We start from the raw sequence: 1,153,433 nt of genomic DNA, 5'->3' as shown, positions 1-1,153,433 counted from the left end.
GTTCATGCCATTCTCCTGTCTCAGCCTCCCGAGTAGCTGGGACCACAGGCGCCTGCTAGCACACCTGGCTAATTTTTTTGTATTTTTTTTTTTTTTTTAGTAGAGACGGGGTTTTACCGTGTTAGCCAGGATGGTCTCGATCTCCTGACCTCATGATCTGCCCGCCTCGGTCTCCCAGAGTGCTGGGATTACAGGCATGAGCCACCGCACCTGGCCAAGGCAAAGAGTTTCTTAACCAGTCATCATATTCAAGCAATGGTTCTTAAAGTGTACTATAAGGACCAGTAGTTTCAAAGAATATGCATTACTTTTAAACTTGTTAAAATGCAAATTATTGCTGGGCACGGTGGCTCATGCCTGTAATCCCAGCACTTTGGGAGGCCAAGGGGGGAGGATCACTTGAGGTCAGGAGTTTGAAACCAGCCCGGCCAACATGGCCAAACCCCATCTCTACTAAAAATACAAAAATTAGCCAGGTGTGGTGGTGGGCACCTGTAATCCCAGTGACTCGGGAGGCTGAGGCAGGAGAATCGTTTGAACCCAGGAGGGAGAGGTTGCAGTGCAGTCCACTGCACTCCAGCCTGGGCAACAAAGCGAGACTTCGTCTCAAAAAAAAAAAGAAAGCAAATTACTGAGTCCTACCCAAACCTACAAAATTAGAAACTCTGGGCCTACCAATCTGTGTTTTCAGTTCACCTGGCCTCCAGGTAATGTGGTGGGTGTATTGTGAGGTATGACAAACATTATTTTAAAGTGCTGAAGCCTTCTGCCATAGCTCCAGAGTAAAGACATCAAGCAGATCATCATCATCCTGGCTTGCATGGAATCTGGAACCAGGCAGCCCCAGTTGGCCTGCTGTAATCATAGTCACTCCAAGAACCCATTTCCTACCTCAGTTCACAATCTTTGGCAGTCTAAATCCTAAATCCTTGGCTGCTAGTCCCATACCCTTCCCTATCTCTGCTCAGCTTCACCTTAATGCTTCACTTGGTCTTCTTCCCAGTTTGCCCTCACACCACCCACCCCACAGTATTTTCCAGATAATATGTGTAACAGACCAGGCGGATGCAAACTGAAGCACAACACATGTACTTTGTACCCTGCTCCCTTACGCAACCTCAATTTGTCACCAAGCTGGCTGAGCATGAGGAAAACCTGACTCCGCCCTGTGAGCCGAGAACACACCAAGAACACACCAGAAACTCACCAGGAAGCCCCACCTCCCGGGAATAACTGTGGGGCCACCAGCTAGGATGTGTTATCCTGGCTCCCTCAAAACAATGGGAAATCAAAAAAAAATTTTTTTTTTGATGTTTAGTGGCATATAATAGGAGGTTATGAATGTAAATTCCAGGGTGGTTTCAAACTGGAGAGCCAGTAAATTCTTCCGTGAATTTGAGTAATGATTAAAAAGCAAACTAGAAGCTGGGCACGGGGGCTCACATCTGTAATCCCAGCACTTTGGGAAGGAAGCCAAGGTGGGTGGATCCCTTGAGCTCAGGAGTTCAAGACCAGCCTGGGCAACATGGAAAAACCCCATGTCTATAAAAAATTAGCCAGGCATGGCGGTGTGCACCTGTGGTCCCAGCTACTCGGGACAGGTGGGAGAATCACTTGAGCCCAGGAGGTAGAGGTTGCAGTGAGCTGAGATTGCACCACTGTACTCCAGCCTGGGCAACAGAGTGAGACTCTGAAAAGTAAGAAATTAGAAAACCATCAAATGGCACCCTTGACGGAAGATGCAGGCTACATCATCTTACTCACATCTACTCTAGCATTTTCGAAACTGCATTAGCAAAATATTTGAGCTACTATCTCTTAAAACTTCCCTCCAAGCAGTCCTTCAGGCCAATTTTGGGGAGGTGGGAAGTTGAATAGTGGCTCATTTGATTATTGTTGGTTCAAAATGCCATGGCAAAACACACTTTAATAATAAGGAATACAGATTTGTATTTTAACTTGCATATGGCTTCCTATTCTCTACACTAAATATGCAGGAATCCCAGAGGCCTGGGGCAGGAATGTGTAGCTGCCTGTGCACACTCAAATGGCAGACATTCTTTAAATGTTTGTGGACCCTGTCCCTTCCGCCTCTGTCTCCTAGTCTTAAGCTACCCAGTGTCCTAGTTGCTAGGCTTGTCCTGCTCTAACTTTTCAGCCAAAATAGCACAGTATTTTAACAATGCTTTTTTTTTTTTTTTTTTTTTTTTGAGATGGACTCTTGCTCTGTCACCCAGGCTGGAGTGCAGTGGCACAATTTCGACTCACCACACCCTCTGCCTCCTGGGTTCAAGCAATTCTTCTGCCTCAGCTTCCCAAGCAGCTGGGATTACAGGTGCCCACCACCATACTGGCAGTAGAGAGGGGGTTTCACCACATCGGCCAACCAGTGTCAAACTGCTGACCTCAGGTGATCCGCACGCCTCAGCCTCCCGAAGTGCTGAGATTACGGTGTAAGCCACCGTGCCTGGCCAACGATGCTTCTTATACTTAATGTGCATACAGATTCATTTGGAATCTTGCTAAAATGCAGATTTGAATTCAACAGGTCTAAGGGGTGCCCAAGATGCTTCCTTTCTAACAAACTCCCAGAGGTTGCCCCTTGTTCCTGGTCCACAGGCCACACTGAATAGCAAAGCTCTACAGGAGCCAGCAGACTTTTTCTGAAAAGGGACAGATAGTACAAATGTAAGACTTTGTGGGACATAGGGTCTCTGTCCAACTGCACAATTCTGCTGTTGTAGCATGAAAACAGACAGAGAACATGTAAATGATAGGTGTATTACCAGAAAGGGTCCTGATCCAGACCCTTAGAGAGGGTTCTTGGATCTCGAGCAAGAAAGAATTTGAGCTGAATCCATAAAGTGAAAGTAAGTTTATTAAGAAAGTAAAGAAATAAAGAATGGCTCCTCACAGACACAGCAGCAGCATGGGCTGCTGGTTGGCTATTTTATGGTGTTTTTTTATTTTGTTTTTGTTTTTAAGACAGAGTTCTGCTCTTGTCACCCAGCCTGGAGTACAATGGTACGATCTCAGCTCACTGCAACCTCCGCTTCCCCGGTTTAAGCGATTCTCCTGCCTCAGCCTACCCAGTAGCTGGGATTACAGGCACCCGCCACCACGCCTAACTTTTTTGTATTTTTAGTAGAGATGGGGTTTCGCCATGTTAGCCATGCTAGACTCGAACTCCTGACCAAAGTGTTGGGATTACAGGCATGAACCACCACACCCAGCCCACTTTTATGGTTATTTCTTGATTATATGCTAAACAAGGGGTGTCTTATTCATGAGTTTTCCAGGAAAGGGGTGGGCAGTTTCCGGAACTGAGAGCTCCTCCCCTTTTTAGACCATATAGGGTAACTTCCTGACATTGCCATGGCGTTAGTAAACTGTCACGGTTCTGGTAGGAGTATAGCAGTGAGAACAACCAGTGGTCACTCTCGTCGCCATCTTGGTTTTGATGCTTCTTTAGTGCAACCTGTTTTATCAGCAAGGTCTTTATGACCTGTATCTTGTGCTGACCCCGTATCTCATCCTGTGACTTAGACTGTCTGGGAATGCCGCCCAGATGATCTCAGCCTTATTTTACCTAGCCACTATTCAAGATGGAGTTGCTCTGGTTCACACGCCTCTGACATAGGGACCCAAGTGTAGGTCTTAACTCAGCCATTTACTAACTCTATGGCTCAAGTAAGTCGCCTCTTGGATTCTCATTTAACTAAACCGTTACATGGGAGCAAAAATTCTTATCTTAGGGCTGTTTGCCTAGTGCCTGGCACACATCAGGTCTTCAATAGAAGGAAATTAATATTATTGGCATTTCCAGCTAACTTCCTTATACATTATTTCCGCTAATTTAGTCGCCCCATTAAAACCCCTTGTGGCTCCCTGTTTCCCACTGGATCAAGTTTAAACACCTCTGTGTGATCTTCAAGGCCCTCTAGTATCTGACACACCCTTTCCCATTTTATTCTGAGCCTTCCCACTTTCAGGTTAGTCAAGTAGATTTTTCACTGTTCCTAGCCTACTGTGACATATCCCCTTCACTGGAATATTTTTGCTTATCTCCTTTGCTTTCTACAAACTAAGCAATTAGGGCTCAGTTCAGTTCTGTCTCCTCCATAAAAACCGACCTTAGAATTATTATTGTTTTCTATGGTCCATTTCATGCACACAGTTCCTCATACCATATATTATTAAGTTCTTGCTAACAATTACTTGAATAATAGTTGCCTAATATGTCCATGTTATCACTTTTTTTTTTTTTCTGTATTTAAATAGAGACGGAGTCTCACTGTGTTGCCCAGACTGGTCTCAAATTTCTGGGCTCAAGTGACTCTCCCACCTGGGCCTCCCAAAGGCCCATTACAGATGTGAGGTACCACACCCAACCTACGTTGTCCCTTTTTTTTTTTTTTGAGACGGAGTCTGGCTCTATCGCCCAGGCTGGAGTGCAGTGGCGCGATCTCGGCTCACTGCAAACTCCGCCCCCCACGCTTCACGCCATTCTCCTGCCTCAGCCTCCTAAGTAGCTGGGACTACAGGCGCCCGCCACCGCGCCTGGCTGATTTTTTGTATTTTTAGTAGAGACGGGGTTTCACCGTGTTAGGCAGGATGGTCTCGATCTCCTGACCTTGTGATCCGCCCGCCTCGCCTCCCAAAGAGCTGGGATTACAGGCGTGAGCCACCACGCCCGGCCCCCCCTTTTTTTTTAAGACATTATCTAGCCGGGCGCGGGCTCATACCTGTAATCCCGGCACTTTGGGAGGCCGAGGTGGGCGGATTACCTGAGGTCAGGAGTTTGAGAACAGCCTGGCCAACATGGTGAAACCCCGTCTCTACTCAAAATACAAAAAAAAAAAAATTAGCCGGGCGTGGTGGTGGTGGGCGCCTGTAGTCCCAGCTACTTGGGAGGCTGAGGCAGGAGAATGGCGTGAACCCGGGAGGCGGAGCTTGCAGTGAGCCGAGATCATGCCACTGCACTCCAGCCTGGGCGATACAGCCAGACTCCGTCTCAAAAAAAAAAAAAGACATAATCTGGCTCTGTCGCCAGGCTGGAGTGCAGTGGCACGATCTTGGCTCACTGCAACCTGCGCCTCCTGGGTTCAAGCAGTGGTCTCAATCTCCTGATCTCATGATCCACCCACCTCGGCCTCCCAAAGTGCTGGGATTAGAGGCGTGAGCCACCGCGCCCAGCAGGTCACTTTTTACAATAGGAACCATGAGATGGTTTTTGTTTAAATTTCTCCATTGTAATTTAAAGATCATTCACTGGAACATTTATTTGTTTACTCGACAAAAATTTATCTGTTTGTGGTCGGGCGTGGTGGCTCACGCCTGTAATCCCAGCACTTTGGGAGGCCAAGGCGGGCGGATCACAAGGTCAAGAGATCAAGACCTTCCTGGCCAACATGGTGAAACCCCGTCTCTACTAAAAATACAAAAAATCAGCCAGGCGCGGTGGCGGGCGCCTGTAGTCCCAGCTACTTAGGAGGCTGAGGCAGGAGAATGGCGTGAACCCGGGAGACGGAGGTTGCAGTGAGCCAAGATCACGCCATTGCACTCCAGCTTGGGCGACAGAGTGAGACTCCGTCTCAAGAAAAAAAAAATTAAAAAAAAAATTTATCTGTTTGTTATCTAAGAATATTCATTAAAAATCAAATACTGGCTGGGCACGGTGTCTCACTCCTGTAATCCCAGCACTTTGGGAGGCAGAGGCGGGCAGATCACCTGAGGTCAGGAGTTTGAGACCAGCCTGGCCAACATGGTGAAACTCTGTCTCTACTAAAAATACAAAAACTAGCCAGAAGTGGTGGCGAGTGCCTGTAGTCCCAGCTACTCAGGAGGCTGAGGTGGGACAATCGCTTGAACTCAGGAGGCAGAGGTTGCAGCGAGCCGAGATCCTGCCGCTGCATTCCAGCCTGGGCAACATGGCAAGACTCCATCTAAAAAAAAAAAAAAAGGAATCAAACACTGTTTTAGGCTTTCAGGATACAAGGTTAAAAACAAATAAAAAGATCTCAACTGAGATTTACGATTAATAATTCTGTTTTATGATATAACTGTAGTCATACTTCATAGACAAATAAAATAATACCTAATGATTGCACAATCACAGATACGAACTTTAGAGATTGGAGCCTAAATCTCCAAAACTATAACATCCAGGAGCAGAAATCCAAATCATTTCTTACATTATACACCCCCTTAAAGCATAAAAAAAATTAAAAAAGAAAAAAGGCAAATGGGAATGAGATTCCATTCTCTTTGGGGGATAGTCACTAGGCCAATGACAGGAATAGGATGAATTCCTTGCTTATCCATTCCCTAGTTACCTTCTGATAAGGTTAGAAGGTAGTAACCCCTGAATGTACCCATGTAGACCCAAATTGGTTCCTGGTGATACTAGGTATTCATGCACTGTTGGATAAATTCAACTAATCCCTTTGAAAATTTCCAGTGGCAAGTGAACATTATTATTTTCCAAGTCGTTTCCCAATTGCAAAGGGGCCTCTGTCAAATGTCTGGGTCAGTGGTTAAAATGTCAAAGCCTTTTGGTGACTTAGAAAATTCTAAACTTGGCCAGGCACAGTGGCTCACGCCTGTAATCCTAGCACTCTGGGAGGCCGAGGCAGGCAGATCACGAGGTCAGGAGTTTGAGACCAGCTTGGCCAACGTGGCGAAACCCCATCTCTACTAAAAATACAAAAATTAGCTGGGCATGGTGGCGTGTGCCTGTAGTCCCAGCTACTCTGGAGACTGAGGCAGAAGAATCACTTGAACCAGGGAGTTGGAGGTTGCAGTGAGCCAAGATCATGCCACTGCACTCCAGCCTGGGCAACAGAGTGAGACTCTGTCTCAGAAAAAAAAAAAAAAAAGGAAATTCTAAACTTTAGAGATAGAGCTTGAGCTATTAGCACTGACATTTAGTTATCAGTCAGGTATCAAGAAAGCTATGGTAATAGGGCCGGGCACGGTGGCTCACGCCTGTAATCCCAGCACTTTGGGAGGCCGAGGCGGGCGGATCACGAGGTCAGGAGATCGAGACCATCCTGCCTAACACGGTGAAACCCTGTCTCTACTAAAAATACAAAAAATTAGCCGGGCACAGTGGCGGGTGCCTGTAGTCCCAGCTACTTGGGAGGCTGAGGCAGGAGAATGGCGTGAACCCGGGAGACGGAGCTTGCAGTGAGCCGAGATGGCGCCACTGCACTCCAGCCTGGGCAACAGAGTGAGACTCTGTCTCAAAAAAAAAAAAAAAAAAAGAAAGAAAGCTACGGTAATAGAGCGATGGGATTAGGGTGTTTACTGAGATTTTAATTCCTTCCTCTTTGTGTATGCTTTTGTTTGTTTGTTTGTTTGTGTGAGACACAGTCTCACTCTGTCACCCAGGCTGGAGTGCAGTATCCCGATCTTGGCTCACTGCAACGTCCACCCCCCGGCTCCAAGAGGTTCTCCTGCCTCAGCTTCCCAAATAGCTGGGATTACAGGCACCTGCCACCATGTCCAGCTAATTTTTGTATTTTTAGTAGAGACGGGGTTTCACCATGTTGGCCACTGGTCTCGAACTCCTGATCTCAAGTGATCTGCCCGCCTCGGCTTCCAAGGTGCTGGTATTACAGGCGTAAGCCACCGCGCCCAGCCTCTAGCTCTCTGAAGTTAACTTTTTGTTTACCCTAAAATTAGTTTTAACTTTGCATAGGGGATTAATTGTCATACATAAAATCTGACTCTGCCCATTTCAGTGATTAAAATAGGATTAGAAATTGGAAGGAGGGGTTGCGGAATGATTTGTGTCCTAGAAACTGGATTTGGTAAGAAATGTTGAAAGCAGAAGTGAGATTCCTTTGAATTTTTTTTTCTTTTTCATAAGTGACATCTCTATGTCATGTCTAGTTTCTTTTCTTTTTTATTTTTTTCATTGAGGAAGGCCGGGAGACATGTCTAGTTTCTATTATGGTTGTAAGCAGTGGCAATTTGCAATTATTAAGGAAGGAGAGAGGGAGAAAATTCTGGAAACTGTTTACTCTCATTTCACCTTGAGATGCCAGATTTTCTCTATTTCTATTTGCTAGCAAAGCATACCGTCACCCAAAATAGCCACTGAGTTTTCTTGTAAAAATCAAAGCAATTGTCCCTAAATACTTCATTTGTGTTCTTAGATACAAAGGCTTACAAAAGAAGATAAGTATTTCCCCTTCTTTGAGGATAAGATGGTGTGAAAACATAAAGCAAAAGAGGGCAAAAGGTTGAATATTCAAAGGTTAAGTAATTCAAAAAGAGAAACAAACAGATGGATTTTTGTCACACGTACTGTTCTTTGTTGAAAACCCTGGTAGTGGCAGAAATAGTCCAGGGCTAACGACGACCTGCACTGACTCTAGGCGCTGCAGCTTTCTGCTGTGTAAACCTTAGTCACCTCTGTGCCTTAATTCCCTAGTATTTAAAATAGAAAATATCACCAGCTACCTCGGAGTTTTTTAGGCCTTCTGCCAGATTTTTTTTTAAAAAGTGCTTCAAAGCTATTTCATAGGTACTTGTGGGCTTTTCCTGGGTTTTTTCAAGGATGATGTCACAGATCCTATATCAATAAAACATGTATTTCTGTTCATTTGGGGTTTTCTTTTTTCTTTTTTCTTTTTGAGTCAGAGTCTCACTGTTGCCTAGGCTGGAGTGCAGTGGTGCGACCTCAGCTCACTGCAACCTCCGCCTCCCAGGTTCAAGCGATTCTCCTGCCTCAGCCTCCCGAGTAGCTGAGACCACAGGCGCACGCCACCATACCCGGCTAATTTTTGTATTTTTAGTAGAGACAGGGCTTCATTTTGTTGGCCAGGCTGGTCTTGAACTCCTGACCTCAGGTGATCCGCCTGCCTTGGCCTCCCAAAGTGCTGGGATTACAGACGTGAGCCACGGCGCCCGGCCTGTTCATTTTGTTAATGCCAAGAGTCAACAATGGGAAGAACCGGGTTCTAGGTGAAGTTTGTAACCAAACGAGGCAAAAAGGTTCGGTAGCCATTTTGACAAGCACTTAGCCAGGTGTGGTGGCGGGCGCCTGTGATCCCAGCTACTCGGGAGGCTGAGGCAGGAGAATCGTTTGAATCCGGGAGGCAGAGGTTGCAGTGAGCCAAGGTCGCGCCACTGCACTCCAGCCTGGGTGACAGAACGAGACACCATCTCAAAAATAAAAAAATAAATACAATAAAATACACACACACACACACACACACACACACACATGCACACACACACGCTCACTTAGAAAAGAAAGGTGCGAGGCCAGGTGGTGTGACTCACGCCTTTAATCCCAGCAATTTTGGAGGCCAAAGAGGGAGAATCTCTTGAGCTCAGGAGTCCAAAACCAGCCTGGGCAACATGGACAGAACCCCCTATCTCTACAAAAATTAGCCGGATGTGGTGGCACACACCTGTAATCCCAGCTACTCAGGAAGCTGAGGTGGGAGGATTACTTGAGCTCGGGAGTGGGAGGTTGCAGTGGACTAAGATCGTCCCACTGCACCCAGCCTGGGTGACAGAGCAAGATGCTGTCTGGGGGGAGAAAAAGGAAGAAAGGAAAATTTACAAGTATGGAAGTTTCTCTATGAGTAGAGAGAAACAACAGGACCAAGTGCAGCCCTAGACTCTAGAACCTTAACTAACCAAGCCCACCACCTGCAACATTCCTCTAGCTCAGTTTAGAGCCCAAGGCTCTTTGTTATTTTTGTTTAGTGAGAACAAAGGAAGGGGCAAGGTAGGGAATGAGGATGGAGAAAGAACAAAATTTGACCTCTGTAACAGCAGAGGTCATATTAGTGAAGACAGAAAAAACGTGAGGGAAAATCAGCCTGTCTTCAGTGTGGGTGAGCTGTTCCCTAGTAGACCCCAGGTGCTGCTCCCCTTCCTGGAGGATGGGGCTCCTCCCCCTCCCTTTCCCAGCTCTGTAACTGTCCTGGGCAAAGCAAGACAATAAGCTCAGTCCTAGACACCCCCAACCCTGTAAGACATCCCTTTTCTGAGCTGCCCAGAAACCTCATATTTCAAGGTTGAAAGGATGTGGGGGCCTGTTAATACCATACTGAAATACGTATCACTTTCTGTTCACACTTGTCCCCTCCAGTGCCATCAGTCCACCCCCACCTGCCCTCCAGAGGGTGAAGGACCTGACCGACCTGTCTTTTGTGTTTCTGGATCACTAAGGCTACAGCTACTCCTTGGGGCATATTGGGTGAATTAATGTGGTTGAATGACATCAGTAGTCATTCATCACAACACCCACTGGAGTGTTAAAGTTCTTTTAATTGGGAAAAGCATATAGATTACTGTTGATAAGAGAATCTGATTTTAGCTAGGCTTTCTTATGCATAAATGCAGCAAATAGAGAGGTTCCAAATCTTTTTTGCTTTTGGTTTATCTATGTATATTTATACTGGGCAATTCAAGTTAAAATATTCCTTTCAGCTTACAACCCTGATTAAAACTTCCCATTTTCTGTTTCTCCCTGAAGTCTCATCCATTAGCCTACATTTAGTCTCTAATGTAAAAAAGTAACCCAAAATCAAAAGAAAGATGAGAGCAAGATTGGTTGAAGTAGTTTTATAAAGGACAAGTCCCTAACCAACTATAAATGCCCTGACGACTATAAATGTGAATGTACTGCCACAGCCATTTGTGGTGGTGAGAATGCCTTAAACCATTTTCCCATTTTTCTGAAGAGTCAAGGGACTTCTGCCTTTAAGACTATTTAAAATATTTAAGCTGGGCACAGTGGCTCACACCTGTAATCCCAACATTTTGGGAAGCTGAGGGGGAGGATCACTTCAGCCCAGGCGTTCCAGACCAGCCTGGGCAACATAGTGACACCCCCATCTTTACACACATACACACGCACACACAGTCAGGCATGGTACACGCACACACATACACACACAGCCAGGTGTGGTGGTGCATGCCTGTGATCCTTTCTACTCCAGCAGTTTGAGCTGGGAGGATCCCTTGAACCTGGGAGTCCAGGCTGCAGTCATCCCACTGCACTCAAGCCTGGGCCACACAGCGAGACCCTGTCTCAAAAAAAAAGGGGTCGGGGTGGGAGGGATGGTTGATGTCTTCACACTTGGAACACAAACCCAGACTAGAGAACTGGAGATAGCTAAAATAATCCCCATAGCTAAAAGTGAGTGCTGCGTCTGGAGTTAAAATTCGTTTCCTTCTTCACTGAGCAGGGCACAGGCGAGGCAGCTTGCCTTGGGCCTCCTATTCTTGGGTATAATTCTCTGTCTGCAATCCGAGCACCCTGGGCACAGCCACGGCAACAGGGCAGTGCTCAGGGTACCTTCTCCAGGGGCTGACTTACCTTCTTCCTCTGCATTCACTGGACAATTATAGCTCTGTTTCAAATGCAGACTGAAAAATTAACAATTTCCAGAGTAATTGGGGAAGTTATCAAGGCCATATGGCCCAGGGACTGAGAGCCTGGAGCGCCTGCTGGAATATCTTTTGCCTTTGCCGGATGTACTGAGCTATTCATTGTCTGGGGCATTCTTCATTCAGGATTAGAGACCAAAGTTGTGTGATGCTGCTGAGGTTATAAATGATTATAAGATCATTTTCCCAATACAAAGCAATATACATGTGTTTTCCTGATTTCCCTATGGCTTTTTTAATAACTAAGAGGTCTGGATTCTTTAAGAGTATGGAAAGAGGTAATGACCCAAGACCACGTTCTGTGAAGATCTCTCCTGCTCTGTATTATCTGCCCTGGGAAAATGGAGATTCAGAAAACGAGTGACCAGCTCAAAGATGAAGGGACTAGCTTTCTCTTTGCTCTGTGAGGATGTTAAAAATAGCAGTGGAATTATAAAGAGGTATCTCAATCCTCCAGGAGAAAGAGGCTATACATAAATGCAGTGTGGCTTAAACTTAAATAGCAAGACTGGACAGTGGCTCTTTCATTCCAGCAAGTGTCAGCCAGCTGCTTTGCTAATAAAGAATTCTCAGTTGGGAAGGGTAAGAAGATAGGATCAGCAAGAAAAGGAGGAAAATAGAGCAGGAAAAAAAAAAAACTAGAGAAAGTTTTAATTTTTCCTTAACTATTTTCAAAAACTATGTGTAAGTGGTGAAGAAACACAGACATATCACGAGTCTCCCTACTTTCCCTCTTTTTAAGTTAGCCAGTGGTCCCTTCCACAGGGTTCTCCCTTCTCATATACATGTGGCTTTGTTGTTGTTTTTTCAGATGGAGTCTCTCCCTGTTGCCCAGGCTGGAGTGCAGTGGTGCGATCTCAGCTCACTGCAACCTCCGCCTCCTGGGTTCAAGCAGTTCTCCTACCTCAGCCTCCTGAGTAGCTGGGATTATAGGTGCCCACCACTTTGCCCAGCTAATTTTTGTATTTTTAGTAGAGACAGGGTTTCACCATGTTAGCCAGGGTGGTCTTGAACTCCTGACCTCAAGTGATCCACCTGCCTTGGCCTCCCAAAGTGCTGAGATTACAGGCGTGAGCCGCCATGCCCGGCCACATGTTTTTTGTTTTTTGTTTTTTTTTAAGTTTGCTGACTGACTTAACATTGGCAAAGGTGAAAGTACAAAGTGGAGAGGTAAAGAAAATTACCTATCCACAGTCACACTCACTAGAGACAACTACCGTTAACATTTTAGTGTATCACTTTCCAGCATTTTCATACCAGAGAGAGAAAAGAGAAACCACAGGGGAAGAAATAGGAAGGAAAATGAAAGGGGGGGGAGAAGATGGAAAACATTTACATCTTCAATAGCATCAAGTGTTGAAAGCATCATGCTATGTAGGAAGGCCAAGTACATTCGTCTCTCAGAGGAGCCATCTGTAACAATGGAAGGCAACAACTAAGGTGTTGTATCTACTTGCTTTTTTTTTTTTTTGAGATGGAGTCTCCCCTCTATCACTCAGGCTGGAGCGCAGTGGCGCAGTCTCCGCTCACTGCAACCTCTACCTCCCAAGTTAAGCCATTCTCCTGCCTCACCCTCCCAAGTAGCTGGGATTACAGGCGCCCGCCACCACACCCAGTTAATTTTTTGTATTTTTAGTCGAGATGGGGTTTCACCATGTTAGCCAGGCTGGTCTCAAACTCCTGACCTCGTGATCCGCCCACCTCGGCCTCCCAAAGTACTGAGATTACAGGCCTGAGCCACTGCACCCGGCCGTATCTACTTGCTTTTAAAATGTTATCTGTGCTTGAGCCAGGGATTGCAGTGAGCCGAAATCATGCCACTGCACTCCAGCCTGGATGACAGAGTGAGACTCTGTCTCAAATAAATAAAATAAATAAAATAAAATAAAATAAAATAAAATAAAATAAAATAAAATAAGATAAGATAATGAAATAGATCTGTAATTTCTAACTTTTTTTTTTTTTTGAGACGGAGTTTCGCTCTTGTAGCCCAGGCTGAAGTGCAATGGTGCGATGTCAGCTCACCAAAACCTCCACCTCCCTGATTCCCCTGCCTCAACCTCCCTGAGTAGCTGGGATTACAGGTATGTGCCACTATGCCCAGCTAATTTGGTATTTTTAGTAGAGATGGGGTTTCTGCATGTTGGTCAGGCTGGTCTTAAATTCCTGACCTCAGGTGATCCACCTGCCTCGGCCTCCCAAAGTGTTGGGATTACAGGCATGAGTCACCATGCCCTGCCTCTAACTCTTGTTACTGTTATTGTTTACATTTCTAACGCAGAAACGCTTGCTTCCCCCTAACGACCTCGAGATCAAGGCTACCAACAAAGATCCATCCAAGTGAAGTGATTGACTTTGAGAGTTCTTGGCAGCAGCTGTGAGAGGACATGAGTTCAAGAAGTGTGGATCACCCAGTATGGTGGCTTATGCCTATAGTCCCAGCACTTTGGGAGGCCAAGGCAAGCAGATCACTTGAGTCTAGGTGTTCAAGACCAGCTTGGAGAACATGGCAAAACCCATCTCTACAAAAAATACAAAAATTAGCTGAGCATGGTGGCACATGCCAGTAGTCTCAGCTACTTGGAAGGCTGAGGTGGGAGGATCACTTGAGCCCTGGAGGCAGAGGTTGCAGTGAGCCAAGATTGAGCCACTGCACTCCAGCCTGGGTGAAACAGCCAGACCCTGTCTCAAAACAAACAAATGACAACAACAATAACAACAACAAACCCATAGTGTAACTTGAAATAATGTGAAAAAAAGTTATTAAAAAACATAATTTATGGCCGGGCATGGTGACTCATGCCTGTAGTCCTAGCACTTTGGGAGGCTGAGGCAGGAGGATCACTTGAGCTCAGAGCTTCAAAACCACCCTGGGCAACATAGTGAGATTTTGTCTCTATTCTGTTACATTTTTTTTAAAAAGACACACTTTTTTAAAAAATATGGATGAACTGTTGAAAAGTATCACTTTTTTTTTTTTTTTTTTTTTTGAGACAGAGTTTTACTCTGGCACCCAGGCTGGAGTGCAGTGGCATGATCACAGATCATCGTAGCCTGAAACTCCTGGTCTCAAGCAGTCCTCTCACCTCAGCCTCCTGAATAGCTGGGCACACACCACCATGCCCAGCTAATTTTTTAGAAAATATTTTGTAGAGACAGGGGATTGCTGTGTTGCTCAGGCTGGTCTCAAACTCCTGGCCTCAATCAATCTTCCTGCCTCGGCCTCCCAAACTACATGGATTATAGGCATGAGCCACCTCACCCCCTGCCCCACTCTCTTTTCATACTAAATGCATATAAAGCTGGGTGCAGTGGCTCAAGCCTGTAATCCCAGCACTATGGGAGGCTGAGGCGGGTGGATCACCTGAGGTCAGGAGTTCAAGACCAGCCTGACCAACATGGAGAAACCCCATCTCTACTAAAAATACAAAATTAGCCAGGCAAGGTGGCACATGCCTGTAATCCCAGCTACTCGGGAGGCTGAGGCACGAGAATCACTTAAACCCAGGAGGCGGAGGTTTTGGTGAGCTGAGATCGCACCATTGCACTCCAGCGTGGGCAACAAGAGCAAAACTCCATCTCAATAAATGAATAAATCCATATAAATTTACTTGGGACGGCCGGGTGAGGTGGCTCACACTTGTAATCCCAGCACTTTTGGAGGCTGAGGAGCATGAGGTCAGGAGATCAAGACCATCCTGGCCAGCATGGTGAAACCCCATCTCTACTAAAAAAACAAAAAAAAATTAGCTGGGTGTGGTGGTGCATGCCTGTAATCCCAGCTACTCAGGAGGCTGAGGCAGGAGAATCACTTGAAGCCGGGAGGCAAAGATTGCAGTGAGCCGAGATCGTGCCACTGCACTCCAGCCTGTCAACAGAGCAAGACTCTGTCTCAAAAAAAAAAAAAAAAAAAAAAAATCTACTTGGGACAACTGGTTAAATGGGCATATTTCCAGACCCCACCCCAGAGATTGTGGTTCAATTGATCAGAGACTGGGCAGCACCCCAAAATTGGCATTTTTACCCTGTAGCCTGGGTAATTCTGATGTATTTGGCCATAGACCATGCTTTGAAACACTGTATGCATTACAAAATTTTTTTTCTTTTTTTTTTTTTTTTGAGACAGGGTCTCACTCCGCCATCCTGGCTGGAGTGCAATGACATGATCTCGGCTCAGTTCAACCTCCACCTCCAGGGCTCAAGTGATCCTTCCACCTCAGCCTCCCAAGTAGCTGGGACCCCCTGGCATGTGCCACCATGCCCAGCTAATTTTTGTATTTTTATTTTATTTTATTTTATTTTATTTTGAGATGGAATCTTGCTCTGTCACCCAGGCTGGAGTGCAGTGGCACGATCTCAGCTCACTGCAATCTCTGCCGCCTGGGTTCAAGCGATTCTCCTGCCTCAGCCTCCTGAGTAGCTGGGATTACAGGCACACACCACCACGCCTGGCTGATTTTTTTGTATTTTTAGTAGAGACGGAGTTTCAGCATCTTGGCCAGGCTGGTCTTGAACTCCTGACCTCATGATCCACCCGTCTCGGCCTCCCAAAGTGCCGGGATTACAGGCGTGAGCCACTGTGCCCAGCCATTTTTGTATTTTCAGTAGAGACAGGGTTTCACCACTTTGGCCAGGCTGTTCTCAAACTTCTGACCTCAAGTGATCTACCTGTCTCGGCCTCTCAAAATGCTAGGATTACTACCGTGCCAAGCATATGCATTAAATTTAGCAATCACGTAAGTGCGAGGAAGAAAATACCTAAATAAATGGGCGAGAAGTATTACATTCCTTGCTAAACAGTGTAGGGTGGTGGCAAAACACTTTTAAATCTGTCAGATCTACCATCAGAACTTGCCGCCACTTTTTTACTGGCTGGAGATTTTATTTTATTTCATTTTATTTTTGAGACGGAATCTGGCTCTGCCGCCCAGGCTGGAGTGCAGTGGCGCGATCTTGGCTCACTGCAAGCTCCGCCTCCCGGGTTCACACCATTCTCCTGCCTCAGCCTCCCGAGTAGCGGGACTACAGGCGCCGACTGGCTGAAGATCTATAGAAAGTTTTTGTCTCTGATCTTGTTTGCTCCTAGGCAAACTGGTTTTATATTGAAGACATTAGAAAATCTTTACTGTACTATAACTTTATTCCGTTCCTTATTATAATGCCTCAGTTATTTAAAAATGTAAATGGCCTGCCGTGGTGGTTTATGCCTGTAATCCCAGCACTTCGGGAGGCCGAGGCGGGTGGGTCACGAGGTCAAGAGATCCAGACCATCCTGGCCAACATGGTGAAACCTCGTCTACTAAAAATACAAAAATTAGCTGGGTGTGGTGGTGCATGCCTGTAGTCCCAGCTACTCAGGAGGCTAGGGCAGGAGAATCGCTTGAACCTGAGAGGCAGAGGTTGCAGTGAGCTGAGATCGTGCTATTGCACTCCAGCCTGGCGACAGAGCGAGACTCCATCTCAAAAAAAAAAAAAAAAGTAAATAATGTAATGTAACTTTTAATTGTCTATTTTGCAGGTGAACTTGAAAAAGAGTTATTGCACTAACAGTGTAAATAAAATTGAAACAAAAACTAAAATGGATTTCCATGTGAGAACAAATATTGATTATTATTATTATTTTTTTTTTTGAGGCAGAGTTTCCCTCTGTTGCCCAGGCTGGAGTGCAGTGGCACAATCTCAGCTCACCTCAACCTCTGCCTCCTGGGTCCAAGCGAGAACGTCTGGTTAATTTTTCAATTTTTGGTAGAAACAGGGTTTCACCATGTTGGCCAGGCTGGTCTCAAACTCTTGACCTCAAGTGATCCGAACACCTCAGCCTCCTAAAGTGCTGGGATTACAGGTATGAGTCACCATGCCCAGCCTGTTATTTTTATTTAATGCAATTTTTTTTTCTTTTGAGACCAAGTCTCGCTCTGTCACTCAGGCTGGAGTGCAGTAGCACAATCTTGGTTCACTGCAACCTCTGCCTCCCAAATTCAAGCGATTCTCCTCCCTCAGCCTCCCTAGTAGCTGGGACTTCAGGCACCTGTCACCACGACAAGCTAATTTTTGTATTTTTTTAGTAGAGTCCGGGTTTCACCATGTTGAGCAGGCTGGTCTCGAACTCCTGACCTCAAGTGTTCCTCCTGCTTCGGCCTCCCAAAGTGCTGGGATTACAGGCGTGAGTCACCGTGCCCAGCCACAAATACTGATTATTTAAGTTTACATATAGGATAGTTAGCTTCTTAGGGTAACTTCTTAGTGCTTTTACTTCCCATTCTAACAGTAAAAGACTATTAGGATTTCGTGGGTTTCTTGGGGCTTCCAAAATACATTGCTGGGGAAGGGGGGTGCATCCCTCCAACACCCCCGCTTTCCCTACCCTCCACCCCTAACTCCACCGCCAGACTCCTCCGCTCTTTAATCCCATCAAGGAAGTGATAAGATTTTTTCTTCAACTATTTTCTCTAATTATTTTGGAATAATTTGGATTTACAGAAAATTTGCAAAGATAGTTCAGAAAGTTCCCATTATACACTCACACAGGATAAGATTTATTTTTAGAAATAATCCTAAGTACTTTGTTATGTGTAACCGTCAATCACAACATCCTATCATAATCTTGATTAATTGGTTGTTTTGCTGATCATCCTAGGCAAGTTTCCCCCTTACTTTTTTTGTGTCTATGTTATCATTTCCTAATCTCACTGAATCTCTGGACAAAGCTCTTTAGGGGATGCTAATGCTCTCTCCACCTTCCATTCTAAGTCCTAGGAATTTCGGCATATTTTGGCATGGGCCTACATGTTGAATACCCTGGTGGCAGCCTGGCCTTGACCTATTGATGACATTATCAGTGCTGACCAACAGGAACTTTAATTAAATGAGCTACCCCTTTTGCAAATCTAAGTATGAGACATTCTGGTTTCTTCCTAGTCTGCCAGAAACAAACCTTGGAGGCCTGGATGACATGGTCTTCTGGGGACTGACTTAAATGATCTCTGCAAGCATGATAGGCACCAAATCACAATTATATCTACCTTCCTTGGTAGATTCTAGCACTGTAGCTTTACTTTTAAAATAACTTTAGAGTTAAATGCAAAATTTTAAAAATTTAAGTTAAATTTAGATTAAATATTTTAAATTTTAGTTTAAATGTTTTTTCTTTATAGCATTTACACCATGCAAAACATATTCTTATGAATGGTCTGGTATGAGCTTCTTACATCAGCCTGACCTTTTTGCTTAAGCACATTATTCTTGTTACACTGATTTTAACAACAGCCATTGTTATAAATTAGGAAGAAAATAAGTTGCTTTTCCCATGCTAACTCTTTATTTCTTAAATGGAGGAGAGTGGACCAGATAATCTGAGTGGTGGAGGGGGAAAAGAATTTGCTTTGGAGGCCAGGCATGATGGCTCATGCCTGTAGTTCCAGCACTTTGGAAGGCTGAGATGGGAGGATCTCTTGAGGCCAGGAGTTTAAAACAAGCCTGGTCAATATAGCGAGACCCCATCTCTATTTTTTTTTTAATTTATTAAAAAAAAAAGAATTTGCTTTGGATCCAGGCGGTCACTTGTGGGTTGCTATCTTAAGCAAGTTTCTCAATTTTTCAAAGCCTCTGTTCTCTTATCTGTGAAGTGGTTATAATACCTATCTTATTTAATAGCTGTAAGGACTAAATAATTTATAATACAGTGACTTGCAGCAAATGGGAGTTGTCCACTTTATTAATAAATGCATTATAGTTTCGTGTACATTTATTTTGTCTTTCCCACTGAAATGGAAGCTCCTCAAAGATAGTGTGGTTCTTTTTTTTTTGAAACAGAGTCTCGCCCTGTCACCCAGTCTGGCGTGCAATGGTGCAATCTCGGCTCATTGCAACCTCTGCCTCCTGGGTTCAAGCGATTCTCCTACCTCAGCCTCCCGAGTAGCTGGGATTACAGGTGCCTCCCACCATGCCCGGCTAATTTTTTTGTATTTTTAGTAGAGACAGGGTTTCACCATGTTGGCCAAGCTGGTCTTGAATTCCTGACCTCGGGTGATCCATCCACCTCGGCCTCCCAAAGTGCTAGGATTACAGGTGTGAGCCTCCAAACGCGGCCAGTGTGATCCTTTTGTATCCCCTGGGAACTCAGGACAGCACTGAACAGGGAGTAAACTCCAAGTGGCTGTATTATTGCATTGCTGTTTTCCAAGTTAACAACTGGTTTGAATTTTAATGAATGTTACCCCTGAGCTAATATTGACTCGCCAAAACTCTCACAGTTGCAACATGGCCACACAAATTGAGTAATGTTTTAGGTTAAAAAATAAAAATAAAAAATAAAACCCTAGCTATTTCATTAGGTCTTTACAAAACTACTTTTCGTGGACTGGAATAGTTTAATACTGATGAAGGCATAAGTTAAGTTACTGAGAAGGACAAACTATGAATGGATTGGATTTGGGAAGTACAGAGAATGAGATAATGCCTCACATGTGACCAGTAGGGTGAGTAACTTCAAAAAGAGCTTTGGAAAAGAATAGCAAGGCTGTTAATTAAGGTACAGTTTGTAGTTTTATCTTAAAGAATAATAACTTGTTAGCATAAGATCTTATTTTTTTTAATCAGTACTATCACTGTTCAGACACAAATAGGACTTGACACTCTAACGAAATGTTGAAGTGTTCACAACTTGTGAAATTCAGGGGGCCTAAATAAGCTATAAAGACCTCTGTAAAAACAAGTGTATTAATAAAGAGCAGAAGGGCTGGGCTCGGTAGCTCATGTCCGTAATCCCAGCACTCCGGGAGGACAAGGCGTGTGGATCACTTGAGGTCAGGAGTTTGAGACCAGCCTGGCCAACGTGCTGAAACCCCATCTCTACTAAAACTACAAAAATTAACTGGGCCTCGTGGCATGCACCTGTAATCCCAGCTACTCAGAAGACTGAGGCACGAGAGTCACTTGAACCTGGGAGGCAGAGGTTGCCGTGAGCCGAGATAGCGTCACTGCACTCCAGACTGGGTAACAGAGCGAGACTCTGTCTTAAAAAAAAAAAAAAATCAAATATTTAAAACACTCTGGTAGAGGAGAGTCTACCAGGGACTATGGGGAGTGGGAAGGGAGAGGTTTTTGTTTTGTTTTGTTTAATTTCCGCCACCTTGTCTAAGAGAGTTGTTAGTTAATGGGTATAAAGTTTTTGTCAGGGATGATAAAAAATTTTAGGTATAGATAGTGATAATTACACAACATTGTGGATATAGTTTAGCCACTGAATTGTACACTTGTGAGTGGTTCAAATGATGGATATTATGTTATGTATCTTATCGCGATAAACCTTGCCACCTCCCAGGGAGAAAAAAGTTATCAGGCTGGGTGTGGTGGCTCACACCAGTAATTCCAGCACTTTGGGAGGCAGGCAGATCACTTGAGATCAGGCATTCAAGACCAGCCTGGCCAACATGGTGAAACCCCACCTCTACTGCAAATACAAAAATATTAGCTACTCAGGAGGCTGAGGCAGGAGAATCACTTAAACCCATAAGGCAGAGGTGGCAATGAGCCAAGACAGTGCCACTGCACTCCAGCGTGGGTGACAGAGCAAGACTTTTTCTCAAAAAGAAAAAAAAAGTTATCTTTGGGCTATTTCAAAAGTTTGATGATTTTCTACAAGGAATGTACCTGCCCTTGCACTTTGTTTATAGTACAGAAGGAAGAAAAAATATTTGACTTCTTCAAGCTCAATCTTTAGGGTTATTTTTATTCTATCTTGAGTTAGTAATCAATTTCTTTTCAATTCTCAAACTCAAGTTTCACAACCACAAACCACAAAACAAAACAATCAGTACCAGGACAAAAACACACAACAAAACAAAACACCACACAATACATAAATCAGGAACTGGGAGAAATGGAGTAGTGGTGAGAAGAATATGAATGCTATTTCCCTCTTTCTACAGGATTCTAAGAATTTCTTTTCTATTACTGTTGATTCAAAAGAGGCCGTTTCAGCTTTCGGGTCCAAAAACTGGTAATGTGATTTCAAACAATATTGTCTTTTTTTTTTTTTTTTTTTTTTGAGATGGGGATCTCACTCTGTCACCCAAGCTGGAGTGCTGTGGCACGATCTCGGTTCACTGCAACTTCTGCCTCCTGGGCTCAAGCAATCCTCCCACCTCAGCCTCCTGAGTAGCTGGTACTACAGGTATGTGTCACCACATCTGGCTAATTTTTGGGGGTATTTTTAGTAGAGGACAGGGTTTCGCCATGTTGCCCAGGCTGGTATCGCGTTCCTGAGCTCAAGTAATCCACCCACCTTGGCCCTTCAAAGTGCTAGGATTATAGACATTAGCCACTGCACCAGGCCAAATATAGTCATTATATGTCACTAAAACATAACTGGAGGCCCAGTGAGTTCAATTAAATTTTGTGCATATGTGTGGATAGTATGCTTTTATGCACATATAAACACATGGTAACTTAATGACCTGAAGGGCTTTTAGAAAAGAATTTGATTTATTTATTTATTTATTTGAGATGCAGTCATGTTCTATCACCCAGGCTGTAGTGCAATGGCCTGATCTTGACTTACTGCAACCTCCACCTCTTGGGCTCAAGCAATTCTCCTGCTTCAGCCTCCCAAGCAGCTGGGATTACAGGCACCCACCATCATGCCTGGCTAATTTTTGTATTTTTAGTAGAGATGGGGTTTCACCATGTTGGCCAGGCTGGTCTTGAACTCCTGACCTCGTGATCCACCCATCTCAGCCTCCCAAAGTGCTGGGACTACAGGTGTGAGCCACCGCATTTGGCCAAGCATTTGGTATTTTAACAGTATCCTGCCAAAAGAAATAAAATGATTTGGGAAGAGGGATGAGTAGTTGAGACACTTTGATCTTTAAAAATCAACTTATTGAGGTGCAATTTACCTATCATAAAATGCACTCATTTTTTTTTTTCTTGAGACAATGTCTTGCTCTGTTGCCCAGGCTGGAGTGCAGTGGTACAATCACAGCTCACTGCAGTGTCGACATCCCAGGCTCAAGTGATCCTCCCACCTCAGCCTCCCAAGTAGATGGGACTACAGCGTGCCACCCCGCCCAGCTAATTTTTTGTGTGTGTGTGGAGGTGATGTATCACTATGTTGCCCAGGCTGGTTTCCAACCCTTAGGCTCAAACGAGCCTTTTCCCTTGGCCCCGCAAAGTGTTGGGATTACAGGTGTGAACCACTGAGCCTGACCTTCATTGATTGATTGATTGACTTTTTAAGACTCCTGGCCGGGTGTGGTGGTTCACACCTGTAATCCCAGCACTCTGGGAGGTCAAGATGTGTGGATCACCTGAGGTCAGGAGTTCAAGACCAGCCTGGCCAACATGGTGAAACCCCATCTCTACTAAAAATACAAAAATTAGCCTGGGGTGGTGGCACACGCCTATAATCCCACCTACTTGGGAGTCTGAGGCAGGAGAATCGCCTGAACCTGGGAGTCAGAGATTGCAGTGGGCCAAGATCATGCCATTGCACTCCAGCCTAGGCAAAAATAGCGAAACTCCATCTCAAGAAAAAAAAAAAAAAAAAAAAGACTCCCGACTTCAGCAAGAATAGGGATTTTTTTGTAGTCCTAATGTAGTCCTAATGAAACAAGAATAGGGATTTTGTTGAAAAGAGGTGTAGAGGTAGAGAAGGAGATGTAAGAATGTCTGCAAATTGACTCTGGAGGCTGAGGCAGGAGGATTGTTTGAGCCCAGGAGTTCAAGACCAGCCTGGACAACACAGCAAGACCCCATCTCTACAAAAAAAAAAAAAAAAAGAAAGAAAGAAAACAAGCCAGGTGGGGTGGTGTGCATCTGTAGTCCCAGCTTCTCAGGAGGCTGAGGTGGTAGGATCACTTGAGTCTAGGAGGTCAAAGCTGCACAGATCGGTGATCATGCCACTGCCCTCCAGCCTGGGCAACAGAGAGAGACCTTGTCTCAAAAAAAAGAAGAAGAAGAAGAAATAAGAGGAGGAGGAGGAGGAAGGAGGAAGGAGAAGGGAGAAGAAGAGGAAGAGGAAGAAGAAGAGAAAAATTAGCCAGGCATGGTGGTGTGCACCTGTAGTCTCGGCTACTTGGGAGGCTGAGGTGGGAGGCTCACTTGAGCCCAGGAGGCAGAGGGTGCAGTGAGCCAAGATTATACCACTACACTCCAGCCTGGGTGACAGAATGAGACCCTGTCTCAAAAAACAAACAAACAAACAAACAAACAAACAAACAAAAAAACAATGAAGATGAGAGAAGACGAGGAAAAAGAAAGAAGGAGGGGGAGGAGAAAGAAGAAAGGAGAAAGCCAGGTATGGTGGTGCATGCCTGTAGTCCCAGCTTCTTGGGAAGCTGAGGCAGGAGGATCGCTTGAGCCCAGGAGTTTGAGAGCAGCCTGGTCAACATGGCAAGACTCTGTCTAAGAAGAAAAGAAAACCCTCTGTAACAAGCAGACCTGGCTCTAAAAATAGCCACTTATATAACTAATTATGGAATGTCTAGTGTAAAAGAAGCCCAGTATCTATGAGAACGATGCAAACATTTGCCTATTCTCCATGCAGCTCTATCTTCTCCAGTCTTGGGCTGATCATTCCTGTTGATTGCCTTCTAGCCTTCTAGCATTAAGGCAGCCTTCTGTAATAAAACTAGTGTTTTGATTTGTGAAGTGTCAAGTGTTTTCATTTGCTCTCACATGAATCTTTTTTTTTCTTTCTTTTCTTTTTCTCTTACTTTTTTTTTTTTTTTTAGACAGAGTCTCACTCTATTGCCCAGGCTGTTGTGCAATGGCACAATCTCGGCTTACTGCAACCTCCACCTCCCAGGTTCAAGTGATTCTTCTGTCTCAGCCTCCCAAGTAGCTGGGATTACAAGGGTGCACCACCACATCTGGCTAAATTTTGTATTTTTAGTAGAGACTAAAACATAGTTTCACCATGTTGGCCAAGCTAGTCTTGAACTCCTGACCTCATGATCTGCCTGCCTCGGCCTCCCAAAGTGCTGGGATTACAGGTGTCAGCCACCACGCCCAGCCTCTCACACAAATCTTCAAACAGTACACAGGGTCACTTATAAATCCTAAAAAAGACAACATAGGAATAGCCATAACCCAGAACAAAGCAATCACACTTATGTTGAGATCAGTTGTTTCAATGCAGACATTTGCATTTCAATACTCTGGGCTTTAGACAGTATTACAAGGCTGTCTTGACTTCCTACCAACCAGCTATGCATTCTGATTAAAAACTTTCCCCCTTAACTTCTTTTATTTTTCTTTTTAATTTTTTGGGTTTTTTTTTCAGACGGGGTCTCACTATGTTGCCCAGGCTGGTCTCGAACTCTTGGGCTCAAGTGATCTGCTCGCCTCAGCCTCCTAAAGTGCTAGGATTACAGGCTTGAGAGTCACCATGCCTGGCCTCTCCTTAACTTCTAATTGAGCATTATAAAAGAAAAGCTCTGTGACTTTATTAAGAGTTTTAACCTTAAGATGTCCATTTTTTTTAAACAAAATAAGGCAAAAGATTGACTAAAGTAGAAATTAGTGACTGTATCTTAATAGTGTTTTACAATCTCTAATACTGTCCTTTGGAAACTCTTGAGTGATACGCACAGCATTATACCCTCTTTTTTCTTTTTTGCACAAACAGTCCTACTGTAGTTATTCCCTACTCTTGAACTCATCTGCTATTTTCAGCTTGATATTGTGCCTTTTCTATATTAATAGCTGTACATTTTGGTTATTTTATTTTATTTTATTTTGAGACAGGGTCTCGCTGTGTCACCCAGACTGGAATGCACTGGGCACAGTCATGGCTCACTGAAACCTCTGCCCCGAGAGCTCAAGTGATCCTCCCATCTCAGCCTCCCAAGTAGCTGGAACCACAAGTGCTCCCCACCACGTCCAGCTATTATTTTTTTTTTTGTAAAGATGGGGTTTCGTCATGTTGCCCAGGCTGATCTGGAACTCCTGGGCTCAAGTTATCCACTCGCCTCGGCCTCACAGAGTGCTGGGATTACAGGCCGTGAGCCACTGCACCCGGCCTGGTTAATTATTTTTTGATTCAGTAATCTGTTTACTTCTAAAAGGAGTCCCATGCTGTTAACCTCAGAAATTCAAATGTATGCTTAGTAACTACAAGAAATAATTTTATTTTATTTTTTGAGACAAGCTCTCTGTCACCCAGGCTGGAGTGCAGTGTGATCACAGCTCACTGCAGCCTCAACCTCCAGGACTCAAGAAATTCTCCTGCCTCAGCCTCCCAAGTAGCTGGGATCACAGGTGTGACACCATGCCCAGATAATTTATTTTTATATTTTGTAGAGACAGGGTCTCCCTATGTTGTCCAGGCTGAACTTGAACTCCTGAGCTCAAGCAATCCTCTTGCCATGGCCTCCCAAAGTGTTGGGATTATGGGCGTGAGCCACCATGCCCAGTCAAGAAACTAAGAATACTTAATGGCCGGGCGTGGTGGTTCACACCTGTAATCCCAGCACTTTGGCAGGCCAAGGTGGGTGGATCACCTGAGCTCAGGAGTTCAAGACCAGCCTGGCCAACATGGTGAAACCCTGTCTCTACTAAAAACACAAAAATTAGCCAGACATGATGGTGGGTGCCTGCAATCCCAGCTACTCGGCAGGCTGAGGCATGAGAATCACTTGAATCCGGGAGGCAGAGGTTGCAGTGAGCTGAGATCGTGCCATTGCACTACAGCCTAGGTGACAGAGCCAGACTCCGTCTCCAGAAAAAAAAAAAATAAATAAAGCTAAATGTGCAAAGACTTTTTGTTTGTTTCCATTATCCATCCCTGAAATTTAACAGACAATTAAATAGGCTTAAACAGGATAATCAAAGATAATTAAATTGCCTAGAAAATGTAACTGAAAGAATCAAAAGCCAGGCGCAGTGGCTCACGCCTGTAATCCCAGCACTTTGGGAGGCTGAGGCAGGCAGATCATGAGGTCAGAAGATCAAGACCAGCCTGGCTAACACAGTGAAACCCCGTCTCTACTAAAAATACAATAAAAATTAGCAGGGCGTGGGGGCACGCGCCTGTAGTTCCAGCTACTCCAGAGGCTGAGGCAGGAGAATCGCTTTAACCTGGGAGGTGGAGGTTGCAGTGAGCTGAGATCTCGCCACTGCACTCCAGCCTGGGCGACAGAGTGACACTCCATCTCAAAAAAATAAAATTAAAATTAAAAAGATTTTAGCTGGGCGCGGTAGCTCACGCCTGTAATCCCAGTGCTTTGGAAGGCCGAGGCAGGTGGATCACGAGGTCAGGAGGTTGAGACCATCCTGCCTAACACGGTGAAACCCCGTCTCTACTAAAAAAATACAAAAAATTAGCCGGGTGTGGTGGCGGGCGTCTGTAGTCCCAGCTACTTGGGAGGCTGAGGCAGGAGAATGGCGTGCACCCAGGAGGCGGAGCTTGCAGTGAGCCGAGATCACGCCACTGCACTCCAGCCTGGGTGACAGAGCAAGACTCCGTCTCAACAAAAAAAAAAAAAGATTTTAAACAAGAATTAAATATTATTTAAACTGGTGGATTAAGTTTCAAACATGTGCATCCTTACATGAAATAGAAAATGGTCCTTATTAGAGGAAAACCCATTTTTCCCCCCATAGATACAAGGTCTTGCTATGTTGCCCAGGCTGGTCTCAAACTCCTGGGCTCAAGCAGTCCTCTCGCCTCCGCCTCCCAAAGTGCTGGGATCACAGGCGTGAGCCACCCCACCTGGCTGAGCAAAATCCTTTATTTTATTTTATTTTATTTTGAGATGGATCCTCGCTCTGTCACCCAGGCTGGAGTGTAGTGGTGCGATCTTGGCTCACTGCAACCTCTGCCTCCTGGGTTCAAGCGATTCTCTGCCTCAGCCTCTGGAGTAGCTGGGATTACAGCACCACCATGCCCAGCTAATTTTTGTATTTTTAGTCGAGATGGGGTTTCACCATCTTGGCCAGGCTGATCTTGAACTCCTGACCTCGTGATCCACCTGTCTTGGCCTCTTGAAGTGCTGGGATTACAGGCGTGAGCCAATGCGTCTGGCCTGAAAATCATTTTTTTTTAATTAATTTATTTATTTTTGAGACCGAGTGTCGCTTTGTTGCCCAGGTTAGAGTGCAGTGGCACCATCTCAGCTCACTGCAACCTCCACCTCCCAGTTTCAAGCGATTCTCCAGCCTCAGCCTCCCGAGTAGCTGGGACTACAGATGCGCACCACCACATCCAGCTAATTTTTGTATTTTTAGTAGAGACAGGGTTTCACCATGTTGGCCAGGCTAGTCTTGAACTCCTGACCTCAGGTGATCCACCCGGTTGGCCTCCCAAAGTGCTGGTATTACAGGCGTGAGCCACCACACCCAGCCTGAAAATCCTTTTAAAGATGACATATGGCTGGGCACAGTGGCTCACGCCTGTAATCCCAGCACTTTGGGAGGCCGAGGCAGGTGGATCATGAGGTCAGGAGATCGAGACCATCCTGGCTAACATGGTGAAACCCCGTCTCTACTAAAAACACAAAAAAAAATTAGCAGGGCGTGGCAGCGGGTGCCTATAATCCCAGCTACTCGGGAGGCTGAGGCAGGAGAATGGCATGAACCCGGGAAGTGGAGCTTGCAGTGAGCCGAGATTGCGCCACTGCACTCCAGCCTGGGCAACAGACCGAGACTCCATCTCAAAAAAAAAAAAAAAAAAAAGATGACATATGTCTGAAGAGATGGCCTGACTGAAGAGGAAAAGTACTTCCTCTTCCTTTCTGTATCTGATAAAGTTTTCTTCAACATTTGCCCTGAATTTACCATTTAACTGGTTTTTCAAGGCTTAAATTTATTCCACAAGTATTTATTAGTCCTAATCAGTGCTGGAGATTGTAAAACTGGACTTGGAGTCCCATGATAGAGCCTCAAACTCTGTACCTAGCTTTATTTTTTCTAGAGCAGGGTTTCTCGGCCTTGGCACTGTTGACATTTGGGGCTGGATAGTGCCTTGTTGTAGGGGGCTGTTCTGCGCACTGTAAGACATTTAGCAGCATCGTTAGCTGCCACTCATTAGGTGCCAGTAGGATCCCAAAGTCATGACAATAAGAAATGTTCAGGCCAGGCACGGTGGCTCATGCCTGTAATCTCAGCATTTTGGGAGGCCGAGGCAGGCGGATCACCTGAGGTCAGGAATTCGAGACCAGCCTGGCCAACATGGTGAAACCCCGTCTCTACTTAAAACACAAAAAATTAACTGGGCGTGGTGGTACACACCTGTAATCCCAGCTACTCAGGAGGCTGAGGCAGAAGAATCACTTGAATCCAGGAGGTGGATGTTGCCTGTGCACTCTAACCTGGGATGGTGCCACTGCACTCTAACCTGGGTGACAAAGCGACACTCAGTCTCAAAAATAAATTAATTAATTAATTTAAAAAAAAAAAAAAAGGATTTTCAGGCCAGACACGTTGGCTCACGCCTGTAATCCCAGCACTTCAAGAGGCCAAGACAGGTGGATCATGAGGTCAGGAGTTCAAGATCAGCCTGGCCAAGATGGTGAAACCCCATCTCTACTAAAAATACAAAAATTAGGAGTGCAGTGAGCCAAGATCATGCTACTGCACTCCAGCCTGGAGGACAAGAGCAACACTTCATCTCAAAATATAAAAAAATAAAAATACAAAAATTAGCCAGGCGTGGTGGTGCACACCTGTAATCCTAGCTACTTGGGAGGCTGAGGCTGGAGAATCGCTTGAACCTGGGAGGCAGAGGTTGCAGGGAGCTGAGATCCTGCCATTGCACTCCAGACTGGGTGACAAGAGTGAAACTCCATCTCAAAAAAAAAAAAAAAGTTTCCAGACATTGTCAATTGTCCCAGGGGAGGGGGTGGGGACACGGGGAATGAACACTCTTGGTTTGAGAATCACTGTTCTAGAACCACACAGGACTACTCAGTTTTCCTTAAACAAGCCATGAATTCACATCTCTTTTTTTATTTATTTATTTATTTTTTAGGTGGAGTCTCCCTCTTTCACCCAGGCTGAAGTGCAGAGGCATGATCTGGGCTCACTGCAACCTCTGCCTCTCAGGTTCAAGTGATTCTCCTGCCTCAGCCTCCTGAGTGGCTGGGATTACAGGTACTTGCTACCACACCCGGCTAATTTTGTATTTTGTATTTTTAGTAGAGACAGGGTTTCTCCATGTTGGTCAGGCTGGTCTCAAACTCCCGACCTCAGGTGATCCACTTGCCTCAGCCTCCCAAAGTGCTGGGATTACAGGTGTGAGCCACCACGCCCGGCCTCTTGATATCTTTCAAGACCCATATTCTCTATGAGGATTCCCCAGGTGCAATCTAGTGGTGAACCATTATCTGTCTGGTCCTTGCTTTCTTGAGGCCTATGGGTCAAGGGACAAAGGAGATAATTATCTAATATTCACTACAATTCATGTATATTTACAAACTAAGACAAGTGGGCATTGTGGCTTATTCATGCCTGTAATGGGTATGGTGGCCCACGCCTGTAATCCCAGCACTTTGGGAGGCTGAGGTGGGAGGATCGCTGGAACCCAGGAATTCGAGGCTAGCCTGGGCAACACAGTGAGACCCCCATCTCTACAAAAAATAAAAAATTAGCCGGGCATGGTGGTATGCGCCTGTGGTCCCAGGTACGCAGGAGGCTGAGGCAGGAGTATCACTTGAACCCAGGAGTTTCAGGCTGCAGTGAGCTGTGATAGTGTCACTGCACTCCAGCCTGGGCCACAGGGGGAGACTCTTTCTCTAAAAACAAAACAAAAAGTTAATTTTTTAAAAAAGGTACTTTCTGGCCAGGCATGGGGGCTCATGCCTGTAATCTCAGGACTGTGGGAGGTCGAGGTAGTTGGATCATTTAAGGTCGGGAGTTCAAGACCAGCCTGGCCAACATGGTGAAACCCCGCCTCTACTAAAAAATACAACAATTAGCTGGGCGTGGTGGCAGGCACCTGTAGTCCCAGCTACTGTGGAGGCTGAGGCAGGAGAATCGCTTGAACCTGGGAGGCAGAGGTTGCCGTGAGCCAAGATCACAGTACTGCACTCCAGTCTGGGCGACAGAGTAAGACGCTGTCTCAAAAATAAATAAATAAATAGAATAAAAAATAAAGGTACTTTCCATGTGGCAAATGATATGCAAGACATCACAAAGAGTGATGGGAAAGCACAGAGAAGGGCACAGCTCAATGTAGGGAATTCACAAGACCTCCAGAGGCTTCATTACTCTTACTCAGAATTATAGAAACTCAAGCTCATGCACTTTGCCCAAGATCACAGAACTCGTGACGAACAGAGACCTGATTCAGTGCCAAGTCTCTCCAAACCCAATACTGTGTTCTTCCCATTCCCCCAGTGTCCTTCCTGTAGCCACAGCACTTTATTTCTCCTGTTTAGCGCTGACTTCATCTTAAAATGTATAATTTATATGGCAACAACACTTTCCATAATCCTAAAACAGTATATGTAATTTTGCTTAAATACTGTTCTATCATCATTACATTTCAAAAGTGATTTGGAAAATTATCACAGCTTTTTTTTTTTTTTTTAGGTGGAGTCTCACTCTGTTGCCCAGGCTCGAGTGCAGTGGTGCTATCTCGGCTCACTGCAACCTCTGCCTCCCAGGTTCAAGCAATTCTTCTGCCTCAGCCTCTCAAGTAGCTGGGATTACAGGCACCTGTCACCACGCCCTGCTTTTTTTTTTTTTTTTTTTTGTATTTTTAGTAGAGATGGGGTTTCACCATGTTGGCCAGGCTAGTCTTGAACTCCTGACCTTAGGTGATCCACCCACCTTGGCCTCCCAAAGTGCTGGGATTACAGGTGTGAGCCACTACACCAGGCCATAAGTTTTCTCATTTATAAACTGGGGATATTAACAGTATTTACCCTTATAGTAACTGTAAGAATTAAATTAGTTAATATGTATAAAACATGTAGAATGGTTCTTGTCTGGGTCTGAGATCAGTAAACACTATAATTACTGAAAGAGGGGATGGATTAATGGTTGGATGATAAAGAAACAGAGGCATGTCTCTGTTCTCAATGAGTTCCTTCAGCCCTTACCATCCTCTACTTGTCTTTAAGCCAGTCCTAGTTATAAGTGTGACCAACTCTTCTGATTAGGCCACATGAAAACGTCATTCTTTATTTGCTAAGTAGACATCAAGGCAACGATGTTTAAGGATGTTTCCTACCTCTACCAGGTCCTGGGTGAACCCCTCACTCTCACGCAAACTTTAAAAAATCAAGCAAGTAGCTAGGTATGGTGGTGTGGGCCTGTAGTCCCAGCTACTTAGGAGGCTAAGGCAGGCGAATCCCTCGAGCCCAGGAGTTGGAGGTTATAGTGAGCTATGATCATGCTACTGCACTGTAGACTAAGCGACAGAATGAGACCTTTTCTTTGAAAGAAAGAAAGAAAAAATAAAAAAGCTGGGCGAGGTGGTTCCCACCTGTAATCCCAGCACTTTGTGAGGCCAAGGCGGGTGGATCATCTGAGGTCAGGAGTTCGAGACCAGCCTGACCAACATGATGAAACCCCATCTCTACTAAAAATACAAAAATTAGCCAGGCATGGTGGTGCATGCCTGTAATCCCAGCTACTCAGGAGGTTGAGGCAGGAGAATTGCTTGAACCCAGAAGGCGGAGGTTGCAGTGAGCCGAGATTACGCCACTGTACTCCAGCCTGGGCTACAGAGCGAGACTCCGTCTCCACCGTCGTCAAAAAAAAAAAAAAAAAACAAGCAAGAAAACATAGTGCAAGTCCAAACTAGAAAAGAAGAAAGACCAAGGCACATTAGGAAGACGGCTGGAAAACATATGAATTATAGAATGATTTTTAATACCCAAGGGCAGGTTTTCATAGTTAAAACTGAAGACAATGTCAGTGAAATATATGTACTTGAGGAGAAGCAGACTGCATTCCCAGATTCCCTCTCTATGTATTCATTCAACAGATGTCTACTGAACATCTACTATGCACCACACACTGGATACCATGGTTAAAACAAAAAAAGTCAGGAAAGATCTTTGCTTTGGAATTTCAATTCTAGGAGAGGAGACAAAGCTGAAATAATAGTCAAATGAATAAGATAATTACATGTTGTGGTAAGTGTTTAGAAGGAAACAAAGAAGAAGCTATAATGGAAAGTAACAGGGGACCTTCTTTTTTTTTTCAAACGGAGTCTTGCTCTGTCTCCAGGCTGGAGTGCAATGGTGGGATCTCGGCTCACTACAACCTCTGTCTCCCGGGTTCAAGAGATTCTCCTGCCTCAGCCTCCCAAGTAGTTGGGACTACAGGCACCAGCCACCACACCCGGCTAATTTTTGTATTTTTAGTAGAGATGGGGTTTCACCATGTTGTCCAGGCTGGTCTTGAACTCCTGACCTCAGGTGATCTGCCCACTCAGCCTCCCAAAGTGCTGGGATTACAAGCGTGAGTCGCTATGCCCAGCCGTTTTTTTTAATTTTTAAATAGAGATGGGGGTCTTGCTATACTGCCCAGGCTGGTCTCAAATGCCTGGCCTCAAGCAAGCCTCCCACCTTGGGCTTCTGAAGTGCTGGAATTTATAGGCATGAGCCACCACGCCCTGCCCAGCACAAGTACTTTGAAAGTCATTCATGTCTTTGGATTTGTCAATAGTTCATTCGTCGTTATTGCTAAGTAGTTTTCTAGTATATGGATATACCACCATTTGTTTTCCATTCACCTGTTGATGGACATTTGGGTCGTTTCCATGTTTGTGGATAAAATAAAGCTGCTGTGAACATTTTGGCCCAATTCTTTGTTTGGATATATGCTTTCATTTCTCTTGGGTAAACACTTGAAAGTGGAATGGATGGTCATATGGTAGATGTATGTTTAACTTTTTTTAGAAACTGCTAAACTGTTTTCCTAAAAGATTGTACCATTTTACATTCTCACCAGCTGTATAAGACTCCTAATTGCTTGCCAAAAGATGGTATTGTTAGTCTTTCTTTAATTTTAGCTACTTTAGTGGGTGTGTAGTGATATCTCATTGTGATTTTATTGTCTTCATTTGTGAAGGATAGTTTCACTAGATATAGAGTTCTAAGTTGACATATTTTGTTTTTTCCTTCAGTACTTTAAGATGTTGTTCATTTACCTCCTAGCTTCCATGTTCCTAATGAGAAGCAGTCAACCATTGCTTCCATGTATGTAATGTGTCCCTTGTATGTAATGTATTTTTCTCTGAGAACTTTCAGTTTTTTCTTTTTCTTTTCTTTCCCTCCCTCCCCCCCTCCTCCCTTCCTTTCTTCCTTCTTTTTTTAATGTTACAAACCATCTTTATTGGTTGCAATGGAAAGTGGAAGAGGAAGGAATATAACAGTTCCCATTTCTGGGGTGGCATTTACAGACTTGGCCACTGCCCTCCAAAAGGAGTATTTTGTTGTGTCATTTGTTTTTGTTTTTGTTTTTGAAACAGGGTCTTGCTCCGTCACCCAGGCTGGAGTGCAGTGTCGCAATCATGGCTCACTACAGCCTCAACCTCCTGGGCTCAAGTGATCCTCCCACCTTAGCTCCCCAAGCAGCTGGGACCACAAGTGCATACCACCATGCCCAGTTAATTATTTGTAGAGATAAGGTCTCACTTTGTTGCTGAGGCTGGTCTTGAACTCCTGGGCTCAAGCAATCCCTTCTTGCCTCAGCCTCCGAAGGTGCTAGGATTACAGGTATGAGCCACCAAGCCCATCCAAGTTTTTTTCTTAAACTTTAGTTTTCACCAGTCTGACTGATGACTACAACGTGCCTAAACAAAGTCTTACTATCTTGCTTGGTTTTCATTCATTGGGTTGAATCTATCCTTCACTAAATTTGGGAAATGTTCAGCCATATTATTTCTTCATAACATATTAATGTAGATCAAAAATCTTAAAAGTAGTCCTACCTACAATTTTCACTTACCTTCTGCAACTCAAACTAACCTATTGATGTCTGACAGTGAGAACCATCCTTCCACAAAAATATATGTTAAAAAAATTTTTTTAAGTCAACTAGTCAATGATGGCATAGGGAAGCAGCTTACCCTTTATCCATTCAATTATTCATTTAGCAAAGTCATTGTGCAGGTACTGTTTTAGGTCCTGAAGGTAGACTAATGAACAAAACATGATAGCTAATACTTAAACAATGTAAATAATTTAGAATACGTATATTAACTTATTTGTCATAATTTTATAAATGAGGAATATTATCCTCATTTTGCAAATAAAGAAGCTAAGACTTAAAGAGTTTAATATGCCTCAGGTCACATAGCTATTAAATATTAAGAGTTGGGCTTGGAACCCAGCTAGTCTGGCTCTAGAACATACACTTTTAATCCCTACTGCTTTACTCGCTAAAGGCAAAAAATGGAAGTCATAAGGTGGGCGGGCAGGCTTGATCTTTAGCCACATGAGCACTGGGCAAATCGCTCAGTCATTCCCACAGTTTCTCACCTGTAAAATTAGTGGTTTTCAGTACATGGAAATTAAACTGTCTTCCAAAGTGAAGAGTTTATTGTTCTAGATCTTGAGCACAAAGGTTGGTATACGTTAACTGGAATTAATGAAATCAAGTGTGAAAACAATACAGTACTATCCATAAAGGAACAGTAGTAGTTATTTTACAGTGGGTCCCCAGGTGGCAGATATACAAATTAATGGAGAGGCTGGGTGTGGTGGCTCACACCTGTAATCCCAGCACTTTGGGAGACCAAGGCAGGTGTATCACCTGAAGGTCAGGAGTTCGAGACCAGCCTGGCCAACATGGTGAAACCTTGTCTCTACTAAAAATATACAAAATTAGCTGGGTGTGGTGGTGGGCACCTGTAATCACAGCTACTCGGGAGGCTGAGGCAGGAGAATCATTTCAAGCCAGGCGGCAGAGGTTGCAGTGAGCCAAGATCACGCCATTGCACTCCAGCCTGGGCAACGAGAGTAAAAACTTTGACTCAAAACAACAACAACAACAAATTAATGGAGAGAATTGTCAATAGTTTGTATTCACACGATGGCTTCTTCCAGATTCTTTCTTCATTGTGAGAAAAAAAAAAGAAGAAGAAGAAGAAGATGATGATCTAAGAGCTTACCATAGCGGTTTTCTAGTTATTGAGACCTGGTTTTCCCTTTTCATTGATGAGTATGTGACATATGAAATGGTTGGGCGTTTTTTAAAACTAAATCTGCAAAGTTCCTTTTGCAGCAAGAACAGCTTGCCAATAGATATAGCAGAAGCAGATGGTACTAGATAAACAAAGGCAATGACATAGCAACAATTCAAGAGATACTATATTTTAAAAGAAAAAAATTAAAAAGACTAAAGAAGATTTAATCTTAGAAAAGAAATGACAGGATTTTAGAATTAGAAGTGATTGTTTACGCTGCTTTTCATCTTTTAAAAATCCTAGGTTTTTGGCCAGGCACAGTGGCTCATGCCTGTAATCCCAGCACTTTGGGAGGCTGAGGTGGGCAGATCACCTGAGATCAAGAGTTTGAGACCAGCCTGGCCAACATGGCAAAACCCCATCTCTACCAAAAATACAAAAAAAAAAATTAGCCAGGCATGGCTGTGGGCACCTGTAGTCCCAGCTACTTGAGAGGCTTGAGGCAGGAGAATCGCTTGAACCTAGGAGGCAGAGGTTGCATTGAGCCGAGATTGTGCCGCTGTACTCCAGCCTGAGTGACAGAGTGAGACTCCATCTCAAAAAAAAAAAAAATCCTACATGTTTTTTTATTAAACAAACTTGTTTTCCTTAATACATCTAACTCCATAATGTTCATAATAATTTATCTACTTTTACTTTTTTTTTTTTTTTTGAGACATCGTCTCACTCTGTCACCCAGGCTGGAGTGCAATGGTGCAGTCTTGGCTCACCTCAACTTCCGCCTCCCTGGTTGAAGCAATTATCTTGCCTCAGCCTCCCGAGGAGCTGGGATTACAGGCGTGCACCACCGTGCCCAGCTAATTTTTGTATCTTTATTAGAGACGGAGTTTTGCCATGTTGGCCAGGCTGGTATTTTTACATTATATTTTATCTTTTTAGAGGTAGTATCTCACTGTGTTGCCTAGGCTGGAGTGCAATGGTACAATCATAGTTCACTGCAGCCTTGAACTCCTGGGCTCAAGCAAACCTACAGCCTCAGCCTCCTAAGTAGCTGAGATCACACTGTGTGCCACCATGCCCAGCGAATTTTTAAAAGTCTTTTGTAGAGATGCACACTCACTATGTTGTCGAGGCTGGTCTTGAACTCCTGACTTCAAGCAATCCTCCTACCTCGTCCACAATTATTTAAAACATGACATCGTCGGGCGTGGTGGCTCACACCTGTAATCCCAGCACTTTGGGAGGCAGAGGCAGGCGGATCACTTGAGGATGGGAGTTCGAGACCAGCCTGACCAACATGGAGAAACCCTGTCTCTACTGAAAATACAAAATTAGCCAGGCGTGGTGGTGCATGCCTGTAATCCCAGCTACTCGGGAGGCTGAGGCAGGAGAATGGCATGAACCCGGGAAGTGGAGCTTGCAGTGAGCCGAGATTGCGCCACTGCACTCCAGCCTGGGCAACAGACCGAGACTCCATCTCAAAAAAAAAAAAAAAAAAAAGATGACATATGTCTGAAGAGATGGCCTGACTGAAGAGGAAAAGTACTTCCTCTTCCTTTCTGTATCTGATAAAGTTTTCTTCAACATTTGCCCTGAATTTACCATTTAACTGGTTTTTCAAGGCTTAAATTTATTCCACAAGTATTTATTAGTCCTAATCAGTGCTGGAGATTGTAAAACTGGACTTGGAGTCCCATGATAGAGCCTCAAACTCTGTACCTAGCTTTATTTTTTCTAGAGCAGGGTTTCTCGGCCTTGGCACTGTTGACATTTGGGGCTGGATAGTGCCTTGTTGTAGGGGGCTGTTCTGCGCACTGTAAGACATTTAGCAGCATCGTTAGCTGCCACTCATTAGGTGCCAGTAGGATCCCAAAGTCATGACAATAAGAAATGTTCAGGCCAGGCACGGTGGCTCATGCCTGTAATCTCAGCATTTTGGGAGGCCGAGGCAGGCGGATCACCTGAGGTCAGGAATTCGAGACCAGCCTGGCCAACATGGTGAAACCCCGTCTCTACTTAAAACACAAAAAATTAACTGGGCGTGGTGGTACACACCTGTAATCCCAGCTACTCAGGAGGCTGAGGCAGAAGAATCACTTGAATCCAGGAGGTGGATGTTGCCTGTGCACTCTAACCTGGGATGGTGCCACTGCACTCTAACCTGGGTGACAAAGCGACACTCAGTCTCAAAAATAAATTAATTAATTAATTTAAAAAAAAAAAAAAAGGATTTTCAGGCCAGACACGTTGGCTCACGCCTGTAATCCCAGCACTTCAAGAGGCCAAGACAGGTGGATCATGAGGTCAGGAGTTCAAGATCAGCCTGGCCAAGATGGTGAAACCCCATCTCTACTAAAAATACAAAAATTAGGAGTGCAGTGAGCCAAGATCATGCTACTGCACTCCAGCCTGGAGGACAAGAGCAACACTTCATCTCAAAATATAAAAAAATAAAAATACAAAAATTAGCCAGGCGTGGTGGTGCACACCTGTAATCCTAGCTACTTGGGAGGCTGAGGCTGGAGAATCGCTTGAACCTGGGAGGCAGAGGTTGCAGGGAGCTGAGATCCTGCCATTGCACTCCAGACTGGGTGACAAGAGTGAAACTCCATCTCAAAAAAAAAAAAAAAGTTTCCAGACATTGTCAATTGTCCCAGGGGAGGGGGTGGGGACACGGGGAATGAACACTCTTGGTTTGAGAATCACTGTTCTAGAACCACACAGGACTACTCAGTTTTCCTTAAACAAGCCATGAATTCACATCTCTTTTTTTATTTATTTATTTATTTTTTAGGTGGAGTCTCCCTCTTTCACCCAGGCTGAAGTGCAGAGGCATGATCTGGGCTCACTGCAACCTCTGCCTCTCAGGTTCAAGTGATTCTCCTGCCTCAGCCTCCTGAGTGGCTGGGATTACAGGTACTTGCTACCACACCCGGCTAATTTTGTATTTTGTATTTTTAGTAGAGACAGGGTTTCTCCATGTTGGTCAGGCTGGTCTCAAACTCCCGACCTCAGGTGATCCACTTGCCTCAGCCTCCCAAAGTGCTGGGATTACAGGTGTGAGCCACCACGCCCGGCCTCTTGATATCTTTCAAGACCCATATTCTCTATGAGGATTCCCCAGGTGCAATCTAGTGGTGAACCATTATCTGTCTGGTCCTTGCTTTCTTGAGGCCTATGGGTCAAGGGACAAAGGAGATAATTATCTAATATTCACTACAATTCATGTATATTTACAAACTAAGACAAGTGGGCATTGTGGCTTATTCATGCCTGTAATGGGTATGGTGGCCCACGCCTGTAATCCCAGCACTTTGGGAGGCTGAGGTGGGAGGATCGCTGGAACCCAGGAATTCGAGGCTAGCCTGGGCAACACAGTGAGACCCCCATCTCTACAAAAAATAAAAAATTAGCCGGGCATGGTGGTATGCGCCTGTGGTCCCAGGTACGCAGGAGGCTGAGGCAGGAGTATCACTTGAACCCAGGAGTTTCAGGCTGCAGTGAGCTGTGATAGTGTCACTGCACTCCAGCCTGGGCCACAGGGGGAGACTCTTTCTCTAAAAACAAAACAAAAAGTTAATTTTTTAAAAAAGGTACTTTCTGGCCAGGCATGGGGGCTCATGCCTGTAATCTCAGGACTGTGGGAGGTCGAGGTAGTTGGATCATTTAAGGTCGGGAGTTCAAGACCAGCCTGGCCAACATGGTGAAACCCCGCCTCTACTAAAAAATACAACAATTAGCTGGGCGTGGTGGCAGGCACCTGTAGTCCCAGCTACTGTGGAGGCTGAGGCAGGAGAATCGCTTGAACCTGGGAGGCAGAGGTTGCCGTGAGCCAAGATCACAGTACTGCACTCCAGTCTGGGCGACAGAGTAAGACGCTGTCTCAAAAATAAATAAATAAATAGAATAAAAAATAAAGGTACTTTCCATGTGGCAAATGATATGCAAGACATCACAAAGAGTGATGGGAAAGCACAGAGAAGGGCACAGCTCAATGTAGGGAATTCACAAGACCTCCAGAGGCTTCATTACTCTTACTCAGAATTATAGAAACTCAAGCTCATGCACTTTGCCCAAGATCACAGAACTCGTGACGAACAGAGACCTGATTCAGTGCCAAGTCTCTCCAAACCCAATACTGTGTTCTTCCCATTCCCCCAGTGTCCTTCCTGTAGCCACAGCACTTTATTTCTCCTGTTTAGCGCTGACTTCATCTTAAAATGTATAATTTATATGGCAACAACACTTTCCATAATCCTAAAACAGTATATGTAATTTTGCTTAAATACTGTTCTATCATCATTACATTTCAAAAGTGATTTGGAAAATTATCACAGCTTTTTTTTTTTTTTTTAGGTGGAGTCTCACTCTGTTGCCCAGGCTCGAGTGCAGTGGTGCTATCTCGGCTCACTGCAACCTCTGCCTCCCAGGTTCAAGCAATTCTTCTGCCTCAGCCTCTCAAGTAGCTGGGATTACAGGCACCTGTCACCACGCCCTGCTTTTTTTTTTTTTTTTTTTTGTATTTTTAGTAGAGATGGGGTTTCACCATGTTGGCCAGGCTAGTCTTGAACTCCTGACCTTAGGTGATCCACCCACCTTGGCCTCCCAAAGTGCTGGGATTACAGGTGTGAGCCACTACACCAGGCCATAAGTTTTCTCATTTATAAACTGGGGATATTAACAGTATTTACCCTTATAGTAACTGTAAGAATTAAATTAGTTAATATGTATAAAACATGTAGAATGGTTCTTGTCTGGGTCTGAGATCAGTAAACACTATAATTACTGAAAGAGGGGATGGATTAATGGTTGGATGATAAAGAAACAGAGGCATGTCTCTGTTCTCAATGAGTTCCTTCAGCCCTTACCATCCTCTACTTGTCTTTAAGCCAGTCCTAGTTATAAGTGTGACCAACTCTTCTGATTAGGCCACATGAAAACGTCATTCTTTATTTGCTAAGTAGACATCAAGGCAACGATGTTTAAGGATGTTTCCTACCTCTACCAGGTCCTGGGTGAACCCCTCACTCTCACGCAAACTTTAAAAAATCAAGCAAGTAGCTAGGTATGGTGGTGTGGGCCTGTAGTCCCAGCTACTTAGGAGGCTAAGGCAGGCGAATCCCTCGAGCCCAGGAGTTGGAGGTTATAGTGAGCTATGATCATGCTACTGCACTGTAGACTAAGCGACAGAATGAGACCTTTTCTTTGAAAGAAAGAAAGAAAAAATAAAAAAGCTGGGCGAGGTGGTTCCCACCTGTAATCCCAGCACTTTGTGAGGCCAAGGCGGGTGGATCATCTGAGGTCAGGAGTTCGAGACCAGCCTGACCAACATGATGAAACCCCATCTCTACTAAAAATACAAAAATTAGCCAGGCATGGTGGTGCATGCCTGTAATCCCAGCTACTCAGGAGGTTGAGGCAGGAGAATTGCTTGAACCCAGAAGGCGGAGGTTGCAGTGAGCCGAGATTACGCCACTGTACTCCAGCCTGGGCTACAGAGCGAGACTCCGTCTCCACCGTCGTCAAAAAAAAAAAAAAAAAACAAGCAAGAAAACATAGTGCAAGTCCAAACTAGAAAAGAAGAAAGACCAAGGCACATTAGGAAGACGGCTGGAAAACATATGAATTATAGAATGATTTTTAATACCCAAGGGCAGGTTTTCATAGTTAAAACTGAAGACAATGTCAGTGAAATATATGTACTTGAGGAGAAGCAGACTGCATTCCCAGATTCCCTCTCTATGTATTCATTCAACAGATGTCTACTGAACATCTACTATGCACCACACACTGGATACCATGGTTAAAACAAAAAAAGTCAGGAAAGATCTTTGCTTTGGAATTTCAATTCTAGGAGAGGAGACAAAGCTGAAATAATAGTCAAATGAATAAGATAATTACATGTTGTGGTAAGTGTTTAGAAGGAAACAAAGAAGAAGCTATAATGGAAAGTAACAGGGGACCTTCTTTTTTTTTTCAAACGGAGTCTTGCTCTGTCTCCAGGCTGGAGTGCAATGGTGGGATCTCGGCTCACTACAACCTCTGTCTCCCGGGTTCAAGAGATTCTCCTGCCTCAGCCTCCCAAGTAGTTGGGACTACAGGCACCAGCCACCACACCCGGCTAATTTTTGTATTTTTAGTAGAGATGGGGTTTCACCATGTTGTCCAGGCTGGTCTTGAACTCCTGACCTCAGGTGATCTGCCCACTCAGCCTCCCAAAGTGCTGGGATTACAAGCGTGAGTCGCTATGCCCAGCCGTTTTTTTTAATTTTTAAATAGAGATGGGGGTCTTGCTATACTGCCCAGGCTGGTCTCAAATGCCTGGCCTCAAGCAAGCCTCCCACCTTGGGCTTCTGAAGTGCTGGAATTTATAGGCATGAGCCACCACGCCCTGCCCAGCACAAGTACTTTGAAAGTCATTCATGTCTTTGGATTTGTCAATAGTTCATTCGTCGTTATTGCTAAGTAGTTTTCTAGTATATGGATATACCACCATTTGTTTTCCATTCACCTGTTGATGGACATTTGGGTCGTTTCCATGTTTGTGGATAAAATAAAGCTGCTGTGAACATTTTGGCCCAATTCTTTGTTTGGATATATGCTTTCATTTCTCTTGGGTAAACACTTGAAAGTGGAATGGATGGTCATATGGTAGATGTATGTTTAACTTTTTTTAGAAACTGCTAAACTGTTTTCCTAAAAGATTGTACCATTTTACATTCTCACCAGCTGTATAAGACTCCTAATTGCTTGCCAAAAGATGGTATTGTTAGTCTTTCTTTAATTTTAGCTACTTTAGTGGGTGTGTAGTGATATCTCATTGTGATTTTATTGTCTTCATTTGTGAAGGATAGTTTCACTAGATATAGAGTTCTAAGTTGACATATTTTGTTTTTTCCTTCAGTACTTTAAGATGTTGTTCATTTACCTCCTAGCTTCCATGTTCCTAATGAGAAGCAGTCAACCATTGCTTCCATGTATGTAATGTGTCCCTTGTATGTAATGTATTTTTCTCTGAGAACTTTCAGTTTTTTCTTTTTCTTTTCTTTCCCTCCCTCCCCCCCTCCTCCCTTCCTTTCTTCCTTCTTTTTTTAATGTTACAAACCATCTTTATTGGTTGCAATGGAAAGTGGAAGAGGAAGGAATATAACAGTTCCCATTTCTGGGGTGGCATTTACAGACTTGGCCACTGCCCTCCAAAAGGAGTATTTTGTTGTGTCATTTGTTTTTGTTTTTGTTTTTGAAACAGGGTCTTGCTCCGTCACCCAGGCTGGAGTGCAGTGTCGCAATCATGGCTCACTACAGCCTCAACCTCCTGGGCTCAAGTGATCCTCCCACCTTAGCTCCCCAAGCAGCTGGGACCACAAGTGCATACCACCATGCCCAGTTAATTATTTGTAGAGATAAGGTCTCACTTTGTTGCTGAGGCTGGTCTTGAACTCCTGGGCTCAAGCAATCCCTTCTTGCCTCAGCCTCCGAAGGTGCTAGGATTACAGGTATGAGCCACCAAGCCCATCCAAGTTTTTTTCTTAAACTTTAGTTTTCACCAGTCTGACTGATGACTACAACGTGCCTAAACAAAGTCTTACTATCTTGCTTGGTTTTCATTCATTGGGTTGAATCTATCCTTCACTAAATTTGGGAAATGTTCAGCCATATTATTTCTTCATAACATATTAATGTAGATCAAAAATCTTAAAAGTAGTCCTACCTACAATTTTCACTTACCTTCTGCAACTCAAACTAACCTATTGATGTCTGACAGTGAGAACCATCCTTCCACAAAAATATATGTTAAAAAAATTTTTTTAAGTCAACTAGTCAATGATGGCATAGGGAAGCAGCTTACCCTTTATCCATTCAATTATTCATTTAGCAAAGTCATTGTGCAGGTACTGTTTTAGGTCCTGAAGGTAGACTAATGAACAAAACATGATAGCTAATACTTAAACAATGTAAATAATTTAGAATACGTATATTAACTTATTTGTCATAATTTTATAAATGAGGAATATTATCCTCATTTTGCAAATAAAGAAGCTAAGACTTAAAGAGTTTAATATGCCTCAGGTCACATAGCTATTAAATATTAAGAGTTGGGCTTGGAACCCAGCTAGTCTGGCTCTAGAACATACACTTTTAATCCCTACTGCTTTACTCGCTAAAGGCAAAAAATGGAAGTCATAAGGTGGGCGGGCAGGCTTGATCTTTAGCCACATGAGCACTGGGCAAATCGCTCAGTCATTCCCACAGTTTCTCACCTGTAAAATTAGTGGTTTTCAGTACATGGAAATTAAACTGTCTTCCAAAGTGAAGAGTTTATTGTTCTAGATCTTGAGCACAAAGGTTGGTATACGTTAACTGGAATTAATGAAATCAAGTGTGAAAACAATACAGTACTATCCATAAAGGAACAGTAGTAGTTATTTTACAGTGGGTCCCCAGGTGGCAGATATACAAATTAATGGAGAGGCTGGGTGTGGTGGCTCACACCTGTAATCCCAGCACTTTGGGAGACCAAGGCAGGTGTATCACCTGAAGGTCAGGAGTTCGAGACCAGCCTGGCCAACATGGTGAAACCTTGTCTCTACTAAAAATATACAAAATTAGCTGGGTGTGGTGGTGGGCACCTGTAATCACAGCTACTCGGGAGGCTGAGGCAGGAGAATCATTTCAAGCCAGGCGGCAGAGGTTGCAGTGAGCCAAGATCACGCCATTGCACTCCAGCCTGGGCAACGAGAGTAAAAACTTTGACTCAAAACAACAACAACAACAAATTAATGGAGAGAATTGTCAATAGTTTGTATTCACACGATGGCTTCTTCCAGATTCTTTCTTCATTGTGAGAAAAAAAAAAGAAGAAGAAGAAGAAGATGATGATCTAAGAGCTTACCATAGCGGTTTTCTAGTTATTGAGACCTGGTTTTCCCTTTTCATTGATGAGTATGTGACATATGAAATGGTTGGGCGTTTTTTAAAACTAAATCTGCAAAGTTCCTTTTGCAGCAAGAACAGCTTGCCAATAGATATAGCAGAAGCAGATGGTACTAGATAAACAAAGGCAATGACATAGCAACAATTCAAGAGATACTATATTTTAAAAGAAAAAAATTAAAAAGACTAAAGAAGATTTAATCTTAGAAAAGAAATGACAGGATTTTAGAATTAGAAGTGATTGTTTACGCTGCTTTTCATCTTTTAAAAATCCTAGGTTTTTGGCCAGGCACAGTGGCTCATGCCTGTAATCCCAGCACTTTGGGAGGCTGAGGTGGGCAGATCACCTGAGATCAAGAGTTTGAGACCAGCCTGGCCAACATGGCAAAACCCCATCTCTACCAAAAATACAAAAAAAAAAATTAGCCAGGCATGGCTGTGGGCACCTGTAGTCCCAGCTACTTGAGAGGCTTGAGGCAGGAGAATCGCTTGAACCTAGGAGGCAGAGGTTGCATTGAGCCGAGATTGTGCCGCTGTACTCCAGCCTGAGTGACAGAGTGAGACTCCATCTCAAAAAAAAAAAAAATCCTACATGTTTTTTTATTAAACAAACTTGTTTTCCTTAATACATCTAACTCCATAATGTTCATAATAATTTATCTACTTTTACTTTTTTTTTTTTTTTTGAGACATCGTCTCACTCTGTCACCCAGGCTGGAGTGCAATGGTGCAGTCTTGGCTCACCTCAACTTCCGCCTCCCTGGTTGAAGCAATTATCTTGCCTCAGCCTCCCGAGGAGCTGGGATTACAGGCGTGCACCACCGTGCCCAGCTAATTTTTGTATCTTTATTAGAGACGGAGTTTTGCCATGTTGGCCAGGCTGGTATTTTTACATTATATTTTATCTTTTTAGAGGTAGTATCTCACTGTGTTGCCTAGGCTGGAGTGCAATGGTACAATCATAGTTCACTGCAGCCTTGAACTCCTGGGCTCAAGCAAACCTACAGCCTCAGCCTCCTAAGTAGCTGAGATCACACTGTGTGCCACCATGCCCAGCGAATTTTTAAAAGTCTTTTGTAGAGATGCACACTCACTATGTTGTCGAGGCTGGTCTTGAACTCCTGACTTCAAGCAATCCTCCTACCTCGTCCACAATTATTTAAAACATGACATCGTCGGGCGTGGTGGCTCACACCTGTAATCCCAGCACTTTGGGAGGCAGAGGCAGGCGGATCACTTGAGGATGGGAGTTCGAGACCAGCCTGACCAACATGGAGAAACCCTGTCTCTACTGAAAATACAAAATTAGCCAGGCGTGGTGGTGCATGCCTGTAATCCCAGCTACTCGGGAGGCTGAGGCAGAAGAATCACTTGAACTCAGGAGGCAGAGGTTGCGGTGAGCCGAGATTGCGGTGAGCCGAGATCACGGCATTGCACTCCAGCCCGGGCAACAAGAGCGAAACTCCGTCTCAAAAACAAACAAACAAACAACAAAAAACCATGACATCTGGCCAGGCTCTATGGCTCACACCTGTAATCCTAGCACTTTGGGAGGCGGAGGCCAGAGGATAGCTTGAGCCTAGGGGTTTGAGATCAGCCTGGGCAACAGAGGGAGAGCCATCTCCACAAAAAATTTAAAAATTAGCCAGGTGTGTTGGTACACGCCTATAGACACGGCTACTCCGGGGGGCTGAGGTGGGAGGATTGCTTGAAGCTTGGGAGGTCAAGGCTGCAATAAGCTATGATTGTGCCATTGCACTCCAGCCTTGGTGACAGAATGAAACTGTCTCAAAAAAACAAACCAGGGCCGGGCATGGTGGCACGCGCCTGTAGTCCCAGCTACTAGGGAGGCTGAGGCAGGAGAATTGCTTGAATCTAGGAGAGGGAGATTGCAGTGAGCCAAGATCGCCCACTGCACTCCAGCCTGGGCGACAGAGCAAGACTCTGTCTCAAAAACAAAAACAAAAACCATGGCATCTGCTATGGTCTGAATGTTGATGTCCCTCCAAAATTCATAAGTTGAAATGTAATAGGTATGATAGTACTAAGAGGTAGGGCTTTTGGGAAGTGATTAAGTCAGGAGAACTCTATCCTTTAATAAATGCCCGTATTAAAGAAGCCTGAGCCTGAGGGAACTCCCTTGACTTTTCTGCCATGTGGGAATGCAGCTGAAAGGCACAATCTTTGAAGCAGAGAGCAAGCCCTCACCAGACACAGAATCTGCTAGTGCCTTGATCTTAAACTTCCCAGGCTCCGGAACTGTAACAAATTTCTGTTGTTTATAAGTTACCTAGTCTAAGGTATTTTGTAATAACAGCCCAAGTGGACTAAAACAGCATCTTTTTTTTCTTTTTTTTAGAAATAGAATAGGCTGGTGTGGTGGCTCACGTCTATAATCCCAGCACTTTGGGAGGCTGAGGTGGACGGATCACGAGGTCAGGAGATCAAGACCATCCTGGCCAACATGGTGAAACCCCGTCTCTACTAAAAATACAAAAAAATTAGCTGGGCTTGGCAGTGCACGCCTCTAGTCGCAGCTACTTGGGAGGCTGAGGCAGGAGAAATGCTTGAACCCCGGGAGGTAGAGGCTGCAGGGAGCCGAGGTCATGCCACTGCACTCCAGCCTGGGCGACAGAGCGAGATTCCATCTCCAAAAAAAGAAGAAGAAGAAAAAAGAAAGACAGGGTTTCGCCATGTCACCCAGGCTGGTCTTGAACTCCTGGACTCAACTGATCTGACTGCCTCAGCCTCCCAAAATTCTGGGATTAAAGGCATGAGCCACCACGCCCAGCGAACAGCGTCTTTAAGATTCTGAAAATGCAAGTTATAGGAAAATTAATAAGGAAACCTGAAATGCAGGAATATTAAACACAGAGCTCAAGGCAAGGTCATTATGGCATTTTCTTAGTAAAGAAACTTCGTTCTATAATAAGATGCTAGTTAATGAGGAATCCCACATAACAAAAAATTAAATAATGTATCAAAGAACAATTAAAATTTACTGAATGCTTACTACATGTCCAGCACTGGGTGAAGTAGTATTTTATATTGTCTCATTTAATCCTTACCACGAGCCTATGGGGTAGATATTATTTATTATTATCATCACTTTATAGATATGAAAAATGAGGCTCAGTGAAGTTAAATCACTTGCTAAACATTCTACCTCTGGTTGTGGTAGAGCCAACAGAGATATGAGTGAAAATGTTCTAACTTCAGAGCTTCTTTGCTCTTAAAGTAATATGTAATAAACACAATGGATTGAAACAAACAAAAAAGAACAAACGAAAAAGTTTCTGCCAATTGCTATTCTAACTTGGTGCAAATAAATCTTGCTCGGCATTTGAAATACTTTTCTTATCTAATTTTTCACAGCAGTCTTATGGAATAGTTATTATTATCTCCTTTTTACAGACACGGGATCTGAAGCTTAAACAGACCAAATACCTTGCCCAGAGCCACATGTTCAGCAAGTGGTGGACGCGAGACTTGGATCCAGGTTGGTCTGTCTCCAGAGATTCAACGTTCTTCGCAGGCTCCTTGAGGGCCTTGGTGAATGCCCCCAGACAGATCTATCTTGCTATCTGTTACTGTCTTGTAGGAGTAAACTCTTCCTCCCACTTTCTTTCCTAGAGCAGTCAACTCCATAGCCTCCCACCTTCATAGCCTCCTTTCACCGGCTTATGCCCACAGTTCATACCAAACCCAGGTGAGACTTTCTGTCCTTTGAGAAGGTTTCCCTGCTGCTGTCCTCCAAACCCAGGTGAGACTCTCTGCCCTCTGGGAAGCTTTGTGTGCTGCTGTCCTCATCCCCTCCCTGAGTCTGAATCTGTCCTGAATGCTCAAAAGCACCTTAGGCATACTTGGTTCCAGGACTCATGCTCTCCTGGAGTTACCTGTTTACTATTTGTCTTCCTTCCCCTACCTCTCCAGGGCTCTGCCACATATGCTATGCAGCAGAGATTGCTTTTTGTCTCCTAGTGCCTAGCTCAGTGCCTGGCAAAGAACAGATGCTCAATAAATGTTTGATGGATAGATGAATAAAGACTGACTTCAGAAGTCCTGCGCAATTACCATCATCTTTTTTTTCTTTTCAGACATGAGGGTCTCACTCTGTTGCCCAGATGGCAATAATCATATCTCACTGCAGCCTCAAACTCCTGGCCTTAAGTCATCCTCCCACCTCAGCCTCCTGAGTAGCTGGAATTAGTGGCACAAGCTGCCATGCCCAGCACCAACATATATTGAATGTCATAATTCAAAAGTCCTTGCCACTTACAGAACACACACATTGTCACATGTATGTATGACACTTGTATAGATTGGTGAATCTATAATTCTAATACTTAAATGAAATTGACCAAATAGTACTCATTATTAGGATAAATGTTGAGAATTTGTAAATTACTCTACATTTTAAACAGATTTTTGCTTTTTGTGTGTGTGTGTGTCTTTTTTTTTTTTTCTTCCTTTTTGTGGAGAACGGGGTCTCGCTATATTGCCCAGGCAGGTCTAGAACTCCCGGGCTCAAGCTATCCTCCCGCCTCTGCCTCCCTGAGAGCTGGGATTACAGGCATGAGCCACCGCGCCCGGCCAGATTTTTGCTTTTTAAAAGAGCTGGCTGGGCGCGGTGGCTCACGCCTGCAATCCCAGCACTTTGGGAGGCCAAAGCGGGCAGATTTCCTGAGGTCAGGAGTTCGAGAACAGCCTGGCCAACATGGTGAAACTCCATCTCTACTAAAAATACAAAAATTAGCCAGGCGTGGTGGCATGTGCCCATAATCCCAGCTACTCCGGAGGCTGAGGCAGGAGAATTGTTTGAATCTGGGAGGTGGAGGTTGCAGTGAGCCGAGATCATGCCACTGCACTCCAGCCTGGGCAACAGAGCAAGACTCTGTCTCAAAAAAATAAATAAATAAAATAAAAGTGCTAATGATTATTTTCTAAGTACAATGAGCGCTGACATTTGTAAAAATGGTTTGCATCATCTGGTCCATTATCTTATTTAATCCTTATGATCAATTCTATGAATTAGATGTTAGATTATTTTACTATGAAATAATGAGCTCAGGCCAGGCGCAGTGGCTCATGCCTGTAATCCCAGCAATTTGGGAGGCCAAGGAGGGCAGATCATGAGGTCAGGAGTTCAAGACCAGCCTGGCCAACATAGTGAAACCTCGTCTCTACTAAAAATACAAAAAAATTAGCCAGGCATGGTGGTGGGCGCCTGTAATCCCAGCTGCTTGGGAGGTTGAGACAGAAGAATCACTTGAACCCAGGAGGCGGAGGTTGCAGTGACGGGAGATTGCACCACTGCATTTCAGCCTGGGTGACAGTGCGAGACTCCATCTCAAAAAATAAAAATAAAAAAAAGAAATGATGAGCTCAAGTGTGATTTATTCAAGATCACTCTGATAAAGAAATTATGTGGGACTACGAATATATTCCAGCTTGTCTCTTAGTCAAGTGCTCTGTTAACTATATCACCTATGAAGACAAAGAAATACTGAAAATTCATATGATTTATAAAATATGGATTCACAAATGAATACTGAGTGAGGGGGCCCTGCTACTGGGCTTACAACTGCTGGTCTCTGCTCAGGAACTCTAATCTGGTCCAGAGTGAGCAGTATGGTCTCAGCCCAGCGTTTCACGAGTCTTCAAGCCTTCAGGCTTTCTTTTAATCAAGATGAGTGATAAACCCAAACTTGTCAGAAGTGAAGTTTGACAGGTCAAAATTGAAGAAAACTAACACTGGAGAAAAAAATACGCTTTCTTCCAAGGAAACTATCCAGCAGGAGAAATACGGTGTTCAAACATCATATAATGGGGACTGGGCGTGGTGGCTCACGTCTGTAATCTTTGGTAGGCTGAGGTGGGTGGATCACCTGAGGTCAGGAGTTCGAGACCACCCTGGCCAACATGGCTAAGCCCTGTCTCTATTAAAAATACAAAAATTAGCCAGGTGTGGTGGCACGTGTCTGTAGTCACAGCTACTCGGGAGACTAAGGCAGGAGAATCGCTTGAACCCGGGAGGCGGAGGTTGCAGTGAGCTGAGATCGTGACACTGCACTCCAGCCTGGGTGACAGAGTGAGACTCCATCTCAAACAAACAAACAAACAAAGAAAAAAATGAATTAGGCATGGTGGTGTATGCCTGTAATCCCAGCTACATGGAAGTCTCAGGCGGGTGAATCACTTGAACCCGGGAGGCAGAGGTTGTAGTGAGCCAAGATCATGCCACTGTATTCTAGCCTGGGTGACAGAATAAGACTCCGTCTCAAAACAAAACAGAACAAAGCAAAACACCAAAAATCTTCCCATTGGCGCATAAATTCCACATGGCAGATGCTGCCAATAATCTAACCATTGATGACCTGTGTGTGTATAGTGTTTGCACCTCCTACAGGAAAAGCCAATTTTAACCTTCTATGAGTGTCTCCATTGCTTCATAATCTTTATGAAGTTGCATGCCTTTGCAGCTTCTCAGAGTTTATTTTCATTTCTAATGTAGCAATAAAATAATATACTTACTAAAAAAAATAGCGAGGGAAGAAAATCATTTCCTTCATACCAAGTAAGAGAGCACTTATCATGGTAGGCACTGGCTTTGCAATTATGAGACCAGTAGTAGAAGTAGCTTTAGTTTCCTCAATTTTCCTGGAGTATTCTTCAGACTTTCTTTAAACTGCTAAAATGAGAGTAACATTTCATTGTATAACCTCTGTACAATTTCTTACCATGTACATGTATTACCTACGTAAAAATGCTTACAATTACAAAGATACCAATGAGTTTATTATCTCTACTGACTCAAGTTGGTGTCACAGGCATACCAATTAAGGACAGGCATTCTCCAAAAAGCATGTAGAAACACTGTCTTTTGTACTAATAAAGAGCCCCCATGTCTTTTCATGTCATTGCATATTAGAATTGTGACATAGGTGTTAAGTAGGAACAAAGAGGCAACCCATTTCACAGATGTACTCAGAACTGCTGGGCTGTCATAGGTCTAAGCAGAAGAGCGAGGATTAAATCCCTAATTTTCTGACACCGATGCCACTGATATTTTCATTATATCAGGCTGCCTCGACCTGCTGGTAAGGGTTAGGACTAGCTCTCTGACAGATTACCCTGGTTCCAATCCTGCTCTGCTGGGCCCTAAGGTATCCATGAAAAAAGATCACCAAGCTGTATTAGGTGAAAAAAGCAAGGTGGCATATTGTATTTTACCATTTTGTGCAAAAAAAGGTAAAACTTTAAAAAAGAATATATGTCTATATGTGCTTATTACGCATAAACTGCCTGTTGCCCATTGCTGCTCCATCTATACAATGTGGGTGGTAGGATTACAATAAATGTTGCAAATATTAGAACAGTGCCTGTCACACTAAAGTGTCATTTTATTTGGATTCTCGGCTGGGCGTGGTGGCTCATGCCTGTACTCCTAGCACTTTGGGAGGCCGAGTTGGGCAGATCACGAGGTCAGGAGATCGAGACCATCCTGGCTAATATGGTGAAACCCCCATCTCTACTAAAAAAAATACAAAAAATTAGTTGGGTGTGGTGGCTGGCGCCTGTAGTCCCAGCTACTCGGGAGGCTGAGGCAGAATGGCATGAACCCAGGAGGCGGAGCTTGCAGTGAGCCGAGATCGTGCCACTGCACTCCAGCCTGGGGGACAGAGTGAGACTCCATCTCAAAAAAAAAAAAAAAAAATTTGGATTCTCAGTCCAAATAGTTCCTTGGCTTAATCATATTCTAAAATACCCCTTAAAAAAAAAAAATATATATATATATGTAGTTTTTTCTGAGATGCTGTCTCACTTTGTTACCCAGGCTGGAGTGCAGTGGCACGATTTCTGCTCACTGCAACCTCCTCCTCCCGGGTTCAAGCAATTCTCCTGCCTCAGCCTCCCAAGTAGCTGTGATTACAGGTGCACACCACCACGCCTGGCTAATTTTTATATCTTTAGTAGAGACGGGAGTCTCACCATGTTGGCCAGGCTGGTCTCGAACTCTTACCTCAGGTGATCCGCCTGACTCGGCCTCCCAAAGTGCTGGGATTACAGGCGTGAGCCAACGCACCAGGCCATCATCTTTTCTTCAGAGGTAGCTACAGCAGATGAAAAGATTTAAAAATCATTTTCACGTGGCAAGCCATGGTAAAATGTAACTATTTAAGGCTGCTTTAAATTAGACTAATAGCAGAGTGGTTAGACTATACTGAAAGCTTGGTGAATCACAATTATGTACCTCAAAGAACTATTCTTGTTTGCCTTATTCCTATGTAAATAACTGAAATCTTTGTTTTTCTTCCTAAAAGGGGTCATGTTGATTTTACTTACAATGTATTTTAAGTTTGTCACTCTAAATGGTTATGAGCAAGTTTAAGAAAAATCTTCAGCAAATACTACCTTAGATTATGACCCCAAAACACATTTACGAGCCTCAACATCGTTACTGTTACCGCTTTAACATTTAAGGCAGTAAAAAGCATACTGGATCTCTGTAAAGGCGTAGGGGTGCGGGGAATCCGTTATGATTATGTTGAAAACATAGGGTCTGGGGGAAAAGGGATTTAAAATAAGAAGAAAAAGAAGACTTGGGACTTAAAAAGTCTTTTAGAGGCCAGCTCACGGTGACGAAAACCGACCCTCACCCCGAGCCACGTGAGGTTTTCTGCTTCCTCCCAGGCCCTTCCTTCCGCAGTCAGAAGGCGGAAGAAAAAGGTGGGGCGAGTGGCAGGGCGGACCCTGGCGACCTGTTGCTGGGGAGGCTCAAGCGGCGTATCCATACCACCCAGCTGTTCGCCGCGGGAACCCGCCGGCCCGCAGGTGACCCAGCGCTGGAGAAACGCCAGCGACGTGGTCTGGCGAGCTGGCGCGGGGCAAGGACCACCCGCGCCCGCCTTGCCGCCCCAGCCTCCCTCCCTAGGAAGCAGGGTGCGCCCAGGTGCGCGCGGGGCTTCCCCGGACCGGCGTTCCAGTCCCTCTCCGGCTTCCGGCCCACCCCGGCCCCACTGAGAGCAGAAATGTGATCTCTGCCCTGAGAAAATGCTCGTGGCCAGTGACTACCCCTAACGCACAATAATGTGGCTCCGATGGGCTCAAAGGTATTGGTTTTTTGTTTTGTTTTGAGGCAAGGTCTCACTCGGTCGCCCAGGCTGGAGTGCAATTGCGTGATCTTGACTCACTGCAACCTCCGCTTCCCGGGCTCAAGCGATTCTCCTGCCTCAGCCTCCCAAGTAGCTGGGATTACAGGCATGCGCCACCACGCCCGGCTAATTTTGTATTTTTAGTAGACAGGGTTTCACCATGTTGGCCAGGCTGGTCTCGAACTCCTGGCCTCAAGTTATACGTCCGCCTCGGCCTCCCAAGGTGCTGGTATTATAGGCGTGAGCCACCGCGCCCGGTCCAGTGTTGGTTCTTAAACGCGAGAATTGAGATCTCCCTTCACCTAATGAAAGTCTCGGCCACTATCGCAACATTCAGAACACCCAGTCTGTGTTGCACAATATGTTACTTAGGTATAAATCAAGGATTCATGTAATTTTGTCATTCCTTGCGTGATATTTTAGAAAACATTCTGTGTAAGGTATTTATAAAGCGTTTACTATTATCCGCAATCACAGGGGCTTGAGGAAAAACTTTGACTGTGGCCGGGCACTGTGGCTCACGCCTGTAATCCCAGCACTTTGGGAGACCGAGCCGGGTGGATCACTTGAGGTCAGCAGTTCGAGACCAGCCTGGCCAACATGGTGAAACCCCCGTCTCTTCTAAAAATACAAAATTTTGTGGGGCGCGCTTGTAGTCCCAGCTACTTGGGAGGCTGAGGCAGTTGGAATCCCTTGAACTCGGGAGGCAGAGCTTGCAGTGAGCCGAGATCGCGCCACTGCACTCCAGCCTGGGCAACAAAGTAGAACTCCTGTCTCAAAAAAAAAAAAAAAAAAAGAAAGAAAAAAAAAGTGGACTGTGAAAACTGAAAGGACTAGAAAAACTACACTACAAAGATACAGAAACCAAGAAAGCACCATACGCTTTTGCCTTCAACTGCTTCCCAACTTGTTTTCCTCTTCCAATTTGATTGTGGTTTCCTCTCCAGAAGGAACTCCACAGTACTTAGTGTTGGCCACATAGTAGGTTCTCAAATACTTGTTAATAAATAAGTTTGTTCGAGAAGCTGGGCAATGATATTCTACAGCTGGAAGAAGAAACATAATGATCTAGTAATTAGCTCATTAAAAATAAACGTTCTTCTTTCCTCAGAGGAGCATTTCCCAAGGCCTGCCTTGATAGCCATCCAAAAAGGCCAAGCTCATCCAATCTTGCCCTAGATTTATGCTAAAATGCAGTTACAATCTATAGGATGACAGAAAACGACAGCACTTATTTAAATATAATAGGCACTTATTTAAATAGGAGAAGCTGTGACTTCATAGCAAGTGTTGGGGTTAGGAAACTGGGTGGATAAACTTGCTGATGCTGTAGATCTTAGTCTCTACATGAGATCATGTGGAAAATCTGAAAGCATTTTAGGTTCCTTATGTTTGCAATCAAATGACTGTACACCTTTTAATTTAAAAAGTACCATGAGGCACACACACACACTCGCAGGAACTTTTTGGCGTAACAAAACTAGAATTAGATCTAAAGCTAACTGTAGGACTGAGTCTATTCTAAACTGAAAGCCTGGACATCTGGAGTACCAGGGGGAGATGACGTGTTACGGGCTTCCATAAAAGCAGCTGGCTTTGAATGGAAGGAGCCAAGAGGCCAGCACAGGAGCGGATTCGTCGCTTTCACGGCCATCGAGCCGAACCTCTCGCAAGTCCGTGAGCCGTTAAGGAGGCCCCCAGTCCCGACCCTTCGCCCCAAGGCCCTCGGGGTCCCCGGGCCTGGTACTCCTTGCCACACGGGAGGGGCGCGGAAGCCGGGGCGGAGGAGGAGCCAACCCCGGGCTGGGCTGAGACCCGCAGAGGAAGACGCTCTAGGGATTTGTCCCGGACTAGCGAGATGGCAAGGCTGAGGACAGGAGGCTGATTGAGAGGCGAAGGTACACCCTAATCTCAATACAACCTTTGGAGCTAAGCCAGCAATGGTAGAGGGAAAATTCTGCACGTCCCTTCCAGGCGGTCTCCCTGTCACCACCACCCCCCCCACCCGCCCCGACCGGAGCTGAGAGTAATTCATACAAAAGGACTCGCCCCTGCCTTGGGGAATCCCAGGGACCGTCGTTAAACTCCCACTAACGTAGAACCCAGAGATCGCTGCGTTCCCGCCCCCCTCACCCGCCCGCTCTCGTCATCACTGAGGTGGAGAAGAGCATGCGTGAGGCTCCGGTGCCCGTCAGTGGGCAGAGCGCACATCGCCCACAGTCCCCGAGAAGTTGGGGGGAGGGGTCGGCAATTGAACCGGTGCCTAGAGAAGGTGGCGCGGGGTAAACTGGGAAAGTGATGTCGTGTACTGGCTCCGCCTTTTTCCCGAGGGTGGGGGAGAACCGTATATAAGTGCAGTAGTCGCCGTGAACGTTCTTTTTCGCAACGGGTTTGCCGCCAGAACACAGGTAAGTGCCGTGTGTGGTTCCCGCGGGCCTGGCCTCTTTACGGGTTATGGCCCTTGCGTGCCTTGAATTACTTCCACGCACCTGGCTGCAGTACGTGATTCTTGATCCCGAGCTTCGGGTTGGAAGTGGGTGGGAGAGTTCGAGGCCTTGGGCTTAAGGAGCCCCTTCGCCTCGTGCTTGAGTTGAGGCCTGGCTTGGGCGCTGGGGCCGCCGCGTGCGAATCTGGTGGCACCTTCGCGCCTGTCTCGCTGCTTTCGCTAAGTCTCTAGCCATTTAAAATTTTTGATGACCAGCTGCGACGCTTTTTTTCTGGCGAGATAGTCTGGTAAATGCGGGCCAAGATCTGCACACTGGTATTTCGGTTTTGGGGGCCGCGGGCGGCGACGGGGCCCGTGCGTCCCAGCGCACATGTTCGGCGAGGCGGGGCCTGCGAGCGCGGCCACCGAGAATCGGACGGGGGTGGTCTCAAGCTGGCCGGCTGCTCTGGTGCCTGGCCTCGCGCCGCCGTGTATCGCCCCGCCCTGGGCGGCAAGGCTGGCCCGGTCGGCACCAGTTGCGTGAGCGGAAAGATGGCCGCTTCCCGGCCCTGCTGCAGGGAGCTCAAAATGGAGGACGCGGCGCCCGGGAGAGCGGGCGGGTGAGTCACCCACACAAAGGAAAAGGGCCTTTCCTTCCTCAGCCGTCGCTTCATGTGACTCTACGGAGTACCGGGCGCCGTCCAGGCACCTCGATTAGTTCTCGAGCTTTTGGAGTACGTCGTCTTTAGGTTGGGGGGAGGGGTTTTATGCGATGGAGTTTCCCCACACTGAGTGGGTGGAGACTGAAGAGTTAGGCCAGCTTGGCACTTGATGTAATTCTCCTTGGAATTTGCCCTTTTTGAGTTTGGATCTTGGCTCATTCTCAAGCCTCAGACAGTGGTTCAAAGTTTTTTTCTTCCATTTCAGGTGTCGTGAAAACTACCCCTAAAAGCCAAAATGGGAAAGGAAAAGACTCATATCAATATTGTCGTCATTGGACACGTAGATTCGGGCAAGTCCACCACTACTGGCCATCTGATCTATAAATGCGGTGGCATCGACAAAAGAACCATTGAAAAATTTGAGAAGGAGGCTGCTGAGGTATGTTTAATACCAGAAAGGAAAAGATCAACTAAAATGAGTTTTACCAGTAGAATCATTAGGTGATTTCCCCAGAACTAGTGAGTGGTTTAGATCTGAATGCTAATAGTTAAGACCTTACTTATGAAATAATTTTGCTTTTGGTGACTTCTGTAATCGTGTTGCTAGTGAGTAGATTTGGATGTTAATAGTTAAGATCCTACTTATAAAAGTTTGCTTTTTGGTTGCTTCTGTAACCCAAAGTGACTAAAATCACTGGACTTGCAGTTGTAAAGTGGAAACTGCCAATTAAGGGCTGCGGACAAGGAAATTGAAGCTGGAGTTTGTGTTTTAGTAACCAAGTAACGACTCTTAATCCTTACAGATGGGAAAGGGCTCCTTCAAGTATGCCTGGGTCTTGGATAAACTGAAAGCTGAGCGTGAACGTGGTATCACCATTGATATCTCCTTGTGGAAATTTGAGACCAGCAAGTACTATGTGACTATCATTGATGCCCCAGGACACAGAGACTTCATCAAAAACATGATTACAGGGACATCTCAGGTTGGTGGGATTAATAATTCTAGGTTTCTTTATCCCGAAAGGCTTGCTTTGTACACTGGTTTTGTCCTTTGGAGAGTTGACAGGGATATGTCTTTGTTTTCTTTAAAGGCTGACTGTGCTGTCCTGATTGTTGCTGCTGGTGTTGGTGAATTTGAAGCTGGTATCTCCAAGAATGGGCAGACCCGAGAGCATGCCCTTCTGGCTTACACACTGGGTGTGAAACAACTAATTGTCGGTGTTAACAAAATGGATTCCACCGAGCCACCCTACAGCCAGAAGAGATATGAGGAAATTGTTAAGGAAGTCAGCACTTACATTAAGAAAATTGGCTACAACCCCGACACAGTAGCATTTGTGCCAATTTCTGGTTGGAATGGTGACAACATGCTGGAGCCAAGTGCTAACGTAAGTGGCTTTCAAGACCATTGTTAAAAAGCTCTGGGAATGGCGATTTCATGCTTACACAAATTGGCATGCTTGTGTTTCAGATGCCTTGGTTCAAGGGATGGAAAGTCACCCGTAAGGATGGCAATGCCAGTGGAACCACGCTGCTTGAGGCTCTGGACTGCATCCTACCACCAACTCGTCCAACTGACAAGCCCTTGCGCCTGCCTCTCCAGGATGTCTACAAAATTGGTGGTAAGTTGGCTGTAAACAAAGTTGAATTTGAGTTGATAGGGTACTGTCTGCCTTCATAGGTATTTAGTATGCTGTAAATATTTTTAGGTATTGGTACTGTTCCTGTTGGCCGAGTGGAGACTGGTGTTCTCAAACCCGGTATGGTGGTCACCTTTGCTCCAGTCAACGTTACAACGGAAGTAAAATCTGTCGAAATGCACCATGAAGCTTTGAGTGAAGCTCTTCCTGGGGACAATGTGGGCTTCAATGTCAAGAATGTGTCTGTCAAGGATGTTCGTCGTGGCAACGTTGCTGGTGACAGCAAAAATGACCCACCAATGGAAGCAGCTGGCTTCACTGCTCAGGTAACAATTTAAAGTAACATTAACTTATTGCAGAGGCTAAAGTCATTTGAGACTTTGGATTTGCACTGAACGCAAATCTTTTTTCCAAGGTGATTATCCTGAACCATCCAGGCCAAATAAGCGCCGGCTATGCCCCTGTATTGGATTGCCACACAGCTCACATTGCATGCAAGTTTGCTGAGCTGAAGGAAAAGATTGATCGCCGTTCTGGTAAAAAGCTGGAAGATGGCCCTAAATTCTTGAAGTCTGGTGATGCTGCCATTGTTGATATGGTTCCTGGCAAGCCCATGTGTGTTGAGAGCTTCTCAGACTATCCACCTTTGGGTAAGGATGACTACTTAAATGTAAAAAAGTTGTGTTAAAGATGAAAAATACAACTGAACAGTACTTTTGGTAATAATTAACTTTTTTTAATAGGTCGCTTTGCTGTTCGTGATATGAGACAGACAGTTGCGGTGGGTGTCATCAAAGCAGTGGACAAGAAGGCTGCTGGAGCTGGCAAGGTCACCAAGTCTGCCCAGAAAGCTCAGAAGGCTAAATGAATATTATCCCTAATACCTGCCACCCCACTCTTAATCAGTGGTGGAAGAACGGTCTCAGAACTGTTTGTTTCAATTGGCCATTTAAGTTTAGTAGTAAAAGACTGGTTAATGATAACAATGCATCGTAAAACCTTCAGAAGGAAAGGAGAATGTTTTGTGGACCACTTTGGTTTTCTTTTTTGCGTGTGGCAGTTTTAAGTTATTAGTTTTTAAAATCAGTACTTTTTAATGGAAACAACTTGACCAAAAATTTGTCACAGAATTTTGAGACCCATTAAAAAAGTTAAATGAGAAACCTGTGTGTTCCTTTGGTCAACACCGAGACATTTAGGTGAAAGACATCTAATTCTGGTTTTACGAATCTGTGGAAACTTCTTGAAAATGTAATTCTTGAGTTAACACTTCTGGGTGGAGAATAGGGTTGTTTTCCCCCCACATAATTGGAAGGGGAAGGAATATCATTTTAAGCTATGGGAGGGTTGCTTTGGTTACAACACTGGAGAGAAATGCAGCATGTTGCTGATTGCCTGTCACTAAAGCAGGCCAAAAACTGAGTCCTTGTGTTGCATAGAAAGCTTCATGTTGCTAAACCAATATTAAGTGAATCTTTGGAAACAAAATGTTTCCAAATTACTGGGATGTGCATGTTGAAACATAGGTTAAAATGACTGGGCAGTGAAAGTTGACTATTTGCCATGACATAAATAAGTGTAGTGGCTAGTGTACACCCTATGAGTGGAAGGATCCATTTTGAAGTCAGTGGAGTAAGCTTTATGCCAGTTTGATGGTTTCACAAGTTCTATTGAGTGCTATTCAGAATAGGAACAAGGGTCTAATAGAAAAAGATGGCAATTTGAAGCAGCTATAAAATTAGCCTAATCTACATTTCTTTTCTCTTGCAGAGTCTAATACCTTTTATGCTTTGATAATTAGCAGTTTGTCTATTTGGTCACTAGGAATGAAACTACATGGTAATAGGCTTAACAGGTGTAATAGCCCACTTACTCCTGAATCTTTAAGCATTTGTGCATTTGAAAAATGCTTTTCGTGATCTTCCTGCTGGGATTACAGGCATGAGCCACTGTGCCTGACCTCCCATATGTAAAAGTGTCTAAAGGTTTTTTTTTTTTTTGGTTATAAAAGGAAAATTTTTGCTTAAGTTTGAAGGATAGGTAAAATTAAAGGACATGCTTTCTGTTTGTGTGATGGTTTTTAAAATTTTTTTTTTAAGATGGAGTTCTTGTTGCCCAGGCTAGAATGCAATGGCAAAATCTCACTGCAATCTCCTCCTCCTGGGTTCAAGCAATTCTCCTACTTCAGCCTCCCAAGTAGCTGGGATTACAGGCATGTGCTAATTTGGTGTTTTTAATAGAGATGAGGTTTTTCCATGTTGGTCAGGCTGGTCTCAAACTCCTGACCTTAGGTGATCGCCTCGGCCTCCTAAAGTGCTGGAATTACAGGCATGAGCCACCATGCCTGGCCAGGACATGTGTTCTTAAGGACATGCTAAGCAGGAGTTAAAGCAGCCCAAGAGATAAGGCCTCTTAAAGTGACTGGCAATGTGTGTTGCTCAAGATTCAAAGGTACTTGAATTGGCCATAGACAAGTTTGTAATGAAGTGTTATCGTTTTCCCTCATCTGAGTCTGAATTAGATAAAATGCCGTCCCATCAGCCAGTGCTCTGAGGTATCAAGTCTAAATTGAACTAATTTTTGTCCTTAGTTTCTTTGCTATCTAATGTTTACACAAGTAAATTGTCTAAGATTTGCTGGATGACAGTGGAAAAAACAGGTAAGGCCTTTAATAGATGGCCAATAGATGCCCTGATAATGAAAGTTGACACCTGTAAGATTTACCAGTAGAGAATTCTTGACATGCAAGGAAGCAAGATTTAACTGAAAAATTGTTCCCACTGGAAGCAGGAATGAGTCAGTTTACTTGCATACTGAGATTGAGATTAACTTCCTGTGAAACCCAGTGTCTTAGACAACTGTGGCTTGAGCACCACCTGCTGGTATTCATTACAAACTTGCTCACTACAATAAATGAATTTTAAGCTTTAAGATGAAGTGGCATTTCTTTTAACAGTTACTATGTTGGAATTGGTTACAAATTTTGGAGTGGATTTCAAAAGTGAGAACTAACTTCAGTTGATTTCAAGGTAGTGCTTGGCTTTTTTTGTTTAGACAGGGTTTTACTCCTGCCCTGGTTGGAGTGGAAGTTAACGGCTAACTGCAGTCCTGACTTCTGGGCTTAAGTGATCTTACCTGAATAGCAGGGACCACAGGTTTTTGCCACCACGCCTGGCTAATTTTTGTATTTTGCCATGTTGCCAAGGCTGGTCAACTCCTGGGCTCAAGTGATCTGCCTGTACTGTATCTTTCCCAGTTAATCTGATACTTATCTTCCAAATCTCAGATGTGCCAGGGCCTCGGCAGTGACTCAAGGAAGAACCCATGTGCTCTTAGTGGGACGCGATTTGTTCAGACCTACTAACCTCAACCCAGTTTCAGTTCTTTATAGTGGAGAATGTTGACAGTTTACATTGACAGGCCACATTTTAGCATTGCGTTATCTTCATGGTTTTTTTTTTTTTTGAGACGGAGTTCCAAACTTAGTAACTTACCGTTTGCTTTTTAGTGTAATTCTAAAAGATTTCAGCTAGAACTACTCTGATATTTAACTGTCCTTTTTCTCTTACCTAATTATTGGCAATTAAACATTTTTGTCATTAGGGACTGTTTTTAGCAGGCCCATGGATCTCAAGGTTTAGTTTTGTGGGTTCTATGGGAGACAATGACAATAAAGATAAACGTTAATGTTGCAATAATTCTAAGCAAGGGATATTAGAAAATGGAGCAGGCCAGGTGGTGGCTCACGCCTGTAATTCCACCATTTTGGGAGGCTGAGGTGGGGAGATCACAAGGTCAGGAGTTCAGACCAGCCTTGATAATATGCTGAAACCCCATCTCTACTGAAAATACAAAATTAGCTGGGTGTGGTGGCAGGTGCCTATAGTTAGGAGGCTGAGCCAAGATCACACCATTGCACTCCAGCCTGGGCGACAGAGAAAGACTCCATCTCAAAAAAAAAGCAAAAGGCTGGGCGCAGTGCCTCGAATCCTAGCACTTTGGGAGGCTGAGGCGAGAAGATCTGCTAAAAATACAAAAGAAAAGCAAGGTGTGGTAGCGCATGCCTATTAGTCCCAACTGAGGCTGAGGCAGGAGAATTCCTTTAGCTTGGAAGGTGGGGGTTGCGGTGAGCCAAGATCTTGCCAGGGCACTCCAGCCTGGGTGACAGGGCAAGACTGTCTCAAAAAATAAAGATGCCGGGTGCGGTGGCTCACGCCTGTAATCCCAGCACTTTGGGAGGCCGAGGTGGGCGGATCACAAGGTCAGGAGATCGAGACCATCCTGGCTAAAACGGTGAAGCCCCCGTTTCTACTAAAAATAAAAAAAAATTAGCCGGGCGTGGTGGCCGGCGCCTGTAGTCCCAGCTACTCGGGAGGCTGAGGCAGGAGAACAGCATCAACCCGGGAGGCGGAGCTTGCAGTGAGCCGAGATTGCGCCACTGCACTCCAGCCTGGACGACAAAGTGCGACTTCGTCTCAAAAAAGTATATATATAATAATAAAAATTAGCTGGGCATGGTCGTACACACCTGTAGTCCCAAGCTACTCTGGGGGGTTCAAGCAGGAGGATCGCTTCATCCTGGGAGGCTGAGGCTGCAGTGAGCTATGATGGTGCTACTGTACTCCAGCCTGGGCAACAGTGAGACCCCGTCTCCTAGGTTCAAGCAATTCTGCCTCAGCCTCCTGAGTAGCTAGGACCACAGGTGCCCACCACCACACCTGCCTAATTTTTGTATTTTCAGTAGAGACAGGGTTTTACCATGTTGGTCAGGCTGGTCTCCAACTCCTGACCTCAGGTGGTCTGCCCGTCTTGGCCTCCCAAAGTGCTAGGGTTACAGGCGTGAGCCACAGCCGAGTCTGGCCTCTTTAACTTAGCATGATGCGTTTGAGATGCATTCATTTTGCATATATCAGTAATCTCTTCCTCTTTAATGGGTGTATGACAGTTTGTGTATTCATTCCCAGCTGAGGGGCATTTAGTTGTTTCCAGTTTGGGGCAATTATTAATAAAGCTACTATAAATGTCCACATATAGTTTTGTATGTAATAATGTTTTTATTTTACTTGTGTAAATAGCTAAGAAAGTGATTACTGGGCTAAGTGGCAAAGCGTATGCTTTTTAAGAAACTGCCAAGCTGTTTCCAAAGTGGTTGAACCATTTAGTAATTAAGAGATCAACTTTTTTGAGGAAGACAAATAGACTACCTGAGTGTTAAACTGATATTTTGCAGGTCAGTGAAGTAATTTGTTTATAAAATATTGTGCTTACTATGTTCTAGGCACCGTTCTAGGCACTGGGGATAGAGCTATGAACAAAATGGACATGGTTATTGACCTTTGAGTTTATAGTTAGTGGGGGAGATAGAGATTCAATAAATAAAATTAGCTAATTTTGAGTTGTGATGGTACTATGAAGGAAAAGAGAAATATACCATGAGGGAGAAGAGTAAATGAAAGGGACATAATTGAGACTGGCCAGAGAAGGTATTTGCCAGGAATAGCTGAGACCTGAAGGATAAGTAGGAGTTAGGGGAGAATATGACAACATTGTGTGTGTAATATATATATGCATACACACACACAATGTTGTCATATTCTCCCCAACTCCTACATATAATATATATAATTATATATATGCATACACACACACACATACATATATATTTATTTTCTTGAGACAGAGTCTCGCTCTGTCACCAGGCTGGAGTGCAGTGGCTTGATCTTGCCACACTGCAACCTCTGCCTCCTAGGTTCAAGCTATTCTCCTGCCTCAGCCTCCCAAGTAGCTGAGACTACAGGCACATGCCACCATGCCCAGCTAATTTTTGTGTTTTTAGTAGAGATGGGGTTTCACCATGTTGGCCAGGATGGTCTTGATCTCTTGACCTCATGACCCACCTGACTTCGCCTCCCAAAGTGCTGGGATTACAGGCATGAGCCACCACACCCGGCCCTATATATTTTTATTTTATTTATTGTTTTGACACTTTTTTTTTTTTTCAGACAAGAGTCTCACTCTGTTGCCCAGGCTGGCATGCAATGATGCTATATCAGCTCACTGCAACCTCCACCTCCCCAGTTCAAGCGTTTCTTGTGCCTCGGGTTCCCAAGTAGCTGGGACTACAGGCATGCACCACCACACCCAGCTAATTTTTGTATTTTTAGTAGAGAAGGGGTTTTACCATGTTGGCCATGCTGGTCTCGAACTCCTGACCTCAAGTGATCCACCTGCTTCGGCCTCCCAAAGTGCTTCTATTACAGGCATGAGCCACTGCACCCGGCTTGTATTACTTTTTAGAAATGTCAGTATTTAAGGCTTAATTTGGCCTCAGGACAATCACATAGAATCAGAAAATCTGAGAAGAAAACTTAAAAACCTTTGAATCTAACCTACTCAAATAAACTTTGAATATATTTATTGAAATACTTAATTTGTTTATTTTTTATTTTTTTATTTTAGAGACAAGGTCTCACTAAAGTGCAGGCTAGAGTGCAGTGACACAATCATGGCTATGGCTCACTGCAACCTCAAACTCCTGGGCTCAAGCGATTCTGTTGCCTTAGGTTCGCCAGGAGCTGGCACTACAGGTGCCACCACACCTGGCTTTTTTGTTTTGTTTTTTTTGGGTAGAGAAGGGGATTTGCCATGTTGCTTAGGCTGATCTTGAACTCCTAGCCTCACGCAATCCTGCTTCGGCTTTCCAAAATGTTGGGATTATAGGCATGAGCCATGCGCCTGACCTTGATTACCTCGATGATGTGTATGTCATACATTGGAGGGCAAAGACATCTCTGAATTCCTCACAACAGCCATGGCAGGGGGCAGGTACCCATGTTACAGATGACAGACTGATGCATAGAGAAGTTAAGTCGTGGGGAGTTTACCTTCTCCTAAATTGTCCTGTTACTAGATGAATTTGTTTTTGTTTCATTTTGTTTTGTTTTTGAGACAGAGTCTCATGTTGTCACCCAGACTGGAGTGCAGTGGCTCCATCTCGGCTTACTATAGCCTCCGCCTCCTGAGTTCAAGTGATTCTCCTGCCTCAGCCTCCCAAGTAGCTAGATGCATGCCACCACGCCTGGCTAATTTTTGTATTTTTAGTATAGATGGGGTTTCACCATGTTGGCCAGACTGGTCTCGAACTCCTGACCTCAAGTGATCCACCCCGCACTTAGCCTCCCAAAGTGCTGGGATTATAGGCGTGAGCCACCACACCAGGCCATGAATTTGTTTTCAATATTTATTTATTTTGTATTTTCTATTTTTGAGATGGAATCTCGCTCTGCTGTCCAGGCTAGAGTGCAGTGGTGTGATCTTGGCTCACTGTAGCCTCCACCTCCTGAGTTCAAGTGATTCTCCTGCCTTAGCCTCCCGAGTAGCTGGGATTACAGGCGCCCACCATCACACCCGGCTAATTTTTGTATTTTTAGTAGAGATGGGGTTTCACCATGTTGGCCAGGTTGGTCTCAAACTGACCTCAATTGGTCCACCCACCTTGGCCTCCCAAAGTGCTGGGATTACAGACCTGAGCCACAGCGCCCAGCCCTTCAATATTTATTTAAATTTGCCTGCTGGCTAACTTCTCATTGCACCTAGACTCTAGTGTAATTAAATTACTTCATTCTCTCTTTTTAAAACTTTTTACTTTTTTTTTGTGTGTGTTTTTCATGCTCTTATCTACGAGAGCCACAATACTTGAAGACACCAATTGATACCCCTTAGTCACATCTGAGCTAAACACTTTCAGTTCCTACAGCTGTTTCTTAATCTTAGGTCACATGGTTTCTTCCCATGCTGTTCTTCCCAGACAGCATTTTTTTTTTTTTTTTTTTTTTTGAGAGTCTCACTCTGTTGCCCAGGCTGGAGTGCAGTAGCACGATCTCAGTTTACTGCAACCTCTGCCTTCCAGGTTCAGGCGATTCTCCTGCTTCAGCCTCCTGAGTAGCTGGGACTACAGGAGCGTGCCACCACGCCCGTCTAATTTTTGTATTTTTAGTAGAGACAGGGTTTCACCATGTTGGCCAGGCTGGTCTTGAACTCCTGACCTAAAGTGATCTGCCCATATATGGTCTTTTCCTTACATTTGTTTCATTTTATTTTATTTTATTTTATTTATTTTATTTTATTTATTTTATTTATTTTATTTTAATTTTATTTTAATTTATTTTATTTTATTTATTTTATTTTATTTATTTTATTTTATTTATTTTATTTTATATTTTATTTTATTTTATTTGAGATGATGTCTTGCCCTGTCACCCAGGTTGGAGTGCAATGGTGTGATCTCAGCTCACTGCAACCTCCACCTCACAGGTTCAAGCTATTCCCCTGCCTCAGCCTCCCACGTAGCTGGGATTACAGGCATGCACCACCAAACCCAGCTAATTTTTCATTGTAGGGACGGGGTTTCACCATGTTGGCCAGGCTGGTCTCGAACTCCTTACCTTGTGATCTGCCTGCCTCGGCCTCCCAAAGTGGTGGGATTACAGGTGTGAGCCACCACGCCTGGTTCTTACATTTATTTTGGAATAAATTTAGATACACAGAAAAGTTGCAAAGATAAGAGTTTCCATATAACCCTCACCCAGTTTGCCTGCCCTAATGTTAACATCTTACATTATCATGGTACATTTGTCAAAACTAAGACACTTTTTTTCTAATAAAAATAATAGAGATGAGGTCTCACTATATTGTCCAGGCTGGTCTCAAACTTTGAGCTCAAGCAGTCCTCCCACCTCCACCTCCCAAAGTGCTGGGATTACAGGCATGAACCACCACACCCAGCCTACATTGTTATGTTACTACTCTCCAGACTATTCAGATTTCACCAATTTTTCTATCCATAGCCTTTTTTTCTGTTTCAGGATCCAATTCAGGACACCATACCACTGTATGGTTAATTTTAAAAACTCAAATGTTGGGAGTTTGCTTTATCACCCCTGTATCTTATCATCTCGTTAGATAATTTTGTATCTGGAGCCTGCTCTCTAGCGTGAATAAGTAAAAATGTGGACTTTGTGATTTACAGATCTGATATTTATGTTTTTGTGTTTTTACTTTAAGTACTAGACAAAGTAAATCTAAGGACAGAGGTCTGTGGTACTGCACTAGAGAATTGTTATTTGATTATGGTGGGCCAAGTGGTTGAAAATTTACCTAACAATGCTATAACATAGGCCATATTTCATAATTTTAATCACAAGGCAATTGTGAAAATTTTATCAAATGTTTAATAAAAGCAAGGTGAAGAAGGTGATAGCTTTAAATTTACTTGCCATTTTTGGGCACACAAAAGTAATTTGCTCTGCCACTTAGAGTTATAAGGTCAAAGTGGGAGTAAATAATCTTTGTATTAGGAATTAAAAGTTTCTATTTTAGCCAGTCATGGTTTCCCTAAAAGAGTTCATGTAGTTTTGCTTTTGTCAAACTTTACATTTAAAGCTAACTCAAAACAGATAAAAGCACAATATGCAGCCTGGATTTTCCTTTAACACAATCTCTTTTGAGACATTGTCCGAAATATGGGTTATTGCTCGTATAAAGCCAAATAGACCTAAGTCAAAAGTAAGCAGTTTCATTTATTCCCGTGAAAAAAGCGTATAGAAGATTGTGTGGTTTTCAGAGGTTAAATGCCAGATGGCTAATACCAAATGAAAAACATAAATAAAACTTGGTTATATTTTCAGTACAATCATGTGATTGAGGGAATATCCTAGTTGGTGTTGGGATAAACCAAGTTACCATGTAAGCAATTTGAGTTTGACTTCTAGTGCTGTCTGGAGGCATGCAAACTGAGGAAATGGTTCTCAGCCTTCTGGTGAGGGCATCTGCAACATTTTCTGAGGCCTGGATTGTAACCATATGGGTATAACAGTGCAGCTATATTGGTGCAACAAAAGAAGAACCTCGTGGAGCATTGACCTACAGTCCCCATCTTTAGCCATTATCATACCTTCTTGATTGACTCTTTGGACTTCCCTGTTGAGCCTCTTGCAGGATTCTATATATAACTAGCAACTCAGTAAACATCTGATGAGAAATGAGGTGATTTTTATTCATTTATGGTTGGGTACAAAGAATGTTTTCTCATAGCTATCTTTATGTTGAAGTTAGGGATGCATTTCTTAGAACTCAATTTCTCATTTTGTATAACTGCTCATCAGTATTTTTCTTCAGAGCTATAATACCTCTGAATTTTCAGTTAAACTGCCCTCCTTGAGGTTGTTTCTTGTGAAACTGGAAATACAGAAAATTCCAACAGTTTTCTTAAATTACTTGAAACACCACATACACATAGCACAGTCTGGTCTTGTGTCAAAATACAGTATATTCTAGAAGTGTTTCCTTTTAAATTTAGCCAGTGTTTTTTTTTTATGTATCTTAATTTACTGTTATAAATTTGGATTGCCCATGTTTTAAAAGGATGTAGACCAACTCTAAAAGAGAATTCTAAAAGCAACCAACATAATTAAAGACTAAAAATGACTTAATTACAAGCCACTGGACTAAAAAATAGTTGTTTAGCCTAGCAAATTCTAAGAAATTATTATTGTCTTCAGATATAGGAGGAATATTTTAAGTCGGCAGAGGGTGCTGTTCAAGTGAAATTCACACTCTGAATTCCCCTACAGCCTCCAAATTCTGGGATAACCTTTGAAATAGAGTGAGTGCCATAATGGCTAATTAAGCATGGCACCTCCATAAATGCTTAACCTGAAATAGGTTACAAAGGATTGGAATGGGAACTGAAGGTTAAGAGAAACAGACTTCCAGATTGTTCAAAAGGGATGGAGAATTTCTTTTTTTTTTTTTTTTTTTTTGAGACAGAGTCTCGCTTTGTCGCCCAGGCTAGAGTGCAGTGGCGCGATCTCGGCTCACTGCCAGCTCCGCCTCCCGGCTTCACGCCATTCTCCTGCCTCAGCCTCCCGAGTAGCTGGGACTACAGGCGCCCGCCACCACGCCCGGCTAATTTTTCGTATTTTTAGTGGACACGGGGTTTCACCATGTTAGCCAGGGTGGTCTTGATTTCCTGACCTCGTGATCCGCCCGCCTTGGCCTCCCAAAGTGTTGGGATTACAGGCGTGAGCCACCGCACCCTGCCGGGATGGAGAAACTTTTAATCCAGTAGAGGACCTCTGGTCCCTAGGAGGGAAAAATCCACTGAAAGTGGCAGAAAGGTGTTGTGAAGTCAGAAGACCTGAGATCTATGCTCAACAGCAACTTGAAGTTAGACTTTAATTATATCACCTCGCAAGGCTAAGTTATATCTATAAAATTGGAGCATAGGAAGAGATCAGTAAGACTAAGTTTTTAAAAACTTTTTAGAAAAATTCTTACTCTGAGGAATACACAGATCCTAACCTGTTGGGGTTTTCCTGTCAGAAAGTAGTGCTGTTCAAACAGATTGTGTTTTTTCAAACTTTTGACTGTGATCCACAATAAGAAACATTTTCATTTATTTTTTAGAGACTGGGTCTTGCTCTGTTGCCTAGGCTGGAGTACAGTGGTATGATCAGAGCTCACTGCAGCCTTGAACTCCTGGGCTCAAGTGATCCTCCCACTTTGGCCTTCCAAAGTGCTGGGATTACAGGTGTGAACCACCATACCTGGCCTGAAATACATTTTATATTGCAGCACAATACAAACACACACACTGTATTTCACTGCATCTAAGATGTTTTTCAGTCACAAATGCTGCCAGTTATAACTGTCAGATGCCATTAATTGTAAGACATACTCCAACTTAGAGATACTAAAATATGGAAAGATGTGCATCTTAAAATTGGTGAATATAGACCGAGCGCGGTGGCGCACGCCTGTAATCCCAGAGGTCATCCACCCACTTTGGGAAGCCAAGGTGGGTGGATCACCTGAGGTCAGAAGTTCGAGACCAGCCTGGCCAACTTTGTGAAACCCCGTCTCTACTAAAAATACAAAAATTACCCGGGCATGGTGGATTACAGCCGTGCGCCTGTAATCCCACCTACTCAGGAGGCTGAGGCAGAATTGCTTGAACCTGGGAGGCTGAGGTTGCAGTGAGCTAAGACCGCAACACTGTACTCCAGCCTGGGTGATAGAGCAAGACGCCATCTCAAAAAAAAAAAAAAAATTGGTGAATATAATTCGCGTGTGAGTTACTGAAACAAGCTGGCCATGGTGGCTCATGCCTGTAATCCCATCGCTTTGGGAGGCTGAGTGGGAGGATTGCTTCAGGCCAGGAGTTCAAGGTTACAGTGGGCTATGATCATGCCACTGTGCTCCAACCTGGGTGACAGACCAAGACCCTGTCTCAAAGAGGAAAATAATAATAATAATAATGCAACAAAAATTTCCAAGGATAGTATTTACTACCCATGACAAAAAATTTCATGACTTACTAATGAATTGCAGCCAGCAGTTTGGAAAATGTTGATTTTGGTCAGTGACAGTCAAAATGAAGTCCTAGGTCAAAATAATTACATGCTTTCTCTTTGGCATAAAAGCATAGGGTATTGCCGGGTGCGGTGGCTCACATCTATAATCCCAGTCTGTAATCCCAGCACTTTGGGAGGCCGAGGCAGGTGGATCACCTGAGGTCAGGAGTTCAAGACTAGCCTGGCCAACATGGTGAAACTCTGTCTCTACTAAAAATACAAAAATTAGCCGGGCGTGGTGGCACAAGCCTGTAATCCCAGCTACTCAGGAGGCTGAGGCAAGAGAATTGCTTGAACCCGGGAGGCAGAGTTTGCAGTGACTTGATGTTGCGCCATTGCACTCCAGCCTGGGCAACAAGAGCGAAACTCCATCTCGGAAAAAAAAAAAAAAAGTGATAAAACTCTGTATTAGTTCATTTTCATGCTGCTGATAAAGACATACCTGAAACTTTAATTGGAACTTTAAGTCCAATTAAACCTCTTTTCGTCCCCAAAGTTCCACATGGCTGAGGAAGCCTCAGAATCTTGGCGGGAGGCGAAAGGCACTTCTTACATGGGAGTGGCAAGAGAAAATGAGGAAGAAGCAAAATCGGAAACCCCTGATAAACCCATCAGATCTTGTGAGACTTATTCACTATCACAAGAAAGCATGGTAAAAACCGGCCCTTGTGATTCAATTACCTCCCTGTGGGTCCCTCCCACAACATGTGGGAATTCTGAGAGATACAGTTCAAGTTGAGATTTGGGTGGGGACACAGCCAAACCATATCAAACAAAGAACATAAAAATTTCCATCTTGGCTGTGCGCGGTGGCTCATGCCTGTAATCCCAGCACTTTGAGAGGCTGAGGGAGGTGGATCACGAGGTCAGGAGATCGAGACCATCTGGCTAACATGGTGAAACCCTGTCTCCACTAAAAATAGAAAAAATTAGCTGGGCGTCGTCGCACGCGCCTGTAGTCTCAGCTACTCGGGAGGCTGAGGCAAGAGAATCACTTTAACCCAGCAGGCGGAGGTTGCAGTGAGCCGAGATAGCGCCACTGCACTCTAGCCTGAGTGACAGAGCGAGACTCCGTCTCAAGAAAAAAAAAAGAAAAAGAAAAATTCCATCGTAACCATTTGTAAATGAACAGTTCATTGGCATTTAAAATATTCAAATTGTTGTGCAACCATCACCATCAACCATCTCCAGAACTCTTTTCATCTTGCAAAACTTGAAATTCTGGACTGGGCATGGTGGCTCACCCTGTAATCCCAGCACTTTGGGAGGTCGAGGTGGGCGGATCATGAGGTCAGGAGTTCGAGACTAGCCTGGCCAACATGTGAAACCCTGTCTCTATTAAAAATACAAAAATTAGCTGGGCATGATGGCAGGCGCCTGTAATCCCAGACTCAGGAGACTGAGGCAGAAGAATCATTTGAACCTAGGAGGCAGAGGTTGCAGTGAACCAAGATCACACCATTGCACTCCAGCCTGGGTGACAGTGTGAGGCTCCATCTCAAAAACAAAAACAAAAAACAAAAAAACTGAAATTCTGTACTCACTAAAGAATAGTTTCCTGTTTCTCCCTCCCCCGTCCCCTGGTAACCATCATTTTACTGTCTCTATGAATTTGAGTGCTCCAGGTAACTTTTATAAAGGGAATCATACAGTATTTGTCTTTTTGTGACTGGCTGATTTCAGTTAGCATAACTTTTTCAAGGTTTATCCATGCTGTAGCATGTATATGAATTTCCTTCCTTTTTAAGGCTGTATAATATTCCATTGTATGTATATGCCACATTTTGTTTATCTTTTCATTCATTGGTGGATACTTGGGCTACTTCCAGCTTTTGGCTATTGTGAATTAATGCTACTTTGAACATGAGTGTACAAATTTTATTTTTTTGAGACAGTCTTGCTCTGTCGCCCAGGCTGGAGTGCAGTGGCTTGATCTCAGCTCATTGCAACTTCCATCTCCCAGGTTCAAGTGATTCTTGTGCCTCAGCCACCTGAGTAGCTCGGATTACAGGCGCACGCCACCACGCCCAGCTAATTTTTGTATTTTAATAAGAGATGGGGTTTCAACATGTTGGTCAGGCTGGTCTCAAACTCCTATCCTCAAGTGATCTGCTTGCGCTGGCAGATTTGTAATCCCAAAATGCTGGGATTACAGATGTGAGCCACCACACCTGGGCTTTTTTTCAGGCAGGGTCTCACTCTGTTGCCCAGGCTGGAGTGTGGTGGCATGCTATCAACTCACTGCAGCCTCAAACTCCCCGGCTCAAGTGATTCTCCTGCCTCAGCCCCCAAGTTGCTGGAACAACAGGTACGTGCCACCATGCTTGGCTTATTTTTGTATTTTTGGTAAAGACGAAGTTTCGCCATGTTGCCCAGGCTGGTCTTGAACTGCTGAGCTCAAGTGATCCGCCTGGCCTCCCAAAGTGCTGGAATTACAGGCGTGAGCCACCGTGCCTGGCCTGTCACAAATATTTTGATCTCATTTAATTATTCACTTGAGTTTTAGTAATACCATTTCTTGCCTTTAGTAGTATTCATTAATCTATTTAAAAAGCACGAGTATCTACAACTGTGATATTGCTTATATTTACAAGGCTTATATCTTCTTAAGGTAGACAGATATTAACATTAAGGTAGGGCCAGGCACATGGTGGCTCATGCCTGTACTATCACCTACACAGGAGGCTGAAGAGGGAGGATTAATTGAGCCCAGGACTTTGAGACCAGCCTGGGCAACATAGTAAGACCCCATATCTACAAAAACTTAAAAATTAGCCGTGCATGGTGGTGCACACCTGTAGTCCCAGCTACTTGGAGGGCTGAGATGGGAGAATAGCTAGAGCCAGGGAGGTTGAGGCTGCAGTGAGCTGTAATCATGCCACTGCACTCCAGCCAGGGTGGCAGAGTGAGATCTTGTCTCTAAATAAAAACATTAAGGTAGAATGAAGTAAGTGTAATAATAGAAGTATTGTGGAGAGGGAGTGTAAGAGGAACAATTAATTTTCACTGTGTGCATTCCAGTGTTAAGTGGCTCTTCCAGATCAGAATAAACCCCTAGTCTCTGCTGGTGGCTTTCCTGATACTCCTGACCACTTCTTCTGGACAGGGCATTCTTCTAGGAGTTGAAATTTTTGAAGTAGAAAAGCCGTGGCTATTCCAATCTAGGTTGAAACTAAAAAATGACAAAATACTTTTAAAACCATCAGTAACAAAATTTAAGCTTTTGGCTATAAAGGAACTTCATTTTCAAGGCCATAATCGTTTAATTTAGCATAGGTTCGTATCTTCATCCTTCCTCCCCCAGTAATTTTACAAATGCTTAGTGTTTCTTAGTCATTTCTTATTTTTTGGTGTTCCTGTTGAATTGAATTGAAAAAATACCTGGCTTTTTCAACTGGTAGGCAGTCTGTTCTGTGGTGAATAGAGGAAGTCACAAGTATGGCCAGCTTTCGTTGGCAGCTGATTATTGTCAGTGATGGGATTTCTATGAAGTAACTACATTGAGTAAGGTTACATTTTTAGCTGATTTCTTCCTAGGGCATCATATTCTGTAGTACTTCTGCATAGCAGCACCAGAGGGTAGGCTGTTTTGACATATTAAGTGACGTAATTTTGTTTAAGTTAACATACAAACATTGTGGATTTAAAGAGGTTTCAGGCCACGTGTGGTGGCTCATGCCTGTAATCTGAGCACTTTGGGAGGCCAAGGCAAGAGGATCATTTGAGGCCAGAAGTTCAAGACCAGCCTGGGCAACATAGTGAGACTTCATTCCTACAAAAAATTTTTTTAAAACTTAGCCAGGCATGGTGGCATGTGCCTGTAGTCCCAGCTACTTGGGAGGCTGAGGCATAAGGATCACTTGAGCCCAGGAGATCAAGGCTGCAGTGAGCTATGATTGTACCACTGCACTACAGCCTGGGCAACAGAGTGAGACCCTATCTCTAAAAAATAAAGAAGTTCACATCCTAAAGCAAATCATAGAATCTAAAATATGTATTTTCCATGAAACATTTTTCAGTGAGACAGTTACTATTGTAATGGAATAGCATTACAAACCTTCATTACTAAGAAACTTTAAAGTTTCTTTATATGTGTGTAGTGTCACTAGCCCCAAATTGTAGCTGTCAAGAACCTCCCAAAATACTTGAACTTCCTGTTTCTTTTTTTTTTTTTGAGACAGAGTCTCACTCTGTTGCCAGGCTGGAGTGCAGTGGCATGATCTTGGCTCACTGCAACCTCTGCCTCCTGAGTTCAAGTGATTCTCTTGCCCCAGCCTCCTGAGTAGTTGGGACTACAGGCGCGTGCCAACACACCTAGCTAATTTTTGTATTTTTAGTAGAGATGGGGTTTCACCATGTTGGGCAGGATGGTCTCGATCTCCTGACCTCGTGATCCACCTGCCTCAGCCTCCCAAAGTGCTGGGATTACAGGCGTGAGCCACTGTGCCAGGTTACTTCCCGTTTCTTTAAGATAAATTTTTGTTATATTCTATTCAAAAGGCACTCCATTCACTTTTTTTACTCTTGTATTTAATCAGAAAAAAAAGTTTAGAAACAATGAATTTCATTATTTTGCTGAACAGGTAGGACAAAAACACAAAACACCTTCTTTTCTTTTTCTTTTTTTTGAAACAGTCTCACTCTGTCCCCCAGGCTGGAGTGCAGTGGCACAATCTCAGCTCACTGCAACCTCTGCCTCCTGGGTTCAAGCGATTCTCCTGCCTCAGCCTCCTGAGTAGCTGGGACTACAGGCTTGCTCCACCACGCCTGGCTAATTTTGGTATTTTTAGTGGAGATGGGGTTTTGCCATGTTGGCCAGGCTGGTCTTGAACTCCTGACTTCAGGTTATCCACCCGCCTCAGCCTCCCAAAGTGCTGGGATTACAGGCGTGAGCTGCTGCAACCAGCCTCTTTTCAAAATATATACACGATGTGGTATTGTAATTAATATTGTCTCTGTAAGAAGAATTTTGCCCAGGAGTAGCTATGACTAAAAGTTACGACCTTTTGAAATCACTGAATCAAGTATTAAAAAATATTCATCATTCCTAAATTATCCAGCACTACAAATACTTTTTACTTGCTACTAATCTTACTGCTTTCTGGAAAGACTAAAATTAGATAAAATAAACCCATGAAAACTAAGCTACCTCCAAGTGGCCATATGCAATTATAGTAACAAGATACTTGGTTGCCTCACACCCATAATCAGGCTTAACATACACATCTGGAGCCAAAGTGACTTTGGGGCCCTTAGAACTCTCCTGAGTACCTGCTTTGGCCCGAAGGTGACACGGGAGCTTCTCCCTAGGCTGACACCAGAGATCTGGGTTGGAATTCCAGAGACAAGCAGGGCTGTCTGGCCCATTTGGCTGTATTCATCCCTTAGTCTATTTAGAATGGTTGAGGTATCTGAGGTATCTGAGTCAAAAGGCCCAGCTGATTATCCCACTCTAACCCCTGTGAAGACATACCATTGAAGTACTGGAGAGGAAGAGGGGTACTACCACTATTCTGTTTTTTCTGTCATTCTGACTTAAAAACAGGGAAACACCACTCACCAGTTACTATGGACCTGTCTTCATTGTTAAGAAATGATGGCCATGACAATTTCTTAAGAAAATATTTTTATGGTATGATATAAAATAACTAACGTTACTCAATTCTCCCATAACTAGGTCACCAAATAAGTATCCATCCACACTGTGGATAATAGGAAACAATGGTGATTTCCAATCTTTCTATTTTATAGGGCTTTCATTAATGTTCAAAACAATTACCAGTGAGGATTTCCTGAAGAAGTACAGATTTCTGTCAACTTTCACCCTACATACTATATTCCAATAGTATTAGCTGAATGATTCTGGATAATTTTATATAATCTCAAGTCTTTAGTCTTGAGAATTTAAGGGCTTTGATATTGCTTCCTAGCCTAGTATAACCAAGCAAAAGATTATTAACTCTCAAAACACGCTGAATGATAAGACTTTTAATTTGGTAGACTTAATAGGCAAAGTCCCTATGAGTAGGCAAATCTGCATGTTGAGTTTTATTCCAGGTTCAGTTTTAGGTTCACTGTCTCTCTCTTTGATGAACACTGCACAAAGTTATTTGTATTACAGCTCCTTAAAGAAAGAGTACAAATTGTTTACGACTAGTTTTTTCATATACACGAAAAAGCACAATTATAATTTCTGTCCCACTCAGAAATTAATGGCAAACCCATAGTAACCTAATAAAGCTATTTTAACATGTGCTAAATAATTCTTTTATCTATACTGTTGTATTGATCAAATTATTTATATGCTCTTTAAAAATCTTTTATGAATTGAAAGCTATAACTCTCTCTCTTGAAGTCTGTCTGCATCACATAAGTATTTATCAGTCTTGGATGATTCATTCATAGCCGCTTGTCTTCGTTGAGTGGTCTTCACAAATCTCAGCAGATTGATGATGGCAGCAGGTGTTACTCCGGGTATGCGACTAGCAGCCCCGATCTAAGAATCAATACCACAAGAGAAACTAAGTGAGCTATGCTATGTCAAATCAAATCTATTTTCCTCCAAATAACAATCTGTATAGTATAGTTTATACAATATTTTCTTAATTATTATTTTGATGTATTATCTTAACATATTTCCTTGTAAAGTAGATAAAGGAAATATTATTTATGTCTTCATTTTACAAATGGGAAACTGAGGCACAGAAATGTTAAAATAGCTTGTGCAAGATTACATAACTAATAGATGTTAGAGTATCTACTTTTTTGTCCCATTAAACTAAGAAAAACTGTAATCAAGTTCCTTTCTTCAAATATAGGTCCACAGTCCCTTATTTGAAATTCTTGAGGCCAGCCTGGGCAAAATAGTGGGACTCTGTCTCTACAGAAAATAAACAAAAATTAGCTTAGGATGGTGGTGCACACTTGTAGTACTAGCCTCTCAGAAAACAAAGGTGGGAGGATCACTTGAGCCTGGGAGGTCGAGAATGCAGTGAGCTGTGATTATGCCACTGCACTCCAGCCTGGGTGACAGAGTAAGCCCCTCTCTCAAAAAAATAAAATGAAATGAAATCCTTGAAGCCATATGTTTTTGTAATAAGATATATCTAATCCTTGAGGCGGTACCTAATGTAACAGCCTCAGCAGTGTGTGGGGCAGCGCCCCACATTTTTAATCCTATTAATATTTCTTACAGTGAAATGTATGAATATTCACTCTGAACAGTATAAAGACCATATAGCCTCTTCTGAGCTGAGCTCAGTTTTGCTACCAAATGAGCTTGTGGCAAACTTCTGCCAGAGCCTTTTGTATTATGGAATTGTGGGCAAGGAGTTCTGAACTCCTATGACCAGTGCTGTCCAACTGAACTTTCTATGATGATGGAAATCTTCTATAACATGTGCACTGCAATAATGCAGTGTCCAATATGGTAGCCACTAGTCATATGTGGCTACTGGGCACTTGAAATGTGGCTAGTAAGACTGAGGAGCTGAATTTTACATTTTATTTAATTTTTTTCTTTTTCTTTCTTTCTTTTTTTTTTTTTTTTTTGAGACAGGGTCTCACTCTGTCACCCAGGCTGGGATGTAGTGGTACAATCATGACTTGCTGCAGCCTCTACCTCCTGGGCTCAAGCGATCCTCCCACCTCAGCCTCCCAAGTAGCTGGGACTATAGGTGCGTGCCACTGCACCTGGCCTATTTAATTTTAATTAATGTAAATAACCACAATTGGCGAGTGGCTATCATGTTGGACAGTGTGGCAGTGTAGCCTATGATTATCCATACAAACATAACCTGAAATCAATAGGAAGGGACAAAGTCATAAAATTTAAGGCTTATTTTCCTGGTTTCCATGATGACTGTTGCTAAGAATACCATCTTATATTAATGAAATTACTCCTCCCTGTAAAAATAGTTTTTTTCAAATTTTTCTACAGTCTATATTTTTGTAATATGCCCCTTTATTTTATGAAACACTACTAAAAAAAAAAATGTCCATTAAACTGTGACACACCATCAATTTTTGAGATAGTAAAGATGCAACTGGCCAGGCACGGTGGCTCACGCCTGTAATCCCAGGACTTTGGGAGGCCAAGGCGGGCAGATCATGAGGTCAGGAGATCGAGACCATCCCAGCCAACATGGTGAAACCCTGTCTCTGCTAAAAGTACAAAAAAAAATTAGCCGAGTGTGGTGGCATGCGCCTGTAGTCCCAGCTACTTGGGAGGCTGAGGTAGGGGAATTGCTTGAACCCAGGAGGCAGAGGTTGCAGTGAGCCGAGATCGTTCCACTGCACTCCAGCCTGGTGACAGAGTGAGACTCCATTTCAAAAAAAAAAGATGCAATTTTAGAGATGTTAAAATGTGGAGAAAAGTGTATTTCAGAATCAGTAAGTACAGTTTATCAGTCTTTAAACATTTATTAGAAGCCCAATACTAATTATTATACAGTAAATTAAAAGTTTATTTGTTTACACAAAGGAACATGCATATACCCTCTCACAATTAGTCTGAAGCACGTGGTGGTGGCATTTTTTGGCTCCCCTCTTTCTCCCATTAGTTCCCAAGGCAACACTATGGAACTCCTAGGGAGGACTCCAAGTAGTGACTTGAAAATCACAAATATGAGTTATATTTTAACCTAGTATGGTTTCCTTTAAGCCATACACGTGTACTATCTTGCATAGTTTGCCCTGATGCTTTATCACATGGTTGGGACTAGAGAATAGTTCCAATCAAACCAATTCTTGACTTCCAGTTATTTAGTTAAAGTTAAGCTTTATCATCTCTCATACAAACATACCAACATCTGTCTTAGAAACACAAGAAAAAAATCTGAGGTCAAGTTTCTTTTTTTTTTGAGACAGGGTCTCACTCTGTTGCCCAGGCTGGAGTGCAGTCGTGCAATCATGGCTCACTGCAGCCTCAGTGTCTTGGGCTCAGGTATCTGCCACCTCAGCCTCCCGAGTAGCTGGCGCTGCAGGTGCATGCCACCATGCCCAGCTAATTTTTGTATTTTTGTAGAGATGGGGTCTTGCTGTGTTGCCCATGCTGGAAGTTTCTTATTACTAAATAAAACATTAGTTATATGGCCATTATAACCCCAGGTTTAAAAAATTAAAGCACTGTATCTTTATCTATAACTTGTTTCTATTCTCCTGCCTATTTTCTTACCGTCTGTGGACGACTAAAATGTAGTTTCTCTCGAACTTCATGGGACAAAGACACATCCCTGATAGTCAAATAATCTAGGTCTTTTGGCAGTTGGAGAGCTTCATCTTGCTGAACTCCCTTTATTTCTTGTAGTTGATGGAACAACACTGATTCATAAGTGGCTGGTCAACAAAATCAGAATCATGTTATAATACCCAGATTATATTATACTAACAACTTACATTTATGTAGCCTCTTACAATTTACAAAAAGCTTTTGTGTATATCATCTCATTCAACACTCATTTCATGAGATGGGTTGGGTAGGTGTTCCCTTTTACATAGGAGGAAACTGAAGCTAAGACAAATGGAGTGTCTTGCATATTAACTACAACATTCTGTCTAGTAGTTTAGTGCATGTCCTTTTCAAATATCTGGAAAATTAAAAGTAAAAAAAGAATTTGTGGCCAGGCATGGTGGCTCATGCCTGTAATACTAACACTTTGGGAGGCCAAGGCGGGTGGATAGTCTGAGCTCAGGAGTTCAAGACCAGCATGGGGAACATGGTGAAATGCCATCTCTACTAAAAATATAAAAAATTAGCCAGGCGTGGTGGCATCCACCTGTAATCCCAGCTACTCGGGAGGCTGAGACAGGAGAATTGCTTGAACCCCGGAGGTGGAGGTTGCAGTGAGCCAATATAGCGCCATTGCACTCCAGCCTGGGCGACAGAGCGAGACTCTGTCTCAAAAAAAAAAAAAAAAAAAAAAAAAAAAGAATTTGCTTCCACTGTCAGTGCAAATCTTGGCTGGAACATTTTTCTCAACAGGCTGTGAGGTTGAATTTTATGTCCTAGAGATAAGCTATTTCTCTCTTTTTTTGAGACGGAGTCTTGCTTGTTGCCTAGGCTGGAATGCAGTGGCGCGATCTCGGCTCGCCGCAACCTCCACGTCCCAGGTTCAAGCAATTTCTCCTGCCTCAGCCTCCTAAGTAGCTGGGATTATAGACGCAAGCCACCACACCCGGCTAATCTTTGTATTTTTAGTAGAGATGGGTTTTCACCATGTTAGCCAGGCTGGTCTCGAACTCCTGACCTCATGATCCGCCCACCCTGGCCTCCCAAAGTGCTGGGATTATAGGCATGAGCCACCATGCCCGGCCGAGATAAGCTACTTCTCTAAGAAAATGGTTTTTTGAACCAAACACTGCATGTTCTCACTCATAGATGGGAATTGAACAATGAGAACACATGGACACAGGAAGGGGAACATCACACTCTGGGGACTGTTGTGGGGTGGGGGTAGGGGGTAGGGATAGCATTAGGAGATCTAATGCTAAATGATGAGTTAATGGGTGCAGCACACCAGCATGGCACATGGATACATATGTAACTAACCTGCACATTGTGCACATGTACCCTAAAATTTAAAGTATAATAATAATAATTAAAAAAAAGAAAAAAAAAAGAAAATGGTTTTTTAAATTATCTTCATATAGAGCTATAAATTTTAAAAGTAAAGCTTCTTAGTTGACAAAACATAATTTAAATAATTTAGTTAAGGGATTGTTCAAAAGTGATGTTAGGAAGATAATTCAGCAATTATTTTGTTTAAAGCATTCTGCTCTTAGAAAATTAAAAACCTGTTTTAAAACCTAAATTGAGGTGCTTATTCTGTCCTGTTCAAGAAAGGGAGTCCTCTGAGGTTTTGGTAGCATCTTTTTCCATCACTTAACTGGCAGCCAGAACATCTCATCTCTGTGTCTGACTCCAACAATGAATTACCCTCTGACTATGCGTACATCATCATCATTTTGGGACTTAGCTTCTTTTTCTAGAAATTGCAAGGGCTGGCCCAGATGACTTCTGAGGGTCTTTATGGCAACAAAGAATAGTTGTGAAGTACACAGGATTTGCAATCAGACAAGGTAGGTTCCAGTCCCAGCTGTGCCACTCACCAACTGTGTGATCTTGGGCAATTACCACTTATCTGTAAAACTGGGACAACAATGCTAATATCTGTCCTTCACAGGGCAGTTCTAAGTATCAAATGAAATAATGCATGTAAATAGCTTATATAATATTGTAATATAATAAATTAGTACAGCAAATTGTAATATAATGTTATGACTCAAGAATAGACTCTTCAAGGTATCATGAAATATATGAGGTAATGCATATGCTAAAGGTATATAAGGGTATAATGTTATATGTATTCACATATAACAAAACAAGAGAGAGAATACAAAGAAGAATCTCACACTGATTTATGCCCTCAAGAAATGTTTTGTCTAGTGGAGGGATTCAGGTAGCAATCTGAAAACCACTGACATGTGTTATATTTCAATCTAGTATAGTTTTTTTTTTTTAAGCCATGATAGTTATGAGAGTCTTTATATATGCCAGAGTCTTTAAAGAACAAGTAAAAACAGTAGCTATTCAATGTCTGAAGTCAGGGCTTTCTATAAACAAGTTAATGATAATTTTTCTGGATTATCCTAACCTGAACCTGACAATTTATTGAACAAAGTTAAACTGCAAACCAAGTTTAAAATATATAATCACTCTTCCCCAGAGCTAACAGCCCTAAGTGTTTAATAAAGAAATTTTTACTCAACAGAGAAATTGTGATGGTAAAATAACAGGTCAACGATCCTTCTTCTACCTTAATATATTGCTAGTGTTTAATCATTTGGAAGAATAATTCTAGAGTTTCTGATGAGTTTCCTTTTGTTGCTAGACTTTTGTAAACTTGTGTGGTGGAATGGTAGGTAGCACTTGGGTCATCCTACACAGACATCCAAAGCATTGCAAGGTGATAGGCCTTTGTGGAACTGAAAAAAAATGCTGGCTGGGTATGGTGGCTCACGCTTGTAATCCCAACAACTTTGGGAGGCCGAAGTGGGCAGATCATCTGAGGTCAGGTGTTTGAGACCAGCCTGGCCAACATGGTGAAACACTGTCTCTACTAAAAAAAATACAAAAATTAGCCAGGTGTGGTGGTGCGCGCCTATAGTCCCAGCTACCTGAGAGGCTGAGGCAGGAGAACGGCTTGAACCCAGGAGGCCGAGGTTGCAGTGAATTCAGATTGCATCACTGCACTCCAGCCTGGGCGACAGGGTGACAGAGTAAGACTCTATCTCAAAAAAAAAAAAAAAAAAAAAAAAAAAGGCCAGGAGCAGTGGCTCATGCCTGTAATCCCAGCACTTTGGGAGGCCAAGGCGGGTGGATCACCTGAAGTCAGGAGTTCAAGACCAGCCTGGCCAAATAGTGAAACCCCGTCTCTACTAAAAATAAAAAAATTAGCCAGGTGTGGTGGTGCATGCCTGTACTCACAGCTACTCAGGAGGCTGAGGCAGGAGAATTGTTTGAACCCAGGAGGTGGAGGTTGCAGTGAGCCAAAATTGCGCCACTGGAATCCAGCCTGGGCGACAAAGCAAGACTCCGTCTCAAAAAAAAAAAAAAAGAAAAGAAAAGAAAATGCCACTGCTAGAAGGAATGCAGCATGATCACCATTCTGGCTGGTTCCCAAAGAGCATAGTCTTTTCCTGTTTGAACAGCACACCATCATCCAACTTTGTCTTCCCTTCTCACCATGTTATCCTGTTCCCTGCTTTTTTCACTACATCATTTTCCACCCATGAAAAAACACCTTCTATCAAAATGCAGAAGCCAATATTATTCTCAGTATTTTCTTTTCTTTTTTTTTTAAGATGAAGTCTCGCTCTTGTCGCTCAGGCTGGAGTGCAATGGTGCGATCTCGGCTCACTGCAACCTCCGTCTCCTGGGTGCAAGCAATTCTCCTGCTTCAGCCTCCCGAGTAGCTGGGATTATAGGTGCCTGCCACCATGCTCAGCTAATTTTTTTGTATTTTTAGTAGAGATGGGGTTTCACCATGTTGGCCAGGCTGGTCTCGAACTTCTGACCTCAGGTGATCTGCCCACCTCAGCCTCCCAAAGCGCTGGGATTACAGGCGTGAGCCACTACGTCCAGCTTCAGTATTTTCATAATAAAAATTTTCATTATGAAAAACTTAAAAAAATGCAGAGCAACTACCAGAGACAGCTGTGGCTTTGATGGTCTATAAACTGACCAAGAGTATTGATACAAAGTAAGTATTTGTCAATGGTAGAGTATTTCAGTATACTGTCAAAGCCAAAGATAGTATTATTTTTCTCATTATTAAAACATTAGGTCGGGAGAGTATAAAAAGAAAGTTCAGGGTTAAAAAAATATATAAAGATATATATATATGCTGGGTGCAGTGGCTCACACCTGTAATCCCAGCACTTTGGGAGGCCAAGGCGGGCGGATCACCTGAGGTCAGGAGTTTGAGACCAGCCTGGCCAATGTGATGAAACCCTGTCTCTACTAAAAATACAAAAATTTGCCGGGCCTTGTGGCGGGGCCCTGTAACCCCAGCTACTTGGGAGGCTGAGGCAGGAGAATTGCATGAACCTGGGAGGTGTAGGTTGCACTGAGCCAAGATTGCACCATTGCACTCCAGCCTGGGCAACAAGAGTGAAACTCCATCTCAAAAAAGAAAAAACCAAAACAGACACACACACACACATGCACATTTCAAATAAGTGGTACTGTGGTGCCCTCCTATAAAAAATATTTATTTTTGGCCAGGTGCAGTGGCTCACGCCTGTAATCCCTGCACTTTGGGAGGCCGAGGCAGGCAGATCACCTGAGGCCAGGAGTTCGTGACCAGCCTGGCCAACATGGTGAAACCCCGTGAACACTAAAAATACAAAAAATTAGCCAGGCGTGGCGGTGCATGCCTGTAATCCCAGCTATTCAGGAGGCTGAGGCAGGAGAATCACTTGAACCCGGGAGGGAGAGGTTGCAGTGAACCGAGATCATGCCACTGCACCCCAGCCTGGGCAAGAAGAAGGAAACTCCTCCTCAAAAAAAAAAAAAAAAAAAAGAAATACACACACACACACACACACACACACACACATATATTATATATATATATTTATTTATAGGAGGACTCTGCAGTACCACTTATTTGAAATGTGCATGTAAATCACCTGAAAAGCATGTTTAAATATAGATTCTCAGTGGGTCTGAGGTGAAGCCTGAGAGTCTGTATTTCCTTTTTTTAATTTTTTTTTTTTTTTAGATGTCATCTTGCTCTGTCACCCAGGCTGGAGTACAGCGATCTTGGCTCACTGCAACCTCCACCTCCCAGCCTCAAGCAATCCTCCCACCTCTGTCTCCATAGTAGTTGGCACTACAGGCATGTACCTTCACATCCAGCTAATTTTTTGTATTTTTTTTGTAGAGACAGGGTTTTGCCATATTGGCCAGGCTGGTCCGGAATGCCCAGGCTCAAGAAATCAGCCCACCTCAGCCTCCCAAAGTGCTGGGATTATAGGCATGAGCCACTGCGCCCAGCCAAGATTCTGTATTTCTAACAAGCTTGTAGGTGTTGCAATGCTGTTAGCTGAGGACCACACTTTTGAAAAGCACAGAAGCTAACACTGTGCTGGTCCAACAGTAATAATGGATCTGTTGTCTATTCATAATTTGCACAAATGATAAAGGTATGTTAAGTCAAAAATTATTTTCTACCTTCTATTTTCAGTCTTTCAGCCAGCTCTCTACATTTAGTATACTTCTTCAAGGGCTCTGGAACAGCCTTGGCTAATGAATCCATGTCAACTTCCTCATACTTCAGAACATCGAGAGCTCTGCAGATATATGAAAGTTTCATTAACATAAGGATCTATCTCATATAAGGCAGATCAAAAACAAGATTCTTTGAAATAATATCAGATCTCGGAATAAATACCAAAAGATTATTTCTTTTTTTTTTTTTTTTGAGATGGAGTCTCGCTCTGTCGCCCATCAACTGTAGTGCAGTGGTACAATCTTGGCTCACTGCAATCCCCACCTGCTGGGTTCAAGCAATTCTCCTGCCTCAGACTCCCTAGTAGCTGGGACTACAGGCATGCGCCACCATGCCCGGCTAATTTTTTATATTTTTAGTAGAGACGGGGTTTCACCATGCTGGCCAGGCTGGTCTCGAACTCCTGACCTCGTGATCCGCTAAACTGCTGGGATTACAGGCATAAGCCACTGCGCCCGGCCCCAAAAGATTATTTCTAAGTATAGTGAGCAAATGCAGCAGCATCTGCTAAACAGTAGCACCTCAATAAGATGTATTATTTGATTCTCCCCAACTCCTTATCTGGAGAATTAAGTTGCTGGTAAGGGTGGCATGGCTGTAATCCATTTGTCTTTCCTTTCATATAGAATATCATCTCATAACAAGGGTTTCACTGAATTCCCTAAGCACTGGAATGTACTTTACATCTAAGCCATGTTAAGTCCTACAGTCCTGTGAATTAGTCATCCTTTTGCATGCTAGGAACCATGACAGTGATCTCCTGCTTTCTTTTACTGAACTCCCTAAGGAAGAACAAGAGGCCATTATAAGCATGTTTTAAGTCTCTGCAAAACAAACTGATAAAAATGATATAGGGGTTCATAAGTCTTTTTCTTCTTCTTCTTCTTTTTTTTTTTTGTAGAGACAGGGTTTTGTCATGTTGCCCAGGTGATCTGCGTACCTCGGCCTCCCAAAGTGCCAGGATTACATGAGTGAGCTACTGTGCCCGGCTGGTTCATAAATATTCTGTCTGATTTTTTTTTTTTTCCTAATTTGGTATAATCTACATGTCAACTTTTACCACATGGAAATTTTTGATAGTCACTTCTCAATTCTGCTTCTACTACCCACTCTGGATGGGCTAAAGCCTCCATGGCCAATGCCTTACCTTTCCTTGGGAGAGGAGAGCAATGTATGCAGATAGCAGGGACAATTACTAAAATTCCCAGGCAACTTACCTAGGCCAACAAAAGAACATGCCTAAGTATTAATGCACATAGATCCAGTGAGATTTCCAATAACTTAATTCATTGGCACTTGTTGAGATCAAACTAGTGAGCAAAACTTCAGCTGTGTTTAGCCTTCAGAAGTGCTGGAGCTCCTATGACCACTTTAATCCCTTTTATACTGATCTCAGGTCTCCCCTCTTGATATTACAAAGCCCCCACCCCCAACTTGACCCAGACCTTCTCCTAAAATGGACCTAGCTAGGTCACTTGTTGCTCTGTTAATTATTACTTACTTCATTTACATATACCTTTATTTTGTTGTAATTTACTTAGAAGGTTATTGCCATGGCTTTTTTTTTTTTAGAAATAGAAAATTTCATCTTAAAATTTGTATGGAATCACAAGGAACCCCAAATAATCAAAACAATTTTGAAAAAAGAACACGGTTAGAGGCCTTATACTTCCTGATTTCAAACATATTACAAAGCTACAGTAATCAAAACAGCATGGTACTGGCACAAAGACAGATACATAGACCAGTGTAATAGAAAACCTAGAAATAGAAAACTGGCTAGCCATATGTAGAAAGCTGAAACTGGATCCCTTCCTTACACCTTATACAAAAATTAATTCAAGATGGATTAAAGACTTAAATATTAGACCTAAAACCATAAAAAACCCTAGAAGAAAACCTAGGCAACACCATTTAGGACATAGGCATGGGCAAGGACTTCATGAATAAAACACCAAAAGCAATGGCAACAAATGCCAAAATTGACAAATGGGATCTAATTAAACTAAAGAGCTCATACACAGCAAAAGAAACTACCATCAGAGTCAACAGGCAACCTACAGAACGGGAGAAAATTTTTACAATCCACCCATCTGACAAAGGGCTAATATCCAGAATCTATAAAGAACTTAAACAAATTTACAAGAAAAAATCAAACAACCCCATCAAAAAGTGGGCAAAGGATATGAACACACACTTCTCAAAAGAAGACATTTATGCAGCCAACAGGCACACGAAAAAATGCTCATCATCACTGGCCATCAGAGAAATGCAAATCAAAACCACAATGAGATACCATCTCACACCAGTTAGAATGGTGATCATTAAAAAATCAGGAAACAACAGGTGCTGGAGAGGATGTGGAGAAATAGGAACACTTTTACACTGTTGGTGGAACTGTAAACTAGTTTAACCATTGTGGAAGGCAGTGTGGTGATTCCTAAGGATCTAGAACTAGAAATACCATTTGACCCAGCCATTCCATTACTGGGTATATACACAAAGGATTATAAATCATGCTTTATAATTAAAAGACACATGCACATGTATGTTTATTGTGGCACTATTCACAATAGCAAAGCCTTGGAACCAACCCAAATGTCCATCAATGATAGACTGGATTAAGAAAATGTGCCACATATACACCATGGAATACTATACAGCCATAAAAAAAGATGAGTTCATGTCCTTTGTAGGGACATGGATGAAGCTGGAAACCATCATTCTGAGCAAACTATCACAAGGACAGAAAACCAAACATTGCATGTTCTCACTCATAGGTCAGAATTGAACAATGAGAACACTTGGACACAGGGTGGGGAACATCACACGCCGGGGCCTGTTGTGGGGTGGGGGGAGGGGTGAGGGATAGCATTAGGAGATATACCTAATGTAAATGTCGAGTTAACAGGTGCAGCACACCAACATGGTACATGTATATATATGTAACAAACCTGCACGTTGTGCACATGTACCCTAGAACTTAAAAGTATAATAATATACAAAAAAAAAAAAGAAAAAAAGAAAACCCAGAAATAAACCCTCACTATATAATCAAATGATTTTGACAAGCATACCAAGACCACCCAGTGGGGGTCTCTTCAACAAATAATGTTGAGAAAGCTGGATATCCAAATAGCAAAAGAATGAAGTTGGACCCTTACCTTATGTCATATACAAAAATCAACACAATATGTATTAAAGACCTAAGGAAAGGCCTTAAGGTATAAAATTTCTAGAAGAAAACATACAGGAAAAGCTTCATGACATTAGCTTTGCCAGTGATTTCTTGGCTGACACCAAAAGCACAAGAAACAAAAGCAAAAGTAGACAAATGGAACTAGATCCATTTTGTTGTTGTTGTTGTTGTTTTTTTTTAGACGGAGTCTTGCTCTGTCATCCAGGCAGAGTGCAGTGGCATGATCTGTGCTCACTGCAACCTCCATCTCCCGGGTTCAAGCAATTCTCGTGCTTCAGCCCGCTCAGTAGCTGGGACTACAGACATGTGCCACCATGCGTGGCTAATTTTTTTTTTTTTGTATTTTTGGTAGAGATGGGGTTTTGCCACACTGGCCAGGCTCGTCTTGAACTCCTGACCTCAGGTAATCTGCTTGCCTCAGCCTCCCAAGTGCTGAAATTACAGGCACAAGCTACCATGCCCAGCCTACATTAAATTTTTTTAAAATGTACATCAAAGGATACAAACAACAGAGTGAAAACACAATCCACAGAATGGGAGAAAATATTTGTAAATCATATATCTGAAATGGGGTTAATATCCAGAATACATAAAGAACTACAATTCAACAATAAAAAAATCTGGCGAGGCATGGTGACTACGTCTGTAATCCTAGTGCTTTGGGAGACCAAGGTGGGAGAGTTAATTGTGGCCAGGAGTTCAAGACCAACCTTGGCAACACAGCAAGATCCTGTCTCTACAAGAAATAAAAATCTAGCTGGATGTGGTGGTGTGCACCTGTGGTCCTAGCTACTTGGGAGTCTGAGGTGGGAGGATCACCTGAGTCATGGAGCTTGAGGCTGCAGTGAGCTATGATTGTACCACTGCACTCCACCCTGGGTGACAGAGGGAGACCCTGTCTCTGGAAAAAAAACCTAAACAACTGATTTAAAAAATGGGCAAAGAATTTGAATAGATACTTCTCCAACGATATAAAAATAGCTAACAAGCACATGAAAAGATGCTCAACATCCACTAATCATCAGAGAAATAAAATCAAAGCCACAATGAGATATCACCTCACATCCACTAGGATGGCTACTATCAAAAAACAGAAGATGACAACTGTTGGTGAGTATGTGGAGAAATGGGAAATCTTGTGCACTGTTGAAGGGATTGTAAAATGATGCGATCACGATAGAAAACAGTTCCTCAAAAAATTAAAATTAGAACTACTGCCAGGTGTGGTGGTGCGAGCATGTAGTCTCAGCTACTCGGGAGGCTGAGGCGGGAGGATCGCTTGAGCCCAGGAGTTCTGGACTGTAGTGCGCTACGCTGATTGGGTCTCCACGCTAAGTTCAGCATCAATATGGTGACCTCCCAGGAGTGGGGGATTACCAGGTTGCCTAAGAAGGCGTGAGCCAGCCCAGGTCAGCCAAAACTCCTGTGCTGATCAATAGTGGGATCTGTGCCTGTGAAAAGCCACTGCACTCCAGCCTGGGAAACATAGCGAGATCCTGTCTCTAAAAAAAAAAACTAAGAAAAAAAAAAAAAAACCCACAAAGACCTACAACTACCACATGATGCTGCAATTCCACTTCTGGGTATACACTCAAAAAAATTGAAAGCAGGGGCCAGGTGTGGTGGGTCATGCCTGTAATCCCAGCATTTTGGGAGGCCGAGGCAGGTGGTCAGGAGTTCGAGACTAGCCTAGCCAACATGGTGAAACCCCATCTCTACTAAAAATACAAAAAGTAGCTGGGATTACTGGTGGGTGCCTGTAATCCCAGCTACTTGGGAGGCTGAGGCACAAGAATAGCTGGAACCAGGGGGCGAAGGTTGCAGTGAGCAGAAATCGTGCCACTCCAATCTGAGTGACAGAGTGAGACGGTCTCAAAAAAAAAAAAAAAAATTGAAAGCAGGGTCTTGAAGATATCTTTGTATACCCATGTTCATAGCAGCACTAACATGTACATTAACATTTACATTTACAATAAGGTGAAAGCAACTCAAGTGTCCATCAACAGATGAATAGATAAACACAATGTGGTATATACATAAAATGGAGTATCATTCAACCTTAAAAAGGAATAAAATCCTGTTACATGTTACAAGGTAGATGAACCCTGAGGACATTTATTATTATTATTATAGAGAATGGGTCTTGCTCTGTCACCCCGGCTGGAGGGCAGTGGCACAAATGCAGCTTATTGCAGCCTCGACCTCCTGGGTTCAAAGGATCCTCCCACCTTAGCCTCCCAAAGTGCTGGGATTCCAGGCATGAGCCACCATTCCTGGTCGTGAGGACATTATGTTACATGAAATAAGCCAGTCACAAAAACACATACTGTATGAGTCTTTTCTTTTTTTTTGAGAGAAGTCTCACTCTTGTCCCTCAGGTTTGGGTGCAATGGCTTGATCTCGGCTCACTGCAACCTCCGCTTCCCAGGTTCAAACGATTCTCCTGCCTCTGCCTCCCAAGTAGCTGGGATTAAGATGTCTGCCACCACGCCTGGAAAATTTTTGTATTTTTTAGTAGAGACGAGGTTTCACCATGTTGGCCAGGCTGGTTTCGAACTCCTGACCTCAGGTGATCCGCCTGCCTCGGCTTCCCAAAGTGCTGGGATTACAGGCGTGAGCCACCGTGCCTGGCCACATACTGTATGATTCTAGTCAAATCCATAGAAACAGAGTAGAATGGGGTTACCAGGGGCTGGGGGAAGGAGAGAAAGGGGGAGTTACTGTCTAATGGGTATAGTGTTTGAGTTTTGCAAGATGAAAAAGTCCTGGAGATCTATTTTGCAACCATATGAATATACTTAAACTACTGAAATGTACACTTACAAATAGTTAAGATGGTAATTATGTTCTTTTTTGGGGGGATTATGTCTGTAATCCCAGCACTTTGGGAGGCAGAGGTAGGAGGATCACCTGAGCACCAGAATTCGAGATAGTTTTAAAATAATCTGTTCACAAGGCTTTGAGCTATTCTCAACTCCAAACTTCAAGACCTGCTTTGAATCAAGCCTAAGCCTCAGAGTACAGAGCTCTGGCAAAGAATGGATAAGTTAGCATACTTCAACAAAGCCAGGAGGGAATTTCTGAGCTACCTAACACATCAATACATTTCTCTGTAATCCTGACAGAAAATGTGTGTGTGTGTGTATGTGTTATGCATAGGTGCACATGTACATGCATTTGTGTATCTCTTCTGTTAAATGCCTGTTCAGAGTCAGGTTCAACTGGTCAGCGCTTACTACATAGTCTGGCATGTATGCAGCAAGTGTATTTTTAACCAGATTTTAAAATCTTTTTAGCTTTATATGTCTGGGCATTGATCAAGTGAGTTCGCTAAGAAAGGCTAAGGCCGGGCACAGTGACTCATGCCTGTAATCCCAGCACTTTGGGAGGCCAAGGCAGGCAGATCTCGAGGTAAGGAGATTGAGACCATCCTGGCTAACACGGTGAAACCCTGTCTCTACTAAAAATACAAACAAAAATTAGCCAGGCATGGTGGCAAGCGCCTGTAGGCCCAGCTACTCAGAAGGCTGAGGCAGGAGAATCATTTGAACCCAGGAGGCGGAGGTTGCAGTGAGCCAAGATTGTGCCATTGCACTCCAGCCTGGGTGACAGAGTGAGACTCCGTCTCAAAAAAAAAAAAAAAAAAAGAAAGAAAGGCTAAGTGGTAGACTGCAAATATTCTCAAATCAAATATGTAGACTGATTCCTCCTGAAGGGAAATACGCCTGAATTAAAAAGGAATCTGGCCAAATTACCTTTTTAAACTGACCTTTTTTAAAAAAAATCCATCTAAACAAAATGGCTACTCCTGGGACTGTTATGGTAAAAACATAGCTGATAAGTTTTCATTGTTCATTTGTTCATCTTTTTATTCATCAGTTAGCATCTGAGACTGTTGAAAACGATCACTTCCCACACTCTCAATATTCGTCAATACACATCAGTCACATTCAATGCAAGTTCCTATTACATGAATTAGTGTGATATTTGTTATAAAAGAAAGCATAGTGTTATATAAATTCTTTTTTTTTTTTTTTTTTTGATACAGAGACTTGCTGTGTCATGCAGGCTGGAGTGCAGTGGTGTGATTTCGGCTCACTGCAACTTCTGCCTTCCAGGTTCAAGTGATTCTCCTCCCTCAGCCTCTTGAATAGCTGGGATTACAGGTTTGCTCCACCATGCCTGGCTAATTTTTGTATTTTTAGTAGAGACAGGGTTTTGCCATGTCTGGTCTTGACTTCTGGCCTCAAGTGATCTGCCCACCTCAGCCTCCCAAAACGATGGGATTACAGGCATGAGCCACTATGCCTGGCCTGTGTTATAAATTATTTGTCCAACTTTTGAAATAATGTGAACCCTCCTAAATTTAAACAAATGAATAAACAGCTGGAGAAATGAATCAATTTTAAACTGCTTACACTACAACCATTTCCTGGTGCCAGTTAGCTAGTAAACAAATATATCCACTGCTATAGTCTGAATGTTGGTAGTATCCCCCACTTAAATTCTTATGTTGGAATCTAATGCTCAATATGACAGTTTTTAGAGGTGGGGCCCTTAGGAGGTGATTAGGGCATGAGGGTTCTGGCGCTCATAAGTGGGATTAGTGCCCCAATAAAAGAGGGTTGGGGAGCTTTTTGCCCTTTTGCTATGTGAGAACACAGCAAGAAGGCACCATCTTGGAAGCAAACAGCAAGCCCTCACCAGACACCTAATCTGCTGGTGCCTTGATCTTGGACTTCAGTCTCCAAAACTGTCAGCAATAAATTACTGTTGTTTATAAATTATCCAGTCTAAGGTGTTTTGTTATAGCAGTCTGAATGGACAAAGATATCCACCATCCTTATTTGTGAATAAGGCTGTCATTTCTATGAATGAGATCCCCTGATATGAAAGATGATTACGCAAATTCTTTAAAACCTGCTGTTACTATTATTAAAAATCTGTTCATTGCTGGTGCTAGTGCTTTGGGAAACCCTCATGAAAATAAAAACTTGGGCCAGGCATGGTGGCTCATCCCTGTAATCCCAGCACTTTGAGAGGCCAAGGCAGGTGGATCACTTAAGGTCAAGAGTTCGAGCACAGCCTGGCCAACTTGGCGAAACCCTGTCTCTACTAAAAATACAAAAATTAGCCGGGTGTGGTGGTGCATGCCTGTAATCCTAGCTACTCAGGAGGCTGAGGCAGGAGAATTGCTTGAACCCGGGAGGCAGAGGTTGCAGTGAGCCGAGATCATGCCATTGCACTCCTGACAGAGTGAGACTCCATCTCAAAAAAAAAAAAAAAAAAAAAATTAACCAAGTGTGGTGGCAGGCGCCTGTAATCCCAACTACTTGGGAGGCTGAGGCAGGAGAATCACATGAACCTGGGAGGCAGAGGTTGCAGTGAGCCGAGATCGTGCCACTGCACTCCAGCCTGGGTGACAGAGCGAGACTCCATCTCAAAAAAAAAAAAAAAGACACTGAAAACTCAGGAACAGAAGTTAGAAAAGATAAAACATCCTGATGAAACAAAATCCAAACAAGGACATATGCCAGATTGCAATTAAGGAAGGAACACTTGGAAAGATTAGAGAGAATGAAGAACATTAAAATGGTTATATCTTTAAGTTGAAAAAAAATCATAAGGAAAATGGGGATTTAAAAAGGGGGAAAATATACTGGAGACACAGCCCCATGATCAATGCCACCATAATGTGCATAATGTACTTCTAAGCTACAATCATTGCAGATTTATGCCTTCTGGGGATCTTCTCTCATTCTAATTAGTTTAAATTTTTTCAGATAGGAAAAATCAAGGGTAAAATATATAGATTTTGAATTATGTAAGATCCTTAGGAATATATCTCTGGAGCAAAAATGCTCTATATTAATGTATTTTAGACTCAGAGGCCATATAACTAGAATGATGGACAGAAAAGGACAAAAACCCTAAGATGTAGCAAGGGACTCTTCAAGTAAGTCCAGAGAATTTATAACACTCTGCTTTATTTATCAAAGGAGTTTCCGCCGCACGCGGTGGCTGACACCTATAATCCCAGCACTTTGGGAGGCCGAGGCAGGGGGATCACCTGAGGTTGGGAGTTCATGATCAGCCTGACCAACATGGAGAAACCCCATCTCTACTAAAAATACAAAATTAGCCAAGCATGGTGGCACATGCCTATAATCCCAGCTACTTGGGAGGCTGAGGCAGGAGAATCACTTGAACCCAGAAGCTGGGAGGTTGCGATGAGCCGAGATCGCACCATTGCACTCTAGCCTGAGCAAGGAGAGTGAAACTCCATCTCAAAAAAATTAAAAACAAAGGAGTTTCCTTGCTATAGCTCATGGACAAGATAAGATCATTCCACATTGCTCCAAGCCTAGAAAAGAAAGCAGATAACTACTTTTCTTGGTTTGAGCCTTCTAAATCTTATGAAAGCCAAAAGAACTCAATGGGAGCAACAGAGAAATCATATAAAAAATAAGAATAATAATTTAGAATATATATATATGTGATTTTTTCTTTTCTTTGAGACAGGGTCTCACTCTCACCCAGGCTGGAGTGCAGAGGCGTGATCTTGGCTCACTGCAACCTCTGCCTCCTAGGTTCAAGTGATTCTCCTGCCTCAACCTCCCGAGTAGCTGGGATTACAGGTGTGCACTACCACGCCTGGCTAATTTTTGTATTTTTAGTAGAGATGGGATTTTGCCACATTGGCCAGGCAGGTCTCAAACTCCTGAACTCAAGTGATCCGACTGCCTTGGCCTCCCAAAATTCTGGGATTATAGGTGTGAGCCACTGCATCCAGCCATATATTTTTTAATACTTAGAAAACAGATGAGTTAGGCCGGGTGCAGTGGCTCACGCCTGTAATCCCAGCACTTTGGGAGGCCGAGGCGGGCGGATCACGAGATCAGGAGATCGAGACCATCCTGGCTAACACGGTGAAACCCCATCTCTACTAAAAAATACAAAAAATTAGCCGGGCGCGGTGGCAGGCACCTGTAGTCCCAGCTACTCGGGGGGCTGAGGCAGGAGAATGGCGCGAACCCGGGAGGCGGAGCTTGCAGTAAGCCGAGATCGCACCACTGCAGTCTGGCCTGGGTGAAAGACCGAGACTCTGTCTCAAAAAAAAAAAAAAAAGAAAGAAAAAAGATGAGTTACAGCTAAAGGATTTTGAAAAGAAGCCAAAAACAGCTACATTCATTTGAAATGTGTAGGTAGGAACACATAGGTAATGTCTCTATGAAATGATCTTATGATCTTATTTTTCTATAAAAAGTGAGAAAGGTCTATATTAAAAATGCATACCTGACAGGCAAACTTCTACTAGTACTTATAGAAGCCTCTGGGATTAATTTTTTCCATTTAGAGCTCAAAAACTCAATAGATTTCAACACAGAAATGCCTTCTTCTAAAGAAGACTTCATCCAACAAGCTCTTTCATATCGTTGTTGGGACACACAGCCAGCGTCTTTATACCCTAGGGAAGGGAGAAAGAGAATATAATGACAAGTGTGGTTTTTAAAGCAAATTTTTTTGTAGAGACAGGGTCTCACTATGTTGCCCAGGCTAGTCCTAAACTCCTGGCCTCAAGTGATCCTCTTGCCTTGGTCTCTCAAATTGCTTGGATTATAGGTGTGAGCCACCATGCCTGGCTGGATTGCAGGACTCAGGAAAGAGTTACCTCGCAGTGTGAGCCGGCTGTCAGCATTATCAGGGCGCAGTGACAAACGGAACTCTACTCGGCTGGTAAACATGCGGTATGGTTCACTGGTGCCCAGAGTAGTGAGGTCATCAATCAAGACTCCTATGTAACCTTCTGTTCGGCTAACCACAAAGGGAGGCTTGCGACTGACCCGAAGACTGGCGTTGATTCCAGCTATCACACCCTACAAGAGCACTGAAATGTTTAAAAGGCCATTATGAACTAAACAAACAGCTATCCCATTCAGAACACTACTCAGAAACAATGGCATGGGACAGGAAGAAAGCAAGTATTGCCCCTAAGGGATATAATAGAGGTAGAAAATGTGATCCATATTCAGAAATAGAATATGGGTAACATATCACTTTAGAAGGCTATGATTCATTGTTTTCAGAGATATCTATCTAATCTTCCTGATAAGCTGCACTCTGCGGGGACTAATCTTTTTTTAAATCCGGAGACAGGGTCTTCCCCTGTTACCTAGGCTGGGGTGTAATGGCATAATCTTGGCTCACTGCAGCCTCGACTTCCTGAGTTTAAGCAATCCTCCCACCTCATCCCCCCAAATAGCTGGGACTATAGGCACATGCCATCACACCTGGCTAATTTTTACATATTTTTGTAGAGATGGGGGTCTCACTACATCACTCAGGCTGGTCTCAAACTCCTGGCTCAAGCAATTCTCTCTCCTCAGCCTCCCAGAGTGCTGGGATTACAGGTGTGACCCACCATGCCCAGCCGGTTAATCTTTTTTTAAAACCCACCTGTGAAACTTCTCTAGCCTTTTCCCACTTGCAAATAAAAATAAAATAATTTCTGACTTACAAGGAATAATAATATAATAATTTCTAATGAAGTATATTAAAATAAATTTTAAACTTCACAAGTAATACATCTAATCAAAATATGATATCACACAGGAGCTCAGAAAAGAGTAATAAAGTCATAGTGTTTTAATAATCCTATTATTGGCTGGGCAAGGTGGTTCACACCTGTAATCCCAGCACTTTGGGAAGCCAAGGCAGGTGGATCACCTGAGGTCAGGAGTTTGAGACCAGCCTGGCCAACACAGTGAAACCATATCTCTACTAAAAATGCAAAAATTACCTGGGTGTTGTGGTGCATGCCTGCAGTCCCAGCTATTAGGGAGGGCTGAGGCAGGAGGATCGCTTGAACCTGGGAGATCATATCACTGCACTCCAGCCTGGCAACAGAGCAACACTCTGTCTCAAAAAAAAAAAAAAAAAAAAAAAATCCTATTATCTACAAAAGCCATCTCCAAACACCCTGAAACATAAATTGTCTTCTATTAGTATGAATTGTATCTAAGATCTACATAGTTAACACAACAGACATTAAAAGGAGAAATACCAGTTAAATAGTCCCTTTCAGTTTACATTAATATCTTAACTTCTTACTTGAGCTGCAGCTTCCTCATAACCAGTGGTGCCATTGATCTGTCCAGCAAAGAAGAGTCGTTGAACCAAATGAGTCTCCAGGGAAGGAGTGATCTGACGGGGATCTAAGTAATCATACTGAACACCGTAGCCTGACCAAAGAACAAAGACATTAAATAAGTAAATACAGAGCTGGATTTGCTCAAGGTAGAGATGCAAGCATTACCCTTAAATGCCCTTTAAAAACAGACTATTTAGGTCAGGAGCAGTGGCTCACACCTGTAATCTCAGCACTTTGGGGGGCCAAGGTGGGTGGATCACCTGAGGTCGGGAGTTTGAGACCAGCCTGACCAACATGGAGAAACCCTGTCTCTACTAAAAATACAAAATTAGCCGGGCATGGTGATGCATGCCTGTAATCCCAGTTACTCAGGAGGCTGAGGCAGAAGAATCATGAACCTGACAGGGGGAGGTTGTGGTGAGCCGAGATCGCACCATTGCACTCCATCCTGGGCAACAAGAGCAAAACTCCGTCTCAAAACAAACAAACAAACAAACAAACAAAAAACAGACTATTTAAAATGTATAGGTGTTGGGCTTCATCTTCTGAGGCTCTGAACAACAATGACTGTAGCTAAGGCCTCCTCACTGACCATTAAAACAATGCTGACCTTATACTGAAGGGCACTTGTGATCCTCTTTACCTGGCTGAATCACTTTAGCTTTCTCCAAGCCTCGGATGCATGTGATCATTTTCTCTTGTAACTCAGCTGGTAGCGTCATAGATAACCCCTGTGGGTAGATAAGGTCAGAATCCATTCCTTCAGGTTCCAACCAAACCTGATGTAGACGGTTTGGAAAACGCAAAACTTTTGATTCAATGGAGGGACAGTATCTAGAATAGAACATTTAAATAAACTTGAAATGAACAAAAGAGGATTGACATCATTCCTTAAAGTAACTGAGCACTGACATTTTGTCCTTACCGAGGTCCTCTTGTCGTTTCTTTAACATGACTATTAAGGTGAAGGTTCTTAAGGACAATCTCATCCACTCTAGGGTTGGTGTGAGTCAAGTAACATGGCAGCTGATCTTCTGGCTAAAAAACAGTAACCAGATGCAATACTGATTTGCTTATCTACTAGTTTCTCTCTTATCCAAATAAATTCCACATGATACGTACTGACTTTAATAGACATTAAACTTGTGCATAATGCCTAGTATTACTTATGAAGTATTCTTGCCAAAAATAAACATCCCAAAAGATGAAGTTAAATTTAAGCAAAACTCTAAATCTAACTAGCAGTTTAATTTTTTTTTAATGTTTTTATTTTTTGAGACGGAGTCTCACTCTGTTGCCCAGGCTGGAGGGCAGTAGCGCGATCTCAGCTCACTCCAACCTCCATGTCCCGGGTTCAAGCGATTCTCCTGCCTCAGCCTCCCAAGTAGCTGGGATCACAGGCATGCACCACTACGTTCGGCTAATTTTTGTATTTTTGGTAGAGACAGAGTTTCACCATGTTGGCCAAGCTGGTTTCAAACTCCTGACCTCAGGTGATCCACCTACCTCTGCCTCCCAAAGTGCTGGGATTACAGGTATGAGTCACCACGCCCGGCCGTAACCAGTAGTTTAAAAGAAATAGTTTAGAGGAACATAATTAAGTCATCAGAGGGATACAATCAGGCAAATGAAGAATGAGGGAAGTTTTAGAGAACAAATGACTCAATTTCTTCCATATGTAATGCTTAAAAGAGAAAAAAAAGGAGGGAAGCTGTTACAAAACTAACGCAGGATAGGTAGTCAAAGAAGTAACCATGTTCTCGGGAGGCAGGAACCATGGTGACCATACAATTAGCACAGTAAACCTCAATATTCACATTGTAATTGAGCTCATTCAAGCAATGCTATCTTCAGTAGGGACTTCGCCTTGTAGAGAAAGCATGTGCACTTTGATTTTACTTGTCCTCAAACTGACCCTTTACTCATTTTAATAGTAAAAGACACACCCGTGGGTGGAGGTTTAAGATGCTAATGAGACATGCGATATATGAACAAGCATGTACGGCTACTTACTACACTTGTGCACCCAGAAGACCACCTAGAACATGCTTACAAGTAACAACTCTTTCTACCTCCTATTAATAAGCATGTAAAACTCCCATACAGGGAGTCTCCTTAGTGCCAGTATTTGCTTTCTCATTCTTAATGAGCAGTGCACCCTGAATTCTCCCTCTCAGGGTGTACTGTCTATTATAAAACTAACTTTTAAAATATTATTTTTCTTTTGCAATAGATTACTCTATGCCGCACTTTTTTTGCTGTGTGTTTCCTGTTTAAACTCTTTTAAACTAAGAAAACCAGAACTGAGGTATCGCAACAGTCATCAACAAAACATATCACCAATAAGGTTCCTGGTTCAAATAACTGTAAAAAACATTTTTGAGGCAAATAGAGAAAACTGAATACTGAGTGCAAGATGATGTTAGGAAATTATGTTGTTTTTGTTCTTTTTTTTTTAGAAACAAGGGCTCATTCTGTCACCCAGACTGGAGTGCAGTGGCTTGATCATAGCTCATTGCAGCATTCAATTTCTGGACTCAAGCAATCCCCGTACCTCAGCCTCCCCAGTAGCTGGGACAACAAGTGAAAGCCACCATGCCCAGCTAATTTTTAAATTTTTTGTAGAGACAGGGTCTTACTATGTTACCTAGGCTGGTCTCAATCTCCTGGCCTCAAGCGATCCTCCCAACTTGGCCTCCCAAAGTGCTGACAGCCACTGTGAGCCACTGCGCCCAGCCCAGAAATTTTGTTTTGCTGGGTATAATAACAGTCTTGTGGTTACTTTCTTTTTTTTTTTTTTTTTTGAGACGGAGTCTTACCCCATCACCCAGGCTGGAGTGCAATGGTGCAATCTCAGCTCACTGTAACCTCCACTCTCCCGGGTTTAAGCGATTCTGCCTGCCTCAGCCTCCTGAGTAGCTGGGATTACAGGTTCACACCACTACACCCCACTAATTTTCGTATTTTCAGTAGAGATGGGGTTTTACTATGTTGGCCAGGCTGGTCTCGAACTCTTGACCTCAGGCGATCCACCTGCCTCAGCCTCCCAAAGTGCTGGGATTACAGGTGTGAGCCACCATGCCTGGCCATGGTTACTTTTTTAAAAAAGTTATTGCCAAGCGCAAGTGGCTCACACCTGTAATACTAACACTTTGGGAGGCCAAGGCAGGTGGAGCACGAGGTCAGAAGTTTGAGACCAGCCTGGCCAACATGGTGAAATCCTGTCTCTACTAAAAAGACAAAAATTAGCTGGGCATGGTGGCAGGTGCCTGTAATCCCAGCTACTCAGGAGGCTGAGGCATGAGAATCACTTGAACCTGGGAGGCGGAGGTTGCAGTGAGCCGAGATTGCACCATTGCACTCCAGCCTGGATGACAGGGCGAGATTCCGTCTCAAAAAAAAAAAAAGAAAAAAAAAAGTGTTTTTGTGCCCACCCAGGGACTCCTTGCTTTGTTTGGGCTGGGGGCCGTGGCTCACGCCTGTAATCCCAGCACTTTGGGAGGCGTGTGGATCACCTGAGGTCAGGAGTTTGAGAACAGCCTGGTCAACATGGTAAAACTCTGTCTCTACTAAAAAAATCCAAAAAATTGGCCAGGCATGGTGGCAGGTGCCTGTAATCCCAGCTACCTGGGAGGCTCAGGCAGGAGAATCGCTTGAACTCAGGGGGTGGAGGTTGCAGTGGGCCAAGCTTGCGCCATTACCATTGCACTCCAGCCTGGGCAAGACTCTGTCTCAAAAAAGAAGAAAGGGTTATCATAATTTGCATACTACCAAAGCAAATATATAAAAGTATCTTGCTCAAGGTAACAGAATATTTGAAGCCATACATCAGGATAACACTCACTGGAAACTAGGACCATCAATTCTTTTTTTTTTGTACAGGCAGGGTCTCATTATGTTGCCCAGGCTGGTCTTGAACTCCTAGGCTTAAGTGATCCTCCTACCTTGGCCTCCCAAAGTGCTGGTATTACAGGTGAGAGTCACTGTGCCTGGCCAATTCTTCATCCTCAATCTTAAACACATACAATATACTTCTTTTTTTTTTTTTTGAGACAGAGTCTTGCTCTGTCGCCAGGCTGAAGTGCAGTGGCATCATCTCTGCTCACTGCAACCTCTGCCTCCCGGGTTCAAGCAATTCTGCCTCAGCCTCCCAAGTAGCTGGGACTACAGGGGCATGCCACCATTCCCAGCTAATTTTTGTATTTTTAGTAGAGACAGGGTTTCACCATGTTGGCCAGGATGGTCTCAATCTTTTGACCTTGTGATCCACCTGCCTTGGCCTCCCAAAGTGCTGGGATTACAGGCGTGAGCCACCATGCCAAGCCACATTTTTTTAAAACTCGAGAGATAGGTAAAAGTGGCCTCTACACTTCAAAAATGTCGGCATCATTAAAGATTGACAAACTGTTCCAGATAAAAGACTTTAAAGAGAAATGACAATTAAACGCAATGCATGACCCTTGATTGGGAATAAAAAGGTTGTTTTGGGCTAGGCTTGGTGGCTCATACTTGTAATCCCCGCACTTTGGGGGCCCAAGGCAGGCAGATCCCTTTGGTCCATGAGTTTGAGACCAGCCTGGGTGACACTGCAAAAACTCATCTCTACAAAAAATACAAAAAGTAGCCAGGCATGGTGGTGAGCACCTGTGGTCGCAGCTACTTGGGAGGCTGAGGTAGAAGGATCATCCCAGCCTGGGAGGCGGAGGTTACAGTGAGCTGAGATTGCACCACTGCACTCCAGCCTGGGCAACACAGTGAGATCCTATCTCAAAAAAAAAAAAAAAAAGCTGCTTTGGACAGTATTTACCAATTAGCAAAATGTGACTACAGACTTTATGTTAGATAATAGCACTGTATCAGTGTTAAATTCTCTGAAATTTTTTTTTTTTTTTTGAGACATAGTCTTGCTGTTGCCCAGGCTGCAGTGCAGTGGCACAATCTCAGCTCACTGCAACCTCCCCATCCCTGGTTCAAGCGATTCTCATGCCTTAGCCTCCTGAGTAGCTGGGATTACAGGCGCATGCCACCACGCCCAGCTAATTTTCGTATTTTTAGTAGAGGTGAGGTTTCACCATATTGGCCAGGCTGGTCTTGAACTCCTGACCTCAAGTGATCCACCTGCCTTGGCCTCCCAAAGTGCTAGGATTATAGGCATGAGCCACTGCGCCTGGACTCTTTTCTGTCTTTAAAAAAATTTTTTGGTCAGGCGCAGTGGCTCATGCCTGTAATCCTAACACTTTGGGAGGCCAAGGTGGGCAGATCATTTGAGAACAGCAGTTCAAAACCAGCCGGCCCAACATGGTGAAACCCTGTCTCCACTAAAACTACAAAAATTAGGCGTGTTGGCGGGTGCCTGTAATCCCGGCTACTGAGGAGGCTGAGGCATGAGAACTGACTGAACTCAGAAGGCGAGACTGCAGTAAACCGAGATTGCACCACTGCACTCCAGCCTGGGGGATAGTGTGAGACTCTGTCTCAAAAAAAAAAAAAAAAATTAAATTTTATTGTCCCTGCATCGTACTCTGAATTTTGTCATTGCATAAGGGTTATATAAAAGGATGTCTCTGTGCTTAGTTGAGATATAGGCTTAAGGTAAGAGCTCATCATCTCTGCAATTTACTCCCAAATATTCCAGAAAAAAAAGAGTAAGAATAAATGTGTATATTACCGTCTTACACAGTAAATATGGACATAAATTGATATATCTATAGCGATAAATATGGTAAAATATTAACAGTGAGTGACGTTCAATGGTTTGTAGGAGTTTGTTGTGAAAAAACTCTTACGTTGAGAAAAGTCTTACAACTTTTTCTCCATGTTGCTTACTTTTTCTTTTTCTCCGTCTTTTTAAAATAAAATTATATGTGTTGAGGGTTAACTTTCTTTTCTTTTTTTTTTTTTTTTTTTTGAGATGGAGTCTTGCTGTTGCCCAGGCCGGAGGCTGGAGTGCAGTGGCACAATCACAGCTAACTGCAACCTCTGCCTCCCAGGTTCAAGCAATTTTCCTGCCTCAGCCTCCCGAGTAGCTGGGATTACAGGCATGAGCCACCATGCCTGGCTAATTTATTTATTTATTTTTTATTTTTAGTAGGGATGGAGTTTCACCATGTTGGCCAGACTGGTCTTGAACTCCTGACCTCAAGTGATCCACCCGCCTCAGCCTCCCAAACTGTTGGGATTACAGGCATGAGCCACCATGCCCAGCTGAGGGTTAACTTTCAATAGATCACAGCGCGGTAGTTGCTCTGCTATGTCTGAAACCCCACCCCAGAAGCAGGTCAACTAAGAATGGTTCAGTGTCAGGTTCTCCACAAAAATGCATTGTGTGATGGGCAAGGGGGCGGCTGCCTTTCCAGCAGCACCACCTGATATTGTTTCAAAAGCTTAATTTAGGCCGGGCATGGTGGCTTATGCCTGTAATCCCAGCATTTTGGGAGGCCGAAGGTTGATCACCTGAGGTCAAGAGTTTGAGACCAGTTGGGTGCGGTGGCTCACGCCTGTAATCCCAACACTTTGGGAGGCCGAGGCTGGCGGATCACCTGAGGTAGGGAGTTCGTGACCAGCCTGACCAACATGGAGAAACCCCATCTACTAAAAATACAAAATTAGCCAGGTGTGGTGACACATGCCTGTAATCCCAGCTACTCAAGAGACTGAGGCAGGAGAATTGCTCGAACCCGTGAGGTGGATGTTGCAGTGAGCCGAGATCGTGCTGTTGCACTCCAGCCTGGGCAACAAGAGTGAAATGCCATCTCAAAAAAAAAAAAAAACAAAGAGTTCAAGACCAGCCTGACCAACATGGTGAAACCCTGTCTCTACTAAAAATACAAAAACAAATTAGCTGGGCATGGCGGTGGGCACCTGTAATTCCAGCTACTAGGGAGGCTGAGACAGGAGAATTGCTTGAACCCAGGGGGCGGAGGCTGCAGTGAGCTGAGATCGTGCCATTGCACCACAGGCTGGGCAACAAGACTGAATCTCCATCTCAAAAAGCAAAACAAAACAAAACAAAAAACGCCTATTTGACCAGGCGCGGTGGCTCATGCCTGTAATCCCAGCACTTTGAGAGGCTGAGGTGGGCGGATGGCTTGAGCTCAGGAGTACGAGACCAGCCTGGGCAATATGGCGAGACCCTGTCTCTATTAAAAATAATAATAAATGAAAAAATTTTTTAAAATAAAAGCTTAATTTACAAAATATGTAAGGTTATAAAAGTAATGAAATTTAAGATTTGCCAGGCACGGTGGCTCACGCCTGTAATGCTAGCACTTTGGGAGGCTGAGGAGGGTGGATTACCTAAGGTAAGGAGTTTGAGACCAGCCCGGCCAACATGGCAAAACACCGTCTCTATTAAAAATACAAAAATTAGCCAGTGTGGCGGCAGGAGCCTGTAATCCCAGCTACTCAGGAGGCTGAGGCAGGAGAATTGCTTGAACCCGGGAGGCGGAGGTTGCAGTAAGCCGAGATTGCACCACTGCACTCCAGCCTGGGCAACAATGGCGAAACTCCGTCTCAAAAAAAGAAAAAAAAAAAAAAAGTCGGGTGCAGTGGCTCACATCTGTAATCCCAGCACCAGCACTTTGGGAGGTTGAGGCAGTCGGATCACCTAAGGTCAGGAGTTCAAAACCAGCCTGGCCAACATGGTGAAACCCCATCTCTACAAAACTATAAAAATTAGCCAGGCATGATGGCGGGTACTTGCAATCCCAGCTACTAGGGAGGCTGAGGTGGGAGAATCGCTTGAACCCAGGATGCAGAAGTTGCAGTGCACCAAGATTTCACCATTGTGCTCCAGCAGGGCGACAGACTGAGACTGTCTCAAAAAAACAAAAAAAAGAAATTTACGATTTATGGGAAAATACCCAATTAGCCAAGTTAGCTAATCCCTTTTAGAGATTACTTCTTTAGGCTGAGTGCAGTGGCTGACGCCTATAATCCCAGCACTTTGAGAGGCTGAAATGGGTGGATCACGAGGTCAGGAGTTCGAGACCAGCCTGGCCAATATGGTGAAACACTGTCTCTATTAAAAATATAAAAATTAGCCGGGTGTGGTGGCGCGTGCCTGTATACTTGGGAGGCTGAGGCAGAAGAACTGCTTGAACCCAGGAGGCAGACGTTGCAGTGAGCTGAGATCGTGCCACTGCTCTCCAGTCTGGGTGACAGAGCAAGTCTCCACCTCAAAAAAAAAAAAAAGGATAACTTCTTTGGCTGGGTTCGGTGGTTTACACCTGCCATCCCAGCACTTTGGGAGGCCAACGGGGGTGGATCCTTTGAGCCCAGGAGTTCGAGACCAGCCTGGGCAACATAGTGAAACCCCATTTCTCAAAAAAATTTTAAAAAGCCAGGCACAATGGCTCATGCCTATGGTCTCAGCTACTCAAGGGGGTTGAGGTGGGAGGATCACTTGAGCCCAGGAGGTCAAGGCTGTAGTGACCCATAATTGTACCACTGCACTCCAGCCTGGGTGACAAGGTGAGACCTTATCTCAAAAAAAAAAAAAAAAATCATTTCTTTGCACTATAAGCAATAGTGCTATAAAGTGAACTGCTGCCAAAAAAAAAAAAAAAAGTTACAGTACTTCCTGCTGTGAATAGCCAATACCAGCTGTAAGCCAGGTTTTCATAAAGTATCTTACCTTAATCCATACTGTCTCATTGGTAAAGCTGAATGGTACGGATGGATTGTCCGGTATATGCTTGTTTAGAATACTGAAATTAATGGACTCTTTGGCAATTCGGGGTGGAGTCCCAGTCTTCAACCTTCCCACCACAAACCCTAACTTCTCCAGTGTCTGAGCCAATCCTATAGAAGGCTGATCCCCTAAACGTCCTGCTGGATGTGTCTCCAATCCAATTACAATCATGCCTCTCAGAAATGTCCCAGTAGTCAGAATCACACTCTCTGCATATACTGTGCTTCCATCCACTAAATAACAAGAAAAAAGAATAAAGTCATTATCTATGTATCTATGTATCTATGTGTCTATGTATTTATCTATCTATCTATCTATCTATCTATCTATCTGAGATGAAGTCTCACTCTATCGCCAGGCTGGAGGGCAGTGGTGCAATCTCCGCTCACTGCAACCTCCGCCTCCCGGGTTCAAGCAATTCTCTTGCCTCAGCCTCCCGAGTAGCTGAGATTACAGGCATGCGCCACCACGCTCAGCTAGTTTTATATTTTTAGTAGAGATGGGGTTTCTCCATGTTGGTCAGGCTGGTCTCGAATTGCCGACCTCAGGTGATCCACCCACCTCTGCCTCCCAAAGCGCTGGGATTACTTACAGGCGTGAGCCACCGCGCCCAGCCTAAAGTCATTTTTTAAATTGTTACCATGGATCAAAATGGAATGTGACTATTTTACATTACAACTACAGAAAAACTATCAGTCTTTAGAAACTTGAGAATCTTTTTTAATATTTTTGTTTTTTCAAGCCTTATCGACATATAACAGACATATAAAAAACTGTATATATTTAAAGTATGCAACATGGTGTTTTGATACAAGTATACCTTCTGTGATGATACCCACAATCAAGCTAATTAATATAACCATCACCTCACATAGTTACACGTTTTGTTTGTGTGGTGAGAACACTTACGATCTACTCCCTTAGCAAATTTCAAGTATATCATACGTTATTATTAACTACAGTTACCATACTGCTCACTAGATTGCTAGAACTTATTCAACTTACAGCTGAAAATGTATAACCTTTGAGCAATATCTTCCCATTTCCCCTACCCCAGACAAAGAATTTTAAATGAGTAAGAAGGCTAATATGTTATCAATCTCAATCTAAGCAATCTAGGAGAGAGAATACAATGTGTTATCACCAATTCACATGTACCTAAAATCATATCAGCACTAAAAAGTTAGTCTCAATTAATTTAAAAAATTAATTAATTTTAGACTTCAGGATAAATATGGCATACAACCTCACATTTCTTCTCCCTTCTAAAACTCAAAGAAAATTAAATAGGGGAATAAAAAAGGTATAAAACCAAAAGGACAAGTAATGAAAAAGAACCAGTCAGAAGATGAGAAATTTCAATATATTTTTGAAAGATAGAAAGTGGTTGGAAGAATGGTAACTCATCTAGCAGAGGGGAGATAGCTATAACTTAAGTATTAATATCTGAAGAGAAGATATATCAATGAGAATGAACTAATTTGCCCTGCAAAGGCTCAGAAATTAGAGAACTGAGAATAAGAACTGAGGAGGAATGTAGAAATGAAACTTGGAACAGAAAATGAAAGAAACAGCTGAAATTTACACATTAAGGTTTTGTCCTCAGATAGCTCTACCTTACAGTAAAATGGAGGCTTATTCTTCAGGTAATGGGGACTTTTTGTTTAATGGGTACAGAATTTTAATTTGGGATGATGAAAATGTTCAAGAGACCGTTGGTGGTGATGGGTGCACAACACTGTCAATGTACTTAATAGCACTGAATTGTACACTTAAAAATGGTTAAAATGGTACATTTTATGGTTTGTATATTTTACCACAAAAAAATTGTTATTGTTGGGCCTATAATATATGGACAGGATCACAAAATAGCATTTAAAGATATTAAATTAAATCGGCCAGGCTCAGTGGCTCATGACTATAATATGAACACTTTGAGAGACTGGGGCAGGAAGATCACTGGAGCCCTGGGGTTCAAGACCAGTCCTGGCAACATAGTGAGACCCCCATCTCTACAAAAAAAAATAATAAATTAGCCAGGGGTGGTGACACATGCCTGTGGTCCCAGTTACACAGGAGGCTGAGGCAGGAAGATCACTTGGGTCCAGGTGGTCGAGGCTACAGCGAGCTGTGATCAAGCCACTGCACTCCAGCCTAAGAAAGAGGGCAAGAACTTGTCTCAAAAATAAAAAAATAAACAATTTAAGGGTATAAACATAAATACTAATAAAAACAATATAACCATTAAATCTGGAAAATAAAGAAAGTCGGGGGAGACAAGGAAATGAAAGTAAAACTAATTTAGTAATTGTTACTTGAGGGAAGTCAGTGAGCATATTATATTATATATAAAATCATAGCTTTTAAGGTAACCATCGGAACCCACAAACTTAAAAAAAAAAAGCATGGCCTCCAAAAGCAAAGCAAACACAGATTAAGTTTTTTTTTTTTTTAAAAAAAGGTACAGAGGAACAGTGTGTATAATATGCTACGATTTTGTGAAAACAACAAAAAATACATATGCATGAAGACATGTACATATGCCTAGGTAGAAAGACCACACAACAGATTAACAAAGCAAATGCTCCTGAGAAAGAAAACTGGCTGGTTGAGGAGACAAAGTGAAGGAGACAGACTATCTTTTTTTTTCTACTGAGACAGACTCTTGCTGTCTCACCCAGGCTGGAGTGCAGTAGCAAGATCTCGGCTCACTGCAACCTCCATCTCCCAGGTTCAAGTGATACTCCTGCCTTAGCCTCCTGAGTAGCAGGGACTACAGGCGTGAGCCATCATGCCTGGCTAATTTTTGTATTTTTAGTAGAGACGAGTTTCGCCACGTTGGCCAGACTGGTCTCAAACTCCCGACCTCAGGTGATCCACCTGCCTCGGCCTCCCAAACTGCTGGGATTACAGGTGTGAGCCATAATCACATAATGCCCATAATGCCCAGCTAAGACAGACTATCTTTTCACTCTATATGCTTTTTGTAGCCTTTAAGTTGTTGGCCTAAGTATGTATTTCCCAATCAAGAAAATTAATAAATCTACAATAAAAATGAAAATGGGAATTAAGATATGTATTTTAAATGACACTCCTGGGCCACGCGCGGTGGCTCATGCCTGTAATCCCAGCACTTTGGGAGGCCGAGGTGGGCGGACCACAAGGTCAGGAGATCGAGACCATCCTGGCCAACACAGTGAAACCCCATCTCTACTAAAAATACAAAAAAGTAGCCGGGCATGGTGGCACGTGCCTGTAGTCCCAGCTACTCGAGAGGCTGAGGCAGGAGAATCGCTTGAACCTGGGGGGCAGAGGTTGCAGTAAGCCAAGATCATGCCATTGCACTCCAGCCTGGGCTACACAGTGAGACTCTGTCTCAAAAATAAATAAAAAGAAAAAAAATAAATAAATAAATAAATAAAATAAAATAAAAGATGACACTCCCTGGCACAGCCTCTCTTACCATTTTGTTCCCAGAATGCTAGTGGGCAGCCATATTATTCTCTTAGGTGGAAAACTGATTCTTCTGAGAACTAACAGACATTGATATTTGAGAATTCACCAAACCAAAAGGCTGGTTCAAATCTTTTCTTTTTTTTTGAGACGGAGTTTTGCTCATTATCAGGCTGGAGTGCAGTGGCACTATCACGGCTTACCACAACCCGCACCTCCAGGGTTCAAGTGGTTCTCCTGCCTCAGCCTCCCGAGTGGCTAGGATTACAGGCATGTGCCACCACACCTGGGTAATTTTGTATTTTTAGTAGAGACGGGGTTTCTCCATGTTGGTCAGGCTGGTCTTGAACTCCCAACCTCAGGTGATCCACCCACCTCGGCCTCCTAAAGTGCTGGGATTACAGGCGTGAGCCACCGCGTCCAGCAGTTCAAGTCTTAATCACCACCAGAATCAGCCAGGCAATAAAATTAACTGTGCACACACAAATCTTCCAGTGTTTTAGTGCCTTATTTATTTATTTAGAGACGGAGTCTCACTCTTGTTGCCCAGGCTGGAGTGCAGTGGCACGATCTCGGCTCACTGCAACCTCCGCCTCCTGGGTTCAAGCGATTCTCTTGCCTCAGCCTCCTGAGTAGCTGGGATTACAGGTGCATGCCACCACGCCCAGCTAATTTTTTTATTTTTAGTAGAGACAGGTTCACCACGTTGGCCAGGCTAGTCTCAAACTCCTGACCTCAGTGATCCGCCCGCCTCAGCCTCCCAAAGTGCTGGGATTACAGGCGTGAGCCACCATGCCCAACCTAGTGCCTCATTTAAAAATGTAACAGGCTGGGCATGGCAGCTCATGCCTGTAATCCCAACACTTTGGGTGGCTGAGGTGGGAGGATCACTTGAGCCTAGGAGTTCAAGACCAGTCTAGGCAACACAGGGAAGCAACATAGGGAGATCCCACGTCTCCAAAAAAATTGAAAATAAGCTGGGTGTGGTGGTGTACACCTATAGTCCCAGCTACTTGGGAGGTTGAGGTGGGAGGATCACCTCTGGGAGGTGGAGGCTACAGTGAGCGATTATAGTGCCACTGCACTCCATCCTGGGTGACAGAGTAAGACCCTGTCTCCAAAACCAAAAACGCAAAGAAGTCAATAGAAAACCAAAGTTCGCTAGATACTTAAAGGAAGTTGTGTACATGAAAGAGAGCAGCCCAAACACATAAACAGAACTAAAAAATCTGGAGAAGGCCAGGTGTGGTGGCTCACGCCTATAATACCAGCACTTTGGGAGGTGGAGGTAGGCGGATCACTTGAGGTCAGGAGTTCAAGACCAGCCTGGCCAACATGGTAAAACCCTGTCTCCACTAAAAACACAAAAATTAGCTGGGCATGGTTGCTGCTGTCTGTAATCCCAGCTACTCGGGAGGCTGAGGCAGGAGAATTGCTTGAACCTGGGAGATGGAGGTTGCAGTAAGCCAAGATCGTACCACTGCACTCTAGCCTGGGTGACAGAGTGAGACTCTGTCTCAAAATAAATAAATAAAATAAAGCAATTATTAACTCAAGGCAAAACCAAGTATATGAAAGGGACAAACATAATACACTTCCATGCAGTAAACAATACTTAGTCAATAATGTAAATACTATCAACCAAAAATTACGGCATAATTATATCAGAAGGAGAGAGGGAAGGAAAATTGGACATTGAAGAGAATTACCATAATAATAAGTTAATAGGCTGGGCACAGTGCTCATGCCTGTAATCCCAGCATTTTCAGACGCTGAGGTGGGCAGATCGCTTGAGGTCAGGAGTTCAAGACCAGCCTGACCAACATGGTGAAACTCTGTCTCTACTAAAAATACAAAAAATTAGCCGGGCATGGTGGCAGTCGCCTGTAATCCCAGCTACTTGGGAGGCTGAGGCAGGAGAATTGCTTGAACCTGGGAGGGAAACGTTGCAGTGAGCCAAGATGGTACCACTGCACTCCAGACTAGGCAACAGAGCCAGACTCTGTCTCAAAAAATGTTAATAGATGGCTGGGTGCGGTGGCTCACAGCTGTAATCCCAGCACTCTGGGAGGGTGAGGCGGGTGGATCACAAGGTCAGGAGAAGACCATCCTGGCCAACGTGGTGAAACCCCATCTCTACTAAAAATACAAAAATTAGCTGGGCATGGTGGTACGTGCCCGTAGTCCCAGCTACTCAGGAGGCTGAGGCAGGAGAATCGCTTGAACCCGGGAGGCGCAGGTTGCGGTGAGCCGATATCGCACCACTGCATTCCAGCCTGGCACAGAGTGAGACTCCGTCTCAAAAAAAAAAAAAAAAAAAAAAGTTAATAGATAATGTCTAGAACTGTAAATTAGGAAGTAAAAAGATAAGCCTGCTATTTAGAAATATGGAAGTATATACAATAAGTGACAACTAAAAAAGCTGAAGTGTCTGTCTCCAGGGAAGGAGATGGTTGTTTTCCCACATAAATTTCTAAATTTATTTTATTTTTATTTATTTATTTATTTATTTATTTATTTTGAGACAGAGTTTCGCTCTTGTTGCCCAGGCTGGAGAGCAATGGTGTGATCTCGGCTCACTGCAACCTCCACCTCCTGGGTTCAAGTGATTGTCTGGCCTCAGCCTCCTGAGTAGCTGGGATTTCAAGCATGCGCCACCACACCTGGCTAATTTTGTATTTTTAGTAGAGATGTGTTTCTCCATGTTGTTCAGGCTGGTCTTGAACTCCCAACCTCAGGCGATCTGCCTGCCTTGGCCTCCCAAAGTGTTGGGATGACAGGTGTGAGCCACTACACCCAAACTTATTATTTATTTATTTTGACACAGGGTCTCACTCTGTTGCCCAGGCTGGAGTGCAGTGGCATAATCACAGCTCACTGAAGTCTCAACCTCCTGGGCTCAAGCAATCCTCCCACTTCAGCTACTTGAGTAGCTGAAACTACAGGCACCTGCTACCACACCGGCTAATTTTGTATTTTTTTGTAGACATGAGGTTTTGCCATCTTGCTGAGGCTGGTCTCAAACTCTGGGGCTCAAGCAATCCACCTACCTCGGCCTCCCAAAGTGCTAGGATTACGGGCATGAGCCACCATGCTCAGACCCTTTTAATGTTTAAAGAAAAAATTGTATGCATGAGTTATTTTGATAAAAAACATACATAACTCTTTTACATAAAAATATATATAAGCTGTTAAAATATGAATTTTTAAAAAAATTAAAGTCAGAACCAGAAAAAACAGAAATTACAATAGAAAGATGGGGAGAGAGGGAGACATAAATATGCAGATTATAAAGTTCTACACTAAGATGGAACATGGTACTGATGAGCCTAGAATTTGACTGAGCATCATAAATGCCAAGATGAAAAGAGAAACGTATTTATTTATATAGTTTTCCTCATCCAGGTAGAGAAAATGCAACAAGTTCCTTGAATAAGCAACATATCTCCACACTTTGCTCTAAAATAAATTTCTCACATGGAATTTGATATGCTGTTATCATACACCATCTATAACCAATACGTACCCAAAACAACCCCACTGACACGGCATTTCCCAGTGTGTTCAGGCTCTGGTTCTGTAAGAATAAGATCTTCTACAGCTCCCTCCTGAACAGTAAGCAGTGGTGTATTCAAGATTTCTTTCTGTCAAAAGAAAATGCCAGTTGAAACATGGTAATTAAACAATCACTATAATCTTTCCTGTGCTCATGCCCTATTCTTACCTGCATGTTCTGTTTATAGAGTTTCCTATCAATCTGAGCTCTCAGACCCCACACAGCTGGTCCCTTACGCCGGTTTAATACTTTATAATGTACACCAGACTGGTCACAGATGCGAGAACACAGGCCATCCAAGGCATCTACTTCCCTCATTAAATGTCCCTTTCCGATGCCGCCAAAGGAAGGATTACATGACATCTGACCTAAAGAGAATAGACATAAACAAAATAAATATATGAGCACCTTGCACATAGTGACTACTTAATAAGGAAATATTTATACAGGTGACTATAATCATCTCATATGATAAAAAATAGAAAACGTGAAAGATATACTACAAAGAAAATCCCAAAGACCCAATGGGATGCAAAAGTGTCCAGGGCAACCTGGATGACAAACCACTTCCTGAACTTCCTTTTGTTTTTTTTAAGATGGAGTCTCACTCTGTCACCCAGGCTGGAATGCAGTGGTACAATCTCGGCTCACTGCAACCTCTGCCTCCTGGGTTCAAGCGATTCTCCTGCCTCAGCATCCCGAGTAGCTGGGATTACAGGTGTCCGGCACCACGCCTGGCTAATTTTTGTATTTTTGGTAGAGACGGGTTTCACCATGTCGACCAGGCTGGTCTCAAACTCCTGACCTCAGGTGATCTGCCCACCTCGGCCTCCCAGAGTGCTGGGATTACAGCCGTAAGCCACCGCGCCCGGCCTGAACTTTCTTTTGAATCTCTTCCTTGATGCATATTTTTACTGTTTCACTAGGTTGCCTTTTCCTTTCAAACATGTAATCCTTACCCCATGAAACCTTTCTAAACCAAGTATACTTGGTTTTTAAATTTATCTGTTCTTTTTTGATACAGCACCAGAGGAATCTACCAAATCAAGCACACTTGTAAGAAGTCCCTGGTCCTTCAACATAAATAAAGACAAAAATAAATAAATAAATAAAAAACAGGGCCGGGTGTGGTGGCTCACGCCTGTAATCCTAGCACTTTGGGAGGCCAAAGAGGGTGGATTGCTGGAGCTCAGGAGTTTGAGACCACCCTGGGCGACACAGTGAAACCCCGTCTCTACTAAAATACAAAAAAATAGCCAGGCATGGCAGTTTGCACCTGTAATCCCAGCTACTTGGGAGGCTGAGGCAAAAGAATCGCTTGAACCTGGGAGGCTGAGGTTGCAGTGAGCCGAGATGGCACCATCGCACTCCACCCTGGGTGACAACAGTGACTCCATCTCAAAAAAAAAAAAAAAAGAAACAAGAAAAAACAAAGAAGCCCCTTGGCACTGGTTCAGTTACAACCAATTATGTCTTCCATAAATGCCATCTGATATCTTCTTTTTGCACTTACTTTGCAGAATTAAATATGATTAAATTACAAATTTCTTGTGAGTGAAGACCATATTTTATACCTTTCCCTTACATTTACCCAGTCTTACCTGGAGGTCTAAACCCGTGTGGTTACCTCAAAAGTTTTTGTGGGAGGTGGAGGGATGGGCAAGTTATGTCAAAATCCACATATCCACTGCCACCACATCAAGAATCAAGACCTCCAAAAGTTGTTTTTTTTTTTTTTTTTTTGAGACAGAGTTTCGCTCTTGTCGCCCAGGCTGGAGTGCAATGGCACGATCTCAGCTCACTGCAACCTCCACCTCCCGAGTTCAAGTGATTCTCCTGCCTCAGCCTCCCGAGTAGCTGGGATTACAGGCATACGCCACCACACCTGGCTAATTTTCTTTTTTTTTTTTTTTTAGTATTTATTGATCATTCTTGGGTGTTTAATTTTCTATTTTTAATAGAGACAGGGTTCCTCCATGTTGGTCAGGCTGGTCTCGAACTCCCGACATCAGGTGATTTGCCCGCCTTTGCCTCCCAAACTGCTGGGATTACAGGCATGAGCCACCGTGCCCAGCCAAGATCTCCACAAGTTTTAATGGTCTCCACAGGGAGACTGGATAGCACTGTGATTATGAGCATGAAGTGTCATTATGAGGAGTGTGTGTGAAAGAGATATCTGGCTCAATTTCTAGACCTACCACTTATGAGCTCTGTGATCATGGCAAGTTACCTAACATACCTTAGACTCTATACTGTAAAAACAGGAATGACAGCTGTGGTAGATTATTTTCCTCCTTCTTCCTTTGAAATAGAAGACTCCTGGGCTCCCCAAATGCTGGGATTACAAGCGTGAGTAATCACCCCTGGCCTAGGTCTTTATTTTATTATTATTTTTTAAAAATATGGAACACTTCACAAATTTGTGCATCATCCTTGTGCAGGGGCTATGCTAATCCCTATATCATTCCAACTTTAGTTTATGTTGTTGCCAAAGCAAGCACTAGGTCTTTATTTTTTAAAAATATAAACAACAGGCCAGGTGTGGTGGCTCACACCTGTAATCCCAGCACTTTGGGAGGCTGACACGGGTGGATCACCTGAAGTCAGGAGTTGGAGACCAGCCTGGCCAACATGATGAAACCCCATCTCTACTAAAAATACAAAAAATTAGCTGGGCGTGGTGGCGGACTCCTCTAATCCCAGCCACTTGGGAGGCTGAGGCAGGAAATCGCTTGAACCCGGGAGGTGGAGGTTGCAGTGAGCCAAGATCGCGCCACTGCATTCTAGCCTGGTCAACAACAGCAAAACTCTGTCTCAAAAATGAAAGAAAAGAAAAGAAAAAACCCACTTGAATGTATGATGAGAAAAGTATAATCTTTTAGGAAATCATATAGCCTCCTCTCCCCCACCCACAAAACCGCAGTTAATAGTATATATTTCTTCACAGTTATGAGCTGAATGGTTATTTTAAAGAAGAATTTCAGGAATAAATAAGTGATTTATTCACAACTTTTACAAAACAAGTAAATATTCTAATTACTGCTCGCTCCTAAGCAAAAGGAAGGAGGAAAGACAAAAGTATACGTAATTTACAAGTTGATGTTTTAGCTAGTATCTATCATGATGCTACAGAACGGCCATCCAACCATTACCCATTAGAGCAAAAAAAGTACTGTCCAGTACTAAACACAAAATCCAGGGACGACAACCCAGAAGGAATATAGGATGCAAAAGGTAGCATGGCGCTGGGCACGGTGGCTCATGCCTGTAATCCCAGCATTTTGGGAGGCCGAGGCGGGCGGATCACAAGGTCAGGAGATCGAGACCATCCTGGCTAACATGGTGAAACCCCGACTCTACTAAAAATACAAAGAAAAAAAAAATTAGCCGGGCGTGGTGGTGGGTGCCTGTAATCCCAGCTACTCGGGAGGCTGAGGCAGGAGAATGGCATTAACCCGGAAGGCGGAGCTTGCAGTGAGCCGAGATGGCGCCACTGCACTTGAGCCTGGGTGACAGTGCAAGACTCTGTCTCAAAAAAAAAAAAAAAAAAAAGGTAGCATGGTTCTTCCAAAGGGCATCACAAAATCTTGACAGAAACACAAAGATCAGGCTGGGCAGAGTACTGAGCACCTGCAATCCCAGCTACTGGTTAGGCAGAGGCAGGAAAAGTTCTTGAGCCCAGAAAGCGGAGCCTGTAATGTGCAACGATCGTGCCTATGAGTAGTCACTGCACTCCAGCCTGGGCAACATGGCGAGACCCTGTCTCTAAAAAAAGTTTTTAAATAAAAACACAAGAACCGTTAGTAAAGGATTTTTTAATTTTATTAATATTATCATTATTTTGAGACGGAGTTTTGCTCTTTTGCCCAGGCTGGAGTGAAGTGGCGCAATCTCGGCTCACTGAAACCTCTGCCCCCGGGTTCAAGAGATTCTCCTGCCTCAGACTCCCGAGTAGCTGGGATTATAGGCGCCCGCCACCATGCCCGGCTAATTTTTGTATTTTTAGTAGAGACGGGCTTTTGCCGTGTTGGCCAAGCTGGTCTCAAACTCCTGACCTCAGGTGATCCACCTGCCTTGGCATCCCAAAGTGCTGGGATTAAAGAAGTGAGCCACTGCACCTGGCCATAAACCATTGTTAATAATGTTAATTCACCCTTTATCTGGAGTAACATAGTAGAAGGTAAACGCAGCAATGAACTAAGAAGCTACCAGCGAGTATTCTTGAAGTCTCTCCCTTTCCCAAGGCACTGACCCCGAACCCCAACCTCCTACAACGGACGACTGTCAGCAGCAGCATAATCTATGGTTCGCAGAATAGACTAATATAGAGTTCTGGCCTGGCCCGCCTGATCCTTGCGAGACACTGCTTGAGGCTAAAACCACAGAAGGTAGGATTCTCACTAGCTTTGAGGAAGGGAAGAGGTCCCCCGCTTCAGACCGGGGGAGGCGGGAAGGAAGCAGCCTGCGTCCTACGCCAAGTTCCACAGCACCCGCGCTCCTCACCGATCGTGTCCACGCGGTGAGTGAGGAGCAGAGTCCGAGAGCCGCACCGAGCGGCGGCGGTGGCTGCCTCAGTCCCGGCATGTCCTCCACCAATGACTATCACGTCGAAGTGCGGAGTCCGGGGCGCCGCGCTGTCACTGCTCAACCGTGCCAACGGAAATTGCTGCTTGGTGAAGGAAGCCGCGACCCAACGGCCACAGCCTCGGAAGTAGAACATGCTGGGAGAAAAATCTATCTGACTTTGAAGCTGACACGAGTGACGGTCAAAAAAACTTACGCAACAAGAGACAATCTGCAGGGCGCGGCCATCTTGCTTTAATATCACGGCGTAGGACGTCTACGTCCAGCGTCGCCGCTGATTGGCGGTTTGGAGCTACTTTCCTGGTGAGGGAGATGGGTGATCGCACGGATGGCCGGTTGTGTATTTTCTTTCCTAGTTCGTGCGGGCTTTTTTTTTTATTTATTTATTTTTATTTATTTATTTATTTATTTTTGAGACAGAGTCTCGCTCTGTTGCCCAGGCTGGAATGCAGTGGCGCGATTTCGGCTCACTGCAAGCTCCGCCTCCCTGGTTCGCGCCATTCTCCTGCCTTAGCCTCCGAGTAGCTGGGGCTACAGGCGCCCGCCACTACGCCCGGCTAATTTTTTGTATTTTTAGTAGAGACTGGGTTTCACCGTATTAGCCAGGATGTTCTCGATTTCCTGACCTCGTGATCCGCCCGTGCGGGCTTTTTTTGATTTCCTGTGGTTCTGGGTTGGGAGCTCCTACTAAAGGTCATCTTTTGTACTTTCTTAGGCCCTGCAGTCCTTATCGCCAGGTGGCCACCTACGATCAATGAATTTGATCACTTTGCCTTATCAGATCTTTGTGATCTGACAATCTGATACACTGTCACCTTCTGTTTGTCTATAAAAACTAAGGGCTGAAAATAAGAATAGATGCGGGCCGGGCGCGGTGGCTCACGCCTGTATTCCCAGCACTCTGGGAGGCCGAAGCAGGTGGATCACAAGGTCAGGAGATGGAGACCATCCTGGCCAACATGGTGAAACCCCATCGCTACTAAAAAAAAAAAAAAAAAAAAAAAAAAAATTAGCCGGGAGTGGTGGCATGCACCTGTAATCCCAGCTACTCAGGAGACTGAGGCAGGAGAATCGCTTGAACCTGGGAGGCCGAGGTTGCAGTGAGCCAAGATTGTGCCACTGCACTCCAGCCTGGGCGACAGAGCAAGACTCCGTCTCAAAAAAAAAGAAAAAGAAAGAAAAGAAAAAGAATAGATTCGAAAGGAGTTCAAATATATTTGTGGACTGAAAGATTCATGATGGTGCCTGGGCATGGTGGATCACGCCTGTAATCCTAGCACTTTGGGAGGCCGAGGGGGGCAGATTGCCTGAGCTCAGGAGTTCGAGACCAATCTGGGCAACATGGTGAAACCCCGTCTGTACTAAAATACAAAAAAAAATTAGCCAGGTGTGGTGGTATGCACGTGTAGTCCCAGCTACTTGGGCGGCTGAGGCAGGAGAATTGCTTGAACCCGTAGGCAGAGGTTGCAGTGAGCCGAGATCGTGCCACTGCACTCCAGCCTGGCGACAAGAGTGAGACTCTGTCTCAAAAAAAAAAAAAAAAAAAAAAAGAGAGATTCATGATGGCTAATTGGTTAATTAGAAGAATCGGTTGGTTGGAGGTTAAATGTCCAGCCTTTTGGAATTCACAGCCTTTCTCAATTCACAGCCTTTCTCAATTCACAGCCTTTCTCAGAAAGGAAACGTTTGACTGGAGAATAAAACAAGTGTGGTATTGCAGGATCTGGCCAGCAGCCCACAATGCAATGGGGCTCTTTCTTTGTTCCCAGGCGGATTGGCAGGTCGAGAAATAATAGACACACAGAAGATATTGAAAGCTGGGTCCAGGGGAGTCACTGCCTTCTGGTCCTGCGATGCTGCTAATACACTGGATATACCAGCATTTATTATTAAGTTTAGTGAGGGCAGGGGTAGGTTAGTGAGGGATTTAGGGTCATTTGATTATGAGGTGAGATGGTCACATGGGGATGAAGTAATTCTTTAACATAACATCTGTATGCAGAAGTACAGTATACAGAGATAAGAATTTACAATATAGTGTGTGCATCAGTAATTTCTAACAGAGCCTTAAAACAGAAACAGTCTTTCCATAACCTATGATTAGCAAGATATTAATCAGCAGTAACAGTTGCAGCAAAAGCTGGTTACAAACAATCCATAGAAACAGGATGTGAAGCTAGACAATCAGTTAGACCAGAAATTCTCAGAAGGGAGTATGCCTTAACCCTAAAAAGGCCTAGAAGAGCCGTGGCAAGATGAGGGTATTTATAGCCCTATCTTACCCATAGGGACAGGCGCCCCTCATGCGTCCGTTTAGAGGCTTTCCACAAGGGTTGCATTCCATTCCCAGAGCTATGAACATCTGCTTTTCTGGGATAGGAATCTTGGTGATGCACGTCCGTTCATAGGCTCTCTGCAGGGGGAAGCACATCACCCGCTGTTGGCTCATTCTGGCAGTCCAACCTGGCATTCTCTTTACACAATCCTGCATGCAACTTTGTATTTACAATAATCAGGAGCATTTCATCTTTTATTCCGTAGCAATAGTTTCAGGGGTCTCCCTACAGTGTGGCAGTTTTATTGTTCTAATTATAAAAAGTATTAAATACATAGGCCGGGAGTGGTGGCTCACACCTGTAATCCCAACACTTTGGGAGGCCAAGGTGGCGGATCACTTGAGTCCACCAGGAGTTTGAGACCAGCCTGGCCAATATGGCGAAACTCTATCTCTACTAAAAATAGAAAAATTAACCTGGCATGGTGCTGCGTGCCTGTAGTCCCAGCTACTCAGGAGGCTGAGGCAGGAGAATTGCTTGAACCCAGGAGGCACAGGTTGCAGTGAGCCCAGATGGTGCCATTGCACTCAAGCCTGGGTGACTGAGACCCTGTCTCAAAAATACAAAACAAATACCCTTAAAACAAAAAACAGTAAACATTATTTCTTTTCTTTATTTTTTTTTAATAGGATCTCCTTCTGTTGCCCAGGCTGGAGTGCAGTGGCGCTATCATGGCTCACTGCAACCTCCGCCTCCTGGGCTCAAGTGATCCTCCCACCTCCATCTCCCAAATAGCTGGGACCACAGATGTGGGTGGACACTAGGCCTGGCTAATTTGGTTTCTTTGTTGTTGTTTTTTGTTTGTTCGTTTGTAGACATGGGGTTGAGGGAGGGAGTGTCTCACTATGTTGCCCAGGTTGGTCTTGAACTCCTGGCCTAAAGCCTCCCAAAGTGCTGGGATTACAGGTGTGAGCCCTGCTCCCAGCCTATTTTTGGTATTTTTTTCTTTAAATTTTTTTTTTCGCTTTCTGCAACTTCGGTTAAATATTTTTTAATAAAAATTAGATCATAGTGTGTGCATTGTTTTGTAATCTATTCTTTCCTTAATAATCATGAACACTTTTCTATCCAAAAAAAATAACAATAAGACATAAGGAAACTCTAGATGATACCTTAGGGATGAGGGAAAGTATCCAAAAATTAAAGTGGGAAGGCGTTCATATCTCAAGTACAGAAAGCCTTTAGAAAGCATGTGCAGTGCAAAGTGGGGGGTTTACAGAGGAAGAAGCAGCTCTGTGTAGACCTCCTGGGCCACAGGTGGGCTTCACAGAGGGGCTTGCAAAAGGATCACCTTCTGGGGTATGATTCTCTGGCCCAGGCAGCTGTATGCAGGCAAGGTGGGAATTTTAGTTTCTGTGTCTAGAAGGCTGTGGACAGGTTATAGATAGGTCAAGGCTCCAAAGTCACAGGGAGATCACTTTCTGGGCTTATGACTGAGGTAGGCTCTACCAGATGTTCTCATACCCAAGGCTGACTAGAGATAAACATGAGGCATACAGAGTAAGATGTAATCCCAGCATTTTGGGAAGCCAGTGTGGGCATATCACTTGAAGCCAGGAGTTCAAGACCAGCCTGGACAGCATGGTGAAACCTCATCTCTACTAAAAATACAAAAATTAGCCAGGGTGGTGGCGTGTGCCTGTAATCCCAGCTACTTGGGAGGCTGAGGTACGAATTGCTGCAATGAGCTGACATTGCACTGCTGCACTCCAGTTTGGGTGGCAGAGTGAGACGCTGTCTCAGAAAAAAAAAAAAAAAAGAAGTGGTAAAGTCAACTAGATAAAATATATACCCACAAATAAATTTCCTGGGGTTTCCTACTAGATAAAATCCAAGTTCCACATCAAGACTCAACTAAACAGTCATTTTCTCTGTGATTTGGACACTGATTGCTGCAGAAAGGTTGAATAAAGAATGAGTTCTCCTCCTTTGGTAGGCCAATAGTAGAGATATTTGATCTGGCCCAGTGGATTGTTGCTTGCAGCTTCTGGTTAAAGAAACCACCAGTGACTTAAGGGGACTTTAGAAACTGATGGAAGAGAGCATTTATTTTATTTTATTTTATTTTATTTTATTTTTTTTGAGACGAAGTCTCGCTCTGTCTCCCAGTCTGGAGTGCAGTGGCGTGATCTCGGCTCACTGCAACCTCCACCTCCCAGGTTCAAGCAATTCTCCTGCCTCAGCCTCCCATGTAGCTGGGACTATGGGTGCCGGCCACCACGCAAGGCTAATTTTTGTATTTTTAGTAGAGACGGGGTTTCACCATATTGGTCAGGCTGGTCTCAAACTCCTGACCTCAGGTGATCCACCCACCTTAGCCTCCCAAAGTGCTGGGATTACAGGCATGAGCCACCGTGCCCGGATGAGAGCATTTATTTTTATGTATTTTTTTTTTTTGAGATGGAGTCTTGCTCTGTTGCCCAGGCTGGAGTGCAATGGCGCCATCTTGGCTCACTGCAACCTCCACCTCCCAGGTTCAATCAATCCTCCTGCCTCAGCCTCCGGAGTAGCTGGGATTACAGGGGCCCACAACCACGCCCATCTAATTTTTGTATTTTTAGTAGAGACAGGTTTCACCATCTCGCCCAGGCTGGTCTCGAACTCCTGACCTTGAGATCTGCCCGCCTCAGCCTCCCAAAGTGCTGGGATTACAGGAGTGAGCCACTGCACCCAGCCCGGAAGAGAGCACTAAACTAACTGTAGAGTCATTTACAGGATTTCATGACAAGCAGCTGAAGTTCTTGGAGAAAACAAACAGAACCATAGAGCAGAGGCCCTCAGAATGTGGTAGTTACCCCTGAACATCCTGGAAGACTATCCAGATGCACTTGTAGTTTCTTTTTTTTTTTTCTTTTTTCTTTTTTTTTTTTTTTTTTTTTTGGCGACGGAGTCTCACTCTGTCGTCTAGGCTGGAGTGCAGTGGCATGATCTCAGATCACTGCCACCTCTGCCTCCTGGGTTCAAGCGATTCTCCTGCCTCAGCCTCCCAAGTAGCTGGGATTACAGGCATGCACCACCACACCTGGCTAATTTTTGTGCTTTTAGTAGAGATGGGGTTTCACCATGTTGGCCAGGCTGGTCTTGAACTCCTGACCTCAGGTGATCTGCCTGTGTGGATCTGCCAAACTGCTGGGATTACAGGCATGAGCCACCACACCTGGACAGCTCTTGCAGTTTCAAGGAAATGGATTTCCACATTTCAGCTTCCATTTTACTCTTCCCTGAAATTGGCTGGCTTGGGAACAAGTCTGACTATGCAATGGTCCTCCTTCTATTCCTCCTCCTTATATATTTCACAAGAGAAAAATATACCTTTCTGGCATCCTAATTCAAACTACGGCTCATTGCTCCAGGGTGGTAAAAATCTCTTTGAACTTAAGAGAAGGATACATAAAAATACTTGTTTCAGGGAAATCTTTTTAGAAAGTAAGGCATTTTTGTCCTCTGACAGGTGAATGGATAAACAAAATGTGATATATACATACAAAGCAATATTATTCAGCCCTAAAACGGAAGGAAATTCTTGCAACATAGATGAACATTGGCTAAGAGTGATAAGCCAGTAACAAAAAGACAAACGTTGCATCATTTCACTGACATAAAGTACTTAGAGCAGTCAAAATCACAGTCAGAAAGTATAATGGTGGTTGCCCAGGGCTAGAGAGAGGAGAGAAGGATGAGTCATTGTTTATGGGTACAGAGTTTCAGTTTTGCAAGATGAAGAGTTTTGAAGACAGATGATAGTGATGGTTGCATAGGAATGTGAACATACTTAATATCATTGAATTATACACCCCCCAAAAATGGTTCAAATAGTACAAAGAAAAAAAAATAGTCAAGGCTTTCTAAACCCAAGAGGTTCTTGTCTAATATGCATTTCTTTTATTATTATTATTATTTTTTTTTTTAGACAGAGTCTCATTCTGTTGCCCAGGCTGGAATGCAGTGGCAGGATCTCACTCACTGCAACCTCTGCCTCCTGGGTTCAAGCTATTCTCCTGCCTCAGCCTCCCGAGTAACTGGGATCACAGACATGTGCCATCACACCCGGCTAATTTTTTGTATTTTTATTAGAGACAAAGTTTCATCATGTAGGCCAGGCTGGTCTTGAACTCCTGATCTCACAAGATCTAGGGCTCCTAAAGTGCTGGGATTATAGGCATGAGCCACTGCGCCTGACCTCTAATATGCATTTCTATCAGGGGCTTTAGAAATAGATACTTGAAGGCCAGGCAAGGTGGCTCACGCCTGTAATCCCAACACTTTGGGAGGACAAAGGGGGCAGATCACCTGAGGTCAGGAGTTCGAGACCAGCCTGGCCAACATGGTGAAACCCCGTCTCTACTAAAAAGGTAAAAAAATTAGCTGGGTGTGGTGGCAGGCGCCTATAATCCCAGCTACTCAGGAGGTTGAGGCAGGAGAATCGCTTGAACCCAGGAAGCGGAGGTTACAGAGAGCCGAGATAGCACCATTGCACTCCAGCCTGGACAACAAAAGTGAAACTCCATCTCGAAAAAAAAAAAAAGATATTTGAAAGCCTGTATTGAGATACTCTAGAATCACAACAGCTGAAGCAGTATGAATGATTTAAAATGTAAATGCCAGGTCGGGTGCAGTGGCTCATGCCAGTAACAGCACTTTGGGAGGCTGAGGCGGGCAGATAGCTTGTTGGGGACCAGCCTGGGCAACATGGTGAAACCACATTTCTACAAAACCATACAAAAATTAGCTGGGCATGGTGGGGCACGCCTGTAGTCCCAGCTGCGCAAGAGGCTGAGTCAGGAGAATCTCTTGAACCCGGGAGGCAGAGGGTGTGGTGAGCTGAGATTGTGCCATTGCACTCCAGCCTGGGCAACAAGAGCAAAACTCCGTCTCAAAAATGAATAAAATAAAATAAAATAAAAAGAGAGAACTTTACACAACTTTTTTTCCCCCTGAGACAGAGTCATTTGCCCTGTCGCCCAGGATGGAGTGCAGTGGTCTGATCTCAGCTCATTACCACCTCCGCTTTCCCGATTCAAGCAATTCTCCCGTCTCAGCCTCCCCAGTAGCTGGGTTTACAAGCATGGCCCACCACACCTGGCTAATTTTTGTATTTTTAGTAGAGATGGGTTTTCACCATGCTGGACAGGCTGGTCTTGAACTCCTGACCTCAAGTGATCCACCCACCTTGGCCTTCCAAAGTGCTGGGATTATAGGCGTGAGTCACCGCACCAGGCAGAAACTTTACACAACATTTTAAAGATTTTCTGTGCTTTTTAAAAAATGTCAAATAGAAGTATTTACTCCAATTGCAGTCAATCTTTGTTTCATTCCATCTTGTAAAAGTTGAATATTTTCTTTCTTATTTTTTTCTTTTTTCAAAGTATTTTTCATTTGTTATTAATTTTTTTCTTTTTAAAAATTATTATTTTATTTCTTATTGATTTTTAAAAACCCCTATTTAAATTTACATTGAAAAAGTTGGCCGGGCGCTGTGGCTCATGCCCGTAATCCCAACAGTTTGGGAGGCCGAGGCAGGTGGATCAGGAGATAAGGAGTCCCAGACCAGCCTGGCCAATATGGTGAAACTCCTTTCTACTAAAAATACAAAAATTAGCCGGGCATGGCGGCGCACACCTGTAGTCCCAGCTACTTCGGAGGCGGAGGCAGGAGAATCGCTTGAATCCGGGAGGCAGAGGTTACAGTGAGCCGAGATCGTGCCACTGCACTCCAGCCTAGGGGACAGAATGAGACTCCATCTCAGAAAAAAAAAAAAAAGGGAAAAGTTTCTGGCCAGGCGCCGTGGCTCACGCCTGTAATCGCAGCACTTTGGGAGGCCGAGGCGGGTGGATCACTTGAGGTCAGCAGTTTGAGAGCAGCCTGGCCAACATAGCGAAACCCCGTCTCTACTAAAAATACGAAAAATTAGCCGGGCGTGGTGGCGGGCGTCTGTAATCCCAGCTACCCGGGAGGCTGAGGTAGGAGAATTGCTTGAACCCAGGAGGCGGAGGTTGCAGCGAGCCAAGATCGCACCGTTGCACTTCGGCCTGGGTGACAAGAGCGAAATTCCGTCTCAAAAAAAAAAAAAAAAAAAAAAAAAAGAAGGAAAGAAAGAAAGAAGAAAAAGAAAAAAAAGAAAAGAAAAAGTTTCTGTGGCAGGGCACAGTGGCTCATGCCTACAATCCCAACACTTTGGGAGGTTGAGGAGGGAGAATCGCTTGAGTCTAGGAGTTCGAGACCTGCCTGGGCAACATAGTAAGACCTCCCCATGTATACAAAAAAATTAAAAAGAAAAGAAAAAGCTGGGCATGGTGTCCGCACCTGTAGTAACAGCTACTCAGGATGCTGAGGTGGGAGGATCGCTTGAGCCCTGGTGGCTGAGGTTGCAGTGAGCCGAGATTGCGCCCCCCTAACTCAAACCAAAATTAAATTTAAAAAAACTTTCACTTGAAAGAGAAAAGTTTCTCTGTCAATGTTTTTGTTTTGTTTTGTTTTGTTTTGTTTTGTTTTGTGATGGACTCTTTTTCTGTTGCCCAGGCTGGAGTGCAGTGGCGCGATCTCGGCTCACTGCAACCTCTGCCTCCCGGGTTCAAGCAGTTCTCTGTCTCGGCCTCCCGAGTAGATGGGACTACAGGCGCCACCAAGTCCGGCTAATTTTTTGTATTTTTAGTAGATACGGGGTTTCACCATGTTGGCCAGGAAGGTCTCGATGTCTTGGCCTCGTGATCCGCCCGCCTCGGCCTCCCAAACTGCTGAGATTACAGGCGTGAGCCACCACGCCTGGCCTCTTTTTCTTTTTTGAGACAGAGTCTCGCTCTGTCGCCCAGGCTGGAGTGAAGTGGCACGTCTCGGCTCACTGCAACCTCCGCCTCCCGGGTTCAAGTGATTCTCCAGCCTCAGCCTCCCGAGTAGCTGGGATTACAGGTGCCCGCCACCACGCCCAGCTAATATTTGTATTTTTTAGTAGAGACGGGGTTTCTTTCGCCTTGTTGGCCAGGCTGGTCTTGAACTCCTGACCTCAGGTGATCCGCCCACCTCGGTCTCCCAGATTGCTGGGATTACAGGCGTGAGTCACTGTGCCCAGGCAACACACACACACACACACACACACACACACACACACATATATTTAATTATAAGAAAGACCAGGTCTTGCTGGGTTGCCCAGGCTGGTCTCAAACTCCTGAGCTCAAGCGACCCGCCTGCCTCGGCCTCTCGGATGCTGAGGTTACAGGCGTGAGCCACCGCGCCCAGCCCTACCTCATCTTCTTAAGACAGGGGCACGGATTGCCTGGAGAGTTAGAAACTTCGAGACTTTTGTAGCCTCAGGAAAGGCCGCGGCCAGCCTCTTCGCGGCATGGGCGTGGCTCCCAGCGACTTCCCAGCCTGGGGTTCCCCTTCGGGTCACAGACTCTGTGTGCCCGCCAGTAGTGGTTGGTTTCCAACAGCTGCTGCTGGCTCTTCCTCTTGCGGCCTTTTCCTGAAACGGATTCTTCTTTCGGGGAACAGAAAGCGCCAGCCATGCAGCCTTGGCACGGAAAGGCCATGCAGACAGCTTCCGAGGCCGGAGCCACTGCCCCCAAGGCTTCCGCGCGGAATGCCAGGGGCGCCCCGACGGATCCCAACGAGTCTCCGGCTGCCCCCGAGGCCGCCCTGCCTAAGGCGGGAAAGTTCGGCCCCGCCAGGAAGTCGGGATCCCGGCAGAAAAAGAGCGCCCCGGACACCCAGGAGAGGCCGCCCGTCCGCGCAACTGGGGCCCGCGCCAAAAAGGCTCCTCAGCGCGCCCAGGACACGCAGCCGTCTGACGCCACCAGCGCCCCTGGGGCAGAGGGGCTGGAGCCTCCTGCGGCTCGGGAGCCGGCTCTTTCCAGGGCTGGTTCTTGCCGCCAGAGGGGCGCGCGCTGCTCTACGAAGCCAAGACCCCCGCCCGGGCCCTGGGACGTGCCCAGCCCCGGCCTGCCGGTCTCGGCCCCCATTCTCGTACGGAGAGATGCGGCGCCTGGGGCCTCGAAGCTACGGGCGGTTTTGGAGAAGTTGAAGCTCAGCCGCGATGATATCTCCACGGCGGCGGGGATGGTGAAAGGGGTTGTGGACCACCTGCTGCTCAGACTGAAGTGCGACTCCGCGTTCAGAGGCGTCGGGCTGCTGAACACCGGGAGCTACTATGAGCACGTGAAGGTGAGCTGCTTGGCGCCCTCCCGCCGAGCCCCGCTGCTCGGCCTTCCGCAATCCGCAGTCCCTACCTTCCCCGGGTCGCGCCCCTCACTTCCCTTCGGAAGTAACTTAGACTTTTGCATGTTTTTCGGTAGCCTAGTCTAAGTAAAACGACAAACCGTTCGTTTATTCATCTACACATCCAACGATCAGACAACCAACCGGTACTGATTGCTGGCTAATTTCAAGACACTGCTCCCGGGGGAATTCAAATGTATGGGTTCATTCATGCAAGCCGACATGTATCGAGTTTCCGTAACAGGGCAGTGTTTGATGGTGTGGACCTGAGGTCCCAAGTCAGATATTGACTTGGATAATTTGAAGTGGTCTGTTAAAAATTCCACGTAGACTTTTTCCTATGAGGAAGACCTCTTACTCCATAGAAAAAAGATCTTCAGTTTCTCTCCCCCTCTTCCTCCCTGCCCCCTCTCCTGCTATCCCGTCTGACCCCAATTTCTTTTTTTTCTTTTTTCTTTTCTTTTCTTTTCTTTTTTTTTTTTTTGAGGCGGAGTCTCGCTGCGTCCCCCAGGCTGGAGTGCAGTGACGCGATCTCGGCTCACTGCAAGCTCCGCCTCCCGGGTTCACGCCATTCTCCTGCCTCAGCTTCCCGAGTAGCTGGGACTACAGGGGCCCGCCACCATGCCCGGCTAATTTTTTTTGTATTTTTAGTAGAGACGATGTTTCACCGTGTTAGCCAGGATGGTCTCGATCTCCTGACCTCGTGATTCGCTCGTCTCGGCCTCCCAAAGTGCTGGGATTACAGGCGTGAGCTACCGCGCCCGGCCGTCTGTCCCCAATTTCTTACACAGAAATCATGGGAAGCTTACAGTATAATGTTAAACAAACAAATAAGAATATCTCCTACAGATACTAAAACGCTTTCTAGATACACATTCCGTATAATTGCTTCGATGTGTGTATTACACAGCTCCATTTGCTTGTGGGTGATTGAGTCATTAATCATTCCTGTGTAAATTGAAAGTTTAGAAGCAGGTTCCTGACTGGAGCGTGTTTCTTGCCCAGCAAGAGATTTGTTTCGTTTTCTTTTTCTTTCTTTTTTTTTTTTTTTTTTAAGACGGAGTTTCGCTCTTTTTACCCAGGCTGGAGTGCAATGGCGCGATCTCGGCTCACCTCAACCTCCGCCTCCCAGGTTCAAGCGATTCTCCTGTCTCAGCCTCCTGAGTAGATGGGATTACAAGCATGAGCCTCCACCCTGGCTAATTTTGTATTTTTAGTAGAGACAGGCTTTCACCATGTTGGTCAGGCTGGTCTAGAACTCCCGACCTCAGATGATCTGCCAGCCTCAGCCTCCCAAAGTGCTGGGATTACAGGTGTGAGCCACCGCGCCCGGCTTCTTTTCTCTTCTTTTTTCTCTTCTCTTCTCTTTTCTTCTCTCTGTCTCTCTGTCTCTCTCTTTTTCTCCCTCCCTCCCTCCCTCTTTTCCTCCCTCCCTCCCTCCCTCTTTTCCTCTCTCTCTCTCTCTATTTCGTTCTTTCTTTCTTTTCTTTCTTCTTTCTTCTTTTTTTGATGGAGTTTCACTCTTGTTGCCCAGGCTGTAGTGCAGTGGTGCCATCTAGGTTTCACTGCAACCTCCGGCTTCCAGGTTCAAGCGATTCTCCTGCTTCAGCCTTCCAAATAGCAGGGATTACAGGTGCCTGCCCCCACTCCCGGCTAATTTATGTATTTTTAGTAGAGACGGGGTTTCACCATGTTGGCCAGGCTGGTCTCGAACTCTGACCTCAGATGATCCACCTGCCTCGGCCTCCCTAAGTGCTGGGATTACAGGCTTGAGCCACGGCACCCAGCCCAGACTGTGTCTTGAGCATGATTCTTTTTAATTAACTAATTTACTTTTCAGCATCAGATACGTCTCTGATTGAGCATGATTCTTATTACGTAAGTATCAATTCAGTTCAATTACTATATATGGCGGGTCCAAAGGAAAAAGAAAGTTACTAGTTAGAATTAGAGAACAAGACATTCAGAAGACAGTCTCCATTCAGAACCACTTTGTGTGTGTGTGTGTGTGTGTGTGTGTGTGTGTGTGTGTGTGTGTGTGTGTGTGTGTGTGTTTGAGACAGAGTCTCATTCTGTCACCCAGGCTGGAGTGCAGTGGCGCGATCTCGGCTCACTGCAATCCCTGCCTACTGGGTTCACACCATTCTCCTGCCTCAGCCTCCCAAGTAGCTGGGACTACAGGTGCCCGCCACCATGCCCAGCTAATTTTTGTATTTTTAGTAGAGACGGGGTTTCACCGTGTTAGCCAGGCTGGTCTCTGTCTCCTGACCTCATGATCTTCCCGCCTTGGCCTCCCAAAGTGCTGGGATTACAGGTGGGAGCCACCATGCCCAGCCCAGAACCACTTTGTTTTTAAAAATTATGCCAATGAAAAGAAATCCAGTGAAATTTGTTTTATCTAAAACTTTTTCTTTTTTTCTTTTTCTTTTTTCTTTTTTTTTGGGGATGGAGTCTTGCTCTGTCACCCAGGGTGGAGTGCAGTGATGTGATCTTGGCTCACTGTAACCTCCGCCTCCCGGGTTCAAGTGAGTCTCCTGCCTCAGCCTCCAGAGTAACTGGGATTATAGGTGGGCGTCACTTCACCTGGCTAATTTTGTATTTTTAGTAGAGATAAGGTTTCAGCATGTTGGCCAGGCTGGTCTCGAACTCCTGACCTCAAGTGATCCACCTGCATCAGCCTTTCAAAGAGCTGGGATTACAGGCGTGAGCCACTACACCCAGCCTAAAACTTTTTCTATTGCTGATTATGAGATATATGTGGGCCAGGTACAGTGGACTCATGCCTGTGATCCTAGCACCATGGGAGGCTGAGGCGGGAGTTTGAGTCCAGCCTGGACAACATAGTGAGACCCCAGCTCTACCAAAAATAAGTTAAAAATTAACTGGATGTGGTGGCACACACAGGTAGTCCCAGCTACCTGGGACTACAAATTCTAGGTAAAAAAAAATCTTGAAAATACGTGGGAAGTTTCTTGTAGAAATTCCTTGTAGAATTGTCAGTCCATATGTTCTTTTCATTCTGAGTGTTAATGTACTTTACTATTTATATAGTTTGGACTCAGTGAAAAGGTTACATAGAAATCAATTAATTGTAGTTTTTTTTGTTTGTTTGTTTTTGTTTTGTTTTGTTTTGAGACAGAGTTTCACTCTTGTTGCCTGGGCTGGAGTACAATGGCGTGGGTGGCCTCAGCTCACTGCAACCTCTGCCTCCCAGGTTCAAGCGATTCTCCTGCCTCAGTCTCCCGAGTAGCTGGGATTACAGGAATGCACCACCATGCCTGGCTAATTTTTTGTGTTTTTAGTAGAGATGGGGTTTCTCCATGTTGGTAAGGCTGGTCTCAAACTCCTGACCTCAGGTGATCCACCCGTCTCAGCCTCCCAAAGTACTGGGATTACGGGCGTGAGCCACCGTGCCCGGCCAGTGGTTTTAAGTAATGGTATATTAACTGGTAAAGAAAAGGAACAAACTACAGCAACATGAACAGTGAAAATGAATTACATAAATAATGTTGAACAACAACAAAAAGAACGTAAAGGAATACATACAGCTGATGCAGCAAGACAAGGAAAATAAAGGCATAAGATGGGAAAAAAAGTGATGAAATCGTTATGTGTAGATGACTTGATTGGCTTCATATATAAACTGTTGGAAATAATTAGTAAATTAGCAAAATTGCTGGTTGCAAAGTCAATAAACAAAAATAAAAATATTTCAATATACTAACAAGATTAAAAACAAAATGAAAATACCATTTAGAATATCATCAAAAATATCAAAGCTAGGTCCATTGGTGCATTCTGATAGTCCCAGCTATTTGGGAGGCCGAGGTGGGAGAATCACATCAAGTCAGGAGTTTGAGGCTGCAGTGCACTATGATCTATCTGTGAGTAGCCACTGTACTCCAGCCTAGAGACCCCATCTCTAAAAAATAAAAATTGAAAACTTTGGCCAGGCATGGTGGCTCACGCCTATAATCCCAGCACTTTGGGAGGTAGAGGCAGGTAGATCACTTGAGGTCAGGAGTTTGAGACCAGCCTGGTCAACATGGCAAAACCCTGTCTCTACTAAAAATACAAAAATTAGCTGGGCGTGTTGGTGCGCGCCTGTATTCCCAGCTACTTGGGAGGCTGAGGCAGGAGAATTGCTTGAGCCCAGGAAGCTGAGGCTGCAGTGAGCCAAGCTTGCTCCATTGCACTCCAGCCTCAGTGACAAGCGTGAAACTCTGTCTCAAAAAAAACAAAAAACTGAAAACTTGAAAAACAATTTAAAAATCAAATATTTACGAATAAATATCACTAAAGATATTCAAAACTTAAAAACATAACTGGGTAAATTTGAAGAGGAAGTAATTGACAACTATGTCGTGTTCATTTTTCCTCAAATTGTTCTAGATTTAATGCAATCAGTTGAAATATGATCAGTTTTTTAAATTAAATTGACAAACTGATTAAAATATGTATTCATTTATTTTTTGAGACGGAGTCTCGCACTGTCGCCCAGGCTGGAGTGCAGTGGTACGATCTCGGCTCACTGCAACCTCCGCCTCCCGGGTTCAAGCAAGTCTCCTGCCTCAGCTTCCTGAGTAGCTGGAACTACAGGTGCATGCCACCACACCTAGCTAATTTTCATATTTTTAATAGAGACGAGGTTCCACCATGTTGGCCAGGATGGTCTTGATCTCTTGACCTTGTGATTCGCCTGCCTCGTCCTCCCAAAGTACTGGGATTACAAGCGTGAGCCACCGCGCCTGGCCGAAAGGACGATTTTTTTTTTCAATAAATAATGCTGGGTCAATTGGATATCTATGTAGGAAAAACATGAACCTTGATTCCCTACCACATATCATACACAAATTTTTTTTTTTTTTTGAGATGGAGTCTTGCTCTGTTGCCCAGGCTGGAGTACAGTGACACTATTTTGGCTCACTGCAATATCTGCCTTCCAGGTTCAAGCAATTCTCCTGCTTCAGCCTCCTGAGTAGCTGGGATTACAGGCGCATGCCACTATGCCCGGCTAATTTTTGTATTTTTAGTAGAGACGGGGTTTCACCATGTTGGACCAGGCTGGTCTTGAACACCTGACCTCAGGTGAATCGCCCGCCTCGGCCTCCCAAAGTGCTGGGATTACAGGCATGAGCCACTGCACCTGGCCCCACAAAATTTAATTATAGGTGTGAGCCACTGCACTTGGCCTAAAATCATTTTTAGTTATAAAAATAATACTAGGTCATGATAAAAAAAATTAATTGAGTGTAGAACCTACAAAATGAAACTGGTAATACTCTTCCACCTCCTGCCAGCTCCACTAGTCCCACTCCCAGAGGGTATATATAGACATTATGAATCTTGCTTTTTAAAGTAAAGTTTTAAGTGGAAATTTTTTAAAAAGTTCCAGTCACTTGGAAAATATTCATAAGCAAATATTTCAGTGCTATTTTTACTGTTTCTTAGATTTCTGCACCTAATGAATTTGATGTCATGTTTAAACTGGAAGTCCCCAGAATTCAACTAGAAGAATATTCCAACACTCGTGCATATTACTTTGTGAAATTTAAAAGAAATCCGAAAGAAAATCCTCTGAGTCAGTTTTTAGAAGGTGAAATATTATCAGCTTCTAAGATGCTGTCAAAGTTTAGGAAAATCATTAAGGAAGAAATTAACAACATTAAAGGTAAGACTTTTGCCTTTTGATTCTTAAAGGTTTAATTATACCTAGTAATTGCCAATGTACACTCCCATTCTCATGTTTCTTGACCTCTCTGCAGTAAGAAAAAGTGCAGTAGAGAGGTCAAGAAACATCAGTAGAGGAGTGTACATTGGCAATTACTTATAATATGATTACAAGATTATAAAGTACAGAAGGGTAGAGGTCTTTATCTATTTGTTCTCTAATGAATCCTAAATAACTAGAACACCTACACATTAGATAATCAATGAATATTGATTAAATTAAATGATTAAATTAGATAAGATAATCAATGAATATTGATTAAATTGATGGATAAATGAAACTACACTCTCTGCCTAGGTATTTCATCCATTCCCAATGCCACCTATATGATGATGACTCCCAAATGTTTACTTGCAGCCCAAATGTATCCTTTGCACTCCAAACCTATATCCAGCTACATACTTAACATATCCACTTTGATGTTGATGTACCACAGGAATCTATAACCAAACATATCCAAAGCGAATAAACATAACTTAATTCATATACCAAACTATGTTTTGCCTCAGTCCTTCCCATCTCAGCAAATGGCACAATCAATCCACCCAGACGCACCATCCAGAAACCTGGGAACCATCTTAATTTAATCCTCTCTGTTACCCCCTACGCTTAATCCAGATGCAAGTGCTGCTACAGCTTGGACCTGTCTGCTGCTTCAATCCCAGCACCCTACTCCCACCCCACCTAAGCTGCCACCATCTTTTACCTGAACTATTACATCATTTTCCTTTCTAATCTCCCTATTTGCCTTCTTATAATATCTGTCCTTAGAAGCCAGAGTAAATGTTTTAAAATACAAAGCCAGTCATTACTCTCTGATGAAAACCTGGCTTCTCAATGATCAGATAATAAAATCTGGTGCCAGGCGCAGTGGCTCACACCTGTAATCCCAGCACTTTGGGAGGCTGAGGTGTGTGGATCACCTGAGCTCAGGAGTTTGAGACCAGCCTGGCCAACATGGAGAAACCCCATCTCTACTAAAAATACAAAAATTAGCCGGGTGTGGTGGCACATGTCTGTAATCCCAGCTACTTGGGAGGCTGAGGCAGGAGAATTGCTTCAACCTGGGAGGCAGAGGTTGCAGTAAGCCGAGATCGGGCCATTGCACTCCAGCCTGAGTGACAAGAGCGAAACTCCATCTCAAAATAAAATAAAATAAAATTAAAATCTGGCCAGGCGCAGTGGCTCACACGTGTAATCCCAGCACTTTGGGAAGCTGAGGTAGGTGTATCACGAGGTCAGGAGTTCAAGACCAGCCTGGCTAAGATGGTGAAACCCCATCTATACTAAAAATACAAAAATTAGCCAGGCGTGGTGGTGGATGCCTGTAATCCCAGCTACTTGGGAGGCTGAGGCAGGAGAATCGCTTGAACCCGGGAGGTGGAGGTTGCAGTGAGCCGAGATCGTGCCACTGCACTCCAGCCTGGGCGACAGAGCAAGACTCTGTCTCAAAAATAAAATGAAATCTAAACTCCTTTTCAGGGTCTACAAGTCAGTACAGAATCTGGTCCCTGGCTGCCTCTTCAGCTTCATTTCATATAACTTCATCTTTTCCGCAAGAGCCTCTTTTTGTTCCTAGATCTTTCCAAGCTCTTTTTTTCTGCCTCAGGGCTTGGCTCCACCACCCCATTCCACCCTAATTGCTATCACTTTTCCCAGTTTATTCCCTTCAGAGCACTCACTGCAATTTGTGTTGTATGTTATTACGCTACTAGATTAAGAGCTTTATCTTGCAAGCACAGACGTACAATTAATAACAAATGGAAAAAATGATTATCTTGTATACTAGAAAGTAGTAAGTGCTGTTGTGAAGAAGCATAGCAAAGTGAGAGGGATCAGGAATGTGGGAGATGGAGGTGGGGGGGAAGTTGCAATGTTAAGTAGAGTGGTAAGAAGAGAATTCCATTAGAGTTTGGGAAGAGCCAGGCGCCGTGGCTCACGCCTGTAATCCCAACACTTTGGGAGGCTGAGGCGGGTGGATCACGAGGTCAGGAGTTCAAGACCAGCCTGGCCAAGATGGTGAAACCCCGTCTCGACTAAAAATACAAAAAACTAGCCGGGCGTGGTGGCGGGTGCCTGTAATCCCAGCTACTTGGGAGGCTGAGGCAGAGAATTGCTTGAACCCAGAAGGCGGAGGTTGCAGTGAGCTGAGACCGCGCCACTGAACTCCAGCCTGGGCGACAGAGTGAGACCCTGTCTCAGAAAAAAAAAAAAAAAAAAAGAGTTTGAGAAGAAGAGAATGAGCAAAAGGAGACTATGAGTGTTTTGTAGAAGGAGCGGTCAGTGTTTGGAATGCTACTGACATCCAGAAATCCAATGGATTTGTTCTTTGGTCTTGTGGGGTTGACAAGAGAAATGTCAGTGGGGTGATGGACACAGAGTGAAAAGGCAGGGTTGCAGTGGAGATAACATGTGTAGGCCACTCTAGAAAGTTCTGTCTGGGCTAACTGTGGTGTCTCAGCACTTTGGGAGGCCAAGGCAGAAGGATTGCTTGAGCCCAGGAGTTCAAGACCAGCCTGGCCAACAAAGTGAGAGTCCATCTCTACAAAAAAAAATTTTAGGCCGGGTATGGTGGCTCATGCCTGTAATCCCAGCACTTTGGGAGGCCAAGGTGGGCGGATCACAAGGTCAGGAGTTCAAGACCAGCCTGGCCAAAATGATGAAACCCCGTCTGTACTAAAAATACAAAAATTAGCCAGGCGTGGTGGCAGACGCCTATAATCATAGCTACTCAGGAAGTTGAGGCAAAAGAATTGCTTGAGCCTGGGAGACAGAGGTTGCAGTGAGCTGAGATTGCGCCACTGCACTCCAGCCTGGGCGACAGAGCAAGACTGTCTCAGAAAAAAAAAAAAAAAGAAAGAAAAAAGAAAAAAACATTTTTTTAATTAGCCAGGAGTGGTGGCATGTGCCTGTGGTCCCAGCTACATACGATGCTGAGGCAAGAGGATTGCGTGAACCCAGGAGGCTGAGGCTGCAGTGAGCCATGTTGACGCTACTGCACTCCAGCCTGGGTGACAGAACGGGACCCTGTCTCAAAAAAAAAAAAAAAAAAAAAAAAAAGTTTGGGCTGGAAGGAAGCAGAAAGATGGGTGAGTATGGAGAGGAGGAAGATGTAGGGTGAAAGGAGAGGTATACCCTATAACCCTTTGTATGAATTTCAGAATAATCTAGCAGGGAGGGAGAGATGGCTGATGTAGGAGAGGAAATAGTTGAAGAGCATTGTACTTGAGAAGTTGAGAAGGAAGGGATCCAGAGACTATGGGCAGAGGTGGCCTTTGAAAGGTAGATGGAGGGCCAGGCACAGTGGCTCACACTTGTAACCCTAGCACTTTGGGAGGCCAAGGTAGGCAGATCATTTGAGCTCAAGAGTTCAAGACCAGCCTGGCCAACATGGTGAAACCCTGTCTCTACTAAAAATACAAAAATTAGCCAGGTGTGGTGGTGCATGCCTATAATCCCAGCGACTCAGGAGGTTGAGGCAGGAGAATCACTTGAAGCTGGGAGGTGGAGTTTGCAGTGAGCTGATATCACACCACTGCACTGCATCCAGCCTGGGCTACAGAGCAAGACTTTGTCTCAAAAAAAGTAAGGTAGATGGACACTTACTTCCTCAGTGGTAACAGGAGAGGTGGCCAGGTTTGGGTAACAGGTGGCCAGGTTTGCAGATTTTTCTAGCATTTTCTCCTTTGTGCTCTACTTCGTCACTGTGGAAGTCTTATCTGACAGTAGTAGTCTTTACTGCTTATAAACCCCCAACTCCCAAAGCCATCTAAATTTCTGACCATAGCCACCCACCCAGCAGCCATCTCCACTTGAGTGTCCCACAGGTGTCTAGAGCTCATTGTATCTCATGAAGTTCAGCTTGGCCCAATCTTTCTTCTTCCTGCTTATTCTATTTTGAGGAATGGAACCAACATCAGCCATTAGGCCTAGGAAGGCCAAGATCCTGGGATGGCATCCCAAGGCTCCTACTTTCCTCCTCACATCGTAGCCTCAACTCATGACCACTTATGTTGATTTGGACTTCTTTAGTTGCTCTCACTTCTTCCCCGTGTCTTGATGCTCACTACCTCTGTGCTGCCATGGCACCCAGCCTCTGTGCCAGGCTGTTGCTGTGGTCTTTTTGCTGCCTGTCTCTTCCCTCTTGCCCATCTGGCCTCTTCTCTAGGCTTCCCTCCATTCTGCCATCTATAATTTGTAATGAAAATTTAACCAGGCACAGTGGCACATGCCTGTAATCCCAGCTACTCAGGAAGCTGAGGCAGAAGGATCAATTGAACCCGGGAGGCAGAAGTTGCAGTGAGCCGAGATCGTGCCACTGCACTCCAGCCTGGGCAACAAGACAACAAGAGTGAAACTCTGTCTCAAAAAAAAAAAAAAAAAAGAAAAAGAAAAAGAAAAAAGAAAAGAAAAAGAAGAAAATTTAATCACAGCACTCTTAAACCTCAAAGTCTACAGAGACCCCTTCATCATATATGCCCCACACCATCTTGACAATGCCTCCCAATGGGAGATATCAGTAATTATTGTGTTTTTTGTTTTTTTTTTTTTTTTTTTTGAGACAGAGTCTTAATCTGTCACCCAGGCTGGAGTGCAATCATGTGATCTCGGCTCACTGCAACCTCCGCCTCCTGGGTTCAAGCGATTCTCATGCCTCAGCCTCCCGAGTAGCTGGGATTACAGGTATTCGCCACCATGCCCGGCTAATTTTTGTATTTTTAGTAGAGATGGGGTTCCACTATGTTGGCCAGGCTGGTCTCGAACTCCTGACCTCCAGTGATCCACCTGTCTCGGCCTCCCAAAGTGCTGCGATTACAGGCATGAGCCATCATGCCCAGCCAATATTGGTTTAGTAAAACACTTTGCCTTTTAGAGCCAGTTTCTGTTTTACCACTAATGTTTACTTCATACTTAGCACACCAGAGATCTTCAATTATAGTTACATTATTTCCCCTGTATTTCCAGAGAAAATTGGATTAATAAATACTTTCTTTTCTTTTATATGTTCAACCAGATACAGATGTCATCATGAAGAGGAAAAGAGGAGGGAGCCCTGCTGTAACACTTCTTATTAGTGAAAAAATATCTGTGGATATAACCCTGGCTTTGGAATCAAAAAGTAGCTGGCCTGCTAGCACCCAAGAAGGCCTGCGCATTCAAAACTGGCTTTCAGCAAAAGTTAGGAGGCAACTAAGACTAAAGCCATTTTACCTTGTACCCAAGCATGCAAAGGAAGGAAATGGTTTCCAAGGTATTTTAAATATTAAAGTTAACTTAAAGACGTAAAAGAGTTGTTAATGTTATATGTTCAGGCAGTATAAGATCAACAGCCAACCAATGCTGTTGTCATTTCAAGAGCCATCAGGCAAAATAGGTTATAAGATGGGAGTCTGGTGACAGACAGAATTGAAAAGGGCAAAGTTGTAGTATTAATATCAAATTCTCAGCTTTAAAATGTCTAGCAATCCATATTTGAATTTTATTTTATTTTTTTTCGGTAAAGAAAAGCAGTATTGGCCTTGGAGTCAGACTGCCCTGGTTCTGAATCCTGAGGCTCCTTCTACTAGTTGTGTGAATTCGAGCTAGTTATGATGCTTTCTAAACCCATTTGCTCATCTGTACACTGTGTTAACCAAAAGTACTTGAAAAATTCTGGAAAGATAAAATGTGCATGCAGTTCTGTGGCCAATTCTGTTCATGCCAGTTATACGTTATTACATATTAATATTATCATTAGAGTCTAGACTCTCATTCTCAGCCCTGGTTCTCTCTTTCCTTCATCTTCCCATTCCACTGCTCCTATGCAGCGTGTCTCAGCCTCACAGATCAGGACAGGTTTTCAGGCTGTGCTCTTGGGTAAAATTCAACTTCCAAGAACCAGACTGAGTTGGTCTACAGCTAAAACTTTATAATGGTGATATTTTTGAAGGTAGAAGGAAGTAACTTTTTTTTTCTTTCTTTCTTTTTTTTTTTTTCTGAGACAGAGTTTTGCTCTTGTTGCCCAGGCTGAAGTGCAGTGGCACAATCTCAGCTTGCTGCAACCTCTGCCTCCCGGGTTAAAGCGATTCTCCTGCCCCATCCTCCCGAGTAGCTGGGACTACAGGTGCCCGCTACCATGCCTGGCTAATTTTTTGTATTTTTAGTAGAGACGGGGTTTCACCATGTTGGCCAGGCTGGTCTCAAACTCCTGGGAAGTAGCTTTTTTCCTTGTGATTTAGTCTAAAAAAAAAAAGAAAGTAGCTGATTATTTTCATTTTCTCCCATAGATTTATATAGGACTTTTGGCACCTACTACTATTGGATTCCAGGGAAATTGAAGGAGACCATAAAACAAATGAACCAAGTTATAAATGAGTATTGCTGAAAAAAGCCCAGAAATAGTCAATCATGCTTAGTTTGATGGTTTGTGTTTTTGTGGACACACATCATAACTTCATATATTGCATACATAGAGGAATCATTTTCTGTAAGAAAAATAGTCTATGAAGGGTACTTACATATATCATTATTCATGTTTTTACAAAATGAATTATAGCTTTCTGCAAAGAGGTTGTTCTGCAAACTGAACAATTTTTAGAATAGCTGCCCCAGGAAACCCTCACTGTAAGTGATACAAAAATTGCAACAGGACCCCATACCATCTCTTACTGACCCCATACTGTCCTGAGGAACACTGGAAGATAAATCACCTTAGAGATGAAGAAGAGTCCTTTGGTGGCCCTGTGGCCTATGTGGTTAGGCAGTTCTTTTTTTTTTTTTTTTTGAGACGGATTCTTGCTTTGTTGCCCAGGCTGGAGTGCAGTGGTGTGATCTTGGCTCACTGCAACCTCTGCCTCCCGGCTCAAGCGATTCTCCTGCCTCAGCCTCGTGAGTAGCTGGGACTACAGGCGCGTGCCACCACGCGAGGCTAATTTTTGTATTTTTAGTAGAGACAGGGTTTCATTATGTTGGCCAGGATGGTCTCCATCTCTTGACCTCGTGATCCACCCGCCTCAGCCTCCCAAAGTGCTGGGATTACAGGCGTGAGCCACTGCACCTAGCCATGGTTAGGGAGTTCTTTTCATTCTTCCATTAAAATGAAAGAAAGTGAAGGCTGGTGCTGGATGCTTAGCTTCACCTCTGCTTTCTGTTACCCTTGGCTGTTCTGCATCTGCCATCATTCCAGATTATGTATAATTAGACAAAACTCTGCTTCTGTGTACGTGTGTGAGTGTATGTGAACAGAGGGACTTAACAGTGAAAATACTTGTACTAGATTGGAGACACTTATAACACCTGCTATATCTTTTCTTTCTCTAAACATTCTACTAGAAATTCCCTGGTCTCACAAGCTATATTTTTAAAAATATTATGTTTTTCTTTTTATTTATTTTTATTTGTTTATTTTTTGAGACAGAGTCTCACTGTGTCGCCCAGGCTGGAGTGCAGTGGTGCAATCTTGGCTCACTGCAACCTCCACCTCCTGGGTTCAAAAGATTCTCCCACTTCAGCATCTCGAGTAGCTGGGACTACAGGTGCGTGCCGCCATGCCCAGCTAATTTTTTGTATTTTTAGTAGAGACTGGGTTTCACCATATTAGCCAGGCTGATCTCGAACTCCCAACTTCAGGTGATCCACCCATCTCCATCTCCCAAAGATTACAGGCATGAGCCACTGTGCCTGGCCTTGTTTTTATTGATTTTTGATTAAAAATTTTAAATTTTAAAAATCTACCTGTTGCAAAATAATACCAGTTTTATTACCAAGGATATAATTTATTTAAAGAACAGTTTATGATTTACTTGCAGTTTTTTTGTTCTTAAGATAAAAGGACAGTCAAAATATGAGGTTTTTAACCCACTCAAAAAAATGTTCAGCCAGGCGCAGTGGCCCATGCCTATAGTCTCAGCTACTCAGGAAGTTGAGGCGGGAGGATTGCTTGAGCCCAGGGCTTCAGGGCTGTAGTGAGCTATGATCATGCCACTGCACTCCATCCTGGGTAACATAGCAAGAAGTCCTCTATACCCTGCCTGCCAAAAAAAAAGTCTCTGGACAGTTTAACTCAACATAGGTAAATTAACTTGTTTCATTATGTTATCTGTTTTTAGATACTGGTTTTTAAATTTTGATTTAATTTGTTTCATAAATTTATAAAGCATATACGTGGTTCCAAAGTCAAAGCTATGGAAAAAGGTACAGTTAGAGAAACATCTTCTGTTCATGTCCTCTCCACACTCTTCTCTCCTTCCCTGATTAGAAACCTTTTTAATTGTTTTTAGTTTACCCTTCCATGTTTTATTTTTTATTTTATTTATTTATTTATTTTTGAGACAGAGTCTCGCTCTGTTGCCCAGGCTGGAGCGCAGTGGGGCAATCTTGGCTCACTGCAGCCTTCGCCTCCCAGGTTCAAGTGATTCTCCTGCCTCAGCCTCCAGGAGTAGATGGGATTACAGGTGTGCGCCACCACGCCTGGCTAATTTTTGTGTTTTTAGTAGAGATGAGGTTTCACCACGCTGCCCAGGCTGCTCTTGAACTCCCAACCTCAGGTGGTCCACCCACCTTGGCCTCCCAAAGTACTGGGATTACAGGCGTGAGCCACCGTGCCTGGCCTTCCGTGTTTTAAAAGTATAAGTAAATATATTCTCTCTCTCTCTCTCTCACTCATGTAATGGCTCAAACCTATAATCCCAGTACTTTGGGAGGCTGAAGTGGGTGGATCATTTGAGCTCAGGAGTTCGAGACCAGCGTGGGCAACATGGTGAAAGCCTGTCTCTACTAAAAATACAAAAATTAGCCAGGCGTGGTGGTGCAAGCCTGTAGTCCCAACTATTCAAGAGGCTGATGTCAGGGGATCACTTGAGCCCTGGAGGTTGAGGCTGCAGTGAGCCAAGATGGTGCCACTGCACTCTAGCCTGGGTAACAGAGTGAGACCCTGTCTCAAAAACAAAGAAAAAGGTGTCCCTTTTATTTTAAAAAGGGGATGGCATATAAATGTGTATATAGTATATAATATAAATTATATACAATGTTTTATATTATATGACATATTACATATAAATTATACATAATATATTACATGTAAATACTTATGTAAACATATTCATATAAATACTTATATTTAATATATATTTTTAAGATAAAGAAGTCAGGTAAAAACTAAGGAAATCTGGATAAAGTATAGACTTTAGTTAACAATAATGTATCAATATTGGTTTATTGTACCAATGTATTTTATGAATATGGGATGTTAATAATAGGGAAATGGGGGTGCAGTGGCATGTGCTTATAGTCCTAGTTTCCTCAGCCTTCGGGAGGCTGAGGCAGGAGGATCATTGAGCCCAGGAGTTAGGGTTGTTCTTCTTGGAGCTGAACTCCTGGGTTCAAGTGATCCTCCCGTCTCAGTCTCCCACCTCCCAAGTAGCTGAGATTACAGGTGCACGACACTGTAATCAGTGGACATGTTTTCCAGTGGGTTTAAAACTTGGTATTTTGACTGTCCTTTTATCTTAAGGACAAAAAACTGCAAAAAAATTATAAGCTGTTTTTTATAAGTGTATTATTGGTAATAATACTGGTATTACTTTGAAAAAGGTAGATTAAACATAAATATTAGATAATACACTAATTTATATACATATAAAATATATTTGTATGCTACCCCCTTTTTAAATAAAAGGTACACATTTTTTTTTTTTTTATTTAAAGTAGACACAGGGTCTTGCTATGTTGCCCAGGCTGGTCTCAAACTCCTGGCCTAAAGCAGTCCTCCCACTTTGGCCTCCTAAAGTGCTGGGATTATAGGCATGAGCCATCATGGCCAGGACATATGTTTTTCTTTTTAATTTTATTAATTTGGTTTATTTTTTAATTTTATAGAAGCCCTGCTCTCAGATATAACACTTTTTTTCTTTTAATTTAACAAGATATTTTCGATCTCACTCCATACCTCTATATAGAGAAAACATCCATTCCTTTTTAAAGTCTATTTTTACAGCTGGTCAAAGAGTAAATCGTTATGTAATATTGCTAGGCATTTCCCAGATCTCCATAGGCATCATTCCAATTTGCTTTTCCACAGCAGTGTATCAGAGTACCTGTTTCACTCTCAACCTCACTGACTTGTTAAACTTTTTGCCAATTGAAATTCTTGCCAGTGAGAAAATGATATCTCAAAAAGTTAAGAAATGATATCTCAGTGTAGTTTATTTAAAAATAAACTTTTTGTTTTAGCATAGTTTTATATTTACAGAAAAATTGTGAAAATAGTACAGAGAGTTCCCGTATAACCCCATACCCATTCCCCTGGGGTTTTTTCTGGGGGAGGTAGTGGGGCAGAGTTTCACTATGTTGCCCATGCTGGTCTCGAACTGAGCTCAATGATCCTCCCACCTCACCTTATCAAGTAACTGGGACTACAGACACGTGCCACTGCAGCACCCCCATTTTCCTATTATTAATATCTCACATTAATACAATACATTTAATAATTAATAAACCAATATTGATATATTATTGTTAGCTAAGGGCTATATCTGCTGGGCACAGTGGGTCTTGCCTGTAATCCCAGCACTTTGCGAGGCCGAGGTGGGCAGATCACCTGAAATCAAGAGTTCGAAACCACCCTGGCCAACATGGCAAAACCCCGTCTCTGCTAAAAAAATACAAAAATTAGCCAGGCGTGGTGGCATGTGACTTAGTCCCAGCTACTCGGGAGGCCGAGACAGGAGAATCACTTGAACTTGGTGGGTGGAGTTGCAGTGAGCCAAGATCATGCCACTGCACTCCAGTCTAGGAGACACAGCGAGACTCCATTAAAAAAAAAATTATATACTTTATCCAGATTTCCTTAGTTTTTCTTAATGTCCTTTTACTGTTCCAAGATCCCATTTAGGATACCATATTGCATTTAGTTGTCATGTCTCCTTAAGCTGCTCTTGACTGTGACAGTTTTTTGGTTTTAACAGTTTTGAGGAGTACTAGTTAGGTATTTTGTAGAATGTCCTTTACTTGAGATTTCTTTATTATGTTTCTTATGATTAGATCAGAGTTATTGGTTTGGGGGAGGAAGGTCACAGAGGCAAAGTGCCATCCTTATCAAATTTTATCAACGGTTCGTGCCACCTTTCTTTACAGTCATGTACAGTTGACCCTCAGGATTGGCTCCAGGGTACCCTGCAGACACCGAAGTCCACAGATGCTCAAATCCCTTACATAAAATGATATAATACAGTTGGCCCTCCATATCTGTGGGTTTCAATTCACGATTGGTTGAATTCTCAGATGTGAAACCCTCAGATACAGAGGGCCAACCGTATTGTGTAGCTATCCCTGAACTCTTTATTCTGTCCCATTAAAATCTTTGTCTATCTTTGTACCATGTTGTTGTACATAATGTAGCTTTATAATTAGTCTCAATATCTTTTAGGGCAAGTTCTACCACTTTGTTTTTCTCCAAGGGTGTCTGAGAGAGTCTTGACCCTTTGAATTCTCATATAAATTTTGAAATCAGCTTTTCAGATTCCACAAAATACTTTTTGGAATTTCGATTGAGATAATGTTGAATCTATAGATAAATTTGGGGCCAGGAATGATGACTTATGCCTGTAATTCCAGCACTTCAGAAGGCTGAGGAAGGAGAGTTGCTTTAGGTGAGGGGTTCAAGACCATCTTGGACAACACTGTGTAAAAACTCTAGCCAGGCGTGGTGGCTCACGCCTGTAATCCCAGCACTTTGGAAGGCCAAGGTGGGTGGATTACGAGGTCAAGAGATCGAGACCATCCTGGCCAACATGGTAAAACCCCATCTCTACTAAAAATACAAAAATTAGCTGGGCATGGTGGCACGTGTCTGTAGTCCTAGCTACTCGGGAGGCTGAGGCAGGAGAATCGCTTGAACCCAGGAGGCAGAGGTTGAAGTGAGCCAAGATCACGCCATTGCACTCCAGCCTGGTGACAGAGAGAGACTCCGTCTCAAAAAAAAATTAAAAAAAAAAAAACTCTCTATAAAAGTTTTTATGGAGAGTTGTGAGTCTTCATCTCTATAAAAACTTTTTAAAAAATTAGCCAGGCATGGTGGTGTGCACTTGTAGCTTGTAGTCTTAGTTACGCAAGAGAATCACTTAAGCTCAGGAGTTCGAGGTTACAGTGAGCTATGATCTTGCCACTGCACTCCAGCCTGGGCAACGTAACAAGACACTGTCTGTATTAAAAAAAAAAAACATGGGAGAGAGTTGATATGTTAACAATATTGAGTCTCCCAATCCACTTATTTACATCTCCTCTAATACTTCCCAGCTTCATTCGTTAGCATTTTCTCTGCAGAGGTTTTGTATATCTTTTGTTAATTTATTCATAGGTAATTGATCTATTTTAAAACTATTTATTTATTTATTTATTTATTTATTTATTTTGAGATGGAGTCTCGCTCTGTCACCCAGGCTGGAGTGCAGTGGTGTGATCTCGGCTCACTGCACCCTCCACCTCCTGGGTTCAAGCGATTCTCCTGCCTCAGCCTCCTGAGTAGCTGGGATTACAGGTGCCCACCACCGTGTCTGGCTAGTTTTTGTATTTTTAGTAGAGATAGGGTTTCACCATGTTGTCCAGGCTGCTCTCAAACTCCTGACCTCAGGTGATCTGCTCACCTCAGCCTCCCAAAGTGCTGGGATGACAGGCGTGAGCCACCGTGCCTGGCCAAAACTTTTTATTATGAAAATTTTAAACCAGTACCAAAGGAGACTGGGCCAGGAGTGTTGGCTCATGCTTGTAATACCAGCATTTTGGGAGGCTGAGGTGGGTGGATCACTTGAGCCCAGGAGTTCAAGCCTGGGCCACGTGACAAAACCCTGTCTCTTCAAAAAATACAAAATAAATTAGCTGGGTGTGGTAATATGCACCTGTTGTCCCAGCTATTTGGGGGGCTGAGGTGGGAGAATCACTTGAGTCTAGGAGGTTGAGGCTTCTGTGAGCCGAGATCATGTCACTGCGCTCCAGCCTGGGTGACAAAGTGAAATCTTGTCTTAAAAAAATAATCAATGACTGGGAGCGGTGGCTCACACCTGTAATCCAAGCACTTTGGGAGGCCAAGCCGGGTGGGTCACCTGAGGTCAGGAGTGCGAGACCAGCCTGGCCAACATGGTGAAACCCCATCTCTACTAAAAATACAAAATTAGCTGGGCATGGTGGCGCATGCCTGTAATCCCAGCTACTCAGGAGGCTGAGGCAGGAGAATCACTTGAACCTGGAAGGCAGAGGTTGCAGTGAGCTGAGATGGTGTCACTGCACTCCAGCCTGGGCAACAGAGCGAGACTCAATCTCAAAAAAAAAAATAAATAAATATAAATGCATAAACAAATAATAATTCTCTTATATTAGCTGGGCACAGTGGCTCACAGCTGTAATTCCAGCACTTTGGGAGGTGGGAGGATTGCTGGAGCCCAGGAGTTTGAGATCAGCCTGGGCAAGGTGGAGAGACCCCGTCTCTACAAAAAAATCCAAAAATTAGCCAGCCATGGTGATGTATGCTTCTGGTCCCGCTATTGGAAAGGCTAACATGAGAAGATTGCTTGAGGCTGGGAAGTCGAGGTTTCAGTGAGCTGTGTTCACGCACTCCAGCCTGGGTGATAGAGGGAGATCTTGTCTCAAAAAATGAAAGAAAAAAGTAATAATTCCCTAATATCAAACACCTATTCAGTATTAAAATTTCCGCTTGTCTTGTAAGTGTCATACTTTTTTTGTATGTTTGGATCAGCCTGTTTGGATCAGGATTCAAATAAGGTTCATACATTGTGACTGACCAATATGTCTGTTAAATCTCTTTTAACTCATAACTTCCTCTTTCATAACTTTTTTATCCCTTGAATAAAATTTACTCAATTTACTTCAATTTACTCATTGAAGAAACAGGTTATTTTTCCTGTAGAGTTTCCCAAAGAGAGGATTTTGTAGAGTGCATTCTAGAAGTGTCGTTTAGCATGTTCTGCTTTCATCCATATTTCTTTTTGTTGTTGTTGTTTTGTTTTTTTGAGAGGGAGTTTTGCTCTTGTTGCCCAGTCTGGAGTGCAATCGCCCGATCTTGGCTCACTGCAACCTGCGCCTCCCAGGTTTAAGTGATTCTCCTGCCTTAGCCTCCAGAGTAGCTGGGATTACAGGCTTGTGCCACCATGCCCGGCTAAATGTTTGTATTTTTAGTAGAAATGGGGTTTCACCATGTTGGTCCAGCTGGTCTCGAACTCCTGACCTCAGGTGATCCACCGCCTCAGCCCCCAAAGTGCTGGGATTACAGGAGTGAGCCACTGCGCCTGGCCTCATCCATATTTCATTAGCAGTTAGATCTAGAAGGTAACTGTTGGGTGTTTTTTTTTGTTTGTTTTTTGTTTTTGTTTTTGTTTTTTGAGACTGAGTCTCACTCTGTCATCCAGGCTGGAGTGCAATGGCATGATCTCAGCTCACTGCAACCTCTGCCTCCTGAATTCAAGCAATTCCCCTGCCTCAGCCTCCTGAGTAGCTGGGATTACAACTGTGTGCCACAATGCTTGGCTAATTTTTGCATTTTTAGTAGCGACGGAGTTTCGCCATGTTTGCCAGGCTGCTCTTGAACCCCATATCTCAGGTGATCTGCTCACCTCGGCCTCCCACGGTGCTGGGATTACAGGCATGAGCCACTGCACCTGGCCTAATTGCTAGTTTTTATACTATTGTAAGTAACATCTTTCTCAAAATTTCATTTTTTGTTTATTGCCATATATCAAAATACCTTTGATTTTTGTATCCACAATCTTGGTAACTCTTTTAATTGATTTGGTGAGTTTATTTACATAATTTTTTTTTTCTTTTTTCATTTTCTTTCTTTTTTGAGATGGAGCCTCGCTCTGTTGTCCAGGCTGGAGTGCAGTGGCGTGATCTCGACTCACTGCAACCTCGGCATTCCGGGTTCAAGGGATTCTCCTGCCTCAGCCTCCCAAGTAGCTGGGTCTATATACAAATACATACATACATGTGGTTTGTGTAGGCACACGCCACCACACCGGCTAAGCTAATCTTTCTATTTTTAGTAGATATGGTGTTTCACCATGTTGGCCAGGCTGGTCTCCTGTCTCGGCCTCCTGAAGTGCTGGGATTACAGGCGTGAACCACCATGCCCAGCATTGCAGATTCTTTTGTATTTCCTATATATGCAATTACATCACCTATGAATAATGATGGCTTTGTTTCTCCCTTTCCAGTGTGTAACCCTGTTTTTCCTTCCCTTACTGTGCTTGCTATGACACCCAGTGCATGTTGAACAGAAATAGAGATAGCAGATGTTTTGCCTTCTTTCTGATTTCTCTCTCCAACTTTTTACCTCACATAATGATTGTTGCTATAGTTTTCTAAAATCTACCTTTTATGGAATCAAGTGTCCATCTAGACTTAAATTGCTAAGAGGTGTTTTTTTTAATGATAAACGACTATAGGATTTTAAGAGCTTCATTTTCTTCATCTATTGAGACAATCATGTATTTCTCCTCTATTCTGTTAATGTGACAGATTATATTGATTGATTTTTCTGAAAAATCATTCAGATTATAAACTACTTATACTTTGCTAGTATAAAACCACGAAGTAACAGGGTGGTCAGAGCATAAAAGAGCTAGCCATGGTAAGACTCGGGGAGAAATTTTTTTTTTTGAGACAGAGTCTTGTGCTGTTGCCCAGGCTGGAGTGCAGTGGCGCGATCTCAGCTCACTGCAAGCTCCACCTCCCGGGTTCACGCCATTCTCCTGCCTCAGCCTCCCAAGTAGCTGGGATTACAGGAGCCTGCCACCACGCCCGGCTAATTTTTTGTATTTTTGGTAGAGGCGGGGTTTCACCGTGTTAGCCAGAATGGTCTTGATCTCCCGACCTTGTGATCCGCCCACCTTGGCCTCCCAAAGTGCTGGGATTACAGGCATGAGCCACCTCGCCCAGGTGAAATCATTCTATATTTACACAAACTCTCATAAATAAGAATAAAGGAAATGGTCCTCAATTCATTTTGTATTAATATAAAACCTGTAAGGATGGTACAGAAAAAGTGAATAAATTGATTCAAATTATTATTGAAACAAAATATTTAACAAAGGGAATTTAGCAATATATAAAAGGTAATACATCTTACTATTGCTAACTATATTAAGCTGTGACTTCCTTTTTTTTTTTCAGTTAGGCCCATTTTTTGTCTCAGTGTACTTATTTTTATACGTAATTATTTATCTGTTCACTTCTTTTGATTCACTCCTAAGATTTTTTCAGAATATTTTCTTTTTCTTTCTTTCTTTTTTTTTTTGATGGAGTTTTGCTCTTGTTGCCCAGGCTGGAGTGCAATGGTGCGATCTCGGCTCACTGCAACCTCCACCTCCCAGGTTCAAGTGATTCTCCTTCCTCAGCCTCCCAAGTAGCTGGGATTACAGGCATGTGCCATCATGCCAGGATAACTTTTTTTTGTATTTTTGGTAGAGATGGGGTTTCTCCATGTTGGTCAGGCTGGTCTTGAACTCCCGACCTCAGGTGACCCACCCTCCTCGGCCTCCCAAAGTACTGAGATTACAGGCGTGAGCCCCCATGCCCAGCCCTAGAATATTTTCACGAGGGAAACCACTTGAATATTGTTTAGATATGGATGCTTTGGGTAAAGTGCTTTTTTGTTTTTCCTTTTGAAATTAAGAAGAAACATGGCGGCTATCCTTCTCTCACATCGAAAAGGAAATTTTGAACAATCATGGAAAATCTAAAACGTGCTGTGAAAACAAAGAAGCGAAATGTTGCAGGTAACAGCCTTATTTTGTTAAATGACAGATTATCTATGGTATGCTTAATTATTTGTTGACTCCACACCTCAGACCTGAAGAGATGAGCTGGGTTGGGTCTGGGGGGCAGGGCAGGATTGGGTTGAGCTGGGGAGAGTGTGAGTATGAAACCAGAGAAGCTAGATCCAAAGGGCCAAGGAAATGGTTTTGTTAGAAGGCAAGGCCGGGGAATAGTAGTTCTGAACCCTGGATCAGATGAATGTGTTTTTGTATAGATGTATCAGTAGGACAGAGTGAGAGGGTATGAGCACTAGCCATGACAATTCGATGGGTCTTAGTATTCTGCTTGTTTAAAAGTAATGGATATTAATGCCATATAATTGGAGGAGGCCAAAAGGTCGCTCTTATTAGATACTGGGCTTGCTTTGGGATAGTTGGGTTGTGTTGACGGCTAGGGATTGATTGGCCAAACTGAAAACAACACTAAGTGAGTAATTTTTTTTTTTGAGACAGACTTTCACTCTGTCACCCAGACTGGAGTGCGGTGGCACAATTACGGCTCACCACAGCCTCGATCTCCTGGGCTCAAGCAATCATCCTACCTCAGCCCCCCAAGTAGCTGAGATTACAGGTGCATGCCACCATGCTCGGCTAATTAAAAAAAAAAAAATTTGTAGAGGGCCTGTTGGCTCACACCTGTAATCCCAGCCTAGCAACATGGTGAGACCCCACCTCCATAAAAAATTTAAAAATTAGCCAGGCATGGTGACTGGTGCCTGTGGTCCCAGCTACTTGGAAGGCTGAGGTAGGAGAATGGCTCGAGCCCAGAAAATCAAGGCTGCAGTGAGCCATGATCGTGCCACTGCACTGCAACCTGGGTGACATAGTGACACCCTGTCTCAAAAAAAATTTTTTTTATTGGTAGAGATGGTGGTCTCCCTTTGTTGCCCAGGCAGGCTGGTCACCAACTCCTGGGTTCAAGTAATCTTCCCGCCTTGGCCTCCCAAAGTCTTGGAAGTACGGGGATGAGACACTGCACCCCACCATTTTTTTTTGTGATGGCATACACACCATAAAGAACTAAGATTGAAAAGGAATTGTTCATTTGAGTTTCTAAAGTTGGCCAGTATTGGCCAGGCATGGTGGCTCAAGGCCTGCAATCCCAGCACTTTGGGAGGCTGGGGCAGGTGGATCACCTGAGGTCAGGAATTCGAGACCAGCCTGGCCTACGTGGCGAAACCCCGTCTCTACTAAAAATACAAAAATTAGCTGGGTGCAGTGGCACGTGCCTGTAATCCCTGCTACTCAGGAGGCTGAGGCAAGAGAATCACCTGAACCCGGGAGACTGAGATCATGCCACTGCACTCCAGCCTGGGCAACAGAGCAAGACTCCATCTTAAATAAATAAATAAATAAATAAATAAATAAATAAATAAAGTAAGTAAGTAAGTTGGCCAGTATAAATAAAGATCACAAAAGTTAAAAAGTCAAAACAAAAATGCCCAACATGCAGGCACAGAGGTTCTTTAAGATCTCATATGCAGGCTTTGAAGCAAGCATTAAGAAAACTATATTGTTGGCCAGGCACAGGGGCTCACGCCTGTAATCCCAGCACTTTGGGAGGCCGAGGCAGGTAGATCACCTGAGGTCAGGAGTTCGAGACCAGCCTGGCCAACGTTATGAAACCCCGTCTCTACAAAAATGCAAAAATTAGCCGGGCGAGGTGGCATGCGCCTGTAATCCCAGCTACTTAGGAGGTTGAGGCAGGAGAATCGCTTGAACCCAGTAGGCAGAGGTTGCGGTGAGCTGAGATCACACCACTGCACTCCAGCCTGGGCAACAGAGCGAGACTCCATCTCAAAAAAAAAGGAAAAAGAAAAAAAAGAAAAAGAAATATTGTTGATAAGGCTAAATAGTTTCATAAATAGTACATTTTGTCAACTACTAAATAACTAGATGAGATGGCAGATTATCTATGGTACTCTTAATAATGTAAATCTGTGATACAATCAGTGGATTTTAAAAAAGAAAAAATTTATATTAAATTTGCAGTTCAATAAAGTAAAATAATTTTATAACAAAACAAGATTTTGGATCGCTTGAGGGGGGTGAGGGGAGGGTCAGAGGTTGCAGTGAGCTGAGATTGTATCACTGCATCCCAGCCTGGGTGACAGAGTGAGACCCTGTCTCAAAAAAAGAAAATAGTATAAATATCTGTTAGCTTTATACAGTTGAAGAAATTCATAGAATGTATTTAAGCTAAGAATGGGAAAGAGAGGGAAAAAATGTGTTTTTGAAACTTCAAACCATATATTTGAAAACATAATCAGATTTTAGTGTGACTGTTGTATTTATGTTATTTATTTTATTTTATTTTATTTTATTTTATTTTATTTTATTTTATTTTATTTTATTTTGAGATGGAGTCTCACTTGTTGCCCAGGCTGGAGTGCAGTGGCATGATCTTGGCTCACTACAACCTCCGCCTCCTGGGTTCAAGTGATTCTCCTGCCTCAGCCTCCCGAGTAGCTGGGATTATAGGTGCACGCCACCACACCTGGCTAATTTTTGTATTTTTAGTAGAGATGGGGTTTCAGCATACTGGCCAGGCTGATCTCGAACTCTTGACCTCGTGATCCGCCTGCCTAGGCCTCCCAAAGTGCTGGGATTACAGGCATGAGCCACCGCGCCCGGCTTTTTTGTTTTTGTTTTTGTTTTTTGTGTGTGACAGAGTTTCGTTCTTGTTGCCCAAGCTGGAGTGCAATGACGTGATCTTGGCTCACTGCAACCTCCGCCTCCTGGCTTCAAGCGATTCTCGTGCCTCAGCCTGCAGAGTAGCTGGGATTACAGGCGTGCACCACCACGCCCAGCTAATTTTGTATTTTTAGTAGAGACGGGGTTTCACCATATTAGTCAGGCTGGACTCAAACTCTTGATCTTAGGTGATCCCCGCCTCAGCCTCCCAAAGTGCTGGGATTACAGGCGTTGTGTCACCACGCCCGGCCTATATTTATGTTATTATATATCTTTATTGTTTATATTTTTGCTATGAGATGCCTAAAATCCTTTGTTGAATGTAAATAAGTAAAAATAAGTGTTTTCCTTTTTTATTCAACAGGAAAGATTGTTTAAAACTAATGAAATACCTTTTAGAACAGCTGAAAGAAAGGTTTAAAGACAAAAAACATCTGGATAAATTCTCTTCTTATCATGTGAAAACTGCCTTCTTTCACGTATGTACCCAGAACCCTCAAGACAGTCAGTGGGACCGCAAACAGCTGGGCCTCTGCTTTGATAACTGCGTGACATACTTTCTTCAGTGCCTTAGGACAGAAAGACTTGAGAATTATTTTATTCCTGAATTCAATCTATTCTCTAGGAACTTAATTGACAAAAGAAGTAAAGAATTTCTGACAAAGCAAATTGAGTATGAAAGAAACAATGAGTTTCCAGTTTTTGATGAATTTTGAGATTGTATTTTTAGAAAGATCTAAGAACTAGAGTCACCCTAAATCCTGGAGAATACAAGAAAAATTTGAAAAGGGGCCAGACGCTGTGGCTCACACCTGTAATCCCAGCTCTTTGGAGGCCGAGGCAGGCGGATCACTTGAGGTCAGGAGTTTGAGAACAGCCTGACCAACATGGTGAAACTCCATCTCTACTAAAAATATAAAAATTAGCCGGGCATGGTGATGCATGCCTGTAATCCCAGCTACTCGGGAGGCTTAGACATGAGAATCACTTGAACCCGGGAGGTGGAGGTTGCAGTGAGTCAAGATGGCACCACTGCACTCCATCCTGGGTGACAGAGCAAGACTTCCTCTCAAAAAATAAATAAATAAATAAGAAAAATAAATTAGGAAATTATTAAAATATTTTTTTAGAAAAGCAACAAAATAACAAAAATTAGTGACTGTAATAATTGGAATGTTTGAAATTTGTCACAGCAATAATTGACTAAAATGAATGTAAATAATTATTCAGTTTTCAGTTTGTTGTAATAAACTCTAATCAGTATAAAGGATTGACTATCCTAGGAAAAAGATTAGTCAAGGAATAAGAAGCAAAAGTAGTATTTGAAATCTAAAAACATTACCATGTTTGCTTTATCATGCAGGCAAATAAATAAATGACATTTTCAGGTTGGAATAAAAAAAGATAAAGTACATATTGCCTTAATTAAATTCATCAAGTACTTACTGAAAAACAGCTCTCCACCGTGCCTGGCCAGGAAATACATAATCTTTTTTTTTTTTTTTTTTTTTTTTTGAGATAGAGTCTCGCTCTGTCGCCCAGGCTGGAGTCCAGTGGCATGATCTTGGCTCACTGCAAGCTCTGCTTCCTGGGTTCACGCCATTCTCCTGCCTCAGCCTTCCGAGTAGCTGGGACTACAGGTGCCCACCACCACACCTGGCTAATTTTTTGTATTTTTAGTAAAGATGGGGTTTCACCATGTTAGCCAGGATGGTCTCGATCTCCTTACCTTGTGATTCGCCCGCCTCGGCCTCCCAAAGTGCTGGGATTACAGGCGTGAGCCACCGCGCCTGGCTGAAATACATAATCTTAAAAGAAAACATAAGATACTTTATTTTAATATACGTGACTAAATGTAAAACCTAACTTATTTTCTGTTATCTATTTATTTTTACTTTCAGTAACACTTTTTTTATTTTAGGTAGCATTCAGCCTAGAGGCAACTGCTGTTTGTTAAATTTTTCCTGTTCATATATTCTGCACATTTTCTTATGGGTTAGTTTTCTTCTCATTGTTTTGGGAAGTTCTTAATATATTTGGGGTATTTATCTTTCATTTGTTGTCTGTGTAACAAATAACTTCTGCCATATGGGTTGTCTGCACATTTTTTGGTGTCTTTTAGTAAACAAGGTTTTTTGTTTTGTATTGTTTTGTTTATTGTAAAGATTTTTAAATTTTAATGGAGTTGATTTCTTTTCTCATTCAAGCTTTTGAGAATAAATTGGAGTTGAATTTTTTATGGTTTTTGCTTTATACATCTTGTTTAACAGCCTACTACGTTTGAACATACTAAGAGAAACATTAGACATTTGAAGAGTTTTGGGGACAATTAATGATAAATAAACCACTATGCAAATAAAATAATCTAAGCAATTTTTTTTTTTTTGGGGGGGACAGTCTCACTCTGTCGCCCAGGCTGGAGTGCAGTGGCACGATCTTGGCTCACTGCACCCTCCTCCTCCCGGTTCAAGCAATTCTCCTGCCTCAGCCTCCCAAGTAGCTGGGACTACAGTTGCACGCCACCATGCCTGGCTAATTATTTTTGTATTTTTAGTAGAGACAGAATTTCACCATGTTGGTCAAGCTGGTCTCGAACTCCTGACCTCAGGTGATACACCCATCTCAGCCTCCCAAAGTGCTGAGATTACAGGTGTGAGCCACCGTACCCGGCCAATCTAAGCAATTTTTAACTCCATAAGAAAAATGAATGCGTGAAAGAAAAGTCTGATATAAGAATATTGCTCAGCTGTTTAAGTATTGACAAAGTCATAGTAATGTAACCATTGACTATTAATCTTATTGAAGTTATGGACTGTTGTCGACTTTAAAAAAATTAAAAACCAGGGGCGGTGGCTCACCCCTGTAATTCCAGCACTTTGGGAGGCCGAGGCGGGCAGATCATGAGGTCAGGAGTTCAAGACCAGCCTGGCCAACAAGGTGAAACCTCATCTCTACTAAAAATACAAAAATTAGATGAGTATGGTGGTACGTGCCTGTAATCCCAGCTACTTGGGAGGCTGAGGCAGGAGAATCGCTTGAACCCAGGAGGCAGAGGTTGCAGTGAGCCAAGACGGTGCCGCTGCACTCCAGCCTGGTGACAGAGCGAGATTCCATCTCAAAAAAAAAAAAAAAATTAAAAAAAACTTTTTTAATGTGAAAAGAAAGAAATTATGATTACCCACTCTGTGGTTAGGATAGGACAATAGGCTTAGTTCCTGTATGGTGACAGTGGTAGGGAGATTACATTAGTTTCCTGTGTAACAATTAACCACAACCTTAGAGGCTTAAAACAACACATATTTATTATCTCACATTTTCAGTGGGCCAAAATTCTGGGTGTGGCTCTGCTCAGAGTCTCTCAAGGCTATAATTAAGATGTCAGCCAGCGCTGTAGCCTCATCTGAGGCTTGACTGGAGAAGGATCCATTTTTGTTGGCAGAATTTAGTTCCTTTACATTTGTAGGACTGAGGGCTTCAGTTTCTTGCTGTCAGCCAGAGGTTGCCCTCCGTTCCTAGAAGCTGTCTTCAGTTCCTTACCATGTGAGCCTCCCAACATAGGCAGCCCACAACAGTAGCTCGATTCTTCAAAGCCAGCAAGGGAGGTACTCCAGCAAGAGAAGTGCTACAAACTTGTTTAACACAATTACACACACATAATTATGTACAGTCCGTTGCCTGTACTGTATTCTATTGATTGGAAGCAAGTCAAAGGTCCCACTCATACCCAAGAGGAGAGGAATCACTCAAGGGTGTTCTTGTTGTCTCAGATGCCAGCGATACAGTTAGGGGGAAAACAGTTCCCATAAGACCACCCTCATTTCTGTCAACAATTGCAATTTCAAGGGATTCCTAAAACCACCCTGAGGTTTGATGAAAGACTCACAGAACTCACTGAAACCACTATGCTCATGGTTGCAGTTTATTATATAGTAAACATGCAAGTTTAAATCAGCCAAAGGAAGAAGTGCGTAAGGCAGAGTTTAAGAGAGTAGCAAACACAGCACTTTCTGTTGTCTTTTGGTGGAGTCATGGACATGTTATTCTCTTGGCATCAATGTGTGCCAATACACGCAGAATATTGCCAGCCAGGGAAGCTCACCTGAGCCATGTCCAGAGTTCTTACTGCAGCTCATGGTTGGCTGGCCATATGTCTAACCTCAGTCTCCAGCTCCTCTGGAGGGCAAACAGTATAAGCTGATACCATGACCCAAAGACCCCACCATAAATCACATTGTTGTACTTTCTGGCACATTCCAAGAATTTAGCCATTACCTTTCAGAAGCCAAGGGCAAAGGTGAGACTTTTCTTTGGGTTAGGTTAAATTCTTTACTACATAGATATGAACCTCAGGAGGCGGGGGGCCACAGGACAACCCTGAGGGTCCGACTGTCACAGGTATGCAAAAACTGAATTAATCTTTCTTATAGTGGGAAGTCAGTAAATGTCAAATTTTTAAAACCAAGAAATTGCAGTATAAGCAAGTTATTAATGGCTAAAAGATGAAAAGGTTACATCTTGGGAGTGGAAAATGAAGGGTGGAAGGGTTTGGGACTACTTTTTTTTTTTTAAATAAAATGATTTTATTTAGTTAGTTTGTAAATGTGAATATAGTTGGCAAAAACCAAACCAAAACAGCATAAAACCAAAAAATGACAGTTATATGGTTGATCATGCCCAAGTACAACAGCATTTATTAGTAGAATATAAAAAATAAATTTTATGGCTGGGTGCCATGGCTCATGCCTGTAATCCCAGCACTTTGGGAGGACGAGGCGGGCGGATCACCTGAGGTCAGGAGTTCAAGACCAGCCTGATCAACATGGAGAAACCCCGTCTCTACTAAAAATACAAAATTGGCCGGGTGTGGTGGCGCATGCCTGTAATCCCAGCTACTCAGGAAGGCTGAGGCAGAAGAATTGCTTGAACCTGGGAGGCAGAGGTTGCAGTGAGCCAAGATTGTGCCACTGCAGTCCAGCCTGGGCAACAAGAGCGAAATTCCATCTCTAAATAAATAAATTAAATTTAAAATAATAAAAAATTTTATTATTATTGCTATTTATTTATTTTTTTGAGACGGAGTCTTGCTCTGTCACCCAGGCTGGAGTGCAGTGGCGCGATCTTGGCTCACTGCAACCTCCGCCTCCCGAGTTCAAGCGATTCTCCTGCCTTAGCCTCCCAAGTAGCTGGGATTACAGGCACCCACCACCACGCCCACCTAATTTTTTGTATTTTTAGTAGAGACAGGGTTTCACTATGTTGGCCAGGCTGATCTTGAATGCTTGACCTCATGATCCACCTGCTTTGGCCTTCCAAAGTGCTAAGATTAAGGCGTGAGCCACTGCGCCTGGCCTAAAAATTTTATTATTTTTATGTGCTTTTTTTCCCCCAGCTTTGACTCTCTGGATGCTTTTGAAAGTTTGAGTTCCTAAGAAATTCCACAGCTAGAGGTTCCTACGATGTCACTGAGTGAGGTTAAGGTTCTGCTCTTATAGGGAGCATCTTATCCTTGGGGATTCTGGACAACTGGACCCCTAGGAACTTGAAAAACAGCTGCTTTCATTGGTATTCTTTTGACATGGGGAAAATACAGCCATTGTCCATTAAAACACAATCCAATTTGGGTACAAGTACTCTTCAGGTTTTCTAAGTTCTCCACAAGAATACCAAGACTAGGCTACCATCTTTTCTGACAACAGACTACTTTTTTTTTTTTTTTCTTTTTTATTTTTATTTTTATTTTTATTTTTTATTTTTTATTGATCAATAAAACTCTGGGTGTTTCTTGCAGAGGGGGATTTGGCAGGGTCACAGGACAATAGTGGAGGGAAGGTCAGCAGATAAACAAGTGAAGAAAGTTCTCTGGTTTTCCTAGGCAGAGGACCTTGCGGCCCTCTGCAGTGTTTGTGTCCCTGGGTACTTGAGATTAGGGAGTGGTGATGACTCTTAACGAGCATGCTGTCTTCAAGCATCAGACTACTTTTTAAATAAGCTTTGTAAGTCCAAGATTTCTGGCAGAGAAATGTAAATAAGAAATAAAAACAAAAATAAATAAGTCTTGTAGAACCATTTGTTTCCATACATTACATGTATATTTGACTTTGATAAAAATGAAAACAATTTTTTTTTTTTGAGACAGAATTTCCCTCTTGTTGCCCAGGCTGGAGTGCGATGACCTAATCTTGGCTCACTGCAAACTCCGCCTCCCGGGTTCAAGTGATTCTCTTGCCTCAGCCTCCCGAGTAGCTGGGATTATAAGCGCCCACCACCACATCTGGCTAATTTTGTATTTTTAGTAGAGACCGGGTTTCTCCATGTTGGTCAGGCTGGGCTCGAACTCCTGACCTCTGGTGATGCGCCCGCCTCGTCCTCCCAAAGTGCTGGTATTACAGGCGTGAGCCACAGTGCACGGCCTGAACACATATTATTTTTAAATTTTTTCATTTTGCCGGGCGCAGTGGCCTGAACACATATTACTTTTAAATCTTTTTCATTTTGCCAGGCATGAGGGCGGCTGCCTGTAATCCCAGCTACTTGGGAGGCTGAGGCAGGAGAGTCGCTTGAACCTGGGAGGCGGAGGTTGTGGGTGAACTGAGATTGTGCCATTGCACTCCAGCCTGGGCAACAAAGAGTGAAACTCTGTCTCAAAAAAAAAGTAATATGTGTTCAATGTGAAAAAGTCAGATGTTCACGTTAAAGTGTAAAAAAAAAACCAAACAGTGAAAATACAGAGAAATAGCATTATTAATCTAACATTTTATTACTGGGTAGTGCCACGCAATTCCAGGCTCCTGGTGTCTTGTTTTGTTTGTTCATTTTTGAGACGGAGTCTCACTCTGTCACCCAGGCTGGAGTGCAGTGGCCCGATCACAGCTCACTGCAACCTCTGCCTCCTGGCATCCAGTGGTTCTCCTGCCTCAGCCTCCTGATTGGGACTGCAGGCCTGCGCCACCATGCCTGGCTAATTTTCATATTTTTAGTAGAGACGGGGTTTCACCACGTTGGGCAGGCTGGTCTCGAACTGCTGACCTCCAGTGTTCTGCCTGCCTCGGTCTCCCAAAGTGCTGGGATTACAGACGTGAGCCACCGTGCCTGGCCTGGCACTTGGTGTCTTGAACAAAGACTTGGATGAGACACACACAGATAGTAAATAAAGCAAAGCAGCAAAAGCTTATTAAGCACTCTCACAAAGAGGAGAGCTGACTGACTTCTGTGAGAAGAGATCAGCCTGGTTTGTTACATTTCATGGCCTTTTTTTTCCTCACTTGCTTACCCTCACTTTATTTCTTGTAAGCTAATTGCTCATCCTTGCTTAACCTTACTTTTTTTTTTTTTTTTTGAGACAGGGTCTCACTCTGTCACCCAGACTGGAGTGCAGTAGCGTGATCTCGGCTCACCGCAACCTCTGCCTCCCAGGCTTAAGTGATTCTCCTGCCTCAGCCTCCTGAGTAGCTGGGATTACAGGCATGCCCCACCACCCCTGGGTAATTTTTATATTTTTAGTAGAGATGGAGTTTCACTATGTTGGCCAGGCTAATCTCGAACTCCTGACCTCAAATGATCCACCCGCCTTGGCCCCCCAAAGTGTTAGGATTACAGATGTGAGTCACCGCACCCAGCTGCTCATCTTTACTTTCATTTTTTGTGACCAATTCCTACTGCAAGTCCTTGTGACTTATTTTTTATCCTGTATGTTTTAACTCACTGCTTACTCCCTTATTTCGTATGTTCTGCTTCGGCTATCTTACATGTTTTGTTTTTGCTATCACTTAAGCTAGCCTACATCAAAGGGTCCCCTTTGTCCCTGACTTCCTCTGCTATTCTCCTGCCTCAATTTTTCTCTGACTGATTTTAGGATTTTTGTCTTTGGTATTCTGGAGTTTTATTATGAGATGTCTGTGTATATCTTTATTAAGCAGCTGGGACCACAGCCATGTGCCACCACGCCCAGCTAATTTTTGTATTTTTAGAGACAAGGTTTCATCGTGTTAGCCAGGACGGTCTTGATCTCTTGATGTCGTGATCCTCCCGCCTCGGCCTCCCAAAGTGCTGGGATTATAGGCATGAGCCACCGCGCCCAGCATTGTTCTCATTTTTTAATGTCTCTACATCCTTACAATTCCCCACTCCCAGACTTAACCAGAAACTTATTTGATTGGTCTTACTAAAGAACCTGCTGTTGGTTTTCACTGAACTTTGTTTTCCAATTTATTCATTTCTGCTTTTACCTTTATTTTCTTTCCTCTATTAGGTTCTCTATTTAACCTTATCGCTAATAACAGGAAGCAATTATTGCAGTAATGAAAAATTCACGTGATGAAGGCTTAAACTAATTATACACAAGTATATACTCAAATTCTGAAAGTTAATATAAGTTACCCTCATTTATGGTGGAATACATAACATAAAACTGTAAGGGAAGGATGATGGTAATTTGATCAAAGAAAATTTCATGGAAGTGCAATTTGATTTTCCAAGGGTTTTAGCGTGAAGCCATAGGCTAAAATGAAAAGGTAAACTGTTGTTGCATATTTTGACCTTATGAAATAATTTACTGTTTCATTTCAAAGTGGGTAAAGGATAATTTAAGTATACCCCAATAAAATATTATTTAGCAAACACAAAATTAAAACGCTATACAGAAAGACAAATTATCAACTTGTCTTTTTATCACAGAAACGAACATTTATTAACAGTATTTTTTCAGGTGCTGATTCTTTGTTTGAAAACATCTTTTTCACTGCCATGACAAAATTGAACATTAAATTCTGAAAGACTGGCCTTATGACATACAGCAAAATTACAGGAGACAGTTTAAAAGATTAAAAGAAAAACATTCTAATGCTACACTCCTTAATAAAAATCCAGGAAACAACTTCCAAGTTTAAATACTTCTATTTTTATTAAAGAAAGTATAAAACACTGGATTCTATATTTTCAAACACTATTATTTTAAGAATCAGTCAAATCAGTCCGGTCTCTTCATACTGCCAACATGTCCAATACTTCCGTCTTACTATATTTCTAAAAAATCTTGAATTCTGAAAAATAGAAAAAAAATGTAAATTGCTGACCCCAACATTGTTTTTAAAAAGCTTGTGATTAAATAAACATACCCAAATTTACCATAACCATTTTTAACTGTGCAACTCTGTAGTGTATATTCATTGTTGTGCAGTTAATCTCCAAAACTGGAGACAGCGTCCTGTTGTCCAGGCTGGAGTGCAGAAGCCCGATCTCACCTCACTGCAACCTCCACTTCCCAGATTCAAGCGATTCTCCTGCCTCAGTCTCTCATATAGCTGGGATTACAGGTTGGCGCCACCATGCCTGGCTAATTTTTGTATTTTTAATAGAGACGGGGTTTTGCCACGTTGGCCAGGTTGGTCTCAAACTCCTAACCTCAAGTGATCCGCCTGCCTTTGCCTCCCAAAAAGTGCTGGGATTAAAAGCGTGAGCCACTGTGTATGGCCTCCAAAACTTCCATGCCATGAAAAACTCTCTACCAAACAATTCCCCCTACCCACTTCCCAAGTCCTTGGTAACCACCATTCTACTTTGTCACTGTGAATTGTACTATTCTAAGTACCTCTTACAAGTGTAATAATATAGTATGTCCTTGTAATTGGCTTATTTCTCTAAGCATAATGTCCTCAAGGTTCATCTATATGACTGAGTTTTCTTCCTTTTTAGGGCTGAATGATATTCCATTGTGTTTATCTACTCATTCACTGATGGATGCTTGGGTTGTATACCCTTGACTATTATGAATAGTGCTGCTATAAACATGAGTACAAAAAGACCTGGCTTTCATTCTTTTCCATGTATACCCAGAAGGATTAAGTAATAGATATGAGTAACACCTAATTTATTATGTTAATGACTTAGAGATCATGCTCATTGCAATAAACATTATTAACAAAGCCTAGTTTAAGTAAGCAGGCATTTTAAAGTCCATATGTTATTGAACTTTTACCTCTACCCCACTAGTACAGAAGACATTAATGAAACTTCTTGGGCCTTCCTTGAGGTCTTTCCATTTTTCTTTCCATTTCCCTTTTCTGTTGATGTGCCTTAAATCTCTCAGCCATTGATACAAGCTCCTCTGGAATACTCTGAAATTATTCAACGTGTTGTTATTAGGATTCTGAGTTCTTTTCTACAACACTAAAATGCATCCAAATCATTTCAGATAATCGCACAGCTGGTTACATGACATCTTTAAACAGAAACAGGTATCTCGATTAAACCCTACATCCATCTACAGGCTATAAAATTTGCTGCTTCAGCTGCTTCCAAGTGCCTTTAATGTGCCTTTATATGGTAGCATTTTCTACATATTCTTTCTTACCTCTGAGCCTGAATATGTTCCCCCTGCTGGAACATTTACCCCATCTTCTACAACTCTCCCCACCTCCACTCTACTGATTTCTTCCTCGGTGGGGCTTTCATTGCTCACCCCCATTAGGTTAAGTTTCCCAGTTATATGCTCCCATAGTTTCTTATCACTGCCATGCTAAAGCCCTCAAAACGTGTTGAAAACTTATTTGAAGTTTCCTGATAAATAGCAAGCCATAGTACCCGGCATAACTGACTGAGATACTGATAACAGGTAGATTTCTAATGAATTGCATAGTCTCACCTGATTTGCTCTTTCCAGAATATTAATCAATTCAGAGGCAACCCTCCAATCATTTCTAGTCAAAGTTGTAATGGAAACACCAGTCCTCCTTTAGTGTGGGGGGAAAAAACTCATGTCATCTCATTTATAATATGTATTCATTATTCAGTTAATACAGAATAAGACAAATGAAAACTTTTTCACAGAAGCTGGAATGCATTAAGATTTAGGGTCAAACAGATTTGGAATCTAAATCTGCTGTGGTTTAAACAGCAAAGGGGGTATATGATGGTACCTCTTATTTATTTATTTATTTATTTTTTTTTTTGAGATGGAGTCTTGCACTGTTGCCCAGGCTGGAGTGCAATGGCGCAATCTCGGCTTACTGCAACCTCTGCCTCATGGGTTCAAGTGATTCTCCTGCCTCAGCCTCCCGAGTAGCTGGGACTACAGGCGCCCGCCACCACGCCCAGGTCAATTTTTTGTATTTTTAGTAGAGACGGGGTTTCACCGTGTTAGCCACAATGGTCTCAATCTCCTGACCTCATGATCCACCTGCCTCGGCCTCCCAAAGTGCTAGGATTACAGACGTAAGCCACCGTGCCCGGCCCAGTGGTAGCTCTCTTAAGAGGAAAAAGGTCTTCTCATATCCATACCAATTTGTCAATAACCTTCAGAGTAACCACTGGGTACAGAGCTCAGCGGTGACACTAGATATAAAACACATAGAACCAGATATAAGAAGCTAATCATGGATGGAATCTGGTTGAGTCTGGAACAAGCCAAATGAACAGGGATAAATAAAGTAGCAAGTAGAATCTGGGAAGTAGCTGAAAAATTATAGGTAATAGAATAAAATGGTTTTCTGGGCAAGAAGTTTGTGAGAGGAATAAGGAGAATCTAGAATTGGCCTTCCATGGGTGGACTAAGCTTACTTACCCTGCTCTTCCCGTGCGCCCTATTCGGTGTACGTATTCTTCAATATTCCGTGGAAAGTCAAAATTATAGACATGTGTAACGTCATGGACATCAAGTCCTCTAGAGGCTAGATCAGTTGCAATTAGTATTCTCACTTTGCCTAAAAAGTAAAGCCAAATGAACACTGAACCATTCTGGTATAAACCAACCCAAGATCTAAAAAGAATATTTGCCCTAACTAATTTAATCAATTTTATTTCTTACTGTTTACATTAAAATGCTTACTTTGTGAAAATGGAAAAGTAACTGCCGGCAAGTTACAAGATACCATGGTTCAGCAAATGGGTCCTAAACCCTTCGAACCATGACAGAAAGATACATTTTTCAGATAACTTCAGATATATTTTATGTTGCATATTAATACCTTGATATCCAAGTTTAAAGTCTTGTGTTTATTTAATACTTAAAGGCAGATTAATGTTTAGAGCTCTAATGAGTGTAGTTGTAGGATACAGAAGGTGAGGACAGATCTTAGAAATAAATGGGTTTCATGAAAAGATGTCACTCAGCCAAGCCCAGGTATTGCACTAATTTTAAACTGTATGAAATACTAATTACATAAACATACCTGTTTTAAAGTTCTCTAATGCTTTCTCCCGATCTCTCTGTTCTCTATCTCCATGCAGAGACTCTACTGATATATTTCCAAGTATTAGGTCACTTGATAAGTGATCCGCACTGAAGCAAAAGATAAACTCAGCATTCTTAGGTGCTTATTCTAATGCCACCAGTTTTACTTCTGTTAGCAAAAATCTAAAGTAACATAACAGACTTATCACCCCCATTTGAAATTAGTATACAAATAGAAATGATCCTAATCAATTTAATTAATTATAATGGACACACAAGAAAAAATACCTACACAGCTTTTCGAGAAACAAAGACAATGACTTTGTCTGTGGATGACATATTCTGTAGAAAAGTTTGCATGTGACTCCATTTCTCTTCCTCGGTGGTTACAATTATATTTTGCTTCACTGAACTTACAGCCTAAAGGATTCAAAGAACATAGTTCATCAAGGTCATCATGATTGAGGGTGAGACCGCATACATCAGCTCAAAATGCATCTTCTCTCTCATTGGTTAATGTTTTTAATAAACTGCTAAGCAAAATGGCAGACGTCCTAAAAAAATTACCTGTTTCTACTCAAGATTTGTATCTTAGATGTCACTTAACCTCAAAATACTATTGGTACCATTCCTTCAACCAACTATTTGTCTCTAATCATTTTATTTCATTTATTTATTTTTGAGACAGAGTCTCACTCTGTCGCCAGGGCTGGAGTGCAGTGGCGCAATGTCACTAACCATTTTATAAAACAAACGTTAAATGGATCACCATTTGTAAATCCCTAATGAAATAAGGGGTGTAAGCAATGACCCATTATTATTAATGATTAAGTGAAAGGCCAATTTCATTTATTAATGATTAAGCAAAAAGCCAGAAAGAGAACTTTATATTATAATGGAGGGTTCCCACTGACAACACATGAACCCAATATTCAGTCTTAACTTCATAAAGGGAACAGACTTATATTTATGTATATATGTAGACCTACGTTTAGACCCTGATTCTAACAGGGTTAAAATTAGGTATCAGAAAAATATAAACCCTGACTTTGCTGGGTGCGGTGGCTCACGCCTGTAATCCCAGCACTTTGGGAGGCCAAGGTGGGGAGATCGCCTGAGGTCAGGAGTCTGAGACCAGCCTGGCCAACATGGCAAAACCCTGTCTCTACTAAAATACAAAACTTAGCCAGGAGTGGTAGCCATGTTTGTAACCCCAGTTACTCAGGAGGCTGAGGCACAAGAATCACTTGAACCCAGGAGGCAGAGGTTGCAGTGAGCCGAGATCACCCCACTGCACTCCAGCCTGGGCAATACAGTGAGACTCTGACACAAACACAAACACACACACACACACACACTCACTCTCTCTCTCTCTCTCTCTCTCTCTCTCTCTCTATATATATATATATAGGCCCTGACTAGAGGTTGATGGTATTAGCTGATTATTGAAATTTCAAATGAGATAATGGTATTACAGCTCTATTAAAACTATATGCAAGTGTGATTTGCCCTAAAATTGGGGAGTGGGCAGACTAGGCACACCAAAATTAGCTATCTTCAGAATTTTCATAAGAAATGTTAAACAATAGTAATAAAAAAAAAGCTTACAACTAGATCCAATGTACCAACATAGACAATCATTGGTTCTTTCAAATAAGATTGTGCGAGGCGATGAACTGAATGAGGCCATGTAGCACTGGGAATACAAGTTACAAACATTACAATTTTGTTGTAAAAACATTACTGTGTTTCCTTAAGCATGCTATGAACCAAGTTACTCATGAAAGACAAATTTAGTACTTATTTTTTCAATAAGTAAGGCAAATTTAACAGTTAATTCAGTGATTACTCAACTACTGTAAAGCTATTAGATGAAACAAATATGTTTAATAAATAGGTTTTTGTCTGGGCCCAGTGGCTCACGCCTGTAATCCCAGCACTTTGGGAGGCCAAGGCGGGTGGATCACCTGAGGTCAGGAGTTCAAGACTAGCCTGGCCAACATGATAAAACCACGTCTCTACTGAAAATACAAAAATTAGCTGGGTGTGTTAGCGGGCGCCTGTAATCCCAGCTACTCCGGAGGCTGAGGCAGGAAAATGGCTTGAGCCCAGGAGGCGGAGGTTGCAGTGAGCCGAGATTGTGCCACTGTACTCCAGCCACCGCAACAAAAGCGAAACTCCGTCTCATAAATAAGTAAATAAATACTAGGTTTTTATGAACCAAAGGATTCAACTGTACACCTTCAACTAAATACTAATCTATGAAAAGGTAAGGCCGTGTGTGGTGGCTCATGCCTGTAATCCCAGCACTTTGTGAGGCTGAGGAGAGGCGGATCACTTGAGGTCAGGAGTTCGAGACCAGCCTGGTCAACATGGGGAAAGTCTGTGCCTACTAAAAATACAAAAATAAGTCAGGCGTGGTGGTGCGTGCCTATAATCCCAGCTACTCGGGAGGCTGAGGCAGAAGAATCACTTGAATCTGGGAAGCAGAGGTTGCAGTGAGTGGAGATCACGCCACTGCACTCCAGCCTGGGTGACAGAGTGAGACTCTGTCTCAAAAAAAAAAAAAAAAAAAAAGAAAGAAAAGAAAAAAAGGTACTAAAAGGGATTACTATTAGGTTAATTTTATCTCCTGGCCTTTATAAACGACAAAAAAATTCCCATTTTTCGTAGGGTCAGCAGGCAATACCAAGTATTCAAGCCAAATAAAATTTTTTTTTTTTTTTTTTTTTTTGAGATGGAGTCTTGCTCTGTCACCCAGGCTGGAGTGCAGTGGCGTGATCTCGGCTCACTGCAAGCTCCGCCTCCCAGGTTCACGCCATTCTCCTGCCTCAGGCTCCCGAGTAGCTGGGACTGTAGGTGCCCGCCACCACTCCCGGGTAAATTTAGTAGAGACGGGGTTTCACCGTGTTAGCCAGGATAGTCTCGATCTCCTGACCTCGTGATTCGCTCGTCTCGGCCTCCCAAAGTGCTGGGATTACAGGCGTGAGCCACGGCGCCTGGCCATAAAAATCTTTTAAAAGGTTGTTGGCTCATGCCTGTAATCCCAGCACTTTGGGAGGCTTAGGTGGGTGGATCACTTGAGCTCAGGAGTTCAAGACTAGCATGGGCAACATGATGAAAACCCTGTCTCTACAAAAAATACAAAAATGAGCTGGGTGTGGTGGCATGCACCTGTAGTTCCAGTTACTCAGAAGGCTGAGGTGGGAGAATCGCTTGAGCTGGGAAGGCTGAGACTGCAGTGAGCCAAAATGGTGCCACTGCATTCCATCCTGGGTGACAGAGTGAGACCCTGTCTCAAAACGCAAAACAAAACAAACCTTCAAAATATACTGATCAAAGAATATCTGCATTTAAATGTTTCCTCAACTATATATAAAATAATGAAAGTGACCACTTTTTATACCTTCACAGTAATTCAATAAAATCTAAGTTCTCTTTTCTTGGGCTGGGCATTGTGGCTCAAGCTTGTAATCCCAGCACTTTGGGAGGCCTAGACAGATGAATCACCTGAGGTCAGGAGTTTGAGACCAGCCTGGCCAACATGGCGAAACCCCATCGGTAAAAATACAATAATTAGCTGGGCATGGTGACGTGTGCCTGTAGTCCCAGCTACTCAGGAGGCTGAGACAGGAGAATTGCTTGAACCCGGGAGGCAGAGGTTGCAGTTAGCTGAGATCGCGCTGCTGCACTCCAGCTTGAGTGTCAGCGAGACTTTGTCTCAAAATAAATAAATACATTCACTTTTCTTGAAATAGGAAGGTTATTTGTAACAAAACTATGTGAGGGGATTTTGTATTTTTTAAATTTTATATTATTTATACTAATAAACACAAAGTATATAAGCCTAGGATATATCATTCTTTTTTTTTTTTTTTTGAGACAGATTTTCACTCTTGTTGCCCAGACTGGAGTGCAGTGGCATGATCTTGGCTCAGTGCAACCTCTACCTCCCAGGTTCAAACGATCCTCCTGCCTCAGTCTTCCTAGTAGCTGGGACTACAAGTGTGCGCCACTATGCCCGGCTAAGTTTGTATTTTTAGTAGAGACGAAGTTTCACCATGTTGGCCAGGCTGGCCTCAAACTCCTGACCTCCGGTGATCCACCCACCTCAGCCTCCCAAAGAGCTGGAATTATAGGCATGAGCCAGTTTGCCCAGCCAATGTTGTTATTTATACTAATAAAGACAAAGGATATACTAGGAGATATCATTCTTTATAGATCACTCATTCAAATAATCATTGCTTCCTGTTTTATTGTGAGCAATAAGTATTCAGTAATCAAATGCTTATCTCCTTAGACAAGTGAACCCTTTATTCAAAAGTGAGACCTTACTATGATAAGTAAATATTTGTGTTGAAATCCCTATCTGTAACTTAGGAAACCCAATAGTCATGAATAAGCACTTATTGTTACACTGTTCTACTTCCAATGTTATGAGATCTTTCACCTAAAGATTTCAACACTTCCAAGTAATGCTCAAATATTGTGGGAAAATCCAAACAGAATGAGATTCTATTCCACTGATTTCTATTTTGCACACAGTAATTAGGCATATACCTACCTGGTCATAACTGTCTGCCTATCTGGGCGCACATCTAACAAAATCTTCATTATCTGGGGTTCAAATCCCATGTCCAACATCTTGTCTGCTTCATCTAAAACCTGCATTGACAAAAAAGAATGTGGTTAGATTAGATATGGGAGGCAGGTAATAATACATATGCTTTCTTTATTAGTAGAACACTAAGAAAGGCTTTTCTCATTTCCCCTATTACTTAAGCCACGATTCTAATTTCCCCAGAGGTCAGAATACTAAGCAATTTGTCATTGTACATTGTCTACATGGATTTTTGTTGGCTTTCCAATAGCTTCCAAATCTCCTTAAACAAAATTCTAAGTGTCTAAAATATCCAAGGAGATTTTAATTACTGTGTACCTATTTTCCAAAATTTAAAGTAAACATGCATGATAATTTCAAATAGAAGTCTTAATTCTTTCAACATGCTAAAGAGAATGAGAAATATTCCTATAGCCATTATAAAATCAACAGCCATAGCCTGGCGTGTTGGGTCACGCCTGTCATCCCAGCACTTTGGGAGGCCGAGGCAGGCGGATCACCTGAGGTTAGGAGTTTAAGACCAGCCTGGCCAACATGATGAAACCTCGTCTCTACTAAAAAGAAAAAATTAGCCAGGTGTGGTGGTGGGAGCCTGCAGTCCCAGCTACTTGGAAGGCTGAGGCAGGAGAATCACTTGAACCTGGGAGGCGAAGGTTTCAGTGAGCCAAGATCATGCGACCAGCACTCCAGCCTGGGCAACAAGAGCAAAACTGTGTCTTAAAATAAAAAAATAAAAAATAAAATCGACAGCCATTCTAAAAGAAACTGATACCCAAGCACTTGGGAGTTGATTAAAACTATTAAAAGCTCAAGGGGAGGGAAGAGAAAATAAAATAATAGTTCAGTCATTTTTTATTTTTTGAGATGGAGTTTCGCTCTTGTTGACCAGGCTGGAGTGCAATGGCATGATCTTGGCTCTCTGCAACCTCCGCCTCCCAGGTTCAAGTGATTCTGTCTCAGCCTCCAGAGTAGCTGGGATTACAGGTGCATGCCACCACACCTGGCTAATTTTTGTATTTTTAGTAGAGACAGAGTTTCATCATATTGGTCAGGTTGGTCTCGAACTCCTGACCTTAGGTGATCCACCTGCCTCGGCCTCCCAAAGTGCTCGGATTACAGGCGTGACCCACTGCGCCCGGCCAGTTCAGTTATTTTTGAACCCAGCATCTCAAACCCCTATTTCCACGATTACCAAGTAGGTTATATTCTTCAGATTGACGAAGTTACTCATTTGCAGATCATTCAATCTTCCGGGAGTTGCAATTATGATATCTACACCTTTTTTAAGCTCTTCTATTTGTTCATCTCTATTTCCACCACCATATACACAAACACTTAAAAAGAAAAAATCTAAAGGTTAATGTTTAGGCACAGAATATCTCGTCACAACTTAAAATCCAATAAAAGGGATAAAAATCAATTATCAGGTACCTTTAGGGGTATCTGCCCCTTTCTGAGAATTATGTACACCCATCAATCCATAATGTTGTATCCTAAAGAGCAATATTTGTACCATCACCTGACCCAGGCTCTGACTGATTAGAGTAGTGCTAAATGCCTGACCCATGTTGAGCCATTTGGATTCTCTGAATGTGTGAAAAATGATGGGGAAGATGTGTAAAGCTACAAATGATTAAAATATGATACTGGTGAAGGAATGGGAAAAAAAATTACTTACCTCCGAAGCCCTTTATATGAATATTTGCAACATTCTCCTTCTACTTGAAGTGCTAATTCCCGAGTGGGAGTTAGAACTAACATGCCGGGTCTATTCCTTTGACCTTTAAGGCTTTGGAGAGAAAACAGATTAATATTAAATTACTTGTCTCAGATGCACGGTACATTTATTCAGTGCCATCAAGATTTGTAGCAACAAGCCAGACGTGGTGGCTCACACCTGTAATCCCAGCACTTTGGGAGGCCAAGGCAGTCGGATTACCTGAGGTCACGAGTTTGAGACCAGCCTAGCCAACATAGTGAAACCCCATCTCAACTAAATATACAAAAAATTAGCCAGACATGGCAGCAGGCACCTGTAATCCCAGCTACTTGGGAGGCTGAGGCAGGAGAATCACTTGAACCCAGGAGGCGGAGGTTGCAGTAAGCCAGGATCGCGCCACTGCACTCCAGCCTGGGCAATAAGAGCAAAACTTTGTCTCAAAAAAAAAATTTGTAGCAATGAGTATCAGTTAGACATAGTCAGACTATGCCTTTTTGTGAGAAGGTATATGATTAAAAGTAGTCTCTCTATATATTACAGACTTTGCTAATTATGATCTACGTACCTAAAAAATGGCTGATATTACATAGAATATGCCAAATTCCCCATAATAAAATGTATTATTTTCTCAGATTTAAGATTGCTTTACTGAGAGATTAGTGTTAGTTTCTATGTACTTTTTCTTATTATAAAACCAATACATATTTACCATAAAGTAGGGAACTTTTAAAAAGCCACACACCCTAAAACCCAACTTCCCAATACCAGCCTTTTGTTTAAGACGGTCTTTTCATTAACATCTAAAATGTCAAATATTTTATCATGGAATGGATAAGTGTATTGGACATAGTTTAAACAGTTTCCACTGTTTCACTACTAAGGCTTTTGGTAGATATTACCTATTGCCTCCTAAAAATGTTTTGCCAGTTTATACTTTCACCAGCACAATCTAAGTGTCTAATTCCTTGCATCTTCTCTGAAGCTAGGCATTACCTTTGGATCAAGCAATAGGTAAAGAAACTTTAATTACATTTTTGATATCTAAATCTATTAAACCTCTATAAGAAGAAAACAGCCATAGGAATTCTTACCTGGGTTGAAGGACCAGATGAATAAATCCAGGCATTAAATAACACAATGTCTTTCCTGTTCCAGTCTGGGCTACTCCTATAAGATCTATTCCTTGCAACACAATGGGCCATGCCTGTGACTGAAACGGAATGATAAACATTAACACAAAAAGTACATCTTTTGCTGGGCGCAGTGGCTCACGCCTGTAATCCCAGCACTTTGGGAGGCCGAGACGGGCAAATCTCCTGAGGTCGGGAGTTCGAGACTAGCCTGACCAACATAGAGAAACCCCGTCTCTACTAAAAATACAAAAATTAGCTGGCGTGGTGGCACATGTCTGTAATCCCAGCTACAAGGGAGGCTGAGGCAGGAGACTTGCTTGAACCTGGGAGACAGAGGTTGTGGTGAGCCAAGATTGTACCACTGCATTCCAGCCTGGGCAACAACAGCAAAACTGTCTCAAAAAAAAAAAAAAAAAAGTACATATTTTTTGCCAACTGTTCCTTCTTTCTCAGCTCCAAACTTCTTTCAACAAAGATTTTTTGAACTCTAGGGAGAAGGTGCTGGTGAAATGCTAAAAGACAGTTGCTCCCTGGAGTCTTCTAACAATCAGATATCACTGGTTTCGAAGAAAAACATTGAGTGAAATATTGTAATTAATGAAAGCATACCTGAATAGGTGTTGGCTTTTGAAAACCTGCCTTTTTAATGTTTTCCACAACCTCAGGATAACATTGAAAGGCGTCATCAAATGTGCAGGTAGGATTGGGGATAGGTCGTTTCTCCCCATCCTTCAAGTCATCCCATGTTATATTAAAATTTTCTTTCCTTCAAAGAATAAAAAACATCAGTGGCTTTCCTCACTTTACTCCCCAAGCAAGACATTCTCCAAAATCAGTTCTGGTCTTATCTAGAAATTCAACTGCAACTGATTAAAATGAGACTGTCAGGGAAGTTATAATGAAATGCATAAAGAAATAGAAGCAGGAGTCCATCTGTCTCTTATCTGAGAATAGTTGCAATGTGAAAGTTAAAAACATTATACATTAGTAGGTCAATGAATGTTTCATGGATCAAAGATGAGAAGCCTGAAAATCATGCTTCATAAATTAAAACCAGATTTGGCAAACACTGAGGGCCTACGAGGTTCCACACATATTTCATTAATGCATCCTTAACAATCCTATGTGTTAGGAAGTATTCTCAATTTGACAGGTGATCATACAGTAAGTTACCCTGCTCCTCACCTTAACCATTCTGCTATTCCATGCATCTCTTAGTTTTATCAGACTTTAATAGTAAGAAAAACCATTGCAATTAAAACCTTCCAATTTCAGGTAACAAGGACTGAAGAGTTTAAGAAATTAACAAGATTAGATCTTTTTTTTTTCAATTCAACTATTGGAGAAATAATTCTCTAAAATTGCTGTCCAATATAGTAGGCACTAGCCACACATGGCTATTTCAATTTCATATAAACATTCATTTGCTCAATTACACCAGCCATACTTTAAGTGCCAGTTACTCCATTAGACACAAATATAGACCATTTTCCATCACTGCAGGAAGTTTTACTAGACAACAATGTTCTAAAATATCATGTAAGTTGACACATTTTCATTTGAATATTGAAGGCGTAGCCTTCAAATATCATTTCACATTTGCCCAAAGTGTTAATACCAATAATGTAACTATACAAATACTTACACAACTAGGTAATAAAACTACCCACCTCCAACTATCTGCTTCTACTTTTGACATGGCACTTGTGGCAGTGGACTCTTTATAAAAGTTTTTCTTAATTGGTGGTAAATCTGGGACAAAGGTGAAAATCCACACTTTGATAAATTTTACAGCATCATGAATACTTAGTCAAAGCTACAGAAATCATACTACAATATATTTTATTTACCATACATACCATTTGATAGTTCTACACTTTGCCAACGAGGCTTGCTCCCATCGAAGAGATCTCCCTTTCTGGAGGTTAGGCACAGTAGCTTACACCTCTAATCCCAGCACTTTGAGAGGCTGGCATGGGAGGATCACTTGAGCCTGGGCAAAATAGTGACGCCTGTCTCTACAGAAAATTTTTAAAGATTAGCCTGGTGGCCAGGCACAGTGGCTCACACCTGTAATCTTGGCACTTCAGGAGGCTGAGGCGGGTGGATCACCTGAGGTCAGGAGTTTGAGACGAGCCTAACCAACATGGCGAAACCCGTCTCTACTAAAAACAAAAAAATACAAAAATTCTCCCGGCACAGTGGCGCATGCCTGTAATCCCAGCTACTCAGGAGAGGCAGAGGTTGCAGTGAGCCAAGACAGCGCCATTGCACTCCAGCCTGGGCAACAAAAGTGAAACTCTGTCTCAGAAAAAAAAAAGGGGCTGGGGGCGGCGGCTCACGCCTGTAATTCTAGCACTTTTGGGAGGCCAAGGCTGGTGGATCACCTGAGGTCAGGAGTTCGAGACCATCCTGGCCAACACAGTGAAACCCCATCTGTACTAAAAATACAAAAAATTAGCTGAGCATGGTGGCAGATGCCTGTAATCCTAGCTACTCAGGAGCCTGAAGCAGGAGAATCACTTGAACCCAGGAGGCAGAGGTTGCAGTGTGCTGAGATTGCGCCACTGCACTCCAGCCTGGGCAACAAGAGCGAAACTCCATTAAAAGAAAAAAAAAAATTAGCCTGGCATGGTGGTATGTGCCTGTAGTCCCAACTACTTGAGAGGCTGAGGTGGGAGGATCACTTGAGCCTGGGAGATGGAGGCTGGAATGACCTGTGACTTTGCTACTCCACTCTAGCCTAGGCAACAGAGTGAAACCCTCAAAAAAAATTCAATAAAAATTAAAATGAAGCATGCTTTGTAAGACATCAAACACCACAACTGATAAATATACTCCCACACATAATAGTTTGATTATCTTTTCTTTGAAGGTCCATCCAATTACTTTTTTAGAAATTAAATTTATATCCTTGGTCTACTCTCTTAAGTTACATTTCTTTTCTTTTCTTTTCTTTTTTCTTTTTGAGATGGAGTCTTACTCTGTTGCCCAGGCTGTAGTGCAATGATGCAATCTCGGCTCACTGCAACCTCCACCTCCCGGGGTCAAGTGATTCTCCTGCCTCAGCCTCCTGAGTTGATGGGATTACAGGCATGTGCCACCGTGCCCAGCTAATTTTTGTATTTTTAGTAGAGATGGGGTTTCACCACATTGCCCAGGCTGGTCTTGAACTCCTGACCTCAGGTGATCCACCAGCCTCGGCCTCCCAAAGTGCTGGGATTACAGGCGTGAGCCACTGGGCCCGGCCTAACTACATTTCTTAAAAGCTTATTATACCTCTTCCAAACTTAAATCCTTTCCCTGGTCTCTGATCCCAAATCTTCCCAACACAAACTGTTTAGGCCACACAGGAAACTTAACTTGCAGAGGTCTTGACCAACATAGTAGCAATAACTGTCAATATTTTGGTAACATATTAGTGCTTTTGAATTTTAAATAAAAGATGTATTGCTGCGTCCTCCCGAGAGCCAAGGCTAGTGCTTGAATAATGAAGCATTATCCCCCATATATAATGTTCCACGTGAGAAATCTCATTTAAAATTCAAACAAAAGGGCGGGGTGGGGTGGCTCACGCCTGTAATCCCAGCACTTTGGGAGGCCAAGGCAGATGGATCACTTGAGGCCAGGGGTTTGAGACCAGCCTGGCCAACATGGTGAAACCCCGTCTCTACTAAAAATATAAAAATTATCTGGGCTTGCTGGCACTCATCATAATCCCAGGTACTTGGGAGGCTGAGGCACAGCAATCACTTGAGCCTGGGAGATGGAGGTTGTGGTGAGCCAAGATCACGCCACTGCACTCCAGCCTGGGTGACAGAGCAAGACTCTACCTCAAAAAATAAAATAAAATTCAAACAAGGCTGGGCACAGTGCCTGACATCTGTAATCCCAGCACTTTGGGAGGGTAAGAGGAGAGGATCACTTGAAGCCAGGAGTTCGAGACTAGCCTGGACAGGATAGTGAGATCTCATCTTTAAATTGAAAAATAAAAATCAAAAACAAAATTTAAACAAATAAACAAAATGCTGCCAAGAACTGTAATGCTTCTTATGATTTAATGGCTTTCCCTTTTTTTTTGCTCTTGTCAACCAGGATACTCCAAGATCTATTTTTACTCAATCACAGCAACAATGTTAACTTATGGTTTGCATGTTTACTCCCTTCCTATTTTCCCATTGGGACTGATTTTTTCCTATTTTATTAGCCCTTTGCAGTGAATTACCGCTGACAGACTATAAATAGGTTTAATATTTCCCCTATAGCATAAATGACAGCTGATAACATAGAAACTATCATAACCTAGGGACTAATTGCAGCATTTTAGATTTTACTATTTTCAAATACATTTCATTACCAAAAATAAAGCACAGACATTGTACAGAGGATAAAAACTGCAGTTAACAGAAACAATATATGTAAATATTAGGAAGCAGCACTGACCTGCCCACTTTGTTTTTTGCCATTTCAAACCTTCTTCTCTAATTTGATCCCAATCTATCAATGGCCGATCTCCTGAAACAACATTGTTATCTGTGCTTCCATCTTTTCCAACAGAAGGTTGGAATGCAGTATCTGTTAAAAACATTTGTATCGATTAGTTTTTTTCTTTTTTTTCTTTTTTTTGAGATGGAGTCTCGCTCTGTCCCCCAGGCTGGAGTGCAGTGGCGCGATCTCGGCTCACTGCAAGCTCCACCTCCCGGGTTCACGCCATTCTCTTGCCTCAGCCTCCCCAGCAGCTGGGAGTACAGGCGCACGCCGCCATGCCCGGCTAATTTTTGTATTTTTTAGTAGAGATGGGGTTTCACCGTGTTAGCCAGGATGGTCTCGATCTCCTGACCTTGTGATCCACCCACCTTGGCTTCCCAAAGTGCTGGGATTACAGGCGTGAGCCACCACGCCTGGCCTCTATTTTGTTTTTTAATAACTAGACAATGCTTAAAATATAAAATTTGGGGTTTCTGTACTACATTAACATGACAACCTTGTCATTTGTTATCATTCAACAACTTATAAAAATTTAATTTTATTGGATAAGGTAAGTAAAATAGCACAAGTCTAATGTTTACTAAAATATTGTCATACTCATTACTCAGTCGTTAGAATAATAGTCCTGGGAAGCAGATATTATCTCAGATGAACAGATGAAGAGCCAAGCTTGGTAGCTCACTCCTGTAATACCAGCACTTTGTGAGGCTGGTGTGGAGGATCGCTTGAATTCAGGACTCAAGACTAGCCTAGGCAACGTGGTGAAACCCCATCTCTACTCTACAAAAAATTTAATTAGCTGGGTGTGGTGGCACACACCTGTGGTCCCAGCTACTTGACAGGCTGAGGTGGGAGAATCACTCCCGCCCAGGAGGTCAAGGCTATAATGAGCCATGATCACACCACTGCACTCCAGCCTGGAAAACACAGTGAGAACCTGTCTCAAAACAATTTTAAAAATAAAATAAAAATAAAAATAAATAAATGAGTCAGATACAAAAATAGAATCTTAGACCTTGTCTTTTTCCCCAAGAAACACTAAAAGGCAATGGTGCCTTCTAAACCCAGGTGTCTCTATTCTACTTTCACATTGCATCTAGATATGATTCAGTAATTGTTTTCTCTATTCTAAACAGATCTGAGATTTTTAAAATAACCAAATATTTAAGCAGTTTTCAATGTCAGCCATGAATCTGAAGACAAGACTAGGGTTAGGATCCTGGGACCAATCCTTACTCTACCCACTAACACTAAAGTGTGTGTATTAAAGGGTTATTTCCCTGCTTGCGAGAACTAGATTAATACAAAGACAAAAAATAAATAAATAAAAATAAAGGGTTATTTCATTTTCACTTACCTGTGGCTAAAAGTAAAACTGCTAGGCATGAACATAGAGCTCTGGTATTTTAATTTGAGGAAAAATATTCTGGGCTTTCATTCATAGTAAAAAATCATTAAGACTACATTTATGGCAGCCTAATGCTTTGAATCAGAAAGTGAAATCAGGTATAATGGCTTGTAACACTGAATGAAATTAAAAACTTTTAAAGGGGTTCAGTGGGCGAAAATTACTTACCAACTCCGCATTCTGAATTGTAATTTTCTTCTAGCTTTTTAACAAAACTGTCTATCACTGCTTTTGCTTTCGTTTGCATTGCCTTGCTGCCAAAAATTTTGACTAATGATTCTGGTTGTTCTTGTATTATCTAGGTACAAGGGGAAAAAGAGGTGAGACTTAAAAGTTCCCTAAAAAAAATAAAAAGTTCCCTAAGCCCCTAACCCCTTCCAACAATCACTCAACTTCAAAATCTATTACAGTATAAAGTAAATACAGTATTACCACCAATCAATGTCTAAATTTCTAGTTAGAGAGGAATACTACTTATATTTACTCTGGGATTTACCTCCTGGTCAGATGGAGAGGGGCAGGACAACCTGAACATTTAAAATTGGATAGCTAGGGAATAAACTCAGCAAACAGTGTAGAGAAATAATTAAGGCATTAACCTGACAGGTAATATTACTTTGATTCTGAGGTCTCCAACCTATAAAATGGTATTTGTTTTGCTAATTTTACAGAATTGTAGGGCTGAAATGACATAATCTATGTGCTATATAGAGAGTTTATTGAACTGCCAGGTTACTTAGGTAAATTTTTAACTTGATGGGATTCTATCCTTAACTCATGTATACTGTTAGGGGTTTACGTTTACAAGACTGACACATTTTGTGAATAGAATCTACAAGTAACACCTATCAACATCCATAATTTCAAATAACCTAATGGATTCAATATTTATCTAAAAAATACTATACACCAAATTTTGTCTTAGGTTGGCAATTCAAACAATGTTTATCAACTGCAGTATTTACAGGCACTACAACTCTGTATGAGTGCTGAAACGAGGCCATTATGGGATGCTATGGAAAGGGACAGCTACACAGAATGGCGGCCTTAGACTTCCCTGAAAGGTGAGAAGGAATTATTTATGAGGAAAAAGCTACGGTAGCAGCGTGTGTCAGGAAGTGGGTGGAGTACTCAAGGAATTAGGGGAGAGGACACTGGAGAGAGTGAACAGGCCAGAATCAAGTCAACAACTTTAAGGAGTCTAGACTTACAGGCCTGAGATACTATGAAAGGCTTTCACATAGGAAAGGGACACAAATAATTTGTGTTTTAAAATGATTGTTCTAGCCAAGCGCAGTGGCTCACACCTGTAATCCCAGCACTTTGGGAGGCTGAGGCGGGTGGATTATTTGAGGTCAGGAGTTTGAGACCAGCCTGGCCAACATAGTGAAACCCTGTCTCTACTGAAAGTACAAAAATTAGCCAGGCGAGCTGGAAGGGCACCTGTAATCCCAGCTACTCTGGAAGCTGAGGCAGGAGAATCTCCTGAACCCAGGAGGCAGTGGTTGCAGTGAGCTAAGATCACACCAGTGCACTTCAGCCTGGGTGACAGAGCAAGACTCCGTCTCAAAAAAATATAAAAAAATAAAATTATTGTTCTGACCACAGTGGAGAATGATTAGAGGATACAAATGGAAGCAGGACATACAGTTGGGGGGAAGGCAAATGATGACATTCCCCTTGAGAAGTACAAGAAATAGTCAAGACCTAGCAGTGAATGAGAATAAGGAAATACCAATGGGGATAGTCAGATTACAAATTTGTAAACTCAGTGAATGTTGCTACCATTCACTAAGATTGAGAATACAAGAGCTAGCCAAAGTTTGAGGAAAGGGGTTCTCTCTGGAAGGAAGACCTTTTGGACATGATGAATATTCCAGTGATCTCATTCTTATGCAGATTCTCTCTAACGATTTTTACCTCCGACTGGGCCTGGTGGCTCACGCCTGTAATCCCAGCACTTTGGGAGGCAGAGGTGGGCGGATCACCCGAGGTCAGGAGTTCGAGACTAGCCTGGCCAACATGGTGAAACCCCATTTCTACTAAAAATACAAAAATTAGCCAGATGTGGTGGCGGGGGCCTGTAATCCCAGCTACTCCAGAGGCTGAGGCAGGAGAATTGCTTCAACCCGTGAGGCGGAGGTTGCAGTGACCCAAGATCGTGCCACTGCACTCCAGCCTGGGCAACAGAGCGAGACTCTGTCTCAAAAAAATAAAAAAGATTTTTACCTCCAAGAGTCCCAAAACCTACACCTGGAACAGCTTAAAATTCAGGTGGCTTCTTGAGAATAAGGAGTATGAAGAACTTTGGCAACTTACCTAATTTACCCTAGTATGTTAATAACTCAGCAGAAATTAGAGTTAAGGCCTGGTGCAGTGGCTCATGCCTGTAATCCCAACACTTTGGGAGGCCAAGGCAGGTGGATCACTTGAGGCCAGGAGTTGAGAGCCACCTGGCCAACATGATAAAACCCCGTCTCTACTAAAAATAAAAAAATAAAATAAAATAAATTAGCTGGGCTTGGTGGTGGGAACCTGTAATTCCAGCTACTCAGGAGGCTGAAGCAGGAGAATTGCTTGAACCCAGGAGGCAGAGGTTGTACTGATATCACGTCACTGCACTCCAGCCTGGGAGACAGAATGAGGCTGTCTTAAAAAGAAAAGTAGAGTCAGGTGCTCCCTTAGAAATGCATGATGCTCTCTTAGGGGCCGAAGAACACAGATGGCTTACTTGGATTGTGGTGTTTGTTGTACTTTGTATATTCTTTATTTTTGACCCACCACGACCTGTTTTTAAAAATAAAGGAATATATTGTTATAAGTTGAAATTAGTAAGTTGAAAATTTACCCATTTTCCTCAACAAACATTCTCTAGTTCTTCCCCCCAAATGCTCCTAGGGTTCAACAATCATTTTTTGTTTGGAAAGAGGGAAGTAAGAGGTTCTATTCCAAATTTTGGTGGGTTTTAGGAGACTCTTATCCCAGACAGGTGGAGACTATGGATTCTGTATCAGCTTGCACAAAACTTAATTGGGTCCAAACTGGTGGAGAGGATGTAGAAATTGGAACTCTTTCATACAACTCAACAAATAAGTTTTGAAAAATGGGCAAACACTTGGATAGACATTTCTCCAATGACATACAAATGGCCAACAGGCATGAGATGTTCAACATCACTAATCAGGTCCACGCAAATCGAAACCACAAAATGATTGTCACCTCACATCTGGTAGGATGACCATTATCAAAAACAGAAAAAAAGTGTTGGTAAGAATGTGGAGAAATTGGAACCCCTGTGTACTGTTGGTGGGATTGAAAATGGTGCTGCCACTATGGAAAACAGTATAGATTTCCTAAAAAATTAAAAATAGAATTAACATATGATCCAGCAGTCTCACTTGGGGTATACATCCAAAAGAATTTAAAGCTGAGTCTCAAAGATATATTGCACTCCCATTTTCATAATAACACTACTGAAATCAAAAGGTGGAAGCTACCCATTTATCATAGACTGATTAATAGATAAAGTAAGGTATATACTTAGTAATGGAATATCATTCAGCCTTAGTAAGGAAAAAAATCCTGTCTCATGCTACAAAATGGGTAAGCCTGGAGGATATTATTCTTAGAGAAATGAGCCAATTACAAAGACAATTACTGCATGATTCTACTTATATGGATTATCTAAAGTAATCTAACTCAGAAACAATGTAAATGGTGGGTCCCTGGGATGGGGCAGGAAAAAAATGGGGAGCTGTTCAAGGAGTATACAGTTTTAGTCATGCAAGTTCCAGAGATCTGGGATACAACATTGTGCTTATTGTTAGTATTGTGATATACGTTTAAAAGAGGGTATTTCATTTTTTACAATAAAAAAGATGGATCCAGATCCAACATCAAGTGAGTGCTCTGTAGCACAGTGCCCTTTCATCTGCTAAGTATTAACTTAAGTGATTTTTATTGCAAACCTAGTGGCTTTCTTTCATGGAGCATCATTCTTGAGATCTTGAGCCCAAGCCTTCCGAAAGGCCAATGAGCCTCTGGGTAGTATAGCAATTAGTCTTACAATGCACTATTTTGTAGCAGCCTCCATCTGTTCATTTTTCTCAGGTTTTAAAAAGGGTGAAATACACCTAATAGGTAAAATGTGGCAATTTATACTCGGGCTTAATGGCAATCAATGGGGTAATCATTCTAATCATTTTTAAATGCTTTTCAAAAAAATTCAGAAATGGGCCGGGCTTACGCCTGTAATCTCAGCACTTTGGGAGGCCGAGGTGGGTGGATCCACAGGAGTTCGAGACCATCCTGGGTAATATGGTGAAACCTCATCTTTACTAAAAACACAAAAATTAGCCAGGTGTGGTGGCGCACATCTGTAATTTCAGCTACTAGGGAGGCTGAGGTGCGAGAATCGCTTGAGCCCGGGAGGTGGAAGTTGTAGTGAGCCGAGATCATGCCACACTGCACTCCAGCTGGGGCCACAGAGCTGCCACCCCCCAAAAAAAAAAAAATCAAAAGAAAGAAAAAAATTAAAAATTCAGAATTGAATGTTAACACTCAAGATGTAGCAAGAAAAGTTTTTAACTTTTTAAAAATTAAGGAAACTAAAAGCAAGATACAACTGCTCTAGGCAGCCCTACAATGACCTTATAGCTTTTCTTTGATTTCTGGCTCTAAATGGTACTCACAGAAAGACTGATTAAGTTTTGTTTTTCATTCTGGGGTTAGCTGTCTGTTAAAAGGCCTGTTCTAAGCATCCCTCTTCAGCCCTAAGATTTCATAAGTCTTCTAGGAGTTGCTCTCCCAAATACATTGTCTGTATAAACACCAAAAGGTGGATTAAATTACTTTTTTTTTTTTTTTTAATTGAGACGGAGTCTTGCTCTGTCACCTAGGCTGGAGTGCAGTGGCGCGATCTCAGCTCACTGCCAACTTCTGCCGCCGGGTTCAAGCCATTCTCCTGATTCAGCCTCCGGAGTATCTGGGATTACAGGCGCGCGCCACCACACCCAGCTATTTTTTTAATATATATTTTTTTAGTAGAGACAGGGTTTTGCCATGTTGGCCAAGCTGGTCTCGAATTCCTGACCTGGGGTGATCCGTCCGCCTCGGCCTCCCAAAATACTGGGATTACAGGCGTGAGCCAAAGCGCCCGACCAGATTAAATTATACTCTATCCCCAGGTTTTACAAATAGCTCTGGGAGAGACCTGAACCTCACTAGGTGGCAGCTGATTGGAGGTGAGGCAGTGGGGAGGAAATGCCTTCGCCCAGGCTCCGCCCCTGGCCCCACCTATCCTGCCCTGCCAGCCACTCCCATTCTCACCGATTACCGCGCCAACAAAGTGGCTCTTCAAAGCAAAACACAGCGGCAGTTCCTCGTGACCAGCGGCCACGGCCTCCGGGGGCCTAGAGGGGCCTCTCCAGCGACTACCTCTGCCGACACTATATCCCTCAGGACCTCTTCGATTCAACTCCTCCGCCGGCCTCCTCTCTGGCGCTCGGGACACTGTCGAGCTTCGCCGACTAGCAACGACCCACGTAGAGGCCTTGGGAGCTCCTCCGTGGTGGGACATTGTTCCAAGAAGGGGCGCGTCCGACGTCGTTGCCGTCCAGCTCTGCACCACCTGACCGTGCCGTCGTAAGACTAGCGTGCCAGGGAAGCCACGCAGCCGCTACTTAAGGAGCCCGCACGAGGCTAGCCCCCCCGCCCACGCCCTCTATCCCGCCCACTTCGCACTGATTTCACGCAGCCATTGGCCAGTGAGCGTTGTGGGCGGGACTTTCCCAGTTTTAGCCAATCGGTTTTCTGAACCGTGGGAGTGTACCTTGAAGTAGTCGATGTGCCCCGCCCCCCCACCGTGTATTCCTTTCCAGGCGTGGGACTTTTTCCAAACGCCCACTTTGCTCCCGCCCCTACTGGACACACACCTCGGGTTCCTGGCATCTCAGTGCCTTGGAAACTTTTTTTTTTCTTTTTAAATAGAGACGGGGTGTCGCCATGTTGCCCAGGCAGGTCTTGAACTCTTGGCTTCTGGCTTCAAGTGATCTTCCAGCCTCGGCCTCCCAAAGTGCTGGGATTACAGTCAGCCACTGCACCGGAAATGTTTTCAACCGTGACCCATAAAGGTAAGTCACTGTTACAAGGTGACCCAATCCACACATAAAAAACTTGAAACAACAGATTGACAAAACAGCATTTATCCTCGCTATGTAAGCTGCATTTTGATACATTTACGCTTATTTTAGTTTTTGAAATGGTTGTAATCCACAAAATTAAAAAAAAAAATTTAATAGAGATGGGAGTTCCCAATATGTTGCCCAAGGCTGGTCTTGAACTCCTGGACTCAAGTGATCCTCCCACCTCCACCTCCCATAGTGCTGGGGTTACAGGCCTGAGCCACTGCACTCGGCTCACAAAATGTATTTAATGGCCCACAGCTTAAAGATCACTGACTTGATCCTTTTGTAAGTCATAAGTGTGATTGGGTTTTCATGCTCTTGTGTCAAATGTGCCTCCCTCAAACCTTGTTACGAAGTGGGCACACTACCCGCCTGATGTGAAAAATGAAGAGAAAAAGATCACTGGCTAGAGAGACATTCATTGCTCTACAGTCTTCTGGATGTTTGCTATGTTTTTTTGGTTTGTTTTCTTTTGTTTTGTTTTTGACCTCTGTCGCCTAGGCTGGAGTGCAGTGGTGCGATCACTCACTGCAGATTCGACCTGTTGGACTTAAGTGATACTCCCACCACAGCCTCCCGAATAGTTGGGACTACAGGTGTGCACCACCACGCCAGGCTAATTATTTTGTAAAGACAAGACCTCCCTATGTTGCCCAGGCTGGTATCCAACTCCTCCTGCCTTGGCCTCACACAGTTCAGGGATTACAGGTATGAGCCACAGTGCCTGGCCTGCCATAATTTTAGAGCTAAGGAAAGAAATTGAATAGATTCCTGAAGCATTACCGTCACTGCAGCCTGGCTCTGTGGCTGGACATACTACTACTCCAGGGCTTCAAGCCAGCTGCAAGTGCACTCCTTTGATTAGGATCTTTGAATTATCTGAACAAATTTGAGTTTAGGCCAGCAGGGATAACTCATACCTGTAATCTCAACACTTTAGGAGGCCTAGGCGGAGGATCTCTTGAGCCCCAAGGTTCAACATCAGTCTGGGTAACATAGTGAGACCCTGCCGGGTGTGGTGGTACAGGCTGTAGTCCCAGCTACTCAGGAGGCTGAGGTGGGAGGATCACTGAGCCAGGGAGGTTGAGGCTACAGTGAGCTGAAATGCCGAAATGGTGTCACTGCACTCCAGTCTGGGCAACAGAGCAGAGACCCTGTCTCAAAAAAGAAAATTTTTTTTTTTTTTTCAGTTCAATCATCCACCGAACACAGTGGACACCAGGCCAGGCATGGTGTGGCTCATGCCTGTAATCCCAGCACCTTGGGAAGGTGAGGCAGGCAGATCACTTGAGGTCTGGAGCTCGTGACCAGCCTGGCCAACATGGTGAAACCCTATCTCTAATAAAAATGCAAAAAATATTGGCTGGATGTGGTGGCTCATGCCTGTAATCCCAGCACTTTGGGAGGCAGAGGTGGGTGGATCACAAGGTCAAGAGATCGAGACCATCCTGGCCAACATGGTGAAACCCCATCTCTACTAAAAATACAAAAATTAGCTGGGTGTGGTGGTGTGCGCCTGTAGTCCCAGCTATTTGGGAGGCTGAGGCAGAATAATTGCTTGAACCCGGGAGGCAGAGGTTGCAGTGAGCCAAGATTGTGCCACTGCACTCAGCCTGATGACAGAGCGAGAGACTCCATCTCAAAAAAAAAAAAAAAAAAAAAAAAAGATTACCTAGGAAATAGGCCAGGCGCAGTGGCTCATACCTGTAATCTCAGCACCTTGGGAGGTTGAGGTGGGTAGATCACCTGAGGTCAGGAGTTCAAGACCAGCCTGACCAATGTGGTGAAACCCCATCTCTACTAAATACAAAAAATTAGCCAGGCATGGTGGCGAATGTCTGTAATCCCAGCTACTTGAGAAGCTGAGGTGAGAGAATTGCTTGAACCTGGGAGGCAGAAGTTGGCAGTGAGCCAAGATTGCGCCATTGCACTCCAGCCTGGGCAACAAGAGTGAAATTCCATCTCAAAAAAAAAAAAGATAAAAAACATTAAATAAATGATAGGCATTTAATCTCCATTCTCTAATCTTTAATCTGAAATGGGTAGTATTAACAATCTTTAGAAAGGAATTTTGTTGGATTCAACGTGCTGAGATTTTATTAAGGATTTTTGCATCTATGTTAGCCAGAAATATTGGTCTGTACTTTTCTTGTAATGTCTTTGACTGGTTTTAGTATTAGGGTAATGCTGGCCTCATAGAATCTCTTCCAGAAAGTAGAAGCAGAGGGATACTTCCTAACTCATTCTATGAGGCCAAAATTATTCTAACACTGAGAGTGAACCTTCACGTAAACTAGGAACTTCCAACAGCCAGAAAGGACATACCCATCAAAGACAATAACCATGACTCATAAACAATGGCTTCCAGTGCTTTGAAGAAACCTCAGGTGCTTGTCACTGACCTGTGTTCGTGAACTAAGAAATGGGAATATGTGGGCTAAGAAATAGTTTCTCTTGATAAACAATTAACACTTATAAAAACCTCTCCTTTTCATGGTGCCTCAGAGACAATCAGCTGCTTCAATATGAAGCTGAATGTCTCCTTCCCAGCCTCTGGCTGCCAGAATCTCTTTAAAGTGGATGAGGATTGCAAATGTCATACTTTTTCTGAGAAGCTATAGTCACAGATGTTGATGCTGATGCTCTAGGTGAAGAATAGAAGGGTTATGTGGTCGGAATCAGTGGTGGGGACAACAGACGAGGCTTCCTCATGAAGCAGGGTATTTTGACCCAAGACTGTGTCTGCCTGCTACTGAGTAAGGGGTATTCCTCTCCTCCAAGGAGAACTGAAGAAAGAATGCACAAATCTATTCAAGGTTGTATTGTGGATGCCAATCTGAGTATTCTCAACTCAGTTATTGTTAGAGAGAGAGAGAAGGCTAATCCTGAACTGCCTGATAATATACTGCCTCATCCCCCGGGACCCAAAAGAGCTAGCAGAATCCAAAAACTTCAATTTCTCTAAAAAGATGATGTCCACCAATATGTTATAAGAAAGCTCTTTGTTATAACAAAGATAAGACACACAGGGCCAAAGCACCCAAGACTCAGTGTCTTGTTAATCCTCATGTCCCGCAACACAAACACCTGGCTTATTGCTCTGAAGAAACAACCTACTAAAAAAAATAAGGAAGAGGCCACAGAATTTGCTAAACTTTTGGACAAGAGAATAAAGGAAGCCAAAGAAAAACACCAGGAACAAATTGCCAAGAGACACAGACTGTCCTCTCTGAGAGCTTCTGAGTCCAGCCAAAAATAAGAGTTTTGACTGAGTCCAGTCAAAAATAAGCCCGGCGGATTTAACATTTTGATACCGTGTTCTCACGTGGTGAGGAAAGATATCTAAGAAGGTAATTCCAGGTAACACGAATATTTTTAGTTCTGTATTTTATTTATTTATTTATTTTTATTATTATTATTATTATACTTTAAGTTTAAGGCGCAGTGGCTCACGCCTGTAATCCCAGCACTTTGGGAGGCCAAGGCAGGAGGATTACCTGAGGTCAGGAGTTCGAGACCAGCCTGCCCAACATGGTGATACCCCCCTCTCTACTAAAAATACAAAAAAAAGAAAAAAAAAGAAAAAAAAATTAGCTGGGCATGGTGGTGCATGCTTATAGCTCCAGCTACGTGAGAGGCTGAGGCAGGAGAATCGCCTGAACCTGGGAGGCGGAGGTTGCAGTGACCCGAGATCGCACCATCACACTCCAGGCGACAAGAACGAAACTCCGTCTCAAAAAAAAAAAGAAAAAAAAAGTTTTTGGGTAACAAATAAGATCAAACCTCATAAAAATAAAACAAAAAAAGCAAAATAATAAAGTAGAATAACTATTTACCTAGTATTAGGTATTACAGGTAATCCAGAGATGATTTAAAGTATAAGGGAAGCTCTGCATAGGTTATATGCAAATACTATGCCATTTTACGTAAAGAATTTGAGCAACCCTGGTATTAAGTATCTTTGGAGGTCCTGGGACCAATACCTCCAAAATCCCAAGAGACGACAATACTTGCTCTGAACCTAAAATTGTTCTAAAAGATAAAGTCTAAAAAGGGAATTTTGTGTCTGTCAAGCTTTTCATTTTTGTTTTAATTGGATCAGCTATGTCCTTGAGTTTGGGCAGTGGATTAGTAAATAACTTTTTTTTCTTATTTCTTTTTTTCTTTCCCTGTGGGCCAGGCTGGAGTGCAGTGGCGGGATCTGGGCTCAGCACAACCTCCGCCTCCCGGATTCAAGTGATTCTCCTCCCTCAGCCTCCTGAGCTGCTGGGACCACAGGTGCGCCACACACCTGGCTAATTTTTGTATTTTCAGTAGAGACCGGGTTTCACTATGCCAACCAGGCTTGTCTCTAACTCCTGGCCTCAAGTGATCTGCGCCCGGCGGATTTAACATTTTGATACTGTGTTCTCACGTGGTGAGGAAAGATACCTAAAACGGTAATTCCAGGTAACACGAATATTTTTAGTTCTGTATTTTATTTATTATTATTATACTTTAAGTTTTATGGTACATGTGCACAACGTGCAGGTTACATATGTATACATGTGCCATGTTGGTGTGCTGCACCCATTAACTCGTCATTTAACGTTAGGTATATCTCCTAATGCTATCCCTCCCCCCTCCCCCTTCCCCCACCCCACCACAGTCCCCGGTGTGTGATGTTCCCCTTCCTGTGTCCATGTGTTCTCATTGTTCAGTTCCCACCTATGAGTTCTGTTATTTTAAATGTTTTCACAACATAGAGCAAAATGAGTTGCTTTTTTAGACCTGTGACAGCCTAAGCTTAAGCCTTTTGCGATAAAAAGCGATGGAATCTCTTATCCTAAATCCCAACTTGGTTAGAAAACCATTCGCTAAGCAAGTAGAAATTGGATATGCCTTCGGGCCTTTCAAGTTCGTTCTACCACCTACTTTTCCCCACCAAAAAAAAAAGATAAAAAGGTGGAGTTCACGCCCAATTTTGACCTGAAGGCAGAAAATTTCCACAAGCTTGCATTTTTGCCTCGGGTGTGACCTGAGGGAGCTGACCACCAGTTCCGGAGTAGGGCGGGGACTTCTGCTCCTGGGGTAGAAGCTGAATCAGTCGTCCCAGGTCCTCGGTGCCATTTCCCTCCGGCAAGCCTCAACCTCAGGAGGGAAGCCCTGGCCTTTCTCCTCCGCCTGCCAGGCGGTTTCTTCTGTCCGAAGCCTCTGGCTTCCTCAAAGCTCCCGGGTCTGCATTGGTGCTAAGTGGCCTGCCGTCTCGACGTAGCTCCCCTGGATAGCGACGCGCCAGAGGCACCGCCCCAGGTTCCAGCTCGCGTCGCGGCTTTCCTTCGCATTTGCACCGCTGCGGGATCCCTGAGCGAGTACCCCCAATGTGGGTTTGGCGGAGCTAGGAGAAGGAACGGTCCCTCTACCCTCCGAGAACTTATTCCTCCGACTCCGCCAGGCAAGGAGCCATACTCTCCCACAAGGAGGCAGCAAACACCGCACCCTTGGCTCTCGGAGCAGCAGGCGCTGATTTTGGAAAATCCGCTCCTTAAGTTTTCACTTACCACCTGGACTAGAGGAGGTGGCAATATCTTATACTGGGCACTTACAACCTGCCAGACTCATTTAATTCTTAGAAAACTCCTGTGAGATGGATGTGGGTATCCCCATTTCACGATGAAGAAACCGAAGTCAGAGGAGCCCAGTACTTGGGAACCCAAGTGGAGGTGATGCCAAAGCTGAGCATTTTCTGTTCTGCCACTTTGCCTCTCAGGAACCCATGGGTGCAGTTCCCAGGAGGAAGGGGATTCCAGCCTCCAGCTGCCATCCCTTTTTCAAGAAAAAAGCTACGGTTACTGGCATTAGGATAAATAACTTTGGCTTTAAGATGATTTTAGAATTAACGTGTTCACTGCATACATTTGGAAAAATAAAAATAAAAGTATTACCCAGAGATAAATTTAGTCCTTCTGAGTTTTCTTCTAGGCAAACTTTTGAGATTCTACTATTCAATTTTGCACTCTGACTTTTCCCCTTAAATTTTATAATAAACATTATCCATGTTGTTAGACATATAATTTTTTGTTATACATTCTTCGCTGTTTATAATTTGTATTTTCATTTCACTTTGGGGGAGGGGGAGGCATAAGGATATTTTTTCTCACTAAAAAAAATTTTAATTCCATTGTTGTCAGGCCCAGTGCGGTGGCTCACGCCTGTAATCCCAGCACTTTGGGAGGCCGAGGCGGACGGATCACCTGAGATCAGGAGTTTGGCACCAGCCTGGCCAACATGGCGAAATCTGTCTCTACTAAAAATACAAAAATTAGCTTGGTGTGGTGCCGCATGCCTGTCGTCCCAGGTAATCGGATGACTGAGGCATGAGAATCGCTGGAACACAGGAGGCGGAAGTTGCAGGTCAGCCCAGATTGCGCTACTGCACTCCAGCATGGGCAACAGAGCAAGACCCTGTCTCAGAATAAGTAAAATAAAATTCTAATGTTGTCAGAACTATCATCGTTCCCTTATGGTGGCAGCCTTTGGAGCCATGATTTAGAAGGGTCTGTTTTTACCCTCAAATTATATAAACATTAATACAAAAAATTAGCCGGGCGTGGTGGCACGTACCTGTAGTCCCAGCTACTCGGGAGGCTGAGGCAGGAGAATCATTTGAACCCAGGAGGTGGAGGTTGCAGTGAGCCAACACCACGCCACTACACTCCAGCCTGGGAGACAGAGTGAGACTCCGTCTCAATCAATCAATCAATAGAATAAATAATTATATAAACATGAATACTCACATTAATCCAGCACTGATTTTATTTTTATATTATTTTATTTTGTTTTTGAGATGGAGTTTTGCTCTTGTCACTCAGGCTGGAGTGCAATGGTGCTATCTCGGCTCACTGCAACCTCCGCCTCCCATGTTCAAGCGATTCTCCTGCCTTGGCCTCCCAAGTAGCCGGGATTAAAGGCACCTGCCACCACACGCGGCTAATTTTTTTGTTGTATTTTTGGTAGAGACTGGGTTTCACCATGTTGGCCACGCTGGTCTCAAACTCCTGATCTCAAGTTATCCACCCACCTCGGCCTCCCAAAGTGCTGGGATTACAGGTGTGAGCCACCGTGCCTGGTGGTTATTTTTGCTTTCTTAATACTTCCAAAGTTTTGAATTTTGATGGACTCTGACTTACTAATTTTTAAAACCACTTTTGCATTTTACATTGTTTAAAATATATATATATAAACAAAGATATTTTAAGCCGTGAGCATGAAGGTTTACTTTTCTGTTTTCTGCTAAGAGTTTTGGTTTTAGCCCTTTCATTGAGCTCTGTTGTTCTTTTTTTTTTTTTTTTTTTTTCTGAGACGGAGTTTTGCCCTTCACTCTTGTGGCTCAGGCTGGACTGCAATGGCGCGATCTCGGCTCACTGCAACCTCCGCCTCCCGGGTTCAAGTGATTCTCCTGCCTCAGCATCCCGAGTAGCTGGGATTACAGGCGCCTGCCACCATGCCTGGCTAATTTTTTTGTATTTTTAATAGAGACAGGGTTTCACCACGTTGGCCATGCTGGTCCTGAACTCATGACCTCAGGTGATCCACCCGCCTTGGCCTCCCAAAGTGCTGGGGTTACAGGCCTGAGCCACCGCGCCCGGCTGCAGTTCTTTTTCAAGTTAATTTTTGTGTATGTCATGAGGTAAGGGTCTAAATTCATCTTCTGAGTCTTCTAGTCCATGAATGAAATAACTCTCCATTTATTTACATCTTTAATTCTTTCATCAAGGTTTTGTAGTTTTCAAATTATACACTTAATAAACTTGTATTTAGACTTTGTGTATATTGATTTTGTATTCTGCCACCTTACTGAACTCATTCATTCTATTTGTTTGTTTATTTTTTGGTGGATTCCTTAGGATTTCCTACATAGAAAAGCATGTTGTTGGCCCAGTCTGGTGGCTCATGCCTGTAATCCCAGCACTTTGGGAGGCCAAGGCAGGCAGATCACCTGAGGTTGGGAGTTCGAGAACAGCCTGATCAACATGGATAAACCCCGTCTCTACTAAAAATACAAAACTAGCTGGGCATGGTGGCACATGCCTGTAATCCCCGCTATTCGGGCCGCTGAGGCAGGAGAATCGCTTGAACCCGGGAGGCAGAGGTTGCAGTGAGCCAACATCGCACCATTGCACTCCAGCCTGGGCAACAAGAGCGAAACTCTGTCTCAGGAAAAAAAAAAAAAAAAAAAAAAGAAAAGCATGTTGTTGGTATTCTTTAGTATGCATGCCTTCTATTTCTTGCCTGATTGCACTGGCTAGAACCTCCAGTACAATGTTGAATAAAAGTGAAAGTAGGTATCTTTGCCCTCTTCCTGATCTTTCAGGGGAAGGAATTCAGTCTTTTTACCATTAAGTATCTTATATAATGTTAGCTGTGGGCTTTTTGAAAATAGTTTTTGGCCGGGCACAGTGGCTCACGCCCGTAATCCCAGCACTTTGGGAGGCCGAGGTGGGTGGATCACGAGGTCAGTAGTTCAAGACCAGCCTGGCCAACATGGTGAAACCCGTCTCTACCAAAAATACAAAAAACTAGCCGGGCATGGTGGCAGGCGCCTATAATCCCAGCTACTCAGGAGGCTGAGATAAGAGAATCGCTTGAACTCAGAACGTGGAGGTTGCAGTGAGCCAAGACCACGCCACTGCACTCCAGCCTAGTCAATAGAGCGAGACTCTGAAAAAAAAAAAAAAAAAGAGAGCTTTTATTTAGGCTAGGGAAGAGACTGTGTATTCCTAGTAGTAGGTGTTGATTTTGTAAAATGCATTTGCTGCATCTCTTGAAATGTTCATGTAGCTGTTGTCCTTTATTCTATTAATATGGCATATTAATTGACTTTTGATTTAATCCAGCCTTGCATTCCTGGGATAAATCCCCTTAATCATGGTATATAATTTTTTTTTTAATAATGCTGAATTCCATTTGTCTTTTTTGTTGCTGTTGTTTGAGATGGAGTCTTGCTCTGTCACCCAGGCTGGAGTGCAGTGGTGCGATCTTGGCTCACTGCAAGCTCCTCTCCCGGGTTCACGCCATTTTCCTGCCTCGGCCTCCCAAGTAGCTGGGACTACAGGCACCTGCCACCACACCCGGCTAATTTTTTTGTATTTTTAGTAGAGACGGGGTTTCACCATGTTAGCCAGGATGGTCTCAATCTCCTGACCTAGTGATCTGCCCGCCATGGCCTCCCAAAGTGCTGGGATTACAGGCGTGAGCCACCATGCCCAGCCTCCATTTGCCTTTTTTAAGACAGGTTTGAGGCTGGGTGTGGTGGCTACACCTGTAATCCCAGCACCTTGGGAGGCCGAGGCGAGTGGATCACCTGAGGTCAGGAGTTCGAGACCAGCCTAGCCAACATGATAAAACCCCGTCTCTACTAAAAATACAAAAATTAGCCAGGCGTGGTGTCACGTGCCTGTAATCCCAGCTACTCAGGAGGCTGAGACAGGAGAATCGCTTGAACCCGGGAGGCACAGGTTGCAGTGAGCCGAGATTGTGCCACTGCACTTCAGCCTGGGTGACAGAGTAAGACTCCATCTCAAAAAAAAAAAAAAAAAAAAAAAGGTTTGTTTGTCTTGTTGCCTACGCTGGGAGGTTGAGGCAGGCTGATCACTTGAGCCCAGGACTTCAAGTGATGGAGTGCAGTGGCACAATCATGGCTCAATACCTGGAACTCCTGGGTTCAAGTGATCCTCCCACCTGGGCCTCCTAAATGGCTGAGATTACCAGCATGAGCCACCATGCCCAACCAAGTTTGCTCATTTTTTATTTAAGATTTTTGCATCTTTATTGCTCAGGAATATTGGTCTGTAGTTGTTTCTTTTCTTGTGATGTCTGTGGTTAGGGTATTAAGGTGATGCTGATATAATTAGCTAGGAAGTGTTCTTTCATCTTCTGTTTTTTTGGAAGAGTTTGAAAGATTGACATTAGTTCTCCTTTAAATACTTGTTTGGATTCATCAGTAAAGCCATCTGGGCTTGAGCTTTTCTTTGTCGGAAATGTTGTCATTACTAATTCAATCTCTTATGACAGGTTTATTCAGATTTTCTATTTATTCTGAGTAGTTTATGTTTTTCTAGGAACTTATTCATTCCATCTAGGTTATCTAATTTATGTCATATAGTTGTTCTGTAGTATTACCTTATAATCCTTTTTATATCTGTAAGGCCAATAAGGTGAGTAGTAATGTCCTCCATTCATTCATTTTTTATTTTTATTATATTTATTTATTTAGAGACAGGGTCTCACTCTGTTGCCTGGGCTGGAGGGCACTGTCATGATTTTGGCTCACTGAAGCCTTGACCTCCTTGGCTCAAGTGATCCTCCTGCCTCAGCCTCCGAAGTAGCTGGGATTACAGGCATGTGCCACCACACCTGGCTAATTGTTGTATTTTTTGTAGAGATGGGGTTTCATTATGTTGCCCAGGCTGGTCTTGAATTCCTGGGCTCAAGTGATCTGCCTGCCTCAGCCTCCCAAAGTGTGATTACAGGTGTGACCCACTGCACCAGGCTCTTACATTCATTTCTGATCTTAGTAATTTGAGTCTTTTTTCCTTGGTTATTCTATCTAAAGACTTGTCAGTTTTATCTTTTTAAAGAAGCCAGTTTTGATTTTTCTCTATTTTCTACATAATTTTTACTCTAATCTTTATTACTTCCTTCTTGCACTGATTGCATTGATTTTATTTTATTCTGAGATGGAGTCTTGCTCTGTTACCCAGGCTGGAGTGCAGTGGTGCAATCTCGGCTCACTGCAACCTCCGCCTCCCAGGTTCCAGTTATTCTCCTGCCTCAGCCTTCTGAGCAGCTGAGACTACAGGCATGTGCCACCACACCCAGCTAATTTTGTATTTTTAGTAGAGATGGGGTTTCACCATATTGACCAGGCTGGTCTCAAACTCCTGACCTCAAGTGATCCACCCACCTCGGCCTACCAAAGTGCTGGGATTACAAAGTGCTGGCCACTGTGCCCGGCCCCTGCATTGATTTTAGTTTGTTCTTCCTTCCTGGTCATTTTCCCTGTTGTTAGCCCACACTAAATAAGGAAGGCTATGTCTCCTGGCTCCTGGATGATTTTGCCAACTACTTGATCAAGAAACTAGAATCAGTTTCTACAATTCCCTTAGTGTTACCGGCCCTAAGAAATCTTTTAGGCGAACTGCTTGTATAGATGGTTTCTTCTACTTCAGATTTACAGCCAGGTGTGGTGGCTCACACATGTAATCCCAGCACTTCGGGAGGCCCAGGTGGGCAGATCCCTTGAGGCCAGGAGTTGAGACCAACCTGGCCAACAGGGGGAAACCCCATCTCTATAAAAAAAATACAAAAATTAGACGTGCATGGTGGCGCATGCCTGTAGTTCCAGTTACTTGGAAGGCTGAGCCTGGGAGGTGGAGGCTGCGGTGAGCTGAGATTGTGCCACTGCACCCAACCCTGGGTGACAGAGTCAGACTCTGTCTCAAAAAAAAAAAAAAAAAAAAGTTAAAAACCACTGAGCATATTGGCTCACCACACTTTGGGAGGCTGAGCCAGGAGGATTGCTTGAGGCCAGGAGTTCAAGCCTAGCCTGGGCAACATAGTGAGATCCCATCTCTATAAAAATAAAATTTAAAACTAGCAGGGCATGGTGGTGCATGCCTGTAGTCCTAGCTACAACAAACAAACATAGTAGGCTGGGTGTGGTGACTCATGCCTATAATCCTCACACTTTGGAAGGCTGGGGCAGGAGGATCATTTGAGCCCAGGAGTTTGAGACCAGTCTGGACAACATGGTGAGACCTGCTCTCTACAAAAAATTTAAAAATTAGCCAGGTGTGGCCAGGCACGGTGGCTCATGCTTGTAATCCCAGCACTTTGGGAGGCTGAGGCAGGTGGATCACGAGGTCAGGAGTTCGAGACCAGCCTGGCCAACATAGTGAAACCCCATCTCTACTGAAAATACAAAAATTAGCTGGGCATGGTGGCACGTGCCTGTAATCCCAGCTACTCGGGAGGCTGAGGCAGGAGAATCACTTGAACCCAGGAGGCGGAGGTTGTGGTGAGCTGAGATCACGCCACTACACTCCAGCCTGGGCAACAGAGCAAGACTCCATCTCAAAAAAAAAAAAAAAAAAAAATTAGCCAGGTATGGTAGTACATGCCTGTGGTAGCAGGTACTAGGGAGGCTGAGGCGGGGGGATCACTTGAGCCTGGGAGGTTAAGGCTGCAGTGAGCCATGTTCACACCACTGCACTGCAGCCTGAGTGACAGAGCAAATCCCTATCTCAAAAATAAAACAAACCAAAAAGAAAAACAAAAACAAAAACCCAAAGTTACAATCCTTTGTTTTTCATTTGTTTTGTTTTGTTTTTGAGACAGAGTCTCGCTGTATCACCCAGGCGGGAATACAGTGGCGCAGTCTCAGTTCACTGCAACCTCTGCCTCCCAGGTTCAAGTGATTCTCCAGCCTCAGCCTCCCAAGTAGCTGGGTTTACAGGCACGGTGCCACCACTCCCGGCTAATTTTTGCCTTTTTAGTAGACATGGGTTTCGCCATGTCGGCCAGGCTGGTCTCGAACTCCTGACTTCAAGTGATCCACCCACCTCAGCCTTCCAAAGTGCTAGGATTACAGGTGTGAGCCACCACGCCCAGCCTGGTTTTTTATATTAATTGTCCCCCCACGCCGGCCCACCTCTTTCCCTGGACATTCAGGCTACCAAGAAGAGTGTACTGGCCATCCTGAATTCCTCAGCCCATGCTTACCTTTAGTCCTATGCAAAGTAGTGTCTGTTCCTGCTTTACTGGAACACTGCAGTTTTTGGCAAAGTGAGGACTAACTTTCTCAACCTTTCCTTCCCCACCTAAAACACCTTTTCTTCAACTAGCTTTCAATTTTGAGATCTGCCAACATACGGTCTTGGCCTTCAGCTCTTCCTCCGGGCTACTCTAGGTATCCAGAGTGAAGCTCTCTGGTGCCTGAAGGCATACCTCAAAGACTCAGCCTGAAATCCAAGTAGCCTGAATTCCAAATCTTGTGAGTGAACTTGGGCCTATCCACCTCCCTTCTCATTCACTGCTATTTTTATGTTCTGGAACTTACTCCATCTTCTTCTTCTTCTTCTTCTTCTTTTTTTTTTTAACACTTTTTTGTTTTGTTTCATCTTTTTGATTTTTTCTTCTTTTTGAAATGGAGTTTCACTCTTGTTGTCCAGGCTGGAGTGCAATGGTGCAATCTTGGTCCACTGCAACCTCCACCTCCCGGGTTCAAGCAATTCTCCTGCCTCAGCCTCCAAAGGAGCTGGGATTACAGGTGCCTGCCACCACGCCTAGCTAAATTTTTTTATTATTATTATTTTTAGTAGAGATAGGGTTTAGTCATGTTGGCCAGGCTGGTCTCGAACTCCTAACCCCAAGTGATCCACCCACCTAGACCTCCCAAAGTGCTGGGATTACAAGCGTGAGCCACTGTGCCTGGCCTTGATTGTATTAATCAACATCCAAATGTGACTCAACTTACTTCATCTTCTCTAGCCTCTCTACCATATAGTTTCTAATGTGTAGATAAATCACAATCTGTTGAGACTAATCATATTTGGTGTCTAGATCTCTAAAGTCCTCTTTAAAAACAAAAAACAACTCAAAGTTTAATCTGCCTACTAAAAAGTATATAAATCATTAAGTGTGACGCTCAAGAAAATTTCAAAGTAATAGTGATGTAACCACCCACATCAAACTTGCTTACTTTCTGAACTTTATATAAATGGAATCCTATAGTGTCTTTTAGCTCACTCATGTTGGGAGTAGTTTATTAATTTTCAATGGTATATAACATTTCATTGTATGGATCTGCCGCAATTTATCCATTCTATTATAGACAGACATTTGGTCATTTCTGTTTATTTCCATGTTGAAAAACACTGCTATGAACACTCATTAGCATTGTTATTGGTGCATTTCAATAACTGCTCAGGAGGCTGAGATGAGAGAATCGCTTAAGCCCAGGAGACAGAGGTTGCAGTGAGTGGAGATTGCACCACCACACTCCAGCCTGGGCAACAGAGCGAGACCCTGTCTCAAAAAAAAAAAAAAAAAAGAATTTTGGAAAACTTGTATCACCACTGTCTTGACACCTTCCCAATTATTACATTTTTCTGATGAGATTGGTGGTGGTACTAATCAATGTGATTTTTTATTATACTGTATAATGAAATGAGTCAGTATTTGGAAAATTAAATATTTCAATAAACCAATATTTTCCTAATGACTAATGAGTGATGTTACAAAATCATGCATGAATAAAAAAGCCATTCAAAGTGTAAGAAGCTACCGTTTGCTGAGTGTTGGTATAGTAGAACGAATAGTGTCCACAATTATCTAAATATCTGTGTGAGGCTGGATTTTCTTCAATCAAAACAACATATTGCAACAGATTTAATTTGGAATAGGATATGAGGCTGGGCATGGTGGCTGATGCCTGTAATCCCAGCACTTTCGGAGTTGGAAGTGGGCAGACTGCTTGAGCTCAGAGCTCTGGAGTTTAAGACCAGGTTGGGCAACATAGCAAAACCCTGTCTCAATTTTTAAAAACCATTAAAAAACAAAAAAAGATAGGAGAAACCAGCTGTTGTCTATTAGGCCAGACATTAAACAGATTTACAAACATGTAAAATAAGGCCACTTTTCTTTTCTTTTTTTTTTTTTTTTTTTTTTTTTGAGATAGAGTCTCGCTCTGTTGCCCAGAGTGGAGTGCAGTGGCACAATCTTGACTCACTGCAACCTCCACCTCCTGGGTTCCAGCGATTCTCCTGCCTCAGCCTCCTAACTGGGATTACAGGTGCACACTACCATGCCCGGCTAATTTTGTATTTTTAGTAGAGACTAGGTTTCACCATGTTGGCCAGGTTGGTCTCAAACTTCTAACCTCAAGTGATCCACCCACCTTGGCCTCCAAAGTGCTGGGATTACAGGCGTGAGCCACCATGCCTGGCCAGGCCACTGAATTTGTTTTGAGAAACAAATTATTTTTCAGGCCAGGCATGGTGGCTCACACCTATAATCCTAGCGCTTTGGCTGAGGCAGGAGGGAGGATTGCTCGAGCCCAGGAGTTTGAGACCAGCCTGGACAACATGGTGAAACCCTGTCTCTACAAAAGCATAAAAATTAGCCTGACGTGGTGGCGCACGCCTGTAATCCCAGCTACTCAGGAGGCTGAGGCAGGATAATTGCTTGAACCCTGGAGGTAGAGGTTGCAGTGAGCCGAGATCGTGCCACTGCACTCCAGCCTGGGTGACAGAGACCCTGTCTCAAAAAATCATAATCATAATCATAATCATTTTTCATTAAAAGGTTATCCATGGTAACGTGAGTTATAGTCATTGAATTAGGTTTCTCAAAGTTTGAATTTCTAATATAGTAAATATCAGTATCTATACCTTACAAAACAAAAGCTCTTTAGGGTACTCAATAATTTTTTTTTTTTTCTAGAGACAGTATCTGGCTCTGTTGCCCAGGCTGGCTGGAGTGCAGTGGTGAAATCTCAGCCCACTTTAAACTCCACCTCCTGGGCTCAAGCAATTCTCCTACCTCGGCCTCCCAAGTAGCTGGGACCACAGGCATATGTCACCACGCTCGGCTAATTTTTGGATTTTTTAGTAGAGATGGGGTTTCATCATGTTGGCCAGGCTGGTCTCGAACTCCTGACCTCAAGGGATCCACTTGCCTTGGCCACCCAAAGTGCTGGGATTACAGGCCTGAGCCACTGCGCCCTGCTGGTACTCAACATATATATAGATTTTCTTTCTGAGTTGGAGTTTCATTCTGTCACCTTGGCTGGAGTACAGTGGTGTGATCAGGCATGAGCCACCATGCCTGGCCTCAATGATTTTTAAGAGCAGGGAGACCCAAACATTTGAGAACTGCTGGCTCAGATGATCTTAGAGTTTGTAGCTGGGCCCGGTGGCTCAGGCCTATAATCCCAGCATTTTGGGAGGCTGAGGTGGGTGGATTGCTCGAGCTCAGGAGTTCAAGACCAGTCTGGCCAACATGGAGAAACCCCATCTTTACAACAAAATACAAAAACATTAGCTGGGCATGGTGCACGCACCTGTCATCCCAGCTACTCTAGAGGCTGAGGTGGGAGGATCGCTTGAGCCCTGGAAGTGGAGGTTGTGGTGAGCCAAGATCATGCCACTGCACTCCAGTCTGGGTGTCAGAGTGAGATACTATCTCAAAAAAAAAAAAAAAAAAATAGAAGAAGAAGAAGAATTTGTAACAATAATATATGCAGGCTGGAGCATTTGGCATAAATTAAATAGGGTTACTTGGTGAAAACTCAGGTTTTTAACTTGAAAGCTGCCTGGTACAGCTATAGGTTGTAGGTGCGGTGGTGGCTCACACCCATAATCCTAGCACTTCAGGAAGGCCAAGGTAGAAGGCTCGCTTGCGGCCAAGAGTTCAAGACCAACCTTGGCAACATAGCAAGAACTTGTTTCTACAAAACATAATTTTAAAAAATATTAGCTAGGTGTGGTTGCACTCACCTGTAGTTCCAGCTCCTCAGGAGACTGAGGCAGGAGAATTGCTTGAGTCCAGATAGTCGAGGCTACAGTGAGCTGTGATTATGCCACTGCACTCCCATCTAGGTGACAGAGTAAGACTCTGTCAATGAATGAATGAATCAATACAAGTAAATATAAATAAATACATAAAAGTATTGCTGGCTTTTTACAGTATGTTGTTCAAAACCAGACCCAACAAACTCACTTACATGAGTTAATTTTGAGGCCACAAATACCTATCACATCTTGGGTGATATCAGAGAAACATTTGAGTAGAGAGGAAGTTGCATAGCACAATTCACTCATAAAGTAGAAATGGTATATTCACAAGAACTTGAGAAAGTTCGAGGTGTGGTGACTCTTGCATGCATGAGCAGGTTGTTTATCTACTCCTGAGGCAGATAATAAAGCCGTCCCAGAAACTACTCACCCCTATTTCTTTGTGAGCAGAGCCCTATAGTTCTCTCTCAGCTGAAGCAAAACATGCTGCCTACATTTAAAAGGGGTCTTGAGGTTTTGGCTCCAGTTTCTGTCTCATCTTTACAGTTTTCACAGGATTATATTTTCAGCAAATAGAACAGCTCTAGAAACTTCCTTGGATGTGCCTTTAAAGTTTACACCAAGGCTGGCTTAAGATTGTAGTCAGTTTCTCTCTCCCATGGTAATAAGACCACATATGTCTGGCTAATTGTGTTAACTGGCAATGGCAGAATGAAAGAAAATGGAATTCTAATGGTAAAACACAATTATATAAGGATGTAGCCAAAGAACCATAGGGCATCTCACCAACAATACATTTTTTTACAATTTTAGGGAAGAGAGAAATAAACTCTAAATAAAATCATGGGCTGGGTGCAGTGGCTCACGCCTGTAATCTCAGCACTTTGGGAGGCCAAAGCGGGTGGATCACCTGAGGTCATGAGTTTGAGACCAGCCTGGCCAAAATGGTGAAACCTCTTCTCTACTAAAAATACAAAAATTAGCCAGGCATGGTGGCAGGCACCAGTAATCCCAGCTACTTGGGAGGCTGAGGCAGGCGAATCGCTTGAACCTGGGAGGTGGAGGTTGCGGTGAGCCGAGATCGCACCAGTGCACTCCAGCCTGGGTGACAGAGTGAGACTCCATCTCAAACAAACAAACAAACAAACAAACAAAAACCACAAAAATCAGCCAGGCTTGGTGGTGGACGCCTGTAATCCCAGCTACTCTGGAGGCTGAGGCAGGAGCATTGCTTGAACTCGGGAGGTGGAGGTTGCAGTGAGCAGAGATCGTGCCACTGCACTCCAGCCTAGGCAACAGAGTGAGACTCCATCTCAAAAAAAAAAAAAAAAAAAGGGAGATCATTATGACAATTTACAGCTGCAGCACGTCTTTGGGAGAAACTTAGTTTTGCAGCTGGTTTTATCTGTGTCTGTCTCAACCTGCTATAAATGATGGCAGATTTCTCTTTTCTCTCATGGATATAGTTATATAAAACTTAATTTTATATAAATATATACTGTATATAATGTATAAGTTATATATATTATATATAAGCATATATATGTTTTATATATAAGGAAAAAAGAGAGAGTCCAGGCTGGAGTGCAATGGTGCCATCATAGCTCATTGCAGCCTCTGACTCCTCGACTAAAGGGATCCTCCTGCCTGCAGCTCCCAGAGTAGTTGGGACTACAAGGCATGAGACACCACACCGGGTTAATTTTTAATTTTTTTGTAGAAACAGGGCCTCCTTATGCTGCCCAGGCTGGTCTACAACTCCTGGCCTCAGGCAGTCCTCCTATCTCCCACAGGGCTGGGATTACAGGCCTGAGCCATCCCTCCAGGCTCACTAATCTAATTTTTACTTTCTCTTCTCTTAGCTGGGAAAAGGTTAGTTCTCTTAGTAAAGAGGTGCCTTGGAGGGGATTCTAGAAATGGTTAGAAAGCTCAGCTTCACCTTAAATACAATCAAAGCTACTCAAGTATGTCAGCAAAGAAAGTCTGTTTTTTAAAAGAAGAGTTGGCTGGGTGTGGTGGCTCATCCCTGTAATCCCAGCACTTTGGGAGGCTGAAGTGGGTGGATCACCTGAGGTCAGGAGTTTGAGACCAGCCTGGCCAACACGGCGAAACCCCGTCTCTACTAAAAGTACAAAAATTAGCCGGGCATGGATGGCAGGAGCCTGTAATCCCAGCTACTCAGGAGGCTGTGGCAGGAGAATAGCTTGAACCTGGGAGGTGGAGGTTGCAGTGGGCCAAGATCCCGCCACTGCACTCCAGCCTGGGCGACAAGAGCGAGACTCCGTCTCAAAAATAAATAAATAAATAAGTAAATAAATAGTTAAGTATGAGATCAGTCTCCCTTCCCCCATCAGTAAATCAAAACAACGATTAGGAGACATATTTTAATAGTTCCAGTAAAAACTCCAGGCTAGGCTGGGCACGGCTCATGTCATAATCCCAGCACTTTGGGAGACCAAGGCAGGAGGGTTGCTGGAGCCTAGGAGTTCCAGACCAGCTTGGACAATATGGTGAAACCACATCTCAAAAAACAAAAACAAAAAACTCCAGACTATGATCACATAGGCAAATATACAGAGAAGGTAAGGTGAAAGGAGAAGTATGTGTTTGACTACAATTTCAGGGCTGGGGGCAGGCCTGGAATCTAAGCCTTCTTTACCATCTCTGCAACCATCATCATTTGTTGCTGGTAGGATTGGGGTTGGCTTCAAGTTTTGGTCCTGTAGATCTGATTGGCTCTGTACCACAGAAGTGGAAAGCTGGGCAAACACATGGGAGTGGGTCCTGGAAAGGGCCTAGTCATACTGGGGCCTCTGGGGTTCCACATCACTGGATGAAGGCAGCCAGGCATTACAACTTTCATAGACTCCAGGTACTTTTAATGGAGCCCCTTTCCTCCATTAAAAAAATACATAAAATTGAACGTTATCTTTATTTTATTTTTTTAGAGATGGGGTCTCTGTCACCCAGGCTAGAGAGCAGTGGTACAATCATAGCTCACTGCAGCCTTGACCTTGTGCACTCAGGCTATCCTTCCTCAGCTTCCCGAGTAGCGGGACTACAGGCACGTGTCACCACAACCAGCTAATTATTTTATTTTTTGTAGAGACAGGTCCTCTCTATGTTGCCCAGGGTGGTCTCAAACTCCTAAGCTCAAGTGATCCTCCCGCCTCAGCCTCCCAAAGTGATGGGATTACAGGCATGTATATATATTTTAAAAATATATTTTAAAAATATATTTTTGGCAAGGCGCAGTAGCTCAAGGCTGTAATCTCAGCACTTTGGGAGGCCGAGGTGGGTAGATCACCTGAGGTCAGGAGTTCGAGACCAGCCTGGACAACATGGTGAAACTCCACCTCTAGTAAAAATACAAAATTAGCTGGGTGTGGTGGTGCATGCCTGTAATCCCAGCTACTTGGGAGGCCTAGGCAGGAGAATCACTTGAACCCAGGAGGCGGAGGTTGCAGTGAGCCAAGATTCGCCATTGCACTCCAGCCTGAGCAAAAGAGCAAAACTCCGTCTCTAAATAAATAAATAAATAAAAAACAATTGCATACTTAAAATCTTCTGGCCCTGGCCAGTTGCAGTGGCTCATGCCTGTAGCCCAACATTTTGGGAGGCCAAGGCAGGAGGACTGCTTGAGCCCAGGAGTTCGAGACCAGCCTGGGCAACATAGGGAGACCTCTGTCTCTACAGTGGGTGTGATGGCATGCACCTGCCTCAGCTACCCAGTGAGCTGAGATCGTGCCACTGCACTCCAGCCTGGGTAACAGAGTGAGACCCTGTCTCAAAAAAGAAAACAAAATAAGAGAAGGAAAGAAAAAGAGAAAGTGAGAAAGAATCTTCCAGCCCTTAAAAGCTCTGTGAAACGTCAGTTTGCTCTGGCCGCTTTCCCATTTTGATCTCGGGCTGGCGTCAGGCCCACTGCAGGATCCCTGGCACCCCAAGAAGCTAACCCAGATGGCGGGAGAAGTGTTCTATTAACCCAGCCAAGTTGGCTCAGTGCATCTCTCCACCTCAGTCTCTGGTGTTGGCTTCCATGCACTCGGGAAAACTGGCCACTTGTCCCCAGGCTTCCAAGGAGGCCCACATGACTGTCTGAGCTCCCAAAAGGTTTTCTTGCACAATAGCCCTCCCGTTTTGGCAGGCTCAGGTGCAAAGGCATATCGGTCTCCCCAAAGCTGAGAGGCGCGAAACCAACACTTGCGAATCAGATTCTGGCCTCTCACTGAGCAGGGAGGTTCTTTCCTCAGGGGAGAGCAGTAATCCCACAGGATCATTTCTTCCTGGAGGAAGAAATAACTGAACTAGCCACTGTTGGGCTACACCTGAGACTGAGTTGTGTCTGAGACTAACTGCTTCACGGTGTCCAGCATGCTGGGGATTTATGTGGGGTTTATGGCAGAAGATCCCCACAAGATAATGGGGTGCCATCTTTTCCACACCAGGAAGTGGAATTTGAGAGAAGTTAACTTATTCCTGTGTGGCTCAGATCACCACAGTCCCCCTGAAGAAGCCGTTAAAATTCTATACATGCTGGGTAAAATATTCTTTGTCTACAGTAATGTAAGTGCATCTCATGATTAGATTAAGGCTTTAATTTTTTTAGGTTTATTTTTAGGGTCTCGCTCTGTCACCCAAGCAGGAGTGCAGTGGTGTGATCATGGCTCACTGCACCCTCAAATCCCTTGGCTTAAGCGATCTGCTAGCCTCCACCTCCTAAAGGGCTGGGATTACAGGCACGAGCCACAATATCTGGCCTTGATTAGGTTAAGGGGTTTTTGTTTGTTTGTTTTTTGAGATGGAGTCTCACTCTGTAGCCCAGGCTGGAGTGCAGTGGTGCCATTTTGGCTCACTGCAACCTCTGCCTCTGGGGTTCAAGCAATTCTCCTGCCTCATCCTTTCGAGTAGCTGGGATTGCAGGTAACCACCACACACTGGCCAATTTTTTTTTTTTTTTTTTTTTGAGACAGAGTTTTGCTCTTGTTGTCCAGGCTGGAGTGCAATGGTGTGATCTTGGCTCACAACAACCTCCGCCTCCCGGGTTCAAGCGATTCTCCTGCCTCAGCCTCCTGAGTAGCTGGGATTATAGGCATGCACCACCATGTCCGGCTAAGCTTTTGTATTTTTAGTACAGACTAGGTTTCTCCATGTTGGTCAGGCTGGTCTCGAACTCCCGACCTCAGGTGATCCGCCCGCCTCAGCCTCCCAAAGTGCTGGGATTATAGGCATGAGCGACCGTGTCTGGCCCACACCCATCTAATTTTTGTATTTTTAGTAGAGACGGGTTTTCTCCATGTTGGTCAGGCTGGTCTCAAACTCCTGACCTCAAGTGATCCTCCTGCCCTGGCCTCCCAAAGTGCTGGGATTATAGGCATGAGCCACCTTGCCTGGCCAGGTTAAGGTTTTAAATGTTTATTGCATCAGAGCCATAGCTAAATCTTGTTTTCCTGTAAGTATGCCCTGCACATCTGATAGTCAAGTTTTCTCAGAAACCATTGAGGGTGAGAGGGGGTGGGCTCAGGGGCAGAAAACTGGAACCTCCACACAGTCCTAGATGATCATGTGGAGTCTGGAACATGCTTTCCACTATTTTGAGTTTTTTCTTCTATGCTGGCTGTGGTGGCTCACGCCTGTAATCCCAGCACTTTGGGAGGCCAAAGTGAGAGGACTGCTTGAGCCTAGGAGTTCAAAACCAGCCTGGCAACATAGTGGGACCCTGTCTCTACAAACAGACAAACAACAACAACAACAACAACAACAACAACAACAAAAAGAGCTGGAAAATAGCTGGGTGTGGTGGCAAGCGCCTGTGGTCTCAGCTACTCAGGAGGCTGAGATGGGAGGGTCGCTTAGGCCTGGGAGGTCAAGGCTTCAGTGAACCGAGATCGTGCCACTGCATTCCAGCCTAGGCAAGAGAGTGAGACCTATCTCAGAAAAATAGAAGTTTTAAAACAAACACATAGTTAATTGTAAGAACGAAATAGTATATTCAGCAGATACTATCTATTCTGAAACAACTACCAAACAATATTTCTACAAATATAGTAGAAAATGTGTAAGGACATGCATGGGGATGATATATACACACTAGCTTCAGGATGATTTCCTCTGGAGAGGGAAAGGAAAGATGCTTGAGTAATATCTGTTTTAAAAACAGAGGAGTGAGGCAAATGTGGGGAAATGTCAACATCTGTTAAACTTGGGGAGGGTACATGGCCGTGTTATATTACTTTTTTGGATGTGTGAAACCTTTCATAATTCAAATTTTTAATTAAAATTACAAACATTGGGAAAAAATGTCCATCAATAATGGTTGTCTTAGGATACTGGAAATAAAGGAAAATTGTCTAACTTGCTACATGTTCTATAAGACCACCTCTGACGTGTTGTTTAAAACATGACACACTTGCTTGAATGATTTAAAAATGGTAACCATCCGGAGAGTCAGAAGATAATAACAACAGGGGGCAGAACAGAGAAAACTGACACATTCAACAAGCCTGCCCTGGGTCCGATATACCTATCTTTGGGAGGTAACGATGAAACCTTAACCTAGCCAGCAAAGGTGATTCCCAGTCTATTAATAGAGTCGTCAATTCAAACTCACACTGTTAATCAGCTATAAGGTGGCAGAGGACTTTCAGGCTAAGCATACCTTACGAGCAGAGATGACGAAGGAGAACATTGGAGACCCAACAGGAGGCCAAATGAATACTAGTTCAAGGTCAAAGAGGCAATCCCGGCGATTGAAGCAGCGCAGTAAGTGTCCGATGGTGCCGCTATGCCGGGGCGTCATTGCACCGGCTCACCGCGACGCGGTGCGAGGCGCCGCCGGAAGGGGCGGAGCGGGTCGAATATGGTAAAAGAGAGCCCGAGCTTCGCGCCTGGGTCTGGAGGAGGTCTTGCGAAAGCCGCCTCGAGCGCGCTCCGCGGCTGCTGGTCCCAGTATGGTCGATGATGCTGGTGCCGCTGAGTCCCAGCGGGGCAAACAGACCCCGGCCCACTCCCTGGAGCAGCTGCGTGGGTTACCACTTCCGCCGCCACAGATTCGCATCCGGCCCTGGTGGTTTCCGGTGCAGGAACTGAGAGACCCTTTGGTGTTCTACCTAGAGGCATGGCTGGCAGACGAGCTCTTTGGTGAGCGACCCCAGGTGTGCTAGTGGGCTGTCCACCTCCAGTCTGAGAGAGGCTTGGCAGAGCAGCTCTCTACAGCCTCTTTCCCAGATTCGCAAGCCAGGAGTGTTGCAGTGATGCCCACCTTCCAGTTCTTCCCTTCCCTGGCCAACATTCCCTTCAAATCCAGCTTCTAACCTGCCACCGTGCAGCCCCTCAGAGTTTTTCCTTACTTGTTTAGGCCCAGACCGAGGCATAATTCCAGAAATGGAGTGGACAAGCCAGGCCCTGCTGACAGTGGACATAGTGGACTCAGGCAACCTAGTCGAAATCACCGTTTTCGGGCGGCCCCGTGTACAGAATCGGGTGAAGAGCATGCTCCTGTGCCTGGCATGGTTTCACCGAGAACATCGTGCCCGAGGTGAGGGTCTTTGAGAACCTGCATGTGGAGGAAGCCACGAGTGACCATACTGGCCTTGCTCGGTTTCCTTCCATCCTCCCTTAACCTTCTCAAAATTTCTTGGTTTCCAGACCCCAGGGAGCTAGCTGTACGAAGTTTTTTGGGAGGGGATCCTGGGGTAGGACCTTGGGAAAGTCAGCAGAGATCTGATAGATTCAGACCCATCACTGCCCGAGTCAGCCTCAGCTGGGTTACAGCACTATCGCAGATCTTTCTCTCCTCCCCAACTCCCAGTCACGGAGTAGTTCAAAACAGCGAACACTTGTCTCTGTCCATGGTTAGTATCAACTGCTTCTCTTCCAGCTGAGAAGATGAAACACCTTGAGAAGAACTTGAAGGCCCATGCATCAGACCCCCACTATCCCCAGGATCCTGTTGCTTAAGACAACATAGTTACTGTTGGGAACAACTTAACTTTCTAACTTTTGCTGCTAAAGTTGAAGAGAAGCAAGTATAGCATTCTCAAATCCCTGTATTCCTTTTTCCTGTGTCTTGATGGAATGTGGTTTATTTTGTTGCAAGAGTGAGTTTGAACTATTCTAATAAAGAAATGGCTATTTTGCCAAAAGCATTAAGATCTTCACACACTTATAATAAAGCAAATTTATAAAAGATTGACTCCCACTCATGTTTTGATATGAAGGGTGGGCAGGTGATAGTTTTGTAGGTTTTTTTTTTTTTTTTTTCCTGAATTCCCATCATTTTGAAACTCCTAATCCTTTTTTGATTTTCTGGTCAGAGAGAGGCCCTCACCCACAGGGAGCGGATATGCAGGGGCAGATAACCTCACAAATGGTGATCTGTTTTGTTTTTACATAATTGGTCCTCAAACTTTAAAGCTTGTAAGAAATCACCTTGGGAGCTTGTTAAAACACAATTTCCTAGGCTCCTTCTCCAGAGAATTCTGATTCAGTACTGTTGGGGTGGGGCTTAAAATTTCATTTCTGATGAGCTCACACGTACTACTAAAGCAGCTTATCTGAGGCTCTCACTTTGAAGCTGGTAATTGATCCCCCGAAGGGCACCAGCTGTGCGTTTTCCTGGAGTGGGGCATCCATTGGGCAGAGGATGACGTTGCAAGAAGCAAGCCTGGGCGGTCAGCGTTCATTAATAGTAGTTTTCGATTCACCACGGAAGAGCAGGGTTCCCAGGCACCTTGGCTCGTGGATGGCGCCCTGCCTTGGAGTCGGCTGTCTCCCTTTTTCTACAAGGCGAGGCTGCACAGGTGTCCGGCATGGGCCAGGTTGTTTTTCCGCTACGTGTTGTACTGAAATTACCAATCTCTGCAAAACAGCTCCTATCCTTGCCGCCGCACTTTCTGGAAGTAGAATTTTGGGGGCGAAAGGTGCCAAAAGCCCTGTGGGTTCAAGCACAGTTTGGATTGGTTTGACTCATGGAATTTATTCACTCCTTGGCAATAAAGTATTCTAGCCTTTTGCAAGCGTTTTAAACTCACAAGTCTCTTTAATTGTGCTTTTTTGATTAGAGGTAATGTTGAATATTTTCTTTGTTTCAGTTTTACATTTTTCTTTATTCATTCCTTTTTTTTTTTTTGAGATGGAGTGGCTCTGTCCCCCAGGCTGGAGTGCAGTGGCGCAATCTCGGCTCACTGTAAGCTCCGCCTCCCAGGTTCACCCTATTCTCCTGCCTCAGCCTCCCCAGTAGCTGGGACTGCAGGTGCCCGCCACCACGCCCGGCTAATTTTTTGTATTTTTAGTAGAGACGGCGTTTCACTGTGTTAGCCAGGATGGTTTCGATCTCCTGACCTTGTGATCCGTCCACCTCAGCCTCCCAAAGTGCTGGGATTACAGGCGTGAGCCACCACGCCCGGCGATTCCTTTCTTGACTTCTTTCAACTGGTGAAGATAAGGATTTTTATTTATCTCTATAAGCTTTTGTAACAATGGTCTGTTATTACCAGTATTTTCCACCCTCTTAAATTTTTTTTTGCATGTGAAAGATTTTTATTTTATGTAGTTAATTACTGTTTCCTATGTGTTCTCCCATGTCCCCACCCTTTTAAGTTTAGGAGCTCCTAATTTTCTCCCATAGAAATTTGATGAATGCTTTCAAGTTTTTCCTGGTGAGATTTTTTTTTTTTTTTTTTTTTTTTTTGAGACAGAGTCTCGCTCTGTCGCCCATGCTGGAGTGCAGTGGCACAATCTCGGCTCACTGCAAGCTCCGCCTCCCGGGTTCACGCCATTCTCCTGCCTCAGCTTCCCGAGTAGCTGGGACTACAGGCGCCCGCCACCACGCCCAGCTAATTTTTTTTTGTATTTTAGTAGAGACGGGGTTTCATTGTGTTAGCCAGGATGGTCTCAATCTGCTGACCTCGTGATCCACCCACCTCGGCCTCCCAAAGTGCTGGGATTACAGGCGTGAGCCACCGTGCCCAGCTTTCCTGGTGAGATTTTTATTGTTTATTTTTATTTATTTTTGAGATGGAGTCTCGCTCTGTTACCCAGGCTGGAGTGCAGTGGTGTGATCTCGGCTCACTACAACCTCCGCCTCCCGTATTCAAGCAATTCTTCTGCCTCAGCCTCCCAAGTAGCTGGGATTACTGGCATGTGCCAACACACCTGGCTAATTTTCGTATTTTTAGTAGAGACGGGATTTCACTATGTTGCAAGGGTGGTCTCAAACTCCTGACCTCAGGTGATTCTCCCGCCTTGGCCTCCCAAAGTGCTGGGATTGGAGGCGTGAGCCACTGCACCTGGCCCTGGTGGGATTTTTATTTTTATTTATTTATTTTATTTTATTTTTTGAGACAGAGTCTCGCTTTGTCGCCCAGGCTGGAGTGCAGTTGCACAATCTTGGCTTACTGCAACCTCCGTCTCCCAGGTTCAAACGATTCTCCTGCCTCAGCCTCCTGAGTAGCTGGGATTACAGGTGCGTGCCACCACGCCCAGCTAATGTTTTGTATTTTTAGTAGAGATGGGGTTTCACCATGTTAGCCAGGATGGTCTCGGTTTCCTGACCTCGTGATCCACCTGCCGCAGCCTCCCAAAGTGCTGGTATTACAGGCGTGAGCCACCGTGCCTGACCCCTGGTGGAATTTTTATAAAACCATTGAACATTTTGGGTTTTTGTTGAGACAGTCTCACTCTGTCATCCAGGCTGGAGTGCAATGGTGCAATCTCGGCTCAGCGAAACCTCTGCCTCCCGGGTTCAAGCGATTCTCTTGCCTCAGCCTCCCGAGTAGCTGGGATTACAGGCACCTGCCACCATGCCCGGCTAATTTTTGTATTTTTAGTAGAGAATGGCCAGTCTGGTCTTGAACTCGTGCCCTCAACTGATCCACCTGCCTTGGCCTTCCAAAGTGGTGGGATTACAGGCATAAGCCACTGCACCTGGACCATTAAATATTTTGTTATTGGGGAAAAAGGGGTAAGCTTAAAACTTATTCTAATTTTTCCAAAAATACTGTATGATCCTAAACTCCTTCCATCCTTTGTACACATTAACATATATTGAAGTCCTAATCCCCAGTACCTCAGAATATGACTATATTTGGGCAATATTTGAAATCTTTGACTCTCAAGACTCTTGGCATAGGGCAACCTCTCCTGTTCCTCCATGCTGGGCAGCTGGCTTGGCTTGATGACATCTATAATTCCAGCATGATATAGAGTTTCCATTTACTGGGTGTTTAGAGAAAGAAGCAGCCATATGAATAGGTGAAACTTAAAGTGTCAGTTCCAGGAAAGATGTTCATAGATATTTTGGATATGAGTTGAAAAGGTTGTGAGGGCCGGACATGGTGGCTCAGGCCTGTATTCCCAGCACTTTGGGAGGCTGAGACAGGTGTTGACAAGCCTGGCCAACATGGTGAAACCCAGTCTCTACTACAAATACAAAAATCAGCCAGGTGTGGTGGTGGGCGCCTGTAATTCCAGCTGCTCAGGAGGCTGAGGCAGGAGAACTGCTTAAACCCAGGAGGTGGAGGTTGCAGTGAAATGCCGTTGCATTCCAGCCTGGGTGACAGAGTGAGACTCCATCTCAAAAAAAAAAAAAAAAAAAAAAGAGTAGACTTGCCCTCTTAAATATTAAAACAGTCTATAAAGCTACTTAATTAAAATAGGGGGTAGATATCAGAAAAAGTAGAAAAGTTACACATGAACATAAAATAGATTGGTAACACTGAGTTTGGGCAAGGACAGTGAAAACAGCTTGTAAAGGAGAGAACCTGACATTCTGGTAAGGTGGGTATTACACAGAGAAAGACAACATACACATTAAGTTTTAGCTCTGCTCTGATGTAGCCTCATTTGAAACTGACTTTGTGTTGATTTTGAATTTAAAGTGTTCTAAAGTTCTTCTAAAATTAGTCAACTATTTTAATAAAATGATTAGCGGTTAAAAGTTGCTAATAAGTTATTGTAAATTCAGCTTTATGTGGTAATTCCCTTATTGTAAGATACATGATTATTTTAAACTGGAGTGATAATTAGTGGTGACAAAAAGAGTCTGATAGACATTCACCTGATATTTAAAGTTAGCTTTGAACTTTTAAAAATTACTAGTGATTGGCCGGGCATGGTGGCTCATGCCTGTAATCCCAGCACTTTCAGAGACCCAGGCGGGTGGATCACCTGAAGTCAGATCAGCCTGGCCAACATAGTGAAGCCCCTTCTCTACTAAAAACACAAAAATTAGCTGGGCGTGGTGGCGCGGGCCTGTAGTCCCAGCTACTCGGGAGGCTGAGGCAGGAGAATCGTTTGAACCCAGGAGGCAGAGATTGTGTTGAGGCGAGATCGAGCCGTTGCACTCCAGCCTGGGCCACAGAGCGAGATTCTGTCTCCAAAATAAAATGAAGATTACCAGTGATGCTTGGTTGGTAAAAAAAAAAAAAAAAAAAAATCCTAATTATAGAATTACTGCGTGCTATTGTTTAATCCTAGCACCCAGCTGTTGGCTTGCATCCTTCTAGATTAATTTGGAGGCTCAGGGACCCGCATCCCAGCGACCTGACCAAAGCTGTGACCCTAGGGAAGCCAAAGTGTTCTCTGCTGGGGCTCCTCGCTGCTATAGTAACTGAGGAAAGAGTAGCCGGTGCCTGTATCTTGCTGGTGTCCACGACCTTCGTGGAAGGTGGGTGACCCAAGCAAGACCTGAAGACTGCAACAGTGCAGCCCAAGAGTGCAGCTCGGGTCTCTTCGTTTCCCCCTTCCCCGATGTCATTTTCCCCAGCTGGGAAAGTGTTCTGTGACAGAGTAGCAATACACCCAGGGCCTTCCAAATCCAGCTGGCCCCCAAGCGACCCAGTTTTCTCATCCCAAGTCACCTTGAGTAGAACGACAGCGGGCTTGGAGAGGTTTCCTAGTGGGCCAGAGAGGCTTCTCACCTGTTAAAGCCAGATGCGAGCGGTTAAAGAGTACAAGGGGCACACCGGACCACAGCCGGGGAAGATTGCCACCTCGGGCGGCTAGGAACCACAGGCCCCACCTGCCTCGAGGTAGAGAGCTGCGCAGGGCAGAACTGGGCTGTTGGAGGAATGCGCCTTTCCCTCCCCTCTACCTTCCAAAATACAGACGTTAGGGAAATGCAGTTATTTATTAGAACTCAAGTTTGTGTTGGCAACCATTCAACAGAAGGTGTAAAACAAAAACAATCCACATCATCCTTCCTCGCCACCCCAGCTTCCTGGACTTAAGTGAGGCGGGGGGGAGGCGGGAGGCGGGCTTCCACTTTGCAATTCTTTATTAGAACTCAAGTTTGTGTTTGCAACCATGCAACAGAAAGGGTAAAACAAAAAATCCACATAGTCTCCCCAACCCCAGCTTCTGGGAGGAAATACGGGCTTTCACTTTAACCCCTGACTGGCTCTGGCTCCAGGGCCTGAGATGCCATCATAATCTGGTAACTGGGTCCCGGGCATCCTCGCGAAACCGCTGGGTCACTGCCTTGCTGGCAGCTTCGGGGGATCGCTGGGTCCCCGACTGGTTGGCAGCCTGGAGAGACTGCTGGGTCCCGGCCTCCTGCACCTCCACCGGAGAACCCTGTGTCCCGACCTCCTGGACTTCCACCGAACGCTGGGTCCCGGCCTCCCGGACCTCCACCGAACGCTGCGTCCCGGCCTCCCGGACTTCTATTGAAGACCGCTGGGTCTCGGCCTTCTGAGTGGCGACATCCTGGGCGAGGGCCTTTCCTGAGCCTGGAAGAAGAGCAGTGTGCAGAGGCCACAGCTGTGTCTCTATATCCTCTCCAAAAAAGGACAGTCACCCAAGCGGCCTGCGGGAGTAGGAGCCAGGAATCCCAGAACGAGGGTTCAATTTGGTCTTCTGGATCCGTGGCAGCGAGAACCGCCTCCTCCCCCACCCACCAACCGCGGGCCGACTGGGAGGGCGAGACTGCCGCCCCAGCAGCCAGGAAACCCCAGGATCACTCCTACGGAGCCAGGGTTTGCTCCAGGTAGCCCTATTCCCAGCCCCGTACCTTTCGCCTGGAGCTGGCGGTGATAGTCAGCCAAGTTCATGATCATCTTGATTGTGTCCTCCTGGTAAGAAGGCCTCCCAAATACCAAGATCTCAGCCTCGCCGTTAGGGTCCAATCGATTCACGTGAATCAAGATTTGGGACATCCCCTGGACGTGCGGGATGCGTTCTCCGCCCCGGCCTGCGCGGGTAGCAGAGAGGCTGTGAGGGGCCGGTGGCTCCCGGGGGTCTTGGGAGGGTAAGGTGGAAGGAGGAGACAGCCAGAGGGCATTGGCTACTGGTGAGGATTGCCCTGGAACGCAGCCAGAATATGTGGGGTGTGGGTATGGGTGGCAGAAAGAAGCCGCATGGGGGCTGCCCCTTCTTGGTCCACTCACCGAAGATCTTTTCCACCAGCCAAACCTCAAGGCGAACTACCTTCGGATTCTTCAAGAACTCAGAGTGGAACCAGGAGAACCGCTTAGGGAGGTGACCGAGCACCTCCACTGGCATTGCTTTTGGCTGCATCAGTTGCACGAGCGTCGGAAACCGCCTGGGAGTGTCCATGCTGCGGCCAGTCCTGCAGGAGACAAGAACACCACAGCAAACCCAAAGGCCGAGCTGGAGCTGGGAGACTAGAACCGCGGTTCCGCCTGGGCCTTATTTCAAGGGCTTTTGGCCAGCCCCTCCTCTCTAGCCGCGCCCTTCTTATTGGGTCCCAGGCCTCGCCTCCGCCTCCAGGAGCCCCGGCTTCTTCCGAGGCCGCACAAGTGCACCGGTTCCTGGGCTGCTCTTAGAGTGTCCCTTCTGTCAGGAGCAGCCCTTTTCCCAGCGCACCCGGTAGGAGGAACCGGGCTCTGGGCACCAGGAATCCGCTGGTGCCCAGCGGGAGTCTTAACCATGGACTCAGGAAGGCGTGGGCAAGCCCAGTATCTCTCCCAGAGGAAAGAACTAATACTTGCAGAATGAATACTTCATAGGTCCCTCACACGCTTCTGATCCCTGGCCACTACGTTTCCTCCCTCTGGACCAGGTTTTCAGATTATTCTGTCACTTGCCTGAGACTGCTGAGTACAGAGCAGAATAAGCGCCCGCCTTTTTTCTTTCTTTCTTTTCTTTTTTTTTTTTTTTTTTCTGTTATAGGGTCTGTGTAGTGAGATTTGCATAGTAAAAAAAAAAAATGGATAGAAAAAAAGTTATGGGGCCTGGCTATGTTGCCCAGGTTGGCTTCGAACTCCAGGGCTCAAAAAAATCCTCCCTCTTTAGCCTCCCCAGTAGCGGGACTATAGCACGCTTTTAATTAATGCAGTCATGAACACACCTAACCACAGATAGTTCTCGTGGTTTGGACACAAGATGAGATTCCTTGAAAATTTTTGACATCTCTATTCTCTTTTTTATTTTTAATTTTTAAAATTTGCTGTAGGTTCTCTCTGTGTCACCCAGGCTAGGGGGCAGTGGTGTGATTATAGCTCACTGCAGCCTCCATCTCCTGGGCTCAAGAGATCCTCCCTCCTCAGCTCCCCCAGTAGCTGGGACTACAAGCCCCCGCCACCATGCCCAGTGATGCCTCTGTTCTCTAAATAACACAATTATATTTGTCTCTTTCTTCCTTCCTTTCTTTTTTCCTTTCCCTTTTCCTTTCCTTTCTTTTCCCCTTCCCTTTCTGACAAGGGTTCGTTATGTTGCCCAAGCTGGTCTCAAGCAATCCTTCTGGCCTAGGCAAAATGATAAAACCCTATCCCTACAAAAAATACAAAAATTAGCTGGACTAGGCGGCACGCACCTGTAGTCCCAGCTACTCGGAAGGCTGAGGTGGGACAATCCCTTGATCCCAGAGAGGCTAAGGCTACAGTAAGCAGTGATGGTGCCTCTGCACTCCCCCCTGGGTGACAGAGTGAGACCCTGTCTCAAAAATAATAATAATAATAACTGTTTTAGATGTGTTGCTATAAGATAAATTATAATTTATAATTTATTTTTATTCAGTATTGAAACACTGAAGAGAACTTCAGGTTTGCCACATTAATAGGCCGAATGTATATATTCAGACCACGCCCAGCAGGCTGAATATATTTGATATGTAGGAATGATTTAGTAGTTGGGAAATTCTTACTTGCTAATTGAGATGATTAAAGTACTTTGCAAAACAACAAGAAAAAAAAAAACCATTAAAAATGGGGCAAAGCCGGGCACAGTGGCTCACGCCAGGAGTTCTAGACCAGCCTGGCCAACATGGCGAAATCCTGTCTCTATTAAAAATACAAAAATTAGCCGGGCATGGTGACGGGCACCTGTAATCCCAGCTACTCAGGAAGCTGAGGCATGAGAATCGCTTGAACTCCTGAGGTGGAGGTTGCAATGAGCCGATATCAGGCTGCTGAACTGCAGCCTGCTGGATAGAGCGAGACTGTCTCCACAAAACAAACAAACAATACTGGGCAAGGAGCATGAAGAGATATTTCTCAAAAGAAGAAATACAGGCAGCCTACAAACACATGAAAAAATGCTCAGCATGACTAATCAGAAGAGGAATGCAAATTAAAATCACACCGATATACCATCATACACCAGTCACAATGACTTTTATTAAAAACTCAAAAAACAGGGCGGGCGTGGTGGCTCATGCCTGTAATCCCAGCACTTTGGGAGGCTGAGGCGGGTGGATCACAAGGTCAGGAGTTCAAGACCAGCCTGGCCAACATGGTGAAACCCCATCTGTACTAAAAATACAAAAGTTAGCCGGGCGCAGTGGCAGGTGCCTGTAATCCCAGCTACTTGGGAGACTGAGGCGGGAGAATTGCTTGAACTTAGAGGGTGGAGGTTGCAGTGAGCTGAGATTGAGCCACTGCACTCCAGCCTGGGTGACAGAGTGAGACTCCGTCTCAAAAAAAAAAAAAAAAAAAAAAAAAAAAAAGTCAAAAAACAGGCCGGGCGTGGTGGTTTACACATGTAATCCCAGCAATTTGGGAGGCCAAGGCGGGCGTATCACCTGAGGTTAGGAGTTCAAGACCAGCCTGGCCAACATGGTGAAACCCCATCTCTACTAAAAATACAAAAATTAGCGAGATGTGGTGGCAGGGGCCTGTAATCCCAGCTACTCGGGAGACTGAGGCAGGAGAATTGCTTGAACCCGGGAGGCAGAGGTTGCAGTGAGTCAAGATTGTGCCATTGCACTCCAGCCTGGAGGACAGAGCAAGACTCTGTCTCGGAAAAAAAAAAAAAAAAGAAATAAAAAATGTCAAAAAACGACGGAGAAGGCCGGGCGCAGTGGCTCACACCTATAATCCCAGCACTTTGGGAGGCCGAGGTAGGCGGATCACGAGGTCAGGAGTTTGAGAGCAGCCTGACTAACATGGCGAAATCCCGTTTCTACTAAAAACACAAAAATTAGCTGGGCGTGGTGGCTGGCGCCTGTAATCCCAGGTACTCGACAGGCTGAGGTAGGAGAATCGCTTGAACCTGGGAGGTGGAGGTTGCGATGTGCCCAGATTGCGCCATTGCACTCCATCCTGGGCGCCATTGCACTCCATCCTGGGCGACGGTGCGAGACTCCCTCTCAAAAAAAAAAAAAGAAAAAGAAAAAAGAAAACACACACACACACACACACACACACACACAAACAAACAAAAAACAAAAAACGACGGGGCACGGTGGCTTACGCCTGTAATCCTAGTACTTTGGGAGGCTAGGATTTATATATCTACCACTATCTTTCACCCTCTTCCAACCCAGGTAAGCTGGGACTTAACTATGTGCATCAGACCCAGATCGTCTTAAAACAGAGATATGATTTTGTTAGATCAATATTCAGTGTTTGCACTATTACGACTTTGTAAACTATTCATAGTTGTATATTCTATGATTTCTTTTCTTGACAAAGTTTTGTTTTTCTAGATATTAATAATGGATTTATTTATTTATTTATTTATTTATTTATTTATTTTTGATGAGACAGCATCTCACTCCGTCACCCAGGCTAGCGTGCAGTGACCCATCATAGTTCACAGCAGCCTCCAACTTCTGGGCTCAAGTGATCTTCCCACCTCAGCTTCCTAAGTAGCTAAGATCACGGGCATGTGCCATCACAACTATATTGCTTATTGTTTTAATTTTTTTTTAGGACAGGCTGGTCTTTTTTTGTTTTTGTTTTTGTCTTTTTTTTTTTGAGATGGAGTCTCGCTGTGTCAACAGGCCGGAGTGCAGTGGTGCAATATCGGCTCACTGCAACCTCCACCTCCTGCGTTCAAGCGATTCTCGTGCCTCAGCCTCCCGAGTAGCTGGGATTACAGGCATCCGTCACCACGCCCAGCTAATTTTTGTATTTTTAATAGAGATGGGGTTTCATCATGTCTCAGTGCCTGCAACATGGACACTATATGCCCAGGATGGTCTCGAACTCCTGGGCTCAAGCGATTCTCCCACCTTAGCCTCCCAAAGTGTTGGGATTACAGGCATGAGCCATGGAACCCAGCCTTATTTCTTTAATATGTATTTTTTCCCAATCTTCGTGAATATTTACCTTGTATGGTATCTTTTACTTGTGCTAGTAATGCTATTGAAATCAGTATCCTTCTACATGTCATTTCTTACAAGGGGGAGTATAACTATAGGATGAAATTTCAAATGTAGAATTGCTGAGTCAAAGGATCTGTAAATTTCCAATTGATAAGGTATTGCCAAATGGCGTCCCACCGAGGTCGAACCAACCTATATACTCACCAGCCTTGTTGCTAACATTATAATATGATAAACATTGACATTAATTTTGGATAAAAGCAATGCATATGCTTTTAAGTGTTCCTCCTTTCTAAAAAGTCATTATTTGGAAATGCAAGTACGGATGGGTGGCAAGCAGAGCCCATGCAATGGCCAGGTGTCCTCTAAGACACTTGCTGCAACCCAGACCTACAGCAGAAGTGATCTTTAACATTTGGTTATAAAAATTTTCTCCAGGGCTGGGCGTGGTGGCTCATACCTGTAATCCCAGCACTTTGGGAGGCTGAGGCTGGACGATTGTTTGAGGCTAGGAGTTCTAGACCAGCCTGGGCAACATAGGGAGAGCCTATCTCCATAAAAACTAAAAAATTAGTCATGCATGGTGGCGCATGCCTGTGGTCTCAGCTACTTGGAAGACTGAGGTGGAAGAATCGCTTGAACCAGGGAGGCCAAAGCTGCAGTGAGCCGAGATCACCACACTGTACTCAACCTGGATAACAAAGTGAGACATTGTCTCAAAAACAAATAAATAAATAAATAAATAAAACTTTTTCTTCAAATAATTTGTTGAAATAACTCAAGTCTTCAAGGTTTAACTTTCCAACTGTTGGCTCATAGCTGCACTGAAATTCCGGCCTTCAGTATCCTAGCAAAAATCCCCCTTTCCAAGATGTTGAGGTGTATTGGAGAAACCACCATTTTGAACAACAGAAACCGAGCTCAGATCCAAGTAGACAGAGGGCAAGGCAGGCATTCCTAGGGACCAGGTAGAACCCAACTGGAGAGGAAGATGACACATTCAACATGCTGTGGAGGAGGGAGAGTGGATTTTATCCAGGATCACATGGGATAAATGCAAGGACAGGCTCAAGTTTCCCACATGCAGCATTTCTCAATCTCATTTTCCTTGGCAAGAGTTCTTTCCTTGGCAAGGTTGGGAGTTCGAGAGCAGCCTGACCAACATGGAGAAACCCCATCTCTATTAAAAATATAAAATTTGCTGGGCGTGTGGTGCATGCCTATAATCCCAGCTACTCAGGCAGGAGAATCACTTGAACGCGGGAGGCAGAGGTTGCAGTGAGCTGAGATCGCGCCATTGCACTCCAGCCTGGGCAACAAGAGCGAAACTCTGTCTCAAAAATATAATAAAATAAAAAAAATTAGCTAGGCATGATGAATTATGTACATATAAAAGAGTTTTGGATTAGATACTTAGAAAGTTGTAGGAAACCATCTAGAGCAACACTGTCCAACTGAAATAGAATGAGAGACAAATAATACTAACTTTCTCATAGCCTCGGTAGAAAAAAACATGTGAAATGAATTTGAATATTATATCTTATTTACTTTAATATATCCAAAATATTATCATTTTGGCTGGGCACAGTGGCTTGTGCCTGTAATCCCAGCACTTTGGGAAGCTGAGGTGGGTGGATCCCTTGAGTGCAGGAGTTTGAGCAGGAGTTTGAGACCAGCCTGGGCAACATAACGAGACCCTGTTTTTTTTTGTTTTTTGTTTTTTGTTTTTTTTGAGACAGGATCTCACTCTGTCACCCAGGCTAGAGTGCAATAGTGCAATCTTGTCTCACTGCAACCTCCACCTCCTGGGCTCAAGCAGTTCCTTGTGTCTCAGTCTCCCCATTAGCTAGGACTACAAGCATGCACCCCCACACCTGGCTAATTTTTGTCTTTTTTGTAGATACGGGGTTTCGTCATGTTGCCCAGGCTAGTCTTGAACCCCTGAGGTCAGATGATCCGTCAGCCTTGGCCTCTCAAAGTGCTGGGATTATAGGCATGAGCCACGCCGTCCAGCCAACAAGACCCTGTCTTAACTGAAAAAAAATTTAAGAAAAGGAAAAACCAAAATATTATAATTTTAACATATAATCAGTCTAAAATTGTTAATGAGAATATTTAAATTTTTGGTGTTAATGTCATCAAAATTTTACATGTAGCTTACACTTACAGCATATCTCAAATCAGACTAGACACATTTCCAGTCCTCATGTGACTAGTGACTTTTGTATTGGACAGTGCAGGTCCAGAGTGACTTTTCTTGAAATGCAAAGGAAGGTACCGTGGAATAACATGTTTAGGAATAAGTAAGGTATACAGAAGTAGAAGTGAGGGTTGCTTTTCATAACAGTCTGGGTCACAGGAAAAAGGGAGCTTGGGCTGCAGGTGGAATGGGAGATGGGAAATTGAAAGTTTATTATGACTGGGTGTAGTGACTCACGCCTGTAATCCCAGCACTTTGGGAGGCTGAGGCAGGCAGATCAGGAGGTCAGGAGTTCGAGACCAGCCTGGCCAACATGGTACAACTCCATCTCTACTAAAAATACAAAAATTAGCCAACGTGGTGGTGGGTGCCTGTAATCCCAGCTACTCAGGAAGCTGAGGCAGGAGAATTGTTTGGACCCGGGAGGCAGAGGTTGCAGTGAGCTAAGATTGTGCCCTGTACTCCAGCCTGGGTGACAGAGCAAGACTCCATATATATATATTTGATTATTTGGCCAGGTGTGGTGGCTCATGCCTGTAATCCCAGCAGTTTGGGGGGCCGAGGTGGGCAGATCACTTGAGGTCAGGAGTTCGAGTTCGAGACCAGCCTGGTCAACATGATGAAACCCTGTCTCTACTAAAAATACAAAAATTAGCCGGGCATGGTAGCTGGCACCTGTAATCCCAGCTACTGGGGAGGCTGAAGCAGAACCGCTTGAACCCGGGAGGTGGAGTTTGCAGTGAGCAGAGATCACGCCACTGCACTCCAGCCTGAGCAATAGAGTGAGACTCTGTCTCAAAAAATTTAAATTTAATTTAAAAAATAATAAAAATAAAAACAAAGAAACCCAATTCACTCTACATACTTTAGCATGTTTCTCCTGAGAATAATGACCTTATCTTACATAACTGTAGTACACTTATCCCACTCTAGAAGTTCTAAACTTTAGAAGTTTCTAATACTACTTTGAAATATAGGGCATATTAAAATTTCCATCATTGTCCTGAAATGCATCCCCCATCTTTGATTCAGAATTATTTGAACTATGCACACAGCATTTAGTGTCTCTTTAGTCAATTAATAAAACAGTCCTCTTTTTGTTTTTCAGATATTGAACCAGAAATCCATTTGTCCCATTATTGGTGATGCTAACTTGGGTCAAGGTGGCTTCTTCCAAGTCTCTACTGTAAATGAATGTTTTTTTCTCCTTTGCAATTCATAATCTGTGCCTAGGGCTTCCAAACTTGTGACTATCTAGTTCCTCAACATTCTTCATCTGATAGTTTTAGCTATTGATGATCATTTTCTAAATTAACTACACTGGTGGTTGCAAAAGAACCCATTGTGTGTGTGTGTGTGTGTGTGTGTGTGTGTGTGTGTGTGTGTGAAGAGGTCTGCCTTAAGCAACCCTCAATAATGGACAGCTGAGGGGACATTAGATGTTACCAGGACTGGAAATGCCAGCTTAATCACCATCTGTAAAGCCATAAAACAGTGAAATCACACTCTCATCGAGTGATTCCAGTGCATCGCTCCAAACACTATGTTTAAAAAACGAATAAACCAAATTTATTTACAGAGGAGCCAGAAGCCTGGACCGGTTTTGGCTGGAGTGCGCAGGCAGGGCACAGGTGAGCTTTAAAATCCGGGTAGGTTCAAAGACTCTAGAGCCAGGGGCTTCGAAGAATGCTAATCCCTTCAGGTAAGATAATCAATTTCCGAATTTCGGTTTTCTCTTTTGTTCAATGGCAAGAGTTCCTCCAGAGTTCCCGGGACGTTGTCCGGGTCGCCAGCAAAGTGGAGCCGCGGGTCCTGCTCCTTAAGGCCGAGGGGATACGGACCCTTCTTTGGAACGTGTGAGGCAGGAACTCGATTCGGCAGCTACTGGGTGGTCCTCGCACCCTCAAGCCTGGACGCCCGCTTTCCGAGGTTCAGGTCCCACCGGTTGTTCCCTAGAGGAAGAGGCAAGAGCGCCCTGCCCCCAGCCATTCCCAAGCCCATGGGATTCTGGTGCGAAAGACACAGGTCAATGCAGGTGGAAACCCTAGTTAACTTGGAGACAGCTGGGCCCGGGTGAGGCTCTCCCGAAGTCGCGGGAAGCGGAAGAGATGGCAACCTGCTGGACCGCAGCCAGGGCGGCGGGGCATGGACTCAGGGTCCTGGCCCGGGCCGGGGGCGGGGCCTGGCCGGGGGCGGGGCCATCAGGTGCGAGGCTTTATCACCCCTGAGCCTCGGCCGGCGTGATTAGGCCTGGTTTGCGCTGGAGAGTGGTTTTGGTTGTGAGGGTCATAAGATGGGAACTCTCCCGGCACGTAGACATATCCCGCCGTGGGTGAAAGTTCCCGAAGACCTGAAAGATCCAGAGGTGTTCCAGGTCCAGACGCGGCTGCTGAAAGCCATTTTTGGTGAGTGTGCCCAGTACTGGCGGGCTGCCCCGGCTCGGGAGTCTCAGCCGGCCCGGGGATCTCATCTCTTTTCCCCAACAGGCCCGGACGGATCTCGAATCCCTTACATCGAGCAGGTGAGCAAGGCCATGCTCGAGCTGAAGGCTCTGGAGTCTTCAGACCTCACCGAGGTCGTGGTTTACGGCTCCTATTTGTACAAGCTCCGGACCAAGTGGATGCTCCAGTCCATGGCTGAGTGGCACCGCCAGCGCCAGGAGCGAGGTGAGAGGCCCAGAGACTGGGTACGCGGAACACAGGCTCGCGGGGGCCGCTTCGCGCCTCTCCTCCAGCCCTCTCCTCTTTCTCCTCTCTTGCTCGCTGCCAGCACCATGGGCGTCACCAGGGGTGCCCTTGGCATCTGGGCCTTCCCAAGACCCCTTTGGGAATGGGGACCCCAGAGTGCCGGCCGTCGGTCTTGGAGACCCAGGGGTGAGACTATGGTGAAAGGCGGCTGGTGCTGGACCCACTGGGCAGGGTTATCTGAGCTATCTCAACCGTCTCCCCGTCCCCTTCAGTTTCTTGGAGAATGTTCGAATGGGCCGAGTAGTCTCTGGTTCCAAGGTTCTGGGCCTGACTCTCAGGCCCAGAACGCCAGGATCAGAAGTCCCAGAAACGAACCCTGAAAGAGGCGGAGAACAGTCCGGGCGCTTACTATTTTCCCGCAGACTCACGCCGCTGTTGCTATTTCTGGTGCAGGGATGCTCAAACTTGCCGAAGCCATGAATGCCCTCGAACTAGGCCCTTGGATGAAGTGAACCAGCTTCCAGCCAATGCAGTGAAGCCCGGATGCAGAGATTAGGTTGTGGCCAGAGCTAGAGTGATTCCTTAAGCTTGTTTTAAAATCTGCTCCAGCCTAAAGAGTTAAGGGAAAACCATTTGTTCCCTTAAAGAGTTAAGGGAAAACCATTTGTTCCCTTAAAGAGTTAAGGGAAAACCCTTGGCTCTGAGTCTTGTTGTGAATATTTCTTTGATGGTTGTCAATAAAAAGTGTTTTTTTCCTTCATTTTTTCCCATTTTTAAAAATAACAATAAAGTTTTAAATAAGTTGATAGTTCAGTGTGGTTGATGGATTGTAGGTACTACCTTAAATATCTCTGAAGCACAGCTGAGGTGTGGCCCTGAGCTTAACCCTTAATTGAAATCCTCCAAAGACAAAATGAGGGTCCAAAGGCACACTTGGCTAGTGTCAAAAAGGGTGGAAGAGCCAGGGTCCTGAGATGCAGCACTGAACGAAAAACCTATGGGAGATGTGATGATTGTCTCAAGTGACCTGGACTCACTTGAAAACAACCCTATAATAGGTTGACATTTTGTATATAAGCTGAAAAGCAAATGTGTCCAACAAAAATATGGGAAGTCAGAACCATTGTTAGTGTAGCATGTTTTGTGTGTGTTTTTTGTTTCTTTTCTTTCTTTTTTTTTTTTTTTGGAGACGAGTTTTGCTCTTGTTGCCCAGGCTGGAGTGCAATGGAGCGATCTTGGCTCACTGCAACCTCCTCAACCCCCCTCCCCCGCCCCCACCCCTTTCAAGCAATTCTCCTGCCTCAGCCTCCCAAGTAGCCGGGATTACGGGTGAGTAGCTGGGATTACGGGTGAGTAGCTGGGATTACGGGTGAGTAGCTGGGATTACGGGTGAGTAGCTGGGATTACGGGTGAGTAGCTGGGATTACGGGTGAGTAGCTGGGATTACGGGTGAGTAGCTGGGATTACGGGTGAGTAGCTGGGATTACAGGTGTGAGCCACCGTGACTGGCCAAAATCTCAGATTTTCAAAGGGTTTTGCTCTCTTCTCCCAGGTGGTCCATACTCAGGGGAGATCCTCTCCTCTACAGTCTGCTTAACCTGCTTTATTTTTTCTTTATGGCATTTATAAACTCGACCGATAGTGTTAACTGGTCATTTTCCTCCTCTCTACTCCTAAGATTTAAACTCCAACAAGGCAGGGATATTGATTTTTTTGTTGTCCTTAAGAGGGGCAATATGGTATAGTACATAGTGGTTAAGGATAGTGTTGTAAGAAACGGACAGCAGCTAGAATACCTGGATTTGAATCTTAACTCAGCTACTTATTAGCTGGGGAACCAGACATATGTTAGCCTTTGTGCTTCAGTTCTCCACCTGTAATATGGGGATAATTATATCTACCTTATTGGGTTGCAGTGAGGATTAAATGAGATAAGACTATGTCCTAAATCTGTGAAGTATTAAAACAATGTCTGACACAATGGGCATTATTTCTTGAATGTATGAATAATAGGCTACTCTTCCTCTACTGCAGGACTGGAGTAGATTCCTGTATTACAGGTTCTGAGGGAGGAGGGACTCCAGCTTCCAGTCCTATCCTCTAAGGTTCTCATCATTGAAGACTCAAAGAGGGAAGGCCATGAAAGTCTTGTAAATGCATTGTTTTTCTACCCCCTGGAAGTCCTGGATGCAGTTTCTGGGACCATTAGATGCCATACCACTTGTGGGTCCCTGAGAAGACAAAGGCACATTTGGCATGCTATTGAGGTTTATTTGGAGTGGAGACCAAGGGATCAGTCACGTACCCTATTGGCATCTTGACCCTCCCCCATCCCAGCCCTGAGACCTGTGGCTGGAAGGTCCTAGACCACTCAGCCTGGCTCCTGCTCAAGATTTTGAAGGAAGGCCAGGCGTGGTGGCTCACGCCTGTATTCCCTGCACTTTGGGAGGCTGAGGTGGGTGGATGACGAGGTGAGGAGTTCGAGACAACCTGGCCAACATGATGAAACCCCCGTCTCTACTAAAAATACAAAAATTAGGTAGGCGTTGTGGCGGGTGCTTGTAGTCCCAGCTATGTGCAAGTCTGAGGCAGGAGAATCGCTTGAATCTGGGAGGCTGAGGAAGACCGTGCCACTACACTCCAGCTTGGGTGACAGAGAAACTCCGTCTCAAAAAAAAAAAAAAAAAGAATTATCTGGGCACAGTGGCACATGCTTGTAGGCCTAACTACTCAAGAGGCTGAGGCAGGAGGTTCGCTTGAGTTCAGGAACTTGGGGTTACAGTGAGCTATGATCGCACCAGTGTACTCCACCCTGGGCGAAAGGAAACTGTCTCAAAAAAAAAAATCTAAAATGATAGAAGTCTCGCTCCTATCTCATTTCATATACATTTCCTACTTCCCAAAAATAAGCAATATTTTCTTGAATGTCCATTCAAGAGTTTTTAAAAAATATAAGGAATTATACGTGTAGATTATTTTCTCTCCTTTACAGCTGGGTATTATTCAATTTAATTCTCTACAAAATGACGTGAGTTTATTCCCAATCTTTTGCTTTTACAAAGGTGAGATGAATACGTTGAATAACTTTTTTTTTTTTTGAGACAGTTTTGCTTTTGTCACAGGCTGCAGTGCAATGGCGTGATCTTGGCTCACTGCAACCTCTGCCTCCTGGGTTCAAGTGATTCTCCTGCCTCAGCCATCTGAGTAGGTGGGATCACAGGTGTGGGCCACTACGCCCTGCTAATTTTGTATTTTTAGTAGAGATGGAGTTTCACCATATTGGCCAGACTGGTATCCAACTCCTGACCTTGGGTGATCCACCCGCCTTGGCCTCCCAAAATGCTGGAATTAACGGTGTGAGCCACTGTGCCCAAAACAATACCATTGTTTTGCAAGTCTGCCAGTAGTATGTCTGTAGGTTAAATTCCCAGAGGGAGAATTGCTGGTCCAAAGGGGAAAAACATAATTTTGCTAAATATTATCATAGAGATTGCCTATTTCCCCATTGCCTCACCCTTTTTTGTTGAATCTGGTGAAGTTTCCCTGTCTTTTGTGCTGATAGCTTGAATTTGCTTTATGGACTAACAGTTGGTTGTTAGCACCCTCAGATGACCCTCATCTAGTGCACCCTTCAGAGAATCAGTCGGCCATGAAAGACTCTATGTGGGAATGTAGACCAGATACTTTTGAAACCCCAATTCTGCAGTGTAAATCAAGCACATAAAACTAACGGCCATGTCCTTTAAGTCTAGAATTCTTTCTCTCTCTCTCTCTTTTTTTTTTTTTTTTTTTTTTTTGGAAACAGAGTCTCTGTCACCCAGCTGGAATGCAGTGGCACGATCTCGGCTCACTGCAGCCTCTGCCTCCCAGGTTCAAGTGATTCTCTTGCCTCAGCCTCCCCAGTAGCTGGGATCACAGGCATGCACCACCATGTCCAGCTTTTTTTTTTTTTTTCTTCAGTATTTGTAGTAGACATGGGTTTTCACCATGTTGGCCAGGCTGGTATCGAACTGAATATCTCAAGCGATCCACCTGCTTTGGCTTCCCAAAGCTCTGAGCGTACAGGTATGAGACACCGTGCCTGGTCTAGAGTTCCCTCTTAAAGGCAGAGTTTCTAAATGCAGAAAACTTTAAGTGAGTAGGTATCAATTATGGTAGCAAAAGAGGGAAATTTAAGAATCTGCCATAAATTCCATGCAAGTCCTGGACTGAAAATATTTCAGCTCCCCTCTCCCAACCCCCCAAACCAAAAATAACAGCAATAAAATACTTTAAGAAAATTCATAGGTAAAATTTTGGAAGTAAAAGTCTGAAGGTGAAAAGCAGTGTTTGCCTTGGAGCGGATTTCTTTCTTTGAGTTTGCAGCTGGTGATCAGCTTTCCACCAAGGTTAAGTGCGACAATTACAGGAAACCTCAAGCTTTCTTGTAATGCAGATGAGAGGGGTCTGCCCTAAGGAGGGTCTGACAATGGGATTGAAGAGTTTTGGAGAGGAGATAAAACAAGTGCTTAGTCCAAGAAAGCCTTTAAACAACAAGCGATAAACACCCAATCAAGTGTAATCCTCCGACCCTAAAGTGGCTAGTAATAACAATAGCTAACGCTGATTGAGAGCTTCTAGCTCCGCGGGGCTAGAAGCTGGGCTCTTTTATTAACTGAATTCTCAAAATATTCTCATTGTCCATTTAAGGAAATTGAGATCCCACCAATCACACCATCTCCCAGTATTTATGTCTTACATTTAAATGTATACGTGATTTCTTTGGGGGCCCTATGAAATGTTTTTATTTTTAATTTATTTTTTGCGACGGAGTCTCACTCTGTTGCCAGGCTGTAGTGCAGTGGCACGATCTCGGCTCACTGCAACCTCCAACACCCGGGTTCAAGCGATTCTCTTGCGCAGCCTCCCAGGTAGCTGGGATTACAGGCACGCGCGGGCGTGCCCGGCTAATTTTTGTATTTTGAGTAGAGACCGGGTTTTGCCATGTTGGCTAGGATGGTCTCCAACTCCTAACCTCAGGTGATCCGCCCGCCTCGGCCTCCCAGAATGCTGGGATTACAGGCGCGAGCCACCGCGCCCTTCCGGGCCCTATGAGACTTTTTAGCCTTTGGGTGGGCTGATACAGCGGGAGAGGGGAAGCCGGAGTGGGTGTGGGTGTTCCTCGAAGGGCCCCGCGGGGTCACCTATGCCCAACTCATTCCCAAGTGGGCTCCGAGGCAGGCGCTGTTAGGTCTCCTGGGACTGAAGCCGCCTGCAGGGTGGTCTGGAGCAAGTCTCCCAACCTCTGTAGACAGGCGGGCCCTCCGGGAGCTTCCGGTCTGGTTAGGAGCCACATGGATGTAAAAATCCGAGAAATGAACACCGGTGCTGTGCTGGGAGGCTGAAATGTTGGGGACTAGACCTGGGCAGGGAGGTCAGGGACAGTCCCCCAAAGAAGTCACCTTGGGTGAGATCTGAGTGACCGGCAGCAGTGAGCCAGGCGAGGAGGAAGGGAAGTGCAGCCCTGGGAACAGGATGGTGTCTAGGCCAGAAGGTTGAGTCGGCTGGGGCATGGCCGGAACGGGAGCGAGGCAGTTCCCCCCGGGGCCTCGCAGACCTTGCAGAGAGCAAAGGTAACCCATCCAAAGGTTTTGAGCAGGAGGTGACTATGGAACCACCCGGAACCACTCAGATAAGCTGTTTCCCTGTCCCTGGAAGCTAGGATCCTAGGATCCGTTTGGATCCTGATTCTTCTCTAATGGCTCTGCCCTGTCTCTCCACTGCTCCCATCGACTCATTTGTTGAATGGCATTATTGAAATATTTGTTGAAGGCCGGGCGCGGTGGCTCACGCCTGTAATTCCAGCACTTTGGGAGGCTGAGGTGGGCAGATCACGAGGTCAGGAGTTCGAGACCAGCCTAACCAACATAGTGAAACCCCGTCTCTACTAAAAATAGAAAAAAGCTGGGCGTGGTGGAGGGCGCCTGTAATCCCAGCTACTCGGGAGGCTGAGGCAGGAGAATTGCTTGAACCTAGGAGGCAGAGGTTGTGGTAAGCCAAGATTGTGCCACTGTGCTCTATCTAGCATGGGCGACACAGCTAGACTCCTCAAAAAAAAAAAAAAAAAGAAAAAAAGAAAAATTTATATATATATTTGTTGAGTGTCTGCTTTGCTACATACTCAGGAGTGGTGTTTTAGGAAGAAAACAAAAATGAAAATGTGGCCCACGAACATTTTCAGGATTTCAGAGACTATTTTCAGAAAACAAGTGTCTGGAGTGTTACTTACATGAAAGAAATTTGGAACATTAAATTGTATGGTAACTAATCAGAGGCAGAAATATTTTTTTCAAGGAGTTATCTGTATGGCACTAGAATTCCAGCGTTGGAATTTGTCCAGAGAGGGGCTGCTGCACCAAGTCTTGTAGCCATTTTGCAATCTCTGCTGCAGAAAGGGAAGGACCAGGTTGTCCAAACTTCACTCCAATTGTCAAAAGCTGGTCTTAGTTTCATGGGATTCCTCTTTTCCTTCTAGCTTCAACAGTCTAAATATTGTTGCATTGGGGATAGATAAGATTTACCTTCATGAAAATGCCAAATTAGCTGACCCTGGGATCACTGCCCATGAATTAGCCCTGTTCTGCAAGGAGCAGTACTGTAAAACAAAAGAGCCAAATTAACTACGATCAAACCTTTGTATCCGCTGTTCTGCAACCACAGATTCAACCAACCTCCCATCAAAAATATTCAGAAAGAAAACAATAACAATGCAACAGTAAAGATACAAATAAACCCCAATACAATGTAACTATTTACATAGCATTTGTATTGTTAGTAATCTAGAGATTATTAAAAAGTATAGGGGAGGATGTTTATAGGTTATATGTAAACATGCCATTTTACATTAAGAACTTGAACATCTGTGGATTTTGGTATGGGAGAGGGGGTGCTGAAACAAATCTCTCAGATACGGAGAGATGACTGTAATATTTCATTGTACCACTATAAAAGGAGAAGAAAATGTGCAACATAGGGCTCCTAGCCTAAACTTCTTTCACAGGCATGGGAATTTAATGGGGACAAGTAGGGCAAAAGAAACAGGAGTATTAGGGCAAAAGAAAACAGGGCTTGGGGTCTGTGGGAGGGAAAAGAACTAAAAAGAGGAACAGATAGACAATTTATCTCTTTTTGAAGCTTTAGTAAATTTTGATGAGAAGAGTCCCAGACCCATCTGTCTTTTAAAGAATACAGATAATCAAGTGCTGGGGTCAGGGGCTATCCCATGTTCAGGATGGTGATTTTGTGGGTGGGGTAGGCTGGCAGAGCCTACTGACATCTGGGTGATGAGAAGATGTTGGTTGGTTAGGATGGCACTTCTCACTCAAGCCCTATAACTTGATTTTCCAAGATTAATGATTACTTAGCATTATTTGATTTACCCCCCTACCCCCAGGTTCCTGTTGTAAACTAAAAATAAAATTGTGGCTCACATCTGTAATCTCAGCACTTTGGGAGGCCAAGGTGGAAGGATTGCTTGAGGCCAGGAATTCTAGACCAGCCTGGGCAACATAGCAAGACCCGATCTCTACAAAAATTAAGAAATTAGCTGGGTGTGGTGGAACATGCCTGTAGTACCAGCTGCTCAGGAAAGCTGAGATAGGTGGGAGGATTGCTTGAGCCCGGGAGTTGGAAGCTGGCAGTCAGCTCTGATTGTACCACTGCACTCCAGCCTGGGTGATGGAGCAAGACCCTGTCTCTAAAAAATAAATTAAAAAATAAATTAAAAATGTAAATGTAAGAACTGGTAGAAAAGGCTGGGCGCGGTGGCTCACGCCTGTAATCCCAGCACTTTGGGAGGCCGAGGTGGGCAGATCACAAGGTCAGGAGATCGAGACCATCCTGGCTAACACGGTGAAAGCCCTTCTCTACTAAAAATACAAAAAACTAGCCTGGCGTGGTGGCGGGCACCTACAGTCCCAGCTACTCGGGAGGCTGAGGCAGGAGAATGGCATGAACCCGGGAGGCAGAGCTTGAAGTGAGCTGAGATGGCGCCACTGCACTCCAGCCTGGATGACAATGCGAGACTCTGTCTCAAAAAAAAAAAAAAAAAAAAAACCTGGTAGAAAAAAATATTTAAATAATAAATTATATAATCAGGCTTCTATAAACCCAACATCAAAGGCAGAAATCATAAATCAAAATAATACTAGATCAGGGAGCTAAAAAAATTGGAAAGTCCCATTCTTTTTTTGTATTTTTAATGTTTTTGAGATGGAGTCTCACTCTGCTGCCCAGGCTGGAGGGCAGTGGCACAATCTCAGCTCACAGCAACCTCCACCTCCCAGTTCAAGCGATTCTCCTGCCTCAGCCTCCTGAGTAGCTGGGATTACAGGTGTGTGTCATCACGCCCAGCTAATTTTTGCATTTTTAGTAGTGGGGGCGGTTTCACCATGTTGGCCAGGTTGGTCTCGAACTCCTGACCTCTGGCAATCTGCCTACCTTAGCCTCTCAAAGTGCTGAGATTACAGGTGTAAGCCACCATGCCTGGCCTCTATTCTTTTAAAAAAGTCAAAATGAGGTGGGGTGAGGGGCAAATCAGCAATATAAGGACGAGCAAGTGGCTAATACATGAGTAGTTAAATAATTCTCACAAATCAGTAAGTAGGCCCAGCGAGGTGGCTCACGTCTGTAATCCCCAGCACTTTGGGAGGCTGAGGCAGGTGGATCACCTGAAGTCAGGAGTTCGAGACCAGCCTGACCAACATGGAGAAACCCCCCTCTCTACTAAAAAATACAAAATTAGCCTGGCATGGTGGCGCATGCCTGTAATCCCAGCTACTTGGGAGGCTGAGGCAGGAGAATTGCTTGAACCCAGGAGGCAGAGGTTGCGGTGAGCTGAGATAGCGCCATTGCACTCCAGCCAGGGCAACAAGAGCAAAACTCCATCTCAAAAAAAATCAGTAAGTATATCTTTTTTCTTTTTTTTTTTTTCTTCAGAGTCTTGCTCTGTCATCAGGCTGGAGTGCAGTGGCTCGATCTTGGCTCACTGCAACGTCCCTGTCTTCTGGTTCAAGTGATTCTCCTGCCTTAGTCTCCTGAGTAGCTGAGACTACAGGCACATGTCACCACACCCAACTAATTTTTGTATTTTTAGTAGAGACAGAGTTTTACCATGTTGGCCAGGCTGGTCTCAAATTCCTGACTTCAGCTAATCTGCCCACCTTGGCCTCCCAAAATGTTGGGATTACAGGCGTGAGCCACCGCGCTCATCCTCAGTAAGTATATCATAACAGAACAATCAGCAAATGAAGAAATGCAAATAACCCACATGCTTCTGAGAGAAAGTATTCAGCCTCTAGCTTAGAAATGTACACCGACACAATTAAATGCATTTTTTCACCTGTGAGTTTGGCAGACATTTAAACCGATGCCATTTGGAAAAAGTTCCTGATATTCTGCATCTCAACACTACAATTCAAGATAACTTCTAGGAGACCAAGCACCGTGGTTCATGCCTGTAATCTCAGCACTTTGGGAGGCCGGGGAGAGCAGATCACTTGAGGTCTGGAGTTCAAGACCAGCCTGGCCAATATGGCAAAACCCCGTCTCTATTAAAAATATGAAAAATTAGCCAGGTGTGGTGGTGTATGCCTGTAGTCCCAGCTACTCGGGAGCCTGAGGCAGGAGAATCAGTTGAACCTGGGAAATGGGAGGTTGCAATGAGCTGAGATAATGAAAAAAACAAAAAAAAAAAACAAAGACAAAAACAAAACCCCCCAAAAAACCAACCTTCTAGGAATTGTTTTATAAAGAGTGTCCTTTGCAGCCTTATTTGTAATGGCTATCATATTTTTGTTTGAACATTTGGGAGGCTGAGGGCTAAAGCTAGGACTGGTTCTCAGCTCACATGGTTCTGAAGGTCCCATTTCTAGTTTCTGAAGTGGTTCCTTTTTGTTCAAATACTTGTTGCATGGCCTAGGGGTGCTGCGTGTGAAAGAAAAAAATGTAGTTCACAGATCTTTGGGTTAGAGAGAAGGGCCAGGAGTGTGGGGAACTTTTTGAGGTAATTCTTGTTTCTTTAATTTTTACTCTAAAGAGAAAGTTTTTAGTCTTTTGAATTCAGATATGATTATCTACCAGCAAGTCATTTGGTAATGTAAATAAGATTGAGGGGTCATGTCCTTCATGCAAAACTTCAGTATGTCCTGAAGATGGGAAATTAGTTGTTTTATTTAACTAAAAGCAAGCTTACTAATTTTGAATTATTTTCTTTAACAGTAAGCATAATTTTTTAAGATAACGTCATAAGATGAATGAAGGAGGATTAGGGTGCAGTGAGAGAAGGCATCTGTCTAACATCTTGAAGGCTTTATCATCAACAAAAGATGACTGTGAACTATTCTGTGATATTTTAGAAGGCAAAATAAGTTCTAGTGTTTGGAAGTTTGTGGATGCAGATTCTGGCTCAATGTGGAGAACTTTCTGACACAGCAGTTTAACAAATGTGATCTTGTGTGCAGGATATAAAGGGAGATACCACCTACTTGCATTTTTAAGGGGCTTTAGCTTAAAGGTGCCAAATATAGTTAGTACAAAAATTAGTGCAAACATACAGTGAGTACAAAATTCCTGATGATTAGTCATAGCTAGATATTTCTCTAAAAGTTGAACATGATATGAATTAATTTGCCTGCATTTAATGCCTAGGTTTTGGAATAATATATATCTCCAACAGTCAGCTGTAGTGCCAGACCCCTATTAACTTCAGTAAGGATGGCACCAGGTTCAAGAAATCAAAGAAGAGACCTGGAGCCAGTAGAGGAGACATAGGGTTTTATTAGGGGGAACTTACAGACAGGGACAGTCCAGTGACAGTGGACTGGACAGGAGAACAACAACCATTTGCAAAAAGCATGCAGTTTATATAGCATCTTCATTTAGCACCCACCTGGCAGCAAGTGCTACATGGCAACTTTCATTTCTTAAGTTACTGCTGTCAGGTTTGTCTGCCATACAACATATATCACAGTTATTGCTTTCAGGTGCATCTATCATATATCAGCGCAGTGGGATATTCACACTTTGGGTAGCTGAAAGGAATTCTCGCTGATCTTTGGATCAGTTAAATTTATATACAGTGGGCCAGGTGCGGTGGCTCACACCTGTAATCCCAGCACTTTGGGAGGCCAAGGCGGGCGGATCACCTGAGGTCAGGAGTTCGAGACCAGCCTGCCTAACATGGCAAAACCCCATCTCTACTAAAAATACAAAAAATTAGCCAGGTGTGGTGGCGGGCACCTGTAATCCCAGCTACTCAGGAGGCAGAGGTTGCAGTGAGCTGAGATCATGCCATTCCACTCTAGCCTGGGTGACAAGAGCAAAACTCCATCTCAACAACAACAACAACAACAACAACAACAACAACAATTTGTATACAGTGAAACTCCAGTGTGTGTATGTATGTGTGGGAAACATTCTTATTCTTGGCAAGATACATAAGAAAATTTATTGTATTGGCAGATTGGTTGAGGAGTTAACACGTGAAGATGGTCTTCCCTTCATTCCATATGATATTGAGTCCCTTCTTATGCCCACATATTTGAATATGGATTGCTATGGTAAGGTCTGAAAGATCAAACATCTACACTTACCATAGCACAGCATCAGCTCCCTTCCCTTCCCTTCCCTTCCCTTCCCTTCCCTTCCCTTCCCTTCCCTTCCCTCCCCTTCCCTCCCCTTCCCTCCCCTCCCCTCCCCTTCCCTCTCTTTTCCGTTCTTTCTTGCTTGCTTGCTTGCTTTCTCTCTCTTTCTTTTTCTTTCTTTTTTTTTTTTTTTGACGGAGTTTTGCCCTTTTGCCCAGGCTGGAGTCAAGCGGTGTGATCTTGGCTCACTGCAAGCTCTGCCTCCTGGGTTCAAGTGATCTCCTGCCTCAGTCTCCTGAGTAGCTGGGATTATAGGCACCCACCACCATGCCCGGCTAACTTTTGTATTTTTAGTAGAGATGGGGTTTTACCATGTTGGCCAGGCTGGTCTCGACCTCCTGACCTCAGGTGATACACCCACCTCAGCCTCCCAAAGTGCTAGGATTACAGATGTGAGCCACTGTACCTGGCTTTTTTTTTTTTTTTTTTTTTTGGTGAGACGGAGTCTCACTCTGTCCCCAGGCTGGAGTGCAGTGGCAAGATCTCAGCTCATCGCAACCCCTGCCTCCTGTATTCAAGCGATTCTCCTGCCTCAGCCTCGTGAGTAGTTGGGACTAGGCATAGGCTGCCAGGCCCAGCTAATTTTTGTATTTTTAGTAGAGATGGGGTTTCACCATGCTGGCCAGGCTGGTGTCAAACTCCTTACCTCAAATGATCTGCCTGCTTTGGCCTCCCAAAGTCCTGGGATTACAGGTGTGAGCCTCTGAGTCTGGCCTAGCATTCACTCTTAAAGTCAAATGTGCAATAATAGTAATTGCTAACCACGTTCCTCTATAGCTGTACAATTAACTAAGCACTTCCTCTTCCATGTCTCCATTAATAGACACAACATCACTATTGTTATGCCCATTTTATCAGTGAGAAAACTGAAGTTGAGGAAGTTAAGGGTCCTAATACCATCATTCTCAAAGTGGCCCCTTGACCAGCATCATCTGAGGACTTGTTAGAAACACAGATTCTCAGGCCAGGCATGGTGGCTCACACCTGTAATCCCAGCACTTTGGAAAGACCTCACTTGAGGTTAGGAGTTAGAGACCAGCTTGGTCAACATGGTGAAACCCTGTCTCTACCACAAATAAAAAAATTTGCCAGGCATGGTAGCAGGCACCTATAATCTCAGCTACTCAGGAGGCTGAGGCAGGAGAATTGCTTGAACCTGGGAGGCAGAGGCTGCAGTGAGGCAGATTGCTCCACTTCACTCCAGCCAGGCAACGGAGTGAGACAACGTCTCAAAAAAAAAAAAAAAAAAAAAAAAAAAAATTCAGATTCTCAGGTCCACCTCAGACCTACTGAATCAGAAATTCTTGGGTGGGTCCTAGTAACCCACGGTTTAACAGGTCCTCCAGGTGATTCTGATGCACACTAAAGATTGAGAGCCACTGGCTTAAAAATAAGTGAATTCAGTTAATGTGACTCTTGCCTCCTTTCTACCTTGGAGGTTAAGAGAGCACAAGAAGTGTTCTCCGTTCATCAGCATAGGTCTTGTTTTTTGTTTTTTTTTTGAGACAAGGTCTTACCCTGTCGTCCAGGCTGGAGTGCAGTAGCTTGGTGTCGGCTCACTGCAACCTCTGCCTCCCAGGTTCAAGCGATTCTTCTGCCTCAGCCTCCCTAGTAGCTGGGATTACAGGCACCCACCACCGCGCCCAGCTAAGTTTTGTATTTTTAGTGGAGATGGGGTTTCACCATGTTGGGCAGGCTGGTCTTGAACTCCTGACCTCAGGTGATCCACCTGCCTTGGCCTCCCAAAGTGCTGGGATTATGTGCTTGAGCCACCGCACCTACCCAGGTCTTGTTTAAATGATACAAACATGAATCTAATAAGGAAAATAATTGCTCTGGGTTGTGTTTGTGGAGAAGGGGAGCTTTCTTTGCTTGTTCTATCTACAAGGAAGTGGCTGAGCATTATGAAAACTTAGTAGCTGTATGTCCTTAGATACACTCTTTGTGTTTTTGTTTCTCCATCTGAAAATAAGGGTAATAATTGTAGTACCTCCTGAAGTTGTGAAGATCAAAGGAGTTAATATGTTAAAGACTTAGAAAGGCATCTGGCAGGTGGTTAAGCACTCAAACACAGTCATGCACTGCCGTGTAAGGATGATTCAGTCAATGATGGAATGCATACAATTGCCTACAGTATTCAGTATGATAACATGCTGTAAAGGTTTGTAGACTAGGAGCAATAGGCTACACCCTATAGACTGGGTTGTAGCAGTTTATGCCATCTAAGTTTATGTTAGTATACTCTATGATGTTCACAAAATTACAAAATGGCCTAGTGACACATTAAACAAGTTTTGTTTTTGTATCTAATAGGTATTACCAGTGTAACTAGTTTTTATTGAGTTGGATTTGGCTCAGTGCATGCAAAAAAACAAAACAAAACAAAACAAAACAAATCTCACTATTCACCATTCAATTTGCTCAGTCAAATTACTCTTCCACATCGCCTAAATGAAATCTCAACGAGGTTTCACAGCCTTTTTTTTGTGTGTGTGTGGGGGGTAGGGGGTGGGGGTTCACTTTCAGAAACGAAAATGTCCAGCACAGTTTCATATCAGCCAGGGGATAGAGGGCATCATAAATGACCACTCAATCTGAGGTCTCTTCACTCTTGATGGTAACCTGCTGTTAGAGGGCCCTGGTAGAGGGATCTCTGAAGACCTCCTAAGAGGACTGCAAAAGCTGGAGTGGATGTACTCTCCTTGGAATTCTTTGGGCTGACTTCTTCTCAGGATGACTCATGCTGGCTCTCTTCTCTAGGCCATGCACTTTTGCCCACCGGCATGGGAAGCACCGCCTATTCCACTCTAGTCACCTCCCCTTGTTTGCCACTGGGGCAGCTGGCCAGCCTTTTGCCTGTAGACTATTTCAGGTATCAGCTATTTACTAGACTCTGTGATCCATTAATTCTAGAGGACACAGAAAAAAATATCTTGGTAGTTCTCCTGAAGACCCCTCTCTTAGCTTGGGAGGAGGTTGGGGAAGTATCCCTTGCCTCTCTCATGGGAGTGAACACAATCTTTCTAAAGAAATCCTTACTGTCTCATTAAAATTTTAGCCTTCTGTACATAGACTGGAGTTGGGTGATGGGCTAATGCTGGTAGAGCTGGATTTTTGCCAAGCAACCCCTTTGCAAGCCCTCCATAGATGCTCTAGCTTCCTCTAATAGAATGTGTGGGTATTTGGATCTATTTTTCTTAGATTTGGGGCCTCAGGCTAAACTACAAAGAGCCCTATTTTAACATTCTATTACAGGGCTTTTATAGGAATATTTTTTATTGTTATTTGGTACTGTGTAGATATTACTAAGATCTTTTACTGTCCCAGAGGATTTTGTGTATGGAGAGGAATATTGGCTATTTGTACTTTACTTCATCCCCAATTTACTATTATAAATCCTTTAATTTGTGCCTGCCAGGGGGAGACATGGTAAGTCATCATTTTAAAAATGTTAGCTTTTTTTTTTTTTTTTTTTTTGAGACAGTTTCGCTCTTGTTGCCCAGGCTGGAGTACAATGATGCGATCCCAGCTCACTGCAACCTCTGCCTCCCGGGTTCAAGCGATTGTCCTGCCTCAGCCTCCTAAGTAGCTGGGAATTCAGACATGAGCCACCACACTGGGCTAATTTTGTTTTTTGTTTTTGAGACGAAGTTTCGCTCTGTCACCCAGGCTGGAGTGCAATGGCGTGATGTCGACTCACTGCAACCTCTGCCTCGTGGGTTCAAGCGATTCTCCTGCCTCAGTCTCCTGAGTAGCTGGGATTACAGACACCCGCCACCATGCCTGGCTAATATTTGTATTTTTAGTAGAGATGGGGTTTCACCATGTTTGTCAGGCTGGTCTCAAACTCCTGACCCCAAGTGATCCACCTGCCTCAGCTTCCCAAAGTGCTGGGATTATAGGTGTGAGCCATCGTGGCCAGCCAAAAATGATAGCTTTTCTAACAGATATGTACGGGTATCTAGTTGTTTATTTATTTTGTTTTGCTTTTGAGCATTTTCAACAGATTTACTGAGGTATAATTGATGAAATAAATCACACATATTTAAAGTGTACAATTTGATGAATTTTGACTATCGATATATATACACATATACCCATGAAACCATCACCACGATCAAGAGAATGTGCCCTGGGGCTGGGAGCCGTGGCTCATGCCTGTAATCCCAGCACTTTGGGAGGCCAAGGCGGGCAGATCGCCTGAAGTTGGGAGTTCGAGACCAGCCTGACCAACATGGAGAAACCCTGTCTGTATTAAAAACACAAAAAATTAGCCGGGCGTGGTGGTGCATGCCTGTAATCCCAGCTACTCAAGAGGCTGAGGCAGGAGAATCGCTTGAACCCAGGAGGTGGAGGTTGCGGTGACCTGAGATTGTGCCATGGCACTCAAGCCTGGGCAACAAGAGTGAAACTCCGTCTCAAAAAAAAAAAAAAAAAAAGCACATTCGGCAGCTTTGGAGAAGCCTAGAGGAGACCTTATTAGTTTCCCTCAAGGACATGCCGAAAACTCCTGCCACCATATTGACAAGGACACTACCTATCGGAGAATCACATTTTTGTTTAGGGAATTTTTTTTTTCTTTGGTGATGGGGTTTTTGTTCTTGTTGCCTAGGCTGGAGTGCAATGGCACAATCTCAGCTCACTGCAACCTCCACCTCCTGGGTTCAAATGATTCTCCTGCCTCAGCCTCCTTCCTGAGTAGCTGGGATTGCAAGCGCTCACCAACATACCCATCTAATTTGTTTGTGTTTTTAGTAGAGATGGGGTTTCACTATGTTGGCCAGGCTGGTCTGGAACTCCTTATCTCAGACGATCAGCCTGCCTCAGCCTCCCAAAGTGCTGAGATTACAGGCGTGAGTCACCGTGCCCGACCTGGCCTAGGGGATATTGACTGGGAGGAAAGAGGCACTTGTATAAGACACTTGTTTCTTGTTCAGAGCACCATATATATTTTGATGCCTTCCTATCTTTTTTTGAAAATAAAACACACACACAACACACACACACACACCCCTAGTTATAAGGATCATCCGCACCATCAGAAATCAACAACTTAAAAAACTTGATGCACTTACATATTTGCTTTCCTGTTTATGGGATGATCATTTAATTATTCTTGTAAAGTTGAGTTAATGCAGTATAACACATTTCAAGCAGAACAGAAAAGTATAAAGATGAAGGTAGAAACAGCACCCATCCCATTACTACTAGAAATTGTTACCACTAACGTGAACATTACTGAAATTAGTTTTACTTGAATTTTATAGATGAAAGAAAAACTGGGGTGAAATTGAAGAAAATATTGAACTTCAAATAAGCATTTTTCATCACAAATGATATTAGTTCTTAAATTATTTCTTTAAGGTTAAAAAAAGTTTATAAGAAAGACTAAGCGGATGGTGAGGCAGCTCATGCCTGTAATCCCAGCACTTTGGGAGGCTAAACTGGGAGGATCACTTGAGTTCCTCCTCATTTTTTTTTTTTTTTTTTTGAGATGGAGTCTCGCTCTGTTGCCCAGGCTGGAGTGCAGTGGTGTGATCTCGTCTCACTGCAGCCTCTGCCCCCTGGGTTCAAGTGATTCTCTGCCTCAGCCTCCCAAGTAGCTGGGATTACAGGTGCCCGCCACCACACCCAGCTAATTTAGTCGGGTGGGGTTTCACCATCTTAGCCAGGCTGGTCTTGAACTCCTGACCTTGTGATCCCCCTGACTTGGCCTCCCGAAGTGCTAGGATTACAGGTGTGAGCCACTGCTCATGGCGAGTTCCTCCTCATTTTGAACTCCTGGGCTCAAGCTATCCTTCCACCTTGGCCTCCCAAAGTACTGGGATTATAGGCGTGAGCCACCACGCCCAGCCACCTTCCATATTTTGATGAATTTCTTAGTTTGTTGTGTTTTGATGTCAAAACAATTAAACTTTTTATTTGGAAATAATTCCATACTCACAGATAAAATAATACAAAGAACTTCCATATACCCTTATAAACATTTCACAACATATATTCTCACTCATATTTCTCTTCCTTTCTCTCATACACACACATATGTAATATATTATTATTTTTTGGAACCATCTGAGAGTAGGTTGACTATATTATGTCCATTTATCCCTCAATACTTCAGTATGTATTTTTTTTTTTTTTTTTTTTTTTTTTTTTTTTTTTGAGACGGAGTCTTGCTCTGTCACCCAGGCTGGAGTGCAGTGGCACGATCTCGGCTCACCGCAAGCTCCGCCTCCCAGGTTCATGCCATTCTCCTGCCTCAGCCTCCCGAGTAGCTGGGACTACAGGCCTCCGCCATCATACCCGGCTATTTTTTTTGTATTTTTTAGTAGAGACGGGGTTTCACCGTGTTAGCCAGGATGGTCTCGATCTCCTGACCTAGTGATCTGCCCGCCTCGGCCTCCCAAAGTGCTGGGATTACAGGAGTGAGCCACTGTACCCGGCCTAATACTTCAGTATGTATTTCTTAAGAACAAGGATCATCTCTTACATAAGTATAGCACAGTTACCAGATTCAGGACATTTATTTATGTATTTATTTTTTGAGACGGAGTCTCACGCTGTCACCCAGGCAGGAGTGCAGTGGCACGATCTCAGCTCACTGCAATGTCTGCCTCCTGGGTTCAAGCGATTCTCCTGCCTCAGCCTCCTGAGTAGCTGGGACTACAGGCACGTGCAACCATGCCTGGCTAATTTTTTGTATTTTGTTTTTTTAGTAGAGAAGGGGTTTCACTGTGTTAGCCAGGATGGTCTCGATCTCTTGACCTCGTGATCCACCCACCTCGGCCTCCCATAGTGCTGGGATTACAGGCGTGAGCCACTGCACCCGGCCAGCCTTGTCTAGTTTCTTCACTGTCTAGTTATCTTTTTTTTTTTCTTTTTGAGACAAGGTCTTGCTATGGCATCCAGGCTGGATGCAGTGGTGCAATCCATGGCTTACTGCACCGTTGACCTGCTGGGCTCAAGCAATCCCCTCCTATCTCAGCCTCCCGAGTAGCTGGGACTACAGGTGTGCACCACCATGCCTGACTAAAAAAAATTTTTTTGCAGAGACATGGTCTCACTATGTTGCCCAGGCTGGTCTCAAACTCCTGAGCTCAGGTGATGCGCCCACCTCAGCCTCCCAAAGTTCTGGGATTAGAAGTGTGAGCCACTGTGCCTGGCCCTGTTAAAATATTGTATGGCTCTGTGTATGTATATGATTAACATTTACACAGATGTTACTGTCTTATATATTTAATTCTTTTTTTTTTTTTTTTGAGACGGATTCTTGCTCTGTTGCCCAGGCTGGAGTGCAGTGGCATGATCTCAGCTCATTGCAGCCTCAACCTCCCAGGCTCAAGCGATTCTCCCACCTCAGCCTCCTGGGTGGCTGGGATTACAGGTGTACGCCAGCATACTCAGCTAATTTTTGATATTTTGTAGAGAGGGGATTTCACCATGTTGGCCTGGCTTATCTCAAATGCCTGGGCTCAAATGGTGCTCCAGCTTTGGCCTCCCAAAGTGCTAGGATTACAGGGTGAGCCTCCATGCCTGGCTGATTTAATTCTTTCTTACTTTTAAAATATAATACCACCCCCTTAAGCCCTCTATATATTTCTGTGCATATCTTTATTTCTTCTAATAGCTGCTTTGTGTTCCAAAGCACACATTATATTATTTCTTTCTTTCTTTTTTTATTTGAGATGTAGTCTCACTTTGTCGCCCAGGCTGGAGTGCAGTGGCACAATCTCGGCTCACTGCAAGCTCCGCCTCCCGGGTTCACACCATTCTCCTGCCTCAGCCTCCCAAGTAGCTGGGACTAAAGGCGCCAGCCACCACGCCTGGCTAATTTTTTTGTATTTTTAGTAGAGACGGGGTTTCACCGTGTTAGCCAGGATGGTCTCGATCTCCTGACCTCGTGATCTGCCTGCTTTGGCCTCCCAAAGTGCTGAGATTACAGGCGTGAGCCACTGTGCCTGGAGATTTATTTCTTTATTTTATTTATTTATTTGTTTGAGATGGAGTCTCAATGCGTCGCCCAGGCTGGAGTGCAGTGGCAGGATCTCGGCTCAGTGCAACCTCCGCCTCCCTGGTTCAAGCGATTCTCCTGGCTCAGCCTCCTGAGTACTGGGGCTACAGGCACGCGCCACCATGTCCGGCTAATTTTTGTATTTTTTAGTAAAGACGGGGTTTCGCCATATTGGCCAGGTTGGTCTCGAACTCCTGACCTTGTGGTCCACCTGGCTTGGCCTCCCAAAGTGCTGGGATTACAGGCGTGAGCCACTGGGCCCGGAGTATTTATTTTTTTGAGACAGCCTTGCTCTGTTACCCAGGCTGGAGTGCAGTGGTGTGGTCTTGGCTCACTGCAACATCCAACACCTAGGTTCAAGTGATTCTCTTGCCTCAGCCTCCCAGGTAGCTGGGACTATAGGCACACACCAGCAAGCCTGGCTAATTTTTGTATTTTTTAGTAGAGATGGGTTTTCACCATGTGGACCAGGCAGGTCTTGAACTGCTAACCTCAAGTGATCTACCACTGTTGGCCTCCCAAAGTGCTGTGACTACAGGTGTGAGCCATCATGCCTGGCCAACATTACATATTTTACTGATACTTCACCCTAGTGTTAGATATTTAGATTGCTTTTAGTTCCCTACTTCTACGAACTGCTGTGATGAGTATCCTCTATGGGCACATGGGGAAATTTCTCAGATAATTTTCTCGGAGTGTGCTTTCTGTGATGTAGGATATGTTTATGGTTTTCATACCAAATTTTACTAAATATGAGTACATTGAGCACCAGAATGTCTGTACCAGTCTTCGTTTCTGCCAAAAATGCATTGTGTCAGTTTCTTCCCATTCTCAAAATTTTCATATACCCAGTTTTTTTGGTCAGTCTGTATGAATAAAATAGTATCTTATTTTGTTATTTTTCACTCTTTTTATCACCCGCATTTCCTAAATCAAATCAGTTTTCAGGTCTGCACAGATTTTTCTTGAGTTGCCTTTTCTTTTCCGTATCTACTACCACTTTCTTAGGTCAGGCTCTTAACACTCATTTTGAATTTAGCAATTGATGTTTTGATCTAACTGTTTTCTCTGCCTCCATATTTAGCCCCATCATAACTCTATTTCACATTGCCACCAAATCTGATTGTGAAATCCCCTTAAATCATTCAGTGGCACTGACATCCGAGCCTTACAGGATAAAATCTAACCTCCTCAGCATCGTGCTATATTGAAATTATTTAAATACCCACTTACCTTCCAATGGCTTGAAAGCACAGAGACAGGAACCCTGTCTAATCATTTTTGCAGCCTGGCACATAACATGATTTCTCTCAAAAGCACTCACTTTATCTCTTGAACTGAATCCTTGCTCTTTTTCTTCTTGCCTGCTTTGTGCTTCCACCACATCCACTCTGCTGGCCTGGGCCATCTTGCTGGTGTCCTTTTCAAGACAACAAACGATGGCTCCAATCTGGTCCACAGGAAGCAGCTGCCTTTGCTCCTCTTTTCATGGACGTGTAACCTCTTCTCACTGAAGACACTTCTTGCTTGTGGGAGCTAGGGTAGCTGGCCAGCCTCTTGCCTTAAGACTAGTTAGGCATGGGTCAGTTACCAGCCTCCCCATTCCCAAATTCTAGAGGACACAGGGCAAGCTCTCTGAGTGGTACTTCTGAAGCTCTCTACACTTGTCTTTATCAAATCTCTACCAGTGATCAAGCTTCCCTTTTATACCCACAAGGTGGGCAATGGGCTGAAGCTTGTCTTACCTATCATTTTTTAAAAAATAGATTTTTTTTGTGTGTGTGTGTGGTTTTTTTTTTTTTCAGACTGAGTCTTGCTCCATCGCCCAGGCTGGAGTGCAGTGGTGCGATCTTGGCTCACTGCAACCTCCGCCTCCTGGGTTCAAGCGATTCTCCTGCCTCAGCCCCTTGAGTAGCTGGGATTACAGGCACTCGCCACCACGCCTGGCTAATTTTTATATTTTTAGTAGAGACATACCCAGCCAAGCTTTCATACTAAGTCTTGAAGTGAGATATTGTCAGTCCTCTGACTTTGGTTTTTCTGTGCCTTATTGTTGTAACCTGCATTTCCTAGCAGTTAGGTATATTATCTGATATACTTGTAAGTCATTTATTTTCCCTTTCTGTGAATTACCTAATCATGTTCTTTGGCTATTATTTTATAGGGATTCAGATCCTGTTTTTGTTTATTTGCAAGGATTCCTTTCATTGTTTACATATCAATGTCTTTTAGTTGAGTTGTGTGTGTGTGTGTGTGTGTGTGTATTACAAGTATCTTCTTCAAATCTGTCACCCATTTGTTAACTTTGTGATGTCAATTGTTGAAAGGAAATCCTTAAATATTAGGTATTTGGGAGATACTTATACAATTTAACTGAGCATCTTATATTTTACCTGCCAACCTTAACTATGAGGTTTTCCTTCCATTCCAGATCCTCTTATTTTCATGGGTTTGCTATGAAGGATTGTTTCTGTTGATGTGTTTTTCTACATGTTGTAAATAGCCAACTTTCTTCATTTTTAGTTAGGGACTAAGTCCATGGTAGAGAGATAATCAGCCAATTCTTTTTGGTCATCTTTTTCTTTTCTTTCTTCTTTCTCAAGATGGGGTCTTACTCTGTCACCCAGGCTGGAGTGCAGTGGCACAGTCATAGCTCACTACAACTTTGAACTCCTGAGCAGAAGAGATTCTCTTGCCTCTACCTCCCAATTAGCTGGAACTGTAGGTACATGCCATCTCACTTGACTAATTTTTTATTTTATTTTTATTTTTATGAGAAGGAGTCTCAGTCTGTCACCCAGGCTGGAATGCAGTGGTGCAATCTCAGCTCACTGCAGCCTCCGCCTCCTGGGTTCAAATGATTCTTGTGTCTCAGCCTCCTGAATAGCTGGGAGGCATGTGCCACCATGCCCAGCTAATTTTTTTTTTTTTTTTGTATTTTTAGTAGAGATGAAGTTTTGCCATGTTAGTCAGGCTGGTCTTGAATTCCTGGCCTCAAGCGATCCCCCTGCCTCAGCCTCCCAAAGTGTTGGGATTACAGGTGTGAACCACCACTCCCGGCCAAAGATTGAACATCTGACCACAGGTTTTTTTTGTTGTTGTTTTTTGTTTTTTAATTTTCTAAATCCTTTTAGTTGTTCTGGACAAACCAGTATAAGATAGAAACTTAAGTAGTACACATGAGTTTTATAATTTATCCATCTCTGGCAGATAGCTAAACATAGCACATCAGAGCATAACACGATATGAGGGAAATACAGTGTACAATGACATTTTCTTCTATTCTGGAGCTTACAATTCAACAGAGAAAGAATTACTTGTAGTCATTGTGGTCACAAAAGGTTTCATGGAGGCAGTGAAGATAAAGCTCTACTAATACATAGGTTTTAATTTTAAAAATGTAATCCTTCAAAGAACTAAAGGTAGCAATGTGTGGCAGTCCAAAAATTAAGAGGAAAATGAGTTCCCTTCATGGGTCATATCAGCAATTCTTTTTTTTTTTTTTTTCTGAGATGGAGTCTCGCTCTGTTGTCCGGGCTGGAGTGAAGTGGCACGACCTTGGCTCACTGCAACCTCTGCCTCCCAGATTCAAGTGATTCTCCTACCTCAGCCTCCTGAGTAGCTGGGATTACAGGCACGCACCACCACGCTTGGCTTATTTTTGTATTTTCTTTTCTTTTTTTTTTTTTTTTTTTTTGAGACAGAGTCTCGCTCTGTCACTCAGGCTGGAGTGCAGTGGAGTGATCTCAGCTTACTGCAGCCTCCGCCTCCCGGGTTCAAGTGATTCTCCTCCCTCAGCCTCCTGAGTAGCTGGGACTACAGGTGCCCACCACCATGTCTGGCTAATTTTTTTTTTTTGTATTTTTAATAGAGATAGGGTTTCACCATGTTGGCCAGGATGGTCTCGATCTCTTGACCTTGTGATCTGCCTGCCTCGACCTCCCAAAGTGCTGGGATTACAGGTGTGAGCCACCGCGCCCGGCCTATTTTTGTATTTTCAGTAGAGCTGGGGTTTCACCATGTTGGCCAGGCTGGTCTCGAACTCCTGACCTCAGGTGATCCACCCAACTTGGCCTCCCAAAGTGCTGAGATTACAGGTGTGAGCTACCATGCCCTGCCCACATCAGCAATTCTTAATTTACAAACCATGGATCGGCTTCAGGAGAACCCAAGAACCAATGAAATCTGTTGGTAAATTTTATGTGTGCAATATTCTCCAGACAGAGTCAACAGCATATATATTTTCAAAGAAGTCTGTGATGCAAAATAGTTAAGAGTATATTATGTTAGAAGTCCTTGGGCAATCAACTTGGAAAAGGCTGGATTGAGAATGGGGACTGGTATAGATCAGGATAATGTTGAATTTGATCCTCACTTGAGGCTTTTGTACAGAGGATGAGAAACAGGGTAAACTCAAGGGATAATCAGAAATTAAAATCAATATGACTTGGTGATAGTGAGATGTGAAAGGTCAGAGAAAAACATCAAAGATGAAATCAAGCTTCTGACTTGCAACAGTGAGTATACCGAGAGTTATAGGCTAGATGGAAGATTAATAAAATTGGGAGCACTCTGGTTTTTATGGGAATGGCCATGCGATGTACAGGGAGAAATGGACAGTTGAAAATAAGAATCTAGCCAGGCACAGTGGCTCACTCCTGTAATCCCAGCACTTTGGGAGGCTAAGGTGAGAGAACTACTTGAGTTCAGGAGCAGGAGGCAACCGTTAGCCAGGATTATGCCACTGCACTCCAGCCTGAACGACAGTGAAACCCTGACTCAAAACAAACACCACCAAAAATCAAAAAAGAAACCAAGTCTAGAGGCACATGGCTGGGAATCAGTAATGCTAGTTTTAGCTGAGAGAGTTAAGATCATCCAATCAGTATTAAGGAAGAAACTCAATACTAGAGACCACCAATACTTAAGAAAAACGGGTAAAATCAGAGGAATGATAAAGACTGGCTGAAAAATGTTGGTGTCTAGCTCAAGAAAGGATGGGTTAGGTGGTCATATTTATTAATATGGATCTAGGGAAGCATTCATTCACTAATAAATTTTACTTGTGTTCTCTAATTTAAAATCACCTTTTCATCTTGATTTTCCTGCAGCTAAATTAGAAATTTACAGTTTTCCCCCTAAAAAATGCAACGATGTTCTTTCTCATAAATTACATTATCTGATTTTCTTGTCAGCCAGCTTCAAGGAAATCCATGTGTTCAAAATGCCTGCTTGCAGTTTGCCCCATACCAAATGGTTGTTTAATCCAAATACTGAGCCGCAAACTGACCTAATCCTTCTGGAGAAAGGATGGTTGAACAGCCAAGACCACTAGGTACTCAAAGAGAGACCACACATCCTGAGCTCCCCAGTCTGGTGTGAGGGGAGGACAGCTGATAACTGGATATGCAGTGTTCCTAGACATCACTGGTCCCAAACCATTGCTTCTGCCTGCCACTGCCAAAAGTACAACACAAATGCCATCCCCTTCACATGCAGCTTTAATTTTTAGGGTTTCATTTGGTCCTCTGTGTGTGGATAGTTCACATGGAGTGCCAACATTTCTACAGGCCTTGATGTTTTCACAGTGACCAAGATCAGAAGTAGAGCTCATCAATACTACAACTGTGTACTAACTTTCCAATTTCAAAAGCAACTTGACTCTCTCTGCAACCCACTCAAAGCTTTTCTTTTCTTTTTCTTTTTCTTTTTTTTTTTTGAGATGGGGTCTCACTCTGTCGCCCAGGCTGGAGTGCAGTGATGCGATCTTGGCTCGCTGCAAGCTCTGCCTCCCAGGTTCAAGCGATTCTCCTGCCTCAGCCTCCCAAGTAGCTGGGACTACAGGCGTGCGCCACCTCACCCAGCTAATTTTTGTATTTTTAGTAGAGACAGGGTTTCACCATGTTGGCCAGGCTGCTCTCGAGCTCCTGACCTTGGGTCATCTGCCTGCCTCAGCCTCCCAAAGTGCTGGGATTACAGGCATGAGTCACCGTGCCCGGCCTCAAAGCTTTTCTTTACCATTTGGAGCCCTTCAGGAGTTACTTCTTTGAGCTCCCAGTAAGACTGTTTGTCTTTCTGTTGGCTTCAATCTCGTAATGGCCAGTCTCCAGGAATCATCAGCAAGAACAATTTCTTTGGTGGTTATATCAACACCAAACTCAATCTTCATATCAACCAGGGTATAGTTCTGGGGTAACCAGGATTTCTCCAGTATTTCAAAAATAACCTGTGTAGCATGACTCATGATATCCCCTTCAGTTTGGCCTATAACAAGTCCAATAAAGCAAAATTTTGCAGCAATCAACTGTTCCTCAGATCACTGTGGGTCATTATTGGCATCATCCTTGAAAAACATCTTCACTTTAGATGGATAAAACTTATATCCTTCCTTGACACTGGGATTTATTTCTTTTGAGAAACGAACCAGTTGCTATTCTGCAAACCCATTGAATTGGAACCACTTCACACTAGGGTGTAATGAAAGCTGTCTCCCCACATTTTCTGGTGAAAACAGTTTTAATACCTGCTTCCTGTAACAACTGAAAACCACCGTTCCAGGTGATTTTTTCTAGCTGCATTAACCACTGCAATTGGGTCCTTGGACTTCAGGAGGACTTTTCCTGGACCATCTAACAATCTGTAGACTTCTTTTGTTTTACCTTCATACAGTTTTTGTTTTGTTTTGAGACAGAGTCTCACTCTCATTGCCCAGGCCAGAGTGCAATGCCACAATCTCGGCTCACTGCAACTTCTGCCTCCAGGGTTCCAGTGATTCTCTTGTCTCAGCCTCCCAAGTAGCTGGGACTACAGGTGCCCACCATCTTGCCCAGCTAATTTTTATTTATTTTTTTGAGACAGAGTTTTGCTCTTGTTGCGTAGGCTGGAGTGCAATGGCACAATCTTGGCTAACTGAAGCCTCCACCTTTCGGGTTCAAGTGATTCTCCTGCCTCAGCCTCCTGAGTAGCTGGAATTACAGGCGTCTGCCACCACACTCGGCTAATTTTTGTATTTTTAGTAGAGACAGGGTTTCGCCATGTTGGCCAGGCTGGTCTTGAACTCCTGACCTCAGGTGATCCGCCCAGCTCGGCCTCACAAAGTGCTGGGATTACAGGCGTGAGCCACCACGCCTGGCCTCATACAGTTTTTTTTCATGTTCAGTACCTCAGGTGTCGCCATTATCCTGAGTGGGCTGAGGACTGCGACTGTGCTGGGAAGAGAGCAACCATACATATGTATTTTAACCTAGTGCCTGTCGTTTTAACTTAACATTTGGGTCCCCCTCTATCTCCCTATTTTCTGTTAAGATCTCTCACATTTTTGCAAATTTGGTAAAATTCCCCATTTCAGGGGGGTTAATCCCATTTTTGGCCACTAGGTAGAGCTAGAATCTTATTTATGGTGATTCTTAAGCTTGCTATTTTTCAGTGTCTTATTTAGGAGGCAAAGAAGCCTTTGTCTTAGAATTTTTAGGACACTTTTTCAGAGCAGTCTTCATCATAAACTCCTCCAGAGATCATCAAATACATAAAAGGAAAAGAGAAAAGGGAAGAACTTCCAAGTTCATTTACCAATCATCTTTCAGCATAATAACCATCATTTACATAAGGACAAACTTCATTAACTGTGGGAGTCTGGGTACAGTCAGCCTCCTTCTGCAGTTGGTCTAAGATCCTTTAAGGTACCTTGTAGCCAAAGTCAAGAACACTTCATTTTCTTTACCAGGGCCTAAACTGATTGATTGCATCCTTATTTTATTTTGTTTTGTTTTATTTTATTTTATTTTATTTTGAGATGGAGTCTTGCTCTGTCACCCAGGCTGGAGAGCAATGGCATGATCTCAGTTCATTGCAACATCTGCTTCCTGGGTTCAAGTGATTCTTCCACCTCAGCTTCCCAAATAGCTGGGACTACAGGCAAGTGCCACCACACCCAGCTAATTTTTTGTATTTTTAGTAGAGACGGGGTTTCACCATGCTGGCCAGGCTGGTCTCAAACTCCTGACCTCAAGTAATCCATCCGCCTTGGCTTCCCAAAGCAATGGGATTACAGGCGTGAGCCACCATGCCTGGCCAATTGCATCTTTTAAAATTGCAATGAGTGTAAGACTAGAAGTTTATAAACAAATATTATTCAATTGAGTTTTTTTGGTGAAGGTCCTTTTTTTGCTACTCAAGATGTTATTAAGTAATAATCAGATGTTACTCACATTGGTTTCTCAGTCATCTGCCTTTTGCTAATGTGGTTTTAAAACTTAATTTGAATTGTTTAAGAACTTAAAAAGTTGAAGACCCTGTCACTTCTTTGGAGAGGTAGCTCTGTAGAAAGAGAGGTTGGCTGATCATCATGTTTTAAGGATACAGCCTGGTTGTAAGTCTTTTGAGGATGAGCAGATTGCCTCCCTTTTTCATACCTGAGCTAGTGATAACAAGTTATCTCTTGTTCAGGGCATTAATATACTGCTTTTCTTCATGCTTCAATAGAACATTACCAAGTGGTCAGTAGTATAATGATATAGAACAAGATAAAGTTTTTTTTTCTTTTTTTTTTTTTTGTTTTGAGATGGAGTCTTGCTCTGTCACCCAGGCTGGAGTGCACAGGCATGATCTTGGCTCTCTGCAACCTCCGCCTCCCGGGTTCAAGTGATTCTCCTGCCTCAGCCTCCTGAGTAGCTGGGATTACAGGTGTGCACCACCATTCCCTGCTAATTTTTGTATTTTTAGTAGAGATGGGGTTTCACCATGTTGGTCAGGCTGGTCTCGAACTCCCGACCCCATGATTTGCCTGCCTTGGCCTCCCAAAGTGCTGGGATTACAGGCGTGAGCCACTGCACCTGGCCAGAAGATAAAGATTTTGAAGAACATTTAATTTCCTCATTTCTCCTACCCTCTACCTTGTGGATTGTAAGTTGTAGAAGTTCTTTTTTGGAAGGGAATGGCTCAATACTTGAGTGCCATGCTTTCCTAGTTGTCATTTATCAAATTATTATTCTCATATATAGGAAGAATTGTCACATTTTTTTCTCATATATAGGAAGAACAGCCATGAGTCAGCTTGCTGAGTCTGATTGGTCCAAGGGCTTCCTGGCACACTGAACCCCAGCCATGCGGAACCCCAGCTCTGTAGAAGAGGAGCAGCTATCACAGCAGTTTGAGTAATTGCAGACAAAGGTGAAGCAAGAAGAGAACAATATCAGCAACTAGCAATGATAAAAAAAAAACCTAAATTTACCTGGAACTTTTTTTTCTTTTTTTTTTTCATGGAGTTTCGCTCTCATTGTCCAGGCTGGAGTGCAATGGCACTATCTTGGCTCGCTGTAACCTCCGCCTCCCATGTTCAAGCGATTCTCTTGCCTCAGCCTCCCAAGTAGCTGGGATTATAGGTGCCCACCACCACGCCCGGCTAATTTTTGTATTTTTAGTAGAGATGGGTTTTCGTCATGTTGGCCAGGCTGGTCTCGAACTCCTGACCTCAGGGGATCTGCCTGCCTCAGCCTCCCAAAGTGCTGGGATTACAGGCGTGAGCCACTGTGCGTGGCCTACCTGGCACCTTTATGACCCTGGCAAGTTTTGCAGTTTTATTCTCTGTTAAATGCATATCTGTTGAGCTTTTTCTGTTATTAAAATGTATTCCAAGATTTCTTTTTTTTTTTTTTTTTTTTTTTGAGACGAAGTCTTGCTCTGTCACGCAGGCTGGAGTGCAATGGCGCAATCTCAGTTTACTGCAACCTCTGCCTCCCAGTTCAAGCAATTCTCCTGCCTCAACCTCCTGGGTAAGTGGGATTACAGGTGCCCACCACCATGCCCAGCTAATTTTTTTATTTTTAGTAGAGATGAGGTTTCATCATGTTGGCCAGGCTGGCCTCAAACTCCTGATCTCAGGTAATCCACCCTCCTTGGCCTCCCAAAATGCTTGGATTATAGGCATGAGCCACGGTGCCCAGGCTTAATGCTGTATTTTTTAGTACACACACAGTACAGAAGGATAAAAGATGACAAGTAAAATACCCCTTCTTAACCTACTCTCAAGCTTTTTTCCTTTCCATATCTGGCCATAGAATTTGAACTCATCTTTCTTTTTTTTTTTTTTTGATATGGAGTCTTGCTCTGTCGCCCAGGCTGGAGTGCAGTGACGCAATCTTGGCTCACTGCAAGCTCCACCTCCTGGGTTCACACCATTCTCCTGCCTCAGCCTCCCAAGTAGCTGGGACTACAGGTGCCCGCCACCACGCCCAGCTAATTTTTTTGTGTTTTTAGTAGAGATGAGGTTTCGCCATGTTAGCCAGGATGGTCTTGATCTCCTGACCTCATGATCCGCCTGCCTTGGCCTCCCAAAGTGCTGGGATTACAGGAGTGAGCCACCACGCCCGGCAGAACTCATTCTTTTTTTAAAAAAATTTAATTATTTTTTTTTTTACTTTCTATAACAAAATATTTCAGACAAAGATAGAGGGACCAGTGTAATGAACTTAATTTACCTATTATCTAGCTTCACCTGTTATCAATAATCTTGTTTTTATCATATTTCCCATATCCAGATTGAAGCAAATTCTAGACATCACATCATTTTTTAAAAATTAAAATTATTATTATTATTATTGTTTTTATAGAAGTGAGGGTCTCACTATGTTGCCCAGGCTGGTCCCAAACTCCTGGGCTCAAGTAATCCTATCTTGGCCACCCAAAGTGCTGGGATTATAGGCATGAGCCACTGCATCTGGCCCACATAATTTCATTTGTAAGTATTTTATAATTATTCAATTTTTATTAATAGATTTTAGGTTTTAGAAGTTCTTTTTAAGTTTGTTTACAACAAAATCTTTATTCAAAAGACTGTAAAAGGTTATAATTATTACAGTCGGACAAAGAGCAAATAAAGGCAAATAAAAAGTTCTCAGAATGTAGTTTCCTAAAATATGTAACTGTTTTCTTGGGATTCAATTGCACATTTAAGTGTTTAGCCAGCCTGCTTCCATGCCCAGCAGTTAAGCCAGCACAGAAGGTCAAGTGTGAGCATGGTGGCTCATGCCTGTAATCCCAGCACTGTGGGAGGCTGAGGTGGGAGGATTGCTTGAGTCCAGGAATTTGAGTCCAGGAGTTGCCTGGGCAACTTAGTGGGACCCTATTTCTACACAAACTAAAAAAAAAAAAAAAAAAGCACAGTGTGATAGCATGAGGAAGATCACAGAGATAAAGTACTGTTTTTCTTTTTTTTGAGACAGTCTTGCTGTGTCACCCAGGCTGGAGTGCAGTGGCATGATCTTGCTCACTGCAAGCTTCACCTCCTGGGTTCAAGCGATTCTTGTGTCTTAGCATCCTGAGTAGCTGGGACTACAGTTGTGCACCACCATGCTGGGCTAATTTTTTTTTTTTTTTTTTTTTTTTTGAGACGGAGTCTTGCTCTGTCGCCCAGGCTGGAGTGCAGTGGCGGGATCTCGGCTCACTGCAAGCTCCGCCTCCCGGGTTCACGCCATTCTCCTGCCTCAGCCTCCTGAGTAGCTGGGACTACAGGCGCCGGCAACCACGCCCAGCTAATTTTTTTTGTATTTTTAGTAGAGACGGGATTTCATCGTGTTAGCCAGGATGGTCTCGATCTCCTGACTTCGTGATCCGCCCGCCTCGGCCTCCCAAAGGGCTGGGATTACAGGCGTGAGCCACTGTGCCCGGCCAACTGGGCTAATTTTTGTATTTTTGGTAGAGATGTGGTTTTACCATGTTGGCCAGGATGGTTTCAAACTCCTGGCCTCAAGCAATCTGCCCGTCTCAGTTTCGCAAAGTGCTAAGATTACAGGCGTGAGTCACTGCGCCTGGCCTAAAGTACCATTTTCATCACATCATATCAAGGGTGCACACTATCAGCATGTTGTATGACTGTTCACATTGATCACCTGGCTAAGGTAGCGTTTGTCAGGATTCTCCACTGTAAACTTACTCTTCCCCACACCTTCTCCATTCTGTATTCTTTTGAAGAAAATCAACAGGCACAGCCTACACTTAAGGAGTGAGGAGTTATGCTCTTCCTCTCTTAGGATGAAGTATCTACTTATTTATTTAAAATTTTTCTGCACAGGAGATTCATCTTTTCTTCATATATTAATTTGTGGATTTATTTATACTGATATGAACTTGTGGTTATTCTTTTTTTAAAATGCACCTTCATTCTCAGATCGTTGATACTCATTTTACATTTTTGGTATAATCCAATACTTTATTTTTTAAATTATTCACCAGGCCCGGCACGGTGGCTCATGCCTGTAGTCCCGGCTACTTGGGAGGCTGAGGCAAGAGAATAGCTTGAACCTGGGAGACGGAGGTTGCAGTGAGCTGAGATCGTGTCACTGCACTCCAGCCTGGGTGACAAGGGTGAGACTCCATCTCAAAGAAAAAAAAGAAATATACTTGTGTTTACTAACCTGTGTATATAGAAATATTTTTTTCTTTTTCTTTTTCTTTTTTTTGTTTTTGAGATGGAGTCTCGCTCTGTCACCCAGGCTGGAGTGCAGTGGCGTGATCTTGGCTCAATGCAACCTCCGCCTCCTGGATTCAAGCAGTTCTCCTGCCTCAGCCTCCCGAGTAGCTGGGACTACAGGCTTGTGACACCACACCTGGCTAATTTTTTTGTATTTTAGCAGAGACAGTGTTTCACTGTGTTATTAAATTAAAAATGATTTCTTACTGATATCTCCAACTCTAACCCATGACCACATATATCATTCTATGTGGTATAGATCATAGATCATTGCTTATCTGTAAATTCCCAATCCAACAGTGAGAAACTTGGCTCCCACCATCCACCAACCATTTACTTAATTATTCAATTGCAGTATTTTTGTATAGCAGTACATTATTCCCCCCTTACCTGTGAGGGATACATTCCAATATCCCCAAATGCCTGAAACCACGGATAGTACCCAATTCTATATATACTGTTTTTTCTATACAAACATACATACATACCTGTGGTAAAGTTTCTTCCTCTCCTCTCCTTTCCTTTCCTTTTTTTTTTTTTGGAGATGGAGTCTTGCTCTGTCACCCAGGCTGGAGTGCAGTGGCATGATCTTGGCTCAATGCAACCTCTGCCTCTCGGATTCAAGGAATTCTCCTGCTTCAGCCTCCTGAGTAGCTGGGACTACAGGCTTGTGACACCACGCCTGGCTAATGTTTTTGTATTTTAGTAGAGACAGTGTTTCACTGTGTTGCCCAGTCTAGTCTTGAACTCCTGAGCTCAGGCAATCTGCCCACCTCAGCCTCCCAAAGTCCTAGGATTACAGGCAAGAGCCACTGTGCCCAGCCTATGTAAGATTCATTTATAAATTAGGCACAGTAAAAGATTAACAGTAATGAAATAGAACAATTATAAAATATACTAATATGGTTTGGCTCTGTGTCCCCACCCAAATCTCATCTTGTAGCTCCCATAATTCCTGCTTGTTGTGGGAGGCACCCAGTGGGAGATGATTGAATCCTGGTTTGGGTGGGGTCCTTCCCATGCTGTTCTCATGATAGTGAATTGGTTCCATGAGATCTGATGGTTTTAAAAACAGGAGTTTCCCTGCACAAGCTCCTTTTGTCTGCCACTATCCATGTAAGATGTGACTTGCTGCTTTTTGCCTTCTGCCATAATTGTGAGGTGTCCTCAGCCATGTGGAACTGTAAGTCCATTAAACTTTTTTCTTCCCAGTCTCAGGTATGTCTTTATCTGCAGCATGAAAATGGACTAATACATATACTATAATAAAAGTTACATGAATATGGTCTCTCTCACTCAAAATATCTTATTGTATTGTACATACCTATCTTCTTGTTGACTGTCAGTAACTGAAACTGTGAAAGAGAAACTACAGATGATGAAGGACTACTATATCAGGATTTAACTTTATCAACTAGAGTACAGTTCTTATGTGCAGATTTTTTTTTTTTTTGCTTATAGTCTTACCAACTCCATTCACTTCCAAAGTTACTTATGTCAGCACTTTCACCTTGCCCCTTTAAGTGTGTTGTTTAACGTAACTATAATATAGAGTACCCTGTCAGAGTCTGAATTCTCTTTTTTTTTTTTTGAGACGGAGTCTTGCTCTGTCACTAAGGCTGGAGTGCAGTGATGCGATCTCGGCTCACTGCAACCTCCGCCTCCCGGGTTCAAGCAATTCTCCTGCTTCAGCCTCCTGAGTAGCTGGGAATACAGGCGACTGCTACCATGCCCAGATAATTTTTTGGATTTTTAGTAGAGACAGGGTTTCGCTGTGTTAGCCAGGATGGTCTCGATTTCCTGACCTCAGGATCTGCCTGCCTTAGCCTCCCAAAGTGCTGGGATTACAGGAGTGAGCCACTGTGCCTGGCCAGAGTCTGAATTCTTTTCTGGGTTCTCCCAACCTCCTAAATGATTTCTTTTTAATATGCATACATTGAGGTCCACTTTTTGTGTTATAAAGTTCTATAGTTTGATAAATGCATAATGTCATGTAGCCACCATTAATAGTATGATACAGAATAATTTCACTGCCCTAAAAAATCTTGCACTTCACCTATTCATCCTTCCCCTTTTCCCCAAGCCATAGCAACCACTGATGTTTTTACTATCACTTATGTTAGGTTGTAATAAAGTACTTTTGCATCAACCTAATATTTTTGCCTTTTCCAGAATGTTATATTGTTGGAATCATACAGTATGTTACCTTTACAGACTGGCTTTTTCCACTTAGCAATATAGGTTCCTCCATGCCTTTCTTTGGCTTGATAGCTTAATTCTTTTCATTGCTGAATAATATTATATCGTATGGATGTATCACAGTTTTAGTTCATTTTTTAGTTGCTCTCTAGTATATTGTATGGCTCTATTTAACTCATTTTCTATGATGGACATGCAGGCTGTTTTCTTTAATTCTTCTTTTTTTCCCCCTCTTTGAGGAAGAAGTATATATACTTCTCTCTCCATTTGTTACATAGCCAAGCTTCATATCACAGAAGAATATGTCTTCTCCTCTGCCATAAGACTGGCATGTCCTAGATGGGGCTGCTACATTAGCTGGGTCCAAGAGTAAAGACAGCTTACAGATGAGTAATATAAAAGAAAAAGAGACCTTTGTAATTGTAAGCCATTTTGTGGACCTTTGTAACATGCATAACAAAAGAAAAAGCTAGCAAGTACCTCCCCAATCCTCTTTTTTTTTTCTTTTTTTGGGGGGGGTGGGGCTAGGGCCTCACTCTGTCACCCAGGCTGGAGTTCAGTGGCATGATCTCAGCTCATTGAAGCCTTGAGCTCCCTGGCTCAAGCAATCCTCCTGTCTCAGCCTCCCCCATAGTTGGGACCAAAATCATGTGCCACCATGCTCAACTAATTTTAAAAAAAAATTTTAAATTTTTTTGTAGAGACGGGGTTTCGTCATGTTGCCCAGGTTGGTCTTGAACTCCTGGGCTCAAACCATCTGCCCGCCTCCACCTCTGCTTCCCAAAGTGCTGGGATTACAGGTGTGAGCCACTGTGCCCAGACCCAATCATCATTTTGAACACCATCTCCCCTCATCTTAGCTTTTCTTCTTGTTATTCTTTTGCAAAGCTGGGTCCACAATTCATTCAGTAGGGAGTAATATTGAAAGGATTCCAGTTTCAATTTAATATTTTATTTGGCTTTTGGTTGTCTATTCAAGGTTTATGACAAAATTTGCTAGGTTTTAAATCTGTGCTTACTTTTTGGGGAGATAAGGAAGGTAATGAATTCTTTGGAGTTACACTGTCCAATACATTAGTTACTAGTCATATTTGGCAATTTAAATTTAACTTACTTAAAATTAAATAAAATTAAAAATTCAATTTCTCATAGCACCAGCCACATTTCAGGAGCTCAACAGCCACATGTGGCTAGTGGCTACCGTATTGAACAACACAATTTTATATATATCCCCATCACTGCAGGAACGTCTATTGAACAGCACTGCCTTAGAGAGTATGCTGAAAGCTATATATGCATATTTAACGAACAAGCATAGAGTCCATGAAGCTAGCATGGATCTCGGGGTAAATTCCTTGCTCTAATTAGTATGCCTTATGTTGCCTTAGGGTTAGTGTCTGACCTTGAAATAACTGAAAAAAAAATATGTCTATAAAAATCTGTGACTGCCCTGAACCTTGGATCCTATACCTATTAATCTATGTAACATCAAGCAACAGTGAGAGGAGAAGAGTCTTTAAAAATGTGGTTCAGTGCCTAGAAGTAGCTATTGTAAATGCAAGGTGGCCAGGAAGGTACACTAAGAGGAAAGAGGCTTCCTCTATCCTTCCTTACTCACCATTGAGGGAATAGAATAGATTGTGTGTGTGTGTGTGTGTGTGTGTGTGTGTGTGTGTGTGTGTGTGTGTACAGGGGGCAGTCAGAAAGGAGGCATTTCCAGTGAAACCCTAACATGCAAAATGCCCATACTAGTTTATGCCTAGTAGCACTCAAATACTACCTCCCCACCTCCATTGTTGCAAGGAAAAAATAATTATATTCCTTTTCAAGTTGGAACACCCAGGCTCACATAAGTAAATTGTCCAAGATCACACAACTTGTAAATGGCCAAGTCAGGGCTCTAACCAAGGTCCTCCTGGCACTTACTCTTCCACATACTACCTCCCTATCTGTTCCCACGTCCCCGCTCCTCCTAGCAGCTCTGGCGAATTGTGAAGGAGCCATCCAAATTCAGGGCTGTAAGTCAGGAGCTGCAGTGTCCTGCCACTATCTGTAGCTCAGACTCTTGTCTTACAGGTGCCAATTTATTTACTCCTTTACCTAAATCGGTAAGGCTGGTGGGCCTCGAATAACCTAAGCGCCGGGGAGTTTTAAAGCCACAGGGATTGGGGCTCGCGCTGCGTCCCGCACAGATCCCATTCCACTGCTCTGAGGGTTCCCGCGATCGCCAGGGGATACCCAACACCAGGGGTCGGAGAAGCGAGAGAGGCCTAGGCTATACATTGGCACCAGCACCTGGAGCAGCCGAGGCGCAGAGCAGAGGCGGACGCCTGAGTGTGCTGGGCAGGGAGAGGGTGGCCGGGGAGGAGCCCACCGGCCTCCCAGTGCCCAGCCAAGCCGCTGCCGCCGCGTATCTGCGCTCTGTTCCTCCTGCCCCACGCGGATTCGTGTGTGTAAAATGGAACGCTCGAATGGTGAATCTGCTATGGTAGGGACGGCGCGGACTTAAGAGCCATCCAGCATTGGAGCCAAGTTCAAGTTCCCTCCTCTCCAAACACATCTGTTCTGGTCCCGGGAGCCTCAGTTTTCTCGTCACGAGCTAAGCCGACAGCCCGCGAAGGCGCGTCGCCCACATGAGTCTGAGTCCCGCCGCCGGGCCCAGTACCTGCTCGCAGGTTCCCGAGAAGGGCGGGGGAGCGCGGAGCTGGAGGCAGAGAGAGGCGGCCTGGGAGCTCCCGGGCTTTGAGGATGGATCCTGGCTTCCTCAGAGGAGGCATGGGTTCCATTTTTCCGCCGCCCACACCCCAGCCCCATTTTCTTTTCTTAATTTATTTTTATTTTTATTTTATTATACTTTAAGTTCTAGGGTACATGTGCACAACGTGCAGGTTTGTTACATATGTATACATGTGCCACGTTGGTGTGCTGCAACCATTAACTCGTCATTTACATTAGGTATATCTCCTAATGCTATCCCTCCCCCAGCCCCCCACCCCACAGACAGGCCCTGGTGAGTGATGTTCCCCTTCCTATGTCCAAGTGTTCTCATTGTTCAATTCCCACCTGAGTGAGAACATGCGGTGTTTGGTTTTTTTGTCCTTGCGATAGTTTGCTGAGAATGATGGTTTCCAGCTTCATCCATGTCCCTACAAAGGACATGAGCTCATCATTTTTTATGGCTGCATAGTATTCCATGGTGTCTATGTGCCACATTTTCTTAATCCAGTCTATCATTGATGGACATTTGGGTTGGTTCCAAGTCTTTGCTATTGTGAATAGTGCCACAATAAACATACATGTGCATGTGTCTTTATAGCAGCATGATTTATAATCCTTTGGGTATATACCCAGTAATGGGATGGCTGGGTCAAGTGGTATTTCTAGTTCTAGATCCTTGAGGAATTGCCACACTGTCTTCCACAATGGTTGAACTAGTTTACAGTCCCACCAACAGTGTAAAAGTGTTTCTACTTCTCCACATCCTCTCCAGCACCTGTTATTTCCTGACTTTTTAATGATCACCATTTTAACTGGTGTGAGATGGTATCTCAGTGTGGCTTTGATTTGCATTTCTCTGATGGCCAGTGATGATGAGCATTTATCCATGTGTCTGTTGGCTGCATAAATGTCTTCTTTTGAGAAGTGTCTGTTCGTATCCTTTGCCCACTTGTTGATGGGGTTGTTTGTTTTTTTCTTGTAAGTTTGTTTGAGTTATTTGTAGATTCTGGATATTAGCCCTTTGTCAGATGAGTAGATTGCAAAAATGTTCTCCCATTCTGTAGGCTGCCTGTTCACTCTGATGGTAGTTTATTTCGCTGTGCAGAAGCTCTTTAGTTTAATCAGATCCCATTTGTCAATTTTGGCTTTTGTTGCCATTGCTTTTGGTGTTTTAAACATGAAGTCCTTGCCCATGCCTATGTCCTGAATGGTATTGCCTAGGTTTTCTTCTAGAGTTTTTATGGTTTTAGGTCTAAGATTTAAGTATTTAATCCATCTTGAATTAATTTTTGTATAAGGTGTAAGGAAGGGATCCAGTTTCAGCTTTCTACATATGGCTAGCCAGTTTTCCCAGCACCATTTATTAAATAGGGAATCCCTTCCCCATTTCTTGTTTTTGTCAGGTTTGTCAAAGATCAGATGGTTGTAAATGTGTGGTATTATTTCCAAGGGCTCTATTCTGTTCCATTGGTCTATATCTCTGTTTTGGTACCAGTACCATGCTGTTTTGGTTACTGTAGCCTTGTAGTATAGTTTGAAGTCAGGTAGCATGATGCCTCCAGCTTTGTTCTTTTGGCTTAGGATTGACTTGGCAATGTGGGCTCTTTTTTGGTTCCATATGAACTTTAAAGTAGTTTTTTCCAATTCTGTGAAGAAAGTCAATGGTAGCTTAGTGGGGATGGCATTGAATCTATAAATTACCTTGGGCAGTATGGCCATTTTCACGATATTGATTCTTCCTATCCATGAGCATGGAATGTTCTTCCATTTGTTTGTGTCCTCTTTTATTTTGTTGAGCAGTGGTTTGTAGTTCTCCTTGAAGAGGTCCTTCGCATCCCTTGTAAGTTGGATTCCTAGGTATTTTATTCTTTTTGAAGCAATTGTGAATGGGAGTTCACTCATGATTTGGCTGTTTGTCTAGGAAGAAACTGCATCAACTAACGAGCAAAATAACCAGCTAACATCATAATGACAGGATCAAATTCACACATAATAATATTAACCTTAAATGTAAATGGGCTACATACTCCAATTAAAAGACACAGACTGGCAAATAGGATAAAGAGTCAAGACCCATCAGTGTGCTGTATTCAGGAGACCCATCTCAGGGGCAGAGACACACATAGGCTCAGAATAAAGGGATGGAGGAAGATCTACCAAGCAAATGGAAAACAAAAAAAGGCAGGGGTTGCAATTCTAGTCTCTGATAAAACAGACTTTAAACCAACAAAGATCAAAAGAGACAAAGAAGGCCATTACATAAGGGTAAAGGAATCAATTCAACAAGAAGAGCTAACTATCCTAAATATATATGCACCCAATACAGGAGTACCCAGATTCATAAAGCAAGTCCTTAGAGACCTACAAAGAGACTTAGACTCCCACACAATAATAATGGGAGACTTTAACACCCCACTGTCAACATTAGACAGATCAATGAGACAGAAAGTTAAAAAAGATATCCAGGAATTGAACTCAGCTCTGCACCAAGCCGACCTAACAGACGTCTACAGAACTCTCCACCCCAAATCAACATAATATACATTCTTCTCAGCACCACACCACACTTATTCCAAAATTGACCACATAGTTGGAAGTAAAACACTCCTCAGCAAATGTAAAAGAACAGAAATTATAACAAATTGTCTCTCAGACCACAGTGCAATCAAACTAGAACTCAGGATGAAGAAACTCACTCAAAACCACTCAACGACATGGAAACTGAACAACCTGCTCCTGAATGACTACTGGGTACATAATGAAATGAAGGCAGAAATAAAGATGTTCTTTGAAACCAATGAGAACAAAGACACAACATACCAGAATCTCTGGGGCACATTTAAAGCAGTGTGTAGAGGGAAATTTATAGCACTAAATACCCATAAAAGAAAGCAGGAAAGATCTAAAATTGACACCCTAATATCACAATTAAAAGAACTAGAGAAGCAAGAGCAAACACATTCAAAAGCTAGCAGAAGGCAATAAATAACTAAGATCAGAGCAGAACTGAAGGACATAGAGACACAAAAACCCTTCAAAAAATCAATGAATCCGGGAGCTGGTTTTTTGAAAAGATCAACAAAATTGATAGACAGCTAGCAAGACTAATAAAGAAGAAAAGAGAAGAATCAAATAGACGCAATAAAAAATGATAAAGGGGATATCACCACTGATCCCACAGACATACAAACTACTATCAGAGAATGTTATAAACACCTCTATGCAAATAAACTAGAAAATCGAGAAGAAATGGATAAATTCCTGGACACATACATCCTCCCAAGACTAAACCAGGAAAAAACTGAATCCCTGAATAGACCAATAACAGGCTCTGAAATTGAGCCAATAATTAATAGCCTACCAACCAAAAAAGTCCAGGACCAGAAGGATTCACAGCCGAATTCTACCAGAGGTACAAGGAGGAGCTGGTACTAGTCCTTCTGAAACTATTCCAATCAATAGAAAAAGAGGGAATCCTCCCTAACTCATTTTATGAGGCCAGCATCATCCTGATACCAAAGCCTGGCAGAGACACAACAAAAAAAGAGAATTTTAGACCAATATCCCTGATGAACATCGATGCAAAAATCCTCAATAAAATACTGGCAAACCGAATCCAGCAGCACATCAAAAAGCTTATCCACCATGATCAAGTGGGCTTCATCCCTGGGATGCAAGGCCGGTTCAACATATGCAAATCAATAAACGTAATCCATCATATAAACAGAACCAAAGGAAAAAAACCACATGATTATCTCAATAGATGCAGAAAAGGCCTTTGACAAAATTCAACAGCGCTTCATGCTAAAAACACTCAATAAATTAGGTATTGATGGGACGTATCTAAAAATAATAAGAGCTATTTATGACAAACCCACAGCCAATATCGTATTGAATAGGCAAAAACTGGAAGCATTCCCTTAGAAAACTGGCACAAGACAGGGATGTCCTCTCTCACCACTGCTATTCAACATAGTGTTGGAAGTTCTGGCCAGGGCAATCAGGCAGGAGAAAGAAATAAAGAGTATTCAATTAGGAAAAGAGGAAGTCAAATTGTCCGTTTGCAGATGACATGATTGTATATTTAGAAAACCTCATCGTCTCAGCCCGAAATCTCCTTAAGCTGATAAGCAACTTCAGCAAAGTCTCAGGATACAAAATCAGTGTGCAAAAATCACAAGAATTCTTATACACCCAGCCCCATTTTCGACGCCCTCTACTTGGCAGCCAGTGAGCCCCCGGCCCCTGCGTTTCTGGCTCCAGCCCCAGGTGGCGGCGCTGTAGGCTGGAGCCCCTGGAAAACGCTGGCCTGGCAGCCCTGAGGAGTGTTCCAGGCCCTTGGACCGCAGGGAGGGCAACCAAATGGCAGAGGCGGTAACGGAGAGCATCCCTGAACGGTAAAAAGTCGTCTAAAGGATCGAAGGCACGGAGTGTGAGCGAGTCCGTGGGCGGGACAGTGCCTTCGGGTGCCGGTCAGGGGAGCGAGCGGCGGAAGAGGCGGGTCCAGGGCGGTGTAATTAAGGCGCGGAGCCCAGACCCTCCTGCTACAGTGCCTCGGGCTTTCCTGGAGGCGGGCGGCGGGATGCTGCTCCGTTCTCCGGGTCCTCTCCTCCGGTTCTTGTCGTTTGGTCACGCCCTCAGTTCAGTCGGTTATTGGAGAACGATCAGGGCCCAAAGATGGTTTACGTGGCGTTGTGGATGTTATCACCGTTGTTTGGTGACCGAGCCTGGAGCTTGAGCCCTGGGACGTCTTGCCAGCCGCATGTGGTCCCGTGCCCACCTCTCGCGGTGGCGCGTTAATCCACCTAGACTGTGCATTGGTCCAGTCTGGGTTGACCCCGACCCGAAGTGGCCCTTTCCTTCGCGTCCTGAACTTCGCTTCTCCGTCGGTGTCTGGTCTCTTCCCGCCGGCGGGCTCTGCGGTGCCGGGAGGAGCTGTACTACTCGTGCCTTAGCGCACCCTTCCTTTCCCAGGCCGGAAACGCGAAATGCTGTCGGCCTTCCAGAGGCTGTTCCGAGTCTTATTTGTGATTGAAACAGTCTCAGAATGCGGAGTCCTCATCTTCATTTATGGATGGCCCTTTCTCCAGACCCTTGCGATGCTTCTGATCCGGACAGTGTCTTTCCACCTTCGGACCCGCAGAAATCGAGGTGAGTGGCTTTAGGGGCCCTGGTAGGAAAAGCTTCCTTCACCCAGGTGCCCGGAAAGGCGAGTTTCGCTTCCGGGATCTTTCAGGATCACTCCAGCTCCTTAGTCTGAAGGCCTAGGACAGTTCTGCAAACCACCATGTTAAAAAAAACCCTGGGTGTGCCTCCTGGTTTGTGAGTAGAAAGGGCAAGATGTGGTTGGGAAGGAAGATTGTGGCTAGAAGCAACCAAAGGTGGAAAATCTAGGACATTTGTGCACTGTAGGTTTAGAAGTCCCAGGAATCCCAGGGCAGCTCCTCTAGGGGGCCATCTTCCACTAAATCTCTTTTGCGGGTCTGCCCCGTCACTTAGATACCCTAGGAGAGCTGATTTCAAAGCGGAGTCCCGCGATCAGCAGAATCAGCATCACCTGAGAACTCCTTAAAAATGCAAACTGCCAGGCGCGTTGGCTCACGCCTGTAATCCCTGCACTTTGGGAGGCCAAGGCCGATCACTTGAGGTCAGGAGTTTCAGACCCGCCTGGCCAACATGGTGAAACCCATCTCTACTAAAAATACAAAAATTAGCCTGGCGCGCGTGCCAGTAATCCCAGCTACTAGGGAGGCGGAGGCAGGAGAATCGCTTGATCCTGGGAGAAGGAGGTTGGAGTGAGCCGAGATCGTGCCACTGCTCTCCAGGCTGGGCAACAGAGCGAGACTCCGTCTCAAGAAAAAACAAAAAAACAAAAAACAAACCAACAAAAAACAACAGCAAAAAACTCTACCGGGTGCGGTGGCTGACGCCTGCAATCCCAGTACTTTGGGAGGCCGAGGTGGGAGGATCGCTTGATCCCAGAAGTCACAGCCTGGGCAACATGGTGAAAGAAACCCGTCTCTACAAAAAAATATGAAAAATTAGCTGGGCTATGTGGCACCCACCTGAAGTTCCAGCTACTTGGGAGGATCACCTGAGCCTGGGGAGGTCAAGGCTGCAGTGAGCCAAAATCGTGACACTGCACTCCAGCCTGGGCAATCGGAGTGAGACCCTGTCCAAAAAGAAAAAAAAAAAAAAGCTGGACGCGGTGGTTCACGCCTGTAATCCCAACACTTTGGGAGGCTGAGGCAGGTGGATCACCCGAGGTCAGGAGCTCAAGACCAGCCTGGTCGACATAGTGAAACCCCATCTCTACTAAAAATACAAAAATTGCAGCAGGGCGTGGTGGTTCACGCCTGTAATCCCAGCACTTCGGGAGGCCGAGGAGGGCGGATCATGAGGTCAGGGGATCAAGACCATCCTGGCTAACACGGTGAAACCCTGTCTCTACTAAAAATACAAAAAATTAGCCGGGCGTGGTGGCAGCCACCTGTAGTCCCAGCTACTCGGGAGGCTGAGGCAGGAGAATAGTGTGAACCCAGGAGGCGGAACTTGCAGTGAGCCGTGATCGCGTCACTGCACTCCAGCCCGGGCAACTGAGCCAGACTCCGTCTCAAAAAAAAAAAAAAAAAAAAAATTAGCTGGGCCTGGTGGTGCGGTGCCTGTAATCCCAGCTACTCGGGAGGCTGAGGCAGGAGAATCGCTTGAGCCCGGGAGGCAGAGGTTGCAGTAAGCAGGGATTGCACCATTACTGCACTCCAGCCTGGGCGACAGAGCGAGACTCTGTCTCAAAAACAAACAAACAAACAACAACAACAAACTCTGTCGCCTACCCCACATCCACAGAATCAGAAACTCTGGGGATGAGGCACAGAGACCCGTGTTTTAAGACCTCCAGGTGATGTGGATGCATGCTGCTGAAAAATCAGAGCTCTAGGGTCATCTCCACAAGGCATGCATATGATCAGCTGCTCTCTTTTTAGCCAGAGCACGAGCCAGGCGGTTGCACGGTTCTTCATGGGCCTCTGGGCACTCCGTTTAAGGCTGGGGCCTGAGGGAATCTCAGGCAGGGACGGTGTTGCTTGCGGAAAGCCTGCTGGCCTGGGGATCAAGAGGCCAAGACCCCAGTTCTGTTTGTGCCATGAAAGATGAGGACAGGGAAATGGATGTGTATGTGGGCAATTGTTCTTAAATCTGTAATGGTTTAAGTAATTGCAAACTCCAGCTTTTAAATAATGCTCTAATGATTTTAATTAATTAATTAATTAATTTATTTATTTATTTATTGTGAGACGGAGTCTCGCTCTGTCTCCAGGCTGGAGTGCAGTGGCCTGATCTCGGCTCATTACAACCTCCGCCTCCCGGGTTCAAGCAATTCTCTGCCAGCCTCCCGAGTAGCTGGGATTACAGGCGCCCGGCATCACGCCTGGCTAATTTTTGTATTTTTAATAGAGACGGGGTTTCACCATCTTGTCCAGGCTGGTCTTGAACTCCTAACCTCGTGATCCACCCGCCTCAGCCTCCTGGGTGCTGGGATTACAGGCATGAGCCACCTTGACCGGCTGCTCTAATGGTTATATAATAAATAATTTACATTAGTTTAGTGTTGATCAGTGTTCTTTCCAGGGTAAAAGGAAAAACATTTTCAAAAGGTAGTTGTGTCTTCTCACAGTGTTTGGGGGTTTAAGTGAAAGTTTTCTTTTCTTTCTTTGTTTCTGGTCTGTCACCCAGGCTGGAGTGCAGTGGCGCAATCTCAACTCACTGCAATCTCTGCCTCCTGGGTTCAAGCGATTCTCCTGCCTCAGTCTCCTGAGTAGCTGGGACTACAGGTGTGCGCCACCACACCTGGCTAATTTTTTTGTATTTTTGGTAGAGACGGGGTTTCACCATGTTTGCCAGGATGGTCTCAATCTCTTGACCTCGTGATCTGCCTGCCTCGGCCTCCCAAAGTGTTGGGATTACAGGCATGAGCCACCACACCCAGCTAAGTGAAAATTTTCTAAATAGTCTTCAACTCCCACCCCCACTGCCCCGGGGCACCAACCCCCACCCCAAGCTAGAAGGAGGGTATTATCTATTCTGGGGAATTCTGTCCAGCAGTCCAGTCAATGAGGGCATGAAATAGCTCCTTGGTTTGTGAACCACAGGGCTCACTGCTAGCTTTAGCACAAACAGTTCAGTTGCAAGAGGGAGATTCTTAGAAACCAGGTTGGAGTGAGTTGAAAAATTTAAATGGGGATGCATGTGGAATATGTTTAGTGGACGTTTTTAGTAAGCAGAACTGATGCTCCTGGATGGGAAAAACCTGGATAATTTTTGTTGAGATGGGGAAATAGCTGGGAACGGAGAGGCTGGGGGAAGAGGGAGCTTAATTACTCGGGGTGTCGGGTTAGGGAGGGCAGGGTTGATGCAGTGGGAGGGAGAGTCTAGAGGTAGCAGCCTCCAAGCCCCAGTGAAAGCAGAGGGGTTGTGATTTAGAGCTCTGGTGGAGGGGAGCAGCTTCTGGTAAAAGGAGGAGTATAAGTAGGAGCATGAGGCAGGAAGGGTGAGGATTCAGGGAGCTGTATGGAAAGATTCATTCTGGTTGAAGATAAAGAATACTCGTTTTGTTTAATCCCTGATTACTTAATTTATGACTACTAATTAACATTTCCGCAATAAAAACACTAAGTGCATATGTACCTGCTTTCATAACTAATAACCCAAAACTTACAGACTTAAAAATATAATTTGCTCAATTTAAAAATAATCAGAGGCCAGGCGTGGTGGCTCACACCTGTAATCCCAGCACTTTGGGAGGCCGAGGCAGGTGGATCACAAGGTCAGGAGTTTCAGACCAGCTTGGCCAACATGGTGAAACTCCATCTCTACTAAAAATACAAAAAATCAGCTGGGCGTGGTGGCAGGTACCTGTAATCCCAGCTACTCGGGAGGCTGAGGCAGGAGAGTCGCTTGAACCCAGGAAGCAGAGGTTGCAATGAGCCAAGACCATGCCATAGCACTCCAGCCTGGGCAACAGAGTGAGACTCCATCTCAAAATAATAATAATAATAATAATAATAATAGGATATATTGAATGAAACATGTAAATTTTAATTAAATTGGCCGGGTGTGGTGGCTCGTGCTTGTAATCCCAGCACTTTGGGAGCCTGAGGTGGGTGGATCACCTGAGGTCAGGAGGAGTTCGAGACCAGCCTGGCCAACATGGTGAAACCCCGTCTTCATTAAAAATACAAAAAAATTAGCCGGGCGTGGTCGTGGGCGTCTGTAATCCCAGCTACTCAGGAGGCTGAGGCAGGAGAATTGCTTGAACCTGGGAGGCAGAGGTTGCAGTGAGCCAAGATCGTGCTATTGCACTCCAACCTGGGCAACAAGACTGAGACTCCGTCTCACACACACACAAAAATAAATAAATAAAAAATAAAATAAAAAATTAAATTGGCTGGGCGTGGTGGTTCACGCCTGTAATTCCAGCACTTTGGGAGGCCAAGGTGGGCAGATCACTTGAGGTCAGGAGTTCAAGACCATCCTGGCCAACATGGTGAACCCCATCTCTACTAAAAATACAAAAATTAGCAGGGTGTGGTGGCGGGCTCCTGTAATCCCAGCTACTTGGGAACCTGAGGCAGGAGACTCACTTGAACCCAGGAGGTGGAGGTTGCAGTGAGCCAAGATCGTGCCACTGCACTCCAGCCTGGGTGACAGAGTGAGACTATGTCTCAAGAAATAATAATAATTAAATCAAAATCCAATATATTATATTCTCTTAAATGCTAAAAACTTTTAAAAGTAGCTAGAATATCTTAAAAATTTATTTGTTAACCTTTGAGGGCTTGCTCAAGTGCCAGGTCCTTTCTGTTTTGGATGTGTGCTCTTCTTCAATATTCAAAGAAGCCCATGAGATTGGTTCTCTGATTACTGCCTTGAATTTCAGACACAGAGAAACTAAAAAACTTATCTAAAGTCACTCAACCAGTAAGTGGAAAAGTTGAGATTTGAATCTTGGCTCTTATGCTATGTTGTCTCCTTATGATTGTAGTGAATACAAAATAGATAACAGTTTCATTGGAACCAGTTTAAGAAAGGCGAATTCCATGACTTCAAATTTGTTTCTTTATTATCTCCCTCTATATTTTTTATATTATATATATATTTTTGAGATGGAGTCTTGCTCTGTCACTTAGGCAGGCTGGAGTGCAGTAGCGCAATCTTGGCTCACTGCAACCTCTGCTTCCCAGGTTCAAGCAATTTTCGTGCCTCAGCCTCCTGAGAAGCTGAGATTACAGGAGTCTGCCACCATGCCCAGTTAATTTTTGTATTTTTAGTATAGATGAGGTTTCACCATATTGGCCAGGCTGGTCTTGAACCCCTAACCTCAGGTGATCTGCCCACCTCAGCCTCCCAAAGTGCTTGGATTACAAGTGTGAAACACTGCATCTGGCTTCTATACTTATTTTAATACTGGAATGGGATGCAATTTGTTATATATGTTCCCAGAATTGCAAAAATATTACCAGGATATATCTTGATACTTTGGGTTTTAGTAGTTTTCAAAGACCTCCAAAGAAAACGTATCCTAGACCAGCTATGTTGGTGACTGATAGATTCAGAAAGGAAACTGGACCTTGTTTCACAGTCCAGTTCTGTGAAACCTGAGCCAATTATTAGGCTAAGTCTAGCAATCCACTCATTATGTTGCCAACCTTTTCTTTGATTTTACTTAATTTTTGTTTTAAAATATGTAATATATGTCATTGTAGCAAATTCAGAAGATATAAAAGGGTATGTGAACAAAAGTGGCTGGTGCAGTGGCTCACGCCTGTCATCCTAGTACTTTGGGAGACCAAGGTGGGAGAGATCGCTGGAGCCCAGGAGTTCAAGACCAGCCTGGGCAACATAGTGAGACCCCGCCTCTATTACATATATTTATAAAAATAAAACATGAAAAGCCTCTCCCATTCATGGCTCTCAGTCTTCCAGCTCTACCCAAATAAATTTTATGTAATATATGCATATTTTATATGTATGTATATGTATGTATTTTAATGTGTGGCAGGATATTTTATACATTGTACCTTTACTTTTTTCATTTTTAATTTTGAGATTTTAGACTTTCAAAAGAATTTCAAAAATCACAGTGTTTCAATACACCCACTACACAGCTTCTACTTATGTTAGCATCTTACCTAACCGTAGAACAATTTTTTTTCTTTTTTTTTGAGATGGAGTCTTGCTCTGTCACCTAGGCTGGTGTGCAGTGGCGTGATCTTGGCTCACTGCAACCTCCGCCTCCTGGGTTCAAGCGATTGTCATGCGTCAGCCTCCCGAGCAGCTGGGATTACAGATGCCTGCCAACACGCCTGGCTAAGTTTTGTATTTTTAGTAGAGAAGGGGTTTCCCCATGTTGGCCAGGCTGGTTTCGAGCTCTTGACCTCAGGTGATCCACCCACCTTGGCCTCCCAAAGTTTTAGGATTACAGGTGTAAGCCACCATGCCCAGCCCACAAAATAATTTTCAAAACTAAGAAATTATTTGCATTTCACCATTTTTTTCATGATTTTAGTTTTTCTGTTCTAGGATACAATTCAGAATCCCACATCATGTTTAGTTGTCCTATGTCCTTGGTCTTGTCTCATCTTTCACAGTTTCTTAGTCTATCCTGTCTTTCATGACCTTGGCACTTCTGAAGAATATCAGTTATTTTCTAGAATGCATCTAGTTTGGGTTTGTCTGATGTTTTCTCAGGATTAGACTGAAGCTATACATTATTGAGAAGGATGCTACAAAATGATGTGATCATGTGCCCTTCTCAGTGCATCGTATTTCAGGACAGGTGATGTTAATTTTGATCACTTGGCTAGGAAATCGCTTGTGTTCTTTACTGAAAACTTGTGGTTCTTCCATTTGTATTACTAAATATTGTGGAGGAGATACTTCAGACTATGCAAATATCTTGTTTCTGCTTAAACCATCACCCATGAGTTTTAGCATCAGGGGTCAATTTTGCCTGAGGCAATGATTACTGTGGTCCAGTGGTGATTTTCTCTCTCTCTCTCTCATTCCTTCTGCACTTATCAATGGGAAACCTTCATGGAATAGCTGTTGTTTCTTCACCAACGGCTCCTGAAACCCCCCACCCCCAAATCTCTTGTAACCACCATTTTATTCTCTATGAGTTCAACTTCTGTACATTCCACACATAGGTGAAAGCATGAGATATTTTTCTTTCTGTGCCTGGTTTATTTCACTTAACATAATATCCTCCAAGTTTATCCATGTCACTGAAAATGACAGGATTTCCATCTTTTTATTTTTATTTTTATTTTTGGGGCAGAGTCTCACTCTGTTGCCCAGGCTGGAGTGCAGTGGCACAATGTCGACTCACTGCAACCTCTGCCTCTTGGGTTCAAGCAATTCTTGTGCTTTAGCCTCCAGAGTAGCTGGGATTACAGGCGTGCACCATCACACCCAGCTAATTTTTGTATTTTTAGTAGAGACCCAGGCTGGTCTCAAACTCCTGACCTCATATGATCAGCACACCTCGGCCTCCCAAAGTGCTGGGATTACAGGCATGAGCCACCGCGCCCGGCCAGATTTCCATCTTTTTAGGCTGAATAGTATCTCATATATCTATATCACATAATGACATTTCAGTCAATGATGGGCCTCAAATACAATAGTGGTCCCATCAGACTATAATAGAACTGAAAAATTCCTATAACAGTGGCGTCGTAACCATCAGAATGGTGACAGCACAACACATGAAGTGTTTGGCATGATGCTTGTGTAAACAAACCTATTGCACTGCCAGTCCTATAAAAGGTACAGTACTACCCATTGTATTACAGTTGCCTACAGGATTCAGTTGTATAATATGCCATACAGGTTTGTAGCCTAGGGGTAATAAGCTTTTACCATATAGCTTGGGTGTATAGTAGGCTATACAATATAGGTTTGTGTAAGTACACTCTATAATGTTTGCACAACTATGAAATCTCCTAACAGTGCATTTTTCAGAATGAATCCCTGTTAAATGATGCATGACTGTATTTTGATTCATTTCAGAATTTCTTTTCTTTTCTTTTCTTTATTTATTTTTTTGAGACAGAGTCTCACTCTGTTGCCCAGGCTGGAGTGCAATGGCACGATCTCGGCTCACCACAACCTCCACCTCCTGGCTTCAAGTGATCCTCCTGCCCCAGCCTCCCAAGTAGCTGGGATTATAGGTGTGTGCCACCATGTCCAGTTAATTTTTGTATTTTTTTAGTAGAGACGGGGTTTCACCAGTTGGTCAGGCTGGTCTCGAACTCCTGACCTCATGATCTGCCTGCCTCGGCCTCCCAAAGTGCTGGAATTACAAGTGTGAGCCACTGCACCCGGCCCATTCCAGAATTTTTTTCTAAACATATACATAAATGAATCTATATAGAGTTCTTAAAATGTACATTATATATAGCAGCAGGCAGGGTGCAGTGGCTCATGCCTGTAGTGCCAGCACTTTGGGAGGCTGAGGCAGGACTGCTTGAGCCCAGGAGTTCAAGACTAACCTGGGCAACGTAGTGAGATCCCTCTCTCTTATAAAAAAAAAAAAAGTTAGCTGGACATGGTGGTACATGCCTGTAGTCCCAGCTACTTGGGAGGTGAGGTGGGAGTATCACTTGAGCCTAGGAGGTCGAGGCTGCAGTGAGCTGTGATTGTGCCACTGTACTCCAGACTGGGCAAGAGAGTGAGACACTGTCTCTAAGAAAAAAAAATTTAAAAAACCCTAAGAAACCATTATATATATAGCACAGAATTAAGTATCATATAGTTTTCTGCAACTTGCTCTAAATTTAACAGAATGTTGGTTCACCTTTACAATATCCAGGACAGTATATTATAAGGTATTTCCATACTGCATACACAATTGCGTCGCTAGGAATTCTGTTTACTTATGAAAGGTCCAGACACCTGTGTCCCAGAATGCTCTCGAAATCATTAGTGAAAAATTGGAGCATATGCAAGTGTCATTTAATGGATATAAAGACAGGTGATTTTTAACAGTGAGTTAGAGTTATGCATACTAACTAACAAAATTGTAAATAATATATTGTTGATTTTAAAATGCCTGTTCAAAACTCTGTGTAGATTATGATAGAAATGGGGAATGAAGGGCAAGTTTTTTTTTTTTTTTTTTTTTTTTTTTTTTTTTTAAATGAGACGGAGTCTCGCTCTGTCGCCCAGGCTGGAGTGCAGGGGTGCGATCTCGGCTCACTCACTGCAAGCTCCGCCTCCCGGGTTCACGCCATTCTCCTGCCTCAGCCTCCTGAGTAGCTGGGACTACAGGCGCCCGCCACCACGCCCGGCTAATTTTTTGTATTTTTAGTAGAGACGGGGTTTCACCATGTTAGCCAGGATGGTCTCGATCTCCTGACCTCGTGATCCGCCTGCCTCGGCCTCCCAAAGTGCTGGGATTACAGGTGTGAGCCACCGCGCCCAGCCGAAGGGCAAGGTTTGTGTCTTCTCAAGATTTTGTTTGAATTCATTGGACATGTATGACCCATGCTGAGGACCAGTCAGACAAGCATGGTAAACTGGCAAGTCTGGCGGCACTGGCTTAATTCTAAGGAATACTGGGTTTTCCATTGGCCTAAATGTCCTAGACAACTGCAAACCAAAGAGGTGAAGTTTTTTCCACTTCCAATATTTAGTCAACCCACTGACATTTTACCTGCATACAGGGCTTATGGATGCCACATGGGGGAGTGAATCCTAAGTTGTGTCTAGTCTTTCATTCAACAAATATTTATGGAGCACATTGTATGTGCCAAGCAGTTCTAGGTGAAGCGGGTACAACAGTGGTGGAAGGAAGGAGTCCTTAGGAGTTCATAGTCTAGTGGTGGTGACAGGGGAAACAGGCATTAATAATGTCTGCTAATTAATTAAGCAAGATTAATGAGAATACATAATTGGGTGAGGATATAATTTGGAGAAAAAAAGCAGAGGAGGAGGATGATGTTGTGATTTTAAATTGGGAACCCAGGGAAGGTGTCAGTGGAAACCAGGTAATATTTAATTAACAGACCAGAAGGTGGTGTGGAAAGTGGAAGGGGGAATGAGCTACAAAGCTATGAAGGAAAAGAGAACCGTAAGTGCAAGGGAGAGACAAGGAGAAGGAAGGAGAGAGAAATCTGGAGGAGGACTCCAAGGTTTAGAGCCTGAACATCCTGAAGGGTGACACTGCCTTGAACTGATGTGGAGAACACCTTCCATGTAGCAGGTGTGTGGGACGGAGGTCAGGGCTCTGGTCGGGTCCTTCAAGGTTAGTTCATGGGAAGCGTGAGGGGATGAGTAGGGGAGGCTGCGATTATGGATGTGAATCCAGAGTCTCCAGCAAAGGGATGTTATTTAACGCCGGGAGACTGCAGAGAGTACCAGGAAGTTAGTGGCTCCGATCCTGAGAAGGTGGGGAACCAGCCTAGGGCCTCACCTGCTCACTCAACTACCCCTGTGTACTTTGTCCCTGCGTTCTCCTCAGCCCAGGAAAAGAATCCCCTCCTTACCCCGCCCCCACTTATCCCAGCAGAGTCCCCTCCTCTCATCCCTCCGCCTAGACCACACCGTGGTCTCATTCATTGAAAACCTGATCTGTATCAAACTGGGCCATTCAGGCCAGGTTGGCAGGGTCCTTGTCACCTCCCGTAGGAGCCACAGGGTCGGGAGGCTGGCGTGTCCAACAGCGCGAGGGGTCCTGGCTGGGGGTTCTCAGCTAGGCGTGCAATCCCGAGCCCCCTCCGCCCCTGCATCCTTCCGCCCTTTTAGGCGGCCCCGCCGGCCACACAGGGCCAGTGTGCAGGGCGTGAGGGAGGGACGCGGCCCAGAGGGGCGGCTCCTTGACGCCACCCAGCGCAGCCCGGAAGCAGCTGGAGGTCCCAGCTGGTTAGGGGTGGGGGGACCTTAGATGGCTGGGTTCTGTCACGTCCCCTCCCAGCTCCGCAGTCAGCGGCTCCGTTGGAAGAGAATGTGAACCGCGCTGTCTCCAACAAAGCTGCTCACGGAACAGTGCGTTTAACTTGGCTGCTGGTCGTCGGAGGCGTCAGTCCCTTCAGCATGGGCGGCTGCTGTGCCCACCCCCGGGGCTGTGCGCCAGAGAACGGTCAGACTCCGCCAGGGATTCTTCTCCTGAAAGAAAAGCACCAACTATCTCCCGAGCTAGCTCTCGACCCACGAAGGCCCTTCCCCGTGTTGGTCCAGCTGCGTGCTGTCGGTGGCATCTGGTGGCTCTAGTCTTGGAGGTTTCCGCGTGCTCCCATTTCTTGCCGTTTTTCTCACTAACGCAGAGGGTCTCCCAATAGGTCTGACACCAGCCTCGTGGACCCTGAAAGATGAAGTCAGCCTCAAGTCGGCAATTCCTTGCCGGAATTCCCCCTTCATTCACTTACTCTCTACAAGTTGCATCCTCTCTCTTCGACATCCCACCCTCCTCCTCTTCCTCCCCGTAAGGAGTGTAATAGTATATGTTTACTTAGAAATTTACCAGGCTGTGGCTCCTCCATATAATCCTAGCTACTTGAGAGGCTGAGGCGGGAGGATCGCTTGAGCTAAGTAGTTGGAGGCTGCAGTGAGCTATGATTGTACCACTGCATTCCAGACTGGGTGACAGAGCAGAATCCTGTCTCTAATAACATCTTAAAAGTTTACAGGCCGGGCGTGGTGGCTCACGCCTGTAATCCCACCACTTTGCAAGGCCGAGGCAGGTGGATCACCTGAGGTCAGGTGATCCTGACCCTGACGGACATGGTGAAACCCCGTCTGTACTAAAAATACAAAAATTAGCCGAGTGTGGTGGCGGGTGCCTGTAATCCCAGCTACTCGGGAGGCTGAGGCAGGAGAATTGCTTGAACCCGGGAGGTGGAGGTTGCTGTGAGCCAAGATGGCACCATTGCACTCCAGCCTGGGTGACAGAGCGAGACTCTGTCTCAAAAAAAAAAAAAAAAAATTGCAAAGTATAGAGTCCTTCCAGGGCAACAGCTTAGTCTATATTGCAATAGCCTAGTAATGGGAAGAACTCTTGCCAAGGAAAATGGGATTGAGAAATTCTGCATGTGGGAAACTTGAGCCTGTCCTTGCATTTGTCCCATGTGATCCTGGATAAAACCTACTCTCCCTCCTCCATAGCATGTTGAATTGTGTCATCTTCCTCTCCAGTTGGGTTCTACCTGGTCCCTCGGAATGATTGCCTTGACCTCTACATTTTTTTTTAAGACAGAGTCTTGTTCTGTCGCCTTCACTGCAACCTCTGCCTCCCAGGTTCAAGGATTCTTCTGTCTCAGCCTCCTGAGTAGCTGGGAATACGGGCATGCCCCACCATGCCCGGCTAATTTTAGTATTTTTAGTAGAGACAGGATTTCACCATGTTGGCGAGGCTGGTCTCAAACTCCTGGAGTCATGTGATCTGCGGTTTTGCCAATATATCTTAGCATCTTGCAAAGGGAGATTTTTGCTAGGATACTGTAGGCCAGAATTTCCAGTGCAGGTTTGAGCCAACATTAGGAAAGTTAAACCTTGAAGACTCAAGTTATTTCAACAAATCATTTGGAGAAAATCTTTATAAACAAATGTTGAAGTCATTTCTGCTGTAGGAATTCTGGCCATTGCATGGGCTCTGCTTGCCATGTATTCCTGCTTGCATTTTCCAATAACGATTTTTTAAAAAGAAAGAACACTTAAAAGCATATACATTGATTTTGTTCAAAAATCAATTTTAATGCTTCTTGTGTTATAATGTTAGCAACAAGGCTAGTGAGTATATAAATTGGTTCAACTTCAATGGGAAGACATTTGGCAATACCTTATCAATTGGAAAGGTACACACCCCTTGACACAGCAAATCTACGTTTGGAATTTTATCCTGTATTTATACTCCTACTTGTAAGAATTGACATGTACAAGGATATTGATTGCAATAGCATTACTGACAAAGGCAAAAGATAGCATACAAACTAAATATTAATGAAACATCAGAAAAACACATTTAAAAATAAAAAGCAGTGAAAAGATAAGTGCTCATCATCATGAAATCTATATTTTAGTGGGAGAAAAAATAATTTGTACTAAGATGAAGTGCCAAATGGAACAATCCTCAAGATACATTAAATGAAGAAAAAAAAAGGTGCAAACTGTGTGTACTGTATACAGTGTTAAAAAAATATATATAGTAGGCTGGCAATGATGGCTCATGACTGTAATCCTAGCACTTTGGGAGGCCGAGGTGGGCCTAACACCTGAGGTCAGGGGTTTGAGACCAGTCTGGCCAACGTGGCAAAACCTCATCTCTACTAAAAGTACAAAATTTAGCCAGGCATGGTGGCACATGCCTGTAATCTCAGCTACTTGGAGGCTGAGGCAGGAGAATTGCTTGAACTCAGGAGGCAGAGGTTGCAGTGAGCTGAGATCGCACCGCTGCACTCCGCCTAGGTGACAGAGTGAGACTCTGTCTCAAAACAAAAACAAAAACATATAGTACATATGTCTTTGTGTTTGCATAGAATAGTTTTGAGAAGATATAATTAAGTGAGAGAGGTTGAAAAAGACTTCACTGTATAGTGTTTGTGTAATGCATACTACCTATTCAAAATAATTCGTAAAGGCATATGTGATATGGATTTGCAAACTGGATAGTCTGAAATCAAGTCCTCCCCAACTGTTGGGATCTGATGAGATTATCATAGTGCTAGAAAGAGAACTATCTGAATGTTACATATGCCAGGAGTGTATAATAAAAAAAGTTTGAATCCAAATGTAAATTAAAAAGTATACGTGTATAATAAAATCAGTTTTTGCAACCCACTTATGTATAATGTGATAACCATTCTAGTTGTGATATTCGTCTCATTTTCAGTGTTAGAAGCATTTAAGGATATCTGATACATTAGATTCGTGTATGTGTGTGTTTAATTTTTTTTTGATGGAGTCTCACTCTGTCACCCAGGCTACAGTGCAGTGGCATGATCTTGGCTCACTGCAACCTCTGCCTCCCGGGTTCAAGTGATTCTCCTGCCTCAGCCTCCTGAGTAGTTGGGACTAGATATGTGCCATTATACCTGGCTAATTTTTATATTTTTAGAGGAGACAGGGTATTGCCATGTTGCCCAGGCTGGTCTCGAACTCTTGGCCTCAAATGATTTGCCCACCTCGGCCTCCCAAAGTGCTAGGATTACAGGCGTGAGCCACCGCACCTGGCCGTGTGTGTGTGTGTTTTCTTTTTAGTTTTTTGAAATGCAGTCTCACTCTATCACCCAGGCTGGAGTGCAGTGGCACGATCTCGGCTTACTGCAACCTCCGCCTCCCAGGCTCAAGCGATTCTCCTTCCTCAGCCTCCCGAGTAGCTGGGATTACAGGTGCCTGCCACCATGGCTGGCTAATTTTTGTAGTTTTAGTAGAGATGGGGTTTCACCATGTTGGGCAGGCTGGTCTTGAACTCCTCACCTCAGGTGATCCACCCGCCTCGGCCTCCCAGAGTGCTGGGATAACAGGCGTGAGCCACCGTGTCCTGCCTTTTTTTTCTTTTTGAGATGGAGTATCACTCTGTTGCCCAGGCTGGAGTGCAGTGGCATGATCTCAGCTCACTGTAACCTCTGCCTCTCAGGTTCAAGTGATTCTCCTGCCTCAACCTCCTGAGTAGCTGGGACTACAGGTGTGTGCCACTAGGCCCAGCTAATTTTTGTATCTTTAGTAAAGACGGGGTTTCACCATGTTAGCCAGGCTGGTGTCGAACTCCTGACCTCAGGTAATCCACCCGCCTTGGCCTCCCAAAGTGCTAGGATTACAGGCGTGAGCCACTGCGCCCAGCTGTGTGTGTTTTTAAAGAGACCCCAACATGGAGAGGGTCTTGTTATGTTGCCCGGGCTGGTCTCAAACTCCTGAGTTCAAGTAATCCTCCTGCCTGGGGCCGGCCAAAGTGCTGGGATTACAGGTGTGAGTCACTGTGCCCAACCTAGATTCGTTATTAGTGCATTCTTGCATTGCTGTAAAAAAAATACCTGAGATTGGGTAATTTATAATGAAAAGAGGTCTAATTGGCTCTCGAGTCTGCAGGATGTACAGGAAGCATGATGCTGGCATCTGCTTGGCTCCTGGGGAGGCCTCAGGAAACTTACAATCATGGTGTAAGATGAAGGAGGAGTAGGCACATCACATGGTCAGAGCAGGAGCAAGAAGTTGCAGGGGAGGTGTCAACAGCTTTTTGTTATTGTGGTTGTTTTGAGACAGGGTCTTGCTCTGTCGCCAGACTGGAGTGCAGTGTCTGGGATGTTGGCTCATGGCAACATCCAACTCCCGGTTCAAGTGATCCTCCCACCTCAGCCTCCCAAGTAGCTGGGACCACAGGTGTGTGCCACCACACCCGGTGACTTTTTGTATTTTTCAGAGAGACAGGGTTTTGCTATGTTGACCAGGCTGGTCTCTAACTCCTGGACTCAAGCAATCTGCCCACCTTGGCTTCCCAAAGTGTTGGGGTTACAGGTGTGAGCCATGCCACATGCTTTTAAATGACCAGACACCATGAGAACTCTCTATCATGAGAACAGTACCAAGTGGATGGTGCTAAACCATTCATGAGAAAGCTGCCCCCATGATCCAGTCAACTCCCGTGAGGCCCCACCTCCAACACTGGGGATTACAATTCAACATGAGATTTGGGCAGGTACACATATCCAAACTATATCAGTTACTTTAATGAAAAGTTTATAAAATTAAATAATTTATCACTGTTAATGGATGAGTGGCATGTTGCTAGGTTCCTAAATTCTATTTTAAGAGCTGTGGAAACAATTATTTAATTTTAAAGGAATATTGAGTTATGATTAATACAAATACGTTTGGCACATAACAAAGAATAAATAGATGTCCTCTCCATTCACAAAAGTCCTGTTAATACGGGATGCTACATATCAAATTAGGAAGTAGCTGCTAGTTATGATAGAAATTATTCCACAAATATGTATCAAGTGCTTAATATGTGCAGAAGTGCTGTTCCTTTTTTTTTAAGTCTTCATCTAATAAGTCTAAAGCAGATGCTGTTCTAGGTGCTGTGGATATACTGGTGAACAGAAAACAAAAATTTCTATCTTATGGCACTTCTTTATGCTGTTTATGCTGGGGACACAGCAGGAAACAAGACAGCAAAATCTTCATTCTTGTGAAATTTAAAGTTTTAGAACAGGGAAAGAGACAATAGATCCATATATGTAGTATGTTAGAGTAAAAGTGGGCAGAAGATGCTGACTTTTTGTTTTGTCTTGAGACAGTCTTGCTCTGTTGCCCAGGCAACCTTGAACTTCTGGTTGGTCTCAAGCAATCCTGCCTTGGCTTCCCAAATGGCTGGTGTTTTTTTTTTTTTTTTTGAGGTGGAGTCTCACTCTGTTGCCCAGGCTGGAGTGCAATGGCACGATCTTGGCTCACTGCAACATCTGCCTCCTGGGTTCATGCGATTCTCCTGCCTCAGCCTCCTGAGTAGCTGGGATTACAGGTGCGCACCATCATACCCGGCTAATTTTTGTGTTTTTGTAGAGACGGGGTTTCACCATGTTGGCCAGGCTGGTCTTGAACTCTTGACCTCAGGTGATCCACCCACCTTGGCCTCCCAAAGTGCTGGGATTACAGGTGTGAGCCACTGCACCCAGCCTATGGCTGGGATTACACTTGTAATCCCAGGTCAAGTGATTCTCATGCCTCAGCCTCCCAATAGCTGTAATTACAGGCATGTGCCACCATGCTTTGCTAATTTTTTGTAGAGATGGGGTTTTGCCATGTTGGCCAGGCTAGTCTCAAACTCCTGGTCTCAAGAGATCTGCCTGCCTCGGCCTCCCAAAGTGCTGGGATCACAGGCGTCAGCTACTGCACCTAGCCTCTTTGTAACTTCTTACAAGTACATGTGAATCTACAATTAGCTCAAAAGGATTAAAATTTTTTTGTGAATTAAATTTTTTTGAATCAGTCAATTTTATTCCAGTTCTTCACAATTTACACTCAATATGTTGTTTCCAAAATGTAAGTCACCCTTTATATAATAGTTTTATTATTTCATCTTTCTTTTAGAGTTTTTAAAAAATCTTTTCCTTATGTTTCTTCAGTAGAAGCCAGAATCTTGAGTTGCCCAGTTAGGAGCCTCTGACCTGCTATTCTCATTAGTTTCTTCTCAATATTCATGGCCAAAATCTAGCTTCTAAAAGAAAGGCTTTTGGTCTTTTCAATCACTTGCTGATAGGGTGAGAGTACATTGTTACCATAACCACATGACCTAATTTAGAATCAATCTTGGCATCCAGTCTTGCATTTCTAATCACATTTACAATCCACCTTTCAGTTTCATCTGGAGTCATGTTCAATTTGTCTGCCAACATGTTAATGCTGATACACTGGTGGATGTGACAGAAAGTCTCAAATATGAAGAGATGGGCATTGTCAATGAAATCCTTAAGACAAGCCACCAAGAAGAAGTCATTCACAAGCACTGATTCACATTCTCTCAGCTTTTTCTTAGCCCCATCTAAGTCAAAGTTAATATATAACCATTCAACAAATTCTGTAATTGGGTCTTTATATGTGTAAGACTCCTGTTGAGTAACTTTACCTAGATCTTTTAGCACCTGCCAACGTTTTCAAACATCCTTGTTTGTTATGACTGCTGTAGTCAAATAGTGAAGAATGTGTGGACACATTGAGATACTGTGGCTGGTAAAGGAAGAGATCAACAATATTATCACAACCTTTGGGGTGATTGAAGAAAACAGAGACCAGTGAATGAGCCATGCTCTCTGCTGAAGAGACTGGAGTGGAGAACTCACAGAATTATTATCTATGGTCTCTTTTAACCATGTAAGGTCTTCCATGTCTGCATCCCAATTCTGCTGTAAGATTTCAGAGGCCAGCTTTCCCCAGAGTGAACTTACAGCATTTCTATCTGTTGCTGGAACCAACACTCTGAAAAAATAAAGATATTCTGCTGCTCCTGAGTAATTCCCACATTGATACTGGAATTTTGCATATGTGTAGAATGTATCTAAATACTCCGGCCTAAAACCATGCTTGTCCGCCAGGTAGTCAAAGAGCATCCTACCATCCCTGGTTGACCGCATTTGCCTTGTCGTTTCTGGATCTTCAAACATTTTCACAATTAGTTCTGTTTCTGCCTGAAGCTGTTTCAGTTGTGCAACAACTGTGGTTCTATTCTCTCTCAAAGCATGAGGAATATCATCAGAATAAAGGTTTTTGTATACATCCATAGCAAAGTCTACCATGTTGGCGTCACTAAGAAGGTCCAGTTTACCTTGTAATAATTCCTTTTCTTTATGTATCTCCTTTACAGAGAGAAACTCAAGGAGCGGAAAGACCAGATGCCGATCCAAAAGGTGCGTGATGCGAGTAGTTAAGTCGTACCCCGCCATCTTACCAAAAAAAGGGAGTCTGTGCTAGAGAATTAAATTTTAAAAAATAGATTCAGGAGGTGCATGTGCAGGCTTGTTACATGAATGTATTGTGTAATAGTGAGGTTTGGGCTTCCAGTGTGCCCATCACACAAATATTAATCCAATAGGTACAATGTTTACTTCTTCAACCCTCACCCCCCTCCCAGCCTTCCCCCAAAGATTAATTAAAAATAAAACAAAATCAGAATTTTAAATATTTCAAAATCCACCTTAACGTAGGTCCTGATCTTGGGACCCTTCTTTAGTAACCATACACCACTGCATTCTGTTGATAACAGAAACTGGGTACACCAGGCACGGTGGCACATGCCTATAATCCCAGCACTCTGGGAGGCTGAGGCAGGAGGATTGCTTGAAGTTAGGAAGTCAAGAACAGCCTGGGCAACAAAGCGAAACCTCTACCTCTACGAAGAATTAAAAAAAAAGTGGATAATTTAGACTTAAAGAGATATTTTGGTGCAAAAGAATTAACATTACATGTTCCAACTTAAAAGATCATAATTTCCTGCTTAATAACATTCATGTTAAAGTCTACCAGATGTTATTTAAACATTGCCACTTCAGCTGTTCGTTTTTTCTTGGAAACTGTTGTTTATTTCCATCAGCGTTATTTCTGTCTTGTTTAAGAGCTTGTGGAAGAACAGCTTAAGACCACTCAGTGGTTATTCTTACCCATTCAGTGGTCTGAGCAGTGGAAGTTGCAGACCAGTCATTCATGGTAGGCTGAGTGCTCCAATCTTCAGTAGGGAACTGCTGAATAGGCACAGAGGGCACCTGCATGTCTTTAAATCAGTCTGCAAACTCAGATTGAGTAGCAGTAAACTGGCACTACAGCAGTCCATTCACTTTGAAATTCCTCCTTTTTCAGCTGCAGCCTACTCTTCCTTTTCAATCTCTTCAGGATCTCTATAGAAGTAGAGATCAGGCATGATCATGGGAGATGGTGCAACACATGCACAGAGCTTCCTGGGCCAGCATCCACTACATTAGACTCAGTGATTGAGCTTCCTTGTTGTTGCATGGGATGACAATATCCGCATAGCTCAGAGGAGAATCTGTTACATACAGCAGTGGTAGGTAGGTTACCATAAGAAGCCCCTGAGAGAGGCTGATAGTTAGCCCTAGAATCAGTAACCACCAGAAGATGTGGGTGGCAGAAGATGATTGGATCTGGTTAGCAAAGGTTCCAGAAGTGAAGTGACCAGCAATACATGTGGCTCCAGCGGCAGCAGCAAACTTCAGCACAGCCCACTAGCTAGTATTCCTGCAGGATATGACACATCAGCAGGGTTTTCAATGGCAACAATGGCATGAGCTGCCAGCAGAAGCTTCTCCCAGTTCCTCTTCAGATTTATGATATATTTGTGGACTTTGGATCTTGTTAGAAAAAAAAAAAGATTATGATATAGATGCCATCACCTTCATTTTTAGATGTACTATCGTTCCATTTGGAAATCAAAGTTAGTGTCACCTAAGTGACTTCCTGCTGCAAGAAATTTGAGGACATCAAGGGCTCTAGACATTGTGAAAGTTTCCCTTTAAGTTACAACAGGAATCCAGAACAACACTGTATGGACCCCTCTCTGGGTAGCACAGAAGGCTAGCTTTTTTTCTTTTTCTTTTCTTTTTTTTTTGGGGGATGAAGTCTCGCTCTGTCACCAGGCTGGAGTGCAGTGGCATGATGTCAGCTCACTCCAACCTCTGCCTCCCGGGTTCAAGCGATTTCCCTGCCTCAGCTTCCCGAGTAGCTGGGACTACAGGCATGCAACACCATGCCTGGCTAATTTTTTGTATTTTAGTAGAGATGGGGTTTCACCATGTTGGCCATGATGGTTTCCCTCTTGACCTTGTGGTCCGCCCCACTCAGCCTCCCAAAGTGCTGGAATTACAGGTGTGAGTCACAGTGCCTGGCTGCTTTTTTTCTTTTTTCTGTTGTTTGTTATGAGACAGGGTCTTACTCTGTCACCCAGGATGGAGTGCAGTGGCGTGATCATGGCTCACTGCAACCTCTGCCTCCTTGTTCAAGTGATTCTCATGTGTCAGCCTCTGGAGTAGCTGGGATTACAGGCATGAGCCACCATGGCCTGGCTAATTTTTGTATTTTTAATAGAGACAGGGTTTTGCCATGTTGGACAGGCTGATCTTGAACTCCTGGCCTCCAATGATCCACCCGCCTTGTCCTCCCAAAGTGCTGGGATTACAGGAGCCACTGTAGTTGGCCCAGATTTTATTCTTTTTTTTTTTTTTGAGATGGAGTCTCACTCTGTCGCCCAGGCTGGAGTGCAGTGGTGCAATCTTTGCTTACTGCAACCACCACCTCCCGGGTTCAAGTGATTCTCCCACCTCAGCCTCCTGAGTAGCTGGGACTACAGGCATGCGCCACCATGCCTGTCTAATTTTTGTATTTTTAGCAGAGGTGGGGTTTCGCCATGTTGGCCAGGCTAGTCTTGAACTCCTGGCCTCAAGTGATCTGCCTGCCTTCGCCTCCCAAAGCGCTGATATTACAGGCATGAGCCACTGTGACTGACCTAGATTTTATTCTTATGCCTAATCCATTTGTCTGTCTGTGGCTGAAAAAGGATTATGTCCTTTTGTACTGAGTGTGTCTCTGATATGCAAGAAATGATTGGATATTTTAATCTATTGAGGTTTAATTGGGGCTGAAAACTTTAAGACCGTCTACTAGGCTGTGTTATTAGGCTAGGCTTTTCCATTATCTAAACACTCCCTACCTCTATCACCTGTCAGTAATTACTTTTTTTTTTTTTTTTTTTTTTTTGAGATGGGGGTCTTACTATACTATGTTGTTCAGGCTGGTGTGCAGTGGCTAATTCACATATGCCATCATACCCTTCTACAGCCTTAAACTCCTGGCTTCAAGTGATCCTCTGCCTCTGGCTCCTGAGTAGCTAGGAAAACAGGTGTGTGCCACTGCACCCTGCTCAAAGAAAACTTTTTTTTTTTAAGACGAAGTCTTACTCTGTCACCCAGGCTGGAGTGCAGTGGCATGATCTCAGCTCACCGCAACCTCCGCCTCACAGGTTCAAGTGATTCTCCTGCCTCAGCCTCCTGAGTAGCTGGGACTACAGGCATGCACCAGTATGCTCAGCTAATGTTTATATTTTTAGTAGAGATGGGGTTTAACCATGTTGCCCAGGCTGGTCTTGAACTCCTGACCTCAAGTGATTCACCCACCTTGGCCTCCCAAAGTGCTGGGATTACAAGCGTGAACCACCGTGCCCGGCCCAAGAAAACTGTTTCTGATCTTTTCTGATAGGGATGGAGGAGAATACTTACTTCTCCAGATCAGTGGCTGCATATCTCATATCAAAGGTTGTGTTAATCAGTTTCTAATAAAAACACACCTGGCACAGCAACTGCAATTAGTGCCACCACTTGGTTGAGTCTGCAGCAGTTCACTGCCATCTTCTCGGATCCATCTGATTTTTGTAGGCACCAGAGTGGTGAATTAAATGGAGATATGATGAAGACTAACTCTATCCTTTAGGTCTTTAAGGGTGCCACTAGCTTCTGCCATTCCCCCTGGGATGTAATATTGGATTTGATTTGGTCTTGATCAGGAAGATGGTGGGGGCAGTTTCAGAGGGCTTCATTAGCCCTTCTCCACTCTAATTTCACCCCAGAGGAGTAGTATCAATATTAGGGTTGTGCCAGCTGCCAAGAATCTCCATTCCAAGTATACATTTGGAAGCTGAGAAAATGATCACTAGGTGGGTTATGGACCCAGTGGGCCCACTGTGAGCTAGATCTTAGGACTCCATTTATTACTTGACCCCATATGTCCTCCCTGTAAGAGGAGTGGCAGATGATGCTGAATCTACATGTATCATTGTCAACTGGGACCTTGTGTCCAAGAGTCTATGATGTTTGGCTATTTCTCTTTTCCCAGTGTATATTACCTGAAGTAAATGACTGTAGGTTCCTTTGTGGGAAGGAATAGGGAACCATTACTATGTACTGCCATAGCATTGCCAGGTCCTTCCTCCTGGGGATCTGGCCTCTCCTTCAGTTATTGAGTTTCAGATCTGGAAACTGGCGTATGTCTGGAAGCTGGGCAAGGGAGCATGAGACTACTGCTTCCAGCCTAATCATCTAGCCTTGATTTCTTTGATGTACAGATTGAATAGTACCCTTGTTGGCTGCCCAGATATTTTTCCTTAGTCATTTAATAACCCTCTAGCAGTCAGGTCCCTCTGTGAAGCTGACTTGCCACTTGTTATGATGATTGTGTCTTTCTGGCATCTGAGGGTTAAGTGGCCTTGACTGGCCTTTGGGGGATAGTGGCTATCATCGCAATTGCTATTAGAGACCAGTTTTATCACGGCATCTCCTACTGTAAGTCCCGGCTCTCAGAGAAGAGCCACTACTGAACTTAGCGGTGTTGGTGACATTCTCACTAGAACATTTCTTATTGCTTTGGTAAGTAATGTATTTTCTGGGTCCTCTTGTGGATTTTCCAACTATTTGCAGTATATAGTCTATAGCATACTCACTTTTCCGAGCCTTTTCATTCATCTACCTTTTGCTACAATTTTGGCATTTCTACCTCACTTAGTGTGGGCCACTGTTATTTCCATGCTTCTGGGAGCCATCCTGGTAGTAGGATTGCATTATCTTTCAGGATCCTAGTCAGGGCATTAAATCCTGAAAGCAGTATCTGGTTCTTTTTTTTTTTTTTTTTTTTTTGAGACAGAGTCTCACTCTGTTGCCCGGGCTGGAGTGCAGTGGCATGAACTCAGCTCACTGCAACCTCTGCCTCTCAGGTTCAAGTGATTATCCTGCCTCGGCCTCCCGAGTAACTGAGATTACAGGTGCAAGCTACCATGCCCAGCTAATTTTCACGATTTTTAGTAGAGACGGGGTTTCACCATGTTCGTCAGGCTGGTCTCAAACTCCTGACCTCAAATGATCCTCCTGCCTCAGCCTCCCAAAGTGCTGGGATTGTAGACGTGAGCCACCATGCTCTGCCCTATCTGGTTCTTTAAAATTACATATTGCTCTTTGTCATAACACATTCTGCATGCTCATCTTTGTAATTATTTTTAGAGAATAGAAGAGGTGTGGCTCTCAGTGCTTAGTTGATCAATGAAAAGTTGATTTGTTAGTGATACCATCCATTATCTCAGGTATAAATGAGGGAATCAGGTCTCTTTATCATCAGGTCCCTCTTTTTCTTCAGAGTTCTGAATTTTCATATATTTCAAGAAAAGAAGTCCTCAAGAGCAGTGAATCTGAGAAATTAATATGATTAGTATCTAATTATCACCAATATCATCTTATGTAAACTACATAGAGACTTTTTTGGAGTTCTGAATTTTTCCTTTAATGACTTAAAAAAACCCCACACAAACGAGTGAATCCATTTAGGACCAAGCAAGGAAAAGTAGCTCTTATTCCCTGACACACTGTGGTATGGTTTGGCAGCAGGATAAGGCTGGGAATTGGCGTAGAGTTCTCACTGGCTACCCAGATGGGTTCTAAGTCTTGCCTTGCTGAGTGGACAGTTTTGCTGAATCATGTGGATAGATAAGTTTAATAGTTTTCCCCTTTGTCCTTTCCCTTCCTAAATGTGATTATTTATAGGAAATGTGCTTTGGAAACTAGCATAAAGGTGAAAAAAGGCCTTTCCAGTTTGTCTTTTAAAGAACAAGCTGGGGATGGAGTTAAGATAAGATTGAGCTCCATCTGGTGGCTAACTTTGATCAGTTCTCGGAACTAGGAACTGACCAAAATCTGGAAAGCCTGTTTCTTCTAAAAATAGAAAATGGGCCGGGCGCGGTGACTCAGGCCTGTAATCCCAGCACTTCGGGAGGCCGAGGCAGGCAGATCACCTGACGTCAGGAGTTTGAGACCAGCCTGGCCAACATGGCGAAACCCTGTCTCTACTAAAAAATACAAAAATTAGCTGAGCATGGTGGCAGGTGCCTGTAATCTCAGCTACTTGGGAGGCTGAGGCAGGAGAATTGCTTGAACACGGGAGGCAGAGGTTGCAGTGAGCTGAGATCGTGCCACTGCACTCCAGCCTGGGCTACAGAGCTGGATTCCATCTTAAAAAAAAAAAAAAAAAAAAAAGAAGAGTCATGATAAGCATGAATAAGGCATAGAGGCCAAATCAGCAGAGTCAACCTGCGGTCTCTGGTAGGACTGGTGGGATTTTTGCCCAGACTTTAAAAGATGATGAATAAAAAGTAACATTGTCTTTCTATGGCAAAACAAACTCTATGGAAATGTAAAGAGTGGGATATTTATAATGCAAAGTAACAGACATGCTGGGTGGCTCACACTTGTAATCCCAACACTTTGGGAGGCTGAGGTGGGCAGATCACCTGAGGTCAGCAGTTCGAGACTAGCCTGGCCAACATGGTGAAACCCCATCTCTACTAAAAATACAAAAATTAGCCAAGTGTGGTGGCATGCGCCAGTAATCCTAGCTACTTGGGAGGCTGAGGCAGGAGAATCGCTTGAACCCAGGAGGCAGAGGTTGCAGGGAGCCGAGATTGCGCCACTGCATTCCAGCCTGGGTGACAAGAGCGAAACTCCATCTAAAAAAAAAAGCAAAGTAACAGACACAAAACTTCACAGGCAATCCTTTAATCTTTTCAAGATTCAAAGAAGGTCAGGAAGGGTGGATAAGCCTGATATCCCAAGAGAAAGGGCAGCTTTAAGAGCATACCTGGAGTTTGAGCCCGGCAGATGAGGCTGCTATCAATCCAGCAATGTTGTAATCATCCAACAGGTTCTTCTTGCCTGCTGCACAGGGAAATCCAATTCACTGAGACAGCATTGTGGTAGTAAAGAAATAGTTTAATTAATGCAAGGCCAGCCAAGCAGAGAGACAGGAGTTTAAGATTACTAAAATCTGCCTCCCTGAGAGTTCAGAGGCCAGAGTTTTTATAGATAATTTGGTGGGCAGGGGGCTAGGGAATGGTTGAAGATGAAATCTTAGGGGTGTGGAAAATGGTCCTTGTGCACTAAGCCCACCTCTGGGTGGGGACCGACTACAGGACTGGCTGAGTCAGGAGTCATGGGCCCTGGTAGGGTATGTCAGTTGCCAGAATGCAAAAGTTTGAAAAACAATTCAAAAGATGAATCTTAGGTTTTACAATAGTGATCTTATCTATAAGAGAAACTGAGGAAGTCACAAATCTTGTAACCTATGACCACATACCTTCTGAGCAGTAAGGGATTACAAAAACTATGCCTACATTTTGGCAGAAGTCAGGCCCTCTCATAATCCTAATATTGTGGGTTTTCATTAGTCTTACAAAGGCTGTTTCAGTTCCTGAACGAGGGGATCCGTTTTAGAGAGGAACAATTATCATCCTTGCCTTAAAGTTAAACTAGAAATTAAACTCCTCCCAAGGTTAGTTTGGCCTATGCCCAGGAATGAGTGAGGACAGCCAGCCCGTGAGGCTAGAAGCAAGATGGGGTCAGCCATGCTAGACTTCTCTCGGTGTCATAATCTTTGCAAAGGTGGTTTCAATGTGCTGGAGAGGATGAAGGGTGGAGTGGGAAAATACTGCAATTATCAAAGAGGAAAGAATGGGGCCGAGCACGGTGGTCACGCCTGTAATCCCAGCACTGTGAGGGGCAGAGGCGGGAGGATCACCTGAGGTCAGGAGTTCAAGACCAGCCTGGCCAACACGATGAAACCCTTTCCCTACTAAAAATACAAAAATCTGAACCTGGGGGGCAGAGGTTGCAGTGAGCCAAGATCGCGCCACTGCACTCCAGCCTGGGCGACAGAGAGAGACTCTGTCTCCAAAAAAAAAAAAAAAAAAAAAAAAAAAGAATGAAAACCAGTGAGGTAAAGCTTCAACTCCAAAAATTAAAGAAAACAGAATGATCCTAAAGAAACAAAAACTAAGGGCCGGATGCTTACACTTGTAATCCCAGCACTTTGGGAGGCCTGGGAAGGAGGATCACTTGAGGTCGGGAGTTGAGACTTGCGTGGATCACTTGAGACTAGCCTGGGCAACACTGTGAGACCCTGTCTCTATATAACAAAACACCTAAGGAAATAAAAGATTAAAGCAAAAGCCAATGGAATAAGAAACAAAATAGGATAAACAAAACCACAAGCTGCTTCTTTTTTTAAAAAAAAACTAGTAACACTTGGGCCCATACAGTTAAAAATGAATAATTAAATAAGTGAGGTAGAACAGACAATCTCCCATGCAGAATTTCAAATAATTTATGTAGGTACTCTGTCCTTATGGAGGTGGAGCATAACTCCCGGTTCCTTCATTAAATGTGAGCTATACGTAATGACTTCCTTCAAAAGATTACAATAAGGAAAAGGAAGGGATGAGTAACTTTACAGTGGAGAGGACTGACAGACTACTTCAGCCTGATGATCAAGGTCAACATAAAAAGTGAAGTCATGTTAATAGCATGTACCTCCGGTATGTAACTGCCCAGTGGGTTCACCTTGCCCATTTCCTAGACAGCCAATTTATAAAGACAGGCGAATTGTAATAGAGAAAGAGTAATTCACGTAGAGCCGGCTGTGCAGGAGACCAGAGTTTTATTATTACTCAAATCTGTCTCCCGGAGCATTCGGGGATCAGAGTTTTTAAGGATAATATGGTGGGTGGGGGAAGGACAGTGTGTCGAGTGTTGATTGGTTAGGTCAGAGATAAAAATCATAGGGAATTAAAGCCTCTTGCACGGAGTCAGTTCCTGGGTGGGGGCCACAAGATCAGATGAGCCAGTTTATCGATCTGGGTGGTGGTGCCAGCTGATCCATCAAGTGCAGGGTCTGTAAAGTATCTCAAGCACTGATCTTAAGAGCAGTTTAGGGAGGGTCAGAATCTTGTAGCCTCCAGCTGCATGACTCCTAAACTATAATTTCTAACCTTGTGGCTCCTTTGTTAGTCCTACAAAGGGAGTCTAGTCCCCAGGCAAGAAGGAGGTTTGTTTTGGGAAAGGGCTGTTATCATCTTCGTTTTAACCTATAAACTAAGTTCCTCCTAAAGTTAGTTGAGTCTAAGCCCAGGAATGAAAAAGGACAGTTTGGAGGTTAGAAGCAAGATGGAGTTGGTTAGATCAGCTCTCTTTCACTCTCAGTTATAATTTTGCAATGGCAGTTTCAGGTATAATGTGATGAAAATGGCTCTTACTTTATGGTCTTCCTCCTCAAAACCCCTAATCCCAGTCTAATCACGAGACTTCAGACAAACTCCACTAGAGTGGCATCTTTTTTTTTTTTTTTTTTTTTTCAGACAGAGTCTCACTCTGTCACTTGGGCTGGAGTGCAGTGGTGTAATCTTGGCTCACTACAACCTCCGCCTTCCGAGTACAAGCAATTCTCATGCCTCAGCCTCCTGAGTAGCTGGGACTACAGGCGCATGCCACCTCGCCCGGCTAATTTTTGTATTTTTAGTGGAGATGGGGTTTCACCATGTTGGCCAGGCTGGTCTCGAACTCCCAGCCTCAAGTGATCCACCCACCTTGGCCTCCCAAAGTGCAGGGATTACAGGCATGAGCCACCGCACCCAGCCTAGAGTGGCATCTTAAAATATACTTGACCAGTATGCCTCAAAACTGTCAAGGTCATCAAAAACAAAAAAAGTCTGAGAATCTATCACAGCCAAGAGGAGCCTAAGGAGACATGATGAGTAAATGTAATGTGGTACACTGTTTGGGCTCCTGGGGCAGAAAAAGGACCTTAGGTAAAAACTAAGGAAATCAGAATAAAGTATGGGCTTTAATATAAGATGTTAATAATAGGAAAAACTGAGTGTGGGGTAAATGGACACTCTGTACTATCCTCACAATTCTTCTGTAAATCTAGAACCCATTTTTTTTTTTTTTTTGAGACGAAGTTTCACTCTTACTGCCCAGGCTGGAGTGCAATGGCGCGATCTTGGCTAACTGGAATCTTTGCCTCCTGGGTTCAAGCGATTCTCCCGCCTCAGCCTCCCAAGTAGCTGGGATTAGAGGCGCCCATCACCACGCCTGGCTGATTTTTTATATTTTAAGTAGAGATGGGGTTTCACCATGTTGGCAAGGCTGGTCTTGAACTCCTGACCTTCAGGAAATGCTGGGATTACAGGTGTGACCCACTGCACCCAGGTGGGTTTTTTTTTTTTTTTTTTTTTTTTGAGAGAGTCTCGTTCTGTCACCCAGGCTGGAGTGCAGTGGCATGAGCTTGGCTCACTGCAACCTCTGCCTCCCAGGTTCAAGTGATTCTCCTGCCTCAGCCTCCTGAATAGCTGGGATTACAGGTGTGTGCCACCGCGCCTGGCTAATTTTTCTATTTTTAGTAGAGACAAGGTTTCTCCTTGTTAGGCTGGTCTCAAACTCCTGACCTCAGGTGATCCACCTGCCTTGGCCTCCCAAAGTGCTGGGATTACAGACAGGCACCACCGTGCCAGGCTAATTTTTGTATTTTTAGTAGAGTCAGGGTTTCCCCAGCCTGGCCAACCAGGCTGATCTCAAACTCCTGACCTCAAGTGATTTGCCCTACTTGGCCTCCCAAAGTGTTGGGATTACAGGCGTAAGCCACCACGCCCAGCCAAAACTTCTAAAGGATGTGCTTTAAGAAGAAGATATATGATCACAGAAGGGAGTTCTGGGGAAAACGCAAACTGACAAGATTTAAAAAGCTATTAAAAAAGAAATTAGGTTGGGCATGGTGGCTCACACCTGTAATCCCAGCACTTTGGGAGGCCAAGGTGGACAGCTCACCTGAGGTCTGCAGTTTGAGACCAGCCTGACCAATATGGAGAAACCCCATCTCTACTAAAAATACAAAATTAGCTGTGTGTGGTGGTGCATGCCTGTAATCCCAGCTACTCAGGAGGCTGAGGCAGGAGAATCACTTGAACCTGGGAGGTGGAGGTTGCGGTGAGCCGAGATTATGCCATTGTACTCCAGCCTGGGCAACAAGAGTGAAAAGAAAAAGTCTCAAAAAAAAAAAAAAAAAAAAGAAATTAAAGACCATTGTAATTCACAAATAAATCACATAAAAGGATATGTTTGGCTGGGCATGTTGGGTCATGCCAGTAATCTCAGCACTTTAGGAGGCTGAGGTGGGCTGATTGCTTGAGCCCAGGAGTTCGAGACCAGCCTGGACAACATGGCAAAACCTCATTTCTACAAAATATAAAATACAAACGTTAGCTGAGCACGGTGGTGCATGCCTGTGGTTCCAGCTAATTGGGAGGCTGAGATGGGAGGATCACCTGAGCATGGGTAGGTAGAGGCTGTAGTGAGTTGTGATCGTGCCACTGCACTCCAACCTGGGTGAGAGTGAGACTGTCTCCTCAAAAATAAATAAAACAAAAAAGGATATGTTTAATCTTTATTAATTTTAATTTGAAGGAGGGTAAATATCTGGGTATTATTTCTTCTATTAAGTGTAGGACTGGCTATCACATTTCTCTAAGTATAAAAGTAGAGAAGGGTGGATGTATTAAACTGTGAATAGGCCAAAGGAACGCAGAAAAAGTAGGAACTATACCAAGAACAGGAATGATGAGCAACAATGATGATCACATACAAAATAACAAAATAGAAAGAGGGCCCAACAGTACCTTACAATAATGATGTAATAATACCTCATCTTGGCCGGGCAAGGTGGCTCACGCCTGTAATCCTGGCACTTTGGGAGGCCGAGGTGAGTGGATTGCATAAGCTCAGGAGTTGATCAGCCTGGCAACACAGCAAAACTCTGTCTCTACGAAAAATATAAACATTAGCTGGGTGTGGTGGTGGGTGCCTATAGTCCAAGTTACTTGGGGGACTGAGGCAGGAGGATTGCTTGAGCCTAAGAGGTCAAGGCTGCAGTGAGCCATGTTCACCACTGCACTCCAGCCTGGGTGACAGCGATACCACATCTCTTTAAAAAAAAAAAAAAAAATCCATGGTCCCATGTTATCATTGAGGCAAATGGAGAAAAAAATTTCAATATATTTTCCCAATTATTAATATGCAATTTTCGCAGACTTTTCTTGATACTGTAGAGCATATAGAGAGATTTATATACAGTCAAATGGCCATATAGTTGACTTGGTTTTTTATTTTCATTTTTATTTTTTGAGACAGGCTCGCTCTGTCACCTAGGCTGGAGTGCGATCTCGGCTCACTGCAGCCTCCACCTCCCAGGTTCAAGCAATTCTCCTGCCTCAGGCTCCCAAGTAGCTGGATTACAGCTGTGCGCCACTATGCCTGGCTAAGTTTTTTGTATTTTTAGTAGAGATGGGGTTTCGCCACGTTGGCCAAGGTGGTCTTGAACTCCTGACTGCAAGTGATCTGCGAGCCTTGGCCTCCCAAAGTGCTGGGATTATAGGCATGAGCCACCATGATAGATTGACCTGGTTTTTATTCATTAATACCACATGCATTAATTAAGGCTAACTGGTTGATAAATATGCAATCACTATAACAGTCAATCATCTAGTGTTTAACTGTGTACCTAGGGTCTCAGTAGTAGAAGAGTACAGATTTATCATCCATGCCAAAAAGGAGTTTGTAGCCAAGTGTGAGAGAATGTATTCACAGGAAAAGTGACAAAGAAGCAGGAAAAACATTATTTGATGTTCTCACACTGTCCTCATCTGTAAAATTCGTGTACAATAGTGCCCCCTTATCCTTGGGGGATACGGTCTAAGACCTCCAGTGGATGCCTGAAACCATGAATATAACTGAACTCTATATGTACTGTAATTTTTCCTATGCATACATACCTATGATGAAGTTTAATTTATGTTGGGCACAGTAAGAAATTAACAACAATAAAACAAAAAATTACAACAATATACTGTAATAAAATAAAAATCATAATGCAAAAATTCATAATGAAAAAGTTGAATGGATTTAGTCCCATAAAAACATCAACATTTGTGATACTGAAAAAGTACTATAAATAAAAGTAAAACCAAATGAAAACTGAAATTAAAAATAAAGAGCTAGGGCTAGCCTACAGTGGCTCATGCCTGTAATCCCAGCATTCTGGGAGGCCAAGGCAGGAGAATTGTTTGAGGCCAGGAGTTCAAGACCAGCCTAGGCAATGTAGCGAGACCCTGTCTCTAAAAATAAAAAAATAAAAAGTTGTTGTAGACTAGTAAGAAAAAGAAACACATCAATAGAAATATAGGCAAAGGACATGAGAAGGCATTCTGGCCAGGCGCCATGGCTAATGCCTGTAATCCCAGCATTTTGGGAGGCCGAGGTGGGGGCATCACTTGAGGTCAGGAGTTTGAGATCAGCCTGGCCAATGTGGCGGTGAAACCCCGTTTCTACTAAAAGTAGAAAAAAAAAAAAAAATAACCGGGCGTGGTGGCTTGTGCTTGTAATCCTAGCTACTCAGGAGGCTGAGGCAGGAGAATCGCTTGAACCCGGGAGGCGGAGGTCGCAGTGAGCCGAGATCGCACCACCGCACTCCAGCTGGGTGACAGAGCAAGACTCCATTTCAAAAAAAAAACAAAAAAACACCCGAGAGAGAGAGAGAGAAAGCATCTACAAAAGAAACACAAATGTTTGACAAAGGTATAAAAAGATATTTAACTTCACAAACAATAAAAACCATAAAACCTGACATATACCAAATGCTAATTTAGTGATTTTTTTTTTTTTTTGAGACACGATCTCCATCATACAGACTATAGCACAGTGGCTGGTGTGATCATGGCTCACTGCAGCCTGAATCCAGGCCCAAGCGATCCTCTTGCCTCTGTCCCACCTACTGCTCCCTCGGTAGCTGGGACTATATAGGTACATGCCAACATGCCTGGCTAATTTTTAAGTTTTTTTTTTTATAGAGACAAGGTCTCACTATACCGCCCAGGCTTGTTTTGAACTCCTGGACTCAAGCAATCTTCCTGCCTCAAGCAATCTTCCTGCCTCGGTCTCCCAAAGTGCTGGGATTACAGATATAAGCAATTGCGCTTGGCCCAAGCGATATTTTAAAGTTTTATACTAACTGATAATGTGTTTTGTCATTTAAGCTACTGAAAATCATGATAAAGAAACATGACGGACTTGTTCTGTTTTTTTTGGAGACAGAGTCTTGCTCTGTCACCCAGGCTGGAGTGCAATGGCACAATCTTGGCTCACTGCAACCTCTGCCTCCTGGGTTCAGGCGATTCTCCTGCCTCAGCCTCCTGAGTAGCTGGGATTACAGGCGCATGCCAACATGCCTGGCTAATTTTTGTATTTCTAGTAGAGATGGGGTTTCACCATGTTGGGTAGGCTGGTCTGGAACTCCTGACCTCAGGTGATCCACCTGCCTCCACTTCCCAGTCTTGAATTACAGGTGTGAGCCACCGTGCCCGACCAGACTTGTTCTTTTTAACTAACAGTTAAGGAGAATGGAATCAGTTTGTCAATGTTTCAACACATGAAAACTTAATTTATAGAGCCTATTTTTTCAAAACTAGCATTAATGAAAGAATAAACAGGAATGTTCTTCCTTATTTACAAAAGTTCCCTGGGACATTAATTATCCTAGCTACACCCACTTAACACAACAAAATTGAAAAGCTGAACCAACCTTTTGTAATTCTTCACCTTTTTTCTTCATGTGGGAGCAAGCAAAGAAAGCTTTCTTGTAAATCGATACCAATTGCTAAGGATATTTTACATTTATTTTTTATTATAACTCATTTTGAATCTTTAAAGTGAATATAGAGTACAGAAAACACTTGCTGCCCTTTAGCTACAGGTGCAAAAAAGGAGGATTCAGACAGGGCCTCGGAGGCCAGGCTACTGGACAGTTTTATCCCACGGCACTGAGGTGTGGATCACAGTTTACAAAGTTGTTTTTTTGAGATAGGGTCTCCTTCTGACCCCAGGTTGGAGTGAGGTGGTGCAACCACTGCTCACTGCAGCCTTAACCTCCCAAGCTCAAGTGATCTTCCCACCTCAGCCTTCCAATTAGAAGGGGCAACAGGCACATGCTACAAAGCCTGGCTAGTTTTTTTCATTTTTTTTTAAAATACTTTTCTTTTTTTGAGATGAAGTTTTGCTCTTTCGCCCAGGTTGGAGTGAAGTGGCATGATCTTGGTTCACTGCAACTTCCACACCCTGGGTTCAAGCAATTCTTCTGCCTCAGCCTCCGAAGTAGCTGGGATTACAGGCATGTGCCACCACATCCGGCTAATTTTTGCATTTTTAGTAGAGACGGGGTTTCACCATGTTGGACAGGCTGGTCCTGACCTCTTGACCTCAGGCAGTCCACCTGCCTCAGCCTCCCAAAGTGCTAGGATTACAGGCCTGAGCCACCACACCAGGCCTCTTTTTTTTTTTAGACAGAATCTCACTCAGTCTGCCGCCCAGGCTGGAGAGCAGTGGCACGATCTCTGCTCACTGCAACCTCCTCCTCCCGGTTCAAGCAATTCTCCTGCCTCAGCCTCCCAAGTAGTTGGGACTACAGGTGCGTGCCACCACGCCCAGCTAATTTTTTGTATTTTTAGTAGAGACAGGGTTTCACCATATTGGCCAGGATGGTCTCGAACTCTTGACCTCATGATCCACCCGCCTGGGCCTCCCAAAGTGCTGGGAATACAGGCGTGAGCCACCGTGCCTGGCCTGTCAATCAGCCTTTTGTCACATTTCTGGCACCAGCACCTTCTGGAGATGAGGATCTCAACATTGCCCTCAGAATCTAGCTGTCCCATATGGAGCAGGACCTTGAACTCCTGCTGGAACACCAGGAGGAAGACTCTGCTTGAGCCTGTGTAGAAAGGAAGGCTGAAGTTTTACCAAATGGGGCAAGGCTGGGAGGGGATTGGGGGGAGAGGGGAAAGACGTCACTGGGATGCTGGCCTGCAGGACACTAGATTCTGCCTTAGGTTTCAGGTGGGTGGTTTAGGGTGAGCCAGGGGAGTCAAAAGTATAGTGCAGTGGTAAAGACAACAGGACACTTACCAAATATCTTTTCCAGGTGACCAGCCACCAAGTAAAGCACTGATGGTTTCAGAATGTGCCTAAACCTGCACCAGTGAGGCAAGTATGCAAAAGGAGTCCCTTTCCGGGATAGACACACTTCCCATAGAGCCGTGTCACCCCGCACAGGGTTGCAACCAGGCTGGGTACCGTTGCCTGCAAACAGACTGGAATCTGTTTTTGTTTTTTTGTTGTTTTGTTTTTAAGACAGAGTTTCGCTCTTGTTGCCCAGGCTGGAGCGCAGTGGTGTGATCTTGGCTGACCACAACCTTCACCTCCTGGGTTCAAGTGATCCTCCTGCCTCAGCCTCCCGAGTAGATGGGATTATAGGTATGCGCCACCATGCCCAGCTTTTTGTATTTTTAGTAGGGACGGGGTTTCTCCATGTTGGTCAGGCTGGTCTCAAATTCCCAACCTCAGGTGATCTGCCCGCCTGGGCCTCCCAAAGTGCTGGGATTACAGGCATGAGCCACCGCACCCGGCCTCAGACTGGGATCTGAAATTAGAGAGAATCCCTTGTGGACTGGGGACAGGACAAGACTGCTCTAGATTGGCCCATGGTGCCAGGTTAGTTCCTTCTGTAAGCTCCACCTCCTCCAGGGGCACCCGCTAATTGGCTCCCTCAGATCCTGGCTAGCCAGTACAAGGCCTCAGCAGTGCACAGATCCCATCTCCAGCCAGTCCAGGTGGCGCTCGCATGGTAGGGTGCATGAACCTGGGTTGGAGTACAGGCCTTCTTTGCTCCAGTTGTTTCCCAATAATAAATGTTATAAAATTATCAAAGGCACTGTATTAGTCTGTTATGCTGCTACACGAGACTGGGTACTTTACAAAGAAAAGAGGTTTAATTGACTCACAGTTCCACATTGCTGGGGAGACCTCAGGAAACTTACAATCATGGCGGAAGGCACCTTTTCACAAGGTGGTAGGAGAATGAATGAGCGCCAGTAGGGGAAATGCCAGACGCTTATAAAAGCATCAGATGTCGTGAGAGTCACTCATCATGAGAAAGCATGGGGGAAACCGCCCCCATGATCCAATTACTTCCACATGGTCTTGCCCTTTACATGTGGGGATTATTACAATTCAAGGTGAGATCTGGGTGGCGACACAGAGCCAAACCATATAAGGCACACTGCTCACCAACATTAGGTAGAGTTCATAGATTTCTTTCTCTCAGCAATGGACAATGGATACATTAGAATGAGGATGATTGCTGCAGTGCTAACCAGCTAATAAATAGAAGTGGACTGGGATGAGAGTCCAGGCAATTGCCTAATGAGCCCCGCTATACATATTTGCAAAAATGTAGAATGATGCCATTCTTTTTTGTTTTGGCAAATAGTTATTTTTCATTAAAAATATAATGTTATGTTAATATTGGATAAAAATTGATTTAATAAAAATGTTATAACATGTAGTGGCTATTACTGTCATTTTGTTTTTTTAGAGAAAGAGTCTCACTGTCACCCAGGCTGGTATGCAGTGGCTCCATTGTATTTCACTGTAGCCTCAAACTCCCGAATTCAAGCAATCTTCCCAAGTAGCTGGGACTACAGGCATGTGCCACCACACCTGGTTAACTTTTTATTTTTTATGGAGATGCAGTTTCATTAGGTTGCTCAGGCTGGTCTCCACTCTTGGCTTCAAGTGATCCTCCCACCTTTGCCTCCCAAAGTGTTAGGATTATAGGTGTGAACCATTGTGTCTGGCTTATTTTTTTATTTTTTCTAAGACAGAGTATTGCCCTGTTGCCCAGTCTGGAGGGCAGTGGCGTGATCTCGACTCACTGCAAGCTCCACCTCCCGGGTTCACGCCATTCTCCTGCCTCCTCAGCCTCCCGAGTTGCTGGGACTACAGGCGCCCGCCACCACGCCCGGCTAATTTTTTGTATTTTTAGTAGAGACGGGGTTTCACCGTGTTAGCCAGGATGGTCTCGATCTCCTGACCTCATGATCTGCCTACCTTGGCCTCCCAAAGTGCTGGGACTACAGGCGTGAGCCACTGCGCCCGGCCCGTGCCTGGCTTATTACTATTATTTTAAAATGAATAAATAAAATAACATTTTAAAATGTCAATTTTAGGCTGGGAGCGGTGGCTCGTGCCTATAATTCCAGCACTTTGGGAGGCTGAGGCAGGGGGATCACTTCAGGTCAGAAGTTCGAGACCAGCCTGGCCAACATGGTGAAACCCTATCTCTACTGAAAATACAAAAATTAGCTGGGCGTTGTGGCACGTGCCTGTAATCCCAGCTACTTGGGAGGCTGAGACAGGAGAATTGCTTGAACCCAGGAGGCGAAGGTTGCAGTGAGCCGAGATCATGCCATTGCACTCCAGCCTGGGCAACAGAGAGAGACTCCGTCTCAAAAAAAAACAACAACAACAACAACAAAAGAAACAAACAAAAAAGCTGGGCGCGGTGGCTCACGCCTGTAATCCCAGCACTTTGGGAGGCCGAGGTGGGCGGATCACGAGGTCAGGAGTTCGAGACCAGCCTGGCCAACATGGTGAAACCCCATCTCTACTAAAAATACAAAAATTAGCCAGGCATGGTGGCACGTGCCTGTAATCCCAGCTACTTGGGAGGCTGAGGCAGGAGAATCACTTGAACCTGGGAGGTGGAGGTTGCAGTGAGCCAAGATCACCCCATTGCACTCCAGCCTGGGTGACAGTGAGACTCCATCTCCAAAAAAAAAAAAAAAAAGAAAAGAAAAGAAAAGAAAATTATCCAGCCCAGGCCCTAAAATATAAAGATCTCTCCCTGTTTTTTTTTTTTTCTTTTCCCCCCCGAGATGGAGTCTTGCTCTGTCACCCAGGCTGGAGTGCAGTGGTGCCATCTCGGCTCACTGCAACCTCTGCCTTCTGGGTTCAAGCGATTCTCCTGCCTTAGCCTCCTGAGTAACTGGGATTACAGGCACCCACCACCAAACCTGGCTAATTTTTTTGTATTTTTAGTAGAGACGGGGTCTTACCATGTTGGCTAGGCTGGTCTGGAACTCCTGATCTGAAGTGATCTGCCCACCTCAGCCTCCCAAAGCGCTGGGATTATGGGTGTGAGCCACCACGTCTGGCCTTCTACCTGGCTTTTTCCTTCTGAGATTGTACTAAGGTTCTATCAAGATGGTGTAGGAGGGCTGGGCGCGGTGGCTCACGCCTGTAATCCCAGCACTTTGGGAGGCCAGGGTGGGCGGATCACAAGGTCAGCAGTTCAAGACCAGCCTAGACAACATGGTGAAACCCCGACGTGGTGGCAGGTGCCTGTAGTCCCAGCTACTTGGGAGTCTGAGGCAGGAGAATAGCTTGAACCTGGGAGGCAGAGATTGCAGTGAGCCGAGATTGCTCCATTGCACTCCAGCCTGGGCGACAGAGCAAGACTCCGTCTCAAAAACAAACAAAAATGATGGTGTAGGAATTCTAATAAACTTAGGTTTGCATGATCAAAAGTTTTTTCTGGTGGACCTTTAGAGACAAATTGTGCTTTTCTATGAGTAGTGTTGTCTGGTGTTGACAGTCAACACTACTCATAGAAAAGCACAATTTGTAACCTTTTTTTTTTTTAATGGGATTACACTATAAAGAGTTGATTTTTCAGTCCACATCCATATGTACCAAGGACATCCCCATCTGTCAGTACATACTGATCAACCTCAGTCTTCTTATTTTTTTTTGAGATGGAGTCTCACTCTGTTGCCCAGGCTGGAGTGCAGTGGCACGATCTCAGCTCACTGCAACATCTGCCTCCCAGGTTCAAGCAATCCTCCTGCCTCAGCACCCCCTAGTAGCTGGGATTACAGGCATGCGCCACCATGCCTGGCTAATTCTTGTAGTTTTAGTAGAGAAGGGGTTTCACCATGTTGGCCAGGCTGGTCTTGAACTCCTGATCTCAGGTGATCCACCCGCCTTGGCCTCCCATAGTGCTGAGATTACAGGTGTGAGCCACTGCACCCAGCCTAACCTCAGTCTTCTTAATGGCTATTCATTATTACAAGGTAGGAATGCATCATACATGTTTCTTATGCTTTTTTGACTTAGACTCATAATAAAAAATACATTTTACACCAGGCACGGTGGATTACGCCTGTAATCCCAGCACTTTGGGAGGCCAAGGCAGGTGGATCACGAGGTCAGGAGTTCAAGACCAGCCTGGCAAAGATGGTGAAACCCTGTGTCTACTAAAAATACAAAATTAGCCAGGTGTGGTGGCAGGTGCCTGTAATCCCAGCTACTGAGGAGGCTGAGGCAGAAAATCACTTGGACCCAGAGGGCGGAGGTGGTTGCAGTGAGCTGAGATCGTGCCACTGCACTCCAGCCTGGGCGTCAGAGTGAGATTCTGTCCCCCGCCAACAACAACAAAAAAAACAAAAACCCAAAACATTTTACATCATGTCTATATATTTCAAAAAGAAATTAATAGACTTTGCTACATTCTCTTTTATATTATAAAGGGTATTGATTGTGACCGACTAAGCTAATTTCACCATTCTCTAATGGGTGACAACTTGCAGTCTGAAAAACACTGCCATCATTTACTAATTAACGATTAAAATATTAACAGAATGTACAAAGAAAAAGAGCAACAGGCCGGGCGCGGTGGCTCACGCTTGTAATCCCAGCACTTTGAGAGGCCGATGTGGGTGGATCATGAAGTCAAGAGATCGAGACCAGCCTGGCCAAGATGGTAAAACCCCGTCTCTACTAAAAATACAAAAAATTAGCCAGGCATGGTGGCACTCGCCTGTAGTCCCAGCTACTCGGGAGGCTGAGGCAGGAGAATCACTTGAACCTGGGAGGTGGAGGTTGCAGTGAGCTGAGATCACGCCACTGCACTCCAGCCTGGGCGACAAGAGCAAAACTTGATTTCAGAAAAAAAAAAAAAAGAAAAAATAGAAACAAAAACTTTTCCACTATAGGATCAATTCCTTCAGGACACTAAGTGAAGAGGGTGTTGATATATATTGTCAACTGGGTGTAGTGGGTTAAATTGAATACCTCAAAAAGATATGTCCAAATTCTAATTCCTGATACTTGTGAATGTGGACTTACCTGGAAATAAGGTCTTTGCAGATGTAATTATTATTTTTCTGTTTTTCTTTTTCTTATTTTTTTTGGAATGGAGTCTCGCTCTGTTGCCCAGGTTGGAGTGTAGTGGCAAAATCTCAGCTCACTGCAACCTCTGCCTCCTGGGTTAAACCACGTAAAAATTTTAAAATGATTCCTAAACTACAAGCTCTACAAAACACAGGCATGAAAAAGGCTTAGTCCTATCCGTGTACTAAATAGTACAATACTTCAATAAATAAAAGGCTGCAGTTTTATTAATGCATGAAAAGACCAATCAATGAAATAGAACAGAAAACCAAAAATACACTCACATATATGCATAGAAATTTAATATTTAATAAAGGGGACAATTCAGATTACTGTGGAAAAGGCGGATTACTCAATCAAGGATTGAATTACCATTGGAATAAACAGGTTATAACCTATTAAAAATCCATTTGAGGCCAGGTGCAATAGGTCACACCTGTAATCCCAGCACTTTGGGAGGCCAAGGAGGGAGGATCACTTGAGCCAAGGAGCTTGAGATCAGCCTGGGCAAGATGGTGAGACCTTGTCTCCACAAAAATAAAAACAATTAAAAAATTGGCCAGGCATAGTGGTCCATGCCTGTAGTCCCAGCTGCTCAGGAGACTGAGGTGGGAAGATAACTGGAGCCCAGGAATTTGAGGCTGCTGTGAGCTATGATCACACCACTGCACTCCAGCTTGGGTGGCAGAGTGAGGCTCTGTCTCCAACAACAACAACAAACAGTAAAATTAGACTTAAATAGGTAAAATAATAAAAATAATAAAAATTCATTTGAACTATACCTAACAACCTAAATCGAATCACACCTCAGGAACATCAAACATTTAAATGTAAAAAAGAAAACTCAAACCATACCACAGGAAACCATTAGCAAATATTTTATAGTCATGGAATAAGGAGGGCATTCGTAAGAATGAAACAAAATCCACAAACAATAAACATAAAAAGATTCAGGCTGGGCACAGTGACTCATGCCTGTAATCCCAGCACTTTGGGAGGCCGAGGCGGGCAGATCACGTGAGGTTGGGAGTTTGAGACCAGCCTGACTGAGAGGTGACAGCGTGCTGGCAGTCCTCACAGCCCTCGCTCGCTGTCGGCGCCTCCTCTGCCTGGACTCCCACTTTGGCGGCACTTGAGGAGCTCTTCGGCCCACCGCTGCACTGTGGGAGCCCGTTTCTGGGCTGGCCAAGGCCAGAGACGGCTCCCTCAGCTTGCAGGGAGGTGTGGAGGGAGAGGCGCGAGCGGGAACCGGGGCTGCGCGCGGTGCTTGCAGGCCAGCTGGAGTTCCGCGTGGGCATGGGCTTGGTGGCCCCGTACTCGGAGCAGCCGGCCCAGGCAATGAGGGGCTTAACACCCGGGCCAGCGGCTGCGGAGGGTGTACTGGGTCCCCCAGCAGTGCCAGTCCACCGGCGCTGGGCTCGATTTCTCACCGAGCCTTAGCTGCCTTCCCGCGGGGCAAGGGCTCGGGAACTGCAGCCCTTCATGCCTGAGCCGCCCACCCACTCCACGGGCTCCTGTGCTGCCCGAGCCTCCCCGACGAGCACCACCCCCTGCTCCACAGCACCCAGTCCCATCAACCACCCAAGGGCTGAGGAGTGCGACCGCAGGGTGCGGGACTGGCAGGCAGCTCCACCTGCAGCCCTGGTGCAGGATCCACTAGGCAAAGCCAGCTGGGCTCCTGAGTCTGGTGGGGACGTGGAGAGCCTTTATGTCTAGCTCAGGGATTGTAAATACACCAATCAGCACCTTGTGTATAGCTCAGGGTTTGTGAGTGCACCAATCGACACTCTGTATCTAGCTGCTCTGGTGGGGCCTTGGAGAACCTTTGTATCCACACTCTGTATCTGGTTAATCTAGTGGGGACGGGGAGAACCTTTATGCCTAGCTCAGGGATTGTAAACGCACCAATCAGCGCCCTGTCCAAAACAGACCACTTGGCCCTACCAATCAGCAGGACGTGGGTGGGGCCAGATAAGAATAAAAGCAGGCTTCCTGAGCCAGCAGCGGCAACCGGTTGGGGTCCCCTTCCACACTGTGGAAGCTTTGTTCTTTGCAATAAATCTTGCTGCTGCTTACTCTTTGTGTCCACACTTCTTTTATGAGCTGTACCACTCACCGCGAAAGTCTGCAGCTTCACTCCTGAAGCCAGGGAGACCACGAACCCACCAGAGGGAAGAAACTCCGAACACATCCGAACATAAAAAGGAACAAACTCCAGACATGCCACCTTAAGAGCTGTTAAGACTCACTCTGAGGGTCCGCGTCTTCATTCTCGAAGTCAGTGAGACCAAGAACCCACCAATTCCAGACACATGACCAACATGGAGAAAAACCCCGTCTCTACTAAAAATACAAAATTCGCTGGGCATGGTGGCGTGTGCCTGTAATCCCAGCTACTCGGGGGGTTGAGGCAGGAGAATTGCTTGAACCCAGGAGGCGGAGGTTGCAGTGAGCCGAGATCGTGCCATCGCACTCCAGCCTGCGCAACAAGAACAAAACTCCGTCTCAAAAAAAAAAAAAAAGGCTGAATAATATTCCGTTGTATGTCTAAATCACATTTTGTTTATCCATTCATCTGCTCATCGATTCTTGGGTTGGTTCCACATTTTGGCCACTGTGAATAACGCTATTATAAATACTGGCATCCAAGTATCTGCACTTATTTCAGTCTCTGCTTTCAATTCTTTTGAATATATACCTAAAAATGGAATTGCTGGGTCATAAGGTAATTCTCTAACTTTCTGAGGACACATTAAACTGTCTTCCACAGTGGCTGCACCATTTTATATTCCTACCAGTAATAACAAGGGTTCAAATTTCTCAATATCTTTGCCAACAATTTTGTCTTTTCCATTTTTTCTTTTCTTTTTTCTTTTTTTTGAGATGGAGTCTTCCTCTGTCACCCAGTCTGGAGTGCAGTGGCATGATCTCAGCTCACTCCAACCTCTGTCTCCCAGGTTCAAGCAATTCTCGTGCCTCAGCCTCCCGAGTAGCTGGGACTACAGGCGCCTGCCACCACAACCAGCTAATTTTTGCATTTTTTTTAGTAGAGATGGGGTTTTGCCATGTTGGCCAGGCTGGTCTTGAACTCCTGACCTTAGGTGATCCACCTGCCTTGGCCTCCTAGAGTGCTGGGATTACAGGCGTGAGCCACCGTGCTTGGCCCCATTTTTTTGATAACAGCCATTCTAATGGGTATGAACTGGTATCTCATTGTGGTTTTGATCTGCATTTCCCTAATGACTAGTGATGTTGAACATCTTTTCATGTTCTTATTGGCCATTTGTATATCGTCTTTGGAGAAATGTCTATTTAAGTCCTTTGCTTATAATTTATTGTTTGAGATAGGGCCTTGCAATGTTGCCCACGCTGGTCTCGAACTTCTGGGCTCAGCAATCCTCCTGCCTCAGCCTCCTGAATAGTAGGGACTATAAGTGTGTGCCAATGCACTTGGCTACTTTATGTTTCAATTGGGTTGTTATCCTGTATATTAATCTCTTATCAGATACATGATTTGCAAATATTTTTTTCTCATTCTGTGGGTTGTCTTTTCATTCTTCTTCATGTTCTTTGATGCACAAAAGTTTATAATTTTGATGAAATCCAATTCATCTTTTTTGTTGTTGTTGCATATGCTTTTGGAGTCATATCTGAGAAATCATTGCCAAATCTAACATCATGAAGCTTTTGCCCTGTGTTTTCTTCTAACAGTTTTACATTTAGGTCTTTGATCCACTTTAAGTTCTGTATCTGGTATAAGGTAAGGAGGCCAACAACATTCTTTTGTATGTGGATATCCAGCTTTCCAAGTACCATTTTTTGAAAAGACTGTCCCTCCTCCATCGAATGGTCTTGGCACCCTTGTTGAAACACAGGAGGACTTTAAAGTCAACTCAGATTTCTCAGCTTATTGTCTGGGCTCTTGATAACTGCTTCCTCAGTAAATGACAACATATATCCATGCAGTAGTGCCTATTATATGATAAGGCAAGGACTATTGAGCTAATGAAAGTAAAAAGCTTAGAAGAACACCTGTGGTATGTAGTAAAAAGCTCAACAAATGTTGGTTATTTCATTAAGAGTGACATTAGAGTCCAACATCTCCCTTGTTTTCATTAAAGGTTTTAACATATTGCAGAGTTTGTTATATAAGTCAGGCCAAAAGGTACTATACTCTGATCACAACTAATCTTTGGATTTTCCCCCAAGACAGATCCTCATCTACTCCTTTGCTTCTAAGTTTATTTTGCTTCTTATAACAAGTGTTGCACTCAACACCCAAAGATAAACCTTGATCTTAACATATGGCATGCTTTTTGTCAATGCTTTTTGTATGGATACTAAGACCCTTAGGTTGGATGAGTGTTAGAATGCCATTGCACTGCGCTTTAGCCTGGGTAACAAAGCCAGACCTCGTCTCCCCCCAAAAAAAAGAAAAAGAAAAGGGATCTCGCCATGTTGCCCAGGCTGGTCTCAAACTCCTGGTCTCAAGCAATCCTCCCACCTTTGCCTCCCAAAATGTTAGGATTACAGGTATGAGCCACTGCACCCAACCAAAACTTCCACTTCCACTTCACCAACAAAGTTTCTTTCATTTCAGACTGATTTTCCAAGTGTACTCTAAGAGGGTAACCCTGCCTTTTAGTTGTGTTAATGCCACAACTGTCAGTCTACTTATGAAGTCCAGGATTTAAATGCTAAAGACAAGAGAACCTGAAAAAGGCTTACTCAAACTCCTCTCAGCAAGAGCCCTTAGTCTCCATTCCCACCTTCCTCCAATCCAGCTCACAGTGACCAGTCACCAGTTACCTTTTTTTTTTTTTTTTGAGACGGAGTCTCGCTCAGTTGCCCAGGCCAGAGTGCAATGGCACAGTCTTGGCTCACTGCAACTTCCACCTCCCAGGTTCTAGCAATTCTCCTGCCTCAGCCTCCCGAGTAGCTGGGATTACAGGCACCCACCATCATGCCCGACTAATTTTTGTATTTTTGTAGAGATGGGGTTTCACCATGTTGGCCAGGCTGATCTTGAACTCCTGACCTCAGGCAGTGACCTCTTTTCTGTACACCGAATTCCTTCTTCAGTACAGACAGAGTTACTACTTCATTCTTCTCTCAACATTATAATTGTTTTGCGGTTTCTGGGGAGAATTTATCTTACTTATTTCCTTATCTCAAAGGCCTATGCAGAACAGCTAAATAGGTAACTGATGAGAAATATACTACTAGACAAACTCTAACACTCACTCAACCTAAAGGTCTTAGAAATTTGTTCTGTGACATTTTATTAAAACTACACCCTGCATCCAACCAAGAGTAAGGGCTGAATGACTCCTTTTATCCTAGAGTGCACTAGTCTCTGGGATATACATGCACTCCTCAATCAGTTCTCAGATGATTCTGCCTCTAAGAGCAGCAGAAACTACAGGTAATCATCTCTGGGCTTACTTGAAGTTGTGTGCTCATTCCAAAATCTGCCTTGCTCACTCAAGAGTCCAGGTATCACTGGCCTTCGAGGTCATTAGGCAGCATCCAGTCTTTGAAGCAAACCATTCCAGGTTTTTGACTCTGCTTTCCTGTCAATGTCAGCTAGAGGAACTCTTCTCCCTGCCTTGGCCCTGGCTGGTCCTGGTTCCACTCTGGCTCATTTGCTTCCACACCTGGCCTATGATACCACATGACTAATTCCTTCCTGTGTACCTCTGGCCCAGGCTTGCCAAAGGAATGCACTCAGAGCAGCTCTACCTATTCCTGTCCATCAGTTGCTGGTTGCGCACTGGCACTGCACATACCTGCTCCACAGAATCTTAAACCTTCAGGACTCTACCTGCTCACAGGTCCTGGGTTCCTACAGGCGTTCTTCATCAAGGGTGGGGCCACAGCTTTGCCCCAAGAGGGCAACCTGCCTCCTTGTTCCTGTACTGGCTTGAGACTCCTAGGCTGTGTCTGAACTAGCTGATAGGCCAGAAGCTTTAGGATGAAAAGAATACTGGAGGAGTCCTCAAAGTTAGAACTTTTACTGGTGTCTGTGTCCCCTCACTCATCTTACCTATCTTGACCCTTCCCTACTTACCTTAATGATTTCGTGATTTCAGTGAAAAAGACGCAACCTAGATAAGATTGCAAGGTCCCACACCTTCCTGGGGGCAGAGTTGACCTCAGACAGGGTCTTGCTTTGTTGCCCAGGTTGGAATGCAGTGGCGTGATCTCAGCTCACAGCAGCCTCAAACTCTCGGGCTCAAGCAATCCTCCCACCTCAGCTTCCCATATAGCTTGGGCTACAGGCATGCACCACCATGCCCAGCTAATTTTTAAATTTTTTGTAGAGACAAGTTCTCCCTCTGTTGCCCCAGCTGGTTTCGAACTCCTGGGCTCAAGCGATCCTTGCTCTTTGGCCTCCCAAAGTGTTGGGATTACAGGTGTGAGCCACCATGCCCAGCCCGACCCTTTGTAAATACTCCCATCTAATTGTCCAAACGGACTTGAACAAAAGAATCTTCTTCCCAATACTGCCAGGGAGGGCAAAATTCTTCAAATTCATGTTTGAGGCCATAAACGAACAGGAGTAAAATGGAATCCGCAGGAAGCAATGACAAGAAACCCAAAAACATTCATTTCCCTCCAGCCCAAGTGGCAGATGGGATCTCAAATACACCACGGTGTGATGCGTGACAGGCATCCACTGGGGATGTGGAGCATATGGGATCTCAAATACACCACGGTGTGATGCGTGACAGGCATCCACTGGGGATGTGGAGCATTTTAAGTGCCCTGCAGAGGGTGGGCCTGGGTCACCCCCCCCCCTACCGCGACACCCCTCCCCAGGCAACATTCCTGGGGAGTCTGGACCTCCCTTGGTGGACCGACTCCCGAGGGTCTCTAGGGTTTTTCACCCCATATCGGGGTGAACTGAAGGCATGGGAAGAGGCAGCCCCATAGCCTGGGTCCCCAAAACCCCCTCCGGGCTGAGAGCAAGAGATGCCGCCTGGAGGCCACTCACCAAGCAGCTCCGCTGGCTCAGCAATGGGGGTCGTCCGGGTCTGGGTCATTGCCACTGGCTCGTCCCTCCTCCCACCCTTGCTTCCTGGACTCAAGAGCTGCTGGGCTCTCGGCGCGCCGGCAGTGGGCTCCGCAGGCTGTCTCCTACACAGAGCAGGCGGGAGGACGGCTCTGGGTTGCTTCCCGCGCCGCAGCCGCGCGCTTCCGGCGGGGTCGCCGCCACTTCCGCTCGAGTGCGCCTCGCGCGGCCGCGGCGCGAGCCGGGACCCCTGGAAGGGTCGGGTGCGCGGCCCAGGAGGCACCGCTGTCTCCTCACAATCGGCCAGGCCTGCAGCCGCTGCCGCCGCTGCCGCCGCCGCCGCCGCCGCCGCCGCCGCCCTACTCGGGGAGTGGCCCAGGCCTGCGGCGCGCCACCCTCACCTCCTTCATTCCTACCGTCAGAGCCCAGCCTTGGCTACCTGACCCCCCTGTGGTCTCGAACTCGGTTAGTCCGGTGAAGGGACAGAGAAGCCTGGGTTCCCGGCGGCATCACTGAGATGCTCAGTCCTGAATTCTGCCCTCCGTTAGGATTATCTGCTTTGTGGGATAATTTCCTCACTGGTTGAGTCAGTGAGTTGCGTGTCTGCAAGAGAGCATCCTATCTGGTGGGTCTTCATCTAGATCTTGCACATTTCTTACTAAGTTCATCCTAAGAATATCTTACAGATAAGGAAAGTGAGCTGCAAAGAAGTGTAAAAACAGGGGAAACAGGAGATAGCAGTATAAAGAGAAAAATTAAAACAGCGTGACTTTCCTCTATTGTTAATTGATTTGGGGACATTTTAAACTTATAGAAAGAAAAGAAACACGGGTTTTGTTGACACATCTCAAAACAAAATGGGTGTAACACCTTTAAAATGTAAACTATTGTGCTGGATATGTTTGTATTATTTTGAAGTCATTTAAAGTAATCGCATGAGGTGTTGCCTGCTGTTGGACCAGTAGTTTCTTTTTAGTATTCAAGCAAAGGCATAGTGAGGAAATAGTAAGAAAAAAAGAAGGAATGCTGTAACAGGAAACAAGGGAAAGGAGGAGCAGATGAAAAGGGCAGGAAAGGTTTAACATTTACGTAGCACTTGCTATGCACCAGACACTTTTAAGCTCTTTAAATGTATTAACTCATCTAGTTCTCACCACAGCCCTATGAAATGGGTATACTATTACCACCTCTGGTTTACAAAGAAGGCGAGTGAGGTCAAGAGAGGTTAAGCAACTGGCCCAAGGTTACACCGTAAGTGGCGAAACCTTTGCTTGAGCACATCAATTTGGCCCCAGAGTCTATGCTTTTTTTTTTTTTTTTCGAGAAGGGCCTCTTTCCTGCTGCCTAGGCTGGAGGGCTGTGGCACCATCATGGCTCACTGCAGCCCCAACCTGCCGGGCTCAATGAATTCTCTCACCTCAGCCTCCTGAGTAGCTGAGACCGCAGGCACATACCACCTTGCCCAGCTAGGCTTTTTTTTTTTTTTTTTTGAGATGGAGTCTTGCTCTGTCACCCAGGCTGGAGTGCAGCGGTGCGATCTTGGCTCACTGCAACCTCTATCTCCCGGGTTCAAGCGATTCTCCTGCCTCAGCCTCCCGAGTAGCTGGGATTACAGGTGCCTGCCACCATGCCCAGCTAACTTTTGTATTTTTAGCAGAGATGGGGTTTCACCACCTTGGCCAGGCTGGTTTCAAACTCCTGACCTCGTGATCCACCCGCCTTGGCCTCCCAAAGTGCTGGGATTACAGGCGTGAGCCACCACTCCCAGCCTATTTTTTTTTTTTTGGTACTTTTTTTGTAGTGACAGGGTTTCACCATATTGCCCAGGCCGGTCTCAAATTCCTGGGCTCAAGGGGTCCGCCTGCCTCGACCTCCCAAAGTGTTGGGATTACAGGTGTGAGCCACTGTGCCTCGTCCTAGAGTCTATGCTTATTTTTTTAAAAAAATTTTTATTTATTTATTTATTTTTTGAGACAGAGTCTAGCTCTGTCACCAGGCAGTGGCATGATCTTAGCTCACTGCAATCCCCGCCTTCTGGGTTCAAGCCATTCTTGTGCCTCAGCCTCTCAAGTAGCTGGGATTACAGGCATGCGCCACCATGCCCAGCTAATTTTTGTATTTTTAGTAGAGACGGGGTTTCACCATGTTGGCCAGGCTGGTCTCAAACTCCTGACCTCAGGTAATCTGCTCACCTTGGCCTCCCAAAGTGCTGGGATTACAGGCGTGAGCCACCATGCCTGGCCTATGCTTCTAATCACCACACTATATTTCCTCTAAAGAGAGGGCAAGACTTGAATCAACTGGATTTGATGCTACCGAGTAGGAGTAGACAAGAGAGGTTTGCAAGGTAATTACTCTTCCATGATGTGAGATTATGGGCTAAAATGTTTCATAGAACAAAAATGCCATGAATAAAGTTTAAAAAGAGGAAACATACAGTGCACAAAGAATTAACATCTGGAATAGATAGTGAAAACAAATATATATAAGAAAAAGACAACCCTACAGAGAAATGGGCAAATGTATAAACAGACAATAGATGAAGAAGTAAGAATGAAATAAAACTGACCACATAAAAAAGATGCTTAACTGCACTAGTGATGCTGGCATGCAAAGCAAAACAATAGAGAGATCCATTTTCTCCCACACTGGCTAAAACTGAAATTTGAAAATATCAATTTTGTGGAAAAGTGAATATTCTTAGTAGAAGTATAAATCAGGATAGCCACTGCTAGGGGTGGGGGTAGATTTGGCAGTATTAATTGAAGTTAAAATATTAAAATTAATCTTTGAAGTAATATTGATTATACTGAAGAACATTGATTGCTTCAGACATTCTAATTTAACTTTTTTATTCTACAGATAAACAGGTGTTCAAAAAGAGGTATGCAAAATATTTAACTGGAAACTTTTTGCATAATAGTTTAAAATTAGAAAAATATAATTTCAGCAGGTAAATAAACTATGGTAATAGTTTACTCATTCTCTAAACAAATATTTGTTGATTGCTTATTGCTTACTAGGTATAAGGCATTATTCTGAACATTGAGGATAAATTGACAGTTATCTTTGTGAACTAGAGAAAGATGATAGGGTGGGTTAGGGGCTAATTAACATTCCCCAGCCCAGAGCCTTCCCCTTAATTTTTTGTTACATCTTGATAGAATGATTTCAATTTGTTCTGTAAATCACACTGGACTCCCCTGTAATGATTACAGAAAGAAAAATGTTTTTTATATGGATATATGGGTATACCGCAATTTGAAGGCATAAAGGCACAATAGCGGACTCTAAAGTAGGAATGAGGAAAGCTGGAAAGGAGGGGACTATGCTGATATAGACCATCAAGAAAAGCTTGAAGAGATGTCCCAAATACCCTGATGACTTACTTTTCACTGAAATGCAAAGAAATTGGCATCTTAGATATGCTTCCAAAGAATGTGCCCTACCCCCTGGACAGCTTTTAATGAAGGCAGGACTACAGCAAGAGAAACAGCCAGATAATTGGTTAAAAAGAAAGACTTGCAGGGGCTTGTTTCTTATTATGTTTATATGGTAAATGCCTAGTTAGGACAAAGACAAAGAGCTTGAACATGGTTTGCTCACACTATCCCTGGTGAATAGATTCAATTACAAAAGAGATTGATGTCTCAACCATAGCAAAAACCTTGTCAAGCTCTCAACTGAGACCACAACATGCTTGTTTAAAAGTGTGGAGAAGGGGCCAAGAGAGGAAACAACATGACAAGGAGTTTATAAATCTAAAGGATGACTTTCTTGCTGCATGTAACTAGTATGTGACTGCTTCTGCATTCCCTTCGATCTATCCTTGGCTTTCTCAATGTGAATATTTTTGTTCTAAAAATTGGGGACCAAATCTGGTCCTCTCAAGGAGAAGTAAGAAGAACCCCAATGTCTTTCTTCTTCCAGCTAATTTAAAATAATTGAATTTAGCCAGGTGTGGTAGTGCATGGCTGTAGTCCTAGTTATTCAGGAAGCTAGGGCAGGAGGATGGCTTGAGCCCAGGAACTCCAGGCTAGTGCACTATAACTGCACCTATGAATAGCCACTGCACTCCAGCCTGGGCGACAGAGCGAGACTCCGTTTCAAAACAAACAAACAAAAAGCATATTGGATTTGTCAGCAGAAAGCCTTCCAAAATGAGGAAAGATGGGACCTGGACTTGAGTGCCAACTCTAGAATCACTTTCATAGCCACACGGGAAAGTAAAACACTATCTGAATCTCAAAATATTCTGTCTTAAGCCACCAGGTTCCCTTAAGAGCATGTTGGTCCCAGTATTGCCCTGGTGGGGAGTAGGAAGAAGCAGGGCCCCAGGGAATTTGTGTAAGGCTCCTGAGCAGCAGATTCTATTAAAAATTCTTCCTGCAAGCCCTGCCCTTGCATTTACTGCCATTCCTCTCACCAGTGGGCTCCCGTTGGGTCAGGCCTCTAGCCCTAGCCGCTCAAAGCTTGAGCCCATAGTAGGCAGCCCAGTAGGCCCTTCCAGACAATCTCCATCTGCTGGATGAGCAGCTCACCTGTGTCTTAGGGAAAGGCAGAAGGCTCACAGCCTTGCACTCAGGCACATTAACTTATGTGATCCAGCAACTGCGGGAATTAGGAATGATTAATACCATTTTACAGGTAGGGAAACTGATGCTGAGAGATAGATACCTTTTCTGAGGTCACACAGAAGTGCTTTTTGAATCTAGGTTTCAGAGTTGATCACCCCCTCCACCTTCCGCCTTTGGCCCTTGGATTCTCAGTAAGAAATCGTTTAATCTTGTGGAATGGTCAAATGCATCCTTCCTACTAACAGCATGAGCTGTGATGCAGAGACTCAACGTTCACTTTAACTGGGCTAACACTTATTTGACTCTTTCTTGTAGGTCAAGCAGTAGTAGGAGACCTTTTGCTGATATATTTGCTTATTCTAGATATTTCTTTTTTTTTTTTTTCTTTTTTGAGACAGGGTCTCTCTCTGTCACCTAGGCCAGAGTGCAGTGGCATAATCATGGCTCACTGCAGCCTCAACTTCCCAGGCTCAAGTGATCCTTCCACCTTAGTCTCCCAAGTAGTTGATACTGTAGGTGCGTGCCGCCACACCTGGCTTGCTTAATTACTACTTACTTACTTACTTATTTATTTATTTAGAGATGGAGTCTCGCTCTCTTGCCCAGGCTGGAGTGCAGTGGCACGATCTCAGCTCACTGCAACCTCTACCTCCCGGATTCAAGTGATTCTCCTGCCTCAGCCTCCGGAGTAGCTGGGATTACAGGTGTGCACCACCACGCCCAGCTAATTTTTGTATTTTAGTAGAGACAGAGTTTCACCATGTTGGCCAGGCTGGTCTCGAACTCCTGACCTCAAGTGATCTGCCCACCTTGGGCCTCCCAAAGTGCTGGGATTATAGGCGTGAGCCACTGTGCCTGGCCCAATTTATTTTTATTTTAAAAATTTTTAGTAGAGATGAAGTCTCACTATGTTGCCCAGCCTGATCTTGAACTCCTGGCCTCAAGCAATTCTCTTGTCTTGGCCTCCCAGCATGCTGGGATTACAGGTGTGAGCTACCATGCCTGGCCTAGATATTTCATATATATGAAATCATACTGTTTGTCTGAGGGTCAAAGAGTTTTACTTGGCCATGAATATCAAACAGCACAAGTTGCTCTTAACTATTTAAAGATGAATTATAATCAAGAACCAAAAAGGGCCAGGCACGGTGGCTCACGCCTGTAATCCCAGCACTTTGGGAGGCCGAGGCAGGTGGATCACGAGGTCAGGAGATTGAGACCATCCTGGCCAACATGGTGAAACCCTATCTCTACTAAAAATACAAAAATTAGCCGGGTGTGGTGGCGTGCACCTGTAGTCCCAGCTACTCGGGAGGCTAAGGCAGGAGAATCTCTTGAACCTGGGAGGCGGAGGTTGCAGTGAGCCGAGATCGTGTACTCCAGTCTGGCGAAAGAGTGAGACTTCGTCTCAAAACAAATAAACAAACAAACAAAAATTCCCAACCATGAGCCCAGACACCCTCAATTGGTTGCTATTGTTAGAGAATCCCCAAACCAAATTCCTAAGGAAGGCCATGCCTTGCTTTTTGTTTTTGTTTATTCTTTTGAGACGAACTCTACTCTGTCACCCAGGCTGGATTGCAGTGGTATGATGAAAGCTCACTGAAGCCTTGACCTCCTGGGCTCAAGCAATCTTCCCACCTCAGCCTCTCAAGTAGCTGGGACTATAGGTGCATGCCACCATGCCCAGCTAATTTTTGTATTTTTTGTAGAGATGGGGTTTTGCCATGTTGCCTAGGCTGGTCTCAAACTCTTGGGCTCAAGCTGTCTGCCTGCCTCAGCCTCCCAAAGTGTTAGGATTACAGGTTTGAGCCACCGTGCCCCACTGGCCATGCCTTTTAATATATATTAAGTCAGAACCTTCTTTGGGAAATTTTTTGTAAGGATCAGCTGGTGATTTTAATTATGTTAACTCAGGTGCACCTCTAGATAACTTACTTAAAGCATTTTATTTTATAAACACTAAGCCCATGCCTTAGTAGAATGAATATAAACCTTAGCATGAGGAGAGTTGGGTTCCAGTTCGAACTCCATTTACTAGTTAGACACTATTGAAACTTATCTTAAAAGCAGTTTCCTGATAGTAAAATGGGGATAATGGGAGTGTGAATTATATGAGATGAGACACGTGGAAATGTCTTATAACAACAGGCACCTTTCTCCTACCATGTTGTTATTATTGTCACATATTTGGCTGAGAAGAAAATGTGCAGTGCTAAAGTGTGAAGTCACCAGTTACACCAGCTATGTTTGGCAGATTATGCTTATGTATTGGTAAACTGGCTGTTAATAGTTGTTAGAAGTTTCTATCCTGCTGCTTTTTGTTGACCAAATCTCATTTGTAACGCCAGACCCCCTGACTGGCTTATGTCTAAACCTGGAGCGAGTCTATAAAGCAAATGTTGAAAGAGTTCAGATTGTTCACAGACTGCCAATAAAAATTGTCTACACATAATGGCCATTTTTTAATGGGAGAATAATATTTTCTATAAGTTTATGAATAATATACTCAACAGTTGTTCAATGAAGCTATTTTCTAGAAATGAATTGTTCAATTTTATAATGCCCCTGAGGCCTAGCACAGCACCTGCCGAATAGTAGGCACTAAGTAATTATTTGTTGAATAAATGAATGAAAGTCTTTTTAATGGCTAGCAATTTATTCTAATATTGAATAAAAAAGGACCTGTAAAGGAGTGAAGCACATTCGAAATTACTAGGCCTAAGGAGATAAATGTATATGCCTGACCTTTGGAAAGTAATCCACTTTGATTTTACTAAAACATTCCTAGGGAAGAATCTCATGATTGTCTAAGGTACCACAGTATTTCTAACTCCATTCAGACTTCAGGCTAGACAATCATGGCTCTGCAAGTCTGTATAAACTTCAGTGTAGTTTAAGGAGTCTGACCTCTTTTTTTTTTTTTTTTTTTTGAGACAGGGTCTCACTCTGTCACCCAGGCTGAGGTGCAGTGGCACGATCTCAGCTCACTGCAACCTCCACCTCCCAGGTTCAAGCGATTCTCCAGTCTCAGCCTCGTGAGTAGCTGGGATGAAAGGTGCCCGCCACCGTGCCCAGTTAATTTTTATATTTTTAGTAGAGATGGGGTTTCACTATGTTGGCCAGGCTGGTCTTGAACTCCCGACCTCAGGTGATCTGCCCACCTCGGCCTCCCAAAGTGCTGGGATTACAGGCATGAGCCACCATGTCTGGTCTGACCTGTCACTTTCTAATGACCGCAAGCAATGATCCCACTGAAGGATGCTTGTCTGAAGCATTTTCTTGAGGAAACTAGTTGGAAAAAAAAAAAAGCCAGGTGTGGTGGCTCATGCCTATAATCCCAGCACTTTGGGAGGCCAAGAAGGCGGGTGGATCACCTGAGGTCAGGAGTTCAAGACCAGCCTGGCCAACATGGTGAAACCCTGTCTCTATTAAAAATGCAAAAATTATCTGGGCGTGGTGGCGTGCCGCATAATCCCAGCTACTCAGGAGACTGAGGTGGGAGAATTGCTTGAACCTAGGAGGCAGAAGCTGCAGTGAGCCAAGGTCTCACTACTGCACTCCAGCCTGGGTGACAGCGAGAGACCCCTTCTCAAAAAAAAAAAAAAAAAAAAAAAAAGTTTATTTTTTTTTAGTAAACCAATAATTGAAAAAAATTCAGCTAGGTCATTTTCATTTGAATTTAAATTTTTTTTTGAATATATAATATCTTTATTGAGCTCAAAATTCAAAAAGTGCCTTTAATGAAAAAGATACTCTCCAAGTCCTGTCTGTCAGCTATACAGTATCATTTCTTGTAAGAAACCTGTTTCTTTTTTTTTCTTTTTGAGACGGAGTCTCGCTCTTGTTCCTCAAGCTGGAGTGCAATGGCGCGATCTCCACTCACTGCAAACTCTGCCTCCCGGGGTCACGCCATTCTCCTGCCTCAGCCTCCCGAGTAGCTAGGACTAAAGGCGCCTGACACCGCACCCAGCTAATTTTTTGTATTTTTAGTAGAGACGGGGTTTCACCGTGTTAGCCAGGCTGGTCTCAATCTCCTGACCTCGTGATCCGCCCACCTCGGCCTCCCAAAGTGCCGGGATTACAGGCATGAGCCACCGCTCCTGGCCGTAAGAAACCTGTTTCTAATTTATTGTGTATCCTTAGTTCTCAGATAAATACACATACACAATTTCTTTTCTTCTTTTTTCTGTATAGATAGCATCATACAATACACTCTTTAGCACCTTGCCATTTTTTAATTCAATATATCTTGTGGATAGTTGCATTTTAGAGCAGAAACACTTTCTTGTAATTTCTTATAGCTATGTAGTCTTTTATTTATTTATTTATTTATTTATTTTTATTTTAAGACAGAGTCTCATTCTGTCGCCCAGGCTGGAGTGCAGTGGCCCAGTCTCAGCTCACTGCAACCTCTGCCTCCCTGGCTCAAGCGATTCTCCTGCCTCAGCCTCCTGAGGAGCTGGGATAACAGGCACGCACCACCACGCCTGGTTAATTTTTATATTTTTAGTAGAGATGGGGTTTCTCCATGTTGGCCAGGCTGGTCTTAAACTCCTGACCTCAAGTGATCCCACCCGCCTCGGCCTCCCAAAGGGCTGGGATTACAGGCATGAGCCGCTGTGCCCAGCTTGAATCTTTTTATATTTATTGTCTGTGGATTTTGTTTCATTCTTACGAATGCCCTCCTTAGTCCATGACTATAAAATATTTGCTAATGGTTTCCTGTGGTATGGTTTGAGTTTTCTTTTTTACATTTAAATGTTTGATGTTCCTGAGATGTGATTCAATTTAGGTTGTTAGGTATAGTTCAAATGAATTTTGATTATTTTTATTATTTTACATATATTTAAGTCTAATTTTACTGTTTTTTGTTGTTGTTATTGTTGTTGTTGTTGTTGTTGTTGGAGACAGAGCCTCACTCTGCCACCCAAGCTGGAGTGCAGTGGTGTGATCATAGCTCACAGCAGCCTCAAATTCCTGGGCTCCAGTTATCTTCCCACCTCAGTCTCCTGAGCAGCTGGGACTACAGGCATGGACCACTATGCCTGGCCAATTTTTTAATTGTTTTTATTTTTGTGGAGACAAGGTCTCACCATCTTGCCCAGGCTGATCTCAAGCTCCTTGGCTCAAGTGATCCTCCCTCCTTGGCCTCCCAAAGTGCTGGGATTACAGGTGTGACTTATTGCACCTGGCCTCAAATGGATTTTTAATAGGTTAACCTGTTTATTTTATTTTATTATTTATTTATTTATTTTTTTGAGACGGACTCTCGCTCTTTAGCCCAGGCTGGACTGCAGTGGTGCTATCTCGGCTCACTGCAAGCTCCGCCTCCTGGGTTTACACCATTCTCCTGCCTCAGCCTCCCGAGTAGCTGGGACTACAAGCGCCCGCCATCACACCTGGCTAATTTTTTGTGTTTTTAGTAGAGACGGGGTTTCACCATATTAGCCGGGATGGTTGATCTCCTGACCTTGTGATCCACCCCCCTCGGCCTCCCAAAGTGCTGGGATTACAGGCGTGAGCCACCGTACCCGGCAGGTTAACCTGTTTATTCCAATGATAATTCAATCCTTGATTGAGTAATCCGCCTTTTCCACAGTAATCTGAATTGTCCCCTTTATTAAATATTAAATTTCTATGCATATATGTGGGTGTATTTTTGGTTTTCTGTTCTATTTCACTGATTGGTCTTTTCATGCATTAATAAAACTGCAGCCTTTTATTTATTGAAGTATTGTACTATTTAGTACATAGATAGGACTAAGCCTTTTTCATGCCTGTGTTTTGTAGAGCTTGTAGTTTAGGAATTATTTTAAAATTTTTACATAGTTTAAAAAACCAAAAGGATGATCTTTTATGACATAAAATTATATAAAATTCAATATGTGTTTATAAATAAAGTTTTATTGGGACAGAGCAGTACCCATCATTTATGTATTGCCTCTGACCCCTTTTGCACTGCATTTGATGAGTGGATAATTTTTTTTTTTTTGAGGTAGGGTCTCACTCTGTTGCCCAGGCAGCAGTGCAGTGGCACGATCTCAGCTCACTGCAACCTTTGTTTGCCAGACTCAAGCCATTGTCCAGCCTCAGCCTCCTGAGTAGCTGGGACTACAGGCGTGAGCCACCATGGTTGGCTAATTTTTTTTTTTTTTTATCTTTTGAAGAAATGGGGTTTTGCCATGTTGCCCAGGCTGGTTTCCAACTCCTGAGCTCAAAGTGATCCGCCTGCCTTGGCCTCCCAAAGTGCTGGGATTACAGATGTGAGCCATTGAACCCAGCCTGAGTGAGGCTAGTTTTGACACAGACTTCATGCCACAGAGTATAAAATATTTACTGTCCGGCCCTTTATAGAAAATGTTTGTCTGACAATTGCTCTAAATTACTAGAAGAGCTAATTTACTCTAAATACATTGTGATATCTATAAAAAAATTTTCAACAAAATTATTATTAGGATGTGATTTAGGGCCAGGCACAGTGGCTCACACCTGTAATCCCTCCAGTTTGGGAGGTCGACGAGGGCAGATTGCTTGAGCCCACAAGTTAGAGACCAGCCTGGGCAACATAGGGAGACCCCCATCTCTACAAAAAATGTGAAAATTAGCTGGGTATGGTGGCTCAGGCCTGTAGTCCCTGCTGCTTAGGAGGCTGAGGCATGGGAATTGTTTGAGCCTGGGAGGTAGAGGTTGCAGTGAGCCCTGATTGCACCACTGCACTCCAGCTTGGGTGACAGGGTGAGACCGTGTTTCAAAAAAAAAAAAAAAAAAAAAAAAGATATGATTTAGGCCAAGGCCTGGGCCCTGTGGCTCACGCCTATAACCCCTCTACTCTGGGAGGCTGATATGGGCCAATTGCTTGACCCCAGGAGTTCAAGATCAGCCTGGGCTACTCAGGAGGCTGAAATGGGAGGATCGAATGAGCCTGGGAGGCTGAGGGTGCAGTTAGCTGTGATCTTGCTACTGTACTCCAGCATGGAGGACAGAACGACACCCTGTCTCATAAAAAAAAAGAAAAGAAAAGAAAAGGAAAAAAAAGAATTTTTAAAAAAGGATACGATTTAATTTAAATTATTTTTGTCATCAAACTGTGTACTTCCTTGAGTGCAAAATGGCTGAATCTATGGTTTTAGTACAGTTGCAATTCATTGAAATGTGAGTTTCCTTATGTCCAAAATAGAAGACATTGAAACATTTCTTTTTATGTTTATATTTTCCAGTATACAGACAGTGATACTTAAAAATTAAGATGGGACTGAAACTTTTTATGCATTAGATGTAAATATTTTTCTGGTACATATTTAGGTTAGAGGGCCAGTGATTGGCTTTCTATAGTATTTTTGTTCGCTATAGGTTCTCTGATTCAACATTAAGTCTAGTGTCCTTGAGAATAATTTTTTGACTTTTATTACATTTATTGGACCTATTCCCAGTGTATTTTCTCAGGTTTGATAGAAATATCACTGCAGACTTTCTCACACTAGTTGTATTAATAGGATTTCTGTCCAGTGAGATACACAGTAAGAGAATTCCAACTGAAGGACTTTGATTTTTAATGTATAAATATGACTTTTTCTCTCATTATTTATTTATTTTTCGCTACATGATAAGTGGTAAGGATTTTTTGGTACTCAATAAGGCCAGAACTACTGCATATACATTTTGATTATAAATTATTTGGTGCTAGGCTGGGCACAGTGGCTCAGCCTATAATCCCAGAACTTTGGGAGGCCGAGGCGGGGAGATCGCTTGAGGTCAGGAGTTTGACGATAGCAGCCTGGCCAACATAGCAAAACCTGTCTCTACTAAAAATACAAAAATTAGCATACCTGTAATCCCAGCTACTCGGGAGGCTGAGGCAGGAGAATTCCTTGAACCCGGGAGGTGGAGATTGCAGTGAGCCAAGATTGCGCCACTGCACTGCAGCCTGGGCAACAGAGCGAGACTCCATTTCAAAAAAAAATTATTTGATGCTTAATATTCTGTAACTTGGAAAGTGCTTATGAATGAAAATAATCAAGATATACTTTGTGCTTTTCACTCTTCAGGTTTTATGTGATAAAACATTGCTACCTACAGTTCATTCTCCCTCCTTGGAGAGTGGAACACTGCTGAGCGCAATCAATCAAAATGAGAGTAGTATGTAAAAGGGACCAGAATCATGTAGCATGATTTGAACAGCAACTAACAGGAAACACTGGTCCAGTTGGATGCTAATAAAGCACTGTATTATTGCCAATAGCAGGCATTCCAGGCATATTATGCCAAGGGCTCAAATTCAGTTTCTTGGTTTGCCTCCCTTTCCACCTTGTGTTGGCTTCCTCTTCAGTTTGGTAGCAAAATACTTGTAGCTATTTCCAAAATCATATCCTGCTATAAACACTGTGAGAAGGAAAGAAGAGACAAGTTCTTTTTTGTGTCTCTCTTCAGAAATGAGACAACCTCTGCTGGAAGCCTCTTTAGGTTTTGCTTCATTTCAAAACTGGGACATGTGCCATTTCCTAAAGCAATCACTGGCAAGGGGAATTAGATTATCATGATTAGTCTAAACTAATCACCTGGAATTAAATTGATGTTAGGAGTTAGTGTCCATCAGCACTAAACAGGGTTCTATTTTTCTATATTTTGACATCATCTGGGAGTTGAAAAACAGCAACTGTGAGCCAGAGATTGACAGAGTGATAGAGCCACTGAATAAGAAATGGATTTGTGACCTGGGAACATGAGAAGCCATGCTAAATAAAACCCATACATTTGAAGCTGTCAATTTCTCATAGATTATCATTTGTTCAAGTATAAGGAATCTTGAGAAACTCATGTAGGATGCAAGAGAAACTATATTGTATTTGAGTGCATATTTGTTAACATATTCCTGATTTTTAAGTACTCTACCATCAGGCTGGGTGCAGTGTCTCATGCCTGTAATGCCAGTGCTTTGGGAGGCTGAGTCGGGAGGATCCCTTGAGCCCAGGAGTTTGAGACTGCAGTGAGCTATGATCACGACAGTACTCTCTGGCCTGGGCAATAGGGCAAGACCCTGTTTCTAAAAACAAAACAAAATAATAAAAACAAAAATAAAAACCCCTCTACCATCAGAAAGTTATTCACACTTTCGGTTTCAGATGTGTCCGTCTTTCTGTGAGTCCACATACAGCAGAGACAGGCAAAGCTAAGAGCACCAGGGCTCCTCTCCTTCCTGTGTGTGTGTGCTTCCCATGAATATACGAAATAAAGATGATTACTTACTCCATGTGTTACACTTGCAAACCTTGCCTTTTTTATTGCTCTAAAATATGAGGTTACTAAGATTGTGCATAACTAGCATTAGACAACTCACTGCACACTATCTCTGACTCTGTGTTTGTGGTCCTATATGGTACTTTGGATAATATTATTTTCATAATTATGCATGAATAATTTTTCCAGCGGCACCAGCTGGCCCTAGCTGGCAGCCACCCCTACCCAGTACATAAGTACTTTGTTGTTTTTCAGAGATACTTTTTCAATGTTGAATATAATTTTTTTTTTTTCAAGAGACTGGGTTTCACTCTGTCGCCTCGGCTGGAGTGCAATGGCATGATCATAGCACACCTTGAATTCCTGGGTTCAAGCAATCCTCCTGCCTCAGCTTCCTGTTAGCCACCACACTGGTGAGCTGGATTTTTATTTTTTAAGCTTTAACACAAAAGTTAAATGGTTTCTTTATTTCACTCAAGGGTTAATAATTGAGAAAGTGATTATCAACATGTACACAAAGCTAACTAGAAGATTAGCTTTCTCAGTAGAAATCCAAGTGTCCTGTTAACATTGGTGTCACTTATAAATAAATGTTCTGAAACTTTACCTTTTCTTTCTTTCTTTTTTTTTTTTTTTGACTCCCAACATAAAGGTCATAATAGAAAACCTCAGGAATGTAATAATTTATTTATAATTTTTTTCTTCAAAAAATCCCTTTAAGTTCAGACGTTAACACTGATATGCAATACCAAATAGCTCCACAGGACAGATGGAAACAGGAAAAGTCAGATGGTTGGCACTTAAAAGGAACAGTAATTAAGCAATTGAAAGTGGATTGGATTGTTGGTTAATATTTGTTCATTTGAAAGAATCAAGTGGAAGAGGTAGCCTCTTGGAAGAGGGAGATTAAGTCACACCTGATGCTTCGCCTCACTGACCAAGGGGCTGGGATATCTTGTTAACTCCCTCTTTTCTGTTTAATTGCATTCTGTACTCTAATTTTCTCAGATTGTATATTCTATCTTATTTTTCCCTCTGGGCAAAAAGAAGTCTTTGTTTACTTCACCCTAAGTCTTTCCTCTGAGAAAAGGCAGTCTTCTCTAACAAGGGAAAGAAAACCAGGAGGAGGGAGAGAGGAAGGAGGGGGAAGAAGGGAAGATGAGAGAGAAGAGAGAGGAGAGCGAGACAGACAGATAGAGGAGAGAGAGAGAGAGAGAGACAGAGAGAGAAGTGGAACATCGGATTAAAGTAGAAGACAGAGGAGAGAGGGGAAGGGAAGAGGGAGCAGGAAGGGGGATGCTCCACGCTCTCAATCTCAGGACTGTGCAAAATGATTTTCCAGGAGATGCACATGTGGTCTCATATTTCTCACAATAGTCCACCCAGGCTCCCTCCTCAGGTCTGTCTCCCACTAGCAAAACCCAATATAGCCAGTCTCGATGCCTTACCTGGAGGGAGGACCAGGACCTGGTGCCAGGTCTGGGACTCCACTGCTGTCCCTGAACAGACTTGTTGGAGGCATTCACATTTCTCTCCACTCTGGGGGAAACAGCCTGCAACAGGAAAGGTGTGAGTGGGTGTTAGTGTTTTCCCAGGGCCACCTGGTGGTCCTAGCTTGCTGCACCCTGCTTTTTGACTGAGGGGAAGTAGCAAGTGTGACTGAATCTCCTTCTTGCAAGGGGCTACCACTTCCACTTGATTCTTTTTTTTTTTTTTTTTTTTTGAGACAGAGTCTTGCTCTATTTCCCAAGCTGGAGTGCAGTGGTGCAATGTCCACTCACTGCAACCTCCGCCTCCCAGGTCAAGCCATTCTCCTACCTCAGCCTCCCGAGTAGCTGAGATTACAGATGCGTGCCACTATGCCCGGCTAATTTTTGTATTTTTAGTAGAGACGGGGTTTCACCATGCCGGCCAGGCTGGTCTGTGAACTCCTGACCTCAGGTGATCTGCCTGCCTCAGCCTCCCAAAGTGCTGGGATTACAGGCATGAGCCACCGTGCCCGGCCGTCCACTTGATTGTTTCAAATGGATGTCTGTGGGGCACAGAAAGGGGCTCAGCTGAGGGGGCCTATGGGTATTACCCAGGGAGCAGCCTCAGGTTGGGGTAACTGCTGTTGCTGCTGCCACAGCTGCAGGAGGAAGAGGTGGAAAGGCACTGGGGGAAGTATGGAATCAAATTTTTAAAAACATTTTATTTTGGAGCTACTTGCCCCAAATCTTGAAATCAGAAAGTCCTGAGGGCTCTGTCTTCAAAGTACATCCCAATACATTTCAACTACTACTACTGTATTCTAAAACATGTTGGGCTGGGCGTGTTGGCTCATACCTGTAATCTCAGCACTTTGGGAGGCTGAGGTGGGTGATCACTTGAGGTCAGGAGTTCGAGACCAGCCTGGCCGACATGGTGAAACCCCGTCTCTACTAAAAATACAAAAATTAGCTGGGCATGGTGGTTCATGCCTGTAATCCCAGCTAATCAGGAGGCTGAGGCAGGAGAATTGCTTGAACCCAGGAGGCAGAGGGTACAGTGAGCCGAGATCATGCCATTGCACTCCAGCCTGGGCAACAATAGCAAAACTCTGTCTCAAAAAAAAAAAAAACAGAAAAAAAAAAAGTTGACTTATTTTTTTTTTTCTAAAATTCAAGCCCAATGTGCACAATAATCAAACTATTAGGATGCCGTTTATTTTGGTTTCTTGGAATGACCACTGTTAATAAAAATGTTTGCTCTTCTAATTTATATATAAAAAGGAATATTCAGGTTTGCTTGATGTTCCGCAAATTTTGAGTGACTCAAACATATTATGAGTATTCGTTTGGTTACCAAGCTGAGAGTAACATAAAAAACTGACAAGTCAAAAGAAAAAATTTTTTTTTAGGTTATTTGTAATAAAATGATGTGTACTTCTAAAGTTAAAAAATCTTCTTGTTTATTTTATAGACTGGCATATAACTGTTAAGACCTTGATTATAAAGAAGAAAATGTCTTTGTCATTTATCAATTGGTGACTTTCATAATATACTTTATGGGGTAAAGTCCCTGGGGATTTGTCAGTGCCCTCCTTAATTCTCGTGACAACTCTCCTTCTCTTACTTGAGAAGGGAGTGTTCGTGATCATTTGACCTGTTTTAGGGAACTGTCCATGTGTTTTACAGATATTTTGGAAAGTTCTTTTTAAAATATTAATGTTTCTTGTTAATGATTAATGTTTAAAAACGTAAACTAGAATTTTTCAAGTAGTCTATGCTATCACAATTCTAAATTTACTGTTAGTGTATGACCTTCTCCCAGAAGTTAAATCAGCTCAAGTGGCTGAATAGTTCTTCATTCAGTGAAGGAGAGATTAAAAGAGGTAATATTTCTGAGTGGTGGAGGGGCCTGCTTAAAAAAAACAAACAAACAAATATTTATATAGGCAGTAGATATGTGATGAGTTGCTCCATATCAGAGAACTTTGGAAATTAAGAGGTTTTTCTGACCTCTTGTGAAAGTCTCATTAAAAATGGCAAGAAATTAAAAAACTTTTAGAAGCTTTGCTATTACCCAAGGGGGTAGCCATGTAATAAAATGGAGATTCCATTCAAAGTCCAATAACCCGGAATCCTGAGGAAATAATTTACCACTATGCTAAACAAGTAGCATTAACCAAAGCAGTTGCCATACTGATGGTTTGTAAATACGTTCTAGCCATTGTCTGCTTATCTCCAGAATGGATTGAGGATATTCCTGATAGACAGCGAAGGTTTTGCTGATAAAATTGCCCGACTGTTATTCTGGACTTAAGGAATTCCAACGTATTCTTCAGTGATTGGGTGGTGGGGGGTGTTTCTGGCACACATTTCCCGTGACTGTTGTTAAAAAAACAGCTCCAAAATGCCTTTTAACAATAATAAACACACTTGCTGTACCAAATGAATATTTAGAACAATTAGAAGGAAAAAAATGAATTCTAACACTAAATTTGAGAACGCTCTCCAAGACTTGAACTTCCATGTCTTGGGAATTTCTAATTAGCCTTGATGGCAATAGCAACTCCTCCTGGGATTCATAGGCTACTCCATGCAGTCAGGAATTCACTTCCTGAACCTGTACTCTGCCATATCACAAGCTCACGTTTCTAAATACTACAAAGGATTCATTTGATGCATCTAGCTTTTAATAGGTAACAACAATCTTCCCCAAATATCCATCTAATTAGTCTCTGCATGACTAGAAATCTGAAGATTTAGTCTTTTGGAAAAGACTTCTAAAAATCAAAGGAAGAACTACCCTTGTCCTCAATGGAAAGGAATTCACTGAGGAACCATAAACTGAGGATTCTTAAGTATCTTCCAGAACAATGATCTTTAGAAGAAGACGACCAAATCAACATCTTCAGTTCAAGCTGCTGACACCAAGTAGATACTTTCACCCAAGACAATAAAACAAGATACATGTTCTGGTATCTTTGCCCTCCTTTAAAAATTTTGCTCTCATTATCAAAGTACCTAGTTGTCCCCTAGAGGCCAACCAAAAGTTTTAAGATTGTTTCACAAATTATATTTTATCTTAATCTTCTGTAGTACAGAATTTCCGTGCTACCTAAGGAAAGGCAAAACTTTCTTGTGCTTTTTTCGCAGACTATAGCTATTGTTTTTAAATTTTTATCATATTTTAAGAGACAGGGTCTTGCTCTGTTGCCCAGGCTGTAGTGCTGTGATACTAGCTCACTGCAGGCTTAGACTCCTGTGCTCAAGCAATTTTCCCACCTCAGCCTCCCGAATAGCTGGGACTGCAGGTGCACACCACCTCACCTGGCTATTTTTTTGTTTTTAGTAAAGATGAAGTCTTCCTTTATTGCCTGGTCTGGTCTCAAAATCTTGGCTTATGGAGCCCCCCCCCCCCCCCCACCTCCCCCCAACCCCCTGCCTTGGCGTCCCAAAGTGCTGGGATTACAGGTATGAGTCACCACTCCCCGATTCATTGTTTTAAATCTAACTGACTAAAGCAGTTTTTATCCTCCACCTGATTCCACTAACAAAAATTTAATAGCTATTCAACACTTCAAAAGGCAGATTTTCTTCTACAGGTTTCTTCTGGAATTTGAATTTTCCTGACAGTATTAATTTTTACCTTCAGTTTTATCAATATTGAACACTGACCTCAAACAACAAAGTATGTCTGCTGACATTATTGCATTAATGTATGAATCTGTCCTTGTAGTGTTAGTCCTTAATCTTCAGTGACTCCCCAGCCTTCACTCAAGCAATGTGCACATGTTGAAGAATTAATTTTCCTGCTCTCACTGTGGTAAATGACACTTATACACCCCATACCCCTTTCAGTTTGTGCAAAACTAAGGCACTACTTTTTATGTGGCTATCAGGTCACCTGATCATTATACAAACTTATCTAGCGTAATATGCAGTGAGTTTTAAACTATTTTATTATAATATTTTTCAATATTTTAAACATCTACTTCTATAGGAAATGATGTTTTTCTGAGAAAGGTACTCAGACACCTAAAATGAGGCAAGTATGGACTATTCAGGAGACCTTCCAGGAGAGATGACCGACTCCCTCTTCATCTATACTCTGGGAGCTCCAATTCCAGTAATAGGAATAATATGACTTTTCTACTAGAAAAGGCGGTCCAAAATGTGTCTCTGGTCCTAGCAGAAATCAATAGATGACACTATTTCTTTTCTGGAGGTCCAGCAACCTAGCTTAAATTAAAGTTTCATGGCGTATGAATGGTTTCATAGTTTTTGGTTTCTTCTTCGCCAGCCAAGGACAGCTTTTATTTGATAGCAAACACTGTTTGCAGCACCTCGCTAAAACATTACTGTTCAGGCAGAACAGTTTTGTGGCAAGGTTAAAAGACTACCTGTCTCTCTAGAACAGATTCAGATAGAGTTGGGACATGATTTCATGGCCTGGTTTTGAAATCTAGTTCTTTGTCTTTGCAACCTGTTGCTAGGATTAATAACTATTTTGTTTCCAGGACTTACCTGAATTTGACTACTACATCTTGTTCAGCCTTAAATGCTACTGTAGAGTCATTATATATTCACTGTGTGTATTTTGCAAGAAAATGTACATGAGAGACCAACTGTATGCAGATGTAGAGAACGTTCTCCCGATAAACTTGTGACAAGTGGATTCTGACAATGGTGTAGATCTGAACCCCACAGATGAAATTCCTGATGGCTGACTTTGTCTTTGGTCAAAAGGGGAGGCTGAAGAGTGAAGAAGCACCTAGGAACTCACAGTTGGGAGCTGACAGGCATAGTTGAATCTTCCCTACCAAACATAAACATCTCCTGCTAAATATTTTAACCAGTCAAGGTTGCTCAGTGATTGTCATGCAACAAGGTGTAAAAAGTCCATCTGTAACTATATTTGAAACCAGAGAGAGAGAACGTTCCATAATGAAGACCACATTAATCTCTTTACTTCCCTTCCTAGATAAATTTACCAGGATAATCACCAAATTGCCCCATTTTAGAAAACTGGCCGCTACACCCTAAACACTCCTTAGACTCACCCAGTCAACTCCTACAATTGGCTCCCTACAACATTCTTCTGTTTGTGTAAAGTGTATTTTCCCGTGTTGTTTGCTCTCCCTTGATGCAGCACACCAAACAAACCCCGTCTTGTTGGAATACACTCTGGTCATTGGGTGACTGCCAGCACCTGTGCAAATCTAGGGAGCCCATTTGGAGCCTTCTTGCACCTCCATCCCTCAACCCCTGTCCTGGTTCATACCCAGTAGATCTGCTCCAAAATCCTTTGAATTTAGAATGAAGAAAAAATTTTGATTCCGGGGCATCAGAAAGGCAAGCACTAATCAGATGATTAAGTTTAGCATGAAGGATTAAGCTCAGAACAGATAATTACTTGGAATGAATTATCTTGGGAAGAGATACTGGGATTGTACACTCACCCTAAGGTAGTTCAAGGGGCAGGTTGTTGAGTTCCTATGTTAAGGACAGAGCCTAGGCCCTCCCTCACTTTTCCAAGTCTTTTGCCAACCAGTTGCTTGGACTTGGCCCTATTCTGTATCAGGTCGGAGCAGAGCATGGACATGGGAACGAGTGCTCTCAGCAAGAAGCCGTGGTGGACCCTGCCTCAAAACTTTCATGCACCAATGGTGTTTCACATGGAAGAGGACCAGGAGGAGCTCATCTTCGGTGAGTGGCCCTTGCTAACTTCCCCGCCTTCATCCTTGTCTTCTCAGTTTTCACTCTTCCTCTCCCCTCCCACCTTCATCATTCCTACCCTGAAGGCCACCTCCCCATTCCCTAAGGGCTGGTGCTTGACAGACCCTCCTCTCACCTCTTATGCTCACAGGGCATGGTGACACATACCTTCGCTGCATTGAGGTGCACAGCCACACCCTTATTCAGCTGGAGAGTTGGTTCACAGCTACAGGCCAGACTCGTGTGACTGTAGTCGGACCACATAGGGCAAGGCAGTGGCTCCTGCACATGTTTTGTTGTGTGGGGAGCCAGGACTCCTATCATCATGCTCGAGGTAGGTATCCTTGGCTGAACTGTGGTTCTGGACTTGGTGGTGGAGTTCTGGCTAAGTTGTGTAGCATCTTGGATTCTTGAAGAATCCCTTGTGTGGCTGGGGAATCCAAGTGCTTCCCAGAGTCCATTGGGAAGAAAAGTGCTCATCTTTTTTTGTGACATGAGATTGCTTAAGGTGGAGCGGTAGCTAGGAGGTGTAAATGGGCTACCTTGGAAGGTCTGGGCTGGGGTGACATCCTCCCTGCAGCCTCCCTGATGGAGTCCAGGCCTGCCAATGGGCCCCAGTTATGGGCCCTGGTTCATTAGCCCTGGGCACTTATTTTGCAGGCCTGGAGATGCTGGAACGTGTCCGAAGCCAGCCTCTGACCAACGATGACCTGGTCACCTCCATTAGTGTGCCACCGTACACTGGAGACCTGTCCTTGGCTCCCAGGATAAGTGGAACCGTGTGTCTTAGCGTTCCTCAGCCTTCCCCTTACCAAGTGATTGGTTGTTCGGGTTTCCATTTGAGTTCACTGTATCCGTAATTAAGGACTGATCTCCCCTGGGAAGTGGGGATGAGAGGAGAAGTCTTGGCTTCACTTTTGGTGAGAAAGACATGAAAGACACTGAGGAAAGTTTGAACTTGTGGCCGGGACCTGTCCCTCTCAGGTCTTCTAGACATGTGTCTGAGGGAAGTCTCTTGAATGTAAGAAAGTGTTATTGGCAAAGCAATCCAATAAAATAAGCTACCTATGATGCAAAGCCTTCGATGTGCTGTTCTTTTTCCTTAGGATGAAATTATTCACCCCAGAGTTTTCTTGGACCTTAAAGTGCAGACAAATGGGGAGAATGGAAAGGTGGGAGGAAGGGTCCAGACAGAGATGGAAGGTGTTCCCACCACAACTGCCTGGTGGAGTAGGCAGCCAGGGAACCTGGTGAACATGAGGTAGCCGGCCTTGTCCCTGGTCGCCCAAGTTTGTGGGTGGGGGTGGGGGTAGGGGTGGAGGGGGTGGTTTTCAGGGAGCAATGGATTCTGAAGTCCCTCATGCCATGAATTAAATCAAATACGAAGGCTTCCTGAATCTCCATTGAAGAACGTTCTCCGATTGCCAAGTCTATATTTGGATCTGTCTAGGCAAGATTATGGCAAGCTAAACCTGTCCTCAGTTGAACTCTTCCTCTTCAAATTTGCCCCTTCTCCAGCAGCCTGCTTCTTATAATGAGGCAATTGCAGTACTCTAGGAGAGTGACGATGGTGACTTGGACCAGAGTGGAGTGGTTGAAGTGTTAGGAAATGGTTGAATTTGGAAAATAATTTGAAGCCAGCAAGATTTGCTAATTACATGGTTTTCAGAAGGCCAATTACCAAATAAAGGTTAAAAGATCATATTCACAGTAGAAAAACACTTAGAGAAAATGTCGAAAGAATTCAGGTTATAGTAGTCAAGTGCTGTGGCTCATGCCTGTAATCCTAGCACTTTGGGAGGCTGAGAAGGGCTTAGGTGTTGGAGACCATGGTAACATGGTGAAACCCTGTCTCATCCAAGAATACAAAAATTAGCCTGGTGTGGTGGCACACACCTGTCATCCCAGCTGCTTAAGGTGGGCACTGGGGTTGCAGCATTGCTTGAGCCCAGGAGGCGGAGGTTGCAGTAAGCCAAGATCACACCGCCACACTCCAGCATAGGTGACAGAGTGAGACTCTGTCTCAAAAAAAAAAAAAAAAAAAAAACAACTCAGGTTGTTTACGGACTGTCATACAGACTGCCAAAATAAATTGTCTACACAAAATGGCCACTTTTTTCTTTCTAGAATTGAATTGTTCAGTTAGTCCTGAGGCCTAGCCCAGTGCCTTAATAATTATTTCTTGAAAAGTGAATGAACATCTTTTTATTTTATTTTATTTTATTTTTGAGATGGAGTCTCGCTCTGTCACCCAGGCTGGAGTGCAGTGGCGTGATCTCGGTTCACTGCAAGCTCTGTCTCCTGGGTTCACGCCATTCTCCTGCCTCAGCCTCCTGAGTAGCTGGGACTACAGGTGCCTGCCACCACGCCCAGCTAATTTTTTGTATTTTTAGTAGATACGGGGCTTCACCGTGTTAGCCAGGATGGTCTCGATCTCCTGACCTTGTGATCCACCTGCCTCAGCCTCCCAAAGTGCTGGGATTACAGGCGTGAGCCACTGCACCCAGCCATGAAATTCTTTTTAATGGCTAGGAATGTATTCTAATATTGAAATAAAAATAACCTGTAAAGGAGTGAAGCACATTCTAATTTGCTAGGCATACAAAGATAAATGTATATCCCTGACCTTTGGGCAATAATCAACATTGCTTTTACTAAAAATTTCCTAGGGAAAAAGTCTCATGATTGTCAAAGGTACCATAGTATTTCTAACTCCAATCAAACTTCTGGCAAAGGTCTGTGTATACCTTAGTACAGTTTAAGGAGTCTGAGCTGTCATTTTCTTTCTGTCTTTCTTTTTTCTTTTTTTGAGATGGAATCTTGGTCTGTCACCCAGGCTAGAGTGCAGTGGCGTGATCTCGGCTCACTGCAACCCCTGTCTCCCAGGTTCAAGCGAGTCTGGTGCATCAGTCTCCCTGGGATTATAGGAATGCCACCACGCCTGGCTAATTTATTGTAGTTTTAGTAGAGATGGGGTTTTGCCATGTTGGCCAGGCTGGTCTCGAGCTATTGGCCTCAAGTGGTCCACCTGCCTCAACCTCCCAAAGTGCTGGGATTACAGACATAAGCCACTGCGCCCGGCCGAGCTGTCATTTTCTAATGACCTGTAAGCAATGATCCCACTGAAGGATCCCTGTCTGAAGTATTTTCATGGGGAAGCTGGAAAAAAAAAAAAAAGAGAAAACAACAGGCTGGGTGCGATGGCTCAAACATGTAATCCTAGCACTTTGGGAGGTGAGGCAGGCAGATCACTTGAGGTCAGGAGTTCAAGACCACCCTGGCCAACATGGTAAAACCCTGTCTCTATGAAAAATACAAAAATTAGCTGGGTGTGGTGGCGGATGCCTGTAATCTTAGCTGTTTAGGAGGCTGAGGCATGAGAAACAGTTGAACCTGGGAAGCAGAGGTTGCAGTGAGCCAAGATCATGCTACTGCACTTCAGCCTGGGCGATACAGTGAGACTTCATCTCAAAAACAAACAAAACAAAGCAAAAAAACACCAAAAAACCAAGAATGATGCTAAATGGATTTGTGTGTGTGTGTGTTTTGCTACCATATTTCCTGTTCAATAGGGTCAATATTTATTTTCCCATAGAGAATGTCCTCTGAAGCCTTAAGATATGTTCCGTATGTGGAACTACTCTTTATTATACTGAACCAATAATTGAATATCAGCTATGTCATTTTCATTTAAACATAAAATTTTGTTTTTTGAATAGATAATTTCTTTATTGGGTTCAAAATTCAAAAAATGCTTTTAGTGAAAAGGATACCCTCCAAGTCCTGTCCTTCAGCTATACAGTATCATTTCTTGCAGGAAATCTGTTTCTAATTCCTTGTATACCCTTGGTTCTCAGATAAATACACATATACAATGTCTTCTTTTTTATATTCAGATTGCATCATACAATATACTCTTTAGTACCTTGCCTTTTTAAAAACTTAACAATAGGTCTGGCAGAGGGTTGCATTTTAGAGCAGAAACACTTTCTCATAATTTCTTATAGCTATATAGTGTTCCATTGTATGGATATAGCATGGATATAGCATTCAACCCATTCCATATTGATGGACTTTTAGGTTATTTCCAACCTTATGTTGTAACAAACAATACTGCAGTACTGCAATGTGTATATGTCATTTTGCACATGTGTGAATATATTTGTGGTATAAATTGCTAAAAGTGCATTAATGGATATAGCCAAGTTTCCTTCCTAATTGTTGACAGTTTATACTTCTACCACATGTGTATGAGTATCTGTTTCCTTACACTCTCACCAATAATGAGTATCAAATATTTTTAATTTTTGTCAGTCTTATTGATAGATGAAAAATGGTTTCCTAGTGCTGTTTTAATTTGCATTTATCTTATTACAAGTGGCACTGAATATCTTCTTATTGGATTCCCATATGTGTTTTCCAATGCCTTTTCATTCATATGTATACACAATTTATATTGCACTTTCTGTGACCTGTCTATTTAGGCTGTTGTCCATTAGGTTGTTATTGATTTGTAGTACCTCTTCATATATTATAAATATTAGTGCGTTGTTTGTAAAATAAGCCACAAATACTTCTTTCCAGTGTGTCCTTTGTTTTTTACATTGTTTGGGTGGTATTTGCTATGTAGATATTTTTAATGTCTATGAGGTGAATTCATGAATCTTTTTATGTTTATTGCCTCTGGATTTTGTTTAGTTCTTAGGAATGCCCTTCTTACCCCATGACTATAAAATATTTGGTAATGGTTTCCTCTGGCATGGTTTGGGTTTTCTTTTTTACATTTAAATAATATTATTTAAATGTATTCCTGAGATGTGATTTGATTTAGGTTGTTAGGTATGGGTCAAATGGGTTTTTATTATTTTTATTATGTATATATTTTAATGTAATTTAATTTTTTTTTTGGAGACAGACCCTCTGTCACCCAGGCTGGAGTGCGGTGGTATGATCATAGCTCACAGCAGCCTCAAACTCTTGGGCTGCAGTTATCCTCCCACCTCAGCCTCCTGAGTAGTTGGGATTACAGTTGCACACCACCATGTGTATAATTTTTGTAGACAAGGGGTTTCACCATGTTGGCCAGGCTGGTCTTAAACTCCTGAGCTCAAGTGATCTGCCCCCCTTGGCCTCCCAAAGTGCTGGGATTACATGTGTGAACCACTGTGCCTGGCCTGCAGGGATATTTCTGTCAAACCTGAGAAATACACTGGGGAGAAATCCAATACATATAATAAAATAAAAAATTATGATCAAGGACACTAGACTTAATGTTGAATCAGAGAACCTATAGTAGAGAAAAATACTATAGGTAATATATAAGGCCAATCATTGGCCCACTAGATGGAAAGCTTTTATAGCTAGCCCATGTGAAGTTTCAGTCCTGTCTTAATTTATTAAGTATCACTGAATGTACACTGGAAAATATAAACGTATCAATCAGAAATGTTTTAATGTCTTTTCATTCTATTTTGGACTTGAGGAAATCACTTTTTAGTGAGTTGCAACTATACTAAAGTCATAGATTCAGCTATTTTGCACTGAAGGAAGTACACAGTTTTATGACAAAAAAAATTTAAATTAAATTGTATCCGCTGGGCAAGGTGGCTCACACCTGTAATCCTAGCACTTTGGGAGGCCAAGGCAGATTGATCACCTGAGGTCAGGAGTTTGACACAAGCCTGGCCAACATGGTGAAACCTTGTCTCTACTAAAAATACAAAAATTTGCTGGGTGTGGTGTAATCCCAGCTACTCAAGAGGCTGAGGCAGGAGAATTGCTTGATCCCAGGAGGTGGAGGTGGAGGTTGCAGTGAGCTGACATTGCGCCATTGCACTCCAGCCTGGGCAACAGAGCAAAATTCTTTCTCAAAAAAAAAAAAAGAAAGAAAAAAAATTGTATCCTTAAGTGATGATTTTGTTGGAAATTTTTTTTATAGATATCATAGTGTATTCAAAGTAAATTAGCTCTTCCTGGTGATTCAGAGCAACAGTCAGGCAAGCTTTTTCTATAAAGTGCCAGATAGTAAATATTTTATGTTCTGTGGCATGCAGTCTCTGTCAAAACTACTCACTCAGTGATTACAGTGCAAAATTAGTCAGAGGGAATACATAACTGAATGGTACTGCACTGTCCCAATATAACTTTATTTATAAACACAAAATGAATTGTACATAATTTTATGTGTAAGAAAAAATAATTTGTTTTTTGATTTTTTAGAGCCATGTAAAAATGATTCCTGGCTGGGCGCAGTAGCTCACACCTGTAATCCCAGCACTGTGGGAGGCCAAGGTGGTTTGATCACCTGAGGTGAGGAGTTTGAGACCAGCCTGGCCAACACGGTGAAACCCCGTTTCTACTAAAAATACAAAAATTAGCTGGGTGTGGTGGTGTACGTCTGTAATCCCAGCTACTCGGGAGGCTGAGGTAAGAGAATTGCTTGAACCCGGGAGGCAGAGGTTGTAGTGAGCCGAGATCGCGCCAGTGTACTCCAGCCTGGGCAACAAGTGTGACAGTCCATCTCAAAAAAAAAAAAAAAAAAAAAAAAAAATTTCTAAACCACAACCTATACAAAAAACAGGCATGAGAAATTGTGGAAGACAGTGTGGTGATTCCTCAAGGATCTAGAGCCAGAAATACCATTTGACCCAGCAATCCCATTACTGGGTATATACCCAAAGGATTATAAATCATTCTATTATAAAGACACATGCACACATGTATTTATTGCAGCACTATTTACAATAGCAAAGACTTGGAACTAACCCAAATGCCCATCAATGATAGACTGGATAAAGAAAATGTGGTACATATACACCATGGAATACTATGCAGCCATAAAAAAGAAGGAATTCCTGTCCTTTGTAGGGACATGGATGAAGCTGGGAGCCATTATTCTCAGCAAACTAACACAGGAACAGAACCAAACACTGCATGTTCTCACTGATAAGTGGGAGTTGAACAGTGAGAACACATAGACACAGGGAGGTGAGCATCACACACCTGGGCCTGCCGGGGGTGATGAGCAAGGGGAGGGAGAGCATCAGCACAAATACTGAATGTATACAGGGCTTAAAACCTAGATAAGGGGTTTATGGGTGCAGCAAACCACTATGGCACATGTATACTATGTAACAAACCGGCACATTCTGCACATGTAGCCCAGAATTTTAAGTAAAATTTAAAAAAAAGAAAAAAAAGGAAAAGCATTAGTCCTATCTATGTCCTAAATAGTACAAAACTTCAGTAAATAAAAGGCTGTGTTTTATTAATGCATGAATGGAAAGACAAATCAATGGAATAGAATAGAAAACCAAATATACACCCACATATATGCATAAAAATTTAATATTTGATAAGATGATTCAGATTAATGTGGAAAGGCAGATTACTCAATCAGTGAATGAGTAATCATTGTGATAAACAAGGAAACCATTTAAAAATCCATTTGAGGTCAGGCAAAGTGGCTCACATGTGTAATCCCAGCAATTTGGGAGGCACAGGAAGGAGGATTGCTTGAGCCTGGGAGTTTGAGATCAGCCTGAGAAGATGGTGAGATCTTGTCTCTACAAAAATAAAAAATATAAAATTAGCCGAGTGTGGTGGTTGCACCTGTAGCCCTGGCTACTCGGGAGGCTGAGCTGGGAGAATAACTTGAGCCCAGGAGTTTGAGGCTGCTGTGAGCTATGATCACACCACTGCACTCCAGCCTGAGAGCAAGATACACAGCAAGATAATTCCAACTGAAGGGCTTTGATTTTTAAAGTATAAATAGGAATTCTTCTCTTCTTATTTATTTATTGTTGGCTGCCAGATGGAGCGGTAAGGATTTTTCTATAGTATTAGTATTTTGGTACTCAATAGAGCATATACATTTTTATTATAAATTCTTTGATGCTTAATATTATATGACTTGGAAAGTGCTATAAATGAAAATAATAAAGACATACTTTGTGTTTTTCAATCTTGAGGTTTTATGTGATAAAACATTGGTTACCTACAGTTCATTCTCCCTCCTTGGAAAGTGGAACATTGCTGGGCTCAATCAATCAAAATGAGAGAAGTATGTAAAAGGGACCAGAATCATGTAGCATGCTTTGAACAGCACATAACAGGAAACACTGGTCCAGTTGGATGCTAATAAAGCACTGTATTAGTGCCAATAGCAGACATTCCAGGCATATTATGCCAAGGGCTCCCTTCCACCTGTGTTGGCTTCCTCTTCGGGTTGGTAGCAAAAATACTTGTAGCCGTTTCCAAAATCATATCCTGTTATAAACACCAGGAGAAAGAAAGAAGATATGAGTCCTTTTTTGTGTCTCTTTTCAGAAATGAGACAACCTCTGCTGGAAGCCTCCTTTAGGTTTTACTTCATTTCAAAATTGGGACATGTGCCATTTCCTAAAGCAATCACTGGCAAGGGGAATGAGATTATCACGATTAGTCTAAACTAATCACCTGGAGTTAAATTGATGTTAGAAGTTAACGTCCATCAGCACTAAACAGGGTTCTATTCTTCTATATTTTGACATCATCTGGGAGTTGAAAAACTGCAACTGTGAGCCAGAGATTGACAGAGTGATAGAGCCACTGAATAAGAAATAGATTTATGACTTGGGAAGTGGAGAAGCCATGCTAAATGAAACCTATAAATTTGAAGCTGCCAATTTCTCATAGATTATCTATTTGTTCAAGTATAAGGAATCTTGAGAAACTCATGTAGGATGCAATAGAACCTATATTTCATTTGAGTGCATATTCATTAACATTTTCCTGCTTTTTAAAAACTCTACAGTCAGGCAGGGTGCAGTGTCTCATGCCCATAATCCCAGTGCTTTGGAGGCTGAGCCGGGAGGATCTCTTGAGCCCAGGAGTTTGAGACCTGCCTGGGCAACATAGAAAACCCTGTCTCTACAAAAAACCAAACCAAACCAAAACAAAAATGCAACAAATTAGCTGGTTGGCGTGGTGCACTTTTGTAGTCCTAGCTACTTGGGAGGCTGAGGCAGGAGGATTGCTTGAATTCGGGAGTTTGAGACTGCAGTGAGCTATGATTGCGCCACTACTCTCTGGCCTGGGCAATAGGGCAAGACTCTGTCTCTAAAAACAAACCAAATAAGAAAAACAAAACCAGAAAACCCTCTATCATCAGAAAATTATCGACACTTTTGGTTTCAGATGTTCCCGTCTTGCTGTGAGTCCACATACAGCAGGGACAGGCAAAGCTAAGAGCACCAGGGCTCTTCTCCTTCCTGTGTGCATGCACCTTCCCATGAATATAATAAATAAAGATGATTACTTACTCCATGTGTTACACTTGCAAACCTTGCCTTTTTTATTGCTGTAAAATATGAGGTAACCAAGATTGTGCATAACTAGCATTAGACAACTCACTGCACACTGTTTCTAACTGTGTTTGTGGTCCTATGTGGTACTTTGGATAATGTTATTTTCATAATTATGCACGAATAATTTTTCCAGGGCCACCAGCTGGTCCTAGCTGGTTGCCTTCTCCTCCACCCCTGCTGACTACATAAGTGGTTTGTTATTTTCCAAAGATAATTTTCTTAAAACGCTTATGCTTGGGGGTATGCGTGAAAGTTGGTTACATACGTAGACTAGTGTCATGGGGGTTTGTAGTACAGATTATTTCATCACCCAGGTATTAAGCCCATTAGTCACTATTTATCTTTTCGGCTCCTCTCCCTTTTCTTACCCTCCACCCTCAAGTAGACCGCAGTGTCTATTGTTTCCTTCTTTGCGTTCATGAGTTCTCATCATTTAGCTCCCATTTGTAAGTGATAACAAGTGGTATTTGGTTTTCTCTTGCTGCATTAGTTTGCTAAATATAATGGCCTCCAGCTCCATCCATGTTCCCACAAAATACATGATCTCATTCTTTTTGTTATGGCTGCATAGTGTTCCATGGTGTATATGTACCACATATTCTTTATCCAATCTGTCATTGATGGATATTTAGGTTGATCCTATGTGCTTGCTATTGTGAATCATGCTGCAATGAACATTCATGTGCATGTGTCATTATGGTAGAATGATTTATATTCTTCTGGGTATATACCCAGTAAGGGGATTGCTGGGTCGAATGGTACTTCTGCTTTTAGCAGCTTGAGGAATCACTATACTGCTTTCCACAATGGCTAAACTAATTTACACTCCCACCAACAGTGTATGTGTTCCCTTTTTTTCTGCAACCTCACCAGCATCTGTTATTTTTTGACTTTTTTAAATAATAGCCATTCTAACTTGTGTGAGTTGGCATCTCATTGTGGTTTTGATTTGCATTTCTCTAATGATCAGTGAAACTGAGCTTTTATTAATATGCTTGTTGGCCGCATGTATGTCTTTTGAAATTGTTTGCTCATACCCTTTGCCCACATTTTAAGAGGCTGTTTGTTTTTCTCTTGTAAATTTGTTTAAGTTCATTATAGATCCTGGATATTAGACCTTTGTCAGATGCATAGTTTGCAAGTATTTTCTTTAGGCTCTCTGTTTATTCCGTGGATAGTTTCTTTTGCTGTGCAGAAGCTATGTGATGGGCAACAAGAGTGAAACTTTGTCTCAAAAAAAAAATTTTTTTTGCTTTTTTTTTTTTTTTTTGAGACCGAGTCTCACTCTGTCGCCAGGCTGGAGTGCAGTGGTGCGATCTCAGCTCAGTGCAACCTCCGACTCCCCGGTTCAAGCCAAAATTCGCTCTTTTAATTTACATATAAAAAGGAATATTCAGGTTTGCTTGATGTTCTGCAAATTTTGAGTGACTCAAACATATTATGAGTGTTCTTTTGGTTACCAAACTTAGAATAACATAAAAAAACTGTCAGAAGAAAACTTTTTTTTTAAAGGTTATTTCTAATAAAATGATATGTACTTTTTTCTAAAGTTAAAAAACCTTCTTGTTTACTATATAGACTGACATGTAACTGTTAAAACCTTGATTTTAAAAATGAAACTGTCTTTGTTGATTATGAATTAGTGACATTCATAATATACTTATGGGGTAAATTAAAGTCCCTGGGTATTTGTTAGTGGCGTCCTTAACTCTCATGACAACTCTCCTTCTCTTACTTGAGAAGGGAGTGTTCGTGATTATTTGACCGTTTTATGGAACTATCTATGCTTTGTACAGATATTTTGGAAAGTTTTTTTTTTTTTTTTTAATATTAATGTTTCCTGGCTGTGCGCAGTGGCTCACGCCTGTAATCCCAGCACTTTAGGAGGCCGAGGCTGGCGGATCATCTGAGGTCGCGAATTCGAGATCAGCCTGACCAACATGGATAAACCCCGTCTCTACTAAAAAAAAAAATTAGCCGGGTGTGGTGGCACGCGTCTGTAATCCCAGCTAGTCTGGAGGCTGAGGCAGGAGAATCTGTTGAACCCGGGAGGAGGAGGTTGCAGTGAGCCGGGATCGCGCCATTGTACTGCATCCTGGGCAACAAGAGTGAAACTCCGTCTAAAAAAAAAAAAAAAAAAAAATTCATGTTTCTTGTTAATGGTTAATGTTTAAAAATGTAAAGTAGATTTTTTGAAGTATTCTATGCTATCATGATTCTAAATTTACCTTTAGCGTATAGTCTTCTCCCAGAAGTTAAAATCCGCTCAAGTGGCTGAATTGTTCTCCTTCATTCAGCGAAGGAGAGATTAAAAGAGGAACAGTTTCTGAGTGATGGAGGGTCCTGCTAAAAATGAATAAATAAAATAAATAAAAGCAAATATTTATATAGGCAGTAGATATGTGACTGAGTTGGTCCATATCAGAAAATTTAGAAATTGAGAGGTTTTCTGACCTCTTGTGGAAGTCTCATTAAAAATGGCAAGAAATTGGCCGGGCAAAGTGGCTCATGCCTGTAATCCCTGCACTTCGGGAGGCCGAGGCGGGCGGATAACTCGAGGTCAGGAGTTGGAGACCAGCATGGCTACATGGCAAAACCCCGTCTCTGCTAAAAATACAAAAATAAACTGAGCGCGGTGGTTTGCGCGTGTAATCCCAGCTACTCGAGAGGCTGAGGCAGGAGAATGGCTTGCACCTGGGAGATGGAGGCTGTAGAGGGCTGAGATCGCACCAGGCACTCCAGCCAGGGAGACAGAGTCAGACTCTGTCTCAAAAAAAAAAAAAAAAACAAAAACCAAACCAAACCAAAACAAAACCCAAAAAGGCAAGAAATTAAAGAACTTTTAGAAGCTTTGCCATTACCTAAGGGAGTAGCCATATAATAAAATGGAGACTAATTTAAAGGGCAATAACCCAGAATCCTGAGGAAATAATTTGCCACTATGCTAAACAAGTAGTATTAACCAAAGCAGTTGCCATACTGATGGTTTATAAATATGTTCTAGTCATAGTCTGTTTATCTCCAGAATGGATTGAGGATATTCCTGATAGACAGACAAGATTTTGATGATAAAATTGCTTGACTGTTATTCTGGACTTCAGGAATTCTAGTGTATTCTTCAGTGATTGGGGGGAGGGGTTGTGGTACACAAGAGAACAGCTCCAAATGTTTTTTAGTATGAATAAACAATCTTGCTGTACCAAATGAATATTTAGAACAATTAGAAAGAAGGAGGGGCATGGTGGCTCACACCTGTAATCCCAGCACTTTGGGAGGCCGAGGCGGGTGGATCACCTGAGTTCAGCAGTTTGAGACCAGCCTGGCCAACATGGTAGAACCCCGTCTTTACTAAAATACAAAAAAATTAGCCAGGTGTGGTGGCTCATGCCTGTAATCCCAGCTACTCGGGAGGCTGAGGCAGAAGAATTGCTTGAACCTGGGAGGTGGAGGTTGCAGGGAGCCGAGACCACCGCACCATTGCAATCCTGCCTGGGCAACAAGAACTAAATCCGGTCTCAAAAAAAAAAAAAAAAAAAGAACAATTAGAAAAAAATGAATTCTATAAAACTAAGTTTGAGAATGTTCTCCAACACTCAAACTTCCATGGCTTGGGAATTGCTATTAGCCTTGAAGACAATGACATCAACTCCTCCTGGAATCCATAGGCTTCTCCATACATTTAGGAATTCACTTCTGAACCTGTACTCTGCCATATCACAAGCTCACATTTCTAAATACTACAAAGGATTCATTTGATGTGTCTAGCTTTTAATAGACAACAATAATCTTCCCCCAAATATCCACCTAATGGCTCTACATGACTAGAAATCTGAAGATTTGTCTTTTGGAAAAGACTAAACATCTCAAAATCAGAGGAAAAACTACCGTTGGCCTTAATAAATTAAGGACATCGTCAAGAAACCATAAACTGAGAATTCTTAAGTATCTTCCAGAACAACGATTTTTGGAAGAAGATGACCAAACCAATGTCTTCAGATCAAGATTTGATGACCCCGAGTAGTTACCTCCACCGAAGACAGTAAAACAAGATACATGTTCTGGTATCTTTGCCCTCTTTTTAAATTTTTGCTGTACTTATCATTGTGCTTAAGCATTCCCTGGAGGGCAACCAAAAGTTTTTAAGATTCTTTCACAAACTCGGCCTGGCAAGGTGGCTCATGCCTGTAATCCTAGCACTTTGGGAGAACCAGGCAGGCAGAATACTTGAAGCCCTGAGTCTGAGACCAGACTGGCCATCATGGTGAAACCCTGTCTCTACTAAAAATACAAAAATGCAGAAATTAGCTGGGCATGGTGTCACCCGCCTGTCATCTCAACTACTTAGCAGGCTGAGGCAGTGAGATGAGATTGGACCACTGCACTCCAGCCTGGGCAACAGAGTGAGACTCTGTCTCAAAGAAAAGGATTCTTTCACAAACGACGAATGACAGTTTATCTTGAACTTTTTTTTTTTTTTGGCAAAGTTTTTTTTGCTCTTGTCACCCAAAATGGAGTGCAGTGGCACAACATCAGCTCACTGCAACCTCTGTCTCCCTGGTTCAAGTGATTCTCCTGCCTCAGCCCCTCAAGTAGCTGGGATTACATGCTTATGTCACCATGCCTGGCTAACTTTTGTATTTTTAGTGGAGACAGGGTTTCACCATGTTGGCCAGGCTAGTCTCAAACTCCTGACCTCAAGTGATCCACCTGCCTCAGCATCCAAAGTGCTGGGATTACAGGTGTGAGTCACCATGTCTGGCCTCAATTTTCTATATTAGAGAATTTTTCCTGCCACCTAAGGAAAAGGAAAACTTTCTTATTTTTTTGTCAACTATAGCTATTGTTTTTTAAATTTTTATTTAGCTTAAAATTTTTCTCTTGAAAGACAGAATCTTGCTGTGTCACCCAGCCTGGAGTGTGGTTGTATGATTCTAGCTGAAACTCCTGGGCTCAAGTGATCCACCCACCTCAGCCTCTGGATAAGCTAGAATTGCAGGTGCGCATCACCTCACTTGGTTATTTTTTTCAGTTTTTAGTAAAGACAAAGTCTCACTTTGTTGTTTGGGCTGGTAGTGAAATCCTGGCTCACAGGATGATCTCAAACAACAAAGTATGTCCGCTGACATTATTGCAATAATGTATTGAGTCTCTCCTTGCAGTGTTAGTCCTTAATCTTCAGTGACTCCTCAGCCTCCACTCAAGCAGTGTTCACATGTTGAACTAGTTGTCCTACTCTCACTGTGATAAATGACATTTATACACCCCATATCCCTTTCAGTGTGTGCAACACTAAGGCACTACTTTTTTTGTGGATATCAGGTCACCTGATCATTATACAAACTTGTGTAATATGGAGTGAGTTTTAAACTATTTTATTAATAATATTTTTCAATATTTTAAACATGTACTCCTATAGGAAATGATGTTTCTCTGAGAAAAGTATGGACTATTCAGGAGACCTTCCAGGAGAGATGACCGACTCCCTCTTCATCTATACTCTGGGAGCTCCAATTCCAGTAATAGGAATAATATGACTAGAAAAGGTGGTCCAAAATATGTCTCTGGTCCTAGCAGAAATCAATAGATGACACTAACTTCTTTTCTGGAGGTCCAGCAACCTAGCTTAAATTAAAGTTTCATGGTGGTTATGAATGATTTCATAGTTTTTGGTTTCTTCTTGGCCAGCCAAGGACAGCTTTTATTTGATAGCAAACACTGTTTGCAGCACCTCCGTAAAACACTACTGCTGAGGCAGAAGAGTTTTGTGGCAAGGTTAAAAGACTACCTGTCTCTCTAGAACAGATTCATATGGAGTTGGGACATGATTTCATGGTCTGGTTTTGAAATCGGCCTTTGTCTTTGCAACCTATTACTAGGACTAATAATCATTTTGTTCCTAGTAATTACCTGCATTTGACTAGTACATCCTGTTCAGTCTTTCTTTTTCTTTTTCTTTTTTTTTTTTTTTTGAGACGGAGTTTCGCTCTTGCCCCCAAGGCTGGACTGCAATGGCATGATCTCGGCTCATTGCAACCTGTGCCTCCTGGGTTCAAGCGATTCTCTTGCCTCAGCCTCCTAAGTAGCTGGCATTACAGGCGCCCACAACCACGCCCAGGTAATTTGTGTATCTTTAGTAGAGATGAGGTTTCACCATGTTGGCCAGGCTGGCCATGAACTGCTGACCTCTGGTGGTCCACGTGCCTCGGCCTCCCAAAGGGCTAGGATTACAGGCGTGAGCCACAGCGCCTGGCCTCCTGTTCAGTCTTAAATGCTACTGTGCAGTCATTATATTTTCACTTGTATATTTTGTACTAAACGTATATGAGAGACCAAATGTATGTGGATGCAGAGAACATTCTCCCGATAACCTTGTGATCTGTGGACTCCGACAGTGGTGTAGATCTGAACCTCACAGATGAAAGTCCTGATGGCTGACTTTGTCTTTGGTCAAAAGAGGAGGATGAAAACTGAAAAATCACCCAGGAACTTGCAGTGGGAAGCTGACAGGCCAAGCTGAATCTTCCCTACCACACACAAACATCTCCTGCAAAAATTTTTTTTTTTTTGAGACGGGGTCTCGCTCTGTCGCCCAGGCTGGAGTGCAGTGGCGCGACCTCGGCTCACTGCAACCTCTGCCTCCCGGCTTCAAGCGATTCTCCTGCTGCAGCCTCCTGAGTAGCTGGAATTACAGGCGTGCACCACCACACTCTGGCTAATGTATTTGTATTTTTAGTAGAGACAGGGTTTGAGCATGTTGGTCAGGCTGGTCTCGAACTCCTGCCCTCCTGATCCGCCCACCTCAGCCTCCCAAAGTGCTGGGATTACAGGCATGAGCCACTGCACCCGGCCGAAAAATATTTTAAGCAGTCAAGTTTGCTCAGTGATTGTGATGCAACAAGATATAGAAAGTCTATTCTGTAACTATATTTGAAACCAGAGAGAGACAACATTCTGCAGTGAAGACCACATTAGTCTCTCAACTTCCTAGATAAATTTACCAGAATAATCATCAAATTGCACCATTTTAGAGAACTGGCTCCTACTCCTTAAACACACCTTAGACTGCCCTAGTCAACTCCTACAATGGGCTCCCTATGACACTATCCTATCAAGTTTATTTTCCTGTGTTGTTTGCTCTCCCTTGACGCAACACACCAAATAAACCCAGTCGTGTTGGAATACACTGTGTGGTCACTGGGTGGCTGCCGACACCTGTGCAAATCTAGGGAGCCCATTTGGAGCCTTCCTGCACCTCCATACCCTCAACCCCCTGCTCCAAAATTCTTTGAATTTAGAGTGAAGAAAAATTTCTGATTCCAGGACATCAGAAAGCCAAGCACTTATCAGATGATTAAGTCTGACTTGAAAGAATTAAGCTCAGAGCAGATAATTACTTGGAATGAATTATCTTGGGAAGACCTCCGGGGATTGGACATCCACCCTAAGGTGGATCAAGGGGCGGGTTGTTTGGATTCCAACAACCCTTATTAAGGACAGAGCCTAGGCCCTTCCTCGCTTTTCCAAGTCTTTTGCCAACCAGTTTGTTAGACTTTCCCCTATTTTGAATCAGGTGGGAGCAGAGCATGGCCGTGGGAACGAGTGCTCTCAGCAAGGAGCCGTGGTGGACCCTGCCCGAAAACTTTCATTCCCCAATGGTGTTCCACATGGAAGAGGACCAGGAGGAGCTCATCTTCGGTGAGTGGCCTTTGCCCACGTCCCCTCCTTCATCTGTTTTTTATTTTTATTTTTTTGAGACAGATTCTCGCTCGTGATCTTGGCTCACTGCAACGTCTGCCTTTTGGGTTCAAGTGATTCTCCTGCTTCAGCCTGCAGGGTACCTGGGATTACAGGCGCCTGCCACCACGCCTAACTAGTTTTTGTACTTTTTTTTTTTTTTTTTTTTTTTTTGAGACTCGAGACGGAGTCTTGCTCTGCCGCCCAGGCTGGAGTGCAGTGGTGCGATCTCGGCTCACTGCAAGCTCTGCCTCCCGGGTTCACGCCATTCTCTCACCTCAGCCTCCAGAGTAGCTGGGACTACAGGCGCCAGCCACCACGCCCGGCTAATTTTTTGTATTTTTAGTGGAGATGGGGTTTCACCGTGTTAGCCAGGATGTTCTCGATTTCCTGACCTCGTGATCTGCCGGCCTCGGCCTCCCAAACTGCTGGGAATACAAGCGTGAGCCACTGCGCCCGGCCTCGTGTTTTTTTTTGTTTTTGTTTTTGTTTTGATATGGAATCTCTGTCGCCCAGGCTGGAGTGTAGTGGCGCAGTCTCGGCTCACTGCAAGCTCCGCCTCCCGGATTCACGCCATTCTCCTGCCGCAGCCTCCCGAGGAGCTGGGACTACAGGCGCCCGCCACCACGCCCGGCTAATTTTTCGTATTTTCAGTAGAGACGGGGTTTCACCATGTTAGCCAGGCGTGTGTGGAACTCCTGACCTCAACTGATCTACCTGCCTCGGCCTCCCAAATTGCTGGGATTACAGGCGTGAGTCACTGCGCTAGGCCGGCCTCCTTCATCCCCTTCTCGATTTTCAATCTTCCCCTCTCCTCCCACCTTCATGAGTCACACATCCCTACCCTCAAGGCCACCTCCTCACTCCCCAAGGACTGGTGGCTGACAGTTTCTCTTCTCACTTCTTGTGCTTACAGGACTTGATGACACATACCTTCGCTGCATTGAGCTGCACAGCCACACCCTTATTCAGCTGGAGAAGTGTTTCACAGCTACAGGCCAGACTCGTGTGACTGTAGTCGGACCACCAATGGCAAAGCAGTGGCTGCTGCTCATGTTCCATTGCGTGGGGAGCCAGTACTCCAAGTGTCACGCTCAAGGTAGGTATCCTTGGCTGAACTGTGGAGGTGGAGGGCTTGATGGTTTAGTTCTGGGTGTGTTGTGTGGCATCTTGGATCTGTGAAGAATCCCTTGTGTGGCTGGGGAATCCAGGTGCTTCCCAGAGTCCACTGGGCAGGGAAGGGCTCATTTTTGTGGCATGCGATTGCTCAGGGAGGAGAGGGTAGCAGGGAGGAGTAAATGGGTTACCTTGGAAGACCTGGGCTGGGGTAACATCCTCTCTGGAACCTTCCTGGTGGAGTCTGGGCCTACTAAGGGCCCCAGTAATGGGACTCTGGTTCTTCAGCTCCAGGCAATTCTTTTGCAGGTCTGAAGATGCTAGAGCGTGTCCGAAGCCAGCCCCTGACCAATGATGACCTGGTCACCTCCGTTAGCCTGCCACCGTACACCGCAGACTGATCTCCCCTGGGAAGAGGGGATGAGAGGAGAAGTCTTGGCTTCGCTTTTGGTGAGAAAGACATGAAAAACACTGAAGAAAGTTTGAATTGGTGGCCAGACCTGCCCCTCTCAGGCCTTCTAGGCATGTGTCTGAGGGAAGTCTCCTGAGTGTAAGAAGTGTTATTGGCAAAGCAATCCAATAAAATAAGCTACCTGTGATGCAAAGCCTTCGATGTGCTGTCCTCTTTCCTTAGGATGAAATTATTCAGCCCTGAAGGGGATTCTCTGGGCAAGTGCTGAGGTCTGGGGAGGCCCAGCCCAGGGAAGGAGCCAGGCACACAAGTCGGTGCTTTCAGGAACTGCTCCTCTCAGGCCTGGAGCCTGGTTAGGCTGCTCTGAGTTGAGTGAAAATGGGGGCTTCTGAAAAGGGACCCTCCTAGGAGCCCCAGAGTTTTCCTGGACCTTGAAGTGCAGACAAATGGGGAGAATGGAAAGGTGGGAGGAAGGCTCCAGATAGAGATGGAAAGTTCCCACCCCAACTGCCTGGTGAAGTAGGCAGCCAGGGAATCTGGTGAATATGAGGTAGCCAGCCTTGTCCCTGATTGCCCAAGTTTGTGGGTGGGGGTGAGAGTGGAGGGGGTGGTTTTCAGGGAGCAAAGGATTCTGAAGTCCCTCAAGCCGTGAATTAAATTGACTAGGAAGGCTTCCTGGATCTCCATTGAAGAACTTTCTCCGATTGCGGAATCTACATGTTTCTGTAGCCAAGATTATCGCAAGCTAAACCTGTCCTCAGTTGAACTCTTCCTCTTCAAATTTGCCTTTTCTCCAGCATTTTGTATCTATAATGAGGCAATTGCAGTACTCTAGGAGAGTGACGATGGTGACTTGTACCAGAGTGGAATGGTAGATGTGTTAGGAAATGGTTGAATTTGGGACCTATTTTGAAGCCAGCAAGATTTGCTAATTTCATGGCTTTTACAAGGCCAGTTACCAAATATAAGTTAGAAAGGTCGGCCAGGCGCAGTGGCTCACACCTGTAATCCCACGACTTTGGGAGGCTGAGGTGGGTGGATCACCTGAGGTTGGGAATTTGAGACCAGACTGACCAGCACAGAGAAACCCAATCTCTACAAAACATACAAAAGTAGCCGGGCATGGTGGCGCATATGCCTGTAATCCCAGCTACTCAGGAGGCTGAGGCAGGAGAATCCCTTGAACCCGGGTGGCGGAGGTTGCGTTGAGCCGAGATCATGCCATTGTACTCCTGCTGGGGTAACAAGAGTAAAGCTATGTCTCAAAAAAAAAATTAAAAAAAAGACAACAAAAAACACATAAGTTAGAAAGGTCATATTCAGAGTGGAAAAACAAGTAGAGAAAATGTTGAAAGAAATCAAATTGTAGTGGCTGGGCACTGTGGCTCATCCTTGTAATTCCAACACTTTGGGAGGCCAAGGGGGGCTCAGGAGTTTGAGACCAGCCTGGACAACTTGGTGAAACCCTGTTTCTCCCAAAAACATAAAAAAATTAGCCAGGTTTCGTGGTGGGCAACTGTCATCCCAGCTGTTGGGAGAGGGGTTTGGGGTGGGAGGATCGCTTGAGCAGGGGAGGCGGAGGTTGCAGTGAGTGGAGCTCGCGCCACTGCACTCCAGCCTGGGTGACAGGGAGACCCTGCCTCAAACAACAAAACAAGACAAACAAAATCCTGTAAAGGAGTCAAGCACATTCTACAATACTAGGCATAAGAATGGCTGGGCGTGGTGGCTCATGCCAGTAATTCCAGCACTTTGGGAGGCCAAGGCGGGTGGATCACCTAGGTCAAGTGTTTTGAGACCAGCCTGGCCAATATAGTCAAACCCCGTCTCTACTAAAAACACAAAAATTAGCCAGGCATGGTGGTGGGCACCTGTAATCCCAGCTACCTGGGAGGCTGAAGCAGGAGAATCGCTTGAACCCGGGAGGCAGAGGTTGCAGTGAGCCGAGATTGCACCACTGCACTCCAGCCTGGATGACAAGAGCAAATCTGTCTCAAAACAAAAACAAAACCCAGATATTTTAAATTGTCAGTCTGATAGATGAAAAATGTTTCTTAGTGATGTTTAAAATTGCATGTATCTTATTCCAAGTGGCACTGAATATCTCCTTATTGGATTCTCCTATGTCTTTCCTGATACCTTTTCATTCATATGTATAAAGACAATTTATATTGCACTTTCTGTGACCTGTCTATTTAGGCTGTTGTCCATTAGGTTGTTATTGACTTGTAGTACCTCTTGATATATTATGAAAATTAGTGCTTTGCTTGTAAAATGAGCCACAAATACTTCTTTCCAGTGTGTCCTTTGTTTTTTACATTGTTTTGGTGGAATTTGCCATGTAGATATTTTTAATATCTATGAGATGAATTCATGAATCTTTTTATATTTATTGTCTCTGGATTTTGTTTCATTCTTAGAAATGCCCTCCTTATTCCATGGTTATAAAATATTTGGTAGTGGTTTCCTCTGGTATGGTTTGGGCTTGTTTTTTAACATTTAAATATTTGATATTCCTGAGATGTGTTTTGATTTTGGTTGTTAGGTCTTGTTCAAACAGATTTTTAATATTTTATACATATATACTTTTACATCTATTCTTACTGTTTTATTTTTTGGAGACAGGGTCCCACTCTGTCACCGAGGCTGGAGTGCAGTGGTGTGATCATAGCTCACAGCAGCCTCAAACTTCTGGGCTCAAGTTATTTTCCCACCTCAGCCTCCCAAGTAGCTGGGACTACAGGTGCACGTAACTTCTCCTGTCTAATTTTTTAATTTATTTCATTTTTGTAGAGAAAATATTTCACCATCTTGCCCAGGCTGATCTCAATCTCCTGGGCTCAAGTGATCCTTGTGCCTCAGCCTCCCAAAGTGTTGGGATTACATGTGTGAACCACTGAGCCTGGTCTCAATTGGATTTTTAATAGGTGAATCTGTTTATCCCAATGATTACTCAATCATTGAATGAGTAATCCACCTTTTCCACACTAATCTGAATTGTCTCCTTTATCAAATATTAAATTTCTATGCATATATGTGGGGTTTTTTTGGTTTTCTATTCTATTTCATTAATTTGCCTTTCTGTTCATGCATCAATAAAACACAGCCTTGTATTTATTGAAGTTTTGTACTACTTGGTACATGGTAGGACTAATCTGTCTTTTTGTCTACTTTTTGTACAGCTTGTGGTTTAGGAATCATGGATCACATGGCTTACATGGTTTAAAAAATTAAAAGAAGGTTAATATTTGATTATGCATTAAATTATATAAAATTCAATGTGTGCTTATAAATAGAGTTTTTTGAGATAGACCGGTACCTATCATTTATTTATGTATTGCTTCTGACCAGTTTTGCACTGCAATTGCTGAGTGAGTAGTTTTGACAGAGACTGCATGACATAAAACATAAAATATTTACTCTCTGGCCTTTATAGAAAAAGTTTGCCTGACAATTGCTCTAAATCACCAGGAAGAGCTAATTTACTTTGAATGTGTTGTGATACTTGTAAAAACCTTTCCAACAAAATCATTACTTAAGGATATGATTTAGGTGGGGCTGGGTGGCTCACACATGTAAGCCCAGGACTTTGGGAGGCTCTGGTAGGATGATTGCTTGACCTCAGGAGGTCAAGACCAGCCAGGGCAACATGAGAAACCCCATCTCTACAAAAACTACAAAGAAACTGGCTGAGTATGGTGGGGCATGCCTGTAGTAGTCCCAGCTACTAAGAAGGCTGAGACGTGAGGATCAAATGAGCCTGAGAGGTTGAGGGTACAGTAAGCTGTGATGGTACCACTGCCCTCCAGCCTGGAGGAGTGAAGCAGACCCTGTCTAAAAAAAAAAATTTTTTAAAGGATATGATTTACTTTACATTATTTTTGTCGTTGAATTGTGTACTTCCTTGAGGGCAAAATAGCTGAATCTATGACTTTAGTATAGTTGCAATTCATTACAATGTGAGTTTTCTCATGACCAGAATAAGATGAAAAGACATTGAAACATTTCTCATTGCTTATGTTATTTTCCAGTGTACATTCAGTGGTACTTAAAAATTAAGATGGGACTGAAACTTTCTATGGGTTAGATGTAAATTTTTTTCTGATACATGTTTAGGTTAGCAGGCCAATGATTGGCTTTCTATATTATCGATAATATTTTTCTCCACCTAAAGGTTCCCTGATTCAACATTAAGTCTAATATCCTTTAGAATAAATGTTTGATTTTTGTTACATTTATTGGACTTGTCCCAGTGTATTTCTTCAGGTTTGATACAAATATCACTGCAGACTTTCTCATACTAGTTGTATTAATAGGATTTCTCTTCAGCAAGATACACAGTAAGATAATTCCAAATGAAGGGCTTTGACATTTAATGTAGAAATAGTATTTTTCTTTTTTCTCTGTTTATTTATTTATATATTTTTGGCTACAAGATGAAGTGGTAAGGATTTTTCTATAGTATTAGTTTTTTGGTACTCAATAGGGCCTGAATTACTGCATATACATTTTGATTATAAATTCGTTGATGCTTAATATGACTTGGAAATTGCTTATTAATGAAAATAATCAAGACATACTTTGTGCTTTTCATTCTTGAGGTTTTATGTGATAAAACACTTGTTACCTGCAGTTCATTCTCCCTCCTTGGAAAGTGGAACATTGCTGAGCTCAATCAATCAAAATGAGAGAAGTATGTAAAAGGGACCAGAATCATGTAGCATGCTTTGAACAGCAAATAATAGGAAACACTGGTCCAGTTGGATGCTAATAAAGCACTGTATTAGTGCCAATAGCAGACATTCCAGGCATATTATGCCAAGGGCTCCCTTCTACCTTGTGTTGGCTTCCTCTTCAGTTTGGTAGCAAAATACCTGTAGCCATTTCCAAAATCATATCCCGTCATAAACACCAGGAGAAAGAAAGAAGATATGAGTCCTTTTTTGTGTCTCTTTTCAGAAATGAGACAACCTCTGCTGGAAGCCTCCTTTAGGTTTTACTTCATTTCAAAATTGGGACATGTGCCACTTCCTAAAGCAATCACTGGCAAGGGGAATGAGATTATCACGATTAGTCTAAACTAATCACCTGGAGTTAAATTGATGTTAGAAGTTAATGTCCATCAGCACTAAACAGGATTCTATTTTTCTATGTTTTGACGTCATCTGGGAGTTGAAAAACTGCAACTGTGAGCCAGAGATTGACAGAGTGATAGAGCCACTGAATAAGACATGGATTTATGACCTGGGAACTTGAGAAGCCATGCTAAATGAAACCCACACATTTGAAGCTGCCAAATTCTCATAGAATATCTATTTGTTCAAGTATAAGGAATCTTGAGAAACTCATGTAGGATGCAATAGAAACTATATTTCATTTGAGTGCGTATTTGTTAGCATAGTCCTGCTTTTTAAATGCTGTATTACCAGGCATGGTGGCTCACGCCTGTAATCTCAGCACTTTGAGAGGCTGTGGATCACTTGAGGCCAGGAGTTTGAGACCAGCATAGACAACATGGTGGATCCAGTATCTACTAAAAATACAAAAGTTAGCTGGGTGTGGTGGTGCGTGCCTGTAGTCCCAGCTACTCAGGAGGCTGAGACAGGAGAATCACTTGAACCTGGGAGGTGCAGGTTGCAGTGAGCTGAGATCGCGCCTCTGCACTCCAGCCTGGGCGACAGAATGAGACCCTGTCTTAAATAAATAAATAAATAAATAAATAAATAAATAAATAAATACTCTACAATGAGGCTGGGTGCAGTGCCTCATGCCTGTCCTGGTGCTTTGGGAGGCTGAGGCAGGAGGATCACTTGAGTACAGGAGTTTGAGACATCAGTGAGCTATGATTGCATCACTACTCTGACCTGGGCAATAGGTCAAGACCCTGTCTCTAAAATCAAAACAAAAGAAGAAAAACAAAACCAAAAAAATGCTCTACCATCAGAAAATTATTGACACTTTTGGTTTCAGATGTGCCCATCTTGCTGTGAGTCCACATCCAGCAGGGACAGGCAAAGCTAAGAGTATCAGGACTCCTCTCCTTGCTGTGTGTGTGCACCTTCCCATGAATATACGAAATAAAGATGATTACTTACTCCATGTGTTACACTTGCAAACCTTGCCTTTTTTATTGCTCTAAAATATGAGGTAACCAAGATTGTGCATAACTAGTATTAGACAACTCACTGCACACCATCTCTGACTCTGTGTTTGTTGCCCTATGTGGTACTTAGGATAATATTATTTCCATATTTGTGCATGAATAATTTTTCCAGGGCCACCAGCTGGTCCTAGCTGGCTGCCTTCTCCTCCATCCCTGCTGACTATATAAGTGGTTTGTTATTTTTCAAAGATAATTTTTGTAAAACTTGTATTTTAGATTTTGGGACACATGTGAAGGTTTGTTACATAGGTAAGCTTGTGTCATGGGAGTTTGTTGTACAGATTATTTCATTACCCAGGTATTAAGCCATTACCCACTATTTATCTTTCCTGCTTCTTTCCCTTTTCTTACCCTCCACCCTCAAGTAGAACTTAATGTCTGTTGTTTACTTCTTTGTATTCATGAGTTCTTATCATTTGGCTCCCACTGGTAAGTGAGAACATACAATATTTGGTTTTCTCTTCCTGTGTTAGTTTGCTAAGGATAATGGCCTTCAGCCCCATCCATGTTCCTGCAAAAGATATTATCTTGTTCTTTTTTATGGCTGCATAGTATTCCATGGTGTATATGTACTAAATTTTCTTTATCCAGTCTGTCATTGATGGACATTTAGGTTGATTCTACGTCTTTGCTATCATGAATAGAGCTGTAATGAACATTCATGTGCATATATTTTTATGGTAGAATGATTTATATTCTTCTGGATAGATACTCAGTAATGGGCTTGCTGGATCAAATGGTACTTCTGCTTTTAGTGGTTTGAGGAATCACCATACTGCTTTCCCAACGGTTGAACTAATTTACGCTCCCACCAACAGTGTATAAAACAGTGTATAAGTGTTCTGTTTTTTTCTGCAATCTCGCCGGCATCAGTTATTTTTTGTTTGTTTGTTTGTTTCTTTTTTTTTTTTTGAGATGGAGTCTTACTCTGTCGCCCAGGCTGGAGTACAATGGTGCGAACTCAGCCACCTGGTACCTCTGCCTCCTGGATTCAAGCAATTCTCTGCCTCAGCCTACCAAGTAGCTGGGATTGCAGGTGCCCGCCATCAGGCCTGGCCAATTTTTTTGTATTTTTAATAGAGATGGGGTTTCACCATCTTGTCCAGGCTGGTCTTGAACTACTGACCTCGTGATCCATCTGTCTCGGCCTCCCAAGGTGCTGGGATTACAGGCATGAGCCACCGTGCCCAGCCTTTTGACTTTTTTAATAGCCATTCTGATAGATGTGTGAGATGGCATCTCATTGTGGTTTTTATTTGCATTTCTCTAACTATCAGTGATATTGAAATTTTTTTTTTCTTTGAGATGGAGTCTCACTCTGTCACCAGGCTGCACTGCAGTGGTGTGATCTTGGCTCACTGCAACTTCTGCCTCTCGGGTTCAAGCGATTCTCCTGCCTCAGCCTCCTGAGTAGCTGGGACTACAGGCATGTGCCATCACGCCCAGCTAATTTTTGTATTTTTAGTAGAGATGGAGTTTCACTATGTTGGCCAGGATGGTCTTGATCTCCTGACCTCGTGATTCTCCTGCATCGTTCTCCCAAAGTGCTGGGATTACAGGCATGAGCCACTGAGCCTGGCCTGATATTGAGCTTTTGTTCATATGCTTTTTGGCTGCATGTATGTCTGTTTTATTTTTTTGAGACGAAGTCTTGCTCTGTCACCCAGGCTGGAGTGCAGTGGCGCCATCTTGGGTCACTGCAACCTCTGCCTCCTGGGTTCAAGTGATTCTCCTGCGTCTGCCTTCTGAGTAGCTGGGATTACAGGCACCTGCCACCAAGCCCAATTTATTTTTGCATTTTTGTTAGAGATGGGGTTTCCCCATGTTGGCCAGCCTTTTCTCAAACTCCTGACCTCGGGTGATCTGCCCGCCTTGGCCTCCCTAAGTGTTGCCATTATAGGTGTGAGCTACCATGCCTGGTCACATGTATGTCTTTTGAAAAGTGTCTACTCATGTCCTTTGTTCACTTTTTAATGGAGTTTTTTTTCTCTTGTAAATTTGTTTAAGTTCCTTATTGGTACTGAATATTAGACCTTTGTCAGATGCTGTGATAGTCAATATTAAGTGTCAACTTGATTGGATTTAAGGATGCAAAGTATTGTTTCTAGGTGTGTCTGTGAGGGTGTTGCCAAAGGAGATAACATTTGAGTCAGTGGACTGGGAAAGGCAGACCCACCCTCAATCTGGGTGGACAACATCTAATCAGCTGCCAGTGCGGCCAGAATAAAAGCAGGCAGAAGAATGTTGAAAGAGTAGATTAGTCTTCTGGCCTACAACTTTCTCCCGTGCTGGATGCTTCCTGCCCTTGAACATCAGACTCCAAGTTCTTCAGCTTTGGGAGTCGGACTGGCTTCCTTGCTCCTCAGCTTGCAGACGGCCTATTGTGGGACCTCACCTTGTGATCCTGTGAGTCAAGACTCCTTAATAAACTCCCCTTTATATATACATCTATCCTATAGTTCTGTCTCCCCAGAGAACCCTGACAAATATAGATGCATAGTTTGCAAATATTTTCTGTAGGCTGTCTGTTTACTCTGTTGATAGTTTCTTTTGCTGTGCAGAAGCTCTTAAGTTTAATTAGATCCCACTTGTCAATTTTTGCTTTTGTTGCCATTACTTTGGTGTCTTGGTCAAGAAATCTTTGCCCTTTCCTATGTCCAGGATGGTATTCTTAGGTTGTCTTCCAGGGTTTTTATAGTTTTGAGTTTTATATTTAAGTCTTTGATCCATCAAAGATAATTTTCGATGTTGAATCTGATTTTTCTCTTTAAGAGACTGGGTCTCTTTCCCTGGTCGCCCAGGCTGGAGTGCAGTAGCATGATTATAGCTACTGTAACCTTGAACTTCTAGGTTCAAGCAATCCTCCTGCCCCAGCCTCCTGAGTAGCTGGAATTGCAGGTGAGAGCCACCAAGTTGGTGAATCTGATTTTCCCTTAATGCAAGTCGATGAATCTGATTTTTCCTTAACGCTTTAGCACAGAAGTTAAATGGTTGCTTAATTTTACCAAAAAGGTAATATTTGAGAATGTGATTATCAACATGTACACAAAGCTGCCTAGAAGATTAGCTTTCTTAGTAGAAATCCAAGCACCCTGACAATACTGGTGTCACTTATGAACAAATGTTTTGAAACTTAACTTTTTTTTTTTTGCCTCCCAACATAAAGTCATACAAGGAAACTTCAGGAAATTAATAATTTATTTATAATTTTTTTCTTCAAAAAACCCTTCAAAGTTCAGACACTAACACTGATGTGTAATACCAAATAGCTCCACAGGACAGATGGAAACAGGAAAAGTCAGATGATTAGCACTCAAAAGCAACAGTAATTAAGCAGTTGAAAGAGGATTGGATTGTTGGTTAATATTTGTGCATTTGAAAGAATCAAGTTGGTGATGTAACTTCTTGCAAGAAGGAGATTAAGTCACACTTGATGCTTCCCCTCACTGACCAAGGGACTTGGCTATCTTGTTAACTCTCTCTTTTCAGTTTAATTGCCTTCTGTACTCTAATTTTCTCAGAGTGTACACGTACACATGCACACACACGTATACATATATAATATATACATATATAATATATACATATATAATATATACATATACATACATTTATATTATATATAGTGTGTGTGTGTGTGTGTGTGTATTATATATATATATATTCTTTTTTTTTTGAGATGGAGTCTCACTTTGTTGCCCAGGCTGGAGTGCATGGACAACAAGCCCAGGCTGGAGTGGCATGATCTCAGGTCACTGCAACCTCTGCCTCCTAGGTCCCAGCAATTCTCCTGCCTCAGCCTCCAGAGTAGCTGGGATTATAGGCGTGTGCCACCACTCCTGGCAACTTTTTTGTATTTTTAGTAGAGACAGTGTTTCACCACATTGGCCAGGCTGGTCTTGAACTCCTGACCTCAGGGGATCCACCCAGCTCGGCCTCACAAAGTGCTGGGATTACAGGCGTGAGCCACCATGCTCGGTCTCAGAGCATATATTCTGTCTTATTTTCCCCCTGGACAGAAGAAAATCTGTTTATTTCACCCCACTTCTTTCCTCTAAGAAAAGACAATTCTCTCTAGGAGGAAAAAGAAAATCAGGAAGAAGGAGAGAGGAAGGAGGGGGTATAAGGGAAGATGAGAGAGAGAGAGAGAGACCGCAAAGTGGAACATCAGATTAAAGTAGAAGACAGAGGAGAGAGGGGAAGGAAAGAGGGAGCCAGAAGGGGGATGCTGCAAGCTCTCAATCTCAGGACTGTGCAAAATGATTTTCCAGGAGATGCACATGTGGTCTCATATTTCTCACAATAGTCCACCCAGGCTCCCTCCTCAGGTGGTCTGTCTCCCACTAGCAAAACCCAATATAGCCAGTCTCGCTGCCTTACCTGGAGGGAGGACCAGGACTTGGTGCCAGGTCTGGGTCTCTACTGCTGTCCCTGCACAGACTCATTTGAGGCTTTCACGTTTCTCTCCTCTCTTGGGGGAACGGCCTGCAACAGGAAAGGAGTGTGTGGTGTGAGTGTTTTTCCAGGGCCACCAGTTGGTCCTAGCTGGCTGCACTGCCCTCCCTGACTACAAACACTTCTTTGAGGCAGAGAGCTCCTCTCTCAGCTGAGGGGCCTATGGGTATTACTCAGGAAGCAGCCTCAGGTTGGGCGAACTGCTGTTGCTGCTGCCATAGCTGCAGGAGGAAGAGGTGGAAAGACACTGGAGGGGTACTCAGTCTGGAATCTGATTTGTTTTTGTTTTTAGCTTTTTGTTTTTTTAGACAGGGTCTTACTTCGTCACCCAGGCTGGCCCGCAGTAGTGCGATCTCAGCTCACTGCAACATTTGCTTCCTGGGTTCAAGCGATTCTCACCTCAGCCTCCAGAGTAGGTGGGACTATAGGCGTGGGCCATCATGCCCAGCTACTTTTTGTATTTTTGGTAGAGATGAGGTTTTGCCATGCTACCCAGGGTGGTCTCAAACTCAGCTCAAGGAGGTCAGCTGCCTCGGCCTTCCTAAGTGCTGGGATAACAGGTGTGAACCATCTTGCCTGGCTAGAATTTGATTTTTAAAAACTTTTTTTTTGAGGCCGGGCACCGTGGCTCACGCCTGTAATCCCAGCACTTTGGGAGGCTAAGGCGGGCAGATCACCTGAGGTCGGGAGTTTGAGACCAGCCTGGCCAACATGATGAAACCCTGTCTCTACGGAAAATACAAAATTAGCCGGGCTTGGTGGCACACACCTGTAATCTCAGCTACTCAGGAGGCTGAGGCAGAATTGCTTGAACCCAGGAGGCAGAGGTTGTGGTAAGCTGAGATCACACCATTGCACTTGAGCCTGGGCAACAAGAGCAAAACTGCATCTCAAAAAAAACCAACAAAAAAAAACCCACCAAAAAAAATTTTTTTTGACACTTGCCCAAAATCTTAAAATAAAAAATCCTGATGGCTCTGTCTTCAAAATAAATCCCAAATTCATGCATTTCAACTGCTAGTACTCTCGTCTAAAACCTATTTTCTTAATTCTTTTTTCAAAAATTCAGGCCCAGGCCGGGTGCGTTGGCTGGTGTATGTAATTCCAACACTTTGGGAGTCCGAGGCGGGTGCATCACGTGATGTCAGGAGTTCGAGACCAGCCTGGCCAACATGGTAAACCCCCATCTTTACTAAAAATACAAAAATTGGCTGGGCACGGTGGCTCACGCCTGTAATCCCAGCACTTTGGGAGGCTGAAACGGGTGGATCACCTGAGGTCAGGAGTTCAAGACCAGCCTGGCCAACATGGCGAAACCTCGTCTCTACTAAAAATACAAAAATTAGCTGGGCGTGGTGGCGTGATCCTGTAATCCCAGCTACTCGGAGGCTGAGGCAGGGGAATCGCTTGAACCTGGGAGGTGGAGGTTGCAGTGAGCCAAGATCAGGACATTGCACTCCAGCCTGAGCCACAAGAGTGAAACTCCGTCCCCCCGACCAAAAAAAAAGAAAAAAAGAAAAAATACAAAAAGTAGCCAAGTATGCGCACCTGTAGTCCCAGCTACTTGGAAGGCTGAGGTGCAAGAATTACTTGAGCCCAGGCAGTTGAGGGTACCATGAGCCGAGATCTTGCACTCCAACTTGGGCAACAGAGCGACTCTGTCTCCAAGAAATTAAAAAAGAAATTAATAAATAAATAAAAATAAAATAAATAAGTAAATTATTAGATGAAATTCAGGCCCAAAGTCCAAAATGTTCAAACTATTAAGATGTTTTTTACTGAATTTTTTGCCGTGACCACTGTTAATAAAAATATTTGCACTTTGAATTTTATTAAAGGAAAAATTAAAGGAATATTCAGTTTTGCTTGATATTCTCTAAACTTTGAGTACTCAAACATACTATGAGTTTTCTTTTGGTTACCAAACTAAGAATAACATAGAAAACTGAGAAGTCAAAATCAAAGTTGGGTTTTCCTAGGTTAATTGTAATAAAATGTGTACTTCTTTTTTTTAGATGAAGTCTCACTCTGTCACCCAGGCTGGAGTGCAGTGGCATGATCTCTGCTCGCTGCAACCTCTGCCTTGTGGGTTCAAGCAATTCTCCTGCCTCAGCCTCCGGAGTGGCTGGGATTACAGACATGCACCACGTGCCTGTCTAATTTTTGTATTTTTAGTGGAGATGGGGTTTCTCCATGTTGGTCAGGCTGGTCTTGAACTCCTGACCTCAAGTGATCCACCCACCTTGGTCTCTCAAGGTGTTGGGATTACAGGTATGAGATACCGCACCTGGCAAATGACATGTACTTCTAAAGTTAAAAAACCCTCTTGTTTATTGTACAGTGATATATAACTATTAACACATTGATTTTAAAAAAGAAAATTAACCAGCTGGGTGCAGTCGCTTACGCCTGTAATCCCAGCACTTTGGGAGGCCGAGGCGGGTGGATCACAAGGTCAGGAGTTCAAGACCAGCTTGGCCAAGATGGTGAAACCCGTCTCTACTAAAAATACAAAAATTAGCCGGGCACGGTGGTGGGCGCCTGTAATCCCAGCTACTCGGGAGGCTGAGGCAGGAGAATTGCTTGAACCCAGGAAGCTGAGGTTGCAGTGAGCCAAGATAGTGCCACTGCACTCCAGCCTGGGCAACAGAGTGAGACTCTGTCTAAAAAACAAAACAAAACAAAACAAAAAACTAACCTTTTTCAATTATTAATTAGTGACATTCATAATGTACTTTATGGGGTAAAGTCCGTGGGTATTTGTCAGCGGCTTCCTTAACTCTCATGACAACTCTCCTTCTCTTACTTGAGTAGGGTGTGTTTGTGATTATTTGAGCTATTTTAGGGAACTATTCATGCTTTGTACAGATATTTTGGAATCTCCTTTTTATAATGTTAATGCTTCTTGTTAACGATTCAGGTTTAAAAATATGAAGTAGAATTTTTCAAGTATTCTATGCCAGCACAAAATCTAAATTTACCGTTAGTGTATGACCTTCTCCCAAAAGGGTCAGGCTAGGCCCAGTGGCTCATGCCTGTAATCCCAGCACTTTGGGAGGCCGAAGTGGGTGGATCACGAGGTCAGGAGTTCGAGACCAGCCTAAACAACATGGTGAAACCCCGTCTCTACTAAAAATACAAAAATTAGCCCGGCATGGTGGTGCATGTCTGTAATCCCAGCTACTCAGGAGGCTGAGGCAGAAGAATCGCTTGAACTTGAGATGCAGAGGTTGCCATTAGCCGAGATCATGTCATTGCACTCCAGCCTGGGTAACAGAGTGAGACTCTGTCTCAAGAAAAAAAAAAAAAAAAAAAAAAAAAATTAAATCAGCTCAAGTGGCTGAATTGATTATTCTCCTTCACTCAGCAAATAGGAGATTAAAAATGAAATATTTCTGTGTGATGGAGGGGCCTGGCAAAAATAAAAAGCAAATATTTATATAGGCGGTAGATAGGTGATTGAATTGTTCCACATCGGAGAACTTTGGAAATGGGGAGGTTTTCTGGCCTCTTCTGGAAGTCTCAAATCCACCTGGCTCTCTAGATCAGATTTACATGGATTTGGGACATGATTTCATGGCCTGGTTTTGAAATCTAGGCCTCTGTCTTTGCAGCCTATTAATAGTATTAATAGTCATTTTTTTCTAGTAATTACTGGTATTGTATTTGACTAGTGCATCCTGTACAGTCTGAAATGCTACTGTGTGGTCATTATATTTTCACTATTATATTTTGCAACAAAATGTACATGAGAGACCAACTGTATGCAGATGCAGACAATGTTGTCTCGATAAACTTGTGATCAGTGGATTCTGGCAATGGTGTAGATCTGAACCCCACAGATGAAAGTCCTGATGGCTGAGTTTGTCTTTGGTCAAAAGGGGAGGATGATAAGTGAAAAAGTACCTAGGAACTTGCAGCTGGGAGCTGACAGGCAAGTTCGAATCTTCCCTACCAAACATAAACATCTCTTGCAAAATATTTTAACCAGTCAAGATTGCTTAGTGATTGCCATGCAACAAGATGTAGAAAGTCCACTCTATGTTTGAAACGAGAGATTTGACACTCTGTAATCAAGACCACATTAATCCTCCTACCTCCCAGATAAAGTTACCAGGATAATCACCAAATTGCCCCATTTTCAAAAACTGGTCCCTACTCCCTAAACACTCCTTAGACTCCCCTAGACAACTCCTATAATTGGCTCCCCATGACACGCTTATTTTCCTGTGTTGTTTGCTCTCCCTTGATGCAGCACACCAAACAAACCCAGTCTTGTTGGAATATACTATGTGGTCACTCGGTGGCTGCCAGCACCTGTGCAAATCTAGGGAGCCCATCTGGAGCCTTCTTGCATCTCCATCCTTCAACCCTTGCCCTGCCTCCTCATTTATCTCAGCATCCCTTGATGATCTCTGCCTGAATCAGTTCTTACACTGCTGATTGCAAAATAGTAACTTCACTCCAAAATTCAGAGTGAAGAAAATTTTTGATTCCGGGGCATCAGAAAAGCAAGCACTAGTCAGATGATTAAGTTTGGCGTGAAAGGATTAAGCTCAGAGCAGATAATTACTTGGAATGAATTATCTTGGGAAGACCTCCCAGGATTGAACACCCACCCTAAGGTGGTTCAAGGGGCGGGTTGTTTTGGGTACTTATATTAAGGACAGAGCCTAGGCCCTTCCTCACTTTTTTCAAGTCCTTTACCAACCAGTTGCTTGGACTTGCCCCTCTTCTGAATCAGGTCAGAGCAGAGCATGGCCATGGGAACAAGTGCCCTCAGCAAGAAGCCGTGGTAGACCCTGCCTGAAAACTTTCATGCTCCAATGGTGTTCCACATGGAAGAGGACCAGGAGGAGCTCATCTTTGGTGAGTGGCCTTTGCCCACATCCCCTCCTTCATCCTTGTCTTCTCCATTTTCAATTTTTCCCTTCTCTCCTACCTTCATCAGTCACACATCGGTTCCCCCAAGGCCACCTCCCCACTCCCCAAGGGCTGGTGCTTGATAGACCCTCCTCTCGCCTCTTATGCTCACAGGGCATGGTGACACATACCTTCGCTGCATTGAGGTGCACAGCCACACCCTTATTCAGCTGGAGAGTTGGTTCACAGCTACAGGCCAGACTCGTGTGACTGTAGTTGGACCACACAGGGCAAGGCAGTGGCTGCTGCACATGTTCTATTATGTGGGGAGCCAGGACTCCTGTCGTCACAATCAAGGTAGGTATCCTTGGCTGAACTGTGGTGGTGGAGGGTTTGATGGTGGAGTTCTGGCTGAGTTGTGTGGCACCTTGGATTCTTGAAGGATCCCTTGTGTGGCTGGGGAATCCAGGTGGTTCCTAGAGTTCACTGGGAAGGGAAGGGCTCACTTTTGTGGCATCCAATTTTCAGGGAGTAGAGGGTAGTGGGGAGGTATAAATGGATTACGTTGGAAGGCCTGGCTGGGGTGACATCCTCCCTGCGATGTCCCTGGTGGAGTCCAGGCCTGCCAAGGGCCCCAGTAATGGGCTCTACTTCACCAGCCCTGGGCACTTCTTCTGCAGGCCTCGAGATGCTGGAGCTTGTCCGGAGCCAGCCCCTGACCAACCATGATCTGGTCGCCTCCATTAGTGTGCCACCATACACCAGAGACCTGTCTTTGGCCTCCAGGATAAGTGGAACCGTCTGTCTTAGCGTACCTCAGCCTTTCCCTTACCAAGTGATTGGTCGTTAGGTATTCTATTTGAGTTCACTCTATTCGTAATTAAGGGCTGATCTCCCCTGGGAAGTGGGGATGAGAGGAGAAGTCTTGGCTTCACTTTTGGTGAGAAAGACATGAAAGACACTGAAGAAAGTTTGAACTTGTGGCCGGGACCTGTCCCTCTCAGGCATTCTAGGCACGTGTCTGAGGGAAGTCTCCTGAGTGTAAGAAGTGTTATTGGCAAAGCAATCCAATAAAATAAGCTACCTGTGATGCAAAGCCTTCGATGTGCTGTCCTCTTTCCTTAGGATGAACTTATCCAGCCCTGAAGGGGATTCTTTGGGCAAGTGCTGAGGTCTGGGGAGGCCCATCCCAGGGAAGGAGCCAGGCACACAAGTCGGCACTTTCAGGAACTGCTCCTCTCAGGCCTGGAGCCTGGTTAGGCTGCTCTGAGTTGAGTGAAAACCAGGATTTCTAGAAAGGGACCCTCCTAGAAGCCCCAGGGTTTTCCTGGACCTTGAAGTGCAGACAAATGGGGAGAATGGAAAGGTGGGAGGAAGGCTCCAGATGGAGATTCTGAAGTCCCTCAAGCTGTGAATTAATCCATTCCAGAACTTTCTCCCAATGCCAAATCTACATTTGGATCTCTCTAGCCAAGATTATGGCAAGCTAAACGTGTCCTCAGTTGAACTCTTCCCATTCAAATTTCTTCTTTCTCTAGCAGTCTGTATATCTTATAGTGAGTGAGGCAATTGCAGTCTCTATTACAGAGCAACAATGGTGACTTGGACTAGAGTAGAATGGTAGAAGTGTTAGGAAATGGTTGAATATGCAATCTATTTTGAAGCCAACAAGATTTGCTAATTACACGGTTTTTACATGGCCAGTTACCAAATAAAAGTTAGAAAGATCATATTCAAAGTATAAAAACACTTATGAATTTGCTCGAGGAAGAATATAACTACACTATTCTCAAGGAGAATATCATGTTTACTTTTAAATCTATAATATAATAATTGATGGCTCATAAACTAGAGAAAAAACTTATTTTGTAAAAGACCTGCAAAAAGAGTATTTTCTCAAGTTTCATACCACAAATGATGAAATTAATATTTTATATTTTAAGGCTATAATTCTCATCTCTAAATCCCAGTCACCAAAGGTTTCTGTGTGGGTACAGCTTAGGTATCATAATGGAGGAGTGAATATCTCAAACACTGGCGTGAGATTACAAGCACTTACATAGCAGCTCTATCAGCAGATGGCTTTATGATCTTCAGCAAGTCACTGATTTCTTAGTGCATTGGTTTTCCCACACAAAATTGAGATAATACTGACTACCTCAGGTGAGTAACAGTCTTTTGCCTGGATTCTTTCACCACCTTTCTTCTAATAAAACTATTGTTTCGTAAAAGCGTACCCTATCTCCCTAGCTCCAAAAGGGGAATGGTGGTTGACATAATCAAATCAGGCCTTACATACTGTGATTCACTGGTCCAGAAATGAGCATGTGACCTGTATTAACCTAACCAGGTGTTAGGAAAAGATTTATACTCTGCACTTGAGTGGAGGGTTTCCTGCCTCCTCCTGTCTCTGGTTAGATGTGATTAAGGAGGTGTGTGGCATTAGTTGCCACTGTTGTCATCTTGTAGACAATAAGAGGAGCCACCAATAATATACAGCTGAAAAGGAGGACAGCAGAGACAGAAATAATCTGGAACTTTGATGATGTCATTGAACAAATTGTGTTCTGCCTGGAGTTAGCCCTACCTCTGTTCTTCCAGTTAGATAAAAATGTCCTTCTATCGAAGGTTGTTTCTTGTGGTAATGTGGTAAGGATTATAATTGATGGTAACTGGGAAGCATTTTTTGACACAATATTGGCAGTCACTAAGCCTGAGTTGTTATTCTAAGGCTTGGGATCCAAAGACTGTGTAGGCTGGGCTCTGGCTATGGGTGTGGCATTGGTAGGAAAGAGTAAAGAGAAGTGGGGAGCAGAAATATGGTGTTACAGGGCACAAGGACAGGGGAAGAGTAGATAGTCCTCCTTTTTTCTTTGGGGTCTATGGTGAGGTTTGACAGAAGGCAGTCTTTCTGATGAGCGGTCAAAGTCTAGGCATGGGTGTCATCTATGGGGTCTGACTCAGTTGTTTTGGGGTATGGGGAGGAATACAGACCAAGAATGTGAGGTCTGAGTGGGATGGGAGTGGGGGTTTTTAGGTCCTAGTCTTGTAGAGACAGGATTACTGGTTATGTGGCATTGATTTCTTCATGGGCCCCTTTGGAAAGGTAACAGATTATACAGTAAAGACCTTTGGGAAAAGTAACAGATTAAATTTGTGACACAGTGTGAGTAAGTCTTGATGATTGCACTTTTCTCTTGACTGCAGAGCCTCTGAAATTAGGGGTTGGAAGTTGTTGAAAGCCAAATAAAAGTCCCGGGGTGAACAAAACACTTTTGTTCATTAACATATTGAGTCCCTACTACATAGTACTGTGTGAGAAGCTAGAGGTATAATGTGAGTGAGATATCCCCGCCCTTAAGTTGTTTTAATCTGGGGCATTTGTGGTAACTTTGGGCCCTAGGGAAGATGTTCAGAAGGGACATCTGGGCTGGAGATACGTGATTGGGTGGGATCATTCTGCATTAGTAGTTGAAATCATAAGTGAGACCACCTGGGGAGAGCATGGAGCTCGAGGGAGTAAAGGGAAGAGGCTGATGGAATCCATGGGAACACCCACAGTTAAGAAATGTAGCTCTCGCTCTCCCTCTCCCTCTCCCTCTCCCTCTCCCTCGCCCTCGCCCTCTCCCTCGCCCTCTCCCTCTCCCCATGGTCTCCCTCTCCCTCTCCCCACAGTCTCCCTCTCCCTCTCTGTCCACGGTCTCCCTCTGATGCCGAGCCGAAGCTGGACGGTACTGCTGCCATCTCTGCTCACCGCAACCTCCCTGCCTGATTCTCCTGCCTCAGCCTGCCCAGTGCCTGCGATTGCAGGTGCGCGCCGCCACGCCTGACTGGTTTTCGTATTTTTTTGGTGGAGACGGGGTTTCGCTGTGTTGGCCGGGCTGGTCTCCAGCTCCTAACCGCGAGTGATCTGCCAGCCTCCGCCTCCCGAGGTGCTGGGATTGCAGACGGAGTCTCGTTCACTCAGCGCTCAATGTTGCCCAGGCTGGAGTGCAGTGGCGTGATCTCGGCTCGCTACAACCTCCACCTCCCAGCCGCCTGCCTTGGCCTTCCAAAGTGCCGAGATTGCAGCCTCTGCCCGGCCGCCACCCCGTCTGGGAGGTGAGGAGCGTCTCTGCCTGGCCGCCCATCGTCTGGGATGTGAGGAGCCCCTCTGCCCTGCTGCCCAGTCTGGAAAGTGAGGAGCGTCTCTGCCTGGCCGCCCATCGTCTGGGATGTGAGGAGCCCCTCTGCCCGGCTGCCCAGTCTACGAAGTGAGGAGCGCCTCTTCCCGGCCGCCATCCCGTCTAGGAAGTGAGGAGCGTCTCTGCCCGGCCGCCCATCATCTGAGCTGTGAGGAGCGCCTCTGCCCCGCCACCCCGTCTGGGATGTGAGGAGCGCCTCTGCCCGGCCGCGACCCTGTCTGGGAGGTGAGGAGCGTCTCTGCCCGGCCGCCCCATCTGAGAAGTGAGGAGCCCCTCCGCCCGGCAGCCGCCTCGTCCGGGAAGTGAGGAGCGTCTCCGCCCAGCAACCGCCCCGTCCGGGAGGTGGGGGGCAGCCCCCGCCAGGCCAGCCGCCCCGTCCGGGAGGGAGGCGGGGGGCGCCTCTGCCCAGCCGCCCCTTCTGGAAAGTGAGGAGCCCCTCTGCCCGGCCGCCACCCCGTCTGAGAGGTGTACCCAACAGCTCATTGAGAATGGGCCAGGATGACGATGGCGCTTTTGTCGAATAGAAAAGGGGGAAATGTGGGGAAAAGATAGAGAAATCAGATTGTTGCTGTGTCTGTGTAGAACGAAGTAGACATAGGAGACTCCATTTTGTTCTGTACTAAGAAAAATTCTTCTGCCTTGGGATGCTGTTGATCTATGACCTTACCCCCAGCCCGGTGCTATCTGAAACATGTGCTGTGTCCACTCAGGGTTAAATGGATTAAGGGCGGTGCAAGATGTGCTTTGTTAAACAGATGCTTGAAGGCAGCATGCTCGTTAAGAGTCATCACCACTCCCTAATCTCAAGTACCCAGGGACACAAACACTGCGGAAGGCCGCAGGGTCCTCTGCCTAGGAAAACCAGAGACCTTTGTTCACTTGTTTATCTGCTGACCTTCCCTCCACTATTGTCCTATGACCCTGCCAAATCCCCCTCTGCGAGAAACACCCAAGAATGATCAATTAAAAAAAAAAAAAAAAAAAAAAGAAATGCAAAACAGGCCAGGCGCTGAGGCTCATACCTGTAATCCTAGCACTTTGGAAAGCCATGGTTGGCAGATCATGAGGTCAGAATTTCGAGACTAGCCTGGCCAACATGGTGAAACCCCGTCTCTACTAAAAATACAAAAATTAGCTGGGTGTGGTGGCACATGCCTGTAATCCTAGCTACTCGGGAGGCAGAGGCAGAAGAATCGCTTGAACCTGGGAGGCGGAGGTTGCAGTGAGCTGAGATCATGCCACGGCACTCCAGCCTGGGTGACAGAGCGAGACTCTGTCTCAAAAAAAAAAAAAAAAAATCAGCTCAAGTGGCTGAATTGATTGTTCTCCTTCACTCAGCAAATAGATTAAAAAATGAAATGTTTCTGTGTGATGGAGGGGCCTGGCAAAAATAAAAAGCAAATTAAAAAAAAAGAAAAAGAAATGAGAAACAATAGGAGCTTGGAGAAGTCTATAAAGATGACCAAGTCAGAGAGGTAGGACTGTGGCAGTGTGAAATATGTACAGTATTTGGTCTTAGTCCTGTTTCCTGACATACAGATCCTAAAACCTTTGGAATCTGCAAATTGATGAGTGCCTTTAGTATGCTAATGAGACGACTTGTGGCTGGGAGCCCCTGGGTAGCTTCAGGACAGGGACTGGTCACAGGAAAGGTCAAGATGTGAATAGAGGGTTGGAACTTTTCAGCCCCACCTCTAACTCTGGGAAGGGGAGAGGGGCTGAAAGTTGAGCTAATCACCAATGGCTAATGATTTAATCCATCGCGTCTATGTAATGAAGCTTCCATAAAACCATAAAAGGACTGGGTTTGTGGAGATCCTGGATACCTTAACACCTGGAGGTTCCTGGAGGGTGGCATGCCTGGGAAGGAGATAGAAGCTCTGCACTCCTTCCCTGATAACCTTGCCCTATGCATGTCTTCATCCATATCCTTTGAAATATTCTTTATAATAAACCAGTAAATGTGTTTCCCTGAGTTCTGTGAGCTGCTCTAGCAAATGAGTCCGATCCTAGGAATGGTTTGTAGGAATCTCGATTTATCCCTAGTTGGTCAGAAGCCCAGGTAAAACAACCTGGGGCTTGTGATTGGCATCCGAAGTGGAGGGCAGTCTTGTGGGACTGAGTCATGAACATGTGGGATCTAATGCTACCTCCAGGTAGATAATTCAGAATTGATTTTTTTTTTCTTTTTTGGGACAGGGCCCAGCTCTGTAGCCCAGGCTGGAGTGCAGTGGCATGATCTCAGCTCACTGCAACCTCCGCCTCCTGGGCTGAGGTGATTCTCCTGCCTCAGCCTCCTGAGAAGCTGGGACTACAGGTGCCCGCCACCATGCCTGGCTAATGTTTGTATTTTTAGTAGAGACGGGGTTTTACCATGTTGTCCAGGCTGGTCTCGAATGCCTGAGCACCAGGGATCTGCCCACCTCCACCTCCCAAAGTGCTGGGATTACAGGTGTTAGCCACCAAGCCCAGCCCAGAACTGAATTTAATTAGAAGACACTCAGCTGTGTCCACTGCAGAACTGATTGTTTGGCTGTTGGTGGTGTTAAAGGAAATTTATAGGAGCCCATTGATTTGGATTGAACTACTACTGCCAGGCCCAACAGACCAAACCACAGTTGAATCACTTATGCTAAACTTACACATCACCAAGCCAAAACTAAGTTGTTCGACCTTTCAAGAAATCAAGAGAGATAGAGACAATAACTAAATTTCCAAACAGGCCAGTTTTAGCCAACATGCTAAGGAAGTTCCCTTTGCTTTAACTTTTATGAGGAAATTAACTGAAACCAATCTGCATTTTGTTTACTGTTTCTGACCTTCTCAGCTCTTGTCAGTTTATAAAACCAGCCTCCTCTGCTTGACTCACTGTAACATTCATTCAATTGTATAGAAGGAGGTGTTGCACAATTTTAAAATTGCAAACAAAAACCAATTAAGATCTTCAAACTAAATTGTGTTGTAATTTTGTCTTTTGACAGTGGAGAGAAATCCCCATACAACGTCTTGGTGACCAGAGGTCACAGAAGTCTTCTGCGTCGATTGTTGAGTGAGAGTTTAGAAAAAATACTTTGGTTTTTTTCTCCATAACTTACAAACTGGAAGGGGGTGGCGTTCTAAAAGATGAGAAATTTTAAGAGAAAGAAAGAGTGATTGCAGTGTCCACTATTAAAGAAAAGCCAAAAGGGATGCTGGTTGAAGGTGTCCCTTGAATTAGCTTTTTTTTTTTTTTTGAGACGGAGTCTCGCTGTCGCCCAGGCTGGAGTGCAGTGGCGCGATCTCGGCTCACTGCAGGCTCCGCCCCGCGGGGTTCACGCCATTCTCCTGCCTCAGCCTCCCGCCTAGCTGGGACTACAGACGCCCGCCACCTCGCCCGGCTAATTTTTTGTATTTTTAGTAGAGACGGGGTTTCACTGTGTTAGCCAGGATGGTCTCGATCTCCTGACCTCGTGATCTACCCGCCTCCGCCTCCCAAAGTGCTGGGATTACAGGCGTGAGCCACTGTGCCCGGCCGAATTAGCTTCTAAGAGGTCACAGATGAACTTCTAGTGCAGCTTTTCTGTGCTGCTGGGTGGTCGTGAGTCTGACTGTCATGTGCTGGTTAGTGGGGTGGATGCTGTGGAAATGGAAGTACTTTATATAATTTATTTTATAAGATGCAGTTTGTTTCTAAAGTCAAGGTGGTGTATAGAGTAAAAAAGAGGAAGGGACGGCCGGGCGTGGTGGCTCACGCCTGTAATCCCAGCACTTTGGGAGGCCGAGGCGGGAGGATCAGGAGGTCAGGAGATGGAGACCATCCTAGCTAACACAGTGAAACCCCGTCTCTACTAAAAATATAAAAAATTAGCCGGGCGTGGTGGCGGGCGCCTGTGGTCCCAGCTACTGGGGAGGCTGAGGCAGGAGAATGGCGTGAACCCGGGAGGCGGAGCTTGCAGTGAGCCGAGATCGCACCACTGCACTCCAGCCTGGCGGCAGAGCCAGACTCCGTCTCAAAAAAAAAAAAAAAAGGAGGAAGGGAGGGTACTGGAAAGTTGTTGGTAACATGGGAGAGGCTTAAGCATACTTATGAGGGGAAAGGGTGAGATGCTGTAGATATGGGGAAGGGGAGGGGCAGCAGGTGACAACCAAGGGCTTGGGAACCCAGAGTGGAAGAGTTAGTTTACCCTAAAGGCAAGGAGTGGCCAGGCGTGGTGGCTCATGCCTGTAATCCCAGCACTTTGGGAGGCTGAGGTGGGCGGATCACCTGAGGTCAGGAGTTCAAGACCAGACTGACCAACATGGTAAAACCCCATCTCTATTAAAAATACAAAAATTAGGCCGGGCGTGGTGGCTAACGCCTGTAATCCCAACACTTTGGGAGGCGGGGGAGGGTGGATGACCTGAGGTCAGGAGTTTAAGACCAGCCTGGCTAACATGGTGAAACCCCGTCTCTACTAAAAATGCAAAAATTAGGTGGGCATGGTGTTGCATGCCTGTAATCCCAGCTACTCCGGAGGCTGAGGCAGGAGAATTGCTTGAACCCAAGAGGTGGAGGTTGCAGTGAGCTGAGATTGCACCATTGTACTCCAGCCTGGGCAACAAGACCAAAACTCCATCTCGGAAAAATAAAACAACAACAACAACAAATAAAACCCCAAAATTAGCCAGGCGTGGTGGCACACACCTGTTATCCCAGCTACTAGGGAGGCTGAGGCAGGAAAATTTCTTGAACCCGAGAGGTTGAGGTTGCAGTGAGCCGAGATCGCGCCACAGCACCCCAGCCTGTCTCAAAAAAAAAAAAAAAAAAAAAAAAAAAAGAGAGCAAGGAGCTCCCATCCTGGAGTGGGGTTTGCCTCCTCTCCCACGAAGCAAGCAGAGGGATTTCTGGTAGCGGGGGTAGAACTGGGCATTGCAGCATTGGCCAGAGGGCTCAGATGAGGAGCGCCAGTGCCAGCACTTCTGAAAACATCTATGTGTTGCGGGTGTGCATGGTGTGATGTCCTCATGGCTTATCTGAGGGTGAGTAGCACCCTGAGCTGCAGCAAGGGGAGGGTGTGAGTACCTAGTTACTTGGGGGGCACAGGAATGGATAGGGATTGGTGATACAGGAAGTGAGTCACAGCAATGCAGGCAAAGGAACAGAGAAGGAAGAAGCAGCAAGTAATGGAAAGAGATGAGTGTCACCAAAGATAAAAAAAGCGGCTGTGCACGGTGGCTCATGCCTGTAAATCTTAGCACTTTTAGAGACCAAGGCGAGTGGATCCTCTGAGCTCAGGAGTTTGACACCAGCCTGGGCAACATGGTGAAACCTTGTCTCTGCTAAAACACAAAAAATTAGCCGGGCGTCGTGGTGTACACCTGTAATCCCAGCTACTCAGGAAGCTGAGGCACGAGAAGTGCTTGAACCTGGGAGGTAGAGGTTGCGGTGAACTGAGATTGCACCACTGCACTCCAGCCTGGGTGACAGAGAGAGAGACTGTGTCCAAAAACAGTCAAACAAAATAAACAAACAAACAAAACAAAAAAACCTAAAAAAGCATACAAGTGAAAAGTTCTAAAAGTAGGTGCAGGTGTTATGACAGTGTATGGAAACCCTAGAACCCTGATATCTATCCTAGAGCATACTGGACTTAAAATAGTCGCCAACATCGTGACAGAAAAGAAGTAAATCATGTGACTAGGCAAAGAGTAATATATCATATCAATGTACCTTTGACCTTCCTATTTATTTGAACAGGAAAGTTTTGCCATTCACCAGTTTTTGTGGTGCTGTGATTTCCAGAGCAGTGCCTAAATCGATAGTTTGTGCATAATGTATCTGCTACGTTTCTGTTTTGAAATGTAGTAAAAACTTCAGTAATTTGGAATTAGGTGGGCTAGAGGGAGAAGTCTTGTCGCAGTTAATGAAAATTTGTTTTATTTAATTAATTAGTTTATTTATTTATTGAGACGGAGTCTCACTCTGTTGCCCAGGCTGGAGTGCAGTGGTGTGATCTCTGCAGTCTTGGCTCACTGCAACCTCTGCCTCTTGGGTTCAAGCAATTCTCCTGTCTTAGCCTCCTGAGTAGCTGGGACTATAGGTGCACACCACCATGCCTGGCTAATTTCTGTACTTTTAGTAGAGGTGGGGTTTCACCATATTGGTCAGGCTGGTCTTGAATTCCTGACCTCAGGGGATCCAACTATCTCGGCCTCCCAAAGGGCTGGGATTACAGGCGTGAGCCACTGTGCTCAGCTTATTTTTATTTTAAAAACATTTTTAGATTTCTATTTTGTTTTCAAATCTCAGAGCTGTGTGAGATAAAATTTAAGTTTTTTCAAAGAAACAATTTTTACTTGTACCAGATTCTCAAAGCAGTTGAATCTAGACTGATACAGGTTGTCATTTGAAGATCTGGCAGCCCATTTTCATGAATGGTTAGGATAGAATAACTGTTGTAAGTATATTTTGCTTTAAATGGTAGAAGTGGGAAGTACTGCTAAAGTATTTCCAAAAATGTTTGGAAGCGGTTTAACATTTTTAAGTTGGTCAAGCAAGCATATACCATACACAGTTTTCTTTTCCCTCATCTAGAAGTTGATAGAACAGGCACATAATTATTTGATCTCTAGAGCCGTAGTGGGAAGCCCTTTCTTCCCTCTAGGATAACACTCTGTAATTCTTCCTCCTGTCTAAAACATCTCTATTGGGCTTTGTTGCTTTGTATTCCAGAGTTTTAACATTCTGTATCTCTTTGAAAATAATTCCACTGGGATTAACCCTTGGCACTTAGTGCAAAATTGCTAGTGAAATAGAAAAAATGGGATTTTTTTAGGGAAGAAGAAAAAAAGGTCCTTTTGGAGCAGAAGCCCTTCCCTGATGAGGCAGAGCTGGGTAGGTGCTTAAAATGGTAGTTCTGAGTAGCCAGAGGCTGCAACATTTGGGCACCCACCTGGGCCCCATTTCTTAACATCGTTTAGCAAATCCCTTTATTATAGATAACACAAAACTCACATGCGTGGTATCTGAGTTACAATCAATTTCAAATTAATATTTCTCACAAAAACCCCAGGAGCATATGCAAATCTCCCCCCTTCCCAAAATACCAAAGACTTCTTCTGTAACACTGCAAAAAGATAATTTTTATATTTCAGTCCAAAATCTGTATACAGTCAGTTTGGTTGACTTGGTCCAGTCAGTTCAGAACCAACTAGTTAGTTCCAGATAAAAATAGTCACACTAGCTGTTTATAGACATCTTTTTAATGTTTTACTTTAAAACAAATAATCCCAGTAAAAGAGAGCAAAGGAAATTACACTTTAATGATAGCTTGAAATGGATATGGTGTTCCCGATTTATTTGTTTTCAGGAAACAGACAATTGCATTGTCATACATGACTTAGAACTGCTTACTTAAATGCACATTATTAGATTAGATTAAGTTTCTCTTACAAAAACACAACCATGTCATTTAAGGCGAAAAATATCAGCTTCTAGGGAGACAAGTTAATATTTATGATATTTCCTCTATCTGATTTAGTGAAATGATCCATTAATTTAGTTAGCCAGGTTTCATCATCCTTACAGTTTTGCTTTGCAAATGGCATGAGAATTGGTCACTTTGTGCCTGATTTCCTCCTCTCTAGTAGACTTATTTTACTTGCAAATTAAGAACTTCAGAATCACTGAATCAATGGGAGGTGAGAAAGGCACCTTAGAACAGATCAGGACTTAAAAACTCAATAAAGTTATTTTAAACAAAACTTGCAATCTACAAATATTAATTTAGTTGAACAAAATGCAAACATGTAGATCAGACATAGCAAAATTTTTTTAGTTAACCTCATACAAGGGATATTTGCAATTAAGTATTAGCTTGATCAACCCTACATGTTGAAGAAGGCAGACACACTTGTACTCAGAAAGCATATGGCTACTCAGTGCTCAGCTAAATTGTGCTTCAAGACATCATTAAAATTGACCAATGGAAATTTGCTTAGTGTAAATGGGAGACCCCTCTCATTTCCACAGAGAGTAACATGACAGACAGAACCTTATAGCTTCCACACAACTATCTTTTAACATCCCCCAATTTTTGTGCTAGAGTAAGATAGACACAAAATGGTCATGGCTTCAATGTATAAAAGTTTTTCACAACATGGTTTATCACATTTTGCTATGATTAAGACCTCAGTGCTGTGCGTAGGTTTTGTTTCTGAATCTTCAGTCTTCAGCAATGCTGGGTGAGCTGTACTGTGTTTGAGACTTAACGAGGCCTAAGGAGGGGTCCCCAATACATTCAGAATTCCTGCTGCCAGTGGGGTTCGACCCAGGACAGAGTATGTCCAAGAATCAGTGCTACCTGAAAGTTGCTGCCTCCCTCCTCTTCCTCTGTTAATAATGGGAGAGAGCCTGCCCAGTCATGGCAGGTTCTGGCTTTAGGTCAGTGGAGGGGTGTGTGTGTGTGTGTGTATGTGTGTGTGTATGCAACGTTCTTGCGAGGGGGAATCACAACTTCAGGTTGAATGAAGATGAAAAATTGATTTTCATAATTTACTAACATTCTGTATTTTGAAAATGAAAACAATTGCTTAAAAGGATTGACAATGTCTTAACTGAAGTGTAAAATTTAGCCTCTATCTTCTATATGTTTCCAGCAGCCAAAAAGATTCTAAATGATTCTAATTGTCTTAGAATCCAAGTGGGATGCGAAGAGGAAGCTTTAAAAATTTCCGTGTTTATCAAAAGGGACAAGGTTCTAAAAGGTTGAGAAGGACATTTTAGGTAAAGCGGAGAACTGGTTGACCTGGGGATGGAGGCTGGTTAAGGCCTGGTGAAGTTCAGAAGCAAAATACTGGCAGGGAATGAATAAGGAGTTAATGAAGAAGAAAAGCAGGGGAGAGTCAATGATGGAGAAAGCCTGTTGGGGAGGGCTGGGGAGGATTGGTGGAGTTCAGGGCCTCCTTCTTCCTTTGAACATCCACTTGATAACCCTGCTCATTCTGCTTGGCTGCTGGAGAAGTACTTCTGGAGGCAGCATTAATGTCTGCCAAGGAAACAACTTCCTTTCTTGAGTCCTCCTGTGAAGTACTTCTGGAGGCAGCATTAATGTCTGCCAAGGAAACAACTTCCTTTCTTGAGTCCTCCTGTGGCTAGGGTTTAATTGAATTGAAATGCTATCTCTTATGTCCTTTTTTTTTGAATGTCATTACGTTGGCTGAAGTTCTGATGACCTAAGATAGCTAGATGGGTTTCTAACAAGCAGTCAGCATTGCTTGCTTTCTGATAAATACATTTGTCATTTTGTTTCCCTTGGTGTTTTTGCTGCCATGATATATTTAAGTGTTGTGATTTGCAGACCCTGCCAGTACTATCTAGCTTCTAATTGTAAATGTTTATATAAGGAAATTGAACCAGTAATTTCAGATTTGGGACAACATTCTTGGGAAGAATAGAAAATTTTCACTACAGTATAAAAAGTAAAGGAAGTTTCGTTTTAGACTTTCATATGCAAAATGTACACATAATAGCAAAAGACATTCAGGGCATATTAAAAAATAAATACCTTGCAAAAATTCTCTGCTTATATATAAGAATAAGGGAAGATTAGGTAGTTGAATTCCCTAGCAATACTCATTTTCTAAAAAGTCTAGTTCTTCTATTTTGGTTTGTTTCTCTCCCTCTCATTGCCCTTTGAGGGGGAAGTCATTTTCTTTTACTTTGCCAACTTCCTGGTGGTGTTTCTGGGTTCTTTTCAAGCCTTTCCTATCTCAGTCCCACTCAAATGTCCCATCCCCCATAGTCCTACCTGTATGTCAGCGAAATGAGAATAGCTTCTCACACTTGCCCTTTACATAGGCAGTATTGGCAAGCCTGGGGTTGGCGCCATTGCAGAGAAACCAGTCCAATCACAATGGCTGTTCTACTGACCAGTATTTCATACGCTTGTGTAGAAGTTGACCACTTATAAAGTTGATTCTGCCATCAGGCAATATATTTTCATAAAGTCAAATATGTCAGATAGTCTATTTGCCCCACTGGCCCTGAATTTCATTATTTGCACATTTTCTAATTGAAGAACATTCTTGTCATAAAGAACAACATGAAAATGATGTGCAAAATTGCTTGCCACAGCGCTAAATCACCAAAAGCACACAAATTGACATTCAAATTACATTAATAATAAAATGACTGAATAGGAATGGGTTGGCAAATATATCTTGAAATAAGCAGCCATTTCTATTATTCCCCAATTCTGCTTTAGTTGATACCTTATTAGCAGCTGTTGATAGCCATTGTGTTTAAATATACATTATGGCCTAATCTTGAAAATGTAGTTTGTATTTAGTCACAAAGCAGAAATGCCTGAAATTTGAAGGTGTTTACTCCCATAATTTCAAAATACAGTGTCAAATCTTCTAAATGACCTAAACTTGACATATTCATACACCCCATAGCATTAGCTGTGTTTGGTTTCTCAGGCTTTTTAACTCAAGGTACATTACTAAATGAGTGGGTTAATGTCGATGCACCTTGGAATTTTAGCCATCCCTAAACATGCATTTTCATGCAATTAAAAGGTAACGGGCTTATAAACTGCCTTTCATGTTCTTCCCGATTCTTGCAATTTCAACTTTTTAGAAGGGCTTTCGAAATAGTTCATGCAATGACATGTATGGCTAAAGGAACTGCTATGCCTGGAAAGAAAATGAAGAACTTATTTCAGTTTGACATGAGGCAAGCTGAGGGCATCTGTACTTTCTCCTGCCTTACAAATGCTCTGAGATGATCGTGACCTTCCAGTCCTTAGAGAGTCTGATGCAAAGGCAGCTTCCCTGGCAGGCTGCGGTGCGGCATCAAAAGTGTCTGTCTCTGTCTCTTCTGGACCCACCTCTTCATCAGTTATAAACAATTTGGATTCCCTCCATTTGGGGTAAAAATCTTGGCTGCCTCTGGAGCCACTTGACTCACTCCCTGAAAGTTGTATATTCAGTTCCTCGGTCGACCTGATCAGGTTTTGCACAGACAAAGATTTGCCCAAGTCCTTCGGCACCATGGGACAGACAGACAACAGAGTTTCTCCTCCCATGTCAAAGCTTTTCCTCATAGAACGGTCCTTGGTGAGATTTGACTGTGCAACCTGAACATTTTCCTTGGAGGCAACAAGGCAGGTGGTGACGTCAGAAATGCTTTCCTGTAAGCCTGCAGGGTTAGGGTGCAGAGTTTCTGGCCTGGGCAGATGCTTGATGACTGGGAGAGGAGGTGGGATCTGTAAAGTTGTTGGGGCTGCTGGCTTGGGTGCCGTATTTATTTGGTTTGCAATGGTGTTGGTGGCTGCCACTGCTGAGCCATCGCTTTGACTAATTGGCACCTGTGTTGCTTGACTGTGCATAGTAGGGCTAAGCGCGTAGAAAGTCTGGGCACTGAACTCATTTGGCGTCAGAATGAACTGCAGGCCTCTCGAGATGTTGGCACTAGTTGATCTGGATAAGCAGCCACTGTTTTGTGCAGAACCCGAAAGATCTTTGCTATCCACAGGGCTTTGATAGTCAGATGTCTGTTCACATTCAAAAGGTGGGATCTGGAATGAAGCCAAAGCGAGGGCTGAGGCAGAGCCTTTCCGAAGGACCTGTTGATAGATGTCTAGTAGGCAGTCCAGCTTGGACTCTATGGACTGTACCTAGAAGTGAGGAAAATGGTTACACATGAGTATAATCTGTTATTAAGAATGGACTTCATTTTTTAATTTTAAAAAATGAAGTCAAGGTATGCCAACGCGTTTAAAGAAATATTGAATATAAAGCACGATGCAGTCTTGACCCTTAGTGAATGTAGCATTTAGCAATGATGGGGCCAGAGGAGGACTTAGGAAGAGAGGGACACTTTGGCTTCTATACAGTCTTTATTAGCATCTCTCCCCCACCACTTCTTTAAATAGTGCCTCTTAAAAGTCATATAAGCACTATAAAAATGCAAATTTAAGACTTTCCATTCCAGGCTGGGTGCAGTGGCTCATGCCTGTAATGCCAGCACTTTGGGAAACTGAGGCAGGAGAATTGAGCCCAGGAGTTTGAGACCAGCCTGGGCAACATGGCGAGACCTCGTCTCTACCAAAAATAATACAAAAATCAGCCGGGTATGGTGGTGCATGCCCATAGTCCCAGCTGCTAGGAAGGCTGAGTTGGGAGGATTGACTGAGCCCAGGAGGTAGAGGCTGCAGTGAGCCATGATTGTGCCACTGCACTCCAGCCTGGGTGACAGAGAAGTCCCTGTCTGAAAAAAAAAAAAAAAAAAAAAAAGACTTCCCATTCCAGTCAGATTGTCTTTCCTAAGTCTCCTCTATGAAGACATTCTGAAATTCTACAGAAATCTAGTAAGGAACTTATTCTATAATGAAACCAATACCCTAAGCATCAATCTAGGTGATTCTGAATTTAAAGTTACATTAAAAAAATAAAGGTACAAAATGCTCCGGAATTAATATATGAAGTATTTTTTATTAAATTGGGGGAGCCAATTGATTTCTGGAAAATTGTCTTTGTATATGAAGATGCAACAGACTTGAGGTTAACAAACATTCAATGTGTCATCAGAATTATAATAAAGTTTTATTTTTATTTATTTTATGTTTTATTTTATTTTATTTTATTTTTAGTAGAGACGGGGTTTCACCATGTTGGTCAGGTTGGTCTTGAACTCCTGACCTTGTGATCTGCCCGCCTCGGCCTCCAAAAGTGTTGGGACTACAGGCATGAGCCACCACACCCGGCCTTGTTTTACTTTTAAAAGGAGTGACCTGCAGAGTGCTATGGCTCACGCCTGTAATCCCAGCACTTTGGGAGGCCAAGGCAAGTGGATCACTTGAGGTCAGGAGTTTGAGACAAGCCTGGCCAACATGGTGAAACCTGTCTCTACTAAAAATACAAAAATTTGCCGGTCTTGGTGGCGCATGCCTGTAATCCCATCTACTTGGGAGGCTGAGGCACGAGAATCACTTGAACCCAGGAGGCGGAGGTTGCAGTGAGCTGGGAGCATGCCACTACACTCCAGCCTGGGCAATAGAGTGAGACTCTGTCTCAAAAAAAAAAAAAATTAATGACCTAAAAAAGAAACAATAAAAACAACTGAAACACAAATGAAGAATAGATCTTTGTTATTTTTAAACGATTTTCAACTATTGGAAATCTATAGTTGTTTCCAATTAACTGTTAATTGATGAGATGAAATTTTCTATTCCTTAAAGGGAAATCCAGAGTGTTTCAGAGAGCACTGTCTACACACAAAGAAAATTTAATTTTATTCACTCTTTTTGTGATTTTATTTATTTTAAAATAATCACTGGAATACATACAATTGCCTATAATAAATTTTGATTAAAAAAATTCTGGCTAAAAAGATACCCAGCGTAGTTGAGTTTTACCTGTTTTTCAACCTTGACCACCCGACCGAGCATACTGAGATCGTCTGTGGTCTCATGTTCTGCTGTTATTTTCTCTCGGCTCTTCTTATCTGATGTGATTTGCCCTTTTCCAAGAATTTGATCAACGCTATCAGAGAAAGAGGAGATCTGATTATGAGGGCTGAAGGTGGAGATTGCCCTAGGTCAGAATGAAGAGTTTTGGAAAAAAAAATTAAATACAGTTATCTTCAATTTATGTAAGATGAAATAAGAAAGAACTTGTTCCAGTTGATATGCTTATTTGAACATGAGATTACACATGAAATTAATTTTCTCATTATTCTGGTCCAAGATAAAATCACTTATGGGTGATCTTCTGGAAGTAAAAGTGTCCTAAACTACAAAGTAATATGTATCTACCTCTGATCAGGCAGTTCCTGAATTTAACCATTTCAAAATATGACAAAAATCATAACTATAGTGATCTTACATTAATAGAACAGATTATTCTATGAGCATCTATTGTACATGTGTGAAAGATAAGCAGATAAGAAAGCCATGGTCTTTTTCTTTCGGAGTTCAAGTTGGAGAAGATACATGAGCTAGAAACCCAAGATTGGTTCTATAAATACTGTAGCAGTTCAACTTTATAAAACCTTGGGAGCTGTAGACAGTTTTATTAAAGAACTTAGAAGGCCGTGGCCATCTAGGCAGAGATTGCAATATGACCACAATCTCTGGTCATGTTACAGATGTTACTGAATGAATTAAAGCAATTTCCAAGAGAACTTGACCAGCCTAAATGAGAATCACTTTCTTCTTTTTTTTGTACGTGTTTAGAATTGAATTATCAAGAGTATTGACAACTTTCCAGTTTACTTTGTCTGAAGAGAAACATAGGCAGTACTCACTTCCTGCCATGACATCTAATTTACTAAACTGCAAACTCTACAAGGTCTGGGTCATTATTTTATCAATCCCTGGATGTCCACAGGTCCTGGCACACATGATGGGCTCAATAATTACCTGCTAAATGAATTAACAAATTGTTATTTCTATAACAATTGATGAACAGGTATTTTACTAAGGGCCCATTATATGCCTCACACTGGGCTAAGTGTGCTGGGGGGCATTAAAAAAAGTTCAAGTCTCAGTCCTTGCATTTTGGGCACTATATAATCACAAATGCTGGTAATTTGTGCTGGTGATAAAGCAAGGCTCTTAAAAAACTGAATTTACTGAATATTTTGGCTTTGAGATAATCACAATCAACCATATGTGGTTGGAATTAACATGTGGAATTCATTTCTTTTAATCACTCAATAAGATGCTACTAGGAGGATAGTATATTTGTAGAACCGTACAGGACATGAACGAAGGACCTCAGTCTTAGTCCAGAGCAAGGTGAACACACTTGCAACCAGGAAACAACACAAGGGCCAAGTCTCAACTTTGGCCCAGCACACCGAGAGTCTGAGTGCTCTTGTGCTCTGCAGTAGACTCTGCTACTGTATAAAGGTCAGAGAAAGGCCCGTCTTCACAGGTTGGATGGTTGGATGAAACTTAATGAAGGAGAAATAGTACGTTATTCCCAAAGGATGATTAGAATTTAGATAATAAATGGAATTTAGATAATTTAGGATCAGCAGCAGTAATAATTCAAACATCAGCAACAACCATTGATGTTTATTAGACACAGTACCAGGCCTGTTACATGTTATGAATTACATGCATTAACTCGTTCAATCCTCATGACAACCCTATAAGGCAAGAACTAACTTTCTTCCCATTTTTACAGATAAGGAAAATGAGACAGTTGGATGCTTTGAATGCCTGAGTTATATTTATGTTAAAAGCAAAATAAAATCAATGTTAAAAGCAAATTCCATTTGCCCACTAAAAGTGAATGAAAAATATGGAGTTCAGAGGTTTACTCTACTAAAGAGAAGTTCTTCCTAGATAGGTTCTATGCCCATTCCTTTACAAGGAATGACATTTCCATTGCTTACCGTGTTTGAAGGCTTTTAATTCTACACAACATGTCCAGATGACCAGCAGAATATTGTTCAATGACATCTTTTACATCATATGGACGTAACGTTTCCTTAAACTTCCGTTTTGCAACATGAAATTTCATAATTCTGTATGAGAACATATTACATATTAATCTTTATAACTCTGTTAATATAAGTTACCAAAATAGTTTACCAGTAAATATAATAAGAAACTCTGGGGGGAAAAGTCATGCATCGAATTATTTTTGGCTTCTGCAGATGTGTAATATAAAAGCCTGAGATTACAGTGGACAATTTAAGAACATCTCATGTGAGACAACACCTTAAGAATAGAAAAACACACTAAAAAAGAGGCTGAACACTAAGTGTTTTGCCTTTTTAATGTCCGTTGAAACCCTGAATGTAAGTTAAAGTCAAAATGCAATTCTAACTTTTCCATGCAATCTCCAGAAGTCCAAGATACAACACCTAGTAATAGCATCCCTTAAAAAATATAAAGGCTGTTAAAATGGTCTTTTATGGAACTACATGCATTTTTGAGATACAAATGTGTTTGCAAAACACTCTATTCTCTCTAGAGAAATGTACATTAATATGGAAATTTGTGTTTTTTTTCCCATAAATTATTCCTGCAGAATACTGCTGGATTAGCTAGCCAAGTTCTTTTTGTTTTAAACATAATACACTTTTTTTTTTTTTGAGATGAGGTCTCACTATGTTGCCCAGGCTCTAACTCTTGGGCTCAAGCAATCCTCCTGCCTCAGCCTCCCCAAGTGCTGGGACTACAGGCATGAGCCACTGGGTCCTGCCATAACACATTTCTTAACTAAGCTTGGGAGCCTAAGCTTTTCAGAACCAGAGACCTCTTATAACAATGCCTCCTGCAACATGGGCCCCATCTTTTACAATGATATTTCATCAACAAATTCCATGATGCCATCAATAGCTAATCTGCCTAAGATAACTAGTTCCTGCAATAACTTGATGCAATTTCTGATGAAAGCAGAGAAACATAACATTTGAATTAGTTTGTGTAGCCTTATTGCAGGTAAATTTAAATCTGTTGGTGTTTTTCAGTTATTAAATGGCCCATAGACTTCCATTATCACACTTGTAGATTCCAGGCTGGGAATCAGTCACTAAGAGACAAAATTTGTTGTCACTTGGTGGAAAGTGGGAAGATTAGGAACAAATGTAAAGTTGAAAAAGAAAACATCCATTGTCTATCTTAGGTGACAGCTGATTTCAAGGAATCCAAATTGTTTTATAGGTTAAAAAGCCTAAACCCTACCTTGCAATTGTATTATTAACTTTCAATTAATTATATCCTAATTATTCCTGAATCATTTATCTGTAATATTCTTACTCCCTTTCTCTAACCACATATTTTTCACCAATCTCTTCTTTATTCAGTATAGGTTTCGTATTTTCCCCCCAAAACCATTTAAGCAAAATTATTCAGCAGAAAGTAAAGAAAATTAGTGTTTTAATTTAACCTCTTAGTATTGAGCTTTGGTTCCAAATTGGTTTACCAGCATTTAGGTTTCATAGAGTCTTAGTGTCCTGTATCAAAAAAACTGAGAAAAATAACAAAATATGTTACATGTGAAATTTCTGGTCCTGAGCAATTATGTAAATATCTGTTTCCATATACCAGACTGTATATTAGGTAAAGGCAGACATAGATGTCTTTTTTTTTTTTTTTTTTTTTTGAGACGGAGTCTCGCCCTTTCACCCAGGCTGGAGTGCAATGGCATGATCTCAGCTCGTAGTAATTTCTGCCTCCCAGGTTCAAGCGATTCTCCTGCCTCAGCCTCCCGAGTAGCTGGGATTACAGGCACGTGCCACCACACCTGCTAATTTTTTGTATCTTTAGTAGAGATGGGGTTTCACCATATTGGCCAGGCTGGTCTCGAACTTCTGACCTTGTGATCTGCCCGCCTCAGCCTCCCAAAATGCTGGGATTACAGGCGTGAGCCACCGCGCCCGGCCTAGATGTCTTTTGTTCAACAGTCAGTGCTTAATAAAAGTTAGCTATTGTTGTTACTTCTACTATGACATTGTGTGCTTAGAGCTTCGCACAGTTTCTGACACAGTAAAAAATATTTGTTGAATAAGAGGAGGAAGGAAAGAAAGAGATAAAGAGAAGATTCTCTAACCTGAGTCATATTAAGAATAAAACCAGAAGAGCTAATCTAACAGCCTAGAACCCTTCTTTGCTGTCTTCAAAGTAGCTAATGATGCCTGGGTGGGCAGGAAAAAAGGAAAATCATCTTCATACATCCCAAGGTGGTTTTGCTGTTGTTGTGTGGTTGTTTGTGTTTTCATAACATCTGTCTACCACTTGTTATGTGAAGTACTTTGTATGTCTTCAATAGCACTTGATAAGATATTCCTTTCTCCTATTTATATTTTGGGAAACTGAGGTTCAAAGAACTTAAGTAACTTGCCCCCCAAAACAAGCAACTGGTATTAGGCAAAATCAGGATTCCACCCAGATCTGTCTGGTTTCCACTGCCACATTACCTCCTGGTTTTCCCATGGCATCAATTCTGGAGAATTGAGAAGTCTGAGTGGGATCTTTGGCAGTTCTTTCTTTCCTATGGTGGTAGAAGAGGGGCAAGCTACAGCATAAGTCAGTGTGTTCTCTCTGGCTGTAGCTCACACATTTGTGGTTTGGGACGCATCTGCCCAGATGTGAACCTACATACTTCCAACTGCCTTTTTTGCCCTAATGGGGATCTGCCATTGTTTCTTGGTGGGATGTTATGTGAGCTCTTTCAGATAATTCATCAAAAGTTGCTTGTTGCTTTTCTCTCTTCCTTTCAGAGATGTTTTAATAGAAAGTACATTTTGAAGGCATTTGATAGATAATATTGCACTCTAGCACTCATGCAGTCATAGTTCATGCAAACCTTAAATAATTTCATTTTTACTTACATAATTTACTATTTATGAGCTAGCTAGCTAAAGTTAAAATTAAAATCCATGGTTTATAATTGTGATCAATACTAAAAATGAAACTGATTATCTTTTATGTTATTTCAATATACTCACATAATGATAAGTATGCAAAACAGAGTAGATTTTAAAACTCTTAATAGGTTTATCATTTATTTTTATACATCATACCACTCCTCAGGTGGTATTGCCTTTTTTCCAGTGCTTTACTTACAGATTTTCCTACTTTATGTATGAGAATTAAATAGTGAAAATTGGATTAATAAATATCATTTCAATTATTTAGAAAAGAGGAGTATGTGCAGTGGTGCCTGGAGCAACCTTGCATTGACTCCCAACCACTGACTACTTTTAAGAATTTTGGTGGTTATTAGGCTGGGCGTGGTGGCTCACGCCTGTAATCCTAGCACTTTGGGAGGCCGAGGCGGGTGGATCACGAGGACAGGAAATCGAGACCATCCTGGCTAACACGGTGAAACCCCATCTCTACTAAAAATACAAAAAATTAGCCGGGCGTGGTGACGGGCGCCGGTAGTCCCAGCTACTTGGGAGGCTGAGGCAGGAGAATGGCATGAACCCGGGAGGCAAAGCTTGCAGTGAGCCGAGATCACGCCACTGCACTCCAGCCTGGGTGACAGAGCAAGACTCCGTCTCAAAAAAAAAAAAAAAAAAAAAAGAATTTTGGTGGTTATTAAACACCACATATTCTCACTCATAGGTGGGAATTGAACAATGAGAACACTTGGACACAGGGCGGGGAACATCACTTCCCAGGGCCTGTCATGGGGTAGGGAGCAGGGGGAGGGATAGCATTAGGAGAAATACCTAATGTAAATGACGAGTTAATGGGTGCAGCACACCAACACGGCACATGTATACCTATGTAACAAACCTGTACATTGTGCACATGTACCGTAGAACTTAAAGTATTTAAAAAAAAGAATTTGGGTGGTTATTAAATACAGCTGTTACTAAAAATTAAATTACATAGACCTACAATCAAGTACATTATATTAAAAATAAAGGTAATATGTACTCAAACCTCACCATTTCCTAATTATTTTACTGTATGTTACTCTCTAGGCTCTTGAGTTGTTCACATCTATTGTGTCCGTACCATGGAAATTCTATCTAATAATGTAATATTGCTCGTCTTCTCAATTCCTGCTCAGTGATGTCACATTGGTAGTTTGAAAACAGCTATGACAGGAGTATTTACACTACAGAAATTGGCAAACAATACAAATCAGGATTTCCTTCTCCTGAAGAGCTGGTTGTTCAGCATTTACCAGTGCATTACTGATGCTAAAAATATCTTACTTATTAAGGATTAAGTTTTTGAAGATGGAGATCAAATAGATTTTCTCAACTGGCTGTGTTGTGGGTTGAAAACAAAAACATTGAAGAGATTCAAAGTGAGATATGAAAGTTCTAAATCAGGTTCTATGGTTTATAAGTATGGAGGGAATGTTTAAAAGCATAGACTGTCTTTCTTTTTTTCTTTTTTTTTTTTTGAGACAAGGTCTCACTCTGTCACGCCAGGTGGAGTGCAGTGGCACAATCATGGCTCATTGCAGCCTTGACCTCCCAGATCTGCCAATCCTCCCATCTCAGCCTCCCAAGTAGCTGGGCCTACAAGGATATACCCCCACACCGGTTAATTTTTATATTTTTTGCAGAGATGGGGGGTCTCCCTATGTTGCCCAGGCTGGTCTCAAACTCCTGAGCTCAAGTGATCTGTCTGCCTTGGCCTTCCAAAGGGCTGGGATTACAGGCATGAACCACTGCACTTGGCCCATAGATACTTTTGAAATCAATGATTTATATAAAGAACGATGACCCTGTCATTATACTTTTGTTAAAAGAAGACTAGGCATGTCCTAATAGCTCTCAAAGCTGTCCCCTCATTTGCATCTCCACTGCTATAGGCTTAGAAAGAACAAACCTTTCAAAATGCAAGTAAGGGCATATTACCCCCCTTCTAAAGTCCTTCATTGGTTTTCCATGGCCTGTAGGATAAACATCAAACTCCTAGAAGCACATCCTATATGGCTGTTTATAAACTGTCCTCTACCTCTCTTGCCTCATCACCTTCCACTTTAGGTTCCAGCAACAATAAAGTATGTGTAGGTCCACAAAAACCCTAGCCAATCAATTATATACTTCAATTACTTCCATTTGCTATTTCTTTTTCCTGAAATCCTGCTGTGTTTTCAAAACTCTGCTTTAAAGTCACTTCTTTTGGCCAGGTGTGGTGGCTTACACATGTAATCACAGCACTTTGGGAGGCTGAGGAGGGAGGATTGCTTGAGCCTAGGAGTTTGAGACCAGCCTGGGCAACATAGTGAGACCCCTGTCTCTACAAAGAATAAAAAATTAACCATGCATGATGGCACATGCCTATGCTCCCAGCTACTTGGGAGGCTGCGGTGGGAGGATCACTTTAGCCCAGGAGGTCGAGGCTACAGTGAGCCTTGACAGTCTTGCCACTGCACTCCAGCCTGGGTAACAGAGTGGGACCTTGTCTCAAAAAAAGCTCACTTCTTTCATAGAAATTTTTATGATTCCAACAAAACAGTTAATCACTTCTCTGTTAACCTCTAGCTTAGTACCTAACACACCACACTGTAATTATTTACTCATATACTAGCTTCCTCCACCAGACTGTGTGAGACCCTTGAATGCAGGGATTATGTCTTCTACTCTTGATATCCCAAAACTTGGCCCAGAGTTTAATGAACATGGGAGGTTTATTTGTTTAGAAGCTCTACTGTGGAGACTTTGGGCAACTCTAGAAGGAAGAGTGTAGTCAATGGTGAGAATTCCCCCCTTCTCTCTCCAAATACTCATCTCTAGTCATTCCTCTGCATGCTGCCTGCTCTCCAGCCCATCTGGATTTTCCTGTCACCAAAGTGCCCATTCATCAGGATTCTGTCTCTTTGCACTCTACCTAAAATGCTAATTGTTCCAGATTCAGCTCAAGCACCAAGTGCTCTAGGAAATCTTTCCTAACCACCCTCACTGGGGTAGATGGTCTTTCTCTGTGCTTTCAAATGCACTGTGATGTAACTAAATCTGTGGCAGTGTGTCTCACCCACTGGAGTTTATTCATGCCGGGAACTGTGCTCTTTACTTCAGCATCTGCATAATCCCTGGCAAGTATTAGGGGGTTCATTAAATGCTAGCTGAAGAAATAAATGAGGATTTGCTATTCCATAGTTCAAAGATGTTTGTGTTCTGTGACAAGGCAGACTCTTGTACAGATCTTCTAAAAAGAATGCCTCAGAATAGATTGAAGTTCTTCAGGCACATTTCAGAAAGATCATAAGCCTCTGAGTTTCCTCCATGAATAAAAAAAACTTTCTAAAGTAAAAGAAATGTTCACTCATTCAATAGTTAGGACCATGTGTGGTTCAGAAAAGTCATTTAAATAGAACTGCTACTGAAAATCATGAAAACATAATGTTCTTTTTCCTTAGATTGCTAACGTAATTAGGATCACACAAAGCAACTGCATTGCAAGCAACCAGATATCATTTTGAGGAAATAAGGAGAAAGACAAGAACAGTGGAAGTCAAGAAATATGTAATACTACAACATGATAAGAAGCAAAAGTAAAGAAAGACCTAATAGCAAAACAAAACTGTCTGGGGAAAAGAGAGGGAAGAACCTGCTGGGATGGAATTATATTGGTTGAATGAAATTTATGGTATTATAAGACCATCAAGAAAACAGTGGAAAACATGTGGCTCGAGTCTAAAAAGAATACAACCTCAGTTTTTCATTCCTAGGAGATTGCTATCAGTGCTTCCAAAAATCACGTGTGTCCGTCTTGCTCTAAGCAGGACCAGGTGTGAGGGATGCTCTCTGGGGCTCCTAACTGTTTTAGCCATCATACTCTGTGAATGAAGATGCCTGGTCAGTGGGGTCACATAACTTGACATGTTTACATTATTCAATTATCTCAGCCTCCCTCTTTCCACCCAATCCCCTCTCACTTCTTCCAGGACAGTACACGATTTTCATGATCAAAATAGAAGGTAGAGAGAGGAAAATTTGTGTCCAAGCTAAGTTTGAGAAAGCATCTCTGAGTATTTAGTATTGTCCTCCTTGCCCCCTGCAGCATTTTCTTATTTCTCTGGTCATCACTGGAATGCCTGGAACTGCCTCTGTCTCTATGATGCAATGAACTTAACCTGGGCACCCACTATCCATCTGCTGGAAACAGAGCTGGATGGCGGGGATACAAAGGTGAGCAAGACATAGATCTTGCTCTTTTCAACTTAGTGTTGAGTGGGTCTCCAAGAGTTGTGCTTGGCTGGATGGCTGGTGCAGTGCTAAGTACTTTACTTGCATTCTGTCAACTTAAAACTCTAAGAATTTTCCACCTTTGACATTTGGGTCAAGTAAAGCTCAAGAGGTTGAGTTACCTGTTCAAGGTCACAGAACTAGTAAGAACAAGGTTACTGCAGATGCCAAGGCTCACATTTTTACCATTCCACTCACAGTGCTGCAACACAGAGTGAATCCCAGGCAGGCAACCTTGTAAACATTAAGGAGAATGTTTAGGCTGTCTATGGATCTGACCTCCTACTCTGCCTTGTATGCTCTGACATTCTCACACAAATGAATCCAAGGCCACATTAGTCATTTATTCATCTCTATCCTTGTCTTTCCAGAGGGGATCCCATACTTGGAATACATCTGCCTTTCAACCTGGCCACCTGCATTCTCTCATAAGGTCCCTTCTGGGAATCAGTCCATGGCTAATATGGGTTACCTACCTCCAATAATTGTAATGTTTTCCCTTTTATCACAAATTTTAGGGGCTGTCTGCTTACTTTACCTCATTTGTAGGATATATACATCAGTCTCATTGGAGTCTGTTAGTTTTGCTTTACAGGGTATATTTTCCAGCAAATATATGTAATATATTCCCAACGTATATCATGAGCAAAAAGCTACCCAATTAGCCTTTGATAAGAGGAGAGAGTAGGCCATTATCTCGTTACTTGCAGGGAGCAAGGAAGCTCAGAGTTCAATAATTCTAGACACCAGGAAAAATATGTGGGTGCTGAAAATTGAGGAAAATGTCCCAAAGTAGGTATCAAACTATGAATTCAAAAGGTCTTTCAATTCTTCAATTTTTTTTCTAAGACTTGCATTTCATATACTAAGGGCTTTAACTACAGGATGAGGGGGTGGAGGGGAGACCAGGGGAGTAGGGGAGTCCTTATTGGCAGGTAGAAGAGTGAAATCTGGTTTCACGCTTAGTTCTCACATAGGCTAGCCCAGACCTTCTGTGTCTTACTCTCTAAACACAGCTGGGAGCAAGTCCAGAGCGACTCAGAGTCTAGACAAGGGCCAGAAACTTCTTCTATAAAAGGCCAGGTAGTAAATATCTTATGCTTTGTGGGTTGTATGGTCTCTGCTGAAACTACTCAAGTCAGCCACTGTAGCATGCGAGCAGCCATAGGACAATAAATAAATGAATGAGTGTAACTACATTTCAATAAAACTTTATTTATAAAAACAAGCCCCTTGGGTTAGATTTTGATCCCCTGGCTATAGTTTGCTGACCCCTGGTTTAGATAAGAAGAGCTAAGAGAAAATGCCCTGAAGCCAGGAATAAATGAAAGCCCATGAACTGGCCTGGGGAAGAAGCAGAAGACCTTGGTGGCCTCTTACATGCTTACAAAAAAAGTTTGATAGGACTTGTGTATTTCCTACTAGAAAGGAATGTCTGGGCAAATCATTCTAGAGTTAAATTAGGACCTTTAAGATACATTTAATGATTAAAATGATAATAATATTAGATAGCACTTTATAGTATAATCCTATGATAAGGGTACTATTGCCATCCCTGTTTTGCAGATAAACTGAGGGACAGAGAGGTTAAGTAACTTGCCTGATGTTAAACATCCAGTAATTGTGGAATTAGGACGTGAACCAGTTTGGCTCCAGCTTTGAGCTCTTAATCATAAGGTTCCTCTATTGTCTTAACATTAAGATCTTCATACTTTAACACAAAATAACAACAATGAAAAAGACACTTTGATATGATATGATTGTTTTTACTCACATGTGCCTGGCACATAGTAAGTGTTCAATACACTTTTGCTAAGTGAATGTCCTGTTTTTACTATGTCTCTCCTTCTTTGAGAGAGGTCTAAAGTTTCATGCAAGAAGTAGTTAAGAAGTTCTACTAATTTTTCAAAGGATTACCTTAGAAGAGAAAGTGACTGATTCATCCATTCTTTCGTGAATATTCATTAAGTACCTATGACGAGCCCTTTGGAGGACCAGCAAAAGGCTGAGGAATAAGTTACATACTCATCTGCTTCTTTTCTTCGTGAGGGTAGATTGCATCACTGGGACTAATACAGCAGCAAAGAACAAAAGATCTCTAAGGTTAGTCTCCTTTGATGCTGTTGGTTATGAAGAGACAAGGAGTCTAATAAACCTATTGCACAAAACTGACATGCCCCAGCAGTACCACTAGAGGGTGTAAAAGATTCATCACAAACCTAAACTGGTACCTCCTCTTGAAACTGAAGTCTGCTCATACAATTTTCTGAGCATGAAGAAATAACTAAAGCAAAGTGAAACTCTGGGTAGACGACATCTATATATACACACGAACACATGTGCACTTATAAGGAAATGTAGGTGCATTTGTTGTGCTGCCATGAGTTCTAAAATCTTACAAAAGTCTTATTCCAATCCTCTAAATTAGGGTAAAAATATTGCATATGAATATGCAGAGATAAGAACGATGAGAAAACAGAAGCAGCAGTGACTGCTGCCACCACCAAACAGATGGACGGACCCAGCCAGCAGCCAAACCATGTGCAGGGCGGAGAGGGCTCAGCCAACTGTGAACTGAAGAGGCAGTTTGATTGACTGTCAAGACAGCAGTACTTCCCAAGCTTGGCTGCTCTTTGGAATCACCTAGGGAGCTTTAAAAAATGCCTGGGTCCTACCTCCAGAAATTCTGTTTTAATTGTTCCAGGGCATGGTCCAAAGATTTTATAAAACTTTTCAGGTGATGCTAATGTGTGGCCAAGGTTGAGAGCCACTGGAGTAGAGACAGGATTGGGGTGACGGTGGCATGTGGTGGTGGAGTGTGTTGGGGGTGGAACAATCCCTGCTCTCATGCAAAGAAGTGATCATGATTCATGCCAGCTTGCAAAATCTTCTAAGTCGCACATGTCAGACCCATTGACATGGCATTAGAGTGCCTTGGTGTCAGACCTCTAATCAGAACCGAAATGCTTCCCCGTCCTTGAGTGAGGTCTGAAGTTTCATGCAAGAAGTAGTTAAGAAGTTCCATTAATTTTTCAAAGGATTACCTTGGAAGGGGAAGGAAGTGCTAAAGTGACTGATTCATTCATTCTTTCAATGAATATTCATTGAGTACCTATGACGTTGTGCTGAGTATTGTGTTAGGCTCCGAACTGTTAACTGCTGGGAGCTGGCAGAGTTAAAGAAGCCTCCTACGTGATGACAATGATCATTTGGTCCTCAGTCTCTTCCTCTCTACAAGCATGGTGCAAGACAATGGTTGCTGCGACTGTGAGCTCTGATAGGATTTGAGAGTTTCATTTGTCCAGAGCTTGGAGCTCTCTAGATAAGCTCCATGTGGCTGCCTCCCCTAGTGATGCCTGATGAGTGGGACTCGAGAATTTGTCCATTCATTAATTCATCAAACATTTATTGAGTGCCTATTATATGCCAGCTTCTGTGCTAGATGCCAGGGATACAGCAATGAAGAAACAAATCCTATTGCTTGGGCACTTTCAGTCTAGTAGGGCAGACAGACAAGTAGGCAGACAGTTAAAATTCACTTTGTGATGTGCAAGGTGGTGGGAAGCCCAGGTTGATATGGGAATGCAGAAGAGGGGTGTTTAACCCAGGCTGGTAGAGGTGATCAGAAATGATTTCTGCAGGAGATGACAGTGCTTTACCTACTCTGCACCCTCATTTCTGGGGATATTACTAAGTTTCTGAAGGTTGCTGAATGGCCCCCTTGTGATTGCAGATCTTATGTTTGTAGGGTGGATGTGGGTTTCTCCCCCTTAACCCCTCACTTTATGTTGGTTATTTGGGTTAATTTACACTACCGACATGCATTCCACATCCCTCTGTTATGGTTTGAATGCCCCCTCCGAAATTCATGTTGAAATTTTATGCCCAATGTGGCAGTATTGAGGGGTGGAACTTTTAAGAGGTGATTAGATCATGAGGGCTCTGGCTGTATGAATAAATTATGGATTAATGGGTTAATGGATTAATGAGTTATCATGAGAGAGGAACTGGTGGTTTCATAAGAAGTGGAAGAGAGACCTAGGTTAGCACTTAGCATGCTCACTCTGCTTGCTATGTGATGCCCTGTGCTGCCTCAGGGTGCCACAGAGAGTCCCCACCAACAAGAAGGCCCTCACCAGATACACCTCCCCACCTTGGACCTCCCAACCTCCATAACTGTAAGAAATAAATTCATCCTTATAAATTACTCAGTTTCAGATATTGTTATAAACATCAGAAAACAGACTGAAATACTCCCTCTTCCAGTTTGGAAAATTCTATCTTCTGATTTCTGACTCTCCATGAGAAATACAGCATCTATCTGTCTTAAAAGCACGGACCCCAAGGCTCATCCTTCAGGTGACCCAGAGCCTTTTGATCACAGAATTTCCCCTGAGGCAGCCCTCACTCGAAATTGATCACGGGACAAATCCAGCAGACAACTAGGGCTGCAGAGCTTGATAATTTGGGTCACTATTGAAGGCATATGTGTTAGTTATTTAGAATACTTTTTAATGTTGTTTTCTTGTTAATACATAAACATAATTCAACAATATAGATTTGTATTTGTGTTTACAGTATTTAAACTCTGACAGTTTTATAATCTGCAAAGCAAGTTATAAAATTATATATCTAAGATTCCTCTACTCTTCTTTCATCTTAGATCGGGTTACTAGACAAGACCAAGGAACCCCAGGAGTCCCCGGATGCACTGATCTGTCTCATTTTCTTGGTTTTAACTCTTGATAGAGAAATGTAAATTAGCTCCACGTGTGTACAGTCTGTCTGATATTCTCACTGTAGGGGCAAGCAGATATTCCATTTGGCTCACTTAGGACATTCAGACATTCTGTGGCCACACTGTTTCCACCACTGAGAGTAGACTTATTCTCCTAATGCTTGCCATTATTGTCCTTTATATGCAGGATCTAGTAGGCTGTCCTGCAGAGTTTTTGTTTTTTTTTAATGTTTGTAGAGATGGGTCTTGCTATGTTTCCCAGGCTGGTTTCAAACTCCTGGGCTCAAGCCATCCTCCCAGCTGAGCCTCCCAAAGTGTTGAAATTATAGGCATGAGCCACTGCACCTGGCCCCTCCTGTAGATTTTTGTTGGATTTTCTTTTAAGGGTATAAGAGTAGTAAAACCCAAGCAAGAACTTCCAGATCTGGAGAAGTCTTTCCTGCCAGGAATTTGTAAGCATTGATATGGCGACTAAATTTGGGGATTTTGTGTTCCTGGGAGTGTAAAATCTTGCATAAATTTTAAAGTGTAAAAAAAAAAAACAAATAATAAAGTGTGAAATGAATAAGTAAATAAATAAATTGACTATACATGACTCCTTTAAAATATTTTTAACATAGAATAGGAGATTCTATATTTTTAGCAAATAATAGAAAACTCAGTTTAAATTATAGCCAAAGAAAAGGTTTAATATCTCACATGCTACAAAGTAAGTGCATCTTCAGTGAAAACACTACTTTAACACAGCCTCGGAGCAAACGTAGCCACAAGTAATTACCTTCAAAACAAAAACAAGCAAAAACAACATTCCAGGGAGTATATTAGCTGATTTTAAAGATATGTGCTAAATGATCCATAAAATGTTCTTTTAGCAGCGTCCTTTACTGTAACATGTCATAGATTGGCTGTCAAGAATGTCTTAATAGTGACTTGCAAAGAAAGACTCATCACCTCTGCTAAAATAGCAGAGATGCCATCAGCAAAATTAAGAACTGGTGATGATTAAACAGCTTGTAGATTTAACAAAACCCGCAATGGCAAACACGTGCCTCTTCTTTACTTGCGGAGTATTCTTGCCTGAAATATGAAATGAGATGTAAGAAGGATTCACAGCTGAGATTGCATTTTAGGGATGGTCAAGATAATGGTCCCATACATGCCTTTCAGAACAGGAATAACACAGGGGCAAGAAAACTGAAAAACTTTATCACCCAACCCAGGGTAACAGTGAGGCCTGATTTGCATATCCACCTCAGGAACTCTGAAATGTCATTAGTGGTTCTTCAGTTCACTGATCAGATCTGAGCTATTTTAGAAGAGTTGATGAGCCTTTGCTAGTTACAAAGAAATTCTTGACACTTCATCTATGTTCATATTAGAGTGAAAGATTCTGGTAATTTAAAAAAGTGTTCTATTTACCATCTGGCTTCAAACCCTTTTCCTTCTACTGAATTTTTCTCCGAAGTCACAGATGACCTCCTTGTTGCCACTTTCAAAGGACCTTCTCACTCTTTATCTTCTTTGACCTCTCAGCAGCATTTAACAGCGTTGACATCTGCCTCCTACTTGAAACACTTTCTTCCTCTGGCTTCTCTTCTGTCACACTCTCCTGGTTTTCCATCTGTCTGGCTGTTTGAATCTATCTCCTTCAGAGCATTCTTACTTTTGCAGCTCCTGTTTGTGAGCCTTAGACTTCTGTGTTGACCATCTTCTCTTTTTACTCCCTGGGGTGAGACTTCCACAAACCATTTATCTCTGTGCTGACAGCTACCAAATTTGTCCATATTCCAGACTGCTCTCCTGGGTGTCAGATCCAGAGATCCACCTACCTGCTGAGCCCTACTGTGACTGCTTGAACTCAACACTCAATAATGCACCATCTCCCCTCAAGCCAGCCTGTCTCACCATCCTCCAGATATGCCATCCTTGATTCCTCCTGTTCTTTCCCTCCATCCTCTCCAATCAGTAAATATCCAAATCCTATCTGAAATCCATCCTTGACTATTCTCCATCATGACTGCCCAGCTCAGGCCCCAGCAGATCCAGGTATTGTAATAATAGTTCTCTCTTTCCAACACATTCCTTACATTGCAATCAGAGTCATCTTTCCAAGTTTTCAAATGAAGCACTGCGTTAGTCCGTTCTTGCACTGCTGTAAAGAAATACCCGAGACTGAAAAACTTATAAATAAAAGAGGTTTCATTGGCTCATGGTTCTGCAGGCTGTGCAGGAAGCACGACTGGGGAGGCATCAGGGAACTTAAAATCATGGCGGAAGGCAAAAGGGAAGCAGGCTTCTTATGTGGCCGGAGCAGCAGGAAGAAAGAGAGAAGCGGGAGGGAGGTGCTACACACGTTTAAACCACCAATCTCATGAGAACTCACTTGCTATTATGAGAACAGCAAGGGGGAAATCCGCCCCCATGATCCAATCACCTCCCACCAGGCTCCTCCTCTGACATTGGGGATTACAGTTCGACATGAGATTTGGGCAAGGACACAGATCCAAACCATATCATGCACTGATCTGATAAATTCATTTCTGTACTTAGAATCCCCCACATTCCTGCTCATTCTTATGGTTCCTGCTCTTCTCTTCAGCCTTACTCTCCCCATCCTTGTCCTCCACCTTCAACCATCACCCTTGCTTTCTAATGCCACCTTCACTTCTGCTTCTTTGCAATTGCAGTTCTCTCTGCCCAGCCTCTACATTCTCCTTAGTAACTGGCTAGTTCCTACATATCTACCAGATTTCTTCTTTTCTTTCTTTTAGAGTCTTCCCAAATGCCACCTTCCCCAAAAGTGCCGATATAGGTTGGCCCAAACCGTCCTGGACTTCTGTCACTGTAGTAATATGCTGCTCTGCATTGTAATTGACTCTACTTTTCTGGTAGTTCCTCACAACTCTAAGCAGGGATCCATCTTTTTTGTTAACGTTTATCTCTGTGCCTGGTGCACAGTTGAAGCTCAAGACCTATTTTTCAAATGCGTGCACTGAACTCTGGGAAGAGCTTTAAAGAGTCTACAGTCAGGCTTCGACAAGGGTCAGGGAGGGAGAGGGAAGAGCTAACTTCTCCCTTTCATTATCCTGTTGCTTCTTCAGAGGGTGCCCGGGAAGGCAGCAAGCTCACCCTGAGGAGAAAAGAGGTGAGATTTACTTGGAACATTGGCTGATGATTGCTCTTCATAGGTGAAAAAATTGCTCTTCTAGGTCAGGCGCAGTGACTCATGTCTGTAATCCCAGCACTTTGGGAAGCCAAGGGGGGGGAGGCAGATCACCTGAGGTTGAGAGTTCGAGACCAGCCTGACCAACATGGAGAAAACCTGTCTCTACTAAAAATACAAAATTAGCCAGTCATGGTGGTGCATGTCTGTAATCCCAGCTACTCAGGAGGCTGAGGCAGTAGAATCCTTGAACCTGGGAGGTGGAGGTTGCAGTGAGCCAAGATCGCACCGTTGCACTCCAGCCTGGGCAACAAGAGTGAAACTCTGTTTCAAAAAAAAAAAAAAAAATGCTCTTCCAGCTCTGAGTAGTTTCTCAGTCCAGGTGGTGCGAAGGTAACTTCAAGGGGAAAATGGCAAGTGCTTCCAGGTGAAGGAGATGCAAGCAGGTGAGGCTGTGTATGTTTTGGAAGATGGGAGCACCCTTCAGAAGACAGAACAAAGTGCTCCTCTCGTGTGACTCATCATGGAAGCGGGTGGAGCTCAGAACGGAAAAGGCTGACCCAGATCAGAGGATGGGCAGTGGAGGCAGCATGCTGGAAGGCATAAGGAGTCCAGACAACTCAAGGGTAATAATATTAGCATTTACATAGTGCTGACCGTGTATACCGTTCTAAGTGCTTTGTAAATGTTTATTCATTTATTCATTCCTTACTACAACCCTATGAGGTCAATACCATTACCATCCCCAGTTTGCCAATGAGGAAACAGAGGCTTGAAGAGGGAATATGAGTTGCTCAAGGGTGTACAGAGGCTGTCCTGTTTCTTGGACTACCTCTCCCTAGCAGCTTCAGGGAGGGTGGGAGGAGGGGATAGAATCAGCCAATGGTACCAGTGTAAAGTCGTTTGTCAGCTTCAACTAAAGACTTCTTCGAGTTTTCACCCTGGACCTTATTCATGTATTCATTTGATTCTCTAAAAGGCTAGTCTGGGCTGGGAAAGAAAAGGTTTCATAAAGTGAAACATAGCAGGCATGACCATTATTGCATGGAGATAGTAAGAGACGGTAAGAGCAAGACACAATCGATAGCTTCTTGGTCATTTCTCTTCAGAATAATGAATAATCTGCATCAGTGGTTTTGTTGATATTCACAAAAAGAACAGGTTTCACAGTATTTTGATTCAGTTCTTGACAACTGACATAAAACATGGTTGTATAAAACAAACGGACAGGAAAACAACTGTCACTGAGGATCTTATTAAGAGTGGCCTTAAAAGTGTGATCTGAGGACCAGAGCTGCTTCACCAACTCTTGGGTACCAATCCATGAAGAGATTAGTGCTTAGAAACTTTTAATAGCAATTTGACAGGATAATTTTATATCTGTCGAAATAGTTTTAAAAATTGAAAAAAAAAAAAAAAGAGTAGCCTTGATCCTAGATGTAGTAATTCATTGAAAACAATACTGGTAAGAAGCAGGTAAACTTTGCATTGCACTGTTTTAACAAAGCTCTTTCCCCAAATGGTGAATCCTTTACACAGTACTTATACGTTGCATTGGTGTGCATATCTGATAAATTACCTGCCTGTTCAGTACATAAATACAATTTCTGTTATATTTTAAAAAGTTATTATTCTGGGGCTCTTCCATAAATATGCAGTTGTATATGACTTTCAAATATTTGTTATTCTAGTGTCATTCTTTTTTTTTTTTCCTTTAGAGACAGGGTTTCACCGTGTTGCCCAGGCTGGTCTTGAATTCCTGAGCTAAAGTGATCTGCCCAACTCAGCCTCCCAAACTGCTGGGTTTACAGGTATAAGCCACCATGCCTGGCCTGTTATTTTAAATTTAAACAGCATATATTAATTTTTGTGTAAAACTTTGCCCAAGATTCATATATATATATGTAATGACTACAAAGCCAAGTACTAGCATGAAAGGTAATAGTCTGTTACCTTCAGATAGTCCCAATTAGCCAGATGCTTGACCTTTTGAAGGAACATATCTAGGTAATTTATGGGCTATATTTTTAAGACAGTGATAGAAAAACGGGTGATCCACTACGAAATAGGTATATGTGAGTGTGTAGAATCCTCTAGAGTCTATCCATTTGTTTGTTTACTTTCCTGCTAATTTTATCTTTCCATTTAGGAACTAATTTCTATGAGTGGATAAAAAGAAACTTAACATTGTTTGAACTGAATCACTAAAATATGGGGCTTTTGTTAAAAATAAGTACAATCTTCACTCCTAAAGGTGAGTTTGAAAACACATTTCCAGCACATTTTTGCATTTCCCTGAAATAATATTTTGAGAAAAATCTATGATAATTCTGGAAGAAATATACAAAACTAAGTTTTCTTCTGAGTAAAAGACATATTTGGGAAATAGTCTAAGAATAGTCATTCTTTACTATGTACCATGAACAGTGACATTATTTATTTTTTAAAAAGTGTCAGAGTGCATTTGGATAATAGAATCCAGACAAATTCAGAGAGTGTCCTTAATCATCTCTAGAAAATGGCAGATGTTTAATAAATATTGATAACTGAAAATAAGAACTCTTACTTTGCTCTTTGTGAAGGTAGTAATATTATTTTCCATACTGTCATCCTTGCAGTAGAATACATATTTTTTGTTACACATTTTAATTTGGCTGCTAGGAAAAACTACTATTGCAAGAGTTACTGAAATACAAAAGGCATATTTAAATATTCATGTTAAATATTCTAACAATTAAAAAATAACAAGAAAAATACCCAAAGTTACTATTTTGAGATGAATAATAGATGTTTCACACCTGCAATCTGTAATATACGTATACATACTGCTTCAGGGGAGCTGCAAGAGGTGGGCATGTTCTGGCAAAAACCCTCCGGCAACTGATGTTGAACTTACGAACATAATTAAACACCTTAGAAAAAGAACCCTTCTGCATAAGATTTAGGACTTATACCTGCAAACTTCTTTTTAGAGCTGCTAATTGTATTAGTTGGTTTTTAAATTATGTGTCTTTAGAAATTAAGTACACCATGAGTAAAATATTTTCAATTAGGTTATTAAGCTATTGAGTGTATCTATTAGGTTTTTACAGAATCTGTTAATTTAATTGTATTCTCTTTATTTTTATTTTTATTTTTGAGACAGAGTCTTGTTCTGTTGCCCAGGGTGAAGTGCAGTGGCACAATCTCGGCTCACCGCAGCCTCTGCCTCCTGGGTTCAAGCGACACAATCTGTTAATTCGAAATGGAATTTAGAAGTGATGAAAAACCACTAAGCAGAATCAGGATATGGAGGAGAAAAACATCCCCCTCAGGTACCACAATGCAGCAAGCAGAAAATGTCAGGAATCCACAAAAAGATAGACATGTAAATAGTAAAGTTCCATTAAAAATAAGAACCAAGAAAGAATTCTGAAAAGCAAGGGAATTCTGCAAAGACTTCACAAAAATCAGTCAAGTTTCAAGAAGAATAACAAAGTAAATCTTAAGCTGTTGCTAAAGTGCTTAGCTAGCAGAATAAACCTATTTCATTTTCTTTCTTGCAGCTCACAATCCTTTTTATAGGTTGTAAAGCAAAAGCAGAAAGCTTCAGAAGGTCTTGGGAAATGACATAAACTGGGTTAAGTATGACTTTTAGGAAGCCTAATCTGCTCTCACTAGATAAGATTTTCCATACTTGTTGCAAGTCAGATTAATTCGTGGACTGAATTGTCCTACCTTTACTTTAGGGTCTTTTATGGATATACTCAACATGTGAAAAATTTCAAGGTGACTTCTAGACCAGTAATGTTCAATAAAATTTTCTGTGACATGGGAAGTCTTTGGTTTCTTTGTCTAATGAAGTAGCCACTGGCCACCTGTGGCTATCGAACAGTTGAAATATGAATGGTGCGACTGATCAACTAAATTTTAAAATGTATTTCATTTTAATTAATTCAAATTTAAATAGCCTCAGTAGCCTCAAGTAGCCAGTGGTTATCATATTGGACAGTGCAGTTCTAAATCCTCTATCCCTTTAACTGAAGGCTTCAGACATCATTTCACTACATATTCTGGGTTATCTGGGCTTATACATCACCCAAGGCTTCTAGGTTCACTAGAGATAGGGTGACCATATAATTGATTGTCCAAACTGGGATACTTTGAGAAAGATGGGAGCATTATTAACACTTATGATGAGACTAGAGGCATAATCTGGGACTGTCCAGGCCAGATAGGAAGGTATAATCTCTCCACCCATAGGGTTTGTGACTTGAGGGTTCCATTGAGAAGTAACTGAACTTTTTTTTTTTTAGGCTGCTGCTACAGATAGTGTTTAAACATCTTCTGGAGTTTCATCACACCATGATTTTCTTTGCCCCCACAAACATTTATGAAAATCTTTAGAACTCATTTCTGCTTTCCCAGTGACTCTCAGCTATAGGGCAAATCAATGTCTAACATGATGCCAAATGACCAACTAAAAACAGAAGTAAGTAATCAATCATGCTAACATTCAAGATTAGACCAAACATGTGAATAGCTAAATTGGTTTGGATATTTTATTTTATTTTATTTTATTTTTTGGAGACAGAATCTCATTCTGTTGCCCAGGCTGGAGTGCAGTGGCATGATTTCAGCTCACTGCAACCTCCATCTCCCGGGCTCAAGAGATTCTCCTGCCTCAGCCTCCCAAGTATCTGGGATTACAGGTGCCCGCCACCACACCCAGCTAATTTTTGTATTTTTAGTAGAGACAGGATTTCGTCAAGTTGGCCAGGCTTATCTTGAACTCCTGACCTCAAGTGATCCGCTCCCCTCAGCCTCCGAAAGTGCTGGGATTACAGGCATGAGGCACTGCAACTGGCCTGGTTTGGATATTTTTAACTTTCTTCTAGTTTTTCACCAACAGGCAGAGGTATTTCTTTTTTTTTTCTTTTTTTTTTTGCAATATAGTTACTCAGCATTCCCTGACAGATACAAATTCTCCCAAAAGGGTTAAACTGGGCCAGCTGAGCATGCAGCAGTTCATCTAGTCCAGATCTTGATTGCGTGTGTGTGTGTGTGTGTGTGGTGGGAAAGGTCATGGAAAAGGTAAATTTAAGTTGCTAGGTATACTCTCTTAGCTCTCTGCCATCAGTAGAGGAAGCAAATTAAGATCAGCCTTTAACAATTACATTTCAGATAATAAGACTAAGTCACTGCAAAATACTTTAGGTTTCCATTTTCAGAACTCAACCCATTTTGAAATAACCTACAAGGCCTTTTCTTTGATATACAATTCTGTACAGAATACAGATTGGAGCAAGTCATAAAAATAATTAAAAAATCCAATTGCATCAATAAACTAAATGTCCTTAAAGTAGCAAATACACATGGCAAGCCAAGAGTCATGTAATCTCTCTAATATGACCTGGCTTTTCAAATCCCACCCACGTTTTATAACTCTTTGTGTTGAACACAGCAGAATTTTGTATTAAGAAGCAAATATTTCACAATTCAATAGGCATATGGATGAATAGGAAAGGGAAAGTGGTTATTCCAGGATATTTACCTGCAGAAAAAGAACTTAGCAACATAGTAATTCAATTAATCATAAGTATGTCTCTGAATCACGTTGTTCAAGATTTTCACCAACCTGATAGCTCGAATGACAGTTTTAAGTGGTGGGGTGAGGTCTTCCACTGATACATCACACTGGCATCCTTTTTCATCATATACATCATCAGTGCCAAGGGCTGTGTCAGCTGCAAGAGAATATTGCCAGTTAAATAACACCACCATCCGCAATTTGAAACATGTTGCTGAATTTTTCTCACGTGGAAATGGCGGGATACTCACAGAGTAAGCTGATAAACCAAGATATAAGGTCAGCCAATTGTCTTGCCAATATTATTCTTTCTTCTTTTTCTACAGCCTCCCCAGTTTTAAATATGAATACTTTTCTGAACTGTTTTCTACGGGCAGGATGAAGCTATCAACACATTATCTTTCCAGTACTGGTGATGGATTTGTGTTGATCCACCTATGCTCTTTTGCCCAGTTCCTTGGAAACTAACAGCCAGCTTTTAAGTGACAGCTGTCTGGAGTTACAGAAATAGTTTTTGGACTTGTAACTAACTGGCCTGTATATATCAAGCTCATATCCCGTGACATTGACCCCATTAGCCTTATGTCCTGAACAAGTAAGCTAAGTAGCTGGAGCCAAGAATGCTGACTACTTATTAGTTACTGGATACAGGCAGCCAGGAAAGAGCTTGCTTCAGATCATACAGCCAAAGCTGAGGGCAGATTTTCAGACTGGATAAAAAATCAGTTTTTCGTAAACCAAGGAAATTTACTTTTGGGTTAATTGCAAATGTTTGGGGAAGGCAGCAGGGTTATAATAAATGCCAAATTATTATGAATTTGTAAAGCAAATAAGGAATAAGCTCATTTCATTGCATTTCTGTTTTCAGTAACAAAATATTAGAATGAAGTTAAAATTCCTGTGATGGAGGATAGGTCAAATGGATATTGGTAGGTTTATATAATGGAATATTAGACAACTTTAAAAAATGATGTTGAAGACTAATGACTGGGAAAGTGTCACAGTATATTGTTAAAGAAAAAAAACTCTCTGCATATCTGAAATTAAGAATGATTTTATTGTTTTTGCTTGCCTGTATTTTCTAACATTTCTCCAATGAACATGTATTACTTTGGCAATACAAAGTAAAGTAATAAAAATGCTCTCATGAAAGAGGAGTTATGTGGCCTCCAAATACCTTTTTTTTTTTTTTTGAGAAAAAGTCTTGTTTTGTCACCCAGGCTGGAGTGCAGTGGTGCGATCTTGGCTCACTGTAACCCTGTAACCACCACCCCTATTGGGTTCAAGCAATTCTCATGCCTCAGCCCCGCAAGTAGCTGGGATTACAGGACCGCACCACCACACTCAGCCAATTTTTGTATTTTTAGTAGAGACGGGGTTTCACCATGTTGGCCAGGCTGGTCTCAAACTACTGGCCTCAAGTGAGCCGTCTGCCTTGGCCTCCCTAAGTGCTGGGATTACAGGGGTGAGCCATTGCTTCTGGCCTCCAAATACCATTTTTATATGGTCCAAGCCTCTCTAAATGTTGACATACACTAGAGGACTAATACTACTTTGTGTTGCCTTTGCTCTGTGCAGTGTTCATTTGCTAAGTCATGAAAGGAAAAGACTTTGCCATGGGCTGTCCTGGTTGGGCTCCAAATTTTGAAAGGCTATTGGAGGTTCATTCATTGAGGCAGTGCTTATATTTGTAATGCAGTTTGTGTGTCATTTACATCAATGAATATTTACTGTGTGTTTATGCAGTTTACTTTTGTGCTGTAATGCAGGTGGTGGTGCGGGAAGAGATGATGAGATACATGTAGACACATGGATCTTTACAGCTCTTCTTCAAGGTCCCTTTGGCTTTCTTGCCTTTAAGCCTAGTAGGGGAGAGATGAAACTACTACCTCACAATAATGATAATAATAGTGTTATTTTTTGAAATTTGTCTTCCTGTATTCATATGTTGAAACTTAATCACCAGTGTGATAGTATTAAGATGTGGGAACTTTAGGAGGTGATTCATTTATGAGGGTGGAGCCCTCATGAATGGGATTAGCGACCTTATAGAAGGGCTGGAGTGAACTAGGTAGGCCCTCCTACCCTCTGGTCTTTCTACCATGTGAGGACATAGCATTTGTCTCTTCTGGGAGACTCAGTAGCAAGGTGCCATCTTGAACTTCCAACCTCCAGAACTGTGAGAAACAAATTTCTAGTCTTTATTGGTTATCCAGTCTCAGGCGTTTTTTATAGTAGTGCAAATAGACTAAGACAAATAGCAACTGCTCATTGAAATTTACACCGGGTACTTAGGTGCAACTTCTGCATATACTAATTTTCATACTTAGAGCAACTTTACAAGTTGTTAGTGGTATTATGACCAATTTTCAGATGCAGAAATTAAGGCTTGGAGAGGGTAAGTACCTCATTTGAGGCCATGAAGGTGGCAAGTGGAGCTAGTAAGTTGCAGAGGATGACATTAGAATCCAGTTCCCTGAGGCTCCAAAGCCCATGCCCTTTGCATTGCATTACTCAGTATCAGAACGAGTTTGGGGTTAAATTGTGACCACAATATGTCAGGAGAGACAGGGCAAAGAGCTCACTACACGTTGTGTGTTGCCTGATGTGTACAGCCTGCTCCTGTCAGATACATGTTTTCTCCAGAGAAGTTTGCCCCAGTTGGAATGAGAGTACGTTGATTAACTCTGTGTTTGACAGTTGGTTCTGACTCAGTGGTGACCTTCAGAGTAGCCAGTTTGCTGGATTGAACACCCACACAGCACAGTCTTTTTAGCCCATAAACATTGTGCCCATGGTTTGACGACATTCTTTCCAGGAATTGTTCATAGTTTCTCTGATTTTATTGTAACCTGCTCTTAGTTGCTGTAGTAGGATGAATAGAGTCACCCCAAGATTTATGTCCACGTGGAACATCGGAATATGACCTTAGTTGGAATAAAGGTCTTGCAGATGTAATTATGTAAGGTTCAAAATGAGATCACACTGGATTGGGGGGGACCCTAAATGCAGCAAAAATGTCTTTATGAAACAGAAAAGGCAAAGACATAGGGACACAGAGAAGATGGAAGCAGAGACTGGAGTGATGCATCTACAAGCTAAGGAACACCAGGGATTGTTGGCCACCACCAGTTGTTAGGAGAGAGGCAGGGGATGGTTTCTCCCACAGAGCTTCCAGAAGGAAGCAACCATAATGATCCCATGATTTCAGACTTCTGGACTCCCGTACTGTGAGATAATACACTTCTGTGCTTTCAAGCCACCTGATTTGTGGTAATTTGGGATGGCAGTCCAAGAAATGAATACAGCTGGGAAAACTTTCCCTAATGGCTTCCAATTCTTTACTCCAGGACAATAATGATGATGATAGTAATAAGAGTTTTTTTTTTTTTAGAGAAATCTAATTATGTGCCAAGAACTTTAATTAATTGTAACCCCATGAAGTGGTTTTTTTTTTTTTTTTGAGACAGAGTCTCGCTCTGTCACCCAGGCTCAAGTGCAGTGGCATGATCTCGGCTCACTGCAAGCTCCGCCTCCCAGGTTCACGCCATTCTCCTGCCTCAGCCTCCCAAGTAGCTGGGACTACAGGTGCCCGCCACCACGCCCAGCTACTTTTTTTGTATTTTTTTTAGTAGAGTTGGGGTTTCACCATGTTAGCCAGGATGGTCTCGATCTCCTGACCTCGTGATCCATCTGCCTTGGCCTCCCAAAGCGCTGGGATTACAGGCGTGAGCCACCACACCCGACCTGAGTGTGTTTTACCATTACCTCTTGTTTTATAGGTTGTGAAAGTGAGGAACAGAAGGCTAAGAAACTTGCCGAGCGACACCTGGAGAATAAATGACAGAATGAGAACTTTAACCCCAGCAGTTGGGTTCTGGAGCTGTCTGACCCTGAGCCTCACCTCTGATGGCTTCCAGATTTGCCCTTCTTGTATTTCTGTCTCTCTTTTTTTTTTGAGACGGAGTCACCCAGGCTTAAGTGTAGTAGCACAATCTCGGCTCACTGCAACCTCCGCCTCCCGGGTTCAAGCAATTCTCCTGCCCCAGCCTCCCGAGTAGCTGGGATTATAGGTGCCCACCACCACACCTGGCTAATTTTTAAATATTTAGTAGAGACGGGGAATCACCATGTTGGCCAGGCTGGTCTTGAACTCCTGACCTCAGGTGATCTGCCCGCCTCAGCCTCCCAAAGCGCTGGGATTACAGGCGTGAACCACCACATGGGGTTGCCCTTCTTGTATCTCTTATTGGTATCTGAGTTCCCATCTCCTGCATTACATTTTTCTTCACAGGGCTGGTGCACTTGGCATGGTGTGGACCCTATATCAAATCCAGAGGAGATTTGATTTTGAGCAATGTGGTCACCATGGCCGTGTGCTGGGCCAGACCACACCCAAAGGAGCCTTGGAAATATACAGACCCTGGAAATTCAAGGGGGGTGTGTAAGGGATGGGGAAAGGTCAGGTGGAATAGAGGACTCATATACAGGCTGGGTGGCTGACAAAACTGAAGCCACCAGCCATCATTATAGAGCCCTGGGAGATGCCCAGATGTTAGCTCCCCAAAGGAAATATTGAATAACAAACTTTATCAAGAGTCCCAGTACAGCTGGGCATGGTGGTTCATTCCTTTAATCCCAGCACTTTGGGAGGCTGGGGCAGGAGGATTGCTTAAGGCCAGGAGTTTGATATGAGCCTGGGCAACTCTGTCTCTACAAATAATAATATTAATAAAAATAAAAAAAGCCAGGCATGGTGGTGTGTATGCCTGTAGTCATTCAAGCTACTCAGGAGGCTGAAGAGGGAGAATAGCTTCAGCCCAGGAGTTCGACGGTGCAGTTAGCTATGATTGTACTACTTCACTCCAGCCTGGGCAACAGAGTGAGACACAGTCTCTTAAAAAAAAAAAGATTCCCAGTACAGAATTCACAAGAGCGTTTTATGCTGTCCTTCAAAACAGAGGCATATGACTGCTTTACCTCATCTGAAACTGAATGAGAGGTACTTCTATCTTAGTCTCTTCTCATATCTCAGAAAGTTGGGGAACACTGGAGTGGTTACAAGACAGATCCTGCAAGCCTATATTAATAATTTCTGTATTTGAAAACACTATATAACCAGCCATAATATGATAATGCAGGTCCAAATAATGAAATAGCATAAAATATAGAGTCCTTTAAATTTGAGGTTAATGGAAAACTTTCTTTCAGCAGATGTTTACTGTCACAATAAGCACAAAAGTAAAGATAGTGAAACTATATTGTTCACACATAAATGAACCTGTGAACATCCCAAATGATTACAAGACATTACTTCCCAGCCTAATGTTGCACTCCCCATCAACATCCTGTACCCCAATAAGAGACTCATCCTGTTTAGGAACAGGGCTGGACAGAGGATGAGAGTCGGTCATCAATTACATTATACTCAAATGCATCTGATTGTGCAGTTTTATACAGCACTTTATAACTTGATTGTTTAAGCCATAAATTAAACACTCAATCCTGCTTTTTTTTGGGTAGGTGTAGTTAGAGCAAATGAATAGGAAATATATCTTTGCTGGCATGTGTTGAGGCAGGAGTGAATTAGGGAATTTTTTTTCTTGCTTCAAAGCTACAAAAATGAGCAAGATGCTGTCTTTCTGCTTCATAAGTACACCAAGTCCTCACTTAATGTCTTCGGTAGGTTCTTGGAAATTGTGACTTTAAGTGAAATCACATATAATGAAAATGATTTTACCATAGCTATTTGATCTAAAGAAGAGTTAAAGTCCTATGGCATATTTCTGGTCACAAAAACGTCACCAAATTTCTACATAAAGACACAAAACACAATATTAAACACTGAAACAAATGTGAGCTACATATACACTTAAGAAAGATTAATAAAAACAAGTAAGATAATTATTTACCTAATTTTTGGTTAATCAGTGAGTGACAGTGGTCATAATGGCGGGAGGTTAAATCAAAGAATAAATGATTGCATAGCGAAAATTAGAAGGGGCACCTCCTACCACTATACAGTTAAAAAAACAAGAGCAAATATTGGTGGGCTTGCTGAGTGCTTTCCTACTGCATCAGTTGTTGTGTATTTGTTTGATTATCATAGGCTATTTATTTACTTATTTATTTATTTTATTTTTGAGACAGAGTCTTGCTCTTTAGCCCAGGCTGGAGTGAAGTGGTGCGATCTTGGCTCACTGCAACCTCCGCCCCCTCGGTTCAAGCGATTCTCCTGCCTCAGCTTCCCAAGTAGCTGGGATTACAGGTGCCTGCCACCATGCCCAGCTAATTTTTTGTATTTTTAGTAGAGACGGGGTTTCACCATGTTGGCCAGGCTGGCCTTGAACTCCTGACCTCAGGTGATCCACCGGCCTCAACCTCCCAAAGTGTTAGGATTACAGGTGTGAGCCACCATGCCCGGCCTATTTAGTTATTTTTAACCAAACTCATTTTACTGCCAGATGTATGGTTATTGATTATTATATATTTTTTGAGACAGCGTCTCCCTCTGTTGCCTAGGCTAGAGTGCAGTGGTGTGATCATAGGTAACTGCAACTTCAACCTCCTGGGCTCAAGTTATCCTCCCTCCTTAGCCTCCCTAGTAGCTAGGACTACAGGCACAGGTCACCATGTCTGGCTAGTTTTTATTTTTATTTTTTAATTCTTTGCAGAGATGGAGAGGTCTTGTTATGTTGCCCAGGCTGGTCTTGAACTCCTGATCTCAAATGATCCTCCCACTTAGGCCTCCCAAAGTGTGGAATTACAGGTGTGAGCCACTGAGTCTGGTCTGACACATTTTGATTTTACAATAATTTGTATTCATTCATTCATTCATTCATTCATTCATTCATTCATTTATTTTCCAACCCACTTATTCCAGTTCAGGGTCGAGGGTGGCTGGAGCCCATCCTGGCAGCGGAGGGCACAAGGCAGCTAACAGCCATGGACAGGGCACATCTCAGAGCAGAGCATGCTCACACACACCCCCACACTCACTCAGATGAGGATCATTTAGACATGTCAATGAACTTCAGTGCACAGCTTTGGGATATGGGAGGAAACCAAAGAACCTGCAGAAAACCCATGCAGGCCTGAGGAGGTTGTGCTAACTCCACACAGACAGTGGTCCAGCCAAGAACCAATTTTTTTTTCCTCATCCATCTAACAAAACGATGTTGAAGGAAACAATTTTATTTGTGGACCTGCTATATCTTGAGTTGTCAATTTTATTTCCAGTGAAGTTAATAACACATTAAATGTCTTTCTTATTACTCCTAGGGGCTTAAACCCCTCTGAATGCTAAGGTACCTAGGAGGGGCTATATTTCCAGCTGAGGCTGGCCCTCTGTTCTCCAACTACACATTTGCCTCTCTGTCCTGGTATTTTGGGAGATGTAGGTTATGGGACCGTGAACTCTTGTGAGCACCTAGTCAAAACCTACTCAGAAAAGGGCAAAATGCCAATGGAATAAGGTCCTCCCCAAAGTCCTGCTCTCTGTGAGGGATCCTCTTGGGATCCTCTCTGGCAGAGCTAGCCCCATGAATGATCCATGCTTGGCATTAGGGAGAAAAATAAATATAAAATACAACTGTTTATCTTCCCCAAGCCTTTCCTGTTTCCTATTGATTAGCAGCGTTCAGGATTTGCTTTCAAGTACTCTGTTCCCTGACATTTAAAAATATCTAAGCTGGCCGGGTGCGGTGGCTCACGCCTGTAATCCCAACACTTTCAGAGGCTGAGGCAGGTGGATCACCTGAGATCAGGAGTTCGAGACTAGCCTGGCCAACATGGTGAAACCCCATCTCTACTAAAAATAAAAAAAATAAAAAAAATTAGCTGGGCATGGTGGTAGGCACCTGTGATCCCAGCTACTTGGGAGGCTGAGGCAGGAGAATTGCTTGAAAGTGGGAGAAGGAGGTGGCAGTGACCCAAGATCGCACCATTGCACTCTAGTCTGGGTGACAAGAGTGAAACTCCATCTCTAAATAAATAAATAAATAAAAATAAAATAAAAAGATCTAAGCCAAATTTTGAATTTTGAAAAACTACTAATTGCTACTTTCTATACTGTTTGGAAAGGACCACTTGGACTTTAGATGATGAAGAGAGAGGATGGTAAAGAAGACCATTTTGGAAACTTCTGCTATGTCCAAAAACCATATTTCTATTTCCACTATGAAATTTTACCATCAAGTTGAAGGTATTCATGGAAGAAGGACAGGTAGTTTCTAGTTCTTTTTCTTAGTCACCTTCTTTTACGGATTAGATTCTTTCTGCATTTCTTTTTAAAAATCATTCTATTTTTCATTGATACATAGATGTACATTTTCTTGGAGTACATGTGATAATTTATTACATTCATAAAACCTGTAAAGATCAAGTCAGTGTACTTGGGCTATCCATCATCTTAAATATCTGTCTTTTCTTTATGCTAGAAACATTTGAATTATTCTTTTCTAGCTATTTGAGCTATTTGAAATATACAACAGATTATTGTAAACTATAGTCACCCTACTGACCTATCAAACGCTAGGACTGATTTCTTCTATCAAACTGTAGCCATTCATTAACCTCTCTTCATTCCCATTCTTCCAATTCCCAACTTCTCTTCCCAGCCTCTGGTAACCACCAGTCTAAGCTCTGTCTTTATGAGATCCACTTTTTTCGGTCCCACATATGAATGAGCACATATGATCTATTTCTTTCTGTGCCTGGCCCATTTCACTTAACATAATGGCCTCCAGTCCTATCTATGTTGCTGCAAATGACAGGAATTCATTCTTTTTAATGGATGAATAATATTTCACTGTGTATCTATACCACATTTTCTTTATTCATTCACTGACGGGCACTTAGGTTAAGTCCATATTTTGGATATTGTGAATAGTGTTGCAATAAACATGGGAGTACAGATATCTCTTCAATATATTGACTTCTTTTCTTTTGGATATCTTCTTTGCATTTCTTGATGAAATGATTACAGTGGGTTTCAACCTTGGCTGCACATTAAAATCATTTGGGGAGTGTTAAAAAAAATCCCAATAATGAGGATGCTCTCAAGACCACTAACATTAGAAACCAAAGGCTAGGACCCAGGTGTTGGAGTTCCCAGCTCTCTGGAAGAATGCGATGTATGGCCAAGGGCAAAGACTACTGGTTGTAGGTAGAAAAATGACATCTCCTGGTCTCCTTCAGCCAGAGCTGAGCAGTGTGTTTGGCTAATCCGCCATCCTGTGTTCCTTGGTGCTGCTGATATATTTTGCAGAGGAGCAATTTGGGACAACATACGTGCCTCACAAGACAGCAGTAAATGACTACATCATAAAAAACAGAAAAACACTTTAAAAATCCTTTGATGAACTGGTGATATAGGAGCAAGGTTTTGTCCTATCACAACATTCTAGTCATCTTTAATTGAGCTTGAAGGCCTCAGCCTGCTGAATTCCAGTCATTGTCTTCTACCCGCAGCCATCAAAAAACCCCTCTTCTCAGGCTTTGGCCCTCTTTCTCTTTTAAAGAAATCACTACTGCTTTTAAACGCAAGCAGCTTACACAGTCACAGACAAAAATAAAACCCAATTGTCAAAAACATAGCAGAAACACTTGTTTTGTCTGTGGAGGAATAATAACGTCCTCACATTTGGGGCAATAGAAGAAATTATAAAGGAGAGAGCTGGCAGCTTTGATCATGAAGACAGACCATGTTGCTACCCACAATAACTAAATTACAATGCCAAAAATTCTTCATTAGGGAAGAATTCCAAAATATAAAAAAGGCTTAATATCCACAATGTGTAAGGAACTTATCTGAATGAATCACAATCCAAAATATATATGTACAAATAAGTCAGTCAGGAAAGACTAGCAAAAAATAACTGAAAATTATTCAGCCTTACTAGAAATTTAAAAATTGTAAATTAAAAGCATGAACTTATACCAATTTAATTTGCAAAAGAATAATAACTAATAAAAATTGAGATGAATTTGGTACACTTTGACATTGCTGGTGACAATATAAATTGGATTAAATTTTTATGACAATAAAATACTTAAAGTATAATCAGCAATCTTTTTATTTTTATTTTTGATTTTTAAACTTTTAAGTTCAGGGGTACATGAGAAGGTTTATTATATCGGTAAACTCAGGTTTGTTGTACAGATTATTTAATCACCCAGGAACTATCCAACAGTTACTTTTTCTGATCCTCTCTCTCCTCCCACCATCCACCCTCAAGTAGGCCTCAGTGTGTGTTGTTCCCCTCTTTGTGTCCATGTGTTCTCCTCATTTAGCTCCCACTTAAAAGTGAGAACATGTGGTATTTGGTTTTTTGTTCCTGTGTTAGTTTGGTGAGGATAATGGCCTCCAGCTCCATTCGTGTTCCTGCAAAGGACATGATCTCATTCTGTTTTATGACTGCATAGTATCCATGGTGTGTATGTACCACATTTTCTTTATCAAATCTGTCACTGATGGGCACTTAGATTGATTCTATGTCTTTGCTATATAATCAGCAATCTTACAATTTTATACAAGGTAAGTTTCCTTTGTAAAATAAGTTCAAAAAGAATAGAAATGTAGCTTAATGCAATAATGCAAATATGTTTATCATATAAGTTTCAATGCCCTAAAGTAGAAAACTGCAAATTATAGTAAATTATAGCATTTGATCATGCAGGTGTAGTACACAGCTCTGAAAAAGGCAATTATGAATAGTATGTAATAACATGAAAATATTTAAAAATGTGCAATGAAATTAAAATATGAAACTACTTATGTTGATTATAACTATGTACAATAGTATGTGAAAAGAAAAGTAGCTAGAAGAGAATATGTAAAAATAAAATTAGCTGTACTAGTGCATGAGATTATAAATTATTTATACTTCATTTAAAGTTTCCTAAGGAATTTAAGAATTTTTCCATCACAAAAATAATGTATACTTTTTGATATGAAGTATTTGAAAAATAGGAAAACAGAATGAAGAAAAAAAATCTTCCAGGCCGGGTGCGGTGGCTCATGTCTGTAATCCTAGCACTTTGGGAGGCTGAGGCGCGCGGATCACCTGAGGTCAGGAGTTCGAGACCAGCCTGGCCAACATGGTGAAACCCCGTCTCTACTAAAAAGACAAAAATTAGCCAGGCGTGGTGGCGGGCGCCTGTAGTCCCAGCTACTCGGGAAGCCGAGGCAGGAGAATCGTTCGAACCCGGGAGGCGGAGGTTGCGTGAACCGAGATCGCGCCATTGCACCCCAGCCTGGCGACAGAGGGAGACTCCGTCTCCACAAAAAAAAAAAAAAAAAAAAAAAAAAAAAAAAAATCTTCCAAAGTTCCAGGACTTAAAGGCAACCATGCCCACTCAACGCTGAGGCCGGCGCCGCCGCCGTGCTCGCCCGGACGTTCCCTTCCCGCCGCCCCGCCCCGTCCCCCGCACCAGAAGCAACCTGTAGCGGGAGGGCGAGCGCGGCCGCAGCACCCGCACTGGCTCCAGCGCGGGTTCCGGCGGCGTCCTGGAAGAGGAGGCCCGGACACTATCAGCGGCCTCCCCATGGACATTAAACCCAGAGAACCCTACTTGATCTTCCGGCCGTTCAAGGGGTATGAAGAGTCCCTACTCAAGCTCACCGCGAGACAGCCTGTTTTGTGATCTTTGACAGCGGGGCAGGAGCAGAAGCGGCCAAAAATGCGCTGAACGATATTCGCTTAGATCCCGAAAACCCACAGATCATGAGGCTAGAGTTTGCCAAAGCCAACACCAAGATGGCCAAGAGCAAGCTAATGGCAACTCCAAATCCCACCAACATGCACCCCACCTAGGAGCACACTTACTTCATCGCTCGGGACCCCTATGACCTGATGGGGGCTGCTCTGATGCCTGCATCCCCAGAGGCCTGGGCCCTTATCCTTTGTACACCACAGAGCTGACCCCAGCCATCACCCATGCTGCGTTCACCTACCCAGCTGCCACTACCGTTGCCGCCGCCCTCCATGCCAGGTGCGCTGGTTCCCTTCCTCTGACACCACCCAGCAAGGATGGAAGTATCGTCAGTTCTGTTAGTTCTTCAGTCTGGTCACCGGGGAGTTGGTTCTGGGAATCTGTGGTGGTGCCGGGACAGGCGCCCTGAGCTCCCACCGCCACAGCCCCCGGGCGGCCTGTGCAGAGCTGCCGCTGCCCCCCAGAAATTGTGAATCCTAAGCCTGACTCAGAGGACTCCTTCCTGTTTCCCCTTCCTCCTCTTCCTCAGCCCTTTTCTGCATACTCAAGCCTTTCTCCAACGCCTCCCAGGAGGATTTGGGGACCTTCTCGCTGAGGCGCTCAGATCCAGCTCGGAGGATCACTTGGACCCTGCAAGGCCTGACCTCCCACCCAACTTTGCTTCGGTAGCTCCCGCTCGAGGAAACGAGGCGTTTAATTTTGCATGTTTCCTGGCACGAATGAAGACGCTTACGCTTGTGTATATGTGAGTGTACAGTTTGTTTTCACGCTGTCACCATAGCAACAGGTCCTGGCCCCCGGTGGTTCATCCTGCCTGGCCTCTCTCTGCTCGCCTCGCCCCTGCACCCACCACGCTTCAGGGAGGCCCGAGCCCCCAGCCCCGTGGCCCCACACGCTTCCAGACACAGCGCCTGCCTCCACCCAACAGATAGATGGCGTTTGCCTTTTCCTTTCAAATTGGGCTTCTCTGCTCCTATCTTCTCGGATGCGCCAACAGTCATAGGAATGCCCTCTCTGCCGTACTGTTCACCTCTCCACAGTCACTCTGCCTGCCGCTGCTCCTCATTCTTTCCAAACCTTGAAATCAACCAAAACGTGAAAAATATTTTTGTACTCTGTAACAAAATATTTATGCATCATCATAAAAAAGGCAACCATTATTGTGATATGTTACTTACAGTGAAAGTGTGAGGGCTAGAAGTTCACAATTCATTTTTGTTTTTGTTTTCGTTTTTTTTGAATGGAGTCTCATTCTGTTGCCCAGCTGGAGTGCAGTGGTGTGATCTCGGCTCACGCCAACCTCTGCCTCCCGGGTTCAAGCTATTCTCCTGCCTCAGCCTCCAGAGTAGCTAGGACTACAGGTGCGCACCACCACGCCTGGCTATTTTTAGTAGAGATGGGGTTTCACCATGTTGGCCAGACTGGTCTCGATCTCCTGACCTCAGGTGATCTGCGTGCCTTAGCCTCCCACAGTGCTGGGATTACAGGCATGAGTCACTGCGCCCAACCTCACAATTCATTTTTATTTTAGGAATTTAAATAAAGTATGTGATGATTCTATTTCATTATGCTATGGGGAACACATATTAAAATGGCTACTATTAATGGTGGTGATAACTAATTTATTACATCCCGTAATGAATTATAATTTACTTTCCAAGGGTTCCTTCTTTCTGCTGCTGGTTGTATTTAAATTACTCACCCCCTGCCACCCTCTGCTATCATTTCTCAAAACCTTAAATATCATCCTAGATTTAGAGTTACCATTTTAGACATGTGCTAGTCCAAAGACAATTCCTTTAATCCAACTAGAGTTTAGAGTAACTGCTTGGGCCCTGATGCAGTAGCACAATTTCATTTCACTAAGTCCTTGGCTAAGGACTTTTCTTCCTGTTCCATGTTAGATGCTGCTAAGTAACCAAGAGACAAACTAGGTCCTCAAGGCATGAATAAGGAACCCAGAAAAATACTCTGGATAATGTATTTTTTACTCTAGATGTTTTTCCTTTCAAATAGTTTTTATTTTCACTTTGTTTTTCTCTCATTATAATAGTAATACATGTGCATTGTAGAAACCTTGAAAATTTGAATTTTAAATTAAATCACAAAGAAAGAAAAAAAATTCACCTGTGGTTTTAACACTCTAAGACAAATCCTATCAAGTTTTGGTATATTCCCTTCCAATCTCTTCCTGTACATCAATTGATGTTTAATGTCAAAGTCAATTTCTCATCATAGATGGAAACTTAAACATCTCTGGTTGCCTTGGGAAGGAAGTTGGTTTTGATGGCCCAGAAGCTCCCATTCAGCCTCATCTTCTGATGGCCTTTCCATCCCATTCTCCAGCCACACCAAATTCCAACTGCTTTTCTAGGTGTTGTTCAAGCGTCATCATCATTGGACATTCTCCCAAGGGGTATCGTCTACACACCCTCATCCATCCTCGTTGCTTTTCTTATTTGTTTGGCTGGTAATTTCTAGGTGCTGAATTTGTGATGCGCAGATTATAATATGCATGGGGCACCAACAATAGCAAGGGACACTCACAATGTGGAGAACATCAGAACAATTAGAACACACCATTTTAATTTCAGCCTACATGTAACTTTTGTGGCACTTTGAAAACCATAACTTTATTTTGCAGTCTAGCAATTTCTTTTATTTTGAGAGGTCCTAAGCACAGAGGATGAAGTGTGCAGGGTGGCGTGATGGAGTTTAGAGCCTCGGGCTTAGCTCTGGAATGACAAGCCTTTCAAGAGTCTACCACCTCTGAAGGAAGACTGATGCAGTCCTTCCTTTACTATGTATGCCTCTGTCTTCTCAGTTATTACACTGTATTATATTTCATTGTTTACAAGCCCCTTTCCTTGTTAGACAGTGAGCTCCATGAGGGCAGGACCATGCCTTGTCATTCATGGGATTTTGGCCTTATTATTTTCTGTTGTACTATGGTTAATTTTTTTGTTTTGTTTTTGTGATCATTCATGACTAGGTATACTTCAAAATCCTACTGTGAAAAAAACCCAAAATTTCCACATAATGTTTACTTTTTATAAACATTTTAAATAGAATCTTCCCCTATTAGCCCATGAAAATATTTAAGAGGCAAAAGAAGTTTAAAGTAAAAGAATGAGTAACTTTTATAGTAGAACTTGGGAAATATTTGTTGAATAAATATAGTATGCTGCATGTTTATTTTTAGGTGGAAATGCAATCTGTAAGCCCACTTTAAATTCTTGGATCTATATATTTATAATTAGTAAATAATAGAAGAATGTTCACATTGGTACAAAAGGAAGAGGGATCTCTCTCTCTCTCTCACTGTATCATCCATATTAATATAAAAAAGAAGGCAATCCAGACTTAGTTTTTCTCTTCAGGAACAATGTAACACTAATGGAAATCTAAATACTTTACAGCAAGATAGCATTACTTCACATGTCACTTTTGGATATTTCACACCTATCACCTTTTCCAAACTGACATTTATCCCAATACTTTATATTGCTGGTACTGTAGCAACAAATAGTAAAATCTCAATCATGTGACCATTGTTTACTCAATTCTGAATCTTAGGAGATTTGGAGTAATAGCTTACAAGTGAGTTTTTTAAAATTAAGAGTTAGAAAATCATCTCACTGAGTTCCCATAGAAATAAAAGATAATGCTATAATAAAAATTTTGATGCATCTGTGAACACACTCTCATTACATTTTTTCTAGGCTGTAGAAATGATACAATATTTGAAAAAAATTCTGAAAATTAGTTTTTATTGAAAAAAAAAGCCTCTAGGTATCCATATCTGCAGCACATATTGGTTTCAAAGTTAAATATCCTTTTGAGCTTTAAAAGCAATATTCTAGTTAAAGAGCTAATTTTAATATTTTGAACAGGTAATTGCATTTTCCATGCATTTTTGCCAAAGTAGACGCAATTTGGAGAGCAAACTTTTTTTTTTTTTTTTTAGTGGAATTGAAGATTACAGATTGATACAGATTGCATAACTTAGTGCTGGGATTACTTGTTATTTTTATTATTTTTTATTTTACTTATTTAGTATTATGACATTCTTGACATAAAAATTTGGGACCTAGAATAAATAATCCTAGTACTCAAAACAGAAATGAAGGATACATTCAAATGCAGTATTACAGGAAGTGTAGCTTACCTTTTTTTTTCTAAAGAGATAGACTTAGAGCTTCCTATGTATACCACATTCTGAAAAAATGTCCTCATATGTCTTCAAAACTCTCACAGCTCTATGGGAGGCTTTCATAGCAAAGAGAAAATATGACTAGCCTTTGACTGAACTTGATTACTTTTTGTTGGCCTGGACTAACTGACTTTTTTGGCTTTCATCCACAATAAGGATTATAGTTTATGCTGTGATTCAGCACACACACATACAAAGATGCACACATACACATATAATTAAGATAGAAGTTCCTTTCTGGGTTAAGATGGTAGATTGAACATATACAGCTAATCTTGCTCCTTTTGAAAAACCCACTAAAACTATAGTGATGAAATACTTTAAAAAAAGACATAAACCCATAAAAGAAGAGAAAAGGAAAGGAGATGACAACAACATAATTTTGGAAGTGGGAAAGCAGATGGACAAGTTAGGTAACTGACTAGCTGACACCAGAGAGAAAACCCTATGCCAACACTGAGAAAAGCTAAGAACAACAAGATTTACACTTTGGAAAACTCAAAAGGCTCAGGAATTGGCAACATTAGGTACTTCTTGATCCAAGCATAAAGAGGGGATAACTAAGATAAGGAAGGTTGCGTGCAATCTCTCCCAGACTCCTGGGCATATGGTCCTCTCCTATTCCAGCAGAAGATAGAAATCTTTAGATGAGAGTTCACCCCTTCATCCAAAGATACGTCCAACACAGTCAAAGGACAGGTATTAAACCAAAAGCTGGGATATTAAGTGATCATACACAGATTGAATGTTGAGGATCCACCACAACCTGCTCGCTATCATAATAATGGTAGTAAGACCTTTTCCCTCTAGGAGTTTGAGTAGCTACTCTCTGGGGAATCTGATCAGTGCAAGAAAAAAGAGCTAAAGATACTGTTGCCAGGAATTCCCCCAAAAGTGGTTGACTCAGGTCAACCTATGGTGAAGATCAAAGTTAATCAGCTCTAATACACTCAGAAACTCCAGTCACCCTTCTAGTCTCCAACATTTTATTATGAGAAAACATTCAATTTACTATGTAGCTAAGGAAATCTTCCAACACAAAAATGGAGATCAAAAGCAACTAGAAGGTAACAGAAACTAAGGAAATGAAAATTTCAAAACATTGTCATTAATATCTTCACAGATATAAGGCAAAATACTCTATCCATGCAACAAAAATAGGATACTAAAATAAATGAACCCTTAGTCAAAAACAACAAAAACAAAGGACCTTAGAAATGATAGCAGAAATGAAAATCTTAGTAAGAGGTTTGGATGATAATATTAGCTAAAACTCCTAGAAAGTAGGACAAAAAGACAAAGAGGTAGAAAATGAAAGAGGAAGGATAAGAAAATCGGGGCCAGTATGCAAGTCCAACTTTCAAATAACAGATTTTCGTATCTTTATTATGAGAAATATCTTCATATTTTCGCTCTTCTTTCAGAGAAAATGAAGGGAGAAAAAAAAACCCAATAAGATATTCTAGAATGGATACGAACTATTTCCAGACATACAAGCTCTTAAAAATTTTGCCTTCCAGACAGTCTTCTCAGGAATGTATGATAGGATGTACTTCATCAAAATGGCAAAGTAAACCAAGAGAGTGGGAGACACAGCCACAGAACAGGGTGACACAGAGAAACGCAACAGGAGTCAGCAGGGTGACAGTGAAGGAAAATTCCCGTGTGAAAGCAGTGTGTCAGGTGGAGAGGGAAATTGGTCCAGATAGGACTAGTGTGAATTGAGGGACAGACACATTGACAGCTGTCATCATCATGCCTTCTGTCATCATGTCATCTTTTTATGTAAAAAAAATTGGATTTTTACTGTGTGAAATAATGGAGTGAATCAAGAAAGACAAAAACACGAGATCCTGAAAGCTGAGAATCCAATCTAGAAGAAAATAAAAGGGAATTCAAAAGATAATGGCTGTGCAGTAGGCTTAGAGAGCAGCCAGCTCAAGTAAAAGGAGAATGGAGGTTTCCAGAATGTGTTCTCAAAGAAAAGTCACAATGGGACCGATTGGTTACCTGACGCAATTTACCTTGTGGAAAATATTACTGAGAGATTATTGAAGATGTGGGAAGAATTATGAAAACAGCAACAATGAACAAGGTATTTATTTACTACAGGAAAAGCAAAAGGTAAGAAACAACCATAGTGCAGTGTAATATGTATACATAATGTAGACGCTGAATTTTGACTTCTCAAAAAACTATAGTGACTTACATTGAAAGGTTGGGAGGGTCTGCAGAAGGAAGAGTGAAAAAAGAGTGAAATCTTCATTTACCAGAATAGAAAGTAAACAGTATTCAAAATGAATTAATCAGAAGTTAGCAGTACACTCATATTATTGGAAAAATATGGAGATATGTAAATATCAAGAGAAATAGCTAAAATAAATAGAAAATGGCTGCTCTTGGAAAGGTGGTCTAGGGATAGAGTGGGAGAGTTGAGGAAGAAAATCATTATATTCTGTAGCAAAGGGCTTATATCATTTGACTTTTATTATTTTAAATTGAACTTTCAATTTTGAGGTAATTGTAGATTCACATGTAATTTGTAAGACATAATACAGAGATTCTGTGTGCCCTCTATTCAGTTTCCTACAATGGTAACATCTTGCAAAACTATAGTGCAATATCACTGCCAGAATATTAACACTGATCCAGTCAGGATATAGACATTTCCATCACCACAAGGAGTCCTCATGTTGTCCTTTTAGAGCCACACCTCCTCCCTCCCAGCTCCCACCATGATTACTGGCAACCACTAATATGATATGCATTCCTATAATTTCAAGAATGTTACATAAATGGATACACACACACACACACACATATATATGTATACACTTCCCACACTACATTAATGTATATCAGTAATACTTAATAATTAATGATATGTGATCTTTTGGGATTGGTATATTTTCACTTGACATAATTCTCACAAGATTCAGCTGCATTGTTGTGTGTATCAATACTTCATTCATCTTTACTGCTGAGTAGTATTCCATAGCATGTATGTGCCACGATATGTTTAACCTTTTGCCTATTGGTTAAACTTTTCAATAGACAAAAGGTTAAACAAATTGTGGCACATACATGCTATGGAATATTATTCAGTTGTATTTTAAATATATATAGTACATATATAATATTATATGCAATATATTAATATATTATATGTAATATAATAATATATGTAATATATAATAAAATATATATTATATATATTAATATTACTCTGGGTTGTTTCTAGTTTTGGGTCATTACAAAGAAAGCTACTATGACCATGCATATATAGGATTTATGGGAACATAACAATTTCTCTGGGCTAAATACCCAAGAATAAAATTATTTGGTCAGATAGTAACTAACTGAATAGTTTTAAGAAACTACTAAACTGTTTTCCCACCAGCAATGTGTAAGTGATCCGGCTTCTTTGCATCTCCCCCAGCATTTTGTGTCGTCCCTGGTTTTTTTGTTTCAGCCATTCTGGCAGGTGTGTAGTGATATCTCCTGTAGTTTTAACTGGACTTTCCCCATGGGGCTAATGATATTAAACATCTTTTCTTGCACTTGTTTGCCATGTTTATATGCTCTTTGGTGAAATGTTCTTCACGTTTTCTGCCTATTTTCTTATTCAACTGGTGTTTTTTTTCCCCCTGTGGTGTTTTGAGGGTTCTTTATATATTCTAATCAGATATGTCATTTGTACATATTTTCTCTCAGTTTGCAGCTTGTTTTTTCATCCCCTTAGTCTCATTTGCAGAGCAAAGGTTTTTAATTCAATGAGGTCCATTCTATCAGCTTGCCTTCCTTCCTTCCTTCCTTCCTTCCTTCCTTCCTTCCTCCTTCCCTCCCTCCCTCCCTTCCTTCCTTCCTCCCTTCCTCTCTCTCTCTCTTTTTTTTTTTTTCGGAGTCTCCCACTGTCGCCCATGCTGGAGTACAGCAGCGCAATCTTGGCTCACTGCAGCCTCCGCCTGCCAGGTTCAAACAATTCTTCTGCCTACCTCCTGAGTAGCGGGGATTACAGGCAACTGCCACATTGCCCAGCTAATTTTTTGTATTTTTAGTAGAGACAGGGTTTCACCATGTTGGCCAGGCTGGTCTTGAACTCCTGACCTCGTGATTTGCCTGCCTCAGCCTCCCAAAGTGCTGGGATTACAGGCATGAGCCACCACACCCAGCCTGTCAGTTTTCTTTTTATGGGTAGTGCCTTTGTTGTCAAGCCTAAGAACTTTCTGCTGAGTTCTGGATCCCAAAGATCTTCTCTTACTTTTTTTCTAAAAGTTTTATGCTTTATATTTAAATCTGTGATTCATTTTGTGTTAATCTTTATTACTTGAGCTTTAAAACCAGGTATACATATACCACTTTGGTAAAACCAAAAATCTTTGAGTAAAACCTAAAAGGCTCAAGAAACGACACTGGCTCTTATTACTTGTGATGCATTCTATAATATGTATTTCCTATTCTGTCCTATCCTATCCCATTTTACAACAGATATGCCCATCTCATTCCATAACTTCTCATCCCATCTTGTTTCATTTCACTAAAAGAATGCTGATCATAACCCATTCATTTGATTTCATGACACTCTACCATAGCTTGAAAAGCATGGTAGATACAGTATTTTCTACCTGGTTCACATCCCTCAATTTTACTTTTCAGTATGTCTTCTTTCCTAACTTTTCTTTATCACCAATTCTATCTCAGATGTTTAAAAAAATCACCCACTGCTCTTTGACACAAAAAGTAAAAAACTATTTTTCCTGAGGTTTATTCCTTGCTCCCTTCTCAGTGCTTCCCTAGGAGGTGACCAGAACTGCACACAGTCTGCATTTCTACTTAACATGAGTCCTAAGAGAGCAAGGGCAGGCTCAACAGCCAGTTGAAATAAATTCTGGGAAAATGAGAGGCACTGTTGTTATTTTCTCACTTAAGTTCTATGCCTTTTTACAGTCACATCATAAATAGAACATCATCTCCTTATTCCTCACAAAACTAGATTCTCAGTGACTTTCTGAAATACTTTTTGATCTCAACAGTCATTACAAACTTTTAGTATATGGTTGATTATACCTATGGCAGGTAAAACATACTGTGCACAGGGCCTGCAACCACAGTAAACTAGGTTGCTGGGAGATTCAATCAAAATAATTATTGACCCATGTTTACCAAATACGCTAACCAGTACTTTTTTTGTGATTTGGTAAACTTGATTTTTCATTGTGTTTGTTCCCAGGCTTGCTAATTAGCAACATTCAGAAACACTAATTCACACTAATGAGGAAATCTATTCTGTAAGATACCACTGCACTTGAGTATTTCTCTTCACAATCAAAGACCCCATTTACACTGAGTAGGTAATTCATGCATCCTCAGCATCTTAAATTACATTAATTATGATATGAATGTCTCTAAGATTCTCTCTTAAAGATTGTCAATTAACCTTACTTACTGGCTAGCAGAAATGCTGGCAAAATTTCTTGGAATACTTCCTGACATTTAATTAAAAGGAATTTCTCTGTTTTGAGTGACAGTGTGAAGCACTAGAGAGTTTTCAAAAACAATTAATAAGGTCTCTACTGCTAAAATTGCTGATCATTCATCTAGTAACTGCCCATAAGGTGAAAAGAAAAACACATTAAAATTTGTTTTCTTTCTTCTTTTTAATTGCATATGTTATATATACTATCTTTATTCAAATGGAAACACTAGAATATGTTTTTATATGTTCCTTAAAAATTATTGCAACTGTAAAACAGTGGAGGAGTTTCATTATCTTCTTAGAGTCACTCAAATACTCACTTATTTGAATGCCTCAAACACTTGCTTATTGCTGAACTGTGATTCAGCAATAACGATTTTAATAATGTCATACCCTTTGCCTCTGTGATGCATCTCATTTGTGTGTGGGCTTTTTAAAACCCCCAAACAATTTTTATTAATAAAGCTTAATTGATTCCTGAATAATTAAATAGTAAACCATTTATTTGTTCACAATGTGTTCATTATTCATTCATTCAAAATAAATATTTTCCATACTTCTATTATTTGCCATGCACTGTGCTGTCATATAGCAAACCAATGTCTCTCTCTCTCAGAGTAACTGAAGTACTTCTGACAAAGGCAGTATTTCCACTGCCTTTATCTTTAATAAAGGAAGCAGTCCCTGATACATAGTATTATTTCTGTGATTACATGAATTATTCAACATGAGGACTCTTAAAACTCACTCCAAGGAATAAAGGACTAAAGTTTGTATAAGCATATAACTTTTAACCTTCCATTTACCACAGGTAGAAATTGCCATCAAGTACTGGAAGAAGGGAAGACAAATACATGCAAATTAAGCAAGTCCAGGATTTCAATTAGTCAAAAGTAATGCAGAAATCAGCATTAATTAATTAATAAATAATAACAATATATTTAATATATTGAGCACCTATTCTGTGCTGGGCATTGTACAAGAATTTTACACACATTATATCTTATTATTACTCACATAACCTTATTAGGTAGGTATCACTTCTACTACCCTAAAGAGAGAGAACAAATTAAAGTGGCAGTGAGGTTAAGTCGTTTGTCTCATCTCACCCAACCTAGTGGGGGAACTAGGATTTAAAACAAGTTCTGTTTTACTCCAAAACCATGCACTGTGTCTGATTAATTCAATTTTCATAAGAATTTCCTTGAGAACATACTATAGTCATAACACTATTAGTCTCCCAATAGAAAACAAAGACATAAAACTCACAGCCTGGTGAAAACAATTTTTTAAAACTCACATACAAAAACCAATTTTTATAGATTTTTATAGTTTCAATAGTATATCACTGAAGTGTTTGTAGCAAAAGTGAGGTAAACTCATAGACTAGAATGACTGCCTTTATTAGAACCAAACAGTGAGATAATCCTGGTAAAGCCAAGTGGTCAATCGCATTCAGATCACTGGGATAGTCACTGCTCCACACCTGACATCATCTCAGATAGCCTTCTCACATGTATAATTGAACTAGTCAAACTAGATGAGATCAATGAATTGCTTTTTGTTTTGAGACAGGGACTTGTTCTGTTGCCCAGGATGGAGTGCAGTGATGCAATCATGGCTCACTGCAGCCTCAACCTCCTGGGCTCAAAAGATCCCCCCATTTCTCAGCCTCCCAAGTGGCTGGGGCTATAGGCCTGTGCCACCATGCTCAGCTAATTTTTACATTTTTTGTAGAGATGGGGCCTTGCCATGTTGCCTAGGCTAGTCTCTAACTCCTGGGCTCAAGTGATCCACTGGCCTGGGCCTCCCAAAGTGTGGGGATCACAGGTGTGAGCCACTGTGCCTGGTGATGAATTGCTCTTACCATTCTAAGCTAAAACAGTACTTCATCTTAGGGAGAAACATTCTGAATCAATGGCAAAATGACTGAGAGGGAGTTATGTAATCCTATCTCCACAAGGACGAGATCTGTTTCCTTTGAACCATATTCAGAGATATCTGATTGCAATCAAGGCAGCCATGTTTTATAATGACCCTACAAATTGCAGAATCACAAATCTATATTATTAATCAAATCTGCTGGAGAATTCTAAATAGATCTTGATATGGTTTCGCTCTGTATCCTCACCCAAATCTCATGTTGAGTTGTTATTCCCAATGTTGGGGGAGGGACTGGGTGGGAGGTGAATGGATCATGGGGGCAGATTATGGTTTAAAAGTGTGGCACTTCCCCCTTCACTCTCACTCTCTCATTCTCTCTGTCTCTTTCTCTTCTGCTACCATGTAAAGACACGCTTCCTTCCCCTTCGCCCTTCTGACATGACTGTAAGTTTCTTGAGGCATCCCAGGAGTGCTTCCTGTACAGGTTGTGGAACTGTGAGTGAATTAAACTTTTCTTCATAAATCACCCAGTCTCAGGTAGTTCTTTATAGCAGTGTGCGAAAAAACTAATACAGATCTGGTAAATTTTTCCCCAACTTTCAACTCTTATTCAGCTAGCAGTAATAGTGCCAGGAAATGCCAACATGTTAACCCCAAAATCATCTGGACTAACTTGTCTAGAGATGGTAACATAAGCATTGTTTAAAAAAAATGGAAATTACTGTTGCATACCTTAATTGACATGTGAAGGTATAGGGAGATAATATTTGTAGTGTATGCAATGATAAAGGGAATAAATTGAGCAGACTTGCCATATTTACTGAAAAAGAAGACAATAAATCATTTCACTAGCAGTTAACATACAGCTGGTTTATACTGTTTCATTAACAGCATGAATTATATGAAAGAAAACATGCTAAGCAGCAAGCATGGTAGAACATAAAAAGCTTTGAACTTAGACCTAAGTGCAACTTCAAACCCCAATTTTGGCATTTAGACTGAATTATGTGGGCAAGTTATTTACATTTTCTGAGTCTCAATTTCCTTATCTGCAAAATGACTATGTGTGTATTAAATGAGCCAATTCATAGAAAATGTCTAGCCAATGCCTCGATACATGAGGTGCTAACAATGCTATTTTCCTTTTCTTTCTTAGACTCTGTGAGTGAAGGATACTACGGGGAGAAATAAAAAAGTCAATTAGACACTGACACTGTCTTCATAGAACCAACAGGATGTTGAAAATACTAAAAGCAAATAAGCTTTAAATAGCTGGGATGGTAGATTGCAATACTGGCCACGACACTTGCAGCTTCTCACATGAAGAGGTGGAATCTCTTTCTCTGTCTCTTGCATGTGGGCTGTCCTGGTCATTTGCTTTGACCAACAGGACATAGTGGACATTATACTGTGATAGGTTGAGGCTGAACTTCAAGAGGCCTTTCAAGTATCAATGTGCTGCTCTTGGGAACCCACCACCACCATGTGAACCAGCCCAGCCTGCTGGAGGATGAGAGACCACATGAGCAAAGAGCAGTAATCCTAACTGAGGCCACCTTAGTCCAGTCAGCACCAGCCAATACAGCAGCTGAACACAGAGTATGAGTCAGCTCACTTAAGACCAGAAGAACTGCCTAACAGAACTGTGGGCTAAACAAATGGTTGCTGTTTTAAGCCACCAAATCTGAGGCAGAGGGGTTAGCTATGCAACAGATAACATACAAATGTAAAGAGATATAGGGTCATGACACTTTTCAATCAAAACACAAAATTATGGGAACAATAGTTTCAAAAGAGTTTTGGGAATGATTAGTCATCAATTCCAATAGAATGATGTGGTATAAGAATTGCTACTGCATTAGATTAATGAAAGATGCAAATCTCAGGGTTTCATGTGCAAATGATTCTCTTGGTAGCCGGAGGTAGAGAGATTAATTTTTCCCAGGTAATGTTGTTCTGAGGTTTCTATGCTTTTGGAGTTCAGAAATTGTTGTTATGCATTATACATGGCAAAAGAAGAAAAAGATGGCAAGGGAAGAAAAGCTGAACAAAATTAGATGTTGAAAATAAAATACCTGTAAAGGAATTTGGGACAATGTCAGGGAGTTTTATAGTGCAGGTAGCAAAAAGCAAAGCCTGGGTAACTCATCTCTTTCCCATGTCAGTCATCCATTGCAGAAAAAGGATCCTGGCCTTTACTTAACCTTTTTCCCCCCTTCTTTACCAAGTAGAGCACACCATGAAAGCGATTAAATATAATTTTAAAATTGTGTCATATTGGTTTCTGTTTATGCAGCAGACAACTAAGTGTGCCTTTGAAGGAAATAATTTGAGATATATGAAGGAAAAATCACCATGCAGTTGAAAAGTGCTTCTCTTAAATATGGGCAAAATTCTGTGATTTGTGTAATGGTTAACTTTGTGCTTATTTTGTGCGAATTTTGGACGTCACCCACAGGTTATTTCTGAAAACTGTGAAGTCTGAAGAATGAGGAAGATGCCTTTTGTTCCCCTCAGTGCCAATCAATACTGTAACTGAGGTGGGCTGGGGTGGTAAAACTTACAGACAAACAGTAAGTTCTTTGGGGTGACAGTTGTCACGCCTCCTCCCTGCCTTCTAAATGCCCAGAAACATGCTAGCTCTGAGTAGCAGCCCTCAAATACCTTCTGATTTGAATTGAAATCCAGTGGAGGGCTTATTCAAGTTCTAAGAATGAGCCGCTATGGAGCACACACATAAACCTCACAATGGTGGGTGGGACACACCTGATACACTTCTTAGGACAGAAAGGACTATGGCTGACAGTGAAAGCGGAAGAGAAAGAGTGGGAGGAATGAGAGGCAAGAAGCAGCGGGTAGCACTTTTCTCTGTATCAAAGAGACATGAAACTAGGGTAAGGACAGAAAACTCACTCCTGGCATTCCTCAGCCAATCCTTGCTTTCCTCTTCTATTTCTTAGTATAGAATTGCTAGTGAGGATACGAGTTAATGGCTAAGGAAGATACTTTGCATTGGTCCAGAAGAGCAGATTATAGAAACTCAGATTTGGAAGAAAATTTCTTAGAGGTTGTCTGGTTTGATCTCCTTAAGCTTCCAGAAATTCCTGACTGTTGATCATCCAACTTTGATTTGAATGCTTCCAATTATGGAATCCACTCAATAGCTGTGGAGTCTCTAAGTGCTAAGCTGCCATTATATTGAACTAAATATTGGTATCACACACCTTTTAGTTCTGCTTCTGCCCTTTGAAGCAACCAAGAACATATCTTCAACCTCTTGAAAAGCTGAAGAGGGGCCATACATTGTACGAGAAAGAGAGCTGGGTTAGAAGTTATGACACTTTGGTTTTGCAACTGACTAGTTCATGTCCTGCTCCCTCAATTTATTTATTTATTTATTTTCGAGATGGAGTCTTGCTCTTGTCGCCCAGGCTGGAGTGCAAGGGTGCAATCTCGGCTCACTGCAACCTCCTCTTCCTGGATTCAAGTGATTCTCCTGCCTCAGCCTCCTGAGTAGCTGGGATTACAGGTGCCCGCCACCACGCCTGGCTAATTTTTGTATTTTTAGTAGAGACAGGGTTTCACCATGTTGACCAGGCTGGTCTCGAACTCCTGACCTCAGGTGATCCATACCCCTCAGCCTCCCAAAGTGCTGGGATTACAGGCATGAACCACCACGCCTGGCCTCCTCATTTTATTTAACTTGTTGCTGCAGTAATCACATACTCAATATTTTGTTAATATTCCTTTTGAGAGTCTGCACTAAGAGTGGAATATAATTGCGTAGCTATAGGTTGAGGCCAGGATTGTTTTTTTTTTTTTGAGATATAATACAAAGGATACTGGGCATAAAATGGTTAGACCAGAAGTTATAAACCCATGTCGTTAAAGGCAGATAGGTAACGGAGAGGTCGATAGGAATGGGGAATTGGTGGTTTGGGTTCCTGGAAAGACAATAGGGGCTGGTTGAAATCTGCAATTTAAAAGACATAATCTATTTGAAGGCATTTGTGGTAGCCAGACTCTAACATGGTCCCCAGTGGCCCTCATCTCCTGATATTACCCCCCTGTATGGTCCCTGCCTACACTGTACAGGGTTGGTCTTTGTGACCACTTACACACGAAAAAAGCGATGGCATAACACTTCTGAACTTATGTCATAAAAGACTGCAGCTTCTCTCTGCATACTCTCTCAGCTCTCTCTGGCGGAAGCCAGCTGCATGTCATATGGACATTCAGGCAACCTAGGGTGTGAATAATGTGGCAAGGAAATAAAAGGCCTGCTAGCAAATGCTCAGTTGAGCTTGGTAATGGGTCCTCTCCCAGCATCTCCAGCCAAGAGCTTGACTGCAACCTCATATGAGATTTTGAGCCATAACCATTCAGCTAAACTGCTTCTGGATACCTGACCATAGAAACTGTGAGATTATAAGTATGTGTTATTTCAAACCACTAAATTGAGGGTAATTTGCTATGTAACAATAGATAACTAATACAACATTCAGATTCATTTTAAAGTATCAATGTGGACATGCACACACACTTTGCTGATGAAACAAAATATAGGGCTCCAGTTTATAACCCTGGGTTTCTCAATGAAACCTGGATCTACAGAAGCCAAAAGGTATGGTTAAGGCAGCACTCGAAGGTCATTTGGCAGCTCAGTTTCTGCTGGAAGGGAGGAGATGAAATCCATTCAGAGCTCAAGCAGGAAGCTATTTTATCCACCAACAGAAACAGAATATAATTTTCCTTATCACTGTAGAGTAACAACAAACAATGGGACAGAACCTAGAGAAATCTGACAGAAATCCTGTTCTATAATACAAAGAGCACTTGGATTAGAGTAGAAAGCCAGGTGGAACTTCAGTCTTATCAAAATAGAAAAGCATTTCCCCGTCACTAAAAACTAAGAACAAGCATTTCACAAAAAGTAATGGAAGAAGCAACCTGTTATGGTCTGAATGTTTGTGTCCCCCCAGAATTTATATGTTAAATCCCTAACCCTCAAAGTGATAGTATTAAGAGGTGGGGGCTCTGGGAGATGGTTAGGCTATGAGGGCAGAGCCCTAATAAATGGGATTAGTGCCCTCATAAAGAGACCCAAGAGGAACCTCGCCCTTTCCATCACGTGGAAGTGGGCCCTCTCCAGACACAGAATCTGCCAGCACCATGATCTTGGACTTCCAGCCTCCAGAACTGTGAGAAGTAAATATTTGTTGTTTATAGGCCGCCTAGTTTATGGTATGTTTTTTGTAGCAGTCCGAACAAACTAAGACACAACTCTTCTCAGAAATCCAAGAAATAACGTAGTCACTTGGGGTCTGAAACCAGAGATTGAGAGGTCACTCTCCACCCAATAGGAGAAGCAGATCTTAGGGGGACAAGAGTACATACGAAACACAGCAGAGGAGTAGGATATGTCTTTGAATGAAGATGCCTGAGGGACTGAATAAAGAACCTGGATAACTAAAGAAAAAAGACACCTATGGATCAGAATTGAGACAATTTCTTCAGGTAATGGTTTTTATCAATAAGTTAAGGAAGTACTGAAAGTGCGTTTTAGAATCCTACTGAATACCCTTTGTAGGGTTTTGCATAGAATTACTCCAACAATTACGCTGAATATAGAGTTAAATATGAAGAATAAATTTCCAGAGTTTAGATCCAGTCATTCTCAATAAATCCTTTTGTTCTCAACATTAAAGAAAACCCTCAGGTTTTGTTACAAATAGAGGATGACAGGCATGGGTGCCCTACTCAGTCAGAATCCCAGGCCAGAAATCTGCACAAACAGGTTAAGTGGAAGCCCTAATAGGATACTGCTTTAACAAGAATTATTTCTGTCAACACCATGCAGAGTCATTATCAGGCAATTTCAGAAAGTGCCAGGAAGCATCATGTGGAAAATTATAATCAAGGCCTGGCTGAAGTTGGGCCGTCATTATGGAAAGTCAGGAAAAATGCTATGTGCAGCGTGGTGCTTGGCATTTTGTGGAAACACCAAAAATGTCAACTGGGGAGACTGAGAAAAACATGAGGGAGGAAGATGCCATTGGAAAATAAGCATAAAAGAGGATTAGTGTAAGATGAAAGCTCGTGTGCATAAATTAGTCAAATATAAAATACTGATAGTCTGTGATTTATACTGCTTGGAAGAAAATAGGCCATTATGGATACAAGAGACTGTTAGTTCAGGATAGTTGTCAAAACCATTGCATTAAAATGCTGCCTTTTTGTCACTGTTTTCAGTGATCTTGATATTTTCAAACAAGGGTTGTGGTAGACTTGTGGGCCTAGAACCTAGGTAGAAGTTAAGAGAAGAGAGGAAGGGGATGAACTAACTATCTTTAAGAAGACTTGAGGGTTCTGGCACCCCACATGGTGTATTTCTACTTTTTTGCTACTTTTAGGTGAGACTCGGTTAGTTATTAACTTCAGAAGGAAGAAGGAGTCACCAAGAGAAACAGCTTGAGGAGCGAGGTGTCAGGAAGCTGCTGAGGAGGTGGAGAGGAAGGGAACTGTACCAGTTTTCCCTTAGTGGTGGTGGTGATAGAACATTTATGGGCTGACTGTATGTGAGGAAGGATTATATGATTGAAATACTAATTTATTTATTTTTGCTAGTTGTTCCTTTACCCACTTTGCCTTTCATTTGAAATTCAAGGAGACAGTCTAGTCTATGCTTGTTGTTTCATGGAAATGATGTGATGAGAGAAAAGTGAAAAAAATTATAAATCTGGCTTTTATGTTTTTAAAAGCCCAGACATTTAGAGGAACAGAAATGACATATAGACAGAGTATTTGAGAGAAAGCACCATGTTTAAGGACATGCTGACTCCTTACCTTCACCCCAAAGTGGAAGAGGTTTCTTGGCTATATCAAATATTATACTATGGAAAGTTGCTTTCCCCAAATCCAATCCCCAAACCTAAATCTTTAAATTTATCCAGCTACTTCCCCCCACACTTGATCATGTGCTTTAGGGGAGTCTGGCCGAGATCCAGCTGCTGGGTCCTGACTGGTGACAGCCAATGATGGCGGTCCCATCCTCCATGCTGGTGATTGTTTTAGGCATGAGGATTCTGCAAAATAAGATGTGAATGGACAGTTCTCCTCACTTTTGAGAAGAGATACAAACATAAGATGGCCTCTTTCTGCCTCTGAAAGTGTTGCATCTAGAGAAGATATTGCAACTGCTGTAGCCATTTTGCTTCCAGCCTGAGGAGGAGGCAGGCAGACAGATGGAAAAAGTCAAAAGAAGACTCAGAGAATCAGAGAAATGAAGCCAGAGCCCTGAGGCTCTGTGGAGAGCTGTCTTATCTCTGAGCCTCTTTCTATGTGGTATTATAAATTGCATTATAGTTTAAGGTAGTTGAATCTGCTTCTTTTGTGACCTGCTGCTAAATGCATCCTAATTGGTACACTGGCTGAGAGGAGAAAGGAACATGAAGGGTAGCGAAGAGAGAGGAATTACCATCAGTGCCTGGAACAAAGGAACTAGCCTTGAGGGACCCCCACAATCGGAAGATATTCCGCATCTTCATCTCACCCAGATCCCACCCTGGTGAACCCTAAACATCTCCTGAACCCAGGCTGTGCCAGTTTTTCCCATAAACACCTGATGAGGATGTACCTTCCATGGCAGCTAACATGAGCACTGAGGATTGCTCAGCAGGAATGGTAATTTCTCCTTAAGCAGAAACAATGTTAGACTTGTTAAAACATGCATGGTTATACATGTATGTGAGACAGATTTTCAAATCTACTGCCACTTCTGGAACGAACATGCTAATTACTACAGAACGTTGGGTTTAGCTAATATCAAGCACTGTAAGGTGGAGCTCCCTAAAGCTACGTCCTTCTCCTTCACTGTCCAGGTTATTGTACTCTTTGATTGCAATTCTGTAAGGCACTCCCAAATGCAGTGGGGTTCAGTAAGTGTAGGACTCCTTCGTAGCAAACTAGTCACCAGAAATCCGAAGATTTTCTCCTAGCTCTACCTTAGTATCATTCTTGTGGATTTTGGCTGCTTGCTCCATTTCTCACTTGCAATCTGCCACCTTCCACTTGCTTGTCTGTTGGCAACACCTGTGCATCTTCTGACACTATCTTTTGCATCTTGAAACAGGCCTCAGATGACCCTACCATTGGCCTCCCTCCCAGGGAAAATAGACACAGACCAGTATGGCTGTTATCCTGAGTCTCTTCCCAGATACTTGATCAAAACAGAGAACGGTCATTGAAAGGCCATTTCCCCAATTTGCCTAATCTTCTAGCTCTGGCTGCCTTGAGATGATGTAGTTGAGAGGTTTGGCAGCTGAGGCTGGGAGAAAGATGGGATAGTGGTATGGTCATGGTCAAGTGGCTTATATGGGAAGGGGAATCTGACCGATTGAAGTTGGAAGAGCAGAGGCAAGAAGAGGGTGGTGGGGGTTGGGAGAGGAGAAGAAATGAAAGATTCTTTTTTTTTTTTTTTTTTTTGAGACGGAGTCTGGCTCTGTCGCCCAGGCTGGAGTGCAGTGGCGCAATCTCGGCTCACTGCAAGCTCCGCCTCCCGGGTTCACGCCATTCTCCTGCCTCAGCCTCCCACGTAGCTGGGACTACAGGCGCCCGCCACTACACCCGGCTAATTTTTTTGTATTTTTTTTTTAGTAGAGACGGGGTTTCACCGTGTTAGCCAGGATGGTCTCGATCTCCTGACCTCATGATCCGCCCGCCTCGGCCTCCCAAAGTGCTGGGATTACAGGCGTGAGCCACCGCGCCCGGCCAAGAAATGAAAGATTCTTAAAGGGAAATTGATATAATATCTAGGAGAACATCTTAGAATACGTTTGTAGGAGGACCGTGAAATTCAATTGCCTGCATGTGCATTGTGGCTCCTTTACTTATAGTTGCTAGACCTTGGGCAAGTTACTTAGCTTCAACTCTTAGTTTCCTCATCCATAAAATGGGGATAATACCTCAGCTACTCCATAGGGGTATTGACAGAATTAAATAAAATAATAGAGGTAAAGAATTTAGAACAACACATGCCAATGGGAAGAATTCAATACATGTTAGTTTTATCATTATTATTACTCATATACTTGACAAAAATATTTCTATATTACCTAATTTCTAAAATTATATGAAGAGGGTTACATACTATCGACGAATAGAGTATTTCTATCTTTTATTATAGAATTTATCAGCTAAAAATATGATTCATATCATAGCGGTCAAAATAAATTTGGTATGACAACACCACATCAGTCCTTTAGAGTTTACTTTCTTTCGTTTGTCATTTGTGGCTTCAGCATCTGCCTGCTACTTTCTACTTTTCTGGTACACACAAGTATGGAATATTGAGAGACAACTGCGTCCTTTTTAAGTGTAACATATTAATCTTATTAAAAGTTATAGCAAGAGAAAAATGCCATGGATATTTAATAACCTTCTTAAAGAGTCATTAAATTATGAAAACACTACTGTCTGCAGTAAAGAGTATCAGATTTGTCAGGAATTATTAAAATTTAAATTTACAGATTAACCCTAAATATTTTTTGTTTCTCTAGTATACTATCTTTCAATTGCAAGTCTATTATTTTCCAAATATAACTTTTAGTTATTAACTTAAAGGTTGATCTGAGTTTCCATTATTCTTTCTTTTATTTGTCTATTCTCCTGAGCATGTTAATGGGCAATGGAATGCTGAAAATATGTGAGGAGAGCAGAGGAGAAGAAAACAGCCCCAGAAGTGAATGGGCAAATAGACCTGGAATAATTGAAAACTGGCTATAAGTGTTATATATTATTTTCTATGGTAGTAAGTAGATTTTGGAAATACTTAAAACCTAAAGAGGCGCTATAAGTAAAGATGTATAACTGAAGTCTACATTTATTTGACAGCTACTTAATTTTTTTCTTGTAAAAAAAGAACTTCCAGGTTCCCAAGACCCAACATTGAATTCAATCAGAGGTAAAGATTCTGGACTATTGGATTAAATGAGGAGGCAGGAGCTACTATCTCTTGCAGGTGGGTAGCCAACAAAGTAATTTCAACAGAACAGCAATTGGTCCTCTGGTCACTTGGGAAACTCAGAATTAACTGAATGGGCATCAACAAGGGAGAAGCAATTCTTTTGTAAACAAACAAAACTGTACTCGTATGAAATGACCTAGAAAATAGATGACAGGAGACCTCTCCAATTTGTGATTTGGTAGAGAATAGGACTTCTGTTTCTGTACCTCTGAGACATCTTTGCAGATACTGAAAATATTGTGATAGATAGTGGTGACTCTAGAGTCTGAAAAATTCTTTTCCTCTGGCCAAACAGTACAAGTAGAATTTGTTTTCCAAATTAAAAATCCAGATTGTATGAATTTTATATTTAAATACGCTCAGCCAACAGTAAGGACCTTACATTACAAAGTTGAATGCTTTTTGAAGCCCATGTTAGAAGAATATGGATCCATTGCAATATGTAATGTATGATTTCTAATGCAACGTGAAACCAGGGTCGGGGATGAAGATATGGACACATCTCAGCTTTCCAGAGATGCTGTGATGTGGGTGAGCATGAGCTTTGTCTATGGGTGAATTGTGTCCCTCCAAAATTCATATGTTATGGTCCTAACCCCTAGTACCTCTGAATGCGACTGTTTGGAGATAGGGTCTTTAGAGATGTTATTAAATTAAAATGAGGTTATTAGAGTGGCTCCTAATCCAATATGATTGGTATCCTTATAAGTAGAGGAAATTTGCACATGGCTGGGTACAGAGAAAAGTCTATGTAAAGACTCAGGGAGAAGACCATCTAAAGCCAAGAAGAAAGCCTTCAGAAGGAACCAACCCTGCTGACACCTTAAACTTGGCCTTCTAGCCTCTAGACTGTGAGAAAATAAATTTTTGTTGTTTAAGGCATCTGGTACTTTGTTATAGCAGCTTGAGCAAACTAATACAAGTTCCATTTGTAGTAGAAGCTGTTAAACATCATTACATAGTCCATGTCTGCACTCAACGAAGACTTGTTCCCACCATTAAGACAAGCTGCTCCTTCTACCACTTGGGAGGAAATCAGCTTAAGGAGAGGTGTTAGGTGAGTAACAGTCAGGGCAAGGGCCCCTAGAGTAGGGGCAGGAGAGAGGGCAGTGTGTGAAAGGAAGGGCTAATTTTTTTTCTTGAAGGGCTAGTTTTTTTTTTTTTTTCTTTTTTTCCCCCTAACATTTTGTTTTTCTAAACTGAGGGCTTTTTTTTTTTTTAAAGAAAATCCTCTATTGCTTTCTTATTACAAGAGCTTTACCTGTTCATTGTAGAAATATTAGGAAACACAGATTAAAAAAATGAAGAAACAAAATATAACTGTGATCTCACCACTCAAAGGTAACTGTTCACACATTCTTGTAAATCTTTCCAGACTTGTTCCTATAGATACATGAATTTATATAATATATATAAATGGAATGATTTATTTTTTGTTATCATCTTTCTGTGTCAATAATTTTTAATTTAGAGCATCATTTCTAATGCCTGACATTGTTTCATTGTATCTATTATATCCTAGAAATAGAATTGGTAGGTGGGATGTGTCTAGGCTTAGACATATGTAAAGACTTTTAATATATTTTGCCAAATTGCCCTCCAGAAAGGATGTACCCATTTATATTCAGCAAGTCTATTTTGAGTGCAACATAAAGCCCTGTCACTGGTAACTCTTGACTCAGCTGCTCAAGGGCTTTCAGCCAAAATCCTAGGAGGAGAGTGAGGAAACTAGAGGACACTGAAAAGCTGTGCCACAAGTGACTCAGATCCTGCAAGTGGCTCGATGGAGGAGTGTCCTGTGTTGGTGGCGGAGGTTTTTCCTTCCTTAGCACAGGACAGGCTAAGGGGAAGCATGGCAGGATCAGCCGTCTTGCGCCCATATGGGACCTGCAAGCTCCGCCAGGAGGAGCCACGTCAGTGCAGCCACTAGGGGTCGCCCTGAAGAGCATGGCACCCACAGGGGTGTGGCGTGAGGCGTGAAGAGGTGACTTGTGTTGCTCACTTGAGCGTGGAAGAGATATCCCTGAGGACTTTTGAGTAAGCTGAGAGGGACCCGTGGACTGCGGTTCCAGGGACTTCACTGCAGGGATCCTCAGATCATTGTGATTATGACCCCTGGTTGTTAATTTTATTCCTCGAGCTTTCAGGGCCTGGGAAAATACAAGTTATTTAGGAAAAGAGAACAGAAGGACTGATAGCCTTTGCAGTTTTTATGCATTAATGGGAAATGCTATTTGATTTTGCTTCCTTGCCCAGTATAAGAGATCCCAGGGGGCCTAATTAAAAGGAAAGCCAAGCTTATCTTAAATGAAAAATAAAATATTTTATAAACATGAAAATTATGTGGCACTCAATAAAATGTGTTGGCAAGTGAATGTCTGCTACATAATATGATAAATAAAATAGGTTAATTCCTCTTGGGAGAAGAACTTGAATTTTACTTATCATTGGAAGACTTCGAAATAACTTTCAACAGGAACCTCTCTAAGGAAAATAAGCAGTGGTCTCTGATTTGCTGGTAGATGGAGTGTGTGAGAGAGGGAAAGAGCACCTTCATTGTTGACCAGAAATGATCATCCTCCTTACTGTGTTTCAAGATATTCACAGAGCACCTGGTTGTCCCTGGGTCTTGGACCTTTGCTGGTCAGATGTCACAAGTACATCAGAATGACAGTCCCATTGATCTTAATGTGGCCCTTGTCTGAGAAGTAAATTTGTAGATACAAGTGAAGAATTAACAACATTTTGTCGGCTTCTTTGAAATGTAAATTTAGCTGCCAAAGTGGTTTCCAAAAGTAAACTTATGTTCTGTACATTTGCCCAAGGCAATGAATAAACTTCCAATAAAACAAACAAACAATTCTTTCTCTGGGGTTGTTTTCTTCTTTCTTGAAGTGGCACTATGGAGAATTAATTACTTCATAATCTCACTCACTATAGCCTATCAAATTAAAAATGGTTATGGAAAAACAGGGCTTACCATCTATCACTGGTTTTGGCTGAGAACTTTTGAGGCGCAGCGAGGGCCGGAAGCGGGTTCGGTCGTTGAAGCTCCAGCTCTTCTGCACTTTGGTGGGACTGCCCTCGGCTGTGATGTCGGTGCTTGGGGACCTCCTGTCACCTACTGAGGCTTGTCGGCTCTTAATACTCTGGCCCCTGGGGCTAGCCATGCGCACTCGCTCCTTAAAACTTAGCTTCTGACTGTGGAGAACAGAGGCATGATTATTCCATTTCAAGCAATTTCTTCCACTTTGCTTGGGTAAATAATTTGATGAAGCTCATGTGGTCATATATTTCAATAGACAAGATGTTTTCAGCATGTAGGAGCATAGCAATTATTTTTCCCGTATTTAAAATTTGAGCTTTATCTAATCTCTATATTTGCATTCATTTGAGATCAATCTCATTCTACAGGTACATACATCCTTCTTGGATTCATTGTAGAAAAGACTGAGGTCATACAGCATTTTGTACACAATTACACTGTAGATAACTAAGAACTGTTTTGGAATTCACTTGAAAAACAGTTGGGTAATTTTAGCTTTAACCTCAACTTTTGAGATTTAAAAAATTATTTTTTGTTTGGGAGCATATCTCTTTGTAATTTCTAGACATTTCTACAGGTAAACAGGGATGACAGTTACATATATACCTACATTTGGCATGCATTTTATATTCCAGGCAAGATTATGTTATCCATAAATTCATGCAATCTCATAGCAGTTGGTAGCACCACATACATAATATTAAACACACAACACTTAACATTAGATTTCTTTTATGCTTACATTCATTCTTGTGAGATGAAAACCACACAAGATAGAACAGCCCCAACAGATAATGAATGTGATGACTGATGAAGAGAATGAGATGTTATGTTCACTAACACAATTTCCTGCTAGTAAACAGGTTATTGATTTGCTGTGGCAGCTACTGGTAAATTATATTTGTTCAGGCATTCAGTTCTCTGATGCCGGCTAAGATCAAATTGTTGTGGGCTGATAAAAGAAGCATTAACAACAATCATAAAATCCAAAGTGCATCTTCACACTTTCCTAATCAAGAGATATGCTATGATGTGCTAGGAAGGGCAGGCTGGGATTAGACACATGGGAGCTAGGGTCCTCATCTCTAACTTGGAGATAAACGTAGCAACACAGCTAAGGGATTCTTGTGGGAATCAAATTAACTGTAAGAAGCTTTGTGTATCCATTCTGTGTTTTTTTCTTGTTTCCTTTATAGTGAAATTATGCCATTCATTAGAAGGTGATACTGTCATCAATGTGAGAGGCCCAGGACTCTGCAGGGCCTGAAGAAATCCTCGGCAATGAGTCTGAGGGAAGTCTCTCAGAGCAGCTACTCTGAGTCATGCTGCAGCCTTTGTGGGGTATGAAAGCAGCGTTCTCATGGATAAGGCTTATTTGAGACGAAGTGGAGGCCTTGTTTTGTCCACTTACCGCAATGTCCACTGTCCCCAACTGCAGCATGCCAACAGCAAATGTGTTTAGTGGATATGTGTTTTGTAGCTAACAAGAAACAGTAACATTTATTTTTCCATGCCTAGTTGCTTAACAAACGATATTCTAAAAGGGCACCACGTTTTATGTGTGTTTACATGAAAACAAATCAAATCATGAACTGGTGGTCAGGGAGTTCTGGAAACAATAAACAAGTTGACCATGCAACTGACAGCTCCCCTCTGAAATGCAGACACAGCTAAGTCCAGCATGACTCGCTGAAGGCACATGCAAAGAACAGGCGGGGCAGTTTGGTGATGAGGTCAGGTGGGTTCAAGAGTTCTTTACAACAATCCCAGCAGTGGAAGAGTTTATCTGTGCTTGACACGTGTGATTAAATGATAGATTACATTAAACAAGAGCAACAATAACATCATAAACCTGCATCTTTTAATTCTCAGGCTAGGTTTTCCATGTCATCCCAAAGCCTTCAATTATTTAAACAAATCTGTCAAAGGGATGGTGCCCAAAAATGTCTACTTTTCTCAAGCTTTTTTTTTTTTTAAATTGTAAAAGTTTCAAATCTCTTTTTAGTTTCAACACATCTGTTCCATAATTTAAATTTACAATGATCTAGTTCAGGAAGCATATGCTCACTTCTGCACCTTTATTCAGATTAATGAATAGCTCAAGTTGACATAGATATCATTACAATTGGTCCTCACTATATTTGATTTTATCTACTACCTTTTCTGGAACTAACAGATGCTAATTACTATAAAAGGTTGGTTTTAGTTAATATCAAATTATTTTCTCAAACTTTCAAGATATATTTCTTTTCTATGTCAACTAAATAAATAAGAAATGGATAAACCATCATAAAAACATTTAATATGAAAAATTAAAAAAATTCAATTACTAAAAAAGTAAAAACATCCAAAATGAAAGTATTAGCATTGAATCCACCAGTTTGTTTATAATAAAAGTATTTTAAAAATCATACCTATAAAAATATTTTTAAAAATTGCCTCTATGAACCATTTTGACATTACCTGATGAATAAATTGGAAAACGTGAATAATATTCTCTAAATCTTAGTATCACTTAAAGCACTTAAAGTTGACAAAAATAAATTCTAAGTAACATTTCCCTTTTGTCCTTCTCAACTACATGGATATTTGCTAATGTCTATTATTTTAAAGATTCCCAAGAATTATTTTAAAATAAACTCGGCATATTACATGTTAAATTAGAAAAAATGTAATGTTTTCACTTTCTCTTTTGACATAATTATATGAAAGTTAAGAATAAGATTCTAATCAAGAACTTTTTAACCAGGCAAAATTTTCTTTTCCAAGGCAAAGATCTGTTCTTGTGTCCTCTTACAAAAAGCTCACTTTATTATTTTTCTACTTTGTTTCCCTTTGAAAATCAACACAGCGTCTTGATTAGATGACTATTAAGCTGATTAGGTGACTGTTACTGAAAACACACATTGAATTGATTAAAAATATAGACTCTTCACTGGTACACTGAAGTTTTCATTATTTTCCTGCCTTTTTTTTGGTGACATCTATGAATATGATTTTTGAAGATTTATGTAACAGTATTTTTAGGAAGAATGCCAAGGATTATCCCCAAGAGACCAACAAGGAGGTCTTGCTTTGCAGAAAGTAAAAAAAAAATTGCTGTGGTCATTGATCGGAGCATCTCTCTTAGGGTACAGTCCCACATTTACAGCTGAGGACCATGCTCAGCAGAGCCTGCACTGTCACCCTGCAAGAGAGAATTCTCTCGTCTCTAGGAACCAGATGTACAGGTTATTCAAATGGCCTAGCATGCAGTCTACTACCGGCTGTTCTCTGCCAGGCAACTGTGTGGCATCATCATAACCCCACAGTAATCCTCTGGGACTTAGAATGCTGTAGTTATTGTTATACTTAATTAGGGTTTTAGCCCTTCATGGGATAAGCATTCTACAAATTCTCGCCTCAGGCACAATATGGCAACTGAGCCATAACAATCCAGTGCGTGCAGCAGCTCAGCAGTTGTCCAACCACAAGGAGGCGCCAAAGGGCTGACTGCCAGTTCTACGCGGGACGCCGACTATTTGTCCCAGCGGTGGAGAGTATCAAAGCAGGCAACAGGCAACAAGGAAAATTACAAGCGGGTTGAAAACCTCATTCAAGAAGTCCCTAGAAAGAGTGAGTCTCTGAACAGGGCTCAGGTGGGGTGGCGGTGTAACCTGGTCATGCACCTGAGGTTAGTTGGCATTCTCAAATCTCATGTCAATAGCCCGGATGCTGGGTACCTCTGCTTCCGTGAGGTGTACATTCTGAAGAGCTTCTGCTTATTACTACAGAACTTACTAGGAGTGAGGGAAATAGAGCAGCACATTACTAAGCATTTCACGAATAGGAAAGTGCTTAGGGATTCTTTTATAAAAACAAAGCCATTTGGCTTTATTGTTTTTAATATAGAAGTACACAGACTATTTAAGCAGAGAGTACTATGTTGTTTAATTGTGCTGCTTGAAAGATATCCAGTGATCTTAACGGCTAGGTTGAAAAATTGGATTTGAACTAGGCATTACATACAAATGATGATAGTCTCTGTGTTAGCATGTAAGAATAAATACTTTAGAATATAGCTACCCCTGTAATAAATATCAATAACACATAGTATAAATGATTAATAACATACTTTAGAACTTCAAAGAATAATTATTTACAGAAATCAATAAATTCATGACATTGTTGAAATTTGAAAACGTAAGTTCTTGGTTTGTGTGAAACATCTGCATTTATAGTTGATATAGGTAACCAATTGTCAGAATATATGTTCAACAAAACAGAAGAAAAGATTCTAGATTGCTGGTTTGTAAGAAACGAAAGAAAAGTACGTTTCTTATTTTAAGTCCTATGATGTGTTGTTGGAAGACTAAATCCGTTTCCTCTATCAATAAATGTGAACAGAAGGAGAGACCATTTTGGAAAGATTGTTTTTGAAACAATGGAACATTTTGCCAATAAGGACACAAGTTGACTATGTTGGAAAAAAAGCAAAATCTAGTCTTATTGAGTTTAGTTTAACAACACATGCGGATCATTCATTGCACACAGAAGAAAGAAAATTGAAATAACAGAAAATAAACGCAGAAAAAATATAAGAGCACACAGTCTTCCACCAGGGTTCTAGAGTTCTCTCCAAGAGCCACACACAGCTTCAGAACTCCCCCTTCCCCCAGAAGCCAACCACACAGGAGTGGTTCAGAAAAAGCACTCAGTGGCTCACAGCACAAGAGTGTAATGTAATATAAAAATATCATTTTTGCCTTAACGTTTAAGACATGCATCTTTACAACAGTCTCACAGGTACCTGGTAAAGCAACTTTAGTCTACTAAGAAATCTGAAAGGGTTCTAGCAAAGCTTTTAAAATTGCCATTAAGGAAGCTTAAGTATCAAGCAGGCATATAGCCAACCATTGCTGATTAAGAAGACAGAGTAACTAGAAGCAGCAAGATGTATAGATAATCTCAAAACCTCAGATAATATAATCTGTTTTTGTAGCGATAAAACTTAGGTAGATAGAAGGAAAAGCCTTCTTGTATCAATGTGATGACTGACTACTATTTGATAATCTGGTCAAGGAGGAAGGGAGAACCACATAAAACCTCAAGGTGAGAATATTGGCTTATTCTGGACAGATGGATTCACAGGTAAATTCAGTTCTCTGAAAATGACAATTTATATCAAAACAGAAAAAAACTTGTCCCATTTTAAAAATGACTTTTCCAACTAATTTTTTAATAGAAAGAAATCAATAAACACATTTACCACCACATATATGAGATTAGTACTGTTTTAGTGGGAATTCAGAGGAAAAGAAATGAGTGATTAAATGATGCTAAAGAAGTATTTTATGATTGGAGTAGAGGAAAAAACAGCAGGCTCAGTTGAGACTAACAGTAATTTGTACCTGAATGTACCAAAAAGAACTGATGAAACAGTATTTTCACTATTGCTCAGTTGAGCTATATTTAAAGAGCTCTTCTTCAGATTGATGGCTTGTATTTTATTTTATTTTTTATTTTTTGAGATGGAGTCTTGCTCTGTCGTCCAGGCTGGAGTGCAGTGGTGTGATCTCAGCTCACTGCAACCTCTGCTTCCCAGGTTCAAGTGATTCTCCTGCCTCAGCTTCCCAGGTAGCTGGGACTACAGGCATGCAGCACCACGCCCAACTAATTTTTGTATTTTTAAAATAGAGGGGGTTTCACAATATGTTGGCCAGGCTGGTCTCGAACTCCTGACCTCAGGTGATCCACTCTCCTTGGCCTCCCAAAGTGCTGGGATTATAGACGTGAGGCACTGCACTTGGCCATTGTATTTTTAAAGAAAAGTTTTGGATCTGTCATAAATAATGTGACATTTTTCCTTAGCCCAAGACATCGTAGGCAAATTTTGTTTAAACATACCCTAACCTCAGTGTAGAAAGACAAAATCCCTTTTTAACAAGAACATTCCAAAGCCGGGAATGTAGTTAACTAAGGGTTCTATAAATGTGTTCGACATCTTAATCAATGTTGCAGAAAGAAAAGCCTCTCTGTGTATGACCCACTCTACAGTCATGGCTCCGTCCTTTGGTGAGAGTGCCAGGCACCCAGAGGCGGATGTTGGCTGCTGTGTTGAGTTCATGTACACTTGGGTTTCTCTCAGTTTGTAACACAAAGAAAAACAATGAAGAAGGACTTAGGAGATTCCAAGCTCTGAGCTAAAAGGTGGAAATGTTGGCTCCTGCTTGGGCTGAAGCTTGTCTCCTCTGCCTTTCTGACTCACCATCAATAACTCAGTGGTCCCAAAGGCAGTAAATTACTCTGCAGTTGGGTGGTGTTAATTAGTTCCTTTGAAATGGGGTCAAGCATTAATTAACAATACTCTGGACCCAGATCTACTCTTCTCTAAGGAAGACCTCTCATTATAAATGCATTTTACTTTGTGCATATTTTGCTTGGGTAAGGACAACTTTGTTACTTTCTAAGATGGTACTGTTGCTATTGTTATTACAATAGCCTTTCTGCATTCATTATGCAGGATTATAAATTCTGTGTATGGAGCACAACAAGGTGAAAGCTTACGTAATATTAAACAGGAGCTTCAGCTTACTTTCCTTAGATTATTGCAATGTTTTTAATTTTTTATTTCTCCTTTTATATTTCTCCTCTCTTCCCATTTTTTGTTGGTGTTTTATCTCTTCCCACAAACTACTTGAGGTCAGGGCCATTTTATTACTCTATCCAAGAATTATTTATTGAGCACATTCTGTAATAGCTTTACCCAGGGTGATGTGACAGCTAGTTGGAAGATAGGACACCTGAGTGTATGAAATATAAGATATTAAATAAGGAATCTAGGCTAAGTAATAGTGCAGGACTTATTTCAAGGTGGTTTTTGCCAAACGTTCAATGACCACAGAGAAGCAAGAAATTTCCATGTGTGATTCTCTAAGTCATCAACCCACTTCAGTGGTTTTGTACCTATTTAAACCCATGGGTGAGTTATCTTTGACAACCTCAGTCTGCTGCATGCAGAGAGGTAAATATTGTAGATATATGCGACATCATAAATGTGGAAAATTTGGTTGGTAGTTTTTTTGAATTGTGATAACTGAATAGGAAGCTTGTTTTTGGACTGGTGAGCAGAAGCTCAACAGTGACACTTTAATTTTGTCTTTGTTTTCTGCTGTGCTAACATTTAAAAACAGTACAATATCATTGTGCCAGCCCAAGGTGACCCCTCCTTCAGGATTGCCATAGAGTTTACACTTATTCAAGCACCTCTATGTCATTTACAAACTTCTCTTTTAGGTGTTAACAGCTCCATTTTGGAGGATGAAACTAAGATGGGTGATCGCACTCTCAGGTAGCTCTGGAATTTGTGCCAAAGATGGTCTCTGTCCTTTGGATTTGGAGGCAGATCACCCTTTGAGATAATTAGTAAATGGGAAGCTCCTGAGACAATGAAAGCTTTTAAAATATCACCAAAGCAACTATAAGCTAGCTTAAAATGGCTATGATTTATTTTGTGTAACTTTTTTCAAGTAAAATTGTCACAACAGAAGGATGGTGAGCTCTGTATGGAATCTAGAAAATGGACTAAAGGTCTAGAATTGGTCAGCTTGTCTCTTCCAGTGTCTAGGCAAAGACTATTCTGAATCTAATGACTAGAACCTCTCTTTGGTCAAAAATGTTTCTTAGGTGGGGAAGAATGACTTTTTTCTGGAAATATCTCCAAGGAATATCCAATGCCCTTGGCTCCAACTCTATGCTACCAAATAAGAGAAAGAACTTTAATGCCATCCCTTGGTTAGGTTACCTACCCAGAAGATGTGCCTGATGTTGTATATCCTATCGTACCTATCTCCCATCATAGACGAATGCATTTATGTTTTCATTTGTATATCTTTACATATAAACATAATGCAAAAATGGATAATCCAGAGCCTTAATACACCAAGTGAACTTTCAAAACTGGCTTCAGTATTGCATAAGTATATTATTATTAATATAATTATTATAATAGTACTAAGCTAAAAGAACAATCCCTGGGCCCACACTGGCCTCCACTTAGGGACCAACTCTGGGTAGGTGGACGCCTTCATTTCTTTATGGAAACAAAGTGACAATGATAGGAAAAAAAAATGTATCTCTTCTCCTTTCCAGGCACCTGGGATTCTCCTTGCTGGTTCTGCCTCTGCCACTCTTCACATCATTAATACTGGGTTCCACCTGGCTCTGTTTTTCAGGGCTTTGCTCTCAAATCTAGGCACTTCCTGGTACTCATTAACACAGATCAAGAAATTTTTCTTTCACCTCGTATTCCCTCTAGGTTTAATTCTCTGCTGTAATCTGATGACGCATTCCATCTAAGTCATGGGAAACTGATAATAAATTATTTGGGGAATTTTTGGGAGGGCTGTCTTCTTCCTAAAAGATGGGGGTGGGGCTCTTTCTGAGTCTCTTGAGTAGACCTCAGCACTCAATGGGCTGGAGATCTGGCGATGTCACAGAGAGATGGTTTCATCTTGCCAAAAAAAAAGATTATATGTCTATGTATATATACATAGACATATAATGTATGTATATGTATATGATATATATATGTGTATATATATATATATCACTCCAAAAGAAAGACCCTAGTGAAGGGGAGTGTATCCTAGACTGCTGCCTGGACTTTTTACATTCAGAAAAAAAATTTCTTTCTTTCATTCTCTAGATTACCATATTTGAATACTTTGATAAGACTTCTGTCTGGGAAAACAACAGCAAGGACTAATCCAAGATCAGTTCCCCTCCTCCCCCACCTCCAAATGTTCCATGCCCTGCAGATTTTGAAAAAGCAGGGAGTGAGTTAGGGAAAGACACTTTGATACTAAGGGGTGAAATATCAATAAAATAGCAATCTTTGCAGGCAATCTTGTGAAAGGTCACTTTTAATCATCTTGTATTTGTTGATCGATTTTACTCACATGAGATACATTTAAAACACCTGGTAGGTATCAGATTTATAAACAAACATGTAGCAAGAGAGAAATCACAAACCTGCTTGATGCTTCCCCTTGTTCTTTCCTTCAGGTGCGTGCAGGCAGAAGAGAAATGATGATAAACCAGTGAATATATTTATAGCACTTGATAATGGCCAAATTGGAGATTGGGGAATCAAATACCTTAAGTAACTCTTTTCATGCAAGATCCACAAAATCAGTGTTCTTTATAAAAAATGTACTCAACTTGCTAACATATATTCTTTGTGATACAGACCAGAGATAGCACAACATTTACTTGGCAAAGCCAACACTGCCCACATAGAATAAAAAACAATAGACTTTTCATCAGCCAAAGCTATCCATGGCTAAGAAAAAGTGGTTCTGATCTAACCAGCATTAGCAAGGGCTCTTAGAATGTTGCTAGTTACAACATAACTGTTCTCTGTGCATCTGGCAGACTTAGGTTTCTAAACCTGGATTCATTAATGAATTGTATCTCAGTCACTTGCTGAGGCAGATTTTTTTTGTATCGTATAAAATCTAAATTTCCTTGGAGTAAATAAGGTACATAGAATATTTACCAAAACTCTTTTAGCCTATACTGTTGGGTGGCATTTGTAATAACTCATTTTAGCAAATGTAGGTCTAAGCACCATGCATGGTGTAGGGTCTGTACTCTTTGCAAATGAGCTATGTGCCTTTGGGCAGGCACCTTATTTGCTTGCAGGTTTTGGTTTTCTTATGAGTAAATCAAAGGCTTTAGGTTAGATAATCTCCAAATCCCCACTTCTTAAGGTACCACAAGGTGTTTTTGGAGCTTGATAATTCCCCATAGCATCATAAAATATCTGACTCATTCCCTAAATAGCATATTTACCTGTGTTTTGCCCTTTGCAGCTTCACTCTCTTTGAGGAGAAAATCAAGAAAAGTACTTGCTTCTATACATCCTTCTGTTATTAAAACAAAACTTTGAAATAGAACTGCTAAGACCTCTAGAGTGTATGTAAGAGACAAACCAGACCTGAAAAGAGAGAGTAAGGAACTGCTAGTTGTATCCCTGGCAGGTTTGAGTGTCCCTCCTCCCATTTCTCTCTGCCATGCACAGCTGTTTCTTAGACCTCTCTCTCATCCTGTTTAGTGGAATCAAAGCATCCCACTATGTCTTTAAAACTGGGGAACAAGAGCATGGGGCTGGTGTTTTTTAATGATAACAGTAACATTGATGATGATGATGATGATATTGTTGATAAATTGATCTTCTCCCTGGCCACCTATTTGAAATTATAGCCTCTGATGCTCCCTAAATTCCTTCTTTATTTTACTTTTCTCCTTAGCACTTAATGCCATCTAACATATCCTATATTTATTTATTTATATTGTCTATCCCAACATCCCTTGAATACATACTTCCCAAGGCCAGAGATTCTAACTTTTTTTTTTTACTCCAACTGCTTCATTCTCAGTGCCTAGAACTATGCCTTGCACATCATAGGTGCTCAATGAGTAATTGTTGAATGCATACATGACTGAATAAATGATCTTTCCCATCAGAAGTTCTTAGGCTGTATGCTAAAGGAAAATACACAATGTAAATAAAATAGTAATTGTAGTCTGTTTCTTACTACAACACTCTCCATTCGGTAAGCCACTTAAATGTAAAAAGATTCCTCTAAGTCACTGAAAATTATTGTCACTTGATTAAAGCATGTTTGCTTTGTAAAACAAAAGTTTGAACTTGGCTTCAGGGACTCTGTGAATACATTAAAATTGTAGGCAAAGTATTGATTTTCTCGTGCATTGATTATCTTTCTTGGGAAAGACCCCATAATTTCCATCACATTCTCAATGGTTTAACAAAAAACAACAACAAAGTTTAAGAACCTCTGCATTTTGAAGCAATGAAGCATCACTGGAGGTGGAGAGATGTTAGGACATCTAGTTTCCCATGAACTTTACCAGTGACTGCTGTGTCATTCTGGACAAATAACTGTTCTTCATTCAATGGAGCTGAGCCCCATGGTTCATGAGTTTGCAGAAAGGAAAGTGAGGGAAAGGCACAGTGGGACATGAGGAACACAGGTGTTTGCATAAATCCTCCTCCACCTCCACCCCCACTTAAGACAGGGAAAATATCAGAGGAGTAGAAAGAATTTATGTGAATAAAATAATAGTTGATTTACTGGGGAAATTTGACTCATTATTAAACAGTTTTTCCAGGCTTTTAATGACTTTTAATCCAAAAACTGCAGTAAGTGGGAAGCCAAATAATCACATATGATAATAGACCACTCTCCTCTGTCACTTGAGAATTCTCTATCAGTTTTCCTACTCAGATTCCCTTTTTACATTTACCTAGCAAACTTCATGAAGACAAGAAATACAATTTCTATATAATTTTTATTTTTGGTTCATACTCCCAAGGAATAAATGGCACAGGAGTTGTGTTCTATTTTTGGTTTTTTAATATCAAAATGTTGAAAGGGTCTTAAACTCCATAAAAAGTTCAACTAAACTTCAAGATCTAAATGAAAAGAGGATTTTAATCCAAACATGCATTCAACAGCATCCACGCTTCTATCCATGCTAAGGTTCCATCCTCTCTGAAATCCCTGGAGTGCTATGAATATCTCTGTCCTAGGTGCTGACAAGAATTTTAGATACCACCCACCAGGAGGCATTTCCCATTAGAGCTTAGGAATCATCTTGCCCAACTCTTGTCCTTCTCTTTGTGGGTGGGAAAACTGAGGCCAAGGGCAGAACAGGGAAGTAATGTAGTTAATGATGGATCTGGTGCTTCCCAATGGTATGCATTCTGCTGCATCACAAACCTCCATTAAGACAGCACTGCCAGGGAATGTCATGGAGGTTTCCTCAGCTGATATCCCCCAAGATCAGTAAGAACAGGTGTTTTTTTCTGAGTCACAGTAGTTAGGTGTCCTGAATCCCATGAAGCCACTAGGATTAAGGTTTTGTTGGGCTATGAAGAAAAACAGCTGGTGCTCTCAAATGTCGGATGAGCAATTTAATAACTTTTGAACAACCTGAGGAACTGACTACGCTAATCAAGCTGGGTGACTCACAGAAAGCCTTTCTCATGACTTACTGCTTTGGTATTTCAATGAGGACTTCTTTAGTTAGGTGGTGAATAAGATTTAACATTTTCTGTGATAGTTGAACTGGAGTCCAGGTTTCCAAGACTCCAAGACTAAGCCCTTTTTTTTTTAAATTACAGATCTCTGTGGTAATCATTAGGACTGTCCATAATGTCCTTGGTTCTTGCCTCCTTCTAGGCACATGGTAAAAGGTAAAATTGTACTTCCCCATTTTCTTTGAGTTTAGGCATGGCTGGGTGATTTACTTTGGCCAATGAAATGTGAAGAAAAGTAGTCTTACTTTAAAATTGTGAATGCAAATTCCAAATTTTAATCCACTGGGTCCCATTGCCTCATTGTAAACTATAATCCTATTAGGACTCCTATTTTTCTCTTTTTTTTGCCACTGATGTGAGTTTGATCTGCAAGTAAAAGCTTGAGGACCATCCAGAGAGGATCCAGATGAGAAATGGCTTTGAGAGATCTAAACGTACAAAGATGGATTACTCTCTAAGCACTCATCTCTTGGGGTCAGGCGATGGGTGCAAAATAAATAATCCTTGTTTTTCAAGAACTGTGGTGCTTACCTTTAGGATGCTGGTGGGCTTTACGAAATGAGACATTAGAAAATAAGCATGAAATAGTAAAAATAAATCTCTATAAAATTTACATTATTTTAATCTTTAACCCCAGTCTGTGGATTGTGAGGAATGATACTGATTCCATTTAGTTTTGTGCCAGAACTGCTACTAAATAGGTTTGAATCTCTCTAGGAGCAACAGAGAATAAGAGAAGCCAAACATTAACACCTTTTTTTGTGTGTGTGGGTATGGTTTGTTTAACAGACTCGAAAAGACTCAACTACAGTGGCAGCTGTCACACTGATACCTACTTGGTAGGGCTGCAGGTGTGCAAGGCCTTCAAGTGTGGCTTCCAGGTTGCAATGGAAACAGATTTCTCATCAGCTGCGTAACTACGCCAAACACACTGCATGTGGCATAGATGGGGACATGAGAAAGAAAAAAGAGAGCAGGATTTAGAATAAAATAAAAAGAGAAATGATTAAGTTACTACACATGAAGAATCTTTTGCCTCTTATACTTAGCCCTGATAAATACCCAAAGGAGGAAGAAGGCTACTTTGGCATTTTCTGCTGGCTGTTAAACATATTGCACCACATCAGAACTTCTTTTATTTTATTTTATTATATTATTTATTTATTTTGAGATGGACTCTCACTCTGTTGCCCAGGCTGGAGTGCAGTGGTGCGATCTCAGCTCATTGCAATCTCTGCCTTCTGGGTTCAAGTGATTCTTGTGCCTCAGCCTCTAGAGTAGCTGGGACTACAGGTGCCCACCACCATGCCTGGCTATTTTTTTTTTGTACTTTTAGTAGAGATGGAGTTTCACCATGCTGGCCAGGCTGGTCTCAAATTCCTGACCTCAAGTGATCCGCCTGCCTTGGCCTCCCAAAGTGCTGGGATTACAGGTATGAACCACTGCGCCTGGCCAGAACTTCTTTTCAAAACAACACACCAAGAAGCAAAAGGCCCAAAAAGTGTAATATAATGTAATTTTTGAATTGGTAAGGGAAAGATACTATATTATCCAAAACAAAAAGTAATGATTGACTGGTTAAATGCTAATATCCAAGATAGTAGTTAGGTAAGCGACTTGAGCATGAGCATACATTCTAGAGATTGATCTTTAATCAATACTTGATAAGGGAGAAGCAAAGGACTAATGAAAATCCATTATGCAACTAGTAAGCTAACTAGTTAACTAATGAACACCAGGGTATGCTAGTGATTGAATTAATGAAATCCTTGAACTATGTAATACTTCTAATGCTAAAAATGAAGATAGTGATATTAAGAAGCAGAACTAAAACAAGATGGGGAAAATGTACTCTCTAGGTGTACAGCTGCAAAACACCTAGGGATTTATGCCATGATCTAAGAATATGTTTATAGCTCTTTGATGTAAAACATAAACTCTCTCCATTTCATATAATTACACCTGGCATACATAAGACAAAGTATTTTTATGTGATCCTCACAATCAAAGTGTGAATTAAGATTCCTATTTTGTAGGTGAGAAAAAAACGGCTCAGATAAATGAAGAGGTTTATACAAAGTTGGTGGAGTTGAGACAATATCTCAGATTGCCTGGCTCTCAGTCATAGAATCCCTCCACGGAGACTTGCTGACTGCTTGAAGACTGTTGTTGGAAAAGCTTCCATCTGAACTGCTCATTTGAGAGACTGCCCGACCTTACTTTCCCATATAGATTTTGGTAAATTTCTTTTTTTTAATGAGTCTGCAAACATCTCTAATGTCCAGGTATTTACTCCAGTCTCCTCAGAGAAAACTTTTTTATTATAGTAGATTAATCAAAACATTTTATTTTATGTGACAAACCTATTTATTTATTATTTATTTATTTGAGACAGGGTCTCCTTCTGTCCCCCAGGCTGGAGTGCAGTGGTACGATCTTGGCTGTCTGCCACCTCTGCCTTCTGGGTTCAAGCGATGCTCGTGCCTCAGCCTCCTGAGTAGCTGGGACTACAGGCACGCACCACCACATCCAGCTAATTTTTGTATTTTTAGTAGAGACAGCGTTTCACTATGTTGGCCAGGCTGATCTTGAACTCCTCACCTCAAGTGATCTGCCACCTCAGCCTCCCAAAGTGCTCAGATTACAGGCATGAGCCACCATGCCTGGCAGACCAATTCATTTAAATGGGCCATATCCCTAGTACATACCCATCAGTCATGACTGTGAAATCTACAATGAAGAAAATGTGATCTAACAATATTCCTTTTCCTGAGAATATCATTGAATAAATGTATGCTAAATAAAAGTTAAAAATTCACACAACTACTTGGGAAAACTGGAAGTTTCTATGAAAGCTGAACATTTATGTATCCTATGATACAACTACACACTCCTAGGTATATTTTCAACATATATGCTTATATATGTTCATTAAAAGATATGTACTATATGTTGGTTTCTAATAAACTAAAGCTGGAAATGCCAAAATACCCAGAAACAGTAGAATAAACAGAAAATTTGTGATACATTTACACAGTACAATACTATATGGCAATAGTACATATAGCTACACGCAACAATATGGATGAACTTCATGTGAATAACGTTGAGTGAGAAAAAGAAGACACCAAGGAGTACATTTCCATAATGTACAAAAACCAGGGAAAACTATTCTACGCTGTTAGAAGGTAGCACAGTGGTAATCCTTATGGGATAGTGATTGCGAAGGGGTACACAGGAGATCCTGCTGTGTTTATCTGAGTGCTGGTTATGCAGGTGTGCTCAGTTCTCCTAAGATATGTGCTCTTTTCTGCATGCACATTGTACTTCAATGAAATTTCAGAAAGTGATATAAAAAAACTAGAAAAATATAGTGGTAGAAACTGAGGACGTTTTTAGATTTTTGAGGAAGGTTTAAATGATTGAACCAAAGTTCCTTGCCTTCATTACATGGCTCATGCTGATTTAATCTACAAATCTGTGGAAATTTGTGCTAAGTATCTTGACATCTTATATAATGCAACTATTGTTGCATCATGTTGAAATGTTAATCTTTGCAAATATTATACATGCACAATTTATAGAGTGATTTAGAATAATTAAGGAAAACACATGGATTTAGGATTGCAGCTTCTTCTGTAGTAGTGATGCCCAGAGATCCTCTAATGTTGTGATGACACAGACAGCTGCCTTAATTAAACAATTTCCATAGAAGACGTCACACATATATGATTTTTGATACATTGAAAGCAAGACTCCTGTAGAACTAGAAGCATATAGCAGGTCTGCACATTATTAGATACCAGTGAAAAAATCCAAAACAACAGAACAACAAAAGAATGGGACCGAGGCATTGCCTGTGAATGTTATAAAGAACTGGGGGCAAAAGAGGCCACTCTGAGAAAATTAAAGATTTTCTTTACAATGAGACCTGACGTCTTGCTATTTTTCTCTCAAATTGATACCAACAGCTAAGCTCTTGTTCCCTTCATTACTCATCTCCCAAAAATGCCTTTTAAATGAGAGGTATGGAAGGTGCAGGTGGCATCTGTCACATGGCTGATATTCGTTAACAGTAAAAATGAAGGTGGAAAGTGGAACTCTATGCCCTTTACACTCTAATAACTTTATTTTGTTCTTAGGTCTCTCTTAGCAAATTGTTTCTAGTAGCTGAACTTTGAGCCCACATCCCTGTGATCCAGTAGCTGATGTTCCTATATTTAAAGCCAAAATCACACAGTAGTTGGCAAGAGAAAAATAACACTTAGAGGGATTTCCTATGGTTAATTTACATGGTGTATACAATTCAAAGGACAAATCAACAAGAAGCAAAATGAGAGCCAACTTTGCCATTTATCAGGTGATGCTGGTGCTCTAGGCAGTCAAACAGATTTGGACTTTGCTCAATAAGTACAAGGCCAGTATAATTCAGTTTTTTTGGGAGTATTTTGTTTGTCTTGCAAGTATTACCGTTATGGCATGTTTGATCCTTACTGGAAATGGTTTAGAACGTTTCAGCTGACCATCCAAAGGAATAATGAACACAGAGCTTATTTTTTCAAGGTACAGAGTTTAAAATGTGAAAGTCCTGAAAGTTTTAGGCTATTAACCAGCAATCCCTTTCCACATCTTTCTTCACACTACTTTCTGTTCCTCACAGGCAACCCCTTCAATTCTTATAGTTGTTGCTTCTATTTTTAAGAATCCTTAGTTATTATTATTATTATTTTTGAGACAGGGTCATACTCTATCACCCAGCCTGGAGTGCAGTGGTACAATTATAGCTTACAGCAGCTTCAAACTCCCAGGCTCAACCAATCCTCTGGCTTCAGCCTCCTGAGTAGCTACAGGTGTGTGAGGACTACAGGTGTGTGCCATTGCACTTGACTTTTTAAAATTGTTTTGTAGAGGTGGGGTCTCGCTATGTTGCACAGGTTGGTCTTGAACTCCTGGCCTCAAGTGATCCTCCCACCTTAGCCTCTCAAAGTGCGGGGGTTACAGGCATGAGCCACTTGCGTCCAGCCAAGAATGCTTATTTTTAAGGATTATGCTTATAGTTATATTTCTTGATTTTTCAATTTTAGACATTATCAATTAACTTCCTATCCTGAACGATAATGATATTGCCCACTTACATGCCCTCTTCCCCTCCTTTCATCCTATCAACATTTTAATATCACAATTCTTAGCTAAGTTACTATTTAATATTATTATGACAATGTAACTGCTGTTCCCAGTTCAGCAATGTGATGTACTATGGCTGCTCTTTCTTTCTTATACAAGTTTTTGTTTTTTTTTGGAGTTATAATTGCCTTATTTTAATTTCTTGATTTGCATATATGTACCTGTTATGATTACATTCCAGATCTTTCCAACAGAACTATAAAATTCCTCTGGTCAAATGCATCATGAAATCTGAGAATTCCATTCTTTCGCTTCCTTGAAGATCTTTCTCCTGGAGCTCTCAGCCTCCTTCTCATTCTGTTCTCAAGGCCTGCATAGCTGTTGTGTTGGGACTTCCCTTCCCTATCATCATAGAAATCCCCTTTGCTCTTTCCTGTGAGGAATCTCTTGTTTTCTTGACTCCATGTCTCTTTCTCTCTTGGCTTATCCCCTTGTTGTGGAAGAGAAGTTCTATTTACAAAGTTTCTTGAGTAAAGGTAAATGGTAGATTAATTTCTGAGATCTTGCATGCCTAAAAGTGCCTTGGTGCTGCTCTCACACTTGATGGTGGTTTGGCTGGATATAGAGTTCTAGGTTGAAAATAATTTCTATAATTTCGAAAGTATTGTTTCATTGTCTTCTAATTTTTGGGTTACTAATGAGAAATCCTATGTCATCCTTATTCTTGTTCCTTTGGCTCTGTCCTGCTCAGAAAGCATTTAGGATCCCGTTTTCGTAAGTTTTCTGATATTTCACTATGATAATCTTGGCGTGAAGTTTTTGGTTCACAGTGCTGGACACTTGGTGAGCTCTTCTACTGTGGCCACTCCTGTCCTCCTGTTCTGGAGAATCATAATGTTGTATTTCTTTGATAAAATCTTCTTCTTAGTTTCCCTGCACTTGAGCTGAGATATCCTTATTAGCTGGATTTTGGAAGGCCTGGATGGACTCTTCATGTTTCTTATCTTTTTTGCTTTATTTTCAATCTCTGTTTATTCTAGTTTCAGGGAAATTTTCACAACTTTATCTTACCTTCTGTTTTTTTTCCTGCCTTCATGTTTTTCACATCTAAGATTTTTTTTTCTGAGTCTGTTCTTATTTATTTATTTATTTATTAAAGAAATGTGGTCTCACTATATTGCCCAGACTGATCTTGAACTCAAGCAATCCTCCCACCTTGCCCTCTCAAAATGCTGGGATTACGGGCATGAGTCACCACACCTGGCACTGTTTTTATTTATGACTGGAGCACTAAAAAGATGTAAAATCTCTCTATAAGTGGCTTGAGCTTAATGACTAGTGGCTTCACTTTAGGGTAATTGGGTGGAGACTAAGTCATTTTACTAGGGGAAGCCAAAGTTTCAAGACAAATATATATATTTTTCTTTTGGGTCAGTTGGCATCAAAGCAACATCTTCTAATCTATCCCTACCAACATTTATTTCACAAACTTTTACTTAATTCCCTGTTTCTGTTTCTAATAAAGCATATATTTATGAGGATGTAAATGCTGCTTTTTGAAAGGGGTAATGGATTCAGATTCAGACAGCAGGGATTTGAGTCCTAGCTCCTCCTAGGCTTGTCTCGAGGATCAAGTAACATAATGTATTAGAAGCACCCTGCAAACTAAAAAGCACTTCATGAGTCTTAAGCATTATTAATAAAAGTTGTGACATTTGGGCAGGTATTCAAAACATCACTGAGAGCTAATTTCTTTTTCCAGACTGCTCCAGCTTGAAATGAAAAGCAAATTTAAAAGACTCATGCAAAGATATTGACACAGCTAAATTTGCTGCAAGCTTCTGGGGTTTTAAATTTTTTTCCTAAAACCCTGAAATGTTGGTTAATTTAGTTCTCTCACCAACCAAATGATGAAGCAATTTGGGCATCTCAGTTGCCCTTTTAAGAAGATAGTGACTCTGGCCTAAAATAAATGAGACGCTTTTGGGCTTGATGGTTTGTGTGTTCAGCAGACCAAGTCAGGTTTATTGGGTAAGAAAGTGAAAGGATGATTAAATGAAGTTTGCTTTTCAATCTACTACATCCTGAAATATAAATTTCTACAATATATAATCAAGGCTTAAAGCCTTGAATTCTGTCTAAAGACTATAGCAAGGAAGAACAATGAACAAATTAATAATTATATTATTATTTCTATGTGTAATAAATTAATTGCATTTAAATGAAGGAGCACTTGCTTTTAAAATCAGTAGATTCTACTTTGATTAATGAAACTATGATTAGATTTTAAAAGTACTCTTGAATGCTTCAAGCCTTCCATTTTGCATTATTTTTGTTAAGAACAACATTGAAGTTGGAGTTTTAAGTAAAATAAAAACTCATGATTTTACTTCATTGTTACCTGCATTTGTACAAGTTCAATTACTGATCACAATATATGTTACATAACCCAGTTCCATAAAATAAAATTCTAGGCCTCCAAGTAAAACTGTTCAATTAGCCTGTCCTCCACAGGGTTACCTGTGAGGGAGGCCTTGCCTCATTTTGACTGTAGACATATAAATGCCTCTGCTCCAATGATTTGCTGTAGAAATAACAATTTATTTTCAAGTTCAATTGGAAATTATTGTTGCACGGTTTAGTAGTCAATAATGATAAGTTAGATCAGGAGATTTCCTGCAGTTATTCTCTATATTTCTCTTGTATGGTATGGCAGCCGATAGCCACTTGTAGCTATTGAACACTTGAGAAGTGGCTAGTGCCATTGGCAAACTTGGTTTTTAATTTTAATTAATTTAAATGTAAAAAGCTACATGTAGCTAGTGGTTACTGTATTGAGCGGCACAGCTTTGTATCATCACAATTGATATGTGCATGAGAAATTCCTCAAAGGGCTCACTTTCTAACAAAACAGCTGATATTCCAAGAGGTTTTATTGTGTAAAATGTATTATTGGTTCCATATGTAGACAGAGATTGGTGCCCAGACGGATGAAAGGAACCCATGCAATAACTTCTGCACTCACAGGTTGGAAAACATTGTTCTAGAGTGAAGGAAAATTAAAGGATAAGAACAGTAAAGAGAAAAACTTATTAGAAGTATTGGAACATGTGTAACCAGTTAAGGAGTGCTAAAGGATGAAAGCCTATGAATTCTGGACCTTGGGGTATTTTGCGTGTGTCCTAAAGTGTGTGACTCCTCTTTTCATTCTGCTGATTATTGTTTGGCATCAGATCTTAAACTCCAACTTCATATAAGAAAATAGAGTTTACTTTCTCTTTAGTGACCTTTTAAAACCTGTAAAGAATATGTAAAAAAAAATTGTAGAAAATAATGTAAAAAAATAGAGATTCTCAGTGATTTGCACTGGAAGTCATGCCTGATGGTCTACTTTCTTGTCAACAGTTGCAGAATAGCTTGATTTAAAAGTTAATATCCTCATTTAATGATTAGATATAAACAGATCTCCTTCATGATATAACTGAGCCATACTACCCCCTTCTTTCCCCAGCTCCATGTCTGTGGGAGGCACTGCATGTATCACAGCCACAGATAAACACTAAAGGTAGGGGTTGTGGTGGTTATCTCCCACCAACCCACCCACCCAAACCTACAATCTAAATTAAAACAGTGTGCTTGTGGCCGGGCGCGGTGGCTCTTGCCTGTAATCCCAGCACTTTGGGAGGCCGAGGTGGGCGGATCACGAGGTTGAGAGATGGAGACCATCCTGGCTAACACGGTGAAATCCCGTCTCTACTAAAAATACAAAAAATTAGCCGGGCGCGGTGGCGGGTGCCTGTAGTCCCAGCTACTCGGGAGGCTGAGGCAGGAGAATGGCGTGAACCTGGGAGGCGGAGCTTGCAGTGAGCCGAGATCGCGCCACTGCACTCCAGCCTGGGCAACAGAGCGAGACTCTGTCTCAAAAAAACAAAACAAACAAACAAAAAATAAAACAAAACAACAACAACAACAAAACAGTGTGCCCGTTACTGCAGCGTTAAGGCAAGTTTCCTAGGGCCTTGGAGCACCACTTCAAGACCCTCCAGTTTAGAAATTCGGTAGCTTCCACTTCCCTAGCAGGAGGGGAGAAACTTTAGATTGTAGAATTATTTTGTCCATAACTAAATGTCAACTCTACATTATGAATCTAACAAAAAATATATTTTGTGATTCTTAACTTGGATCTAGGATGGAAAATATATGGATGGCAAAAGGAGAAGCATTCCTTTTAGTGCTGAAGCTAATCCTGAGTTACTGAAAAGAAAATGAAATGCTAAATAACAACCTATGTATTAGGAGCTAGCTTCAAATTATATACTTATTGTTTAATATTCTCAAACACTGATGTATTCCATAGTCCCATCAGCTCTCAAAATAGGATAGCTCTTTCCGCTAACTGCCCTAGGTGGCACTAAAAGCAATTTCACAGGTATTAAACCTTGACATTCTAAACAAATAACGTTATTCTTTAAAACAGCAACATACATCTGGCTGGAGAAAGTAATTGTAATGCCGGGAACAATGCCCTGTTCTGCTCCATCACTTAATGATCAATTATGTTTTATCAAGTAATTCATAAGACATATTAGATAATTCCACGAGCCACACAACTGCTAACCTTTGCATGGCCTTGCTGACATGGTTACTTAGTCTGAACAACGCATGGACCATTTGCTAAAAATACATGTGTTTCAGTTTGGGAGAGGAGGAACAAATCCAAGACTGTACATTAAGTTCTGACTTCATTTTATAAAAAGGAACAAAGCAGTAGTTCTACCAAGCAATGAAGCACAGAGATTGGAAAATGACCCATCAAGCACTATGGACACAGATGTTGCCATCTACCTATTACATTGACATTTACCTGAATGAGGTTGGCAGCTGGGTTCCTTCTTTTCTCAAAGTGTTTCTGGCGGTGTTGTTCTTGTACTTTTAATGCAAAACCTGAGCCAAGAATGCCCTGGAACAAAATACAAAAATGGCACTCAAAAATTTCAAAAGCACTGTTAAATAATACAAATATTAAAAAGTCACTAAAATGAGTCTGAGAGAAGACAAATGGTATGTAACCTGTCCATAAACATGTTACTTATTAAAATAAGCAGTATTTATCTCCATTATAATACCAATAGCCAATGGCAAATTGTTGGGCGATACTGCCAGGAGATACAACTTCTGTTCTTTAGTAAGTCAATTAGGCATTGTCATTTATTATCTTTTGTGGTATAGCATAGGCACCATGATTATAAATAAAATCACAATAAAATTTGTGTGGGTGTGTGTGTGGCCTTCTCTGTGACATTTCTTTTTGCCTAAGTTAGATTGAATGGTCTCATCCAGTGATGGAATGTAGAGAACATGAATTTCAACTTGGGACAGAGCTGGATTTTAAATCTGGGGGAGTTAAAGTCTCACTGCTGTGAACATGGGAATACTTCTAACACTTTGATGAGACTCTGAAAGTTAGATTCTCTATCCACGAAATGGAGGAGACAGGACTGTATAAAATCTGTCCCAGCTGTAGTTCTTTATAATGTTATAACTGTACACCTACTGAAAGAAAAGTAAAATGGAGAGCAGGGATACTCAGTTTTGAAGATATACAGTAGAAGGTTTTCTATTTTGCCCATTTGTACAATAGAGACAAGAACATGGATCGTTGCAAAGCACATTCCCATTTTAATTCACACTTTTACCATTCCTTGCCTTTTTTATTTTGGCTCACCTATTCAGTTTTTGGGATTAGTAAGATTAGTATTCCCTTCTAGATTTACATTAGTTTTGGGCCAGTTTGCTTTTCTTCTGCTTATCATCTTGATCTGCCAAAATTCTGGTTCTTTGATGTCCCCCACTCTTTTCAATTTGCTCTGGTCTACTAACATTTGTAAAAACAAGATGCTTTGTCTCAGCCTTGGGTTGGCTTTTGGAGCTTGCTAAATTCAGTCTCTGGGCTTTGTCTTTAACTCTTGAGTTTATTGGCATGGGGCTGGGAGCTCTGCTGCTTTCAAGTCTGTGGATTTTACTTGCTAGCTATAAATTATTAGTTTTTTATTAAACTTCAAGGAGTCTAACCCTTTGGTTAGAGATGGACATTTTATAAGCACTAAGTCAGTATTTGCTACAGGTAAGGAATGGTTGCTTTTCTTTTCTTTTTATTTTTAGAGTAGCTCAAAGATGGTTCAAAGATGCTATAGGCTGCCTGGAGAGGTGGTGGGTTTTTCATTTCTAGAAGGTGTTAAGTCTCAGCTGAATAACAACTTGGCTGAGATATTTTTGGGCTCTAGATAACCTTTAACCTTCCTTCTTATCTTGAGATTCCACAATTCTGAGTACATCTGTGACAATAACCAGACAATAAGTAATGCAATCATGTTTAAAATACGCAGTTGTCTGATAATACTATTTGCTATTTGTGAGCAATGATCTACTCCATTATTAATTAGTATAAATGACTGTAGTATGAAATTAGAAATTACATCATAGGTTCTGTTTTCCATCTCTCCTTTTCAGTGACTGTCTTACGCTGTCTAAGATCTCTATCTCATACAGGTTGTGATTGTACAAACTAAGCTTTATAAAAACCTGGTCTCTGTGATCTGGTTTATAGATTTAAACAACATTTCCCTCCATTTAGGTGTTATAAAAATGCCCCTCCATTTCTAAATCCAGAACAACTTAAGTCATTTGTAACTTCTAATTTTTTTCTGCTATGTAAGATCATTTAGGAAAGATTTCTTTATTTTCCCTTTAATACTACTTTTCATAAAGTGTAGACATGTAAGAGAATATGAAATACCAAAATTTCTGGCATATATTTATAATATGTAGTATATATACATGCATTTATGTGCATATATGTGTATAATCCACTTGTATGGAGCATAATTTAGATTTTGCAGACATTGAATTAACAGCACTAGCTACCATTTTGAGCACTTATGATGTGGATGTGAGGTTCGGAGTTTAATCCCCTTTGGAAAATAAAGACAAGCCCTACATAGCACAAATTTATCATCTGCCAAACAATCTAAAATGTGCTGAAAATCACATTGGCATTGCTCGGAAACATATATTAGTGAATGGTAAATGTTCACTATATATTTCTTGCGCCAGACTGTACATTACAGCAGTTATTAAACCAGGTCTGCTTATTGTCTCATCATGGCTCCTTTCCAATTTTTTTCCACCTCTCTCTTAGTACACAGCTTGGTGCACCTAAACAGAAGTCTGTGAAAATAAGGTCTATTATATTTGTATATACACACATAAAACATGGCTTAAGCTTTGAACATATATGTCATCCCTTCAAATACTGACACCAATAAATGTAAAGAAATTTACCCTTCATTATCTTCTGGATTAAATGAACCTAATTTGTAACCCACACATAGCAAATAGGCAATGCTGAAAGATATCCTATTTTTTTTATTTTTTATTTTTTTTGAGACGGAGTCTTGCTCTGTTGCCCAGGCTGGAGTGCAGTGGAGCGATCTCGGCTCACTGCAAGTTCCGCCTCCTGGGTTTACATCATTCTCCTGCCTCAGCCTCCCGAGTAGCTGGGATTACAGGTGCCCGCCACCACGCCCGGCTGATTTTTTGTATTTTTTAGTAGATACACGGTTTCACCATGTTAGGCAGGATGGTCTCGATCTCCTCACCTTGTGATCCGACCGCCTTGGCCTCCCAAAGTGCTGGGATTACAGGTGTGAATCACCATGCCCAGCAAGATACCCTGTTTTTTTAAACGGTTTTTAACATGTTATTATATGCAATAATTACATTTAGTTAATATTGTTAAGGATTACAGTGGCCAATATTTTTAATGGAATGGTTAATATCTTGAGTCAAACAGCACTAGTTCTTGCACTGAATTTACTAGCTGGAGGTCTCAAGGAATTCAGTCTCTATAAAACTCAATTTCTTCATCAATGAAAATACTCTTAGCAGGAATATCTAGCAGAAGACAAGGGAGCACTCTAAAAAGGAGAAAGACCTGCATATCAGGGTAACACAGGGGAGCTGGGGCTTCTTCTGTGAACTCATTAGCCCAGAGATGGAGCGGGCACCAGGGGAAGTGACCCCACAGTGGCGCATTGGAAGGGTGGCTTGTATGACTCTGTGATGTGCAGGACGGCCCTTCTGCTTTGAGGGTAAGATGGAGATGGAGAAAGGCTCTTTTCTTTCTTGGTTCTCAGGTGTCCTGGGTGGGAGGAACCCTACATAGGGGCAGCCCACAATCCACCTCTAGCTTTCTCAGCAAAATGTCAATGTGTCTTCCTAAATTTCAATCAGACAGCTCTTTTGGTTGGCAGATACACAGGATATAATAAAATCTCTGGCAATCTTGTTTTTTTCTAAAGGTATATATGGACCATTCAGTCTTTCATTTAATAAATAAAGACTCAGAAAATATTGTGAGGTTTCAGTAAAAGATCCTTAGTAGAGATTACTTTTCTTGGGGTTGTTAAGAAATGTAATTTTCTGTGAAAGCAAAATTTTCAGATTTCCAACATAGGTTAATTTAATTTGCATATAAAAATTTCATACTTACTTTATTGGAAACATTTCCAAAAATGACTACTTAGTCTCTGACCTTTAACTCAACCTAGTGACATATTTAACCTCCCTGTGATAGTTTAGAGTTTCATTATGGGGATTGCCTTTTTGCTGTGCTGGGTGCAGCCAACTTCCAGAGGTTTGTTGACCCTAACACTAATTGGCCCTAGATCTTCATACATTTTGTTTTCCCTTTTTATTTTATTTTATTTTTACTGACAGGATACACATTTTGAACACTGATGTCTGCTTGCTATCACAGGTTTCCTTTTCCCTTCCTTGCTGTTAGTCTTTTACCATTTCTTTCTGTTGCAGTGTTTGTTCTATCATCTTCCTCTATATTTGTTGTTTATAATCTTCAAAGAATTGTGAAACCATATAGGTGAGTTTATCAGAATTTTCTCTGAATGAAGACTAGGTTATGAATTAGGTCTCAAGTGGCTCTCCTATGAGGACAGAACATAGCCTGTTGTCTATTTCAACAGCCTAGAGGTTGCCTACCTCCTTGTTCATAGTTTTTCACTGAATCATAGAGGTTGCTCTACATGTGGCCTCAGGATAAATATAAACACAAAAGCTGCAATTATTTTGTGCCATTATTTTGGGAAAAAACCCAAGACTGCGTTGTATTGCTTCCAAAGGTATTTTCCTGTAGGGAATCTGATTATTGAGTGAATCTCTTCTCTGTTCTGAATTGTTGAGATTGCCAGATGAAGTTGCCTTGGATACGTAAGATTTTTTTTTTTTTAATTCTCCTGGATTTCATCATTTTGTTCCAGGAAACATGTATTTCTAGATTCATACAGGCAAAGGGAAGTAACATTTATTGAGAGTTCTCTTCATGACAAGCACTTGACTTACATTATTACATTGGTCCGCACAAAATTTCTCTGGGCTCAATAATTCTTCCTCCATTCTATTAAAAAAGAAACTTATTCAGGGTCACTGTTCAGGCTGAATTGCGTCCTTCCAAAATTCATAAGTTGAAGTCCTAATCCCCATGACCTCAGAATGTGACCTTGTTTGAAAATAGGGTCCTTACAGAGGTAATCAAGTTAAAACGAGGTCATTAGGATGGACCCTAATCCAATATGACTGGTGTTCTTCTAGGAAGTAGAAATTTGGACACAGATGATGTGAAGACACAGGAAGAAGAGCCATCTATAAGCCAAGAAGAGAGGCCTGGAACAGATCTTTCTCTCATGGCTCTCGTGGCTTCTCAATGCTTTGATTTTGGACGTCCAGGCTTGGGAATTGTGAGACAATACCTTTCTATTGTTTAAGTCACCCAGTCTGTGGTACTTGTTAAGGCAGCCCTAGTAAACTAAAGCAGTCATATAGTTAGTATGTGACAAAGATGTATTCAAACTGAGGTCTAGTACCCAAGCATATGTGTGGCCTTTTCAGTCTCTTTTCTGTGATTTTGAGTGTTCTGGGGCAGAACGATCTGGTGAATCTCAAGTTGGGCACTGGTGGGACAAGGGTGTTCTCTGCACTCATTAATAGGCAGAGGAGAAGCCCTACCACCTAAAAGAGCTTTGGAGAGGTGCTCTGGGGTCTCTGGTTGGCACAGCTTGAGCTGTGTCTGGAGAAAGACTGGATCTATTTTCCTTAAGCACTTCTGCTCCCACCGCCTTAACCCTCCTTTTTATTGGCTCCTCCTTCCCTACCCCAGGTGGAGTGAACAAAAGCAAGAACTTGGAAATGGGGGCAAACTGTAATATTTTGAACAGCTGCCTTTAAAGACACAAGAGAATAAAAGTATGAGAAAGGCAGGCTTCATTCACTAAGGAGAAAATAATCAGAAGCTTGGGGGCAGATAAATGTGCCCTTTATTCTGATAAGATACAGAAACTGCTCATTAAAAAAATCAATGATGATGACACAATGAATAAATCATCTGACATGTTTAACACCCTTTAAGGTCATATGCTTTTCACTCAAATGGATCTGAAGAGAAAAATACTCCATTGTGCACATCTGTCTCTTAAGTAGCACACATTATAAACCAAATTGGAAGGATCAGTTTTAAAAGAAGATAGCTTTAAATCTTTGCAAATATTTTAAATGTCTTAGTAGCATGTTGCCTAAAAAGTGAGCCATCTGAATTACTATTTGGTCACAAAGTATGAGCCTATATTAAATAAAGTCTCAGATTAAGTGTCTCCAAGGGAAGACCATATTTTATAAATTATCCAAGTAGATATATTTAGAAAAGTCAACATTATATCGGAAAAATTATATTTGTAAATGATATAGATATGTTCCCAAGCATACGAATTTGTGAGAGCTCACTCTAATAAGTCTCTAAGACCTAATTTAAACTGCTTTATTGGTGCAAAGATACTCACGGCAGGAAGTGCAAAGAAAGAAATGCCAAGGAGTGCAAAGCCTGCAGAAAGCAATCTTCCCAGCCAAGTTAGGGGAGTTTTGTCTCCATAGCCAATAGTTGTCAATGTAATCTAGAAACAAAATAAATAGAATGTGCAGCTTAAGTACTTGAGAGGAAAGTTAGGACCTATGAACAGGAGGCAAGCAACGTTTCCACTAAATCATTATTCAACAAATCTTGTTCGTGCTTTTTATTACTGTGCTTTAATTTTCCATGACGCATGACAGAACTTCTCTTTGTTTAAGGAAAGGAATAACCTACATACTTGTTCCTCCCTTATAACACAGTTTTCCGTCTTTTCTAAGTGTATTCAAAGAAAGGTTATTTAAGTAAGTGGATAACCATCAGTGATACAGAAATGATAGCACCATGGATTTAGGACTGGATCAGTACACAAAATAATAATTTATGTTAATTTAGGCTGTCCCTTCGTTACCTTAGCAGGCATTTCCTGAAGGTCTGGTGTGTGCAAGGTATGTGTTAAGATTTGTAGTGGAACAAAAATGAGGGCATAGTTCTTGTCCTAAGATATTTATGGCCTAATAAGAGAAACATGCCACACATGAATAATTAAAATACAAAACAGGATGAGAGAGATATTATAATGGAGGTACAAATAACCTGCTATGGGAATTCAAGGAAGAGATTAGTTATTATAAGCTTGAGGTGTTGACAGAGCTTTGCTAGGGAGATGTCATCATACCTGGGCTTTGAAAGAGGGGTAACATTTTGAGAAGCAGAAATGATAAAGAAGGTGATCTAGGGAGGAGAAAGAGGTGGCTAGCTGCAGAGCAGTGAGAACACATAGAGTAGATTCTGAAAAGTACGAGTTGTTCAGCTGGACTGGGGCATGGTGGATTTAAAAAGGATTAGTGACTTCTTCAATTTATTTTTTTAATATTTTATAGACTACTGTGTACAGGTCTTTCAGCTCCTTGGTTAAATTTATTCCTAAGTATTTTAATTTTTGTAGCTACTGTAAATGGGATTGCTCTCTTGATTTCTTTTTTGGAAAGTTTGTTGTTAGTGTATAGAAATGCTAGTGATTTTTGTGGTGTTGATTGTGTCTCCTGTAACTGTACTGAATTTATCAGTTCTAGCAGTTTTTTTCTGGAATCTTTAGGGTTTTCTATATATAAGATTATGTTGTCAGCAAACAGCAAAAATTTCCTTTCTTCCTTTCTTATTTGGATGCCTTTTATTTCTTTCTCTTGTCTAACTGCTCTGGCAAGGACTTCCACTACTATATTGAATAGAAGTGGCAAAAGTGAGCATCCTTGTTTTTTTTTAAATCAAACTAATAATGTATTAATAATTTTTAATTTTTGTGGGTACACAGTAGGTATATATATTTATGAGTTATGTGGGATATTTTGATACTGGCATGCGACATGTAATGATGATATCAGGGTAAAAAAGGTATCCATCACCTCAAGCATTTATCCTTTGTGTTACAAATAATCCAATTATACTCTTAATTATTTTAAAATGTACAATTAAATTATTACTGACTATAGTCACACTGTTGTACTTTCAAATACTAGACATTATTCACTCTTTCTGGTTTTTTTTGGTGTCCATTAACCATCTCCGCTTCCCTCTCTGCTCACTCTCTCCACTACCCTTCTCATACTCTGGTACCCATCATTCTATTCTCTATCTTTGTGAGTTTAACTGTTAATTTTTTAAAATTATTATACTTTAAGTTCTAGGGTACATGTGCACAATGTGCAGGTTTGTTATATATGTATACATGTGCCATGTAGGTGTGCTGCACCCATTAACTCATCATCTACATTAGGTATTTCTCCTAATGCTATCCCTCCCCGCTCCCCCACCCCATGACAGGCCCCAGTGTGTGATGTTCCCCATCCTGTGTCCAAGTGTTCTCATTGTTCAATTCCCACCTATGAGTGAGAACATGTGGTGTTTGATTTTCTGTCCTTGCGATAGTTTGCTGAGAATGATGGTTTCCAGCTTCATCCATGTCCCTACAAAGGACATGAACTCATCCTGTTTTATGGCTGCATAGTATTCCATGGTGTATATGTGCCACATTTTCTTAATCCTTAACTGTTAATTCTTAGTTTCCACAAATAAATGAGACCATGTGAAGTTTGTCTTACTGTGCCTGGCTTATTTCACTCAACAAAATGAGCTCTGCTTGCATCCATGTTACTGCAAATGACAGGTTCTCATTCTTTTTAATGGCTGAATAGTACTCCATCGTGTATATATGCCACATTTTCTTTATCTGTCTGTTGATGGATGCTTGGGTTACTTCCAAATCTTGGCCATTGTGAATAGTGCTGCAATAAACATGAGAGTGCAGATATCTCTTTGATATACTGATTTCCTTTCTTTTGGGAATATACCTAGCAGTGGGATTGCTGGATCATATGGTAGCTCTATTTTTAGTTTTATGAGAAACCTCCAAGCTCTTCTCCATAGTGGCTAAATTATACTAATTTACATTCCCACCAACAGTGTACAGTGGTTCCTTTTTCTCCAAATCCTTGCCAGAATTTGTTATTCCCTGTCTTTTTCTCCAAATCCTTGCCAGCATTTGTTATTGCCTGTCTCCAAATCCTTGCCAGCATTTGTTAGTGCCTGTCATTTACTGGAGTGAGATGATATCTCATTGCAGTTTGATTTGCATATCTCTGATGATTAATTATATTGAGCACCTTTTCATATGCCTGTTTGTGGTTTGTAATGTCATCTTTTGAGAAATATCTATTTAGATTTTTTGCCCGTTTTAAAATTGGATTATTTTATTTTTTCTTATACAGTCGTGAGAGCTCCTTATATATTCTGGTTATTAATCTCTTGTCAGATGGATAATTTGCAAATATTTTCTCCCATTCTGTGGGTTGTCTCTTCATTTTGTTGATTGTTTCCTTTGCTGTGCAGAAGCTTTTTCACGTGATGTGATTCCATTTGTTCATTTTTGCCTTGGTTGACTGTGCTTGTGGGATATTACTCAAGAAATCCTTGCCCTGGAGAATTTCCCTCATGTTTTCTTGTAGTCGTTTCATAGATTGAGGTCTTAGATTTAACTTTTTAATCCCATTTTGATTTGATTTTTTTCCATATGGCAAGGGATGGGGGTCTGATTTCATTCTTCTTCATATGGATATCCAGTTTCTCCAGCACATTTTATTGAAGAGACTGTCCTTTCCTCGTTGCATGTTCTTGGTACTTTTGTCGAAAATGAGTTCACTGTGGATGTACGGATTTGTTTCTGGTTTCTCTCTTCAGTCCCATTGGTCTGTATATGTTTTTATGCCAGTACCATTTTGTTTTGGTTACTATATCTCTGTAGTATAATTTGAAGTCAGGTAATGTGATTTCTCCAGTTTTTCTCTTTTTGCTTAGGATAGCTTTGGCTCTTCTGGGTATTTTCTGGTTCCATATAAATTTTAGGACTGTTTTTTCCATTTATGTGAAGAATGTCATTGGTATTTTTGATAGGAATTGCTCTGAATTTGTAGATTGCTTTGAGAAATATGGAAATTTTAACAATAATGATTATTCTAATCCATGAACATGAAATATCTTTCCTTTTTTTGTATCCTCTTTAATATCTTTCATCAGTGTTTCATAGTTTTCTTTGTAGAGATCTTTCACTTCTCTGGTTAATTCCTAGGTATTTAATTTTATTTGTAGCTATTGTAAATGGGATTATTTTCTCAATTTCTTTTTCAGATTGTTTGCAGTTGGCATATAGAAATGCTGCTGATTTTTGTATTTTATTTTGTATTCTGCAACTTGACTGAATTTGTTTATCAGTTCTAATAGTTTTTTGATGGGGACTCTAGGTTTTTCCAAATATAAGATCATATCTTCTGCAAACAAGCATAACTTGACTTCTTCCTTCCCAATTTGGATGCTCTTTATTTCTCTCTTCTCTGATTGCTGTAGCTAGGACTTTCAGTACTATGTTGAATAACAGTGGTGAAAATGAGCATCTTTGTTGTGTTCTAAATATAGGAGGAACCATCCTTGCATCCCTGAGATAAATCTCACTTGGTCATGATGGATGATCTTTTTAATGTGTTGTTGAATTCGGTTTGCTAGTATTTTGTCAAGGATTTTTCCATCAATGCTCATTAGGGATGGTGGCCTGTAGTTTTCTTTTTCAAATGCATTTTTGTCTGGTTTTGGTATTAGGATAACACTGGCCTCATAGAATGAGTTTAGAGGTATTTGTTCCTCCTGTACTTTTTGGAATAGTTTGAGCAGGATTGGTATTAGTTCTTCTTTCATTGTTTGGTAGAATTCAACAGTAAAGCCATCAGGTTTCAGGTTTTTCTTTGCTGGGAGAATTTTTATTATGGCTTCAATCTCATTACTTGTTATTGGTCTGTTCAGGTTTTGGATTTCTTCATGGTTCAATGTTGGTAGGTTGCATGTATATAGGAATTTATCCATTTCTTCTAGGTTTTCCAATTTATTGGTATATAGTTTCTCACAGTAGCCTCTAATGATCCTTTGAATTTCTGTAGTATCAGTTTTAATGTCTCCTTTTTCATCTCTGATTTTATTTATTTGGGTCTTCTCTCCTTTTTTCTTAGTCTGGCTAAGTTTGTCATTTTTGTTTATGTTTTCAAAAAACAACTTTTTCTTTTGTTTATCTTTTTTTTTTTTTTTTTTTTTGAGACAGAGTCTCACTCTGTTGCCCAGGCTGGAGTGCAGTGGTGTGATCTGGGCTCACTGCAAGCTCCGCCTCCCGGGTTCACGCCATTCTCCTGTAAGTATGATTTCTTTAGTTTGAAAGAAAAAAAGGCATTAAGGAAAAATAAAAAACCATCTGAGGGTAGAAAACTCACTGGTAATAGTAAGTACACAGAAAAACACCATATTATAGCACTATAATTGTGCTAATTATTTATATTTTAAGTAGAAAGACAAAAAGATGAACTTATCAAAAATAATAACTACAACAACTTTTCAAGATATACACAGCATAATAAGATAAAGTGGAAACAACAGAAAGTTTAAAAGTGGGATGACAAAGTTAAAATGTAGCATTTTCATTAATTTTCTTTTTGTTTATTTGTTTATGCAATCAGAGTTAAGTTGTCATCAGTTTAAAATAATGGGTTATAACGTATTATTTGCAAGCCTCATAGTAACCTAAAATCAAAAAAGCATACAATGGATACACACAAAAAAATAAAAAGCAAGAAACTAAATCATACCACCAGAGAAAATCACTTTCAATGAAAGGAAGACAAGAAGGAAAGAAAAAAGCAAGAGAAGACCACAAAACAACTAGAAAACAAATAACAAAATGGCAGGAGTAAGTCCTTCCTTATCCATAATAACACTGAATATAAATGGATTAAACTGTCCAATCAAAAGATACAGGATTGAATGGATTCAATGGATTAAAATTAAATTTTAAAAAGCAAGACCCATAGTAGCGGGGACTACAGGCGCCCACCACCAAGCCCAGCTATATTTTTTTGTATTTTTTAGTAGAGACAGGGTTTCATCATGTTAGCCAGGATGGTCTCGGTCTCCTGACCTCATGATCTGCCTGCCTCGGCCTCCCAAAGTGCTGGGATTACAGGCGTGAGCCACAGTGCCTGGCCTTGTTAATCTTTTGTATTTTCTTTGTTTCAATTTCATTTATTTCTGCTCTGATCTTTATTTCCTTTCTCCTACTAACTTTGGGTTTGGTTTGCTCTTGCTCTTGTAGGTTGCATAATAGGTTGTTTATTTGAAGTTTTTCTTCTTTACCGATGTAAGCACTTTTAGTTATAAACTTCCCTTTTAGTACTCCTTTTGCTGTATCCCATTGGTTTTGTTATAGGTTGTGTTTCCATCATCATTTGTTTCAAGACATTTTTCAATTTGCTTCTTAATCTCTTCATTGACCCATTGGTCATTCAGGAGCATATTGTTTAATTTACATGTGTTTGTATAGTTTCCAAATTTTCTCTGGTTACTGATTTTTAGTTTCATTCAATTGTGGTCAGAGAAGATACTTGATATTATTTCAATTTTTTGAATGTCTTAAGACTTGTTTTGTGGCCTAACATGTGGCCTATCCTGATCTATCCTTGAGAATAATCCATGTGTTTAGGAGAAGTGTGTGGAGTATTCTGCAGCTGTTGGGTGAAATGTTCTATAAATATTTATTAGGTCCATTTGGTCTATTGTGCAGATTAAGTTTGATGTTTCTTTGTTGATTTTCTGTCTGGATGATCTGTCCAATGCTGAAAGTTGGGTGTTGACGTTTCCAGCTATTATCGTCTTGGGGTATGTCTCTCTCTTTAGCTCTAATAATATTTGCTTTATATATCTGGGTGCTCCAGTGTTGGGTGCATATATATTTATAGTTGTTATATCCTCTTGCTGAATTGATTCCTTTATCATTATATAATGACCTTCCTTGTCTATTTCAATAGCTTTTGTCTTGAAACCTATTCTGTCTGATGTAAGTGTAGCTACTCCTGCTCTTTTTTGGTTTCCATTTGCATGGGATATCTTTTTTTATCCCTTTATTTTCAATCTATGTGAGTCTTTATAGATGAAGTATGTTTCTTGTAGTCAACAGATCATTGGGTCTTGCTTTTTAAAATTTAATTTTAATCCATTGAATCCATTCAATCCTGTGTCTTTTGATTGGACAGTTTAATCCATTTATATTCAGTGTTATTATGGATAAGGAAGGACTTACTCCTGCCATTTTGTTGTTTGTTTTCTAGTTGTTTTGTGGTCTTCTCTTGCTTTTTTCTTTCCTTCTTGTCTTCCTTTCATTGAAAGTGATTTTCTCTGGTGGTATGATTTAGTTTCTTGCTTTTTATTTTTTTGTGTGTATCCATTGTATGCTTTTTTGATTTTAGGTTACTATGAGGCTTGCAAATAATACGTTATAACCCATTATTTTAAACTGATGACAACTTAACTCTGATTGCATAAACAAATAAACAAAAAGAAAATTAATGAAAATGCTACATTTTAACTTTGTCATCCCACTTTTAAACTTTCTGTTGTTTCCACTTTATCTTATTATGCTGTGTATATCTTGAAAAGTTGTTGTAGTTATTATTTTTGATAAGTTCATCTTTTTGTCTTTCTACTTAAAATATAAATAATTAGCACAATTATAGTGCTATAATATTGTGTTTTTCTGTGTACTTACTATTACCAGTGAGTTTTCTACCCTCAGATGGTTTTTTATTTTTCCTTAATGCCTTTTTTTCTTTCAAACTAAAGAAATCACTTTAGCATTTCTTGTAGGACAGGTCTGGTGTTGATGAAATGCCTCAGTTTTTGTTTGTCTGGGAAAGTCTTTATTTCTCCTTCATGAAGGCTATTTTTGCCAGATATACTATTCAAGGATAAAATATTTTTTCCCTTCCGCACTTTAAATATGCCATGCCACTCTTTCCTGGCCTGTAAGATTTCCACTGAAAAGTCTGCTGCCAGATGTATTGGAGCTCCATTGCACGTTATTTATTTCTCTTCTTTTGCTGCTTCTAAAATCTTTTCTTTTTCCTTGAATTTTGCAAGTTTATTAGTGAATGCTTTGAGGTTAAATCTGTTTGGTGTTCTATAGCCTTCTTTTACTTGAATATTGATATCTTTCTCTAGGTTTGGGAAGTTCTGTTATTATCCCTTTGAATAAACTTTCTCTCTCTCTCCCTACTTTTTAAGGCCGATAACTTAGATTTGCCCCTTTGAAGCTGTTTTATAGATATTTTGGGCATTTCCTTCTTTTTTATTCTTTTATCTTTTGTCTCTGCTGACCATGTATTTTTAAATAGCCTGTCTTCATGCTCACTAGTTCTTTCTTCTGCTTGATCAATTCTGCTATTAAGGGACTCTGATGATTCTTCAGTATGTCAGTTGCATTTTTGACCTCCAGATTTTCTGCTTGATTCTTTTTAATTATTTCAATTTATTTGTTAAATTTATCTGATAAAATTCTTAATTCATTCTTTGTGTTATGTTGAGTGTCTCATGTTTTCCTGGATGATCTTGAGGTTGTGGTGTTTGTCAGTGTCTGGGCATTGAAGAGTTAGGTATTTATTGTAGTCTTTGTAATCTGGGCTTGTTTGTAGCCATCCTCCTTGGGAAGGCTTTCCTGTTATTTGAAGGGACGTCAGTATTATGATCTAAGTTTTTGGTCACTGCAGCCATTTCTGCATTAAGGGGTACCCCAAGCCCAGTAATGCTATGGTTCTTGTAGACTTGTAGAGGTATCACCTTGGTGGTCTTGAATAAGATCTGAAAGAATTCTCTGGATTACTGGGCAAAAACTCTTGTTCTGTTCCTTACATTCTCCCAAACAAACAAGTCTCTCTTTCTCTGTGCTGAGGTGCCTGGAGCTTGGTGAGGGGCGACACAAGCAGCCTTGTGGCCACCATCACTGAGACTGCACTGGGTTAGACCTGAAGCCAGCACAGCACTAGATCTTGCTCAAGTGGGCATACTTATTTTGTTCTGGATCTTAGAGGAAAGGATTTCAGTTTTTCACTGTGGAGTATAATGTTAGCTATTGGCTTATAATATATGCTTTTTATTGTGTTGAGGTACATTCCTTCTGTACCTAATTTGTTGAGGATTTTTATTATGAAATAAAATTTGATCAAATGATGTTTCTGCATCTAATGAGATGATCTGCAATAAGCCAGGCACAGAAAGGTAAATACTGCATGTTTTCACTATATGGGGAATCTGAAACAATGAAACCCATGGTAGAAGAGAGTAGTATGCTGGTTACCAGAGGCTGGGGGTTGGGGGAATGGGGAGATGATGGTCAAAGGACACAAAGCCTCAGTTAAACAGGAACAATAAGTGTACGTGTGTGTGTGTATATATATATATATATATATATATATATGGGATCTATTACACAGTGTGGTGAATACAGTTAGTAATAAGTGTATTGTGCATTTCAAAATTACTAAGACTAAATTTCAAATTCTCTTACCACATTTTTTTTTTCTGAGACTGAGTCACTCTGTCACACAGACTGGAGTGCAGTGGCACGATCTCAGCTTACCGCAAACTGCCTCGCAGGTTCAAGTGATTCTCCTGTTTCAGCCTCTTGAGTAGCTGGGATTACAGGCATGCGCCACCACACCCAGCTAATTTTTGTATTTCTAGTAGAGACGGGGTTTCACCACGTTGGCCAGCTGGTCTCGAACTCTTGACTTCAAATGATCCCCCTGCCTTGGCCTCCCAAAATGCTGGGATTATAGGAGTGAGTCACTGCACCCAGCCACACCATAAAAATTGATATGTATTTGAAGTGGTGGATATGTTAATTAGCATGATGTAATGATTCCACATTGTGTTTGTAAATCATAGCATCACTTTCTACCCCAGAAATATATACAACTATAATTTCTCAATTTACAATGAAAGAAAAGTAAAGGATTAGTAAAGAGAAAGTTAGCTAGATATGCTAAAGCTAGGCCAGGGAATGTCTTTGAATATCATGCTTCTCCTATGATCAGACTGCTCCAGGCATTCCCCACATCTCTTAGAACAAAGTCCCAGCTCCTCTCCATGGCCTGCAGGGTTCTTCATGATTGACCTCAGCTAACTTCTCAGATATGGTCTTCTACCATGCTCTCTCTCATTCTGCTTCTGCCCCTCCTGCCTTGCTATTCATCAGCACACCAAGCTCTTTTTTTTTTTTTTTTTTGCCTAAGGACCTTTGCCCTTGCTTTTCTCTTTCTGAATTTCTGTTACTTCCAGGTTTGCATTCAGGTACCTGCTGAAATGTCAGCTCCACAGAAAACCATCCCAGATCACCTAATTTAAGCCACTTCCCAAGACTGGCTTAGTCTCCCAGCCTACATCTTTCTCCCATCCGGGATGCCTCCTGTCCTTGAACACTGGACTCCAAGTTCTTCAATTTTGGGACTCTTGGATCTTTGACCACAGACTGAAAGCTGCACTGTCGGCTTCCCTACTTTTGGGGTTTTGGGACTCAGACTGGCTTCCTTGCTCCTCAGCCTGCAGACGACCTATTGTGGGACCTCATCTTGTGATCATATGAGGAAACTTGGATTCAGATAATTTAAACAGTTTGCTTATGAGTATACAACTATAAATCGCCCACTAGTGTGTCCTATTACAAAGTCTGCCTTTAAAACGAAAATAGAGAGGACCCACAGACCCCCTGCAGGAAGCAGATTGCTCCTGAAGGACCTGGGAGACACCCTAAATACTGTGCTAGCATTCACGGCTGAGAAACCCACAGATGGTTCACATCACAGGACTCTGTAGACAACCCCCAGTGCCAGCCTGGAGTCTGGAAGACTTGTTGGGTGGCTAGATCCACAAGATAGATAACAATCACTACAGCTCAGCTCTCAGGAAGTCACATCCATAGGAATAGGGGGAGAGTACTACACCAAGGGAACACCCTGTGGTACAAAAGAATCTGAACAACAGCCTTCAGCCCTAGACCTTCCCTCTGACAGAGCCTACCCAAATAAGAAGGAACCAGAAACCGATTCTGTTAATATGACAAAACAAAGTTCTTTACAACTCCCAAAAAATCACACTAGCTCCCCAGCAATGGACCCAAACCAAGAAGAAATCCCTGATTTGCCTGAAAAAGAATTCAGGAGGTTAATTATTAAGCTAATCAGGGAGCACCAGAGACATGTGAAGCCCGATTTAAGGAAATCCAAAAAATGATGCAAGAAGTGAAGGGAGAAATAGTCAAGGAAATAGACAGCATAAATAAAAAGCAGTCAAAACTTCAGTAAACTTTGGACACACTTATAGAAATGCAAAATGCTCTGGAAAGTCTCAGCAATAGAATTGAACAAGTAGAAGAAAGAAGTTCAGAGCTCTAAGACAAGGTCTTTCAGTTAATCCACTCCATAAAGACAAAGAAAAAAGAATAAGAAAATATGAACACAGCCTCCAGGAAGTCTGGGATTATGTTAGATGACCAAAGCTAAGAATAATCAGTGTTCTTGAGGAAGAAGAGAAATCTAAAAGTTTGGAAAACATATTTCAGGGAATAACAGAGGAAAACTTCCCCAGCATTGCTAGAGACCTAGACATCCAAATACAAGAAGCACAAAGAACACCTGGGAAATTCATTGCAAAAAGATCATCACCTAGGCACATTGTCATCAGGTAATCTAAAGTTAAGACAAAGGAAAGAATTTTAAGAGCAGTGAGACAAAAGTACCTGGTAACCTATAAATAAAAACCTATTAGATTAACAGCAGATTTCTCAGCAGAAACCCTGTAAGCTAGAAGGTATTGGGGCCCTGTCTTCGGCCTCCTCAAGCAAAAGAATTACCAGCCAAGAATTTTGTATCCAACAAAACTATGCTTCACATATGAAGGAAAGATACAGTCTTTTTCAGACAAACAAATTCTGAGAGAATTCACCACTACCAAGCCACCACTACAAGAACTGCTAAAAGGAGCTCTAAATCTTGAAACAAATCCTGGAAACACATCAAAACAGAACCTCTTTAAAGCATAAATCTCACAGGACTTATAAAACAAAAATACAGTTTAAAAAACAAAAACAAAAAACAAAAAACCAAGGTATACAGGCAACAAATAGCATAATGAATGGAATGGTACCTCACATCTCAATACTAACGTTGAATGTAAATGGCTTAAATGCTCCACTTAAAAGATATAGAATTGTAGAATTGATAAGAATTCACCAACCAACTACCTGCTGACTTCAAGAGACTCACCTAACACATAAGGAGTCTCACAAACTTAAGGTAAAGGTGTGGAAAAAGACATTTTTGGAATATGGACACCAAAAGCAAGCGGGAGTACCTATTCTTATAACAGACAAAACAAACTTTAAAGCAACAGCAGTTAAAAAAGACAAAGAGGGCATTATATAATGATAAAAGGCCTAGTCCAACAGGAAAACATCACAATCCTAAACGTATATGCACCGAACACTGGAGCTATCAAATTTATAAAACAATTGCTAACAGACCTTAGAAATGAGACAGGTGGCAACATAATAATAGTGGGAGACTTCAATACTCCACTGACAGCACTGGACAGATAATCAAGACTGAAGGTCAACAATGAAACAATGGATTTAAACTATACCTTGGAACAAATGGACTTAACAGATATATACAGAACATTCCATCCAACAACCACAGAATATACATTCTATTCAGCTCATGGAACTTTCTCCAAGGTAGACCATATGACAGGCCACAAAATGAGCCTCAATAAATTTAAGAAAATTGAAATTATATCAAGCACTCTCTCAGACCACAGTGGAATAAAACTGAAAATCAACTCCAAAATGAACTTTCAAAGCCATGCAAATATATGGAAATTAAATAACCTGCTCTTGAATGATCATTGGGCCAAAAATGAAATCAAGATGGAAATTAAAAAATTCTTTGAATTGAATGGCAACAATGACACAACATATCAAGATCTCTGGGACACAGCAAAGGCGATGCTAAGAAGAAAGTTTATAGCCATAAATGCCTACATCAAAAAGTCTGAAAGAGCACAAACAGACAATCTAAGATCACACCTCAAGGAACTAGAGAAGCAAGAACAAACCAAACCCAGACCCAGCAGAAGAAAGGAAATAATCACGATCAGAGCAGAACCAAATGAATTTGAAACAAACAAAATACGAAAGATAAATGAAACAAAAAGCTGGTTCTTTAAAAATGAATACAACTGATAGACCATTAGCAAGATTAACCATAAAAAGAAAAGAGAAAATGCAAATTAGCTCAAGAAGAAATGAAATGGGAGACATTACAACTGACACCACAGAAATACAAAAGATCATTCAAGGCTACTATGAACACTATTACGCACATAAACTGGAAAATCTAGAAGAGATGGATAAATTTCTGGAAAAATACAACCCTCCTAGTTTAAATCAGGAAGAATTAGATAGCCTGAATGACCAATAACAAGCAATGAGATTGAAATGGTAGTTAAAAAATTACCAACAAAAAAAGTCCAGGACCAGATGGATTCACAGCAGAATTCTACTAGACATTCAAAGAAGAGTTGATACCAGTCCTATTGACACTATTCCACAAGATAAAGAAGGAACCCTCCCTAATTCATTCTATGAAGCCAGTATCACCCTAATACCAAAACCAGGAAAGGACATAATCAAAAAAGAAAACTACAGACCAATATCCCTGATGAACATAGATGCTAAAATCGTTAACAAAATACTAGTTAACCGAATCTAACAACATATCAAAAAGATAATCCACCATGATCAAATGGGTTTCATACCAGGGATGCAGGGATAGTTTAACATATGCAAGTCAATAAATGTGATACACCACATAAACAGAATTAAAAACCAAAATCACATGATCATCTCAATAGACGCAGAAAAAGCATTCGACAAAATCTAGCATTCCTTTATCATTAAAACTCTCAACAAAACTGGTACACAAAGGACATCTATGACAATAAAATGTCATAATATAACAATGTAATAAAAGTAATAAAAGTCATCTATGACAAACCCACAGCCAACATAATACTGAATGGGGAAAAGTTGAAAGCATTCCCTCTGAGAACTGGAACAAGATAAGGATGCCCACTCTTATCACTCCTCTTCAACATAATACTGGAAGTCCTTGCCAGAGCAATCAGACAAGAGGAAGAAATAAAGGGCATCCAACTCATTGAAGAGGAAGTCAAACTCTTGCTGTTTGCTGATGATATGAATGTTTACCTAGAAAACCCTAAAGACTCCTCCAGAAAGCTCCTAGAACTTGTAAAAGAATTCAGCAAACTTTCTGGATACAAAATTCACATACACAAATCAGTATATCTTCTATACACCAACAGCGACCAAGCTGAGAATCAAATCAAGAACTCAATCCCCTTTACAATAGCTGCAAAAACAAAAAAACAAAACAAAACGAAACAAAAAAAAAACCAAACAAAAAAAAAATCCACAAAACTTAGGAATATACCTAACCAAGGAAGTGAAAGACCTCTACAAGGAAAACAACTACAAAACACTGCTGAAAGAAATCATAGATGACACAAACAAATGGAAACATATCCAATGCTCATGGATGGGTAGAATCAATATTGTAAAGATGACCATACTTCCAAAAGCAATCTACAAATTCAATGCAATTTCCGTCAAAATACCACCATCATTCTTCACAGAATTAGAAAAAACAATGATAAAATTCACATGGAACCAGGAAAGAGCCCACATAGCCAAAGCAGGACTAAGCCAAAACAGACAAATAAAACAAACAAAAAAACCCAACCAACCAAACAACAACAACAACAACAACAACAAAAACAAAAAAACCCAACCAAACCTGGAGGCATCACATTACCTGATTTCAAACTACAAGGCCATAGTCACCAAGACAGCGTGGTACTGGTATAAAAATATGCACATAGACCAATGGAACAGAATAGAGAATCCAGAAACAAACCAAAGTACTTACAGTCAACTGATCTTGGACAAAGCAAACAAAAACATAAAATGGGGAAAGGACACCCTTTTCTTTTTCTTTTTTTTAAGGCTGAATTTTATCTTTTTTATTATACTTTAAGTTCTGGGGTACATGTGCACAAAGTGCAAGTTTGTTACATAGGTATACATGTGCCATAGTGGTTTGTTGCACACATCAGCTCGTCATTTACATTAGGTATTTCTCCTAATGCTATCCCTCCCCCAGCCCCCTAACCCCTGACAGGCCCTGGTGTGTGATGTTCCCCTCCCTGTGTCCATGTGTTCTCATTGTTCAGCTCCCACTTATGAGTGAAAACATGTGGTGTTTGGTTTTCTCTTCTTGTGTTACTTTGCTGAGAATGATGGTTTCCAGTTTCATCCATGTCCCTGCAAAGGACATGAACTCATCCTTTTTTATGGCTGCATAGTATTCCTTGGTGTATATGTGCCATATTTTCTTTATCCAGTTTATCATTGATGGGCATTTGGGTTGGTTCCAAGACTTTACTACTGTGAAAAGTGCTGCAATAAACATACATGTGCATTTGTCTTGATAGTAGAATGATTTATAATACTTTGGGTATATACCCAGTAATGGGATTGCTGGGTCAAATGGTATGTCTAGTTCTAGATCCTTGAGGAGTTGCCACACTGTCTTGCACAATGGTTGAACTAATTTACACTCCCACCAACAGGTAAAAGTGTTCCTATTTCTCCACATCCTCTCCAGCATCTGTTGTTTCCTGACTCTTTAATGATCGCCATTCTAACTGGCTTGAGATGGTATCTCATTGTGGTTTTGACTTGCATTTCTTTGATGACCAGTGATGATGAGCATTTTTTTTGTAATTTTGTTGGCTGTATAAATGTCTTCTTTTGAGAAGTGAAGGACACCCTTTTCAACAAATGGTGCTGGGATAATTGGCTAGCCATATGTAGGAGAATGAAACTGGATCCTCATTTCTCACCATATACAAGAATCAATTGAAGGTGGATTAAGGACTTAAATATAGAGCCTGAAACTATAAAAACTCTAGAAGATAACATTGGAGAAACCCTTCTATACATTGAGTTAGGCAAGGATTTCAAGACCAAGAACCCAAAAGCAAATGCAATAAAAACAAAGATAAATTGCTGGTACTTAATTAAACTAAAGAGCTTTTGCACGGCAAAAGAAACAGTCAGCAGAGTAAACAGACAACTCACAGAGTGGGAGAAAATCATTATAATCTATACATTTGACAAAGGATGAATATCCAGAATCTACAGTGAACTCAAATCAACAAGAAAAAAACAAACAATCCCATCAAAAAGTGGGCTAACGACATGAATAGACAATTCTCAAAAGATGATATACGAATGGCCAAGACACATGAAAAAATGCTCAACATCGCTAATGATCAGGGAAATGCAAATCAAAACCACAATGTGCTACCACCTTAGTCCTGCAAAAATGGCCATAATAAAAAAGTGGAAAAATAGTAGATGTTGGTGGAGATGCGGTGAACAGGGAACACATCTACACTGCTGGTTGGAATGTAAACTAGCACAACCACTATAGAAAATAGTGTGGAGATTCCTTAAAGAACTAAAAGTAGAACCATTTGATCCAGCAATCTCACTACTGGTTATCTACCCAGAGGAAAAGAAGTCATTATATGAAGAAGACACTTGCACATGCATGTTTATAGCAGCGCAATTCACAATCGCAAAAATGTGGAACCAACCCAAATGCCCATCAATCAATGAGTGGATAAAGAAACTGTGGTATATATATACATGATGGAATACTACTCAGCCATAAAAAGGAATGAATTAATGGCATTTGCAGCCACCTAGATGAGATTGGAGACTATTGTTCTAAGTGAAGTAACTCAGGAATGGAAAACCAAACATCCTATGTTCTCACTCATAGGTGGGAGCTAAACTATGAGGATGCAAAGGCATAAGAATGTCACAATGAACTTTGGAGACTCAAGGTGAAAGGATGGGAAGGAGGCAAGGGATAAAAGACTACAAATAGGGTGCAGTGTATACTGCTTGGGTGATGGGTGCACCAAAATCTCACAAATCACCATGAAAGAACTTACTTATGTAACCAAAAACCACCTGTTCCCCAATAACTTACAGAAAAATAGTCACTGGGGGACACTGTATAATAATAACAGTCATTTTCTCATAAAGACAAAACAAAACCCCATGAAAATCAACAACAACAAAAAAAGCTACTTCCCTACCAACTGTTTCCTAAATCCTTATTCTGTTCATCTTTATTCATAGAATGTATCAATACCTGAAATGATATTGTATATTGATTAAATTGTTTATTGTTTGCCTTCCCAACGAGAAAGTAAATTGTATGTGGGTTGGGACTTTATCTTACTGCTGAATCCAAGCACCTTGCACAGTGATTGGCATACAGTAGTCACTCAATATATATTTACTGAATAAAGGAATGAAAGCCCTATGGGTGGGATAGGATTCTGCTCTCTTGTTTTGCAGCCCAGAAATACTGACGGAAGGTTTTTGTAAGCAAAGTACATAATGTGATCAGAGTGGTGCTTTTAGAAGCTGAAATTATGGCAGTGAATGTACAGGAGAGATTGAAATAGGAAGAAATGAGAGGTGCAGAGACCAGTTAAGACACTATGAGAGTGGAGAGTAAAAAGAAATGTTTAGGAAGTTCAATAGAAATAAATTTATTGATTGAGGTAAAAGGAAAGGCTAAGTTAACAGTGACTTGAAAATTTTAAGTGGGAAGATGGTTGCACCATAAATAAAAGCATTATAATGAAAAAGAGAAGGTTTTGGAGTAAAGGTGAAGAGTTTAGTTTTGCAAATGATGGTTTTTCAAATGTCAGTATGACTAATGCAGAAATGTCTAGCAGGAAACTGAGAATGAGAGCTTGAGTCCTGAGAGAGAAATTTGGTTTGGCGTGAGATTTGGGTTTTAGAATCAGTAACAGGGTGATGTTAAAGCTATGTGCATAACTGAGATTACAAAATGTACACAGAAAGGGTCCAGGGACACCTCAAGAAACACAGACGTTTAAGGAATGGAAGGGAAAGGAAAGTCAGAGAAGAATGTCTTTGGATATCATGTTTTTCAAGTTTTTCAAAAGTAGAACAATTGGGAAAGGGTTATATAAATGGAAACTCAATAGAGAATGGAGAGTTTCACAAAGACCAGGTAATCTCTGATGTCACAGCCTAATAGAAAACAAGGACAGTGAGTCTGGGCACGGTGGCTTATGCCTGTAATCTCAGCACTTTGGGAGGCCAAGGCAGGTGGATCACCTGAGGCCAGGAGTTTGAGACCAGCCTGGCCAACGTGGTGAAACTTCGTCTCCACTAAAAATACAAAACTAGCCAGGTGTGGTGGTGCATGCCTGTAATACCAGCTACTCAGGAGGGTGAGGCAGGGGAATTGATTGAACCTAGGATGTGGAGGTTGCAGTGAGCCAAGATCACACCATTGCACTCCAGCCTGGGCAACAAGAGTGAAACTCCATCTGGAAAAAAAAAAAAAAGAGAGAGAGAGAGAAAAAGAAAACAGGGATAATGAGCATTGAGAAAAGAGACTGAATATGGTGGAGATAGGTGGTCACTGGCAATCACTGAGAAAGTGGTTGCTCTGGTCATGCCACCTTACCTGGGCTTTGAAAGAGGGGGAACAATTCAGAAGCAGAAATGATAAAGAGGGAGACAAATTCTATGATGCCAGACCTTTCAGAAGCATTCAGCTCAGCTGACCACCTCTTTCTAGAAGCACTCTTCTCTTCACTTCCATGGTTTTCTCTTTGTACTCCTTGGTGGCTCTTTTTCTGTGGCTCCTCTTACCCTTTTCAACCTTTGGACACTGGATTTTTAAGGTTTTGTTCTAAGTCTTTTTCTTCTTTTAAAAATTGTATTCTTAGACTTTCCTTTCTTTTCTATCCCCTCTTTTTTCTCTCTTTCCAGGTGATCTTATATGTTCTCATAGATTTAAATGCCACTTTTATGCTAAACACGCCAAATTTATACCTCTAGGCCAGACCACTTTTCTGAGTTCCCAATTCACGTATCTGCAGTTGACAGTTCCATTTAGATGTCACACAGTCATTTAACTTAATGTGTCTAAAACAGAACTCTTATTTCTACCAAATATATTCCTTCCTGTCTTAACCAAGAGCTCCACCAATCTATCCACTTGCTCATGTCAGAAGCCTCAGAATCATCCTAATTATTCATTTCCCTCACTCCCCCCACGGAATCTATCAGCAAGTCCTGTTGATTCGATCTCCTTAGGTTTTTGCAAATTCACCCCCTTTTCTCTGTCTTTGCTGCCACCATGGTAGACCAGGCTGCTATAGTAGCCTCTTAATTGCTCTCTCTGCTTTTGCTTTTGCTTTCCTCTAGTTCCTTCTTCATATACCTGCAAGGGGTATCATTTTCTTATTTCCATCTAAAAATCCTTCAATGGCTAGCTGTTGAATTCAAAATAAATTCTAAGCTACTAATTAAGCCATCTCCGCCTACCTAAGATCATTTTGATTTTACCCTTGCTCACTGCACTTTAATGACAGTGGCCTTTTGGCTCTTCAAACAAGCCAGGATCTTTCTGCCTCAGGGCCTTTGCACAGGCTGTTCCCTCAGCTGGAATTGCCATTTTCCTCACTCTTCCCAGGGCTCCTTTTCATCCTTCAGGTCTTTTCCAAAATACTCCCTCATTGGAGAGGCCTTTTCTACCTATCTTCAGTAGAGTCTCTGATTACTCTCTATTACAGCTCCTTGTTTCGTAATAACATTAACATGAGTGATAGTCTGTTGTATTTTTCTTTGGGTAGGGATTCTTATTTCCTTAACTAGAAAGTGGAACCTCAGCTCGCTCTTTATTTCCCTAACATCTAGCATAATGCTTGCCACAAAGTGAGAGAAACTCCCTAAATATTTAGTAAATAAATGAATAATACTTTGAAGAACATTGGCAACAACTGAAGTGAGATGTAGAGGGCAAGAACTCCCAGGAATCTCTGACTTGAGGGGAGGCTTTCCAGGATGTACTTGTGCATGTTTGTAGAGAGGGTGAGACTGAAGAGGGAAGGGGTGGCGGCTTCCTGATGGGGTAAAGTACCCAAGAAGGAATCGGGTTAAGGGCACAGTTGGAGGGGTTAGCCCAGGCAGTGTGAAAGGACAGCTCTTCCACGGTGGGGGTAAGATGTGGCCTCAGTGTGAGTGGAGGGAAGGATTAGGAATGCTTATGTCTGTCCGTTCAATTATAGACAAGGAGAAGGTGGGATCATGTGTGGGGAGTCAGAGGCTTGGAATAGGCAAAGAGGCTTGGGCTGTGAAGGTCTGAGAAGGGGCCAAGGACAGGTTAATAAGAGGTCTGCTGGTTGGAAGAACTCATCCAATGTCAGAGAGAGGGAATATGTAGTAGAACTTTACAGGAGCCAAATTAATCTAATGTCACCAGCAGTATTAATATGGAATTCTCAAAAGAATTCCTTGAGAATGCAGAAAAAAAATTTCCAGGTCAATTTTATTCTTAATCTTTATATATGTGGGACAGATATTAATCTACTATACTTGTTCTGAAAAATAGCTTAATCCTTTTACGTCGGTTTATTAATAATAATAGACTGAAGAAGAACTTTCATGGTTTGGTCACAGCAAAAATGTTACATTTCATGGTTTCCTTTGCTTTTCATTCCAATAATACATTTGCTCGGCCCAGTGCTCACAGAGTGGGTTTTAAACCACTGACTCTAACTCTGAAGAATGGGACACAGCCAAGTGACATTGTACTCAGTGTTTCATCCTGAGTAGAAAAGAGTGCCTGCTTTCTTTCATTCTGAATTTAGGGTTGCCCCTTTCTCTTACAGGGGTGGTTTGCGGGGGAGAATAGAAGGTTGTGAAATCTGAGAACAGCACTCTGGAGTTCCTCTGGGGGTGAGCAAAGATTCTGCCCACTTTCTCCCTACACTCCGGTTCAGGCTTCTGGGATGATCACATTTCACTGAATGCAAGGGACCTGAATAGCCAGCAACTGAACCCCCAGCCTCAATAACTTTCTCCCCTCTGATTTCAAAGGAGCTAGGGATGTTTCCTGGTTAAAGCAAAGGGGCCTTTTGTTGGCAGCTTAGGCTTGGGAAGGATCTGGCAACAGGGTGGCAGTTTTGTCCCACTCTATGTCAGAGAGGGAGTTGGTGTGGGTTTCCCTTGTTTTTTGCCTGGAGCGTGCATGCATCATTTCCCTTCTGTGGAGGCAAAGAGGACACCTGGGCTTCATGATGTGAACAGAAAGATAGCACCAGACATAAAATTATGAAGTCTTTAAGATGTGCTTACAATAAAAAGATGTTAATTTTTTCCAGGTATTCACCCTGACCCATCTGCTTGATCTGGCTTTGACATTCTAAGTCAAGGACCAGCTGCATTTGATAAACCATCCTTAGATGAGCGCTGCATAGATATTCATTGATTTTTCTGGACTTTCAGGTCAAGCTGCCCTTGAAGTACCAGTGAGTCTCCTTGGAACTGTACAACTACATTATATTTCTTTTCTTTTCCTAGCACTTGGGAGGCCCTGCTAATGTTTATCAGTTGATCCTTTGTACATGAACTGAGTAGCAGGAGCCCTCTTGGTTCTTATTCTCCCATGATTGTGCTAAATAATAAACCTCTTTCTGCCTTCCAAAAATGTTATGAATCTTTTCACTGGTAGAACCCAGTAATGATTAGTTTCATTTAGGTTCAGGGTCAGAGAAAGGGCAGGCCCACACAAGAACCCAAAGGCACCCATTCTTCAGAATAAGTGGGGAGATTCTGGAATAGCAGCATGTTTCAGAGAACCTGGAGAGGCTGCATATGAGATCTTTAGGGGCTTGGGGGAAATCACATCTAGACTTCACAATTGAATTGGGTGATGAGGCAGTCAGTTCGTTTTCTAGAAACATTTCTCACAGATCTTCAAGAACCCAGCAGCATCCTGATGGCATGGCATGGGAAGATGACTTATTCAATTGTATCTCATCATCTCTGTATTGCAGATGCTTACAAACTGCGTACGTCAGTGACTCCCAGGCAGAAGGGCAGGTGGCTATTATTACTTAACAGTATACAATTAACACAGTAATATGGGCCAAATGAAGTTAAAGAGCCAGAGCTGATTTTGGAAAAAATGGATTACTGTTATAAAGAAAAACAAATAAATAACACATTCCCTTTACACTGTCTTTAGGCTGGGAATCCAACATTAAATAAATAATCCCTTTACACTATCTTTAGACTGGGAATCCAACATTAAATAAATAATGTAGTTGTTCCTTTGAAGATACTTCCATCACATCCCGCCCCCTTTGTTGTGTAATTCTCTGCCAGTTCTACATGTGCATATGGCATTAGGGTGCAAGGGTTGAGTCCCATGGGTGATGGTGCTGGAATTAAACCCAGTGACTCTGTTCATCTCGGGTGAACCATGAGGATGCTTCATGACTACATATGGGCTAGGTAGGTGGGGATGACAGGGATTGGGTGGGTTTGGGATGACAGAAAGAACTAAAGTGTGGTCGGTTAATGGGTTCTTTTTGTACTAATATATTTTTGATACTTCCTGAGTCAAAGCATTTAATTCTCTTCTAATATATACAGTGTTAAAAGTGAATCACAATACATCAGACTTTTACTCTGCATAGCAAATGTGCTGCAAGGGAATTAGTAGAACCATAAAGCAGTTGAATCAATGTAAAATAAATGTTCTTATGAGACAGCCTTGTTATTCTCTGTTGGTGAGATAATTTTCTGATATTATATATTAATGCATGAGAATACACAGAGAAGTCTTCTTAATTGAAACTTTTATGATGGCTACTTGGTTGCTTAGTCAGAAATTTGACTAATGCAGATAATCACAAAGAGACTTATATGCTGTATATTTTATTTTAGCCTAAAGCACATAAATGTAATATTCTTGATGAAGAATGTGTTCTGCAATTGGGGTTCTGCCTTATCTTTTTTTGCATAAATCTCACTCATAATGCATCATTTTCCTTAATTTTAATGTTTTTTAAAATTAACATTTTTTTAGTGGTGCATAAACTCAACTTTTGTGGGAGCTATCTGAGAACAGAGTCCTAGATATTTAAGATTTTTTCCCCCACATAGTTGTGTGTTCACCCCTGATTTTAAAGTATTTTTAGTATTTTAGTATATTTAGTATTTTGCATTTATCAAGCTTTTCTAAAGCATTCTATTTTCGTAAACCATCCATCTTTCTTTCTGTACCATATGTCATCAGTTTATGCAATAATATAAAATTAAACCATGCCATTATAATTACAAATACAACTGGCATAAAAAGGTTTGGGAATGGGACGGGCACAGTGGCTCACGCCTGTAATCCCAGCACTTTGGGAGGCCAAGGCAGACAGACTGCTTGAACCCAGGAGTTTGAGACCAGCCTGGGCAACATGGTGAGACCCCTTTTCTTCAAAAAATTAGTAAAAAATTAGCTGGGCATGGTGGCACGTGCCTGGGGTCCCAGCTACTCAGGAGGCTGAGGCGGGAGGGCTGCTCGAACCTGGGAGGTTGAGGCTGCAGCGAGCTATAATTGCACCAATGCACTGCAACCTAAGTGACAGAGTGAGACCCTGTCTCAAAAAAAAAAAAAAAAAAAGGTTTGGTAATGAACATGCTGACTCTTTGCAAGCATTCAAACAATGTTAAGAACAGAATTCTGTGGATACTAAAGAGCATTTTGTGCTCTGCAAGCCTCAGTATGTTTTGTGGGAGTGAGGAGTGTTGGTTAATCTGGCCAGTCAGTGAAGAGGAAATAAGTTCTGAGAGCTTCTACTCTATTCTAAAACAAATACAATATTTACATAAGTGGGCAAGTAAACTAAATAGTGTTTTGTGAGCTTTGATTTCCCACACCCATGTGAGCGTGACATTTTGCTTATATATACGTGTGTGTAAGAGATGAAAAGCAGGAGAATAGGAGAGATGGACCTTTACATCACGATATTGGACATAATTCCATTTTTTTGCCTCATTCCACAGCTTGTTAGAGATATGCTGGTGAACATGCACTGGATAGATTACATTTTTATTACAAAAATCTTCTGTGATTCATACTCGTGACTTTTGAGTATGATCTTTATAATATCATAGGTAAGGTCATGAAGTTTTGAATTTACTTTTTAAAATTAAAAAATACAAGTGACAAAAATGTCCACCATCTCTTTCAGTAAAGTTCTAGGCAGAGTAGTATTCTCCTTAAGTGAGAAGCTGCCATTTCTTGCCACAATTCTTAACCTGAGAAGCTGGCAGCTGCCTTTTCAGCTGCAGGGTAACAAGACGGATGAGGATCTGGGCAGGGATGGCCTGCTTTGCCCTGCTACCTCCCCACAGCTGGCCTCAGGAATCCCTGGTATTTTGTACCATCTCTTCAGCTGGACCATTTACTTGAAGGCGTCTTGCAGATAGAAACAGCTTAGATATATTTTGGCCCTTATGTTTCCTATGCTCAAATACAGTCACACAGGTGAAAGAAAATACATTCTGAAAATCTGTGGGTTGGAAATGTTGGCATAAAGTTGTAATTATGTTAGGAAAATCTGAGGTGGAGTGGGGGCACCTTCGTGTGTTTAGCATTCAGGAATTCTTCCTCAGAAATAATACTGAAAAACAAATGAAAACTCTGGTCCAGACTTTTCTTGATTTTTTTTTTTAAATGAGATGGCTGAGGCTATGGTCAGATTATAATTTAAGACACTGGTTAGGCTAAAGTTTTTTTCTTTTCAATAGCAGAATTAATTCCAAATCAGGAGATATAAATCCTTCCTTCTTTCAGGCAACAAATCAACAAATATTTATTGACCTGATTTTGAAGATACAATTATGTTTTTAGTAAATCTATGTACATTAGTTTATAGCTAATGTGTTCATGTGAACAATATACTGTTGGTAGATTTCCGTGGCACGGTATAATTCTCCCCAAGGAAGTCTTTGAGGCAGGGTCTCACTCAAGCACCCAGGCTGGAGTGCAGGAAAACCTGATCTTAAGTTATTTCAAAATAAATCTAAAGCAGATCAAAAAGAGAAAAATCACTCCCACAAAACAGGAAGGATTTAATAACAGAAAATAACTCCAGGGAAACCCATTCTTAAATTATTTCAGAATAAATCTGGAACAACCAAAAATGAGAAAAATAACAATAGAAAATGATAATAAATGGAGCTCTACCCAACAATCAGAAGATCCCCTTTTCCAGCAGCTCTCAGTGCCTCACCTACTAGAGCTACTTCCCTCTTCCATTTTCTGCCATCAATGCAACTTTAGTTGCCACATCAGAACCCAGGACATCTTTTCATCACAACCTCCAATTCCCAAGCCTCTTCTGTGTTCAAACTGTGGGTCTGCATCAAAACACATAGCTCTTTTTTTGTTCCTTTTGTATTAAAGGTGCTTTCATTTAACTTCCACAGCAACGATGTCTACACCAACAATAGCTCTCGTATTTGATTGGGCACTTGCTATGTTCTTGGTACCAGGTCTTTTATATCTATTTCACTTACTCAATGAGCTAGGTATTGCTATTCACTAATATGAAACTGCTTTCAGGGATCAAAGTTTTTTGAGCAGCACTGATCCCACCATGATATCCCTCCAAAAGTTGATCTAGGGGACAGATCTCACTATCTTAATGGAAGGAGTTCCAGAGTTAGTATTGAAAATTCACTGGCACAGCGTATCTGTGGAACAAAACCTATATTTTGATACTTAATGTTGATACTGTGGGATCTTTTAATATAGGAGATTTCCTTTTTTCATCAAAGTGTAACACTTAGAAATACTCTCATTTAGGATGCTATCATTTCCCTATTTATTCTGGATACTTCCATAGTTATTAAGGTTTCCATTAGGTGCAACATGGGCAATTTTAACTAAGAAATACCCAAGCATAATTTTCACTAAGGTCTTGATTAATGTATAAATAAAAGGTATAATAGTCTAAATTTATTTCATTTCCCACTAGGAATCTAGTATATGTTCTTCTTAAAATGAATAGAAACAATGAGCTCTCTTGTTTGTTTGCTTTTTCTGTCTTTTTAGGATTCAGACAATTTCACTAATGAGTCAGTTAATATCAACAAACCTGCTGCGGACCAATAAGGCCTTAAAAAATTCTTCGAAGTTTGATGTCTTATAAAATTTTTACTCTCATATTCAAGACTAGATTTTTTTTAAAAATAGAAACATAATTAGGCCATTCAGGAACCTGTTAAGTACGGGTTAAATGTCAGTCAAATTAGCACAACTGAAAGGGAAATCAATGAAAATGTTTCTTCCCCCGAAAGTCACAGATATGACCTTTGAAAACCTACTGTGTGGGTTATTCTGGCAAAAGAAACAAACTGATGACTAACTGAGAGGTATATTAAGAGTTTCCCACACACTGTTTAACACACAATACAGCAATTCTTTCTGTGATAAGGAGAAAAGGAAGACTAATAAAAAGAAGGATAATGAGCTCCCAGGCTAAACTCACCAACAACTGCATCTCGGTGGCAAAAGGGGCACCTGGGTGCCTCAGTAAGTCAAATACATTAGAATTATCCAAGAGAAGCAAAATTAAACTTGAATTCAAACCATTGCTTTGAAGGCTGGGATGATAAACTGTCTTCCCCTTGCTGGCAAGAAAAGCCTCCTGTTTTCTCAGTTTACAGTTTATCCCATCATGAGTCACAGATTTTCATTTGCTCTCTACATATAAAAAGTATTTTAAGAATGTCAGATGACTGCTCTCTTTCAAGTTTCCACTCTTTTTCGAAATGCCCATTATTGCTTGTGAATAGTGAAGAGCAGCCGGAAAGCACATTATTAAACCAACAGAATCCTTTGAAACCAATGGCATAATCTTGTAGACATTTACTTAGATAACTTAAGAAAAAAATTCGAATCTTTAGGTGAATGTATTTCTCATTTTTATTCATTTTATTGCCGCTATGCAATCAACAAATACAACAAGTTCTGCTTAATACAGCCCTAACAAATTTTCCTCGTCTCTGACAAATGTTCTGGGTCTTGCTGATGAGCTTTTGATGAGTAGTGGAACAATGCAGCAATTGGTAACTCTGTGCTTCACTAAACAAACAAAAAGCCTATCATTGTTTAAATCACAGCTTAAGAAAATGATATATTTTTATTTTGGCAACAATCTAGAACTCAAGAAATACTAAGGGTGGTTTAAAAGAGAACTTACGGGTTTTTTTGGACCAAAACGATATGGACATTCTTTAGACAAGCATTTATAATCTACCTCCCAGGCTCAAGTGATTCTGCCACCACAGCCTCCCAGGTAGCTGGAGCTACAGGAGCGTGCCACCACACCTGGCTAATTTTTGTATTTTTTGTAGAGATGGGGTCTTGCCATGTTGCCCAGGCTGGTCTCAAATGCCTGAGCTCAAGCAACTGGCCCGCCTTGGCCTCCCAAAGTGCTTGGATTATAGGCGTGAGCCACCATGTTTGGCTATGATTATTTTCATATAACTCCCCTTTGGAATATCTTAAAGGAATAAAATAAAAAGAAATGTAATTTATACATTGCATAAAGCACTCCTATATCCCATGACATTCTTATTAGGGCATAGCTCCAATGACTGTTTCATAAATTCTTTACAATGCAGGGAAAATTTTTGCTTCAGTGGAAAACTATGCGTTGTTCAGAGTACACCCTTCCAGGTTTTTGGATTCTGATTTTATGGGGCTCTGCTCTTTTCATAGCCTTTGAGCTATTTTACAACTCTGTAAGTTGTTGATAACTGGTAGCAATGCAAAATAATTCTTGCCTATGGACATGTAAATAAATTCTGCCTAGTGGAGGTTGAACTGACTTCCCTCCCACACTGTGGAAGGAGCCAGTTTTGCCTCTATTTGCACATTGATTTCAATATTCCTGATCTTTAAATGTTTCTGTCCTTTGGATAGTGCTTTGAACTGGTTTTAACATCTTACTGGTTTCTTCATTAATAATGACTTAAACTTTTAAAATGAGTTAAATGAATGTTTAGCATGTGTTAATTTTCTTTCTATGTAAGAATCATGATTTGACTTTATTTATTTGGAAAATTATTCTTTAATAACAATATAAAGAAAAAGTAGGTTTTAAGAGGAAAGTTTTGAAATTAGGTGACTATAATCTCTGATCTCACAGATGGTTACCAGTCTTCTTTTTCATTTCTTTGTGCTGCAATTTTATTCACAGCTTCCATTCATTTTTTAACCCCAGATAAACTTTTGAAGAGTGGAAAATCAATGCAACAATTGATAATTTAAATCTGTGCTCCACAAAGTTAAAACAAATAAACTATCAATGTTTTAATCACCATTTTAAAAATGATATATATTTATATATTTTATATACTTTTAATTTTGGCAACAATCTAGCACTCAAGAAATATTAATGATGGTTTACAAGACAACTTAGTTGGCCTAAAAAGATGTGGAAAGCCTTTAGACAATAATAACTAGTATTTATTTTCCACATAACTCTCTTTCGCAAGTTAATATTTTTATTGAAGCCATCCATAGGAACCATTACGTTGTATTAAAAAAAACAATTCACAACATCCAATAAATAAAAAACATGTTTTTATACTTACTGTGCCCCACCAGAGAGCATCTGCATATGTAGAAAACTCTTTATTGGCATCCTTTTCCACCAGATAGACAAGGAAAGACGAAAAAATAAGAACCAAAAATCCTATGTACCAAGCTGTGATTAATTCCTAGATATAAAAGGAATGAAAGATTTTTAGAGGTGGGAAATCTTTGAAAAAGGAAAAAAGAATTCTATGATGATTCTATTCACTTTACTACTTCTTGGATGTTTATGATGGCTCTTAAATAATCCATTGTACATCATGTCCCAAAATTGTTTTAACCATTTTCTGCAATGACTAAGTTTTCTTGTGACAGGTTTATTAACTATTACAGCAATCAATGAAAAAGTTTCAAAAATTGTGTTTTTAAATTCAGAGAGCAAATCTTACCTTGCTGTGAGCATAAACCACTGAACCCAGTAATTTCCAAGTGCCTCCCCTTCGGTCCATGCGCACCATGCGGAGGATCTGCAGGAAACGGAGACTTCTGAGTGCAGACGTGGCAAAAATATTACCCTGAGTTTTTGCAGAAACAACTGCTATTGAAGCGATAAGAACAATGGTATCTGAAAGAAACAGGTCGAAATAGCCACAGTTAGCACGACCAGGAATTTTTATTTACCAAAACAATATTTCCAAAAGGTTCACTTTGACCTATTTAAGGTACAGATAAACAGATCTTGATTCCCAGCTGCACCTAGTGCCACTCGGCCTCTGTGGCATTTCCGAAGACTGAAGAATGAAAAGGCAGAGAATGGGACCTACCTATTGCTGTAGTTCTGACCCTTTGGCCATTCTGCGCTTTACCTATGCAATTTTGAACAACGTATTATTTAACCTTCAACAGATTGGACAATGGTGTTCAAAAAACCCAAGGTTTCAGGGAGCCTTAAGACTTTGGGGCAACCTTTCACAATGTCTCTCGTTTCATCCTTTTTCCTGTGGCAAAAGGAGCTCCTGCCTCAGCCCTCAACACCACAGCTTCTGGGTGATGTGACAGAGGCATGTAAATGTGTCCAGCCATGAAAGTGCTGTGAGATATAATCATTTCTCTTGTTTTCCTGCCAAATAAGTTTGCATTTCCTTTCCCCCAAAATTCCCTGATGTGGCACCTGCAACTTTGCATATTGTTTAACAAAGGCCTCAGCTAAGCTGAATACTCTATGCTTCCTGTATAGAGTATTCTTTAGACCTGGTTCACCAATTATGTGTAAGTTTGCTGCATAATTAAATAATATTACATTTGTTATAATAAGGTATGTAAGTATAAACACTGTGCATTGCAAGGGAATGAATACTTAATGTTTGACATATTGACATTAGGCTGAAAAAATCTGCCTTTTCTAAGCAAAAAAGAGAAAAAGAGCATCTGACGAAAGCATAGAAAAGATAAAAGAAAACTTAATCACTCCATAAGTAAACATCTGAGTGATGGGAAGTAGGCTTTGAAGTGGGATAAGTGAAGTGGGGATGAATGGCCTCCTGTGGCAATTTTAATAAAAGTTAGCTTGACTTTAACATCCTCAAATACAATTTCCTTCCTGCTCCAAGTGGGTTGTGCATGACTGGGCTTCCACACTCCAAAGAGGAGTTCCATTTCAAGGGTGTCACATTTGTAATGTTTCTGTCATCCTCTGGATTAACTGCTGTATGAGTGAGTATTCCTCATTCAGCTCATCCTTCTCCCTGCACTGAGAAAGGTCTGGTCTCCTGGTGTGGACTGAGAAGATCTTCTGAGCCTCTCTGCTGGTGCCCCTTTTTTTGGGTCAGTGCTTTGAGAGAGGGGGGTGTCAGTTGTTGGCAGTGCAAGTTTCAGCCAAAGGGCTTCTTCTCCTCTCATCTCCTCTCCTCTCCTCTCCTTTCTTCCCTCTTTCCATCCTTTGACAGTGTCTCACTCTATCACCCAGGCTGGAGTGCAGTGGCATGAGCTCCGCTCACTGCAACCTCTGTGTCGCACCTCAGCCTCCCAAGGAGCTAGGATTGCAGGCATGCACCAACACGCCTGGCTAATTTTTGTATTTTTTTGTAGAGATGGGGTATTGCTATGTTGCCCAGGCTGGTCTCGAACTCCTGAGCTCACATCATCTGCCAGCCTTGGCCTCCCAGAGTTGAGATTATAGGTGTGAGCCACCGGTGCCCGCCCTGAAGGACTTTTTCCACCAGCTCTAAATGCATGTGCTTTTGTGGGTAAGTACCCAGAGAGCCAAAGAGAGTTACCACTCTTGGCAGCTGTTGGAAACAAGAAGGAACTAAATGTGTTGACACTGACACCAAAGACATATTTTAAGTGAATAAAGGCCAGTTGCAAAACAGTATGTACAATGTGATTTTATTTTAATAGAAATATATATTAGTATATGACTAGGAAAAAAATTTGAGACTAGGCTGGGTGCAGTGGCTCACACCTGTAATCCCAGCACTTTGGGAGGCCAAAGTGGGTGGATCATGAGGTCAGGAGATTGAGACCATCCTGGCCAACATGGTGAAACCCTGTCTGTACTAAAAATACAAAAATTAGCTGGGTATGGTGGCACGTGCCTGTAATCCCAGCTACTTGGAAGGCTGAGACATGAGAATCCCTTGAACCCAGGAGGCGGAGGTTGCAGTGAGCCAAGATCGTGCCACTGCACTCCTGCCTAGCGACAGAGCAAGACTGCGTCTCAAAAAAAAAAAAAAAAGTGAGACTATACACTGATTATTACTATTAATTATTTCTAAAGGGAGTGAGCTGAAGTGAATATATGCATAAAGGGGCTTTTCACTTTGTAAGTTATTAATTTCTGTATGTTGGAAGTTTATAACAATGACTATGTCTTTGCAATTAAAAAAACTTTATAAAAAGAGTTATGTGCAAACACATCTCTTGGTTTTCATCATGTTGAGGGATTTACTCCTGAGACTAGTGGTTTACAAACAGATGTTACTTATATGACCCTGTTGGACACACATTTTGCTTTTATTTCATTGTAATCCTGCTTTCTCCCAAGTGTAGAAAGAAAAGAAAAAGATATACTACCTCATTTACTATGCTAAAATATTGGAAATACTAGAAATAAGTACATGGCTAGTAGGGGTGCAGAAAATACTACACTTAAAACTTACTATGTGCTTGGCATTTTCTTTAGTTCTAAGGTTTTTTTTAATAAAAATTACCTTATTTAATCCTTATAATGACTTTATGTGTTAGGTATCCCACAGATCCCATTTTACAGATGAAAAAAGTGAGGCAGAAAAAGCATATATTGTATTCATTTTTTAAAAAACTCAGCTATTGGTTTGTTAGACTACAGCACAAAAAGTATGCTATGAAGTTAGTTCATTAGAGAAAACCTAGAAAAGTAAGAGAAAGATCGTTGATTTGAGACAACTAAAAAAATTATGCACACAGTGAATCACAATCTAAATGTTTGAAGTTCCAAAATATGCAAAGGTAACCACAGATTTGATTTAATACCCTCATTGTAATTCAGATCAGACGAGAAAGTTAGAGTTCAGTAAACTGAAATCATAGATGAGCAACCAAATGGCAAACAGTGAGTGCAGTCACAAAAATGTTTCTGGTTGGGTTACAGTCATCCACTGGAATTTTGCTGTCAGTACCACCTAGACTATTTCCTAGGCTAGTATTTTACAAGTTATGAGTAGTCTTTATTTTTATTTCTATTTATGTATTTACTATTTTTGTGATCTACTATTTCATAGAATGGTGGTTCCACAGTGTTTTATCATTGTTTTGTTCACGATTGTATCCTGAGTACCTAGGACAGTGCCTGAAATATAGTAGGCACTCAATAAATACTTAAATAAGATAAATTAGATTAAAAAACACTTAAAAGTTGGCTGAGCTTTGTTCTCTTACCACATCAATGGCTTGTTGACTGGGATATCAACCTAAAATACTCAGGTTAATCAAAGGATCACTTCAATTTCTAGCACTGAATTCTACAGCAACATAATTGTTATAGCTATCATCCATTAGAGTTTATTTTAAAATCTCCCTATTATTTAAAGTATATGTGTATATATTAAATTGGGGGAGTAGCTTAAGCTGTGCAGTTAGTTAATTGTCTAAATATTTTTTGAAACATAGGAAGCTTATTTTTAGTGAAGATAACACATTTTGGTGTAAGGTAGAAACTATGGACAGCCCTTGAAGCTCACTGGTTTCAGGTTCATTTGTTTATCCATTTATGTATTAAGTAGTTAATTGACTGTCAAGAATTATATTAGACACTTGTATTAAAAATGAATATTCAATCATTCATCTGACCATCCATCCATCACAATTATTGATCAAGTCCCTACTACGTACCAGGCACTGTGCTAAATGTTTTATATACGTCAATGATTCCGAATGGGGACAATTTTGCCTCCCTGGGACATTTAGCAATGTCTGGAGACATTTTGCATTGTCATAGCTGGGAAGGGGGTTGCTACGAGCATCTAGTGGTAGAGACTAGGGTTGCTGCTAACCATCCTACAATGCCCAGGACAGCCTCCAGAACAAAGAATGACTCAGCCCCAAATGTCAATAGTGCCAAGGCTGAGAAACCCTGATGTACATTATTTTATTTAATTCTTCAAGCCAACCTATGTAGTAGATGATATTATAACCTTCTCTTTCTTATAAATGAAGAAATTGAGGCTCATAGTGGTCAAGTCACTAACATGCATAAGTGGTTGAGCTGGCCCTTACTTGACTCCAAAGCTGTGTCCTTAAGAATTATGGTATACCACTCCATCCAGGGTGGGATAGGGATGGAGGAGGAACAGAAAGGGGGAGGCTATGAAAGCAGGTGGATAATAAATCAGGAATAAATTGTTATCGCATAAAGCATTCAGAGAAGAGAAAAGTGCAGGGAGGAGAAAGCAGAAATAAAATGATGCTGAAAAACAGATGGTACTTTTATGGCTGCTTCAAGAGAAAATGGGGCTAGAGAAAGAAATAGAACTGCTAATAAACAAGGAGGAGCTCTAAGTCACATGAAAAAAAAAAGCATGTAATCCAGAACTCTTAAAATCTACCTCTCTCAAAGGAAACAAATTAGAACAAGTTGGGAAGTAGTGAAGAAAGAGCTATTGATTATAAGCAACCCAGTAGAAATGTGAAATATAGGTTTACAAGGTATTAGGAAGTAGGTTCACTAATTTACTGCATCACTTAGAATGATTTACACATGAATTCTTGAAATTTGAGGTGACTGCAAAGATTTGAACAAAATTAATACCATAATGATATTTAAGACACATAAGGACTGTGAAAGAGCTTATTTTTAGATGCCACTGGAACTTTGCTCAAGTATTATTTAGTCAGCAAAATCAATATGAATTGATCACCATGGACCCTGTCTAAAAGGTGTTAGTCACTGAAATACCAAAAAGCCTTCATTATTTACATCCAAAGCTTCCCTATTGTGAACTCAAGGATTGGGTTAGAGCAAGGCCAATTGTACATCTGAACCTGATGGACTGTGTTTTGTTGCTACAATTACACTGCATAATGCATGTATTAGAAAGTATAACATGGCTCAATGTAAAAGCACAATGAAAAGAACTAAATCATCTGGATCAAACAAAGCATGGTTGAACACTTTCAAACTAGTAGTTATAAGGACAGATAAACCCTCTGGAGGTAAGTAAGCCACAAAGAGGGTATATCTTGACTTCTAGAAACTGTCTGGAGACTTCAGGCTTTTAAAATTTTTGTAAATTAAAAGTTATTCTATAGTCTCAGAAAGTTTTCCCTAATAACTAACATAAATCTACCTCTTTCCCTTTAAACTCACTTCATCTTGTTCTCTCTGAGACAATCAGAAGTACGACAAATACAATGTTCTTGATGTTTATATCCCCCTCTCCCACCACATTTTTTTGTTCCAGTTTTTTGAATTATTCTAGTGGCCTCACTATAAGCTAAGTTTTGAATAATTTTAATAAAATATACACTTTGAAGTTATAAAGTAAATTATCAAAACAATACAAATATGTATAAGGTAGGACACTAATTTATTTAATTAACCAATTACTTATGCTATAGTTTGGATATTTGACCTCCAAATGTCATGTTGAAATGTGATCCCCAGTGTTAGAGATGAAGCCTAATGGGAGGTGTTTTGGTCATGGGGGAGGATTGCTCATGAATGGCTTGGTACCATCCTTGAAGTAATGACTGAGTTCTGGCTCTGTAAGTTCCCTTAAGATTTGGTTGTTAAAAAGAAAATGGCACTTATGTCTTGCTTCATCTCTCGCCATGTGATCTCAGCACATATTGGCCCCACTTCACCTTCTGCCATGAGTGGAGGCAGCCTGAGGTTCTCACCAGGAGCAGATGCAGGCACCATGCTTTTTGTACAGCCTGCAGAACTGTGAGCCACATAAACCTACTTTCTTTATGAATACCCAGCTTTGTGTATTCCTTTATCACAACACAAATAGACTAAGACACTTATTAATGAATTTTTAGGTTACTTTTGGTTTTGCTATTAAAATGATGCTGAAATGAATAGTCCTGTACATTTATTTTTAGGATAAGGAATTTAAGGCTAAATTTCTTGAGACTGAATTCTTGGCATATTTTGATTTGTGATTGATATCAAGATGCCTTCAAAATGATGGTACCAATTCTCACTAACAATGTATGGAAACACTTATTTCTCTCTCCTTGCTAATAAAAAGGAATGCTAATAATAATAAAAATAGTACTAGGAAAAGCTAATGTTTACTGTTCACTATGTGATAGACATGGTTCTAGGCACATTCGTTTATTACCTGGGATATTATAAGTCTTCAATCTTTGCAAATACACTGGGAAAAACAAAACCATCCCCCTCCTGTTTTAGACGCCTGGATTTCATGTCATTTTTAAGTCACAGAAGTTAAGTTATCTAGAATGACTTTGTCAAACCAAGATTATAAAAATATTTTCCTATATTTTATTTTGGCACACTTACATGCTTATTTAGTTAATGAATTTATGTTTACTGTTCAGAATAGTCTTTGTGGCAAAGGTGGCTAGCTGTCTACCACAGATATGTGCTTCCTTTCTAAGGTACAGCATTATCTCTGAGAAGTGGTTGCCCATCTAGAGGTCTCATTTCCCGGGGCCCCTTGTTTCTGGGTGAGATGAGGTGACGAATTCTAGTTAATGAAGATGAATGGAAATGATGTATGCCACTTCCCAGTTGAGGGCAAGCACATATGGCTTATCACTTTCTCTTTTTCTATGTCAGTTGCAGTTTGGTACTAAGAATGCCCTTAGAAACCATGTGCCGAAGATGGCAGTGCCTTTGTCAGCCTGGGTTCCTGAATAACTGCGTGGAACAGAGCCTTTACCACATACCCCAACTCCAAACAAAGAACACCTTCATTGGACTATTACACAAGTAAGAAATAAACTTCTATTTTATTTAGTTACTAGAATTTGGAGATTTATATAATAACTAAGCATTACTCTAACTTATACAATCATTAGTTTTAACGGAATTTTTGTTTGTCTCTGTGGTGAAGTAGAGAACTAATCTTACTTTTTATCCCATATGAAAGTCAATTTTCCCAATACCATCTAAATAAAAACTCTGTCATTCTCCGAATGTTTGCATACACTTATTGAGAAGCCTATTTTGGGATTCTATTATGTTTTATTGCCTATTCCTATATTCGTGTGACACAAATGTTATTCTTTTTCAAAATAGTATCAATTATTGTAAACCTATTTATTTTTCCCAAGTGAATTTCAGAATAAATGAATCAAGTTAAACAACAAAATTCTGATACAGACCACATATTAAATTCACAGATTAACATCTCCTTCTTTACTGTCTTCCTCATCTCATATCTACTGAGTGGTTTACTTTTATTGATTCCACTTCCGTAGTATGTTTCACATCTAATTTTCTCTTTCCATTTATCCTGTCTCCTCCTTAGTTCAGGCTACGCTACTTCTCTCTTGGTCATCCCTACAATGTATGGCCTGGTTTTCACTCTCCTGTTTTTCCTTTCTCTAAACCACTTTGTATTCTACTACCACATGAAAATGTTAAGATGATTATATTACCTCTGTGATTTAAAAAAGGGCTTCCAATATGTAGAAGAAAGATCAAATTCTGCTACCTGGCATTCAAAGTGCTCTATAAAATGCTGCTGCTCTGCCTGGAAGGCCCTTCTCCCTTCTTTACCTGGCTAACTTCTGCTTGCTTCTGGAACTCAGCACAGATATCAACCAGTCAAGGCCACTTGTGCCTAGAGGTCTGAGGTATGCTCCTGTCGTAACACTTATTACCCATGATTATACTAGTAGTCTGTTTACTTGCTGGTCTCTTCTATAGTAAACTATAAGAAACCAATGGCGTGAAGACGTGCTTTTTTTTTAGTAACCTCAGTGACTAGCTCTGTATCATGCTGTAGATGTTCAAAACTTATTTGATAGATACTTACTTGATAAGTTATTTGTTTGTAGTAATTAGGAAAGAAATAGAATACAATGTTATAATTTCAAAGGTCTTAAAAACAATATAGTTTAATCTCCCATATTTTGCAGTTGAGAAGTGAAGGCACGAATACACGAAAATTCCATACATTAAAAAAGAACTCTACACAGATTGAAATGCAAAAAACAAACCTGGAAAAAAATGGCAACATATATGATGATGAACAAAAGATTAATATCTTTAATATATAAACATAAAACACTAAGAAAACATGCTAGTGGAAAATTGGACAGAAGGCACATATACGAATTTATCCTAGGAAGAAGAAACAATGACTAATTAATATATAGAAAAGTTCTTTACAGTTTCTAGTTTTGAAATTTAAAATAGTAGAAAGGTACCATTTTATTCTATCAAACTGACAAAGTTTAAAAAAATGAATTGTCAATGTTGGCAAGGCAGAGAAAAAAAGTTATTTGATGAAGATTTTCTGTAAGAATAAATTGGTATGGTATTTTTTGGGGGAGCAATTTGACATTATTTGACAAAACCATTAACAATGTGAATAACTATTATTTCAGGAATTTAAACCGTAGGGATGTATGATAAAATTGTAGATGTTAACAAAAGTTTGCAGCAGCATACTTATTAAACTATTGTTTTTTTCTCCTCCCAGCTCATACCTAACACTATTAGTAACAGTATAAAAAATGAGAACCAATCCAGATTTCTAATGAGGATGGATTAATAAAAAACAACATGGTATATCCCTTCCAGAGCATGGGCTGTGGTGCTCATGTGCCTCAGTTCCAATCCTGGCTCTGCTGCTTAATAGCTGGGTTACATGGTTAAGTGACTGAATCTTTCTGTGCCTCAGTTTCTTTATCTCTAAAATGTAGATAATACAGGTACCTATGTCATAGGGTTGCAAGAATTGAATAAGTTAACTGTGAAACATTTCAGTACAATACTAACATACAATATATTTGAGCTAATTTATTATTACTATTATTATTACCACAAATGCGATACAGCCACAAAACATCATGTCTTAGAAGAATATTGTGAGATAAAATGTTTCTAAACATCATTATTTAAATAACTGATTACATAGCAGGATAGCGGGATTTCAGTTTTGCTCTCCCAAAATATTATGTATTATTATTATTATTTTTTGAGACGGAGTTTCCCTCTTTTTGCCCAGGCTAGAGTGCAATGGTGCAATCTCAGCTCACTGCAACCTCCACCTCTGGGATTCAAGTGTCTCTCCTGCCTCAGCCTCCCCAGTAGCTGGGATTACAGGCATCCGCCACCATGCCCAGCTAATTTTTGTATTTCTAGTAGAGACGATGTTTCACCATGTTGGTCGAGCTGGTATCGAACTCCTGACCTCAAGTGATCCACCAGCCTTGGCCTCCTAAAGTGCCGGGATTACAGGTGTGAGTCATTGCACCTGGCCAGATTATGTATTCTTATAGTACATAGAAAAATAAATAGTATAAATACATACATTTGCATATTAATGGTGATTATCTTTAGGTGGTAAGATTACGTACGAATTTTAGTTTATATATATCTATATCTATATCTATATCTATATATCTTTTGTCCAAATGATCTTTAATAGCCATGTATTGCTTTTGTAATGAGAAAAAAGAGAACCATAATTTATTTAAAAAAGAAGCTATGGCCTAGAAAGGTTAGTACATTGGCCAAGGTAATTTATTTAGTCAGTGGTGGGAAAGCAGAAGAGAAATGGGCAACGTTTATTGAGTACCTCTGATGTATGAGGCTGCGCGGGATCCTCAGTACACAGAATTTATTTCATTGTTTCTCCATAATAGCCCTTCAAGGAGGCACAGAGGTTATGAGTATAAACTTCATGTGCAACAGCCCAGGTATTTCTAGTTCTGTCCTTTCTTAGGTGTGTGACCTTGGGCCTATTAATCTTGCTGAGTCTTGGAGTCCTCACCTGCAAATAGGGAATAGATCCCTTTTTCTCACAGGGCTATTGGGATGATTAAATGAAATAATACATATAAAGCCTTTAGTCTGCCTTAGTGTGCCTGGTATCATGTTAACTCTCAATCTAAAAAAAAATGTTTTATAGATATACCTCTCCCTTCACTTTTCTAGATTAGTAATTTGATACTAAGAAAGTCCAAGAATCTTATCCAAAGTCACTTAGCTGGTAAATGGAGCAAAAAATCAAACTAATTTCTGTTTCCAGAGCACTTATATATTTTTTTCCCATGTTTCTCTTTTGGTAGCTTTTATGTCATAGAAAGCCTAGTAAACAGGGATGTAGAAAGTCAAACAAAGGCTTACATGTGATATTCCAAGAAGTAAAGTATTATCAAGAATAGGGAATATAACTACGTGCAAATAGTTGATATTCAGGTAAAATTTAGCGAAAATATTATAATTAACATGTTTTTTATATTTTAGGTTGTCCCAATGGGACAGCAGATTGAGGCAGAGAGGTCAATCTGCCTTATCAATGTGAGCCCTTTTCTGCAGAAATTTATAATTTTTTTAGTGTCCCATGTATATCATGTGCCAGATGTTTTATTGCCAACAGAGCAGCAAGATAAGAAGGAATGGAAGTGTTCTGGTTCCATTATATTTGCTTATGTATACAGAAGGAACTTTCAAAAGAAACAGAGATGTAAAGCATGGAAGCATAAAGAACATTGAACTATGCCTAGTTTAATTATCTGTTCGCCATTAACTAGCTTTGTCACCACTGATCTCTCAGGGCTGGTTTCCATACCTTTAAAATAGTTGGATTGAACTGGCAAATGTCAAGGATCCTTTCTAACTTTGAATTTCTCAAATTCTAAGTGGTACATTTTTTGTTTTGGATACTGGTTGAACGAGGAAGCATCAGAAGGAGTGTTTTGGATATGACTTTTCTCAAATTAAGTGTTAAGGCAATTTATTCATTCATTCATTAGTTCATTCGACAAATATTTTTTGTTGCATGTCTACTATAAGCCAAGCATGAGGTATAGAGCAGTGAATAAAACAGAAGAGTTTTCTGCCCTCATGGAGCTTATGTTCTCCTGGGGTAGGCTGATGTTAAAGCAATAAGCAAGTACGGAATATAATGTTAGGTAGTGACAAAAACCCTGGGGAAATGCAGAGCAGGATGAGGGTGGAGTCACAGAGGGGCAGGTGTTCTATCTTAATGTGAAGTTCCAAGAAGTAAAGTATTATTAAGAATAGGGAATATAACTACTTGCAAATGGTTGATATTCCGGTAAAATTTAGCAAACATCTTATAATTAACATGTTTTTAATATTTTAGTTTTTATTTTATTTTTGAGACAGTCTCTGTCACCCAGGCTGGAGTGCAATGGCATGATCTCAGCTCACTGCAACCTCCGCCTCTTGGCTTCAAGCGATTTTCCTGCTTCAGCTTCCCAAGTAGCTGGGATTACAGGTGTGCACCACCACTCCAGGCTAATTTTGTATTTTTGGTAGAGATGGGGTTTCACCATGTTGGCCAGGCTGGTCTCGAACTCCTGACCTCAAGTGATCCACCCACCTTGGCCCCCCAAAGTGCTGGGATTATAGGCGTGAGCCACTGAGCCTGGCCGTTTTTAGTATTTTAGGTTGTCTCAATGGGAAAGCATCTCAGAGGAGCCATGACCCAACAAAGTGAAGGGGTGACTGTGATCGTATCTAAGGAAAAATGGTTCCAGGCAAAAAAACATAAAAAGACCTTGAGGTGGAAGTGTGTTCAGTGTGTTCAAGGGAAGGCAAGGAGATCAAGTTAGCTTGAGCGGAGTGAGAGAAGGCTCCAGCCAGATCACGACAGCTTTGGGAATAGCTTTAGATGTCCTTCTAAGTATTATATGATAGCGGCAGGGAAAGGGTTTTTGGCAGAGTGCAGGATCAGATGTGTATTTTACAAGATCATTTTGGTTACCTTTGGGAAACCAACCAGGAGGGGGCTGGATGCCAGAAAGGAAGCCAGATGTCAGAGAGGAAGCTGGAAGGCCAGTTAAGAAGCCACTGCTGTGGTCTGGACAAAGGGTGAGAGCAGCTTTACAAGAGTGAGGTTAAAGTCACGAGGAGCTGTAAAGGAGCTGGATTTGGTGCACACTGTGAAGGTGGAGAGGCCAAGACTTGCTGAAGGACTGACTGTGGGATGAGACAAACGAGGGAGTCTAAGGCTGACTTCAGGGTTTTTGGTCTAAGCAATCAGGTGAATAAAGTGCTATTTACTAAGCTGGGGAAATATCACTGGGGATAGGTGAGAAAGGAGCACTATTTGAAGGGCAGAACTACTTGTTCCGTTATGGCCATGTTAATTTTGAGATGCCTAGTAGGCATTTGGTAGATGGTGAATGGGGCTAGAGTCTGGGGGAAAGGTCAGGGATGCAGAGTCAGGCAGTAGATTTTTTTTTTTTTTTCATGCTACAGGACGAATCCCTTGCAATATCAGTAACCTACTGAAACAAATTGCTTCAAAGTGTGATCACAAACATTTAATTTCAGATGTGGGTTACAAACTGAAGGAGGTAAGGAAGCTGTGTTTCTGTATTTATAAAACAGGAAAGAAGCATTTGTCCCCTGAGAGTCATCATGAATGAGTAGGAGGCACATCCTATTTAAGGCATAGTCTAGTATCTTGAGTAAATTACCTAGTTGTAATTCCATCAGTTTTCAATAAATCGAAGAGATGAAAAGTCATGTGTATTTTCTGATGCTTTAGAACATGGTTTAGGGCAATGATACAGTGGCTTTATATTATGTTCTTTTATATAGAAAGTTTGAGACAGCTTTTAGGAACAGCAATTTTGCACGTTGATATCGTCAGATGTTTAAAATTTTCTTCAGTACCTATTTTCACACATACCAAATGACAAAGCTGCAGTCAGTTTTGATTCCTAAACAGAACCCCATACCAGTATTTGACTGCAGATTAAAAAAAAAAAAAGATTTGGATTCCACCAATGAATAATCAAATTTGAAACATCTGCTGGAAATCCCAACATCCTATGATGAAATTCCATGCTTGGATATCTTATTCAAGGTCATAGCTTGAGTATTGAAACATCAACAGCCAAACAATGGCATTATGGGTTTAAATTTACAGAGCAAAACTACAGTACCTAATTTATAATACTCCCTTTTTGCACTTACTCTAAGCAGTTAAATGATATGGACTCTCTGAAACTTAGCAGCCGGTTATGTTTAGTAGTGTTGGGATATGTAATTTTTCTTTAAGAAACTTGATACTTATTTTCAGATGACATACAGATTCTGATTAATCATCACCTACTGCTAAAAGTTTTTGAAAGGATATCTTCAGGAAGTTCTTTGAATAGACTGTTACTCGGATGTTACAATGGAGATGCCACTTGAGATGAAACGTCACTTAGCAAAGGACATTTATGGATGGGAATTCATTCTAAGTATTATCTGGGAAAATTTAGAATTACCTGGTTCACCTGGCTCTCAACATTTTTCAATGCACAATTTCCTATTTTTGGAAATATGAAATGGATACAGTTTAGGCACTTGGCTAATCCTTAGGGATAAACACTGGGGTGTGAAAATAGACTTTTCCTCCTGTGAAGAATAAAAAGATAGCACTTTAAAGAGTGAATTTGAGTAAATATAAGCCAAGAATAAATACCTGACATTCATTATAATTTTGAAAATCTTGCTTGTTGCCATGTGTAGATCTATTACATCTATCTATCTATCTATCTGTCTATCTATCTATCTATCTATCTATCTATCTATCTATCTATCTATCTATCATCTATCTATCATCTATCTATCTATCTATCTGTATTTCAGTGGGATTATTAACCAAACAGGTCACATATAATTGTGCATCTAACTCCCATCTTTACTTATAAAATCCTTACCAAAATTTTCCCTCACTGGCACTAGATTAGAGCAGTTTTTGGAACTTTCTAATTTCATATTTGCTTTTATGTATTGCTGTTTATGAACACTGCAAAGTGTATTGCTGCTCTTATCTGTGCTTAAAAGGAAAGAAAGAGTGTCCCAGAGAAGCTTGTACAAGATAATGCGATAAATTACTTCCAGAAACAGGATCAGAATTCATGGCAACCAACTCCTGAAGCTGCAGGTCAGGCGGTGAAACACATTGTCTTATAACAAATCCTAAAGCTATGAGGAAAAATCCTGCTTTGGACTCACTTTTCATTATCAATTCCTTTCCTACTGTCATGAGCTTTTTTAATAAGACACGCTCTGTTTAAAGGAGAACAAAAACAAGGTTTATTGAAAACATGTGATACTACAACTTAGGAATCTTTTATAAGGAGACTGGAGATGGCCTAATCGAGTTCAATACCATTCAGGAGCTGGATATTTTCCCATTAACTAAATATGGAAGAGTATAAAGAAAGCATAATTCAAAAATAGTTTCAGATGTGCACATTTTGACACTGTGACCAGTAAATACTCCAGAAAACCACAGAAACTTGATAAGAGATGGATTCTTAAGTCACACAATGGCAAATGTCCTAAGGATTAGCTACAGTACTTTGATCTCCAAATTCCAAGCACAGATTTGGAGTCTGTGGTAGGGGCTAAAATCAAATATTTAAAACATTTTGCAAAAGGCAGAAGTAAAATAATTGAGAAAAAGGCAATATGGGAGTAGACAAGCCTCCTGTAAAAGAACCTACAATTCAAAGCATGCATGCAAATTAAGCACTTTATTAAAAAATATAATCATGTTCCCATGACCAAATAAAATAATTGAAGCAATTAGATTAAAAAATGCAGGCAAAAATATCCTTTTGAAAACCTCTGATAACTGAGGCAAAGGGGCTATTTTTCACCTTGCATTGCTTGAATAATTGCCACATTTTTTTTCTCTATTTGCTCATGTTGACTGTGTTGTTTTTACTTTGTGTGTGTAGGGGTTGTGATGGGGGCCCGGGGGATGACGCTTCTCATGTGACTGTTTACTAGCTTGCAGTTTTCTCAATTTTTTATTCATTCAATACACATTCATTGTGGCCAGAAACTTCTAGGACCTGGGCATATAATATTAAAGGGCATGGCTGGTGTGGACCAGATAGATGCCTTCTGTCTGCACAAGGCTGAAAACATGGTTTGCGTAGAAGACGCTGAATCGAGTAACCACAATCATGAGTGATGAATATTATGACAGAAGAAATACAAGGAGCACATTGCAGGGACAATTAACTTAGTTAAGAGGCCAGGGAAGCCTTCCGGGAGAAACATAGATGAAGCCATAATTAACAACCAGTCTACAAGAAAGCTTCAAAAGCCCTTCTAATTAAACCACATCCTTTAGGTACCATACATACCATTCCTGAAATTATTTATTATATGTAAGGACTCCAGACTCAAAAAGTACCTGTCTTGGTTCTTGCTCCTTCCATTTACCTCTTAAAATAAAATGCATTCTTATTTAAGATACACAGACTCTCAAATTCTAGGAATGCCTTATTGAAGATATTTTGAGGAAAAATAATAAACAAAAACATACAAAGATGGTCTGAGTTGATAATTTTTTTCTGATTGTAGGTATCGATTCTAGGATTGATTAGAGGCTTCACTGAACATATCACTTTTATGATTCTGTTTGCTACCACGAAGAGTTATGGAGTATTGATTAAACACCAGGCATTAAGCTAAGCACTTTACATGTATCATCTCATTGCATCTTCTTGGGCAATCCTTTGAAAAGGTACAACTAAAATTCTAAGTTTAAAATTAAGGAAATATATGAAGAGCAAATTAAGGCAAATAATAAAGCACCTTTTAGAACAGAGTTTTTCGTGAGTTAAAAATACCATTCTATGTTACCTCAGCCTAGAACTGAGGAGGTGCACATGGAAATCCTATGGTAAATTATCTTCGGCATTGTCCCTCTTTGCAATGACAAAAGTGCCTGGAGTGTGAGTAGATTTGGAACAACTGTAAATAATATGAGCCCATTAACCCATCCCAATATTGCTATACAAAAATAATAATAGTCAACATCTAAACTGTACTTCATCTGTGCCAGGCAATAATTCTTTTAATTTAGTTTTTGAATAGTTAACATATTTATATTTTAAACATCAAAATGACATAAAAAGGTAAATGCTGAAAAATCTTACTCCTACCCGTTTGCATTCATGCTGTCCTCTTTCGCTATCCTCAGTTAAACATTTTTATTCTCTTCTTTTTGTAAAAATTATTTCAATGTTTCTTTATACAAACACAAGCAATATGAAAGTCAACTTTTATTTTTCTCCTTTCTTACACAAAAGTAGCACACTATATATGCAGTATTACATTTCATTTTTCTTTTATTTCATATATCTTGGGATTCTTCTGTAACTGTGCAGAAAGGTCTTCCACTGTATTTTATTGTTTGGATTTACAATAGTTTATTCAGCTATAGTGAACATTTACTATAAATTGATGAAATTATTAGGAAGTAGACTTCCTGGGTCAAAGAGTAAATGCTTAAGTAATTTTGGTAGATATTGACACTCTTCCATAAGGGTGATACCCCTTTGCACTCCTGTGGCATGTGAGTGCCTATTTCCTTGCAGTCTCATCAATAAAGTGTGTGGTCAAACTGCAGATTTTTGCCAATCTGATAGGTGAGAGAATGCTTTCATTTGCATTTCTTTTTTATGAGTGAGACTGGGTATGTTTAAGAGGTGTATATGTATTTCTTATTCTGTGACCAGTCTGTTCATATCCATTTTATTTTCTGTTAGGTTGTTGGGTTTTTCTTGATTTCTAGAGCTCCTTATAATTTAAGGTGATTAGTTTCTATTTTTTGGTAGGAGTTGTAAATATTTTTCCACATTTGTCTTTTGACGTTGCTGTTTAGTTTATCATACAGTATTCTTTGATTTTATGTATTCTATCAATATTTTCTTCTATGACTTTTGTATTTTTAGTTATAATTAGAAAATCTTTCCAGATTCCAAGGTTCTAAGAGAGTTTACCAATTTCTTCTGCCCAGTATTTTATGGTCTTATTTAATTTAAATCTTTTATTTGGAGTTTATCTTGGAATCTGGTAAGATAGGTATGGATACAGCTTTATTTTTTTCCAAATGAGTAATTAATTATTCCAGCATTTCTTACAACCAGAGTGAGAATGAAGTTGGGATTCATATATTTTGGCCACACAGGGTTGTTTCTAACTTTGAGAAAATAATGTTTTTGTTGGTTATGGTGGAAGATCCAAGGGGAGACATTTGGCAGAGTCTTGGAGGAAAAGTAGTCTTAGAGAATAGTTTTAAGAATAGGGCAATTTCTGAGAGGTGTTGAATTAAGGAGAACAAATGACTTCTTTTTAGATCACATTAGAACCATGAATATTGGACCCAACTCTCTATAAAGCACCATTGGGTCTTGGTGGCAATTTTAAATATTTTATTCCATTGGAGTAGTACTTTAAGGCTCTAACTAATGTCATTATCTGTATCTTTTAGCAGGAAAGTATAATTAGTATTGGTCTCAGTAAAGTTTGCTTGAACAAGGACTTTCTAAAAATTAAAGTTAGATTTAAATAATGGTCCTTTAGGAATTTGTACAGTGTTGGCTTTTTACATTAATTGGTCTCTTTATACTTCATCTATGTAAACATAATACTTACATTCATTTATCACAGTATGAAGAACTGCTCCTTAATGGGCAATACTTTCATTTGTTTCTTGACCCAAGTGGTAAAATATACATTTCGTTAACTTCTGTTTGTTAAAAAAAATTTCATAGAAAAACAGAAAAAGCAGAAACATGATTTCTATGAAAATAAGATGTCATTTAAGACAGCATGGTCTAATTTAATGCTATGAAACATTCTAGGCATTTCAACATTTTATTTTATGATTTATTTTTAAACTTTTATTTCAGGTTCTGTGGTACATGTGCAGGTTTGTTATATAGGTGAATTGTATATTATGGGGGTTTGATGTTCAGATTATTTCATCATGCAGGTAAAAAGCATAGTACCTGATAGGTAGTTTTTTTATGCTCTCCCTCCTCCCACTTTCCATCCTCAAGTAGGCTCCCGTGTCTGTTGTTCTCTTGTTTGTGACCATATAACTCAATATTTAGCTCTCACTTGTAAGTGAGAACATGTGTATTTGGTTTTCTGTTCCTGTGTCAGTTAGCTTAGGTGAATGGCCTCCAGCCTCATCCATGTTGTTGCAAAAGACATGATCTTGTTCTTTTTTATGGCTGTGTAGTATTTATGGTGTATATGTACCACATTTTCTTTATCCAATCCACCATCAATGGGCATGTAGGTTGATTTCATGTCTTTGCTATTGTGAATAGTACTGTGATGAGTATATGAGTGCATATGTCTTTAAGGTAGAATGAGTTACATTCCTTTGAGAATAAACCCAATAGTGAGATTACTGGGTCAAATGGTAATTCCGTTTTGAGTTCTTTGAGAAATTGCCAAACGGCTTTCCACAAGGGCTGAACTAATTTACATTCCCACCAGCAGTATATAAGCATTCCTTTTTCTCCATAACCTTGCCAGCATCTGTTATTTTTTGACTTTTTAGTAATAGCCATTCTGACTTTTGTGAGATGGTATCTTATTGTGGTTTTGATTTGCATTTCTCTAAAGATTAGTAATGTTGAGCATTTTTTTAAATGCTTTTTGGCCACATATATGTCTTCTTTTAAAAGTGTCCATTCAAGGACTTTGCCCATTTCTTAATGGGGTTGTTTGTTTTTTTGCTTGTAAATTTGTTTAAATTCCTTACAGATTCTGGATAATAGACCTTTGTCAGATGCATAGTTTGCAAATATTTTCTCCTATTCTGTAGGTTGTCTGTTCACTCTGTTGATAGTTTCTTTTGCTGTGCAGAAGCTGTTTAGTTTAATTAGATCCCTTTAGTTTAATTGACAAAATTAGTCAATTTTTGTTTTTGTTGCAATCGCTTTTGTCTTTGTCATAAAATCTTTGCCAGGTCCTATATGTCCAGAGTGGTATTTCCCAGGTCATCTTCCAGGGTTTTTATAGTTTTGGGTTTTTTTTTTTTTTGAGATGGAGTCTCACTGTCGCCCAGGCTGGAGTGCAGTGGCAGCATCTCGGCTCACTGCAGCCTCTGCCCCCCAGGGTTCACGCCATTCTCCTGTCTCAGCCTCCTGAGTAGCTGGGACTACAGGCGCCCGTCACCTCGCCCGGCTAATTTTTTGTAATTTTAGTAGAGATGGCGTTTCACCGTGTTAGCCAGGATGGTCTCGATCTCCTGACCTCGTGATCTGCCCGCCTCGGCCTCCCAAAGTGCTGGGATTACAGGCGTGAGCCACCATGCCCGGCCAGTTTTAGGTTTTATGTTTAAGCCTTTAACCCATCTTGAGTTGATTTTTGTATATGGTATAAACAAGGTGTCCAATTTCAATCTTCTGCATATGGCTAGCCAGTTATCCCAGCACCATTTATGGAATAGAAATTTCTTTTCCCATTGCTTGTTTTTGTTAGGTTTGTTTAAGATCAGATGGTTTGTGTGTGGCATTATTTCTGGGCTATCTCTTCTGTTCCATTGGTCTATGTGTTTTGTACCAGTACCATGCTGTTGTGGTTACTGTAGCCTTGTAATACAGATTGAAGTCACACAATGTGATACTTCTGGCTTTGTTGTTTTTGCTTAGAATTGCCTTGGCTATTCAGGCTTTTTTTTTGGTTTCATACAAATTTTTAAATAATTTTTTTTTCTAATTCTGTGAAGAACTGGTAGTTTGATAGGAATAGCACTGAATCTGTAAATTGCTTTGGGCAATATGGCCATTTTAACAATATTGCTTCTTCCTATCCATGAGCATGGAATGCTTTTCCTTTTATTTATATCATCTTGGATTACTTTGAGCAGTGTTTTATAATGCTTGTTGTAGAGATCTTTCACCTACCTGGTTAGCTGTATTTCTATGTATTTTATTCATTTTATTTTTTAAATTTTTATTTATTTATTTATTTTTTTATTATGCTTTAAGTTCTAGGGTACATGTGCACAATGTGCAGATTTGTTACACATGTATACATGTGCCATGTTGGTGTGCTGCACCCATTAACTTGTCATTTACATTAGTTATATCTCCTAATGCTATCCCTCCCCCCTTCCCCCCACCCCATGACAGGCCCCAGTGTGTGATATTCCCCACCCTGCATCCAAGTGTTCTCATTGCTCAGTTCCCACCTATGAGTGAGAACATGTGGTGTTTGGTTTTCTGTCCTTGTGATAGTTTGCTGAGAATGATGGTTTCCAGCTTCATCCATGTCCCTGCAAAGGACATGAACTCATCCTTTTTTATGGCTGCATAGTATTCCATGGTGTATATGTGCCACATTTTCTTAATCCAGTCTATCACTGATGGACTTTTGGGTTGGTTCTAAGTCTTTGCTATTGTGAATAGTGCTGCAATAAACATACATGTGCATGTGTCTTTATAGCAGTATGATTTATAATCCTTTGAGTATATACCCAGTAATGGGATGGCTGGGTCAAATGGTATTTCTAGTTCTAGATCCTTGAGGAATCACCACACTGTCTTCCACAATGGTTGAACTAGTTTACAGTCCCACCAAGAGTGTAAAAATGTTCCTATTTCTCCACATCCTCTCCAGCACCTGTTGTTTCCTGACTTTTTAATGATCACCATTCTAACTGGTGTGCATGGGATGGCATTCTTTTTTTTTAATTGCACATCACTCCTTTATTATACTGATCTGGAAAAAGGATTTAGTACAGTTATGCTCAAATGAACACTAGACCTATGTGGCAGGGCCAAGCAACTGCAACATGATTCAGAAATCAGTGAAAAACACACTTGGAGAGGACCAAGAGGCATTTCACTGCCATGAAACAAGGCAGGGAGGGATTCTAAAACACACAGCATGAAGCACTCCTGCCCCTCAAAGGTCAAGGAGCTTATCCCATATTGGTATGAGGAATGGCTTATTTTCTGATGACCACATGTGGGACTATTTCAACCACCACGAGAAACCCTTAGAAGGGTTATTGTTTTGTATTATTTATATACACCATACTTTTTTTTTTTTTTTAAATAAGAGTAAATGTAACACATAAACTAAATTCAGGATTGATCCCAACCTTCTAGAGCCAGTTCCTCTGGGGTCAGGGAGGAAACAGTTGTCACATCACCATGCAGGTTACATTCATTTTCCACTGGGATGACTAGAGCCCCCAGGCAGTGGCCTGACTACATACAAGCACAGGACTAGCTCCTGGGGGCAGACAGGCTCTCTTGCTTCTCCTCATTGGTCGTAGCTCAGCATGGTTCCTCCTCACAAGTCCTTAGTAAACAAAGCACTTGCAAAAACCCAAGTCACTACCTTTGAACTCTCTTGGATAAGGGGGGCTTTCCCACAGCTTAGACTGAGAACCTGTGCCCTAGAAGTGCTATTCTGACTAGAATGTATGAAGGGAGTGGGTGCAGAAGACAAAATGGTTAAAATGAAAATGGGAGCCACCGGTCCCCATCTGCAGCTGCAACTCAAGATGTCTACAGATGTGGTCAGTGTGACACGTGCAGGAGGGAGGGGCAGATGGATGCATGGGCAGGGAGGGTGCCTGTTTGCTGGCCTCCATTTCTTGGCTTTGCCCTGGGCAGCCACAACTTCCATGGCTTTGCACATGGTCTCTTCATCCCCCAGGAACTGCGTGGGCTTGATGGGCTTCAAGTTCTTGTCCAATTCATAGACAATGGGAATGCCAGTTGGCAGGTTCAGCTCCATGATAGCCTCTTCAGAGAGACCCTTCAGATGCTTGACAATGCCCCAGAGGCTGTTGCCATGGGCTGCAATCAGTACCCATTTCCCCTCCTTGATCTGGGGAAATATTTCTTCATTCCAGAAGGGCAGAGCTCTGGCAATAGTGTCCTTCAGACTCTCACAGGAGGGTAGGTGATTTTCTGTGAGGTCTGCATACCTGTGATCCTTACTGATGTTGCTGTAGAAAGGATGGTAGGGCTCCATCGGAGGTGGTGGGACATCATAGGAATGCCTGCAGATCTTCACCTGGGCCTCACCATGTTTTGCAGCAGTTTCTGCTTTATTGAGACCGGTTAGAGCCCCATAGTGCTGCTCATTGAGGCGCCAAGTCCTCACTATTGGCAGCTACATCTGATCAATGGCATCTAGCACTGTCCAGAAGGTCGGGATCGCTCTCTTCTGCACTGAGGTGAAGCAGATGTCAAACTCATAGCCAGCATCTCGCAGTGCCTGCTTTGCCGCCTCATGGCTCGCCGGGCTCAGGACGGCGTCGTACCAGCCGCTGAAGTGGTTCTCCAGGTTCCACGCACTCTCGCTGTGCCGGATCTGCACCAGTTTGTAGGTGGCCGTGGTGGCAGGCTTGGGGGATAGCATTCTTGATTTGGCTCTCAGCTTGGATGTTGTTGGTGCATAGGGATTCTACTGATTTTTGTACATTGACTTTGTATCCTGAAGCTTTGCTGAAGTTGTTTATCAAACCAAGGAGCTTTGGAGCAGAGATTATGGGGTTTTCTAGGCATAGAATCATACTGACTGGAATCAGGGACAGTTTGACTTCCCCTCTATTCAGATGGCTTTTATATCTTTCTCTTGCCTGATTGCTCTGGCTAGGACTTCCAGTACTATGTTGAAAAGGACTGGTGAGAGAGGACATCCTTGTTTTGTTCTGGTGTTTAATAAGAATGCTTCCAGCTTTTGCCTATTCACTATGATGTTGGCTGTGGGTTTCTCATAGATTGCTCTTATTATTTTGAAGTATGTTCCTTCAATGCCTAGTTTGTTGAGGGTTTTTAACATGAAGGGATGTTGAACTTTATCAAAAGCCTTTTCTGCATTTATTGAGATGATCATGTGGTTTTTGTTTTTAATTCTGTTTGTGTGATGAATCACATTTATTCATTTGTGTATGTTGAACCAAACTTGTGTCCCAGGGACGAAGCCTCCTTGATAGTGGTGGATTAGCTTTTTCATGTGCTGCTGGATTCATTTCACTAGGATTTTATTGAGAATTTTTGCATCTATGTTCATCAAGGATTTGGCCTGAAGTTTTGTTTTTTGTTGTTGTTGTGTCCCTGCCAGGTTTTGGTATCAGGATGATGCTGGTTTCATAGAATGAGTTAGGGAGGAGTCCCTCCTCCTCCGTTTTTTGGAATAGTTTCAGTAGGAATGGTACCAGCTCTTCTTTATACTTCTTGTAATATTCAGCTGTGAATCCCTCTGGTCCCGGGCTTTTTCTGGTTGGTAGGCTTTTTATTACTGATTCAATTTTGGAACTCATTATTGGTCTCTGTCCAGGATTCAATTTCTTCCTGGTTCAATCTTGGAAGGTTGTATGTTTCAAGGAATTCATCCATTTCTTCTAGGTTTTCTAGCTTGTGTGCATAGAGGTGTTTTTAGTAGTCTCTGAGGGTTTTTTAAATTTTTGTGGGGTAGGTGGTAACATCCCTTTGTCATTTCTGATTGTGTTTATTTTGATCTCTCTTTTTTTCCTTATTAGTCTAGCTAGCATTTTATCTATCTTATTTATTCTTTCGAAGAACCAAGTCCTGGATTCATTGATCTTCTGTACGTTTTTTTGTGTCTCAATTTCCTTCAGTTTAGCACTGATTTTGATTTCTTGTGTTCTACTAGCTTTGGGGTCGATCTGCTCTTGTTTCTCTATTTCCTCTAGGTGTGATGTTCGGTTGTTAACAAGATCTTTCTAACTTTTTGATGTAGGCATTCAGCTCTATAAACTTCCCTCTTAATATTGCTTTAGCTGTGTCCCAGAGATTCTGGTATGTAGTATCTTTGTTCTAATTAGTTTCAAATAATTTCTGGATTTCTGCCTTAATTTCATTGTTTACCCAAAAGTCATTCAGAAGCAGGTTAATTTCCATTACTTTCTATTTTTATTGCACTGTAGTCTGAGAGTGTGGTTGGTATGATTTTTTTTTTATTTGCTAAGGATTGCTTTATGGCTGATTAGTCAATTTTAGATTATGGGCCATGTGCAGATGAGAAGAATATATACACTCTTGTTTTTGGGTGGAGATTTCTGTAGATGTCTATTAGGTCTATTTGGTCAAGTGTCAAATTCAGGTCCTGAATTTCTTTGTTAGTTTTCTGCCTCAATGACCTGCCTAATACTGCCAGTGGGATGTTAAAGTCTCCCACTATTATTGTGTGGTTATCTAAATCTCTTTGTGGGTCTCTAAAAAGTTGCTCTATGAATTTGGGTGCTCCTGTTTTGGATGCATATCTATTTAGGATAGTTAAGTCTGGCCTTTTGAGGTGAACCCTTTACCATTATGTAATGCCTTTCTTTATCTTTTTTGATTTTTGTTGGTTTAAAGTCTGTTTTGTTTGAATGTAGAATAGCAACTCCTGCTTTTTTCTGTTTTCCATTTGCTTGGTAGATTTTTCTCCATCCCTTTAGTTTGATCCTGTGTGTGTCACTGCATGTGAAATGGGTCTATTCAAGACAGCATACGGTTGGGTCTTGCTTCTTTGTCCAACTTGCCACTCTGTGCCTTTTAATTGGGCATTTAGCCCATTTACATTTAAGGTTAATATTGATATGTGTGGATTTGAAGGATCAAATCCTGTTTTGTGTTGTGAATTGGTTATTATGCAGATCTGTTTGTGTGGTTGCTTTTTGGCATCAATGGTGTATGTACTTAAGCACGTTTTTGTAGTTGCCAGTAATAATCTTTCCTTTCCATATTTAACACTCTCTTTAGGACCTCTTATAAGGCAGGTCTGATGGTAATGAATTCCCTTAGCATTTGCTCGCCTGAAAAGAATCTTATTTCTCCTTCATTTATGAAGCTTAGTTTGGCTGGATATGAAATTCTTGTTTGGAATTTCTTTTCTTTAATAATGCTTAATATAAGTCCTCAATCTCTGCTGGCTTATAGAGTTTCTGCTGAAAGGTGTGCTGTTAGCCTGATGGGGTTTCCTTGGGAGGTGGCCTGCCCCTTCTCTTCAGCTGCTGTTAACATTTTTTGTTTTGTTTTGACCTTAGAGAATCTGACAAGTATGTATCTTGGGGATGGTTATCTGTGTAGTATCTCACAAGGGTTCTCTGCATTTTCTCAATTTGAATATTGGCCTCTCTAGTGAAGTTGGGGGAATTTTCATGGATGATATCCTGAAATATGTTCTCCAAGTTGCTTGCTTTCTCTCCCTCTCTTTCAGGGACATCAGTGAGTCATAGATTTGGTGTCTTTACATAATCCCATACTTTGGAGATTTTGTTCATTCTTCTTTAATCTTTTTTTCTTTATTTTTGTCTGACTGAGTTATTTCAGAGAAGCGATATTCAAGCTCTGAGATTCTTTCCTCAGCTTGATCGATTCTGCTGTTATATTTGTGATTGTAATCTGGAATTCTTGAAGTGAGTTTTTCAGCTCTATCAGATCAGTTCCATTCTTTCTTAAAGTGGCCATTTCATCTTTCATCTCCTGTATCACTTTGTTGTATTCCTTAGAATGCCTGGATTAGGTTTTCACTGTCTCCTGAATCTCAGTGATCTCTGTTCCTATCCACATTCTGATTTCTGTTTTTGTCATTTCAGCCTGGTTAAGAACCATTGCTGGGGAACTACTGCAGTTGTTTGGAGGTAAGAAAGCACTCTGACTTTTGAGTTGCCAGAGCTCTTGCACTGGTTCTTTATCATCTGTGTGGGCTGATTTTCCTTCAGTCTTTGAAATTGCTGTCCTTTGGATAGGGTTTTTTTTTTTTTTTTTTTTTTTGCCTCTATCCTCTTTGATGCCCTGGAAGGTTTGAATCTCATATAAGGTGGGTTCAGTTGACTGGCTTCATTTCTGGAAGAATTTAGGGGGCAAGGCTCAGCTCAGAACTTTTGGGCTGTATGCTGTAACTTTGGGAGGCTGTTACTGGATCTCTGACTTTATTCTCTGGCCCCTTGAGGTTAGGAAACTGCTAAAGTGGAGGGGCTAAGGTGTTCCTGCACCTCTGGCCACAATACTCTGATGGGTGGTGCCAGCCAAACCACTTTATTGGGGTGGTGGCAGCAGGATCTGTGCTCATTTGTAAGTGCCAAGAGCAGTGCCAAGAGCAAGTGGTAGTGTGGTGGGGTGAATGCTCATCAACTGGGGCAGAGTGCTGGTGGCCATGGGGCTGCCGGCCTCCATGTGCACGCTCATGCTGGTAGCAGTGTCAGCGCACGGGCAGGCTAGTGGTGAGCGTGGGGCTGCCAGCCTCCATGCATATGTTCACACTGGCAACAGTGGCAGCGTGGGGCAGGGGGTGGGGCTGCTGACCTCCATGCACATGTTCGCATTGGCATTTCTATATTTTAAAAGGAAATAGTTTGGCAGTTTCTGATAAAGGTGAACTAGCACTATATGACCCTAGAGAAATAAAAATTTACATTCATACACAAACCTACACATGAATGTACATAGCTGCCTTATTTGTAATAGCCAAAAACTAGAAGCAGCCCAAATGACCTTGATTAGGTAAATGAATATATAAATTGTGTTACATCTAGATCATGGAATTCTATTAAGCAATAAACAGGAATGCACTATTGATGCACTTGGATGGATCTCAAGAGCATCATACTGTGTAAGAAAAAGCCAATTTCAAAAGATTACTACTTTACAATTTCATTTATATAACATTATAAAAATGACAAAATTATAGTGAAACAGAACAGATATAGTGGTTCCCAGAGGTTAGGATTGAAGAGAGGGAGTACCTGTAAAGGAATAATACAAAGTATATCATTCCAAGTTTATTTAGGGTGATGGAAAAGTTCTGTATTTTGATTGTGGTGGTGGTTAAATGCATATATACATGTGAGAAAATTTTATAGGAGTGTATATAAAAATTGAGCGCATGTAAAAACTGGTGAAATTCAAATAAAGACTATAGTTAATAGTATGTATTCATATCCTGGTTTTGATAATTGCAGTATACGTAGGTAAAATATTTTGGGGTAAGTTAGGTAAAGAGTACATTTGAACATGGAAATTCTGTACTATTTTTGCAACTTCTAAGTAAGTCTAAAGTTATTCCAAAATAAAAAATTGAACATCTTTTACAATAGTTACATCTATTTTCTTTCCTTTCCTTTCTTTCCCTCCCTCCCTCCTTCCTTCCCTCCCTTCCTTCCTTCTTCCCTCCCTCCCTTCCTTCCTTCCTTCTTTTCTTCCTTCCTTCCCTCCTTCCTTCTTTCCTTCCTTCCTTTCTCTTTGTCTCTCTCTCTCTCTCTCTGTCTTACTCTGTTACCCAGGCTGCAGTACAGTGGTGCAATCATAGTTCACTGCAGCCTTGAACTCCTGGGCAGAAGTTACCTTCTCCTATCAGCCTCCTGGGTAGCTGAGACTACCAGTGTGTTCCACCACACCCAGCTATTACAGTTTTTGTTTTTGTTTTTGTTTTTGTTTTGTAGAGATAGGGTCTCATTATGTTGCCCAGGTTGATGATTTTGAACTCCTAGGCTCAAGTGATCCTCCTACCTTGCTCTCCCTTTAAAGTGCTGGGATTACAGGCATGAGCCACTGTGCCTGGTATGTTTTCTTTTAGACTTTAGACAATGGCCCCTAGAAGGAGGGAGATTTGGGGACAGGAATCGAATCATATCACATGGCTTATTAATTTTCAAGTGGAATCCCTTTACTTATGTTTCAAAGTGAGGAAAATAAGAAGTTCTTTGCCAGTTCTGGCCAGTGGAATTAGAATATTTGCTTTCATGGCATCAGATACCATCTAGTACATGCTGAAAATACGGATCTTGAAAAGACAGTTGCTAATCTATGTAATATGGTTTCCACTGATCTGTTAAGAAGCTCATTTTTCCTGCTCCTTCATTATTTCTCCACATGTAGATTAAACGGATTATACTATAATTAAATTTGACTCTAACAAGAGGCAGTGCTTTAGAGCAATGAGCTATTGGGAGGCCAGCATGCTATTCCTAGCTTTACTGCTGATTTATGGGCTAAGGACAAAGCACCCCCACTTCACAGTGCCTCGACTTTTCCGTCTATAGAGTGAAGTAAACAATGTCTCAGAGGGACATGGTGCTGCTTTATAAGCTCTATATTCTAATTGAGCTCCAAATTCCTTTATAGAAAGGTGTTCTTTGAAGAACTAAAGATGTATTTATATTGTTGTTGTGACTCTTAATAGAAATGAAGCTTTAAAATCTAATTTTAAAAGTCTCCTCCTGCACAGTACATTATCCACGTTCTTAAATACTGCAATCAACTATGCACTGAGTTGCTCTGTGATATTTATTAAAAATAAAAAAGGCACCACAAAGACAAACTTGTAGAACATTTTCGAAGCCATGTGCAGGGGTGTAACTGCAGGACTTCCACTGAAGTTAATGGGACTCATACTGGCAAATTGCAGGCACCACTTTGAAAATTTACCCCATAGTGACAGTTTAATGCTTCTTATTGATCATACAGTTTCATATAACATCTCAAGGCAAAAAGGGACAATTTCTCAAAAGAAATAAACAATCTTTAATTAAATAATTCTGCACTGCAATCATCATAACTAAGAGTATAGAATAGAGTCCCTTGGCAAGGAGGATCTTAGGAATTGCTTACTGGTGATACCACTGGGGCTGTAAAAAAGTTTCCATCACATTCTAATTCCAGTTCCTCATAGAAAAATAACATTTTAAAAAACAATGTAAAATTTTACGTTTCTAAGGGCAGAAATATAGAAACAGAAAATTCAGAGGATTATTTCCTTATAAACTTATGTTTATATTTTTTATAAACATAAATGGGTAGTAATTTGTATATTGCTGATATGAAGTTCCAACAGGCATAGATGACTAAAAATCCCAGGGCATTAAACAGCCATACTTTTTGTTGCCTGATTAATGTTGCTGTTCATAACCTGAATAGTATTCATATTAGGCCTGCCAGCAACTCGTAGGACCTTTGCCTGGTGGCCTGTCTTTAGAAGGAACCTTGATTCAGGGTAGCAGAGCCTACATGGCCTTCAGGGTGTGACCTCTGCCTGTCTCCCCTATCACCTTCTGCTATTCTCCCCACTGCTCATTGAGCTCCAGCCACAAGACCTTATGTCTCCACCTTGTACAACCCAAGCTCATCAAGTGTTAATAATCCTTGCAATTACTATTCCCTGGCCTGGAAAGATCTGTGTCTAAACCTTCTCATGGCTGGCTTCTTCTTAATATTCAGGTCAACTCAAGTGTCAACTACTTAGAAAGACTTTCTCAGACCACCCAAGCTAAGGTAGCCTCTACTCTTTCTGTTTTATTTTCTTCATTGTGCTTATCTGTAGCTGACATTATCTTGTTTTTCAAAAACATATTTGTGTATTGTTTTTCTTCGTCCACATGAATATTATCTCTATGAGAAGGAAGACCTTGTCCATTTGGTGCCATACAGCCTCTCCAGCATCCATAAGCATGCTTGGACATGGTAGAAATTGTATAAATGTTCAGTGGATGACTCAAACATAATTTGAAAACCTGGGGGTAGTCCTTTGCTTCTTTGTTTTATACAATCACTCATGATATTCTATAGCCTTCTTTCTAGGACTACTTCAATTTCCATCACCTTTGCTCTGTAACACCATAATTATAGTATACCTCCTTTAAGTTTTGCCATTCTCTAAGGGCACAGGAGATTCTATTCTTACAGGCAGGGACCGTGTTTTAGTCGCTTTTGTATCCTTTATACTTAAGATTGTGTTTGACACATAATAAATACCCTGTCTGTGAATGAATTTTCTTATGTAACATGTGATAGTACAGAATGTTAATACAGTATATCATAGTGCTCTACTAAAGTTTATAGAAAGAGTGGGAAATAACCCTTATTCATTTTCCTCTTCGGAAATACATTTTCTTCATGTGGTCCAACCATATCAGCTAATCAAGCTGCCTTGTAAGTTCAACTTTCAAGTTTGTGTACCAGGTCAACAATTACCTAAATTACCAATAGTTTATTAATGTTAAAAAACATTTGAAGGTAGTCCTGCAAGTAATGTTACTTACTCTCCAGATGTCTCCAATTTGGAAATACATGGGGAGCCTCATGATAACAACAACTCAAGAGTATATGCAAGTTTGATACAGGTAAGTAACTCTATTTTAGGTCCTAATTTCCCATTCAGGTTAGAAAGCAGCAATAGGTAACATAATTTAGTTGATATAATTAAGGCTGATACTGCAATTAATGTTCTATAAAGCCTGGCTTTTCTTTAAAGATCTTGAATTACTAATGATAAGCATAATAGTATCATGTTCTTCTGTTTACAAGTTGATGACAATAGATAAGGTTCAATTAAATTTAATTTTAAAATGCTAATAAACAGTAAAGACAATTTTCCAGTTGAGTATGTATATTTTTCTAGAGTGAAATCACGAGAAATAAATCCAGGTTCTTTCACCTATCATCTTTTTAAGTTTGTCTTACTTCCTCATCTATAAAGTCTTCAGTCTTACTTCCTCATCTATAAAATGGGACATTATAAAGGCCAGGCGTGGTGGCTCACACCTGTAATACCAGCACTTTGGGACGCTGAGGCGGGTGGATCACTTGAGGCCAGGAGTTCAAGACCAGCCTGGCCAACACGGTGAAATCCTATCTCTACTAAAAATGCAAAAATTAGGTGGGTGTAGTGGCGTGTGCCTGTAGTCCCAGCTACTCGGGAGGCTGAGGCATGAGCATGACTTGAACCCAGGAGGCGGAGGTTGTAGTGAGCTGAGACTATGCCACTGGACTCCAACCTGGGTGATAGAGGGAAACTCTCCCTCAAAAAATAAAATAAAATAAAATAAAATAAAATAAAATAAAATAAAATAAAATAAAGTAAAATAAAATAAAATAAATAAGGACATTATAGTACTTACGTAGAATTAAAAAGACCATATTTATAAAGCACTTAAAGTAGTACCTAATATATAGTAGTTCTCAATAAATATCAGCTATTACTAACTAGAGGGATTAAAATTGTTTTAATGTTTTGTGATCAGCCAATCCAACAGGTTTTAATTGTCCTCAGATGGTCCAGTTAATCACATGGAAGGAATCTACATGCACTGAGGGAGTTTGAACACTTAGAAGTAATAAGTTGCAGAAGAGTGTATGAGTAACAGAAAATAAGTGAAATAATATAATTTCTACTAAAGGGGAAAAGGGAGTGGAAGGTATAGAAAATAATGCCATTGAAGAGTAAGTCTCCTAGAACAAAAGATAGAGAAGACAGAGAAACAGAAAAATGATGTCTCAAAATCAATTTAGAACACAGTGGCAGTTTTGGGAGTCTGTGATCTAACTTTTGAACACATCAGCAACTTAAGTTGCCTTTTAATAAGATGAAATCATAGATATATGAGTAGTCTCAGCCATGTGGTTGATTTTAATAAAGGCTTCAATTTTATTTTATCCACGTAGGATAAAATAAAATTTTATTTTATGCCTCTTTTGTCCTCTTGTGGAAATAATTACACTGAAAATAAACTGTTAAAATAACAAGAAGAAATCAACTTACACTTAGCATCAAATACAGATCCAAGACTAACAACAGGCTGGTATTTTCTCACTGAGACTCCCTGCAAGACTGAAAAATATGGCCCTGTTATATCTACCTTTGGAAAGTGTCACCAAGGAATCCAAAAAAAGCCACTGTGAGAAGTAATTTGTTGGCTTCCTGACACATCAGGCTCATTATTGTGATCTGAGTTTCAGCCTTTGGTCTATTTGCAATTTTTGAGTAGGTCAGTAATGAAAGCTAGAAGAAAGAATGACTATGAAATCAGTCTTAGAGGTTATTCACAAATTCTTTATGCCGATGTTATTGGGTGAGTGTTTTGTGTTTTCACATAGAGAAATCATAAAGCAGCTAGTCTGGGTAAATGAAGGGCAGCTTGGGTCGTCATCCCAAAACACACTTGACTATCCACATCAGCAATATAGCAATTAGTGCTCATAGCTACAGAATGTTATTATGACAGAAGAGTCTTAGGGGAGAGATAAAAATTGAACAGATAGATATGAGGAAGAATTTTATGTTCTAGATAAGATTTTACTAATTTTCAAAGCAAATGCTTAAAACCAAGCAGACATAAATCAATATACAGTAGTAATGAAACAAAGTACCTAATTAAAAAAAGTTAAATAGATTTATTTCTTCCCTTATGTTATAATTGTTTAAAATATGTTTCCCAAACACAAATATGTAATGATTTTAGGATTTGTGAAATCAGTGGGCTTTTGAAATGCTCTTGGTTTTGGCTAGAGTGCAGGGGTAAGGAAGATGGGCAGTTCAGAAGGGGACATGCTAAAATCTTCAGTAATTAGCCCATAAAACCTCTATCAATTGGGCCTTTGTCAATAGGGTGCAAAAGTACATGGGGCTTGTTAGCTGACCACTCTAGCAGCTTCAGTGTATTTCCAACTGGAAAGAAAAACATTGGTGTGCTTACAGAAAGCATTTCCCAGGTTGAAGGCGCAGCCAGTCTACCACAATCTTTTCTATGTTCTTTTCTCGAATGCTCAACACTTCTAAAAATATTTGGGTGTGTACTTGGAATGTTCAGAGTAATCAAATCTTACAAATACATGAAGTTTTGGGAGGTTTTAGCTATATTTCCAAACACCCATTCAGAACAGTTATCATGGACAGATAAGAGATGCTATTTCTTTTTTCATTTTGTCACAGTAAATTAGGTTGAACAAGGCGACTACAGTGTTCACTTTAGTATTTTACCAGTTACATCAAGCTTTTTTATGAACCTGTTGAGCAGGCCTAGAAATAGTCTCAACAGTCATCTGGTACAGCTTGCTGCCTTTAGGAAGGTGATGTGTGATTCCTTTGTGTAGGTTAAACTTTACTGACCTCATACTGATAAGCCACATTTGAACATGCTTCACTATAACATCCATTCAGCTGCACCATGGGTCAAACATGTACATTTAATAAAAGACTAAAAAAATTCATAATTATCCTAACTTTAAGTACAAATCTAGACTTTGTTCTAACAGGGATTCATTATATATTTATCCATGAAATTTTCTTCCAAAGCAATTAATTTCCTAGAGGTAAAATATCTAAATAAAGAAAAGGTCTGAAGGGTTAACAAAACTGCAATTATGCCTAAACCATGTCATACTAGTATTTTTTTGAGACAGGGTCTTACTGTTTTTACTCAGGCTGGAGTGTAGTGGCAGGAACATGGCTCACTGCAACCTCAAACTTCTGGGCTCAAGTGATCCTCCAGTCTCAGCCTTCTGAGTAGCTGGGACTACAGGTGTATGCCACCATGCCCAGCTAATTTTTAAATTTTTGTAGAGACAGGTCTTTCCATCCCAGGCTGGTCTTAAACTCCTGGGCTCAAGTGATCTGCCTTCCTCAGCCTTCCAAAGGGCTGGGATTACAGGCAGGAGTGACTGCGCCAGGCATCATACTAAATTTTTAAGGTCACTATTGATACATCCAAAGGCAAGTAAGATTATAGATAACATAACATCATTTTTAGAACTACATATTATATCAAGACCTGCAAGGATCTGAGGCAGGAAGAGAAAGACTAAAGGACTAAAATGTGTTGATGTATCCATAGCTGAAAACAGCTATCAAAAGGCAGCAGACATCTGGGAAAAGGCTTTCTTTTTCGCATGGAGGCCAGAGATACATTGGCATTGCTTCTGAAATTGGAACAAAACCAATTTTTAATTGGTTTTAAAATCTGGAATGAAACATTTTTCCAGTCATCCATGAACTGACCTTATCCTGTAGAAGTTGAGTGAATCTTGGCTAACCATCTGCCTTGTGAATTGTTTTGTTTGGGCCCCTTATGGGACAGAAAGTACTTGTTGTGCAGTAGTTTCACATCAAGTTACAGTCCTTTGTAATGCTGCCTGAGTAGAGAATTCAGAGAGAAAAAAGCATCTCCAGGGAGAAAAATCTAATGCCTTCACTAATATGCCTTGGGGCTTTATGAACCTGCAAGGGTTGGAGTTACCACCTACTTTGCTCCATACCTTAGCATGATGGCTTCCAAAAAGCAGTAAAGCCTATTATTGGAGAAGATAGACAGCTAGACAAACAGACTGCATTCATGAGGGCCAAACAAGGTATTTTAAGATAGATTTAACTGAGAATTCCACTAGATTCACTATTGTAACACCAGTGCCTCACACACAGCCACATTTCCATAAATTCTGGTTTAATAAGTGGAGACTTTTGAGATGTGCATACTATGAAAGAAGTATGGAATAAAGGATTCTTCTTAACAGTGCCCATGGATGGTGATACACTTTCTTCCTTAAATCCACTCTGCCCCCACCATAGGGAACAGGAGTAAGGGAGGAAACTGAGAAGATTACTCAACAATTCCTGACTCCTAAAACAAAACAGAAAACCTGTGGTAGCTGTAGAAGATAGCCTAAACTATTTTGTAAATTAAAAACCTACTTTTTCAGGTTGAAAATAGTTGAAATAAATAAGCCTCATTAAGAATTTTCAGTATTTGGATTTGAATGGCTGCCTAGGAAGTGAGAAAGACAAAAAAGCAAGAGAGCCAAATTTAGCTACTAAATAATAATAGTAATAGCTTTTATATATAGACTTTTCCATTTTATAATACTTCTAAATATTACTGGGAAATGCTAGATCTTAATTCCAGAATGCTCTATGGCATCTTCATTAGGAAGTACAATTTCAAGCTGGAACCCAGGTGAATGATGTCTCTCAGAAACAATGGCAGCTAGGGAGGTGCAGAGATGTGCTATGTATTTGGGTATTTTGGATTGGAGGGTGGGGGATTCATATTTCAGAGTGTAGAGCACTTTGTCCAGGCTACAGTTACCAATGCATTAAGCAAACCATACTTATAATCATTCTTGAAGAATGTTAATTGATATGCATTACCAGTACCAATGTATGGCTATCTATTCCAGCTGATCCAGAGCATAAACTGGTGTCATATTGTAGAGCAAAAAGGGTTTTTTATACTCACTGAAATCAATGTTCCCCTAAATCAGGGCAACACTGGAGAAACATGTATTTCCATATAAGTTAATTGATATAAGTGGGTATTCTAGAGCCAGATTGCCTGGCTAAAATTCCAGCTCTACCACTTAGTAGCTGTATGACATTCAGCAACTAACTCCGTCTCTCTTTGCCTCAAATTCTTCAACTGTAAAATGGGGATAATAAAAATATCTACCTCATAATGCTGTGGAGACAACATCAAATGAGTCAACATTTTCAAAACACAAGAGTGCCCGGTCCATGATAAGTACTCCATGGATGTTAGCTTTTAATATTGATCAAATATTGCAAAACAGGAGATAGAAGACAAGAATGTTGGTGTCATAGTCCAGGTATCTGAGACTCTGATATTCACCTATAACACAGAAGGGCTTTCGAGCAAACCTCAGTCTTCCTTGCCATCCTCTATACCGACAACAGCAACCCGCAGACCAGATTCGAATGATGAACTCCAAACCAAAGACGACAATCATCACGAACTCCTAAAATATCAGATAAGACATATCAGAGAGAAGCATTATGGAGCAAACCACAGTAAGAAGCTCTATGCATATTTTTGAACATTTAGGCACTTTGTCTAAAGGATCTAGTTGTTAATATCTAAAGTTAAGAACATTTCCTTTCTCCAAATCAAACTAAATCTGGACAGCATTTGAACCTCATACTGTCGGCATTTCCTATCATGGAATGCTATTCTTTTTCAAGTCATTAATGCTTCGCAAATTTGGGAGTCAGTTTCAATACTAAATGTGCAGGCTGAATAATGGATCTGTCTCGTCTGGAATTTATAGTGTAGCTGACTTTAGCTACCCAGTAACATGCGAAATATCTGAAATAAAATAGTGATCCTGAAATATAATGGCAAGTTTTACAGAAAATAGTGCTTCATTTTGCTGCAAGGAGTGACATAATCTCTAAATCTTCGAGAGTTGTTCTTAGAGAAAAAGAAGCAAATATTTAGAAGTATACTGAATTCTTTCGTTACAGTGTCAAAATCTCCTTATAAAACAGTAAGTTTCAAAAGCATTACAGTGTGACACACGTATCCTTTGCCAGAAATGAGACCCTGAATCCTCCAGATCTGAAGCTTGTTAATTATTATGCTGCCCTTTGGCAAGAGCTGCCTAGAAAACAACACCTGCTCCAGGAAAACGGCTGAGATTATTTAGGAAGAGTTGTGAGTTAACCCTGGGGAAAGGCCAGCTAGAGTGGCTCATTAAACAGTCGATGATAGAATGAAAAACCAAATGGAATTTGTAAAACGAAAGCATTTCTGGAGCAAGCTTAGCACAGTCACCTTGCTGTCTCTATAGGGACAGGCACTTTATTTATCAAAATTGTTTTTCCTTTAAAAAATAATTCCCTTTCTTGTTTTAAAACGAGGGTTGATTCAACATTTATAATGTAGAACAATATTTATAGATTGTTGTTATAATAGCTTAATTGTAAAAGTAATATATTGTCTTTATTAAAACTTCCAAACATCACAGAAATACAAAGCAGAGGAAGTAAACATTCTAACCTACTCCCCATTCTCCCATTCTTACTCGCAGGATAAAAACTGTTACCAAATTTATAAAAGTGGCATTTTTGTTGCAAATTTCAGGCAAATGTCTGTTTCTTTAATTAGAGCATGTGATGATATGCTGCACTTTTGAAATGCCTAGTAGAGCTATATCATTCTATCCTTCTCTTATTTTGCACTAAGTAATCCACAAATATTTCTCATGATGGGAAATAAATACCCAATATCATCACTGCTTACTCACAGTTATTCAAAATTACTTATAGGATAAACATTCAAAGATGACTTTACGCACAGATAACCAAAATTAGGGTCAACATACATTCATTAATAATCCGAAGGTTTTGTTTGATTTTGGCTTTGTTTTGGTTTTGAATGTATATCTGGGTAGTTGAGTCTGTTCATTTATTAAGGTATCTAAAGTGCCAGATCATTTCTTGTTAATCCAGCACATCTTTCCAAATATGGAAAACATACTCAGGCCCAAAATGCCCATGTAGTTGTGCCTGTGCCCAACCTAGGTTGAATGGCAGATCCACTTTTTAATCCCTGCCCCTAATTCCTGCTTATGCCAGGACATTTGGCACTCCAGTTGTGAGTACTCATATTATAAGGGATCCCAAGAAAATCCCAAATGTGGCCTGAGCTCCCAAACACTACCGTGTAGTAATTTTTCTTTTTCATGGAAACAGATGACACCAATATGTCCATTGTTCTTAACAAATGACAGATATATGCCCATTGTTCTTAGGTATGCCAAGGTCACTGCACTATTCCTATGCTGCAGTAAGGCAGGATAAATTACATTTACAAGTTCTTTATTCGAGCCCTATTGCTCAGAAATATTGTTTGCTGCTTTTTTTTAAGGAGGTGAGGGAAAAATGACAAGACAGTCTCAAAATTCATAAAACAAAACAAATAGGGCTGAAAGGAAAAATAGACAAATGTTAAGTCGTATTTGGGAACTTCATCAACCCACCTTATCCTTGCTCAGAACTATGGGCATAGCACTACTAGAAAGAAAATTAACAAGTATGTGAACTATTTGAACAACACATTCAACCTGCAGGATCTGACTGATATGAGACATTTCACCCAACATCAGCAGAATACACATTTTTAAAAAGCACCCATGCACATTTATTAAGATAGATTATATTCTGGATCATAGACAAATTTCAACAAGTTTAAAAGAATAAAATCAGACAGAATGTGTTCTCAAGCCACAATGGAATAAAACTAGAAATCAATAACAGAAAGACAACAAGCAAATCTCTAAACATGTGGAAATTAAAAAATATTCCCAGTAGTCCATTCGTCAAAGAGAAAGTCTCAAAAAATTAAAAAAAATTGAACTGAATGAAAATTAAAAAATGACATAACAAAATATGTAGGATGCAGTGAAAACAGTGCTGAGAGGAAAATTTATAGCACTAAATCCTTACATTATAGATAAAGAAAGTTCTCATATTAATAATCTGAGTACCTACCTCAAGAAATTGGAAAAAGAAGGGTAAAATAAACCCAAAGGAAGCAGATAGAAGGAAATAATATAGAAAAGAGCAAAAATTAATGAAACTGAAAAGAGGAAAACAATATGGAAAATCCATGAAACAAAAAAGTAGTTCCTTGAGAAAATCAATAAAATTGATAAATCTCTTTCTTGAAAGCTGACAAAAATCCCCAATGTCAGGAATGTAATAGGAATATCAGTACAGATTCTACAGCCACTGAAAAAATGAAGGAGTACTATGGTAACTTTACATGCATACAGTTGATAACTTAGAAGAAATGGACCAAATCCTTTAAAACTACAAGCTACCAAAACTCAACAGAGAAGAAACAGACAATCTAGGTAGCTCTGTAACCTCCAAAGCAATTGAACTCATAGTTTAAAATCTCCCCATAAAGAAATGTCCAGGTCAAATGGTTTCACTGGCAAAATCAACCAGACATTTAAATAAGAATATGTCATTTTCACACAATTTCTCCCAGAAAATAGAGGAGAAAAAACTTTCTTAATCATTTTATGAAGTCAGTATTATCCTGACACCAAAACCAGACAAAGACAATAAAACAAAGCAAAACAAAAACTACATACCCATATTTATCATAAACTTAGACACAAAAATCCTCAGCAAAATATTAGCAAACAGTCAATCAGTCAATATATGGGCAAGTAGGATTTATTCCAGGTATGCAAGGCTAGCTCAATGGTTGAAATCAATCAATATAATGCATTATATAATAAAGCTAAAAAAAAACCATATAAATTGATGAAGAAATAGCATTTGACAAAATCCAACACCCATTTATGATTAAAAAAAACTCTTGGCAAGTTAGGAAAAGAGGTTTAACAGTTTAATTCGATAAATAGCATTTACAACAAACTTAACATCATACTTAATAGTGAAAGACTAAATGCTTTTCCCCAACATTAAGAACAACCAAGATGTATACTTTCATCACTCTTATTCAACGTAGTATTTTAAGTTATATTAATAGTTGCTGCAATAAGCCAAATAAAAGAAAAAAAAAGGCATGCAGTTTGGAAAGGTAAACATAAATGGTCTCTATTTACAAATGGCATGATGGTCTACAGAAAAATCCCAAGGAATCTACGAAGACACTCTTGAAACGAGTGAGTTCACTAAGGCTGCACGATATATGATCAATGTAAAAAATTAATCATATTTCTTTATACTAACAATGATCATGTGGAAACAAAAATTAGAAACACAAAATTATTATTTATAATAATTCCAAATAAAAATAATACTTAAATATCCACTTAGAAAAACACATACGGTTTATGTGCATTGAGATTACGAAATGCAGATAAAGGAAATCAGAGAAGACCTAAATAAGTGAAGAGAAATACCGTGTTTATGAATTGGAAGACTGATCATAGCAAAGATGTCAATTCTTCCCAAATTGATCCACAGGTCTAATAAAATTCCTGTCAAAATCTCAGCAAAGTTTTTTTTGGGGGGTAGATACAAACTTATTTTAAAATTTATATGGAAATGCACAGGACCTGGAATAGCTAAAACAATGCTGACAAAGAAGAATAAAACAAGATCAATCACTTTACCTGATATTAAGGCCTACTATTATAGCTCCAGTAATCAAGACTGTGGATTGGTGGAGGGATAGACATATAGAACATGTAGGCATATAGAACTGTGAACAGAATAGAGAATTCAGAGCTAGACCCACACAAATATGCTCAATTGATTTGTTTTAAAGGTGCAAAAGCATTTCAATGGAGGAAGAAGAGCCCTCAACAAATGATGCTGGAAAAATTGGACATCTATAGGCAAAAAAGTGGACCTTAATCTATACTTCCTATCTTATGATAATCATTTAAAAATGGACCATGGGTGTAAAAATTAAACATAAAATAATAAAACTTTTAGAAAAAAATGGAGACATTTTTGGGATTTGGACTAAGCAAAGAGTTCTTAATCTTGACATCAAAAGCAGAAGTTATAAAAGGAAAAAATGAGAAATTGGACTCCATCAAAAGTAAAAACTTACTCTGTGAGAGCCCAGGTACTAAGGATGAAAAGACAAGCCATAGACTGGGAGAAAATGTTTGTAAACCACATATCTGACAAAGGACTAATTAATATCTAAAATATATAAAGAAACCTTAAAACTCAACAGTAAAAAACCAAAAACTCAATTAGAAAATTGGCAAAGGTATAAACAGGATATTCATAAAAGAGGACATACATAAAAGAAGTTACACATATGGCAAAGAAGCACATGAAAAGTTATTTGACATCATTAGCCATCAGAAAAATGCAAATTAGATCACAACGGTGATGGCTAGCAGAATGGCTAAAATAAAAAATAGTGGCAAAAAGTAGTGACAACACAAAATGCTGGCGAGGATGCAGAGAAGTTGGACCATTCAAACACTGCTGATGGGAATGTAAAACAGTATGGTCCTTCTGAGCATGGTCGTTTCTTATAAAACTGGACATATAGTTACCATATGACTCAGCAATTGTACTCTTGGGCAGTCGTGTCAGAGACATGAAAACTTATGTTTGTACAAAAACCTGTACATGAATGTTCACAGAAGAATTATTCATAATGACCAGACCCCAAAAACAGCCCAGATGTCCTTCACCATGAGGATGGTTAAACAAGCTCTGGTGCCTCCATACCATGGAATGCTACTCAATAATAAAAATGAATGAGCTATTGATACACAGAGTAACATAAATGAATTGCCAGGGAATTATGTTGAGTGCAAGAAAAGTCAGTCTTAAAAAGTTATACACTGTATTATTCCATTTATATAATATTTTTGAAATAAAAACATTTCAGAAATGGAGAACAGATTAGTGGCTGCTGGGGTCAGGCTGGAGAAGGGAAGGGGTGTGCAAGTGCGAAGGAGAAGGTGGATGTGGTTAGCAAGGGGCAACTTGAGAGATCCTTGTGACAATGGAACTGTCCGATATCTTTTTTTTTTTTTTTTTTTTTGAGACAGAGTCTCGCTCTGTTGCCCAGAATGGAGTGCAGTGGTGCGATCTCGGCTCACTGCAAGCTCCACCTCCTGGGTTAATGCCATTCGCCTGCCTCAGCCTCCCGAGTAGCTGGGACTACAGGCGCCCACCACCACGCCCAGCTAATTTTTTGTATTTTTAGTAGAGACGGGGTTTCACCGTGTTAGCCAGGATGGTCTCGACCTCCTGACCTCGTGATCCGCCTGCCTTGGCCTCCCAAAGTGCTGGGATTACAGGAGTGAGCCACCGTGCCCGGCCGGAACTGTCCAATATCTTGATTGTTGTTTTAGATATACTAATCTCTGCATGCGATAAAACTATACAGAGCTAATACACACACACACACACACACACACACACACACACACAGACAAATGTATTCAAGTAAAACTGGAGAAATCTGAATGAGATTTGTGAGCTGTATCAATATTATTATCCTGGCTGTGATATTATACTATCGTTTTACAAAATGTTACCTTTTGCGGAAATTGGGTAAAGTATACACAGGGTATGTCTACTATATCTTACAACTGCATGTGAATCTACAATTATCTCAATAACAATTTAAATTAAAAAAAGCCATTGCCAGCAATCTAGACAATGGGATAGACTCATAAGAGGAAATGTGTTCTTCAAATCCAGATGCTGGGTCTGATCTCACTGTGTTTTGTTTAGAGGTACTCTCTAAATCACCCTTTGGATGAGGTCTCATTGTTTTATTTTCATATGAGTTGAAAATACAAAAATCTGTTACATTCAGTCGAGATGATTTAAATTAGGGATGGTTCTTCTGACCCTTGCTGGGTAAGCCATGAGACAAGTTCTGGTGCCTTTGCTGCTGTACCTCAGGATAAAGCAGTTCATTTTTTCTTGCTTGGTTTTAGTTGAAATAAAATGCTTTCTATTTACTGAAATGGCAGCTAAAGAGATTAGTGAATAATATTCAGAATATTTGACTTGTTTGGAGGAAAGCTGTAGTGGAAACTTGATGTTATTAACAATGGTCCTGTCCTTCCTTATTTAAGCCCCTAGAAGCTTGGCTTGGATAACTCTTTACAAAAGCAAAGACAATAACTGTGTATTATTTTTATCACTCACCTTGCAGGAGTTACAATCGTTCCTCATTTGTCCTCACAGAATTTTGGTAAAACATAGAAGAATTTTCTTATTTTTCTTAAATGATAAGGAAATTAAGAAGCCTAAGAGGCAGTGGTGGCCGGGCGCGGTGGCTCACACCTGTAATCCCAGAGCTTTGGGAAGCCGAGGAGGGTGGATCACGAGGTCAGGAGATCGAGACCATCCTGGCTAATAAGGTGAAACCCTGTCTCTACTAAAAACACAAAAAATTAGCCGGGTGTGGTGGCGGGCGCCTGTAGTCCCAGCTACTAAGGAGGCTGAGGCAGGAGAATGGCGTGAACCCGGGAGGCGGAGCTTGCAGTGAGCCGAGATCATGCCACTGCACTCCAGCCTGGGCAACAGAACGAGACTCTGTCTCAAAAAAAAAAAAAAAAAAAAAAGAGGCAGTGGTAGAGCTAGTCTTGAATTTTATCTACAATATGTATTGAGAATACCAATCCATATTAACCCTCTTTTCCAGGCATTAAAGAAGCCTCTTCATATGTCACACCTGAGAACTGTGATTCAATTTAATTGATACATATAACTCTGCTGTACCATTTGAGGTTTAAATTATGTTCTTGCAGTTATTTTGTTTTTTAGCTACTTAAAATTGTTTTAGGCAGATTGATTTTTTGGGTACAAATTCACAATGCTTAAAAGCTCATGTTCCAGTTGTTTTCTCATTAATTAACAGCACTGTTCATTAAAACACAGTGACCTTTGTCTAATCTACAAGCTGTCTTCTGTGACCATTAGTTTTTTCTGGTTTTATGCCATCAAATAGCATTTTCGTGAAGATGAAATGCCGGCATTATAAACCCTGTGACATTTGCACCAATTCTTGAAGAGCTGTGGCTAATTAGACATACATAATTAGAACTATTGCTTTTATTCAGAATATCAACATAATCAATTCCCAGCTATTTTTGTTCCTTTTTGTGTGTGTGCATATACTTAAAGTAACATAGGGCTAGCAGGTCAACATGCCTCTTTACATAATCCCTGCAGGAAAAGAATTTGTGATGTAAACTGCATCGTAAAATGCAAAAAAAAAAAAGGCATCAGTCAGAAGAGTTGCAGTTATAATTCTATGTAATTTGGAAAATTCTACTAGTATAACACATATTAGGGGAATGAAATTAAGATCTAGAGATGGCTCCAAACTTAAACCAAAATGTGGAAATACACAAAAGTAAATATCTTCCGGAACTGTGTCTCTTTGGAGAGCAGAAAAATATCCTAAAAACATGCTTACTAACTATAACTTATAGAACATCACATACCATCGTCAATCTAGCTAGCTTTCAAGCTTCTCCTTACTTTTTGGGAAGGTATATTAGTGTATTGGAAGAGAATTTGAGGAAATGAATGTTTTTACCAAAGGGACTAATTTGACCTGGAGTTGAGGACACATGGATATTTACAGAATCATTGCTGCACAGAGGTGGTTGTGAGAGCGTGACAGAACTTCACTAAGTTGGCTAGTAGATGCTTCAGGGGGTGGGTATGGGGAAAAGGGGGTCATAGAAGTGGGAGTGGGGTAGAGATAGGGGAAATTAGATTAAGGTGTGAAGGGGTATGGATGCTTCCTGCCTTGGAAAAAAATGACTGAGGTAGTTTTGACAGACAATGTCACTGCGGCTAGTCTCATTGATTGGAAGGCTTAGGAAGATATGATAGATGAATTTGTTTGAGTAGCTCCAGCAAAATCTAGTGTCTTAGTGGGTCTTCCCCCTTGGGATTAGTTGATTCCTGAAATTTCTTTATAAATGATTTATCCATTCAAGTTTTTCACACCGGTTAATATATAAATCTGCTCCTGAAAAGTAATTCATTTAACCATACCTAAATAACAATGTTCATTTATCCCAGAGGTTCTTCAGAAGATCATAGGGAGGCAATAGTTTGAAAATGCCCCATTCCAAATGACTGATTGACACTTTGGTACTAAGGAAGGATCAAGGCTGGTTTTTTTATCAGGTATTGAGGCCATAAATTGAGACCATATGGGCTGGAGGCAGGAAGTGGGTGCCCCCTTCTTGGGGAAAAGAGTTGGGAACAGCAGGACATTCCTGGTTTACCCCTCGCTGCTTACCTGGAGTGGCCCTATGCATCCCAGTTACTAGCTGGGATGCCATGATGAGAGGACTTCCATCCTCTCTTGTAGTGATTTTAGATCCTTAGGGATGGGTTGGCTCTTGTCAGCAGCTATAATGCCTGCCTAGTATGAGCAGCCACCCAGATGATCCCTTCTGCCTTTACGTTTTATGTTCTGTAAGTCACATCTGCATCAGGGAACAGGATGTCTTAGGCTTTCCCCTTCACCTGCCACAGGTGAAGTCTGCCCACGGGACCAAGCTGAAGTGGTGCCCTTTGTGGAGGAGCCTTACTGAGGTTTTTTTTTGTTGTCCATCCTCCCCCATCCTAAACCTATTTATACCTTAATTGGTTTGAGGTTTCTATTTGGGTGTGTCTGCATGCCCAAATGATTCATGTATGAATCATAAACACCAAGCTGGAAACATTGAAAATGGCTTGCTGTACCTTGAACTGGACCCAGATACGTATTCTGTTATGATTTTGTAAAATAATCACAAATTAACCAGTTCAACTTAGAATCGAAGATCAATGTCCTGAATCAGATCAAAATGGAAACACCGAAAGTGTCTCCAAAATGAATGAAATCAAACCAAGTTTTCATTTGATTCAAATTGCTAATTTGTCTACTTCTCACTAATCTATAGGCTTTTCTTCCTCTTAAGAACTACATGAGGCCGGTAGCAGTGGTTCATGCCTGTAATCTCAGCACTTTGGGAGACCTTGGTAAGCAGATCACTTGAGGTCAGGAGTTTGAGACCAGCCTGGTTAACATGGTGAAATCCGGTCTCTACTAAAAATACAAAAATTGGCCAGGCATGGTGACAGGTGCCTGTAATCCCAGCTACTCAGGAGGCTGAGGCAGGAGAATTGCTTGAACCTGGGAGGTGGAGGTTGCAGTGAGCCGAGATCAAAATTAAAATTTAAGATACACAAATTTAAATAAAATTCCTTAAAACAAACAAGTATTTCTATTTAGAGAGCTATCCTGACCTTGAGAAATTAGTACATGTCAGCCAAGTTGACTATAAAACAGATCTTATCTTCTCATATTGGTGATATTTGTCCTGTGGATTGAAGTGGATGCTTGTGTCAAGGTAAGAGATAGTACGGCTTCCATGCTACTGAGAGTGAGAGGCAGGTCAGGGCTGGGCATGTTCTTAGAGAAATTTCAGAATTTTTATCTTTTCTTACGGAGGAGTTATGTCTCTGTTCTTATAGCTGCCCTTCTTTGGACCAAAGGAATTGCTCTTATACTGGGAGGTCCCTTGATTTCCAGAAAATCTGCTTCTTCCTTCTTCCTTGAGGGTATTTACAGAGTTTAGTATAACTAACTTCTCTGCAATGTTGACTTCATTTCTAGATGTTCTGCTTTTCATGAATTCATTTTATAAATGTCTACTGAATACCATAAACATGCAGGATATAAAGATCAGCAATGTGTTCTGTTACCCTCGAGGAGTTTATAATCTATTGGGGGAAGATAAGACACACCACTAGAAAACTCACAAAATCTTGTGCCAGAAATTCTGCTGAGTGGTGGTTTCTAGAGAAATGCCTTACCCATTGTCGTAGCCCCTCTGCTTAGAGCAGGCCCTAGCCAAATGTTTGTTGAAGTTTCCTTCAGTTCACGGCTTCAGGCTCAGCACCACCCAATTAGCATACTGTTTTATTATCTATTAAAATCAAAATTCTCAAAAAGAGCTAGCTGGAGGTGGAAAAATGAGAATAACTTAATTGGCCTATGATTTTCATTTCTGACCTGTCTATTCAGCTTTATGACACTAATTGCAATGAGAGGGTGAATGGCTTCTTACTGCAAGATGTCTTAGTGACAGTGTGGGCTTATTTTGATTAATGTAAGCTGGAGGACAGTAACTACCTAATTTCACTCCTATGGTTTCTACCACTGAATGATTTTATTTTCATTTGTTGTTACCTGATATCTCTTCTCTTTTTACACTTTACTAGCCTGAAAGGATTTTTCACTAATGGTTACACCGTTGTTCTTAAGACAAGCTGTGGGGGAAAGAAAGTGAGAGACAGTTTATCCCTTTTATTTAAGCATATTTTAGGCAGAATCTCCAAATGTCTTAGTCTTGGAGGAAATGGAACTTCAGGGTGGAGCCAGAGTGGCTCCTGAAGGCTAAGCAGAAGTGGCCAGTGTGTTTTATTTACTCAGTAACCAGGAAAGCAAAGGCTGTGTTGATGAAGGGGTAGAACCCCGAAAAACTCAACTGTTGAGCTGTCAGTGGGGAAGACATTCTGCTTGTTGGTAGAATGTGAAAAACCTGGAAGAAATGGAAATCTTTGGGATCATGGCTTTCAGAGGAGAAAAGGCTATCAGCAGGGTAGTGTTGGAGTCCTGTAGAAATCAGATACAATCTTGCTTTGTTTCCCTGCCCCTAGTCTTCTTGTGGACCGCCATGTGCCACTGGGAGAAATCTCCTTGCCTCCTCAGGTCATTTGACCAAATTCCTTCTAGACTTCCTAGCAAAACAGAAAACATTTTGAATCAAAACCTAGTCTTGCCTTCCTCCTCTTCTACCTATGATGATTATTTTCCTTTATAAGCACCAAAGTGCATTTTATTACCTAAGATTATTTATTTTTCCCATTACCAAAGTATGTGTTATTGGTGTAAATGTACTTTGTGGCAATATGAGTAATATCCTTTGGTGAGCTTTGAGAGGTAGGAAAACACATCTTTCTGTGCACATTGCATGCACACTAGTATGCTCACTTGCTTTCAGAACTTGATATTGAAACTCAGTCAGTTAGGCTCATGCAAAAGAACAGGAAAGGCAAAAATCTCAGAATAAAAACTGACAGGAGGCCCTGTTAACAGAACATATCACCACCAATAGAAACTGCATATTAGCTCTCAGTGCAGTTTCTAATAAACATAAAGAAGTTGACTATCCTCAAAGTATATAAATCAATGGCATTGTAACAATATTCCATTAATCACACTTTCAAAATTAAGGAAAATTTAAAGTTTTCTCTGCTTTGAACAACTAGATCACAAAGAAAAATCTAATATATGCAGGCTCTTTTGTTTTAATAATTTCAATGTTATTAACCATGTGAATCTTCACAGTGTATTCTTCATGAAATCTGTCATGATTCTGTGCTATTTATTTATATCTCTAATTGTTTCCAGTCATCCATCAAAATCATTCAAGACCACTCATGCCATAAATCAGGTATACTCTTTTTTTTTTGAGACGGAGTCTGGCTCTGTCGCTGGAGTGCAGTGACGCAATCTCGGCTCACTGCAAGCTCCGCCTCCCAGGTTCACGCCATTCTCCTGCCTCAGCCTCCCGACTAGCTACGCCCAGCTAATTTTTTGTATTTTTAGTAGAGACGGGGTTTCACCGTGTTAGCCAGGATGGTCTCGATCTCCTGACCTCGTGATCCACCTGCCTCGGCCTCCCAAAGTGCTGGGATTACAAGCGTGAGCCACCGCGCCCGGCCAAATCAAGTATACTCTTAAATTGAGTAAGATGAAGGGCCTGATCAGAGATAATCTTGAACTAATTTAATAATCTCTTCTGCTTGTTGTTCAATTGAACCATTAAACAATAGATTAAGAATCAATATGTTTCTATACTGGCTTAAAAAAAAAACTGAGTTGAGGATAAAAACAAGAGAACTACCTGGGCAATTTCCAAGTGTTTTAGAATGCATTTTTTTTAATGCTCCCTAAGCATAACACATAGCACATGGCAAATATTTAGCAGTTAGATTTAATGGTGAATTATCCCGACAGCTGAATCCAGGAATTCATGGGAGTATCCTTTGTTTCTGTCACAATCTGTTTCTCTGTTGTGTTATTTACCAAGCTACATTCTGATTCCCATTTGTTTTTCTAAAGTCTCCCTGCTGGAGAGAAAATGCCTTGCTTGCTAAGTGTAACTTTTATCTCTGATAGAGATGACTCCTACTGTACATAAGCCATCACTCTTATTTGCCCACAGTAGTGTTTGGAATATTATTGCTGTCATACACCTCTGCTCACATCATCAATATGTCTTAATTAATACATCACTGCCTGCTTGCCACCCATTATGCACACACACTTACCAAACAACCTCTGATGGGTGACAGCCTCCATCCACAGCAGGATGAATTGCCATTGCTTGAATTGATTTGGAAAATCACTTAGTATAGGAGGGAACTGATCTGCCACAGTAACTTGAAACCCTCCTCTACTCTCCTGCTCCTTTATTTGGTTGTAGACTTATTCCTACCTGGCAACACGAGACTTGATTTGGAGACCATGGTAGTAGTTTAATGATATATGAGAGGACTGATTCACAATTTTAACTAATAAAGCATCCTGTACACAACTAGTGACCAAAGCCATGGAAATATAGACCCATATATTGAATTTACAGGACATTAACAAGAAATAAGCTCTGGGCAAAAATAACTGTCTATTCAGAACTAAGAGTCTGCCCAGAAAAGAATGTATTGGAGAGAGAAAGTGCACTTCTTACTATTTCCTAAGCAGCATGGCATGCCTGAATAGATGTAAAGTGATACAGCGGTGTCAAGTTGACCTTTTGCAAAATCTAGATAAAAGAAGTCCTGGAGCAACGTGCACAGGAAGTAAATTTACAGCCTGGCTCAGAGTGAACGGGGTGGCTGGGCTGAAGGAAAAAGGAACAAGGAACCCACAGCAGTGGATTCTCCTCTTGAAACAAGGAGAGCTCTGAAAAATTTCCTAAGCTGAAAAGGAAACAACTCTTGCCTCTCTCGTTTGCATCCCCTTTTTCATCCGTGCTTACATTCCAGGCCAGCCATGAAGCCTCGAGGGAGGAAATGCTCTCACACCTCCCTACAGGTAGCCTGACTATGCAGCTGTGTTGTTCACACCGTCTTGCCGTGGTGAAGCCCCAAGAATCTCTCTGCAGGTGTGGGAGCTGGGGAGACTCTGCTGCTCCATATTTTGGCAAGCAGGGAATAGAATTGTATTAAAGCAAGCATTTTCCCCCCATAATAAAGAGTTTCTAAAGTCACTGAAAGTACAGTATCCCCCAGCCCCATATCTTGGCAGGCAGGGAATAGAATTGTATTAAGGCAAGAATTTTTTTCCCCTATAATAAAGAGTATCTAGAGTCACTGAAAGTACAGTATTCAAAGACTAGGTTTATATATCCAAGATTGGTATCTCATCAGAGACTATAAATTGTTTACACTGTTGAAAGTTCCCATTTTTACAACTTCTTCTGTTTTATTACCCTGCTTGTTTGCATAGTAAATATGGATTCAATGGAATCTTATCTTCTTCCAGAACACTAATACAATTCATCACTTCCATTCAGACTCCATTAATTCAGAATTTGTGATTATACCACTAGAGTTTGGTTGATGCTTATTTTTGTATTATTTATTAAAAGAGGATTTACTAGGCAAATTCAGAACAGAAGTGAGAGGACAAGGGGGAAGATTTAGTATAGTTAAGAGGAAACACTTTTCAAGACCCTTAATAGCACTTATTTGCATTTAAACAATTAATGGAATAATTACAATCAAGCCATCTCATTAATTAAAGAAAACCCAGCAGGATCTTTATTTGGCAACAGTTTGTTAGCAGAGATTCTCTAAGTATCGACTCAAAGGAAAATTGATAGGAGATATGCCTCCTCCCAAATGCTAATTACCCCCTTTCAATCATCTTAAATGTTTCCCAAACATTGAAGTAATCATTCCAATAAGCTACAGCTAGCTGTACAAATTACTATGCAAATACGTGTTGGTCTGTCCCACAGGTAAGTTCCAGGTTCCTGCAATCTGTGGAGGCAGCCCTTAGCCTAGCAAAGCATGACAAGCTGGACCAGAAGGAAAGGTCTACTGCTGATCCAAGGGGCTTGAGATTCATTTCCACAGCCCTATCTTCACTAGTTCCTTGATCTGTATTTGCATATTCTGTTTTGATCCTTTTCATACTTCTACTAAAAGGTAGACCTATCCCAGTAGATAAGGCCTACTTGCCTCTTTCTCCTTGATACTGGCTTCTAAATAACTAATAAGCTACAAGTTTTGGGGAAGCAAAGGGCCAGCACACTGACTTCAATGGGTCAGTGTCAAACACTGGGATCATTAATTTGGTCAGAGTGGGACGCTCAGAACAAAGTGCAGAAAAGGTGGTTTCCACTATGTCTCATTCATTCACTCAGCAGAGCCCAGGGGATAGAAGCATGGAGGGGTCTGCCATTTATGGAATGTGTGCAATTTAACTTAACCTCTCTGTGCCTCAGTTTTTTTTTTCTATAAAATTGGAATGAAAAATCCATTCTTAATAGGGTTGTTACCAGACTTTAAATGAATTAATATTTTTACAGTGCTTAGAACAGTGCCTGATACATAGAAATCACTTTAACTCTGTTAAATAAAATAAGTCCGCTCATTAAATATTTGCTGAGCCAGGTGCTCTTCTAAATGCTGGGATACAGAACTGAACAGAGTAAACATATCCATGTCCATTTGATGTTTCTAGTGGAAGCAAGCTGATAATATAATGAACAAGTACATTGGGATACAGAAAGATAGAGCATTGGAAGATAAGTGCTATAGAGAGTGATAAAAGAGGATGAAGGTTCTGGGAAGAGATGGAAGGTTTCCAGCTTTAAATAGGAGCAGGGTAGGCCTTTTGGAGCAAACTCTAAGTTATTAAGGGAGTCAAGCAGATATCTGATGAAAGAAGTTTCGAGACAGAAGGATCAGTTGGTGCAAAAATTCTGAGTGTGAATGAGGAACAAGGAGACCGGGCTGGCTGAAGTAGACTGGGTAAAAGGAGAGGGATAGGAGGTGAGGATATCTGGGAATGGCTGACTAGACTGTGTCCCTACATAGTTTTTAGGTCACTGTAAGAACTTTGGCTTTTACTCTGCAAGAAATGGGGAGTACATTCCAGGACAAAGGCCTTGGGCAGAAGTTTGGATTTGTGCTCTGACCACAGCTGCTCTCATCCCTCACCAGGTTTTGGTAGAGACAGAAGATCCCTCTGAAAGGAACTGGGCACCTGGAGATGATCCGAGGATCAGGGCATGGAAACTGGGACAAGACTCATAAGTGTGTCTATTCTAGGCAAGGGAATAGGAATGAGAATCTAAGCTAAGAACAAGGCATTCCCTGATGCATGCTAAAAGCAGAAGCTTGAAAATATAAATATATCATATCCTCATTAGACGATTTTCCATAATTATGAGAACTTTCAAGTGAATACTATTCTGCTCACTGCCAAGTGCCAACCCACAGCTACTCAGCCCTGGTCCTCAACGTGGCCATGAACGGACAAGTTTCCAAGAATGTCTTTGAGGAGATGAGAAACAATGTGAGATTTGGTATTGTTTACTGGCAATAAAGGAAAGAAAAACAGCAGATATGGGAAGAACCATCTTATATTTGATTTTTATATACTTTCCAAAATACATTTAAATGGGAATTCGGAACACTTGAATTTTTTTTTTTTTTTTTGAGATGGAGTTTTGCTCTTGTCGCCCAGGCTGGAGTGCAGTGGTGCAATCTCGGCTCACTGCAACCTTTGCCTCCTGGCTCAAGTGATTCTCCTGCCTCAGCCTCCTGAGTAGCTGGGATTACAAGTGTGTGCCACCATGCCCAGCTAATTTTTTTGTATTTTTAGTAGAGATGGGGTTTCGCCATGTTAGGCAGGCTGTTTTTGAACTCCTGACTTCAGGTGATCCGCCCTCCTCAGCCTCCCGAAGTTCTGGGATTACAGGCGTGAGCCACCTCTCCCGGCTGAAGTGTTTTTATTTATAAGTTTGTAGAATGCTTGCTTATCTTGTTCAGCTGCTCAATTTCTTCTTGCTGGAAAATCTAGAGCATCAATTATGTTGCAACAGTTTTGGTAAAATTGCCATCCTTTTCTCCAATTTTGACAAATGTCTGGCTCAGATGTCTTTAGAATATGACAATAGAGAGAATTAGATCACTTTTCACTTTTTCTGGCATGTAAGCCAAAGCTGGGGAGTAGAGACTTTGAATTTATCTTATTTTCTGACTTTAGCACTGCGTGTAAAGGAGTGGCCATGAAGTGGGAATATTAATAAGGAAGTTAGGGACATAATACCTGTCTTCCCGTGCCTCTCAATCAAATGTTGAGTGTTCAAAATATTAAGAAAAGCATGTGGCTTATAATTGATACTATTACTTAATTGAAATCTTTGAGTATTGAGGAGAGACACTGTGCTGGTGGGAAGGTGGGCAGTGGGATGACTATTGTCATGCAGAATGCACTGAACATTTATAGGCTAGGGCCTGATTCGTACAACTTGAATGTTGTTATTTGCTTTGGTCACATTTTGTCTGTTGGAAAGTGAATCTCCTTGAATAATGTTTTTGTTCATCTGAAATGTCAGTCTTATAAAAAGCTGCTAGTCACTATAGTGGTTAGAAATTTCCACCTTATAATTAAAACAAAGTTGTTGGCAGTTGAAAGAAACATAAAACTGAATTCTGGTTCTGGCTAGAGTCAAATTATGTGAAGATTTTATTATATTCCTCTATTTCTGAATATTACTAAGTCAAGAGAAAGAGTAATCCCTCATTTCAGATGAATTTTTTTTTCTTGTTGATTTTCCCAAGCAATTAATTCTTCTCTTTTGCCTTCCTGCCCTCATCTGCTGCAAACCCCAAACTTTGAGATCTACCTGTCTATCAACTATCTATCTATCTATCTATCTATCTATCTATCTATCTATCTATCTATCTATCTATCTATCTATCTAATCTATCTATCTATCTATCATCTATCTATCTATCTATCGCTTTCAGTTGATGGCATATCAAGGGAGGTTCACATATGTGGGTAACCTAAGGTTATTTTTTTTTGTTTAATTACCTTGTCCTTTGAAATCATTCTGTCCTAATGATGCAGGTGCTTGTGTCAGTGGTTGAACTCCTATATTGATATTTGCTGCTCAGGTATTTGGCCAGGATTATTTATGCCAGAGGCTTAAGGGTAAGGACTGACTGCTTACAGTTCATAATAGCTTAGGTGTGTGGTTGTCAAGAGCAAGACATTCCCTTTGATGCGTTAGGAGGCAATTATGATTGGTCCAGTAATTATTGGAAAGAGAATTGACATTTGGGGGTGATGCTAGTATCCTGCAAACAATGATATTTATGTAGATAAAAAACCTAAACCTTCCAAGGTGCTCCATTTCTTGGAGAATTCCATCCCTTTGTCCTTCGAAAAAATTGTCAGTAGCAGGTTATTGCAATTACCCTAAAGATTTCTGGTTTTTTATCCTAGATTAGGTTTAAGAATGGTTCCCAGTGAGCTCTTTAAAATAATTAACATCAATAAGTCCTCAATGCAATGTTAATCCATAGCTCTTTCAAAGGAAGAAGACGCCATCCCCAATTTTGCTTCCATCATCCCAGACCACCAGGACTTTGGATGAAGACTGCTGTAAGCTAATACTCTAACAAGTTAAATGCTAGCATTGAAAATGATGCAGGTGTTAGGCCATGTCCTGGGAAGGCATCTGATGAAATGCCTCAAGTCTAAATTTTAACAGAAGCACTGCTTTAAATGAAGGTTCCTAGGGGCTTAATATGAAAATGAAGTGTGTTAATATTGGGTCTCTTTCCAGAGTGTTTTGCTCATCACAATGGTGGCTACTATTTCCTTATCCATTTTTTTTCACTCTCCACCTCACGAGTTCCCTTCATTTTCTCTACATAGCCATGATCTCCAAATCCAGACTCCCGCATCTCCTGGACTATAGATAAATATTTCCAGTACCTTCTGATGGTCCCCAAGTGAATCAAATGTAATATATTTAAAACCAGCCTATCTCTCCTCTGAAATTGTCGAACACCATGTGTTCTTAGTCTTGGCTGATGTCATCACTATCTGACCATGCCCCAAAGTCAGAAAGTACAGAAATCCTCACCTCCAGCCTCTCACCTCAAACACCACCCCTTGATGGCTTGGCCTCAGGAATGTTCTATGAATTCAGTTTTTCTTCTCCATCTTTTCTGCCTCTATTTTAGTCCTGATGCTCATGTAGCTTCTGGGCAATGCAGCAGCCTCCATTCCTTCCTGCCCTCCACTATTCCTTCTCCATTCCAGTTATTCCTCAAGACATAGTCAAAATTATCTTTCTCAAAACCAAATTTGATCAGGTCATTGTGCTACTTAAGGACCTCCTTTCCATTTCCAATCACTTACAACATAAAATTCAAATGACTGTACTCAGAAGAGTAGGTTCTTCTCTGTTTCAATCTTCCTTTGAGCTTCTGTTCATCTACTTGACCCCCATAAAATATAGCCAGACTGACCAAGACCTTTGTGATGCTAGAACCACCTCAAATGTCTCCATCTATGGAAGCTTCCTTCAATTGCCAGTGGAAATGAGTCCCTTCCTCTCTTGTAACCAATTAGGCTTTCATTCTACTTACTTTAGGTCCTCTCATTTAAGCATGAATGAAGTCAGGAATGAGCTAGGGCACTTAAGTTAGAACTAGTGGGCACTCAAGAAATGCTTGGTTAATGCATTTTTTTTTTCAGAGACAGAAACTCATTCTGTCACCCAGGCTGGTGTGCAGTGGCATGATCATAGCTCACTGCAGCCTTGAACTTCTGGGCTCAAGCAATCCTCCCACTTTAGCCTTCTGAGTAGCTAGGACTATAGGCATGTGCTAGATGAGGACTTACTGTGTTGCTCAGGCTGGTCTCGGGCTCTTGGCTTTAAGTGTTCCCCTTTCCTCAGCATTCCAAGTTGCTGGGATTATAGGCATAAGCCACTGTGTCCAGTTTATATTTAAACTGGACACAGTGCTTTAAAAGCAAAATATGTGTTAAAAGTGAAAAACAAAAGTATCATGTGAGGTCTGAGGAGGGATTGATAACTATGTTTTAGTTTGACTAGGCTCAGTTGATCTAAATGTTATAGGAAGCTGTTTGAAGACACTAGTCTTTTTTTTTTTTTTGCATCTAGAGATCACTAGTGAATCATTCGGTTATTATGAAATTAGTTTTTAATTAAAATATGTTAGTGTTGAATAACTGGCTAGGTCTTTGCAGTAATTCTTGTTACATGATCTTATGCATTTTTAATGTTGGCTACAGACTCATGTTATACTATTATTCTTTAATGTGAATGATTATACTGCTTTGATATTAGATAAGCATATTTGCTTTAATAACATAAATGATTGATTAGCCCAGACTCAGAAGGGTAAGTGAATCTCAGAAAAAAATGAGGAAGAGTGAAAAAAAAGAGGCACAAAATGAGCAAATAATCACTTTATTTTAGACTTCGAAACTTGTGTTCCACATTACTTAATTACAGTTGCCTTTATAGATCTTCCAAATGAGTGAAAAATTGTTTTTGGAATTTAATACTGCTAAAATTGCAAGATTAATTGAAACCAGAGTATTTTAATGTCTCCATGGAGGCATTGAACCTATATACTAATTTATTAAAAAGTTTGCTATTAGTACAGGAGAGAAAAACCTGAATCTACTCATTCATTACATGCAGTTGACAGTTTTATCTTGCATCTCTTTTGCTCCAGGCACTGAACACCTATTTTGTTCTAGGCACTGGGGCTAAAGTGATGAACAAAACAATAAGGGTCCACTCTTAGGGAGCTTATGTTCTGATGTATAATAAAACCAATAATGAAAGACAATAACAAATAAGCCAGCAAACATCAAATAGTTATAAATTCTATAAAGACAATAAAACAGGAATACATGTGGAGAATCACTGCTGGCTTCCTTAGATTGAATGGTCAGGTTATTCACATAGGTATTGAGCACCTCTTGTATGATAAGTACTGTGATACATACTAGGAAATACATAGACTACTAACAAATAGTTCCTATTCTTATATAGTTTTCAATCTAACAGAAATAAAAGTATGTATGGAAACCAACAACTGTAGCAGAGTGTGATGAACACCGTTATAGGCCATCCTCTGCTACAGACCATTCCCTCTGAGCTGTGTTGAACCCCAGAACACATGGGTAGGGAATGTAACAACTCCTGGAGAGTCAGGGTAAACTTTCAAGAAGAGAGCGAGCTGAGAATTAATAAATTGATAGGAATTACCAAGATGGTGAAGGGAAGTGGTAGAACTGGGTTTTTCAAATAGAAGGAACATTATTTTTAAAGGCACAGAGACAGTGTGCATGAAAAATATGAATGGTTTAGTATTGCTGGAGTGTAGCACATGACTGTGTGCGTGTGTGTGCATGTGTGGGCACCTTTAAGGGAAATTGGTGCAGCAATTAGCCTAGAGATGTAGGAAAGATCAGGATGTGAGAAGCCTGTGTGTAGCAAGGTGTGATACTGTGAAATACACAGTATATTTGGTCTTCCTCCTTGTTTCCTGGCATACAACTCTTAAAATCCTTAGAATCTTCAAAGTGATAAGTGTCTTTTTGTATGAATTGACTGGTAGCTGGAAACCCCTAGGCAGCTTCAGGATGGAGGCTGGTCACCAGAAAGACCAAGACAGGGTTAGAGGGTTGGGACTTTTAATCCCACCACCCAACCTCCAAGGACGGGAAAGGGGCTGAATGTTAAGTTGATCATCAGTGGACAATGATTTAATCAATCATGTCTATGTAATGGAGCACCCTCCATAAAAATAAAAAAGGACAAGGTTTGAAGAACTTCTGTATAGCTGAACATCTGGAGGTTCCTGAAGGATGGTGTGCCCAGGAAGGACATAGAATCTTGGTACCCCTTCCTACATAACCTTGCCCTATGCATCTCTTCATCTGTATCCTTTGTAATATCCTTTATAATAAGCTGGTAAATGAAATAAGTGTTTCCCTGAGTTCTGTGAGCCATTCCAGCAAATTAATTGAGCCCAAGGAGAAGGTCACGAGAACTCTGATCTATAGTTGATTGGTTGGAAGCATAGGTAAGAAAACAAATCTAAAGCTTGCAATTGGCATCTGAAAGTTGGGGAAGTCTCATGGGACTGAGCCACAAGATCTGTGGGATCTGACTCTATCTCCAGGTAGGTGGTATCAGAACTGAATTGAATTAGAGGACACCCAGCTGGTGTCCACTGTAAAACTGATCGCTTGCTTTGCGTGTAGGGAAAAACCCCCACACAAAATCGGTGTAAGAAGTGTTCTGTATTATGAGTGGACAGATAAAAGACTTTGTTTTTTCCTCTCTGATAAGGTAAAGAATTAAATCTTTTAATTCTAAAAAATATTTGGAATTTTACTCTGGGTTAAAAATAGGAAAAGACAGAATGATCCCAATGTTATAGGTGCTATGCACTGAGAAAATGTCAAAATACATAAATAAGTGAAAAAGAAAGTTTATAATTATTAAATCAGACTGTCTTATATTTTTAACAAAATATTGTTTGTGCTATAGTAATAGCTGTAAAATTTGTTTCTAACTTTAACACCATATAACATTGTTTTTCAATCTAAACTGCCTGATAGTTTCCTTTATTAAAATTTAGGCTAATTTTAGAAATTTGAACTTTTGATAAATAGGTCTGTAAAGCTTAAAGATTTCTTTAATATAGCTGGATAAAGGAGAGTAGAAAAGTTTGATTGGATGAAGAATACTCCAAACCATGTCCTGATGCAGGTTTTATCCTTTTATCCTTTTGATTTATGGGACCTAAGGATGATACCCGCCAAACTTAGTTTGTGTTGTTGATGTCTTTCACTGGAAAGGACTGCATTATCAATCAGAATATAGTGTGCTTTTGAATAGGCAGAATGGGTAAACTCTATCCACTGAAACATGGGCTTTCCTGCCACAATGCCATATATACATTGCTGGAAAACATAGTTTGGGGCAAGATTTCACACTAAAAAGAGCAGGGCTTATGATAAAAATAGAATTCAACCAAACCACTCTAAACCTAGGAAACTTTGTAAACAGAGACCTAACGAAAACAATTCTAATAAGATAGAAGTACAATTAAAAAGGCATGTCAAATTCTAATAAGGAAATGCTGGAGTAATCTTGGCCTTCACTTACATGTAGGTGAAGAGAGCTTGATGGACTGGGATGCTGGTAAATATTCAGGCTGCTGCATTATGGAGATAAGGTCACCCTGTCATATGTCACAGGTAGAGAGAGGTGTTGGCTTTGCATACAATGTGGTGATGCTAATGATGGATTACTTCTGTTCATCATCTATGTTTGTGTCTTCTGCACAAGACTGGGAAGATCTGTCTAAGTAACTTCCAAGGAAGAGTGAGTATCCAAAATAAAGAAGGTAGACATGGCAGTACTGCATTCCTTCAAGCTTGGTGCATTCAGATAGGCCAATGTGTTGTATGCTGAGCTGCTATTATATGAGAAAAATAATCTCTAACTTCTGTGTTACATTGACATCATTACTGTATGTACAATTTCATAAATTGTGGATGAGGTAACTTGCATTAGGGAAACTTAAGGTAGCAGATTGACTGTATTTGCGTAATGCTCCACATTCTCCACCTGATTTAACTAGGAAAATAATTCTAAAGAATCATCACAGACAGGGATGGGGACTATATGAATATCTCAGTGTAAAGCTGTTATATAATGTATGCCATGCCTCTGGCTCACAGCATACCTGGTAGGTCCTTAGTGAATATTTGATGAGTGAATAAATGAATTAATGAATCAATGAACAGCTCAAGATTAAAAAAAAAAAACTGCAGAAGTGACTTAAGGAAACGTTTGTCCTCACAGTGTTGGGGTTTCAAAGGACACAGCTCGACCTCTATCCTAGAGGTCTCCATAGCTCTTTCTTGGACTCTACAAACTGACAAGCTTCCCAACCTCATCACACAGCCCACTTGCCTCACCCATTTGTATGCGCATCCCTGCCTGGCTACAGTGACCCTGGGCATCCAATTCTCCACCGCTGCAGGCTATAGGTCAAGACCAGAAAGTGACTCAGAAAGGAGCCTATGGAAGAGAAACAGATGGGCTAACTGACAGGCAGAGAAACCTCTAGACTTATAGAGGTGTAATTAACTCACAGATTCTCCAGTCATTATTATCATTAAGTCAAAGAGGCAGGAATGCCCCCCGGCCCTTCTCTATTTCTGCATAACACTCCTCCAACATAATATGTTGGGATTTCTCTTTCTTTTGAGGTTGCATTTGATGTTATTCATACCTGATTTCACCTGATTTAAAAAATAACGTTCAGGAGAGTAAGGGGTGGGGAGTGAGAACCAGAGTGAGTCCTCCCTACTGCCCTGCACTCCTAGGGGTGGTCCTCTTTTACTTTCTACCCTTCTGGTCTCCCCTGAGAGCTGTTTTGGTCTGGAGTTTCCATTTCTTTGTTAAGACTCTTCTGCAGTGTTCTTTCAAGAGGGAGGGCTTTCCAGGTTTTCCCATGATGCTGAGACCTTGCGGCACTGAATCTCCCTCAATTAGTCTTCAGTGAGCCAAGGCTGGAGGGCCTGTAACACTTGCACAGTCTCTTTTCTGTTCTCCATTTTCCAGTAATGTTCTGTGTATTCATTGTGATTTATAGCCCTGGAGGAAGCCAGGTCTGCAGCGTTTTCATTGAATCCAGCCTGTAATGTTGTTTGTCAAGCTGCCATTTACAGCTTGGAAAATTTTTCTCTAATCTACTTTGCAGAGGCATGATGTGTCTTCTCACTTTAGTTGTAACCCCTGGTGTGTATGCCTGCATGGGGAACAGTGGGACCTACCCTAATTCTTCCAGCTTTTGGCTTTGTGCAGTACCAAAGCAATATTCAATAAATGGGCATGATCAGTAGTAACCTATATTGAAAATAGTTTTTGATCATCTCATTTGTAATCTCCAAGATAAAAAATGACTTAGAGATAGACCTATTTTCTTGTGTGGATATGTCTTAAAGTGGGAACTTAAAAAATGATGAATTAACCTATTTCTCTCTCATCTTCTAATTTAGTAATTTCACCATGATTTCAAGGTTATTTTCTTCTGGAATCAGTCAGAGGTTGTAGAAAATACCATACTGTGGACAATGAATTCTTCCAGGGCAGGGCGATGCCTTATTCATTTTTGGGACTCCAGACCCCAGCACAGGGGCTAAAATGTAGGAAGCATTTAATATATATTTGAGTTAAAATTGCATGAGTTAAGGGACTGGACCTGGAGAAATTAGAAGAGGAAGTAAGCAGAACCCAGGGAAATATATGAAAATCTATAGAAATCCACAGGATCAGAGACCAAGTGGGAAATCCAGAGTTGGGATATGTAGGCCAGAGCAAGATGGCAGGTCTCAATCAGAGAGGCAGTAAGCAAATGGGAACCACAGACAAAGCAAACCATGTCTGGCAGGAGGCAGGTAACCTGCAGCTATGTAGTAACTGAAGGGGCAGAATACTTCTAATCTGCTGAGGAAAGCCCTCCCAGAAATTTCTGTGAGGCACAAGCCAATTATACAGGACTTACAGTTTTGGTTTAACCTGTAAGTTCTCTATATTGTTCTAGTCCATGCCCTTTCCCTATTCATGCTGCCTCTGTTTGGTTTAGGGCTCTATTGTGTTTTACTTGAATAACTTCACCTGCTTCCTAAATGTCCCCCATCCTATTACTCTCTGCTCTAGTCCATTCTAAAGTCAGGTCCTGCATATTGTCTGAATTTTGGTGCCATATCCATGATTCCATGAACATGTCAATATTAGTGTTATATAATTAAATGGGCCATCTCCTTTCATTTACTGATGATTTGCCACCAACTATTACTGTATTAAGTGGTGTCACTGAATCAGCTTTGGATTCTCTTCTCAGGAAATTTACAGTTCAACTGGTGCCTCATTTTCTCCACTTCTCCCACCCCTGGCTTACCCTCCTTCAGTTGCTCATCTTCTTGCCCTTCCTTGTCTCACCAGGTATGCTCCTATCTGAAGCTTATGTCCTTGAAGCTCTATCTGCCTGGCATGTTCTTTTCCCTAATCTTTGCATGCCTCATCGCCTCATTCCATTCAAGTCTCTGCCACCCGTTTCAGTGGACTTCTCTAAACATACTGTCTAAACATTCCTTCATTACCTATTCCTTTTTCTTGCTTTCCTTTTATTTGTAATATCTAATATATTGATTTTCCTGTTTGTTTATTCTAGGTCTTCCACAAAAACATTAGCTCCATGAGAACAGAGATTTTGGCTGTTTTGTTCATTGCTATCTCCTCAGCTCTTAAAAAAGAATGCCTCATCCATATTGGGTACTGCATACATCTTGTTGAATAAATGAATAATGGAGAAGATACAATGTCAAGTAGACAGGACTGAGGAAAGTTAGAGGAAAGAAAGTTTATTTCAGGAAGGAGGAGGTATTTGGTCCAGGTTTCAAATGATGGAAATGATCACAGCATGGAAAGATAGTAAGGGAAGGGTGTTTTTCCTTCTACTGACAAACATTTTGACTTATTTTCCAGTAACCCTGTAAAATTTATTATACTACCTTCTTTCTCTTTCTCTCTCGGTCAGATATACTTTTGTGAAGCTCAAAAGGGCATAAGAGCTAAACATCAGTGTGGACCTGGTTGAATATGGCTCATTTATAGCTCTAACGATGTCTGCTGGGTAGCCTGTCAAGTCTTGAAACAAAGTGGTACAGAGTTCGGTAGCATAGCCTGGACCACTTGGTTAGACATCAGTGTTTGCATAAAAATATGGAAAATTCTTTCCTTCCTTAATTGTAGATAGAGGCATGGTCTTTTTCAGGCACAATCATTATCTTTAGCTTCAAAAATTCTTTCCTCTAATATCTGAAATACTTTTTATGGGGCAACTTACTATGTTATTATCCCTCTGTTAAGATTCAGTGTAGGTGTTTAACTATTCCTGCTTTTTTCTTTTCAGTCATCGGCAGATTGATGAGGGTCGTTAGTCTCTGTGAATCATTTTAGAGTTTATTTGCATTTTTCCTTGATGAAAGAAAAGCAAAGGAAAATAACTGCAGTTTTCAATGTTCATTGGGATATTCTGAGAGCTTTCTGCAGTAAATTATAGGGATGTGATAAATCTAAAGAAGCATTGCTCATTCCTCACATCTGATTGCTTCATATCTCATACTGCGTTACTGCCTTTACAAACATAAGATTTAATATCCTCAAATGGATTCTTATCCTTATACTCTGTTATCCTCTCTTACAATATTTAATACCAGAAGTTTTAAATGTAAAGACTACTGTCATCTCATTCTGTATCAAACCCTTACAATTTCATGTGCAAACCTTTCTACTTTGCAAGGACCAGTAAATGTGCTTGTGGCTGATTTTTCCCTCCCCCGTTAATACTGGTATATAGGAAGTGGCAACGATGTCTCTAATTCTTCAATACCATGTTATATATATATAGTGAATATTTATATAGCAATTAAAAATGCATGTGCCCGCATTAAAAAGAAAACAAACATATAACAAATTATGTAGCTGTTATTACCTTTCCAAGGGGATGCTTCACTTTACAAAAGAATTCCCTATAGATTTTCTTTAAATAGTAAGCTCCACTAGTACATTTAAGATATAATTAGACCTGCCTAAATTGAGTTTGTACACAATTCAGGAGCAGAGTCACTGTGCAAGGAAACAATAAACCCATGTTTACTTTGCTACCTGAAGCATAAGGAGAAAATATGCATATGTAGAAGCTGTCAAACATCTGGATGTTTGGGAAAGCCTGGATAGAGTACTCATCCAGATGCTGAGCACGATCCATTTGTAGTTTGGAGTCTTTCTAACACAGCAGGAGGGTACAGGAGCAAATATACTGAGACAGGCTCTGTCTTGCTAAAATTGATAGTGGCATTCCTTTTACTGCTTATGGGTGGGCACTTTTAGAAATGATAACCTGCAATAAGAATTTTGCAAATAATATGCATCACTTTCATCAAATGGAGTTCTCTTTTCTCAACATGATGGACAATTTTCATCTAAAAACTTAAAATAAATACTTTAAAATTAATCTGGATGGCAAGAAGTTCTTTAACAGAGAGGAAATGCACTCCAGACAGTATTGTTCTCAAAAAGGTGGGAAATACAATGCTAAAACCTACAACCTTTGGCTAATGAAATCAAAACAAACCAAACAAAACTTACCACAATAGTCTAACCTGGAAACAGGAGAACTCATTTCAACAGCATGATACTCACCCGAGCAAAGTGAACTGGGACTAGAAGATGAACTTTTACACTTGACTATCTACCCCACGAATCAGGCTCTTGAATATTTGCAATTTGCAAAACAGAATTTAGAATTCTCAGTACAAAGAACTTCTAGTGGTCTGAATTGATATACCCATTTGTGATAACTTGGTAAGTGGAACTCTTTATGAAAGCATAGCATCCTCAGTAAAAGTGTTGTAAGCCCTATTTGGCATATATGGAACAAAAAGAAGCCTTAGACATGAGCACTTCACTGGGTACTGGCAAATGCATTTTGGTAGACTTGTCAGCCTTGAAAGAAGCAAGAGAATGAGAGGCAGCGGGATGCTCTGAAGACAGCCCAGTCTTTTCCTCAGCCAGGCCTAAGCTGGAATCTTGGCTATTTTACACTTGGTGTGTTATCTTGCACAACTTATTTAGCTATTTGTGAAAATGGGAGGGGATACTTACATTGCCAGTTTTATTTTTCTAGTAAGAAATCAATGAGCCTAATAAATGAAGGGTACTTAAAAAATGCTGGCTCCCTTTCATTTTTGATGGAATCACCAAATATAGGAAATTAACACCAGCTTTTAACTGTCCCTGGAATGTGGACACACAGTTTCATACACGTTCTTGAGTTCACAAATTTTATCACCAGGGTGATGGCAGAGCAAGCAAGTCCATCAGATCTGGAGTTACTCCTGCCCAATGTTTCACTCAGTAGATGCAGACATCGAGAGAAGAGATATAAAGCCACAAGCACTGTCACCAGACGTATTTACTAAAATGCTTCAACAATTGAAATCAGTTTCATTAGTCACCAGAAATAAGTGGCTATTGTGAACACATGCTGCATGCCGAATGTGTACCACTGAGTCACTTTTAGAGAACATGTTTATGTAGCAAGCTTCCATAATTAACAGTGATTGCGGTGAGAAAACTCTTGCACAGATACTTGTTTTCTATTATAAAATATAATATTTCCTCAAGTGTAGCATTTTCAAATGTTCCACAGTTCACCTGTACTTGTGTCCCTATGAGGTCTCCATTAAACATGGAAGATCCCATGATGATCATATTTGCTATCTTTCCAAGAGTTTTCTTTCTGTTGGGCCCAGTCCTAAGCACTTGAATTTATCTAATTTTCACATCAGCCTTATGAAGTAGGCTATATCATTAACCACTTTTTTTTGAGTTTTAAATTTCATTTAATTTTTTTAAATTTTTAGTTTTATTTTAAGTTCCGGGGTACATGTGCAGGATGTGCAGGTTTGTTACATAGGTAAACGTGTGCCATGGTGGTTTGCTGTATCTATCAACCCATCACTTAGGTATTAAGCCCAGCATGTATTAGCTATTTTTCCTAATGCTCATTTAATCTTTTAAAAGATTTTTCTCAATTTTTTTTATTGTGGTAAAATATATGTAATATAAAATTTACAGCTTAACCATTTTAAAGTATGGTTCAGTGTGGTATTAAATACATTCATAATGTTACAGAACCATCCCCACCACCCATCTCCCTAACTCTTCTCTTCTTGTAATGCTGAAACTCTTCATCTATTAAACAATAACTCACTATTCCCTGATCCCTACAGCCCCTGGCAACAACCATTCCACTTTGTCTCTATACTTTTTTGACTATTCTAGGTATCTCACTCATATAAGTGGAATCATACATTATTTTTCTTTTTGTGGCTGGCTTATTTCACTTGGCATAATGTCCCCAACATTAATCCATGTTGAAGCATGTGTCAAAATTTCCTTCTTTTTAAGGGTGAATACTTTTTTTGTATGTATATGCCATATTTTGCTTATCCACTCACTTGTCAGTATACACTTGGTTCGTTTCCACATTCTGGCTATTGTGAACAATGCTGCTATGAACATGGGTATACACATCTCTTTGAGACCTTGCCGTCAGTGTTTTTGGTATACATCCAGAAGTGGAATTGCTGCATCATGTAATTCTGTTTTTTATTTTTTTGAGGAAAAAAAGCTGTATTGTTTTCCATAGTGGCTATAGCATTTCACAGTCCCACCAATTGTGAACAAGGATTCCATTTTCCCACATCCTCACCAACATTTGTTATTTTCTGTTTCTGTGATAGCAGCCATCCTAACGGGTGTGAGGTGGTACTCAGTGTAGTTTTGATTTGCACTTCCCTAATGATTAATAATGTTGAGCATCTTTTCATGTGCTTATTGGCCATTTGTACCTCTTTTTTTTTTTGAGAAATGTTTATTCAAGTCCTTTGCTCACTTTTTGAATCAGGTTGTTTTTGTTGTTGAGTTTCAGAAATTCTCTACATAGTCCAGATATTAACCCCTTATCAGGTATGTTATTTGCAGATATTTTCTCTCATTCTGTGTGTTGCCTTTTTTCTCTGTTGATACTGTCTTCTGATGCACAAACATTTTAAATTTTTATGAAGTTCAGTTTCTCTGTTTTTTTCTTTTGTTGCCTACGCCTTTGGTGTTATGTCCAAGAAATCACTGACAAATCCAATGTCATGAAGTTTTTGCCTTATGTTTTCTTCTAACAATGTTATAGTTTTAGGTCTTTAAGGCATTTCAGGTTAATTTTTGTGTATTGTCTTAGGTAAGGGTCCAGCTTCATTCTTTCACATGTGGATATCTAATATTTCCATCACTATTTGTTGAAAAGACTGCCCTTTCCCCACTGAATGGTCAAAAATCATTTGACCATATGTGTGTGGGTTTATTTCTGGACTTTCTATTCTATTCCATGGGTCTAAATGTTGGTCTTTATGCCTATATATAACATAAAATTTACAGCTTAATCATTTTAAAGTATAGTTCAGTGTATTAAATACATTCATAATGCTACAGGCAACTACATCATGATTGATTACTGTAGCTTAAATACATTCATAATGTTATAGGAAACTACCTCATGATTGATTACTGTAGCTTTGTGGTAGTAAGTTTTAAAATAAAAAATTATAAGTCCTCCAGCTTTGTTCTTTACTTCCAAAATAGTTTTGGCAATTTGGGGGTCCTTTAAAATTCTATATGAATTCTAGGATGGGTTTTTCTATTTCTGCAAGAAACATCATTGGGATTTTGATAGGAATTGCATTGAATCTGTAGATCACTTCGGACATGTTAACAATATTAAGTTCTCAAAACTATGGACAGGGAATGAGTTTCCATTTATTTATGTCTTATTAATTTATTTCAGCAATGTTATTGTAGTTTTCATTGTCCAAGTTCTTCATCTCCTTGGTTAAGTTAATTCCTAAGTATTTTTTGATATTATTATAAATGGAATTGTTTTCATAGTTTCCTTTCTAAATTCTTCATTGTTGGTAAAATGCAACTCATTTTTGTATATTGACTTTGCATCCTGCTACTTTGCTGAATTCATTTATTATTTCTTACAGTCTTTTTTTTTTTAATCTTCAGGGGTTCCTACATATAAGATCACATCATCTGTATACAGGGATAATTTTACTTACTTTTTCAGTTGGGATGCCTTTTGTTTCTTTTATTTAATAGTTGCCTAATTGCTCTAGCTAGCAATTAGTACAGCCGTCTAGTACTTTGTTGAATAGGGATGGCAAACGCAGACATCCTTGCCTTCTTCCTCATCTTAGAGGAAAAGTTTTAGTCTTTCACCTTTGTGTATGATGTTGGCTGTAGGTTTTTCATATGTGGCTTTTATCATGTTGAGGTAGTTTTCTTCCATTCCTAGTTTGTGGAGTATATATATATATTTTAATCATAGAAGGGTACTGAATTTTTTCAAATGTTTTTTCTGGCTTCAATTGAGATAATTATGTGGCATCTTCCCTTCATTCTGTTAATGTGGCCTATAACACTGATCAATTTTTGTGTGTTGGATTATTCTTTCATTGAAGGACTAAATCCCCTTTGACCAAGGTGTATAATCCTCTTAATATTCTGGTAAATATACGAGCATTTTGTTGATGATTTTTACACTAATGTTCATAAGAAATAATGGTCTATGGTTTTCTTTTTCTTGTGTCTTTGGCATCAAAGTAATGCCTCATAGAATTACTTAGGAAGTGTTGCTTCTTTTTTATTTTTTTGGAATAGTTTCAGAAGGATTGATATTAGTTCTTTAAATGTTTGTTAGAATTCACTAGTGAAGCCATCAGATCCTGGGCTTCTTTGTTGTTGTTGAAAGATTTTTTATTACTGATTCAATCTCCTTACTAGTTATAGCACTATTCGGTTTCTATTTCTTTGTGATTTAGTCTTGGTAGGTTTTGTGTTTTCACGAATTTGTCCATTTCATCTAGATTTCCAATGTGTTGGCATACAATTGTTCATAGTACTCTCTTATGGTCCTTTTTATTTCTGTAGAATCAGTAGCAATATTCCCATTTCCATTTCTGATTCTATTAATTCGAGTATTCTTTTTTCTTAGTTCATCTATCTAAAGGTTTGTCTGTTTTGTCAACCTTTTCTAACAGCCAACTTTTGGTTTCATTGATTTTCTTTATTGTTTTTCTAGTCTTTATTTCATTTATCCATGTTTATTGTTTCCTTTGTTCTGGCTAGCTTGGGTCTAGTGTATTCTTTTTTAGCTCCTTAAGTTGTAAAATGAAGTTGCTGATTTGAGATATTTCTTTTTTTTAATGTAAGCATTTATAGCTATAATTTTTAATCTTAGCACAACTTTCACTGTGTCCCATAGGTTTTGGCAGGTTGCGTTTTGTTTTCATTAATTTCTAAGACTTATTTTTTGACCCATTGGTTGTTTAAAAGTATGCTGTTTAGGCTGGGCACAGTGGCTCACACCTGTAATCCCAGCACTTTGGGAGGCTGAGGCGGGTAGATCACTTGAGGTCAGGAGTTCAAGACCAGCCTGGCTAACATGGTGAAACCCTGCCTCTACTAAAAATGCAAAAATTAGCTGGGAGTGGTGGTGCGTGCCTGTAGTCCCAGCTACTCAGGGGGCTGAGAGGCAGGAGAATCTCTTGAACCTAGGAGGTCGAGGTTGCAATGAGCCAAGATCCCACCACTGTACTCCAGCTTGGGTGACAATGTGAGACTCTGTCTCAAGAAAAAAAAATAAAACAAAGGCATGCTGTTTAATTTTTGAATATTCCAGTTTTACTTCTGTTATTGATATTTAACTTCATCCCATTGTGGTTGGAAAAAATACTTTGTGTGGTATCCATCTTTGTGTGGTATCCATCTTTGTGTGGTATCCATCTTTTAAAATCGTTGAGACTTAACTTGCGGGCTAACATAATGGCATATGAATAACATAAGAATGTTTATGTTATTGTTATTGGGTACAGTGTTCTGTATTATGTCTGTTAGTCCTAGTTGGTTTATTGTGTTAAGTCTTCTGTTTTCTTACTTATCTTCTGTTTGGTTGTTCTATCCATTATTGAGAGTAGGGTATTGAAGTCTTCAACTATTGTTGTAGAACTATCCATTTCTCCCTTTAATTTTGTCAGTTTTTGCTTCATGTATTTTATTACCTGTTATTAGGTGCATAAATGTTTATAATTATTACATCTTCTTGGTGTATTAAACCTTTTATTAATATATAATGCCCTTCTTTATCTCTTATAACTTTTTTGATTTAAAGTCTATTTTGTATGTTATTAGTATAGCCACCTCTGCTCTCTTTTGTTTACTATTTCCATAAAATATCTTTTCCACCCTTTTACTGTCAATGTATTTGTGTCTTTGAATCTAAAGTAAGTCTCTTGTACTAAGCATATACATAGTTGAATGATGTATTTTTATCAATTCTGCCAATCTCTGTCTTTTACTAGAAACTTTTATCCACTTACATTTAAAGTAATTAATGATAAGGAGATGCTTTCATCATTTTGCTCTTTGTTTTATATATACTTCATAGCTTTTTTTGTCTCTCATTTCCTGAATTGCTACCTTCTTTTGTGTTTAGTTCAATTTTTTTTTGTAGTGAAATGTTTGAATTCCTTTCTCACTTCTCCTTGTGTATATTCTATAGCTATTTTCTTTGTGGTTGCCATGGGAATTAAATTAACATCCTAAAGTTATAACACTCTCATTTGAATTTATACCAGTTTAACTTTAATGGCATACAAAAACTCTGCTCCTTTACATCTCTAGCCCTACACCTTTCAGTTATTAATGTCACATAATTACATCTTTATACACTGTATTCCAAAAAAGGAAAAAAGAAAAATGAAGGATGTGGGGAGGATCCTTTTAGTCCCCTAGAAGTCACTTCTGCTGGTGGGGGAGGGGCTTACAGCAATGGGTGAAGGTGCAACAGCAATGGCTGCCACATTTTTTGTCTGCGCCTCTGTGATCAGAAGCAGCAATTAGTGATCCGAGGTCAGATTTCTGATACTTGGAGGACAGGGTTCTTTTTGCCCATCCTGGCTCTTATAAGCTGTGTTCAGGTCCCTCCTGGAACATGTGCACAGCTGCCTGCAATGGGCCTGGGCATAGGGGATGGGTAGCTATCACTGTGCTAAGAGCTGAAATGGACCAAAATTAACTGCAACTTACCATCTAAGCCTTCCTCTGTAAGTTGCAAACATTCAATAGATTCCAGAGTTCCATCCATTGAATTACATCAAATTCTGCCAGTGCAACTGTTGTTTAGGTGGGGAGACAGAATCCTGGTGATTCCTACTCTGTCTTTCTTCTAGAATCCTCCTATTCACTTTTAACAGATAAGACAACTAAGGCACAGTGGAGTGATTTTCCAAGTCGCACAGCTAAAATTGGACAGGAGTGAAATTTGAATTCATGGAGCCCGACTATAGTCTGTATCACATTCTTAAGTCTATGCTCCACTGCTTCTATGGAGAGAAATAAGGAACCTGGTTGTATAGGCTGAAATCTCAGTTCTCACAACTGAAAAGAATAAATGAGCAAATTAACACAGGTATTCATTTGGCTTGTAACCAAGGCAAGTTTGTGAAGTTACAAGTTTACAAGAGCATTGGCAGTGCCATTCTGGATGGAAATGAGGGGAGACTTCCTTTTTGGATGTGGGATGGACAGCTAAAGTCCTTATGGGGGCCCCCAGGAGGCAAGCAAGAGATGTCTAAAGGGATGGCCTGCACCTAACACGCTGGTGCCCTCAAGGGAACAATTAGGTGGAAAAGAGTGAGTGTCAAAGAGGGCTCTGTCTACAAGCCAGGTTTGCCTGTAGTGTGCTCCCTGTCACAAGTGTGGGTGCCTTTCACTTGCACAGAAATAGAATTGTAGGAAATATCTGAACATATTTTAAAATGTTAAAAAACCCAAAAGGGATGGAAGTTATGAAAAAATACACAATCTTGATATAGGATTTATACATAGTTCTAAATGTACACCTCTGGTGTTGTCTTTATACATCAACAGTGTACACGAAAAGTGTACAAATGTGGATTTATTGTACATTTTTGCAAACATTTTATTTTATTTTATTCATATTTGAGATGGAGTCTTGCTCTGTTGCCCAGGCTGGAGTGCAGTGGTGCAATCCCGGTTCACTGCAACCTCCGCCTCCTGGGTTCAAGCTATTCTCTTGCCTCAGCCTCACAAATAGCTGGGATTACAGGTGTATGCCACCACATCTGGATAATTTTTGTGTTTTTTAGTAGAGACGGGCTTTCACTGTGTTGGCCAGGCTGGTATCAAACTCCTGACCTCAAGTGATCTGCCTGTCTCGGCCTCCCAAAGTGCTGGGATTACATGCATGAATCACTGTGCCTGGTCTTGCAAGCATTTTAAAAGCCATTGCTTTTTACTATTTGAATGATAATCCTTCTTCTTCCTTTGGATGGTAATTCCTTCGATATGTCTCATCTTGGGAACTTTACTGCTAATCAGAATCGTGTTCTATGAGTTCTGTGACTTTGAAATCATAGTAACCATCTCAAAAATACATGTTAAAAGGTAATAAATGAGACATTACTTAAATCATTAAGATTTGTCATCTTAATGATTGACTTTTCCAAATCTTCTACAAGTGATTGAATTTTTATAATATACTATGTTAACTCATTGTGAAAAATAATTAAAATATTAATGCTTTCCTAATTTATTCATTGCTAAAGAAAAAGTAAAAGACTGTATTTGAATTTTTTTGTCCAGATAAAAAGATTTTGGAGAAAACATTGGTGAAGAATATCATCAGTGAATCTTAGCTCTGCAATGCAGTCTGCATATTTCTAGGTAGGTTTTGAGAATATACTTTGACAATGTATCACTATAGTACAAAGATAGTAGGATTAACAAACCCTCTCCCTATGGAAAGCCTTGTTGCAACAGGTTTCTGCAAATATCTATCTGTAGCACTAACCACATTGCTCAAAACAAAGGCCTCATCTGCATAGAGGAACTCATTTCCAGCTTGCTAAATCAGAAAGCATTCAAGACTGACAACTACATTTTTATTTTCTACTAAATGCACTCTAGTTACTAAACTCTGATCCATTGTTCACTATTTAACAGGTTTTAAAAGTCAAGATACTAATCAGTTTTAGACTTTGTGATTACATGGGTTTCTTTGGATTATTTAGAAATTCATTAGCAATGACAGAATTCATATTTCAGAGGTTTGGAGGATATAAATCTAACATTTTGGATTTTTGACCTGGCTCTGGAAGAAATCTTTTCATGAGATTCCTAATGATTGATTTATTCCTAATATTGGTCATGCAGTAGATCCAGTTTTTTGTTTCCAAGTTTAAAAATCAGATTTATATTTCCAGTCTAAAATTCCTGGTTGTAGTTCTATATGTGGACCTAAAAGCCAGCTATACCTTAGCCCTTGGGCTCAGATCATTTGTGTTATCAAAAGGGTGGACAAGGTTAAAAGCCTACTTTCTACCCAAAGGGAAAGCTTGCAAATGGAACAGATCTCTGATGTGCTCTTTGGTCTATCTGTTCTCTACCTTGGGCTTTGAAACGGTAACCTTAACATGAGCAATATGCTGCTGGAGCACAATTTGTATGCAAATGAATTGAGAGAGATTTATTACAGATTCAAAATGAGGTCTCCCTGATATTGCACGGAAAGACTTGATGATGTCTTAGCAACCTTGAGTACAAACTAGCCATCTGAAAGCAAAGGTGGGAAAAGCATCTGCCCCCTCTCTCAGGTTATATGAGTTGAAATCTTTCAGTTTCCACCTTCGTGGTAGTAACAATTTTTTCATATTCAATATTTATTGCTGTAACATAACCAACCTCTGCTTATTAGGGCACATAAACCATTCTACCGTTTTCCTCCCCCTGCTTCTGTATACCCCTAGGCTTTACAGAAACAGTAAGCTGTTCCAGTTTGTAGTTCATTCAAATAGCTCTAAGACTGTCAAATCTGATAATTTTGGACAAAGTGAGTGGGTCAAAATAGTTGAAAATTAACCAAACTTTCAATCAGATGTGATTAGAGTGTACAGTGCTATAGTTTAGTTGTAATAGAAAGTATGAGAGCTTAAAAGGCTCAGAATAATTCTGATAAAAATATCTTGGGGTCTTTTTCCATTTTAAAGTGAATTGAGCAATTCTGTGTGGTTGAGGATTGACAGCATAATGGAAACAGAGCAAACTGCAGAATTTATCACCAGGTAACTGCATTAGCAGCAAAACTCATAATGCAGTCTGTTGGTTGAAAAGAGCATGAAGGAGCCTTCTATTTTCTTATGAGGTGCCATATGTTCATAGTTCTTGGCCAATTATATTTAGCTACTGCCAAATTACAGTTATTGGAAAATGTTCTCTACTCTATAGTCTTTCACAATATAATGAGAGGCCTCATAGATACTGATTCTTCTTATATAATTTGTTTATTAGCATAGATAAACATACTTAAAACTGCTTTCTAATATTGCCTTCTATTTATGATATATCTACAACACAAGATATTGCTGTGTAATAGCAATCCTGAATATTTCTATATATTTCTAAGGATTGACTACATGTTAAATTGGTGGGCAAATGTTTCAGTAATCTTTGAAATTTTTATATTTCTCAGTAACTCTTTTTTAGATAGGATTTTTTTGTAGGATAAGATGCATAGTATAAATGTTATAGACAGTTCTTATACAACATTCATGTACGTTCTTGTTCATGTTTCACTTACCAGGATCAAGAGGCAACTTGAGGCCAATTTTGTGTGCTCAGGGATGGTAGAAAACACTGACAAAATCAAGCAACCAAAGACAAGGAGAAAACTGTAAAACAACAAAAAAGAGAAATCTGATAAGAACCTTGCCTTATTATCACAGACTTCATTTCTTGCTTCAAATGAATAAAGCACCAGGCCCATTAAATTAGCACACATTAACTCATAAAAACTCTGGAAGGGACTAGCCATTTTGGATATTAAAATACAATATGATATACTGTGCAAATGGGGCTCCTCTGCAATTTTATTGATGAAAAAAAGGTTGTGTTTGTGGGTTTGTGTGTGTGGCATGCTGCATTTAAATGTTAGCATCTAAGAGTTTGTGAATTTCCCATACAACTTCCTTCCCAAACAACGATCCTGAGAGAGGCCCAGAAAGTATGTTCTTGCTCTCCTATCTGGGGAACCCACGCTGCAGTCACTCGTCGTTCAAAGGAGCCGAGTCTGTCTCCTGTTTGGCAACTTTGCTAAACTATCAAGTGTCCTAATTGGTTGTTACTCAGCCACTGGCTCATTTTCATGGTCTGATATTGCTCATGGATTCTCATTTGCTATTCCTTTATATTATTAATAATAAGATCATATATTAATAATAAGAATAGAAAAGGAAGTGAATGATTTCCTCTGCTACCCATACACTTTCCATTTCCTTCTAGTCAAACTGCTGGATAAATGACTTCTCAGCTCTGTCTATTCATATATAAGGATAAGGAACAGAATTCAGGATCAGGCATTGTCTACCAATTAATCTACAGATATTTTTATTCCTACAAATGTGTAACTTCTAGGATCAAGGCAGGAGCTGAGTTTCCAAGGAAAATGTCTACTAAAAGGGAAGGCTCTGTTTCAAAGTTGAAGTTACTTATTTTGAAAGGCAGTGTTAAAAAAAAACCTGAGCTATTTGCTCTAGGTCATATTTTTTACTTGTGCTCCTCTCTGGGAAATTCATATAGTAAGCTGTCTTAAAATACCAAGTTTTTATGCTCCTCTGGATGATGGTGAAGTTGGTCCCTGACTCCTCCTTGCTTCCCCTGAAAAGTCTTACAAGTCTTACCACCACACTTGATTGGAAATTCCCAAAGGCCAGGGTTTGGGCAGTATAGCCAGAGTTTGCCTAATTATGCCTACAGGACAAATCTGGCTCCTAATGCCTGTTTGTGTAAATAAAATTTTATCAGCACACAGTCACAGTCATTCATTTATATATTGTCTATGGCTGCTTTCATGCTATGATTGCAGAACTGAGTAGTTATAACAGGGTCAGTAAGGCCCACAGAAATGTTTGTTGACCCCTGACTATTCAGGGGTCAATAGATGACCCCACTACATTTATTCCTTGTTTCTTTATATTTATCCCAACATGTTTTCTATGCTGATAATAATGACTAACATTCATAGAGGGGTTCCTACAAGCTGGACACTGTGCTAAGTCCCTTTTAAATGCATTCTCCTCATTCTTACATTATCAATCATCTCTATGTTATCCCCAGAAATTTATGGAATAAAATTATTATAATTCCCATTTTACAGATATGAAAACTGAGAATTAACATTTGTAGCTCTTCCAAGGTTGTGTAGCAGAAAGAGAACCTAAGCACTGTGTAGTCTAAGCCTCTATGCAGTGTGCTGAATAAGCATCAGAGATGAGAATGGTGGTGGTATTCTCGGCTCAGGGAGACACTTCTCTGTCTCCTCAAACTGAGGGGAAAGGGGTTGCCATTCTAAACAGAAGGCTCCAAGAGGAAAGAGCCTGCTAGTGGAAAAAACCTAGTACACGATGTTAATGATTCATCATGCTTTTTTATTTTTCATTTTTATTTTTTTAGAAATAGGGTCTTCCTCTGTTGACCAGGCTAGAGTGCAGTGGTGCATTCATAGCTCATTGTAACTTTAACCTTGAACTCCTAGGGTTCAAGCCATCCTCCCACCTCAGCCTCCTGAGTAGCTGGGACTATAGGGGCAGGCCAGCAGGGCTGGCTAATTTTTTTTAAATTTTTTGTAGAGACAGGGTCTCACCATGTCGCTCAGGCTGGTCTCGAACTCCTGGCCTCAAGGGATCCTCCCACCTCAGCCTCCCAAAGTGTGTCTGGCATCATCCTACTTTTGATTCATGCATCTAATGATTCAGGATACTGTGGATTATATTTTAAGTTGGTCCTAATGGACTAAAATTTGCAAACTAGTGGTCAAAATCCAGTGCACCTACCTGACCCCCAAACTATAAATGAGAAAGTGAAATACAGGGATTACTAAGGTAGTTGGGAGGATGATGTGGCATCAGATGACAGTGATAGATGTTCTCCTCTGGTGAGGAGCCCTTATCTGGATATTCCCTCCCTTTCCCCACCAAGTCCAGGCTTCCCAGAAAACACTTGGAAAAGCGAGCAGGGGATTATTTAATCATTAAGATGCTTTCCCCCTTCAAGAGCATCCCAATGGCAGTTTTATAATCTATGTCTGTGCTCAAAACACATCTTATTGCTAGTTCCTTCTTCATCAATATTTGAATGCTGTTTTAATTTAGCCTTGTACAGCTGGTAGCCTTTGGTACAGTGCCTTCTACAATGGGTACTCAATACATGTTTTCAATTGTATTGAAATAATTCCTATGCCAAAAATGGATTTTCAGGAATGGTCTACAAATTCTTACCACTAGGAATTAAAATCTAGTGAGGTGGGCAAAGTGAACACATTGGATCAGAATGAAAGGCAGAGGCAGATAAGTGCTAAGAAAAATGCTACAGAGGCTGAAAGTGGGGAGGGATTGTATTTAATTGGGAAAGGTGGGAGCACATCAAGAAGTGTTCCAAAAAAAAGATGGTGTTTGAGATGGTCTTTGAAGGAAGAGTAAGGTTTCAACAAGAGAAATTTCTGGAGAAACACATCCTAGAAGGAGGGTACAAAATGTGGAAGGCAGCAAGTCAGAAAATGAATGAGGCAAACTATTTGCCTTTTGTTTCATGGAACGAGAATTATCAAAGTTTGCAGGACAGGATGAAACAGGTGGCTGAATTGGGAGTCTGGAGCTAAGTGGAGGAGAGGCTTGTAGGGCAGAGTCTGCATTTAGTTCAGTAGAAAATGGGGAGCCATTGAAGATTTCTGGACAGGATAAAAGGGTCATCAGAGTTGCCTTCTGGGAAAATTAAGTTGGCAGCAGTGTGTATAGAATGGATCTGAGTAGTGAGAGGCAGGAACAAGGGTAACAGTGAATCTAGGTTAGGCTGTAAATGAACATAGTAGAAATGAGAATGGAATAAACAGGGAGACTGAAGGGATGCTGTAAATTGGGGAGTGGAGTCTGGGAAGCGGGTGTGGTGGCTGGAAAGTCTGAGATGACTGTACAAGTTAGGAGAAGAAAAGTCAAAGTCAGAAGGAGAAACTGGTTTTGGAGAGAAGAGGATAAATCCAGTTTTAGACATCCACGTGGAAATGTGGATTTAAATCTCGGCTATAAATTCTAGCTGGAGATATGGAAGTATTTTTTTCCCCCTAGAAGAAGTAAATGTATGGAACATGTTATCCTGACAGTGCAGACCAAGCATATAAAGTTTTGGTAAATAAGCATAGAGGATATTCTAGAACCATTTCTTTCATTTGGCAAATGACATCATGGAGAACAATGAACACATTCTGCTCTGAATTAGCTCTTGGTATCATTGCCAGAGGCAGACTTTCTGGCTGGAGACAACACTGAACTGACACAGAGTGACCCCTGTAAGGTGACAGTGTTCAGATGTTGGGCTGATTGGCAGTGACATAGTGGGGTTTGTGTGTGGTTTTGCTGACTCTATTGCTTCTGAGGATCCTGTGCACATGTATGCATGCTGCTTACTGACCATGACCCCAACGCACCTCTCTAGTGGTTGAATACAAGTAGAAGCAGTGGCAAGAGTCACTGGGCTCAGGCTATCCTAATGTAGAGTCCACGGTCCTCCAGGGGATCTGTGTGTAAAATTTAGGGGGTAGTGAACATAGAGGGGGGATATTTATGTGTTTATCTTTCGCTAACCATGGCAATAGATCATGATGGTATTAGCCGTACTTGTGAATTTGTTGCTCACAAAAATTACAGATTTTAAAATCTCATTTTACAGTTGTAGATGAAACCATAATTGTTTCATCTTGAATATTGATTTTGCTCATCATTTCAAGATTATGTAGCTATTAGCCCTACTGCTAGGGGTTGTTTTTAATACAGAAGCATATGCATTGCCATATTGCAAATTTGTGTAATGTTTTAATAATAGATTTCATCATAATTTTTCCTTTTGTAGTCACATATATTTGAGGAATGGTTCATAGTTTCCACAAGATTGCTGAAGGGCCCATGGCACACATAAAAATTAAGACATCTGTAATTGAGAATTGGTAAGACGGGGCTGGAAGAGGGCCCAGTTTTGCACCTGTCAGCTTTATGATGAGTTTAAAAAATATGAATGTTTTTCCATGTATACATTAATCCTGAGGTATCATAAGATGGATATTCCTTCAAAATTAGTCTGGAACAGCTATTGGCCTTTATTTTGCCTGAAACAGTCATTTATATTTTGTTTCTGAGGAAATTCATTTTGATCTAGATCTTTTATCCAAAACTTATTTGGAAGGCACTGATTATTGTAAGAGAAAAAGAAGGAAATTTATAAAAAATTTAAATATTACCAACTCAAAGGACTCTATGTTTACTCAAGAAAACTATCATCAGCCTTTCTTGTTGGTTAATTAAGAATCAATTTGTTAGATTTAATTTGACAAAAAGCTTGACTTGGGAATCTCATGGGTGCTTGTATAAAAGATAATGTCTAGCTTCCAGAACTAGTGCATCAAGCACAGATTCATTTAGCAAGAATGAAAATGATGTGAAAATAAAACATTCAGAAAAGCTCTACTGAACGAACCATGGCAAGTTACCCTATTGGCATTCACACAAACACACAATCCCCAGGTACTCACAAACAATTGTGAATGATGCAATGAAGAAAGGAGAAATGGAGCTGAGGTTTAAAGTAGACATCTCCCTGAACTTAGCATGATACAACAGTCAAATCAACAGAGTAGGCTTTGCTGATTGAAGCAACCACACATTTCCACCTAGCAGGTGCTCTCTGCAAGCATTTTGGCAGACTGTAAGTGTTCCATGGCATAATGGCCCATGTAAGTTAGTTATACTCATTAAGAAAGTTTTCAGGGAGGGGAGATCTTAAATTTTTTTTTTTTTTTTTTTTTTGAGATAGAGTCTCACTCTGTCGCCTAGGCTGGAGTGCAGTGGCGTGATCTTGACCTACTGCAAGCTCCTTCTCCCGGGTTCACGCCATTCTTCTGCCTCAGCCTCCCGAGTAGCTGGGACTACAGGCACCCACCACCAAGCCCGGCTAATGCTTTCTGTATTTTTAGTAGAGATGGGGTTTCACTGTGTTAGCCAGGATGGTCTCGATCTCCTGACCTCGTAATCCGCCTGCGTCGGCCTCCCAAAGTGCTGGAATTACAGGCATGAGCCACCGTGCCTGGCCCTTAAATGTTTTAAATGGAATGGAACCATAGGATTGAAATAAAAGATGCTAACAGGAAGAAGATATAGAATATTTTAAGAAAACAATTCTTCAGAAATAACTTCCAAAGGAAATTCAACCCTGCTTCTGACTTTTCATAAATTTTAAAGTATTGCTTTGATGAAGTATGATCTTCAGTGCATTTGACAGGGGACCTTGAGAGCATTTCATGAATTATGATGACTGGAGTATGCCTGCTGACATTAGAGACTATAGCTGACCCCACTGGCTGGCACAGCACTTTGCCTGGAGGACAGGCCACCTAATGAAATCAAAACTTCATCAGCAGAGGGAAGCACTGGAGTCATTTCTTTCTTCCAGCATCCTAAATTTACCTTTCTTTCTAAACTTGGTACTTTGCAAAATATCCTTTATGCATAATGTTTCCATAAGAGAAGTGCATTTGGCACCTGGGATCTACTCAGAGCATGCCTCAGCTTCCATTGCAAAGCAATAAAAATTAAATATGACATTTTTAGTGTCTTTAACGGTGATTTGGAATAATTGATTAGAACACTGCACGATTCTGCTTTTCAAGTGCAATGAACCTTAAATATTAACAAAGACCCTAATCAATAAATACTATCACTGAAATCTCTGTGAAATTTTTTTTTTTTTTTTTTTTGAGACAGAGTCTTGCTCTGTCACCCAGGCTGGAGTGCAGTGATGCAATCTCGGCTCACTGCAAGCTCCGCCTTCCGGATTCACGCCATTCTCCTTTCTCAGCCTCCTGAGTAGCTGGGACTACAGGTGCCCATCACCATGCTTGGCTAATTTTTTTATTTTTTTGTATTTTTAGTAGCGATGGGGTTTCACCACTTTAGCCAGGATGGTCTCGATCTCCTGACCTCGTGATCCGCCCGCCTCTCCCTCCCAAAGTGCTAGGATTACAGGCATGAGCTACCGTGCCCGGCCTGTGAAGTTTTAAAAATATCGTCATCAGCGAACAGTTTTTAAAAAATGAAATGTTGCATTTTACATGTGGGATGTTAAGAGGAAATTGGAGGGTATGGGAAACTGTGGTTTCTGCTTGCTTAGAGTATTTCTTTAGAGGACTATGGCTAATGTAAAAAAGCTAGGAGATGGCAACAGAACCCATAAACAGTTCAAGAGGTTTCCCTCAGAGCAGTCAGTGGACTCTGCGTAGACAGACATGGAGCATGCCTTCTCACCTCAGGATCAGGAAATTCGTGTGGCCAGAAGGATTTCTGATTCAGTCTCCCTTTGAGGACAGGGATTATTTTTGAAACATCACTGATAGACAGTTGTGCAGTCTCTCTCTAAAGCCCTCCAGCATCCAGGACCCTCCCATCATTTTACGGCAGCATAGCCCTGTTACAGACAGCTCTACCGCTGGAAATTGATTTTCTCCTGAGTTCGCTCTCCTTGTCTGGGACCTTTACTCCTTGGTCAGGATCTGGACCACAGAAGACGTGTGCTCCTTCCTCCCTAAGAGAGTTCTTCAGATGTTTGAAGTTGGTTTTATCATGACTTCCCCGTTGGTCTTCAGATTCAATATACCGAGCCCAGTTTGCTGTCTACTTTGCATATGAAATTATGTCCTGACGTGTCATTCTCCTTGTCACTGTTCTTTACGTTTGCCCAGTTTGTTGTTACATCCCTCAAAGTGGGACTGAGACTCATTCTCATTCTTCAGTGTAAGCGAAAGAATTGGCATTTAATCACCAACAGTAAATATCTGCATTGTCCATTCTTGCTGGGGAATACAGATTCAAACTGGATACTGCCCAGCTACAGCAAAAGTTTGGTTTCAAAAAAGACTGTCTCAAGTATATGCAATCACTTAATTTGTTGTACTTTTCCTACCACACCACAGCGCCTGGAGCAAAGCTGACCACTGGCAATCTGTGTACTTGGACCCTACTTCTTCGGTCCCTAAAGGAATTACTTTAACTAGGAGTAAAAAGCATTTAACCAGCTAACTGTATTTTAAGAATTTCTTCCTATTTCACATTGTATTTGCTCAATGAGGCATCCTGTGAGAAATTTCTCTCAGGATTTTATTGCAAGAAAAATCTATTAACACGTTGCTTCTGGCAAAAGGGATGAAGTTTTAGGTTTCGGAGACTGTGATCTTTTAACATATTTGTTTCCTTTCCTTGGCTGCCAAGAGGCTCAAAGGTGAATTTGGGACCCACATTACAAATAGTAATAGTGTCCCAGATCCTTCTGGTATACATTTTTATGGATTAACTTCATTCCCAATTTCTTTGCACTGTTCTATCATTATCTTACTTTCACTGTATTATATCAATCACAAATATTTACAGACATTGTACCAGGAACTGGGAACTCAGGCATAGTCTGTGTCCTCATCAGGGCTTTCAGTTAAATGGGAAGACAAACTTTTGCTTATTTTTATCCACTTGTAACGCATATATTATGTAAGCAGCCACAGATGTTTTCTGCACGTTACAAGGTATTCAGGATATATTTGACCAAGTAACAAAAGCTGTAAAGATGTGTTTTTGTCTATTACTACTCTTTCTTTGAAATGGGAGTATTCAATCTAAAGCTGCATTTTTTTTTTAAAAGAACTAAATGACACCATTGATTCAAATTGAACTTAAATGAAAATGAATAGATTTTGCTCACTTGGATTTCTGGAAAGTCTTTATATTTGTTACATTTACATATTACTATGGTAATCTTGATTCATTTATTCCTAGCATGAACTACCCACTCCCTAAACAAGAACCTCCTAATGTTTTATCCTTATCTTCCGGATTTCTTTACAAACACCATATCTTGACTTTGGAGCACCCCTGTCAGGTACCTCTTCTCCCACGACTATCATCTTACCTGAATTTCTCTTTGTTTCCCTCAAAGACATTATAAAGCACTTATCAGTGCTTTGCTGAAATCAAGACATTTTATCTACTCTATTCCCCTGATGTAGCAATCTGGTTAACCTATCAAAATAAGAAATAAGCATTATTAAGCATTATTTAATGTAATTTTTTTACTCTTGATGAACTTATGTTATTTTCTAGGAATGATAGTTGTTCTTTCCCTTTTTTTTTTTTTTGAGACAGAGTTTCACTCTTGTTGCCTAGGCTGGAGTGCAATGGCGCAATCTCAGCTCACTGCAAAGTCCACCTCCTGGGTTCAAGCGATTCTCCTGCCTCAGCCTCCCAAGTAACTGGGACTCCAGGCATGCACCACCATGCCTGGCTAATTTTGCATTTTTAGTAGAGATGGGGCTTCACCATGTTGGTCAGGCTGGTCTTGAACTCCTGACCTGAAGTGATCCACTCGCCTTGGCTTCCCAAAGTGCTGGGATTACAGGCATGAGCCACTGTGCCTGTCCCTCAAATTTATTATAAATCATTTGCTTAATATTCTATCTAGAATATTTCTAGGAATTGTTATTGAGCTTATCAATATACAAAGCCCAGGGCCTCCTATCTTACTCCTTTTTGGCACTCAGGATATTTTTTCTCTCTCTGGTCCTTTGGCATTCATCACATTTTTTCAAGATTTATTAAAATTTATCATACTCCTGTACATAAATGAAAGCTAAAATATTATGAGAAACTATTAATGAAAGTTCTTCAGTTTCATCTTCAAATACTTTGATACCTTATGATACAAGGCTAGATGCAAAAATATGAACTTATTAATAGCCAACAATTTTCCCATCTCATATTTTCACTGTTTCTTAATCATATTTTTAAAAATCCCTTTTAGTTTAAAAAAAGAAAATCATGCTTTTTTTCCCCAAGTTTTATTTTAGATAGAGGGGGTACATGTACAGATTTGTTACATGGGTATTACACTCTGGTAGTCATCACAGTACCCAGTAGGTAGTTTTTTGACCCACGCCCCTCTCTTTCCCCTCCCCTCTAGTAGTCGCAGTGTCTATTGTTCCCATGTTTACAACCGTGGGTACTCAACATTTAGCATCCACTTATAAGTAAGAACATCTGGTATTTGTTTTTTTATTCCTGTACTAATTTGCTTAGGACTTTGGCCTCCAGTTTCATCCATGTTGGGACAAAGGACATGATTTCATTCTTTTGTTTGTTTGTTTTTAGTGGTTGGGTGATCCCAGGGCATTTTATTACTTTATCCCTGAACTTCGTTTGCCTCATCTATAAGATGCGGATAATAATAGCACTCATTTCATAATTATGAAGATTAAATACATTAAGGAAAACACTAGTATGTGCCTAGCACCTGCTAAACACTCAACAAAGGTCATCTGTACACATTGATGTCTCAAACAGGGACGGAATGTTTAACACAGAAAACAGGAGGTTTTAGCCACTCACTTGTTCTCCTGGCTCCCCAAACATGAGCTGCCTCTCCCCAGTTCATCCAAGCCCATCAAGATAGTTGTCCTTGTCCTTGTCCTTAGTCTCCACAGGTGTTCAATGTGAGCCAATTGTCAGATGGCTTTCATCAGCACAACTGAATAACCCATTTATGCCTAGTGTTCCATTATTGGAACGCTAAGTTTATGGGAGTTATTTATATCCTACTGCTCAAGGTCATCACCAAGATCTGATTTTTCACCAAAAAAAACTTGTAATCTCCAGCATAAATGGGATAATCAAAGCAATTGTGGCAGTTTTGAGGGGACAAAACTCTAGAGTTTAATCTTCCAGCTTGGCTAACTTGGAAGCGTTCCTATGAATATAAAAGATCTTGTTGGGGGCGGTGGAGAAGCAGAGACCGGCTCCATGGCTGTACTTCCAGCTCATGGCCCGGTCACAGTCCTGCTGCAGGTTCTGCTGCAGGCTGTCGGCCGCCTTCTTGCTGAGGGCTATGTTGGACCTTGCAATCGTGCTGGGGGGCGTGGAGGGGGTGGCGGCTGAACGAAGCGGACAGGTTTTTGAAGCCACCCGTAAGTTTGAGAAACTTCAGTTTCTGTTCCTCGTTGTCAAAACCAGCAGTATCCCACTGGCCAAACTAGGTTCCCGTCCACTTCCTGGTTTCAGAAGCTTCCGTTTTGCCTGACTCTCGATCGATCTGTCCTTGCAAGGCCTTTCGCCTCACCTGGTCTATGTGCGCCTCGTCCATGTTGCCTTTCTTTTCCAACACCACCTCTAAGTCCGTGTCTGTTTCCTCCTTCCAAGGGTCTCTTGCTGCCCCACTCTCTTTCCTCTTGTTCTTTTTCTTCCTTTTCAGAGCCGGCTCCTCAATGATTGGCTGCTCTACCTTCTTGGACTTCATCTTTTTCTTCGCGGGGGCCTTAGGGCCATCTCCTTTGGGGATGGATGTATTCCGGAGCCTCAACTTTGGCTTCTTTTTACTTCCTTTCCTAGGGCTGCTCTCCATGGACCTGAAGGGCTTGGAGTGGCCTGGGAGGGCGTCTCCCACCTGGTGGATTTTGTTTTCTTCTTCTTCACCTTCCCACTGTGCTCCCTGGGGCTCTTCTGCTTCCGTTATCGGCCCCAAGGCTGCCTGTTCCTCACCCTTCTTCCCCACTGAGCAAGTGTCCGCAGCATCCCCAGCCTCGCAGAACCAAGGGTTCTGGACTGAGAGGGCTGTGGGGTCCTGGGCTCCCTTTGTTTCCTTCTTGTGTTATTTGAGCTTCTTGCCAACTCTGGTTTCCTCTTCACCCTGTCTGGGATCTGGGGAGGTTTTCACCCCAGAGGCATGGGACATAGCTGGAGGTGACTTCTTTTTCTTCTCCCCACGGAGGAACTCCAAATGGCCAAGCACCTGCTTCCTGGTGTTGGGTGACTTCTCTGGCCGTCTGGCACCCAGCGTGGTGTCAGGTTCTACGTGCTCCTCGCAAAGGGTGCTGACACCCTTCTTTTACTTGTTTTCGTCACTAGAGGCATCTCGGGTGCCTTCCCGTGGACCACACTCTTAGACGGGGGATGTGGCTCTTATAGGAGAAACATTGGCAAAGTAATCATCATTGTTTAAAATTGAGTATTGAGTCTCTGGTTCTTTGACCACTTTCTTCTTCTTCTTTTTCTTCTCTGGGAGCCCAGGGCCCAGGTCTGCTTTGTGTGTCTTGGTGATCATTCTGATGGACCAAACTTCCCCACCTCCACATGACAGCCTGCTCCACTGTGACCCCGATTTCATTCTTTTTTATGGCTGTGTAGTATTCCGTGGTGTGTATGTTCCACGTTTTCTTTCTTTCTTTCTTTTTTTCTTTTGAGATGGAGTCTCACACTGTCACCCAGGCTGGAGTGCAATGGTGCGATCTCGGCTCACTGCAACTTCTGCCTGCCGGGTTCAAGCGATTCTCCTGCCTCAGCCTTCCGAGTAGCTAGGATTACAGGTGTCCATCACAAGGCCCGGCTAATTTTTTGTATTTTTAGTAGAGACGGGGTTTCACCATGTTGGCCAGGCTGGTCTCGAACTCCTGACCTCATGATTCACCTGCCTTGGCCTCCCAAAGTGCTGGGATTACAGGCATGAGCCACCATACCTAGCCTCCACATTTTCTTTATCCGATCCACCATTGATGGGCAGCTAGTTGACTCCATATTTTTGCTGTTGTGAATAGTGCAGCAATGAACGCAGGAGTACATGTGTCTTTTTGGTGTAATGATCTATTTTCCTTTGGGTATATAGCCAGTAATGGTATTGCTGGGTCAAATGGTAGTTTTCTGCTTTAAGTTCTTTAAGAAATCTCTAAACTGCTTTCCAAAGTAGTTGAACTAATTTACCTTCCCACTAACAGTATATAAGTTGTCTGTTTTCTCCACAGCCTCACCAGCATCTGTTGTTTTTTGACTTTTTAATACTAGCCGTTCTGACTAGTGTGAGATGAAATATCATTGTGGTTTTCATTTGCATTCTGTGGTGGAAAATCAGGCTTTTTGATGGAAAATTAGGAAGAGGTTAGGATTTTCATAGCTCTGATCTCTTGGTGTTACTGTAACAATACTGACCACCAACAAGTTGGATTATTTCTTCTCTATTCCTGTAATTTAAAAAAGTCCTTTCTGGGGACAGGGGAATGTTGTGGTTTATCTGGTTTTTAGCTCATCTGAAATTACTCTTGATGACTGTGGTTTTTTAAACTGTTAAAAATATGCTGTTAGTTACATGCCTTCCATTTTCTCAATATTTAAAAACACAGAGTAAAAAATCTGAGTTCTTTGGAGAATTTCTGGGTGAACAAGATTGATTTCTTCCTACGTTCTTTCTTGCTTCTCTTTTTTTTGGTGCATGTGTCACAACATATTGCGCTGCCGCCCACACTGGTGTACAGCGGCCAGATCATAGCTCACTGCAGCCTTGAACATCTGGGCTCACGCAATCCTCCTGCTTCAGCCTCCCAAGTATCTAGGACTACTGGCACATGCCACTATGCCCGGTTAATTTAGACAAAAATTTTTGTAGCAACAGTCTCACTGTGTTGCCCAGGCTGGTCTAACTACTGATCTTCCTGCATTGCCCTTACAAAGTGCTGGGATTACAGGTGTGAGCCACTGTGCCTGACTTCTTGCTTTTCTTACAGGCCCTCTCCAGGGCTTCAAATTTCTTGTTTTTACTGTTATTAAAAAACATTGTTGGGATTGGTTCCAAAATGGCCGAATAGCAACAGCTCTGGTCTGCAGCTCCCAGCGTGATCAACACAGAAGATGGGTGATTTCTGCATTTCCAACTGAGGTACCTAGTTCGTCTCATTGGGACCAGTTGGACAGTGCGTGCAGCCCATGGAGGGTGAGCTGAAGCAGGGTGGGGTATTGCCTCACCCAGGAAGCACAAGGAGTGGGGGGATTTCTGTTTCCTAGCCAAGGGAAGCCGTGACAGACTGTACCTGGAAAATCGGGACACTGCCACCCCAATACTGGGCTTTTCCAATGGTCTTAGCAAACAGCAAACCAGGAGAGTATATCCCATGTCTGGCTCGATGGGTCTCATGCCTATGGAGCCTTGCTCACTGCTAGCACAGCAGTCCAAGATCAAACTGTGAGGCAGCAGCCTGGCTGCGGGAGGGGCATCCACCATTGCTGAGGCTTGAGTAGGTACACAAAGCAGCCTGGAAGCTCAAACTGGGTGGAGCCCACTGCAGCTCAACAAGGCCTGCCTGCCTTTGTAGACTCCACCTCTGGGGGCAGGGCATAGCTGAACAAAAGGCAGCAGAAACCACTGCAGACTTAAACATCCCTGTCTGACAGCTCTGAAGAGAGCAGTGGTTCTTCCAGCATGGTGTTCGAGATCTGAGAATGGACATACTGCCTCCTCAAGTGGGTCCCTGACCCCCATGTAGCCTAACTGGGAGACACCTCCCAGTAGGGGCCGACTGACACCTCATACAGCCAGATGCCCCTCTGGGACGAAGCTTCCAGAGGAAGGGTCAGGCAGCAATATTTGCTAGTCTGCAATATTTGCTGTTCTGCAGCCTCCACTGGTGACACCCAGGAAAACAGGGTCTGGAGTGGACCGCCAGCAAACTCCAATAGATCTGCAGCTGAGGGACCTGACTGTTAGAAGGAAAATTAACAAACAGAAAGGAATAGCATGAACATCTACAAAAAGGACATCAACACCAAAACCCCATCTGTAGATCACCATCATCAAAGACCAAAGGTAGATAAAACCACAAAGATGGGGAGAAACAAGAGCAGAAAAGCTGAAAATTCTAAAAAGCAGAGCGCCTCTTCTCCTCCAAAGGATCGCAGTGCCTCACCAGCAATGGAACAAAACTGGACAGAGAATGACTTTGACGAGTTGGCGGAAGTAGGCTTCAGAAGGTTGGTAATAACAAAATTCTCCGAGCTAAAGGAGGATGTTCGAGCCCATCACAAGGAAGCTAAAAACCTTGAAAAAAGATTAGATGAATGGCTAACTAGAATAAACAGCGTAGAGAAGACCTTAAATGACCTGATGGAGCTGAAAAACATGGCATGAGAACTACGTGATGCATGCACAAGCTTCAACAGCCTTATCGATCAAGTGGAAGAAAGGGTATCAGTGATTGAAGATCAAATTAATGAAATGAAGTGAGAAGAGAAGTTTAGAGAAAAAAGAGTAAAAAGAAATGAACAAAGCCTCCAAGAAATGTGAGACTATGTGAAAAGACAAAATCTACATTTGATTGGTGTACCTGAAAGTGACAGGGCGAATGGAACCAAGTTGGAAAACACTCTTCAGGATATTATCCAGGAGAACTTCCCCAACCTAGCAAGGCAGGCCGACATTCAAACTCAGGAAATACAGAGAACACCACAAAGATATTCCTTGAGAAGAACAACCCCAAGACATATAATTGTCAGATTCACCAAGGTTGAAATGAAGGAAAAAATATTAAGGGCAGCCAGAGAGAAAGGTCTGGTTACCCACAAAGGGAAGCCCATCAGACTAACAGCGGATCTCTCGGCAGAAACTCAACAAGCCAGAAGAGAGTGGGGGCAAATATTCAATATTCTTAAAGAAAAGAATTTTCAACCCAGAATTTCATATCCAGCCAAACCAAGCTTCATAAGTGAAGGAGAAATAAAATCCTTTACAGACAAGCAAATGCTGAGAGATTTTGTTACCACCAGGCCTGCCTGACAAGAGCTCCTAAAGGAAGCACTAAACATGGAAAGCAACAACCGGTACCAGACACTGCAAAAACATGTCAAATTGTAAAGACCATTGATGCTAGGAAGAAACTGCATCAACTAATGGGCAAAATAACCAGCTAACATCATAATGACAGGATCAAATTCACACATAACAATATTAACCTTAAATGTAAATGGGATAAATGCCCCAATTAAAAGACACAGACTGGCAAATAGGATAAAGAGTCAGGACCCATCAGTGTGCTCTATTCAGGAAACCCATCTCACATGCAGAGACACACATAGGCTCAAGATAAAGAGATGGAGGAAGATCTACAAAGCAAATGGAAAGCAAAAAAAAAAAAAAAAAAAAAAAAAAAAAAAAAAAAAAAAAAAAAGCAGGGGTTGCAATCCTAGTCTCTGATAAAACAGACTTTAAACCAACAAAGATCAAAAAAGACAAAGAACAAAAGGCCATTACATAATGGTAAAGGGATCAATTCAACAAGAAGAGCTAACTGTCCTAAATATATGTGCACCCAATACAGGAGCACCCAGATTCATAAAGCAAGTCCTTAGAGACTTACATAGAGACTTAGACTCCCACACAATAATAATGGGAGACTTTAACATCCCACTGTCAATATTAGACAGATCAACGAGACAGAAGGTTAACAAGAATATACAAGACTTGAACTCAGCTCTGCACCAAGCAGACCTAATAGACATCTACAGAACTTTCCACCCCAAATCAACAGAATATACATTCTTCTCAGCACCACATCGCACTTATTCCAAAATTGACCACAGAGTTGGAAGTAAAGCACTCCTCTGCAAATGTAAAAGGACAGAAATCACAACAAACTGTCTCTCAGACCACAGTGCAATCAAATTAGAACTCAGGAATATGAAACTCACTCAAAATCGCATGACTGTGTGGAAACTGAACAACCTGCTCCTGAACAACTACTGGGTAAATAATGAAATGAAGGCAGAAATAAAGATGTTCTTTGAAACCAACGAGAACAAAAACACAACCAGAATCTCTGGGACACATTTAAAGCAGTGTGTAGAGGGAAATTTATAGCACTAAATGCCCACAAGAGAAAGCAGGAAAGATCTAAAATCAACACCTTAACATCACAATTAAAAGAAGTAGAGAAGCAAGAGCAAACACATTCAAAAGCTAGCAGAAGGCAAGGAATAACTAAGATCAGAGCAGAACTGAAGGAGTTAGAGACACAAAAAACCCTTCAAAAAAATCAGTGAATCCAGGAGCTGGCTTTTTGAAAAGATCAACAAAATTGATAGACCACTAGCAAGACTAATAAAGAAGAGAAGAGAGAAGAATCAAATAGATGCAATAAAAAATGATAAAGGGGATATCACCACCGATCCCACAGAAATACAAACTACCATCAGAGAATACTATAAACACCTCTCTGCAAATAAACTAAAAAATCTAGAAGAAATAGATAAATTCCTATACATATACACCCTCCCAAGACTAAACCAGGAAGAAGTTGAATCCCTGAATAGACCAATAACAGGCTCTGAAATTGAGGCAATAATTAATAGCCTACCAACCAAAAAAAGTCCAGGACCAGAAGGATTCACAGCTGAATTCTACCAGCGGTACAAAGAGGAGCTGGTACCATTTCTTCTGAAACTATTCCAATCAATAGAAAAAGAGGGAATCCTCCCTAACTCATTTTATGAGGCCAGCATCATCCTGATACCAAAGCCTGGCAGAGACACAACAAAAAAAAGAGAATTTTAGACCAATATCCCTGATGAACATCGATGAGAAAATCCTCAATAAAATACTGGCAAACCAACTCAGCTGCACATCAAAAAGCTTATCCACCAAGACCAAGTTGGCTTCATCCCTGGGATGCAAGGCTGGTTCAACATATGCAAATCAATAAACGTAATCCATCACATAAACAGAATCAAAGACAAAAACCACTTGATTATCTCAACAGATGCAGAAAAGGGCTTTGACAAAATTCAACAGCCCTCTCAATAAACTATGTATTGATGGAACATATCTCAAAATAATAAGAGCTATTTATGACAAACCCACAACCAATATCATACTGAATGGGCAAAAACTGGAAGCATTCCCTTTGAAAACTGGCACAAGACAGGGATGCCCTCTCTCACCACTCCTATTGAACATAGTGTTGGAAGTTCTGGCCAGAGCAATCAGGTAAGAGAAAGCAATAAAAGGTATTCAATTAGGAAAAGAGGAAGTCAAATTGTCACTGTTTGCAGATGACATGATTGTATATTTAGAAAACCCCATCCTCTCAGCCCAAAATCTCCTTAAGCTAATAAGCAAGTTCAGCAAAGTCTCAGGATACAAATCCATGTGCAAAAATCACAAGCATTCCTATACACCAATAACAGACAAACAGAGCCAAATCATGAGTGAACTCCCATTCAAAATTGCTACAAAGAGAATGAAATACCTAGGAATCCAACTTACAAGGATGTGAAGGACCTTTTCAAGGACAAGTACAAACCACTGCTTAATGAAATAAAAGAGGACACAAACAAATGGAAGAACATTCCATGCTCATGGATAGGAAGAATCAATATTGTGAAAATGGCCATACTGCCCAAGGTAATTTATAGATTCAATGCCATCCCCATTAAGCTATCAGTGACTTTCTTTAGAGAATTGGAAAAAACTACTTTAAAGTTCATATGGAACCAAAAAAAGAGTCCACATTGCCAAGTCAATCCTAAGCAAAAAGAATAAAGCTGGAGGCATGATGCTACCTGACTTGAAACTATACTACAAGGCTACAGTAACCAAAACAGCATGGTACTGGTACCAAAATAGAGATATAGATCAATGGAACAGAACAGAGGCCTCAGAAATAACACCACACATCTACAACCATCTGATCTTTGGCAAACCTGACAAAAACAAGAAATGGGGAAAGAATTCCCTATTTAATAAATGGTGCTGGGAAAACTGGCTAGCCATATGTAGAAAGCTGAAACTGGATCCCTTCCTTACACCTTATACAAAAATTAATTCAAGATGGATCAAAGACTTAAATGTTAGACCTAAAACCATAAAAACCCTAGAAGAAAACCTAGGCAATACCATTCAGGACATAGGCACAGGCAAGGACTTCATGACTAAAACATCAAAAGCAATGGCAACAGAAGCCAAAATTGACAAATGGAATCTAATTAAACTAAGAGCTTCTGCATGGCAAAAGAAACTACCATCAGAGTGAACAGGCAACCTACAGAATGGGAGAAAATTTTTGCAATCTACCCATCTAACAAAGGGCTAATATCCAGAGTCTACAAAGAACTTAAACAAATTTACAAGAAAAAAATCAAACAACCCCATCAAGAAGTGGGCAAAGGATATGAACAGACACTTCTCAAAAGAAGATATTTATGCAGCCAACAGACACATGAAAAAATGCTCATCATCGCTGGTCATCAAAGAAATGCAAATCAAAATCACAATGAGATACCATCTCACACCAGTTAGAATGGAGATCATTAAAAAGTCAGGAAAGAACAGATGCTGGAGAGGATGTGGAGAATAGGAATACTTTTACACTGTTGGTGGGAGTAAATTAGTTCAACCATTGTGGAAGACAGTGTGGCGATTCCACAAGGATCTAGAACTAGACATACCATTTCATCCAGCATTCCCATTACTGGGTATATACCCAAAGGATTATAATCATGCTACTATAAAGACACATACACACGTACGTTTACTGTGGCACTATTCACAATAGCAAAGACTTGGAACCAACCCAAATGTTCATCAATGATAGACTGGATTAAGAAAATGTGGCACATATACACCATGGAATACTATGCTGCCATAAAAAAGGATGAGTTCATATCCTTTGTAGGAACATGGATGAAGCTGGAAACCATCATTCTGAGCAAACTATCACAAGGACAGAAAACCAAACACTGCATGTTCTCACTCATAGGCGGGAACTGAACAATGAGAACACTTGGACGCAGGAAGGGGAACATCACACACTGGGGCGTGTTGTGGGGTCGGGGGATGGGGGAGGGATAGCATTAGGAGAAATACGTAATGTAAATGACGAGTTAATGGGTGCAGCAAACCAATACGGCACATGTATACATATGTAACAAACCTGCACGTTGTGCACATGTACCCTAGAACTCAAAGTATAATAAAAAAATTGTGTTCCTAACTTCTGTGTTTCTTTATCTATGTACTTATTCTGTCCACTTACTTCAGTCTGTGTTTTTTAAAAGGATCACAACTGCCTTGAGAAGAGGCTTTGGAATGGGAAAGTCCAGATTCTTCTTAATTGTTGCCTCATCACTGAGTCCCTATCAGAAGTCTGAGTTTCTTGAAGATACTCATTCAGTGTGGAAAGAACCAAATAGATATTGGCCTGTCAAAATAAATAAAAAGGCTCTCCTTCTTGATAGCAGTTGAAAAGGATGTTTTCCATCATAGTAGATGGGACATGCAGTTCGTGGCTGAATGGAATGGCTGGGAATGATCTTGCTGAATGGAATAAGATCTACAATTTAGATATCTATCACAGTCAGGTTCTTGCTTTTGCAAGCTGTTTCTGTGTCTTTTCCAGGAAAAATAACTGCGATAAAAAACCAGTCTATATTGTTCAGGAATAATGAATTCAAAACTGGAAACAAAAACAGCCTTTTCGACTGTTATATATTCAATGTGTGCAACAGGAGAGCATTTATTTGATATTTGATATTCTTGTTAACTCTGTTATATTTTCCTCTGAGCAAACAGCACCATTTGGAATTACAACTCTGTTTATTTTGGTATCCTCTACTAAAATGTATCCTCCATGAGAGCAGAAAACTTGTGTATCTTATTAACTACTTTATTTCTAGTATCAAGAATAGGACTTGGTACAGGTACTAACCAATTCATTGACGCATTCAACATGTAGTATTCAGGGGCTACTATGTGTCAGGCAGTGTTCTAGGTGCTGAAGGTATAATAGTGAATAAATAGACAAGAATCACTGCCCTTACAGAACTTACATTATAGCGGGAAAGGTGGGCCATAAACAATGTATTATTACATAAAATGCATACTGTGTTTGAAAGTAATAACTGCTAAGGAGAAAAAAACAGCAGAGAAAGAGGATAGGATGCAGAAGCGGGGAGAGTTGAATGTATGGACAAAGTGGTCAGGGAAGGTCTCTCTCACTGAAAAGGTGACATTTACTGAATTTGTAAGTGAAACCCCCAAACCCCTAAAGTCATCAAGCCAAAGCAATGGTGCATTTGGAATTCAGCCTGCATAGGTCTTCTGGTCCCTGCTTTCTATGGAACTGCTTTATCATGCCAATTCCTTGTTTTAAAACTTATGGTTCCTTTCCCTTGCTATCACATCCAGACTCATTCATCTGGCTTTTAAGATCCTCACAAGAACATTAATTCTTCCATTTCTCCAGATAGACCTTCTAGGCAGGTCCGGCTGGTTTCTGTTTCCTGCACAATATCATGCTGTAACATAATAACATGACATAATAATGAAACTTGATGCTTTTGTGTGCTACTTCCCCTGCCTGCAGCCACAGTCTGCAAGTCAGATGTCAGCTGATCCCCAAGCTCATACTCTTTGTGTCCCAGGTACATGGCCTCCTTTCCACATCCTCACTACTTCTCCTCTAGTATTGTTTTGAGAATAAAATGAGATAGCCTCAAAATGAGAATCTGTGTTTTAACATAATAAATAAATAAATACCAAAGACAGTTAAAAATGCCAGTTGACACATAATTGCTACATAATTTTACAAGTTTTCGCTAACATGGATAACAATGATGACAATGAATTATATTGGTTTATTATATAAAATCCCTGCTTAAAATGCAAAACACTTATAAAGGTAAAACATGAAACAATACCCAGCAAAATTTAAGATGCTCAAGTAATCTGGCTTGGTCTAAGCAAACCCATTTGAAGAATGAATGTAAGAGTTGGGTTTGAATGTGTACAGAGAAGTGCTCAGGGTTCACTAGTCATGGAAACTTCTTGACACACAGACCTCTGCATTCAGCCTCTTGTTACTCCAGTTCCTGGGAAACTATTTGAAGCTGCCTAAATAAATGGGTAATATTGTGAAGCTGCTTGGCTGCAGTCAGTACATGGGAATGAGCCTCACTTAAATTGACCAGGCAGGGTTTCCAAGTCATCATTAAAATGACCACTAATGACTCTGCTGACCTGGCTACCATGCTAATGAATTCACAGTGTGCCCATCCACAACCGAGAAAAGGGCTGCCTTACAGGAAGTGCTAATTATAGCCGTGAATGGAATAAAAGTTATTTGTAAGGGTGAGGAAGAGACATTGTAAAATCTATGTGAGTGTTCCTTTTCAAGTTATCTTCTCAAGAAATTAATGTCAATGCTGACACTACGGAAAATAATCCGGTGTAATAGTTTTGATAATATGAATCTATGTGGTTTAAATTTTCCATGCTTTGTTTGGAAGGCTCTGTTTATGCAAGAAAGTGAGCTATGACAAAGGTTGAAAACACATTAAAAGGTGTTTGACAACATTTGTCTGGCCGGAATCATTTTTCCATAAAAAGGTTGTAAATTTATTAGGCAAATAATGACTTAATCATTGCAATTTTCTATGACTATATGATAATAACCATTACATTATCTGAAAATGAAAAATAGAAACTCTGGAGTACATTTATTTAAGTATGATTATTGGGAACTAAAGTAAGAAAGGATAAAAATAAGCTTAAACTTATTTTTCCCTGGAAACAAAAAGCTATTTTTTTGTTAACCATGGGTCATGCAGCATAAAAAGCTATTTCAAAGTACTATATTTGCTAATAAAAATCAATTATGAATTTGGTTACTTTCAACTGATTAGACCTACATAATTCACTTGTTTTAAAAAACTTGGAAAGGCTTTCTGAGCACATTCACATTTCATGGAAAATCTCAGTGCAGCTCTTTGTTACACGTATATACAAGAGGACCCATCACCTCTTGTGTGAGGAGAATGTTTTAAAGCAGTCATAAGAACTTGCAACCAAACTGAGCCAGGTTATGCTACAGGGCCATGGAGTGGGGAATTGCTACTGATTTTCTCCACTCGATTTGGCTTACAGAAATAAAGCAGTGAAGTGACTAAAACAGCAGAAAACAAAATCTTCTTGAGTAAAGTACTCTTGGCAGTAGACTTTATGATGTGGTACAACATCAGGAAAAAATAAACCCAGCAGACAGATGGTCTCCAGAGAGTAATAACCATAAACTCTGAAACTACTACACATGAAAGTACCTGCCCAAGGAATAGAGAAGACAGATGTTTCTCTAGGGATTGACCTACAATGGCACTTGTTGCTCTTGGTGACCAGAGCTAAAAGAAAGCTGAAAGCCAGCATCAGTGTGTGAAGTCACTGAAGTATTTTATAGATCAGAAAAGTTGGCAAGCGATGGACACTAGACAACACAAACTTCCTCTCTCCAAAAATATATTCACAGTCAGCTTTAAAGCTGTAGTCACTCCTCTGGGGTCTGGTAAGTAAAGACAAAAGGTATGTTTTTTTTCTTGCTGCTGCTATATATATAAGCATCAAGCTTTTTTTTTGTGACCAAAAAAAAAATTGAAGTTGATGATTTTATGTAGATAGAAACACATTAGGAGGATAAAAAGAAAGACAAAAATGTGGCTTTACCTAACATATTTTATCCTTCACTGAAAGTTCTAGAGATGTTTACTTAAATTTTGTTATTACTGTTTTAGGTGCATAGTTGAAACTAAAACATATTAAATGGCGCTGGGAGATGTAAAAGTAGAAAGTGTTAGGGTTGGGAGTGGTGGTTCACGCCTGTAATCCTAGCACTTTGGGAGGCCGAGGCGAGTAGATTGCCTGAACTCAGGAGTTTGAGACCAGCCTGGGCAACACAGTGAAACCCTGTCTCTACCAAAATACAAAAAATTAGCCGGGTGTGCTGTGCACCTGTAGTCCCAGCTACTTGGGAGGCTGAGGCACGAGAATTGCTTGAACCCGGGAGGCGGAGGTTGCAGTGAGCTGAGATCGTGCCACTGCACTCCAGCCTGGACGACAGAGCAAGACTCCATCTAAAAAAAAAAAAAAAAAGTAGAAAGTGTTATTAGCATAGATACTTTGGCCTAAATTTTCAGTTTTCGTGGGCACCTGTCCTATTTTTTAAAAGAGAAACATAACTCAGTTTTCTAATTAGTAAGCTGACAGGGATGCACTAAATAAACATGTCCCATATTCAGTTGTTTTAGGATACTCTGATGTCAATGCTTCTATTTAGAGAGTAGTGGGAGGAGGGCTATGCTGTCAAAGAGTCAGAAATGGTTTCTGATTCCTAGGCCCTTGAAAATGCACGAGGCTGGCAGGGACCCAGAAGTATCACCTGCACAATCCAGAAAAAATGCGTTATTTTCCACTTCTTGCCATAAGAGAGTCTAGGCCTTTTTTTTTTTTTTTTGCCACTAGTTATTGCCATCTGTAGGAGAGGAAGGGAAGAGAGAAAGATTTATAGCAGGGGTGGACAAACTTTTTCTGTAAAGGACCAGATAGTAAATATTTTAGATTTTGTGAGCCATATGGTCTCTCTAGGAGCTTCTCAGCACTGCAGTTGTAGTGCAAAAGCAGCTACAAACTGTAAATGAATAGGTGTAATTATGTTCTAATAAAACTTTATTTACAAAAACAAGTGGAAAGCTGGATTTGGTCCATAGGTTACTAACCCTCGGTTTAGAGTATTACAAAGGGCTAAAATGTGATTTTCACTCTCATCTGGCAAGACAATGTTAATTCTCTCCCCGCAAAGTTTTCAGTGTATGTCTCCTCCTACTCAGGTACTCATGATAAAGGGCCCATCATAAATGTACTTTTATGTCAGAACTTATTGTGAATTTAAAGGTTATCATTTAAAAATAAATTTAAAACGTGGGAAAAGTTTATGTACACTGTTGAATGTTTTTGTCTCTTTAAATACAAAAATAACCAAAGGAAAAATAAAGGCAGATAGAGATGTCACATATTTCGTAATTTCTTTGGCAGAACTAAGTTCCCAATACTATTTTGCAAGTGACAGAAAAACTGTTTCTGTTCTTTAATATTTCCTTTTGGTCATTTGTATTAGATAAAATGAACATCAGTCGATCAGAAGAGTGTTTGATCTTTGTCTTTCCTGTTTAATGTTGCTTGATGGAAAACCGTAATTCAAAGAAAAGCAATAGAAAACTAACCGGGTACTATTACCCATAATGGGTATCAGACAACTTTTACATCACTGTAAAATTCTAAGTGCTTGAAAAGTTTTCCAGAGCATCTCTTTTTTGCCACAAAGCCTTGGGAAACAAAGCAATTTAAAGTTCTCAAAGTTCAAAATTATTTTCCATAATAATTCAGCCTTTCAAAGGATTTCTACAAAATCCTTTCCCTCCAGTAAAAAAAAAATTGCAAAATGCTTGACAAAAAAATCCATGGCATCTCTAAAAAAGTATTGTTGACCCATAGTTTTCTTTTGAGTGACTTAGGTTTTTTTAGAGAAGTTTTAGTTTCACAGTAAATTGAGAGGAAGGTGCAAAGATTTCCCATGACTCCCAAATCTTGAAATTTTCTTTTTACTAATGATAAAACATTTATAGGCCTATCAATATGATATGACTATGATAACCTGTAACCTATGACCAATAAATTATTAATTGAGGGCCATTTATTGCAGAAAGTGGGACTCATTTTTCAACCCATTTGGGACATCAGTGAATGTGGCTATGGTTTTCCTCTGTTACCAAAAGTGTTTCCTTTTCAGTTTGATTTAGTGAACCAGGGAGATTTGGTAGAACTATCATTGAATTACACATTAGAAGGCCTAGAGTTTAGTTTAGTTTCACTACTTCCTAGGTTGTAACTGTTGGACAAATCTCTGATGTACTGTTAGCTTCAATTTTATTCATTGGTAAAATGAAGTCTAATACATGCTGTGTGTAGATAGGATTTGATTATGTAGGTGATGAAATAAAAACACTATACAAACACATTGTATTCTTATGAGAGGATTATAGTGCCCCTGAGATTAGGCCTTTATTTTACTCTTTTTAATTTAGTGGAAGAACAATTTATTGAACACCTACTAGGCACTTGTGTTAACCATCAGGCACTTATACAAAGAAGCAGCTCTTAAAAAGGAATGAGATCATGTCCTTTGCAGGGACATGGATGAAGCTGGAAGCCATCATCCTCAGCAAACTAACACAGGAACAGAAAACCAAACACCGTATGTTCTCACTCATAAGTGGGAGTTGAACATTGAGAACACATGAACACAGAGAGGGGAACAGCACACACCAGGGCTTGTTGGGGGGTAGGGGGTGAGGGGAGAAAACTTAGGGGATGGGTCAATAGATGCAGCAAACCACCATGGCACACATATACCTATGTAACAAAACTGCATGTTCTGCACATGTATTCTGTTTGTTTTTTCAGAAGAAATAAAGAAAAAAAAAAGAAGCAGCTCAATGATGTTGACTTGTATTGGTTAATTGCTATATTTAATGGCAAGTAGATATTCATCTATTCACTAGTAAATAGATAATGCAAGTCTTTACAAGACTGTCTATTTCCATATTAGATTTCTGAAAGGGAGATTCTGAAAACTGGCTTTCTGGCATGGCAGATTGCCTTCAGATTGACTGCAGTTTGCAGAGGTAGGGGCTGAGGCACTTGTTGGTTAGGGTTAGAGAATTTCTTTACCAGTAGCTAGAAGGCAATACAGCCTTTGACCCCATCAAGAAGCCATAACAAGATATTGTCCCTGTTTCTACTTAAAAATGTCTGCCACAGAACTCATTAGATCATATTTAGCACCTCTTTTTTTTAAATTATACTTTAAGTTCTAGGGTATATGTGCACAATGTGCAGGTTTGTTACATATGTATACATGTGCCATGTTGGTGTGCTACACCCATTAACTCGTCATTTACATTAGGTATATCTCCTAATGCTATCCCTCCCCTCTCCTCCCACCCCACAACAGGCCCCGGTGTGTGATGTCCCCCTTCCTGTGTCCAAGTGTTCTCATTGTTCGATTCCTACCTATGAGTGAGAACATGTGATGTTTGGTTTTTTGTCCTTGCGATAGTTTGCTGAGAAGGATGGTTTCCAGCTTCATCCATGTCCCTACAAAGGACATGAACTCATCCTTTTTTATGGCTGCAAAGTATTCCATGGTGTATATGTGCCACATTTTCTTAATCCAGTCTATCATTGTTGGGCATTTGAGTTGGTTCCAGGTCTTTGCTATTGTGAATAGTGCCGCAGTAAACATACGTGTGCATGTGTCTTTATAGCAGCATGATTTATAATCCTTTGGGTATATACCCAGCAATGGGATGGCCGGGTCAAATGGTATTTCTAGTTCTAGATCCCTGAGAAATTGCCACACTGTCTTCCACAATGGTTGAACTAGTTTACAGTCTCACCAACAGTGTAAAAGTGTTCCTGTTTTTCCACATCCTCTCCAGCACCTGTTGTTTCCTGACTTTTTAATGATTGCCATTCTAACTGGTGTGAGATGGTATCTCATTGTGGTTTTGATTTGCATTTCTCTGATGGCCAGTGATGATGAGCATTTTTCCATGTGTCTTTTGGCTGCATAAATGTCTTCTTTTGAGAAGTGTCTGTTCATATCCTTCACCCACATGTTGATGGGGTTGTTTTTTTCTTGTAAATTTGTTTGAGTTCTTTGTAGATTCTGGATATTAGCTCTTTGTCAGATGAGTAGATTGCAAAAATTTTCTCCCATTCTGTAGGTTGCCTGTTCACTCTGATGGTAGTTTCTTTTGCTGTGCAGAAGCTCTTTAGTTTAAGTAGATCCCATTTGTCAATTTTGGCTTTTGTTGCCATTGCTTTTGGTGTTTTAGACATGAAGTCCTTGCCCATGCCTATGTCCTGAATGGTATTGCCTAGGTTTTCTTCTAGGGTTTTTGTGGTTTTAGGTCTAACATTTAAGTCTTTAATCCATCTTGAATCAATTTTTGTATAAGGTATAAGGAAGGGATCCAGTTTCAGCTTTCTACATATGGCTAGCCAGTTTTCCCAGCACCATTTGTTAAATAGGGAATCCTTTCCCCATTTCTTGTTTTTGTCAGGTTTGTCAAAGATCAGATAGTTGTAGATGTGTGGTATTATTTCTGAGGGCTCTGTTCTGTTCCATTAGTCTATATCTCTCTTTTGGTACCAGTACCATGCTGTTTTGGTTACTGTAGCCTTGTAGTATAGTTTGAAGTCAGGTAGCATGACGCCTCCAGCTTTGTTCTTTTGGCTTACCTCTTATTAAGCCAAATTCTTCTCAACTGGTAATTAGCTTTGGTACTACTGAAACTGCATATAGAAAACTACTGCAATTTTCTATTTACAGATTATTGTATCAGCATTGAATACATGTGCATATGTAATACACACATGGTAGTAATCAAACTACTGGCCAATCACATCAAGGTTTAGATACTTAATCCACTGAAGCTGGTAGTTATTTTGATCTGTAATCATAGTGAGGGGCAAGGAAGAATAAACTATAGGAATCAAAATAATAATAAGCATGTTTGAATTATGGGGGACTAGTTTCTTTTTTGTCTTTTATTATATTTTTAGAGATGGGGTCTTGCTCTGTCATCCAAGCTAGAGTGCAGTGGTGTGATTACAGCTTACTGCAGCCTTGAACTCCTGGGCTCAAGTGATCCCCTCACCTCAGCCTCTGAAGTAATTGGAACTTCTAGTGCACACCACCATGCCCTGCTAATTTATTTTATTTTTTTAGAGATAGGGTCTTGCTATGTTGCCCAAGCTGGTCTCAAACTCCTGGCCTCAAGGAATCCTCCCACCTCAGCCTCCTGAGTGATTTGGATTAAAGGGATGAGCCACCTGCACCCAATGGGAATATTTTCTTGATAGCATTTGTCCTAGAGCCAATCTTCTATGCAGGCCTTAGGACTCCTGCCAGGAGGTTCAGAAGTTGACATCAGATAACCAGACATTGTTATCCAGACAGTCCTCTTAAGTACCTGAATTCCTGGGAGTGTTTAGATACTCCCAGACAACATCAATGGTAACAGAAATAGGGATAGATAATAGGGAAAGAGCCGCAATAGTTGACTAATTCTGTATACATGATACTGATTTCAACACAGGGATTTTCTTTGACCTTTAAGGTCTGATGTTTGAGAATTTGTTGACCAAAGAAATGAATTAACATATAGGGACTGCTATAAGTAAACAATCTGTCCAGTCATATCTAGGAGAAAAATGACGGAATAGAATAATATAAAAGTAGAGGAGGCAAGATGAAGGGAATTCTGATACAAGTTGGGAATGTTACAAGAGTGAAAATACCATCCCAACACAATTGGCAAACTCTACGTAAGGGAGGAGGCACCACTAACTAATGACTGAGACAAACCATTAGGTTCAACCATATGAAATTGCCATTATTGTAGGTCAGAAACAACTGAATTTCAGCAAGTTTACATGGTCTAACCTTACATGTTATACCTGTATTGTGCTTACATTTTGCTATGTATATATGTGTATACATTTATAAATACCCAACACAAAGTTCATGCATATCTTCTTCCAAGATTCAAAAAATCTTAAGATGAAGGAAAGCTGACAATAATATTTATTATAACACATCTCCTTTGTCTAGAGGGTTATCAGTTCAATTACTTTCAAATTTGGTTGTAAACATATCTTGTGTTTGGGCATAAATGCTTCTTAATTATTAAGTAATACCTGAATTTGCCACTTTTAAAATAAATATACTTTAAAAAATGAATACACTGAAATTGAGGAGCAACCAAACAGTTCTTACAGAAGCCAAACTGTACTTAGGAAACCCAAGTTGGCTATTTTCAGCTTATTCTTCAACTCCTTAGTTTCAGGTATAAAGTCATCACATACCAATTGGATGACTAGTCCAAAGGGAAGCTTAGTAAGAGATCACATTGTTTATTCTCATCCCTGAAGTCAGCCACACTTGAGAGATGAATAAACAACAGGTGCTGCCCAAGATTACAATGTAGGTTGACTTTGATGCTTCAATTATTTTTGGCCGAGATATTATATTTGTACATCTCTATGTTTGTAAATATTGCATATATGTATATATGGATAATTGTGGAAGTAAGAGCTATACACATCGTTAGTTAATCTGATAAATAAACTTTAGTTAGTTTGAGGAGAATATCTCTGGATTACAAGAATAAGCCACTTTGTAAAACATCTGTAAAACTTTGCAAAAACAAGTACATAAACAATATAGAAATGTATAACTTAGAAAGTCAAAGTCCCTAATAATCATTGTCTACACCTTTGCCTTCCTCTTTCAAATAATCAATATCATCAATTTGGGAGATATAATCTGAATTTCCCCCTCCTCATCACATGTTCTGTTTTTTTTTCACTTATTTCTTTAAAAGTCTATCCTCCTTTGAGATTCTTTTCTTCACCCGTCTAGATCATAATGATATTTCTCTTCTCTATACTTTCAGCACTTTGAGTTTGCATGTTAATAACAAAATGTCTCACATGGTTCTCTAATTCAGTATTCCCCAGACTGTTTTCCATAGAACACCACTATCCCAAGAGATTTTTATAGATCTGTCTCAAGAAAAAGTTGCTCTGTCAAAAACACTTAGGGAGTTCTGGGTTCAATGACAATAACTGTATTTCTTTGTTGCAGAACTTCTGAGACACTGTGAGTGTGTGTGTGTTTGTATGTTTGTGTGTGTGTATGTAAGTTTCTATTCACATTTTATATAAATGAAAACATATCTTTGTCACATATATCAGATGTCCAATTTTGAGACTTGGTTGTGTTGGGGTCGCTACGGAGAAGTGGCCCTGCGTATGAGGAAGAGACAGTGAGGGTCAAGAAGGAAGGTCAGAGTAAGGGGGGAAGAATCTAAAGAACACGGTATCCTAAAATCCAAAAGAGTTTTCAGAAGGAGAAAATGGGTCAGGTGCAGTGGCTTAGGCCTGTAACCTCCATACGTTGGGAGGCCAAGGTATAGGGATCTCTTGAGGCCAGAAGTTTGAGACCTGCCTGGACAACATAGTGAGAACCTACTGAGACATCTTTAACTTCTTAGGTGTGAATGGTGAAGTTCCAGGGGAAGATTTTAGTATGCCACATTTCTAAAATTTGCATCCAGGAACATCATCCTATTCACCTTCTGACTGATATCTTAAGTGACCTTAATGGTTTTTAGAACCTTGTGTGGAAAACTCTACATTCTTGAGAGCAGGGACTTTGTTCTTCATTCCTTTTTGAGACTCTTGTAGTGCATAGCATAGATCTGAAAACATCAAAGCACCCAACAAATATCCGTTGATTGCATCATATGAAGGAAATAAAAAGAAAACAATGAAAAATATATTGAAAGATAACTAATATATGCCCAAACTTTTCACCATACATTTTCCTCATTGATTTATTTATCTTGAATTAAATAAAGGGATGCTTTTTGTCTTTAAGATGTACATCTTAAAATTACATAATACCATTATATTTCACTATACTGATCAAAAGTTATTGCATAGGAAGGGTGTGCAGACTGGTTATGAAATCACAGTGAGAATATGAAAAATTTACTGACTAAAATTTTTATAGTGCAAGAAATGTGTTTCTATCCTAAAGAGGGTTATAAAATGGGAGAAATAAAACCCTAAGAGTTGTATCATTAAATTTATGGAAGTTCATTTCCTGTGTGTGAGGAGAGTCTAATGGAAAACTTTACAACCATGGACCTTCTCCTTTGTCACAGCTGAAGGGATCCAACGCTAAAATTCTGCTCCATGTAACAAAAAGTACAGTAGAAGAAAATATTGTATCTTGAGTATATCCCTGTCCTTCTATATCTTCCTCTGACTTCTATAAGATATTTTAAAAACTCAGTCCACATTCCTTAATTCCTCCAACTCCCTCTAGAAACAACAGGTCTTCAAGGTGTAATTGGGTAACTTTTATTGAAATCAGCTGTTGGTAGTCCCTGCCAACCACATGTGCCAGTTATTGAGTCACAGAGGAAGTGCTGGGTTCCTGAACACAGTCTGTATGGAGTAAATTCTCGGAGCATTTGGCCCTATCTCACAATGCCTCTCACTTTGCCCCGCTCATGATCCAGTCATGGATTTTAAATTGAACCCATGTTTCTGTTTCCATAATGAAAGTTAAGTTTTAGCATAAATATTTGAGGGTCACCACAAATTTAAGAGGATACCTTTCAAAATATTGCTTTTCTTTTCTCTCTCTCTCTTTTTCTTTCTTTCTTTCTTTCTTTGATGGAGTTTCACTCTTGTCACCGAGGCTGAAGTGCAGTGTGGTGATCTTGCCTCACTGCAACCTCTGCCTCCCGGGTTCAAGAGATTCTCCTTCCTCAGCCTCCCGAGTAGCTGGGATTACAGGCACCTGCCACCATGCCCAACTTTTTTTTTTTTTTTTGTATTTTTAATAGAGACAGGGTTTCACCATGTTGGCCAGGCTAGTTTCGAACTCCTAACTTCAGGTGATCCGCCCGCTTTGGCCTCCCAAAGTTCTGGGATTACAGGCATGAGCCACCACGCCTAGCCTGCTTTTCTTTTTATAATATAAAAACAAAATAACATTTTTGATTCGAACCTTATTGGGAATATTTGACTGCTAGTCATAAACTGCCTAAACTAATGAATAACAAAGTAATATATTTATGAGATAGCAACAAGAAATTCTTCTTGGGCTCAGGATGATATCTCAAAGTAATAAAAATATATGTTATCTTCTGTATTTGGCTTCAGGACCTCATGGTGGTTGATGGTGGGAAGTGCTCTAACTCGACTGGAGGCAGCACCTCCCCTTCTGCTCCAGCACACAGCCTTGGGCAGGCACTTTAACCTCCCTGGGACTGGCATCTCTCTTCTGTAAAACCAAGAGGTTGATCTGCATAAACACAAATAGCACTTCCACATATGTCCAAATCCATGACAATATTATTCCACGTAAAAATGTGCAGCAGATCCTCTTACACATAGACAAAGTGGGCCATTCTGTTTTACAAATAGCACTTTTCAAGCAATATGACTTTTTTGTGCTTAACCCAGTAATGAGCATTTCCTAAAAATTTAAATGCTAATAAGATAAACCTTAATAGCAACTTGATTGTGGAAGTTTGGATTTAAAAATAAAATAGATAATAACTCTGGAGATGACAGGACCACTTTTCTCCTCTAAATTGTTTGATGCTGTGGGTCAGTGGATAGGAAAACAATAAGAACATCTGCTCAGATGACACACTTCAGATTCCCGATGAGGCCATAATAGTTCACGATGAAATGTTGAGAAAATGGCTTCTAGGAAAGAAAAAAACAGAAGGAGATACAGCCATTTCTCATTATTTGCAGTGGCAGTTATGTTCTGTAAAGTCACTACAAACACTGAATTAGTAAATACCAAGCCATTGCTCGTAGGGATATACAGGACTAAGTCCCCAGGAGCCTCTGGTCTCAACAGTTTTATCAACTTATCAATACATATTATTGTTTTACCTGTGCTTCCATTTAATGATACGTTATTTAATATTGTTGATTCATTAATGTTGAACTCACAGCCAAGAGCACTGTAACTCATGCCTGAAAGAAGCTTATCTAACCAACTGTGTTTTCTCCAAGAGGCTCATCACAGCCTTCTTGTGCTTTGGACAGTAGACAGCACTTCAGCACTACTCTTGGGGCCAATTTTAAGTGGTGAAATTATCAATAAAAAGCACAAAAGGCTGAGCATGCCTGTAACCCCAGCACTTGAGGCCGAGGTGGGAGGATCACTTGAGACCAGAAGTTTGAGACCAGCCTAGGAAACGTAGTGAGACCCAATTTCTACAAAATAAACAAATAGATAAATAAAACATAAACCAAAAAAGAATTGTTTTTTAAAAAAAGCACGAAAATGTGAAAAACAGCAGAAAATAGGTCTTGCAAGGGACACGTGTTTACAGTGTGAGTGCTGAAACAAGAAGACAAAGTGTCAGTTTGTTCAAACTCAGTTGAGAACCCGAATGTTGGGAGACTAAAATTTTTTTGTTGCTCTGTAAATGGCCACAAAGGTGCCATAGGTGTTGATTTCACCACATAAATACATTTTTAGTGGGTTAGCAAATTTGTAAACATGGAATACACTAATAATATTGAGGATCAACTCTGTATAAATTACATATAAATTTCAAAATAGGTAAAATTCTAAGTATCATAACTTTTTTATTTAAAAAGCAAAGAATGGTATTGCTGTTATTAAATTATATAAGAGATGATCTTAAATGAATATTTTCTTGTAATCCCCAAGGATAGGAAATCAATAAGGTATTTATAGTTCATATACAAATAATGTCTTTCTGTACCCTAAGGCATATTTTCACTATGAATAAAGGTGGTTTGTTTTAGAATCAACAAATAAACAGAATCACAACATGAAAACCTATGGAGGCTGCAAATATTCTTAGAAACTTGAGAGTAATGAGGCTTGTTCCTACTATTGATTAATACAAAACATTTGACCAGATCTCTATAATAATCCTCATGTAATTGCAAGGGTCATCCAGAGGAGTAAAGTGAGCAGCTTAAATGATGCCATCATTTTTAATGTTTGATAACTTACATTTAAAAGTCTATCAGGGCACAATTACGTTTACTGAGTACACGGATTGAATAAATACAAACCTGCCAAGAAACTCACTGGCTTGAGAACTAATGTTGTAAAAGTGGTCAAGACAGCATTGCTATGATTCATTTAAGTAAATATTCATTTTTAAAAAATTTTCTCAAGCAAAAGAAAATTGTGAGACCTCAAATAAGGCACTGAAACTCATCATGCCTGACTTCACAAAAAAATATACGAAGCTCACCATCTTAAAAATAAAATCTGTGGACTGAGTGAGTTGGCTCTTGCCTGTAATTGCAGCATTTTGGGAGGCCAAGGCAGGTAGGCCAGGAGTTCAAGACGAGGCTGGTCAACATGGTGAAACCCTTCTCTACTAAAAAATACTAACAATTAGCCAGATGTGGTGGTGTGCGCCTGTGGTCCCAGCTACTCAGGAGGCTGAGGCACGAGAATTGCTTGAATCTGGGAGGCGGAGGTTGCAGTGAGCCAAGATCACACCACTGCACTCCAGTGTGGGCAACAGAGTGAGATTCCATCTCAATAAATAAATAAATAAATAAATAAAATAAAAGCTGTGATTAATAGCTATAGCAATCTAAATGAAGGTTTCCAACTCAGTTTTTAACATGAATGTTTTCTATTATACTATCATTTAAGCAATGTATATTTATTTGCTAAACAATACTCCTTTCCAGATTTTAGGCATTTTCATGTATTAGAAATGCAGATATCAATTGATTTTCTATGGCATTTAGTAAGATAAAATAGTCATAAATTAAAATAAATAATACATTTAATTCCAGTAAGACTAAGGTTTGTTCAGTGAAAAACAGGTGCTAAAATATATTAGTCAAATCATATTTTGACTCGAGCTTAAAATAGACCATTTGCAAGTATGAATTCCATATATGCAGCCCATGTATTGCACTGGCCAAGCAAAGAGGGTTTTTTTCCATCTCCATTGGATAATGTTCTACTTTTTAGCAAGCAAAGCTAAGGAGCCATTTAGAATATTTTACTTTAGACCTGAAGTTTAAACTCTTATCACTGCCTTCAAAGGAAACTCACTCCAAAATGTCTGAAAATACTTGTCACATAAACTCAACCAACTGCAGAATGTTTTTTCTTTTGTAAATGTGTAAATTAACTTAGTGCTTTATTTATTTATTTATTTTTTGAGAAATGAGGCTGTTTCAGCTTATAAACATTAGAACTAGGATTAAACCATTTTTTTCCTCTGAGAAGTATGAGATATAAATCTCATTAATTTAGAGGAAATAAAGAATCAAGAGTGTCTTTAAATGCATCTAAATCCTCAGGTAACAAAATTCTTAAATGAAAGATAGGTGTTGATTGTAGTTGGGCATTGCATAATAGCAAGCATAAGGTCCTTTGCAGAGGGACAGTGTGTGGCCTTGAGAAGCAAGTAAATTGTCTCCATCCAGTCCTGGCTCCAGTGGCCTCACAACTGGACTCTGCCATTGGTTCCCTATTAGTCTCTCTGGCTCCACTTTTTCTCTGCTGCCACACAGTCTACAAATTACTCCTGAATTCCTCCTTATTTCAGTTCGGTTTCCATCTCTAACAACCTTCAGTGATTCTCTATGGCCCTCTGGACTAAACAAAGTTTCAGCTGCCTTTCAAGGCCACCATGCATGACCCAGACATGGCTTCTCTCTCTATTTGTTCTGAGCTTAGTGATTTATTTTACTTATTAATTTTAAAAAATTTCAGTAGCTTTAGGTGTACAGGTGGTTTTCAGTTATATGGATGAATTGTACAGTGGTGAAGTCTGGGATTTTAGTGCACCCATCACTTGAGTAATGTATGTGTGCTCAGTGGATAATTTTTCATCCCTCACTCCTCTCTCTCCTGCATCTGAGTCTCTGATGTCTATGTTATCACCCTGTATGCCTTTGCATACCTATAGCTTAGCTCCCATATATATATATATATATATATATATATATTTAGAGAAACAAGGTCTCACTCTGTCACCCAGGCTAAAGTGCAGTGGCATGATCTTGGCTCACTGCAATCTCTGTCTCCCAGGCTCAAGCGATCCTCCTGCCTCAGCCTCCCAAGTAGCTGGGACTACAGGTGCACACCACCATGCCCAGTTAATTTTTTGTACTTTTTGTTGATATGGGGTTTCACCATGTTGCCCAGGCTGATCTCGAACTCCTGGACTCAAGGGATCTGCCCGCCTTGGCCTCCCAAAGTTCTGGGATTACAAGTGTGAGCCACCCCACCTGGCCTTGGCTCCCACTTACAAGTGAGAACATGTGGTTTTAGGTTTTCCATTCCTGAGTTACTTCATTTACAGATATAATCTCTCTGTTCTCCTCTGTCAATCTCTTTTCTCCACATGCACAATTACCTGAATGGATTTCATCATTTTCAAGCTCATTTGTTCATCCTTTCTGAAGTTCACACCTGAAATGCTTTATCCTCTCGTCTCAGCCCATCCAAATCCCCACCAACCCTGCCTTCCCCAGTCCGCTCCACTTTTTTTTTTTTTTTTTTGAGACGGAGTCTCGCTCTGTCACCCAGGCTGGAGTGCAGTGGCGCGATCTCAGCTCACTGCAAGCTCCGCCTCCCGGGTTCACGCCATTCTCCTGCCTCAGCCTCCAGAGTAGCTGGGACTACAGGCGCCCGCCACCACGCCCGGCTAATTTTTTTTTTCTATTTTTTTAGTAGAGACGGGGTTTCACTGTGTTAGCCAGGATGGTCTCGATCTCCTGACCTCGTGATCCGCCCGCCTTCGGCCTCCCAAAGTGCTGGGATTACAGGCGTGAGCCACTGCACCCGGCCTCCAGTCCACTCCACTTTAACCTGAAATCATTTCCAAAAAATGCTTGTGGTCTTGCCTAGTTTGGCATGTGATTATAAATGTGTATTTTGTGTCATTATCTAATTTTTCTTTTATATCACTCTTATCCACAGTATATAATGAGGGTCCACATCATATTTTATATTTACTTTTCAGTTTCTTAAATTTCATCAGCTTCAGAAGTGAACAAATTATTAACCATTTAGAATAGTAACTTTGGAGACAGGGTCTCACTATGTTGCCCAGGCTGGTCTCAAACTCCTGGGCTCAAGCTATCCTTCTACCTCAGGCTCACTAGTGGAAACTACAGGCACAAGCCCGCCATGCCTTGCTCTAACTGCATTTTTTTTTATAGAGATGAGCTGTTCCTCAGGCTGGAGTGTATTGATATGATCACAGCTCACTGCAGCCTCGAATTCCTGGGCTTAAATGATCCTCCCACCTCTGAAGTATGGTGGCCTGCACCTGTAGTTCCAGCTACTCAGAAGACAAGAGGGTCCTGAGTGGTGGGAACTACAGGCACAGGCCACCATGCCTGGATAGAAGAGTCTTTTTTTGTTTCATTAGATAACAGTTCTGTATAAAAGTAACTTATCTGGGTTGGGCACAGTGGCTCACACCTGTAATCCCAGCACTTTGGGAGACTGAGGCAGGCAGATCACAAGGTCAGGACTTCGAGACCAGCCTGGCCAACATAGTGAAACACGGTCTCTACTAAAAATACAAATTAGCCAGGTATGGTGGCGGGTGCCTGTAATCCCAGCTACTCGGGAGGCCGAGGCAGGAGAATCACTTGAACTCAGGAGGCGGAGGTTGCAGTGAGCCGAGATCGCCCCATTGCACTCCAGCCTGGGTGACAGCGTGAGACTCCATCTCAAAAAATAAAAACAAAACAAAACAACAACAAGAACAAAAAATGTATTTGGGGACACTGAAATAGAAATAGAATATTGAGGGAAACACTTAAATATTTATTAAAAAGTTAAGAAAATAAGGGACTGGAGATGTTTATTTCACAAATAAATATTTTTATAAATTGACATCATGGGCAGTGTAAAGTTTGTTTTAATTAGTTGCTTATTGATAGATCTTGATCATTTGTGCTAGTGATACTGTGATGGAATGGCCATGGGATCATTTGGTCACTTTCTCCCTCTTACTTAGTTTTATGTTAGTAATTCCCATTATTTGAGGGGCTCTGATGTCATAATAATGTCAATAAGGGTGTGTTGTCAGGCTTCTTTCAGTATGATCCTACTCTGTTGGAGATAAAAACTCAGCACACGCAAAATAGCATGTATCAAAGCATTCCTTTCCCTTCTGGCCTACAACTTGGCATGTTTTCAAAAATCCTTAGCAGCATAAAATCTCTCTACATTTATTTGTTTTCAAGTCTTAGATGAAAAGAGCTATTGTTGAAAGCTTAGTTAAGAAATTAAACACACTCAAGACACTTTTCACACTTTTGTGCTTTGGGATATAATTCCTGTAAGTAGGTTTGAATTGTGTCGTGAATCTCCCGGATTCTCAAGTTTATAAAATTTCATTCACCAACAGTTTCAGTTTGAGTTGTCCCCAAAGCAACTTAAAAAGTGATAAAAACTATCATTTTATACCATAAACTCTAAAATGAGACAGTGTGATTTATTTATGGGGAAGAATTCTTGTTTTCCTCAACATTTCTGAATCTCAGGGCTGCCCAGCATATTACATAACCAAAAGAATATTGTTCGCTACTCTTTCAACTCAGATATGCTGTAGTAAATTATGCCTCCTAAAATATTTTCATGGTATCCACAACTGGTAGCATTATTTCTAGAATTAAGGAGGTGTGTTGAATGTCTTTGTAGATAATCAATACATACATGTTTTCTAAAAATATGGAACTCTGAAACCTTTATTAGGAGCTATGTTCCTTAGAGGGTTCCTTGGAGTTCTTTAATTCTAGCAACCATTCTCTCTTCCTTTCCTTGCCCAAATATGAAAGTTGGTATTACTTTGATGCATATAAATGAAATAGCAAATACAAAACAGCAAAAATGAGAGCCCAAAAGGCCCTGGGCAAGATTCCCAGGCACAGCATTTAGAATTCTAGCTCTGATTTGCAGGGTCGTTATTGTCCAGGCCTAGCCTGAAAGCTGAATGCATTTTATTCTGCTTATTGATGCATATTCTGCCTCATAACAAGACCCCAGATTACTAAACTTATTTTCTCCTGCAAAAATATCTGATTTAAAGTTCATATTTTCGAGAGGGAAAGCAAAGAGTACTGGCTGGCTGCTAATATTCTAAGTATTGAGATATAATTCAGAAGTATTCAGGAGAAAAGAGAAAGATAAACACCTCTTCTCTTCACGTTTACTGCCATAAACAGGTAGCATATATATAGGCTTCCATAAAGTTTTGCATTCATTGGTGTTGTTAGTGAAATAGATCCTGGCTGTGGTATAGGAACATTAACATCTCTCCCTAATGTGTTACTATGGATGGTTACCACATTTTTTCCTGTTTTCAGATAATGTATTGCACTTTGAAAATGTAAGAAATTATGTTTCCATTGTACTTATTAGGGCAATTCTTCCATTTATGCCACTGGGATTGTTACCTGATTCTTGACCTTAGTGTAAGGCCTGATAATATTAATTGAACACATATTTATTATGTACCTCATATGTTAGGCCTCATATGGTTTTCATATTCTGTTTTACCTTAATATACCTGCACAAAATAATCTAAATCCAACCATATCAATATAGCAGAAATGTTTGACTTTAATAGCTTACAGATAGACACTTAAAGTGAGAGCCTAGAAAGTGAGCACGTGTTTGATGAAGGGAGTGGCTGTGATTGTGCCCATGGATATGATGGAGGGGTGTGTAGAATGGGTGTCTGGGGCTAGACAGGCAGGATATTAAACCTCACATGAAAAACAATTGTGAAACAGTGTTTATAAATTGAACACAACAGTAAGTTGTGCTTCCACTAACTATATGTTATAAAGAGGTTATGTGAGACAATCCCTATCAAATCAACCACTCATCTTCCCAACTGGTAACCTTGGGATGGGGATGGGGAGGCTATCACATTGACTACCTCTCTACTGCCCATTTGTTTTATATCATGTTCAAACTGTTCTCTTGTAATGGGCAGTTTGAGCTTCATAAGGGAACCCTTTCCATATGAGTCAGAATTTTGAAAGCTTGGATGCCTTTCAATCATAAAAAGAAAAAAAGATGGAGCACCTATTATGTGCCAGGCACTCACTATATTAGGCTCCGGGGACACATAAGTTCATAAGGCACAGCAACTTGCTCTAAGGAATCTAGAAAATAATGTAGTCATTCTGAAGAAGGGCTCAGAATTTTTCTTTTTTATAATTTGTAAGACTTAACATTTAAGAGTGATTTATAGAAAACATTGAAAAGACCTGGAAAAAAAAGATGAGAACAAGAATGAAATCTTTTCCTGGGGAACTCCTTAAGCTACCCACCTTTTTCTCAGGTTTTCTATGAAAAAGGACCATGATGTGATTAAATTCAGTCCATGAATAATATGGACACTAGGAGAGTGACATAAGAATGAACTTTCCTTAAGCTCCCGATGCTATGGAACAGTGGCATTTAAAAATATCCTCATTAGCATTTCGATGAAAACAATCAGTGTAGACATGGAAGGAAACAGGGAGATCACCCTGACCAGTGGCTCTCCATTCTGGCTGCATATTAGAATCATCAGGGGCGTATTTTTAAAATGATCATGTTCAGGCTTGCTCCAAAGATGAAAGTAAATTGGAATCCCTGGGAGCGAGGCCTTGGTATTGGCATTTTAAAAAGCTTCCTACGGCTGGGTGCAGGGACTCATGCCTGTAATACCAGCACTTTGGGAGGCCAAGGCGGGCAGATCATTTGAGCTCAAGAGTTCAAGACCAGCCTGGCCAACATGGTGAAACCCCGTCTCTACTAAAAACACAAAAATTAGCCAAGTGTGGTGGTGCACGCCTGTAATCCCAGCTACTAGGGAGGCTGAGGCTGGATAATTGCTTAAACCTGGGAGGTGGAGGTTGCAATGAGCTGAGATTGTGCCACTGCACTCCAGCCTGGGCAAGGGAGCAAGACCCCATCTCAAAAAAAAAAAAAAAAAGCTTCCTACATATGTACAGCCAGAGGTGAGATCTACTGCTGTAGGTCCAACCTTACTCATTATGAAGCTTAGAAAATCCAGACCCACAAGGCGAAGTGAAGCACTCAAGGCTCTGCTCTAAAGTAGAGGCAAAACCCAGCCTGGCTGCTAGTGTCTGGGCACTGTAATGCAACGGGCCTGAACACCTAGTGCTCTAAACATCTGTTTTCATCCATGCTTACTTTTCAGGAAACTTTAAATAGTCTGTTAACAGTAACTCTATTATACATTCAGATTGCCTAACATAACTTAAACCAGTGGTCCTTCTGAGATGTCAGAAGCCCATCTTGGTGGGAGAGGGGGAAAGCCAGAGTTTCAGGAGTTCAGCTTACCTTGCCCCTTTTCTCCTCCAACAAGAGTATCTCAGTTGTAATCTGTTGAATACATAGGTTTTGCATGTAAGATTTCATGTCAAGAAAAAAGCAAAGGCTGGGTGCGGCAGCTCATGTCTGTAATCTCAACATTTTGGGAGGTGGAGGTGGGAGGATAGCTTCAGGCCAGGAGTTTGAGACCAGCCTGAGCAACATAGCAAGACCCTGTTTCTACCAAAAATAAAAAATAAAAAATAAAAAAATAAAAAAAATAAAAGAAAGAAAGAAAGAAAAAAAGGGTTAAAAAGAAGCTTCAAAAAAAAAAAAAAAGAAAGAAAAAAGAAAAAACCAAATAACAACAAAACCAATTTAAATCTTCCCCCCAGCCCTCAACCTCAAGGGATATAATGGCTTGAGTTTTTGTTTAGCTATTGTTTTAATTACATCTCCTGTCCTGGAAAGAGTATTTAAACACGAGGGAAGGTTAGACATTGAAGTCAATTTTTTTGAGGCTGCTAAATAATTTTGGCTCTGGTTTGAATCTTTTCTTCTTCTGATAACTGACTTGTTGTGTGGCTTTGAGCAACCTCTCTGAGTCTGTTTCTTTCATATGTAAAATAAAGATGTTGTCACTGGGTTGTTGCAGGTATTGCATGAAATGATAAACTTAGTAAAGGGTTTAGCACAAAAAGCAAATGTAAAGCACTAAATGTATCCAACACTAAGCATGTGCTCAGAATTTATTAGTTTTTTTCCCTTTTCTTCCCTTTTTGTTGACAGCAATGGAAAAGTTTCTGTTAAATAGTGATATCAGATTATAGGCTAAATGATTTAGTACCTGGGATATTTTAAGGTTGGCCTTATTTTGAGAATTACTGAGTTTGTTTTGTTTTGTTTTGTTTTGAGATGGAGTCTCACTCTGTGTCACCCAGCCTGGAGTGCAGTTGTGCTATCTCAGCTCACTGCAACTTCCTCCTCCTGGGCTCGAGCATTCCTCCCACCTCTGCCTCCCTAGTAGCTGGGACTACAGGCAAGAATTATTGTTTTTGCATAGTACCTTCAAAAAACATAACCTTAGAAGACCCAGATTTGTGTTACTTTGGTGCATCACAATGTTTTCAAAGTACAAAATGCAAAATAATTCAGTTTCAAGATCTTTAATATTTGAGACACTATTCAAGGACCAAGTCCTAATTCCTTCTATATTAATCTGCAACACTTCCCAAGTAACCCAACAAATATAGAGTGGATTAAATCACCTAGAATATACATCTTCTTTTTAAATTAGAGGCACAAAGTTCCTACTTATAGTTATAACAGATTAGGCTGAGCATGCATTTTGGCAACACTCAAAGCAATTTAAAATGATTTAAAAGGCAAAAGAACAAAATTATCAGAGATGAAATATATCAAAGTAATCTAGTTGTTCAATTTTTTATTTAATCAAAGGCCTCAATTTGACTTTTTGCATTAACTTTAAGCAGGTGAAAACTGAACAATTCAGAAGGCCTTGGATGATTTATTCATGTTTTGCCATGTTTATGTATCCAATTTAAATTTAAATTTCATGGTTATTCAGACTACACAATGATAAGAATGGACAAGCAGGTTCACTTTAGGAACTGTTGTGAGTGATTATGCTAACTGCTAAAATAAAGGGATGAAAAATTGTGGAACAATTGCTTGTGAAAATAACCTAAACTAACGTTTAGATCTGCTCTGGTACTCAACTTGCTGCCAAATTTCCATGATGCTACTGACTTAACTGCCTTTGAAGAACTCTGCCAAGAGACTTCTCCTATCTGGAGGAAGAAAACACAGGGAGACCTTTTCCATAAGCTAAGAACAAATCCCAAGTTAACAGGATCCAGATAAAAAGGTAGTAACAGCTGACAAGACTGGTGAACCGTGTGAGCTGTGAGCTTGTACATACACACGAGGGCCATGGCCCCCAGATTCCATCACGTTCAACAGTGAGGCTTGCCCTTCTTTTTCAAGCATCATGTGCTCATTTTAAACAGATGTCAGACACAATTTTACCACACAGATGGAACCAACCATTTAAACTAACTTATTCTGCCAAGTCTGTTTGGGGAAGGGCTGCATATCTAGAAATGCACATTTTGTAGTCATATCATGCTTTCAACTTAAATTCCTGCCACCCCTGACTACAGAGTGACAGTTTTTCAATAACCAGTGAGATAGATTAGCAAGACATAGCCTATTATTCTAAGTTTACTAGAAGTGAGAGTTTTTATCAACACACACACACACACACACACACACAGAAGAGTCTTGAAAGATCTTCCAAGAATGCAATTATACAGTAAGTTAATTTCTTATCCACAAAAGCATAGCTGTATTAACAACCCTTCCTTAAGTGGATACACTGGAATACTGCCTTAGTTATCTCAAACTGCTTTCCTGCAGTATTTTTTGCACTTACTTTTAGTCATTCTTCTCCATCTACCTTCAACCCTACCAAGCCTCTGGCTCCTCCTCCTGCCTTCCTCCCACGGCACTTACACTTTCCTCTTGAACAGCAGTAAAGGCATACAGGTCTGCATCTGACATGCTTGATTTTTCAGGTGTGGCTCTCTAACACAGACCTATAGTTGGAACCAGAAGCTTGATATGGTTTTAGTGAAACTTGTTCTGTGTCACAGATAAGAAAGCTGTATAAAGAACATGAAGATGAACTCAAAGACATAGACATATTCTTACGTGGTTGTGCTGAGTCTGCCAAAGAAAAACTTTGAAAGATTGCCAAGGAATCTGAACTTAAGTATCAAGAGCCTTTTGTCGACTCAGTTTTGCCTCTGTTCTTTGTTGGTGGTTCGTTAATTGAAATTTCATAAGTCACCCCAGGGAAAATCTGGGGTGCAGAAAGATGAGATAAAGACTAATGATTGTGCGTGAAATATTGGCTGTGCTGTCTCCTCCAGTCACTTCATTTTCTCACCATACTGCCTCTCTTCATTTTCTTCATACTTTTTCTTTTAAGTTTTTGTACATCTCAATCTTTAAAAGTCAAAATTCTGTAACATACATATCTTGAGGAAGTCTCATTCTACTCCTGACTCTGTCTATCCTGCTCCCATCTCCAAAGGCAACTAAAAATGTGAGACCTCTTCATGTTTCCTGAAGTTGGTGCAAACAGTCCAAGATTTCTTAGTTACAGAAGGGATGGGCATGAAGGGATTTTAAAGGGGGCAGCAGGGATTGGTGGGGGCTGCCCTAAGAGAGGAGCTCTTATTCTGTGGGGAGGGAGAGGGACAGAGGTTACAGGTTAGTATGATTCATTGGATTTGAAAAGGAATTTAAGTATAATTGTTGTTTCAGTCATTCAACATTTTACAATTTGTTGATGTCATTTCCTACATTATGAGAAAGCAACTAAAACACACACTGGGTTCAACATAAATGGCTTTATCACATTCAGTGAGGACTGGAAAGAACTTGTGATTCACAATTTGCCAATTTAAATTGTTATTCACAAGAAAGAAATCTTGGTTTGTAGCTAGTTGGCTGCAAGTCAGACTAAAGTCCACCTGAAAAAATGTTAATTAATCACATTTTAAAAACATCTTCACTGGATAAAATGTGTGTCCAGAGAAGTTTCTTGTTATATAGGCTTCATCATGGGGTTGTAAGGTCCACGAGGGCAGGGACCAAGTCTGTTTCACTATGTGGTGTGTATCTAGAGCTACACAGTGTGCTCAACACGCACTAGGTACTTAACAAATAATCACTGAAGGGATGAACGACAGAATCAGATGGAAATAGCCTACTGGAGAGGGTGAGTAAGCATTTATTGCATTCAAGGGCACATTACTGGATCCTCAGGAAAAACAGGAAATGCAGGAAAGAGTTCAATCTCTATTTCTGGAATTTGTAATCTAGATGTAGCATATGAGTTTATTACTTTTGAGTTAAAACAACAAAATTGAGGTAATTATAGCAAAAAGTCCCAGTGAAGAAATTATTTTGGCAGGATGATAAAGAAGGGATGAATGGTAGGGAAGATTCCTGAGAAAGGTCTTCAAGAGCTTTGCTAGTTAGAAAATTACTGAGGAAAGAAGCAGTTACTATCCAAGAAAGGGCACTTCAAAGAAGGTAGAATTTGATCAGTTGGTTCTGAGTGTCACAAGGTCTAAACTCTTCAGCTTAAGCTAGAAAATAATTTACAACATGAAATTAGGTTTAGAATTTAGCATTGGTGTAAAAGGCTAAAATATTTTATAGAGTTTCTGATTTCATTAAGGTAACTTTACACCACTATAAAAATATTTTCTAAAATTTGGGGTGCTTCTTAACACAGTGGCAAGACAGATTCTAGACTACTGTGGTCTAGAAGGAGAAGTTATGAGCTATGTTTATTAAGAAGTGTACAACACAAGGGTCTAAAGTGAATCTAGCATCATGTCTAATAAAATTTATTTTCAAGGATGCAAAACTTGAAGCATATCAAAAAGGAAAAGAAAATCCTAGACCAAGTAGAATGGAAAAGTTGTTAGCACAAATGAAAGGGAGAAACTACCAAGTGTTTGTGTTTGCTTTCTGTGTGTGTGTGTCTGTGTACATGCACAAGTGTGTTTTCTTGGAGAGTTTTCTTTGAAGTCAAACTTTGAAGTTGGCTCTGTTGTGTGACACATCAACTATCCTTATCCAAAAATACTAATCTTACTGAATCCTTCTTTGCTTCCATTTCACCATCCATCCTTCTTACCTTCAACTTTGCAAACTTACAATGGCCATTTTTTTCCCCAAATGCGCAATTGCTCTTAAGTAATGACTTCGGTGTGTCAGGGACAAACGTTTCTGTCTAGCTAGAGTTGTATAAGCCAAACTAATTTCAGAGACATTTCATTTTATTTAGTGAAATGTTGATGACTTTTCCACTCAGTCCCCTCAATCTCTTTTAATTTAATGGATTTGGATAGAAGATGAAGTTCTAGAAGTACATTACACTCTTCAGGAATGAGATCAGCTTTGCCATGTACTAAGAGTTAAACTTTGCCCTTGTTCTAAGTACGTAATACATAATTCTCATCCCTAAGAAAGTATTTGTTCTATAGGATGTTTCGTGGAAAATAGCTGTGGATTAAAATAAAATAAAAACAGCATCATCAAATAAAAACTGAGCACAGGTATATACTTTTATAATTACTGAAAGGTTACGTATCTTAGGGGAGGACATATCTTTTTGTATTATTAATAGAAGGCTAAGGGGTTAGGCCAGGAACAGTGGCTCACACCTGTAATCCCAGCACTTTGGGAGGCCAAGGGGGTGGATCACCTGAGGTCAAGAGTTCAAGACCAACCTGGCCAACAGGGTGAAACCTCTTCTCTACTTAAAAAAAAAAAAAAAAAAAATTGCTGGGTGTGGTGGTGGGTGCCTGTAATCTCAGCTACTCAGGAGGCTGAGGCAGGGAAAACTGGTTGAACCTGGGAGGCAGAGGTTGCAGTGAGCTGAGATTGCACGACTGCACTCCAGCCTGGTCGACAGAGCAAGACTCCATCTCAAACAAACAAACAAAAACCAAAAAACAAACAAACAAAAAATCAACAACAACAAAAGAAGGCTAAGAGCTTAAATTAATTTAACAGAATAATTTTTTGAGGGAAGAGAGGATCTGAGAAGAACAAGAAAGTTGAAAATCCTGATCATTGGGACAATATCCATACTTGTTCCATGTTCAATACTTCCTTTGCATGTGAAAATACTCAAGCTGATTTAGCATTGATTTTTTGGGATTTGGGAAAAGGCAGGAGGAACTAGAAATCAGGCTTAAAGTTTTCAGAAAACAGGGATTCTCAGGTCTAAGCAGCAGTAACAAAAAAGGCCAGAGAAGATTGTTCTGAGGGCTTAGGATCAGATATCTAATCTAATTATTAATAGAAATTTGATTTCACATGACCTTTTGTAGAGCTCAGAAAGTTACATTTGGATGATTAATCCTTATGACATCATGATAGGCAAAAAGCGTCAATATTTGGGTTTCCCCCTTCCATGATATGGCCCTCCTCCAAGTTATGAAAACATATTCTTAGAATTCAAGACAGATCATGCTAGATTGGAATTGTTCTACCGCTCCAGCCCTTGGAATTCACTTCCCCTCCAATGCCCTCTGACACACACACAACTGTGGAAGGACTGCCCATGCCTGAGTGTTCATCACTGCAGCAGGTGTAAGCATCTTTGTCATCACTGTCACCAGGTGAATACAAGGTACAGCAGCAGGCTCATGCCACTGGAGGAAGTGAGACAGCTGAGGGGCTCTGCTGCAACTGATGGTTCCTGTGATTCATGCATGGAAACCATACGGTTAGAATTCTACCAACAAGTTGGCGATAATCAGTGAGGATTTTCTCCCCGGTTTTCAGACGATTTTCATTTTCTATTTGTGAAGCATTAGCTTCATCAACTCCATTCAGTGACTTCAGACTGTGCCTTGATTCCAAACAAGTGAATCACTGTAGAGGATGATGAAACCCTGGGTGACAGATAATCTTTTAATCAGTTTGTTTACCAAGATTGGCTGCTAGTGGCATGTCATGAAGAAATGATACTGAATATGCTACCAGTTATGTTAAAACTGCTATCAAGACAGATTTTTTAAAAAAGCAGCAAGAGATCAAACTTCTAGCAGGCAAAATTCTTAGTTTTTCTTAGCTATTCTTGATTTTTAGTGATGTGGCTTTCCAGGATCCTTGTTGAAAAATAATTCAAGAGAAATTTCTGTGATATTCTTATACTAATTCTGCTCCTGAAGGAACAAAAGCAATTTTTTTATCTCTTTTGGAAATTTGAAAAGGGTAGAGAGTTTTGAATAAAAAGATTGTACAAGAGAGTTTTAAATAAAAAAGTATTTGAGAGGGTATAGCATTTTGAAAAAAAGGGAAGAACTTTTGTTCTTCTTACATGGTTAAATATAGCATTAAATTGATAATCATTAAAAAAAATTTAATTTATTGGGGGAGGGAAAGGGCAAGGGAAATGTTATTCTTGCTTTCCAGTGTAATTTTTGTGGGAGCAGCAGCTAGTTTTATTCCCATAATGATTTATGAAAAAGAATGGAAAGAGTGATTTATTAACTGTTGCAGAAATGTTCATTCATGTGTTCATTCAGTGCAAAATTTTGGCACTTTCAAGCAAAAATGTGAAAATTGAATGTGATCAAATATTGGCTTGAAGTACATGTAAAAATGCGTGTAATATGAAAATGTTTAAAGCTATACTCACCTGGTTAAAAATTTTCTCTACAGTTTATAATATTGGCACTACAATACGCATATGGAGCATAAGCTCAGAAAAATGTTGCATTTATTGATGTTGATGTTTCATAATCTACTTTAAAGAAATGAGAGAGACACAAAAGTATTGCAAGGATATTTACAGCTGTCCTTGTCCACCACTTTACACGGGAGGCTCTGTTTCAACATGGTGGATCTAAGGATCTTGCTCCACTTAACATGGTGGGAAATGCTATTTGCCACATGTAATTCTATTTTGCACCCTTTGGCCTAGACCATGAGAGCCAAAAGCCACAATATCTCCAAAAGAGGAAATAATTTTTCCACTATTTATATTTTCTGTGAGACAGCACAGGCAGATGATTTATATAATGCTGTAGAAAATTAATATTAGTTGCAAGCCAGACTCAACTTTCCAGCCTTCAGCATCCATTTGAGAAAGCCAAAGATGTTGTGTCTGAGTTTTAATTTTAATGAGTTAAAAATAAGTGTTCTTTTCTGCTGTTTCCTGAATGAATATAAAAAAATACGAACATTGCCAATCCAGGAACACTACTTTGATTTTGATCCAAAACAATACTAACCAAAAAAGAGTGAAAAAATAAAAAAAGTGTTTTTCAGAGAGAATGGGGCTCCAATAAGACAGTATATGTGCATTTGTTTGCTGTTTAAAACTTCCTTTGATCCACAAATATGCTTCCCTCCTATCCTAAGAAATTTCAAGGAGATAATATTGTCAACATCAATTAAAGTCATCACATGTAAAATCTTCATCTTCTCTTTATAAAATTCAAGCTCTTTCAGGCTTTCCTTTATTAATCTATTTAAAGAAAATGACAATGAACTCTTGGCTTATGTTAATCTATTAGTACAACAAATAACCTAAATACTGAAATATATAGATAATAACTTAAGGAAAATTTTTTTGAAAATATAAAACATACATTACTTGGGTATAGGTTTAAGTATAGAAAAATACTATAAAATCAATGTCCACTTTCTTTTTTCTTATAATACATACCTTGAGAGGAAAAATTTATACTGACTGTGAATCCATTAAAAAGAAAAAGATTTTTTTTTCTTTTCCTTTCTCTCATGGAACAGAGAGAAAGGAAGCCAAAACTGAATAAAACAGTTTATATGTTAATCACAGAAGATACTCAATGCTCACACTGCTTGGGGAGTCAGCCAGAAGATTCGGAACAAGTTGTTCTCATGATTCTTAACTGTGAAGTATGGTAACGACAGGTCAGTTGGATTTGTAAGCTAGCTGGTTTTAAAAAGATCTTGGCCATTTGTGAAGCCAATATATTTTCCTTTTCTTTCTTAGTCTCATAAGAATGACCTCAAGGAGCCTTAACACATCTCCTTCAAATTTGTGCTATTGTTAATCAAAGTTCACTCCAGCAATTATTTTAAAATTAAGTTTTTGACACAATGAAATTTGACCCTGAGTTGGTAGGAAAAGTTGATAAATTGCTTTTTAAACTGATGTGGTGCTACGTTAATTGATTTTCTTGTTGTTCTGGAAAACTTCAGCATGTTAGTAGTTCTCCACAACATTTTATAAGTGGATCCCTAAGAGTTTCATGAAACTGTTTTTTAAAATGTTTTTTAAAAATATTTTTACCGTATCTAAACTGTACAGAAGCCAACGTTCTAGTTAAAGTATTCTGTAATTGTTTCTAGTAAAACAAAAATGAACTATAAACTCTCTATCTTCATGTCACTTATCTGTATAACTTTCCAAATAGATATGTCCTCTTTGGCTGCAATCATAAGTCTCATCATTTAATATTTGACAGAATAAACATGGCCATTCTTGATAGATATGTTGACTGATGGACTGAGAGATATAGATACATGCCATGAGATCTCTTTATAAGGTAAGTCAACTTTTTTTTCTGCCTTTTGAAATGCACAAAGATAAACAGATAATACTTCTGGATGTGGTGCAGTCAATTATATCTATCAGAATTGAATTTCAAACTAAGAGTAAGAAACCCTTCAACACTTCCATTGGTATTTCATTAGAGATATTCTGCTGAGCTTTAGATAATTCAAACCAGTGGCTAAGAACGGACTTAACACCTCTAAAGTAGTTAAAATGGAAAATGACCTATTAAGTAAGCAGTAAGTCTTGCTTGTATCTCCGTTATGTTTATCAGTCCAAACTCTGCCCCTCTTCTATAAAGTATAGCTTGAATAAATATTTTTTGATGATGATAATAACTTTAGATACTCCAAATTTAGCACGAAAAGAGTAAATTAAAAACTGCCTGACCTCAAATTTGTAGTGTGAAACAATGCCTATTTCATATTCAAAGCTCAGGAGAAATAGCATGTTAAGTGAAGCATATATATTAGTTTCAATGTTAGAAAAATTGTTTACCTTTTCCCCCTGTACATCATCTTATTAAATATTATCCATGAAAGCCTAAATAGAAGGCCCTGTGAGCTCAATGATACAGCTGCGGTTAATACTGAGGTTCAAAGGCTATATGGATGTTAGTCATCTAGGGATATGGTTAAAATAATCACTGGTGGAAAACTAAAAGTGCAAAGGCTAGGAATATGAAGAGTCGTGAGACTGCCAGACTGGAAGACCATCAGACTCAAAAGTCTGGGGACTGGTCATGATTACACAACTCATTGTGAAACTCTCTGTACATTCCCTTGCCGGTCTTTATTATCATAGGAGGAAAAAGAGAAAGGAATCTTCCTCTCCCATATGTTGTAAATGAGATAAATATTTGAGATACTTTAAGATTTCTGAATGCAAGTTGTTCAATAGTCAAGTTACAATTAACAGCAATATCAAGCACTTTACCATTAAACAAATCCATATTTATTTCCTTGTCTCCTAGCTTTTTCAATTAGATTGAATGTTAAGGCAGAGAAGAAATAAATGTGTCTTTGGCTTCTTAGAAGAAATAGTTAAATTCAAAGTTGTACAAAAATTTTTGTAGGCTTTTGATTTTTCTCTATTTTTTTCTACAAATTAATGGAAAGGTTTTCCTAACCATTACATAAAAACATAACACTTCTATAGCAGTCTATGATGTATTAAATAAGCAATACGTCTTGCTTATAACTCAGTTATGTTTTTCAGTCCAAATCCTGCTCTTCTAGGAATTACAGCGTGTAATAAATATTATTTGATGATGATGATGTCTTTAAAAGGTATATCATAAAATGAATGGGGAAAGGTGCTAATCTCATCTATGTCAATTACATTATTTTTATTCCTTTTAATGGAATCATCAAGTAATTTGTTTAAAATGTAACACTTCATCCGAGAGGCATAATTGCTTTAACATTGTTGTGATAGTTTTTTGATGAACTATAGGAACACATATAGATGGTTTTTCATGTTAATATGAATGTGATGTATGTAGCAATTGGTTCTATAAAAGGCTGTTTGGAACTGTTTTCTCTTGAACAGCAGTGGTCTTATGGATATCTGCATGACCTCTGCTGAAGTAAAATACTGTGGTTCGTGAGAAGACGTGACCTTTGGATACAGCTGGTCTAGTCCTGGCTCTGCTGTGTCAGTGAAAGTGGAACAGTTACATGGCTCTCCCGAATCTCTGTTTTCACTTGGTTAAATGAGGGTTACATGTACTTACTTCCAGTGTTGTTATGAGAATTAAATGAGACTAAATGTTAAAATTTCTGAGTGGTCAATATGTGTACTTCTTTTCTCCTCCTCAGTCTCTTAAGAATATTCTACGCCAGTATCGCAGAATAAAGAAACATGGATATGTTAATTTGTTTGATATAATCTTTCCACAATGTATACATATATCAGGTGGGGAACAGTGGCTCATGCCTGTAATCCCAGCACTTTGGGAGGCCGAGGCGGGCAGATCACTTGCGGCCAGAAGTTCGAGACCAGCCTGTCAACATGGCGAAAACCTATCTCTACTAAAAAATTTAAAAATTAGCCAGGTATGGTGGCCTGCACTTGTAGTCCCAGCTACTCAGAAGGCTGAGGCAGGAGAACCACTTGAACCCAGGAGACAGAGGTTGCAGTGAGCCAAGATTGCACTACTGCACTCCAGCATGGGTGACAGAGCAAGACTCTATCTCAAAAAAAACAAACAAACAAAAAAAAAACATGGACACAGGAAGGGGAACATCACACACCGGGGCCTGTCATGGGGTGGGGGGAGGGGGGAGGGATAGCATTTGGAGATATACCTAATGTTAAATGATGAGTTACTGGGTGCAGCACACCAACATGGCACATGTATACATATGTAACTAACCTGCACGTTGCGCACATGTACCCTAAAACTTAAAGTATAATTTAAAAAACAGAAAAGAAAAAGAAAAAAGAAGCACATGCTTTTCCCTTAAATTTGTAGGAAATTATATTTTTTTATAAACTAATTTCCGTTCAAATAATAAAATGACTTAAAAAAGCATCTTGAATGATCATATTGTTATAATAATGAGTTTTTTCCTTGTATGTGCAAAGGACATAATCTGATATGAAAAGCCTTCACTAATATAATTATTTCACATGAGATATCGATAGTAGCAGAATATGAATTTTTTTTTGGAAGGATGAGGGCAAGAGAAAAATAACTTAAGGGAATAAGAATCAAATTCTGTCCTCAGGAATTTGAAAGCCTCAGCATCTATTTTGGAACTTGTGGCTTTCACCACGCAGCAATGAGGAGAATGGGTGACTTGTGAAACATCCACTCATGTTCCAGTGGAGAAAAACATGATCAGTGCATCCTTTTTGAATGGGCTTTATTTATGGATACAGTTCTCAGAGATCCTGGAATGTCTTTGCTCTGTCCTTCAGCTGCTGGTTTGAGGCAGGCTGCCACAGGTTGGTGGCAGGTTTTTCAGAGGTTTTCTCTGAAGCAGTTTTCTTAAGCCCATGAGGAAAGGCCAGTGACACAGAGGGCTGTGGGCTGTGTAAACATCTTCCTGCTAATGTCTCAAGTGTTTAACAGTGGAAGATTTCAGTTTTGGTTATAGCACTATTTCCCAGGATTAAAGGCTCAAGTTTGAATTCAGTTAATGACAAAATGATTCACTAGGAGGTAACTTGTGTGAGAGACAGGCCTTTGTCTTGTTCTCTGCTGAATGCCTTAGAATAGGTCCTGAAATACTATTGGGCATGTAGTAGGTGCTCAGTAAGTATTTGTAGAAAAAAATGAATGAATACTTTTTAAAGAATTGACCTTGATTTGTTTGACACTCTGGTGCATGAAATTATTAGAAACAAAAAATGCGTGATGCCTTTTATTATGTGTTGACCCCAAGATAATCTTACCAAATCTCACAAAATGTGGCAAAAGAGGGTATAAGAAAAAAATCTTAGTGGAAAGTTAAGTATTTAAAGCAATAAAGGAGACAATATACATAAACTAATAACAGTAATGAATGCTCATTGAATATTTACTGGAACCATGCAATGATCTAAGTGGTTTATCTATATCATCTCATTAAATAACAGCCATATGTTGATGTGTGAATCAGGCATTGTAGATTAGTGGTTGAAGACAGACTTTGGGGCTAAAGATTCTGGGTCTAAACTCAGGCTCTGATACTTTCCCTGATACATTCAGGCAAGTTGTTTACCTTCTTGGTTTCTAAATGTCTTTATCTGTAAAAAGGGGGAAATAATACTTTCTGCCTTATACAGCTGTTGTGAAGGTTAAATCCTAGAAGAGTACTAGGCATGTAATATCTATCTGTCATTCTCTCTCTTGCTCATGCACAGTGCCTTGTGCAAAGTAGGAGCTAAATCTTAGCAGTCATTTTGTGTTACTAATATTCCCATTTTACAGATGAGAAAACTGATGCCCAGAGAAGTAACTTCCTCAAGATCATGCAGTTAGTAGCTATTGAAACTAAGGTTGCAATCTAGGTAGTCTAACTGAGTACCTTTTGCTCTTAACCTCTATGCCACTGTGTCTCCTCAGATGAATGTGCTGAGAAAGTATTTAACTCACTCTTAGTAATAAACTACTCCTAGAATTTATTCAATAATTTTCAAATGATAATTTGACACTTCTTGACTGGAATATCATTTTGAAGATTTCTGATGAATAAGTACAGGTGTTTCTGTAGGTTATTAATAAAAATATGCTATTATTAACCCAGTTCCCTGATTAATTTTAAGAGCCAATGCACTAGAAAATGATTGCTATTTTCTGTAATTTAGGCTTCAAAAATTGTTAGTAACTAAAAATAAGCCTCATCACAGAGAGACCAGCTTTGCATTCATTTGACACTAGCAAATTCTTTATGTTCAAGTCCCTATCTGAAGTGGTAGATCCTCAACAATAGCTTGTAGTTTCGGATATATTTATGCAGATTCTGTAAGGCACAAGGAAGGGCACGATCATCTTTCAGCGACAGTATAAGAGGCGGATGCTTCTGAAAAATGGTTGAACCACACATTTAATTTAAAAAAGGGTGAGAAAATAACATGTATTACTAACAGTGCAGGCTACATTTAAGTAGTAAATAAAAAGAAATTGTGTTTGTTTTAATGTTGAATTGCCTTTAGTTGCATCAATGGTATGATCATGAAAAGGATAAAAAAATCGATTATTTAATTTCCAAATCTCCCCTCAGAGCAGTTCAGCTTTGTAAGTTTAAACAGTTTGTGAAATCTAGCCAAGTACGCCAAATACGGCATAAAGTGAAAGACAAACTTCAAAAAGGTGATTTTTCATTAAAAACTACAGCCATTTTTCTTCCTGAAATCAGCCAAATAGGCTTATCCAGGTAGATGCAGGCCAAGGTCAAAGTGAGAAACTTTTTGGCAAATTAAACTGGCCTTGTTAGGTTTAGACACTGCCCCTACCGCAGTCATTCCATATCACCTTAGAGTCCCCATAGCACCACAGTGAACACGGGAGGAAAAACTATTCTAAAGAAACCTGTATTTCTGCTCAGAAGGCTCAGATATTTTTGAAGCTTCACTTCTGTATTCAAATTTTCCCAAAATAATCTGAAAAGTTAAAAGGCAATTAGTATACTGAAAGCAGAATTTCTCTGCCACTGAGGTTATGCTTTCTTTAATTCTTTTACCTGTCAGTCTCTTTAATTTTTTATCTGTAGCATATATTTTTGAGCCTCCTTATGTCTACTTGGCAGGTACGGAGCTAAGGTGTCAAGAATGATTCCACTTCTCAATTTTTACATAGAGTAATCATACAATTCTCGATGCATGTTTGGCTATGTATGGGGGCAATTACTGATAATATTAACATTAATTTATGCAGAATAAGAGAAATAGGTTTAATTTGGATACTCCAGGTCAGTGAATAACATTTAAAATGTGTGATTCTGTAAATGGAAAATAAACTCTTATTTAGAAATAAATCATAAAATACTGTTTGGTTATATATAAGGCAAAGCAACTTTTTGCTAGATATTGTTCTATTTCTCTGAAATCTCTCCAGTAGAGAGCCTTAGCACCTCTGTTACCTGCCTCCCTGAACTTCAGTCACATTCTTAAAATGGCAGCTCTGGCCACAGGTTCTCTGTAGGAGTTACTGCTTTAGCAGAAAATGCCCTTCCCCACTTATGGGTTGGGTAAACTCTCTCACAGCCTCTCACAGGCATGGTGTTTCAGACATATGCCCTTACAAAACAACATCGTGTTTGCTCAGAACACTTATCTAAAGTTGTATTTACACATTCATTAATGAGGTAAACTGATGAATAACTTTTCCCCGCATTAGACTATAAGAGGGTCAGAACAATGTTGGTTTGTTTCCCAACTTTATCCCAAGGAGCCACAGAGTGCCTGGCATGGAGAAGGAAACCAGCAATCAGTAGTTGAGAGAGAAAAGAAAGAAAGAAAGAAAGAGATGGGGAGGGAGGTGCGGGTGGGGAAGGGAGGAGGGAGGGGAGGAAGTCAGGAAGGAAGGAATTAAGGGAGGAAGGAAGGGAGGGAGGGAAGGAGGAAGGAAGGAAGGGAGGGAAGGAGGAAGGAAGGAAGGGAGGGAAGGAGGAAGGAAGGAAGGGAGGGAGGGAAGGAGGAAGGAAGGAAGGGAGGGAAGGAGGAAGGAAGGAAGGGAGGGAGGGAAGGAGGGAGGGAAGGGGGAAGGAAGGGAGGGAAGGAGGAAGGAAGGAAGGGAGGGAAGGAGGAAGGAAGGAAGGGAGGGAGGGAAGGAGGGAGGGAAGGGGGAAGGAAGGAAGGAAGGGAGGGAAGGAGGAAGGAAGGAAGGGAGGGAAGGAGGAAGGAAGGAAGGAAGGGAGAGAGGGAGGGAGGGAGGAAGGGAGGGAGGGAGGAAGGAAGGGAGGGAGAGAAAAAGGAAGGAAAGAAGGGAGGGAGGGAGGGAGGGAAGGAGGGAGGGAAGGGGGAAGGAAGGAAGGAAGGGAGGGAAGGAGGAAGGAAGGAAGGGAGGGAAGGAGGAAGGAAGGAAGGGAGGGAGGGAAGGAGGAAGGAAGGAAGGGAGGGAAGGAGGAAGGAAGGAAGGGAGGGAGGGAAGGAGGGAGGGAAGGGGGAAGGAAGGGAGGGAAGGAGGAAGGAAGGAAGGGAGGGAAGGAGGAAGGAAGGAAGGGAGGGAGGGAAGGAGGGAGGGAAGGGGGAAGGAAGGAAGGAAGGGAGGGAAGGAGGAAGGAAGGAAGGGAGGGAAGGAGGAAGGAAGGAAGGAAGGGAGAGAGGGAGGGAGGGAGGAAGGAAGGGAGGGAGAGAAAAAGGAAGGAAAGAAGGGAGGGAGGGAGGGAAGGAGGGAGGGAAGGGGGAAGGAAGGAAGGAAGGGAGGGAAGGAGGAAGGAAGGAAGGGAGGGAAGGAGGAAGGAAGGAAGGAAGGGAGAGAGGGAGGGAGGGAGGAAGGAAGGGAGGGAGAGAAAAAGGAAGGAAAGAAGGGAGGGAGGGAAGGAGGGAAGGAGGAAGGAAGGAAGGAATGAAGAGAGGGAGGGAAGGAGGAAGGAAAGAAGGGAGGGAGGGAAGGAGGGAAGGAGGAAGGAAGGAAGAGAGGAAGGGAGGGAAGGAGGAAGGAAGGAAGGAGGAAAGAAGGAAGGAAGGAGGAAAGAAGGAAGGAAGGAAGGAAGGAAAGAAGGAAGGAAGGAAGGAAGGAAAGAAGGAAGGAAGGAAGGAAGATGAGCAGGGCTGGGGAGACTCTCCAGACAGATAAGATTCAGGCCAGGTTAGGCAACATCCATCCTATACACGCAGATAGAAGGAAGCAAGGTTAAAAAATAAACAGAAAAATAAATTTAAAAAGAAGGCAAAAGAAATAAAATTGAGGATATTAGACAGGGAAAGGGAATTAATACTCACTGAGATCTATCTTAGTCTAGGTACTTTATAAACATTTCAGTCTGATGACCATCTTATGGAACAGGGATTTCTGAATCTTTGTTTAATAAGACCCCACTTGACACTAATGTCCTTCATATTATGCCGTATTTTTTTCACTCATCTAATTTTTTTCTTTATGACTTAAGTTTAATTTAAATTTTTTTTCCACAGGGAGTTACAGCATACAGATAATTAACGCAGGTTATCATATGCCAGCTATTTCTCTAAATACTTTGCACGTATTACCTTATTTAATCGTTAAAACAACTTTACTGTTATTCCCCCTTTACCAACAAGGAACACTAAGGCTAAGAGTTACAGAGCTAGTATGTGCAGAAGCCATGACTCAAACATAGGTAGACTCAAATTCAGAATCCTTGTGCTTAATTGCTACCTGATACTGCTTCTTTGTAGAGCAAGAAGATTATTAAGCAATCGAAGTGATTTGTCTGAGAGGTCTTTATTATTCTGACTAAAACGGTTTACTAGGACATACACATTAAAGCCATCTCTGTCCCCATCTGGTAGTGTTGACTGACAGCTGGTAGCATCCCAGAATCCTAGTCACACTGGGCCTGTCTTCCTATTGTCCCAGTGATCGCATCACCAGTGACTGGACATGACTGTTGCAGCCCTTGCTGGGGCATGAGTAGGGCTGGGGAGACTCTAAAGTCAGATATGATTCAGACCAGGTTAGGCAACACCTGTCCTGGGCATGAAAACAAGTATCAGAGCCAGGCAAAAAAGTTGCCTGCTGAAATGTTAATAATTTGGCTGAAATAATAACCGTCTCAATAATAATGCATAATGATAATAATGCATAATGATTCAGTTTCCTTTGGTAGACATTGTCAAATTATTAAATCTTCTTTTTGGGAATAGGCAGGCCCTTTCTGGTTCTGCTTCAAATCTGTACCTCTCAATGGGAAATAAAGGGCTGAATTTTGGGTATGATTCAGAACATCAAAGAATGTTCAAGCTTAAAGAGTGCTTGGAGGTTGTGAATACAACAACCTCATTTTATAAGAGACAAAACTAGGGCCCAGAGAGGCATTTTAAGAAGAATGAATATTTCTTTCAAACCTTAAAATGACTCAGAGAGAAAGACACCATGGAGAATAAACGTTTTTTATGTGCTGCCTTCACATTTAGTTACAAAACAGAGAAAACCAGTGGGTAAATGATGGTTGCTATTAATCTTTCTAACCATTTTTACATTTTACTCATCTTCATAGACGTGAAAAGAAAGAAATGCCTACTCTCTGCTAAGGGAACATGTTCTCATGCGGCAGCCAGGGGCCAAATACCAGCTCAGTTGGGAGATGTGTAGGTAGGTTTATGTGGTCTATACCAGAGATACTCTCTGATTTACAGGCTTGCATCAAGTTTAAGTAGATAATAAGGCCTGATAAGTATTTGTTGAGTGAGTGAAAGGCTGCATAAATTAATCAGTGTGGAAGCATACATGAGGCATCTCTCCTCTGAGGTGTATGGAATAGGCTGGAAGAAAACAATATACAATACGTGTTCAGGGAGGCAGGTGCTTAGTGGAGAGGTGTCTCTCCAAGGAGGACCTGTTTGTAAGTTGAAGAAAAAGTTTGGAGGCTTAGGATTTAAACTAGGACAACTTCTGGAAATAAAGGATGCTTGACAGAGTTGGAAATCCAATTTCAAACCCAGAGTAAGGGTGTCCTTTGCATTTCCCTAAAGCGGAAAAGTGTCTCTGGAGAAAGAACGCATGGGCTGGAATTGCAGACTTACTCCGAGTGGAAGGAGAGCCCCCAGCTGTGGTGGGTTGGCAGTCTCCGCTCTGACTACCCCTTCTGTCCTGCTTGCTTTGTGATGATCCGGGAGCCCTGCCAGCTAGTGTCCCTGAGGGACTGGGTTCAAGCAATCAAGTGTGCCAGGGCCCAGACGCTCCTCCTCAACCCAGCTTCCACCCGCTCGCCAAAAGCACTGAGCGTTCTGTAATGCTCAACGAACATCAAATTGACAATATTGGCAACATTTCCAGACAAGGCATGTCAAGGCCTTGTTTCTTAAAATACAGTCTCATATATGACAAGTGTGGTACAGGGTTAATGAGTTTTTGCAAGTTTTAGATGTTGTATGTCTTACAATAGAGCACGAAATCTGTTCTGGGTCTCAAACAGTGTTACTAATGTTAGAAGTATTTAACATTTCTTTTAAAATACTTAAATCCCTTGAAGTTTCAATTATGTATAACTTTAGGCCAACAACAACAACATCCACATTTCTCTAGCATACTGTAGCCTTCTTTTGTTTATATGTCAGTTTTCCCCATTTGACTATAAGCTTCTTGATGGTAGGAACCATGCTTTATTTTTTTAAAAAAGCTTTCTTGAGGTATAATATACATATCATAAAATTCAATGGTTTTAAATGTACAATTTGCTGGGCGTGGTGGCTCATGCCTGTAATCCCAGCACTTCGGGAGGCCAAGGCAGGGAGATTGCTTGAGGTCAGGAGTTTGAGACCAGCCTAACCAACATGGTGAAACCCCATCTCTACTAAAAAAAAATACAAGAATTAGCCGGGTGTGGTGGTGCATGCCTGTAGTCTCAGCTACTTGGGAGGCTGAGGCAGGAAAATTGCTTGAACCCAGGAGTTGGAGGTTGCAGTGGGCCGAGATCATGCCACTGCACTCCAGTCTGGGTGACAGAGCGAGACTCCATCTCAAGAAAAATAAATAAATAAACATACAATTTTATGATATTAGTACATTTACAGAATTGTGCAACTAGTACCACATCTTATGAAATCATTTCTATCACTCCAAATAGAAGTCCCCTGATCATTTGCCTCCACTCCCATTCCTACCTCCCAGGCTTAGGCAACCATGAATCTATTTTTTTGTCCTACTTATTCTTGAAGCCCCAGTGCCTCAGGAAATGCTTTAGTTTATTAAATTAATGTCTTAATTAATGAATTAATTAGTTACTAGGGACACAGTGCTCTCTGCTCAAGAAATCCAACTTTTCATTTGTATGCCAAGTATTTTAATCTGGCATCATCTCATTTCATCAGAACAACCTTGTAAGGTGGTCAGTGCAGGGTGATACTTCTTGAAAATGATAAAAACAGACTTAGAAAGAGTGAGTGATATGCTCACATTTCCCAATTGTAAGTTATAAAGCCTTTTGACTACATAGCCAGTATTAACTCCATCATGGTCAAATTAGGGTGATAGACTATTGAGAAAACTTGGGGTCTACATAAATATATTTGGACCTTTATGTAGAACTTAAATAAAAACTTCCATTATCTTTAACCCTGTATTGATTTTATGTATTAAAATAAAAAAATTTTTACTTTAAAATGAGGTTTACACATGCATAATAACAGAGAACTTAAAAGAGTAACACATTTTTCTCTTGTTAATTGGCAAATTTGAGAGCACGCAGCTTTCTGAGGACTTCTTTGTGTGGCTGATTGTTCAATTTTGTTCTTCATTTTGGGAGAGGATGCACAATCCACCTGCTTTTACATAGCCAAATTGATATAGGAAAGAATTATTAAAAGGCTTATAGAAGAAAACAAAATTACTTTTTATTGAAACATACTTTAACTTGATCAAAATTATATTTATTTTGGTAATGTGTGCTATATTTTACAGACATATGCTTCTGTGGTAGAGGCAAGCATAACTTTCCTTTAAATGTGGTTCTGGTGGGTGCATGCCTGTGAAGCTTTTTTATCCTGTCCCTCAGGGCAGATTCTTGCTGGTTCAAGCAAAGGAAGACATAGTTCTTTGCCTGAAGTAAAATGGACTTCAGTTGGCAGCTGAATTTGTCCAGGACTTACAGAATATCACATAGGAGCAAGTCCTGCTTTCCCTGGAGATCCAAAAAAATTGAGGAGAGAGTGACTATTAAAGAATTTTAAAGCACCTCTGGGTTTGTAAAGCACTAATTCCTTTTTATAGAGCATTATTTGTAAATTACTACAATAAAATTTTACTTTACTCTTTTAAATCCTCAGCTCATATGTGTAATTTATCAATATGAATAGTTGTTTTTATAAGTTAGCTATTTTGTTTGTACTCTCAGCTCTCTGGAGACGCATATAGCTCCAGTTACAGTTACAGCCGCAGTTCTATCTCAATTATGCAAAATACACAAATGAAAATGTGAGGAAATTACAGAGACAAGCAAATCCATGAACAAGAACACATCTGTATGATGATAATGTTAAGACAGAGTCAGAGAATTTGAAAACTGGAAGTCATCAAGCCCAAAGATGAGAAAACCAAGGCTCAGAGAAATTGAATTACATGTGGAAGAGGGAGGCAAGAAACAGATTTTGACAAAAGCCAAGAATTTGTTACAGCATTTATATTTTAATGAGTTAAATAGATTAATTAATTTAAAAAATCAGATAACTGAATTATAGAATACAAAATATAATATTTTCTGTGGTTATAATTTCAGTTGTAAGAGATTGGAAAAATGATACACTTATATATTTAAAACTTTGCATGTGATGCATTTTAATACAACATCTAATTCTATGCTACCTTTCCTCATTTTAGGAAAACCCCTCACTTAGATCTTTGAATTAAATTTGTTAAAGTTGAAGTGTTTAATTTTTCTTTCATTCATTTTCTAATTAATTTTATAATAAATATTTACTGAGTGTTTGCTATGAATCAGGCATCGTATTGTGCTCTGAGACTAAAGCCAGAATAAGTCAGATGAGCTCCTTGTCCTTGCCCCCACAGAGCTTTCATTCTGGTGGGAAAGTAGATCAGGCACAAGAAAATAAAAAAGTGAGTAAAAATTTCTGATAGTGACATGAAGAAAACAAAAATGAATAATGGGATAGAGAATAGGTGGGTAGGTTATTTCAGATGAGATGATTAGGGAAATTATTTCTCTGATTTTTTGGGTGACATCAAGACTCTGGTTGACTCTGTTTTGGCTGTGCCAAGTTTGAGAAGACTCTCAGACAAGTAAGTGGAAATGTCAGAGAGGCTTCTAGTTGGGAGTCTGGAGATCAGAGAAGCAAATAAAAAAGGGCATTACCAGAAGAGATGGGATTTGAAGACATAGCATTGACTGAGACCATTTAAGGGAAATTATTAAGAAGGCTGAGAAGGGTTCTCCTAGGAGGGAAGAGAAAACCTGGAGAGTGTTGAGTCTTAGAATGCAAGAGAAGAAAGTTTCAAGGAGGCTGATCTGGAATGCTGGATCCAAAGCATGGAATACTGCTTTGAGGTAGAGTGAGAGGAGGGCAGATGAGATGCCATTGAATTTGGTACAGTGAGGATTTTGAATTTGGCAAAAACCATTTCACTGAAAAGATGAGAGTGGAACCTCAGTAGGAATTAATTACAGTGAATGGGAGATGAAGGAAGTGGAGACCATCCCTTTGAGAGGTTTTGCTATAAAGAGGAACAGAGAAATAGGTATAAGCTGGATGGGGATAACAGAGCCAAGGTGTTTGTTTTGTTTTTAAAGGGATATATTAGATCATGTCAAAAAGCTGGTGAGAATGATGCAAGATAAAAGAAACAACTAATCATGCAAAGAAGAGAAGATTTGATGCAGCTGCTTCTGAGTGCTGGCAGTACGCTTAGCAGGGGAATGAGGACCCATTTGAGACATATGGTCATAAATTTAAAGGGATACCAGTCAGCATGATTATGTGATTTTCCCAATGTTTAGTTTCTCAGGCACAAGACAAAGATAGGACAACGCTGGCTGGTTGAGGTGGCTCACGCCTGTAATCCCAGCACTTTGGGAGGCCGAGGTGGGTGGATCACCTGAGGTCAGGAGTTTGAGATCAGCCTGGCCAACGTGGTGAAACCCCATCTCTACTAAAAATACAAAAATTAGCTGGGCATGGTGGTGGGCACCTGTAATCTCAGCTACTCGGGAGGCTGAGGCAGGAGAATCGTTTGAACCCGGGAGGTGGAGGTTGCAGCGAGCCAAGATCACGCCATTGCACTCCAGCCTGGGTGACAAGAGCGAAACTCCATCTCAAAAAAAAAAAAAAAAAAAAAAAAGGCCAATATATGGATTCAGTTAAAGTTGGAAGTTTTGTTGAGAAAGGGGATTCATTGTAAGGGAGTGTCATAGTGAAGGTACATGGAATTTGTACTAGTTAAAAGAAGAAAGTGAGTACCTGAGTGAGGTGATGGGTATTGTCAGTGTCACTGTATTCGAGGTTTCAATGGGCCAAAGATTTAGTGGGATTGGGGACACTAAAGTGAGTGTTGCAAGAATAAGAAGTGAGATGCTTAAAACCAAGCTTTCGGAGTTGACTGACATTGTTGATCAGTGGAGTGAAAAAACATAGCTGAGCTATGATAGCCCAGACAAAAGAGAAAGAGCCTCCTGTTACCAAGATGGAGTACTAGGATTCCTTCAGCATAGGATTAGTCCCTATAATTTAGGAAACACTTAAAGATGAATTTTGAAATTAGGGGATTCCTGCAAAGATATGGCAATTATCTAAAGCACTTCTGATATAACAGCCAAAAGGCCAAAGTTCAGATCACCTTTGAAATCTCATTGTCACTAAATAATTTTGTCTAGGGATCTACATAATTTACTAATTGTGTGACCATGGACATTTTATTTAGTTTTATTGAGCTACACTTATAAATGTAGGATATCACCACCACCACCACTGTTATCACACTATCACCACTGTCATCACCACCATCATCACCATTATCATCATTACCACCACCACCGTCATCAACATCATTATCTTCCTTCTTATCATTATCATTGTTGTCATCATCAATCATCATCACCATCATCATTGATATATATAGGTTGCCATAATTAATTTAGGGCCTTTCTATTGGCTCTGCATGGAACACTCTGTCCGTAGATGTATGCTCAGCAGATTATCTGCCTTCGTTTCAAATGTTACCTCCTCAGAGAAACCCCGTAATTCAAACTAAAGTAGGATCTTCATGCCTCTGACATGCCTTTATTCCTTAAACACCCAGTTTTTATCTCTTCTTCTTATTGTTATTTACAGATAGCATCTCCCTTTGTTGCCCAGGCTGGAGTGTAGTAGTATGATCATAGCTCATTGCAGCCTTTAACTCCTGGGCTCAGAGATGGTGTACATTTACTTGTTTACTTGTTTAATTACATTTATTTGCTTGTTTATTGTTTGTATAGCCTCTTTCAAGAAAAAAACTCTATGAGATCAGGGACCTTGCCTAAAACTAGAATAATTATCGGCTTATAGTAATGATAAATCAGTATTTGTGAATGCAAAGGTAAACTGTAAAATCCTCTACCAAATAGCTACTATTATTATTAGGAGGAGACACGTGACCTCAATGTAATCAAATTAAAGAAAGTAACAATTTATAAGACAAAGAAATGCAATTGATTTATACATTGTATTTTTGCAGCATGATTTTTACTTATTTTTTAAGGATCTCAAGATTTAGGTTTATGGAGTGGAAGATAAGTAATGGTCAACTCACTAGAGCTAATTTGAAACAATCAAGTAGAATTAATTACCTGTGACAGATGACAGATCATTAATAAGTACTCACAGCAGAGACTGAGCAAACACGATATGGTTAGAAGCAAGGTGCAAATCTCCAGAAGAAAAAGGGTGCTGCCTCCTAACCTCCCTCATCCCCTCCACCGCCAACAGACTGGGAAGTTCATCCTGTAAGAATTATGGATGGCATCCCGACAGAAGCAAAGGCATAATCCTTCAACAGATGATAGAAACTAATCAGATGCAGAGAGATAAAACATTCCGGCCAGGAAAGGCTAATCTCATGGGTCTCCTTTTGGCTCTTATCTATAGTTATCATAATATCTCTTAAGGTAAATCCTAATGTAATTAAAACTTTTAAATCCTTAACATGGTAAGTTCTGTCCAGAATTTTTTTAATCTCAGCATCTGAAGGTGATTTTAATTTATCATACTCCAAAATATATTGGCTTATTAAAAATTCAGATTTTTCTCCTGTCCTGGTATTTTCTTGAGGGTTATTACTCTAGAATGACATTGAATTTGTTTTTTATGTTCAAACCTGTTTTAAAGCAACATAATTAATGTTTTATAAAAATCATAGTCAATTGGCAGATATATTCTTAGTTGAGAAAGACAATGTTAAATGAATTTTCAAGAAACATTTTTCAGGCATTTTCAGAAACAGTTTTAGTATAAAATACAGCACAGAAAAGCTGACAATGCTAACAAATAAGTCATAAAGTAGATGAGTTTCTTGAAGTGATAATAGTTCAAAAAGCAACATTACAAAAACTCTCTTTAATTTTATACCACATATAATTTATGCAGGATATAGATGCATTTTAAGCTACCGTATATGAGATGATGTAGGACAAGGCGTCCAAAAATGCTAATTCCTAGGCTATGTAGGTCTTAAAATAGCAGATAATCAGGAGGATCTACATGAAAATAAGTTATAAAATAACAAGTATGGGAAATTGATTAAAAAAAGAATAACAGCTTTCTCTTACTCTCTTTAAAGTTTGTTTTTAAAATGAAAACTATGTAAGCATCTATTATAATTTTAAATTAAGTGTTTATTTTTGTCAAAGTGATACATGCATATCATTGAGAGAGGCACATAGTTTCCTGCTCCCAAGTCAACTGCTTTCAGGTCTAACTGATTTAAAAAAGAAAATCTAAATAAGATGCCTATTTGCTGCTTCTCAGTTATTCAGGTTTAGGCCTCATCTATTGTCTTCCTATTAGGAAGATCAGGATGTAGCTCCCTTTCTCCTTATTTCCCTGCCACGCTCATCACACACATGCATACACACATGCACACACACACAAACACACATATTTTCCATGTCCCAGCTCTCACTCACCCGACAGATTTATAATTCATATTCAATGTTTCTATTATTAAGACCTTGTAAACTCCATCCTCAGGTAAGCCAGCTACTGAGAAGAGTAGATGCTAATTGGAAGCTCTGTTAGCTAGATGGGCTTTAGGGCAATCTGGCTGGGTCTTTTCATGAGGAAATCCCCACATCCCCTCTGCCCTTATTTCTATGCAGTCAGGTGTTTATTCTTGGGCTGCAGATTCCTGAGAGAAGGCTCTTCCAGTGCCTGGTGGGTTTTTGGGAGTCAAGTGAGGGAGAGCTTACCTGTAATGTATTAACTTTCATTTTACCTGCCTGTTTTCAGTCCAGTATTCCTCCCTCAACTCTAGCCTTTGGGGACTACAATCTGGAAGCTCTCTCTGGCAGGCCTTCCAGAGAATCGTCCTCCAATTTTTGCCAAAGTGTGAGGCAAAGCGTGAGGCAATTACCTCGCATGCAGAGTTGGGAAGGGGCCCTGGGTGTCTAAATGCCTCTTAAGGAAATTTACAAGAAGGCTTTTGTTTTAGCCTCACTTCGCTTCCACTTCCAGAGGTGCCTGGAGCCACTAGTTCCTCGCCTTTTGGTCTGCAATATAAATCAGGTTTCTTGGCTTTCCCACCTGCTGACTTAGGATTTAACTTTCTAGGTTCTGCTAAGTCTGTTACCACTTGTCCATATGCTTTCCAGGGTTGTTTGTGTTCTCTTTTATTTCTTGTGTCCTAGTGATTTAGGATCTTTAAAAGACCTCTTTATATTCATTTTGATGTGGTTTCAGAAGGGGCTCAGAAGCTAATGTATGTGTTCAACCCACCATCATTAACCAGATATCCTGAAATTTGATTCTTAAAAAAGTGATTCAAATTAATAGTCAAGAAAAATATAAGTTTTCATATGAAGTATTCTAGTAGTAATTTATTATCATACTATATTGGCCAACATGCTACAGATTCAGAGAGACAAATGATGTAATAAAAAAGTAAACCTTAGTTTCAATAAAATATGAATTCTATTATTTTTTAGAAGAAGTTCTGTCTATATAAATCATCTCTTTAAACACAAACTTTAGTATCCAGTTAAAGTGGGCAATAAAATACATCAGGCATGACAGAGTCTGTATGCTTTTATACAAGGACCAGACAAATATCTAATTATATGAAAGTATGGCTCAATTCTGCTGTAATAAAAGTAAACCATAGTCAATGATGGCCCAGTAAACTATAGAAAGCAGAGGTTAGCCAACAAACATAAAAGTTCAATGTCCCTGTTACTTTAAGTATGACTAACAGTGATTAAAATAGGAATTACATGATCATTGATTCCCAAGTGTCTTTTCTAATGTATTAAGACTCATGACAGCTTGAGACAGCAGATTTAATTTAAACAAGTAAACCAATGGTTTACTCGTTCATTTATTGCCTTCAATCACTTCCACAGCTGGTGCGAACATTTGTTAAGTTTTAAATGAACAGAAGCCAAAGTGTGTTGCAGTAATTAACTTATGAAAGCAATTAATGTAAGCAACATATGCATGCACATTATCACGCAGTAGTGCATATGGTTAATTAAAGTTTAACATAAATTAGATCTATTTAACCTTATTTCAAGGACCATTTGCATGGTTTTTTTTTTTTTTTTGGTAAAATGTCCATATGTCTTAACTCAGGTGATTAACTTCATCATGTTAATGACCTTAAAAAATTAGCTAAATCCTCTTGGTTTATTACTTAGTTAACAGCAAACATGGCACAAATGGTCTGTTTGTTTTCAACATGATTTAGAAAGCCAAGACTGGCTAAAATGCACAAAAGCCAAATGAAGGATCAATCTTTCTGGAATTAAGAGGTATGTTTTACATTTAAAGAAAAACTTCCTTTGAAGTTTTAAGATAATAAGACATAGTTGCTCCTTTCAGATGAACTTGCTTTTAAAAAATATTTAATACGTTAGTGGATATCTTTTTCTCTAGGTTTATTTATGAAATCCTTCACCAATGAATTAACAATGTGGCAAATATGTGTTAAGCTCCTACTCCACATAAAGAACACTGTTCAGCTCTATGATGAGACAAAGGCACACTTTTTTTTTTTATTAAATATGACCTCTGCAAAGATGACTTAAGAAAGCTTAAAAAATGGTCATTCATAAAGTGGGACAAACACTAAACTATAACATCAAATGTAAGAAAAGGAGGAGAGCACAAATAGTTACCAGTTACTAGGAATGAGCATCAAATCTTACACTAAGCTTCCTGACAGTTATGGAATAAAGAAAAGTTAAATTACATAAGTTTCATCTAAACAAAAAATAAATAAAATGCAGTCCTTGTTCTTGATATTTCCTGTCATAAGACTGTGTTTAATATTAACAAATATCTACCTAATGGGCTTTTTGATATTCTTTATTAATTTCATCAACAATTATATCTAACAAATTGTATACGTTTTAAATTATCCTGGGTAAAATGAGCATTTTTCATGTTCTGGATTTTGCATGTTCTTATCTTGGACCATTTTCCTCTATCCAATAGTTTAATAAAACTTCTGGTTCAAACTAGAGTACTTTATGTACTCCATTGTACTTTATGTACTTTATGTACATTGTACTTTATGTACATTGTACTTTATGTACTCCATTGTACTTTATGTACTTTATGTATTCCATTGGCACAACTGCAAGCTTATAAATTGACAACTTTGCAGTTTAAAGCCACATGAAACACATGAAGTTGGTTCTGCAATTCCAAAGACAAGGTTCTTAATTAATATATTTAGGATTTTAATGGATAAGAGACTGTGCCAGATATTTCCATGTGCCCAGACAACTGAGAGTGCACTTTTTGGCAGTCACTTTATGTGCCTGTGGGAGGTTTAGGGAGTGGGCAGTTCATTGTCCATTTGGTCTTATTCCACCGAACTTTTATTTTTTTCTGTTGGTTAACTGACAAGCTTTCAACTCCTCTCTTCATCCACATCAACACGGCATTCAATCAGTAGTCACTTTCAGCTCAATCCTACAAATATAAAAGGGATCTTAGTTTCGGTACCACATTTTACAAATCAAACTTCTTAATGCATTGAGAAATTAAAGGACTTGTTTATGGTTTTACAGCTAGTTATGAGGAACCTCTGTTATGGGTCAGCATTTATGAGGTTAGGATTTTAAAATATGGTTTATAGGACTGATTAATTATATAATCATAGTGATCTCTCTATACTTCTATACGGATGACTTAAGGAATTGGAGCTAGCCTTAGGATGCTTTGTGAGTCTTTAAATACAGGGACCAAGTCTTACTTATCTTTATATCTCTAACACCCAGCAGAGTGCCTGGCACAGAATGTTTAATAAATCCTGGGTGGTTGAGTGAAGAATTAATGAATAAAAAATAAAGAGCTTATGGGCACCTGCAGAGTAGAGAACTGTGCTAGGTATATTAGCATTTATTCTAATATCTAATTTCCATAGGAATTAGACTAAGAATTACTTTTCCTCATAGATATACATAGAGACATAATAGAGTCTACTCCATACCTATATCTATATCTCTGTCTACTTCTATCTATCTATGTAGCTAGCTAGCTAGAGATTTGTTTTTCTAAAATAAGGCTTATTTAAAGAAAGAAAAGAAAATTTCCCATGCTACCACAGATACAAAATCTATAGGGCCTTCTGCTTACAATCTCCCATACTAAAATTAATTCAAGTGAATTTTCTTTAAAAACTTATAAAGAGGAGGTAGTTAAAAGGCTAATAGAAAATTATTTAACTCTAAGATTATTCCTATGAAGAAAGGATTTTAGTACAAATGTAACCCAGGTAGCAATTATGAAACACATTGTAAGGAATCTACAAGATTCCTTAGAGTTTTGGCAAAGAGTCCTTCCAACTGCACATAGTTCCTACATCACTGGGCATATTTTAGAACCTTTGTTTTTCTAAATTCAAAGAGTACTCAATAAAATATCTGTCTAGTATAACTGGCTAAAAGCAAAGTCATATTACTGATTTAGCCAGTTAAATTAAGAGTAACAGAAACCAGGAAGTTCAGATCTGTTTTGTACCTAAGGACCTACCCCATGTTAAAGAGATGAACATGAAGGCATGGGTTTCTTCTCAGGTAACCTCACCTGTCTGCTTTTAATAGAGACAACACTTTTGTTGCTTAAAGAGTTCTCAAGCAGTACACATTTCTTAGCATGTAATTTTTCTATTTTCCCTCCTTTTCATGTATTTATTCTCCACAGTAAGTTTTTCAAGGATCACATGTTTTTCTTCCTGTAATGTGCAGAAGGTGTTAGGTATAGGAATGGGAACCAATGTTTCTTGAATACCTGTTATGACCAGGAACAGTGTCTAGAGATCTGTGAGTCCAGAATTATCTATCTTTTGTGAAAACAAGTAAAAAAAAATTTGTATTGGTCACCTATAAATGACTGCAAATTTATACCAATATGCTTAATTAAAACAATATAGACTGGTAAATTCAATAGAATCTTAGAAAATTCAATTAATGGAAGCAATAAAGTATGTAATGTTAAAGAAAAACACAGAGTATGGTTGAGCTGGTATTCATATTACTTATATCATGATCTTCAAATAGTTTATTTTCCAACAGTAGGAAGTTAGATTTTCTTATCTACTTGCCCCATTTTCTCATTTCTCTAGATTGATATGATTCTGTTGTGAGACACTGAATTTATTTAAAATTCTTATTGTGTTCGTCTCATTGTCACCTAGATTAGGCTAAAAGCTGTTGTTTGTAGAAATCTCTAGGATCTCTAAGTCGTAGGAGAACACATGACAAAAACAATTCATCACAAAATAAGAGATGACTTGCTTCTCTGATTTGTAGTATAAACAAATCAAACAGTTTTCCAAAGTGAGATATGAACAAGTCATATTTTCTGAAAAAAATTTGAAGCTTGTCATAGTTGAAATATTTGAGAATCTCAGTGGGACTTAGTCCAAGGATATTTGCCACAAATTAAAACTACAGAATTCGGGTTGTAAAACTTTTAGCATTTCCACATGGCTAATAAAGAATCACTAAGTACTACTGAAACACCTATAAATCCTCCCCCTCATCCCCCAGTGGGCCCAAAGTTAGCCAGTTTTATAAAATTTAATTCCTTGTGTCAATGTTTTGTGAGGCATTTTTATTTTTTAGATGCAGCCTCTAAGTGTTGACTCTGTCTAAACATCTATCAAGTATAAAGGATGATTTGTTGAACTTAAAAGAAGAGAAGTCACCATGGTAATGAGAAACTTGTTGGAGCACATCATTGTTCTTACAGGATTTTCAGCAAACTACAACTCTTATCTTTCCCTTAGAAATATTATATAAAGAGGATTTCAAACCTTCACAATTACAAGTTTTTCTCTTCAAATAATTAAATGAAAAATTCTAAGGAATATTAGTGTTGTTGGTAGCCCTTAGATATTGCTCATTGTCTTTTAATATAATTTGAGGCCTAGGGAGTCATTAGGTACCACTGTTTACATCACCAACTATATGATCAGAAATAATGATCATAGTTAAAAAGTACACCAACTTCTAGAAATTATAATAAAGTGCCAGATAGAGAGAAGGGAAATGGGAAGAAATGAAGCTTTAGCAGACAATTTTCAACAGCTGTTTTCCATAAATAATGTAAGCCTGCTAGTTTTTAATGCAGTATAACTTTTCATGAGCTGATTCCTTGCAGCAGTAATACTAATTAACCTTTTAAAGTCAGTTTTGTGTCCCAAACCAATAAAATTCAGTGGGGGCAGAGCAGTTTATCACCATCTCTGGTAGTTCCTGGGATGAATGAGGGTGGACCCCTGAAGGCAAAGGGGTAAGCAAGCAGACACTCAGCCTCAGCTCTCAATCCCCCACCTCCTGACAGTTGAGGAGAACAATTCTGGATCCACCTGGTGCTGAGATGCAGCCTCTTCTGGCTCTCTGCTATTTTTCTCTCATTCTTACGTCGTTTTCACAAAGGTAGGTAGAGTAATCTTTATGCAACATTAAATGGACTGCATATCTAAGTTCCTAAGTGTAAAACTCTTCTGTAGCTTCTCATTACATTTCATATAAAATGCAAAGCCTTTGTCTTGGCTTACAAAATTCTCTACAATTAATGACTGTCACCTTCAGCAGCAGCTGGCCTTTGCCCACAAGGTTCCCATTGCGTCTCCCTCAGATTCCTAGAACTACTAAGCAAGCTCCTCCCTCACACAAGTTGTTCTTTCTACCCAGAACAATCCTTCACTCCTGCCTGGATGGTGCCTGCCAACCTTTAGATTTCAAAGCCCACTTTGTTTTTTAACCCTGCTGTTGAACATATTTATTTTCTCCCAAAGCCTTTATGAGTTCTGGTTATGTATTTAATGGGTTATTGTTTTCTGTTTTGTATCCCCAGTGTATTATATACTCCTTAAGCCCAGGAGCTGAGGCCATATGTCTTAGAACATGTCTAGAAGAGCAAGTGGCACATACTGGATACTCAATTAAGAAATATTTGAATGCATAAATGAATATTTGTGGATCTATTCTGATGATGTTGGCTTCTTAGGGACATTATTACAAGATGCAAAAGCAACTAGTTGAGATATAAAGCATTTAATTAAGTGATTCAGATGCCTGGCAGCTGTTTTGACTGATTTTTATAAACATCTTTACTGAGTTGACAGATTTGGATTGAAGAGATCCATCTGTAAACTCATCTAGATTTCCAAGACTCCATATATATTATCTTGCCTCTGTTTCCTTCTCACTGATTTACAGGATGCTACATGAGAACATTCTTATCCAGAATGTTGGGTATACTTATTTAGACACCTTTCTGAGAAAAAAATCACTCAATTATTCCCTTTATTAAGAGGTGCTAATGTTTTACTGAGAGAGAATTTTCAACAGTAGGCCCATCTATTTCTGTTACATATTATCAAATAAACATAAACATTTTTATGATTTATAAATCTTAGGACATTTTTCAGAAAATGGCTAATAGATTAAGAAAACTATGCCCTAAAATGATAAATTTTTGAGAAGAACTAATTGAACAGTAAAAGGATCCTCTCTTCCTTGTTTATATGAATAATTTTTTAGGGAACAAAAGGAAAAAAAAGGAATAAGATGAGGAACAGCCAGAGGTCCCTCACTATCTCACCCTCATCACTCCTCACCTATGTGACCCAATGTCCTGGGTTTAGTACCAAAAATTCCATATCCCAAGATATCCTTCAGTTGTAGGCAAACCAAAACAGCAGTTGCTCACCCCATAAGGGAGGTCGAAGTGTTGAAGGTGTGTGTGTGGTATGCGAGTGGAAGGAGGGTGAGAGAGGAGAAGAATACTGCATAGCTCTGGGAAGGGAAGGCAAGGGTCTTCCACCTGCGTGAGAGCTCTGAGCATGAATAGTAGATTTAAAAATAGCACATTGAGCTAATCACAGTGCCAGAGATGTGCTGTTGATGACAATAGGCTGTGGGGTCTGGAAGGACAGGGTGCCCACAACTAGGATGCGGATGGCGACCCACTTAAGAAGGCACTTTTATCTTAGTCTTCAGTGTGAGGTGACGACCTCTAAGTGGGATTTTGGTGACCCTAGTTTTCACTTTCAAATAAAATTACTGACTTGATAGTTCCAATATTAATTTCTGTTCAGAAAAATTGCTATTTCTGCTTCCTAGTTTCCTGTGATTAGTTCAGTGTGTTATTTTGAAATCTGTTCTTCAATCTCAAAAAACTAAAAAAATCTGTCATGAGTTCACATCTCAGCTGCATTGGAAATTGTTGTAAAAATGATGGGTAGATCTCAAGTGAGCATGTTATGGTGTGTAATGATTAGAAGATGAACTATAAGAAAACTTGTTTTGACATTAATATTCTTTAGAAAAAGAAATCAAAATGAACAATACTATAAAAATCTCCCAAGTTGAATGTTATTCATGTAACCCATAAAGTATTAGCAAAATGTTCTCATTTAGTAAACTACGATTGAATTATTTCAATACCTTTTTTCGAGATCATCTTGACCTGAAAAGGAAACCATTGTGTTAAAAAATTATCCCCTAAGACAAAAACTGTTTATGGTTCTCTTTTATTTAAATATTGTATAACTCAAATGACCCACTAGCAAAAAAACAAATAAAAGTGGGCAAAAGAATAATCCTAAGTGAACTAATGCAGGAACAAAAAACCAAATACTGTGTGTTCTCACTTATAAGTGGGAGCTAAACATTGAGCACACATGAACATAAACTTGGGAACAGTAGACACTGCAGACTACTAGGGCAGGGAGAAAGGCAAATTTGGGTTGAAAAACTACCTATTGGGTACTATACTCATTACCTGTGTGCAATATACCCATGTAACAAACCTGCATATGTACCCTCTGTATCTAAAATTTAAGTTGAAATTTTAAAAACTACAACAAATGGGCAAAGGATTAAAAAAATTTCTCAAAAGAAGACACACAAATGACTGGCAGGTATATAAAGAAAGGCTTAGCATCACTAATCATCAGGGAAATGAAAATTAAAACTGTAATGAGACATCACCTCACACCTGTTGAGATAGCTATTACCAAAAAGACAAAAGATAATTAGTACTGGTGAGGATGTGGAGAAAAGGGAGCCCATGTACACTATTGGTGGGAATGTTATTACAGCCATTATGGAAAACAGAATATTCTGTGGCTCCTCAAAAAAATAAACCTAGAACTATCACATGATCTAGCAATTCTACTTCTATTTCTAAAGGAAATGAAATCAGTATGTGGAAGAGATATCTGCACTCTCAAGTTTACTGAAGCATTATTCACAATCACCAAGATACAGAATCAACCTAAGTGTCCATAAACAGGTAAATGGATAAAGAAATGTGTCCTGGCTGGGCGCGGTGGCTCACATCTGTAATCCCAGCACTTTGGGAGGCAGAGGCAGGTGGATTGCTTGAGGTCAGGAGTTTGAGACCAGCCTGGCCAACATGGTGGAACCCCGTCTCTACTAAAAATACAAAAATTATCCAGGAGTGGTGGTGGGTGCCTGTAATCCCAGCTACTTGGGGGGTTGAGGCAGGAGAATCACTTCAACCCAGGAGGCTGAGGTTGCAGTGAGCCAAGATTGAGACACTGCACTCCAGCCTGGGTGACAGAGTGAGATTCCATCTCAAAAAAAAAAAAAAAAAAAGAAAGAAAGAAAGGTGTCCTATATACCCAATGAAATATTATTCAGCCTTAAAAAAAGAAGGAAATCTAGTCATTTGCCAAAACATGGATGAAACTGGAGGACACTATGTTAAGTGAAATAAACCAGGCATAGAAAGCAAATACCGCATGATCTCACTTTTAGATGGAATTTGAAAAAGTTGAGAACATAGAAGCAGAGAGTAGAATTGTGGTTACTAGGGACTGGTGAGAGGGATATGGGGAGATGTTGGTCAGAGCATACAACATTTCAGTTAGACAGGAGGAATAAACTCAGGAGATCTATTGTGGGTAATGGTAACTATGATTAAAAACAATGTACTGCCTACTTGAAAATTACTGAGAGCAGATTTTAAATGTTCTTGCTACAAAAAAACAATATGAGGTAAAGGATATGTTAATTATCTTGATTTAGTCATTTCAAAGTGTATACGTATATTAAAAATCATGTTGTAAACTGTAAGTATATACAATATTATTTCTCAATTGAAAAATAAAATTAAATAACAAAGACTGCATAAAAAGTAGAGCATTATATAACAGATAGCTAAAGCACAGACAGTAAAATAATATTTTTATCTATTGAATAATCCATGAGGATTAACTGAGTGTTTGGTATATGTTTAGATTCCTTAGGATGTTTCTACATAAAATATGTCCACAAATACGAAGTTGGTCTTACAGAACTGGGGATAGTACCTCTGATATCGTTTGAGTGAATTGCTGGTTACATACCACCAAAAGCTGTAAGTAAATGGATTCTCTTGGCTCTGTTCTCTCCCACCCACAACCTTTTTGGAGGAACATTCATTAACTGTATCAAGAATTTCAAGTTGAGGGAGCCACATGTCTTAAATTTTTCTTTACATCTTTAACTGACAAAGTTAATATATTCAGATCATAAAGCCAAGTTGGGTTTAGGTTCAGTGATTCAGTGAGTTATGAATTACTGACACCCAGCTTTGTTTTGGTCCACTGGGAAATTTTCTGTCAAAAATGTCCACTTCAAGACTCTAGGACAAAGATTAGTCAACAAATTTAGAGTACTTATTATGAGTACTTATTAATAAATACTTATTGAGTGTCTACAAAGAACTTAAAATGGTTTAGCTGAGGCAATTATTGCAATAACCTGATGAAGTAGATTCTCTTATTTTTCCTTCCCAATTTTACTGAGGAGGAAACTGAAGCTCAAAGAGAATCTCTCATGCAAGCAAGGTCATACAACTAGTAAGTAGCAGCTCCAGGATTCAAACCCTGATACTCCTGTCTACTCCCCGAAACTCCCCAGTACACCACTATCTTGCTCTTTGCCACTCACTACATCCTTGGGCTTTCCAGAAATGCGCCTGGTCAACTATTTCTTGCTCATCTTCTACTCACGCCAAACATGCTGTTGAGCCCAATCAACCCTCACATTATTTTCTAAACTTGCCATGTGTATTCTTATTTCTGTGTCTTTCTTCATGTATTTTGAACATCTGGTTCTCCTAACTATATTTCCTGCACAGTGGCCTCTAATGAAGCATTTCCTATTTATTTCTAATTGAATCTTACTGCTGTTTCCTTTCAACTCAAGCAGCGTGGCTATACTGATTTTATAACACGTATATTATTCCCCATGTTATGAGATCAATCTTAATATGGAACTTGAGGCTGCTTACTCTAACTCTTGTTTTAGTCTGTCTCCTCCTCTATCCCTTCAGCCCAACTAGACAATAAGCCCCTTTCTGGCAGGGCTTTGTTTCACTATTCTTTGAGATTACTAGGGTTAATATCATAGTGTTTTCTCATGTTTCAGGTGGTCCAATAAATGTCTGTTGAATTGAGTTTAATTAAATAGATAAGGAAGAACATTTAAGGTAATTTTTGTTCCCAGTTGAACGCAACTCAAATGTACAGCCTAAGATTACATCTACTGAAGCCAGATAAGTGCTGTGGTAGCAAGCAGAACCTCTTGACTCCCTAGTTAAAGAAGATGGTTGATCCATCCACATTTTAGTGTGTGGCAAAACCACTGTACTTAGAAAATCAGACAAAATACACATATAAAAAGTATTGGCTGAGATTTAGTAAGAAAAATATTTCTAAAAGACAGACTATTAATATTATTCTGAGCAAAAATGTAGAACATAGAAAAGGAGATTGTCAGGCTTTTTCTTCACTCAAATAAATGTCAGAAAAATGTTAAAGGTTTGAGTTTCCTGATTCTGAAATAACACCTGAGTGGCAGAAGTCTTCAGAAAGAGGCTTTAATGGCCACCTATTAATAATAGAGCAAGCTATGGGGAGTATAAATGATCTGCGTAGGGTCACGGATTATCTTAGATGCGTATTCCAACACTCTGGCTCAGAATACTCTACTATTTTTAAAGGGATCAAACCATTCTTTTGGTTTACCAATAAAGAAGAGAGGTACATCTTATAACACAGATGGACAGACTGACTGGAAGTGAGGAGACAGGCAGAATCCCCCTCCCCCCTTTTTTTGATATAGTGTCCTGCTCTGTTGTCCAGGCTGGAGTTCAGTAGTAATCTTGGCTCACTGCAACCTCAGCCTCCTGGGTTCAAGTGATTCCCCTGCCTCAGCCTCCTGAGTAGCTAGAATCAGAGGCACCTGCTTGGCTACTTTTTGTATTTTTAGTAGAGACAGGGTTTCACCGTGCTGGCCAGGCTGGTCTCAAACTCCTGAACTCAGGTGATCCGCCCACCTTGGCCTCCTAAAGTGCTGGAATTTCAGGCTTGAGCCACTGTGCCTGGCCCCACTCTCTTATATAATGGAGGTAGAGGCAGTGCTGCTGAAGACACTTTTGGTGAGCAGCCAGGCCCCAGCTCTGGATTGTAGTGGACAACTGCTGGGCTTAGGCTCTTGGCTCCAAGCAACAGACAAACAGACAAACTCTAAGTGGAGTAAATTACTAGTGAGCTCTCGAAGAACACATCCATCTTGGGCATGGAACGTCAGAGACAAATGACATGATTGGTCTATAACCAAAGGCAGGCTTCCTTCAATATTGGTTGATACTTCTGAAATGCAAGCCTACCCAGAACAGTTTGCCAAAATCTAGGCATCTACTTTCCTGAAGTTATATTTTTTACATTCTAATTATTATGATTAATTTTTTTTTTTCAGAAAGGGAGCTCAGCAGATTAACTAAGAGCATAGACTGTGAGCCAGATGTGTAGGTTTGAATCCTGGCTACACCATCTATCAGCTGCTTGATTTTGGGAACTGAACTTCAGTCCTCTGTTTCCTCATCTGAAAAATACAACATATAACAATATCTAACCCATAGATTTGTTTTGAGAATAAGATGAGTGTATTACCAAAAAACATTTAGAAAAGTACCTGACATATTTGTTGTTAGCACTCAACCACTCAATAATGCTATTATTATTGTTTTTGTTTATGTGACTACTACTGCTTAAACTATACACAGCATAGGTGGCAATAGCTATGTTTTGAGGTTTCTGTCTCTCCCATGACTTCTTTAAGAGCTGCCTTTGTCCTTACAGCCTGCTGAATGAGTAGTCTAGGTGAACCTCTGGTTTATTTTTTGCCTGCCCCATCTTTCCTTGGCTTCTGATGACTGGACCAGAGGCAAACACCTTGATGCAAGGCCACCTCGTCCATTGGTTGGCCATGAATGATCAAGTCATTTTGGGAAAAAGCCATCTAGAATCAGGGCCAAAGTCAGCTCTAGATCACAACAAAGTCACAAAGTCATGTGCTAACTGAAATTATGAGAACTGAAACCATCAGGAAGATGGCAGGGAAGGGGAGGGAGAGAAAGGAGAACAAAAAGAGAGAAAAGAAGAGGAGAGAAGGCAAGGCAAGAGGGGAGAAGAGAAGGCAACACTTCAGCTCCTGAAATTTTCTCTTTCTAGCTCTAGTCTTTGTAAATCTGGACTTCATGCAACTTTCCTTTTCAATACTTGCTGCTTGTTTACATCAGCTTGTTTGCATGATTTTAGTTCTTTCACCCTAACATATTATAGTATCATAGAAGTATATACAGCATAGGGGCCCCCAATTAGTAGATAGGACCTGAAAATTTTATTTGGTGGCTCTCTAGGCCAAGTATTGCCATTTATCTCCCTCTCATTGTATTGATTGGTTTGGCTTGATTTTCTGGAGGGGAAAGGAAGGTAGGGCCAGCCAGCCCTCAATTTCCTTTGAAGCTCTAATTAGGAACTTTTCTGTCACTTCTATCCTTTTCTCTATCACTCTGACTTTTCCCCAAATTTTCAAGGTCCTGGAGGAATAAAATGTGCCTTTCCTCATATAAAGACCTCTCTCTCATGATCTTGAGACACGTTCACAAAAATGATAACTTTCATGTTCAGAGACTTTTGAGCACATGAACAATTAATATAAACCAAATTGTCCACTATACTAGGCTCTATCAGTCCAAGGCAATCCAGAGTGTTTCAAGGACAAAGAGTTCCACAAAGTACTGATTGACATTAGTGAAAAACAGGGGTCCCATACTTAAATAAATTTGGCATGAGTTTAAACAAAGACAAGCTGGACTTTGAGAGATCCTAATATGCTTCTGTGCAGCAGGAATCTTTAAGAGAGAGGAGAGCATGCACCAGTTCCCAAGAGGCCACTTTTTTATGGGGCATAGTGACACAGGAAACTCAGTTTGGAAAGTTTCATCTAGATCAATCGTTCTCAGCTGGATACAGTTTGTTCTCCCTGGCCCTCACACCTTTCCCAGGAATATTTGGCAATATCTGGAGACATTTTTGGTTGTTACAACTAAGGGGTGCGGGGTGCTATTGCGTCTAGTGGGCAGACAGTAAGGATGCTGCTAAACATCCTACAAGGCACAGGACAGCCCCCCTAGAAAAGAAACACCTGGCCCAAATGTCAATAGTGCTGATGTTGAGAAATCCTGACCCAGGGTATAGTAACTTGAAGGGTTGAGTGGGAGGGAGTGGGCAGCAGGCTTCTTGGGCATGTCCTTCCTTCCCAGGGCAATACACATTATGAAAAGGGAGCTCCTGGCCGCGCATGGTGACTCATGCCTGTAATCTCAGCACTTTGGGAGGCTGAGGCAGGCGGATCATGAGGCCAAGAAATCGAGACCATCCTGGCCAACATGGTGAAACCCAGTCTCTACTAAAAATACAAAAATCAGCTGGGTGTGGTGGCATGTGCCTGTAGTCCCAACTACTCAGGAGGCTGAGGCAGGAGAATCGCTTGAACCCGGGAGGTGGAGGTTGCAGTGAGCTGAGATCATGCCACTGCACTCCAGCCTGTGTGACAGAGCAAGACTCCATCTCAAATAATAAAATAAAATAATATAAAATAAAAATAAAAATAAAAAAATGGTGGGGAGGGGGGCTCCTAAATCCCCCAGAATCTGTTCCAGATTAAGTTCTCTGTAGGTTTTTGATGGTCTCAGTTTAACAAAAAGCTTTTTCATGTCTTACAGTGTTATTACATTCACACTTTTAAAAATATTTCAAATTTACAACAGAAAAGGGAAAGTAAGGGTGAAATAAGTATTGGTATTTTTTTCTGGCTTAATGCTTTCTCAAGATTTATTCAATCTAATTTATTTCTACCACACACCATAGAAGATAAGCAGCAGCAGAGGAAATTTTGAGGACTGTCTGCTCCCTAACTCCTCCCTGCATCAGATCTCCCTTCAGCACCCTGGGCTCCTCTCCAGTTCCCTGGCCTCTCTTCTGGGACGTAGAACTCATTCCTGTGGATGTATAAGAACGCTGATGCCTTATTCCCCCATGGCCAGGGAATATGTTCATGATACAGGAAGAGGACAAGAAAATGAGCATTCATGTGGAAGTATTAGACATCTCTCTAGGCGGGTATTTCAGTACAGGGTCTACCCAGCCCCCTTCAAATCTGCCGTGTAAGTGACTGCAGAAATTGAAACTTCCCATACTTGAGGCTCCATCTTAGAGGCATCATTCCTCATTTGGAAACATCATTGCCAGAGGCAGAAATGGTCCAGCAAGTAAACTTTTTTTTGGGGGTAAATAAAATCAATTATTAAATAAAATATTGCAGAAGACTGTAGTTATATAGGAAAACTTTTTGAATTTACTTAACAATGAGATATGAAAGGGAAGAATTCAATTCTACCCCCGTGGAACTGACAATAGGAAAAATGTTCTCCCTTTCAGACTTGAGAAGGTTTTACTGCTAAGATCTGCGGATGGAATAATCAGGCTGAATACAAACATGCTTTTCTTCTCCGATAGTGCTTAGGAAGCAGTGGTACTTGCACAACTGTTTGTAAGGGGGAGTGAAGTGAGTTGTCATCTCATAGTAATCTGCCTCTCTCTATCATCGGCACAGTTCCTATTTTTTATTCCCCTCTGGTTTGCTTAGATTTTCTTTGGTCTATTCTCCTGAAAAGTCTTAGAGAGCATGAGCTAATATCAACCAAATCTTAAATATTTAAAGGCAGGCACAATATCTGGTAGTTACTGGGTTATGACCATGTAATGCTTGGTGTGAAACCTGAATTGTTTTTACTTTGTATTAGGAATTAATACCTATTACTAAATCTGTATAAATAATAAAGTGGCTGGGAAAAAGACATAAAATGAGAAATTGCTACCATAGAAACTACCAATGTTTCCACACTGTCACTGTGGTATAAAAGAGCTCCGTTTTTAATAATTTACCATTTAAAATGAATTTTCTCCAAAAGACCACTTCTATAGTAATGTCTCAATTCCCCAAGATTACCTATCAGAAAAAAAAAAAAAAAAAAAAAAAAAAACCAAAGCTGCCTAATATCCACAGTCTAGGGAAGAATTCAATTAGCAAATTCATGTGTGAGGCTCTGCTTGCACTAGAAATTCTAGTTTAGGTGAGAATTTTGGTACTGATTATGATTTTTAGTAGCATCTATGTCCCTCATGAATCTTAACATTTCAAGCCAGATTTATTTTTATGTGTTAATATTCAAGTACAAGATCTTACATAAATAACTATACAAGACTGGATGTGAAAACAGACATACAATAAATGCACTTGTCATTTTCTATTGGTTGGAAAATTTTTTTTGACAGTACTTAAAGTTTAGTCAGTGTGTCTGTGTGTGTGTGTGTGATTGTGTGTGATTATGTGTACAGGTGAGGCACACATGACACAGGAAAAAGTCTGCTATGCTTTAAATCTTTAAGTTCTTAGCATAGACAAATACATTTCTCATTAAAAATAACATTTTCTAAAATTTAAATATTTAAGATGGAATCTGCTATTTTCTGGGAGATTTAAGGAATATTTATTTGGGAAAAACTCAGGAAAATTACTCACTATGGAAGCCAATTGATCAATTTTGTTGGATTCTTTGTTGTGATTTTTTTTAAAAGAACAAAAAGCATGAACCTTTTTATTTGGGAGAAAAGAATCAATAGTTATTTAAGCTTTTAAAAATAAGAGGTAAAATATCCTTGAAGTCAGACTGTATAAGCAGTCAAGCTACATACCCTTTATAATTAGAATAGACATCCCTTATAACTGAGAAGTCTTTCCTCATGCCTAATCTAAATATATCTTGTTGCCAACTCTGGCTATTTCTTATTTTGCCTCAGTGGAAAAAAATAGATCTGCATTTTCACTGCAGCATTTTTTATTTTTATTTTTTACTTTTTGCTAAAAAGCCATTATTAAGATGTTCCTTTTGGCATCTCTTCTCTTGACTAAATAACCTCAATCTGTTTATCTTTTTTTAAATTAACAGTTCTATGTTCTGGTTCTTGTATTATTCTTGTAAGTTTCTCTCTATATCTTTTTTGAAAGTGCAGGGCCATAGAAAAGGCAACCTTCTCTACTGAGAGGTGAAGAGAGCCAGACAGCCAGAAGTGTTTATTTGGTCTGGGTTTTGCATGTTTCCTTTGAGTAGGTGACTTGCTGGGTTTGCATTCTTCCAAAGGCTCCCACCTCCACCCCAGGTATAATACATTACTGCCCGAGCCCCCTGGCTTGAGACCCGAATGTAAGGATCCAGCCAACGGCTATTCCATGGCCACCAGTGGCTAGAAAGCCCCCATCAACTTAGCCTTATAAGACAAGCTCCTTAGCAAAGAAACCAAGATCTACTCTTTAGCTCTTTGAGGGCTTGATGCTTCTTTCGTCATAACAATGGGAGTTTTCTTGTTTAATTTGTTCCTTGTTTTAAATTTAAATTTATATTTTCACATCTAAAATGGGCAAGAGAGAACTCTATGGCATGCTAGATGTGTCAGGGGGAAGCTGGAATCTTGAAGCATGAGACCAGTCCTCCTTATTGGTACTGAAGAGGTTGAGTTCACAGGGTGGCCTGCTTGTGAAAGATAGCCCTTTGTTGAAGCTTTGTTATTTCTTCCCTAAAGTACTCCCTTCTGGTAGTTTAATAAATTAAAACATTGGCAGGCTAAAAATCATCTTCCTTCACCAAGAAAATAAGCCCATGTATCCTTCATAGCTTTTCTCTAGTACTGTTATTCTCTTTTATCAAGTTCCTCATTACTTTCTTCCCCAGCTTAAACTGAGTAAGCGCTCCAGATGCTATCTGCATATGCCGTGGTTTCTTTATTCAAAGTTGTTATGCCCATATGAATAAATCCAAGCCTCTGACCTTCAAATACAAGGACTCCATTGGTAGGGGTTCAGGACATTCTACCCCAAAGCATGTCACCTTGGTATTTGACAAAACAGCCTAAGCAGCAAGGTCACTCTTACCTTTCCCTCCCTCGTATCCCCTGAAGCAGATCATAAGTTCCTCATTCCAGAGGTGTCCTCCCTACACCTGGAGGAAAGGAACATCCTTATCTTTGATGACACACAGACCCAGAGAAGAATCTGAACAAACACGCCTTGTTAAGTTCCCCCAGTTTGTTACCATTAGGTCCTTCCCTTTTGTCCTCCAATCATATTTCTCAGGACTGTCCACTCTTTATCAAACCTAAGCATAAAGATACACAACTTTACCTGTTTCATTTCTTTATGAAGGCTCTCATGTCATGAAAACTTACATTAAACGAATCTGTAAGCTTTCCTTGTTAATCTATCTTTTCTTACAGGGGCCTCAGCCATGACTCTAAGATGGGAAGAGAAGATATTTCCTTCCCCTACACTCTTTAAAATGTCTACAGATTTCACATGAGAACAGATAGACTTTACACAACTGTTGGTTAAGAAAACCCATAACAAAACACTACTGAAATGCAGTAATGCCTTGGAATGAATTTGTATTTTTCTAATCACAGTAGTGTCTGTATACTTTTGAAAAGCAGCTGCATACATATGTAGGATACATAATACTGATTTTCTACAGTTAAGAGTGGACCCATGGACTCACACACCCCATGCCACAACTCAAAGTCTCCCATTGGTCCTCAGAATACAAATGGGAACCACTGCTCTAGGGAATAGTTACGTTGATATGGTGCCACTTACTACCGTAAACTCTCATGATGATCTAGTGGCCTTGAAGATGTATTTTAGGTCTGAATTTCTGTAATTTTATCACAAGGGCTAACTTGAGAGTTCCCTAGTCTTGTTTAGCATCAACACTGCCATTGACTAAAATCTTACTGAAATCTACTTGTGGTGAAAAAATAGAAATTGGAAAGATACACCTAAAATTTCGAGCTATTATCCCAAATATTTTGAGTTATTATTTTTATCTAAATTAAATTAGGCTTAATGTATATATCATAATTGAGAATGCAGAAGTATGCACCATTAAAAAAACTTTCATTCTAAGTTCAGGGGTACATGTGCAGGTTTGTTACATAGGTAAATTTGTGTCATGGGGGATTGTTGTACAGATTATTTCATAAACCAAGTATTAAGAGTAGTACCCATTAATTATTTCTCCTGATCCTCTCCCATCTCCCACCTTCCACTCTCTGAAAGGTCCCCATGTCCTTTTAAAGGAAGTTAATGAAGTCTTCCAAGTAATAATATAGAATTCAAATAACACCATTGTGATTATCTCTGAGCATCTATTTAAAAATATTTCTGCCTATCTAATGTTTTTAAATACAACAAAGATAGCATTGGATAACTTTTTTATTTGATACAACGGTCATGAAGATTCATTCCTTTTATGTGTCTAACACTGTGCTAGACTTAAAAGAAAATAAATAATCAAATGAAACTCATCAAGCACTTCTTTGGGATTGTGATTATTATACTAGGAGAATGCCAGATTCAGAAAAATTTGACAATTTGCCCATGGTCACCAAGCTAAAATATCACATGACTTGAATTTAAACCCAAATTAGTATGGTAACAAAGCCTGAGCGTTTTGCATTACAGAAGGCTAGAAACCTCTCTGATAAGTGAACCAAAAAGGAAAACAGTAGTTGTCAGTGCTGGTAAATCACAAACAGCTCTGAAACTAAGCAAGGAGGACCCTGGATTAACAAGAAGGTGAAAAGCTTTATTCTGTAGTGGAAGTATCTATAAATTCAGTAAACAGATCTAATCCATTGATGCTTACTATGAAAAAGTTATGAATTAATATGCCCATTAAGTTTTTTTTTTTATTTACCTATATGTACATAGCCCTGTGCTACCACCACGCATAATGCCCTCCAAGTAATTAACTATTTTCAGTGACAGTGAGTATACTGGATCCTATCCAAGCTTGATCTGTCAATATTTGGGATGACAATGGCATTGATTAAGGGAAACACTCCAATAACTCATCAGGTATGAATCTGCTTGCTCTTGTACTTTTATCCCCCAATCTCTTTGTCTCTTGGTTGTTAGTAACTAGAACACTTATATATTTGAACCTTGCAGTGAAGAATGAGAGCAGAAATGTGCACTGCCAAAGGGGAAATCAGAAAATAAATGGGCAAGCCTCCAGACCACAGAAGCCATCAGCAAAACTGCCAGTTCAGAGGTAATGCAACTTTAGTGGTGAAAGAGTACAATATCTTTAAAGAAGAAAAACTGCTAAAAGGAAAATGTTATCTTGGCAAACAAAATAAAAAACTTTGTCTTTACTCCGGATTTGGACACACCATAAAAACATAGGATGTTCTTAGTTCTGCACACTTGCATTAAACACTTAATCCTAATGCACACTCACTGACAGCTACCATGCTGGCCCCAGTGATGCCTTCTCCTGCCCGGATTTCTCAACAGCATCATAATTGGTTTTTCTGCTGTCATACATACTCAACAGTTATTCATTTGTCATCTCCTATTTGCCAAGCACTATTCTAGGCATTGGTCTTACTACTCAGCCCCTTCCCACTTGTCTTAAGTCAGTTTGGGCTGCTTAACAAAGCACCATAAACTGGTGGCTTGCAAATGATGGAAATTTACTTCTCACAGTTCTAGAGGATGAAAATCTAAGATCAGGGTGTCAGAATGGTGGGGTTCTGGTGAGGCCCCCTTCCGGGTTGCAGACTACCAACTTCTTATTGTATCCTCACATGGCGGAAAGAGAGGCTAGCTAGCTCTCTGGCCTCTTTTCATAAGGACATTAATAACATTCATCAGGGCTCCACCCTAATGGCTTAATTACCTTCCAAAGGCCCAACCTCTTAATACCATCACATTCGGAGTTAGGATTTCAACATAAATTTGGGGTTGGGTGTCATAAACATTCTGTCCTTTGCACCACTCTTTCTCCATTCCGTACATTTAAGCCAGGAGGATTCTTCCAAAACATAAATCTCGTCTTGTCATTTTCTTGCTGTAAAGCCTTCATCGGCTTTCCATTGCCCTTGGGATACAGTTAAAAACTTCTTGGTTAGTATAGCTAACAGAGCTGTTCACAGCCTGACCTTGGCTTCATCTGGAGTCATAGGCACAGGCCCTGTGTGTGAGCTTCTTTGCTCAGGCCTCTCTCTCACTTATCCTCCCTTGCAAGTGTCTAAAACAACATGTATCTTCCATTTATGGCTTCTTGTGGTGGTCAGCTGATATGAAGCTGATAGATCCCTATACCTGTTTCCGTGCTGCTCATAGAGTGAGTACCAAGTCAGATTCATGCTTCCCTCTTTATATATAAATTGATACTTATGTTCACTTTTATCCTCTTTCGGTTTCTTCTTTATGAAGTTATCCAGAGACACAGCAACAAAATTTAGAGTGCAAGCGTATTTGAGTTAGAAGAGAAGGAGGTCCAGGTAAGAAGTGATAAAGTATGGGTAAAGAATAGTACACAGAAGTCAATAATTTATCAGCCACACACACACACACACACACCCCTACCTTTCCACTCTATAAGAGTTACTATAATTGAAAAGGTTTAGGTTTATGAATGTGTACACACTAATGGCTAATCGGGTGAAGAATGATAGGTAAGAGAATGGTCCATAGGCAGCAGTAGAAAAAATGCAATTCTTATAATATTCAATATAAGCATTATACGCACTGGCAAATGTTTCCTTTTCTACCCCTCACTGTGTTAACACTGAACAAATGTAAACTGTATCATTTTATTTCCTCAACTATAAGATGAGAAGGTTAAAAGAATTCAACTTAAAGGTCCTGTCCAGCTCTAAACTTAGTAATTTGGAATTTCCTTGGAAATGTGTGAGAAATAAAATCATAATGAATCCTAGAACTTAATATTATAAATAATAATCAGATTATCATTATGGTTAAATATTATTCCTGCAATTTAGGTGTATTCACAAACTGGTGGTAGTAATGTGTTTGTAACTGTGCAATTCAAGTAAAAAAATATAACTGAGTTGCATTTGATAAAGGGATGCATATATTTTGATAAAGGGATGACTTCATTTTATCAATGGATATATAACTCCACATTAAAGAAAGTCAGTCACATTCAAGAGCAAGGAACAACCTGGAATTGTTCTCACTGATTATCACATTTTGTTTTATCCAGTAAAAGTGGGTTGATGTCTAAATTTTGGCTGAGAGGATGTCCAAAATCTTTAATCTCACTTAATGTAAAATTGCCTGTGATTAACAGTTTGAAACATTTTATTTTCTGCCTTAGATACAGTCAGTCTATTAATTTAGAAATCTCCCAGATATTCCTTAAGGTATCTGCTTTGAATTCTGTCTTCTATATTAGGAAGCTAAGAAACCTCCAAATAGGCACATGATGAGTGAGGGTCTTATCTTTGAACATTGTTGCTTCCAGTCTTTGGGTTTCCATTAGGTTTCAAGAGTTCTAGAAAACATCCTCTTGAACTGCTTAGCTCTCATCATGGTTCTTGAGGCCCCAGCTCTGGACCAGAGCCTCAACGCAGGCTGTCTCCCCACCTAAACCACTACAAACATTACCTTATCCTAGCCTCTATCTATGGAAACAAGCTAATGTTGGTCAAAGATCATTATTCTCACTTTGGAAAAATTTAACGCTTAATTTCCCGTCATATTGATCAAGAAAATAGTTTGGGGACTCTTCACACGTTATCCTCTGATTAAATTTTCTCTTTAATTCTTGTTCTTTCTCTGCTATTACTGCTTCTGTTTTCTTTATTTTTAAAACTTCACTCAGTATCACACCTCATCTCTCTTCTGTCTGCCCTAAAGCTATTTTCTCTAGAGAACACTATCAGTTTTTGTCTATTTCTCACAGCCATTAAATCTTATTACCTATAACTTTTCCCCTTACACCTACATTTTTCTTTCAAGTGAAATAAGATCTTTTATTTGAAAACTTCCCCATTGTTTCAATTTTAAAATATCTGAGGATTTAGAATATCACAAAGATGATCATAAAGTAAGGTCTGTGTTAGGATTTTTCTATTTTAGATATTTGATTTCATAAGAATATTAAATTATATGCATATATTTTTAATTGTAGAGAGTGAGGAATATTTGTAAAATTAGATGCATTTTTTGCAATTTATAAAAAGAAATTTGAACATTGGAGTAAAGCACAGGTGGCATATTCAAATTAGCAGATATCTTTAATTTTAAAAAAGAAGAAAGAAATATTTATAAGAATTTCTTCAATTCATTTGATTATCTTCCAGGCTACCAAATTAAACTATCCTGAATATCATCACATATCAATTTACAGAACTTTGCTTCTACAGCACGAAATTACTTCCTCCATTTCTTTGATATCCTGGTGCTGAATAATTCACTATGGCTTGTTGCTTCCAGCCCTATTCAAAAGTCTTTTCAAGTTCCAAAAAGGTTTTCTTAATTTTAGAAGGTCCATATGTTTAGCTTCTGTTAATAAGTGCTCTCTGGAGACATAGTTAAATGGATATGAAAAATCTGCCTGTGGATGAAGTATATTCTTTGACATATTTTTAAATGTCTGGGGAAAATAAAGATCAAAATTACAAATTACAAATTTTATTGTTTATATTTGAGTTTTACAAAATGATGTTATGGGATACATATAGATAGCAAAAGGGTTACTATAGTGAAGAAGATTAACATATCTATTATCTCGCATAATTACTTTTTTTGTGACAAGAGCAGCTAAATCTATTTGTTTAACAAAAATTCCAAACACAACGCAATTTTATTAACTTTAGTTCTCATGCTGTACATTGGATCTCTAGACTTGTTCATCCTACATATCTGCTATTTTGTATCCTTTGGTGTACATCTCCCCATGTTCTCCCTCTCTCCACCTATGGTAACCACTCTTTCATTTTCTATTTCTGTGTATTTGAGCTCTTTTTAAATGTTCCAAATTTTCAAGGTATATGTCATTGAAAGACTAGTAGAAAGCAATTTAGGAGATCTGTCTAAAAATAGCACTGTGGCAATGTTCCTATATATTAAAATTTCAAGGGTTATGATAATTCTTGTCATGGTTCATTGTATGTGCTAATTTCTTAAGAAAAGAAAAGCCTATATCTCCACTGGTCACAGCATGATAGGTGGTTAGAAATAATTAACAGAAAAAGGCACCACTAAGTTTTTATTCTCTTAATGATGTGGATTTGGAACATTACATCTTTTAAGTGACCTCTTTCTCATTAAAAAAAAGTACCCAAACTCACTTTTATAAAAAGTCTTTAGTGGATTGCTTAGAAACCTCAGCTAACCTATTCTGCAGATGAAGATTGGTCAGAATCTCTTCTCCAAGTAAAGTAAAATCATTTATACTGACTTGTCATAAACTGTGTTGAAAGCTTATTTTTAATAAAAATATAAGGTATAATAGTTAAGATGGTCTGTCATGTCATATGATTGATAGGAATGTCAAGGAAGAAAAGGAGATAGCCTAGGAGGAAATAAACACCAAGCTCCTTTTACGTATAGTAAGATAAATAGCCACAATTATCATAGTAGAGAAAGGAAGGATTAATAAATTGTAGGACAAGTGGCTATTTATAACGAGAAAATAATGTGAAGTCTTTGTATCACAGCATTAACCAAAAATACATTCCATATATATTGGAGCTAGTTGTAAATAATAAACCTCCAAACAGTCTAAATAAAAATATAAATGATTAGTTATAGAAAATCAATTTGAAGATGGACTTTTATTATTTATTTATTTGAATTTTTACCTTAGGTTCAGGGGTACATGTGCAGATTTGTTATATAGGTAAACTTGTGTCATGGGGGTTTGTTTTACTGATTATTTCATCACCCAAGTACTAAGCCTAGTATCCAGCAGTATTTTTTCTGATCCTCTCCCTCCTCTCCGGGGGTAGACTTTTAAAAGCATGCGCAAAATAACACAGTTAAAGTAATAAACGTTTGAAATTCTTACGTGATTCAAAGGAATACACTAAAATCTAAAAGGCACCATATAATCTAGATGGAAAAAAAGCATGGTCACTAATATGACAGTCATTGACTAAAAGATTTCTTATAATCTTTAAGAAAAACATGACCCCAACTAGTAAATAAATAACATAATCAGAAAACTTCAGAAAGAAAATAATCCATCATGGCAAATGAGAGGCAGGACTAGACTGCAGCCCCAACTCTGATGGATGGAGCAGTGTGTGGAGGCTTATATCTTGAATTTGTGCCACAGAACAACTGCAGGAATAAATCAGGAAACTCGAAAGGACCCACAGACCCTCTGAAGGAAGTGGATTGCTCCTGCAGGACCTGGAAGACACCCCAAATACCGTGTGTGCCCAAATGTGGAAGTGGGAAAGGGAGATCCTCCACCCCTGAACACACATCCCCACTGGGGAAACTAAAGGCCTAGTTTACAGGTGAAGATTCTGACCTTACCTGAAGCTGAGTCAATTTAGACAGCCAAGTGAAATACAGGGTTAGAGGAAGCAGCGAGAAAGGCCCTGGGAGCTTGCTGGGTCCCCAAGCAGGCCATCACTGCTTGGCACCATGGGGACCCTTCAGGAAGGTGGCCAGAGGCAGAGGGAAAGCACCACAGGGAAAAGGAAATCTCCAGCTGAAGTTTGTAACAATTTGAACTGGTCAAGAAGCCTCCTGATCAGAACTCAGGGGAGGGTGCAAATCCAGCGTGCAGACTCCACAGGCAGGGGAAGAACTAATGTCCTACTTTCTTTTGCGGCTAGGAGGCAGGTAGCCTGGGGCAAGTTCTCAGCCCTGCTTGCCCGCTGCCTGGAAACAGACTCAGTGCTGCTAGCAGGGGCATGGTGGGATTGAGACCGGCCCTTCAGATTGTGTGGTAGCTGGGTGAGGACTGTGACAGCAGGCTTTCCCCCACTTCCCTGACAACCTGCATGACTCAGCAGAGGCAGCCATAATCCTCCTACCTACATAACTCCATTAACCTGGAAACCTCACCCCCATCCCCCAGAACAGCCACAGTAAGACCTGCCCAAGGAGAGTCTGAACTCAGACATGCTTAGCCCTGCCCCCACCTGATGGTCTTTCCCTACCCACCCAGGTAACTGAACACAAAGGGTATATACTTTTGGGAGTTCTATGGCCCTGTCCACCACTGGTTCCTCTCCATACTGCCACAGATGATGCTCTCTGGAAAGTGCCATCTCCTGGCAGGAGGCCAAGCAGCATAAAGATAGAGCATTAAACCACCAAAGTTAAGAACCAGCATAGAGTCCATTTCACCCCCCTGACACCTCTACTGGAACAGGTGCTGGTATCCATAGTTGAGAGTCCCATAGATGGTTCACATCATAGAACTCCATGCAGACAACCCACAGTACTAGCCTGGAGCCTGTGCCGACAACCCCCAGTACCAGCCAGGAGCGAGGTGACTAGACCCAGAAGAGAGATAACAATCACTACAGCTTGGCTCTCAGGAAGCCACATCCACTGGAAAAGGGGGAGAGTACTACATCAAGGGAACACCCCAAGGGACAAAATAATCATAACAACAACCTTCAGCCCTAGACCTTCCCTCTGACAGAGCCTACCCAAATGAGAAGGAACCAGAAAACCAACACTGGTAATATGACAAAACAAGGCTCTTTAACATGCCCCCGCAAAATCACACTAGCTCACCAGCAATGGATCCGAACCAAGAAGAATCCCTGATTTACCTGTAAAAGAATTCAGGAGGTTATTTATTAAGCTAATCAGGCAGGCACTAGAGACAGGTGAAGCCCAGTGCAAGGAAATCCAACAAATGATATGAGAAGTGAAGGGAGAAATATTCAATGAAATAAATAGCATAAATAAAAAAAAATCAAAACTTCTGGAAGCATCGGATGCACTTATAGAAATGCAAAATGCCCTGGAAAGTCTCAGCAATAGAATTGAACAAGTAGAATAAAGAAATTCAGAGCTTGAAGATAAGGCGTTTGAATTAACCCAATCCAACAAAGACAAAGATAATAGAATAAGAAAATATAAGCAAAGCCTCCAAGAAGTCTGGGATTATGTTAAATGACCAAACCTAAAAATAATTAGCATTCCTGAGGGAGAAGATAAATCTAAACATTTGGAAAACATATTTGGGGGAATAATTGAGGAAAACTTCCCCAGCCTTGCTAGAAAACTAGACATACAAATACAAGAAGCACAAAGAACACCCTGGAAATTCATCACAAAAAGATCATTGCCTAAGCACATTGTCATCAGGTTATCTAAATGAAGATTATTAAAATGAAGGAAAGTATCTTAAAAACTGTGAGACAAAAGCACCAGGTAACCTATAAAGGAAAACCTATTAGATTAACAGCAGATTTCTCAGCAGAAATCCTACAAGCTAGAAGGGATTGGGGCCCAATCTTCAGCTTCTTCAAACAAAACAATTATCAGCCAAGAATTTTGTATCCAGCAAAACTAAGCTTCATATATGAAGGAAAGATCGTCTTTTTCAGACAAACAAATGCTGAGAGAATTCACCACTACTAGCCACCACTACAAGAACTGCTAAAAGGAGCTCTAAATCTTGAAACAAATCCTGGAAACACATCAAAACAGAACCTCTTTAAAGCATAAATCTCAGAGGACCTATAAAACAAAAATACAATTTAAAAAACCAAACAACAAACCAAGGTACACAGGCAACAAATAGCATGATGAATGGAATGGTACCTCACATTTCAATACTAACATTGAATGTAAGTGGCCTAAATGCTCCACTTAAAAGATACAGAACTGCAGCATGGATAAGAATTCACCAACCATCTGCTGCCTTTAAAACACTCATCTAACACATAAGTACCATTACACTTAAAGGAAAGGGGTGGAAAAAGGCATTTCATGCAAATGGACACCAAAAGCAAGCTATTCTTATATCAGACAAAACACATTTAAAGCTATTCTTGTATCAGACAAAACAAACTTTAAAGCAACAGCAGTTAAAAAAGACAAAGAGGGACATTATATAATGGTAAAAGGCCTTGTCCAACAGAAAAATATCACAGTCCTAAACATATATGGACTTAACACTAGAGCTTGCAAATTCATAAAACAATTACTAATAGCCCTAAGAAATGAGATATATAGTAACACAGTAATAGTGGGAGACTTCAATACTCCACTGACAGCACTAGACAGGTCATCAAGAAAGAAAGTCAACAAAGAAATAATGGATTTAAACTATACCTTGGAACAAATGGACTTAACAGATATATACAGAACATTCCATCCAACAACTGCAGAATACACATTCTATTCAACAGTGCATGGAACTTTCTCCAAGATAGACCATATGATAGGCCACAAACAAGCCTCAATAAATTTAAGAACATTGAAATTATATCAAGCACTCTTTCAGACCACAGTGGAATAAAACTGGAAGTCAACTCCAAAAGGAACCTTCAAAACCATGCAAATACATGGAAATCGAATAACCTGGTCCTGAGTGATCACTGGGTCAAAAATGAAATCAAGACGGAAGTTAAAAAAATCTTTGAATTGAACGACAGTAGTGACACAACCTATCAAAACCTCTGGGATACAGCAAAGGCAGTGGTAATAGGAAAGTTCATAGTCCTAAAGGCCTACATCAAAAAGATGGTAAGAGCACAAACTGACAATCTAACATCACACCTCAAGGAACTAGAGAAACAAGAACAAACCAAACCCAACCTTAGCAGAAGAAAGGAAATAACAAAAATCAGAGCAGAACTAAATGAAATTGAAACAAAAAATTACAAAAGATAAATGAAACAAAAAGCTGGTTATTTGAAAAGATAAATCAAATTGATAGACCATTAGCAAGATTAACCAAGAAGAGAAGAGAGAGAATCCAAATAAGCTCAATAAGAAATGAAATGGGAGATATTAAAACTGACACCACAGAAATACGAAAGATCTTTCAAGGTTACTGTAAACACCTTTACGTGCATAAAGTAGAAAACCTAGAAGAGATGGATAAATTCCTGCAAAGATACAACCCTCCTAGCTTAAAGCAGGAAGAATTAGCTACCCTAAACAGACCAATAACAAGCAGTGATATTGAAATAATAATGTAAAAATTACCAACAAAAAAGTCCAGGACCAGATGGATTCACAGCAGATTTCTACCCGACACTCAAATAATTGGTACCAATCCTGTTGACACTATTTCATAAGATAAAGAGGGAATCCTCCCCACATCATTCTATGAAGCCAGTATCACCCTAATACCCAAACCAGGAAAGGACATAACCAAAAAAGAAAACTACAGACCCACATCCCTGATGCACACAGATGCTAAGATCATCAACAAAATACTAGCTAACCGAATCTAACAACATATCAAAAAGATAATCCACCATGATCAAATGGGTTTCATACCAGGGATGCAGGGATAGTTTAACATATGCAAGTCAATAAATGTGATACACCACATAAACAGAATTAAAAACCAAAATCACATGATCATCTCAATAGATGCAGTAAAAGCATTTGACAAATCCAGCACCTCTTTATGATTAAAACTCTCAACAAAACTGGCACATACAGGACATACTTCAATTTAATAAAAGTCATCTATGACAAACCCAGAGCCAACATAATACTGAATGGGGAAAAGTTGAAAGCATTCCCTCTTAGAACTGGAACAAGACAAGGATGCCCACTTTCACCACTCCTCTTCAACATAGTACTGGAAGTCCTAGCCAGAGCGATCAGACAAGAGAAAGAAATAAAGAACATCCAAATCATTAAAGAGGAAGTCAAACTGTCACTGTTTGCTGATGGTATGATTGTTTACCTTAAGAACCCTAAAGACTTCTCCAGAAAGTTCCTAGAACTGATAAAAGAATTCAGCAAAGTTTCCAGATACAAAACTAATGTCCACAAATCAGTAGCTCTTCTGTATACCAACAGCGACCAAGCTGAAAATCAAATCAAGAACACAACCCCTTTTACAATAGCTGCAAAAAAATAGTTATGAATATACCTAACCGAGGAGGTGAAAGACCTCTACAAGGAAAACTACAAAATACTGCTGAAAGGAATCATAGATGATACACACAAATGAAAACATATTCCATGCTCATGGATGGGTAGAATCAATATTGTGAAAACAACCATACTGCTAAAAGCAATCTACAAATTCAATGGAATTTCCATCAAAATACCACTATCATTCTTCACAGAATTGGAAAAAACAGTGATAAAATTCATATGGAACCAGAAAAGAGCCCACATAGCCCAAGCAAGACTAAGCAAAAAGAACAAATCTGGAGGCATCACATTACCTGATTTCAAACTATACTATAAGGCCATAGTCACCAAGACAGCATGGTACTGGTATAAAATAGGCACATAGACCAATGGGACAGAATACAGAATCTAGAAATAAACCCAGATACTTACAGCTAACTGATCTTTGACAAAGCAAACAAAAACATAAAGTGGGGAAAGGACACCCTATTCAACAAATGGTGCTGGGATAATTGGCAAGCCACATGTAGGAGAATGAAATTGGATCCTTATCTCTCACCTTATACAAAAATCAATTCAAGCTGGATTAAGGACTTAAATCTAGGACCTGAAACTCTATAAATTCTAGAAGATAACATTGGAAAACCCCTTCTAGACATTGGCTTAGGCAAGGATTTCATGACCAAGAAGCCAAAAGCAAATGCAATAAAAACAGAGATAAATAGCGGGGACTTAATTAAAAGAGCTTTTGCATGACAAAAGGAACAGTAAGCAGAATAAACTGACAATCCACAGAACGGAAGAAAATCTTCACAATCTATATATGTGACAAAGGACTAATATCCAGAATCTACAACAAACTCAAATAAATCAGCAAGAAAAATAAATCCCATCAAAAAATGGGCTAAGGGAAGGGGAACATCACACACCAGGCCCTGCTGTGGGGTCGGGGGAGGGGGGAGTGGGGAGAGACAGCGTTAGGAGATATACCTAAGGTAAATGATGAGTTAATGGGTGCAGCACACCAACATGGCACACGTATACATATGTAATAAACCTGCACGTTGTGCACATGTACCCTAGAACTTAAAGCATAATTAAAAAAATGGGCTAAGGACATGAATAGATAATTCTCAAAAGAAGATATACAAATGGCCAACAAACATATGAACAAATGCTCAAAATCGCTAACAATCATGGGATGCAAATCGAAACCACCATGTGATACCACCTTATTCCTGCAAGAATGGCCATAAAAAAATAAAAAAACAGTAGGTGTTGGTGTGGATGCAGTGATGAGGGAACACTTCTACACTGCTGGTGAGAATATAGACTAGTACAACACTATGGAAAGCAGTGTGGATATTCCTTAAAGAACTAAAAGCAGAACTACTATTTGATCCAGCAACCCCACTACTGGGTACCTACCCAGTGAGAAAGGAGTCATTATGCGAAAAAGATACTTGCACATGCATGTTTATAGCAGCACAATTCGCAACTGCAAAATTGTGGAACCAACCCAAATGCCCATCAATCAACAGGGAATAAAGAAACTGTGGTATATATAAATATATATATATATGATGGAGTATATATATATGATGGAATATATATAAAACAAATCATATATATGATATATATATCATATATATACCACAGTTTATATATATATATTTCATCATATATATACCACAGTTTCTTTTTATATATATAAAGTTTCTTTATATATATAGGATGAGATATATATATATATATGATGAGATATATATATATATATGTGCTCAGACATAAGAAGGAATGAATTCACGGCATTCACAGTGATCTGGATGAGATTGGAGGATATTATTCTAAGTGAAGTAACTCAGGAATGGAAAACCAATCATCATATGTTCTCACTGATATGTGGGAGCAAAGCTATGAGGACACAAATGCATAAGAATGGTGCAATAGGCCAGGCGCAGTGGCTGACGCCTGTAAGCCCAGCAGTTTGGGAGGCCAAGGTGGGTGGATCACGAGGTCAGGAGTTCGAGACCAGCTTGACCAACATGGTGAAACCCCATCTCTACTAAAAATACAAAAGGTAGCAGGGCGTGGTGGTGCACACCCAGATACTCAGGAGACTGAGGCAGGAGAATCACTTGAACCCGGGAGGCAGAGGTTGCAGTGAGCTGAGATCATGCCACTGCACTCCAGCCTGGGCAACAGAGTGAGACTGTCTCAGAAAAAAAAAAAAAGAGAAAGAATGATACAGTGGACTTTGGGGACTTGGGGTGAAGGGTGGGAAGGGGGTGAGGGATAAAAGACTACACAGAGGGTGAAGTGTATACTGCTCTGGTGATGGGTACACCAAAATCTCAGAAATCACCACTAAAGAACTCATTCATGTAATCAAACACCACCTGTACCCCTATAATCTATGGAAAAATAAAAAAAGAAAAGATGAAAACTTCAAAGAAAGAGAAAATATGGGTAAATATGTTTGACCTAATAAGTAAACCAAAGTAAATTAAGAAAAATAAATATATTTTATTATCAAAATAATTAAATTTGACATAAAAATTTTACACAGTGCAGAATGTGTGTATAAATCTATTTTCAAGTAGTTTGGAAATATGTATCATGCACCTCAAAACTACTCATATTGTTTGACCCCATAATCACACTCTCATAATTCTATCATTAGTAAACGATCTGAGAGAAGGAAAAAGCCAATGCACAGCAATATTTGAGAGAAAAAGAATCTCAAATGTATCAAGAAAGGATGATGGTTGCTGGGAAATATTGGTACATGTACAAGTTGGAATAGTATATGGTTATTAGAAATGACTTTTGAGAAAAACATGGAATATCAGGAGAAAATCTTTTTGTTAAAACGTAAATGAAATATCAGGCCATGAAATTATCTGTTTAATAATGTCTCAGTCTTCTGCAGAGCAAAAGAAACTATCATCAGAGTGTGGGCAAACTACATAATGGGAAAAAATTTTTGCAATCTACCCATCTGACAAAGGTCTAATATACAGAATTTATAAGGAACTTAAACAAATTCACAAGAAAAAAACAAAGAACCCTATCAAAAACTGCGCAAAGGACATGAACAGACACTTCTCAAAAGGAGGCATTTATGCGGCCAACAAACATATGAAAAAAAGCTCAACATCACTGATCATTAGAGAAATGCAGATCACAACCACATGAGATACCATCTCATACCAGTCAGAATGGCGATTATTTAAAAAATCAAGAAACAACAGATGCTGGAGAGGCTGTGGAGAAATAGGAACACTTTTACACTGTTGGTGGGAGTATAAATTAGTTCAACCATTATGGAATACAGTGTGGCAATTCCTCAAGGATCTAGAACCAGAAATAACATTTGACCCAGCAATCCCATTACTGGATATATACCCAAAGAAATATAAATCATTCTATTATAAAGATACATGCACACTTACGTTTATTGCAGCACTATTCACAATAGCTAAGACATGGAACCAGCCCAAATGTTCATCAATTATAGACTGGACAAAGAAATGTGGTACATATATACCATGGAATACTATGCAGCCATAAAAAGGAATGAGATCATGTCCTTTGCAGAGACATGGATGAAGCTGGAAGCCATCATTCTCAGCAAACTAACACAGGAACAGAAAACCAAACACCACATGTTCTCACTCATAAGTGGGAGTTGAACAATGAGAACACAGGGACACAGAGAGGGGAACACACTCTGGGGCCTATAGCCGGGGGTGGGGAGTGGTGAGGGGAGGAAGAGCATCAGGACAAAAAGCTAATGCATGCAGGGCTTAAAACCTCACTGACGGGTTGATAGATGCAGCAAACCACCATGGCACACATATACCTATGTAACAAACCTGAATGTTCTGCACATGTATCCTGGAACTTAAAGTAAAATTTAAAAAAAAATCTCGATTGGAGAGCCAAGATGGCCGAATAGGAACAGCTCCGGTCTACAGCTCCCAGCGTGAGCGACGCAGAAGACGGGTGATTTCTGCATTTCCATCTGAGGTACTGGGTTCATCTCACTAGGGAGTGCCAGACAGTGGGCGCAGGCCAGTGGGTGCAGCGCACCGTGCGCGAGCCAAAGCAGGGCGAGGCATTGCCTCACCTGGGAAGCGCAAGGGGTCAGGGAGTTCCCTTTCTGAGTCAAAGAAAGGGGTGACGGACGCACCTGGAAAATCGGGTCACTCCCACCCGATTATTGCGCTTTTCAGACCGGCTTAAAAAACGGCGCACCACGAGACTATATCCCACACCTGACTCGGAGGGTCCTACGCCCACGGAATCTCGCTGATTGCTAGCACAGCAGTCTGAGATCAAACTGCAAGGCGGCAGCGAGGCTGGGGGAGGGGCGCCCGCCATTGCCCAGGCTTGATTAGGTAAACAAAGCAGCCGGGAAGCTCGAACTGGGTGGAGCCCACCACAGCTCAAGGAGGCTTGCCTGCCTCTGTAGGCTCCACCTCTGGGGGCAGGGCACAGACAAACAAAAAGACAGCAGTAACCTCTGCAGACTTAAATGTCCCTGTCTGACAGCTTTGAAGAGAGCAGTGGTTCTCCCAGCACGCAGCTGGAGATCTGAGAACGGGCAGACTGCCTCCTCAAATGGGTCCCTGACCCCTGACCCCCGAGCAGCCTAACTGGGAGGCACCCCCCAGCAGGGGCACACTGACACCTCACACGGCAGGGTATTCCAACAGACCTGCAGCTGAGGGTCCTGTCTGTTAGAAGGAAAACTAACAAACAGAAAGGACATCCACACTGAAAACCCATCTGTACATCACCATCATCAAAGACCAAAAGTAGATAAAACCACAAAGATGGGGAAAAAACAGAACAGAAAAACTGGAAACTCTAAAACGCAGAGCACCTCTCCTCCTCCAAAGGAACGCAGTCCCTCACCAGCAACGGAACAAAGCTGGATGGAGAATGAGTTTGACGAGCTGAGAGAAGAAGGCTTCAGACGATCAAATTACTCTGAGCTACGGGAGGACATTCAAACCAAAGGCAAAGAAGTTGAAAACTTTGAAAAAAATTTAGAAGAATGTATAACTAGAATAACCAATACAGAGAAGTGCTTAAAGGAGCTGATGGAGCTGAAAACCAAGGCTCGAGAACTACGTGAAGAATGCAGAAGCCTCAGGAGCCGATGCGATCAACTGGAAGAAAGGGTATCAGCAATGGAAGATGAAATGAATGAAACGAAGCGAGAAGGGAAGTCTAGAGAAAAAAGAATAAAAAGAAATGAGCAAAGCCTCCAAGAAATATGGGACTATGTGAAAAGACCAAATCTACGTCTGATTGGTGTACCTGAAAGTGATGCGGAGAATGGAACCAAGTTGGAAAACACTCTGCAGGATATTATCCAGGAGAACTTCCCCAATCTAGCAAGGCAGGCCAACATTCAGATTCAGGAAATACAGAGAACACCACAAAGATACTCCTCGAGAAGAGCAACTCCAAGACACATAATTGTCAGATTCACCAAAGTTGAAATGAAGGAAAAAATGTTAAGGGCAGCCAGAGAGAAAGGTCGGGTTACCCTCAAAGGGAAGCCCATCAGACTAACAGCGGATTTCTCGGCAGAAACCCTACAAGCCAGAAGAGAGTGGGGGCCAATATTCAACATTCTTAAAGAAAAGAATTTTCAACCCAGAATTTCATATCCAGCCAAACTAAGCTTCATAAGTGAAGGAGGAATAAAATACTTTACAGACAAGCAAATGCTGAGAGATTTTGTCACCACCAGGCCTGCCCTAAAAGAGCTCCTGAAGGAAGCGCTAAACATGGAAAGGAACAACCGGTACCAGCCGCTGCAAAATCATGCCGAAATGTAAAGACCATGGAGACTAGGAAGAAACTGCATCAACTAATGAGCAAAATCACCAGCTAACATCATAATGACAGGATCAAATTCACACATAACAATATTAACTTTAAATGTAAATGGACTAAATTCTCCAATTAAAAGACACAGACTGGCAAGTTGGATAAAGAGTCAAGACCCATCAGTATGCTGTATTCAGGAAACCCATCTCACGTGCAGAGACACACATAGGCTCAAAATAAAAGGATGGAGGAAGATCTACCAAGCAAATGGAAAACAAAAAAAGGCAGGGGTTGCAATCCTAGTCTCTGACAAAACAGACTTTAAACCAACAAAGATCAAAAGAGACAAAGAAGGCCATTACATAATGGTAAAGGGATCAATTCAACAAGAGGAGCTAACTATCCTAAATATATATGCACCCAATACAGGAGCACCCAGATTCATAAAGCAAGTCCTGAGTGACCTACAAAGAGACTTAGACTCCCACACATTAATAATGGGAGACTTTAACACCCCACTGTCAACATTAGACAGATCAACGAGACAGAAAGTCAACAAGGATACCCAGGAATTGAACTCAGCTCTGCACCAAGTGGACCTAATAGACATCTACAGAACTCTCCACCCCAAATCAACAGAATATACATTTTTTTCAGCACCACACCACACCTATTCCAAAATTGACCACATAGTTGGAAGTAAAGCTCTCCTCAGCAAATGTAAAAGAACAGAAATTATAACAAACTATCTCTCAGACCACAGTGCAATCAAACTAGAACTCAGGATTAAAAATCTCACTCAAAGCCGCTCAACTACATGGAAACTGAACAACCTGCTCCTGAATGACTACTGGGTACATAACGAAATGAAGGCAGAAATAAAGATGTTCTTTGAAACCAACGAGAACAAAGACACAACATACCAGAATCTCTGGGATGCATTCAAAGCAGTGTGTAGAGGGAAATTTATAGCACTAAATGCCCACAAGAGAAAGCAGGAAAGATCCAAAATTGACACCCTAACATCACAATTAAAAGAACTAGAAAAGCAAGAGCAAACACATTCAAAAGCTAGCAGAAGGCAAGAAATAACTAAAATCAGAGCAGAACTGAAGGAAATAGAGACACAAAAAACCCTTCAAAAAATCAATGAATCCAGGAGCTGGTTTTTTGAAAGGATCAACAAAATTGATAGACCGCTAGCAAGACTAATAAAGAAAAAAAGAGAGAAGAATCAAATAGACACAATAAAAAATGATAAAGGGGATATCACCACCGATCCCACAGAAATACAAACTACCATCAGAGAATACTACAAACACCTCTACGCAAATAAACTAGAAAATCTAGAAGAAATGGATACATTCCTTGACACATACACTCTCCCAAGACTAAACCAGGAAGAAGTTGAATTTCTGAATAGACCAATAACAGGAGCTGAAATTGTGGCAATAATCAATAGTTTACCAACCAAAAAGAGTCCAGGACCAGATGGATTCACAGCCGAATTCTACCAGAGGTACAAGGAGGAACTGGTACCATTCCTTCTGAAACTATTCCAATCAATAGAAAAAGAGGGAATCCTCCCTAACTCATTTTATGAGGCCAGCATCATTCTGATACCAAAGCCGGGCAGAGACACAACCAAAAAAGAGAATTTTAGACCAATATCCTTGATGAACATTGATGCAAAAATCCTCAATAAAATACTGGCAAACCGAATCCAGCAGCACATCAAAAAGCTTATCCACCATGATCAAGTGGGCTTCATCCCCGGGATGCAAGGCTGGTTCAATATACGCAAATCAATAAATGTAATCCAGCATATAAACAGAGCCAAAGACAAAAACCACATGATTATCTCAATAGATGCAGAAAAAGCCTTTGACAAAATTCAACAACCCTTCATGCTAAAAACTCTCAATAAATTAGGTATTGATGGGACGTATTTCAAAATAATAAGAGCTATCTATGACAAACCCACAGCCAATATCATACTGAATGGGCAAAAACTGGAAGCATTCCCTTTGAAAACTGGCACAAGACAGGGATGCCCTCTCTCACCGCTCCTATTCAACATAGTGTTGGAAGTTCTGGCCAGGGCAATCAGGCAGGAGAAGGAAATAAAGGGTATTCAATTAGGAAAAGAGGAAGTCAAATTGTCCCTGTTTGCAGACGACATGATTGTTTATCTAGAAAACCCCATTGTCTCAGCCCAAAATCTCCTTAAGCTGATAAGCAACTTCAGCAAAGTCTCAGGATACAAAATCAATGTACAAAAATCACAAGCATTCTTATACACCAACAACAGACAAACAGAGAGCCAAATCATGAGTGAACTCCCATTCACAATTGCTTCAAAGAGAATAAAATACCTAGGAATCCAACTTACAAGGGATGTGAAGGACCTCTTCAAGGAGAACTACAAACCACTGCTCAAGGAAATAAAAGAGGATACAAACAAATGGAAGAACATTCCATGCTCATGGGTAGGAAGAATCAATATCGTGAAAATGGCCATACTGCCCAAGGTAATTTACAGATTCAATGCCATCCCCATCAAGCTACCAATGACTTTCTTCACAGAATTGGAAAAAACTACTTTAAAGTTCATATGGAACCAAAAAAGAGCCCGCATTGCCAAGTCAATCCTAAGCCAAAAGAACAAAGCTGGAGGCATCACACTACCTGACTTCAAACTATACTACAAGGCTACAGTAACAAAAACAGCATGGTACTGGTACCAAAACAGAGATATAGATCAATGGAACAGAACAGAGCCCTCAGAAATAACGCCGCATACCTACAACTATCTGATCTTTGACAAACCTGAGAAAAACAAACAATGGGGAAAGGATTCCCTATTTAATAAATGGTGCTGGGAAAACTGGCTAGCCATATGTAGAAAGCTGAAACTGGATCCCTTCCTTACACCTTATACAAAAATCAATTCAAGATGGATTAAAGATTTAAACGTTAGACCTAAAACCATAAAAACCCTAGAAGAAAACCTAGGCATTACCATTCAGGACATAGGCGTGGGCAAGGACTTCATGTCCAAAACACCAAAAGCAATGGCAACAAAAGCCAAAATTGACAAATGGGATCTAATTAAACTAAAGAGCTTCTGCACAGCAAAAGAAACTACCATCAGAGTGAACAGGCAACCTACAACATGGGAGAAAATTTTCGCAACCTACTCATCTGACAAAGGGCTAATATCCAGAATCTACAATGAACTCAAACAAATTTACAAGAAAAAAACAAACAACCCCATCAAAAAGTGGGCGAAGGACATGAACAGACACTTCTCAAAAGAAGACATTTATGCAGCCAAAAAACACATGAAAAAATGCTCATCATCACTGGCCATCAGAGAAATGCAAATCAAAACCACTATGAGATATCATCTCACACCAGTTAGAATGGCAATCATTAAAAAGTCAGGAAACAACAGGTGCTGGAGAGGATGTGGAGAAATAGGAACACTTTTACACTGTTGGTGGGACTGTAAACTAGTTCAACCATTGTGGAAGTCAGTGTGGCGATTCCTCAGGGATCTAGAACTAGAAATACCATTTGACCCAGCCATCCCATTACTGGGTATATACCCAAAGGACTATAAATCATGCTGCTATAAAGACACATGCACACGTATGTTTATTGCGGCATTATTCACAATAGCAAAGACTTGGAACCAACCCAAATGTCCAACAATGATAGACTGGATTAAGAAAATGTGGCACATATACACCATGGAATACTATGCAGCCATAAAAAATGATGAGTTCATGTCCTTTGTAGGGACATGGATGAAATTGGAAACCATCATTCTCAGTAAACTATCGCAAGAACAAAAAACCAAACACCGCATATTCTCACTCATAGGTGGGAATTGAACAATGAGATCACATGGACACAGGAAGGGGAATATCACACTCTGGGGACTGTTGTGGGGTGGGGGGAGGGGGGAGGGATAGCATTGGGAGATATACCACCAGCATGGCACGTGTATACATATGTAACTAACCCGCACAATGTGCACATGTACCCTAAAACTTAAAGTATAATAAAAAAAAAAAAAAAAAAAAAAAAATCTCATTATACAAATGTTTCCCCCTCATGTATACAGACATTTTCCCCTCAGGTGTCATTGTTCATTAACAGATAGAAAATGTATTTTGCCTGAATATTAATTAAACAGCAAACTTTTAGTACTTGAACTTCTTCATCTGTCATGGAAGATGAACAAAATATTCAAGAAAACCATTCCTGCCTTGGTCTGTTTTGGTAGTATGAACAGGACTGACAGGATTTGGGAAGTGTAGAGAGAATAGATACTACCTCATTTTTTAGAAGAAGCACAGTATCAATTATAAGACAAAAATATTTTCTAGGGAGTTCACTTACTCTTAAAATTAGTTTCAGAAATATTTCCCTTCCACTGGCCCCCATCCCCAACAAAGCCATGATTTTAGGCTGTGGTCCTCCCTTCCTTACTTCTAGGGCCTGTCCTAATGGAGCCACAGCTTGCGTACTTCCTCTCCTCCTTTTTGCCTTTTCTTTCGCTATTTCTTCTCTTGGTTCTATTTTTGTTTGTTCGTTTGTTTGTTTACCACGTATTTTCATATGTGTTCTCTTAGTTAACCAAGAAAAAGTTAAGAAAAGTTTCATCTCTGAGTGACCCTCATTTTTTTGCTTGTCTTCTTGAGAGGGAGTCTGACTCTGTTGCCCATGCTGGAATGCAGTGGTACAATCTCGGCTCCCCGCAACAGCTGCCTCCCAGGTTCAAGCGATCCTCTTGCTTCAGCCTCCCAAGAAGCTGGGATTACAAGTGTGTGCCACCATGCCCGGCTAATTTTTCTGTACTTTTAGTAGAGGTGGGGTTTCACCATGTTGGCCAGGCTGGTCTCAAACTCCTGACCTCAAGTGATCTACCCGCCTCGGCCCCCCAAAGTGCTGGGATTACAGACGTAAGCCACCTTGCCCTGCTAGACCCTCATTTTTTAATAAATTTTTTTTCCAATAATTTCCATCACAGAAGCCATGTAATTCCAATTTTTTCCCCCATTATCCTGGGCCCCAAAGTGGTCCAATCTGCACTTTTACCTTCTTTCTCCTTCTATGCCTGGAGTACTCTGCTCTTCCCATCGTTACCCAAATACATTCTGTTTTCTATGTTGGGGCTCTTTATTCTTGCTTCTCATGTTGCTCGGAATGACCTCCTAAGATGACTGTAATATGAGAACATGGTAGATAAGAACTTACTAAAAGAAAAAAACAAAAAACCAACCAACCAACCAACCAACCAACAAAAAACCAGGACTCAGAATTCCCTAGTAAGAGAACACCAAAGGAGACCTCTTTTGGAGTGGTTTCAACAATACTTACATTTTCTATGAGTTTTTGAGAGATGGCTCTGTGACCACCACACAGCAAAGGTACCAGTGACTACAGGGTGGCAGGGAGTCCTACCAATTCTAGGAGAGGCACTTTTTCCAACTTGGAAGACTTCAGAGAATTCTGCGTACTCTAAACCTCTGTTGACCATAATTTATCATCCGAATAAGTACACTGAGACTGGGAGTGGGTGTTATTAAAATTTATACTGGGACAAGCAAAAAGCAGTACAGTTATGGACGAATTTTTAGTGCTTCTTACTGTGTATTGTTAGAAATATAAAATTTCCAATATCTGACCTTCTGACTCTGAATCTCCGCAATTACAGCATGGAATCTGCATTTTACATAAACTCTTCAGTTTCTTGGTAATTGAAATTCGAGACCCACTACAAGTAGGTATTTTTTTTTTACAAGTAGATATTACTTTTTGTTTTTCTTCAATAATCTTCCTCTAAACATTTAATGGAGATTATCATTAATACAATTTACTAAGTAAATAATCCACATAGGGTACTTTTAAGGTACAGTCAACATGCAAAGTTAAAACTTGCTTTTTGTCTGCCATTTCCAACGTGCTTTTATATCTACTATGGCTACTCAATTAAAGACTTGGTTTAAACATTGTTAAATAACTATAGAAGTATTATTTTCAAGTATTTTTCAAGGAAAGTATATGACATTTCAACTACATTGTGACCTCCTTTACAAAGTCTCATTGGGTACTTTATTATAATTTGTACATAACTGTTATAATTTAATAGACTTGCTAAGAAATAAACTTTTGGAACTCAATCCATTGTCTATTTTGAGACTATTAAGTTTTGTGACTTAGGCACATTGTTTTAAAATAAAAAAAATCCTTCTACAGTGTCCAACTATCTTATAATTTGTCCAATCCATCTAGTAAAGATCTCACTGAAATTTCTAGTAAGTAACTTCATTTTCTGGAATAGACACAAAGCCTTTCTGATCTGTAATACTTTATAAATCCCTTGAATTTATATTACTTTGGATGTAAGAGAAAAGCCTCTAAAGTCCTTTTTCCATTCTTTAAAAAGCCTAACAGTTTTAATATACATAAACATTAAATAAATGCATTAGGCCTATTATGGGTAAGTTTTATATATATGTTGAATATATATAGTATATATATATAATATATGTTGACTCTAAATAATATATATGTTGAATATATATTATACATATTCCTCAGTGGTTCAACAACTCAGAAATTGAGTTCATTACACTGTACACGGTAATGACTAATTCAAAGTGTTACTTAACGTTCCTCCTAACCCTGGTTCTCCTTGGTTTTGTTTTTTCTTAAAGAATCCATATAACTGCACCCTTTCTTCTTTTCCTTCAAAAAGTCCTATTTTAAAAAATCGTGTTCTCAATGGCATGTTTTTGAATTGTTAATCAGATGTTTTGGGGAGCATTCTTGTCATTTCACAGCCCTTCTGTAGTTGAAGTAGCATATTGGGTAGTGGTTCCTAACTGGGAGGAGCACACGAATCACCTACGGAGTTTTTTTTTTTTTTTTTTTTTTGAGACCGAGTCTTGCTCTGTCACCCAGGCTGGTGTGCAGTGGTGCGATCTCTGCTCACTGCAAGCTCCGCCTCCTGGGTTCACGCCATTCTCCTGCCTCAGCCTACCAAGTAGCTGGGACTACAGGCGCCCGCCACCACGCCCAGCTAATTTTTTTTTTTTTTTTTAGTAGAGATGTGTTTTCACTGTGTTAGCCAGGATGGTCTCGATCTCCTGACCTCGTGATCCGCCCATCTCAGCCTCCCAAAGTGCTGGGATTACTGGGGCTCCACCTTAAACCTACTGAATCAGAATGTGTGGAGCTGAGGCTTGTGTGTGTGTGTGCACACGTGCTCATGGACACTCCCAGCTAATAGTTACTGCACTCAAATCCTTGTCTGACCACATAATAGTTGTGTGGCCATGTTATTTACTTCCTATGAGATCAATTGCTACTCTGAAATATGGGAGTTATCATACAGGACTCAAAAAGTGATTTTTGGTAATCAAAGTAAGACAACCAACATAGAGTGCCAAATTTCCCTCTATGTAAGGCAAATTTTCTTATTTAGCCTCTAAAAGGAATAATTTTATATGAATAATGTTCATTATACAATCTTTTTATGCTAGTTTTCAGTTAATCAGGCAGAGCTGACAGTCTCCATGAGGAATCATAAAAATAATCAACCTTATCCCAGAAGAATTGTCAACCAAGACAAAAGCCAGAGGGAAATTAATTTTCTTCACCTCTTAATATTTGATCTACAAAGAAATTTGTTTTGTGACTTTTCTTGCTTTTAGAATAGAAACTTGAGACATAACCTCTTGGAAAAATTTGCATATTATTTCTAACAAAGATGTTATGACCTTCTATCAGAGCTCAATGCCACTCAAGTTGCCATACAAGAACTAAGTTCCTATAGAGGTACAGTGACAGCTGTTGGGCTGAATGCTGGCAGAGAAACGAGAAAACATCAAGGTACTGGGTAATTCTGTTATTCATGGCTCTTTTCCAGATTACTTCCTCTTTAAATGAACCCACAAGAAGTGTAGAGGTGAGTATAAGCTATGTTTCCCAGGAAACGTTAAAGGTAAAATTTCAAGTGTCAGAATAATTGCTTTGACTCATTTGAGTCAATAGAGATGATAAATGTTAAAAGGGCCCAGAAAAGCTGCTCTTGCAGAATGGTTGTTTAGATTTCAGTGTTTGAGAACGTTTTTAGTTCTACACCAAATTATTTTCATTTTAATGTATAGGACAAACAAACTCTAATCATACTTTTAGGAGTGAGGGTGGTTCACAGTACCCAATTATATACCTAATTATATAGTATTAGAACATCAGAAAGGATGAGAATCCCTGCTAGGAGCTGTGGGTTTAGGGTCCCAGGATGACCTGGGAAAGCTAAGCCTCCCTGGTGTAGTTTCAATAAGCAGGAGCTTGGAGTAGAGGCAATATTTCTATTGTGATTGTACCAAGCACTGTGCCTGGCATAGAGTAGATGCTTAATTAAAGTTTATTAAATAAATGAATGTTCGTGGATTACTCACTTAAACTTAGTGAGCTGGCTTGATAATATCTGCCTGGGCAGCAAAAATGGTGTGGAAAAATAGCTCTAAATTCATTATTATTACCAGGAGAACAAATTCATATACAAAGGATATCATTTTTTCTTACCAAGTCAGTGTTAACCAAGGAAAGAAAACAGTACAATATTTAGCTTAACCAGATTTTAACATGGTGCCTGGCTCTCCCTAAAGCATTGCATTGCAGATTAGGTTGGGGAAGATGTGTGTCAAAATTTTCTCTCACGCTCCCTGCAAAAGCATCTCTTTCATTCTCCTGGTGGTTCCTACTCCCTTTCTGTTGAAGACCGCCAGGCTTCCTGCCCATTGTCACACACTCACAAACTGGCAGAAACATTCTGCGCTCCTCTTTTTGATAGCCTTATTTTACAAAGAAAAAAATATCTAGAATTAGTATTAAAAAAAAAGCACAATAGCCTGATGCATACATCTCAATGCAGCCTGGGACAGAGAAGTCTCCAGTGTATCTATGACTGCTCCTCAGCTTCCCATGTGCTCTGCTGGCCCACACTGCTTGCCAGCAGTCCTTACATCAAAAAGGTTGATTATGCATCCAGCTCTACCCTACTCTTCTGCTGGCAGCATGCTCACAATGCTGTTTTATAATTTTTATTTTCATTTTTGGAGATGCACATGCATGGAAAAATTTTACACAATATGGAATGTTCTGGGGTAGGCAAATGGAAAATGAACATGGCCGCCTCTTCCCCCAGGATGTCCATATGTCTATTTTTTCCTACTATAACTTTACAGGAACTGTATTCATATGGTTCTGCTTTAAGAGCTTATATGACTGATAAACAATATAACTTGTTATGGGCAGTATACTTTTTTCTTGTTTAAACAGGAAAAAAAAAACCCAACTCTGATATTTTAATTCAGAGCAGAAGAGCTTCCGAAAACTGATACTTTCTGCTATGAATGTTCTGTTTCAAAATCTGGAACATCCAGGATATAAGATACATTGTCTTTTTTTTTTTTTTAAGGTAGGTTCCATTCAAAGTACAAACTCATGATAAAAATTGCTGTAGCAGGAGTGTCAGTCTGCAAATTGCTTTTCAGATGAAGGAGCTTTGTTTCCTGTTGAATAATAGCTCCCAGGCATTTCTACTTATGATTGGTGGAAGAAATCCTCCTGTCATAGCACATTAGGGTTTGATACATTTGCTTGAAATCTCCAAATCTGCCAGAGAGGTACATCTGTAGTGAAGCCACCGGCATAGTTTGCTAGAGGGATCTGGGTGAACTTTCATCACAAATGTGAGTTAGCAATGCTCCTCCTCAAAACTAGAGAAGACCTATGTATGTCAAGGGCTCTGACCAATTGAGGCACTACAAATCATCTGATCAAACTTGACCTATTTTAGATCTATTAGAGCAGTCTAAGATAACCTAGAGCAGTAAGAACTTAAGAACAGGAACTTTCAGTTGTGCATAAAGTGATGCTGCTGATGGAGATGAGTTCTGACCTTCCTGAAGGAAGGTTCTATGTTTTAACTAAAGTACTTAGAGATCCTAAAATGATGCTCTTTTAGCAAGCACCCAGTAAATGTTAATGGTTTTCCTTTTTGAGGGGAGAGAGAAATCTTTGTCCATCATTCTGTGATAGTGTATATATAGCTAATGCAAATGAGAGTAGCCTCTTACATGGGGATTAGGCTCTAAATCTAATGAGAAAGACCTACCATTACACACAGTAAAAATGACCCTAAGTTTCCTTTAAATTGACCATAAAGTGTAGTATTCACAGTGTTGTTAACATAGCAATAATTACTATAATCCAAGATCTGAGAGCCTCTGAAAGCCTATATCCAAATGTGTGAACATTCAAGCCTTCCTGCCTAGATTACTATCAGATTTTTGAGGTAAATAGAGAATGGATGATAGGGGATTCTAGAATAGTCTTGCCTGATAATAGCGATTATATTTTTGTTTTAAAATTCAGCATCTAAAATCAGTATATGTTTATATATTTCTTTATTTTAGAAAGGATTAAACAAGATGGTAGAGTTGCACCTTAGGTGGCACTGAATTCTAACATCAGTGCATAAATTATGCAACTCCATTATTTTTGAGGCATTCATTACATGACTGTAGATTATGTAACCATTTTGGGGGGCATATGGAGCAGGCAATTTTAGTTATATGGTGTTTTCTTTAAGTCACTTTAATTTGTCACCTTTTTCTAGGCTTTTTAGCCAAGGTTAATAGTGATAGTAATCAGGTAAGAGTATTAAAATCATAGGTTATCTGGGTATGAAGGATCCTTTATCCACATATCTTCATTCATATATTGATAATTCTCTAGAATATCTGAATTGACACTTTTTGAGTATGTTCATCCAACCATTTACACATCCAACCATTTACACATACTCAAGTGTAGAATTGAATAAATGAACATTTTCTGAAGACTTTCATGTTCGATTTTGTCAACTACTTTACTGAAATCTGAATTTAACTGTGCAATACTAGCGTTATGGACATAGTAAATCTGTCAAACAAGGAATTAAAGTAAGAGTAATGTGATTTGTTATTGGTGAGCACAGACAGGATCCCAAGGACACTTGCTTTTCAAAGTACTCATATACCCACCTATTAAATCCATTCTGGAATATTGCTTTTGATCAATATGAAGCTTGTTGGCTCTTGAAATTGCCTAACATAGTAGAATCAACAATAAAATTTGTCTGTCTCTAGTCTTCCAGCACCTTTCCCATTTCCCAAAATTCTTCCACAACAGTGGACAATAATTTGTTAATCTCATTTAGGAGTTTTGCAGATACTTGGATAGAGTTCATTCCATTCCAATTACTGGAATTCCCTTGGGAGGGCTACATGTTCTCTTTACAAGGGCCAGATGTTTGGTGTCAATCTTGATGTTCACAATTCTTTCTACTGTCTTCTGATATGATGTGCTTATGTGATGTGGGGCTTTTGCAAAGCTTGTCACTGGGACCCCCACTTTACTTTTAGTTAAGACACAAAGGTTTTTATCTGATAATTTATGAAATACAAATCTATTTCGATCAAGAATAAGAACCTTGGCAAGATGGTTTTGATCCTGGTGTGTCCTAGTATTCCATCCATTCTCAAATGGTGCCAGTGGTGGCACAATTCATGACCACTAGGCACACAACCTCCCATAGCAGCAGCCACTGCCACACACCACAACCCCACTGCTATTCTCAATGACTTGTTTTAATGCAACCTAATAACTTCCCCCACAAACAGCTCTTTCATATATAGAGTTGCCACAGAAATGAAAAACCCTATATACAGTTTCAGTCATACCAGATGAGTAAGTTCTAGAGATCTGCTGTACAATATAGTACCTATAGTTAACAATACGGCATCGTACCCTTTAAAGTATGTTAAGAGGATAGAGCTCGTGTTACTTGCTCTTATCACAAAGCAAAACAAAACCACAAAAGAACACAAGGTAATTTTGACAGGTGATGAATATGCTTAGTATGCTGATTATGGTGATGGTATCACAAGTATGTACATATGTCCAAACCCATCAAAATGTATATATTAAATATATGCAATTTTAAATATATCATTATGTTTCAACAGAGCTTTTCTAAAAAGAGAAACAAACAACCCTGCTTCAAAGCTAATCCTGCCCTCCTGGGCAGAGGGCACTGTGACTGCTCGCTGAGGGTAAATAGACATCTTCTTGGGAGGCTGGGCACCTTCCAGGCACCATTCAGCTCTGACTGAATTCAGTTCTTTCTGCCTTGTACCCTACATATTCATGGAGGTTTCTGTATATAGGGCTGCAAACAGCCACAGTGCCCTTAGCAAATGTCCGAGAAGGCTTGGGGGCTTTTAAAAATTTATTATTGATACATAGTGGATGTACATGTATTCTAGGTACATGCAATATTTTGATATATTCATATAATGTCTAATGATCAAATCAGAGTAATTCAGAAATCCATTAACTTAAAAATTTATCTTTTCTTTATGCAGGGAGGACTTATTTAAAAAATTGTAGCTTACCATTTGGTAATTGACTGAAATATTTCTGTGTTCTCTTCTTTGTGCCACTGAAACCTGATAGACTGATTTTGCTGCTGAATTGAGATAAAACTGTAGTTTCTAGCATGGTGCTTGGCACATAGTAGATGCTGAGTCAAGGTGAGTTTGTTTCTCTTACCATGGACTTGGTGGTACTGCTTCATTTTATACCTTCAATAATCAGAGATGGCAAGAAAGGAGGGTGGAAGGTGAAGGGAGAATGTAAGTCTTTACTTGAATACATTTCAGGCTATTCCTAATACACACTATAAATGCATCAGTTATATGCTGTTGAGCAGCTCTCTGATCAAAGCTTCCCAGTGGCTTCCAAGGCTCCAAGGTCCTATCTAATCTGCTTCCCCTCTGCTTCATTCTGTTCCAGCCACAGTGACTTCCTTGATGTTCTTCAACACACCAAGCACAATCACACTCCAGGGTCTTTAACTTTATTGTTGCTGCTGCCTGGAATACTGTTCATTCGATATTTGCATGGTTTTTTCCTTACTGCATTCAAGTCCTAGTTCAGATATTTCCTTAGCAAGTTTCCCTCATGACACCTAAAAATTGTAATCTTTTCTTTGCTCAGGCACTGTCCATCTCCCTTACTCTCTTTTATTTTTCCATAGTATTTACTACTCTTTAATGTCCTATATAACTTACTTATGTGGAATGTTTATTGTCTGTATCTTCCTATACACATACAAACACACAGAGACACGGACACATAGATGTACATACAGACTGTGGGCTCCATGAAGACAGGGAATTTTTTCTTCTGTGCACTGCTGTATCCCCAGTGCCTATAAAAGTATGCTTGGAAGTAGTAGTTTGCACAATAAATATTAAATGAATTAAAAAATGTGAATGAAGGACTACTCAGGAATGCAACATGGCAGAAAAGTAAGACACCCCTATATTTGGCCAAGTGATGGGTATTCACTAACACTTAGTGGAACTGGAAATTTATTATCTGGGCATTACAAAGAGGAGTAAGGCCCAGGTCATGTGGACTGACATTTGGTTTTACAGTCGTTGTCACTACTTTATGGTCCCCCGATTCTGAGACCAGACACATGTATGGTTCATCACAAATGCAGTCTGGATCCCTTCTAAGCCATTATGCTCAGCACCACCAGAATTACTGGTCTCAAAGTAAAATTTGACTATGACTCTTGTCCGCTTAAGGTTCTTCAGTGATTTTCTGCATTTTTCAAGATAAAGTCTAACAGTGCATAAAACTACTTTGCTAGTGCTTCATTTACTCCTCATTATTACCGGCCCTCTGTGCACAGCGTCATATTAAAGTACTTGCAGTTTCTCAAAAATGCTATGTTCTCTGCTTTTGTAAACTTGTTTCCTTTATCAATTCTACCCTATTTATTTTGCCAACTTCCGCATCTTTGAGTCCCAATACAGGTTTCATCATTTCCGAAAAACCTTCCTTGTACTGCCTAGGATGCATTAACTTACCTTCTACTTCTTAGCAGACGGGATCTGCTAGTTTCTTCTTGTAGTTCTGCCAAATTTTAACGTTTTACTTTATGTATTAACCGTCTTTATCTCTGACAATGTTTTTCATGGTCTTAAACATTATTTCATCTGATTTTAAAGCTATATCAGCTCCCTTTGGTTTGTTTTCTTGGTAGTTATTTTTCTCACAATTTTATTTTTAATATTAATGTGTTATATTTTTAAGTGGGCTGCTTATAAACATAATATTGTTAGTTAAAATGTATTATCTCTCATTCTTTGTCTTTTAATTCAAGTATTTACCCAATTTGCACTCACTTGGTTAACAGTATATTTGTGCTTTTAAAAATTTTCTCCTTTTCGTCTTCTCGAGCTAATTAGGTTTTTTTTTTCCTCTTCTTAGTTTTTCTGTCTGCTAGTTTTGGAATTGCAGTGTTGGACTCTATAATTTTAGTGCTTACTCTAATTCCTAATATGCATACATAACTCAATAAAGTTTAAATTTAATCAGTATATTTACCCACTTTTGGAATAATACAAGGACCTCTGAACACAACTTTAATCACCACCACTATCAACAACTGATATGCTGTTGTCTTGCTTTTTAATTGTATTATTTAATGTGCAAATTAAATATTATTTTCAATTATTTGTAGTCAACATTTGTTTAGATTTATCTATTCATCATACTTTCTTGTATCTCAGATCTTCTGATATGGTTTGGCTGTGTCCTCACCCAAATCTCATCTTGAATTGTAACTCCCACAATTCCCATGTGTCATGGTGGGAGGTGATTGAATTATGGGGGTGGGTCTTTCCTGTGCTCTTCTTGTGATGGTGAATAAGTCTCATGAGACCTGATGGTTTTCAAAATGGTGAGTTTCCCTGCACAAGTTCTCTCTTTGCCTGCTGCCATCCAAGTAAGATGTGACTTGCTTCTCCTTGCCATTCACCATGATTGTGAGGCCTTCCCAGCCATGTGGAACTGTAAGTCCACTAAACATCTTTTTCTTTCTAGTCTCAGGTATGTCTTTATCAGCAGCATAAAAATGGACTAATACATCTTCCTTTAAGAAAATTTTCCTTCTTTCTTAGAACATTTTTATTCTGATAATCCTCTTAAAATTTATTTGCAATTGTTTTACAGTAGTTTTTAACACTGTAACAATTAGCTTTTTCCATCTATTTGCTTGTAATTACATAATAATACTCATCATTCTTTTTTGTCTTTAGATAAGACATCCTTTCTGGGGCAATTTGCCTTTTTATTGAAGTAGACCTTTTAGGAAAATACACGTGTGAGGGTTTCTGGGTAATAAATTATTTAGTTCCAGTTTTTAATATTTATTTTTTGGAATGACCAAAAACAAAGTTGTTTTGCTTTTGTGCTTGAAAGACATACAATTACACTTGTCAGTAATTTTTCTCTCAGAACTTTAAAATAATTATTTCAGTCTTCTATATTCCGTTATTGCTAAGAATTGTCAGTCTAATTGTCATTCTTTCTTATGTTGTCTGCTTATTTTGTCTGGCTTCTAATGAGACTATTCTGTGTTCTACAGTTTGTCTATAGTGTGTATGGATTTCTTTTTATTACTCCACTTTGGAATAAATTTGGCTGCTTGAATTGGATAACTGCTGTTTCTCTTCAACTCTGGAAATTTCTTAACAATCATATTCTAAAATATTTCCTCTTCTCTATAATTCTGTATTCTTTCTGGAATTCTGATTAAATGTACCTTTTAACTTCTCTTTCATATTTTTCATCCTTTTCCCCTTTATATTGCATTCTGGGTAATTTCTTCATGTCTATATTTTACTTTACTAGTTCTCTCTTCAGTTGTGTCTAAGATGCTAATGTTTACTACACAGGCACACACACATACATACACATAATAATTTCTATGCATTATATTTATTCTTCTTTCAGGTATGATGCCTGTGTATCTCTAATATTCCCTTTCTCCCCACTCATATTTATGGAATGCTCTTTTATTTATTGAAGATTTTACTTGTCTACTTTACATTCTGAAACTGCCTGACACACTATCTGCAATCTTTGATGGTCTGAGTCTGTCATTTGTTTCTTTTGCTGACCCTCACTCATGTTAGCTCATGCTCTTTGGGTATTCATTTGTTAGAATTCTTGGAGTCTTGGGGTAAAGGTTATTCTCCCAGAGATGATTTTCTTTTGCTTATGTGAGGTGTGAACTTAGGTTTGGGGGAACACACAAATAATGTGAACTCAAGTTGACACTCATATAAGAGCTAGGAGATGTTTTTCCTCCCTCCGATGAGATCCAAGGTTGAAACAGATTAATTTTTTTTAGTCTCTCCCTTTCTGAGGTGGTTCCCTCACCCAATTTTATTATTTATTTGAGGCAATTGTCCTTAAGCAGTTTTTGCTTTACTTGGGACCCTCTTACCAGCTAGAAGGCTCTGCTTCCTTTCCCTTGTGCATGTGTGATCTAAGCTCTCAGCCACTAGGCAATGGCAGAAGCACATGGCAGATGTCAACTATTTTCTCTCTGAATTCAAAATCGCTCTTTAATTTAGGCCTTTAAGGGGCTCTCTTATTTTTTTGTCAGCTCAACTATGTATTTTTGTAAGTGATGTTATAAAAAGGATTTTCAGAGTACATATTCCGTCATATTGTTAGAAAGGTAAGTCCTTCTCATAGTGCTTCAAATTTCCCATTTTATAATATTTAGTACATTCTTTTTAAAAATTTGAAAATTTTTTTAGAGAGAGGGTCTCACTACGTTGCCTAAGCTGGACTTGGAATCCTGGGCTCAAGTGATCCTCCTGCTTCAGCCTACCACAGTACATTCTTTTGTAAATGTCGAATTTTTTATCTTTTTCAGTTGATTGTGTTCATCCTGAGGGCAGGAACAATTTCTTACCATGTCATAATTTATTTAGTCAGGAAATAATAAGTTTCTGTTATTTACTAATGCACTGACGTATGAAGCTGGCTGTATATATAAAGGTAGTCAAAATTGAAATCGTCCCTGCACTTATGAAGCTGACAAATTAAAAATAATACAAGCTAATTTTTGTTGAATCACTTCTTATTTAGCAAATTGTCTAGTTGTTCTGATACTTTATGCTTATTGTCTCATATTAATCTTCATAACTATCCTATGAATTTGCCATTATTAATGTTTCATTTTAAAGATGGGGTAACTGAGGCTGAGAGAAGTGACTTGTGTGTAGGAAGAGTGGAGTATAATAATTATTATGATTAGATAGCCATGACCTACATTTTAAAAATTTAAATTATCTTGCCAGGCAAGGTGGCTCACGCCTGTAATCCCAGCAATTTGGGAGGCCAAGATGGATGAATCGCTTGAGCTCAGGAGTTCAGGACCAGCCTGGGAAACATGGTGAAACCCTGTCTCTACCTAAAATACAAAAAATTAGGCGAGCATGGTGGTGTGCATCTGTGGTCCCAGCTACTCAGGAGGCTGAGGTAAGAGGATTGATTAAGCCCAGGAGGCCGAAGTTGCAGTGAGTCAAGATTGCCTCACCGCTCTCCAGCCTGACTGACAAAGCAAGACTCTGTCTCAAAAAAAAAAAAAAGTATCTTATTCTTTGAATTTTTATAATGATTTCTATTGCTATAGACTCAACACTATACACGGTTTCAGGGATTCACTTGAACACATCAAAAGGAAAGTGAGGATGTATCTCTGAGGACGGGCCCTCTATGCATACAACAATACTCTTTTTCTGATGCTATCTCTCATCTCTCACTGTTGCTTGTGAATGCTCTATTATGATGACTTCTTTCTTTCCCAAGTGTATTTGTTTCATATTGGAGTTTTCCTTCTTTTTTCTTTATATTTCTTTTCCTAAACCCTTTAAAAGGTTTTGGCTCTGAATTTTCAAGAGGAGTCTATAAAATCCAACAATGAATGCTTCAGGGATTTTTAATATAGCATGAGCTGTGAAAAGTAGTTTTTACCAGGATTTGTAGGCTCTGGGTTATATCCTAGATTGACAAGGGAGTATCTTCAGGCAAGAACATCATTCTAATCATGATGTAAAATTTTTTGGTCAAATAATTCAAACCTCAGTTGTTTGATATGTATCAGGTTTTTAAATTGAGTTATATCTTTGAAGATCTACTTGATGTGGCAGAGATTAATCTCATCATATAAATTCTGAGAAACTGAAGAAGACTATTATATATGTCCTTAAGAATATTGATTCTTACAAGCAATAACCATAATGATCACTATGTCATATATAGTTGCATTTAATTGTATTAATGACATCCTTTCAGCAGCAACTTGTACTTATTCAATGGTACTTGTACTTCTTTGGCATTTGAAGTACCACCTCACTCTTCTTAATCTGCCTTATTTTAGGTTCCTACTTTTTGTATTCTTTGTTCTCTCTATTTCCTTATATTTTGTGGCAGCCCAGGTGGCCGCCTGGTCTCCTCTTATTCTTACTCATTGGCTGCTGTGTAATGAGCTTCAGCATAAGATTTTCCGGCAGGTAGCAATGGGAACTTTTCTGTTCAGTTCTTCTGCACCCCTGGCTCCTGTGCATATACAATGCTGTCTTTCTGATGTTATCTCTCACTGTTCCTTGCAAATGCTCTATTTTTTTGACTTCTGTCTTCCTGAGTCAGCTGCATCCCAAGTGTATTTGCTTCATGTTGGACTTTCTCTTCTTTTTATTTCTTTTCTTAAACTTTTTAAAAATTTTTGGCTCTGAATTTTCAAGAGGAATCTATAAAAATCCAACAATGGATGTTTCAGGGATTTTGTTAATAGAGCATGAGCTCAGCAGAAAAAGTAGTCTTATCAGGATTTTTCATGTTATAATTTCTCACTTTGTTTTACAAAGACAGCACACCCAGAAAACAACAACAACAACATTGTTCTTTTGAGAACAGGAGGCATCAACTACTAATCTACAAAGTAATGTTAGTATAAATAAATAGATAGAAACAGTGTAAGAGGGAAAATCACGTTGTTAAACATTTTGAGAGTGCAGAGCATGGGTGCTGTTCTTATTTTCAGTTGCTCTCATCAGACAATGATTACTTGACACCTCTTAAGAGTAAAGCAAGAAGATTGGTGAACATAAGGTTCACAACTACTGGAAATCTCACAGAAGGGTGGGCTTCTGATGGATCTTAGGCCTGTGATTAGTTACAGACCAACAAATGCATGAGTCATAACTTGTTAGTCACATTAAAATTATCTAAATCAAGTTGAAGATAAAATGGGATATCGATCTATTTTTCCCACATGAAAAAAAGTTGCTTCCAAAATTAAAGACCATAAAGCTGTTATGATGATGCACGTGTACACTCTTGTCAAACTTCCATGTATTCTTTGGAAAATCACCTCATAATCAGCACCAACCCAGCAGAATGCAGAGACATGAGTTAAACCATTCCTAGAATGTATATGATGTGTGCTGATCAAAGGGAAGAAAATAAAAGCAATATGTCCATCCATGTGCATAATTACTCCCAAACCCTCAAAAGTGAATTTTAAAATGTTGATTTTTAGAAAAATGAATACCCAAAAGTTAAAGAAAAGCCAAGTAAAAGGACCAAAATTTTGAGCATTTAAATCTGATTCTCTTAACTTTATACAATATCATGTCTTGGACTTTCCCTGAACACATCACCTGCTGATGGATTCTCTCACTCATTCCACTGCATTTAGGGACATTTTTATTTTTATTTTTATGGTATCTTATGTATTCAGAGGAAGTTTCCCCAAGATTTGCTTGTGCAAGTTCAGGCCTTTTGTAAAGAGTATTTCCTAGTTGATGCCCGTACCCTGCTCTGCATTACTAACAATTATGCAAATGAATCTTAGAACCACCCACATCTACTTTTAACATGATGCTCTCTTTGTACAGCAGGACTAAAATTCAGAGATTAAATATATCTGTGATAGCACAGGTCTTTTAAAATTTAAATTGGGATATTTTGGCCTTTGAAGTGGCATCACATATTTTACAAAATTATTACTTAATGGGAAAGTATACTGTCTTTTTGCTTTCTTTATTCTGTTCATTTAAAAAATCAAGTGCATGGGCAAGTGTCCAGATAAATTTACTCATTTCCATCCTTTTATTTTTTTAATCTGTGAACAGACAATCAAAAATCCTAAAAATAATGACTGAATTGGAGAATCACCACTGAAAACAGTCTCAAAAGGTAATCTACATACAGCCAGGTGTGGTGGCTCACGCTTGTAGTAATCCCAGCACTTTGGGAGGTCGAGGCGGGCAGATCACCTGATGTCAGGAGTTTGAGATAAGCTAGCCAGCATGGCGAAACCCCATCTCTACTGAAAATACAAAAATTAGTTGAGCGTGGTGGCATGCGTCTGCAATCCCAGCTACCTGGGAGGCTGAGGCAGGAAAATCACTTGAACCCAGGAGGTGGAGACTGCAGTGAGCCGAGATCATGCCACTGCACTCCAGCCTGGACAACAGAGTGAGACAGTCTCAAAAATAAAATAAAATAAAATAAAAAAGTAATATAATCTATTCCCTGACTTTTATCCAAGGTAGCATTTTGCTTGTACTTTTACTTGTAACACTTTTAAAATTCTGCTTGAAATTATAGTTGGTCACATCCTCATTCATCTGCTTTAGTACACTGAAATCTCTTTGAAGAAATGTTGATAGATAATATCTTTGACTATCTTATCATGCTTGTCACATGATTGGTGTGCAATAATTGTTTATTAAGTGAAATCTAAAAAACATGGGTTTCTATCTGTTTTAAAAAACTCCAGAGAAAATAATCAGAGACATACTTGAAGAAGAAGTGAAAATGGGCTTAAAACCATTCATGCCCAAATTGAAATCCATTACCTCTAATTCTGTTCTTCATAGAGCTAAAGAACTAGTTGACGGTCTACCATTGAGGATTCTAAGGGATTGAACCTGCAGCTTGGATTAGTGCTCTGTGTTCATCAACTGATAGCTGTGTGGCCATGAGCAAGCCACTAAACTTTGCTAGGACTGATTTTCTTATCACTAAGATAGTGATAATAAGAGTTTCCTTCCTCTATGGCTTTCCTAAGGTTTAAGTACAATACAAATATAAAATATTTAGCCCTGTTTCTGAAATGTAGTGACAATCACTCATTAAAAGTTGGCTATCATCATCATTACCATCAGCATATCAGCACTGTCCAGTTGTATACAGAATCTTGTCGACATCTTTAATCCTCTCTGCTCCATCAATCTTGGATCAATCCAACTGTTCATGTTTTTGCTCTTGGTATTTGGCCTTAAGGGCTATCAATCCTACCATTTAACGCTGTACTGGACATTCTAGTAAAAGCAATAAGACAAGAAACTGAGTTTTAGCAGGGTAGAGAAAAAAGTTGACATTATTTATATATAATATCCAAGATAATATAAAACCTAGTAAAGCTAATTAGGTAATTTAGCAAGGTTGCCAGGATATAAGACCAAAACATAAAAATCAGTAGTGTTACTCTGCAGCCACAATAGCAAAGTAGAAAATGAAATAGAATAATAAGACACTATTCACAGGGGCAACAAAAGCTTTAAGATTCTCAGGCATAAATATAACAGATACACACAGATGTCTGTAACCTTCATTGTTACTCACAGAAGACCGGAATTTGGCCACACAAGTGCATGGATAGCAAGTGCTTTGGTCTGAATAATTGTGTCCCCTTCAAATTCATATGTCAAAACCTGAAGTCCCAAGGTAATGATATTTGGAGGTTGGGCCTTTAGGAGGTAATTATGTCATGGAGGTCAAGCCTCATCATTGGAATAGTGCTCTTATAAAAGAGGCACAAGAGAGACCCCTCGCCCCTTCCACCATGTGAGGACATAGCTAGATGGTTTCATCTATGAGCCAGAAAGCAGGCGTTTGCCAGACACTGAATCTGCTGTCACCTTGATCTTGAACTTCCCAGAGTTTAAAACTGTGAGAAATAAATTTCTGTTGTTTATAAGCCACCTAGTTGTATTATTTTGTCATAGCACCTTGAAAAGATGAAGACACAATATTTTTTGGAGATAAGTTCTTTCGAATTTTTCTATAAATTCTGTCATTTTCCAAACAAACCATAAACAGTTTTCCCTGGGGAAAGGGCAGACTGAAAAAGTGATTTGATTATCATATGGAGAGTAAAGATCCAAGATTAGACATAACAATTAAGAAAAAGAAATCAGGAAGTAGACAGTTGTTCTACCAGATGTTATAAATACGTAGTAATCAAGAATATTGGTGGCTACAGGGATAGAAGAAAAGCAGATCTGTGCAAAAGAATATTCAGCCTAGGAGGCTACTCGAGCATATATTGATCTTGGTATTAAAAACCAGCAAAGAAAATAGGAAAATGGACTAAACATGATATTGGAACAGTGGCCACTGGAAAGGAATACAAAATAAATTAGACTTTAAAAAAATCACACACAAAAAAACCCCTCCAAATGATTTAAAGACCTGAATGTGAAAAAAGAACTTGAGACATCTCGAAAATTTAGGAGCATAACCTCATTACATTAGGGCAAGAAAGTATTTTTTCATAAGACACAAAACACAAGACGATTAAACAAACTGTTAAATTGTCTATGTAGACACATACGTCTCTACAATAAAAGGTACCACAATGGTAGAAGTAAAGTGTCTAAGAGAAGATGTATATTAACATACATGGTAAATATTTAGAATATGAAACATCATTTAGGAAAAGAAAAAGACACAAAAACAGAAATGGGCAAGGATATGGACAAGAAATTCATTAAACAGAAATCCTACACAGGAAATAAAAACATGAAAAGATGCTCAATCTCATTTGTAATGAAGGGAGTGAAAAGTAAAACAATGAAGAGGAGTGATTTCTTATCAGAAGTGGCAAAAAATTAAAATATTTGACAGTATCAAGTATTGGTAAGAATAAGGAGAAATTGGAAATCTCATATCTCCCACCACTCTTGGAGGGAGTGCAAATTGTCAGCCCAGTTTGAAAGGTGATTTGTCAATATCTAGTAAAATTAAAAGTGAGCAGAACCTATAACCTAAAAATTATACTTCTAGATTTAGACCCCAGGGAAACTGGCAGATAGTGATAGAGACATACATAAGGATATTTGTTTACAGCATTGTCTCTTATAGTCAAAAATTATATATAACATAGAAAGAAACATAATGTTTCTTGAAAACATAATGCTTATCCAAAATATGACTATATCATTATGATTTATATAAAGAAAAAGACTCAGCGGCAGCTGAGAGGGATACACAATCTTAGAAAATCACATCTAATTATACAGAGGTTAGACATTCTCATAATTTAATCACATAATTTAATATAGCAACTAATAAAATGGCATATTCAGAATGGTGAAAGAACGATAGTCTGAAAGGGAAATAAATGAGAAAAGACATTTTATATTAGAACAAAAAAGTTTTTAACAAGCCTTAATAAAATTTAATTTAAAGGTAAAATGAACTTCAGGAAGTTCACATGAACTTCAAAAAATGTCTCTCCCAGCTCAGTCATTAAGTAGGCTGGGAAAATGTCACCATTTCTTTCTCATGAGTAACAATTTGACCTGCACCCCTAATGCCCAGATTTTGGTCTCTATATTCCATAAAAGTACCCAGCCAGGACTCCTTGAAGAGTAATTGATTCCCTGTCATGGGGTAGAGAAAATAAAGTTGTATTTGAACTATGTAATTGTTACCAGGAAGTGAGAATGCTTTCAAAGATGTCTGGGAATGGTTCTGTAAGGGGGGAAAAAAAGCCTCCTGGGGTTGTGACAATCAGAGTACCAAAAAAGAAAATGATAATCCTGTCAAAGGTCATGAGTTCATAATGTTACACAAGCTGGGACAATGATAGAAGATATATGAAAGCAAAGGCATCTATGGATTTTCTTTTTCTTTTTCTTTTTGAGATGGAGTTTCACTCTTGTTGCCCAGTCTGGAGTGCAGTGGCGCAATCTCGGCTCACTGCAACCTCTGCCTCCCAGGTTCAAGCGATTCTCCTGCCTCAGCCTCCCAAGTAGCTGGGATTACAGGCATATGCCACCATGCCCTACTAATTTTTTGTATTTAGTAGAGACAGGGTTTCACCATGTAGGTCAGGCTGGTCTGGAACTCCCGACCTCAAGTCATCCACCCGCCTCGGCCTCCCAAAGTGCTGGGATCACAGGCATGAGCCACTGTACCCGGCCTATGGATTTTTAATAACATCTACAGAAGATACTTAACTGACTTAACTGAAACTTAACTGTATTGTATTTTATTTGCCTCAGTTCCATTAGAAAAAGTCAGAAGGTAAAAATTCAAGGAGTCTGTGGTAAAAAGTTCTGTATGAGATCTGCGGCCAATGAACATATGAACAAAAGCTCATCATCACTGGCCATTAGAGAAATGCAAATCAAAACAACAAGATACCATCTCATGCCAGTTAGAATGGCAATCATTAAAAAGTCAGGAAACAACAGATGCTGGAGAGGATGTGGAGAAATAGGAACGCTTTTACACTGTTGGTGGGAGTGTAAATTAGTTCAACTATTGTGGAAGACAGTGTGGCAATTCCTTAAGGATCTAGAACCAGAAATAACATTTGACCCAGCAATCCCATGACTGGGTATATACCCAAAGGATTATAAAACATTCTACTATAAAGATACATGCACATGTATGTTTATTGCAGCACTATTTACAATAGCAAAGACATGGAACCAACCCAAATGCCCATCAATGATAGACTGGATAAAAAAAAATGTGGTACATATACACCATGAGATACCATGCAGCCATAAAATAGAGTGAGATCTTGTCCTTTGCAGGGACATGGTTGAAGCTGGAAGCCATTATCCTCAGCAAACTAACACAGGAACAGAAAACCAAACACTACATGTTCTCCTTCATAAGTGGGAGTTGAACAATGAGAACACATGGACACAGGGAAGGGAACAACACACACCAGGGCCTGTCGGAGGGGTCGGGGCAAGGAGAGGGATAGCATTAGGACAAATGCCTAATGCATGCGGGGCTTAAAACCTAGATGACAGGTTGATAGGTGCAGCAAAACACCATGGCACATGTATACCTATGTAACAAACCTGCACATTCTGTACATGTATCCCAGAAATTAAAGTAAAATAAAATTTAAAAAAAATGGGTAAGAGTGATAATTAAGGGATGCGTACGGGATAGACCATGAGAAACCATTTCTTTGCAAAAGACTACTTGACACTGCAGCAGATGGTAGTGTGAGGAAGGTCCCATCCCAATGATCACTGGCTCTGCCATGTAAGAAAGTACACTCAGGTTCCTGTGTTTTAGTCTCAAATCTCTCGCCATAATCCAAATCTGCAAACATACCAAGGTCCTAATTCTGTACTCTGTAAACTTGATCTCTAACTAAACAGCCAGTTTGAGATGGTTATTTTGCTTCTGTGATAAACAATTGTAACTCTGGATAGTATGACACATGACGGAGATGGAAAAAGACATGAAACAAATGCTTAGTATAATACTTTTGTATTAAATCCAAGTGTAGTAATGATTTATATCTTTTTTGTTAATTTTAACTTGTGCTATCTGCTTTTTAAAGAGAGGCATTTAAAGGACTCTGACATAAAAGATGAGATTTTAATTGAAATACTTAAAAAGATTTACCTTAATTTTAAATCAATATTTAGATGCTCAAGGCAATCTGATTTATTAGAACTATCCACTTAGGCTTATTGTTTACAAGCAGTGTTTGAGTGCTTAGGAAGATTTTATTGTTTTTATGAGTATTTGAGAGTGTGCTTCCTGGGTGTTTGAAGTGCTAGAAACAGATATATCCAATTTGTGGTTTTCATTAAAAATGTTTAAGAGAGATTGCTTAATTTTTCTTTAGATATTTTCAAATATATAGGGAATTTTAACCCTATTAAATGCATAAACCAATGGAATATTAATTCAAGAATAATTAAAGCTGATATATTAATTTATCCACAAAATTACTAGTTTTAAATTTGTAAATTTACTCTAAAATCTTATGAAAAACTAGGCTTTATAATTAAAACTCTTTTAAACAGGATAATAATTTAGAGACAAATAACTAACTATAAATGTTGTTTTCTGTATAAAAAAGACACCTCCCCTAAGATACCAAAAAGCCAACTGACTAGGTTAAGTGAAAAAGCAAGTACAGAAAATATTATATCATGTGACATAATTTCTATAAAAAAGAAAAGTAACACAAACAACTCTATACATTATATATATGGGTTACCACGTAAACAGTAATAAAAATATAGAAATGTAAACTGAGGAAGGGAAGATAGCACATGAAATTTTACCTGAAATATTTTTCAAAACACTAAAATAATCATAACAAAAAATTAATATTTGTTTATTGATAGCAGGTACATTAGTGATGATAATATTATTCATTATATGTTAAATTTGTTTCAATTAATATTTCTGATGCAAAAATTCAAATAAAAATACATGAAGAACCCAAGGGACCAATAGAAATAGTGAAATGGACATAGATTTGGGCTACTAAAAAATAGATTTACTGGGAAAATGATGATTGAGTAATTAAAATTATATAACAAAACATTTTCATTTAAAACAAAGCAAGAATGAAAGAAGTTTCTGCCAAGATGTTTCACACATTATGACTGATTAACAAACAGTGACAACTTGACATTTGTTGTGTTCTTTCGACAAAATAATGTGTACCTGAGAAAACTGGTAACTGGTGATGAAATATGTTGTTTCCAATAAAACCTGGAAATAAACAATTAAAGTCTGCACTGGAAACTCCAACATGGAGAAAAGTTTACTTGTGAAAATCTAAGTGAAATGAATGTTGATTTATTCCTGTGATACAAATGACATTCTTGGAGAATTCATATTATTGGATAAAATGCTCAATTAAATTGATTGCTATAGAGGAATAATGATGCATCTGAGAGATTCTGCATAAAACAAAGCCAAGGGATTGTGTGGCTGTGGCTGAGTTCACTGTGATGAGGTTGTCATAATGGACTTTCTGTAAAAGAGTTTTGAGCAATATTGTATTAACTACTTTAATCATCACTTTATGCATAAAACAAGGTTTTAAATGCCTTCAGGCTGCTTTTAAAAATGAAATTAATCTCCCCAGACAAATATCTTCCACCAGTTTAGACAATCAAAGGGAATATGCTGTAGGATTTTCAGGCAATTCCAGAAACACATCCCCAAAGTATTTTCATTAATGGTAACATGATTGGAAAAAATGTGTACAATGTTATTTAAAGAAAATAATAATTGGCTACAATATAAACCCTGCTATATGTTTTTGAGAAATGTGTTTTTCCATTTTGTACAGATGTAATCATTTTACGCTTTTGTGCGTACTTTTAAATAAAAGTATTTCAGAGAAGTGTGTAACTCAATGAAGCACGTGGGCTAGGGACCGAAATCTTGTTCTGCCCTTCAAGTAGAGTGTGACACTCAGTTTCTTGTGTGCTGTGAGGAATGAGGACAATGTTAGGTACCAAGCACAGTGCCAGGTTTGTGGCAGGCACTCAGTAAAATGTAGCTGTTATTATTATTATTTATGGTATCATTATTTATTTGACAAAAGGCCTTTTGGCTCTTTTTCTTCTCATTAATTCTTCCCATTGGATTTGAGGAAGAATAGGTTTTTCTGTTTTGGTCTTAGTTATTTCAGTGATTAAAGTGAAAATAAATTTTCCTGCAAAATCTCATTGTATGATTGTTAAACCATTTGCAATAAATATTTATGTAGATAGACCATCCAGGTCCCAAATTCTATTTATCCCCATTTCTACAACTTTGTTACCTTATCTGATCTAAGAAATTTAGTGCATATTTATCTCTTCTAGGTAGATGAATGAATTCACTTTGTAAAATTTTTCTAAAAAATTATACATACCATGTCTAGCTTATCTAATTAGGTAAAATTATTCATAATGTATTTTCCAGAAAACTAAAACCCTGATATTCCTTTATTTTCCTACTCTCAATATGGCAAAGGACAAAAATATTTGTCCTTTTAGGTTTGAGAAGGGCATTCTCATTTAGCTTAAAAACTATGATTTTTAATGCTTAAAGGATATCATAATTAAAACATTAAATATAATATCAGCTGGATTTTAGAAATATAAATATAAATAAAATACAAGTAAAGATATAAATCTTTACTTATATCTAAGTAAAGTGAGGAGCTTTAATCAAAAATACATTCCAGAGTTTATATATCACTGAGTGTAATGGTTTATACAGCCTTTTCTCAACTCGTAATTATCAACATACTTGCTGACTGTCATTAAAGTTTTGCAAAAGATATATATGTATATATGCACATAAGAGAAGAATTTTAAAATATAAGCATATATATTAAATTATTATCTTAGAATGTTTCTGGTCTGAGAAACTAGCTCATCTCATTTGTCTGGGAAACAAGAAAACAGTTTTTTCTAGATTATTTTTAATGTACGAAAAACACTACTCCTATTGAGATGCTCTGGAAATGTAATTAAATACTAAGATTGCCACTAACATGATTAAGGAGAAAGTACAGTTAGGCTCTTCTAAGCCAGTTAAAGCCATTGTGCCAGTTGCCTTACTCAGTAATAAATCACATCTGATATCTGGAAGCAGAAATATCATGTAAGCATTTCTGTTCTTTTCCTGTCCATAAAAGGTTGGAGGATTGTATTAGAGAAAGATTTTTGATGGGGTCAAATAAAATCTCACCCAGATTGTACAAGTACCTGCAGAACTGCTTTACTTACTGGGATTTGAGGTTGTTTTACAAAATTGATGGTATACTTCAGGAAGGGCACACCATATTGGCGACAGATGTAACACAGAACCTTAAACTATAATAATGGTTTTTAAATTACCAAAGATGAAGAGCATGTCTCATTCCAATAAGTAAATACAAATAAAAACATTAAACTCAAATATCATGTTCAATTGGTACATTTTATTTTAGCTTCAGCAATATTAATAACAGAGAGAAAAGGTGATTAGAAAAATTATCTGAATATAAAGTATTTATAGAGAATGAAAACAAAATTTCATTGATTGAAAAGAAAATGCAAGATATATTAATCCCAGGAAGGGTTAGATTTAAAAGAAAGGAGATTCTCTAAGTGTATAAAATGCTTTAGTGGGCCGCTACAAAAATGCGAGCACTCTCATTTCTGGACACTTAGAGCAGAAAAATCATGCATATCTTTCTGATTTTTAGTAGAAGAGCTATCTGGAAAGTCCACAGGGATTATGTTTAGGTTCTCCAATATCTGTATGAATGAATTCTCTATAAAAATAATTTAATGTAAAATACGGACATCAATTTCAAGGTTTTTTGGTTGACAGTATTCATAATTTGAATACTCTCCAGAGATGGGAGAGTATTGAATGATACCTTTCATTGTATAATGAAGTTGCTTTGAATGTAGATCCCCCTATTTTTGCACAATTTGCGAAATGAAAATTTTTCCTCGTTGTAAATCAGCAAAGTGTAGGCCAGTGCTGGATGGTCTGGGTTCAAATCCTGGCTCTAAGAATTACCAGTTGTGTGACCTTGGCTGAGTTACTTAAGCACATTAGGCTACAAAATAGGAATAACGATACCTGCCTAACAGAGCTTTTGAGAGGTTTAAATGAAATAATCCATGTAAAGATCTTGAAACAATTTCTGGCATTTAGAAATTATTCAGCAAGTACCAGCCAGGATTGCTATTTCAGAGCAGTAGGTCCTAACATTTTGTTTTTTGCTGAGACTCGCAAGACAAACCACGTCCTCATGTGCAACACACCCTTGTTGGTCCATTTTCTACAGAGTAGACCTCCTTATGCTCTTATGACAAATATACTGGAAGGGCAAATTAGCAAAAGTGACATTATAACAGAGATCACCATGATTGATTTAACTTAAAATCAGAATTTAAAAATTTCAGCCCTTTATTTTAATAGCAGGTTAATAACAACACATATTACATTAGGTCATGACTCAGACACATGCTAAAAGCACTTCTTTAGGAAGTAAAGGGAAGGGAGAGAGGTACATGTGAACATGTTTGGATAAAGCTATTACATAAAATCATTTCCTCTTCCATCTATTCATCCATCTGTCCATTTCAAAGACTGAAGAAACTCTGTCAAGAAACATGCATAATTTCCTGGACACCTAGGTTTGTTTATTTGTTTTGCTGCTCTTCCTTTGTTTTTGTTTCTTGTTCTTTAGGGAAGCCTCCTATCCTGGAAGAGGGAGGAAAGAGCAAAATTTTCTCCATTTCTCCCAGTTAGAACATTTATCTTTTCAACGATCTGTCTGAGGAAAAAATATGAGGTTACAGATGAATGCCTGCTCAATCCCAGATTTTGATAGATGGAGAGATGTATCCTTGGACTAATACTCAGAGGGGTGGGAGAAAGTGGGAGAGGTAACTTTATCTACAGAGTCAGAGTACATTACAAGGAACCTGGGGCAGTTTCTTTGATTTTAGTCTGGCTTTTATTATTCTGTAATTAGTGGATCAACATGTTGGCTTTTAGTTTACATTTAGGTTAGATATTGTTCTTTTTAGATTAATATGGCAAGTATAATTTAGAATATTTTGGTTTAAGTTTGCTTGTTACAACTACAAGCGAGTTATTATACTCAAAGTAAAATAAATCTTTAACTTTAGTGAGTAGCTATTTCTTTAGTGATTGATTCCAATGCAGGTTTGTTTATTTAACAGATTAAATGATGAAAGAGTTGGCAGCCATATCATCACAGCATTTACTACATTAATAGGTAAATGCGTTACAAAGAGTGGAAAATAACAAGAGAAGGGAAAAACTAGCAATCTACTTCATTTGTTTCCCAGAATTTCCTACTAGGGTTTTGCAGAATCAAAATCAGAATATGTCACATGGTGAACCAAAAAATTAAAAGTCAAACCATAACAGTGATATATATTTAAATGATCTCTTCTTCCAAACAAAAAAAAATAATTTAATGAAGAAGACCTCTTTTGGTTCAGTCTTCTATAAAATGAGGATGCTTGTTCTTTTCTCAAAAGCTCGTGGTGATAATAGTGATGCAGTGGGCAGAGTACGCAGGACTGGGGCATAGAGGATGCTCAACAGGGTCTATTACTGTATGAAAAGCATCAGTCACTCCAATCCCGGACCTATGTGTGTGTATTCTCAGGGTATCTACCTGGAAGCTAAAAAACCTATTCTTTTCAAGATTTTAGTCCCAAATGGTTAAAACATGAAAGGAAAAATTTAACACAAGAAAACTGAAGCAGCAGAGAAATAACCATCATCCTCTTCTAGTGAATATTTGACTTTTAAAAGCCTATGTACCACATATAGTGTAGTATAAATTATAGTTATCATAATGACGTACATAAGAAATCTGCATTACTGGATTATTAGTACACTGTATAATTAAAATTTCTACCTGGTTACATGTTAGGTATAGGGGCATTCAAATAAATGATATAGACATTCAGATAAGTAATTTTTTAGAACAATCAAATTATAATAAAACAGTTTAAAAAATGAGTGGCTTTAAGTACTTGGATGCTATTTAATAAAGATGATGAATTTATTGTATTTTTTTAGCCAAGATTATAGGGCACATCAGTATGGAAGAGACATAAAATATGCCACCCAGCTGGGTGCAGTGGCTCACACTTATAATTCCAGCACTTTCAGAGGCTGAGGCAGGCCGATCACTTGAGCCCAGGAGTCCGAGAGCAGCCTGGACAACATGGTGAAACCCCATGTCTACAAAAAATACAAAAATTAGCCTCAGCTACTCAAGAGGCTGAGGTGGGAAGATCATCTGAGCCTGGGAGGTTGAGGCTGCAGTGAGCTGCAGATCATGCCACTGCACTCCAACCTAGGTGACAGAGAGAGAGCTTGTCTCCAAAACAAAACAAAACAAAACAAAAAACCCAAAAGACAAAAGACAAATACATCACCCAAGGAGCCAAGGAGCCAAGGAGCAGAGTTATTTATCCTGATGTCATTGCAGTCATGACAATCCAGGTATCTGATTATACAATGTAATAATTATACCATGATTCTAAATTTTAACAACATTTTTAAATAATAGTCAAACAGAATAATAATCAAAACACCAGCACTTCAGAAATAGCTGTACTTTACAGTATGAGCTTGTGCAGGTGAAATTTTGACAGGGCCATTTTAGTGGTGTGGACTTTTCAATGCAGCAATTTTGGCAAGGGAATATTTTGATATGCCTTAAAGAGCAAACCATTATATTTTTAACTTCTTTAAATACCAAGTTCTTTGCACAAAAATTATCCAAATTCTCTTTGACCCTCATCGTACCCTGGCTTTGTGGGCTGCCCTGAAGTTGTGGTGCACCCCATGTCCAGCTTTGACCCGACACTGGGCCTCGCTCCCCCTGTGGGGAATATCCTGAAGGAAGGCATAGGAATGAAAACATCCCTTAGGCACATTACTCGAAAACACCACCCCCATTTTTTTTTGTCATTAAAAAGTACTTCTTTAACAAAGCAAAAGTTTCATCCTTTTCAATGTAAAAACATTTTTACATCTTGACGTGACTGAATATCAAAAAGGCTGTGTCAAAATGTTCTGTCTTTACAAAGGCGATGCTTGTCAAAGATGAGCGAGGAAGCCTACAGGGGAAAAGACACTCATGTATTTAACCAAAGTAAATGGGAAAATGGAAAAACTAAAGTGCAAAAAAGTCCATCTATTACTACAGAATCAGAATATGTAAGGGTTAGAACATACCTAAAGGACCACTTTGTCTAAATGCTAACCTAATATTTTCATTTTCCGAATTGCCTGGTTTCCTGCTCTCAAGTAAGTCAATGACCCTCACTGTAGTGTCAGTCGGCCCCAAGCTCAGATCCCCACATGTCCGGGATAGAAGGAATTCCGGTTTGACAACTGGGGAGACAGCCTCATCACAAATCCTGCACTATAGGTAAGCACTAATTCTTATTGGGTGTTTTTCTCTTATCAGAGACTAAGTCTTGACCAGAAAGTGTCTCTTGACATTGTTTCTTTCTTTTTAATTTTTAACCATTATTATGGGCACATATAATATGTGTATATATTTGTGGGGTACAGGTGATGTTTTGATACAGGCATACAATGTGTAATAATCAAATCAGGGTAATTGGGTATCCATTATCTCAAGCATTTATCATTTCTTTGTATTAGGAACATTACAATCCCACTCTTTTATAATACTTATTTTTAAGTTTACAGTAAATTATTGTTCTGTTGTGCTGTGAAATACTAGACCTTATTCATTCTATCTCTATATTTTTGTACCCATTAACCATCCCCACTTTATCCCCAGTCCCTCAACCTTGTTTCTTGTACTTGAATCCCTATTTTCATTACCTTCCTTAGGAAGTGGGGACTGCCTCACTTTCCGCAGATCTCCTCAGAACACCATCTCGTTATGGGAGCTCAGCTACCATGTAGACTGCCATCCATTTAGCTCTGTCCATAGAGCTTACTGGTTGCTCTCTTTCCCATGATTGTGCTCCACCTGACTGTTATCTTTGCCTGGTTCTTGATGCCAGCTGCAACTGCAGAGTCACCGGTTGCCAATCATAACACTCACTGAATGCAATATGGCAGTCTCCTGAATCCATTTCCTTCCATTGCAGCTAGGTCCACTCTTTGAACAACCACTGCCAGTGCCAGAATTGAGGCGCGGGTCTGGGCCACTCCCAGACTCCCTCTGGTTAATAGGCCTGTGTGTATCATGATTAGAATGAAATTTCTATTAAGTCGTCATCCAATTTCTTGGGGCTTAGAGATCCAAAAGGCCACTAGTTTTTGAGGAAGCTGATTTTATCTCATGAAAAGCAATGACTAATTAGAAATGTTTTAATTCTGTGAACATGAAATCAGAGTCTACATAACACACACAGTGCTTTTGGGCACATTACAAAAAGGCATCTCTTCTAGACAGATCAATTTTTTTAAAAGAAACTCTGCATACCACAGCCTAATCCAAGCCACAGTGCTTGGCCATAGGAGCATGGCAAAATTTCAGCCCACATTTACCTCCTTGTCTGGAAGTCCTTGTGGAGGACTCCCATGAAGTTACATGCAGTCCATGTAACTCTATGTGACTGATGGATTGGCCTTGGTTCTGTTCCTTGGAATCTCAAATAACAGGTCTAAATTGCTTTTCCACCACAAGACTCTCCAATTATTATTATTATTATTATTATTATTATTATTATTATTTTTAGAGATAGAGTCTCACTCTTGCCCAGCCTGGAGTGCAGTGGCTGATCATACCTCTCTGAAGTCTTGTGTGTTGGGGCTCAAGCAATCCTCCTGCCTCGACCTTCCCAGTAGCTAGGACCACAGGCATGTCCCACTGTACTTGGTTAATTTTTTTTTTTTTTAAGAGAAGGGGTTTTGCCATGTTGCTCAGGCTGGTCTTTAACTCCTGTCCTCAAGTGATCCTCCCACCTCAGCCTCCCAAAGTGTTGGGATTACAGGCATGAGCCACCATACTCAGCCAGAATCTCCAATTATTTGGAAACAGCTGCTCTATTTTCTCTGCAATTTCTTTTCTTTGGGTTAAACATCTTGAGTTCCTTCAACTATACCTCTTTGTGAAGTTTTAAAAATCCCTTCTCCTTCTTGTTGGCTCTGTTTGGAATATGCTTCCATTTATCTGTATTTTTCTTCAAGTATGCCCTAAACACACACAGCACTAATGCAGGTTGGTTTCACCAATGTGGATTTATAATTCTCCTTGTTCTACAACATTCTGTGTTTCTTTTAAGGCACCTAAAGACCAAAGAAAGTTGTTAACAGACTGGCAAGAGAGACTCTGAGCTTCAGGTATCAAGTATTCTAACTTAAATAATTCTCAAATGAAACAAAACCAAAGTATTTTCTTACAATTACTTTTTAAAAGAGGAGTATAAAGAAAACTGTGAGAAACTCTGAGAAAGCAAAAGCTAAGCCAATTTTTTGTGATATATTTAGTTAGATTACAATTCAGTAACTTATTTCCTTCCATAGAGCAAATGCTGATTCCCATACATAATTTCAAACTATCTTCCTTCAATTCTATGTATACACATATACTTGTCACTGAACTATTAAACTAATAGGTGAGCCTCTCAAATATCCAATATAAGCCTGTATCAGTTGTGGCAGTGACAGAGCTTAATCAATTAAATTCATAAGGGCTTGACAGAAAAAAAAATTAAATACATTTTGCCAGCAAATAATTTGAGCTCATGCAGATAAAGAGAAGGTGGTTAAAATTAAGAAGTTCATGTAGTTTTCCAAATTAAAGGAGATATTCTAATTACATCTTTAATGGTGTTGAGAATGTTAATGATGGAGGTTATGAGGTTCAAGGTCCTTAGGCAATATGGTTAGATTAGGTCACAGTCTAAATTCTGAAACTGTTTTCATGCTTTTAAATTAACTAATTGTTGATGTGGATGTATAGCAGGGACTGAAATGAACTAAAGGGTTTGACTTAAGTGTGGTTTGGAGACAGATCTATGTGTCTAACTTTAAACGCACAACTGTATCATCTCTTTTAGCTTGTTTGGATAAGCCTAAGATTCTTATAAAGGAGGATAAAGATGGAGATGGCTGGGCCAGATGCAGTGGCTCATGTCTGTAATCAGTACTTTGGGAGGTTGAGGTGAGTGGATTGCTTGAGTTTAGGAGTTTGAGACCAGCCTGGGCAACATTGTGAAATCCCCATCTCTACTAAATACAAAAAATTAGCCAGGCATGGTGGTGTGCATCTGTAGTCCCAACTACTCAGGAAGCTGAGGTCAGAGGATCACCTGAGCCTGGGAGGTTGAGGCTGCAGTGGGCTGAGATCACACCGCTGCACTTCAGCCTGGGCAACCAGAGTGAGACCGTTTCAAAAAAAAAAAAAAAAAAAAAAGGGAGATGGCGGAGGAAACTAGAATAAGCATGATGGGGAAATTCTGAGGGGGCATAATAAAGTTGTAAACATGAAGACTCCAGAATCAGACAAACACGATTTCAACCTTGCCTCTGCTATTTTATATTATGTGACCTCTGGGCAAGTTATCTATTTTACTTAAGTCTTAGTATTCCTGTTTAAAAAATGGGTTTGATAACAGCTCTTTTGAAAGTACTGTGGGATTAATTGAGATTACATAATGTAAAGCTCTCAGGATATAGTGTATGTTCAATAAAATGTTTGCCTGCCTACCAGGCAAGTTGACACAGGCAGTATGGTTCCAGGAAGTGCTTATAAGGTTTAGATCTTTAATGGAGAATCCTTCTCTGCAGAAAAGCACTGCTCCACAATAAAGATTCTGAGGACTTAAAAGCACTCTATAATCAGAGACTTAAATGGCTGCTACACACTGATACAATGACTTGGATTCCTCCTGGATGAGGGGTACACATGAGTAGAAGACATTATTAGTAATCTTCAGTTGTCAGTTGTAAAGTATGCAGTCAGGAACTAAGCAAATGATATGCCCTAATTTCAACACACTGTTGGCTTTGGAATTAGGGCCAAGTTTTCGTGACATGTCTCCAGCTGGTGTCTCAGTGGTGCTGGTTTTCTGGATGGCAAAACATCCTGTTCAGGATCCCTTATGATCAAAAGAGCTCATCCTAGGGATTAGCCTGTCAAAGAGATAATGCACTGAATCTTACAGAGAGAAGAATGGTGACAGGACCATTATATGACCTGAGATAGGTTCGATATTCTGTAGTGAATCCACTAATTCTGCTTAGTTCCTTTAATTATGCTGGATAAAGGAGATTATATCTATGAGGTACTTGGTTTATGAATTTTCTGTATTTTGGCCCAGACTGTCTTTCAATACACATTTTCATGAGGACTTTTAGATATATCCACACTTGAATGAAATAAAGTCTATACGCAGAACATCAACAAGGAGAGTGATAATGCAAGAGTGTGGAAAGAACTTGAGATGCAGACCTGGAGGATTTTGGATTGAGGTCCTGATTTCCACATACAATTTCTAAGTATCATGGTAAAGTCACTTCACTCCTTTAGACTTCAAGTTCCTCATTTTCCAAGTGAGGATTATGATATCTAACTCCAAAGATGCAGTAAGGATTAAATGAAGAAATGTAACTGATGTAATGTAGGCCTTACAGGTAGAAGGTTCTCAACAAGTGTTTCCTGGATGAAAGACATGAACTATATTTAAAGCAATGTACAAATATTGACTCAGATGTGAAGAGCTCTGTAATTCTTACAATGCTAGTTTTTCCATGTCCTCAAAATACATATCAGTTTTTCTGACTGAAAGTAGCAAATGTTTAAACAAAAACAATCAAAACTAAAATTTTATTATTCAAAATTCACAAAAGTAAACAAATGAGAAAGAAGTCTAGTTAAACTTTCAAATTATGTGGAGTTTTTTTTTTTTAAGTTTGTAGCACTTATATTTCTAACTTAGTTAAGCCTAAAATTGTGCTAAGACTTTTAGGACCCTGTGTGTATGTGTATGAAATTAAATTATGTAGTGATGTTATTATTGAGAGAAACTAGTATCTCCAAATAATTCTGCATGGCTTCATAAAATCAAATTCACTCAAGCTTTGGCTACTGCTAACATTTTAATATTTAATAAAAATATCAGAGTGTTTTGCCAATAACCAGCCTAATTCCACAGTGGGGGGAAATGAGATAAAGAAAAAACAAGTGGCTTAACTAAGGCCATGTACTGACCCAGATTTTCTCAGTGAACAAACATTGCTTCTGGGCAAAGAGTTTGCCGTCTTGGAACTGGCATTAAGTTAGGAAGGCTGCTAGGATAGTACTTAGTGATTTATTTTTTGTAAACTCCTTGGCTTTGTGTCTTGAGTAGTACTAATGGCCCATTATTACTTTAATGATAATAAAAAGAAAAGTGGAAGGGTAGAGAGTCAGGTAGCATTGGAGGTAGTGTTCATGGGATATAGGCATGGCTGGCATGCATGCTGCATTTCAGGTAGGTGTAGAGTACAAGGGAAAGGGCATAGGAATAAAAAGCATAAGTAAAAGTAAAGCATATAAAAAATTGATACCTTAAGATACAAGAATTTATGACATGGGCAGCAGGGTACAGACTCAGACAGTTTCGATATTTGGTCATTGAGCTACTTGCCGCGGGGAGGCTGCAATCCCTCTGCAATGCCAATAAGAAGGGGATGGATATGGACTGAGGTACAAACTGCCTCTGCCATGGAGCCATTATTCCCCTGGTAGGGGAAAGGGTTGGTCAAAAGAAAATTCATACTTTTATTGTTTACTTCCAATTGTTTACTTACAATTATTTGTGTAACATAAATTTAAATAATTGATTTTTCAGCTGTAATTTTTTTATTACATTTCAAACAGTTCAAAATACATTTATTTTTTCTGATAAATAAAACACCCTTACACAACTTTTTAAAAAATTCTAAAAAATATCTGCTACAGAAATACCTATATCTAAAGGAAATTAATGCCTTACTTTATTGTCCAGGTAGGAACTGACCAATCTTGTTTGGGTCTACCTACTCCCCATTACCTATCATGAGCTATTTTTAAAAACTAGTTTTTATTATGTTTCAGAATGATTAGCTGACTTTCTTTTCAGCTTAGGGAAATTTTCCTTTCCCTAAGCCCTTTAGAGTCCTTTCAATAAAATGCACTGTTTGTAATGGCAAAAAATATTTCATGCAATCATATGCAAAAACAGGAATCTGAAAATGTAAATCTTAGGAATGAGTTATTAAGAAAAGACATTTGGATCAAAGAAAAACATATTTCTAAAGTGAGCATGATTTATGGTGTTAGGATGGGACATCTTGCCTTCTGAGAAACAGACTTGCTTGACCCAGTTTGTGTTCAGCTATCTGGTGACTTGTTAAAAAGGATTAACATGTAAGGGTCTGGAAAAACTCTAGTCTCTAAGTGGCTATTTAGTATGAGCAGGAAAAGGCTGTTTTTTTCCTAGAAGCCTGGGGCCATACTTTTCCTATGTTCCCATCTAACACATTTAAGGCACACCTGTTGCTGAGAAATGCATCCTCTACACTTTACAGGGTATGTTTATACACACAGTAGCAACTGAGTCATTTAGTCTGCCATAAGCTGCTTCCGGTTTTTAGCCTATTTTCTCTGGAAAATAATACAATTTCTCTTTTTTGGCAACATTCCTATGAATAACAGTGCAAAGAGAAAAACAAACAATTATAAATTTTTAGATATTTAAAAGACATTGGTGGCCCGGTGCAGTGGTTTGTGCCTATAATTCCTGCACTTTGGGATGATGAGGCAGAAGGATTGCTTGAGTCCAGGAGTTCAAGATGAATCTGGGCAACACAGTGAGACCTCGTCTGTACAAAAAATTAAAAACTTAGCCAGGCATGGTGCTGAGTGCCTGTAGTCCCAGTTATTCGGGAGGCTGAGGTGGGAGGATTGCTTGAGCTCAGGAGGTTGAGGCTGCAATGAGCCAATATTGCACCACTGGACTCCAGCCTAGGTGACAGAGCGAGACCCTGTCTCAAAAATAAATAAATAAATAAAAAAGTAGGAAGACATTGGCTAGGTTTTTTCCCCTAGCCTAATGGACTCACTGGACAAAACTTGATTATAAGGGTGGTAGAATACTAGAATGAGCTTATGACATATTCTGTTAATTAGAAAAAATCTTTTGAAAGCAACTTACTGAGGGATTTAAAAAGTACTAAAAAAAGAGACAGCAGGAAAGCAGTGGCTTTGGAACACTACGGGAATCATAATGAGAAAGCAAGTTATTTGCTAGTGCCCCTCCCTCTTCAGCTATTAGTGTATCTTTGGCAGATTGAAAACACTTAGTCAACTTCCTTTTTAAATACAGTAGACATGACATTTATGGCCTCCTCACTTACTCCTCCTTAGAGAATTTCCCCTCTCACTTTCCAAGAAGCAGTTCTATGGGCCCATGACAGGACCCTCCCCAGTTAGCCCAGCTACAGCTGACTGGATCCAGGTGACAACCAGCTTGTGCTAGACAGACAGGTCCCTCTCCAAGGAATTTGGAATTGGGGCAGAAGGACAGGAGTCAGTTAACTTGCCTGTGGGAGTTTGGTTTGAAAGTTCACATAGAGTCTGAGCCAGACTTAGCACCACTGCCAGCCAGAACCACATGTACCAAAGATTTAGTAGGGCCGGGAAGTCATGAGTAGGCTGAGAAAACTGGCAGAGGGCAGGAAAAAGGAGCAGACACAGTGAGAAGGGTAGAAAGAAAAAGCTAGAGACCTCAGGAGAGATGACTTACTCTAGTTGGTTTAAAGGAGTTTTTATACTTGACAGCTGGGGGTGGATCCAGGTTTTATGGGGCCTGAAACATATATCATTTTGGGAGCCTTCTCCAGAAGAAGAATTCAAAATTACAACAGACAATTTGGTACAGGGTCCCACAGAGCTCAAGTGAGGGGCCCTAAAGCTTAAGCTCCATTAATTTCCTTTTCTCTCTGTTTACAATCAAGTCATTTCTGAGGAAGATATCCAGACACACGCTAAGGAGAATCTTTTGCAGAAGGTCAGGAGGAATCTGAACTGAATTTCAAGGAAACTTTTTTCTAGAGACCTTTACTTAGGGACATTCTGGTGAATTCTTTCTTTGGCCATTTCATCTCTGGAAGCCTATGTGCTCCCGGGATTCTGAGGGTCACACTCACAACTCATTCTCTAATTCCCTACACACCCCACTGGTCTTTCTTCTACATATTTCAATTTTGTTACTGTCCCCTAGGAATTTGTTTGTGTGTTTAAATCATCCTTTAAAGGAATCTCTGAGGTTTATTTTCTGTATTTGGAATTTTGCTGCTTGGTCTGCATAGTTACAACCACCTGTTTTCTTCTTGAGTCATTATTAACAAAAAAGAAAATTCATGAGGCACATGCTGTTTCCCTGTTTGGCTGGACTTCTTCATTCTCATCACGTCCTTGAAGGGTTTCAAATTGCCTGGTGGCCACTCTTCTAATCCTATCAGTCTGGGAATATTTTAGAGGACTGGATAGCAATACTTATATTGCTATCTTAAAAAATATGAGCTCTCAACCCTAATATCCACAGAACACTTCAGATAAAGCTTCTAATATTGTATATATAATTACTAATGTCTATGAAATGGACAAAAAATAACAATCAAAGGGAAAACTACTCAGAGTAGAGTCTGACTTCTTTTCTTTTCCCTTCCTCTATTCCCCTAAAACATACACACACACACACACACACACATACACACACACACACACACACACACACACACGCCTTAAAAGGACAGTGATGAGCCAGGAATACATTAATACCAAGAATAAACAGAAATAAAGATCATAGGAGTTACATTCATACCTCAAAGTGTATGAAATACAGTAATGTTTTGGAAGGGGAAAGTATCTCTGGAACAGATTTTTACAAGGAAAATAGATGCTATTGATTAAAGTTCTTGTAGTAGAAAATGAATACATTGATTCTCTAAAAGTCACTGACCTTGATAATTAAAAAAAGAAGAAAAATAATATACACTGTGCTGACTAATTTTTTGTTATGTTACTAAGTGTTTTCCACGAATTGTCTCACAGAATCCTCAGAACATTTCTATATCATTACTCCCATTATTTTACAGATGAGGAAACTGAAGCCTAGGAAAGATTAAGTAAGCCAAAGTCACACACTTAATAAAGGGTGAAGTCACGACTCCAATTCCTGTATTCTAGGGCTTTAAAAACTTTCCCCCACCAAGAAAGACCGAGCATGTTGAAAAGGTCCTGTTGAAATAATCGAATTGGAATAGAGTTTAAGTAGTTCAGAGGGTTAGGTATTTTTTACGGTCTGCTACCTTGCAGGTGAGACTTCAAAAGAAGACAAAATTAATTTAGAGTAGAAACGGAAATAGGGCTGGAGAAGTGTCATCGTGCTTGTGACACTTAGCATCAGGAGCCTCACATCATTTGTATTTTTATTCATACCATTTGTATTTGTTTCATCGTACCTGTCTCTCATCTCTTCACTGAGCCTTGGCTTTTCAGGAGAGGGCATTGTCTTCCCTTTGGGGTCCTGCCTAGTATCTTACATAAAGAAGAGATTAATAATCACTTTTTGAGGATGGAGACAACAAAAGGGGAAAAAGCTTTTTTTTTTTTTTTTGGTGAATAGGATTACATAATAATAAAGAAATGACAAAAGAAGAGGACAATCAGGTATTTAAAAATCAGGAACAGGTCAGGCACAGTGGCTCACACCTGTAATCCTAGCATTTTGGAAGGCCAAGGCAGGCAGATCACTTGAGCCCAGGAGTTAGAGACCAGCCTGAGAAACAGGGCAAAACCCTGTCTCTACTAAAAATACACACATGAAAAAATTATCCGGGAGTGGTGGTGCATGCCTGTAGTCCCAGCTATCTGGGAGGCTGAAATGGAAGGATCACCTGAGCCTGGGGAGGTCGAGGCTGCCATGAGCTGTGATTGCTCCGCTGCACTTCAGCCTGGGCGACAGACAGAGTGAGACCCTGGCTCCAGAAGAAAAAAAAAAGTCAGGAATAAGTGAGGGAGGCAGGCACAAGACACAAGAAAAAATACAGAGTTAAATTTGAGAAAAATAGAGAAATGGCATTTTAGGAGAAGCAAAGATAAAATCATATATTGGAAAAAGTGATGTATGATATAGTCAAATTGAAAAAAATACGAAAAATATGGGGAAAACAAGGGTACATTATTTGTCAACTATTTCTGCACATTGGAAGATGCTTCATTAAATAACTTTTGCCACCCATGCTTAAAAAAATATAATTTCTATCAATAGATGTGTTCAATGCCATTGATTGGAATTTTTTCTCAAGGCATTATGGAATAGGCATATGTAGTTAAAAGGAAAAGTTTATTATTATAGAACTCTATTATAATAAAACTTCAAATATTATAATACGACTCTATTATAATAAAACTGTCTGTGTCATATCAGAGAGCCTTGGAGTTTTTGAAAGAGGAAGTTATATGCTCTTTGAGTATATAAACCCTTTACATTTATATGGCATAAACAGGTCTAATCTGAATAAGGATGAAAACTAGAGAATATTCTTAAAAAACTTTTTATTTTGAAATATGTATAGACTCATAAAAATTGCAAAACTAGCATCGAAAGGTTCTGTGTAGATTTCATCCAGCTTCTTCCATGGCAACATCTTACATAACTATAACACTTCATCAAAACCAAGAAACCAGCATTGACACAACGAAATTAACTAAACTATAGATATTAATTAAATTTCACCTGTTTTTATGCTCTTTTGAATGGGTGTGTATAATTTTATGAAATTTTATTACATGCATAGATTTATAACCACCACCACAATCAAGATACAGAACTGGAGAACATCTTGGAATGGAAGGGTTAGACAACAGAGGATGCTATATATAAGAAAGTTATTCTTAGAAAGACAAATAAACGGCATATAAAACCAGAATGTTTAAAATAAAATAATGGAAAAATTAAACATAAAGAAAAAATGTACTAAACTGAAAATATAAATATGAGGGTTGGAGAGCAACAATGTTAAAAAAATCACATTTTGAAGGTTACTATTTTCAGAAAAATGTTTTCCAATATTTATATTGGAAAAATGTTTTCCAATATTTATATTGGAAAAATGTTTTCCAATATTTATATTGGAAAAATATAAATATATATAAATATGTATACATGTTCCACAAAAAGAAAATAGTCTAACCCTCCAAAAATTTATATGTGTCAGCAAAACAGTCTCTTTTCTTGGAAAAAAGAGTATGAAGTGACAGAAACATAGGAACATCTGATCTTAGCGTGCAAATGCAAACGAACTTTTGAAATAAATTTCTATGGATGTAGAGACATGCCACACATATATTTTCGTAGAAATATAGAAACAATTTTAAAGCATAGCTCGGCATCTGTGAAATTTTTCTCTATATTTATAAATGAATTTTTTCAAAGCAAAAATGTATTTTAAAGTTAAATGCCATGGGAAAAATTTAGAATAAGTTTATTCTAAGGTGTACTCCATATATAGTTCTACTAGCTATGATTCAGCTCAAATTCTGCTTTCTCTAATGACTTCTTGCAACCTCTTAAGCCCTATTTGTTCTCCTTTTTGTTCTACACCATTTTTCACTCAAATATATTTTTCTTACTCACTATTGAGGAATGCAAGTTCTATGAGGCAGAGTTATTTGTGCATTTTGTTTTCTCATGAATACCAAGAGTTTGCCCAATGCCCGGCACATAGTAGGCATTCAAGAAATGTTTACTGTGTAAATTAGTGAACATACTTTTATTCTTCGATTAAACTGTGAACTCTTTGAGAGTAGGGTCCATGCCATGCACTTGTGTCTCCTGTCTTGCATACGTATTGAGCTATCAGTAAATAACTGCTAATAATCAGTATGTGATATCACATCTACTGAGAAAATTTCCAGTATTTCAGGTCACAAATCAACATACTGGGTCAACAAAGCTGCCATTGTTTTGTCTTCCCTGACTTGTAAATATGCAAAAAACACAAATTATTTCACTGGATAGATGCTCACTTACATTCTAAGATCTTTTAGTTTTATGCTTAATCACAAAGACAGAATATCAAGGTCATTACTGAGGCAATTGAAAAGGCTTCATCCTGTAAACTTGTTTTGTATGTAAACTGCCCTTCCTGTAGAATATACCGACATTAGAAGCATATAGTCAGTCTTTGCACAGTAAAATGGGACCATGAAAATGCCTGAAAATTGAAACTGTGCAAAGTGATCTTAATAATCAATGGAAAAAATTATGATTGATCCATGCCGTTTAAAATTTTTTAATATAAACATTAAAAATTCTCTCATTGCCAGTTATAAATGCCTAGGGAAATGAAAAAAAGAATAAAATGAAGATTTGTTTAGTATACTGTAACTTAAAACATTAGAAACCTAGAGAATAAGTGCTTTATTTCTTTGAAAAAAGTTCATTAAGAATAGTTTGAATAGTCCTTTTTTTCTTCTAGTCATATATCTTTCTGCTGGGAAAGGCAGTCATGCACAGATTGTTGGCCCCTGCACGGCCACATGAGTGCTATGGGCCTGTGATATTTCCCTAGTGGGAGTTAAGAGCCTTCACAGCCTGTGCTGGGCTTGCCACTTTGTGACAGAGTATCTTCCCCTATTCTGGGCCTGATATGTACTCTTTGTTCTGCTTAAGCATGTGTGTCCATAACCCTCAGGCATATCCCCAGCATTCTGCATCTCCAGCCCCACGGGGGAGGGGCAGGGTCTGGGGTTCTTCTACTGTAGCACAACCTGGGGTGTGTGCAGCTACATCACCAGAGTTGGCCATGGAGTAGATCTGCTGGACATGGGGACCTGCACAATGCAATGGTCTAGATCCTGGGCACTTTCATCAATCAATTTTAATTAATGCACAAATATTTCTTTGTCATTAGATAATTTTTTAAAGAATTATTAGCCGTATTCAGTATCATATATTCAGATTTAACGTATTTTCTTATTCTGTAACTGTTGACAAATTTCCATCACTAGTCTAATATTTTTATAAGGATCCAGTGGGGCAGAGGAGTCATAAAGGAAAGAGCTCATACCATATTTCCTTTGCCCAACTTGTCTACCCTGCTGGAAAGCATCTTTATTTAAATACACACACAATTGTGTGTGTGTGTGTGTGTGTATATATATGTGTGTGTGTGTGTGTATATATATACATACATATATATTGCTATCAAGGATTTGGTAAAATTATTGGCCTATTTTATTATTAAATTCTTATTAAATTATACATTTTCCAATTATAAAAAAAAATCTTATCTAAGAAACTAAAATTCATGTAGGGAATCTTTGAACCTTTTAAGATAAGAGGCTTATGTCATTGTCAACTTCAAGATTACTGCAATGAAAAAATTGAGCAAAGAAATACATGCCAGGTAGGCTGTAATCTAAACCAGTTTTATGTGTGTTGATTTCTTAGAAGGACTCTTTCCAGAATGCTTGAAGAAAGATGGAAAAAGTTAATGATAGAAACAACAGAATTGCTAACAGAGCCAAAATAGAAATAACATTTGTATGCAGCTGTGCCTAATAAAGATATTTTAAAATGTTCATTCAAAATTTACACAGTAAGAGTGTATACTTTCCTCAATTCATAGGAAACAAAACTTCTCATTTTTGCTTCTTTTGAGAGGTATGGATGTGAATTACAATGGTTTTATACAGGATCCCATATTCAACTTCTTGGTTAATTAAGTCTTAAGATAAATTCAGATATACTGACAAATTTCAGGCAACAATTTTAGTTAAGATTTTCAGAAAATAGGCCTTTAGCTAAAATCTAATTTAAAATCTCTATACCAGAGGGTGAAATCTGCATGGTGAATTTTATGTCTCAGCTGGTAGCACTCATTATTTCTACAGCATAATATGCTTCTGACTCATAGACCATTTACTTCCAAGCCCTTGGTTTCCATAATAGTGCTTTCTCCTCCAAGTCTAATATTAGCCAAAATTTCACGAGTGCCTTTCCAAACTACATTAACCCATATGAACATCATTTCCTTGGTGTCTTGTCAGTATAAATAAAAATACTTGACCAAACAATAAAATTTTTGTATTCTAGCTTTGTCTACAAATATAATGGACTGTGGTGTATAAAATTAAGATCTACTTACTTTTGCTTAAGTTATTTTTTGTGCATGTATGTATGCATACTGATATAGACAAAAACACAAAGTACCTTTCTTTATTTGTATTGCCATTTATTTTAATAATTCCTTCTTTTAACCTAGCATTTTAGTAAAATAATGTATTTAGTGTAACTAGATGATGAACTTTTTTTTTTAAGTATCTAGTTAATTTTAGCCAGGGCTTTCATGTTCCTTACATATAAACGTTTAAATTTCAAATAGTTTTAATTTATCATGTTTAAAATGCTAGAACTGTTAAAAAATTTTGGTCCACCATGGCATAGTTTCTTATCTTCCTATCCAAAGCCTGAACTAAATTTGAATGTTTAATACTGGTGAGGCTTGGTGAGAACATAATAATTTATATTGGGTGAGGCTTGGTGCTGTTTCTTTTCTAATGTGTGATAATTGATGATAAAACAATGGTCATTGATGAGTGAGTGCTTGTATAGCACTTCTTGTTCCACTAAATGAAGGGAAAGTATCATTATCCATGGTACAAAATGTCAATATCAAGAGCCATTTGCTCAGTGAGGCCAGGGACACTAGAAATGATAATTATGTCTTTCCTTCCACAAGGCTATGTAATTAGAATTGGAAAATTGTGAACTCATAAATGACACTTCTCAACCAGCGTTATAAAGTTAATCTGCTTGCTCTAATCTACGCACGCACACACACCACACACAAACCATGGTGTGTGTGTGTGTGTGTACAAAGAAAGAGAGAGGTTGTTACTAACTCCTTAACAAGTCATTTAGATATGATTTTTTCATGTTTTGACATTATAAAAAAGATGAATAGAAAGCACAATGCCTCAAAGGACTGAAGTATAATAAAAGAATCCTTTAACATATCCTCACACTTATTCTCTCTTTTAAGACTTAATGATAGACATCGTAAACTTTTTTGGATTATTTTTAAAAATTTTAGCAGAATTTCATAGTAATATTGAATTTTTTACATAAATGAACACATATTAATAGTAAAAAGAAACTTTTTTTCTAATAAAGCTACATAATCTGTTAACAGTTTTGCGATCACAGATAATACTCTGATCATCCCATATTTAATGCTGTCTAAGTAAAGTGTGATTATAATTATTTTATATGTACCATTAGTTGGCTAATTTGAAAGTTCAATACAACCAAATTTTAAAAAAATTTATTTATATTCATACATCTATTTCCCCCCTTTTCTAATGTTACTACTTTTCTACTAAGCAAACTAAAAGCATGCTTTTCTACTAAGTTGGAAAGATCTGCATTATATTTTCAGAGAAGAACTCATTTAAATCTCAAAGGTAATGTTGCATGCAGGTTCTTAAGCATTCTCATGGTATATCCGTTTATTAGGTCATTGTAACCTCATTGCACAGATACTTCACTACAAAGTAGGGCACTGGCATGATTTGGTCTGTCATGGTCCCTGTTAGAAGTGGTTTACAAAAAATGGCATATTTATTCCACCTAGGAGGTGTGCAGAAAGTCATAAATATACCTTTAAGTTTCAGTGTGCATAATAATAATCCAACTATACATGTCTCTAAATGTTTATAAGAAACATGATAATTTGCTACAAAATAAAAATGAATGGAAATGGAACTGTAAAGACTTGGGCTATTGTTGGAAAGGGCACTACTGATGAATTACTTTGGTGTGTTACATTTATACTGAATCCTCTCCTTCCCCAGGGTTGCTTCACTTCCCTTCAGTGCCTGTTAAGCTTCATTCCTGCTGTTGGATGCAGGACAATCACTCAACATGGCTGCACATCAGCCAGGGCTGCCCCACAGAAGGGTGCAAAACAAAAATTATTTGCTGGCCTACATTCAAAAAGAGGTAGGCAGATTACTTGAGGCCAGGAGTTCGAGACCTGTTTGGCCAATATGGCGAAATCCTGTCTCTAATAACAACACAAAAATTAGCCAGGAGTAGTGGCACGTGCCTGTAGTCCCAGCTTCTCGGGTGGTTGAGACAGGAGAATCGCTTGAAGCTGGGAGGCGACAGTTTCAGTGAGCTGCGATGGCACCACCGCAATCCAGCCTGGGCAACAGAAGGAGACACTGTCTCCCCCGCAGCCTCCCAAAAGGAAAGAAATGTTCAGTATTGTCTAGGATCCCACCTGAAGTTCAAATTTAGAAAGAGGGCTTAGAATCACAAAATCTCAAAGCACTTTTTACAGAATTTAAGAGAAATACATATGTCTTATTCAACTGTCTATTGGATAACTGTTTATTGGAAGAAGGGAACATAAGATGTACTTTCTTCGCTTTGACTAAAATCTATCAGGAGGGAGGGATAAATTGATATAAAGGATCAACATAATTATTTACCTAAGAATTTTGCTAGGATAAATTGGTGGTGTGCTACTAATTGTTTAATGATCAACTCTCCAGGAAAAATAAATGCTAATGCACAGCATTTGCCATTTTCCATGGTATAAATACTTCTGCTATTGTAAGCTTTAAAAAGACATGTCTCTGACTGTGAAGTTGGGAAGAAGTCTGTAATGGTAGCTCTCTATGATATAATATTTCATCATGTAGAGATAATATATAATTCCAAGAACATAGGCAATACAATAATTAGAGAGTGATGAGTCTGGAGTATTTATTGTTTTTAATGTAATTTATTTAATTATGTTTATATAATTGTTTGACGTGTGTGTTTAAAAATGGGCTCATAAAATTCCTAAAAAATTATTTTATCTTTTTTTATTGAGGTAAAGTATACATATAAAATTTAACATCTTTACCATTAAGTGCCATTTTTATATATATATATATATATATTTCCCCTTCATCTCCTCTCCACTGCCCTCTCTGGTCTCTGGTAACTACCAATCTACTCTCTATCTTCACAAGATCCACTTTTTTTTGCTCCGATATATGAGTGAGAGCATGTGATATTTGTCTTTCTGTGGCTGGCTTATTTCACTTAACATAATTGCCTCCAGTTCCATCCATGTTATCGCAAATGACAGGATTTCATTATTTTTATGGCTGAATAATATTCCATTGTGTATATATACCAAATTAAAAAAAATCCATTCATCCATTGATGGGCACATAGGTTGATTCTATATTTTGGCTACTGTGAATAATGCTGCAATAAACATGGGAGAGTAGATATATCTTTGATGTATTGATTTCCTTTCTAAAATCCAGAAAATTTAACATCCAGCTCTCACAAGCTTGTATGAGCAACTTCCAGCACACCACTGGGGTAGGTAGACATTCATGTTTATATAAATATGAAATATGTCCCATTTACTCATACTTAAATTATTGTTTGTGTTCTCTTTAATATTGCTAAAGAGTTCATTTTAAACACTGTTAGGAAGGCCACAGAGAACCCTGATGTTTATTAATTAATTTTACTGAAGAAAAATGAGAAACAGAAAGGATAGTAACTACTAATAGTATGTGTATGTGTATTTACATATGCAGTGAACTACCTCCATCTCTAGCTACCTATTTTTACATTATACGTATCTAGATTAATAAGGTGAAATTTATTGATATCAATCTACATATAACAAATTTATTGATATCTACATATAAAAATCTTATTGTGGAAAAAGCATCTCAATTATTTTCAAGAAAAACAACTCTGTAAAATAAAATTTTACCAAACAAATAATAACTATTCTTAACTTTATTAATAAGTATAGGTAATTTCTTAAAGTATTAATTTGCCCCTAAAGTGTTTACAGAATAACTTAGATTTTATGTAAATGAATGTAGAGGGTGGAGAGAAGTTGACGGGACTCAAATCAGTTGAATATATATCACAGACTGAAAAACTCTAAAATCTACTTTGGGTAAAATTTGTGTTTTGCCTTCTACATGCCTTCTTCAGAAAATGATCTTTTCGGTAAATTGCAAGCCATGACAATAATAGTTTAGGTATTAAAAAAACAAGTGGGAATAAAGCTTTACCCAGAAAACTATGACATTTAGATTGAAGGACCAATAGCTGGGCTTGCTTAGATAATGGGAGTCTTTGCTGAGCTGGTCCCAGATTAACAGCTGGAAATGAGCTCAGTTCCTGACTGATGAGTGCTAATTAATACAGATAACTGTCGACACACATTACAAGAGACACAAAATTGTATTTTGTAGAAAGTGTCGTTGAACTAATAATTTCAGATGTATGTTGACAAGTTAAACTAGTAGGGATTTTCAGCAGCTTACAAAATAAATTTGCAAGATGTTCACTGAGTCCATTAAAAAACCTTCATATGAATAGCTTTCTGTTTGAACTACTTGAAAAGGTTATAACAATACCATCCTTAATCTGATAATACATTGTTTTAATGTGATGATTTCTTAAATTATTTTGAAATTTGATAGAACTTAATTTCTCCCTTTTATTATATGTGAACCAACTTCTAAGCAGACTATTATTTTGAGGGTTTTAATATCCTTGCAAGAATCTTCCTGAACACGAGGAGTATCTGTTAGTCAAAAAGCAAGTTTTCTTTTTCTCTCACTCTTTTTATAAATGTATAATGAATCATCACCAAGATTTGAGGCACTCCATTCAAAAGAAATGAGAGATTAGGAGATATTTAGCCCATGTAAAATATAATTTGGTCATCATATCTTTGTCTTCCACTGGGCCAAGAGTCAGGGATACATATTAATAAAGGACACACCAGCTATCTCAAAATAACAGTCTTAGGCAAGTAGCATCCAACCAGGAAAACCTGGTTGTTTAGAGAAGCTCCAGCTATGGCTGTGACCTGGAAAGGCAGCATTCTTCCATGTTTACATAACAGGTTCATCTGAGGATTTCAAGTACTTCACAAACATTCACTTGTCAATTATCACAGCATCTCCAGGAACTAAGTAAGTGTGAAAGATTATTATTCCCACAGGAGATCCGGGGACAAGAGTCATACCAGAGATGTCTTTTCCAGGAGTTACAATGAAATTGACAGAGTGCTGCTGCTGTGTGTGTAGTAGGCGCTCAATAAAAATAATTTAATAGATCTGAATCTTAGAGCAAGAGCTAAAAAGCCATAGCTCTGCCTCTCTTTTACATAGAAAGCCGACTTTGAGCAACTCTGAAATGAATGCCATTATAGATGGTGCCAACTGTGCAAGCCATCTCAGATAAGTAAACTACTTTAGATTCAAACTCAAGTCCAGACTTTGACTCATATTTCATTTGTACTGGACAGCAATTCTGTTCTCCATGAAATTGGCTGATCTAAGATGGAGCCAGCCTTATATCTATTACCTGACTATGTGCCTTCCTAGAACTCATACAAACTTATTCTTCTAAATAAGCATTTTTTATCTTGGGTAAAAAAAGACCCTAATGTTATAAAATTTCTTGTCTTAAAAATTCATAAATTGACTAAGTGTACAAGGAGGAAACCAGCATAAGTTGAAGTCTTCAAAAAACATTCTCTGTAGACCCAATATATTTAGATAAGGAATATATTTGATGCAGAAAAATGTTGTTAAATAGTAGAATGTTTAAGATTTATTTTGGGGTGTGTATTATAAATTCCAACAAGTTGGTGACTCTGGGAGCCATTTGTGAATTACTAGAAATAAATCCACCACTGAGTGGAGAGAGAAAAGGTTCATGAGTAGAGAGTCAAGACCCGATAGGATCAAGACCTGACAGGATCAATGTTTCAAAGACTCTTTCATTGTTGATGAATCCTCTTGAAGAGGACCTCTCTCTCCATAAACATAGAGGTCTATGTGGAAAGAAACATTGACACATTGTTTAAGTTTTAAATTGCTGGAATTTTTTATTTCTGTCTGCTTGCCCCCTTTTCCCTGAATCTGTCTGATGGGCATGTAGTTCTTGCAGATCATCAAATTTTCACATGACAACATGAAACCACATGGCACCAGTTTATGACTCAACTGGACTTCTCAAACCTACTTAAAAACAGTGCCTTTTGAGGAATCAGAAATATCTTTCTATCATTAAAAATACAAAAAATAACAGATGCTGGCAAGGATGCAGAGAAAAGGGAATGCTTATATACTGTTGGTGGGAATGTAAATTTAGTACAACCTCTATGGAAAACACTATGGAGATTTCTCAAAGAACTAAAAATAGAGCTACCATTCAATCCAGCAATCCCACTACTTGGTATCTACCCAAAGGAAAAGAAATTGTGATAGCAAAAAGATACCTGCACTTGTATGTTTATTGCAACATTATTCACAATAAAATATATGTAATCAATTTAAATGTCCATCAAAGGATGACTGCATAAGGAAAATCTGGTGTGCATGTGCATATGTGTGTGTGTGTGTGTGTGTGTGTGTGTGTGTATGTGTACATACGCTACACAGCCATTAAAAAGAATGAAATCATTTGCCACAACACAGATGGAACTGGAGGCTATTAAGTGAAGCAACTCAGAAACAGAAAGTCAAATATGGCATTGTATTAGTCTGTTCTCATACTGTTAATAAAGACATACCTGAGACTGGGTCATTTATAAAGCAAGCGGGCTTATTTGACTCACAGTTTAGCATGGCTGAGGAGACCTTAAGAAACTTGCAATTATGGCAGAAGGGGAAGCAAACACGTCCTTCTTCACAAGGCGGCAGCAAGGAGAAGTGCTGAGCAAAGCGGGAGAAGCCTTTTATAAGACCATTAGATCTCGTGAGAACTCACTCACTATCACAGAACAGCATGGGGGTAATCGCCCCCACGATTCAATAACCTCCCACCACATGGCTTCATAGTGGAGTGGAGTCATGTGGATATGTTTAATCTCGTCAATCAGATGTCTGAAGGCTGAAGTGATGTTTTTATAAGTTGTCTGTTTGTCATTTTTCTTTTGGGTTAGATAGACTTTTAGGGATGGGTAAAGTTATTTGAGTTACAAAACTAGGTCAGGGTCCCCCTCTCTTCATTCCAAATTGCACAAGAAAACTTTAATTTTAATCTTGTTAACTAAATATATTTGTTATTAATGAACCAGCATTAGTCAGTGTTAATGTTGATCAATGTTACATTCTTGTCATGGGTAAACTTTATCACTATTAAGGGGAACAACACATACCTGGGCCTGTCGGGGGTGGGGGGATGAGGAGAGGGAGAGCATCAGGACAAATAGCTAATGCATGCAGGTCTTAAAACCCAAATGATGGGTTGATAGATGCAGCAAACCACCATGGCACATGTATACCTATGTAACAAACCGGCATGTTCTGCACATGTATCCCGGAACTTAAAGTAAGAAAAAAAAGGCTGTCCTGAGAGTTTATCATAAAGATATTTACATGAGGAGGTCACTGTTGGCTTTTCAAGTGCTTAGGAAATACCACAGCTCTGGTATCCTTGCCTCCTGGGGACATGAACTAGACTAATTTCAGGTATTTCCTTTAAAATTGGATGCTTTTCACTGGGAGTTTTTTTTTTTAGCTTTTCTGGATGGAGATACAATGCCAGAAATTCAAGGGTCTCTTCAGATATTCATGGCTTGTGATATATTATTTTGATTATACCAGTAAATTTAATGTAATCTTCTAAGCTATTTGGCTTTCCCGATCTAAGGAAGGTGCTACCACTCTAAGTGTCAGAGATGGTTTGGTTTGGAAGTCTCCATGAAGAAGAGTGGGTGCAGAGGATAGAAGCTTTCCTCTATGTCTTAGTCTGCTTTTTCCTTCTCTGAAAGTTTCATTGTCTAATGCAAATACAAGTGGTTGGCCATATACATAATGGCAAGCTGCCATTAGCTAGTACTTTTCTGACAGCAAGCATTGAAATACAGGGGATGGGAGGATGATTGGAGGAGGAGCGAAGCTCATTGGGAGAGGAAATAGAGGCTCTGGGGAGATCTAACGGGGTTTCGAAAGACCAAGTTTTGACTTTTAAGCTTTGCCTAAGGCCAATTCTCAATTAAAATCCTTTACTCTTCCACTTCTGGTAAATCGCTGTTGTCCACCCCCAGTCACCACCACAACCATATAAAGACTCTATTGGATGCAGTGGCTCACACCTGTAATCCCAGGACTTTGGGAGACCAAGGTGGACAGATCACCTGAGGCCAGGAGTTCGAGACCAGCCTGAACAACATGGAGAAACCGTCTTTACTAAAAATACAAAATTAGCTGGGCGTGGTGGCACATGCCTGTAATCCAGCTACTCAGGAGGTTGAGGCAGGAGAATTGCTTGAACCCAGGAGGCGGAGACTGCATGAGCTGAAACCGTGCCATTACACTCCAGCCTGGGCAATAAGAGTGAAACTCCATCTCAAAGAAAAAAAGAAAACAACAACTATATTGGAGTGCAAGGGAATTTTTATTTTTTATTTATTTTATTATTATTTTTTTAAGAGACAATGTCAACCTTACAACCTTCTAGGATAAAAAAAGAATCAGTAACTATCCACTTTACTTTCTATTTCAACCCATATATCCCCTAGCACAGAATGTGGAGCAAGGCAGAAGTTTCACACGTGGACTTTAAAGGAATGAGGCCTGTTTTGGGGGTCTTTTTAAATAACTTATTTATCTAAATGAATAGGAACCTCATCAGATCTTCCAGCTTAATGGACTACACATTTATAATAATGCCTTCATTACTCAAAACATTTTGGAATTGATTAAAGTAAATTACAATAGGACTTTTTAACTACTTGGACAATTGGCACATTTTCACCCTTTGAGGATGAATTTGACACTTTTAGCAGTCAAATGTCATTCAGAGCCAAGTTTGGAAAGGAAGGGCAGTCCTTTTTTTTTTTTTTTTTTTTTTAGAAAGAGCCTTGCTCTGTTACCCAAGCTGAAGTGCAGTGGCACAATGGTGGCTCACTACAGCCTTGACCTCCTGGGCTCAAGTGACCCTTCTGCCTCAGCCTCCCAAGTAGCTGGGACTACAGTGCATGTACTACCTTGCTTGGCTAATTTTTTTTTTTCCCCTGTAGAGATGAGGTCTCACTATGTTTCCTAGGCTGGTCTCAAACTCCTGAGATCAAGCAATCCTCCCACCTCAATGTTGGGATTACAGGTCTGAGCCACTGTGTCAGGCCCCACTTCAGTTTTAGAAGAAGAGTGGTGAGACTATGAATCCATTAGGCTACATTGTGTAAGACAGTGGCTTATTAATTGATTCTAAAATCAGTTCCCAAGGATAGCTCCACAACTCTTTGAGAAATGGTGATGCCATTAGTATAGGATGAGAGTGTTCCAGGGGACCTATTCTGAAACTATATATATATGAAACAAATGTGATGTGTTTGTTTAAAACTAAGTCTCATTTTTTGACACTATATTCTGTTGTTTGATGATTTCCTCTAAGCTGGAGTAGTTTGCATTCATTCTTGGGACACTTAACAAGCGTTCACCCATTAACATACTGCTGATGTTAATAGCCAGAGTGGCTGAGTACAAACCCAATTTATGACACTTTGTATTGTGTCACCCTGAACAGGCTTCCTAACCTCTCTGACCCTCAGTCTCCTCATCTGAGTAGAAATGGCTATAACATTAGCAGTGGGGATTCAGTGAGTAAATGCATGCATTACCTGGTGCCCATGATAAGTATTCCATAAATGCAGCTATCAAAAAAGTTTTACTGACAGCCCACTTTGTGCCTCTTAATCTGCTACCAACATTTCTAATTTGGGATTAAACTGAATCAAAATAATAACATAAAGAAATTCAAATAAAAATAATAGTGAGATAAACACCACTTTAATATGCTTATTTATTTAAAATTACATGAATATAAAATCCTCTAAACACCTTCACAGATTTATCAAGGTAACTGCATCAGTGACCATAACATGACTTTGTTATGACAACAGGAGCTAGATGACTGTTATTTTAAATTCATATATGCTTTGACTCTGAACATTCCCATGAATGCAACTGATGTTTTCATCTGAAAGTGTTTAAAATATAATAATCATTACCTTCATATAACAATATCTGATATCTGAGCTGTATAGAAATAGTCTGCATAAAACTCTGCTACCATTCTTTTGAAAATGTGACACATCTATGGAGGTTAAATAGCTTTTGGATCAAGGTATAAGTGAGATCTAAAAAGATCTCTTCTACTGTTTCTGATAGCTGAATCCATGGTGAGAATCCATATCTGACCCATGGGTTGGTGATGCTCTATCTTAGTGTTCACTAGGACAAGACTCTGGAGGTTTATTTTCTAGTGACAAATGACCAATGCTTACGGTCATTCTTTTTGCTAGGATTTGTTTACACACTCACTGTATACATACTCTGCAAATAAACAGTGCACCTGAATTTCTCAGAAAGTGGGCAATATTAGAAGTACCCTTCTATTAAAGAGGGTGTTAAAGAATAATAAAGTCTTTTCATAAGATTTTCCAAACAATAGTTTTAGTTTAAGATTGATCCCATCCAAGGTATGATTTCCCAGTTATTTTGGCAGTTGCAATTATAGTTTCTTGGACTTAACTGCTTAATTAGGAGCCTTTGGAAAGTTTCACGTCAAGCTAAAAATATTTCTAATGTACACTTTCTGCTTACTCAAAGCTGCATGGAGCTATAATTTACAAAGGAAACTTGTTTCCTTAATTGTTGTGTCAGTCAGCAAAAGCACAGGGAGCAGGCACAGAATAATCCGTTTATATTTAGCTGTACCAGTGGCCACGAAATGTCACAACCTTCATGTAATTTAGGGAAAGGTTAGGGATGTCATTCCTATAGGACTGATTACTTTACAATTTGTTTTACTTTTTAAAATTGTGTACTTTGCAGGATTTTAATGGAGGCCTTTTATTTTCATTGGTATAATTTTGCTTTTATGCAATACTTGAAGATGAAGACTTGAGTCAGGTTTACTAGTTGATCCTTATGTTTGGGTATGCATTACAAAATTTAGATTAATAGAAAATAAAGAGTGATATGTACAGTTTGAATTATACAGGTTAGGGGTTTATCTTATAGTAATTCTACTATTTTATACTGTCTTAGGTTACTGAAGAATATGTTTCATTATAGAATGGATCTAGAGAATAACCTGAAGAGAATTGCACATTTTTAAGATGATTCTCCTATTTACCAAAGGTGACTACAGAAAAGGGGAAAAACAAAGAAAAGTAAATAAACAGGAACAATGCCTTGCATCTTTGTAGCACTCTCTGGCTTTCAAAGCTTTTTTACATCTATAACTTGAATCTTTCCAGAGAGAGCTTACAAGGTATGTCCTTATTTGATGAGCTCATTCCCTCCAAAAAGCACTGTGTCTTGCAGTGGTTACTAGCTTAATTTTTTTTCATTATTATACTTTAAGTTCTGGGATATATGTGCAGAACACAGAACATGCAGGTTTGTTACATAGGTATACGTGTGCCGTGGTGGTTTCCTGCACCCATCAAACCGTCATCTACATTAGTTATTCCTCCTAATGCTATCGTTCCCATAGCCCCCAACCCACTGACAGGCCCTGGTGTGTGATGTTCCCCTCCCTGTGTCCATGTGTTCTCATTGTTCAACTCCCACATATGAGTGAGAGCAAGTTTGCTGAGAATGATGGTTTCCAGCTTCATCCATGTCCCTGAAAGGACATGAACTCATTCTTTTTTATGCTGCATAGTATTCCATGGTGTATATGTGCCACATTTTCTTTATCCAGTCTATCATTGATGGGCATTTGGGCTGGTTCCAAGTCTTTGCTATTGTGAACAGTGTTGCATATGTGTGGATGTGTCTTTATAGTAGAATGATTTATAATCCTTTGGGTATATACCCAGTAATGGGATTGCTGGGTCAAATGGTATTTCTGGTTCTAGATCCTTGAGGAATTTCCACACTGTCTTCTACCATGCTCATGGATAGGAAGAATCAATATCGTGAAAATGGCCATACTGCCCAAAGTAATTTATAGATTCAATGCTATCCCCATCAAGCTACCATTGACTTTCTTCACAGAATTGGAAAAAACTACACTAAATTTCATATGGAACCAAAACAGAGCCCATATAGCCAAGACAATCCTAAGCAAAAAGAACAAAGCTGGAGGCATCATGCTACCTGACTTCAAACTACACTACAAGCCTATGGTAACCAAAACAGCATGGTACTGATACCAAAACAGATATATAGACCAACAGAACAGAACAGAGGCCTCAGAAATAATGCCACACATCTACAATCATCTGATCTTTGACAAACCTGACAAAAACAAGAAATGGGGAAAGGATTCCCTATTTAATGAATAGTTTTGGGAAGACTGGCTAGCCATATGCAGAAAACTGAAACTGAACCCCTTCCTTACACCTTATACAAAAATTAACTCAAGATGGATTAAAGACTTAAATATAAGACCTAAAACCATAAAAATCCTAGAGGAAAACCCAGGCAATAGCATTCAGGACATAGGCATGGGCAAAGACTTCATGACTAAAATACCGAAAGCAATGGCAACAAAAGCCAAAATCGACAAATGGGATCTAATTAAAAAGAGCTTCTGCACAGCAAAGAAACTATCATCAGAGCAAACAGGCAACCTACAGAATGGGAGAAAATTTTTGCAATCTATCCATCTAACAAAGGGCTAATATCCAGAATCTACAAATAACTTAAACAAATTTACAAGAAAAACACAAAGAGCCCCATCAAAAAGTGGGCAAAAGATATAAACAGACACTTCTCAAAAGAAGACATTTATACTGCCAACAAACATATGAAAAAAAGGTCAGCATCACTAGTCATTAGAGAAATGCAAATCAAAACCGCAATGAGATACCATCTCATGACAGTTAGAATGGCGATCATTAAAAAGTCAGGAAACAACAGATGCTGGAGAGGATGTGGAGAAATAGAAACACTTTTACACTGTTGGTAGGAGCGTAAATTAGTTCAGCCACTAGCTTAAATTTAAGAGTCAGATGGGTGTGAATTATAATCCCAGTTATGCCACTTCCACCAGTATGATCTTAGATAAACTACATTGTGACCTGAGAATCAGGTTCTTCTTCTGAAAAATGAGGATTATTATAACGGTTTTACAAATTGTCTGGCCAATACAAATGAGCACCATGTATGCACGCAGTATACATTCAATGAATCATAGTTGTCAACTCTTCTTTTTATCATTCCTATTGCTGTCTAGCCCTACAGGCACAGTGAATACTTGCCAGCTATCGTAAAAAGACAGGGGCCAAAGTGCAATGGACAGTGGAGACGTAATGATTTATTAAGAGAGAAAGATGTTTCTCTCTCATTGTGGAAGTCACTTCAACAGATGATGCTTCCACATCCCATCGACTTCCAATGTTTTCATTAGAATTGACCCTCCTCCACCAGAAACTTCTTTAGCCTGATCTCTCCTGAACCCTTGCTTCGTGATGTGTGTGAATGTCCAGTTAATAGAACTTACTAATCCTATTATATTTCTTATTTGTTGTATTCTTGAGTTAGTTTTGATTAAAGTTACTTTTATACTTTATGTGCATTAAGCAAGAGACAACGTGATAGCAATTAAGGACCCCTTGACAACCAAGATTCATAGTCTTCTAAAAGTTATTTAACATCATCATCTTTTTGGTACATGTTTTATGCTATAGTTGATTTGAATGTCAACATTCCTCAAATGTTTCTTAATAATTACAGTAATTAATCTGATATTGGTACAAGTCGACAGATGAGCTCTATATCTTTTAAGAAAATGCTGGGACTTTGTTTAATTAGGATTACATATCCAAATGAGAGAAAGAACATTTTCATGCTTATATGAAATATAAGGAATATATATAGGAATATATAAAGGAATAATCCGGTATAACATTGGCAGAAAAAGGGCTAAGAGATTATGGGGAATAAAAAGAGCATGTAAGAAATATGGCACTATACTCTTCAACAGTTCGTTTTAGGAGGAATATGCATGAGAAAGAATGTAGAAATTTAGAGGTATTTCTTTCAATATCCTAAGCATTTTTTAAAATTTATTTTCTAAATTATCCACTCCAATTGTCATCAATATCCTAAGCATTTTGCAACAAAGGTCTGCATGGAGAGTGACATGCTATACCTATGACGTAATAAGGAAAGGAACAAGTCCATAATTACAGCAGTAAAACAAGTTGGAAGAATGGGATGCATGCAGTTCAAGAAGGTCTTTTCAAGCTAGGTAGAAGTTTTTGATTCAATATGTTAATAGGAGGCACATAGCTTGTCTTCACCATTAAGGGTTCATAGTCGAAACAGTGGTAATGCAAAACGAATAGAAATTATGATAGTTTTACAAGCAGTGAGCAATATGCAGTGTGGTTAGAAAGGGAGACTATGAAGAGGTGTAGGATTTAGCTTGCAGTTGTGGCAGTGACTGAGGCAGTAGATGAGATTTAAGTTGGACTTTCTTGGCAATTCTATATTACGTATTGTAATGAATTACTCAGAACATGATGGTAAAGCTCCGTAGTTACTTGAGAGCAGAATTGATTCTCAATAGTCTGGGTACGTTAGTGCTTTAGGTGAGCATCTCAGTGAAGGTAAGGACCAGGGGCAAATGTAAAACATAACCGTAGACTTTATGTAAAACAACCATCCATAAGCTTAATAGCATCAAAATAACTGTGTGTGCTGGTGCCATAATATGCATACATTATCAGAGCTGCTGCTCACAGAAGACTGTCCACTGCCTAGTCCGTGGATCATAAACTTCATACATTCCTATATTATTGCAAGGTGTTTCTGGCAAAGAGTGAAATGTTTTGCTCTATAAAATCAGTATAGGAGTTTCCATTTGTAATCTGGAAGAGTAAGCTCCTAATTGAACCTCTTGCAAATAACAACTGGTCAAAATACAGAAAAACAACTAGCTGGGGGGCTTGGAGAGTGAACAAAAGTAGGAAGATTTTGAAGGGGAGTCAATACTTGGAGTAAGTGACTGGTATGGGTTGAGTTTCAGATCTTCACAGTTTTATACTGAGGGTAGCTGGAGCAACATGAGGAAAGAGCCACTGGAGAGTGAGCTGGGGAACTTCATAAAGGAGAGAGCCTGAGAAAGAGGACTCCAAGTTTTGTGTATAAATTCCACTCAAGTCTCTTGCTATTCTTTTAAGTATGCAAGCACAGGGCACAATAGAAGCATTATGAAAAACCATTATGGAGGATCTTTAAAATGCTAAAAATAAAATTACCACATGAGCCAGGTATCCTACTTCTGGGTACATATCCAAAGGATTTGAAATCAGTATGTCAAAGAGAGACCTGCACTCCTATGTTCACTGCAGCATTATTCACAATTGTCAAGATATAGAATCAACCTAAGTATCCAGCAGTGAATGAATGGATAAAGAAAATGTGGTATATATACACAATGGAATGCTACTTAGCCTTAAAAAAAGATAATTCTGTTATTTGGATGAGTTAAACAGTCAAACTCATAAAAACAGAGAGTAGATTGGTAGTTACCAGAGGTTGGGAGGGAAGGGAAATAGAGAGACATCGGTCGAAGGGAACAAAGTTTCAGTTAGACAGGAGAAATACATTTTTGGCAGGTGAGAATTCTACCACCGAACCACCCATGCACTGATATGAGAAATAAGTTTTTGAGATCTATGGCACAACATGGTGACTAGAGCTAATAATGTGTTGTATTATATATTTTGAGATTACTGAAAGTAAATTTCAAGTGTTCTCACCATAAAAAATTACGTGAGGTAATAGATATGTTAATTAGCTTACTTAATAATTCCATATTATATACATATATCAAAACATCATGTTGTACCCCATAAATATATACATTTATAATTTGTCAATCAAAAACTTAAAATAAATAAAAAACAAAACAAAAGTACTCTGAATGGTGAACTGAGCTACCAATAACTGCAGGGGAGATGGTTCACAGTTTGAGTCTAACCAAGATAATTGTCTTCTAAAGCAAAAACATCAACAACCTTTAGAGTAATGTAATAGAATCCAGAGTCCCCACAACATAATCCCTTCAGTGTCCAGGATAGAATTCAAAATTATTTGACAAACAGCTAGGAAAACACGATCTACTTTTAAGGGAGAAATAACCAACAGATGCCAATCCAAAGATGACACAAATTTTGGAATTTAAGTCAAATATTTTAAAGCAGCTATTAGAATATGCTCAATATGATAAAACAAAAATGCTTGTAATGTATAAAATGATATGAAATCTCTTCAGAGAAAATAAAAATAATAACACCAGTATACCAAGACAATTTCCAAGCAAATGGAAGTAGTATCTGCAAGAAAGTGTATTTCTAAATAATTTTCACACAAGAACTGTATGTGTTGTTAGTCAAATACACAGTCCAGAAAAATACCTAAAACCTACTGCTCTCGAAAGGCCATAAAATAGTTAAAATTAACCATGAAAAAAATCATTTTATATACTTGGACTCAGTCCTATGTAAAAAGTGAACTAAAACATTATTTGGCAATCCTAGGTGAGAACAAAAATATGCAAATTTCACACTCAGCTCCATATTCTAACAGAATTCTAGAGAATACAATATATAATAACATTTATAAGGAGAATACCAACTATATAAAATGGTGTGAAGTGAAATTTCTCACAAATTTGTGGTCTGTAACTATTTTAAGTATTGGTGTTTCTTTAGGTTATATGATACAAATATATAAACATAATTCATGAAAATTAAAGTGATATAATTTGAGAGCAGTGTTGTTAAGCTATGTTTTTAAGTTATGTTTTATATACATTAGACACAGCAAAGATGGTAGGGAATATTTGTGAGTGATTACTGAATCTCATTTACTGATTTCCTTTTACAAAATATTATTTTTTTCAGGGAGTATGGAGATCTATTTTATTCTACTTTGGGGACAACTTTCCAGCACACTGCCCAAGAAGCAAAGGAAGTATTCAATCAATACTGGTGTCCATAGGAAAAGAGCTACTGAAGTCTCGGACATTGATATCCTATTTAGAGAGTTGGTGACAGAGGGTGGTGTTTGAAGAAACCGTGAAAGAGCTATCAAATAACTTGGTGTCGGGGCCTGTTGTGGGGTGGGGGGAGGGGGGAGGGATAGCATTAGGGGATATACCTAATGTTAAATGAAGAGTTAATGGGTGCAGCACACCAACATGACACATGTATACATATGTAACAAACCTGCACGTTGTGCACATGTACCCTAAAACTTAAAAGTATAATAATAAAAAAAAGGATGAAGAATCCAAAAAAAAAAAATAACTTGGTGTCCATAACATATACTATCAGGTTTCTATTTAGCCAGATTAATTCAATGTATAGTGTACTTTCCAAATATTTAAGGTAAAAAACCTATAACATGTTTAAACATATATAACATGCTTCAACATATATATAACATGTATATATAACATGTTTAAACATATATATGTTTAACATATTACATCTTTAAAAACCATATAACATGACTTCTCTGATCTATTTTGCCATGATATATGAATATCTTATGCTGGCAAAAGGAAGCAGTATAGCAATGGAAACCCAGTATTACTGAGAAGAAAGTCCTTCATGTATGCCTTTTACATTTGATGGATTTTTGAGGCTAAATGAATACATACTCACCGTTTCAGTGTAATCATTACCATGTATATTTTCTCCAATGAGACTGAAAGTTCAATATTCACAACAATATTACAGGTTTCTCTGACATTCCACATAACACCTAGTACAGGTGTTAAACACAAAGGCAAGGTACTAGACAATGAAGAGCTCAGAATTAAGAAACAATTATCTGGATTCAGATCTGGACAAGTAACTTCAACTTTCCAAATAATAGTTTCTTCATATTTTAAATAGGAATAATATTAACAGCTACCTCATGATGTTGTTGTGTGTTTTGTGTAGGATACAGCAAGTAAAGTATGTATATTAGAACCTGGAGCATATTAAGTGTTCAATAAATAGCAGTTGTTATGCTTATAATATTATTTTACTTCATCAAAAATTTGTTGAATGAATGAACAAATGAATAATGACGTAATTTTATTAATTTGAAAATTTGATGTCATAGTGGTCTCCAGGAGGTGCTAAGTGGTTCATTTGAAGGTTTATATAAAAGGTGAACTAGAATATTATTTAGCAATTCTACATGAGAACAGAAATATGCAAATTTTCCACTCAGTTCCATATTCTATCAGACTTGCAGGAAATACAATATATTACATTAAAAAGAGAACACCAGCTATGAATCTTATGGCTAGATGAATTCCAGTTATTTATCAGTATTTACAAATTGCAATGCATTATCAAAAGACAGAGGGTGGGATAGAGAATGGAAATAAAAGGATAAAACAGGCCCAGCTCTGCTCTCAAAATCTCACCACTTTCCTTTAGAAATTGAAACAATAAATTACCTTGTATAGACAGTGATCCCAGACATTGCAGATAGCTGGAGATTATAAAATATATCAAAGTGTTTACATAAAAAATGAATATAAGTTTGAGGCAAAAGGATTGCTGAAGCACAGGAATTCAAGACCAGCTTGGGCAAAACAGTGAGACCCTGTCTCTACAGAAAAAAAAAAAAAAATTAGCAGAGTGTGGTGGCACACATGTGTAGTCCCAGCTACTTGGGAGGCTGAGGTGGGAGAACTGCTTGAGCTCAGGAATTTGAGCCTGCAGTGAGCTATAATCATGCCACTGTATGATGAGCCTGGGTGATTGAGTGACCCTGTCTCAAATATATATATATATACACACACAGAGAGAGAGCACCAAATTTGTAAATTCTTCTCCAGTTTTGCTCTAATAAATACAATAAAAAATTTTATATACTTATCTGAGGGTCACATAATCATCAGTTTATTCTCAGAAACCCCATTTTCTACTTTTCTATCTGCCATCTAATAAATATTTCTGTTCTTAAAATACAGGCTTTTTTGAATAAGTAATTTGCAGCTTGACTAGATAATCTAATGAGGCTCATCATTCTTCTCACTCTCTGATTGGATTCATCCACCAAAATCTTAACTTCTACTCAAAATTATATTATTAGTGAGGAAGCTAATGAGGGTAAAACCAACTGCAAAAATAACAAACAAAAATAACAAGAACACCACCAATGTGGTCAGTGGCATTATGGTAAATGTTTAACAACTGGGTCTCAATAAAACAAAACAAAACCCTAATTTGTAACATTTGCCAACTTCTGTGGCATAAATTCTCTGTCTATGGCTCATTTCAAGCTACCAGTGTGATGTGTGAATGTGGAGCTGAGAAGCAGCACAGTGATATAGTATTATATAGTCATTCCATTATGAAGACACAATAGATGTAAATAAACCAAAGAGTTATAATAGTAAAACGGAGTAAATAATTAGAAAGTGAGTACTGAGTGTAGCGTAATGGTTAAAGAGCTTGGGAGGTATATGGATTTGAAACAGAACTGTGCCACTTTCAGGTTTTACTGGACAAATTCCTTAATCTCTCTACACCTCAGTGTTCTTATCTGTATAATTATAAAACCTACTCCATGAAGTTGTTGCAAAGATAAAATGAGGAAATACATGTATGACACTTGGCACAATGTCTGAAACATAATAATAATTCACTCCATGTATTATAATAAATAACATGGTTGATAAATTTACTCTACTCATGATAAAAATAGTGAGTGAAATTTCATTGATGAAAAAATATATTCCTTATTTTGTGATCTAAGAATCACAAAATTTTAGTCAATTTTGCTTCCTAGACATCTGATGGTACTCTACTATTAGAAACTGAAAGGGAAAAATGGTCTCAACCAATATAATTGATGCAATATTTAATTAGCCAGATTACGAAGCAGAAAGGAATTCCATACATTCTGGAATACATCTGCAGCAAGAGTAAATAGGTTTCTTCTTGGGTATTAATTCAGATTAATTGAGCGTGTAATGTTGACGAAAATCCTGAGGTTGCTTCTGAGATTGGCAGGAAAGACCACTTTAATATATGAGCAATAGCCACTATGGTTAGTGATGGGCAGGAAAGAAACCATTATACACATTGACCATCCTTGAGCTGGATCTATGCTTACAGTGTCTGGAGAAAATTCATGTTGTACCCTGCTCGTAAAGAAAAACAAGTTACCACTTGAACATATTCCTGAGTTTGGGGGTTTCACATACTTGAAATGGAGGTTGACTAAGTAAAACATTTATAAAATTTACTTTATAAATTTACATAACTTATGATCAAATTTAGAGCCAGAAAACAAAACTGGCTCAATTTCAGTTTTGTGGAGGAAGGGCAGCTGGAAAATGAAATAAAGTGCATGGGACCTGGAACCAAAAGAAAATCATTCCTGGCTGTTTTTCTACATTCCATCTGAGAGCCATACAACAAAAATAGCAGTGCTGGAATATTATCTGGGATATGTGTTAATGGAAGTTACACATGCATGTTAAGAAAGATTACAGGCCTTGCTTTGGTTTTCTAAGGAGTATAAGAATTCTATTTCCACGTAAAAGAAGGAAGGCCAACAGAGTCCTGCAGCAAAGGGCCAATCCTAAAGTTTCCTTGAGCAAAAAGGATAGAATTTAACTGTGCTTCAGTCTTCTTATCCAAGGGTAGCTTATGTTCAATAGAACTATTTTGGGTAAACCCTGACAAGTGTCAGACTACCTGTAATCAGGTCTTGCAAATTATAAAAATCAATTCCTATATTTTGTAAGCATCTTTCAGTGTATTCTCTTTAGAGTCTCTACTCAAACAATAAAATCATTTATTCCATATAGGCACATATTTCAGAGTCAGATGAATATCCATAATATCCAACACTAAACCTCTTACTGGAATGGGAATGAGAATTGCTTTTGAGCAGTACAGGTCTTGGCAAATTATCCTAATTTTAGAGTTGTTACTTTGCAGTCAATTCAATTCTTTTTTTCTATATCCAAGCCCAATTTAATGAAAGTCTTTTTCTTCTTTTTTAAGTCTTAAAAATGCAGAAAAGTACAGAGAATAATATAACAAACACTCATGTATCCACCCCCAAAATTCACAAATGTTCACATTTTGTCATTTTGCTTCTTATGTATTCATTTGGATTCATAAAAGAAATACATTTTTCATAAAGATGAGGTCTCCCTTTTCTTCCCCAGCCTATTCTCTACCTTCTTTACCAGATACAATTGCTATCCATAGTCCATTTATAGTATTGCATAATGTCTCTTACTAAATTTACACAAGTAGTATAACTTTATGTATTCTTTTGTATATTGCTTCTTTCATCCAACCTTATATTTTTCAGATCTATAGATATCAACAAATATAAAAATGTCATTGCTTTTCACTGTTGTATAGTTATTCCATCATATAAATATGTCATAATTTTTCTACTTTCCTATGGATGAACTTTCAGGTTTTTCTAAAATAAATACTGAAAAAAACCCATGCAACTTTTATCTTTAAATATTTGTTGTTTTCTCATATTTAATTTAAACATTAACTTAATTCCAGTGAAAACATTTTAGAAATCAACCAAGCAAAGAAGAAGCAAAATTTCTTTGATTTCGCTATTTATAAAGTTAATTAATGTTAAAACTCTATCAATATTTTTGGTCTGGGGGCATTCTAAAGATACCCACACATATTTACAAAATGTCATCCCAGTAAAAATGCTACATTTTTCAGGCTAAGAAATATTTCATGATTATTTTTGTGTCATTGACAAGGGAAGAAATCAGTATATCCATGTGGGGTAATACACGTAACTTCAAAGTATACAATATGATAAAATATGAAGAGTTTGGTTTGGTGAAATGCTAAGCAAGCAATGCTGAATAATGTCGTTATGATGGTTCCAGAACTTTGGGGATGTGGCTAATAATTTAGCTTACTCTACCTCCCGAATAACCCTATGAGATGGGCACGTTATCATCCTCACTTTATGGATGAGGAAACAGAGAAAGAGATGTTCTGGACAGAATAGCACAGAACTTCCTCCCTTAAGCACTGTGCTAAAATGCTGTCACACAGAGAAGTTAAGTGGCCTGTCGAACAGTTCATGAATATTTAGATTCTTTCACACGTACTTATTGTTCCAATTTTATCACAATGAATCAACTAGACATCCCTTAAGGAATGTTGCAAAAATAAAATATTATTTCCAAGTGCAGAAACATTTGGAAACTGTGCAATGAAGTACGAGCACAACACAGCCCATGTAGATCAATGCTGCCCATGGCAAGCAGGAAAGAAGGTTCAAAGGCAGACCTGGGCTGCTCAAGTACATGGGTATGCTGTTTACTTAACATATATGTCTGTGAACATCCAGAAGAGATATGAGCATGTGGGAGCCCTTTCCTGGTTTTCCTCCCAGTGGCTTTTACCATATATGTGTTCAGTTGGAATTACTTGAAAAATAAGATGAGTGTTTGCTTGGTTTTATAAAAAATAATCTGCTCCCAAATTGTCATTCTTGAATATTTAGTCTTTCTTCTATAGAGAAGTGTGCAGGAAGAATTAGAGACCCTTGTGGGAGAGCGTATTTGGTTCTGAAAGGATTTCTGCTTTCCATTTCTTGTAGGAGATAACCAAATTTAGGAGACAGTTTGCTTGACTAAACAAGACACTGAAGGGATTTTCTTTTGGCAAACACAGAGCAGTGTTTCTAACCTTGGCACTGTTGACATTTTGGGCCAGAGAATCCTTTGTTGTGGGGCTGTCCCGTGCATGACACGATGCTTAGTGGCTTCCCTGGCCTCTACCCAGGGATGCCAGTGGTATCACACCCTCTCCTTCTCATACTTAAAAAAAAATTGCCCTCAGTCGAGAACTACTGAGGGTATACAGAGTCAGCTAAAACAGGGAGGACAATAAAAGCCAGGGCTCATCATTAAAATTTAGGTAAAAACAAAAAGGATTCTGCTCTCATTAATTCTCTTTCCTCTCATTCTTCCAAACATCTTATCCATTGCCACATCTCATCATTTCTCTTTCCTCTCACTCTTCCAAACATCTTATCCATTGCCACATCTCATCAATTCTCATCTCTCCATGAGCAATTCTCAGATATGCACCTTTAGTCCAGACTCTTTCCCAAATCCCAATTCTGTCTGTCTTTCCTGCTACCTGCTGGATATTTTCTGTGGACAACTTTTATCACCTGTAGGCAATTAATACTGCCTTCATCCTGATGTTCTGATTCCATTAAATGCTACACTATTCTACCAGACATCTAGGATTGACACCTTAGTTACCTTTGACCCCCTCCCTCTCTGTTAGCCCCCAACATCTCTGCCTTACAATTCATGTTTCCCAGCCTTTACATACTCCCTGAAATCAGGCCCACACACCTCACTAAAGCCCCACTCTAATGTTCTCTGTACTCCAGTTTAACCCTAGTAAAAGAGCTCTGCAACAATGTCCGTCTCTTAAAGACATTCTTTTTTTTTTCTGTTAATTTTATTTTATTTTTTTTAAAAATTATACTTTAAGTTCTAGGGTACATGTGCACAATGTGCAGGTTTGTTACATATGTATACATGTGCCATGTTGGTGTGCTGCACCCACTAACTGGTCATTTACATTAGGTATATCTCCTACTGCTTTCCCTACCCCCTCCCCGCATCCCAAGACAGGCCCCGGTGTGTGATGTTCCCCTCCTGTGTCCAGGTGTTCTCATTGGTCATTTCTCACCTATGAGTGAGAACATGCGATGTTTGTTTTTTTGTCCTTGCGATAGTTTGCTGAGAATGATGGTTTCCAACTTCATCCAGGTCCCCAGAAAGGACATGAACTCATCCTTTTTTTATGGCTGCATAGTATTCCATGGTGTATATGTGCCACATTTTCTTAATCCAGTCTATCATTGATGGACATTTGGGTTGGTTCCAAGTCTTTGCTATTGTGAATAGTGCCGCAATAAACATACGTGTGCATGTGTCTTTATAGCAGCATGATTTATAATCCTTTGGGTATATACCCAGTAATGGGATGGTTGGGTCAAATGGTATTTCTAGTTGTAGATCCTTGAGGAATCGCCACACTGTCTTCCACAATGGTAGAACTAGTTTACAGTCCCACCAACAGTGTAAAAATGTTCCTATTTCTCCACGTCCTCTCCAGCACCTGTTGTTTCCTGACTTTTTAATGATCGCCATTCTAACTGGTGTGAGATGGTATCTCATGGTTTTGATTTGCATTTCTCTGAAGGCCAGTGATGATAAGCATTTTTTTCATGTGTCTGTTGGGTGCATAAATGTCTTCTTTTGAGAAATGTCTGTTCATATCTTTCGCCCACTTTTTGGTGGGGTTGTTTTTTTCTTGTAAATTTGTTTGAGTTCTTTGTAGATTCTGGATATTAGCCCTTTGTCAGATGAGTAGATTGCAAAAATTTTCTCCTATTCTGTAGGTTGCCTGTTGACTCTGATGGTAGTTTCTTTTGCTGTGCAGAAGCTCTTTAGTTTAATTAGATCCCATTTGTCAATTTTTGCTTTTGTTGCCATCGCTTTTGGTGTTTTAGACATGAGATCCTTGCCCATGGCTATGTCCTGAATGTTATTGCCTAGGTTTTCTTCTAGGGTTTTTATGGTTTTAGGTCTAACATTTAAGTCTTTAATCCATCTTGAATTAACTTTTGTATAAGGTGTAAGGAAGGGATCCAGTTTCAGCCTTCTACATATGGCTAGCCAGTTTTCCCAGCACCATTTATTAAATAGGGAATCCTTTCCCCATTTCTTGTTTTTGTCAGGTTTGTCAAAGATCAGATGGTTGTACATGTGTGGTATTATTTCTGAGGACTCTGTTCTGTTCCATTGGTCTATATCTCTGTTTTGGTACCTGTACCATGCTGTTTTGGTTACTGTAGCCTTGTAGTATAGTTTGAAGTTAGGTAGTGTGATGCCTCCAGCTTTGTTCTTTTGGCTTAGGATTGTCTTGGCAATGCAGGCTCTTTTTTGGTTCCATATGAACTTTAAAGTAGTTTTTTCCAATTCTGTGAAGAAAGTCATTGGTAGCTTGATGGGGATGGCATTGAATCTATAAATTACCTTGGGCAGTAAGGCCATTTTCACGATATTGATTCTTCCTATCCATGAGCATGGAATGTCCTTCCGTTTGTTTGTGTCCTCTTTCATTTTGTTGAGCAGTGGTTTGTAGTTCTCCTTGAAGAGGTCCTTCACATCCCTTGTAAGTTGGATTACTAGGTATTTTATTCTCTTTGAAGCAATTGTGAATGGGAATTCACTCATGATTTGGCTCTCTGTTTGTCTGTTATTGGTGTGGCTCTCTTTACCTATCAATACAGAAATCTAAGGCCCCTCAGCCCACATTTGGAATTACCCACAACTTGTTTGCTACAAGTCTTTAGTCCCACTTTCCCACTACTCTCTTAGAAAAACCTTCTTTTTTATGTAAACTTGAAAATTTACTTTGTCTCAAACATCTATTCATTCCACCTTTTGTATGCTTGCCACCTCCTCCCTGAATATTATTCTGATCCTTGGTCCAGAAACATTCCTTCTCCTAGAACCTCTATGACATGTACTGAATTGTCCAAATAATACATGTGGCAAATTAATGCTGTAGCATTTTGGGCACATGTCTTATGAGTGTAAAACATCTTCGAGAGTTATTCGCACTGTGCCTTGCACATAGAATATATTAAGTATATGTTGAATAAATGAATGAAAGAATTGAGAGAGACAGAGAGAGAGACCTTTAATACCATGGTAAAGTCATTTTTAAGCAGGAGAGAGAGAGAGAAGAGAAGAGGAGAGAGAGAGAGACACTTTCAACACTGTGGTAAAGTCATTTGTAAGCTGAACCAAAAATGCTCCTTTACAAGGTGTGAACAAAAATGCCTTGGGCCAAAAATATTTCTCATCTGTCTAATTGCTGCATTAAATTCCACTTTAAAAATAAATTCATTTTCTGTCTTGAGGTTTTCCAGATTTCAAGAACATACAGAAATGAGCACTACCTAGTTGATGAAGAGCATCTCCATAAGCGGTCCTGCTGCAGAACAGGACACATATTGGGGCTCTTGGAGCAGGGTATAAATGAGAGCCTCTCTGGAGAGCCACAGTACTGTGGGAGGAGAAACAGGCAAGCAAAGGTGTGTGGGCCACACCACAGTCAAACTGGTTTATCATGAACGTGTCATATATCTATGCAGATGTATTTAGGTCTATATAAATATAAATATATCTATATATGTATACATACACATTATGTTTAATGTGTGTGTATATATCTAGATACGTACATAAATGTATTTTATTTTGTAGGTTGTATTAAAACAAAGACCACCACAGCTAACATCTTACTGAATGGGGAAAAGCTGAAGGTTTTCCTCTAAGAACTAGAATAGGAAGGCTGCCCACTCTCACCACTTTTATTCAACATAGTACTGGAAGTACTAGGCAGAGCAATTAGACCAGACAAAATAAAGAGGCATCCACATTATAAAGGAGAAAAAGTCATTTTGACAAATAGAGGTAGGTAGTAAAAGGATTTTTTTTAAAGAGGAAAAGAAGAAGTCAGATTGTCTCTGTAGGTGACGTGACCTTATGTAAAGAAAAATTAAAGGCTCTACCAAAAAACTCTTAGTACTGATAAACGAATTCAGTAAAGTTGCAGGATACAGAATTAATATACAAAAATGAGTAGCATTTCTGTACATGAATGAACTAACAAAAAGAAATCAAGAAGGCAATCTCATTTACAATAGCTACAAAAAAAGTAAAATACCTAGTAATAAATTTAACCAAGAAGGTGAAAGACCTCTATAAGGAACACTACAAAACACTAATGAAAGGAATTGAAGAGGATACAAACAAATGGAAAGATCCTGTGGTCATGGATTAGAAGAATTAATATTGTTGAAATGACAATTCTACCCAATGCAATCTACAGATTCAATGCAATTCCTATCAAAATACCAATGACATTATTCACAGAAATAGAAAAAAACACTTAAAATTTGAATAGAACCACAAAGGACTCTGAGTAGCCAAAGCAATCCTGAGCAAAAAGAACAAAGATGGTGGTACCACACTACCAGTCCTCAATATATACTACAAACCCGCAGGAACTACAACAGCATAGTACTAACATAAAAACAGACACACAGAAGAATGGAACAGAATAAAGAACCCAACAATTAATTCACATATCTACAGCCAACTGATTTTTAATAAAGGTGCCTAGAACACTCATTTGAGAAAGGACAGTCTTGTCAATAAATGCTGCTGGGAAAACTGGATATCCGTATGCAGAAGAATAAAACTAGACTTCCACCTCTTACCCTATATAAAAATCCACTCAAAATGGATCAAAGACCTAAATGTAGGACCTGAAATGATAAAATTACTAGGAGAAAACACATGAGAAACAGTTCAGGACATTGGACTGGGAAAATATTTTATGATCAAGACCTCGAAAGCACAGGAAACAAAAGCAAAAATAAACAACTGGGATTATATAAAACTAAAAAGCTTCTGCACAGCAAAGGAAACATCAACAGAGCAAAAAGACAACTTATAGAATGGAAGAAAATATTTGTAAGCTACTCATTCAATAGGGGATTAATATCTAGAATATACTAGGAACTCAAACATATCAACAGCAAAAACCCAAATACTCTGAGTAAAAAATGGTCAAATTATCTGAACAGACATTTATAAAAGGAAGATATACAAATGGCCAACAAATATATTTAAAAATGTTTGACATCACTAATCATCAGGAAAATGCAAATCAAAACCACAATGTGGTATCTTCTTACCCCAGTTAGGATGGCTATTATAAAAAAGTCAAAAAATAACAAATGGTGGTGAGGGTGTGGAGAAAAGTGAACTGTATATTATACCTGTTGTTGGGAACATAAACTAGTACAGCCACTATAGAGAACAGTATGGAGGTTTCTCATAAAACCACAAATAGAATGACTATATAATCCAGCAATGCCACTACTGGGAACTTATCCAAAGGAAAGAAAGTCATTGTATCAAAAAGACATCTGCACCCCCATGTTTATTGCCACACTGTTCACAATAGCCAAGATACAGCATCAACTGAGGTGTACCACAACAGATGAATGGATCAAGAAAATGTGGCATACATACACAATGGAATACTATTCAGCCATAAAAAGAATGAATTCCTATCATTCATAGCAACATAGATGGAACTGGAGGACATTACGTTATGTGAAATAAGCCAGGAACAGAAAGTTAAACACCACATGTTCTCACCCATGTGCAGAAGCTAAAAAAAGTTGATCTCTTGGAAGTATAAAGTAGAACAGAGGAAACTGGAGGCTGGGGAGGGTAGGGGGAAGGGAGGGATAGGGAGAGATTTGTTAAAGGATATAAAAATTATGGCTAAATAGGAGGAATCAGTTATAATGTTTTATACCACTGTAGAAGGACTACAGTTAACAATAATGTATTATATTGTTTCAAATAGCTAGAAGAAATATACTGAATGTTTCTAACACAAGGAAATGATAAATATTAGAGATGATAGATATGCAAATTACCCTGTTCTGATCATTATACATTATATGGATTGAAACATCACTATCTATCACATGAAAATGTATAATTATTATTTGTCAAACAAACATTTTTTTAAAACCCAAGAACAATTAAAAAAAATAAGATCATAGCAGGAACCTATAGGAGACATTAAACATAAGCATGAATATATTTAAGCAGGTAGCCATACAAGGGAGCTGAAATAAAAGCCATTTTTCAATTAGAAATAGTACATATTTCTTTCTATTCATTATTTCTTATGATTTTCCTGTAGCTTTTGATGTGAAAGACTGATAGACACTGACTTTCACTATTTCTAATCCACAAAAAATGACTGTTGTTTCTAAATTTAACTCATTATAATTATCTGTTTTCTCTCCATGGCATTAACAAGGCCTATCATGGGATCTAATGACTAATCTTGCAGGAAGGGTAACTGGTGACTAAAGTATTCCTCATGTCATATATGTGTATATGTATCTTTTGACGGTTAGAGTCAAATGAATTGGTATCTTTACCTTGCAAGTGTGTAGTTTTGCTTTTATACCCTGAATTGCTTTGTGCAAATTACAGTCTCCAGAGCTGAAGCTCCTTGCTGTGGATGAAGGGAAATGGTGGAAAAAGGGCCCCAGAATCAGAATGGCTTTTCCACCAGAGAAGTGTGATTGCTTGCAGGCACAACGCTTAAGGTTGACCCCCATTGAGGCAACTGTGATTGAACAACTGGGTTGGCCTTCTAGATCCCAAATATCCTTCCTATATTTAATCTGATTAAAGTTTTCTCTCTTCATTTAAACATAAAACATTCCATGACATTGATTTACTTCAATATATAAATGACTGGTTTCATTCATTCATCATTCATTCATTTGACAAATACAGTGCCTCCCATGTGCCAGTGTGGGTAGACAAACAGGACTGACTAACAGCTATTGCCAGGTGGCTAAAGAATGGGCTGAGAGACTTCCCTTCCCCAGGCAAGTGAGCCTGCTCCCACGCTCAGCTTCTCCAAGGCCCTCCAAGTTCCACATGTTGCATAGTGTAGGTCCCACCTAAAGCCAAACCGTTATTCTAAGTCATGCTCTCTTCCCCTTGCAAATAAGACTTCTCACTCTCCCCAAGGAAAAGGAGAGAACCTTCCCTGTGGACCACCAGCTAACTGTTCCTGTTCCCAGTTCCAATCTGCACTCAGTGACTCATTCTGGCATTTTCTTATGCCTTCTACCAGTGGCACTGTTCTTGTTGCTGGGGAGATATGTATAAAACAAATAAAAATCCTTACTTTCAAGGATCTTACATTCTAGTGGGGAAGCCAGACAACAAGTACAGTAAGTAAATAAATGAAATACAGTGCAGCACAACCCAAAGTAGTAAGTGCTGTGGAAAAAATAGAAATCAGGGAAGGGGAACAGAAAGTGTTGGGGATGGTGAGTGGATGTTGCTCTCTTTGCAAAGTAGATTTTTAGGGGTGAAGGGGGAAAAGACAGCCCAGTCTCCCAGCCTAAATGTTCGTTTTTTTTGTTGTTGTTGTTTTGTTTTGTTTTTTTTCTCCCTAGCCTTCTTCTAGAGCAAAAGTCATCTGGCAGTTTCAGGACAGATGACATCATTACCCAGAGGTCCTCAAAGACAGTGAAGCTTGAAGAGATTTCTTCATGTGTCATAATGGGAAGATTACTGTCTCTCCTGCCCACTTCTCAGGGTTGTTGTAAAGATCAAAGGAGAGAAGGGCTATAAAGGTGCTTTGAAAACAATGAAAGCTACACACTGAAAAGGCATTATTATCACAGAATTGTGTTAGAAATAAGTGGGATGACTGTTTATGTATCCAAATTTTATAATCTATAGTATAAAGATGAGAGAGAGACACACACACACACACACAGAGAGAGAGACAGAGACAGAGAAAGAAAGAGAGAGAGACTAAATGTAGGTTTTGGCTTGGAATCATATATATCAAGCTGTTAGTTGGCTATATCCAGGTGATATGACACCTTTCTTCCCTATCAAATCTCCATTGCTGGCCAGCACAGCTTCACTCTTCTGACGTTATTTTTCTCCTTATCATTAGACTGCAAAGTACATGATCAATCCTAGGGTGAAAATATTGATTTTACCATAATAAGTACATGTGCAAATTGAAAGGCAGGTTAATTTTGCAGGCTCTTAAATTACTCAGGCAATAGAAAATATCAATAAATGCCAAGTGAAAAACAGAAAAACTGATGAGAAAAAGAAAAAAAAAAGATGAGAAAACTGATGAGCATCAGTTCTTAAAAGAACACATAATGAATGTTAAAATTATCAGATATTTTGATACAAGAAATAAAACCAACGATTTTCTAATTTAGGTATCATTTTTCCTCTTTTTTTTTTTAAATAAATTTTGTTCTTCATTATTTCACAGACCCCACCACCCCCCGAATTTACTACAGATCAAGAACTGGTAAAACTGAAGACCATGTATATTGCTCGATTGCTTCTAAAATAATAGGTATGGCACTTGCAATTAATTTATGATTCAAAATCTTCAAATATTAGTAATTATTTAAAAAGGGAAACTAATTTTCTTAAACAATATGGAAGACAAACCTCTAATGTTTAATTTTATTCTTACTGGAATCTAGTAGTCCTGGATGAAAACAAGAAATATAGGAGAAAACATATAAAATGGTACTTATTAATAGAAACAGTTTGGAAACGTTAAAATGAATCTAACAAAAACACATTAAAATATTTTACATATGTGTTTACTATGAAAGAAGGATAATCTTACACAAATGTAGTGGATGAGGTAGATCAGACTAATAGATTTGAGGTTGGCTAGACTTCACCATATGAAATGTATTTGAATGTGTTGTCTGCACAATTCACACTATCCATATATATTTGGTTTACAAGCATAATTCGGAATTTTTTTTTCACTCCAATGTTCTTTATTTCTGAGCTCCTGGGGTAGCATTTAGCTTGGACCATAAGTGCAACTTTGGGGGTGTCACAGAAGTAGGATGTGCAGGGAAGTGTGAAGCATCTGAAAGACTCAGAAAGGCCTGGGTCAGGAACCCGAGTGAGCCCCAGAGCCTGCCAACAACATGCAGGTCTCCCTTCTGCAGCTGCTATTGGCTTATAGGCTTTTATAGGGAAAAGTGTTTATGTTCAAATACTAACACTGAAAAAACACATAGGCATAGTAAGAAATGGTGTCAATGGGTAGAATTTTTTTCAGAAATGTGACATATTCTTACATGTGAAAATTCTAAGAGTTTCCTACAAATACTTGTATTTTTGTATTGGATGGAGTCTGGCAGTTTTAGGTCTCATCCATTTTTAATGATATATACAATCAATGTAAAGAAGTCAGTAAACCACAATTTGATATCTAGCCACCAAGATGTATTAAGACTATGTGGTAAATATTCTTTCATGAAAATTCCAAGTAACTGCTTGTTGTGATCTTAAAAAACAACTTTCTTGTCTTAATAAAAATATTAACATGTTTATTTTCAATGCAATATGTGAAAAGTATTACACGTAGGTTCAAATTTACAATTAAGTGGGGGTTGGGGAGGTCTCCCAAATAGAATCACATTCTAATCCCTGGAACCTATAAATATGTTGCCTTATATGGCAAAGGGACTTTGGAGAAGTGATTAAGACCCTTGGGGAGGGTTGATTATCCTATATGATCAAGGTGGGCCCAATGTGATCACAATGATCCTCGTAAAAAGGAAGCAGGAGGGTCCAAGTCAGAGGAGACAATGGAAGCAGGGATCTAAGTGACATGGGGTCATGAGTCAAGGAATATAGGTGGTTTGTGGAATGTGGAAAAAGAGGAAATGCATTCTCTCCTATAGCCTCCAGGAGCAATACAGCTCTGCATTCACCTTGATTTTATTCCCTATGACCTATTTTGGATTTCTGGCCTCCAGAACTATAAGATAATACATTTGTGTTGTTTTAAGCCACTAAGTTTGTAGTAATTTGTTTTAGCAGTAGTAGGAAAACTAAAAGAGCTTATAGATTGATTTGCTGTCCTATTCTCCATAAATGCTAGACCCTCAATAATAATGGACAGAAGATAAAACTTATTATTTAAGAAAAAAACAAAGAGACAGAAGCACCCGAAAGTTCCCGAAAGCACTAGGAAAGCATGCTTTATGGAAGCATCTTGTGGATGTCTCTATCTTTATCCTTTGTGGTTTTTAGTCCCGGCTAACCATGTGCAGACCAATCTTATGAATAAAGCTCAGCAGATAACACATAAGGAATAGGGAGTACAAATAGTTCCAAAAAAACATGCACATCATTCTATGATTTTATCAGTTAGTAAATCCGTAAGTGTCTATTTTAAACATCTCTTATGTCTAGAGGTAAGTTTGCAGAACTGCAGTCACCCAAATGACCACATACAGTGGCAGATGCTGACCAAGAAATAATAATATTTCCTCTGAGGAAAATTTAAATTGATGTTGCAGGGTGGGGTGGCCTGGGAGTTGCATTCTTAGGCAGTCATTTCAGGGATTTGATAGTCTCTGCAGCTGGTCACAGAAGGTACTAGAGATCCAGGCCCCTCCTGTTGTATGCCAGAGATATTTTCAAAGATCCCTTGAGGGAAAAGAAAGGGCATTATGGAGCATGCTATGAGCCCTAGGTTATTAGGGAAAACACTGACCAGGAAACTGACAGCCTTTCTGAGAGTCACAGAGAGGATGCATGAAGGATGAGACAGGGCCATTCAGGGGCTGTGATCAGAGGCTAATGCAGAGATCGAACTCCTTGCTCTTGGTTCATTAGGTAATAAGAAGCATGGCCAGGGACCTGGAGAGAAAAACTAGAAATCACTACATAGAGTTCTATGAGGGCAGCTTTGGCAATGACACTAAGACACTGCAGTGAGAGGGTACTACAGACCCAGGCCCCAAGAAATGCAACAGAAGAGGAGTAAAATAGTCCAGGCAAGAAATAATTGTTTTTCAATAAAAGCAGAAGCAAAAGAGATAGAGGTATGATTTGAGAAACTTGTAATGTCAGAAATTACCAGATGTAGAGAAAACTCTAATACATTAAAAAAAAAAAAACCAAACAAAAAATCTTGAAATTTCATGAGCAGTTGGCTAATCTGTCACAAATACTATTCAGAAGGAGAGATAAACGGCTGTAGCATTTCATTTGTGATGGAATATTTAGCCCAAAATGTCTCCCATAGTAACAAGAACTAATACGTGAAATTCAATGAAAGACTATTTGGGAGGTAGACAAGAAAATTTGTTTCTTATTTATATGCATGCTGCAGCTGAGCTCAAGGAAAAAGGTAATATCTATAAGTGTCCACATGTTAGAGAGAAGAGAATTAGAACTCAGGATGGATCTCTTGTATTCCTTCTTTAGAATGACTCCTTAGGGGACAGTTGGAGTGTATGAAATAGGAATTGCATAGAAAGCTTCTTTTGTGGAGAGATTTCAGGTTGCTTAGAACATTAATGTTGGGTGACTAGGCCAAATATTCTACCACCGTTTATAAAATACAGTTGCAACCCTTGACACACCTCTAGCATCTGTCCCTTGTGGTTTACTGCTTTTATGTCTCTTTGTCTCAACATCCCCACATTGTCTTCCTCATTCCACCAGCTCTTGAAGCTACACAGTCGTTGGTGAGACCTATGTCTTTTATTTCTCTGCCCTTGCATCCATGTCACAACATGCTTTGCCATTATCCATGTATCAGCTTCTTTTCTCCAGAAGCCCGGCCAAACTCCAGTGACACAGTTTGTACATGTACTTACAAAATGTTCCAGCAAGTACACGATGAACATACAAAACACTATTTGGAAAATGACAACTCTTATAATACTTCTGTAAAATCCTAAATTCATAAACACCATATGTGTTGTTATGGCTTTGAGGCTTTACTGGTGATCAGAGGCAGGTCCTCACTACAGAGGGAAATGATACATTTCATTAATATCTTGAGGGTTGCCTGTCTTTTTCTGTGAGTCTGTCTTTGATTTGATGCCAAGGAGAGAAAAAAAAATGCTGCCACATTCTCTGAGCCTTTCACCCAGGCTCCCTCTGTCTTCCTGCTTTTACATATTTTATTCTCCTCAGTATAGGAAAATGAGATACTCAAATACACTGCTTATTAAATAACACACCTACTTTTTGGAATTCATAGATAAACTTACAACCTATTAAATCAACTTACAAAAAAAAAAAAAGAAAGAAAGAAAGAAAAAGAAGGGCCCAAGTAAAGGGTGACTAGATTTGTTAGTGTCGTCAATATTTCACCCTGCCTGCTTACCCTCATATTAAGGTAAGTGTTTAGGAGCACACACTTTGTCATCCTGACTCTCTGATCTTGAATCCCAGTTCATAGTCTCACCAGTTGGATGACACATCCGAGTGATTTAACCTCTTTGTCCCTCAGTTTCCCCAAATTTACAGCTGATGGTGATAGTATTTTGGACCTCAAGTTGGAACCATGAGGTCCTCTACTTGTTCAACCTGCAGGTACACACACTATGACAAGAGAAGTTGACATATGTCTACAGAGAAAAATATAAACTGAGACACAATTCTTACTGCAGAGTGGAAGCATCTGTCCTTAATGGGCCTACACTGGTACAATGGATTCTAATGCCCCAGATATGAAGAGGGAGAAAAATGGAGGAGTAGTGTAATACCCAGATGGAAGGGACTTTAAAAGGGGATCTGTAAAGCAAAAGGCAGAGGAAGGAACGGGAGCAGAGAAGACCAGAGAGGAAGCTCAGAAAGTGTCAGGAGCAGAAACCAAATGTAGGGTTCTATTTCCAAGTCAACAGGCTGCCAAGGAAGTGGCAATAGGTGCTGTTGCAATAGGCAGACAAACAGGAAGCTTAGGTTACCTTCGGAGAAGCTCAAGAGGCACTGGGACAAAGCTGAGATGGCAAAACATGATAGGTGAGAAATTACTCCAGTGAGACATACCAAGAGGCATGATGGCTCATGCTAGCCTGTCGGCCAGAGCCCCTGGGACACTGGACTGGAAGCCAGGAGATAGGAGAAAGCAGTTTTTCCTGGAGCAAGGGCACGTATCTATAGGACCCCAACAGTTTTACCAACTATTCACATTAGATATTCCTGACTTGGATTGCTTATGGAATATCAGATAATTCTTACTTTTGAATACTCTTGGAAGAAACACTAAATAGTGCTGATTTTAATAGTGATTTGTACAAAAAGAGCTTTAAATTATGAAATAATATGAATCAAGTTATGTAATATGATTCCATTTTAAATTCCTGGTATTTTCATTCATCGATATGTTGATTTTTTAGTAGCTTTATTGCTGGGCGACTATAGTTAATAATAACTTAATTCTTTATTTTATAATAACTTAAAGAATGTAGTTGGATTGCTTGTAACTCAAAGGATAAATGCTTGAGGGGATGGATACCCCATTCTCCATGATGTGCTTATTTCACATTGCATTCCTGTATCAAAACATCTCACATACACCATAAATTTATACACCTACTATGTACCCACACAAATTTTAAAAAATAATTAAAAAATTAAAATAAATAAAAATAAAATTGTCGAACTGTTAAGAAAACCAAAAAACAAATATTAATTCCCTACATCTAGTGCACATCTTACTAACTTAAGATTTTCAAATCATGAAACAAGATCAATAGTAGTAAGAATTTTCTACCTCAAAATGAATGCATGCACAGTCATTAACTTTTTTTTCAGAGCATGTATCATGTCTAACAAAGCATATGTATGTATCTGACTGAAGCATTACTGTGAAATAGAAAACAATGCCAATTTTATCTTGTTATTAAAAACACTAATTCTTTGTTAAAGAATTAAATAATCAAAGATTATTTAAACAAATACTAAAAATTATTTAAAATATGAAAATGTTTTTAAAACTTAAAAATTTAAATTAAATATTTATTACTTTAAAATAATACATAATTTATAATTCTTTATTAAAGAATCATTTAGTAATACTGTTATTAAAACTTCCAAAATATCTAAAAAATAATTGTTAACACAAGGGTTAATAAAATAACTCATATGGTGTAATATTTATACTTCTGTAAAAGATAAATCAAATAAAACATCTCCAATTTAATTTATATTATATTTTAGTTAAATATTAAGGGCAATGTTTATGTAAATTTCAAATTACCTGATCTTAGCTTTTATAAAACCAATAATTAAGATTGTCACATAGGTACTACAAATACAACTGAAATGTATAGTACTCAGAAAAATACCCTTCCTTGCTGTTTTCTTCTTGGAGTATGCTTATTTTCTGTGAAAAATCGTTTTTAAAAATTCTAACAATTTCTTAACAATACACACAACTGATTAATACAGACTCACAAAATTTATTAAATCAGAGACGTATGGTTATAATCAAGACAGAAAACAAGTTAACTTTTTAAAACCATGATGACATTAACATATGATTTCTCAATGAAATTTCCTTCTTATTAATCAGCCTTTCTTCACATTTAATACAAGTTTAAATAAGTATGTGTGAATGCTTATTCACAATTTTTTCAAATTCTTATGATGTAAAAGGGCTAATTTTATTACTTTTAAGTTAAGGTTCATTCAAACTGAGCTTCGATTTTCTAAAAAATTAACTGATCAATATAAAATCTTTCATAGTGTTATGTATCCTACTGATTTATGGAAGGGATTTTGCTTGATTTCTCTTTAAGCATTCATTTAATGGGGCTCTTGGACACCTTGGGCCTCAGTTTCTTTTTTTCTTTTTTTTGTGTGGGCCTCAGTTTCTTTTTTTCTTTTTTGAGTCAGAGTCTTGCTCTCTCCCCCAGGCTGGAGTGCAATGGTGCAATCATGGCTCACTGCAACCTCTGCTTCCTGGGCTCAAGCGATCCTCCCACCTTAGCCTCCTGAGTAGCTGGGATTACAGGCACGCGCCACCACACCCACCTAATTTTTGTACTTTTAGTAAAGACAGGGTTTCACCATAATGGTCAGGCCTCAAGTGATCCACCCACCTCCGCCTCCCAAAGTGCTGGGATTACAGGCATGAGCAACTGAGCTCAGCCCTCAGTTTCTACAATTATAAAACAAGGCTATCGGGAAACCTTCCATGTCTTGCCCAGCTTTAATTGTGGTTCCATGATTGCACTGAGCAGTACTTTCTCAAGCTCATGTTCAATTTTAATACATTTTTCTGAAGTAGTATTCCTGCTTTTAAAATGCATTTTTGCTGCCTTTGTACTAGTGCTGTAGCATCATGTTTGTTTTACATTTTTAGAATCTAATTGTGAGTAATACACATTAAAATATTTGGTTTAAGGCATTCAAAATGAACAAACCATGCTCAGTTTTCTCATATGAATTGAATCATTGTTGAACTAGGATAAACTTAGCCTTATCTCTACCATTTTTTAATTCAATATATAGTAGCAAGTGTGAAGGTATGTTTATGCCATTTCTACTAGTGTTGATAATAATATTAACAACAATAACTACATTAATTTGTAGCATTTTAATGTGATTTTACTTTCCAGATGAACTCTTCTATATATCCCTTCTTGGTTGTAGAAGTAGGCAAATGTTCATTTTGTCTTCCTCAATATTTTACTCTTAGACAATTCTTACTCACATTGACAATAAATGTAACCTAGCAGTCCCTGGACAACACCCCAAACATCTTTCTGTATTTCTCAGGTCAGTGAAATAGTTGTACCTGACTCCTGTCTTTCATATGCAAGGCACGTTTTAGGAGGACTGTTTCTCCCTACTCTTTGCTGAATGTACTACTGAGAGTCTAGTTTCCTTTTCCACCTTGAGGAGTGCTCTTGTGAAAAGATTACTCAGTCTACTTCTCTGATATTACTAAGACAATGGGAATGGAAAGACAATGAATAAAGAGATAAGGTAATTAATTCACCCTTGGGAAGACAGGCCACATCCATGGGTGACCACATGACTGGATTACAAAATGGCTCATACACTGTTGGAATTCTCGTGGCCATCTCTGAGCTGTTTGGGAGACCATGTTAATTGTTACGTTAATCTAGATATACGATGTGGATTTCATAAAATTGGAACACGTCAATTACATCCTTGATCCCATATTTTCCCACTTGCTTTGTGGTCTTGACCACCCACTGTTATTTTTCAATTTTACTCCCTTATGGGGCACTGGAAACTTTCTTTCAGTTTATAGCCTGTTGTAGTCTCCCCGTTCTTACAAAGTTACTTTAATCTTACTATTCTGTTAAGTTGTCAAGTGAAGTTTGTGACTTTTAAGCAAATAATAAAATTAAGATAATTCTAGGATGTCTTTGCTTTTACTACCAAGCATCTTGAGAAAATCTTCTATGCTCATTGTTTCTACTTGCTCACCACCTATTCACGCCTTAATCTTTCACAGCATGCCTTTGACCCTTACTACTCTTCTACTCTCCTGAAAGGTCACCAGTTTTCTCTTAGTCATCAAATTCAGCATCTCTTCTCAGGTTCCATATTTATTTGCGACAATAAAATTCTTGTCTGGACTTTCCTTTCTGACACCTTCTCCCCCTATGACTTCTGCAGCTTTCCAAAGTGTTCACCTCATTTCTTGCCATTCACTCTTTGTGTGCTCTTGCTCTGCAAGTCGGGGTGTTCCTTAAGGAAATGGCCTTAAGCCTCTGTTCTCAGGCATTTTCTCCTTTGGTAATTCCAAGGCTTCAATTATTTTCTGTACATGAGTGATCTCTCCACTGAAAATCTCTCTCATGAGTTTTGGTTTTGAATGTCCTGCCAGCACCAACAACTTAATGTGCCCCAAGTTAAACCTGTCATCTTTCCATCAAGCCAGATCTTCTTTTGGGGCTGTCTGGCTCTGCTAGTGGCACCATCATCTGTCACTTAGAGGTGCAAAATGAGTCATATCAATTTTATCTTGTAAATAAATCCCTCTTGCACCAGTCTCATTTCTAAACTCACTGCCCAATAGTTAAGCTGTTGATCCATTTTAATGATGTGACTTCCTGACGCTTAAATCTGATCATGCTACTACTCTGATATAAAGTTTTCCTTGGATCCTCATTGCCTGCAGAATCACGTTCAAATATCTAAGCTTAGCTTTGAAAATTCTGATTGGTTTGGAACCAATCTACTTTTCAACTTAATTTCTCTCCACTTCCCTTTCGTCAAACTAAAGTGCTCACAATGTTTCCTGAATCTTCTCACCTTGCTGCCTTTGCTCATGTCTTCTCCACCCACAAAGCCACATATTCTGCACATCTTGGAAGACTCAGTCAAGTGCTTGGTCTTCCACATCTTTCCTTCATCTCTCATTGTTTATACCACATAGAACTTTACACCTCTCTTATGATACTTATAAAAATCTGATTTTAACCTTTTATTACATTTTCTCAATTGCTGTGTTCTAAGGATAAAAAGTGAGTGATTTGCAGTTTCTATGTGCCAGGCGTGTGTTAGGTCTGAGGTTATAAAGTCCCCATCTACATGTTATGTATCACCCACCTGACTCTATAGGCTCCTTGAGAGTAAAAGCTGATTCTCCTTTGCATCTTCTAAAACCCCAAGCACTAGAACTCCATACATTCATATAGGACTTCAAATAAATTATCCCAAACTGAATCCCATATTTCCTGACCATGGTCCACTTCTCCACTCCCTTACCATGCCTCCCCTTGCCTGATATTTGCCCATTGTTTTCTGAATTCAGCTGATAAGATTCTATGCACAAATTCATATAAAATTAAGAATATTACACCAAACCGTTTCCTACTTAAAACTCCAAATAAGCATTATCTCCTGACAAATTGTCTCCTACTTAAAACTCTAAGTAAGGGTATTCTGCTTTAAAGGAAATGCATGCAAAAATAACCAAGAAAAGAATTAATTCTTCTTATGTCACTGTGGCCTGGATTGGTAGTGTCCTCATCAGCTTTGACAATTAACAAGATGATAAAGGGAAAGACTGAGACTATGTCTCTAGGCTTAGGTGCTTGACATGAGTAAACCACTGGATTTGAATTAAAAAATCAATTTACTGCCAAGGATTTGACACAGAAACAAAGAGCATAGCAGATACTAGTGGTAGAAGAAAGCCATACAGAATTTAAAGAGTTTAGTGGTGTGCAGTTGGAGTTGCAAAAGACATATGATGCAAAAATGCTTAATTTCCTGTGTCAGGCATTGCTCTTTACAGGAGTGAGCTAGAGTATTTTATATTTTCTAAGTAATCTTCACAGGAATCTATGAGGTTGGTAATGATTTTATAACCCTCATTTTACAGATGAAGAAACAGGTGCTTGTCGAGCTTGAGTAATCTCCCTAAGGTTACACAATTAGTAAGTACCAGAGTGAGGACTTGAAGCCAGGCAGCCTGGCTGCAGGTTGGATAGTGAGCCATTACATTGCACTGCGGTGGAGGAGCACCACTGAGCATGGCTAATTCATCCTATTCTCAGAGGCAGACACTCATTTTCCCGGGTGGACAGGACCACCACCTTGTCTTCTGCTTCCCACCCTTCCCTTTCCTTCTGTTCCTAGATCCAAAATGTTGTGCATCAGTGGCCTTGGGCCTGGCCCTGCACTGGGCCGTGCTCTTGCTCTGGTAGCAGTCCTGCTTGCCCTCTTTCCTCCTCTGATCCTGCCTGGCCCCATAGGCTCTGGGTGACAGTGACATGAACCAAATCTTTATACAGTCAGCAAGCCCAGAATAACCCACTCATAGTCCAGCCACTGCTCCTAAATGCCTGATCCAAGGAGTACAAAAGGGTACAGTCGACTCTCCATATCCACAGAGTCAACCAACAAGAGGACAAGAATATTTGAAAAAATAAACAATAACATTGCAACAAAAAAGTAATACAAATAAAAAATATAGTAAGACAACTATTTACATAGCAATTACATTATATTAGATATCATAAGTAATCTACAGATGATTTAAAGTATATGAGAGAATGTGCTTTGCCATATACAATACTACACTATTTTATATCGGGGACTTAAGCACCTGCAGATTTTGGTATCCACAGGGGTCCTGAAACCAATCCCTGGGGTCCTGGAATCAATACCTCTTGGACACCTAGGGACAACCGTTTTAAAGCTTTCACTTTAAAAGGTGGTACATGAGGTGGGTGTGAGAGACAGTAATTTCTATTAATTGTGGGACTTAAAGGAAGAGGCCCATTTGGATTAAAAACAATTAAGTTTCTATTCCCAGATATGTGCAACATGCTAACAAACTGATGGAAAGCTTTGTAAACTCAAATTACTCTTACAAAGCAATAAATTATACCTGACTAGGCTTCAAAAGTAAATGTTTCCATTTAACAAAGAATACAGACTTTATGGAAAAAAATAAAAAATAAATGTTTCCCCAAGCGGCCTAACATATTCTTAGGGTATGACTTTCGCTCTGGGAGAATTCTGGAAATAAGCCCCTGAAAAAAAGCTATTTTAAAAGTTTTGTTTGGTTTAAATATATATTTCTCACTGTTCACTTTAGTCATAGGTAAATGATAAAAACAGATACAATGAACACAAAGTCAAACAGATTAAACATCATAGTTCCTTATGAGTGAATAAACAGCATTTCTAGGTGGGGCATAACAAAGAAAAATTAAAACTAATGCATGTTCCCCAGGAAAGCAATCTCACTTGGAATGTTTTCAAGGCAGTGTATACTATATTGTAATAGTATCTTATAAATTAATATCAATAGATTATAAAAATCACTCAGGGAAATACGCATTTTTAATCCACTTAAATTAGAAAAATAGTGTTTCCATTTTAAAATGCCCCTCACTTGACCCAGTAATTGTTATGACAGTAGGTAGTAGGGTAAATCCTGGCTTGCTGCTTATTTTGTAATTTGCTGTCACTTGTTCTTAAAGCCTTTGCAATGTTTCTTTACAGTGAGAAATTTAGCTTGAGTGCACTTAATGTGCCACTTACTGTGGCTTCTAAGTGGAGCTAGCCTTTGGAGCCAGTCTAATCAACCTAGCTCCATTCTACACAAAGTTAATAAGCCTCTCTGACTCCATTTCTGGCCAGGAGTGACATTCCTCATACAAAAGTGGCACTTAGCTCCTTCTCACTGATTTTTATCATGGCAATTCCAAGGTCCCCTGTGTACACAATTTTAGCAGTAAGTCCCATGTCAGTACACAGAGGTTTTGCCATTAAATCCATCCTAAAATTAAACGCTTTTTAGCAGAGTATAAATGATATTCCCTATGGGCTCCCTGTACAATATGATTTCATTCAATAAACATGATTGGAGCACCTACTACAGGTAGAGTGCTGGCCCACGCATTGTAGTGTCAGAGGCATTCAAACCAGAGTGGTTCCCTCTTGAATAAGGACTGCATAAAATGAGGATAAGATTTGCTGGGCTGCATTCCAAGGAGGTCAGGCATTCTTAGTCACAGGATGAGACAGGAGGTCGGCAGGACTGGTATCATAAGATACAGGTCATAAAGACCCTGCGGATAAAACAAGATGTAATAAAGAAGCCAGCCAAAACCCACGAAAACAAAGATGGCAATGAAAGTGACCTTTGGTCATCTTCACTGCTCATTATAAGCTAATTGTAATGCATTGGCATGCTAAAAGACACTCCAGCCCCATGACCGTTTACAAATACCATGGCAACGTCAGGAAGTCACCCTATATGGTTTAAAAAGGGGAGGAAACCTCAGTTCTGGGAATTGCCCACCTCTTTCCCCCGGAAATCTCATGACTACTCCACCCCTTGTTTAGCAGATAATCAAGAAATAACCCTATAAATAGCCAACCAGCAGCCCCTGGGACTGCTCTGCCTATGGAGTAGACATTCTTTTGTTTATTTCTCAAAGAAACTTGCATTCCCTTTACTCTATGGACTCGTCCCAAATTCTTTCTTGTGTGAGATTCAAGAACCCTCTTTAGGGGTCTGAACTGGGACCCTTTCCGGTAACAGAAGTCCAAGAATGAGAGACACCTGGAACTTGGCCTCCACAGGCTCTTAATCTACTGGGGCAGAAAGAATCATCCTTAAATAATTCAATACATGCCAATTGTGACACATGCTGTTACTGTGACAGAGCTATAGGAGTATAGAAGATTCATTCTGAGAAGAGTCTCTTTTACTCTTTTACGAAAACTACTGGTAGAATATAGCATTCTTTTTCAGTAGGAAAGAGATGCCTGCGTATATCATTTATGGTATACTTATCCACCAACAGAAAAATAATTATAATAAATTATGATTCTTTCCTAAGAGGGGAGGTATAGAACTTGGGTAGCAGATGACATTCAAATGAACCTTCATAATTTACTCTCTAGAAGTCAGAATTTATTAGACTTCCTTAGATTCAGGAAGCCTGAGCAGAGTAGTCTGGGAACAGGTAGAAAGAATAAAATCTCTCTCCACTATTTTTCTTTTCTACCAGAAATATGCTTTCAGAACTGACCATCAACACAATTTTCCTTCACTGCAAACCCAGCACAGGGAGTTATGGAAGCTCAGTGCCAGTTAGTGGCAGCTTATTTTGCACGAAGGCTCTGACTCTGGCAACTCCCCACTCTCCTTTCATTTTGGAGCCACCAGGCGAGATCTGTGCTTGAGCAATGCCATGTGCAATGATGCCATGCATGAGATTTAGGCAAGAAGACATTTTCCTGCCTTTTTATAAACACATGGAAATCAACCTCATCGGTTTATACAGCAAATACTCTGTACCAAGGAGAACCAGACACAGGGTATTCTTAGCATCTCCAGGTTAGCCAAAATAAAATGTTACCATGCTGTTTTAGAAAACAGACAGATTAAAAGATACTAACCCTCCATAGTTGTAGCTGGGGAAAATTGTTAATTCTTTATGTCAGAATGAAAAACACGTGTCCATGCTTCAGGTAGTTTTTTTTCTGACTTCAACTTTAACCCCAAAGTAATGACTAAGCACGCCCAAAGAGGCACTTTATTTTTATAGCCATGCTCATGGAAAGCCAAAATGGCACCTGAATGACTTTTCCCCTCCTCTTACTCGCAGCCATAATTTCTAGTATTAACATTATAGTAGCTGGAAGTGTTTTCAAAAGCAAGCATTTCCTTTTTCATTTCCAATCACAGTAGAAGAAATAGAAAGTTTCCCTGCTAATGCTGGAGGGTGAGAAATTTTTATACTCTGACAATGAGAAAGGAGAATAGATTTCTACTCTGGTCAGATAGCAGAAATCCTGGTTCTCCAATCCTCACAGGAAAGCTAGTCCCAGCAACACACCACATGCATTCTATGCAATAAAATGTCCTATTAGCTCTAGTGTTTAGATCTATATTTGTGTCCTTCACTTCTCACTTCTTCTCTCAATAGAATTCCTTTACTCAACATGTAAGAGAAAATTATTGGAAACAGGTGTAGTCTCCTAGAGTGAGTAACAAAGTTTACCAAATAATTCATAAAATTAACCAACATATTTTCCTGAGGAAGCATGCATAAATAATATGACATCATTGTTAAGGAGCATTTAAAGAAATGATAAACATGTTCAAGGGAAAAGCTATTCTCTGGGCGCTGATATAACCGGAACATGGTTTAATAACATGTTAGCTTGAGCCCACTGTGTAGTAAACATTTACTACCCATAGTACATAATGAAGCAGTCGGGAGATGCCTTTTATCAGAGGCTATTTCTTAATCATTCAGGGCCCATTAAAAGTCACAACAGAAGCAAACAGAAACTGTGACATGTGCCTCTAAAAATACTGCTTATTGGCAACTGCTCCCTGGAAGAGGTATTTTGTGTTCATTGGATCCATTGGTGTGTGAGTGAAATTTTCCAGCAGTTCACAAAAATACACAGACCACATCGAGGGCACATCTGTGAACTTTAGAAAAATGTGAAAGTAAAGGGAAGCATTAGAAAGCAGTGCATCTTTGTTATCCAGAATGACTGTCACTAAATGCTCCTTTGTCTTGACATTTTTAGGACTGAATTGTAGAGAAGTGCCCTATGTGCAAATTTCCATCCAACACGGTCAGCATTCAGCCCACATGGATTGTAATTTTTATATGGGTTCTTCTGTGTGCAAGGTTTTACCTAGTCAACATAGACATGACTCAAAAAATGTGGTGTCATTTTTTTTTTTTTTTTTTTGAGACGGAGTCTCACTCCATCACCCAGGCTGGAGTGCAGTGGCATGATCTCAGCTCACTGCAACCTCCACCTCCCTGGTTCAAGCAATTCCCCTGCCTCAGCCTCCTGAGTAGCTGGGATTACAGGCACATGCTACCATGCCTGGCTATTTTTTTTTTTTTTTTGTATTTTTAGTAGAGACTGGGTTTCACTATGTTGGTCAGACTGGTCTCGAACCCCTAACCTCAGGCAATCCTCCCATCTTGGCCTCCCAAGTGCTAGGATTACAGGCATGAGCCACCGCGCCCAGCAGTGGTGTCACTTTTATAGTTATTCTTCATTCACCACCTGGCTTGGGAAAGGCTCCTTGAAAGTGCTGGGGCACTAGACACACAAATAAAAAGTAAAAAGGGCCTTTCTATTTATTTTAAATAGATATGGTGGATTATAAGGATGAGTAACATAAGAAATAGGAGAAAATTAATAGCTAATAAAAACATGATGGGTTTTGATAATGAGTACCTCATACAGTGCTCTGTGCACCCTCTCACACAGAACAACTCCTTGTATTCTGGTTTGGTTGATGTAGACACTTTAACTAAATATTCCATACAAAAATAAATCAACTTAGTCTCTGTTTCTTCATATTGCATCTCTCCATTTTTGCCATTCCCAAAGTGAATACTCCTTTTATGTATCCTCTCTTAAGTGTGCGTTTGATTGTTTGCAAAATATTCAAAATCGTAACGACTTTTTCTTTCTTAGATATTCCTAAGTATCACTCAAATCAGTCCGCTTCTCTCCATTTCCTTTGCCACTAGCCCAGAGAAGGCCACCATTGACTCTCTCCTTCAATTTCTGTCCCCATCCTGCCCCTAGTGAACTCCCCATGCTGCTGCCAGTGAAACACATTTGATCACATCTGTCTCCTCCTAACTCTTCTTTGGCAAGTTAATACTGTCAGGATGAAGTCCAAGTTATTTAACACTACCTACTTTCTTCTCACTTCCCTTTCTATAACATAGCCATACTGGACTTCCAGTTACCCCAAAACCATGTACTTTTGCTCTGTAGGGATTTGCGCTTGCAGCTTCCTCTGCCTGGAACACTTTTCCACATCTTGTGTCAACCTCTTGCACAGAGCAATTGATTATTATTTATTCTTTGGGTCTAGGCCGGTGTGGAGGCTCACACTTTAGGAGGCCTAGGTGGGAGGATTGCTTGAGGTCAGGAGTTTAAGATCAGCCTGGGCAACATATTGAGACCCTGTCTCTACAAAATATTTTTTAAAAAAATTAGCCAGGGATAGTAGTGCATGCCTTTAGTCCTAGTTACTTAGGAGGCTGAGGCAAAAGATCCCTTGAGTTCAGGGGTTTGAGGCTGCAGTGAGCTGTGATTGGATCACCACACTCCAGCCTGGGTGATGGAGCAAAACTCTGTCACTAAAACAAATAATAATGATAATAATCATCAGGACAGGAGAGGTCCTGATACTAAGTAGAGAAATAATTTCTGAACAATAAAAGATGCTGTTGATTTTAGATGATAATTAAATGCATCATTTATAATTTAATAGAATTTAACCCTCTTGAAAGTAAAGATAATTATTGCATAAATCAATCAATTACTTTTGAAATAACTATTATATTGTTATTTTCATAATAAATACTAAGTAAACATGGTGAGGTTAAAAATAAAAATTTATTGAGTATTTACAATTAACTAAGCCCTATGGTATGACTATTATACAGATTAGCAAGATGTAGCTAATAATTTAACCCAGACATGATGCTATCAAAATTCACTGTTGCAATATTATTCTCTTGAACGATTAAATAAGTCAACTAAATTGTAGGGCTTCCTGACATCAAAATAAACAAATGCATAAACACATAAATGCATAAATAAATAAATAAATGGAAGAAAACACCTTACCACAGAGATTAAAAATTCTCATTGACAAATGTCCATGAGAAATGCAACATATACATAATAAATAGTAACAGAGACAAAGGCTGCTTATAAAACTGAATGTTTATTGTTTATAGAAAGAAGTTTTTCAAACTGTAAAGCTGTTTGTCGATCTTATTCTCATATAGGAGAAAAACGAAACTGAAAATTAATAAATAAAATTTGAAAGGAAGGCTTAATGAGCTTCAGTCCAGTGGTTTACCGTGCAAGGAGCAAAAATGGGTTTGGCTTGAGGAAGTAGGAATGGGAACTCAGTACTGCAGTTACAAGCCAAATCAAAATATGGGAAATGCAGAAGACACATTTAATTCCTTAATAATAGGAACACTGGGCCAACATCTTGGAGTCTTGCAATTTTCAGATAATATTTCATTTCTCAGCAGGTCATATCAAAAGAACCTCTTGAGGTTGTGTAAGTATTACGATTCTCTGCTTATTGCCTTACTTCGTCTGTTGCTATTTTTTGTCTCTTCAGGTTTGATCCTTAAGGCTTTTTTTGAACTGACCCTAAGCACTTTATGTTATCTTTTTGAAGAAATATGTCTTCTAGATTTCCCATCTTTTGATTTGGCCTATAACTTCAGTACTGGGTTCCCATTCCTACTTCCTCAAGCCAATCCCATTTTTGCATTACTTAGATGGGGACTGACCCCCTCTTTGGGTAGAGCTTTTGTCACTTTTTGGATTTTTGCTTGTCTTATTTCTTGTGCCAAATGGCTTTAAAAATATTGTCTGGAATGATGCCTCTATTGTCTTCTATGATTATATATATCGTTAAGAAATTAATGCTGTATGGTGAGGATCCCAATCCACCCCAAGTAAAAGAGAAAACATTCTCACAAGCTTCAGTTTCTATCTAAGCACACAGGACTTGTTTAGCATCATGAAAGACCATCAAAGAAAGAGATAAATTCAAAATCCAAGACATTTCTGGGCTCCACTTTCTTCAGGTCTCTGTCACCAGTTGCCTCTCAGCAGATTTCAGGCACCATGAAGTAAAGTACACTATGAAGCACTTTTATATGCCAACAGCAAACAATCTGAAAAAGAAATCATGGAAGTGATCCCATTTACAATGGCTACAAATAAAATAAAATACCTAGGAATTAATCAAAGAATTGAAAGAGTTCTATGATGAAAATTATAAAACACTGATAAAGGAAATTGAAGAGGAAACAATAAAACAGAAAGATATTTCATGTCCATAGGTGGGGAATCAATGCTTTTAAAATATTCATACTACTTAAAGCAGTCTACAGATTCAGTGCAATCCCTATCAAAATACTAATTACATTCTTCACGAAATAGAAAGAACAATTCTAAAATTTATATGGAATCACAAAAGACCCAGAATAGCTGAAGTTATTCCGGGCAAAAAGAACAAAACTGGAGGAATCACATTAGCTGGCTTCAAATTGTACCACAGAGGTATAGTAACCCAAACAGCATGGTAATGGCATAAAAACAGACACATAGATCAATGGAACAGAATAGAGAACCCAGAAACAAATCCATATATCTATATATCTACAGTGAACTCATTTTTCAATAGAAGTGCCAAGAAGATATGTTAGGGAAAGGATAGTCTCTTCAATAAACGGTGCTGGGAAGCTTCCATATGCAGAAGAATGAAAATAGACCCCTGTCTCCTGCTATATGTGAAAATCAAATCAGAATCCATTAAACGCTTAAGTCTAAGACCCCAAACTATGAAACTACTACAAGAAAACATTGGAGAGACTCTCCAGGACATTGAAGTGGGCAAAGATTTCTTCAGTAATATCTTACAAGTACAGGCAACCAAAGCAAAAATGGACAAATGGGATCACATCAAGTTAAAAAGCTTCTGCACACCAAGGGAAACAATCAACAAAGTGAAGAGACAACCCACAGAATGGGAGAAAATATTTTCAAACTATCCATCTGACAAGGGATTAATAATCAGAATATGTAAGAAGCTCAGACAACTCTATAGAAAAAAATCCAATAATCTGATTTTAAAATGGGCAAAAATCTGAATGGACATTTCTCAAAAGAAGACATACAAATTGCAAACAGGTATATGAAAAAGGTGTTCAAATCACTTGGTTATTAGAGAAATGCAAATCAAAACTATAAGGAGATATCAACTCACTCCAGTTAAAATCGCTTTTATCCAAAAGACACGCAATAGCAAATGCTGGTGAGAATGTGGAATAAAGGGAAAAACCCTTGTATACTGTTAGTGGGAATACAAATCAGTACAATCACTATGGAGAACAGTTGGAGGTTCCTCAAAAAACTACAAATAGAGCTACCATATGATTCAGCAATCCCATTGCTGGTATGGACCCAAAAGAAAGGAAATCAGTATACTGAAGAGATATCTGCACTCCCATGTTTATTGCACACTATTCATAACAGCCAAGATTTGGAAGCAATCTGTGTCCATTGTCAGATGAGTGGATAAATAGAACATGGTACACTATAGAGTACTACCGGGCTATAAAGAAGAGTGAGATTCTGTCATTTGCAACAACATAGATGGAACTAGAGTCATTATGTTAAATGAAATGAGCCAGGCACATAAAGACAAACATCACATGTTCTCACTTATTTGTGGGATCTAAAAATCAAAACAATTGAACTTATGGAGATAGAGAGTGGAACAATGGTTATTAGAGGCTAGGGAAGGGCAGTGGAGGGGTGGGGGTAGTGGGGATGGTTAATGGGTACAAACATATAGTTAGATAGAATAAATAAAACCTATTATTTGATAGCACAACAGGGTGACTACAGTCAACAGTAGTTTATTGGATATTTAAAAATAATGAAAGGAGTATAATTGGATTATTTTAACACAATGAATAAATGCTTGAGGTGATGTGATTATCATGCCTTGTATGCCCTATAAATGTAGGAACCTACTATGTACTCACAAAAATTTGACATTAAAAAGTATACTGTAAAGCATTTCTCAAAAAAGTCAGAATGGTGACATGTAAGTTTATATAAATGCACAAGTTTATATCAATCTATATTTATACATTCAAGCTTATATTCAAGAGTCTATGTTTTATAATTTGCTATGCTTTATCTCCTGAAATGCATCTATTTATAGCTACTAAAGTTATTCAAAGGAAGATTATTGGGCTTATATTACTCACAAACAAAAGTATTATTTATAACAGTTTAGAAGAACCTATCTTAGGGGAATCTCTGAAAAGCCACTTCAGGAAAATTAAAAAGATGAGGAAGATCATGATATTAAGTATTTAGTCAAAGAACCAACGAACTAAAAAGTATCTGACAGCAACAAGTAGGTCTAATACTTTCTAGGGTGATGATTTGTGAACATATTAGGAGTATTTTTTCTTTTTCTCAAAACTACATAACAATTAAAGTACTTATACAATGTTGCCAAACCTCCAGAGTTCTGAGAAGAAATCTGATAAAGACTAATTTATAGGACAGATCGAGTGCCTGTAGGGAATATTCTGGTGTGGACACATTGTGCAGAACTAGCTGGTATAAGCTCTACTTTTGGAAATGAAAACCATTAAGCATAAACTTTCAGAAAAGCCTGTGAGGGCTAAGGTCCTTGGAGAAATTTATACGTTTGGCAATTCTCATACAAGACTTTGGGAGGCATGGCTCTTAGTAGTTAGCAATGAGGCAGTAAGGTGACTTTTCTCCCACTATCTGTTCACAGCCCAGATTTTTGTTGAGTCTATTATGCAGGGTTTTATATGCAAAAATTAAAATGGTGAGAATGAACGTGTACGTGGCATTGCATGCCCCTCTTCACTTCTGAAATTGTTTCTTTTAAAACAAGGGGAATCAGTGGGAATATAGGAACAAAGATTGTGTCTAAGACAATTATTGATTGTGGTTGGTCTGAGACTGAACTCCATGGTTGCCTCAAGAAACAAGTAAAGTTCTGCTATTAGAGGCCTGAACAAATGTCCTGGTGCAATCTCTTAGAAAATCTTCCTGATTATCTCAGGAAACTTTAACAGTGATGCAGCCTAGGAGTTGATAGGGCTGTGGAAGAATCATAAGGAAATAGGGACAGTCACGGCAATACAATGATGACGTTATAATTCCTTAAGTTCAATGCAGAGGTGCATGTTTATATGAGCACAGAGTTTACAAGAACAAGTTCTATGAGACTGAGCTCTAGTAAGACCAGAATGCAGTGTAATTGACTGGGCTGCAGTTGGGGTCAGGGCCGGGGGTTCTGAATTCAGGCCTCTGCTCTATTTTCAACTAGTGGTGAGACATGAGTTCTTGGACCTTAAGAGGATTCCTCTATGCAGACTACAGGGCTCTTTTTAAACCAACTACTTTGATTCAGAAATATGCAAAAAGCTCATCTTCAGAATTATGTCTTACAATCTATGTTACTGAAATGAGACTATAACTAACACAAACAGAATTCTTTCTAAGTTAAAGTAACGATATGAGGTTGGGTTTTGCTTTGCCCACATGAGGGACGAGGCTGAGTCAATGGTTAATTTTATCTGCAGATTAAGTAAAAAGAGGATTGTTTATTTTGTTGTAAAAATGTTTGAGTGACCTAAAATTGCTACCATTGTTTTGCTGCATAAAGAAAGAGAGGTCAGTGATGGAAGATGAAATGAATGAAATGAAGCGAGAAGGGAAGTTTAGAGAAAAAAGAATAAAAAGAAATGAACAAAGCCTCCAAGAAATATGGGACTATGTGAAAAGACCAAATCTACGTCTGATTGGTGTACCTGAAAGTGACGGGGAGAATGGAACCAAGTTGGAAAACACTCTGCAGGATATTATCCAGGAGAACTTCCCCAATCTAGCAAGGCAGGCCAACATCCAGATTCAGGAAATACAAAGAACACCACAAAGATACTCCTCGAGAAGAGCAACTCCAAGACACATAACTGTCAGATTCACCAAAGTTGAAATGAAGGAAAAAATGTTAAGGGTAGCCAGAGAGAAAGGTCGGGTTACCCACAAAGGGAAGCCCATAAGACTAAGAGCGGATCTCTTGGCAGAAACTCTACAAGCCAGAAGAGAGTGGGGGCCAATATTCAACATTCTTAAAGAAAAGAATTTTCAACCCAGATTTTTGTATCCAGCCAAACTAAGCTTCATAAGTGAAGGAGAAATAAAATACTTTACAGACAAGCAAATGCTGAGAGATTTTTGTCATCACCAGGCCTGCCCTAAAAGAGCTCCTGAAGGAAGCACTAAACATGGAAAGGAACAACCGGTACCAGCCACTGCAAAACCACGCCAAATTGTAAAGACCATCGAGGCTAGGAAGAAACTGCATCAACTAACGAGCAAAATAACCAGCTAACATCATAATGACAGGATCAAATTCACACATAACAATATTAACTTTAAATGTAAATGGACTAAATGCTCCAATTAAAGGACACAGACTGGCAAATTGGATAAAGAGTCAAGACCCATCAGTGTGCTGCATTCAGGAAACCCATCTCACGCGCAGAGACACACATAGGCTCAAAATAAAAGGATGGAGGAAGATCTACCAAGCACATGGAAAACAAAAAAAGGCAGGGGTTGCAATCCTAGTCTCTGATAAAACAGACTTTAAACCAACAAAGATCAAAAGAGACAAAGAAGGCCATTACATAATGGTAAAGGGATCAATTCAACAAGAAGAGCTAACTATCGTAAATATATATGCACCCAATACAGGAGCACCCAGATTCATAAAGCAAGTCCTGAGTGACCTACAAAGAGACTTAGACTCCCACACAATAATAATGGGAGACTTTAACACCCCACTGTCAACATTAGACAGATCAACGAGACAGGAAGTTAGCAAGGATACCCAGGAATTGAACTCAGCTCTGCACCAAGAGGACCTAATAGACATCTACAGAACTCTCCACCCCAAATCAACAGAATATACATTTTTTTCAGCACCACACCACACCTATCCCAAAATTGACCACATAGTTGGAAGTAAAGCTCTCCTCAGCAAATGTAAAAGAACAGAAATTATAACAAACTGTCTCTCAGACCACAGTGCAATCAAACTAGAACTCAGGATTAAGAAACTCACTCAAAACCACTCAACTACATGGAAACTGAACAACCTGCTCCTGAATGACTACTGGGTAGATAACGAAATGAAGGCAGAAACAAAGATGTTCTTTGAAACCAATGAGAACAAAGATACAACATACCAGAATCTCTGGGACACATTCAAAGCAGTGTGTAGAGAGAAATTTATAGCACTAAATGCCCACAAGAGAAAGCAGGAAAGATCCAAAACTGACACCCTAACATCACAATTAAAAGAACTAGAAAAGCAAGAGCAAACACATTCAAAAGCTAGCAGAAGGCAAGAAATAACTAAAATCAGAGCAGAACTGAAGGAAATAGAGACACAGAAAACCCTTCAAAAAATTAATGAATCCAGGAGCTGGTTTTTTGAAAGGATCAACAAAATTGATAGACCGCTAGCAAGACTAATAAAGAAAAAAAGAGAGAAGAATCAAATAGACGCAATAAGAACTGATAAAGGGGATATCACCACCGATCCCACAGAAATACAAACTACCATCAGAGAATACTACAAACACCTCTACGCAAATAAACTAGAAAATCTAGAAGAAATGGATAAATTCCTCGACACATACACCCTCCCGAGACTAAACCAGGAAGAAGTTGAATCTCTGAATAGACCAATAACAGGCTCTGAAATTGTGGCAATAATCAATAGCTTACCAACCAAAAAGAGTCCAGGACCAGATGGATTCACAGCCGAATTCTACCAGAGGTACAAGGAGGAACTGGTACCATTCCTTCTGAAACTATTCCTATCAATAAAAAGTGTGTGGCATTACCTTTGAAATTCAAATTGTAACTCAGACAGTCTGATATAGGAGTGGGAATAAAGGTAGGCTTTCTCTTATAATTATAAGTCTGGTTATCAAGAGTCAGATTTAAAGTACACAATAAGGTACTAGTAACCAAAGTAAATTTTTTTCCTCTGTCTGAATTATTCTAAATGGCCTTAAAATATAGTAAATAGAACATATGTTATAATAAATAAAATTTAAAATATATTTTTTTCAAAGTAGCTTGATGCTTCTTCAGTATCATCTGGAGGGCTACACATTTAATTCTCTGTTACACTATTTGGAAGAGTTTTATGAGGTTGCTGTGAGAAATAAAGAAAGTGCATAAAAAGCTCTTGGCCCAAGGTCTGGCACGCAGAATGTGCTCAAGGAAGGCTGGTTATCATTCTCATTCAAGAACAGGACTGCAGGCAGTCCCACAGTTAAGGACTATGATGCCAAGAACCCGTTTCAGTGCCTCCATCGTATTCATTTCACATTCAAACTCTGGAACCTCCGTGTTTGATCTCAAAGAAATGTTACTAGACTGGACTGTAGAAAATACAGATTCTTTTTCTTGAGTTGAAACGGTATGCAACCTAAGTCCACAAGTGTATTCTGTTGTTGAAGCTAGGTGTATAGTTTTAAATTAAAATAAAGTTACTTGAAGAAGTGGGGGAAATCTTAAGCAGAACAGGAAACCAGAAGCCATGTATGAGGACAAGTTTTATGTGTCAGTTTGGCTAAATGATAGTACCCAGTAATCAAATAATAATAGAGCTGTTGCAGTGAAGGCATTTTGTAGATGTGGTTAACATCTACAATCAGTTGACTTTAAGCAAAGGAGATTACCTCGACAGTGTGGATGGGCCTCATTCAATTGGCCAAAAGGACTAAAGAGCAAAACCAAGAGTTCCTTTAGAAATTCGGCAGCAGGACTACAGCATCAGCTCCTGCCTGAGTTTCCGGTCTGCTGGCCTGCCCTACAGATTTCAGACTTCCCAGTCCCCACAGTTGTGTAAGCAAGCAAATTCCTTGAAAGCAATCTGTCTCTCTGTCTCTCTTCTCTCTCTCTTTGTCTCTCTATATAAATAAAATATCTTACTGGTTGTTTCTCTGGAGAACCCTGGCTGATACACCACTCTTTGCCATTTATATAAATAATGTTTGTAAATTTAAAAACATATCCCACACACAATTATATGTTTTATATATGTATATAAATATACATATATATGCATTCATAAAAATTTAAAAATGAAGTGAACAGTTCTACATTAAATATACACAAATAGGGAAAATGGGATTGAAAATAGGAGATAGGGTAGACAAATACAATTTTTAAAATGAAGTATTATATAAAAAGGAAGCCAATCTCAGGACTATTAATGTCTGTGTACCATGAACTGGGGGCTTGATCAATCCCATTCTGTGCACCTAACTGAGAATATTCATATTTATAAATTATATTATGTATTCCACTAAGTGAAACCTAATGCTTGAAATGGAAATAACAGCTTAGTCTGTTTTGTGCTTCTGTAACAGAATACCTGAGACTGGGTGGTTTATGAAAAATGGAGATGTATTTCTTACAGTTCTGGAGGCTGGGAAGTCCAAGGGGCCTGTGTCTTGTGAGTGCTTTCTTGCTGCATTGTCCCATGGCAGAAGGCAGAAGAGGAGGAGAGCACATGCAAGTGAGAGAACCAAACTCATTTGAATAACAAACCCACTCTTCTGATGACTAACTCACTTCTGTCATAACAACTTTAAACCATTTAAGAGCAGAGCCTTCATGACTGAATCACCTCATATTAGGCCCTCCCTCCCAACACTGTTGCGTTGGGGATTAACTTTCCAACGCAAAAACTTTGCAGAATACCTTCAAACCATAATACCAGCTTAAAAGATATTTCAAAGAAGTAGAGTAATTACATCCAAGGAAATATTGAGATAAGAAGTATCTGGACATACTCATGAACTTTCAAGCACATGTTACTAATATGAAGTATATTAATCTCTGAAGACCTAGCTACAATCTCATAGTGACTGTGTTCTGTTTTTTAAGTATTAGAGGATTTACACCCCAATTCACTCATGGGTATCACAGAGTGCTTTAAATTGTGTCTTGTTTAGTATTTTATATCTTGCATACATTCTAGGCCATAAATTCCTTAAAAAGGTCAACAATTTTCACATTTATTTGTTTTTCCTCAGTGACTGGTTTAGCATCTTACACATGGTGATATTCATATTTGAGGCATTTAAGAATTAATTCATAACTAATAATGAATATAGAAGATATAATTCTAGTTAAGAATTCATGAGTTTTTAATAATTATAAATAATATCCCAATGATTTAAGATGTTGATTTTTTCCTGCTCAAAATACTGGCCAAAAATTTGATCTTATTTTGTTGTTTATTCACATCATAAGTCTATGTTATAACTCATGCACTAAGCCACTATTCCATAAAAATCTAATAAAGTTTCTTAATTTGTAATGTATCCTACTTACACAATTAAGACCTCAATTGGCTAAACAGTATCACTATAATAACCTATTAAATATAACATTAACTTAATGGCTGAGCTCTGATAGCATGTTAGGGGTATTTGTCAATGTAACTATAACAAGCAGTATTTATACTAAACACTTTTTTTTTTTTTTTTTGGCAGGGTCTTATTCTGTTGCCCAGGCTGGGGTGCAGTGGAGCGATCACTGCTCACTGCAACCTTGACCTCCTGGGCTCAGGTGGTTCTCCCACCTCAGCCTCCTGAATAGCTGGGATGACAGGTGCATGTCAACATTCCCAGTTAATTTTTTCATATGTTTTGTAGAGATGGGTTTTTGCCATGTTGCCCAGGCTGGGCTCAAGCAGTCTGCCTACCTCAGCCTCCCAAAGTGCTGGGACTACAGGCATGAGCCATCACACCTGGCCTATACTTAATATTTTGATAAATTAAAGAATTTTATAGTTCATGGGCATTGTGAGTTTTTATTTGATATGCTGTTCTAACTGGAATAGTGAATAAATTAGCTAGTTCAGATAAATTTAGGATTAAATAAAAATTTATTTATGTTCATGAAGCTTTGCTGATACTTGTCATAGTAATTCGATTTTCCTAAATCAGAATTAATGTGTGTTGACAAAACGTAAAGGCAGTGAGTTCATAGAAGTTGCAATATTATATCTCTGCTCTGCATAGCTTATTTTCTTGTTTAAGCTAGGGACTCATCTGCCTGAGAATAATCTCATTATATTCATTGAACAGATTCACCATTAGATGTTCTTGCCCTTTAATCCCATTATAGTATCTATTTGTATTTCAATTTTGACCTTTGGAATTTTTTATATCAGTATTTCTTGCAAAATTTAATATTACTGTCTTAATATCACAAATATAGCTAATTATGTTGAAACCTTAAATCAGCTTTCATGTGTCAGCAAAGATTCCTACCATTTTATAATTCCCATTTATGATCTGAATAACTCTGGAATGAAGAGTCTGGCCACTAGCACTGGACAGCATGCTATGTAGAGGGCCTTATAATGTTGGAGAGTGTTTTGCATTACTCTGTCCATATCCTTCGAATCTTATTCTCCTTAAGGACAGAGACAGTGCTACGGTCTGCGGCCTCATATCCAGGGAGCTTAGGACATTCACAGAGGTCATAGCCCTGGCCTTGGCCTTGGCCTCATTATCAGCTCTAATGAATTGAGGTAACCAGTTGCAGGCAAAAAAGAGCTCCTTTAGCTCTCTGTGGTCCTGGCTAGTTTGAAATACAACACCTACATCATTGTCCGGGCTTGGGAGTGGGATTCCAGGCAGTCACATAATTTTCAAATGTAAACTCAAACTGACAATGACAAAATCTCAAATAATGGGAGATTATTAGTTTGGGTCAAATTTCTCTTCCTTTGTACAAAGGACTTGGCAATTACTTCAAAATATATTTAATATTTTGTAACTGCTTCCATAAATTATATTTAATAATGACTTGCCTATAATAGGCAAATATGAATATTCATATACTCATTGGTTATTAGAAGCACAAATACATTTCTATTATAAATACTTCTCTACTTAGTGTGAGCTGTTGGAATTTGGATTTAAGTGTGTGACTGTACATTTGGGGTTCACTTTGGATTTCTTTTAAAGGTGTACATTTTCTGAAAGGTGTATATTTATGAAGTGATTGTTCTTTCCTAGTAAACAGGGCACACCAGTTGTCCTTGTTTGTAATAATTAGGAGAAATAGTGAGCAGAGGAACAAATATATATATATATATATATATATATACAAAAAGAAGTTAGAATTACTTTTCAATGAACGTTTTAAACTGAGTAAAAAGTCATGATAATAATAGAGACTTTAGAAGTGATAACATAGCTGGGATGGGGAAAATCAGATTAAAACAATTTTTGTGTAAACTTTTGGTAATAATCCCTGTAGTTCACATCAGTGAGTGACTCCTAAAATATCTTTGGGATATACAACAAATGCTTTTAATACAATTCTGATTCATATGTTATATTACTCCCACCTAGTATTTTGCACTGCTATACAATAACCAGTTTTTGCAATTAGCAAGACTCAATTTAAAGATGAGTGAATTCTCAAAAGATATTTAAATTGATAATGTTCAGCTACATAACTTACAAGATCTTTTTCAGTTTTGAAATTCAGTTATTCTCTAACTATGCATTCTTGCATCTCAAGAGGGATATGTACAAAATTAAAATTTATGTTACTATAATATATGCAATACAAATTTTTGCAGTATCTGACTGCTCCCTCTTGGGTTGGGCCACTAGCAATTGGAGGGTATAGAATCTCATCTCCTGTGGTATCAGTGCATTTGGTTCAGGTTCTGATGGGGCTGACACCTCCCTGCTCCTATCTTAGAGACACATAACCTTGGCCTGGCAATCAGCATAATTCATCCCCCAGCCCACAGTATTTGCTTCATGGGCATGTGACCCAAGTTGGTTCAATAAGACACGCACTCCCCACCTTTTTTTAATTTTTGGAAAAAGAAAGTTTTGTTTTGCTCGGATTAGAATTAATTTAGATATTATGCTTCTGTCCACCAACATGTCGGAAGTGTCTACCTAGACAGAACTCAATTCAGATGAGACAGAGCAGAGTCAAGAGATGGCAAGAGAGATAGACAACTTAACAAAATTCAATTCATTGTATCTAGCTATGCCTGAAGCAAGTAATACCCTTGGACTTCTTAGTCAGGTGACCTAACATTTTGTTTTTTGCTTAAATCAGTTTTATTTGGGTTTCTGCAACTTGCAACCAAATGAAACTTAAGAAAAAGGTTTTCAAAATTCTAGTCATTTTCATTTTATTGCAGCGGTTGCAAAACGCCATCTTTTCAGCACAGGTACTCTCTCCTCTGAACTTGGTCTCTTGCTTTGTTTTATTTCTTCTTACAGGAATATTCGGGTCAATAAAAAAAGAGATGAACAGACACACACCCCTCATTAAGTGCTAACCTTTAGCTTTACCTGGGCATTTTTAAAAGAAAGCAATCCGTCCCTTATCTGAAATTATAATGTTTACATTTGCACCCCTGAAATGTTATATATAGTAAAATTAACCTCAAGGCTTAAAAATGCCATGGCGATGTCTGTGTATCAGAAAGGTCCTCTTTTATCAGTCTTTAAAAATGACAATTAGCCAACACTTGAAAAATGACAATTAGCCAACAAAGAAGTATTAGTAACCAATTCTGACACATTTCATTTTTCATACTGTACTTTAAAAAGTAATTTGGTGCCAGGTTTATGATTGCCATATCTCTCAGTTTTAGGGTTTTTTTTTTCTCTCTCCTCTTTGGTTCACTTTAAAGTTTTAAATTTTTCATACTTTCTAAATGCCTGGGATTTGGCTCAGTGGAGATACCACATTTTGAGACAACCCCATAGCTAAAAGTGGATATAAACATATGTGTAGCATTTCAATGTTCATTTATCACTTTCGGATGTGTCCCGAAAGCTATAAATAGGAAGCATGAATGCACCAACGTGCACTGACATTCATATGCATGTGAATTTGTGTGCGCAGCTACTATGATTTTCTTCGAATTTTATGATAATACTTCTTTGTGAAAATGTCATTAACTACCATAAATCAGGCTCTGAGACTGTCACTTATTTAACACAACTTTTAAATAATTCTAACACTCCAGCAATGTCAAGAATATTCATATACTCCTTTCCTCTCATTCTCTGATCTCCGAATGTCAAGCAGTCAGCTCCCAATGTGGCACTCTGGGGCTACAGGATTCAAAGCACACATGGCATTTCTCAGCACTGTGCACAAAAAATAAGATCATGCATTTGAAAGGCTGGGCACAGGGCCTGACACTCAATAAGAGCTGAAATCAAGGCCAATTCTCCCATCTCCGTTTCCTGCTTCTTTCTTTGCATTGAAGGGCACATGTGTGCGCATGCACCACATCCCCCTTTTTCTTGGAGGAGTGATATATTTCAGAATTGTTCTTGATCTTATCTCACCTAACTCTCCTTTGATAATATAATTAAATGTCCCTCTAGTATTCTGAAAAGAAATTAATGAATAAAATAATTTGCCTAAATACAAAATGCCAACTCCCCCATAATATAAGGGGAAAAATAAGAAGAGGAATTCATGACAAAAATGTATTTCTATAGGTAAAAGTTTGGGCATGATCTGCTTGATTACAAAATATAATTAAATTGTTGGATGGTGGCACCTAAATGCAGAATCCTCGCAACTGCAACTGCTGCAAATGTATAATAATATGGGCATGTTTTATTGGCAACTCAAATGCCACAAGCTGTGCTGCCATCAATGGTGTGATTTTTTTTTGAAATGGTGACCAATTCTTGGTAAAGTTCCGAACAAAACTAACCACAATATTCTCTTCATGTATATGGTAGCTGCATTCCTGCAAAATTCAATGAGTATTAAGATTGTGCAAAAATACTTTGTGTTTATTTGCAAAATGGAGATAAGCTTAAGTTCAGATGATTACAAACAAGCTTTTTACCTACATAACTGTCCAGCAGGATACTCAAGGTGCAAATGCCCTATGCACTGTAGACAGATATTTATCTCCTATGTGCTCTCTTGCCATATAATGCCTGCTCAGATGTTGTAACAATCTGAAAATGTCTCACCCATAAAAAAACTCTCCCAGGAGGTGGGTAATTCTATTACATTCTATTCCCATGGAGACTTTTTTAGAACAACATGTTTAATTTCAAACCACATCTTTAAAATATTTGCAACCCATGATAAAGTATTCCATATTCTTCCAAAAATTCCTCTGGTATTACTGTCTGCTGCAATGAAGACATCACAAGTGTTCCCATGCATCCCTAAATATGTATGGATAGATTCTGGGTTTTGAATTTGCTGAAATAGCCTTGAAATAGAGACATTAATTACGTGCTTAGTTGGAGACAATGTAATAAGGCTCCTTTGCCAAAGTAATTGGAACCCTGTAGCTATGCTTTCCTGGTTATTATACAGTAGCCACAAATTTTAAGGCATATAAAACACCAGAGGCAGGTTGAATTGTAACAGCAACTCAAAGTCAGTTGAAAAAAATTCTAAATTAAGACTGAAAAAACATGACCCATCGTCACTGAAATGCTCTGTTTTATGACTTTGTGATTACCAGAATATAGTCATTTTAAAGTCCAGACTTCCTTAAAGCTCCACTTTATCCAAGAGCTGATTTACCTGTAAAACACCTACGAAAATATTGATTCCAAAATGCTGATACAAGAGGATGTCTCTACTATTGGCTTTATTGTGCTTCGAAGGGCAAGAGAATGGTATAGCAAGATCCTACCAAAGCAGAAAAAACAAGAAGCTTGAATTTAAAACCATGTTGGGAAGGTTCATGAATGGTGATGTCAAGAAATAAATGGGCACGGTAAAAGAGAAAGACTATGAGACACTGAAAAAAGAAGAGGACAAACAAATATTTAAACATTTTTGGAATATATTATGAGACAATGACTTTCTCCATAATTATAGACTCACAAATATGTTTAACAATTTGATTTGCCACCATGGCTATGAAATGAAGCTCAAATCAAGATTTTACACTCATGGCATCCAAAGAAGTTTACTTTGTGGGAGTCTCAATATGTTTTCTTTCCATGAAAATATAGTGGCTGGCTGCTATGGCTTGATTGTGTCCCCCAAAGTTCATGTGTTGAAAACTTAATCTCCAATGCAACAGTGTTGACAGCAGCACCTTAGGAGTTGATTAAGTCATAGGGGCTCTGCCCTCACATGGATTAATGCTGTTATCAGAGAAGTGGCATCCTTATGAAGGATGAGTTTGGCCCCTTCCATCTCTCCTGCAGGCTCTCTTGGTAGGTGATGCCTTCCAACATATTATGACAGAGAAAGAAAGCCCTCACTAGACATGGTCCTTCAATCTTGGGCTTCACAGCTTTCACAACTGTGAAACAATAAATTTCTGTTCTTTATACGTCACCCAGTCTCAAGTATTCTGTGACAGCAGCACAAAACAGGCTTAGACATTTTCTTTTGCTGCACATTAGTCCTTTGAAAACTAGTGGTTTCCAAATAGTTGAATTTACAAAAGTAATCCACCAATCAAGCACAGGCAGGAGTCATCTGATATGACATCCTGAACTAGAGATAAAGATGTAATGTACCTTTCTGGAAGTCAATATTTTTAATGTTTTTCCAAGTTCCATGTGTGTGCTTGGGGTGAGGGGGAGGGCATTGGGGAGGAGAAAAGGGAGTTAGAACACTTCAAAATATGATGTCAAGGGAATTTACCTATCCTGATTTCTGGATACTAGTCTAGCTGATGTTCACATTTTGTCATCATTCAGTGCGCACATGCACACACATGTGTGGATATGCATGTGTGAGTACATGGACATATATTACAGCACACTTTGGCCTCTTTTCTATTGCTCTCATATGCATAGCTGCTGTCTCAGGCATTTAGCTCCTCCTGTGGCTGGCTCTTTCTCAGCTTTCAGATCTTACCTCAAATGCTGCTTCTCCTGAGAGGCCTCGCAGCTTCTCTATGGAAGAAGCCATTCTCATCCACTTTCCAAGACCACATCCTGTTTATTTTCTTCAGAGCACTTACAAAGATGCAATGATCTTGTTTATTGACTTATTGACTGTTTATTGATGATTTCCCCCCATGTGTGCCATTGTTACCTCCAGACCCAGGACAATTTCTGGCACATACTAAAAACAAACAAAACAAAACAAAACAACAAACAATCAAAAACCCTTTGTTGAATAAACAAACACTGAATATAATTCTTTGGACCTAAAAACTCTGTTTTTTTATCTTCAAGTTTAATACCATGTACTTTATTCTTTTAATGTCCTTAATGTTCTAAATGACTTTATTTTTCCCTAATAGAAACATTTATCCAAGTTTTTTCTATATTTATTTATTTAGGGGATATCCATCCCCTTAAGCATTTATTCTGTGTGTTACAAACAATCTGATCATGTTATTTTAGTTATTTTTAAATGTACAATAAAATTATTTTTTACCATAGTCACCCTGTTGCACTAATAAACACTAGGTCTTATTCATTATTTCTAGTGATTTTTTGTACCCATTAACCATCCCCACTTCTCTGTGAAGAACCGCACCCATCACTACCTTTCCAGCCTCTGGTAACTATCCTTTTATTCTCTATCTCCATGAGTACAATTGTTTTAATTTTTAGTCCCTACAAATAAGTGAGAACATGCGAACTTTGTCTTTCTGTGCCTGGCTATTTTTCTATATTTAATCTGTAGCTCAACTTGATGTCAAATTGAATTAGATACTAAATTCATCTTCATTGCATTCTAGCTCAAGTGATGTTGGATGTGGCTTCTCTGGGCTTTACTGACCTTATCATTTATATTGAGGAACTTTCACTACTTTGGGAGCTTATTTTGTGATTACAGTCATTCTATAGAGCACAAAAGAACTGGACCAAGGAAGAATAAAGAAAAACTTGTTAGTATAACTTCTTAAGCATCAACAGCATTGCTTTAAGAAATTGTTAATATTTAAAACAACATTTTAATGAATTCTGGAGAGACATGCCCGTTTTGTCGAACATTTACCTTGACAAGTGGCGTCTAGTTCTAATTTTATTTGGACGCTGCAGGATCCCCTCATCTCAATACTATTCTTCTGTTCTCTCGCACTGGGCCCCATCCAAGTTAATTATAAAATGGTCCTTTGTGAAACGTAAGTGCATTTTGTTCACCACTCCTATCCAAGAGGTCCTTTCCACTCAGCCTCCAAAAGGAAAACAAAACAAAAATTATATTGTACAAATATAGGGTTCTATTTTTAGGAAGGGAAAAGAAAGGTGGGACTAAGTGTCCTATGTTTTGAGTTCCTTTCCTGACTTTGCCACTCACCAGCTGTGTGACCTAATACAAGTCTATTGATCTCTTTGTGTATCAGTTTCCTCATTTAAAATATATGAAATTTATAAATGATAATGTCTACCTCACAAAACAGACCTAATGATGAATAAGTCACCACATCTAATACATGAAGTATACTTAATTCTTCTATCACTGATACTCTTTCTATAACAAGTTATATTTCCTTTCTCTATATAAGTTATATTTAAATTAACTGAAAAATAATCCTTACAGTGAAGTTTTTATATGTATCAAGAAAACTGTATGTCCTAAAATTCTTGGTTTAGGATTAGCCTGAAACACTGGTCTGAGGTAGAACACCTGAGTTTCAGTTTCAGTTAAGCTGAAGGGCTTTGGGCCAATCATTTCACCTCTGTACTTCATTTCATCTCATATGTTAAACATAGAGGATGGATTAGCCAGGTGTGGTGGTGGGCGCCTGCAATCTCAGCTACTCAGGAGGCTGAGGCACAAGAATCCCTTGAACCTAGAGGCGGAGGTTGCAGTGAGCCAAGATTGTGCCACTGCACTCCATCCTAGGCGACAGAGCAAGACTGTCTCAACACACACACACACACACACACACACACACACACACACACACACACACATACACATGAACAAAAACCATGGAGGGTGGGTTTAGATTAGTAGCTCCCAACTTTGGCTACACATTGGTATCATCTGGAAGACTGAAAACAGATAATGTCTTTGGCTCCACCATCAGAAAGTATGGTTTGGACTGGGGCTTGGCATTGGTATTTAAAGGTTAAAAGTATCTCCTCTGGGATTTCTAATGTGAAGCTAGGGTCGAAAACTTTTAACCCTTAAATATCTACAGCTATTCAGAAACCAACAAATAAGAAAGGACAAGGTTTTTAGGATGGCCCATGTTTTTCCTAAGGATATAAAATATAAGACATGGGTTCAAATGAAGTAATATCCTACCTTAAAACTTAAAAAGCCTTTGAAGAAAAAATAAAATTTCATCTTATACAAAAAAAGACATGGACTACAAATGAATAGGTATATGATACTGTTATTGTAAAAATTCCATTATTAGAACCATGGCATCAAACTATAAGGTTAATATAGAATTATAGAATCCAGAATTATTTGAAAAATTGTTATAAACTATTTGTTCAAACAATAAAATATTTTTACCAAGTTCTCTTTAATAATACTGCTATCTGCTGTATAGTATAATAAATAAGACAGCAAACTATTTTTAACTATAAACAATTCAGGCCCTTTTAAGTGTGAAAGGATGCCTTAGCTAAACAGAAGGAAGAAGAATGAAACTTCCTATTTAGAAGCTATTATGAGTCAGGCATTGGAGTAGGTGCTACTGTATTTGATAAGTCATCCCCATACTATTCTGTGAAGTATGTGTAACTCTTTCCATCTTACAGATTTCCAAAGTCTTGTTAATAAAGGCAAAGGGATCTTCCCATGGGGCTTTCCAGGGAAAGTAGCAGAGTCAGGATTTGAATCTGGACATTCTGGTTTGTTAGCACATTTTATAATAAATCATTATTTATAGTCTGTAAGCTCTAGAGCATTAAAATTCATTAAACTCACAATACATAGTCTACAAAATTCCTCCTGTATTTTTTTCCCAACTTTTCTTCCCCACTCATTCATCCGTTCACTTATTCAGCTACCAATGAGCCCATCCACCAAACACTTAAGTGACTAGTTGATGTCAGGCTGGAAATGCAAAGATACTCAAGAAAAGCAGCAATTGGAATGTAAGTTGTCTAAGGCACGGGCACTGAGGCAACCAGGAAACATTTTGGAAAACAACAAAACAGAAAAATCAGATTGGTCTTAAGAAACCTATTAAAGCAGCACATACTGACTCAGAACAGACATAAACAAAATCATGTTAGAGAGACAGATTGGCCCTCAGGCTGATAAGGCAGGATTAACTGGTGAATGCACAGGAAGAATGTGCCAATCAATAGAGGAGCTGGTTAAGTTTGGAAATATAGGAACATCAAGGTCACAGAGGTGAATAGGAACAGGGATGAGCGCTGACTCAGAAGAATGTGCCTTGGCATGCTGACTCAAGTGGCCTGTATGCTGACAGGCATGGACTGGGAGGACGGGTACTCAAGTTACTTTCTTGATTCTCTCTGTTCTGCATCCACGATTTCCACACAACCTTCTGGTTACTTTGGCTTCCTACATAGATTGGCTACAGCATTCGATTTTTTTTTTTTTAAATACTGATACTTAGGCCTCACCAGAGACTAATTAAATCTGAATTACTTGAGGGTAGTGCTGAATAGTTGTACATCTCTAAAGCTCCTCAAGTGATTCACATACATAACATGGGTTTGGCAAACATTTTCTGTAATGGGCAAGATAGTAAATATTTAGGCTTTGTGGGCCATATGGTCTCTGTTGTAACTATTCAACTTTGCTATCGTAGCACAAAAGCAGTTATAGATAATACTTAAATGAATGAGTATGGCTGTGTTCCAGTAAAACCTTATTTATAGACAATGACATTTGAATTTTGTACAATTTTCATCAAAAAATTTTATTCTTCTTTTGACTTCTTTCATTTTAAATGTAAAAATGCAAAAACCACTGTGAGTTTGTGGCTGTACAAAAACAGGTGGGGGGCTGCATTTGTCTCACAGGTCAGGGTAGCCAAACCCTGGTCTGTGGAGATAATACAAATGCACAGACATGTTTCATCACAAATGAACCAGGATTCTCATTTCTAATACACTGGTCTCTCAGAATTCTGTTGTGAGAGGCCAGTATTGCGAAGTAAATAAACTTTAGGACTTTGAATAAATCAAGTTTTTCTAAACCCATGCGGCTGAGATCTAGACTCTGGGTAATGGAGAAATCACTGAGACAAATGACTTCATTTGGAGAACTGACTAGAGAAGCCACTACCTTTCCTCAGTGAGACTGCTTCCCCATTCCCAAATGATGTGAGCTGTATAAATTAGACATTTATTAGGCATAGTTAGCATGTTTATTTATTTATTTATTTATTTATTTATTTTACTTTAAGTTCTGGGGTACATGTGTAGAACATGAAGTTTTGTTACAAATTTTTGCAATCTATCCTTCTGACAAAGGGCTAACATCCAGAATCTACAAAGAATTTAAGCACATTTTATAATAAATCATTATTTATAGTCTGTAAGCTCTAGAGCAACGTCGTCTGACATAGCAGCCACTCACCCATGTGGCTACTGACCACTTGAAATGTGGTTGGTTCAAATTGAGGTGTGCTATGTTAAAATACACACTGGATTTTGGAGGCAGTATGAAAAAAAGAGTATAACATATCTCACTAATAATTTTTATGTGTCATAACAATTGTGTCAAAATAGTAATATTTTGCATATACTGGTTTAAATCAAATCTATTATTAAAATTAATTTTACCTTTTTATTTTTAAATGTAAATAACAGAAAACTTTAAATTACCTATGGGGCTCCTATTATATGTCTCTTGGGTAGTGCTACTCTAGACAGCAGAGGTTGAACTGTCCTAAACCCACGGTTTATGGCAGAATTTGGAACATGGTGGCTTCTAAGTAATTGTTTATTGCGGGAATGGGTGTAACTCTGTGATGTGTGCACCCAGGAGGTACAACAGACTCCAAGCAAGCGGTGATGATTTAGCTTCAACTTGAAGGCTAAATGTTAATCAGGTGCCAGACAAATGAGAAAAATACACAAATTCTGCCCTGCTACTGTTCTTTTCTGTTTGTTTGTTTTGTTTTGTGTTTGTTTGTTTTTGTTTTTTCTTTTTTTGAGATGGAGTTTTGCTCTTGTTGCCCAGGCTGGAGTGCAATGGTGCGATCTTGGCTCACTGCAACCTCCACCTCCCAGGTTTAAGGGATTCTCCTGACTCAGCCTCCCGAGTATCTGGGATTACAGGCGCCCACCATCATGTCCAGCTAATTTTTTGCATTTTTAGTAGAGATGGGGTATCACTATGTTGGACAGGCTGGTCTCAAACTCCTGACCTCAGGCGATCCACCCGCCTCGGCCTCCCAAAGTGCTGGGATTACAGGTATGAGCCACTGTGCCTGACCCCTGCTCCTGTTCTTGACTAACTCCCTATCCTTGTCATGTTTTCCAGTTACAATCCCAGCTCTATGGTGTCTTCAACCTTTGCTACTAGAAGCTTTGCCCCAGACCAAAGGAGCATAGTCACAGTGCCAGGGAGACTCAGGCGGGCATATGTTCCTCTAACATCTCAGGACAAAAAATACTCTGTGTTAATTCTAAAATATTTTTTTTTCTGTTTGTCTTCAACGATATAAGAGAAGAAATACTTCATGAGATGCTAAATGAAAGCCAAGCAAGTCTAAAGCACTTTAGTGTTGGTCAATCACTTTTGGTTGGTGTTACCTTTATTGGCTGATGTTGTTGCCTCTGGCTGCATAATCTTTGATCATTTTTAAACTGCTGTTTAGCTTTTTGTAGTTTGGTGCTTAGATGTATTATTTTCCTTTGATTATGTGATAATTTGGGTTTGACTCATAATGGTTAATCCAGAATCCATTACCATCACTTTCTCTCTTCTGGGGTAATCTCTACCACGGAGGCTAGAATAGTGAATTCCCAAGCTCTGAGTCTCTCCTGCACATAAGGGTTACCACATGACTCAGTTCTGGCCAAAGGGATATGGGTAGGAATTCCTCGAAGAAGATCTTTTCCCATAAAAAGGAAAAGCCTTGCTAGTAGCCTCTTGGTCACTTTGCCACTTGACTGGAATGCAGGTTAGAGGTGCAGCAATCATCTTGTGACCATGAGAGGGCGAACATGAGGATGACACATTGAGAAAAGTAGGCCAGACAGAGCCCCAGTCCTGCAAGACCCTGTGGAGGCCTGACTTCCTTTAGATTTTATATTGTGTGGGGAAAATAAATCCTGACCTCATTAAGCTACTGTTAGTCTAATTTTCTATTACCTGCAGTGAATACAACATTACCTCATAGAGTAACTATTGTTTATAATATTATTATAATAAAAGTCTTCTCCCCTCCACAGCAGAAATCTCCCAATGACCGTGCTTCTCTTACATCTTTCATTCACTTATCTGGTTCTCTCTGCTCTCTCTCTTCTCTTCTCTTCTCTCTATCAGGTCTTGACTCATCAAGTTTGGAATCTAGGGAAGGTTTTATATATAGGAGAAATGCAATGCCCTGAACAGCAGTGGTGGTTTGGAAGCACAGTCAGTAACACATGCAGCTCCTTCACATCTTGATCGTGCTCTCTCCAAAGGAAAGAGTGTCCATCACAGCACTTGGCTGAATGTGTGCCCGACCCTTGGCCAGAAGGGTTGACGATTCGAGGAGGGGTGAGATTGCCACCAGAGGTAATAGAGCCAGGAGAGGTGGTGTGGCAGCTCCTCATGTTGGAATGTGAATGTTACCTCCACATTTGGTAAGCCCTTGGGTATTAGAGAACACATTTCAGTTCTTTTTGGGCTACACGGCCTTTTGTGTTCTGTGGTAAACCCACACAAGCCTTGTCATCTCAGCAAAATCATCAGGCTCTAGTTAGAAAAGCATTCCTCCACACAGATAAGAAAAAGAAGCCTCCAATCCAAAAACAGCCAAGTCAACAAAGGAAAGTTGAAAAGATGCCCAGACTACAGCACAGAGACATATTAACTCAGAAAAAGAAAATGTCTTTTTCCCCTCAAGCTGTTTATTCAGAACTTTTTAATGTAACCAGGTGACATTGGGTAATGTTGATATAACCAGAGTTCCTTACTTTTCTTTCAACACAATGATATGCTCTGCCTTCTTTCTATAATTTCTTTATCTGGCAATATCGAGGATAAAAAAATACCTAGGATATTTTGGGTGAAATAAGCCTCTCTTGTTTCCTATATAAAGCCATGTGGAATCACAGGTAGAGAGAACAGGCAAAGACACATCCCACTGACAGGTAACTTTATCTGAATATTTGCTTGAATATGTGTTGCATATTGTGATTTAGTTACTTCATTTCAAAGTCTACACTATTTTTTTCCCAGCATGTTACTGTATTGCACATCATTACTATATTATAAGGCCATTTTCCATGGAGTTATGTATATACACGCAAATGTAGGATTTCAGAATGAATACTCTTATTGTGAAGCCTCTGAAAATGGTGCTTAGGAATTGGGCAATTTCCTTTACTGAGAGTACAATTTACTTTGTATATTTTATAGGTCAGCTTTGAGAGTGTTCAGCTTACATAACCCCCTCCACCATCTCTCTCTATAGCTGCCTGAAGGACACAACTCTAGGAAATGCCCTTTCATCCTCTCCCACCCATAACTCTTTTGCGCCCAACCTCTGAATGCCTCTTTCCTTTGTCTCTGAAGACTTGAAGCTAACTCCTTCCCGACATTACCAAAGATTTTCTCTCTAGGTCCCCTACCAGAGTCCCTGCTTCTACTGCTCTACTAAAAAACTTGTCTTCAGTTACCTACAGCTTCCACTACTCCTTCTTTCTCTGAATTGTTACTCCTTATAATTCCTGGGATATCTAGCTGTAGTCATTGATTCACTCATTGAAAAACATTTGATTAGCAACAGGAACCATTCTAGGCTCTGTAGATAATGCAGTGATGAGGCACGTAAGAGCCTACTAGTCTAGACAGACAAGAGGACAATGAACACATTAATAAATAAGAAAACCAGGTATTATGGTTTTATCATAACCTGGTGTTATGATGAAATAAAATGGAGGTTAGGAGACACAAAGGGACAAGGGGACTTTCTGAGCAGGAAACATTTCCATTGAAACTTGAATGTTACGAGTTTCTTCATCACTGACCTTATGATCTGCGTTCTGTGTCCTAATATGATTAATTCATCAAAACAACAACCACAAACACTTTTCAGGAAGGAATTTTAAAAGGAAAATGGTGCATGCTTGGTGATACGGCATTTGTGTTTCTGGAGAATGGGATAATCATTTATTTCTTCATGCACATACAACTTACGATACTCTCATTCATGGGGAAGCATGATATGAACTGCGCTGTGTGGGACCACGGTATAGGGTGTGGAGAAGATGCTCTGCATAGAACTGCTCAAGTCATCATGTCTCTCTCTTTATCATCAGGATGTACCTGAAAGCTCTTGTGGGAGAGAGAGAGAGAGAGAGAGAGGGTGCATAAGATTGTCTCTGTGACTGAAGAGTCTGAATAGGTAACCCTAGAAAACCTCAAATGCATTTATGTCCAGCTTTCCTCTATGAAAAATGAATTGTAAGGAGAACCAATCCCAGGAGCATTTGTGAAGTAGGTAACAAATGTAAGTGACATGTCAACAAGAAAATGGTTGGCAGCAAAAGTGAAAAATGATGTAGGGTTAAAGTCAATACTATTGTTTTGGTCAAAATTAAAATGATTTTAACTCCTATTCATTGCATGTCAATTCTATTTGGCTAGCTCTAAAATTTTACAGTTCTATGTTGTCAAAACTCAGGGTTTCAAATAAGATATAAAAAGACTCTCTTTGTGTTCAACTGCTTAACTGGCTTATCATGTACTTTGCAAACAGCTCCTGATATTTCCAGTCTTGAATAAAAGCAGACTCTGTCAACCCCTAGGTCAGTGCAAAAGTCAAGTTGAAAGCAGGCTTGAGCACTTTTATATAATACTTTTTTTCAAGCATAGAAATTGTTTTGGTTATAAAGTAGGTCTTCATGTTACTGCCAGGCTAGGGTTAAAAGATAATTCTGCTTTTGTAACCCAAAATACTTAAGAGTATGGGCAGCAACATCAAGATGAAGATAAAACAAGATTTGCCCCAGGGAATCCAAATGAGATTAATCTATCAGGCAAATGACAGTGAAATGCAATAAAGACAAAGATGGCAGGCCCATGAGATCATCAACTGTGAGTGATTTCTCCCTCAAAATCCACACAGTTATAAACACGTAAGAATGTATCCCTAGCTGGAAATATAACAAGAAAGGTGTATTAGTTTCCTAGGGCTGCCATAACCACCACAAAGTTGGTGGCTTAAGACAACAAATCTATTCTCTCACAATTATGGAGGCTAAAAGCCCCAAATTAAGGTGTCACCAAAGCCATGCTCCCTCTGAAGACTCTAGGGACAAATTCTTCCTAGCCCCTTCCTAGCTTCTGGTGGGTCCTGGCAATCCTTGGCATTCTCTGGCTTGTGGCTGCATCATCCCAATCTCTGTCTTGGCCTTCATGTTCCTTTCTGTGTGTCCCCTCTTCTCACAAGGATACCAGTCATGGGATTTAGGGCCCACTCTCTTAGCAACCTCACTTTAACAACTAATTACATCCACAAAGACTCTATTTCCAAATAAGATCACATTCTGAGATTCTGCATAGACATGAATTTGGGTAGGGACACTATTTGAATGATTATTAGTGTCAGAAGATTTATGTTTAGATATAAACAAGAAAACTATGAAAAATAAGAAAACAGTGGAAAGAACACTGGCCTCAGAGCTAGAAACCTGGGGCTCGTTCTTTCTTTTCTATGATTAAATTGCTGAATCTATGAAAATCACTTACATAGTGCCTGATCCAGAGTAAGTGACAGCTCATAATTATTATAATTATTGATCTCCCTATTCTATATTCCACCCTGCCTGTTACCAACATGATCATGTTTGCAAAACTCAAATCTAATATCATTATTTAAAACCTTACATGTTATCCAGTTGATTACCAGATAAAGTTCTCAGTAGATACAATACCCCTTATTATCTGATCTCATATCTCCCCCCAAGTCTTCCACTCCTCAACCAACAGTCACTCTATGTCCCAGATGCATTGAGCAAAACTGGGTTGCCTTCTCACACCTCCTTGTCCTTGCTCATACAGTCCCCAAGTCTGGGATGCTCCAGACTCCTTGTCCACCTGGTGAATATAAACTCAGACCTAGTCAGTGCTCAGGTGCCAGCCCCCTGAGGCTTCCCTGAAGCTTTCATCAGAATGATGGGCTCCTGTTCTCTGCTCTTTGAGCATATCAATCCCTCACATTTGCTTGTGATTATTTATTGGCATATCTTCTCTTGTGCATTAGGAGTTTTCTCAGGCTAAGCAAAATGTCTTATCAATTCTTAAAGCTCCAACTCTTTGGGAGGAAGTATAACATATGGAAAATAACATATGGTTTGGAGTCGGACAGGCCTCTGTTCTGCCTTTTTACCAGCTGTGCAAACTTGGAGAAGTTACTTAACCTGTAAATTGGGGTAATAAATGTACCTACCTACTGTGGTTTGTGGTAATGTTTGCAATGCATAATGCCAAGAACATAGTAAAGAATACTTCATAAATGCCTTTAACTAAATAGTGGTAGTTGAGTACAACTGAAAAATTATGCAAGACTATAGATTGTTGCTGATCCCAACTAAGAATCTCCCACTCTTGGCTCAGCATGGTGGCTCATGCCTGTAATCCCAGCACTTTGGGATGCCCAGCTGGGAGGACAGCTTGAAACTAGGAGTTTGAGACCAGCCTGGGCAATAGAGGGAGACCCCATCTTTACACACACACACACACACACACACACACACACACACACACACACACACACACACACAGAAAATTAAATTAGCTGGGCATGGTGGCTCGTGCCTGTGGTCCCAGCTACTAGGGAAGCTGAGGCGGTAGTATCCCTTGAGCCTGGGAGGTCCAAGCTGTAGTGAGCCATTCTTGTGCCACTGCACTCCAGCCTGGGTAACAGAATCACACCTCGTCTCAAAACAAAAAACAAAATGCCAAAAGAACCCTCCCGCTTAGTTTAATCTTCTTATTTTTTTCCTCCGTAATTCCTTTGCCTACTGTCCTCAGTCTTCATCCAAATACTCACTGCTCTCCTAGAACTCCACCTAACCTTATTCTCAGCAGATACCTTACCTCTTACTAGGAAAAAAAATGAATAAATAAATAAATAACAGTCAAGTATGAACTCTTTCAACTCCCTTCTGTCCCACCACTCTCTCTGAGAGACATACACACATTCTCACAAACTTGTCTACATATTCATTTATGATGGCTTGCTTCCTTCCTTTCTGGGCCTGAAAAAGAAATATCCCTATCATCCTTTGACTGTTGAATGCCAGCCCCCATTCTGTGTGCCTATGACCCTGGCCTGGGCCTCCCCTTCTTCCTCCAGGACTCTGCCTCATAATGCCCTCTCTTGTCAACACCAGCTTTCTGGGGGGGCTTCCTTCCCTGTAGCCTACAAATATACTAAGCATCTCATCCCAAATCAAACAGACAAGATCAAGAGTCTCCCATGGCTCTGCTCCTAAACGTTTTCTTGCCTTTCTCCTTCCAATTTCATCCACACTTTCAAAGAACAGTGTGGAAAAGCAGTCTCAACTTCTTCACTCACATACTCATCAATCCACCTCACTGCAACTAAAGACAAGCACTACAGTGAAATCACTTCACTAAAGTTACCTTTGTCCTCTTCATTACCAAATTTAATGAATATCTTTACAAAAGCTATTTATAGTGGCACCTCTTCTATATTCAATACAATTGATCACTTTGTTTTGAAAACTATTTGAACTTCTGTGCTCTGGGATACAACTCTCTTCTAGTTTCTCTGATACATTTCTGACTGTGCTGTTGATTTTTTAAAAATTTTTTTCTCCAGTTTTATTCAGGTTGAATTGACAAATATAAATTGTATTTATTTACACTGCACAACATGATGTTTTCATATACATACACATTGTGAAATTATTACCACAATCAAGCTAATTAATATATCTATCATCTCACATAGTTATCTTTTTTTTGTGGTGGGAATATTTAAAATCTATTTTTTTAGCAGTTTTCAAGTATACAGTATATTCTTTTTTTTTTTTTTTTTTTCTGTGACAGGGACTTGCTCTGTCTCCCAGGCTGGAGTGCAGTGGCGTGATCTCTGCTTATTGCAGTCCCCTCCTCTGGGGGTCAAGCGACCCACCGACCTCAGCTTCCCGAGTAGCTGGAACCACAGCTAAGTGCCACCATGCCCGGCTAATTTTTATATTTTTTGGTAGAGATGGGGTTTTGTCATGTTACCCAGGCAGGTCTCAAACTCCTGAGCTCAAGTGATCTGCCCGTCTCCACTTCCCAAAGTACTGGGATTAGAGGCGTGAGCCACTGCGCCTGGCCTGTATACAGTACATGCTTATGTTACTGTAGTCATCATATTATGCAATAGATTTCTAAAACCTATTAATTCTTCATTGAATTTTCTACTGGAGAGCTGTACTTCAAGTGCTGGTGACCCTGTGACCTTCATCTTTGGCCTGACATTCTTTCCACTTTTCCACTTATGCTAGAGACTCTCCTTGAAAAATGGCATCCACGTTCATGTTTTTCTCTTACTGTGACCTTTGACTTTCAAATTGCATGCCTTCCTTGAGTTTCAGAGTTGATTATCCTACTGCCAATTGATTTTCTCTAACTGAATATTCTACAGGCATTTGATGTTTAGCTTTTTTAAAGGTGAACTGATTATATTTTCTCTTGATCCTCTTCATACATTCTCTTTTATAGGCAGCACAATCACCCACAGTCAAGGCCTAATGGAGGGTGTGTCGGGGCAGAGATTCAAGGTGATGGCCTCTATGGGGTATACCTGAAATTTAGGGCAGGCTCTGTAGCCTAGGAGTAAAGACAAAAGCCTTGGAAGCAAATTATCTTGGCTCTTCAAAGAATCACCTTTGTGGTTTCTCTTGATTATATGTGTGTAGGGCAAGAAGGTACCTTTTGACCTAGGATAAGACCAAAAGGATATGAGTTTTGTTGTTGTTGTTTAAATGCTTATTGAAAACTGTTTCACTTGCTGATAATCAGAGCTGCTTCCTAGGGTGGAGGTGGAAAAATGTGTAAATGTAGCTCGGGGCTAATGTGTGCTTCTTGTGATTTGAAGTTCCAAAGATCTGTGGTATAGACTAGGAGTCTAGCTCAAGACTCCTCGGCCAACACCTTCATCCACCCACCCCACTTACCCCACCCCCATCCAACTAATCGCAATCATTTTTCTTAAATATTTATTGACTCCACCTCCCCTGCTGCATATTTATCACCACTTTTCTAAACCAGCTGTTTACCATCCATCCTTTGAGTGCTATAGTAACCTCTTTGATAGGGTTCCTAGTAATGTCTTGTCCTTCTCTAATCTAACTTCCACTAAGCCATCTGAGTGGCCAAACTAAAATTCAAAACATTGCAATAACTTTCTATTTCTTACATGATAAAGACTTAGCTCATTAAATGGCACAAAATCCTCTCCAGGATCTAGCATTTTTGGTTTCATCCATCCCAGCTCCCTGCTTACACTATTCTGCAGTTCCTGGAAGCTGGATGGAGCTCTTCACAACACATTATTTCCCTTTCCCTCTTTTACCTCTGGCTCATGTGATCTGCTTTGCTTGGAATGTCTGTTCCGGCCTCCTCACCAGTGTAAATCCCACCCATCTTCCAAAGGCTCAGGTGATGCCTGAGTTGTATCAAATGAACCTGTTCCTTCATTTCATGGCACCCTGGCCTCATGTCTGCTGGCTTGTTTCTACACTGTACTGTATTCATCTATTTCTTTTTCTGCCTCTCCCTGTCCCTGCCTCCTCCACCTGAAGGATAAATTCTCACTAATTTTTATATCTCTTGCACCTATCACAGTGCTTGAAACATAATAAATACTCTGTAAATGCTCACTCAACTGAATAAGTGAATTCCAGCTCTCCCACAAATTTATTATGACCTTGGGCAAGTCTCAAATTCTCTGGCACTCAGTTATTTCATGTGAAGTTAAGGAGCTGAACTAATCTCTTAAATGTCCCTTTCAGTTCCAACATTCTATGATGCTTCTATTATATTTGTTGAAAGAGTGTAATGGAGTGAAAGTTAATTTTTAATAGTCCATAATTACTAACAAAAAAATTCCCTATTTCATCACTCATCCCTTCTGCGTGAAGTTTGATATATAAAGAGTTGAACTTAAAATATCTCTAAGTAATTGTTCATAAAGCTCCTACCTTAATGTGTTGGAGTAAACAGAAGTAATTCACATTCATAAAGTTTAATGACTAGAAATCTATTTAAATTTGCAGAAAAAACAAAGAATAATTACTACATTATAAATGGCTATTGGGTTATGCAACTATTCCTTGTTTTCTACCTATATATTCTTTTATTGTTAATAACTTAATGTTGGAGAGCACGCTTCCCAGTTGCAGTGTAACACAGTGCCTACTCTATGAATTGTTTATTATTTTAAATACACTTTTAATTTTGGAATAATTTTAGATTTATAGAAAACTTGCAAAGATAGTACAGAAAGTTCTAGTACATCCTGTACTAAGTTTCCCCTATTGCTAACATATCACATTAGTAGGGTACCTGTGTCGTAATTAATGAACCAATATTGATACATTATTAAAGTCCATACTTTATTCAGATTTCCTTAGTTTTTACCTCATATCATTTTTTCTGTTCTAGGATCCCATCCAGGATACTGCACTACATTTAGATTTCGTGTCTGCTAGGATATTCTTGGCTCTGACAAGTTCTCAGGCTTTCCTTGTTTTGGATGACCTTGACAGTTTTGAGGAGTACAGATGAGCTATTTTGTGGAATGTCCCTCAATGTGGGCATGTCTGATGTTACCATGATGGGACTGGGGTTATTCGTTTTGGGGAGGAAGACCACAGATGTAAAGTGCCATTCTCATCACATCATGCCAAGGCTGCATATTGTCAAATGACTTATGAGTGATGATGTCGACCGCAATCACCTGGCTGAGATAACGTTTGCCAGCCTTCTCCACTGTAAAGTTATTTTTCTCCCCTCCTGTCCATATTGTGGAAGTCATTATGTGCAGCCTGCCCTTAAAAGGCAGAGGTATGTTCCAGCTCCATGGGGGTTATCTACGTAAATTATTTGGAGCTCTTCTGCATGGCAAATGTGTCTCTTCTCCTTCATTGATTAATTTATTCAATCACTTATTTGTATCAGTATAGGCTTATGAATTGTGGGTTATTTTTGAAACACCAAATTTACATTAAATAGAAATAAAAGGAGAACAAAATAAACATAAAGCAGGGAAAGGGACAAAGTGTGTTCATTTGCTTCTGGCTTCTTTCACTCAATATTTTTTGGGGGAGGTGGAGGTAAGGTTACATTCATCCATATTGTTGCATATAGTTTTAGATTATTCTTATTGCTGTGTAGTATGAATGCATATTATATAAATATATCACAGTGTCTTTCCATATGTATAGTTGTAGGTCATTCCCACTGAAGTATGCTATTCCTAGTGTGAATATAACACATGTATTTATGTTTCCTTCTGTTGCTGTGCGTTGGATAGTTCCCAGGTTGTGACAATATGAATAGTGCCACTATAGACATTCAGGTATATGTCTTTTCATGAACATATGGACACATTTGTGTTGCTACCAAAGAATGAAATTGTTAGATCAAAGGACACCTATGATCACCTCAAGCAGATAATGCAGTTTTCCAAAGGAGTTGTACCCACTAACACAGTCACCAGCAGGGTACAAGTCCCATTTGTTCTGCATCCTTGACAACATTTGGAATTGCCAATCTTTTTCATCTGTGGATACATAGAAGTATGTCATTGACATTTTATTTTTTATTTTACTGATAACTAATTAAGCCGAGAACCTTTTCATGTTTATTGGCCATTTGATATTATCTTCTGTGAAACTTTCATAATTTCCTATTCTTTTTTGCTGTTGGATTGTCTTTGTTCTTATTAATCTGTAGGGTGTGTGTGTGTGTGTGTGTGTGTGTGTGTTTATATACTGGATATAAATTCTTTGTTGAATATATGTATTTTGAATATCTTCTTTCACTGTGTGGATTGCCTTTTCATAATCTTAACAGTGTCTTTTGATAAACACATTTTTAAATGTTAATGTAATCTAATATAGCACATCTTATTTTTTGGTTACTACCCTTTGTTTTAGTTTAAGAAATCTTTGCTTACTTGAGCTTCAAAAAGATGTTCTAGAAAAGGGATTGGAAAACTATAGCCTGCAATCCAAACCCAGCCTGTCACCTGTTTTTATAAATAAAGTTTTATTGGAGTTCAGACAGGCTAATCTGCTTATATATTGTTTATGACTTATTTTGTGCTACCATGGAAGAGAGTTGAATAATTGCAACAGAGATTGTAGGATATACAAAACCTGAAATATTTAATATTGGGCACTTCAAGAAAAGTTTGCCAACCCCTATTTTAGAAGATTTTGTTTTTAACCTTTACACCTAGATTTGCAATTCACCTAGAATTGATTTTCGTGTATGTTGTGATGAAAGAGTCAAGATTCATTTTTTTTTTTTCCATAAGGCTATCCAATTGACCTTGCAGTTCTTGCTGGGGGAAAAAATTATTTTCCCACTGCACCACAGTGTCATCTTTATCATAAATAAGATGACCAGTAAGCACGGGTCTGCTTCTGGACTCTCTATTCTGTTCCATTGATTTACTGCTATCTAACCTCTCACCAATACTACACTATCTTAAATCCTACAGTTCTATAATAGGTCTTATATTTTGTAATATAAATCCATCTGAAGACATTACCTGTCCTTTACATTTCCATACACACTTTAGAAAGTTTGATATTGATTTTGCCAAATATTTTAATTGTTAGGGAAGCGAAAAAAAGATTTCCATTTAAAAAAATATATTTTTTCAGGTATGAAAAGAATGCTTCAAACTAAATATAAATTTAACTTTTAAAAACATTTAGACAAGTGAATAGCATCTATATAATATTACCTTTGTTTATTTATTTTTTAATTGTACTTTAAGTTCTGGGATACATGTGCAGAACGTGTAGGTTTCTTACACAGGTATACACATGCCATGGTGGTTTGCTGCATCCATCAACCCATCATCTACATTAGGTATTTCTCCTAATGCTATCCCTCCCCTAGCTTCCCACCCCCTGACAGGCCCTGGTGTGTGATATTCCCCTCCCTGTGTCCATGTATTCTCATTGCTCAACTCCCACACATGGGTGAGAACAAGTTTGCTGAGAATGATGGTTTCCAGCTTCATCCATGTCCCTGCACAGGACATGAACTCATCCTTTTTTATGGCTGCGTAGTATTCCATGGTGTATATGTGCCACATTTTCTTTATCCAGTCTATCACTGATGGGCATTTGTGTTGGTTCCATGTCTTTGCTATTGTAAATAGTGCTGCAATAAACATATGTGTGCATGTGTCTTTGTAGTAGAATGATTTATAATCCTTTGGGTATACACCCAATAATTTGACCCAGTAATGGGATTGCTGGGTCCAATGGTATTTCTAGTTCTAGATCCTTTTGTTTATTGATATATTCAATATAGCATTTTACAAGGGGCAACACTGATAAGCTAAAATCTAGATTATCCGTGACATCGAAACAAAAGCTGTCCTTAAAAATATAGTTTAATTTTTAAATTTCCTGTTAGAGATCTATAAAGAACTATTGCAATTCAGGTGTGGTAGGTGTGCAGACATTATCCTTTCAATAAAAGCTCTTTGGTAGCTTCAGAGTTCTTAGGAAAAAGCTGTAGTTGAACATTTCTCAATGCTTGCAAGTGAGAAAGGGTGGTGCTGTTATTTTTTCTGAACATTGCAGTTCAGTGACATGTTTTAAAAGTAATGTTGTTTTCTTATCCAACAAGCAACAATTGACAGGTTGAGCAAGTAGGAATGCTGCACAGCCCTTCAATACATCTTGTGGGATTTAGTGGATTTTGAGTTAGCTTCGGCTGACATGTTAGACGCATAGCACTTTCCCTACATTCTCTCATTAGAACAACCCCAGATGGAGGCTGGTAAAGGATGGCCATTTCACAAGGTTAACACGTGTTAATGTTGTCAAAATACCTGTTTTTATTTTCACTTCTCTGAAGCTATTTATTTTACCAGAATAGAAAATAAATTTCTCTTCTTAGTGTATAAAGCCACTTGACAATTTATAACGAGTTATATATAAATATTATAACCTGCTGTCCACTCTCTAAAACTTGTTCATTACATTCTTTTCAACAATTAGCTTTAAGAGTTTCCTCATGGCACTTTGTCATAAAATAGGCTATTAGAGGCTATTGCAATGGTTGATTATAAGTTCAGGTCTACATTGAAATTTTGTATGTGATCTTTTGCATCGATGTATTCTCTGTGTAAGTATTTTAAAAGATATGTAATATCCTTAAAATTGTAACTGCACTAGAGAAAATGTAAGTCAAGATAGAGAATTTGCTAATTTAGGGCTAAATTTCATAGTGCAGTATTTTTCACAAACTCAAAATAATAAAGATACTCAGTGAAAAGTCGGTATCATAAAATATACAAAGTAAGTTCTTAAGGCAAAAAATCAACTTTTTAGGGTTATGAATCATGTTAGAATTTGCTGAAAACCATAGACTATCTCCCCAGAGAAATAAACAAAAGCATGCTTTTTGCATATAATAGTCTAGGGCTTCACGAGGTCCTTGTTCCCTATACGTAAATACCCCAACCATAGATCCCATCCTCTAGTTCCTTGTATCTATCTCCCTAGCTTTTCAACTCACAAGAGCTACTACATAAATCTCTTACCAAATCACAGAAGTCTTGTTTTAATGAGGCCTGAAAAAAAGTTCCTCCTTAGAAATAACATTACCATCAGAAGCCATTTTTATTGCATATATTTAAGGTATAGAACATGATGTTATACATACATACACACACACACACACACACACACAGTGAAATGGTTACCATATTCAAATGTCTTAACATATCCATCATCTCACATGGTTACCCTTTATTATGTGTGTGGGAAGAGCACCTAAATATGAAAAGGTGCTCTACATCACTAATCAGCAGGGAAATGCAAAGCAAAACCACAACGAACTATAACTTCATATCTGCTGGGATGGCTATTATCAAAAAGACAAGAAATAACAAGTGTTGGTGTGGAGAAAAGGGAATCCTTGTACACTATTGGCTTTTAAATTGCTGAAAAATACTTTGGTTGCCTAATAGGTTGAACATCCTCCCATTCTTCAAGTCCTTTATTCAAAAAATTAAGTTTAAGTCAAGATATATTTATTGTTATTTTCATAAGTTGGAATAAATGGATACCCTCCCATCTTGTCTGAGCCCTAAATGCCTACTTACTTTTTGAGACCTGCTGTTGTCACTGTCTGCCCCACACCCACCCACACCCCTCTGCCTGGCCACAGTTAAATCTGCATGCACACAGCAAACCTGTTTCTCTCACTTTTATCCCCACTCACGCTCCAGAAGGCTGCCCACTCCTTTATCTGCTCCTTCACTATATGTGCAACAACTTCTTTCAGTGCACCAAATTTACTGGCATTCTTTGGTTATAATTCCCCGCCCCCTTCCCCCTTCTAGATTGAGGGTCCCTTGAGGGCTGAGAGAATTTCATATTTCTCTCTAAATGTGAAGGCCAATAGAGAGCTTGACACATTAGTGAGCAGTAAAATTTGTGGATGAATAAATAAATGAAGGAATCTTTTCTGTAGTGGTATATTCACTTTGATAAAACTTGTAGGGGCTAATATTACTAATTTATGATTGTATACACAATGGAATCCTTAGGTAGTTTTAGCTTTTCAGCTACAACTGAAAATGATAAAACTAAAATGATATTCGCATGCAAATACTAAATTAGTATTAATAACAGACTAGGAATTTAAATATTTAAAGTCCACAGGCAATACAGCACTCTAAAAGTATGGAAAATAAAATCGGTACACATATATGAATAACGTTTTCTTTCTCCTTGAAATAATTATTGATTTCATACTAAATATTTTTGATTTATAAATGTGTGATTCAGGTCATCTTACAGACTCTGTTTTTAAAAACAAAACTGACTGTTCTGCAGATTATAATATTTACCATCATTGTATTTTATATCTTTCAAAGATTATAATATTTTGTTTCATTATATTTTATTCTTGTCAAACCCCTGAAATAAATTTACTTGTCAAGCCATCACTGAAACATTTCACAATCATCTACCAATGCTTTATCATCTTTAACACAAAAGCAGAATATGTGAGATGTTTCCCAATGCTTACTGAGGTACCATGTCCATCATTTCAAGAGCTAGACCTACTTAGCCTTTGTCTCTTTCCTCTCTTCCCATTGCTCTCATTTTTGGATTATTGACAACAAAATAATTTCACCTGATATAACTGCCAACATTTTCTAGAATCCATTTCTCCCTAAAATAAATTTCAGTCAAATGAGCCATTAAAATCCATTTTAAAACCATATCTCCCATTTAAGCTTTCTCAACCTGTTGCTTGAGATGGTGTAGAGATGGCTTACTTGCTGTGGACTCTGTTTTTACAGGCTTCTGTTTCTTTTATTGAAAGTTTTAAAACTCAGATCTACTCTAGGCAAGCCCTGTCCAGGAGGGTGTGAGAGAAGGTAAAACACCTGTCAATACACTGCCTAAAAATAGTTCTTAGTCTGGCTGACTTCCCACTTCTATCAAATTAACAGCTGTTGAGTTCTTTGCATCTCCAAAGCCTGATTAACTTTTTATTCTACTTCCCCATCTTGAAACAAACCAAGAGAAAAGCCCAACATTTTAACTTCTTGTCCTTTATACAAAGCTTTGTTTTCAGACAAAGCTATGAAATAAGAAGTTTCAGAAGGTGTAGAATTGCATTTTAGTGGGTTTGTTTTTCCTTCTGTATGTCAGTAGCAGGCAGTCTGCAATGTCCAGAACTCAAGCTTATGAGGCAGTTCTGTGCTTTTCTACAGGAAATTGTCAAAAATCAGCCCAAAGGTTCTCAACCCTGGCTGCACATGGAATCAGCTACAGAGCTTTAAAAAAAAAAAATCTCTGCTCAGGTACCCCTCCAGATATTCTGATTTAATTGATCTGCGGTGGAGCTGAGACATCGATATTTTATTTTAGAAACTCCACCAGATGATTCTAAGGATTGAAAAATACAGATAGCCCTCGTATTTAATGATGTATCTATGATTTTGTATTTGATCATGCTTAGATTTATTTTGATACTTTATTCTATCAAACAATCCAAACATAGCTGTTACCTTAAAAGTATATATTTTTATTATGCATACAGCATTAAACATTATATCACTGATTTTATTCCCATGTTACTTTCAAAAATTCAAAATTCCTTTTGAAAAGATGAACAAAACAATATACACGCATTTGTTCTCTATTCATGTATTGGCATGGCATGATATTTCTGTTTTAGAGCCAAAATTATTTAACTCTGTTCTCTTCTGGAGGCTTATCCTTTTCTGATCATTGCATACGTGGAAATAGGAAAAGCAAAGTATCTGAGGAAAGGAGAGTACTTGAGGACTTCCGGGCTAGGGCCAAAGATTGGGAGACTCACTATTTGCAGAGTGGCTATTTTTCCACATGATGAAATGCTTCCCTCTCCTCCACTGGAAGAATTGTTGGCCAAAGCCTGACAGATCGCTCCAATTGTGAAGTGGGCAGTGAAATATTTTTAAATGTAAACCATGTTGGATGATCCCAGATTGGGACACGATGAAAGGGAAACAAAAATTGGGTTTTACAATGAAAATAAATTTTTTTACAAGGAAAATAAATTTAATACATTAATGCACACGCACACACACACACACACACACACACACAGTGGTTTTAAAAATAAGGTAACTATAAAGAAGCCCATTAATTCTCATGAAGTAGATGGTGATATGATAACTGGGGCCGCTTATTTTTGCCTACTCAGTCTTCCACTTTCCTCCAATTACGTTGAATGAAGGGCCCCATCTCTATCTAAGGTTCATCCGTTTTCCATGTGGACTCATTCTCTCAGAGACTTCAATAATTATCCTCTGTCTCCCATTTGTACCATCAATTTCTCTTTCTGTACTACAACAGTCACATCAAAAAGCAAAACTGCTCTAAAACAAAGAAAATAAATAACAAAAGTCAACTTTAACCCATTTCCTATCCCATCTTCTGTTTGTCTTCAAAGCAAAATTTCTTGAAGAAGCTATCAGAAGTTATCTTCCCTTCCTCACCTTTTCTCTCCTCCATCCATTCCAGTTCGACTTCCCTCCTCAACTCCACCAAGAAAGCTCTCCACCAATTGTTTCCAGGCCACCAAACTCAATAGTCAGTCATCTGGTCTCCTTGTATTCAACATCTTTTTAGGTTTCAGCTGACGGTTCCCTCTGAAAGAAATCCTGTACCTTTTAGTAGTCACTGCCCAATTCCTCTTAACTATCTCTGACACATCCCTGCCTCTCACACCACATTTTATTTACCCATTCATTAGTTGATGGACATTTGGGGCATTTCCACTTTTAGACTATTATGAACAATGCTTCTATGAACATTAATGTTCAACTTTTTGTGTGGACATATGTTTTCATTTCTCTTGGATATATGTCTATTAGTGGAATTGCTGGGTCATATGGTAACATTAAATTTAAGCCTTTGAGAAGCTGCCAGCCTGTTTGACTGTTTTCCAAAATTACTGCACCATTTTACATTCCTACCAGCATGTATGAGGGTTCCAGTATTTCCATATCCTCCTCCACATATCATTATCTGCCTTTTTTACTATAGCCATCCTAGTTGGGGTGAAGTGGTATCTCATTGTGCTTTTGTTTTGCATTTCACTGATGGCTAACAGTATCAAACATCTTTTCATGTATTACTTGCCATCTGTGTATCTTTTTTGGAGAAACATCTACTTAGATCCTTCACTCATTTGTTAAAATGAAATGTCTTTATACTATTGAGTTGTAAGACTTTCTAATATATTCTGGTTATTATAAACTTATCAGATACGCAATTTGCAAATATTTTCTCCCATTCTGTGGGTTCTCTTTTCACTTTCTTTATGGTGTCTTTTGAAGCACAAAAATTTTGTAACTTTGATGAAATCAAATTTATCTAATTTTTTCTTCTATTGCTGGGTTTTTGGTGTTATATTTAATAATTCTTTCTCAAAACCAAGATTATAATGATTTACTCTTGTGTTTTCTTCTAAGAGCTTTACAGTTTCAGCTCTTACATTTAGGTCTTGATCCATTTTGACTTAATTTTTGTGTATAATGTGAGGTAAGGGTCCAATTTCATTCTTTTTCATGTGGCTATCCAGTTACCCTAACACCATTAACTGATTTCACTCTTGATTTTAAATGTCTATTATGCATTAACAAGTTCATTTGCATTTCTAACAGGTACATTAAATTTAACACACCAAAAGACAACTCTTCATTCCTTTCCTACAAACTTATTGTTGCTCCTTCTCCATTCTCTCCCAACTCAGTGAATTATACCTATCCACTCGGTCGTTGAAAACAAATTTAGCTATGATTGTTCCTTACCCTGACCCATCGGCAAGTTGTCTTATCTCTATCTTCAAAGCACATTTTAAATTCATTCTCTTCATCTCCTCTTTTCTACCTACCTTCATTTTCTAGGTGATTTCATTTAGTTACATAGCTTAAATATCATCTTTAGGCTGTGATGACACACATACATATCTCTAAGTTCATCTTGTACTCTAAACTCTAGCTTTATATATACAACTTTCTACTAGCAAACTCCACAATAGGCATCTCTAACTTAACATGCCCAAATGCAAACATTTGATCCCCAACCTTCCCTTATTGCCCCCAACATACCATATTTTTCCCTCTCATCTCCAGCAAATGGTGCCACCATTTGCTCAATTGTTCAGGACAAAAGCCTTGGAATTTTCTTGGCTCTTTACTCTCATATCCAACATAGAAAGTGTTAGCAAATCCTGCAGGCTGTACCTTCAAATTGTATCTGGAAAATGAACAATTCTTACTACTTCCACTGCTACCAATCTAGGCCAATCCACCATCATCTTTTGCCTGGTTTAGTCCAATAGTCTCCAAACAGGTTCTTCTGCTTCCTTTCTAGTACCGCCATATCCATTATCTTTTTTTCCCACAGTAGCCAGAGTGATTATTTTAAAATACAGATCAGATCAAGTCACTTCCTTTTTCAAAGCCTTCCAATGACTTTCAATGAATTTAGAACAAAATTCAAAGGCCGTGCTATGGTCTACCCAGCCTTGCATGATTTAGCTTTTAGCTGGCCTCCAGATCTAAACTCTTGCCTTTTGTCTCCTACCCAACTGTGCTCCAGCCATAGTGCTGTTATCCCAGCTCCTCAAGCACATTCCCATCCTAGGGTCTTCTTGCTATCTCTCTGTCTGAGTCCCTTTTGTCCCAGACAACTGCAATGCTTGCTCCCTCTCTTCATTTAGGTATGAGCAGAAGTCTTCCTGACCATCCTATCTAAAATTAGACCCATCACTCTTAATTCCCCTTGATTGTCTATATCCTCTACTGAATATAAGCCACATAAAGGCAGTTTCTTTGCTTTTGACCCTTGGTGCATGCCTAATGTCTAGAGAGGACTTGGCACACAGTAGATCATTAGTTAATATTTGTTGAAGGCATAAACAGATGAATGAATTAATGTCTTTGTTACTATCATCCTAGTTGAAGCCACCAGGTCTCTTCCGCAATAATCTCCTAGCAGGTCTCCCAGTTTCCACTCTTGTGTCCTACCTACAGTCTAATCACCATAGAGCATTATGTTTTATATACATACAAATCAGATCAAGTCATTCTCCTGCCTAAAACGCCACAGTGGTAACTCATCATGCTTATAATATAATCTAAACAGCTTACCTGTGATATAGGAAGGTTGATATCAGCTGCCTCCTGCCTATTTCTCAGTACATGAATCCACACGTCTGCCTTATTGGTATGTTTCAGCCATACTGATCCTCAAGACCCTCTACATCATTTCTGTCTTAGGATCTTTTTTGATAATATCTGGTCCCTCTTCACAGAACACTCTTATTTCAGTTTTCAAAGTGTTGGCTTATTTTTGATCACGAAGACTTCTGCTTAAATATCACCATGGACTTTCCTGACTACCCAGTGTAAAGCAGACATTGGTCATTTTGACTCGTTGCTCTGTTTTAGCTTTCTGCATGGCCCTTATCTTGATCTGAGATTCTTATTTATTGATTATTGCTTGTATTTCTTCTCCCTCCACCCTGTCCACTGTTCCCCCACAACCAGAATATAAACTCAAGGGATCATGCTGGCAAGAATGTGCAGAAAAGGGAACACTTGCACACTGTTGGTGGGAATGTAAATTAGTACAACCACTATGGAGAACAATTCGAAGGATTCTCAAAAAACTAAAAATTGAGCTACCATATGATCCAGAAATCCCACTGCTAGGTGTATACCCAAATGAAATGAAATAAATATATTGAAGAGATATCTGCATTCCTATGTTGTTGCAGCACTGTTTACAACAGCTAAGATTTGGAAGCAACCTAAGTGTTCATCAACAGATAAATGAATAAAGAAAATGCGGTACATATACACAATACAGTATTATTCAGCCATAAAAATGAATGAGATCCACTCATTTGCAATAACATGGATGGAACTGGAGATCATTATGTGAAGTGAAATAAGCCAGGCACAGAAAGACAAACATTGCATGTTCTCACTCACTTGTTTGGGATCTAAAAATCAAAATAATTGAACTCATGGACATGGAGACTAGAAGGATGGTTACTAGAGGCTTGCAAGGGTAGTGGGGTGCTGGGGGCAGGGGGAAGTAGGAATGGTTAATGGGTAGAAAAAATAGAGAGAATAAATAAGACCTACTATTTGATAGCACAAAAGGATGACTATAGTAAATAATAACAACTGTACATTTTAAAATAACTTTTTAAAGAGTATAACTGGATTGTTTGCAACCCAATGGATAAATGCTTGAGGGGATGGATGTCCCATTCTTCGTGATGTGCTTATTTCACATTGCATGCCTGTATCAAACATCTCATGTACCCCGTAAATATATACACATACTACTTACCCACAAAAATTAAAAATAGAAGAAAAATAAAAAAGGGATCAGGGATTGTGCTTTCCTTGTTCAAAACAGTATCCCTAGCACTTCCCATAGTAGCCAGTACATAGTAGATGCTTAATATTTATTTGTCACACCAAATAGTTTATATTCTTTTGTCACCAATTTCTACCTAGTGGGTTAGGGGAATATATTTTGATGAAGTCTCATAGTTTGTTTGTTGGTTGGTTGGTTTTTATTTTTGTTTTTGTTGTTCCAAATGAGTACAATTTAGAATTGAGCCTAATTTTACAATTAAACTAGCAGAGTGTTTTTTTCATTATTAGATGTCACATACGAACATTTCCCAGCGTTCTAAGTATGACCTTGGCAAATGCAGCCTTTCTAGTGACTTGGCTACGTAGATTTTATTTCCTCATTCTTGGTAGCTATTATCAAAATAATGATTATAAGACCTTATACTTGCACAGTAACTTAGAGGTACTGAATCATTTTACAAAAGAGAGTACTGGATCTGATCAAAAAAAGTTGTTTTCATTAGTGTTCTATATTGAAATGGAGACAAAAGTGAAAAGGGATTACATACTTTCTCAAGGATACAGGACAACAAAATGGTGGCATCAGAATTCAACCCAGGTTTTTTTCTCCCCCAGAAGTCCTGTTTCTTTCCACAACAGCTCATGTTTACCCCTCAAGGGACTACTTGGAAAACATTACTTTGTTCTTTCATGTATCTTCCTCTTTAGGCTTTCCCTTTCCTTACTCGCCAAACCCTTAACTAGAATAATACGGAATTCAGAGAAAGCCCTTGCTGGAGGCCTCCTTTAGGACAGACATTACAATAGAAGCCTCAGTCTTGAAATGAACACCTTTGTACTCATAACATAATGTTTTCAAATACTAAGGTATTAGAATTGTAAGAATTTACATTCTAAGCATTCAGATATTAAGAATCTTAAGACAATAAAGGGCACCAAGCATGACTTGTAATTGACATTTTATACACTTATGTAAAAGAAGGATTTATGGAGAAACACTGGAAATGTGCAAACTTTTGGGAAATAATATGACAGGAGATGAGTATATGTGTGGGAGAAAGACGAAAAATAGGTTCTTGAACCTGTAATTTTAACTCCCACACTGTTTCTTTTAAATGTCTACACAGATAGTGTTTATAATAACTCAGCCCTTTAAGGCCAAAACATCCTGCCTGTGGGGCTATTAAGCCTGTTTAAAAAATAATTAATCTAAGGCTTGTTAATACCATTCAATGTGCTATGGAAGTGACATACCCAGGGCCCAGAGTGCTAGCATTTTTTCAGAAAAATAAATATAAAGATATATCTTTATATGAAAGTGAATTTTTATGTTTGTAATAAATAAGTGATGCATTATATGATTCACAGTTTACCCCTAGGTAAACTAAAATCTACCATTTATGGAACAAATTTTTATTGATAAAAACATCTGATTCTGGATAATAGCTTATCAATATAATTGTATAGGTTTCAGTGTGCATGTGTGTGCTTACTACAAGCATTACTAAAATGGATCAGTGCTGCCCAATTACTATTATATCTTGGGAAGATAAGACTAAATATTTAAATAAGATTTAAGTGACAATGATAGGCCAATTTAGTAAATAAAGAGAAAATCTAACTAAAATTGATGATTGTAATATACTTAAGTAATTCATGAGACACAGCAGTAAATGTTAGTTATTCAAACAGCAGCAAACAATATATAAGTATTACTTACTCATTTAATCACAACACACTATCATCCTCTTCTCATCTGGACAATAGGTTGTGTTTATTCTAGTACCTAGGAAACACTGCCCAAGCTAAATCAGCTTTCTGGCAGATTACAACAGTATCACATTTTTGGCCATACTACACCACCTTTTCGTCGTGTTGTTTTCAAAATCCTTCAGTGTCAAGCATTGTTTAACCATTGTGAAAGCTGATGCCTGGTTAAAATGATACATGATTCACCTCATATAATTAACTCTGCTGTCTTCGATCAAAAAGTGTGTAAGATCTAAACTTAAAACATATTCTATTTTTTTTTTTTAAGTATTCTAAAGTCATTGGCTAGTTGGATGGCGAAGCTGTGTTTAAAACCCAGGCCTGAGTAATTCCCAAACCTACGCTTTTTACACTGGGACCTCCCTCCTCCCTTTTCACCTCCCTTTAGTCTCACAAAACTAAAACCAACAATTTAAAATCTGTAAAGTTAACCACAAAAATGTTATTTCCTGATTGTGATACCCTTTCCTTTCCTTCCCCCCAGATATTTGACGTGATTTTTTGAATTTTTCCTATAAAGAATGGTAGCACATATTTCAGATTTACCTGGCACTTCTACTGGAGTTCCCTCTGGGTATAGTGAATGTCTCTTGCAAGTGGGGCTCAGAGAAGGAAAATGTCTCCTGGATATACCCCTAACCCAGCTCTAGTGATAAGATCGCTGTCTGTGAGACCCACAACTTTTTCTATACAGGCCTCTTAGCCACTACAACAGGAGAAGAAAACCAGATCCTTTCAGCACCAGGCCCTGGATGCTTCCAGATACTATCTAGGAATCTGGGGGACTTCTACTTATCAAAGGTTTGTTTCTAGCCACTACTCCTGCTATCTGGGACTAAGAATATCCTAAAATATAACTCCATGATGTGTTTGGTGAGCTGTAATATTTTAGGGCATTACGTTTCCTCCTCAATCTTTACTTAAAGATGTAAAATACTAAGCAAAAAAATATGCATATTGTAGTTACTGCAAAAACATCTTCTAGAACTATAGGTTAAATGACATTAACCACATGAAGAAATAAAAACAAAATGACATATAAAGGATATTTATATTATTTCATAATTGTAGATTATAAAAATGGTGACTTTATAAACCTTTATGTTTATATTTATGATGATTATGATTTACATGGAAGTGTTTAGTAGGTTATTAAGAACCATGTACATATGTTAATTATTACTTATAATACGGTTTAGAAAATGCATTATTAGAAAGAAGAAAAAGAATAAAATCAAAGAATAAAGCAATCAAAGTTTTTAAAATAACTATCAATTAATCATTTAACTAGTCATAATCTGAATCTACTGAAATATATGGAAAATACCTTTATAATTCTATTGTATTCTTGCTTTTTGTAATCTTTAAAAAGATTTAAGTTCTTCTTATCTCTGTATTTGTAAACTGATAGTGATAACAGCTAATTATTTTGTTAAAATACTTTCCCCAAAGGTGTTATAATTCAAAAGGAAAGAAATAAGTTCATCATTCTTAGCTCTTAATATTTTTTGAAATTTTAATCTTCCATCTGAAAGTGAAGAAAATGAAAATTCCTAAGGGTTAACTTCACAATGTCAAATTCTAGGCTGATCATACATCCTTTAATTCTCGGTGCCTCGGAATTGACACTTACATCCAAATAAGTCACCACCCAAAATGAGAAAATGTAAAAACAGATGACTGTTATCACAGATAAATATATGGGTAAAACTATCATGAAATCTGGCTGTGACCATGGACTCAAAGTAGGAATTTAAAAACTAGATACAGAACATATAAGCACAGAATGTGAAAGAAGGTGGTACTTTTTTTTCTTAACTAACGCATTCCTTGCGAAAATTTTTTATTAAGTACAGACACTACTGTACTTTCTCTCCTTCAGATAAGCAGGTGCCTTTAAGATTTGATTCATCAGTTTTGACAGTAAACACACTCCTACATTATAGAAAATGGGTAGGAGTCTTTTAACCAATAACCAGTGAAAAAATAATACCCGCCCCTTCTAGCCCAGAGGGTTTCCATGGGAATCCTGTCTATATTAGCTTTGGCAGAGACTTATGGCTATTTTTAGAGGTTTTGAAAGCAACTAAAAATGCCTTTCGCTTTTATTCCAAAGCTGAATTGTATCTATGTTCATGAACCCCCTCACCCCATGCACAGGCTACGCACAAACAAGTGCACACGTGCACACACACACACACATACTCCTGAAAAAAACAATTGTATTAGCTTTAACTTGGGTCCAGTTCAAAATCAAAAGCCAAGCCACTGGCTCTCCTTTTCCACATTGTTCAGGTGCTGACAAGCCTGTCTTTTTATTAGCTCTAATTGCTCTTAAAACTTTACCCAGGAGACCTTGCTACACTGTCTGTTAGACCAAAATCTAAAATGCTAATACTGCTCCTCTAACTAGAGCCTTTCTTGGTACAGCATGAATTACCAGACTTGGTTTATTTATAAAAGTTACCAAGTATAGACAAAGTCCAATAGTTGCATACCCTTGCTTTGAAGAGAAAGCCTGTCATCTGGAAAGGGGACCCTTCTCCTTCGTATGAAATTATTTCTGCAGAGGAGCGTGCCATCCTGGGGAAGAAATGCTGAGTGTTTCAGTACATTCTGCTCAGGATTGGCTGCACTTCTCCTTGTCCCTTCACCCTTTTAGTAAGGGTTGTCTCATTTGCACATCTTATGTATTTTCTTCCTTTTCTTCTTATCATACTTTTAAGCCTCACAGGCACTTCCATTTGAAAAATAGGCCAGAGCGTGTGTGTGAATGTGCGTGTGTGCATGCATGTGTATGTGAAGCATTATCCCTTTACTGATATTTGCACTTTTTTTACTTTAGCTATTTTAATGTGACTAGAAAATATTTAAAGTTTACTTTTCATTAATATTTAATACCATCTGAGGGTATTTTAGGTAGCTTTCCTTCTGGGAGGGAGCCATCTCTAAAACAGTGGCTCATTAACAGGGTGGCAATTTATATTTTCATCCAAATCATGGTATTTTGAGAAGAAAGGGGCACAACCTGAGACAGTGCCAGGTAAATTGGGAGGCCTGGTCATCTACCCACAAGGAAACAGTCCTCCATTTACATACAGGCAAAACCTGAGTGATGCCTCTGCCAGATATAATTATTCCAAAACATGCCACAGCATGATCATTATTCTATTGGGAAGCTAAATAAAAATGGAAAGAGGCAGACCATTATCGTATGGCCCTCCTTTAACCTTAGCCAAGATCAGCTTGCACTGACCATTTTTTCTTCTACTGTAATATTTTTTTTCCCTTATAACTGGATGAGGAAAGAGACAGGAAGCCCTGGAGAAAAGGAAATTTGTTTCCTAAGATTCATGTCTTTTGACCTCAGACTTACAGCTCCAAAAATTTATGGATCAGAGTCTTCGAGTTTAGACCCCATCTCTTCACATTCCCAGAGAGGAATCTTAATGAAGTCATTCATCTCCAAAGCTTTTGGATGTAATGCCAACTCTGGATGTTGTGCAGTGGTTGCTCTGTGATAGATAGGCAGCTTCATCTGAAACAAGAAGTATCACGTGGCACCTTTGACTAGCTTTTGACTTTAAGGTTTTTTGTCCAGTAGAAAGTTCTCAAAAACCAAAGATCTTGTTTCCCCTTACTAAATGTGTAGTTTCAGTGGACTCTCTCATAAATATTTATGCTGAAATTTCTGGCCATTCTGGGTGATGTTAATAACCACTTCTTCCTAATATGGCTTTATTCCTTTAATCATATCTTTAAGTCAGCCAAGTTAGTAAGACCTCTGGACAGGGCCTAGCAGGTCATGTCTCCTTCTTACAGACACATAACTTACTGTTTTTGTTTCTACAATGGTAAACTAATGAAAATGTTAATCAACAAATATGCAACACAGAATGCACAGTCTAAATAAATGAGTGTACTCAAAGATGATTATAGGCACTGAATAAATATATTACAATTGCTGTAAATCTCATTTCTACCCCTTTGCTCATTTGTGTGCCTGTTCTCACCCATTTCCTAGTTGGCAGCTGAGAGTATCAAAAGCTTCTTGCTATATTCTGGCTCTTAGCACAGGCTTTACCTCTCTGCTCTCTTGGACTCTAGTTTGACCTAAGCTCTTAGTTAGGAGAACATTTACTCCCGGTCCCCCACTTCTAGCATGAACTCTCCCTTAGATTATCTGCTGCTACAGATTGGTAAATTTATGCTTTTTCACATGAATTACTAAAATCATCTAATAAAAATTTCTTAAAAGCCTGAAAATAAACAGAATAGAAAAAATAGTTCTAACATAGCATAGTGTTAAAGCGCATTAGATGAACAGCAAAATAGAAAGGTAATTATTGAAGGGAGAATGGAGGGCTGGGAAGATTTAAGTTAATTGCATGTGAAACTCCATGTTCTTAAGGAAAATAAGATGAGCTTTGATTTTGAGGCCATATGATCTTATGATATGTGTCATGTGGATGAGAAGAAGGGATTCTTTCTTATCTTCTGCTTGCAATGCCGTCCTCCTCCAATGATCTCCATCTTCAGTGTTCCCCTTCCCTGGCTGCCTGGGGGACCTCTGGGCATTCTGAATCCTGTCCATGCCTCCTGCAGCACTTAGACTGAGGCTCTGTGTATCCCTTTACCAGACTGGAAACCACTTGGGAGCAGATACTATGCTACTGCAGCCACTGAAGTCTCTGCTTCGTGCTTGGCAAATAAATATCTCTCACATCACTCTGACTCAAATACTAAACTCAAATTCCAAAAAGAGCTCATTGATATGTTTTGTAACTTCATAATTAATATCTTTAATTTTCTTCTGTTCTTAGAAATGAATTTAAATCCAGTACTATTTTCCCAACTACATTAATTTCATCACAGCGAGAAATTCTGAAAAGTAAAATAATAAAATCTTATATATGAAGGACATAGAGATGGTCCCTGACTTAACCAGGGTTAGGCTATGATTTTTTGACTTTATGACACCATGAAAATAATAAGCACACAGTAGAAACCATACTTCAAGTACCCATACGGCCATTCTGCTTTTCACTTTCAGTACGGCATTCAATAAATTCCATGAGATATTTAACATTTTATTGTAAAATAGGCTTTGTGTTAGATAATTTTGCCCAACTGTAGGTTAATGTTAAGTGTCTGAGCACTTTTAAGGTAGGCTAGGCTAAGCTATGATGTTTGGGAAGTTAAGTGTTTTAAATTCATTTTTGATTAATGATATTTTCAACTTACAATGACTTTATCTGGACATAACCCCATCATAAATGGAGGAGCATCTGTATACATTTTCCTTTAAAGATGCCTTAGATATACACTGATTAGGCAATGTTATATGAATAGCATTTTCCTGGGGTGCCTTGCCTTAGCTGGCAAACTGCATTATCACTCACTGCTGCTATGATTAGATCTGATTCACATTTCTTAAAGGTCTAACATATGACCACACTACATGAAAAACTTAATTTGAATGCTCAATTACAGCCCATCGCATTTGTCTTTATATTAATCCATAGATAATGTTAAATTTCTTCACAATATTTGATCCTAGATAAATGAAGATGAAATTATTTCGTGGGCATCAACATTTCCTTTTATATTTGAAATGTTATATTACATTTCATTCATTTGGAAGGCAGCTTTCAATATGTAGATGATCACCTTAATTCTGATTTAATTATACTTAAGAATTTGTAGAGAATCCTAAAACTATGTCGTTTGTATGTAGTACAGATTCAAAGGAATTAAAGATGATTGTTTTTAATGCATTTACTTTGATCAAGTATGTGTATTTCATTTGTATATATATAAATAGGGAATGACAAATATGTTCCAGTGACAAATGTTCCATAAGTTGACTATCAATCTTATATATATTATTTATAGGAATAAAAACAAGTAAAAATGTAATAAATAGGAATTTAGGCTGATCACAAGGTTAATATCAGCAGATACCATCACCCCCAAATATCTCCCAACCTTTAGCCATGAAATTTATAGCAGCTTTTTCTATTGCTGCTTTTTGAAAAATGATTTCAATACTTACGTAGAAATAGACCCTTTGGGGTTACAACAAATAATGTCTAAAAACAAAAACTCTACAAGTTACTAATAGATGACACATATCCTTCCAAGTAATTAACAATTAAGATCATATAAGATACCACAGAACTATAGAAGCTTCATTTTAAAATATATGTAAAATAGAGTTCCCAAATGCTTTGAGCCATTTCAAATCCAAAATTTGTTTAAGATGCTGAAAAGAGGAGTTCCACTTTGGTAAATGTTGTAGAGAGATACAAGAGAACGTTGTTCCTGCTAACAGTGACCAAAAGCCAGAAGATGTACAAAATTACTACTTTCCTTGAGCCCATTAGAGAGCTGAGGTTCAAGGCAGCCAAGTAAACTAAGTTCAAAGAGTGATATGCCCCTCAAGAGGGACATACAAAGTATTTAATCTTTGGCAAAGCATGGGAAAAATAGGTGGCCTCCCTACAAATGTGAGTAGGAAAAAATTAGCTAAAATTTTCACAAATTTCTAAAAGACAAGTATGAACTATTATTAGTTTGAAATACCTAGGAACTCCACACACAGGGAAGCCCACACTTATTTATAAACTTTTCCACAGGCCTACGTGAGGTGCTTATGAGAAAGACTGGGAGCAGGAAATGAGAGAGAGGTCCCTGCTGTGGCAGAGGCATGCAGGAGGTGACTGCCTGCTGCTGGAGGACAGGCATGAAGCCAGCAGACCTATGCTATAAGAAAAGTTAAAGGAAGTCCTTAAGACAGAATGCATATGGTACCGGATGGAAATTGTGGGCTATGTAAAGAAATAAATAGCACTGAAAATGATAGAAATAAAGGTACATATAAAGGATATTTTTAAAAATTATTTTTAACTACTTTTAAAGATAATTGACCATCTAAATCAAGCATAGTTACAATGTATTGTGAGGCTTATAAGTAGAAGTAAAATGTATGATAATAACACAAAGAATGGAAAGGAGTAAATGGAATATGTGCTGTGAGGTCCTGATACTACAGGAGAAATGATATAAATTACTTGAAGATAGACTGTGATAGCTTAAAGATATTTACTGTAAATACCAGAACAACTACTAAAAATATTTGAAAAGAGGAACAACTTATAGATCAGTAATGTAGATAAAAATGGAATCATAAAAATATTTAGTTAATCCACAGGTAGGAAAAGAAGGAAAAGGAACAAAGAACATATTAAATCAATAGTAAACAACTAGCAATATGGTAAACTTAAGTTTACCATATTGATAATCACATTAAATGTAAATGCTCTAAAATATCAATAGACAGAAATTGTCAAATTAAATTAAAGAAAGTCCCAACTCTATAAATAAATGCACTTTATATGTGTTATAAATAAACACACTTTAAATATAAAGGCATAGGTTAAAAATTAAAGGATGAAAAAATATAACACACAAATGCTAATCAAAAGAAAGCTGGAGTGACTGTATTACTATCAGAAAAAGTAGACTTCAGAACAAGAAATATTACCAGGAATAGAGAGACATTACATAATAATAAAGAGGTCAATTCTTTAATAATATGTAAAAACCTGAATATATTTAACAACAGAACTTCATAATACAAGAAGCAAAAAACTAACAGACATGAATAAAATAAAATGTAAAAAAAAGTAAAAAACTGAGAAAACTAAAAAAAAAGTGACAAACTCACAATTATAGTTGGAAATTTCAACACTTTTCTTCCAGTAATCTATAGAATAAGTAGGTATAAAATTCAGTAAAGATATACAAAATTTGAACAACACTGTCAACCAACTTGACCTAATTGACATTTATACAACATTCTTCCCTATGTTAAAAGGATAAACATTGTTTTCATGTGTACATTGAACATTCACCAAGATATTCATATTCTGGGTCATAAAATAATAAATCTGAACAAATTTAAAATTTTTGAGATCCCATACAGCAACATTTCTTGAACTTGCACTATCAACATTGGGGCCTGATAATTCTTTGTTGTGGGGTGCTTTCCTATGCAATTTAGGATATTTGGCAGCATCCTTGGTCCCTGTCTGCTAGATGCTAGTAGAAAATCCTCTCTCTTCCCTCAAATGTGGCAACTGAATATTTCTCCAGACACTTCCCAATGTCGTTTGGGGAGCAAAACTGTCCCTAGTTGAGAAGCGCTGATATAAAATATGCTCTCAAACCACAACAAAACTTTAGTAAATCAAATCTAATGATACACAAAAAAGATGATACATCATGACCAAGTGAGCTTATCCCAGAAATGCAAGTTTGGGTCAATATTCAGCATATTAACAACAACTATTACACAAATAAAAATCAACATCTCAATAGATATAAAAATAGCATTTGACAAAATTTAGCATCCAGTAATGATAAAAACCCTCAGCAAACTTGGAATAGAAAGGAACTTCCTCAACCTGAAAAAAGGCACCTAAAGTTAACCTATAAGTAACATCACACTTAATGGTGAAAGAATGAGTGTTTTTACCTAAGACCAGGAATATGGCAAGAATGCTCTCATTATTCCTATTTAACATCATAATGAAGGTTCTAACCAACGTAATAAAGTACCAAAAAGAAATCAAAATTATACATATTAGAAAGGAATAAATAAGACTGCCTTTTATTTGCAGACCACATGATTGTTTATGTAGAAAATCTCAAAGAATCTACACAAGTTTAAAAAGTACTACATACTAACAAAATTAAAAGGCAAGTCATAGACTTAGAGAAAATATATGTAAAACACCCATCTCATTAAATATAACTTCCATCCTGAATTCATAAAGAGCTCTTACAATTCAATAATGAAAAGCAAACAACCCATTTTTCTTTTAGAATTGGTCAAAATATTTTAAAAGGTACATCACTTGAGATATGAGTGGCAAACATCATGTGAAAAGATGTTCACCATCATTATTACAAAAATGCAAATTAGATTAAAACTATAAGATACTATTAGATGCCAAGTAGAATGGCTAAAATTTATAAACAATCACCAGCAAGTGTTGGTTTTGATGTTGAACTGAAACTCACGCATTACTGAAGAGAATGTAAAATGGTACAGCAACTTTGGAAAACATTTGGCATTTTCTTATAAAGTTGAATATACACTTACTATACAATCAAGGACTCCTTCTCCTATATATTTATCCAAGTAAAGTCCCTACACAAAGACCTATCTGAGAATGTTTATAGAAATTTCATTCATAATCACCAAACCAAATATCCAACAATTAATGAAAGAATAAACAAATTATCCTTTTACGGTATACCTGTAAAATGGGATCCAACTCAAAAATATAAGAAATAAGGGAATGATACACATAACAAAATGGATTCATCTTAAAAGCATTATGCCAAGTGAAAAAAAGCCAATCATAAAAAGCTACATACTGTATGATTCCTGTTATGTGACATTCTGGAAAAGGCCAAACTATAGAGCCAGAAATCAGATCAGTGACTGTCAGAAAACTAGTACCAAGGGAAGAGAAATGGAGAAATTTTGGGGGTTATGGAAGCATTCTATAGCTTCATCATGGTGTTTGTTACATGACTGCACAGGCCTTCTTAGCAAGTAAAAACTTGCCTTACATTTTAATTATTAATTCATTAATAATATTCAAACATTGACAATGGGTATACAATATTTCCTGTCTCTTGGAAGTATTCTTTTAGAGTCTATCTAGAAGAACCTCGATCAATTCATTCTTCACTTCCTGTCCTTTGTTACTGTACATATCCACTATGCCCTGTTTCTAATATAACCAAACATTTAATTTTATAGTATTAATACTTGTAGAAAATCAGAAACACAATATGATAGGTTATTAGGACAGCAATACAGCTTCAAAATAACTTAGTCTAGTCCCCTATTTTACATGGACTGGCTGTTCTCGTTTGTTAGCCTAAACTGTACACACTTTGGAATTTAGGCAATTCAGGAGAGTGTGAAGATCCAAATTGTTTAATGGACTGTGGTTGTGAACATGTATGAATACAACCCGGAGACTCACAGAAATAATTGAAGATGATTGATTGCTCATATCAATGGGTGGGGCAGAGCCAGAGTGAAACTATGTTCTTTAGGACCCTGCTTTTTATTCCAAGCTTGTTTACCTTGAGATATAGTTGTTACCTAAAGGAAGCAGAAATCTGTACCTAGGCTGTTTTCTTTGCCTAAAGTTCTCTCATTTCCATTAGCTCATTAATTTCTACTTACCTTCAGGTATTAGCTTAAATGTCTGAGGTTGTTTTTTCTGCTTTGGAGATTAACTTCCTCCTCTTATACAACATCAACTCATCTGTACTTTATCTCCTTGCACATAGCATGACTTTAGTGAAGAAATTAGTTTGTAACTAACGTTTTGCACCTGTCTCCCAACTCAAATATAAGCTCCATATGAAAAAGGACAATGTCTTTCATGCTGTCCGCCCTTACACCCAGCACCTGATTTGGGGTCTCCTTCAAGACAGATGCTCAACAAATGTTTGACTTTTCACTGGGGGATTGCTGGGTCATGCTATGGAGATAGCTTACCCCCAACGTGAAGCAATGTATGGTAGTATAGCAAAAACCAAATCCAAACCCCAAACAAACAAAAGGCAAAAGATGTACATTTGAATCCTATCACCACCATTTACTTGCTAACTACTTGGTGAAATTTATATAAATATCTTGAGCATCACTTTCCTATCTTTAAAAATCACTTACTTACAGATGATTTGGGAAAATCTATATAAATATTTTCCGACCATCATTTATCATTAAAGTGATTCGAGTAATAATGAATGAATAAAGGTAGGTAATGTGCCTTACAGTATGCTCAGAACACAGTAGGTGGTCAAAATTATAGAATTGATCCATTGCTTTTTGTACTAAATAAGAGTGATGCCTATATTAATCCTAATTATGCTGCTTTTTAAGAATTTATTTTCATAAAAAAAGTCAATGGTAAAATGCACATTTCTGATTCCAGAATCAATTATTAAGATGAGCTATATTAAAGTGATGATATTTGACTGCTGTTGACTTTTGAAAATCGCAGTTTCAAGTGGTTCAAAGTATTTGATGATTTTTGTATTGTAAATGTGTATATTTACTTTACATTTCTCCTTTTTAATAATGAACATGAGTTTTACCTAATGACAAAAAATTATGTTTTTTTCTTGGTCCCTCGTGATCTAAAGACTCATCTCAGTGCTGTAGTACATCATTTAAGCTTTCTCAAATCTGGCTTCAACTTATGTTTTCATCTCTTATTTTCTTATACTTTTTTTTTTCATTTTGAGTCCAAATCACACAGATGATTCATTACCTAAATTCAACCTGTACTTTCTTGAGTCCATGCCTTGGCTCACACTGTACCCTTTTCCTGAAATTGCCTTTCAATATTTCAATAAAAAAACATTGCCTATCCCCTAAAATCCAATTCAAATGCTACTTCTTACTCTCCTATGTGTCTCCCTCCCTACCAGCACTCTGGATAACCCTTCTTGTATTAAACCTAGTTTTGGATAGATTTTTCTCTTTAGCCAAATCATAGGCTTCTTAATAGTAGGAACCATATCTTAGCCATTTTTTTTTCATCCCAGTACCAGCTCTATCTGAGCAAACATCCAAAATAATAGATTTGGTCAACTGGCATATTCAGAAGATGTATCTTTTTAATGACATAAATTGATGAAACTCATTAAGTATGTCAAAGGAATGGAAGTGGAAGGCTTGAACAATAAAAATCCTTTTTAAGGTCACTATCATCTGGTATAAAAATTTATTTTGAACAAATTACACCCTGTTAGTACCATTGTAGCTTTGCTTATGAGGTACAAAATCAGTATGCATGACACATGAATTCAACATTTTTATTATATATCTATTTAATTCAAAGCATTTTTAACTTCAAATTAAGATATTTTAATGTATCAAATAGAACCATATTTGATCATATAGAATGACTTAAATTTTGAAATATTAGTATTGTCACCTTTTTAAACAAGTGAACTTAAAAAGCATCATACAGTGGCCATGTGAAAAATCAACTGTCTTTTTAAAAGATCATTAATTTTCTACAGCTCAGTCTATAACCGAAATCTAGCAACATCTAGTTTTATTGTTTATAAAATCAATAAATCCCAAAGTACCTTGATAATTTATTAAGGGTTATCTCACCCAAGTAAACTTTAAGTAGTCCTGCATTTCCGAACCTATTAAAACAGGGTATTTCCTTTTCTGAAAACCAAATCTGAAAATGATACTGAAATTGATTTCCAGTAAATTTTACTTCTAAATAATTAACACTTAATTCTATCAGATTGTGCAGATTATTCATTCCTAGGCATTCTTTCACTCTGGATAGAGTTAGTACATTTGAATACACAAAGTACTCTTTTAGGAAATGCACTTGGGAGTTCCCTTCCAAGGTTTGCCAAAGACTCACACTGTGGCCAGATTATTTGCTTCTTTGTCTCATAAGTCTCCCCATTTACATAAAAAAATTACATTTTGCCATGTGCTATTTGGATAGCATTTTGATAACAAGATATACAGACCACGGTTTTATGAAATTTGAATTCCCTGCTACTTGCATTCCAATTAAAAATTATAAACAATGAAGTAATTACAGGTTTTTAAAAAGGTTTTTGCTTTTTCTTTTTGACATTGTTGTCATTGTAATTATAGCTTAACTCATGACTGGTTTGTACTTCCTTGACAGGCCATGTTAATTTAAATGTTTGTTTTTAATTAGATAATGCTTCTGAAGAAATAAATGAAAAAGGTCCTATGAAAAGAAAAACCAAATGCCTCAGTGGTAGGTCAAAAACAACCCTAAGTTGATTACATAAATGGAAATAAAAATATTTTTTTTTAAATGTTGTCAGTGACTGTTTAAGGTATGATTATTCCCTATGTGGGCTATTTGTGCCTTGCATTTTTCCATCCACCTACCTATGATTGGACTATTTCCCTGTCCCTTTTCTGTAGAGTGGAAGGCAGAGCATGGCAGGAGAGATAAAATGTAATGAAGTTCAAATCCTTCCTTTTGGCTACTTGTGAGCAGTTGGAGGAAGTAGTTCACAGTAACATTTAACAGCAGGTATTACCTGAATTAAAGTCTGAGAAATTTTTTTTTAAATTTTTCCACATTATGCCAATAAACAGAGGTAGCTGAAAATTAAGTGACTAACCAATGGCATCAAAAGCATATTTCTGACTGGTAATAATTCCTATCCTCAACCAACAAAATAGGCAGTAAGTAAAGATACCTCATAACCAGGTGGCTTTAAAATATAAACCAAAAATCACTCTAACTAGCTGGATAAATTGGTATTCTATTTGAACTTTTAACAGAATCTCAATCTAAATATCAGAGCAAGGATTCACCTTTAGCAAGGATTCAACTTTAAATGAAAATGTTTTGGGGTGTTGAGAATTCAAACTTCTCAGAATTGTAAGGTTCTATCATGGCAATGAGTGGTGAAAAGAAGTATGAGGAGGAAGAAAATAAATATGTAATTTAGAGTTTGTTCAGAATCCAAGAGTTAACTCCCCTCATTCAAGAAAGTTGAGTCATGGGCAAACCACAGGTGGTCAGGGAGTGGGTGAACCATGGCACATCTGTTTCTCATAAAACCAGACTGTGCCATTCTAGAGCCTTTACTTTTTCTGAATGAAACACATTCATGTGTGAACGTGTCAGAGCCAGTGCAGGAAAAACATTTGTTTTCTCTGGCACACTATGCACTTATGATTTGCCTACATGCAATACTTGGGCTTTCTTGTTCTCCCAAAACATTTCCCACTTACATTCACTGAGTTTGCCTGGTACAGCACCAACAGGGGCAGGTTTGTCTCAGATACCATGCTGTCTATGATGAAAATCTGTTTAAATCCTCTTTAGGAACAACTGCCTGATTTAGTGAGATTTTTCACTCAAAGCAGTTATTAAACGCATTTTTCTTAGCATCGGCCTCATATCCCTTAATGAAGGTAGAAACAAAGCAAGAAACTCCTTAAATTATGGAAGAACAAGGTGTAGGAATTTACAGTCTTTTCTCAGTTATTATGGGTGAATTGAAAGTCATCTGTGGCTCTCAAACTTTGCTTATATTCAAATCACTTGAGAATTTTGTTAACACACAGATTCTGATTCATTAAGTCTGGGATGGGACTCAAGATTCTCATGCATAACAGGCTGTGAAGTAATGCACCAATAGGCGGTTGTTTTACGGAATACTTTTTGAGTAAAAAGAACCCAGGACACAGTTCTGTGACAGAAAGGCTACATACAACCAATAAGTTGATACTGAAGTCACTTTTGAGTTTAACCTTAGCTTGATTCCATCTCTTTCTCTAGTTTTTGTATTTGCATTTAAGAACAGGTTGGAATTAAACAAACAAACAAACAAACAACTATCACACATCAACTGTATAAAAGATCACAGACAGCAACTACTCTCCCAATCTCAACATCATTCCTCTTCCCTTTCCCCTTTCTGGTTGGTCTTACACAACCAAACCACACTTTCTTCTTAACAAGCCATCTTACACTTTTCGGAAATGTATAGATTATACAACGAAAAAGACTGAAGATTTTCTGATGTACGATTTTTCAAGGAAATGATGTGAAATGGAAGTCCCACTGAACTACAGTTTGGGAGAGCTGAGTGTTTTCTTGCTTCATCTCTCACTACTTAAGGGAAAGCCTTTTCTTTATTTATAAACCTAGTAGGATCTCGCTTTACCAATTTAACAACCCTGTTGATGGTTCAATGAGTTCTTACAGAGGACAGCATTTTGAGTACATTTTTTAAGCATTATAAAAATACAGTATGAGAATTATTTTAAGATATGATATGGACAATGGCAATTCATATGCTATGTAACTAACTAGACTGAATATCGAGGACAGGAATGTATGCTATGCTTCTATTTTTACAACCCTGTTTTTTCAGTCATTTATCCCCATGTTAGGTATAGTACTATAAAAAATATCAGATGATTAATGAATTGTCTGACTGAGAAAGAAAGAAAATTGTAGTATATAATGCTGACATTTGAACCTGCCTTTTAATTTGCCATCATGAAACAGAAGGTACTAAAACTAGCATAGAAATTTTTATCCAATTTTGTGTCATGGGCCACTTTGGCAGTCCCATGAAGCCCGAGGAACTCTTTTCAACAGAATTGTTTTAAAATGCAAAAAATAAAAATATTACAAGGAAAAATGATTATATAGAAATAGTTATCAAAATATTAAAAGAATTCTTTATTAATGCATTAAATAAGGTATCACAGCAGGTCTAAGTAGCTAACATAATTTTGAAGAAGTGCTAAGTATAAATTATATTTGAGATATATTCAATACCTGTGATGTAATTTAAAATTAATCTAGGATTTCTATTGATGCCATAACCCCTGAGGTTTGTGGCTTACATTAATAATTGAAGGAGATATCAATATCAGTTAGAGTTAGGAAAAACAAATACATTTTTTTCCTATCCAAATTCTGGACCTTAGGTTATCATCAACCCCTGAACTAGAACATAAATATAAGGATTATAATATAATCTTTAAAATAACTCAAAATCCATATCTTGTATCATTCTAGGCAAGACTTAGAGTGTAACATATAATCTTTTGTTATTATAATTAAGAGTTTGCAGTTCTGCTAGATAGAATCAAAGAGCTTCATTATTTTCCGCAACTACTACATTAGTATTTATAATGTATGGTATACATTAATTTAACACAAGAATGTAGCATAACATAAAAGGATGTTGTTAATGTTAATGTTCTTGATGTATTATCTGGCAGTGTTTGGTCTCAATTTATTATCCTTAATGAAATTTTCTAACTTTTTTCCTTATTCCTGTACTCAAAATTACATTAATGGTACTTTGAAAGAAAAGATGTTGCTATGAGATTTTGCTTAGAGTCAAAATAAAGCATTCAGCTAAATATATCCAATGTAGTTGTTGAAGCAAGAGGAAGAAAACAATTCTAAGTATCTTCTTTAGAAGTGATGCAAACCTTGTTTTGTTTCACTGTTGCTTCAGGTTTAGTTCAATGACTACTCCCATTAGTACCTGTCAGCAAATCCCTGACTCACCCTTGATCACTAGCCTGTCTACCCTGGTACATCTGAACTGCCTCCCAGTGCTTTCTGAAAGAAAGTAAAAGTTTAACAAGTTGCACGGAGAAAATCATGAGAAAGAGAAGACTGGATATCAAGAAACCAGGTCTTGGGGCAGGTGAACAATAATGCAGACTTTTAAATAAGGTGGCAATCGGTAGCAAGGGGAATAATCTTGATGAAATTAGTAACTGGCATAAATTTCTGGGCTGGGAGGGGAAATATCCCACAGAATCCTGCAAATAGAATGCTAAAAAATTACAAAAAAGTTTCAATAATGCCATTATTGTGAGTTGATTTGTGTCTCCTATAAAGATATGTTGAAGTCCTAAACTCTGGTATTTGTGAATGTGACCCTTTTTTTTTTTGCAAATAGAGTCTTTGCAGATATAATTAAGATGTGATCACACTGGATTACAGTGGACCCTAATTTCAACCACTGATGTCCTTATAAGGAGAGAGAAATTTGGAGTTAGAGATACAGGGGAGACAGAGGGCAAAAAGCCATGTGATGACAGAAGCAGAGACCGGAGTGAGGCGGCTACACGCCATCACAGGTCAAGGATTGCTAGGGACCACTAGATGTTAGGAAGAGGCAAGGAAGGCTTCTTCCCTGGAGCCTTCAGAAAGAATATGACCTTCAGACACACCTTGACTTCAAACTTCTGGCATCAAGTACTGTGAGAGAATACATTTCTGTTCTTTTGAACCACTCAGTTTGTGGTAATTTGATACGGCATCCAAAGGAAACAAATACGACCATCTCCTTTTAAGAAGGGTTAGAAGGGTTAGAAATTCACTATGACTAGCATCAGGGCAACAATCTTAATTCTTGTCTCAAAAAGCTGCTTTAATTTCAAACAAAAATATAAACTGAGTTTGAGGAAAGTATGGCTGCATTATTATTCCCATAAATGTAGGCTGAAGTTTAGGAAAAAGAATGAAAAGTTGCAAGTACTCTGATTCTAGCCTTGATTGCTGCCGTTACTGACAATCCTGAATGATTGGATGTGGCTCCTAGAAATTGCAAGGAGTGTGAAAGTTACATGTGTGCTCACTTAATTTAAACATTTAATCTTTTATTGATCTGATATTAAAGAGCTAAACCTGGCGAACCCAATTCAATCAATTAATAGAGGTGGTAAAAGAAGTACGAAGGAGCCAATAATTTCCTAATTGATCTTTTCAGTTTTAAGGAGCAATTACATACATGGAAAAGAACACAATTTCCAAAATTTCTTTCATGGCTGGATTTTTAAATGGCAAAGCAATAAGACAAAGTGCAAGAAAAAAGAGACACAGAAGAGCTGAGTCATTAGATTAAAAGGTCCTGATATTTTAGCAAAAATAACATAAATGTAGTCATTAATAGCCTTGAAATAGTGTATTCCAGTAATAGCCTGGAAATCAGAATTTCTGTGTTGAATTATACTTCTCTGTATTATAGATCATCCTTTCCTGTCCATAAATCCATATCCATTCCAGGCTTCAATATCCAGTCCTTAACTCATGTTTCCCAAAAAAACCTTCCCCATTCTAACTATAGGATTTCTCAGCAAATCTGTTGTACCTCTGTTGCCTTTCTTACCATTTTTTCTTTTTCTTTTTCTTTTTTTTTTTTAGACGGAGTCTCGCTCTGTCACCAGTCTGGAGTGCAGTGGAACGATCTTGGCTCACTGCAACCTCTGCCTCCCGGGTTCAAGTGATTCTCCTGCCTCAGCCTCCCAAGCAGCTGGGACTACAGGCTCCCACCACCACACCCAGTTAATTTTTGTATTTTTAGTAGAGACAGGGTTTCACCATGTTGGCCAGGCTGGTCTCGAACTCCTGACCTCAGGTGATCCACCCACCTTGGCCTCCCAAAGTACTGGGATTACAGGCATGAGCCACCGTGCCTGGCCCTCTTACCATTTTTTCTATTTCACTTTTGTATAGCTGTCTATTCCTACTGATAGAAGCATAATAGTGCATATATTGTGAAAAAAGTATGCTGATGTTTATTTATTTCAGATCAGAACATCTCCCCTTCTCAATAGATGAGAAGTAGATGGCAGTACACATCTATAATTCATAGTAGAAAGTTACATAACAGTCCTCCTTACCATTGCAAAGCAAAAATAATTTCTCCACTAAATTCACCACAGGATAAATAGATTACAGTTTTACATTTAAATACCTGTGATAGTCATTAGATCTCATCGTAGATATGCCTGTTCCCCTCTCCCTCTAGGCTCACGATAGAAATGCACTTCCCCACCTACTCTGAGCGTACCTGTGTGGCCATGTGACTTACTTTGGCCAACAGAGTGTGAGCAGAGGTATCATTTCTGGAAGAACGTTTTAAGTGCCAGTGCATGATTTACCAGTATCTTTTCCCTGACCTGGTGATTATGAAAACACATGCTAACATGGGGTTTCCGTTAGGCTGGGTCTCAAAGGGATTATAAGCTGAGCTCCTGTAGACATGAAGCATGAGGGAGAAATGAACTTCTGCCTATGGGCTAAGATTATATTCACTGAGACTTGGGGCTTTGTTTTTCTTATGTTACTGCAGCAAAACCTAGTCAGTCTACCATGAAAGATACAATAAAAAAATTCATGTCACATCTAATACTTTATTTTCACCTCAGTTAATACTACTCCAAAAAATAGGCAAGGTACAGATTAGAGTCCGCAATTCGTCAAAGAGAAAGCTGAGACTCAGTGTCAGCAGACCTGGTAAGAATACAAACCAGAGGTTGAATCCAGTTCCAGCATTCTTTCCTTATAAGTTGTTTGTAATAGATACAAAGTGAATATTAGCATGGACCTAATAGTAAGGAGAGGATTTAGATTTTAAAAGGGTTTACTGCAGCATAATCTTGGTATGGTCACTACTAGGTACGTTAATAAATTGGATTTGAAAAATTGTCATTACATTCTGTTGTCATCCATTATATTGTATAATATAAAATAAAAATAAAATGGGTTTGTGTTTACTACAAATTCATTTTGAAATTTAAATTACGAAGTTGCTTGGTAATGTTAGCTTAAATCTATGAAAATTCTATTAAAATCATTAAATTGTTTTGATGACTAAAATGAAAAATATTTAAAATACATAATGTATATTATAAAATATTTCATTAATTATATTTAATAATATTTTGATTCAGTACCAGTGAAGAAAAACTAAAGCCTATTTATTAATGCTGTTATTTATACAGTTAAAACTTCTATTTCTGTTCCATAGTTTGACCTTTAAATCTTCTAAGTATTTAATGGCTGCTGCTACATTACCTGAAGTCGAGAGTGCATTTTAGCTCAAAATACACCTAAAATGGTTAAAATGATCAAAGGTTTTTGAAGAATTTTTTGCAGAAGCTAGACTTACTAGCCTTTCACATGGACAATTTTAAACTAAAAACAATATTCACCCCTAAAAAGAGAGTTTTGTATTCCAGTTTTTATTATCTGTAATATTTTCAAAGAAGCAAGAATATTTCTGGTTTCTTTTAGTTACAGTATAAGGAACATGAAAATAAGCAGAAGCCCACACTCCTTCGGTCTGAAAGATATTGAACAGGCTTGGGGCAAATCAGGCAGCTGCATTCTATTGGGTACATTATGTTCATTTCTGCATTTGGAGTTGACTCTCAGGGAAAATTTCAACTCAAGGGCATGGCCTAAAGGAATATCACTGCTGCTTGTTTCTGAACGACCCTGCAGTATCCAAACTCATCTTACCTGTCCATTAAAAATAGCAGGGTTTTTAATAAATATATCATTGAGGCCAGGTGCAACTGTTATTGCATTTTATATAAAGAGTATTAATAGATATTAGTAACAAATGCATGTCACTGCCACATCATGAAAACAGTTAACCAGATATCAGTCCATGAACTACCTGGAAATTTTGAACAGACCACGCTTAGAGAACTGTGGTTATTTATATCAGATGCTGAGAAGAAAACTGATCTCCTGGAGGACAGCTGATATAAATAGCAGTAGAAAGAGGAGCAGGGAAAGGAACAATTTTATATGTGAGCAGATCAAGTAGAACTTTTGCAACCCTTATGAACTTTGAAAACTATTTCCAAGATTGCATTACAAAAGCATCCATTACACAAGGAAAGTTTCACTGCATTAAGTTTAAGAGAAATACAAATTATGTGGCGATCCTTGAATTGCATGGCATTAAAAATTCAAATGACCTATTTACAATAAAGAATACTGAAGCTATCTTCTAACCAGGGCTCCACTGTGACTCCACTCCTAGAGAGATTCTTAACCCTTCCCCCGACCACAAGTTACTCTAGAATACTTGATAACTAAGTATAGAATTCATCCCCAAGCGAATAAACCTTCAGTTGCTTCCAGTATTACTGTATGAAGGCAGTTGACAGCCAGTGGGAGATATAGGCTCAATGGCAGAGCATGAAGCGGGTAGGTTGTGGGTAGTAGCATGACCAAGTTACTTAACCATCTGGTATTAAGTGACCCCTAAAACTTAAAACAGAAGATTATGTCCTTCAGACTTAGGGGACAATGGAGTTAGGTTTGTCTGCTTTTCTAGCAACTGCCAGGTTTCCTGTTATTTTATAACATATTCTTAAGAAAAGACAGAAACTACCACCAGGAAGCATATTTGTTTGCCTGGGTTTTGTTTTTTTCTCATAGATCTGTAAGTGATCCTGAATCGTTCTTTTCTTAATTCATACATCAGCTAATGGGGTAAGCTATGTTTCCTCTCATTTTGTGGCTTTATAGTATATCAAGGCCACAATAACATCATCTAAGGTATGTCTTTCCTATTCTAATGCTCCAAAGTTTTGTTACTTAAAATGAAGATTATGGACCAGAAGCACCTGAATAACTTGGAAACTTGTTTGAAATGCAAATTTTTCTTTTCACCTCCTCCACCTTTCTAACCTACTACATCAAACCCTGCATCTTAGTAAGAGTCCCAGGTGATTCATATGCTCACGTAAGTTTGAGAAACACTGCCCTAAGAGACATTGGGACCCCTACTCTCCCAGGTGAGAGAAAGTCTCTTCACCTTTGGGACTCTCTTACAGGCTGGCTCCCAAAGGTGACAGAAAGTCATGGGGTGCCATCTCTGCAAGTAAACCACAAAATCTTCCTGGCTATTCATTATTATTAGAAAAGCCACAGAAAAGGAAACATTGTATTCACTGATGTGACACTTTGACACCTTAACCATGGAGCTTCTTTTCAGAAGACTATCACTGGGCAATCTGACATTCAAGCTCATGCCAATCAAAGTTCAACTCCTTGCCTATTCAGCTTTTCTAAACATCCCAACTCCTGTATTTCACCCTCAGGAAAAGGGCAAGACATCACTGACTTCACCTGAATTCTCATCTGCACTCTCTTCCCTAATTTATAGGTGACCAACGTCATCCTGACACTTTTAAGTTTTTCACCAGGAAAGAGCCCTCTAATGGTGTTACTTTGGCACCAAGGGTCATTACACTGCAAACACAGTGAACAACTCAGAACAATTCCTAGGTCTCCCTCCCAAAAGATGCTCAATCAGCATCAATAAAGTTGTAATTAGAGGGCAGGTAAAGGAGACTGGAGAAGGAGACAAGCGCTAACAGGACTTTAGGGCTTAGCAGCTGAAATCCTTAGGGATCTACCTATAGGGTTCAGGGCATAAAATGGCACCAGCAGCTTGCTGACACTTTTAGCACACAATCCAACTTCCTAGAATCTTTTCATCCATCTGCATAACTCTGCTTGGAGAAGTCTTCATTCACCCTATGATACCCTTGTCAGAATTTCATCTCCCTTATGGGCTGGGTGAATACAACTATATCGCTCAACTATATCCATTGCCTGTGATCTCTCCCCAGCTCCTCCACAAACCCTGCCATAAAATTGCTATTTGGACTTAATCTTTCTTTGAGAATCTCATTTTAGCTTTCAATTTGGATAACCTCTGCAGACTGCTTCAGTCTCCAAATGTAACAGGTACTCATGGCAAATGTAACATCTGCAGACAATTTTAGTTACTCACTAGCGGGGAAGTTTCTCTCAAGACAAATTGAACCTGACAGCCACTCTGAGTTTCCGTTCTCTTCTCAAAATGACTCAGACTTGGTCTCCCTTCACATCATTCCCCCAGTTTGCTTTGCTAGTAGATCATATGTTCCCTGAGAACAGGTCCTCTGATTTGTCTCTTACTTCCAATGCTTTAAACTGGCAAATAATAAGTACTTAGTAAATATTTTTGAACTGAAGATAGTTGAAAAAATGACAGTAGCTCTCTGCAATGTCACTATCCAGGGAAGACACTGAAACTTATTGAGAAGGCTAGGGGATTACTGTAATAAACACTTGGAAAAACAATTTCTCTGGTACCTCAGTTTGTTAGTGGCCAACACCTTGATTTCAACCAAGTGAGACCCTGAGCACATAATCCAAGTAAGTCTTGCCTACAGTCCTGACCTCGAGAATCTGTGAGATAATAAATTTATGCGCCTCTGAGGCAGCAAGTTTATGGTATCTTGTTACCCAGAGATAGATAATTAATATAATAGCCTAAACTTACAGTGCTATAAATATTCTTAAAACACAATAATTAATTTTATTTTCTCATTTTATATATTTATAGTGCATGAAGCAGACTCTGAAAGACTTCAGGTCCTGGGACTATCGAATAGTCAGTAGAGCTGCTGTGGGAATTAACAGTTCCTCAGTCCTAAATCCTCAGCTGACTGAACAGACCGTCTGTAGGTCCACTGCCTTCTCTGATACAGAAACAAATTATTTAGGTGACTGTGATTTTCTTTAAATATTGTATTTGTAAAAAGTGGTTTCTGTATTATCATTTCTAAGAAAGAATAGGTTTTAAAATGAAATTTAGTGAGGCGGCAAAGGCTCAGAGTTTCTGTTATGAAATGAAAAGGAAGTTCAGAAGCAACAGAGATGAAGCAGAGTAAAACTAAAATAAGCAGTTGGTGGAAAGGTCATTGATAGAACAAGATGTGGTAAAATTTAAGATTTTTTTCCTTGTCTTCCGTGTTGGCCCCCATAGCATACCCCAGATAGTTGCTTCAGTCCTTTGGACATAGCATATCGTTAGACTTTCAGCAGAGCTACTCCATGGAATTACGTAGCTGATTTCTATAATTCCCGCACAATTATATCCTTTTTGCAATTCTCATATTAATTCATAATTCCTTTCTTTTATTTAAAATAAACTTCATTTTCAAGAGCACTTTTAGGTCCACAGCAAAATTGAGCAAAAGTATAGCGCTCCCATATACCCGGTGGCTCCACACAAGGTACAGCTTTCTCCACTATTGAGATCCCCCACCAAACTGGAACATTGGTTACAATCAACGAACCTACCCTGACCCATCATTATCACCCAAAGTCCATTAGGGTTCAATCTTGGTGTTGTACATTATATGGGTTTTAACAAATGTATAACATATTCACATAATAATAGTATCACATGGAGTAGTTTCATTGCCCTAAAAATCCTCCGGGTTCTGCCTCATCATCCCTCCTTCTCCCTAACCCCTGGCAACCACTGATCTTTTAACTATCCCTATAGTTTTGCTGTTTCCACAATGTCATATAGTTGGGATCATACAGCATATAGCCTTTTCAGATTGGCTTCTTTCACTTAGTAATATGCATTGAACGTTCCTCCATGTCTTTTCACGATGTGATACCTTATTTTTTTTGCCCTGAATAATATTCCATTGTCTGAATGTGCCACAGTTCATTAACCCATTCACCTACTGAAGGACATCTTGGTTGCCCTAATTTCTTAAATTTTTTTTTTCTATACTACCATGCAAATTCTTGTAATTGACCATGGAAAATAAGGTCATAAATCAATACAACAGCAGAAAGAAATAAAGAAACATAAGATATTATAAAAAATATGTGAATTGAAAGTCTTACCAGTTTATTAGCATACTGTTTTAGATATACTAAAAAATAGTAAATGGACAAAGTTGAGAACCTAAAGTGTAATATAATATTTTAATATATTTATAGTAATTTAGAGAATAAATTTTTTTTACACACCAGAATATCCGGATTCTATAATGAAGTCTCTGGGAATTGAAAGCAGCCCAAGAACTTCTGGTGAATGAGGTCACAAGGGCCTGAGGCTGTTTTGAATCTGAGAAACCTGGAAAGCCAACATTTTGAGTCCTGTCTTGTCAACAGATTATTTTTGCCCTGTAAGGTATTATTTTTCAAAGTTTTTTCACCCAAACCATAACTAACAATTTTTTTTTTTTTGAAATGGAGTCTTGCTTTGTCGCCCAGGCTGGAGTGCAGTGGCGTGCGCTCGGCTCACTGCAGGCTCCACCTCGTGGGTTCACGCCATTCTCCTGCCTCAGCCTCCTGAGTAGTTGGAACTACAGGCTCCCGCCACCACGCCCGGCTAATTTTTTGTATTTTTAGTAGAGACGCGGTTTCACCGTGTTAGCCAGGATGGTCTTGATCTCCTGACCTCGTGATCCACCCACCTCGGCCTCCCAAAGTGCTGGGATTACAGGTGTGAGCCACCGCGCCCAGCCCCAAGTAACAAATTTTATATTCTTGCTCTCCTTTCCTCTCCTCTGCCCTTCTACCTCTCCACCTTGCACCTTCCCTGCAGATAAAACTGAGACAAGTTTCATGAAACAATACTTACCTATAAGTATTACGATAAAGTACAAATATAAGAAAGTCAATAGGGAATGTGATTTCATTAGCATTTAAATGTAAAAGGAAAAGTTTCCAAAATATATGCTACAAAAGTAAACAAACAAAAACCAATATGTAGTTCTCTATCCACTAAATTGATATCAAGCCCTACTAATGAGCCAAAATTCACAGGTAGAACACTACCCTCCAATGTCCACCCAAGCCTTCTCTCAGACACTCTCAGGAAATGCTTCTAACTGCACCAGGCTGGTGGCTTTCCAAGAGAAAAAAAAAAAATCACCTGTGTTTTCTGGATAGAAGTCACACACCTTTATCCTTTGTATATTGTTGTCCCACCAGAGGCAGTGCTAGCTTTGTTTGATTGCTGATTAGACATATCATAACAATTACGTATTTTTTCTTCTTTCACTATAAATATTTTACTAACATTAAATAATATATATGATGAAAGTTATGATCAAACTGTTACTACTAAAATGAAACCTGACCGGGCTTGGTGGCTAACACCTGTAATCCCAGAACTTTGGAAGGCCAAGGCGGGCAGATCACTTGAGGCCGGGAGTTCAAACCAGCTTGGCCAACATGGTGAAATCCCGCCTCTACTAAAAATATAGAAATTAGCTGGGCATGATGGCAGATGCCTGTAATCCCAGCTACTCGGGAGGCTGAGGCAGGAGAATCACTTGAACCCGGGAGGAGGAGGTTGCAATGAGCTGAGATCGCGCCACTGTTCCCCAGCCTGGGTGACGGAGTGAGTAAGACTCCATCTCAAAAAAAAAAGAAATCTTGTTTATATTCATCATACAGTTGACATTCTTTAAAAGCTCTATATTACAAATATGTTTACTGTCACATCAAATTTAAAGTATTTTTAAAAAGAAAATGATAATACTTTCACCTTTACATATTGCCTATGTAAATGTTTTCCTTTGAAATCTTTTTTTACATGTAAGCATAATTTATATTATGTTAATTCTACACTTTCTCATTTTATATTACTTCATAAGCAGATTATCATATTTTTTCTTAGCAATTTATATTCATCTTTTTTTGTCAATGTAATCCACACTACTACTATTGAACCATAATTTACTCAATTGTGCTCCCTATTATTGGACATTGAGATTGCTGCCACTTTTTAATATCATACATAACACTGCTAAAATTATTTGTACAGAAGCATTTTTCTTGTTTTCTTGGGTTATACTCCTGGGAATAGAATTCAAGGGTCAAAGGGATGAGATATTTTAGAGCTTTTGATATGTTCTGACAAAAATTGTCAGTGTCACGAATCTTATGTTAAAAATTTGAATTGGGGAATCCATGTGTGTGTGTGTGTGTATGTGTATGCACATATGTGTGTGAATCTTAAATTGTGAGTTTCATGTTTCTTAAAAAAGACTATTAACAAAAAAAGAAACAAAAATAAAAGAAATATCCAGTTTTGAAGTTGCTACACTAGCTATACACATTCTGCCATAAAAATTTGTTTTTAAGTTATTTAGCTTAAAAAGATAAAAAATAATATTGTCTAAGTAGATTTTCAAATTTATTTTAAAATGCTAGAAAAATGTTAAATTTCTACTTGTCATATAAACAAAGCTTTTATACAAATTAGAAGAGAGATGAAATCTTCATTTTTCAAAGCATCTAAAATGACTACATTTATAAAATTCTTAAAAATAAAAACAATCCAATTTGTTTAATAGAAGACCCTTCTAACTAATAGTCACCAATAGTAATCCGAATTCTAAATCTAGAGGAATGACAAGTTGTATTGTGCTTGAAACTCACTAATTCAAAACTTTAAGTTTTAAAAATAAATGAAAAATAGTTCTAAAAATTAAGATTTTTCTTTGATTATTTAAAGATACATAGTCATTTTTTATGAAGATAGTTTAAAGACACTATATTTAGTGCATTATTAAGACATTAAAAATATTAGTAGTACTCTATTGTATACAAAAAGAATAACTCTTTTAAGAGAAACATTGGAAGCTATTTATTATAACAATGGCTTCAACCTAGTCTTCAAAATATGTCATTTGAAAACAACTAAAATGCAAATAATGTCTTCAATGCTTTTCTTGAAAGAAATGGTAATTTTCATATTGGATTCTGCTGAAATAAAATACTTAATTCTGAAGGTGCAGCCTTGTCCATGCATTTCCTGAACTGTATAATTCTTTCAGGAGAACCATCCTACAGATACTGCTAGTTTTAAGCTTAAATATAGGCTATAATAATCAATTGTAATTAGATATTTAGTCTAAGAAAAGAGTTTTTTTGATCACCAAGTTATCCAACAGCAAGTCTTGCATCTTGAATTTTTTTCCAGTATGTCAGATATTTGCTAAACTATCCACAAGTAGTCACTTGACTTCTCTTCTAACCAATGGCCTTCCTCTTGTGCCAATGTAGAAGGCTTAGAGACTGAGTTACAGAATTTGTAACTGTGCACAGTTAATGGACTGATATTAGAATTATCATGAAGTTGAAGTGAAATTGAAAATAAGATTAAAATAAAGAATCATAGAATTAGAGTTAACAAGCAATCTAGTCCCTTGATTTTATAGCTGAGAAAATTGATCTCTGAAGAAGTTATTCATTTTCACTTCATTGAGCAAATTCCAAAAGTTTGTTAACACACAGTGTTGACAAGATTGTAGATAAAGAAGCCCTCTTTATATTATTGGTGGGAGTAAGTACTGTTAGAAATTCTACTGAAGGCAATTCAGTAGTTTCTTTTAAAATTAAAAACTCATAAACCAGGCCAGCCATGGTGGCTCACGCCTGTAATCCCAGCAAGGAGGATCACCTGAGGTCAGGAGTTTGACCAGCCTGGCCAACATGGCGAAACCCTGTTTCTACTAAAAATGCAAAAATCAGCCAGGTGTGGTGGCACATGCCTGTAGTCCCACATACTTGGGAGGCTGAGGCAGGAGAATCGCTTGAACCCAGGAGGCAGAGGTTGCCATGAGCTGAGATTGTGCCACTGCACTCCAGCCCGGGTGACAGAAAAACAAAACAAAACAAAACAAAACCTTCTAAACCCTTTGACTTTACATTTCCACTTTTATAATTTTTTTCTTACAAATATATTAACCCATGTGTGAAAAGACACACGTACAAGATTAGTCATTGCAACAATTATCTGTAATGGAAAAACACTGGAAACACCTTAATTGCCCTGTAATAAATAATGGTATGTCCATTAAATGGAATAATACATAGCTCTAAAAAATGAGGGCACTCTTAATGCACTGATATGGAAAAATCTATGATATATATTAAGTGAAAAAAAGAACATTGCGCGGTACTTATAGTATACTACTATTGTGTGTGTAAAAAAAGATAAGAAAAATAAAAATATATTGGGAAGTACATGTTCACTTTATACATTTGCATACTTTTTGATGCTTGGGTCATTAAAATATGCTACCTAGGCAAAAACCTAAATAAGTATTTATTAGTAAGATAAAGAAAGAAAAGATCATATCACTGAGAACTTTAGAAATCTCAAGACCTGGGTAGTTATGTACCAGGAGATGTCATATTAATGAAGTACAGAAAATGTCAAAAATAAAAGGAAATTTTTTTCTTTGCTTGTCTTGAAGACCCTGATGGCTTCTGAATACATTCACCAAGGCAAGTGTTGATACAACCTCTTTTTCTCTCTAGCTAATTTCCAGGGAACAGAAGTAACACCTAATCAAAGAACATTACCTTCTTCCAGAATAGGAAGACCTGGCAATTTTCAGAATTGCTATGGACCAATCAATGACTGCTGTGTGCCTCTCATTGTCCCCCTTTTTGAATGGATTGTTCACAGGATAATCACAATGAATATTCTGTTCAAAAGGTGGACAATGAGAGGCACACAGACCAAAGTACTCCACTATTACATGTTGGGAGTGTGTGTTGGGGGGCATTAGATAACTTGTTTTTTAAATTAACAGGCCTCCAGATCAAGAAGAACTGCATCTGGAACAGGTATAAATAATAAGATCCTGGAATTTGAACTTGATTTCATACTTATGATTAAAAGTATGGGAATTTCCTAAAATTATATTTATATATAAAATGAGACAGAAGTAAGCTATTTTGTGTGTGGGTGGCATGTGAATAATTGTGATCTAGAAGGTGGAACATGGTATATTGCATTATTGTTTCTAATACTCTTTCCCATAGCTATACCATATGTTATATGACTTTGCATAACCTACCACTGGAATCAAAGGATATTTTCCTTCCTCACTGTTATTAGGCTTGGCCATGTGACTTTTGCTGACAAGTAGTATGTTAGCAGAAGTACACTAGCAGAGGATTAAAATGTTATTGCCAGGTTGGGCTTTGGTGCATTTACTCTGCCTTTTGCCATGAGAAGACCCTGCCTCATATAGCTCCTGGCCCAAGAAGAATGAAATAAAGGTGCAGTGGACATAGACCCAACCTGCAACTTAAGGCCATGGGAAGACTCTGCCTTACAGAGCTCTTGGTTCAAGAATAATGAAATCAAGGTGCAGTAGACCTAGACCCAACCTGCAACTTGAGGCCAAGCCCAGCTGAAGGCAGCCTAGATCAGCCAAACCTCAGCTGACCCCACCCAAACTGAGAGGAAGAAATAAACACTTCCTGAATACCCCTCAGGTTTAGGTAATATATTATGCAGTATTATTGTGGCAACAGCTAACTAACACACCAATCCAGAAACCTGAGGCATTACTGAAGGAGTACCAGTTGCTAGCTATTGATTCTAAATTATTTTAGAGGCAATCATTGTAAATCACTGCTATATGTCTACAAAAGTAAAAAAAAAAAAATCCAGAAAAATTGTGAAATCAAAGTAGCTGCCCCTCAGAAAACAACAGGGATATTCTTTGAGAGGGATGGGCACTGAGTACATAAATGCCATCACTGAATTTTCATGTGAAAACATTTTTAATATGAAGAATAATGTTTAGATATTATGAGATGACAATCTTATACAAACTGGGAATCATACTTCAGAGATGGGCTTGACATTTTCTGCATTTTTAACTTCCTCATAAATCTTGATCAAGATGTAAAGCAGGAATCTCTAGCCCAGGAGCTAGAAGTGACTATGCGAGAAGTTACTGCTCAGAACATTTCTCACTTTTTGTCCCTCTTGCCCCCATGGCAGGTCATACTGAGACCCTGCTGTGCTACGTGGGGTATATGGCTCATCACAGTTTAAAATTAATGATTACATTTACTCAATTTCAAGAAAGTGTTTTCACATTTAAGGACTGAAATCCTTACTGAAGTATTATAGTAGTTAACCAACTGACTTATATTTCAACAACAAAAAAATCACTTCTCTGCATGTCATGACTAAGAGTGATCTGAATGGTTTATCTTCAATAAGTAAGCCTCAAGATTGCTTGAGCCCAGGAGGTTAAGGCTGCAGTGAGCTTTGATTACGCCACTGTGCTCCAACCTGGGTGACACAGTGAGACCCCATCTCTAAAACAATTTGGAAAAAATTAAAAAATCATTAGAACTTAAGGCTTTCATCTGTTTTTGCTCCTGCTTTTTGTATCCTCTCCATTTTATTCCTCACTGTTCTTTCTTTCCTTTAACTACAGAACAGAATTAAAGAGAATATTAAATTTTTTCTGTATTCAACAACATTCATAATCTGTTCTCCATTCTTTTTTAATCATCTGATCATCTCCCCCTATTTGCCATGCCTGCACTGGCAGTCACCTTTCACAAGATTTTTTAAAGGTGCCCTGTTTACCTTGAACTTTAAAATTTATGAAAAGAAGCTGTTTGTTGTGAGAATATGGCAATATTAAAAAACAGATTTTTGGCTGGGCATGGTGGCTTACGCCTGTAATCCTAGCACTTTGGGAGGCCGAGGCGGGCAGATCATGAGGTCAGGAGATCGAGACCATCCTGGCTAACACAGTGAAACCCCATCTCTGCTAAAAAAAATACAGGGAATTAGCCGGGCATGGTGGTGGGCACCTGTAGTCCCAGCTACTCGGGAGGCTGAGGCAGGAGAACTGCTTGAACCCGGGAGGTGGAGGTTGCAGTGAGCCGAGATCACGCCACTGCACTCCAGCCTGGGCGACAGAGCCAGACTCCATCTCGAAAAAAAAAAAAAATTTTTTTTTTAAATTTAAAAAACAGATTCTTATCTTTACTTTGTAAATACCTGGGCTTTTCTGATAAGTGTAAGGGCTCATGTTATTATTGTGAATTAATTTTTTTTTTTACCAAACATCAATTTTTTTCTTAGATAATGTGAGATGAGGATTTTTATACATAATAAATCCATTTAGTCTGCCTGTAAATTACTTTGGGATTAAGTCATTTCAGAAAACTGTGCTAAGAAAGCTATGACTGTGATGCATCCATTTTTGTTATAAACTATCTGATAAATGCATAACTGATTTTGTAGATTATTTTCACTATAAAATTCAAATATTCTAATCCAAAATGGAGGTTGTTACTAAGAATAAAAGACACTATCTCTGGTGATTAAACACAATCATTTTAAAAATGTTTAATTGACAAGTAATAATTATATATATTTATGGGAGACAATGTGAAGTTTTGATATATTTTTAAGCTGTGGAATGATTACATCAAGCTAATTAACAAAGCTGCCGCCTCACATACTGACCATTTTTTTTGTGGTGAAAACATTTAAAATCTCATCCTTTAGCAAGTTTGAAACATACAATGCATTTTTATTATAGTCACCATTCTGCACAACAGACCACTAAAGCTTATTCCTCTTGCCTAATTAAAATTGTGTACTCTTTGATCAATATCTCCTCCTTCCCTTTCCATCTCCCTCCCTCAGCCTCTGGCAACCACTATTCTACTCTCTACTTCTGTGAGTTCAACCTTTAAAAATAATTCTTATAGAAATTCTCTTTTTCTACTACACTTCCTTAAGAAATGTCCTCCCACATATACTACTTTTAAATTAATCTGTGGAATTCCAAAACAACAATTAATACGATTAATCATTTTTGGAAAACTTGTACAAGCATAGAAAAAATGATGACTACTTGATCTTCATTAAAGATATTAAGAGTTTACAGATTTGGGGAATATATATATTAACAGTTAATATAACTCAATGTAATTTTGTCATCAACTAGATTATAATATAATTTCATACTGCATTAAAAAGTCTATTTGAAAGGATACCAAATTCTCTATTAAGATTTTTTTTTATAGAAACCACATTTTGGGGAAAAACAGAGAAAAAAATTCTAAGTAATAAATACATCCTCGCTTTAGTACATAAGAAATAAATTTTTAACGTAGTGTATTCTTTAAGATAGGTGGTTAATTTTATCTTGGGTGAACCAAGACATTATTAGAATTATGTTGAATTGTTTATATGGTTTCCCTTCTCTATGCAACCATGTTATGAAGTAATATATGACTTGTATTTCTGCACTGAAGCCTATGGTAAGTTAAACAATATATTTTCTATTTGACTTAAAATACCTCTTTTTAACTGAGAGAGACCCAGACAAACAGACATTTTGTACAAGCATGAGTTGTTGCTTATTCATGAGTAAAACCACAGGTCGTCAAGTCTATAAAGTAATGTGGGCTTCATTCAGCTCTGACTTTTACTTCTCAGCCATGGCACTCATGCACGGTGGCCAAGGAGGGACACAAGAGGCATAAATCTCTCAACAGAGCACATGTTTTATAGTTTTTCAAACGAATCCTCCATTTCTCATATTAAATTCACATGTGGTGTGTGTGTGTAAGTTCATGGACAATTTCCAAGGCACTGGGCTACTAGAAAAAGTTTCTAGGGGGAGCTTACAACCACTGCAATTACCCCTTTTGTGTTCTAGGAAGAATACAGAAAGAACGGACTATTCCACAGGTCAGAGGGGAAACTCCCAATTGCCTTTCAGGTAACTTTAATCCTGCAAGTTATTTATAAAATTATGTCTTTCTTTGGATAAAAGAAGCAAAAGAAAAAAGAAGAGGTAACTTTTCTTTGCTTTAAAAATATTAAATGACAAGGAGCATCTATTTAGTATATTCAAGTATACTTTTTTCTTCTTATAGGAATTGGCTTGATTTTCCCTTCCTTGCCTTAGCCACAAAAGTAGTATTACTACCAAGTTTTCCTAGCATTTTTGTATCACATTTCCTTGGTCATATGGAGCTATTTTATATGTCTTACATAAAAATAAGTAATTCCAAGACTCTAAAATAATTAGGGAACAAACCGCAGAGAAAACATCTATATAAAATATATAAACATCTATATATATAACAGATTTACAAATAAGCCTGAGTTTCTAAATAAGAAAGCGTGTCAAAAGAAAGTCAATTACTTAAAAATCATATTACAACATTAGCAGACAATGGAAGTACAGAAGATGTAACAGACCTCAATTTTAGCATAGTAGCTCATGAATTCTCATTTGAAAAATGAATTCAAATTAGCTACAATAGGAGAGTTCTCATCTGCACTAAAATAGCATGAAGGGTTGTAAAGGGAAGGTAAATGATGAATGGCAATGTATTGAATCATAGATTTTTTTTTTTGAAATCTTGCTCCAAAATTTTGAAAAATTTGAAAAATTTTGAAAAATTGCTCCAAAATCCAATGGATTTTAAAGTACTTAAGATACCAAACTATTTATATGATCACCTGTGATGAAAGAAAGAAAGGAAGGAAAAAGGAAAAGAAAGAAGCAAAAAAAGTGAGGGGAGAATAGAGGTTCCTAGGCAGGCTTTATGTGTTTCTTGCATACATTCATAGCATGAGCATTGCTCCAACAGCAAACCCTGTCTGTGAGATTTATATCCTATAACGCATATGATAGCAAAGCATAACATTAAATATTAGATGTTTATCCAGTATTATTCCTCCTGTTTCTCATATTATTGCCATATATAAAGTAACAGGTATATCAAGATTCATAGTATAGAATAGAAACAAATAAAAAAGAAAATTAGATACCAATTACCGTTAATAAGTTAACACATACTAAATTTTTACTATGTGTTAGGTACTCTAAGACTTTAATCCTGAAATCTTACTTCATCCTGAAATAATTAAGAGTAAGTACCATTATTATTTCCATTTTAAATATAAATAAATCATGTTCTTTTCTTTCCACATTCCAGTAAATTGCAAAGCTAGAACTGAAATAAAAGACTACCAAAATCAGGCTGGGCGTGGTGGCTCATGCCTGTAATCCCAGCACTTTGGGAGGTTGAGGTGGGAGGATTGCTTGAGCCCAGGGAGGATTGCTTGAGCTCAGCCTGGGCAGCAAGGTGAAACCCCATCTCTACAAAAGACACAGAAATTAGCTGGGTGTAGTAGCACACACCTGTAGTCCTAGCTACTTGGGAAGCTGAGGCGGGAGGATCACCTGAACCCAGGAAGTCAAGGATGCAGTGAGCTGTGATCGTGCCACTACACTCCAGCCTGGGTGACAGAAAGAGACGTGTCTCAAAAAAAAAAAAAAAAAAAAAAAAAAAAGTCAACCAAACCCTAACACTCCTTTCACTATACTACTTTGCTATTATTATTATTATTGTCATTATAATTATTATCATGCTTAATTTCATGGGATTAACAGGGACACAGAAACATGAACATATTAATAAAATGTCAACAACATGGTCTGAATAGTCATGTTTATGACAATAATCCGAGATATGCCAAAGGAACAATGCCTCCCATGATTGCCACATGTGTGAAGTCCTGACTCTGATTCAGCCACCATGTCAGTTCACTTCTAGGTGGAGCATCTCTAAACTTCACCGTCTGATGCGATTGATACAAATGAAGACAATGAGATTTGGAGAGTCTAAGAAACTTCTCCAAGGTAGTTGTGGCAGAATCAGGATTTAAATCTGGGTGTTCTGATTTGAAAGATCTTGCATATAAACACTCCTAGACAGAGCTTTTCATAACTGGATGCACAATAAATTGCACAGATTCTGATTGACTTAGAACTTCAGAGAAGGGGAAATAACTCTTGGCTGGAAGGGCCAAGGACGGCTTTTAGGCAAGAGAAAGGTTTTATTCAGAACTTTGAAAAATTCATAGAAGTAGTGGACAGAGTGGAGCAAAGGGACAGTATGCCTTGTATTATCTTATAGTTCTGGAGGTCAGAAGTCCAAAATCAGCCTCCCCGGGCTAAAGTCAAGGTATCAGCAGGGCTGGTTCCTTCTGAAGACTCTGAAAGGAGAATCAGTTTCCATTCCTTTTTCAACTTCCTTAGCTCAGGATCCCTTCCTTGTATCACTCCAGTCTCTTGCTTCTGTCATCATGTATTAACTCTGATTCTCCTTCCTTCTCTTTTGAAGTCCCTTTTGATGACACTTGGCCCACCTATAATCCAGAATAATCTTCCCATCTCAAGATCTTTAATTTAGGCACATCTGCAAAGTTCCTTTGCCAAATAAGGTACCCTATTCCCAGACCCTGAGGACAAGCACATGGACATCTTTGGGGGCATATTTTCAGTGTACCATAAGGTAGGACAGCCATAAGGTTCACACAGCCTGATAGCCCTCCTTGGCCAATTGAAGACAAGTGAGAAAACAGGGAAGTAACATGATTAAAGTAATATTTTTGGTCAGGTAATCTGGAGTTTAACTGGCAATTCATCTATAACAGTGGTTCTCAAAAATTAGTGTATAAAAACACATTTTGTGTTTGTTATAACACAGAGGTTCCTGGGCCTCTTCATCACTGGATCTGTGGTGAAGATACAGTATTTATGAGTCTGTGGTGGAGTCCAGGAATCTTCTTCTTTAAACAATCCCCACAGATGATTCTGATGCAAGTGGTCTAAGACCAAGACCACAGTTTGGGAAATGCTGGGCTATGACATGTAAATGTCTTCATAAATCTACATTCACTCTTTCCCCAGTCTATGAGGGGAATGAGATCAGGACTTAAAAAAAAAAAGTGCAAATCAAAAGTGTATTTTAAGCTTGTTTACACACTAGTTTGTTTGTAAGATTTATCACAAACCTAAAATAATAACACTGCAACAAAATTCACTCTTTTAAGCATAAAGGAAAAAAAAAGTTACCTGTTTCTGATAAAGGGGAAGAAGACATCCAAGAACTGCACATCTCACTGACTGAATACTTACTATGTGCTGAGTACTGTTCTAAACACTATATAATATTAATTTTTAAAATCCTCACAGTAACCCTACATGTTGATGTTATAATCTCTGTTTTTACAGATCAGAAAGCTGAGGTGTAGATAAAATATGGAAATAATGGAAAATAGCTTTTCCATTATCACATAGGTAGGAAATGATAGAACCTCTATTTGGTTATTGTCTGTCTGGCTTCTAAATTCATACACTTTTGACTTTGCTGCTTTGTCTTCCAAGGAATGCTCACCTGCAGGAGACTAACTACTCAAAAACTTAAATAAAAAATCTACAATCATTTAATAGATATTCCTGATTCTTTTTAAGAAGAAGCAATAGGTATTGAGAGAGGGAAAAGCAATGGACTTAGAGCTAGAAGTTGAGATTTTCTTCTGATTTGGAGCCCACTATCTCTGGGACCTTGAACAAATCCCTTAATCTCCATGGTCTGCATTTTGTCAGTCTGAAAATAAGAAGACGAGACAAACTAATCTGTAAAATATCTTATCATTCTACATTTCTAGGAGTTTTATGAGTATAGTAATTATGACTCACATATCACTCTGCACTGATGATAGCATGGATTCCTCATAAAAGGAATTCTACATGTTAGCAGAAACCTCTTTGGCTGAAAGATGGCTAAGTAGGAAAGAAACTGCAGAAAATCACAAGGTCAAACCCCATCTAGAATCTGTGGGAACAAGGGAAAAGAAAATAGCCTTTGCAATCACTTTTTCCAAGGACTCAGCAACACAAATAACATGATATAAGTGAGAACCACAGAGGAAGCAAAAATGCCCCTAGAACAGGCAACAATTAATTTGGTAGATTCAAAACTTAAACAAATGCACTAATTCATAGAGAAGTCATTTTCTGGGAGTTTTGTCATCTGTCTTTTTAAGTATAATGTAAAAAAGCATTGTAATACCTGAGTATCCATTCCATGGCAGGTTAAAAGCAGCTAACTTGCCAGAAGGTTAAGTGGACTGTGCACTTATAGCAGTAAAAAGCAGTGGAGATGATACTAAAACTACAAAAAGTTGATACACTGTGACTCAAAAGCACGGTGTCTGCAGTTCCTCAGAATGGGACAAAGGACACTGCCAGAGGCCACATGGTGGCATGATGAGCACTGCCTTGCATGCATGCCTAACAGATATGGCGGCGGGTCACCTGTCTAACATTGACTCAAATGTTTGCTGAGTCCCCACCAGAGTTTAGTGTACATATCAGGCATAGAAAGGATGAGGATGAAGGGACATATGAGATTTTGCCAAATTATTCGATGACCTGAGACACTGGTGATAAACTCCAGCACTGTGGTCTCAAGACAGGAGGCCCCAAGTCTGGGGTGTCAGTCCCTGAGTAAGTGCCTCAGGAGCGGTCTAGAGAACTGCCTGCATTAGAGGGTTCTAGAGCTGGTGCTGAGAGAGTGACACTGCACTGTCCAATCCCTGAGGAGTTGTTTGAGAAAGCAAAGGAGTTACCAGAGAGGCAAGAGAGGAACCTATGGGAGCTACCCACAAAGGGCTCACTGGGCCACCACTGCCAAGAATAGGTGCCACCTTCACAGAGAAGGATCTCTAAGCAAGAGGCCCCAAAATTAGGACTTTAAAAGTGCAAGGCTATGGAGTCACATAGACATGGCTTTGAATCCTGGCTTGGCTTGGCCATTTAGTATCCAGGTTTTTCATTAGCCAAATATCTATATCATCTCATTGTTAAGAGAATTAAATGGAATATTGCTGGTATATAGCTGAACTTTGGTTATTAATTTTTTTCCTGTTACTTCATCATTACTTAAGAATATTGGGATGTACTCAGAGAAGCCCATGAGAGAGGGGCTTCTGAGCCTAGTTATCTTTGGAAACAGCAGGTAGAATGGAAACAGCAAGGGATGCCTAATGCAGAGAGATCTCTGCCTCTGTCTTCCACCTCAATGAGCATTGTCAGTCTTTCAAAATATGCCTCACAGTGAAGACAGAATACTTCCATCAGAAAAGTTGGTCTAAATATCTGAACGGGAATTCAGATTCCTGCTGGTTTAGGACAAGATTAGAATTTTTCCATTTAGACTGCAGGTTCTAAGGAAGTAGAATTATATCTTATCTATTTATGCCCCACAGATCCCAACAAATAGGAGATTCTCAGTAAACAGTTATTGAATGAAGAAATAAATAAATGCTAAATATAAATACCTCTACGTCTCTCCATTTTTCCATTGACGGCATTTTATATCCATGTTTGAACTATTTCTTAGGAGTTATTTTTATAAAACAAAATTAAACTATCTTTACATTTCAATAAAAAAAGAGCAATTGATATACACTAGCAGGTTTAAAATGGAACCTATAATGGAAGCTGAGGAGAAACTATCATTTGTTTAGTCTCTCCTTGTCTAGGTACCCCAAATGCATGAAAGTATTTCAAATAAGACCATAAGATGGAGCAGAGGCTGGGTGTGGTGGCTCACGCCTCTAATCCCAGCACTTTGGGAGGCTGAGGTGGGCGGATCACGAGGTCAAGAGATCGAGACCATCCTGGCCAACATGGCGAAACCCCGTCTCTACTAAAAATACAAAAATTAGCCAGGCGTGGTGGCACATACCTGTAGTCCTAGCTACTCGGGAGGCTGAGGCAGGAGAATCACTTGAACCTGGGAGGCAGAGGTTGCAGTAAGCGGAGATCACACTACTGCACTCCAGTCTGGTGACAGAGCGAGACTCTGTCAAAAAAAAAAAAAAAAAAAAAAAAAAAGAGCAGAAAGGAAGAATCTCAAGACCTGGCTTAGCTCCTCAATCTCCAATTGAAAACCAAGATAAAAGGAATGCAGCTGCTGCTTAATGCCACCAACTGCAGATGGAAAACTGGCAAGCAGAACATGCAGACCAGCAAAGGGAGAGGCATACATCATAACATAATTAACTATTCATACCTTCTTAGGATCACCTTGGAGGAACTTTCTTAGAAGGTCATGGATTTCTAATGGAATTTAGAATCAGTAAATACTGACTGCCAAGGGAACCTCAGTTTATCAGGAAAGTCACTCAAGGCAAATTTTTAGCAATACAGGGTAAACTCTTCACCCAAAGTCAATTTGTAAGAATGTAAATAATAAACCTCATGCATGAGGCATGTATGCTTTGGGGTGGCCATAGAGGGTGGGATCCTTGCCCTCTTAGACATATGCAGGTAATGACTGGCATATGATGTCTGGAAGAAAGAGTTGTGTGAGGTCATACCGTGGAAGACTCCAAGGCAGGAATCCAACTACTCTTGGTAGTACTGTACTGTAAAATCTGAGTGAATATTCTACTAAACAAATGGTCTTAATAAATAAATTTTTCAAACACCTCCTTAGCACTAGGAATATTTTTCCTGCTTTTGGGAAATGCATTCATGGTACATAAACAAAAGTATTCACTCAATTTTTATTTCTGTGACTTAGATGGATGATAACAAAAATCTACAGGCAGCCTCATGGAGAGCGATTCTAAACTAATGATTCAATTTATGTTGTGCCTATCACCCCTTAAATACGTGGTTAATGCTAAGATTGAGAGCCCCAAGGCCCTAGATGAATGAATAAAGGCTTTATTAAAGACTGCACCAAAAATAAGTGTTCCCATACTGACAATACATGTGTTATTTTCTAAAATAAGATCCAAGAATCTTCTGTCATGATACGTTATTTGGTAATTAATTCCTGTGAAATCTAGAGTGGTCAACCATTTCTCTTTTCAAAATAGTTAAAAAATTTTTGACACATAATAATTGTGCATATTTATGAAATACAGTATGTTTCAATACAAGTATATGTTGTATAATAATCAAATCAGAGTAATTAGCATTTCCATCACCTTAAAATTTATCATTTCTTTATGGTGGGAACATAAAAATTCCCTTCTTCTAGCAATTTTGAGATATACAATAACTTACTGTTGATTGGCTCAACCATTCCTCTTAAGCAGGCCATTTACAACATGGGTGAAAGAAGACTAGGTGTTAGACATTCAAATTGTCTGGATTTGCTCAAACTAAATAACTGGCACTTCCTGCTGTAACACAGTTTGTGAAGCTCATCAGATTATGCCAGTGAGATTCCACTACATGGGGATTATGACTCACATTTTGTCAATAATCAGAAACATGCTCACAAATGAATTCCAGCATCTTTGAGAATTATTATCACTCCCTCCATTAGAATGCAAACTCCATAGAAGCTCTGTTTTCCCCATCCCTGGAAGACTCTTTGGCGTGCAGTAGGTGTTTAATAAACATTGTGTGGATCAAATGCATAATTGAATTTAAGTTGCTGCTTTGAGATGGCATTGAGGAAAGTGGTTAAAGATGAGCAAAAAGTTTATACGTCACTTTATGAATACACATCCCTGCAATCTGTTCTCTAAAGGGTGCTTTTGTGAAAACACAATCTTCTCTCTTATCTCACCAAAGTTGAATGCTTCTCTCAAATGTCAGAAAACCTAAATATGACAGTTCATGTCTGATATCCAACATCCACTTAATAGATAGTAATTAAACACCTACTATATATGGCCATATGTCACTAAACCAGTCTTACCTGTGTAAAAAGAAAAAATTCAATCTTCTGTACAAAATATGGTACCCAGGATTAATTGATAAAAAGTAAAGCTTCTCCTGAAACAATTAAAGGCCATGAAGAAGGCCCTAGAGCCAGGTTTCGCCCACTGCTTTAGGTATTATAAAAGCCAAATGAATATTCAGCTAAGCAAATGAACTTAAAACCAGCAATTAAAACAAAAGCCTCCTTGATGCTAAGAACTTTTTCATGCTAATATGGTAATTCATTTATAAGGAAGCAGATAAAAAGTATGACCACACATACTATGCCTTACACATCCAAATAATTGCTTTCCTGTATGAAATAGTCACTTTGTGAAGTTATGCATTTATTCTCATGAACAGCCATTTAAATATTTCAGAATCAATTTTTACTTTTTTCAGAAGTATGTCTTATTCTTTTAAGTAAACTTAAGGGACAAATTTTATTTTGGGGGGCTGTGAAAAATCAGTTGGAATTCCTTATGATAAACAACATAAATAATCAAGATGAGCAATGACATTTGAGTTAAGAACAAGATGCAACTATAACATATTAGGAATTTTTATGTGGCTCATAACTTGATTACAAAGGCAAATTGTAGAAGAGGAACTCTATAATATTATCACTGGCATAAGTAGAAAGCTTATTAGAGTGATTATTGTTAAGATCAACAGTAAAAAGTATAACATAAGTATCAATCACAGACATTTGAATTTTGATATACATAACAAAGGAAAATTATTATATGTAGATATAATATTTCTTAAAAGATGAAAATGGAGATTATATTATTCAGATTTTGTAAAATAATTATCTTAGTATCGGAATATCATTAGAATTTCATAGCATTGAATTTCTCTAATTATCATTAAAATACCATAGTATAAAACCAAATATTATCTTAAGATACTTTTATAAGTGTCATGTTTTAAATGATTTTCCTTTTTAAAATTTAGAGGCATCCATATTTCTAGGTAAATTACATGTCCATCTTTTTTGTTTCAGTGAGCGACCAAGGAGGCTCACTATTTATGAAGGCATGAGCTGACTTCAGAAAACTTTAGAACTGGCTCCTTCTGCTCATTCCTGTATTTTCACCCTGTGCTTCGTGATCTTGTCTGAATTTCTGTACCAAGAAAGTCTTTGTAATAATCCAGGGCAAACATTTTTATTGAGAGCCTACAGCATAACAAGGCTCTGTAACTGCCTAGCAGCCAAAGTTTGCAAGGTAAAATCCAGATTCCCTTAGGGATTTGGTCGAGGATTTGGGCTTGGTTATACTGTGAATGCACTCAGGTATGTAACCGTGGCCATTCTGTGTGCTACAAACACTGAGTGAGTTCTTCAGTGATCTCACCAGCAGGTACAGGGACTGGAGTTACTCCTCATCCTGCAATTACTTGCCTGAAATTGGCCAGGCTACGGATAAATAACACTCTCACTTACCTCTGTCAAATTAAATAAATATTCACTAATAAATAGTTTGCATGCACTTCTTTATAACACAACATTTAAACACCAATTCTGGTCCCAATTGAAAGACAATTTATGACAGGAACAAATACTATGTTATTTAGCTTAATTGTATAATTTTAGAATTCTTGCCTACATTAAAAAAATCTCATCCAGTTTACAAAAAACAATTGGCTCATAGAGGCTATATATTTATTTTTGTTTGCCCATTTCCTTTATTATCTCCTGTTAGAAACAATTTCTAGCATTGATTTGTTTATTCTAAATATGATGAGAAAAATCCATCAGATTTATTTTCCAGACTCCCTGGTGCCCATGAATATGATCTTCAAGATATTAAGAGGAAATCAAGTTTTTGCTATTTTTGAACTGCCTTGACATTAGCAGTTATCATTTAGAAACTGACAGAAATTAGCCAGTATATGAAGGAGTTCTGACATGTATCAGCTGACAATTAAACTGGTCAGATGGTCATCAGTGAAAGCACTTTAGCTATCAAACAATACCCAAGGTAACTATCCATACTCATGATAAAAAGATATTTTCATGTCCTTTTGTAACCCACACAATATTAAGCATGAATTATATAAGCAACTGTTCCTAAGCCATATCAGAGAGAAAAGGAAAAGCAAAGTATTTAACAATATTGCATGGGACGTGTTATAAAGGCTTTTTTTTTTTTTTCAGTTTAGTGGAGGATCCATTTCCATCTTGAACTCCAAAGGTGGTATGAGCCTTTCTACCAAAAGGGTTATGACAAGCTCCTCCATTGCTACAGATCAGAGACAAGAACTTTACAAATAAAGAAAACAGCAGGTATTGCAGCATTGCACAATGACGGGTAATGCTTTAGAGAGCATAAAGTATGGAATCTAGGAAATTCTTACAAACATAGTAGTTGATATGAACTTAATACCTAAGATAGTTAATTAGGTAGAGACTAAGACTTAGTAAGAAGAGGCCTTCAACAACAAATGGACTCACTAGGAACATATGTCTCTATGTTGCTCAGAATCTGCTCCACAGCAGTTGTAATTGTTCTTATAGAGAAGTAAATGAAGTCTGTGTAATGGGTAAGGACACATAGGTGAGCTAACATTTGAGTTGAGATTCAAAGAATGAATGGCATTTTATCTTGCGCGTAGGGGAAAGGGAAACTCATTCCAGTTAGGGAAATGAGATGAAAAAGGCATAACTCCGGATGGAAGTGCATAACTCTCTCAACACAACACAGGATCCAGGTAGACTGTATTTAGGATTTTGGAAGTGATACGGGATGAAGCTAGAAAGTCAAGAGAGTCTGCACTTAAAGGTCTGGGAATATCATCTTAAGTGGTTAAGTTTTACTCTACTGTAAAGGAGAAGCCTGAGAAGGGCAGTGACATAAGCCTATCTAGTCTCCATGCCCCTCTCTAAGACAAAGAACCCTCTGTGGGCTTCAGGCACTTATTCCTTTAGCCTAGAATAGATGCATAAAAGGAACTTAACTGACATTCTCTTGTTGGTTAATGAAGATTTGTATCAGTTGCTTATTTTAGCAAATCTTGGCTGACAATATGGAATATTGACTGGAGAAGAGAGAGGCCAGAGGCACCAGAACTACTAGGAGATCACTGCAACTGCTGGGAAAACGCAAGTCATTCTATGAACCAAGATGATTTGGAAGGTGGATATGAAAAAAAATTGTAGAAGCCAAATTAATAGAATTTGATGATTGGTTGGACTTCTGATGAAGGTAGAAAATTTTTGTAACTCAGATGAACAGGTTGATGGGATGGTGATGCTTCTCTCAAAGATAAGAAAAGCCTTTCAGAGGCGAACTTATGATGGCTGGGGAAGGGTGGTGCAGGAAGAAAAGGAAAGAGTCACTTTTGGGACGCCTGGAGTTCAAAATGCCTGTTTGGCTTTCACGTGGAAACATCCGAAATGGGGCTGGGGCTTAAAAGTCAGCCAGAGATCTTAGAAAGCCAAGATGTTTGCTTGGATTTCAAATGTGTAACTTGATATTAGGAATTGCATCTCTGACTAAGCTGCAAACCCAACCAGCATTTTTATATCTACCTCCTGCCGTGCGACTTTAAGCATGTATTCATTTGTTTATTATGTACATATTACTGAGCACCTAAAATACATCAGGCAGAGTTTTGGGTCTGGGAATGCAGCAAACAGGAGAGAGAAAGTTTTTGTTGCCACGTAGATTATCTTCCAAGGGAAGACTGACCAAAACTAAGTAACTAATAAACATCTATTTTTAGAAGGTATATACAGGTGGTGATATAAAATTGTTTTACTGCTCATCTGAATCTTAATTATGACTCATTATGTGGTTATGCATGAAGTTAATAAAGTTTTTCTTATGCAGAAGTATAAGGGAGTACAGAGTGAAGTAACAGGAGGAGGTAGTAAAGCAAAAAATTATTGAGCTTTCATCCAGAGAGGATACTCCAAGTGAGCTTGTCAAGAAAACCCATTGGTGTTCTATTAGTTGCTTACATTTTTTCCCAACTGTCATTATGGTCATAATTTAATACAAAGAATGATGATGTTATCGTATATCCACCCAGGCTGAGAATGTGTCAGAGATGTGCTTTCAAAGGTAGTTCCAAGCAGCTATTACCTGAGGTAAATCTTACACAAAATAAATTAAATCTTATTAGATTCAAAGATTGACAACAGTGACAAACACATTCAAGTATTTTAAAGCTGGTCTTGCTTTTAGAATTCAGAAGTGTTCATTCGTATGCTAGGCTTGCTGCTGCATGCTACTCACTTCAGAGTATATATTCTCTTTCCTTCTTGAAGCGCCTTCTTCCCCTGGCTTCTTAAACCTTGGACTCTATGAATTTCTGTCTGTGACAATTCCTTTGCTATTTCTTTGTAAGTTCATTCTCTTCTTCCAAGCCTATAAATGTAGGTGTTCCCCAGGGTTTTATTCTAGATCTGTTTCTCATTTTATGTCAAACTCTTTCCTAGGTAATCTATCCATTCTTCATTCATTCATTCATTCCTAAAACAAACATGTATTCAGTACCTCCTGTATACCAGCACTGTTCCATGCATTTGAATACATCAGTGAACAAAACAGATAAAATCCCTGTCTACAGAGAACTGAAACTGTAGCATATTTTGACTACTACACATATGCTTTGACCTCCAAGTTTATATTTCCAGTCCATCTGTTCTCTGAGCTCCAGATTCATTCACTGATTCTCCACTTGGATGTTTCAGAAGCATCTCAAATTCAGCATGGCCAAAATGGAACTGTCAAGTTGGGGATAAAATTGTGAGTCCAATGTTTTCCACTTCTAAAATGGCACCAACTTCCTTCCATCTGAAAAACCCAGAAATGTAGAAGAAATCCTTGTCCCAACAAATTCATTCTTAAAGATCAATCCGCTTCTCTCCAACTCCACTGTCACCTTCCCAAATCTAGCGTAATTTATCACCTGGGACCTTTGGATAGGTCTCCCTACCCCTACACTTTCCCTACTCCAATTCTCCATAGTCAGATGATTTTAAAAATGCAGATCAAATCATGTCAGCCCTTTAGGATAAAGGCCAAAATCCTTGGCAGAGTCCACCAGACCTTGTATGATTTGGCTTCCCTCTACCTCTCTCATCTCCCCAGGCACCACTCTCATGTGTCATCTCTAGCTTCGGCTTTCTTTCAGATTCTCAAATGCACCAAGTGCTTTGAACATGTTGTTCCTTTATGCTTCTTTTCAAGGGGTTAACTCTTTTTTATCAGTCTGCTACTGCTGCCATAACAAAATGGCACAGACTGGGTAGCTTAAACAACAGAAATTTAATTTCTCACATTTCTGAAGGCTGGAAGTCCAAGATCATGGTGTTGGCAGGGTTGGTTTCTCCTGAGGCCTCTCTGCTTGGTTTGTAAATGGCTACTTCTTGCTGTGTACTCACGTGGTCTTTTCTCTGTGTACATTTATTCTTAATGTCTCTTCTTCTTCTGATAAGGAGGACACCAGCCCTATTGGATTAAGGCCCCACTCTTACAACCTCATTTTACCTTAGTTACTTCTTTAAAGTCCCTATTTCCAAACACAGTCACATGGGGAATTAATTTCCACATATTTGCTAATTTTCCATGATTCTTTCTCTTACTGATTTCTAGTTTCCTACTACTATGGTCAGAAAAGATATTCAATATGATTTGGATCTTAATTTTGATCTTGTTTTGTGGCCTAACCTAATATCTATTCTGCAGAATGTTCTGTGTATACTTCAGAAGAATGTATATGTTGCTGTTGGGTAGAATGTTCTGTATATGTCTGTTAGGTCCATTTGGCCCAAAGTATAATTCAAGTCCAATGTTTCCTTATTGACTTTATGTCTGAATGATATGTCCAATGTTAAAAGTGGGGTATTGATGTCCCCCACTATTATTTTGTTGCAGTCTATGTCTCCCTTCAAATCTCTTCATGTCTGCTTTATATATTTAGATGCTCCAATGTTGGGTGCATATGTATTTACAATTGCTACATTTTCTTAATCAACTGACCCTTTTATCACCACATAATAGCCTTCTTTGTCTCTTTTTACAGTTTTTGACCCAAAGTCTATTTTGTCTGAAATAAGTATAGCTACCCCTCTTCTCCTTTTATTTCCATTGGCATATAATAATTTATCCCATTCCTGCACTTTCAGTCTGAGTGTATTTTAAGGTGAAATTAGTCTCTTGTAGGCAGCATACATTTGGGTCTTGTTTTGTTTTGCTTTTTAAATTTTTTTAATCCAGTCATCCACTCTATGCCTTTTGATTGGATAATTCAATCCATTTACATTCAAAGTAATTACTGAATGGTAAGAACTTACCAATGCCAGCTTATTAATTGATTTCTGATTGCTACATTGAGAGTTAAATAAATTTTGTATTTTGGGGGGACACAATTCAGTTCTTAACAGAAGCTTCCCCTGATTCCCTTGGGTAAGCTTCCAGTTGTCCATTCTCTTAACATCTTGTATTTGTTACAGTGCACTTTCACCATCTGTAATAACAAGCACTGTTTGCCACGTAGAAGACCAGGCCTTTTCCTGTCTCACTGACCTTATCTGTTACCATTCTTTCCCTCACTCACTCCATTCCTCTCTAAACATGTTATCTCAACCCCTCAAATTTTCTGTGCCCTTATATAGCTTTATTTTTCTTCACAGCACCACCCACCATGATAATATTTACTTATTTGTTTATTTGCTTACTGTTTAATTTGTGCACCAGAATGTAAGATTCATGGGTTCAGGTACTATATTCCACAAATCTAGTACAGATTCATAACACAGGGAGCGCTCAATATACATTTTTTTTTATAAATTAATGGGTGTATTTATTTGTATGGTTATTTGATTCTTACTGTTTTCTCCACCAGAGGGTAATCTCTGTAGTACAGGAAGAATGTCTGTTATGCTCACCAGTGACTTGGCACTTAAGATCTAGTGGCTAGCACATGGCGTGTTCTTAGTAAATATTTGTTAAATGAAAGAAAAATAAAGTAAAAGTAGTGAAAGTTTACAGAAAACATCTTGAAACAATTTGCAGAACATGAAGAGAAGTTGTAGCCATTTCTAGTGATTTCACAATTCATTTTGACTTAGCAGGGGTATACCCTCAGTTTAAGCATGTCTTTTCTGGGCCAAATCTCTGTTAGGGGCCATAAAACCGCCATCAGAGTGTTATGTAAATTACAGAAGAAAAGAGAATGGCAGAATTTATATTTCTAGAAATATTTCCTCTCCAAGGATCAAGTGTAACCCCAGACTGTTATTTTTTTGGATGGTCCTTTAGTTCACTAATGAATGGGATTCCAAGACCAAATTATTTGGATGTTTTGTATGGATTGAAATAAATGTCCTAAAAACAAGGCAATAAAAGCACACTTTGAGAATAACTTCTAGTTCAAACCAAGTATTATTAAGAAAGTAGATATATTTTCTATGCATGTTTCATTTTTAGAGAATCTTCAAAGGAAGGAAAACTGATCGCTGGGCATAGTGCCTCATGCCTGTAATCCCAGCACCTTTGTGGGGCCAAGGTGGGTGGATCAGTTGAGGACAGGAGTTCAACAAAACTGATCAACATTATATTTAGATTATTTTGGAATTTGTCAAAAAGTAGAAGTAACTTAATAAAAACTACATATATCACATTTGCAAATTTTTAGAGAATTGTGATCTTTCTCTTCCACCATATCATGGTAGGAACCTGATTACTTCTTGAAAAGTACTTGAGCCAAAAGAGTAGTTACACCTATTGCCATTTTGATTTGTTTTTCAACCTAGGGAAAAGTTTGAAAAAAAAAGTATTTATGGGCTGGGTGCAGTGGCTCACTTTTATAATTCCAGCACTTTAGAAGGCGAAGGGAGGTGGATCATTTGAGCTCAGGAGACCAGGCGGGGCAACATGGCCAGACACCGTCTCTACAAAAAATACAAAAATTAGCTGGGCAGGGTGGTGTGGGCTTATAGTCCCAGCTACTCAGGAGGCTGAGGTGGGAGGGTTGCTTGAGCCCATGAGGCAGAGGTTGTAGTGAGCTGTGGATTGCAGCACTGCACTCCAGCCTGGGCAACAGAGTGAGACCCTGTCCCCCCTGCCACCCACCCCAAAAATGTATTTGCTTAATAAGCTCAAATGTAGCTTTTTCTTCTCTTTGCAATAGAGTAAAATTCGAAGTGATTTCATGTCTTTAAGAACATCTAAAAGAAGTTTCCCTTTTATACTTCAAAATTTTTTCCAAAAATTTTCTCCACCCTCTTTTCCATTTCACATCTTAATACATATAATCAAATTTTTCCAAATATTTCTCCACCCTCTTTTCATTTCATATCTTAATACATGTAAAATATGTCTTAATGTGAAAAATTATTTGAAAAAAATAAAATTCATGAAATTTTGTCATTTTGTTGCAATTAAAATTTAAATATCAACAAATACATTGGCGAAAACCCAAATAAAACAAAAACCTTATTGTAGGAGGTCATATGATTAAGAAAGTAAAGACTATTCAGAAGTACAGATCTAAGAGTAAATCTAGGAAGAGTAAAGAGAGCTACTATCAAGGATTAATGTGGTCCTACTCTGTTTTGCCCTGGATAGCTGGTAGAAACAAAATCTTTTTAATTCCGATTTCATCAAGACATTCTGGCTTGAGGCAGTGGCTCATGCCTGTAAACCCAACACTTTGGAAGCCAAGGTGGGAGGATTGCTTGAAGCCAGGAGTTCGAGATCAGCCTGCAAAATAAAAAAATTAGCCAGTTGTGGTGGCACCATATGTGGTCCCAGCTACTCAGAAGGCTGATGTAGGAGGGCCTCTTGAACCCAAGATTTCGAGGTTGCAGGGAGCTATGATTGCACCACTGCACTCCAGCCTGGGTGGCAGAGCAAGACTGTCTCAAAATAAAAGAAGTTCTGTGTCTGATGAATGGTTAAACATGTGCACATAAAATTTATAAGTGGGATCTAGTTTACATTCTGTCCTAAGTTAACTATTATCAGGTTAATATATAATTTAAGTTCCAGGAGATTCAAGGATCATGAAATAAATTGAATATTTAAGCATTTTAACTTGGCTATAATTTTTCTCAAGGCAATTTTTGGATAGTTTTCAATATTATGCATTTCAGTTAACAAATATAAACTTTGTTTCATTCCCTACTGAATCCAGATATAAAGTATAACAACGTCATTTTTAAAATTCTGAAATAAACATATATGTACACACATATAAGGATAATGCCTGCAGGTGAGGACACAGGACACAATGATCACATACAGAACATCCCTATTATCAATACAAATTAGTACTGATTTATATTAATTATGCTAATATTAATTTGGGCTTTCTGCCTTGATATTTAAAAGAGTAACAATCAACACTGGTCTCTAGCAGGATAGGCAACATTCGTAAAATTCAGATTTGAAATTTAGTAATAAAAATTTTCAATACTTTTAAAAAGCAGGTGGCTTTGTGAATATGCACTCATAGCCAAAAGCATTTATGAAGTAGCTAATTGTCATTTCCAATTGAAAACCTTGGTTGGTGCACATGCCTAAATGGGTATACACACATACACACACTCATAGTTTGTATGATCATGTTAGCTAAACATCTTTGTCCCTGATATAAAAACCAAGAAACAATTAAGTTAATGAATTTTCCTTAAAAGTATAATACTGGTAGAATGATTATGTTGCTATATGTGTCTTCATGTTTATATATATGAATGAGCATGGAAAATTATTACATGTGGTTCTAAGTATTGTTCTTTTGACAAGAGGGAATAGTAAAGATGATACTTTTTAATCACAGATGGTGTGGATTACTATAGAAAACTATTCTGTTCTTTTTATGAACATTTGCAGTAGTCACAGCCTCCTTTTCGGTTAAATTATGCTTTTGTTTTCATTCAGATATGTAGAAGGCACCTTGATGCTTTCAAGGCCTCTATGACATCAGTTTAGGTTGCTATATTAGGAACTGACTAAGGTAAAGAACCTATCACTTAAAGTAGTTAATATTTTGTCATTCTCTTAAGCCAGTATTGAGAAGTGATTTGGGCATGGGAATAATAAGAAACAAATAGTTCCAGATTGATATTCTTAAGCTGATTAAAAATATATAAATATATACATTCACATATGGACACAGATTCTTCAATTATAAAATTATGCATATATATGAACATATTATTCACATAATAAATACTTTAGTACCCACCACCGGGCCATAAGCAAAGCAAGGCATCTTTTAAATTTTAATTGTAACAAGATATTTTATAAAATACTAAATTTATCAGAATCCTTCATCTTACACAGAAAACATCCTTTCCACTTCAGAATTTGTACTCAAAGCATGTTAATGTTTCTGCTTTAATAAAATAAGAACTAATAATGGCTAGATTTACAGTGGTAGATAAGATGCTTCTGTTTTGATCCATTCAATAATTCATGATAAAAAGAAAAAACATAACTATACTTTGAGTGACATTTTAACCAAATTTCATTTTTATAGTGCTTAATATTTCCGACTTTTGCTGCCTCATTTAATCAAAATTCCAAAATAAATTAACCAGCTCTTCATGCAGCAAAGATTTGTCCAACATTTATTGCAAAATCAACTTATGCAAACATAATACTTCATTTTAATAGTTTGTTATTTTTTCTTTTGTTTAAATGTTCACACACACACAGACACACATACACACACATCTCATTTCTTTTTGGTAAGAAGCAATACCCAAAAGAATAAATTTTTCTATCTTATACTACACTTCTTATTCTGATAATTTATTTCAGGGAATTTGAGCCTGTCAACATTATAACAATATAACAAATTACCTCCCAGATTAAAGTAATAAGGGTATAAAATCTGACAGCTCTGTTGTGTTAAAAATTAGGTCTGATAATTGCTTTGAAATTTTCTTTCCTACCTTATTTTTTAAAGGGACCACAAAATCCTACAGGGGAAGAGATTACATTTTACAAATTTTGATTTATTGTATTAGCTGTGCTTTAGCAAAACAACAACAACAAAAAACAAAAACAACAACAAAAAACAAAAAAAAAATTTGGACAGTAAAACCTCTAGGCATTTTTAAGAATAGTTGCATCAAAATGCTTCAACATGTCAATCTGCACCTACTTAAAGTTTCCTGTTTTAAGAAAGCATGAAGCTTTCACAAAGAAGCAACTTGTATTTCTTTCACTCTATAGAGACAATTCTAACATCTATATCTTGGCAAAGTATATCTGTATTATTCATACATGTCAAACATTGAAAAAAGAATAAATGGATTCAATACAAAGACATATTCTAGCTTTATTTTCTGCGGTTTAACCTATTGATAACTGACAGACACGCAGTGAATTCTAATGATCCAGGATATCAGTTCTCACAACTTGACTATATAGACTGAAGTGAATAAGCAGTTATTTAGTACGCCCCATGGTGGAAGTATCCAGAATGTCACCGCCTCCCTATGTGGTTAAGGGGAATGATGTGTTTGGGATTTGCACTGAACACCAAGGAAAGCATATCAGGTGGAAAAATAGATTGAGCAAAGGCAGAGAGTCAGAAAAGAATAAAAATTATTGGAGAAACACTGACTAGTTCAGTTTATTCGGAGCAAAGACACCATGAAAGAATCATATTAGAAATAATTTGAAAGGTGGGCTAAGCTATTGTGTAGTCAGTGGTGTGCCTCCACATTTCTGAACTGAGGGGGACATAACAAAATTTACAAAGTTAACATTTTCTCTGTAAACAACTTATACATTTAATGCAATAGCATTATAATTATCTTTTAAATGTAATAAACTTAGTGGGGTAGGGAAAGACATAGCATGTTGTTTGCTGTATCACCAAATCAAAAGATTTGCAATAGGATTAAGATACATAAAGATCAGATAGTAACATCCCATGTTTTAAAAGGTAATTCTAAGCAAAGAGGAAACTTTATATTTACATGAATGGAAGTAACTTTTTTTTATCATTTATAACAATTAATATCCCCTTTTTCTTAGGAAAGAACCCATCAAATTATAGAATTTCTATAGGCATATGTCATTCTACATGTGATTTTATTTTTTGCAAAATATTTCATATATCATGCTAAGCAAAGAAAGCCATTACTGCAGTTGCCTAAATTAACTTACTGAGTACCTCTGCATGCAGTCCTGCAGGGTTCTCACCAGGTTAATTTCCAAGAAATTGGGGAAAAAAAACCAGAGTAATTAATAAAGACAAAGAGAGCATGCACATTGTGAATGTATTATTTAAAGGTTTAAATAATAAACCTGCAAATATTTCAGCTTGCTTCTGGAGGTTTTAGAAAATAATTTTCAAAAATGAATTTAACATGATTTTACTGTTACTCCATAAACAGAGGGAGGAATATTTCTCTAAAGATTTATAATTACACACATAAAAGAGAGGAAAATAGGAAATGACCTTCCCCGAAGCCTGGTTTTTGATAATAAAATCATATCTGAAAGTCTGAAGTTCAACCCTAGAACAGAAACTGTTGTTAAAAATTCCAAAACAAAATTAACACCTACGTTTAATGCAGTTATCAGTATTAAGAAAGAACTAAGCTAGGACTCATTTTTATTTTCATAGAAAAGTATGGTTTTGCCAAATGTTTTAAGGCACACAAAGTATAGCACAAAATATTAGTATTTAGAAACAGCCACAAGTAAACTATTTAATGAATTTTCCCTTTCTAAAAATCTCATTTTAAGAGAAAATCTCTTGGAATGAGTAGTTTTACAAATTTCACAGGAACAGCAAATATATCAAATGTCTTCATCCTAGGTAATTACTTTCTTTGCAGGGCCATATACATTCTTGCAATCTAGCTCAAAATTGAAGCACACATCACAAATAGAATTCGATAAATGGAAAATGTTTTTTTAAAAAATCAGACCATATGAAGGAATACTTAAAAATACTGACATACATCTACACCACCTAAACTTGCTACTTTATAGACTGAACTGGGGTTCTTTGCAAATGCTTGTTTACAGGAATTTATGTCTGTGTACCTTGGTTCTGGCCAAATAAAACATTTTTAAAGAAATGGTTTAACTATTTTCAGCCTTTCAAGTTTTGTTGGATTACTATGACATTGTTCCAATCCCTCAGAAATTAACACTACTGGAGGAGACAGACACTTAACTACAAAACAAATACAAAAACAAAACAAACAAACAAACCATAGAAGTGCAGTAATTCAGATATGCCCAGGACATGGGCTCATTGACAAAGGTCATTCAACAAATGTCTGGAGGAGGTGATATGGGAGCTGAGTCTAAAAGGAGAAGTTAGAGTAAGAGGAAAGAGAATGAACATAAAGAGCAGCATGGGCAAAGATAAGATGCTGGGAAGGGCAGGACGCTGCAAGAAGTTCAGAGTTGCCAGAGTGGAGTTGAGAATCTCAAGGGCAGAGTAGATGACAAATAACCACCACTTTTGCATACAAGGAGTATAGTCTGCTCTAATAAAAGCTTGTCTGCTATAGGCTGGTTGTGAGGAGCCACTGCGGGGGTCTAGCAGCGGGGTGACAGAAACAGATCTGCATCCTAAATAGACTGCCTTGTGGCTGTGCAGAGGACAGAAAGCAGTGGGACAATCCACATAGGAGACTGAATAAGAGAGAGTTGAACAGGGATTGAGGCAGGTCAGTGATGGCAGGATGGGGAGGAAGATAAAGATTAGTAAAGTCCCTTTAAAAGTAATCAAGACTGATTCTAAGGAAGGAAAAAGGCTGAACATGCAGAATGATAATAAATATGAATGATTTCTTTTTATCTGAATCTGCCAAAAGTGTACCTGTACGAAGTGAAATCATACCGTAAAGTGGCCATTTTTTTTTAAATCAATTGCTATGAAGTCTAGGGAAATGTACACTACTTGGCAATTAGAACCCATATCTGTATCTGAATATTCTGTGTGAATGGGTCACATGCTGAAGACATGGGAGAACATCACAACTTATCTGATGCTTCACAGTCCTCAGGGCTAAGTCTTAAAGCATTTCCACAGAGAGTGGAACAAAACAAAGGGAGCTTTTGTTCCTTAAAAACACACCTTTCTCTACTTCGATCATAGCTATTTATTCCAACATTCCAGGCACTTAATACTTTTTTATCACTTGCAAAAAATTACCTGTTTCCTAAACTTTTTCATACTCCTTAAGAAAAAAAAAACCTTGTATTTCCTTAATCTTGGCCAATAACTCAGGAATGTTCATATTTATTTCCCTTGAGCCACATGAATTGGTGATTGTGTATTTGGTTCCTACTGTTATCTAAGCAGCCCTTCACATTGCTACACAAATGTTAGTATTTTATCTTTGCTCAACCTCACACTCATAATGTATCCTTATTGAAAACTCTTTTGTTTGTAAATGTTAATTTATTCTGTAAGGGTATTCTGGGACAATATTACAAATTAAGAAGATGGGCTAAGAAAATAATTTGTATTTGCTTTGAATTATTCTGTAATTCTATTGTGCTGTGGAAAGAATGTAACAATTTAGTTGAGCATTCTCTCTAATAATGATGTATGAAGATGTAACATGGAGTTTATTTAAATACCTCAAAAAACAGCCCACAAAATTAAAAAAATATTAGCTGGGCATGGTGGCTCACTCCTGTAATGCCAGCACTTTGGGAGGCCGAGGCTGGCAGATCGCTTGATCCCAGGAGCTGGAGACCAGCCTGGGCAACATGGCAAAACCCTGTCTCTACAGAAAATACAAAAATTAGGCAGGCTTCATGGTGCACATCAAGCTTCTTGGGAGGATCACTTGAGCCCCAGAGGTGGGGGTTGCAGGGAGCCGAGATCGCACCATTGCACTCCAGCCTCGGTGACAGAGTGAGACTCTGTCTCAAAAAATTAAAAATAAAAATAAATTAGCCAGGCTTGGTGGAGGTGGGAGAATTGCTTGAGCTCAGGAGTTTGAGGCAGTGAGTTATGATGGTGCCACTGCACTCCAGCCTGGGCAACAGAATGAGACCCCCAACTCTAAACAAAACAAAACAAAACAAAAATCAAAAAAAAGATTTGCTTTGAAAAGTCTCTATTTCTTTTCTCCATATGCATGGATTACAAAATAACTCTTAGCTATAGAATTTGTAATACTATCTATTTACAAAATTAACAAATTTGTTATTCATTCTTTGACAACATTTTATTTGCAAAACCGATATCATAAAATTTGCTTCTTGCTCTTCAGAAGTTAAAAAAATTGTCTAAAGCAGTATTTTTGAGGTTAAACCAAGTGGAGTTTGTTTCAGAGGGTCTGAAGTTGGGGTAAAAAGCCTTAAACATTATGTGAATTTCAGTTAACTGCTGCACAACTACAGTAAAACAATTTGGCTGATTGTTTTGTTAAATTTTCATGAATATGAAGCTTTAATTAAACATCCTTTTACCTTGAGCTGGTATTTAACAAATAGCCTTCTACACAAAGTACACCAAAATACAATTTATTAATCTTTCAGAGGGTCATTTTAGTAATTCAAGCTACTAGAAATTTCCCCTCATATCTCTGGTATTAAAGTCCCATCTGGAAATTTTGTTGCAGTTGTTGCTGTTGCATGTCTACAATGAACTTAGTAAACAGCAATGTAGTCGCATGTCAGAAGAGTGAAAACTATGTGAGTTGCTCTTAAAATTACAGGGTATCTGATGATTCTAGGTAATGTTAATACTTCTTTTTTATCTGGTCAATTAAGGCAGAAAGAAAACCTCCACAGAGGCTTAGCTGAGGGATGGGTTTGCTCAGCCATTCTGGGCCTTTCACCTGGCCTCCATGATGGATGGAATGGAAGAGGCTGTGCTGGGAATGTGGCGGTGCTAGGTCTCTGCCTTGTGTAAGGTTGCTGGAGGACTGGTTGCAGCTCCATCATTGCTTTCCCTCTCAAGAAAGCATATAAGATCATGGCGGAGTGAATGGGTTGCTGTTTTAGGAATAATCTTGTATCTGCTAGAATTTAGGTTTAAAAAGTCATTTCTAAACTTTAGATTTTTATTGTACTATTTTACTAGTTTGAAAAAAGTTACTTGTGGCACATCAAGCAATTTTCACTGTGGTTTAGAACCACAGAACTGGATATTGTGTTTTAAGAGTAGACACTCCACCAAAACCTAATCAATCTTAAAAAAATAAAAAAGGAATGGGAGAAAGTTGAATGGGCCTGAGCCAGAATAGCGATGGTAGGGATGGAATTATTCATGGCAGAAATTGTTTGAAGAATTCAGAATACCTTAAACTAAGATAGATAGATAGATAGATATAGATATATAGATTGGCCATTTATCTCTTTGAATGAAGATAAAAGACTGGACCCTAAAACCAAACAGAACTGAATTTGTATCCCAGCTTTGTTAGTTATTAGTTACGTGAGCTTCCTGCCCATTTAAGAGTTGGGATAACAATAATGCCTAAACATAATAATAACATGACAAAACATATGACTTTTTTGATGGTCAAAGCAGCTGATTTTAATATTTTACATTTATTGAGTGCTTACTCTATAATGTTTTAAGTGCTTTCTATACATTTCATTTAATCCTCAAACATGCCTTTGAAATGGGTCTAGTTCTTATCCTTATTTTACAGATGAAGAAGGAACAATAAGGAACAATTAATTATGTGTGAAAATTAAGGTGTGTTGCATGGAAAGCTTGATGCCCGAAACATAGATTCAACAAATGTTAACTGCTTTGCTCACAGAAGTTTAATTTAACAGTCTAAGTAATGAACAGTACTCCAAAATAAGAGTACTTAAGTCTGAACTGTATTATGCTACATTTTCAAATTAACCAAAGTTCAAATTAGCCATTTCATCCCAACATGAACTAAACTAAGTGGCTAAGAACAAAAATTTATGTTGTTAAAGTATTCTTATATTAAATAAACCTTTAGATCATCAAATTATAAATTCTTGAGATTAGCAGAGCCATCATTTGTCCTTTAATTGTGATATTTATATAGCTTCTAATAGAGTGGGGAAATTGGCAATCTTCTAATTAACTTGATATAAGCAGCCAAGTAGGATAATGTAACTCTCCTGGTAAGAAAAAACATTAGACTTAAATCATTCATTCTGGAGGTCAAGAGAGGAGCCAAGAGAGGTCTTACTCAGCTGATACAAATAAAAAATATTTAAATTCCTTTTTGGTCATTGGAGCAATTTGTGAATCTCTAAATGACAGTTCGTCAGCATTTAACCACTGATCTCGTCTTTAGTCACTGTTAATTTGAACCTGAGCAGTCGTCTGATCAACAGTATTTCATATCACAAAGCAGACTAGAGAAAAATATTTTTACTTCCCTTTCCATAAAAGCTATTCCCTAAAAGAGAATCTGGATCTAAAATTTAGAAGGTCCCACCTGATTTCAGCTCTAATAGCTGATTCAGATTTTTAACCATTCATGTACCATCTTACCCTTAGTTTTTCCAAAGTGCCATCCTTATGTATAAGATTCAGCCAAAACAGTGTTAGAATGGGTACCTTCTGGCACTTCCAACGAGAAATCAATATAATCTCTAATTATGAGACTGTGTTACGGTTAACTCTATTCTGCCTTTTAAAGTATAATAAATCCTTAAGAAAACTTAAGTCTGCTGGGCATGGTGACTTACACCTGTAATCCCAGCACTGTCGGACGCCAAGGCAGGATGATAGCTTGAGGCAATAAGTTTGAGGCCAGCCTGGGCAACACAGCAAGACCTCATCTCTACAACAATAAAAATAAAAAAATAGCCAGGCATGGAAGTGCATGCCTGCAGTCCTAGCTACTCAGGATGCTGAGACAGGAGGATTGCCTGAGCCCAGGTTGCAGTGAGTTATGATCATGCCACTGCACTCCAGCACTACTGCCTGGGCAACAGAGTGATATCTCTCCAAAAAAAAGAAGAAGAAGAAGAAGACAAAAACATAGATCTACTTCCAAATTATCATGGAACATTTATTCTCTTTTCCCTATTTAAACACCTTTCAACATGTTCATATAATGACCAGAAAATCCCCCCATAATTGCAACATTCAAACAAACAAACAAAACAAAGCCAGGTGCGGTGGCTCACACCTGTAATCCCAGCATTTTGGGAGGCCGAAGCAGGTGGATCATCTGAGGTCAGGAGTTCAAGACCAGCCTGACCAATATGGAGAAACCCCATCTTTACTCAAAACACAAAATTAGCCAGGCGTGGTGGCACACGCCTGTAATCCCACCTACTCAGGAGGCTGAGGCAGGAGAGTCGCTTGAACCTGCGAGGCGGAGGTTACGGGTGAGCCGAGATCATGCCATTGCACTCCAACCTGGGCAACAAGAGTGAAACTCTGTCTCAAAAAGAAAAAAAGAGTCTAAATACATTCATTTTTACTGGTGCTTTACCTATTTGGGTTTTAAAATAAAGAATAACTTTATTCTGAAGCTACTGACTTAATTACTTGAGTGGAAATCAATTACAAACATCAATGGACACACTTTTATTATTTATTTGTTATTTTTGTAGAGACAGGGTCTCACTATGCTGCCCAGGCTGGTATTGAACTAGTGGCCTCAAGTAATCCTCCCACCTCAGCCTCCCAAAGTACTGGGATTACAGGCATGAGCCACCATCCCCAGTTGATACACTTTGAAAAGGTTATTTTGTTTAACCAAGAACTTCCTTAGTAAAAATTGTATATGTTTAAGGTATATAAATTGATATTTAGATCTATGTATACATTGTGAAATAATCGCCATAATCAAGCTAATTAACATATCCATTTACCAATTACACCTCAATAAAGCTGAAAAAAGGAACCCTTTTAATAAAACAACATAACAGGTGAAATAGTTAAAAATGTAAACATCCACATAAAACTGCAGTAACTAAACTCATGTCCTAAGTAATTTATTCTATTGTAATTCTCTTGACTTTCATTACCAAATATTTCTTCATCACTCCTGCCTTGCTTATTTTTCACAGAAGCCTACGGAATTGTATCCTAATTTCTTCTAAATTTTCTCATTCTGAAATTCATCTTGGATTACAGTTTGTTTTACCACCATCAGCTGCTTTCACCGTATATAGTTTAAGGTTTAAATCTAGAATTTAAAGTTTAAATCTAGGAATAAATCTAGAATTTGCATACCACATTTCAGAGAAGAAGCTGCTGAAATAAAGTTGTGACCCACCATGAGTTATTGTGTCCTATAACTTCTATATGGCCCTTTCCTCTTCCCTTGCATCCCACTTGCTCCTTCCACAGTTCAATTGGTACCCAGAAGTGCATAATTGGTAAGATTAGGATAAATGAACATGGGGAATGACCAGTAAAAACAACCATCCCATCTGAGCTACAAAATCAATCCTCACTGAAGTACCGTTTCACAGGGAAAAGATCGCTCAATGATTCTTGAGGAGAATGAAATCACAAAACTAAACTCTACTTGACTAATGAAATCTGATTTATAACCTAACAGTTTTACAGAATGAGTTAAAAGAATTTTACCTCAACTTCACGGTGATGAACATGACAAGATATGAAATTAAAGAATGATACCGCGATTGACCTCAAATAAATATCAGACTTTGTAACGGGTAGCAGTAAACTGATTATCTTCATCTTTGATAGAGTTTTATCACTAGAGCTACTAATATGTGGCATTGAAGTGTCAATCATTATTTAGTGCTAAAATTACTACTATCAATATACCTTTCTTCTTTATGCAATATATGTATTCTTGAAGCTTCGAAAAAATAAATTTCATATAGTAAGCCATATTTAAGATACTGGGAGTGTTCCTATGCAAAGGTGTTTCCAATTATAAATCCAAGTATGCCTCTATTTTAAAAAATCCCCAGCTTACTATATATTTTTAAGTCTATGTTTTAATATGCAAGATTTTCTTAAAGCAGATAACCCATAAATAACACTAATTTATGGAGTTCTTTGATTGTGGCCCACTAAGAGATAAAGAGTTGCCACTCAGCATCACACAAAAATGTTGGAGAAAAATTGCAAAATAGATCTTGCCCATTTATTAACCTGCATCTTTTTTGAAAATGTCTTATTATTCTTCTGTAATTATCTCATGCAAGCCAAATACACTCATTTAAAAAGGAAACAGATTGTGTAAAAATTATGATGAATAGGAGAAAACATCTTGCTTCATAAAGTGCCTAATATTAAAAATTTTTTCACACCCATATTTTATCAAGTATTGTTTGTAGATTTATATGTGGTTAATAGTTTGACAATTTTTCTGATTACCATAATTCATTTTATTAAAATGCTATTTTCACTGCTGTATAATATTCCACTGTTTGCCCATGTTACTAATGAGGGCCTCTTAAATTACTTCCACGTTTTAACTATTAAAACCATTGCTGCGAACAACCTGTTAGATATCTTTGTGCACATGTGTAAGAGTTTCTCATGCGGAGAAGTGAAATTGCTGGGTCACAGGATATACATTCTCCCCAATTTACTTGTTTTTTCCAAATTGGTCTACTGGATATTTGTACCTTCTTACCAGCAATTTAATAGCCACATTCTCTTCTCATGTTAAAATAAACTAAAACTGCATGCATCAATATGGCTGAATCTCTCAAAACATTACTTTTGGCTCACTTTAAAAAAAATTGTTACCTTTTCTTTATTTTTTATTTTTTAGAGACAGAGACTTGCTATGTTGCCCAGGCTGGCCTTGAGCTTCTGGGCACAAGCTATCCTCCCATCTTAGCTTCCTGAGTAGCTGGGATTAGATACATGAGCCACCTTGCCCAGCTCTTGAAAACCTTATTTTTGAATGAAACAATTTAAGTACAAGTTTAAATCTTCCCAAAACAAGTGTATGTGTGTATATGTGTATGTTTGCACATATATATTTATATAAAATCATACATAATATTTATAATCCAATACACATAATATTATATATTATAAACACAGTCATGCATAGCTAAATGGCATGTATATGTTCTGAGAAGTGTTGTTAGATGATTTTTGTCATTGTGTGAACATTTAAAGATAATAACATTAGAGAGGAAAAGAGGCTAATGGGATGGAGAGGTGGGGTTTCAGCAACCTCTGTAAGCTTTGTTTTGTTGTAAGAAAATTTGAAGGAAATGTGACAAGATGGTGGCACCATTTTATATAAGAGGAAAGTACGGGAATATTTATTTTCTGTACTTTTCAGTAAGCTTAAAAAGTCATAAAGAAAAAATAGAAATAAAAATGTTATTGAGTTTAGGTAAAAACTAAGGTCCTTATGAAACAGCATTGAAGTCATGAAATATAGACACATGATGCTGTGTTTTACAACAACAGTCATTTATGTGTACAAATATCTTGACGGCAGTTGTCCTAGAATATATAGAGAGAGGTATATGTACAATGCAGCACTAACCATAATAGCAAAGACATAGAATTGACCTAGGTGCCCATCATTGGTGGACTGGATAAAGAAAATGTGGTATATATATATATCATGGAATGCTACACAGCCATAAAAATGAATGAAACCACATCCTTTGCAGCAATATAGATGCAGCTGGAGGCCATTATCCTAAGTGAATTAACTCAGAAATAAAAAACCAATACCACAAGCTCTCAGTGAGACTTATAAGTGGGAGCTAAACATTGGGTACTGATGGCCATAAAGATGGCATCACCAGTCATAGGGAACTAACAGAGCAGGGAAAGGTTTTAAAACTGTTGGGTACTATGCTCAGTACCTGGGTGGTGGAATTATTTGCATCCCAAACTTCAGCATCATGCAATATACTCATGTAACAAAGTCACATATGTATGCCCTGCATCTAAAAGAAAAGTTGAAATTAGTTTAAAAAAAGGTGTAGTTCCAGTATCGTGACAATTACACATTTCTTGAGGTAGTCTGTCCAGGTATTCTTACCTTGGGTCCTCAGTGCCATTCTATGAAGCAGTCAGGGTGGCACAACCACCTTTATCTTATAGATGAGGAAATTCTGGCTCAGTGAGCTTCATTGACTTGCCCACCATCAGCTATAGAGTTTATATGGGCCCAGGTCAACACTAGAGGCCAGAACTCCTACCCAGGCCAATGTTTTTTCTCCTAACTCTGCCACATAACCCGTCTGCATCTCTCAATCCGTGAGAAGAAAGGACAGGCACAAAGTAAGGATGCATCTCTTACGTATCAAGCCTTCAGACCAAAATAACAGAAACCATCCATTATCTAGCTAGTTTATCTGCAGACCAAGTCTTCCTGCCCAGCCACAGGGGGGCACAACTTTATGCAAGGCCTCTCTGAGGGCCCCTTCTAAGGGTCACAGATGTTGTATATTTCTTGTGCTGCTATTCCTCACAGAAATGATAAATTGTGAAATATGGAAGAGAGTAATTACTAGAAAAAAAAGGATCCATATTTTACATGATCAAAAATGTATAATTTCTCACTACATTCTCAGTGACCCTGTAGCTTAAAACAGGGTGGGCTGGAATGGGACTGTCCTAGTTTTTACTTGACAGAAGACAGCTGGCATTCATGTGTAATGGCCCATAGGAAAAAATTAAATCTAAAACTTTAAGCTAATCAGTGTTCTCCAAAATTCAGTGGAAAATAAATAAAAGAGAAACATGGGATTCTGACACCTTCAGAAACTAAACATCTGAAGCTGTAAATTTCTTTCTTTACTCTAGCAGTTCTACTTTCAAAACTGTGAGCCAACTGTGAAATAACTGGTTTTGGGAAGAATTAAAAGATAAGTCTTAGAAACAGCTAATATAAATGTCTCTCTCCAAATTAAATCAGTGGGGTGCTAGTTTTAATGCCTCTTCTTATTAGTTCATAATTAGGATTCTGTATAAGCAATTACAATATTCACCTCTCTGGAATAGTTTTAGGTGGAGTTTTGACCTATGGTGGTACAATTTAAACAACCAGTAATAGCTAGTCCTACAATTCTATGATTAGGGCTTCCTTTACTGGGCCCTAACATTTATTTCATTTTCCTGCAATCTTACCCTTTTTTTCCCTCCAGAGAAAAACTTTTACTCCCTTGCCCTGCTAAAGAATCCTGAATCCCATCACTAACAGCTTTGTTATGTTTTGTTTTCTAACAAAGAAGACCTTATGAAGTGAACCTACCAGCGCTAAGGTTCAAATGGCCTAATTGCCAAATCCACTTTTTTCAAGTCTCATCCTACAGCCCTAACAAGATTTGGCACTCCTTATCAACTCTTCTCTCTTAAAATCTCTCCAAATCTTGCTCCCAAACACACTCTCCTGATTCTCTTCTAACTCTCTAAACACTCCTTCCAAGTCTCGTGTGCACGTTTCTCCTCTTTTTCATATTCATATATGCTTTTAATGATTCCTTCCTTCTTCCTGCTTGTCTTCTTATTCCACATGCTTCCTTTGGGTTCTCCCACCCATTTCCTATGGCTTTAATTATTATCTATAAGTTAGTAACACACAAATCTATACTTCAAAGTTAGTCTTTTTCCTGAAAACTTAAGCCCAATCCATTCTCTATATTGCTATTAGAAATATTCTTTTTAAAAAATAATCCCTTTCCCAACAATTTACAGAAAATAAATTATAAAAATAATTCCACCTCCTCATTCCTTTTTGAAAAATGTGATGGCTCCTTTGCCTGGAGGACAAAGTCCAAATTTCTTGGTGTTGCATACAAAACCTTCTACAGTATGTCTTTACATACTTTTCCAGTCTCATAAATCCTACACCATATTACAGCAGGGCCTCACTAGCCCTCCTTCATTCCTTTGTCTCTTTGCTACATTGACCATATTTCTATGATCAAGAGCATCAGTACATAAGGTCTGATAAGCAAACTTCTACCAGGTAAAAGGACTCACTTGGAGTCTAGACTGTCCTGAGAAATCTGGAACATAAAGTTGACACTTTTCCTGCAGAGGCCATTCCTAGCTGTGCCTACAGTTTCATTTTGTTCTTCATCACCTTAGAAAATTTCAAAATGTTCACACTTACAAGAAATGTATTTGCAGAGTCTCATATTAAAAAACCCACTGATTCCTCTAGCTGAGTTATCTTCCTTAACCAACAAATTAATTCTAGAAGTGTAGAGGAAGGAAAGAGACATTCAAATACGTGCAATGAAACAGATCAGTTGCATGAACCTTGATAATCATGGAAGGAATGCTGCTGCAGGCAGATGTTTCTCGCACAACCTGCAAACTCCAAACCATCCTGCAAACTAAATGTGACTTACTCAGTGAATGTTTCTCACTCTGTGCTCCTATAACATCAAATTTATGCCTTGATTATAGCTTACAGTGTACTCATCTGTAATTACTTGATTTTATGTCCATCTTCCCAGTCTGTGGGCTTCTTGTAGACAGGCAAAACACCTGGCATCGAGCAGATGCTCATAAAGGAGTAATGAACTCACCCTTTAGAAACAGCATTGCCTAGGATACAATGAAGTTTTTAAAAACCTTTCTGAAATCACAGCAATGAATACATTAAGTGCAATTTGGTCGAAGAAATTATGAACACTGCTATAACACATTCTATATGAAGACTCTCTCATTAAACCAACATGTTCATAAAACAATCTGTACTGACACGGAGTTAGAGATAACTGACCCTGCACACTACAAGTTGTCCAAATAGCATAAAGCAATTCTACTGACACAAAATATTTATGCTTGAAAATCCAAGCCTACAAAGTTGACAAATATTGCTATCACAGTCTCACCTCCATTTTGTCAAAATCCACTAAGAACTAATGACATGAATTCATATTACAAAAGAAAGTCTTGCCCCAGTGAACAATGCTAATTTTCTAGCTATGAAAGATGGAAATGCAGAGTGCCCAGGAGATAAGGACATCTGTCCAAAATGCCAGGCAGTTGCCAAAAAAGTGATTATAGTAATTCTTTTTCTTATTTTCCCATATCTAATATTCCTGTTTCTATTCCTTTCTTGATATTTCACATTTGTACAACTTTCTTCTCTACAATTTAGCTCTTTATTTAGCTCACAAAGTAGGCATTATACTAAGGAGATAGAGTATTCGTCTTCGGCGTCAGTACCAGTTGCCCTTAGCAACCACTACTTCAAGGGAAACCTTATTTTCATCTGCTAACTCAAAATAGGACTAAAGGGTCAACTGCAGAGCAATTGTAAAGGGCAGGTATTAAACTGACAAATTGCTCAATGTAAGACCCTCTTTCATTTGAATTATTCCAGTGGCACTGGGTGTTTTGTTCACAAATATTTCATAAGTCATAGGGTTTATAAATCGGTTTTTAAATGATACTTATGAAAAATAGAACTATACATTCCAACTTGAGATCTCTTTATTATTGAGGCTATGGAGAGGAATCACATAATTAACACAAGTCTAATGCAAACAAAGATAAGTGAAGGGAATATTCTTTTCAAATATATTATGCCAAATACTCTGAAACTATAACTCCTTTTGAATTTACTGATTTTTGAGTTCAAGTTTCCAAAAACCTATGCTAAGAAGAAAAGCCAGTTTGCTCTCTATTACTAGTTTAAGCTAATAAACACAGTGGTTAAGAGGCTAATAATTCTGAATATTTTGAATTGTTTTCTGATATATAACAATTCTTTAGGAAATATTAAGGAAAACATAAGACATAAAGAATAAATATAATTTTCATTATTTTTATAATTCTTAAAGGACATCTATATATAATTTATATATGGTATTCTAAATGAAATTATACTTTAGCATCTTTCCTATGAAGAATGGAAAAAAAACTGCAAAAGAACACATACAGTTTTACTATTGTTGTGGCTTAAGAAATAAAAAGTATTGTACTATTAGGCTTTTTTTTTTTTCTTGGTAACAGATTTCAGGAGGCATGGGCTGCCCCATTAGAGTTCTGTATGCAGTTGGGGGAACAGATGTTGACAGCAGCAGCAGCCTTTATGTTGACACTTCACAGGCTTTGCCTCTTCTACTGTAAATCTTTTGTAGATTTACAAATAACTGGGAACACCAATGTTTTACATTAAGTAAACTTGATTCAATAGTAGGTGACAAGAAATTTTACCAATCCTCTGTCCACAACCCTAAATAGGAAACAAACTTTCCTTTCATGAAACACACAATTCAGTGAGGGAGATGAGGCAAAGAGAAGAGCGGGAACCAAAGAACAGAGATTCAGAAGCAGGTAAAAAAAATTTAGGAAGAGTAACTTGAAAATATGATGATGATGATGATAATGATGAAATTAATAAACATAGGACAAAAACTATGTTTGATTGTAACAAATTAATTCTGTGGAAACAGCATGTTTTCTTTTTCTTTTCTTTTTTGCTTTTTGGAGACGGGATCTTGGCTCACTGCAACCTCTGGCTTCTGGGTTCAGGCGATTCTCTTGCCTCAGCCTCCTGAGTAGCTAGGACTAGAGCACCCACCACCATACCTGGCTAATTTTTATATTTTTAGTAGAGACGGGGTTTCACCATGTTAGCCAGGCTGGTCTCGAACTCCTGGTCTCAAGTGATCCACCCACCTCAGCTCCCAAAGTGCTAGAATTATAGACGTGAGCAACCGCGCCTGGCCATTTTCATGCTTTTGTAAGCCACTCCAGCTAAATCTGGAAATTCAAGTTACAAATTTAATCTTGTACTCTTTAAGTAACTCTTAAATAACTAAATAACTCTCGAAACAGAAGAAAAATCAGTTACCCAATCATATTACTATCAACTTACTATGGGTTTTTGTTTTGTTTTTCACTTTCCTGTTGCACTGAGGTTGCCAAAAAAAAACCAAAAAACAAAAAACAAAAAAAAAACAACAACAAAAAAGCTTGTTTTCGACTAGAAAAACTAAATATAGCTAAGTTATTTTAAAACTGCATGCAATGTCACTGAATTGTAATGCATTTCAGGTATGTAAATTTTACCACAGTATCAATAATTTTAAAACTTTTACCATTTTCCTAATACTTTGTGGGTATAAGTATATATAATCTTCCAATTTTTAGTTAAACACAAATTCTCAGCTACTACAAAGTCTGCCACCTCTGAAACTTTCTAAAGGGACTGAAATGTTCCATTGTGGGTCTCTCACAAATGTGTTTTACTCTGTTAGCGAGGCTGCTGTTTGGGATTCCCCATCTGCCAGATGCTCCTTAACTTTTCTGGGTTGATGCTGTCTCATCTAGTCCCCCTTGGACAAATGACCACTTTGGATGAGTTAGGGATGTTGCTTGAGATCGAAGAATGCTTCTTTTTGGTGGAGATTTTCTGTTTTGTTTTTTCTGTGTGAAGGCTAGCTATGTCCCAGGGGAATTAGACTCATGACTTAAAGTCACTTAGTCACTGCCCCCTTGTCTCTGCTCTTACTCATTCTGTTCCGCCATTGACCCTTGAAAGTACCACAGGTTTGTAGAGCTATGGGAGTAGCTGCATGGTTTTTGTTTTCTAACCAGGACTCCAGAGGGTTATATCTGGTAAGTTCATTTACTTTAAACCTCAAAATTAACTGCAAACAGGCCATCAGTAAATTCTCAACTGCAAGAACTTTGAATGAGTAATGAACACTTAATGACTTAAGGTTACATTTTTAATAGTCAAAACTCTTTAATTATTTTTATAGCTATAATGTTTTTCTCACTCTAAAGAATTGTTTTTACTTTAACATGTGCTCTGTTTTGACATGAAATATTTCTTGAGGTAATAAGCTTTTACCAAGCTTATATTTTTGGGCAACTCAGTTACAATGAGAAAAAAACACACCAAAAGACCAAAAATTTTAAAAACTCACTTTTCTTGCAATCATAGACATTTTGCATTATTATAGAACATTCAAACAAGTTAGGTGGATAATTATTGTCTATAGATAAATACGATGCAATTTTAATAAGAATTTGAAGAATGACATTAAATGCTGTCTGAAACCTTTTGTATTTTTTTAATGTATGACCATACTCCGTATATACTTAGACAACTTATCCAGAAACCTCAACTGTATTGAACATTGCTGAGAGAAACAAACAATAATTTTAACAGATATGATGACAGTAAAAATTGATTGCATATCTTTTTGCACTAAAACTTTTATATTTATTTACAAGCGGGAACTCCATTCTGCCACAGAGACCCTGTAAATTCTCCTTTTAGGTATACTGTAATTTGGACCAGTTTCTTCATCTGGTTTCCCAAAGCATAAACAAGAGGAAGCTGCAGATGAAGAAGGATAAAGATAAAGAAATGCTGGAAGTAAACTTGGATCTTAGTCTAGACTTAGACAATGGGAAAGAAAGAAACTCTCTTAAAAGAGTGAACCTTAAAAACCTGGTTACCTGGGAAATCTTGAAGAGCCCCTGAAGTTGCTGTGTTGTACAAAAGAAGATGTTCTGAATGCTATTTCTGAAACCTCAAATAAAGTGTAAACTCTGCTCAGTATAGTTAGATTAAGAAAGCAATGTAACATGCATTTAGAACACTTTAAAAAGTGATCAGTATTGGGAGGCCGAGGCAGGTGGATCACAAGGCCAAGAAATCGAGACCACCCTGGCCAATATGGTGAAACTCTGTCTCTACTAAAAATACAAAAATTAGCTGGGCATGGTGATGCGCACCTGTAGTCCCAGCTACTTGGGAGGCTGAGGCAGAAGAATCGCTTGAACCTGGGAGGCGGAGGTTGCAATGAGCCGACATCACGCCACTGCACTCCAGCCTGGGCGACAGAGAGAGACTCACTCCGTGTCAACAACAACAAAAAAAGGGATCAATAAAAAGCCTAGCATTTTGCAAATTGGAGCTCTTATGGGTTCTTTTCACTTCTTAGGAAAAATATTTCATTTCTTTTTCCTAGAAAAAGCCAAATAAATGAAACATCATTCTACAGTTTGAGACACAATGCTTATAATATAAACAGAAGTAAAATGTGACTCAGGACTTTCCTAAACTTACTTTATATCCGTCATTTGCCTAGCACTTCAAGTATGCTTTCACTTTTTATCTCCTTAAATCCCCATAATGTTCTTCCCAGTCCAAATCAGATGTCTTTTTTCTGAACTTCTTGGAGCACTGTAAATATGGTCACATGTATTGTCATTGTCGACTTACTGTCTGTTTCCACTAGCCATGTGCTCCTTGAAGGCAGGGCCTACGGTTCTCTTTGTCTCTCTTGTCCTCAGGATAGTGTTTGGAGCATGGTAGACACTCAATATTTGCTGAACAGATTAAATAGAAGTATAGGTCATGATCTCTCTGCTAAGGAGTTCACAGCTTTTCTGGGGAAGGTAGATAAGACATATATAATAGAAATAACATAATAAGGAAGATGATTTTCCACTCAAATATATGGTCCAGACAATCAATGTCAGTGGAAACAGAGCAGAGAGCAATCAGTATTGGCTTAAGTATTCAGTAACGCTTCATATACAGCCTTGGAGGATCTTGGTATTGATGCTACTTCTGGCTGCTCAAGGTAACTCATCTTCACTATATAAATGTAATTTATAGATTCTGTAAATTAAATACAAGAGTTACACAATTAACTGATAAATTAAGAACTGTCCTAAAATATATTTAATTACACACACACATTCTAAATCTGAATTATCCAGATTATGTTTACAGTGACAAAAATCAGTAGATAATCATATAGAATCATATAATTTAGCCCTTTTACAACTTTTTGAGATATGTTCCCTTATTTGATAGATTAACCTATTTTTTTCTGAAGAAATAAACAGATACAGAACACCTGAGTAACATTAAAAGAAGGAACAAAACAATAAAATCAAACAAAGATATTGGATTCTTATCTCATAACCTGTACCACAGTAGTCCCAGATGTATCAAAGACTTAAAAGTAAAAAAAAAAAAACAACCCATAAAGATTCTCAAACTAAAGATGGGCAGTGAAGTAATTTATAATTTCATCTTACAGATGCAATAGAAGACAAATTTTTAAAAAGTTATTATGAAAAATAAAAACACCCTTAACAAAAGTCAAGACACAAGACAAACTGGCAAAAGTATTTACAGCTTATATCAAAGAAAAATGACAATTTTCACATACACATATGAAACAATAAGAAAAGGATCATCAATCCAACAGAAAAGTGGCTAGACTGTGAATACCTACTTCTTAGAAAAATAGAGTGCTAATAGTGCTAAAGTGCTAAATGATGAACATATGAAATGTTCATCAGCCTCATATATTAACAAAAGAAATGTAAATTGAAACTATACTGAGCTATCATTTTGAGCTATCAGCTCAAGGGAACATCACAAAATTTGATAATACAGTTTGTTGGCAAGGTTCAAAGTCTTACTCCTTCTTATATTGGAAACGGGTAGGACCCCATGTGAAGCAATAGCAAATCTGCCAAAATTTTACACAGTTTGACCCAGTCATGTTATGAGCTGAATTTTCAACATATTAAAGTTCATATGTTGAAGCTCTAATCCCCAATGTGATATTATTAGGAGGTGAGACATTTGGGAGGTAAATCAGGTTTCAATGAGGTCATGAAGATGGAGCCCCATAATGGGGTCAACATCCTTGAAAAAGAAGAGATACCACAGCTCTCTCTCTAAACATGCACAAAGAAGAGGTCACATGATCACGCGGCTAGGTGGCAACTATCTGCAAGCTAAGAAGAGGACCCTTACTAAGAATTGAATCCGTTGGCATCTTGATCTAGGACTTTCCTGCTCTAGAACTGTGAGAAATAAATGTCTATTGTTTAAGCCACTCAGCAATGGTATTTTCTTAGAGGAGCCCAAGATATATTTATAGGAAGTTATCCTCTTGATATACTCACATACAAGTAAAATGACATTCATATAAGCATTTTCCTTGAAATATGATAGACAATATTAGAAATAATTGAAGGCAGTTAAATAAATTAGTTCACATCCATTAGATGGAATTCTGTATACTATGAAAATGAGTAAGGCAGTATTGTATAAACTGCTAAGGCATAATATACAGTGTGTATGATATGATAACATTTATGAAAAAAACAAAAACTTACATCCATAGTGATAATGCATACAACATCTCTGAAGGATATAAAAAATGCAAGGATAGTAGTTGTCTCTGGAGTAAGAAATTGGTTGTCAGGGGGTCAGGAATGGGATGGAAGAATTCTCACTGTTAACCACCATATATCTTTTGATTTTGTATTATATGCATGTATATCCAGCTCAAAAGGAACAAAACCAGTTTATGTTGGAATGCATATAATTTTGTTAACTAAAAACTGAGCTTCAATTCAAAACAATATGTTTCTCTTGACTGAGGGATTTACTGTAAGCAAACCTCTTAGTGAGTAGCCAGAAACTTTTTGTATCACAGACAGAAACCATTGAATTAGGACCTCAGCTCTTTGGGTCCAGGCTTTCAATACAGGTTACTAAAATAGATAAAATAGAACTTACAAACCAAATCAGAGTTTGCCTGGATTCATTCAATCATTCTGCACAACACACAGCCCTACACCCTCTCTCTTCATCTCATTTTAAGGGCCCTTTTCTCTTTTTTGTTCAGTGTGCTTATTTGTGCTTGTTTTGTTTTTGGCCTGAAGTACAAACAAACAATATAGAGGGAGGGACAATGGTGTAGGCCAAGAAATGCAGCCCAGTGGAATGTTTCTTAAGAATTATATAGAGGGGGGAGGAGCCAAGATGGCCGAATAGGAACAGCTCCGGTCTACAGCTCCCAGCGTAAGCGACGCAGAAGAGGGGTGATTTCTGCATTTCCATCTGAGGTACCGGGTTCATCTCACTAGGGAGTGCCAGACAGTGGGCGCAGGCCAGTGGGTGCGCGCACCGTGCGCGAGCCGAAGCAGGGCGAGGCATTGCCTCACCTGGGAAGCGCAAGGGGTCAGGGAGTTCCCTTTCCGAGTCAAAGAAAGGGGTGACGGACGCACCTGGAAAATCGGGTCACTCCCACCCGAATATTGCGCTTTTCAGACCGGCTTAAAAAACGGCGCACCACGAGACTATATCCCACACCTGACTCGGAGGGTCCTACGCCCACGGAGTCTCGCTGATTGCCAGCACAGCAGTCTGAGATCAAACTGCAAGGCGGCAGCGAGGCTGGGGGAGGGGCGCCCGCCATTGCCCAGGCTTGCTTAGGTAAACAAAGCAGCCGGGAAGCTTGAACTGGGTGGAGCCCACCACAGCTCAAGGAGGCTTGCCTGCCTCTGTAGGCTCCACCTCTGGGGGCAGGGCACAGACAAACAAAAAGACAGCAGTAACCTCTGCAGACTTAAATGTCCCTGTCTGACAGCTTTGAACAGAGCAGTGGTTCTCCCAGCACGCAGCTGGAGATCTGAGAACGGGCAGACTGCCTCCTTAAGTGGTTCCCTGACCCCTGACCCCCGAGCAGCCTAACTGGGAGGCACCCCCCAGCAGGGGCACACTGACACCTCACACGGCAGGGTATTCCAACAGACCTGCAGCTGAGGGTCCTGTCTGTTAGAAGGAAAACTTACAAACAGAAAGGACATCCACACCGAAAACCCATCTTTACATCACCATCATCAAAGACCAAAAGTAGATTAAAACCACAAAGATGGGGAAAAAACAGAACAGAAAAACTGGAAACTCTAAAACGCAGAGCACCTCTCCTCCTCCAAAGGAACGCAGTTCCTCACCAGCAACGGAACAAAGCTGGATGGAGAATGATTTTGACGAGCTGAGAGAAGAAGGCTTCAGACGATCAAATTACTCTGAGCTACGGGACGACATTCAAACCAAAGGCAAAGAAGTTGAAAACTTTGAAAAAATTTAGACGAATGTATAACTAGAATAACCAATACAGAGAAGTGCTTAAAGGAGCTGATGGAGCTGAAAACCAAGGCTCGAGAACTACGTGAAGAATGCAGAAGCCTCAGGAGCCGATGCGATCAACTGGAAGAAAGGGTATCAGCAATGGAAGATGAAATGAATGAAATGAAGCGAGAAGGGAAGTCTAGAGAAAAAAGAATAAAAAGAAATGAGCAAAGCCTCCAAGAAATATGGGACTATGTGAAAAGACCAAATCTACGTCTGATTGGTGTACCTGAAAGTGATGCGGAGAATGGAACCAAGTTGGAAAACACTCTGCAGGATATTATCCAGGAGAACTTCCCCAATCTAGCAAGGCAGGCCAACATTCAGATTCAGGAAATACAGAGAACGCCACAAAGATACTCCTCGAGAAGAGCAACTCCAAGACACATAATTGTCAGATTCACCAAAGTTGAAATGAAGGAAAAAATGTTAAGGGCAGCCAGAGAGAAAGGTCGGGTTACCCTCAAAGGGAAGCCCATCAGACTAACAGCGGATTTCTCGGCAGAAACCCTACAAGCCAGAAGAGAGTGGGGGCCAATATTCAACATTCTTAAAGAAAAGAATTTTCAACCCAGAATTTCATACCCAGCCAAACTAAGCTTCATAAGTGAAGGAGGAATAAAATACAGACAAGCAAATGCTGAGAGATTTTGTCACCACCAGGCCTGCCCTAAAACAGCTCCTGAAGGAAGCGCTAAACATGGAAAGGAACAACCGGTACCAGCTGCTGCAAAATCATGCCAAAATGTAAAGACCATCGAGACTAGGAAGAAACTGCATCAACTAATGAGCAAAATCACCAGCTAACATCATAATGACAGGATCAAATTCACACATAACAATATTGACTTTAAATGTAAATGGACTATATTCTCCAATTAAAAGACACAGACTGGCAAGTTGTATAAAGAGTCAAGACCCATCAGTGTGCTGTATTCAGGAAACCCATCTCATGTGCACAGACACACATAGGCTCAAAATAAAAGGATGGAGGAAGATCTACCAAGCAAATGGAAAACAAAAAAAGGCAGGGGTTGCAATCCTAGTCTCTGATAAAACAGACTTTAAACCAACAAAGATCAAAAGAGACAAAGAAGGCCATTACATAATGGTAAAGGGATCAATTCAACAAGAGGAGCTAACTATCCTAAATATATATGCACCCAATACAGGAGCACCCAGATTCATAAAGCAAGTCCTGAGTGACCTACAAAGAGACTTAGACTCCCACACATTAATAATGGGAGACTTTAACACCCCACTGTCAACATTAGACAGATCAACGAGACAGAAAGTCAACAAGGATACGCAGGAATTGAACTCAGCTCTGCACCAAGCGGACCTAATAGACATCTACAGAACTCTCCACCCCAAATCAACAGAATATACATTTTTTTCAGCACCACACCACACCTATTCCAAAATTGACCACATAGTTGGAAGTAAAGCTCTCCTCAGCAAATGTAAAAGAACAGAAATTATAACAAACTATCTCTCAGACCACAGTGCAATCAAACTAGAACTCAGGATTAAAAATCTCACTCAAAGCCGCTCAACTACATGGAAACTGAACAACCTGCTCCTGAATGACTACTGGGTACATAACGAAATGAAGGCAGAAATAAAGATGTTCTTTGAAACCAACGAGAACAAAGACACAACATACCAGAATCTCTGGGATGCATTCAAAGCAGTGTGTAGAGGGAAATTTATAGCACTAAATGCCCACAAGAGAAAGCAGGAAAGATCCAAAATTGACACCCTAACATCACAATTAAAAGAACTAGAAAAGCAAGAGCAACCACATTCAAAAGCTAGCAGAAGGCAAGAAATAACTAAAATCAGAGCAGAACTGAAGGAAATAGAGACACAAAAAACCCTTCAAAAAATCAATGAATCCAGGAGCTGGTTTTTTGAAAGGATCAACAAAATTGATAGACCGCTAGCAAGACTAATAAAGAAAAAAAGAGAGAAGAATCAAATAGACACAATAAAAAATGATAAAGGGGATATCACCACCGATCTCACAGAAATAGAAACTACCATCAGAGAATACTACAAACACCTCTACGCAAATAAACTAGAAAATCTAGAAGAAATGGATACATTCCTCGACACATACACTCTCCCAAGACTAAACCAGGAAGAAGTTGAATCTCTGAATAGACCAATAACAGGAGCTGAAATTGTGGCAATAATCAATAGTTCACCAACCAAAAAGAGTCCAGGACCAGATGGATTCACAGCCGAATTCTACCAGAGGTACAAGGAGGAACTGGTACCATTGCTTCTGAAACTATTCCAATCAATAGAAAAAGAGGGAATCCTCCCTAACTCATTTTATGAGGCCAGCATCATTCTGATACCAAAGCCGGGCAGAGACACAACCAAAAAAGAGAATTTTAGACCAATATCCTTGATGAACATTGATGCAAAAATCCTCAATAAAATACTGGCAAACCGAATCCAGCAGCACATCAAAAAGCTTATCCACCATGATCAAGTGGGCTTCATCCCTGGGATGCAAGGCTGGTTCAATATACGCAAATCAATAAATGTAATCCAGCATATAAACAGAGCCAAAGACAAAAACCACATGATTATCTCAATAGATGCAGAAAAGCGTTTGACAAAATTCAACAACCCTTCATGCTAAAAACTCTCAATAAATTAGGTATTGATGGGACGTATTTCAAAATAATAAGAGCTATCTATGACAAACCTACAGCCAATATCATACTGAATGGGCAAAAACTGGAAGCATTCCCTTTGAAAACTGGCACAAGACAGGGATGCCCTCTCTCACCGCTCCTATTCAACATAGTGTTGGAAGTTCTGGCCAGGGCAATCAGGCAGGAGAAGGAAATAAAGGGTATTCAATTAGGAAAAGAGGAAGTCAAATTGTCCCTGTTTGCAGACGACATGATTGTTTATCTAGAAAACCCCATTGTCTCAGCCCCAAATCTCCTTAAGCTGATAAGCAACTTCAGCAAAGTCTCAGGATACAAAATCAATGTACAAAAATCACAAGCATTCTTATACACCAACAACAGACAAACAGAGAGCCAAATCATGAGTGAACTCCCATTCACAATTGCTTCAAAGAGAATAAAATACCTAGGAATCCAACTTACAAGGGATGTGAAGGACCTCTTCAAGGAGAACTACAAACCACTGCTCAAGGAAATAAAAGAGGATACAAACAAATGGAAGAACATTCCATGCTCATGGGTAGGAAGAATCAATATCGTGAAAATGGCCATACTGCCCAAGGTCATTTACAGATTCAATGCCATCCCCAACAAGCTACCAATGACTTTCTTCACAGAATTGGAAAAAACTACTTTAAAGTTCATATGGAACCAAAAAACAGCCCGCATCGCCAAGTCAATCCTAAGCCAAAAGAACAAAGCTGGAGGCATCACACTACCTGACTTCAAACTATACTACAAGGCTACAGTAACAAAAACAGCATGGTACTGGTACCAAAACAGAGATATAGATCAATGGAACAGAACAGAGCCCTCAGAAATAACGCCGCATACCTACAACTATCTGATCTTTGACAAACCTGAGAAAAACAAGCAATGGGGAAAGAATTCCCTATTTAATAAATGGTGCTGGGAAAACTGGCTAGCCATATGTAGAAAGCTGAAACTGGATCCCTTCCTTACACCTTATACAAAAATCAATTCAAGATGGATTAAAGATTTAAACGTTAGACCTAAAACCATAAAAACCCTAGAAGAATACCTAGGCATTACCATTCAGGACATAGGTGTGGGCAAGGACTTCATGTCCAAAACACCAAAAGCAATGGCAACAAAAGACAAAATTGACAAATGGGATCTAATTAAACTAAAGAGCTTCTGCACAGCAAAAGAAACTACCATCAGAGTGAACAGGCAACCTACAACATGGGAGAAAATTTTCGCAACCTACTCATCTGACAAAGGGCTAATATCCAGAATCTACAATGAACTCAAACAAATTTACAAGAAAAAAACAAACAACCCCATCAAAAAGTGGGCGAAGGATATGAACAGACACTTCTCAAAAGAAGACATTTATGCAGCCAAAAAACACATGAAAAAATGCTCATCATCACTGGCCATCAGAGAAATGCAAATCAAAACCACTATGAGATATCATCTCACACCAGTTAGAATGGCAATCATTAAAAAGTCAGGAAACAACAGGTGCTGGAGAGGATGTGGAGAAATAGGAACACTTTTACACTGTTGGTGGGACTGTAAACTAGTTCAACCATTGTGGAAGTCAGTGTGGCGATTCCTCAGGGATCTAGAACTAGAAATACCATTTGACCCAGCCATCCCCTTACTGGGTATATACCCAAAGGACTATAAATCATGCTGCTATAAAGACACATGCACACGTATGTTTATTGCGGCATTATTCACAATAGCAAAGACTTGGAACCAACCCAAATGTCCAACAATGATAGACTGGATTAAGAAAATGTGGCACATATACACCATGGAATACTATGCAGCCATAAAAAATGATGAGTTCATGTCCTTTGTAGGGACATGGATGAAATTGGAAACCATCATTCTCAGTAAACTATCGCAAGAACAAAAAACCAAACACCACATATTCTCACTCATAGGTGGGAATTGAACAATGAGATCACATGGACACAGGAAGGGGAATATCACACTCTGGGGACTGTTGTGGGGTGGGGGGAGGGGGGAGGGATAGCATTGGGAGATATACCTAATGCTAGATGACGAGTTAGTGGGTGCAGCGCACCAGCATGGCACATGTATACATATGTAACTAACCTGCACAATGTGCACATGTACCCTAAAACTTAAAGTATAATAAAAAAAAAAAAAGATAAAAAAAAAAAAGAATTATATAGAGGAGAAATGGAGCAATGCCTAGGGGCCTCAGAAATACACAGACAGACACACACGCATACACACACACAGACACAAATGCATACACACACATTCTTTATCATATGCCAGCATTATTAATTCATATTAACAAATGTAACATTTTGTTATTTCATAAATTAATATGTCAATATTTGGAAGGTTTTCATAACTAGTGAACTAAAACTTTCCAAATGACAATGCCTAGCATTACGTAGATAACATATGCAAAGGCCCATTCCAAGTGCATGAAAACAACACTTTTTCTTGCATTATAATTTTTGATTGACAGACAATTGTACCTATTTTGGAGATACAGTGTGATATTTTGATACATGTATACAATGTGTAATAATCAATATCAAGGCCTGATACTAATGCCCAGGTAGCAGAGGCAAGTCTATCTCAAAGACACTGATGAAAGATTTTTGGAAACTTTTACTGTCTGCTTCTGTGGATGGAGATTTCCAGGCAAAATAGTTAAGAAATAGTTTCTTGGGAAGAAATCACAATACTTTGTCGGTGTAGGCTCTCACTCTACTACATGGATGTGCCTTAAAATTGGCAAGCAGCTAGGATCTTTTCTGTAGGTATCCTCCAGTGTCAGGGAAGCGTGGGATGCCACTGCTGCCAGTGCACACAAAGCCTCAGGATCTGACTAAGGAAGGATCTTGAATGAATAAGGACCTTGGTGACTATGGATGGTGGAACCCATACTCATTCAGAATTGGAAGGCTGAGAGAATCATGTCGGGCTTTTTGTTTTTGCTTTATAGAGACCAGGTGATCATGCTATGTGCATAATAGGTAATGATTATACATACATGAACAGAGTTTTCTTGTAGGGTTTGGAATCAAAAGACCTGTGTGTTGATATTGACCATGTGGGTTGGTAAACTAAGTCTCAGTTTCATTATTACTAAAATGAAGATACCGATGGCTTTCTCACAGGTTAAGACTTTCCATGAGGACAGAAAATGATGTGAAAACATAAAAGAAAAACTAGCTGTTAACAACAATTATAAAATTATAAGCTCCAGACAATGTAAACTTAAAAATTTTGACATAATTACTTTATCCATCATAACTTGGTAAGTTGGTAAGCAGTTACACAACTGGCATTTTTTTTTTTTTTTTTTTACCACACCAAACATATGAACCCAGGCATTCCTAACAGACATCTAAACCATATACAATTAAGATCAGCTGGGCAAGAGAAAAAGTATACGTGGGCCAGGCGCAGTGGCTCACGCCTGTAATCCCAGCCCTTTGGGAGGCCGAGGCAGGTGGATCATGAGTTCAGGAAATCAAGACCATCCTGGCTAACATGGTGAAACCCCGTCTCTTCTAAAAATACAAAAAATTAGCCGGGTGTGGTGGCACATACCTGTAGTCCCAGCTACTCGGAAGGCTGAGGCAGGAGAATGGCATGAACCCGGGAGGCAGAGCTTGCAGTGAGCTGAGATGGCGCCACTGCACTCCAGCCTGGGCGACAGAGCGAGACTCAGTCTCAAAAAAAAAAAAAAAAGTATATGTGGCTAACAAGCACTTGCTTCAAGCTCCCACCAAAGACCAGAATCCACGAGTAAGTGAGAATGTGTGTGCTGATTTCTCCCTCCTCTGACCACAGGTACCTGAAAATGGGGGATTCTGAGAGCCTCAGAAAGTCTGACAGCAAAGGCTTGGCTTTGGGGTTCAGACACACTTTAGCTTAAGAACTAGTTTTAACACTTAGCATTTGTGTGAACTTGAGTTAATTACCCATCATTTCTCCACTTAACAAAATTGTGGTAAAACAGGTGAAGCAGTAAGGACGCCATCTTCCATCCTCTGCATCCAGGCCAAGGAAGACACTCTGAGTTAAAAAATCACGTATGGCTGAGGGCAGAGCCATCCTTAAAGAAGGTGTCCTCTCCAGAGAAGGTAGTGAGATACTTCTAAGTGGGGCAGCAATCAGCTCCTCTTTTCAACATAAAAACGTAAAAAGGCTCCTGGAGGAGCGTTTCTCCTCTTTCTTTGGTAAGTGTGAAAAAATCAGCAGATTAGGTCTTTCCCTTCCACAACCCTTTCATCCTTGCCACCCTGGCCTTGACCAATTAAAGACTCATTGGAGCTCCTAAGCACCTCTCCATCCCAGTCCCACCCTCCTTCCTAATGGTAAAATAGAAGATACCAGGAATAATCTATTTTCATTATGAATCAATTTAAAGAGCTTACTTTCATGATTCTTCATAGAGATAGAAAATTTATTAAGAGTAAAGTAGGGGTATAAGAGGAGTACTTTGAGGGCTGGATTCCTGAGAGAGGGAAAGAGGCCATGGCAGAGAACTTGGACAGCCAAGAGTGGGTTGAAGCACTTGATGTCTGAGCACTGAAGGGAAGGTCAGAAAAGCAGAATGAAAGGAAGCAAGGAAGACACAAGTGTGGGGCCAAAGGAAAAAAAAGGTACAAATCCTTTTTGTAAACTGAAAATAAGGAGAGAATCAGAGGATAGTAGAGCTGGAAGAAATTTAGAAGATTATCACTTCCAGTACCTTCAGAAGCAAACACCTTTAAGGGTCAGGCAGGGAGTGTTAATCAGGGAAGTTGGCCGGTTGTGATACAATAGATATTGGAGGAGACTGTGGAGAACTAGAGCAAGCATTTTGTTCCTAAAAACGATATAGAGGGTTTTTTGTTTCATTTTGTTTTTTTAATACTGTGCTGGCCAAAGAACATAACCATGTGAGGAATTGTCCAATCCCTGTAATGTTACAGATGGGACTGACAAGCATTAAAATATCTAAGGAAGTATTTTATGAAGTGGCTTTGGACAGAGATAACTCTACTGAGGCTCTTTTCTCCACATACTTGAAAGCTGGGACCATGGATCTGAAGGATCTCACAAGGAGGTCACTCCAGGAAATCCTCAAGTCCTGGGGAACTCCAGGATTTTTCCAGTTCCCCCTTAGGGAAGAACTCATTTGATTCTCCAAGGCAACCCAGGAGCAAATCTAGGATAGGGCTAGAGAATCCTCAAGGGAAAATTTAAATAATTTAGACTGACTCCATATTCTCTAAGTCAGAAAGGGGCACTGAAGGTATTGAAAGGGAATGGTTCACAGGTTTATCCCATGAAAACTCTATCACATCTTCTGAATGTCCTGGGATCACAGCATGATGATGATAAGCTGTGGGGATAAGCTTAAAGGGTCAACTGTGAAGGTGCAAGATCCAGAACAAAAGCTGGCAAAACAGGTTTACTTAGGGCATGCATGCAGAGGCTGCATCTTTTGGGCCACATAAGTCATATTATCATCAATATTATGGATTTGAAGCATCTATGGTTTTAATGTCAAACATTAATTATCCATCCTTGACTAGTTCAAAGAGAAAGACTTTGGATCTGGGTTTGAATTTCAGTTCTGTTACTTATTAGCTAGCTGACACAAGGAAAAGTCACTTCACTCTTCAGTGGCATACTTCTCTTGCCTGTAAAATAGAGATAATAAAACTTACCCAGGAGGGTTGTGATGCTAAGAGGTAACGTGTAGATGCAAAGAGCCCAACAGAGAATAATTACTCAATGAATAAAAGCTATTATTATCTCTTATCATCATTGTTATTGTTATCATAATAGTAGTTACAAACTAGCATCATCACACAGGAAGCCCCCGTTGCTTTATTCTCACATACACAGAAAGCCCCCATTGCTTTCTTCTCACGTTCTCAATGTTGTAACTTCCCAAACATGCAGGATCTGCGTGCTCTATAAGAGAGCTCCAATAAATGCACAGCTCACTCAACTTGCGTCCTGGTTTACAGAAGTAACAGGAGAAGCAGGGCTTTCATAGCCCTTCCACACTTTTTTACTCAAGCGCTTTGGTATACAATTAGTAAGCAGTGTTTCCAGCAGCTTCTGATTTGCAGTAAGTAATTGCAGTCTAGTGCTCTTTCTTCTGTTGCCACTTGCTAAACACCCACTTAAAAGTATCAGATCACAAAACTCCCTACAAATTGAAATTTATGTTTCCTTTTGGGTTATTTAGGACTAATCCAACAAAGCCAATGAGGAAACATAATGCTAATTTATACTTTTAGTTTCATAACACTACCTTGGTTATTTTTATACTTAATTGAAAGGGGATATTTCCTCTTATATTTTTGTAAATGTGGATTTTGGGGGGAGTTCTAGACAATGAATTTACACTAGCAAATGCTAGGCAAAGTAATGAGAAGCAAAATTAACTTACTGAAGCATTTTAACGAGTAAAAAATGGTTATCTATTGCCTAAATAAGTCAAAGTTTTTCTTTCTAAAGGTATCTTCATTTCATTGGCTGTGATTTTGTTTAATTTGAGAGAGAAGGCAAGAGTGTTATCATTCTCCAATTGGAAACTAGCATGGATGGTATTCCTGCTCCTACTCTTCAGAATTTTAGTATAAACAAAATAAGCTGATCCAAACACACATTAACTGATTGGTGGATAAACAAACTGTGGTATATCCACACAACTGAATATTATTTAGCAGTAAAAAGAAATGAAATATTCATACATGCTACACCATGAATGTACCTTGAAAACATTAAGTGAAAGAAAAGGCACAAAGGGCCACATATTACATGATTCCATTTATACCAAATGTCCAGAATAGGCAAATACATAGAGATAAAAAATGGATAGAAGGTTACCTAGGAAAGGGGTGGTGGTAGGGGATGGAGAGTACTGCTTATGGACAAGGAGGCTTCTTTTATAGAATAATAAAAATATTTCGGAATTCCATAGTGATAATGGTTGTTTAGCTCTGTGGATATCCTAAAACCCACTGAATTTTATACTTTTTAAAAATTTTTTTATTTTTGAGATGGAGCCTTGCTCTGTCACCCAGCCCAGGCTGGAGTGCAGTGGCAAGATCTCGGCTCACTGCAACCTCTGTCTCCTGTGTTCAAGCTATTCTCCTGCCTCAGCCTCCCGAGTAGCTGGGATTGCAGGCATGCACTACCACATCCAGCTAATTTTTGTAATTTTAGTAGAGACAGGGTTTCATCATGTTGCCCAGGCTGGTCTCAAACCCCTGACCTCGGGCGATCTGCCCACCTCAGCCTCCCAAAGTGGGGCTTACAGACGTGAGCCACCATGCCTGGCCGACTTTCATACTTTATTATTATTTTTCTTTTATTATTATTATACTTTAAGTTTTAGGGTGCATGTGTACAATGTGCAGGTTAGTTACATGTGTATACATGTGCCATGCTGGTGTGCTGCACCCATTAACTCATCATTTAGCATTAGGTATATCTCCTAAAACTATCCCTCTCCCCTCCCCCCACCCCACAACAGTCCCCAGAGTGTGATGTTCCCCTTCCTGTGTCCATGTGTTCTCATTGTTCAATTCCCACCTCTGAGTGAGAATATGCGGTGTTTGGTTTTTTGTTCTTGCGATAGTTTACTGAGAATGATGATTTCCAATTTCATCCATGTCCCTGCAAAGGACATGAACTCATCATTTTTTATGGCTGCATAGTATTCCATGGTGTATATGTGCCACATTTTCTTAATCCAGTCTATCATTGTTGGACATTTGGGTTGGTTCCAAGTCTTTGCTATTGTGAATAGTGCTGCAATAAACATACGTGTGCATGTGTCTTTATAGCAGCATGATTTATAGTCCTTTGGGTATATACCCAGTAATGGGATGGCTGACTTTCATACTTTAAAAGAGTGAATTGTATGGTAGCTGAATTAAAATTCAATTTTCTACCTAGAAAATTCTTGCCTGTCATCATCATCATTTCCCAAAACAAACATTCTCTGCAAGTTTACCTTGTGAGGTTCAGTGAATTCTTGAGTGACACTGCATTAGCAAAACAAGTTTTGAAGTCCTTGTTTATAAATCTCAACTTGGTTTCCATAGTTTCATAAACAAAATACTCTGCCAATTTTATATTTTGAAAAAATTGCTTTGAGGATTCTTTCATTTTATTGGCTTTTCTAATAAGATAAAAGAAGTGCTTCATGCCTTTTATTTTTATTTTAGTTTTTGGAAAGAAGTTGAGTCAAAACGGGATTAAAAATTCTATTGTATGGCTTCTTGAAAGCAGCAGAAAATCAAATATGGAACATACCCAAAGTGGGAAAGAAATAATTACTTAATTCAGCACATTAATAAAAAAGATCTTACAAATTAAATGTTGTTCCAAAGACATCTTAAACACTTACTACAGCATCATACACATTTATTGAGAAAATGCCAAGTTTTATATTATGGTATTCTAGCAACTCAATGCAATAAAAATTTCCAGAAAAACAAATGGAATAATGTAATTTTTATAAAAAATACAATACATATGACCAGTGTTACTTTTTTTTAATTTTTTTTTTGTTATGCATTTGGAAATGCCACTAATGCAAGGTTTTATTTAATAATTGAATAATAATGTGGGGTAATGTGGTGTTGAAGAGAACAAGCCCTGGCGTCTATCTGATTTGAATCCTGATTCCTCTATTTATGGCCTGGAGAAAGTTTCTTGATCTTTCTAGGCTTCAATTTTCTCCATCTGTGAAATGAGGATATGGTATAGGGTTGTGAGAATTCAATGTAATAATGCACTTAAAGTGTTTAATATGATGTTTGGCACATGGTGAGCTGAAAGCACTATTATTATCATCATCTTTTTCTTAGCATTGCTTAATGTCCTTTTATAGGATTATTTCTTCTCCTAGCAACACTTCTGAGACAGTCAATAGATTTCAGCTAGAGAAGCAAGGTCACAAACCAATTCAGCCCTACAGTGAGATACTTTTCATTTGTTTCTCTCAAAATATTCAAGTTGTAATTCCAAGAAACCATTCATCCTTTATGCTAACAGGCCTCTAACCACAATTTAATAAAATGTCTTTTTTTCCATAAACAAAGCCAAACATAATATCTTGTTCATCTGATTATAAGCAGAATAGCTGCTATCTGAACACTGCTGTATCACAGACAATAATGGCAGTAATTACTAGCCACCGCACCCCCAATCACCTAAGACATGTGGTATCCATCAGTGTAACAAAAAATGAAAAGAGGCAAACAAGTCTGCTCACTCAACTTTGTATGTTGATATTTGATTTATAGTTCAATAGAGTTACATCTATTCTATAAGTAATTCCTAGGTACTTAGTATGTTTTGAACATGGTGGATGCCTAGAATAAATTTCTCATTCAGTTGAATTCCTTAGTATTGTGTTAGGTGTCACAGATACAAACTAAAGTTAAACTTTACCTTACCTAAACCTTAAAACCTTATTCTGAGGTATATTGTATTCAGAATTAAAAATAGTCCAGTTGTTCAATTACAAGATAAGATTTAGTAAAGGCAAGGCAAGCATGAGTAAAATGTTAATACCAGATACATTTATTCTCTGTGACAGCAGACACTGATAACATTTCAAGGTAAATTTAAATAACTTAGAAAAGTTCATGGTATGGCCAACTGTGATGATAATCTTTACTGCAAGATCCCTGGGGCAAAAAGAGTTATTTTATGTCATCCTAATATGAAGTACTCCCATTTCTGAGGTTCCCAAATTGTCTAGAAACTATCCCATCTGCACCATTCCCTAAAGATAATCAATCTCACCAGGTGATCTTAAACCCAAAGGCTGGTGCTGGTGTTTCTGGAAGACAGTATCTGAAAAGCCCAGAGTTTCTTACCCCAGTAACTGATGTAGCTGATGTGAGTAAGTCCTGGCTTGCCTGACCACATGTCAACACGGAGGAGCAGGGTAGCAGAGGCTTCAGAGAGTAGTACGCCATGCGGTTTTGGTTGACCCACTGAGAGGGAAACAAGGTAAACTGAGACTATAATTACTGAACTAATTTGGTTTGGTGGCCTAAGAAGATAAGTCTTCAAAAAAATTCAAAACTTGTTATGGAAACATACATACATACATATACCCCAAATCAAACCAAAAACAAAGCTGAAAAGTAAAGTACTAACTAAAAATATCAATTATACCTAAGAATTAAAGACTCCCTGTTATCCAAAAACACTGCTTTGGAGTTATGCCAGCAAGCACCCTTAACATTTGGTCCTATGTTACAGCAGCCTTTTTTGAAGGAAAATACAATGAAGAATCCTGACACATTGATTTCAACTCCACATAAAAATATTTTTAATCAGCATTTTATAAGGAACCAGAGTAAAATTTGTATAACAAAGATTATGCCCAGATTTTAAAGGAAATGTCAAATGTATGGAAAAAAGCAAAAATAGATATAAACAAGGAGAAGTGACAGCATTTTTAAAAAGTAATGTTGGTCAATTAATGCAACCATGACAATCTAAAGGGATGAATAGTAAAATTTCATACTAATTACCAGAATCTTGTTTTCTAACATTTCCATACAGAAATATTTATGTTCTTTCTTAATTTAGGAATATTTGAGATGCTTACTCCAGAAATTCACTTCAAAAACTGGGAACAGAGACACCAATCTGCTTCTTCTCAGACTTACCATACAACGGAAACATCTTCTCCCTCCTGTGTCAGCCCTGAGCATATTCTGACTCAGTAAAATTGAGGTTATAATAGAGTAAAATACTTTATGATGGAAATTTATTCTGCTACTTTGTGACATAAAAAAATTTAAATAATCCAAGAAAAAGGGAGAGAAAGACAAAATTTTCCATTCTTTCAGATACATTACATTCCCACACACTTCTCCCATTCCTAGCTCACATGCTGATGTGCATGCTGATGTGTCTTTGTGTTCAAGATAAGAGTAGAGAATAGCCAGTCTTTTTCATGAAGTACGAAATAGGATGTGCAGTAGATCAAGGCAGGTTAGCTACCTCCCATTATCCAAAAACACTGCTTTTGTAACCTCAAAAGTCCAAAGGTCTTTGCAAGAGTTAATGAAATTAAATCCTATAATAATTGTATCTCCAAAGATACAGTGCTCTGAATTTACTTAAACAGTTACATAGGAGCAATAACCAGTTTCAAAATCAATATAAGATTCAGAATGGATATATTTAAAAACAAAAGAAAGAGACTGTCTAGTAAACTAGGTTAAAATGTTCAGTGATTTACTCCCTCAATTCTAAAATGGATCAATTTTTCTAAGCCAATGCTCCCATCTCATAAATCACTGGAAAATCCTTCTAAATATTAATAGTATAAGGCTACAGGAATATAAAACCCTAAGGCTTAGTTTAAAAGAATCTAGAGTGAAATAAGGGCCATGAATTCCACAAAAACAAAGTTTCACTGGGAGTCATTCTGGAAAACTGTCACACATACCTTCAGAAAGCTGGTATGAGAAGCATGCCAAGAAAGTTCAGTTATTATCTCACTGGCAGTTATCGCTATTGTCCAGTCACTCAATCTTAACTACTGATGGTTAATCTCAGATTGTTTGTCTGGTAAGATGCAAGACTGCAAGACAAAGTAGGGGCAGACACCAGGGGCAGAACTGAAAATTGAAATCAGTGGGCCCTAGGCAAAGACTGGTTTTCCACAATAGAATTCAGAAGCACAATGTTTTAATTTAAATGTTACTTCAATTCCAAGATAAATTAGAACAATTTAAACCTCTTTCTCTAATTTTCCCCGGGAACTAAAATTTCCTTTACAATAGATGACAATTTTGCAGTTCCTTAGAAGTCCCTTGGATAGAAAGTATAATTAACTTGATAACTTAACAAATATGTTAATGACTACTAAGCCTTATGTGTCCTCAAGACAGCTTTGGATACTCAGTTTTGAAACCTGAGTGGTCCCCAGGTACCGATATATAAGTCTTTTGGGAAATACAACCAGAGAAAATTTTTTTGTTTGTTTTATGGTTGGTTGGTTTTGTTTGCCTCAAAAAGACCTGAGCAAAGCAAAAAATAACTACTGAATTTTTTAAAGACTGAACTACAGTGCCTTACGTAATGAAAAATCTAAAGTGCAACTTAGCAAAGAACTTTCTACAAAGCAGTCTTTATGTAATAACTACATTACTTAAAGTAAGAGATCTATAGCATCCATGCAGTTAGGCCCACACACATATTTATTCACTGAAGAATAAAATAGAGCTATTCTCTGAAGTGGAAGATCAAAATTAGTTGATAGCAAAGCCTTAGTTAGATGATCAAAGATAATTTGCCACACCTACTCCCACTTTCTTTGTTTTTAAACTTTATTTATTTATTTATTTAGAGACAGGATCTCACCCTGTCACTCAGGCTGGAATGCAGTGACGCGATCTCAGCTCACTGCAACCTCTGCCTCCCAGGTTCAAGCAATTCTCGTGCCTCAGCCTCCCGAGTGGCTGGGGCTACAGGCACATGCTACAGCAACTGGCTAATTTTTGTATTTTTAGCAGAGACGGGGTTTCACCACGTTGGCCAGGCTGGTCACCAGCCCTGAGCTCAAGTGATCTGCCTGCCTTGGCCTCCCAAAGTGCTGGGATTACACGTGTGAGCCGCCATACCCGGTCTCTTTTTTTTAACTTAAAAATATTTTTTTAATTTTAAATTTTTATTTCAACAGTTTTGGGGGTACAGTAAGTTCTTTAGTGGTGATTTCTGAGGTTTTGTTGTACCTGTCACCTGAGCAATGTGCACTGTACACAATATATAGCCCACTTTCTTAAGGATCTCCATTTAGCATCTCTTGAATCCATTCTGCAATTAATCTAGTTAAGAAATTTAACTCTAAGTATTACCAAGGCTTTGGAAAAATGGGAAATAATTTCTCCAAAAAAAAAATCAAAACATTGGATGATGGACAGATAGATCGACAGATAGGCAGACATACAGATAGATATTTCCTTCTCCTGTTTCCAAAAAGGATCCACAGTGACACTTACTATTCACGGTACAGTCTCAATTTTTAAGTCTTTAAGGCTAGAAATGTAGCTTATAAGACAATATTTTTATTATAATAAAACAAATAATGAAGCAATGCTTTTAGAGTAACGTATTATACTAATACTGGTTGAAATTCTAGAAATAAAAAAGTTGATTCACGTTATCCTCTCCATACAGTTGACGTGGAGAACTTCTAGTTTGAGAACATTTGGTTCAATTTAATCTGAATAAAATGGCTTTGTCACTGCTACCAAAGCATAGAAAATAACTTCTAGTGTCCAATCTGGTGACCCTCTCAAGTAATGGACCAAAGTAAAAGTATCAGATAGTTGAAGATGTGAACATAGTGATTAACCAGCTAACTAACTCTTTGACAGCAGAGGATAAAGGATAACAATGCCAATTTCCACAGTCCAAAGGAAGAGTGGGGTGTACCCTTTACTAAACCTAAAATATTCCCACTCCACGTCCTCCTTCCTTGCCTTACCTCTCCACCTCCTCCACTCCTCCCCATGGGTCACTGCCTTTGCCTGTCTGAATCCCTACACTCCAGACTCCTTCCCTTTGCCCCCTCTCTTCCTAGTCTACCTCTTTTTTCTTGTCTTCTTTCACATCTCAATCACTTTAAATGAAAATAACCTTGGAAAGAAGTATGTTCTATAGTTTACTATACTCAGTAAACAATATTGTTTACTATACTCAGTAAACAATATTGTTTACTATACTCAGTAAACAATATTGTTTCCAATATTTTAAAATAAAAATTGGACATTTTACTTTCCAAGGAAAAGTAAAGTGTATTTCAAGGAAGAAAATACACTTGATGCATTATATATTTAGGGTGTGTCTTTCAACTGCTTGCTTCTTCTTCTGTAAGTAAACAATTATGACCAGGAAAATAAGAAGTTCCCTTGCCCACTAACCCAACACCCTAGATCCATACGGAGGCACAGAGCACAAAGCTGAAGGGGTGGGAGCCCTGAGTCTCTGGAGTTACAGTCCTTGACTCCAGGCAAGACTGGAGGTTAGCTATCCCCAGGCAATGGGACAGCTGTCACAAATGGGATTCCACGGCCTCCCCAGAGGCCAATTCTACTTTGTAGTAACCTCACTACTGGAAAGTTATTTGGTTTAGTTAGCCTAAATAACTCATGCTGAACTTTCCTAGTCTGGTCATCAGTATTAGCTCACTGGAGTAGTTTTCAAGTGCTTTAAGACAATTATTGGATTACCTACTAGCCTTCTCTTTCTCATGCATAATCACTACAAATCACTTAAATCTTTTCACAAGTGCTTTTTATCATTCCTATCATGTTTTATGCTAACTCTGATACTTCCAGATTTTTCCTATCATCTTTAGTTATGAAATGAAAGTGATAAATATTAGAAAATAACCACTATTATAGTAATGAAATAATGAGTGAAATCAATACTTTACAAAGTCCTTTCTTGGGCATGACGTCTTCTGATTCTGACAATTTTGTAAGGTAGGTACGGCAGGGGATAAAGCTTCCATTTTCCTCAGATGAGGAAATTGAAGACCCAGGAGGTTGTCACTTTCCAAAGCATATATAGCCAGAAAGTGCCAAAGACTGTATCAGAAACTAGGACTTCTGACACCAAAACTTATATACTTTTATTTTTAAAAACACTAGGCTGTCTACTTATGTCTATGAAATAATCTTAGTGGATCTTAGCGTGTCTTTTTAACTTTCTTCTATTAAAAAATGCTTACTCTATGTTTATATACATATAAAATTTTCTGGTGAAGGCTGGGCACAGTGGCTCACCCCTGTAATCCCATCACTTTGGGAGGCAGAGATGCGTGGATCACTCGAGGTCAGGAGTTTGAGACAAGTCTGCCCAACATGGCGAAACTCCGTCTCTACAAAAAATACAAAAATTAGCCAGGCATGGTCCTAGACTTGGGAGGCTGGGGCATGAGGATACCTTGAACTTGGGAGGCAGAGGTTGCAATGAGCTGAGATCATGTCACTGCACTCCAGCCAGGGTGATAGAGTAGACTCTGTCTCAAAAAAAAAAAAAAAAAAAATTAGGCCAGGTATGGTGGCTCATGCCTGTAATCCCAGCACTTTGGGAGGCCGAGGCGGGCAGATCATGAGGTCAGAAGATTGAGACCATCCTGGCTAACACGGTGAAACCCTGTCTCTACTAAAAATACAAAAAATTAGCCAGGCGTGGTGGCGGGTGCCTGTAGTCCTGGCTACTTGGGAGGCTGAGGCAGGAGAATGGTGTGAACCTGGGAGGTGGAGCTCGCAGTGAGCCGAGATTGTGCCACTGCACTCCAGCCTGGGTGACAGAGCGAGACTCCATCTCAAAAAAGAAAAAAAAAATTTCTGGTGATATATATGTGTATATTTATGTATATCTATGTGTATACATATACCACCAAAAAATATTTCCTGCCAAGAATCTGCATGCCCATGTACTCTGCTATCATGAACTAAGTTGCAAGGAAGCCTGTTGTCATGGTTACATTTTTGATAATCCTAATACTTTGTCATGTATAAAGATGAAAGTATTACATTCTGTATAAAATTGGTGCTTTTTCTTAAATAAATAATATTAGAAAATTTAAGCCCAAGAGGCAGCACAAGTTTAAAGTGATGAATAAAAATGTGTTCATTGTCATTATCTTGTCTCTCTAGAAAACAAGACTCAAGTAAAAACCACAAAGGTATGTGGTTTGGAATAAAGTTTATGAAAACCTCAGTAGTTGCAATTACTGAGACTTTATCAAAATGCTAGTAGCAAAACTATGAGAAATCCTTCTGGCTATTCTGACAATAAACACATCTACGCCTTCCACACAGCCCTACAAGCCCTCACTGTAGACTCCCCATGAAACTCATCAGTATCCCTATTCCTTTCTCCTGAGCAAGTGACTCATTCAGTTTTCCCAAAGTAAAGGCTGTCTACTCTTATTAACTTAATGTTGTATCCCCTCAAAATCCCTCAAATCTGAGAGCTCCAAAAGAAAAGGGAGAAGGCCTGAGAGAACGCTTTCATCTTCTTAGTGAATACTAAACAATCGTGAACTGAATGTTGGTAGAAATACGGGCGTTAAAGGTCATTTGGATGAGGACCCAGATGGAAATGAGCAGCAGGTTATAAAAACTTGGAGAAAAGGTGATCCTTGTTATAAGGTGGCAAAGAACTTGCCTGAATTGTGCTCTAGTGTTTTGAATGTTGAATATCCAACCCCCAATATAACTATTTAGAGATAGGGCCTTTGAAGACCCTACCGGGTCTACAGGATCTGACCTATAGGATCAGAACCCCACTCTTATGTCCTTGTCTATGTCTTATGTCCTTACCTATTGAGGTAAGTAAGGTTAAACAAGAATGTAAGAGTTGGGCTCTGATCCCATAAGATTCATGTCCTTATAAGAAGAGACACGAGAGATCTCATACTGTCTCTCTCCACCACAGGAGCACACAGCAAGAAGGTGTCTGTCTACAGCCAGGAAGAAAGCCAAGAACTGAACTGGCTGGCACCTCACTCTAGGACTTCTAGCATCCAGAACTGTGAGAAAATAAATTCATGTCGTTTAAGTTACTTATTCTGTTGTTTAATACCACTATGGCATTTTATTATGGCAGCCTGAACTGATTATGACAGATTTTGGGATTAAGAAGTGGGGTAAAGCTGTAAAAAAGTACCTAAAAACAAAAAAAACAAAAACCCTAAAAGTTCTAAAGTGGTTTTGGAACTCAGTGATGGGAAGAGGCTGCAAGAGCTGTAGGTACATGCTAGAAAAAGCTAAGATTGCCATAACAGAGCATAGGTAGAAATATGAACATTAAAGGCAACACTGGTGAAAGCTCACAAAGAAAAGAGGAGAGCTGGAGAGAAGGCTTTCATCTTCTTAGTGAATACATACATAATTATGAACTGAATGTTAGCAAAAATATGGATGTTAAAGGTCATTCTGATGAGGGCCCAGATGGAAATGAGGAACAGGTGATTAAAACTTAGAGGAAAGTTGATCCTTGTTATAAAGTGGCAAAGACCTTGCCCGAATTGTGCTTTAGTGTTTTGCAGAAAGCAGGAATTGTGAGCAATAAAACTGGACACTCAGCAGAGTATTAAACGTGTAGCTTTGGTTCTCACTGCTTATAGTCAAATTCAAGAGGAAAGAGATGAATGGAAGAAGGAACTGTTAAGTATAAAGGAACCAGAACTGAGAGATTTGGAAATTTCTCAGCCCATTCACGTTCCAAAAAAAAAAAAAAAAAAGGAAAGAAAGTTTGTTTTGAAGAGAACACTAAGCAACTAAGCATTAAGGGTATGGCTGAACAACTGCTTGATAGAGAGCATAGGTGCAATTCATGAATGTAATCAGCCATCTCAGCACAGCCGGGAATAGGATTACACCAGCAGAGACTCTGCCAGTTTGAAAAATAGGGGAGACAGAAAATGGGATGGAATAACAGAAGGCTGTCGAACTTCTTGGGTTCTACAGGACCAGACCATAGAGCTCTTTGTCTATGAACACGAACTAGTCTTCAAATAAAGGGAAGAATGACTCTGAAAGCAATTCAGAGATGATCAGAACTGCCACTCCCACCACAGGCCCAAGGGGAGGGGAAGACAGGTGGGTAAGGCTCTTTCCTGCTTGGTTTCAGAGAGTGGAGCTGCCTCAGAGACCCACAAGGTGGGGCCACCCTGCAGAGCTGTGGCAGTGATGCTGCCAACCCCAGGCCTGGAAAGTCAACGAGGATTATTCAAGGCAAAGAGGATTATTCAAGCCAAAGACAATTATTCTCCAACCTTAAGATTGAATGGAAATTTGCCTTGCTAAGTTTGACTTGTTCGGGATCCATCACCCCTTCATTCCTTCCGATTTTTCCCTTTTGTGATGGGAACGTCTATCCTATAACTGTCTCATCATTGTATTTTGGAAGCCCATTAGCTTGTCGGGTTTCACAGGTTCACAGCTGGAAAGGAATTTTGCCTCATGATGAATCATACCTTGAGTCTCATCCATCTGACTTAAATAATATTTAGATGAGATTTTAGAATTTAGACTTTAGAGTTGATGCTTGATGCATTAAGACTTTTGGGGCTGATAGGATGGAATGAATGCATTTTGCACTAAAAAAGGACATAAATTTTGGGGGGCCAGGGGTGGAATGTCACAGACTAAATGTTGGTGTCCCTCCATAATTCATACATTGAAGTCCATATCCCCAGTAAGTATATTTGAAAACAGGGCCTGTATGAAGGTAATTAAGGTTAAAGAAGGTCTTTAGGGCCTGGCCATAATCCAATAGGACTAATGTCCTTCTAAGAAGGCTGGAAGTTTCAGATCTTGGTGCTGGCTGATGTGGTTACTGAGGAGGCCCTCTTTCTGGTTTGTAGGTGGCTGCCTTCTTGCCATGTTCTCACATGGTGGGGAGAGAGCACATGAGCTCCCAGAAATAGGACCTCCCCAGTAACCACATCAGCCAGCACCAAGATCTGAAACTTCCAGCCTCCAGAACTGTGAGGTTTCCATTGTTTAAGCCATCCAGTCTATGGAATTTTGTTATGGCAACCTGACCTGACCAAGACATCTACTAATGAATCACCTGGAGTAACCAAGTTCTGGTTACACCTGGAGTAATCAAGTTCTAGTTCATGTTATGCTCACAAAAAAACTTTTCTAAATCTACCACCTCACCCAAAACACACACACACACACAGAGTCCCAGCAGGAGGTCATTTCTGTCCTCTTTGTGCCAACTCTCATATAGCTACCTTAATTTATTTCATTGCTCTCACCAAACTGTAAATTGTTTGAAGGCAGAAATTCCGTTTTCTCATCATCGTATCCTCTGCAATGCTTAACAGAGTTGATGCTCAGTAATTATGTTTAGTCAACGCAGTTGAATTATATTGATTTGGGCTGTCAACCTTCCTTTTTTAAGAAATAACTTTTAAAATTTTGAACTTATTAAGAATTATAGAAAAAGAGGCAAAAATTGCACACCCTATACTATCGTGTATAGGAGAGTTTCTATACACTTTCCCCAGCCTTCCCAATATCAACTTCTTATATAATCATAGTACATTTATCAAAACCAAGGAATTAATATTATTATAGTATTAACTAACTACAAATTTTATTTGAATTTCACGGTTTTTTCAATAATGTCCTTATTCTGCTCCAAGATCCAAACCAAGATCCCACATTGTAATTGCTCGTCATATCTCCTTAATCTCCTCCAATGTGCGATAGTCTCTTGGTCTTTCCTTGCATTTCATGACCTTGAAATTTTTGAAGATTACTGGTCAGTTATTTTGTAAAATGTTTCTCAGCTTGCACTCATCTGATATTTTCTCATTAGATTAAGATTATGCATTGTTAACATGAATACCATCATATAGGGATACATCATTTCAATATGCCCTATTACTATTACATTAGGAAACATAATATGGATATATTTTATTAGTGTTGATATTAACCTCAACCATTTGATATACATGTATCCTGTTACTGTTGACATTAACCGAATCATCAACTGGTGCCTGCTTGATTTTTTCACTGTAAAGTGACTATCTTTTTCTTTGTAATTAATAAATATCTTGGGTGAAATACTTTGAGACAATATAAATATCCTATTTCTCCTTCATCTCTTATCCACTTATTTTAATACCCACTGGCAGATCTTGCTATCAATAACTATTTCTATAGTATTTATCTAATGGTGATTTTCAATTTTCTTATTCCTGAACTGTCAGCTTTCAAAACAAAAAAAGGCAAAGGCCTGAATTCCCCTGGATAGGGCAATGCAGGGTGAAGTCGGGATACGAATCTGAGTGATCAACACAAGTACAATAGGAGACTTAATGGTGCCTAATTCTAGAGCAGAGATAGAGGTGAGGCTTAAGTCATCTTTGGTGGCTGCCTTAATTTGATAGATCAAGCCCATTCCATTCCCCTTGATTGATGAGATCCAATTTTTGAGCTGAGCTAGCCTAAAGATTTGTTGTAAAGGCAACTGAAAACAGATGTGGGGACAGAGTGGCAGGAGAGTAGCAGCAGACACCAGACATTTCTTATCAGAAGCTGTTTCTCACATCTTTGAAAAAAAAAGTATTTCATTTATTTCCTAATGAATATTTGCTAAAGTTATAGTAGCACACATCTTTTAAAAGTTGTTCAATTGATTTCTTTGCTAATTTATCATGACCAGTATTTTAGGAATGTTTATTGTAGTATATCTATAAAGAATGGAACATGTAATTGTAAAAGATGGAAACCATAACCTACTAATTGCACATTTAGTTGGAACCCTAGGAGTTAGTTCACCATTATATCATGAATATACTTAATAAGTTTCTTACTGGACTTTACACTTTATTGTGAATTTTATGATAATGCACTCTCAAGGTTTTTAAGTGTAAACGTTCATAATAAAATACTAGCATTTTACTTTAGTACATTATTAACATATTTCTCAAAACTTCATGTTAACATTCAATAAATAAATCTGTATTTCAGATCACTTTAGAGTAAATTTTGTAAGTATTTTGAATAATTTCATTACAAATTAGCCATTAGGTATAATTTCAATACATTAAGTCATTTAAAAAGAAATTAAATAATTTTTTAAAGGCACAAATGAGATTCAAACTTACAAATCTAAATTGATTCAAAACAGAGTTTAAAGTAAACCACTTAGCCTATTAAATTTGGCGAAAAATATTAAATGCTCTTTCATTTTTAAGTCATTCAGTTTTATGATAGTGATATTGATTAATTGATAATGTCATGATTTTGGGATAAGATGTGACTTCTCCACAAATCAATACGTAAATTTATTCCAGTTGTTATTTTCCTTTTATACACCACTAAAATGAATACAAGTTTAGAGACTTTTTAAATTATAACATTAAAGTCCTTTTTAATATCGTGATGTATATCTCTCTTTATTTATCATTATTTACCTCTGAAAAATGAATGATATTTAACTTTACCTTTTAATGTGTGGAAATAACCTCCTCAAATCTTTTAAGATTGACGTCTTCTACTCTTACAGATACAGTGCAATTATACGGAGAAGCTATGAAATTACTCCTATTTTACTCCCACAGCTGAACCCATTTATAGAACTCCTGGTTTAGAATTGTTTCCTATTATTCTGATTACGGAAACAAATATGAGGTCATGAAAAGCCAAGAGTAGTGAGTAAGGTGGGTAACAGGTTTGGGGTAATTTTATTCATGACCAGAAGCCAAATAATGACTAAAATTCCTATGTAGTTCATTAAGAGATTCTGAGTCAATTCCAAAGAGGTTAAGAAATAGCCACCCTGTAATATAATATAGCAGTGGTGTGGCCTCCTAGGGCTATTACCTCAAACACAACAGAGTGTGCATTATATAACTTCTGGCACCCTATAATCACCCTCATGCGGCAACTCTTTATGATCTGTGCCAACGAGGGTAAACAAGTGGAAATTTGAAAACAGGGACTATCCATGAAAAATATAGTTATATGGAAAGAAAGGAAGTAGTCTGGTTGCTTTGGGCAGAGACTGTGCTTCTAATGCCCCCATGTGAGTCCTGATTTGGGAGTTGTTTCTTATGTAATGGCCAATCTATAACGTGAATAATCCATACAGAACTAGTTAGAAGTTTACCAGAATGCTATTGATTTTCTTTTCAGAAATTCTTGGCAAATCTTGGGTGGATTTAAATGATGACAATAGATTTAGACTCTGGTACTTACTTTTAAAACGCCATATTACACAAATGGGTTTTATCCTCAACTCACAGTCTTAAAATTGAAATTTTTTTTTTTTTTTTGACAGGGTATTACTCTGTCGTCCAGGCTGGAGGTGGCATGATCTTGGCTCACTGCAGCCTCTGTCTCGCAGGTTCAAGTGATTTTCTTGCCTCAGCCTACTGAGTAGCTGGGACTACAGGCGTGCACCACCACGCCTGGCTAATTTTTGTATTTTTAGCAGAGACAGGGTTTCACCATGTTGGCCAGGCTGGTCTCCAACTCTGAACCTCAAGTGATACACCTACCGTGGCCTCCCAAAGTGCTGGGATTACAGGCGTGAGACACCACACCCAGGCAGTTACATAATTTTGAAGGCTTTATTTTATTCTCAAAAACAATGCTTTTACGCAAAAATATATTTGTACTTGTAAACTACAGTCTGCCTACCTAGTTGATAAAATGTTTATGTAGCTAATTACTTTGTTATCGGGAATTCAATAGGGGAGATTTATGAGATTAATGACAATTACATTTAATGGTAAAAATGACAGTAACAGTTTTGAATAATGTCCTATTTCTTTTGTATTTATTTAACTCACATTATCCCAATGAAATTCCTTTGAGTCATGGCCTTACATCGAGTCATTTGATGATATTACTTTCTCAAACTGTCATTTCATGAGCTCGGTTTATTTTCCCTGCTTCTCTTATATAGCTTTTGTGTTTTGTGTTTGTTTGTTTGTTTGTTTGTTTGTTTGTTTTTCTTGAGACAGAGTCTTGCTCTGTTGCCCAGGCTGGAGTGCAGTGGGTGCAATCTCAGCTCATTGCAAGCTCTGCCTCCCAGGTTCAAGGGACTCTCCTGCCTCAGCCTCCTGAGTAGCTGGGATTTCAGACATGTGCCACCATACCCAGTTAATTTTTGTTTTTTCTAGTAGAGACAGGGCTTTGCCATGTTGGCCAGGCTGGTTTCAAACTCCTGACCTCAAGTGACCTGCCTGCCTCAGCCTCCCAACGTGCTGGGATTACAGGGATGAGCCACCGCACCTGGCCTGATTTCCAAATAATATTTACTAAAATTATATTTCATTAATACAAACTGTGTTTTTAGAATACATTTTGTTATTTGTCAAGGAACCCGACGTTTTAAGAGATTTCAGGAATAAATTTAACTGTGTGAACTTTTCCTTTTTTGTATTAACTTTAGACTCTTAACTCTGCACTCCTTTCTTGCACTTCCCCATCACATAGGATTCATTATCTACATCCCCTCCTAACACTTTCTGGTCACTCCTGTATTCCATGTCCACTAGCACTTTGGAATAATGTTTAAAGTCCTTTTGAAGTCAGCAGCTTTTACAGGTAAATGTGCAAAGTATTTAGGAAATTGTAACAGGTTGAAGGGGGAGGAAGGAAACAAGGTCATGAGTTAGAATTAGAAACTCTGGCGAGTAGGGTGATGGTCCAGAGAAATATTTCCAAACAAAATCTGAAACTGGATGGTCTGAAAATAGATAGCCAAAGTGAGTACAGATAATATACTTGAAGATTTAAAGCGTAGGACACACTGTCAACACACATATAAAGAATGGTTGAGAACACTAGAAGTACTTTTTTTTTTAAAGAATATATTTTGTGTTTCACACCATAAAATTTGAAAAAGAAGTGCCTTTGAAAGAAAGTCTTATTTTGGAATTGAAGAATGCATTTTAAAAGCTCCAAACTTTAATGGGAAAGCACTATACTTAGGTCATGTTCCTAAACTTTAATTTCCTTTTTTGGGAACTGGTATTTGGGATCTTTTGGACATAGCATAAATTATGCCAATTTCAGATTTATTCTCGACTTACAGCTTTATACTTATAACCAAAATCTGAATATTACTTTTTTAAAAACTTCATTTAATTTTAGAGAGGTGTGACTTCCTAAGAACTAATTTTAAGCAGCAATTAAGGTAACCAGGTTGTTACCTAAATTTTTGGTGTACTCACTCTTAGGAAGACTAGTTTAGTCTCAGTCAACCTTGTAGGGGGCAAAATACCAAATATGATTACCAAATATAATTATAATTGCAGTATTTAATGCTTTACATCCTTGACAGATCTTAATAAAATGAAACTTTAGGCCTCCTTAGAAACATGATTTTTTAAAATTATATTTAAGTTCTGGGATACATGTGCAGAACGTGCAGGTTTGTTACATAGGTATACAAGTGCCATGGTGGTTTGCTGCACCCATCACCTACATTAGGTATTTCTACTAATGCTATCCCTTCCCTAGCCCCCCACCCCCTGACAGTCCCCAGTGTGTAATGTTCCCCTCCCTATGTCCACGTGTTCTCATTGTTCAACTCCCACTTACAAGAGAGAACATGCAGTGTTCGTTTTCTGTTCTTGAGAAACAGGATTATTTTAATTCTCAAGCAAATACTATTGTATCAGGAATGAGTTTTCTGGAAGACCTTTAAAATATTTTATCTTGGAAGGTTTTTAAAAGAGCAACATACACTCACTGATATGCATAGAAAGTAGTATCAGTGCGTATAAGCAATAAATGCGGTTTATTTATTAATCAGCAATTATTCTAGATCATTATATTTGTATGATGCATATTTGTAGCTCTCAAAATAGCCTTCTTTGTTTTTCTCTTACTAATAATTAGGGCAGCTTAAACAAAATAAAACAGTAACACAACAAAGCAATCTCCTAAAAAGATGAACAGTGATTTAGTTCTTAAGTTGGCCACAATATTGTATTTGCTAAACAATGTCAGGAGCCTTTCTAAAGGGAAAAGAAAAATATTACTTAGGTACTGTAAAAAAAAAAAAGTTATTTCCAAGTTAACCTGAGTTTTTGATGCCTTACTTGCTTTAGTTTAGCTATTTGTGAACATTATTTAATTTTTAATTTCTTTTTTGTCTCTCATGGGCATGGTGTAATGATATCTGTCTAGTAGCTGATTCACATCTGCTTTTCAATAAAAACATTCCAGACAAAAGTTATTTATGTTATCATATCATCACCACATTTCTGATTGGCTAGAGAGAATTAAAAAGAAACAAGCCACAGATATTTTACTATACAAGGAAAGTACAAAATTTTATTTATTTTTCCTCTTATTCCTAGGACATAAAATACCTATTTTTCATGGCTAGTACTTTTGATCATTAAAAATATTAAGGATAAATTGTGACTGAAGTAAATGTGCTTACATGGCAATAGAATTTATTCTCCTCAGCTGCACCAAAAAATAAGGTTTAAGATATAAATGTGCTGAGAGGAAAAGAAGTAATAATAAAGATTGCTTTCTAAATAGGGAAACAGTTATGCATCAGATGAGGAAAGAAATAAGAAGAAAGATTATGCCAAAAAGAGGTTTAGGAGAAGGAAGAAAATATGAACCAAGCACTGCATGAAAAAAGATGGGTTGTATGGGAAAGCATGAGTACTGCGCCACCTCTATCACATAAGTTCATTTTGAATGTGACACTCTCCATTGGGTGCTGTGATGGCTAAACATAAATAAATAATTTGGAAACAGTCCAGTTTTTCATTTAAAGAAGCTTATTCTAGCCCATTGATGAGATGCTGTAAATGCAGAAAAATGGTCCATTATGCACCACTGTATGCTAAATGCTTTACATATATGAACCCATGAAGAACAAGCATAGGGAGATTAAATAAACTGACCAAATAACAAGCCAACGAAACTAGTTAAGTCACAGGCAGCCTTTAAATACCAATCTTCATGTCTCTAAATCTCATCTAATCACTACACTCTAGTGATACATATTGGGTGTGTGTCATGGAAAATGCAGGGCAATAGTAAAAACATCTCCAAGCCTACATCAATACTAAAAAAGTCAGGCTGAATAAATGGAAAACATATGGTAAGAAACTGACTCCTATGGGGAAAAAAAATCTTCTATGTATTCTCAATTATGTTACAGTAATTGGAGAATATTATGGATGGTGGGTTAACTTAAATTTTTCTAGAGTAACTCCTGTACCTCAAGGAAGGCATTCACTTTTTATTAATTGTATAATTGTGAAACAGTCATCATGCTAAGTAAGCTGATAAGCCTGCATGATAGGACTAAAGAAAAACTATGGAGACAGATTTAGAAATACTTTAAGATAGAAACTCAGGTCAATATTATGTTGTACTCCATTTGGTTAATTCCCAATGTGTTATTATAACTTACATATAAATAATAATTACATAGAATATTACATTTCTAAGAAAATAAGTATTAAATAACACATTAGTGGCTCAGTTCTTGACAAGAGGGTTAAATATCTATATATATATAATGAGTTTCCTTTGGACAATGATTTAGACATGAATATCTGAAATATTGGAAAATAATAAATATTTTAAAACTGGGTAGTGGATGAAATTTATATTTGTTTAAACTTTATGAAAAAAAGTATGATTTTAAAACTTTTGTCACCTGCACACATGAGACTTCTATAAATTTTAAAGAGTACTTTTTATTATATGCCAATATTTAGGTTATAATAACTTTGGTTCCGGCCATCATTACTAGTCTGATAAAACACAGTACCACTTCACAACTGAACAAATTCTTCTTTATCTACAATTACATTCATTTTAGTACCTGTTAGTTCTCATGAAGAGCAGAATTTATTAATGCAATTTTCTGAAAACAGCATTTATTACTTATACTCACTTATTGCCTGAATGAGCAATGATTTTAAAAGGACAAATTATGATTAAAAGTCAAAATAGGACATCAATAGTAGAATTTTAATGAGGAGTGAAGTGCAAGATAAACTTTAAAACTTAGTAGGAGTTGCTCCAGGACACTGAAACGCTGCTGGGACCATCAATGTCAAGAGAAATATTTGGTATTTACTCAGTGTACTGCTAACTACTTCTTAAAAAACAGGATGCTAAGAAACTTCATTACAAAGCTGTCCTTCAAAATATGGCACATGTTATTGTTGGCCTTTTCACTGATAAAAAGGGATTATCAGACAGACCATGAGTATACCATGTTAAGAGGTTGAACAGTTACAAAGAAAGGAGAGAACGTTGAGCTTAGTTTTTTCATGTCTGCGCTCTAGAATCTGACAGCTTAAGCTCAAAGATAGCTCTGCCACCTCATAATTTAAGTGATCTTGAGAAATTGTTCAATCTTTCTATAGCTCAGTTTCTCATGCGTAAAATAGGAATAATAAGAGGTTGTGGTGGGGATAAAATGAGAATTGGCTTGTACTATTTTAGCACGGGCTCCGCTACACAGTAAGTGATCAACACACATTAGCTTATACTATTATTAATAATATTCATAACACTTCAGTAATACTGCATAAACATCCTCAACAGAGGAAATATATGACCTGGCTTAGGTTTTAAAAGGTTTGCCCTGGCTTCAGTGTTGAAAACAGCCCACAAGGGACAAGAATCAGAAGTAGGAAACTCTGTAGGCAGCCACTGCAGAAACTACCAAGATGAAAGTGGAGAAGGTGGTTAGAAGTGGAACAGCTATAGAGATATCATGAAGGATTATTTTATCAATTGGACATGGCATTTTCAAAAAGAAAAAAATGGACAAGATAATTCAAAATTGTTGCTTTTTATGGGGGACTGAGGGGATGTTATGTTCTAAATGTATCCCTCCAAATTTATATATTGACAATCCATCTCCTAAGTGATAATACCAAGTGGCAAGGCCTTTTGGAGGTAATTAAGTCATGAGGGCAAAGCCTTCAAGAAAAGATTCAGTGACCTTATGAAAGAGGTTGAAAGGAGCACCCTAATCCCTTTTTTGCCCTTCCATTCCTTCTTCCACGTGAGGACACAGCATTAGTTCCCTTCAGAGGACGCTGTAACAAGGCACCATCTTGGAAGCAAAGAGTAGCCCTCACCAGACACCAAATTTGCTGGTGTTCTGATCTTGGACTTCCCAGCTTCCAGAAATCTGAGAAATAAATTTATATTATTTATAAATTATCCAGTCTATGGTATTTTGTTATGGCAGCACGAATGAACTAAGATAGATGGTTGTTTGTTTGCCTTTTTGTTGGGTTGTTTTTGTCTGAGTGGCTAGAAAAATGGAGTTGGGTGTGGCAAGATACATAGATGAGGATGATTATACAGGTGCAAGTTTGGAATGAGGGGATGAGGACAACCAGGAAGTTGGCTTTGTGCATATTCAGGCAGAAATGTCTATAGCCATCCTTGGAAATATTAATAAGACAGTCGGATAAACAAGAGGAGAGATATGGGTGGAAATTTAAAAGTGGATTACTGTTGATTAAATTATATTGTGCAGAATAAGGCTCAAATGAGAGATGGAAAGTTGCAAGAAGGCAATCTTAAATGTAGGTAAACTAATCTTTCCCATTAATGGAGACGTTTAAAAAATCCTTACAATATCTGCCTAACTGCTAAGCTGTATGTATAGCACACTTTGGGAATGTCTGGATTCTAAATATGCTTAGAAATCTCACATTAATTTTTAAAGCCATGAACAACTGTAAAAAAATTCATGATTCTAAGAAATGTGTATCATGAAATATATTTGGGTAGGCTGGGCGAGGTGGCTCATGCCTGTAATCCCAGCACTTTGGAAGGCTGAGGCGGGTGGATTACCTGAGTTCAGGAGTTCGAGATCAGCCTGGTTAACACGGTGAAACCCCGTCTCTACGAAAAATACAAAAATTACCGGGCATGGTGGCACATGCCTATAATCCCAGCTACTTGGGAGGCTGAGTCAGGAGAATTGCTTGAGCCCGAGAGACGGAGGTTGCAGTGAGGTGAGACCGTGCCACTGCACTCCAGCCTGGCCAACGGAGCAAGACTCTGTCTCAAAAAAAAAAAAAAAAAAAAAAAAAAAAAAAATATATATATATATATATATATATATCTCCTGTAATCCCAGCACTTTGGGAGGCTGAGGCAGGTGGATCACTTGAGGTCAGGAGTTTGGGACCAGCCTGGCCAACATGATGAAACCCCATCTCTACAAAAAATATAAAAATTAGCTGGGCATGGTGGTGGGCGCCTGTAATCCCAGCTACTTGGGAGGCTGAGGCAAGAGAATCGCTTGAACCTGGGAGGCGGAGGTTGCAGTGAGCCAAGACCATGCCACTGCACTCCAGCCTGGGTGACAGAGCAAGACTCCGTCTCAAAAAAATAAATAAAAAATAAATAAAATTAAATTCTTTACACATCACCAAAAATGAAGTAATTAACTATTTAACTTGACATACATAAATATGTAATTTGTAGAACAAACCCATTTTATTTTCAAAGGGTCTTCCTGGGCATTTATTCTCTCAAAACAGACATTTTGGAATTCAGACTGAATCTTTATCAATGTTCTAAACCCAAAAGGGAAGGATTTCAAGAGTTTCAGAACTTCTTGGGCTGCCCATCATACTTCCTGGCCTGCAGATGCCCAGAATACAAAACATAGCTATGACTCACTTGAATCTAAGTTGTGGATAAAAATGCAAATATTTCAGAAGTCTGGTAATCATTTACATCTTAATGTGGCCTCAATGCATCAGATTCTGTGGACCTTCCCAAGAAAAGTGAGGTTGGAGAAGTCACAAAGTACGAATAACAAGTGAGAATAGGTAGATTTGGGAATATCAAAGATAAACTAATGTTGCTTTATAGGCTGCATTAAATTCTCTTATAAAATTGTAACAATTATACAAGTTCGACAAATATAAAAGTAAACTGTAACTATAACATAGCATAGCATCATTTGCAAATAAGCTATAGATTTCTATCTACAAAGGCTTTAGTTTGAGGAAAAAAATTTCATAGTCTTGGCACATTATGCAACTCTGAGTAAACTTCTGAGCATCTCCCAGGAACCACTGCAGGTGAACAAGACCCTGTTTCTTTCCTTAGGCACTTATAGTCTATGAGGCAAACTTCAAAACCTTCAGAAGTAAAATAAATAACCTCTTGTGGTCTGAGAAAGTGCACTATAATACTTAAATATATTTCATTGAAAAAGTATCTATTTGTCAACTGGGTGAATTAATCAGGGGATGAATTTTTATAGAGCATAAGAAAAAATTGTGATTCTCTTACATATGGAAAATCATATCCACATTTCTAAATCTTACAATTTAAAAAATATGATTTAATTACTAGTATTTGTGTAGAGGCTAAAACAAATTTGTGAAATGTGAGTGGTCTCCCATGCCATCATTTTAATTTTATTTTCTATCTTATTTTATTTCCATTTATTTTAGTGTTAGAGGCAGGGTCTTGCTCTGCCATTCAGGCTGGAGTGCAGTGGTGCAATCATAATTCACCATAACCTCAAGCTCCTGGGCTCAAACTATCCTCTTGCCTCAATCTCTTGAGTAGCTACGACTATAGATATTCACCAACTAATGTTTTCTATTTTTTATTTTTGCTGAGATGGAGTCTCACTGTGCTGCTCAGATTGGTCTCAAACTCCTGGCTTCAAGTGATCCTCCCACCTTGGCCTCCCAAACCATAATTTCATTAGGCTTTAAAATGTACCTTGATTCACAGGGTTTGGGTTACTAATAATTTGTTAAATGGTGTTGTACAATAAAATCTTGAAGCACCTCGGGACAGAGTCTAATGCATCCCAGATGCAATGGTCAATGGCAGTGATTAGTTCCAGGCCAAAAGTGTCAGAGCCAGAGATAAGATGCTCTCAGTGGACATAAATTTGTGTGGTGGAGAAACCCTCATAGAGCATAAATATCAGGAAGTTGAGTCTATGATGTTTATTGGATTCATAAATGAAGAAAACTAAATTTGCTTTTATTAGGTAAAAGGGAGATAAAAGCAAGACTAAGAATAATCAGTTGAGAAAGATTTTTGTTTTCCAGTTACTTGTGTTAAATGTTTTATTATAATTAAATGCATTTTAATATTGCAAAGATATAATAGATGAATAGACAATGTGATAAGAATAACTGAAATTATTTTTGCTCAGAGATTATTGTCTTTACTACATGGGAAACTGAGCTTCATGAAAATTAAATAAAGCAATACATTTTCAAATATACCAATTGCTCCTGATGGAATACTAGGTAGAGATGCATTTGAGGACTGATCCTAGAGGCCAAACATGCAATGTTCAAGTTACAGTGGGTGAGGAGAGCTGCTGCCTTTTTAAAGTAATTAAGAAGACTTTCTAAAACTCCTGGGGCAACCAGTTCATAACACCATACTGTTTTGTGTGGTCCTGGGTCCCCAGTGAAATTTGGCTGCATGAGCGTCCAGGACAAGTAGAGTAGAAACAGCAACAAATTTTAATTATGCATCCACTTTGGTGGCCTTGTAAAGAAGAGAAGACACCATTAATACAGACAAAAGTGGTGCTCTGCAGCTGAGAATCACTTGTGCCAATAAGGTTACTCTCAGATCTGTGCCAAATATCTGAAGGCAAATGGAAATTTAAAATACTATACAGATGTAAACTTTGGATGTATGGAATGTTTCTGAATATCTGCATCTTGGAAGACCCATATATAGATTCTTTCATTTTCATTCCATGCTGGTTCAGACTTTCATTAACTGCTAAACTATAACAATAAGTTCCCAGCCAGTTTCTCCAATTGCCATTTGTCTTCATTCCAGAATATACTATGCATTGGTGTCAAATCAGTCTTCTAAATTGCTGCTCCAGTAATGTCATTCCCCTACTCAAAATCCATTAATGGCTCTTCATTGCCTATTGAATCAATCCGAATTTCCTCATGATAGCACTCACAGTATGTCCCGACATATTCCTCTCTATCCAAATCTCCTATCAGTCTTCCACTTTTATGTCCCTTTTTCTTCAGTCAACAGGACAATAATTCCCTAGGAACACCACACACCAAGCTTGTCTCCATGTCTTTGCCCATGTTGTTCCTCATCCGGAGCCTGGCATTACTCTCATTTCTTACTCCCCGTTCCTCTCTAATTCCACTTTCTCTAGGAATTTCTTCTTGCTCTCTCTCAACCAGATGCTCTGTCTCTCCTTGGAATCTTCATAGCCATTTGGATGTCTCACTGTGATGGACAGATTCTCCTTTATATCATTTATATAACTGTCTCCTTAATTTGAAGATTGTGAGCTTGTGGTCTGTAGCACCTAACATAGTGCTAAAAAATGGGAAGTCAATACATATTTGCTGATTTGAACTGATCTAGCAGCATTTCAAGTATCCTTTGGTGACTAAGTTTTGTGTTATACAGATTATATGTCCATTACAATTTATTGTGGAGGATTTTTCTCTGTTTTTTTTTTCCATTTTGTTTGCACATAGCTACTGAAACAAGAATCCAAGGCTTGTTTTTTCTTTTCTGAGAGAAAGAAAAACAGAAAGAAAGAAAGAAAGAAAGAAAGAAAGAAAGAAAGAAAGAAAGAAAGAGAGAAAGAGAGAAAGAAAGAATGAAAGACAGACCTTGGCTATTAAACATGGAAACAAAAAGAAGGTAAGCAGTGTTTATTGGAAATATGTTTGGTTTACTACATATTGTGCAGAAAATTACAGAACTAAGCATTTAAAAATGTTCAAGCATACTTAATTACAATTTAGTCAAAAGTACAGTTTTCTTTGTTCATTGAACAATTGCTTCAATACCTTTATTTTAATGAAAATAATATCACTCTAGAATAAGTAGATGTATGTAATCATTTTCATGTGTAAATAGGTAAAAAGCCAAGAATAATCTATCTTTATCTTCATTTTCTGTTACTGAAACATGTAAGAATGATCTTAAGCTCTAGAAAGCATTCAATTTATATAAAAGTGATTCTTCTGAAAATCACAATGTCTTAAAGTTGTCTTCTCCCCTCGTGCAGCACTCTCTTGATATGTCTTCAGCCTCTAGTCTTGTGTCATTGGGGACTTTTCTTTTCTCCTCTCCTATTTGTAATCACTAACCAACACTTCATGCCTAGTACATTGTTCCTTATTTCTAACTTTCACTCAGAAAACTGACTCACAAATTTATGTATTTCCATCCTTGGTTTACTGTACCTTGGTTACTGTACCAATGCACAGTATCTAGCACATAGTATTGGCCCACAATAAATATCTCTTGGAAAACTAAATGAACAATGTTAAAGTTTTGGTCCAATTCATGAGATGACTACAGTCCATCTTCACTACAATTACTTTCTATCACTTTAAATCCAATATATTCCCAAACACAACTTAGTATCACCTCTTCATTCCCAAACCCCCAACACTCTTCCAGTTCCCTCCCCCAACTCCAGTTTCCTTCTATTCCAATTCTAATACCATATGGTCTCAAACACAATGATGTCATTTCTCTGTATTTCCCTTCTGTTTTCCCCTATCTAAAATGATGATCATTTCTATTTTTATGTTCCTATTGTCTTATTCTGGGTTATAGTTATAGCATGTACTCAATCACAGTATCAAGTATTCATTATGTGCTTACATTATGGTAGACACTAGGTTAAGTCCTGTACATAGGTATTATTTTTATTTATTTTCAAAGTAACTCAATGAGAAGATGCTATTACTTATATTTTACATATGAGTAAACAGTTTTTCTAATATTTATTGAGTACAAAGATATGTAATTTGATATGAAACTATCTGATATCCAAATATGTATGTGTCCACAACAGAGTAAAATACATAATACCTTATCTTAATTTTTCTCCTAGAACAGTTTCTCTAATAAATATTTAAAAATAGTTGTCTTGAAAAATATTAAAATGTTACTTTACTTTGATAAATGAGTATACTTAGCAAGAGAATTAACTATTTTTATATCCACATTTAACAACATGAATTAGCATTTAGCACACATTTGGACTGACAAAATAACATGCTATATTTGCAAAGATGTTATTCAGAGATTGGCATTCATGCAGTAATTTCAAATAAATATTTTTAATAAACGGTATAATGACCACAACTATAAAATAATGTCATTGGTAAAAATCACCAAAATATAGTAAGAATTTTAAAAGGCATTTTTAGCTTCCTGTTTTGGGTATCAACCCTTATCTTCTCTCTGAATAATACTGAAAGAAAATTTACATCTATGCAACAAATTTCACAATTAGAAATGGAGATAAAATTACATAAGCAGACACTAATGGAAAATCTATTAAAACAAAGGAGGATCTTTAAAGCCAAAACTTGAAGCACTCGGGAAAGAAAGAATCATTGAGTGTATCTAAGACAAGCAGTAAATGGCATGCTCCACTGATTCTGACAACCTGCAGGTTGATTATGAAACACCATCACAAAGGCTTCGAGACATGGAAAAATTCAGAAAATGTGGCAGGTGAAACATATTATAACGAAAATCCAAGGGAGAGGTCTCTTTTTTAAAAAGAAATGAAAGCCACTCTTATGGAATAAACAAACTATAGTAAGCAATTGCTACCATAATTCTTACAATCTCTGAATACCTGTGATTGTCTGTGAATAAATGGTACCAACTGAAATAGGGAATTCATCACAGAATGCTGTAAACAGCATTTGGGTGCATGGCTTTATATACGTATATATAAATTCACATAATCCTCAGTGTGATATAGTTCTAACCATTCTCATTTTCTAGATGGGAAAACTGGGGCCTGAAGTTCCCTTGTCTAAGATCATACTTAGAGCCTCTTGTGAGGCTGAATTGAACTCAGTCCTTTGACTAGGATTGGGTGTTCTTTCCTCACTAGCACAGTGCCTCTCCTCAGGGTTGAAACAGAATACAGGAATACAGCTCTTTTGACATTCACAAGTATGCCTTCTACCTCTCCAAAAGCCCACGAGAAATCCCACTGGCAACGGTGAGGAGAGAAAAAGGCTGTGATATGGATCAGAAAAAGTCTTACAGATCCAAGGATGTTCAGGTTAGATAAGAAAGGGAACAGTACAAAGCCAGAGTGACCCCCAGTTCAATCCTGCTCAATTCTAGGGAATTACCACCAAGCAATTCTGGCTTTTTGTGGGAGAAGGAAAGGGGAGGGAGGAAAAAGAGGGAGGAGAAAAGGTAAAGAGGGAGGGGGAAAAACCGGGAGAAAAGAAGAGGGAGAGAAAAATGACAGTGGGGCTCAAAATTGGAGAGAATGATTCAGAGGAATTAATATCCCACTCTAAGGAAGCACATAATTAAAACTTCTTCATCTTCTGAAACATCTAACTAAAAAAGACACAGGCTAGAAAGCCTCTTTCTCTCACTTTTTTTTTTTTTTTTGCTTCTGCCTCAAGCACTTTTAAAGTTGCCTACACATTACAGAATGTTTTGCTTGATTTCCTTTCAATGTCCCGGAGAATATTTGGAATGTTTCTTAATTTACATATGATGTGGTGTTATTTAGATATAGATCCCATGAAAGATAAAAATTTTTTAAAGTGAGTGTAAGTGTGAGCATTGAGACAGGAGAAGGAGGTAATTAAAAGAGATAAATAAAGCTTATAAAAGCCTGCTTTTTACCCTAACCACCGTCATCAAAAAAGAAATCTGTAATTCATGAATAAAATATAATCTCAGTTTTACAACAGCATTATAAAGATTCTTTTTGAGTATAAGTTTTAAAAGTGTTATTGTGTTATAAAATTTAATGGGAAATTTTTCTTTCCCTTAAAAATAAACCCAAATACCACAGACATTTCCCAAAAATTCCAGCTGTCTGCTTGCTCTCCTTGAGTTATTTTATTTTCCTCCATTAGTAGTTTAAAGGTGTACTCTTTGATATGTAATGTCATTTTAAGGAGTTGAACAGAATTAAGATTGTTCCAGTATACTCAGCTGTTTATTTTCACAAAATTGAGGTACACATTGCAAAATTAGGGTGTTTTCATTGGAAAACTTTCATTACTAGTTAAAAACTGTCATCTCAACAAAATAATAGACTTCTAAATCGAAGGAGATTTTCGTCCAACAATTTAACAAGTATACTAGTGTATGCATGAATGTGAAATTTTGGAAGGGCCAAGCATAGAAGGAAATAATTTCTAATTTGTCATAAAGTCCAAGAGTATTTCTAGTAAAAATATTTTTACAATTCTACCACACCCCATGTATTGCATTTTTTCTGCTATGTTGTTTTTTCCACTGAAGGAGTCATAGCCCAAGTACATTTCTTTGTAATTACAGAGTATCTATCTATGCATCCATCTGTCCATCCTTTCATTCACTCAGTTCAACTAAAAGAGTCCTCATTTTGTATCTACCAGCTGTCTGGACCTGTTAGGCACTAGGGAAAAGAGATGGATAAAGTACTGCTCCCACACTTAGGGACTTCACAGAGGAGATTAAAAGGTAATCAGGTAATTATAATACCATAAGGGGGTAGCTATGTTAAATATATGAACAAATATATGAGAACAAGATAGGAAGAAGGCAGAAATCTCCCCTCATACTTTACCTCCACACTGAAGGTACAATTTATCATTTACAAAACAGTTTACAAAATATTATCTCCTGCATTTGGCCTCTGTTCCTATTCCTTCCCACCTGTCCTCTTAAAATAGGCTGACCCTTTGCAACCTTACTCGACCCAATTTAAACATGACCCCCTCTGACCATCCTCTCCTCTGCCCATGGGATTAGTTACTGCACATTTCATTCTCATGGCATCTCTAGGTTGATGCACACTGTTTTTCCTGAGTGTTCTCCCTTTGGACTAAAACCACATGAAGGCTAGGAATATTTCTTTCTTCTTTGTATCACCAGTGCTAACCATGTAAATGTGTGAGGAATGACAAAAAGGAAGAAAATACTTACAAGTAAACAAGACCCTATACTAATACATTTCACTGTGCCCTTCCATATACATATATCCTACCCACTCCCCCACTACTAAGAACTGTTCTTTTCTTTCTTGTAAAAAGGTATGCATTTAAAATAGTTTCGCTTTTAAATGGATTTTTCCCCAGAGGGCAAACCACTCATTTACTCTCCTGGCAGAGGAAAACAGTAAAGTGTCAAGATGTCTAAGCCAGTTTGAAAATATTTTGGAATTTCTGTGTTTTTCCCCCTCTTTTTTACATAGCAATATAAATGTGCACCTATTCTGAAAGTCAGCTTGAAGCACACATTTCAAGGTATTTGAAATACTTTCCTTTCCGTTTGTCTTTTTGCACCTCATTTGACTAAGCAGTTGTTTAAAATGTGATATAACCAGAATGTACCTATTTATATTGGTTACTTCAAAATGCATGTCTATGAGTCACTGTTTTTATACACTTTAGCTAGTCAGCCAGTTCAAAGAAAAGAAAATAGGGGAAATTATTAGAATAACAATTACTAGTTGAATGACCTAATACAGATTAAATTATAAGAAACAAGACAGGAAAAGGAAACTTAGTTTATATCTCACATAAGTGCATTTTAATTATTCCATCAAACCAATAACTATATAAACATAATTTCAGAAAAATGGAAGGTTGAGTTTAACATTATAAAACAGTCATTAGCTGTGTAAATAATGAGTAAAAATATGTAATGGTCAGAAAAAACATAGCACTTGCAATGAGAAACTGTTTGTATTAAATATATTTGGATGTGTCAGTTGCTGCAATATTTATTCAAGGAACCAAGCTTCTGGGATTTCATTTCTATTTGCCAACAGGTGAATAAAAATGTGTTAAGTTCATGTGGTCTGTGACCTTTTACTAAAAATGTTATTCCTTAGTCATATTCTGCATTGGTGGTCAGGGTTGGATGCCAAGAATTTGCTTGTCATCTGACTGAGTTTCCTTTTCACATGTAATGCTTCATCTGAATTACACCATCCTAAATGATTGTACAAGCTGAAGAATTTTCTATGTCCAGTAGTTTTATTCTTTAAAGAAGCATTCAAGAACCATTACAAAACAAATAAAGCAAAGATAGATTCTGTATATTCTGGTCATTTGTGTGCCAAGATTGATGGTAGTTAGTAGAGTATGTAAATCAATGAATTTAGGAAGTCTCACTGAGTTGTACAAACTCTTTACTGGGTCCGTAGCTCCATTTTCAGAGTCCTGTGTGTTTTCACAGAAACTGCACCATTAGTTATCTTCACTGGAGGATTTGACCAAATTTATCTAAGGTAATGTGCCTATACACGAGTTTCCTAACTAAGGTTGTTAAACCCCTTGGTTTATGAACTTCTGGAAATGTATGTAATCATGCATATGTGCACATACACGTGCATGTCTGTTTAAGGACATGCTTCACAGGTTTTTAAAATACGTAGAGATTCTGAAAGAGGCTGTGATCCAAAACTGTTTAGAACCTTAGCTTCGCATCAACAGTATTGGCCAGGGACTCCTGACATATTTGCCACCAGTGTTCTTAGAAGCCCTCTACTGCTGTCCATAGATGCACAGTTGCACATCTGCGAGCAGGACAAAGCCTGTGCTCAAACACAGCCATCTCCAGGCTTCGTGCATTTGTTTGGTCACACGAAGTGGTACCCTGACTCTATCAAAAGCTAATTTCACTCATTTGAGTAATACGACTAAGCACACAATAAAACTGAGGATCTCTGAACTAAAACTGGGTCCTGACCCATATCATCCAGTTTGGTAGATTAACTGAACATAACCACCTTGAGTATAACCAGCCACATGTCCCTTCTTTGGAATGTGTCTCCACATAAACACACGTAGGCTTTTCTTTTTTCTCTTCTGAGATATTTCAAACAGAAGACCTCTGAGAATAAAAAAAAAAAAAAAAATGAATGTCCATGTATTCATCTCCCATTTTGCTATATTTCTGCAGGCTTAGGTTTTAAAAAGATTTAAATATTCACATACAGTAGAAACTCCTGCATATGCCTCCTTAATATCATTTTCCTCTCTTTTTCTCCCTCCATATTTAAAAGCTATCCTTGTATCTACCAAGTCTAAACATTAAAAAAAATCTATACAACATATGTATGCTGGTCTAAGTAACATAAAAGTATTGGTTGCCATGTTTTAAAATATTGTATAGTTCATCTCACACTATAAAAATGTTTTTGCACCTTTATTTTTGGCTCAACATTAGGCTTGAGATATATCAATATAGATTCATGTAGCTCTAATTCATTCCTTTCAATTACTGTATGGTATTTTCCTACACAATGACACTGCCAGTTATTTACTCATTATTATCCTTATGGACATTTTCATTTTTTTCTATTACCAATGATGTTGCAATGGGCATTCTATCTCTGGTGCCCACTGCACGATGTTCCATGATGGCTTCCCTGGTCTTGATGGCAAGAAGTGATCCTCAGTTCTTGTGTACAGTGCTACTGTTCTTCCAACATCAAAGGCTCAGCCTCATCCATCTCAATAGCCATGGTGAATGGCCTTATGTTCTTTATGTTTTAGTACATAATGTGACTGCTATAAATAATTATTAAATTTAATTACCATAGGTTTCTCTGTGTGGTAGTCATCAGTGTATCTGTCTCAACTTTCATACAAGATTGTACATGTTCCCTGGGAGTGGGTTTGTTACATACGTGTTCTAATCCATCAAGCTGTCTTGCACTTCTTTATACTTAATAGGTCTTCAATATTTACTGAGTGGCTGAACAAATGAAATAAAAGGGAAATCTTATTTAATTTCATGATGTATGAGATATCTTAACAGTCAACATTACATTCTACTACATGAAGTGACTTTTCTACCCAAATTAGCTTATTCATGCTTATCGTCAATACTGTGATCTAATGGGGGAGTCATTCCCATAGGAACTTACAAATAAGAGAAATAAATTTGCCTCATTATGGCCCAATACATAACGATCTGTTTTGGTCCCTCTCTTTTGATTGCAAAAAGAGCTCCTTGCTGTCCATAGATGGGGGTCCTGGAGGTCGGGGGCATTACATGCATGTGTCTGTGAACTGAACAGCTATCAGAAACCTAGGGAAGTTGAGGAACAAGCTAATCTCTGCCACAGGGCCATATGCCAGATGAGCAGTCTCTCAGTCTCTGTCTCTGCCTCTCTCTTTCTTTCTCTCATCTTATGGCATCTCTTTTTTTTTTTGTTTTGTTTTCGTTTTGTTTTGTTTTTTCTGGGTTGTTGTACAGCCTTCTGTCTCCTGACCAGGTTTCTCTTCTTAATGCATGGTTTCTTCTTCCTCACAACTTTACCTTGCACTCTCTCTCTCTTGCCATGACTCGGACTCCAACTAATGGCATTCTTTCAATTCAACTCTACTGATGATTGACTCACCATGTCCATTTTTTTCATCCCATTTCTCCATAAGTCACCTGCCTACACGGCAAGGACACATGATAGAAAGTATAGTTTTCTGGCCTCGGCCAGATAGTAAACATTTTCAGCTTTTTCAGCTGTAGATCACTGTTGTTACCACTCAACTCTATTGTTGTAATGTAAGAATAGTCACAGACAGTAAATAAATGAATATGCATAATGGTGTTTCAATAAAACTTTATTTATTATTTATAATGGACCCCAGATTTACAAGACGTGATTAGAGTCTGTTCTGTGCCTATGTTTACCAAGTACCTCTCAATAATGGGTTAGTTTTGCATATGGCTCTGCCTACAGGAAATGGATAGGATAGTTATGTGAATTTGAGGATTCTAATTCATTTGAGAGTTTTATAGGGTTAGTAAACAAGAAGAACTTCAAATATGACTCAAGTGTATAAATAACGATGATTCATATCTCAGTGCTCATAGACATGGCCGGATGGTGATTTGTAAATGAGATGATGTACCTAAGCTGTGCACTTGCCCTTGGGCAGCACCCTGCAATGTATGCTTATGGGCAAATGACATTAAACCAATCACAGAGAAATTGACCCCAGGATAGAAGGCACCCTTAAACTCAAACAAGGCTGGATTGGCAGAACATATATCAGCCATACACAGGGTTTGATCAGAAAAGGTCCCTTTAGTTTTACTGAAAGCTTCTGTCTACCCATGCAACAGTAAACTATGTAGACCAATAGATAACCATATGCTTTTTTTTCCCCCAAATTCATGTAGTTTTTCAGACATAAGATCAGCAATAACTACAATCTGTTCCACTTGTGGATAACTGTCATATTTGGTAAGGAAAATAAACATATAAGAAATTTTAGTATTTTTATTTTTAGAGGTCCATACATTTACAAAATTTATTTTTAAAATAAACTCATCATTTGCTGCTAAAGTTATTCTTTATAAGCCTGTTGACTTTTTTTAATCAAATGAAGATGTATTTTTCACAGTTTCATTATATATGTATATATATGTGTATATGTATACAAACATATTTAAAAGACAACATTCTCAATATTTGAGAAGATGTAGTATGATGGATGGGATCCTGCTGTCAGAAACCCAATTATACAGAGATTTGAATTATTTCAGATTACAGAGTAACAACGGACATAGGGTGATAGTCCATGGGATACCATTAATATGAACGTATTCCATCTATAATTGGGCATGCCTTATACATCATTTTCTTGATCTACTGTCAGTCAGCTTGGCTTCAGCTTGCTTTTAACTAGGGGCACAGTACATCACATGAAGTACCTGGGGGGAAGTGGAAATCTCTACATTCATTAAGAAAAAATGCCTTTCAGGGAGGTAAGTAGTTACATTCTCTTCAGGCTTTTCTTTCATTAAAGGACTCACCATGAGATATGCAAAGAAAGAAACAAACAAAAATTAAAACCTTTTCCAATCTTCTAAATTACAAGTTAAAAATAGCAAGATTTCAAACTCATTCAAGAAGCCAAGCATGATAAGGACAAACCACAACTGAATGCTCTTGAGTCTGGACATCCTGAGGAAGGTGAGATCCAAGAACTCTGAGTGGGCCCAGCGCAAAGCCAGCGAGGTCCAAACCCAGAGACTCACTACCTCTTCCCTTCCTCTCCTTTCTATGAGGGAGACGCAGGTAGACTAAAAACGGGAATTCAACCTGAAGAGAATTTCCATACCATATGTCATATGCTGACTTAATACTTATCGTTATATTATTAATATTATTCATTTCCTACTTATTAAACTTCCATTCTGGCAACCTGCAATAAGAATGTAAGCAAGAGTATTTGGTGGGGTTTTTTCTTGGTTTGTTTTGTGTGTATGTGTGTTTTTTTTTTTCCTTGAGACAAGGTCTTGCTGTATCACCCAGGCTGGAGTGCAGTGGCATCATCATTGTTCACTGCAGCTGCAAGCTCCTGAGCTCAGGTGATCCTCCCTCCACAGCCTCCCAAGTAGCTAGGACTAGGGCATGCACCCACCATACCCAGCTACTATGTTTAATTTTTTTTTTTTTTTTTGGTGACAAGGTCTCACTATATAGCCCAGATTGATCTTAAAATCCAGGCTCCAACACAATTCACTCACCTCAGCCTCTCACAGTGCTAAGATTACAGGCATGAGCCACTGTGCATGACCCCTAAGTAAGAGTATTTGACAGACAAAAGGTACCCAAAGTCCGGGCCATCCCAGCATGCTGGGATATGGGGTAATATTATGTGACACAAATTACCCTGAGAACTCACGTTCTAAGTGTCATACTTAGCATTTGTAAAATACTCCTAATTTGCAAAATTATGTAGACCAACTTTTCCAGGAGCCTGATTCACAGAATATTCACTATGAGCAATTTGGCTCAAATAAAACCTTGTCCCTAGAGTTCTTCAGAAAATGCACTGGCTTGCTGAGAGAATGACGATGATAGTGATGGTGGGAGAAAAGGAGGAGACAGAGAATGAGAAGGACTATGGGACGCACACAGTAAAAAAGTCATGTAGGGCAAAGAGGGTTACGATAAAAGGTGCACCTTGTCTCATTCCTTCCCCACAGCCCTGTTCGCCAAAGATAACTTTCATCTAGTAGTTTAATCCTTCCAGAAACTTTCCATTTATATACATGCTGTCTATGTATTGCTGATCCTCATTATTTGTGGATTTCATATTTGAGAATTTATCTACTCAAAATTGATTTGTAACCTCTAAGTTAATACAGCACTTTTGAGGTCATTTGCAGACATGTGCAGACCAGCCAAAAATTTGAACCTCTCCTCTCACATATGTTCCCAGCTAACACTGAACCAGGCTGAAGGGTGATCTAGCGTTCCTAAGCACAGGAAGGCTGTGATGTGCCTTACGGAGAAAACATGTGTAAGATAAACAACATTCAGGTATGAGTTACAGACTGTGAGTTCAGTGTTAATGAATCAACAATATATATTAAATAATGTATCTTTAAACAGAAACACACATAAAAATAAGGTTATGTATTGATCCTTTGATGAAAATGTTATGACCAAAGGCTCATAGGACCTAACCCTGTATTTCCACTAGTAGCAATGAGTCGGTATTTGCTAATTCAGTATTTGCAGTGACCTTATGGAACAGAATGAGAACAACCTACTATGTGTGTATTTTTTAATTTACAAAGTGGATACCTGTATGTGCTGTACATACTGGTTTATACCTTGTGTGTTTTTTTTTTCATTTTAGAAATCATGCTATACCATGTCATACATACCCACCTCATTCTTTTCAAAGGATGCAGTTTTCCCTTGGACAGTTTTGCCATCATTGATTTAACTAGATGCTAATAACATAGTTTTATGTTTTTTCTAGACTTTTAAAATTAGAAAACAATGTTTCAGGGAACATTCTTATGCTTACATCTTTGCAAACTATCTAAATTAAAGAAATCTCTAAATTAAAGAAAATTCTGGTTTCTGTGACAAATACATAACAGCTGTGGCTGTCTTTAGGCGACATCAAAAAGTTTAACAGATTGATAGGTTTGAGTATCCCTTATCTCAAATGCTTGTGACCAGAAGTGTTTTGGCCTCTCCAGGTTTTTTTTGAAAATTTGAAATATTTGCAGACACTTACTGTTTGAGCATCCCTAATCCAAAATCCAAAATCTGAAATGCTCCGATGAGCATTTCCTTTGAGAATCATGCCAGCACTCAAAAAGTTACATATTTTGGAGTATTTTGGATTTCAGACTTTTGGATTAAGGATACTCAATCTGTACTACATAGGGTGCAGACTTGTCCTGTGAATTTAATGTGGCTGAACAGCAGCACCACACTGAGGATGTTTAGCACACATCAAATAATTAGACTTCCTTTGGTATGTGAAGTCACGGTTAAATAACTGCAGGGTGCCTTTAACTGAGGATCAATGGAAAATGCTCTGTGTTTGTGTACAAATCTGCATGACCAAAGGAGGCCTTTTTTATAATAACTTTTAAGTTCAGGGGTACATGTGCAGGTTTGTTATTTAGGTAAACTCTTGTCACAGGGGTTTGTTGTACAGATTTATTTTGTTACCCAGGTACTAAGCCTAGGACCCAATAGTTATTTTTTCTGTTCCTCTCCCTCCTCCCAACTTCCACCCTCAAGTAGACCCTAGTGTCTGTTGTTCCTTTCTTTGCATCCACGTGTTTTCATCATTTAGCTCCCACTTATAAGTGAGAACATGCAATATTTGGTTTTCTGTTATTGTGTTAGTTTGCTAAGGTTGATGGCCTCCAGGTCCATCCATGTTCCTGCAAAGGATATAAGCTCATTCTTTTTTATGTCTGTGTAGTAGTCCATAGAATACATGTACCACATTTTCTTATCCAGTCTACCACTGATGGGCATTTAGTTTGACTCCATGTCTTTGCTATTGTCAATAGTGTTACAATGAACATACGTGTACATGTGTCTTTATGGCAGAACCATTTATATTCTTTTGGGTACATATCCAGTAATGGGATTTCTGGGTTGAATGGCAGCTCTATGTTTAGTTCTTTGAGGAATCATCATACTGCTTTCCACAATGATTGCACTAATTTACACTCCCACCAACAGGTTATGAGAGTTCCCTTTTCTCCACAACCTTGCCAGCATCTGTTATTTTTAGACATTTTAACAATAGCCATTCTGACTGGTGTGAGATGGTATCTCATTGTGGTTTTGATTTGCATTTCTCTAATGATCAGTGACATTTAGCATTTTTTTCATATGCTTGTTGGCCACATATATATTTTCTTTTGTAAAGCATCTGTTTGCTGGACTTAATGCCTGGGTGATAGGGTTGATCTGTGCAGCAAACCACTGTGGCACACGTTTACCTATGTAACAAACCTGCACATCCTGCACATGTACCCCAGAACTTAAAATAAAAGTTGATAAATAAATAAATAAGAATTTAAAAAGAAAAGTGTCTGTTCATATCCCTTGCTCATTTTAAAAAACAAAACAAAATGTTTAATGGGCAAAGGATATGTTTGTTTGTTTTTTACTCGCAAAATGTTTGTTTTTTACTTGTAAATTTGGGAGGCCTTTTTAACATGCTCTTTATCTAGTAGGGCCAAGCTAACCCTCTTCCCTAGGACAAATAGCAATAGCCATGTATAATAACAAGGGGAATTGAGCCTCTACTGCCTTACATCCCCCTTCCCTTCCCCAAGCTGTGTTTGGGTAATAAACGAAGTAGCTCTGAATCAGGACCATCAGCGTGGAGGTTAAGAAAACTGAGAGAAAAGATTGTAGATATTCAAAAATTGTGAGAGTAATGAGTCGTAGAGAATTGTTCATAAAAATAAAGGAGACCCCTTCATTTTCTCCAGTCACCTCTCTGTCTCAAAAGTGTCTCAGATAAATAGGAAATGGCTGAAGAAGCACACACAGTACACTTCAACCTCTCAGGGCACGTACATGACCCAGGCAGAAAATGGTCAATTATTGGCCAACAATTTTAGATATCAAAATTCTTTTCTCCTTCATAATTCATTCATGAAACCATCACCTTTCTAATGATAATATTAACAAAAAGTATATTAATATAGACAAATATGAAGAGGGAGAACCAAATTCACATTAATTTTAACCATTTTCTCTCTCTCACACACACACACACACAAAATAGTGTGCTTGCAAAGCTGAAGATATGCCTCACCTCTCAAGCAGGGCAGGATTTTCAAGAGTTAGGGTCAAATCCAGCTGCTCCTACTTACATCTGTCTTGGTTCAGGCTCTTTGGGGCATATAAACAGAGTGGTAGGCCTGTTTAACATGGCAGATTTAAAGACTGCACAGATGTTTCTGCTTATTTGAATGTCTGGATGAATACATTTGCCTTGCCCTAATGAATTTACCAAGTGTAATGAAATTGTGTGTGAAATAATAAATGTATTTGTGTGTGTGTGTGTGATGCTGATGATGATTTTGGATTCCTCATGTAACGTTTATACATACTCTTTCCCACTCCCACTTGCTTGATTTCAGGAAATATTTCTCACATTTTCAGATCTGGAAAGAAACCACAGTGCTGCAACTGAATGGGCTAAATACTAATTTGTTTCTTACTTGATCTATTCACTTATTAGATCCTTTAAAGATCAAGTCAGTATATGGTTTAACTCCAAGAAAAACACCGTCTTCAGAATTTAACTTCCTTAGAAGAAAGAAAAGTCATGGAAATTACTATCTTTTGCCAGCTATTAGAAGTTTATAAAAGGGAAAAATATTTTCCCTGTTAGCACTACAATGCTTATTTAAAGAATATTCTTCATGGAACAGTTGAACAAACAATAGTATTTAAAATGAATGTCAATATTCATTTATTAAGAATTATAGAGTACCTTTGGTAGAGGAAGGTAAGTAAGGCAGGTCACAGATATACAACTGAAGTCATTTCTATACAGGATTGACCACCAATGCTGGCTCCAATAGTACTTGATCCTGAGGAAGCTACTTAACATTTTTGCAGGCTGTTTTCCCATCTAAAAAAGATAGCACTAGAGTTGGTCACCAAAGGTCCTTCCAGCTCTCTAATCCTATTACCTAAATGTGTCAAAGCAGTAGTTCCTGCTTTAAGAGTGTGTTTTTATCTATACACTCAAAAATAAAGAGATTATAAAATATGGCTTGATTTCTGAAGAAAAATCTTTTTGTTCAAGCTCAGAGAACTTGTACACACAACAGGAAATATCTGGCTCTATAATCTTGGCACCAAATACAATGCTGTTGTTAAATAAGAGTTATGCTAATTCACTCATTCACTCATTTACTCGGTGAACACATGTTTTTTCACATGTGTCTATTATTGCAGCATTTCCTCCTCTGAAGAGGCTATAGACTATATATGGTTACAAAGTATAAAAATCACTTTTTTTTTTTTTTTTGCCCAGCAATTATATAAGGACAAAGTGTCTTTATTTGTCTCCTTTGTCTCCTTATTTCCACATTTATCAGATGGTTGGTGCTTAGAGGGGTTTACGATTTGCCCAAGGTCAAGGTAACATATGTTCAGTGTGTGTGACTTCTAGAAAATTTCTCATTCCCTTTACTTTGGCTACAAAGTTGCCAGCCTTGGGTTAGGGCTCCATCTGCTTTTTAAAATTTACCCCGCACACTACTGTTAGAGAAATTCTCACAATCTCACACACCAGGTAGCCTTCTACGTGATCATGCCTGAACTCTATCAGGGCCTTTGCAGTTGTCAAGACATCGTGTTATTTATCTCTCAATGTTGCCTTATCATAGCTCCCAATGTTGCCATTCAAAACTTTTTTTTAACCAACCTAAACTTTTATTTACCATAACTCCAGGATCTTGTTATTCTCAATTACTTTAATTTTTCCCCTTCTCAGGGAAGGGGGTTCCTGAGGCTTTTGTATTTGTACAGACCTCCAGCTGCTTGGAGAAATAAAAGTTTAGCTTTACTCTGTTGATTCCTAATCTACCATTCTCCCTCTGTCTTCACCCATTTATTTATCAATTATGCACCCTAATCTGTCTCCCTTCTCCCCTGCAAGCACCGTTTGGTGCATTATCTCAAGCTCTTTAGAACTGCTTTGCACTTATCAGCATCTCTCTTAGAGACTGCAAGATTGCTTTCCAACCAGATATCCCTGGTTTCACTCGAGGCTCTCTAAATATCACCCTCTCTTCTGGAGTCCCCATCCCAGTTATACAGTGATACTTTCAGGGACACCCCTCACCCTGCATGGTCCCTTTTGAAAAACTGATTGCTATGTCTGCACACCACCTAGTTGCTGGGTTGTTCTGGCCTTTTTTTCCAGGACATCATGTTTCCTGTGAAATTGGATGTCCTCCTAACACATGGCACTGCAGATGCTGTCCACTCCTAGATGGCAAAGCTTTCTTCTAGGTTCTGGCCCCTCGCCTTCTCTCCAGGCTTTCTACATCATCACACATTTTCACTTCTTTTCTTTGTAATACTTTTATCCCATTGCAATCCTTTGAGAGACAGTCTTCCTGTGGATGTTGTATTTTCCTAGTTTTTCTCTTCTTTGTCCCTTTTGCAAATCTTTCTCATTTCCCAAGATGCCAGTATTCCCTAAATCTTTTTCCATACACTCTTCTCCAAGCACCTTATTTCTTCTCCATCACTCTACATTGGTAACTGATGATCCCCTGTCTTTCCCAAAGCCCAAACAGGCCACATGTCTACTTGTGCTTGTTCTTTACCTAAAACAGAATTGAGTAACTTCTGCGTGGTCACAGTCACACTTGCTTGGAACCATGAACATTTTGATTCTTCCATCTCTTTTGCCAACCAGAAGCCAATAGAGAGCTAAGAACTCCAGTTCTCCCTTTGAATTTTCTCCTATTCTCCGTTTCTGCACATTCCCAGGGCTGACACTGCAGTCCAGGTCCTTGTCATGCTGCACTGCCGCTCCACTACCAGATGCTTACTGTAGAGCAACCACTAACTTTACATGTCACCCTTGAAACAAGTACAAAAACATAACAGATTTATTGTGAATAGCTCTTTTAAATATATTATCACGTGCTCCAGAAATCTATACTAAGATTGCAGTGTGGAAAGGGAATTTGAATCAACAAGAAACCAAAAAAAAAAAAATAGGTATTTGCCTTTAACCTTTTTTGGAGAAAAAAAGTACAATCCTTCATGATGACCATTTTAAATTATGATAGCTACCCTTCAGTTAGAGGAATATTCTGTCTTCTCCAGTACAACGTGATGGTTTGATTATTCTTATTTATGGTTGTCTAGGCTACCTCACTTAGCGCCATCTATAAATGTATTTTTATTATCCACTTCCTGCCCTGAAGCCTGGAAGAAAACTCCATACCCACTAGCTCTGGAAAACAGCTCTCAGCAGCATGACCCAACTAGTTTAGGAAATGTAATTGTAAAGTAGCTCATCAAGTCCAATACTAGATGTAAAAGATCTGGAACCATGTAAGGGAATCTTTCCTGCTAGAGATACTGTGAAACTCTAACTTCCAATTTCAGAGGAATAACTGGGGCCATTCTACTGAGTGAAAGGAATAATGGGCTACTGAAGCATGGCCCAACCAAACTGGTAGCCTGAACTACTGTATAGGAGTCCACACGATTGGCACAAATATGATGACTACATAGTTTTCTTTCCTATTATGCTTCCTGTCCTACCTTTGGAAGGATTGCAGGACGATCTCAGTGCACAACTAAAGTAGGACCTACATAACTAGGGTAGCTGCTTTGTTTGGGAAGATCCTAACCCATCTCATTTTGTTTATTCCTTGATGGATCTGAAGCTAAGGGAACTTACCCGGGTTTCTTCTAGAGAAAAATACTTGAAGGCAAATTTGAATGTTCGAGCTTGTTAAAACTGTTTCCCCAAAACAAACTGTAATTTCTTCTATGTCACGGACTAGATGAGTAAGAGTAGGTGCTCCTTGGGTTCAGGATCCTATCTTGAAGGTTCTAAGTGAGTTCCCAAACGTCATTTGGATTGCCAATCAATTTCTCTGCCTTTTCCATTTGACATACCAAAACAGAACTATAGAATTTTATCATCAGGCATGATAAATTTAAAACTAGTTTAATCTCACTTTGCAATTCTTTAACCTGACTGCTGATCTAGGTCTGAAATCCATTTGAAGTAGTAGTCTTTAAAAGATGGATAAAAAGCACCTTAGACATTGCAATGAACACACATTTCTAACACTTTTTGACCTTAGCTGCACTGGGAAGTACCACTCTTAGTTGAAGAAAAAAGCCATTTTCCACATGACTGGAGAAAGTCGAACAAATGGAAGAAGTGTTTCCAAAGTGTTCCAATAACACAGTATGCAGTGGGCACTCACTCATTCAATATTTGAGTGTCCACTGCATATTGTGTTCTTGGAAGGCTAGGTATAATATTTTCCTTTCATGTAATAGAATTAAGTCAACAATATTAGAAGCTTAAAGTGTATACTGAAAATAAACAGACACTTCATTTTGTTAAAAAAAAACACAACTTTTTGGTTTATACTGTTGTTCTTAACCCATTTAGGGAGAAAAAAATAACATCTCCAAACAAAGTATTATGAAACAGCATTGGTTTCTTTCTTATTTTTTAAAATACTTTGGAGCAAATTAAACATACTCAGAATGTTTTATTAACTAGAACATTTAGTTTAACTAGTTTAATTACTACTGTTTAGAAATTACTATGATGAGTGGGAACTCCTGTGTTTGGTCTCAGTGTGGGAATGCCCTGAGCAGAACGCCCACTTGCACAGGCAGCTGAACGCCGAGCTCCAAAGTTTCCCAAGGGGTCAAGAGAACTGGCAATCAGCAGTTCTGTACATGGTGATCCTGGAGTTTACCTTGTAAATCCCTTCAAAAGGAGCAATAGCTAAATGCCACTGGAGAAAGGCCAAACTTTGCTTTTATCCTAAGTCAATTCAGAGAGATGGTTTTTGAGGCTCAGTAAACAGTAAATGAATATCCTTCTAGATGAAAATTTCTTGAGGGAATATGCTATGTCTTATTTATGTTAAGCCCTATAGTTCCTACTCTAGGGCCTTACACTTAGCAAGAGGTCAGGTTATTAAACAAACATTAAAGAATTATATCTTAATTTTACAAACATGAAAGCTGAGAAATGTAGCCAGTGACTCAAAACATGGGGAGAAGAATCTAAATTCTCAACTCCATCCAATCCTCCTAGATTCATTCAGGTGTGAGAGAAAACAGGTTTAGAGAAATAGAAGCCTTAAACTTGTTTTTCATTCTAGAAAAGGTTATGAGAATCGCTTTCACAAGGTCTGTGCTTTGGAAACATTTTCAACCAGAAAAAAATGCAGGTGGTTTTCTATCTCCTATGCACTCCTATGATACATTTGCATTTTGAGACCATGCTTTAACCTCTCAATAAAACAGAAAAAGTACAGCTCTGTGATGCCAGATTATAGATCTATTCTTGGCTCACTGAGTAAAGAAACTCCTAATGATTATAACAGCCACTGGGGTAAATATTTTTAACTGATATTTAACTATGTTACAAATATATTTGGACTTCTTTATTGTGCATTTTTATATAATAATTCCACATGGCATAAAAACTAATTTCTAATTTATTTCTTAACTATATACTTCCAAAGTATATAGTCAACTTTCAAAGTAGTCAACTTCCAAAACGGAAGGTAAAAACTTTTAAAATTATTCACTGAATATCTGACTATTCCCAAATTTCAGAAATAATATATAGATATTAGAAAACTTCGGCAATTTTAAGGCTTCACTCCTTATTTTCTAAGAAATTTGAGCATAACTAAAACCCCAAGAAAAATAGGGTTCTCCCCTTATATTTCTAAAATCCACATTTTCTAGAAGTCTCTATTAATTACCATAGAGCAATATGTAAATTAGGTACCCAGTCTACTTAGGCAGTACACTCTTTGAGCATGTAATTAGAAATTCAATGCATCTCTTAAGAACAGACAGCTTTCAGAGGAAGAGAAAGCAACATTTTGTACAAAGAAATGGGGAGAAACACCATTCCAGAAAGGTAGAAGCACAGAGAGAAAGGAAAAAAAAAAAAAAAAAAAACAAAACTAGGAGCAATTTAACTGGAGGAAAAATACAATGAGACCAAGGGGAAAGGGAAAGTAAGAAACATCCAGGGAAAATGTAAATGTGGAAGGGGAGAGAGAAAAGCATGGAAGCTGAATGAAATGTATTCACACTAGTGTAAAGAAAATGAGTATTTATTATTTTAAAGAGAAGAAAAAAATTAAAAAATCAGTTTGGAGTAAACATGTTCTATATTCAGCCATTATGAGACTTAAACAAAGCAATGATGCTATTTTGTAGTGAATCTTAGGTATTCCATGATGACTGTATAAATTGGGAATTTAATGTTTATACGAAATTACATTAAGAAATTATTATTCAGGGCCAAGCACAGCAGCTCATGCCTATAATCCCAGCACTTTGTGAGGCCAAGGCGGGAGGATTGCTTGAGCCCAGGAGTTCAAAACCAGCCTGAGCAACATAGTGAGACCCTGTCTCTACAAATAATAAAAAAAAATTAGCTGGGCATGGTGGTCTGTGCCTGTGGTCTCAGCTACTCAAGAGGCTGAGGTGGGAGAATTGCTTGAGCGTGGGTGATGGAGGCTGCAGTGAGCTGTGATTGTACAACTGCACTCCAGCCTGGGTGACAGAGACTATGTCTCAAAAAAAAAAAAAAAAAAAAGGGTGAGGGGAACAAATTATTATTCAGATAATCAATATAAGTTGCTACGCAATACAAACTAGTAGAATTTAAGGAAATTCCTGTTTGGAAATATAAAGTTAAAACATTCAAATAGTTCCACTAGTGGTAATAAGCTAGGTGAATTTTGATTAAAAATAAAGAATGAAGGCCGGGTTCAGTGGCTCACGCCTGTAATCCCAGCACTTTGGGAGGCCGAGGCAGGCGGATCACCTGAGGTCAGGAGTTCGAGACCAGCCTGGTCAACACAACAAAACCCCATCTCTACTAAAAATACAAAAACATTAGCCAGGCGTGGTGGCGGGAGCCTATAATCCCAGCTACTCGGGAGGCTGACGCAGGAGAATTGCTTGAACCTGGGAGTCGGAGGTTTCAGTGAGCCGAAATAGCACCACTGCACTCCAGCCTGGGCAACAGAGTGACTCTCTGTCTCAAAAACATACAAACAAACAAAAGCAAACAAACGAACAAAACCAAAAGAATGAAAACCTGGGCATAATGCCCTATATAGGATACAAAAAAAGAGGGTACTTTGGTTTCTTTACATACACAAACTATTTGCAAAGAATTAGATAAAAACCAAATTAGAATACAATGTAATAATGTAATTAAGGAATAAAATACATAGTCCAAATAATAAAGGCTATGGGAGGTGCATAATGATAAGAAAATAAGCCAGCACGTCAGAAAAATATTTAAAGAAAAATTAGAACTTAAGCTGGTTAGAATGTGAAGGCAGAGAAACAAACATGCTTAATACAAAGTTAAAAGTAGTTCCTTGATACTAGGTAATAAGGCATTTTAACTGTAATTCATTTATTCAACAAACATTTATTGTGCATACACTATATTGCTGAGAGCTGTACTAGACCCCAAAGTAGTTTTTATAATTACTCTACCCATCTGATATGAGGAGCCCTGGGCCCACACGTACCATCCACAATCAAGATTATAGCAGCCTAAGCTCTTTAGTTTAATTAGGTCCCACTTGTCAATTCTTGGTTTTGCTTCAGTTGCTTTTGGGGACTTAGTCAAAAATTCTTTGCCAAGGCTGATGTTGAGAAAACTATTTCTTAGGTTCTCTTCTAGGATTTTTCTAGTTTGAGGTCTTATATTTAAATCTTTAATCCATCTTGAGATAATTTTTGTATATGGTGAAAGGTAGGGGTCCAGTTTAATTCTTCTGCATATGGCTAGCCAGTTATCCCAGCACCATTTATTGAACTGGGGAGCCCTCTCCCCATTACTTGTTTTTGTTGGCCTTATTGAAGTTCAGATCGTAAGTGTGCCACTTTATTTCTGAATTTTCTATTCTGTTCCATTGGTCTATGTGTCTGTTTTTGTATGAGTACCACACTGTTTTGTTTGGTATAGCCTTATAGTTTGAAGTCAGATAGTGATGCCTCCAGCTTTGTTCTTTTTGCTTAGGATTGCTTTAGTTATTCGGGTTCTTTTTTGGTTCCATATGAATGTTAGAATAGTTTTATCTAATTCTGTGAAGAATGGCATTGTAGTTTGACAGGAATAACATTGAATCTGTAAATTGCTTTGGGCAGTGTGGCCATGTTAACAATATTGATTCTTCCAATCCATGAGCATGGAATGTTTTTCCATTTATTTGTGTCGTCTCTGATTTGTAAACAGACAACTTACAAAATGGGAGAAAATATTCACAATCTATGCATCTGACAAAGCTCTAATATCCGAAGTCTATGAACTTAAACAAATCAACAAGCAAAAAACAACCCCATTAAAAAGTGGGCAAAGAACATGAACAGACACTTCTCAAAAGAAGACATACGAGTGGCCCCCAAGCATATGAAAAAATGCTCATCATCACTAATCCTCAGAGAAGTTCAAATCAAAACCACAATGAGATACCATCTCATACCATCAGAATGATTATTATTAAAAAGCCAAAAAACAACAGATGCTGGTGAGACTGCAGAGAAAAGGGACCACCTAAACACTGTTAGTGGGAATGTAAATTAGTTGAGTCACTGTGGAAAGCAATTTGGAGATTTCTCAAATAAATTAAAACAGAACTACCATTTCACCCAGCAATCCCATTACTGGGTATATACCCAAAGGAAATAGACCATCATACCAAAAAGACACACACACTCATATGTTCATTGCCATGCTACTCACAATAGCAAGGACATGGAATCAACCTAGGTGCCCATCAATGGTGGTTTGGATAAAAAAAAAATGGTACATATACACCATAGAATTCTATGCAGCCATAAAAAAGAATGAAATCATGTCCTTTGCCACAACATGGATGTAGCTGGAAGCGATAATTCTAAGTGAATTAATGTAAGAAAAGAAAACCAAGTACCACATATTCTCACTTAGAAGTGTGAGATAAATACTAAGCACATAAACATGTAAACATGGGAACAATATACACTTGGGACTACTAGAAGCGGGAGGAAGAGAAGAGCCATGGGTTGAAAAACTAACTATTGGGTACTATGCTCACTACCTGGATGTAATATACCCATGTAACAAACCTGCACAAGTACCCCCGTCTCTAAAATAAAAGTTGATTTTTTTAAAAAAGAAAAAAAACTGGCCAGGCGCGGTGGCTCACGCCTGTAATCCCAGCACTTTGGGAGGCTGAGGCGGGTGGATCACGAGGTCAGGAGATGGAGACCATCCTGGCTAACACGGTGAAACCCCGTCTCTACTAAAAATACAAAAACAAAATTAGCCAGGGGTGGTCGCGGGCGCCTGTAGTCCCTGCTACTTGGGAGGTTGAGGCTGGAGAATGGTGTGAACTCAGGAGGCGGAGCTTGCAGTGAGCGGGGATCGCGCCACCGAACTCCAGCCTGGGCGATAGAGTGAGACTCCGTCTCAAAAAAAAAAAAAAAAAAAAAAAAAAGAAAGAAAGAAAGAAAAAATCTAAAAATCTAACAGGCAAAGTAAAGGAAATAAAATATAGTGGCTAAGCATGTGTGGCTCTCAGCCAACCTGCCTTGGTTCAAAGCCCTGTTCTGCCATTAACTCAGAAGCTGACTTTGGACAGGTTACTAAACCTCCCCCTACTTTGGTATTCTGGTTTGCTGAAAGGAAGATGATAACACTAATATTACTTATTAGGGTTATTCAGAGGAATAAAAGAATTAATGTGCATAAAGAATTTAGAACAATGTCCAGCACATAATCATTAAAACGACTATTATTTGTGATAAAAAAACTTCTTCTCTATAACTTTATTCTCTCTTGATTTTCCTTTTAGCCTTGTATTTCCTTGTAGCTAGTGTCCAATCTCCCTTTTATTCTTGCCAAACTAAGTGAACATATGGCCTAAATATGCTGTTTCCTCTCCTCACTTCTGATTCATTTCTCAGCTAACAGCAATCTGCCTCTGCCCTCACTGCTTCACTGAAGGTTAACACTGATGAGTTTATAAAATCACTGAAGAATTCCACATTGCCAGATCCAATGGTAATTTCTGATGGATCTTTATCTTACTAAACCACTCTCTACATTTCAGAATTGGTTACTTTTATTTTTTTTGAAACTCTCTCAATACCCTTTGTTTCCACAACCCTGACCATCTTTTTGTCTAGTGTTTCCTTATAGCCTCCTGTCTACTCCATTTCATTCCTTGTTTCCTTTGCTTATCAATTAAATGTTGGTATTCTCCAGATTTCCATCCTTGACCTCCTACCCTTTATCTTTATTTGCCTTCCTCGTGATTATAACCCCTGTCTGTATTTTATCTTTTAAATCATCATCCAAGAGCTGCTGTACATTTATAGTTGGAATTCCCACAGGCACCAAAAGCTCAGCATTTCCAAAGCTAAACTCATTTTATCACCCCTGCAATTCGCCAACCTGTTGTTCCACCTCTATTGATTTCAGTTAATAGCACCACTATTTACCCAAGCACCCAATCCAATAATCTGGAAATAACAAATCTGTATCTCTTAATCTTCCACATTCAATCATTCACTAATACATTTCAACTCTATTGTCATACCTTTCCCCCATCCTTCCTACCACTGCCCCAGTCTAAGTCCTAATTATCTCTGCTTAAGTTGGAACAACAGTTTTAAAATTTATCCTCTACCTCCAGTTTTGTCTCCCTCAAGCCATCACTGATAGAGCTAGTAGAATCACCAATCTAAAATGGAAATCCAATGACATTATTATTTGCCTAAATCCTATCTTCCTCAAAGATTGCCCATCACATAGAGGATAAAATCCTAGACCTTTATCACATAAATACAGCCTTCTACCACATTGTCTCTATTTTTCCCTCTAGTTTCAGTGAGAGCCACCATGCTAACTGTTAATATGTATATATTAAACATTATGTACACATATACTATACATATAACACCTTGAAGTAATATTTTATTTCTATTTTATAGATTAAGAAACTGGTACTGATATTTTATAGATTAAGAAACAGGTACATGTATAGGAAAAGTAAAGTTGATCATTAAATCTAAATCTGTCATATTCTCCAATGGATTTCTTTGAGGTCAGGTCTACATCATTCCTTTCTTTGAACCACCAGCATCTAGCACATTACCTGGCATACATAATGGCTGTTAAGCAAATGTTAAACTAAATTGACTGTTCAAAAAGAGAAATGATGGATTATAACATTATAATTAGATTATCCAGCCACTGACTGAAGAAGGAATAGGGATTCTAGAATTACCTCACAGGTACAATAAATGAGAAAAATGACCACTATGACTGAGTTTGTAAAAGGTGTATATCTCTTCATCATGTAAAAATTTAATTATCTTTCAAATTAAGAGATAAGCTCTATATTATCAAGAGTAAATTTAATGTTCTTTTTATTTCTAAATTGCATTTTATTCAAGTGTTTTTTACTTTTAGAGGATCAAAACAAAGGGAAATAGAAATATTTACACTAACACAAATTCTCTCCTAAAAGATAACAGTATGTATGTGCTCATGTTGCATGTGTATTTGTATGAGTATGAAATATATATGCACAATACACAAATGTATATGATGAAAAACTTCAAGCTATTTTTAAGTTTAGAAATTGATGACTTTAATAACATTTGGGAAGCTCATTCTTCAGACACACTGATTGCAAAGGATTAAAAGATCACCTGAAACTCTGAGACCATCAAAGAATTTCTTTAATTACGAAAAAAAGTGCAGATGTGTGGCCAATCTTTCTCCCAGGTTGCAACCAAATAAAACTTCAAATAACGCACTCATAAATGGCTGAAGAAAAAGGAAATTAAAACGAAAACACATACATATTAAACATAACTATGAGCTGTGACTGTTCAACAATTGGGCTTCAAGTAGTTTCACACCATTGGGCTAGGATAAAACATGCTCTGCTGGCATTTTCATCTGCCAAAATAGCCATTTGCAATTAAAAATTAAAACTGGCGCTACTTCTTTGCAAGCAATTTTCAGAAGGCTGCTGGCTATCTTTCTTGTTTATAGTGTTTTTTTGTATCTGTCCTTCATTTCATTTTGAAATACCCTTTTCATTTCTTTCCTTTTAGGCTATCATATTCCCAGTACTAATATTGTAACACTTTTCAACATTTCTAATTGTAATATGGTCTTCAAGTACAATAGCATTGTTTAGATTTCTAAAGACTGATTAGAAGAGTATGAAACATTTTATATATCAGCACAGTATAAAGCAGTATAACTTCTACAAGGCCTCTGTAGACTTAAGAGAAATCAGTGATTTTTTAAAGGAATGCAGGAGCAAAAAGAATATGTAAACATCAGTCTCTACAGACATAAACTTAATTCAGAATAGAATATATATGTAGGTAGTAAAGTAATTCATTAGGTCTAATTGAGTCTGACACACAGAATGGCCAACAGAGTAAAATTCCATCTGCCACAAGGGAACTAATAGTGTATTTTGGAGATCTGGGGTGTCAGTAAATGAATCAGTATGTATGCATGGAGCATCTTTTATGTGACAGGCAGTGTTCTGGGTGCTGGTGATATAATAATGAATAAGACAGAAACCCCTGCCTTTAAAGAATTGGGGTTCAGGGGAGAGACAAGCAATAAACAGATCCTCCTCCAAGCAGAGGAGGAGTGATGTGTTCTGTTAAGTCTTTAGGAAGATCACTTTGGGCCAGGTGTGGTGGCTCATGCCTGTAATCCCAGCACTTTGGGAGGCTGAGGTGGGCAGACCACTTGAGGTCAGGAGAATGAGACCAGCCTGGCCAACATAGCGAAACCCCATCTCTACTAAAAATACAAAAACAATTAGCCAGGTATGGTGGCGCACGTCTGTAATCCCAGCTACTCAGGAGGCTGAGGCAGCAAAATTGCTTGAACTTGGGAAGCTGAGGTTGGAGTGAGCTGAGATCACACCACTACACTCCAGCCTGGGCAACGGAGTGAGGCTCCATCTCAAACAAACAAAAAGAAAGAAAGAAAGATAACTTTGGCTACTATGTAGCACAGAGATCTTGGGGATTTAGGAATTAAGTTAAAGCAACTAGTTAAGAGGCAACCCTCAAGCTCAGAGAAGAGGAAAGGAAATGATAAAAGGATCAGATTGCTTCTTATTCCAAATACTCTTTCTCTTTAATGATAGCATTTTAGACTCTCTACAGTATCCTCCACCATCTCGGATCACATACACGATTGTGCCCATATCACAGATGAAGATTTGGAGACCCAGAAGTGTGAAATGACTTACAGAATTAATTAGTGGCAAAGCTACAAGCAAAGCACTAATCTCCTACTTCTAGTCCCATATCTTTTTTCTTTTAAATGAATCGTCAGTATCTTACGTCTAAGAAAACTGAAAAGACTTGGTAGTTCTTTCAGCTTCGGCTCACCCTGAAGCTCCTCTGTGGAAGGCTTATAAGGAAAATTATTTACTTACTCAATTAAGCATGCATTTACGGAGGGTCTACTAGACACAAGGCACCTTGTTAGGCACTTAATATTTAGAAATAAGTAGAAATTTCACTGTATGGAAGCTTGCTCTCCATGTGGGAGAGACAGAGCAAGTAGCCCACGATGACAGTACAATGGGGGAAGCACCATTATAATGACATTGGTAGAGTGCCATGGAACCTGAAACAAGGGGCACCTAACTCATCCTGGCAGAAGGAAGGGAACTGTTTGGAAATATGCCCAAGAGGAAGTGATCTTTAAACTGTACTTTGAAGAAACATTAGGAGTTTAATAGCAAGGGTGCAAGATATGGGGAGAAGCCAAGAAAACAGCATGAGCAAACACATGGTGGTGAGACACAGGGTGGAGCAGTGCAGTAAGGGTGGGGCTTAGAGTGCATATTAGACGGGAGTAGCTATATAGTAGTCTATGCCCTGAGGGTCTTGTGTGAACTCTTCCAAGGAATCTGGAGTCTAACCTACACTACTGTGTCCATTTTCCCAAGTCTTAACCACTCCTCAGTCCACTGAGGAATCATATTTATGACCCTTAGCACTCCACTGAAGCTGCAGCAGCAAAGGCCACCAGTGGCCTCCTTCATAAGAAATCCGATGAAATCTTACCTAACTTTTCTAGTCCTTTCTGCAGCATTGGAAACTGCTGGCCATAACCTTTTTTCCATATGCATCTTCCTTTGCTTTCATGAAAATAAGATCTCCCGGGTTTTCCCTTGGCCTTTGGGTTGCTGTAAAGCTTTTCCCAGGTTCTTCCATTGGCTCTTACTTTTTCATCCACTGCTTGGTGTTGGTGTTCCCCAGTCTCTGGCCTCCACTATGCCCTCACTCACTCTATATATTCTTTGGACTATCTCATTTTTTCTACTTATTGCTTTAATTACCACAAAACTGACAGAGGCTTTCAAAGCTAAATATCTGGTTACACATTTAGATTAAACTCCAGATTTGTAAATGATTCCATTCACTCAAAAATATTTTATTGAGTGTTATCTATGTGCCAGAAACAGTTCTGGTTGCTGATCTAACGTGGTTGGAAATAGACTGTGCCTTGTTCACTGCTATGTTCCCACCACTTAAAATCTCCACCTGAATGACTCAAAAAGCCCAACATGTTCAAATCCGAACCCATTATATTCACCAGAATATATGCCCTTCACTCTTTGTCCCATATATTAGTGAATGGCACTTCCATTCCTCAAATTAACCAAGTCAGAATCATCTTCCTCATACCACATGTCAGACTGGTGAAAACAATCTGCAAATTTTATCTCCTTAACATTTCTTTGGTTAAACTCCTCCTTCTCATCTCCACAGTTACTGCCTTAGTTCCTTAGGCAATCATCTCTCACCTTTCTAGTATGATCCACAGCATATAGTCGATAGTCAACAGACATTTCACAGAATAAGTTTATGAATAAATGAATGCAACAATGAATGGAAAATTCTCACAATTGGTATCATCTCCTTATAGGCCATATTGACTCCATTTTGCACTCCAATTTATTTGCTGAACTAATGAAAGGCAGATCTTTCCAAAATTTATATCTGATTATATCATTCCCCTGATTATCACCATTCAATGACCACTACTGCCTACAGGATAAATACAAGATTCTATGGTCAGCATCTGAAGCTATCCAACAGATTGGTGATTTGCCTTTTGCTCTACCACCCTTTCTTGTGGCTTTCCTCACCCTGAAAATACTTAACAGTACCTAGAATTACTGTGCTGATTCACAACTCCATATCTTTACTCAAGCTGTTTTCTCTGTCAAGATTGTTCATTCCCTCCTGCTGTGCCCACCTGAAAATTAACTACTCATTTGTGGAAACTCAGCTTACACCTCACTTCCCCTTTGAAGCCTGTGCTGACTTTTCTGCCCAGGCTTCACTTCTTTTTCTTTTCTCATGTCACTTTGTAACCTCACTCTCTAAGCACACCAATAACATTGTTTCACACTTGTTCACAGGCTTGTAGTAGTCCCTTGCTGGCGTCTTTTCCTTCCTCCAGAGTGGAGGCCTTTGCCTTGTTAATTTGGGAATTAGCACATATTACACACTCCAATAATTGTAGATGGATAAATAGATGAAGGAGTAGATGATGAGAATCATGGAAATATTTTAGGCAAGGGGATGATATGATAAGATTTGCATTTTATGAACAATACTATGATGTTAGAGCAGAGAGAAGGCTGAGAACAGAAACCAGATGATCAGGCAGGAGAATATTACAAATCATCTAATGGAGAGGTAAGAAACAGAATGGAATAGAAGTGGTAAAGAAGAAAAGGGAATGTATTTGAAAAATACCTATAAAGTAAACAAACAATAGTTAATGACCTTTTGCCTGACCAGAAGGAGTAAGTATGAGAAAAAGGATGACTTCAGAGCTCCTAGCTTGAGTGACTTCTTCTTGTCTCCTTGTTTAATATCTATAAATTCACATCCATAGCATTAAGTCAGGCAGATACATTAGGCAAAGTGATCAATTACATGTATCTGCAACACCATTTCCCATGTAACTTCTCAGAACCACATTTGCTGCATCAACGCAAATTTATATATGAATCCCCATCCTGTGTTCCTCTACTACCCTCATTATTCTTCAAAATTTTCCTTAAAAAAGGAGGAATTAAAAAGGGACAAACAACATTCAGGGAAATGAGCCACCTCATGTTTGAATAGCACACTAATAAAATGAAGAAAAGTTGAAGATAGGAAATATGGCTGTCAGGTAAATCCTAAAGAATAGTAAGGGCAAGGATCTCCTAATCTCCACTAATTTATAAAGTTTAAGGGAAAATATTTGAAGTAGGTCATCCCTTGCTCTGTCCAGCCATCCTATCAATAGGCTAGGATATGTACTCTTGAAAAGACATTTTATAACCCTAAAATACCATTATAATAATTATTTTTGCATAAATAATAGAAATTTATATTTACCTCAAGCATAACTTTAAACATGCTTTTCTTGTTTCTTGGCAGTGAAAACACTGGTCGACCAAGTAAATTCACCCCTGAAGTACCTCATTAATCACGGTGCACTTGTTCTTGGCAAGAACCTTAATATGCTACAAATACTGTTATTAAAATAAGATTTGGGGATTCCCAAGCTGGCAGGGAATTAGTTAGTTACACCTCTCTCGAAATTATTTTATTGGGGTCTAGTTAAACTTACAGCATAAAGCAACTTCGATAAATGAATGTAATGTGTAAAGTCTGGCTATTCTAAAGCTCATTTAAAATCACAAGCAGCAACTGCCAAAGATGGCCTCTTTCCTCAGGGTCTGCTTAGTTGTGCACAATCCTCCCAAAAGATGATACTATCCATTCCCTCTTTGTGCTAATGTGGATACAGCACCCCTATCTAATTGCTGAGGCATTGCAGTTTCAGACTCTAAAATGTATAATCAAAACTTCACATTTGCTACATCTATTAAGTACACAATTTATTTCCTGTCTACTACTAAAGATACTGCTAGACTGATAAAGCTTGATAGACAGAGAAGTATCCAACCTTGAACCTTTGGAAAAATCATTTATTAATGTTTTAAAATTCTGTAAGCCCATACAAACCTATTAACACCAACACATGGAAAAGAAAATGTTGCGTTGCAAGTTCTCATTCATGTTCAAGAACAAGTTAGGAGATGCAAAGTATGTGCACCAACCAAGGCTTTCTTTAACTCTCTCTGAATATACAATGCATAATATATAAAAAAAGAAAGGTTAGAAATGTTTTGAGCATACTGTTGTAAAGAAAAAATCATAACCTATACAGTATATATATTTGCTACCAAATTGAGCATTATAATTGCTAAATTATTTTAGTATATTCTGACAGGTCAAAATAATCTACCAGGCTTATTAAGTAATATGTTTAATTACATATCAGGTCAGAGGAGATTAATGAGAAAAGTGTCAGTTGCATTTCTCTATCATTATCCTAACCACATTTAAATAAATGTGAATTTTACATTAAAGTTATACTTTTTGATGTAATAATGATGCAACACAACCGTTCTCCTTGTGTGCATTGTAAAACGGAAAGTTGGCTGGAATATTCTGCCTAATGCTACATGTTCACATCAATCTGGGACTGTAAAATTTTCCAGACACCAGAGCCCCACAGATTGTAGACTCCACCAATTTCCTGACTCCTATGTGGTTGAATTCCAGGTTCACCTAGTCACAAAACCAGCCCTTCTTCCATGTTATTTCAAAACACGTTTCTGGTGTTGATGCTAATTCTACATCCCAGGAGAGAGCTATGTATGGATGACACAACTTATTTCTAAAAGAAACCTAGTCCGTGTGCTCAAAACTTATTTTACTAGGAAACAAGGAATGTATCAGCGAGTATCTGCAACTTTCTCTACTGGTTTTCTAAGGTTGATGTCTTTATATTTCATCTTAACAAAAAAGAAGCAGAAATAATAATACTAAAAAAAGAGGAAGCAAAAGAAGAGGAAGAAAAAAAGAATTAGACACGAGGTAACATTATAAAAACAACCTTAAAATGCCCAGATAAACGTAACTCTAATAGGAGACTGAATGAATGGACTTTGTGGGAAAAACAGTAGTAAACTTTAAAGCCACTGAAAGGTTTTAAATGCCTAAGGGAAAAATAAACATTTGCTTCCAATCATTTTCTCATTAAGCATTCTCTGCTAGATGGAGAAGGCTTACTACACACACACACACACACACACACACACACACACACACACACACACACACACACACACACACACTGACTCCGCGCCACAAACAGGGACTTAACCCACTGCCCGATCTCTGTCAGAGGCGACCCATTTGCGCTTCTGCTATCGCACCTCTGCCCGCGTTCCTGCGCCCCAGGTTCCCCGCTGCCTCCCCGCCCCCTGCAGCGCGGGAGCGTTGCTTCGCCTGGCCTGCTGGCCTCCTCTAGACCTTGGCCACCTTCTCCGTGGCAGGAAGGGCTACATGCACTGACAGATTTTCCGTTGGTGGTGGCTGGGTGGTGGCGAGGCGTGTTTCCGGGCGCACTTAAAACCTAGCAGCTCTCTCCAAGTAGCAGCTTCCCCTACTCCGCCCCTAGGACTGAGGACCTAGCCCTCGGTGCCCCCTCACTTCTCCCCGTCCTACCCCGCCATCACCTCCTAACCTCTCCAGTATACTCTCAAGCCTCACACGGGCGCCTGTCCTCCCTTTGCATTCCCTAGCTCCCGGGCGCCCCGTTCGGTTGAAGTTTACGTATCTTGGGACCTAATTGCTCCCAATTATCCGCGCAGCCTAAGTCCCGCGTCCGCCTGGCTCTCGCCCCGGGAGCCTGAAGCTCCCGGGCAGTTCATTGGGTGCCCTCGGGGAAAAGGTTCAAGCTGTAGAGATGAGAGAAGTGGGGCTGGGGGAGGGGAGAGGCTCCAGAAGGAAGACCACGAACACGTGCGAAGAAATAAAAGCCACCACCACGTGTGCACGCGCGCGGGGGCCCAAGGGCGCGAGCGCGGAGCACGCACCAGGGGGCCAGGGACAGTGGTCCCCTGCAGCGGGCATAGCAGGGGGCGCGGGTACTCACACGAAAGCGTGGTAGATGAACGCCCAGCCGCGGGGTCTCTCCAGCACGTTGTACAGGTAGTTCTGCACCCGCCGGTACTTGACGTTGCGCCGGCAGCTCTGGCTACTCGTGTAAGAGAGCGGCTTCCCCAGCAGGCTCATCCGGGCCCCCTGCTTGCCCCGGCGGCTCTCCCTCAGGCCACCGCCGCCGCCACCGAGCGTGGCCGCGCGGGTGCCCAGCAGTAGCAGGCCGTCGCCCCTGGCGGCTGCCGAGTTCAGCAGCACCCTGCCCCGGCCCGACTCCACATCCTTCATGCCGCTGCCCAAGCGCCCCCCGCCCGCCGCCGCCGCCGCTGCGCCGCTCTTCACCCAGAGCCCGGCGGCGCCGCCCTCCTCTCCTCCCGCGTGGTGGCGGGGCATGGCATCACCACGGGCACCGCGAGGGGGCCGCCAGCGCCTGCGGCGGGGGCAGCGGCCTCATGTGCGCCGGCGGGTTTCAAGGAGGAAGCCGGCGGCCGACGGGGCGCCCGCCAGCCAGAGACCTCTGAGCCGGGGGCGGGGAAGCAGGCAGCCAGCAAACCGCCCGGGCTTCGGGGCGGGAAAGGAGGGGCTGCAGAGGAGGCCGAGGAGTCCCAATTTCTAACAGCCTTTAGCTTCGAATTCTAAATCCGGACCTGTTTGGGGCGTCACTTTGAGAGGGTTTCTCTTGCTCCCTCATTCCCGCGACTACCACTCCCTGCTTCCCAAACTGCCCCCGGGGATAGAGTGGGGGAGTGCGGGGCGCTCCGAGGCGCGCTCCCACGCGCGCACACCCAGCCCCAGGCTTCCCCTTCCCTCTCTCCACTCCCCACGCCCTGCAGCGAACCGGCCCCAGAAGCCCCTCTCCGAGGCGCGAGTTCGGTTTGGTTCTGGCAGGGGCTTTGCAGCTGTCCGGAAGGTGAAGTCAGCCTTGTGTCCTGAGGAGAAACTGGAGATGCAGGTCGCTGTGCTCTCCCGCTGCTACGCCGCTGCGTCGGATCCTGCCATCCTTCCGCAAGGGGTGAGAGCGGGAACAGCCCTGCCCTGCCCTCCAGGTATTAGCTAGCCTGGAGGCTGGAGCGCAAGGTAACGCTCCGGGAAGTGGCACTCGGGTCCCCGCACACGGGCGAGTCCTCAGCAGTTCAGTGGACAGACCCGAAGGACGCGGCTGCCAAGTCCGCGAGGCAAGGACCAGGCATCTTCCCGCGCCTCACTCCAGCCTGCGGACTGTGACTTTCCATCCCAGTATCAGACAAGCTCGCGAGTAACTGAACATCCTTTCCAGTCCATGGGTGGGGTGTGGAAAGGGCGTAAAGCTCCAAAGTGGCTCCTCCGCGGTGAGCGAGCTGCCCCGGGGCTCTGCCTGACTGCAGCGCGAAGCCTGGGAGAACAAACCCAGTTCCCTCCGTCAAGAAATTTCCATTTAAGTCCGAGAAAGTCATATGATTGAGAAGTTCAGCAGCGGCGGCGAGGACCCCAGTGTCTGGGAAAGAACACCTGGAGGATGGGGTGTCCAGGACGCCGGCTTTTCGGGGTTCCGACCCCACCCACCTTATGTTGTAACGTACAAGCTTAGAGACCTGTTGCAAGGAACAACTGACTGGGTCTTCCACCACCTCTGGCACCCGGGTGGCCCAAAGCCTATGCCCCCTTGGCGGAGAGAGAGGCCACGGTGCCACTGGCCGCAGCCTCTGGCCTTCAGAAACAGTGTATTACGAAGAGAAGGCAGTTTAAACCTCACATTCAGCATAGGGAAAACTGAAGGGTGCCAGGCTCGGGGACTTCTTCCAACAGAGTGGCTCTTCCCCAAATATGAAAGAAAACAATCATCAAATTAAATTGAAGGCAAAACTAAGCTTCCACCACAAAGACATAGCAGATAGTTGCAAGGTGGATTCCTTCGGGCCTTTTCCTTTCCTAAGGCTAAAACAATGCTAAGACAAAAGTCTTCTTGCAGCTGTCTCCGCCCCTCCGAGATAAATACTTTCCCAATTCTCCCCCATCCTGTACACACACCCACGCCCGCGGCAGCTGATTTCTGTCTTCTGCAATAGCTCGATTTAAATGCTTTGCTTTTACTCTTTATTATCACTATTATTTGTGTGAAGCCCTCTCGCCTGCTCCTGGTCACCAGCAGGAGCCTGCTTCCCTCCCTCCTTCCCCCCAAGCCTCTGGGCAGCAGAAGCTAGCTGGGAGCTCTGTGCAGCTGGCGGCGACGCCATGTGACTGTGAGCCGAGCACCATCACCCAGAGTCACTCTCTAGCTTTCCCCTAATACACTTCACACCCACGCACTGTGGAGGTGCGAGAGAGGTTGCTCCGTGCGGTGCTATTCGAGGCAGATGCAGAGAGCGCCCTGGAGTAAGCTCTCCAATCCTAGAGCTGCGCGGGACCCTGACTGAAGGCGGAGGGGGCGGGAGGGGGTGCTGTTGCTATATTTAGACTCCCTATGGAGTTTCTGTGCAGGGACTTTCAGGGTGAAAGATCTAGAGACTTAAAATGACTCGTGTGCCCGCTTTAAACGTCAAAATCTTGGCCTTTCTGCAAGCAGTAAAATGAAAACCACTTCCTCTTAACTTAGCTGTTTTCCTTGTTGCAGACTTCTACTTTCGCTGGGTGGGTAAAGTCACTTCCATCTCTCTGGCGCGGCTGGGCCCCGCGTGCAGGCAAGAAGTCTTAGGAAGGCAGGACACAGGGACACGTTTCCCTGGAAGACAGCCAGCTGTTTAATTTCTAAGTGATGCTTTTCTGGGGATGCAGCATTAGTTCTAGTGAAACTGTGTTATTGATTAAGCAAATGCCATTTAAGCTTAGTTAAAAAATAAGAAAGACCCGGTTACTGGTAGCGGTTTTGAGCTGCTGAGAAGGACCTTTCACTTATGTCTTCTAGAGTAACTGCCATTTGGATACACAGCCCGGAAAAAGAGGGCCTGCTCAAGTTTTCGCGGGTAGTGTGAGAGTTACTAGGAATCCAACAACCTGGCTTCCTAGTTCACTGTTCCTTCCACCAATCAATCTGCGTCTCCAGCAGAGAATGGATAAAATAGCAAACAGTTCTGGGGTTTTGTATCAATCTCTGACTGCAACCATTGGGAAAGACTGGCTTAGCTGAAGTTCTAACCATCCTACCTTTCAATGCCCAGAGAGAAAAAGCCAAGTGAGGCTGTGCCAACCTCTCCTACAAGAGCCTCTGTTTGCACCTTGCTTTATTTGCTACCTGCTAACTTCCCTCAAAAGACGGGAATTAACTTTGCAGAAAATAAGGTGTTTGTGATTAAGCTTTGTTGTTGTTCCTTTGAATACAGACGTTGCTAGGAAACTGCCTTTTATTAGTTCGTTTTGCTGAAATATTAAAATTCAAATTTAGAAAAGAGGATAGGCATACTGAGCAGTGAGTAAAACAACAGTGTATATTCTATGCATTATAATTACATTAGAGCATTATGAAGAGGTAGAGGTAAAGGCAAATGTTAACTGCTAGTGTAAAGTATGTGAGTTGATTGGCCCTCCCCATCTTTTGAGATGTGTTTGCTTTTACTCATTCATTCTCTTAAGATGCTTGCCTGAAATTTATGACCTTGGAAACATTTTCTGAGGTCTACATGGATATGGTTTCAATTGAACATAGTTTCTAGAGATATTTTATTTTAGTGTGTTTCTTTTTCTTTTTTGGAGATGGGGTCTTGCTGTGTTGCCCAGGCCGGTCTCCAACTCCTGAACTCAAGCAATTCTTCCACCTCAGCCTCTCAAAGTGCTGGGATTACAGGTGTGAGCCACTGCTCCTGGCCTCAGTGTGTTTTCTATCCCATTGTATTATTCTTCTGAAAGGTACTCTGAAATAATAATATTTAAAATTCTATACATGAGCTAGAGATGCACAAAAAAAAAGACTTTCAATGCTCATAAGAGGGGCAGAATAACTGGATCTGGATGAGTTTCACAAAGCATCAATGACTCATTACTCTCCCACTTTCCTTCTTCTTCATGCCTACCCATTTTCTCATTTGCACCTATCTCCTACTACAAGATACGCTCTTTAGTAGCCACTCTTTAGTGATATGGATGCATTTTGATCCAGTGTGAAATTCCTGGGCTAATCAGACAGGGAATGATAAATAGAATTCTTAAACCGTATAATAAAAAGGAAATGCATGTGACATGAGTCTGCTTGGGAAAATAATGAAGGGGCAAATATAAAACTTAAAAAGTAGAAAATAATCAACAAAAAGAAAATGCACTAATGGAGAAATGGAAATTCATGATTGGCTGCTGTTTAATGATGTGCACAGGGCTCAGCAATTTGCCTTGTAAGCTTAGGGGTAGAACTGAAGTCTCCCGACTCCTGAATAGGAGTCCCTTTAAGCTACACCACCCTTCTCCTTAGCTTTTATTCCTTCCAGTCAGGCCATAACCAAACCAATAAGCATAGCAGCTATATTGCATTTCATAGATATCATAACCATTGGTTCAGTAAGCATATTTATCTCCTACTATTACTTTAAATGTATCAGCATAATATACCATTTGTTTTGATCAGTCATCAACAATTCTTATCTCTAAGAGTTATGATACAAACTTTTCACGCTCTTTCTTCAACAAGCAGAAATTAATCAGAGAACCCAGGACAATGTCAGAGATCATATGAGCCTCACCAGACTGCATGAGAGTCATAACACAGTAGGAGTCCCAGGCCTACCTCACATGGCAAATGGGACAGTGTTCTTCAGAACAACCTCTGCCCCAGGGATGCAGAAAGGAGGTGGATGTGAATGAGTGTGGCTGTAAGGAGAGGCTGGTAGAGAAATAGTGCGGAAAGGGCTCAACAAGTTCTCACCATTTTTATTCCAGCAGCTAACAAAATTACTGTTTCTAGGAATTACTGAAATATTGTGCTGATCACAATTGTTGAAGCAAAATAATAGCAAATACTTATCATGTGTTTTGTATGTGTTAGGCACTGTGATTTACAGTAATTATTTCAGGCCGGGTGTGGTAGCTTACGCCTGTAATCCCAGCACTTTGGGAGGCCGAAGTGGGTGGATCACTTGAGATCAGGAGTTCAAGACCAGCCTGGCCAACACGGTGAAACCCCGTCTCTACTAAAAAATAGAAAAATTAGCTGGGCATGGTGGCAGGTGCCTGTAATCCCAGCTACTCAGGAGGCTGAGGCATGAGAATCGCTTGAACCTGGGAAGTGGAGGTTGTAGTGAGCCAAGATGGTGCCACTGCACTCTAGCCTGGGCAACAGAGTGTGAGACTGTGTCTCAAAATAAAATAAAATAAAACAAAATAAATTTCACTTAATTGTGACAATAGTTTCATAAGTAGGCACTACAATCATATCCAATTTATAGGGGCAGAAACTGAGGTGTAGACAAGTTCATTTTTTTTAAACTAAAAATTAGCTGAGGCAGGGCAAAAACAGAACCAAAACTAGATTTTTAACTACTAATCTATATCAGCTTTTGAATAAAAAATACTTAGCCTATTATTGTGTATTAATAATCTTAATGGGTTTTGTTACAAATGAAAAGTACTGGAAAGTTTCTATTGGTTATCTTGGAGGAGGATTTGAGGTTTTATTCTAAACACAGAAATAGCTTCAATATTTCTCTTCACTTTTCCTGTGGAAGTAGGAGTTTCCCTGCATAGATACTCTTCTGTGCTGAAATTTTAAAAATAGTCCCAAGTCTCATAGTATCAATTTCTTGAAATTGTATTTACATTTTGATCTTTTTCTTAATGCTATTCTCAGCTTTATTTATAAAACCCTGTTAATCGTATTTGGCCATACCTGATTTCATTTTTTCTGACATGTTAATATGTCAGCACTGCTCTCTATCTGTTAGCCAACTATTTAAACATATCTCTCTGGGAATAATAGAGTTAGTTGAACTTTTTAAGATCCATATATTTAGAAACTATGTGAAGAGGTTGCCACAGAAGGCAAACATCTCTTTTAAGCTAGTGTACCGGAAAATTCTGTTACTAGTCTGTGCCCCCTAGTGGTACCCGCATTTTACCATTGTTTTTTAAAAGGAAATTAAGAAAGCTTCTTTTACGAAGTTCTCAAAACTTATTACTCTCTTCAACAAGTAATCTTCAACTATCAGGTGTCAGCTACCTGGAGTGGTGCAATGATGAAAGACAGTCCTGATTCTTATTATGTTCATAGACTAGTAGGGTAGATAGATAAATGAGCAAGTAATTATAAAATGGTGATGAGTTCACACAGATTTGCACAGAATGTTATAGAAGCTACAGAGGTTCCTAAATAATGTAATAGCTGAGCTAAGTCTTGAGGAATAACTAGACTTTGGTGAAGACATGAGGGATAACTCAAAGAGAAAACATTTGAAAAGATGTAACGGAGTCTTGCTCTGTTGCCCAGGCTGGAGTGCAGGCACAATCTCAGCTCACTGCAACCTCTACCTCCCAGGTTCAAGTGATTCTCCTGCTTCAGCCCCCCGAGTAGCTGGGACTACAGGCATACGCCACCAAGCCCAGCTAATTTTTGTACTTTTATTGGAAACAGGGTTTCACTATGTTGGCCAGTCTGGTGTTGAACTCCTCACCTCAAATGATCTGCTCACCTTGGCCTCCCAAAGCGTTGGAATTACAGACGTGAGCCACCGCGCCCAGCCAGAGAAGATGTGAAATTTTGAGAGCTGATCATACTTTGAGAATAATAAGTAGTTGGATTCTACTGAAGCCCAGTGGCTTTTGGAGGTGTAGCAATAAGCAGGAGGCAGCAGAAGTAAGACAAGGGCTGTATGACAAAGTCTTGGCAAGAACTTTGGATTTTATCCTGACGTGAGTGGGGAGAGCCACTGAAGAATGTTAAGCCAGAAACACTACATGTTACTACTTCTACTTTCAGAAAAGGCTTGATATGGATTGTACACCTACAAGTGGCACACACTGTTCCAAGTGGAGACTCAAAGATGATAACGATACAGTGTTTATGCTATAGGTTTGTGAAGCTACCAATCCATGGACAGATGTTAAACCTAGTTTCCAATTTCAGGTACAAATATCTGAGTAAATGATGGTATCATTTACTCAATCAGTAAAGGTCAAAGAGAAGGCAGTCTGAAGAAGGGAAAGGTGTTCAATTTTGTATTGAGTTTGACATACCTGTTGAGACAGCTCAGTGGAGATATCCAGTTGATGCTTGGATATATGGACTTACAGCTCAGGGGGAGCTAGAAATTGAAATTTGAGAATCATCAACCTATATTTATAATGGGTGAAATCAATAAGTCGGAATCAAATTACCTGGGGAAGCATGCAGATTTGTTTAAAAAGGAAGAGGCCTGAGAACCCAACCCTGGTAAGCATGACCATTCAGGATAAGACAGAAGGAGCAAGTAGGGAAAGAGACTGAAATAAAGAAACCTGAGTAACCACTGAGGACCACTGCTACAATAGAGAAAAAGGAGCTTCATTAGGGAAATGCCTGAAAGAAATCAAATAAGGTAAGGATTTTGGATTCAGCAACAAAGAGGTCATTTGAAGAAGTTGTTTTTATTTTTATTTCCTTGCAGGATTGTAGGAATAGAAATCAAATCAGAGTGAGCAGAGAAACAATCTGAAGATAAGGGAATGGAGATAATTATTTTAAAGTGGGAGAAGCAAGCAGAAGATTTAGGTTTGAAGAAGGCACTATACAAAATAATGTTGATTCACTTGAGACTTGAGTGGCTGTTACAGCCACTCTCACAGGTCCCGAGGCTGAGCCTGCACAGGTGTTTGGACAACTAAGCTGCAATTTTGACAGACACTATTTCACTGTCAATTGTGGGGCCTGCAACAACTTGGACATCTTTTATTGATTTTATTGAGTACTTTAATAACATTTTAATAAAAGCCATTATATTTTATTTCTAACATTTCAAAAAATTCTATTTAATAAGTATGCATTTTTCATGTTTAGTTTTACCAAGAAGGAAAATGCATGCTAGATAAACTACATTTTTTGTTTGATTTTATTTGTAATCAAGGCTGAGGAACTGACCAGATCAGAAAAAGAAAGTCAATACCTGCTAAGTATTCAACACAGTTTTCAACAGTGCTACTGAAAGCTACAGGAAATACCTAGAGTCCCTCAGACAGGTCAGGGATTGGCAAGAGTGGGGTCATCAAGTTTCTGGAGTTTCGATAAGATATTTGCTTTTTTCTTATATATACATATTAGCTTTCTGCATAAAATTATATTAACAGAAATGCTATTAAAGTTGTTTTTGAAAAACCACTGAACTACAGAATGGTCCTGTTTGTTGGAGTATTTAGAATACTTCCAGGCCAGGCGCGGTGGCTCATGCCTGTAATCCCAGCACTTTGGGAGGCCAAGGCGGGCAGATCACGAGGTCAGGAGATCGAGACCATCCTGGCTAACACGGTGAAACCCCATCTCTACTAAAAACACAAAAAATTAGCCGGGCTCGGTGGCGGGCGCCTGTAGTCCTCGCTGAGGAAGGAGAATGGCATGAACCTGGGAGGCGGAGCTTGCAGTGAGCCGAGATCGTGCCACTGCAGTCCAGCCCGGGCGACAGAGCGAGACTCCGTCTCAGAAAAAAAAAAAAAAGAATACTTCCCGCCTCTTTTTGAGTCATGGCTCAGTTACAAAATGACAAGGCTCATGGTCCACTAAGACAAAAGGAGGAGGCCAGTGGTAGCCAGAGGTGGTGGGCCTGAGTTTTTGGCTATCCTGGGTCTGCAGCAGTGACTGGATTCTCTGGATTATAAAAAGCATTAGGATTTAAACACTACAAAGTATGGGCCTTGTATAGGAATGATGAAAGTAAAAAGAGTTAATTGGAGCAAGAGGCAAATGTCCTAAAAAAGAAAGGGAATGTGAGATTGCAATCAAGTTGAATTTTACCACTCTGGTGTAAAATTTTGTTGATACATAATACAGGGACTGTGACATAAAGGGAGTATTACTTGGCATGTTTTCAAGTTTCTGGTTTCCTTTTTGCATGTTATTTTGTATCTAAGACTGAAGTTTTTTTTTTTTTTTTTAAGAGAGAGACACAAAGTTGAAATTGTTTTAAGGAAGAAGATATATTCTGTTGTGAATAGGAAGATTAAAAATGAGAAAGAAGGCAGAGTGCGGTGGCTCACGCCTGTAATCCCAGCACTTTGGGAGGCCGAGGCGGGCAGATCACGAGGTCAGGAGATCGAGACCATCCTGGCTAACATGGTGAAACCCTGTCTCTACTAAAAATACAAAAAAATTAGCTGGGTGAGGTGGCAGGCACCTGCAGTCCCAGCTACTCGGGAGGCTGAGGCCGGAGAATGGCGTGAACCCGGGAGGCAGAGCTTGCAGTGAGCCGAGATCGGGCCACTGCACTCCAGCCTGGGCAACAGAGCAAGACTCTGTCTCAAAAAAAAAAAAAAAAAAAAAGAAAGAAAGAAGCAGGGGGCCACAGACCCAATATTAGTTTTGATGACAAAAATCGAAAAATCGAAAGTGGAGCAATAAATACTAATACATATTTAAATATATTTTAAAATATGCTAAGGATTTGGAGTCATAAAGAAACTTATGAATTGTGGGATCATGATTCCTGGCTGATTACCAAATCTCACTAAGTCTTTGTTTCTTTCATGTTTAAAGTGAGGATAATAATATCCTTATCACAGGACTTTTGGGGTAGTTAAACAAAATAGTTTATGTAAAGGTCTTATCTTAGTGCTGACACATAATAAGTACTCAGTAAATGTTAACTACTACTAATATTTATGTATAACAAGATTTAGCTTGGGTTCCATTTGTGATTTAGCCTGCAATTTGAAATAATAGCTGATTAATTCTCTGAAACATTAGCTTCTATAATTGTTAATATTTAGCTGAAATTTAGCAGATACAAAAACAAAAGTAATGTAAACTTGTAAAAAAAAAAAAAAAATGGATTATATGAGTAAAGCTTGAGATAACCCAGAAGAGAAACTTTAAGATTTGCAGATGATCTCGTTCAAGTGACTATTTGTGAAGTTTAAAAGCAGATGAAAGCAACTATGTCTCATAGTGTACCAGGCTATGCAGTCATAGATGTATATTTTATTAAGGGCTACTAGATACAACTAAACAAAGTAAACCTTAATGTATAGAGTTTTGCATATCATTCTACTTTTAACAGCAATATTCAAATGGTAATGGATATTTCATCCTTTCATTCTAAAATATCTGTGATATTTCAGATGTCTGGTGAGAGTTGTTGAATTCATTATTCTAGAATATCTGTGAATTTATGATTCTAAAGTTTTTCTGAATGGCAGAGGTCTGAGAATTTGATGAAAGCCTTCAAAAAAGTTTTAAAAAACTTATAATTTTGCATACAATTACAACTTTTGAGGCTCACAGACTCTTGGAAATAATTTTTAAAAACCTAGCTAATCAATCCCAGATTATGGGCCCTTGGGCTGTAATTCTTAAAGGAATGAGTTGTTTTTTTTAATTTTTTGAGATGGAGTCTCATTCTGTTGCCCAGGCTGGAGCGCAGTGGTGCAATCTCGGCTCAGTGCAACCTCCACGTTTCAAGCAATTCTCCTGCCTCAGCCTCCTGAGTAGCTGGGACTACAGTTTCAAGCCACCACATCTAGCTTTTCTTTTTTTCCTTCATTATTTGTAGAATCGGCATCTCACTATGTTGCCCAGGCTTGTCTTGAACTCCTCCTCCCTTGGCCTCCCAAAATTCTGGGATTACAGGTGTGAGCCATGGCACCTGGCAGAGTTTGAATATTTTAAAGCCAAGAGCATGCATGTATGTGTAGTTTAGTGAGTGCATATATAAACACACATATATGTATTAATAAAATTGCAATCTAAGCTTTAAAATATTGCCCACTAAAGCATACAAACTACCATGAATCTACTCATGCAGTACAAGGGAAGACTATGAGTACAGCCAGAACCTCAATTCTGGAAAATATACTAAAGTTATTTCTATGCTTAAGGCTTTATCTCTGCTGCCTAACAGTACACTATCATGGGATATACTCATTTTTGTTTCAGTCATCTCTCAGGAATTGAAGTCTTGACCCATATCTTAAAATGGTGACTAGAGTCCTGTTACAGGTTTACCTACTTCCACAATGTCAATTGCCTGCCTGCCTACTTACTGAACCTCTGGATGTCATCTTGGCTCCAGCATTTCTGTGTTATACACATTGAATAACCTGCTAGTGCATAATTCTACAAAAAAGAATACACTCTTCTGCCTAGCAGACTATTTCCTGCCCACACCTGATGTTGAGGCCATTCTCCCCAGCCCTTGCCTGGGCCCCTTGCCTGGGCTGTCAGTGTTCAGTTCTGCAGTGGCTAGCTGGGTCATGACTAATCATGCTTGAGTTTAGACCAAACCCCTATCTCATTCCCTTAATGAGAATTGTTTTAATTTATCCATTCCTCAATCCAACCTACAACTGCTGAGTTCCTACCATATGTTAAAACTGTAGAACAAACATTATCCCTACCTAATTCATGCCATAGTTTACTGTATTTTTTCGAAAGATTTAAAATATTTTTAGAGCAAACTTAAATACATAACATGGAATGATAGAAAGATTGTCTAAAACTTGACAACCCCAAACCAACTAATATGTTTTATAAACATTTATTCATCTGGAGCTGCTTCTTTACAACAGCGGTAATTTTGCCCCACAGATGATATTTGCAATGTCCGGTGGTATTTTTGGTTGGCTTAGTACATAGTATGGGGGAGGGTGTGGGAAATTGTTGCTACTGGCATCCAGGTTGTAGAGGCCAGGGATGCTGCTAAACATTCTACAATTTACAGGATAGTTCCCCACAAAAAAGGAATTATCCTGCCCAAAATGTCAATAGTGCCAAAGTTGAGAAACCCTGCTTTAAACAAACATTTTAGGTCAGCCTTTGAAGGTATTGAGGTGGGAAGTTTTGCTTGCTGCCATTTGGTGATATTTGTTGGTCTACGTACCATTTATTTCTATATTTAGAATTTTAGTTTTTATAATACACCTGGGGAAATGATGCTAGATGTTCATATGAAAAACATTTTTCCACTTAAAGTAAAATCTTTCAATGTATACAAAACCAGGGAAAGTCAACAGGTAAGTAAGCATGTCAGACTTTGCAATATTCTAGAAGGTTAAAATAATAACAGTATTTTTGTATACCTAAAAATGAACATAACTTCCTGCTTCTACTATAGGATAGAAATGAAAGAGGCAGCAAAAAATCCAGAGAACAAATAAATGGCTAATTGGTTCAGGGTTTTGAGGGCTCTTCTGAGACTTTTTTTCTTGATTGCATTGGAATATAGATGCCTCAAATGACACTATAGGTTTATTATAATTTTATCTAATTCCATATAAATTTATACAAGGGCTCTTTAGATTAAGGTGGTAATAAAATATCAATTAGCAAATTAAAATAACTAGAGTTCATAGATGCCTATTCACCACTTCATTAGAGGCATTTTATTAGAGATTCAAGCATGAACATTTGGTCTGAGTGTCATTTTAATGCAAGTGTTTCCATTGTGGGTTGCTGCATCATATTTGAGAAATGTAATAAAAATACACATTCATAACCTTAGAAGAGCTGTATCAAACTGACATTTTTTTACTTCAGTTAGTAATATATGAATGTGCTATATCGTATAGTAATATACGAATGTACTATATCATATAGTAATATATGAATGTACTATAGCAGCTAACAATTTTCTTGTATAACAATGGTCTCTGGTTAGAAGGAAATCTGTTAGAATTTGAAGATATTAAAAGGCCAGAAGTGGCTTAATGAATTTTCTTATTGAATACATTTACCTCTCTTTTGGAAAAGCTTGTTTTTAATCTGCTAAATCAAAAATAGGTTTTCCACAGGTAGTATTTATTTTTTATGTATATACATATTCATATTCAATTTGGTTGTAAGCTCATGGGTGCATAAATCCTCAAAACATTGCATTTATTTCCATCTTCACTGATCTACTGGGGTCGTTAAGTTTCTTTGTTCTGGAAAAGAAAGTCATTCCTTTAAGAAAAATAAAGCTACTCTTCAAGTTTGAATTATGAAAGTACTCCTATTTCCTTAATACTCCTGGAACAATGTTCTAATTTTTTGTCTTAAAAAATGATTAAACTTGTGCAAAATTGTTTTCTGTTTTGAATTATACTGACAAAATCAGAGATTTTACACGGATTAACCTAAATCCCAATAACCCTATTTAACATACAAGTAAATCTGGATGCAGTGTTTAGTCTCTCAGTTCCCCAGTTTTCTCATTTTCAAAATGAGAGACAATAATGTGTTATGGTATAATAGATGCCAGTGCCTTGCACTTATTAGTTGCTCTGTAAATGTTAAATAACACTTATGGATGGCTCCAGCTTTGTTATGGAGAAAACAAGAAAAGTATTAGGAGAAAAAATTAAGAGTCACAACATATTGGAATGTTTATTTATTTTAAGATATCTTCTTGTAAAGGAACATAACTGGCAAATCCAACATCACTCAGACTATGAGTTATCATGTTTTTAGTAGTTCCGAAGCTAAGCTTTATTAAAGTAAATATACAGAAACATACATGTACATGAATCTGAATAAACTCAGCCTCCCTCTCCCATTCTATTTTTTTAAAAACTTTTTGTTCTGATTTTCTCCATCACACAACCCTCATATACTTAACAGAGCTGTTGAATTTTAGAGTTGGAATGGAGTTTAAATTTCTTTCAACCAATGCAGAAATTCTAAAATAGTTCCAAGTTTTAAATTTTAACTCTTGATGGAAAAAAAAAGTCAATATACACTCTCCTACATGCTTTTCTGAAGAACTGCATTTAATCCTGCCACAACTATATGACATGGGCATTACTACTCTCCCCATTTTTGAGATGTGGAGATAAGCTCAGAAACATTAAGAGATTGCTCAGTATCACACAAGCAGTAACCAAAAAGTGGGGATATGAACAGGATATGAACAATCGCTGACTCCAGAAACTGTGATCTTAACCACAAAACCATATATCTCTCCAAATTAGAAAATGCTTTTAGGAATAGAGGGTTGTCTATTTAGAAATTTTATTAACAGCCACATATAAGAGAAGAAGAAAGATATATCTGCAAAGGCCCATAAACACTGATCATTCTGGCTTCAAACACAGGAGAGAAGAACAGAGTCACTTCCCTAACTGAACCTGGTATTTCTAGGTGTACAGATACCCCTTTCCTGGAGATTCTGAATCCTAACATTACAATGGTATCTTAAGAATGTGGGCCAGGTGCGGTGGCTCACGCCTGTAATCCCAGCACTTTGGGAGGCCAAGGCGGGCGGATCACGAGGTCAGGAGATCGAGATCATCCTGGCTAACACGGTGAAAGCCCGTCTCTACTAAATAGAGAAAATAATTAACCGGGCGTAGTGGTGGGCGCTGTAGTCCTGGCTACTTGGGAGGCTGAGGCAGGAGAATGGCGTGAACCTGGGAGGCGGAGCTTGCAGTGAGCCGAGATTGCGCCACTGCACTCCAGCCTGGGAGACAGCGAGACTACGTCTCAAAAAAAAAAAAAAAAAAAAAGAATGTGTTCAGCTGCTAATAGAGATCCCCTCCCCAAAACACTGGTTTAAGTAAGGCCTATTTGTTTCAAGCAGAGAAGCCTTGAGTCAAGAGTCAGGCAGGCAAGCCTCCACAAAGACGTAAGGCCTAACTTTTTCCATTTGCCACTTTCACCTGCTTAGCATGTGTCATTCATCCTTATGGTCAGAACAGTGGCAGCTATGTTTCCAGACATTATGTATGAAATTCCAGGTGAGAATAAGGGAAAAGCTCAAGGGAAAAATGGACTTTGCCTGTTATTCAGAAAGGGTGTCCTCCTGATGAATTTCTACCTGCAGCTTATTGGCCAGAACCATCTCATGACCAACCACAACTGCAAGTAAGGTAAGGAAAGTGAATTATTTTAGTTGAATATATTGGAAATAATTGAGAACCATGTAAACAAATGGGGAACAGACAGACAACCAGCAACGTCTACCACAGGCCACCCCCTTGATTACCCAAGTGACATACCTTAAATTCACAGATACAGAAGGTTGAATGTAAAAGGATAGAAAAAGACATGGTTATGCCAGTATCAGACAACATAGATTTTAAGGCTGAAAGCATTACTAGAGATTAAAGAGGCATTTCATAATGATAGAAGTTTCAACTCACCAGGATAATACAGCAATTCTAAATTTGTATGGATGAAATAATACGGGTTCAAAATATATAAAGCAAACACTGGACTACAAGAAGGATTTGACAAATTAACAATTACAGTGGAAGAGTTAACATATCTTTCTTAGAAATAGAACAGTTGCTAGTCATTAAGGTTTTCATCTCTTTCTTGTAGAAATTTGCTGAAAACAGAAAGTTAGTCTACTACACACAAATATTCTGAAAATTTGGTAGCATTTGCTCTAACATTCCAACCTCAGCTGGCACATTGTCTATACCCCAGATCTAGCATGCAACTACCTGCCTATAGTGTCTATCAAGAGTCACTGGCTTCCCAGGCTGTAAATGGCTGGGCCCTTTTTTCCTTGTAGTGCTCCTGGCATTGACTTTCGTTTTGGTTGTGGTTCTCAGATGAGAACAACAGTAGCTGGCTCTGATTAATTAAATTAAAAGGAGTTTATTTGGAGAGTATTGAGTTGCAAACATTATTGAGGCAAGGGTTAGAGAACCAGGCCCAAAGCTAAGCATTTAGGAACAATGTACCAAACCATGCAAAACTGGTCTGATAATATTGATGCCACAGTGAACATCCTATTTGCTGGAACTTTTCTTTATTGTACTGCAATTTCCAACAGCATGATATCTCCTTTAGCTAGTAGTTGGTCTTAAAACCAATACTGCTCCATAAAGCCAACCAAACAGAAGCTGAGTTTTTTCTACCTCCTAAGTTACTCATTTCCAATTCAAAGTCTTAAGTGGGACCATTCTATTTTTCCTGCCTTTATCTTGGTGCTCTGGCACTGTTAGAGCCTGGAATTACTCAAACAAAGCAAGAACACTCAAAAGCAACTGACAAGTCGGAAAACATGACCAATGTCCCCTACACATAGAAATATTCCTTATGCTTGTCCCCTTGAAAGAGTTCAAGTTCCACAGATTGTGATTTCGAGGTGTAAGGACAGAATCATATTCGATGTCATCAGTCTGTTGGAATTGTGACCACAAAGTTAGCATTTATATAAAAATTAATACACAGATTTAAAAATTACACCTTTTATTTCTGGGGCAATTATTTGTGGGCAATGTCAGAGTATGATTTGTTGCAAGCAACAAATAAGCAAGCAATCAACTACACAAGCCTCAAACAAATAAAAAGATTTAACAGGGAATTTGATGACATTACGTAGTCTCTATCTTTGGGGAAGGGTTACAAGAATCTGCATTTTATTTAATCTCCTTTCCAGGACAAGCAGAAATCATTATATGGTATTGCTGATAGGGTTCACAGGCTATGTAGATGATTTTTTTGAAGGGCTCTCATGGATTCAGATGCAACAAAAACTGAAACAACCCAAACACATACATGTGCATATATATGTGTTTTTGCATGTGCATATACACACGCTAATTGACATAATAAGGACTGTTTCTGGGATTGTGGAAGAAGATGCACTCTGATTCAGCCTCCCTCAGAGGTCAAAAACAAATATGAAATAATTCTGACAGGCAAGTGGAACTATCCCCCTGAAGATAATTGCCAACATTCAGATGAACTTAAACCTTAATTTTCGTAGGGCAGTGGCAGATAGTAACAAGAGACAAAATTACTCAAGGTAGGGTCTCATAGGTGATTCTCTCGGGTCTCATAGGTGTTTCTCCTGGCATAGAACTCCAAGGAGCTGAATAAAGAGGGCTAATAGAAAACAGATTACAAAATAACTAGTTGTATTGAAACTTAGCATTAGATTTACGGGAGCTAAAGTTTTCTTAATAATTTAATAGGTCAGTACATAAGCATTGCAGATTGAATTCATATCATCTGGGTAGTTCAAAGAGGCTATTAATACTATTTTAGTTTAGAAGTGTACCAGGTTGGTAGCATCCTCAGGAACTTAAAAGAAGGAAATGAAAACAAGCCACCCAATAGCAAGCCAGGCCTCAAGGAATACTTGCAGAGAAAGTTCTAGTAAATGGAAGTTAATTGCCAAAATCACAAGCACCCAAGGAAACACAGCAATATGAATGAGCACCAGCAGAGTAAACAAATAAATAATTCAAACTAGCAAAACATTTAGATATTAGATTTATCAGTCACACTATAAAATGGCAACACATCATTTTTAACATATATAGGCTTCAAAAGAGAGGATTAAAATACACCAAGGTGCTATAAAATTAACAAGCAACAAGCAGACTTTAAAAAGAACAAAGTAAAAGTTTCAGAAAGGAAAAAACATTGAAATATAAATAATGGTTAGGTATGATGGATGATTAAATATGTCATGAGAAGATTAGTGAACTAGATGATGGATCTGAAGAATTTATTCAGAAAGTAACACAATCAGAAAAAGAGGAAATATGACAGAAAAGAGTTAGGTAGAACAGAGTAAAAAATTCTAATCTAATTTTAAAAGTTGGAGTTCTAGAAATAGAGGAATATGAATGAGGTAGAGGCAATATTTGAAAAAAAAATTGAGAAATTTGATGATGTGATGAAAAAAATCAGTCTATAAAGTGGTAAACCTAAAACAGAATAAATAAAAATAAATGAACATCTCACTTATGTAATTTAAACTATGGAATGCTATAGATTAGCTGAAAAATCTTTAACAACTACATCAATCAAAATCGATTAAAGACTTAAATCTAAGACCCAAAACTATGAAAATACTAGAAGAAAACATTGGGGAATGCTTCAGGATATTGGTTTGAGCAAATATTTTATTGGTAAGATTTGAAAAGCACAGACAACAAAAGCAGAAATGGCATCACATCCTCTGCACAGCAAAGGAAACAATCAACAAAGTGAAGAGATATGAGAGAAAATATTTGCCAACTATCTAATTGAAAATGGATTAATAAACAGAATATGTAAGGAACATAACAGCAAAATCAAATGACCCAATTAAATAATGGGCAAAATATCTGAATAGCCATTTCTTAAAAGAAGACATACAAATGGCCAACAGGTATATAAAAAATGCTCAACATCACTAATCATCAGGGAAATGCAAATCAAAACCATGATGAGATAATATTTCACTCCAGTTAGAATGGCTTTTATCAAAAAGATAAAAAATAACAAACGCTGGCAAAAATAAGGAGAAAGAAGAACACTCATATCCCATTATTAGTGGGAATGTAAATTAGTACAGCCACTATGCTGAAACAGTATGGAGGTTCCTCAAAAACCTCAAAATGAAACTACCATATGATCCAGCAATCCCTCTACTGGTTATACCTCAAAGAAAGAAAGGGAATCAGTATAGAGAAGAGATATCTGCATTCCTGTGTTTATTGCAACACTATTCACAATAGTCAAGATATGGAATCAGGAGGTAGAGCAAGATGGCAGAATAGAAAGCTCTGCCAATTGTACCTTCCACAAGGACACCAATTTAACAACTATCTACAAAAAAAAAAAAGCACTTAGTAAGAACCAAAGATCAGGTGAGCACTCACAGTACCTGCTTTTAACTTCATGTCACTCAAAGAGGCACTGAAGAGGTAGGAAAAACAGTCTTGACTTGTGGACCCCACCTCTTCCCATCCCCTGGCAGCAGAGGCATGGTGCAGAGAGCATTTCTGTGCACTGGCAAGAGGGAGAGTGCAGTAATTGTGAGGCACTGAACTCAGCACTACCTGTTACAGCAGAAAGCAAAACTGGACCAAACTCAGCTGACACCAGCCCACAGAGAGAGCATTAAACCAGCCCTAGCCAGAGGGGAACTGCCAATCCCAGTAGTCCAAACCTGAGTTCCCACAAACCTCGCTACCGTGGCTGAAGGTATTCTGGGGCCCTAAATAAACTTGAAAGGCAATCTAGGCCACAAGAACTGCAACTTCTATGCAAGTCCTAGTGCTGAACTGAGCCCAGAGCCAGTGGACTGCGGGGACTTACTGAGTTACCAGCAGGGATGGCTAATGGAGTGCTGGCATCACTCCTCCCCTAACCCCAGGCTGCACAGCTCACAGCTCCAAAAGAGGCCCTTCCTTCTGCTTGAGGAGAGGAAAGGTAAAAATGGGAAGGACTTTGTCTCGCATCTTGGATACCAGCTCTGCTACAGTAGGATAGGGTGCCTGTAAGAGTAGTGAAGCCCCCTTTCCAGGCCCAAGCTCATGGATGACATTTCTACACACACCCTGGGCCAGAATGGAACATGTTGCCTTAAAGGGAAGAAACCAGTCATGGCAGGATTCATTACCTGCTAACTGAAGAGGCTCTGGGCCCTGAATAGCCAGCAATGATACCCAGGTACTACGCTGAGGGCATTGGGTGAAACTCTGAGACTTGCTGGCTTTAGGTGAGACTCAGCACATTTCCAACTATGGTTGCTATGGGGCTACACTCTTCTATGTGAGAAAAGTGGAGGGTAAAGTAAAAGGTACTTTGTCTTGCACAGCCACATGGGGGTAGAGCACCAAGTGAGCTTTTGAGGTCACCAATTCCAGGACATGGCTCTTGGATGTCATTTCTGGGTCTGTCTTGGGCCAGAAGGAAGCCCACTGCTCTGAAGGGTAAGTCCTAGCCCAGACAGCACTTACCACAAGCTGGCTGAAGGGTCACGGGACTTAAGAGAACATCAACCATAGTCTGGCAGTACACCCCATGGGCCTGTGGTGGCAACGGCTATGGGCAAGGCTCCTCTGCCTTCAGAAAGGAGAGGGAAGAGTGGGAAGGACTTTGTCTTGTGATTTGTGTGCTAGATTAACAGCAGTACAAATAGAGTATCAGGTAGAGTTCTAAGGTTTTTGACTCTAGTCCCTGGTTCCCAGACAGCACCTCTGGACCTGCTCAGGGCCTGGGGGAACTCACTGCCCTGAAGAAAAAGACACAGGACTGGCTGGCTTTGCCACCTGCTGATTGTAGAAACCCAGGGTCTTGAGCAAACATAGCCAGTAGCCAGGATTGGTTACAGTGGGCCTTGGGTGAGACCCAGTGCCATTCTGGCTTCAGGTCTGACCCAGCATAGTCCTAGTGGTGGTGGCCACAGTGGTGTGTGTGTCACTTCACCCCCAGCTTTACGTGGCTCAAAACAGAGACAGAGATCCTGTTTGTTTGCCTAGCTAGAGATATCAGAGAAAAGAAAGAAAGAAAGGGCATTCAAATTAGAATGAAAGAAGTCAAATTATCATTGTTACTTGTTTGCAGGTGATACAATCTTATGTTTGGAAAAGCCTAAAGACTCCACCAAAAAACTGTTAAAACTGATAAACAAATTCATTAAAGTTTCCAGGTACAAAATCAACATACAGAAATCAGTAGCATTTCTATATGTGAAGAGTGAACAATCTGAAGAAGAAATAAAAAAAATCCCATTATAGAGCTCTTTCACTTCTTTGGTTAATTCCTGGGTATTTAATTTTATGTGTGTACAAGATCTACATACAAGAGGAAAAAATCTAATAATCCAATCAAAACACAGGCAAAATATTTGAATAGACATTTCTCAAAAGACATACAAATGGTAGACAGGCATATGAAGAAGTGTTCAACATCATTGATCCTCAGATATACACAAATCAAAACTACAATGAGACATTATCTCATGCCAGTTAAAATGGCTTATATTCAAAAGACAGACAAGGCTGGGCACAGTGGCTCATGCCTGTGATCCCAGCACTTTGGGAGTCCAAGGCAGGTGGGTCACTTGAGCTTACAGGTTCAAGACCAGCCTAGGCAGCCCTGCCTCTACAAAAAAAAAAAAAAAAAAAAAAAAATTCAACAATTAGTCAGGCGTGGTGGTGTCTGCATATAGTCCCAGCTACTTGGGAGACTGAGGTAGGAGGATGGCTTGAGCCCAAGAGGTGGAGGTTGCAGTGAGCAAAGATTATACCACTGCACTCCGGCCTGAATGCTAGAGCCAGACCTTGTCTCAAAACAAACACCAAAAGACAGACAATAACAAGTGCTAGTGAGGAAGTTGAGAAAGGGGAACCCTTGTACACTGTTAGTGGGAATCTAAATTAGTACAACCACTATGGAGAACAGTTTGGATGTTCCTCAGAAATCTAAAAATAGAGCTGCCATTTGATCCAGGAATCCCACTGCTGGCTACATATCCAAAATAAAGGAAATTAGTATATCAAAGAGATATCTCCATTCCCATTTTTGTTGCAGCCCTTTTCATATTAGCCAAGGTATGAAAGCAACCTGTGTCCAACAGATGAATGGAGAAAGAAAACGTGGTACATATAAACAATGGAGTACTATTCAACCATAAAGAATGAGATCTTGTCATTTGCAACCAAAGAATGGAATGGAGGTCATCATGTTAAGTCAAACAAGCCAGGCACTGAAAGACAAACTTTATACATTCTCTCTTATTTGTGGGAATCTACAAATCAAAACAATTGAACTCATGGGTATAGAGAGTAAAAGAATACTTACAGGAGACTGGGAAGGGTAATGGAGGGTGTTGGGGAGGTGAAGATGGTGAATGGATACAAAAAATAGTTGGAAAGAGTGAATAAGACCTACTATTTGCTAGCACAACAGGGTGACTATAGTTAATAATAATTTAACTGTACATTTTCAGATAATTTAAAGAATATAATTGGATTTTTTTGTAATACAAAGGATAAATCCTTGAGAGGACAGATATCCCATTTTCCATGATGTGATTATTATGCATTGCATTCCTGCATCAAAACATCTTAGGTACCCAATAAATACATACACCTAGTGTATATATATATATATATATATAGTACCCACAAAAATTAAAAATAAATAATTGAAATATTGGAATTAACCTAAGTGTCCATCAGTGGATGAATGGATACAGAAAATGTGGTACAAAGAAAAGATAAATGTTTGAGGTGATGGATATCCCAATTACCCTGATTTGATCTTTACACATTGTATACAGGTATCAAAATATTACATGTACCCTCAAAATATATTGAAGCGGCTTCATTGTCTGGAGTAACATCCGAGGTTTGTTGTCTCACGACCATGGAGATCAAAGATGTGGACACACAAAGAGTGAGGTTAAGAGTGAGAATTTTCTGGCGCCTGCCCCTCAGACATAATTTTGAATTAAAGAAAATATTTTATCAGAAGATGGCCACTGCCCAGTTGCAGAGGACTTCCATGACTGCACTGGTATTTCTCAATAAGATACCACCTGAACACCAGTCTTTGGTGTTAGTGAAGAGGTTCCTCGCAGTTTCAGTATCCTGTATCATGTATTTGAGAGGAATATTTCCAGAATGTGCTTATGGAACCAGATATCTAGATGATCTTTGTGTCAAAATACTGAGAGAAGACAAAAATTGCCCAGGATCTACACAGTTAGTGAAATGGATACTAGGATGTTACGATGCTTTACAGAAAAAAATGTCTAAGGTTGGCTGTTCTAGCTATATACACAAACCCAGAAGATCCTCAGACAATTTCAGAATGTTACCAATTCAAATTCAAATACACCAATAATGGACCACTTATGGACTTCATAAGTGAAAGCCAAAGCAATGAGTCTAGCATGTTATGTACTGACACCGAGAAAGCAAGCACTCTCCTAATTCGCAAGATTTATACCCTAATGCAAAATCTGGGGCCTTTACCTAATGTTTGTTTGAGCATGAAACGTTTTTACTATGATGAAGTTACACCCCCAGATTACCAGCCTCCTGGTTTTAAGGATGGTGATTTTGAAGGAGTTATATTTGAAGGGGAACCTATGTATTTAAATGTGGGCGAAGTCTCAACACCTTTTCCCACCTTCAAAGTAAAAGTGACCACTGAGAGAGAACGAATGGAAAATATTTATTCAACTATACTATCACCAAAACAAATAAAAACACAACTTCACAAAATCCTGAGGGACAAAGATGTAGAAGATGACCAGGCGCATTATACAAGTGATGATTTGGACATTGAAACTAAAATGGAAGAGCAGGAAAAAAAAAAAACCCTCGATTTTCTGAACTCGGAGAACCAAGTTTAGTTTGTGAGGATGATGAAATTATGAGGTATAAAGAAAGTCCAGATCTTTCCATTTCTCATTCTCAGGTTGAGCAGTTAGTCAATAAAACATCGGAACTTGATATGTCTGAAAGCAAAACAAGAAGTGGAAAGTCTTTCAGAATAATGGCAAATGGAAATCAACCAGTAACATCTTCCAAAGAAATTCGGAAGAGAAGTCAACATGAATCTGGGAGAATAGTGCTCCATCACTCTCATTCTTCTAGTCAAGAGTCAGTACCAAAAAGGAGAAAGTTTAGTGAACCAAAGGAACATATATAAAAATTATTTTTCTTCTGTATGTTTGCAAAGTTTTTCTCAACATTTAAACCGAAGGACACTATATTATATTTCCCTAACTCTGAAAATGTATATGTAGTTTAAAGCAGTTTGTACACTAAAATTAAGTTCTTGGCTGACTGTCATAATGTGGTCCCTAATCTTGAAATGAATCCAACAGAACTTTTGAATAAAAGCAAAAGTACAACTGTTTAAACAAAAAAAAGAGTGTGAATTTAATAGGTGAAAAAAAGAGAATATCTCTCTGCTACAGAGAGGGGTCCCAGAAAAATGGGTTGCAGATCTGTGATGAAATGCAGGTGTTTTTATAGATGAACTAGTCGGGAGGCGGTGTCTGATTTGCATAGGGCATGAAAAACATAGGACCTGGGGTGCCATCTACATAGGGCGTGAATCTCTGGCAGCCCCACCCCAATCTTTTATTGTGCAGATGGGTTCTCTGCCTGAGCTTGTCCATGTTGCCCATTTCTTTCTTACTGTGTATGTGCTAAAAGAGTGGGGAGGTGGAACCCCCATGGTGGACGTGGCTGGCCCCCAGGTAGCCCATTTCTTTTTGTGCAGCTGCTAGCATCCCTCCATGCAAGCTTCCAGCTTCCTTATCTATGTTTGCAGCTTGATCTTTCAGGTTGCTTTTTGTTAGAAAAAAAAAAAAAAAAAGGCTGTGGCTCATGCCTGTAATCCCAGCACTTTGGGAGGCCAAAGCAGGCAGATCACCTGAGGTCAGGAGTTTGAGACCAGCCTGACCAACATGGAGAAACCCCATCTCTACTAAAAATACAAAATTAGCTGGGTGTGGTGGCACATGCCTGTATTCCCAGCTACTCAGGAGGCTGAGGCAGAAGAATCGCTTGAACCTGGGAGGCAGAGCTTGCAGTGAGCCGAGATTGCTCCCCATTGCACTCCAGCCTGGGCAACAAGAGCGAAACTCCATCTCAAAAAAAAATTGAACCACTTTTTGTTAGAAGGGAAGCTCTGCTGAGGACTATTTTACCCTCACTATCTGCCTAAATAATTTTTCTATCTCTTGTATCAATATCATTTAAAAATTTAATGACAAAGAAAATGTGATACATACAAATAAGGGAATATTATTCAGCCTCAAAAATAATTGCAATGAAATCCTGTCATTGCAGCAGCATAAATAGTAGAGGTCATTATATTACATGAAATAAGCAGGCACAGAAAGACATACACTGCATGTTATCACTTATGTGGAAGCTAAAAAAGTGGATCTTGTGGAGGTAAAGTTGATTGGTGGTTACCACAGGCTGAGAAAGATAGGAGGCAGGTGGGGGGAAGAAGGAACACTGCTAAATGGATATAAAAATACAGTTAAAGATAGAAGAAGTAAGATCTAGTGTTCAAAAGTACAGTAGGATGATTACAGTTAACAATAATTTGTCATATAGTTGAAAACTACTGATAGAGAGGAATTGGAATGTTCCCAACATAAAGAAAGGGTCATTTTTGGGGGTTATGGATGTCCCAGTTGCCTTGGTGATTACACATTTTATACATGTATCAAAATATCACATGTACCCTAAAACTATATACTTCTATTATGTATTGGGAAAAAAATTACCAGAGAAAAAGGAACTATATTTTGATCGACAATTGATTTCTCAGCAACAATAATGGAAGCCAGGAAACAGTGGAGTATTTTCAATGTGATGAGAGAAAATGCCTGTCAGTGTAGGATTATATACTTAGCAAAAATAATTTTGAAGAATAAAAAATAATGTTATTGTCAGGTGAGGAAAAGGTGAGAAATTTCACAACCAAAAGACACTCTCTTAAAAAATTCAAAAGATATACTCAAGGAAAATAAAACCAATTCCACATGGAAAATACAAAAAGGATTAAAGGACAAAGAAAGTGGTAAATATATGGATAAATATAAACAACACTGAGTGCCTAAAACAATACTTTTTGGGGGGTTTAAAATAAGGTAAGCTGTGGTATTCAATAATTACATATAAGTTAGAAAGGAGTGATCAGACTTAAAATTTAATAAAATCATTATTTAAAGGAGTACATTCAGATTTTTATAAGTTAAGTATACAGGCTGAAAATGTTAAGGTAACCAATAAAACATAGAAATAGTATATGTAACTTTCAAATCTGTGGAGGAAAACATGAGTGAGGAAAATATCTATTCAATATTTAAGAAGACAATCCAAAACAACAAATTAGAAAAAGAAACAGATAAAGAGGGACAAATAGCACAAAAATAGGATAGTAGAAATAAATCCAAATAAATACCCCTCTCTTCTCAACTCTCAACATTTAGATATTTGCAGTAATGACTTGCAAATGTTTTATTAAAAATTTACTATTAGGTTGATGCAAAAGCAATTTCAGTTTTTGCCATTACTTTCAGTAGCAAAAACCACAATTAATTTTGTAGTGATCTAATATCTGAAATGAAAACTATGATATATACATGAATGCACCAGCAAAATGTCAAGTTGTGTGTATGTTCAGGAAGGAGGTTTTATAGTTCTTGCTGAATATCTTAGCTCTTATATGGATAACATCTTGTTTCTAACTAATGTGATTTTCCTTGGGTTTAGCTTCTTTGTTTGTGTCTGTCAGTTATCTGAAGACACTTAACACCTAGATCCAATTTAAATAGTATCCCTACCATTTTAAACATATTATTTCTTTGTTTGGTTACATAACAATACACATTTATTACTAAGCATAGAAAGTCAAGGAAATTTGCATCCATTACAAAATGCACTAGACACAACAGAGTCAATATACAGCCCATTAAACAAAGCCATTAAATCATTTCAAAAGTTGTGATTTAATTGCTTTACATAATGCAGAAGTCTTTGGTAGCTTGTTATATGAATGTAAGAATGTTTCATTGATATTTGGGGAAATTAATCTGCATTTTTGTGTTGTTACTATTACATATCCTAATTTTACCTGCAGGAATATAAAAATATAATTAATGATCCAGTTAAAATGATCCAGTAAAAGACAAGAATTTTCAGTCTTGATTAAAAAATGAAAGACCTACCTAAACCTTCAGGAAACAATTTGAACATGGATGACTGGAGCAAAGCTGGGAAAATGTTCATCAAAAAATAAATGGCTTCTTTTGAGAAGTGTCTGCTTCATGTCCTTTGCCTATTTTTAAATTTTTTTTTGGTTGTTGATTTGTTTAAATTCATTATAGATTCTGGATATTAGACCTTTATTGAATGCATAGTTTGCAAATATATTTAGTGTACTCTGTTGATAGTTTCTTTTGCTGTGCAGAAGCTCTTTAGTTTAATTAAGTTCTACTTGTCAATTTTTGCTTTTGCTGTAATTGCTTTTGGAGACTTAGCCAAAAATTCTTTGCCAAGGTCAATATCAACTTATGTGCCCATCAATAATGAATTGGATTTCTTAAATGTGGTACTTATACACTATGGAGTACTATGCAGCCATAAAAAGGAATAAAATCATGTCCTTTGTAGCAACATGGAATAGCTGGAGGCCTTAATCCTAAGTGAATTAACTCAGGAGCAGAAAATCAAATGCTACACATTCTCACTTATAAGTGGGAGCTGAACACTGAGCACACATGGACATAAACTTGGGAACAATAGACACGTGGGTCTACTAGAGGGAAGAGGATGAAAGGGGCATGGGTTTAAAAACTACCTATTGGGTGTCATGCTCACTACCTGGGTGATGGGATCTGTACCCCAAACCTCAGCATCATGCAATATACCCATGTAACAAACCTGCACATGTACCTTGTATATCTAAAATATAAGTTGAGGCCAGGAGTGGTGGCTCACACCTGTAATCCCAAGGCAGGCAGATTACTTGAGGCTAAAAGTTCAAGGCCAGCCTGGCCAACATGGCAAAACCCTGGCTCTACTAAAAATACAAAAATTAGCCAGGCATGATGGTGCACGCCTGTAATTCAGCTACACGGGAGGCTGAGGCACGAGAATTACTTGAACCAGGGAGGTGGAGGTTGCAGTGAGCCAAGATCGCACCACTGCACCACAGCCTGGGTGACAGAGTGAGACGAGACCCTGTCTCAAAAAAGTTAAAAAAAATCGAAATAAGAAAAAGAATGGTATAATCATATAATTATGTAAATACAGACAAAATATATTTTAAGGCCAAAAACATTTATAGAGATGAAAGAGTAATTGCAAAGTGGAGAAAAGTTTCAATTTACTGGTGAGACTTAAGATTTCTGATTTGTATACATCTACTTAACACAGTTTTTTATGTATGTGTGCATGTATGAAATGAAAAGGATGAAAAGACAAATACACGATAAGACTGGGAGATTTTAACACATGTGTCTAGTAATTGCAAGATTAGACATGTAAAGTCAGTGAGAGCACAGAATATTGGAATAACACAATTAAAAATTTAACCTAATGAATCAACTGCAAAATATCCCTTCCATTCAAGGACACTTAGAACTTTTACAAAATTAACCACATATTGTGCCATAAAACAGGGTTCACCAAACTTCAAATGACTGGAGTCAGGCAGAAGAAATTCCATGACCACAGTATAATTAAGTCAGAAGTAATAAACAAAAAGATTAGGGAAAATTCACACTTTTAGAAGTTAAATATTTCTAAAAAAAACCACATACATCAAAGAAGAAATTATAACAAAACTTAGGAAGCACTGGAAACTGAATGATAATACAAATGCTGCATATCAAACTTATGTGATAATGCTAAAGCGGTTATTAGAAAGAAACAGAAAGCTTCAAATTATTACATTAGAAAATTTTAAAAGCCTCATAATGAATGAGTTTAAGAAATTACTAACAGAAACAAATCCTGAATTCATCCCCCAAAATAGAAAATGAAAGGAAAATAGACATATAAAATAGAAAAATCAAATGAAAGAAAATAGAAAAATGGAAGATGGAAAATCAAATGAAAAGAAAACAGAGAGAATAAACAACGCCAAAAATTATTGGAAATGAATGTCAAAATTCACAAACAGACTGTGCAAAGGAGGAAAGAGTGAAAAATACTATTACCAGTGGAGGGGTGGGGAACATAACTAGGCAGTCTGTGTAATTTAAGTTACTGTTCAGATATTATACCAATAGGTTTAAAGTGTTAGGTACAAAAGACAAATTTCTATAATACTATAAATCAAACTAACTTAAGTAGAAATAGGTATGGCGGGTAAGCCCAAATTGAGTTGTCACTATTAAAAAAAAAATCAGTAGTTGAAAGTCTTCCTTCTCATATACTGTTCCAAAAAAGCTTCTACTATTTTATTCATGAAGTCCAGCAAACATTCAATAGATGAATTAATTCCAGTCCTACCCAAACTATCCTCAACTATAAAAATAGAGGAAATATCAGCAAACTAATACAGGAACAGAAAACCATACACCTCATGTTCTCACTCATAAGTGGGAGTTGAAAAATGAGAACAAATGAACACAGAGAGGAGAACAACCCACATTGTTGTAGGGTGTGGGGTGAGGGGAGGGAACTTAGAGGATGGGTCAATAGGTGCAGCTAACCACCATGGCACATGTACACCTATGTAACAAATCTCCACGTTCTGCACATATATCCCATATTTTTTTAAGAAGAAATAAAGAAAAAAAGAAATCTCGAGAAACTCGTTTTTGAAGACCCTTTAATATTGTGATGGTTAAAAAAAATAGAGGAAATAGTAATGACCTATTCCTAGCTCATCTTACGAGGCTTTCATTACCTTGGTTCTGAAACTTATGAGGACAATATATAACAAAAATTACTGTCCAGACTAACTTGTGAACACACATGTTAACATCTAAAGAAAAGATCAGCATTGTTTAAAAGTAATAAACATTCTGGCAAATGTATGTTCATTTGGGAATATAAGGTCGTTTAACAGAAAATAAGTTTCAGTAATATACCACATTAACAAATTTAGGAGAAATGTATAATTATCTAAATGGGTACAGATAAATAATTTAATAAAATTAAACCTTTGTATGTGTTAAATCTCTTATCAAACCAAGATTTGAAAGTAAAAAAGTCCCTATTTAAAGATGTTCAAAACCCCAGAGACTACCTAATGATAAAACTTGGAAAACATTCCTTTTAAGATAAGACAAAAACAGCGGTTCCTGCTGCCACCACTTCTAGTTGGGCATTTGTCAGGGCAGCAAGGGAAGATAAAAGATTATGAAATTTAGGGGGGAAACATAAAACTCTTATTTATCATAGATGGTATGATTTTTTAAAATCTAGAAACCTCTAAAGAATAATTGAGTACGTTTATCAAGACTGCCGGACACATGAATTAATAAAAAACTTTAGCCACACTTCTATATATTAGCAACAAAGAGAAAATGGAATCAAACAAATATAACCTTTCACATAACATTAAAAAATTAAGAATCAATTACCAAAAATATGCAAGACATTAATGAGAAAAAATATCAAACTTAACAGAAAAGTATTAGGTAAGACCAAGACCTAAATAAGTGGAGAGACACACCATGTTTATGATTGAAAAATACGATATTATAAAGGTATCAGTTGTCTTTTCCATTTATCTATGAATTCAGTGCAATTCTAGTAAAAGTTCTGACACATTTTCTTTTTTGCTTGCTTGTCTTTTATTTTATGATGAACTTAACAAACTGATTCTAAAATTTATACTGAAGAGCAAAGAGCCCTAAGTAGCCCAGAAACCCCTGAAAAGAATAAAGGTGTCTTATTCAGATAAATTGTAAGGGATAATTATAACACTATAGTAACTAAGCCAGTCAACAAAATAGAAGAGTGCCCTGAAACAGAATAAAACATATATAAACTCACTTGATGATGAGTTGACATTTTATATTAATGACAATTAAGGGACTAAAACAGAAAAGGTATTGGAACAATTATGGAGAAAAATAAAATTGGACCTAAACCCAGACATAAAAATAATTTTCAACTGCTGTAACGATGGAGAATATCGTTATGCCTACAGCACAGAGAAGGCTTTTAAAGGAAGATCCCCCCAAAATATATCAATGAGCATATTAAAATAAAGAACTTCTGCTCAAAATATTCATAAAGTAAATAAAAAATGAAACTAAATTTAGAAGATATTTGGAATGCATATAACCGACAAAGCATTAGAGTCTAGAATATATAAAGAAACCACAAAATTACAAGTAAAAGACAAACAATCCAATAGAATGGGCCAAAAAGAATAAAAGGAAAACAAAATCTGAAGAGTCATTTCACTTGAAACAGAAAATATATAAAATATTCAATATCGTTAAGATTAAGGGGAATGGAAATTAAGACTACAAAGAGAAGCTAACTCATATTTGCCAGACTGGCAAAAATACTAAAATCTGAGAACATCATATTTTGCCTGGTATACAGAACCAGCTGCCCACTATGTGTTCTTGGTGGAAATGTAAATTTGAACCAAAAACATCAAAAACATTTGATGTTTTCTATTTGAGCAGAGGATGCATCAATCTTATGATTTAGCAATTCTACTTTTGTCTATATATTCCTCAAATCACATGCATATGGATACCAAAAAATATGTGTAAGAATGTCTTTAGAAGCACTGTCTGTTAACAGCAAAACCTGGAAACAACCCAATAGTAGACTGAATAAATAAAATGTGGGATATTCCTACAATGAAACAGTAAATAGCAGTAAAATGAATGAATTATAACCACATACAACATGAATGAATCTTATAATAGGAGCAATGAAGCCAAATTCAAGAAGATTTTGCTATACTTGATAATTTCATTTAAATACAGTACTAAACCATGCAGAAGTAAACAATATAGTGTTTGCATATACAAGCATATTTGGTAGCTATTTAAAAAAAACATATTTAGTAACAAAGGAATGATACAGAAATTGCAGTTACTTGGAATGGTAGGGAGGGCCAGGAAATAGGATAGGATTGGTGAACAGCATTTATGAGATTTGCAAAGTGATAGTAATATTGTGTTTCTTAAACTGGGTTGTAGGTAAACATGTGTTTGTTTAAGGGTTGCATTGCTATTTTTGTACTTTACATATATTTTATAAGTATTTTTGTATCTACTCAATATCTAATGAAAATAATTGAAAAAACTATCCTCAGTAAGTGCTGGAGGGAAAACTCATATTCAAAATGTGATAACTAAGAGAAACTTTTATTAGTTCATTTCCTATAAGATATTCCATAGGCTCTCAGAGTAGATCTGATTCTGAATAATTCAACCCATCCGTAATTTCTAAAATGTCTTTTTGGTACAGGAGAAGCCATTTTTTGGTGAGAGGAGAAGAGAAAAACAGCATCATAATGACAGCTCACCAATCTTTACTATTCTTGACCTTCTAAGATTGCTGTATGTACAGGGTTAAGATATCTTAAAGTACAGCTTGATGTGAGAGAATTTGCAGTCTGTTCACAGATGATCTTTTTCTTACAGACAGTGTTCGATGGGACTTATCCTGAATCATCTTTTGTCTTCATTGAAATTACAGTTCTTTTGATATGAAAATATCTTACTGTTTTTCCGTCAGTACTACTAACCACCTAAATTGATGTTTTATTTACAGGGTATTAAATAAGAACATGTTTGTCAAATATATACTCTTGTTATTTTCCCCTCAGCTTTTTGGGGGTATCTTTATCTTTTCTTATTAGTGCTATCTTAATTGTTCCTTCTTCAAGCAGCTTATAATTTATAACTCTTTGCTTAAGGCATAATTGTTGACCAAGGGCCTCATTTCAGATCCACTTATGTATTGCTTTTTGAAGTTGTTACTGCCTTATAGAGGCCTGTCTTCAGTTGATTATAGATCAGTGCATGAGCTTTCTTGTGTAGGACTCTGCTCGCACTCTCTTACCTTCGTAGACTCCATTTAGTGACTTTTCCAGAGCTCAGCCACGAGTGAAGACACATTGAATGTAACACTACCCATTATCATCTTTCCTTTTAGCTAATTTGAAAGCACAGTTTTAAAACTAAAGAAAAAAACCCGATAGATTATTTTAAATTCAACTGCCTTAGAAACATTCAGTAGTAAATGAACTTATGTGATTAATATGGAAAATAAATCTGTTCTCCTTCACCCCAAGCTGCATTCTGTGTTTTAGTTGTATTTGTGCCAAGAAGTTTTGGCAATCTGTACATCTTTTTTTTTAAGCCTCAAAAGTAAATAACAAAACACAGACTCCATGGTTGTGTGGCTGATTTTACAGAGTATTATCGTGTGGATAGCTTTGATAAAGTTCTCCCAAATTTTCCTACTCTCACAAGTACATCTTCAGAGTCCTTCCTCAACCTGTGTGTGGTGTGGGGGTGTGTGCATGTGTAATTTCTAAATTCATACTATTTTACATGATTCAAACTTTAAAATAATACAGAATAATGTATGGTGGGCCCACAACATCCTGAAATAACAACTTAAAAAGCTAGATAAAATGTTTCAAACATTTCTGAAAAGCATAAGTGAGCTAACAAGATAGTAAAAAATTACCTGGCTAAATCTAGGATAAACTAAAAATTCAGAGACTTATGTCCCAAACTAAAACTTGCTTTTGCCCAGAGGGTATTTATCTATTGAAAGAAACAACTGTGAAACTGAACTGTGGTTTTGGCAGCATCCTGATACAAGGGAACACACTTCAAAAATCAGTTTCTACCTAACTGCAGAGTCTGAAAAGAGCTATATCCTCAGAATAAGCATGAACCAGAAGTAAAGAAGCCCTTGCTTGAAAATAGACAATAGAGATCCATAAAAATTCAGATACTGAAATTAACAAACATATTATAAAACAACTTATGCTTACAAGCTAAAAATATATATCAACAAAACGAGCTTAAGAAACAGAAAGTTAAGCCGGGCGCGGTGGCTGACGCCTGTAATTCCAGCACTTTGGAAGGCCGAGGCAGGCAGATTGCTTGAGGTCAGGAGTTCAAGACTAGGCTGGGTAACCTGGTAAAACCCATCTCTACTAAAAATACAAAAATTAGCCAGTGGTCGTGGTGCATGCCTGTAGTCCCAGCTACACGGTAGGCTGAGGCACAACAATCGCTTGTACCCTGGAAGCGGAGGTTGCAGTGAGCTGAGATCGCACCACTGCACTACAGCATTGGGTGACAGAGGGAGATCTTGTCAAAAAAAAAAAGAAAGAAAAGAAACAGAAAGTTATTTTAAAAGTGTTACTGATTTTAAGACAATCAAACCAATCTTCTCATCCTAAAACTGTTACTAAAATTAAGAACTCAGTGGAAAGATTTAACAACGGACTAGATTAAAAAGAAAATTAGTGAGCTGGAAGATAGGTTAGAATAAACTTTTCATATTGCAGCATGAAGGGGACAGAAAGACAGGAAGTGCAAAAGACATGCTAAAAGACACAGAACATGTCTTATAGACGTGCTCTTAATATCTAAACTAATATGGGAAGATCTAAAATAATATGAGTAGAAATTGATCTTTATAGTTTGCCCCCTTAGAGCCAGGAGACTGTAGTATGGAGATGGATGTAGTTATAAAAGGGCAAAATGGAGGATATTTGTGGTATTGGAAGTATTCTTTATCTTGATTTAGGTAGTAGACACACAAACTTGTACATGTAATAAAATTGTGTATAACTAAACACACGCATGCACACAAATAAGTACAAGTAAAACTAGAGAAATCTGAATAATATTGTTAGATTGTATAAATGCTGGCTGTGGCATTATACGATAGTTTTACAAAATTTTAGCATTGAGAAAAATAGGAAAGTGTACATAAAATATCTCCGCATTCTTTCTTTCTTCCTTATTATTTTAAAAGACAGACTCTGACTCTGTGGCCCAGGCTGGAGGGCAGTGGCACGATTATGGCTCACTGCAGCCTCAAGCTGTCCCCCGCCTCAGATTCCTGAGTAGCTAGGACTACAGGCATGTGCCACCATGCCTGGCTAATAGTTTTTATTATTATTATTATTATTATTTGTAGAGAGGGGCTCACACTATATTGCCCAGATCAGTCTTGAACTCCTGGGCTTAAGACAGCCTCCCACCTCAGCCTCCCAAAGTGTTGGCACCACTGCACCCAGTCTCTGCATTATTTATTTCTTTTATTTATTTATTTATTTATTATTTATTTATTTATTTGTTTATTTTTTGAGACGGAGTCTCGCTCTGTTGCCAGGCTAGAGTGCAGTGGCGCGATCTCAGCTCACTGCAACCTCCATCTCCCGGGTTCAAGTGATTCTGCTGCCTCAGCGTCCTAAGTAGCTGGACTACAGACGTGTGCCACCATGCCCAGCTAATTTTTGTATTTTTAGTAGAGACGGGGTTTCACCATGTTGGCCAAGATGGTCTTGATTTCTTGACCTTGTGATAATGTCTGCCTCGGCCTCCCAAAGTGCTGGGATTACAGGCATGAGCCACTGCACCTGGCCTGTATTATTTCTTATAACTACATTTGAATCAATAATTATCTCAATAAAATTTGAATTAAAAAATATACAAACATGTAGATGCACAATAGCAAAAATGCAAAACGCCTAAGCAAAGAGAACATGTTAAATACAACAGAAAAATAAAGATGGACTGCCTCCAAAAGAACAGCAGTTTGATAACTTCATAATGCCAACTAAGGATGCTAGGAGTCAGTAGAACACTAGCTTCAAAGTTTTAAGATAGGTAGCCAGTGAAGCTATTATCCGACGTGAAGGTGAAATAAATACTAGCTTCAAAGTTTTACGATAGGTAGCCAGTGAAGTTATTATCCAAAGTGAAGGTAAAATAAAGGCATCTTCAGATACACAGAAAAATAAGAGTGTTCACCACCTTCAAAACTGCACTAAAATGTAACTCTAAAGGATTTACCTAATAAGAATAAAATGACCCTACATGGAAGATGTGAGATGCATGAAGGAATAAAAAGCAAAATGATACACATATTACGTACTAGTTTGTAAAATATGACAAGTTAGCATATATCCTTACCAGATATCAAGACTTAGTAACATTAACACAATATAGAATAACTAAGGCTGCCCAGTGGGACAGAAGAGGGCACCTAGAAACAGTCATGCATTTGTGAGCATTGAATTAAGCAGTGTAGAGCAGTGGAAAATGACTTTTTTTTTTTTTGAGCCAGAGTCTCAATCTGTCACCCAGGCTGGAGTGCAGTAGTGTGATCTCGGCTCACTGCAACCTCTGCCTCCTGGGTTCAAGATATTCTCCTGCCTTAGCCTCCCAAGTAGCTGGGACTACAGGCATGCGCCACCACACCCAGCTAATTTTTGTATTTTTAGTACAGATGGGGTTTCACCATGTTGGCCGGGATGGTCTCAATCTCTTGACCTCGTGATCCACCCGCCTTGGCCTCCCAAAGTGCTGGGATGACAGGCATGAACCACTGTGCACTGCCGCAAACCTCATTGGGAAATATATTCATGATATTTGGGAAGAAAAATATTTCTGAAATAAAACATAAAAAGCACTAACCACAAAGGAAAAGATCAATAAACATGCTTATGTTAGAAGTAAGAATTTTGGGCCAGGTGTGGTGGCTCACACTATAATCTCAGTGCTTTGGGAGGCTGAGGCAGGAGAATCACCTGAAACCAGGAGTTTGAGAACAGGCTGGACAACATAGCGAGATCCTGACTCTACAAAAAAAACTTTTTTAAAAAAGTAAGTAAGAATTTTGTTCATCCAATGGTGCTATAAAATTACTAAAAGACAAGCCAGAGTAGAAGACATTTGCTAACAAAGACTCATATCCATAACATACAATGAACACCTACAAATCAATAAAAAGAGAAAATTTAACAGAAAAAAATGGGCAAAATAACATGAATAGGCATTTGCCCAAAAAGGTGTCAGAAAGGCCAATAAACCTTTAAAAATGTTTTTAACTTTTTTATAGTTAAGGAAATATTATTTATAGTCTTAGTGAGATAACAGTACTACCCCCCACTGCCTACCACCAGATTAGCAAAATTTAAATTAACAATACACGATATTGACAAAAACAACTCAATTTTGAAATAGAATATTTTTATAGATACTTCAACAGATATAGCTAAATGGCAAATAAAGATATGAAAACGTGTTCAGCATCACTGCATTAGCACAATATAGATTAAGATTATAACAAAATAGAACTACACATCTATTTGAATGACTCAAATTGAAATCATTGACCATACCAAATGTTGGTAAGGTTATGGAAGAACTAGACCTCTTATACGCTGCCAGTAGTAATGTAATTTTTTTTCTTTAGATTCCCTTAAATGTAATTTGAGTCTGAAATATATTTGTTTCCTAGTTTCACTAAAAATGTAGATTTCAGGTTTTTGTTTTGTTCTTGTCGCTTTTCTGTATTTTCCCATAGGAAAAGGGGAAAATGGTGACTTTCATGGCCATGTTCATGCTGGAAGCATTCTTTATATTTTTAGGCACATTAATTCATTATTTTGAAAGGTTGATTAGAGGTGCCTTTTTAATACTAAACTTTATGAGATTATATTGGGTTGTGTAGTGCTTTATAACATAACAAAACAGAAAATATTTTCATACACTGTACCACTTCTTTTGCCATGAAAATTAATCTGATCTAGTTTAGTCAACAAAATAGAGCGAATATTACAATCAGAAAATTGAATTGAAAAGGAAATCAAAACAATTATGCTGTCCTAAAGTTATAATCACTATAATCAACGGATGAAAAAATATGTTATGGTCTCACCCAGGGAAGTTTAAATTTTAGACATCAAAGCACGAATCCAAGAAAGTCTTGGGAATGCCTCGCCACTTTTCTGCAGATAGATATTAGACAGATTATACTTGATAAAGCACTAAAAAAGGCTCTCTGAGAAAAAATTGTTTCTTCGTACCTAACACTGGTTGGTGTCAAAGCTTTTGATCAACTGTAATCAGTTGGCTTTTAGAAACAATGACTGATATTTTCTTTAAAGAGTTCTGTCAATCTAAGTATTTTTGTAATATATTTGTTATTAGCTTGCAGCACTTTTAATCATGTTTTTTCCTTGCAGTCTTTTACTATAATGCCTCTAGTTTCTTTGTCATTTTGCAACTATGATCTGTTTTATACATAATTAAACACCTTTGGCATTACCACATAGTCTGCTTCATTTCCAATATTGAAGAAATGGCTTGTGTAGTTGTTAGGAAGTGATGATTTTAAAACACTACAAGGAATAAGATTCTTTAATATATTAATTATCTGCCAGATGAGAATGGTCTGTAGACAGGGTTAAAGAAAGGCATAATTCTCTGGAATGCAAAGAAAAACTAGCTCAAGAGATTGTTACAGAATAAGAGTTGCTAGCAGACAGTTTAAGAGATAAAGACTGGGGCAGTCCTCTTTGGGCATTATACTTACATATTTTAGGTAATAAATCAGACTATTAAGGATTAAACTATATAATTATTGCCACAAAGCATGTCAACAAGCTTATTATAGCAAATGAGAAAATCTCGTTGAAATTACCAAGCCTCTTGCAAGTGAAGCCCCTTGCAAGTGATCCAAAGAACCGTACACCAGGTCAGGTGAGAATTGGAACAGCATCTGCTGAAAAATGGAGTAGCCACATTCTTCCTTGAATCTTAAGTATTAGAATAAGGGGACAGATTAGAACCAGAATAGACACAAGAGTTTGGTCATAACTGACAGCCGTCCTAACACACACCAGGTCTTAGAATGATAAATGCTTTATCAGGAAAAGAAAAACTAACTAAGGAAGTAATAAAAGGGATATAGTTCTATCATCAGTATCAGTCTATGGAAGAGTTACAGTCCATGTCTCCAAATGGTGTTTGCTGGTTAAGGAGTCATAGAGTTGCATACTTGGATACCAGTTTCCTTATTCTTCAAAATAAGGTAATCACAAGCAGTCTTTTCTCTCCATTTAAATAGTACTTAGCTATCACATAAAAAATCTTACCCACAATGATCAAGTTGGCTTCATCCCTGGGATGCAAAGCTGGTTCAACATATTCAAATGAATAAACGTAATCCAACACATAAACAGAATCAGTGACAAAAACCACATGATTATCTCAATAGATGCAGAAAAGGCCTTTGATAAAATTCAACACCGCTTCATGCTAAAAACTCTCAATAAACTAAGTATTGATGGAACATATCTCAAAATAATAAGAGCTATTTATGACAAACCCACAGCCAATATCATACTGAATGGGCAAAAGCTGGAAGCATTCCCTTTGAAAACCGGCACAGGACAGGGATGCCCTCTCTCACCACTCCTATTTAATACAGTATTGGATGTTCTGACCAGGGAAATCAGGCAAGAGAAAAGAAATAAAGGGTATTCAAATAGGAAAAGAGGAAGTCAAATTGTCTCTGTTTGCAGATGACATGATTGTATATTTGGAAAACCCCATCATCTCAGCACAAAACTCCTTAAGCAGATAAGCAACTTCAGCAAAGTCTCAGGATACAAAATCAATGTGCAAAAATCACAAGCATTCCTATACACCAATAACAGACAAATGGAGAGCCAAATCATGAGTGAACTCCCATTCACAATTGCTACAAAGAGAATAAAATACCTAGGAATACAACTTACAAGGGATGTGAAGGACCTCTTCAAGCAGAACTACAAACCACTGCTCAAGGAAATAAGAGAGGACACAAACAAATGGAAAAACATTCCATGCTCATGGATAGGAAGAATCAATATTGTGAAAATGGCCATACTGCCCAAAGTAATTTATAGATTCAATGCTATCCCCATCAAGCTACCATTGATGTTCTTCACAGAATTAGAAAAAACTACTTTAAATTTCATGTGGAACCAAAAAAGAGCCCGTATAGCTAAGTCAGTCCTAAGTGAAAAGAACAAATCTGGAGGCCTCATGCTACCTGACTTCAAATTATACTACAAGGCTGCAATAACCAAAACAGCATGGTACTGGTACTAAAACAGATACATAGACCAGAACAGAGGCCTCAGAAATAACACCACATGTATATAACCATCTGATCTTTGACAAACCTGACAAAAACAAGAAATGGGGAAAGGATTCCCTATTTAATAAATGGTGTTGGGAAAACTGGCTAGCCATATGCAGAAAACTGAAACTGGATCCCTTCCTTATGTCTTACACAAAAATTAACTCAAGATGGATTAAAGACTTAAATATGAAACCTAAAACCATAAAAACCCTAGAAGAAAACCTAGGCAATACCATTCAAGACATAGGCATGGGCAAAGACTTCATGACTAAAACACCAAAAGCAATGGCAACAAAAGGCAAAATTGACAAATGGGATCCAATTAAACTAGAGAGCTCCTGCACAGCAAAATAAACTATCATCAGAGTGAACAGGCAAGCTACAGAATGGGAGAAAATGTTTGCAATCTATCCATCTGACAAAGGGCTAATATCCAGAGTCTATAAATAACTTAAACAAATTTACAAGGAAAAAACAAACCCATAAAAAAGTGGGCGGAGGATATAAACAGAAACTTCTCAAAAGAAGACATTTATGCAGCAAACAAACATATGAAGACAAGCTCATCATCACTGGTCATTAGAAAAATGTGAATCCAAACCAAATGAGATAACATCTCATGCCAGTTAGAATGGCTATCATTAAAAAGTCAGGAAACAACAGATGCTGGAGAGAATGTGGAGAAATAGGAATACTTATACACTGTTGGTGGGGGTGTAAATTAGTTCAACCATTGTGGAAGACAGTGTGGTGATTCCTCAAGGATCTAAAACCAGAAATACCATTTGACCCAGCAAACCCATTACTGGGTATATACCCAAAGGATTATAAATCATTCTATTATAAAGACACATGCACACGTATGTTTACTGTGTCACTGTTCACAGTAGCAGAGACTTGGATCCAACCCAAATGCCCATCAATGATAGACTGGGTAAAGAAAATGTGGCACATATACAACATGGAATACTATGCAGCCATAAAAAGGAATGAGTTCACATCCTTTGCAGGAACGTGGATGAAGCTAGAAACCATCATTCTCAGCAAACTAACACAAGAACAGAAAGCCAAACACTGCATGTTCTTACTCATAAGTAGTAGTTGAACAATGAGAACACATGGACACAGGGAGGGGAACATCACACACCGGGGCCTATCAGTTGGTGGGGGGCTAGGGGAGGGGTAACATTAGGAGAAATACCTAATGTAGATGACAGGTTGATGGGTGCAGCAAACCACCATGGCACGTGTATACCTATGTAACAAACCTGCACATTCTGCACGTGTACCCCAGAACCTAAAGCATAATACAAAAGAAAGAAAGAGAGAGAGAGAGAGGAAGGAAGGAAGAAAGGAAGGAAGGAAGGAAGGAAGCAAGGAGGGAAGGAAGGAAATAGTAGTTAGCTATCAAAATGTATCTTTGGAAATACTCTTCAGGATAATGGCTCATCTGGTTTTTAGTTGTTTTATATCTGTCCTATTTATTTACTAGCTTTTTTAAATCAAAAAGAAGCCCTTTAATTAAAAAAGCAATATGAATGTCTCCCGATAGACTTTATTAGTGCCATTATATTATTTTTGCTGCTTCCAAATGCAATAGATTTATAGTTTATTTAAGGAGCAAGCTGAAAGATACTAATAGCTTGACTGTAGAAGAGCTATAGCTAATGCTAAATTACTTATCAGATGAAATTATTACATATAGACATTTTATACAGGAAATGGAATACATTAAAGATATAATTTTAGTATAAGAATTACAAAACTAATCGTTATTATTTCTAAGATAGTTTCCAAAGTGTTTTTTTTATGTCAGAATGCTTTAATAGTGTGTTTTCTTTCCACACATGGACTGCCATTTGATAAATATGATGTCAGCTCTTTCTATTTCGTAAGCTCCTATTAACTAGAGTAGTTCCCCCTACAGTAGCCGGAAGCATGCAGCAGATGGCACTAAGAACATTTAGCAAAGCAGCCAAGAAGAGGTCTTCCTTAATTGCTCCACAAGGTCAGAAAATTGTCTGAAAGACGAGATACGCTAACGGAATCCGGCCCTCCCAAGATAAGTTACACAATGGAATTTGTAAGTTCCACACCCTCTACTTTCCACTCGGGAGAAGAATTTACAATATTCAAAATAAACATATAGATAATGTCATGTTGAGCTTCTTTCAGGAATTAGGACTGTAATACTTCCCAAAATGGGAGCTATCACAGCTATTGTTTTTTATTTTTAATTGAGAGCACTCCATTATTTTAACTTTGGAAGTACAAGGTATAATGTGCTTAAATTTGTATTTTGAGAAAAGGAATGGTTCATACAAAAGATAGCAAAGCAAATAACTGATTGTTTTCACAGTGTGACACATATGCTTTCACCCTGTTATGTCCTTCTTTGTATTTCTACCAAAGTGGTGCAACAGCAAGTTTGTCACAGTTATGTTCTCACTTTCTATCTTGTGATTTTCTTTAGCAAACTGGTATTTGTTGCAGGATTGGATTGTTTAATTATTATATCTCTAAATACCTAATAATATATGACTAAACCACAGAAAAAGACTGAATTAACCTAATGTATGCAATGGAAAAGAAAAACCAAGCAAATTTATAAGTCAGTGTTCTGCCTTCAAAAATAATTTCTATAATTTCATTTGCATCCACAGTGCAAATTTACATCATTTTTTTGTCTATAGGTAACTTTTATATAAACTTTTGTTTGCATCAACAGCACATATTTGTATCAAAACCATAAGGTGCAATGAGTATTGAAGTGTATTTCTTATACAGTGGGAAAACAACTTTTATAGTTCTTCTCTTTCAGTAACTGAAACTTTACTTAAAGAAAATAAATTCATTAGAGGATAGGAATCAACAAAACCTGAGAAATTTTGGTAAGCCTGCATCATGCAATAATCTTCTGTCTCTATGAATGATCCGTGGTCACAGTGCTCTTTGTTGTTTCACATGGCCTCCCCGTACTGTCATACATACGTTCTAAAACTAACACTTATAGAATCTTGTGCTTTTTGCTGTCATTATTTGAACATTTTATCAAATACATTCTATATACAACACAAAAGAAAATAAATATGACACCTGCTTTAAAGTAGAGATATTCAAGGGTTCTTGTCCAACTTTTTAAGAGGAGAAATATTCCCTCCAGGATGATTGTATAGAGACAGGAAGGAATCATTAGAGATCCTGAGAGATCCATCTATCAAATTAAAACAAAAATGAAATACTGAGCTGTGAATTTAATACACATTATTTCTTGAAGAATTCGCATCTTCAAGGACAGATTTTAATAATTTCTGCTAATTCTAACATGCTCCACATGCGTGAGTACATCAGGAGACCACCAGCTTTTCAAAAATACACTATGTACTATTTCCAGCAGTGTTTCTTAGAAGAGAAGAAATAACACTATGGCGTAGCAAACTTCACTGTTACATTACTGTCAGTACTTACCAGGATGAAAGAAAGATGCTGTTGGTTAACTTAGGGTTTGTCAATAGAATATCCTTTTTTATTATCAAAGGGCTCAATCCTCTAGTGAAGAGTTTTCCAAGTCCTGTTCTATAGAACATCGGTGTTTCTCACGATGTTAATAGGTGTCCTATTAGCAATACCTTAGCAACACCTTTCTTTTTAAATGCATTTTCTAAAAATGCACCAACAATGTAAAAATGAAGAGTTTAAAATATTTTCATATTTGTTTTTATTATTGTGCTAAAATCTGACTTTAAGAAAAATCCCCAAGAGTTTTCTTAGAAAGGAAAATTCCTAAGGAAGTAAAAAGAGAAAGCACTAATGTGTGCCATTTAATCAGTGTGCTAAGGCATAAGCAGCATTTATTAATACCTGGGTGCTGGATGAGAGACACAGACCATCTGCTCATGTTGCATCTTCTGGTTTTATACCTTTAGCACACAATAGTGATATTTTTAATGTTTAAGATATATCAAACATTCACAGATTAGTGAATTTCTGTTAGGGCTCTGTCAATACATAATTTTAAAATTGTTTTGACATCAAATACGTTTCAGATGTGTAAATCTGGAAAGCAATTTTAAATAACAAAGTCTTCAAACTAGAAAAAGAGAAACATGAATTAAAATTTTTTCATATCTTATAAGTAGTAGGTATGTATGTGTATGTATACGAAAGCCATTCTTTTCTTTTCTTTTTTCTTTTTGAGATGGAGTCTTGCTCTGTTGCCCAGGCTGAAGTGCGGTGTTTTGATCTTGGCTCACTGCAACCTCCACCTCCCTGGTTCAAGCAACTCCCCTGCCTCAGCCTCCTGAATAGCTGGAATTAAAGGCGTGTGCCACCATGGCCCGACTAATTTTTGTATTTTTAGTAGAGATGGAGTTTCACCATGTTGGCCAGGCTGATCTCAAACTCCTGACCTCAAGTGATCTGCCCACCTTGGCTTTCTAAAATGCTGGGATTACAGGCATGGGCCACTGGGCCCAATCCATTAAAGCCATTATTTTCAATTTTGCTGCAGTTGATTTGCTAACATGTCCAATTCTTAAGTACTAGTCTACAGAGAAAATCAGGCATTACTTAAAAGATGTTCTAAAGTTAATATTTTTTTTTTTGTAGAGCAGTTTCAGGTTAGCAGAAAAATAAGTGGAAAGTACAGAAAATTCCTTTATACTTCTTGTCACCACAACATGCACAGCCTCTCTCACTGTCAACATTCCACATTACAGTGGTACATTTGGTACAGTTGATCAACCTACATTGACACACCATTATCACCCAGAGTCCATAGTATATATTAGCGTTTGCCCTTGGTGTTGTACATTCCATGGGTTTGGACAAATATATAATGTATCCACTGTTTTAGTATTATATAGAGTAGTTTTGATGCAGGGCAGGCAAGCCCCAAAGTGGACTTAGCCTGTGAGGATTCTTGGCTTCACCAAGGAAATAATTCAAGGGCAGTCAATGGTAGGGTAGAAGAAAACAGCTTTATTGAAGCAGCAATGTTACAGCTTCGGCAACGTTACAGCTCTTTGAGGGCTCCTATGGAGCAGGACTACCTCATAGGCTGAGTATGGTGGCTCAGGGCAGTTTTGCAGTCATATTTACACTTACTTTTAATTACATGTAGATTAAGGGATGGTCTATGCAGAAACTTCTAAGAAAGAGGTAACTTTTGGGTCATTGGGTTATTGCCATGGAAAGGAGTGGTTACTCCTGGGTGTTGCCATGGCACACTGGTGAGTGAGCCTTATGGAAAACTGCTTCCACCCCATCCCTGCTTTAGCTAGTCCTCAATTTTGTCTGGTGTCTGAGCCCCACCTCCAGATTTGAGTGTCACCTCTTACCTCAGCTTTACTGCCCTAAAAATCCTCTTGTGCTCTGCCTATTCATTCCTCCCTCCTGCCTAACCCCTGGAAACCACTAATCTTTTCATTGTCCCCATAATTTTGCCTTTTTCAGGCTATCATATAGTTGGAATCTTCATTATGTATCCCTTTTAGCTTCTTTCACTTAGTAATATGCATTTAGTAATATGCATCATGTATTTCATGGTTTGATAACTCATTTATTTTTAGCACTGAATAATATTCCATTGTTTGGATGTAGCAGTTTATCATTCACTGGCTGAAGTAAATCTTGATTGCTTTCAAGTTTTGGCAATTATGACTATAGCTTCTATAAATATCCACGTGCATGTTTTTGTGTGGACATACGTTTTTAGTTCATTTCTGCAAAGGTGAAGGATGTTATGGTAAGAGTATGTTTAGTTTTATAAGATGCTGGCAAACTATCTTCCAAAGTACCATTTTGCATTTCTACCAGCAATGAGTGAGAATTCCTGTTGCTCCACATACTCACCAGTATTTGGTATTATTAATGTTTAGGATTTTGGCCATTCTAATAAGTGTTAGCTACCACACGGCTGTTTCGATTTGCAATTCCCTAATTACATATTATGTTGAACATTTATGCATATGCTTATTTGTCATCTGTATAGCTGGCAAAATATCTGTTCATATTTTTTGCTCATTTTAAAAATCAGGTTGTTCATTCTCTTATTGTTGACTTTTAAGAGTTCTTTGTATATTTTGGATAACAGTCCTTTATCAAATATATTCTTTGCAAACATTTTCTGCTAGTCTGTGGTTTGTCTTCTCATTCTCTTGGAATTGTTATCCATGGAGCAGAAGTTTATAATTTTAATTCAGTCCAATTTCTGAATTATTTCTTTCATGAATTGTGCCTTTGGTGTTGCATCTCAAAAGACTCACTGCTATTCTCAAGATCACTAAAGTTTCTCTTATGTTATTTTCTAGCAGTTTTGTGTTTTACATTTAGGCCTATGATACATTTTGAGTCAATTTTTGTAAAGAGCATAAGATCTGTTTCTAGGTTCTTTTTGTTGTTGTTGTTGTTTTGCATGTGGATCTCCAGTTGTTCCAGCATAATTTGTCTTTTCCGTTTTGTATTGCTTTGGCTTCTGGTCAAAGATCAGTTGACTATATATGTGCGGATGTATTTTGGGGCTATTTTGTTCTGTTAATCTGCAGGTCTTTTACCAATAACACACAATCTTGATTACTGTAGGTTTATAGTAACTCTTGAAGTCAGGTAGTATCAGTTCTTTGACTAGATTTATAACGATTTCATTTTTGGGGGTGATAATGTAAATGGTAATCTGTTTTTAATTTCAGATACCATTTGTTAATTGCTCTTATTTTGGAAAATAATTGACTTTTGTATATTAAGCTTGTGTCTTGCAACATTGCTGTAATTGCTTATTAGTTCCAGGAGTTTTTTGTTGTTATTGACATTTTCTGATTTTCTACATCAATACTCAGATGATCTGTGAACAAAGATGGTTTTATTTCTTCCTTCCTAATCTGTATATTTTTAATTTCCTTGTCTTATTGCATTAACTAGGACTTCCAGTCCAATGTTGAGAGCAGTGGTAAGAGGGGACATCCTTGCCTTGTTTCTGATTTTAGTGGGAAAGCTCTGAGTTTCTCACCATTAAGTATGATTTTTGCTATAGGGTTTTTGTAGATGTTCTTTACCAAGCTAAGGAAGTTCCTTCTAGTCCTAGTTTACTGAGAGTTTTTTTTTTTTAATCATAAATGGGTGTTGGATTTTGTCAAATACTTTTTCGGCATCTATTGCTATGGTCATGTGATTTTTCTTCTTTAGTTTATTGATATGATGGATTTTATTGTCAAATGTTGAATCCACCTTGAATACTTGGGATACATTTCACTTGGTTGGGGTGTATAATTCATTGTACACATTGTTAGATTCAATTTGATATTTTCTTGAGGATTTTTGCATCTATGTTCATGAAAGATATTGAGCTATAGCTTTTTTTCCTTGTAATGCCCTTGTCTGCTTTTTGGTATTAGGGTAATGCTGGCCTGATGGAGAGAATTAGGAAATATTACCTCTACTTTTCTCTTCTAGAAGAGGTTGTAGAAAATTGGTATAATCTCTTTTTTAGATGTTTGGTAGAATTAACCAGTGAACCCATTTGGGCCTGGTGCTTTCTGTTTTGGAGAGTTGTTAATTATTGATTCAGTTTCTTTACTAGATAGAGCCCTATTCAGGTTGTCTATTTTTTCTTATGTGAGTTTTGTTAGAATCTATGTTTCAAGGAATTGGTTCATTTCATCTAGATTATTTAATTTGTGGGCATGGAGGATTTATAATATTCCTTTTTATCCTTTTAACATCTATGGGATCTATAATGATGTCCATTTTTTCATTTCTGACAGTAATTTGTGTCTTCTTTGTTCCTAGTCTTGCTAGAGGTTTATCAACTTTATTGGTCCTTTCAAGATAAAAATGCTGGCAAAACAAAAAAAAAATAAAACAGGAAAAAAATTTATTGACCATTTTAAAAAAACAGCTTTGGTTTTGTTAACTTTTTCTATTGACTTCTTATTTTGAATTTCATTAATTTCTGTTCTAATTATTATTATTATTTTTTCCTTCTGCTTATTTTGGATTTAACTTGCTCTTCCTTTCCTATTTTCCTAATAAGAAAGCTTAGATTATTGATTTTATCTTTTTTCTTTTCTAATTCATGCATTCATTGCTATCAACTTCCCTGTAAGCATTGTTTTCACTGCATCCCACAAGGTTTTGCAAGTTGTATTTTTATTTTTGTTGGTTCAATTATTTTAAAGTTTCTCTTAAGATTTCATCTTTGACCTACTTGCTATTTAGAAGTAAGTTGTTCAATCTCCAAGTATTTGGGATTTTCCAGGTACCTTTCTTTTATTGATTTTTAGTTTAATTCCACTGTGGTCTGAGAGCAAATGTTGTATGATTTCTATTTTTTTTATTTTTATAGGTGCAGGGAATACAAATGCACTTTTGTTACATGGATATATTACATAGTGGTGAAGTCTGGGCTTTTAGTGTATCCATCGCCTGAATGGTGAACATTGTACCCAATATGTAATGTTTCATCTCCCCCTCCCTACCTACCCTCCCCCATTTTGGAGCCCCCAGTGTCTATTATTCCCCTCTGTATGTCCGTGTGTACCCATTGTTTAGCTTCCACTAATAAATTTCTATATTTTTAAATTTGTTGAGATTTACTTTATAGCCTGGAACATGGTCTATTTTGGTGCTGTTGAGCTCAACTGTTTCATTACTGATTTTCTGCATGCTGGATCTGTTCATTTCTGATAAAGAATTACTAAAGTCTCCAACTATAATAACGAATTCTCCTTGCAGTTTTTACATTATATATTTAGATTCTCTGCTGTTAGGTGCATACACATTAAAGATGTCTTTTTGGAATATTAACCCCTTTTTCATTATGTAATGCTCATCTTTGTCCCTGATAATTTTCCTTGCTCTGAAGTCTGCTCCATATGAAATTAATACAGTTGCTTCTACTTTGATTAGTGTTATCATGGTATATCTTTCTCCACCCCTTTACTTTAAGTGGATTTCTTGTAAACAACATATAATTGGGCCTTATGTTTTGACCTGCTCTGGCAATCTCTGTCTTTTAATTAGTATATTTAGATAATTGATATTTAAAGTAAATATTAACGTAGTTTGATTAATTTTGATCGTATGTGGTACTATTTTCTATTTTTTACCCTTGGTCTTTGTTCTTTTATAGATTTTTTAAGTTGCCAAATAGAACACTTTCTATAATGTTATACTTTTACAATGTTGGAATACATGATGTTATAAGCTTTTTAGAATATTTCTGCATGGTGAAATTTTAGATGCCATAGGAAATTTTGATTTAATATGCAGTCTATTTAAATTTCCCCAAATAAGAATTTATAATAATAATTTTGAAAAAAAATAATTCCTGGAATTTCAGCTAAGGATATTTTATCTGAAATAGTATCAATTTCTTCTCCAGATATCTCAATAAACAGAATATTTTGGAATTCTTTGAAAAGCAAATGATGTTACCTTACAAGCTCCCTGTTTGAGCAGCTCCCCCTAATGAACAGAATTAAAATGAAAATAAACTAATTTTTTATCAGTTTTTAACATGAGACTTAAATAGGTCTTTTAAAGTAGAGTAAAATTTATGGTAATTTAACTTCAGGAATTTTGTTTCCATTAGAATTTATCAGAAATCACCATCTACTTGAAAGTCATTAGTCTTCAGAATGATGGATGATACATTTTGTTCCACCTTTCATGTACTGGTTGTTAGAGTTTACTTTTAGAAATTCAAAACCAGTTTTTATTTTAATTTGGAATGTGTTTTGTAGGTTCATTTAAATTTTAGTATTTAGAAAAGGTGGAGAAGCAAGTTGCTTCCCTAACTTCTTCTACTTGTTTAAGTATTAACCTGTTCTAGTAGTCTGATTGCATTGTTTCTGAATTTACATGAAACTCTGTTTAGTAATTGAGTGACCTTTTCTCTCTAAATCAGAAGAGCTAAGATATATCTTTTTTGAAATGGTTATTTTATTTGCTTTGACTTTCTTTTCTTAGCATTCCTCCAAAAATCCTTATGTATGTAAACAAAGTTTTATTAGAGTAAGTGGCAAAATCCCCAACAATTTTTACAAAATAAGGTTTACAAAAGATAATTAAGGATTGTAATATTTTTCCATACCCGCCAAGTGAGAATAGTCAAATTGCTGCCACTAATGGCATTGGCCTCACATGACTTTAATTATCATGAATTACTCAGTTTTCACCTTTCATTTATTTTAGAACTATAAGCTGAATTTTGAATTAACTTATTTTTGTGTCTTGAGAATATTAGAAGTGGAACAAAAACCATAATACCATTATTGTCGTAGTGTTGAGTAGTTAATGATTTTTTAAAGACTAAAGATATCTTTTGTCTGGGCATGGTGGCTCACACCTGTATCCCAGCAGTTTGGGAGGCCAAGGCTGGCAGACCACTGGAGGTCAGGAGTTGAACACCAGCATGACCAACATGGTGAAATCCCGTATTTACTAAAAATACCAAAATTAGCCGGGTGTGGTGGAACACGCCTATAATTCTAGCTACTTGGGGGGCTGAGGCAGGAGAATCGCTTGAACCTGGGAGGCGGAGGTTGCAGTGAGCCGAGATAGCGCCATTGCATCCAGCCTGGGAGACAAAAGCAAAAAACTCTATCAAAAAAAAAAAAAAAAAAAAAAGGCCGGGCGCGGTGGCTCATGCCTGTAATCCCAGCACTTTGGGAGGCCGAGGTGGGCAGATCACGAGGTCAGGAGATCGAGACCATCCAGGCTAACATGGTGAAATCCTGTCTCTACTAAACATACAAAAAAAAAAATTAGCCGGGCGTGGTGGTGGGCGCCTGTAGTCCCAGCTACTCAGAAGGCTGAGGCAGGAGAATGGCGTGAACTCAGGAGGCGGAGCTTGCAGTGAGCCGAGATCGCGCCACTGGGCGACAGAGCGAGACTCCGTCTCAAAAAAAAAAAAAAAAAAAAAAAAAATCTTCTACTGATTTTCTACAGAAAAAAAAAAAAAGAAAAATGCAATGATTCTTGAATTCAAGAATTCAATGAATTAAAAGACAATTTACTGATATTTTATAATCTGCTGTGCATGGTCCTTGAACAACAAGATATCAAGAGCAAATATGGGTTCTAAAACAGCATTCAAAATGTGATGCTCCAGGAGGGCTCTTAAATGCCTGTCACTTTCACTGTGGCATTTCTATTAAAAATTGAACAGAATATCTGACCATACTTTTCCATCCCTAGTGGCTCTCCACACGGCAACTGACCTTGCTGACCAGTAAGTTTCTCAGTATTTGTTTTCCAAAAGCATTGTAATTTAAGGCTGGTTTTTACATTTTTCAGTTTGATAAGGATGAGCAAGCTATAGTTTCTACCCCCAAGAAGCTTACATGCTATCAAGGGAAAGAGATGCATATGGAACTAACCAAAGATAATAAAGTAAATACTATGCTATTTGTGGAAATGCCAGAGAGGAAGCTAGTAATTCTTCAGAAAGGGTTAGAAAACTTTACAGATGAGATGTGATTAAAGTTTGTCCTCAACCATTGCATATATTCCACAGAAAAGATATCAGAGAAAGGTGTGGGGAAATTAAAGGGACAATCTCAAAAAAAAAACCTTTGAACTTACAAAATCATGTACTTTGAGTGAGAGGGACCCTCTAGTATGGTTATTAGGAAATCAAGAAAGATAAACATCATTGGAAGAAAGGAAGCTATAACTTAAGACACTAAGGTAGAAGGGCTCATTCTCTTCTCTTTCTACTCCATTACCTTCTAAAGAGTTTAGAAATAATCAAGGAATATAAAGATGCTTGTAATCTAGCTACTATTTCAATATTTACTATATACAAGGCATAATGCAAATTTATTTGCACAGGATTTCTCAACTGATTCTGTCAACAACTCTTACAATTAGGCATTATAGTTTCCATTCTATAACCAGGAAAAACCTAATATTAATAAAAGTTAAGTAAACTCCCTGGTATCACATAACTAATAGGTGGTATAACAGAGAATCAAATCAATGTTTTCTGACTCCAAAGTTTATTTGTGTTCTTAGTCACTACATCACACTATATCCATCGTACAAGAAATGTGCTGTAAGAAACATTAAGAAACCTAGACTGATCTAGTCCCTAACTTCCAGGAGGATGTCCCAAGAATGGGGACTTAGCCTGAAGGATGAATATCTGCAGAGACTGAGTTCAGAGCACTCACATTGTTGGCATTTTTTAAATTGATGGAAGTCTCCAAATAACCTCTATTTCCTCAGAGAACACTATGAATTTATCAATCTCAGTGTTCGGTCTCACAAACTGGAGGCATATCACTCCTCATGTCTTCTAATTAGAGCCATAGGATAATCTTCTGATAATCCATTTCCTTGGCGTGTGACTCCAAAATCCTAACCTATACACATGGAAACCAATACTATTGGTTTTACCCTTAAAATTCCACTGATTTAATTATTTTATTGTTTTTAATGTTTGAACTCTATAACAAACTAGAAATTCTCCACTGTTGGTAACTGCGGATAGCATTGATGGGAAAATATGAGACAAAGGGTGGAGACTGGAGACTTAATTTCATGTGATTATTCCTGCTAGATAACCAAAAAGAGAAGTTGTGATGGCAGTTCAGGGTATTTCTGTCTGCACTGGCATTTCTGTGGCCCACAGGCTATAGGGAAAAAACTGTCTGGCAGACTCCTTGGTAGTCAATGAAATTGTCTGTGGGTCATAGAAGGCCACGTGGGCACTGGCCAAATACCTGACTGCTGGGGCTGACCAGGGATAGTGTACAGGTAGTTCTGGTTTCTTCCTAAAACTATTACTCAGGAATAAACTGGAGCGCATCAGTCAGTCACATTGATCACAAGACTTTTTAATTTTAGAGTTTGCTTCCATTTTGAAAGAACAGGTAAAATTCATTTCTTGATTTTGTATAAACGTACCTATTACATACTTAATTGAATAACCTACTGAATATTCTTAGCAGTAAATTACCCATGAAACTAAAGTGTTTTCCCTATTAATTATCTATAAAATGATTAGTATTGAAAAAGGCAATAAATAGATTTCATCTGACTCAAATTTTTCTATCACAAATTAGACTATAAACCATCTTATTTAAAGTTCCCAGTTTAGAGCTTTGTTTGAAGTGGGAAATGAAAAATTAAAGTATCTTAGAGAATCTCTGTGTTCATAGAAAGTTTCAGCAAGTCTTACACAGAGCACAGTAAAAATGATATCTTATGTTAAACTCATAAAGCAAAAAGGAATAATCTGTTGACTATTATTAGGTCAAGTATGCACAGTATACATATAAATTTGTAAGCAAAAGGAAATCGTAACTGAAATTGATTTAATAATTTAGCACTGAGGAAATGATTTTCATATAATAAAGTTAACATATTCAGTAATAGAATGACTATATTTGCAAATCTCCTAATTGGATTTTTGTCTTAATATAAATTGCAAAGCACTTGTACTTTATTATAAATGAAATGGTGCACTCATCTATATAATTATCCATGTAATCCATATAATTATTACTTAATATTGAGCATGCACCTCCTGGGTTTGTAACTGATAAATTTGGACTTTAATTATTAAGCCAGATACTTAATTTATATAACTTTAAGTTATTACTCATTCATAACTCTAGTAAAAGTAACCAAAGGGGTGCTATAATATTTTTGTGTTCTGATATATTAGAGAAAAAATTTTAAGATGAACATTTTAGTAATAGACAATATAAATTATCAAAAAAGTTTCACTAAAGAAAATAGCTTACCTGTTACCAATATCATCACAAATATTGTAACTATTAAGAATGCTATAAAATTTTAAATAACTAATAATATAGTGATTTCTTTCAGTGTATTTTCACCTTATGTAGTAAAATTAATGAACATTAATTTATCTTAAAATTGGAACATATAACTGACAATTTGTCTCTATTGAAGTCAGCATATTTTTAAAAATGTGATCTCAGAAATGAGAAAAAAAGTGGAAAAATACATCAGCTATATATAACTAATTGGGAAAAAATTATATTTCTTAAATATTTGAAGTGAAAAAAATCCTGAATATTGTATTCTAGCTGTAGTTAGCAGCACAAAGAGACAGAATAAGGAAACAGCAAACCAACCACGATTGCGAGCAATTTTTCCTTTGCTTTTGGTCCCAATAGAATAATTGTGTATAGAAGAACCTGGAAACAGGCAAAGGACCTGGCAGGATACACTTCTCCTAATTTCTGTTTCTTTAACATTCTATTAAAATAATACTCTTAGTAAACTCTTGCTTTGACATCAGCAGGACAAACGCCTTGAGGCTTAAGAGGTGTGCCTGGAAGACATGGAGGGTTTATTTCACTCTCAGGAGCTGATAAGTAAGTGATCACCATGCCCCCTACACAATGCATAAAAGAACAGGTCCTGCATAAAACAGAAGACCCATGGCTCCTGGGTTGTAACTCCCAAGGTCCAGGCACCCTTGGTCCACAATGAATCAAGTGGAAATATTTGGGATAGGCATCTGGATATGTAGAACTGAGGCCCAAGACAGAGACTTGGCTGGGGATAGGAATGTGGAGTTTGTTCTTCTTAGCAGGTAGTTGATAATGTGCAGTGGGTGAGATAACTCTGCGGGAATGCGATTGTGTTGAATGAGAAAAGTAGCAGGTGAATATGGAATCCTGGGGAAAACCTGAGAAATACTTAAATTACTGAGATGGGCCAAGGAAGAAAATCCAGTGAGAAGCACAGGATGGTTCCATAAGTTATTTTACAAAATGAGTTATAGTTTCAAGAATGATGCTCTAATCAGCGTCAAATAATGCAGGAAGATATAATATTAAAAGGACTGTGGATTTGTCAGGATGGAGCTAATTGGCAGTCTTAGCAGCATGTTGTAGTCTAAGTGGATGTGATACTGGTACGCTGTGGGATGTCCTCAAATGCCAGAGGGACCTCCATTACAGCCAATGTCCAGTCTCTTGACATCATTGCAAGAAAGAATTCAAGGATGAGTCAGAAAATAGTGGAAGTATGGAGATTTATTGCAAAGCTAAAGTACATACTCGGGAGAGGGTAGTATGGGTGTACTCAAGAGAGAGTCATGCAATAGAGTTTGGGGTTTCTAGATTTATGGATTTCTATAACCTGGGGGTGGACTCTTCATGAAATTCCTGGAAAAAAATGGAGATTTCTCGGAACTGTGGTGACACTCAATTTTACCCCATGTGGCTGTTCTTGGAACTGTCATGGCACTGGTGGGTGTGTGATTTAGTTTTGTCAATGAGTAGATAATGAGGTCTTAGGAGGAACCTAGCTCAAATCCAAAGCCGTGTTGGGTCCAGTCAGTCTTAGCCAGCTCAGTCCACACCCTGTTTTTCAGGGTCTTATCAGTCCTTAGCTTCTGTAGCTGTTTCAACAGTTTGCTTTCACTTAGTCGTGTGCAATTGCTGCCTGGAATTTTCTATTCTGCGACGACCCTGTATTATTCCTGCCTCAGATGGTGAGTGTGGAAGCCAGACTGTTATTTTCTAAGGTGAATTAGAGGTGAGGAAGCAGTGAAAAGCCAGTTTGGTCCCTGCTGGTATTGATTTATGCTGTTATTTCTGCCACACAAATGGTAGGAGGAGAAACAGAATAGCCTAGTGCAATAGTTTACAACATTAGCTGCATATTACAGTCACCTTGAGAAAGGTTAATTTTATTTTTTACATTTTTATACAAATGCCTGCTTCCCCTCTCTCCCCAAACCCACCAAACCAATTAAATCTTAATCTCCAGGAAAAGAACTCAGATATTGATGTTTTCAGTAGAACTCCAGGTGATTTTAATATTTAGCTAGATTCGAGGACCACTGGATTAATTATATAAGACTATGGGTTTTGTAATCAGCTTTAGATTAAATGTCAACTAAGCTTCTGCTGACTGTGTGACTTCTCTGAGGCTCAATTTCTTTACCAAGTAAGGATAATAACAGTATCTTCTCCACTTGATTTCAGGAAGAATTAAATGTTGTAAAGTATGTGAAACACTTGGCATGGCCCTGTCTCTTATTGGTTGTTGTTGTTACTGTTTATACTATTAAAGCAGACAACTGATCACCCTAGTTCTCCAGCTCTTTGGAACATATCTCTCTGTGTGTGTGTGTGTGTGTGTGTGTGTGTGTGTGTGTGTGTGTGTGTGTGTGTGTGTGTGTGTATATGATATATATTATCTCTATGGTGACCACATAGGCCATATATATATGTGTATATATGTGTGTGTGTGTGTATATATATGTGTGTGTATTTATATATACACATATGTGTGTGTTTGTGTGTGTATATATATATGATCTCTATGGTGACCACATAGTAATAAAGAGGTGCAGAGAGTTAAGTTCTGCCATTCTTTCCACCTCTTGTACTTTATGTCATCTGCTCAACAACTCTGCTACTACTTATGTCTGGTAATTGACTCTTGCCCCTGTATTAGCTATATCAAAAGTTTCTTGCTTCTTTCTTGTTTGCTGCAGTTTTACATATGCTTCTTGGGCCTTTGGTTTCTAAAATCAACCATAGAATTTTATTATTCTTTCATAGAACTTAATAAGATCTCTCAAGCTACTGCTCATTTTCAACTGAATTAAAGTCATTTGTGGCAATGCCTTATTATGCTACTAGACTATATATGCTATATTTCTTGCTATCACAGACTGCCAATAGACACTAAAAAATGTTTGCTGGATGGTAGTACGTGCATAGACTTTGGTTTCTTGCCTGGCATTCTACCCTTGGACATTACCCTGGCTACCATCGTCAAAGCAAAAATTGCACTGGAGAAAGTTAAACAGGCAAGGAAGATTTTATTCAGGACAATTGCAATATTGGAAGAGAGACCCCAATTTGAAGTAAATTCTACTAAAACTAAAAGCTGGAGAGTTTTTAAACACTGGAGTGAGCTAGTGGAAAAATGCCGGAGGACGTTTAGAGGAGGATGATCAATGGGATGTGTTGAGCACATTGAGTTATTTATTTCTGAATTTGCAAATGTTCTTCTCTGTGATTATGCCATCTGTGTTTGCTAATTGGTGCCCAAAAAAGTTAGGCTCCTTCCCCACCTCTAAGACTGGGAGACAGCAGCACTATCTTTCTTGGTAATTACCTTTCAGAGGAATAGCTCCCAGGTCCTTGAGAAAGACATTAGTGGGTTGTTAAACTGGCAAGAGGCTGGGAGAAAATATACATCTCAAAGAGGCAGAGAAAGAATGTACAATTGAAAGTTTTCTAAAGTAAATGCTCTAAGAAAAGGGAAGTCAGGGCCTAGAATCAGGAAGAAGCCTGTCTAAAGGTTAGTTAAGCTGGGGAGAACATTAAGGCTGTCTTGGTCACCATATTTGATTTTTCTTTGTTTTAATATTTTTCTCAACTTCAGTATCTCTAGACTGTCTTGATTCTTGTTTTTGCTCTGCCTATGTTCTGGGGTAAGTCAAAAGTTTATCGAGATAATAATTTTTTTAAATCTTAAAAAATGTATTTATTGGAAACAGTAAATAAATTGAAACACACACACACACATACACACACTTCTTTAGATTTGGAAGTAATCCTAAACTTAATCTAATGTAAGTCTATGTTAAATATTTGAGTCTCCTTTATAGCATTTTGCCTTAGTTTAATTATCTCCAAGGAAGAATAACTATTAGGTAATTCTTCCTTTCTTTGGCCATATCCTCACCATCACAAACAACAATGTGCAAATTGAATCATTTCCTCACTCACATGAGGGATCATAAAGTGTTTGTACACACTATTGAGATGTCATCTTCCCCTCCCTGCCATGTCTTCTCTTCCTTGGTTTAGATTCCCACTATTTTGTATAGTATGTTGATTCAAGGAAACTTCTTATCCCGGGTTGTTTTCTTCAACATCTTCTATAAGACATGACACTCAAAAGTGAATACAAAATTTCCCTAGTACAAGCAGACCAGTTCACAGTCGAGAATAATCACTTCACTCCTTCTAAACACTCTATTTCTATTAATGCAGAGACCAAATTCCCTTTCGGTAACAGGTATTTATTTGTTTTCGCGTATACATTTTTACTACAGTTTACTCCTATTAAATATATTTTGTTTGGCTTGGTCTACCATTGCAGCTTGTCAACACCATTTGGGAGAATGCTTATATTCTACATTGTATTAACTAATTTTTCCATTTTTCTCTAATCTGCTACATTGATAAAGATTACTTTAACTTCATCACCTGAATCTGACAAGAGCCCTGAATCCCACCCACGCACCAATAAATCAGCATCTTCAGGACATGGTCATTTAAGAAGTTATAAATTTACCTCATTGTGGTTAATCTTCATTTATTTTATATATCCATATCCTAAGATAATTTCAAATGTGTGGATAAAGCATCAATTCAAGAAATCTTTATTATTTCTGATTGTTTTTATAAACCTAACTAAAATACGTAGTATCCTAGTATGTACAAAAAACATTCCATTTTGAAATGTATCCAAGCCTATTTCTTAAACTTATAATTCCTCTTGGAAAATTGGTTATTAATTATTTTTGAGAAAAGACAAAATTTTCATTCTTACATTCATGAACAGCCAAGAAACAGAAGGGCCAGGTGTCCTTTGCTTGACTTCTTTGGCAGAGTGTTGTTGCCTTCTCTGCTTTCAAATCAATTAGAAAAATATTTAAGGCATAAATCTTATCTAATTTCCTATATAATTGTGTTCAAACGTGAATTTTTCACAACTTAAATTTTTTTCTGAATTGTCATTCTATGGATTTGGTAGAATAATAAAATTTATGTATGATTTGTTTGAAATTTTTATTATGTAATATTTTCTGCATATAAAACTATGCAAGATATAAGTTATGATGGCTAGTAATAAAATGCACATCCATGACTGAATTTAAAAACTAGAATATCATCAATACCATTGTGCTTTTCCTTATTACAATCCACTGCCTTCCTTCTGGGAGGTAACTTCTATCCTAAATTTTGTGTTCAGCTTTTCCTTCCTTTAATAAAAAGACTATTGTAACATATGTGAGTATCCCTAAGCAACATATTTAGTGTGTTTGTTAGTATAATTCATTTTTCAAATACAAGGTAGGCATCAGAAATGCTTACCTAGTGCTCAAGTGATAGTAGAACCCCATGAGAGCCAAAATGGAGATTTATGTGCTTGGTTCCTCTTAGAAGACCGACTGGCGGCACACTTGACAATCTGCTTCTGTTTGGATCAACCATTGGATTCAGAGATGCTTTTGAAAACTATATTAAGGACCATTTTTCCTATACTACCCACTTGCCAAAGTACTTCTTTACTTTTCCTTTATGAAAAGTTACATGCAGTCTATGTAATAATTAAGCTGATATTAATAGCATATTAAAAAATTAAAGCATATTTAACTTAAATTTTGATATAACCATGATTTTGACCATTCTAACTGATGGTATAGACATGTACACTCAGAGTTGAAGAATAATTACACTATTTATTTATAAGTGATTAAGTTAACTAAAGTGTAAGTGCTAAATTTCAGATACCCAGACCATGATTAGTTGAGGTCCTTTTGTTTAGATCTTGCAAAGTCCTGTCTCCCTTTCTATAAGATCTTTATTCTCCCTGATTGTCTAGCTTTCTGCTCATGTATTTATTGATTCATTTCTCTCCTACTTTCTTGACACCTGTCTTTCCTTAAGCCACTATTGTTTGGCATCTGCCTTCATGTTATGTCTGTCTTTACAAGTCTCTCATTCCTACTTTGTCCAGGATGCAAAATGAATTTAAATTCTGGGTGTTAGGAGTCCAGATTGAAGGCTTATGAAGAAACTCTGGCCAGATCTAAAATAAGTTGTGTGATCACAAGGAGAGAGATGCAAAAACTTCAAGGATAGGGTGACAGATACAGAGACAGACAAGGAGGAAGTGAGATGTGGAAACAGGTGGGGGTAAATCTTTATTACAAGATTAAGAAATGGGAAGAAAATTAATTTTAAATTTGAAGGAAATCTATACTAACGACTTTCACAAAAGAAATTTCAGCCATTTGATTTGCTTGCAATCTGCACTGAGGCCCTCTGTTTCTGGATGATTGAAACTCAAGTTTAGTTTGCTTTTTTGAAAAAAAATCATAGATTGTTTGTTGTGGCTTGCTCATGAATAAGATTGCCAGGTTCTATTTATATAGAGTTTTGTCCCGCTTGTAATGTAATAATTGGTGATTTTGTTTGCAACTTCTTATTTTGTTTTTATTAATTTTATATAATTTATGCACTCATGGCAGCCCTTCAAGTAGACTATAAAACTCTTGCTTGGCAGGATAGGACTCTGGCACTAAGCAGTTCATCAAAATTAATCTCTTAAATATTAAATAAACATTTAGGAAAAGTTGATTGCCGAGGCAGTCAGGAATAAAGTGCAGGAGTGGTGTTTCTCTATCACAAATTTATTACTTAACTTTCACTTTCAGCTGCCATGATTTCCATCATCTTAAATTGAATAGAATTCTATGTAGACTTTTTTTTTTTTTTTTGTCGCAGCTTTGAGGTCTTTTATGCAGTGAATATACCAAAGACAAGGAGTAATGAGGAGCATCCCAGGGGGAAGCTTTTGGTGTCATTGATTTCTTTGGGAATTTGAGGAGAACTAGGGCTCCATAAAAACATACAATTTGCAATTCTATGAAAACAACTTTAAGAAGAATTTTCACATGTGGCTACATTCAACATCTACTATCTCTAGCCAGGGAATCTCTAGTCAGCTGAGATTGGGAGTAGCTGCCCTGGGCTCCCCGGGGAACTGATTATGGGTCCGAAAGACTCCCCATATACAGAGCTATGAATCTTCTAAATATGAGGAAAAGTGATAGTCATAGGGAGTCCCCTAAGTTGATGCCTCTCAAACTTTAATGTATTTGCCACTTGCTTTGGGATTTTGATAAAATGCAGATTTCTAGGCCCCCCACTCCAAAGACACTGATACTGTATGTCTGGGGTGGGGCCTGAGAAGCTGCCTTTCTAGCAAGCTCTCAGGTGTTGCTACTTTGCTGTTTTCAGGACCATACATTGGAGAGAACCGCCCTGAGTGGTCAATCACACTATGATTAATTCAATCAGGAAACTTGAATGCCTTCTATGAATATCCATGGCCAAAGAATGGGCCTCTGGAGGGCTGCTTGCCGACTGAAGAGAGGGAGAAAGGACACACCTGCCTAGCCAGTAAAACAACAGAATCGACTCTAGAAATCAGTGTAGTGGTAGATGACCCACTAAAATCACCTTTCTGGCCACGAACCAGCACCATGAGTTAAGAGGTAGGCAGTGTTTATAACCCAGAATGGGAAAGTTCTCTTAAAGGACCCTGGCACAACCAAAGCCAATTAAAGAGGTCTAGGGAGGACTGTTGTCTTGGGTAGTGAATTACCAAATATTTCAGTCCAGGCATGCAGAAAACCTTACAATGTAGAGTTGTGATCCAGACCTAGACTTTGGGGTGAGGCAGCCTGCAGTAGAATCCCTGCACTGCCAATTCTCAGCTGTGTTCCTTAGCAAGTTACTTAACCTTTCTGGGCTTCAGTTTTTTCCATATAAAAATAGAGATATTAATAATATCTTCTTCCCAGGGTTGTTGTGAAACTACTATCAAAGCACTCACCACCATGCCTGACACTTAGGAAGTGCTCAATAAAGGTTTTTATTATGCCTCCAGCAAGATAAATTTTTCCTTTGATGATATCTAGTGACTTCATCAGAATAAAGACTTTCTTATACATTTTAGTGTGACATATGCAAAAAGAATCACACAGGAGCTGGAGATATTTTTTAAAGTTATTTTGATCACAGTGTATAAATTCTCATCTTAAGAGTAGTTCAGCTACCATTTTCATGATAATAACAAAGCAGCAGCTAAAGCTAAAGCTATCTTGGGCTATTTCCTCTAAATTTGCCTTCTAACATGGGAAGAATTTTATCTCACAAATTAGCAAATTCTAGCAAAGCCAGAATGTTGGTCATTTCTGATATCATGACTCTTGTGTATCTTTTCTGGCACATCCCAAAACCATCAGATTGATTCTGAGTTCTCAAAATACATATTGTGTTTATTCATTCATTATTCATTCATTCCTTTCATTCTTTGGTGTTCACAGTCTATTCCTATTGCCATGGGGATAACTATTCAATGACAATTACCTCTTTACTTCATTTTAGTCATTTCCGCGGTTACTGTTGTGTCAGGTTTATTCTGGCTTTGATGATGAATGGAAAGGGAAAAAGAAACTTATTAAATAAAGTGACTTTTTTTTCTGCTCAATTTGCTTTTGCATCTCTTATCTGTGCCTCAAATTTAGCAAGTGAAACATTTGTCCCAATGGATTATCTGAAATGCATCGTTGGCTGTCAGACACATGATTGATTTTAAATATATGCCTGAGTTCTTTCTATTAGACTAAACCCTTAGGACAGCAAAACACTCTTGCTGTAAAAATGCTTTCCTGTCATTGTCAGGTACACCTGTCATCTTTGACTTAACCCTTGTATTGTAAACAAGTAGTTGCTGGCAAGAGATCATAAACAAAACCAATTTCTGTGTCTCTATTTTCCAGAAGTCTCTCCAGGGAAGTTATCTCTCTAAGACATCATTCCATTTCATCCTTTCTTGGTTCTTGGCTCTTTTTATTCCTCTTTCTGCATGCCATATTCACTTTTCCTGTATGCATTTTGAATCAGTCTCTGTGCCTCTCTGGTTACTGTGGCTCAGCAATGAGTCATGGAAACTACTCAAGACTTGTCTCCTTCTATTTATCCTACCAGCCATATCCTGTTATTTGTCTGCCTTTCAGCTGCCCTTGTGTAACGAGATGCCTTTTTACTTGCCTTCTTCAGTGTTATTCATCTTGTTTAAATTTTCCATCTCTGAGTTGCCAGCCCCCAACACCATTTTAAATTTTAAATATTTTCATTAATTTTTCAAAAAAGTTATAATTTGGCTGAATAACAGTGTCTCTTTGTATTATCAACTATGAAATAGTACAATGTGCAAAATTTAATTAGTTCCAATTAATGTTTTAAACCCAAATGAGCCTATGTTCATTCTCATCTACTTACTGTGGCAGAGGGATACAGCAGAGTATTTGTGCAAAAGCTTTATTTCATTTCTCTTCATGACCTTGCTATTTTTATAATTTTGAAGAGTCCAGTTATATCCAATATGTCGGACTGATTTTCCAGTAAGTTACATGTAATGACACTGGAATGTCATCTATGTGCCAGTTCAATTGTGACACGGGTTGGAAGACTGTGTGCCAAATCCAACCTGACAGCTGTTTTTGTAAATAAGCTTTCATTGCAGCATAGCCACACCCACCTATGTATACACTATCTGTGGCTGCTTTCACATGACAAAGGAAGAGTTGAATAGTTGTGACAGAGACTACATGACCTAAAAAACCTAAAATATTTGCTTTCTGGCCATTTAAGAAAATGTTTTCCTAGCAGTGGACCACCCGGTAAACCAAGTCTGGTAAATTTCCATGTCAGGTCTTGAGGTAAAGTTTATAGAATGGTTACTAACTGAATATCTCTCCCCTCCAAATATATAAAAATCATCTGTTAACTCATACAAAGACCAGATTATCTTTAGAGATAGTCAAAGGTATTTGCATATAACTAGAGTTGCCAGGTAAAATACAGAGTGCCCGGCCGGGTGTGGTGGCTTACACCTGTAATCCTAGCACATTGAGAGGCCAAGGAGGGCAGACTGCCTGAGCTCAGAAGTTCGAAACCAGCCTGGGCAACATGGTGAAAACCTGTTTCTACTAAAAATACAAAAATTTAGGCGGGCATGGTGGCGCACACCTGTAGTCCTAGCTACTAGGGAGGCTGAAGCATGAACCTGAGAGGCAGAGGCTGCAGTGAGCCGAGATCATGCCTCTTCACTCCAGTTTGGGCAACGGAGCAAGACTCTGCCTCAAAAAGCAAAAAAAAAAAGGGCCGGGCTCGGTGGCTCACACCTGTAATCCCAGCACTTTGGGAGGCCAAGGCTGGCAGATCAGATCACCTGAGGTCGGGAGTTCGAGACCAGCCTGACCAACATGGAGAAGCCCTGCCTTTACTACTACTACTACTAATAATAATAATTAGCCAGGTGTGGTGGCACATGCCTATAATCCCAGCTACTCAGGAGGCTAAGGCAGGAGAATTGCATGAACCCAGGAGGCGGAGGTTGCTGTGAGCCAAGATCGTGCCATTGCACTCCAGCCTAGGCAACAAGAGCAAAACTCCATCTCAGAAAAACAAAAAACAAACAAACAAACAAACAAAAAGCACAAAACACAGAATGCCCAGTTATAATTAAAATTCAGATAAATGACAAAGAATTTTCTAGTATAACTGTGTCCCACATATTACATGGGACATACTTATACTAAAAAATTCTTTATTTATCTGAAATTCAAATGTTATGGGCATCTTGCTCTTTTATTTGCTAAATCCAGCAACTTTGCATATAAAGGAATGAAAAGAAGAAAACCTGAAGAGAAATTGAAGCAACATCTACAGGGCACTGTGTGAAGTTTTTAGTTTATTAGCACCTTTGAGAATATTATCTGATAATATTCCAGAATTCTGCCATTGATATTCATGTTTTGAATCAATAATAGGAGACTTCAGTCTTTATACCCAGGTGTTTTGTGTACACAGATGGTCTGCTTTCCAACCTAGGAATGCATGCTATTTACTAACAGCTTGAATTTTCCAATCGTATCTCAGGTTGCAGGGGGAAGAGGACTTTTCAATACAAGATAAAGGGGAATTACACAGTAGAATTTTATAGGTTTGAGTTAGTCACAGACGAGGGCAAATATAGAAAGTTTACAAAAATGAGTGACTGGGGAATTGGCAAGAGTCCACTTGTTCTGATACTGCTCTATCTGTAAGGATAGTGTTAGGAATTTAATTGTAATTAGGAAGCATTGAGTGATGCCAGATATTAACTAAGAGAAAGCAAGGTTTTTTAAACCAAAAAATAAAATACAAAACAATTCTATATTAGAGGCAAATTTTTTCTTAGGGGATATTCGGAAATATTTAACAAACTGTTGTGATGGCTATCCTTCTCACACCCATTTACTCTTCTAATTTTACTGTATAAGAAAACACTTTTGGCCTGGCGCGATGGCTCATGCCTGTAATCCCAGCACTTTGGGAGGCCGAGGCGGGCGGAACATGATGAAACCCCGTCTCTATTAAAAATACAAAAAATTAGCCAGGCGTGGTGGCGGGCACCTGTAGTCTTAGCTACTCGGGAGGCTGAGGCAGGAAAATGGCATGAACCTGGGAGGCGGAGCTTGCAGTTAGCCGAGATCGTGCCACTGCACTCCAGCCTGGGCCATAGAGTCAGACTCTGTCTCAAAAAAAATAAAAATAAAAATATAAATAAAAGAAAGAAAAGAAAAGAAAATACTTTTACACTGCTTATGTTGATCAGTACATTTGTCCCAGTTAAACTCATTACTACTTTGCTGAGTGACTTAAAGTCAGTATCTGTATCTTTTGCTTGCTTGTCAACTTCTCATCTGCAGAAGCTGAATTAGAAGATTTCCAAGATTTTTTCTAGATCTAACACTCTACTTCTATTTCATGCCTATGCACATTAAATTAGACTGTGATATCAAGGAATAATGGCAATAGAATATACTATATGAAGAAATAAAACTAGTGAATTATGTTAGTCGCATTTTCTGTTCTTTTTCACATTGAAAAGTTATTTACAATATGTCCAAAATATCAAAATAGTCCAACTGTAAAAGTGGATACTAGCCCCAAATTTGCTAAACATGACAGCATCAGAAGCTGGTTGCAATAGATGAGATTGATTGCCATCAAATTATTACAGATTTGTTTAAATTAGATGAAGCACTGATTTAATATCCTAGATTTGTCTATTTCTAGCATATGTTAATGAAATACTTGTAGGTCTGGAATTCTGCTGCTGTCTTTCCTGTAAAGATTTTAGTTTCCTGGTAGTTTGTAAAAATCCAGAAATCATTTTAATTGATAGTCAATGTTCCATTACATGTGCCTGGTTTGGTAATAGCTGCAATAGAAAGAAAATCTGTCTTTGGTAAGGTTTGTGGTATAGTAATATATAAATTAGATGGAAAAAATACTTGTAAGATTATGGTAAAAATTGAGGGGAAAAGAATTGATCCTTACTATGTGTAATCAAAAAAATAATAATGCTGAGTACAGTGACTCATGCCTGTAATCCCAGCACTTTGGGAGGCTGAGGCGGGTGGATCACTTGTGGTCAGGAGTTCGAGACCAGCCCGGCCAACATGGTGAAACCCTGTCTCTACTAAAACTATAAAAGTTAGCTTGGCATGGTGGCGGGCACTGGTAATCGCAGCTACTCAAGAGACTGAGGTAGGAGAATCACTTGACCCTGGTAGGTAGAGGTTGCAGTGAGCTGAGATCACACCACTGCACTCCAGCCTGGGCAACAGAGTAACTTCTCAAAAAAAAAATTATCATATTAGGTCTTGAGATAATACAACTAGAATTGAAGAAATGATAATATTGTGTTGTTTAAGCATTTTAAAAATACAAACCTCAGAAAGAAAAAAAGGGTGTACAAATATGCTAACAGTAACTTACACCTATTCAAATACTATTTTTAAACTAATCTTTATTTACACAGCTAGTATATGAAGGTATTCTCCTTGTACAAAATCAAAATATTATAAATGAGACTAACATTGCCTTTGCCCACCACTCTAATTCTTCTTTCTTCACCTCCTCCTTGGAGGTTAGTACTGTCACTGGCTTTGCATGTGTTGAGATAATTTTTAATGTATTTTTGCACAGAGATTTGATTTTTTGCTGTATTTCATATTTGATAACAAGTTCAGCCTGCTGTGTTTGTGAAAGCAATGCTGCTTATGAATGATCTTTTGCATTTGGCTTAATCATCAAAGTGAAGAAAGCTACACAGGTAGCATTTGATGAGTCATTTCAGGGGGCAAGGTGTATGTGTATGTGTGTGTGTACACATGTGTGTGCATATATTTGTTGTGTGTATATATATACACATATACACATATATACATATATTATATAATACATATATACATATATACATATATTATATATAATACATATATACATATATACATATATTATATATAACACATATATACATGTATTATATATAATACATATATACATGTATTATATATAATACATATATACATATATATTATACACATATTATATATAATACATATATACATGTATTATATATAATACATATATACATGTATTATATATAATACATATATACATGTATTATATATAATACATATATACATATATATTATACACATATTATATATAATACATATATACATATATATTATATATATATATTTAGTTAAAAATGTTCACAAGCCACTTTGCACCTCAGTTTCCTCATCTGCAACCAGAAGTGTGATAATTTGAAATGTTACCTGCAATGTTTCATTCTTACACTGCTATGAAGACATACCTGAGACTGGGTAATTTATGAAGAAAAGAGGTTTAATTGACCCACAGTTCCATACGCTGTACAGGAAACATGGCTGGGGAGACCTTAGGAAACTTACAATTATGGTGGAAGGGGAAGCATGTATGGTCTTCTCATGGCCAGGAGGAGAGAGAGTGAAGGGGGAGGTGCTACACACTTTCAAACAACCAGATCTCTTGAGAACTCAATCAGGAGAACAACGGGGGAAGGGGGAAGTCTGCCCCCATTATTCAATCACCTCCCACCAGGCCCTTCCTCCAACACTGGGAATTACATTTCGACATGAAATTTGGGTGGGGACATACAGTCAAACCATATCCATTACAAAGCTTTTGTCCAGTTCTTAATTTCTATTATTTTTATTGCTAATAAAATTGTTATTAGCAATTAAAAGAAATAATCTCTGTTATTTTCATTGCTAATGAAATTGAAAAGATGAATATATTGAAGGATTTCTGCCACCACCACCACATGATCCTGCTGTTTTTAGTTATAGCTTTTGTTTATGCGACCCAATATTGTTTGCAAAAGCTGGATACATACCCCTTTGCTCAAAGTAGATTCAACTTAGTCCTGGTTCCCACACAGCAGGAGGGAAAATCCAGTAATATTAGTCTTTCATAGCATCTCAAGATTATTCCTTAAGAGTTTTGTCCAATTCACTTGGAGGTAATCTAAATAGATTCATACTCCTACATTTGTTCTGGGTATGATTGTAATCCCCTAATCACACCAAATTTGGTGAACAATGCTGGTAACTTGTATATGACATTCCACAACCTCTTATTTCAGAGCCACAAATTAAGATTAGCTTCTATACACCTTTCCCTGATATCTCACTCTCTCTTTTTTTTCTCAAATTCACTGCCACCCTTACTAAATCATCAATAACTAGGGTTCTAAGTTTGTGTTTTCTACATTTATGTGAAGATGAATTTTAATCAGTTAGTTTTCCTTCTCTATCAAATAGACAATTGTCTTATTATCTCGGCACCAGTGTACATTTATAAACTCTGTATCCCGGCCCTACATCTATAGCATTAGTATTTAGTTGCTATTTTCTTAAATCCTTCAAGTGTCCCTCCTTAGCCAGATTTGCTGTTACTTTTCATATCAAATGAAGGCTGATGAAGAAGAGAGGTTAGGCAGACTGAAGCGAAGGATTCATGCAGAGAGCTGAACACAGGAGAACAATGCGCAGGAGTTTGCTATTGTCTTCAAAGGCGTAGGACCAATGCAAAAGTGAACAACAATAACCTTCCTGAAGACATATACGTTTATGACTTCAGAGTCCAGTGTAAGTTATCTTTGGAGCATTGTAACCCCTTTATAATTAGTCATTATTAGCAATCTTGAGCCATGGAATTGCCAATTAATCTGAGGTTTCCAAAGTAGGTCTAAATAATATTCTGTAATAAAAATAACATTCATATGTAATTGCTACATTCACTATCAGTTGCTGGTTGGATAAGATATCTTATTCCTAGTTTTACAGGTATGCGTATCTCATTTGCTTCAGCCAGCTTCTCTGCCAATCTTATCACCAGTGATTTCCAGTTAAAATTTCATCACACTTAGATGATTGGAAAGTGGTATAGATATGTGAGGAAAAGCTTCAACCTCAGAGGCACAAACATTCTTTAATTATTACCAGAAAAATCTCCAGAGGGAACACACTCAAAAACATCTATGAAATGTTTTAAGCTACAGAGAATTTAATGTGTCCATCTTGGATTTAATTTGATACTAATTGATGATCTTTTGGTTTGTCAAAAGACCAAGTTAGCACTGTGTCCTTAGAGGCTGAGGTTGCGAAATATATTGCTATATGAGTCTTACTCTAAACTAGTGTTGTTTTAATTAAATCAGCAATCCCTTTAGGGTTAAAACAGACAATACAAAGCATATTAGTTTATGACTTTTTAAGAGCCAGTAATGCTCCTAGAGGTTTGTGGCACTACATAGCTCAGATTTTTTATGGTAATTTCTTTCAGATTTTAAGCAAGCAAGTTCAAGTACTTTCTAGAGAACTAGTGCTGGTCTTAGTTCTCTAGGGTGCTAAGAAATGATGTTTGTCTCTAATCTCTGTGCCCAGATGGTGAAAAATACTGTGATTAAGGTGTGTTGTGGAGAGTTGCAGCTAAAATGATTTTTATGGTGCTAATTTTCTCAGTTTCTTAGGTGCAAAGAAGTACTTTTGCATCAGTGCCACTCTAATATTGATATTTTCTTTTTGATAAGCAAAACTATGTGTACTCCCTGCAGTACATTGTGTTAGTGACAAATAAGCATGAAATTCTCTGTTTACCTGAGGTCGGTAAGATCCTAACCAGTTTTCTTGTCTCTCTAGGTGGGCTTAAGATTGAGTCCACTGGTCAATGTCTATTCTGCTTTCAAGTGGCTATGCTTTTAAAATAATATCTGTGAAACTGCAAAATACTATTATTTAATACATATACATTCTCTTCACTTTAGATTAAGACTATCCTATAAATTTGGAATACATCTTCTCTGATACTGCGTAAGTTTAGAGCCATGCCATTGCCTAATATCAAGTTATAATTTTCCGTACAAAACTGATGGAAAGTTTAATAATACAGTGATATGCAAATTATATTAAAAATCTCACACCCATACACAAAGGTTGAGTTGTGGAAAAAGCCAGTTGGACAGTAGATTTGCCAATATTTCCCTTAAGGCATTCTCTTTTATATTAAGAAATTTTATTGATCAAATAAGTGTTCTTTAATAATTTATCTTCCCTTTCTATGTATTTAAAATGCAATGTAAACATAATTTGTACACATTCTTGCATGGATTAGGGGCTCTGTTCTTTATTTTCTCTTAAAATTCAGTATTAACACCTTAGTTCCAAAGGCTAAAAACATAAAGGGCCAAATGTAAATATTTTCAGCTTTGTTAGAACTACAGGCATACTTTGGAGATGTTGTGGATTTGATTCCAGACCACCTTAACAAAGCAAATATCTCTATAAAGTAAGTCATACAAAAGTTTGGGTTTCCTAGCGCATATACAATTATGTTTACACTATATTGTAGTCTATTTGGTATGCAATAGCATTATGTTAAAAACGTACATATTATAATTTAAAAATACTTTATTGCTAAAAAATGTTAATGATTGCTTGAGCCTTCAACGAGTCATAATCTTTTTGCTGGTGGAGGGTTTTGCCTCAATGATGATGGCTACTGACTGATCAAGGGTGGCTGCTGAAGGTTGGGGTGGCTATGGCAATTTCTTAAAATAAGACAATGAAGCTTGCCTCATCAATTGACTCTTTCTTTTACAAAAATATTATCTGTAGTATGTGATGCTATTTGATAGCATTTTGCCCATAGTAGAACTTCTTTCAAAATTGAAGTCAGTCCTCTCAAACCCTGCCACTGTTTTATCAACTAAGTTTACATACTTTTCTAAATCTTGTGTTGCCATTTAACAATGCTGACAGTATCTTTACCAGTAGTAGATTCCATCTCAAGAGACTACTTTCTTTGCTCATCCATGAGGAGCAACTCCTCATCTGTTCAAGTTTTATCAAGGGATTGCAGCAATTCAGTCACATCTTTAGGCTCCATTTCTAATTTTAATTCTTTTGCTATTTCCACCAGATCCGTACTTTCTCTAGTGAAGTCTTCAACTCCTCAAAGTTATCCATGAGGGTTAGGTTAACTTCTTCCAAACTCCTATTATTGATGGTTTTTTGACCTCCTCTCATGAATCACTAATATTCTAAAGCATTTATCATGATGAATTCTTTCCAGAAGTTTTAAAATTTATTTTGCCCAGATCCATGAGAGGAATAACTACCTGTGGTAACTATAGCCTTACAAAATATATTTCTGAAGTAATAAGACTTAAATGTAGAAATTGCTACTCGACCCATGGGCTGCAGAATGAATATTGTGTTAGAAGCCATTAAAATAACATTTATCTCCTTGCATATCTTTATCAGAGCTCTTGAGTAACCAGGCGCATTGTCAATGACCAGTAGTATGTTGAAAGAAATCTTTTCTTCTGAGAAGTAGATCTCAACAATGGGTTTAAAATATACAGGAAACCATGCTGTAAACAGAAGTGGCATCATCCAGGCTATGTTCAATTTATAGAGCTCCAGAAGAATAGATTTAACATAATTTTAAAAAGTCCTAAAATTTTCAGAATGGTAAATGAACATTGGCTTCGATTTAGAGTCACTAACTGCATGAGCCCCTAACAAGAGAATCAGCCTTTCCCTTGAAGCTTTGAAATAAGGCATTGACTTTCCTCTCCAATTATGGAAATCCTATATGGCACTTTCTTCCAACAAAAGACTATTTTTTTCTACCTTGAAAATCTATTGTTTAGTGTAGCCACTTTCATTAATTATCTTAGCTGGATCTTCTGGATAACTTGCTGCAGCTTCTACATGAGCACTTACTGTTTCACTTTGCAATTTTAGGTTGTGGAGATGGCTTCTCCAACTTCATGAACAAGTCTCTGCCAGCTTCCAACTTTTCTTCTCTAGTTTTTCTCATCTCTCTTGGCCTTCATAGAATAGAAGAGAGTTAGGTCCTTGTTACATCATCAAGAAAATAGAAGGCTTGGACAACATTAAATACCAACCAGACAGATACAGAACACTACACTCAAAAACAGCAGAATACACATTTTTCTGAAGTGCACATGGAACATTCTGTAAGATTCATTATAAGTTTGGCTATGACTTTTGATAAATTTAAAAGAATGAAAGTCATGCAAAGTATATTCTCTGACTACCATAGAATAAAATTAGAAATCATTAGCAGAAGAAAATTTTAGAAGTGAACAAAGATGTAGAAATCAAACAACACATTCCTAAATAACCAATGGGTCAAATAAGAAATCAGAAGGGAAATTGGAAAATAGTTTGAGGTGAATGAAAATGAAAACACATCATACCAAAACTTAGGAGATGTGGCAAAAGCAATATGAATAGTAAATTTATAGTTGTAAATGTCAATATTAAAAGAAAAAAGAAATCAGCAATTTAACTTTCTCTGTAAAACTAGGAAAAGAAGAGCAAATTAATCAAAGCAAGTCAAAGGAAAGACATAATAAAAATTATAATGAAAATAAATAAAATTGGGAATAGAAAAACAATAGAAAAGTCAATAAAATCAAGAGGCGAGGGACATCACAAGATGGTCGACTAGAAGTTCCTAGCACTTTTTCCCCTCACAAAGATAGCCAGAAAAACAAATAAACAACTACATTTTAACAAAAATAATGAAGGCGGAGTGTCAGAGTTAATCAGACAAGTGATAGAAACCCTGGTGTGCAAAGCTATTCAGGATGGCCATATAAAGAATGGAGGGAAAGGCCAAAGCTACACAACTTCATCCCACAACTGGGATACAGGAGAAACTTGTCCCTCAGGTAAGGAGGTAAGCAAGAAGATCTCAGCATCTCCCATCAACATCCTGGACACCTACAGACCTCACCACTGGGGTCCCCTGCAATTCTCATGGGGACTAAGCCTATTTGAGGGAGCTGCCTGGAGTCCACATAGTTGTGCTCTGCTCAGAGAAGGAATTAACATTCTGCCCTGTCCTCCGTGCCACATATTGCTACTGTATTACATCATCTTGAACTGGAACTATGCTTGGCATGTGTCTTGCTCCAGGAGCAAGTAGCCACAGTTACCCTTCATCCCTGAGGCTAAGCCATCACTGAACCACCATCAACTGTGACCCAACATCCCTAACAAGAGCTGTGAGCAGCTGTTACAACCTTACCCATAGGACCAAATGGAGGTAGAGCTGCTCCACCTACCCCTTCCCCTCCCACCTCAAACCAGAGCTGAAGCAATACCCTGCACCTTGAAAAACAGTACTTTGGCCACTAAGAACAGTCATGCCTCCCTAATGCCCAAGTTGAAGTAGCACCCTGCGTTTCAAAAAATGATGCCTTGTCTACCTAGAGCAGTCACACATTCCAGTATCTACATTGAAGCAGTGCCCTGAAACTCAGATAAATGATACCTGGGTTGCTCAGAAAAAATCATGCTTCCAGCTATGAGCTAAAGTAGCACATTGCCCCGCTGGGGAATTGGTGCCCTGGCCCAGCTGGGCTGCTGCTCATTCCAGGGGTGAGCTGACATAGTACACTGCATTCCAGGAGAACAGAGCACTGGTTGATTTGAGAGACCCCGCCCTACAGGCCAAACTACTAAACTCCAATATTCTGCTTCCCTTGAGCTGGACAAGCCCTCTAGAGTTTTTGCTGCTGAAATATCGCTGTTCTTGGGGAGTGGGGTTATTGCTATACTGTTTTCTGTTCTTTTCCACCAGGGCCCAAACAACATCTGTGCTCTGTCAGTCTGGAGTACTTGCTACCACTGTGTCTCGATTCACAGAGTCTGGGATACTGCCAAGCCCCACCATCACAGGGTCAAGGGTCACTACTGCACAATGTCTCAACTCTCGGGACCTGAATTGCCATTAAGATGTATTGGCTCAAGTTTCTGAATTGCAACTTTACCCTACCTTCTAGGACCAATCCTCCAGAGCACTTCTTTTCCCCTAGAGTTGGGCCGATGCTGTGCCCTGACTTTCATGGGTAGAATCATAGCTACAGTCTGGTCCCTTGGCCCAAGCTGCTAGGAAATATCTCAGAGTCACAGATCCTGGCTTTGTAGGCAGCCTGCATTCAACCGTGCCACAGAACATAAACCTATACCCTAAGACCAAGCTGTCATAATAAGTTTGTGAGACTCTGAGCCTAGGACCTTGACCCCGCAGTTGCTTCAAACACCTGAACTCTACAGCCTAGACTACTGAGACATTCACAGTTTATTGCTGATGTTGAACACAGCTGAAGAAGCTACATGGAGACCGTAACACTGCACTTATCTGGAAACACAGTCTCTACATCCTTCTCAACTGGCACACTAAAACCCAACTGGAGGTGAAATTCTTTCTCTATGAAAGCCACTCTAGAAACTATGGAAGAGGTAATTGCCCCACCAGATACACAGACGTCAATGCAGGCACACAAAAAACTGCAAAAACCAAATAAAATGTGACACCACCAAAGAAACATAATTCTCTAGTAAGAGATCCCAATGAAATTGAAATCAATAAATTACCAGAAAAGGACTTCAAAATAATTGATTTTTAAGGAAACTCAATGAGATACAATGGAACAGACAGATAATTTAGCAAAACCAGGAAATAATTCACAATATGAATGATAAGTAAAACAAAGAGATAGAAACCATGAAAAAAGAATCAAACTGATATCCTGCAGTTTAAGCTAAAGAACCTCTGCATAGCAAAAGAACTTATGCACAGCAAAATAAACTATCAACAGAGTAAACAGACAACCTACAAAATTGGAGAAAATATTTACAAACTATCAATCCAATAAAGGTCTAATATCTAGAATCTATAAGGAATTTAAACAAATCAACAAACAAAAAACAAATAACCCAAGTAAAAAGTGGGCAAAAGACATGAACGGACACTTCTCAAAATAACATATATAGGCAGCTAGCAGACATGAAAATCATCACTAATCATCATCACTAATCATCATTGAAGTACAAATCAGAACCACAGTGAGATACCACTCCATAGTAGTCAGGATAACTATTAAAAAGTCAAAAACAACATATGTGGTCAAGGCTGCAGAGGAAATGAAACACATACACTCTTAGTGGAAATGTAATTGCACTAACTGTAAAAAGCATTTTGAAGCTTTTTCAAAGAACTCCAAACAGAGCTACCATTTGACCCAGCAATCGCATTACAGGGTATATATCCAAACGAAAATAAATTGTTCTACCAAAGAAACATATGCACTTATACATTTAGCAGCACTATTCACAATAGCAAAGACATGAATCAACATAAGTGCCCATCAGTTGTTAAAGGTAAAGAAAATGTGATACCTATACACCATGGAATACTACAGAGCAATAAAACATGGAATCATGTCTTTTGCAGTAACGTGGATGCAACAGGAGGCCATTATCCTAAGTGAATTAGTGTAGGAACAGAAAAGCAAATACCACTTGTTCTCACTTATAAGTGGGAGCTAAACATTGGGTACTCATGTACATAAAGGCAGCAACAATAGACACTTGGAACTAACAGAGGCAGGGTGAAAAGGGGCAAGGGTTGAAAAATAACTATTGGATACTATACTCACTTCCTGGGTTACAAAATCATATACCAAACCTCAGCATCATACAATATGCCCATGTAACAAGCCTGCATATGTATCCTCTGAGTCTAAAATAAAAGTTGAAATTATTTAAAAAAAGAATTTAATGAATGAAAGAGAAAATACAATAGAAAGCAGCAACAGCAGACTTTATCAAACAGAACAAAGAATCATTGGAATTGCTGATAGATTGTTTGTAATTACTGATACAAAAGACAAAAGAAATAAAAATGGAAAACAGTAAAGAAAGCCTACAAAACTTATGAGACATTATTAAGGTAACAAATATTCATATTATGGGAGTTCCAGAAGGGAAAAACAAGAGAGGAAGTATAGAATACCTATTTAATAAAATGATAGCTGAAAACTTTTCAAGTCTTGTGGGGGTGGGGTTGCGGGGCAGGGAGGTGGAATGTGGACATCCAGATCCAGGAAGATCAAAGGTCCCCAAATAAATTCAACCTAAAAAATCCTCCTCCAAAGTACATTATAGTAAATTGTCAAAAGTCAAAGACAAAGACAGAAAACAGAATTCTAAATACAGCAAAAGTATCAAGTCACTACAAGGTAATCCCAATTAGACTAAAAGCAGATTTCTCCACAGTAATCTTTTAGATTAACAGAGAATAGAAAGAAACATTCAAAGCACTGAAAGAAAAATAATTGCCAACAAAGAATACCATACCAAGCAAATCTATCTTCCAGAAATGAGGGAGAATTAGAGTCTTTCACAGTCAAGAAAAAACTGAGGAAGTTTAGCAACACTGCACAGCTCCTAGAAGAAATGCTCAAGGAAGCCCTACATCTGGAAGCAAAGAGATAATAATCACTATCATGAAAACTCACAAATGTATAATACTCATTGTCAGAGCTGATACACAAAGGATAAAAATAAAAAGATCAAACCTTATAATAAGAAAACCACACGTAAGTGAGATTGTCTTTCTATGCATCAGGACATTGGTCTGGACAATGATTTCATGAAGAAGACCTCAAAAACACTGAAAACAAAAGCTAAGATTGACAAATGAGATTACAGCAAACTGAAAAGCTGCTGTACAATATGGGAAATAATCAACAGAGTGAAGATACAACATGAAAAATGGAAGAAAATATTTTCAACTATTTATCTGTCAAGGAATTAATATCCAGAACATACAAAGTACTCAAACAGCTCAACAGCAAAAACACAAATAATCCAATTTAAAAATGTGCATATGAGTTTAATAGATATCTTTTTAAAAAAGAGATGCAGATGGCCAACAGGTATATGAAAAAATGTTCAACATCAGTAAGCATGAGGGATACAAATCGAAAACAAAATGAGATATCATCTCATCTCAGGATGGCTACTACGAAAAGACAAAAAATAACAAATGCAAGCAAGGATGCAGAGAAAGAGGAATGCATACATTTTTGGTGGGAATGTAAATTAGTACAGCCATTATGGAAAACAATATGGAATGTTTGTACAAAACCAAACACAGAAGTAACATATGACCCATTAATTCCACTACTGGATGTATATTCAGAGGAAAGGAAATCTGTATGTGAAGAAATATCTCTAATCCATATTTATTGCAGCACTATTCAAAACAGCCAAGATATGGGCTAGGCGTGGTGGCTCATGCCTGTAATCCCAGCACTTTGAGAGGTCAAGGTGGGTGGATCACCTGAGGTCAGGAGTTTCAGACCAGCCTGGCCAACATGGAGAAACACTATCTGTACTAAAAATACAAAAATTAGCTGGGTGTGATGGCACACACCTGTAATCCCAGCTACTCGGGAGGCTGAGGCACAAGAATCGCTTGAACCTGGGAGGCAGAGGTTGCAGTGAGCCAAGATCACACCACTGCACTCCAGCCTGAGCAACAGAGTGAGACTGTCTCAAAGAAAACAAAAACAAAAACAAAATAGCCAAGATATGGAATTGACCTAAGTGTCCATCAATAGATAACGGATAAAGAAAATGTATTATATATAACCAATAGAATACTCTTTAGCCATAAAAACCTGGAATTTTGTCATCAAAGCATCATGAGCTTGGAGGACATTATTTAGCTGAAATAAACCAAGCACAGAAAGATAAACACTTCATCTTGTCACTCATATGTGGAAGCTAAAATGGTTGTTCTCCTAGACGTAGAAAGTATTAGGTTGGGGCAAAAGTAATTGCGGTTTTTGCCATTGAAAGCAATGGCAAAAACCGCAATTACTTTTATACCAACCTAATAGAATAGTGATTGCTAGAGGCATGGACAGCTATGGGGTATAGGGGGAGTAACCAAAAATTAATTAATGGACACAAAATTATAGCTAGATCAGAGGAAAAATTTCTAGGGCTCTATAGCACTATAAGGTGATTATAGTCAACAATATTTTATTTTCAAATAGAAAAGCAGATTTGGAGTATTGTGAACACAAAGGAATGATAAATGTTTTAGGTGATGAATAAGCTAATTACTCTGATTTGATCACTATACATTGAATACATGTACTGAAATATCATACTGTACTTTATAGATATTTGCAATTCTTATGTGTCAATTAAAAATAATAATGAAAGCAAAAAAACAGAAAAAGATATAAAGACACTTCACCAAAGAAGATATGTATGTGGCCAATAAGCACATGAAAAGATGCTCAGAATCACTAATTACTAGGGAAATGTAAATTAAAGCTAAATTGAGATATCACTCTACAACCACTAGAATAACTAAAGTTAAAAAGACTGGCATTTCTAATTGGTGGTGATGATATGGAGGAGCTGAAATTCTCATTCAGTGCTGTTGGGCATGCAAAATGGTATAGCTACTTTGTAAAACAGTATGGCAGTATCTTACAAAGTTAAGCATACATGCTGTGGTTTGAAAGTGTGTCCCTTCCAAAATTCATGTTTAAACTATAATCTCCATTGTGGTTGTACAAAGAGGTGGGGTCTTTTGAGAAGAGATTAAGTCATAAGGGATCTACCCTCGTGAATGTATTAGTGCCTTATAAAGGGGCTGGAGGAGACTAGCGCAGGCCCTTTTTTGTCCTTCTGTTTCTTCCACCATATGAGCACACAGCATTTGGCCTCTTCAGAGGATGCAGCAAGAAGGCACAATCTTGGAAGGAGAGTCTGGGTTTCTCGCCGGATATCAAACTTGCTGATACATTGATCTTGGACTTCCTAGCCTCCAGAACTATGAGAAATAAATTTCTGTTCCTTATGTTTTTAAAAATCAATGAAACCAAAACTTGTTTATTTGAAAATATCAACAAAAGTAACACACCTTTAGCTAGGATAACAAAAAAAGGGAGAAGAATAAATTATAAAATCAAAAATAAAATCAGGGACATTACTAACAATCTTCCAGAAATAAAAGGGATAAGTGAATATTATACTATGAACAATTATATGCCAGCAAATTAGTTACACTCAATGAAATGAGCAAATTTCCACAAACTATCAAAAGAAATAGGAAATCTGAATAAACTGCAACAAGTGAAAAATATTGAATTAGTAATAAACAAGCTTCTCACAAAGAAAACCCCAGGTCCAGCTGACTTCATTGGCATACCTCCAGTCTTGGATGATTTTGTCCCTTAGCAGGTTACATTTCTACCTCTGCCTACCTTAAATGCTACCCTACCATCTAAGCTCTTCATGCCCATTTGCATTGCCAGTGCCTACAAGCCAGCATTCCCCAACACTGAGAGGGCCTCCAACCACTCTGAACTGCCTTTCTGGGCTGTCAAAATTGTCTGTTAAGGTACCAATTACTGTTTCTCTTAGTGTTATGATACATAATTCTGTAATACATAGGTTTTTACTGTCCTAACTCTATTTTTCCAACAAACATTATGATTTTCAGTGTGCAATTCTGCAAAGCATGAGTTTTTTTTTCAGAACACATATTGTATTATAGCAACATTCCTCTATCTATTTCTTAGGGGTTTTGTAAAGGTTAAGTTACTAAATGTACAGCGCCAGAAACATCTCTAGTACATAATAAGTAATCATTTAAACAATTGGTGTTATTAAGGATAATTTTTTTCTAATGTGTTTTTTTGGCTTTGTGTTTTCTGGAATTAAATATGTTACTCCAAAATTATAGACACATATAATTTAGTAGTATTTGCTTTTGTGAAATCAATGAATGTCCAAAATTTGATTTAAGGTAAGTTTATTACAAATAAGACACAAGTGGAAGCCTAGACAGATTTGTGATTAACTGAGAGACTTGTGTGAAAAAGATAGGATGCAAAGTCAGAAGTGATAATTATCCCAAAATGAACTCTGACATCTAGGCCTGAAATTGGCAAGTTGAAGACAGCATAAGTTTTAGACACCATCATAAAGAGAAAATGTTTTCCCTGTAGAAGAGGAAATACAGTTTTAAAAATATAAAAATCATAGGAACAATTAGTGTCCCATTAACAAACATACCAAGAGTTTCATGATAAGCTATGGTGGTTATACAGAAACTTTCTGCAGCTTTTGGAAAACTTAATAACATTTTCAGGAGTAGAGAGAATGTACTCTATAGACATCTGCATATTTGGCATTAGATGAGATGAAGAGGTATCAAAAGACTTCACATCTGCCATACTGAAGAACAATGCTTGGTCCTACTGACTGATGTTCAAATGTGTTGGTCTCAAAGGAGAAATGATAAACTCAGAAGTACTCTGTGATCATCACAAACCCTCCAGGCATAAAAGATTTGTAAAAAAGATTAGGCACACAGCAATACACAAAACGTACAATCAAAGGTATAGATAATTCTACCACTATGCAGATTCAAGTCAGGGCAGAAATAGAACAGAAAGATGCCTAAGATCAGGCACCCATCTGCACTCTTACCATCAACCCAAGCAGTGCAAATCCAATGCTGGATTCAGAGTATCTATAGTTATCTTATACAACAATGTTGAAAACCATGTGAAAAAAGTCTATATAGCCACAGTGAGACAAACATAATTGTTACTAAAGACAGTATGCAAGCTCATACTCATAGAGAACTGCGGTGGGTCCCAGTAGTTCTTTGTCAAGGGCTGAGACCAAGTATTCAGAGACCTTCTTGCTTACACTCCCAGGTGGAAACTGGAGAATTATGGGCCATATTTTGATCACTTAGTAGCATTATCTGCTCAGTTACACTAGAGTGCCTCATTTTATGCCTCTCTTCTACCATTTTTTCCCACTCTACACCACCTAATCTTGAGGACGCTGAAGGCAGAGATATTGGTGCTTTTGTTTGGAAAAAAATTCTGAATTCAATTTTGTTTTTTCAATTTACTTACACAAGAGGGTTTTGGTTTTGCCCAGCACTTATTTTTTTTCTCCACTCTCTGAGAAAGAATCTGAAGGTGCCCAGCTCTCTTTCTGGAATCACGTGCTTTAAAAACAAAACAAAGAGAATAGAGAGGAAGATAGAGCTGCAGAGATAAGAAGAAAAGTAGATGATCGCTAAGATCAAGAGGCAGGCCAGGACTGGGAAAAGAGAGGTGCAGGAAAGGAATTCAAGGAATTTGGAGAGAGAGATTGGAGTAGTGCAGCAAGGTGTGAGGGAAGGAGCAGGAGATATGTGGGATCTAAATAAACTACTTAAACTCTACATATTGGCCTTCTCTTCACTGTTTTAGAGCCTTCTCTTCACTGTTTTAGAGAAAATTGAGTAAAAACCTTGCATAAAAATAAAAATTAAAGAAATCTTGCTTACTGTTTTGAGTTTTCTTTGATCAAAACATTGTTTGAGATTGAGCCATATGGATCCTGGTGTTTATAAGCTGGCAGACAGGCATCAGATAGGAGATGTGAATTTTGTTAGTAGTCAGTGAAAGCAATTTAGTCTCATATCCAAATGTCTTTTCAGTAATGGCTCTCCATTTTCATAACCTCTAGGTTTCTTTATGTCCCTATCTTTATTTCAGTTAGATTATTACAAAAATTCTTCCTCTATCTTTTTGTGAAATTCATCTTTGGTCTTTGGAGGTTTTGCAATTTAATGTTCAGATTTTCTTACTTAGCATCTCAGTAGAACTAAAGATAAGATGACAACACTATTTCAGCAGATCCCCTGAGATGCCTTTGTGTCTGCCCTGATAGCTCTCTTGGAAGAAACTTTAGACTGATTTGGCTGAACTTTGAGCAGCAGAGTATTTAGGGCTTTTAACATGGAAGACAGCCTTTTTCCGAGGATGGCCTTTAGGTTGTAGAAAAAAAGTTGGAGTTAAAAAATCCATTCCTATTGAACTATTGCTTTGATAATTTCACTAAGCAGTAAGAAGTTGCTTCTGCCAGAACATACATAGCTAAAAGCTGCAAAGAAATACCCAGAGTATAGGAGTCATCCTATCTAGGTCTTGTCCCCGGTGATGCTTTTTGCCTGAGATGTTAAGCCTGAGAAAGTGCTACAGTCTAGGAAGCACAAGTTCAATTCCTCTGCTCAGACAAGTTCTCTTTCCTGACTCCTCCTTTGTTTCCATACACAAAGACAGCTTCTTAGCCTCACTTTTCAAGGTTTTAGAGGTAATACAGAGATTTCCAAACTATTAGAAAAAGAGCTTCTTTCTCAAATATTTTATTTGGATTTGATTATGATGGATCACTCTCAATATAAAATAAAAAAGGCAAGAAAATAAAATGAGGAAAAACCCTGAAAGGCTTTGAGTTCATCTATTATTTGTTTTATCACTCAGCAAACATTAACTGAGAGTCTATTAGGTGTTAGGTCATTGAGTTTTGCTGGGTACTACAGATACAGCTATGAAAAGGATATAGCCTCTGTTCTCAAGAAGTATATAGCTAGTGAAGATTCAAGTAAATAAGCTATTATAGTATGTACCACATACTGTAAACCTTAAGAACAGGGTACTGAGGGATCACAATAAGAGACATCTAACTGAGTCAGGATGGGGGAGTGTGACAATATTCAGGAAAATACTTTCAGGAATGAAGTGCAGCTTAGGAATGTATTGGTGCTGGGGATAGTATGATAATCTGAGATGTCTGCTGTGTATATTACTGACTAGTCAGATCTTAGCATAGTTTATCATTGCAGTTAATTTTATATTACATTTCTGGATCTCTCTCTTCACCCCCTCCCGTATTTATTTAAATAAAAATTTTTATCCATTAAATATTTATTAAATATCTCTTATGTGCAGGCACTATCCTAGCATATTAGTGGTTCGGCAGTGAAAAGGGCAATTGTGATTTTTTTAGGACACACATAGTCTAGAAGGACCTAAAACCAGATCATGCAAATAAGTGAAGCCAGCAAAGTGTACTACAACAGGGAATGGTGAAGACTTATTAAACCTGACAATACCTCCTCTCTCTAAAGGTATTAAAGCTCATATTATTAAGCAACACTGTGGGGGCAAAGTAAACATATTTGCAGACCAGGAATAACTCAAAGGATGCCAATTGGAGACTTCTGAAAGATTAAGAGATGTTGTTACTTCACACTTAAAATACAGAAGGAAAGGTTGTGCCACACAGCTTCTAGAGGAAATTTGAGTCACCCAGTAGAACACTGGGGTAGACGGGAGATGTGGTTTCTGAGGTCCATAGAGACATAACATAAGACAGCACGTCTATGCTGGCTGTGGAACTTCATTGTTAAGTGTAAAGAAGGTGTCACTGTGCTGCTGTCTCTTTCCACTTTTTCTTTCTTTCTTTCTTTCTTTCTTTCTTTCTTTCTTTCTTTCTTTCTTTCTTTCTTTCTTTCCCTTCCTTCTTTCCTTCCTTCCTTCCTTCCTTCCTTCCTTCCTTCCTTCCTTCCTTCCTTTCTTTCTTTCTTTCTTTCTTTCTTTCTTTCTTTCTTTCTTTCTTTCTTTCTTTCTTCTCCTTGCTTCCCTCCCTCCCTCCCTTCCTTCCTTCTTTCTCTTTCTTTCTCTTTCTCTCTTTCTTTCTTTCTTTTGAGATGGAGTCTTGCTCTGTCACCCACACTGGAATGCAATGGCGTGATCTCGGTTCACTGCAACCTCCGCTTCCAGGGTTCAAGTGATTCTCCTACCTCAGCCCCCTGAGTAGCTGGGACTGCAGGCGTCCGCCACCACTCCTGGCTAATTTTTGTAATTTTAGTAGAGATGAGGAGTCACCATGTTGGCCAGACTGGTCTTGAACTCCTGACCTCAGATGATCCACCCTCCTCAGCCTTCCAAAGTGCTGCGATTACAGGTGAGAGCCACTGTGCCCAGCCCCATTTCTCACCTCTTTCCAGTTATGTGGTAATATTATATCCCTGGGTGGCTGAATCAACTTCAATTTTTCATTCCCCTAATTTAGGTTTCTAATGAAAGAAATGAATTTAAAAGACATGAAAAACAATTATGATTATGAAGTTGATGAGCTGCATAAAGTAATAAAAAATAATCTCTAGATAGAAGCATGAGGAGAACCAGCCATTTCAAATTTTTAGGTCAATTCTGAAGAAGAGTTATTCTTAGCTCCCTTCAATAGAGAGGAGGCACAACCCCTAAAATGTGAGGGGAGGAATGATGGATGAATCTCTGAGCGGTCCAAATTCACCCCAGAGCAATGCCAAGAAGAAGCAGCCCTTTGATGAGGTAGCCTCAGGGCAAAGTCCAAGTCCTACCCAAGATCAGTGACCCAGACAGTGAGACAAGAACAAGCTGACCATAACTCATGGAAGATAGTCTCACATTCATGTGGCCATGTGTTAGCAGTGTAGCATATAGAGATGAGGGAGCCACAGGGAGTGGCAGGGTCCTGTTTTAGGGACTCAGAATGGGTCTCTCTGTATTGCCCACCTTGGCCACTGTGAGAGGCAGAAACAGCACTGATAGAGAGGAAAGAAGCCACAAGGCTAGAAGCAAAGGTGGGGACCTTTCCTAAATTATGGTTTTGGCAAAAGAGGTTAGCAGGGTCAACAGCAAGATGGGGTACCATTGTGAGCCACCATGTGTGAGTCACTCTACAAGTGAGGGAGGGATGACATGACACTGATTTATGCCATTGATGTGGCATTACTGCCACCCCTTGCTTAGGGATGGCAATCTGGGAAACATTGGTTACATATTCTGCCCTCTATAAAATTCATACCAAAAAGAAAAACGCAGTAATAATTGGAGAGTGAGCACTGTCCTCCACTTTTAGAGAGTCTTCTGGCAACTCTTCTACCCTTGATGTCAGAGAAGCATTACCCAGCCTGGGCATATATTCCCCATTCCATCTGGTAGTGATAGACTCCAAATGCCTCCCACTTGTGAAGAGGAAAGAGCCAATAAAAGTTTTAATGAGTAATTGATTTAATAGAGCATCTTGAAAAGTAGCCACATGTTCTATTAGAAAAATTATTATGATACATTTGCACAAAAGTAACATTTTGGGTGAATATATAAAGCTTAAAATCAACTAAACAATCATCCCATACAGTACTACCAAAGAATAAAGTTTCTTTAAAAATACCTAGACATAAGGTCAAATTTTATATAATAATGCTTTTCGGAGGTAGAGTTATTGGTGTATGTTCGTGTTTAGATTTTTAAAACCAAACTTTTGGGCAGCTTATAGTCAGAATGCAGACTTTCAAGGAAGGAACATTCCTTATGCCGGTTACAATATCAGCATTTTGTTAAATAAAAGTGATATTAAATAAACACACATTTACTTTCCCTGTCCTAACAAAAGCACCAATGGTTATTCAACATTTGCTTCCATATCTTGTTCATTCTGCTCAGAATGCACTCCGGTGAATTTTTCTGTTTCTTTGCAAAACTGATCACAATGTATGGAATATTTGAAGACTATCATCAAAATTTATAAGGAAGACTTGTCAGAACAAGTGATAACATCATCTAGCCTTCAGGTCTTGTTGAAAATTCTTAAGTGTTGACTAAAACAAAGTGTATCTATGATTTCTTCTATGATTGAACAAGGATAACTATAAACTGCCTTGAGAACACCTTTTTTCATATATTTTAATAGTCTCTATTATTGCATACTAACTTAACTCTGACTTGCTGTGCTTCTTCTCTTAGCAGATCCCTCAGATTTGACACTTACAAGTTGAGTAATTACCCAGTACGTGTATTGACAGATCAACAGTCTCAAACAAGCAATGAACAAACTTGCTACATATGTTCATCTCATCACAGATGCTTTCCCTCTCCTTCTGGTTTTTAAGTGCACCAAATATTAATAAATGCACTTGTGAAGGTTCTTAGATATGTCTCTAAGATAATCTGATCTTTTACAAAAATTTATCTTTACTAGGTTTACAGAATCTTTACATAGGCAAATCTTTTGTAATCAAGAATTCCTGAGGGTGGCATAGAACTAGAAACACAGATTGCTAAAGGTGGCAAAGCAAAATGATTGATTGGCATGGTTTAGATTCAACCAATTATATTGAAAGGCATATAGCCGAATAATGGCTATTTAGGAAATTTATAATCCAGGCCAAGATTGCAGTTCTGTGGAATGCTGACTAAGATAATGCCGGGCCTGCATATCTGGCAAATTATCAGCCAAATCCATTGTGATCAAGAGTAAGGCCAATTTTATTACAGTCCATTTAGACCTGCTAAAAACTGATGGGTAACGTAAAAACCGAAAGCTTTTCCTTCATTTGAAATAGGGAAATGATTTTCAACCAATAATCTTCCAGATAGATGCTGACTTCCTCTGAGAAACTTAATGAACTCATTTCACTAAACAGTATCAAACCACTATATGCAGAACATTGTGGATGCAATAAATGTAACATCCGTCTTGAGGAAAATGATTTATGGTGAGAAATGACAATAGTTGTTGGTTGTGAAAGTTCTAAGCTTTGAAACTGGAGATCTAAGTTTGGAGACCTCAACCAGAGACCCTAGGTCAAGTCTCATATTTATCAGTTCAGTGATGTGGGCAAACATTTAACTTCCCTGAACTTATGTTGGGGGCTATTGTTACCAGCCCTGTCTGATGCACAAGTTTTCGTGACGGTCAGACAGAGAATCACATTATTGGAGATGTTAGTTTGTCTTCCCATGTGGTTGATTGAATGATGAATTGGCAGCATTGCCCTAGAATCACTTAACTAGACCATGCTGGTCTTGTCCAGTGGTGCTTTTACTTACTGGCTTAAGGTTTCCTCGGTGATGCTTGACTTATTTTCTCTTCTGTTCTTTCCTTATGTAGTTCAAGATTATATGTAATGGAGGCAGTACAGTATGAGGAGGTATGAGGAAAGCCCTGGGGTTTAGAGTCAGAGGGTCTAGCTTTAACTAAGTGATGAAGACAATGAGAATGAGGATGATGAAGAATAAATTAACCTTTCTGAAGTGCTTACACACATTCAGGACTAACTAAGTCTCATACATCTTGTTAATTCTTCACATCAACATAGTAACAACCCTATTTTATGAATGAGAAAACTGAAATTTAAAATATTTACATGACTTACCAAATTAACTAGTATTATAAATAGTTAGTAATTTGAAGCCGTATCATCTTATTCTAGAATCTTTGCTATTAACTGTTGCCTTCCAGCAAAATGAGGAGAATAATCAACTTGGAGTGGCTGTGAATGTGAAAATCTGCAGGGTTACTGTCAAACACATCTAATGGTTAATTTCAGACTCACTGAGCCTCCAAAAACAAACCTAACTTAGCCTCCACAAACAACATTTTAGGGTAATAAAAGTTGTGAAAATCTTTTCCCTACTTCTCTTTGGAATCCCTACTAAATTTGAATTTGAAGAAAAGATAGCTCATGATAACCTAAGAAGAACTTCCAAGTATATTACACGCTAGGATAGAGTCGAAGCTGTGCTCTCTCTCTACCAATACTAGAACAACCATAAAGAAGAGTTTTAGAAGACAAGGGTTGTCACACTCCTGATCAGTGACTAGGTTTTTTCTTAAAACAAAAACAAAAACAGGGATAATGGCATACCATGGAAGCTCTTGGTCATGAAATCTTTTCTGCAAATCCTCATACAAAAGAATGGCTACACATCTCTCAGAGTTTAGCTTTGGCTTAAGCCTATAAAGTTAAAAGTTTAAGATGACTTTTCAAAGTCCCTTCTTTTTTTTTTTTTTTTTTTTTTTTGAGGCAGAATCTCACTCTGTGACCCAGGCTGGAATGCAGTCGTGCAGTCTTGGCTAACTGCAACCTCCACCTCCCGGATTCAAGTGATCCTCCCCACCTCAGCCTCTCAAGTGTCAGGGATTATAGGCATGGGCCATGATGCCCAGCTAATTTTTGTATTTTTAGTAGGGATAGGGTTTCACCATGTTGGCCAGGTTGGTTTGGAACTCCTGACCTCAAGTGATTTGCCTGCCTTGGCCTCCCAAAGTGTTGGGATTACAGGCGTGAGCCACCATGCCTGGCCTCAAAGTCCCTTCTAAATCCTGATTACACTGTGATAGTATACATTTTTAATAATAATTTTTCTTTAACAAACTACTTGATGCTAACCCTCGAAAACAAGACCTTTCATTGTTAAACTTGCTAGGACTGCCATAAAAGTTTCGGAGACTAATAAAGTTTTCCTGAAATTTCTTGTGAGCAATCAGAAAATGTGCATATATGTTTACATATATATGAACTACTTTAACTTCAATTAAATTGGGTGAAAACATTCAAAATTTAGCAAATTGTTATTTGGAAACAGATGTTGTTATGACAGTTTTAAAAAGTTGATTACATTTCAATGTGAGGCTCGGATGCAGCTTCAGCTGCAGTGCCTGAGATCTTCTATAATGAAAGTTGACATTCAGGGCTGGTTGTTACAATGTCTTCGTTATATTGATGCTATCACTATTGTTTTTGTGGATAATTACTTTTTGAGTATTGCTTTTGAATGTTTTATGACATTTTGTTCTCAATAGGATGTTTAAGCGTATATGAAAACTAAACTTTGGGATAAAAGCTCTTCATTAACCAGGCAGAGAACAGAGCTGGTCATACATATATAATCTATTAAGTAGATAAAATTATGTATTTAATTCTAACTAGGCAAGGTAAAGAGGGCTGATCACTCATACATAAAACAAAAATAAAGATAGTAATCAATTCTACTTTGGGCAAGTCACCTACACACAGGTCAGCTTTTCCAGCTTCACAGAGGTGGTTATGGTTTCACAGCTGGCTTTGCATGTCAATGGAGAAATATGGCGATTTGCTTAACATGATGTAAAAATTCAATATCTACTTCATTGGTTTAGGACATTGACAGCCTTTGCTAAAATGTGAATGTTATTTGGTGTGTTGATATATGAATTACAATGTTGGCTTAGTAAAATACTTACCTTTTAAAAGGATGTTAAACATGGGCTGTATGTTCTTGGTTTGGATGTGTGTGGGATAAAGAAAGGTCTGGAGTATGAGATAGTGCCTGGTGTTGAAGGACTTGGGTTGAAAAACCATGGTAGAAAGATGATGGTTGAGATGAGGATACCCATTCACGTTCTTGCACATGGGGTAGATGTTAGCAGAGATACGATACAGAGTTGAAATGTTTTGAGACTACACTTTATCTCCTTTGTCTGGAATAAGTCAGTGCCTTTAAGTATAAACACATTGTATGAACGCTTTCTCCGCTCAGGGTGCTGCTTCCATGTTATTTATAGTCAGTCCTCATAATGAATCAACATCATTCTCTCTAAGTCTTGGACTATCAATTCTAACTTTACCCTTTCAGGCCACACAAAATTTGGTTTGGGATTGAACACACCTAGCATTTCTTTTCTTTTACAGAGTACGGGGTAGCTGAGATGATATATATGCAGGATATACTATGCAAAGGGCCTTGGGACAAACAAGAATCCTTAAATGTATCCATCCTACAACTCATAAATAGTAACTATCTTAATTGTATCCACCATTGTGTAGGTCAGTAGGTCCTTGAATACATGGGGGAAATGGTGTTTCTGTAAAAAGTTGGTAAACTGCTGATAGATTTTTCTATTTCTTCCCAAGTTACAGAAAATAGCAGGGAGGGATAGTTATTTATGAAAGTCAGGCTGGAATAGATGGGCCAGAGTGGCCCTGCCCAGAAGAGAATGGGAAATATCACTGGATTTATGGCAATCTGAGTCAATTTTTGTAGAGACATATCAAAAGACCTGTCTTTCATTCTGTTCTATTCAATAGTATAAATAAGTGGGCTTAGAAAAATATGTCAAAGATGTGTCAGTCAAGTTCAGAGATTAAAAATTAAGGAACAATAATTAATATTATGGATAAAGAAACAGAAATTGAGAATGACAGTAAAGAGCATTTGATGCTGGGATAACTGTAACATAAAGACTTGTAAGAGATCTAAATGTAAAGTTATATGTTCTGGTTCAGAAGTTAAATTGTACAATTCAAGGGTACAGAATATTTGGCTTAGCTGATTGTGAGTTCAATGAATAAAAAGCAGATGTGTCTGCCAAGAAAGCTCCTGTGGTTTAGCCTGGGTTTATAGAAAGTGTCTAAGTGGTCTTGCTGGATTTTGTGTTGATTAGACATTACCAGGAAGCATCTGTTCAACGATAGTTGAGATTCCTAAAGGATGTCCAGAGGGAGATGTTTGGAATAGCTAGCTGTCTAGAAACCATATCACATGGTTGTAGAAATGGGATGTTTAACTTATAGAATGTAGATCTGAAGGGGGGTACATGATGGGTGGTCTTTTAGTATGTGGGTTTTACACAGAAGATGGATTCAATTTCTTCTGTGTGACTCAGGAAAGCAAAGCTAGGACCAATGGGTCCAATGTTAAGGAGGAAGACATCGGCTTATTCTGAGGAATGATTGCAGATAATGTGGGGGCAGCATCCTGGTCAGGGCAACAGTTCCTTGTGGTTGTATTTAAAGGCACTGAGTTATTACAGGAAAGCCAGACATCCAAGGCAAAAGGCAGTCTGGAAATAGTGTTTTCCATTGCTAGAGGTGCTGAGGAATTGGCTGGAAGATCAGTTTTCAGGAGTGTGGTTATATCTAGGAGTTGTTTAAGCCCTCCCACCCTGAATTTCTGTGAAGTTCATCAAGGGGAAAGTCTGAAAAACAGGTAATTGCTAGATTCTTTTTAAATGGAAAGAATAAATATTCCTTTCATGTAATGTGTTCGTATGATCATTCTTCTCCCAATTTTGATCTACTTAGTAACAATAATCCCTTGTGTAAACATGATTTTCTTTGATGTTTGCAATGCACGATTATACTTCTCTAAATATAAAGAGCCATTTTAGCATTTGGAAAAGCTCCTGCAGTTTTCTGTACCAGAGTATTGGGCTCTTCCCATACCATCTAAAAGTTATTTGACTCTTTGTAGCTATCCTCAACCTGGAACAAAGTTTTGAAAGGTGCATCATAAGAATAAAGTTACTTTACAAATGAGAAAAAGAATCTGCATAGTATACATTTTGTGACAATGGCTTAATTTCTATGAACAGAATTTCATTAGAGGTTGAAAGGCCTCACCATCTGGCATGATGAAACAATTTTAGAACTCTCTATCCTTGGAGAAAACAAGGAAAAAACTGTGGGAGTGATATTTCTTTCTGACAAGGGAATAAAAACCAAAAGATGAAGACAAAAAATGGTTCTTGGAAATTAAGAGAACCGAATAAGTGAGAAACACTCAGTGAGGCACAAAGTGAAATAAGAGGAAATAATTCCAGAGCCTGAAAAACACTTAAGCCAGGAGATAGTACTTTCTCATCGTAGTTTTCAACATTCTCTTCCAAGAGGGATATATTTTGAGTCCAAAGATTGTCTGGTTCTTATGAAATATGATTGCTTAGTTGAGCAAAGTGATCATAAGATCTCTGTGTAAAGTGGAAGAAAAGCTTTGGTTTTAGGAGTCTTATCTGAAATGTACTAAATGTCACTCTAACTTAAAGGCTATTAGTAATCAATTCCTCTAAGAAGTCATATTTCACAATGTTCTTCTGTCAAATATCCTGGTTTCCTGGTTGCTAACAGCTTCCTGTTCATAATTGTCAGTATAACTTTCTCAAGAGGCTAAAGAGAGTGCAAAGAAAAATACTGTATATGAGAACTATAGATTCTCTTTTATAAATGGTTTCTAATGGCTATTAATATAGTCACATCCTTCCAATCACACAGCACCTAGTTCAGTTCTCAGCATACATGGACACTCTCAACATGTCTTTGGTGACCAACTCTTAGGAAGATAAAAGCCAGGACAACTTGTTCACATTCAGTTTTGCCTCAAAATAAAGTCTTTGATTGAGTTCATTGCGAAAAATGTGTTTAGTAGGCAGTGCAGCCAAAGATAAAAGTAACTTATTACCTGGGAAGATTGAACATGGGTGTTTTGTTTTGTTTTGTTTTGCTTTTTTCACTGCTTTAACATGAATCACTGTGCTCGACTTTGAACTGGTAAGTCCCTTGAGACTAGTGGCTTTCTTAGAATGATCACTTAGGTATCAAAGGTCTTCCTTTGTTAACTCGGGTAGGTGACTATGTCTCCTCGGAGACACTAAAGCTCAATGATGAAGAGAATGCATCTTCTGGGCTTTAGGGGTTTGACATCTGCTGTGCCAGCAGGAGCGGGTGGGTGGCAGCCACCTAAAAGCTCCCTGGGCTCTTTATCCTCTTAGGTGATGTGATGATTAATATCAGGTGTCAACTTGACTGAATTGAGGGATGCCTAGACGGTTGGTGAAGTACTTACTGTTTCTGGGTGTGTCTGTGAGGGTGTTGCCAGGGGAGACTGACATTTGAGTCAGCAGAGTGGGAGAGGAAGATTCACCCTCAGTGTGGGTGGGTGCCATCCAATAGCTGCCAGGGCCACTAGAACAGAGCAGGCAAAAGAAGAGAGGATAAGCAACTTGCTGAGACTTCTTGCTCTGTTTCTCTCTTTACGAGCGGGACTCTTGCTTCCTCTCTTCCTGCCCTTGGACATCAGACTCCAGGTTCTTTGGTCTTTGGACTCTGGGACTTCACCAGAGGCCTCCTGTAGGCTCTCGGGCCTTGGTCTCAGACTGAGGGATGCACTGTCAGCTTTCCTAGTTTTGAGGCTTTTGGACTTGGACTGACCTGCGCTATAGGCTTCTCTCTTTCCCCAGCTTGCAGATGGTCTATTGTGGGACTTTGCCACGTGACTGTGTAAACCAGTTCTCCCCAGTAAACTCTCTTTTACATATACATATATATATATATATACACATATACATATACGTATACATATACATATACATATACATACACATACACATACACATATACATATACATATATTTTATTGGTTCTGTCCCTCTGGAGAACCCAAATGCAGGTGAGAATTAGAAATGGTCATTGGACAGATTTCTTTTTGGGTCTGCATAAGATCTCGGATTTTGGGACATTTCAGGGAGTAGAGGCCATTAGCTTAGATTGGAAAGATACTGGGCTTCCTGCCGAATTCAGCAAGGAGGCAATTGAGTTGGTGTACATTTGCTTTGGAGCTATCAAAGAGGTGTGAAGATACTGGCTTCTTAATACTGCATACATTTCTTGTGCGAGAAGAAGGAGGATCGATTTAAAAATGCTAACTGATGACAACGGCCCTCTTTACTCTCCTCCACCAGATGGGATATGCAGAGAAGGAGTAACTATTTTTTTTTTTAAAAAAGGCCCGAAGTTTATTAATTCTTCTCCCACCCCTCCCCATGCCCTTGCTGGGATGCTGGCAGGAGTCACTAGGCCTCTGAGCATCTCAGAAGCTGCCCTCGTGCTCCAGAAGGTCCTCATCTTCTTGCTCATGGAAAAGATATAGCAGTCATGGCTGGCGTCAATTACCTTCCAGTGTGTGCAGCCTCCTCTGGCAGTGCTGGCATCAGGCCCAGAAATGTGAGAAATACTCCTTCCGGGCATTCAGGTGGGACACCTGCCTCTGATACAGTTTCAACTTCTGGGGCAAGCAGAACATGCACCCGGCTCTCTGGTGGCTGATCACTGCAGCCCTTGCCTCATTTGTGCTGGTTGGTGACGCTGGAGCTGGAGGTCGCCACCTTGCTTGCCAGAACCAAATTGTAGCATTTGCATTCCTTACGCAGCAGCACAGCCTCAGGACAGCCCTCTCTCACCCAGGATGGGCTTCCAGATGTGCAGGACTGGCTTGGCAGCTATGGCCCCAAGAAGCACTTAAGTGCAGATCCTCATACTTCTGGCAGGCAGCCAGGCTTTTGGCAGAAATGGTGGTGATCACCTAGGGGACTTGGTGGCTCAGGGTGAGTGCACCCCCACGACAGTGTTTTCTCATCTTCTCAGTCAGTTCCACTTGGGCCTGTTAGCTGTTGGTAGTAATGTTTGTTTTGTTTTTCTTAAATTCATTATGAGATTTATTTATATTTCACCCATCAAAAGCCAAAATATAACAAATTTCACTTTCCAGAAAGTTGTCTTATACATGAAGTGCATTCAATACAAGAAAATAAATCAAGTTTCTCTGACCACCGGTGAGATGGATAAGCTTTAATCAGTACCCTCAAATCAAAATTTTCTCAGATTTCTTCCCAAACATCCACAGAAATAGTCTCAACCCAGGAAGGTTTGAGATAACTTTTTCCAGAAACTACAATGAAAAAGACAACCTTAACGTCTGGGTTAGAAAAAGGTAATGTCCCAAACAGGCCCAGTCTTCTGTAGGGAGAGGACAACAGCAGCAGTGTGCAGACTGCAGGCCCAAACCACTTTTGCCATTTGCAACCTCAGCTACTGACTGGAAGAATGTTCATATTCAGATTAAAGATGCTTCTAATTAAAAATGGAGCCTAATTCCATATTTCTTTTGATCCATATTCCTTTTGGTGAGTTGTAGATGGTGTTCTGTCTCAGTTCTTCCAGGTTCCAGGCTCTCTTTTTATCTGCATTTTATGCCCAAATATCCTTGGGAATAGATTATAGAGAGAATCTATTATGATCTGAAATAGATTATAGAGAGAATGTATTATAACTTATAATAGATTATAGACAGAATAGAGAATGTTCCTGATGACTTAATTCTGGCCCCAACACCATTGTCTGTATTATTGTGCAATAATAACCTATCTTCAGGAGCCCCTGGATGACTAAATGCACCCCTTACCTCTGTTGCTGTTACCTCCACTGATAAAGACAGGTGATTCTGGGTTGAGTGTTATGGGTGGTGTAAAGGCATGCGTCTTCACAAGCACTGGGGTGAGTAGTGGTTTTATATTCAGAAACACTGACAAATTCCAGAGAAAGCCAAAAATCCAAAACCTAAGTAGTGAAATCATGGGTAACTTGAAGATGTCAGGAAGGGGAATCAGAGAATGGGAATCATATCTTCGGGGCAGTGTTAGCTGAGTTACTCTCCAACAGTTTGGACATGTATATATATACGTGTGTTTGTGTGTGTGTGTGTGTGTTCATATGTGTGCGTGTTTATCAACTGAAGAAGTGTCTGGTGATACTGAGATGTTGGATTGTATATAAGAGAGCTAATTACAAGGTTTTTGTTTAAGGATGGGATCATAGACCAGTAAACGTTATAATGGGGATTCTGAAATGTTTGGATTTGTTGGTCTTTTCTCTAGGGTAGTTTAGCTTCTCCTGAGGATTGCTCTCTCTCCTGACTGAGGGATATAATATTGGCACACATCCTCTGGGGATCTGAGAAGCATGCAGGGGAAGGGGACTGGGCATGACATTTCATTTAACGAACTTGAGCATCCTCAGATTTTGGTATCTATGGGCGTCCTGAACTGAATCCCCAACAGATACTGACGGATGATTCTATTTATCTTGCCAGTTATAAGATCATATTGTTGGATACTTTTAATTTATTTTATTGTTCTCTAAAATATAATGTTATTTTAAAATAAGCAAATTAATTTTAAATAGCCAAGTATTTTTAAGAAATTTAAAATTCATAATTTGGCAGTCATATCCCTTTACAATTACCTTAATCTGATTATCATTTTTAAATGACTGATATTTAAGCATGATAGTTACTTGCCTGGACCCTCCTTTTCTGTGGACCTTGTAATGGAAAACAACCCAAAATGAATAGGAAGCCCGGCAAGCAATGGCAGTACAAATTCTCAGACGCGTTGCTGTGCTTGATGTTTCTTGATCAAATTCTTTATTGTGGATAAATTAAACTAAAATAAAATACATAACATATACAACACTTCCATCAAAATAAATCTGTTTAATCTGATAGTCCACATTAGGTTTTTGTTGTAATTTAATTTTTGAAGTACAATTAAGGATGTTTTCTGCCTGGTGCCATGGCTCACGCCTGTATCTCAAGACTTTGGGAGGCTGAGGCGGGTGGATCACTTGAGATCAGGAGTTTGAGACCAGCCTGACCAACATGGTAAAACCCCCATCTTTAATAAAAATACAAAAATATTAGCCTGGCGTGGTGGCGCACGTCTGTAATCCCAGCTACTGAGGAGGCTGAGACATAAGAATCGCTTGAACCCAGGAGGCAGAGGTTGCAGTTAGCCGAGATTGCACCACTGCACTCCAGCCTGGGTAACACAGCAAGACTCTGTCTCAAAAAAAAAAAAAAAAAAAATTGTTTTATAGTGACTCCCACGTGCTACTTTGCTCTTGGATCTGTAAGGCAAATTTACTTCTCGAGAATTCTGCATACAGTTTTTGTTGTTGTTCACCTTTGAAATATAGAGAGATGTTGGATTTACCAGCAAGTCAGCAAAACAAAAGAGTTCTAGGATAATGACAGCATGAGTGTTGGTGCTAAGAAATCCCTTCTTTGAGTTATCATGAAAAGAAATAAATAGTGAAAAATATGTTTCTGGTAGAAACTAAAGATACAAATCAATTATATTCTCAAATCTATCAGTACCTTCTTTCTCCATGCATTGGGAGCATTATGATGCAATAATGTAAAGCAATTGCCAGGGTGGATATCACAGTTATTCCCAACAATTCCTTTATTTATCTCAGGAAGGAAAATGGAACCCTGAAATCCAGGTAATGGACCAATCACAGTTATTCACATGGATTTATTTCCCTTTCATCTGAGCTTAACTACATTTTAATGCAAAATATTATTAGACATAAAAAAAGAACAAGTACTGATTCATGCATCCTGCAATATGAAATAAAATTTCCTCCCCAGTGACTGGTAGAACCTGAAGAAATAGTATATACTGGACTGGAATGGTAGTAGCTGACCCAGAGAGAAATTTTTTGTATACAAGCAGTTGTTTGCTAAATGGCCTGGCACGAAACATTCTACTCAAATGGGGTCAAATGATACCAATTTTATTATCTTTCTTGGGAACCTAAAATAGGTAAGTAAAACATATGTCAAAAATTATTTTTTCCTGTTTATTTTTACTTTTTAAATGGATTACTAGAAAATTCACAATGATACGTATCAACCCCCAAATGAAATCCTATTATATGTTAGTAGATAGTATTTATTATTTACTTATTATTTCAGTAGAGAAAAGAAAGCTCATTCAATGATTTATTATTAAATAGTTTAATAATTATTTAGTAATTACTCTCTAATAGATTTTTCAGTAAATAATGCCAATGTAGTCCCACTCTCACTATCTTGAACGTGAAATAATTAAATGTTTATATGAACAACTATTTCAAGGGAGGGTGTTCAATGGAACACAGAGAAAGATTTATGGCATCACAAAAATGGAGGTACCTGGTTGAACCTCAAGCTGGTGCTAACAGTCCTCCAAAATGTTATAGCATCCTGCAGCAGCAACTGCAAGAAGAAAAACAGGGAAGCCACACCAAAAGAATCCAGGCAGATTAGAAGCAGAAAAGCAGAAGGCAGATTGTCAAGGTAGTCATAATTGCTGTATAATGTAGTCAATCCTCTGCATAGAGCCAAATGCACATGCAAAGATTAAAACTGTAATGTGCACCTAGAAATGAACAGCCTACCACACACAAAATAGAGAATATAGCCAGGACAAGCAAAGAGATTATCCTCTTAGCCACACTAAGTGTCATCACTAGTTTCTCAGTGAGGAAGATTTAGAGACAGATAGCTCAAACCAATATATATTCAAAAAAAGATTATTACATGTACATATATAGAACACATTGCATATAGTAATCCTTACAGTAGAGAGTTCAAATAGTCTGACGGCATTAATTGGCTTCATGTATTTTTGAGTTAAACAGTACTTCTGTGTATATTGCATGGAGCTACCTGAAATGGTACATCTTTTCTCATTATTATAGTCAAGATTCTAGTACACAGAATGGAGACAACCAGTACACATCTTCCTCTTAGGGAATTCTGTCTTATGGAGGCTTATTTCATAGGGCAGTGTTACATTTTCACTGGAACAAATGATCAGCTTTTTGAGACAGGTCTCATTTATGAGAAAACCTAAAGAATATAAAATCCCTAAAATCAAATTTAATGAAAATACATGGAACCTGTATTACAAAAAGTATAATGATTTACTAAAAAATATAAAAGAAAACTTGAATCAATGGAGTGGCATACCCAATTCTGAGGGGAGATTAGAATATCTTTAAAGTGAAAAATTATGGAATTAATTTAAATTTTAAAAACATTTATATTCCAAATTTCAATCAGCTCTGTTTTCAATTCTGAAAAACAATTTTAATGTTCTCTGGAAAAATTAATACATGTTTTAAAATTCTAACTTATAATAATGATATAGTTGTTACAATTATCATTCCTTTTTCAGAGATGAAAAAATTGAGATCCAAATAAGTAATTTGTTAAGGTCACACAGCTAGTGAGTAATAGATATCTCTGAAAATCTATCTCAGAGCTCATGCTCTCTTTTAGGGGAATGGTCACTTAATGACTATTTTATGATCCAGAGCCTTCTCAGGGCATTATAAACATCTCTAACAATTCTTTCTGCCATGTGTTCAATTAAGGCACTTTTGTAAGAGAACTTTTTAATAGTCTGAGTATTCAAAGCTGTTAAGAAATTACCTTCATCAAAATTTAAAATTTTTTCCCTTGAGGCTCTATTAAGACAATGAAAAGTCAAGCCATAGACTAAAAGAAAATATTTGCAAACCATATACCTGACAAAAGACTTGTGTCCAGAAAATACAAAGGACCATCTGGACTCAACAGTAAAAGAAAAAGAAAACAACTAAATAAACTGATTTGAAAATCAGGGTGGGTGGAATGGCTTATGCTTGTAATCCCATCACTTTGGGAGGCCGAGGTAGGAATATCACCTGAGGCTATGAGTTCAAGATCAGCCTGCACAACACTGCAATACCCTGTGTACAAAAAACAAAAAAATTAGCCAGGCATGGTGGCATGTGCCTCTAGTCCCAGCTACTTGGGAGGCTGAGGGGAGAGAATTGCTTGAGCTGAGGAGTTCAAAGCTGCAGTCAGCTATGATCATGCTACTGCACTCCAGCCCGTATGACAGAACGAGATCCTAACTCAAAAAAAAAAAAAAAAAAAAAGGGAAAACTGGCAAACAACCTGATGAGGTGTTTCACCAAAGAGGATATACAGATGGCAAATAAGTACATAAAAAGATGTGTTACATCACTAGCAATTAGGAAAATGCAATTTAAAACCATAACAAGAGAAGTTCACTCTATCCTGGGAATTAGATGGAGTAGATGCACTTCTCTCTATTGCCTCTGCTAAGGAAACTTAATACCTCAGACATTATATATTGAACAAACATTGGAAGAATTTGAAAAGTGGAGGAAAGAAGGCAAACTAGTAGGCAACTTGGGACCTGAGGAATGACACGGTGGTGACTTCCCTGGATTTTCTTTTTGCTTCATATCCCTTAATGTGTGGTAGAGAATCAGGAACCTGGAAACTCCAATGGGTCTGGACCAAATAAATAAGTAAAAAGCCCTAAGAAAGGCCTTATCTCTCAAGTCAAATAACAAGAAAAGGGTCAGCTTAGTAAGAGAAAAAAACCTTTCAGACAATAACATTTCTCCCTATACTAGCAAAACACTGGACAAAATTGTGACTGTCTCCACACTCCTAATAGCAAAGAAAGACTGGGGAGACAAAACTTCCGTGCCTGTGAAGCTGCAACATACTGCCCCCTTCATCACTGTGGTTGAATCAATGAAGATGGAGTGGGAAGTGAGAACTTTTATTCCCTCCCTAAGACCCAACCTCATCCTGACAGTGTCAGTGGAGGTTATGTCCAAAGCAAAACTGAGACATTATCCCCACTCTAAGTCAGAATGGTGTCAGTGGAGGAGGAGAGCGGAGCCCGAACTCCCACATTCGCTTAGGAAAAGACCCTCTCCTGGGGCATCAACTGCAGCTAAATGCACGACCTGTACTTTCACTGCCACATGGCAGTAATAAGGTAGTGTCCTCTTTTCCTACTGGCACAATGTCACAGGAGGCCTGCTAAGGCAAATAATTTAAATAAGATCCAGAGTCTCATAACATAATAGCCAAAATGGCCAGATGTAATATTAAATTACTTATCATACAAAGACAGGAAAATTTTGCATTGAATGAGAAAAGACAATCACAGATAATAATGCCAAGATTAAATAGATGCGGGAATTACATGACAAAGATTTTAAAGCAGCCGTTATAAAAATGTTTCAATAAATTTGAAGCATTTGAAGAAAATGGAAAGTACAAGCAAATCCATAGAAAGACTCTGCAAAAAGAATTAATGAAAAGAAAAAATATATATATAAAGGAATGAACTAGAAATTTTAGACCTGAAAAATATAAGAACTGAAATTTAGAAAGTCAATGGATAGGCTTATCAGTATAAAGAAGATGACAGAGGAAAGAACTTGAACTTAAACATAGGACAATGGTAATAAAACAATGGAGATTACTCAACTTGAAAAACAGAGAAAATAGACTGAAAAAAATAAACAAAGTCTTAGGGATCTGTGGAAATTCTAATGCAAGATTTATGCTAACAGAGTCCCAGAAGGAGAGAAGAAAGAGAGGCACGGTTGAAAAAGTATTCAAATAAAGGGTAAAATTTCCCCAAATTTGGCAAAGGACATAAACCTATAGGCTCGAGAAGCTGAGAAAATGTCAAACAGGAAAAAATCAAAGGACTGTATGGCAAGACACATCATAATCATATTTCTGGAAACTAAAGACAAAGAGAAAAATCTTAGAAAACACCAGGAGAGAGAAAAAAATCTTATCAACAAGGGGAAAACAGTTGAGATGACAGTGAAATTCTCATCAGAAACCACGAGGCTGGAAAAAAGTGGAACAATATTTTTCCATTGCCAAAAGAAAAAATTATTAGCCCAGATTTCTATAGTCAGTGAAAAAAACCTTTGAGAGTGAAGGGGAAATCAGGATATTTTATGATGAAAAAAAACTAAGAGAATTTATCGCCAGCAGACCTAATTTTAAAGGATGATTTAATAATTTATTTTCCTAAACAGGAAGATAAATTATTTATTTTCCTAAACAGGAAGAGATGATTGAAAAAAAAAAGGTTTTAGAACAAAGAAAAATAGAAAGTGCAAAATCAAATATACTTTCCTTTCCCTCTTAATGTTTGGAAATTGTATCTGATGGTTGAAGAAAAACTATAATGTTGTACGTTTATAAAGTACATACAGAAAATATTTAAGACAAATGTATTATAAATGGAGTACAATAAAGGGAGATGAAGTTTCTGTTCTTTACTTGAACTGGTAAAATGATAATACCAATAGACTGACGCATTATATACGCATAATCTACTACCTACAAGAACCACTAAAAAAACTATACAAATAAATACACTAAAAAAACCTCAACCTCAAGATAAATCAAAATGGAATTCTAAAAAATATTCAAAGTAACCCTCAAGAAGTCAAGAAAAAAGAGAAACAGAAAAATAACAACAAGAACACAAAAACCAAAATGTCAGGCTGAAGCACTGAAAATTTAATCATCACATTAAATGTAAATGATGTAAGTAGAGCAATTAAAAGATGGAGATTGGCAGAATGGATTAAAAACCATAACTATGTGTTGTCTACAAGAAAATAACTTCAAATATAACAATATAGATAAACTGAAAGTAAAAGGACAGAAAAATATATCATGCAAACATCAATTAAAATAAAGCAGAAATGGCTATATTAAAATCATATAAAGTATACTTCATAACAAAATGTTTACCAGGGACAGAGACAATCATTAGTGATAAAGGAATCAATCTATCATAAAGACGTAGCAATTTTAAATGTGGATGCACCATACAACAGAGCTGTAAAATATGTGAAGCAAAAAATGACAGAACTGAAAGGAAAAGTAGACAAATTCACAATTATGATTAGAGACTTCAGTCCTTTTTTCAACAGTTGATAGAACAAATACAGAGAAAATTGGTAATCATATAAAGTCAACAACACCATCAAACAACAGAATATAATTGGCATTTATAGGACACTCCATTCAACAACAGCAGAGTTCACATCCCTTCCAGAATTCATAGAACATTCATCACAAAACATCATATATTTGGCATCTGTAAAACAAATTTCACCTAATTTAAAAGAATTGAAATCATACAGAATGTGTTCTCTGGTCATAATAGAATCAAAATAGCAATGCATAACATAAATATAACAGAAAAAATTCTAGACTCTTGGAAACTAAGTAATGCATTTCTAAATAATTAGTGGGTCAAAAAGGAAGTCCCGGCTGGGCGCGGTGGCTCACGCCTGTTATCCCAGCACTTTGGGAGGCCGAGGCAGGTGGATCACCTGAGGTCAGGAGTTCGAGACCAGCCTGGCCAACATGGCAAAACCCTGTCTCTACTAAAAACGCAAAAATTAGCCGGGCGAGGTGGCGTGCACCTGTAATCCCAGCTACTCAGGAGGCTGAGGCAGGAGAGTCCCTTGAACCCGGGAGGTGGAGGTTGCAGTGAGCCAAGATGGGGCCACTGCACTCCAGCCTGGGTGACAAAGTGAAACTCCATCTCAAAAAAATGGAAGTCCCAAAGAAAACAAAATACATTAAATTGAATGAAAATGAAAAAACAACATATCAAAATTTGTGGGATGTAACTAAAGCAACACTGAGAAGAAAATTTATACTACTAAATGCTTCTATTAGAAAAAAGAAAAGTCTCAAATCAATCATCTCATATTTAGAAACTAGAAAAACGACAAAATAAACTAAGAGCAAGCATAAGGAGGAAATAATAAAACTAGAGCAAAATTCCAAGAAATTAAAAGCAGAAAACAATTGAATAAATCAACAAAACAGAAAGTCAATTCTTTGAAAAGAATAATACAATTAACAAGCCTCTAGCGACACAGACAAATAAAAATAGAATCAAGACACAAATTACCAATATCATGAGTAAAACAGGGAATATCACTTCAGACCCTGAAGACACTGAAGTGTATAAAACCACAATGAGATCTCACTGCACACCTATCAGAAAGGCTAAAATGAAATATAGAGATAATACCAAATCTTGCCAAGGATGCAGAGAAACTGATTGCTCGTATATCGCTGGTAGGAAAGGAAAATGGCACAGCTACTTTGGAAAATAGTTTGGCAGTTCCTTACAAAACTAAACAGGCATATGTGTTATAATGTAATCATTGCACTCTTGAACATTTATATCAGAGAAACAAAAAGTATGGCCAGGCGCGGTGGCTCACACCTGTAATCTCAGCACTTTGGGAGGCCGAGGCGGGTGTATCATGAGGTCAGGAGACAGAGACCATCTTGGCTAACACGGTGAAACTCCTTCTCTACTAAAAATACAAGAAAATTAGCCGGGCGTGGTGGCGGGCGCCTGTAGTCCCAGCTACTCTGGAGGCTGAGGCAGGAGAATGGAGTGAACCTGGGAGGCGGAGCTTGCAGTGAGCCAAGATCATGCCACCGCTCTCCAGCCTGGGCGACAGAGCAAGACTCCGTCTCAACAACAACAACAACAAAATTATGTTGACACAAAACCTGTAAACTAATGTTCATAGCAGTTTCATTTGTTTGTAATAGCTGAAAGCTTGAAACAACTCAACCGTCTTAACAAATGGTTAAAATAATGGTGTCACCTCCCTGTTACAAACGCATGTGTTGTTATACACAAGTTGGATATATCTCAAGGGAATAGTGCTGTGTATAAAAACCCAATCTGACTGATTTTCTTTCTTTCTTTTCTTTTTTCTTTTTGTTCTTTTTTTTTGTTTTTTGTTTTTTGTTTGTTTGTTGAGACGGCGTCTTGCTCTGTCGCCAGGCTGGAGGGCAGTGGCACAATCTCAGCTAAGTGCAACTTCCGCCTCCCGGGTTCGAGCAATTCTCCTGCCTCAGCCTCCTGAGTAGCTGGGACTACAGGCGCGTACTACCACGCCCAGCCAGTTTTTCTATTTTTAGTGGAGACGGGGTTTCACCATGTTAGCCAGGATGATCTCCATCTCCTGATCTCGTAATCCGCCCACCTCGGCCTCCCAAAGTGCTGGGATTACAGGCATGAGCCACCGCACCCGGCCTGAGTGATTTTATTTATGTAACATCATTGAATAGAGATGGAGTATAAATTCATGCTTGTGTGTGTTGAGGGAGTAGTCACGGAGGGGTGAAGAAGGTGGATATGGCTAGAGAGAGGCCGCATGAGGGAGCTTCGTAGTGGAACAGTCTGTGTCTTGATTGTCATGATGATTACACAAATCTACACATGTGATAAAATTCTATAGAACTATACACACATGCACATACACATACACACAGGGATGCAAACCTGGCAAAAAATAAATATACTTTATAGATTGCACCAATGTCAGTTTTCTAGATTTGATATTATACTAGAGTTTTGCGAGATGTAACCACTGGGGCAATTTGCATGAAAAGTACACAGGATAAACCTACATAATTTTTTGTGACATCCTGTGTATCCATTATTTGAAAATAATTTTATAAAAAAGACTTTGGTAGATAGAATGTGGAAGCTCTGTTTGCTAGACATCATCTGTTTGGGGGATATATAATATCAATAGCAAACAGTTATCAAGCACTAACTATATGTCAGGCACTGTGTTATGAGATATACATGTAGTTTCTTACTTAATACCAAAATTTTCAAGGTAGATAGGATTTTAATACATTCTCAGATGATAAAATGGAAGCCCAAAAGAGGTTAAATTAGCTTCCTATATTTTCACAAGTAATACCGTGCTGTATTTTACAGGGTAAGATGGAAATTGAAGTGCTTTCTGGGATAGTGGGAACGCCTGCCTGCTTCTATAAATATATCTTTCTCTTATCATTGATGCTGATGTTTCCTATATCAGAAGTAAGATCTTTCAATTTCTTACTAGAAATGCATCTGATTCCATGATGGAAGGAAAAGGGACACTCTACAGAAGGAAAATGGAGAAGTTAAGGGTATAAGGCTATCTAGGACATATTAGATCCACTTTGTGACCTAGACAATAAATGTTCTAGTCCCACCTGAAGGGTAGGACTTTTCTGAAGACAAATCTTGCATACTTAAAATTTTTCTCAACATTGGCCTTAATCTTGATATGTAAAATTATAGTGTAGGAAATTTGATCAAAATCAGTCCAGACATTCGAAAGTTAGCAGGAAACAAACACATGTAAAGCACTAAAAGTTCCAATCGATTTCACCATGTTCAATCAATGTTTTTTAATGCCCAATTCAGCGGGCAGCCTTCTTTTAAACATCCATATAAACCAAGAATGACTAAAAAAGCATTTGATTTTACCACATACTGTTAGCTGAAAATTAACCACAGAGAGGCAGAGACAGAATATTCAATAGCAAATTATTTCTCTTTTCCACATAAAATAGGTCTCTTCATACGGATCACATAAAAAAAGAAAGCTCTCTGTAATTTAGATATTAAGAGCTTAAGCACATTTTTTGTTTGATCTATAATGCGTCCAATTTTCCAACTAATGATTCCTTTCTTGGATTAGAGTGATTTTGTGATTGAGCTTCAAAAGCAATTATATAGCTGGAATCATTAATTTAATATATACTTCACTGACTTAAATACTAACAATTTCATTTCTGATCTTAAAATACTAATTTTTAAATCTTATAATAATGAAGCCTTTATTTTTTTATTCCAAAATTGGGTGGATAAATCTCAAACCCAGGTGTCAAGAGTAATTCCTCTCCTGATCCTGCCTTTTTTGGTAAATTCTATTTGTTCTTTCAACAACACGTTATCCAACATTTATTAAGTGCCAGGTATTATGTTAAGTGCTGGAACACATCAAGTTGTATTACATGAAATTGTTATTATATGACCTGACCATTTTTAAGCCTAAAAAGAATAATGTTATACTATTCAATCTAACAGACATAAAAATGTAGGTTGTTCCATGAAAACTTCACAATCTGATAGAAGAAACTTACAAATAAACAAAATGATAACTTGGAGAGATTCTGAAAGATGTCCTGAGGAAGTACTCATGCTGATTCTGGAGAGATGTAAGAGGAACCAAGTGGAGAAGGCATATAGGAAAGAAGATCTCTTCTATTAGAAGCAAAGTGTTCACAGAGAAATTCAGACTCTAGATGACAAAAATTATGAGTCTTGACTGAAGAGAAGGATCAAACCACAAAGCCTTTTATGTGATGAGATTTTTTTTTATGGCAATTGAGAAACATTAGGGAATATTTGCATTTTAAGAAGGTCACTCTAGCAGCCTTATGTGTGTTGGGGTGTTGGGGGAGGTATACAGGAGTTAGGACTGGAGCCAGGGGAGTGCAGAATAACTTCTGCACTCAGAAGTTAGTGCATCACTGTAGGCAAGAGTACAGAAAAGCAATAGCATTAGAAATGGTTAGAAGCAGCCAATGCAAGGGAAATAAGGGTGACATTATTATACTGGCCTCATGTAGAATGAATCAGTGGGAGAAATTCAGATAGAGAGTTTTTGTTTGAGTGACGGTATGAAAAACTGAGACAGAAAATATAGAAGAGTCAGGTCAGGGTGGAGGCAAGGAGGAATGTAATAAATCCAGTTTCACACAATCAAGTGAACATATATGGTTGGGATTTGACATTGGGCTTTGAGACCACACATCTGAACCGGAAATACAGATGACAGAGTCAACAGAATACACATGGTAGTTCAGCTCATAGGAATGCATGGGGTTACTCAGGAGAAGAGTGGAGTGAATAGCCAAAGGCCAAGGGAAGAGTGCTGGCAACACCAACAACTGAAAGGTGGGACAAAGGAGGGAATCCCAGAAAAGAGGAGGGATACAGAGTGATGGGAAGGAAGCTAGAGTGTTTGCTGTGAAGGAAGCCAAAAGAAAAGAGAATTTAAGAAGAGGAGAATAATTAAGAAGATCAAATAGCATGGGAAGGTTGAATAATAAAGACAGAAGGGTATCCAATGGCTTTTGCTACTAGGAAACCATTTGTGACCTCAGTGGAGAGTAATTTTTAAGAAGACTTGGGGATAGAAATAGATTGCAGAGGGTTTAGGAGTAAATTTTAAAAAGTGAGCAAGTGGAGGCAGCATGTGCAGGCTACCTAAAAGCAAACCGAAACACCATCACCAGATGTGTCTTTGTATCTTTATCATAAAAATAATATACGGTCATGGGGAGGGGGAATTCAGGCGTTAAAAAAGCACTTGTAATTCCAGAGAAAAAATATGAATAATATTTAAGTTGTACTATACAATCCTCTAGAATTTTTCTATGCATTAAAAGATATATATATAGAGAGAGATATATAGTATACATGCACACACATAGACATACACACACACTCAGTATACTTACTGGCAAATTATTATCTTGTAAACTGCTTTTATTACTTAAGATATTATGGACGTGTCAACAAATAGTCTTGTAAGACATTTATCAGGCTCTGTGGATGGGCCTTGATTTATTTAACCATTACATATGATTGGACATATTAATTACCTCATACAGAACTACATGCTCATCCTCTGTCCTTCTGCTCTTATCTGCCTTGTTCTTCTTAAAACCTGAGGCACAGCTGCTATCTGGAGATTTTCCTTCACCTACCAGTTTGGGAAGATTGTTTTCCTGATTCTTTATTTGTCTGATTTTCTTTTAATCCTATTGACTCATCTGGTAGAACTTTTGCATACAGAGCTGTAAGCCAAAAATAATGTTCTCTCACAACTCCTATGACATTCATTATCTTCCAGTATTCACTGTTGCAGAAAAACAAACAAACAAATAGAAGAATCTCATGCCTAGAATTCTCTCTTTTGTACATATCATGACTTTTACTTTTCAAAAGATTTAAAACCCTTATCTATGTATTTGTGCTCCAAAATTTCAGAATTGAAGAATCCAGATGTGACCTATTTTAATTAATTGTTCTTGAGATTCAGTAGCCTCTTTCAATTTAAAGAGTCAGATCTTTTAACCCTGGAGATTTACCTTCAATTAGTTATTTGATAATTTCTCTCATCTATTTTTACATACTTGATCTTTAGAAATTCTATTCTGTTAGTTAGACACTTGAACCTCTTGAATTGTTTCTCTATTCTTCTAATATTTTCTATTACATCTTCAGTTCCTTTGTGGGTTTCTTTTTCTGTATTTTTTGGTAGCAATACATTTCATATGCAAGAGCTCCTTTGAATTCTCTGGTTTTTCCTTTTGTAGCTTCCTAGTTTTGCTTTGTGGATACATTTTCTTCATGGGTCTCTGAAGATGACAATTAGATATTTTGTTGTTTTCTTTTTTTGAGATAGAGTCTCCCTCTCTCGCCTAGGCTAGAGTGCAGTGGCACGATCTCAGCTCACGGCAACCTCTTCCTCCCAGGTCCAGGCAATTCTCATGCCTCAGCTTCCTGAGTAGCTGGGATTACAGGCATGCACCACCAAACCCAGCAATTTTTTTTTTATTTTGTATTTTTAGTAGAGACTGGGTTTCACCTTGTTGGCCAGGCTGGTCTCGAACTCCTGACCTCAAATGATACACTCACCTGGGCCTCCCAAAGTGCTAGGATTAGAGGCATGAGCCACCACGCCCAGCCATTTTCTTTTTTTAAAATAGTTTTTATGTTAGTTTACTTTGATCACTTTGTTATATTGAAGGATTTCTGAAGGTTTTTAGTACATCTTGATTATTTTTTTACAAAAAAAGTTGGCAAAAAAAATCTTGGTATTTCTAAATATGTAGACTGTGCTAATTGATAGGCAAGCGTTTCTTTAGATTAATGAGTGGGAAGAGACCAAGGGAACTCTACATTCAAGTTTCTCTTAAACTTCTTTAGAAAAGTCCCCTCCTGCTTGGTGGACAGAAGCCTGCTTTCCAGTGTGCTTTTCTTGGAGGCTGGAAAGATCTATGTGGGGGGGGGTAGTGAACTGTTCCAAATACAGACATTCTATTATCCCTCCTGTTTTTATTCCCATGTCTAACTTTGCCCTCAATCGAATCTAGCATATTTCAGTCTCAAGTATTGCCTACAATTGTCATTACAGGTGAATTTAAACTATAAGCCTTTCTGTACACGAGGCTGGAGGTTTCCTCTGACCTTACTCACAATTTATCACTTTCAACCTCTTTTATATGTTTCATAAATTTGCTTAAATCTCTAATCTGTTGATGACCCATCTCGTTTTATTTTTCTAAACAGTGGGTTTGGCTCTATGTCCCCACCCAAGTGTAATGTCGAATTGTAATCCCCATAATCCCCATGTATTAAGGGCGGGACGTGGTGGAGGGTGATAGGATCACGGGGGCAGTTTCCTCCATGCTGTTCTCATGATAGTGAGCGAGTTCTCACAAGATCTGATGGTTTTATAAGCATCTGGCATTTTCCCAGCTTGCACTTCTCTCTCCTGCCACCATGTGAAGAAGGATGTGTTTGCTTCCCCTTCGCCTTCTGCCATGATTGTAAGTTTCCTGAGGCTTCCCCAACAATGAGGAACTTTGAGTCAACAAACCTCTTTCTGGCTGGGCACGGTGGCTCACATCTGTAATCCCAGCACTTTGGGAGGCTGAGGCAGGCAGATCATCTGAGGCCAGGAGTTCAAGACCAGCCTGGCAAATATGATGAAACCCTGTCTCTACTAAAAATACCAAAAGAAAAAAATTATCTGGGTGTGGGGGCATACACCTGTAGTCCCAGCTACTCAGGAGGCTGAAGCAGAAGAATTGCTTAAACCCAGGAGGCGGAGGTTGCAGTGAGCCGAGATTGTCCCACTGTACTCCAGCCTGGGTGACAGAGCAAGATGCCATCTGTAAATAAATAAATAAATACGTTAACCTCTTTCCTTTATAAATTACCTAGTCTCCAGTATTTCTCTATAGCAGTGTGAGAATGGACTAATAGAGTTGGGTTCATAAAATGTTAATGGGGATCTTTGATTGACGATGTAGTATAGTGTATTTTTAATCATATGTTTCCTAAAGTACAGGTTAATTCTGTCCCTCTAGTTTATGAACTCCATAAAGGTAGGGATGTGAACGTTTTCACTGCTGTATCCCTAATGCCTATCATAATGTCTAGTAAAGTCTAGCAATGTAGTTGCTGAAAGAGCAATTAGGACTTGTAAGAACATCACAGGGGAATAAAACAAAAGCAAAAATAAAGCTTTTAAATTTTAATCTAGGTGGATTAAATTTTAAAATATTAAGAAGAGATACAATCTTACATAAAATTAACATAATTTATTTTTGTTTATTGATAATCTACCTTAGCTACCTGTTTTTGAACAATGAAAACAGTGATACTGGAGCAAGAAAAAGTGGTGAATAATATGGCTTGTTCTATGATGGTCTGCCCTTTAAAATGTATATTTACCGTGTGTATGTGGGTGCACACACACATATACACATGCATGCGTGCATGATATCACTTTTATTAATTTTTTCTGAGTCTCCTGTATTCATTAGTCTTTGGACTTGTTAATTACAATTTTGCCAACTGAAGTGCTTAAGTAAGACAATGCTTATGGTTGATGAGGAGTAACTGTATATCACACAGATATCACAGTTACCATCTGCCTGGATCCCAAGTGTTTACACAAGGTAAGATAGATTAGCAGTTCAGTTAATTAAATCACGGCTTCTGCAGTGTTGGATACCTAGTTCCTACTGCTCATTCTCATTAGTTCACTCATCCATTCATCAAATAACTATGAAATGCCTACCATTTAAAAACCAAATGAGGTAGGATTTGAGTGTATTCAACCAGGTAAACAGCTATATAAAAACAGTGAAGGCAAAGCAACACATAATTTTGTAACAAAGAATGCAGCCTCCTCAGGCACCTAGCAGTTGGTATAACAGCAATGGGCATGAGGAAAGAGAAATTGTGAAGTATTGTGGTTTGGGCCACATGCTAACTGAGGCATCAGTCCTGGGGAACAGAGGTTCAGAAGCAGGGTAGACATATAGACTACCAGAAAATGTGGCTCAGCATGTCTGGACAAGAGCAAGTTAATTGCATGGACCAACATAGGGTTGCCACAAGGATCCAAATAACACTTCTTAACTAAGTCAGAATTTATTTTAAACTTGTCTTTCTTGGAGGTGATGGTATTGGTGGACCAAGCTGCAAGGAACTGGAGAAGGCAGAGCAAAGAAAATAATGCAATGGCTAGCATAGAGGGTTGCAAATTGTGTTGAATAACAGAAATGGCATCTTTGGGCTATGTTCTTAATTTAAAAGGGGGTTTCACCTATTTCTTATTATTTCTGATGCCTGGAACTTTTCTTAGTAATTTTGATCTTGGATAGCTAGAGAAAAGAAGTGAGGATAAATTCAAGCTTGGCTCAAAGATTGCTAGAAATATTAACTACAGATTTTCACTAGCAATGAGAAAGGTGGTAATATGATAGCTCAAGCTAAGGTTGAAGGAATAAACTCTGACAAGGACAGCTTCTACAAGTTAAACATGCCTCCACATTATGGGATATGGGCTAGCATGAGAACAGCGAGAAGCATTTAGTACAGAATTTAAGGTGGCACTCACTCTCAGAGTCTGCAAATGCCATCCTACTCTCTTGCAAGACCCTGAGAGCCAGTGACTCCTTAAATTTTCTGTATTTGGCCTCTCACTAGCCTTAACCTAGCTCTGGCCCTACCACATTAAAATCTTTTTTAGACAATCTACCCATTTCAAGCCTCATTCCCTCACCACCTCAACCCATCACTCAAAATAAGTTAGTAAAAGAGTTACCAAGAGAAATGAGGGACACCTGCCTGAACATGAGACCTTCACTCTCAATCTAAAAAGATTTGTCCTTAGACGTCTAGTTTGGTGATTTTATCTTCTTTTAAGCTCTTGGAATCCTGTAACGAAACTGCACATGCCTATTAGCCATTTTTGGTGGCTTATGCGAGGATAGAGAACATACTTAAGCAAGTTGCATTTGACATGAAGTTGGCAGGGATAGTGAATAGATTTCATGCCAGAATCAAGATTTTAAAAGATCTCGACAGGCTGCAATGATGGGCCAAATATAGTAAGATGAAACTTAACAGGGATAAATGTCTGTACTTTGGTCAAAGTTCTAACTAAATAAACACAGAATGAGAGAGATGCAGTTGAAAGGTAACTCTTGTGAAAGACTTGAAGGTTTCAGCTTGAACTCTTTCAATAAGTCAATCATGCAGTGTGTTTAACCTAAAACTAAATGTAATTTTAGGCATTATTGACGGAAGTCACTCATCTAAAATGAGAAAGATGATAACTCTGCTCTATTCAAATAGAGTTACCCCTCTATCAAGGGGAGTGAATATTTCTTTTGTTTAGAAAAATGTATTAGTGGTTTCCTTGCAAATGAGATATGTGCACTTATTTAGGAGGGAGAATGTTATGCAAGGGAAATTTCAGAACGAGAAAAAGTAGGAATTTTCTGGAAGAAATATCTCTGTAGGTGGAGGTAGGGGTCTAGCCCCACGTAGGTTGGAGAGTAAGGAGAGGAAAGGCTATGAGATTCCCCTTTCTTGCTGGGGAAAGTTTGTGAGTTTTCAGAAATGCTATTTAATAGTAGATTGTTTTCTGTTCTGAAATATAATTTCCCTCAAGTCTCTAAATTTTCATTGTAAGTCAGTTACATACAACAGGTTTGTGTTTGGTAGAATAGCCACAGTAAGTAAGGCTACATAGAGATATCAAAAATGGAGCGTGAGTCGGGGATTTGGAGCAAGAATAAAAAGCAAGCAGAAGAACGTGAAAAGACTGGACTGGCTTAGCCTCCCAGCCTACATCTTTCTCCCATGCTGGATGCTTCCTGCCCTCGAACATTGGACTCCAGTTTCTTCAGCTTTGGGACTTGGATAGGCTTCCTTGCTCCTCAGCTTGCAGAGAGTCTATTGTGGGATGTTGTGATTGTGTGAGTTAACACTCCTTAATAAACTCCCATAGATATGTATTTCTATCCTATTAGTTCTGTCCCTCTAGAGAACCCTGACTAATACAATCATCATGAAGAAAAATTGCAGAGGAGCAAAACTTCTGTCCAGGGCCCCACCTATGAGGCTATAATTCAGGGAAGAAATAACTGTGGTCTGAACTGTGGTCCCACTAAGGCAGTGGGAAAGGGAGAGAAATATATATTTATATTTAATATATATATGGATTTGATAAATAATAAGGAAGTTTAAAAAGATCTTGTTTGCTGCTTTGCCTCTAGATTGATGGTGATGCACTTCACTGAGGGAGGAATAACAGAGAGCACCAAGCCTGGTGGAAGGAACTTGAGAGAGGATGGGATTTGTTGATGAGTTTGGTTTTGTACTTCCTCATTTTGATATACCCAAGGGATACAAGTATTTATGTGTTTTTTAGGCAGTGGGCCATTCAGGTCTGTGCTTGGGAGTGATATCTGGATCCAACAGAGATTTGAGACCTTCAGGACATGGGTGATGATCAAGATTTTGAAAAGGTGATTCAGGAAGATTGTATAATAGAGGATGAGATGGGACATGAGAGAGGAACCCAGAGGAACATCAATATTTTAGGGACGATCAGAGGGAAAAGCATTTATGAATACTACTAAGAAGCGATTCCTAAAGAGGTAAAAGGAAGATAACAAAAACTTGTCACAGAGTCAAGTGAAATAAGAGTTTCCAGGAGACAAAGGCTAAGAATACCTAAGGAAACAGCAAGAAAGAACTAATAAGTGTCCTCACAGTGAAATACCAAAAAAAGAGATGAGTGATAGTAATGGTTAAAGCAGTTTTATCTAAGTGTAAGGGAGTGTTTATCATATAGGGAAAGTTTCTGAAAAGAGAGTTATCCTAGGAGGAAATACAGGAATGTTCTCCCTATGACTAGGTATATTCAAGTACTGCTACTTGATAAGGTTTTTACATAATAAAAATTCAAACCTGAGATTTTTTTCTTAATTAAAAAATATAATAGAAATTTATAATATGAAGTTTATAATTATTGCTGTCACTTCACCCTAAAGTAAACAGACATAAAAGTTAAGGAAATATTGTGAAAGAGCTGTATCCTAAATGAAACAGGGATATTCCTGATTGCTAATGTAATAAAATATTTATAGAAATACATTTATGAAACAATTTAAAGCATGGAGAAATGTTGCAAAAAGGGAATGAAGAACTTTTTCCTCTGAGTTTGAGTAAGAGGATTATGTGATACTGCATCAACCCAGAATACTTTAATGAGTATTCTTTTCTTTTCTTTCCTTTTTTTTTTTTTGAGATGGAGTCTTACTCTGTCGCCCAGGCTGGAGTGCAGTAGCACACACTATCTTGGCTTACTGCACCCTCTGCCTCCTGGGTTCAAGCAGTTCTCATGTCTCAGGCCTCCAGATTAATTGAGACTACAGGCATGCAGCATGCCTGGCTAATTTGTATTTTTAGTTGAGATAGGGTTTCACCATGTTAGCCAGGCTGGTCTCAAATTCCTGACCTCAAGTGATCTGCCGCCCTCAACCTCCCAAAGTGCTGGGATTACAGGCATGAGCCACCACACCCGGCCTAATGAGTATTTCTTATAACTGAAGACTTTATCTTACATTACTGTAAGCCATCAATATCAGTAAATTCATATAAATATATGACTCTCATGTAACATCAGACTCCATTTACATTTTATCAATTATTCAAATAACATTCTTTGTAGCAAAAGGATCCAGTTCAGAATCAAATGTTGCATTTAGTTGTCATGTCTCTTTATTCTCCTTCAATTTGGAACAGATCGTAAATCTTTCCTTGACTTCATGATCTCGACACTTTTGAAGATGAAAAGGTCAGCTATTTTGTAGAATGTCCCTCAATTTTAGTTTTTTTTGTGTGTTTCCTCATAATTAAATTCCATATATGCATTTTATTTCTTACAGGAGTACCGTAAAAGTTATATTGCATTTTCCTCATTGCATTTATCACCCAGTACCTGATTTGAATTGTCCTATTACTGGTAATATTAATGTTGATTACTTGTTTAAAGTAGTGCCTGCCAGGATTCTCCACCGGAAAGCTACTACTTTTCCTTTTGGAATGAAAGAATAATGGGGATGTATTCTGAGATTATGTAAATGTCCCATCTCTCACCGAACTTTCAATTAATTAGCTTATATTAACATATAATATACTAACATATTAATTAGCAGCTAACATATTAACTTATAATTAATTAACATATTAATTAACAAACTTATAACTTATACTCAGCCCATGACTATGGGCTGATGGATTCTTATTTTATTTGATGTTATAATTTGTTGATGTTGTTGTTATAATTTATTTTGATGTTCAAGTTGTCCTGGATTTGGCCAGTGGGAGCTTCTTTAAGCTGCTTCCTATGCTTTTAGACATGTCCTCATTATTCTTTCAGCACTCTTTATGGCATAACAAAATGTTCCAGACTCATCTTGTACTTCCCCTGCCCAGCCTTGGATTCAGCTATTTCAACAAGAAGCCCTAATTTTTTTCAAGAGAGAATAGCATTTAGTGACCAAGATCTGGGTGCTAGGTATTTTAAACATAGACACACAAGCACACAGTGTGATAGTTCATTTTTGGTGTCAACTTGACTAGGACAGGAGGTACCCAGATATTTGGTCAGACATTATTCTGGGCATGTCCATGAGGCTGTTTCTGGATGACAGTAACATTTGTATCTACAGACTGAGTAACTCAGATTGTCCCCTGCCCCCACTGTGAGTGGGCCTCATCTAATCAGTTGAAGGCCTGAATAGAACCAAAAGGCTGACCCTCCCACAAGTAAAGGGAAAATTTTCCTGCCTGATGGCTAAAAAGCTGGGTTTTTTTCCTGCCTTCAATCTCTAAGTGAAACATCAACTCTTCTTGGATTTCAAGCCTGCTGGCGTTTGGACTGGGGTGGCACCATTGGTTTTCCTGAATCTCCGTCTTTCTGATTGCAGATCTTGGGACTTGTTATCCTCCATAATCACATGAACCGATTCTTACTGATAAATCTTATTGCTTCTGTTTCTCTGGAGAACCCTGACTACTATACACACACACATATTATACTCTAGAGTTATTTCTATATCTATCTAAATATGTTGAAAAACATGTGTTCACACTTACATTTCCAATTTCAATGCAGTACCACAGATTCATCCTAGTTTTTTTTTCCATTCCCTGTTTGTACTTCCCTTCTCTGAGCATGAAAAACCTGACTCCTATTTTCTTTCTTTTTCTCTTTCTTTCTTTCTTTCTTTCTTTCTTTCTTTCTTTCTTTCTTTCTTTCTTTCTTCTTTCTTTCTTTCTGTCTCTTTCTGTCTCTCTCTCTTTCTTTCTTTCTTTCTTTCTTTCTTTCTTTCTTTCTTTCTTTCTTTCTTTCTTCCTTTCTTTCTTTTAGACAGAGTCTCGCTCTGTCGCTTACACTGGATTGCAGTGACGCAATCTCGGCTCACAGCAAACTTCACCTCCCAGGTTCAAGCAATTCTCCAGCCTCAGCCTCCTGTGCAGCTGAGAATACAGGCACCTGCCACCACACCCAGCTAATTTTTGTATTTTTTAGTAGAGACGGGGATTCACCATGTTGGCCAGGCTGGTCTTGAACTCCCGACCTCAGGTAATCTGCCCGCCTTGGCCTCCCAGAGTGCTGAGATTACAGGCATGAGACACTGCGCCCCTCCCCTATTTTCTTGTTATCTATTTTTTTACTTGATCAGACCCCCTGTATGTAACTGAGCATTGATCTCTGCTGCCACCCTTTGTCTCACTGCACCGACATCCTTCTTGCTCCGCTGGGGTCTGACGCCACTTGCCAGGCCATCATCACCACTGTCCCCTGAGCAGTCCCCTATGTCCCCACACGTAGCTACCACCTTCTGCATCACCCTTACTTTAGGCACCAACATCCTGCACTGGACAGCTGCCAGTGCAGCCCTGACCGTGTGGACACTGCTTACCTGGCTTGTTCTCCCCATTCTGTGTGGGGCTGTCCTTCTATGCAAAACCTCCTCATCTCTTTGTTTGTTTGTTTTTTACTCCATCAAACAGTACGGAAAATTTACAGCAAATACTTTGGACGTTTCCTTGTTTAAACAATTCTCTAATTCATCAAATACATTTAGAAAAGTACCTATATAAATAAGTATATTTAACAGCCTCCCTCTTCTATGTACTATTCCCAAGCTTTCAGTTTTAGTGTCACCACTAAATGTAGGAAGGAAACTCATGGCCTTGAAACACGTCAAGAGGACCCCATATTCTACTTGAGAAATGGCATTCTATGTCCCACTTATACAAGTTGTGTATTCAAATTTAGGATTCATGACAGCTGTGCTACTATACTTAGAAGGAGGGCAGGGATAGAAATTTAATTTTGACAAATTTCTCATCACAGCTTAAGTCTTGTTTTGAAAAATGAATTATTTAAAAACAAAACACTTATTTATATAAGTGTGCTTTTCAAAATCTCAATTTAAAGTATTCACAACTTTAGTTGTGAAGGCATATATCATGATAAATATCCTTATTTTTGGTATACTTCCTGTAACCAATTTTTTTGAGATAAATGTTTTTATAGCAAAACATTGGCAAAATCTTTTTATCTTTCTGAATTTTTTGCTCTTTCTTTTAGAGAAACAATGAAGAGTTTCTTCGTTATTGGGCACTGAAATGCTGACATGTGACATGTAATATTTGTTACTTTCCATGAGGCAACATAAAAGTTGGCAGATATGTGTTCCTTGAAATTAAGGAAGAATCATGGCAAGTTTCCTTGCCAAACACCACGGTTATAGGAGAATTATGTGTGATTTATTCAGTGATAGAGTTGTCCAGAAATAGAAAAAAAGAAATAATATTCTGGCATGATTCTTTGTGTATGTATTGAATTTATTCCTATCACTAGCTTTATTTCCAAAAAAATCCTGTAATCATATTTTATGCTATTTTATTTAAAAAGAAATAAACACACCGAATAGAAATAGGGCGCTATTGGAGAGTTTTAACTCTTTTACAATAGGAAATGTGGATTCAATGTCTAGACTCGACGTAAAAGACTGCAAATGGGAATTGGTCAATTCAGCGATTGCAAATCTTGCTTCAGAGTCATTCGGCCTGCTTCCAGTAATTTCAATGTGTGTGAAATATGTCAAAAATTGTCACAAGAAATTTATTATTATTAAGAAAATAACAGTGGAGTTAGCAGTGATAATAGCATATTTAGGAAATTGATGAGTTTTGAGTAGCTCTAAAAATTAGCAAAATTGCTTATTTAATTTTCACGTACAGGCTTAATTATTTACGGAAATTGTGTGAATGAAAAACAAATATGGTAGAGATACTAAAGCAGTATTTCCCAAAATGAGCCATAAAATATTTTTTGTGGTTTCAGCCAACATCTAAAAAATAAAATAGTTGTAGGAAAATATCAGAAGGCATCCTATGGAGGAAGGGTGAGGATTGTTTTTGTAAAATCTTTATGTATTTCCATTATTATACATGATTGGATGTTGGAGAATTATGACACAAAATGTATTTTTACTATTTTGGTTGTGTAAAAAAATACTTGAAAATTATTCTGTTTGAGGAGTCCTATAAAGAGTTTTTTTTTCACTGACCTATTAATATTCTAAACTCAAGCTTTAATTTGGTCTTCTTAGTGTGTGAGTGTGTATGTGGTTGCATATTTCTCCTACACTTGATAAAACAGCACATACTAAATATTAATCATTTTTAAGTATCATAATTATGTTTGTGGAATACTTATTATATATCATGTTCTGTGGTAGATTCCAGGGATAAAAAGATAATCTGTGCTCCAGAAAGTTTACTTGAGTGGGATAATGAGAAATTAACAAATGATTGCAGGAAGCTGATCTGAGTGTCCCTAGGCATAGATGAACAAAGAGTAATGACAGGCGTACACGTGGGCTTGACGCTTAAAATCCTATGCAGAGAAATAACATTAGAGCTGAATCCTGAAGGAGGAGAGTCACAGTAGAGGGAGGCAGAAAGAAGAGCAAATGCATAGGAGTGAACACTTTATGTAACTGCAGACAAGAGGTGACTGGCAACTGGAGTCGGAGGGTGGAGGGTTGGGGGTGGTATGGTATAGCTGAATGGTTAAAAAGTATTCCTACGAGTCCTGTTTGCTATAGTGATGTGCTATGCTTTTATCCTGAAAGCAATGAGGAATCATCCTCCTTGAGATTTTCAGGTACAGCAGCATCATGATTTGATCAGTCTTCCTAATAAGATGGCTTGGATTGGAAGGATAGATTGGCAAGTGGCTCCCAATTAGAGGAAGGAAAACCCAGTGTGAACTTAGAGATAACAAGGGTGTGAATTAAAACCCTAACAGTGAAGATGAGGGAAAAAAAACCCCTAAAAGTGGAGACAGAAGAAGGATAAATTTGCAAGAGTCATAAAAGGAAGAAGAGTAGGATTTGTGATGGGGTTGTAAGGGCAGGAAGACATCAATGTAGGCATAGAGTAAAACAATGAATTGTTCAGCTAAATAAGTACATTTTCAAGGTTAACCTTGACCAAAATAGTGAATAGAAGTAAGAAATAGATTTGGGGAAGTCAGATTGCTAACTTATTTTCAGATATGTAGATTTGTGTCATTGGAGGGCCCTCCATGGAGATATTTCACAGGGGCTCAGATGGAATTAGACTGTCAAAAATATTTGTTAATGAATATATGAACAGTTGGATGGGACTGTCAAAGGCTCAGAAGTGGCATCAGTGATTTGGGCTTCACTGATTTGGAATAAGAGAAAATCACCTACAATGGGAGTAGGGAACACCAGTACTGAAGGAAGTTGGGAATAAAAGTAGAGGCAGAAATAAAAATTTTCAAAGCACGTAATCAGTCCAACATTATTTTAGTCTACATTTAAATTTTTAATTCAGGACATAGCATTTTCTTAAGAAAAAATATCCACATAGCATGTTATGTCAGATCAGCTAACTTTACTGACTCGTAAACTACTCCAAATCATGTCAATGTGAGGATTTTGTAAGTGGATATCTATAAACTATGATATGATTCAGAAAAATTCCAAACACAGAGGGACCCTAAATTGTTGCATCTTTTTACATTTTGAAAGTATCTATGAGTTCAGTCAAGAACAAAGAGACTTGAATTTACAGGACTGAAAATTTAGGTTAACAGCCAAAAGACATTTCCAATAACCAGAAAGCTATAGGGTATGAGAACTATTGTTCCTTAGGTATTTATTTATCATTATAAATAAAGGAATGTGATTGTCAAAGAATGGCGATATTTATTGAGTCTCATTAGGAAGACTGAAGCAGATTATGGGGACTCTCAGATAGTACACTGGAAAAAGAACCAACTTGCTGGCATTTATGACTCTCAAAACTTGGTGAGAACTAATGTCTTTTAAATTTTAATCTGTCCAATCTGTTAAATATTTCCTCTCCAATAGTGCCACTCTAGAGCAAGACATCATCATATCATCCTCTCTCACCTTGACCAACTATTAGCTTCCTAACTGTTCTCACATCATTTTTACACTAGATCTCCATTAGACTGGCCAGAGTGATTTTTTAAAATGCAAACCTGATTATATCACCTTTTGCTAAAGGATATTTTAATTTAGATTTTAAGATAGACTTTAGGATGAAGACTGAAATTCCTACAGTCTACAAGCCTGCATGACCTGGCCCCCTCATAATTCCCTCATTTTGCTGTCTGTTCCGTGATTCCATGTGGGAGACTATCAAAGCCTTCAGTGTATGGGTGTAGCCCAGACTTTCATCCTTCTGTTATGCTCAGCTCAAAGGCAATTTCCCTAAGCCTCCAGTTGAGCCAGACAGGCTCTGAGACAATGGAACAGGGACACTGAAAGCTTCCTTTATAAAACAAAGAGTATTTGGTACTGATGAATGTATTTGTGTAACAACATGATTAATGTGTGTTGGCTTCACTGGACTGGAAAAAGCATGTGGTCATCCCTGTATCCCAACAGCTAGCACAATGCTAGGAATAAGCGGGTGAGTGGTCAATGACACTTGGAATGAATGAAGGGCTTGTGAAGGAATCAGTGAAGTTGAGAGGCAGTTGTGTCTGCTTGAAAAAGCAGAGAATTCTTTACAGAATGAGGCCTAAATTAATCTATTTCACAGAGATACAGTAATGTGAATATATCTTTCTGGCTGTCCTGTTTTATGTAGGAAATGGTGATGAACAGCATACCAAGAAAATATCTTTATTAGACAGTTTTAGGATTATATAATCTCTATAGTCCTTTTCAGCCATAAAATTAGTACTTAATATAATATTAAATATGAATTATTGTTATACACTACTTGAAGTGTTTCTATCTAGTAATAAGCTTTCCCCCCTGTATCCTCTATTCTTTGTAGGGCATTTTTTTTCAGCTTTTATTTTAGATACAGGAGATACATATGCAGGTTTGTTACATGGGTATGATGCTGAGGTTTTTGGATATGGATCCTATCCCCCAAGTATTGAGCATAGTACTCAACATGTAATTTTTCAATCCATTTCCCTCTTTCTCCTTCCCCCCTTCTAGTAGTCCCAAATCTCTATCATTTCCATGTATACGTCCATGTGTGCTCAGGGTTTAGTTTCCACTTATAATTCAGAACATATGGTATTTGGTTTTCTATTCCTGTGTTAATTCACTTAGGATTATGACGTCAAGCTGCAACCATGTTGCTGCAAATAACATAATTTTATTTCTTCTTGATGGCTGTATATTATTGCATGGTGTATACGTATCACATTTTCTTTATCCAGTCCACCATGATGGGCATCTGGGTTGATTCCATGTCTTTGCTATTGTGAATAGAGTGATAATGAACATACAAATGCATATGTCTTTTTGGTTTAATGATTTATTTTCCTTTGGGTATATACCTAGAAGTAGGATTGCTGGGTTGAATGGTAGCTCTGTTTTATGTTCTTTGAGAAATCTCCAAACTGCTTTCCACAGTGGCTGAACTACTTTACATTCCAACCAAAAGTGTATAAGAGTTCCCTTTTCTCCACGCCTTATATGTCTTCTTTTGGGAAGTGTCTGTTCATGTCCTTTGCCCAGTTTTTAATGGGGCTATTTTTTTATGTTATAAATAATAGGTTTAATTATATAGAAAACATATATAATTTAAAAATAGGATAATTTAGCACAGTGCCTTGTTATAGAAGCAATTTATAATAGTTAATTTCTTTTTATTGTTATTATTATTATACTTTAAGTTTTAGGGTACATGTGCACAATGTGCAGGTTTGCTACGTATGTATACACGTGCCATGTTGGAGTGCTGCACCCATTAACTCCTCATTTAGCATTAGGTATATCTCCTAATGCTATCCTTCCCTCCTCCCCCAATCCCACAACAGTCCCCGGTGTGTGATGTTCCCCTTCCTGTGTCCATGTGTTCTCATTGTTCAATTCCAACCTATGAGTGAGAACATGCGGTGTTTGGTTTTTTGTGCTTGCAACAGTTTGCTGAGAATGATGGTTTCCAGTTTCATCCATGTCCCTACAAAGGACATGAACTCATCCTTTTTTATGGCTGCATAGTGTTCCATGGTGTATATGTGCCACATTTTCTTAATCCAGTCTATCATTGTTGGACACTTGGGTTGGTTCCAAGTCTTTGCTATTGTGAATAGTGCCGCAATAAACATACGTGTGCATGCATCTTTATAGCAGCATGATTTATAATCCTTTGGGTATATACCCAGTAATGGAATGGCTGGGTCAAATGGTATTTCTAGTTCTAGATCCCTGAGGAATCGCCACACTGACTTCCACAATGGTTGAACTAGATTACAGTCCCACCAACGGTGTAAAAGTGTTCCTGTTTCTCCACATCCTCTCCAGCACCTGTTGTTTCCTGACTTTTTAACGATCGCCATCCTAACTGGTGTGAGATGGTATCTCCTTGTGGTTTTGATTTGCATTTCTCTGATGGCCAGTGATGATGAGCATTTTTTCATGTGTCTTTTGGCTGCATAAATGTCTTCTTTTGAGAAGTGTCTGTTCATATCCTTTGCCCACTTTTTGATGGGGTTGTTTGTTTTTTCTTGTAAATTTGTTTGAGTTCATTGTAGATTCTGGATATTAGCCCTTTGTCAGATGAGTAGGTTGCAAAAATTTTCTCCCATTCTGTAGGTTGCCTGTTGACTCTGATGGTAGTTTCTTTTGCTGTGCAGAAGCTCTTTAGTTTAATTAGATCCCATTTGTCAATTTTGTCTTTTGTTGCCATTTCTTTTGGTGTTTTAGACATGAAGTCCTCGCCCATGCCTATGTCCTGAATGGTATTGCCTAGGTTTTCTTCTAGGGTTTTTATGGTTTTAGGTCTAACATGTAAGTCTTTAATCTATCTTGAATTAATTTTTGTATAAGGTGTAAGGAAGGGATCCAGTTTCAGCTTTCTACATATGGCTAGCCAGGTTTCCCAGCACCATTTATTAAATAGGGAATCCTTTCCCCATTTCTTGTTTTTGTCAGGTTTGTCAAAGATCAGATGGTTGTAGATACACGGCATTATTTCTGAGGGCTCTGTTCTGTTCCATTGTTCTATATCTCTGTTTTGGTACCAGTACCATGCTGTTTTGGTTACTGTAACCTTGTAGTATAGTTCGAAATCAGGTAGCGTGATGCCTCCAGCTTTGTTCTTTTGGCTTAGGATTGACTTGGCAATGCGGGCTCTTTTTTGGTTCCATATGAACTTCACTGATCCCACAGAAATACAAACTACCATCAGAGAATACTATAAACACCTCTACGCAAATAAACTAGAAAATCTAGAAGAAATGGATAAATTCCTCAACACATACAACCTCCCAAGACTAAACAAGGAAGAAGTTGAATCTCTGAATAGACCAATAACAGGCTCTGAAATTGAGGCAATAATTAATAGCTTACTAACCAAAAAACGTCCAGGACCAGATGGATTCACAGCCAAATTCTACCAGAGGTACAAAGAGGAGCTGGTACCATTCCTTCTGAAACTCTTCCAATCAATAGAAAAAGAGGGAATCCTCCCTAACTCATTTTATGAGGCCAGCATCATCCTGATACCAAAGCCTGGCAGAGACACAACAAAAAAAGAGAATTTTAGACCAATATCCCTGATGAACATTGATGCAAATATCCTCAATAAAATACTGGCAAACCGAATCCAGCAGCACATCAAAAAGCTTATCCACCATGATCAAGTGGGCTTCATCCCTGGGATGCAAGGCTGGTTCAACATACGCAAATCAATAAATGTAATCTGGCACATAAACAGAACCAAAGACAAAAACCATATGATTATCTCAATAGATGCAGAAAAGGCCTTTGACAAAATTCAACAACCCTTCATGCTAAAAACTCTCAATAAATTAGGTATTGATGGGACGTATCTCAAAATAATAACAGCTATTTATGACAAACCCACAGCCAATATCATACTGAATGGGCAAAAACTGGAAGCATTCCCTTTGAAAACTGGCACAAGACAGGGATGCCCTCTCTCACCACTGCTATTCAACATAGTGTTGGAAGTTCTGGCCAGGGCAATCAGGCAGGAGAAGGAAATAAAGGGTATTCAATTAGGAAAAGAGGAAGTCAAATTGTCTCTGTTTGCAGATAACATGATTGTATATCTAGAAAACCCCATCACCTCAGCCCCAAATCTCCTTAAGCTAATAGGCAACTTCAGCAAAGTCTCAGGATAAAAAATCAATGTACAAAAATCACAAGCATTCTTATACACCAATAACAGACAAACAGAGAGCCAAATCATGAGTGAACTCCCATTCACAATTGCTTCAAAGAGAATAAAATACCTAGGAATTCAACTTACAAGGGATGTGAAGGACCTCTTCAAGGAGAACTGCAAACCACTGCTCAAGGAAATAAAAGAGGATACAAACAAATGGAAGAACATTCCATGCTCATGGGTAGGAAGAATCAATATCGTGAAAATGGCCATACTGCCCAAGGTAATTTATAGATTCAATGCCATCCCCAACAAGCTACCAATGACTTCCTTCACAGAATTGGAAAAAAACTATTTTTTTGTGTGTATTTAATAGAAGAAATTAAATGCAGTACCATATAATGCCTTCATGGTAGGGAGGAAAGAGTTAAATGACTTTCCTTGCATAAATGCACTTATAAATTATACTAATATTTTTGACTCAAGCTGAATAAAATAAATTTTGAATTCTGAATTAAATTTGCAAGTGATTGTGCATTGCAATATGAAGAACCCACTTAAGGAGTGGTTAATGCTGAATTCAATACAGTCAATCATTTTATTAATAATTTATTATATTAGTATTGCTTATTAGATCTATGAAGGTGTACCTATAGCTATAAATTTTTTAACATCTTTGACATGTAAAGCATAATACTGCATGAAGCTGTGTCTGATGAGCTGGTTGTAATGGGTTCCAGGAGGGTAAAGTAGTGAACGTTGTGGTTTCTGTCCTCAAAAATTGGCCAAAGGGTTCAGTTTTAGTTTATGGTTCCATTCTTCCCCATTCTTTTTCCCTTTAGTCTGGGTGGGCCTGCATCCCAAGCATTAAGGGTGAAATATGCAACTAAGGTCCAAGTCTAAGAGTGCATTGTAGTCTTGTAGTCACCTGGCCACAGTAATTGATTGAGGGCTGACAATGACACAATCAGAGCCAATCAGACATAATAAAAGTTTCAGATGGCAACATTGAGGCAGAGGTAGGACCTCTTTGTGTTCGACTTGAGATTGGAGGGATATGAGGCTGCAGGTGCTACAGACATATTGCTTCATGAAAGAAAACTCACATAAGGCACCAACTCAGAGGAAAAATCTTAACAATGTCTACTGCCCTCTGCACCAATCCACATCTGTAGTTATTCCACACCCTCAACTTTCTCAGTCATATGAACCATATTTCTTTTAATTATTTTGTTTTTTGAGTGATTCTATTTGAATTGATTCTTGATTACATACAATTCACAGTGCTAATGCAGGTGCATTTGAGAGTTTCTAGATGGAACTAAATTTATACCATGCAGACATGAAAATATTCATCAATTCAGTAGACCTTTAATATTTGTAAGGTGCTCCTTACACCTTCTTCATTCTCAGTTTGGAAGATTTCTTTAATTTTAAGAATGACTTCTTCGGAAATCATCTTCCCAAGAAACGATGGGGTTTTTTTTCACCTCACTAGAGTTATAGGTGTGTACAATATGAGTCAATTTTACTTAGAGAATTGTCCACTTCAATGCATTCAACTGGACCAAATAATTTATTCTCACATATTATTAGTCTTGAAGAATCCACAGTTCATCATTTTATTTAAACAAATTATGAATTACTGTGAATCTACATGGTTGCTTTAAGGCATCAGAACTGCAACCTAAATACCTCAAATACCAAGGAGAATTAGAAATAGTTTGATGTATGCTTGTTTATGCACGTTCAGAATATAGACGTAAAGCATTGCCAGTCTTGGTATACATTATGCCTAATCAAATTTACAGTGAATAAGTTGAAGATATATTTTTAAAATATAAGCAAAATTTAAACATGTAAGAAGATACACCCCCTTGCTTTGGGTGGGGGAAAATGAATTTAATCTAGAAGATGAAAGACTACAATTCAATTTAATCTAGCTAGATATCTGGAGCTAAGGGGATCTGGTTGCAATGTGGAAGCAATGTGGAAGTGTTAGGAGGGAAAGATGGATTTCAATTGCCTTTTTAAAATGAGAAATGATTACTAACTGGGAACTGTCTGCTCTGAAGGAAATTATCTTCCTGAACAGATGAACTCCTCTAGGGTAATTACTACTAAGATTAAGGTCCAGCTTTCTACAAGGAGTCTGACCTTGTAAACGTTCCCTGTTTATTAGTAGACAAGGTTTGCAGGGACTTAAAATCCTTCCATTGAGGACACCCTCATTCTCCAAACAGCAAGAGGCAAACACTAACTCTCATTAGCCTATCTTGCATTGCAGCATTTAATTTCCATAAGTGAAGAGAAAAGTTTCCACTCAAGGGCAAAAACAGAAAAGTTGTGTTACAAGAGTAACAAAGGTAAATGTTCTCAAACAGTTGCTCATCTGTCTGTATACTACAGAACCTGTATTTTCACACCAGTAAACAGATACAAAGGATAAACTGTCCTGCACAGAATTTCTTGAGCATCAACTCACACCAAAGAACTGTTCAGTTCAGTGAAGCAGCCAGGACCTATTCCGGGAGTTATTTCTAATCTTACCTTTTCCTGGTGCCAAGACACTACTGACACAAAACAGGGGTGGAGGGGGCAAGTAGGGAAATCACGGATCACGTAATTAAGCAATTTTATTAAATATATTATTCTCCTTGGTGTATTTACTTCATTTTTTCCCCTAATTTAACTTTCTCCCTTAAGCATCACTAGGGGAGGAGATGAAACCCTACATAGAACATTAGATGTTAGTTGTTTCGTAACTAAAGAAATAGATTTCAGTGATTCGCATGTTTTATTTTTTGTCCCCTACTTTAAAAAATTCACTCAAGCTCTCATTTCATGTTTTTCCACAGCATAAATATTTAGACACCAGTATTTTCATTAGTAACAATAATGAAAACACTGTCATTTATATTTTGTTTTATATATGACAACTTTGTCAGAAGCCAGTTATTTTCCATAACAGTTATTTGAGGTGGGTTAGCAAAAGAAATTCTTACGCTGAGTTTTAGCCATATGAGGAATCATTCTGGTTATTTTTATTTTCATTTGAAGTATTTAATTATAAAATTGAATTGTGAAGAAGGTGTCATCTTGATGCTATTTATAAAAGATCAGTCTCTTCCACTCAAGGAAATTTTACTCAAGTGAAGAGAAAATAAATGCGCTCACATGTATATTCAGGGCTGCTAATAATTACTTTCTAGTCTGGAAGAAATTGTGTGTATGAATAACAAAACTAAATTGGAAAGTTTTTTAAATGTAATTTTTCAAAACCTGGATGATAAATAAGAAGAGATACTTGTTAGTATTAAATTTTTGCTTTATTTTATTTTCTGATTCATATATACTCAACTAAGATTTCTGATCTTCTCCCTATTAAGAATTTAGTGATTTACAATGTTTACAAAGATGTAACTGAAAGGGACGCTATGTTCTTTTTGTAATCTGAGAAATCCTGTTGAATAATGGTGTGTTCTAATTTATTTGTTTACAAATAAGATGTTCAAGTACAAATGTTAAGTATTCTGTTTAATAATTTAAAATGCTCTTTCAGATATAGCTGGAAGGTGCATCTCTGCAGAAAATTATTTTTCCTAATGCTTCACATCCTTCTGGTGGTATGGATATTTCTAAAGTGTGTGTGTGTGTGTGTGTGCGTGTGTGTGTACACACATGCATATACACATATCTATATATAAATATATATCTATACATATATAACATTTTATGTATATATATATATATATATATATAGTTTGAGGTACAGATGTATGTTATTCAGTAGTTGCTCCCAAACTTTAAAATTCCAACCCTGTTAATATAAATATTTCCTCTCCCCTACCTCCTTGATAGCTGAAATCTATATATTCATTAAGAAGTGAGAAAAGCCACATAGTATTGACCTGTGTGTCAAATACCTTTATCCTTTACTTTTCACAACATAATCTAAATACATATAAATAGCTATTGTCTGTTAGGTGTGTGAAATGCACTCTGCCATTTACTTAGCTCACTGAAAATGTTATTTGTACACATGGAGTCACTGCCTAATTGAGATAGTTGTCAACGCCCACTGAGGTCCATGGCCTACAGTTTGGAAACAACTATTGAGCAGGGATAGTCAAGCAATTTTTTTGAGGGCCATTTGTAATGACTCCCAAGAGATTTCATAACATAAAAAAGTATAAACTCTTAAAACAAATGAGAACTCTGTATTGTCTTTTATATTTCTAAGAATATATTCCTCAGAATGTCAATTACTGTAAAAAATTGAGATGTTTTTCCTTCTGCACCGTGACTCCCATGCCATTTCATCAAAAGCATGAGTAGGGAGTTATTCTTGGAGTTCATAATGGCTGAATTGGAACAGATAGAAATGCTGGGGTGAAATGGGGAGAAGTAAGGTTGAGGCATGGGGAGAAGGATAGGTGAGGCAAAGTCAATACGGATTCTTTGGTGTTCCTGATTTGTAAGCTTGTATTCATTGATACAGAGTTCACAGGGTGCTGGTCATCTTCTAGGGGCTGAAAGAACATAAATATCTAGTTATTAACAGAAAAAATAAGACCTTCTCATCTAATTATTTTTCTAGGAACAGAGTGACTTCCTGTTTCTACCTTCTGCTTTCTTTATGTATCCATCCCTATGCTGATTTTCCTATAGTTCTTATGAACTAACCATTTCTCCTTAATTCAGTCGTATAACACAGCCTAATGCTCTGTTCTTCCAGTGGGCTTTACTGATATCTTGATACCAAGTCATTTGGTACAAAGTGAGCACAGCATTCTTTATTATGCTTAATTTATAGTCAGCAATCCAGGTTTCACAATGCAATAGGATTATGCCTTCTTTCATGCTCTATTTTTAATAGATAAGTTACAATTTTGAAAATCTATTGATAAACAAATCTGGCTTACTAGAATTGACAAGTGCCTATGTTAACTAAGATCCAGCAATCCCTCTCCTACGTATAAATGCTAGAGAAATTATTGTATGTATGTAACCAGGAAGAGGCAAATGAATGTTCATAATTTGTAACACACACACACAAAAAAAACCCAGAAATAATCTGCAAGTGCATTAACATTAGAATGGATAAATAAATTATGGTATATTGATACCATGGCATAATATTCATCAGTGACACAATACAAACAGTTACACACTCTACATGGATAAATCTTAAAGGAATAGCAGAGAATAAAAACAGGAAATCTGGCTCACGCCTGTAATCCCAGCACTTTGGGAGGCCGAGGCGGGCAGATCACGAGGTCAGGAGTTCGAGACCATCCTGGCTAACACGGTGAAACCCCGTCTCTACTAAAAATACAAAAAATTAGCCAGGCGTGATGGCGGGCGCCTGTAGTCCCAGCTACTCAGGAGGCTGAGGCAGGAGAATGGCGTGAACCCGGGAGGCGGAGCTTGCAGTGAGTGAGCCGAGATCGCAACCCTGCACTCCAGCCTGGGCGACAGAGCAAGACGCCGTCTAAAAAAAACAAAACAAAACAAAAAACCAGGAAATCATAGAAGAATTCATATAGTATGATTATTCCATTTATATACAGCTTGAAGACAGGCAAAACTAAACACTACATTGTTGGTATATATATGAATGGCAAAACTATACAGAAAAGTGACAGAACAATTAATACAAAAGTCATATTAGAGGTCAACCCAGGAGGATGGTAGGGGGATGTGATCTGAGAAAGGCACACCAGGGAATTCAAAGATGCTGCTAATATTCTACACCTTAAGATGAATGATGTGTACACATTGTTCATATACGTACAATACTCCTGTGCATATAATTCATAATTTTCAAAAAGAAATTGTAAGAGGCCACACAACAGTACAGTTTGTGATACCTCCACCAACCAATAACTTTGAAAATAGATAGGGACTCTTCTACTTCCTATCCAAATTTTTATATATGGGGAAGGATTTTGTGGGTTTAACATAGGTTCTGCTGTTTTGAGTCTGCTTTTTAGACATTTTAAAAGTTCCCTTTCCCAGAAACCATTATACTGTCTCATACTAATTCCTAAATGTGCACAGGGGGTCAACTTGTACGGAGTGAGGCTGGAACCCATCAACGTTTATCTCACAAGCTGTGTGAAACCAATGGTACTTCCCAAATCAAAACTCAACATGAGGCTTAAGTTCAGAGATTTCTAGCCATGTCTTTCTTTTTTTAATGAAAAATAAAGTCAGGGTGGAAGAAGTCTGAGAGTTTGATTCTTGCACGTTTGAGAATTACCTCAGGCCATGAAAACTCATAGTACATTTTAAAAGAAAGAAATTTGTAAAGTGCTCTAGTTCCACCTCCTAATTTTACAGAGGAGAAAATTGAGGCTAAGAGAATTAAATCAGCTATAAAAGTAACTTCAGCGAGTAGTGGAAGTCCAGCATCAAACTCAGCTCTCCTTTTAATCTAGTGCCTGGCATTGTAGTGGAGTGGTTAAGCTTGAGTGGTTAAGCTTGAGTGGTTGAGTCAGAGAGACCTGAGTTCAGATTCTAGCTTTTCCGCTTACTAATTATGCATCTTGGGCAAATTAAGTTACTTAACCTCTAAGTCTTAAAATGAAGATAATAATAATTCTTATTACATAAGGATTATATAAGAATTCAATTAGATCATATATAATATGATAATTTATACAATGCTTGGCTCTCAGTAAGTACTGGATAAATGGTATCTGCTATTACTATGAGCAAAAAAATTATGAAAACAAAAATCAATTTGTAATCAATTCTGAAACTGGTATTTGTTCTTAAATGTTCTGTAAAGTATGTAAAAAAAACTGTTCACCTTTCCCAATTTTAAGGAAATAAACTTTTAATGTTTCCTTCTAGAATGTTATTTTATGTTACCTACAATTAAATCAGACAAACCTGGAGTTCTTATCTTGCTCTACATTTATTAGCCTGTTAACTTTCCTGAGCTTCGGTATAGAGGAATTGTGTGAAAATTAAATAAATGATTGATAAGAGGATGCTTGAGACTTTACACATGCACAAGTATTTTCTTATTTTTATATCTATCTTTATAAATCACTCTTCAGTTACAATCAAAAAAAGGGGAAAATTGTCCTGGTTCCAGAAATGAGAAAAATTCTCAGGGCACAATTGTCCTATTAGTGGAGAGAGGAACTTGAAATCTACAGAGCACAATAAAAATATTAATATTATGGTTTCTAGTCTCATGTGTGCCTGTATCATTTTAACCCCTTATTTGCAAGAAAAAAGTTCTTGTCAATTTATTGAGTGATATTTTCCTCTGAGGGAAAAAGGAGATTTCTAGTCAACATTCATTTACTACAATGTACAAAATAAATACCCTTAGCCATTTGAGCAATGTTTTAAATTCAATCACAAAACTGAAAGGTAGATCACAACGTAAGTGTTTGACCTACACATAGATATACAAATTTATATCAGTAAATGTATTTTAGTTAAGATATACTAACTGTAATCCTCCTTTAGAGGTTTATGTTAACAGAGCATGTACTAAATATTTTAAAATTAAACATCAATATTGAGTCATATTTGAAACTATAAGGAATACTGTGGTCCTATAATTGTCATACAATGAAATTCAATTTGATGAAACACCTTCGATTGCAAAGACCTACAAAATCATAACATGCCAGAGATGGAAGAAATCTTAGAAATCATCTGACCAAAACCTTAATTTTTCAAGTGAGTAAGCTGAAAACTCCCAAAAGCAAAATGAACTATGCAAGTCACACAGTAAGTTGGTAGAAGAGTCAGGATTATACTTGGGACCTAATATTCTGTCTATATGGCTTCCAACAGCATCCAAGGCCCATGGTGGGAATTATGCCATGGAAAGTCTTTCCAAAGATTACTCTTTATATCTGAACATTTCTTTTCAAGTTGGGGATTGTGCAAGGAATGGATAAAAAAGAAGAATAAGAATTGATATCAGACATGAGATAGGTTGCAACTATTAAGATGGCTCTAGTCACATAATTTTCCCCTACTTTTATCCCTATAAAATTTTTATAATAGTGAACTTATTAGGAGAACCGCCATCTTTAGTTACACTTTCAGGGGTGACTCCAAATACTTGTGGTTTGGGGATATGAAGAAAATGAATGAAATGGATCAATTGTTGGGTGCTGGAGGTTTGAGACTGGAAAGACATATGTAACTACAAAGTAGAAGATATAAGATTAACAACAACTGCTGTATTAACATACACCTATTGAACCTATCAACCACCCTAACATTCTCCCCAATCCACTCTACCCTTCCCAGCAGGTGATAACCATCCTTTATTCTCTATCTCCATTTTTTCAATCGTTTTGATTTTTAGATCCCACAAATAAGTGAGAACATGCGATGTTTGTCTTTCTGTGCCTGGCTAATTTCACTTCACATAATGACCTCCACTTTCATCCATGTTGTTGCAAATGAGAGGATCTCAATCTTTTGTGGCTGAATAGCACTCCACTGTGTATAAATACCACTTTTTTTCTTTACCCATTCATATGTTGACGTACCCATAAAAATTAAAGTAATTACACCTATTATTTTACCCATACACCTATTGAGTATCTGTTATGTGTAAGCCAGGCATTATAAGTACTTGTAATGGAAAGATGAATAAGAAAATAGTGTATTTAACTAGCATGGTAGTGCATTCAACTCAAGGAACTTAAAGGCTCCTATGATGTGAAAAAAGAGGGGCAGCTGGCTTTAGACATTTCTCTCTCTGGGACTCACGTAATACTTTCAGAATTCTTTCTTTTTTCTCTCCGTCTATAATTTTAGCTTCTCTTTGCAACCTTGCCTCATTATCTCAGACTTTTCTGTAAACAGAGACCATTAAGTCACATCCTTATAATATCTGACCTAAAAGGTAAGAAATAAATTCTTTTTTTTTTTTTGCCAGAATCATATATAAAAGTCCCAGCAATTTGTTATGATTGGCTCTGATTGGATCACATGGCCAAAGTTTACACAAATAACAGAAGTCAGGAGAGTAGGATATTAATAGCAGAAGTCAGAATAATAGGATATTATGATTTTTGCATCTCTAACATGAGTGAGCAGAAAATACCTAGATGACCAGGTCTGTGAGAGGCAAATAATTTGAGTGGTAGAGACAGTTTTCCAAAGGAGTTGAAAGATCACATTCTTAAATGTGAGAGTGGATACTGAGAATATAAAAACACAAAATTTAACAAATTATCCCCACATTTTAAATCTGTGTCAAAGAACTCACCATTGAATACAGGCCAACAGATGGTGACAACATAATGTTACAGATGTCACAGGGGATATGCCTAAAATGTGTCAGGCATGCAAGGATAGAGCAGCCACTAATTTTTCCCAGGAGAGGGAAAATATTGATACAATCTGATATGAATCTTTAAGGATAAATATGATTTTGTCCCAAAGAGAAGGTACAAGAGAAGAGGTAACATTCCAGGTGAAGGCAGGAGACAATGATAAATTTATATTGCCTTAGGGATGACTATTTAATGGGCAATCCTTAGAGGCAGAAAGTGGACTTAGTGGTTGCCAGGGCCTTGGAGTGAAGGGGGAATAGGGAGTGACTGCTAATGGATAAATGGTTTATTTTTATTTATTTAATAAATTATTTATTTAATAAATTATTTATATGGTAGTGATGGTTGCATAATTTTGTGATTATACTAAAAGCACAGTTAATACTTTATTGTTCACTACTTTTTTTTTAGTTTTTATTAATACAAAATAGTTGTATATATATTTATATGGTGCATGTGATATTTTGATCCAATAGCACAACGTGTAATGATGAAATTTTGATAATTGGTATATCCATCACCTTAAACATTGATCCCTTCTTTATGTTGAGAACACTTTAAAACATCTTCTAGATATTTTAAAGTGTAAAATAAATTATTGTTGACTCTAGTTGCCCTATAGTGCTATCAAACACTGGAAATTATTTCTTCTATCTAACTATATTTTTGTAGCCAGTAACCAGTTTCTCTTCATACCTCCCTCTCAACTACTCTCCCCAGCCTCTGGTAACTAGCCATCAATCTACTCACTATCTCCTTGAAATCAACATTTTTAGCTCCCACATGAGAGTAAGAACGTGTAATATTTATCTTTCTGTGCCTGATTTATTTCACTTAACAAATGTCTCCCAGTTTAATTACTGTTGCTGCAAATAACAGGATTTTATTCTTTTTGATGGCTGAATAATATTCTATTTGGTATATATACTGCATTTTCTTTACCCATTCACCCATTGATGGACACTTAGGTTGATTTCATATCTTGGCTATTGTGAATAGTACTGCAATAAAGATGAGAGTGCAGACATTCCTTCTATATAAGGATTTAATTTCTTTTGAATATATAGCTAGCAATGGGATTGCTGGATTATGTGGTAGTTCCATTTTCACTTTTTAAAGAAATCTCCATACTGTTCTCCATAGTGGTTGTACTAATTTGCATTCCCACCAACAGTGTACAAGCATTCTCTTTTCTCACATCCCTGCATCTCTGCCAGTTTGTCGTTTTTAAAATAACTATTTTAGCTAGGGTAACATAATATCTCACTGTGGTTTTGATTTTCATTTCCCTGATTATTAGTGATATGCATTTTTTAATATACTTGTTGGCCATTTGTATGTCTTCTTTTGAGGTATGTCCATTTAAATATTTTGCTCATTTTAAAAATTCAATCATTTGTTTTTTTTGCTAGTGAGTTTTTTGAGTTCCTTAGGTATTCTGGTTATTAATTCCTTGTTGGATAAATACTTTGCAAATATTTTCTCCCATTGTGCATGTTGTCTCTTGACTTTGTTGATTGTTTCCTTTGCTGTGCACAAACTTTTTAGCTTGATGTAATCCCATTTCAATTTTTGTTAGTGTTGCCTATGCTTTGTCTTCTTCAATAAATCTTTGCCCAGACCATTGTCGTGAAGCATTTCCCACATGTTTTCTTCTAGTAGTTTATAGTTTTGGGTATTCACTCAAGTCTTTAGTCTATTTTTAGTCAATTTTTTTCTTTTTCTTTTTCTTTTTTACTTTAGACAGAGTCTCACTCTGTCACCCAGGCTGGAGTGCAGTGGCATGATCTCGGCCTCCTCCCAGTTTCAAGTGATTCTCGTGCTTCGGCCTGCAAAGGAGCTAGGATTATAGCGTGTGCCACCATGCCCAGCTAATTTTTGTATTTTTAAGTAGAGATGGGGGTTTGCCATGTTGGCATGGCTGATCTTGAACTCCTGACCTCAAGTGATCTGTCTGCCTCAGCCTCCCAAAGTGCTGGCCTTACAGGTGCGAGCCACCCCACCCAGCCTATTTTTAGTTGATTTTTGTATATGGTGGAAGGTAGGGGTCTAGTTTTATTGTTCTGCATATCCAATTTTCCCAGCTGTTTATTGAAGAGACTGTCCCTTCTCCAATTTTATTCTTAGCACCTTAGGAGAAAATGAGTTTGCTGTAAATGCATGGATTTATTTCTGGGTTCTCTATTCTGTACAACTGGTCTGTGTATCTGTTTTTATGCTTGTATATGCTTTTTTGGTTGCTACAATGTTGTAGTGTGTGTATGTATACACACACGCACACATATATATGTTTGTGTGTGTATATATATATATTTTAAGAGACTAAGAGATTTTTTAATGTATGTATTTAAGAAGAGATTTAATATATATATGAGACTGAGAGTTTAAATATGTTTTTAAGAAGAGAATATATATACACACATATATACATATATATTTTATATATATTTTATATGTATATAGTTATATGTATATATTTATATGTATATATTTTATACGTATATATTTATATGTGTATATATATTTATATACATATATATATTTTAAGAGACTGAGTCTCACTCAGTTGCCCAAGTTGGAGTGCAGTGGAGCCATCACAGTTCACTGTAACCTCAAACTCCCGGACTCACGGCAATATATAATATCAACATAGACATCTGTCCAACACAGTTATAAAATATAATTTTTATTTTTTTAAGTGGGAAAAAAGGGCACACAAAGGCAAAAGAAGCTAAGGTCTATGAATGTTATCGTGGGCCTTGCTTACTGAAATGGTGGCTTGACAATAGTTGTGGCAATATTTAGCCTTCACAGAACCGTGCCTGAGAAATTTCCCTGTAGTTTATCTTCGTGAGAATAAAAGCATTTTCCCATTCACAAATCTAGTATTTTTTCCATACATCTCACTGTGTCTCTTTGAAGACTGACAATTTATTATTCTTCATAAAAAACGAGGGTTCTAATCTCAAGCACAACATGCTTCTGCTTCATTCTGGTACAAAATCAGCACATGCGAGCAAAGCAAGGCCTGGAGCTGTGGCCTCAGCCCTGCTTCCGCGCCTCAGCCCTGCTTGCGCGCCTCAGCCCTGCTTCCGCGCCTTATTCCTGCTTTTGCGCCTCATTCCTGCTTCTGCACCACAGCAGGAGGGAAATCTTACTACTAGTTTGTTTGAGGCACTATATCCCTCCGCTGTCATTCATCAACATGTCTCTTTCACCTAGAAAATGATAAAATTAAGTCTGCTAAGCATCAAGCGAAGCACTTTATTCTAAATCAGGTACCAAATACAAAAGGGAAGAGATAAATTTCTAAAAGGACAATGCTTTCCTCTTAATAAGCAAGCATCATTAACATCTTTCAGCTCAAGGGCCACGGTTTTAATTTCATATTTAATTCCCTTCTCTTAAAGCAGTTGTTTTCTGTCATATCTGTAAAATCAGATTTTTCTTTCTTCTTCCCTCTCCAAGCCCTTATGTGTCTTACCTTGTTTATTTGTGCTATTATCTGAACTCTCACAGAATACAAGAAATGTCACTAAAGAAGCCAAGAGAATGAGTCCTAGGCCTAGCCTGGGATTGTGGGAAAGCCCAGTCTAGGGATTACAAGAGACATTCAAGCCAGTTTTTGAAGAATGAATGGAAGATACTCTAGGACTTAGACCTTCATCTACAACCCAGTGGGTAAAGAAGCTGTGCATGTTTACCAAATAGAAGCTGAGTGTTCTGTAGACAGAGTAGTAATAACAATATCTGACTTTTAAGGGTTGTCATAAAGATTAGAGAAAATGTACTACAAGCCCTTAGCAGAGGGCCTGGAATATAGCAGGTGCTCAAGAAAAAAGAATTATCACTAACATCAGTAGCATTGGCATCAGGCACAAAGAGCCTGTCTAGCCAAAATCACTTGCATGTGTAATTTGTAAGATTTCATAAGTTGCCTCCCAATTTACAAACTGATCGCATGTAGATATCTTACATATAATTATCTCATTTCCTTAAACTCTGTGGGGACCAGTATTTCAATCCCTGCTTTTAAAACTAAGAAAACCAAGATTTAAAGCATTTAAGTAACTTGTCCAAAACCGCATGGGCCCCTTTATTCCAAATCCTGTGTGATGTTGCTTCCAAGTTAGCTGATAGTTTTTAAATACCTGCTTAGCATGCATTATACATTGCATAACAGTTGTCAAAACAGTTACCCATTTGCACCATCTGCTACTTTTCAATTGATTAGTTGAAGAGATTTTGTTATGACTCTCTTTCAATATTTTTATATCCTGTTTCCAGAGAGATACTTTAATTCTTGGCCATCAGCACAGTATTGAACATTTTGCTAACGTGGTAGATTCTAGCTAAGTTGTATTTAGAGTTTATAATGCAATGGAATGAGGGTTAACTTTTAAAAATCTCTAAGTTTCTAAAATTAAATTGATATACCGTCTAATACTCTGTACTCTTACATTTCTTATAATGCTCCCATTAGGTACAGAATCTTCTTCACTAGTCACTGAACTTACTGTTAATACTTTACTTTTGTGTTAGACACAAATGATGAACTCAGTACTTTTCATCGATTGCCAACTTCTAGCACTTACTTCATCTCCTATTATTGCTTTCTTTCTCATCTTCATTACATTTTAGGTGGTGATTGTCAATTTTCTAACATTGCTAAAACGGTTAGTCGTTCACACAATGAAGCAACAGCTTTAAGTGAAAAATCTAACTGAGCATGTGAGTGGAAAATTAAGACGTTGAGGTGTTACACTTGAAGAAAAGTTAACCAACAACTAAAAGTGAATTACTAAATTATAGTATGTTGGTTGTTCAATTACTGGAAGCTACTGTGAAAACTAGAGCCCTCACAATAATGTTAGAATCAACACTGGGGAAGTGTAAATGTGAAAATCATGTTGATCAGATTAAACCTATCCAGTTCATTAAAAACAATATACTTGTTTTATCAAAAGGAAAATACTTTTTTTTCAATACTCAGGAAATAAGCTGTATGCAAAGATGCAAGATAGCTAGAAAAGTCTGAGTGAGTCTTGGTGCAGCTGCTCCAATTCAATGAACTGAAGGAATAAATAAAGCGATCAAATCAAAACTGATAGAGCCACAAGGCTGAGGTAGTGAAACAGCCAAGGGCTATGCCAAGGAAGCCAAGCAATAATATGACGCTGGCCCCAAAGTCACAGTTGTCCCTGAAAGCTGTGTGTTCTGATTCTGTAATGCCAGCTGTATTGCACAGAGACATTGTACAGACATCTAGGGGGCTGAGTCCTGATGTAAAGAACCAGTCCTTTGACTTAAAAGGGAAAATATGAATCCTAGTGATGTATATTAAAATATACTCAAATTGGTAGGTCTGCCGGGCTCTAGGAGCCGAAGTGAGGCTCTGTGACATGTCGGAGGACTGCAGATGACTCTGTCGGAGGACAGCAGATGACTCCCTCAGAGCTCTGCGTCTCCTTCCACAGCAGTGGCAGTTTTATTTGCTCATTTGATTTGTATTGTGATGCCAGTAAATATCTCAAGCTACCATGGAAGCCTAAAACCATTTAGATTGGTTCTGTTTTCTTGGTCTGTAGGGAATCACAAATAAAATCAGATACTTCTTCCTCCTCTTCTGTTTATTACCACAGGGGGGCTGTATATTGAGCTATGATTGTTAATTAGTTGCTGTCTGAATGGAAATATCATGGATTTGTCAGAGGAATGCCTTGAAAGGGGCACTGGAAACACTAGTCATGCGTGTTGGAATGGATGTGAGGTACCAGATTGGAGGACTAACACAGTAAACATACTGTGGCTGTGCCCCTTATTCTCTGGGAGGGACATTAAGGTCATCAGTCATGGTTAAAGCAAGGCATTTTCAGGTTGAGGTATTAGCCATACTCTCCCATGTTTCAAATATGTATTGTATTCTTTTTCTCTGAAATTTTTCCTATTCTGGTTCATTTAAGGTAGCCTTTTCTCTGCCCCTTTCTCCTGCAAAGAACAGTTCCCATTATTTTCTAAGGTAGTTCTTTAGCTAACATGCATTTATCCATTGCCTGAATCACTATAAATAGTTCGGTTTTACACGCCTGCCAGAATGAAACGCAAACAGGCACACATTCTGTAACTCAGTATATTTTCTCAAGCCTTGCAGGGATTTCAGGCCCACACTGTGTTCTTTCACGTATTATTTCACTTACTCACCCATATTTTTCTGCATAATTCAAAATCACATACTTTCAGGTACCCGTGTGAGAATTCTGGCGTTACTGTCACAAACCAAAACCTTCTTAACAGAAACTTTTGCTCTCTGTTAGATAAATATAATTTTAAAAAACTGTTTGGCTTTTAAAAAGTGACTCTTGATTTCATGTTCCAGGAATGCTGTAAATCAGGGTTCACCAAACTTTTTCTGTAAAGGGCCAGATAGTGAATATTTTCACCTTTGTGGATCATGTGGTCTCTGTTCCAGTTACTCAACTCTGGTGTTGTACTCAAAGGCAGCTACATAAATGAATGAGCATGACTGTGTTCCAATAATACTTTAGTTATGGAAACTGAAATTTGAATTTCATATTGTTTTCACTTATGACAACATATTCTTCTTCTTTTGCTATTTTCCCAACCATTTAAAGACGTAAAAATTATTCATAGCTAGTAGGCCTCACACAAATAGGCAACAGAACAAATTTGGTCCATGGGCTATCTTTTGTTGACCCTTGTTATACATTTAAGTTTTTTTTTTTTTTTTTTTTATACTTTAAGTTTTAGGGTACATGTGCACAATGTGCAGGTTAGTTACATATGTATACATGTGCCATGCTGGTGTGCTGCACCCATTAACTCATCATTTAGCATTAGGTATATCTCCTAATGCTATCCCTCCCCCCTCCCCCCACCCCACAACAGTCCCCAGAATGTGATGTTCCCCTTCCTGTGTCCATGTGTTCTCACTGTTCAATTCCCATCTATGAGAGAGAACATGCGGTGTTTGGTTTTTTGCCCTTGCGATAGTTTACTGAGAATGATGATTTCCAATTTCATCCATGTCCCTACAAAGGACATGAACTCATCATTTTTGATGGCTGCATAGTATTCCATGGTGTATATGTGCCACATTTTCTTAATCCAATCTATCATTGTTGGACATTTGGGCTGGTTCCAAGTCTTTGCTATTGTGAATAGTGCCACAATAAACATACGTGTTCATGTGTCTTTATAGCAGCATGATTTATAGTCCTTTGGGTATATACCCAGTAATGGGATGGCTGGGTCAAATGGTATTTCTAGTTCTAGATCCCTGAGGAATCGCCACACTGACTTCCACAATGGTTGAACTAGTTTACAGTCCCACCAACAGTGTAAAAGTGTTCCTATTTCTCCACATCCTCTCCAGCACCTGTTGTTTCCTAACTTTTTAATGATTGCCATTCTAAATGGTGTGAGATGGTATCTCATTGTGGTTTTGATTTGCATTTCTCTGATGGCCAGTGATGATGAGCATTTTTTCATGTGTCTTTTGGCTGCATAAATGTCTTCTTTTGAGAAGTGTCTGTTCATATCCTTTGCCCACTTTTTGATGGGGTTGTTTGTTTTTTCTTGTAAATTTGTTTGAGTTCATTGTAGATTCTGGATATTAGCCCTTTGTCAGATGAGTAGGTTGTGAAAATTTTCTCCCATTTTGTAGGTTGCCTGTTCACTCTGATGGTAGTTTCTTTTGCTGTGCAGAAGCTCTTTAGTTTAATTAGATCCCATTTGTCAATTTTGTCTTTTGTTGCCATTGCTTTTGGTGTTTTAGACATGAAGTCCTTGCCCATGCTTATGTCCTGAATGGTATTGCCTAGGTTTTCTTCTAGGGTTTTTATGGTTTTAGGTCTAACATTTAAGTCTTTAATCCATCTTGAATTAATTTTTGTATAAGGTGTAAGGAAGGGATCCAGTTTCAGCTTTCTGCATATGGCTAGCCCGTTTTCCCAGCACCATTTATTAAATAGGGAATCCTTTCCCCATTGCTTGTTTTTGTCAGGTTTGTCAAAGATCAGATGGTTGTAGATGTGTGGTATTATTTCTGAGGGCTGTGTTCTGTTCCATTGATCTATATCTCTGTTTTGGTAGCAGTACCGTGCTGTTTTGGTTACTGTAGCCTTGTAGTATAGTTTGAAGTCAGGTAGTGTGATGCCTCCAGCTTTGTTCTTTTGGCTTAGGATTGACTTGGCGATGTGGGCTCTTTTTTGGTTCCATATGAACTTTAAAGTAGTTTTTTCCAATTCTGTGAAGAAAGTCATTGGTAGCTTGATGGGGATGGCATTGAATCTATAAATCACCTTGGGCAGTATGGCCATTTTCACAATATTGATTCTTGCTACCCGTGAGCATGGAATGTTCTTCCATTTGTTTGTATCCTCTTTTATTTCCTTGAGCAGTGGTTTGTAGTTCTCCTTGAAGAGGTCTTTCACGTCTCTTGTAAGTTGGATTCCTAAGTATTTTATTCTCTTTGAAGCAATTGTGAATGGGAGTTCACTCATGATTTGGCTGTCTGTTTGTCTGTTATTGGTGTATAAGAATGCTTGTGATTTTTGTACATTGATTTTTTTATCCTGAGACTTTACTGAAGTTGCTTATCAGCTTAAGGAGATTTTGGGCTGAGACAGTGGGGTTTTCTAGATATACAATCATGTCATCTGCAAACAGGGACAATTTGACTTCCTCTTTTCCTAATTGAATACCCTTTATTTCCTTCTCCTGCCTAATTGCCCTGGCCAGGACTTCTAACACTATGTTGAATAGGAGTGGTGAGAGAGGCCATCCCTGTCTTGTGCCAGTTTTCAAAGGGAATGCTTCCAGTTTTTGCCCATTCAGTATGATATTGGCTGTGGGTTTGTCATAGATAGCTCTTATTACTTTGAAATACGTCTCATCAATACCTAATTTATTGAGAGTTTTTAGCATGAATGTTGTTGAATTTTATCGAAGGCCTTTTCTGCATCTATTGAGATAATCATGTGGTTTTTGTCTTTGGTTCTGTTTATATGCTGGATTACATTTATTGATTTGCATATATTGAACCAGCCTTGCATCCCGGGGTGAAGCCCACTTGATCATGGTGGATAAGCTTTTTGATGTGCTGCTGGATTCAGTTTGCCAGTATTTTATTGAGGATTTTTGCATCAATGTTCATCAAGGATATTGGTCTAAAATTCTCTTTTTTGGTTGTCTCTCTGCCCGGCTTTGGTATCAGGATGATGCTGGCCTCATAAAATGAGTTAGGGAGGATTCCCTCTTTTTCTACTGTTTGGAATAGTTTCAGAAGGAATGGTACCAGTTCCTCCTTGTACCTCTGGTAGAATTCGGCTGTGAATCCATCTGGCCCTGGCCTCTTTTTGGTTGGTAAGCTATTAATTATTGCCACAATTTCATATCCTGTTATTGGGTCTATTCAGAGATTCAGCTTCTTCCTGGTTTAGTCTTGGGAGAGTGTATGTGTCGAGGAATTTATCCATTTCTTCTAGATTTTCCAGTTTATTTGCATAGAGGTGTTTGTAGTAGTCTCTGATGGTACTTTGTATTTCTGTGGGATTGGGGGTGATATCCCCTTTATCATTTTTTATTGGGTCTATTTGATTCTTCTCTCTTTTTTTCTTTATTAGTCTTGCTAGCGGTCTATCAATTTTGTTGATCCTTTCAGAAGACCAGCTCCTGGATTCATTAATTTTTTGAAGGGTTTTCTGTGTCTCTATTTCCTTCAGTTCTGCTCTGATTTTAGTTATTTCTTGCCTTCTGCTAGCTTTTGAATGTGTTTGCTCTTGCTTTTCTAGTTCTTTTAATTGTGATGTTAGGGTGTCACTTTTGGATCTTTCCTGCTTTCTCTTGTGGGCATTTAGTGCTATAAATTTCCCTCTGCACACTGCTTTGAATGTGTCCCAGAGATTCTGGTATGTTGTGTCTTTGTTCTCGTTGGTTTCAAAGAACATCTTTATTTCTGCCTTCCTTTTGTTATGTACCCAGTAGTCATTCAGGAGCAGGTTGTTCAGTTTCCATGTAGTTGAGCGGTTTTGAGTGAGTTTCTTAAGCCTGAGTTCTAGTTTGATTGCACTGTGGTCTGAGAGACAGTTTGTTATAATTTCTGTTCTTTTACATTTGCTGAGGAGAGCTTTACTTCCAACTGTGTGGTTAATTTTGGAATAGGTTTGGTGTTGTGCTGAAAAAAATGTATATTTTGTTGATTTGGGGTGGAGAGTTCTGTAGATGTCTATTAGGTCCGCTTGGTGCAGAGCTGAGTTCAATTCCTGGGTATCCTTGTTAACTTTCTGTCTCGTTGATCTGTCTAATGTTGACAGTGGGGTGTTAAAGTCTCCCATTATTATTGTGTGGGAGTCTAACTCTCTTTGTAAGTCACTCAGGACTTGCTTTATGAATCTGGGTGCTCCTGTATTGGGTGCATATATATTTAGGATAGTTAGCTCTTTTTGTTGAATTGATCCCTTTACCATTATGTAATGGCCTTCTTTGTCTCTTTTGATCTTTGTTGGTTTAAAGTCTGTTTTATCAGAGACTAGGATTGCAACCCCTGCCTTTTTTTTGTTTTCCATTTGCTTGGTAGATCTTCCTCCATCCTTTTATTTTAAGCCTATGTGTGTCTCTGCACATGAGATGGGTTTCCTGAATACAGCACACTGATGGGTCTTGACTCTTTATCCAATTTGCCAGTCTGTGTCTTTTAATTGGAGCATTTAGTCCATTTACATTTAAAGTTAATATTGTTATGTGTGAATTTGATCCTGTCATTATGATGTTAGCTGGTTATTTTGCTCGTTAGTTGATGCAGTTTCCTTCTAATCTCAATGGTCTTTACATTTTGGCATGATTTTGCAGTGGCTAGTACCGGTCGTTCCTTTCCATGTTTAGTGCTTCCTTCAGGAGCTGTTTTAGGGCAGGCCTGGTGGTGACAAAATCTCTCAGCATTTGCTTGTCTGTAAAGTATTTTATTTCTCCTTCACTTATGAAGCTTAGTTTGGCTGGATATGAAATTCTGGGTTGAAAATTCTTTTCTTTAAGAATGTTGAATATTGGCCCCCAGTCTCTTCTGCTTGTTGAGTTTCTGCCGAGAGATCCGCTGTTAGTCTGATGGGCTTCTCTTTGTGGGTAACCTGACCTTTCTGTCTGGCTGCCCTTAACATTTTTTCCTTCATTTAAACTTTGATGAATCTGACAATTATGTGTCTTGGAGTTGCTCTTCTCGAGGAGTATCTTTGTGACATTCTCTGTATTTCCTGAATCTGAATGTTGGCCTGTCTTGCTAGATTGGGGAAGTTCTCCTGGATAATATCCTTCAGAGTGTTTTCCAACTTGGTTCCATTCTCCCCGTCACTTTCAGGTACACCAATCAGACGCAGAGTTGGTCTTTTCACATAGTCCCGTATTTCTTGGAGGCTTTGTTCGTTTCTTTTTATTCTTTTTTCTCTAAACTTCCCTTCTCACTTCATTTCATTCATTTCATCTTCCATCACTGATACACTTTCTTCCAGTTGATCGCATTGGCTCCTGAGGCTTCTGCATTCTTCACATAGTTCTTGAGCCTTGGCTTTCAGCTCCATCAGCTCCTTTAAGCACTTCTCTGTATTGGTTATTCTAGTTATACATTCGTCTAAATTGTTTTCAAAGTTTTCAACTTATTTGCCTTTGGTTTGAATTTCCTCCTGTAGGTCGGAGTAGTTTGATCATCTGAAGCCTTCTTCTCTCAACTCATCAAAGTCATTCTCCGTCCAGCTTTGTTCCGTTGCTCGTGAGGAACTGCGTTCCTTTGGAGGAGGAGAGGCACTCTGCTTTTTAGAGTTTCCAGTTTTTCTGCTCTGTTTTTTCCCCATCTTTGTGGTTTTATCTACTTTTGGTCTTTGATGATGGTGATGTACAGATGGGTTTTTGGTGTGGATGTCCTTTCTGTTTGTTAGTTTTCCTTCTAACAGATAGGACCCTCAGCTGCAGGTCTGTTGGAGTTTGCTAGAGGTCCACTCCAGACCCTGTTTGCCTGGGTATCAGCAGCGGTGTCTGCAGAACCGCGGATTTTCGTGATCCGCAAATGCTGCTGTCTGATCGTTCCTCTGGAAGTTTTGTCTCAGCGGAGTACCCGGCCATGTGAGGTGTCAGTCTGCCCCTACTGGGGGTTGCCTCCCAGTTAGGCTGCTCAGGGGTCAGGGGTCAGGGACCCACTTGAGGAGGCAGTCTACCCGTTCTCAGATCTCCAGCTGCATGCTGGGAGAACCACTGCTCTCCTCAAAGCTGTCAGACAGGGACATTTAAGTCTGCAGAGGTTACTGCTGTCTTTTTGTTTGTCTGTGCCCTGCCCCCAGAGATGGAGCCTACAGAGGCAGGCAGACCTCCTTGAGCTGTGGTGGGCTCCACCCAGTTGGAGCTTCCCAGCTGCTTTGTTTACCTAAGCAAGCCTACGCAATGGTGGTCGCCCCTCCCCCAGCCTCGCTGCTGCCTTGCAGTTTGATCTCAGACTGCTGTGCTAGCAATCAGCGAGACTCCGTGGGCATCGGACCCTCTGACCCATGTGCGGGATATAATCTCCTGGTGCGCCATTTCCTAAGCCCGTCTGAAAAGTGCAGTATTTGGGTGGGAGTGGCCCGATTTTCCAGGTGCTGTCTGTCACCCCTTTCCTTGACCAGGAAAGGGAACTCCCTGACCCCTTGCGCTTCCCTAGTGAGGCAATGCCTGGCCCTGCTTCAGCTGGCACATGGTGCGCTGCACCCACTGTCCTGTGCCCACTGTCTGGCACTCCCTAGTGAGATGAACCCGGTACCTCAGATGGAAATGCAGAAATCACCCGTCTTCTGGGTCGCTCATGCTGGGAGCTGTAGACCGGAGCTGTTCCTATTCGTCCATCTTGGCTCCTCCCTTTAAGTTTTTTTAACTAGACAAAAGCTATGATACACAATGACACTAGTGGTGCAACACTATAGCTACATGGAAAAAATATTCATTTCCTATGAAAAAGCTGGAAGATCACCAATAGATATCTGAGGATTAAGAGCAGAATATCAAGAAACTACTTTTAATACTTTCAACCTCTTGCACTATACAAATGTTCTATGCAATTGCTTGAATTAGTCATCAGTGAACTTTTATGGATTATAAACAGTAACTTTATTGTGGTGCAGAGGTTTTGGAATTAAACTTCTGAATATATGTAAAACCCTGATAATTCATTAAGAAGGGAAAACTTTGCCAATAAATCAACTACTTCTACCTTCCTGCATCCCCACTTCCAAAACTTTGGTTTTAAGGTAAGAGATTCTTTATTTTAATGATGGCATCTCTCCTCTGACTTAGCTATATCATGAATCCATAAGGGAGACACAGCAACTCAATATAAGATTGATAGCTTGATTACAGCATGATTAGCCTAATTGTTCCTGTGACTAGTAGTATGCATTTGATTTGCAATTTTTCAGCTGGGATCACAGTTCATGGCCAACAGGCGTATTTCTAGATTACAAGGGATAACAATTTTGAAAACTGCCACAATATAGTTCAAGATAATAGTACCTAAAAAATAAGGCCATACTGAATCAAAGAAGCACAATTCATGATGGTTATATAAACAATAAAACCATCTGGAGAAAACAGACTCCTTAAACAGTTTGTTTCTAGACAGGGTTTATTTAACCTTATGTAATTTATACAACACAACATTCATCTTTGCTCTATTCCCAATAAGCAAAGAAATTGGAGCTAAGTGGGCATATACATTTCCTGAGTATTCATGGCCCATTAGTGGTCATTATCATTGGGTGTCATGAGGCAATTGCAGACAAACTGTGTGTCTATCTGCACTTGCTTTCAACATTAGAATAAATGATGATCAATTTCTTCACTCTCGTTTCTCTACTTTAAGGCTATTAATTATTTCTTAAGCTCATAGCTTTTATATTTTCCTTAAAACTCAAGTCTGATCATATTATTCGTTTGCTCAAAAAATTCAACAACCAATCACTTAAATAAAGTTCAAACATCTTAGCCACTTGTTCAAGTGTCTCAATAATTTGACTTTTCCAATTAACCACCTTTAATTTTTGCAGCAGTTTTTACTTACCATTCTTTCACAATTATTAAGTCACTTTTCCACAAACTAACCCTCCATCCCATTGCCTCCATGTCTTTGATCCACTTGGTTACATTAGGGCTACTTGCAATACCCTTGCCTTTCATAGCTGTCTGTCCACATGCTATTCATCTTTCAAGGCCCAAGTCAAAGCTCAACTCTTCCAATAATTCTTCCTAAAAACTCAAAGTTTTCTTTATGTTTTTCTTCCCTCAGATAACCATGGTTATTTACAGATTGCCTTGGAATTGAAGGCATCATTTATATATGTCTCCATTTTCTTCTAGGCTCTAAGACAATGGAAAATTATATGAGAACAAGGGGTCATGATTTCTAGAGTGTGGAAGGAACCATCATTTCAGAATCCACTGTCATCCTTGAAGAAGTCAGGCCCTCATTCAAGATCATTTGTTATCAGAGACTGCTAAAGAGAAGTACATGGTACCTTGAAGTGGTTTTAATTAAAACAAGAAACTTTATGAGGCAGTGGGGTAGAAACTTGGCAGAAAACTCCTGTAATTATAAAACTTCCAGCTATTTTCTATGTACAAGAGCTAAAGACTGAACATCTCTTTGCTTCAGATTTTTTTTATTTTTGGTAAAATATTGCAATCCTTTATGCATGCAGGGGGTTGGGGAGGTTGAGTCACCTTATTTTGGTTAGGCATAGGTGAGGGCAAGCCCTCTGCTGAAATGGAGATTGCAGTGACTTTCTGGCTCTGAGGAGAAAAACATTTTCATTGGAGAAAAGTGAATCACATTAGGGAGAAACTATTTTCAAGGGAGTTAAATCTGAGCTGATGGGAAAGATAAACAGTGTGGGAGAGCACACCATTCTTCACACCTCTTCAGATAACCCAGATTACTCTGACAATACAAAGACTGGCAGCTTTGGAAACCCCGAGACACACTATTTTGATGTTTACAATGGTGTTCTCACAATGGTCAGTCAACAATGTCTGTGGATCTGCAAGCAGATTTATAGCCAAAGAGAATGGACAATAGGAGCTGGAGCAGAAAAGCAAGATGGAAGGCACTGAATATGGATGGCAAGCTGCCAGACTAGTTTTGGTTTTATGCCCAGCTTCCTTTTGGAGGCTCTAACCCTTAGCTATTAGATGCTCTGAAGAGGCTGACATTGTGCTATCAGGAAAAATGACACTTGGGTCTTAAGAACTGATGTGAAATTATTTTGTAGATGTACGCCACAACATACAGTTATTTAATAAGTTTTAGTTAATAACATTTTGCCAAATCTAATTTGAATTTTGAAGGACCAGAATTCTTATTTCAGTGTAATTGCCTTATATAAGAAACTTTCCATCTACCACAGTCAAACAGACTATTGACACATCTATTAGTTTTAAGCTTAAAAACAAATACACCAACCATCCAAGAATACAAACTTTGGCAATTTTGACATTTAGGAAGTAAACATTATACTCTACTTAATCTTAAAGTTTTCACAAAGTGTTCTTAATACTAGGAAGGGAAGTGTCATAATGACTACTTGTGATATGTGTATTTATTGATATGTGTATTTATACTCTACCTTCATACCACCTGCAAACATAAAGGTTTGTAAGTGAGTCTGTGAGTGAGTCTGTGAGTGAGCTAGTGTGTGTTTGGTCATCAGTACAGCCAGCCCTCAGCTGCTACCTCAAGTTTAGACCTGTACTTTTGAGGAACAAGCATCTGTTTAATTCCCAGCATAGGTGAGATAGTGTGGGCTGCACAGTATATCCTTCCACCACAGAAGCTGCCAAGGAGATGACGCCACGAGCCTAGTTCCCCACCTGCAACACCATATTTGTTTTTTGAAATTTTGGTCCCACCAGATGCATTCGAATTTCAATTCAATTTTAATTATTTAAAAATTCTAACCCTCTACTCACTCTCCCTACACGTATACACACATGCACACAAAACAAGACAAACTTACTGGTCATGCAGTGTTTTGTTTTAGAAGAGACAATTACCTAAAATATCACTAATTTTCAAGGCTCCTAGATGCATTTTTATTTCCATTTTTTTCTGCCTCTAGGCACCTAATAATAAGATAAAGAAATCTGTCAGCCAGACCTATTCATCTATCCCACTATGCCTTTAATTTTCATTTTAATTAGAATCAGTTTAGGCTGTGTGTGTGTCTTCCCTCTAATCTTCTTTCCTTGTTTTTATTTCAACCATTCATCTTAGGGAAACCATATATGTTTCTTTTTGACAGGATATTTACACACTCTAAATATTCTCTTCACATTTTTTTTTTAAATAGACAGTCTCTTGCTCTGTCACCTAGGCTGGAGTGCAGGGGCAGGATCATTTTGAGAACAAATTTTATCCAGTTACCTCTGTTGTAGTCTCATTGGTTATTTTTTAAAAGGGTGGTTCTGGGGGATGGGAGAAGAGAAGCATAAGAACAATGCTGATTTTTATGATTTTTTGATCTCTTGTTTTCTGTTTGTTGAAAATACCAGTTTTGCTTTAAGGGATAGGTAAGAAGAGAAGTAAGTCTGTGTTTTCCCAAATGGGTTGGTTAGTAAGAATTTTGTTTTCTAGCAAAGGAAAAAGCAGCTTTAGGGCTTTACTGGTGTGTAAGGATGTCTAAATTGCCTTCTGCAGCAAGGAGGCTGTGCAGCGTTTAGCTGCTCTGGTGGGTGGCCTTCCTCTATAGTAGGTGGCTTATTGCTGGAGTTAGAGCAGCCACATTCCTTCTCCTCCTCTCCTTGACCAGATATTTCTTGATGAGGTCATTAAGTAAGCAGATTCACTGATAGAGTTTTAGGTCCAACCACTTTCCAAATGCTAATTTGGATGACAAGTTGTGACGAACACAGTGGCATTTTCAGTGTGGGTCACTTTTGTCCCCTAGGACTCAAGATGCCGTTAGAAATGTTGTGCTTATGAGGAGTGCTGACACATGGGGGATGGAGAAATATGCCAGCAAATCCTTTGGCTTGCTCCCTCAGGTGCATGAGTCATGGTGGTTCAAGGGAGGAGAGCCTGCATTCTCGTGGTGCTCCTGTAGCACTCCAGCAGTGCCCTTGGCCTTGACCAGCAGCTTCTGGAGACCTGGGGCTAAATGACATCTCAGTGCTTCCTAGCTTGGCTCCCATAAGTCAGTTTGAAGGCATAGTGAAGACTAATGCTAGTGCTACTATAAGAGAATGAATTAAGATGGAGAAAATAAGCAGTTTTCCCTCAATGTCTAGTATGTGTCAGTACCATGTACTTTTAAGTAGAGCCATTCCTGTAAAGCAGAGGCATTCCCAGAGGATTTGACCTAAGATTGTAATTTGGATTTAGAAATAGGATTAAGACCAAACTTGTTAGAGAGGCTTGTTTATTGTAGCAAAGATCGGGGAAAGACATACTGATTTCAAAGTCATAAATGAGAGACAGAAAATTGTGGAAGTGGAGAAAAATCATCTTGTTGATTACAGCAAGATAGGAGAGATCACTTGATTGGGACGATAGAAAAAAGCTCCTAGGAGATGCTGGAAAGTATGAATTAAACTCTCAAAATAAAAATTGATAGAGAAAGAGGAGATTTTATTTATAATTAACAAACTATTTTATTCAGAGTGACTGAAACAAATAATTAAATATTACTAATGAATGACATTAGGGACGTATGTTAACCACTGCTTTGCCACCTCTGCCCAGGCAGAGGTGGTTTGGTTTAGAGGTCTTAGTGGTTGTTTTGGAGATTTGAGTTTCATGTCTATTTATAAAACCACAGGGGTAGTGCTGTGCTGTGAATATCCAATACACTAGCAGCCAGTTTCCCAAGTTAGTTCCATGCTTCTGACAGAATCCAGATGTTTTCAATTCTTCATGTTACCAGAGATTCAGGTTTGATCAATAAAGAAGTTACCAATAAGCCAATTGAGAACACATTGTCTGAACAGTATTATTGTTTTCATGGTAAAACTTCTGAGGCTTGATGGACTGTTCTAGGATAAAAGGGAGAGGAAAAATAATAAGTGTAATTTGGATACACTCAACTCCAAGCAGAAGCATAATTATTTTATCTTATTTGTGATGAGGAGCATGTGATGGGAATTGATTTCATGGTTTTCCATGGGGTTCAAAATAGAAAAATAAACATATGCACATTCATTAGAATAATTATCTGGTGGTACTGTTAATGATCTTTATTTAGCAGATGGAAATAGAATTTTAGACCTGCAAATATAAGTCAGAATTCTAGAACATAAGAGCTTAAAGAGAATTTTGGGATAATTTAACCACACTGAAGTCCAGGGAAGTCAACTGACACTTAGGTTCACATAGCTAGCAGAGAAACAGCCCAGACTTGTTGAAGGATATGTTTAGAGCCCATTGTACACACATTATGAATTAGCAAGTCTTTTTCTCCTCTTCATTTTCATTGATTGTATCTGACGTAAAGGGAATGATCAGGAAGCATTAAGACAAAATGAGTAAAGTGAAAAGCTGTGCATGTTGCTTAGTCTATTTGTGGCCCTTATGTACGGTTTGGTGTGAAAAGAGGTTGAAACTGGTATCTAAATTGAAATCTTTCTCTATCCATTGCAAATAATAAGTAGTTGATTATGTAACCACTGTGGAAGATTGTATTTTCCAAAGTTGGGAGTAGCAATATCTCTCATCCCATGGTTTACAATGTGACCTTACCACTCCCCTCATCCAGAGGTAGAGTCTATTTTCCTACCTCCTCTACTCCTCACCCTCGACCGCTGTCCCTGCCCTGCCTACACTTGGGTGGTCCTTTGTGACTCCTGGGTAAAAATGATGTGTAACTTTGGAGGCTAGGGTCACACAGGGCGATACTGATTTCACCTCTATTTTGGGATGCTTGCCTTTGGGATCCAGTCACTATGCTGCAAGGGAAGCCCAGGATACCTAGAGATGCCACTGACAGGTGTTCTAGCTAGAAACTCCAGCTGAGGTGCCATCAAACAGCTGTGTGTGTGAAAAATCATGTAAAATAACTCTAGCAGCCACTATCATCTGAGTGCAGCTGCTCATGTGACCCTGGACAAGAATTGCCTAGACAAGCCCCATTTCCCTGCCAAACAATGAGAAATAATAACACGTGACTGAGGTTATTTTAATTATTAAGGTTTTGAGTTGGTTTGTTAGAAAGCAATAGATAAGGAGAATACTACTCCTATAAACAGGAAAGAAGAAAGGTAGGTAAAAGCAAGTTATTATTATTCTTTAAAAGACAAAAATTAATTTGGAATCAATCAGACTCACATTCTACAGTACAAAGCAAATTGATCTCAAAGAAAATGTGAACTATTATCAAAGCTCATAAGGCTCTAGCAAAACCCATAGATAAGAGAACATATAATGGAGTGGGGGCAGGGGGTCAACAAGATTTTCTAAGCTTGAAATGGGAAACTATGTAAACTCAACATTATTGTACATACGTATTTCTATTTGCTTAAAAAAATAGGCAAGATGACCTTATGCATCTTTTCCACCTCTAACTTCCACCATTCTATCTTCATCGCGTGGGTGTTCAGTTTGCTGAAAAAGCCAGATTTCAGAACAGCTTTCTTTCAGAAATGATGTTTTTAAAGTTAAGGAAAAAAAGCTTGCCACACTGTAGAAGAGGCAGCTATAAAAATAGACATAAAAATAAATTGAAAATTCATAACAATTGTGCTGAAAAAGACGCACTGGGAATTGAATTACAAAGTAAAATGAATAAAGTGGGCTTTTGATTAAATGAGTGCACCAAAGTATTTACAGTATGATAATATGTTGGAAACAGCTAGAGATACTGCAGAATAAATGAAGAAAACACTATGAGTATAGTGCTAGGAAAGCACCATCTTAAAGCATAAGGCAAGGGTCAGAGAGCTGGGTTAATTCTATGCTTTAACAGAAAGAACACTCAAAATTATGCCTAGAAAATGCGGAAAAAATGGGAACACAATATGTCAAAAAAGTTTTGTACTAATAGGAGGATACTAAGGTAGAAAACCAAGGGATTTGGACCAGGTTGTGTAAGATAAAAGTACATTCCTTTCCTCTGCGTGCATCCCACCCCCGCTGTCCTCAGACACATATCAACACCATACGTTTTTAAAGAGCAAAAGTGACTCCATGTTCCTCACTTACATCTGCAGAGATGGCAACAATTATTCATCAGTTTCCTAACAATTTCTCCTCACTTTCTAAGTAAAGGTTGGAGACCTTAGTTGGACTGCAGTTCTAATAAGATTTAGGATTTCATTGATGTTCCTCTACTAGTAACTATTTTTGGCTAGCTTAGCATCTACTCAGTGCGGCAAAGTATACAGAGGTCTAAAGCCTATAAGCAACTTCTACCTCATTAAGGAGACAGAATTAAATTAATAAAGAATAATGAGTGCTGGAAAAGTCTACACCATGTTAATGGACAGAATGCACTGGATAGGAAATTTGAAATTTGGGTGAGAAATGACAGACTGAGAGAGGAAGTCATTCTTGACAAGTGCCATGGTTTATACCTGGTACGTAGTAGGTGCTTTAGAAATATTTATTGAAAAATTAAGCAAGTAAGGCAAAACATCTGAAAAGGGGACTTAAAACTGTGTTAGGGAGTAGTCCAGCCTGGCTAGAGAAGTGAAGGCAAGGTTTAATGTCAAGGAAAAACCAGATAAAGGAGGCCTGGAGGGAAGGTGATGCGTTCATTTTCTATGGTAGAAAAATGGAAATCAGTAAAACTGCCTGATACTCAAGAGAGATTACTCTGAGAGCAGAATGTGATATGGATCAGAAAGAGGAACTAAGTGAGGTAGCATCAATTTCAGTTCTTTCCTGCCTTGGCAGGCTTGTTGCAAATGTTTGCACTTTGTGCTTAGCTGAGGAAAACAACCTCAAAGCAAGATGTGTGTTGTGGAGGGGAGAGTGAGGCTGCTGCAAGAATGTTAGGATGCACAGCTGGAACTGGCTTTGTGGTTACTCAATGTGGCTGGGGAATGCTGACGTGTAGGCAATTCATTTCGAACCAAGACTTCTAGAAAAATCTCATGAGAAGGCATATGAAATATAGCCTTAGAACTCAAAGGATGAACTACACTGGAGCTACTGCAGCACAATTATAAGGAGTATACCCTCTTTACATCATGATGAGTACCAAGAACCAGGCTTTCTTGTCAGAAGAGAAAGGCAACCGTATACCTATATTTACCTTAGACATGAGGAACACACCTTACTTAAAAAAATAAACAAGAAAAACCTTCGGTAGGATAATTCCTACATTAAATTTTTTACATCTTGGTTGATTCATTAAATGTCTGTTATGGGGGATAAGAATCTATATATGTCATTTCACTGGAAATGCAGCAATGTATATTTGTAAGGATTTGAGATAGACTGCTTGGGTTTGAATCTACCACTTACTAGTCCCATGACTTTAGGCAAGCTATTTAACCTCTCTGTTCCTCCATTTCCTTATCTGAAAATGAGATAATTCTAGAAGCTTCCATATAGGGTTATTAGGAGGATTAAACGTTATTAATTACATATGAAGTGCTTAGATTAGCATATAACTCCTAGGTGGTGATAAATAAATATCGGCTATTATTATTATATTAACTTTGTATTTTCTATGTCTTTTTGCCTAAGGAAGAAACTATTACTGTCAATTTTTCTATGGTAGAAAACATAAATGGCTGATACTAAGTAACACAGTGAATTATTTGATGGCATTCAGAAAGTTCTCCCTTCTCAAACTCTTCTGGTAAAGAGAGCCATATTTTTACTTTTCTGGAACAATGCTTAAAAAATACACTTACTGAGTTGAACAAAACAGAATCATAAATATATTAGTTACATTTTGCTTTTCCTGTCTGAGAAAGCCTGAAAAATACATTTTGCTTTCCACCTGAAAGGACATCTAAAAGGAACCAGACCATACAATGACACCGAGATGTTTGTACCTGAAGTAAAATGAATCATAGCAGAAAAGGATAATGTCTGACAGGAGGCTTTAGATATTGTTTTGATTATCCAGTTATTTTCCATGTAAAAGCCACTTGTGTCTTGGAGTGGACCCTGTCATCTGAAAAGCACTTCATCTTGTTGTATTTTCAAAGATTTAAATGGAAGTTGTTGCTTTTGGGAAGCAGCCATAAGGAGAGACTTGGCTATGTTTAAAAGCCTCAATCCATTTGTCTCCTATTATCAGTGGGTCCTTCCCTTGTGTTACAGGTTTGGCTTCCTCCAGAAGCTAATACTAATCTGATAATCATGGAAATATAAAGTCTTCAAGCATTGTATGCACACAATGTGCCAAGCATATTGTACCGTCATATACAAGAATACTGACATGTAACTCTCAACAGCAACCTCGCAATGTTGGTATGATTTTTCCAACCTCACAGAAGAAGAAACAGAGCTACAGGGGTTAAGTCCCTCATTCAAAGTCACACAGCTGTAAAGGGAAGGAATAAGAATATTATTATCTCAATTATTATCACCAGCTTCACTGGATATTGTTCAAGCCCTTTCATTTAAACTAATACAAAATTTAATAAAAAACCAAACCACAGATTTCAGGGAGTCCAACCTAAACTTGGGCAACATAAAACAAGATTCAAAAGACTTGTTATATCACTACCTTTTGTGCTGCCTGGGTATCGATGAGTGTTGTGTGAATTGGTCTTATGCATTTTTAGTTACATAGTAAATTCACTGAAAATTCAGTCTTGAGGGCGGGAGTCCCATTTTCTTTTCGTTAACGCAGTACTCCCATTGTTTTGACACCATTGTATAATAGGTATGTTATTAATACAAAATGAAATAATTTTTCCTGTGAAAGATTCTTAGGCTGTAAGGTGAAAAGTGAAACTGGCTCTATCTGCAATAGTGTTAAACTATAAATTAATTCCAAAGTTAAAAAAAGGTGATCTTATATATTACCCTTTGATGCTTTTTATTGACATTTGAAATTCTAAAAATATGCTGTCTCTTGGTTCATGGGGAAAAAAAAATGGACATAACCATATAGCTGTGACCCTCTCAAGTGAGAGGCTCAGTTGACCAAGTTGAAAAGATTATGTGCAGACACAATTGACTCCTTCTTTTCCACATTGCCAACAACTGCTTTAAAGACTCTAGAAGTACATATAGCATAGGAAGAATGAAGGAGAGTTCCAATTATTTAGGTAACTCAGGTTTTTTGCTTTGATAGTATTATATGGCATCAGGATATATTTGTTATTTAAGTCTTTTTTACTTATATAACTAACTGCAGAATTCAGTCTTTTCATGTACACACTGATATTCATAAAAATTGCCCATACATTGGCCATAAAGCATGGCTTAATATATTTAAAGAATTAAAGTATTACAAGCTCTGTTTTCTGACCACAAAGCAATTATATTAGGAATGAAAAACAACCATAAAACCAGGAAATAGCAATATATTTGGAAATTAAGAAATAATAATCTGTTATAGCATATGGCTCAAAGAGAAAATCATAATGGATTACACAATATTTCAAATTGAATGATAATGAAAATAATACATTTCATAACTTATGCTGCTAAATCATCTAGAGGGTATTAAAACCTTTTGTTGTTATATATTCTTATCATGTATAACATGATGTTTTGAAATATGTAAATATTATGGAATGACCAAATCAAGCTAATTAAAATATGCATTATCTCACACATTTAGCGTATTTTGTGGTAAAAGCATTGGACTTACTACGTTGTATCATTCCTAAAAATAAATTGTAAATATGTCATAAATCTATGTGTAAAAATTGAAACTATAAAGATTTTACAAAATAATATAGGATGAGATCTTCATGACCTAAGAGTAGGGAATAATTTTTTAAATAGGACACAAACCCCACTAACCTTAAATAAAAGATTAATAAATTTAACATCATTAAATTTAAGAATATCTGATCATCAAGACACAATTGAAAGGCAACCTAGAGAGATAAAATATATATACAACACATATAATTGACTATCAGTATACCTAGAATACATTGACTCAAAATCAATTAAAAACAAAGAAAAAAACTGGACAGAAGTCACAAAAGAGGAAATTCAGATGACCAATAAATGTCCCAATCTTATTAGCCATCAGATAAGTGTAAAAAAATTCCATAATGAGGTACCACTATGCACCTAGTATATTGGCAAACTTTAAGAAGTCTCATAATCCTAGGGGTTGGTGCAATGTAATGGGAGTATATGTTCATTGTTGGTGGAAGTGTGAATTGGTAAAACAATTTTGAACAAATGTTTAAGAGCTAATTATATTGCTAGAAATTCATGATCAGCAATTTTAGTCTCAGACATAAATTCTAGAGAAATGCATGCTTATGTGTGACATACCTATTCAAGAATATTCATAGCAGCACTGTTGGTAATAAACCAACCCTGGAAATAATCTCAATAACCATCAACAGTAGAACAGTAGAAAAACAGTATATTTTTCATTGTATAAATAACAGAATGAATTGCATATTCACACAACAGCATTAATGAATTTTAGTGGTATAATATTGAGGAAAGGAGATAACAGAATGCATGATTCCATTTACAAAAATTTAAAAATAGACAACATCAAACAACATTGGTTAGGATTATAATGTGATAGTAATACTTCAGAGAAAAATCAATAAAGTGATTATAATAAAATTCAGAATGGTGGATCCCACTGAGTGTGGGAAGGACAGGGAAGAAACAGGAATTTCTGAGATACTGGTGATATATTTTTTGATCTGAGAGGAGTTTACAGAGTTTTTTTTTTGGCTTTGTCATTAAATAAGCTGATAATTTATTTATGTTTTAGATATTATTTAGGCATATTTATTCATTACACTATAAAATTGTTTTATTCATGATGAATGAAATGGAATAAAATTAAACTTTATCTCAAATAAATATAAATTAAGGAAAGAATGTTCGTTATACCTGTTAAAATGAGAATCACAAACTAAAAACTTTTGCACAGCAAAGGAAATGATCAACAGAATGAAGAAACAATATATAGCATGGGAGAAAATATTTGCAAACTATGCATCTGACAAATGGTTAACATCCAGAATGTAAAAGGAACTCAAATAACTTACTAGCAATAAAACAAATAAGCCCATTGAAAATGGGCAAAATACTTAAATAGAGAATAGATATATGAAAAAATGTTCAACATCACTAATCAGGGAAATGCAATTTAAAACCACATTGAGCTATCATCTCACACCTAACAGAATGGCTATTATTACAAAAACAAAATTAAATGCTGGCATTGATGTGGAAAAATGGGAACACATACATTGTTGGGAATGTAAATTAGTACAGCCATTATTAAAAACACTATGGGGGTTCCTCAAAATATTAAAAATAGAATTACTGTATGATCCAGCAATCCTACCACTGAGCATATATCCAAAGGAAATGAAATCAGTATGTCAAAGAGATAACTTGACTCCCATGTTTATTGCAGCACTCTTCATTAATAGCCAAGATATGGAATCAACCTAAGTGTCAATCAACAGATGAATAGATAACATAATAATTAGCCGTAAAAAAGAATTAAATCTTGTCATTTGTGGCAGCATGAATGAACCCAGAGGACATTATGTTAAGTGAAATAAGCCAGGCACAGGAAGACAAACAGCATGATCTCACTCATTTGCAAAATTTAGAAAAGCTGATCTTATAGAAGCATGGACTAGAATATTGTTTACCAAAGGCTGGGGAGAAAAATGGCCAACAGAGACAAAATTACAGATAGAAGGAATAAGTTCTGGTTTTCAATTGCACAGTAAGGTGATTATAGTCAACAATATTGTACTGCATATTTCAAAATAACTAGAAGAGAGAATTTTCATTGTTCCCAAAACAAAGAAATGATAAATGCTTGAAGTGATGGACAAGTAAATTATCCTGATCTGGCTATTTACTATGTATACATGTATTGAAACATCATACTGTACTCTATATGTACAATTATTAGGTGTAAATTAAAAATAAACTTTAAAAGTTTGAAGCTAAAATAAGAACCAGTGATTCTATATATATATATATATATTTTTTTTTGAGATGGAATCTCGCTCTGTCGCCCAGCCTGGAGTGTAATGGCGTGATCTTGGCTCACTGAAAACTCCACATCCTGGGTTCAAGTGATTCTCCTGCCTCAGCCTCCCAAGTAGCCAGGCTTACAGATGCCCACCATCACGCCCAGCTAATTTTTGTATTTTTAGTAGAGATGGAGCTTCCCCACGTTGGCTGGGCTGGTCTCGATCTCCTGACCTTGTGATCTGCCCGCCTTGGCCTTCCAAAGTGCTGGGATTACAGGGGTGAGCCACCACACCTGGCCTTACTTTGCCAATTTTTAATAGAACTTTGCAATTTATAAAAATGCTATTTAGTGTCCTATGGGGAAAAAAATTCATTTAGCACTCACAGTATAGCTTTGCTGAATGTCTCTGGTTTGGTCAGATAAGTGAAATAAAATATTTTATTCAGATGAACTTAAATTTTGATGTTAAGAACTTAGATTTTTCAGTTAGTGCCTAGACAAATGATTAGGAAAAAAAACAACAACAAAAAGAGATGCACTATCAAATACTTAAGAAAACAGGTTCATTGGCATTCACTTAATAACTCATAGTGCCATAAAAAGTGAATCACTTCAGCTAGCATTCTTTTTTTTTTTTTTTTTTTTGAGACGGAGTCTCACTCTGTCCCCAGGCTGGAGTGCAGTGGCGCAATCTTGGCTCACTGCATCCTCCACCTCCCAGGTTCAAGCAATGCTCTGCCTTAGCCTCCCGAGTAGCTGGGATTACAGGCACCCACCATCACGCCCGGCTAATTTTTGTATTTTTTGTAGAGACAGGGTTTCACCATCTTGGCCAGGCTGGCCTTGAACTCCTGACCTCGTGATCCACCTGCTTCTGCCTCCCAAAGAGCTGGGACCACAGGCGTGAGTGAGCCACCATGCTTCTAGCTATTCTATCACTCAGCTAGCATTCTTATTCTTCCGAGATATGTAATAAAGCAGAATGAAGAACAACTCACTAGTGGAATTTGTTAATGTTTATTTGTTTATCAATTTATATATTCGAAAATTATTTATTGAGTGAATTCTATGTATTCTGTACTATTCTAAGTGCTGCGGTTAGAGCTATGGATAAAACAGTCAAAAACCTAGTCACTCCTGGAGTTTGCATTCTTGTTTGGAAAAGAGGTAATCAACAAATAACTAAAATCATGTCAGGCAATGGTAAGTACTACGAGGACAAAGCAGTATGGAGGGGCAAACTCAGAGTGAGGATGCAAATTCAGGTAAGATGGACTGCTGAATGCTGGTCTTCGGGCAGTCAGTTTGTTGGTTTGCTGGGTGGGTGGAGGAAATTCCTGAGAAAGCAAATGAATTTCCCAATGCTGAGGGAGTCCTTTGGAGTATGGGAGATTGGGCGCTATTCAGGTTTGGGGCAGTACAAAATCTGCTTATGCGGAACATTTCTATTAGAGTCTCAAATAAACCTGAAGATATAATGAAGTAATTCACGTTCCCATTTTCAATTTAGACTTTCCATAAACTAATTTCAAATCAGATGTTGTGGGTCTCATTTATATATTCACATAAAGTCATGAGCTTTTTATTTGCTAAGGAAAGTAGCTTAGAAGTAGTATATAACTCAGAAGTGAAATAAAAACTTTTTTGTCCTAACTCTTACTGTTGAGATTATTTCCAAATAATGTATTTTTCTTATTCCTGACTGAAAAAGAACAATAAACTGAGATAATTAAATGTTTTATAGGGGTTTGAGATCCTCATATGATGTAACATGATTTTTCATTTTATTTTTTTAATTTTAGAATTTGGGAATACATGTGCTTGTTTGTTACATGGATATTACATGTGAAAGAGAGGGGGTTGGGGTTCTAGAGTACCCATCACCTGAATATTGAACATTGTACCCGATAGATAATTTTTCAACTCTCATCCTTATCTCAGCAGAGCTCCTCCCTTTTGGAGCCCCCATAGTCTATTATCTCCATTTTCCCCCTAATCCCCATGTTGATCAAATATTCTCTCCATTTTTATGTCCAAGTGTACATGTTCTTTAGCTCCCACTTGTAAGTAAGAACATATAATATTTGATTTTCTGCTTCTGAGTTAGCTCACCTAGGCTAATGTCTTCCAGCTCCTTCCATGTTGCTGCAAAGAACATAATCTCATTCTTTTTTATGGTTGCATAATATTCCATAGCGTGTGTGTGTGTGTGTGTGTGTGTGTGTGTGTGTGTATCACATTTTCTTTATTCAGTCAACTGCTGGTGGACACTTAGGTTGGTTCCATGACTTCACTATTGTGAATAGTGCTCCAATAAGCATGTGAGTTCATGTGTCTTTTTGATAAAACTATTTATTTTCCTTTGGGGAGATATCCAGTAATGTGATTGCTGGGTCAAATGGTAGCTGTGTTTTAAGTTGTTTGAGAAATTTCCAAACTGCTTTCTACAACTGCTGAAATAGTTTACATCCCCACCAACAGTGTATAGTTCTCCTTGTAGAGATCTTTCTCCTCCTTGGTTAAATGTATTCCTAGGTATCTTACTGTAGCTATTGTAAATGTTATTGAGTTATTAACTTTGTTCTCAGCTTGAACATTATTCACGTATAGAAATGCTACTGATTTTTGTACATTGTTTTTGTATCCTGAGACTTTACTGAAGTTGCTTATCAATTCTGGGAGTCTTCTAGAAGAGTCTTTAGGATTTTCTAGGTATATGGTCAGGTATATGGAAAGACTAGGTATATGGAAAGACTTTCTAGGTATATGGAAAGACTTCTTCTTTTCCAATTTGGATGCTTTTTATTTCTTTCTCTTGTCTGGCTGCTGTGGATAGGACTTCCAGTACTATGCTGAATTGGAACGGTGAGAGCGGACATCCTTTTCTTGTTCCAGTTCTTAGCAGAAATGCTTTCAACTTTTTCCCATTCAGTATAATGTTGGATGTGTGTTTGTCATAGATGACTTTTCTAATTTTCAGGTATGTTCCTTTGATACCTAGATTGTTGAGGATTTTTTAATAAAGGGATGTTGAATTTCATACAGTCATTTTTCTACATCAATTGAGATGATCATATAGTTTTTGTTCTTAATTCTATTTATGTGGTGAATCAGATTTACTGATTTGCATATGTTGAACAATCCTTGCATCCCTGGAATAAAGCCCACTTGCTAATGGCTTATGGTGAATTACCTTTTTGATGCACTATTGGAGTCAGTTTGCTAGTAATTTTTTTTTTTGAGAATTTTTTCATCTATATTAACCAGGGATATTGCCCTGTAGTTTTCTTTTTTTGTTGTGTTCTTGCCTGATTTTGGTATGAAGGTGACACTAGATCCATAGAATGAAAGTAGAATTGACCTGGTTCCTTAGTTGCCTCTCAAAAATTGCCATCACATTTTGTTTTGTCCTACTGAGTTCATCTGGATACAGGAGAGTGATAATGCAAAAGAAAGTAGTTATAATTCGTAGTGAATATTATCTGTTGTGTGACTTTGAAAGACATCAGGAGTTTCTTTAGTTAAACAAAATTTTCTAAACATTTGAGACTGAGTGGGACTGGGACTGATCAAAGCTACAAATGGAAACCAAAAAGGCTCTTCTGAACTAGATTATGGGAAGCGTTCTATTGGGAAGCTGAGAGTTGTACAGATTGTGCACTGTACATCAATGACTCAAGAAGGTACCCAGTTTCTCTCCTTTCTGCTCTCCATGGGTCCCATTGCTTCCCTGATGAATCCCAGTATGATCTCTTAAACAATCCAATTAATGTTAGGGCTTACTTGCTACTTTATTTCCTCCACGTGAGAGAAGCACATACTGTCTGCTTCTAGTCAGCCATCTTGAGCTGGAACCACATCATCGTTTTAAATAGCATTCAATAATCTTTATCTTTTGATGTGATAGTGCAGTAAGCTGAATATGTACCAGGTTCAGAATTTCCTCTGAAATGTGTCAAGATGATCTTTTTTAAATGTGCCTCTTTCTCCTAAAACTGGAATACAGCAAATAAAACTAGACAAGAAAATGAATATAAGTATTTTCAAAATCTGATTGAGTAAAGATTATTTGTAGTTCCAAAGTTGAGGCTAACGTGTGGGGCCTAGAGGTAATGCACATACATGGTTAAAAATTTTTTAGATTTCATTTCCTTTTTAAGAAATATTCAGATTAATATCTTGACATCTTTGTTGGATACTTCTATAGCTTAACTGGAAGTCTAAGCTAAACTAAATTCCTTTAGATGAAATTAAATCACATTTCTACTTCTTTAGTACTTAATGAAGACTTATCTTATACAACCACAAAGAAATAATTTCAGTAATTGAATACATTCTTGAATTTATTAAACTGACTAATCTCTATTTTTTTAGTTGCCTCTCAAAAATTGCCATCACGTTTTGTTTTGTCCTCCTTAGCTGCTGAGTTCATGCTGGATATAGGAGAGCGATAGTGCAAAAGAGAAATGGTTACTATTCTTAGTGAATATTATGTGTTGTGTGATTTTGAAAGACATCAGGAGTTTCTTTAGTTAAATTAAATTTCCTAAACATTCGAGACTGAGTGGTGCTGGAACTGATCAAAGCTACAAATGGAAACCAAAAAGCCTCTTCTGAACTAGATTATGGGAAGCGTTCTATTGGGAAGCTGAGAGTTGTCAGACTATACACTACATCTGTTGGGCACTATTAACCTTGTACATAGCTGCTTTGACTTGATGAAAAAATACTATAATCATTGGGCCAAGAAAGAAAAAAGAAGGACATTGAGAAAGAAAGGAACCAAATAGCTACAGCTGTCAGTATAAGAACATATTTCTCAGCATTGAGGATGTTCCCTGGGATATAAGAATAATGGAGACTATGCAGGCCTGGGGAACTGAAAAGATCTGCTTACGCAAAGCAGTTCCATTTGAGCACACATGAGCAGGTGGTTTTTGCATAAACTGCTACAGTCTCTGGATGGCTTTTCCACTTTGGCTCCCTATGGATGGGTTCTATGGGACCATCTTCTCATACTCCAATACCTCAGAACAGCTCCTTAGTCTTTGGAAAGAGATGTCTATGCAGAAAATAAATCTTTACTCATGGCTTCTGCGAACATACTGGGAGATGAACAATTGCAAGTTCTTCAATTAATATGTAACCAAGAACCTGGAAATGTATCAGCATGGAATTCAAGATTGTACTGTTAATTGAAGTATTGCATTTTGCTCATACCTACAAACTAAAACTCTTCAATTAAGGCATTTGAGGATAATAGAGAACAAAATCCAACTGAAAGGAAAGAGATGTTTTCCTCAGCCATAGCATTAGACATATTACAATATTTGGACAACGGATTTGGCTCTAAGATTTTTGTTGTTGTTTTTGTTTGTTTTTTTGTTGTTTTGCTTTTTGTGTGTTTGTTTGTTTGAGACGGAGTCTCACTCTCTCGCCAGGCTGGAGTGCAGTGGGGCAATCTCGGTTCACTGCAACCTCCACCTCCCGGGTTCATGCCTCAGCCTCCCAAGTGGCTGGGACTACATGCGCCCGCCACCACGCCTGGCTAATTTTTTGTATTTTTAGTAGAGACCGGGTTTCACCATGTTGGCCAGGATGGTCTTGACCCCTTTACTTCGTGATCCATCCGCCTCGGCTTCCCAAAGTGCTGGAGTTACAGGCGTGAGCTACTGCGCCAGGCCGGCTCTAAGCTTTCTTATAGCTGGGAGTGACAGTGGGGTTCTAGAGTTTTTGGTTCCTGACAACAGAAAACATACAAATTTATTTGTAGCAAAAAATAATTCCTAAATTGAAATGGTAGCGAGAATCTATCATGTATAGTGGCATCATAGATCCTAACTGGGTCAAAAAAATCTCATTCTATCCATGTGAAAACTGGTGCTTAGAGAAATTAATTAATAATGAATCAAAATATTTGCACCTATTCTTGGTTACTTCTCTGTGGGGGATTTCTAAAGATGTTTGTAACAAGGAGAAAACACCGATTTGCTAATAAGGTAACAAGAATTTTGGAGTGACTTTATGAACTAGATAGTCAAATATCCTTGATTCCCCAGATGAAGAAACTGAGACCCATAGAAGTTGAAACAACAAGAAAAGACCAGAAGTTAATAGAAGAGTAATAGAATTGTGAAAAGGGCTTTTCCATTTAGCACAATTCTGGGAGACTGAACTCCAAACACAAATCTCTCTTGACATACCCCTAAAATCCTCTAAATGTACCCCATCAAAATGGTTAGTGCTGGGCATGTTGGCTCATGCCTGTAATCCCAGCACTTTGGGAGGCTGAGGTGGGAGGATTGCTTGAAGCCAGGAGTTTTATACCAGCCTGGGCAACAAAGTGAGACACAATCTCTACAAAAAAAAAAAAAAAATTACCCAGGCATGGTTGCAAAGCACCTGTAGTCCCTGCTTCTTGGGAGGCTGAGGCAAGAAGATTGCTTGAGTCCAGATGTTAGAGGCTGCAGGAAGCTATGATCATGCCACTGTACTTTATCTTGGGTGACAGAGTGAGAATATATCTGAAAAAAAATAGTATTTTTTTAAATATATGTATATAAAATAGAAAGCAATTAATTATTAAGCACATTACCACCACATTTAAGTGGTCAATAAGATATTTGCTATCAAAATGTGAAATTCTTAAAACAGGCCATTACACAGAGCAATAACATATAAGGACTAGAGATCTGAGGAGACCACCTTTGTGGGAGGAGAAAGCTACAAATAAAGAATAAGTATCACTTAGAATGAGATTGAGAGCAAATGACAGTCTCCAATTAAAGCCTTCATTAGAATAATCGAATTTGATATTCACGTAACTATCACCATGTGGCTGCAAATCTGCAGGTATAAGAGAGAGGGAGTGTCAGAAGGGACTGAATAAGGATAATTGCACTAATTGTTTTCAAGTAATGCAAGCAAGGGAGAGATAGTCAAGAGCCAGAATTAGAGGGAGAACAAGAGATGGGAGCAAGATGGAGACTATAGAAATGGGTTAGATTTTATTGATTTAAATAAAGGTCCATTGAGAAAATAAGGATGCTATCCTCTTTGGCTGGTGAGTATTTCATGCAATTAAAAAACAAAACAAAACCAAAATAAAAAAAAAAAGTCACCTAAATAAGAACACTAAGCAACCAAGACCTTACTGCCTCATGAAAATGAGAGAGCTATTGGCTGAAATAAGATTGATTTCTCCTGGATCTTGTCTTACCCAGAAGCCTTTGATTTTCTTCACTTTTTAACAAACACTCCTTGAAAAATTCTAACAAATTCTCCTTGAAAAAAACATTTAAACACCATAATTTTTATGAATGGGGAGAAATGGAAGAATCTCAGATTAATACAAGCTGAGTAAATCTTTTTACAGTGCTGATTTAAAACTCCTTTTCTGATGAGTCTCATTCCCAAACTCACACATTAATGCCTTAATCTCAGGGTGGCAACAAGCAGAAAGGTTGACCAAATGTCCTGATGTTGCCCTTTCCTCAGACTTACCTGAGAAAATGTACCTAAGGAATGGTACCTTACCTGAGAATCTGAGCTCGGCCTGGCCCCACAGCTCACAATTCCCTTCTTACGGTCCCTCATACCAGAAGGAGGGGTCATTGGAAATTCAGAGTACGAAAGGAGCAAAGAGCTTTGCTGAGTGATATCAGGGGAAAATATTTTTTACAGAGGGTGTGTATTAATTAGTCTGTTCTTGTGCTGCTAATAAAGACATACCTGAGACTGGGTAATTTATAAAGGAAAGAAATTTAATGAACTCACAGTTCCACATGGTTGGGGAGGCCACACAATCATGGCAGAAGGCGAAGGAAGAGCAAAGGCACATCTTATGTGGTGGCAGACAAGAAAGCATGTGCAGAGGAACTCCCATTTATCAAACCATCAGATCTCATGAGACTTATTCACTATCATGAGAACAGCATGGGAAAGACCCACCCACACGATTCAATTACCTCCCACTGGGTCCCTCCCATGACTCGTGGGGATTACTACAATTCAAGATGAGATTTGGGTGGGGACACAGAGTCAGACCATATCAGGGAGTTTGTGTATATTATAAAGTCATGAGACCGACATTCTTTATGATCACTTGATACATCTTTGGAATGAGTATATATGTATTCTGATAAATCCACTTAGAAGAAAAATATTCATCTGGTGAGGCAAGTAGGTTAAAGAAAAATATTCTCAGCACTTTAGTATAAAAGAATTGATCATTGACAATGACTAGTTGAAGTTATTGCTCTTCAAACAATTTTATTTCCTTATAAATGTGGGCCTAAGAAAGAAACATGTTTAGTGTTACAACTGCAGGGTCAAAATCAGCAATTTGAGTTTGGTTGTCATTCAAACAAAAACTTGGAGGACTTTTTATTGTGAATCTACAATCAGGGAAGAACCAGAGGATGAAAAATTTAGTGCAGGTTAGGTAAGTTCACACATTTTAGAGTCCAGTTTGTCTTGTACAAAGTTGGGGTGCAAGTGCAAACTGAGACTATGAGTGCTATGTGAGGTGAAAACATAAGAAAGCAGAAAATATATTTTTAAAAGCAAAATTGCCGACTATTCTATGCCTCTTACCAATTCTTGCAAGAGATAAATCTGCATGAGCAAAAGATGGGAGCAGACTCTGTCTGCATTAATTGCTCAAAAAATAGATTTAGAGGCCCTAATTTAAAGAAATTTTAGACATCTGAATTCTATGGGCCTAATGAAGATTTTCCTTCACCACCTGATTTGTATGAGCAAGAAATTTGGAAGGAATGAATGATAAACAGTTGTGCTATGGCTATTTGTGAATAACAGAAACATACTCATATGAAGTTATTAAACAAAAAATGAAGAGGTAATTAGTCATCAGGATATAAGGAACACAAGGAGACCTTGGCGAACTGGAACCAAGAACAGAAAAACCTTCAGGAGGCAGATCCCTTTATCAGTAAATCTTGCTTCTGGGCCACGTGGTTACTCATTTCCACTTCTCTTTGTGGGTCACCTTTATTATCTTGTCTTTACTGATTGACCTTTATTCTCCATGTGCACCCTTGCCACCCCTAACTGGTTTTTGCCTCCCTAATTGGCCCATGTATTTAGGGGCAATGGGCAAAAATTTGGGTTATGGAATTTAAACAAAATTTTCAGGGTTGTTTGGCTAGGGTGGGTGAGCTATTCGCAGTAGTCTGGGGAGGCCATCAAAATATGTGGACCCCAGAGTAGATTAGGTTACTGCATCACATTGTCATCAGCTAGCTACCATGATGCCTTGTTTTTTCAAGTTAACTATACTTTAGAAAATGTTATATTGATTGTCATTCATAGTTTGTTAAGGAAAGTATTTCACCCATGTATATAAAAAAGGTATATTTAAAGTTAATGGTCAGAATTATAACACCTATTATATATAAATGCTTATCTGGGAATAGTGCATCTGATTTCTATGGTTTTGCATTTCAGTACTGGAACAGATAATCGACTGCTGTGACAGAGCTAGCCAAAGGATGATTTCCCTTCCACAATGTGAAATAGTTTCTAGGAAGGAGCTGTCCAGCAAGGGACTGACTATCCCAGGAGCCTTGCATCTAGGTGAGACTGTATCCTAGTTCTTGCCACTGCTGAAACACAGTGCTACTCTTAAAGTCACTTGTTAAAGATGACAGAGCCACTGCCAGCCTGGTCCCCTGAGTGCCTACATGGACCAGGGGCATTAAGAAGAGATCACATGGACACAGGAAGGGGAATATCACACTCTGGGGACTGTGGTGGGGTGGGGGGAGGGGGAAGGGATAGCATTGGGAGATATACATAATGCTAGATGACAAGTTAGTGGGTGCAGTGCACCAGCATGACACACGTACACATATGTAACCAACCTGCACAATGTGCACATGTACCCTAAAACTTAAAGTATAATAAAAAAAAAGAAAATAATTTTGCTCAAGAAAATAACTTTACCATATTTTCAAAATTTATTATCTTCTAAAGCTAAGAATAAGTCTTAACATACAAGTAAACTTGGGAAAGTGAGAATTTGTTCTAAAATTGTATTAAAGTATAAAATCACTGTTATTTAAAGTTTGGTCTGAAAATCACATGAGGACTGTTTGATGCTGGCCAGTGAGGGATAAGGAGGTTGCCCTGGAATGTAAATCAACTATATCACTAAGCACACTGTTTAGATCAGCTGTCATTTTTTTTTTTAATAGGAAGACTATTTACTGAAGGAAACAGAGTGTTGATTTACATTCTGACATACACACCTGAGTCTGTCATGGACTAGTACTTTGAGTAGCCTTGCTATAAATGACCCATATTAGAACTGCTATTGAAAGCAAGTTTATTTTATTCTTTAAACCAACATAACATATGGACATACCAAAAAAATGAATAGCATATAAAGAACGCATAGACTGAAAAGAAAAAAGTTTCTTTTCTCATAACACTCACACACTGTTGGTGGGAATGTAAATTAGTTCTGCCACTGTGGAAAGTAGTTTGGAGATTTCTCAAAGAACTAAGAATAGAACTACCATTTGACCCAGCAATTTCATTACTGGGTATATATCCAAGGAAAATAAATCATTCTACTAAAAAGACACATGCACCTGTATGTTCACTGTAGCACTATTCACAATAGCAAACACATGGAATCAACCTAGGTGCCCATTGATGGTGGACTAGAAAAAGAAAATGTGGTACATATATATATCATGGAATGCTACATAGCCATAAAAAGAATGAAATTATGTCATTTTCAGCGACATGAATGCAGCTGGAGGACATTATCCTAAGTGAACTTAGGAACAGAACACCAAATACTGCATGTTCTCACTTATAAGGGGGAGTTAAACACTGGGTACACACAGACATAAAGATGGGAGCAATAGACACTGGGGGCCATAAGAGAGTGGTGAGAGGAAAGGGAAGGCAAGCTTTGAGAAACTACCATTGGGTACTGTGCTCACTACCTGGATGATGGGTTCAATTATACCCCAAACCTCAGCATACACAATACAGCCTTGCCTGTGTACCCACTGAATCTAAAAGAAAAGTTGAGAAGAAGGAAAAAAGCTTCCTTTCTCCTCTATCTCACAGGCCACTCAAGTTCTTCTCCCCAAATTAATCACTGTAACCAATTTGTTGTGTATCCAGAAAATATTATGGGTATAACTGCATATATAAGTTTACACTTATAAAATGTACACAAACAGAATTACAGTATGCACACTCTTTGGTGCTTTGCTTTTACATTCAATAATATGTCTTAGAAATATTTATATATTAGCAAATATAGACATATTTCATTCTCTTTGAGGACTGTATAGTATAGGTATTGCATTGTGTATGTGTATCATAATGTAAGTAACTAGCCAGTCTCTGTTTGTGGATGTATACCATGTTTCTAGTTTTTTAATATTACAAACAATATTGCAATGAATAGAATTATACATAGAGAAAATTTTTTACTTTTGAGAGTATGTAACATGGAATCTCTATGTCAAAAGGAATGTACATATGAAATGTTTACAGATGTTGCCAAATTTCCCTTCAAAACGGTGGTGCCTATATATTCCTTTCCAAATGAATATAAGAATACCTTTTTTCTACCTCCACATGGAAGCTACTATTTAATGGTAACACTTAGCCAAGCTGATAAGTGAATAAAGTTACTTAAATTTGCAGTGTTTAATTTATGAGTGTGGGTGAGCTTTCTTCCCTAAATAATTATATCACAGAAGTCCAGCTCAGGTAAACAAATTACAGGCAGAACACCCAAGGAAGTGAACAGAGAACTGAAAAGCCATTGGGACATAAAGGTTCTCATTTCTGTTTCTCTCTGCATATTTGCATGCTTTCTCTCTCTGTCTCTCTCTCTCTCTCTCTAACATTTTTTTCTTCTGCTGAACAGGGACATGCCAGAGATGATGATGCTCCACAGCACCAGAGTTCAAGCAAAACAGAATGATTGATATTTTTATGTCACATTCCTAAAGTGAGAAACTGATTGGTCCAATTGGTCTATGGTAACACACAGTATCATGAACATGGACATAGAGTCTGTCACCCTGCCCACTGTGGCTTCAGGAGTAACAGAAAGAGCGTGAGTGGTGGATTACAAATATACTTGAAAGGCCATCTATTGCAGGGATTTCTTGCAATAGTTGTACATAATATTGACTCATCACCTAGAATTGTTCTGCCTCTTATATATATTTTTTAACTTTTTAAATTATTTAAATTTTTTGTGGGTACATAGTAAGTGTATGTATTTATGGGGTATATGAGATGTTTTGATACAGGCATGCAATGTGAAATAAGCACATCATGAAGAATGGGGTATCTATTCCCTCAAGCATTTATCCTCTGAGTTACAAACAATCCAATTACATTCTTTAGATTATTTTAAAATATGTAATTACATTATTATTTACTATGATCACTCTATTGTGCTATCAAATAGTCTTATTCAATATTTCTATTTTTGTGCCCATTAACCATCTCCACCTTCCCCCAACCCCTCACTGGTGCTTATATGGTAATCTTCAGTATTTCATCCTATCACAGCCCATCTCCCTAGCTTTTTTCACTTCCTAACTACCACTACAAATATGCTCTTCAAATGTAATATATGCTCTTCATATATTATTTGACACTTCTCCTTCCTCCTTCTTCATATTTTCTTCTACCACACTTCTTGTTCAAACCTACAAATTGTCACTTCCACGGTCTAAAAATTATACATGACAACAGCGAGTGGATTCAATCATCATCTTTCTTTGCTATACAACAGACTCTGAGACTGTCAGAAAATGTTCTTAAAGCAAATGTATTGTTCAGAGGATGAAGGTTTTAAAACTTTTATATTTTATGTTTGACAAGACGACCCTGTGCCTTATCCTTATTCATGATCTTTTCTCAAGCCAAGAACTTTTAGCCTCTTCTTGAATCTCTGACTCTAGGAAACCACCACTTTGTTACAGGGTGATCTCTTTTAAACATAAACCCACTCGTATCCTTTCTTTGGCTTAAAATAACTAAGAACTCATTTCTACACTAATTCACCAAGTCAAAAGTCCTCAGCATTTTGTACAAGGCCCTTCATGGAGTGTCTCCTACTTACCTCCTGACATGATACATCTCCATATGCACCTCCTATTTCAGCCAAACAAGTCCCTGAGAGATCTCAGGAAGCACTAGTCTCTCTCACCGTACTCTGTCTTTGCACTTCACATTTCATCGTTTTTGAATGTCATCTCTTCCTTCCTGTGTGTGATGGGCTCCTCCTCACCCCCCTATATGGTCCACGTGTAACCTACTCCGAGAAGTCTTGCTGCCTCCCTTCCACTCCCAGACCACACTTACCCTATTAGAGTTAGGTTATTTCTCTTTTCTTCCTCCCAGAGCTTCCTTTATTTATTTCTCTACTCCCTCTCTAGTCCCCATCCTACAACTATGCACCCTAGAGTGGAGAACTTACATCTCAAAACCTGAAAAATAACAATTATCCCAATAATACTCAGCAAATGTTTATAGAATTAATGGACAGATGGGCTTATAATATGAAGAACAGGACATTCAGTTTAGTTAATTGGGGGCGTTGGAGACAAGTCGGGGTGCCTATTACTCAGTATGTAATATTCTGCTCTCCGGTTTGGTAATTTCACTAAAATCAATAACCTAAACTCAACAACAAAAAGTCGTAGCCTGCTTCAAAGAGAGGAACTACCTTTCCTCAAGTTTGCTACTTCAACAATAATTTAAGAAAATCATCTTTTTACTACCTGTAGGTGTCACATGGGACTAACATTGTGGTGTCTCTACCTTTTGCCTTCCTTCATTCCCAGTAAGGAAATAAAGGAGATATGCTGACATTTTGATAGAGTGGAAATCAATACCTATATTTCCAGCATTACCTACAGAGACAGAGAGTTTTCCAGGCTGGCAGGCTTTACTGCAACCTCTGAAGGTGTTAACATGTTAAGAGAAAGACTATGTGGACCAGAGGAAGCAGAATCTTACAGAAGCAAAGGGAAAAATGCAGATACAAAGGAGATCGCAGGTCTGTGTTTCACAAACACCTGGGATGTTTGTTTGAAATGTTGATGACCGGCCCCACCTCCATCCTAGTAAATCAGAATCTCTGGGAATAGAGTCCACAAATTTGAATTTTAGCAAGCTTCTTGGATCTTTTTTCAGCCCATTAACTTGTGGAAATATTAATTCAGATGTGACTTTCCCCAGAGCTGCAGGGGGAAGGGCCTCACTGTGGAGATGAGCATGTCAGACTGAGTAAACCATGATGCCCTTTAAACTATCAGATCACAAGTCCTACTTTCCCTGTTTTGATTTCATATTTACAGCATACTCTCTGACAATTTAGTTTCCATGCAGCTCAACCTACTGGAGGAAATTGTGCAGGTAAAGCTCATATGGATTTTGATCCTTTTTACGATCCTTTTTATGATGTTTTCATTGCAAATTTACAAATTATCAATGGTTGTTTCATTTAGTAATGTCTCATTAGCTTTTTTCCTGTGAATTGAAACTCCGAGTCTGATCAATTAGCTAATAATTCTTGAGCTATATCGAGCTTGTGAACATGCAGGGTTGGAGATGGACCTTGGATTACCACTGTGTGTGTCTTTCTTATGGAGCATTCCTGGCCTCCTGCTGACATCTTTTCTACCCCACTTCCAACTGTCTCATCTTTCTCAAATGCTTATAATGAATTTGTAGTGGCTTTGTCTGAAGAAATCAATACTCATAAAACATCTACCCATGTTGTACTATTTTATAGAGTCGAGTTAAAAAATGATGCTCCTTAATAAATTCAAAGACAGAATCTACCTTCTATCTTTCCTGTAGGGGTAAGGCCCAGCTCTGAAAGAATTATGTTTAACTAGTGGTGATTTTGCCTGGTGATTTTAACCAGGAGACATTTGACAATGTCTGGTGATACTTTTGGTCCTCCAACAGCAAGATGCTATTGGCATCTAGTGGAAGAGGCCAGGGATGCTGCTGAACATCTTAAAATGCACAAGACATCTCCCTACAAAAAAATTATTGGAATTATTGGGTACAGTGGTAGATGAGACTCCTCTCTACCTTCTGCTCGAATTTTATACTTCTCTAAAAAGTGAAATCTATTAAAAATTATCTAGCCCCAAATGTCAATAGTACTAAGGTTGAGAAACCCTGTCCTGAAGGAAGCCATGAGAGTTCTTTCCTACTTCTGAACCTACTTTCAATTTTTATGACAATGCTAGCTATTGTAAAGGAGAACAATTTTGTATACATATGCTTCCAAAGTGAGTTCAAATGTACATTTCTTTTTTTTCAAATCAGAAGATGATGCTATACTTTAGTAACATATGCTGCACAACATCACCCTCAAGATGAAGCCATTTAGCTATACCACAAATATGAGCCATGCTGAGGTGAGAATGAAATTCACTTTTAAATGAACATACTTATGCCAACAGAGGTAAACTAAATTAGAAGTATGCGATGAGAAATTTGGTCTCAGAATTTGGCTATGAGGGATGACCTACTTTGTGGGGGGTGGGGGGGCTCATTTTTGATTTCCAGAATCTGTGTGTTTCCCTCATTGCATGAGTCTTCCATACCCACACATCTTGTGGGCCATATGGTGCTCTTTTGGAATGACTTTCATTTGATTTTCTCTTTTCAGAGAATTTTTTTTTTAAATTTTCACTCTGTCAGAAAGTGCAGAGGTCTTTGAGGAAGGGTCTTTTGTCAAAATGCTCTTCTTAGTAGTAGTGACCTTTGATGATTCCACTAGGATTCTTAGCAGAATAATGTATCTTCTGAAAAAAAACAAAAAACAAACAGACAAAAAAACCAGAAGTATAGCCTACTGGTGAAGCTTAGAAAAGCATTTTATATAACTTGTTTGGAGGAAGGAAGGAACCCACTCTTCATTTGGGGTTAGGACTTCATTAGTTTCCTCATGGGGAAAATTCACAGATTTCTTTTAGGCAGGGGTTGTGTGATGGGGAAAATGGGCAAGCACAGAGGTGAGTTAGGGGTTAAGCATGGGAGAATACAAACGTCACTTACTGGGGAGTTACTCACTGCAAACCTCAGGGCCATGGAAGAAAGGCACTTGACAAAATCACGTGTGACCTGAGATGTTCAGCAGTGAGAAAGATGAGAGAAAATGGCTCACTACTTCTTACAAGGACCAACCCAAATACGGGGGGACTTCAAAAAATACATGGAAAAATGGAATTAAAAGACAAAAATTGCCAACTTTATTTTTCAACATAAGCCCCGTCAAGTTCGGGACACTTCTGAAAGCTATGATACCAGTCATTTAGTCCATCCTTAAAGAAATGAGCGTTGGGAATGTAGCTATGTCAATGCCATCTTTTTTTTTACATTAGGAACTGAAGAAAAATGGTGCCCTTTAAAGATTAGTTAAATATTAGGAAACAAAAGAAGTTAGCAGAATTTAAATCAAGACTGTAAGGTGAAAGCCTAATGATTTTCCATCAAAACTTTCACAAAATTGCCCTTGTTTGATGAAAGGAATGAGCAAGAGCATTGTCATGGAGGAGGCAGACTCTCTGGTGAAGCTTTCCCAGGTGTTTTTCTTCTAAAACTTTGGCTAACTTCCTTAAAACACACTCATAATAAGCAGATGTTATTGTTTTTGCATCCCGCCCCCTGCTCCTGGAAAGTCAACACACAAAATGCCTTGAGCATCCCCAAAACTGCCGTGATCTTTTTTCTTGATTAATCCGCTTTTGCTTTGACTGGACCTCTTCCACCTCTTGGTAGCCATTGCTTTGATTGTGCTTGTCTTCGGGATCATAGTAGTAAAGCCTTGTCTAGCTCCTGTTACAATTCTTCAAAGAAATTCTTCAGGATCTTGATCCTACTTGTTTAAAATTTCAATTGAAAACTCTGCTCTTGTCTGTAGCTCAAGTGGGCACAACATTTTTGGCACTTACCAAGTGGAAAGTTTGCTCTGCTTTAATTTTTAGTTCACAGCTGTGTAAGCTGAATAAGTTAAGATGCCTATGGTGTTGGGCTACTGTTTCTGCTGTTAATTGCTGGTCCTTTTCAATTGGGACACAAACAAGATGAATTTTTCCTTGCAAGTATGTGTGGATGGTATGGCGCTGTGAGCTTCATCTTCAACATTATCTCATTCCCTCTTGAAATGAGTTATTCACTTGTAAACTGCTGATTTATTTGGGACATTTTCCCCATAAACTTTCATAAAGCATTATTTATTTCACCATTCTTCCACCCAAGTTTTACCGTAAATTGATGTTCATTCTTGCTTTAATTTTAGCAGAGTTCATGTTGCTCTGATTGGGGCTCTTTTGAAACTCATATCTTATCCTTCTTAGTGGCTCAAATTAGATGCTGTTGAGGCATGTTATAAAAAGTTAGTACAAGTATATTTTGGTGCAAAAAATTTAAAATCCATGCATTTTTTCAGAATATATATTTGTTTTCCATAAACTTTTAAACTATCTATTAGTATTGAAAATGCCAACAGGACAGCAGGAGAGACTCACGATTAATTACATACAATTAAGGAGTGGAACTTACTGTACCAAAACAGAACCTGCTCACTTCCCAGAAAGCCTGCCCAGACTTTTAGTTTTCCATCCATTGGTCTTCTTTAAATGTAATTTTTCAGCTTCAGTGTAACACTCATTTGCAGATTAAGCTGGGCTGAAGCACTCTGTTTTCTTCTGGCAGGATAACACCTCTGTGTGGTCTGTTACACTTGTTGTCTGCTTAAGACCTTTCCACCATTGTATCTGCCTACAATTGGTGAAACTCCTGTTTGGTAAGTTGCTTCTCAGCAGAAATGCAATCATAGCCATTATCTGTAGGATGGCACCTTCTGTACTGTTTAGTGTTTTGGATTAGTGGAAGAGCTTTCCAAGTTGATAGTTTGCTATCACCTACCCAAAGCCAGGCAGCCTTTTAGCCAATTTCAACGTGCTGCTGCAAGCAAAGAGACACAAATCTGAAATCCAGGAAAATTAAAAAGCCATTTAAAATCTCTTCTACAATGGCTCACACCAGTGTCAAAAAGGGTTTACATTCATATCACTGAGAAAATAACTTGAAAACCTCTTTTCCCCTATCTCTCTGATTCTTTATTCAGGCATACAAGCTGTTGGGAAATTTCTCTTCTCTATCCTCCAAAACTCTATAAACCCAGTCCATGTTAGGTTAAGTGCCTCCTACCATCTTTCTTGATCTTTTAAGCTGTCCATCAAATGCTGTTCTTCCATTCTAATCTAGATTGGTCTAGTTTTCAAAGCATTTTTCAGTTTTCCTTTCTATCCATTACATGAACAACAAAACTGTCACGTGCCAGGCAATGAGAATTTGCTACTTTTGAAAGTTATTTTAAAGATAAAAGCTTAGCAAATCCATACATTCCCGGCAAAATCACATGTACGTGCTCACAGTGACAAGGCACCCTGCACTCTGTTCTTTTTGAAGAGAAAATGACAATTAATTCTCATGTCAAATTGTTAAAAGTATGTCTACACAGGATTAATATTTTGGTGGCCCAGAGCAGAAAAATGCATTTTAGCAAATCGCCTAGAAAGAGTGATTCCATTCTATGAATAGGTTCCTGAAGTTCTTATTGGTACTGACTGTCAAAGCTGTAGAGTTTCTTTCTTTCTTGATGTCTTAATGTAACTAATTTCTAGATAGAAAGGAAGGCATGTCCAGGCTTCTCTCAAAAAGGATCGTCTTGTTAATTCTTTCATGAGTTAATCCTGTGGGTGATTAGCAATTCAGGAGCAGGTGTTCAGTTGAGCCTCTGGAGGACCTATGCCCTTTTCAACTCAGAGGAAGTCCTAGACTGCCTAGGATTTTAGAGATGATGGCAGAACCAAGGGCTGAAAGCCTATGATGGGAGGCATTCTGTCTCACCAACTGGTGAGAAGAACAGAGTGCCTTGCTACTATTTGTGTGTGTGTATGTTTGTGTGCCTGTGTCATGTGTGTATGTGTGTGTGTGTGTGTGTGTGTGTGTATTTTGTAAAGTACAGCATTGCTTACCCTTTTTTTTGGATGGAGTTTTGCTTCTGTTGCCCAGGCTAGAGTGCAAATGCGCGATCTAGGCTCACTCTAATCTCTGTTTCCCGGGCTTGAGTGATTCTCCTGCCTCAGTCTCCCCAGTAGCTAGAATTATAGGCGTGCATCACCACACCCGGCTATTTTTTGTATTTTTAGTAGAGACGGGGTTTCACCATGTTGGCCAGGCTGGTCTCAAACTCCTGACCTCAGGTGATTCGCCTGCTTCAGCCTCCCAAAGTGTTGGGATTACAGGTGTGAGCCACTGTGCCTGGCCTGCTTACCCTTATTATTAAAATCACAAAATTTTAAAGTGCTAAATTAAATGATACATTTAGTACTGTAGGAGTTCAGGTATCTGGGAGATAAAAGCAAGTTGTGTTAGTTCTGGAGACAAATCAGGCCTTGGATGAGACAGGGAGAAGAACTAAAGACCTAATCATAATCTCTTTTTTACATACTTTCAATTTTTAAAATTTGAATAAAAGTCTGCAAATATTAAAAATGAGCCAGGCGCAGTGGCTCACACTTGTAATCCCAGCACTTTGGGAGGCCGAGGTGGGCAGATCACGAGGTTAGGAGGAGTTCGAGACCAGCCTGGCCAACACAGTGAAATCCCATCTCTACTAAAAATTCAAAAATTAGTTGGGAATGGTGGCAGACGCCTGCAATCCCAGCTGCTCAGGAGGCTGAGGCAGGAGAATCGCTTGAACCTGGCAGACAGGGGTTGTAGTAAGCCGAGATCATGCCACTGCACTCCAGCCTGGGCGACAGAGCTAGACTCTGTCTCAAAAAAAAAAAAAAAAAAAAAAAAAGTTTCTCTTTTCTGCATTTTTATGAATCTTCTATAACTGGTATATAATTTATCTTACAATGGGAGAATAAAATCTAAATTATACTTAAAACAACAAAGTGATTGAGAGCTGAAGCTAGGCTCTGTAGCCAGGTTGCCTGTATTCAAATCCTGGTCCACTATTCAGGCTGTTACACCTCAGGCAAGTTGCCAGTCTTCTTTTTGGCTCAGTTTTTCTATCAACTGTGGGTACTAACAGTACTTCCCTCCTGGGGTTATTGTGGGTGATAAATAAATTAATACATCTAAAATACTTGGAGAAGTGTCTGACCTAAAGATCATCCTCAGTACACATTAGGCAAGGAGGAAGATAAGAGCAGGAAGAGGAGGAGGAAGATTCTATTCATCTAAAATCCTAGCACTAACAGCCCAATGAATGAAAGTTTTTTCCTCTTAATGCCTATTTTGGCAGCTAACTGATAAATTGTATTGAAAGAAATCAAGACTGCAATTTCTAGCTCTATTTAATAGATAATAGATCTATTTACTAGATTTATCAAGATAATTTACAATTATCAGGTCATGCAAATTTTATGTTTATTAGTGTTCATAGAGATTTTAATAAGGATTGAAAAATTAAAGCTTAAATAAAACTTACAGTCCCATATATTTACAATAAAGTCATATCATTTCATAGATTTTCTTGCTGAACTATGTGTTTTTCTTTCCCATAAATGTATTACGGACACTTTAAGATTAAGGTAGACCCTGGCTGCTATTTCAGAATCAACCTATCAATTAAACTGACCCAGGAACAATTTTTTTACAATTATAATTCATCTTTTATTTTTATATTTATTTTAGTAGTATTTATTTCTGTATTCAAATTATAAAGGGAATATTGAACATTTAGCATCACAGGTTGTTAATAATCAAAAGAAGTAAAGGAATGGCCTCCAGAAACGATTTATAGATGTTCATTATAGAGAATTTGGAAGCTATTGAAAAGAACAACTGTAATCCCATCACAGAGAGATATTCTTTTAATATTTTGGTGTGTTATTTTCCACTAATTTTTTTCCTGAAAAGTGACTCTAATATTTTGATAATTTATCAATAGATTCTTTAATATTTTGAACATTTTGTTATAAAGTATAATCATCTGTAAATATAAACAGTAGTTAACCCTTTCTGACTGCAAACACACCAGCAAAGTGTTTTGTTTGTTTGTTTGTTTATTTTGCTGTGGGTGCTTAAGCGTTGTGACACTTAATAGGCTAGTGTCCCTTTTAACACTTAAAAGGGACACATAACTGAAATAGTGACTTGGTGTATGTAAAATCCACCTGCTCTTATGAATAGTTTCTAGAGGTTATCCCTTCCCTCCCTTCCCTCCCTCCCTTCCTTCCTTCCTGCCTTCCTTCCTGCCTTCCTTCCCGCATTCTTTCCTGCCTTCCTTTCCTTTCTTCCTTGCTTGCTTCTTTTTCTTTCATTCATTCTTTCTCCTTCACCTCTTACCCCAGGTCATTTGAAAAAGTACAATATTCTTAGGTGGCAACTTTTTGAGGGTTTTAAGAATTTGTTTTTATCACGAACATAAAATATTAGCACTAAATTAGCAGATACTTTTTCTGTTGACAAATAAGATGACTCCCTGTTCTAACACCGAATAGGTCTGTTCCTCACAAAATAGTAGGCCTTCCATTAGACTTACATTTAAATTTAAAAACTTATCTTATTTACTTATTTGTGCAATTGTCCACATATTGAACATAACTTTAACAATCAAACATATGAGTTATAAAAATTAGTGTATAATATTTATTAATAGGGCACTTCAATTAAACAGCATTCTTCTTACCCCACTCCTAAAAAATTAAAAGCATTCTGAATTACATTCATATTATTCTCAATTGCCATTTAGGATTGTTGGTTTCCCACATTTCTTTAAAAATCAAAGAATTATTTCTGGAATTATATCATACAGCTCTACCACCTGCTGGTCATAAACAGTGTAATTATGCACAGTTCTTCCTGTCACTGATGCACACTCTGTGACAATTTTAATAACTGGCTCTGTTATCATCTATCTTCCAACTCCTGCCATAACCTTGGAGAAATTTAATTTCCAAAGGAAATAAACCATCCCATCTGTAGATGAAGCTCAGTTTCATGATCATTTTAAACCAAATTATCTTTATCTTGTTTTCAATCAATATTTCTCTGTTAAGTTAGAAATGATAACTTTGTTATTCTCCTCTACAACCACACCCTTCTCTTCCTCTACTCGGTCCATTACTTCCATTAAATTTTCTCTTTAATTAGCTGAGATCTCTAGGTCTTTGGTTGCTCTCTTTAATTCCAATTGATAAATTCTCTACTGGCTTTTCTTCTTCCCTTAACGGCTTAAATACTATGGTCAAACCATTTCTACTAGTCTTTTGTAATGACTCAAAGTCTTGTCTACTTGTGTTTCTGTCCTGTCTGATATGTGAAGCCACACTTCTGCATTAATCATCTACCTTTTCTCTTCCTGCATGAAGAGTTGGGAAGCCTGCTAAAGATTAAATAGAAGTCTCAAAACTTTTCAGATTGGAATTTGTACAAATATATGCTTTCCAACGTCAGCTGAGCCTTTCAATTCCTTGTTCTTGGAAAGATTACTTTCCCACATCCCACCACTCTTTTCAACTCAACACCTACTTCAACTCAAGTCCCTTACCCCATCCTTCTTGGCAGATGGCCTTGTCTCCTACCTCCCAGTGAAGAGAAACTAACAAGCTCCCTCATCTTCCTTCTTCCTTATTTACCCCTTCACAAGAACAGGTGTTTTCTTTCTAAAACTAATCCTTTTAAAACACTCCTGGTTTCTCTAAAGATTTGTCATCAATTCTTTTATCTTTTCACTTCTTAAATAAATGTGTCTTCCCCCACTAGTAAATATAATCATGTCAATTTCTTCTATGCTGTTATTAAAGTCTATAATTTATGCTTTGTCTGATTTTCTATTTTTTCCAGACTTACTATATATTGCTTTTGTTACCAGATACAAAACAAAACAATGTAATATAATGTACTCTCTCTCTCTGGACAAACTTCTTGAAAGAATAATGCTATTCTGTACTCACTATTTCTATTTTCTCACCTCTGATTTGTTCAGTCCCATCCTACTAGCTCTCTGTCACATGATGCCAGCCCATTGCTCACATAGTCACCAATAATTTTCTAAATAACAGATATAATAACACCTCCTTCTCCTTTTTCTTACTTGTCCTCCTCATGTCATGAGTCACTGCTTACAGTTACAGGGTTTGCTTCTTCTCTTACTCTACATGGTCTCCCTGGGTGATAGCATCCACATCCATGGCTTTCAGGGATGCAGTCACACTAATGACATCCAGGGATGGTGTCTCTCTTGAACTCCCATATCAGATCTGAAGTCTCCATTGAGTATCTCCTCCTGGGTGTATTGCGTAGGCATCAGGTATCTCAAATACAAAAGGTCCAGAATAGAACTAATCTCTGCCCCCTCCAACCTTCTCTTCCTTCTTTGTTTTCTACCTTGATGACTCGTATTGGCATTACCTTATTCTCCAAGCTACAAGAGTCATTCTAGTTTACGTCATTTCCTTCCCATGTCCAATTATTGACCACATTATGTTGCTTCTGAGTAACAAATATATGTAGCATATTTTCTATACCATTTCCCCTAAATCTTGACTGTTCTATATTGGCACAGAACAATTGCTTTCCAACTCTCTTTGGTAAGTGACTGCTCGATTCACAGAAGTCATTAACAACTCCAATAGACAGAACTCTTAATGGCCATGTCTTGGTTAGCAGCCTATCACCTAAACATGAATGATTGATCCAAGCTGGGAAAAGCAGATTCTTTTTCCTGGAGATGGGAGTTATTAATTTTTGGAATACAGGGACAAGAGTTGGTAGAACTGAGACACATTAATGATGTCTTTCTAGGTAGACTGTCCATGACTTCTGTAGCTCCCATGGTTCTGTCTGTAGTCTTAGGTATTTAATAATTTATTCAGCTAAATGAGATAACCCAACACTTTGCAACAAAATTCCTTTTCTTTGTTAAATTTCATCCATTTGTTCCTGCTGCTTGAAACCAAAACATCCTGAACTATACCCGGAGTTTTCTAACATTGCCATTGGAGTTATCTTTCTGAAATAAAAGGTGGATTTTATTTCCTTTCTTAAATTATTTAAGAGGGACACAATTGCCTAGTGTATAAACCCAATTTCCATAGCTAAGCATGAAAGGACCTTCACAATCTGGGTTCTTCCTTCCTAGTGTTATCTTCCAATACTTCTCTGTGTGTAGTAGGAATTCCAGTCCCATTGCTTGTAATTATGGGATCTTTGGTGTGCTTCAGGCAGTTGAGCCTCACCCGTGCCTCCCTCTTGGCTTAGTTTCGTGTGCCTCCTTTCCTTTGTGACGCATCCCCTCACTCAGCTCTTCTGACACCCTTAGGCACAGTCGGCATCCTCTTCTACTCTGCTCCTACGGTACCTCCTATTTACTTCTGCAAGTGTTTACAATGCTGCAGTGTAAATACTGGCTTATAAGCCTGTTATCCTATTAAACCGGAAGCTCCTTGATGATGAAAACTCTTGGGGCATGTCTGGCCAAGGAGACTAGGTGCTTCTGGAAGCACCATCATGGGAGGGAGAATGATAGAATGTAGGGGACCATTAGAAAATTGAGGAAGCATAGTGTTTTTTTCAGCCTCTCAGACAGCTTCCATAATGAGGTACACCCTGAGAGAAGAGTATATCACGACCTCATTAATGGAAATAAAATAAAAGGACAGAGATGTTTGAATTGAAACGAAAGTGGGACCTTTCTCATTTAGAGATACAAGATTGACAAAACAGATAGAAGAAAACCTCTGTCCATGTCAGCTTGGGGACAGCAAAAATGCAAGAGCCTGTGGCATTAGGATGGGGGATGTGAGAAGGACTGGGATGGCAGCTTAGGGACACGTGGGAGACCTAACAGCAATGTCTGAATAACAATGGCCGAGTCCCACTGATTTAGCGACTAGACACCAAAAGATCTTCACTGTTACTGGGCCTTGTTCATAACCATAACCATTGCTGAATTGGCTAAGGATAAGATCCAAATATCCCACAGATGATTTGAAAACAATGATAATAGTTGTTTGGACTTGACTTCTGTTGTGTAAATGTTGCAAGAGGTTGGTCAAGAATATTGAACAGATGAGTTGGGTGAGGTGGTCTGAGTACATGTGAGTGTGAGCATGTGACTAAAGAGTCAAGGAACAGAATACGCTCAACAGAGGTGAATGAAAATGTAAACCTGGCAATTGTCAAAATTTTGGACAACCTTAAAACTTTTAAAATGTTGTCACTTTCATATGCCCTTAGGTTTCTACATTTCTACATCTTTCTTTCTTTCTTCCTTTCTTTCTTTCTTTTTTTTCTTTTTTTTTTTTTTGGACAGGGTCTCACTGTCTCCCAGGCTGGAGTGCAGTGGTGCAATCATAGCTCACTACAGCCTTGACCTCCTGGGCTCAACTGATCCTCCCACCAGCTACTTGAGTAACTAGGACTACAGTGTGTGCCACCATGCCCAACTAATTTTTTTTTTCATTTTTACTTTTTCTAGAGATGGGGTCTCACTATATTGCCCAGGCTGGTCTCAAACTCTTGGGCACAAGCCTTGGCCTCCCAAAGTGTTGGGATTACAGGTGTGAGCCACCATACCCACCCAGCCTCTACTTTTTTAAAAAAATTACTATCCGTTAAGTAAACAGTGATGATGAAGTAAAATAAAGTTTTGCCAAAGCTTTAGGTATTAAATCTGTTTTCAAAACTCACTTAACTATGAAATTTTACTTTGTTTTTATTTATTTTGTGATTTCCTGGGTATTTTTCTGTCCTGGCCAACTATCTTTGCTTTTTTGGCTTAGGCCAGTGTTTTCTGCTTTAATATAGTTATTATAACCACCATTTTAATGTTCCTGTGATGTTGCAAATGAAAACCCCAAGTCACTTTTATCTTGTGAAAATCATGTGCTAGATTTATTGATGAAAAAGAAAGTGCTTTTATGAGTCCAGTATAGATGCACTCCAGTTATTTAGCATCATAATACTTACTAACTGTGAATATGGTTTTGGCAGAACACATGTCACCTTTAGGAACATTTCAGTAGGGGCTGGTGGTTATGTGATTGGCGTTATTTTCTCCATGATTACATTTATCAAAAATGAATACATTAAAATTAAACAATCATAATGTTTACCATTACTCTATTACATAAAAGGTAAAATTAGATTTCTGATCATTTATTTTCCCACAATCTGGGTAGTAAATAGAAAAATATTGGTGCATTTTCCACTTCGCACTTATTCCAAAATTGACCATATAGTTGGAAGTAAAGCACTCCTCAGCAAATGTAAAAGAACAGAAATTATAACAAACTGTCTCTCAGACCACAGTGCAATCAAAAACTAGAACTCAGGATTAAGAAACTCACTCAAAACCACTCAACGACATGGAAACTGAACAACCTCCTCCTGAATGACTACTGGGTACATAATGAAATGAAGGCAGAAATAAAGATGTTCTTTGAAACCAATGAGAACAAAGACACAACATACCAGAATCTCTGGGACACATTTAAAGCAGTGTGTAGAGGGAAATTTATAGCACTAAATGCCCACAGGAGAAAGCAGGAAAGATCTAAAATTGACACCCTAACATCACAATTAAAAGAACTAGAGAAGCAAGAGCAAACACATTCAAAAGCTAGCAGAAGGCAAGAAATAACTAAGATCACGGCAGAACTGAAGGAGATAGAGACACAAAAAACCCTTCAAAAAATCAATGAATCCAGGAGCTGGTTTTCAGCAAAGATCAACAAAATTGATAGACCACTAGGAAGACTAATAAAGAAGAAAAGAGAGAAGAATCAAATAGACACGATAAAAAATGATAAAGGGGATATCACCACCAATCCCACAGAAATACAAACTACCATCAGATAATACTATAAGCACCTCTACGCAAATAAACTAGAAAATGTAGAAGAAATGGATAAATTCCTCAACACATACACCCTCCCAAGACTAAACCAGGAAGAAGTTGAATCTCTGAATAGACCAATAACAGGCTCTGAAATTGAGTCAATAATTAATAGCCTACCAACAAAAAAGTCCAGGACCAGATGGACCTGCCGAATTCTACCAGAGGTACAAGGAGGAGCAGGTACCATTCCTTCTGAAACTATTCCAATCAGTAGAAGAAGAGAGAATCTTCCCTAACTCATTTTATGAGTCCAGCATCATCCTGATACCAAAGCCTGGCAGAGACACAACAAAAAAAGAGAATTTTAGACCAATATCCCTGATGAACATTGATGCAAAAATCCTCAATAAAATACTGGCAAACCGAATCCAGCAGCACATCAAAAAGCTTATCCACCATGATCAAGTGGGCCTCATCCCTGGGATGCAAGGTGGTTCAACATATGCAAATCAATAAACGTAATCCAGCATATAAACAGAACCAAAGACAAAAACCACATGATTATCTCAATAGATGCAGAAAAGGCCTTTGACAAAATTCAACAGCCCTTCATGTTAAAAACTCTCAATAAATTCGGTATTGATGGATGAATCTCAAAATAATAAGAGCTATTTATGACAAACCCACAGCCAATATCATACTGAATGGGCAAAAACTGGAAGCATTCCCTTTGAAAATGGGCACAAGACAGGGATGGCCTCTCTCACCACTCCTGTTCAACATAGTGTTCGAAGTTCTGGCCAAGGCAATCAGGCAGGAGAAAGAAACAAAGGGTATTCAATTAGGAAAAGAGGAAGTCAAATTGTCCCTGTTTACAGATGACGTGATTGTACATTTAGAAAACCCCTTTGTCTCAGCCCCAAATCTCCTTAAGGTGATAAGCAACTTCAGCAAAGTTTCAGGATACAAAATCAATGTGCAAAAATCAAAAGCATTCTTATACACCAATAACAGACAAATGGAGAGCCAAATCATGAGGGAACTCCCATTCACAATTGCTTCAAAAGGAATAAAATACCCAGGAATCCAACTTACAAGGGATGTGAAGGACCTCTTCAAGGAGAACTACAAACCATTGCTCAATGAAATAAAAGAGGACTCAAACAAATGGAAGAACATTCCATGCTCATGGGTAGGAAGAACCAATATCGTGAAAATGGCCATACTGCCCAAGGTAATTTATAGATTCAATGCCATTCCCATCAAGCTACTAAAGACTTTCTTCACAGAACTGGAAAAAACTACTTTAAAGTTCATATGGAACCAAAAAAAGAACCCACATTGCCAAGTCAATCCTAAGCCAAAAGAACAAAGCTGGAGGCATCATGCTACCTGACTTCAAACTATACTACAAGGCTACAGTAACCAAAACAGCATGGTACTGGTACCAAAACAGAGATATAGATCAATGGAACAGAACACAGCCCTCAGAAATAATACCACACATCTACAACCATCTGATCTTTGACAAACCTGAGAAAAACAAGCAATGGGGAAAGGATTCCCTATTTAATAAGTGGTGCTGGGAAAACTGGCTAGCCATATGTAGAAAGCTGAAACAGGGTCCCTTCCCTACACCTTATACAAAAATTAATTCAAGATGGATTAAAGACTTAAATGTTAGACCTAAAATCATAAAAACCCTAGAAGAAAACCTAGGCAATACCATTCAGGACATAGGCATGGGCAAGGACTTCATGTCTAAAACACCAAAAGCAATGGCAACAAAAGACAAAATTGACAAATGGGATCTAATTAAACTAAAGAGCTTCTGCACAGCAAAAGAAATTACCATCAGAGTGAACAGGCAACCTACAGAATGGGAGAAAATGTTTGCAATCTACTCATCTGACAAAGGGCTAATATCCAGAATCCACAAAGAACTCAAACAAATTTACAAGAAAAATACAAACAACCCCATCAAAAAGTGGGTGAAGGATATGAACAGACACTTCTCAAAAGAAGACATTTATGCAGCCAACAGACACATGAAAAAAGTTCTTATCATCACTGGCCTTCAGAGAAATGCAAATCAAAACCACAATGAGATACCATCTCACACCAGTTAGAATGGCAATCATTAAATCATGCTGCTATAAAGACACATGCACACTTATGCTTATTGTGGCACTATTCACAATAGCAAAGACTTGGAACCAACCCAAATGTCCAACAATGATAGACTGTATTAAGAAAATGTGGCACATATACACCATCGAATGCTATGCAGCCATAAAAAATGATGAGTTCATGTCCTTCATAGGGACATGGATGAAGCTGGAAACCATCATTCTCAGTAAACTATTGCAAGGACAAAAATCCAAACACCACATGTTCTCACTCGTAGGTTGGAATTGAACAATGAGAACACGTGGACACAGTAAGGGGAACATCACACACCGGGGCCTGTTGTGGGGTGGGGGGGAGGGGGAAGGGATAACATTAGGAGATATACCTAATGTTAAATGACGAGTTAATGGGTGCAGCACACCAACATGGCACATGTATACATATGTAGCAAACCTGCATGTTGTGCACATGTACCCTAAAACTTAAAGTATAGTAAAAACAAAACAAAACAAAAAAAGTAAGGAAACAACAGGTGCTGGAGAGGATGTGGAGAAATAGGAACGCTTTTACACTGTTGGTGGGATTAGAAACTAGTTCAACCATTGTGCAAGACAGTGTGGTGATTCCTCAAGGATCTAGAACTAGAAATACCATTTGACCCAGCCATCCCATTACTAGGTATATACCCAAAGGATTATAAATCATGCTGCTATAAAGACACATGCACATGTATGTTCATTGCGGCACTATTCACAATAGCAAAGACTTGGAACCAACCCAAATGTCCATCAATGATAGACTGGATTAAGAAAACATGGCACATATACACCATGGAATATTATGCAGCCATAAAAAATGATGAGTTCATGTCCTTTGTAGGGACATGGATGAAGCCAGAAACTATCATTCTCAGCAAACTATCGCAAGGACAGAAAACCAAACACCGCATGTTCTCACTCGTAGGTGGGAACTGAACAATGAGAACGCTTGGACACAGGAAGGGGAACATCACACTCAAGGGCCTGTTGTGGGGTGAGGGGAGAGGGGAGGGTTAGCATTAGGAGATATACCTAATGTAAATGACGAGTTAATGGGTGCAGTACACCAACATGGCACATGTATACATATGTAATAAGCCTTCATGTTGTGCACATGTACCCTAGAACTTAAAGTATAATAATAAAAAAAAGAAAAATATTGGTGCATTTTAATATAGCAAGTTTACTAGATCAGATTTCTAGCTCATTCTTTGTCTGTTGGAAACCTGTACCTAGTAGAAGTTAAAATGATTTAAATACATTATAACCAGATTGTAGGAAGTGCATAGAAGTCATAAGAAAAGCCAATACTTTGGGATTTCAATAGCAACAGAGATCAGGTACCTACTGAGGAAATGAAACATGAACTCCACGAAGACATGGACTATTCTGCAGAATATGCTCACCCTAATCAGGACTAGATTTAGATCCAACAACTTGTCCTTAGTGCCTTCCAGAAGCCCTGCTGGCCTTCCCATAGGCAGGCACTTTTGCCTCCATCCCTATTCCTAAGTCCTCCATTTCCCTGGAATGTCGAAATACTAGCTTTTCCCCACAGTCCAATTCAGGCCTGTCTCAATTGTGATGGACTAGCCTCTCAATTTCGCTTCCATCTGGATTACTTCACTAATTGGTGAGTTGTGTGTAACTAGCTCTTAAGGATATACAACGCAACATTGCTTAGTACTGTGGCATGTGTCTACATCTTTATTCTCTATGTAGGTTGTGAACTTTGGGGAGCAGGCATCATGTTTCATACTTTTGTAGTGTCCACTCCAAGAAAATTCTGAGCATATGTTCAGCACGTTCTTATTACTTAAGTCACAGTTTCCCACAGGCTTGCTAAAGAGGAGGGAAGAACATACTGAGGAGATGACCTGGACTTACTAATTGAAATCTCCCTGCAGAATGGGCTGTTAATTGCTCATGCAATTCATTTGTCAACACTTGAATTCATACGAATTTTCAGGGAATTAAGGAGAAATGGTAAGTGGAGGTAGTGATGGAGAATCAGCAGAAAAGAATTCTGTGTGGACTTCCATTAATTCTGGTTACTTTTCCTTATGAAAGTTCTGCCTGTCCCTAAATATGATTTATAAGCTGCTAGGTACTCACTGGTATATGAAAGCATAGCTTCTTCTGACAGCTGACTACCAGTGCATTAAATTTGCAATATGTTTCTATTTTTCCTTTTTTTTGGCCGAAGCAAATAGCTGTTATTGTCTCTATTTCCTGTAACTGTTATTGCTACCATTAATCTCTCCAATGAGTTTAACAGAGAGGCATAAATCTACCCCTAATACCAGATAAGAAAGGCACTCAAAGAAATATACAGATACTTAAACAAAAAATAATGCAATGTTAAGCTGAGCTATATTCTTTAGTTAAATCTTTTTTTTTTATATTTATTTTTTAAATCTCTAAGATAACCGAACATCGTAAGGGCTAAAGTAGTTATATTATTCAGATAAATTTAAAAATTCAAACATATAAATGGATGTTATAATGAGCATATTCAGAAATGATATGGTCAATATATATAAAGCAGTAGACCTGGAAGAAATGGCTGATGAATATTATTTGGGAATATGTCATAGCATGCCCACAATCTGCAAGCTGTCACATGTGGATACACTGACTTTTGTCTGCCATCCTCAAGTTAGTTTCTTCTCCTCCAGCTTGTTTGAGCAGCGAATGGACTTTTGTTTGAGAAGAAACAAATGTGTATTATTTCATCTGAGAGTAACTAGTTACATTTTCAAAAAACAGATCCTGACTTATACCACTTTGAGAGACTGGTATATATGCGGAAAGGTTTAAAGACGTAAATAAACTAATACTGATGGTAATTCTAGGCTATCAAAATTAATTTTATGTTATTTAACATGTATTAAGCATTTGGTTTATGCCAGACATTGACAAAATGCTTTTACAGGCATTCATACATTTACATAACAAATATTTGATGGGTGCCCACCATATGCCAGGAATTATTTTATTTCTTTCTCATGATAACTCCACAAAATAAGAGCTATTCTTATGCACATTTTCTGATAAGAAAACTGAGATTTTCAAGCTTGATGAAATTACTCATGGTAAAATAATTAGAAAGTGGCAGAGCCAGAATTCTGTATTCAGAGCCCAAGCTCTTAAATCAGATGCTATATTGCCTCATATAATGCATCAAACCTGGAATTATGATGATAAATTGCAGTGCACAAGTTTGTTCTTATATATGGGAAGAGCAAGGAGATAAGTGAGAGCTACACAAAGAAAAATGAGAATCAAGTCATTCCTCTTTACAAATTATACCTTTTCGCCGTATTTAGATAAAATTTTCAGAGTTTCATTTGTTTTGTTTACTTATTTTTTTCTCATTCTACCTTAACTCATGATGTGCTGGTAAGTTTTTAACAACTATTTTTTGGAATAAAAATCCCTGATCTATAACATTTGCCAGTTTCTGTGGTGTAGGTAATCACACCATGGGTGATTTCATGCTATTAATGTGAGTTGGGAGGGATATGGATATTCAGATTAATGAAGCCTAAAAGATCAACACAAGATTAATGAAAGATTAAGGAAGCCCAAGCAAGATCAATACAAAGAAGGAATACTCCAAGGCACATTATAATCAATTAGTCAGAAGTCAAAGACAAAGAGAGACTCTTGAAAACAGCAATAGACAAGAGACTTGTCACATGTAAGGAAACCCTTAAAAGCCTATCAGAAATTTTTCAACAGAAACCTTGCTAGCCAGGAGAGAGTAGGGATGGTATGTTCAAAGGGCAGAAAAAAAATAATGCCAACCAACAAGACTATGCCTGGCAAAGCTGTACTCAGAAATGAAGAGCTAAAGACATGCCCAGGCAGACAAATGTTGGGGAGGTCATTACCACTGGACATACCTTACAAGAAATGATAAAGGTTGTTCTTCATGTTGGAATGAAAGCATGCTAATTAACAACATGAAGACATATGAAATTTAAAAACCCAATGGTAAAGGTAAATATATGGTCAAAATCAGAATGCTGTAATACTGTAATGGTAGTGTGTAAGTCACATATTTCTAACATAAAGGTCAAAAGACAAAACTATTAAAAGTAATCATAACCACAATAATTTGTTAGGGGAACAATATAAAAAGATGTGAATTACGACATAAAAACATAAAATATGCAGGGGGAGCAAAAATATAAAGGTTTTGTATGTGATCATAATTGTTATTAGCTTAAAATAATCTGTTATAACCATAAAAATAACCTGATATAACTATAAATGTTCTATGTAAGCCTCACAGGAAGAGACGTACGCCAACAGCTCTTATAAACTGGCTTCAGCATGTCACACTGTTTATAACCTGCCACAATGGAGCATTCACTTAGTAGTTGAAAAAGTGATAAATTCCAGAAGAAAACTGTTTTGAGGGTTGAGAGATTTGGAATCTATGCTATTTTTTGTTCATTGAGCTCATTCCTAAAAAAAATCTAGAGAAATGAAGCAATTCTCCCTGGTAGATTTTATGGTATTCCATTAAAAACCTAGGAGGGCCTGAATAGTTTCTCAGGTTGTGAGCTGATTCCAAAGTTTTCAAGTTGAAAGCAATGAGTTTATCCAACTGAATATCCAGAAGGGAGAGCTAGACCTTTGACATTGGTGCTTCATAATTTGCTGAATTAATTCTCCAATGGGACAATTAGAGCCTTTAACATCTATCGTTAGGGAGGAACAACTTATGAAAATAGGGAATAAAATTTTCCTAGAAATTCATCTATGAAAAGGTATAATTTATAATGTATATTCAGTGTTCCCAGTGAGAGCTGATCCTGGGAAAAGTGCCATGCCACTGCTGGCCTCAGTGTTCTGGCACAGCACTGTTCTGCTGGAAGAAACTGCTCTCTGCAGAAACTTTTATCTCTCTGCGCTTAGACTTCCAGAACACTCAGCCAGCCAGGAGAAGGTGTAGGCACAAGAAGCATGGATAGCCTGAGGTGATGCCTGTGGGTAGAGGAGGTAATCCCTGAGCTATGTGAAACTCACCCAGGCTCCATCCCCTAACTATAATAAAAATCCAAAGTACTTGCTCTTCTCTTGACTCAAGCCATTCCAGAAGAGCTTGAATACCTGCCATATTCTCCCTAGAGTTTCATTATATGAGTAATATTCATACCCTCTGGGTGCATGTATAACACCATCAGTCCTGATACCCAAAATGATATTGAGTGGGGAATTGATCCTTCCCCAACAGGGCACCCACAGAACACTAAAAATAAAACTGTTTATGTCATCTAAAAGAGACCAGAAAACCTATGGAATTTGTACAATCACATGAGGGAGAATCCTAGGCTTTCTTATTGGCTTCCGGGTGAGGTAAAAGGGGAAGGAAGAAGCCTGGGGCCTGAAAGCTGCCAGTGATTAAACATCAAAATGAAGCCATCACATTTAGGTATTAAAATAGTCAAGTATACTTGTGCTCCAAATTTTTAATATGTAGAATATAAGGGTAGTGTGCTGGGTGATAAGGACATGGAAGTTCATTATACTATTCTATTTTCGTATGTTCGAAAATTTCTATAAGTTTTTAAAAACCCGAGTCCAGTCTTGCTATGATTTGGTTTGTCTCTGCCAAAGATCATGCTGAAATTTGATCTCCAATGTGGAAGTGTTGGGAGGTGGGGCCTAGTGGGAGGTATTTGGGTTATTGGGCAGATCTCTTATGAGTAGATTAATGGCCTCCTGTGGGGGCAAGTGAGTTCTTCCTCTTGCAGGAATGGATTATTTCCTGACAGCAGGTTGTTAAAAAGAGTCTGGCTTCCTCAGTTCCAATCTTTTCCTTCCTCCTACCATGTCATCTCTTTGCACATGCCAGCTCCCCTTGCACTTTCTGCCATGAGTTTAAGCAGCATGGGGCCCTCACCAGATGCAGCTGCCTGATCTTGAATTTTCCAGTTGTCAGAATCACGAGCTAAAGAAATCTCTTTGCTTGTAAACTCCCAAGTCTCAGGTATTCTGTTATAGCAACATAAGAAGGACGAAGATAAATCTAATATAAAAACTTCAATTTCTCATGCAAGTGAAGCTTCTCTCTTTTTGACAATATGAGCCTAATTCAAGCTCAAAACCTGTAGTGGAGATTGGACACATGATCAGATGATCAGTTTCTTTTCCATTTTCACAAATTTCTCAGTTCCTCTTATCTCTGTGTTGTGTCTGAATGCTCCAGGGTTGTGTTGAAAGCTGGGAAGAAAAGGCAGGAAATGAGAAAGTTGTTATCTAGCAGTGGTTGCCCTCATGGTTGTGAGAGGTACCGAAATACTGAGTTTGGGGGCATTTACTTTTATGGTTTCATACTGACTTTCCGAATCCTTCCACTCGAGACTTGCTGCAGCCCTAATTCTTATGTGAAGTAATTCAGTCTCTGATCGGCCATGTATAACCACCCCCTGCCCACCTTCATTTCCTCTAACTGGATACCTCTATTGTCTTTCCACCAAAGATGCCTCACTCATGGAAGGAAGCCCTCTAGAGCAGAGCTATATCAATGTAATTCAAGACCAGTGATTTTGAATGCATCCATCAGCTCAAGGGATACCCACAATGGGAGTGATGCTTCCTCATACTGGGAGCATTCTTTACTTTCTCTGCCTTGAGGTAATCTGTGGTCTACCTCCATCCTTCCCGCTTAACCAGGGGAGTCAGATTCTAGACCTTCTGTGGCCACACCCAGCAGTGACGTGATCAGTAAGAACTGGGAGGCCGTGGGGCCTTCAGGTTGCTGCAGCTTGCAAAAATCCCTAGGGAATGGGTAGTCAGTCTCCCCAGTCTTGGCAAGTGCCTGCTCACTTCAGAAGGGGCCCCTGAGGTGCTTTTCTTACTAAGCTTGTTGCAGGGGGCAATGTGGGGCAGCCCTCTTTTGTTACCTCAAAGGGTGGTACTCTATACTCTGGAAATCTCACCAGAGAAAAATTTCAACTCTCAATCTTCCCGCAGCCAATTTCCTCTGTTTGTAAATACCCTAGATGAAGAGTGTTGGTTTAAAGGTGACCAAACTGTGTTTTGGCTTACCCCTCAGCAAGGTTTTCCTAGCTGCTCTGGCATCTCCTTTTAGACTGTGCAGATAATTAACACCCTTCCTTATCAGCTTTGGAGCCTCTGCCAAAATTCTAAAACAACAGGGAATTCACACTTAGCTCTTCTTGCATTTGGAATCATTTTAAGGCAATGTTACTCGTGACATTTCAGGAAAAAATGCAAATATATCACAAAGTGTTGTTGGTTGTTATGTAAAACCTCTTAGGAGGCAATAAAAATATATTTTGGGTGATAAACAACAAACATGATAGGTACCCAGCAATGATTGACATGGGATATTATGGGAAAAGGCTCATAATTTGCATCTAA

At 39.5% G+C, this 1,153,433-nt stretch overlaps 10 protein-coding genes, 3 long non-coding RNA genes, 2 other non-coding genes and 7 pseudogenes across 29 annotated transcripts; 12 read left to right on the top strand and 10 right to left on the bottom strand.

The window, feature by feature from the left end:
* The first annotated feature begins 55,042 nt into the window (after positions 1 to 55,042).
* Positions 55,043 to 59,482, top strand: EEF1A1 (eukaryotic translation elongation factor 1 alpha 1). Of its 3 annotated transcripts, none has more exons than XM_055390636.2 (8): positions 55,043 to 55,490; positions 56,945 to 57,118; positions 57,483 to 57,662; positions 57,771 to 58,067; positions 58,151 to 58,301; positions 58,389 to 58,645; positions 58,735 to 58,969; positions 59,063 to 59,482. In XM_055390636.2, exons 2-8 carry the CDS (start codon positions 56,975 to 56,977, stop codon positions 59,185 to 59,187), a joined length of 1,389 nt encoding a protein of 462 aa, XP_055246611.1. In that variant the 5' UTR covers positions 55,043 to 55,490; positions 56,945 to 56,974; the 3' UTR covers positions 59,188 to 59,482. The 3 variants fall into 3 exon arrangements, with proteins under 3 accessions (XP_055246611.1, XP_004044340.1, XP_063563232.1); XM_004044292.5 differs by having other exon boundaries at positions 55,432 to 56,000; XM_063707162.1 differs by lacking the exon at positions 55,043 to 55,490 and adding an exon at positions 56,145 to 56,637.
* Positions 59,483 to 76,705: 17,223 nt separating this feature from the next.
* MTO1 (mitochondrial tRNA translation optimization 1) lies at positions 76,706 to 118,480 on the bottom strand. 5 transcript variants are annotated; one of them, XM_055390627.2, is made up of 13 exons: positions 118,082 to 118,431; positions 113,747 to 113,946; positions 113,549 to 113,666; positions 106,513 to 106,802; positions 98,803 to 98,915; positions 98,521 to 98,711; positions 97,838 to 97,968; positions 97,527 to 97,646; positions 96,399 to 96,603; positions 96,023 to 96,194; positions 85,470 to 85,588; positions 79,908 to 80,068; positions 76,706 to 77,228 (listed from the first exon to the last, which is right to left on the bottom strand). In XM_055390627.2, the coding sequence occupies exons 1-13, from the start codon at positions 118,296 to 118,298 to the stop codon at positions 77,067 to 77,069; spliced, it is 2,199 nt and encodes a 732-aa protein (XP_055246602.1). In that variant the 5' UTR covers positions 118,299 to 118,431; the 3' UTR covers positions 76,706 to 77,066. The 5 variants fall into 5 exon arrangements, with proteins under 5 accessions (XP_055246602.1, XP_030868033.1, XP_055246600.1 ...); XM_031012173.3 differs by lacking the exon at positions 97,527 to 97,646 and having other exon boundaries at positions 118,082 to 118,480; XM_055390625.2 differs by lacking the exon at positions 97,527 to 97,646 and having other exon boundaries at positions 118,359 to 118,417.
* On the bottom strand, positions 115,975 to 116,077 carry LOC115935090 (U6 spliceosomal RNA). Its single transcript, XR_004070802.1, has one exon. It is a non-coding gene; the product is annotated as a U6 spliceosomal RNA (small nuclear RNA).
* Positions 118,481 to 127,822: 9,342 nt separating the features above from the next.
* On the top strand, positions 127,823 to 156,176 carry CGAS (cyclic GMP-AMP synthase). 2 transcript variants are annotated; one of them, XM_063707160.1, is made up of 6 exons: positions 127,823 to 128,658; positions 134,164 to 134,383; positions 139,458 to 139,694; positions 151,104 to 151,206; positions 154,304 to 154,418; positions 155,458 to 156,176. In XM_063707160.1, exons 1-6 carry the CDS (start codon positions 128,002 to 128,004, stop codon positions 155,617 to 155,619), a joined length of 1,494 nt encoding a protein of 497 aa, XP_063563230.1. In that variant the 5' UTR covers positions 127,823 to 128,001; the 3' UTR covers positions 155,620 to 156,176. The 2 variants fall into 2 exon arrangements, with proteins under 2 accessions (XP_063563230.1, XP_018885803.1); XM_019030258.4 differs by having other exon boundaries at positions 127,856 to 128,658; positions 154,304 to 156,176.
* A 6,640-nt stretch (positions 156,177 to 162,816) lies between these two features.
* On the bottom strand, positions 162,817 to 185,373 carry DDX43 (DEAD-box helicase 43). Of its 2 annotated transcripts, none has more exons than XM_019030257.4 (17): positions 184,804 to 185,373; positions 182,207 to 182,262; positions 179,644 to 179,773; positions 178,023 to 178,154; positions 175,250 to 175,331; positions 174,189 to 174,345; positions 173,538 to 173,656; positions 172,405 to 172,515; positions 171,919 to 172,060; positions 170,670 to 170,770; positions 167,714 to 167,801; positions 166,398 to 166,525; positions 166,104 to 166,213; positions 165,497 to 165,635; positions 164,579 to 164,666; positions 163,913 to 164,051; positions 162,817 to 162,977 (listed from the first exon to the last, which is right to left on the bottom strand). In XM_019030257.4, the coding sequence occupies exons 1-16, from the start codon at positions 185,051 to 185,053 to the stop codon at positions 163,938 to 163,940; spliced, it is 1,947 nt and encodes a 648-aa protein (XP_018885802.3). In that variant the 5' UTR covers positions 185,054 to 185,373; the 3' UTR covers positions 162,817 to 162,977; positions 163,913 to 163,937. The 2 variants fall into 2 exon arrangements, with proteins under 2 accessions (XP_018885802.3, XP_055246603.1); XM_055390628.2 differs by having other exon boundaries at positions 178,023 to 178,094; positions 184,804 to 185,215.
* A 564-nt stretch (positions 185,374 to 185,937) lies between these two features.
* LOC115935186 (small nucleolar RNA U13) lies at positions 185,938 to 186,038 on the top strand. The gene has a single exon (XR_004070886.1). It is a non-coding gene; the product is annotated as a small nucleolar RNA U13 (small nucleolar RNA).
* Positions 186,039 to 209,061: 23,023 nt separating this feature from the next.
* Positions 209,062 to 210,406, top strand: OOEP (oocyte expressed protein). The gene is made up of 3 exons (XM_004044291.5): positions 209,062 to 209,356; positions 209,574 to 209,753; positions 210,096 to 210,406. Exons 1-3 carry the CDS (start codon positions 209,167 to 209,169, stop codon positions 210,173 to 210,175), a joined length of 450 nt encoding a protein of 149 aa, XP_004044339.2. The 5' UTR covers positions 209,062 to 209,166; the 3' UTR covers positions 210,176 to 210,406.
* A 4,925-nt stretch (positions 210,407 to 215,331) lies between these two features.
* On the bottom strand, positions 215,332 to 217,284 carry KHDC3L (KH domain containing 3 like, subcortical maternal complex member). The gene is made up of 3 exons (XM_004044290.5): positions 216,604 to 217,284; positions 216,228 to 216,407; positions 215,332 to 215,946 (listed from the first exon to the last, which is right to left on the bottom strand). The coding sequence occupies exons 1-3, from the start codon at positions 216,770 to 216,772 to the stop codon at positions 215,642 to 215,644; spliced, it is 654 nt and encodes a 217-aa protein (XP_004044338.1). The 5' UTR covers positions 216,773 to 217,284; the 3' UTR covers positions 215,332 to 215,641.
* Positions 217,285 to 225,180: 7,896 nt separating this feature from the next.
* Positions 225,181 to 226,417, top strand: DPPA5 (developmental pluripotency associated 5). The gene is made up of 3 exons (XM_004044289.4): positions 225,181 to 225,329; positions 225,411 to 225,590; positions 226,065 to 226,417. Exons 1-3 carry the CDS (start codon positions 225,218 to 225,220, stop codon positions 226,121 to 226,123), a joined length of 351 nt encoding a protein of 116 aa, XP_004044337.1. The 5' UTR covers positions 225,181 to 225,217; the 3' UTR covers positions 226,124 to 226,417.
* A 23,615-nt stretch (positions 226,418 to 250,032) lies between these two features.
* LOC101145432 (bifunctional phosphoribosylaminoimidazole carboxylase/phosphoribosylaminoimidazole succinocarboxamide synthetase-like) lies at positions 250,033 to 252,637 on the bottom strand (annotated as a pseudogene).
* A 10,150-nt stretch (positions 252,638 to 262,787) lies between these two features.
* KHDC1 (KH domain containing 1) lies at positions 262,788 to 336,261 on the top strand. Of its 5 annotated transcripts, XM_031012195.3 has the most exons (6): positions 266,977 to 267,083; positions 267,661 to 267,837; positions 286,034 to 286,076; positions 335,031 to 335,155; positions 335,316 to 335,498; positions 335,825 to 336,261. In XM_031012195.3, exons 2-6 carry the CDS (start codon positions 267,675 to 267,677, stop codon positions 336,022 to 336,024), a joined length of 714 nt encoding a protein of 237 aa, XP_030868055.2. In that variant the 5' UTR covers positions 266,977 to 267,083; positions 267,661 to 267,674; the 3' UTR covers positions 336,025 to 336,261. The 5 variants fall into 5 exon arrangements, with proteins under 5 accessions (XP_063563775.1, XP_030868055.2, XP_018885597.1 ...); XM_063707705.1 differs by having other exon boundaries at positions 262,788 to 267,837; XM_055390622.2 differs by lacking the exons at positions 266,977 to 267,083; positions 267,661 to 267,837; positions 286,034 to 286,076 and adding exons at positions 314,633 to 314,794; positions 328,281 to 328,396.
* LOC109027383 (eukaryotic translation initiation factor 3 subunit E-like) lies at positions 281,152 to 295,965 on the bottom strand (annotated as a pseudogene).
* Positions 314,570 to 353,955, top strand: KHDC1L (KH domain containing 1 like). The gene is made up of 4 exons (XM_055390623.2): positions 314,570 to 314,634; positions 352,082 to 352,206; positions 353,162 to 353,344; positions 353,671 to 353,955. Exons 2-4 carry the CDS (start codon positions 352,095 to 352,097, stop codon positions 353,760 to 353,762), a joined length of 387 nt encoding a protein of 128 aa, XP_055246598.1. The 5' UTR covers positions 314,570 to 314,634; positions 352,082 to 352,094; the 3' UTR covers positions 353,763 to 353,955.
* A 15,193-nt stretch (positions 353,956 to 369,148) lies between these two features.
* Positions 369,149 to 370,104, top strand: LOC101145084 (KH homology domain-containing protein 1-like; annotated as a pseudogene).
* A 10,268-nt stretch (positions 370,105 to 380,372) lies between these two features.
* Positions 380,373 to 959,480, bottom strand: KCNQ5 (potassium voltage-gated channel subfamily Q member 5). 3 transcript variants are annotated; one of them, XM_019030067.3, is made up of 15 exons: positions 957,347 to 959,480; positions 576,069 to 576,159; positions 537,970 to 538,096; positions 502,576 to 502,751; positions 502,186 to 502,311; positions 474,046 to 474,156; positions 468,003 to 468,098; positions 458,851 to 458,945; positions 454,921 to 454,947; positions 447,320 to 447,340; positions 445,843 to 446,063; positions 409,599 to 409,707; positions 388,806 to 388,937; positions 386,818 to 386,944; positions 380,373 to 385,077 (listed from the first exon to the last, which is right to left on the bottom strand). In XM_019030067.3, exons 1-15 carry the CDS (start codon positions 957,742 to 957,744, stop codon positions 384,115 to 384,117), a joined length of 2,820 nt encoding a protein of 939 aa, XP_018885612.1. In that variant the 5' UTR covers positions 957,745 to 959,480; the 3' UTR covers positions 380,373 to 384,114. The 3 variants fall into 3 exon arrangements, with proteins under 3 accessions (XP_018885612.1, XP_018885613.1, XP_055246595.1); XM_019030068.3 differs by lacking the exon at positions 447,320 to 447,340 and having other exon boundaries at positions 957,347 to 959,479; XM_055390620.2 differs by lacking the exons at positions 447,320 to 447,340; positions 454,921 to 454,947 and having other exon boundaries at positions 957,347 to 959,479.
* On the top strand, positions 411,909 to 422,007 carry LOC109027151 (RNA-binding protein with multiple splicing 2-like; annotated as a pseudogene).
* Positions 523,722 to 525,841, bottom strand: LOC109027150 (phosphoglycerate mutase 1-like; annotated as a pseudogene).
* Positions 585,538 to 588,095, bottom strand: LOC129534227 (lysine-rich nucleolar protein 1-like; annotated as a pseudogene).
* Positions 620,838 to 628,110, top strand: LOC109027384 (uncharacterized). The gene is made up of 3 exons (XR_002006573.2): positions 620,838 to 620,976; positions 626,240 to 626,320; positions 627,880 to 628,110. It is a non-coding gene; the product is annotated as an uncharacterized lncRNA (long non-coding RNA).
* LOC101138345 (uncharacterized) lies at positions 901,217 to 957,340 on the bottom strand. The gene is made up of 4 exons (XR_008680727.1): positions 939,005 to 957,340; positions 931,808 to 931,967; positions 930,997 to 931,100; positions 901,217 to 902,687 (listed from the first exon to the last, which is right to left on the bottom strand). It is a non-coding gene; the product is annotated as an uncharacterized lncRNA (long non-coding RNA).
* Positions 957,255 to 965,594, top strand: LOC134758751 (uncharacterized). Its single transcript, XR_010134290.1, has 3 exons — positions 957,255 to 957,402; positions 961,946 to 962,101; positions 963,878 to 965,594. It is a non-coding gene; the product is annotated as an uncharacterized lncRNA (long non-coding RNA).
* A 14,021-nt stretch (positions 965,595 to 979,615) lies between these two features.
* Positions 979,616 to 980,800, top strand: LOC101138708 (HORMA domain-containing protein 1-like; annotated as a pseudogene).
* Positions 980,801 to 1,153,433: the final 172,633 nt, after the last annotated feature.

The sequence above is a fragment of the Gorilla gorilla genome, chromosome 5, assembly GCF_029281585.2.
Source record: "Gorilla gorilla gorilla isolate KB3781 chromosome 5, NHGRI_mGorGor1-v2.1_pri, whole genome shotgun sequence".
Taxonomy (NCBI): Eukaryota; Metazoa; Chordata; class Mammalia; order Primates; family Hominidae; genus Gorilla; species Gorilla gorilla.
Note: the sequence above shows the minus strand (reverse complement) of the source record. Positions and strands in the feature narration are given on the sequence as shown.

What these genes read in the sequence shown, in the direction of transcription:
- EEF1A1 (XM_055390636.2), top strand. Translation starts at nt 56,975, where the DNA reads ATGGGAAAGGAAAAGACTCATATCAATATTGTCGTCATTGGACACGTA. An exon ending in TTGAGAAGGAGGCTGCTGAG is followed by an intron (nt 57,119 to 57,482) that starts GTATGTTTAATA and finishes TAATCCTTACAG; the next exon opens with ATGGGAAAGGGCTCCTTCAA. An exon ending in TGCTGGAGCCAAGTGCTAAC is followed by an intron (nt 58,068 to 58,150) that starts GTAAGTGGCTTT and finishes CTTGTGTTTCAG; the next exon opens with ATGCCTTGGTTCAAGGGATG.
- MTO1 (XM_055390627.2), bottom strand. Translation starts at nt 118,298, where the DNA reads ATGTTCTACTTCCGAGGCTGTGGCCGTTGGGTCGCGGCTTCCTTCACC. An exon ending in GCATGCACCACAACACCCAG is followed by an intron (nt 96,604 to 97,526) that starts GTAATTTTTGCA and finishes GTGCTCTTGTAG; the next exon opens with GGTGTGATAGCTGGAATCAA. An exon ending in CAGCCGGCTCACACTGCGAG is followed by an intron (nt 96,195 to 96,398) that starts GTAACTCTTTCC and finishes TCCCTTCCCTAG; the next exon opens with GGTATAAAGACGCTGGCTGT.
- CGAS (XM_019030258.4), top strand. Translation starts at nt 128,002, where the DNA reads ATGCAGCCTTGGCACGGAAAGGCCATGCAGACAGCTTCCGAGGCCGGA. An exon ending in AGAAATTAACAACATTAAAG is followed by an intron (nt 134,384 to 139,457) that starts GTAAGACTTTTG and finishes ATGTTCAACCAG; the next exon opens with ATACAGATGTCATCATGAAG. An exon ending in GGAAGGAAATGGTTTCCAAG is followed by an intron (nt 139,695 to 151,103) that starts GTATTTTAAATA and finishes TTTGAAATTAAG; the next exon opens with AAGAAACATGGCGGCTATCC.
- DDX43 (XM_019030257.4), bottom strand. Translation starts at nt 185,053, where the DNA reads ATGTCCCACCACGGAGGAGCTCCCAAGGCCTCTACGTGGGTCGTTGCT. An exon ending in TCATATAAAGGGCTTCGGAG is followed by an intron (nt 172,061 to 172,404) that starts GTAAGTAATTTT and finishes TTTCTTTTTAAG; the next exon opens with TGTTTGTGTATATGGTGGTG. An exon ending in TGAAGAATATAACCTACTTG is followed by an intron (nt 170,771 to 171,918) that starts GTAATCGTGGAA and finishes TTGTCAATGCAG; the next exon opens with GTTTTAGATGAAGCAGACAA.
- OOEP (XM_004044291.5), top strand. Translation starts at nt 209,167, where the DNA reads ATGGTCGATGATGCTGGTGCCGCTGAGTCCCAGCGGGGCAAACAGACC. An exon ending in GCTGGCAGACGAGCTCTTTG is followed by an intron (nt 209,357 to 209,573) that starts GTGAGCGACCCC and finishes TTACTTGTTTAG; the next exon opens with GCCCAGACCGAGGCATAATT. An exon ending in CCGAGAACATCGTGCCCGAG is followed by an intron (nt 209,754 to 210,095) that starts GTGAGGGTCTTT and finishes CTTCTCTTCCAG; the next exon opens with CTGAGAAGATGAAACACCTT.
- KHDC3L (XM_004044290.5), bottom strand. Translation starts at nt 216,772, where the DNA reads ATGGACACTCCCAGGCGGTTTCCGACGCTCGTGCAACTGATGCAGCCA. An exon ending in GCTGGTGGAAAAGATCTTCG is followed by an intron (nt 216,408 to 216,603) that starts GTGAGTGGACCA and finishes CTACCCGCGCAG; the next exon opens with GCCGGGGCGGAGAACGCATC. An exon ending in CCGCCAGCTCCAGGCGAAAG is followed by an intron (nt 215,947 to 216,227) that starts GTACGGGGCTGG and finishes CTCTTCTTCCAG; the next exon opens with GCTCAGGAAAGGCCCTCGCC.
- DPPA5 (XM_004044289.4), top strand. Translation starts at nt 225,218, where the DNA reads ATGGGAACTCTCCCGGCACGTAGACATATCCCGCCGTGGGTGAAAGTT. An exon ending in GCTGCTGAAAGCCATTTTTG is followed by an intron (nt 225,330 to 225,410) that starts GTGAGTGTGCCC and finishes TTTCCCCAACAG; the next exon opens with GCCCGGACGGATCTCGAATC. An exon ending in CCGCCAGCGCCAGGAGCGAG is followed by an intron (nt 225,591 to 226,064) that starts GTGAGAGGCCCA and finishes TTTCTGGTGCAG; the next exon opens with GGATGCTCAAACTTGCCGAA.
- KHDC1 (XM_063707705.1), top strand. Translation starts at nt 267,675, where the DNA reads ATGCTGTCGGCCTTCCAGAGGCTGTTCCGAGTCTTATTTGTGATTGAA. An exon ending in ACCAGATGCCGATCCAAAAG is followed by an intron (nt 286,077 to 335,030) that starts GTGCGTGATGCG and finishes ATTCTGTATCAG; the next exon opens with GTCGGAGCAGAGCATGGACA. An exon ending in CCAGGAGGAGCTCATCTTCG is followed by an intron (nt 335,156 to 335,315) that starts GTGAGTGGCCCT and finishes TTATGCTCACAG; the next exon opens with GGCATGGTGACACATACCTT.
- KHDC1L (XM_055390623.2), top strand. Translation starts at nt 352,095, where the DNA reads ATGGCCGTGGGAACGAGTGCTCTCAGCAAGGAGCCGTGGTGGACCCTG. An exon ending in CCAGGAGGAGCTCATCTTCG is followed by an intron (nt 352,207 to 353,161) that starts GTGAGTGGCCTT and finishes TTGTGCTTACAG; the next exon opens with GACTTGATGACACATACCTT. An exon ending in CTCCAAGTGTCACGCTCAAG is followed by an intron (nt 353,345 to 353,670) that starts GTAGGTATCCTT and finishes ATTCTTTTGCAG; the next exon opens with GTCTGAAGATGCTAGAGCGT.
- KCNQ5 (XM_019030067.3), bottom strand. Translation starts at nt 957,744, where the DNA reads ATGCCCCGCCACCACGCGGGAGGAGAGGAGGGCGGCGCCGCCGGGCTC. An exon ending in AAAGCCCTTCTGTGTTATAG is followed by an intron (nt 502,752 to 537,969) that starts GTGAATATCAGA and finishes TGTTTCTTTCAG; the next exon opens with ATACCATTGTTCTTATCGCT. An exon ending in TGGGGACAGTGGACATTGCG is followed by an intron (nt 446,064 to 447,319) that starts GTAAGTGGACAA and finishes TGTTCTCCACAG; the next exon opens with TCAGAAGCTAAGTTTTAAGG.